Consider the following 1,153,433-nt stretch of genomic DNA (forward strand, 5'->3'; position numbering starts at 1 on the left):
GTAGAGAATTTCATCTTTTTCAAAACACTTGAGCTCTAAAGGACTTGTTTCAAAAAAACTGGACTAAAGCATCAAAAAGTGCCATAAAAAAACCCAAGAAATTCAATAAAGAGTAATTCCGTTATTTGCAAAAATAGCAAAAATGTGTATAAGGAAAAAGTTGTAGAGAATTTCATCTTTTACAAGATTGATATGACACTTTAGCTCTAAAGGAATTTATTTGAAAAAAACTGTACTAAAGCACAAAAAAGTGCTATAAAAAAACCCAAGAAATTCAATAAAGAGTAATTCCGTTATTTGCAAAAACACCAAAAAAGTGTAAAAGGAGAAAGTTGTGAGAATATCATCTTTTTCAAGACTGCTATAAGACACTTTAGCTCTAAAGGAATTTATTTCAAAAAAACTGTACTAAAGCATAAAAAAGTGCTATAAAAAAACCCAAGAAATTCAATAAAGAGTAAATCCGTTATATAGAAAAATATGAAAAAACTGTACAAGGAGGAAATTGTAGAGAATTTCATCTTTTTCCAAACACTTAAGCTCTAAAGGGACTTATTTCAAAAAAACTGTACTAAAGCAAAAAAGTTCTATAAAAAAACCCAAGAAATTCAATAAAGAGTAATTCCGTTATTTAGAAAAATATCAAAAAACTGTACAAGGGGAAAATTGTAGAGAATTTCATCTTTTTCAAGACACTTGAGCTCTAAAGGGATTTATTTCAAAAAAACTGTACTAAAGCACAAAAAAATGCTTTTTAAAAATCCAAGAAATTCAATCAAAAGTAACTCCGTTATTTGGCAAAAAATCAGAAAAGTGAGAATATAGAAAGTGGTAGAGAATTTCATTCTTTACAAGACTGCCATAAGGTACTTATGTCATTGTTAAGAAAATTACCTTCAAAACCATAACAGGAGTTTTATAATAGATTATTTTCTTAATCAATGTTGTCGATAGTCCAAACGATTTTACAACTTTTTGAGAACACTTTTGCAATAACCAGATTTAATTACAGGTTATTATTTGTTCTTTTGAACTCCAGTAAACTTGTTTGTAATGGAAAATAAACTTTTACACTGTGAAACTCTATCATCCCTAGTTCCAGTTCCAATTTTGAACCAAATATCTCAAAAACTGCCCTCAAACTTTTGCTTAAAATTAACGAAAGTTTCTACAAATTATTTAACTAAAAAAATTTCAGGAATTGTTGGAAACAAAATATACTTACCTAATGTTATTAAAATGCAAGAAGGTAACATGCGTTTAAAAACTAGAGTTCAAGGGTACCAAACGCAGAATAAAACAAAACGTAAGCTAAAAAATATATCGCATTTCAAGATTTAACTAAAATTGCGTAATCATCGGAATGTATTGCTTTGGTATGTGCGACGAAGCTTCCTATTCCTGATCTAAATCTAGCAAAAGTGTGTGAACCCAAGACCGCAATTGACAGTTTTCTAGAGAAATTCAAGTTTTCTGAAAAATCTCCTCTTGAAATGAATGTTCAGAATCGTTATGTGGTACGAGTTCCGCTTAATCATATGCAATAATAATGAAACCAAAAAAATGGCGCCTAGTAAACATTCTTCGTGGTACCAAAGTAAGGTCAGCTTCTTTTTAAGGACACGCTAGAATGTTGAAAGAAAAAATGCGTCTACACTACTATTCCTGATGATTAGAGTATTTGAAGTTGAACGATTTGGTTGAAATGGATTTTTTTATGAAGGAAATATTTTGCTGTACCAAACCCATTCATTGCTTAATGTGACAGTTTGGGTTCTGGTTTTGGAGCTTCAAAATCTTCAATTTTGTTCTTAGTACCAATAATCACAATATTTCAACAGTAATAATGATGATCAATGCCATTTTTACTAAAATCAACATCTGTGGTACTTAATAACAATTAATGGGTGTTAAACAATGTTATTGGACCATTTTGTTGTAGTCAAGCATTTTAATTGGAAGCTATTTGTAAAATGGCATCTTATAACAAACTAGTAGATTTTTCTCGAAAAATAGATTATTGGGTCACGGGCAATATTATTAAATGAAAACTATTCAATGTCAACAGCGTTGGTGTGTATGTGTGTGTGTGTCAGTGTCGATAATTTTTAATTCTAATTAAACACAAATGTTGATATAATCGAGCTTTGATAACGATTTTTTAACACTAATTCCTTGCGAATAAATGTTTATCTTGCAAGGTTAAACTTAAAAAAATGCAATGTAAACTAATATAAATGTATAAATGACATAAGATGCTATTTAACTTACTTCAACAAGTTTTTTTCATCATGCGTCCGATAACCTTTTAACCTAAACGCATAAATGCGTATGTAAAATTCATTTATAACGTGATAATAATTGATGTCATAATAATAATGCAATGCAGCAAAATAATAGCACATTGTCATGTAAAAAATGGAGATATAAGAAAATAATTACAAATAAATGTATGAATATGTCGTAACTTGTTGTTCAGACAGTATTTTTGGATTATTGCGAAATTCTAATGCGGTTACAATGATAAAAATAAACTGAATTTCAGATTTTATAATTGTTTAAGACAAAACTCATTAAGTTGTCCTCTTTTGATTATCTTCAACGAATTTAAAATAGAAAATTCATGCAAGTGTTGAAACTACTTCCTTCATAACCTTTAGACCTATTTTCGTGGATAACAAAAATTCCGATTACTATAAGCACAATATAAACTCCCTAAAAAGTTCAATTTAGCCAATCTGATTCCTAGCCTTGACATTTTTAAATCACTCGTTTTATTGTCGAATCGTCTGAGTTTTTTTTCATGAATATTACGAAATGCATATTAAAAATTCACATCTTCCATACCAAAAAAATGCAAGGTTAACGCAGGTATAAATCTGAAATTAATTCTGTGAATGGACTGATCTGATTGTTTTCTTGTCTATACTAAAAAACATACAAATCATGATACTAGCTATAGTAAACAACTAAAATCAAAGAGAATTCAATATGCCACCAGTTATCAAGGTTAGAATGAAGTCATATTATATCGTATAGGTCGTTAACTTATTCTAAAACGTTGGATGGAATAGTCATTATGATTCAATGGGCGCTAATTAGTTCCTTTTAAGAATTTGCATTGAATACTCATCAAATGCACAAATAAGAAAATAAAAGTAAATGTTAAGGTTACATGAGTAAAAAATCGTTTTTGAATCGTTATGGTAATGATTAACATTTAGATGGTGTACTGTACAGTTTGTCCAAAAATTGATTCTACATTTATGTATGGTCAGAGTTGCCAGGTCTGTCGACTCAATTTCCCTACTGAAAATAGAAAAATCCACAAACTGTCAATTTTTTTCTAAAATTTATTAAAGTTGACAGGTTTCCTTGTTTAACACGTGCTAACTTGGTTATTATAACAGCTAGGAGGTTTGTTCAAACATAACAAAATATAACCCGTAATTTCTGTTTTATTTCATCTCAATACAGTTTTCTTTAAAAAAAATTGTTGATATTTGACATAAAATACAACTGTACTAGAAATAATGAAGGTGGCACAATTTGACAGCTCCTAACTTGGGCCCTATGACAGTTAGGAGGTTCGTTCAAACGTCAAAATGTAGGTTGTAAATTTCACTTTATTTTATCCCAATACATTTTTTTTCAATACAATAGTGTTACTATACTAGAAATAATGAAGATATCACAATTTGACAGCTCCTAACTTAGTCTCTATGACAGTTAGGAGTTTAAACGTCAAAATGTTGCTCGTAAATTTGACTTTCTTTTATCACAACACGAATTTTTTTTCAAAAATCACAAATAACCGAGATATTTGACATGAAATACTACAGTGTAACTGTACTAGAAATAATGAAGGTGGCACAATTTGACAGCTCCTAACTTGGTCCCTTTGACAGTTCGGAGGTTCGTTCAAACGTCAAAATGTAGCTCGTAAATTTGACTTTCTTTTATCTCAATAAATTTTTTTTACAAAAATCACAAATAACCGAGATATTTGACATTAAATACAACAGTGCAACTGTAGCAGAAATAGTGATGTTATCACAATTTGACAGCTCCTAACTTGGTCCCTATGACAGTTAGGAAGTTCGTTCAAACGTCAAAATGTAGCTCGTAAATTTGACTTTCTTTTATCTCAATACAATTTTCTTTAAGAAATCACAAAATAACTGAAATATTTGAAATGAAATACAACAGTGTTTCTACACTAGAAACAATGAAGATATCACAATTTGACAGCTGTTAACTTAGTCCCTATAACAGTTCGTCAAAATGTTTAAACGTCAAACTGAATACAATTTTCTTGCAAAAATCACAAATAACCAAGATATTTGACATGAAATACGTGAATGTGTCACAATTTGACAGCTTCTAACTGGGTTCCTATATGACAGCTAGGAAGTTCGTTCAAACGTGAAAATGTAGCTCGTAAATTTGTTAGGTTAGGTTAGGTAACCGAGTTATTGATCGTTAAATTGAGTAGTGCAAGTGAATAATGAGTTTCTTTATAAATGTCACAATTTGACAGCTCATAACTTGGTTCCTGTGACAGATAGAAGGTTCGTTCCAACGTTAAAATGTAGCCCAAAACTTCGATTTTCTTTTGTTAAGAGAGCATTTTTTATTGAAACGCACTAAAAACTGAGAAAATCGGCCTGGAACATTGTGTGCACGCCACACTGAAATACAAAACTTTAGTATACGTTTTCCCACCGATTTTGAGTTAGTCTCCGGATTAAATATTTTTTCTGCAGAATACCACAAAAAAAATTTTTAGGGAAAAATTCCCTAATCTGACAACCCTGTGTACGGTGATCTCAGTTTTTAGGTATTTTATTTTAGTATAATTCGTTTAATTACAACTTTACTTGGCTCTTCTAAAACTTTTTCTCACCCTGTAAAATGGGGTATAATAACTTTATGAGATGGACACCGGTGGCGCCACTTGTAGTAAAAAGTGGGCAAGATTGAGCAGTGGCCAATGCAGCATTCAGCTTTGGTGATTGTTGTGGGAAAACCATGGAAAATACTCTATGAGAAATGGTAATAATATATTTTTAATAATATAGATGTAGTTAACACGCTTGTTACAAATTAGATAGTGTATGAGATGTATTATCTTAAAATTTCTCCAAAAGTAAGGTTACAATACAGCAAAAATTGATGAATTTTACAAGAATTTGGTTTGCACTGTGCAGGACTGCAGGCGCCATCTGCGGCGGTTTAATACAACTCTACCGCTTTGCATTTGCATAGCCAATTGAGCCAATCCACATAAGTTAACAAACTGCCAGTAGAACTGCAAAAGTAGAAACCTATCGACGTTGCGGTAAAGAATGTGGCGCCATCTAGGAGTATGTGAGAGGTTCCCGCACGCTGACTGAAGTTCGAGTGCGGGGGAGACACTTTCCGCACGTGATAGAAACATCATTTTTTCTACGAGCGTTTTCAAAAATTTGGAAAAAGCAATAATTGAAATTGAATAAGCAATATTTAATAATAGTGAATTTAACCATATTGTTCTTTTATACATATTTATATGTATGTAACTAAAATATAACAGCACATTGAAAATATTAAGTACAAATACAAATATACTTGATTGCAACCTACAAATTTTATTACCATAAATTAACATAATTTCATTTTCCCTTCCTAGTGTGGAAAAATGATTTCTTTACACACTAGTGTGGAAAAGTCTATATTTCGAGAACAAAAATAGTGCGGGAAAGTTATCATTCGCACACGCTCGTAGAAAAACAAATTTATTATTTTTTTTTGAAGATTATTGCAGTTTGCTGCAAACTCTCAATACAGCGACACACTTTTCAATTTTTTTAAATTTTCTGGACAGATACGAGAACCGTTCAAAAGTTTGACAGCTTTAAACTGCAATCCTACTTTGGACCAACCCTTATAGTACCTTTAAAAAAAAAAATTAAACCCCTATTTTTAAACAAGAACAATCATTTCAGTATGACAACATTGATTTCAATATTTGTAGAACAGAATTTATGTAATACTCTTATTTATTTCAGACTCTACCAAACATTTGCAGTCATGCAATCAAAATATTAAACTTAACAAACAAAGATGAAATTGCATATCCAATTGTACGAGTGGTGGGCGTGGCAGAAACCACCGAAAACCAAAAATGCCAAAAACCAGACCAATTTATCAAAATAGTCCATGAATCTCAGAACACATCCATATTAATACGTCCCACTTTGGCTACCTTCAAAACTTTACTGGAATTACACGAGGGTGAAAACAATTTCCGATTCGAATTTGGATGCAAAACTTTAGAATTGAGTCTAAACTACTGTCCTGCGCCTTTCAACTTTACTGTGATGCCACTTTATGTGATATGTGACGGACATGATGGTGTTTTCCAAGGTATGCTTTGGATTCACTTTATTAGAATTGTTTTAAGATGGTTTTCAGGTCCAAGTGATGCCAAGTGCGATAGTGAAAGTGCCTGCACTCGAATCCTGCTAGCTGCAAAATTACTGCAATGCTTCACTGCGGAAAAGTTGTTTGAAAACGGTTTTGATAGGAAAACCTTTCGTTTGGAAAACCAGTGCCAAATATTTCACAGCAAATTGAACTACTTAGAAGCACGGAAGATGAGTCAAGAAGATTTGTGGGAAAGTATTGGTAATAAGTAGAATTCTCCTTTAAACCCCCTGAAATGAAGTATAATCCATTGATGTTTAGGAAGAGAAATTATGAAGTCAGAGATTGCATCCCCAAACCGAAAATATCTAGCCTTTCTTTCATGCACCTACTACTGTGGTGATAAATTTTCTGAGAATATCACAACTCATTCTGAGCTTTTGAAAATTACTGAAGGTTATGTAGCTTTGGGAGGTGGAGGTTTGGCGCTTTTTGGTAGCGCTTCTCTCCACACTTGGCCTGAGCAATTTGATAAAATCACATCAACCTTTGACGACCAAACGCTAATCGATAAGACGAAATTCCTGGATGATAGTTGCTACAGGTGGCAGATCACCAAAGCAATCTCAATTATTTATTACTCAAAATTATTGTAGAGGAACTATAGGAGCGTCTTTTTCCACAACATTGGGTTCAGTCCTCCATGAGCTGTACCACACTTTTGATCTGGGACATACAGAAGAAGGAGTTATGGGAAGGGGGTTTGATAATATCGGTAAATTTTTCACCTTGTTTGAAAAACCCAAAGACGAGGAAGCGAGTAAAAGTTACGGCACTAGGATTGAGTTTAAAGAAGAGCTGGTTTCGAAAGTTTTGTCTGAAAGACTTGACAGTGAACACAAGAAGAAGGATTTGCATGTCATAAAGAAGTTTGAGGATAATGACCAAACTATTTTGACCAGAAGTTGTGCCGTTATTTTAGCGTATCACAAGTAAACAGCGATTCCTTGAAACTATAACAAGTATTGATTTGAGTTTTTTAGATGGTTCAATCATTATGACAGGCCTAACCATTCACTATCCGCGATCCTAGAATACGACGAAGCAAGCAAATTTATTAAATCTACGGCAGGCATAAGAGTTGTAGAAATTAGAAAACTACCAGACGAGGTTATCGCGTATTTCTGGACTTTTGAAGGGAAAGTCCTTAAGTACTCCTTTAGTGTCCCGTCTGAAACATTTTCAACTAAGTCTTCTTTAATGCTCTTTGTTGAGGACAACTGGGGCAATTTATTAAAAAAGTTATTATAAATTTAGATGCCAGATCTTTAAAAGCATTTACCAAAGTATTTATAGATAGGTATTTTACAGTCTTATATACACTAGCCAAAGAGAAGTTCTTTTAGAATAGCCAAAACAGGGTTGTTGTTTCCAGAGTCTTTTACTGCGACACTCAATGTTCTTGTGATGTTTCCAATGTATTTACAGTTAATATAGAGACATAGTACAAAGTGTGTTATGCTTTAATCCCTAAATAACATTTATTAATGTTCTATTGCAACATCTACAGTTTTTTTGGCAGACCTTTTGAATCTGTAATATTTAGCTTGCTCGGAGGCTGTATATCTTAATGCAAGGAAACCGAAAATAATTTGCAGGCAGAGCAAGATGAAAATTACACTTTGGCACACTACTTCCATAACCCTTAATTGGAAGTATGGATTGAACAGCAATAATCCTTGCAGAGGAAATTGGATAAATACTGATAACATCCAAAATCCTGCTAGTTCCGGAATCTAAAAAGAAGATTATACCTAGTTGTTAACTTAATACAGTATTTTGTGCAGGATGTATAATTGTAGAAAAAGGAGAATCAACATCTCCATTAATATTTATGTGTCTACTTTATCCTTCAGATTTCCTTCATACAACATGTAGAGTCTCATGGATTCGACTATGAATATTGTAACTACTATGGTAATAATGATAAGTTGCACAAGCTTGGTAAACTTTTCATACTACAAAGAGTTATTATTATAATAATTTATTACTGACACGTAGATTACTTACATTTTCAACTAAAAAAGTCAACAACACTACTATCCAAACAGGAATGAAGACAGCGTTGAAATACGCTGTCATCTGCAAAGGTAAATTGGATTTCACCTCATTTTCTAAAACTGTAAGGTTTGTGACGAACTGAATTCAACTCATAGTTATTTTCACTCACATTCTGTGTTATTATCTTTTCGTTTGTTACTCTTTTCCAGATTTGGAAATATAGTTTTGCTATACGAAACAACTCGTTCTTTCCAGGACATTTTGCGCTACGGAATCTAAAAGAAAATGCCGACCTTTGACAACACAAAACCAAGAAAGTTGTAGTACAAGTATATGGAATATAATTGTTTGTATTCTGAAGTTGTTTAGGCAGTCACTGTGGAAACCACTTATAAAACGCAGGTATAAAGTAAAGGAAATCATATGATACAAACAAAAGCTTGTACTGATCACAATTTAGTAATAAATGCATTTTTTTCAGTTAACGCATTTAAAAAAGGTTTACATTACACAAATTTCTAAATGAACAGCATTCAAAATTACAATAAAAGGTCCCTGAAGGAATTTTTAGACCCTAAAAAAAAAATATATAGGTATGTAAAAAAACTTTATTATTAACGATGACTTTTCTGTTCTAGAACATTACATAACATAAATCATAAAAGATACCTGACAATCTACATTTTAAAATTCACACCAATCAAATTAATTTGTTGATTACTATCTCTCTCAGATATTTGTAAACTGAAAACTACCACTAAAATTTGGGGGTTCATTCTCATCGTTTAAATATTTTGTTTCCTAATCTTTGATCTCCCTTTTATGAAACATTCTTCCGTTCGAATATTTTTTTTAAAACTTAAAAAAGCCAATATCTATCAAAGCATCAATCCATATTACGTGCATATGTCGTGTTCGTAGTAAATACTGAATTGATAATCTGCCTTATCTAACGTAATACAATTTTATTTCTTATCAGCAATTCTGATAATTGCAGATGTATTTTTTGCTATAGAATCACGTAAAAGTAGGTTATGTCTTGTCTTAAACAATACTAATATAACAATATTGTTCTTACTAGTTTTAAAATTTTAGAAACTTTAGCAACCAAAATGGCGGATTTGAAATGCTTTGATTCTATTGAAAAGTGAGTAACTTTTTTTTGTTCTATCTAAAAGACACACACAAAAAACTATGATTTTAGGATTCGAGAACAACTGCGACTGATTTCAAAACAAAAAGACATTATCGACCAGATACAACAAGTGCTGGAATCCTGGAACTACAAATCAATTCGATCTGTAGCTATTTTCATAGACGATATAGAACGAGCAGTTGAAGACTTGATCACACTCTTATTCGACAATAATGATTGTCATAACTGCAAGACATTACCAGACTTGATAAAAGCGTATGAAACTCCAAATAGTGCAGAAACACCAGAAAAAATTTTATTTTTAGTGTTGTTCATTTTGAGATCTACGACTCTGTATTTTCATGCCTGAAAAACGAACATACCAAAGAAGATCTACACGCCTACAAAGCAGCTAAAGAGTTTTGCAAAAGAAACGGTACACCAAAGCAATTAGGATCAACATTTTATAACTTCATCCCTAATGCTGCTGTAATTAATCTAAAACCTTTAATAAGCATTCTTTTTATAAAAAAAAATTAATATTTTTAGGTAGTGGAGCTGTCCATGATCAGCAATAAAAGAACCCCAATAGAAAAAGTAAAGTGTTTGCAAACAGTTTATGACTATGTTTTTGCTGAAGTGAAAGGAGCTTTAATATCAGTAATTTCCAAATATTCCGGTTAGTGTCCATTGCTTGTGTTCACAAGCGTAATTTTAAAAATTTTCAGATAAAGAACTGGAAATACCGTCCATAGAAAACCGTGAAGTTTTCCCTATTGTTAAGGCTGTAATTCTTAAGTCCAAACTGTTTTATCTAGTTAGTGAATTGGACTACATTAAAACGTTTGGAAATGACATTCTGGATTCTGACTATGATTTGAAGTAACTAGAAAATGTTGTGCAGGCAATATGAAGTAAAAAAAATGTTTTGTAGGCAGTTGTACCAAATATTTGAAAAAGCTACAGAAGAAACTTTGGCAAAAAATACTGAGGAAGCACAATCTTTAAATCCAGAACTGGAGAGCAATATGAGTGTTTGTGATACAATAAATTTCATCGAATCTCTAAACAAGGAAACAACTATTAACAACCAAAATGTGCTTGGCGAAGAAAAGATAAGGATTGCCGAACTGATAACATCAGCTACAACAGAAAATTTACTTGACTGAATACTTGGTTGTAGTTTTGTATTTCCATACAGATAATTTATTATTATTATCCGTTTTTTGTTTACTTTTGTGCTGTTACTTATACGCCAAGTGTGTTCTGTACTTTGAATTAATCTCACATTAACAATGTAAATAATAGGTTTTACTTGGTAACTGAATCTGTTGCTTATTTTGATTGGCAAGTAAAAAGCCAAAATGCTGATACAACTCCCTTTTCAAAGTATCAAAGTTTGCTTAATTTTGCTAAAAATACCTAAAAAATGTGAAAATATGGACCCCAAAGTATGTGCAAAACCAATTCTGATTTTTTTTTAACTCAACATTATTGTATATTGTCTAGTATTTTTGTTATTACATTAAATAGTTTTTTTTATTCAAATTTATGATACACGTAACCGTTAATCTAATGCGTACGTGAGTTATCGAACATACAACAATAAATTATCTGATATTATTTTGACAAAAAAGATAACAAGAAACTGCGGCAACTTGATTTTTGTACAGATACAACTTACGTTCATAATTATTGTTCTTTTATACACAAAAATTACAACCTCATGCATTATTTACCATTGTAGCAATTTCCATTTTATTACTCAATAAAATCAAACAATCCAACACAATTTAGTTAAGGTGTTCGGCTAAAACAGATTGTAAAATCGTGCGATTGTGTAAAGGTCAACAATTCAATAATTACTGATAACCAACTTTTGTGTGCTTTATGGATCTTTATGAGTACAAAAAGTATAGTATTGTAAATAACTTACTTTGTGTTTGATATTCAAAATGAGTGGAGTTTTGAACGATTTTCCTCCTGGTCCTTTGGACTATTACAGAAAAAAGTCGTCGTTTGATTGGAAGCAGTTAAAAGTGTTTTTGTTAGGAGAAGACGAAGTAAAATATACTGTAAGTGTTTTTTTTTCAATTTAAATATATATTATAGTACACGTAATTTGTAGCAATATCTCTACAATGAACTCAAAAATTACAAAGCATTTGAACCTCCTAATGGACCACAATCTTTTGACCAACTGCGATATACCTCGTTCAGACAGTTTGCAACTATTCGAGGAAATCAAGACAAATTGTATGAGTTTTTTGTTAAAACCCTTAGGTACACTAACTGACATAATTCATTATCCAGGTTTGATTCACAATTCAGTGTATTTAATTGCTATGCTCCGGAAGCTAGTGTTAAATTAGGACTTGGTATCAGATTATTCACTGGAATGCTTGAAAAACTGGGCAGCGACAGGCATAAACAACTACTCTCTGATATTAAAGAGGGCAAAGTAAGAAGCATTTTAATTTCATATATAAAATAGAATAATAATCAAATCAAAATTTAGATAAGTGGGTGTTTTTGTTTAACGGAAATTGCTCATGGAACTAACGTTAAAGGCATGAGAACCACAGCTACATACGATAAAGAGACTGAACAATTTGAATTGCATACACCTGACTTTGAAGCTGCAAAATGTTGGGCAGGAGGTAAGATTTTTAGTTTATAACTCTACTTCAGCTTCACCGTGTGAAAGTGAGAATTAAAATACTGATTTTAAACCCAAATATAACTTTTAGGTTTGGGAAACACAGCTACACACGCTATATTATACGCCCAGCTTTATGTGGAAGGTAAACACCATGGACTTCACTCGTTTGTAGTACCAATCCGAGATCCAGACACTTTACAACCATATCCTGGCGTAACTGTAGGTGACATGGGCGATAAAATTGGTCTTAATGGTATTGACAATGGGTGGGTATACAGTGCGTTTTTTTTAACACGCAACATAGGATTTTACGTGTTAAATTTTTAAGCCCATGTTAGACCATGTTATTTTCGAACTACAGGTCTAAAACTTGACGGGTGTATCTTTAGTACCCTGAAGCTTAAGTAAGTTTACCAATTCGGTCTAAAAAATGAATAAAAACTCTCAAAAAAACATCTTTTTTCGAAAAGATTTTATCTTTCCATACTGCCTGTATGTATGGTAGGTGCTTGTTGTTTTTGATACTTGCAGGGCAGGTACCAGGTAAAATTTGGTGTAGAAAGTAAAACAGGGTGGTCAAAATGCGAATATTAACTTTATATCAAGAATTAAGTACAGAAGTATTTTTTTAAATAAATTGTTCAAAGTGCCCTCCGTTTGAAACCAAACAGTATCCCAAACGATCGTTAAATGCCCTTTTGACGTTATAAATAAATATGTCACTCTACCTGCTCCTGCCCTGCCAGTATCAAAAACAACAAGTGCCACCTTGCATACAGGGAGCATGGAAAGATAAAATCTTTTCGAAAAAAGATGATTTTTCGTTAGTTTTTAAACACTTTTTAGACCGAATTGGTAAACTTACTTAACCTTCAGGGCACTAAACACACACCTGTCAAGTTTTACACTTGTAGTTCCAAAACAACATGGTCTAACATGGGCTTAAAAATTTAACACGTAAAATCCTATGTTGCGCGTTAAAAAAAACGCACTGTATAGTAAATGAAATTAACTTTTTAGTCTAATAAACGTTTCCAAGATTCCTGATGTTAAACCACTACCGAATTCCCCGCAAATTACTACTCAATCACACTGGTGATGTTAACGAACTTGGTGTCTACATCACTCCCTATGATAATGAATCGGAAAGGTTCGGAGCTTCCCTTCTAGCTCTATCTGCCACTAGAGTTGAGGTGATAGTTCAGTCGGAAATTTATGGAGGGTTTGCCCTTACTATTGCCATTCGTTATTCTGGAGTGAGAAAACAATTTGGTCCAGGTGAAGAAGAAATTCCTGTATTGGAATATCAAACTCAAGTAGGTACTATTTTTGTTACTTTAGTTAGGGAAGTTTAAAGGAGTGTTTTTTTAGCAATATCGCCTCCTCCCATATCTGGCAGCAACCTACATCCTCAAAACTTTTACCAGGTTCATATACAAAGCATTTGAACGTTATATGGAAGAGTTTAGGACCGACTCACTGTCCTTGTTAGGAATTGAACTACACATAATCACGTCAGCTGTTAAACCTCTATCAGGCTGGATAATGCGAGATGCTATCCAATCATCAAGAGAAGCATGTGCTGGCCATGGTTACTTAAAAGGTTTATACTGCCCATACAAAAAAAATGGTTTGTAATAACATTAATTCATTTATACAGCTGCTGGAATTGGAGAGCTACGTAACAATCAAGATGCTACTTTAACGTATGAAGGAGAGAACTGGGTGTTAATTCAACAAACTAGCAACTTTTTACTGAAATTATTGCCGAATATTACTGAGGGAGTGGAAGTGAACAGTCCACTTGGATCAATAGATTTTCTTAATAACATTTCTACCATAATAAATACCAGATTTTCTGCACAAACCTTTGAAGACATAATTAAGCCTGAATGTAAGTACTTGGAATTGGTCATGTGTACAGTGTAGCTGAATGGAATTAACTTTCAGCTATCTTAGTTACCTTCCAATGGTTAACCTGTTATCTCTTGAAGTTAACAGCTGAAAAGAGAGAAAGCAGGGAGAAACTTGGAGAACCAAAATTTTCTGTCAGGAATAACACGCAAGTTTTCTACGCCAGAAAGCTGGGTATAGCTTACATTGAGGTACTATTCATTAATGACCCCTGTTAGTAAATAATATCATCAACTTCTTCAGCACTTCTTGCTGCAAAAGTTCCTAGAAAAAATCAATCAAACCCAGAACGCAAGCATTCAAAATGTACTTCTCAAACTTTTCTCACTTTACGGACTGTATAACATGGAGAAATTCATGAACATACTGTACCAAGGTGAGTTTATAACAGGCGAAGCCCCAGCTTTGCTTATACAGGACAGTATTACCGAATTATGTGCCAGTTTAAAAGACGAAGCTGTGTCATTAGTGGATGCAATAGCACCTCCGGATTCCATTTTAAATTCGGTTTTGGGAGCATCAGATGGCCAGGTAATTTGATTGATGTTTTTGATAATTTACTTCACAGATTATGATAATTGGTTTCAGGTGTATCATCATTTGCAAAATTCGTTTTTGACTTCGCCATATGGGGTAGGTAAACCTACTTGGTGGACGGATATTGTGAACTGGAAGGATATTGCAAAACCAAAACGATCAAAACTTTAAACTTATAACTAAATCATAATATATTATTTTTTATAGTTTGATTATGTTTTAGTATTTTTTTATGTCTGTCACCAACAGAATATTGGGGCTTACCTTGTAAACAAGCTTAAAACATGCAGACGTTACCGCCATCATTACTGCAGGTTAGCTCGAAAAACTGTGCAATTCTTCTGATGATGCAACTCATTTTGTTAACCTATTATGTAAGGATCTTAAAATTATTTGCTGTAGCTGTATCAATGTTTTCCTGGAAGACCTTTACCCAGCATAAATCCCTCAACAACCAAATAGTTACAGTTGATCAGTGTGTCAATATTGCAAACACGTTTTCAAATCAAAATCTTTATTTGCCAGATTGGCAATATTGACATTTTGAACCAAATTGGTGTCATATCAATAGGCAACTGTTCCATTGTCTACTTCCACCAAATTGACACTAATTTTTAAAAATTAAATAATTATTTTAATTGTCTTTCAGGATAATCATTCGATTTTTATTTAAGGGGTACTTTTGCGGTGTTGTCCAGTTGAATACAGCTCTGTAAAACTTAGGAAAACTACCATCTTGATGAAAAATGCTATAAAATGAACTAGAATGAATTAAATTGCCAAGCAAACCTTTCAAAGTTTTCTCGCTATTATTTATTCATACACTAATCACAATTAGATGAAAATTAGCATGTGTATCTCCCTTAAAAATCATACAAAACTAATACAGAGTACCTCACCTTGAATTCCATTAAGCTAAAATAAATATTATGTTATACGTGTAAACAGTCTGCATGATATTAGGATCCGTATTCTTGAAACGAGGGAAGGGAGTTATCAAGAGAAAGGTCTGTAGAATGTGACAGGAACCAGCCAGTGTCAGTTCTTCTGTCACATTCTATCAACACTTCTCTTGAGATTTCCTTTCCCTGCTTTATTTCGTTGAAAGATATCTGAATTCCCTAAGTATATTAAAAGAGAAAATTCTAAAAGAATAGTAGAAATAATAAATTCATAATATATGTGATTTAAAGGGGAATAACCTTTGAAAAGCAAACAAGCAGCTTATCTCATAACAGTGATTGCGAATTATTTATTTAATAGCAGCTTTTATAAGCTTTAGATTTGCCCCCAATACTAAAACTGAAAACAAATTTACATAAATAAATAAGTGCTATATTTTTTGAAGAATAATTATTATAAGGTGGTTTTTACAAAGATCAACGCAGAGTTCATAAATTTTAACCAAAATTAGCTTTCACAGTCTAATCGTAATATTCGAAACTAAACGTATAGTAATTTTTCATAAGCACATTCTGATAAGAACCATAATCAACATTACACGAAATCTCTGAACAGCGTCAAAGTTCATTGTATATTATACCTACAGCTAAAAAAATTGTTTTTTGGAAACAGTATTAACACTGAAATTAGTGAAAGTGGAACAGTAAAGTCGTTCTGGTAAATAAAATGTCTGATACCATAAAAGACTTTCCTCCTGGTCCTTTAGATGTGTACAGGAATAAAGCTTCTTTTGACTGGAAAAAACTGAAGCAATTTGTCTACACTGAAGATGAGCTGCGCTACATGGTAAGCAACTTCAAAGTTTAATTTACTCATGTACTTTTAGTGCGTATTTTAGGATTTTTTACACAAGGAACTTCAAAAATATCCGGAATTTCAACGTACAACCAAACCACTGTCATTTGATGAGCAAAGACGACTGGGATACAAACAATTTGCTATATTGAAAGCAAATGAGGATAAAATGTCGATTTTTTAGTCTAAAATTGTTTTTAAACCCTAATGTAATAATTTTTAGACATAATCCTAAATATCCCAAGGTTTTATACTTTGGCACAGGAGCCACAATCAAGTATGGACTGTCCTATCCAGTTTTTACGGAAACGATTAAAAATTCTGGAAGTAGCAGACATAACAAGTTTTTACAAGATGCTAAGGAAGGAAAGGTACAATAAAGCTTTCTGTCAATTTCAGTAGCGTAAAATTGCTGTTTTATTGAAGATTAGGGGATGTTTTGCTCTTACTGAAGTTGGACACGGATCAAACGTGAAAGGAATGAGAACCGTTGCCACGTATGATAAAGTTTCCCAGGAGTTTGTCTTGCATTCCCCTGATTTTGAGGCTGCAAAATGTTGGATAGGAGGTAAGCCTGGTACTGTACCGGATGCAGTACAGTTTTTTAATAGAGTTGTATAGTTCTTTAGTACATTCTAAAAAGATAGTAGACCCAGGAACTTTGTGTGGTTCTTTGGTATAAATATGCACATTAAGTGCAAAGTGCAACGAAAATTCGTTCCAACGTCATTCGAAAAAGCATAAAAAATGCTACAAAATGAGTTAAAAATGGCCTCTCTAGCTCATCATGTTACCGAGATATTGAATTTCAAAAAGTACTTAAAAAACACCTTTAAGAGAGGGGGGGAGGTACTATTCTTTCAGTATTTTTGTGCTTATTTCACTTAATTTAAGATTCTTTGGTATAAATATGCCCTTTGCTGTGCATTGAAACCCTTATGGGCAAAATAAAAATGTTGCTAAAATTGCACTTTTGACAAAAATTGAATTTTCATACTTTTGAAAAAATCCTAGCTCTTTTATTTAAAATCGCAGGAAATTCGTTCCAATGCCATTCGTAAAAGCATAATACAGTCTAATTTTGAAATCTCCTAACATATCTATAATAAAGACACTTTCAGTGTGCATTTTGTAGACTTACTAGAAATCATAGTCTTCTTGTGTTGTTCCAGTTTCGAGACCAATTTGAGCCTGTTTTTTGAAAAAACTCAATAATAATCTTCGAACAGCCAAATTGGAAAGAATGTAAAGATTCTGTGTTAGTTTTTCATAGTCAATGCAATCTTCAACTGATTTTGAGGCTTTTAAAAAAATTTGTATCCGAAGAAAACACAGTCACGATATAGTAACTTTGAATTTCAGAAAACTTTATTTTAATGTGTCATGTAGCAATATTCTTTTTCTGTTCAGCATGAAACTATACTAGAACTTAAAATCTTTACAACAAAGTTCGGTTTTAGGTTTGGGAAATTCTGCAACACATGGGTTGGTTTATGCCCAATTAATAACAGAAAACAAAAACTATGGATTACATACTTTTGTTGTTCCTATACGTGACCCCGAAACCATGCTTTCTTATCCAGGAGTGACGGTAGGAGACATGGGTCAAAAAATGGGACTGAATTTTGTAGATAACGGGTAATCAGGTACATACAAAATTATAACATTCATAATACAATATACTTATAGGTTTCTTATGTTTAAAAACTACCGAATACCACGAGAAAATCTTCTAAACAAAAATGGAGACGTCACGGAAGATGGAAAGTATGTGACACCATTCAAAGATCTTAATAAACGTTTCGGAGCTTCCCTTTTGGCATTATCGAAAACCAGAATTTCTGTAATTTTAGGTAATGAATTTTACGGAATGCACTCTTTGGTGATTGCTATACGATACGCGGCAATTAGGAAACAGTTTGGGCCTAATAAGAACGAAATTCCAATTCTAGAGTATCAAACACACGTGAGTTTTAACTTAAGGTATCAATAACAGCTGATTTGACAATAATTTTTAGCAATATAGACTGTTGCCCTATCTTGCAGCTATCTTCGCTTTGAAGTTTTCCTATCAAAGTTTACATCAGATATTTGATGGATATGTGGAAAACATTAAATCCAATCAGAATTTGGAACTTTTAGGTACAGAACTGCATGCTTTAACTTCAGCAGCAAAGTCTGTTAGTGGTTGGTTAATGAGAGATGCTACTCAGTCTTGTAGGGAAGCTTGTGGTGGTCATGGTTATCTTCAAGGTAATATTTTAACTATACTCAAAGAAAGTTTTTGAACAAAGTTTTGGTAGACTCGCGTTTGGGTGAAATACGGAATGTCCAAGATGCAGCCCTAACTTATGAAGGTGAAAACTGGGTGTTGATACAACAAACTAGCAACGTTCTACTCAAAATCTGGGATTCTTACAAGAATGGTATGATTATTGATTTGCCTTTAAACTCCATAAATTTTTTGAACGATTGTGATAAAATTGAAACGTGGAAATTTGATTCCAAATCAGTTGATGAACTCATACGGCCCCAAGGTAATTAATAATGCTCCATCCCTTAGCAATTGGTACTCAGGACTATTTTTAGTTATTCTTGGTTTGTTCAAGTGGATTGTCGTTAGTCTGCTAAAGGATACTTACGGCAGACACCAAACGTTACTTATGACAGGAATGAGTTATTTGAAGATAAAAAATGAGACACAAGTCTTTTACGCCAAACGATTAGGTGAAGCCTACATTGAGGTAGTAAATGTTACTAAAAGCAATCAAAAACAGCTCAGAACCTGAAATTGCAGCACTTCTTCCTGCAAGAATTCTTAAACAAAGTTAATTCTTGCACTGATGCTTCCCTCAAAAAAACTCTGACCAATCTATTGTCACTTTATGGCCTGTTTACTTTACAAAAATACTTAACTTTAATGTACCAAAAAGGATTTGCAACTAGAGAAAGTCCAGCAGTGTTAGTGGAAGATGCCATACTAAAGCTGTGTGGAGAGCTGAAAGATGATGCTGTTGCCATAGTTGATGCAATTTCACCACCAGATTTCATACTCAATTCAGTTTTAGGTTATTCAGATGGACGGGTAGATTTAACAGTTAATTACATTATCAGAATGGACTAATAAAAGTCTTATTTCAGGTTTACGAACACTTGGAGAAGTCATTTATGTCATCTCAATATGGTACTTCACGTCCTTCCTGGTGGAAAGATATGGTAAACTGGAAGGAGTTTGCGACAAGACCATTGTCTAAGTTGTAGATATTTATTCTAACACAAATTGTAACAAATAACTAAAAGAAAATCTTCAAAATAAATTGAATAAGTGTTGAAAAACCTCTGATTGAAATTTATATTCATTTGGTTTCCTTAGGACACAGATATTATATTGACTCAAAAATGAATTTTAACCAGCTCGAAGGCTTTCTAGTCTAAAAATGTCTTCTAGAAGCTTGTAAATAGTTTTTAGGTTCAATTAACCAAACACTAACAAGCCGAAAGTTCGTTATAACTTTTGCAAATTACTTTGAAATCATCTTAAAGTAAAAAAAGAAGAAGATGTAGCAAAAAATCGGCAATTATTATTAGGTTAAAATAAAATTGTTAATTGTCCGTAAATATTGGAAAGAAACAACAACAATAATTTTCACTTCTTTGACCACCATCACATTATACATCGTTCCACCGTGTTATTGAACTATAGTAACCTTGATTAAACCAGCATAATTATCAATGCAGTTGATTGGAGAACAGCAAAGTTCAAGTAGTTTAGACTTTCAAATTATACCAAACTGGCGGTTAGTAACTAATCTGCAGTTAGTGAAAGTGATTTAACCTGCTTTGTGCTAAAAACATAGTAAATACAATACCGGCAAGATGGCTGATATTATAGAAGACTTTCCTTCTGGTCCTTTAGACTTTTACAGGAATAAAGCCTCTGTAGACTGGAAGAAGCTTAAGCTCACTTTATACACAGAAGATGAAATCAGGTATTTGGTAAGGTTCCACCTGGAGTTTAAACTATTCTAGTTTCTAGTATTCTATTTCTAGGACGAGTTGTACAAAGAAATCAGAAAACATCCCGAGTTTGATTATGCAAATCAAAAAAACCTTACATTCGACCAGTTCAGACGATTATCGTTCAAACAGTTTGCAATTTTAAAAGCAAATGATCACAAATTGTATGTCTTATCCTGCATTTCACTAATTATCCATTTCTGACATCTGATTAAACTTTTAGAATTTCTTCCCAATTTAACAGACTGGCCTATTTCTCACCAGCATGTGGCAAATATAGTGTATCTTATCCGATTTTTACTGGCACAATAAAAAGTTTGGGAAGTGACCGACATCTTCACTTTTTACAAGACGCTGATCAGGGAAAAGTGTGTTCGGTTGAAATTAGCATATTTTTTACTGATTTTTGGTTAAGATTAGAGGATGTTTTGCGCTGACTGAAGTTGGGCATGGTTCCAATGTAAAAGGGATGAGAACCACAGCTACGTACGACAAAGTGACGAAGGAATTTGTTTTGAACACTCCTGATTTTCAGGCTGCCAAATGTTGGGTCGGAGGTAATCATTTAAAATCTACTGCTTACTTGAAAACAGTTCAGTGTTTCGTGTCAATTTCTATCCAACCAAACCGTATCCTCAATGATATCTTCTCTTTTTTCTACTCCATCAGTTTACCTCATAATTCATCCAGTAGTACCTTATGCATGTTGTTTATTCTTCACATCTTCTTCTTCAATTGTCTTGTCCTCGAACATTGGCGATCAGTTGCATCATTTTCACTTTGTCCACAGCCGACCTACAGAGTGTCGTGGTGTTTACTCCATACGATTGGCGAATATTCTTGAGCCAAAGTGTTCTTCGGCGATCAGGACCACGTTTTCCTTCTATTTTTCATTAATTGGCAAACTCATTACATGGGCAAAGTACTCCAGCTTTCTTCTCTTCATGGTGTTAAGTACCTCTCTTTGTTTACTCATACGCTGTAGAAGTCCACATTTCGAAAGCCTTAATCCTCTTGCACATTGCTTCAGTAAGGGTCCATGCTACCATCCCATAGAACAATATGCTAAAGACATTGCAATAGACGTATTCTTAAGGGAATTCTTAGAGCTCTGTTGGTCAGTACTTATTGCATGTTCTTGAAGGATGGTTCGTGCCTGTTCTATTCTGTTTTTGATTTCTTGAGTTAAGTCCCATTTTTCATTCACCTACCACCTCAGATACTTGTATTTCTGTACTCTCTCCACTATTTCTCCCTTTATGCTGATATTTGTTAAGTTGTCGGCTATATTATTGTTTTTGCTGCCAAGAATGCCTGCAAATCATCTATCTGTTGCTAGCAAGACCGTGTCGTCCGCATATCTTAGATTGTTCGTGACTATTCCATTAACAATTATACCCTAAGTCTTCAATGGCTTCTCCATTGGGGGAGAGCACACAGCCTTGTCAAACTCCTCCCATAATAGGTACTTCTTCAAATATCTGACCGTTAATAATTCTAATGTCAGCTGTCTGATTCCAATCACGATTCACTATAATCTTTCCGATCTGCCTATCTTTCTACATTAGCCTGGTAGTCCATAGAGAAAACTGACATAATAAGTTGTATTTTTTAGGCTTGGGCAATTTAGCTACCCATGCAGTAGTTTTTGCCCAATTAATCACAGAAAACAAAAGTTATGGATTACATACGTTTGTGGTCCCTATTCGGGATCCAGAACAAATGCTACCTTATCCAGGGGTGATTGTAGGCGATATGGGCGAGAAAATGGGACTTAATTCTATTGATAACGGGTATTAAACTTTAACATCCGTAAAAAGTTAGAAAAAGATAATCCTAATATTTTTAAGAGACTTTATATTACTACTAGACTTAAACTGAATGTTTCTAGGTTTGTTTTATTCAAGAACTATCGAATTCCAAGAGAAAACCTATTAAACAAAACCGGTGATGTGACTGAAGATGGACAATATATCACAGCATTTAAAGATGATAATAAACGATTTGGTGCTTCCCTTATTGCGTTATCAAAGACACGAGTCAGCATAATTAGTACCAATGAACTGACCGGATCCTGGGCCGTAATTATAGCCATTCGTTATTCCGCAGTAAGAAAACAATTTGGACCTCCAAATAACGAGGAAATCCCAATACTAGAGTATCAGACACAAGTAAGTCTTTTATATATGATTGAACTGACCGAATACACTAAAATTCTACAGCAATACAGATTGTTGCCTCATCTTGCTGCGGTTTATGTTTTGAAAGTTTTCTCCGCAAAATTGGATAAGGTTTTCCAGGAATACATGGAAAACTTAGAAAGTCAAGAGAACTTGGATATGTTAGGGGCAGAATTGCATGCAATTACATCAGCTGCAAAGCCTGTTAGTGGTTGGTTAATGAGGGATGCTATTCAGTCATGCCGGGAAGCTTGCGGTGGGCATGGATACCTCAAAGGTAAATAAACTTACTAGTTCTAGCAAGTTGTAAAAATTAATTTCAGATGCTCGTTTGGGAGATATTCGTAACGACCAAGATGCAGCTTTAACATATGAGGGTGAAAATTGGGTTTTAATTCAACAGACTGCCAATATTTTGATGAAAATCTGGAATGTCATTAGGAGTGGAACGGTGGTTGAATTACCATTAAAATCTCTAAGTTTTCTCAACAGTTTTGAGGAAATTATCACTTGGAAATTTAAACCTCAGACAATCGAAGAACTCACACAACCTCAAGGTAACGTATACGTCTGTTCACTGACTTTTTGATTGTTGCGTCACAATCACCAACAAAAAATGAGATATGGATTGTCAAAATGATCAAGTTTTAGGTTCTAACTTAAAGCAGGAGAGGAGAATAAATTATATAGTATATGAACCAATCAAAGTTTATATGCCAGCAATTAAACCATTCTTAGAAGATTTAGGAAGGATAGTAGCATAGTTCTAGAGCATTTTAAAATAGTTCACAGCATTTACAGGTCTCTAGCACTTTCAAAAGGGTTCTATAGGCCTCTGACAATTAAAGTCCACTAAGACACTTATCGAGAAAGTTCTAGAGGCATATCTGGCAATCTAAAACAGTTATAGGAAGGTTTAAGACACTTTAGAAGGTTGTCAGTAGCATTTAGAAGTCTCTAGCACTTTCAAAAGTTTTAAAGGACTCTATAAAACTTTCAAAATGCTTCTAGAGGCCTCTGGTAATTTAAAACAGTTCTGAGAACGTTTAAGACAGTTGTAGAGGGCTCTGGAACTTTTCAGAAAGCTCAGTAGCATTTCGAGGTCTATGAAACCTTCAAAATGGTCCTAGAGACCCTGGCAATCTAAAGCATTTATAAAGGGTTTAAGACACTGGTCGAGGACTCTGGCACCTTTTAGTAGGTTGTCAGTAGCATTTAGAGGTCTGTGGCAATTTCAAAAATGGTTCCAGCGGCCTCTGGCAATTAAAACAGTTATGGGAAGGCTTAAGACACTTGTAGACTCTCTCGTACTTTTTAGAAGGTTCTCAGTAGCATTTAGAGGCCCCTGACAATTTAAAACAAATCTGGAAAAGTCACGTGCAGAAACCTCTGGCGTAACAGTCAGAACAGAAAGTATACAAATTAGTTAGAATACCTCTGTTTCTTTGCAGTTATTCTAGATATATATAAATGGATTGTCTACACATATCTCAACGACACTTACAGCAGACGTAAAGCTTTACTTAATATAGGAGTGAGCAATTTCATTACCAACAATGATTCACAAGTATATTACTCCAAACCGTTAGGGCAAGCCTACATTGAGGTATTTTATTTGCGTTCAAAATAACTAATTATGTTGTAGAACAAGCGTATATTCCAGCATTATTTTCTGCAAGAATTCTTTGAAAAAATTGAACACTGCGATGACTTAGTTGTACAGAAGCTCCTTACAAACGTATTCTCGTTGTATGGCTTGTTTAGTATGCAAAAATATTTAACGTTAATGTACCAAAAAGGGTTTGCTTCTGGTGAAAGTCCAGCAGTTTTGGTGCAAGACGCCATAATTGATTTATGTGGAAAACTGAAAAATGAAGCCGTAGCTATGGTTGATGCAATTTCACCACCTGATTTCCTACTAAATTCTGTTCTTGGTTGCTCGGATGGACGGGTAAAATATTAAGCTTGCAACTGTAGTATAGTGAATGAAACCCGGTATTTTTAGGTCTACGAGCATTTGGAGAAATCGTTTTTTTCATCACAATATGGAACGACAAGACCTCATTGGTGGCAAAATATGGTGAACTGGCGACAATTTGCATCGATGCCCATGTCTAAATTATAGTTTTATGGAGGTCAAAAGTTAAAAATGATGGAAGAAGAGAAATGTGATGGAATTTAGTTAGTTCAGTCTTAAGCTTGATAATAAATAATATTTGTTGATGTGGATTATTTGACTGTTTCTTCAACTGCCTAAAATCAGTAAAGAATAGCCAAAAACACTTACCAATGAATAAGAATCCTTTCATAAATTGAAATTAACACCATCGAACAATATATGGCATCAAAGTTTATTACAATGCTAGACAATTATAAAATTAATAACGATTTAATACAGCTAGAATAATAGAGCAATAAAAAATAATTTTATTAAGATATAATAAAAATATGTTTAGTAAATGTGGTGGTAAAAGTCAGAAAACGTATAATATTTTTGTCGAAAAAATGATAATTTAGTATTTTAAATGCTAGTCAACATGTAAATTTCTTTCAATTTACCTTTTAAAAAATTACTGCAGTTTAAAATTTTACTTCACTACAGTATAGTAATTTGGAAATTTGTATTTGGCCCGTTACTCTTTCTAACTAACAAGTAAAGCGTTCATTAGAGCCTTGAAAGTGAAAAAAAAATCACTTACAAAATGTCATAGTAACAATCCTTTGAACAGAACAAATATAATAATTTGTAGCCCTAACAAATTAATCACCTATCTGAAAGCACAATAATTATGTTGTCAAGATTGTAAACAAATCATCAGTCGTTTATCATGGTTCAAGTCATAACTACTCGTACACCTATACTACGTTATTGTTAGAGACTATTAGCAATCAATATTTTAGTTTGATAAGATTCTGATAAATGGTCGAAAATAAAATAGTATACAAACCACGGTGGAAAGTTTAATTTCTGTCTCGAGATAAAGTACCTAATGTCTCGACAGAAATCAAACACTTTCCACCTGAGTATGTAATTACTATTCCATAATCCTGGTGACTGAAAGTGTCATAACATATTTGAGAGTATACAGGGTCTCCAAAATATTGACTGGAAGCACTAGAAAAGTTACAGGGTTTTTTAAATAGGCAAATTTCATGGACCTTATCTTGTATTTAAGACTAAACTATTGAAATTTGTCTTCAAATTATGAAATCTTATTTCAAATGCAAATTTTAAGCTTCTGATGTCACTTTTCATTGGTTCAGAGTCACTTTTTGATGTCCAAGTCAATTTTTAAGGTTTAAATGTGTGAGTTTGTAGTAAAAAATCTTAGAAAAAATAGGTTTTCATGTTTACAAGCCAATTTTCAATACTAAAGTATTTCAATTGATCTGAAAACTACGACGACACACTACAAAGACAGTTTTTAAGACTCTTAAGTAAATTTTCTCAGTTTCCAAGTCAAATTTCAAGACTAAAGTCTTTCAATTTGTTTGAAAACTATAAAAACTGGTTACAAAAACAATTCTTAAGCTTTTCAAGTCAATTTTCACCGTTTCAAAGTTAATTCACTGGTTCCTAAGTCAATTTTCAAAACTAAACGGTTTACATGTGAGTTTGTAGTCAAAAATCTTAGAAAAAATAGTTTTTCATGTTAACTAGCCAATTTTCAATACTAAAGTATTTCAATTTGTCTGAAAACTAAGACGACACACTACAAAGACAGTTTTTAAGACTCTCAAGTAAAATTTCTCAGTTTCCAAGTCAATTTTCAAGACTAAAGTCTTTCAATTTGTCTGAAAACTATAAAAACTTGTTACAAGACAGTTCTTAAGCCTCTCAAGTCAATTTTCACAGTTTCAAAGTAAATTTACTGGTTTCTGTCAATTTTTAAGATGAAGTTTCAAATCAGAATTTTATTAGAAATATTTTGTTTTTCAATTTGAACAAGAAAATTAATACATTTTTTCAAGAAATATAAAAGTCTATTGTTATATGTGTATTTATGTTTTTAAAACTAAATCTACTAAAGCTACATGATTATATCTCACGTAATAAAAATTATTTTGTTATTCCTGTTTGTAATTTGAATATAATTAAAAAAAAATCAACAAATATTATAAGACCAAAACTTTTCAAGTTACCAGATTATGCTCAGAATTGTCAAAATATTAAAAATTTTAAATTCCAATTGATGCATTATTTAGCAGCAAAATGACTTTATTCCGTAAAATATTTTTTTGTAAGTGCGTGTAATTAAATTTAATTAGAGTACCTACTTGATTGATATGTGCTTATACTATTAGTAATAATATTAACTAAGGTATTGACCTGAACTTGCATGTAACAGGTTCTCGTATTAGTGTGTTGTGTGTTGTGTTTCTTGTGACGACGTTGATACTTGTAAAATTGCTTATAATGAGTCTATATACGTAATGAGTGTAGTGAGTATTAATTTCATAAGCACTTGTTCCAAATTTGATTAAAAACCAATTTTTAAAGGACTGTATTTTCCTTATGCAGCATTTTTTAGGAAAACGACACAATGCATGTCAACTTATTTTTTGATAGGCTATCGATTGGTGAATTATTGATGATATTTAAAACTGGACCACCAATGGTTTACACAAAATCACTTTGCTAATTTATTCTTCGTTTTTATTTGATTTAAAACTGGTCAATTTCACAATTGGTTACTTGTTAACGGTAACGCGCCAAATTCAAATTTAAGCTTCTTTTTAGGTGTGCAATTCTCAGAACTATACGCAATAGAGTTTCATTTTGATTTCCTTGAAAAAATTCAATTACACCCCTGAAAATGTTTACCAAAAAATATACCACCTCACTTACTTATTTTGTATATTGCACATTTTCTTGGTTAAAGATAAGAATAGAAAATTAAAGCTAAATTTGCTTTTATTAGAATTAACAACAAAAATATCTTACCTGTATATACATATTTAAAACACATTGACAATATGATTGAGTTTTACTCACTCAAAGCGCGATTACTTTTGAAGTGAAGCTATAGTATTATCGTGATGTTTGCAGGAATGTTATGCTTCTAAAATTTAAAATAACACGCAATAACACCATTGCGAGTTGTTTTAAATAAATGATATCCAACTAGGATGATCGTTTGACTGAAAAAAAATGTATCACATTGGAAACCGTTTGAGCTTTAGCCACAATAAGTATCAGATTTACTTAAGTTTTAACAGTTGCTGGCACTTCCGCTATGGAACTATACCTATTAATTTTTTTGGTTTTTAAAACTTTAATATTGTCACTTAAGGCGGATCTCCTGGAGAAAAAGTCAACTAAAGGCTGTGCGTTCAAAATCGAAGCCAAAAACTGTTCGACAGTGATGTACCATTGAATTTCTGTTTTTGGTGTGGACGGATTACCATTTTTATCAGGGGACTAAAAAATAGTTTACTAGATGAAGCAAAAATACCTAAAAAATAATCACCTCAATGCTTTCATCAACTGGCGATTGAACTGAAACTGCAGCTGCCGCAGCTGAAGCTAAGCTGTCTCTGCTTTCATCTCTACCGACAAAAAATTGCTTGCCCACGTCTCCTAATTCAAGCAGCAAAGTGCCCACATCGGCAATAGCGTGGTAAATATCCTGGATAATTTAATAAAACAAACGAAACCAATAAATCACAAAAATCATACCAAATCATCGGGCTCGGTTTGAAAAATATCGTAAACTGTTTTCCACAAAGTTATGAAATGCGGTTGAGACATTTTTGGTACGCATCTCAGGTTCGTTTTGCTGTCCTTTGACTGTACCAATTTTCGCAAGTTGCTCAAACTTTTGCTTTCCCAGTCTTGTACAGTCGGGGATTCTGTGATACTTGACTGACTGCTCATTGAGGACTCTACTGATGTTTGTGAGTTATAACCTTCCCTAGAATACATTGAAAATTAGTTTAAAATTAAAATTTAGTAGATTTCAATCCTAAAACTGATAACTAGAGTCTGGATTGCTAGGCATTTTGCTTTTTGTAAATAATAAAAGCAACCAACCTTTGACATCTAATATGAACGATTTACACAAAAATACGTCATTTGAAAGATTTTTTCATGCTTTTTTCTTCTTTTTATGCTTATTTTAGCTTTTTGTGCTTATTTGTTGCTATTTTTTGTATGTTTAACTAGATTTAAAACAAGCTTTTGAAATTTTTTAAATAAATTACATAAAATAGTTTATTAATATTAGAGTCAAGTGAGGTAATTGTAAACGCAGTTATATGTGTAAAATAATTTCTTTGACAAAAAAACGCACGTAATCTTATTGGTTCTGTAACGTCGCACAGTGGGTCATTACTAGGCCCTAAGTGGTAATAATGACTTTTGCTAAATTGAATGCTTCTGAGAGACAAAAACATACCAATTATCTGTTGCAAAATGAGTAAGTATCAATTTACAAGTTTAAACTGACCAAAAACTTTCTAAATGCTCAAATGCCTTAAAAGCAGTCCAGTATCTTCAATGTTCTTTAAACTGTCCAAATACTCCTGAAGTAGTCTAAAAAGGTTATAATACACTTCAGAAATGGTAGAAGCTTCCAAAAGCTTTTAGAACACTTTTAGAAATAATCTTCAACTAGTCTAGAAGTTCTTAAAAAATTTCAAAGCAAAAAGTTTCCGTATGCTCCAAAAGCAGTTTAAAAGCTTCCGTAAGTTTCTAGAACCATTCATAAGTTTTCAAATGCTTTTAAAGCAGTCCAGAACCTTCAATACTTTTTAAACTCTCCAGAAAACTTCCAAATGCTCCTGAAGTAATCGAAAGCCTTCCAAAAGCTTTTAGAACAGATTGTGAAACAAATAAAAATCGAAAAGGATAACTACTTTCATAGAATGATTGATCAAAATAAGGGAAACCCAAAAGAGCTATGGAAAAATTTAAAAGTCCTTCTTCCTGGAAAAAACAATGGAGTCCCTAATGAAATTTTATTTGGACAAGAAGTGTGTACAGACGAGGTGTTGATCTCTAAACGATTTAATGAATACTTTGTTAATAGTATTGCTGATATTGTGTCCGTCATTCCACAATTTAATGGTGTAGAAAATACTATGACAGCCATCTCCACTTTTACTGAGTTTTCTAAATTTGAAAGTGTGTCATTGTCAACTATAAAGAAACATGTTTATGGTATGAAGAACGTAGGCGGTGGGGAAACTGGAATCTCAACTAGTGTACTTAAGGACGTTTTCTGTGTGATAGGAAATCGCCTCCTAGACATTATAAATACTTCACTCTCTGCTGGCGTCTTTCCGCAAGAGTGGAAAACATCGACGGTGATTCCAGTTCCAAAGATTCCAGGCACAACTAACCATGTGGAGTTTAGACCGATTAATACTGTCGCTGTCTATGAGAAGGTCCTAGAGATGGTGGTCAAAGAACAACTTCAGTCATTCTGTGATAGTAATAACATTTTAGTATCTAACCAATCTGGTTTTCGACAACGTCATTCTTGTGAGTCTGTGATAATTAATGTATGTGATGATTTCCTCAAAGCTGCGGACGGTGATAATTTTGTTTTGGCTGTGTTTTTGGACTTCAGAAGAGCTTTCGAAACTATCGATAGGTTTACATTGGTGAAGAAAATGGAAAAGTTGGGAATACAGGGTCCAGTTCTAAATTGGTTCAAGTCATATTTATTCGAAAGAAGTCAGAAAGTCAGATTTAAGAACAGTGTGTCTAATTCAATAAATACAATGTATGGGGTGCCGCAAGGAACTGTATTGGGGCCTTTATTATTTTTACTGTACATTAATGACATTGTTAGCGTAATTAATGGTAGTAATATTGAATTGTTTGCAGATGATACAATGTTATATGTAGTTGGAAATGATGTAAGTGAAATGGCTAGGACAATTAACAATGATTTGGACCGCATTTTTGAATGGTTATGTGTAAATAAATTAAGCATTAATACCTCGAAATCTAAATTTTGCATATTTGGGAAAAAGTGTATGTTGCGTAGTCTTCATATGGAAAACATAAACATTAAAATCAACAACGACAGGTTAATACATGAAAGTAGAATTAAATATCTTGGAGTTATGTTGGACTCTGAGCTAACTTTTCGTCCGCATGCTGACTATATCATGAGAAAATTTTCACAAAGAGTTGGATTTATTTATAGAGTTAGCAGAAATCTTTCTATGTATACCAAATATCTTATGTATAACTGTCTGGCGGCACCGTATCTTAAATTTTGTTCTGCATTGTTATATAATTTGCCAAACTACAAAATGAATGAATTTCAAGTAATTCAAAATAGAGCATTAAGAACAATTTTAAAATGTAACAGATACACTCCTGTAAAGTTGATGTTGAGTGTTGCCAATGTCATGTCGGTTGAACAAGGAATTATCTATGATGCCTATGTTTTTCTCTATAAATTAAGAAATAAATTACTACCTGCCTATATCTGTGATAGAGTAACATATTTTAAGGACGTTCATAATTATCAAACAAGAAATTGTAACGATTTTATCTTAGGTGATAGGTATCGCTCAAACAAAAAGTCAAACTCCATCTTATGTAGAGGACTATCTGAGTACAATAAGCTACCAAATGATTTGAAAAACTGTGATAATTTTAAAAATTTTAGTACAATGTTGAAGAAATATGTGCTGTCCAACGTGTAAGGTAGTCGCCTCATGGATTTATCGGTTAAATTTTTTTTAAAATGTATTGTATTGTAAATTGTATTTTAATTCTATTGAATATTTTGTACTATATGTTTACACTGTTTACTTTTTAATCGTTTTTTGTATATAGCATTTGGCTAAATAAATAAACATTATTATTATTATAACAGTCTAGAAGCTCTCAAAACATTTCAAATAGTGTAAAAGTTTCCGCATGCTTTTAGAGCAGTTTAAAAGCTTCCAAATATTTCCAGAACCATCTACAAGGTTTCAAATGTCTTAAAAGCAGTCCAGAACCTTCAATGCTCCTAAAGTAGTCTAAGAATATTTCAAAACACTACAGAAACTCCAAAATGCTTCTAAAACAGTGAGAAAGAAGCTTTTAGAACAGTCTGAAAGATTCCAAATGCTCTTCAACTACTCAAGAAGCTCCCAAAAGATATCAAAACAGTCTAGAAGCTTTCAAAACATTCTAAAACCATCCAAGAATTTCCAAATGCCTCTAAAGCATTCCAGAACGTTCAATATGCTCTTTAAACTGTCCAAAAACCTTCCAAATACCCCTCAAGTAGTTTGAAAAGGTTTTAAAACACTGCAGGAACTCCAAAATGCTTCCAAAGTAGTCGAAAGCCTTTCAAAACGGTCTAAAAATTTCCAAAAGCTGCTTTTAGAACAGTCTAAAAGATTCCAAATGTTCTTTAACTAGTCTAGAAGTTCCCAAAAGATTTCAAAACAGTCCAATTTAATTCCAAAATTTATTCCAATTAGGAATATCTGTACAGTAATTTCAACTTACACCTTAGAATACAGTCTTGCAAATTTCATACTCTACAAGATTAAAAGATTAAGAGTAGGCCTTGTAGCTAAATTCATGCTCTGCAAGATTGTATTTAGGTGTTTTGTCCTTAAGATTATCCTCAAGGAGTTACAGGCCAAAAAGTGACCAAAGTACTCTTTTTCAACCAGTTTGATTTTTTAAATGTGTGTAGCTTCAATAAAGTGTTAATAAAGAAAGTTGTAGCAAATTTCATGCTCTACAAGATTACATTAAAATGATTTTATCCTTCAAAATCCCCTCAAAGAGTTACAGAGCAAAACGTGACAGAATGCACCAAAGTGCTATTTTTGATTTTTCAATTGAGCTCAGCTGTTTTTGACAAACTACGTGTGGTACATCATTCATTTAGGTAGGTCTGCAGCTACTAAAAAACAGTACAAAGTCCAGGTCCGTATTTGAAAAAGTTAAGTTAATAATATTTAAATAACGAAATTTTGGCGCTGAAAATTAAAATTAATTTCATAAATAGCGTAAAAAACTTAACTAAAAAAAATCCAATTGATTTTTCAAAATAATCAATAATAGAGTGATAAAAAGAGTTAGATTTTTTCGGATAATTTTGTTAACAAAATTATTTTGCAATAAAATGCGCAACTTTGCCTTCATTTAACTAAAGCTCTGTTAAAAATAGTTTCTCAGATAGGAATGTTAATGCATCGAATTTATAACACCCTGTATATAGCCCTTCAGTAAAAGTCAGCTTTATTGCCTGTCTAAAGTATTTAACTTCTCCTTAGAAGACGCTTCTCTTGCAATATTACCAAATCTTGACAAGTAGTAGGAAAGATCCTTGATGGAGAAGTAAAAAATGGTGTAAATCAAACAAGCAAAGCTCAGCAAAAAATGCAAAACAAGGAACATTTTGACCTAAAACTTAAATAGCAACTTAAACCTTTTTCTGGAAAAGTAAAAGTAAATTTACACCTTGTAACACAAAAAATTAAAGTTTCGTAATTAAACGTGAATTAAACCACCATGTTGCATCACAAAAGCAACCTGTCAAACTTTCACAATTCATCACAGGATGTCACAAGTCATCCAATCAAAATTTTAGCAATGAATTCCAAATTGCCTCATTACAAAATCTTAGTGCACGATAACACCATCAGCATCCTGACCAAGTACACTTTCGAAATCAAAAATGGTTTCCAAAATGCTGATGTCAAGCGCAGTTCGGTTGTACCAGCAGTGCTGGAAACGTGGAGCATCCAGCAAAAGGAGTTCGGGAAGAATTTCAAAAAACCCATCGAGGTAAGTCACATTTTGTAGTACAAACAAAACAAATGTTACATAAAAATTAGTAGGAACTCTAGCAGAAATAGCTGTCCTTCAAGCAAGTCTAAACGATGTACTATTCCAACTAAAGACGTTTGTGAACCACCACATAAACAACCATCCGGAGGTCGAGAAAAAGGACAACGAGAACTACTACCATGCGATCCTGACTGTAGAAAAGGGAAACCAGTTTTACCTCCTAGATGTTGTTTACCCTGGGAAAAAGGAGTGGAATTTTGTCCTACCAAAGGGCCATTAAAGTATGTCTTTATTTTCAGTTTCTTCTAAATTGCACTACTTTCCTTTGTAGGCAATTGCAGAGCCCAACTTGTGAACACCTATGCGAACCTTACGCAGGACAAGGATTTATAGATAAATTTAAAGTGTCAGCCTGTGAATATAGACGTTTTGAAAAGTGTCTTGAAGCCAAAAAAGATCCGCGGAAATGTGTTGGACTAGCGCCAAAATTGGGTTTTAGTGATAAGGTATTTCACGTTAAAGACCTATTTAATGGAGTGATTCAGTCTATTTTTGCAGGAATACCCAATGGAACACGCTACAAAGAAAAAGTATTTGCCAGGATGTCCTGTGAAGTTAAAGATGCCTGTGATTTCCCCAAAAGATCCAGAGTGTTAAATTTTGCTTAATTGTGAATAAATATACTATTACTGTCAAGTATGTTGCAGTAATTAATTTATAAAACATACAGAGAAACATTTTGAGGACTAAAAATGAAATTAACACACTAATTAACACCTATTAACCTTTTAACATTCACGGTTTTGACATTTTATATTACCTGCTTTCAAAATTGCATTTGTCATTCCATTTTCGCTACATAATCTAAATTCTGGTAATTAAAAATCCAAAAAAAAAACTCAATGTTCAGACCCATTACTCCATGTTCCCCCATTTTCATAAGGAGACTTTCCTTTAATTTTTTTAAGGGTAGAAGCAAGTGCTGCGACAAAGAAGATGTCCCCGCCGACCTACCACCAAAGTAAGTAAAAATTTCACTCATAAAACATTTCAATTAATGTAATTTTTATAGGTACGTAGTACAAAAAGCTTGCGGACCATCAATATTCGAAGCGTGGAAACCGAAAATTCCAGACTTGAAAACAATCAAACTGGCGGATCTAAAAACCGAGATGATGATGCCCTACAAACACAAAACGTGTAACGCAGGAATGAAACTCAGGGAACATAGCAGATGCGAGCTGAATGCTATGGCTCAAGAGTGTGAGAGAATTAATCATCCTAAATGGATACGCCACTGTCCTCCAATACCAAAGAAAAAGGTGTTTTTCAAGTAAATTAGTAAGTCCAAGTCTTAGGACAGAAAATTTCAGGTTAATGAGGCTAAATCCATTCTTAAAGCTGCCGAAGCGAAGTGCAAAGGCAGTGGAGGAGCACAAAAAAGTCAAATTCCTGCTAAAAAATCGTTAAGAAAAAAATGTGAACCGGAAGTTCCAGAAGCAGACTGGAATGTTGATGGACAATTATAGCTAATAACAAAAAAAAATATTCTGTAACTAAAAGTGAAGAAAATTTAAATCTACGACAAAAAAATGTATGAATTACAGTATCTAACAAAATTTATGTTGTTTTGTTTGAGTTGTTCCGGATCCAAAATAGTCGGAAATACCCTTTGGGAACTTTCGGAAAATTGCATTTTTTTGCTAAAATTTGGTCTATACAGGGTGTCCCACGACGAAAGACCTCGATTGATATTGGAAAAAGTATAAATAGGAGAGTTTTGAAAATTTGGTAGGATACTGATGTGGGCATGCCCAATCCAACTAAAATATTTTCAAGATGGTTGCACTTCCGCTTATACCGGAAGTCGATCACAACTTTCTTATTTTAAATAGAACACCCTATATATTATTACATATTTGGATTCCTCACAAAATTCTGACCAACTTTGGTGTATAATGCCCTATGCCTATCTCTAGCCGTTTTCGAAATATTTGATGTTTTTCCAAAAAAGTGACAGTTGCAACGCTCAACATATTTTTGTACTATGTTAAAACCGTATTTCATTTTGCAATGAAACTTTGGGTTATTGTAAATAAAGGATCGTTTTATTTAACTGAGGGTGCGTAAAGACTCATTTTTATACAGGGTCGTCAAAAAAAAATCATAAAGTTGCCACTAAAAAAAATGAAAAATCTCAAGTTTTTTAAATAGAAACCCACATTTTTTATGACGGAATCATTTTGAGCATCAAAAATTACGATAAGTTTCAATTTACTTGCCTATACCTAAATCCAACCCATTTCGTTTTATTTGAGAATAAACATTTTTTTATTAGGCTGCATGGTTGGAATTAGCTGGTACTCTAGTTGGCCATGCTTTTGACACACGGTGATATTGAAGACCTGCAGAGCATGTTAATAACACTAGTTTTGAGTGTTTTGATAACTGCAAATATGCCGTCGCGGTTACGTTATTCAAACCAAGATTGCTTAAATCTGTTTATTATTTACGGAAAATGTGATAAAGTTGTGAGTAGAACATGTGAGGTATTTGCCGCTCGTTATCCAGAAAAACCAAAGCCATCACGAAAAGCTGTCAAGCAAATAATTGAAAATTTTAAGAATACGGGATCTGTGAAGATAAAAGCTATTAAAACAAAACCAATCCTTAATAATACAAATGTAGAAATTGCAATTTCTAACCAACTTTTGTGTACAATGCCCTATTCCTATCTCTAGCCGTTTTCGAAATATTTGATGTTTTTCCAAAAAAGTGACAGTTGCAACGCTCAACATAACATGCTTTGCAGTTCTCCAATATCACCGTGTGTCAAAAGCATGGCTAACTAGAGTACCAGCTAATCCCAACCATGCAGCCTAATAAAAAAATGTTTATTCTCAAATAAAACGAAATGGGTTGGATTTAGGTATAGGCAAGTAAATTGAAACTTATAGTAATTTTTAATGCTCAAAATGATTCCGTCATAAAAAATGTGGGTTTCTATTTAAAAAACTTGAGATTTTTCATTTTTTTTAGTGGCAACTTTATGATTTTTTTTTGACGACCCTGTATAAAAATGAGTCATTACGCACCCTCAGTTTAATAAAACGATCCTTTATTTAAAATAACCCAAAGTTTCATTGCAAAATGAAATACGGTTTTAACATAGTACAAAAATATGTTGAGCGTTGCAACTGTCACTTTTTTGGAAAAACATCAAATATTTCGAAAACGGCTAGAGATAGGCATAGGGCATTCTATACAAAAGTTGGTCATAATTTTGTGAGGAATCCAAATATGTAATAATATATAGGGTGTTCTATTTAAAATAAGAAAGTTGTGATCGACTTCCGGTATAAGCGGAAGTGCAACCATCTTGAAAATATTTTAGTTGGATTGGGCATGCCCACATCAGTATCCTACCAAATTTTCAAAACTCTCCTATTTATACTTTTTCCAATATCAATCGAGGTCTTTCGTCGTGGGACACCCTGTATTTTAGCTGGGGAACAAATTTTCCATGGTTTTGTCAAGGTGAGGTTTAGGATGGTAACAAACTCAAGATTTTCATTGGGTTACCTAACCCATAACCTACTTAAATTAGGCCAATTTTTACTAACTTTAAGCGTTTTTCGAGGTTTTTGTAAACGAACCTGGAAAAACGTCGCATGTCCATATTAAACAGAAAAGAATTGTCCGACACCAATGGACTTGGTTAGAATATCAAAAACTCGTAAATTTAGATAAAACAGGCACTTTTGCGATTTTTGCTTTTTTGTACAAAACTTGATATTGCCTTTTCAATAACTATTAGTTTATAACAAAAAAATAATAAATAAAAAAAGGTAAGAAATTTGCCTTACAGAACCACTATTATCATATTTACAGGCATTAAGTTGCAGCAGTTAAAATTACTGCAATTTCTTACTTAAAATCGAAAATTTGCAGTTTCCTCGTAGATTTTATGTTTGGTGAGCGTTACTCATTAACCTGTAGTGTTTTCATTCTTGCAAAAAATGCGCAACAATGTTAATGTTAAAGATTTTAAATAACTGAGAAATGGTTTTATTTTTGATAAATTTCACAAATATTCTGAGAATATTTTTGACAGATAATTTCTAGCATACAAGCAAATTCCAATATTTTTTTTACATATTTACAAGTAGAAAAAAACAACATTTTTATTAGTGGTTCTGGTTATGTAATGCAATTTCTTTCTATTTTATTCATTCCTTATTTCTCCTTTTTTTTGGTTTAAAATAATAGTTACTGAAAATATACAACATCGAATTTTGTTAAAGCAAAAATCACAAAATTGGTAAAGTGCTTGTTTTAGGTAAATTTACGAAAGTTTACGGGCATTTTATCATAGGTTATATCCCGAGACGTTCAAGTTTTATCGGGTAAATTGTGCATAGGTGATTTTTTGCAAAATTTTGCTTGGAAAATGATTGAGACTAGTTTCTTTGAACTTTTCGTTCAGTCATGTATATTTTTGTTTACATTTCAGATTGACAATCAGACGTCATAATATTTTAATTTATGTAATTTTTTTTTTAGTGATTTATTAATTGTTAATATTGAAGAAAATAGCTTAAATTTTATATGTGTCTAAATCCCGTTTCGTTTAATATCAAATGTTCTTCAAAAAAACGTATTCGAAAAAGGTAGGAGGTGTTTATTCAGTGTAAAATTTTAGCAACTAGGGATTTATTCAGTATATAACGGCTCTCATTGGTCGAACTAGAAAGGTTCATTGAATTTTATTGGCTGCTAGTACAATGAGGGAAATAATCTTGCTTAATATTAGCCTTCCTGGTATCTTTTGTGCAGGCGCGGTCAAAAAGTAAAAAATTTAAGTTGCTAAAAGAAATCTGAAAAAAACGTTTTAAATTGGTAAAAATTGACCTAAACTGGCCTAAAGTACGCTATTAGGTAACCCAATCAAAATCTTGGTTGGGCTTCTTTTGAGGTCTCCTGACCATCCTAGAATCTTACCTCGACAAAACATGGAAAATTTCTTCCCTAAGGCCAAATTTTGGCAAAAAAGTGCAATTTTCCAATTCTTCTGCTCTCAAAAGTTCTGGCCAATGGGACCCAAATTTTGAATTTAAATTATTGTCTTGTGGCTATACTATTTGGGTGTTTTTAAAATAAATCAACTTACCGAAAAGGAAATCCACCGGGAGTTACAGGTGTACCAGGCGAAACATCATCCATAGAAAGCGTGTCAAAGCTTTTTTCTACGTTACTAAAGAAGTCTGTGGCTTCTGACGCTACTTCGGCCCCAGATTCGTGTTTAACAGGTGATTCCAAGTCGGCCATGTTTAGTAATGGTGGCAAATGAATTGTGTAGAGCAGTTTCAGTCTTTGAGCCGGATCTGCGGTGGATGTGAGCCCTAAAGCGGTCACTATTTCTCGAAAGTTTAGGTAACCATCACGGTTACAGTCTAAAAGCTGGAAAAACAAATGTCACACACTTTTTGAGGTGTAAATTAGGAAAACGTACATTGAATATTCTTGCCGCTAACGACTCAGCAGTGTTGCCTTTACCCCAAGGTGATAAAGCGGCAAAAAGAATTTTGAAATAATCAAAGTCAACTTTGTAAGCTTCATACGGTTGCAAACTAGGATCGTGTTTATCGGGAATGTGCTTTTTTTGACTAATAATCTCTTCTCTGACAAGACCGAGGAGTTCCTGAAAAGTTCCCGCTAGGAAAATTACACTACTTTACACCAAAAAGACCATACTTGAAGCTCTGATTTGGTAAAATAACCATCTCCCATAACGCATCTTAACACGTTTCTTTCGCAAGTGTCTTCCAAGTCCTGAACCACTCGCAGTCTGTGTTTAAGTCTCAACCTCTCTATTTGACCTGTGCTCAAATTACCGTATCTTCTGTATGCTTCGTATACCAATACTTGTATCGAAACTGTCTGCAATAAGTTTCACTATAATATTTGCAAATTAACTCGACTGATGGTTCTTTTACCCGTTTTTGTTCGTCGTAGCTTTTATTTCTTATGGCGCCTCGCCCTTCATCATTAAAAATGCCCATTAAATAGTTGGACAATAACTGCATAGCTTCACCTAACCGAATAACATTAATTAGTTAAGAAGAAAAATCAAAATGTGTTTAATGGAATTATATTATTGGTTGTTTGGTTACCAGTACTGAAAGTTTTGATCAAAAATAGATATAATTCAAATTTAAAAAATATAATTTTGAAACTTGAGTTAGTATTATTTATTATTTTTATTATTTAGTCAAAGTCAGTCTTGCCAACCCTGTAATGAAATAATTTGATTTTTTTGAAGTTTTGTTTAATTCTATTTTGTCATAATTTGCAATGGTGCCCACTTAAAGTCACCCCAAATAGACCTAATAATAGCGTTTCACTATTAACGAACTGAATTTCGCCAAGTAAGGTAAAATTAGTTTTTATTGAATTATTTTGTCATTTATGAAGCAAATCATAAGTTAATAAAACGTACTATTTGGTGCGCTAAAAATACAATATGGCGCCCATAAAAAAAAGAAAGTTGAAGATGACTGCCAAAAAACGAAACGTCGTGTGGCAAATTTGAATCTATCATCGAAGAGCTGGGGAAAAGTGGCACTGAAAAGATGCTTTTAGTTTTGGGATATCTCTTCAAATAAGGTTAGAGTTATTGACAATACACATAATTACAGGGTGATTCAATGTAACCTTGTAACTTGTTTAATTTTCATTTTATAAAAAAATACCAAATATGAATCTTGTAGATATTTGCATATACTTTATTCCTAGATAATCCAACAGTATACAGGGTGTCCCAAATTTGAGCAAATTCTAGACCTACTTGATGTCAAATGTTTGTATCGATATTCAATGGTTTTTGCTCTAGCAGCCTTACTTTGACCACCCTCCTCGAAAACAGAAATTCCCAATTTGAGCAAAATTTTGGTGCACTTTAATATCGTCCATAACTCGCTTATTTGAAACACCTTGTATAAACACACTGTATAACAAAAGAAAGCTAATAAACCGGGCTATCACGTGATGTCCCGTTTAGTCGCTAGAGGGCGTCAAAGTTGACTTTCGTTTTTTGCAGTTTTTACTCAATATCTCAGGATCGTTTCAGGTTAGAGGTCTGAAATTTTTACTACAAGTGCACCTCGATGGGATACAACTTTCCATACACTTTACTGGTACCACGCACCGTTTGATTTTAAAAAAATAAAAACTAGAATTGTCAAGAAATTTCAAGTAAACATTTTTTATTTTCAAAATTAACCTCAACTGCCTAAATAGTTAATAGTACAAACATGTAAAAAACTAATTATTTTTTAATTTTCAGATTTTCCGGAAAATTACCGAAAACCGAAATGTTTCTGGAAAAATTTCCATAAATATAATTTTTCAGAAATTTTACATCCCTATCCACCAGGTTTAAAAATTTTTTTTTATTTTTTTCCCACATATCCAGATATACTTCGAATTCCCCAGAGGTAGAGACTAGAGAATTTTCTCCAGACTTGTATGGTAATACTGTTTTAGTAATCACTACTCTATTAAGGGTTGTTCGATATGTATCGATTTTTTTGGGTATCGATACATTTAAGTTCGATATTTTGAGTCGATACAAGTTGTCATATCGAATCGTAATATCGATACAATTCACTTAAAATCGTATCGATCATCGGTTATTTTTTAATTTGAGTTTGTAAATCAGTGGGTAAATTCAATGGTCGGTAAGCATATTCCTGTGGTACATATAAGGCATTTACGAAAATTATACCTGCTAATTCTACCGTTTACCACAATCGGTGTAACTTTTAAGGATCTGGTTCATTACGGTTGAATGAATTTTAGAACGCGTTTGGTATTCCTATTCCTGATATGTCTTTGACATCTGGCATCCAGATGTTCATTGTTGAAATGTTTTATAATATCGGCATACTCTCCCTCCATCTCGCAAACAGAACATATTCCAATATCCATTTTAAATTAACAGGTCAATCTCATAAGCTAGCTAAACTGAGGAACAAACCGACAAACGGTCAAACATAAACTAATGTTTGAGGCTATGATTCTAAATTTTAACGGAAAACCTGTCATAAGTCACTTTTTTCTTAATTTACCGACGGAACTTCTCGATCCATAAATCATAAACCGGGTACATATATTCGGTATATGGGTAAAATTTCAGAACGGCAATAGTAGTTACCAAAAACAATTTTCGAACGCTCTAGGTTAAACAGGTATCTACCGGTAGAATATTCGTAAATGCCTATAGAAAAACAAATATGTAAAAATGTACAAATTCTTTTTTTTTTTGGACACCAGGTCTGTCACATTGTTTTGAGATGACGTTTAATTTAAAGTTGACATATTCAAAGTGGCACTTTTAATGCCTGCTTTATACCTCTCAATTAACAATTAAACTAAACTTTCATTTAAACTAAAATTAATTTATCAAAGCTGAAAGTGAACTTACAAGCGAGTCCATTTATACTTACAATTTACACTAAACTAAAATTAATTTTAAATTAAAGTTAAACCAACTTTATTAAAGTTCGGCTTAATTCGTTTAAATTCGTTGACTTTCGGAACTATCACTGTCATACTTGTCATCACTCATGATGTAAATTGCTGTCTTCTATTGCGATACGTAGTCTATTAGACTTGAATCGTCTATTTCCATAATTGGATTTTTTACCGAAAAAGTGGTTTAAGAACAAATTTTTTAAATTATTTAAAAAAAAAAGTTCTTTATCCACAAAACACGCGTAATGACGATGACAATAGAAACGTCAACGTCAAACATCAACGTCGAACGTCCAGTAAGTCAAAACAGTCATTTATTTTTCTAATTATTAATTTGTAGTATAAACCTAAACAAGATTTCTTAGTTTAAATATTAATTTTAGTGGAAATTTAAATTTAATTTAATTCTTAAATGGGAGGTATAAAGCAGGCATAACAGAAAAGAAAATTGCTCAATTTGCTGTGATTCTGATTCGATTCGATTTTTTGAGAATCCATACCTTTATAGCGATGTATTGAATGCATCGATACGGCTACGTCCATACGATTCGATGTATAAAAATCGAACACGTCTATTTTACATTAAATTGGTATAACGGGGCAGATCGCTTCACCGGTGTCGCAGCTAAAAGTAGGCAGGACTCACAGGACGACCTGAGCCCCTCAAAAAATTGAGAACTAGGTTTCAGCTAGCATGTAAGCCAAGCGTTACCAAGGCTCGAATATTTTCCTTACTCATTAGTTTAAGGCACGAATCGTAAACTATTACTGTACTATCTTTTTAACCGACTGGTGCAAAACAGAGTAACAACGCATAAGTAGTAGCGCCATCTATTTAAAAAGCACCAGCACTGAACCAGAATGGCGAACGACAAATTCTGATGATAAACAGTTACTCTTAATTCTTCGTCAAATAAAAGAAAAGGGGATATCCACTAGCAAACCATAATAAAAAAAACCCTCACCTAACTCAATTAAAAATCTCTTATCCTGAACTAAACAAAAATATTGAATTAAACATTATTAAGATACCTTCATCTTTGCACTCCAATAACTTGTCCTGGTTCCATTCTAATAACATCAAGGCGACTTGGAAAATAACTTTAGCACCATCGTAGAAAAAACAATCCATAACGTTCACGGCAGATTCGTAAGGCATCACACAGAGAAATATTGTTAGAAACCATGACAAAGATATCATATTCATCATTCCTTTGCAACAAAAAGGACAATTATACTTAAACTTTGATAAAGTAACATATTAATCTTACCTAACTGTAGTAATTTATCGTGTAAACTAGGTAGAAATTCTAGAGTTAACTCGTCCAGTATACCCTGGTCAACTACAGCTCCCACTACTCTTTGATTATAGTAATCGGGTAAGAGATTTTCACACAGAGTAACTAATAACCAAAAAGCTTCCTCTTCATTACAATAAATCAAAAGCACCGACGCTAAAAGTTTTGACTGAACAATAGTTTGACTAACATAATCGTAACATACCGACAATATTCATGGCTTGACAATACCCTATACTAGGATTATGAACCGCATAAGCGCATAAAACCCTTCTTAATGCATCGATTCCTATCTCGCTCTGAAAAGCTGGATGTTCAGGTAATGACCTGAATTACCAATTAAATTAAAAATAAAAATAAAAGTAGGGTTAGTCTTAAAATACCTATGAAGATCCCTTTCGATCTCCTCGTTTGCTGTGGACTGTTTTCTTAGTGCTTTATCGACAAGAGAACGATAGTAGCCTGGATGCGCTGCCTTTACATTTAAAGCACCTATTGTAATAATCAATCAAATCACACAATCAAAATGTAAAAAAAACCACTCTTACCAGAAAATGACATCCAAATATCCATCCTTAAATGATCGGGAATTCCCTCCAAGACAAGCTTGGCTACTTCAGTGGTTCTATACATTGACACACCGCGTCCGTAGTTGTTGAAATGCTCTTCCCAGTCTTTGGTTTTTTGATGTTGACGTTTACTCACCTCCGGTATTGGACTCAAAGGAAACATTCCCATTAATGCTTTCTGCGGTTTCCATGTAGGCTCAGTGTCTACAAGCCTGTCTGATGAATTACTCCTATCAAACCTAAAAAAGTTACCGAGGATTTTTGGTAAAGAAATACCAAAACAGTGATAATCTTCAGTTTTCAATATTCAAAATGTGAAGATTTTAAAATTATACCTTCAAACATACACTCAACTCAACTAAATGTTTCCAGTTTTTTCGGCTTGTTCCATTAAAACAAAATTATAAATTTACAAAAAACCCAATTAAAAAGGCAAATAACGATGAAAGTCCATTTTCCTCCGAAGGAAGTTAACCAAACATAATGTATAATCTGGAATTTATTCATTCATATTGTTTTTTGAACACCCTGTATATGTTCAATCGTGTTGCGGTTAGCATGAGGCGAAATAACAGTTCAAGAAGTACAATTGGAGCTATTTACAGTCGCTGAAACCCCTAAAATTAATGAGATATGGAATTTTCAAAATGTTGATGCAATTTCCAAAACAGAAATTTAAAAGTTGAAAATCTCGAAAAAGGTTAGAATCTCAGAATATTTGCAGGTACCATAAATGTTTAGAATGACTTTCTGCACCCAATGGACTAAGTTTACACTTACTTAGAACCGAGAAAAGCAGTCACAACTGGCTTAGCGTTAATTTGAAATTTAACTGGTTTTATTTTTGTTTTTTGAACACCCTATATAGGTTCAATCGTGTTGCGGTTAGCATGAGGCGAAAGAACAGTTCAAGAAGTACAATTGGAGCTATTTACACTCGCTGAAGCCCCTAAAATTAAGGAGATATGGAATTTTCAAAATGTTGATGCAATTTCCAAGACAGAAATTAAAAAGTTAAAAATCTCGAAAAAGGTTAGAATCTCAGAATATTTGCAGGTACCATAAATGTTTAGAATGACTTTCTGCACCCAATGAACTAAGTTTACAATTACTTAGAACCAGGAAAAGCAGTCACAACTGGCAGAGTGTTAGTTTTAAATTTAACTGGTTTTCTTTTTGTTTTTTGAACACCCTGTATATGTTCAATCGTGTTGCGGTTAGCATGAGGCGAAAGAACAGTTCAAGAAGTACAATTGGAGCTATTTACAGTCGCTGAAACCCCTAAAATTAAGGAGATATGGAATTTTCAAAATGTTGATGCAATTTCCAAGACAGAAATTACAAAGTTGAAAATCTCGAAAAAGGTTAGAATCTCAGAATATTTGCAGGTACCATAAATGTTTAGAATGACTTTCTGCACCCAATGAACTAAGTTTACAATTACTTAGAACCGAGAAAAGTGGGCACAACTAGCAGAGTGTTAGTTTTAAATTTAACTGTTTTTTGAACACCCTGTATATGTTCAATCGTGTTGCGGTTAGCATGAGGCGAAAGAACAGTTCAAGAAGTACAATTGGAGCTATTTACAGTCGCTGAAACCCCTAAAATTAATGAGATATGGAATTTTCAAAATGTTGATGCAATTTCCAAAACAGAAATTTAAAAGTTGAAAATCTCGAAAAAGGTTAGAATCTCAGAATATTTGCAGGTACCATAAATGTTTAGAATGACTTTCTGCACCCAATGGACTAAGTTTACACTTACTTAGAACCGGGAAAAGCAGTCACAACTGGCTTAGCGTTAATTTGAAATTTAACTGGTTTTATTTTTGTTTTTTGAACACCCTATATATGTTCAATCGTGTTGCGGTTAGCATGAGGCGAAAGAACAGTTCAAAAAGTACATTTGAAGCTATTTACGGTTGCTGAAACCCCTAAAATTATGGAGATATTAAGCTTTCATTATGTTGATGCAATTTCCAAGACAGAAATTAAAAAGTTGAAAATCTAGAAAAAGGTTAGAATATCAGAATATTTGCAGGTACCATAAATGTTTAAAATGACTTGCTGCACCCAATGAACTAAGTTTACACTTACTTAGAACCGGGAAAAGCAGTCACAACTAACAAAGTGTTAGTTTTAAATTTAACTGTTTTTCTTTTTGTTTTTTGAACACCCTGTATAAGATCAATCGTGTTGCGGTTAGCATAAGGTGAAAGAACAGTTCAAGACGTACATTTGAAGCTATTTACGGTTGCTGAAACCCCTAAAATTAAGGAGATATAAAGCTTTCATTATGTTGATGCAATTTCCAAAACAGAAATTCAAAAGTTAAAAATCTCGAAAAAGGTTAGGTTAGGTTAGGAATTTTTTGTAAGATATCATATAAATGTTAAGAATGACTTTCTGCACCCAATGGACTAAGTTTACACTTTCTTCGAACTGGGAAAAGCAGTCACAACTGGCAGAGTGTGAGTTTCAAATGTAACTGTTTTTCCTTTTGTTTTTTGAACACCCTGTATATGATCAATCGTGTTGCTGTTAGCGCGAGGTGAAAAAACAGTTCAAGACAAACATTTTCAGTTTTTTTGCAGTCGCTGAAATCTCTAAAATGGCGGAGATGAAAAATTTTCAAAATTTTGATTCAATATCCAAAAAAAGTACAAAAAACTGAATCTCTCAAAAACGGTTAGACTTATGGAAATTTTGCATAAGACCTAAATATTTAGAATGACTTTCTGCACCCAGTGGACAATGTTTACACCCACGTAAAATTGGAAAAAGCGGACCAAACCGGCAGAGCGCTAATCGTGTTACGGTTAGCACGAGGTGAAAGAGCAGTTCAAGACGAACATTTTGAGCTATTGACAGTTGCTGAAACCTTTAAAATGGCGGAGATATGAAATTTTCAAAACGTTTATGCAAACAAAAAAGTTAAAAAGTCAAATATCAAAAAACGGTTAGGGCGCTAAAGAAACTGTCTAAATTTTGTAGTCAGGACACTCAACTTTTACTTCAGTGTACCTTATAAATAATTGTTGCTTGTTTAATGCAGTATTTCAAACTATATAAACAAAGACAAAATATAACTTGTAATTAAAAAAAAGTTAAAGTTACTCTCAGGACAGTTATCATGTTGCTTTTGAATATTTAAGTTAAACAGTTAACAATAACAAAATTTACTTCCTCTTATTATCCTTGATTGAAAATTTTGTACCTTCAAAAAACTCTTATAACAATGAATAAACTTACACTTTCATTTCTTGGGTTCTGGACAGCAGCTCGGACAATTTTTCCACCACAAAATCACGATCTAGTATTTGAGCAAAGATGAAATTCGTCCGGTCTATAGGATTTCCCGTCGTCACTATCATGGCTTTATCCAAGGACTGATTGGAGGCGTTTGTTTCAATTTTTTCAGCCACTATTACATCTCGCAACGGAATAACCACACTTACTTGAGCCTTTACCTGTAATAGGTGCTGAATATGGTACATTATTATTTACAGTTTGTCTGGTTAGTTTTTACAGGCAACTTAGACAGAAGCTGAACCCACATAGAGACAATTTTGGACGTCAAACTGTTAATAATGAAAAGGTGTTGTATCTTACCCTGCTTTCGAAACAAATATAATTCTGTGATAAAAACAACCTGCCGGCAACATGTTTCCGGTTATAAGGAGTTAATAAAGTGCAGTCAATTGAACCATCTAACTTTTCAGTTGCCGGTAGTCTAAACATCATTCTGTACGCCTCAGATTGTGCTCTGGCATCAAGATCTCTTTTTAAAAATGACGGTTTTTTTGGTACATTTTTACTGCAACAGTACATTTGTTAAAATTATAAAAATGAATACAAAACACCACCACACCTTAATTTATTTAAAAGTTCCTTATCTTCTCTGTAACTTTTTTTGTCATCAATGAGCCTAGAAGTTCAAAACTTATTTAAATGGATGTTTCGTTGTAAAATGCAATCATACTTTTTAACCGCCAGATCCACCAACTGTTCCATCAGATTGTAAGTCTCATTTTTAGTTAAAAACATGCTAAAATAGTACTCTCTTTCACGAGTGGCTATCCGAATTGCGTCTGGTAGTAAAACGCTATTTTTCTTGCTAAGACTTGTGACCTCAGACCACCTATAATCCACTATAAATTAATATTACATAAAACAGGGTAGAATCAGTGATTACCTGATGCAAACTTTAGTATCAGTACCCAAAATAAATGCGTGAAAGCAGCAATAATTTATAGATAAATAAATCCAACCTTGTCTAGGAAATTTTCCTTTCCAATAACTAAAACATAAAAGTCTCTGTATTACAATACTAAACCCAAGTAAATTTGCACCTCCTGAATAACATACTGCATTAATCTGAATTACAAACTCACCTGCATGAATAATAATTTACCAATTTCTCATCACGACCTAAACCAAACAATCTTTGAAATTTGTCTGATATCAATTTGAATGACTTCGAGTCTTCGTCTGCATTGAATAGAAACAATAACGTACTTAATGACATATTTTACCACCATTCCTACCTTCTACTTCAAGTTCCTGGTTGGCAGCAATAACAGATTCAATTTTACACTTTACAAAGTCGGTAATATCGTCTTCACTTTCGAATGAATGCAACGTTTCACATACGTTCGCAAATAGCCATTCCCAGTCTTTACAGATTTCTTGTTTGGTCATTCCAAGTGCTACAGCTATGAAAATTTTATAAAAATTTAGACAAGACTGTTGAGCAAACAACAAAACTTCAATTAAATGAAGCTTACAGCTGCATAAATAATTTCAGAACATGTAAATTAATGTTATTTTAGTTTTTAGTATTTTAACAAGTTAGGCTCTAGCACAAGCTGTTTAGCCATAATTTTAGTTTTTCAGTCCTAAAACGCTTTCAAATCAGGGTGTAGTCATTATTGTAGCTATGCTTAATACACTTTTACTGCTAAAATCTCCTTCAGGATTAAAAAAGTCATATTGAACTTCAAGGAACTTAAATGATTCACTAGCAAATCAAAAACCAACCTTAAATTGATTAAAATAAGTAAATACAACCTCATTGTTATCTTATGTGTTGTGAATGAAATGATTATGAGTATCATACCTAAATCAGTTTTGATTCTTACATTGACATCTTTTTGGTTAAACTCTATTTCAGTCAATATTATTAGTAATATGTGTGAAGGCAAAACTTCTTAATACTCACAGTAGTAAACTTCAGAATTTGGAGTTTGATGTAAAATCCTATAAGGAGCTGGTTTAGTATCAAAAATGCTGTCCATAGTTCCAACCAGTATAGAAGACCAACCTTTATAGGAACCATGACCTTTTCTGTGTTGTAGGACAAAATAAAGTGATGTTTCTTCTGTTTCCCTACAGAAATATTACAAATGTCTGTTAAGATTTGCAATGTATATAAAAAAAAATTCCAAATCCATTTATTTATATTATATATTAAAAGCCTAATAAACCATAAAATAATACCTTTAAAATGAAAAATACAATAATGTATCTTCATATTATGCAAACAGATTTTGACTGACTGACCTAAAAGTGTTCTACTAGTTAGGCAATTCTGATTTATGTAAATTTGTTAATTAGGCTGTTTAATATAAATTACTAATGCCTAACTGTTTACACAGATTGCAGACTAATCTTTTTACTTGCTTGCAATGTGATTATCTTATTGTGTAGCAAATATTTGCATAGAAGACACTAGTTTTTTTTGAACAAGATTTCAATTTCAACAATTCCATTAATTAGACAAAACAAGAATGAAAATTACCAACAAAAAATCAATATTGCAATTGCATAAATCATGATTACTTAATTGTTAAACAATCCATGAAATGAATACCTACATGAGCAGTGAATTGTAATCTGCCTATGGAGTAATTGCATGAAATTACTGTACTACTATACAGTCATATATGACAATGATGTACACATTTTTAAGTGGTAGTATCTAAACTAGAGGCAATAACTAGTATAACTACCTTATGCTCATTATTGACTCATTCTTCATGTTGACAAGTTAAAACAAATCTTCCTAACCAGCATAAAAATAATAATAATAATGGAAACATTATTGTCAGTTAAAAATGGTATCTGCTACATAATAAATGAATTTGGTAAACAAGGCATAAAGATTAGGCCTGTAACCTATGTCAACATTCACATAACAGTATTGCTAAATGAGATTTTATAGAAAATTGATGTTAATTGAATTACTACAATTGAGCCACAATTGAATAGCTTGGCTTCTGTATATTATTACTGTTAGTTTACTAGATTAATTTGTTTATATTTATGATACAATCATAATCAAATGACACTCACTAACATTGAAAAAACAAAATTTAAACTATTAATACTTACCAGAAAGTATTTGCAATAAGAACTTCTTCTGGTTTCACAAACATGTTGTGAATGCTTTAAAACACTTTTACAATTTCAAATAAACAATTTGAGGTGTACATCAAGAACTTATTCCAAATGGGAACATATTATTTGATAAGATATTAAGAACAATTTCACACTGTTTACATACATTTTACATATGAAGATACCAAAGAGAAATCAAACAATGAATAACTGGATAATGCGGTTTATCGTCGAAATTAATCACGTTATACACCTATGTATTTAAATAGCAACCAACCAAATTCGCAATTGCAATTTTAATTAAATTGATAATATTCACAATTTCAACCACAAAATTTTTCTGACACAAAAAAAATTTAGCTCCAATTCTCAAACAGCTGATTTTGTGTACTCGATTAAAACAAGCAATCACATGACCCTCAGCCTTACGGCAACGTTTCGGTCACGTGAACTATTTTGACACCCTCTCAACGCTAAGACGTCAAAAAAATCAAAACAAACACTTTTGACAGTTGACTGTTTTGTTTATTAGAACTTTTTAGGAAAATTGTTTTATGATTGTATTTTTTTTGCTTAAGCATTGCAAAATTTTTGTTTAGGAGAGCACTATTTAAGAATTAAAATGTTAGACTGCTTAATAAGTGTGAATTGAAGGTTTGTATTGCACTACTTTGTATTATGTTGTTATATTTTGTTATAATAATGTTAAGGACTGTTTATTATTAAATTTGTAATAGGTCATAATGGAGCAACAAGAGACAACTACGTACAACTCAGAATTAAATAATATGAGCACTGAGTCAAGTCAATTTAATATACAGTTTGATACAAGGGAAGGTAAAGTTAAAATTGAACTGTTATAGTTTGTGTGTTATTAATTATGCCATGTTCACAGATGAACTTAAAGCTGAACCACTTGATTCTACTGATAGTAAGTTACATTTATCCCTAATCAACAGTTTTACATCCTACTTTTTAATTTTTAGAAGATGGACTAATAGAAATTACTCACATTTGTAGAGTGTGTTTAAGTATTACAGAACTTCAAGAAATGCATGACATTTATTTTGATAACATTTCTTGCCTTGACTTGTATCAAGATTTCTTAAACATGAAGGTACAGTTTATAATTGTCATCAAATATTTAGTTGTATTTTATACCCACACTTACTTGTAGATTGGTACTGAATATATTCCAGCTCTCATCTGTTCAAGTTGTGTAGCCAATCTGAGGAGCATTCATAATTTTGTTAAAATAATGAAAAATTCCTATGTGGTGCTTGAAGAAGCTGTCAAAAAAATTAAACATTTGACCACTGAAAGGAATGATTTTACATTAAGCAACTACAGACATGAAGTTTCTGATATATTGAAGCACATTTTAAAGGAAAATAGTTCAGACAACTTGTCCCTTATTCCTGGTTTTTTCAAATCAGATAGATGTGAGGATAATGTCAGGTTATTATCCTTTTAGCAATTTTAATTCTCAGTACAAAACAGTATGTTTCAAGCTAATTGCAGAATGTGTTTTGTTGGGAGAAACAAAAGTTTCAACACACTTTTTTACATGCTCTTTATAGATAATTTGACTGATTTTTTGTAGTTGTATTGTATATTTTGAGGTTTTTTGTAGTGATGAAAAGGAGAATGTATCATCAGATGATGATACCCCAATTTTAGAAAAATTAAGAATGCAAAATGAGAAACAAAGTAAAAGGGAGTTCAAGTTAAATAAACTACAAAGGTCAGAAAGAAAAGTAAGTATGTATGATAAAGTTTATGTATAAATTTCAGTTTAAGGGCCCAAGAATTGTCCTAAATTGTGTCAGAATTAAATATCATTTGAACAAGCAGAATAGAGGCAGTTTTAAGTTTTCAGGCTAGTGTTAAGTTTCACTAAAAATTCTTGAATTTATAGATGTTTGAAGGAGTTATTTTAACAGTTATTCTTAGAAAAAATTTGTTTTTTGAAAATCTTTTTATTAAAGGCAAATCAAGAATCTGCTAAACCCATTCTGAGATATAATAGGGGTATACATTTTATAAGAAAATGTGTACAATAGTAACTGCTTAAATTTTACTTTGACTTTGTTATTAATAAGTTTTGAATAATATTAAATTTAAAATTAACTTGTTCTGCATACTATTATAATTCTGAAATATTTTTTAATCAATTTTTCTCTAAGACTCTCAGTCCTTTGAAAATTGAAAATTTGATTACTTATTTATTTAGGGGACTTGCCCATGACCTAGCTAAATACAGTGACTACAAACTAAACTATAAAAAAGAATCAACAAAACAAAGGAGGACAAATCTCTCTTAAAAGAGAGGTGATCCTAGTGAAGGCAATATAACTAATGAACTACAGAAAAATTAGTCTAATAAACTGCGCGCCACCTCAACTAGACAGTGATTTTTTTGGGTCATTTTTAAATGAAACGACAGATTTTGATACAGTTTGGACTGTCATTGAGCTTAATTTATGGGATTTTGGTTGACGGAAAAACTCTGACTTAAATGCATCGCCACTGTACTATACAGGGTGGAAAATAAGCGCGTGCAAACAAGTGAAATTTTCAAGTAGTCCCCAATTGATCAATAATTTGTTTTGGGTTTGTTTTAACTTAAGAAAGTGTTGTTTATGTCAATATCTCGGGACATTTTTGGCCATTTCCCAACTAGCATCCTGTGACTCAAGAAGTAGCGATGCGACATGTGTAGGTACCATATTATGTGTTGCATAATTTTAGGTCAACTCTTTTAACCGATACAACCATACAGGGTGTTTAGAGACAGTTAAAGTGGAAGAACAATTTGTGCAAACAATTTCAAGTTTCCCACTGTTGCTGGACACCCTGTAAGGTCTAAATATGGGGCTTATCCTGAAAAGTAATCAGATTAGGTAACAAATAATGTTGAACATACAACGGCATTTGAATGATAGATACTGTAGAAATTGGGCTTAAAGGACTGATACTACACTTTAACTTTTACAACTTTTATATTCAAGAACAATCAAAGAAGACAGGATAAACAGAATAATAACAAAATAATCTCCTAACAACTAACATCTGACTGACAAACAGACAGACACAAGGTTAAGTTTAGAAGTAAACTTAACGGGAAACGATTGCTAATTTCAACAGATACAAACCTGTGAATATGGCTTAATTCAAGATTAACAGTGTTTTATCCATTTTACGTTTTTGAAAAAACGATATTTCTTCGGACATATGACGTTAATCACTGTCCCGGTTGATGTGGCGAGCAGTTTATTTGGACATTTATATGTAAATTGACTATTTTGACAACAGATTAGGTTGGATTACCTATACAAGCAGTATTAAAAAATATAGAGTATAATTACTTTTGCAAGAAGTAGTGTAGTAATTGGTCTTGCTGGAATTAGGGCAATTCAATTTTCCTCAAATTTTGAAACTTTCTTTTTTTAACAGCAATTTCAGAGATCAAAAATTGTTGTTTGAATATGTTAATTTCTAGCAACATCTTCAACTCTCATCAAACACTTTTTGAGACTTCAAAACTATTAGTAAAGACTTGAAATGTTTGTTATTCAATTCCACTGTAAATTTTTCTGACAAATTGTATTTTTTAGTCAGAATTACCTAAAAGAAGAGGAAGACCTAAAAAAAATACCGAGAAAGAAATTACACTGCCTGAATCACATCACAATATAGAATCTCAGATTGAGAATGAATATTTTGGAACTGACAGTTGCCAATTATGCCTTAAAAGTTTTCGGTACACAGTTTGTTAAAAACAGCTTGAATTCTGTACCAAACCTTGTTATATTTTCAGAAATATTGGGCAGCATATGCGAAATGTTCATTTCCTTGACTGGGAACATTCTCAATGTCTAAAATGTTTAACTTATGAAGAAAACAGGAACGAATTGATTGCACATTGCTTGTCCTGTTTCAAAGATGAGGTTGGACATGAGTTGAAATCAGAGTTTGATGTTAGTGATAATATTGATCCTGACTTTGAACTAGATGCATCTGAAAAGTAAGGACTTTTCACTTTTTAAAATTCTTTAAGGGGATAATTAAGGTTTATTTTAGAAATGCCTCAACTGATGATGAGTGTCACAACTATTACGATGAATTAAACAGTTCAGTGGAAAAAGAACATCGTAAAAGACGTCAAAGAAAGTACACTTGTAATAGTTGCGATGATGTCAGTTTTAGCAAATATGATCAAATAGAATCTCATTTAAAAGTAAGTATGTTTTATGTGATTTTTGTGCTTTTTTAATGTGTAATTTTTGTAGTATGTGCACAGCAAAGAATCCAAATGCATTTTATGCTCTCTACAATTCAATAATTCTTTTAGTCTATTATATCACATGATGGTGAAACATGGAAAATTGAAGTGTTGCAGGTTGTGTTTGATTAGTTTCAAGAGTTCAGAGGAGTTGAACTATCATTATAAATCGGACGAACATAATACTAAATGTACAGTTTGTGGAGAACAGTAAGTACTTCTGTAACAAATATAATGGACAGATCTGTCAATAGTTGGATGACTTTAACTGAAAAATGTAATTTGGTTTTCAATTTCAATAATGTTTCTAATTGGTAATGACAGTTTTTTCAGTAGTTGAACTACTTTAAAACTAATTTGTTTTAACTGAAAGGAATATATATATTTATGTTTTTATTTCTCCTGCTTTAAATTATTTATATTATATTTTGTGATTTGAATTATAGCGAACAAGACTTGTTGATGCCTGAAAAACAATTTCAATCATCTGTATTTTTTCCTTTGACTTAATTGAGAAAAGGTCTAAAGGAAAAAATGGTAGCTAGTTTAATTCTCTACCAAAACCTTATACAGGGTAATTCATATTTGACCCACACCATTGGGATCTCGGAAACTATAAGAGATACGAGAAAGTTTAAATTGGGGCGAAGTTGCGCAATTTAAAGATATCCGAAAAAAACTGAAAATTTAGATTTTTTGTTTTTATTATAACCATATTGGATTTTTAGCCCACCAAATAGTACGTTTTATTCTGATTTCACTGATGTATAATAACTTATGATTTGCTTCACAAATGACAAAATAATTCAATAAAAACTAATTTTATCATCGAATAGCTGGGAAAAAGTGACAATGAATAGATGCTTTTAGTTTTGAGATATTTCTTCAAATAAGGTTAGAAATAAATAAAAACAAAAATTAAAATTTTAGTTTTTTTGGATATCTTAAGAAGTACTCAAAAAATCAAAATTTTTAAAACATCATTTGGTTGAACTTTAATTTGCGCCACTATGCCCCAATTTAAACTTTCTCGTATCTCTTATAGTTTTCGAAATACCCTGTATAGAGACATTTTGTCCTTAAGGGCCTCCAAAGGGAGATATTTACGTAAGAATGTTTAGTGAGCGCAAAGTGACTAAATGTCTACTTACGGAACTTGTAACCCCTTGTAACTCTTCCACATAGCAAAATTGGGGGAAATGCTAAGAGATAAAAATTGTAGGGAATTTAATTTCCGACGAACACCTAATAGCTAAGAGTAATTGGTAATTGTAATTCCATTAGTTGTTTTGAGTAATTGCGACGCACAGCTCTGATAATAGACCCTAATAAAATCAAATTTATTATAAAAAAATTGAAAAAAACCCTACAAAGCCAGCTGCATTTATCAATAATGATGTGTTTTGAACAGGTTTAAAAATCGCAAAGCAGTGTACGAGCATCGACGAAAAAAGCACTTAAATCCACAGTCAGAAAATCAAAAATTCAAATGTCCCGAATGTCCTAGAGAGTTTGCAAACTCAAACAACATTCGTCGGCACATATTAGTAGCTCATAACGACTTAAGATTTCTGTGCGATACCTGTGGTCAAAGTATGTTTTTTTTTAAATTAAACTCTCGCAACAAGGTTTAAAATTTGCATTTTAGGCTACACTACTAAGCGAAATCTCACCATTCACATACAAAAGTTTCATCAAGGTATTCAAGTTGAAAACAAACCAGTTAAAAAGAATTTCTTTTGCGAATCCTGCGGCAAAGAGCTGCGAATATTTCATAAGTACGCTATAGCATTGCACAGGGCTAAACATAAAGGACATACTCATGTGTGTAAAAGGTATGACGTACGCGTTATACGGATGGTAGGGTTTGGTTTTAATAATACCGAGTTGTAGATGTTACGACTCTTTTGCCTCAGAGGAAGAATTTAAAACGCACGTCGAAGAATACGGTCATCAATTGTACGAGTGTGATAAATGTCAATCTCAATTTGTAAGGGAAGAGAATTTTAAAATCCATTTAAAAAATCATGACGCTCCAGGTTGGAATAAGAACATGTTTGCAACGTGGGGCAAGTCGGCTAAATTACGAAATGATAAAGGTATTTTTTAAAACTGGAACCAAATAATTTTTTTACGTATGATTTAATATATTTTTAGGGGAGTTTGTATGCAGTTACTGTCCGAAGGTATTTAAAGACAAACAACGTCTAGACAATCACGTTAGGGTGCATACAAATGAACGACCTTACAAGTGCCATATTTGTAGTAAAGGTTTCAAAACTTGGATTCACAGAAAAACTCATTTAAATATACATTTAGGTTAGTATGTTTTGATTGTTTAAAGTGATTGTCAAGGTGTTAGAACAAAGTATAAAAATGACTAGTCCGGATTTCTAGGAATTTTGCTTTTTGTAAATAATAAAAGCAACCAAACTTTGACATCTAATGTGAACGATTTACGCAAAAACACGTCATTTGACAGATCTTTTTCATGTTTTTTTCTTCTTTTTGTGCTTAATTTAGTTTTTTGTGCTTATTTGCTGCTATTTTTCGTATAGTTTTAAGTTGAATAGGCTAATTTACAATTGCAATAGCTATATTGAGATATTGAAGGCTTCTGAGGGACAAAAACATACCAATTATCTGTTTCAAAATGGGTAAGTGTCAATTTACAAATTTAAACTGACCAAATAATTTCCAAATGCTCCCAGTTGTCTAAAGACAAACATTCCAAAACCCTATACATAGAAGCTTCAAAATGCCTTGCAAAAGCTTACAAAATAGTCTAGAAGCTTCCAAAAGCTTTTAGAACAGTCGAAAAGCTTCCAAATCTTATCTATAGCTCTCAAAAGATTTCTAATACAGTCTAAAAGCTTTCGTATGATTCTAGGAGCAGTTTAACAGCTTCCTAAAGTTTCTAGACTGGTCTAGAACCTTCAGTGCTCTTTAAACTGTAAAAACATTCTAAATGATCCTAAAGAAGTCTAAAAAGGCAATTTTAACTAATTATGGCATGGAGGATTATGGCAAAAATTTCAAATTTAAATTTTCAAAAAGAAATTTATAGGGTAACCCCCTTTAAAATTGTCAAAAATCTAGTTAAAGGTCAACCGGTGCGTTGTATGGTAAAATGTTATATTTAATGAAAGATATTGTTATATAGGGGGCTTTGAGGAGCATACATGGTAAACATTTTTCAGAAAAATGTCCGAAGAAAAGTAATCAAGTCTGACGCCCTCTAGCGGCCAAACGGGGCAAGTTAGCGGTGCTCGCTCAGCGTCACGTGATAGCTCTAATCATTAGCCACTTACGATCATTTAATGTGTCTATACGGTACGTTTCAAATAATCAAGTTATTTGCGATTTATTGGAAAAATGCACCAAAATTTTGTCAAAATGAAGGTTTTTCCTGGCCTACTATACTGACCGCCGCCTGAATTAAAGTGGTTTTTAGGAAATATTTCGAAAACGGTTAGATTTACATAAAAACTACAAGAGTGCAAAATTGTTCCTAATGGACCACTAAACCAAATTACGTAACGTTTGAACTTCAATACAGTTGCCTGTTACAGGGTGTGCACAAAATTGTTAGTGGATCATTATTTTTTCTCCCCCTGTACACATTTTTCTAGATACAATTTTTTGCTCTACACCACTGAAAAGATCAGTTCAAAACGATTTGTTTGAGTGGTTGAACCACCCTGAACTCTCAAAAATAACCAAGCTACAGGGTGTTAAAGTATTGAACTAATTTTCAAAAGTCTTCCAAAACAGTCTAGAAGTTTCCAAAAGCTTTTAGAACGCTTTAAAGGCTTCCAAATGACCGTTAACTAGTCTAGAAGCTTTTAAAAAAATTCAAAGCAATCTAGAAGCTTCCAAAAGCTTTTAGAACAGTCTAAAAGATTCCAAATGCTCTTCAACTAGTCCAGATGCTCCCAAAAGATATCACAACAGTCTAAAAGCTTCAAAAAAATTCTAGAACCGTCTAAGAATTTCCAAATGCCTGTAAAGCATTCCAGAACATTCAATATGCTCTTTAAACTGTCCAAAAACCTTCCAAATGTCTCTATTTTTAAAAAAATTCTAGTACTCAAAAAAAGTAAAAATATTTGCATCTCTGAAAGAGTTTTGTGCTTTTTTAAAGCTTTTTTGAGGAAAATAATTTTGCTTATTAAGCGCTTTTTTTCACGATTTTAGTGCTTTTTAATCCGGACTCTAAAAATAACTGACTGTAATCTATTTGGATTATGAACTTTTGCAAAAGTTGACTAAAACTTTCTTTTATATTTTGTCCTAATCCCATGAACACCACTTTATTGGATGTTGTTTAATTTAAAAGTGTTTCTAGGAATTAAAAAGTGGACATGTAAATTTTGTTCGAAAGCTTTTACGAATTCGTGTACTTTAAAGGGACACGAAATGATTCATACTGGAGAAAGGCCTCATCGTTGTCCGGAATGCCGAAAAGGTTTTATTACCATGTCCGCTATGAAAAAACATCGAATGGTACATTTTAAAACTGGACCTGCATACGATGCGAAACAAGTAAGTTGTCACTTTTTTTTATTTGTTTGTTTTACTGCAATTTGAAATTATAATGGATCTGTTGCTTGAATATTTTAGGAAAAAAATAATGACGAAAAGCTGGAAATACCAGAAGTAAGAAACACTAATTACAATTATAAATACGACACTCTATATACTAGTAGTGACGCTAGCTTTGAGGGATTTAACGAACCGCCAAAAAACTCATCCATTTCCTTAGATAAAGAACTATCGTGCTGAAAGCTGTTTAGTAACTCTTTGTAAGTAATATTAAGCTTTGCTTTCTGTTTTGTTATTACCTTGTGATTTTACTAGCTTTCAGATTTATTTTAAGCATCTAGATTCAATCACAAATTCCATTATTTTCGGACCTTTTTAAGTTGCGAGTTAATTGAATTCAGTGATATCACAACCGTACCAAAAATCTTAACTTTGTCAGTCTAGTTCTATTTGTTCTACTCATTTTCAGCAATATAAAATGTTTACAGAGGGATCAGTAAAAAATAACTCGTCTGTAAGTAATTATTTTACGACACAAGCTGTTTCTAATTTGTATTGCTTTGACTTGAAAAAATCGTTTTGTCCGAGATTAAAACAAACCCAACAGCCTTCAAACTTGGTTTAACACAAAATAACGCAAAAAATGAGCATGTTTTGAGACTCCAAAATTAGTAAAACTGACTAAATTTGTATGATCTATCTTTAGATTAGTTACACTAAACACACACAAGATAAAAGGGTTTTATTTACTTGGTTTATTTCTATTTAACGTACGAGTAGTTATTAAAATAGTACGTCACAAGCTAATATTTGCCGAATCATCCTGACAACCACTCATTGATAAGGCATTAATCTAAAACACTTTGATGTGTTCATTCATTTACATCACTGAGATTATTTTGAATTGAAGAGCTTTTAGAACCAGTTTATTTTTTTTATTAACAGAGCTCCCTTTTTTATTTATTGAATCTCATTTTTTGAGTATTAATAATTAGTACTTTTTTAGCTGTAAATTATTAAGGATTAGAATAATACTATTATAGATTGATAATTATTTTTTTTATGGTTTTACAAATAAATTCTGTATACTCATGTGTGTGTTCTACTACCTTGAAACCTTCTATCCGTACCAAAGAACCCTTAAGTGTAGTGGAAATAAAGAGAAACATTGAAACGAAAAATATTTGTATATTCATAGAAAATTTTACAGAGTATATCAAATCTCAACATTTAAAAGCAATAACTGATATAAAAAACTATAACAAACCCAGATAAAAGACCGTAACCATAAAATTTCAAGCGGTGATTGTGAGAATTACTATAAAAATATTATAAAACATAACAAAATTTACGATTTGTCTTTCTGAATTTGGAGGTCCAAGACTTTTTCGCTTGGGAAGTCGGGTTCCGACAACTTTCGGTACCCTTCGTCTTCGACAAAGCAGATTTCGTGTCCGTCAGGATCGGCCAGGATTAGCACTCTTACCGTTTGTTTTCCCGGGGTGGGAAGTTTCAACAAAGGCGTTAAAATTGTTTGATTATGTTTAGTAATGTGGTCGGACAAAGGTTCTTGTTCTGCATAAGGGCAAGAGAACGCGATACGGCCGTAGGCTTGACGTCTATCAATTGGTCCACCTTTGAATTCAATCAATTGTAGCAATTTGTGTTTTGATAAATTTTATAAGCTTACCAGCTGCTTCAAGTTCGATTCTGGTTGCTTTTTCGTTGAAAGCAAACGAAGCTGATTTTTCAGTCCTTTCGTAAATAGTAAGACCGAGAATACCATTCCAATAGTTGATTGATTTTGAAAGATTTGAAGATCCCAATGTTACTTTTAAAACGGGATCTGCAACAGAAACAATAAATGCTGTATTATTACCGATATAGCTTCCGTTCGATTATACATATTTCTTAATACATCCAGACACTGTAAATGCATTTAAATTTTTTACGTCTCTGGATTGTCATTGTTGAGTGTTCCAGTGAGCTATAAACTTTTCCGAAAAGACTGGTTTAAATTCCTAATATTAATCCTATTAACATACACAACATTACATCAGTATTAACACTCCCAAAAAAACTTTCCTTAAACAAATTGAATCCTCTGTTTTCAAATCAGGACAAATCCACTTAGGTCAAATGTTGGAAAATTCACAAAAACTCTTTAAAGGTATTCTAATTGTTTAGTAGTCGTAAATGTTTTTACATGTCTAGATCATAATTTAATTTGAACAAAAAACTACTTGATTCCTCTTAAAGTACTGTAATATAGTAAAAATTTAATTAAATAAATTGGATTTGTCGCGTTTTGATATTGACTTTTTATTTTCATGGTAAATGCATTCATTGTAATTTGGAAAATGACCACAATTTCTCAAAATATTCACATAATAATTTCCTAATTTGGTTAAATTTATTTCCAAAGTTTGTATCATTATTTGAGACTAAAATTGGATTTTTACCAATCTCAAAAACTGAATAAAATTGTGAAATATACTATCAGTGATTTAATGTGTTGAAAACATAAGTGCACCTCAAAATATCTTACCATCAACTTCAATTTAAAGATAATGATCTGCAAGTCATTTTTAAAGTCCCAAAGTTCAGTACTTTGGTTACCAGACATGCTTGAAAAGACAAAATTAAAAAAATCACCTTTTTACTTCGAAATATTTGACCTGCTCCCTAAAGTATTCCAAATAATTTTAGCAGTGAATACTGGCTTTAAAATTAATATAATGTGCTAACAAAACAATGAAGTCAGCAAATCCTATGATTAAAATTGTTTCCATTTTCTTTAAGTATTAAATTGTTTCTACTTAAGGTGATAAATGAAGTGGTATTTCAATTACATATTATCGAAACTCGGAAAATGATTTATAGCGTACTGGGCTGTAATTACCTATCAATCCACATAATACTTAATCTAAGGCATTTAAAATTTAAGGTAAAGCAACATTATTTGTGAACTCAATCTCGTCCAACCATAAATTGTATTATGACACTTTACTTTACACATACCAGAAGAAAATGTTGCCTAAACTGCAGTTTTTGCTATTATTAACAAATATAAAAAAATAATAAAAACATGTTTGAAAGAGTTTATGAAATATCTTTGTTATTCACCGCACTAAACCTAAAACTCACCTCTATCTTTTGGTTCAGGAGCATCCACAATAAAATATTTGTAGCCACCAGGAGCTTCCAAAGTATTACCATCCAAAATAGGCCAATTGAGCTCACGAGCGCGTTTCAAAATCTCGCCATTCTGAATAGTAATCCCTACAAAGTCATTCCCTTTTTCATAAGAGTGCACGCCGTAATTATACGTGAGCTCAATCACAAAGTTTTCATCTTCATTCCCATAACCTATCATGGTTTTGCTCCAACGCCCAGCATAATCTCTAATTGATACACAAAATAAATCAAGGGTGATTTATTTATGAGTTATTAAAATTACCCATTGCATTGCGCCTCGCAACCTTCGTTAAATTCTTCATGCCTGAATACTTTCATTCCTAAAACTTTCCGGTAAAAGTCCATAGTTTTACTACGTTCAGGAATTTTGAAGACATAATGCAACACTCGGCCATGTATAGACACCATTGTAGAACTGCAACATAAAGCATTATCTGCTTTAGGTTTTTTTAAGAGGTTTAGATATTTTGATTGCAGTTCATAAACTGTGAATTTTACTTCCCACAAGAATTTTTCAACCTGATCACTTCAAAATGGGTATTTTCACATAAAACTGCACTTCAATTTTGCAAAACCCAAAACAAGTTTATTTCAGTTTATAGGGATGAACTAGAAGCAAAATGTAGTGCATGTAAAGACACCATTGTAGAACTGCAACATAAAGCATTTTTAGGTTTTTTAAGAGGTTTAGGTATTTTGATTCTAGTTCAAATACAAATTGAAATGTAGTTCATAAACTGTGAATTTTACTTCCCCCTTTTTAGCTTTTTACATAAAAATGCACTTTAATTTTGGAAAACCCAAAACAAGTTTATTTCAGTTTGTAAAAGCAAAATTAGTATCAGCTAATTAGGACAAAATCAATGGAATGTAACTGCTGTGTATGTGAAACTTTCTGCTGCAATGTTGCTTACCCATAAAAATATGAGTAAGTATACTTACAGTAATTTTAGTTAAGTAAGTTTTCACAAAAATATTGTGTATTTTAGAACATAAATGTTGCAGTTAGGATTTCCACTGTGGTTTTGTTCTTTGATTTTTTATTGTTGAATGATATAATATTGGATCCATAAAAACTGAAAGGTTGTGTGTTACAATGGAGAATTACATCAAATACTGGGGAAGTAATATTTAAGGCAGATGTTATAAAATAAATTATGAAGATTGAAAAGGTGCTAGTCAAGTAAACTGGACTACACTGAAAAAGTAAGTGAAAAAAACTTGCAAATGGTTGCCACAAAAAATTAGTCAGAAATCCTTGGAATCAATTAACATATTTATTAATTCAGCTGAAGTTAGTGGGGAGCCCACCCATTACAATCAATTCCAAATTCCACTATTAAAAGAAAAAAATTAAAAGGTCACTTTATATCACTTTTATACTAAAAATAATAAAGTTAACAATACAATTCTACTTACGATCTGCGTAAATTAAATTCTGAAACACGTAAAATGGATTTTAATTGCGTATCAACACGCGAACTGTTCAACCGGCACAGGTTTCTCAGTAAATAAACCGGATTTGAGTTGATCAGGAACATTTAAAAAAAAAGTGAAGGTGATTTGTTTATCTTTTGATCATATCAAACAAGAAATGTCAATATTGTTCAGGGTTGAGGTTATGTTCTTGAGTATTGATGGACATAACTAAAAAAATGTAGTCATAGTCACGTGATATGGGTAGGTAGACACAGCACTAGAACACGTGATGTGATTAAAATTTCAGTTTTGACAGTGTGATCAACAACATAACCCAATTGTTTGTTTGTTTGTCGGTGCGGTTTCCAACATTTTGTTAATTAAGGATAATTTTAATTAATATTTCAAGCTCTAAACTTTCCACGTCTTTAAAAAATAATGGCCGGACCAAAGAAGAAGCCCAGACAACCTGAAACACCTGAATCTGGTGACGATTCCATGAGTGAGGAGAGTGAATCCGGCACTTATCATGGGCAACAAGTAAGAATTTTAATTAATTGATGTTCTAAAGAGTTTGTTACCCCATATAAGTAGTATACATGATTAAAAGAAGTTAAATTCTTTTCTAGTATGTCTTAATATTTGTTTACATGTACACTTGTATCTACTTAACTTTCATGTACAATTTGCTCTTCAGGTTTCTCCTAGAGAGAAAAATTACATGAATAAGATATTGTTAGTCTTTCTAGTTATTAATAATAATAATCGTCTTTATTGTTCATTATTAACAAGTGGCAAAGTTTAACCAATGGCCATTATTCCACTTAACCACTTGTTCCTGAATTAAAACTACTACCTAATAAATACATAGAAAACTTGTTTGGTTTATACTATAAGCATTAGATAACTATAATACATGGAGAACAATTTTTTACTGCTTTGTAAGCAGTACATTTTCATACTTATTTCTAAACAGATTTCCAACAGTTCAACAATTAACAATTTTGTTAGGCAATATGAAAAATATTCACATTTATCATCCACCACTAATTCAATCATTAACTAGCAAACTATTTTAGTGTGGTATTTACACTGTACCAATGCACAAAATTTCATTACTAGTGTGATTTTGCATAAACTAGTGTCCTCTTGTACAAAGTGCATTAGGTATTTAATTTTACATTTTGAAGAACTGTAGAACATCAATGTCTTAAGTTTTTAATGCAGCATTTGAGGTAAACTTTGAACTAAAAGTTGTTCATTATTTTAATGAGAAATTAATTGAAATTTGTTGCATAAACTGTCAGATAATGCCATTAGGTACCTGCTGCAAATAGAGCTATTTATGTGAGTCAAGTGAGTACTTACAACAGCAAGGCATCTAGATTTACACTATTAAACCCTTTAAAATCCTATCAGTAGAGGGTGGTGTATACAGGGACATTTTTCTTTTTTCTTGAAAGAAATTGATGCTTAAATAAATTTATTGCTTTAACTTATACTAAAAATTGAACTAAAATCAGTAATTCTCCGAGTTAAGTAGAGAAAAAAAAATATTGGACATTATATTTGGCAAAATCAAAGTAAAATGTCATATGATTTAAAGCCCCTTCTGTTCCCCCAACTAATTTCGCATCAGGGAGTATACAAATAATATTGTCATCCGTCACTACATTTTCATCTTTGATATTAGGAAACATGAAATTGTAGGTCCAGGTCTTCCTCATAAAGTTAGCTTTGGATGGTCCCACTATACACCACCAAGTTATGTCCCACTAAATACCACCGTGCCCCGTCACAGTAATGATCATCAAGAGGGACAAAAATTACAAACTTTTACTCTTCTATTTATACACACCCACACAGGTTTTTTTTTCACCAGACCAAAACGTAATCAATAACTTTTGGCGCCCAAAATTAGAGTGGTAACCCTAGGCCACTACTTGGGTGGGTAAAAAGGTTACCTGATGTATGAAATTTCAGTTTCCTACTATACAGTACAATAAAGATTAAAAGGTTCATTACCTTTCAACATGATGGCCCTGGAGGTTGATGTCCCGATATATACCATGTTCCAGTATACACCACTCTACCCTATACTTGATTAGGGGTGTTGTATGATATGAAATACTTCAAGTCTAATTTCAGTAATAATGTTTGCCAAATCTTCTAATACTACCTAACCCCATTCAGTGTAATAAGTATTTACAAAATGATAAAAAATATTCTCTCCTACATGTCTCAATAAAAAAGCCCATGTAGTTTTTTATGTCTAATGGCTTATCTAATTACTTTGCAGAGAAAATAGTTTAGGTTTTTTAGAACAGGAAAATTGGTAATTAAAAAACAGCTATACTAGACATTTTTAACTAATTTACCAGTTATTGCCAATATGTTCATTAATAGTTTGCCTTTTTTATTGTCTCCTATTTAGGGACACAAGTGCAGTCAAAATGTAGTTGTCACTTAAAATATGGGGTCATAAGAAATGTAAAAAATCTGAAAAGATATTGAAAATAACCTAAACCAGTAATTATAAACAATTTCTGGATTATACTTTTCATGACCTGTTTTTCATACTTAAACAAATTTGTATTTTATTAATAATTGACCTCCCAATTAGATACATGGGACTTCCCATCTAGGACATGACAATTTAACACTATACAGTGTTTGAACATTTACATTCACAAGTTTCATAAATATGACAAACAATTTAAATGAATATATGGAACATTTTTGCAAAGAAAAAAATCCTTTTTTATTGTGTACTCTTTTTTAAATTTAGTTTTACTTTGAAGGAGATTCAAGCAACTTTTGAGGGTCGAAACCCTGAAGGTCAAGATTTTCATGGAATTAAACAGTTATTATCTCAACTGTTCTTAAAAGCACACATTAATCTTGGCCAAATGACTGACATGTTAATAGGGCAGAGTGGAGTTGGTTCTGTTTTAAAGCAGGTATTTAACTAAACTACTGTAATCAAAGCATAGAGTACAAGCACATTTTTGTAGAGTTACAATGACAGTGATGACGAAGATGATATGGAATTAACTGACGAGTCTGACGTTTTCGGTATTACTAGTGTTATAAACTTGACGTCACATAAAGAGACTCCATGTGTCAAGGAGTTTTTTGAATTGTTGGATGATTTAGCTACTGAACACGCTAAAGACTCGCAACAGGAACTTAAACAGATATTACAGCCAGGTCGTAAATTGGGTATGAATTTCACGAAATTAATTATTTTACCCTGAAATGTGTTTTTTTTTCAATGAGTAGGACTTCTAATTAATGAAAGGTTTTTAAATATCCCTGCAAAAATATCTTCCGTAATGCTAAGTTCTCTATACGACGAATTGCAGAAGATAAAAAAGAAGGATAAGTCATATGAATTTGACTATTTTATTCTTATTGCCAAAACGTCAAAGCCCAAAGGGAACAAGGGTAAGTGTCTAATGTACTTTTTAGAGTGATCATAATTTTTTAATGTAAATAGATGGGGAGGAACTATTTACCAATGATGAGGAGGACATTTTTAAAAAAGTGGCAGATTTGACATTTGATTTTAGTGTTGAAAATGAAAGTGATTCTGGTTTGGGAGGACGATGGCTTTTGGAAGACAAGGAACTCAGTCCTTTCAGAAGAGTCATCGTATTTAAAGCCAGTAAATTTAAGGCTATTGTTGATGAGATAACTATTTTAGTTCAATAGAAAACATTTGATTTCTATGTTAAGTGGTTTTATTTAGGTTTTTCCAACTGGTTTTAGTATATAAATGAAACAATATTCAACGTGATTTTATTTAAAAGTTTATAGGTTGTTTAATTAAAATAGGAAAGTCTGAAAACTGAATTAATCTTTATAAAGAAGAAAAAAGGTATAAAAATAATTTATTAACACATAACAACAATGCTTAACGTTTTAAATATATTAGTTGTAATTGCATATATTATATGTGTTTTATTTGACAATAAGAATACTGTCGAATTCGTTTACGGAAGAAATTGACGCCCCAAAATGTAATATTGTTGCGATTTAATCACATTTACCCTAAACTTATTGCTATTGATTTTCTTCATCCACTTCCGTCTCCTGCTCAGCTTGTTCCAGTTTAATACACTGCAGGGAGGCAAGTTGTTCTCTTAGAAACGCATTAATTATCAATGTTTCGATTACTTACGTCAGAGATTTTAATTCTAGGTCTCATTAAAGTCAACTCCGGACAAATCCAAGGTTTATTTCTTGGATCACTTTGTCGCTCTTTCCAACTCTCGTAGCCTTCTGCCGCCCGCTTTAATTGTTTCACTACTTTAGGTGCGAATTTTTGTGTGATTTTGTTGACTAGCCATGATGGTAACTTTCCTTTAGGATCGGTTTGGGAGATGTACCCCAAAAAACAGCCTGGATCTGCTTTTCTCACCACAAATCCTGTCAGATATGATGTTGCCCTACAAAAATAGTTATTAAGGGCTATAGTTAACTTTACTGAGTTTGCTTACCTAATAAACCCTTTTTTAGGTGCATAGTCTTTGTGATTCACCGAGTGATTGATAATTAGTTTTTCCGAGTCTAAATCCAGCCAAGATCGTTGCAGAACAAAGTCACGATTTTTTACTGGAGCTGGGCAAGACACTACAACATATCCGAAAAATCAGACTTAAACTAATTAACAAGTAGTTTTACTTACAGGCATAATATCCAACGTCGTTGTTTGGATTTAAGTAACCAATTTCAATCGAGGCTAGCATATGTTCGTCCCATTCTTTGCGATAGTCTGGATCGTGCAAAACATCGAACATTGTGTTGGCACTTACGTCGTTGAACACTGCGTGGACTTTCACCATTTTAAATAACGACGCTGGTGTTGATTTGGTCCAAACCTGGTAAACAAACGTTTAATAAGCGAATAATTAAATGGTCTACAGGTAAGAAAAAATTTGTAAAGTCAAAGTTAGATTTCTTAAAGGTTTCAAGAGAGAAATTGTGTAACAATTATTTCACCCCCTGCGGAATAAATGTACTATAACTATTCCCTTTTTAATACATCAATATTCCATGTAGTTCATGGTACATTTAACCAGTCATTTAACGTCCTTCAGTTGCGGTAAAACAAGCCATTCCAATATTTATTATACTGTTGTATGCAAATTCGAGACATTTTATTTACTGTAGCTTCTAAGATGTAAACCAAATTTCAAAGTCATTAGTAACTACAGGGTGAATTACGCAACGTTTAACACTAAACAGATGTGTCTAAAATACATGCCAGATTAGCGAAGTTTATATTTAACTCCAGTAAACTCTGTGGAATTACTTGGATTACTAATAAATAAAGTCCGGATTTCTAGAAATTTTTCTTTTTGTAAATAATAAAAGCAACCAACCTTTAACATCTAATGTGAACGATTTACGCAAAAAGACGACATTTGACAGATTTTTTTCATGCTTTTTTTTTTGTGCTTATTTGCTGCTATTTTTTGTATGATTTTATTTTGTATAGGTTAATTTACAATAGCTATATTGAGATATTGAAGGCTTCTGAGAGACACAAACATACCATCAATTATCTGTTGAAAAATGGGTACTAATATACAAATTTAAACTCATCAAATAATTTTAAGATGCCCCTCAAATAGTCTTAAAAAATGTAAAACATTCCAAAACACTATAGAAGCTCCAAAATGCCTTGCAAAAGCTTACAAAACAGTCTAAAAGCTTCCGTATGCTTGTAAAGCAGTATAAAAGATTCCTTATGCTTTTAGAGCAGTTTAAAAACTTTAAAAGTAGAACCGTCTACAAAGTTTCAAATCTTTTAAAAGCAGTCCAGAACTTTCAATGCTCCTAAAAGTAGTCTAAAAAAGTCCAAAATGCTTCCCAATCAGTCGAAAGCCTTCCGAAACAGTCTAAAAGTTTCCAAATGCTCTTCAACTAGTCTAGAAGCTCCCAAAAGATATCAAAACAGTCTAGAAGCTTCCAAAAAATTCTAGAACCGTTAAGAATTTCCAAGCCTTCCAAAACGGTTGAAAGCCTTCCAAAACGGTCTAAAAAATTCCAAATGCTCTTCAACCAGTCTAGAAGCTCCCAAAAGATATCAAAACAGTCTAGAAGCTTCTAAAAAATTCTAAAAGACTTTTCAAATGCCTCTAAAGAATTCCAGAACCTTCAATATGCTCCTTAAACGGTCTAAAAACCTTCCAAATGCTCGTCAACTAGTTCAAAACAATTTTGAAAGCTTTCAAAACAGTCTAAAATCTTCCCTATGTTTCTAAAGCAGTTTAAGAACTTCAAACAATTTCTAGAACTTGAACTCAAAAAAATCTCTGCATCTCTGAAAGCGTTTTGTGCTTTTTTACAGGTTTTTATGAGGAAAATAATTTTGCTTTTTAAGCGCCTTTTTTCACGATTTTAATGCTTTTTAATCCGGACTCTACTAATAAATTTCAATTATTTAAAGTACATTATGTATCTAAAAACGTATCTCTGTTTCCACCAAAAAGAGTGCTAACCAATTTACCACGACCTTGCTTATTAAAGCAAAACTACAAAGTCATCTGATTTGCTTTAAATGTATCGATGTAGCCCATGATTTTACAAGTGAAATAATCAATTTATATTGATTTTATAAGTGTTAACACATGATTTGATATGACAATATGATATTATATTATTCTCTTTGCTGAATATACACTTGTTGAAGAATATGCTATTATTGAATTTTGAATGCTTTGCTACAACCGCTTCTAAAAGCATAAAATAATCATTAGGTATTTAAAAGTTTAGCAAAATAAATAATTAATGGTTGAGTATCTACCTAATACTAATGGTAACTAATTAATGGTAAAATGTTGTTACCAAAATGTAAAAAAAGTTTAAATATAGACTATACAATCAAACAGGATAAATTAGACTACCAATATGATATTTTTGGCTGTTTACTACAAGTCAACTAAGACCAATTAGCTAGTGTTTTTTTTCCAAATTTAATTGTATACCCAAATCGAACTTACAATTGCACTTTACAGAAACACTGTAAGTATAACATGCTTTTATTTTTTTCCTCTTACAACAAGATGAAGAATATGACTGAAGTTATAGCACACTGTATAGTGTATAGATGGTTTTGACAAAATCTTGTATATTAAAACATAAGCAAAATAGTATAATACCTTAATATTTTCGGAATTACTATCATATTCCAGTTTCCATCCATCGTGTTCGTCTACCAACCATTTCAACATGCAAAAATCGCTGTCTTCTGCTATTTTCACGACTCCCACCTCCATTGTATTCTGCAACAAAAGAAAAAAATCAAAGATGAATGCAAACGATTGCATGTTTAAAAATTTAATTGCGGTAATGATGTTCACCTTGCCGAAAAACGAAGGAACTTACGAGGTAATGTGTAAAAAAATTGCAAAGAAGGTTGCGGGTAACCTGAGTAATAATTCTTTGGCAGTGATATAATTGAGGGATATTGTAATTTAAACTCAGTAAAAATTAGTGTCTGAGACTTAAATGCGTATGTTGCAGAGCAGAAGTTTGTGAATGAAAAAGTCTAGTAAACGAAGTAAAAAGTAGACATCAACCCCAATTATTTTCCAGTAATTGAGTTGATCAATATGTATATTGTTAGCTAATAACTACCCTTCATCGTCCTACGCATAATTTCGCTGACCATGCAGTATAATTAATGGACGTAAATTATTTTGACTTTCAATTTAGATCACTAATTGATATTTAGTTATTTTTAGAATGGAATTAGTAAAATATGTATTTTTTCGTACAACATTGACCTAAATAATGCAGTGTTATAGGAGATATTTTAGGTGTAGGGGTCAGAAAGCATTATAAGGGAATCATTACAAGATTCCTGAATATTGAAAATTCATCCTTTCTATAAAAGTACATTTTTTTAAATATTAGTTAGTTAAGATTATTATAGATAAGAAGTAATCAAGGTTACAAGGGGTCAGTTTGAGCAATTAAGTGTTCCTAAATAAATGCCAAAAATATAATTTTTATCTAAAATTAACTTCTCAATCTTACAGTGTCGCCTAATTATGATTTAGTTTGCTTTAAAAAGTGTCAGTTAAAACTTTTCTTGTAGGGTTGCTCTATGAATACGAAAAATCTTGTATAAAGTTTAGTTTGACACTACATGTTTTGAGTGACTTACCAAAATAGCTCATACCACTATAAAAACATCGCAAATACTGTAATTGTTTGATTATAACGACAACGATATAATAATTAAAAGTTTAAACACCGACTGTTTACCTGTGCTACTGAAATAGCTGATAAAAATAAAACTTACCTAAATTTGCAAAACTACAGTTTTGCTTCAAATTTTGAGCTTTGTATAAAACGGATTTAGATGCGGTCATTATCCTAAATCATGATACTGTACTTTCAAACTACCACCGGTATTTCTGGCAAAAGATACACACGTCGTGAGTCACTTTGGACTATCTGAAACGATAAACAACGCTTAACTGCACCAACACCACTTAAAAAAAGCCTGATGAAAGTAAGTAAAAAAAAATATACGAAACACTTCGCAAGTACGCTTTTACCGAATAACCGTTGCGCGATTAGTAAAAAGATCACATTTTCACTTGTTAGTCGAAAGCTAATTTCTGATAGACCGACACTGTAAACTGTTTAAGTTACTTTGAAGTCATGCAGCTATAAAATGTTACGCTATTGGTTCTGATGACGTCGCAAACTAGGACAACTACGTAGAATATGGCGCCGACGCTAACGCTTGGCGTCGCGGTGCGGATTGCGGGTGGATAAGGACCGAAATATAATCGCCCACGTCCTACGAAATCCTCTTATTGGCTTTGTCTGCTCTAATATTGGCAGATACGAGGGATGTTAGAGCTGTAAACGTAAAATCAACAGGATAGAGCACGTTTTAGATGAGCTGGGTGACAGAGAGTCTGCAAACTGCAGTAAAAATTATTGGGATATGTCTTTTGTACAAAAATACGTGTTAGACTATAGCAAACTAATAAACATTTATGCGTTAGCAAAAATAAATTACTCGATAGACAAAGTTATTATACGGTATAAATTTTCTTTACACTTTGGTTCCAATGTATTTTTTTTATAATAATTTTTAGGATAAAAATAAGCCAAAAACTCAGACACACTGCGTCATTTTAAACTTTGTATTGATCTCAAACCTTTCTCTTTACTTCTTAAAGTTGAGAGGTTTCTATTCAATGCAGCTCGTTGATATCTATTTGTACAGATTTATAATCTTTGCTTTGACCAACTTTGTTTTCATATTTGCTCTTTAGCTCTAAAATGGACAACAATATATATTTTTAATGCTACACACAATTTTTTCAATCTAATCCTGTCAGAGTTTCCTAATCAGTTTTAAGGCTGTAAGTGTGATAGTTCACTTAAAAATCGTGAAAAATGACTCAAAATACAAATTTTAGGTCAATTTTCATTGTTATAAGGTGAATCTAAAGTTTTCAAAGCGACATTTGAAGTGTCCAAGTCAAAATTTAGTTTCCAAAACAGTTTTCAATGTTTTGAAGTCAAAATTTGGTTTCTAAGGCAGTTTTCAAGGGTTTGAATTCAAAATCTGGTTTCCTAATCAATTTTCTGACTGTAAGTGTGATAGTTCACTTGAAAATCATGAAAACTGACTCAAAATACAAATTATAGGTCAATTTCCATTGATATGAGGTGAATCTAAAGTTTTTAAAGCAACATTTGAAGTGTCCAAGTCAAAAATTAGTTTCCAAAACAGTTTTCAATGTTTTGAAGTCCAAATTTGGTTTCTAAGGCAGTTTTCAAGGGTTTGAATTCAAAATTTGGTTTTCTAATCAATTCTCTGACTGTAAGTGTGATAATTCACTTCAAAATCATGAAAACTGACTCAAAATACAAATTATAGGTCAATTTCCATTGATATGAGGTGAATCTAAAGTTTTTAAAGCAACATTTGAAGTGTCCAAGTTAAAATTTGGTTTCCAAGGCAGTTTTCAAGGTTTTGAAGTCAAAATTAGGTTTCTAAAGCAGTTTTCAAGCTTCTGAAGTCAAAATTTGGTTTCCTAATCAATTTTCAGGCTGTAAGTGTGATAGTTCACTTGAAAATAATGAAAACTGACTCAAAATACAAATTTTAAGTCAATTTCCATTGATACAAAGTGAATTTAGAGTTTTCGAAGCAACATTTGAAGTGTCCAAGTCAAAGTTTGGTTTCAAAGACGGTTTTCAAGGTTTTAAAGTTAAAATTTAGTTTCCAAGGCAGTTTTCAAGGTTTTGAAGTCAAAATTAGGTTTCTAAAGCAGTTTTCAAACCTTCGATGTCAAAATTTGGTTTCCTAATCAATTTTCAGGCTGTAAGTGTGATAGTTCACTTGAAAATAATGAAAACTGACTCAAAATACAAATTTTTAAGTCAATTTCCAGTGATACAAAGTGAATTTAAAGTTTTCGAAGCCACATTTGAAGTGTCCAAGTCAAAATATGGTTTCTAAGGCAGTTTTCAAGGATTTTAAGTCAAAATTTGGTTTCCTAATCAATTCTCAGGCTGTAAGTGTGATAGTTCACTTGAAAATAATGAAAACTGACTCAAAATACAAATTTTAAGTCAATTTCCATTGATACAAAGTAAATTTAAAGTTTTCTAAGTAACATTTGAAGTGTCCAAGTCAAAATATGGTTTCTAAGGCAGTTTTCAAGGATTTTAAGTCAAAATTTGGTTTCCTAATCAATTTTCAGGCTGTAAATTAAGATTACTGATTGAATTTAATGCAGGAAATCTTAATCCTAGTTTATCGATATTTCTTAAGTACCTACAAAAGGAAAATATTCAAATGGGGACAAGAATCAAAAGCATTTAGCCGAGAAAGAAGCAGAATTTTGGTGTCAGATGGTGAAGAAAAGGTCAACTTAACTTAAATGGTACGACTAAACAATTGGCATTGAATTTGCAAACCCCAAAAGAGGACTTTTAGTAGAATGTCGCAGTTTCTTAATGACTATCATTTGTTGTAAAATACTTGGATACGAAAGTGAGCTTAGCACACATTAAGTTCTTGTTCCAATACGGACATTTATTGAAATTGGTACTTTAAAATTATTTTAAGTCTTCTAGAAATGCGTCCTATTAGTGATGATTTGATGATGCTATGTTGTAAATTGCCAAATCTAAAAAAGTGAAGGAATATAGGTTTTAGAAAAATTCAGGACCTAAACATCTCGCCTTAATTTAAGAGCACACATTTCTTAAAAAGTTTTTATTTTTCTGTTCATTATACTATCTTTTCTATTTAGATACACAAAATCAGACTTTTCTTAAGTGGCTATATAAATTAAGATTAAACTCAGCATTAGCACTCTCAACATTACTTACTCTGCTTGTATCTCGTTTTTGACGAAGATAACCAGTTTTAAAATGCAAATACCGCGGAGGTTGTGTACGCCTTTATGTAGAAACAACATTTCCGATAATAAATACGCATAAATACACGTATTTACCAGTACAGTTCTCATAATGTTTATTGGTAAGATGGATAATCAAACCATCTTGTAACAACTTGTAAGTGCAATTTATAATTACTTAGAGCAGAGTATTGTAAAAAACAACGCAATAACAATTATATCGTGCAAACAACTAACAGGGATTATACATTTCTTTGTAGCTAGTTGTGGCTGACGTTTCGGTCTACCACCTTCTTCAGAGAAGCTAAAAAATAAAACAACGGCAGAACACAGAAAACAACTTAATAAATATTAAACCTGATAGTGATAAGAGAAATGAACTAGCAATAAAGAAATGAGTAACTCGTCGCAACAAACATACAGGGTGGTTCAAATTCATTGTAGGATAATTCAAGAGTGTAGTTTACAAATAAACTCCAAAATGTCATATAAACTGTAGTCGAAAAGTGCCCCCTAGCGGAGTTAGAGCACCTTAAAGGTGAGCCACTAAAACCAATTTTTAATTTTTAACTCCTAGACCAAAAAAAAGTTAGTCAAATGAAATTTGGCAGGCATTTTCACCATTTTGAAGTGGTCATTTAGAAATTTTCAGTTTTTTAAAATTATCTGGACAAATACGGGGGCTGTTCAAAAAGTTTGACAGCTTTAAATTTCTTTAAACTGTAATTTTAGATCGTTCTGATAGGGCACATGTGATAGCCCATACTCTTTCTTCTTTTTTTTTTTAAGTTTGTTTGAACATTTCTTTTCATTTTGCATAGATTTTCAGAGATCGTCATTTTTATACGCTAATCCATAATAAGAAAAATTAGTACCTGTCCAGATTATGTTAAAAAAATTTAAAAAAAACGCCAAATAATTACTTCAAAATGATGAACAAATTTCATATGAGTTTTATTTTAGTTTATTAATTAAGACAATTTTTTTTCTTGAGGCATATACTTAGGGCCCGCTAGCTCCGAAAGGGGGCACTTTTCAACCATAGTTTATATGACACTTTGGCGTTTTTTTATGTACTTTCTACCTTTCAAGTATCCTACGATCAATTTGGATCACCCTGTATAGAAAGGGATTATAAAGTTTCAACATTGAGTCATTCCTGTTAACTGAACTGATTAAAGGATTATTATTGCTGTAACAAAAGCTTATAACGACCAACATTAAATGTTTTTAGTCTTTTAATCTATCGAAATTTTCAGTCAGGAGTGTATAACCCACTTACTTAATAGACTAATAATATCTAGATTTCCGTTTAGTACTATTCTCTGTTACTCTACTAACATGACATTTTTCTAGATACTCCAATCACAGGAACCTTCAGTTCTGATTAAGAATATATGATCAAGAAACATTTTATGATATTTTGGACATTAACGGCATTACAATCATCAAAAACTCACCTGAATTACTGATCCTTTAGGCATTTTTTCTTGATTTCTTCCTTATGACAACATCTTGACGCACATTTCGGTTTCAATTTCTCGTTTAATTACTTATTTTGTTTTTATACACTAGAAAATTTGCTTGGTTGTCAGGCGTTTAACCTCATTAGATGTAACATTGACGGTATTTGATACAGTCGCAACATTGTTTTGATAAAATGCCATGTGGAATATTAACTGCCACAGGTGGTATTTTATCGATGATAAGATAGGTAATAGAGTGATATTGGTCGCATCTACTACTATAATTATTACTACGAAAATTTAAAGGCAATTTATTTTTTTTGCACTGTTTGCTTTAAAATTTTCTATTCTATACAGCTAACTATCAGAGTAACTACTGAAAACTATCGAAAGCATTGTGATGGATTTTAAGCAGGAAATACGGTGTGATTGTGTGTAAACTCTTCCAATATCAGAAGCAGTAAAAGATAACCGAAATTAATGACGATCAGCAAACTGTACGGTTTAATAAAAGTGTTTGTGGTTAATAAGCAGAAAACTATAACAAAATTAAGTGTGCGGTGATTAAATATTGTTTGTTCGTGATTTTGCTTGCATTCTTCAATTAAAACCGGTAACAAAAACTGTATTAAAAACAATAATTTCCAATTTATTGATTACGTTAGAAACTTATACTTACCAAACATGAAAGTGTTACAATTTAACTAATATGATTTAATTCAGTGATCTTGTACCCATTGCTAAATAAATAAATTACTAATGGTCAATTTTTGTGACCTCTCACAAGAGTTTTGAACTTGTATAGGTGCGGTAGACGAGTTCAATCGGAAAAATTGATTTTAAATCTGTTTTTAGTGTGGTATGGCGAATAAAATTATAACACCAGCACTGGAAGAAAAATTAAGGGAATGGAGAAGCTGGGATAGAAATGAAGCTACAAAAACCTTGTTAAAGGACTTAGTAGAGAGGGAGGAGTTTGATATATTGGAAAAAATTATGCTAGAACGTATCAATTTTGGAACTGCTGGACTAAGGTGAGCATAAAGTTTATCTGTATTATTATTTTGACCAAATTCAAGTCAGTCAATTGATTCACCTTATTTAGGTATAGAAGTGTTTTATTAAAGCTGACCATATGTAAGGAACTTTGATTTATAAATATAGTTATTTTAATAGGTTAATTAATAATAATAACCACCTTATTTAACATAGGGGAAAAATGGACTTGGGTTATACCAATTTAAACGATCTGGTCATAATTCAAACTGCTCAAGGTTGGCTAAAATTTTTGGAGTTTGAACGGGCATCTTTACTCAAGGAATCCGGCATTGTCATCGGTTATGATGGGAGACATAACAGTAGGAGGTAAGGTTCAGTTGAACTGAAGTGGCAATTAACAGGCGATAATTCAATTGATTATATCTAAAAATTCAAGCACCCCTTCTCATTGATGACCTTATTATAGTATTCGATCATTAGTTAATACTTAAAAGCAGTTAGGACACTATAAACACTCAGAACATGTTCTTGATGTTAATACAGATGGGGAGAACTTACTGCAGTTATATTTGCTCAATCAGGCTACCCCGTTAAACTATTAGGCCAAGTATGTCCAACCCCTTTCATATCTTACGCTATTGCTAAACTGAAATGTGCTGGAGGCGTTATGGTAACCGCTTCACATAACCCTAAAGAAGACAATGGTTACAAAGTAACTGTCTTTTGTTACACTACTACAAGCTTTCTTATTGTGTTAACTTGTAGGTGTACGATTCCAACGCTTGCCAAATTATTCCACCAATAGACAAACAGATTCAGTCATTAATTTTGCAAAATCTGCAACCCTGGGAGTTTTCCTGGAATGTTTCTTCTATTGATAACAATCCGCTGATAAGTGATCCTTTACCACAACTGTGGAAAGACTACACGTTATTGGTGTCAAATATCATTTCCCCCCACTTGAAAGAATGCAATAAAAAGGTTGGGTTGAAATTTACTTATACTGCAATGCACGGAGTGGGATATCCATTCATAAAAACGGTTCTGGATGAAATTGGGGTTAAAATAGTTGCAGTGGAAGAACAGCGGGATCCAGACCCGGACTTTCCAACAGTAATGTAATAATAAATTCACTAAATGTCAGATTATGATAATAATGTATGTTTGAAACCAGATTTCCCAATCCAGAGGAAGGAGAAAGTTCCTTGGATTTAGCATTTAAAACCGCAGTGAAAAACGATAGCTTTCTGGTCATTGCTAACGATCCTGATGCAGATCGGTTTGCTTTTGCTGAAAAAAACGAAACGTAACGAAACACAGAACCTGATCCAATAAGCTACAAATTTTAAGAATAGTTTTTAGAACTGGACTTTGGAGAGTATTCAGTGGAAACGAATTGGGTGCCATATTTGGTTGGTGGATGTTACACTGTCACATTCTACAACATCCTGAAGTACCGATTGAAAATTTGTATATGCTTTCCAGTACTGTGAGTTCCATGATATTGAAAACAATGGCAAAAAGACATGGTTTTAATTTTATAGACACTTTAACAGGTTTTAAATGGATGGGTAAGTATCATAGTATAACCGCGGATCAATTATTGATGAATGCTTTTGACAGGAAACAAAACAATCGATCTTCGCAAACAAGGGAAGATGGTTCTTTTAGGATATGAGGCGGAAATTGGTTTTATGTGTAATCCAGAAATACTGGACAAAGATGGAGTATCCGCCGCTGCTCATTTTACTAGTTTATGTTCTTACGTTTATAGGTGGGTGTTTTACTCTGGTCTTGTGTGGAATATTGTCTTAAAAAATATATTTTACAGCAAAGGGCAACAAATTCACCAAAAACTAGAAGACATATACGAAACGTATGGATATCACATCTGTCGTAATTCCTACTTTTCCTGTCATAATCTTGAAGTAATCCAACGTGTTTTCTCTAGATTAAGAAATTTTAAGGAAAACCATTCTGTAAGAATTACATAGAGTTACTTTAATCTTTAGTGAAACGTCACAAACTTTTCTAGTACCCAACTGACATATTAAATGGTAGATACAAAGTTGTAGCTGTAAGAGACCTAACAACAGGATATGACAGTAGTGAATCGGATCACAAGGCAAAACTACCTCTTTCACCTGAAATGATTACTTTTACTTTGGACAATGGTTTCATTATTACACTGAGAACTAGTGGAACCGAGAAAAAGATTAAGTATTATTCGGAATTATGTGCTGATCTTAGTAATAGGTAAGTTTACTTCAACGTAAATTCCTGAGCATCATAAGTGGAGTTTTCAGGGATAAAAATCGTATTAATGATGTATTAAATGAAATGGTTGATGAGGTTGTAGAGGCTTTTCTGCAACCAAAACTGAATGGTCTACAACCCAAATTATGATGAAATTGTTGTATTATAAAAGTAACAATTAAAGAATTTAAAATCGATACTATTCAGATTGCTATATTATTATTACTCAAATAAAAGAAATTTAATTTTATTAATCAGTTTAAAAGACAAACTAAATTAAAAGAGAATTCGGAAGAAAATAAAGTAATATAGTTAGTGAATAAAAACTCAAAAATTAAAAAAACTGTTCCCCATTTTTCCAAAATACTTCAAATCCAAGGTAATCATCAACAAGGCGCAATAAAAGTTTAAAGATAGTTAGGAAGGTAATCAAAGTAATCAAGTAACCAAAGACCAGAAGACAGAAAGGCATTCCCAGACTTAGCTCAAATTATTTCACAATTTTCCTTGAACTTGAGAAAATACAGAGTGATTAGTAATTAGCAGTTTAAACCGCGGTTTAAGTGCAGTGGTATTTTCATACTGTTCTCAAACATCCAGTTTCTTCAATTCTTTCCTCGTTAAATACTAGCTTAAACATAGAGTGTACAGGGTGAGTCAACGATAGAGTACAGTTCATTATTCTATTAGGTTCGAAAAATACAAAAAAAAAATGTTAAATACAAAAGTTTTAGAGAATATTGAGATGCATAGTTTAAAATTACTTTTGGATATACAGGGGTGGTTCATAAAGGCGTGCAGATAAAATATTAGGTTTTTTAAAGGGAACCCTCTCTTTTGCAACCCATTTTTAGGTTTTCTATGAAATTTTAACACTTTTTTGTTAATAATGTCATATACCTAAACCTAAATAGTTTTTTTTAATATTTAATTTTTTTCAGCAAAATATTAGTTTTTACTATGATGGAAAATTGTCTGTATATTGTTTCTAAAGGTAAAATACTTATATTTGGTGCGAACGTTCTATAGAGGCGACAAAAAAAGTTCATCCAAATAAACTTGCCTTACATGCTGCAGGGCGTTCAATTTTTTAAAACATACTTTGACTATAATTTACAAACACTTACACACTCAACTTATGGAAACTTTTAGACTGGCTTGAAATAATTTGAGAGCTTCTAGACTAGTTGAAGATCATTTGGAAGCCTTTAGAGTGTTCTAAAAGCTTTTGGAAGTTTCTAGACTGTTTTGGAAGGCTTTCGACTGCTTTGGAAGCATTTTGGAGTTTTTTTAGACTTCTTTAGGAGCATTCGGAAAGTGTTCTGGACGGCTTTTAAAGCATTTTAAATCCTGTAGAGGGTTCTAGAAACTTCATAAGCTTTTAAACTGCCCTAAACGCATACGAAAACTTGTAGACTGTCTTGAAATCTTTTGAGAAGCTTTTAGGCTGTTTTGGAAGGCTTCCGACTGTTTTAGAAGTATTTTGGAGTTTCTGTTGTTTTTTGATATCTTTTACTTTAGGAGCATTGAAGATTCTGGATTGTTTTTAAGACATTTAAACCTTTGTACATGGTTCTAGAAACTTTTGGAAGCTTTTAAACTGCTCTAAAAGCATACGAAAACTTTTAGACTGTCTTGAAATGTTTTGAGAACTTCTAGACTGTTCTAAAAGCTTTTTTGAAGGCTTTCGACTGCTTTGGAAGCATTTTGGAGTTTTTGTAGTATTTTGAAATCTTTTTAGACTACTTTAGGAGCATTTGGAAGGTTTCTGGCGAGCTTGAAAAGTATTGAAGGCTATTGACTGCTTTTAAGGCATTTGAAACCTTGTAGACGGCTCTAGAAACTTATAGAAGCTGTTAAACTATTCTAGACTGTCTTGAAATCTTTTAAGAGCTTCTATATAAAAGTTTAAACGCTTGTACGCTTTCAGACTGTTAGCTTTTGGAAGCTTCTAGGCTGTTTTGTAGCTTTTAAAAGGCATTTTATGGCTTCTATAGTGTTTTAGAATGTTATTTTTTTAGACTACTTTGGAGCATTTGGAAATTATTGGGTCAGTTTAAATTTGTAAATTGATACTTACTCATTTTGCAACAGATAATTGGTATGTTTTTGTCTCTCAGAAGCCTTCAATATCTCAATAGTATAGCTATTTCCACTGTAAATTAACCTATACAAAATAAAACCATACAAAAAATAGCAGCAAATAAGCACAAAAAGAAGAAAAAAGCATGAAAAAATCTGTCAAATGACGTGTTTTTGCGTAAATCGTTCACATTAGATGTCAATAAAGGTTGGTTGCTTTAGTTATTTACAAAAAACAAAATTTATAGAAATCCGGACTGTAGTGATGACCAATGAATTCAAGACTTAAATAAAAACCAAATCTTTTCATGCTTAGGCAAATTTTGGTTAAATTTCTGTTAACTCACACAATAGCTTATTAATTCAGTGTTATTTTGAACAATAAGTAATACAGTTTTATCTATTTAAATTACTTATATACACTTTATACATTTCGATGACAAGCACAAATTATTAGATTAAATAACAAAGTCATGATTTTGAAACAGAACACTGTTATACCTAGTTCAGAGTGATTTAAACATTTTTGAGTTCCTCTTAAATAATGTCTCGTGACAAATCGCGTTACCGCAATTTTCCTAGAGTGGATTTTTCCAAAGCTAACGTGGACGATCACAGTCTAATAACTTTTAAATTATTTAATAAAGATAGTGGTGACACTCATATTGTGTTAACTGAAGACAATATAAAAGATGTGGATTTAACCAAAGGGATCAAGACGGTTTTCTTTATTCATGGGTGGGTTTCGAGTGAAGCATGTCCGTGGTATGTAAACTCTACTAAAGAAGGTTTTAAATTTGTTGTAAATTTATAATGTACGCAGGTATGGTTTGCTTAAAGACGCCTACTTGGAGCAAAACAACCATAACATCATATACGTTGATTGGTCAAAATATGCTTACAAACCATATGAAGAGTCTTCAGCTAATTTGAAACCAATAGGTGATTTCTTGGCTAGGTTTTTGAAAAAAAGTGGTTTACCTGCAAAAAGTATTCATTTAGTCGGTACTTAAGTTTTCTCTTAAAGTTAAGAAAATTTTGGCTGAAAGAGTGACATTTCAGGTCATTCATTAGGCTCACATTTGGCTGCCTATGTTGGCAAAGCTTACCAAAAAGAGTATGGTCTGAAACTTGGTAGAATAACTGGACTAGACCCTGCTGGACCATCATGGTCTCATCCGGAAATGTCTAATGAACGTTTATGCCTTCATGGTGTGTTTATTTACCCACATATTAGCTGTGAACACACCAATTTATTTTTCAGATGCAGATTTTGTTGATGTAATCCACACAGACATTCAAGTATATGGAATAACTCATCCATGTGGGCATGTTGATTTTTACCCAAACGGTGGTACCAATCAACCAGGAGAACAAGAAAAGAACCAAAAAGGTATTAATAACATTTATTTTTTTTGCCTGAACTTTTTGTTTGTCGTTCTAGAAAATCATAATCATCAACGGGCCACTGTACTCTTTGTGGAGTCGGTAAACAATAAAGTGGTTGCATCTGCAATAGATATTGAAGAAGATGAAGAGTTCAATGTTCATGTAATTCATAAAGGTACTGAAAGTGCTGTTTTTGGAGAACATGTGGATCAGTCTGTTAGAGGGGTTTTTCACATTAGTACCAGCGATGCCAAACCCTTTTTAAGAGAAACGTTACAACAATAGATTTTATTGAATTCATGTGAAAAATAAGGAGTTAAAAAAGTTTTTTAACCGCCTGTTCCACTCTTCCAACAATTCACTTGCTATTGACTTCTTTTGGGTGTATAACGTAAATCCAAGAGCATAGGGAGGTTGATCTGCTGTTTCAAGGTAGTAGGTTCCTCTTGTCCTTGATATTTTCCTCTATTACAATTATTGAATCGTATAAACAATCTAAGTACTTACAAATAATACACATTTTCTCCCATGATTGCCATATTGACGAAACTATTACATAAACCCAGGACGTACTGGGCAACATTATCGCATTTTCTAGCAATAAAAGATGTTCCACCAAATACGGAGCTTCTTATTGATTCTGCGAAGTATAACCCAGCCATAATGTGACTGCAAAGCGGTGGATCTGAAGATCAAATCAAATAATTTACTCCCTTAATTAGTTCATGTCTCTTATACATTTCTTAGATTGACAAGAAGGTTGTAGTGATCCTCCATTCACGTAAAAATCTACATGTCCGGTAGCTTCCAATTTACCGAAAGTCCCAGCACTAGTGTGGATCACATCTACAAAATCCGCGTCACTTTTATCAAGCTTCCAGTCGCTATTCAAGGTAGCAAAAAACGGAAGAGCTGGATCCAAACCTAACATGTACTAATTTTTCTTTTGGTCTGATTGTTTTAAGACTACTTACCGGTAATTCGGTAGAAAGAAACCCCCAAGGCTTTCTGTAAGTTATTCCCGGCTAATCCAGAAACGTGCGCCCCCAAACTGAACCCCACTACATGCATTTCTTGTGGATTTACCCCGAGGGGTACAAGTCCGATCATTAAAATCGATATGCATTGTGCAACATACCATGTGTTTAAGTATGCAGTGGTGTAACAAGGGATTGCAGCTAAAGACTCCCAGTCCACTAAAAAATTCAAAAAGTCTAGCACAAAAAAGTTACTAAAGTAGGAGATTTATTTTTTAATTTCCAACAGAAACTGCAGAGAGGGATTAAACAGAACTTTAATAATGAACACAGTTAACGTAGACGACTTTGCTGTTGAAATTGCTTTCAAAATGCTTTGAACACGTTATAGTTACAGATGATTATATAATTATTACTACAGGAGTTGTTATCGAGCAATGTTTTCCTTGATTCAGGTAGATTCCTACATGAATATTAACAGATTGTAAAGATCTTGACACTTAATCGTGACCGGCAGGTTTAATGAGAATCGGCTCTACTGCAATAGATAAAACAAGGAAAACTATTACAGGGTGTTCCTGAACTGTTGTCACAAACAGTAATGAGTACATCCAAATGAATTAGAAAAAGTTCCTGTAAATATATCCTCTTAAATTTTAGCTTAAGTTTTGCAAAAATAATCACCTAGGAAACATAATTTTTCTATAGTATAAATCGATTGATTTTAGATAGAACAGAGGCGGATAATTTAGGTTTACAATATTTTATTTTGCCGTTAACTTCAACGCCACAGGAAAAATGGGTGGACTTAGGAAAATGAGTTGAATATTCGAGCAATTTCGAGTATTTGAAATATTTTGCGGTATTTGAATTACTTTTGGATATTTGAGATATTGCCAGATAGTTGCAATACCTTCTTTTAGGAATGTACCACGTACTGTAGTAGTAGCGGGTTTTAGGACAATAAAAAAACACTCTACTTATTAAGGAAAGTGGCACTTTCCTCGAAAGAGAAGTTGTTTTTGGTTTCAAATACCATCAGAACTAAACCAGACCAAATTGCAATTCGAAATTCTACAAAAGAGTATTTCAAATATGAAATACCAAATACCGAAACTTAAAAGGAATTGAAATAAAGAGCTTGAAATACTAAAAGTATTTGAAATACTTTTTTAAATACTTTTATTTCAAATACCCCAGATCTGGTTACAGTGTAACTCAGTAATACCAATTTGTAGCCATTGAAATTAACTTTTGACCACCCTATATTATTGTCTACAAAGTGGACTAAATTCATCCATTAACAGTTAAAAAGTTCGATTTTTACGACAGTTACAGGGTGACACAATAAATTATTTTTTAGCCACTTAAACGACATTTTAACTACCCTATATAAGGTTTACTAAAAATGTCAAATAACTGAGTAATTTAATAATACAAGGTGGACTAAATTTCACCAACAACAACAGCCCAAAAACAAACCGTTACAGGATGGCTCAATATATCAATTTGTAGCTTCTTAAACCGTTATTTGACCATTCTACATACTGTCTACACTCATGTTTTTCAGAAGAATTGTTTCTAAAGCATCCAGTTTTCCAGTGACGTTAGAGTAAGTTAAAGGCAATAAAAAACTCAAAATTTTCGGCACTGGTAAGTATTTTAAAATAAATCGATTTACACTAGTAAACTGCGTTTTCTAGAGAACCATTCTGCAAAAGAATTGCTTACAGTACTACAAATGGTTCTGGAGATATTTACAATAACGATAATATTTTTTTGACATCCTATGTCTTGAAGAAGAAGCATTTTTAAGAGAGTATATATTTATAGGAACTTTTTCTCCTATTTTTGGATCTTTTTACAGTTTGTGACACCAATTCAGAGACACCATGTATATCAAATAGAAATCAACCCAATTTGCCTATTGAACACTATTACCGATAAAATGCTGTCCGTTACGTTCTTCACCAAGGAGAACACTTAACAATCTTTTCTTCATAATTTCAAATCTAATTTACTTACCAATTATTACATTATATCCAACATCCTGATATGCTTTCGTAACATTGGCAGTACTGGTATCAATATCCAAACCACCATACCCGTGTACAACTAATTTAGTAGGAACCTTTTAAATATGAAACGTTAAAACATTAAATTCACTTTTAAACTACAACTTACTGAAGGATTAAATATTCCCGGTAATTCGGGATTTAAAGGGTCTAATTCATACAAATGACTGACATTTTGGTATGGAACTGACAAGGTAAACTTTACCGCTTCTGAGTGTGTACACCTTTCGTAAAAGTAAACTGGACAGTTTCCGAACGAAAGTTGGAACGTAAAACTCTGAGTGAATCTCACTAAAAATGTCTTAATAACACTCTTCCAGAGAATTTGATTAGAATAAATAATACTTACATAAGAGGATTATTGATGTTAACTTGTAATAACCGCACATATTCTCCCATTTGATGTAAACTATTTATGTATGTTCTTCACCAGCAACTAACTTCTAACTGCGTTCTTACATGTTAACACTGCCAGTAACAAAATAAAGATATATCCTTTTTCTATGTGGTCATTATTCTCAAGATCAAGCTTTATACTTGGTAATCTTATGTATCGGTGTCACTACTTTTTGTATGAAATACAATTCTTAAAATTAATCCAATAAGTTTTGGCTTAACATCAAACTTTTCTAATAGTGAGTCTCCACTACTTTTTGCTAAGTAAAAAGAAAGCTTAAGGTGAGAATACAGAACCAACAATGGATTTGTTGAAAAAAGCACCTACCATATACGATCTCCTACAGCAAAAACCACTTAACATACAGAGTGATTTAAACCTAACTAATTTTGAAATTTTACTGTAATGAAATGTCAATTGAAGCAATTTATACCTTCCAACAACTCCTTCAAGAAATTTGAAATTTTGAAAACTATCAAGATACAGTGGTGACAAAAGATGATAATTACAATACTTAATTCAGCCACCTTGTATAAATGATATACATGATCGAATAAGTAGAAAAAACTCAATTAATATTCCACACATGTCATTGTTATAAATGCGTCGCCGAAACAAGGTGGCCCAAGAGAATTTGGTAATGAAATTAACCATGTTGCAACACACTGATTTAATACGATTTTTTATTATATCATTCAACTTTTTGTTATTATATTCAGTGCCCTCATAACATTATAATACATGTGGTTCCGCCTTAAAATGTCATTTATTTTAGCACTGGTGTGAGTGGCATATAAATTGATATTATTTTTTTTAATGGTGTTCTCTAAAGGATATCCGAATTGTTATGCGACATTACATCACTCTATTGATTTAATTATAACAGCCAAGATGCTGATGGGATAGTTATTGCTAATTTCAAATAGAAATATTTGCATTTTGGGTCTACGATGGATATTTGGTGTTTTTTCCTATCAAACTGAATTGTACATTGTTACTAGGGTCGTCTACCATAGTGGAAAGGTTCAAAATATAAAGTTAGTGCTTTACAATGTGCTATTAAGTCTTGCTTTTCAATATTAAAACCCCAGTATTTTTATAAAAGGCTGTTAAGTGAGCCTGGCACGATCCCCCATGACGTAATTAGAGACTCTTCAATTCCGTAACGTAGTTATGGAAGGCTAGAGTTTGTATAACCAGTGCATTGTTGTAAAAGTTATTAACACGTGCCTAATAATGTCTTGTATCAATCAATTTTTGTTAATTTGGGTATGTTCTGTTGGATTGCAGACCTAAAAACTAAAAAGCTGCAAAAATATAGTATTTTCCCTAGGGAGTGAAAGTGCCACCAGGGTGCGTGTCAACACTTCTCTTGAAAGTTTCGTTCCCTGCTTTCTCAAGAGTTGATAGAATGTAACAGAAGAAGCTGACAATGGCGGATTCCTGTCACATTCTACGGATCTTTCTCTTGATATTCCCTCGTTTCAAGAATACGCACCTAGAGAGACTGAAAGTATTTTCCTCTCTAGGGAGGAAAAGTGCCACCAATAAAAGTCACACTGCAGTCTAAAGACAGTTTGTCACTTTCTTGACAAATTGACAAACCTATGGTCGTAGAAAAAGAGTAAACTTCTTTTTGCACTTTGAATTCTGAACCTCAAATTGGGGAGCAAAAATTGCACTTTCCACCCTAGTTGCGCAAATAACTATATTAGTGTATGTGGGTTTAATTTAAAACGGTGAAATCTGAAACTAAACAACAAACATTCTATATTTTAAAGTAAATATGACAACCTGCCACCTGCAACGTCATTAAAATGTGATTCAGTGAAAGACAGTTGACACTTTGAAAGATAGTCCATAAATATTTTGTTTCGCTCAGTTCACTATAAGCAGAAGAGAGACGAAGCAACTGGACTTTTCTACATCACATGGAACTTTTTCGTATATGATGCACCAAGTGTGGTTTTTACTAACGTTTGATGCAGCAAGAAACTACTAACCCTCTTAAGTATTACTTTCAGTCTTTTCTCTTGGGAAAAACAAAAAGAATATAGTTTGGTCGTAAACCTAAACTATTGGAAAGCTGGAGTTCGTCCGCCAACAAGACAGGAAGAAGTTTGATTTGTTAAATCAGTATTTTAGAAGAAAGTTGGTTTTGATAAACAGGATGGACTTAACATTAATATAAGTCATGCAACAGAGTCTTATAGTTTTATGGTTTGGTCATATAATTAATCTGTACAAAATGTGCTACTGTGGTTATACTGGTTATCTGTATTATAGCGTATGGGGAAATTATACTTCATTTAATAAAGTGTATCAAAATTTCTTACATTTTTGTAATTATTAACATTTTGAGGCAATTGTAGGCAATATACTGGTAGGAAATTTCAAAAATATACATAGGAACTCAATGATAAAGAGAGAGGATTGAAAATCAATGCTTCCAATAAGGATGGAGAAAAGTTTAATTTAGTGACATGTGTCAGTTTGTCGAGACAGTGTGACGTTAATTAACTCAGAGTTAGAGAAGTGACGTCACAGGTTTTTTAGGCAGCACATTTCGTTTATAACGTTTTTCCTCCATTTTCGTCCGGAGCATTGATTTCCAATTGTTCTTCCTCGTTATCATTGAGTTTCTATGAATAATTTTTGGCACCGTCCTAAATATCCACGTAATTATATGCATATACAGAGTGTCTCGTTTATGTTGGCCAATAGGGTGAGTAGACGCCAAAGTATGTGTTAATAAAAGGTCTGTTCGCAGAGTGAATCTCCAACTAGTAATAAGAGAAATCGATACATCCATTGGCCACAGGTCAGAAAACGTCATAGTCACGTGAGCATTCAACCAATGAAACTGATGACATTTACTGTTTCTGTCATAAAATCACTTTTGTGCCTTAAATTGAATGACTGTGACATCTAACCTAACCTAAGCATATTCAGGAATTTTATTATCTGACTGTAAAAAAAACATATAATTCAATAAATCAAAATTTTAAGACAACAAAGCTGTTTTAATGGCAAAATGTATAAGAAACTGAAATATCCAGTTTATATGTACAGATGTGGTAACTGCGGGGCAATGTTGCCAGAAGCTTATATGAATTTATCCGCTGTATTAGTTACATGATTTTGTTATTGAGCTGTGGGCAATAAGTTTTTAAACAAATGTACACAGAAACCGAACTAAACATAGGGCACTTATCGCAAATAGATGATCAAAATAAATGGAAACGACTAGGAATGTTTTAGTCACAAATTTTGCAAGTAATGTAGTCGACGAATTCAGAGAAACGTTTGACAACATCGCAGCAAAATTTCTGCCTACTTAGAGTTTTTTAAGTTTTCTGTCTTTGTCTCGCGCATGCAATTATCAATGTTTCTCTATCAATTACATGGTTTTCCTAGCGCTAGTTTTAGTTTTACCACACCTGTATATAATTTTGTGTAAAATAACGTGCTAAAGTAGGTAATTTTCAACTAAATTTCAATATGGTGGAGAAATAAATGACGTGATTGCCAACTACAGTGGCTTGCTCTATATTTGCAACTTTTACTTTAATAATAATTAAGATACTGTTTTTAGAAATACAAATACATTTTTAATTAGACTTCAGGGTTAGAAAAGAAGATATTATGATGAAATTAAAGAACAATCTTAAGAAAGTATTAACTGAACGAATTTGTTTCTCTCTGTTTTATAATTGTTTGTTTATTTAGCAAATTGCTATCACAAATTAGTTTACCTAAGTTAACTACTAACCCATCTAAATTAATTAAATCTGTAAAACACTATAATTTGATGATTAGATATTGGGACTGTCTTCATTTAAATAATAATTTGTTAAAAATTTTGATAATATCCTTAAATTAGTCGTTGATTTTATTTCTGTAGGCAAAGCATTAAAAAAGGCCTAATCGATCTCCAAACAGTTGTTTTTGCATAGTGATCGTCTTCTCAAATGGAATATGCAATTCTGTTTTACTTCGAACATATTTGGCAAAAATCATGATAATGTTTGATATTTCAATGCCCTGCCTTAGAGAGACACATTTAGGGTGAAAAACTCACCCAAACAAACGATACTTCTCGTACTTGCGCAAACGGGAAAAACACTTCCACGTGGTTTGGAAAACTTGCGTTTTCACCGAATCCACCTGTCTGTGTCCGAGTGCCGTAGAGAACGCGGGTGTCTCGTTCCGTTGAAGAAAAGCCGGTTTTCTTCACGTGAACTTATACGCGTTTTATAAAATTACCCGTGCAACTCCGAATTGAACTAATTTGTATTCCGAGATTTTATATGCACGTAGTGAAGTGAATATAAAGTGAAACTAGGAATGTTGTGAAGTGAGTATAATAATTTTCTCGAGCTTAGGAAATGTCAGGAATTTTCTGTGCCTTTTCAGGTGCTTTGATGCGGAACATTTTTCTCGTTTCGGTATTCATTTTATAGACAAGGCGCTATAGGAAAGGTTTTCTGCTTTTTTCCAAATCACTGTGTTTCTTAATTTTTTTGTAAAGTGAAAAGGAAGATTTTGTTTTAAAAGTTTTCTAGTTCATGGATATCACCTAAAATTTCTTCTAATGGTTGTTAAAAATGTTTCAGAAAAAACTGAAACTTCTCAAACTATTTGCGATATTTAAATTATAATTATTTATACTGGAATTAAGTTTTAGTTATTTGAAACTTGCTATATATTTCCTGTTTAACCACCTGCATTTAGGACAAGTTAGGCAGGATAGCATTTCACTGGCTGCAGAAATCTGAGGAACTCAATCGACTGAATAGAATTTAATATTAATTAATAGATACAGATGGAAAAATTAAGGATAATAATTGAATTAATAGAAAAAATACACTTAGGACTTGTAAGTTATACTTGTCTGCAGTTAATTATAATTTTAGAAACTATATTAAACATTCTTAGTTTAACACATCTTTGAAGCAAAAATATAAAATTGCGACTGACCTTTTCCGTGTTAAAATCAACTAATTAGACTTTCCAGGTAAATTTAATTAGCAATTAAATCACTAACATCCAGAGTAATTATAAGGGACTAGTTGTTTAGGTATGGGAGAGATAATCACGCTAATTTTGTGTTTACTGTAGGCACGTTGTAGAAGTCTTTGATGCAAAGCAATTACCAGAGAATTTGATTTGTACCTGAACAATCTGTTTAAATTAAAAAAACTTCAGATACATACCAGTATTTTTAAATGTTGACGTTTGGGAAACTTTTAGTGCATCCAGAAATCACTTGGTGCTCATCAGTAGTGTTTCTTAAACAGATAACACTTTTTTTCGAATAAATATAAGCTAATAATTGTCAAAAATTGTTTACTATTGCAACTTTTAAGGAGGGAGGAATATAAATATAATAAAGTGGCAAAACGTCTCGTATGCTTTTCTTCCACTAAAATCTCTATATTAAAAAATTGTAAAGAGGATAAAGAGATGGCCAAGAAAGTTGTAAACGAAGAAAAAAATGCGTAAGCAGGGGTTGATTACAGTTGGCAGGGTAAATAGGGGTTGAAATAGTAATATTGCAATTTTCAGCACAAGTTGACGTCTTACAAAGAAGTCTTCAAAGACAAAGTTATAGTGTTATTGAAAAAATTATCAATTTTTTTCTGGTCATTTTTATGCATAACACCAAATTTTCCCGGAAAACCCAATTTTTTATTTCTCATTTACGCCAAAATAGTAAATTTTAAGAAAACTTGGTGTCAAAATGACGGTTTAAAGAACAGTCTGCGTCAAAGTGGCTTGTAAAACCCACTTATAGTGACCGGATCAAATTTTTAAACACATTTTTGGAATCCTCATTAAATTTTCTATACACTAACCTAAGAAAACACTAAAAACTCGGTACAGTCAGGGAAAAAACGCTCTCAACGTTTGAATTGCTATAAACACTGTTTAAAGGGCAGTCTGCGACAAAATTGTCTGTAAAACTCACTTGTAATAAGCGAATCACATTTTTAAGTACATTTTTGAAATCTTCATTAAATTTCGTATCCAATAACCTTCAAAAATTTTAAAAAATTTGAGTAGGGAAGCGCTGTCAAAATTTAAACCGTCAGAATGACGGTTTAATGAACACTCTGCGTCAAAGTGGCTTGTAAAACCTACTTATAGTGACCGGATCAAATTTTTAAACACATTTTTGGAATCCTCATTAAATTTTCTATCCACTAACCTAAGAAAACACTAAAAACTCGGTACAGTCAGGGAAAAAAACGCTCTCAACATTTAAATTGCTATAAACACTCTTTAAAGGACAGTCTGCGACTAAATCCTGTGTAAAACTCACTTGTAGTGAGCGAATAACTTTTTTAAGTACATTTTTGGAATCCTCATTAAATTTCCTATCCAATAACGTAAAAAAACACTAAAAAATCGGTACAGTCATGGAGAAAAGCGCTGTCAAAAATTGAACCATTAAAATGACGGTTTAAATGGCAGTCTGCGACAAAATCGCTTGTAAAACCCACTTATAGTAACCAAATTACCATTTGAAGCGTATTTTTGGAATCCCCATGAAATATCCTATGGAATAACTTTAAAAAAACACTAAAATATTTATACACTGTAGAAAAACACTAAAAAATTACATTGACATTGAGAAACACATGCAGAAAATTTGTAAGCTGTAGTTATAAGTCTGTGACCCAAAGCTTTCACTAGTTATTTCAGTTATTAACTTATTAAGCAGTCGCCAAGTAAGTAGGTACATTATATTCTAATTAATAGCTTAAATTTGGCTTTAACGTATAATGGATAGGCCGGAAGTTCCACAGAGAAAGCAAGCTTTAATTAAGGTTAAACAGTTAGCTTTGTGGGCTTATGAGTTGAATTACAAAGTTAAACTGCTTTCTTAATCGAATTCCAAAATCTGGTACTTGTATCAAAAAGTGATCAGTAGAACAGGACCACACTTTAATAAGTGACAATATTGCTTTATCTTTTAAAGAGAAAGTTCTTTAAAAAGTAAATTTTAAGAATTATTCACTAAAAATTTCAAGCCAAAATAACTAAAAAAGTTTGGTGCAGTAAATTGTACTAAAAAATTTTCGTTTAGAGTGTGAAATCTATGCTAATACTGATTATTATTAATATACTTAATTAATTGACTTAAAAAAAAAATATGCTTGAAGTTTAACCAAAGACTCAAATCTTCTTATATTCTTTCCTCTTTCAATATCTGGACAAATTGAAACGTAACGAAAGCGAAACTCTTGTCTACTTTAGTTCATTGTTCCGCTAAAACGGCAACAAAATATCGATAAAGTCCAAACTTGTTAACGTGTAATACCATTTCGTTTTTCAGCTAAACGAACTAGAAATGAGTAAAAATAGTTTTACTCACTTCAATTCTTAGCTCATACAACTTATTTTGTATGTAGTTTAATGAAATTTTATTAAAAGCCAGTGCACATAAAAGGAATATTGACTTGTCAGTCAAGTTGCGAGACCAAACGTAACATAATAACCAATAATCGATATTGGGGGATTAGCAAGATATACGTTGCCTCGAATCCCTACTATTTGTGGATATAATGTTAAATCAAGTACGTTAGTAGGAATCAGATTTACATTCCTGTACTTGGGAATTAACAAGATTAAGTATCAAATTGTAACATCTTTTAACAAAATAGTTATTTATCTTTATCGTTAAGTGCGGAAAGTGGTAGTTTCGGCACGAGACTCTAATTCAAGTAGTTAAAGCAAGCATTGTAAAAACTGGATAATTTATACTATACAGCTTTTGGAAAAATGTCAGTTTTTTAACATTGTAAAAACTGGATAATACATAAACAACTCCTCGAAAAATTTTAGTTTGGCAGGTTGCAGAAGTTTGATTATACATTTTCAAAAATTATCAATTTGACAACATTAAAAAATTTGGTTTGGTCAGTAGAATATATAAGATGCAAGGCAAAAGGTCCGTTTGACAACGTTGCATAGTCTGAATAATTTATAAACAGTAAGTGGATAAATAGTCAGTTTGGCAATATTGCAGAAATTTGTGTATAAAATTTAAAAATTTTAAATTTAGTAACATTGATAAATTTGGTCCTTAGTTTATCAGTTTTAGTAAGATGCAAGGTAAAATGTCACTTTGACAACGTTGCATAGACTGACTAATTTATAAATAGTATGTGGAAAAAATGTCAGTTTGGAAATATTGCAGAAATTTTAAATAATATTCAAAAATTTTAAATTTAGCAACATTGAGATATTTGGTCTTTGGTATATCAGTTTTAGTAAGATGTAAGTTAAAACAAATGTTAGTTTGACAACAGTGTAGAAACTGATTAATTTATAAGTAACTTTTGGAAAAATGATTTACAATTATTTACTATTTGTTACAATTATTTACTAGTTATACAATTATTATTACAATTTGATTACATTGAAAAATTTGATCACTACTGACTAATCAGTTTTAGTAAAATAGTAATTTTTGACTTAAATGTATATATTTGAAAAAATAAAATGTAACGTAAATAAAGCAGCTTTACTGTATCCGATGCGGAAAAATACTCTCTCTCACACTGAAATCAGTGCAGAAAAGTACATTTTACCGCACTCGAGTAGAACAAACATATTTTCAAAGTTTGAATTAGTTTTAGAAAATGATGTCCTGTCGAATATTTCAATTATTTCTGCATTAAACAGTTTTGTTTCGGTCGTTGTCAAAACTGTAATCCACTTTTAAATCCGGTTTGCGGTTTAAACTAATACGTGTTCGATTAATCACAATTTGATTATAGTTCGTTTATTTCAGCTGTTTGTACAAGAAAAAAAATTAAATTTTGGAATGGCAGGCTACAAAGTACAATTTACTAAGTAAGTTAAAGTTTATAAAAGTTTTTCCATGTTTAGTTTAGTTGGAACTTCATAAGTAATATATGTAAAGGACTGCCATTAGATTTAAATTCATAATTGATAGGAAGCTGGTAAAGAAATCTTTCAGAAGAAGTTTAGGAGGAGATTAATTGATTTATGATAGGAACGCTAACTCAAGAGTTTACGAAACTTTGTTTAATACTATTAAATACGACCTTTTGTGTTGTATTAAGGGTATTTAGTGTTTATTAAACTTGTATGCTATGGGTTTGTGTGTAAATTTGCATTACTCAGCATTTTCTGGGTTACAAATATGATGATGAATGCATGCCACCGTATGTTTTACCATCGAATCTTTATTTGAAATCTTTCTTTACTATCCAGTAATTTAACTGTTTTTACCTGATTAACCAGACTCTCAGTTAATTGACTACTAATCTGACAGTTTTAAACTGCAACTAATTCTATAAAAACTACAAAGATATTGGTTAATATTAAATAATAAAGCACTTACTTAAAAAAACCTTTCTTGTCACGTTTGCCTAACGCAAATATTTTCCTGTAGACATCAAAAATGATTTTTTTCTGCTCATGACGATCCTTTATGTTGGAAATTAAAGCCCTAGAGTACAAAATCGATAATTAGATATTGATTTTAGACTTAGGGCGATTCATAGTAGGGAAAGTGGTAGGTAATACCCTTCGTAATACCTTAAGCATGAATGGCTAGACATATTGGTTCGGTGTTGTGATTTAATTTGCTATTAGCTGGGGCTAAAGGATGGAAGTAACATTTTCATGAAACTTGTTGGTTTTTTAATTAATCAAATTAGCAAATTTTGTCTGGTGATGCCTAAAACAGTTTCAAATCAAGTAGAAATATCAAAATTATTTTGTTACAGTAAACTGAAAAACGTTTTAACCTACTTTCTCGGTACAGATACAATCTCCCTTAAAATACTGCTTGACGGAGTTTTTAAAATACCATACCTGAGTCAGGAAAGTTTCATTCTGCTTTCGCAATTGCACAGCTAACAAGTTTATCCTGCAAAATGTTAGGACTTGATTCCAACAAAGAAAACAAAATATATCATATGCGTGTTCAGTGAAACTGGAGACAAGATTCAATAGAGTTTTCTAAAATAAATTCACCTTCAAAGGTATTATAGCACTTTAGGACAGTATAGTAAATCGGTTTCTTTCCTTATTACCAGGAAACATTTTGGTCAATATAGAAACAAAAGTAAAATCATATCTTATCAGATAAGGGAAATTATCCAGTGGATGATCCATCCAGGATTTGAATGAAAGTAAAACACACAGTCATGTTTCATTGAGTTTTGATAACAAAATGTCAATGATAAAATAATAATTAAATTTATTCACTGTACAAATTGATTTTGCAATACATTTTTTTGTTAAAATTACGTACGTACACATTGTTTTTGTATTTAGTGATTATTTATTGCTGTGTTAATGTTTAATGAAGTAAAAATGTGAAACAAGGATTGTGTGCTTTTAATACAACTGTTCTGTGCAAACTTCTTTTATTGACAATATTTAGTTAAACACCTCAAGAAATTGACCAAGTCAATAATTCTTCTTTCAAATTACCATACTACCTAGCTTCCATCTGGTTTCTAAATTAAATATTAATTTAAATGATTATATTAAAAGGAATTGAAAGAGGCTACTAACAACTAAATAATAATGTTTATTTATTAGCAATGCTACAAACAAAGACAATCTAATACAAAGTTTAAAAAGATAAAAGCAATTAAACGGCACAATATCAAAATTAAAATTCAAGTTAAAGTTCACATCGTACAATTTTCTTGTTATCACAGTTTTTAATATCATTGGGTAGTTTATTAAACTCATACAATCGAATTTTTTATTTGTTCAGTTTTGCACCTATCAACAAGTATAAGGTCATTACAATTTATATGGATGTATATCGGCAAAATTTTTAAATTTATCACAGATATAATGAGGCAACAGAATATTTTTAATTTTATACCAAAAAACTCACATTAAAATCAATTTTTTGCTTAACAACAACATTACATTGCAAAATAGCGTGTAATGCTCTATTTTGGACTATCTGCAATCGACTAACTTTGTAATTTGGTGTTGTATAACAATTTTTTAGTGTACATTGACAAGTTTTTTCCGCATTAGCATGAAAATTCAGTTCTGAATATTGCAAGACTCCCGTGTAGTTAATTTGGTTAACTTTCAATAGCTTGATTATCAATTTTTATGCCCAGATCACTGTATTCAAATTAACCAATTTGTCCTTTTTTTCCAATTAAGCACCACTTTGATTTAGCGACATTAACACTTAAACTATTATTATTAAGCCATACAAAAAGTCTATTTAAATTCTTATTGACGATTTTCTGCATGTAAATCCCTCCCAATCATATAAATCATAGTGTCATTGTAAAAAGTTCTATATTACAATCATTAATCGCGTGAGCAATATGTAACAAGTACTGAGATTAATGTAAGAAGAAATATTTTACTTTAACAAAACTTCAAAAACGTTCCTGTACTTTATCACCCTGAAAGCTTTGTTCTTTTTTTATTAATTTTGTGTCAATCAATTAAAATTTTAGTTGTATTGGTTTTACTGGATTTTAAAACTCCTCTCCCTGATCGCTCTGGGTGTTTTAGTGATTTTTGGTTTAAGTTTTTAATTAGAATCCATGTTTCAGCTTGAAAGAAATAATACTCTAAGGAGAACGTCACAAACAATGTGAATTCATTTTTGGTAGAAAATAAAGGAATCTTCAATCAGGTAGCGATTCCCCTCAAGTCAAACCCCCCAACGTCAAACGGCTTTCTCTACTATCCTTTCGCCTAATATTAAATATAAATAGAACTAAGCCATCCCAAAACCTGGAGAATATAAAGGTAAATAAATTTGTGTAGGTAGGGTGAGCTCGGCACTTTAATCTGCCTCCAGTTTAATTAGAAATTAAATTAAAATATTGGAAGGATTTTGTTTGTATTTACTTGGTAGGCCTACGGTTTTATTTCGAGTAGAAAACACAGAATGCTTTTTGGATTCAAAGAATATTAGGTTAGGGGCTTGTGCCAGGACAATAAATATAATATCTAAATCCATTTTTCAGATTAAAAATCTAACGTATTTTGTTGTCAAACTTACCGACATGTAAAAATAACAAGTTAAATTTGATGTGAGCTTCAATCAATCGAAATTGTTTCTGTAAATATATGGAGCCACACGTTTCTCCTATCCATCTTTAAAGGTCAAAGAATATAACAGTACAATTAATCTTGATGTTTATCATGGAAAAGAACGCCATATGATTAATGTTGTTTTGGTTCATTATCAATAAACTCTTTTTGATATTGACAATAGTCAAAAAACAGAAATTTTTTACTAATTTTTACTGGTGTTGATTTTGAAGGCTAGAAATAACTTTACTAAGACTAAAGAAAGTCCAAAAGTCTATTTTCAAGACTTAAATTGGCGTTCAACTCAATTTTCTGGATGGAACAAGTCCAGAATTCAATTAAACACTGGTTTCAGTAGTTTAACTCGTTTTTTTCAGCCTGAAAGCACTAGAAACAGTCTGAATTTCTTAGAAATGCTACAATTTTTGAAACCGATGAGTGTAGAAGTGAATTTAATAGTGAAGAAGCTTGAAATTACATTTCAAGACTATGGGCAGTGTACAAAATGGGCTTTCAGGCCTGTTAAGATCCTTAAGAGCCTTAAAACTCGATTTTTCAAGCTGAAAACAACCATAAAGCACTAAAAACAATTTAGATTTTTTAGAAATGCTCTGCAATTTTAACGCTGAATTTAATAGTGACAAAGTTTGAAATGGCATTCTATGGGAAATGTAAAAATTGTTTTTGAAGTCTGCTATGACAAAACCTTGGTGAAGATAGCCTGAAAACTCAATTTTCCAAGCTGAAAGCAGTTTCAAAGCCCTAAAAATAGTCCAAAGTTTTAAGAAAAAAAAAAAACTTGAAAAGTTAGTCTTCAAGTCAATTTTCATGAATCTAATGTCAATATCCTGTATTTACGACTATTTTCAAGACTAAACTGTTTTTAAACTATGAAAACTTACTTCAAATGGAAATTTTAAGCTTCTGATATCACTTTTCATTGGTTTAAAGTCACTTTTTGGTGTCCAAGTATATTTTCAAGGTTTAAATGTGTGAATTTGTAGTCAAAAATTCTAGAGAAAGTAGTTTTTCATGTCTACAAGTCGATTTTCATTACTAAAGTTTTCGGCTTATCTGAAAACTATGACGACTGACTACAAAGACAGTTTTTAAGCCTCTCAAGTCAATTTTCACATTTTCCAAGTCAATTTTCAGGACTAAGTCTTTCAATTGGTCTGAAAAATATTAAAACTGGTTACAAAGACAATTTTTAAGCTTCTCAAGTCAATTTTCATCGTTTCAAAGTAAATTTACTGGTTTCTAAGTCAATTTTCAAAACTAAACTCTTTCAATTTGTCTAGAAACTATGAAAACTGGCTACAAAGACATTTTTTAACCGTCTAGTCAGTTTTCACCGTTTTCAAGACAATTTTTAAGTTGGTTTGGGTTGGTTTTGGATCTTTCAACGTAATCACTTTATTATCTTGTAAACGAGTTTCAAATCAGAATTTAATAAGAGATAGTTGAAATGTGAAGGACTGTATTTTCCTTAGAAAGCATTATTCAGGATGCATATCAACTAATTTTTTGATGGGCTACCGAATGGTAAATTATTGACATTTAAAACTGGACCATCCTGTAAGTAGAGGCTAGAAAAAACTCTTTTTTCATCTATACTTAATTAAATAAAATACATTGGAACTTAAGTCTCCCAGGTTGTTGTCACTTATATTAATTGTTAATAAACGTCTTTGACCTAAAATTTGACATTAATTATTTGTACACTGTTAATTGGGTAATGAAGTTTGTTTGGCTCTGTCAATAAATTTTCCATCAACTTTACATCTCATCAATATTTCATTAACTGTCAATATTTTACCTAATTTTGTTGGATTCTGAGTTTGCTCAATAATAAATTAACCTGAAAGTCACACAGTAAAATTGAATATTAAGGTTTTAAAGAGTTAACAAAACCGTTTTTCATATAAAGTAACTTTAATAAGACATAAGTAGAAAGAGTTCTGAATCAAACTTTTATTTAATTTTCTTGTGATATTTTAAAGGTTTTTTAATGGAGAAAGTTCTTACTTTTCTAAAAGCGTTCAAATTAAGCCTGACTGATTTTCAAGATTATATTAACTTCCTTTCATATTTGTTTGTTTAGAAATCCTTTCCACCTAAATCAGTTTTTCTTTCTGACAAATTGATAAACTCCTCTTTGCCCTTAACTTTGGCCTGTTTCGCAAAATTTACTGTTTGGGACTAGTTCAAGAGTTGGGTGAGTATTTTATGGCAGATGTTCACATTAATTGTAGTCCCTACAGGGTTGCCCTCTTTTTTCATGACCCGAAACAAAGCTATAAATTAATACAACTTTTTTGTAATATTTTTAGTTTGTTGATTATTAACATGCAAAGCTCAATCTTAAATAAGTAAATTAATAGAAAATTGTGATACTATTTATACTTAAAGAAATTCCAGGCTTTGCTAAAATGACGACCAAACTTCATTTAAGAAAACAACGTTAAAGAAACTGGGTTGTGTTTGAAACAAAGTGAAAATTGCTTTTCTTTACCTTTCTAGTTAAATAAGAAGAAGAGACTAAACGACTACTAATTTGCCTAGATTTGCCTCCTTTTAAATGAATTTCCTTTACTTTGGAAATACCGAATTCACTGAAGTTTTTGGCATCCACTATTAAAATAGTCTTGTGTGATATTTGGTTAGTTTGTGATCTAAAAAATAAACTTCAAAACTATACAGAAAATCATCATCAGTTAATTATTAAAACTGTTGTTTTTTGTTTGTTAATTTTCCATTAAAAACAACCTCAACAAAGATTAAGAAAGTTTTTTTTTATGGCGGATAAAGTTACTTTGCCCATCAAATTTTCCCCACATTTTAAGAAGAAGACTTTGCGGCCATTAAAAAGAAAAATCCAGGAATTTCGGAATATTTTAATGCGTCAAAACTTTTGTTAATTAAACGCTTACCTGCACCGGTTACCCATGTTAATGGATAATTTAATTAGCAAGCGGGGTACAAGAAAAGTTAAGTTTGTTTAAAGCAACGTAAAATGATCTATCAAGATCAATATTAAGCTGTAATAATCGATTTTTTTTACCATTTCCATACAAATGGAAAATGTCGATTAGTGTAATTAGAAATAATTGCCATAATTCAAAACATAACAAAAATTAAATACAAACCAATCAAGGAATTAGATTTTGGAAAACGAACAAACCCTTATTTTCATTAAATTTCTTTGCAGAAACACACATTTGTTCCGTTTAGTTCCTTAAGTTTATTTTTGAATACTTCGTTTTAAAACCTCTTACATTATACCTCACCCTCTCTCTATCTCTTACGTCTTATCTTACGTCTTACAACTTGGGGGAAATGCATATTGATTTAACAGCATTTTTCGTCTGCCGGTCTTTGGCCTTTTAAGGGCTGGTTGGCGGTGTTTCTACCTTTAAAGAAAACTCACGCCAAAAGGGCCCATTTGTAACCGGAAACGGAAATTAAATTTACATATTTCATTGCTAGTATAAACTGAAAGCAAACACGCCCTTGTACTTTTTAAGTACAAACTCAATTATCTGGTATATTAAAAAAATCAATGTTTTAAGACAATATTGTCCAATAACTGATTGAATAACACAAAAACTCAGATTCTTAGAGTTGATCATAGTTTTCTAATCAAGTTTGACGCCCTCTACCGGTCAAACTATTTAACCAATCAACCAGTATTGCATATCGGTGGAAAGCCCATTTTATTGGCTATCCATCGATATATAAAAGTCCATACCGTGTCAGTCCAATAAGGCAGTTTCTCAGGGTTAAACAAAACACTGCAGGTCAGTTTGAAGAGCCCTCTACCGGTCAAACTATTTTACATAATTTCGCATTTCGGGGGAAAACTTGTTTCACTGGCTATCCATCGACATATAAAAAAGTCTTTGCAATGTGCCATTAAGTCAAAATAGGCAGTTTTCCAGGTTTAAGCAAAACAGTGCAACAAAAATTGGACATTGGACGTTATGTATATTCTTGTACAGGGTGATTGTTTTCATCAACTGCGTTAATTTTGTTTTGACGGCATAGTTTAAATTATAAAATTTGCCTTATTTTTAGTGAATCGCCAGAATCTGATGTCAAACACACATGTTTTGGGTATTTTAAATGTACCTTGTATTTTATTTGAATGGGAAGATTTCTTTTTTCTGATTTGAAAAATATATATTTTAACGAAGGTTATATTACTTATGGATATCTCTCGGAAAATAAAGGTTTTTTTTCGTAAAAATCAAAAGCAAAGAATAATCTAAATGTTAGTGGTAATAGCTATAATTTAAAATTATATGAAAGTTTTTCGAAGTATTGGCAGTCGTGTTTCATTTGATTTTGATGGTTAAAAACTTGTCAAATAATATGAAAATTGACTTGACTTACTGTTTTCAGTCGTGGGAGTCAATTTTTAAGATGAAAACGTTTATAAACAGTAACATTTTATGAAAATTAATTTACCGGAGTATTTGCAGTCGTTTTAGTTGAATGTTATGGTAAAAACATTAAAAAAATAGTCAACCGGACCAGTTGCAGTCGTTTTAGTTGGTTTTTAAGATCAAAACGTTAAAAAATAGTCAAATATTCTGAAAATTTACTTGACTTACTGTTTTCAGTCGCGGGAGTCAAGTTTTAAGATCAAAAAGTTTATAAATATTCAAATTTTATGACAATTTATTTTATTTAAAGTAAGGACATTAAAAAATAGTCAAACATTATGAAAATTGACTTGACTTACTGTTTTCAGTCGTGGGAGAGTCAATTTTTAAGATTAAAACGTTTGAAAACAGTAAAATTTTATAAAAATTGCCTGACTGGAGTATTTGCAGTCATTTTGGTTGATTTTTCGTGGAAGTCAATTTTTAGGGTAAAAGATTTGAAAAACAGTACAATTTCGTAAAAATTGTCTAACCGAACTATTTGCAGTCGGTTTAGCCGATTTTAAAGGTGACAACAAAAAGAAATAAACAAATAAGAACGTCAAAACGTGTCAAGTTTAAAGTATAAAACTGAACTGGCAAATTTAACATTTAAACTGTCAAAGTTGTCACATTTTAAATATTTTCTTCATCAAAATTAACGCCAAATTACCGATCAATCCAAATGACTACTTTTTATCACTGGAACTGTCATTTTTTTTCCATAAAAAAAAAACATTAAAAATCAACGTTTGGTGGTGTACATTTTTTGAAAAGTGTTCGTGTCCAAAAAATGCAGGGTATTTCATTTAAGGTAATTAAAACGTAAAAAGTGATTGATATATGTCAGGTTTGACATCAAATTCTGTCGATTCAGGAAAAAGCTAACTTGTTTTGCTTAGTACTTAAATTATGCTGTCAGATCAAAATTAACAGAGTTAGCTATTGAGTAAAATATGTACAAATGGACTATTAACGATTTCGAGAATAATATTTTGGTGTTCAGTTCAAATATGTATTATAATGATATGAATTCACTGTTTGTCTTTAAACCCTACGGCCCTTCCAAAAGGCTTAATAAAGCGGAACATGTCGAGAGATTGCGACGAGGGGCAAATAATGGAATAACAATCTCTGACTTTCGGTTATGTTGACGTAGGTATTTTACTAACCATGCTGATTAAATAACAGTTAAATCAAAGTTTATAAAACCATTCTTAAAAACATTTAAAATTGCATTTTTTATTTGTAAATGAAATGAAATAAAAATGTGCAATTGAAATCAAATATTTACTGAACAATTTAGATCTGCTTTGACATTTCTATTGTTTATATTATAGATTTTTGGACATAGTTTTGATGTGTATTTCGAGTAATTCTACAAGTTTTTAATGGTACAATTCATCAATTGGCTAATGGCATTTAAAACCTTTTCTACTCCACATCGACTTTTGTCAGTCAGTCAAAAAAAAATGATTGAATAGACTACAACGTTGAAACAATAAATTGTTACTGTTTATGCTCAATTAATTCCATAAATATGATGAGAAAATGTAATCAACTTAATGGCATCGTTGGGTTCATCAATCTAGACGCACTAATTAACAACAATAGTCGTTTGGCGTAGTATCGTTGGCGCTAAAAAGGGTGGAAAATTATGATGATAAACTTGAAAAATGATCGTATTGATTTACGGGTCTAAGGTGATCAACGCTTTTATATCCAATAAACCGGAAATCTCAATCTGACGGAGCTTTTTATGGATCCATTTTAAAGTTATTGGCTTTCATTACAATGTGGAAATTACCGACTGCAAAAGCCTTTAATACACTAAACTTAATTAAAATTAGGGTCGGAACAATGGATTTCAGCTCGATTTAATATTGGAACCTTAAATTATAAAGCCCTTTTCGTGGAATATAAAAATTTTGTTTGAGCAAACTAATTAGCGAAATGTACTTTTAGTTGTTTTCTGTATTATCAGATAAACTAGTTTTTTGTTTTTAAAACTTTTCTTTTAATCGTATTTTATTTATCCACAAAATGAGAATTCACTTTATATTACATTTAGGTTAACGCAAAATGAGCTCCCCAACCACTTTAGCAGTGCATAGAGAGCTCGCAGCTCGATTAGAGCAAGATGATTTAGTGTCAAACATCTCTCCAGCTAGGACGTGCTCTCCAACGAGGAAAAGCTACATGTTAAGTGTTCGAGGAGATAGATCCAGATCAGAGCAAGGTAATTGTACTTCAGCTCAAAATTTCTATTATAAACATTGTATTATTTGTTATTAGGTCCACACCCAATAGCCGTTGCTCAACATATATGGGGTGGCGCAAAAAAGACTAAAAAACGGACTTCAGCCCCTCAAATGGGGTCAAATGGTGCAGGTGGATTAAGGACTGCTCTGATTTTGAGATCCAGAAGATCTTGGCCAGTGGCTCCGGTGACGCAACACAGGTAAATAATACGTTTTGTTCAACATTAAAGAAAAAATAATCAAAAATAATTAATTTTAAATAATTCAATCAGACATAGAAGGATTCAACCAAAGTCTATCTGACGCCATCATCAGGAAATCCTTATATCATTAAATTAACTAAAACGAAGATGTATCGAGAGTACACATTTCAAAAAGATCCAGAAGTCAAGAGAAGAATAAATGAAGTTTCTTCTTTTTCTTTTTCAAGTGAATAGGCAGTTCCGAATATTGACGATCATCCTAGATATGATGACTTTGTTCACGGCTGTTTTAAATAGTTTTAAAGAACCATGGTCTTAAGTTTCTTAAGCCATGATATTCTCCTTCTTCCTGGTGGTTTTCTGCAATAAACTTTTTCTAGGACAACGGACTTTAAAAAAGTAATATTTCCGTACCTCATAATATGTCCGAGGTGCTTTCTTCTTTTGATGGTGTTGATTACTTCCAAGTCCATCATTCTCTTCATCACTGCCCTGCTAGTTATTTTGTCCACCCATGATATTCTCAGAATCTTTTTGTAAAGCCCCATGTTCTTAAGTTTTTAAGCCATGATATTCTCCTTCTTCCTGGTGGTTTTCTGCAATAAACTTTAGCCTCTAGAACTTTCCTCTGTATGTTCTTTTGTATGTTCTTTTATTTTCTCCGTTCTTCTATGATGATTTCAGCAAGTATCATTATTGGTTCTTTTGTGTTATCATGCACTCTTCTCCGCAATCAGTCTCGATTTGTCTTTGATGTCCTTCTTTACTTGGTTCTTTTCTGTGTCGTTTTTAAGATTAAGATTACTTAAGAGGAGGTGATTAATTGCTCAAAAAGGTCTTCTCCAGAAAACATTTAGGAAAAAGAGACTTCTGTCCTAGAATATCCCTTGATAACCTTAAAATCAGGAGATATTCTAGGACAGATCACAAAAAAGGTAGTGAGAAATCTAAGCGAAACCGTCTACCTAAAACTTGTGGATGTTTTTATCTGCTGTTTGGAGCATAGAATGTTTTCTAAATTTGAAAAAAGGGACAGATTATAGCCATACCGAAATCAAACTCTAACCTCAATTCCACAAAACTATCGACCAACTTTGCTTCCAGTTCTGGAAAAGGTATTTGAAGTCATTATTAAAACCAGAACCCTAGACCAAGTTGAGAAATTGCCAACTTTCAATTTGGCTTTAAACAAGGAAACTTAACCACTCTCCTAGTGACAGCCTTACTTTCCAATATTCAGCAAGCCAAACTTTTAGGTTATACTAGTGCCGCAATTTTCCTAGATATTAAAAAAGCATTTGGTTCTGCTTTTCAAGCTGTGTTCATATCTGGTTGAAGGTAAGCAACTGCCTGCATGTATTTAGCAATATGCAGATGAGACACCATTAATATGCTATCAGAAGGGACTGAACAGAACTGGATCGAATCATCACCAACCGAATTTACTTTTACTTACAATCAAACCAACGTACACACTACAGGGTGTCTCATCATAAAAGTGAGAATTATACACTCACATTATCACACAACACACAATTTACTTGAATACGTTTGTCCTAATATGTTTTGTCCTAATGAACTGTATTGTTAGGACCTTCTCTTATTAAACATACTGTTTTTTTCGTAGGAAAATGTCTTAGTGTGAAATGGTAAAACACGAAGTAGCGTGCTACAGTATAATGGTTCTTTTTATCTGAAACTTAATAACTGACATAGATCGAGTACTTTCTTAAAGTGAATAGGAAGCCGGAATTTATTAAGTAATTCTTTCTTGCTTTTGAATTCGAAATAGCCTAGTTTGTCGTGCTGACAGGTTTTATGAAATTAATACTCATTATGTGATGTTTGTCAAAATTTTCTACTGGCGTAAATTAGGAAGATGGTCTTTTTTTCTATGTCACTGGATGTTTTTCTAAAATGACAGTTTATTTAAATTTCCTTGTTTATGGTGAAAATTGACTTAAGAAACTTAAAAACTCTTAAAGACTCTCTCGTCTTTGTAGTCAGTCGTCATAGTTTTCAGATAAATTGAAAAACTTTAGTATTGAAAATTTACTTGTAGATATGAAAAACTACGTTTTCTAAAAATTTTTACAACAAATCCACACATTTAAATGTTGAAAATTGACTTGGACACCAAAAAGTGACGTTTGAAACTTAAAATTTGCATATGAAGTAAGCTTCCATAATTAGAAGAAAAATGTCAATATTTTAGTCTTGAAAATAGTCTTAAATATAGGATATTGACATTAGGTTCCTGAAAATTGACTTGAGGCTATCTTTCTGAGTTTTTTTACTTTGATTTTCGTTTTCTTAGAACTCTGGACAGTTTTAGTGCTTTTTTTAGCCTAAAAAATTGAACGCCAGTAAAAATTAGTTCAAAATTCCTGTTTTTTTTTACTATTTTCAGTGCCAAAAATTATCTTGTAAATCTCCCAGATAACCAGATTTGAATCCTTTTGAACCATTTTAAAATAAAAGTTACAATAACCCAGGTAGACAGTGGTAATTGCCCCTGACTGGTAATTAACTCATTAAGTCGATATACAGGATGGATTTATTATTATGCAAGCTGAAATTTGCTGTTTCACTTTTTTGCGATTTTTTTTCAGAACACCTGGTACCTTAATTGAAATTGAGGCAATTCATTTGTTCTGCTAACCGTGTCAAGGACTGAAATACAGGGTGTTTAGTTTGAACTGTTAAAATGTTTGAAACATACTTAAAATACACAATTAAATACATTAAAAGTTTTTGCTGCAACGAAAAGTTCCAGTGGACCAAGCTTCCACGTGCTTGGGACACTCTGTATAATGTTAATGTTTATAAAGTGGAAACACGACACGTGTGAAATATCGCGAAATATACAGAGCGTTCTGGAAGGCCTGTTAAAAATACAGCTCTCCAAATTTCAGAATCAAAAATCGTTTTTTTTTGTCATAATTCTGCTTTTAGTCTTAAAATAACAGAATGTATGTCAACATATTTTTTGATGGGCTATCGAATGGTAAATTATTGAAACTTAAATCTGGACCACCCTGAATAACTTACCTAAAAAAAACCATTTCTAACACTTTCCATTATGGAAAAAATGTTTTATTACTTAACCTCTTTCACTTTAATTGCCTAATATCCGGTACCATTGAATTATTTTTACTTCTAGAAGTAGATTTAATACAAAGTAGTGGCTGGAGAAAACAAATTGCCAATCAGGTCATCATTTCCTAAGATCAATAAACTGTTCCAAGTATTCCCGAGGTGATTCACGCTACAGTGGATTATTAGATCACGAAAAATGAGGATATTACTTTCTTACGTGGTCAGCGCCCTTAAAACCACTTCAATGCTGATAAAATAGTAATTTTGGTACTTTTTAAAAGAAAGTGAATTCGTAGAAAGCTTTTAAGGACACTGTCACTTTTAAACCACTCAATTTACTGTGAAATTATTCAAAATAGTCTTCAAAACGTATAGACCGCATATCCCGATGTAAAAATATGAGGGAAGACCGCGATAAGTAAATGAATGGAGAAAACCTTTCTCTTCTTCAATGTCTCCTAAAAGCTTTTAAAAGGTATCCAATATTTTATCAGAAACGGTTTTTCAGTGAGCTGTAAAGCCTGCCAAAAAATATATATTTTACTTGGGATACAAACTCCAATTTTTTACTTTTATTTGTTTTTGTTTTAATTGGTATTTCTATATGGAAATTTGAATATCCATTAGCTCAGATATGGCTGTTCAAGTAATTTTGCTACTATTTGCTTTTATAAAAATTAAATAACATGATAAAATATTTGCTCTGACTATTAACTAAATAGAGAATAAGTGCAATTTTACACATCATTGTCATTCTCCTATCAATTGGTTTAATAATTAAATATGTCCATGTTCTCCATTTAAAATGTACTGAAAATGTGCAGTAATTGTTTTCAATGTCAATTATCGTTGAGTTTTATATGTTTTTTGCTTTCAGTTATTCATTATATTAGTTTTTGAACTAGTTACTGTTTTGACAGAATAAAGAAACTGTGTGTTAGCAGGAAGTTTCAATTGTAGAGATTTCTAAATGAGTAAAAAAATTAAATGTTATTGTCATTTTGATTATCTGGGCAGTTTTCATAATGCCCGGGCTGAAAGTCATATGGGCACCTAACTAACCTAACCTAACTTAACTTTTAAGCTGATGGTAATCATTTTTTCCACTACTAACATGATAAACATGCTATTATTGACCGATTAGTAACTTGAGAAATTAGTTTTCTCTACCTTAATGATCATTGTTAACCTAGGTCAAAAATAGAGTCTATTCTCTAGTTTTAGTCTGGCACAAACGCAACAAAAAAGGAAATATTATTGACCTAGGTAAATAATAATGTCAATGTCTATTGGGACATATGACATATAGAGACAGATAAATTATAGGTTGTCTCTTCATGTTGTTGTTTTGTTGTTATCCTAAAGTTTATAATTTTCAATGAAAGAACCATCAAAAATATGGTTAATAGTGGGAAAAAACGCTATATTATCCACGGATTGTCTGTCTATGTCTTAATTAATCTTGCCATACGGCCAATAAAAGCTTCTGTCTAAACCTTGGTTAATAATATACTAGACATAACATATAACATATTTTTACTTTTTTTTTCTTTATATACTAGTGCGAAATTCCATTTTCCCAACAAACCTTTTTTGTGTGAGACAGAAGACCCAATAAACAAAGAAAAAATAATAATATACTATTTATTTGTCTATAATAATTTATTACATTGTTAAGTCAGATTAATTTAGTTAGTTATAGTTAAATTGCTTATATGACTTTTAGCATTATTAATAATGCCTGGGTAATATGATATTTCCTATTTTTGTCTCAATCCTCCAAGAGATGATTTTGATTTTTCTTTGAATTTCAGTAAGTTTATCAAGATTTGTTGAGTTGGACCTGAAATTTCCTCCTCATATCTTTTATTATTACCTACATATTTTACTCGATTTACATTTTCTGACCACAAACAACTTGTTGCTTTTAGAGTTCTTTCTTATCTTTGTACTTTAGAAAACTTGGAAAATGCAGTAGTTTATATTACTCTATTTAATCTCTTGGAAAAACATATTTTTAAATTTTGTTTTAACAAAAAAGTGTAATTTAACAAAGCAATATTTTCTTTTATAATAATAAACAAATAGTCTTTTGTATTTGGGTATTTACGTTACCCCAACTGCTCAACCACATTGTGTTCACAAAAGTGATTAACCAATATGGCGACTTCAGTAGTCCGTCACTTAATAGACCAAAGAGGTTATTCATTACAAATTTAATATATAAATGAAAAATTTTAAAATAATTAATTCAGAAAGTTTACTAAATAGGAGCTGTTATCTTCTTATTCAACTTTCTTATACAACATTCAGGCAAATATTCTTGGAATATTGTATAGGTATTAATTTTTTCAATACAATGTATGGTTCTAATACAAAATTATTCAAAGAAATAAGCACACTTTTTGTCTTACAAAGTGTCTATTTTTAGTAGTAAAAACAGTTTGTGAATACATATAACCTAGCTGAGGTTGTTTTGCATTAACTCTTACAACTGTTTACATTAAAGTGAAGCAGCTGTATGTGTTCCAAACTTCACTTGACTATATTATTAAGAATACAATCACCTTTGGTTTTATCTATAGTTATGTGTTGTCTAAAGGATGGAAAGCTTTTACGATGCACTTCAGATATAAAGCTAGAACAACGTTTTGTTTACGCAAGTTTCTAGTCTTGTTCTTATAACAGTTAACCTTTAACGACGTGATGAAGAAACTCCAAAGCATGTAATAAAAATAAATAGCTGTCTCTTGAACACAAACGTCGGAAAAATGTCTTTTATAAAAATTGCCATTTTCCCAGGAAACACACTGGGGTGTATTTCTCAAATAGCCCGAAATTAAACTTGATTTTTATTTGTTTCTCTGTATTTCAAATTTGTCAAATACCCGGACATAAATCACTCGCAGGACAATATCTAGTAGAGAAACACCCAGAGGAATTATTCAGCTTGGCTAAATTTAAATTCAATTAGACGGTCAAGATATACTTGAAAGTTAAGAAGGTTCCACTTAGAGTAATTTAGTTTCGCAAGTTTCATGATCTTTGCAAACCAATAAGGTTATCTGGAAGATTATTACGATGATAGTCTGGTATCTAACTAGTAACTATCTTAGAGTATCTAACGCAATCGATGTAAGTTTGGTAGGAGAATAATACAAATAAGTAAAGGAAGTACTAGATAAGCTAGTGAATACGTTAGATATTTCTCTAATCCCACCAACATAACTTGGTTGAATTTGGATTTGGATGTAGTAACAAATCTTTAATATTAGACAGATATTTTATAGTTGTGGTGGGAACTTAATCTCTTATTTATTCTAAAGAACAATGTCTAGATAATCTGCTTCAACAACCTTTACTTCACTCAAACTCTGATAAACACACAAACACACAAACATAAATAAAGGATTGTCAGTTAAAACGCAATGAAATACAATTTCACTCAGTATTTTTGAATTCTGGGGGTTACGGCACTGAAATTTGTTGTGTGGGTAGTAAATTAACCTTAAAATCAGAGAATTTGTTTCACTTTTTCCATAAACAACCTTTACTTCACTCAAACTCTGATAAATACCAGCAAAAATAAAGGATTGTCAGTTAAAACGCAATGAAATACAATTTCACTCAGTATTTTTGAATTCTGGGGGTTACGGCACTGAAATTTGTTGTGTGGGTAGTAAATTAACCTTAAAATCAGAGAATTTGTTTCACTTTTTCCATAAACAACCTTTACTTCACTCAAACTCTGATAAATACCAACAAAAATAAAGGATTGTCAGATAAAACGCAATGAAATACAATTTCACTCAGTATTTTTGAATTCTGGGGTTTGCGGCCCTGAAATTTGTTGTGTAGCCAGTAAATTGACCATAAAATCCAGAGACGTGCTGTATTTTTTCAATAAACAATTCTTACTTTACGGAAACTCTGACCATTACCATAAAAAATGAAAGAATGTCAGTTTAAATGCAATGAAACACAATTTCAGTCAGTATTTTTGAAATCTGGGGGTTACGGCACTGAAATTTGCTGTGTAGCCAGTTTATTGACCACAAAATTCAGGGACGTGTTGCACTTTTCCCGTTGACAACCTTTACTTCACTCAAACTGTGATAAATACCATCATAAAGGATGGATTGTCAGTTAAAACGCAATTTCAGTCAGTGATTTCGAAATCTAAATCTAAAATCTAATAAAATTCAGGGACTTGTTACACTGGCCACCCTATACAAAGCAAAAGCTGAATAAGATTTTCGGTATCTTGTATATTTTTCAAAATATCCGCTCTAGAAAGTCGTGTTTACATACAGACATTCAAGAGCAAATATCTCAAAAACTATAAAAGATTTCGAAAAACTTGATTGGGTAAAACTTGTAGCAAATTTAATCAGATTTTATTTTATTTAGAGTAGTCATGTCGGTATAACGCACAGTTTCTGAGACATAAACAAAATACCGGAAAGTGACACTTTCAAAACCACCCCTCTCCTCTGGTTCAAAGGTTAGGGAGGGGGACTTTTGATATGTTCACCTCCTAACTAGTCCAAACAAGTTACGAAATGAAAAATCAAGCATTTCCTTCTATACTTTTTCGTTGCCTGGGTTATTAGGAATTCTAGACGTTTCCTTCATTTTAAACTAATCAACGTTTGCCATAGTACCCATATGAATATTTTACTTAAACTAGTTTTTTTAAATCTTCTTTACGATGCAATGGGTCATAGCAATTAAATTAAGTGGATCATTGTGCTGTTGATATAAAACGACTATTGTGTTTAATATCCCTGGTGCAATTTCCTCATATACTGTTGCATTATAACTTTTATGTGTTAATATTCCGGCTTATATGTCACCTGAATAAGTGTATCTAGCTAAAGTTTTGTCATCCTTAAATTCTACCAGAAGGTCACAAAAAAGTCCACGAATAAGCTATTTCTGACTTCAAAAGAAATTCTACATTTTCCCAAGTTATTGCTTATTCATAAAGCAATTAACCATAATCACAATCATCGTTGCATTTTGTTGGTTCGTTATGCTTTACTTGTTTGTCAATTCAGATTTTTCTTTACTTCCACATAAAACTGTGACCTATATTCTTGGAAAGTATCAATTTTATTAAATTAGTTTCACTGAAACAACATAACAGGAAATAAGTTTAGGAAAGAGTTCTTTCATAAAATAATGGAGGTATTGTTAAACAAGTTAATTTATTAATTGAAGTGATCGTTTTAATATTAAAGTAAAACGTTCAAAGTTTCTTAGTGAAATTATATTTCAGTATAAATCTAATTACTCTCTACTAGTAGAAAAACAGTAATATTACTTTAATCGTTCCAAGTACGTTTAAACTTTCTGATACACTGTAAATCCTTCTCAAACGATCCACCTACTACTAACGACATACAGATTTCCGCTCACTACAGAAAGTATTACCCAAGTAATGAAAAACAAATATTTGGACAAAAGGGCAAACTCCTCGTAAATTGATTTTTCATGGCATAGAATAAGCTTGAAAATTCGCCATCGCCACCACTCAAGCAATATGTCATGTCATCGAGCTTTCGTGCTTTAATGATAACAGATGGTAGATTCGATTATTTGTTATGATTAGGTGGTGCTTTAATCATGTTATAAATTTTAAGAAATTGCTGTACATGACAACAATAATAATTGTTCTTCACCTAGAAAAAGAAAGGCCATCATAGGTTAACAAATTATGAAAACCGTGCAACTTTACCAATAAATGTGAGCAGCTATTTGTCTCCATTATGTAAAACCAATGCAATAATAGACTTGTGTAAATAGCAATGAATGAAAATGATCACATATGTGGTGTTATTTCAACAGTTAACCAAAAGTGTAAAATTGATTTTATTGTAAAAATAGTGCAGGTATAAATAGAACTTGCAGTGGTTATTGGAAGAAATTGAAAAATACACTTTTTGAAGCAACAGTCCGGGTAAAATGTAAAAACGAATTTCAATGCTTTTGTAGCAAACAATGACTGTTTTTAACCCTAATTTTGCATTGCCTTACTGTCTTTTAACCGGAAAGTGACAATTTCCTACGGAAAATAAGAGAAGGACCTAAATCAACAAAATCCGAATAGAAATGAACGGGACTATCCAATCAAACATTGTCCCTGAAGTATCGAACCAAAAGTGCCATTAATCCCAGTTTTGTTTACGTTTACCTTAGTTAAGGGTGTATGAGGCAAAAACGAGAATAATTGAAACTCCCCTAAGCCCATGCCTCCTAATTACAATTTTTTAGTTAATGACTCTTTTTATTCCATTGTTATTTTTAAATTCAGAACAAACCGAACGTAAATAATACTTGATGAAATATAGTACAAAAGCTTTGGAAAACATGACAGGTGTCTTTCACAAAATTTCAAATGTTATACATGGAAAATACTCTATCCATTTTTTCGTTACAGTTTTCTGTTTGTTTTAGTGTAATAAATATATTTCTAAGTTCTTTTTAAACCTTATTTTTTAGGGGCTTTGACTTGGAATAACAGTCCCAGTAGGTTTTACACGTTTCCATTTTTTTTTAAGAAATTTTTTCTTAGTCCGTTCCAAACTAAATCATTTCTAAGAACAATTTTAGCTTATTTGTAAATACTTCAGGTATTCGTGACATATTTTATTGATTTCTATGTAGTCATGACAAAGTAATTTTTAGAAGATTTTATATATTTTAGGTAATTTAAATTTTCCATATTAGTTGAACCTAAATATCTCAGAAACTATCTATTTTTTAAGTCATTATCTAGGCCTTGACCAGCAAAATCAAATGACCTTAAACATACCTATAGGGTGTCCTATTTAAAATAGTGGATATTTAGTTAAAAGTAGCTTTAACTGTAAATATCTCAGAATCCGTACATATTTTGTAAGGTCATAAATAGCAGAGTGGAATAACCTGATATAATATACAGAGTGTGAGTGCTTGTTGTAGTTTTCTACATTTTTGTGTTGCTAGTTGGCATTTTACAAATCAAACAATGTTGGCAAGTGAAAGCTGCCACTTTTGACATTTTTTTTGCTACGGGTGCATTTATATGTCAATTGTCAAATGAAAACGATTTTAAATATCATTTGTAAGTCAATAGCTTGAGTCATTGTCTCAGGTACTACTCTTTTAACTATTTTTTAACATCACTGGTTTTACGTCACGTGACGGGTTTTATTTAATTTCAATTTTGACAGTTTAATTTTGCCGTTTTTAAGGTCAAAATTGCATTACTTGGAGTCACGTGACTGCTTTAAAAATTTTGAAACAAAATTTTTTTCAACTTAAACTTTGACTGCTTCAGTTTAAAATTGTATTTTTCAGGGTCACGTGACTGTTTTAAATCATTTTTAAACTCAATTTCATTTTCAATTTGAACTTTGACCTTTTTGAAGTCCCAGAAAATTTTCAAGTTCAAAAGTGTATTTAACAGGGTCACCTGACTGTTTTAATCAAAATGAACTGAATTTTTGACAGATCAAACGTCTGCGCCCAAAAATGACAGCACATATCCAATCTGGCAAAATCCAGCCCAAAATGACAATAAAACTATAAAAAAACCTGAAAGTTGATTAACCCTATAGAAAGTATATTAAAATTATTTTATAGGTTTATGGTTGTGATTTTGACATTTCTGAAAATTGATTGAGAGTATGTATTGTATTGTATGTATTGTATCTATAAAGCTATAAAATGCCATTCAGCTTGTTTACACTCATTTATACTGTTTTGTAGCTTTATTGGACGATGAAAAGGATTTTTCCTGAAAACCTTGAAAGTTGATTAACCCTTTAGAAAGTTTGTCGTACTCTTTTTATAGGTTTATGGTTGTGATTCTGACGAATGATTGTTAGTTTGATATTTGATCTCCTTACTGAAAAACTATCAAAATTGCATTCATGGAGCTATAAAGCACTTGGTGTTTTCACATCCCTAATACAGCCAGATTGTCAGCTGTCAAAAAATTATAAAAAGCAGAATCGAATGACTCAAGATAATATATAGAGTGTCCCATTTAAGTAAACCTTCTTTTTGTCCACATTTTTAGTTGCTTATTTGGCACTTTACATGTCGAGATTGCTAGCGAAAATTTAATATTGACAATGTTGGCAAGTGAAAGCTGTCACTTTTAACGTATTTGCAGTATGCAGTTACAGTCAAAAAAACATCGGTTTTAGTTTTTGAACTGACCACTAATATGGAATATTAGCCTGATTTTCTTGCCACCTTCTTTTGTGAATTTTAGAGGTTTTGCTTCAATTTTAAGTAGTTGGAAGATAATATTAAGGAAATTTTACATAATCCAGCTCTAGAATACCTTATTCAGAGTGTTCAGTTTTACACCTTGTTTACAGAATTTTCAGATATTTTAGTGTTTTCTTTTTCCCACAAAGACATCTTCTTAAGGTTTGAGGAAGTTTCCAAATTCTGGCGTATTTTCAACACATTTTACGTGTCAGGCTATTCTAAGTTGTGGTGAAAACATTTCCAATATCTTATTCCGAATGCTTTTTTAATATAAAATAATACAGCAACACACTTTTAGCCAAATCTGTGTCATGTGTTTGGGACGACAAGTTAAATTAGTTTGCTTTTTGTATTCCAAATTAGGAATAGCGGACATAAAGTTTTAGAACGTTTTGGTTAACTTGAAGAAGTTTCCAGCTCAAAACTAACGCATATGGCACCAAGAAATTTTCTATTGTATAGTTGGAGAATCTTTTTATATTTATAAAAGCCAAAACATAGTTTTGACGTAGTTGACAATGGAAACTTTTCTCGTAGTTTTGTGGTGTGCTTATATTTTGTCAGTGTTTCTGAAATGATTTACTAGTTCATTGTTGCCCATAGACAATAATTTGTTTTCTCAGATTACAAAACAAACTCGAAATGGATATAATGAATTCAGATCACGTTGTATGTTAATCGTGTTAATGGGTTTCTGCCACGTAAATCTGGCCAGGATACCTTTCCAACAAAAAGCGTTTTGCAATATTAATGATGACTGAAAATTTGGATTTTTTTTATCTACAGTTACAGTTTCAGATATTAATGAAAGGAAACGAGTAATTAATTTATAATTCTTCAAGCTTTTGTTGTAATTAGCATAAATAATAATATTAAGTGCATTCTGACATGCCTTTTGAAAAACTCTGTAAACTGCCTCACCCTTAATGATAACAAATTATAAAAATGTCACGTAATTCAACTATTAGCGCTAAAGAAATAATTAGCCACTAGGTAGGTCGTCAGTGGTGTATTTATATCCCAGTTATTCGTTTCCCTTGTAAAAATCGTTATTTTTCTGCATAAATTCCGAATATTCCTGGGGGAACCATCCGCAATAAATAAAATTTGAAGAGTTTACAGATTGGTTTTTATGCTAATTTTTAATTCCAATTTCGAGAAATCCAGTTGAACGTTTATGATTAATTGAGCTGGCTCTCTTAATGCATTTTCCTTGTTTCTTGAACACCAAGAGGAATAAGCAAACTAAATGGCTACTAAATTAATCTCTGTAGTAACAAGAAGTGATTAATATTTTAGTTACCATTAAAGAATAATTGATTTAACACAGACTTTTGTTGTTATAAACTACCTTTTCTGAAATAAAAACTCAGAAAAAGACTCTTCTCTATTAGAACTAGTAGTACTTTTCAAAAGCTTTTAAAGCTTTAAAAAAGTGAATCTCCTAGTAGCACCAATGGAAATTCTTAAAAATTTCAGTTATTCACAATGTTTTATTGTATTTCCTTATGAGAACAGCTTTCCTTTAATTAAAAACTATGAATTTATCATCCGTTAACCTTTAATTTCTTTCTTGTCAGTTGTAATCGGTTTGAATAACAAACTGAACAGGGATCAACCAAAAATCCTTAGGGATTTTTAATTAACTTTTTGGGCTTAACAAAACCTAAACAAAGTTGGGATTAACTTCAGTTTCACTTAATCGTTGAGGATAAAATCTGATCGGTTTATCAGGTCGCCAGCCCTCTTGGGACAGGTGGATTTACTCGTTTACTTTTCTCTGTCAACAATGGTCCAGATTTTATTATACTTTTTCAGTACTAACAGGAAACTAAAATATGAAATACAAGAATGACTTCGTAAGTTATTTATATTGTTTGTTTCACTTCTTTTTCAATACTTTCAAGCAGAAAGTAAAACCAATTGCTTTGACACTGGATTTGAAACGAAGATTATCGATTTTGTGAAATGTATTGTTTCATATGCATTTCCTATTTCGATTTGTACGATTCCCTGGAATGGTATTTTAGAATATTGACGCTTGAAGGCTTGAGCCAATCTCTGGTTGAATTGAACCGAGAATTATGTTTTTCTGATATGAATATTGAAACTAAATTATTTCTAAACTAAACTATCATAACAAATTAACAAATAAAATTAATAAGACATTCCAAATTGTGCTGCTCCGTCCCAGAAGAACCGATCTTGTTAAAATTTTGCACATTTTTTTTAAATAGACTGTAAAATTCAGCTTTTCCTTCCCTGATGAACCGACCTGAATGAACTTTTGTCCATTTATTGTTTTATGTTTGCATGACATTTGTTTTAAAAAATATATCGAAATATGAATTGATTTTAAGGTTTTTGTTTTGCTTAGCTAGTATTTTTTTGGTAAAACAAAAGAAAATAATTTTTCTGGCTACTGGTCAAAACATCAAATATTTCTATTTCCTGTCCATCAAGAAGGTTATTGCCATTAATAAATAAACAGTTGGGGCAAACTTACTAAAATATTAAAAAGCTCAACACTAAAGTTACTAAAAGATTGATAGTCTGAAACCGAGCTCCTAATGGAAAATATTTACTTTTAGCTTTGGTGGAAATAATATATAAATCTGTCATGTCCAGTAATTTTGACTAAGAATTTTACTTACCGAGGAAAATTATTCTATATACTGCAACGAATTTATTTCACAATAAAACACATTTTAAAGTTCTTAAACTCTGCAAAAGTTATATTTTATTTAAAGTAAGTAAACATACTGAAGTTCCTAAACTTAAGTGAAGCACATACCAAGTATGTTATCGAGAATTCAGTTAACCTTACAAAACTCATTAAAAGTTTAAATGAGTATGATGCTTATAATAAATACTGATTATTGTTAAGTAGTATTTTGTATTAAGTATTCTTTGAAATTATGTATTTGTAACATTTGCAACTTGTTTGGTTATAAAGTCACTTTGTAATTTTATCCCTGTGTAGTCATTACAAATTAATTGAACATTTTTGGTAATTTCTTAAAAAATAAGGAAATTAGAAGACTAAAGCAAATTTTTACAAAAAATTTTCTCTATTGTTCTAACTATTAAGCATTCCTTCAAGTAATATTGCTTTGTCAAGAATAATTTATGTACATAAATTAGTTTCATGTATTGAAAGCTCGTGTTCTCCCTGGAGATTAAGATTTTCACTGCATAATCGACAATTTTACAAAAATAAAAAAGGTGAGTAAATAAGAGAAAATGTTGAAAAGCATCTAGAAAGAAACCTTTAGAAATAATTTATTCATAAACCAATAACAAAAAACTGAGTGACATTTACATGCAGAAGTTATGCCTAAAACAAGCTTAAAAAATTTACCACTAAAAGTGGTTAAATTCATAGTAATAAAAACTGTAAAGTTGATGTAAATATCTTTAAAAACGTGTGGATCAAATGAGTTATCAATATGGAATTAATTCAAAAACATCCCGCAAGAAGACGTATTGTCTGTCATAAGTTTTATCGATTTATCTAGTATTGATTTTCTGAAAGTTGGTTAACAAGAGTCCTGCTAGGAGTGCCACAATCAGAGAGAATCATTGTTGTCAATTCACTACACGGTAAACTTCTTTTAACATTTTAAATTAAAATGAAATACTTAAAAGCAACACACTGATATCAAAGCGACGAGAAAAAGGAGTTTTAAAATTGTATAACATACGTATGCCGAGTAATGTAATTTCTCTCTTTCTCGTCTTGAAATAAGAAGGCAAGCACAAGAGTTATAAATAAAATATTTGTTTTGTCAGAACAACTAAAACAAACTTGGATGGAAATTCATAAATCAATCTGTCAGAAATTTGAATATTTCATTTGACCAGAGAAATCGTTTCTAACGTACTATTACTATTAGAAAACTTTCAGTATTTGTATCTTTCTGGACATTTTGGAGTTAAAGTAATTGTATCCGGATCAGAATTAAGTCAATAATTTCTTTAATGTTCTTCTCATATTTGTAAGATGTCTCTACAGTATGAATTGTATTGATTTTACGGTGCTGCCATCTAGCCAATCTCCACACAGTTCGAGTACACAGTCACTATTAATTGTATCTAGAAAATCAATTTTTTTCATTGATAATTTGTACAAAAGATGGCGCTCTGGTAGTTTCTCAAATCAGATTAGATACTCTATCATGTGATTTTTTACCAAAATTTCTAAAATAACTTAATTTAAATACTGTCCGATTTTTTACAAACAGTTTGAGTGTTGCTACATAATTTAACACAGTTAACTCAATGTAAAGAATAAGTAAACCGTGTTGAACTAACAGTGAAAACAAACAAACGTGCCACATTAAACGTTGCTTACATTAATAACGCTGATGACATAAGGTTCGGGGGTAGACTGGGTAATGGAAATTAATTTATTCAACACGTGGGGGGTGTGAGGGAGGCGTTCAATCTGACAAACTGCAGAAGGTCAAGGAGACGAGGTGGCAACGCCGCGGGGAGCCGCCCCCCTCGCTCCGCGACGCGGCGGCATCTGTGTTAGAGCAACAGGCTTGCTTTGAGGGGGGGATCGATATGGGATTGTCCCAGGGCGAAAATGAAGGGGTGCGAGGGTTGTTCTACTGAAAATAACATTTTTTTTCTTGTCCAGAAAGTATAAAAATGTGAAACAATTTTTTTTTTGTTAATAAGTAGAAACTTATTAATAGTGTATTAGAGTGATGTGGGATAGGAGTTTGCAAATTTTTAAACATGAATTTAAAATAAAAAATTTTATTAACATAAACTGCATATTTACTTACCAGATTTAATATGAGACAAGAATACACTTGCAAAGTTTGAATTAAATCCAACTATTATAGTACAAATTTTAACTAAACTTTTGATTTCTTTTTAGGTACGTTTTCACCACTTCGCATTAGGGTAAGTTGTATAAGCAATGTAACTTTTAAGTGTTTCTGCGAATTATCAACTTCATAAGCAAAATTTCATATATTTGCACTTATATTTTATTATAATTATACATTGGCAGTGCTATGCTAAACACTCATGCAATGCTACAATCAGATTGTGTAAATTTGAAGTAGTGCACTAATTGGAAACTGCGATTCCAAATGAAATTACTGCATTTTTTGCTTGCTATTTCATTGTTTCATATTTTTTTCAGGAATAAGTTAAATTCATTTGAGAAGAAAGTCTCATCTATTTTGCTAATTGGAAGAAGTTTAGATTTAGAACCAAAAATATGTATATTCAATATAAGCTTCATTTTATTGGACAGACTTTAACTAGAAATATGATTCTTAAATCCTTTAATACAAAATATTAAATTTATGGAAAGTAGGTATTATTTTTCTCACCCAAATTTAAGCACCAAATGCTACAGGTTCAGTTTGAATTAGGTTCATTAATATTTAGATATCCGGAGGAAGAAGAAAACAATTAATTTTCTCCCCAAGGTATAACTTTTCCAGAATATGAATTTCCCATTTATTAGCGTCCTTTTAAGTGAGTTCGTTGAAGGAGCTTTGACGTTTTGGTATAAGGTCGTTTACACTTTACGTCGCTTTTCCTTTAATGATTTCCAAATCTGTCTTTTGATTTCAAAAAGTTATAAATACCGTTTGCTTTAGATACCAGAGAATGGCTGGAAAGCGTAAAAATTTAATTTCAATTAGGGGAATAGTTTGTTTAAGTAATGAGAACTTTTGTTAGTACAGAATTTCTAATAAGCCCTGATGGTATTCAGTAAAAGTAGGAACAAAAATGAGGACATTTTATCAAGAAATAATTTATAAACCTTTCATAATTGTTAGGTTGAAGGACGAGAACAACTGCTGACGTCAATAGGGTTGAAAGACAAATTAGAATTTTTACTAATAATTATTACTTACTATTTTTTAATATTTTAGATTGTTGTTAATGTTGCACTTATTTACTAATTATTTTAGAAGATAATAATAAAGTAAAAGGGCACTATGATTCAATTAATTAACACATTATTTTTGTCAGGTAATGCGTTGTTAAACATGCAAATTATATCAAAGAGATGAGGGTGGGGAATTTTATATTATATAATGTATAAGTGTTGTAAAACATGATGATGACATTCATATATTAAATCATTTGGATTAGAATTAAGCAGTGTCAAGCTTAATTTAACTGAAACAACCTCGTTGAAATAGCTTCAAAATTGACCACTAAATTATAAAATTCCAGCAGTAGCTAAAGTTAAATAGCTCCTATAAAACTACTAGATTGAAAAACTTTTATACACTGTTGAAAGCTAGGATGTAGTCGTGCGGAAATGATGCAAAATTAAAAAGTAGACTAAGGAATTTTCCTACTTCTGTAGTAATAAATATCCAGACATTGAACATAGCTAAAAGCAAATTTAAAAAACATTTTACCAATAAATAACAAGAGTACATAGTCTTTACCTTTTGGTTCTACCTTCTGTAAGATTTTGTTTCGCCATGGTCAAGTCCTATATGGATCGTCCCTAAAAAATTAGATGAGAGAAAAAAATGAAATGGAGTTTGCTGATAAATAAATATCCACTACCAAACATTGCCGATATTTTAGATGAACTAGGCAAATGCCATTATTTTTCCACATTAGATTTCGTAAAGGCTTCCTTTAGATGAAATAACTGCTTTTTCAACAAAAAATAACATTATGAATTCAAACGAATCTTTGTTGGTTTACTATTGAACTTTGAAGAAAAACTAATGTAAATGTTTTTCATTTAAAATGAAAATGTTTTCATCATTACCCAACCATTTTTTCCACGTTAGGTCACGTAACATGTTTTGACAAATTTACGTTTTTTAAAACTTTCGATATTCTCTTTTTTCAGGTTAGACACCTGTCTAAGATGCTTTCCTGTCTATCTTGCTACATGAAAAAATAGATGATTTTTTCTGTCTAGTTCTACCCAATAAATAATTAAGTCATTATTTCTGTCTACGCCACAAATATTAGTCTGTTCTGTGTAGTTTGACAATTAAACATTTTCCTGTCTCTTGTGTGTCTAGACACCTGTCTAAGCCTTTTCCTGTCTAACCACAAATATTATAGTATTTTTAATACCCCAGCGGATTAGCCGCATCTCTTTCTCATATAAACGAAATGGTGGAGACGAAATATTACTAGACAATTGTATTTCTTAGTACATGCCAGGTGTTTTTTTTTTGACTGATCTGTTTGACTATTAAAGTCATAATAAACTGACAAAATGAAGATATTATCAGATTATTCCAGAAAACTAATACTAAATGTAGTTGAGCGTTATCAAAACGAATTGGATCCAAATAGAGTATCGAACCAGGAATACCTCCGAAATATGTCCGCTAAAGTAAACGAAGCAAAAACCAAAACCAAAGTTTTAGGTAAAGTTTGCAAAAATACTCATGCTAACTCTAACAAAAAAATAAACCATTTTTCTGTCTATCATGTATGCTTTACAAAATGTCTACGTTTTCTGAGATATTTACAGTCAAACTTGTTCTTTTACAGAATAATGCACTGTAAATGTAATTATTGCTTTTAAAGCAAGAATTGTCCGTTATTTTAAAAAAAACACCCTGTATATTTAGAAACATTTGATTTTACTTTTCAAGGTCTACATAATGATCTATTATAAGCTTTACAAAAGTGTACGGTTTGTGGGATATTTACAGTGAAAATTGTTCTTATCTTCCACAGGAAAATGTACTGTAAGAGTAATTATTGCTTTCAAAGTCATTATTTAAAATGGGACACCCTGTATAATTTAGGTTCGACTCTTTTTTTCAAGGCCTACATGATCGCCTGCTATATGATTTTCCAAAGGTGTACGGTTTCTGAGATACTTGCAGTAAACATTTTTCCTATCTTTCACAGGAAAATGCACTGTAAGTGTAGTTATTGATCTTAAAGCCAGAAGTCTCCATTATTTTAAATGAGACACCTCGTATATTAACAAATTCACACTAATTTCTTGTAGATATTCTTGGCATTAGTCCAAACATAACGTAAGTGTAATATTATTGTTTATTTTTCGTTACAAAAACATTCACAGTTGTTTGTTTTCCTACTCTTACGTTAACAGGATTACAGTGTTTAAAAAGTCTACCAACTTTAAAAAAATGCTACAATAAAACCTATTTTATTTTCGAACAAAACTAATAAAGCATTAGGACGACTTGTTCAATTTTTAATAAGGCTTCCACTAAATTATTCATAAGCTTTCGAAAGCACAAGTCCAATTTCACACCACCGTTTCGAGGTAGCGTCAAACCATTTCGTTATCCAGAAAGTTTGACATCAGAATGAAACTGAAATAATGCATGTCGATGTCCAATATTCCGTGCTATTTCTGACGAGGTTATCTGATCTAACAGTAAACTATGTTAGCCGAGAAATTATTCATGTCGTTTAATTGCTTGTTATTTCTTTCTTTTGTTCGAAAGAGCATTTAAAATGTTTCCAGGGAGTTTTTCTTAATAAGGCAAGGGATGATAATTGGGGCCTTCCGTGTAAAAAAGGCTTTTATTTTTAATAAGTTATTACTTTTACTGCTAAAACTGTTGTTATTAAGTCTTAAAATTAATATTCAGACGGTAGTAGTACTCAGTACTCCTCTGACCCCTAATCCTAACTTGTTGTAATATAAAAGATTATTTCAGCTACTTTTTGGTCATATACTTTCTGATCAAATATTAATAAAACCCACCGGTAAAGATCGGCACTTTTCCTTAAAAACAGTACTAGTTTTAGTGAAAACTGCGGATGTAAACAGCTCCATCTCTCCGTAATTCGAAATAGAATTTTAAATGAAACTGCAATATACATTTTTGATATCATCTCACCCCAATTTTACAGATGCCTTTGACTTACCGAAATTCCGTATATTTTCTTTTGATGATGACGTATCGAACCCGGTTGTTTGGAGTTAGGTTTTCGAGATCTTAGGATTTATTCGAAAGCGCGTTTCATCTTTATTCATTGGTCGAATTCAGGCTTAAATATTCGAAACAATGTTACGTTAATACGAAACACGCGCCTAACTTCAGTTTTATTGTTTGGGACACCCCAGCTTGTGTTTTGTGCATTGTATCTTTATGAATTACTCGTTAGTCGCTAGATAATATACTTATTCTTTTTTCAGGCACATTCACATTAGTTTTTATTCATAGTTTTAATTTTAAACATCACATTTATGTCTGGATATTTATCACTACAGAAGTAGGAAACATTTTTTTTTATAGTCGTTCAAAAGTTCAACTTTTCATCCAACAAGTCGATTTTATAAAAAAAATTGTAGGAAATCCATGCAAAAAGTCCTTATTTGCACTTGTTGCATAAATAACTATAGTTCCTTGATTTCTAAATTGTATTAAGGTGAACAAGTTTCATCCAACCAATTTTGTGAAGAAAAACGATAAAATATAATGAAGTAAAATAAAATAATAAAATAAAATATAATACAGGACGGTCAAAAAAAGATTTTTTTTTTACCATCATTTGAAAAGACTGTCTTTTTCTGTTCAAAATTAAGGTAAGTTTGTATTAGGTCACTTATTTAAAAATGTATTCTTTAAATTGATACATTAAACCACCCTGTAACTGTGAAAATAATCGAGGTTATTGAAGGTTAAAGTAGTAGCTGTCAAATTCAGCCAAACAACTCGCTTATTTGCAACACTTCGGTGAGGTACGGCCCTGATATTTAGCACAAACCTAGCACAGTGAGTGTCAAATTTGGAGCCGTAGCAAAACTGTAGAAATAAAATCATTAAAGTCGATTTTCGCTTGCACTAAGTGGCCAATATAACGCAAAAACCCATTGAAATAGTGGTGGTGTTTCAGGCAAATTTGACCCTTACGAAAATTGTCATTTGCCAAATGCGGTTTTTCATTAAATTCTATGCATTACATCGTAGTAGACCTAGTAGCTCATGTAACCGTGTTTTCTTAATTTTCCAGGGTCAAATTAGCCCTAACCACTCAAAAAGTGTTTCTGGGCACCCTGTCTGTAAACCGTAAATAAACGCGGATTTGTAACACTTTGTATATACTTTTATATGTCGATGGGACAGCCAATGAAATGAGCTTTATATTGACGTAGAAAAGTTGGTTGGTAGTGGTACCGTTCAGCCACTAGAGGGCGTCAACTTTGACCAATTTTTTTTGGAGTATCCTTTTGTTTAATATTCAAAAAGCCGCTTAATTGCACTATTTTTGCTAGAGTTTTTATACGTCAATGGAGAGCCAATGGAATGGCCTTTCTAAGAAGTTTCCAACATGGATTGATATGATAGACGGTTTGGCCGCTAGAGAGCGTCAAGTTGACTATTTTTTATGACTTTTTTCGTGCATCCTTTGGTTCAATCTTCAATAACTCGTTTATTTGCACCATTTTTAGTAGTGTTTTATACGTGAATGGATAGTCAATAAATGAGCTTTCTAACAGTCTCCCAATATGAATTGATAGGTTAGACCGTTTGGCCGCTAGAGGGTGTCAAAGTTGACTAATTTTTCATGACTTTGTTGGTGCATTCTTTCGTTCAATCGTCAATAACTAGCTTATTTGCCACACTTCGTATAAACTTTTCTAAGCCAATGGATAGCCAATAAAATAATAATTGAACATTATTCTGTTAAAGATAAGATCTCATTTTACTGTAAATATCTCAGAAAGCGTAGATTTTCTTTAAATCACACACAATAAACCGAAAAATGTTTAATTTTATGTCCTGGCAGCAGCTAAACATACAGGAAAAACATTTGTCTAGCTTTCAATTAGGTTAAGTATCTAAATCGTTTCTTTCTGTCTAGACACAGCTTTAAGCCAGAAAGAAGCTTAGACAGGTGTCTACTTTGAATTGTAGACATAATGCTTTAATTATTTGATGTCTAGACAGAAAATTCATTTAATTTTGAGTTAGGTTAAGTGACTAAATTTAGGCTAGAGACGATAGGAGCTTAGACAGGTGTCTAGACTGAACCGTAGTCTAGATCTAAAGCTAAACAAATATTAGTAAAATCACATATTAAAAAACTTTCCTTAAAAACTAGAATCGAATGAGCCTAAATTATACAGGGTGTCCCATTTAAAATAATAAAGGTTTGTGACATGGAAAGCAACAATTACAGTGCCTTTTTTTGTAGAAGATAAGAACAATTTTGACTGTATGTAGAGAACATTCAACACCTTCAAATTACTGTATTAAACATCTCAAATAACCGAAGTTAAGTGAAGATTTTGATATGCCAACCCTTACAAAATTAGCCCTATATTTAGGGCGGTATTTACGGTATTTTACGTCACAGTTTTAATATTGCTAATTTGTCAACGTAAATAGAACTTGGTTAAAAATTTGACACGAACAGTTTGCGGCTACAATTAATTTTCTTTCCTGGCCTTTATTTCAGTTTTGGTGAAAGGTCATAATTGTTTTGATGTTATCCTTGTTTTCTCCTTTTTCAGTTTGGTCTTTAAGTTCAATTTGTTTGATATGAACCACAATTGTCTGTTGGTTAGTTTTGCGTAGCAGAGGGAATTAAAGAAAATAATTATTGAAGAAGGTTGTAACAACTATTTAGTGCATTAAAAAACAAATCAAAATCAATTTTTTTTTATAATTTTATATTAAGTTAAAGCGACGTTTATAGCTGATTTCTATCTTTAACGTGGTGGTTAATCGATGTTGACCTTTCTAATGGGTGTGCTAGTATGGCAATGAAACATTTCCTAATCTTTGTAAGGCATTTAGGAATTAATTAACCCATCAGTATTGGTAATGAACACTATTAAGTCGGGAATTGCAGTGGGAGGTTGATTAATTAATTATTAACAATCAGTCTTTAACTAAAGTCATTAACGTGAGACAACCAGGACTGTCAACATGGTTGTCGGGCTATTTTAGAGGATAATAGAACCACCTTTCAGTATTCTCTGTTACTATAAAAGCCAAACAGTTTATTATCGAGTTGGAAACAAATTATTACCACATAATTTCTGTTCTCTTAACGTAGTTATATCGAATTTGTAATATTTCTGGTATAATTTTGTAATAATATCATCATGAAGGAGCAAGGGATAAACCGTAATTACCTCAATTATTGCGGGTTATATGTCGCTAGATAACCCTCCAAAGTAATCAAATTAATTAGCTGAAAGAGAGGAAACGAGTCACGAAATTGTCAAACATGCTATATTTTAGGTAAAAATAAACATTATATCACAATTTAAATAAAATTCCTCTTATTCCTTTCCTCTTTATTATTCAATTATTATTATTCCTTTTTCTCAATTTTTGTTTTAATCTGGTAGAAATACCATTTTTGAATTATATCTCCTAATTTTGATGAATTTTTATCTTCTATCCTTCTTTAAATTTATTTATTTTTTTCAATCTGGAAGAAAACTATTTTTTATTCTCTTATTTTGGCCCCTTCCTCTTGTTTTCTTTCACTTTCAATTTTTCTACTTGTTACTACAAGGACTATTTTGGTACAAAAATTATATTAAGTTTATATGACAATTAGAGAAAAAAAACAGATAATAATAATAACTGTAGATATTGTAGATAAGATGTGGAAACATAATACGTCCTCTGTTCCCCTATGAAAACATATATTTTTGTTTCTTTATTGCCAGCTTTCATTTGGGCAAAAATTTGTTATTTAAATTTAAGAACTCGATTATTTACAACATTTATTTTTCTGTATACTTTATGTACGAAATTGACTTAAACTGTCTAAATAGTTTTGACTACAAATTGTACGTATTTTACATTGTCTTCATTAAAAAACTACTCTTTATTTACTATTTTCATTGCCTATAAAGTACAGTAAAAGTAAAACTTCTATTTGTCTACCAAATAACCAAAACACCCTGCAAATCGGACAGAGTGGACCAAATTGAAACACGATATTAACTTGAAAAAATTACGATTAATGGATTAGCGTATTACTTTTTTTCAGCACCGTGTATGTTGTATAGTGTTGGTTCGATCTACCGAGAAACTACTTTTCCCTATTAGATCTAAGAAATTTTGGACGGAAAATTGGACGTTTTTGAGCCACTCATTAACATTACTCAGCATCAAAAATACCCTGTTTTAAATGATTTTTGACGAATTTCCAAACAAAATTTAAGAATTTTATTACCTTAAGAAAGTCCAGTTTCAAAAGTTCTAAACAAAATGCCTGAAACTGAATTCATTTACTTTTAAAAAGTTGAACTTAAACATGACTAGCAAAGTATTTCGAGTACATAAAATATAAAATCATACTTGTTCTGTGATGCATTAGAATTTCTTAATTAGGCCTTTTATTTTAAGGTTAAGTATATTTTGGTAGTGATCAGTATTTCAGTTTTAAAATCAGTGGTTTGAAATTGAGCACCCTCAGTTATTTTTGGGAGTTCAGGGAGGTTGCACCACTCAAATTAACGGTCTTGAGCTCCTTTTTCCAGTGGTATCAAGCAAAAAATTCTATCTGAAAAATTGCGTACAAGGCGACCAAAAACAGTCAATCATCATACTTTTCATGCACACCCTGTATACTGGAAGAAAAAACTGTCCAGCAAACTTACAATGCTGAGTTAAGAATATGATTAAAACATTTCCGGTCTTTTGCAAATTTTTTGTAACTTTCACCATTTTCAAGTTATGTAGCAAAAACTGGTTTGATGCAACAAATTTTCAAATCAGTTGAAATAATTGTGTTTTGAAATTTGCGCACCCTGTAACTCAGTTATTTTTGGGAGTTCAGGGTGGTTCAACCACCTAAAAGAACCGTTTTTGAATTATTCTTTCCAGTGGTGTAGAATAGAAAAGTTTATCTGAAAATTGCGTACAGGGTGACAAAAGAGTGAACCACCATATTTTTCTTGCACACTTTTTTTTTCTTGATAAGCTCCGTTATTGGAGGAGCTACAAAACGTGTGAATAAGGAAATTTGTAAGAAATTTCTTCCTCTATAAAATTGTATTAAAGTGTTTTGCCCTTAAGGGTCTACTGAACGAGTTACAAGGCAAATAGTGACAGGGTGCAACAAACTGATTTTTAAAACCCACTTTCACCTCCGGATACATTTAGGACAAATCTTAGGATAATTTGTATAGAAATAACCGAATTGACCAATAGCAGCGTCCGATTTCACGGTTTTCATAAGAGTTATCATTAGAATAAAGTTATTCTAACTGAAAATACTGGCCCTTAATGTAGTATACAGTTTAGATGTGACATTTCTTGTTTTTCTCCTGTGCTATTTCAGTGTTTCTACACCCTCATGAGGCCTAATAAGAATATTATTTATATTTATATTAATTTGAATTGTTCTTAAAACAAACAAGAGAAACAGGTTATTCTAAATTTGTGTCAATATTAATATAACAGATAAACTGTATCACCTTGCATAAGGAATTTCTACAACTTGAATGTTTCTCTTGGGAGTAAACTTAAGAAGTTACAGGAAAGTTTGTTTTTAACTTCATTCATGTTTCTTGGATGTTGGAAAGAATACGTTTATTATATAATTATATATTACAGTTTTATTTGAGTAATTTATAATTCCTTAGAAAAACTGAATTTAAAAGTAAGTAAGTGTTAGGTATTCCGGAGAAATTAAAGCAATGACGTTATTACCACCTCAATAAATCATAAAGTACATAAACCGAGTGATGAAATTGATGGTTTAGAAACGTCTTACAAGAAGATTGAATATGTATTTTCACACCTTTAGGATTGCTTTTTACAAGTACAAAAACAAACATAAGATTGTAATTACATACAAATCCTGAACTTTTCACAAAAACAACGGATTTACCTTGTAAGTGCAGGTTTCTAAAATAAGCACCATGTCAAGTCTAAAGGAAATAGTCAATTTACGACCAAAACACGGGTCAGCCAGCAACATGGTGTTACATTTTGCGAGTTACTATACGATCGTGCTAATCCACCATTTTGACATAATTATAGCGGCATGGATGCATATAACTTGAAAATTTATCGCATTGAAAGTTACCGATTTCCTTAAGAGTTACAATTTTCCGAGTTTGCTTTCCAGGTTTAGCGAGCGCCGTCGCATTCAGTATCGGCTCAGCTGTCTCGACCGACCGACGTGCTGCATCCAACGAATTCTCGTTCGAAAATAGTGCACGATCAACGGGAAAACAATGGAAAATTGCAAAATGCTTCCGATTTTCCGCCCGAATTTTCCCTGCGAATTCATTTAATCGGGTGCTCAATTGGTGGGTAACAATCGACGCGGATTTACTCGAAATCGTTTTTGGAAAACTTTGTTTGTGGGTGTCAGTGAATGTTTTTAGATGTTTTCTAGTGAATGTAATTTGAGCCTTAAATCAAGGATAACACTGAATTAATTTAGAAAAAAACATACAAATATAACACTGAGTTGATAATACACAAAATATCGGAAATTGGTTTATTGACTGACAATTTTTGATAAATTGAGGCAGGTGCACAAATTTCCATTTATGAAGACTTTAAAGCAAACGTGACAAAATTAATTTGAATTTTACTCAAATTGACCTAATCCAGATTCTTGTATTAAACGTTGATTAGGGTGTTTGTGCTTTCCTAAGCATTCTAGAATAAATAATTACTATAGGGACTGAATAATCAAATTCAATTTAAGGGTTGACCCTTTCAAACTCAAGCCAAATTTACCAGTTGATTCACCTGTTGATGAAATTGTTCCTTGTGCCAATATTGATTGCACTTTATCAATTTTTATGACCACAATTCCAGACCAAAGAATGAAATTAAGAATTGATCAAGTTCATCAGTTTTTGATCAATCTTTACATAAAAAGTTAGACTGCAATTCTGACTGATAAGCATATTACCAAAAGTATTAAATAAATAAAAATTAAATCAACTGAAAAAATAAAAGCGAGTTTTACACCAAAAGTTTTAAATCAAAGTAATTGTACATTTATTTTATGAAAGTTTATGCCTCAAATAAATTTATGAAGTTCTTAGAGTACAATGTGATTTATAAGTTGTATGCTGTTGTAAAGCTGTTTTATAACTGAAAACAGCTTTATAAAACCAGAGAATTTAGTGTTTAGGTCCTAATAACCGTTTTTTCTTGCATTTTTGATATTTTAAAATTTCATAATCATTTTGAGTACTGTACCCATATAATGACCGTATAGTAAAATTCACTGACTTTGAACATTTTACTACTAAATTAGTTAGGAAACGTGCTGTTTCTCAAAAAGATGTTATTCTACAATAAATTATTAAACTCACCAACTTACTTACTAATATTTACTTACTTTTTATTAACTTTTTTGAGATGGCTTTTACAATAAAACATTGTTTGTGTCAAAAACATAAAAATTCTCTTTAAATGAATACTTGATAGTTTCTAAATTGATTTGGGAACAAAGAAGATGTCATTTTGATCAATTTTTGCTTTACTAAGATAGGGGCTTTTTCCAGCAAATTTGAACCATAATATTTGGTGTTTTTGCTGTAATTGAAGCTTTTTGAGACCTGGAGAAACTTAAATATTTAAACTTTCTATAGATGACTTTTACAACAATCTACAAGTGTGTCAAATACGTATTTTTTTTTTAAAAAATGACAATTGACAGCAAATTTTAATCATAATGATATTTCTTGTTTTTGCTGTAATTAAAGCTTTTTGAGACCTGGAAAAACTGAAATATTTAAACTTTCTAAAGATGACTTTCACAACAACCTACAGATGTGTCAAAAACGTAAAAATTGTTTATGAAAAATGACAATTGACTGCAAATTTTAATCATAATGATATTTGTGGTTTTTGCTGTAATTAAAGCTTTTTGAGATCTGGAGAAACTTAAATATTTAAACTTTCTAAAGATGACTTTTACAACAACCTACAGATGTGTCAAAAACGTAAAAATTGCTTATAAAAAATGACAATTGACTGCAAATTTTAATCATAATGATATTTTTGTGGTTTTTGCTGTAATTAAAGCTTTTTTTGAAACCTGGAGAGACTTAAATATTTAAACTTTCTAAAGATGACTTTTACAACAACCTACAGATGTGTCAAAAACGTAAAAATTGTTTATGAAAAATGACAATTGACTGCAAATTTTAATCATAATGATATTTGTGATTTTTGGTGTAATTAAACTTTTTGAGACCTGGAGAAACTTAAATATTTAAATTTTCTATAGATGACTTTTACAACAATCTACAGATGTGTCAAAAACCACAGCAAATTTGAATCATAATAATATTTGTTGTTTTTGCTGTAATTAAAGCTTTTTTTGAAATCTAGAAAAACTTAAATATTTAAACTTTCTAAAGATGACTTGCACAACAATCTACAAATATTTCAAAGACGTAAAATTTTTTTTAAAAAAATTATAATTGACAGCAAATTTGAATCGTTTGTTTTTGCTGCATTTAAAGCTTTTTAGCAGCTGTACAAATTGAAATATGTTATTTAACCTTCTATCGATGACTTTAACCAACATTTTTAATCCTATCCTAACTTAGCCTAACCTAAAATTGCATAAAAGTGCAGTAAACAGCGTAAAAGTAGTCTAACCCAAACGAAAATAGCATAACATAGCAGAACATAACATAAAAATGGTGAGGAAGCCATTTTTGTACGTTCTAACTCATAGAGTAACCTAAAAAAGCATAAACCAGCCTAAGTTAACCTAAAATAGCATAAAACAGCTTAAAATAGCATAATAGAACATCCTAATCTATTAAACAACCTATAATATAAAAAACGTAGGTTAGGCTGTCTAAGTCTGTTTTATGTTGTTTTAGGCTATAAGGGCTATTAATTATTTTATGTAGTTTCTTGTGCTAATTTAGGTTAGATTAACATGTTTTACACTCTTTCAGGCTATTTTTTGGTTGGATTGTTCTATGAGATAGAACGTACAAAAATGGCGTCCCTCAATATTTTTATGTTATGTTCTGCTATGTAATGCTATTTTAGTTTAGGTTAGGCTGCTTTTAAGCTGTTTAATACACTTTTATGCAATTATAAATTATTTATACTATTTTAGGCTGTTCTATGATATTTTAGGTTAGGTTAGCCTGTTTTACGCTGTTATCTAATGTACGTAATTAACGTAATAAATTAAAAAATATACAATATGGTCCTGAAATAGTAGAATACAGTTCCTGAACCATATAGTATCCTCTTTTTATTAATCTGTTAAAAGAGGGTAAAACTAGAGGAGATACTATCCAATATGTGACCCTCACAAAATATCTACGCTGTTAAAAATTCGGAAGGGTAGTGTATTAAAAGGGTTCTTTTTATAGCATAGTTAGCTTGAAATATTTTATTTATGGATGTATACTAGATTTTGTCATATTATGAAACTAGCAACATAAGATATTCAAGCTCAAAGTAATACAAATTGCTTAACTTTTATTACAACAATCAAGGCAAATTTAATATTTTATTTCAACTGTAACATACAGAGAAAACGTGTTTTTAACCTAACACACTTGACTTCTTAAAAAAAAGCAAGAAGACATTAGCTAATGTTAAGCTGGTTATTACAAGAACGTTTTAGATCAAAGGGATTTATAAGAAAAATATCAGTTAATTAAATAACACCATACCATACCAACAATTTAACTAACTCTTTACAGACTTTTTTAGCAGCTTGTTTTTAAGATCATAAGGAATTCACCTGAATACAGCATTTCAAATGTGATTTTATGGTTTTCAAATTACGTGCAGAAAATTTTTCATACTCTTTAGGGTACAGCATATTGACATTAACTGAAATAAACTTATAACTGCATACTTTATAGCATTAGGCCACAAAAAGAGTTATGTTCCACTTAACACGTTTTGCATGTGATTTACTCTTTTAAGTGCACATTAGCATTCTTTAACATTATAATCAATATTATAACGTGATTGGTCTTAAGGGCAAGGACATTTTGGCTATTGATTGACATTTGTTATTTATATTTCTTTTTTCCTTTATTTTCCTTGTCATTTGGACTGTCCAATCCACTTGAGTACATAACGTACAATTTTAGAAATAACAGCAATGTAATAATACTAATAATTATCTCAATCTACTAAAAACCCTTAATTACAGTGAAACATTTGATAGTTTACTGTTTCAAATAATTATTATTTAATTACAAATTGCATCGTAATAAAATCAAATAAAACATCCAATAGGTATTTTAATTGAACAGTATCCTGAAAGAATTTTGTGATTTGCTGTGGTAATGTTGGTTTAATTAAACCTCCCTTTTTTAACAGAATGCTGAATAGAGAGATTACACAAATTAGAGAATTTATCCCAAGTAAACTTTGAATGTAATATTGGAATACAAAGTTGAAAAACACGAAATTAGGTAAGTCAAACCAAATCATACAAAATAGCTTAACTGTCTTGAAACGTAACTTGTGTGGCCTATTCGAATTTGGTTCTAGTTTTTGCTTAAATAAAGTTTTCTTCATATGTATTATTGCAGATTAAAACTGGAGTTTTCCAACTTTCTGCTCAAATTAACAATCGTCTGCTAAATCAGGATATTATCGATTGCCAGAGTAATCGCTATCTATATTTAGGTTCACGTTTTTCTTTGAATCAGTCCCAGAATCAGATATATTGCATGTTAAACTCAAATTGAAATCAAACGCTTACTGGTCACATAACATTAATTTAATATTGTAAACACGAGCTCTTAAATGATTTGTTTGCCGATGTTTCATGCGAGGTTTAATTATCATTTTCCGTTTGCTGTACGATTTTACGACAGATTTAAAATGATTCTGTTTGAAGTAGTTTAGGAGATTTACGCTTTTAAAAACGATAGAAGGAGAATTCAATTATTTGTTTATTTAGATTGGCAACCAAATAGGGGAATTTCTATTCAATTCCAAAGTCGGAAGTTTCTAAAATATAAGCAATAATACGTGAGGTCCTAAGGGAAAATTTGCATATTTTCCAAAGGAGACTCAATATCTTTTTGTCAAACAACTTTCTTCCTGAAATAGCCAGCAATTTATTTTTTACACACACCTTTGAGAAAAATTTGCAACTTTGCTAGTTTGGGAAACCTCCTCTGAACAACAACCTACCACCCCACAAACAACAACGGTTTTGGATTTAATTTCCACCCTTTTCTACAACTTTGAGAGATAAGTCAATCATCGGTTTTTAGGTTAATCTTTTGACTTGAACCATACTCTGAATTTAATGCAGAAAAATTGTTTTTTCTTTTATTTTACTTTTTGATTCTTCCTATCTAAATTATTAATAATTTTAAACCTGAACAACCTTAATTAAGAAGATTCTACGGCATTTAAACATTCCAATAATTTGTATTAGATCATTATTGATTGTTTTCGGTTATTTACATTTGAAATAAAACTTCGTAATTTCGACTAGGATTTATTGCCAGATTCCAAGGTCTGATCATTATATATTTTCTATAATTAGTTTCATTAATTTACTATATAGAGAGTCACCCACTTTTTTCTGGTAGTAGAAAAAACATGCAAAGAGCATCAACTCACATAAGTTATCATCAATCAGTAGAACAAAACAATACACAGTCCAACACGAGAAGAAATACAGTACCTACACATTTTTTGAATGTGCGATATGCCTCTAGAAGCATTTTTGTATTGCCAGAAGCCTCTGAAACCTTCTTAAGCATGTCACGACTATTTTTAATGTGCCAGATGCCTCTACAAGCAATTTTGTCTAACCAGAAGTCTTTGAAACCTTCTTGGCACATTAAGATAACCTTCTTAAGCTTGTCAAGCTTGTTTTAATGTACCAGATGGCTCTAGAAGCATTTTTGTATTGCCAGAAGCCTTTTAAACCTTCTTGACAGATTAAGATAACCTTCTTAAGCTTGTCAAGGACTGTTTTAATGTACCAGATGCCTCTAGAAACAATTTTGTCTAACCAGAAGTCTTTGAAACCTTCTTGGCAGATTAAGATAACCTTCTTAAGCTTGTCGACTGTTTTAATGTACCAGATGCCTCTAGAATCATTTTTGTCTAACCAGAAGTCTTTGAAACCTTTTTGGCAGATTAAGATAACCTTCTTAAGCTTGTCAAGACTGTTTTAATGTACCAGAGGCCTCTAGAAGCAATTTTGTCTAACCAGAAGTCTTTGAAACCTTCTTGGCACATTAAGATAACCTTCTTAAGCTTGTCAAGCTTGTTTTAATGTACCAGATGCCTCTAGAAGCAATTTTGTTTAACCAGAAGTCTTTGAAACCTTCTTGGCAGATTAAGATAACTTTCTTAAGCTTGGCAAGACTGTTTTAATGTACCAGATGCCTTTAAAAGCATTTTTGTCTAACCAGAAGTCTTTGAAACCTTCTTGGCAGATTAAGATAACCTTCTTAAGCTTAGCAAAACTGTTTTAATGTACCAGATGCCTTTAAAAGCATTTTTGTCTAACCAGAAGTCTTTGAAACCTTCTTGGCAGATTAAGATAACCTTCTTAAGCTTGTCAAGACTGTTTTAATGTACCAGATGCCTCTAGAAGCATTTTTGTCTAACCAGAAGTCTTTGAAACCTTCTTGGCAGATTAAGATAACCTTCTTAAGCTTGGCAAGACTGTTTAATGTACCAGATGCCTTTAAAAGCATTTTTGTCTAACTAGAAGTCTTTGAAACCTTCTTGGCAGATTAAGATAACCTTCTTAAGCTTGTCAAGACTGTTTTTAATGTACCAGATGCCTCTAGAAGCATTTTTGTCTAACCAGAAGTCTTTGAAACCTTCTTGGCAGATTAAGATAACCTTCTTAAGCTTGTCAAGACTGCTTTAATGAACCAAATGCCTCTAGAAGCAATTTTGTATTGCCAGAAGGTTCTGAAACCTTCTTGATACATTAAGAACACCTCATTAAGTGTTTAATAGTCCTAACAACCTTCTTAAGCTTGTCAAGACTGTTTTTAATGTGCCTGGTGACTCTAAAAGCATTTTTGTATTGCCAGAAGCCTCTGAAACCTTCTTGGCACATTAAGAAAGCTTTCTTAAGCTTGTCACGACTATTTTTAATGTGCCAGATGTCTCTACAAGCATCTTTGTCTAACCAGAAGTCTTTGAAACCTTCTTGGCACATTAAGATAACTTTCTTAAGCTTGTCAAGACTGTTTTAATGTGCCAGATGCCTCTTGAGGCAATTTTGTCTAACCAGAAGTTTCTGAAACCTTCTTGGCACATTAAGAAAACATTCTTAAGTTTGTTTAGACTGTTTTTAATATACCAGATGCCTCTAGAAGCATTTTTGTATTTGCCAGAAGCCTCTGAAACCTTCATGGCACATTAAGAAAACCTTCTTAAGCTTGTGAAGATTGTTTTTAATGTGCCAGATGCCTCTAAAAGCCATTTTGAATTGCCAGAGGCCTCTGAAACCCTCTTGGTACACAATTAGGAACATCATCACGAAAAGGTAAATTTTTGCAATTGAATTAATTGCCATGCAGCAGTCCAGCTGAAATGTTGGATGAATTTAGTTGGGACACAAATTGCAATTTGCACCTAATTTACATTGATAGAACTTTTATTCTGCTGTTAAGTTTGTGAATTTAATTACTTTTTCTAAAATTTATTTATGTACAGTGTAGAAGGTATGTTTCAAATCATCTGTCTATCACTTCAAAATCAATACTAAGCCATTGTTCTGACCAAGTGACTTTGAAATTATAGGAAATATTGATCAATAAGCTGAATAATTTAGTATATCAAGCATTAATTCTAATTGCAATACGAGAAAGTGGATTTTTCTAGTTTTCTCGTATATACAATATTAATATTAAGTTGACTGATGTAGGTAGTGTGTCTTTTAACACAAACTCAACAATTCCCTTGGTCTTGTAAATATAATAAATTTAACAACAAGAGGAATAACAGAGTGTTATGCTGAAACGTGTGACACGCTATTTTCCGGTCCTTGACGTGGAAACGTTTTAGGGAAATGGAAACTCTATTTGCAACTTTTTGCTTATATGGAAACTTCGCAATATTCTTTCAGTTAGCAGGATTAAATGTAAATTTCCGGGTTATTTAATTACTACTCAAAACATCGGATTTTAAAGTAATTAACGTTCTTTGTTGGCGTAATTGTTTCAGCGTATCAACCAACTATAGTTTCATTTGAGCCTCAGTAGAATTACTGGTATTAAGAGTAATAAAGTAATTAGTATAGTAGGTTTTGAAAGTTTCAACGTCTTCCGTAAGAAAACAACAGTAATTACAGTCCTGACATTGATAATTATTATTATTAAATAGTAAACATTTTATAAATCGGTTCTTCACTATGATCGCTCAAAGTCAAGTTATGCAGAAATAGTGTTCTATAGTAATTTTAAAGGTATTTCAATTGAAAACGTCAAGAAAATGGAAAAATTACATGTCACCCGTCTAGGAAAAACGTATATTTTTCCTGTTAAAATTTATAGCCACCTCACTACCGAAATGTTCGGAATTGCAGTTTCGTGTTGCGTACACTTTCATGTGGTGCACCTACGTCGACTGGAAACTTATTCAGTTTTTTGCCATCTGACTAGAATATCCCTGGATTTAACCTTATGAAAGAGATACAAGAAAGGAATCTTTCGAGATAAAAAGTTTCTGGAAAACTTGTTTCAGTGTCCTCGTATTGAGAAAAGTTTTACGAGACCTTTTATTTGAAGTCCTTAGCGAATGTAATATTTTTCATTTATGAAATTTTCTTTGAAAGAGATTTTTTGGCGAGAAGTTTGCTTTAAAGTTTTCATAACTTCCGAATATCTAGTTACAACTCTAAGTCTATTAAGAGTGGTAACAGTCAAATAAATTTTCCAGAATACTTGAAAGTTCAACATATCCATTAACAAACAATATAGAAACAGTGATAATGAATTGACAGTACCGTGTACCATTCCTTATGAAGTCGTTATCCACGACCACTGCACAAAGCAGTTTTGATTACGTGATTCTGATCATCACGAACCAATCACAATTCGACTGAGGGCAAGGAGGGTAGAGTCGGGAAGCAAGGGGTAACCATCCCCTGCTTTCGTCGGCACGCTGGTGGGCGCCTGGAAGTGTTGCCTGCCCTGGTGCGGCGCCCCTGAATCTAAGGCGCCGTCCAATCGAAAGTCGGCGTCCCCCAGCACCATCACAGAATCACCAGTCGACACCGAACCATATCAAATCAGCGCACAATCCAGGGATTTGGTCAGTTCTTCGGCCTTAGCTATCCCCAGATCGCCCCAACAAGCTCCACTCACTGATATCCTGGAGGAAGATTCGGAGGTGCCGTTGGAGGAAGAGGACGAGGAGCAGACCCCTTTACAGGTAAGAAATTGTTTATTAATATTAAATATGATGATAGTGTGAATGAAGTGGAGCTCTACTCTTTTAAAGGATCAAATAGTGTTATAACTTTATTTGATCTTCATCATTTTGAGAGTATCCTAATCAATAATCATCTTCTTTAAGCAAGGATTCTCATAATAGTTTTATTCGGGTTCATGATTCTGAATCGTTCTGGAACTGTTCTCAAACTGATTTTGGCAATCTGCATGAAAGGGATAAGTATTTCAGTATACTGATTTACAGGACTATCCGCAAATTATTGTGCAAATGGTCCAAACCCATATCCACAACAGTTCAGAATCAAGAAATCAAACAAAGCTAATAATGCTTTTTTACCTATAAAAAGATAATATTTGCTTTACCTTCCAAAACTTTTCAAACGCATTTTTCCTGCCAGATTTTATCACTACTAAAGTGCTAATAGTTTTGGAAATATTTTTCCTTCTTGCACCAGTTTTGTGTCATATTGCATACAAAATAATGACTGTTTGATCGTCAGTAGATTCCTAAATTTTGACGTGTTACCAGTAAAAATGCTTAAGAGATCTAGTACTAGAAGTACTAAGTATAGTATTTCTAATATCCCAGCAGCGGACTAGTCTCATCTCTTTTTAATTTAAACAAGTTGGTGGAGACAAAATATTCCCAGAAAAATGTATGTATTACAGTTAATCACTTTGACAACTTATAATTAACTCCAAAATGGAAAAAATCTGAAATTACTCCAAAATTTATGCTCATACTCAAATAGTCCTGTTTTGTATGCCGTAAGTTGGATTGCGGTTTAAAGAGAGTGAAAGAGCAGTTCAAACAAATATTAAGAGTTTTTGAGGTCCCAAAAATCCCAAAATACCCGTAAAAAAATTTTGAAAATGTTAGATACAATTTCCATAAAAAAGTCTCGTAAAATATCTCGTTTTTCTGTTTGTTTTTGAACGCCTTGTATATGTTCAAATGTGTTGCGGTTAGCACGAGATGGAAAAGCAGCTCAAGACGAACATTTTGAACGTTTCACAGTCACTGAAACCCAAAAAATAACTGAGATACAGAATTTTAAAAATTTTGGATGCAATGTCCAAAAATATATTTAAAAAAGTCGAATAATTCAAAAACGGTTAGAGTTTTGCAAAAGTGTTCAGAATGACTTTCTGCACCCAGTGGAGTAGGTTTATACTCGCTTAGAAACTGCGTAAACTCGGTTATAACAGGCAGAGTGTTAGTTTCAAATTGAATTGTTTTTTGAACACCCTGTATATGTTCAATCCTGTTGGGGATAACATAAAGAGAAAGATCATTTCAAGGAGAACATTTTAAGCTTTTTACGCTCTGTAAAACCCAAAAAGTAACCGAGGTACAGAATTTTAAAAATTTTGGATTTAATGTCCAAAAAAATATTTAAAAAAGTCGAAGAATTCGGAAACCGTTAGAGTTTTGGAAAATACTCAAAATGTTATGTATGTAAAACCCAAAAAATAACTGAGATACAGAATTTTGAAAACTTTGGATACAATTTTCAATAAAAAAGTAAAAAAATGGTATATTTCAGAAACGGTTAGAGTTACGGAAATTTAGCAAGAGATTGAAAAATTTCAGAGTGACTTTCTGCAGCCAGTGAACTAGGTTTACAATTTGAAATTTGGTATTTTCTGGGAAAGCATTTCTTTAGACATTATTCGTTATTCTTCTTAGCTCTTCCAGTGTATCTAAAAGTATTAATGGCAACTTCAGTTTTGTTTGTTTTTTTTGTATGTTTCAAGAAACAAAAATAACTGTGACTTCTCTTAAAACATGTTTAAAAGCAAAAAGTTGGTACAAAAAGTGGTTAATTTATTTTGGTAACTAGATTCCTAATTTTATTTGTATTAGTCTGCTGGGGTATTGAAAATACTTTAGTAATCGTTCTTCCAGAGTTTTCAATGGACCGAAGGTATAACTGAGACAAAACGACTAACGCAGTGCAAAAGCATCATTATTTTATTGTCTCTTCTCAATAATTGATGGTACACGTGTTCTAACTGAATATTGCAACTTCTGTAAAGGTTAAACTCATACTGATGGTCAATTGAGCTAATTGAAACTCGTATAAGTAATTCCGTAGATTTGGTTCTAAAATAGTTTAGAGAGACGACAATAGTTTATTAAGATCAAAGAAAATATATCTTAAATGAGTAAACTTCATCAATGATACAATTTAGCATGTCAGCTTTGATTGAAAGGATAGCTAAAGAGTCAAAAACAAACTTTGATTCTAGACTTTGTAAAGAAAATTCTTGGTAGTACAGTGGAAACTCTGCAGAAAAGCTCCATGGTTTCTACAAGTTTAATTTAAGTTTACAGAAATTTTGAGACCTTAAATTGGGTTTTAGAGCTATCAGTATCTTTCTTATATTGTTTAGAGAATTTCTCATTTTCTTCAAAAAAATTTGTTGGATTTTTGCTTCATTCAGAAGAAGAGGCTTAACAACATTATGCAAGGTTTCTTAGCAGTCTCTGAGCATAATAACGCAAATATTGCTAAATAACTTTAACAAATATTTTAAATAAGTCAGCTGGAAAATCAAAGCAATACATTTTACCCTGCAGAAAGAAAGGATTTATGCTGAGCCAGCAAATAATTGTATTTATTATTATTACGAGCTTAAAAATGTTTATTTGGGTACGTCAAAGGTGGTCATGATGAATAGCGTTGTTTTGTGTACGTCAGCTAATGCTATTTTTGAAAAATTTGTAAAGGGACTGACGCACTTTCATTGTCGATACGGAAATTTCCAACTAAAACAAACAAGCGATATTTTTGAAAATTTCAAAAATAATTTACCCTTAAAGGATTAGAGAAAACGCCACGCAAACGCTCCAACAACCTTATCCTAGTCTTTTTGAATTATAGTAAAATCGATAACGAACGGTGTTTGCTATATAAAAGCACCGGCACAAAACCTTCAATACCCGATTTCCTGCAATAATTGACAAAATTTCTGGAAATATGGGAAGCTGAAAGTTCCAGACCAAATGAAAAATTATCGTAGCTGGTAAAATATTAGTCTCAATGCTTTTGTCGTGCTTCCCTTTTGTTACTGTTCTGACCTACTTTCCTGCAATGTATCTGATATATTTCAAGTTAACAAGATTAACTTTAAAATAATCTACCAAACATCCATGTTTCGTGTATCCTTCCTACCATTTGGAATATCCTTCAGATATGAAAGACATTACTCATGTGGTTTAAGCTCGTAAACTCAATGTTTTGACGCAGATTGACGCAAACATTACACATAATGGATTTGCTATAAAAAGGCTAAATCCCTAAACAAGTTTTCCCCGATAAAAAAAAAACTGATAACCGATAAGCGATAAAAATGATTTGTTTACATGATTTTCATAAAAATAGTGTTTAACACATACTTTGATCCACGCAACGCTGTAAGAACATACAGAGTTGAAAACATAAAATCAATTACCAGGACACGTAAATGCTAGTTAATAGCTCATAAAAGTAATAAGAATTTTCTTAAGTGATTCTAAAAAAGTGTAGTTTAGAAGTTTTTAAGAAGTAATAACTATAGTTTTCATAATACAGAGTGTGTCTGATGTATGTAAGGACATTTTATTTATTTTTAAAAATACAGGATTGGACAAATGAAAATGGTTCTGGATAATGTTTGAAACTTACTCTAAGTTTGCAAATTGGTTTATCTGGCTTTTAAAGTAGTGGGAAACTGTGCAAACTCTTGTTTGTATTTTTTCAGAAAAATCTGTAATAAAACTTGACACTTTTGATTAAAAATAAAGAACACAACCGACAATTTGAAAACAAAGTTTAAGTTTGTCACAACATTGTTCCAATGAGTTTTTGCCATAAATGCATCAACAATTTGACTAACACTCACTATTATGGTATTTTTTAGCCTTTGGGATCGCACTTCGGCTTCCAAAAAAAGAAAAATGCTCCATCGCCAACACTGAGCGGAAAAACGGCGAGTGGTAAAAAGTACCAAACTGCACGATCTGCAGTTAACTCGAGCACCTCAATCGAGGGTTCTGGAGGAGTACCAACCACGCCCCACACTCACGGGAAAATGCAGGCTGAACAAGGTTCCATCGGAGATCTGCAAAAGTACCACAATCGTTATCTGCGGAATCGGCGACATACTCTCGCCAATGTTCGGTAAGTCATTTTAAAATAGCTTTTCCATGACTGTTTTATAATATGCTTTTTACTCACTAGTTTTGAATAGATAATCACACTCGTGCGTAATGAGTCATTACCCGCTAATTTAATCCAGCCGCGGACACCTCCAATATATAGCAAAAATCAAAGTAAAATGGTATGACGTAACAGTTAATAGAAACATAAATGTTTTGAGTGTAACGTTTGCTTCTTCATTTGACAAATTTGAAATATTTTCAATTGACCGTTATTCCTAAACCTTTATTTTCCTTTCTATCACATTATTACGTCATATTTTGACAGATGACATTTGGATGTCAGTTACAGCTCTGTCTTATAATCCGTTCTAAACCTGGAAACCGTCAAATTCAATCTCATAGAGGTACAAAACAACATTGGTTAAATGCATTTTATACCTTTATCAGTGCATTTTTTGCATTTATAACATTTGGTTGTCTATTTCTGTCTATTTTTAAATATGATTAGTGAAATTCCTCTCCATAAAGCTGTAAAACCACAAACCACTCCTAAAATCCAGTAAAATCAGTATTAGCAATACCAAAAGTATTTTATAGCTTTATGATTGACATTTTGATAGTCATTTGGCTGTCAGTTACAGATTACAGCTATGTCTTTTGTTCTGGTCTAAATCTGGAAACTGTTAAACTCAATACCATAGAGGTACAATAGAGGTACAAAACAAGATAACAGAATTGAAAAGTAACAAAATCAGAGTGACTTTGGTTGCATTTTTGGTGAAGGACTTTGACGTCCTCTAGCGGCCAAACGGTGTTATCAATCAAGTCATGTAGGGATATTTCTGGAAAGCTTGAAACCTTCTCTATCTTTTGTTTTCTATGGCATTTTGACGTAACTTGTCAAATAAGGCAGTAATTTAGGGTCAAAGCAACGAGTGTCACAAAATATGTGATTTTATGGTGAAGGAACTCTGACGTCCTCTAGCGGCCAAACGGTGTCATCAATCAAATCAAGTAGGGATATTTCTGGAAAGCTTGAAATCTTCTCTATCTTTTGTTTTCTATGACATTTTGACGTAGCTTGTCAAGTCTAAGGGAGTAATTTAAAGTCAAAGCAACGTGTGTCAAAAAATATGCTAGTTTTACAAAAAGTGCAATTTTGGCAATTTTTATTTTGCTCCAGGACGGTTCCGATGCACAGCAAAGGACATATTTATACCAAAGGACCTTAAATTAGGTGAAATATGTAGAAAAAAAGCACTTTACATTTTTTCATTTTTAAAAAAAATTCCATTTTTCAATCATCAAAGGTTTGTCAGGTATCTTCATCCAAATCAGATTATAACCAAGCAAGTATTTTCTGGTTTTAATGCGAATACTTTGTCATATGGAATGGCTCACCACTGACCAATCACAAACTACCTACTGTCCTCATGACATGAGTTTTCAAATTAACTGTACAATCAATAGTTTATTTTAAAAACTTTATGGACCCATCCTAATTTGTTCTGGGACATCCTGTATAGCTTCTTTTAAATAATACTGAAAACCTTACAAAAATTGACAAATTTTGTGGAATTGCCAAAAAATTGCCAGCGGCCTCTAGAATAATCTTGAAAATGCCTCAATTGCTAAAAGCTTCTACAAGTGTCCTAAAACTTCTAAGAATTTTCTAAAATTATCAGACGCCTTTAAAGTTATCTTGGAAAATGTCAAATTCCTCTAAAAACATTTAAAAATTTTCTAAAAATTCCCAGAGGTCCGCTAAAAACTATGGAAAACCTTGCAAAAATTGCCAAAAGCCAAGGAACCTAAAAATTCTGGAAGCTTTCTAAAATTGCCTCCTGGCGACCTGGAACGCCATTTTGTCTGTCATTTCTTGAAACTACGCAATATTTCCTTTAAAATAAGGTGCAAGTCAATATTTTGACAGAAAATTCAAAATGGCGGCCTGCGACGCCATCAAATTCAATCCCATGAAAGTACAAAATAACGAACCATATTTGAAAAGTAACAAAATCGTTTTTCCTTATAGCTGTAGTGCAAATTGTCTGGCAAACTTCATCTTCGTGAGTAATAGCTATCACTACATGCTCGTTGAGTAATATACTATTACCTACGACCGTCAGTGTAAATACTTGTAGTTTTCAGTTACGTAATGTCCCTCTTTAGGCACAGTTTTAAGATTGGCCATAAACCAACTCGAAAACAGGAAGACACTTGGTCGTAGGTAAAGTTAAGTACGTCACACGTGCTCTAAGGCATTTTACTCATTCAGCACTGGTTATATAATATATCATTTAAGCGTTTTCAAAGAAAGGTGGATAACTTGTTGAAAAAAACTACTCTGAATTAAGTGAGTTGCTAAACCAGGACTTTACACTTGGGTGGTAGGAAAAGTATAGTACACACGTGCTTTTAGATATTTTACTCATGGGATTACACATACTAAAATGCTCCTTACAGCACTAGTTTCTTAATATACTATTTTAAAGTTTTCAAGAAAGGGTGGAAAATTTCCGTCACCTATTTTCAAACTTTGCCAGGAGTTAACGTAACGTTTTTAGCTTCGGAAAATCCCGCCGTTGCTTGTCGATTTTACGGGCTAACGAGTTTCATTTTTGGTCTAAGTTTTTATGGGATACAGGAAACCTCCCCGCATTCTTTGAGTTTAACGACCGTTTACGAGCACACACACGTTTTTACGGTCATTTTTCAGTGCGCCATAAATTTTTGCCACCATACAACGTTTAACTTCCTATATTAAACTTTTGACGTTTCAATTAAATCAAACTTTCATTTATCTAGAACGATTTTGATAATATTTATTTAACTGTTGCATACATTTTCGTTATTTACGCATCGATATTTACGAACGATCTTAATGATCCTAAAGTAAACGAGACGCTTTATGGGGCCTCCATTTAAATCAGCGCTTCTATTTACGCCTTCAACTGACCTGTTTTAATTAGAACAGTCAAAGTGCAAATTCTTTTTAGCACTTTCTGTTTGTTGCGACGAATTACATTTTTAATTTAATTTGGTTCGTTAGTTCGTTTATTTGGGAAAAACCGGAGTTGAAAACACTTTTTACGATTTATTTTGTTAAATATTAAGTTAGGTGCTGTTTGAGCACTTTACCAAAGTCTTTGTTTTTAAAAAAAAATATTTTCTTAATAAAACTTCTCTTTTTTTTCATCTGCTTTACCTACTGTTTTGTGCCATTTGTTTAATTTTCTTTTTTTTACTGATCTGATCTTTTCATGCTTTGTACTCTTCATTTTCTTCATTGTTTCCTGTTTCTTTTTTCCCACTTTTCAACCCTTTTTTAGTTACTTTTTCTCTCTATTCTTTTTTACTTCATAGCTTTTAATTTTTAGTTTGTTTTTCTTTTTCTGAAACATTTCTCTTCACAAGAGGCAACAAGGAAAAAAAATTTTGAAGAAACAAAATGATACTTGTTTGAAAATCATATGACTCATCTTCATTCGTTATTTGACAAATGACGGATTTTTTGTATTTTTTTTTTTTCGTTTTTTGTTAACTTACCTTTACGCAAGTTTATTTGCATAAATCTTTTCTGTCGCCCCTGTAGAACATTCGTACCAAATATGTGTATTCTACCTTTGGAATCAATGAATCTGCAGTCAAGTTCCCATCAGAGCGAAAACAAATATTTTATTAACCACCCTGTATTATCAAAAATAATTTTATACTATGCATCTTAATATTCGTTAAAACTTGTGTATACTTGTGTCTTCTCTACTTTTCACATAGTGTTTTGTTGTTTTCGTATTTTCTTGTTTCTTTTTCTTAGATTTACACTCTTTTTTATTTTGCTCTTTCTCGTAGTTTTTACTTGTCCTGATTGTTTGTGTGCTTTTTTTGTTTATTTTATTTCTGGCTTTCTAAGCCTTCACCTTACTACTTATTACTACAAATTTCCTTTCTCAAATCATACTTTTTAAACATAATAAAAAAGGTTTAATTTTACTGTCTTCTTCTGAAATTGTCAAGAAATGTACAAAATACATTTTAACTTTTAATTCAACTCTAATCAAAAAGAAAGTTCTTGTGAAAAAATTATACTTTTTGTAGGATTTCCAGAGAGAATTCTCAGCTAAATTAGGCCTGGTTTGTGCAAAAACTGAAGCTTTTTTAAACTAATCTTCTCCCATTAAGTTTAGTTTATTCTGACAAAAAAGAAACAGCCAAGGATTAACTTGTTAGTTTAAAGTTTAACCATAAAGCTTAACGAAACATTTAACCGGAATTAACTTCGTTGACATTTGTGAAAGCTCTCCTTTTTAATCCGGATTATCTCTTAGTGAAAATATGAATTAAGTAATAGTTTTTACCTTTTAAATAGTGATGAGTAAATTACCAGTAAAGTAAATATTTTACTTGACCAGGAAAATTTTACTGCTAAATTACTGATAAATTACAAATACTGTGTGTGTGTGTGTTTCTGGCAGTTCAAATTTGAAAGATTTGAAAATTTGTTGCATGAAACCAGATTTTTCTAAATAACTCGAAAACGGTGAAAGTTACAAAAAAATTGAAGGCAACCAAAAATGTTCCCAATCAACTCCTTAACCCAACACGCTAAGTTTGCAGGACCGTTTTTGCTTCCAGTATACAGGGTGTGCAAGAAAATTATGGTTTACTATTTTTCTCATCCTGTACGCAATTTTTAAGACAGATTTTTTTTACTCTAAACCACTGGAAAGAGGAGCTCAAAACGGTTCTTTTAAGTGGTTGAACCACCCTGAACTCCCAAAAATAAACGAGTTACAGGGTGCTCAAATTTCAACTGATTTGAAAATTTGTTGCATTAAACCAGTTCTGGCTAAATAACTCAAAAATAGTGAGAGTTACGAAAAACCTGAAAGAGATCATAAATGTTTGTAAAGAACTGCTAAACTCATCCCTGAAAATTTCACAGTTCGTTAGTGCCGCTACTATACAGGGGGTGCATGAAAAGTGTAGTAATTTAGATTTTTTGACCACCCTGTAAGCAATTTTTAAGATAAAATTTATTGCTTTACACCACTGGAAATAGGAGCTCAAGACGGTTAAATTGAGTGCTTCAACCTCTCTGAACTCCCAAAAATAACCGAGTTACAGGGTGCTCAAATTTCAAACCACAATTTCAACTGATTTGAAAATGTATTATATCAAACCAGTTTTTGCTAAATAACTCAGAAAGAATAAAAGTTACAAAAAATTTGAAAGAAAACTAAAACGTTTGTAAAGAACTGCCAAACTCATTCCATAAAAATACATAGTCTGTCAGTGCCGCTACAATACAGAGGGTGCATGAAACGTGTAGTGATTAAAATTTTTTTGTCACCCTGTAAGCAATTTTTAAGATAAAATTTATTGCTTTACACCACTGGAAAGAGGAGCTCAAGACGGTTAAATTGAGTGCTTCAACCTCCCTGAACTCCCAAAAATAACCGAGTTACAGGGTGCTCAAATTTCATACCACAAATATTGCACAATTGCACAATTGTTGCATTAAATCAGTTTTTGGTAAATAACTCAAAATTGGTGAGAGTTGCGAAAATTTTGTAAGAAATCAAAAATGTTCGTAAAGATTTGCTACTCTAACTCTAACTCATCCCTGGAAGTTTTACAGTCCGTCAGTGCTATCTATTATACAGGGCGTGCACGAAAATTAAAGTGATTCAGATTTTTGACTTTAATAAAATTAATGACAGCCATAAAAGGAAAATAATATCTTTCAAGTGAATTTCAATTAGAACCATAAATTTACTGCTAAAATTAATACGCCCATCATTACTTTTAAATATAAGTTTTTATTATTTTACTGTACTGGGTTATTGTTTTGGTAAAGAAGGCAGTCAAAGTTATTTTATTGAGCACAATTGTAGAATTAATACATATTTGAACAGACAGGTATGAAATACTGCTCGTATCTGTTTAGTTAGGTTGTGTAAGTGTTTCAGGAAAAGTAATTAACTAATGAACAAATCTAATTTCCTTTCATAATTTTTCCACCAGTTCTAAATTACTTAGTTTCATCTTTATAGAGTTACTTACCTCCAATAATAGATTTAAAACAAAGCATCTAGCAACTACAGAATTAATTTCGTAAGATTACTGAAAAGTTCAATTATTCATTAAAAGTTTCACTCAAAAGCAGCTTGCTAGTATACGAATTTCAAAACTTCTTTGTATTTCAATGTGCCAGAGACAGCGAACAATATTAGGTGAATGGTCTTGGAGATGATATGGGAATATAATTATTTTCTTGACGGTTTGCCTTAAAGGCATATTTTAAATTTTATTTTAACCTTTCCCTTTTAACAGGCTATTTGGTTGAATTCACATTTGCTTTTGATAGGGTAAACGAATATAAAAGGTAAAAGTTTACAACTCTAAACAAATTGAAATATGTTTGAAAACTAGCGGCAATTCTTTGATGTCATAAACACCATATTTCAACATGTTTTACATATTTTTTTTTTTTTTGTAATAAAAATTTATTTTTGAACAATTTAGTGTCTGGATTGTCATTAAGGAAAGTGTCAGTGAAACAAATATAAACCAATTTGAAGCATTCTTTAATTATTCAAACTTCCACGATTTTTCCACTTTGCTGAAACAATCAGACAAAGAGTGTTTTAGAATTTAACTGTCAGCAAACAGTTCCACTTGTCATTTATAACTAGCTCGTTGTTTGCACCAGACCTTGTTTTATTCTTTTTCTCATTACTTTCGTTATGGTGCAACCTTTTCTTCACGACTTCAAATAAGGGAAAAATAATTGAATGAATGAACTGAGGAATTTGAATTGCTGTGTTCAGTGTAGTTGATTTTTAGATACAAAAATTGTTTTGTTGAAAGCTTTCTGTTATAAAGCTTCAAAACTGTAAAAGTGTGCTGGTGTAAAAACACATTTCAGAAGTTTTGAGTTCCAAAAATCTTTATTTTTCAGAAATTATTAAACATCTTGTTTATAAATAAACACCATGAAACCTTAAAATTATTGTTTGTGTAATGTGACAATAGGCACCAAAAAACCTGATTAAACTTTATCCTAATCCCTTTTTGCCTGTTATCACCAGACTGCTTCCCTAACTGTAAGATAATTTGTTGAAAGCCCCTATAGTATGCCAGGCTGGGTTATAAAATGGGATTTGCTGAAGTAAAGCAGATAAGTCCCAATACATTTATACTGAAAATTGAACATTTTTTTTCAGCTTTGGTTGCACTTTTCTTTCGGGATTAGTTTCTCCAATAGGCACTTTTGGGAATTAACCTTTTCCAAATATTTGTAGCCCAGCTGGATATTTATGGATTGGTAAACCAGTTCAATCATTAAATAGTATATTCTCTCCAGGCAAAATTTTATGTCCCATATAAATCATAAACATAGAAACTAATAACCCGTAAAATGAACTCAGCGTCATGCAACTTTGATTGAAAAATTACGAGCTTATTTATTTTCTCTGCGGTCATTTTGTGCAATTATACCTAATTGAATGTTTGGATTAACAGCGTAAATACTGCGAGGTTTTGTTACTATATACAGGGTGATTTACTTAACTTTGAACATCCCCGTAACTCCTCTATTTTTCATTTTATCAAAAAATTACTTAATATAAATCTTGTAGATTTTGTGTCTCAAATTTGAGCAACAAACACGTGGATAAACAACAAAGATATCACATGGTTTTAAAGGATAATTTAGCTAGGCAGTCACGTGACCGTTGTCAAAAGTTATAAAAAATACAAAAAAACACACTTTTTATATCGAATGCTGCAAGAAAACGTTTCTAAATCCTGATTTTTGCAATTTTTGAGCATGGTTTGACAGTTTTGACGTTAGTGACAGTTGTCACGTGATTGTAGAACACTATTTAGCTGGACGGTCACGTGACAATTGGCAAAATAACTGTCATAATTCTCAGAAACACGTTTTATATCTACTGCAAGAAAACGTTTCTTAGCCCTAATTTTTGCAACTTTTGAGCATGGTTTGACAGTTTTGACGTTAGTGATAGTTGTCACGTGATTGTAGAACACTATTTAGCTGGACGGTCACGTGACAATTGGTAAAATAACTGTCATAATTATCAGAAACACGTTTTATATCAAATACTGCAAGAAAACGTTTCTAAATCCTGATTTTTGCAACTTTAGAGTATGGTTTGTCAGTTTTGACGTTAGTGACAGTTGTCACGTGATTTCAGAAGACTGTTTAGCTAGACTATGAAGTGACAATTGTCAAAATAACTGTTAAATCTCAGAAAATCGTCTTGTTTCGAAAACTGTGATAAAATGTAATTCTTGCAAATTCTAGTAAAATTTTGACAATAGTGACAGACATCACGTGGTTTTAGAGAGAACTGTTAAAATTGATATAATTTCAAGGTCATCTTCGAAACAGTGCCAGTTACAGCAAAACGAACCTTAGATTCGAGTTCCTCAGGTTGAAATTAGTTAAAAGGGTTACTTGGATCCAGCAAAAGCCAACATGGTTGCAGTTAGTATAGCAGGCCAAAAAATGGATGTCACTATTCCAGAAAATCGTGAATAACTCGCTCATTTGAAACATTCTGTATATACATATTAGGTGATAAAAGAAAGCTAATAAATGGGCATATCACGTGACTGTGAGCGGACATGGCTAAGTTGGCCTGTTTGGCCGCTAGAGGGCGTCAAAATTGACTCTTAATTTTAGTAGTTTTTACTAAATATCTCACGAATCATGAATCACGAATTTTCAAACACTTTCAAGGGTCGGTTGGTTTTCTCGAAAAAAGAGAGGAAAACCGACATTAAGTTCGTGTTCCCAAGGTCAAACTTAGTAGAAAAAATCACTTTGATAGGCTGACCCCTAATAAGACCGCGGTCAGCATAGTAGGCCCAAAATCTCTAATTTTTTACGCAAAATCCAGTCTATTTTACTGATTTTTCTGTATACAGGGTGTCTCAGAATAGCGGATGAATACAAGATGTTCCAAAAAAGTGAAAAACAATTTTTAGTTTTCGGAAAATATCTCAAAAACTGTGTTAAAAGAAAAAATGGTCAAAATTGTCAAAAATCTTGACTTTGACGCCCTCTAGCGGTCAAACTAACCCACCAACCACCTTTTTCGACTACGCCGTTAGAAAGGCTGTGGTCTTTATTATATTTTACCTTCAGTGACCTTTCGTCGTAACTGTTAAAATAACTGAATTATTTTAGGTTAAAGCAAAAGAGGTTATATCACTTTGAAGGTTTGTGAAGCTTAAGTTTGACGCCTCCTAGCGGCCAAACGATGCAACCGATTAACTGAAGTTGGCATATTTTTGAAAAGCTTTCAATCTGAGCTATCTTTTCACTTCAATTGCCTTTGGTCGTCAACTGTCAAATTAGCGAGTTATTGACCATTTTTGCAAAAAGTTCACGAAAATTTTGCTCAAATTAGAGACTGCTTGATTAGAGGGGTTGTTAGAGCAAAAACAGTTGAATATCGATACAAACAAAATTGGTCATTCTAAGTTTGGTTTGTTGGTCAAATTTGGAGGAATAAAGTAGACACAGACATCTACAAGATTCATATGTGGAAATTTTTTGTTAACATGAAGAATAGAGGAGTTAAGGGGGTGTTCAAAATTCAATAAATCAACTTTGTTATTGTTAAAAATTGAAAGTTTTTTAAGTTTTTTAATGATCTTTCCACAGAAAACACAAATTTTAATCTTGATCTATATTTCAGCCCATCGTCGAAAAGAGACCTCGTCCTAGACATACCTAGGTGAGCAGACACCCCTTTGGTTGTATCAGTGTCAGTAAACGTAAAATCCCTTAATTGTTCATTCCCTTTGGTCGATGTTCTGTGTTGTGTTTGCAGCAATGCGTAATTTATGTTGAATAGCCTCTTTAAACACACAGAGAGAGCCGTACTTCAAGCTATGTAATTGCCAGAAATGCACAACTGTGCTCTAACAATGGAGTGTTTTCAATTAATTTACCATACCTTTTTCAGAAATTACACCCCATTCAATTTAACAGATTTAACTATTGCGGTAACCACCAACCAAACCAATTTGCCACAATCAAGCTCATTTTCAGTCCATTTCAAATACATTTTTCGTTCGAAGAATCCATGGACTTTCCATTCTATTTCTACGTTTCGACCCGTTAGGCCGTTAACAAGTTTCCTTCGTGCTTGTCGAAAGTTGTAATTAAAAATCTCGAATTCCAGGTTTTAATTCTGCAGCTGTCGGAAATTGCATCTTAATAAGTGAAAAGGGTTCGACATTGGAAATGTATAGTAGTGCTGAATGCCTTTAAATTGGATACAAATTTAAATTTCCGTTTCGCGTTACAAAAGTGAATAGGAAAATTGATACTGTGCAAAATGTTTATTTGAGATGAAAACTTTTTATTAAATGCATACGTTTTTATTGGAGAAAGCTTGTCATGTCAAGAAAACCAATTTCTTACATAAACATCAGATGTACGTGGTCAAGTGTGATGTCAAGATTGAGTTAGGTTAGGTTAATTTATAATGGAAAAGGGGTTTCCAAATCTAATTTCCGATCTGACCGCCTAAGAGGCTTTTGGTTGTTCAGAGAGACCTTTTTGACTAGTTTTGGAAGTTCTAATTGATTAATAAAAGACTGTTATTGTTGAAATAGATTTTATTGTTTGATGTCAATTCAGGAATATGCCAAACATTCATTATTGGTTATAAGTTCCTAATAGACACTAGTGCCGTAATTGAATTTTTCTACATCCAAAACTAACCTAAAGGCAAAGAAAATATATGAAAAACGATACCTCGTTGACGTGAATTCTATGAATTCTGACATTTAAGCAGAATTCTAAACCTGTCAACATTTGTCTGAAAGTTCCTATTCCAAAAACAGTCAGCTACAAATTTCAAGATGATTGCAATCTATTTAAACACCTGGTTTCTGTAATATAGTTCTTCAAGCAATCATCTTGGAATATTTGTTTGTAAATCACTATTTGCTGCCTGCTAAAACCAGATCAACCATTCAGCACATTATTCCTCTCTTCTTTTCTGAAAAAACTTAATTCTTCTTTAAAAAACATGTTTAGTATTTAAACTCAGTCAGTCAAAATTTCAACATTTTGGGTAACTAACCAGCTCAATAATTTTAAAACATACTTTTTCTCTTCTTTTCTGACCCTGAAAAAAACGTAATTTTTCTTTAAAACATGTTTGATTTTTGAATTCAATCAGTCAGTTTTCTTTCAGTAGGTATTTTGGACCAATTGGCCAGCTCAATCATTTCAACACATTCTTCCTCTCTTCCTTTCTGGCGCAGAGAGAACTTAATTCTTCTTTAAAATATGTTTGGCTTTTGAAATCAATAAACCAGTATTTTTTCAAAATTTCGGAGAAACTAGCCAGCTCTTTAAATTTTATGTTTAGTCTTGAAACAAGAAAGAACAAAATTGTGAATTTCGAATAAGTATTAAAATGTTTAGAATTTACTAACATAAAACACTTTAGGTAGAACCCAAGAATAGTATCTTAGTAGGATTTACTACATTCTATAAGGTCAAAAACCAGGTTCAAACCTTCTGAAATAACCTAAAAACAGGTGTAATGTAACATGATAATTGGGCTTTAAATTCAATTTTGTTGCTTGAAATACTTCAAAATCACTTCACTATATTTTGAATCAAAAACACAGTTTAAACTTAATAGAATTAAAAGGCTCATACTAGGATTGTGTGGTTGTCAGTACTTGAAAACCCCTGAAATATCAAAATTGACAAATTTTCAAGTTTCATCTTTTAGGATAAGATTACAGAGGCTCCAAAAAACAATTTTAATTTCTTAAATAAATTTAATGGCTGAGAACATTCAAAATAACAAATTTCTGAGACAGATCTTAGCAAACAGCGACTTTCCAGTAGAATTAACTGCATTTTTAGTTCAGGAGCAGAGTTTTTAACTTTTTAGAACAATATAACCGGTGCCAGAAGACAATTGTAAGCTTAATCTAAAATTTTGGTGTTAAAAACGCTTCAAAATCACTAAAGAATCCAACATGACAACTTTTTAGGTTAGAATCCTCTAACCAGTGTCTTTTGACTAGACATTACTGCATTTTAGGGTCAGTAATAGAGTGTTCTACTTATTAAAACAAGCTTACAACTCTCGCAAAGTTATTTTAAGCTTCTAACTAAATTCCCTTGTTGGAAACATACGATTCTAGTACTTTTTGTATCAGAATCATAGAACAGTGACTTTCCAGTAGAACTTACTGGTTTTCAAGTTCTAAAACAGAGTTCTAATCTTTGAGTCTACTATATTAGAGGTCCTACAAAACAATTTTGAACTTTAAACTGAATTTTATTGTAGAAAACGATTTAAAAAATCACTAAATAATCCAAAATTACACCTTTTTAAGGCAGAATCTTCTGTGTATTTTGATTGGACCTTACTGCATTTTAAGATCAGTAACAGAGTGTTTTACTTATTGGAACAAGCTTACAGAATTCTTGCAAAGTAATTATAAGTTTCTAACTAGTTGGAATTTTGGCACTTTTGTGTCGGAATCATAGAACAGTGACTCACAAAACAAATCTGGGGTTTGAACTAAATTTTGTGGTTGAAAACTCTTAAAAATTACTAATGCATCCAAACATCACAACTTTTTAAGTCTTTAAGAATTCGCAAACAGTGTTTTTCAACTAGAACTAGAAGGTCGGTAATAGAGTGTTTCTTTAAGATTTTAGAACAAGATTACAGATGTTCCACAAAGCAATTTTAAGTTTCTAAGTAAATTCGTGGCTGAAAACATTCAATATGGTTATTTCTGGCACAGAACTTTAGAATAGTGTCTTTCTAACTTAATTTTGCGGCTGAAAACGCTTCAAAATCACTAAATAATCGAACATAACAACGTTTTTGGTCAGAATCCTCGAACAGAGGTCTTTCAACTAGAACTTGCTGCATTTTAAGCTCAGTAACAATTGACTAAGAAAGTGTTTTACCCCATTTTTTGGATAAGAATTAGAGAACAGTGTTTTCCAAGAAAAAATTAGTAAATTTTAAGTTCTGGAACAAAGTTCTAACCTTTTAGAACAAAATTATAGTTTGGAAGTTGGAAACGCTTCTAGATCACCAATAACATACAATATGGCAACTTGTCAGGACTGAATTCGATAATATTGTCATTTAAGTAGAATTTTCTTGTCTTTTTCTTCTGCGCTTTATATTAAATTTTGTGGTTGTAAACAAATAAAAATGAAGGATTTGCGATATTTTTTGACTGAGATTACATTATTACACGATTTGAAGTTTGAAATAGCTTAATATTGAAATGTTGACCTGCTGATTGCTAGTGAAACTCATTCTCTACACAGTGAAAGAAAAAAGTGTTTTCAAACCAACTAATAAAACATCAAGTAACATATTTCTAGACATAAGACAAAATTTTAAGGTTGGGTTGGGTCAGAATCATGGGACAAAGCCTTTTTTACTATATCCTAAGGTTAGAAATATTCTTTCAGTATTTTGAAACATGATGGTAGTAAATGTTATAAAACAGGATTCTGACAATTGTTGTAAAGTCTTGGACTGAGCAGTTGATGACCAAAATTACAAACAATTAACATTAAAAAAAAATCATGTAAACCACCCTTTATAATTTTAATTAAACACTAATTACGTTTCATAACTAGAAGTTAATGAGAAGGAATTTCATTTCCTCCCTCTTGTGCTTTATGACCACCTTATTATTCTAGTTGACGACTCAGGAATGGTCGCGGGAATTTGCTTTAATTAAGTGTGGAAGCGTAATAGTTCCTGGAGGGTCTTGTCTGACTGTAAAGTGCTGCACCTTAAAGAATCTCATCGAGTTATTTACCATTACAAGCACTCCATATTTATCTTTTGCATTACTCTTCCGGCAAATAGAGTGGGGCGAATATATGGAGCTTTGCTGTCTCATTTGGAGTTTGCCGGGACAATAGAGTACGGCAACAATAAGCCAAAATGAAAATTTCGCTTTGTGTATTTGGTGGATGGAAGCTAGTTTATTGTATAGTGCAAAATTTAAAGCCACTACAATCAAGTTAGAATTATTATTGTTTGTCAGAAACAAAAAATTGTCATTTTAATAATGATCACTTTGTATTTCTTCTAAGAAAATAAGTGTTGCAAGAGTAGTTGTTGCAATGCAAAATTTCTATAAATAATAGAGCGAGAGCTTAAGCATTCATTGATCCACTAAAATCCGATATCTAAGTTTAGAGCTTGATTTCTCGAGCTCCGGCAAAATTTTACCACAGTTTCGAGGTTCGTAAAAGCTCCTAATATAAATGCTTTCCTCGGTAAAGTTGAGGGTGGATTATGCAAAACGGTAATTTTGTCGAGTTTTTTAACCGAAATATCGCCTCGGGTAGTTTGCCTTTATAAACTTCTCTAGCGTATCTTAGAGAGATTCTTCAGTGGTTTTCAATTGAAGTGATTGAAAGACGGGAACGTAATAAAATCAACCTCTTTGTCAATATGTCACTCAAATTGGTAGGGTCGATCAGAAGGAAATTATAAATAATGTCTTATTTCTGTCAGAAATATTCTTTGAGAACTTTATATTAAGGTTGAATGATTCTTTGGATTTGCAATCTGTTTCTGGCAAATAAATTCAAGTTAATTTAGTTCGTTCAGAAAACTGGACCTAAAAGGAGTATAAAGGCATCGACCAGAACATTACATGCAGACTAGACCTATAAAAACAGACATCTGGAGTTCTGGCTGTAAAGCAGTGTTATGGTCGACTAAACCCAAGTTTAGTGCAACTTTTCACGGTTTCTATCTATATAATAATTCAGATCACTTAACTGAGTTTAAAGACTTAGTAAAGAGGGCACGTACTTTCCTGGTTACCCTTACAATCCCTGGTGTCAAATAAATTTTGCAAACTAACCCTTAAAAAATATAATTTGAGCTTTGTTACGTAGAAATCCTACCAAAGGTAAATATAAAGCCCTTTAAAGGTCAATAATAACTAATCCGGTTAATTTACGGACAGAAACGACCTAGTTAACAATATACGTTTGAGTTTCCGATTCTGGGATAAGCTGATTACTGGTTTTGGAAAATGGGCAACAGATTTTTGTTTGTTTGTGATGGTCTTTTAAAGCATCAGTGATTATTTTTATACCTCAACGGTTTATGGAGAATACGTTGTTGATGATTTCCAAAACACAAAATTTTAAGTTTAAAATGATATTTTAGCTGAATTTATAATGTTTCTTAACTAGGCGTTTCCAGAAAGTGGTGCAACTTGACATATTAAAAACAATCTTAATTACTACGGGAAAAAGTAATTATTTACCTAATTGAAGAAATTAGAAATGTTTCCAGTGATTTAATATTTTCCCAAATACAGAAATCAAGTAATTTATCAATTTTTATAAGGTTAGGTAAGGTTACCTACCAGTTAACAAAAATTACGTTACAAGACATCCAAATGACGTGACAAAATGACATTTGACGTTATTAAACGTTAACTTAACGGTCAAATGTTACAGCAATAGTGACGTTGTTACCAATAATGACAACACACGGTAAATGTAACGTCCTGTAACGTTTTACAAGGCTATACAGGGTGGTCCCCAACGATCCATTATAAGAAAATCGTCATAATTTTAATTCTGCAAAATTTGGTAGTATATCATGTCACTGGATAGGAAATTTAATGAGAATTGCAAAAATGTGCTTAAAACTGTAATTTTCTCACTGCACAAAAGTTTTAAAAGCGATTTTGTTTGTGATTGTCCTTTCAAACTGTCTTTCTGACTAATCATATTTTGACACCGCTTTTGTCCCTGACTGTATCCGATTTTGTTGTGTTTTTTATGCCATTAGGTAGGAAATTTAATGAGAATTCCAAAAATGTACTTAAAACTGTAATTTTCTCACTCCAACTAGGTTTTAAAAGCGATTTTATTTGTGATTGTCCTTTCAAACTGTCTTTCTGACAATTCATATTTTGACACCGCTTTTGTCCCTGACTGTATCCGATTTTGTAGTGTTTTTAAGTCATTAGATAGGAAATTTAATGAGGATTCCAAAAATGTACTTAAAACTGTAATTTTCTCACTCCAACTAAGTTTTACAAGCAATTTTGTTGGTGATTGTCCTTTCAAACTCTCTTTCTGACAATTCATATTTTGACACCGCTTTTGACCCTGACTGTATCCGATTTTGTAGTGTTCTTTATGTCATTAAATAGGAAATTTAATGAGAATTCCAAAAATGTACTTAAAACTGTAATTTTCTCACTCCAACTAGGTTTTACAAGCGATTTTATTGGTGATTGTCCTTTCAAACTGTTTTTTTGACAATTCATATTTTGACACCGCTTTTGTCCCTGACTGTATCCGATTTTGTAGTGTTTTTTAAGTCATTGGATAGGAAATTTAATGAGGATTCCAAAAATGTACTTAAAACTGTAATTTTCTCACTCCAACTAGGTTTTAAAAGCGATTTTGTTTGTGATTGTCCTTTCAAACTGTCTTTCTGACAATTCATATTTTGACACCGCTTTTGTCCCTGACTGTATCCAATTTTATAGTGTTTTTTATGTCATTAGATAGGAAATTTGACATTCTGTATAATTCAGGTAAGTTGCGTTCAAATCTTTAGAAGAAATTCTACGAATTTTATATTAACATTATCATACCACATCAATTTGGATCAAATAACTCTTAAACGGTGAGAGTTACGAAAAATTTGCAAAAGACCAAAAATGTTTCCAATGAACTTCTTAAACCAACACCGTAAGTTTGCAGGACCGTTTTCACTGCCAATATATAGGGTGTACAGGGAAAGTATGGTGGTTCACTGTTTTTGGTCACCCTGTCCGCAATTTTTCAGATAGAATTTTTTGCTCTATACTACTGAAAAGAGGAGCTTGAGACGTTTTTTTTCAATGGTTCAACCTCTACAAACTTCGAGAAATAACGGAGATATAAGGTGTGTAAATTTCAGATAAATTTTAAGGTTCCTCAAACTAGTTTGCGTTTTCTAATAATTGTGTTTCTGGTAGTTCGAATTTTGACATAGCTTTTCTCCCTGACTGTACTCGATTTTGTAGTATTTTTATATGTTATTAGATAGGAAATTTAGTGAGGATTCCAAAAATGTGCTTAAGATTGTCATTTTCTCACTCCAACTAAGTTTTGCAAGCGATTTTGTCCCTGATTGTCCTTTAAAACTGTGTTTTATCAAAAAAGTCAAGTTTTTTAATAGAACATCTCTATTTATATTAAGCTATTTCCCGTCTAAAATTAGGGCAAATTTTTATTTACTTATGTGAAAAATTGATACTTTCTGAAATAATGACAAATAAATGATATTTTATAACACAATAGTCTAACATGCCGTTTCATTCGGTCAAATTAATAATAATGTGTCGTGTATACCATACTATACCTATATCCTGTATAACGTTATAACATGCATTAGAATGTTCCTTCTTAATGTAATTTGTACTGAAGTTCTTACAGTCATAACGTCTTCTAGTCGTATTTAGACGTACGTAAAACGTACCTCAACTTAATTGCTTTAATTTAGTAAATAATATTAGTTTCTTCTGTTGTTTTTAAAGATGTCTAATTTGTCTTGGACTTAGGAAATTTCTTTACACTAGTTTTTGAAATGAGTGTACTCTATCATTAAAAATTAGGAATAGCTGTTATTTTGTGACACCCTGTAGGAAGGCGTGGTTTAATATTAATTGTCCTAATAACATTAAAAATTATAGTATCGCCGGTTCTCCGGATGAGTGACATATTCTCAAAAATGGCCAATTTATATTAAGATCGAAATTCAACCAGAAAATTCATCTACGCCAGTAAGAACAACGACTTAAATATGTGTTAGAGGCTTTGCATATGAAGCAAAAATAAAAATAAATCAGCACTTTGACAAATCAGGAATAATTTTGAGTCTTTGACTTTGTGTCAATCCTGTTTGTGTTTACAACAAAAATATACTAAGCACTCAGCCATGGAATAAGTCAACTAAATCCAAAGATATTGACAAATAAACCGTAAATATTGACATTTTCAGCAATAAAATAACCAAGCTACGTGTCAATAATTGTAGAATATCAAAAAATATTATTGATTACAGTTAGAAAGCCTGCGTTTTTGAGCGTTATCAAACACTTACAAACTTAGAGCTCTGAGATTGTGTTTCTCTCAGTTGGGCAATTTTCTGAGCTCAGCACTATTATAATAATAACAGTAATCTCCTCTTTCTACTTTTTAGTAACATACTATTATTTTTATAATTTTTATTTATTTTTTTAACTCAAATGTTGTGTGTTTATTGGAATCCACAGGTTTTAACGTCCATTTTGTTAAGCTGACAGTCACGTAATGCCTAAATTATAATACCAGTTTATTTGCTACAAACTAGCCTGTAAATGCACTCAAAATTTCAGGCAATATACGGCGATAGAGTCTAATGGCTTTTCAGTTCGTAATTTAAAACGATCCTTTGGAAAATGCTATTAGCAACGGTTATTTCCAACTGTAAACAAATTAGTTTATCCCGACACGCTAATTTTAGTAGCAACGTTTTGCTAACCATAATTTCTTTCAATTATTCAATCTAGGACCGATTTTATTTTATCAATGTTCTTCTTAAAGAACTATTGTTTGAACTACTACTACTAGGTACTTAAAATTTGACAACACAAATTTATACCAAAATGGTTTTGTTTGCGATTTCCTCAAATCTCGTAGATCATATAACCTATAATATGGAAAGCTATTTTAAGCCCAAATGTGGTGCAACTGCAATTGAAGTGAATTGTCCCATTATCTCCAATCCACAAATACGGTTTAAATTGAAATTAGATATCGGGATATTGTATCACAGCAAGGTTTTGTATTTAATTAAACATATATGCACCGAAATGACTATACTGGTATTTGCGGTTTGTGATACTGTCCAGATAGTTGCGTATTCTATGATAGTTAACATAGACAACAAACCACTGGTAAACTATTGTAGCTGATAATGTAATTTGGTAAGAGTGAATGCAACTGGCTTCTAAAACACTTGTTAATATTGAGATACAAAGAAATTCCAGAGTGAATTTACAATCAGACATAAATTATTCGCTTTTAATGGTTTTCTTTGATCATTAATTTTAGAACATTGTCAACTCAAGGGAATAGTTTAATAATGACTAACCAGCACACAAATTAGGCTACTAATCAAGCGTCTAGATATTTTGTGACTTGGATAATCCGAAGCCAACTAATTTGTACTAAAGCCACCAGGATAGGCGGAATAGACTACTAAAATGGAAGGATTAATTAGGATTTAAAGCATTGCAAGATGATGAGAGTTTCTCGAAACAGGAAACTGTGTAAAGCAGTACAACTGCATGTGATAATTAAAAATTAGCACTGATTTTCTTTACTTAGTTATCTAAGTTGGTTAATTTGAAAGGAAAACTTGAACTAAGCAATAACGAACCACTATTGGGAGATTTTTAATTACAATTTTGATTGACTATATTGAAGAATAATATTAGTGTATTACTAAGTTCTAGTGAATGTTATACTGTAATATAAAACTTCCCTCAAATTACATCTTACAGACATCTCAATTAACGTTTGACAGTATATTGATGGTATAATCATTGACCCTGGACTATCAATAAACGTAATTCTATCTTAATTATCTTTCCAGCTAATAAAAACAATGCAGCCCATCCCATAGCCAGTTTTCATAGTTTCCGGACAAATTGAAACATTTTAGTGTTGAAAATTGACTAAGAAACCAGTAAATTGACTTTGAAACGGTAAAAATTCACTTCAGAGGTTTAAAAATTGTCTTTGTAACCAGTTTTCATAGTTTTCAGACAAATTGATTGAAAACTGACTTGTAGAGATGAAAAACTACTTTTTCTAAAAATTTTTGCTGCAAATTCACACGTTTATGCCTTAAATATTGACTTGGAGACCAAAAAGTGACGTTGAACTAATAAAAAGTTACATCAGAAGCTTAAAATTTGCATTTGAAGTAAGTTTTCATAATTTGTAGAGAAATTTCAATGTTTTAGTCTTGAAATTGACTTGAAAAGTAACTTTTTAAGTTCTTTTTATTTTAATTTTCATTTTCTTAGAACTCTGTACTATTTTTAGTGCTTTAAAACTGCTTTCAGCTTGGAAAATCGAGATTCAAGACTATCTTCACCAATTTTTTGACATAGCAGACTTAAATAGTTGTTTTCCTAACAAGTGCGGAAAGTGATACTTTCCCGTACGCTGACTGAATAAGTGATAAATTAAAATTCAAAAAGTAATTTCTAGTAAATTAAGACTTTTCAGTATAAAAGTAAAAAATGTTGGCACTAAATGCTACAATATTAGTCTTGAAAACTAATTTTTAGAAATGAATTAGTCTGAAAATTTAATTTAACTGTTTCCAGTGTTTAATTGAATTCTAGACTTGTTTTAATCCAGAAAATTGATTGAAAATAGACTTTTGGACCCTCTTTAGTCTTAGTAAAGTCATTTCTAGCCTTGAAAGTGAACTTTTAAACTATTTTTAGTAGTAAAAAGATTATCTTGCGTATAAAAATTTGCTTTGAATTATTTAATAGGAATGAAAGCTGAATTATTTGTTATTTACTGCCTGCTATTTTTCTAACAAATTTCTGAATCATTCCAGAAAAAGTTAATACTTTGGTTGCTCTAACTTACCTGGAAATTTATCTAGTTTTGGATTAGGTAAATAGTTTTACTCGGTAAATAAGTTACCACTTCGGCAAATTTACGCATTCAGGACATCTTAATGCAATTTCCGTTCTCTTTCGTAACTCGTTTTCTTCGTAATATAAAACACTTTGAACTTGCCATGAATCGATCAGAATTCGGAAAACGAGGTTAATTAGAATTTCATGAATAGCAAAGTGGTTCGGCTTCAATTTAGGCAGTCAACCACGTTGGATTTGTTAGATTATCCATCCTAGATCATTAATTTGCTTCGTGCAGGTACATTTCCAGATTGTATAATCCAGCTGGAAATTCAAACCTTCAATCATGAGATTGAGTATTCGAAATATGAGTGACATGTAAGAGCAGACTGTCATTACGTATAATTAAAAGCGTCAATTTTAATTTGTCTGATCACAAAATAGTCAAATAATTTTAAAACTGGACAAAGCATAGTAGGTTGTGCATATATATTGACGACAAAAACAATAAAACTACTCATTTTATAATTAACATGTCATTTAATTTAAAATGTCAAACCAATGATTGTTATTTAAACCAAATAAATCCATATGAAATAATTAAAATTTTACTAGAGCTGACGCAGATTTCTGTGGGGTACATAATATTTAAACCACTTGGTTATTTGTTTTATTGATCGAACGCAAATTCTGTATAATTTTCTCCACACAAATATCATTTTATAATGGAGCAAAAATGCGCTAATTTTTCAAAAAAAAAGTCCAAATGTGTGGTAAAAAGCATAAAATAAATTTAAGGTTTAGCATTAATTCTGTACAAAATCCTCTATTATTTTATTACAATTAATTTGTCATTTAAAATTACAATTCTTTACAAAATTATTGCATAATGTTCACGTGACCCTAACAGAGTTCAACTTACATAATAAAAACTTTTTTATGATTTTGACGTCATTACTGTAACAATACTAATCGAAAAGTCTATTGTTTTGAATTATTTTTTGACTAAATTATCCTGGTTTTTGTGTGTGTGAATTGACTGAAAGCAGACTGTTTTTACACTCAACTAAAATTAGATTATTTGCTAAATTATTAACAAACCACTCTTTAATTGTTTGTTTTTATAATTTTATTTTTATTTTGTGGAGCTTGAAACAACCGTTCTTTTGTTACAGTTTTTGTAATTAATAATTGATCTAATTCGTTCGATTCCTAACTGAATCTGGTAAACGCTCTCGTGGGTAAAATAAAAAAAAACCTCCTAAACGTAAATATTTGATGAACTGTATCTTTCTTTCTACCCAATGACTTACAATTGGAAGTTCTAAAGTATTTATAGGCTGTATCGACCTAAATGTGAAAATTAAGGGTATATTTGGAACGTAGAACAGCATGTAATATTTAGGGACTTTAAAGGGGTCTTGAATTACGTAGCACATCAAATGTCAGCAGTTGTCAGATGTAAATTATTATTTTATTAAGTAATCAGGTTAGTTGGTTAATTTTCTGTCTGGTGTACTGGAAAATATTATTAATAAATAACTGCTCAATTATTTTATACTATTTGTGCAGATGAATTAAACATACTATTTCCATTGCAGTTTTTTCAAGTCTTCGTGAGTTGCATCCCCAAACTCCAGGATATTGATTAAACCACAAAATTTGGGTTAATTACAGTTTCATGAATTACAAGTGGGTCATATGCAGGAAACCTGGTTGTTGTAAATGTTGTAAATTTAATTAATGTAAATGTGGAAACTAGTCAAATGACTTTATTATCCAATGATCATAAAGCTAGAAAATTTGAGTTTCTTTCTATGGCCCATATTTTGTGTTTGGTACTTCTTTTGGTAGTTCTTATTGGACAACTCATTAATACAGCTGCTTACCTAAAGCTAATTTCAACCACAATGACACTCGTCATGTGATTTAGTTTGACAGGTGGTGAGTTGGGCTGTCACGGTCACGTGACCCGTTCAACTTGAAATGTCATTAGAGAATGAGAAAGAAGAATTTTAATAATTTTCACATTTTTTACCTATAAAGATTTGAAAGTTTGAATTTTCCAATTTGACCGTTTTCACTTCATTTCGACAGTTTCTGATTCTCGTTCTCGGCCAAAAAACATCGCAGTATCCCAGTTTTTTTGTTAATTTGTGTTTCTGACTAGTTTTATATGTCCTTCTCTCTTTTTTTCTTATACTAGAGGCTAGTAGAAAACAGACAGCGAAAGAAAAAACGAAAAAGCAAACTGTAGGATAGACAAGTCAGAGAAAAACAGAGAAAGAGACAGAAAGAAAAAGCGAAAAACTGCAACTATCAAAGTGTCAACTGTTTAATTCAGACTTCAGTATTGGCTTTGCATTGGTATATTGTATCACCCTGTAACTGTCAAAATAACCCAGTTATGGACTGTTAAATTGAAAGCTGTCAAATTCCATCAAATCTATATTTATGAGCAAATTACTTAGTTATGTATTTGCTATTTCCACTATAACCACTATGTAGTTTGGTAAAAAGTGAATTTCAAAGGGTTTGTATTCGTATATTGTATCACCCCGTAACTGTCAAAATAACCCAGTTATGGACTATTAAATTGGAATCTGCCAAACTCAATCAAATCTATATTTATGAGTAAATTACTCAGTTATTTGGTATTTCCGCTATAACCACTATGTAGTTTGGTAAAAAGTGAATTTCAAAGGCTTTGCATTGGTATATTGTATCACCCTGTAACTATCAAAATAACCCAGTTATGGACTATTAAATTGGAATCTGCCAAACTCAATCAAATCTATATTTATGAGTAAATTACTCAGTTATTTGGTATTTCCGCTATAACCACTATGTAGTTTGGTAAAAAGTGAATTTCAAAGGCTTTGCATTGGTATATTGTATCACCCTTGTAACTGTCAAAATAAGCCAGTTATGGACTATTAAATTGGAATTTGCCAAACTCAATTAAATCTGTATTTATGAGAAAATTACTCAATTATTTGGTATATTGTATCGCCCTGTAACTGTCAAAATAACCCAGTTATGGACTGTTAAATTGGAATCTGTCAAATTCAATAAAATCTGCCTTTATTATGCCTGTTTCCTCAATATTGGCTAAGTTGAGTTTAAGGACAGTTTAGTTTAGACTGTGTGATTTTATACCTGATCTGTCACATTCAAATCTCAACTTTGCTTAAGATGTACTTAAAATCGACTTGGAATTTGTCGGATAAACGGGCATTAGCAAATTACTCAGTTATTTGGCATTTTCTCTATAGACACAACGTAGGGTGGTCCAAGTGGGTTTTAAGAGCATCAAGTTGAACATGATTTTAAAAAATAGTGCCAAAAAATATAACTTTCTGCACTCATATAAGTGTGAAAAGGTATTAAATAAAAAAAATTAAGAGTTTTACCTATTCAAATTTACGTTGACACATTTGTGGAGTTTTGGATTTTACTTTAGACTCGATATAGCAAAATATTAACAATTAACGTTTTTGGAACTTACAAATATCTGATTATACGGCTATTTTTTTAATTGGTTTGTGACAAATTAAACTTCTACGAAATGGACGCTTCCAATACCGGACGTAATAAACATGCCAAAGTAATTTTAGCTTTGAAGAAATTACGAAACGAAATTCATCAGCTTAATTCTTTTGATGTTCGAGCATTTCGGAGTAGAACCTAGCCAAGATTATATTTACAGTGTAGGTTTCAGCTTCAGGCAACATTTTGCAGGTTATTAAAATTCTGTCTAGTAAAAACATAGTATTTTTAGTTAATACAATGCAGGATTTTACTAAATTTGAGTAGATGTGAATATTGTTACAGCAAACGCCTAGTTTTATATATTTTATATTTTATATGCATGTTGTTTGGACTTTTTTTAAAATCTACAGCTTTATTAATTTTTTTTTAATCCACATGTTTTGCCCAGATTTTAGAAATTTACCTTGTATAAATATTAGTATAAAAAAGCAATTCATTATTCGGAAGAGGGCAAATATTTGTTCAAAAAACTCCTTTCTACAGCAAAGTTTTTAATCGCATTACTAAATTTCGGTTTTCAGTCTTGCTAAATTAAAGAGGCATTAAACTCCAACTTATTTGCTTTCAAACGGCGGAAGCAGTCTAGTTTCAAAGTCTTTTGATGTCGACTAGTCACCCCTATATCGTACATTTTGCCATAGAACTTTTTCCCAAAAGGAATCAACACACGAGTATTCTGTTTTCAGATAGTTTAACGCCAAAAAGTGATATCTCCTTTCTTCCTTACTAACAGTCGTCTGTAATAGACGATGCAAGAAGTATTGGCATACAAAGTTTTCCAATAGAAAGTGATATGGTTTGTATAAAACTCAATTCAAATTCATTCAGAAGTAATGAATAAATCAAAATTTGATACTAAATAAATAGCAATCATTTGGTTCAATTTGGTAATTGCAGAACACTAATTACAATCACACAACGACAAATCAAACAGCAGACAATTTCACTTACTGAATCTATTTAGTATGCCATAAATTTGTTAACGTGTAAATAATTGTAAACAATGAAACTATCAAGCACAGTACAATATCAACCTGGTTTGACATGACAGCTTTTGTTTTCATATAAGTGTTATTTCAAATAAAATTTTAGCAATGTTTCTGATTGAACTGTATATTAAAACAAATCTGCGGTTAAACGATTTATCTATCATCTTATCGACAACATAATTTGTCACGATTTAATAAAAACAGATTTATAAAGAACTAAGGAAAACTAACAGCAGAAAATCGAATTTTCCGGGAAATATGTCGCTAAACAGGTTCAGGACGAGATCCAATTAATGCACTTACATGATGATACTTTAATGAATTGAATAGAGGATGTCGAGTTTTACAAAAGGGTTTAAGTGGCATTAATAATGTGCTTAACGTTTACCAAAAAAATAGTTAAATTGCGGTCAACTAAGCCAACGGTATTTCCGTCAATGTCGATCTAAAATTAAATTAATTCAGCTATTTCAGGCCCAAAAGCAATAAATTCCAGACCTTACGACGATGTTTTTAATTAAATATACACCTTGACAAATTAGACAAGATAACACCCACTCCAAAACAAAAATATGATTGATGTTTACTTGAATATAATATTATAAAAGCGACAACAATAAATTACAATATTTAAGTTATAACTTTTATGATAATTTTACAATGTATTTCACTTAATTTTAAATGCACCCCAAACCACATTCATATTTCACGACCATGCCATAATCATATTTTTTTATAAAAGGCGGCTTTTTCGCCTCTTAATTTTTCCCATCAATCATTATAAAATAAAAGAGGAGCTTAAATTTTAATCAAGACTAAAGGTGGAAAAAATGCGACTACGAAGTAGGGACGTTATAATATAGACAAAAACGTTCAAGTAATTTGAATAAAGTTCTTGCATTAACGTTTTTTAAAATATGATTACATGATTACCGTATATCAATTTGATGGATATTGAAACGGAAATAAATTCTGGTAGACGAGTTATGTGCCAGAAGTTACGAAATATTATCTATGGGATCACCTTTCTAGATATTGGCAAATTTGCTGCTACGAACGAGATCCAGGTGACGCCAGCGAATTTGTGGAACTACATTCGGAATAGGAACAATTTTGCGGTTTTGATGGATTCTGTTTGAAATCGAAGTTATTGGATATTACGATCTGTCATCCTTGCTAAAGTGGAAATTTGATGATTTTAACGACTAATATTATTGCCACTAGAATTTTTTTTGTATAATAAAAATAATTGGTTAAACGTAATGACAATGAATACAAAAATGGCTGAAAAGGGGAATAGAAGAAACAAATTGATAAGTTTAATAAAAAATCAAAGTTTTCTTTTTAATGCAGTTTTTTGTTTGAACCTTAATAACTTTCTTATTTGACCGACATGGTATGGACATTTATACGTCAATAGATAGTGAGTAGAATGTACTTTCCAACGATATGGCAACATGGGTAGATCAGTTGACTTGTTTGGCCGTTAGGACTGTTCAAATTTGACTAATGTTTCCTGTCCAACTTTCATGCACTGTTTTGTTTGAACCTGAATAACATTCTTATTTAACCGACATCGTATAGACATTTATACGTCAATAAATAGCCAATTAAATGTTTCTTCTCACTCTTCACTTCTTCTCACTTTCCTTTTGTGTTGATAGTTTGAATCGTGCAAAATGGCGGCCAAAAATTTCAAATAGTGAATTGATACTCCTTGACTAAATTGTGGTTAGAGAAACAATGACAACTATCAGTTTGACGTTAACTGTCACATTTTTTGTTGTTAACGTCACAATATCCAAATATTAATTTTTTTTTAGATAAAATATCTGCAGAAAAGAGTAAAGGAAGAAAAAGCAGAATAAAAAACACAAAAAAGAAAATAAAAGCATGAAAACGATCATGGAAAAGATGCATTTAAGGAAGAGACAACAAAAAGTTTACAAAAATAAGAAGATAAAATATTAGTAAGCCAAATTCAGATATGCAAAAATTGAAAATCAGACATAAAGTGAATAACGAAAAACGTCGAATTAATTGACAAAATATACTAGAAAAAGAAGACAATGCTTATGAGTTTCTTATAGTGGGAATTAAAAGGTAAAGTGTGAATCATAAACCCAGAAATTATGAATATTAATTTTAAACTTGACTAGAAAAAGTCAACTGGTTTAAAAGCTAAATATAAAACATCACTCTTTTACTATGCTCTATAACTTTACGTTATACTCTATAACGTGAAATGTAAATTTGCGTGAAAAATGAATTTTAAACAATAAAATGGCTTTCAATATGTCAAAGAATTGACGAATAAATAATACTCAATGTCATGACTGGAATACTAATTAAAGACTATCGATTCTGTGTAATAAAAGTTTAAATCACACTTTTTGTCTTTTCAGGCGCTTTTTGTCGCCTTTAACCTCTGAAAACCAAATAGTACAGACTACAAAACAATTCAAGATGTGTTAATATTAGGTATTTGTAGTTTACAGTGTTGCAACAATGACAAAGTCCCAAGATAACAGTCGTTAAGTTTTGTTAAAAGCAGGAACATTCATAATAACAAAGAACAGGTGCTTTAGCATCGTATTCTAGTCGGATAAATCCCCCCAAAGATTGCTAAATCCTTCTTTCTGCTGAAACTCGGAAAACATTAAGGGATTAATGTATTTCTCGTATTTCTCTAGTTTTTCTAGAAAACTGACCTGAAATCTAGTTCCTTCAAGTTACCCTAATATCAAAATTTTTATTTTAATACAAAGAACATCAAAAGAATATTTATAGCCAGCACTTAGGGAATATTGCTACACGAACATGGAGCGGTTTCTCCAACAGCAGATTGAACAGCGACGCAAGGGGGTGGTTGGAGCCTGAAGGGTATAATCCTGACTCCCTTTTGACGCTGTTAGATGTGTCGTTTCGTGTGAAATAAATCCCATTAAACCAACCACTCAGAAAAGAACATTACGCCATTGATCCGTATACAAACTAACTAGACAGCTAACTGAATGAAACACAAACTTCTTGTCTAAGTTTACCAGTTAGAAGAGAATTGCTCTATGAGAATGTGCTAAAAACACAGTTTGAAAGGACAAAATGGCCTGTAAAGAGTGAGAAAATGACTTTTTTATGAATATTTTTTTAATCCTCGTTAAATTCCTATCCCGTGACAGAAAAAAAAGCTACAAAATAAGGTGAAGTTAGGCAGAAAAGTGGTGTCAAAATTTGAATTGTCAGAAACACAGTTTGAAAGGACAGTCAGCTACAAAATCCACTTGGAATGAGAAAATTACCGTATTAAGTACATTTTTAGAATCCTCAATAAATTTTCTATCTAATGACATAAAAAAATACTACAAAATTAGGCAAAATCAGGGAATATAGCGGTGTCAAGGCAAAGTTTGATGTGCTAGAAACACAGTTTGAAAGGACAGTGAGGGACAAAACCGCCTGTAAAACTCACTTGGAGTGAGAAAATGACTGTTTTAAGAACATTTTTGGAATCATCATTAAATTTCCTATTCGATGACAGAAAAAAACGAAGTTAGGCAAAAAAGCGGTGTCAAAATTTGAAATGGCAGAAACACAGTTTGGAAGGACAGTCAGGGACAACAACGCTTGTAAAACCCCCTTTGAGTGAGAAAATGACCGTTTTAAGCACATTTTTGGAATTCTTATTAAATTTCCTATCTAACGACATAAATCACTAAAAATTTTGGTGAAGTCAGGCAGAAAAGGGGTGTCAAAGTTTGAACTGCCAGAAAGACAGTTTGAAAGGACAGTCAGGGACAAAATCGCGTGTAAAACCCACTTGGGGTGAGAAAATGACTGTTTTAAGCACATTTTTGGAATCCCCATTAAATTCCTTATCTACCGACATAAAAATACACTACAAAATCAGATAAAGTCAGGCAGAAAAGTGGTGTCAAAATTTGATGTGCGAGAAACACAGTTTGAAAGGACAGTCAGCGACAAAGTCGCGTGTAAAACCCACTAGGAGTGAGAAAATTACTGTTTTAAGCACATTTTTGGAATCCCCATTAAATTCCTTATCTACCGACATAAAAATACACTACAAAATCAAATAAAGTCAGGCAGAAAAGTGGTGTCAAAATTTGATGTGCGAGAAACACAGTTTGAAAGGACAGTCAGCGACAAAATCGCGTGTAAAACCCACTTGGGGTGAGAAAATGACTGTTTTAAGCACATTTTTGGAATCCCCATTAAATTCCTTATCTACCGACATAAAAATACACTACAAAATCAAATAAAGTCAGGCAGAAAAGCGGCGTCAAAGTTTGAACTGCCAGAAACACAGTTTGAAAGGACAGTCAGGGACAAAATCGCGTGTAAAACCCACTTGGGGTGAGAAAATGACTGTTTTAAGCACATTTTTGGAATCCCCATTAAATTCCTTATCTACCGACATAAAAATACACTACAAAATCAAATAAAGTCAGGCAGAAAAGTGGTGTCAAAATTTGATGTGCGAGAAACACAGTTTGAAAGGACAGTCAGCGACAAAATCGCGTGTAAAACCCACTTGGGGTGAGAAAATGACTGTTTTAAGTACATTTTTGGAATCCCCATTAAATTTCTTATCTACCGACGTAAAAATACACTACAAAATCAGATAAAGTGAGGGCAGAAAAGCGGCGTCAAAGTTTGAACTGCCAGAAACACAGTTTGAAAGGACACTCAGGGACAAAATCGCGTGTAAAACCCACTTGTGGTGAGAAAATGACTGTTTTAAGCACATTTTTGGAATCCCCATTAAATTCCTTATCTACCGACATAAAAATACACTACAAAATCAAATAAAGTCAGGCAGAAAAATGGTGTCAAAATTTGATGTGCGAGAAACACAGTTTGAAAGGACAGTCAGCGACAAAGTCGCGTGTAACACCCACTTGGAGTGAGAAAATTACTGTTTTAAGCACATTTTTGGAATCCCCATTAAATTACTTATCTACCAACATAAAAATACACTACAAAATCAGATAAAGTCAGGCAGAAAAGTGGTGTCAAAATTTGATGTGCGAGAAACACAGTTTGAAAGGACAGTCAGCGACAAAGTCGCGTGTAACACCCACTTGGAGTGAAAAAATGACTGTTTTAATTAAATTTTTGGAATCCTTTCACAAATTTTGGAGCATTTTTAACGTCACAATGACGTAATTTGACAGTTGGTCAAATAATAACTTTGCCAAATTACGTCATCGTGACGTCAAAATCGCTCTGCTCTCTCCATGGGAGCTTGACACCGAATGCGGCTACAACTGATTGGACGTGGTTATAACCTATTAACACTATATTAATAAATACACTAACCAAGGAAAACAATAAATCACTAAGTGAGGCAGTAAACTAATTAATCATTAAGCCTGCAGGATGAGTGGTAGCTGTTGGCTGGTAAACGATGTATAGAAACGTGCTTTCAATAACAGTTTGTTAATTTAAAGATTAATTACCTTTTACATCGGGTTACTAAAATATACCTGCCAACACCAGAAAAAAATTTATCAGAAATTTTAAATCGGTAATCGTCCAGAATTTCAGTAAATATATCAAATAGGTTACGTGAGATAATTTTCTTAAAAACCGGAATTACAAAGATGTATATGACAGGATGATGTAGTGGTGGATATTTATCTTAATAAATGTCAAACTGGACTTGGAATAATTTTAGCAGAAATCACTAAACCACTGAAAGTATAAAAATCAATCAGTTATTTAATTCACTATAAGCCCATTAAAGACCATATTACATAAAATTGATATATGACAGGAATTGAACTCGCATAAACCTATTTATCCCTTTGTGCATTCAATAGAATACATTAGCGAATCAATCACAAATTATATTTTTGCTCTTGCTTTCACACCCTGTAGAAACTTGCGATATAAACCTGAGTAAGTAGGAGGCACCTTTATTGCCTTCAGAATTTTTTAAACCTTGTTTCGAATCCCTTTTCCTTGTCCAATTTACAGCAAAGTGGATTTAGTTCCCGACGGTAGTATTGTCTTCCATAAAAGGAGGTAATATAATTAAATTATAAAGTTTAATCCTGTTTTATTGACGGATAAGATGTATATTAAGGCTCCAGTCTGCCGCTTGTATTACAATAATAGCCAAATCTAGGTTATGCACAATAACTCAATAAATTTAAGCACAAAAGTTTTATAATAAAATTGTACTAGATAGAAGTGATGACCAAAACGATGTGAACAATATATACGGCAAGTTTGAGTGAACATTTAATGATAACAGAATTTGCTCATTCAGTTGCAGTAGTTAATTGTACAAGTTGGAAACATCCAGTATAAAGTTTGTCATGATACTAAGATTAGTTAAAGCATGCTTATATTGATTTGAAGTTTCGTAAAGTTGACTAGTAGTAATTCCACTTATTTGTGATCTAAAGTTTCAGCTGTAAAGTTTAATTTTAACCTGAGAGACCGAAGTAACAGAACATCAATAGGTGCAAATATGGAGAATATATTAACCTGACTAACTTCTACTTCTAGTACTTTTCTGAAAAAAATTCTTTGAAGTTAACAAGTCAAAGATACACCATGCAAATTAAAATTATTACTTTACAACCACACAATGTACCATTTAAAATGAAAGTTAAAAAATCTCTTAAATTAACATATTTTCTAAACACCACAAGGACAACTGGAGATGATCAATAAAGGTAAAGAAAAAGAGTTCTGCGACACTTATTTTGTTTTCGTTTAACATCTACTTTTTGTTGAAATAAGATTATATGGTATTTTCCATTTTAAAACATACTTAATGCAAAAATAATTGTTTTATTTTTGAAATCTCCCTAAAATTACTATTCAATAAAATACAAAAATAGTAAAATAATCGGAACAGTCAGGAGAAAAAGCGCTGTCGAACTGTCAACTGCCAGAAACCCAGTTTTAGGGATAGTCTGCGATAAAATGGCCTGTAAAACACACTTGTAGTGATCGGATTACGTTTTTAAGAACATTTTTGGATATCTTATTAAATTCCCTATCCGATAACCTAAAAACAGTAAAATAGTTGATCGAGTCAGGGAGAAAAGCGCTTCAAACTGTCAACTGTCAGAAACCCAATTTTAGGGACAGTCTGCGATAAAATGGCCTGCACAACGCACTTCTAGTTACCGGATCACATATTTAAATACATTTTTAGAATCTTTATTAAATTTCAAATTCGATAACCTAAAAAAATCTCAAAAAATCGTTATAGTCAGTAAAGAATGCGTTATCAAAATTTGAACTGTAAAAATGAACAGTCTGCGACAAAATCGTCTGTAAAACTCACTTATAGTGACCGGATCACATTTTTAAGCACATTTTTGGAATCCTCATTAAATTTACTATCTGATAACTTAAAAAATAGTAAAATAGTCAGTTGAGCCAAGGAGAAATTCGCTGTCAAACTGTCAACGCCAGAAACGCAACTTTAAGGACAGTCTGCGATGAAATCGCATGTAAAACCCACTTGTAGTGACCGGATCACATTTTCAAGTACATTTTTGGAATCCTCATTAAATTTTCTATCCGTTATCATAAAAAAATCATAAAAAAAATTGGTATAGGTAAACTGTGAAAATGACGGTTCAAAGACAGTATGGTAAAAAATGGCATATAACTTGTAGTGATCGGATCACCTTTTTAAGTACATTTTTGAATTCTTCATTGTTTCCTATCCGATAACTTGAAAAAATCGCTACAGTCAGGTAGGAAAGCACTGTCAAAATTTGAACTGTAAAAATGACGGTTTATAGGACAGTCTGCTATAAAATTGTCTTTAAACTTACTTGTAGTGACCAAATCACGTTTTTATGCACATTTTTGGAATTTGCTTTAAATTTTCTATCTAATAACCTGAAAAAACACAAAAAAATCGGTACAGTGAGGGAGGACAGCACTGTCCAAATTTGAACTGTAAAAATGACGGTTTAAAAGATAGTCTGCGACTAAATTGTCGGTAAAACTCACTTGTAGCGACCGAATCACATTTTTAAGGACATTTTTGGAATCTTTATTAAATTTCCTATCCAAAACCTTAAAAAAAATAATTAAAAAATTTGGTACAGTCAAAAAGAAAAGCGCTGTCAAAATTTGAACTGCAATAAACACCGTTTAAAAGACAGTTTGCGACAAAATGGTGTGTAAAACCCACTTGTAGTGACCGGATCACATTTTTAAGTACATTTTTGGAATCCTCATTAAATTTCCTATCCGTTAGCTTAAAAAACATCATAAAAAATCGCTACAGTCCGGGAAGAAAGCACTGTCAAAATTTAAACTGTAAAAATGACGATTTAAAAGACAGTCTGCTACAAAATCATTTGTAAAACCTACTTGTAGTGACCAAATCACGTTTTTATGCACATTTTTGGAATTTGCCTTAAATTTTCTATCTAATAACCTAAAAAAATACTAACAAAATCGGTGCAGTAAGAGAGGACGGCACTGTCCAATTTTGAATTGTAAAAATGACAGTTTAAAAGATAGTCTGTGACAAAATGAACTGTAAAACCTACTTGTAGTGACCGGATTTCATTTTTAAGTACATTTTTGGAATCCTTATAAAATTTCCTATTTGATAACCTAAAAAATAGTAAAATAGTCAGTTGGGCCAGGGAGAAATTTGCTGTCAAACTGTCAACGCCAGAAACACAGCTTCAAGGACAGTCTGCGATGAAATCGCCTGTAAAACTTACTTGGAGTGACCGGATCACCTTTTCAAACATATTTTTGGAATCCTCATTAAATTTTCTATCCAACAACCTGAAAAAACACTAAAAAATCGGTAAAAGTCAGGGAGGAAACCACTTTCAAAATTTGAACTATTAAAATGACTGTCTAAAGAATATTCTGCGACAAATTGGGCTGTAAAACCCACTCACCTTTTTAAGTACATTTTTGGAATCCTCTTTCAATAACCCACATACAAACGATTGTCCTTATCCATATTTTTTTGCACGTCTGGACTACTAAATAAAAATTGCAATCAAAATGAAAACAGTGTTTTCCTTCAATTTTAGGCAAAAAATGGAAACAAAATGTTTGCTCTTCACTATATGAATTTCAGGGTAAGCGAAATAGGAAGAAAAACACAATATCTATTGATTGGCTGACCCTTTACCTAGTGGGGTTATAAATAGAGCGAACTTTAGCCAGGGGCTGTCCAATGCAGGGATATTTGCAATCCTACATGCAAAATCCCGCAATTTGCTTAGTGATATTTAATTAAAAGGTTAATTTGGGTTTGAGATGAAAATTTAAACTTTTTAAAAATTCAATCACCATGTATGTAACAACAAACTACAAATTTACTTCCTCGTAGGAAATGGGTCTTCCATGAACATACAGTGACATTTTTTATTTCATTTCCCTTAGCTGAAATGGAAGTGTTTTAGTTTTTAAGGGTTGTTTTCTCGCTTCGAGTAATTTTTCAATCTGCGGGGTATCAAAGCCTGACTGTTCTCATTATTATAGCAAGAAACCATCAATAAATCTGTCGAAATTCCTCCGTTTCTACTACATACTTTTTGGATTTAGTGTGACTGCTATAAAACTGTATGAAAATTATTTCTGAAAGTTATTAATAAAGGGTTTTTCTTTTCAAACTAAGCGTTTTCTTGATAGACAGAACATGGATCAGCCTTACATTATCTATCTCCGACCTTGCTTAATTTACATGACAGGTTTAGGCTCTGGATTAGGATGGATTCTATTAAAATTCTTCCGTCCATGTAACCTGTAAGGCTATACAGTGTGATGATTTTTTTATATAAAAATAACTGAACAGATTCTATTCATATCTTGGTAATTTTTATTCATAAAATGTCATTGTTGGTAATCCTTGCATAAGAAATTCCTTTCAAAGGGCTCAATGCAAAATTATAAGGTTTTTCCTGATGATATTGAACTAGTTCAAGACGGTGGACATTTTACTGACCTGTTTCATTTTTCCAGGCAATTCAATGTCAAAAATTTAGCTTCAAAGTCGTTCAATTTGGCGACTTGCAATAATTAAATGCGCGTTTCGCTTCAGTTAATATTTTATTACTCTGTTTTGCCAACTATCACCGCAAAAATAGTATCACATCACTTAGAAATTTGATGGTACAGTAAATCAAACTTAAACTTAATTTAACGTTGGGGTTGAACATGCAATTGCAATTTGCCGAATGTTTTTGACATTTATCAATATTAAATAAGTTTGTTTTACGATATTTTTAGGATCTATGCTATCCATGAAATTTTGACATTTTGCCTATTTTTATTAATAATGATAATAAGAACTTTCTTTACATTGTGTATGAGTTCAAAGGCGAAAAAGTATACTGAGACACCTTGTATATTTGTCATTCGGCGTCCCAGACAATTTTCATATTCAAAACCGTATTTACTAGGGTCACGTTTTTTGAACATCAATTTTTTATAATGTTGAACATTTGAACTTTGACAGTACAAATACAATTTTGAACAGTAACAGACAAAATTGTAATTAATTTTAAATTTTTTCAGGTTCAGTAAAACTTGACTATTTTACTGAATTTCCACCATGTTCCACAACATTTTCACGTTTAAAATTATTATTTATTAGGATTACGTGACTGTTTTAAAGATTTTTCAACACAATTTTAACTTTGACAGTTTGACAGAGTTGAGCCCTGTCAGATGTCACATGTCAATAACCGGTTAATAACATGAACTTGCTTGATTCCAAAGCCAGTATGTTTTTAAAGATTGGTGTCATCTGCAACTTATTCTGACGTTATAAATGCATTAAGATTCTGTTTAAAAATGTAAAACAACAATAATAAAAATAAGGAAAAGTAAGGAATAATTTCAGTTTGAAAATGTATTTATTGTTAAAACAGTGCCAGTTGAGAGTTCTCATCATCATTAATGTCATCTGTCAAAAAGAATGTCGACGATGACGTAACAACACAATTTTCAATGGGAGATGCATATTTATGGTAATTCGGTGCAAACGAATGCACCCGGTGTTTGTCACTTGTAGTGACCGGATAAGTTTTTCAAGCACATTTTTGGAATCCTCATTAAATTTCCTATCCAATAACCTAAAGAAGCACTAAAAAAATTGGAATAAAGCAGGAGAAAAGCGCATCAATTCGTCCAAATTTTGAACTGTAAAAATTACGGTTAAGGAACAGTATGAAACAAAATGTTCTGTACAGCCTACTTGTAGTGATTGGATCACCTTTTTAAGCACATTTTTGGAATCCTCATTAAATTTCTTATTCAATAACCTTAAAAAACAATAAAAAAATCAGTGCAGTCAGGAAAGAGAGCGCTTTCAAAATTTGAACTGCATAAATGACGGTTGAAAGGACAGTCTGTGACAAAATGGTTTGTAAAACTCATTTGTAGTAACCGGATCATTTTTTTAAGCACGTTTTTGGAATTCCCATTAAATTTCCTAATAGATATTATGAAAAACACAAAAAAAAAATCGGTAAAATCAGGGTGGAAAGCGTTGTCGAAATTTGAACTAAAAAATGACGGTTTAAAGGATAGTCTGCGACAAAATGGTTTGTAAAGCCCATTTGTAGTAACCAGATCATTTTTTTAAGCCCAATTTTAAAATCCTCATTAAATTTCTTATTTCATAACCTAAAAAACACGGAACAAAATCGGTACAGTCAGGGAGGAAAGCGCCTTCAAAATTTGAACTGCATAAATGACGGTTGAAAAAACAGTCTGTGACAAAATGGTTTTCAAAACCCACTTGTGCCCACCAGATCACCTTTTCAAATACAATTTTGGATTCCTCATTAAATTTCTTATCCAACAAGCTAAAAAAAACAATGAACAAAAGGTGCACAATGGTCTGTAAAACTCATTTGTAGTAACCGGATCACGTTTTTAAGCGCATTTTTGGAATCCTCATTAAATTTGCTATTAGATATTATAAAAAACACCAAAAAAAATCGGTAAAGTCAAGTTGGAAAGCACTGTCAGAATTTGAACTGTAAAAATGACGGTTTAAAGGACAGTCTGCGACAAAATGGTCTGAAAAGCCCATTTTTAGTAACCGGATCATTTTTTGAAGTACATTTTTGGAATCCTCATTAAATTTCCTATTCAATAATCTAAAAAAACAATAAAAAAATCGGTGCAGTCAGGAAACGACTTTCAAAATTTGAACTGCATAAATGACGGTTGTAAAGACAGTCTGCGACAAAATGGTCTGTAAAACTCATTTGTAGTAACCGGATCACCTTCTCAAATACATTTTTGAAATCCTCCTTAAATTTCCTATCCAATAAACTAAAAAAAATTAAAAAATCGGTACAATCATGAAAAAAAAAGCGTTGTCAAAATTTCAACTTTAAAAATAAAGTACAACTTTTACCAAAAATCGTAAATACATATTTACATTAAAATATTTGGTTTATAACAATACGGTAAAACAGGGTGAAAGTTTCAATAGAAAATTGCAAAAAACAGTGTCTATGACACCCTGTATATTATATTTACGTCATTCAATTAAGCTTCGGTCCCTCTTTTCACCAATCATATTATAATCTGAAAGTTTTCACGTGACTGCGTTAATCGTACACAATAAAATGTCACGTGACAATTGTCAAATTTAAGTCTGTTTGGTCTGGAATAACCGAACACTACTATTATACAAGAAAAATTCCAAAGAAAAGTATTTTTTTACATTTAAATCACTAGAAGAACTGACATACCTCCAAGGTTTGTATAAATAGATAATTTTCTTTTATTACAATTTTCAAAACCATCCAAATCAATTCTACAAAATAATGTAATCGCACATTTCACAGCGATACCTACGTATTCGCTTCCAGTTAGCTTTTCTCTCCTCATAATTATAATAGACGAGAAACAATAACATCCTCTTCATATTAATAAATCACCTTTAGAAACGCGTATTTTGTCGTCTCATTTAACAGCAAACAGCATTGCTTCTATGGTTTTCTCGTAAAGCTTCAGTGCCACTGTATTATAGAATCATTCAATTGGACATAACTTAATAATGTCTCTTTAAGCAAACATTATGGGAGACAGTTTGCGTGAGAGGAAATTTGACTTGGAAAACACGAAGAACAGATTAGAATTTATATTTAGCATAATATATTGCTTGGAGACAGTGTAGGGTTTATCTTTCCCTTGCATAAGCATGAAACAGCGAGATAACTTAAAAATATCCTCTGAAATTTGGATTTTATGTTTGGGGATAAACCAAGAGTTTCATAAACAAGAAATTATTTTGGAAGGTAAGTAATTTAGACTGTCTTACACCCAAAGTGTGATATTTTTAATGAAGGTACTAAATTTCTACCCCAAGCAGAAATGGGTCATAATCTTGATAAATGAAACATGTGTCGCACCCTTTCTAAATAGCTTTTGCCTTTTTGGGACACTTAATTCAAAAGAAACCATTATTTCACATTCCAAAGTACTTAAATTTGCCTAAAAAAAATATTATTTCCATTTGAATTGAGTACAGTTTATTGCAATAAATATAATAATTAAATTGACAATTTTAGACCGTAACTTAAAGTAAATTCAAAGTCAAAAATTTGTCTTTATTGTTAAATAATTGGTTATTTGACGATTTCACAATAAACACTATTTAGAGGAAACAAAAAGGAGCAAAAGAGTATTGTGTCATCATGAAACTGCTAAAATAACCGAGTTCTGAACTGCTTAAATTGAAACTGATTAATTCAAAAAGCAACATAGTTTAATTTATCTTTATTGCTAAACAACTTGGTTAATTGACATTTTTACTTTCAATATTATTTAAAGGGAAGAAAAATGCTTGAAGAGCTAGAAATAAATATATTGTGTCATCATGAAACTGTCAAATTAACCGAGTTCTGGACTGTTCAAATGGAAACTGACAAAGTCAAACAGCAACACAGTCCAAGTGGTCCTTATTGGTAAATAACTTGGTTAGTTGACATTTCCACTTTCAATATTATTTAAAGGGAAGAAAAATGATTTAGGAGCTATAAAGAATTATATTGTGTCATCATGAAAATGTCAAAATAACCGAGTTCTGGACTGTTCAAATGGAAACTGGCAAGGTAAAACAGCACACAGTCCAAGTGGCCCTTATTAGTAAATAACTTGGTTAATTGACATTTCCACTTTCAATATTATTTAAAGGGAAGAAAAATGATTTAGGAGCTATAAAGAATTATATTGTGTCATCATGAAAATGTCAAAATAACCGAGTTCTGGACTGTTCAAATGGAAACTGGCAAGGTAAAACAGCAACACAGTCCAAGTGGCCCTTATTAGTAAATAACTTGGTTAATTGACATTTCCACTTTCAATATTATTTAAAGGGAAGAAAAATGATTTAGGAGCTATAAAGAATTATATTGTGTCATCATAAAAATGTCAAAATAACCGACTTCTGGACTGTTCACATGGAAACTGACAAAGTCAAACAGCAACACAGTCCAAGTTGTTCTTATTGGTAAATAACTTGGTTAACTGACATTTCCACTTTCAATATTATTTAAAGGGAAGAAAAATGATTTAGGAGCTATAAAGAATTATATTGTGTCATCATGAAAATGTCAAAATAACCGAGTTCTGGACTGTTCAAATGGAAACTGACAAAGTCAAACAGAAACACAGTCCAAGTTCAATATTATTTAAAGGGAAGAAAAATAAGCTTTAAGAGCTACAAAGTGGTATATTTTGTGTCATCAAGAAACTGTCAAAATTGTTATTCACGTTTTTGTAAACAAATTAATTATTATACATTTGATCTTCCTTCCTTCCTTTAGATTATTTAAATATGCAGTCAACCCTAACCATGTTGTAATAAAACGGGATTCCTTTCAAAAAATAATTTCCAAAGGTTTTAATCCTTTGTGCATATTTTATAGGAAATCCTAAGCCGGTAGCTGTTATGTTAATACACCTTTCATTAATTAATGACGTACTTTCTAGAAAAAGAAATTCTTATTACCGAGATACTAAATTATTCTAGAGTTTTTATTTTAAACAAATTTTAGTTTAGAATAATTAAGGAAATTTATGCAGTTTGGAAACAAATTGTGAAACTGCCACCAGTCTAAGCTATATACTGACAAAACTTTTTCCATGAATTTGGTGGATATTTGGTGAAAGTTGCGCAAACCAATCAAATTTTACCAGAATCAAAAAAAGGCTAAAAACAAAAACAGTTATGTCGCCAAAGGGAATTAAATTCCCCAACAGCAATGAAATGGAGCACAATCAAGTGAGAGTGGCATTTAAAATCAGGATTTGTCTGGAAAACGTATCTTTTATCAGTTTCGGCTATATTTAGCCGACGGTTAAAAGCAATTTGAAATGCAAAGAAATAAAAGTGAGTGTAAATTAATGGTCGCGATAGCGTTCAGTTAATTAGCGTTTCCATTCCCACTGTCCGAGTATTGGAAAATGGTAAATTTTGCTCCAGTTGCTTTACTTATAAACCTGAAAATTACGAATTAAAAGTTTTTCCATTGTTGCATTCGTGTGACTATTAACTAACAACAAACTTAATCAGGTCGCGGTTAATTTTTTATGGAAAACTGCGGAATAACTTTGCGTTAATTAATGGAAAGACTGGTTAGTGGAAAACTTGTGCAAGACCCTATCTCGCCTTGGGGGCAGCCTCCAGGAATATTAATGGTGTTTTAGGACCAGTTTTCTACTTGGTATGCGTGGCTTTTTCAGGAACAACATGACTCCCACAATTTATACGGTAACGGTAATTGACCGTGAAATTTTGGTATCTTTTGTAACCAGAAAAGGTCCGTAAAAGTAGGACTTTATTGAGTCTCTTCCATTTCAAACCCTTTTAAAGACAGATAGCATTTTATTACCCTTAAGGTCAGTTTGAGTTTGTTATACAGGGTGCCAACAAATTCATGTGTAAAGTTTGGCAAAATTGCGCAGTTTGGAGTTTGGTAATCGCATTCAGATTTTCAAAATTTCTATTACTTTCGGAGATATTCGAAAAAAACGACATTTTGAATTTTTATTTTTTTTTTGATGAGATAACTGATTGTCATCAACATGTCATAGTCATTTGTCAAAAACGTATTTAATATCCGACGTTTTGGTTTTTGGTTATCATCTTCAACTTTAATTTTTTTATAAACGCTATTTTAAAATTTTCAATTTTCTATGATTCTATTTTATTACTAGGAATATTACACAAGTTTTTGCTTGAAATTTGACCTTAAAAGGGTAATTTTTAAATTCTTCCAATTTTACAAATGGAAATTTTGTTGCTAAATTTACTGGAATAATCATCCAGGTAATTTTCTAAAAATTTTTATTGGCCAAAACCAAATTTTAGTAATTTGAATTCACTAGAATCTACCTGATAATATTCCAGAAGTTTTTTTATTGAAAATTTGATCTTGAACAACTAATTTCAGTATTCTATCAATTCTACAAATATCAATTTAGTTTTCAAAAAGCTACTGATTTTAGAAATGTTAACTGAAAATCTCAATTTTTGGTAGATTGAGAGATGAACTTTCTACGGATACTTTCAAATGTTTTAATGGCATTTTTGAAATCTTTAGTACCTGTCAAGGGTTTTCAGTTTGGGTTTCAGAAACTTGAGTTTTTTGTCGCCAAAACAGTTCGCCAAAACTAAGTTGGTCGTGTTTGAATTTTGACAACCGATAACACAGTTAATTTGACAGTTAAACAGTTTACATTTTGACAGGTTGTCAATCATTCTGCCTTCGTTTAGTACCTGTCAACGGTTTTCAGTTCGGTTGTCAGAAACTTAAATTTTTTGTCGTCAAAACAGTGGTTAGTCTAAGTTGGACGTGTTTGAACTTTGACAACCGATAATTCAGTTAATCAAACAGTTAGACGGTTGAATTTTTTTACAGGTTGTTTATCATTCTATCCTGGTTTAGTACCTGTCAAAGATTTTCAGTTCGGATGTCACAAACTTCAGTTTTTTTTTGTCAAAACTTTGGATACAGTCTAAGTTTTAAGGAAATCAACTTTGACAACTGACCACTCAGCTAATTTGACAGTTAGACTGTCCAATTTTTGGCAGGTTGTCAATAATTTTGTCCTTGTTTAGTACCTGTCAAGTGCTTTCGGTACGGTTTCGGTTTTTTCTCGTCAAACAGTGATTAGTCTAAGTTGGACGTGTTTGAACTTTGACAACCGATAACACAGTCAATCAAACAGTTAGACGGTTAAAAAATTTTACAGGTTATTAATCATTCTGTCCTGGTTTAGTACCTGTCAAGGATTTTCAGTTCAGTTTCAGTCACAAACTTCAGTTTTTTTTGTCAAAACTTTGGATACAGTCTAAGTTTTAAGGAATTGAATTTTGACAACTGATCACTCAGTTAATTTGACAGTTAGACGGTTCAAACATTGACGGGTTTAAAAGTCACTTGTGTCGCAAATTTCACATTCATGAGTAATACCTATCATTACATGCTAGCTGAATAATATATTATTACTAGTAAAATGTTGAACTTCCGTTTGATTTATTAACTAAAATTGATTTTTTTATTTCAGGTAAGCTTTCAACAAATCCACTCGAGGAAGTAAGTTTAGAAGGTATAATAAATTGAACAGAATATTGAGATCAAAATACCTTTTCTCAGGTCAAGTCTATCAAAGCTTTTAATAAAATTCCTTCCATTTATTATAGTAATCTGTAACCGGTTCAATAGATCTGCACTCTCCTAAATCAATCACTCTTCCAGCATTTTATAGATTATAGTTCTCAAAATAAGTCCAATAAATTGAGTCAAAATCAATCACATTCTGTCAATTAACAAATTTGGCAAAACTTTGATATTTACTGAAAACTCCAGCTTAATTGTGAACAAACTTCTAATCGTTTTAATCAATTTCCCACAAACCTAATTTATCCGCACAGATTATCCGCATCCCGAAGAGCCGGGGATTTTGCGGAAAAACTCTGAAATCGGTTTAATTTTAATTTATTCGCAACTCTTTTGAGGCGTTTTGTAAATTAGAGACAGAATAGGCGGACGTTTGTCAAATTTGTCCCGCTTTAGATCTTTTACAACTGCTGAAATTGGTGGGCAAAAGTAAATTAAATTAGATGTGCGGTATTGTTTTGCTTTTTAAAACTAATGAAGGTTTTAATTAGGTTATGGTGACAGTTATTTCTGGACAGTGAATTTATTGAATTTATAACATTTTTTGGACTTTGCCAAATGAAAATTCAGTTTGAACGTCACGTGATGAACTGACTACTGAACTACTTCTGAGATTATTTTCCAACATCGTGCTGATGCGAATTACATTTCTCTTTGCAGTTTTCCACTCATTCGTGTTGTTCCTATTTATCGTTTACAGCCAGTTAAAGCCGATTTAGGAAGTTTTCCTATTTGTTATAGCATGGTTTTCCGGACTGAAAATGCTAATAAATTCTGCTAGAAACAATAAATCTATAAAGCAACTAGTGTAAAATTTCAAGAAGAAATTTAAATCAAATAACAAAGTACATTCATAAATTCTCATATATTTGATAAAGCTGCTATATTATTAATTTAATTTTCATTAGCATTGAACTTTATATTTTATGATGGTGATATTTCGAATTGAGTATGGAAAGTAAATTTGCATTACGCTCTTTAATAAATTTGGAATGAATCATATAATTTCCGATATTAATTTTTGACTCTATTGTCGTATAACAGTGATTAACAAAATTATATCATCAAATATTATATAATGACAATTGATGAATTAATACAGAAACTGTAATGGATTTATAAGTTAGCCTTGTATTTGTTTTTAATACTTTTTGACTTAAAAATTATTCCTTTTTTTCTCCTTCAGTCGATCCAGTCATTTTAATTTAAAAAATTACAACTTTAACGAGTTTTGGTAAGTTTGTGTGAAATTAGTTCTTATAAAAGTACTTAATTACGTATTATTACGTTGTGTTTCTGGCTAAACTGAGACTATAACCGAAAAGTAATTGCCGTGCAAGTTAATTCACAAATTTCCTAAAATTGGTCAGAAAGCTACCAAAATTTTGCTCTGTTGCTAAATCGACCGTTTTTCTAATTTATGAACAAAATTTTGCATCGTGGCCAAATTCACTATTTTTATAATTTGTTATAAAATGTTCTGCAATATTATCAAATCGATCATTTTCTAATTTACAAAAATATTTTTTGTAGTGTTCCCAAATTGACCATTCTCCTAATTTACTAACACCATTATGTAACGTTGCCAAAGTTCTTAATTTGTGATCAAATTCTTGCAGTGCTCCAAAATAAATAGATTTTTTTAGTTTTCCATAAAATTTGTCCAATTGATAATTTTCCCAAGTTTCTTATCAATTTTTTGCAATATTGTCAAATTGTCCATTTTTCTTATAAAATTTTTTAAAATTCGGTCAAATTGAGAATTTTTCCTATTTCTCTTAATTTTATATCAAACTTTAGCAATGTTAGTAACTGGACCATTTTTTAGTTAATTATTGATTTTTTCAATGTTGCCAAATTGATCATTCTCATCGTCTCTCATTCATCACATTCTTGCAGTGCTCACAAATTGGCATTTTTTTAAATTTACGACCAAATTGTTTTAATATAGCCAAATGACAATTCTTATACTTTTAAAAAAAATTTTGCTCTTTCTGTCAGATTTCTTCAATTCTGTCAGATTGACCCTTTTCCTAATTGTCGAACAACATTTTACAACGTTGCCAAATTTACTATTTTTCTTATTGACGAACAAAATTTTGCCACGACCAAATTTTTGCAGTGGTGCAAAATAGACCATTCTCCTAACTTTTGTAACCTTGTCATATTGACCATATTCCTAATTTGAAGATTACTGGACAGAAGAGTTTATTTTTTGTTTCTATTATTAGAACCATAATAGCAATATATTTGATTTGAAAATGTAAAAACAAAATTTTTACCTATTATTTATTATTTGTTTAAGTGGACAGCAGGGCCCTCTATGTTCAAAAGTGATACTTTCTAATTCACTCTCCCTTATTGATTTCTTAGTTTCTTTCCCTAAATCAATTTTTTGCTGTAGGTAGACGGTAGTGTCCTCTGTGCTCAAAACAGTTAATTTAAGCTCGTTCGGTTTTAATGATTTTTGTGTTTTCTTTCCCAGCTTGAAATCAATATTATAGAAGCTCCCTCTTTGGAGAAAACTGCTAAACTGTGAAAAACATCGATATCTATTGGGTAAAATATAAAAATGAATGTTCGTTAGCTTGACAATTTCTTTGTTAGATGGCGCAGCACATTGCAAGTTTTATTATTATATTTTGTTATGTTGTGTATGTTACGTCATACACCAAGTTAAGACAAAGATAAAAGGAATATTAATTTGCATATTTGAGATTTATCAGAATGTAAAGTTTATACTTTAATTCTAATCTACTAACATCTTATTGAATTGCCAAAGTGACTGCAGAATTTTTGATTTTCAAGTTATAATTACATTTTAAAAAAACTGTAATAAATAGATCACGTATAAAATTTATAAAAATCTTATTAAATATGGACACAAAAAGAGTGACTAGAACTAGACATAAACTAGTAAAATATGGTATTTGTCTGACTGAATGCTTTAGTAACCAAAATTAGCATACAAACATTATAATATTTAGATGGGACACTTCTAATTACCATACTGATTTATCTGCTGCTGTCCTATCTACCAGCTCTGTGGTTTTATCTGTGTCATGTCTATGGATTCCTGAATTTCCACCTAAATTTCTCGATTTTCCTCGGACAGGAATCGTTGCGAGCCAATGGCAAGGAATGGAAAAGAGGATTTTAGGAAGAAAATGGCCGAATGCAAATGATATGGAAGGGTTCGGTGTTTTTGTAGTGTCCTCAGGCTTTAGAAAACAGACATCCTATTTGTTCCTTTTATAGTATGAGGATTTGAATTTCATTAGGTTGTATTTTTTTTAAAGAAATTTAAATTTAAATTGCTCTTATCCCAGACAGCAAAATATTTAATATGAAAAACGAATGTAAAGCAGGAGATTTTTTTTGAAATAAATTATTCACGATACAAATCCGAGTTTCTTTAAGGATGCGGTTTGCACGGAATTCAAAATCGGTCCTTTCATGTACATACAGATGAGCCACTTTTTGCGTCACATCCGCGTCAGACACAGTTCTGACTGGTCGATATCGGCCTGTTGCGGTCATGGACGTGCTGGGTTCGTCTTTATCTTAGTAGTTATATTTGGAAACTGAATCCCTTTGTTATTGGAAAGGCCTTTCTTTATAGTCCTCAGGGAAATATAGGATTTTATTAAAGGGTATTTTGCAAGAAAGTTTATGAAAGCAATACCCACTTAAAACCAGGGATGAAAATGGTATAATGTTTGCTTTTCATAACTTGCCAGCTTATGACACACATTTATTTATTTTTCTTGAATTTAGGTTTGTTTTATATAATTTTTGTTTGTTTCCATTAAACACTACTTTGTCCCTTAATGGGTATTATTAAAAGGTATTTTGGACGAAAGCAATGTGAGATATTGATTATGAAAACAATACCCACTTATAACCAGGGATGAAAATGGTAGGTAGAATGTGTGCTTTTCATTACTTGTCAGCTTATGACACACATTTATTTATTTTTCTTGTATTTAGGATTGTTTTATATAATTTTGTAGTAAACTATGTTTCCATTAAACACTACTTTGTCTCTTTCAATGGGTTTTATTGAAAGGTATTTTGGACGAAAGCAATGTGACCTATTGATTATGAAAACAATACCCACTTAAAACCAGGGATGAAAAGGTATAATATTTGCTTTTCATACCTTGCCAGCGTATGACACACATTTATTTATTTTTTTTGTAAATGCTCTTGTAACTAGGATTTTTTTATATAATTTTGTTGAAACTTGTCGTAAAAAACATGTTTCTATTAAACACTACTGTCCCTTAATGGGTTTGTCTAATTTTGTACTCTAATTAATTATACGCAATCGCACAAAGTTTGTTTCATTAATCTGCCTGTAAATCACAATACATTTCACTGGATTTGCAGCATTTCCTGTTTCAGTTCGGTCACACTTGCTGCGCAAATTTATAGCAATTTGTTCAGCTTACCAAACTTTCATATTTTATGTTTTATAATATTATGTACAAATAGTAGTATTTCAAAAAATAATACAAACTAAGTAGAGATAATTTTTTAAAACATTTTTGTAATGGTTTACTATGTAACTTTAATCGATAAATTATTATGGGATAAAAGCAATATTCAACCAAAACTTGACAGCATTTACTTTCAAGCTCATAACAATGGAACGATGTCGCATACCGTAAATGATTTATTATTTTTGTTGTGTTTTGGCCACCGTTTACATAAACATTCATGTCTCTTCTAGAATGTCAGATTATAAATTGAGATTTTAGGTCAAACCATCCGGCAAAGTTACATTCCAAATGTCTTGTTCAGACAAAATCTGAAATTTAAACATACTGTATTACACTGAAATAAAAAATGGTTGGTTATTACATACTTTAGTTGAAAAAAACTTGGCCTTTAAACTAATTCCCTAACCATTAACTTTAAAAGTCCCTTGGAGATATTAAGACTGACATTTACTGCCTTTTTATAGCAGCACTATCCTTGTAAGTTCTGCAAATAGTAATCTAGAAAATGAGGTCAGCGCTGACACAAAACGCAATTTTATCGGGGCATCTGCAAGGCAATTGTTGCCTAAAAGTTCCTCATTTGCGAAAAAAAAAGTCGAATTGTAGCTGACCCAGGTTTTTTAAATTTCTCTCGCCGAAATAAATGGCCCAACTTTTTGCTGCCTAAACAGGAAAGTCATTGTCTCCCTGCTAGTGAGTCTGGACGTGTAATTTGTCTTTTCCTCTTGTCAGCTGTATCTATCATTTTGAAAAATTTGACATAGAGTTAATTATTTATTTGTTGTCTCGTCTAATTACATTTTTGAGATGGATTGCCTTGTTTTCTGCTTGGAAAATGACAATTAGTTTAATGGAGAATGTGTTTAAGAGTTACCAAAGACAGAAGACACTTTAAGGATAAGTTAAGCTGTCTAATTACAGAATCATGTAGTTTTTTTAAATCTCATAAATTTATGGTAAAACAGTGTTTCTTAAACTGTGTTTAACGGAACCATTGACGGTTACTAGAAGGTTCTAGGTAGATGAATTTGTTTTTATCTTGTAAGAAACGCTTGATTTCTGGTATACATATATTGAAACTACAATGTTTTTTGGTTTTAGCAGCTTTTTGAATGTTTTTTTTTTTTGTTGCTAAGGGTTTTAAGGTAGTTGCAAAGGTATTCCACCAACATTAGAGAGAATCATGTTTAGTTAACTGTGTAAACCTGATTTTTAAACATTTTTACATTACATTATAAACCAGTTAATTAACTTTGAATGCAATTCATGTTAATAAGTCTTAATTTAGCTTATCACAACTGGTAAATCTCATTAACTTAGAAGTTTATTTTAAGCACATCTTATTTTTTAGATTAGATATTTAACTAAATTTTTAGGCATAGAAACATGTAAATTTAACCAAATTAAGGTCGGTTGTATAAGCTATATTTAAACATCAATTTAGAAAGGTTGGAGTTGACTTTTCTGAGGTTTTTGAAGTTTGTCAGCTTTGTGGACCTCAGTCAGTGTTAATTTTTGGCTAAACTGAGCCTTAACATAGCTCCAGGAGTTAACAAAAGTTGATTAAATTAAGCCTTAAACCGATGTAATTCTGATCATTGTTTGTTACAATGGTAAATCCTGTTAAAACATGTGATAAATTTTTCAAGGTAAATTGGACTTTATTGATCTAAATTTTCTAAAACATTTTCTCTGATTATTTTATGCACTCAATTTAAACATATAAAACTAAGTTGAAATTTGTTTGTTTTTCCAGTAAGTTACATTATAAGACATTCAGTTATTTATATCAGATTTCTTTGTTTTTCGTGTTAATAATTAATATACGAATTGCAATGCTTTAAACTAACTAAACCATTAAAACTTAGCAGGAGTATTCTTCAAATACATCAGTTATTTAAAAGATGAATATTTTTCTTGCATAAATATAAAGTTATTTTGGATTTAAAGCAGACTAATATAAGGAATATAATCGAAAGTTTGTTAAAGTAATAAAACCGTTTAAAAATGTCTAGACTTGAATTTTTTTTATGTGTATGAACTCTCTAATATATGAAAGAAAGGTCACAGAACTCTTACGTAATAATATCTCCTGGAAATCCTAGCTGGAAAACAAATTGCTTGGATTAAATTGACAAATGAAGAATCCGGTTCGTCCGATAAATTTCCGGAAGTTAATACATTTTCCGTTTTGCGAGCGGTAGGTGTGACTGTTTCCACAATGGAAAAGTCAAGCTTAACCTTGGCCTAAGTGTTAAAGGGAAAATGGGGATTGGTGGTTGTAGTGACCGCGAATCACGCGAACTTATCACACAATAATTGATTAAGCCACCCCAAAATCGATTTTGGATGCATGTGTACAGAAGTTTTAACCCAAGCAAATCACGATTTCCATCTTTAGATTAAATATTCCGTTACATTATAAAGTCCCTTTCGTATCTGGAATTAATATTCTCCTAGTCACCTTTCCCAGCTTTAATACCACGATTTTCTGATTTGGGTTTTAAGGCCTAGAAGTTAGCATCAAACCTGGATCAGCTCCTCTTAATCTGGGTGAAAGCAAATCGAAGTATTTTTCACATAGATATTATTTCCTTGAAATATTAAACCGAAACTTCAATTCAAATATTTTATACAAACAGAAAAGGGGATTTAACCCTGTCTGTATATCAACTCAAGTATTTTAATTAACTTTTGGGGCAATGTAAAAATACAGATTTTCAGCCTACGTAAATCCTTTCGGGCCTGCCCTTTACACCCTCCGTTTAATTTAACTGAACCATATCTGTATTTTGTTGATAATTTATTAAAGGTAACCGAAGATGATGTTTCCATTTAATTTCCTTTTATACGGCATTGTTGGTAAGGTTTTTAAAATGTTGGTTAAGCAACAGTTAATTAGCGTAGTTTAGGTGAGAAAATTGGTTGTGAATATTTTCTTAAATAATGTAAATATAAAGCAATGAATATGTTCAATTTTAAGAATTTTTTCGTTTATTTTGTTAATTATATTGAACAAAGACAAACTGAATTATACTCATTTGTACGAATTGTCATGCATGTCAAGCTTGTATGGCTTTATGTAGGTCGAGGAATGTAAAATTGGGTCAGTAACACAGATTTACACGACCAATCTGCTATAGATGCAGATACAATTTTCAGTCAGTAAAATGTACTTTAGATGTTAATGCAACGTAATGTCCGCGTTTACCTCGTTTTAAAGGGGGTGTAAACCTCCTCAAGTCGTTCTGAACATTTTTGGTATCCTGAAAAATGTCCGTAACTCTAGCAGTTTTCAAAATATATAACTTTTTTCTTTTTCTTTTGGAAATTGCATTAAAATTTTGAAAATTTTGTATTTCCGCCATTTTTTGGATTTCAACGACTGTAAAAATCTCAAAACGTTTGTCTTAATGTGCTCTATTACATCGTGATAACCGCAACACGATTGAACATATACAGGATGTTCAAAATATAAAAAGAAGAAGAGTTAAATTTGAAACTAACACTCAGTTGTGACTGCGTTTACCCCGTTTTAAAGAGGTGTGAAGTCGTTCTGAACATTTCTGGTATCCTGAAAAATGTCCGTAACTCTAGCCGTTTTTGAAATATATAACTTTTTTTTTTTTGAAATTGCACAAAAATTTCATATCTCCGCCATTTTTGAGATATGACGTTTTGAACGTTGGTCTTAATCTGCTCTATCGTGATAACTGCAACACGATTGAGCATATACAGGATGTTAAAAAATCAAAAAGAAAAATGATAAAATTTGAAACTAACGCTCAGCCAGTTGTAACTGCGTTTACCCCGTTTTGAGGTGGTGTAAACCTCCTCAAGTCGTTCTGAACATTTTTTGTAGTCGTTTTCAAAATATACAACTTTTTTTTTTTTGAAAATTGAGCCAAAATTTTTAAAATTCCCTATCTCCACTATTTTTGAAATTTCAACGATTGTAAAAATCTCGGAACGTTGATCTTTATCTGCTCTATCACATCGTGAAAACCGCAAGACTATTGAAAATATACAGGATGTTCACAATATAAAAAGAACAGTTAAATTTGAAACTAACACTCAACCAGTTGTGACCGCGTTTACCCCGTTTTAAGGAGGTGTAAACCTAATCCACTGGGTGCAAAAAGTCATTCTAAATATTTTAGATCTGTTGCAAAATTTCTGTAATTAACTGTTTCTGAGATATTAAAATTTTTTTTTTTTTTTTTTTGAAAATTGCATGAAATATTTGGAAATGTTGTATCTCCGCCACTTTTAAGGTTTCAGCGACTATAAAAAGCTCAAAATATTTGTCTTAAACTGCTCTTTCACTTTGTACTAACCGCAACACGATTGAAGATCTACAGGGTGTTTAAAAAGGCAATAAAAGCAGTTAAATTTGAAACTAGCACTTAGCCAGTGTGCGTTTAAGAGGCTGGAAAATAAATCCACTGGGTGCAGAAGTCATTCCAAACATTTTTGGCCGCGTGCAAAATATTCGTAACTCTAACCATTTCCGAGATATTTGCTTTTTTACTGTTCTGAAAAAATTATCAATAATTTTGAAAATGTTGTATTTTTGCTCTTATGTTTGCTCGAACTGCTCCTTTACCTCGTGTTAATCGCACAACACGATCAAACATATACAGGGTGTTCAAAAAACAAAAACAGTTAAATTTGAATATATCCGAGTTTACTCGGTTCTAAGGGGTATAATAGTCCACTGTTTTGGTCTCTTGCAGAATCTTCGTTACTATAATCATTTTTGAGATATTTGACTTTTTTAATTACTTTTTTTTAAATGTACCACATAAAAATATTAATATTTCTTAACTTTTTTCGAAGAAACATGCACTTTTATCGTTATCCCTTCTGGTTCTTCAATTAATATTGAAGGAATTTTAGAAGATAGTCGAGAAGTTAAGATAGAGTTTATTTAAATGTTATTATGTTTTAAAAGCAGAAAACTGAAGTAAAAAGGGTTAAAATTAAGAACTTAATCCAATTCAAATTCCAAATTCCTTCAATCGAAACACCAGTAGTAAAACTTGTTATAGGTCAAAATATGACAAACAAACTGTGTGACAAACGTGTATCAAAGCGGAATTCATATTTCTGTTGCAAAATAAATGAAGTCTGGGGTGCCTCGTAGAAGAAATATTGTTTCAAACTCTAGTGCAAAGTGTCTTGTCCGCACTTGTCTGGTGCATATGCAGCCAAGACTTGACTTTGCACACTTTGTATTTTTTTTACATTAAGTTCAGGTTAACCTCCGAAAATATTCTGCAAAATCCATTACGTAACCGATCCTACCAACACTTCCTGCAGTCCTTCTCGCGTATTCCCGTTTGTTTTCGGTTCCTGCTGATGCTCGTTTGCTCGCAACATGCCCGCTCGCTACAACCGATTTTGATTCGCAGTGTCCTGCAGTTGTTCGACGGTGGATTTGATGCAGGATTTCCGGACAACAACATTTGCACGTGCTTTTTTACCGAGGGGATTTCCTGCAGGAATGTCAGACATTCCCGATGGATACGGTCCACTCGAATTTGATGCGATGGTGCGCATTATGTAAAGACTTCGGTTTCGTTATAAATGCACTTTTGTGTTGTGTGGTGTTTTGCACTAATGTTATCACTAGTGCTGGATAAACTTTTTCACCAAGTTCCCAATGTTTAGTTGAAATTCGGTGATTTTTTTATTGTGGAAACTATAAGTTTGATTGAAATCGAGGACTTTCCGGAATTACTTCCAAGGTAATCAGTTACTTATTAGCAAAAATGTTTATTTAAAAGCATTGGAACATAGCAAATATTTTTTAAAAAGTATGCAAATGAGCCACCAAATTAATTAGGCTAAAATTACTACAAACCTTACCTCAAACAAAGATTTTCACCCTTTTTACTGTTTTGTAAATTAAACCCTTACATTTGACCAGAAAAGTCTCTCTAACTCTGAAAAACGTAACTATCAGGAATATCAAAAACCTTTTCAAAACCTTAATAAGTATCAAATTTTATACAGTTTTATAAACTCGTTTCGTAAAAATGTTGTAAAAAAGTACTTACTTCCCTACTGAAAATGATTGAAACTGTTAAATAACTGAAATATTTTTTTTATTAATATAAATATTCACTTTTTTCAAAATATTCCAAAAACCAAAAAAAAAAACTTTTTCAAAATGTGAGTTTATTTAGGATCTGATTATGAAACTTTTCTCCCATTTAACTTTCTAACCGTTCTCCCTTATTCTGGACATACTGTATAAACCCCGGTATAAACTATATTCCAAAATGCTTCGTTAAAGAAATACAGGGTGTGAAAGTTTTTAGTTTTGTCTTTAAAGTGTTTCCAGTTTTTGAGATACTTTTTTGTCAACTTTGTGAAAATGTTTGCAGATTATTGTTTTTTGGGGTTTGGGCCCTTTATCTCTATATTATTAATGTTTAATATTCTTTAATTCTGTAATAATTATTTCTGTACTAATGCCCAATTCAGCCGCCCAAAGTTGTTTGGCTACTTTTTCTGATGAAATTGTCATTTTGATATTGACAGGTAAAAATCAATAAAAGAACAGAGTTTCTAAATTGAACAAGAATTTTAATAAGAAAATCATTGACGCACCAAAAAAAAAATGGAAAATAGAAAACCTGCCTAAACTCTAAAAACTACCAGTAGAGTTTTTCAAAAAGTTGGCCTGTACAATGATGTAGGGCATGATAAGATACATATAGTCCAAATTGTAAATATCCTAAAAACTGTATGAACTGTAAAGGAAAAATTAAAAAAATAAAACTTTAACACCCTGCATACATTTGTCGCTTTTATTTCTTGCAAGTATGTCTGGAAAATGCAAATATCAATAGTGTTACAAAAAAAAACTAAAATTAGTTTTAAAACGTTATTAAATAGATTTTTCAAATTTAAATTTTTAAATACATTCAAAAATTGCAAATTTTGCTAACTTGGATACATATTTCAAAATCTTCTTATTTTTTAAAAAGTTTCTTAATAACAAACTTAATAATAATTAAAATTTGAAGTATTTTCATTTATCCAAATTTTGAATCGATATTTTTTCATATCGTTATCAGTATATACAATACAGTTATCATAATAATTGGTATACACCAATTATTATGTATAATTATAACGACTTTGTTATTATCCATGTACTGTGTATCATGTGATTTTAAAATAAAAACCATAATAAATGTAAATAAAAAATAACTGTAAAAATGTAAAGCTGTAAGAAAACTGTTTTAAACTGTATGTATTCTTGCAGATTCTAGGCTAATTTTGACATTAGTGACAGATATCACGTGTTTTTTGGAGGATAATTTAGCTAGGCAGTCACGTGACGACTATCAAAATAATATACATATATCATAAATCTCAGAAACACGTTTTATATCGAATACTGCAAGAAATTTTCTCTAAACCTTGAATTTGCAAACTTTTCACCACAGTTTGACAGTTTTGACGTTAGTGACAGTTATCGCGTAATTTTAGAATATTAACTAACTAGACGATCACATGACCACTGTAAGAATAACTGTAATAAATCTCAGAAAAATTTATTTTTTCGAAAACTGTAAGAAAACTGTTTTAAACTGTAATTCTTGCAGATTATAGTTAAATTTTGACATAAGTGACAGATATCTCGTTGTTTTACAAAATAATTTAGCTAGACAGTCACGTGACCACTTACAAAAATATGTCATAAATCTCAGAAACACGTCTTATATCGAGCACTGCAAGCAAACTTTTCTAAACCCTGATTTTTGCAACTTTTTATCATAGTTTGACAATTTTGACGCTAGTGACTGTTGTCACGTGATTTTAGAATACGATTTAGCTAGACGGCCACGTGACCACTATCAAAACATCTGCAAAAAATCTCAGAAACACGTCTCGTTTTGAAAACTGTAAGAAAACTGTTTTACATTGTAATTATTGCAGAGTCTAGACAAACTTTGACAGTTTTGACATAAGTGACAGATATCTCGTTGTTATACAAGATAATTTAGCTAGGCAGTCACGTGACCACTTTCAAAAATATGTCATAAATCTCAGCAACACGTCTTATATCGAGCACTGCAAGCAAACTTTTCTAAACCCTGATTTTTGCAACTTTTTATCACAGTTTGACAATTTTGACGCTAGTGACTGTTGTCACGTGATTTTAGAATACGATTTAGCTAGACGGCCACGTGACCACTGTCAAAACATCTGCAAAAAATCTCAGAAACACGTCTCGTTTTGAAAACTGTAAGAAAACTGTTTTAAATTGTAATTCTTGCAGAGTCTAGACAAACTTTGACAGTTTTGACATAAGTGACAGATATCTCGTTGTTATACAAGATAATTTAGCTAGGTAGTCACGTGACCATTTTCAAAAATTTGTCATAAATCTCAGAACCACGCCTTAAATCGAACACTGCAAGAAAACTTTGCTAAACTTTGATTTTTGCAACTTTTTTTTACAGTTTGACAGTTTTCACGCTGGTGACTGTTGTCACGTGATTTTAGAACACTATTGAGCTAAACGGTCACGTGACCACTGTCAAAACATCTGCAATAAATCTCAGAAACACGTCTCGTTTTGAAAACTGTGTTAAACTGTAATTCTTGCAGATTCTAGTCAAATTTTGACATTATTGCCATATCACATGGTTTTTGGAGGGCAGCAATATATCAGAATATCCTGAATACAATGTTAAAATTCTGATAAATAATATTTAAAGAGCAAGATGTTTTCTGCTGTTTTCGAATTTATTTTCATATACTTACTATTACTGAAAATCTATTTTGTAAGTTTGGTGGCTCATTTTCTATTAGGCTTAATTTCTACACATCCAGTTCCAAAATAATTGCTATTTTCCAGACTTCTCCTTACCGTACAGTAACAACAGTTTAAACATCTAATTCAGGACATTATTCAATGAAACGTTGTCAAAACATGTTTACCGTTACATTGTTTTGTTCAATTATTTGGGTATCAAAAGTAGGAGTTTTTAAGCCCAGAAAAACTCCACTTATTTTTAGTATACACCTTATTTTGGAAGACAATTAAATTAATGACTGATCAAAACAAAATTAAACCTGTAACAAAAAATGTTTTAATCAACAAAGTACAACTCTTTTCCATTAACAGCTTTTTATTCTACATGTAACTGAAATGTTGGATGTTTATACTGTTTTTTTTTTAGATGTAAACGAACATAACAAAGGAAATTTTCACCAAGTTTTCAACCCTGGTTTTTGTCATTTTATTTTACAATTTTCCTATCAAACTTTACTGTATCCACCTGCAATTTTTCACTGCTTCCGTAATCTTTCACACTTTGAATAGCGATAATATCTCCTGGGATTTATCCCTATATTAAAGTTTCTCACTGAAACGTTGCATTTAAAATTTACGAAGAAATTTAAGACTAAAATAACTTCGTCTTTGTGACATAAATCTTTTTAAAGTAGCAAGTGAGTGGTAATAAAAGAATCCTAATTAGAGTACAATATTATGAAATAAATGTAGCTATTTTGATATTTTCTACTTAACATTAAGCAATTTCTATTTAATTTATTCATAACAACTCGTTGATGGCAGTTATCAAGTTATGATATATCACTTGATAAATTGGTTTACTTCATATCCACTTGATTTCAATGAAAGTACCTAAGTGAAATTTGATTCGTATATTATAGAGAGTTTTCATGTAACCTCTATTGCCTTAGTTTAGCTCTATTTACAGCTCAGAGAAATCCATTTTTATACGAAATAAACTTAAAAAAGATTAAGAGTCATTTTTTTGGGGTCGGTTTAATTTTCTGCCAAGAAAACTTCGAATATATCACTTAGAATCCACTCTTTTGGGACCCATGACGACAAGTAATATGTCTTAACTTCACTTGCAGCAGTCCAATAACTAATAGTAATTTATATGGTACATAACCCGATAAAGCATTCTCAAAGGAACGGAATTTATGTAAAGCTTTCAGAGACTTTCAGGGGTAAAAGTTGATATTGTAGGAAGACGTAAAAGAGGAAGAATAGAAAAGCTTATAAACTAATAACATGGCTTCTTTACTACTTTTAAAAATATGGAGTTGAAGTGAATTTTTAATATGGAAATATCACAAGGTTTCTTAAAGTTCAAGGAGAAATCATCTTCATCCTATTTCTTATTATTCCAATGGTTTGAAAAATCGGGGAAGAAAAGACGAATAAATAACAAAGTGTATATGATTGGCTTATAAACATATGATCGAATCGTGTAGGTTTATGAATAGTTAAAGAACATATCTTCAGAAAAGTATTCATCTGCTCTTCTTTTCTTCTTTAAAATATGTTGACTTTTGACATCGATCGGTGTTCTTTTAATATTTCTGGTCTATTAGCCAGCCCATCTTTCCCTAGTGAATAATATTCAAGTAATTTTAAAAATGTCACAAACCTTTAAAATCATAAAATACAGTTAAATTCAAGGTTCTTTCCATAAAATTGCTTATTACCGTAAAGTCAGATAATAAACTGTAAGTTATGACCATAAGAGTAATTGTGTTTTTTTTTTGTTTTCAATTGTTATGTGCTATTAGGATTATTAAAACTTTTTGCTGCAAAGATCACGTTCGGTCACTTTTACATAATTATTAATTAACCAGTACGAATAATTATTTTAAAACAACAAAATGACTGGCAGTTATCATAATTAGATTACGTTTTAGTCTAGAGCCATTATTATTGGATTTAAAGCGGTTCTGAGGGTATTTCATATTTTTTTCATAAACAACTTTATTTATTTATTATAACTTCATACAAAAGCTCCCGAGAGAGCACAATTTGCGTCACGTTGTTCTATGCATAATTTAGTTTACTGATTCCAACAATCACAAACTTAAAAAGTTACTAGACTAGTGTGTTCAGCTTTTATTTTAATATACATTGTTTACTACTTTAAAAAAAAACACTTATATTATTATTTAGTACTCTTCCAGCTTCATTAACTGCACAATGTCCCTTATTGATTTATATTGCACTTTTTGGGTTTTAACTTTGTTCCTGTTATGCACAAGTTCTCCATGATGGAAATGACTGCTAACCAGTAATTATGTTGCAATAATTTAGATGTCTAAGTAACTCACTTAAACTGTCTGAATTATGGTATTAATTATCTTTTAAAAATAACTATAACCGTCAGCATTTTGTTTAAAATACCTATATTTGTGTTAAAAAATGGACGAGCGGAAAACACGGAAGTAAAGGTTAAAATTGTAGTTCAAAATAACATGCAAGCGTAAATAATAACTTAGGATATTGCTTTGAGTTACTCAAGGTTTGTTAATTTGAATTTTTTAAGGTATAGTTTAACTGACTTGTCAATATCTCGAAAACGTAAATTTTCAAGAACATGTTTTATGTAAAGGTTACATCACCCTAAATGCAGTTGTGAGAAAAAAAAACCATTTACACATATTTTCAATATGAGGTTATCCACTTACGGTATTGTTTAAATAACACTCAAACGCAGCTATTTACAACATGTAAATTTGCTTAGAGAGATAAAGCAGAGGAAGTTAACCAATGCCAGCTTATCAGCAGTTTTGCTTTTTTTTGTTTAAATAATAAGTAATTATCCGATTAGTTTGGCACTCTCAGAGCAGAAAAGAAAAACACTTAACAAATTGCCGTTTGGCAAAAATAAACACGTGCTCTATACAGAAACAACGGAAATATCAATTATACCTTCGCTGACATTACGAAAAGGTCACGGTTACCTTGAAATAGGGTGCTGGGAGTTTAAAACGACAGCTCGAAGAAAATATGGGCCATCTTGGCAAATTTAAAGCTTATTAGGCAAGGGTGTGTGGGTTTTCCCATAAAATTCGAAGGAGTTATCCTTGGAGATTACAGGGAACTGTGGAGTTATCCTTGGAATTGACTATCGATACTTATCCAAGTTAACGAAAGCGTATAATACTCAAATTCCAGGATTATAGTTGGAAATTTATAGTTTAGTTAAAGTGAGGAAACTGTGTCTTAGATATACAAGTGGATGAAGGATGTTAGAAGGAGACATATACAACTTTAAAAAGCTCTAATTTCTCTAGTAAATTTTCTCTCTATTCTTCAATAAACTCTGCCGATGGGGAATAGGACAATTTATGATACAACCTACTATTCTAACATATTTTTTTTAGAAAAAATTGTACGTGGTTTTGTGAACAAACATGTTTTGTTTTCTGCAATATGGAACAAGAATATAGCTCCAAGGTATAACCTTTATTAGAACATTCACTGAAATTTAATAAAAGCACGGATTTATGTTTGGTAACCGTTGATAAACCACCGAGTGCAAAATATGTGCAACTACTGAGTAGAATAAAAATGTGGAATATGTGGTGATTTATAATAGATTGTTTCCCTATTGTAGCCAGTTAAACTATAAATGTATTTGAAATACAACATGTTTTCGTAAAGTACATAAATTAAATTTAAACTTAAATTTAAAGTTTAGTTTTACTTAAGAGATTAAATTATAGTAAAATTACTGTCCAGTGGTATAGAGCAAGCCACAGTAGTTGTCGGTTACGTCATCATGCAAGGATTACTTGATCATGTTTTGTTTTTTTATCAGGTCGTTTCGAACTATAACAGATGATAAGTAATTTAAAATTTATGTTTATACTATAACTCCTGACAGCTTAGTAAATTAACCAAAGTTGTAGTATTTTCCTGATTTGCCAGAATATGACGTCAATCACTTGTCATACTTTTGACATATGTTTTGATTATTCTAAAGGGAGCAGCCTGTATTGTATTTGGTCAATCAAAAAATCTCTTTTTTCTGCTTTTAAATATATGATTTTTATTGAGGTTGTGTTGGTTACTTTTCGAAAAATATAGGGTTTTAAGTTTTTTTATTATTGTTTTTTTTTGTATATTATATTCCTAACGCTCCAAACGTAGAATTTTATTTCGAAATTGTCAGAATAACTGTTTTTTCTGCTTCAGAATATTCTATTTTAAGTGTTAAATATTCTAAACTTATCGCCTGTCAATTTGGTTTCTATGTTGTTCTTTCCATTATTTTTGTTTTCTCTCTATTCAACTCTTCTACTTTTCTGATTTTTTTTAAACTGGTACATTAAAAATTTTGGCGCAAAAATATCCATTAATTTTCGCGCCTTATTTTCACTTTTTCTTTTTCCCTGTCAATTATTCTACATTTTTCTATTTTTTGATAAAAATTGAGGAGAAATTCTTCTTTTTTTGCTTTTCTCTTAGTGATTCTTCTTTGTTTAATCTAGTGGAATATAATTTTTGCCAAAAAATATTATCCGCTAATTTTGGCGCTTTTTTTGTTTTACTTCATTTTTTCCCTTGTTAATTCTTCATTATTAACTTTGAGTTTTTTTTTATCATTTGGCTTATTTAATATTCTTCTTTTCTTCTCTCTTTGTCTAATAATTGTGTCCAGTAATTTTGGCGTTTTTTTTTTTTACTTTTTTTTTTTGTCTTACTCTTCTGTCAATTATTTTTCTTTTTTTCTCTTCTTTTAATTTTCCCTTTTCCTTTCTCTGTAAAATAGTATTTTGGGCACGAAAATAATATCCACAAATTTTGGTGTCTTTTCTTATGTTTTCTCCTGTCAGATCTACTTTTCTTTCTTTCTGATAATTATTCTTTTTTTCTTGTATTCTGTCAATTCTTCTTTTTCCTTCTCTCCCGTCATTTTAAATATGATCAATCGAAAAAATCTTTTTTTTCTGGTTTTAAATATATGTATTTTATTGAGGTTTAGTTGGTTTCATTTAGAAAAATATAACGTTTTGAATTTTTGTTTGTCTATATTCCTGACGCGTTAAACGTTTGTTTTAATTTATTTTTTATATGAAAACAGACAGAATATGAGTTTTTTCAGGCTCAGAATATACCATTTTAGGTCTTAAACACTCTAAATTTTGATTAAAAATAAATGCCAATATCAAACAAATAATTCATTAATTGTAATATCCATGACAATTTTAAATTTAGCTATTATCACTGATATTTAAATTGTTCAAAAATTTGACAAATGCATGTCAATTTTGATATCAAATTCTAAAAAAAAATATAAACAATCAGTTTTTGTGGGTACAATCAAATTGGGATTATAAGGAAATTAAAAAAAATGTGTTAAATTTGTGGGGAGATTTAACCTGAAAAGGTTTATTAAGGATGCTGCTCTAATAAGTAAAAAATACTTAAAAGTTGGTTTACTTGAATTAATTACCTAAGAATGAAATACACTGAGTAATTTAATTTTTGCTAATAGTTTACAGTATAAAAGAGCTTAACTTTTAACCATACTTTGCTACTCTTAACTCTGTCTGCCACTTACAGATTAGAACAAACTTTGGGATTAATTTTGCAAACTATTGTTTTATGTTAACTTGAATATGATTAGCGATGGGTAGTTAATTATTACATTTACATTTAATCCGTCTTTGAGCGCTTTTATCCAGTTGCAAACGTCTAAAACGTTATTTGCTTTACCCAACATCATCAACTGGCATATTTGCTAAACCGTTCGGGCAACAACGATTAATCCTACGCATACAAATTGGAGAAGCTAAACTGGAAATTAACGCTTGTTTCCTGAAATCGAGGTACGGTTCTCATGACAGATCAGTTTGCACAGCTGGACCCTCAAAAAACATTTACAGTTTGATTTCCATTAAGATTTCCACCGGAAACTTGAAAAATGTTTGAGTTGTCACCAGCATAGAAAAAAATTTATAAGTGTAAAATGTTATACAATAAAGACGTCTCATTAATATTTATAATTTAAATACCAGTTTTTGTTGAGAAGTAATTAATGACCAACGTGTTTCGTCACACCAATTAACTATCAACAGAAACTATTTCGTGACCTAAGCAGCTTGTTTTCTTGTATGTTAGACTTACAAATTGCATTAGTCCTAGTTAATAATGCATTTGTGGCGTGTTCTCAAGCTTATTTCGTTGCCTCGATAATGTGATATACGGAGCTGTCAATAAGGTTCAAGTCAAGGTAAATGGCGATTACGTCACAAAAGTCAATAGCTCTATTTTGACATTATGTAATAGCAAATGGTTTGATCATACGTTTAAAAGTGAAAATAAATTTTCTAAAGGAAATCTAATTCAAGATTCTGTTTGGTGTTTTTCAGCGATTAAGTGAGTACGTCATTACTTACATTACGAGTACCTACTAGATGAAACTAATGATGTTTGTTTGCTTTGATTTACGCAACAAAACATAGAGAATAACAATGTTTCTTAAAGTTTAATACACTTTTTTCTTTAACTGAAAAATTAACTGGTTACACCAAAAAAAAAGAAACTTTTACAGTACAATTGCTCCATTAGAACCATTTTAGACGCGATGTAAACATGGATAAACAAACGTCGATGTTTACTAAGTAGAAATAATCGAAGAAAAATAAGCACTCCATTTTGGAAGGAAAACAAATAAAGCCGATCATAAATTAATTCCGGCTTTTTAAGGAATAGGATCAAAAATATTATATCGCCACAAAAAACAGAATATTTGCATTTTGCTAGAAGTAACCTTAAAATGTCGTATTTGAATGATTATTACTGTGATACAATGTAGATAACGGAAATTGGTAGCAAAAAATGTTAACTAATGAAATGCCAATATTTGACGTAATTTAATTGATCAAAAATTTAATTCTAGTATAAACTTAACGTAAACTTACTGTCGTAGTAAACATTTAAAAAAATGGGTTCACGTAGGTTTTTAATGTAAATTGTGAAATAAAGTATCGTTCTAACATCCAATTGGATTTGTAATATACTTTAGTAGAGGATAAATAGCAGCATTACACTCATATAAAACAAGTAAATAAAGTAAAATAGCCTTGACTGAGTAGTATAAATGTAACGGTTCATTCGGAGATATAAATAGTTCCATTGGCTTAATAAATATTTACTTCTTATTAATTAGTGCCTGAGGCTTCGTTGAACTTTTAAATTAGCATTTTTTTTCCATCTTATTAATTTCATAGGTTAGGTTAATTACTTGATGAGATTTACCAACAAAGACATTTTTTGATTATCAGATTAATTTCAAGTCATATTATATGTAAACTAAATAGACGTTATCTTGATTGAATTAACGCGAAACTGCTAATTGGAAACCAAATTTAATGTGAAATCGATAGGTGAACAATGCTTTAGTAACCAGGATATTTTATACAATTAATGGTATCTGAACTAATCAAAATTGTGTAACTGGTGTAGCAACCGCATCCCGAATTCTATGTAACTGACCAATCTAATTTAACTGCCACCACCAGCTGATTATTTGCCTAATCGTTATTGGAATTTAGTGATAATATCAAAGTTAACAGTCAAATTAAATTTAAATTACAATCGAAAGCGATTGTTATGAGTAGTTAGAACTAAAAATTAGTTACGTGTTGTATTAAGCATTTTTTAGTTACTCTCATTTTAGGGTCTTTTAGATCACGTGACACTTGTTTAAATTAAACTGTCATTTTCGACTTTTTTCGGTCAGAAGACAATTATGTAAAATTTCAGTCATTTTGATCTTTCTTAGCTCGCGTGAAATTTTTTTAAATTGTAACTGTCATTTTAGGTATTTTAGATCACGTGATGCTTTTTGAACTTCTCAGAAATGGGTCACGTGATCATTCTTGAAATTTCAACTGCCATTTTGGTCTTAAGCTTATGTGACGTTACCAAAATGTTATAACAGTAATTTTTGGAATCTTTTAAAAATTTAACTGCCATTTTCAGACATTTAAGTCACGTGACAATTGTTTAAATTTTAACTGCCGTTTTGGTTAGATTCAGTTTAAGACATTTTTCGAATTGTAACTGATATTCCAGTCATTTTCAAATCACGTGACAGTTTTTCGAATTTAGTGGTCTCTGACGATTCCAAAATGTTTTACGAGGCTTCTGGAAATTTAAAATTTTTAATGATATGTTTAAGACATTTGTAAATGCTTCTAGAAATGTTTAGAAGATTTTCAGTAGTATTTAAAGGTTTCTGGCACCTACAAAATAATTTTAAAGTTTCTTGGCAATGTTAGAAAATTAGTGGATCATTTAAGACACTTGAAGAGGCTTTTAGCAAAATGTTGGGAGCTTTTAAGTAATATTTAGAGATATCTGGCGATTCCAAAATGTTTTACGAGGCTTCTGGAAATTTAAAATTTTTATTGATATGTTTAAGATATTTGTAAATGCTTCTAGAAATGTTTAGAAGATTTTCAGTAGTATTTAAAGGTTTCTGGCACCTACAAAATAATTTTAAAGTTTCTTGGCAATGTTAGAAAATTAGTGGATCATTTAAGACACTTGCAGAGGCTTTTAGCAATATTTTGGGAGCTTTTCAGTAGTATTTAGAGATATCTGGCGATTCCAAATTGTTTTACAAAGCTTCTGGAAATTTAAAAATTTTATTGATATGTTTAAGATATTTGTAAATGCCTCTGGAAATGTTTAGAAGATTTTCAGTAGTATTTGAAGGTTCCTGGCACCTACAAAATAATTTTAAAGTTTCTTGGCAATGTTAGAAAATTAGTGGACCCTTTAAGATACTTGTAAAGGCTTCTAACAATGTTTTGAAAGCTTTTCAGTGGCATTTAGAGGTATATAGCAATTCCATAATGATTCTAGAGGTTTCTGGAATTTCAAAACACTTTTTGGTATGTTTGAGACACATGTAAATGCCTCTAGAAATGTTTAGAAGATTTTCAGTATTATTTAAAGGTTTCTGGCACCTACAAAATAATTTTAAAGTTTCTTGGCAATGTTAGAAAATTAGTGGATCATTTAAGACACTTGCAGAGGCTTTTAGCAATATTTTGGGATCTTTTCAGTAGTATTTAGAGATATCTGGCGGTTCCAAAATGTTTTACGAGGCTTCTGGAAATTTAAAAATTTTATTGATATGTTTAAGCCATTTGTAAATGCCTCTAGAAATGTTTAGAAGATTTTCAGTAGTATTTAAAGGCTTCTGGCACCTACAAATTAATTTTAAAGTTTCTTGGCAATGCTAGGAAATTCGTGGATCATTTAAGACAGTTGCAGGGGCTTCTGACAATATTTTGGAAGTTTTTCAGTAGTATTTAGAGGTATCTGGCCATATAAAAATGTATTACGAGGTTTCTAGAAATTTAAAATTTTTATTGATATGTTTAGGACATTTGTAAATGCTTCTGGAAATTTTTAGATAATTTTAGACTTTCTTGGCAATATTAGAAAATTCGTGGATTGTTTAAGATACTTGTAAAGGCTTCTAACAATGTTTTGAAAGCTTTTCAGTAGCATTTAGAGGTGTCTCAAAATACTTTTTGGTATGTTTGAGACACATAGAAATGCCTCTGGCAAGTTTTTAGTAGTATTTTAAGGTTTCTGCCATCTACACAGCAATTTTAAAGCTTCTTGACAATGTTATTAAATTAGTGGATCATTTAAGACACTCGCAGGGGCTTCTGGCAATGTTTTGGAAGTTTTTCAGTACTATTTAGAGGTTAGTGGCAATTCCAAAACTATTCCAGATACTTATCTCAATTTAAAAGTTTTTTTTGAGATGGTTAAGACACTTGTACAGGTTTTTGGCAATGTTAAGGAAGTTTCCAGTTGTATTTAGAGGGTTCTGGCACCGCCAAAATGATTTTAGAGTTTCCTGTCATTTTTAGAAAATTAATATTTTTTACTTTTCTATGTTTTAATATTACATTACATACATTTTTTAAGGCTAATTTTCCTATAAAATTTATAACAGTAAACTTAATTTTAACACACCTTTTTACCTTTACTGAGTTGATATTTTGATTGACCTTTTTACCCGAATTCATTAAGATTTTGTAGTAGCAATTTAATTCGCTCATTTTAGTCACACCCGGTATATAATACAACACAATACGAAACAAAAGCTTAAGCATACATTTTAATATCACAAGGTATAATTAGCCAGCCATAGTAGTTTAGTAAGTAAGTAATGTTCTATCGACTTTTTTAGTGTCTAATTATTACACCACTCAACCACTAACAAATAAAAGGATAATAATAAATCATTTAAATGGATACTAATGGTGTGAACTAATGGGTTTGTTTAGTTGGTAGGCAAAAAACATCTTTTGTTCTACACTGCATATCAGTTTGAGGTTAATGCAATGCAAACTTACAGTTTCTGGTTAAAACAGGTTATTATTAGCTAATTTTGGGTAGGAAATTAAATCTAACACCATATATCTTCATAAAAATCCTTTAACGAATTGAAAGAAAATTAAATTCGATTGCAATCTAAGGTATATTTGCCCTTAAACTTACGATTTACGATCTGCAGGCCTGACCCGAAAGCTTTTGCGAAAAGCTTAATGGTTTTCTCCAAAGTTTAACGATTGTTTTGCAAAGTGTGTTGTTTTAAGATCGATACGTTCTCCTCCAGGATACAATGCTAGTTTGCTCAACTGATTGCATCGTATATAGCAAAGTATTATGCAGATGTCAGTTGACAAATTGTCGAACTTTCCAGTTTATCGTATAGAAACGTTAATGGTTTTTTTTATACCAAAAATGATTGAATTACTAAAAATGCCTGAAAATTTACTTGATAATTTGACCAAATAGAGAATTTTTAATTTTTTTTCCTTTTTTTACTTTATTGTTCATGCTTTGATATTTAAAATTTGAAAAATGAGTTGAAAACTAGATGATTAGATGTAATTCACATTTCAGAAAAAAAAATTGACACGATAAATTGACCAAATAGAGAGTTTATACAATTTTTTGTTTTAAGTTGGAAACTTTACTTAAAAACTTGAACAACAAGGTATTTTTGTAGTTTTGATAATTTAAACTTAAAGAATAACTTAAAAATGATTGAATTACTAAAAAATGATTTGTTATTTTATTAGTCATCAAAACAATTGCTGAAATATCAGTTTTCTGGTCATAAAATTCATAATAATATGGTTTTCTGTAATTTTAGCCCACAACTGATCGCGTCAATCACGGTCAACTATTTTTAATGTCGCTCTAAACAGTTTTATGGGTTTTAATGTATTAAATAAAATTTATGAGTAGAACGTACATGTTGGACATAAAGCTATTTGCTGAAAAAACTTTAGTTTTAAATAAACCTAGTTATTTTGGGTACATTTCTTTACAGTCAGTTTGGCTCTTACAGTTGCGGTATTAATAACATCTATAAATGAGTAACAAACACATCATTCAGTCAAAACACTTCATATTCCATATTATTAAATTGCCTTAATGTCCGACAGGGCTACTATTTCATCAATAATGACACCTATTAAGGTCAATTATCTGAGAAATAATGCCCTCAGGTGAGGTGGACGCCCTCGTGTTCTACCCTATCGACCTGGTGCATTATTGTCCTTATAATGCCCTTGATATCTTAATTACTATTTTTCTCGTGTTTGTGTCTGATATTTTTAAAACATAAATAGTTTCTATTAAATATTATAAACTGCTCGTCAAAAAGAATGGAACAGCAAAATTTTTGGGCGCGGCTCTATCTTCAAATTGAGTCACTCGATTTTAATAATTTTTTTGAGGAATAAAAGGTATTTTCCTCCTCTTTCTTATAACCTAAATGATCTTTTTGAAAGTTGCCACAAATCCGAGTATACAGGGTGGGACTGAGGTGTAGTAAAAAAATGAAAAATTCAGTCTATCTCAATTAAAAATTTTGCAATAAATTTTGTAAACGGTCCTTCGGCTAAACGTCTTTTTGCGAGATATGGCGTTAGACCGAATTTTTCATTTTTTGACTACACCTCAGTCACACCCTGTATACTCAAATTCGTGGCAACTTTCAAAAAAATCATTTAGGTCATCAGAAAGAGAAGGAAAATACCTTTTAATCCTAAAAAAAAATTATTAAAATCGAGTGAATCAGTTTAGAGAAACAGCGGCTCAAAAAAGACCAAAAATTTTGCTGTCCCATTGTTTTTGACGAGTAGTTTATTTACAAGAAATACAATTCACTTTCTGGTAGATATTATATAAATTATTAGGGTATTTTCTAGTTGTGTTTACTTGCTTTTAATTTTCAATATAATAATAATAACTTTTTTTATGATTATTAATTCAGACACTGCTCTAAAACAAATTTCCTTTATAATCACAGAAAAAGAAGCACCAGGCCAAGAATAAAAATAACCACGTAGCCAAATGAAAAACATTTCTTGTATATTTGATTTAGATGGCAATAAAAAAGCCACAAAACTGGCTTCCGAATGTGCGAAGTACGTGAAGGAAAAACCTAATAACTTTTTCATTCTTTGCCAAATACGGTGCTTCTGGTCGTTTTGGGGATTTTTGGATTATTTTCAATGTTTTGTGTTAATAATGACAAAGTTTAACGAAACTACTAATTTGAATTTCCAGTAGAATTTTTATAAATTGTTCTACATACGAAATTTACTAAACCTGACTTATAAACGTTGTATTGTTAATTAAACGGATCAAATGAATAACAACATTAATTTGAATACAACGTCACTGATATCAACTATAGCAGTGACTCATGTTTGTTAGGAATGTTTTAATTAACATTAATAAAATAGCAACTATAAGTAAAACGATTTTGCTTAAAATAAAACAATGCTTTTAAAATAGTTAACAGTGATTTTGCTTATTTTGTACGATGAAACGCTTACGTTTCTGTTAAAACTGATCAAGGTTAAAATTAATGAATCCTCATGGTTTAGTTTGTTGTTTTCGTGACAATTAATATTCACGTTTAATTGTCCGACGCGATCATGTCGATTAATGTATTAATTAGTTGCATAAATGTTATTTTGCGATATCATGCTTTTTTTGTGTGCGTTGCATACTTTTTTCCTAGTCAACTTAATGAAAAAATTGAATTAAAAGTGTAGCTGTATAACTTTGTGACTAAATTGAATCTTTGTATTTTTTATGGAAATTATTAGTTTAACAACGTGACACGTGGCCGGATAAATAATTAACTCAGAAGCCTTTAAAAATTGCCTGTGTCGCAGGAAATTTATATTCTCGGAAACTTGGGATAGAACCTTTAAATTAATAACCTCCAGTGTGAATAATTCGTGACGATATTAGGCAAGAAGGCAGTTTCATCAAGCTCCTTAATAAATTTTAGCTGTATATTAATTTTTTCTTTAAGGGTTTGTAGGGTTGTTTAGCTGATCGACAGCGCAAGTGTTTGGTAATATGACATTTTTGAGGTTTCTGTTGATTATTTAATTAATAAGTTTTGAATTTTAGATTGGTGAGTAATTTAAATGCAGAAATGTAACGGAATGGAGTGTAATATAGAAATCCTATGAAAAAAAGCGAGAACTATTGCAAATCAATGCTCTAGACAAAGACGAAGATAGACTTGCAGACCAACTGTCAAATGACGTCACATCCGTTTTGGTACAAATATCACAAAATTCATCTCTATCCTTGTCTAGAAAAAGATTTCTCTTCCTATCATGGGTATTCCTATACAGGGTGTTCCACGACGAAAGACAACGATCGATATAAGAAAAACTACCAAAGTCAACTTGCTTATTTTAAATGGGACACCCTCTATATTTTTGCATTTTCGGATTCTACGTCGAATTTTAGACATATTTCATGTATCCGTTTCTGAGATATTTACCATCCTATAGGAAATTTGACATTTTCAATTCATAAAACAATTTTAATTTACACATATCAAAAAACAGTTTTTTCTAGGTTTATGTGTTTTGTCGTGTTAAACAATGTTTGTTCTGAAATAAAAACATGGAAAATAGTCAAAAAGTCAGCTAAAAAGGGCAGAAAAGCGCATTCTTTAAATCAAACATCCCTCTTTTTATAATTTTATCTTATACACTTTTCAGAATTAGGGTAAATTTGTATTAGGTTACTTACTGATACTTTTTGACATAATTAAGAATGAATGATTTTCCATCCCAACTACCATAAATTGTATTACTTATTTGTTTCTAAACTTAATTCTTAAAATTAAATCAAAATATGATCCAATTTACATTCTATGCCTGAAAATTGACTTGATAATTTGACCAAATAGAGAATTTTTAATCTTTTTTACTTCAAGCTGAAAAATTGGCTTAAAACTATGAACAAGGTATGCTTAAATATTTAAAATTTGGAAAATGCGTTGAAAAGTAGATAATTTGATGGAAATCACATTTCAGAAAAAAAAATTTACTCGATAAATTGACCAAATAGAGAGTTTTTACTTTTTTTTGTTTTAAGTTGGAAACTTTACTTAAAAACTTGGACAACAAGGTATTTGTGATGTTTTGACATTTAAAACTTAAAGAATAACTTCAAAAGGGTAATTTGATAAAATTTACATTTAAGATATGAAAATTTACTTGATAATATGACCAAATAGTCAATTTCTTGCTTCAAGCTGGAGAATTGACTTGAAAACTTATCAATAAGCCATTTGAAACTTAAAAAATGACTTGAAAAGTAGATAATTTAATAAAATTTACATTTTAGATATGAAAATTGACTTGATACCTAATTTGACCAAATAGAGAATTTTGATATTTTCTTGTTTCAAGCTAGAGAATTGATTTGAAAATTTGATCAACAAGGCATTTTTCATGTTTTGACATTTAAAAAGAACAAAAACTTAAAAAGGAAAAAAAAACTTAAAAGTAGATAATTTGAGATATGTACATTTCAGATAAGAAAATTTAATTGGAAATTTCTACGAATAGAGATTTTTTAATTCATGCTGGAAAATTTACTTGACAACTTGAACAACAAAACATTTTTCAGGTTTTGAAATTGAAAACTTAAAAAATTACTTGAAAAATAAATAATTTGATGGAATTCTCATTTTAGATATGAAAATTGACTTGAAAATTTGATCAACAAGGCATTTTTTATGTTTTGACATTTGAAACTTAGATTAACTTGAAAAGTAGATAATTTGATAAACTTTGCATTTTAGATGCGAAAATTGACAATTTGCATTTCAGATACGAAAATTGACTTGAAAATTTGATCTACAAGGCATTTTTTTTGTTTTGACATTTGAAACTTAGAGTAACTTGAAAAGTAGATAATTTGATAAAATTTGCATTTTAGATGCAAAAATTGACAATTTGCATTTCAGATACGAAAATTGACTTGAAAATTTGATCTACAAGGCATTTTTTTTGTTTTGACATTTGAAACTTACAGTAACTTGAAAAGTAAATAATTTGATAAAATTTGCATTTTAGATATGAAAATTGACTTGAAAATTTGATCTACAAGTCATTTTTTATGTTTTGATATTCGAAACTTAAACTTAGTAACTCGAAAAGTAGATAATTTGATAAAATTTGCATTTTATATATGAAAATTTAGTTAAAAATTTGATAAACAAGATTTTTTTTTTATGTTTTGACATTTGAAACTTACAGTAACTTGAAAAGTAGACAATTTTTTATAAAATTTGCATTTTAGATACGAAAATTGACTTGAAAATTTGATCTACAAGGCATTTTTTATGTTTTGACATTTGAAACTTAGAGTAACTTGAAAAGTAGTTAATTTGACAAAATTTGCATTTTAGATACGAAATTTGACATTCATACAAAAATGACTTACTAAACTAGATTAAAATGTGTTTCTTGTTTGCTAACTAAAATTACAATCGTTTACTATATTTTGCTATTTATATTTTTCAATCATCAATTAATTTCAAGCATTCGTATGCATACTTAAAACTCCACCGTACTTCTTAATATTTAACGTAAAGTCACATAACAATAATTATTTATGAACTCATCATTAAGAATAATTTTGTTTTTGTAACGTTGGACGTCTATAAAATTTTTCATTGTATTGTTTTATGTATGAATATAAAATATGGGCAGATATGTTTTATAGGTAATAAATTTTACGATGCATTTTGTTTCACAACAACATATTTGATGAGGAACGTTTAATAACTCTGAACGGTCGTAATATTTCAAGATGCCCTATGGTTATTTCGCTAATTAATACCGTATTGACTAAATTTTTGGTGAAAATTTCCTAGTTAAGCCCAGCCAGTATGAAATAAATGATATTTTGCAGGAAACTGATAGTTTTTGAAAGTGCGGTTAAACCACTTCTCAATGCTCGTTCGAAAACACAATCCCCTAAAATGTCCGTATAAGTGGCCCCCTTTGCCAAAATGAGCAGTGGCGGAGGGGAATTGAGGATTCCCGAGGTCCGAATCGGACCTCCTGAAGGGGGTAATCACCTTTTGGTACCATCTTATGGTGCCCAACCACGGAGAAGACATAGCTGGATTTGTAGGTAAGTATCCATAAAAAATTACTGTTAAATCATCCAAAAAAGTGGTTTGGTTGTCAAATATGCACCTGCAAAATAACTAGTAAAATATTTTTAAAAGAATTTCATTGTGTGATGAGAAATTTCAAATATTATAGGAATTAAATGGTTGTTTTGGCGATAAATATTGCCAGTCACAAAACTATTATTTTTAAATTATAGAATAGGCAAAATTGTATTTTAGTACCTTATTCTTTACTAGTGAAAACGTTATTTTGAAAAACAAAGTTAAAATCATTGCTGAATAATTTATAATTTGTTTTTATATAAAACCACAACGAAAATAGTTATCGCAGTTATATCTGCGGAAAATCATTAGTATTCGTTTGCCAATTCTAATTTATAAATAATAACAATCCATTAATTAGCAATTTAGTGACAATAATTAAAATAAAATCACGTCTCATAATACGTTATACCTATACTCTTGGTTATTATCAGCTGTGTGCATTGGTTTAATAAAACAAATATTTGCTTAACCGTAAATTCGAACCAATCCCCTTATTTCAACATTAAAATTAATTACTTAAACATTGCTTGTATTGTATCGGCTGTAAACAACATTTTAATCTAATTGGAAAAAAAAAACATTTCCTCATCCTTTAGTTTTCCCACGGGAACGATAACCCTATGCAACAATAAAGTGTCTACAAAGTTAGCTTAATTCGCTTAGAGATTCGAAAGGAAATAGTTCTCTATTTCTTATAAAAATGTACTTGGAATACGAAATGTCCATTCAAACTGCATACAAATAGTACAGAAAGTGCATATTTTGAGTTCTATTTAAAGTCTGCTAGGTTTTCGCGTTTGCATTCACATTTGTCATTTCTCGAAGCTCCTTGAAAATATGCTTTTTGAATTTAATTTTCAAACCCAATAAAGTAAATAAAACTTTGTATAGTGTTGTAGATTACCAAGTTTTCAATTTATGGTTAATTGAATGGAAAATAATTGGCCCTCTATAACTGAAAATTGCTGCTAGCACTGAATTAGATAGCAATTTACTGGAAAGTTTACAAATTGGTCCAAACTGTTGAAAGTTTTGAAGATCTCAAACTTAAACTATGATGAATGTAGAGCAAAAGTTTATATAGGGTGTCCCTATTATCTGGAATTAGACTCTCAAGCATTTTGAGGTAATTTTAAGGCATTTGATAGTATTTTCAGGCATTGTCTGTATATTTCCAAATGTTTTGTAATATTTTCATTGGAATTTTGAGCGAAATAAAGCTTAAATAAAAGAAATTTTGCGATATTTTAAGGAGGAACAAAATTGACCGAAAATTGAACAGAACATATAATTATTATGGTAAAATCGTTGTTACATGATGTTGGGTTGAAACAATATTTTTTACAAATTATTATAATAATTGACCAATTTTTCAACGTTTAAACAACATTTTTAAGGTCACGTGACTGTTTTTGACAGGTGTCAACTGGCTTTTACAGTGTTGCAAGCCCAAAATTTTATTAATAAAGTCATCTAACGTTTATTTTACAATTTCAGCTTTTGCAACTGTCCAAATTTAATTTATCAAATAACCAACGCTTAAATAACATTTTAAAGTCACGTGACTGTTTTTGACAGGTGTCAGTTAACTTTGACAGTGTTTCAAGCTCAAAATTGCTTTATCATCGTCCCCTACGTGTATTTTACACTTTCAGCTTTTACAACTGTCTGAATTTAATTTACCAAATTTTCAACGTATAAATTACATTATAAAAGCCAAGTGACGGTTCCTGACAGATGTCAACTGGCGTTTACAGTGTTGCAAGCTCTAAGATTGCATAATCATAGTCACGTGATGTGTCTCCTACAATTTCAGCTTTTACAACTGTCTAAAATAGTCTAAATTTAATTTACCAAATTTTTTAATTTTAAACCACATTTTAAAGGTCACGTGACGTGTATTTTGCAATTTAAGTTTTTACAACTGTCTAAATTTATTTTTCAAAATAGAAAAGCAATAATAGAAAAGCTCTGTATTTTAAAGGCATTTCAAGGTATTTTGTATGCAAAAAGGCATTTTGGTGTACAAGAAATTATAGGCGGTCTACCTCTCCATTTACATGTAATAGAAAAGGAACGACAATTATTACGTCACTGCCACTAGCCCTGGGACGTACTTTAGGTAAATTTAGATTAGCTTTTATAACAGTCAAGCAATTTAAAATATTTGTTTAATCAGTGTGGATAAAATGTTTAAAACAGTATGGAAATTCATTACTAAAGGGTAATTGGAATATGTGCATCGAAACTATCTGTAATATTACACGCAATTTGCCTTCCTAGCTTCATTAGCTTCATGGCGTTATTTGCATATTTTCGCGAAACTCTCCCCGATTCCGAGGGCGAGGAGTTATTTCCCAGAATATGAAAATAAATGATTTCAGTTTATTAAGTCAGCTTGCTTGAATCTGAAATTTCTCGATCGTCTTGATGCATAGTAACTTGGGAAATAACTGCGAAAATATTACTTTCAATTAAACATAGGATTGTGAACGACACAAAACCATTTCTCAGTGGTTTTAATAATGTTTTAAAAAAAAATTAGAAGGAACTAAATCATTAGAAAAAATGATACTGAAGCACCAAAAATTCTTCCAGCTTCTAGAATAATTTCATGAAGAACAAGAATTATTATACAAGGTGGTCCAGTTTTAAATGTCAATAATTCACCATTATTGATGACATTCATTATGTCATTTTCCTGAAAAGTGCTTCTTAAGGAAAATACAGTCCTTCAAATTTCTGTTTAAAAAATCGTTTTTTTTGTCATAACTGTCAGTCCGTTGGAGCAATATTGATCAAATTTGGAACAAGCACTTTATTACACGTTATTACGGTCAAAGACCCAAAACTAACCCAACCCAACTTAAAAATTGTCTTGGAAACGGAAAATTCGCTTAAGAAGTTTAAAAAATATTATTGTAGCCAGTTTTCATAATTTCCAGACAAACTAAAAGAGTTTAGTTTTGAAAATTGAATTAGAAAAGATAAAAATTTCAGAAGCTTAAAAATTGTGTTTGTAACCAGTTTTCATGCAAATCGAGAGACTTTAATACTAAAAATTGACTTGTAGACATAAAAACTAATTTTTCAAGAATTTGTTACTACAAATTCATACATTTAAACCTTAAAAATTTACTTGAACCCCAAAATGTGACTGAACTAATGAAAAGTGACATCAGAAGCTTAAAATTTGCATTTGAAGTAAGTTTTCATAATTTGAAGACAAATTTCAATATTTTAGTCTTGAAAATAGTCTTAGATGCAGGACATTAACATTAGATTCATGAAAATTGTATTGAAAACGATCTTTTCGTGCTTTTTACTTTGCTTTTCATTTTCTTCGAATTCTGGACTATTTTTAGTGCTTCAAAACTGCTTTCAGCTTGGAAAATCGAGTTTTAAGACTATCTTCACCAAGTTATTGACATAGCAAACTTAAAAAACAATTTTTACATTCTTCATAGACTTAAAATAGCATTCCAAGCTTTGTCACTATTAAATCGACTTCTAGACACCTCAGTGCTAAAAATTCGGGTATTTCTTAATAAACTAGACTGTTTTTAGTGTTTTAAGGCTGTTTTCAGTGCCTCAAATCGAGTTTCAAGACTATCTTTACAAAGTTTTTGACTTATCAGGCCTAAAAGCCAGTGTGTCCACTGACCATAGTCTTGAAAATGTTATTTCAAGCTTCTTTACTATTAAATTGACTTCTACACTCATAGGTGCAGAAGTCAATTAATTGTAGCATCTCTAAGAAATTCAGACTGTTTTTTTAAGACTTTTTCAAAAAGTTAAGTTTCTTCAGCAATAAAAGTAAAAAATGTTGGTACCAAATGCTACAATAATAAAAGTCTGGAGAACTAATTTTTAGAAATAAAATAGTCCGAAAATTTAATTTACTTCTAGACTTGTTGTCCAGTCCAGAAAATTCAGTTGTACACCAATTAAAGTCTTGAAAATATACTTTTGGACTCTCTTTAGTCCTAGTAAAGTCAGTTCTAGCATTAAATCAACTTTTATATTATTTTTAGTAGTAAAAAATAAGTTACATGCACAATACAATCTTTGTCTTGATTTCCGGACTTTTTTTAGTTCTTGAATGCCAGTTTCAGACACTCAACCAGGATGGCAGTCTGAGAAAGCGAATCATAAGACCATTCTTAATAGTAAAAAGCAAGTTTTTAGACTATTCAGTACAAATTTGGACTTTCACAAGTCTTGGATGTTCAGTTTTAAACTATAAAACGATTTTTTAAATTGAAATTTGGAGGACTGTATCTTCCTTAGGAAACGTTTTTCAGAAAAATGACACAATGCAAGTCCACTTATTTTTTGATTGGCTATCAAATGGTGAATTATTGACACTTAAAACTGGACCACCCTGTATAGATTATTTTAATCATCCTTAGCTTTAACTACTACATCTTTTAGGGCATTCCTTGTCATTTCGACATGTTTGCAACTTAATAAGTGTTTTCTCAACCTTCAGACCTTCAAGGATTGCTCTTTTTCAAATATATGTAAAAATTGAATCATCTCACAATAGTCACCATCAATGCGAACACTACTAACACTTAAATTCAGTTTTTAAACTATAATTTAACTGACTTTAAATCCACTTAAAAAACAATTTCGCCTCATATACGACAAAGTTTTCCGGACACTGTGAAATCAGTGAACTAGGTGGAAACTCAAACAGGACCGGAATTTAATTATTTTCCAAGGACTGACCTTCATTAAGGAACCCACTGCAGTTTGCTCTATTCCTGTTGATTTACCTGGACACGTTTGTCCCTGTAGGGTCAGCTGAAGGACGTTTTGTTTGTTTTCAAGCTGTAATAAAGTCTGTTTTATTTACATTAATTTCAGGCTTTGTTCGGAAGAGCTTTAAATGTTGTAACCCAAGTATGATTAAACTTCCTACGTATGAAACTACTCCAGTAAGAATTTTGATTAGTTATGATTTCATTTTATAACTATTACTTTTGTTTTCATCTACAATACACTAAATAGGAAATAAATTAATGTGCTTTCTAAGTTATTCTGGGTAACTTTCCAACCACATAAGTATCCAGATTAAATCAATATTTGCTCTTTTAATTCCACTTGCTCTATTTGTTCAGTTACACAGTTCTGTACATACAGTTTCTTTTTATGGGATAGTTTTTATTTATTTTTTATTTGTTAATCATTTGGAATGCAGAATCCTTTAACAGGCTTGAATTTATTGTATGATATTCTTAAAGACATATTTTATGTTAAGTTTCCTAATCTTGGTAGCGTAAAACTCCTATTTTAAGACCTTCACTCTCCACTTTTGTTTCCTTTAAATGCCACTTTATGCAAATTGTGTGGAATTCTGGAACAGTTCCCTGAAAAACATCTAAAACCAAATTATGAAACGAAGGGGAAATATGCGACTTTGATTAAAATACGAAACTGTAGCTGAACAAAGAGTTCCAAACTACCAGCTAGATGCATTTAACTCTTGTGGCTTTTATCTAATATCGATTGACGTTATTGTTGCTTTTCGGCCATATCGAGATCATTTCCTCTCTCAAACTGCGTTAGGCCTGTGCAAAACTAGACAAGTAACCCAATTTTTTTTTGGTGATAAAATATGGACGTTAGGGCTGTTCGTCTCGATAGATTCATTGCTTGCTGATGTTTATCGATAACATAACAATTTATCAGAGTTACCATTAATCATTTAAGACGTTGAAAAAATGCCAGAACGAAGATCAGGGAATAGAAAGTCAACAATAGTAAAGAGTCACTTCAAACACGTAGTTTAATCCAGCTTTGTCTGTGCACGAACAAAAGTTTTATAAAAAACACGGTCTTTTCCTGTTTTGTTTGATATGACTAAACTATGAAAGTCCTGGCACATCATCGCATTTTTACGGTCAATTTTACCAGAGATATCACGAAATGGGCGTATGTGGTGTAAGATTACAGTGTGAAATCGATTTGATTAAGCTAGGCTGTTGCTTCTGGGCCTACGTAAGTCGTTCGTCCCTGTCTCCGTCAAATTCCTGTTAACCTGGAATAAGCCAGAATATTTGTCAGGTCCATGCAAATTTCCCATTTTTAGGGCGGCGATAGCGCTTCAGTTCACTGATTTAAATCGGTTTTTATTTGCGGATGTCGTGGTTATTTTGTTCGAGAGATATAGAGCTCGAATCAGATGAGAAAAGGCCACCGCATCATCAATGACGCAGTTTTTAAAACTATTTCTTTCTCCTTCTACAGTTGCCGTCGCATTAGATATAATCAGAGGCGTCCTATTAAAATATTCCCGAAAATAAATTGTTAAGCGGTCAAAAAGCCACTTGGCAACGTAGTACGGTTTTTACTTGGACACAATTAAAACAGATGCGGCAGCGGCCAGGGACATTTGGACCTTTTTATATGTTTTTACTAGCTGGCATTCTAAACGGTGTTGCCAAGTTTAAAAAAATGTAGTGGCGGACAGGGAGACTTAGGGGGTTAGGTTAGGTTCCGTTTTAGTCTGGTGTTTTGGTTGTATTGTTGATGGTCGCAGTTGAAGTTCACATAGTGTTATGAATAAAAAACGTTATTTTGTCAAAATGTCTTTCAAAAAGGTTGGAAAGAAAGGTGTTATCATATACAGCCAAGGCCGTGAAATCGTCAGTAACGTCTTACAATTTATGAAGAAAGAAGCAGAAGGAGTTTCCATTCCTTTAAAAAACTTGTTGTCTTTTATTTTCTTTATTAAAAACGACGAAAATGTTTCATTTTACTGATAAAATAATAGCACGCCACTGACTGGCTGCAACAACTTGGAAAGTAACGAGAGCAGCAATATTTAAAGCGAGACGTACAGAGATCGTGACATCATCGTTTGATGACGCCTGTGGCCTTTTCTTAGCTGATTCGAGCTCTACCTAATAATTTAAAGGTCAGGCGTGCGGATGTTTAACCACATATTTAGATAACAACAATTTAGCATGGAAAAAGATTTACTGTAATGATGAGTTTCAGAAAGTTAGTAGTTATTATTATGTTTTACATTTTTAGTCATTAAGTGCAATTTTTTTACTTGATGGGCAAAAAAAATACATTAACAATGTAGGTTGCATACCAGTCCAGTCTTCTATCTACTTTATGGTTACAGGGTGTCCCAAATCTCCAGATGCCAATAAATCATTACTGACCGGAATCATAATGTGGCCTGATTTTTGATGTTGCTCTGAGTAGTTCTGAGAGCTGAACCTATCAATTTACAAATAAATAATGTTGAATTATAAGACACCTCCAGATTTTAGAAAAACAAATCCTACCTTACAACCACCAAAAGGCACAAGAAGAACAAATGGATGACTGACGATATTCTGGATCTAATAAGAATTATACATACTAAAAAAGTCTTCAAAGAAGAATCCGAAATAAAATAAGAACAGCAAAAGGAAATTGTCTCACTAAGAGATGTCTGGAGTCAGAAAATCTGAGCAAACTAGGAAACGCCGGAATGTACAACAATAGGAATATAAGTTTCATTAAGAATGAAAACAATCAAATAATATTGGACAGCAAAAAACTACTACTAACATGGAGAGAATACACCACTTGTCTTTTCCAGGATGACAGACCAGGGAACCCCAAAATAGATACAACAACGCTATCAGAACAAAGTATATTAAAGAGTGAAATTAAACATGCCATAACTCTAATGAAAAAATGATATGTACTCAGAAACGTTTCATTTGGTTAAACGTTTCGTTTGGTTAAGAACACTTTTGAAACAAGAGATGCCATATTCAGCCTTGAAACATTGGTGCAGAAGGACGTCTTCTTGTGCTTTATCAACTACGAGAAAGCATTTGATAATATAAAGGACGATCTCCTCATATCGTATCTTGGGGTCCTGGGACTGGATGGAACAGATATTAAACTTATAGGAAATTTATACTGGAACCAAAGAGCGGAAATCCGAATTCAAAACGCAGGATGAGGATGCACAACTGAGGATGTCGAAATAAAAAAGAACGTCCGTGAGGGGTGCATCTTGGTTCCGATATTGTTTAACTTGTGGAAAGATCTTTCACCGAGTCAATCTCCGACAGTCCCCTAGGCATTAAACTAAACGGAATTCCCAAACTGGGTCTGAAAATTGACAACCGTAAAACTAAATGTATGACAATTAGTAGAAACGATACTCCAAATATCATAATATCCATAAATGGAGAGAGTATTGAACAAGTCACTCAATTGAAATACTTGGGATGCATGATCAACCAAAAATGGGACCCAGATCAATAAAATTTTTAACAGATACTGACGTGATAAAGAACCTTTACATACGAAGAAACCAACTGAAGAAAGAACCGATAAACCACGTCAATTTCAACAAATCATCTGACAGTGTCCATGTGGAGCGGATTTCAGGAAAATTTTATGATTACTTTTCTATGATAACGTTGATTCTAGCAATATTACTTAGTTGTTCACAATCTAGATAAAAACAGTTGCAGTCTAAAAAATGACAGAATCTCGTTTTCATCCAAATTCAAATTCTAGAATTGTTGGTAGTTTGTGATTGGTCAAAAAAAGCAGCTTTCGGCTTGCTGCTTTTTTTACCAATCACAAACTTTGCTGAGAGTTACGCACATGTAGACCTAGTATGAGGCAATAGGCTTGGTAAAGTTATAACATAGAGAGTTAACATATCAGAGAGTTACATGATAACAATTTTGGTAATGAACAAATTCACTAGAAATGTAATTTTAACTTACAAAGAGTCACGTGACCTTTAGGACTCTATTTGAAAATTAAAAACGTCATGTGACTTTAGGAATGTCATTTTATCTTTAAAAACAGTCACGTAACCATCAGCATTCCATTCTAACCTTCAAAATGGCCAACTGATCCTCAAAATTTGTTTTTCATCAATGGTCAAGTAATTCTTTAAATACCATTTTGGCATTAAAAAATTTCCTTGGAATTTTAACCTCTAAAAGTGTCACGTGACCTTTAGGATTCCATTTGAACCTTAAAAACAGTTATTTGATCTTAGAAATGTCATCAGTCACGTGACTTTAAAAATTAAATTTCAACTTAGCTAAAACTCAATTTGCAAGATATAAAAAAATATGCAAAAATAGTATGGCATTGTTTGATTCTTTCTATTTCACAAAATTTTTATTCTATTATAAACTTGTTTAGAGAAGAAAATTGAAAATTTTTATACACCCTGTATATGCGTCACCAAACAACTTTAAACCGTAGTTTATATTGTCACGTTTTGGGGTGGCGTAGGAAGAGAAACAACAATCGTAGCTCAAGTATGTGGTCTTTATTTATTACTTCGATTACACTAAATAGATCTTACCCCCAGACTAGGAGGGCCGCTAGCACCGCCGCTGGCGGGACGCGCATGGAACACTTTCTGAGAGGGGGTGTGTCGATGCGTGGGTGTGGGGGGAATGGGCGTAAGGCCTTCTGAAGTGCCGCCAAGCGGTACCCTCTCGATACGAGCTGGGTCCCCTATGTCCGGCACGCCCAAAGGACTTACTTAAGGCCCTGCAAGCCCTCTTGAAGTGTCGCCAAGCGAAACCCTCTCGATACGAGCTGGGAACCCCTTTGACCGACACGCCCAAAGGACTTACTTCAAGTACTGATAGGTTCAAGAGTTCGGACGGTCACCTCAGGGTTGCGTAAGAACTCTCGTCTTTTCAGCCTGGATTCCAAGAAGGTATCGAGCCGTCCGGGCACTAGAAAGTTCGGACTGATGCTCGATAGACCGACCCAGAGACCAGTGATCTTCGATGGCTTGAGACGCTGATTAAATACCCACATCGTGACCCCAATTTGCCGGTCTTGCTGATTCAGACAGTGCACTAGGGGAGACCGGGGCCCGACTAGGTAACGGAACATAGTGCAATCTATGCTATTCGTGACAATATAGTAAGCTTGAATTATTTTTTGATGCAATATAACCAGGAAATATATTTATCGTGAATACAATAAAAAGAACTTATCTTCGTCAGCTTTATTTTTATCTTTTACTTGGAATGATTTAGACAGGCGAGAGAAAAGTTTTATAAAAAAAGAGACAGAATTATTTATTATTTAGAATTACTTATTAAAAAAGTCAAGAGTGTGCATGGAAGACCATATGTATTAACTGGAATATTAGTATTAATAAGTTAGTTAGTATTTTTTTTCAAAAAATTTGATTACTATGTTAATTAAATTAGTATTTTGTATTACTTTTAAAATTAACTAGAAAGTAGTGTCTACTGAACATTTATTACAGAACTGCTTTCCTTTTGAGTATACTTTCCACATTTAGACGTAATAGTACGGAATATATGGATTTATGTTTGTTAAGTGTTACACTTTTATCGATACTTATTTACGACCAAACTAAAAGATTTCTCAGACCAACCTAATTCCGGGAAAGCCTAAAAAATTGCCAGTTTTGGCCTAAATGCCTCATTCTTAAATCTTGGCTTTGCGACCTATTTGATATCAAAATTCCACCAAATGTAGTGGATTATTTTAGAAAAATATACTTTATCTGTACTCTCATATATTTCCTACTTGTGTTAATCGTTATTTGTTTCTTGAAGTTGCAGTCATTTCTATTTTGGTCAATTCATAAAACTTTTCTGAAAACGCAAAATCTCAATTACTTGGGCTAACTTACTAACTTTTATTACGTTTGGCTATTAGTAACTTCGTCTAATTCCCATCTACATTAAAAGTGACCACATTGCTTTTGCACTTAATGCAACTGTAAAAGAAAAAGCCCCTAAAATCTATTTCGCAGTTAGAACAAACTAAGTTGCCACTGTCCTCAAAAAGCTCCGTTCTTTACAAGTTTTGTCGTATCTGTGGAAGTTCTTCTGGTATTGTTAAAATGCAGTGTGTTAGAATTTTGTTCTAAAGTTTTAAAATGGTTTCCAGTTTCGAATAGCTTAAACAGAATGAAATAGGGCTTCAGTTTAATGAGGAAGTTGCAGTAAATAGGCGAATGGACTGGAAGTTTCATTGTTCTTTTATAGACTAAAATAAATTTTGTTGGGTTTTAAGTTTTAACTGACTTCGTTTAATTATGGAAAATGTAGAAATGTTAATTAGGTTTGTGGTTTGTTTGGTTTATAAATCTGACAAAAAAATAAAGAACCAGTTAGTAAAAGAGGTGTAAAATACTAAAAAACGTCTTAACTTAACTTTTATGTAGTACTCAGCAGTGATTAAAATTAATTAAGTAAAATGAGAAATTTTAAAATTAATTTCATTGAACTTTTTTTTTCTGAAATATGGTTCTGGCTTGTGCGTAAAACTTCTAGTCATAATTTAGACATTGATTTATAAGCGGATACGTCAAAAGTGAGTAAATTGCACGCACAAATTATTCCAGAAATAGCCCTTCTGAAGATTTTTATTTAAGATTGGAAAAGTCGAACACATAAAAACTTTCTTTAACTCGATCTAACAATCAATTGCTTTTAGCCCAGAATGGCAAGTAAAAACGCGAACTGCTGGAAGGAAATTTGACTAATTTCGTTTACTCAACGTGGATACATTCCTTTAGTAGTATTAACACCCAGAATAAAAAATTGTACTGACTTTCTTTTGACTTTTCAAGTTGCTTTTCAAGCCTAAAATCTGAATTAATTATCTTTGCAATTGCTCATCTCGCCCCATAACGCAAAGCACTTCATTAAAACCACCCCGAAAGTGCCATTTTAACTTTTAATCGGCCTAGCAAAAGCAACTTGAAACAAATGCTCCTTTTGGGAACTTTGCGACGATATCTGAGAAACATGGAGATTTGAAAGGCGAATCGGTTGGTTTATTTGAAATTATTTTGATCGTAAAATAAATGGGAGACTCGGAATCCCCGTGGAATGAAATGGATAGAACGGTTTTGGAGTGGAGAAACGGCTTTTCTACAATTCTAACAGAAATATTATTTTATATTCTAGTAGATTGTGGATTTGTTATATTCGAGTGTCTTGTATTTTTGTTTAGAAAGTTGTTTCAGTTTTTGTTTCATAGTAAATTGGTTAATTCAGACAGTTAGGCAGATTTAAAACACAATTTATATTATGGGTTATAAGCAACTAAAAGCTTACTTATGTACAGGGTGAGTTATTGAATTTTGAACACCTCTTATGTCCTCGTTTTTCAATTTATCAAAAATTGAGTATCCTAAATTTGAGGTACAAACCAAACTTACAATTTTTTAAATGGGATGACACATTTTTTGTTCGATTTTTGAAATTTACGTCAAATTTAGGCCCTCTTGATGTAAAATGTTGCAGTCAACTGTTTTGTTCTATCAGTCTCAATTTGACCACACCCTCATATCGAGCAAAATTTTCGTGCACTTCTCTAGAAATCGGGAAAAACTCGCTTATTAGAGACATTCTGTATAATTACCACACAAGCACAGAAAAAGTGTACCTATATAAGGTAAAAGGTGTATTTGAGGCAAACATTTCAAACCTCTAACTTAACCGTTTTCAAGGTATTTATGCGAAAATATGCGAAAATGATTGTACAAATTTGACGTCTTTTATATAAGTTATGGACAATTTCTGGAAAAATGCTCCGAATTTGGACCAAACTATGGTTATTTCTGGCCTACTATACTGACAGCCGCTATTTTGGATTTCAACCTGTCACAGAACATGAATCTGATACCCATTTTGCTCTAACTGACACAGTTTTGGAGATGACTTTTGACGATTTCAAACATTTTACATAAGTAGGCCTAGAATTTGACGTAGAATCCAAAAATTAAATAAAAAATTGGTTATCTCATTTAAAAAATGAAAGGGGTGTTGAAAATTTAATAAATCACCCTGTACTTGGTTTTTTGTTTTTCTTTCCTGCTTATTTTACTTTCAAAGAGCTATCGTATTTATAAAATCTTTCTGATTCTTCTTTTAGATCTCCTTTCTATAATATATTCTAAACATAACTCCACACATTATAAATTAATGCAAATATACTAAAATTTTAAATTTAGAGAATTCGTGTCCCTCATCACTCTACATAATGCCCAAATCTTTTTAAAATAATGTTTTTTATTTAATGATTCAGTTTTTCGATCATTCTAGATGATAATAAAATATTGCAAGTTTATTTAGCACAACTAGAAGTTTAATACAAATAACCAGTAGTCAGGTAACCTAGGAAAGAAATTTCTGGCACAAATCTGACAAAATAACGGTCTGTTTTCCTAACCAAATTTCTCATTCTCCTGTTTTACTACAGAATTTAATTAAATTTCCAGTTTCATGTTCGATTATAAAGATGTTTTTCTTTTTATCTCAGTTCTCACGCTCCTTATTTCAATAAGCATGTCGCAATAAAATTAAATAAAACAAATCTTGATTAGTTTGGTTTCCAGTTAAAATCACCCGGTATTAGAGTGCTAATATTTGCAGGATCAACCCCTCAAATTAAGTTTCTTTAAACAGCTTTCGCCTAGAGGTGCTATTAATAAATTTAATCGAAATCAGTTTGACGTAAAACAAACATTTTCAAGGCAAAGAAAGTGGTTTATCTCCTTGAGGCTAAACAAGTTAGAATACAATTTTAGAAAATTTCCTGAAGGGTTATTACTAGACACAAAAGCTCAACAAACTCTAACTTGCTGCTCTTGTGAATAAGAACAATGTGCACAATTTAATTCGTTCAGTCCATGTTCCTAACAGTTATCAGGGAAGTGAGATTTCAAATTTACTAAAACGATAGAATTTTAAAGAATAAATTTTCAACAAAACCACTGATAGCATCAAACTATTTACGCCCTTAATTAGTTCTAAATACTAAAACAATCAGTGGTTTTACAAGTTTCAACTACCCCTAGTAAATTTAAATTTAAGGGATAACTAGTCACATTTATCACGAGGGTTTGGTCATTGTACAGTTTTTGCCTTGCTCGATATACAATGGGTATTAGTGTTAATTAAGTCGTTTTTTGATTCAACGCCTCATTCATCAACGATTTTGTGTAATCCTTTAATTTTCAAAGCGTGGAAGGATCAGCGTTTTCAGCATCCACATTTGTATTAACTCAATTGTCTTTATCCTTTTAGTTTAATTTTTCTTTTGTGTAGGTTAGTGCGCTTTCAAATTCAGTCTAAAATCACTAATTAACACTTTTAACACAGTTATAAAATTAGGTGGAAAGTGGAAGTTAAGGTTTTAAGCTTTAATTCAACTTCATTTCAATAGATAATTAACTTAACTTCACCAAACTTAAATTTAATATTACTTTAATATCGTTCCGGTAACAGTTGGCTATTTCTAGGAAAACTTTTTTTTGTGGCGTTTCAACTTATTTTACCGGTAAAGTTGGCCAATTTCTAACGGATCGTGGATTATGTGGAAAAAACTTCTTTCGGAAAATGTGCCCTCCGACATCCTGATGAAAGGGCCGGTAATATGTGTTTGGTGAGAGAAATCGGGAAAAGTTTGGGGTCTTTTAATATTTCTTTACTTTGTCAAAAACCTTTATTAGGGGTGTTATTGATGAAAGTTTGGTTATTGTTTTGTAACAGTTTACCCCTTAAAAATGTCGTGACAGTGAATTGACAAGGATTTCTTTAGTTTACAAAGAAAACTAAAAGAAAATTATAAGGCGGGAATTCGTGAAAATTGCATAGTTACAAAGAATTTCTTGCAGAAATTTTAAATTATTTTTCCGGAAAACAACTGCATATTTAAGATAGTTTTGCAAATGAAGCATATTTAATACAGTTTTTTAATACAGTTGAAAAATGTTATCGTCATATGTTTTGAGATATTCTGACAGGCGCTACCATTGAATTTTTCAATTTTTTGATCTGATTTCAGAATTAACATATGTCCAATTGCTTGTCAAAGTGTTGACACATGTTTTGATTATTCTAAATAAATCACCCTGTATTTTGTCTAATTTTAAATATGTATATTTTATTGCAGATCTTATTGGTTACTTTTGAAAAAAATTCTCATATAAACAATGAAAAAATTCTCATATAAGCAATTGTAAATGCTGTTGTTATGCAATGCAATTTTCAAGAAACTTGCAAACCTGTAAAGTTCAGTAGACACCTGTCAAAATTAGTCACGTGACGTTTTAAATTGTAAATTAATTGCTGAAAATTTGGTAAATTAAATTTGCAAAAGTTGAAATTGTAAGAGACATGTCACGTGATTTTGATAATGCAATATTGAACTCACAACACTGTAATGGCAAGTTGATGTCTGTTAAAACCAGTCACGTGACTTTAAAATGCAGTTCAAACTTCGAAAAATTGGTAAATTGAATTGAGACAGTTGTTAAAAATTTGAATTGTTAGAGACTCGTCACGTGACTTTGATTATACTATTTGACCATAAACACGGTAATGGCCAGTTGACATAGGTCAAAAACAGTCACGTGACCTTTAAAATGTGGCTCAAACTTTGAAAAATTGGTAAATTAAACTGAACAGTTGTAAAAATTTGAATTGTTAAAGACTCGTCACATGACTTTAATTATACTATTTTGACCATACAACACTGTAATGGCCAGTTGACATCTGTCAAAAACAGTCACGTGACAATCAAAATGTAGTTCAAACTTCTATTGCAAATAGTCAACTCCATTTGTGGAGGTATAAAGTACTGTCAGACTACTTTAAATCGATTTTACTGTGATTTAAGTGTGTTTTATAGTTTTACAGTTTGATAGAGAGGATTTTGACAGTTGACACTTGACAGTTGACATGACAGACCAAATTGCATATTGAATATACCGGTTTTGCTTTGCAAATAGTTTAAAACCTCATTCGTGGTGGTGTAAAGTACGGTTAGACTACTTTAAATCGATTTTACTGTGATTCAAGTGTGTTTTATAGTTTTACAGTTTGATAGAGCGGATTTTGACAGTTGACACTTTAATGACAGACCAAATTGCATATTAAATATACCAGTTTTGCTTTGCAAATAATTAAAACCTCATTCGTGGTGGTGTAAAGTACGGTTAGACTACTTTAAATCGATTTTACTGTGATTCAAGTATGTTTTATAGTTTTACAGTTTGATAGAGAGGATTTTGACAGCTGACACTTTAATGACAGACCAAATTGCATGTTAAATATACCAGTTTTGCTTTGCAAATAGTTAAAACCTCATTCGTGGTGGTGTAAAGTACGGTTAGACTACTTTAAATCGTTTTTACTGTGATTCAAGTGTGTTTATAGTTTTACAGTTTGGTTGAGAAGATTTTGACAGCTGACAGTTCAATGACAGACCAAATTGAATGTTAAATATACCAGTTTTGCTTTGCAAATAGTTGAAACCTCATTCGTGGAGGTGTAAAGTACGTTTTTACTACTTTAAATCGATTTTACTGTGATTCAAGTGTGTTTTATAGTTTTACAGTTTGGTAGAGAGGATTTTGACAGCTGACACTTTAGTGACAGACCAAATTGAATGTTAAATATACCAGTTTTGCTTTGCAAATAGTTAAAACCTCATTCGTGGAGGTGTAAAGTTCGTTTATACTACTTTAAATCGATTTTACTGTGATTCAAGTGTGTTTTATAGTTTTACAGTTTGGTAGAGAGGATTTTGACAGTTGACACTCTAATGACAGACCAAATTGCATGTTAAATATACCAGTTTTGCTTTGCAAATAGTTAAAACCTCATTTGGTGGAGAGGATTTTGGCAGCTGACACTTCAATGACCGACCAAATTACGTCAAACAAACCAGTTTTATATAGCAAATAGTAAATTCATAAAAAATACAAAGTAATGCAATTTTGGTAATTTATGCTGTCAAATTAAAATTTCAATTAGCGATTGAGTAAAATCGAAACAATTTGACAGTAAGTATGTAAGAAAATGTCAAATTTGAGATAAATCGATTATTTTTTAAATTGTTACTTACCGAAAGAAAAAAATTTTAAGGCCGACCAAGACCAAAAGTGCGAAAAAGTAATTCTTTTCCTAGTAATAGAAAAATAGTAGTAGTAGTAGGAAAATATTAACTCATCTTATCGTACTAGTGCGGGAAAATCTGTGGGAAAAGCTATTATTAGCGCACTCGTAGAAATATACTCGTAGTAGTAGTATATGTAGTTTACGTTAAAATGAACTCTAGTTTTTGGATTTCGTATGACTAACTATGTAATAAATAATGCTATTGTAGCTCAAAAATTTTGTACTGTATGGAATTATCGCAGAAAACACTTGAACTGATAGAAGCAATCAGTTTTCAGAAGACAAATTTGGACTTCCAGATACTCGATCCAATCAATACAGTCAACATAAGTTCTAAGCTTTTCTTGAACTTTTAACCAAAAACGAAAACTTTAAAAATTCCTTTAAAGAAATATTGTGCACAGCTGTCAGCATCTCCGTGTTATCCCTTTGCACTGTTGTTCTCACAATAATCCAATTTACCGAATCGGCTTTGGCTACTGTTTGAAACTGATACCGCTATTGGATTTCCTCCAAACCGTAAATGATGATAAATTGCATTTACATTTTTCTTCTGATTTAAAATCGAGCAAGTTAAGTAAATATTTTGCTAGGTTTCTCTAATATAGTAAAACTGATATGTTGATAGGACCCACAAACATGCTATTTTGGACGCGATACAACTCGGTGACAATCTCGAAATATGAAAATGCTATTTTCAACGCTTGTGGCTTAATATAAATTTTGGAGTACGTTCAAGAATAGTACGGTTTACTACCAGGGTTATGCAAAATTTACCATCACAAACTGCCAACCATAAAGAAATTACTTTTTAAAATGTACTGAGACTCTGAATAATAGTTTCCCTAGCATCATGCCATAGGGTGGAATGAGTTGAATTTTTGCAAACTATGGTTGAGGCTGTGTTTAAGAATTCGTATAGTTTTGAAATCCGACTGGTACATGACTGTTCAAAGTGAATAAACCACAATCATTGTGTTTGCGGTCTCTTTTATGACGGACGGTCCGAAAACTGGCTGTATCAGCTGTTGAGTCGTTTTATCTACGAAGTGATGATAGGTCACTGATTTTTTGAACATTTTTAATGAGTTTACAAAAAAAAATCCGGTACTTGCTGTTAAGTGACATTTTCGTAGGGTTTTGTAAACAAGTCCATTGCCAATTCGGATTAAGTGTCGTGTGTGTGTGTGTGTTGGTATCGTTCAAAAAGTGTTCATGTTTCCTAGTCCATATTAGTTTAGTGATTTTTGTTTGTTTATGTTCAACCCAAAAGTGTGAGTTTCACCAGCAACGTCATATTATGATAAACGATACACTAAAATTTTAAAATGATGTAAAACCAGGTTGCCAAATAATTGCGTCTTTTTGCATAACAAAATAACATCACCACACCATTTTATGTAGTTAGTATATTAAAATATTTTACACCCAAGAATTTTGTACAAAAAAAAAACTTTTTTCGAAAGACTGAAAACAGTGTCGCAATTTACACCGACAGATGTGAGTGATTTTACACAAAAGAAAATGCAAAGGAAAAGAATGATGATTTTGCCGCATTTGAAAAACGAGTTTGAGGAGGAGACGGGTTGGACCGTTGTTATCGGATCTGAATTCCTAAAGGGTGAGTGTGAATTGGAAAATGCATTTTTTGTTGTTTGGTTCCATCAATTTCCCTTAAACAACAAGCTGAAATCCATATCAACTACTACGACAACAACGTAATCCTAACATAAGCTATGGATTACATCTAGATTTAGTTCTGTTTATTCCAATTGTCCAGCTTATCTAATAAGACGTGATAATCTATACTAGCGCGACCCAACCAAAGCTTTAGATTAAGTTGTGTAATTTGTAATTTTGGGATTAAATCTGTTTTTCTTTTTGGAAGAGAGTAAATAAAACTTTGTTGCCAAAGGATTACATTTAAGACTAGTTACGGTTGTTTTAGAAAAAAGTTAGGTATACAGGGTGGTCCAGTTTTAAATGTCAATAATTCACCACTCGATAGCCCATTAAAAAATAAATTGACATGCATTATGTCAAAATACAGTCCTTCAAAGTTCAGTTTAAAAAATCAGTTTCTTGTCCATAACTGTCATCCCCATGGAGCAATTTCAATCAAATCTGAAACAAGCACATATGAAATTAATACTTATTATGTATGATAATCTGTCAAAATTGTCCAGATTGGTACAGGAAAATGGTTTTAATTTTTCTGCCTTATTTTCTACGTCACTGAATATTTTTAAAAATTACAATTTACCGTTAGTTAGTTATTTTTAATTACTTTCCTTGTTCAAGTTGAAAAGGAAAGTACATTTTATAAAATTATAATTTAAAGTTATTACGTTCAAAGACCCCAAAACCAACCCAAACCCAACATTAAAAACTGTCTTGAAAACGGTGAAAATTGACGTAAGAAGCATAAAAGAAGACAAAAGTGACAAATTGAAAATAACTTTAGTTTTGAAAGTAACTTAGAAACCAGTAAATTGACTTTGAACACTGAAAACTAATTTGAGAGGCTTACAAGTTGTCTTTGTAATAAAGTTTTGTTACTTTTCAGACAAATTAAAATTGCTTTTGAAATTGAGTTGGACACTGTGAAAATTGACTTAAGAGGCTTCAAAAATTACTTTGTAATCAAGTTTCATAGTTTCCAGACAAATTGAAAGACTTTAGTTTTGAAAATTAACTTAGAAACCAGTAAATTTACTTTGAAACACTGAAAACTAATTTGAGAGGCTTAAAATTGTCTTTGTAACAAGTTTTGTTACTTTTCATACAAATTAAAATTGACTTGGACACTGTGAAAATTGACTCTAAGAGGCTTCAAAAATTACTTTGTAATAAATTTTCATATGTTTCCAAACAAATTAAAAGACTTTAGTTTTGAACATTAACTTAGAAACCAGTAAATTGACTTTAAAAAACACTGAAAACTAATTGAGAGGCTTAAAATTGTCTTTGTAATAAAGTGTTGTTACTTTTCAGACAAATTAAAAATTGATTTTGAAAATTGACTTGGACACTGTGAAAATTGACTTAAGAGGCTTCAAAAAGTACTTTGTAATCAAGTTTCATAGTTTCCAGACAAATTGAAAGACTTTAGTTTTGAAAATTAACTTAAAAACCAGTAAATTTACTTTGAAACACTGAAAACTAATTTGAGAAGCTTAAAAATTGTCTTTGTAACAAGTTTTGTTACTTTTTCACACTGTGAAAATTGACTTCAGAAGCTTAAAGAGTTACTTTATGTCCAGTTTTCATAGTTTCCAGACAAATTGAAGAACTTGATTTTGAAAATTAACTTGGAAACCAGTAAATTGATTTTGAAACCCTGAAGACTGATTTGAGAGGCTTAAAAATTGTCTTTGTAACAAGTTTTGGTACTTTTCAGACAAATTGAAAGACTTTAGTTTTAAAAATTGACTTGAAAGGCTTAAAAACTGTCTTTGTAGTCAGTTCTTATAGTTTTCATATAAGTTACAAAACTTAGTATTGAAAATTAACTTGTAGACATGAAAACTGTTTTCTCTAGAATTTTGACTACAAATTCACACATTTAAACCTTGAAAATTGACTTGGCAGTGATGCTAAACTAAGAAAAGTGACAACAGAAGCTTAAAATTTGCATTTCAAGTAAGTTTTCATAATTTGAAGACAAATTCAATAGTTTTGTATTGAAAATAGTCTTAAATACCGAATATTGACATTAGATTCATGAAAATTGACTTAAAGACTAACTTTTCAAGTTTTTTTACTTAGCTTTTTATTCTCCTAGAACTCTGGACTATTTTTAGTGCTTTCAGCTTGGAAAATCGAGTTTCAAGACTATCTTCGCCAAGTTTTTAACATAGCAGACTTAAAAAACTATTTTTACATTTTCCATAGGTTGAAAAATGCCATTTCAAATTTCAGTCACTATAAAATTCACTTCTAGACATCTCAGTGTTAAAAATTCGGGAATTTCTTAAAAATGTAGTGCCTTAAGGCTGTTTTCAGCCTGAAAAATCGAGTTTCAAGACTGTCTCAAAGTTTTTAACTTAAAACTTCTGAAAGCCAGCTTGTACACTATCCATAGTCTTGAAAATGCCATTTCAAGCTTCTTCACTATTAAATTGACTTCTATACTCATCGGTGCAAAAAATTGGAGCACTTAAAAATAGAGTTTAAGACTATTTGTAATAGTAAAAGTCAAGTTTCAGACTCTTCAGTAATGAAAGTAAAATGTTGACACTAAATGCTACGATATTAGTCCAGTTTTAATCCAGAAAATGAGTTGTACATCAATTACAGTTATGAAAATGGACTTTTCGACTCTCTTTAGTCTTAGTAAAGTAATTTCTAGCCTTAAAAGTAAACTTCTAGACTATTTTTAGTAGTAAAAAAGATTAATAATAATCATGATAAAACTTGAAGACTTATTAAACCTAATGCAGTAGATTTCCAAATATTTTCTGACTTTCATGTACTGCACTGCAAATTAATTAAGATTCTAGTCAACCCATGTATACAGTTTCCTATAAGCAAATTAAAGGTTTCCACTTGTTTTGCTCTTAAGTTCATCAACCTTTAAGGGTTTCCTTTATTAACGTGGGTGGCACAAAAAGAGGACTCATGTAGGTTATACAACTTGATTTATTAGCAACAAACACATACAATGTAAAAAAGGGCAACTCCCTTAGATATTCTGCACTCATTTTGAATTAAAATGAAAGCTTTTTAATTGAAAAGGCAGAATAAATTACACTAGCACAAAGTCGTTTCAAATAGTTGAAACGACTGGGACAGAATAACTTTCGGTCGTAATAAATTCGTCTCTTGTTTCGTATAAAACTTTCAAACTGAATAATTCCCTCTCTTGTTTACTATACACGTCTACCATTACAGGGTGTAGCATTACGTGTGCGAAATTACTTGTAATTAAAAGTTTGATATTGTTTCATTTTGCTTGTATGGCGAGTAGAAAAAAGTTTTGACGCCATTATTAAACTTGTTAAAAAAGTTGAATTTTGTAACAGCTTGTAAAGGTAGAGGTAAGTTTTAATTTGGTTTCTTTAAGAGCAATATAACAAAAGTTTGCCAAGCGTGTTATGAAACATAAACGAAATTGAGTGTAAAAAAATATTTTGTCTGATTTTTGGGATTTTTCGAATTACTCTAGTTAGTAGAATTACTCGGAATTACCGTTGCAAAAGTTGAAATTATTGTAAGATACATGTCACGTGATAATCCATGTTTTGACACCTATTTTGACGCAAATTCTGTCACATGTCCACAAAAAGAGAGTTTGCAGTAAGAAAATTTGCAAAATCAAATTTAGACAGTTACATTGTTATTTTGAGCTTGCAACACTGTAAAAGCCAGTTGACAGCTGAAATTTTAAGAGCCACGTCACGTGACGTTAGTAATGCAATTTTCAGTTTGCAACACTGTAAAGACGAGTTAACGCCTAACAAAATCAGTCACGTGACCATAAAAACAGTTTGAACTAATAAAATTTGCTAAATCAAATTTAGACGGTTGTAAAAGTTGAAATTCTTATTTTAAGCTTGCAACACTGTAAAAGCCAGTTGACGGCTGTCAAAAACAGTCACGTGATCTTTAAAAAAATAGTGTAAACATTGAAAATTTGATAAATTAAATTTGGACAGTTGTAAAAGCTGAAATTTTAAGAGACACGTCACGTCACTTCGATAATGCATTTTTAAACGTGAAACACTGTAAAAGCCACCTGTCACATGTCAAAAACAGTCAAGTGACTTTTAAAATGCAGTTTAAACGTTGAAAATTTGATTTAAATATAGACAGATTAAATTAAAACAAATGGAAAAGCTGAAATTTTAAGAGCCAGGTCACGTGACGTTGATAATGCAATTTTCAGTTCGCAACACTGTAAAGACCAGTTAACGCCTAGTAAAACCAGTCACGTGACCGTAAAAAAAACAAATTGAACTAGTAAAATTTGCAAAATAAAATTTAGACAGTTGTAAAAGTTGAAACTGTTATTTTGAGCTTGCAACACTGTAAAAGCCAGTTGATAGCTGTCAAAAACAGTCACGTGATCCTTAAAAAATAGTGTAAAACATTGAAAATTTGCTATATTAAATTTAGACAGTTGTAAAAGCTGAAATTTTAAGAGACACATCACGTAACTTGGATAATGCACTTTTAAACGTGAAACACTGTAAAAGCCACCTGTCACATGTCAAAAACAGTCACGTGACTTTTAAAATGCAGTTTAAACGTTGGAAATTTGATATAAATATTGACAGATTAAATTAAAAGAGATGTAAAAGCTGTAATTTTAAGAGCCACGTCACGTGACGTTAGTAATGCAATTTTCAGCTCGCAACACTGTAAAGACCAATTAACGTCTAGCAAAATCAGTCACGTGACCATAAAAAAACAGTTTGAACTAATAAATTTGCAAATTCAAATTTAGACGGTTGTTAAAGTTGAAATTGTTATTTTAAGCTTGCAACACTGTAAAAGCCAGTTGATAGCTGTTAAAAATTGTCACGTGATCTTTAAAAATAGTGTGAACATTGAAGATTTGATAAATTAAATTTAGACAGTTGTAAAAGCTGAAATTTTAAGAGACTCATCATGTAACTTCGATAATGCACTTTTAAACGTGAAACACTGTAAAAGCCACCTGTTACATGTCAAAAACAGTAACGTGACTTTTAAAATGCAGTTTAAATGTTGGAAATTTGATTTAAATAGAGACAGATTAATTTAAAACAAAGAAAAAGCTGAAATTGTAAGAGTCACGTCACGTGACGTTGATAATGCAATTTTCAGTGTGCAACACTGTAAAGACCTGTTCAAGCCTAGCAAATCAGTCATGTGACCATAATAAAAACAGTCAAAAACAGTCACGTGGTTTTCAAAATGTAACTTAAACTTTAAAAATTAGTAATTTAGATAGTTGTAAACACTTAAATTGTAAGAGACACACCCGGTGATTTTGATAATGTAATTTTGCGTTTGCAACACTGTAAAGTTAGTTGACACTAAATGCCAATATTAGTCAAATAATTCAATTGTTTTAGTATATATTGCAACACTGTTACGTTTGACAACTACAATTTACTCGTATATTTTTAAAAAAGTAACCAATATAACTTCAATAAGTTAGAAATATTTGAAATCAGAAAAAAAAATTCTCCAATTGAACAAATAACATACAGCGTGATCTATTTAAAATAAGCAAGACATGTGTCAAAAATTTAACAAGCGACGGGCATGTAAATTTTTAGATGTCAAAAAAATTTCTTTTTAGCAAAACTTTAAAAATTTCTTTAAAAATCTAATTCAAAAGTTTCCTTCAAACCGTTTTTCTAGTGGAAAAAATAATAATCGTTACTATCTCAAATTTACCCTCCAAAAAAATTACTTTAATGTAAGAAAACTAAAACAATAACAATTTTCTAACATTCTACACTAATTGTAGAAAACTTTACTAAAATTTGGTGCACATTTAAATCAAGGTGATTATTCACAGAGATAAATGGGAACAATCTAAATTTACTTTATGGATTATATAAAGTTAAACTGAAATATGGTATGTTTTAGTTTGGATGTTTCAGACTTTAAAACTAAAACATAATTAATGGAAAATATTTCGCCTAATGCACAAAGTTTAATAGCAAATTTACCTGAAAAATGTTATATTTTAGACAAATTGTGCGTTCGTATAGTAATTATCAAAATCGTGATTATTAGTTTTTTTTGTTGTGGTTTTTTAACGTATTTTTATTCGTTAATCAAGGATGTAGTAAAATATAAATATCATTTTGTTATAGTGTAAAAAACTCACTGAAAGAAGTATACGCTATTATGTTATGCTAATGGATTCTTTCCTGTAACGAGCAAAAAATATCTTTTCCATAAAACTAGTTCACGTAAACATGTCATTAATTCTTTAAGTAGTCTTGCACGTAAAAATTGCAAGCTGCTGCCATCTGCACGTACATTCCTAAACTACATTTATAAATGGAATTTACTACGAAGAAAACTATTCATTCATTGACAAATCTACAACAGTTGGTTATAAAAGTTTTCCTGTGATCATCGAACGGTTTTCCCAAGTTTCCTGTGTTAACGCTAGATGGAGCTAGGACAGCAAAATAAAAGTCGATTTTTGCTTTCGTTTCTTTTATTTTTGGTAAATCTATTTGAACAAAACAAAATGTTAATTGTCCTTTTTCGTTTCCAAGTCTGAAAGTAAATCGCATCTGAAATTATCTGTGCAATAAGATGCTGCTTTATCCGGCCAAAATCTGAAACAATTTTGATTTGTAAAATCAGTGTTGCCAACCCATTAAATTAATTCCCCAAGTTTTGCTTTAATTCTACTTTCTTATAAAGCTTAAGTTTCTACTTAAAATGCTTTTGTTACGTCTACTCAACATTGATTTGCTGATTTCAAAACGAGCATAATTAGATATGCCCTTGGATTTGTAAAAGATTTGTTAAACAACCGGCAAAATTCTACTCATAAACCTATAAAATTTACTTAAAATGATTTAAAACTGTATTGCTTTTTAGCATGTTTTATTTTTAAATTTTGATAGCTTCATAGAGTTATATTTGACAGTTTTAGGCATTTTGACATATGAAATTATCTCCAAAACCGCCTTACAAATGAATGTCACAAATTCTGCTCATGGAGGTCTAAACAACATTTTATGTGAATTTTAACAGATTTTTTAATACATTTTTATCATCTTATAGCTTCCTCGAGAGGATTTTAATAATTTTTAAGTTTATGACACATTGAAACTGTCCTATTTCTACTCATGGAATTATAAACGTATTCATATGATTTACAACTATATTAGCATAACAGTGCTTTATTTCAGCAGGTTTTGTAGTTTTATAGCTTTATGAAGTGATTTTTATTTGAAAATTACCACCTTTGTGATGGATTTAAATATGTTCAGAATAGAACCTTTCAAAATTTAACTTATGAAGCTGTAAGGTACATTTAACGTAGTTTTAGTTTAATAGCTTTATGTAAAACATATTTCGGTATGTCAGAACTGCTAAAACTGTATTCATAGACCTATAAAGAAGCATTAAATATGATTTGTACAGCTTTATGAAGTTGTATTTGACAGTTACACTGTCAAACACTTTACTGTACACTTCACAACTGTCAAAAAACAACTCATACCATAAAAACACTATAAAATGCATAATATAATATCATTTACAATGATTGTATTGCTTTTAAACAAAGCTTGTAGTTTTATAGGCTCATGGAGTGGTATTTGCCAGATTCCAAGTTAGGATAGATTGAAATATGATTAAAATAAACAGATACACGTCACGACTGTCCAATTTTTTTTTCTAACCCTGTATACAGCACACTGTATGGTCCCAAATTGGTTCTACAGAGTCGGTTAAATGGGGAAAGATTTAGAAAATTTTATGTGAACCTTTTTTCCGATTTTCAAATTGCTTACAGCTCTTCAACAAAGTCAAAGAGAGTTTAGAAAGTAAGACATTATTAAGGCACTTTTTACGTAGATCAATCAATCAGTTTTTACATTTACATAACATCATAGCAATAACTGATTATTACACTGTCCAAGTATTAAATAATTCAATTAAAATAGATAATTGACAACTTACAGATTTCTCCAAGCTATCAGGAAACTTAAATCTTTGGGTAGAATTACTAACGGTTTGTTGTTCGTTTGTCCTTTAAAAATTTCATCAGCAACAAATTCTGGCTTTAAAACTGTTGTCAGTGTCGGATAAGTAACATCTATGTTACTTGCCAATCCTGTGTCGACTATGAATGGATGGACTGTAGTAAAACATATTTTATTGTTCGGAATTCTCCTGCAATTCAATAACTTGGTGTTGTTGTGGTTTAATGGGGGAATGAACGCTTACCGAAATTCTTCCCGTAATCCTGTCATCAATCCCCTAACCGCAAATTTGCTTGTGGTATATGGAACAACATTTATCAGTCCCACCAAGCCTGCCATTGAGGAAAGGGCAACTATGTGACCGTGATTATTTTTTGCCATGGCAGGCAAAAACGCCTGGATTGTCTACAAATTGAAGATTGTTGTGATTTTACAAAAAGGAAAAAACAACTAACCCAAAAGTTTCCCATGACGTTAATATCCATTACTCTACGAATTTCCGCTTCGGTATGTTGCAGGAACGAATGACAGGGCATAATACCGGCATTGTTTATTAAAATGGTGACATCCCCTACAGCGTTTTGAACTTGCTTTGCTGTTTCTAGTACATTTTCTCTATTTGCCACATCCACTCTTTTAATATAAGGTTCCGATCAATATTCTTATATTATGCTAGTTGTATAACTCACTTGTATCCATACACATTTTTGAAACCCAACTTTTTGATATGATCTACTGTTTCATTGTTTAATTTTTCATTGATGTCCCATGCTATTACTGTAGCACCTTCACTGGCATATTTAATGGCTAGTAACTTTCCTATTCCTTGTCCAGATCCTGTAATCTAAAATTGAAAATTCCATTTGATACTCTTTGAAAATATAATCGGTTTAGCATATAATATTACATTTATATGAAACAAAGTGATGTTTTATCAAGTTCGTTTACATTGTTTCATTGTAAACTTAACCTGTACACTGATTAGATAACTTTCGGTTAAACAATAATTGTTACTTTAAATGATACTCACTAAAACTGTTTCTCCTTTAACCGACTTAGGACTTTCCTTTCTCCCAAAAGTAGCTAAAACTATGGCTTCTAAGCTATAATAAGGCAGTACCACAAGAAAAAAATACAAAAAATGTAAAATTCCTTTGAGTGTTCCTAAAAATGTTTCTTGTGACCTAAAAAATACACAGTACTGATCATTTTGAAGCGTATTTCACATTAAAACTGCTGGTGGTACGTACATTTCGAGTCAAGTGTGTGCGACCGACTAATTTTGAACCGTTTTAAGTAGCCTGACTTGTTTAGATGGGGTTTTTAAACTCGGTAATGATGATCAAATTTATAGTGACTGAACTGAATGTTACAGTGCAGTAACTCAGTATTTGTAGAAAATCAAATAAAGATTACATAACAAGACAGTTTCAGTGTAGTTGTTACAATCGTGAAATATACAGAGTGGCTTACCATATATGATACAGTTTATTAAAGGAAAAAGAAGGACATTTTTTACACTCATGTACCAGGTGGTCAACTAAGACTTCAAGGTACTGTATTTGGGACTTTACAGCAAATAATAATGACTTTTTTTGGAAAGCGGCATCGCAATTTTAAAAATTTCATATCTCGGTTATTTTTGCGATATCAGTGACCAAAAAAATATTAAAATGTTCACCTGGAACCGCATTTTATTTTTGGTTTCTTGCAATATTGATCAAAATAATTTTAACATTTCTGGTGCACAGTTACATACAATCCTAAATAACTCGCTTATTTGCAAAACTTTGTATAGACTTTTATAGGTCGATGGATAGCAAATGAAATGGGCTTTTCATTGACATATAAAAGTTGATTGGTTTATGACACGGTTTGGCCGCTAGAGGACGCCAAATTTGACTAGTTTGGTGCAGTGTTACCAAGTAGGCGGTAGAATAATCGGTCAAAAAATGGTATATCAAAAAAATAAACAATTTATATAAGAAAAACAAAATTAAAAAAATTAAACAAAATTACCTTATTATACAGGAGGTTTTTTAATGTTTGCAAACATTTTAATTATCGATTTTACATCGAAAAATAATGTCAATTTGCTATGATAAACCATACTTCAAAAATACAGATTTTCATTTTTTCATTATTTGTTTCCTAAGTTTTCACATTCGTGACAGATTTCACGTGGTTGTAGAAGATAATTTAGCAAGACAGTCACGTGACAACTGTCAAAATAACTGTTTAAATCTCAGAAACACTCAGAACATTTTTCTAAACCATGACTTTTGCAACTTTTAAGCATAATTTGACCTTTTTGACGTTAATGACAGTTGTCACGTGATTTTAGAACACTATTTTGCTTTAACTGTGTTAAACTTTAATTCTCGCAGATTCTAGACAAATTTGATTTTAGAGGATAATTTAGCTAGGCAGTCACATGGCCTATTTAAAATAAGAAAATGACTGTTTTAAGCACATTTTTGAAACCATTAAATTTTATATTCAATAACAGAAAAAAACCTACAAAATTTAATACAGTCAAAGAGAAAAGCGGTGTCAAAGTTTGAACTGCCAGAAACACAGTTTGAAAGGACAGAGACAAAATCGCCTATAAAACCCACTTGGACTAAGAAAATGACTGTTTTGAGCACATTTTTGAAATTCTCATTAAATTTTCTATCCAATAACCTGAAAAACACTACAAAATTTGGTACATAACGAAAAATAACATCCAAATATGGTAGATATCTGAAAAACATAAAGAACAACAATCCTGTGCCATTTGGAACTTTGGATTTTGCTGGGGGTCGGAAAATTTTTTGTTGTTGGAAAATGATGAATCACAACTTTGCCGTTTTTTCCAACATTTGATATCTTTTGAAGATGGATAATAACGTTAGCACTTCTTGAAAATGAAGCAAATATCTGATATTCTCAAAAAAAATGGAAACAGTATTACTTATTAGTAATTTATTTATGTCTGATTTAAATTAAGCTTAACTTATGATTGCAAAGCTTTTCTTTTTTCGTGTCAGAATACTTAATTTAAAATGCATTGTTTATGAGAACCTAATTGATACCAATTTTGATCTTTGTTTTGAAAATAATAGTTGCTCTTAAACAAAATAAACCAGACGATTTGTTGAAAAGTTACTTACAATTCGTAATTACCTACTTGATATTTTGAGAGAATTAAACTATTTGCTCCCAAAAAAGTAATTACTTTTTATTCTGGTTACAATCATAGTTTAAATCAAATATACTGCCAACAACTATTTCCTCTTTCTTTTTCTAGAAAAACTGCAACTTATCAAAATTACTCGGATGCTCACGACGAAAAATATTATTGTTCTAAGTCAGCTTTAACCAGAATTTTGATCGATCTGTCTATTTTTGATTGATTACCGCTATTAATAGCCAATTTTTGAACACAGCACCGACTATTTCTCGGTTGCAAGAGCTAACAAAAGGGGAAGCAGTTTATTTCCGGCTCAGCTGAGCAGTAACTCATTATGTAGAGAGTTAATCAGGAATATTTCGTATTTTCCAATCAACAATGCAAATGCTAGCATACAAAACAATTTATCAAAGTGTGTGATAGAAAGTCTCGAATTACAATTTTGCTGAACAATCTGAAATTGGTTCCAACATGGTTTAGTACTTGAAAATATGTTCAAATAACCCTTGTAAAGACAGGAATCAAAGAGCGTTGAGTCTGGTAAACGTACCGGCCATTCCACACGTGGTTTATTAGTAAGAGTTTCTGTCTGGCTAATGTTCAATGTAAAATAGTGATTATAGAGTAATTAGAACATGAATTAATTGCTTGCACATGTATTTGCACATGTGTTTCATGTATAGACATAATGTAAAACTAAGGCTAAACTTAATTATTAACTAATTTACTATTAGATTTAGTACAATTTTAATCTAGGAGATTGATCCGTTGTTATACTACATAATTGCTGCAGGTCTGCATTTAAATGCGTCAGCAAGTTATAGGTTTTAGTTTAACATTAAACTATTCTGTGGGGCGTATTGACGTCAAAGCTGTCGCCATTTGTTTGCGTGTATGTTTTGCCTGCATTAGTATAGCGTTTCCACGGGGGTAAATAACGGTTTTTAGCATGTTGAAAGACACCATTTCTATTTTTACAGCTTTTTATAATCTGACAGGAGATTGAAATATACGATGTACTTGATTTAGAATTTTTTATTGCAATTTCAAAGTGTTTATTAAACGTTAATTACTTTTTATTTTTATAACATTTCTGGTCTAAAAAAAGCACTATTTATGCAAGTAAAATGTGTGCATTGTTCATATCTGTCTTGTCAATCAGCGTCCTTCTTTACTGTATTTCGTACAATTATCCATTTTTCCATAAAGCCAAAGAAAAAAGGTTATTAAGAAAATATAATGATTTGAGGATCTCCCATGTTTTTTTATTTCATATTTAAGAGGTTTTTCTTTAAATCCGAAAAAAATAGTAATGATAAACTACATTGTTCAAAAAGCCCGCCAGTATGACGTAGTGAGTTTGACAAATAAACAATGAGAAATTGCGTTGTACAGAAGAACAAAGAAATAGATTGTTCTGCTGTCACTTTGTGCATTGCTAGCTAATATAGGAAATTTGATAGAAAAATAAAATAGTTTAAGAAGTTAAGCTAATACAGTAATACAGTTAGTCGTGGCCTTTAAATTATATAATAATTTTGATAATTAACACCTATAAGTATTGTGTCGTTTTACAAGTAGTGTAAATGTGTCCTTATCTAGCAAAAGTAATTGAAACAGTACAGCAATGCTCTAGTTTTGAAACCTAACTTTACAAATATGAAAGTCAACCTAACCTCAATGGAACCTCGTAAACCCTGTCCAACTTAGGGATATCGATATATTGTACTATGCAATTTAAAACAACAATATATTAGTGAAAAAATATCGATATATTGGTTTGAGTAATATATTTTGAGTATTGATGCCTGAATATAATGATTTTCTGACAGATGACAAAGACAACATTGACATGAGTATTATGTCATTACAGTCAACTTTTAATAAATTAATGACAGATAACTGACAACAAATCATTTAAACACAAAATGAAGAGGAAGCTGGATTTTCAATAGATAAAGTGGCAGTAATTTACATCAAACTTTTTCCAAATCTGTTACGATATATTATTACATAATTTTGCAATATATACAGGGTGAGTCAGGGTTAAACGATCAATCCTATACCATGCCTAAATAATTGGATTTTAAGCACCATGTAACTGTCAAAATAACAGTTATGGTCTGTCACAGTAAAAACTGTCAACATCAAACAACTCAGTTTTAACAGTAAATAACTCAGTTTTTCGACGTTTTAGGTAAAAACGCTATACAGGGTGGTCAAAAGGGAATTTCAAGTGCTACAAATTCGTATATAGAACCACCCTATAATTGTCAAAATAACCGAGTTATTGACAATACAATGGAGTAGTTTACTGGGATTCAATGAATTTATAACATCCTTGTAACTTGTTTAATTATCATTTTATAAAAACAATACCAAATATGAATCTTGTAGATATTTGCATATACTTTATTCAAAAGACAATTTCAAGGGCTACAAATTGGTATATTGTACCACCCTGTAACTGTCAAAATTACAGAGTTATGGTCAGAGTAAGTAGAGTAGGTAGAGTCACAGTAAAAATTGTCAACATCAAATAACTCAGTTTTAACAGTAAATAACTCAGTTACTCGACGTTCTAGGTAAAAACGCTATGCAGGGTGGTCAAAAGAGAATTTAATTCCATAAATTTTATTTTCCGGAAATTTTCATAAAAACGTCAGCAAGTTTGATTTTGATTGAACTTTGTAAAATATTTTGCACATTCTATTGCAAATTTGAATTTCAATTTTTCATTCATTTTTCAGATTTCAAAAACTAACAATTTGCTTCGAGGTACACAATTCCTGTAAAGGGTTTGTATTTTAATTTTAATCAAATTATGGCAGAAAATCCTATTTCACAAACATCATAAGTGGAAAAGGGCTATCTGTATTGATTTTAGTTTTGTTATAAAAAAGTTCTATTCAATAATTTAAGAAATGTTTAGTAGTTATTCACAAGTTGATTACAGAACCAAATTCCAAAAATTTGGTATTTATTACTAATCCTAGAATAATTTTTTAATTATGACAACAGAGTTTTTGGAGAATTAGTTTTGCTAAAATTGAGACTCGTTTAAGCTTGACAAAATGCAGAAACAGACAGTGTCAGTTGTTAATTTCTACTTTTTGTTAACTTTACTACTTTCTTAGTAACAAATCAAAGACCCAATTATTAAAAAAATGTTAAACGAACTGTTGTTGAACTGATAAAGGACAAATCTAATTAAATTATACATTGATTTCATTTTATTTCAAAAAATGAAAAATTTGAAACTCAAAACGTTTTGAAAATATTATAAATTTGCATGGAAAATTAGTAATCTTAAATACAGGGTGTCACAAATATCGAATGGTAAAACTGTCAATTAAAAGCAGTATTGCATTTTATTTTTCTTATTAACAGCAGATTTTAATAAAACATCACTTCAACAATCTATTATTGCTTTTAGTGTTTTTGAGATATTTACACCAAATAGATAACTGTTAATGTGACATATTTTTGACATGCTTATCAACTTTTGGTGGTTATTAGTGACAAAAGCAAACCAAATCTGTAAATTGTACAAAATGCGAAATTATGGGTTACCAAATAAATTAGTTTAAGAAACAAGAGCCATAAAACAAGAAAAATATGCAAAAAAGGAGAGAAGCAGTATTGTGGGAAAAAATATTGCCTTTAATTAAAAAACTTACTACCAATTTGAAAACGAACTTTTTACAGGGTGGCCCAAGTTGTCTACAAAACAAAACTCTGAAACTATATATGACGACAACGAATCTCTTTTAACAAACTTGTGTATACACATTTTATTTTTTTGCTTTTTACCATTTTCTGTGGCGAGCATTTTACCGATTTAAACTTAGTACACGCTGTATATAATTTAGTGACAAAAGTATTATTTAAACTAATTTCACTTGTTTTGTTTCAGGTAAGTTTTTTCTGCCACAACGAACGTCACTTAGAAAGTAAGTTGATACAGCATTTTTGAGACTAGACAGCTTTTTGGACTTATGTATTGTGACTTTTTTTAACTAAGTTGTCTGTTTTACTCTATTTGATAGTCATTTGAAATTTGTACTATGTTTGGATATACATAACATAATAATAGAATATATTAATTTGATACTTAAAATAAGAGTGGTTAACTGTAAGGACTTAATTGAGTTTTAAATTTTTTTTTTTTATTTTATGATTATTTTAATTTACTGATGAACAGATATTTAATGAAAATCTTCAACTAATGACAAACTAGTGCTACAAAGCTGTATTTTTGAGGAGATTTTTAAATTTAATTTATATAACGTTTACCTGGAAATTTTAAAATAGATCTAAACTTTAATTTTAGATCTAGAACTTTAACTTAACCAGAAATTTTAACAAAAGTCCATTAATTAAAAATGTTAGAAGAAAACGATAATCTTCCAGTTAAGTTTAATAAAAAAAAACACACAAATATTAGTCAAAACATTCCAATGATAATGGTACTTGACAAAGCTTCAAAGGAATCATACAGTAGTCTGATGAGTTTCAAAACTTAAATCAAAATATAAACGGAATATTTAGAAGTAAAATGTTGCACCTAAAACATCTTCTGCAAGGTAAAATGATAAAATGTTTTACCTGAATTATTAATCGACCTCGAGTTACCCTCTGCAGAATTAATAATTAATCTGATTACTTACTGGAGAGATCTTCTCCGTAACCCCACGAGACTCGAAGAAAATGTTTATATTGCCTAAAAAAGTTAGGAGCAACTGAAACGTTAAAACCTTGCTAATGGATGGAAAAACCAATACTAGGTTTCCTCAAATGCCCTCGAAAGTGCAATTCTGACTGCTTTTGAAGCTTTAAAAGTAATCCACTAAAAAATTCCATTTAAGTTTGTCCATTATAAACAATACTTCACGTAATAAAAAAAATGCTTTCTAGTGTTTCCCATGGTCGGTTTCACGTAACATTGTGGAATGTTTCCATTAACGACTGGCGGTAATACTTTACTCGGATTGAATCCGTACTATTCAAGTAACAAGTACAAGTGATCGCCATTTATGGATGTGCTGAAATAGTTTGACATTGTATAAGAAAATTCATTAACTGTTGTGTTTATAGGGTTAAGAATAGACTGGTACAACAACGATAAAAAAGTTAGATTTTTATCATTTTTTTTTGTTTTTTCTACATGTAATATTAATTAACACTTTCTATAGTCTAAAAAGTAAACTCTAAACCCAAGAAGTTTCAGTTTCAGTTACCTACTGTATTTAACTAATAATCTGCTAGGGTACAATTTTCATCCCCATTTTAAGGGTCTTCCTCTATAATTTAACAACTCATTAAATTGTTTTCACACAAACTTTTCCGTTTTGCAACACGAATCTATACCGACAAACTTTTCTAAATTTAAGGTTCAAATATTTGGAAATCATGTTTCTATTTAGGAAAAGTCGTTTTAATTTAATGGTAAGCTTGTTTATTTTCATTTTTCCGTGACATTGAAATGTTCAATCAGTGTTATATTTTCATAGTAAAATTGGAAAACCTTGAAGGAACAGCTTATGTTTTGAATTTGTTTTACAGAAATTATTCATTTTTAACCTGGAATACAAGAGTTTTTCTACATATAACGTTCCAGGCATTCAAATTTAATTGAAATGTTATTTGTCGGTAAACAAACATGCTTCAGGCGATTCTTCTGTAAATGGCAACTGGTTTGAATGCTTGTACAGCAAAAAACTTCCGATTTGTCTTCGTTTTCCATTTAAATGTTAATCATTACCTTTCTGTTGTGTGCGTGAACTTTAAATTTATTGAAAGTCAAAGTTTATTGAAGCGTTTCAACAGGATTGTACATCTGACAAATTTAATTTCCCATTTCGGTTTCAGTTTCGACGATTCATCGATATGTCATTAAGCTTCTGTTGTTTATGTAGCGTAAAGCCATTAATATCCCCGTTGTTTTTCATTATCGCAGATGTGTTTTTATTGCTACAAATGATAAAAGTTGCCCCAGTTTTTTTCTAGATAAATTGCCAGAAGTTGTACCATTGGTTTTTAATTTGAAAGTTTACCACAAATATGAAATGCCAAGAATTGTTTGGCGTTGAGTGTATACATTTTATTGATCATATTACTGCTGTACAATGACTTTTAAAAGAAATCTTTGACTTAACTAATCGCAATTAAACGTTTTTTTTTGTAACTGATTTTGCGATTTCACATATCTTCTTAATTCACTTTCACTGAATTTGGGTTGTTCAAGCGAGCATTTCACCTGTAAAAATGAATACTAGTAATATAATTAAAAAAAAATCGGAAACCAACTTTTACTGTAATCAGAATGACTCGAGAAAAGAATTATCAAGATAATGATTCTTTGTATATAATGATTAATTATGTAACTTGAAGTGAAGATAAATAAAAAAAAAAATAAAAAAAAAATAAAAAAAAAAAAAAATATTCTTTATAAATTAAATCGTTTGTCAAGCCAATAAAAACCAGTTTTTGGAGTATTTGAGTACTTTTAAAGGACTCTAATGGTGCAATCGCAGAGTAAATATTGTTAAAATTGAATTGCAATTTTTTGCCATTTAAATTCTAGAAACTATCAAAATCAGGTTGAAAACAAGCTTTTCACTATATTGTGTTTGTATAACTTTAGGTTTATTAATTTCACTGCTAAAATTCTTATATTTCAAGGAAAAAATTAAAAATATTTGATTGAACCATTTGAACCAACCAAATTGTGTTCTTAAAGTGTCTTTTGGAGTATTTAAGTGATTATAAAGTAGTACTGATAGCTGTAAAGCTGAAATCATGATTTTAAGCAGCAAAAACAATTGAAATTGAGTTACACAGTGTCACTGACTGTACTATTGATAGATCTAATGATGAAATCGTGATTTCAAGCAGCAAAAATAATTGAAATTGATTTACACAGTGTCATTTCAGCCAGTTTGACCCTACAGACCTACGAAAATCCAGCTAAAAACGAGTTTCTCACAGTCTTTTAGTTGTAAAATGTGTCTTTGTGTACTCCTGATAGCTCTAATGATGAAATCGTGACCAAGCAACAAAAATAATTGAAATTGATTTACACAGTGTCATTTCAGTCAGTTTGACTCTTCAGACCTACGAAAATCCAGCTAAAAACGAGTTTCTCACAGTCTTTTAGTTGTAAAATGTGTCTTTGTGTACTACTGATAGCTCTAATGATGAAATCGTGACTTCAAGCAGCAAAAATAATTGAAATTGATTTACACAGTGTCATTTCAGTCAGTTTGACTCTTCAGACCTACGAAAATCCAGCTAAAAACGAGTTTCTCACAGTCTTTTAGTTGTAAAATGTGTCTTTGTGTACTACTGATAGCTCTAATGATGAAATCGTGACTTCAAGCAGCAAAAATAATTGAAATTGATTTACACAGTGTAATTTCAGTCAGTTTGACCCTTCAGGCCTACGAAAATCAAGTTAAAAACGAGTTTCCCACAGTCTTTTAGTTGTAAAATGTGTCTTTGTGTACTATTGATAGCTCTAATAATGAAATCTTCATTTCAAGCAACAGAAATAATTGAAATACACAGTGTCATTTCAGCCAGTTTGACCCTTCAGACCTACGAAAATCCAGCTAAAAACGAGTTTCTCACAGTCTTTTAGTTGTAAAATGTGTCTTTGTGTACTACTGATAGCTCTAATGATGAAATCGTGACTTCAAGCCGCAAAAATAATTGAAATTGATTTACACAGTGTCATTTCAGTCAGTTTGACTCTTCAGACCTACGAAAATCCAGCTAAAAACGAGTTTCTCACAGTTTTTTAGTTGTAAATTTTGTCTTTCTGTACTACTGATAGCTCTAATGATGAAATCGTGACTTCAAGCAGCAAAAATAATTGAAATTGATTTACACAGTGTCATTTCAGCCAGTTTGACCCTTCAGACCTACGAAAATTAAGCTGAAAACGAGTTTCTCACAGTCTTTTAGTTGTAAAATGTGTCTTTGTGTACTACTGACAGCTCTAATGATGAAATCGTGACTTCAAGCCGCAAAAATAATTGAAATTGATTTACACAGTGTCATTTCAGCCAGTTTGACCCTTCAGATCTACGAAAATCAAGCTAAAAACGAGTTTTCCAGAGTATTTTAGTTGTAAAATGTGTCTTAAAGTATTGAAATGATTACAAAGTAGTACTGATAGCTGTAAAGCTGAAATTATGATTTTAAGCAACAAAAATAATTGAAATTGTTTTACACAGTGTCATTTCAGCCAGTTTGACCCTTCAGACCCACGAAAATCCAGCTAAAAACGAGTTTCTCACAGTCTTTTAGTTGTAAAATGTGTCTTTGTGTACTACTGATAGCTCTAATGATGAAATCGTGACTTAAAGCAGCAAAAATAATTGAAATTGATTTACACAGTGTCATTTCAGCTACTTTATCCCATCAGACTATCAAAATCAAGTTGAAATCGAGCATTTCACAGTATTTTAGTGGGAAAATAATGGTTTAGTTTCACCGCTGAAATTGTTGGTTACATCACTGAAATTGTGACCTTAAGCAATAAAAGTGAGATTCGTTTGAACCAAAAAAAAAATTGTGTTTTTACAGTGTTATTTCAGCTACTCTAGAAATTATCCAAATCGTGTTAAAACGTGCTTTTTACTGTATTTTAGCTGTTTGTAACGATGGTTTACTGATAAAATTGTTGTTCACAGTGAAGAGATTGTATCTTCATGCAAATTTGCTAACAACTAAATGTGTGTTCTTACAATCTCTTTTGCAGTATTTGAGTGACTGTAAAGAACTACTGATACCTTCAATGGTGAAATTAATTTATCAAATGTTGACTCTGACTCTGACCCTAGCACAAAAATAAACAGTACAGTTACAGCATTTCAATTGTATAAAAATTCCAGTCCTGCTGGAGTTGTAAATTACTTACTTTAAACACTGGAATTGTCATCGAGCAGAAAATTGAAAATTTATTTTTTTGTCAAGTATAATTTATTTAAAATTCGTTCAAAGAGCTAGAACAAAATATTGAACCATGCCCAATACATATTTAATATGTATAACTACATGCATTTAATAAATTCAGTTTTTTTAAAATTTTAATAGTTAAACTGTGTGGTAAATATAAATGGTGAGATAATTTTTAAAATATTTTTATTTGAGTAATCTCCTCTTTTAATCATAACCGATGACATTATTCAAATATCATTATAACCGTTCATAATTTGAATTAATTTACTAATCCTTGTTATCTAAAATTTATCTTTTGCAGCGTAATACAGCTTAATCCTTGCTGTATTTAAAAAGACAGGTATAAAGTAATCAGACAATGTTGTTAGGACTTGTTTTTGTTGTTAATTATAGCTTGTTTCTATATAAACATTAATAAAAGTCCTAAAAAAATTTATTGCTGTGTAATAGTGTGTTGTTGGCATTTATGTTAGACGTTGTATGACCTACCAGTCATTATAATTTCATAATGAACGCATTAATATGCATGATGTGGACAAATGAAAACATCATGCATTTGAATACTTTATTAGGAAATTTTAGAAGCATTTTTTCTTTTTTTTTTTTCACAGCGTCTAATTTATTCAAAAGTTTCAAACTTTGAGACTTGAGTTTTTAAGCTCTCACGTTCTGCAGTTTTAATTGGATTTTCCCCCCATTTTCCATCGAAATGGCAACACCGCCGCCATACGTTCGCTATCAGATTCTCCTCCAACCGGGAACTCTCGACATGCTTTTGATCATTTTCCTTTGCACGCGCTCGTGGTGAACGCACCTCGTTTGTTGTCTTCGCGTTGATCGTCGTCGTGGTCATGGACCTAGGTTAAACCCATGTGGACTTTCAGATATTTAAATGGTTTGTTGATGACGTAAAAATTCGACCTACAGCTTCAAATAGTAATTGTACTACAACATAACAAAAACAATAACAAAATTGCTACTATAAGTTCAGAGATAAGCAAAACTACACTAAAGAGGAAAGTGAAGTTAGTGTAGTGTTAGTGTTTTTCGCATTTTTTGGATACCTGCACTTTTTTACTTATTGGAGCTTTTTGGATATTACTTCTGTCTCTCATTTCTCAGGTAACTGTCATTATTAGTGTTAATTAGTTGTGAGTGACGAAACAGCAAACCAGGAAAAATGTGTTTAAAAGTTATGCGGTTATGTTAATTAATTTGATTTTTGATAGAGGAAACTAATACTTCAGTTCATCCTACCTTTCCACTGATACTTCCATTTAGTACATATTCTCAAGAATGACAAGTTTTTCGTTTCTTATGTGTACTCTTCCTCTACTTACTTTCCGGTAACCTGATTCGCAATATTACGTGAACGTCGTTGACGTTTGATCGAAAGATGAAAGTTTTCATTATTTTATAAAAGGAATGGATATTTAAGGTACAAAGAGTCTTCAGATTACAACAGAATTTTAGTAAATTCTAGTAGAGAGAAGTCATAGTACAGTTACTATTTATTTAACGCTGTCACTCAAAAATACAGTAACACAATGAAATTAATTGTAATTTTTATGTTCGAACCTTAGTGGTTTTTGCAAAACAGTACAGAGTTAAATAAATCTGTAATAACTGTTAAAGTTAGACGTTTCTATGCTTAATAACTAAAAATTATTCATTTGCTTCAAATATCTCAGCAAAAAAACTGATGGAATATCTTTTCCTATATAATTAATGTGACAGAACCCCTTGTGCATCATCAAAACTTTTGACTTTTGCATAATAGACTGGTTAATTCAAGTTCACCTCAACTTATCTCTAATACTAGATTTTTAGTTTAATCTAAGCTTCCAAGTAACTTCTGACCTCATTTCTAATCGATCATTTTGCAGTACTGCAATTTATTTACTTTGTTCCGTTTTAGCATCCTAATTATCATGCATTAAGTATTTTATAGGTAATCGTATTACGAAATTTCAGTGATGAAAGTCTTTTAGACCCTGTAAAACTACGAAGGACTTTTACTAGAACTGTGGTTTTTTTATATATGTTATTCATGACAATTCACAACAAAAATCACTTCTGTAGCTTTTACAGTTCCGGAGATATTGAATATTGTTCTGTTAAAATACCTATTTCTTGCATTTTCCTAGTTACGGCCCTGTGAAAAAAAGGAAGGACTTTGAGTAGAACTGTGATTTTTTTAATATGTTATTCCTGGCAGTTTTTCTAACAATTCACAATATAAACTACCTCTGTAGCTTTTAGAGTTTCGGAGATATGAAATTTTTTGCATTTTCATAGTTTCAACCCTGTGCAAACCAAGAAGGACTTTTAGTAGATTTGTGATTTTAGGATATGTCATTCCTGATAGTTTTTCTAACAATTCACAATATAAACCACTCCTGTAGCTTTTACAGTTCCGGAGATATTGAATATTGTTCTGTTAAAATACCTATTTCTTGCATTTTCCTAGTTTCGGCCCTGTGAAAACAAGGAAGGAATTTAAGTAGAACTGTGACTTTTTTGATATGTTATTCCTGGCAGTTTTTCTAACAATTCACAATATAAACTACTTCTGTAGCTTTTAGAGTTTCGGAGATATGAAATTTTTTGCATTTTCATAGTGTCAACCCTGTGCAAACCAAGAAGGACTTTTAGTAGATTTGTGATTTTAGGATATGTCATTTCTGATAGTTTTTCTAACAATTCACAATATAAACCACTTCTGTAGCTTTTACAGTTCCGGAGATATTGAATATTGTTCTGTTAAAATACCTATTTCTTGCATTTTCCTAGTTACGGCCCTGTGAATACAAAGAAGGAATTTAAGTAGAACTGTGACATTTTTGATATGTTGTTCCTGGCAGTTTTTCTAACAATTCACAATATAAACTACTTCTGTAGCGTTTAGAGTTTCGGAGATATGAAATTTTTTGGGTTTTCATAGTTTCAACCCTGTGCAAATCAAGAAGGATTTTTAGTAGAATTGTGATTTTAGGATATGTCATTCCTGATAGTTTTTCTAACAATTCACAATATAAACCACTTCTGTAGCTTTTACAGTTTTGGAAATATTACTTTTTTTCTGGTAAAATGACAATTTTTTGCATTTTCTTAGTTCCAGCCCTGTAAGAACCAGGAAGAACTCCTAGAGGGACTGTGATTTTTGATATGTCATATCTGACAATTTCTCTAACAATTCACAATAAAAACAACTTCTGTAGCTTTTACAGTTTCGGAGATATTAAAATTTTTCTAATAAAATGCTTTTTTTTAATTTGTGAATTGTGATTTTTTGACAGTTTTCCTTACAATTCACTGTTGCTTTTATAGTTTTGGAGATATTTGTAAAAATACTCAAAAAAACAACTCGTTTTCAATAGTGTATTACACTACCAACGAAATGTATAATTAACACTAAATTATTTTAAATTCTGCGACATCACTGAAAATCAAAATGTTAATATAAAATTACCTTTTTAAAAGGATCAATTTCGTGGTATCCAGCTTTTTGGAACAAACCCAAAAAGACACTACAAAAACTGGAAAATTGTGTTTTCTTGAGTAATCTTCGTCACTCCACATTGCTTAATACCTCCACGGACCAGCTTTTCGTTTGGGATTTTTTTGATTACAATTTCCTTTGCTTGCCCGAGTTGTCGATTGTTCCACAGTGTTATGTGGAAACACAACCAATGTTCCTTGAATTTTGGATCGTAAATTCACTTTTAAACACTTTCAGACATTATTTAGTCCAGATTCTGTCAGACAAGGGTTGTGGATTTCTTTTAGTTTTTTCCCTAAAAAACCATTAAAAACAAAAAAAAAATTTAGAAAAATGGATGTTTTTCTGATATTTTTTCTAGTGACTTTTGCTTTAAATTATAGTCACTTTGTAGCCTGTATAATAGACGGATTTTTAGTAAAATAAATGTTTGCATTGAGGAAACTGGGAGTTAACAATAACAAGTAATCAGTTTTTGCACTTTTACTAAACTTATCAAGTAGAAATAGTATTAATTGCGGAAACGTGTATGAGTCTAACACCTTGTTTATAATAGCTTAAAGAGTATTTTTGGTCACAGGATGTTTTAATGTCTATTCTTCGTTTACAATGTAACCAATTTATGGATTAAAGCTTTTTTACTCACAAAACATCTGCAGTAAAAAACACGTTAAGTTACACACTATTTCGTTTTATTTTTTTAAATCTCCAGCTGAATAAAATTCGTACAGTTAAATGCAAAATGAAGGGTTTTACTATTTTGTTTCGTTGCAGTGAAAAAACTTGAAATTGCTTTCATTCTGTTCAATTTTGCTGTTAGATTTTAATATCGTCTCCAACTTTTCATTGTCAAAACTGAATTTCCTGGCTAGCTTTTGTACGTATAATTGCTTGGCACCTTATAAATGAGTCTTGTGCTCATTCTTGTCCAATCCAATTTTCCACGTGTGTTCAACCTGAAAAATCATGTTATTTTCGTAATTGCTAACGAGTCAATTTTTGTTTTTTTACAGTATTTAATTTGTTGTGAGTGTATGTTGATTATCTATTTCTTTTAGCTATAATAAATAATAAAATTAATGGTTTGTGTCATTGATCACTTATTTTCTTCCGTCACTCAAACGCTGTTTCGTCACTCAACAACATGTTTTACGTGAATATTACAAAATGTGTATTTGCATTTTTGGGTGGGTTCCAACTTTTTTAAAAACGTTTTTCCGTCAGAAAATCCTTTAGTGTAATCGCCTGCTGACTGTTTACGAAAGATTGCATTTCGGTTGCCCAAGGCAAAGAAGCTTTAATTACGATTTACTGCGTTAAACCATCATTGAATCAATCCAATATACGTCCAGATTTCGAAATTTATTGCTTTTCTTCTATGCTGAATAAATACGTTATTTCCCGTAGAGTTTCTGTCTAAAAACGTGTAGAAAATTAAACAAATCGCTTACAGGTTATGTAAAACAAGAGTTTAAAACTAATTATAAACGTAGCTTTTTCAGTCAATGTAAACGATTGCACGTTTCAACGTCACGACACACAATTTTTGCCAGATTATACGCTTGTTAGCTTAATTGCAAATTGAATTAAAATCCTTTGTACCTAGTTTTGTTCAGCTTTGTAAGCTGGATAGATATGCGCAGTTTGACGTCAGTCTACAGGCAAGAACTGAAAATTATTTCAGAGTTTTATTATCTAATTCTGAAATTAGTTGCTGCAGAAGCATTCAATTTTAATTTCATTTTGTTAATAATTATCCACTTTTTTGAAGTTTTAATAATAAAGGAAAACTACGAAGGCGTAGAAGGGCCACAGACGTTATTTTTCTTAAATTTTTACTTCAAACTCAGAAATTAACTAAATTCCGACTTCAAACTCGGAACTTAGTTGCAATGTTGTCAAACTGACAAATTCTACTAATTAAGATCAAAAAGTGTTTGCAATGTTGCCAAACTGACTAATTTTACTAATTTGGTTTGAAAAGTATATGCAATGTTATCAAACTGACAAATTCTACAATTTTGGTTTGAAGAGTGTTTCCAATCTGTCCAAACTGACAAGTTCAACTAATTTCTTTGAAGTGTGTTTGCTTGCAATGTTGCCAAATTAACAAACTCTCCTAATTAAGATCGAAGACTTTTTGCAATGTTGCCTAACTGACAAAATTTGGTAATTTTTTGGTTCAAAAGTGTCCTTGCAATGATATCAAACTAACAAATTCTACAATTTTGGTTCGAAGAGTGTTTGTAATGTAACCAAACTGACAAGTCCGACCAATTTCTTTGAAGTGTGTTTGCAATGTAGCCAAAGTTAACAAATTTTACTAATTTGCTTCGAAGAATGTTTGCAATGTTGCCAAACTGAAAAATTTTGTCTAATTTGGTTTGAAGAGCTTTTGCAATGTGACAATGTAAATTCTGAGTTCGAAGTCGGAATTTAACCAAATTCCGAGTTCAAAGTCAGAATTTAACTAAATTCAGAGTTCAAAGTCAGAATTTAACTAAATTCAGAGTTTGAAGTCGGAATTTAAGAAAAAAAATGTTTGTGACCTTTCTGCGCCTTCGTAGAAAACTATGATTTGGTTTGTAGGTTAATTGACTGTTGATATTTCTGCCTTATGCCAAAATGGTAAAAAACTAGAATCTTTCGCATTCTCAAATTTCAAACTTATACGCTTATCTGATAATCCATATCAGAAATTCCATTAACATCATAACGAGGGGAAGTTATCAGATGAAAAGCTGTCCTGAATTATACTTGTGTGAATTTTCGCCACAATTGAAAAGGGTTATCAGTTAATTTGTTTTGAATTCGACGCTTAATAGCTGTTGCTGCTCTTATTCTGTTGAGTGGTAGTAAAAAACTTCTTTTTTAAGGTTCATTAAGGTCAAAACAACCCTTTTTAGATCAGTTGTACAGGGTGGAACAACTAAAAATGCGAAGTACTACCAACATAGACGCTTGCGGAAAAAAAATATAACTTAAAGATTCAAGAAATATTATTGTGGATCCAATGTTGCCACATCTACATTTAATTTTGATTCGGAAAGTCTAGTAACTGATACCATTTTTCAATTCTGCTACTTGATCTCGAGAATTTTTTTTTTTTAATTCGGTTTTAATTTAAATATCTCTAGAAAAGTAAGCTGGAAACCTGAAAAATAAAAATTTCAATCTTTAATACTACCTAAATCATCATCTAATTTTACAACAATCTGTATTAAGTTTGGTGCTAAATTAACAATAATATAAACGTAAACTGGACTAACTTTGCATCGGTTTCTAAAGCAAACAGGATTGAATTTAAAATTATTCAGTAATTTTCATGTAAAAACCAAATTTCCATGAATATTTTCCTAGTTATGCAAACAGCCTATCAAACAGGGCATTTTTTCACTGTATAAACTTTTGGATGCGGTTGTTTGTAAATTTCTACACGGTTTTAACAAGTTTTGCAAAAATACCAATTTTAAACCGTATTCAGAGCATATTTGTCTTGCTTTAAAATACAAAAATCCTCAAAATTGATTCTCAAAGACCTAAATTTTTATGGATACGTGAAAAGGCAAAGCTGTATTAATTCAACCAATTGACTTATTTTGACCTTATTTTTGCTAAAAGGAACCTTTTTTTAAAGCTAGAATCACAAACTTTGATTGTCTGGCAATTTGGTTATTTGGATTTATTGGAAAAAGTTTTGATGGGGTTATTTGGGGCCGTTGAAATGGGGACAATCTTCAACATTATTTTGCATCTCAAATGGCTTTTTTGTGTCCAATAAAACTTAGAATACCAAACTAACCTACTTTATTTCCCAATAACTTTTCGGCTTAAAATCACTATTTTAATATAATGCTGATATGGGAATTAATACTAAGCTTATAATGACCAGGAAAATTTAACTATTTATTAGCAACTTTTTTCAATTTGTCGTTTCCGTGCTTTAAACCTTGAGGCATCTTACAAAATAGAGCTAGATTAATGCCAGCAATTTGCAAGAAAGCACGATTTTCATAATTCATTTTAGACCTGCCAGTTTTAGGTGTCTTTTCAAAACATACAATCAATATTTGCTGTTGAAAACTAACCTCATTGAATATGAAGGTCATGTAATTTTTGCAAACTAAACCGCATCAAAGCAAATAGGTTTCATTAAAATGCGGGTGAGTTCGATATCCTTTATTGCAAACATTCAGGCTAATAATTGACTTTTTGTGCATAAGACTGCAGTATTCAGCTATATAATTGATTTGTTAAGTGTCCTGGAGTTTAATTAAGCCTTCATTATGAAAAGAAAATTAAAATCGAGTTTTTCTCTTTTTTTTTTGTATCCAAGTCTTGCTTGGTGAAAAACTGCTTTAAGAAAATTTAATTAATTTTATTCAGCACCCTATTTTACTTGTTAAATATTGTACGCATCTTCCAAATGGTTAAATTTCTCTTTTTAATGTATGCAACGTTATTTTATAAGGTCAATTATTCAAAATCTAATTATGCCATTACAGGATTGCTGGTCGAGTTAATTCAGTTACCTGACATGTGTGCAGGAGAAATTTGGCACTAAATATGCTTAAATTATAAGCAAAATCAGCAAGACCGTAAAATTTTATTAACATAATTATTTTAAGTGAAACAAAGAGCAGAAGGAGATAGGATTTGTAGCAAAATGGTAGTTAAATTTGTAACTAATGCCCCTAAATTAAGTTTATTAATAATTATAATAATATAATAATTATCTTGTTAAAGTCGTACAGACCAAAAGAACAAATTTGTAAATGTATTACACGAAAGTATAAGTTTTGAATTTAGCTGTTGAAGTAACATTAACAGTTAATTAGTCATTGTCTCCTAATGATTGATGAATAGATCATTAAGGGACAATTTTACTCTTATCGTACATTAAGACGATTTATCCATTTCAAATGGTTCACTTTATTAGAATATTGCTTTTGTAAATCCTGTAATAATCCCAAATTGCACGCAATCTTGAAGGGTTGATCATAAAAATGATGGTTTGGGTCCAGATTTATCAAATCAGACAAAGGAAGCATTGTATGCCTGGAAGGAAAAGGTTATATAGATAGTCTTCAGCTATTTGCATTCATAAGGTAAAATAGTATAATTTGGTGTAATTATACTAGATTAATTGGTAAAATTCAGATTTGTACACAATGGTTATCAGAAAATTAATAATTAGCAAATTAGATAACTTTGGTTTCCTTTACTTCAAAATAAACTTTCTAATTCTGATCTTTCTTATTAACTTAATTGTAATTGGTTGAAGGATTTCATTTTGATCAAGTGTTTTTCTTCAAAGTGTCTGGCTTAAAACAGTATTAAATGCAAATCGTTTTCTGTAACTTAATGTTCATGTTCTAACCGTTCTGCCTTGAATTTACGTAGTATAATTAGTAACACCAAGTCAAACATGGGCTTCAAACCGAAAATTGCCGACTTATGTGCGAGTGCCAACTGTGCCACTATCGTGACATACCTTACGTTTAAACAATGAAAAATAAATATGATTTGAGACCAGTTTGTTGTCTGCTTGGAATTGTGCCAAAGTGAGTCTCGGCTAAATATTTATTTTCGTCCTTTGTTGACTCATAAGTTTCATTGTATGCAAGATTTTATACAATCTAACCTCGGTGGCTTATTTACGAGATATGAGGTAAAACCGAGGGGTAAACCGTTAATTCCTAATAATTAACCTAACCCAACCTAGCCTAACAATATCCACTAACTTCCTGAATTATCACAACTGGAAAATCTAAAAAAACCATCTTTAATTAAAAAAAAATAAAAATAAAATATGCATGCAACGATTTAATCGGAAGTAGATATCAACTGCTGCTTATTTTAAATGGGACACCCTGTATATTTTTTCATTTTTGTATTCTACGTCAAATTCTAGACATATTTCGCGTATTAATGTCATATGTTATAATCTGTATCCGTTTCTGAGATATTTACCATTTTATGTAAAATTTGATATTTTCGGTCTCCAAAACATTTTTAATTTTTACATATCAGGATAGGTTTTTTTCTTGGTTTTTGTGTTTTGTCATGTTAGACAAGGTTTGTTCTGGGAATGGGTGCAAAAAAACCTCAAAATATATAATACAGTGTAGTCAAAAAACCAGCTCTAAAAAAGAACAGTACTAGTTTTTCAAAAGGAACACATTCTTATAATTCTGTCTGATTCTCTGTTCAAAATTAAAGAAAGTTTGTATTACGCCACTTATTTGTGTGTTTGTATTACGACTCTGATATCCTCCGCTCTAATATCTTTAAAGGATTTTTGTTTAATCGGGCAGGTACGGCCCTGATATTTGTCACAAACCTAGCACAATTATTGCTAAATCTATAGTAGTAGCAAAACTGTAGAAATACAATCATTAACGTCGATTTTCGCTTGCACTAGCTGGCTAACATAACGCGCAAAACCCATTAGGATAGTGGGGGTGTATCAGGCAAATTTGACCCTTACGAAAATTGTCATTTGCAAAAACAGTTTTTCAAAATATTTCCAAGCATTACGTCGTGGTAGATCTAGTAAGTTACGTATTTTCCTAATTTTCTATAGTCAAATTAGCCTTTAACCAGTCAAAAATGTTTGTGGTGCATCCTGTCACTAAACCGTAAATAACACACGTGTATTTGTAGCACTTTGGGGTATCTTTTTGTTTAATTCTAAAAAACTCGCGTAAATGCACTATCTTTGGTAGATTTTTATACGTCAATGGACAGCCAATGAAATGAGCTTTCTAAAAATATCCCTATTTAGGTTGACAGGTTAGACGGTTTGGCCGCTAGAGGGCGTCAAATTTTACCAATTTTTTATTCACTTTTTATAAGCTTTTATATGTCAATGGATAGCTAACAAAATGAGGTTTTTATTGACGTATAAAAGTTGATTGATTAGTTATACGGTTTTGCCGATAGAGACAGTTAAAATTTTTGAAAGTAAAATTACAATATTCATAATTCTTCCTTGTTCTCCAACGGATTTCATTAAAATTACCAAACTTTATTTATGTTTGTATTTCAATGGTGTATAGAAAAAACATTGTATGATAATTTTTTTTATAATATAATTTAGACAAAATGGCAACATTACTTATTCTTAGTAATGTTGCCATTTCCCAAGTAATGCCCACTAATACCTACAGTTTGTACACTATAATGCCCCAGTGAAACCCCAAAACACCAACTTTACCAACTCCTAGTAATATTGGTTCGACGCATTTATCTTCTTTAATTTTCAGCAGTACAACAATATCTTCATAATCAAATACAATACCTTTCAACCTTAAATCCGTTTTTAATTGGATTGTAAAGAAGTCTAAACATGTTTCCTTTTATTAAATAAGCACGCAACTTCCAGTTGGGAAGGATTAAAGTACCTTTGAAACATTCCTTTCATAATATTTCCACATTCGAAAACTTTACAGGAGAAATTCGTGGACGTAAATAAATTACTTTTTCGCAATCATTTGGTTCTCGACAGCACAATATTAGAGGTGATGCTATAAATTGCAACTGGATTTCCAGACTTTTTCTTGAACAAGAAAACTAAATTAATTTGTCGCGTTGTCACCTTTTTCTTGGTGTTAATTTGGTGCCTGTTTTAATTAAAGTATTTATTATTTGGTGCAAAGTTGCAAATAATTTAATATAAAGATAAATATTTTTTCCTAACGGAATAACTTTGCAAAGTAGGCACTAAAACGTTCCGCAAAGTTTATATTTATTCTGAAAACTTTCTTGTATTCTGAATTTCTACACTAAATGAAGCTTGTACCAGAAAAGTTCATTTAGAATAGAATTGTAAAAGTGAGGTAATAAATTTTCGTTTTAAGGCCAGGTTTACCATATTTAATTCACTTTGCTAAAAATGTTTGATAAACATGTAATTTAACCGTTTTAAAATCTTTTTCGGATACATATATTGAGGCATACACGAAACAATTTGTTGGGCTGAGTGCTTCAAAAATACGTTTCAATATTCAGCATCCGGTTCAATCATTTCCAAATTGACTCGCATCGGATATTCAGTTTCATGTAAACCTGCTCCCTGTGATGTAATTCAATAAAATATAAATGAATAATCTTTATTTTTGCCTGTTAATTGAATTTTCACAATGTGTTTATAACTCTGAGATTGGTTCAAAGAAAGTTATTGCAACTTCCATACATCTCGACATTAATCACGCTCCATGTCGCTATTTTATAGAATATAATTCTATGTTGGAATGGTAAGGAAATATTTAATGCATTTCCATTGAACCTGCTAAGGGTGTATGAGGTGCAACTTATCATTTATTGATTAATAGCTATCCGGGCTTCCACAATGGATAATGTGATTTTGTATCCAATTGATGGCTTCGGTTTGTTGTTAAACATCCTGCAACTTTAATCTCCCTTTTAGCACTGTTTCTATCCAGTCAAAAGGGAAATGTAACACATGACACTTGTAGAAGAATATTTTAAGGTCTATGGAACTTTCAATATGTTCCTAAAGGCTTCTGCCAAATTAAAGTAGTTATGGGAAGATTTAAGACACTTGTAGAGAACTTTGGCACTTTTTAGAAGGTTATCAGTAATATTTAGAGGTGTATGAAAATTTCAAAATGGTTCTAGAGGCCTCTGGCAAATTAAAACAATTCTGGGGAAGGCTTAAGACACTGGTAAAGAATTTTGGCACTTTTTAGAAGGTCAGTAACATTTAAAGGCCTATGGAACTTTCAAAATGGCCCTAGAGGTCTTTGTTAATTTAAAACAGTTATGAAAAGATTTAAGACACTTACAGAGGATTCTGACACTTTTTAGAAGATTCTAAGTACGTTTAAAGGTCTATGGAACTTTTAAAATGGTCCTGGAGGGCTCTGGCACTTTTAGAAGGTTCAATAGCATTTAGAGGTATATGGAACTTTGAAATTGGTCCTAGACACCACTGGCAATTTAGAACAGTTCTAAGAAGGTTTAAGACACTTATAGAGGACTCTGCCACTTGTTAAAAGTTCTTAGTAACATTTAGAAGTCTATGGAACTCTCAAAATGGTCCTAGAGGGCTCTGGCACTTTTTAGAAGGCTCAATGGCATTTAGAGGTCTGTGGAACTTTGAAATTGGTCCTAGAAGCCTTTGTAAATTTAAAACAATTCTGGTTAGGTTTAAGACACTTGTAGACAACTTTGACTCTTTTTATAAGATTCTCAATAAAATTTAGAGCTCTGTGGAACTTTCAAAATGGTCCTAGAGGGTTCTGGCACTTTTAAGAAGGTTCAATAGCATTTAGAGGTATATGGAACTTTGAAATTGGTCCTAGAGACCACTGGCAATTTAGAACAGTACTAAGAAGGTTTAAGAAACTTGTAGAGGACTCTGGCTCTTGTTAAAAGTTCTTAGTAACATTTAGAAGTCTATGGAACTCTCAAAATGGTCCTAGAGGGCTCTGGCACTTTTTAGAAGGTTCAATAGCATTTAGAGGTCTGTGGAACTTTGAAATTGGTTCTAGAAGCCTCTGTAAATTTAATACAATTCTGGTTAGGTTTAAGACACTTGTAGACAACTCTGACTCTTTTTATAAGATTCTCAATAACATTTAGAGGTCTGTGGAACTTTCAAAATGGTCCTAGAGGGCTCTGGCACTTTTTAGAAGGTTCAATAGCATTTAGAGCACTATGGAACTTTCAAAATGGTCGTAGAGACCTCTGGCAATTTCAAATAGTTTTAGGACACTTATAGAGGATTCTGACACTTTTTAGAAAATTCCAAGTAACATTTAAAGGTTTATGGAACTTTCAAAATGGTCCTAGAGGGCTCTGGCACTTTTAAGAAGGTACAATAGCATTTAGAGGTATATGGAACGTTGAAATTGGTCCTAAAGACCACTGGCAATTTAGAACAGTTCTAAGAAGGTTTAAGACACTTGTAGAGGACTCTGCCACTTGTTAAAAGTTCTTAGTAACATTTAGAAGTCTGTGGAACTCTCAAAATGACCCTAGAGGGCTCTGGCACTTTTTAGAAGGTTCAATAGCATTTAGAGGTCTGTGGAACTTTGAAATTGGTCCTAGAAGCCTCTGTAAATTTAAAACAATTCTGGTTAGGTTTAAGACACTTGTAGACAACTCTGACTCTTTTTATAAGATTCTCAATAACATTTAGAGGTCTGTGGAACTTTTAAAATGGTCCTAGAGGGCTCTGGCACTTTTTAGAAGGTTCAATAGCATTTAGAGCACTATGGAACTTTCAAAATGGTCGTAGAGACCTCTGGCAATTTCAAATAGTTTTAGGACACTTGTAGAGGACTCTGGTACTTTTTAGAAGGTTGTGAGTAACATGTAAAGGTTTAGGTTCTTTCAAAATAAAACAGTTATGGAAAGATTTAAGTCAGTTGTAGAGGGCTCTGGCACTTTTTAAAAGGTTTTCAGTAACATTTAGATGTCTATGAAACTTTCAAAATGGTCCTGGAGGCCTCTGGCAAATTAAAACAATTCTGGGAATGTTTGAGACACTTGTAGAGGACTCTGGAACTTTTTAAAAGGTACTCAGTAACGTTTAGATGTCTATGGAACTTTCAAAATGGTTTTAGAGGCCTCTAGCACTCTCAAAATGGCCCTAGAGGATTCTAGCAATTTAAATCAAGCAAATTCGTCACGTCACTTTTTACTTTTGAAAATAGTGAATGAAAAGCCTTAATATATGGATTTGTTCCTTATTACTATACTTGAACCGCATTTTGGACACAAAACTGCTCTATACAAGATTTCTCAAATTAATCTGACGTTTATTGAACGTTCAAACTGACAATTACTGGTACTATCATGCTAAAACACACATATTTTTATTTAATGAAATGAGATAGGAGATGTCATGTGACAACTGTCACTGAACAGAGCTTATGTCGACATGACTAGGGAAAACTTGATTAAGAAATGTTTTGGATCTTGGGGAACTTCTCCATGTAAACTGAGTTTAGTATTTTAATCTTTCAAAGATATTTGAATAAAGCTACGTAAAGTATTTAGTCGAACATGAAAGCCAGCAAAACCTCCAACAATGTAACAGTTAAACGGAAACCTAAAAAGTGACAAATTTTGTCATGGAGGTATTTCTAAAGTGCTCTCAGACAAACGGGAACCGCCTAATTGAAATAAAGTAGAAAACGTTTCTCAAAAGATAAGAGGAGCGCGAAATTATTCAGGAGAATTCATCTACCACCAAAATAATGGAAAGATCCTCGTTATTCTGCCATGACCCGTCAACTTACGTTTTCTGGATAAAAATTTGTTGTTTGTCGTCTTGGGAATTGCCGCATAGAGAAAAATACGACAATGAACCATAATTTAATTATTGAAATTTTTTTTAACTTTTAGAATAGTTGTGTTAAACCAGAACTCCATGTTATATCAAATTTGGAAGTTAGGTAGCTCAGTTGATCATCAATTTTGATAAAATTTTATAAACAAAGTTTCGATACTTACATCGATTTAACCTACCAAACATTTAAAGTTGCAATAATACCTGTAATTATCCTACACCTAGCAGAACATTATAAACCATTTAGTTCACTGACAATTAACTTTTGGCAAGTATTCTGAAAAAATTAATTAAGCGATGTGTTTTGTATGTCCTTTAAATAGTTCCAAACAAAAATAAAATTCGTGTAATCAGACATATAGGATTTTTGGCTAGAGGCAAAGCAGGAAAGCACAGACAAAAAACAAGAAAAATAAATAATATTGACAAACAGGTATTTTCAATTAAATTCGCAGCAACTTTTTTAATTGCAGTGCCAGAAACTGTTTTGTAAAATAATTTTGTAGAAATACTTTAAAAATCGTGCTCGATATTGCCAATTAGCCTGGTTAAGAAAAAGTGCGATTTTGCTATTTCATTTAACCTCAAACTCTTCAACTTTTCTGTTCATAATAATGCGAAATAATGTATATTTAAAACCACTTTCTTCAAAGTTTTAGCTGCAGTACGTACAAAACTATATTAAGCTTTCAGAGATTTATGAATTAAATATGAAAAGGATTGTTTACTCTTTACATTAGAGACGGACATTTAATATTGTAATGGATTTGCGTTTCGTAGATTACACAAATCCTAGTTTCTTAGTATCAACAGATCGAAGCAGACTTTATTACTAAAGTTACTAATTTTAGTTACAAGCACTGTGCCTTGATTTCTAATTAGTTGACGTCCAACTCTAGAATACAGCCTGGACAGTAATTAGATAAGGTCAATTTAGTTTTGGATATGCCAGTTTAACTTTAATTAACTATACTTAATTAACTATCCAATTGAATAAAATAATGGGCAAAAGTTTTCCGTGATCGGTTTGGTAAAATAAATTCCAATTTGACCTGCAAATTTATCGGTCTAATTGAAATTTGCTTCAAAGATATCAATTTATTGTCATGGCTGTCATTAATTTGGAAAGTTCTTCTTTACCGTTTTTCAGTTATTTAGCAAAAACTAGTTCGATGCAACAAATTTTCAAATCAGTTAAAATTGTGGTTTAAAATTTGAGCATTTTTGGGAGTTCGGGGAGGTTGAGCCACTCGAATTAACCGTCTTGAGCTCCTCTTTCCAGTGGTGTTTAGCAACTTTTCGGTCTCTTGCAACTTTTTCGTAACTTTTTTGCGTTTTTGAGTTATTTAGCAAAAACTGCTTTGATGCAACACATTTTCAAATCAGTTGAAATTTGAACCCCCAGTAACTCAGTTATTTTTGGGAGTTTAGGGTGGTTGTACCACTCAAAAAAATCGTTTTGAGCTCCTTTTTCCAGTGATGAAGACTAAAAGTTCTATCTTCTAAAATTGCGCACAGGGTGATACGCACATAGTGAACAACCGTACTTTTTTTGCTCATCCTGTATAGTGTAAACAAAAATGGTCTGCAAACTTACAGGTTAAGGAGTTGATTAGAAACATTTTTGATTTCTTCCATTTTTTTTTGTAATATTTTGTAACTTTTTGAAATTGTGGTCTGAAATTTGAACATAGTTTGAAAGAACAGTCAGGGACAAAATTGCCTGTAAAACCCACTTGTAGTAAGAAAATGACTGTTTTAAGTACATTTTTGGAATCCTCATTAAATTTCCTATTCAATAACCTGAAAAAACACTACAAAATTTGGTACAATCAGGGAGAAAAACGGTGTCAAACTTTGGACTGCCAGAAACACAGTTTGAAAGAACAGTCAGGGACAAAATCGACTGTAAAACCCACTAGGAGTTGGAAAATGACTATTTTAAGCACATTTTTGGAATCCTCATTAAATTCTCTATTCAATAACCTGAAAAAACACTACAAAATTTGGTACTGTCAGGGAGAAAGGAGGTGTCAAAATTTGCCAGAAACACAGTTATTAGTATATCGGTAAAGTAAATATTTCACTTACCCGTCACTAGATAAAAGTATTAGCAAAGGCTAAAAAAGAGTTATTTTCTTATTTTGTTATATAAGTTTACTATAAAAGAAAGCATTAAAGCTGAGGTAAACTCTTTGTTGCTCCAGTTGTTTGCCTTGAAAGCGAAAGCCAGAATTTGTTTACTAAGTCTCTAGTGTGACTCTTATCTTGTTGGTTTAGTTCTCTTTTGTACCTGAGGGTGCTTTTGCTATTCATAAATGTTAATTTTGTTAAAAAAAATAAAGTCTGTAAGAAAAATATGAACTGGAAAGACTTAAAATTAGGTTTTAACCGTCAATTCTTGCTATCTCTCAATGTATAGATACAAAATGGTTTTTAATGCAATGCTGATATTTTGCTGTCCCGAATAGCTGAAACGAGAGAAAAGTTTCAGATTGTTCAGTTTAGCGAGCAATTTTGTGCCATTAGAGTTTTCACCTGTTTAATGTCCATTTAAACAAAATGTATGCAGTCATTAATCAATAATTCACCCATCCTGCATGGTTTTAACTACTTTCCTGCTTTTAATTGCAACTTCAACATCTGAGAGTAAGTTGGTAATAACATTCTTACTGCTCTAGAGAAAAATCCATTTTCTTTTTTCTTAAAATTGGTCCCTTGGCTAAACTTAAAGAAAAGCTCGGACACTTCAGCTTTGATTTGTAGCTAAAAGTTTTGACAAGTTTATTACTTCATTTGAAACTTAGTAACACAATGTCTTCATTGATTTCAGATTTAAAAAAATGTCCGCTAAACTTTAGCAGAGTTTAAAATTACTAATTGACCGTTACAGATTAATTTCTGTGTCATTTGCTATAAAATGGCTTTTAAATTAATACCACACGACAAACTATCTAACACATTTTCTGCTAATTGCCTTACTCTAAATGGAGCTTGTCACATTTTTATTTATGTTCCATTTTATTGTTATTTTAGGCCCACTTCTTCTATATTGTAACAAAACGGAATTCAGCATTCTCTTTTTTTACCTCGCCTTGTCATCCACTTCCAAATCTTAAAGAAATAATAAAAAATAACCGTAGGAAGGCTCTGAATAGGTCGGTGTTATTTATAAAAAGGGAGCAAAAGAAAAACGAGGTTAAACAACCCCTGTCTGTATTTAATCTCCTTGATAACCTGAGAAAAAAAATGTCTAAACCAATCTGAAACAATTTATTTAACATATACTTTATAATACAGGTAATCTTGTGCATACTTATACTACTAAAACATATTATTACCTGTGTATTTGCTTTATGCTTTTATGTTAGACACATAAAAGATACTTTAATGGAAATTTAATTGACAGACATAAAAGTCTAAGGGATCGTACTGTTTTGATATGCCAGACATAAAGGTCTAAAACCTTTCTGGAAATGACTGTATCTTTTGATTTATATGCAAATACGTTAAGACCTAGGGAACAGACTGTTTCGTTTGAAAGCACCAGGTGGATCAGCTTTGTATTTTTGCTTTTCAGGAATGATTTCACTAAAAACATTATCAAAGTAACAAAGTCCATGCATCATGCATCTATTCTCTTGATAATTTACTTAGACAAGTACTGACTAAAATTTCCTCTAGAAATTCTATTTTATAGAAAGCTTGTACCAGTTAAGACTTAATTTTGTTACACCATGTTTTGTAATTAAAACTCATCTTAGAAAATCAATTTGGTTTCAGATGGAGGACTTGCAGCGTTATTTGGAGTGTCACTCAAAACTTTTTTGCTTCGAGTTTTGTCTTGTTCTAATGCATTTCTTGGCGGACAAATTAAAACTTTATTAAATTGAGTCTATACTTGTTTGAGTTTAATTAAGATTTCCCAGTGCTTTCAAATTTTTCTTGAATATTTAGTTCTATTTGTACTAAAACATGACAAAGTAATCGTTTTTATAAAAAGTGAAGTACAACCAATTTTCTTATTTAAGGATGACAAAATTTTTTGAAATTTCTTTGTTACTATGCTTTTTATTAATATTTAATTATATTGTAGATCTACTCTGCGTGTTTAGTTTCACGTTTTGATTAAATTTCAACATTATGTTCTGTTTATATAGGTAATTTTTGGCGTAGAATCCAAGATTTATATGACATCCTGTATGTTTTAGCCACTAAGAGAAGCCTTTTTAAGTGTAGTGTTTCAAACAATCCCAGTCAACATTATTGATTATACTACGTCAGCAAAGCACTCCACTATTAATTTAACTAATTACCAAAGCAGAAAATTTTTGTCGATCAAACCACGTCAGCCTCACTTATCCACTTTGCAAAGCATTAATGTAGTAATACTTTCAATTGCTTTAATGTAAAACTGTTTCAAATTCGTTCTGTATTTTTTCGTAACCTACACTTTGGAGTTGCTGTAGCACTTGAGTATATCGCAGACAGTTTTCGGCCTGTAACTCTTTTAAACGGACTTTTAGGACAAAAATGCTTAAAAGTAATCTTGTATTTTACTGTAACTCCTCAAATAACGGAGCTATGCTCTGTTGAACTTACACTATGAGGTTACTGAAGCACTTGAGTGTATCGCACACAGTTTTCGGCCTGAAACGTCCAGAAATGGCTCTTTAGGGCTAAATTATTTCAAAACAGTCTTGTAGAGCGTGAAATTTCCTACAACTTGCTAGGTTATACTTCTGCTGTATCTCCTCAAATAACGGAGCTATCCTGTGTTGAACCTACACTATGAGGTTACTCAACGGCTCTATAGGGAAAAAATGATTAAAGTAATCTTGTATAACATAAAACCTCCGTTACAACTGTCTATTTTACACTTTTGCTGTAACTTCTCAAATAACGGAGCTACGCTGTGTTGAACTTACGCTCTGAGGTTACTGAAGCACTTAAGTGTAAGGCAGACTACTGTAAGGTAAATTACTTCAAAGAAAGCAGTCTTGTAAAGGGTGAAATTTTCTACAAATCTTTAAGTTACACTTTTGCTGTTACTACTCAAATAACAGAGCCTACGCTCTATTGAACCTACACTTTGAAGCTCGCTTTTGCATTGCAGGCATTGCAGGCAGTTTTCGGCATGTAACTCTCTTAAATGGCCCTTTAGGGCAAGATTACTTGAAATCAATTTTGTAGAACATAAAATTTCCTAAATCCTCTAATTTACACTTTTGCTGTGACTCCTCAATTAACGGAGCTCTGTTGAACCTACATTATGGAGTTACTGCAGCACATGAGTAGCCAAAGCAATTATTTTCCTGTCTGTGTAATTGTGCTCAGCTACTATTCCGGTAAACGGTCCTCATACGATTTTATTAGAAATTTTCATTTAAGATTCTGCTGGCACAGTTCTATTTCCGTCTCTAATTATACCAAACTCACAAGAGGACGTTTTAATATCTGTTTTGTGTATCTCTGTTTATAAATGAAACTATTGATGTTTCAGACACTGAAAGCTCAAACTTTAGAGTTTATACTGGCATGTTGATATTGCTAAAATAAACACTAGAAGGTGTTTCAAAGCCATATTTACTAAGCAAATTATTAGTTTGAAGGTAATATTAAGCTTGTTTCTGAACTTCCTAGATGGTTTACATGTTAAAGTTTTAATGTTTGACGTCTATTAGATTTCTCTATGTGCTTAAATGCACACGAGTACAATCTCTCCAATTTCTATTCAAAGGAGCGTGTTAGTGCTTGAATGACTCTATTCACGTATCTGAAGTAATTTCATTTATTTGCCAGGGTTTGCGATTTCAGTTTTCTGATTTGTTCCATTCATTACAGTCCTCCGATTCTAGCCGATTCTAGTCATTTTCAATCAAGTATTTTAGAAACCAATTACTTTTTTGCTTACTACTACTACAATTTTGTCAAAATAGGCTACACAAACTAACAGCAAACTTCCATTATATATCATTCTGTAAGCTGGCGGTTTGGAATACCAATAAGGTGATCGTTGGTTGCTTTGGTGGACTAATTAAGCAAAACACGTGTAGACACGTTTGGTTAATTAAATTAATACCTAGCTATAAACGTCTTGATTGACGATTTCCTTGTATTAATTTTTGGATCTCATACTACAGCCATATTTGGCTATAATATGGTAAAAACTTGTCTTATGCACAACTGAAGAAAATCATAAATTACTTGCTAATAGATGAGTTGTTGTTTAAAATAATTCACTACAAACCTTTAATGAAGGGTCATTAAGTTAATATTGTTATGCATATTATCGTTACTACTTAGTGTTTTTAGTAACTTTTGTTTTTTGACTTAAAAATAATGGTAATAAGCAAACAAACTCCAAGGTTAAATAGTGTGAGCTTTTACTTTTGCTTACAACCCAGAAATGTACTAGTACTATACTAAACGAATGTCGGAAAAATTAATAAAACAGTCAATTACTGGTAAAACGACCAATTCCGCTTCGATGATCAACAAAAGTAAGGAGTGTCAGTTCATTAAACTGTTGTATTTTAACTTCACTTTCATCACTAATAGTTGAAGCGGTAACGAAAACATCTATTTCAGACAGTTCAATGAACAAATCTGTTACTCCATCATCTGTTTTTCTTATTGAAGTAAATATTTGCATTAATGTAAGCACACATACTTGGTAAGTTTTAACATTGACTTGTAAAGAATCTGTTAATCACACAGTTTAACTGCACGACTATCATTAAAAGATCTTAATCATGTACTATTTACAGCATGCAACCAAACAGAGCGGCATTATCAAACGTACACTTTTCCTTATTCAGCATAATGGAAAATTCTTTTCTGCTTTTAATTTTCCACCCTTATCGCTCACACTCAACCTCCCTATATTAATGCTTTCCATGTTTCATGTTGGTAAAGGAGGGAGAGTTATGCCAACTGTGGTTTTGTTGTCAGAGACGGATATTCCGCACAATTTCTGTTTACCTTAGATAAACGAATTTAGCCCAGATGTGACTTCACGCTAATATGGTTTTTCTATCACAATTTTCATATTAACTTGAATTTTTTAAGAAAATAACAACAGTTCACATCGAAAACGATTTTGCTCTAAACTTACAAAGATGAAATTATTCGGCAAATCCGGTTGCCGGGCTCTAAATGGAAACGTCAGAAAAATTTTCTGGAAAGTTAAACGGGAAGAGTAATTTCCCACGACTTCCTCTTTACCGCTCTAAAGTGAATAGCATTATGCATACAGGGCAAATCTCTAGAAGTTTAAGTTATTTATACGACTTTTCTGACTGCCTGTTTATTATTCACATGATTTTATATACATACATTTGATGACACAGATGTTATGTATGATGAGTACTTTATAGAAATTCTTTTCTCACCAAACTTCAGAGTTTTAGGAAAATTGTGGTTTTTTAACTGAGACTCTGATGCCAAGAATGACGTAAATTGTCAAATTTTTAGCACAGTGGATGGTAAAAAAAAGCAGCTTTCAGTTTGCTACTTAAATCTGCATGTGCAACCTTGCGTAAATCTCTACACAGTGAATAGTTTGTGATTGGTCAAGAAAACTAGCTTTAAGCTTTTTTGACCAATCACAACCTGCCACTATAGTGCTGCATAACAGATATGCTACCAAAATTACAGCATTGCCACATCAGCAAGAAATCAATGACAACATCAGATTTTGGTGCACAATCGCTGTAACTAATGTTGTTTTTATATTATGTTTTACTTATTCTAAGTTTTAGATAACTTTTGTATAATTATAAATTATAAAATATAAATAAATTTTGTTATGTGAGAGCAAGTTTGTATCTATCAAAATTTTGTTCTAATTTAATTTTTTGGACACGTATACATATACATATATAATATTTTTCAGGTCACGTGACTTTATTTAAACTGTTTATGGTTTCAACTTTAGTTTGTAACTAATTTTTAAAATGATCAGGTGACTGTTTTAACTTAACTATCAACTTAAATTTTGACATTTATGTTTTTTCTTGATTTGATAGCCATTTTCAAAAAATAAATTTTGATTTTTTAGTCCACTAGTGACTTGATTTGAACTTCCAATATCTCAAAATTGATTTATAACCATCACATGGTTTTGTGAAAGTGGAATTTTTTTTATTTATTTGTAATTTTGCTTTGTTGATACGTATACGTATTTTTCAGGTCACGTGACTTTTTTAAAAATTTTATGATATCAAGATTAGTTACGTACAATTATTAAACTTTTTAGATCACGTGAGTGTTTTATAACTACTCAACCTAAATTTTCAAGAACTAGATTTGCATTTTTTAGGTTACGTGACTTCATTTGAACTTTTGTACTTTCTACTTTAGTTTGTAATTAATTTTCAAAATTTAAATTAAACTTTTTTTGACCACTACCAAATTCTCACTAATTTAATTGCTTCAACCTTATATTGTAAGTTGTAAGCAATTTTATAACTACTTTAATTTTCAGACATACTTGAATATCAAAAATAATATTTTGAAGAGTCACGTGATTGCTCCTATCACTTTCAGTAACTTGTTGCACAAAACTGAAAGTATCAGTTTTAAATTTCAGACAATTTTTAAAATTCAAATGTCCTCATTTAGGTCACGTGACTTTTTCAACTTTTAACTCAATTTTTGTTAAACTGTAACTTGGAATTAGAATTATTTTGACTTTCGTTTTAGTTTGTAAGCAATTTTAAAAATTAAAATTTCTACTGTAAGGACTTTACTACTTCTACTGTACCCCAATATCTCAACTGGCTTCTCAGGCCACGTGACCTTTCAATTAACAACTTTTGACATGTTTTGGTTGCTTTGAAAATATTTATTACAATTTTGAAAATTGTGAGTTTATTTGAAACTCAGATACAAAACAGTTTTACGCATATTGTATCTTGCACTTTCAGGTTCATCCTTCACAATATAATCAGTCAATTAATTTACCCAACTTCACCTTGGCTTACGTGGGGAAATTTGCATGGAAATTAATGCAACGCTACACACAAATTAACACATTTCCTGGCTTTATGATTACAAACTCTAAAACTCTCTAACTTTATAATTTGCTTAACTGAAATAGATAAATTTCACAATTTATCCCCGATCTACCACTTTGCTTTTCTCTTTATTGTAGAATAGATTTAATTTAGATTTCCAATGGTATATAAATTTTGATTTGTTGAATTAGACAATAGGCAACTGTATTGGCTCATTTTTTGGTACTTACTCGCTTATTTGGTACACCCTGTATAGACTTTTATATGTTGATGGATAGCCAATAATATGAGCTTTCCAACGGTATACGAACTTTGATTGGTTGGTCGCTAAAAGGGGGTGAAAATCAGATTAATCAAAACAATATTCTGGTAATTTATAAAACAGATTATATTTTGTGATATTTTAAATTTTTTACTACATTATACTAATGCAAGGCAAACAGAACTAAGTTAGTATTGATTATTAAAGGAAATTTTCTATAATTTAAATTCAGAATGACAAATTCTTATTCGGTTTATGACTGATCTTCTGGTTATAAATCACAAGCCCAAGTTCACTTTCTTTACTCTTGTAAAGTTTATTTATTGCTGATGTTTTAGCACATTTTTATTTAGTATGATTCACCTGGAAGAAATACTATTTCAGGTTTCCACTCCCTTTTTCCACAAAACGCTGAAACTTTTTTTCCTATATTATAAATTGAGTGAAATCTATTACGGGCTTATTTCTTCCGTTCTAGTCTGCTCCTGGCAGTTTATTTAATAAACTTCCGTTTCGATTTTCCCGATAATAAATTCCATAGGCCTGTTTACCTAAACATGATTTGAATTTCGGTTTAGTTGTGATGTAAAGTTATTCAGGTCACTGGTAGACATAGTTGCAGTTTTTGTGTAGTTGTTAAACAATAGATCGCTAATAACGTGTATAATTTGCATTGATAAACCAAAAAAAGTTTGATATTAACTGGGTTTCATTTGAATAATCTGATCAGCTGTTTCTTAATAAATGATTTGCACACACTTTACCGATTATTAATAACAGAATTAAATCGTTCGTATTAATGGTGAAATATTTGTAATATTATACCTATTTGCCTAATGGACATGTGGAGTCCTGATCCAGTTTTTTCCAAACCTTGGAGAGTTATCAAAATCAATAGCCACACAAAATTGTAGGATAAATCATTCATTGATCGCAGCAAAAGCTATAAATGTCCTCTTAATGGATTATTAAACGATGATCTTGAATTTAATGAGCTGTGAATTACAACTGAAATATCTTATTATTTCCTGCAATATAACACAATAAAAGGCTTATCAAAGGTAATTGAAATGAGATTTTTCGGGTTTCCGGTAATCCAATAATAAAGGAATTGATTAGTAGTAGTTATAAAGGGCAGAGCCTAAAGGAGATCGCTTCTATTCATGGTTAATCCCCATTATTCTTCCGCATCTCTATTATTACATTGGAGTATCGATTGTTCGAGGATATGGCACCCGAGGCAAGAGCTTGTAAAATTTGATATATCGGGTAATGCGAAATAGCCTGAACCCTAAACCACAAAAAAATACTAAATTCGACACGATTCAATTAACAGAAAATTACTTGAAACATGAATCTTGGAAAAATTTTATGTTGTGAAAAATGCAAAGAAGACAGTTTAAGGTTAATTAAAAAAATAGAAAATGACATAACTGGGGTCAATATATTGGATGTTTTCTTATTTAGTAAGTAGACAAAGTGGGTGTTAAATAGATATGGCAAAACTATCATTAAGAATATATTGCTGGAAAAAAATATGAGACATTCTGGTGACACATTTAAAAAATTAGTTATTATAAAGTGAACAAAACAGAAATTTTACATTCAATCTAGATAACTAGAGCAAAAAGTTTTGAAGCTCTTGAACTGTTAATCATGAGTTTGTACAGGGTGTCTCCAAAACTAGCAAAGGTAGAGCAATGAGGTTTTTGCAAATCTGTGCTTGACTTTTGTGAAAATATGACTTGAAGCACTTAATAGCATTTTGGTGCTTCTGAACTGCAAAAACTGTTTGAAATCACTTTTTTAAAGACAGTTTTGAAGCCCCTAATAGCATGTTCGTGTTTTTGGGCTGCAAAAACTGTTTTAAAGCTTCTAATCACTTTTTTCAAGACAGTTTTGAAGTCCCTAATAGCATTTTGGTGTTTCTGTGCTGCAAAAACTGTTTCAAAGCTTCTAATCACTTTTTTCAAAACATTTTTGAATCACTTAATAGCATTTTCGTGTTTTTGTGCTGCAAAAACTGTTTGAAAGCTTCTAATAACTTTTTTCAAGACAGTTTTGAAGCCCCTAATAGCATTTTGGTGTTTCTGAGCTGCAAAAACTGTTTGAAAGCTTCTTATCACTTTTTTCAAGACAGTTTTGAAGCCCCTAATAGCATTTTGGTGTTTCTGAGCTGCAAAAACTGTTTGAAAGCTTCTAATAACTTTTTTCAAGACAGTTTTGAAGCTTAATAGCATTTTGGTGTTTCTGAGCCGCAAAAACGGTTTGAAAGCTTCTAATCACTTTTTTAAAGACAATTTTGTAGCCTCTAACAGCATTTTGGTGTTTTTGATCTTCAAAATCTGTTTGAAAGCTTCTAATAACTTTTTTCAAGACAGTTTTGAAGCCCCTAATAGCATTTTGGTGTTTCTGAGCTGCAAAAACTGTTTGAAAGCTTCTTATCACTTTTTCCTTTCTCTGTGTTTCCTTAAAAAAAAGTATAATTGATTCATATGTTATTTTAAGGAAAAAATGGATTACATTTTTTGATTCTACTTTAAATTTGTAGTTCTTGACTTGTTCATAAACTGGGAAATGCTATCAAAATCGTGTACTTAATAGATCTGGCGATTTTACTAAACTTTTGAAAGAAATTTCAAACTATTTAATTGAACTTGTATAATATTGAGCAAAAAAAACTAATTAGTGTAAAAATACCTTGCTCAAAAAGTTGATATTGTACATTTAAGTTGCTTTTAGCCTTCGGAAGACAAAATCGATTAACTCCATTAGTATAATTTTTAGGATTTTCTCTTTGTTGACTAACAGAAAGCGTATAAAGTCTGAATTGCTATTTTTCGTCAATTTTGAGTATATTTTGTCGGCTATACAAATTTACTTAGGGATATTATTATCAGACAATGGAAGTGAAAGTGAACAATCATTTTGTGTAAATAAAGCACACTTAATATATTCTGAAATTATTTACTTTCATAACCTTGGAAATTGACTACTTTCTGAATAATCTTGTTGGATATATCATAAATTTTAAAGTTCCAGGAAATCTTTGCTTTTAGTTTCTATTAATGATGAAAATGAGAGTGTTGGAAAGTCCCGTTTTCACTTAATAAATGGCTTTAGATTCAGTCGCAAAACATCGCATTGATCGATTTGTTGTGTAGGTTAAACCCTATTTTATAGTACGTATGCAGTTCTAGAAAATCCAATTTCAAGCTCCGTTGTTCTGGAAAATATATTTTGCTCGTAATATTATAAAGCAGCGTTAAAAGGCTATTATTATTGTTGAAAAAACTGATCAATAAATCGGGGCACTCTTCCGCGAAATAAAGCGTTTAGCTATTTATTAAGTTAAAAAAATAAACACTAAACAATTATTAGGTAAGTGTTTTTAATGCCAAATAGTCAGAGGGTTTACTGTCTTTTAATTGACCCTACTTGTTAATTTCATTGATTGCGTACTACTTTAATTATATTAACCATATTCAAATATATTGCATTTAGGAGCAATTTTCCAAATTCCAAATAGTGCTGGAATTTATTTTGGTTACCGCTGTTTTTGTTTCTGGCAAAGGGATGTTTACTTTCAATTAAAATTGTTTTTCGGACACAAAAAGTCTGCACTTACCTCTCATTATTTTTAATAATACATTTTCTGCTTTACAAAATTTTATTAATTAGTTTTCTACAGATTTTTGGTTCTTTTTGTGGATAAATATAAAGGGTGTCCGGATTTAGAGAACTATTCTATTACTTTCATTCTGTATCAGTTCAAGTTTCAAAGTGAAATATGATGCTCCTTTTATGACTAATGTTCTCTATCATACTCCTCCGACGCATTTGTCCTATTCTCCAGAATGGTTCAATGTGGGTTCAGATTTCAGTGTTAACCTGCCTAGAAATACCGTATTTCTGGTGAATTTCAGTAATTTATTGATATGATAATTTTTTGTACACCAAAATGCCTTTAAAATACCTCACAATGCTTCTATTATTGCTCAAAATGCTTCATAGTGATAATCCTTAAAACTGCCTGAAATGCGTCAAATTGCCTTGAAATACATAGAAATGCCTTTAAATTATTTAAACTGCCTCAGGATACTTCAAATGTTTACCACCCAAATACACCCTTAAAATTATTTTTTTTATGGTCACGTGACAGTTGTTAGGTTGGATTAAGTAGCATGTCTGCTGTTACAATTTGTACATGACTTTCGCCTATTGTCAAAATGTCATAAGGATTTATGATTCAATAAAAATGACCTGAATTTTAAAGACCCAAAATTTGAAATTGATTTTTTAAAGGTCCCGGGACTGTTTTTAGGTTAGGTTAGGTGACAACGTCCGTCAAACAAAGAATATTTTTTGTGGGGTTACCTGAAATTACGGGTTATATTTTGACGTTTACACAAATCATCTAACTGTCATAGTAACCCAGTTAGCAGGTGTCAAATAAAGACACTTATCATTTAAAAGAAAACAGTAGAAAAAATCGTGATTTAAATTTAAACAGTGGTAAAATTTTAAAAACTACGTCACGTACACGACTTAATAATTTAATTTTTGAGCTTGCAACATTGTAAAGACCAGTTAACATTGTCAAAAATAGTCACGTGAACTACAAAACGCAGTTTAAACTTTGGAAAGTGGTAAATTTTAGACAGTAAAAATTTGCAAAATACTCTTTGCAACACTGTAAAGGCCAGTTGACATTTGTCAAAATTAATCACATGACCTTTAAAATGTAGTTTAAAATTTGGTAAATTAAATTTAGACAGTTGTAAAAGCTGAAATTGCAAGAGACACATCACGTGACTTTGATTATGCAATTTTAGAGCTTGCAACACTGTAAAAGCCTGTCAAAAACCGTGGCTTTTAAAGTGTAGTTTAAACGTTGAAAATTTGAAAAACTAAATTTAGACAGTTGTAAAATCTGAAATTGTAAATTACACGTTAAGTGACGTTGATAATGCAATTTTGAGCTTGCAACCCTGTCAAAGTCAACTGACATCTGTCAAAAACAGTCACGTGACTTTAAAATGTAATTTAAACGTTGATAATTTGGGAAATTAAATTTAGACAGTTGTAAAAGCTAAAATTGTAAAATACACGTTAAGTGACGTTGATAATGCAATTTTAAGCCTGCAACACTGTTAAAGCCACAAAGTTGGTCAGAAAACACGTTTTTAAACAGAACACTCTGTATATTATTTAGTATTTCAGTTATTTTATACTGACCAAATCAAAACATTTGTCAACAATGCAATAATACCGGAATTTAATTTCGGGTTCAGAGTTCACTAATTTTCAATTATCAGAACTACAAGATTCTTGAATGAAATTGACCAAAGTTGCCGCAATGGAAAACCGGATTTTGAACATTCGGTCGCATTTGGTGCTGCGCCCCCAGGGGGCACAATTAGATTGCCCCCAGGGTCTCGGTATTTACTGATGTCTGGTAATTGTCGATTAGAAATTGCAATTACCGCTATTTACAGCAGTGCAATCTTGGCTTCTTTTATGGAAATTTACATCTTTATTACTGCTGAAAGTAACTTTGTTTGTTTTTCCAGTAAAAAAACGTTTGAATGAATTATTGTTTTTTATTTTTTCATTTAGCAACGGAATTGAAATTGCAGTTGTTAATAAAGTACAATATGCATGTATTCCCATATTGAAAAAAACATGGGTGCATATTGCGATAAAATTATCTCAAATTTTAGTAGCAGTAGATACGTTAGTGGTATTATCAAGAGCAAATTGCATAAATATGTTGTTAGAAATTAAATAAATAATTTTTCCAACCTAATTTCTTTTTTGCACTGTGTGGGAGAATATGAAAAAAAACTTGTTAAATAAAGTACCATAATAATCAATAAATTAGATTTATATTCAACACTATTATTACATTACTACTAACCTCAATAAAATATATGTGAACATAGACAAAACGTCCTTTGTTTTTAAAAAGAAATAAATAAAAATCTACAGGTTATATTATAAAAGGCTTTAGCTGCAGTTTATAATCCGTCAATCTTTTAAAGTTTGTAAAACTTTGCATACTCTCAAGCAGGCATCAGTTTTCAAATTTAAAAACTGATCTTCTTTAGGCTAGGAGGGATATTTTGATATGCACATATTTTTCAATATTTTGTATATAATAAGTGCTGAATATTGAGTTTTAAACTTCACTGAGACAATTATTTAGACTAAATTCTTTTAAAAATTTTAATAGTGTTCCTACAAGAGTAAGTGGTATTGTCATAACAGAGTAGATGCTTGAATTAAACTAAATAATTAAACTTTACTGCTCGTTTATGTCTGAAAACCTATTTAAATCTTTCAGGAAGGTAATTATTCTACCTAATCAAACACTTCTTAAAACAAATTTGGATTATGACACAAATTAGCCAAGTAGTTTAATCAGGAAGTTTTCAAATTAGGAGTGATTTTGAAATATTGATTGCAAATTTCTAGTTCATTCACAACTCTAAACTCAATTTGTTTATGCAACTCAAATAACTAACTTTTTCTACACTACAAAGACATTAATAAAGCTAGATATACGTTACTTTTATGCAGTAACTTATTGTCTACAGGGTGTTCTTGCATGTATGTCGCAAACTGCAAGCAGAGATAGTAGTACGTTGTAGTATGTGGTATGCATAAAATTCAAAATTGTTTCTGGGAACATAGTTTTTGGTGTAAATCAATAGAATTTGCATAAAGCAGTGACGAAGATTTTTTTTATTATCTTATATTCCACGCCACTGAAAAAAATGGGTGTTTTGAAAACGTTTTCTAAAGGTTTGGAGTGTTCCACGTCAAAAATTAATTTTACTAATTTTTCGAAAAACCGAGCGTTTTTAAAGAAAAATTATCAAAATATGTTGTTTAATTATAAATCAATTTTTTTTTACTTTTAATTTCTACGCCACAGGAAAATGGGTTCAATATATAAAGTGATCAAAATACCATTGAGAAGGCTACAAATTGTTATATTGAGCCACTCTGTGGCTTTCTTAAAATCCGAGTTTCTGGGACTGTTAGAATGTGAAATTTAGCCCACTATGTATTATTAAATTACTCATTTTGACATTTTTTATTGAGACTATATAGGGTAGTCAAAAGATAGTTTCAGGTACTACAAATTGGTTTATATTGAGCCACGCTGTAACTATCTTAGAAGTCAAGTTTTTCAGCTGTTAAAATGTGAAATTTAGCTCACTTTGTATAGTATTATTGAGATACTCAGTTATTTGATGTTTTTAGTATACGATGGTTAAAATACCGTATACAAAGCTACAAATTTACCCTCTAATTTTCTTAAAAGTCGAGTTTTTGGGCTGCTAAAATGTTAAATCCACTATGTACTACTAAATTACCCAGTTATTTGACATTTTTCCTATACCGTACCTAACGGTGGTCAAAATACAGTTTAAAGAACTACAAATTGATATATTACCTTGTAACAATCTTAAAAACCAAAATTTTCGACTATTAAATTTTGAAAATTAGTCCACTCTGTATCATTAAATAACTCAGTTATTTGATAATTTTGGTATACACTATTTAGGGTAGTCAAAATACCGTTTACAGAGCTTTAAATTGATATATTGGGCCACCTTGTAACTGTCTTAAAAGTGGAGTTATTTGGCTGGCAAAATTATCAAATTCAGCTCACTCTGTATTATTAAATAACTCAGGTATTTGACATTTTTTGTAAACAATATATAGGGCGGTCAAAATTTAATTCCAAAGGCTGAAAATTCGTATTATTGAATAACCCTGTAACTGTTTTAAAACTCAAGTTTTTGAGCTGCTAAACTGCCAAATTCAGTCCACTCTGTAGTATTAAATAACTCAGGTATTTGACATTTTTTGTGAACAATATATAGGGTGGTTAAAAGTTAATTCCAAAGGCAGCAAATTGGTATTATTAAGTCACTCTGTAACTGTCTTAAATGTCAACTTTTTGAGCTGCTAAACTGTCAAATTCAGTCCACTCTGTATCATTAAATAACTCAGGTAATTAACATTTTTTTTTTACATTTCAAAAGGCTATAAATTGGTATGTATTATTGAATCACACTGTAACTGTCTTAAAAGTCAAGTTTTAAAAATGTTTTTTAAAATTTAAAAAGTAAATTAAACAAAAAGTGTTAATTATTTAGTAACTGTTAATAATCAATTAATTGTTACATCTAGTTTTGTTAAAATTTATTAAAATCTTACTTTTCTTTTAGTGTAAATTTTCCAATTCATTAAATTGTTTTCCCTTAAGTTCCATGCTTTCTAATAATAAGATGGCATTTTTAAGGTCGATCATTTGAAGATTTATCAAAAGTTTTTGATGTAGAAAACTCCAAAATTTCGTTGTTGTTGAAAATAGCGGCAAAATGTCAACTCAAAATCTCCGCCACTGCTTTATACGAAATCAATCGATTAACACTAAAAAAAATTACTCTCAATGCGACAAACAGTTCCGGAGATATTTGCAAAAACGATATTTTACAACTTTGACACCCTGTATCTCGAAGAAGGGACATTCAAAAAGATATGTTATTATTATTTGTTTTTCATATTTTTGAATGTACTATCCCTTTTTACAGTTTTTGACGATAATTCAGGGACACCCTGTAAAATAACTTTGGTGCAGATAAATACAGATAGAGTGGTAGCATGTTTCAAAAATCGTGTAATTTTTTTTAACACAGTAAAAGGGAAAATTTAGGCGGTATACAGAGTTTTTAATTATTGTTATGTTATAGAGATTCATAAAACTTTTAATAAAGTTTTCCTATAAAACTTACTGTTTTCAAGAACCGTTCTAAAAAAATCGGTGTTGAAGTTGGAAATAGACGAGGAAATACATGTAACACAAATTGTAAGCTTTCCGGTCGGTTTAAATCAAAAAGTTGTTACAGAACTATTCAGTAATATTTTCGATCTCTAAAACATCAATACATACAATACCATCTCCCGGGAAATAATTTTTAAGCCTGAAAACCTTGCTGAAAATAAAACATGAATTTCATACACCAACATTCAATATTCTCTAGGGAATTTCAGCTGTATAATCTGCGTTTAGTTAGTAATTCTATATGTTTTACGTCTTCCCTTTATTTAAATATTAACGGTTTAACGAGGTTTTTTTACTGTACAAATGTAGGTGTGAGTAATGAGTGATTTTAAAGGTTATGCTATTTATACCGCCTTGTGGTAATGTTGGATAATAACGATAAAAGTTTTCTTCATTTAATTAAAAAATTAATTAAAGAACAACCTGCTTGGTAAGTTCGAAATTGAAAGTAGACAAATATTTAAAAGAAAATTACCATTTGGCTACTGCGGGATAACGTCAGTGAAATTTAGTCAGTTGTGAAATATACGGTACAATGACTCCTAAAGCTCTGACCGAGGTTATTTAGTCAGCTGGAAAGTCCCAGTCCTTGTCTTCCGAAAACAAGCGTGTAATTATAACCACCTAGGGAGAATCCGGGTCAACAACATATTAAAGTTGGAACAGCCCTGAAAAAAAACCAGTTACTGTTAAAGTTAATTTTCAATTTTAGGTTTATTAAATCTCCAATGCAACGATTTTCCTGATATCCACTTAACTTCGGTACTATTCACCCACAAAAAATACCCAAAATGGAGGAAGAGGAAGAGGAAACTACAGTTGACTGTTTACCTGACCACAATCTGCGCAAAACCTCCTCCACGGTAACTTTAATTGAACAAGACGTGTCCAGAACCAATTCCGAATCGACTTTAGTCGCTGAATCAGAAGCTGATGAAGAAACCACCACCACTATAACCACAGGAGTTGTCACTAAAACCACATTTCAACAAGCTTCCGTAGCAACAGCTATAGTTTTAGCATCTGGTTCATTGCCACATTGCCAAATAGTCACTCAACAAGCTAGTGCTGACTCTCTGGAATCAGAATCCGAAAGCACCAGTCTTCGTATCAGTCCAAGGTATTCCCGTCTGACCACACCCCACTCCAGCTCAAGCCAAGAAGAAGATCTTCCAGCTAAGGGACAGTTTTTGACTGCTGGTCAACGTACTGAGACAGCAAGAAGTATGGAGAGTTTGAAAACCACTTCGTCCCGTAGTTTTCTGAGCACCAGCGAAAGGGATATGAGGAAAGTGTTTTCTGAGTCCACCGAGGCAAAAAGTCTAGAAAGCATTGATAGAGAGATGATGCTCAAGAGGCATGCGGTGAGCGGTGAGGGGGCTGTCTTGTCTCTAAGTGCTTCGTCAGAGATCAGCGCTGAGAAAAAGAGAGGATTGTGGTAAGTCTGATTATATTTCTGTTATAGTTTGGATTTATGTAATTTAGTAGAAGGTAACTGTAGATAATTGAAATTAAATTTGTTTTGATAACAATGATTCTCAAAGAAATGAATTGAATTTAACTACTTACTGTTTTGGCTAAATGAAAAAATTACAATTTTCAAGAATTGTACCTTTATAATGCAGAAATCAGGTTCATTGGTTGACTAACATTATTTAGAATGATATAAGTAGGTCAAGTGAGTAGTAGTCAAATATGAACGTCTTGGAACAACATTTTTTTAATGGATAATACCAAAACCATTATTCTTTTGTGAGCTGTTTTTTTCTAGAGTCAAAGTAAGTAAAACAAGTAATTCTTACTTATTATCCATATGGTTAACACCAGGGACTTCGAGCACCTTGCCATATATTTTTCTGACTCCTTCCGAGTTTTCTTCAAAATCTTATTGTTGTTCTTAGCGTATCTTATACGTGTTTTCAAGTTTACAGATTTCACATTTCAGCTTTTTCTTAACTCTTGAATATCCTGTTCACCATTTTTCTATTACGTTGCTTCTGGAAAACAAAATTGTAGGCAGTAGTAATCTCTTCTCTAGACAGAAATCATAGTTGAATTATTTGTCGTTGCCTACGTCTACTTTTATACAATTTCTTTTAAATCGCTGAGGGATTAAAAGTGTCCCTTTTATCCCTAAAATAAGGAATTAAACGTCAACTTTTAAACTTTAAAAACTTTTCTTTCTCAGTGATTTTGACTAGAATATTATGCAAATTTTTTCTTTTAGCCTCCTGAAAGTAATCGTTTGAGAATCATTGAAAACAGAAGAGCTATTGGTCAGCCACATTATTAACTTATAAAAACCAACCATCAAATTTTTCTTTTGACTTAAAAAAAATAAAAATTTGAATATCAAACAGGATAATATTTTCTGGCTTAAAATCATCCATCGAAAAGCTATTTTGGTTTGTCAGTTTCCCAAATATCTCTTTTAAGTTAACGTATAGAGAGTGATTTATAAAATGGTTACATTTTTAATAAATTTTATTTTTTCCAAGAATATAGGAAAAATTGTCTAACTAAATGATATATGAGTAATCAGAAATTTAGCTTGTGTTTCAGAATATCACTAAAATTGTGATCTGAAATTTGAACACGGTTTGAAAACGACCGTCAGGGACAAACTTGCCTGTAAAACTCACTTGGAGTGACCAAACCAAGTTTTTAAGCATATTTTTGGAATTCTCATTAAATTTCCTATGACATAAAATGCCACTACAAAACCAAGTAAAATCAGGGATAAAAGTGGTGTCAAAATATCAGCTGCTAGAAACACAGTTTGAATAAACAGTCAGGGACAAAATCACCTGTAAAACCTATTTGGAGTGAGAAAATGGGAATTTTAAGCACATTTTTGGAATCCATAATAAATTTCCTATCTAGTAACATAAAAAAAACACTACCAAGCGTAAAACCAGAGATAAAAGTGGTGTCAAAGTATAAGCTGCTAGAAACACAGTTTGAAAGAACAGTCAGGGACAAAATCGCCTGTATAACCCACGTGGAGGTAGAAAATGTTAGTTTTAAGCACATTTTTGGAATCCATAATAAATTTCCTATCTAGTAACATAAAAAAAACACTACCAAGCGTAAAACCAGAGATAAAAGTGGTGTCAAATTATAAGCTGCAAGAAACACAGTTTGAAAGAACAGTCAGGGACAAAATCGCTTGTAACACCCACTTGGAGTTAGAAAATGTCAGTTTTAAGCACATTTTTGGAATCCTTAATAAATTTCCTATCTAGTAACATAAAAAAACCACTACAAAACCAAGTAAAACCAGAGATAAAAGTGGTATCAAAGTATACGCTGCTAGAAACACAGTTTGAAAGAACAGTCAGGGACAAAATCGCCTGTAAAACCCACTTGGAGTTAGAAAATGTCAGTTTTAAGCACATTTTTGGAATCCCTAACAAATTTCCTATCTAATTACATGAAAAAAATACTACAAAACCAAGTAAAATCACGGATAAAAGTGGTGTCAAATTATAAGCTGCAAGAAACACAGTTTGAAAGAACAGTCAGGGACAAAGTAGCCTGTAAACCCCACTTGGAGTTAGAAAATGTCAGTTTTAAGCACATTTTTGGAATCCTTAATAAATTTCCTATCTCGTAACATAAAAAAAACACTACAAAACCAAGTAAAACCGGAGATAAAAGTGGTATCAAAGTATACGCTGCTAGAAACACAGTTTGAAAGAACAGTCAGGGACAAAATCGCCTTTAAAACCCACTTGGAGTTAGAAAATGTCAGTTTTAAGCCAAATTTTCATGGTAAAGTAAAATATTTACTTTACCGGTAGTTTACCCATCACTACCTTCTATGCAGTAGTTGAAGAGATAATTTGCAAACTGACAATTTAAAATCTTTTAGAAAAACGACTCTAATTGATATTTCAATGATTAACTTTAAAATTAAAATTAAAGTTAACTTGATTTGTTTTCTAAATATTTTAACTCAAAATTATCCGGTTTGTTTCAATTGACCAGCAATTTATTTAGTTTTCTAGCAAAACTTCCTGGTTCAGTTTTAGGACTATTGTTAATATCAAACTACAGTTTTTTTGACCTTCTACAATTACATAGATCGAAACTAATTCTCTAAAGCTTTTTATGCTGTTTCGTTGAAAATATTTGTTTTAAATGGGATAAAATTTAGTGATTAAACAAAAAGCTAATTCTGTAGAATACTAGGCAGATGATCATTAAAAATATATTTTCTGCACTTACTGGACAAGAAATATAACGCTTTTTCTTGTAATAATTAAATTGCCCTGTTAAATGAGTCTTTTTGGAAGCAATTTAATTTACCTTTTCCTCCACTTAATCAAAAATACGCTTCAACGAAACCTTAATCAAGTCACCGTTTTGCTCCTTCAAATTACATTATAATCAAAACTTTTAGGTCAGGACGAATGCGAGTACCTCAACATCTCAGTTTACCTCCTCCTGCCGGATATTTGAGTCTCAGTCCAGGAGAAAGACGACTTACCATACTTTCTCCGCATTCGCCGCATAGAACGCCAGAATTTTTGAGTTTGTCCCAACAAACTACGTTGAAAACCCGAAGAAAAAAGGCCACAATTTTGCCCAGATTGGTTTTGCCTAGAAGCGATTCGGATATCAGTGAGGCATTTTCCGAACATGGCCTAGAGTAAGTTAATTAACTACGTTAAGTGACAAGGGGTAGTTTGATTGAAAGTTAGGGATAAAAGCGCAGTCAAAATAGATTTTAATAAGTTATTTTTTGTTTATTAGGGATTTAGAGGAACATGAAGAACTGGAGTGCAAATTTGGACGCAGATTTTTAAGGTTAACTATTTGGTTTTTTGTTTTGCACGCTGTAGCTTACGCCAGGCACAATAATACGGATCGAGTTCTAGATTCACTCTGATTTCTGGAAATGTTGCTTTAACAAGCCTGCTTCGCATGAACTAATCTGAATCGACACTCACCATTTCATAGAATAAGCTTTTGACACGGAATAACCAAGTGTTTTCCTTTACCTCATTATTTAGGTAAACCTACCGAAAGGGAAACACAGTCGTAAAAATTTAATGTACCGTTACGGAATGATTGCGGTGTTTTTAAATTTATGCGGCTGTAAATAGGGTATGCTGTAAAAACCCTGTTTCCACCCGATGTATAAGATTAGCATTTGGCACCTTATTTACACTGAATTTAAAATGGAGAGAAATTACATGAGACATCATCATTACATCGTTTGATGTGGTATTTTAGACAGTGCTATCTAAATTTTGCTTTGAGCACTAAACCATACTTTCTCAGTCTAATTAAACTTTTTTGTGGTTATAAACTATAATTCTAATTACTGTTACATATACACAATGTGATTTTTTTTGTACAACGCGAATACTATTCACGGTCCAACTAACGCCAAATCGATAACCAATCTTATGCATGAACGAACGTGGACCGATCGGAAGCTTTATTTATATTTATGCCTGATTTGGACACTTGTGTGCCAAATAGAAGTCCGCAATTTATCGTGATACACCAAATAAGCCATTTTGTGTAATATATGACACATGAATGGGTACAGTGCAGGGATTGAAACTCCAGTGCTTTAAAAAGTCGCGATATTCCAACTTTTGCTTCAAAAACATCAAAATAGAGCTAAAAATGAAAAGTTTTGCCTTGAAGGCTTCAAGTCTTGTACTAAAATCTACACAACTATTTTATTTGTCTCCTTACGATAACACTAAAATTGTTTCCAAAACTCAAACTGTTTTTTGATTTCCTGTACTCAACCTATTTTAAAAATAGCTCTAAAAAGACGGTTTGTAATGGGAAAAATACATTTTGAAAATTTTTGGTATTGTGCCTTAAAGCATACAAAAAAACAAACTATTTAAATCGTCCAATAAAGTCTTAATTAAGTTGATATCCCCTTGCTATAAATTACCCAGAACCCACGAATTTTTCTTCTGTAATTAATAGATTTCCTTTTTATTAATTATACCAATGAAAAGCTATTAACTACTAACTAACTAACTAACTATGTAAATACATCAATTTGCTATTTTTTACGCCCTAATTTGATATTTAAACTCAATGTTTTGAGTTACAATAAAATAACAAAAATATAATGCAACATTCTGAGAGAGATCACAATATTGAAACTATGTAATTATTGTAATTGATGGACTGCAGATAAGCTTGTAATTTAATGGGGAATTATGCAAAATCCAATTATTCCACTTAATTTACGGCTGATTTTGATGCTATTTATGTCAATCAGTTACATGATAGTGCAATTGGATGACAAAACCTAAAAAAATACGGAAAACCAAAATATCAATCCTTCTTTCAGGTTTTTTTCATATTATCACAAAAATTTGTGGTAAAAATTTTAAATGTGTTCCCCGAGATATTTGGCAAAAAAACACGAAAAATTAGTGGCCACTTTGACGCTCTCTAGCGGCCAAATGGTGCAACTTAGGCATGTCAGCTCAACGTCACGTGATAGTTCCATTAATTTACTAAATTCAATCATATACGAAATTTTCAAATTTAAAAACATGCTGTAAATCAGACACGTCACATAACAAAAAAGCAGCAATTTTTACCAAAATAATGTATTGCTTTAATCAATCTCTCTTGACTTCCTTAATTAACTGACAGCCCTGTTCAAAATTTCCATCACTGGTTATTAAATGGTATTGAAGTGAATATGTAAAAAAATCATTAGTCAATTAATTTTCCATGATTAAAGAGATCAAAAATTGAAATTGTACCGTTAGAAAGCTGAAATGTAAATTTAAAAAGCGGCAAATTAAAGGCTTTGTGGATTAATGTCAATCAATATCAGAATGTGGCGTAATTTCCGGAGTTTGGCCCCGGCTTGAAAACCATTTACACGGTTTTCTCATACCCTCATAGGCTGTCGATCATCAACAGATATTGATAATTGTGTGATGCATTTACGGATATATAGAGCTGTTTATGATGTTATGGAGACTATAAACCGATAGAGAAATAGATTTACAGATCAATCAATTTTGTTTTATTATCAGACAGTCAATATTAAGACAGTCAATAATACACTTTTTTGCATTTATAAGAAGTTTTGAACTAAAGCAACTAGTTAGTAATAAAATTTTCCTGACTAAACCCCTAATTAGTAAAGTGTCTTATTTTAGAGCATATTGTGGCATGGTTATTAAACTTTCTAAACGTTAAGCTAAACGTAAATCAAATCGCACATATTTCTGAATTATTAAAACGGCTTCCATATTGTACAAACATAAACATGAATTAATACCTAAAGTCTACAACTACATTCTGTTAATAATAGCTTAGGCACCGTGTTCGGTCAGTATTGATTTAGGATTATTATCAAGTTTCATTGCAAACTAGATAAGTGTTTGCATGTAATTTTGATACTATCCAAAGGGTTCCAGGTGTGTTTTTTTGCTTGGCATAGGTGACATAGTATTTCCTAGTTACTAGATTAATCCTTAACGGAAAATGAAAAATAGCAAAGTTTGAAGTTTACGTTGCCTATTAGAGCGATGACGGTGGCGAGTTTTGATATTTTTGTTTTAAATTTCTGACTTTTAAGTCAATTTCTTCTTTACCCTGCAAAGTTTACTACTGATTTGTAACAATTGAATTAAAAATTCATTTCCCTCTGCCGTATAATCTATACGCATAGCAGGTATGTTGAAAAATATTGATCAAGCTAACTTTGTAAAATTACAAGCCAAAGTTATTACTTTTTACATTTTAAAAATAAGTTGATTTAATCCCTAAAGCTATCAAATCAATAAAATAATGTAAGACACAAGTTTTATTTTACTTTTAAAGTTTAAAGTTTCTTGTTTCTGACTTTCCTTCAGTGCGAAACTGAGTAATATTTAAATCAGAAACTTGTTTTAACAAAAGTGAAATTATTTTTTGTAATTTTTTTGAAAAAAAATCTTTAGTGTGTCCCTTTAGGGAAAAAGTGTCCTTCCTAAAGCATTCTTGTAAAGGATGAAGTTATCCATAACTTTATGTGTTTACAGCTTTTTTTATATTTTGCCCAATAACGGCGTTATGTTTGGTTGAAATTCTTGGGGATGTAAATGTACTCTTTTGCGAAATAAATCTGTTCAGGGCAAAAGTGCCATAACAATCTTGTAGATAATCAAATTTCCTACCAATAGACTATCCAGACGACAAATGGCAATTAGAGTAAGTGAAAACATCAAAAACGTCACATTAAGTGTTAAATCTTATTACTAGAGCTAAAGAAAGATCTTCTGGATAAGCCAATGTGATTATTTATTTAAACGTCCCTATAAATTTTAACTTGTCTCTAGCTTATCTGTACCTTGATCGTTTGTAGCGAGTATAACGTCATTTATAGTGTTTTAGGCGACACGTAAAAGTGGCATTTGTACGGCCCTTACCTGCTGATTTATTAAAGTTGTAGGCAGTTTTGTTAAAAGAAATCCGGATGTAAGTAAAATCCAGATTATTTTGAAGGTTATTATTGTGTTCAGTGAAATTCTAATCATTCAATGTAAAACCACATATCTGTGCTTCTGGATAACTAACTTTCATCATGCAATTTACTGCACCGACCCATTAAATTAGATTATTTTGAGGAAATTAGGTTAAAATCGATTTGCAATTTAGGGCAAGGTGGGCAAAATAAGTAACTCAACTCAACAGATTACTGGATTTTTATTCTCGAGGGAACTTGACGCCAAGTTTTAATTAACAGCTTTTGGGGTCTAAAATTGCAACTACTAACGAGATATAATATAATCTGTGAACTTAAAATAGAACTGCAGACAATGGAGTCTTTTTAGGAGCTTTAATTATTTCTAGGGCACCAAATTCAATACAAACACTTTTAGGTTTGATGATGCAGCTTTAGAGTTTAAAATATTGGATTCTAGAGTGTAACGTGTTTTTTTAAAAATATTCTTCAATGACATCATTAAAAAGCGCGGATGCTTTCGAGCTTACAGAATTTTTTGCCTTTTTAATGCACCAGTACATTTTCCAGTAGGAACTTGGTAAATCATGAATTATTTACGAAAATTGTATGTAGTTGTGGAGAATCATGTATTTTTATCAGATTTCCTCCGTAATAAAATTGTTTTACATTTGTTGAAAATTTGCTTTCAAATGCAGTTACGGTGACAACGTTGAATTAAATAGAATTATTGTTCTTTTTTGACTAATTTACGGTTTATAAAAATGAAGGAATTATTGATCACATAAGTTCTTGCTGGTGGTGAAATTGGATTTGGAACACGGAATTGGATCGAATCCAAGTCAATCTAGACAGGTTGGAAATGCTTTAGTCAAGTATAGTATACGTCTCAAACTATTAATGAGTTTCTAGTTTTCTCCGAAATTTCAATAATTATTTTTAGCTTTGCCTGACTGAATAATCAAATACAATACTGTTTTACCTGAGAAAACTTCATTACATCTTTTCTCAAGTTAGCAAATTTTATGCTAAAACCATGCTTGCATGACTGTTAATCCCACATTTTAGCAGAACTTTTCCTGCCCTTTAGAGAACAAAGCAACCCTTCAAACATACATTCGCTTTTAAGCTTACTTTAATACACGTTACCCCAGCAATTTATTTATAAAACATTCATTTCCTTTAATTTTAATTGAAACAAAAATCGTTTTAGTCAAAAGCAACTGCAGTATTCAGACAAATTAATTAAAGGAAAGCAGGCTTTCCTGCTAAAACATTTGCATTTATTACATCGATTTTCCATCGTAAAAGCGGAAATTGTCAATAAGGGAATTTCTGCAGAAAAAGAAATTCAAAAGTAAATAGATTTTCTTATGCCGACATAATTTTTTTTTTACTTTTGTGACTTTAACGTTACAGTGTCAAATTCCGCAAATCTACCACTACAAATAAATGATCCTTCTACTCTAGATTAGTCAGATAATAACTACATTTTTTCGGTATTTCATATAGGCAACTCATTTCTTGCCAAAAGCAAGTTTTTAGACAAAAAATCCGTCAAAACCTCAATAATATGTTTTTCTATGACTGTATAATAATACGCTTATTAGTCACTATAGTTTTGAATAGGTAATTACAGCTATTATCTACCCGTAAATCATTACTCACGGCTATTACTCACTGGTTCAGTCCACCCATGGACACCACCAATATAAAGCAAAAATCAAAGTAAAATGGAGTGACGTAACAGTCATATTTAGACAGATGACGTTTTGCTGTCAGTTACAGCTCTGTCTTTTGTTCTGTTCTAAATCTGGAAACTGTCAAATTCAATCGCATAGAAGTACAAAACAACGAAACAGACTTCAAAAGTAACAAAATCAATGTGACTCTAGGTTGAATGCATTTTGTACCTTCATCAGTACATTTTTTACGTTTATAGCAATTGGTTGTGCGTTCCTTACTTTTTAATCTATTTTTGAATATGATAACAGTCAAAATCCTCTCCATAAAGCTGTAAAACCACAAAATATTCTTAAAATCCAGTAAAATCATTATAAACAGTACCAAACGTATTTTATAGCTTTATGAGTGGAATTTTGACAGTTATGACATTTGGTCGTCAGTTACAGTTCTGTCTTAAACCTGGAAACTATCAAATTCGATCCCATGGAGGTACAAAACAACGAAACGTCGTTGAAAAGTGACGAAGTCAATTTGACTTTGATTGAATGCACATTATACCTTCATCAGTGCATTTTTGGAATTTGTAACATTTAGTTTTCGGATTGTGACTTAATTTTAATCTTTTTAAATATGATCACCTTCAAAATCTTCTTCATAAAGCTGTAAAACCACAAAATATTCTTAAAATCCTGTAAAATCAATATAAACAGTACCAAACGTATTTTATAGCTTTAAAAACTGACAAATTTGTTCCCATGAAGGTACAAAACAACGAAACATACTTGGTAATAAAATAGGTCTAACATTGATTTTTGCAATAGCTGTCAAATTTCGGCTGGTGTCGCAAACTTCATCTCCGTGAGTAATAGCTATCATTACATGCTCGTTGAATAATATGCTATTATTTTGTACAAACATGTAAGTTGATACATGAGGGAAAAAGTTATTGTGTTCATTGAAAACACTGGTAAAGTACTAGTTTATTACCAAGCTTAATGACAATTTTATTACTCTTTATAAATTTTCTGATAATACTAATTTATCATTTCACCTGACCTATTTAGCCAAACCAACTTATTGAATGCATCATTGAGTGTCTGATTACTCAATATCAACAGTAACATCAAAGCTATTATAATTAAGGTCTCACTCATCAGAATACGTATTAATGCTCTGGATTTAATTTAACCCTATTTACAGATAGTGGAGTAAACAGCTCAATCAGGTCCGTACTTCTCTATTGTTGCTCATTAAGTGAATAATTTTCGTAATGTTAATTATTGCTATATTCGTACAAGTGGAAGGTATTGCTAATACGGTTTAATTCCAGTATTTGGAAGGTTATGAGATTTAATTAGTGTAGAAAATGATTGCTCTATTTGGTTAAGGACCTATACTTAGAATAAATTTGTTCTTAGGATAATTTCTACAAAAGTGTGTATAGCAATTATCTTCGGAATAAAATTTTTCTGATCTAAAAGTACCGACCTTAAATTGGATTTCCATTAGTTTTTCTCGACCAAACATTCGAAGCACGTTATTGGCAAATCATAATCGTTACGTAAAAAGCATCAAACTACAAATTTCTTTCCGACTTATCGGACTAACTTTATCGATTATATTAACATTTAAGTATATGAGAAAGTTAGAAAGTTTATGAATAAGTATATTCCATCCAAAAACTTGATGTGGAATGAGCTGGGAATATTCGTAAATTATTTCAAAGGTGCCTCCGAGGAAATAGAAAACTTTCCTTTATGTATGGAGAAAATGTGTCTGCGAAGAAACGGCGGATTGCATGAATAAGACGGTTAATGTTATCGTATACATTGTACCTTTTCTATATTACATCCATATAGACAGAGAGTAGTATAGCATTTCAGAATTATTTTGTTTCTTTCAAATTTAATTTGAATTTTGACTAAAAAACGTCTTCTTTTATTTAAAGTTTTCTTTAGGTAACATTGAAAATGAACAAAACTAAGACAACAGATTAAGATTAAATTCAACTTTGCAGAAAAGAAAAAGTTTACAAACAACAAACCTTCTAAAAAGTGTCAGAGTCCTCTATAAGTTTTTTAAACCTTTCCATAACTGTTTTAAATTTCCAGAGGCCTCTATAACCATTTAGAATGTTCCATAGATGTTCCTCTAAATGCTATTAAAAACCTTTGAAAAAGTGCTAGAAGGCCTCCACAAGTGTTTTAAACCTTCTTAGAATTGTTGAATTGTTTCAAATTGCCAGATGCCTCTAGGACCATTTTGAATGTGCCAGACCCCTTTAAATGCTACCTAGAAGCTTTTAAAAAGGCCAGAGCTCTCTACAATTGTATTAAACGTTTCCATAACTGTTTTAAATTTCCAGAGGTCTCTATAACCACTTTGAATGTTCCAAAAACTTCCAAATGCAATTGAAAAGATTTTAAAAAGTGCCAGAGGCTTCTACAAGTGTCTTAAAAACCTTCTGTAACTGTTTTAAATTGCCAAAGGCCTCTATAATCATTTTGAAAGTTCCATAGACCTCTAAATGCTAATAAAAACTTTTTAATAAAGAGTGTCAGAGGATTCAACAAGTGTCTTAAACATTCCCATAACTGTTTTAAATTACCAGAGGCCTCTCTAACCACTGAATATTTCAGAGGCCTCTAAATTCTACTGAAAACCTTCTGAAAAGTGCCAGAGGCTTTTAGTACAATTTTGAAAGTTCCATAGACTTCTAAATGCTAATGAAAACTTTTTAAAAAGTGTCAGAGGATTCAACAAGTGTCTTAAACCTTCCCATAACTGTTTTAAATTGCCAGAGGCCTCTCTAACCACTGAATATTTCAGAGGCCTCTAAATTCTACTGAAAACCTTCTGAAAAGTGCCAGAGGCTTTTAGTACCATTTTGAAAGGTAATAGACCTGAAAACTTTTTAAAAAGTGTCAGAGGATTCAACAAGTGTCTTCCCATAACTATTTTAAATTGCCAGATACCTATACAAGTGTTCTAAACCTTCTAAGAATGGTTTAGTGGTTACATACGTTTTTTGCTGGTCATTGTGACGCAAAAGTCGCTGGACAGACTATAGTTATGAAAACCATTAGAACAGATTTTCTAAAACTTGGTTCCCACTTGCTGCATCTCGTCCAAATTTTTCGCAACCAAATAAATCATTGTGTCGTCAGCGAAGAATTCAATATTACTACCGAGTTTCCCATATTTTATTTTGACAAAATTATTTTGAATAGCAGGTGCAAAAGAGCGTTAATATTGCAAAGTAAATGACTGATTGTTATTTACACTTTTCAACAGGTACAGTAAAGGAATATTGAATAAATTATTTTTGAGGTGAATTTTCCATGACATGACATGTAGCGCCGCCTGCTGGCAAATCTGTATAACGAATTACCCCAATCTATTGATCCAGTTTCCCAGTTTTGTCGACAAAAAGTGTACTTTTGCTAAAATCGATAGAAGATAATGTGCAGCGAAATATCCAGATGGCGCTCTATGACTTAAATTATATTTTCTATAACAAAAATATCTTTCCTGACAAAGTATGACAGAATTTGTTCTTTTTAATTAAGTTCAGTTTTCTTTTTTGAGCAAAACTTCCATTTAAACCTTCTTTCTGAAATAATCTCCCAAAACCATTTTTCTTTGATCTATTCCATCATACCCCAGGTTAATACGGTGTGAGGGAGGGGTGTAGATTGAAGTGGGTGGGGGATGCTGCGATTTATCCAAAATGGCCGACCTTTTAAGGGTGCCGGTTGTTCCCTAAAGGGGGCGTATGTTACAACAATGCGACGTTGCCACAATACTCCCCCGGGCGTTTGATTATTCGTCCTGTCAATATTTGCAAGTCAGATCAGTTTATAGTTTGCATTTACTTGTTTCAAGCAGCTTAGACTGGTTGTATTGCACTTTAAGGACAGTGTCGTATCGACTCAATTTTTAAGTGGAAAAATAATACTTAAACTTGGCAACCATGCATTTCCATGCTCTCTTACTCTTACAACCGAAAATTTAACGTCGTCGCAGAAAAACGTGTTCGATGTTAACGCGATTTTGTAAACAAAACCAAACCCACTATACGTTTGTTATTAAATACTTGGTGTTTGGTTCAAAAGTGTATTTCCCGTCTAGTTCGCAGATTTCCGGGTTTTTTACTCACTTAAGGGGTACACAAAACGTGAAGTAGCCTGCTGCAAAAGGATAGCGATTTTTCTGTTTATTTTTGCCTTCTAGGGCTTTTAGATAAGGTTTTTGTATAGAATAGAGTTTTTCTTAGATGAAGCATGGAAGGCATGACCGGATGTTGAGAACTGAAGCTTTTTAATAAATAAACGCCTTAATTAGTAGTGTTTTGCCTTTTTTCAAAACCCTAGTTTGCGCAAATTTGAGAATGTTCATACTACTAGAGTTCATTAGTATAGCCTCAACAAGAACGCCATAATAATTCCAGAATTTTGAGTGTAATTTTAGTACTAAAATATAGTTAGTAAGTTATTGTTAAAAAACATCTAGATCAGCAATATTAGGTACAAATTTCACAAAGAAAACCTAAAAGAAAAAGGTGTCATATAAAGAGCATTTCAGCAAGTTGTTACAATAATAGTATTAAAAAGTGTTTTAGTATTAATATTTTTACTTTTGTTATATTTTCCAATGTTTGTTTTTTTTTTTTGCTATTTATAATTAACTGCGAAAATCAGTCTCTTTTACTAAATTGTTGCGCTAACTTAAGACTAGCTTAAGATGAGTTTTGAATGTGACAGATGCAATTCAAAATATTACAAACAAAACTTAGCCCAAGCTGTCTTTAAACATGTTAGTACAGACAATACTGACTTTTAATACGAAAAATGTTGCTAAAAATTTACTAGTAACTTTTCTTTCTTGTTTTAATAAAATATTATCTTGTAATAGATGGTTTAGGCCAATGATGCTTAAAAATATTTCCATTTGTCAACATTTTGACCTATAGCAAAATTCAAAGTAAAATGGCATGATGTAACTATAGAAAGCTAAAAAGTACTTTGAATGTAAAAAATATATAAACAGACGTCACTTTGAAGACATTTATATTGTTACGTCATCCCATTTAACTTTGAATTTTGCTATAGTATATGAAGCATATTTGCATTGGAAAGAATGTCTTTTCAGATTCGCTGCAGAAAGCTCACATTAGCAGTCCTAATAATAATGTACAGGGTGTCGCATTTTTGGCACATCAGCGCGACAGTGTTTAACTTTTTCGTAAAATGAACAGCAGAAATTTTTTGAAGTAGTGAATCTTTGACCAATTTTAAGCAAAAAAATTCGTATAAACTGAGTAATCAGTAACTGAACTGAACATCATTTGAGAGGTACAGGGTGTCAAAGTTTCATTTTATTCTATCAGGTCTTTATATCGATTCTTACAGTTTTTGAGATATTGAGCTCGAATGAAAGTAGGAATTTACAATATTTGAATTTTTTTTCGGTTTTAACATAAATTTAATGCGTAAAAATATCTCACTAGTAGACCCAGATTTATAAAACAAAATTCACATTTTTCATTTATTATAATTTTAAAATAATTAAACTTCAAGTAACTGAAACATGAACACAACAACTGTTTTTGAAATAATTGTAAAAAATTATACATTTTTAGAAATCCAAGCCTAGTAATGTTAAAGAATAATATACAGAGTGTCTCATTTTTAAAAATATATTTTTCTGTTATAACTAATAATGCACAATTTGCCTGTATCTTTGTAAATAAGCAAGAATTGTCCTACAAGACTGTTGTAAATAAAACCCCTTGTATATTTTTCAAATTAAACATAGTGGGTGTTCAGAAACTCGACTTCAAAAGTCTGCATTTTTTTTGTATGATAATTCATATTAATAAATGTTAAATTATACTTAACGACTATTTCTTCTATCATTAGTTGTTATTTGACAACCTTCAATGTTGCTTTACTGAAATCCTTCTTCAAACTCAGACCGTTGACTACAATTAATAAAAATAGTAAAAATAATTTTTAAAAATTTACAATTTTGACACAATGAAAAAAATATTAAAAAATAATTGTGCTTCAGTTAGTTTTACTACAAACAAACTCCTTTAAAAGGTTTTTCTATGATTTCAGTGGTTTGAGGCAGTGAAATGGTCACAAAATCACCAAATTACAATTTACGAATATTTGCGAACCGTCCACGTAGCTCCAGAGGTCTTAAAAATGTTTTTTCAATTTCAAAATATCGGTTTTTCAATAGAAGGCTTTTCAAAGACTGCTTTAAAAAATCTTTTTAGGTTTTCAGTGGTCTGAGACAATAAAATTAGCACAAAATCACCAAATTATAATTCACGACCATTTACAAACCTTTTATAGAGTTCCAGAGGTCTTAAAATGTGTTTTCAATTTCACAATATCGGTTTTACTTTAAACTAACTCCTTTAAAAGGTTTTTTTCATGATTTTAATGGTTTGAGACGATAAAATGGGCACAAAATGACCAAATTACAATTTACTATTATTTGCAAACCTTTCACGTAGCTCCAGACGTCTTAAAAATGTTTTTCAATTTCAAAATATCGGTTTTTCAATGGAAGACTTTTCAAAGACTGCTTTAGAAGATCATTTTAGGCTTTCAGTGGTCTGAGACAATAAAATTGGCACAAAATCACCAAATTGGAATTCACGACCATTTACAAACCTTTTATACAGTTCCAGAGGTCTTAAAAATGTGTTTTCAATTTCACAATAACGGTTTTACTATAAACTAACTCCTTTAAAAGGTTTTTTTCATGATTTCAATGGTTTGAGACAATAAAATAAGCACAAAATTACCAAATTACAATTTACTATCATTTGCAAATCTTCCACGTAGCTCCAGACGTTTTAAAAATGTTTTTAAAAAAAAAAACTCCTTTAAACGATTTTTTTATGATTTCAGTGATTTGAGACAATGAAATGGACACAAACTCATCAAATTACACTTTAGGATTATTTCATCAAAACATTCCAGGTAGCTCCAGAGGAATTAAAAATCTTTTTCTAGTTTCAAATTAACGTTTTTTTATGGAAGATCCTTTAAAGACTTTAGACTTCAGTGGCTTGGAATCATGAAATTGGTACAAAATAATCAAATTTCATTTTACGAACATTTACAAACTTTCCAGGTCGTTTTTTGAGTAATGTTTTTTGAAATAGTGGTTTGAGAAGATAAAATTTGGTAAATCACTTAGTTGACCTACGAAAGCAAGTTAATTTGATATTTTAACTAAAAGAAGAAATAAGAAAAATAAGAAAGGCTGATAGAAGAAGAATTATTTTTGATTTTTTAACCTGCATTATTACTTTTACAACTAAACTAATGTATGCTATGTTAAGTAAAAAAATTAGGTTGCTTCGGAAAATAAATTAAATTTGTTGACATTTGATTATTGCTTAGTACTAATCTGGCAATTTACTCAAACATGCAACTGAGTATTATGTCAAGTAAATTTACCTAAATAACTGAACCAAAATCGGATCTTAATTTTAAGTAATCTTAAAACATTGCCCCGAAAGTCAAAACTAAATAAGCGGTTTCTACAATCGACCTTAATGTAAAAAGCACGGAATTTATGATAGAAAGGATTCAGTCGTGACAGTGAACAAAAGAATTTTTAACCGCAACTGTATCAGTCTTTTAATATCTAAAACAGGAAAATAATGCTTGAAAAGTGTTTCTTGGATGTTCCGAGAATAAAGAAACGGAAAGAGCTATTTGTAATTCTCTCTAACCTTGCACGCTACGTTTTACTGCAATAAAAATAACTCTAGATATGAGTTGGTTCGTGTGTAATAGTCTTAAAAGAATGTATGTCGAAGTATGAATGAATGAATTATTATTAATTTGTCATAATTTTCTGTATTATGATACACACTTTTATTAAAATCTATTATTGTTTCATCCTGCATAATTTACTAGACTACGATATTCAGCTTAATATCGTATGTACACCGCCTGGTCTGGTGGAATATTCCTGTAAAACCTTTTTATACTTAATGGTTTTATTATTATAATTTTGCTAGCTACAGGTTAGAGCTAAAAGCGGATCAAAGTCGCATGACTTGTATTTTGAAACCACCTACTATAATAGAGGATCGGCTTCGTTTTAGTAGCAAACGCGGTAGAAATATTCCTTGGTTTGGCATACAATATTTTCGTGCCAAACTAACGCTTTAGTTTCGTAGTTTTTAAATAACTTGGTAGTGCAGTTTGGAAATGTATGTTAAATTGCATATTGGCGCGAATACTCGTTAAAGTCTCCTAAAATTTTCTTTAAGTGATTACGCACAGTTTCAGTTAATTTTGATAAACGTCTCCTGCTTCTCAGCTTTATCTCTTAATTAACTTCAGAAATACGTCATAAAATATTAAGCTATAAAAAGGAATTTATTAAATACTTTATTCGTGTCGGTGTTTTGAAAAGCTGATTAAATATTTGATGTAGACGTGAGTTATTAACTAGTGGAATGGTAGCAGCAATTATTTAGAGACTAGAAAGCAGTAGTTTAGTGAAAGCTGTTTAATAATTTTCAGCCGGAATTAGGTAGGAAAACTTACGTTAAAACAGTGTGAAAAGTGTGCAAATTCCGGACATAACGTGTTTTAATCCTGAAGAGTAATATGGGCCAACACTGCTGTATTAGGAAGAAAAGGAAGAAGAACTCTGCAGGACAATCTTCAATTTGTTGTCCTTGCGGACCGACTTTTAGAGTTCACCCTCAACGGTAATCATTTACTGAAAGCATTAGAAACGCGCATGTAAAACAAAGTGTGCCCTTGAATTTTATAACAGCCCTAGAAAGTGACGTCAGAAGTTTTTTTATTGACGTCACAGATTAAGCAATTGCTCACGCCTGGCTGACCTATCTCAATTTAAAATGGCACATTACGGGTTTTAGATTTATTTTCTTTTTTACTGCGACGGTCGTTAGAAGTCTGCATAGCAATTAGAAGGCAAATGCACTAAAATTTTACTACAGAATTTAATGAAGAGCTTTATTATATCTTGGTAGTAGATGAGGATTATAAAGGTAAATAAAACCATAATTATTCTTATAGTTTGTTTTTAATTTCTCAATTTTATGAATTATTTCAATTTACAGTAACATCTGTTTTAAGAATATATTGTTCTGGTAGAGTGTAGGTTTAGCAGCAACTATAGTTCGAAACAATGCAAATTTAAATATTCTTTAAAAACATTTAAGTTACTACCGAACATAAAAATATAATTAAATTAGCTATTATCCATATCCAATGTTGCTGATTATACTTCAATATATTATTATGATACAAATTTGGGAAGTAGGATTATTTTATAGCTTCATGTTTCTTGAATCAATTTTGACAATCTTTGAAATTGATATCCGAGGTATGCCTGAGAACTGTTGAATGTTCTTCATGGAGCTATAAAATCCATATATGGGAAATATTCAGGGTGCCACAAATTCGTGTCTATAAGTATGGGGATCTCGAAAACGGTAAGAGATACAGAGTTGGTTAAATGGAGGCAAAGTTGCCCAATTTGAGTTCAATCTTATGCCGTTTTAACATTTAAAACAATCTGACTATTTCCGGAAATATCTGAAAAAAATCGTTTCTTTTATTGTAAGCTTATTTGATGAGATAATTTGAATTTATTGACACTTTGTCATTGAAAATTTTTTTTCTTTAAAACCTGACATGTCAGGTTTTGGTTTCGGTATTTTTTAAATGCAACCATGTTTTTTTAAGGCAGATTTTGATTTAAATGACGATTTAAATTGATTAATGAATTTTAGGTTAGAATTTGCTGAATTATTAATTAGTGATGATAATTACTTACACAAAACAACATGTTGTTAAATTTAATACGCTAAATAGGTATGCTTCTGAATCTCAAAAGAAAAATAAATAAAATAGGTGATACCTCATTTTTAATTTTATGTCCAATAAAAGGGTTTCTTAAATCGAAAAGTGCCAAGAATATTGACAAAATGGACGTATTTGTACTAAGCTTTGGAAAAGTTTGATACCTTCCATGCTCGCCTCTTATTAGGTTGTAATAGATTTAACAGTTGACAGAAGACAGTGAAAAGAGAGAGAGAGTTAAGTACAATATGTTGCAAAGCGTAATTTTTTTTTCCATGGAACTATAAAATATAATTATGCATATTATATAATATTGATATTTCTTTCAGATTCTAAGATTTAAATTAATTAATTTGTAATTATTTAAATGATTATACATGTGAAAATTGTCTTAAAATGTTGTTTTTTAAGTTGAATAATTTAAATTGATACATTATTGCACATACTTTCCAAACAAAAATATCAAAAAACTCAAAGAATCTACAATTAACCAATTAGTCTGGTTTTTCGTGACACCCTGTATATTGATCCCAATTTATTTTATTTAAACCAAACCTCTTACGGACACAAGTACGACAATACTGTTCTGTTCGAAATCTGAATATCTTGGTTTTTCTCAGCATTGAAAACTGCTTTTCCCAGACAGGAAGTTCCGGTCCTCTTCCAGCTTTCCAGTTAGTTTTTCCGGTAGGATTTTTTTGAAAAAGCTGCCTTTGAAGGAAAATTGAAAAGGGTTAATGTTATAGCTTGATAGTACATGGGGATTATAAAGGAAAATATAAAATTATTAAAATGTGTTTTTAATTTAAAAAGAAGATAAAATTTCCTTTACTTTGTCAGTTATTTCAATACTCGTAATCATCTCAAATATTTTTTTGGTAAAGAAAAATTTAGCATTAACTACAATTTATACCAAGACTAATGACAGTTACGTCATCAACTGCGTATAGATTGAAACGTATGACTGTAATATTTAACCTAACCTAACTCTTATGCCAATTAACTTATGGTTATCATTCATAACTGTATGTGCTTAAAATGTTTGTCTTATTATTGCCATTTGACATGTTACAAATTAAATTATCACATTACAGTCTTAAAAAATATTCCTAGAATAATATTATTTTATAGCTTCATGTGAGTTCACTCAATTTTGACAGTTTTGGACTATATTATACATCATGGTGCTATAAAATGCATATGTAGTATATTACCTTACTAAAGAAAATGTGTTACAATATACTGAGCGACTTCTTACAGTTCAATATATTGACATTTAAGCTTTTTTAGGAAAAGAGTTGATACCTCCCTGTCATCCTAATTAAATTGTGACAGATATTACAGTTGACAGTTAAGTGAAGCTAAATTCACACAGCTGTAAAGATTTGTTCCATGAAAATATAAAATATAGTCATGAATTGAAATTTGGTTCATATTTTAAGAGATTCTTGAAATTCAGTAATTGTTATTATGATTATTTTTCAAACAAAAATATGATATGATGAAAAAATCAGAGTGTCCCAAAACTCATTTATGCTTTTGGAAGGGTTGTTGTTAAGCTTTCGGACGCTCGGTATATATTTTAAATATATTAGGATTGACAACAATCTGACAGTAGACAGTTATTATAAACTTTGTCTAGTTTGAAAAATTCTACTTCTTTATTTTATTGATTGCAATTTACGATTTTGTTTTCTATTTCAGGTAAGTTGCCATTCCCTTCTACATAACTAGTTTAATACCATAAACGTAAGTATTGCATATTTTTTTAAACTATTTTTTGAACATGAGCTGGTTGGTGGTACTTTTATAAGTGTATAGTTTAGATATTAAAGTAACTTTTGTAAAGGATTTGTATGCGAGAATTGTATAGAGTAGATAAAACCATACAATTTGCAAGGGGAGTATTTATAAACCCATTGTGGCCGTTATACTTGTACGAACTTGAATAGCAAAATGTGAATGTATATTTAGATAAGAACAGAAACTGTGACCGGCTTATTGGTCTAGGTCAAATTTGATGATAAACGTTCATATTTACCAAAGATATTTAACTTTGCAGTTGCTGCCCAACTTTGCAATTGAATTTCATATTCCTGGTAAAACCGTAATGTAATGCTTTTGCTTCTAAATGAATTTACTTCCCGTAATGAAATTGAGTCGGTGCTCCAAATTATCGAACAATAAATCACTTCAAAAGTTTTCACCAAGTGAAAATCAAATAGACGTCTTTATTACGTAATCAAATTCGATTTGTTATAGAGATCCATGAATTTTTGCGAACTAATCAAGTTTCGATAATTTTAGATTTCTTTCTTTTCTCTGTTTGCCGACCTTTTGTTCTTCTTACGTCTGGTTTAATATTGTAGCAATTAGAGATGGCCCAAGGTAATTTTCTCCACGAAAAATTTACGGAAAACGGTAAGTTATCGGGAATTTTCTTTTACAAATGTTTTCAGGATTTTGAATATTTCTTCTTCGTTAAATTCTCAGTAATTTACATGGCGTTGCAACAATTCAGGTAATGGAATTTTGGACGAATGAGAAAATTTCAGTTTTTCAGACTCTAAAACCTTTTCCATGTGGAAAACTTTAAAAATTACATACAAATCAACGTTGCTAAAGCCAAAACTCTTGATTCAGTTATATTGGCAACGTTGACAAGCTCAAGAAGTTTTAATTAACAGTTGCGACTACAGACACTTTGATTTGTTTTTACACGTCACCTGACAGCTGTCAAAAAACACGCACCTGTGACGCAAATTGCCAATCTAAAATAGTTCTATCATTTGGACAAATCACACTGCACATTGTATTTATAGTTCTATGGAGTAAAATTTGACAGTTGTGACAAGTATGTATCAAAGTGTTCCTTAACGTCAGTACAAACGAATTTGGACGATCAACCATGGAGCTGTAAACACAACTTACAGTGCAATTCCTCACAGAAACACATCTATTTTTTATTTAATACTTTCAGGTCACTGGTGAGTCAGTTTTGACAGTTATGACATCTGTCACGTGACGCAAGTAAAGTAATAAACTGTTCCTTAACGTTCCAACTGTAAAATATCGCTCCATAGAACTTTAAACACAATTTCCAGTATAATTCTTCAAATTAGCAACTACTTTCAGCTTTATAGCTATAGGTCACTGGTGATAGAGTTTCGACAGTTATGACAGTTGTCACGTGACGTAAGAAAAGAACAAAAGTGTTCCTAAACTTCAGAACTGTCAAATTTGTCTCTATGAAGCTGTACAGACTACTTGCAGTGTGATTCCTCCAAGATACACATCTATTTGACATTTTATACTTTCAGGTGATAAGTGAGTTTTGTCAGTTATGACAGCTGTCACGTGTCGCAAGCAAGGTATTAAAGTGTTTCTTAATTTTACAATTGTCAAATTTGCTTCCAAAGAGTTGATATAAACACAACTTACACTGCAATTACTCAAAGAGATCCAGCTGTTTGGCATTTTGCTTTCACGTCACTGGTGAGTCAGTTTTGACAGTTATGGCATCTGTCACGTGACGCAAGCAGAATATTAAAAAAACTTTAACGTTTCTTAACGTCAGACCTGACAAATTTGACACCATCGAGCTGTAAACTCAACTCACATTGCACTTCCTCAAAGAAACACTATTTTTCATTTTATGAAACATCTATTTAGCATTTTACACTTTCAGGTCACTGGTGAGTTTTGACATTTATGACAGCTGTCACGTGACGTGAGCTATAAAGTCTACTTGCAATGTGGTTACTCCAATAAACACACCTACTTGGCATTTTATAACTTTTTTATAGTCCATTGCCTGAATTGTGGCTTTTGATGTGGATTTATTAGCTTTTTCTTCATCATTCTCTTGAATTCACAAATTTATTAAATTCTCTTGACAAAATCTTCCATTTCTAGTAACAATAATAATTGGCTTAAATATTATAAAAACCCAACCGATACTGTTGTCTTTACGGAAATCACAGATTTAAATTTAATTCATCATTAAGATTGTGATTTTTGTCTAGAAATTTCAAAGTTTGCCTGTACTATAAAGTTTCGCACAAACTTAACCAAGAATTGAATTAATAACATCGCGATAAGATTTGCGTAAGCTGAGGTGGCAGATTTTAAGCAGACTGCTGATATTTGTGGCCTTTGTTGGAAATTCTGTTCCTTATCTTTGCACAGTTGCAAAGTCAGATTAGTTTCTAAAGAATAATTCTAACAATTAAAAATTGCATTTGAATAACAAGAATTTTCTATTTTGAACAAAGTTTCTTCGAAAAAAATTTGCTTATATCTACATTTTCATTTCTTGAACCGACTCTTCTTCATGAGAGAGGTATTGATCCACTTAAGTTTGCCTTTCGGGAATAGCACTAATTAAACAGCATTAAAAAAATGAAATATTTACGGAATAATTTAATTTAACGTCTTTGTTTCTAAGTTTTAGGTAAAAAGTCAGAAATATTCTTCAAAGATTGACATGTTTTGCCTTCGAATATGTTACTACCTGAGGCTAGAATTTTCATGCAGTTTCAGTAACAAAGAAGATTTTCCTAGACATTTTCTGTATACGGATAAGGGTTTTGAGGATTTAAGATTTTGTTGTCGTCCAGGATTTCTGCTTCATTCTGTAGGAAACTCATATTTCCAGAATATTTTACTTGCCTGGAAACTTGATGCCACAGGGAAATCATCTGCTTTTTTACTTAGTTCCGATATAATTAAAGGTTAAAACATCCCCGAGTGGCTTTAAGGAAAATGACAGTTTCCTAATCAGGGTTCTACAATGTAGAAAATCGGTGTAATATACGTATAAACAAAGTGTATATATCCAGAATCCCCTACGTTTAGGGGGTTGGCGCGTGCGCTTGTATATATTTCCAGTGATGGCTGCTTCAAATACAATCAGACCGTCCAAGGAAATACCGAATCCTCATGACGCTCTGACACAATTTTCGCGTAAATAATGCGGTTTTCCAGTAAGAAAAATCCGTCAGTGTTTGCGACGTTTTAGTTCAAGTTGTAGTGTTTTTCGGAAAAATAGTGTTGGTTAAAGTGTAACTAGGTTCATCCAAGCTGGATTCATTCAAAACTAAGCCAAAATAGTAGGTCATAGTACTCGTACCTGTTTTGTAGGTTAATTGGGTTTTCCTTATTTTTTCTGTAAGTGCTTCTGGTGGGCTTTTTTAAATATTTTACCAACACCCCTAACTGTACACCAAGTTATTGAATAAAATCCAAATATAAAAGCAATATCAGCAATATTGAATTAAAGGAATTTTCTAATTAAAAACTTGAAATGCCCAGGCCAGAGAGGTGAAAGTTATTGCTGCAGATGTGCCTGCTCATTCGAATGCGCCAATACCCACCTGAATTGCTAAATACCACTTTTAAAAGAACTTTCAGGAGCAAATAAAATTGTACTTACTAATTCCAAATTGTTCAGTACATAAGCTTAGTTTAGTGCTTACCTTCCACGTTTTATTAAAGTTTCTATTTTGAGTAATTTGTAGTGTAGAAATAAGGATTAACTTTGTTAAGTTTGATGTTTGAAAATTGCCACAAAATGTGGAATTTATTATATTAGTTCTAAAAAAAAAATCAAAAAGTTCCTTGAGGATATTATTTTGGGTTATTTTGCACAAGTGGACACCACATAAAAGTTTCGATTTGATTATTTCAAAAATTACTTAGATAGGCTTGTTTTCTGTTGACTTAATTGTTCTACAGGGTGTTCCACGACAATGACACAAAATGACGTTGCTGGTTTAGGTTACACGTAATGTCAATAATAGTTTTGTTTTTATTTGTTAAACAAAACCGACGGGGCAAGCATAGTCAAACACCTCTTCTGTAAATGCAAGTTTGTGTATGCAAATACTATGGCCACTTGCTGTCTGTCTGTTGATTTAGGCTACCCTGTAGGTATACTGTACAGGGTTGGTTCATAAGTTATATCACCAAAAAACTGTAAATTTGTAAAAACTGAAAATTTTAATTTTATGGTTTTTCAAAATCACTGTTGCCATGAATAATCAAAGAGACTGAACGTTACATTTGACGTAACTTGACAGATTTTGATTATTATTTGATTATTCATGACAACTGTGATTTTGAAAAACAATAAAATTACAATTTTTACATTCCATTATCTCGAAAACGGCTAAACTAAATATGCATCAACATATTATCATCAACTAAATATCATCAGTTAATCATAAAATATACAGGAAGTTCTATTAAAATTTTATCAATTTTGTATTTTCTTACCTTTACCATAGTTTTTTTAAATTTATTGTGGTGATTTTGATGATAGAAGTGCACTATAAGCTGTCTAAATATATGGATCAAGAACAATCATAAGAGAGAAAAGAGAACTATTGCAAATCAATGCTCTTGACAAAGCTGGAGATAAACTTTGTGATATGTGTCAGTGTGTCACATGATTTTAATCAGACTTCCTTTAAACTGGTCACATGACCAACTGTTGGATGACGCCACATCCGTTTTGGCTGATTGACACATGTCATTTACAAAGTTATGATTTATCTTTGTCTAAACCTAAAGGATTGTTGCAAAATATCTAAACTTTATTGACTTTTTGATTACCGATTAATTAATCTTAATTTAGTACAAATGGTTTTTTGTTTTACTTTACAAAAATTACAAGACTTTTTAATTGAAATACAAAAGTCAAAAATTTAAACTTAAACAAAAAGCTAGCTTAATTTAATTAATCAAGACGGTCAGTATTCTTAAAGTTTAAACTAATTAACAAAATAAGTCCTAACAATTTACATAGATACGTTTTAAATGAGAGGACCTAAGTGGGGGTCAATTTGTGCTTTAACAATTGTAACTTTATTATTGCACTAGATAATGAATTTTCAGAGAACATTGCCAAATTGACAGTTAGAATAAAAAAACAGGACCGTACTGCAACTAATTTCAAAAATCATTTTTGAAATTAGTGAACTTCCCAGTGTTTATTGTGTGATATTTCCATATATCCTGAAACCAACTTATTCATATAATCACCCTTTTGAAATGGAGTGAGATAGTAAACTGAAATTTTACTTTTTTTTTTTCGAAGGACCATAATGAAGTTCACGTATTTTTTAGTAGAAAAATCTCGATAATTCTGACTTTTTAGAATATTATCAATCCGAACAGTAATTTTCGGTTTTTTATTAAAATAGTTTTATTGGAGCAAAAATCTCAACTATTCGCATATCACAAAGTTGACACAACAACTTGCTAACGCAATTTAATATTCAGAATATTCTACATAGTGGCATAAAATCCATAAATTAGTGGTAAACTACATAACCAACATAAACTACGCTAAGGGGCAACTTTAATTTAACCCCCAGTGTTCAGCTTTATTTATTTTACACTGACAATGTAGATTTCTTGTTATTTATCACAAATTACATTTTTTCCGAAAATATTCGCCTTTTTCCATAAAAACATGGTGAATCCAGAATTTGGATTTTCATTGTATTATTTGATTTGATCTGTTACTAGCAATATAAAGCCAGTTAAGTTAAAAAAATTGTAGTATTAGTAAGTTTAATTAAAAAGAGTTGTTATATCGCTTTCATATTAAATTTAAATCTTTTTGTAGGCATAAACAAACAACATTGTGTACTTTTTTTTGTTCTTTCATTATTAAGGCTTTGCCGGATAAAGCTTCTTGGTGAATTGCTTTTATTTTCACAAGAAAAACATTCCTTATAATTTTAATCAGTGTTATAACATTGCCTAATATTGGGGTGTTAATTACTAAATCGTTCATCTCCAATACATAATCAAATCAACCTAATGTCTTTAATTATTCGGGCGACAAACCCCAGCCTAAAGCAATCACGGTTTTGGCATTAAAAATGTATTTGGACCTGGTGTAGTAGATAAGGGTACGGATCCCGATTACATCCAAGCACCCTTCCTTTATTGTTTTCCTATTTCAATTATATTCCACTTCTTTATGGAAAACATCAAAAAGACTACTTGAGACCCGTAAAATATGGCTTAGAGCTTGGAAAATCCGGATAAAGCCTTTTGAAAAATTGCTTTTTATTTTGCTTTTAAAGTCCTCCAGGTGGTCTTAAAGCTTGGTTTTTCATTACTGTAACTAGCTAAAATGTGCTTAATTTTGTTCTATCAGTTAGTCCCCCACTGGATTGTCAAAACTTTTTATCTTCAGTCTACTTCCCAATTCTGGAAGTTCGCGACAACATTTAGATACAAAGTTTCCTTTTTATTACTAATTCAGAAACATTCCACCCAAATTATTAGTGACGCACTTCCACCCACTAGAAAACTAATTAATGACGAAACTCATTCTATTGGAAGTTTGTTTAAATTCGACCAAACGCATTTCTACGATTAATACGTTTGCAAACAAGGGATATTTTTAGAGATACAAACTAGGTTGGAACATCTGTTCGATCGTGTCGATGAGTGATACACCTTTTGCATTTATGTGTTCGAGTGTTTTAGTTTAAAAAAGCCCACCTGAAAATCTTACTATTTTATTATTTTTGTTTATTTAAAATTGAGTTTGTTAGTGACCTTGTTTGAAAAGTGTGTATTTTAGTCCATGGAATCGATGTGGTGCTATCAAGTGGAAGACGTATGGATAGATTAACCAGGGTTATTGTGGAGGAAACTCAAATACAGGTACATTTAGTTGGTAATATGTTGAGAAAGTATTTTTTTATATTTGGTTCCAAAGTTATTTTAAAGTTTTGTTTAGTAGATTTTTGGTCTTGACTTTTACAGTTATCAGTTTTTACATCAATGTCAAACATTTAAATTAGAGATATTTTACTCTAAACCCGCTTTACATAAACAATTTTAAATCAAAGTAATTGGACACATTTTTATGCCTTTCCTTCTTGCAACTTTTAAGTTGTCAATGAAAACAGCTTCACCAACCAAGACAATTTAGTGTTTAGGTCCTATTTTGTACTTGATATTGTTGTATTTTTATTTTTAAATTTCATAATCATCATGAATACTGTACCATTGTGAGGAAATGAAATATTTGAACTTTCTAAAGTTGACTTTTACAACAATCTGAAGATGTGTCAAAAAAACAAAAATATTCTTTGAAAAAATGTTTTGTTACAAGATTTTGGTTCATTTTTTCTTGAAACTATATTATCAGTTCGTTTGACCCTAAATTACTCCCTTATTTGACAAGTAACGTCAAAATGTCATAGAGAACAAAAGATAGAGCAGATTTCAAGCTTTCCAAAAATATCCCCACATGAGTTGATTGATAACACCGTTTGGCAGCTAGAGGCCGTCAAATTTCCTTTACCATAATATTAGATATTATATTGCAAATATTTTTTAGTCAGATTTCATGTATCTCTTAGTCCGGCCGAGTTCCTGGCAAAGAAATGGTTAAAATGTTAAATTTTAGGTCTAACTCTGTTAGTTTGTGAGATATCAAAAAACTGACTGCACCAGCGTCTTTTCCGGGAAATTCTAACATAAAATGACACCGAGACGTCAACTGTAACTTGACAAATAAGAAAGTTGTATTTTTTTACGGTTCCAGGCCGCCATTTTGAATTATTATTAACTTGCACCTCATTGTAAAGGAAATTTTACGTAGTTTCAAGAAATGACAGACAAAATGGCGTTCCAGGCCGCCATTTTGAATTTTCTGTCAAAATATTTACTTGCACCTCAGTCTGAAGGAAATTTCACGTAGTTTCAAGAAATGACAGACAAAATGGCGTTCCAGGCCGCCATTACAAATAAGCAAGAATACGTATACGCAGAATAGGTTTGTTAATAGTTTGACAGACTTTTTCTATATCTATCTCTTTCTCATTTAGTTAAAACTGGAAAGTTTTTGGGACTTGGAAGAAATGAAATATTAACGCCTTCTAAAGTTGACTCATTCAAGTCGTTTTGGTTCATTTTTGCTTCAAACTATTCTTAGTTCTGGGTTTTCGCATCCCATTAAAATAGAGTTTTTTTTTCAAGCAAATTTGAATCATAATGACATAATCTGCTGATTGTCGTAAAATTGAAGAAATTCATTATTTATTCATTTAGGAAGAACAAAGAATATGTCATTTGGTTCCATTTTTACGTCAAACTACTTTCAGGTTTATTTCCAACAAATTTGAACCATTGTTTTTGCTGAAATTAAAGCTTTTTGGAACCTGGAGGAAATGAATTATTTAAATTTTCTAAAATAGATTTTAACAATAATCTACAGATGTTTCAAAAACCTGAAAATTCTTCTTAAAAAACGAGTAGTTTTTTAATTTGTTTAGTAACAAATAAAATGTCACTGATTTATTTCAAACAAACTTGAATCAAAATGCTATTTGTTCTTTTTGCTGTAATTAAAGTTTTTTAGGATCTGGAGGAAATAAAATATGTAAACCTCATAAAGTGGATTTTTACAACAATCTGCAAATGTGTATTTTACTGTAATTAAAGCATTTTGGGACCTGGAGGAACTGAATATAAAACTTCTTTAGATGTGCCAAAAACAAAAAAAATAACCTTTTTTTGTATTTAATTTAATTGTTTGAAGATAAATTTGACATAACATTTTATTTTACACTGATGGTATTCGTTTTTGAAGCTGCTTTATGAACAAATTCATCACTTACCTTGACATCAAACTGCGGTGTACAACCTGCTTAATGGAGACATCTGAAGTCAATTTTTCATATAATATAATTAATTAAAATCCATTCAACAACAGTTTTGCTATTTATTGGTTGCTTTTTAATAAATAACACACGGAAGCTGTCTGTAATTTGTATTATATCAAACGCTTCGAGACTGACAGACCTCTTCATGAGACGCTTATTACTTCCAATTCTGCGTTGTTCCATGCTAAAGTGTTTCGCAGAAGTGGTTTACGTTCTGTGTTCACTAATCAATAAACCAATAAGGTTTGACGCAAAATTGACAGATCAAAGAGCTCTAGAATTATTTTCTGTGATTTAAAGCAACAAATTATTAGTGTTATAATCAAAAATGGTTTTTTGGAAGTAATTTTTTAAATTGAAATATTATATTTTGTTGCTGGTTAAGTTAATAGAAAACTTTTAGCCAATTTGAAATTTTTCAGCTAAGAAAGCAGAATAAACATTGTCCCTACATCACTTTTGACGTTTTTAGAAGATCCACTTCAAATAAATAAATAATTTACGTACAGTCGAAATGGCTTGTTTAAACTTGTTTCGAATGCCAACTTCTTTCGATTAAATATTTCTCTGCAAAGTTTCAGCTTTGTAAACAGAATTCTTTGCCCACTTAGGCGAAAAATGTTTTCTTATCGAAAAACTTTTGTTTTACCGGTGTTTTTGAATTACTTTTAAACCTAAAAAATATAATCTTGACTTTCTAGTATCAAAAAAAGTTAATTTTTCTTTGTGAACATAATTAGAAATTTTTGATTTATTATAACAGCAACTGGTGAAATATTTCTATACATAATATAAAATATTGAATTGTAAAACTCCTGTCCTTGGTTAGTCTGAAAACATCGCATATGGAAGTTTTTAGACTTGAACAAATTATTTCCTGTCACTTGTTTTAAAACGACTTTTTCCGCACTTGAACCAGAATAGAGAGGAAATACGTTTGCGAAAGAAGTCATTAAAATGGCGGTTTTTATTTTTATTTCCTGTACTTTCTGTATCATCTATTCCAGAATTACAGCTTGGATTATTATAAAAATTAGTATTCTCCTAACTGAAAAATGTAACTAGGACAATATAGACTAACAATCAGTGTTTCACAATTTTTAGTAAATCCTGGAAAGAAATGGAAATTACAAAAATTAGTTTTACCTCGAAATATCCTGAGATTGCCATCTTTCAAGCTTGTCCGTGGCAATGGAGAGGTTAATTAGATTTACCTTTGCAGTTTTAAATTTAAATTGAAAAGGAAATGAAAACATCAAGTTATGTTTCATAATAATAAACATTTTTCCCAGTATTGTAATAGTGGTTCTTATCCAGTTACAATGTTTTACGTAATGTTGTGTTTTTCGATAAAATAAATTTTTAATATGTTCCCAAAGGCAAATATTTGATACAATTCCGCCGTTACGTCCCATTATTGCGCAATATTTCTTATTCCTCCGGGACATAATTGTACTCAAAAGGGAAATCGAACAAAAAGTTTTACCGCAACTTTACCAATGTTCGTTGTTTTTACCTCTGGCAAATACCGGCGCTGTTTATGGTTAAACAACTCTTACGACAGACAAACAATTATGGAAAATACATTTTGAAGCAGGTTGTTTTGTATATTGCTCTCTTCAAAAGTTGAAAGCGGTTGTTTTGAAACAAAAATGTGTTGTTACGTTTAGTAACTGGGTTTGTGAGCAAACAACTGTAAGGGACAAGATTAGAAACTCACAAAATTCTATATTTGTAGTACTAAAAGACAAATTTTAGGATATTTCCTTTGTAAGCAAAATGTGAACTGATCCACCGACATGATGTAGCGTGATTTCCCCCAAAAAAACCTTAAATGAGATGCTGACTCTACTGTTTCTGTTATGGTCCCTAATACGAAGCATAACCAAGTCAGTGACTGGTAGAGTGTCCCCTCCTCACAGTTTAAATCCTGAAGAAGCAGGTTTCAGCGGTCAAAACGTTGAAGAGCATTCGCTTTCTACTACGGCCAAAATGGGACAAGGTGACGCTGGGACTTACCATAATGGTAAGCAATTTACTATACTTTACAACTCAAGGAATTTATTTACACATTTTAGGTGTATATTCTATGATATGTGAAAAACGTAATTCGCAGCCTGATCAGGTACCTGATGGTACAGATCAGGGTAAAGAATTGGAAGAAGGTTCTTATTCAATTAGCCCATCTCCTGAACCAGCTTACTCGCCTGAGTTGAGTGAGTTTTTGAGTGAAATTTCTAATTATGCCAGAATGTCAACGGATAGCCATAGATCAAGGTAAAATCAGTTAAGTCACCTCAAAATGTCTTAGTTCTGACTTATTTTGTCAAGCTCAAACTTGCGATTATCAACGTCACGTGACGTGCATTTTACAAATAGAGCGTTTAGAACTGTCTAAATTTAGCAAATTGTCTTAGTTCAAACTGTTTTTATTGTCACGTGACTGATTTTGCCAGATATGAACTGGCTTTTACAGTGTTGCAAACTGAAAATTGCATTATCAGCGTCACATAACGTATAAATTTTCTCGGTTCTAAATAATAAGCAGATTTTTTACAGCTCTATAATTGAGTAGTACTTTTATTTCCAGTTTTGGCACAAAACTGGAAACTTCAGCTTGCACAAAGCTTAAAGCGTTAAAAATACTGGACTATGAGAAGTTTATCCAATTAGTGGATTTACTTACTTTCTCGAAACTAGATTAATTAAACTTTTTGGAGTTTGGTTGTTTAATCGATTACTAAAAATCCTGTTTTTTTTTAGTCGTTTTATAGAATCAAAAATTCCTAGATATCTTAGAAAAAACATAATTTTTTTAGATATTCCATATTTTCAAGAGAAAGTTCTGTAGACGTGGGTAATGAAAGCAGACCATCTGTTACCAGTATTTCCTCATATTCCACCTCATCCAGAAGGTACGAAATGATAGGCCAAAGGTCTATGGACTCAAGGGCTAGCGTATCGAGCTTATGGTCATCTGATTTGTCGTCCAGGTAATCTAATTTATCTGGATTACTAGAAATATCAACGGGATGGCAATCCAGAAAATTTAAATTTTATGGAGCAATTGATGAAATCCCGGATCGGGTAATATTCGCTGAAGCTGATTAAATTAAAACTTTTCTATTCCACGAGGCCACTTCCGGGATTTCAGTTTTGCCACTCCTTGTTGAAGTTTTCTGATTTGTAATATTTGTAGGAGAGACTCGGAGGCAATACCCGAACATGAAATTGAGTCAAGTGACTCAAACCGCACTTCAATTGCCTCAAACGACAGCAGACGATACTCAGAAAATTTATCGAAACGAAGAAGATCATCAGCGAGATCTGTTCAGTTAAGGAAGATTTTGAGACGATCGCCTCTAAGTTACGAACGAAGGAGAACAAGTGGAAGGTTAATACAGTTTAAATTATGTTAACCAGCCAGCTCATGCAAATTAAATTTGCAGTCACGTTACTACTTTTTACGCAATTAAAAAATATTGATTGCGCAATTAATAACCTTTTTAATGAATCGCTGTTTGGTATGAACGGCATGAACTTTTCAGTTAAATGTGAATGTCAGAGTGGTGCAGGACGGAATTCGAACTGATTCACCACATTTTTCACGTCAAGCTATTGAAAATGGGACACATCGAAACGGAAACCTATCTGGGATTTAATAATCGCGAACGCATATTACCATCGAGTAATTCACATTACATGCCCATTACATTTTTGCTTATTTTGCCCTTTTGTGATGTGAACTTTATCGGAACTAGGGCGTAGGAACATTTCGTGTCGATCCGCATTTTCATTTATTATTTGAACGTACAAATTGCCTTCTGGTTTATTGCTTATTGTGAATTGATTAGTGTGTATTATGGAAATGTTGAACAATAGGTATTATATAGGTTCATTGGGAGATGGTTGAGTAATGATCGTTATTACTCATAAAGTTCAAGTTTACCATTACAATTATAACTCTCTTTTTAATATACTTTGTTGTCGTATGTTCACTTCTTCTCTCAAACTATTGAAAACAGCTGGTAATTTTGCTAAAATTTGTTAAAAAAAAACAAGATATAGAGCAAATCACTGTTCTTAGTCATTATGACTTCTGTTTAGGATCAGTTTAGCAAGTTTTTTTTTCCATTATCGAATCTCTACATGAGTCATCAATTTGACATGTTCCCGCGATTTAAGAATAATTCTGTCCAATCAAAATTAACGGAACCAATAAGTAAATTATAAACAATCTTCCTGTACATTTATGTCCGTTTCCCCAACAATGGCTAAGTTAAGTTTAAGGACAGCTTAGATCAGTTTAGTTTAGACTGTGTTATGTTGCACTTGATCTGTCACATTCAAACCTCAATTTAGCTTAAGTTGTACTTAAAATCAACGGAAGTGTCGGGGAAACAATGTCAGTTTGATGACAAGTTCAGTTTCAAGACTGAAACTCTAAAATTAGCAACAGAAGTTTAACTGAGATAAAGGTCGCCATTTTAGGCAGGTTATTAAAGAGGTTTAGGTTAAGTCACCTCACTTGCCATTCTTAAATTACATCTAACAGACAAAACACACTGATAATGACGTCACTGCTACTTAACTTGATCAGGAAGTTACATTTATTCTGGAAGAATTTTTAACATTGTTTTGTGTTTTTTCCTCATTAGGTACGCTTGCTTATTGTTTAATAAAATGCCCTATATAATTAGATTATTCTTTTGGTTAATCAGTAAGCAGTAAGGCAGGAATTTGCATGCCATTTACCTTTTAAGAGTACTAAACTGTAATATCCTAAACCAAACTTTCTACAGCCTTCAATATACCATGCAAATTTGACTAAAAATGAGCGAAAAGTAAATAAATTTTTTTAAGGTACTTCTAGATCGTAACAATAATGTTCTAGTATATCTGAGGCATCTATAGAAAGTAAAAAACTCATCTCAGAGTAGTAGAACAACACGTCTTTAAAACCAAACTTTCTACATCTTTCAATATACCATGCAAATTTGACTAAAAATTAGCGAAAACCGAATTAATTTTTTTAAGGTACTTTTAGATCATAACAATTATGTTCTAGTGTTTCTGAGGCATCTATAGAAAATACGAATTTCATATAAGAATAGTAGAACAACGCTTCTTTAAAACCAAACTTTCTACAGCCTTCAATATACCATGCAAATTTGACTAAAAATGAGCGAAAACCGAATTAATTTTTTTAAGGTACTTTTAGATCGTAACAATGATGTTCTAGTGTTTCTGAGGCATCTATAGAAAATACGAATTTCATATAAGAATAGTAGAACAACGCTTCTTTAAAACCAAACTTTCTACATCTTTCAATATACCATGCAAATTTGACTAAAAATGAGCGAAAACCGAATTAATTTTTTTAAGGTACTTTTAGATCGTAACAATGATGTTCTAGTGTTTCTGAGGCATCTATAGAAAATACGAATTTCATATAAGAATAGTAGAACAACGCTTCTTTAAAACCAAACTTTCTACAGCCTTCAATATACCATGCAAATTTGACTAAAAATGAGCGAAAACCGAATTAATTTTTTTAAGGTACTTTTAGATCGTAACAATGATGTTCTAGTGTTTCTGAGGCATCTATAGAAAATACGAATTTCATATAAGAACAGTAGAACAACGCTTCTTTAAAACCAAACTTTCTACAGCCTTCAATATACCATGCAAATTTGACCAAAAATGAGAGAAAAGATAATTAATTTTTTTAAGGTACTTTTAGATCGTAACAATAATGTTCTAGTGTTTCTGAGGCATCTATAGAAAATACGAATTTCATCTAAGAATAGTAGAACAACGCTTCTTTAAATCCAAACTTTCTACAGCCTTCAATATACCATGCAAATTTGACCAAAAATTAGAGAAAAGATAATTATTTTTTTTAAGGTACTTTTAAATCGTAACAATGATGTTCTAGTGTTTCTGAGGAATGAAATGCAGTTATATATTCTAGTATAGTTTAGATTATTACAAAACTGTAATTTTGTCCTCCATTTTCTTAAAATCAGCCTTTAAACAAGTAAAAATATACAGGATATCCTGTGCAGAATAGACACGTTGGTACCTATTCCGGTGCAAGGTAAAATTAAAAAAATGTAGTTTGATCTAAGTTGAAAGTTGCAAAATTTTGAGTTTTGTCTCATTTATCCTCTTTCCAAAACTACATAAACTAGTAAATGGAGACAGATTCTAACAATCTAGTTCATTTGATCTTTTCTGTAGATGCTACACTTTCAGAGATTTCAATGTAGTTTCTGTTTTATAAGGTAAATATAAATATTTTCCTTCCATAATGTAACCTAAAAATTTAGTTTAACTGTATGGTGATCATTGTGGAATTAGAACAAACACTTAAAATTTTTTAATTATTTCTCTTTTAGCTGCCATACAGAAACTCAACATTAGTAGCCAAAAATGATATTTTTAATCAATCTGGGTATCTAGAAAGCAAAAAAGTCATTATTATTTAACGAAAAATAATAATATGTTTGGAAATTTGTTTACACTGTGGTCAAGTTTCTTGACTTTCCCATAATTCTTTCTTTAATTATAAATTACTTTGTTTTTATTGTTTTCAAGTAACCAGTAAAATTTCATTATGTTTACATCAAATGCTATTTCAGTTTACTTTCATAGAAATAGTTGCATTAAGCCCACACTTCTGTCACAATTTCTTAAGTTCCCGAAAAAATCGTACAAACTTTAACTTTGTTGTTTAATTTTGTTAATATAATTAATTAGATTTTTAGTTTGGAAGCTTCTTCTTTTTTTCACCCTTTTTTCTATTTGTTTTCAAAATCGCTACCAAACCCGTCAAATCAACCTTACAAACAATGAAATTTGTAGATAAAATACGTTAATTTACAATTAAACTTCACAACATACTAGCCGTCTAGTTTTACTCTAGTTGTAATATCAATTAAATTAATTCGAATATATCAGGTAGTATTCAGAATATTCTAATACGTGATTATTTAACTTTTAGTTATTTAAACAAAATTATTTCTCTTGCGATTAATGAATAAATTGAATTTTTCAATTGTCACTCGTTTCAACTGTCTTCAAGTTTTTAACAGATTTTATAATTGGTAAAATTGAGCTTGATTAAGCTTTTTTAAACGTCAGTTGATACCAGATTATAGTCAATTTAAAAAGAAAAATTGGACAGATAAACCTGCATCTCATTCTACAAGACTATTAGTGTGATTGGTTAAGAATTTGTTTCAATCCCAAACTACAAATAGTGCTGCATTTGTGGAATTCTTGGAATGTGACAAATAAAGATGCAAATATCACACTCACAACATTCTGCCATAATACGGTAAACACTGCGTTAGTTACCTAATTTATTGCGTATTTTTGAAAAATATAAATAGAAAAGTTATTGTATGTTTTGTAATAAAAATGTATTAGAGATAAAGTACAGAAAAAAAAGTAATACTTCCATACTCTAACTATTTATTTATTAATTTTTTAGTCTACTTTCCTCATTTAGCTTATGCATAACAACCAATCGTGTATTATTAAACCCTATCAATCTTATTGATTTTTTTAACTAGTGATATTATCATTACATGGTTAAGCCTCCACCCAACACTATGATAAATAATCCAAATTACTATCCAGGTCACGATAAAATTAAAAGGGCGAAATTCCATATAATTGGATGGAAACGTTACCAGGGATTTAACGATCGTAAGCCAATTTTGCATGTTTTGTGTTCCACACGTTACTGTTGTGCTTTATTTTGTCCAATTCCATTGTCCATTCCATCCAACAGAATGACAAAAAAAGTTTAAATAAAATTATAATTAACCTTGCACAGTCCTAAAAGTACCCAAATAAAACAGATTAGATTATCTCAAACATAACAGCACGTTTTGTTAGTGTTAATTCAAGGATTTAGTTCATAGATCCGATTTCAATACAAAATTAGTAAGAATTTTTGGGCTTACTACACAAATCCGTAAAAATGTCCTCAATTTCACAGTGTTGACAAATCAAATGATTAATCACTCCAATATGTTAGATTGATTGTTTTTAGGGAATTAACTGCGGATTAAGCTTTGGTTTGCTTTTTTGTACGATAATTCTGGTTTTTCAAGCTTAGGCTACATAGAAAAAGTAATTACCTTAATAACTTTTGGTCAATTACTTTACTAATTATTATTAATTACAATTATGAACTCATACTAAGTGATATAGAGGTAAAAAAAGTCACATAAATAACTCATTTTTGCGGTTATTTTTTTGAGTTTTCTATTGACAATCATTTACTAAATATGTTGTAGATAATGATGTAATTTTTCGTTTCGAAAGCGTAGCCTGTTAATTGGTCGTACAACCGACCGAGTGGAGAGCAAACATATCGATATTTTGTCATAGGCATATATTTGTTTTCGATATGCATAGCGTACGTACGAGATTTGATTAACGTTAATCGTGTAGTAACACCTTGATTATTATTTACCGGGATTCGAATTTAATCGTCGATAAAATCATTAGCGCTATCAGCAAATATAATGAGCTCAATAATATTTGATTAGCATGGGCACATACTAAATATGTTGTTTCACGTATAAGCCTTATGCCAAAATCAATGAAATAAACTGTACCGCCAGTTTGGATAATTCTGAAAATATGATACTAGTTGAATATCATAGTCATGAAGATATTTTTAATATATTATCACAATCATCAGCATTTTTTTAATAATTATCTACTAGATACTACAAAATCGACAAGTATGTAGATAATTACTATCAACATTGTTTATGGAGCTCTTACAGTTCACATGAACAGTTGGTTATGTAGGTAGTAGATATTAAATTAATAAAAAAATTGTTTAAATCTTTAACTGCTTTATTTATTGCATTATACTAAGGTCCAGTTGTACAATCACAGTTCAAAGACTAGTTCAGTTGTACTTAAACTTTTCCATATGAATTGCATTGCTGTCAAACTGTCGTTTCTGACTTGAACCAGGTTCTAAGGTTGTACAACTGGGCCTAAGATGTAAAACTTTTTAAACTTATTTTAAATCAATGCATAACAGATAGATGTAAATCAGCACTATAGCAAATATATTTAAAAAAAAAGTAGAAATGATTAGGAAAATTGAAATGTTTCTACTTCAAACACAAGTTAACACACACAACTCAATAAGTCAACTTTATATATAAACAAACAGAACATTCGACAAAAATAGAGAATACTATAATAATTTTCTGTTTTCATTTTTAGTTGGCTGTTTGTGAAAACCAGAGTGCCTTAACTCTGTCGTACAACTTTGTAATGTCAACTTTTTTTTCTTAAATTTTGTTCCTGGCTCGTTTATTGCATCTTTTTACTCGAATTTTCATTAAGAAGACTACTTCCAAAAAAAAATTTAAATATTAACCCAACATTGAACGGCAAATTTGAAAGAAAATTAATAAGTAGTTTTGTAAATCCAGAATAATGATAAAATTGTCATTTCCCAAAAACACTCACAGGTACTAAATATAATAATTACTGACAGAAATTACCAAAATTATCTTAATAACCTAACACTTATTTTTAAGTAGTGTTTATATTATTATCTACAGTGACGTTGCAAGGAAAGAAATGATTGAAACCAACCGATTTTAAAAATTTAGATTGAAAATAAAGCAAATATAATAGTGTTGATTAAAGTCCTGTATATTTTAGATGGTGGTGTATGTAAAAAGTAATGTAGACAATTTTTAGTCTTAGCTTAAAACTTACACACACAGACACAGGTCTAGCTAGGTTTATTTATAATTAATTACAGCTTACAACGGATAATTTAAAGTAAAGTGTCTGTTTATAAAGGAGCTACGACTCAATAATGTACATTTTCAAGTTAAGATAATCATTCTCGTTCCTTTTCTATAACATATGAACTGAGCGAGATGGAATTGAATCGGAATTGATCATTAACGAATTTTTAAATTCGTGGATTTTTGTACTGACGCAAAGCCTCGTTCAGAAATAACTCCACTTCCGTAAGTTGACAATCTGTCATCTGATCAGCATATTTATAAAACAAACCGGTGTCACGTGTCAATCTGACAAATGACTTTACGGAGTGTGCACCGGCGATATGTCTATTTTCGTTCTGTGTCATTTTGACAGCAGAATCATGTTTCCAAAGTCAAAATTTACCGTACTGTAAGTTTGAATTGAAAGTACAAAAATGGCGGCAGAAAAACTAATTTTCAGGTAAATTTTTGTGAAATTTTAACAAAACTCTCTATAACTCGCTTATTTGAAACATTTTGTATGACCACACCATATAACAAAGGAAAGCTAATGAATGAGGCTGTCACGTGACGTTGACCGGACCAGGTTAAGTTGTAACGTTTGGCCGTCAGAGGGCGCCAAATTTGATTTTTTTAAAGGTATTTTCATGAATATAACGGTTAGAGTTAGGAATGTGACATTTTTTCTGACAATAAAAAACTGAATTTCCGACATTTTTTACAGGGGGTATCTCATAAACTTTGTCGGAATTTTTTTTAATTAGATAGCTTTATGTTAATGGTGGAAATGTGACGTGGGGTGTCATTTGTCAAAATGTAATTTTTTAAGGGTACCACGCACTATAAAATGTCAAAATTGACATAATTTCAAGGTCATCTCCAAAATCGTGCCAGTTAGAGCAAAATGGACGTCAGATTCGTTTTCCCCAGTATACAACTAGTAAAAATATTACTTTGATTGAACAAAATCCGATACGGCCACTGTTAGCATAGTGGGTCTAAAAATCCCAAATTTGAGTCTAAATTTCGTGCACTTTTTCAAAAAATTGTCCATAACTCGCTTATTTGAAACATTCTGTATAGACACCTTCTGTAACAAAAGAAAGCTAATGAATGGGTCTGTCACGTGACGTCGACCGGGCAGGGCTAAGTTGCACCGTTTGACTGTTAGAGGTCGTCAAATTTGACTGTAGTTTTTCGTTGTTTTTCTTGAATATCTCAGGAACTGCTCAAGTTAGAGGTCTGAAATTTTTACCACAAACGCACTTTGTTGGGATGCAATTTTATCATATTTACACTTTTTTGTCTGTACCTTGCACCGTGTGACCTTTAAAAATTAAAAAATAGAATTTTTAAGTGAGAACTCTTTCAATTTTTTTGTTAAAAATTTTAAAATTTTGAAATTTTTTTTTACTGCGTAGATAACTTTAGGTTAATGGTAGAAATGTGACGTGGAGTGTCATTTGTCAAAATGTCATTTTTTAGGGTGCCACGCACTATAAACTGTCAAAATTTACATAATATCAAGGTCATCTCCAAAATCATGCCAGTTAGAGCAAAATGGAGGTCAGATTCGTTTTCCCCAGTATATAACTAGTGAAAATATTACTTTGATTGAGCAAAATCCGTTATGGCCGCTGTTAGCATAGTAAGTCCAAAAATTCCAAATTTGAGTCTAAATTTCGTGCACTTTTTCAAAAAATTGTCCATAACTCGCTTATTTGAAACATTCTGTATAGACACCTTCTGTAACAAAAGAAAGCTAATGAATGGGTCTGTCACGTGACGTCGAGCGGGCACGGCTAAGTTGTACCGTTTGGCCGTTAGAGGTCGTCAAATTTGACTCTAGTTTCGTTGTTGTAACTGCTCAAGTTAGAGGTCTGAGAAATTTTTAATCTTACTTAAATTTGGCAAAGAAGAATTATACTCAATACTCAATGTTCGCATTTTCAGGTAGTATTGTTCCAAAACGTTACTCTACCAAAAAGAACACATTCTGTCACATTGAAGCGAGAAAATAGTCTAGAAGACAAAGTATAATATACTCTTTTTGACTCTTTATCAAACCTACATGAATAAAGTAATTGATTACCAAATTATTCATTTCACAGTTTATTTAACTTTTTGGTGAAACTACTCTTACTGGACCCTTGGAAATAAATCTTGTTTCAATAATGAAACTTTACTCAAGTATTTGTAGTTATCTCAAACATTCCTTTCAATGAGTACGACAATCCCAATTGAGTTATCTGTAAATCAATTTAAATCCTTTAAAGAAAGCCGATCCTTGTAGAAATAGATATTTGTTAATCCGCATTAGGATCAAATATTAAGGTATTTTCTTACATTTAATTTTTGTAAAAATTTATTTAATTTAAAATATCAATACCAATGTAAAATATGTATATTCTAAAATAGTTGGAAGTAAACCAGGATTGAAACAAATTACTAAAACAATTCGTTCAGCTTACAAATACCTGCAGATAGATTAAACATAGTTAAATTTATTACCTAATATCCGGTCAAATGCAGGATTGGGAACGTCATCCCGGTATACATATACAATTCCTGTAATACTAGACACGATTTGGCATCGTCGCAAACAGATAATAGTGGTAATAATAGGAAAAGGTAAATGATTGAATCAGCCAACCATGTTTATGTATGTCGTGTATAGGATATAGGATACTAGTGCATGTAGGATCGTTGATGCTTATTGTACACAATGTGCGTGATTGAAACGTATTTTTTTCAAATTCGGTGACATCACATTAAAGTTAAGATAGCCGGATCGTTATCTTATCTAAATAGAATTTTGTGTTCTTAGTTACACGGTGTGATGGTCGATGTCGACACAGTGTTTACATTGGAGAAAATCCAATAGTTTCCCAGCGAAAGTCGAGGATTCTTTTGTTGTGATTAGTGTGTGAATTGTGTTGCTATTCTAGGAAAAATGTGTTTTAAAGTGTTTCATTAAATTAATCTATACATTCAGTTTGAGTCAGTATACTATCAGAAATACATCAGAGTTTCAAACTTAAGCAGTTACACTCTGCCTACTTAACTTAATCTGTTTTTTAATTTGCTAGACTTTCCCAGACAACATTGCGTAATGTCAATTACAAAATTTACACTACCTACATTCTTCCTAGACTACTAACAATACGTGCTAGCTCGCATACACATGCATTTAATGAGAACTAAAGTATATTTAGTGTGAGAACAATCATCAATCATCGCTATGCCGATTTACATGAACGGTAAAAGACCGTACAACCGGAAACTAAGGATACCACGAAGAAGGAATTCGGATTATGTGCTGGATCATTTTGTTAGGTTTGAAAAGTAATTTTCACCTTTTAGATTTTCTGTGCAGAAATTATTGTTGTATTTGCCTAAGAAATGGGAAAAGTTTTCAGCTCTGTAAACATGTTTTTCAAGATTAGAGCAATGTGGATACAAATCGACTGGTGTAGGCGTTTTTTCTAGAAATTACTGAATTTTATATCACATACATTTTACGCTAATAAGTTATGATAAATTATGATTGCAGTTGTAGTTACTTAGAACAACTTTTTCAACTGTATTAACGATGAAATTCCATGGAAATTTTTTGCTTGACGTGATAGGAAACACTCTCTCTCTTCCAGATCCTCAATTTTCTCCATTAAAACTATAAAAATCATAATTTCCATGACATGGAATCATATTTTTGCAACATTTAGCGTTTATGAGCACCTAACAGTAATCATAAATGCACTTACTACTGTAAAAAAATGATAATGGGTTTTACTATAATTTATGGCTGTCTGATAATATTTACGTAATACTAGGCTAAGTGTTATCGAAAGTAAGGTGTTCCTCCTGCCTTACTAATGATGTCACACATTGTTTAAAAGGAAACGTCATTATGATTAACAGATAAAAAATATACGAAATTTCTTATACTTTGTCATGTAGTTTTACAATTTTAGGGCTTAATTGATTGGAGTATCTAAAGTAAGTAATCGCAAAATTGAGGCAATATTTCAAAAGTGACATTATTTTAATTTTTTTTGGGTTGGGTGAGTTTTCTAATATAAAACTATCACTTTGATGTCTTGAAAAATCCAGTTTATTAAACTTCAAAAACACACAAGTCACAATATAAAGAATTTTTCTTTAAAAATCCTCTGAAATATATTTTTAGGATTTTGCGGATCCGCAACTACGAGTATCTGAATGTTTTTAATTGGAGAAGTACTGAAAGGGCATCGAAATTCTAAAAAACTCTTTGAATATTAAATATTCCTCTACTTCGGAACTTTTAAATATCTTAATTATTGCAGTATAGTTTGTCAGTTATTTAGCTTTTTTCCTTTATAAATAGCAGGAAGCACTTTTGCGTACATGAGAGAGTTTGAATTGCATTTTCTGTAAAACAGTGAAACTCAAACATCTGGCTTTCAATGAATGAATGAAGACAGTTGCTTTTAGTAAATTAAAAGCAATATTATATGTGAACGGTTTCAACAAAATGACAATAAAAAAATATATTAGAATTCATCTTCTGTTACTCTTTTAAAATTGCCAATTAACACTCTTAAGTAAGTCTCTTTGAGACACCAAATGATTCCAGTATTTGAAGTCTAAATTAAGTTATTTAAAATTTTAAAGATCTCAATAATTATTAATGCTTTTCAAAAGTATATGCAGGGTGTTTACAAACCTCGATTATTTGAAGAGATACAAGGTTTAAATTGGGGCAAAATTAAGCAATTAAAAATTTGCTTCAAAAATTAAAAAAAAATAAGTACTTCTAGAGATATCCGAAAAAATCGAAATTATTGGAAATTAGTTTTTACTTTTTTACTAATTTTTTTTGATATTGTGATAACTAAAAACTAAAGACACTTTACCATTGTCACTTTTCATCCTCTAAAACGAGGCATTATTATTTTTAATAATCGACGTTTCGTTTTTTAGTTCCCATCATCAACTTTCATTTTTCTTGTGGGCGCCATATGGAATTTTTGCATATTTGAATTGAGCCTATTTTTCTGATTAGGATGATGTACAATATGTTATGGTTCAGTCTTGGAATTTCGTATACCAATCACTTGAAAGTAACATCTCAAAAATCCGTTGATTGGTCAAATTACACTACTTCACCTGATATTACTGCCATTTGCATTAGAATGATCATCTGTCTGTCTAATATATACCCGAAACGCGTTGTAATCTAATCAATTGTTGACTGATATTATGTAAAATGCACTCTTTGTGAAGATGCAATTCGTGATATTTAAGTAAAATCTAATCTGGCGTTCCCCAAACAAAAACCTAAAACTGATGATGGTTATCAAAAACTGAGACTTTTTATGTTATTAATGATAATGCTACGTTGTAAAAACAGGAAAAGTGGAATAGTAAAATTTCATTGATTTTAATATTTTTTCAAACCTACTTCATCAAATAAATCAAGAAAGATCCGGAAGAGTGCGATAAAATAACATCAACCAACAATAATTGATTAGAAAGTCAGATGGGATTTCGTGACGTAATTTAACAGTGTCACATGCTCATCGGTTTGAAAATGTCAATGATGTCTCGTGACGAAGTGTCAAGTGACTTTCAAATGTTCTTTATTAGAAAATAATTTTCGTTATTTTGAATAAACTGCCAAATTAAAAAATAGCCCATTTCAAAAATGTAAAAATCCATTTAGTATCATGTGTGTAAATCTAGTTCTCTCTTCTACTTTTTTGAGGTGATTGGGTCAGTTGGAGTGCTGGTAAACACTTTGAGAATCTCGTATGGACCAAACTATACAAACTCAAAATCCTAAAAATGGCATTTGCATTTGAATAAGATATTATTGATATTTCTTATTCTTTGTTTGCATTAAAGATAGAATTTGGTTACTTCAACAATAGAACAGTTAACAAACAAATAATTAAGGAATAAATTAGGTCTGTAATAATAATTTATTTAGTAGTAAAAAATTAGCTGGAGTTGACTAATAGTTGAACGTTGCTACCACATGAGTTTATAATTATCAATGACAAATTTATTAAATCTGTGATGTAACAAAGTGTGTTAATTAGACAAATTAACTTTTATAGTTAATCTAGTCGGTTGTAAAATCGTAGAGATTCGTATTTAAGTAGGATTGTGAAATAAAATTCACAATAGTTTCTAGTAATCAACTTTAATCCTGATTTAGTTTGGATTTGCAGTTGGTAAAATTGAAAATGTTTGCTTTTCCTAAATAAACCAATAGTATTAGCTTTTAGGACATTAGGTAGCTTTATAAAATAATACTTCCAGATTTCCAAAATAGTAATTATTTAAAAATGAAATAATTCTAAATTTCTTACCCTGTACCCTATTTGAGGTTCCCATCTAATTCTTCAGGGAATTAATTTTTTAAAAGCAGGGAACGGAATTCACAAAAGTAGTGTTGATAGAATGTGACAGAAGAAGCTGACAATTGCGAGTTCCTGTCACATTTTACAAGTCTTTCTCTTGGTAATTCCCTTCCAGTTATTAAGATTTTAAGTCATGTACCTCTTTGTAAGATAATTAAATAATTTTGGTTCAGTATAGTAATTCCATGTAGATGGAATGTTTTATAATACTGGTGCTCTTTATTTTTGACTAAAGTACTACTTACTCTGAAACACAATTAGATTAGTAAAATTTTTACTGAATTTTTAATTGTTTTTTCAGTTTTGATGTCGAAAATGGTGCTAGTCCCGGCCGTAGCCCGCTCGACGGCAGTGCTTCTCCATCTGCTGGTTTGGTGCTCCAGAACCTGCCACAACGTCGGGAGAGCTTTCTCTATCGTTCCGATAGCGATTTCGAGATGTCGCCAAAATCGATGTCCAGAAATTCGTCCATCGCTAGTGAAAGGTAAGCCCTTAATTATTAGTAACATAAATCATCAAAGTTATTACAAATCAATACCTGGATTGAAAGAATATCCAAAGAAGACATTTTCCAAATGTGTCTACTTGCATAAAGATCAATTTTCCTTCATTGAATCTTGTCAATCTTACTTATCGAAATAAAGTTTCCAATTCCTATCTAGGGAATTTTCTCGTAGGAAATCTTGATAGGGAGCAGCAGGTGCAGAGTAAGTGCACTTCCACTGTCTGATTATTTCACGGATTTCTATTCAAGCACCAAAAGTAGTTTCTTCTAAATGTCCTTATTGTTTCGAAGTTTTTCTATTATTCCCGAGGGGTAAACCACTGGGGCATTATAGTGTACAAACTTTAGGAATTAATGGGTATTACTGGAGGTATTTTGAAAACTATTAATAGAGTTGGGAACGTCTAAATTATATTTAAAAAAAATCATAAAATATTTTTTTCTGTACATCTATCATTCAAATTTAAACATAAATAAAGTTTGGTAATTTGAATGAATTCCGTTGGAATACCCCTCGATTATTCCTGACAATGGAAAACAAATCTAGACTTGTTAATGTTAATTAAAGGTGTTTCAGAAAATATCAGCATACTTTAAGACATACAGAGTATCATAATGAATGAGTTTATTAAAAGTATATTACAACAGAACCATCCTATAAAAATACAAAAATACTTTTAATATCTCAAGAAGACCAGAAAGTTTCTAAAAGTAAACTTCTATAAATTTGACAAAAACTGTTGATCAAGTCAATATGCTGGAAAACTTTGAACATGTATCTGGAGAAGCACAAAAAAACTTTTAAATGGATTTTAACAGGAACTAATTAATTATCTTCAATTGATTTGAACCTCGAAAACCAATTTGATATCCTACATAATTGCTGGAAATTACATTTTAATCCAAATGTTAAGAACTTATTCAACAAGCATTCAGGGCCTCAGTATACAGTCTTCTGACTTTTTCTGTAATATGAAAAAGCTGTACTGCTATAGATGTTATGAAACCTCAAAAGGTTAAAGTTTTGAAACTAAAATTAGAAGTTTTAGGTTGTAGTAGAAATTTATTTGTAGGATTGTAGATGACATTTCCAAGCATCTCCTGATAATGATCTAGACTTGAAAAATAGCTCTAAAACAGTTTTAGAGATAGATACTATTTTATGGCACCTAATAGTATCAATAATAATAATTTAAAAATTATCAAAAACTTCAGGAACTCTGTACTTCTCAGTAATATACAAAGTGAAGTTTAGTAAAGTTATTTTAGTTAATCACTAAATCTAAAAACTATTACCTAATACAGTACTATACAGTATTAAACTGGCTGTGATGTGTGAATTCATCTTATTTGCAGGGGAGATAATAATACTGAAAATCAATATTTAACTTCTTCTATCAATAAGAGCGCCATCTGTAGTTGAACTTTAACAAAATGGAGTTTTCAGTTTTGTCGATACTGCAAAATGTGGTTTTTAAATCGATATTAAATTGCTACAATGCGCATGCACTACGATTTTACTTAACAAAGTATGCGGTCACTAATAACAATAGAGAAAAATTGATTAATGAGGAGGTTTTTCTACAAACGTTTCTATAATTAATTTATGTAACTTAATCTTGTATTTAATTATTTGATGATTATAATGGTAAAACTTAATAAGTAGGTTTATTCACAATGATAACTGATCTGAGTGTTGTCTTTTAATATTGCTGTTAAAAATTACCATTATATACCAAACAATACTGCAGTAAATCTTTTTAAGTGGATTTTTATAGAGGTAATTTTTAATTTGAGAGTAATTTTAATGTTTTTGCAGATTCAAGGAGAACGAAAACATATTGGACAGATCGTATGTATTATTGCTGTTTTTTGACTGGCTATTTTGTCACTAGCTTTGCAATTTTTTACACTCGGTAGATTTCAGGCAATTTTTGGTTTTTGGCATTTGCATGAAGCAAATTTTAGACTAGATGCACCGGCAATCACGCTTTTTTTACAATTTTTGCTCTTAGGACACTACAACACCCCCTGTATAGCTTGCAATTACTGTTTATTGGAATATTTATTGAAAATTCAACGTTGTACCTGACGAAAAAGCGCCTTCACCATCGGTCAACAAAAGTTAACGTGCATTCACCATATCGTCCAATTTTATGAATTCTGATTTCAGTTAAGGCACAGCTGTGGAGGTTTTCAAATTATTTTGAGGACAACTGGAAATAATAGGCTTTTGTTTTTGTTTTGCCCCTAAAAACTTGGTTTAGCAATTTTTGCCTATTCATTAATGATTATATTCTACATCTTCTACAGACCTGCATTTGACGGTAAGTTTATGAAGAAGTCCAGTTTATTGTCATAACTTAAAGCAATATCCGCCTTGACCTAGACAATCTGTAACGTAACTTATTATATGTATGAAGTTTTACGTTGACTTACTTTTGTATAGTTTGACAAAAATCAAACAAGAGAACTGAAAAAAGTTAACTTAATATAAAGTGCATAACTTTGTTTGATTTATGGAAATAAGGATTGACTATTGAGTATTATTATTAGTTTGGAATTTGGCTAGTTGCAATAAAAGTTCTATAATTGAACAAGGTTTTTAAAAGTTAGGTTAAAACGATTAAAACAGTAAAATAATTATATATTTAACAAACACATAACATAATAACGTAAATAATCGTGAATAAAATGAAGCAAATCCTTCGAATACAATTTAAAATAGTAATTACACTTTTTTAAACCTTTTCAAAGTATATGCAATATACACCAATTTCAATATTTTGCCGACTGGTTAAATCGCCTGTAAAACTCCACTTGAACTGAGAATATGACTCTTTTAAGCACATTTTTGGAATCCTTATTAAATTTCCTATTCAACACCATAAAAAGCACTATAAGATTTGGTATCGTCAGACAGAAAAGCTGTGTCAAAGTTTTAATAGACAGAAACACAGTTTGAAAGGACAGTCAAAGACAAAATTGCCTGTAAAACTCACTGGGACTGAGAAAATGACTGTTTTAAGCACATTTTTGGAGTCCTCATTGAATTTCCTATTTAACAACATGAAAAAACACTACAAAATTTGGTATAGTCAGACAGAAACCTGTGTCAAAGTTTGAATTGACAGAAACACAGTTTGAAAGGACAGTCAGACAAAATTGCCTGTAACACTGACTCACTTGTACTGAGAAAATGACTGTTTTAAGCACATTTTTGAAATCTTCAGTAATTTTCCTATCCAATTACATAAACAAATACTACAAAATTTGACACAGTCAGGGAGGAAAGCGGTGTCAAAGTTTGAACTGACAGAAAACAGTTTGAAATGACAGTCAAAGACAAAATCGCCTGTAAAACTCACTGGGCCTGAGAAAATGACTGTTTTTAGCACATTTTTGGAGTCCTCATTGAATTTCCTATTTAACAACATGAAAAAACACTACAAAAATTTGGTACAGTCAGGGAGAAAAGCGGTGTCAAAATTTAAACTGACAGAAACACAGTTTGAAAGAAAAGTCAGGGACGAAATCGCATGTAAAACCCACTGGAACTGAAAAAATGACTGTTTTAAGCGCATTTTTGGAATCTGCATTGAATTCCTATCCAATAGACTAAAAAAAACACTACAAGATTTGGTATAGTCAGACAGAAAAGCTGTGTCAAAATTTGAACTGACAGAAACACAGTTTGAAAGGACAGTCAGAGACAAAATCGCCTGTAAAACTCACTGGGCCTGAGAAAATGTCGGTTTTTAGCACATTTTTGGTGTCCTCATTGAATTTCCTATTTAACAACATGAAAAAACACTACAAAATTTGGTATAGTCAGACAGAAACCTGTGTAAAAGTTTGAATTGACAGAAACACAGTTTGAAAGGACAAAATTGCCTGTAAAACTGACTTGTACTGAGAAAATGACTGTTTTAAGCACATTTTTGGAATCTTAATAAAATTTCCTATCCAGTAAGATGAAAAAATACTTCAACATTTTTTGATACAGACAGGGAGGAAACCGGTGTCAAAGTTTGAACTGACAGAAGCACAGTATTTGTATTTTATCAGTAATTTACTTGTCAAATTTAGTTGGTAAAGTAAAATATTTACTCATCACTAACAAAACAGCTTCAAAGGAGCAACAAGTGGTGACCGCGTTTATCTCGTTCTCAATACGTAAATTTGGTGTAAGTCAGTAGGATGGAAAAAAGCATTCTGAATATTTTTGATCCCTGGCAAAGTTTCCGAAAATCTAATCATATTCGAGATATTTATTCTCAAAATTGGTTTTTGACTTTTTTTGAAAATTACATTCAAATTCTCAAAATTCTTCTTCTTCTTGGTTATTTTTCAGTTACCGTAAAAACGTTTTACGTTCTGATGATAGCAAAACTTTGCTACATTGCAACTAGTAATAAACTGCAAATTTAATAATATGTAATTAATAACGATTTTGCTCAATACATGCTTTAATATTTTTACCTTGATACCACTTTAATCGAGTAACTTCTACTAATTGCCTTCTCTCGTTACTTTTACTATTTTTGTTGTATAATGATGTAAAGACCTTTTAAAGTACGTTCCACTATTCTGACACCAGTTGGAGAGCATCACTTGACCCGTTTTGCTAGTCAGCAGAGCTCAAAGAATTATTTTCGAGATCGGCTTGCTTCTGAAGAGCTTTGCTCGAGAAATAGTGGTGCTTCGTCCTGATCCAAAGCGGATTTTTAAACGATTGTAATCCCTCGAAGTTCGGCTTTAGCATCCCTGAAACGATCAATACTTTCCGGCATGTTCCGGAAACTTGCACCTATAATGTTATACTGCTTCACAAATTTGTCTAAATTTGCTATCGAAGAGTTACAAAAGCTGAAAATGTTTGAAGCAGTTCGGAGATTTGCTTTCCAGCTACAGTCAGAGTTTACAAAGTTAGTAAAGTAGTTTTTAAAAGAATTCTAGCAGGAAAGTTGCTGTACCTAAAAAAAAGCGAAAATTTGACGTAAAAGGAACAGCAATCCAAAACATACTTTGTAACAGAAGACGTAGCATTTAGCAAAACATTAAATCCGTTCGTTGTACTTTAAAATGTCAAGTTTATTGTTAACGTAAGTGCGTTTTGATAAACATGTTCAAGTGCAATAAGGTCCTGTAAATCAGTTGTTAGAAGTTTCAAATGAGTGAAATTGAACCGACTTTTCAACGAGTTAGTAGCAAGACTATTTCTTTGAAATCTCTGTACCTTGAAGTGTACACGTGTAACGTTTTATTTCTGGAAAATGAACAAACATTTTAAGAAAAATGATTAGCGTATCTAGTTTTTTCTGCAAAATTATTAAACAATTTGAACATTATGTGTAGACGTAAAAAATTGCTGCTTATGTAAATACATGTGACAATGAGCTTCAACTGATAATATTGATTGACTGACATACAGAAGTGTAAAAAAAAGTAAATAATAAAATTAAAAAGTAATTTTTCAGAATGGTGATCAATTCAAGTACCATCGTGTGGACCAAATTATTAATAACCAATTCAGTAATAAAATATTTTTAGACTATTACTTCTATAAAGGCATCAAATTGCAGCTTTTCCATAACTAGATTTCAAACAGTCGCAATTAACTGAGGGAACATATGAACTTGGTTAGTCAGAGTGTTAGTTTGCGAACTTTGATGCAATTTATCGATTCTGCAACCTCCACAACAAGATTTTACTTATTTTGCTGTCCTCTATGACTGCCCACGTCAAGTTCTCGTATAGTAGTTAAAGGACGCTGTTATTGTTGATAATTCAAACTGTCTAAATTTAGACGTAAAGCTCCTTAATGATGAAAAGTTTAAGAGTTCTTCAAATTTGTTGTGCTTCTGCGTTTGTAATGATATTTACGTCTGAAAAGTTAAATTAAATTTTGTTTGCAACATGATACAGTTTATTTCTGTTGCTACAATATAAGAATTCTACTAGTTCCGAAGTATCATATGCAAATAAAACAACAAAGACCTTTTATAAATGATCTAAAATGTTTCAAGGAGTTTTGTTTAATTTAAGGCTATAATACTTAGTGGATACTTGATTTGCATAGAACAAACAAGACTTTTTTAGTACAAACACCCTGTATAACTTAACACTACAATAAATATTTGACGTTTCTAAAATGTCCCTTTCCCAATTATAGAACGGCATATCAATTTTGCGATTATGATTCTGCAACTAGACTTGAATTGCCTCCCCAGGGGTTTGGTAGATTAAGTGTAATTTAATTTCAAAAAGTGATTTTCCCATATTCGCTACCCAAATCTAGCGTCGTCTTAGGTTAGATGATTTTGTAGTATTCGTTTTATAAAATTTAAGTGATTAAATAGTGGTATTAGTGATGATATGACTAATTTCACGCCCTTTTACTTTATTTCTAGAATTAATAAAGCTGTTAGTTATAACGGCATTAGCATACCAGTTAATTTCTGACATTCAGATTGGATTCAGATTCAGATGGTTTCTAGCAATTTCAACCATATTTCTGTTATTAGGTGCTTATTATTTCTTACAAATGTTGAAAATTCCAACTGTTTACTAGTCAATAACTCGAAAATCACAATATTTTGCAAAAAGCTGATCAGGTAGAAAGATTATCTAGATTGAAAAAGCAAAAACAAATTTTGATAAATATCTAAACTAACTATGTTGATATTATCTAGCCTTGCCAGAAACTATTTGGCAATTCCAGAAGCGAACTGACAACTGTCATACTAATTGACAATGCCAGGAACCATCTGGAATTATTTAGAAAATATCTGGTTATGCCAGAAACTAAGTAGCAATGCCGGAAAATATTTGGCCTTTGATAGACTATCTGCCAATTGCCATAAACTAACTGGCAATGTCAAAAACTAACTCACAACTCCAGAAACTATTTGACAATTGCCAGAAATCAACTAGCAATGCCAGAAACGATCTGGCCTTGTTAGAAACTATCTGATAAAGCCAGAAATTAACTGGTAATTGCCAAAAAAGTACTAGTAATGCCAAAAACCGATCTGGCATTGTTATAAACTATCTGGCAATGCCAGAAACTATTTGGCATTTCCAAAAACTGTCTGATGATTGCCAGAAATTAACTAGCAATGCCAGAAACGATCTCACATCGTTAAAAACTATTTGACAATGCCAAAAACTATCTGGCAAGGCCAGAAACTAACTGGAATTGCCAGAAATTAGCTAGATTTACCAGAAACGATCTGACATTTTTAGAAACTATCTGGCAATGCTAGAAACTAACTGGCATTGTCAGAAACTATCCGCTATTTGCCATAAACTAACTGGCAGTGCCAAAGACGATGTGACTTTGTTAGAACCTATCTCATAATTTCCAGAAATGGTTTGGCATTTTTAGAAACTATCTGGCATTGTTAGAAATTATCTGGCATCTCCAGAAACTATTTGAAAATTGCTAGAAATCAACTAGTAATTCTATAAGCAATCTGGATTTGTTAGATACTATCTGATAATGCCAGAGATTAACTGACATTTTCAGAAATATCTGACAATTTCCTGAAACGATCTGGCTTTGTTAGAAACCAGTTGATATTGCCAGATATTAACTGGCATTTTCAGAAATATCTGACAATTGCCGGAAATTAACTAGCTATGCCAGAAACTAAGTGGCAATGCTGGAAACTATCCACCTATTAGCATAAACTAACTGGCAGTACCAAAAACGATGTGACATTGTTAGAACCTATCTCATAATTTCCAGAAACGGTTTGGTATTTTTAGAAACTATCTGGCATTGTTAGAAATTATTTGACATCTCCAGAAACTAGTAATTCCATAAGCGATCTGGATTTGTTAGATACTATCTGATAATGCCAGAGATTAACTGACATTTTCTGAAATATCTGACAATTGCCAGAAACGATCTGGCTTTGTTAGAAATTATCTGACAATATCAGAAACTAGCTGGAATTGCCATAAATTAACTAGATTTACCAGAAACGATCTGACATTTTTCGAACCTATCTGGCAATGCCGGAAACTAATTGGCATCTCCATAAACTATCTGATAATTTCCAGAAACAATTTGTCACTTCCAGAAACGATCTGACATTGTTAAAAACTATCTGACAATGCCATAAACTATCTGGCAAAGCCAGAAACTAATCGGAATTGCCAGAAATTAACTAGATTTACCAGGAACGATCTGAAATTTTTAGAAACTATGGGGCAATGCTAGAAAGTAACCTGCATTGTCAGAAACTATCCGCTATTTGCCATAAACTAACTGGCAGTGTCAAAAACGATGTGACATTGTTAGAACCTATCTGGCAATGCCTGAAACTAACTGGCTTCTCCATAAACTATCTGATAATTTCCAGAAACAATTTGTCATTTTTAGAAACTATCTGGCATTGTTAGAAATTATCCGGCATCTCCGAAAGTACTTGACAATTGCAAGAAATCAATTAGCAATGCCAGAAACTATCTGGCAATATCAGAAACTAACTGGCATAGCCACTGAATTCATTTTTGGTTTAGTTAAGAATAATTGAGTTTTTACAAGTTTTATTGAAATAACAACACTATAACAATACTCACAATAACAAAAACCAACAATATTCAATTTAAATAAACGTAGCTGATAAAGTATAGTATTGTCAGAGTTGTTCAAAATGGACACCGTGCATGACATTTTTTGAATAACCTCATCAGTCTTTTAATGAAATTAAGGTTTACAGGCCGGAAAGATAGTAGGTACTGAAGGTTTCATTTCGTTATAACAATTAAATATTCTTTCCTAAAGTTTTTCGAATACATTGACTTACTTGTTGAGTACACAAAACTTTTTAAATGACCTGGAAAGTAAAAATCAAGTCTATCTAGTCTGCCCAGAAGGCATAAATGTTTCAATGTTAATATATGAATATTTTTTATTATTGTAATTAATATGATTATTCAAATTTTATGTGTCAGCCTAAGACAACAAAGAAATCAACTAATAAACTTACTTATTAAAAATATACCTTAAGGAGATGTTACTCAATCCTGTTAACATACTAAAATAGGTAAAATGTCAAAGTGTATGATAGAGAGAGATCCTTCTAGGTCAAAAAAATGAGCCCTCTACGTTAAGTTAGGTCCTCTGCAAGCAGGACTTTGATATTCCCTCCAGTACGAACCAGGCATTCCCAGTTGCAGGATTTACGGTTTCGGTAATCGTCCGCGCAACTCGAGCACGAGATTCATGTTTTTAAGTGTACGGCGCCAAATGTGAACAAAGTTCAAGCAAAACATAACATTTCAAAATTGCAATAATTATTATACTTAATCCGGTTTGATGACGATGTAACAGTAAGAGACATTTAAGTGAAAAAAGTGTTTTTTACCGGGAAATACCTGTGCGAATTTAAAGGATTATTTTGTGTACAGTTTGTAGATCAAAGCATTTTAGTCATAATTTCCAGGCAACAGGATTTTCCTATTTACTTGAAAAGTTGTGAAATTACGTTCTACGACCTGCGCAATGGGTATAATTTAGGTTTTTTTTAATAATAAACTCCTTGGCACATTTCAGCTTAGTACATTTTACCAACAAACTTGCACATAAACAAAAAATCTTATATAACATCTCATTTAACCTTTAACCAGTTTACATTTAGCTAGACAGCAAATCTATAATATTCCAGTATACTATAAAATCGATTGCAATTAATAATTTGGTTTCAAAAGAATTTCGAACTGTAAACAACATTAAATTCTTTGATTCTGATCCGTTTTTAACCAAAATAGCATCCAATTACGTGTTTACCGTTGAAATTCAAAGCACGCTTATAACTTTAGTTTATTAAAAACGGGGGCGGTGATATTTTTTGAAAAGTTTCCTAATTAAAACTTGAATGTTATTTCCCTAGTCAATCTTAGTTTTGTGAATTGCGACTTTCTAATTTATTAGTACGCTTTCTGTACGAAAGCAAACAAATAATTTTATTTAGGTTTGAAATGAAAATAAAAGGTATTTCCCTTTCGATACGTTTTATCCGTTCAGTTTTTTTAAGAAAAAGCAATATTTTAGAGGTTTTTCCCAAACGAAGCGATATCCACTTTCCAAGCTTAATATCAGTTTCTTTTGTGATACAGAAATATAGGATTTATTTGCAGGTTTTTGTTTTCTCCTTTGATATTTTCTTTATCCAGGCCATAAATGCGTTTTCCAGTAATATAAAGTGTTTCTGTTTATAGTTCAGTCGATATAACGAAAATAAGTGTGGAAAAGAATTCCGAAATTTTATGTTAATCTATGATGTCTATTTTTTAGCTAAATTAAGCACATTAAGTAAAATAGTGCAGTACAAAGTTGTAGAGAATAAAATTTGCTAAAGTTTAGTTAACAGAACGATATTTTAAACCCAATATTAACCGAGATAATAAAATTACACAAAAATTCTCTGGTCTCCAAGCTCTCCAAGATTTTTGTGTCATATTATTCAGGGTGATTCATAAAAAAATGGAAAACTGGACTACACGTCAAATGATGGCTAATGAAACTAACCTAACCTAACCTAACCTAATCTGAATGTTGATAGTTTCGGATATACAGGGTGTTGAAAGTTTTAAATTTGTTTTTTTACCATTATTCGCAAAATATCTGAAGTAGAAAGTTAAAAATTTTATTGTCGTTATGTCGCTATGTCTGAATAAGATGCGTATTGCAATTTTTGTATTGCTCATAGTGGGAGCCACTTCACTCACAAAATTAATTAATTTTCTTGGCGTTTTTTCCATTTTAAATATTTTCATTAACGTAAACATGACATACCATATATCATACATACATAAACATACCTTAATGTATGTGGAATTTGTTGTAAGTGGCGTCCTCTATCAGCCATCGGAAAAAACATAACGTCCAACATTTTCAAGTTTTTATTCTCCGAGTGTTTTAGAAATAAAGTTTAACACCTTGTATATTCGAAACCATCAACATTCGGATCTGGGTGCATATTCTTGAATCGAGGGAAGGAAGTTATCAAGAGAAAGACCTGTAGAATGTGACAGGAACACGTTATTGTCTGCTTGTTCTGTCAACACTTCTCTTGACAATTCCTGCTTTCAAGAGTTAAGCTCCAGGAATGTTTGCGTCATTCGCCACCATTTCACGTGTAGTATTTCCAGTTCTTTATGAATCACCCTGTATATGTATAATTACGTTTTTCGGAAATGTTGTATTTCCGTTCTCACTCCAATTTTTCTATTACATGATTATTCTTGATTTAGGATATTTAGAGTGGTCAAAAGGAGCCTCTAACTGTCAAAATGTTATACGTTGGAGCTTTTTCATGTAATAGCTGTCAAAATTCACACTGCTAATTTGTCATATGGTGAGGGTTTTCCTTAGAATAGCTCACTAACAATGATATCTTTATGTAGGGATTCAAAGAGAAATTCAAGAGTGGTCTAAACCAGAACTGAACCAGAACAAAATAACTAAGTTATGGGCTGCCAAAATTAACACCGCTAATTTGTCATATGTTAAGGGTATTCCATGCAATGGCTCTCTAACAATAAATACTTGTTTAAGGGCACACAGTGGTCTAAACTGGAACTCTGGAACCGCCAAAATAACCAAGTTATGATTGTCAAAATTAACGTTGTAAATTTGTCATATAATGCGGGTTTTCTATGCAGCAATATCTGTCTATTAGTAAACACATTCTAGAGCACTTAAATAGGGTATTTAATGAGAACTTTAAGGGCTACACAGTGGTTTAAACTGGAACTCTGTAAGCGTCAAAATAACCAAGTTATAAGCTGTCAAATTTAACACTACTAATATCTCATCTTGGGGATTTTCCAGGCAATAATTACCTCACTTTCACGCACTTTCGTTAAAGTTAAATAAGGGACAATGAGATAACTTTAAGGAGTACACAGTGGTCCAAAACCCTTGTAAGTGTCAAAATAACTATAAGTGTTTGTAAAAAAATACACGATTAATTAACATTTCCAGAAACTCGAACTTTAAACGGCTGTATCTCGGTTAATATTTCACCTAGAAATATGTTTGATCAACCATATTGCAGCAATTTTTTTTCTCTAAAACTCTGCACAGAACTATTTTACACAAAAAATGCTTTGCGAAAAAGAGTTCGAAAATGTTCAGGTTTTTGGCTGTTTTGCAAACTTAGAACAGACTGTTTAGTAGTACCACCTAACTAGTTTAAATATATCTACTGGGCTGGTAAAAACTTAAAATAGTACAGCTCTACTGAATTAATAATGAGTATTATCAGACTGCTTGCGTGACTATCTTAATAATCACATGTATATTTTGTAGATTAACGAATGTATTATTTACATTTAATTAATTTACTTCTAGTACACAAGGTGTTCGATTTTCGATATCTGTTAAGTTATTTGCTTTCGTAGAAGCAAAATTTCTAAAAGTTTCTCATTTTGGCAAAAAGTATACAGTTTCCCCTAAATTTACACAACTTTTCATGTTCTAATCTGTCAATACCCTATTTTCACACAACTGAGTAAACTAATTAACTTTACATTTCAGTGATTCAAAGGTACAGCCACAATCAATTGCAGCTTCAAAGTTGAATTTTAAAATTCATACATCACTAAACGATAAACATATTGTTTTACCTTGCATATGCTATTAATTTAAACTTGAAATTATATTGCTGTTTTATTAGCTTTTGACTGAAAATTCGCAGTTGGTTAGCTCTTTTCTTTCTTAATTGATATATCGCAAATATATTGAACAGTTTCGGTAAAGTGCTTTTCTATTATCAAGGTAATTGGTAAATTGTCAAAGTTAGGAATATCATAAAAGTAGCAAACATATCAAAGTTTTCCAATTTGGTTATATCTTCAAAGGCAGAAATAATCTGTGCACACGTGCAGTATCCTATTTCAGGTTTTTTAACTTTCAGATTAAATTTGTGAAAGTAATAAGGATTGTTTTACCTCAATATTTACAAACATTTGTACTTAAAATAAAAAGAATTACAATTTTAAACAAAAAGAAGCATTTAAACAACAAAAAGCTAACAAATTATAAAGCTGCTTACAAAAACCTATATCCAGTCAGCCTTGTCTTCATACCTTTCATAATTTTTATCTTGTTTTATTTTTAAATTGAACAATCTGTACTCAGAATCCTACTATTAACGTACATAGAATAAAAAATTTATTCTCAAAGGGGGAGAACACGGAAACTTGTATACCTATATAACTTGGATATACGAGTAAACACACAAATAAGATCAATAAACGATATTCGTGTTTGAAAATTCACTACAAATTCAGTTTTTATGTTAGAAGCTTCATTTTTTGCACAATATAGCCCAAAGTGTCTAGAATAGTTTGTCAAATGTTCATAAATCTCCCTCGTTAATCTTAGAAGTTACAGAGCTTGAACCGAAGGGTAAACCGCTGGGGCATTATGGTATACAAACTTTAGGAATTAATGGGCATTACTGGAGGTACATTGGTATTTTGAAACCTATCAATAGAATTGAGAACGTCTAAATAATATTATAAAAAAAATCATAAAATAATTTTTTTGTATACATCTACCATTCAAATTTAAACATAAATAAAGTTTGGTGATTTCAATGAATTCCGTTGGAATACAATGAAAATCTATGAATTTTGTAATTTTATTTTAAAAATTTTCACGTTTTCTCTTGCTACAAAACCGTACCCCTAACCCATCAACTTTTATACGTCAATAGAAAGCTTATTTCATTGGCTATCCATTGGCATATAAAAGTTTATACAAAGTGTGGCAAATAAGCTAGTTATTGACGATTGAACGAAAGAATGCACCAACAAAGTCATAAAAAAAATAGTCAATTTTGACACCCTCTAGCGGCCAAACCGTCTAACCTATCCATTCAAATTGGAAGACAGTTAGAAAGCTCATTTAATTAGCTATCTATTGACGTATAAATCATTATTAAAAATGGTACCAATAAACGAGTTATTTAAGTTTGAACAAAAGGATGCACGAAAAAAGTCATAAAAAAATAGTCAACTTTGATGCTCTCTAGCGGCCAAACCGTGTAACCTATTAATCCATTTTTATTTAGATTTTTTTAGAAAGGCCATTCCATTGGCTTTCTATTGACGTATAAAACTATAGCGAAAAAAGTGCAATTAAGCGAGTTTTTGAAGATTGAACATAAGGATGCGCGAAAAAAAATTGGTCAAAGTTGACGCCCTCTAGTGGCTAAACGGTACCACTAACCAACCGACTTTTCTACGCCAATGTAAAGCTCATTTCATTGGCTGCCCATCGACATATAAAAGTATATACAAAGTGTTACAAATACGCGTGTTATTTACGGTTTACAGACAGGGTGACCCAGAAACACTTTTTGACTGGCAAGGGCTAATTTGACCCTGGAAAATTAAGAAAACACGGTTACATGAGCTACTAGGTCTACTACGATGTAATGCATGGAAATTTCTTGAAAAACCGATTTTGCAAATGACAATTTTCGTAAGGGTCAAATTTGCCTGAAACACCACCACTATTCCAATGGGTTTTGCGTTATGTTGGCCACTTGGTGCAAGCGAAAATCGACTTTAATGGTTTTATTTCTACAGTTTTGCTACGGCTCTAAATTTGACACTCACTGTGCTAGGTTTGTGCCAAATATCAGGGCCGTACCTGAGCTCTTTTTTTGACCTTCCCGTATAATATATTTTATCGTTTTTCTTCACCCACTTTAGAACAAACCTTGTATAACACGACAAAATACAAAAAACCAACAAAAAAATTGTTTTGGAGACTGAAAATATTAAATTTCACATAGAACAGTAAATATATCAGAATAGGTTACAGAAAAGTGTATAACATTAATAAATTTGACGTGTAGAATCCAAAAATGCAATGCAATATACAAGGTGTCCCATTCAAACCTAAGCAGCATTTGACATCTACTTCCGGTTAAATAGTTTTACTTGTTTTTATTTAAAAAATATTTTTTTAGATTCTCCAGTCCAGTCGGAACTGAAACTTTGAAAATTCACCACAAATTAGGTTTTTATGTTATAGGCTTCATTTGTTTACACAATATAGCCCAAAGTGTCTAGAATATTGTGAGTAAGAAAATTTACGCAATTGTAAAATCAATAAAACTGATTTTTCTTTATTTTCTTTTTATATTTACACGCGAAATTGCGAACATAAAAATAGTTTACTTTTATTTACATAAACGTTATTCTTATCAGACTTTTCAGAATTCAAAGTGAGTTTTTCCGACCAAAAAGTTTCTAAAACGATTTAGGCTAAAGCTTTAGCTGCCTCTTCAAGGTTTACTAAACTTTAAAATGCATTACTATATTTAACTCAAGTTTCTTAAACTATTTTCTAATCGAATATACGAAAAGTTCAGAAAAATCACGTTTTCTAAGCATTTTGCTGTGGTTGCAAGGGAGAAATGTGTTTTCACGTATATCCAGTCAGCTGAATATGGGTCAATCGTTTCAACAGATTTCGTCAATCGGAAGGATTTCTCTTTAGGAGCTAATATTGCTGCAAAACTTGTGATGCATACATGATGTTTCTATATTTTCTAGCAAAATCAAAAATTACGTCTTTAAATAATTTAGTTGATGTAAGCAATACAAGATGAATTAACTCTTGATTCTCTTTTTTGGATCTGGTTTGAATTTGAATTACTATATTATTACCTCAATGAACCCATTTATTAAATTATCTAGCAACGTCACAATTCCAAAACTGAATTACTAACACATATTAATCGGGAATAGGGGACCTCACTCCAAACATAAATTATCAAACCCTCCCTAAGTAAATTAATGTTGTTCGACATAACTTCGATTATGGATTTGCTACTGAATGATTGTGAACGATTCATAATCCATGATTGCGGGACGATTCTAGGAATTTTCAAATTATAAATCCAATCATGGAACCGTATTGACTAATATGCAATTTAGGCTTTGTTGAACAACCTTCGAATATGTCCTATACGTACAAATTGAGTTAAATTGATAATTTATTAAAAACGTTCCGAATTCGAGAACAATTTTGAATAATTAAGGTCAGGTCAAACCGTTCGAGGTAGGCTGGACAATTCAATTTTATGAAACTGCATTATTAAGCCTCCTACGTACCGAAATGTAATCCGGCAAACAACGGAGTAGGTGCACGTGTAATTTCCAATGTAGTATCTAATAATGGTTCATTAATGAATATCTAAATTGCAATGGCGCAAATATAGGTATCCCACGAGCTGGCTTATATTGCCAAAGAATTTTACCTTGATCTAGAGTGCAATTGTACATTGTTGGACACACATGCAGTTGGCACGCGTGTATTGATTTCAATATTTATAAAAATTTTAAACGTTTAAAAACTGTTTCAATAAAGCTTTAAGGATTGATGTGGTGTGCACAAGTTAGCAGTGTCTTACCAACGAATAAAAATTGAAATTCTGTTAATATTTTACTTATGATTGTTGTCCTCTATTCCTATTAATATACTAAAATAATTACGTTGTTACACACGTATTTACCTCAAAACAAGTGATATTTTAACGGCAAAGCAAGAGTCTTTCCAGAAAAATGAGATTCAAAAACAAGGTATTTATTTAGCAAAAACTGATTTGATGCAACAAATTTTTAAATCAGTTGAAATTGTGGTTTAAAATTTGAGCGCCCAGTAACTCGGTTATTTTTGGAAGTTCAGGGAGGTTGAGCCACTCTAATTAACCGTCTTGAGCTCCTTTTTAAAGCGGTGTTAAGCAAAAATGTCTATCTGAAAAATTGTGTAAAAACAGTCAATCACCATACTTTTCATGCACACCTTGTATATTTATTTTTAATAATAATAATAAACAATCTTTATTTCATTACGAAATGGGCTATCGACCGAAATGGTCTTTCTGCCTTATTTTTATTTAGCGACACTTCCATTGATGAATTTAGCAGTTCTTTACAAACATTTTTGCTCTCTTCTAAATTTTTCGCAACTTTCACATATTCTGAGTTATTTAGCAAATACTGGTTTGAAGCAACAAATTTTCAAATCAGTTTAAATTGTGGTTTGAAAATTGAGCACCCTGTAACTCGGTTATTTTTGGGAGTTCACAAAGGTTGAACCACTCAAATCAATCCCTTTGAGCTCCTCTTTCCAATGGTGTAAAGTAAAAATTTCTATCTGAAATATTGCTTACAGGGTGGCCAAAAAATCTGAATCACTATACTTTGCATGCACCCCCTGTATAGTAGCAGCACTAACGGACTGTGAAGCTTCTAGGGATGAGTTTAGCTCTTCTTTACCAACATTTTTGGTCTTTTCCAAATTTTTCGTAACTTTCACCGTTTTTGAATTATTTAGCAAAAACTGGTTTGATGCAACGAATTTTCAAATCAGTTGAAACTGTGGTTTGAAATTTGAGCACCCTGTAACTCGGTTATTTATGGGAGTTCAGGGTGGTTCAACCACTTGAAATAACCGTTTTGAGCTCCTCTTTTCAGCGGAGTAGAGTAAAAAATTCTATCTTAAAAATGGCGTACACGGTGACAAAAACAGTGAACTACCATACTTTTCGTGCAAATCCTGAAGCAAAAACGGTGCTGCAAACTTACGGTGTTAAGTTAAGAAGTTGATTAGGAACATTTTTGGTCTCTTGCAATTTTTTTGTAAGTTTTACCGTTTTCGAGTTATTTTAGGGCAACAACTATTTTAATCAGTTGAAATTGTAGTCTGAAATTTAAACACGATTTAAAGGATAGTCAGTATGAAAATCGCATTTAAAACCCATTTGGAGTAAGAAAATGATTTTGTTAGGTACATATTTGAAATCCTTATTAAATTTCCTATTTAATAACTTGAAAAAACATTACAAAATTTGGTACAGTCAGGAAGAAAAGCGCTGTCAAAGTTTGAATTGCCAGAAACATAGTTTCACACAGTCACAAAGAACCGTCAGGAACACAACCGCCTGTAAAACCCACTTGCAGTAAGAAAATTACTTTTCTAAGTACATTTTTGGAATCCTCATTAAATTTCCTATTTAATAACTTAAAAAAACACTACAAAATTTGGTACAGTCAGGGAGAAAAGCGGTGTCCAAGTTTGAATTGCCTGAAACACAGTTTCACACAGTCACAAAGAACCGTCAGGAACACAACCGCCTGTAAAACCCACTTGGAGTAAGAAAATGACTCTTTTAAGCACATTTTTGGAATCCTCATTAAATTTCCTATTTAATTACCCGAAAATAACTACAAAATTTGGTACAGTCAAGAAGATAAGCGGTGTCAAAGTTTGAATTGCCAGAAACACAGTTTTACACAGTCAGAAAGAACCGTCAGGAACACAACCGCCTGTAAAACCCACTTGGAGTAAGAAAATGACTCTTTTAAGCACATTTTTGGAATCCTCATTAAATTTCCTATATAATTATCTGAAAAGTACTACAAAATTTGGTACAGTCAGGAAGAAAAGCGGTGTCAAAGTTTGAATTGCCAGAAACACAGTTTCACACAGTCACAAAGAACCGTCAGGAACACAACCGCCTGTAAAACCCACTTGGAGTAAGAAAATTACTCTTCTGAGCACATTTTTGGAATCCTCATTAAATTTCCTATTTAATTACCTGAAAATAACTACAAAATTTGGTACAGTCAGGAAGAAAAGCGGTGTCAAAGTTTGAATTGCCAGAAACACAGTTTCACACAGTCACAAAGAACCGTCAGGAACGCAACCGCCTGTAAAATCCACTTGGAGTAAGAAAATGACTCTTTTAAGCACATTTTTGGAATCCTCATGAAATTTCCTATTTAATTACCTGAAAATAACTACAAAATTTGGTAGTCAGGAAGAAAAGCGCTGTCAAAGTTTGAGTTGCCAGAAACAGTTTCACACAGTCACAAAGAACCGTCAGGAACACAACCGCCTGTAAAACCCACTTGGAGTAAGAAAATTACTCTTCTAAGCACATTTTTGGAATCCTCATTAAATTTCCTATTTAATTACCTGACAAAATACTACAAAATTTGGTACATTCAGGAAGAAAAGCGGTGTCAAAATTTGAACTGCCAGAAACACATTATTTATATTTTACCAATCACTACTAATTTGTAAGCCAAAATGTCTTCTCCGCTCAACCAAATTTGTAGGTAGGTGATTAAATTGTAAGCAATTGATGTGTTAGCCCATAAATGAGAATTAACTTGGTGATCGATGACAGAAACTGAGATAATTAAAGTTAAACATACCGTGTATGTCACGAATGGCTATCCCCTTTGACCGTTTCAACTCCTGTTTGCTCAGCTCAGAGTAAACTTTACTAAATCAGCTTGCTTTCTAATATGCGCTAACTAACAGGACTTTGATATATTAAGAAGATTATAATTTTGAAATTAACCCAATTTTCCGCAAGTGCATCGTTCGATTCCTCGTTGCTTTCGCTGATATTCTAATCGTCTTTATGTAGGATAAACATTGTTTGCGGACCATAATGTCTATATTTCTGGTATTACCTGAGACGACTCGGCAAGCAATTTAGCAAATGCAAGAGGCTCCAATTTCCTCTGCGAGTTTCACAATAATACTGTATTTATAAAGAAAATTTTATTAACTTTCGCGAATCAGCTCAGGAATCGGCTCTATTTGATGGAAAGTTTTTCCTCTATATTTTCTAAATTTTGCAATAATATTACCGGCTCTATCTAGGCTAATGGTGGGGCATAAAATGTTATGTTTTAGTTTTACTTTCAGATCCGTAATGAATTTTGAGCAAAAGAGCAATTTGCCTTTGTTCTATGCAACTTTCATTTTGGTTTTATACTGCCAGTTATTACAACCTGACCTTGTTATTTTAGTTCTCAATATGGTACACAACTCAATGAATATTACAATTTTTTTATTACTGGTAAATCGTTGCACTGATTCCCATAAAAGTCATTATTAGATATTCAAACTTTCTTCTAGAGAAAATATATGGAAAGTTGTATACATATTGTCTTTAAAGTTTCAATTATTTGCAATATTTTTTTTCCAAAGATTTTGTAAATTATGTCTTATAGCAGATGTAGAAGTTTGGTTCCATTTCTAAGTTATGGTCCATCTTCAACGTCCTTTTTTCTAAATTCACCAGAAGGTTTTTTGTATGTCTATCCTTCTGACTTTCTTGACATTCTCTTTAGAGTATTTTGATGGTTAATTTCAACATTTTCAACAAGTTCCTATAAAACCCACTTAGTGTGAAAAAATGATTGTTTTAAAGACATTTTTGAAATCCTCCCATTAAATTTCCCATCCAATAACTTGAAAAACACTACAAAATTTGGCGGTGTCAAAATTTGAAGTGTCAGACACACTTTGAAAGAACACTCAGTGAGAGAATTGCCTGTAAAACCCACTTGGTGTGACAAAATGACTGTTTTAAGCACCTTTTCGAAATCTTCATTAAATTTCTCATCCAATAACATAAAAAACACTACAAAATTTGGTACAGTCAGGGAGAACAGTAGTGTCAAAGTTTGATTTGACAGAAATATAGTTTGAAAGAACAGTCAGAGACAAATCGCCTAAAACCCACTTGGAATGGGAAAATGACTGTTTTAAACACATTTTTGGAACCCTCATTAAATTTCCCATCCAATAACTTGAAAAACACTACAAAATTTGGTACAGTCAGGGAGAAAAGCGGTGTTAAAGTTTGAAGTGTCAGACACACTTTGAAAGAACACTCAGTGAGAGAATTGCCTGTAAAATTTACTTGGTGTGACAAAATGATTGTTTTAAGCACATTTTTGAAACCCTCATTAAATTTCCCATCCAATAACTTGAAAAACACTGCAAAATTTGGTACAGTCAGGTAGAAAAGCGGTGTCAAGTTTTAAACTGACAGAAACACTCACTTTGAAAGGACAATCAGGAACATAATCCCCTGAAAACCCACTTGAAGTGAGAAAATTACTGTTTTAAGCACATTTTTGAAATCTTGATTGAATTTCCCATCCAGCAACCTGAAAACACTTTTTAAACTAAAAACCAAGACAGTTTTTTTGAGCTAAATTGAATGGAAAATCCAAAATTGATTATATGAAAAATCAGTGGAGTACTAGTTTTTTCTTTAAAACATTAGTTCATATGCAAAGTAGCATTACTTTTTGATGTAAAATACGCTGTTAAAATTACACAGGTGCAATTCGAGACACCCTGTATATTTGTGATACTCCAGGCTTGCCTAAATCTTGCATTTAAAAAAAATTGTACACACAGTCATATTCAGAAAAGGTTGTTAAAAAAGTTTTAAGTATCACAAGATTTTGTCGTACTTGCTTAAATTGATTTCAGATTAAGTAGGTAATTCAATTAATTGCAAAAACATCTTCAATAAGTAGTATGTTTTTTCCAAAATCATTTCATGAGGCTGAAGGAGAAGAATATTCTTCACACGTAGAGCACAAAAATCAAGTTAAAGCACAATTCCATTGTTTTTCAGAGGTTGTTTTTTCATGGTATAATTGCCACAAATCTTCTAGTTTAACAAAATTCATTTCGTTCAAAGACCACTCTGTTTCTGGCATTCTTTTGAGAGCATTCTACTCAAACTTATTTGGTTACTGAAGAAATACGTTTTTTGGGCTACTGAATAATAATCCAACAATGTTTTGCTATATGTTTGGGCTTCTACAGAATGCTACTCCATCCAGCAAGGATAAAACAAATAATTTTTATTAAATTCTTAACAATCTCGTGCTATGTTCCATAAAATGAAACTCTATCCCACCTCTAGCTAAACCAAACAATAGCGTTTTGTGTTATTAAAGTTTTGTTCTATTCTTAACTCCCAAGCCAAGCCGAGAATTTTAGTAATTCATATCCAATTATCTAATTTTTGCTGGTTGAAGCAAGATATAAAAATACGTTTTTGATTCGGACGTAATAAAAAGCTTTAAACATCTGCTTTAGCTATTTATAGTAATAATTGTTAAAAGCGCTGGATTAAAATCTCCGGGGGTTTTAAGCAGAGAAAAAGTTCCACTAATCGTGCATTTTCTCGTTTTAGTCGCTTTTAAATAATTTAAATGGTCCAATTTGTTCTCAAAGAAACTATGTAGGCTGCTGTTTGCTGTTTACCAGAACGAGCTGCAACAGACAATCGCACTCTTCCTATTATTTATTTTATTCCGGGTCAACTGCACTGTAAAGCGACTATCAAGCTTTTAGTCGCAGTTGTAAATGGCGTTTTTGCTCTTATTACATAAACAATAATAATTACAACAGGAAGCTATAAAGCGTTAAATGTTTGTCTGTGGACAAGTGGACAACGTTAATTCGTTTTGTAGTTCGGTAGTAAAGTTTCCTTTATTTCTCCAATACACAATAGTGTATTGGACATATTAATTAAAACTGCCATCTGGAAATGAACCAACTTTTCGACCACTCATCTGGGATTGGGAATTGATTTAAGTTTAAACTTTAAACACATTCACAGTTGTGCATGGTTTTAGAATGAAAATATTTACACAACATTAAAACTATTTTATTGAGATTTGTTATATGGGTGCAGCTAAACTTTTTTACCTTCAACCCAAAGCTTATTTAGTTAAAAAACCTCAGCAGTATATAATACATCCTTTAAATCCCTTCCGGGAAAAAATGTAGCCTTTAAAGGCCTGTCGATATTTCAAAGAGTTTCCGTCGGTCTAAAGTTGAGCCTTGTTAAAGAAAAGCAGAAATGAAATCCGCAAAGCCGCAGAGTTAATATTTTTTCCGGAAGACAGCCAAAGGCTTTTTAGTTTACTTAAATTTAAAAGAACCAGTCAAAAAGTCGGTTTTACAAATTTCAAAGACTCAATATTGGAAATTGTCAAATTTGATGATAATTCACTTACTGGTTCATTTGCAATCATTATAGTCATATTTAAAATGAAAACGTTGAAAAAACAGTCAAACTTCCTGAAAATAGATTTACCGGAGAGTTTGCAGTTATTCTAGTCAATTTTCAATTTCAAAACTGTGAAAAACAGGCACAATTTATGAGAATTGACTTACTGGCCCATTTTGCAATTATTTTAAGCAATTTTTAAAATCAAAACGTTGAAAAAACAGTCAAACTTCCTGAAAATAGATTTTTCGGAGAGTTTGAAGTTATTCTAGTCAATTTTCAATGTCAAAGCTTTGAAAAAAACAGGTACAATTCATGAAAATTGACTTCTGGACCATTTGGAGTCATTCTAGTCAATTTTCAAAGTAAAAACGTTGAAAACAGTAAAATGTTATGAAAGTTGGCTTAGACAAGGCTTAATTGCGGTTACTCTAGTCAATTTTCAAAGTCAGAATGTTAAAAAATATTCAATTATTATCAAACACTGTTTTTACCTGCTATTTCAAGTAATTCTAGTCAAAAGTTTCAAAGACAAACTATTGGAAAATGGTTAAATTTAATGATAATTGAATTGACTGGTCCATTTGCAATCATTTTACTCAATTTTCTTGATCAAATCGTTGAAAAACAGTTAAATTTCCTGTAAATACATTTATCAGACTAAACTATTTATGAAAACACGTGTTATTCCTATAAATTTTGTTTGAGATTAGAAGGAAAAAATTCCTTTCTTTCTGTAACCTTCTGTAACTCGGTTATTAGTAAAAATTTGGCAAAAGTGAAAATTCGTAGAGAAACAAAATTCTTTACAATGCAACTAAAGTGCTGTTGTATCCTAGATTACTCCTGAAGACAGATATTTGCGATCAAAATTTGATTGAATGAATAATGCCCAAATAATAATCAAGAGAATTTAAACTATCTTATATCAATGGGAGTCACTGATCAAAATTCAGCCAAAAAACTAACAATTTTACAATTAACGTTAGTACAATTTTGTAATTAAAAGAAATTGTGTTAGCAAACTGTTTTGTGAATCTCAAAATATTATTATATCCAGCATTTAAACTGATAAAATTCATTAATAAGACAAGGCAATTTGAATTAATTCATTGCTTCATTAATATATCTCATACAAAATGCATTTAAAGGTTGCTAAAACTAGCATTTAAACGCTCACATTTTATTGTCAATTTTAAATTATTCCAATAGAATTATTAAATTTGGTTAATGTCAAAGTTGGCTTAATTATGCTCCTGCTCGATTTATTACCAAGCAAATTGTTAATAAAAAAAATAGAAAAAAAAAACATTTTAAAATCATGAAATATTTTATAATAACTTATTATATATTATTATAAGACCCAGTACTTTCAGTTCAGAATAACTTTATTCTAAGGATAATATCTAAGGAAACCGTGAAATCAGACGCTGCTATTGGTCAATTCCGTCATTTCTATAGAAATTATGCTAAGAATAAATTTATTCGGAGGTGAAAGTACCGGCCCTAAGTAGTTTAAATAAATCTTTAAACTAATTTTACTGCATGAATTATTATTAAAAATATGTTCTATTTAAAATGTCTTTAGTTATTGGTTTAATTGCGGCATTTAAGAATTTTTTGTTGACGAGAGGACACGTGGACATTTCAGTTTATGTGGATCAATTGATTGGAATTGGTTGGTTTTTCTGTGGGAAATAACCATATGGGTCAACAGAAATAGGTTCAGAACGTTTGCCCTTTTGTTTTTTTTATTCTAGTGAAATTTTTCCTCGTTTACCGGTCAATTTTTTATGCATTGTTATTTTTGAACTTGAATAACTGCGTTGTTTCACTTACAAGGTATGAACTTTATTGCGTTGATGGATAGCTAATGAAATGGGCTTTCCAAAAATGGTGCCCCATGGGTTGATAGCTTAAACGGTTTGGCCGCTAGGGGGCATCAAAGTTGACCAATGTTTTCTGGTTCAACTTTTATGGACTGTTTTATCTCAACCTGAATAACTGTCTTGTTTGACTGACAAATTATAGACTTTTATACGTTCATGGATAGCTAATTAAATGGGCTTTCCAAAAATGGGTCTCCATGGGTTGATAGCTTGAACGGCTTGGGCGCTAGGGGGCATCAAAGTTGACCAATATTTTCTGTGTCAACTTTCATGCACTGTTTTGTTTGAACCTGAATAACTACTCTAATTGACTGACAAGGTATGAATTTTAATACGTCCATGGATAGCTAATGAAATTGGCTTTCCAAAAATGGGTTTACATGGGTTGATAGCTCGAATGGTTTGGTCGCTAGGAGGCTTCAAAATTGACCAATGTTTTCTGTATCAACTTTCATGCACTGTTTTGTTTGAACCTGAATAACTACTCTAATTGACTGACAAGGTATGAATTTTAATACGTCCATGGATAGCTAATGAAATGGGCTTTCCAAAAGTGAGTCTTCATGGGTTGATAGCTTATATGGTTTGGCCGCTAGGGGGCTTCAAAATTGATCAATGTTTCAGTTATGTGTCAACTTTTATGCACTGTTTTGTTTGAGCCTGAATAACTCTCTGGTTTAATATTTAATAAACGCTTACTGATGTGTTAATTTAAATTTTCAATTATTAGAATCGTGAATATTTTATTGATGTTTACGCACCAACAAATATAAAACTTTTTAATTTGCATAACGTTAAAATAACTCTTTTAAATTCATTTATCAGCTCTGCCTGAAAGTGTTCATTCACTAATTTATGATGAAGATAACTGAAATTAAATCGTAATTGATATAAAAAGATATCATTTAAACAGAGATAATAATTTTGGTTTGGTGTAACGTTATGCTAGTAAATTAGTGTTGGCATGTTTTTAAAAATATGACGTCAGTATTTAATTGGAACAGTGCACCTTTGTGAACTATTTGAGTGACGGAACAAAATTAATGACAGTTGAAATGTGCCAACGGAGAATCCGCATAATTTCAATTATCCACGCTTTATAGCAGGATCACATTGTTTTACGGTCTGACAATGTTTTCACTATTTTCTAGGAAAAGTGCGTGGAAAAACGTAATCGAAGTCCCGTGAAACTGTCGCCAATGTGACTGAAACAAATCCAACAAAAATGTGTTGAATTGTGTAATATTGGACCAACTGAGCCTACGTGATTATATTTTTTTATTTATGTGTCAGCCTGTTCAAAAACTGATTCAGTTTCAAACTAAAAATGTGCCAGAAATATAGTGGGATCATTTCTAAAACTAGAGTGAATTGAGGATATATTCAGTTTAAGTGTGTAAATCAGTGTGAAACCTGTTTAAAACGGAATCTAACCGTCTAAAAAATGTTCTGACCACCCAGTATGAACCCTTACTAACCGTCATCCTGGCCTCGGACGCTAAAACCGCCGTAAAAGGGCTATCCTCTCGTTCCCCATCCAAATCGCCTCCACTATCACCCCCTCTAGCTCCGAGGGGTTCGTTGTCACGCAATTCTCTGGGCAACTGCTCCAGCCCTTCGTTGCTCATGGCGGCAGTTGCCACCCCTTCAGGAGCCACCCCAGAAACTCGTCCTCCTCCTCTACCAAGAACATTCTCCACGTCAATTTTGAGGATTAAGAATCGGAAGAGTTTCTGGGATAAATTTTGGAACGAGAGGAACTCGAGAAGATATGACGCGTAAGTTGTTTGTTCAACCTTTAATTTAAAAAAAAAATTGTTAAGTAAGTGTTAGTCCTAGAATATTGTTCTCAAAATCTCCTAAAGAGTTGGAAGAAGTAGAGTAGGTAAAGGCACTTTAAAAAAGTAATTTTAACCGTATAAACTGGCTTAAAATGATAATATCCTTCTGAAGCAAACTAATGACTGAGCAAACTAACTAAAGTTTGATTTAAATTATTTAAGTATAACTTTGAAGATAGCTCAGGTATTCTAAAAATTTTCTGATTTTATAGACTAGATAAAGCCTATTTTAAGTTATAACTTTGGAAACAAACTTTGTAATGCCAAAACCTTCTGAAGATAAAAATTTCAAGAATAAACTGTCTTTAGTTTGATTTAAATTATTTAAGTATAACTTTGAAGATAACTCAAGTGTTCTAAAAACATCTTTAAAAGTGGTATTAATAGCTAATAGCATTTTCTAAAGATATCGTCTATGTAAATTCGGCAAATAAACAGTTATTTAAGCCATTTTACAGACTACTTAGTAGAATTCACTTTCTATTAGAAGAACATTTTGCATATGTTTTTAATATACATATACAAAAGTTGTTCTTCACTCAACTGACACCAAACACAATTTAGCTCAGAATTTGGGTATTTGGGCAATTACGGACCTGATATTTTGCTCTGGAACCAGTAAGACCAACCAAAAAACCAGGATAGTAATGGAACATTTTTAAGAGAAATCCTGGTTTCAGTTACATTGAGGTAACCAAACAGAAATTGACTGAAAACACACTCAACTGACATGAAACACTATTTGGCTCGTAATTTGAGTATTTGAGCAGTTACGGTACTGCAATTGTCACTTAGGTTAATAAATTTAATATAAAAACCAGGACCGTACTAATATTTTTCGAAAAAATCGTGGTTTCAGTTAAACTGAGATAACAAAACAGAAATTGACTGAAAAGACATGAAGCATTATTTGGAACGTAATTTGGGTATTTGGGCAGTTACGGACCTGCAATTTTCACTGAGTTTAATAAATTTAATGTAAAAACCAGGACCGTACTATAACATTTTTCGAAAAAGTCCTGGTTTCAGTTAAACTGAGATAACCAAACCGAAATTGACTGAAAACACACTCAACTGACATGAAACACAATTTGAAACGTAATTTGGGTATTTGAGCAGTTACGGTACTGCAATTGTCACTGAGGTTAATAAATTTAATGTAAAAACTTGAACCGTACTATAATATTTTACGAAAAAATCCTGGTTTCAGTTAAACTGAGATGACCAAACAGAAATTGACTGAAAACATACTGAAAAGACATGAAGCACAATTTGGAACATAATTTGGGTATTTGGGTGGTAACGGTACTGCAATTTTCACTAAAGGTTAATAAATTTAATGTAAAAACCAGAACCGTACTATAATATTTTTCGAAAACATCCTGGTTTCAGTTAAACTGAGATAACCAAACTGAAATTGACTGAAAACACACACAAAAGACATGAAGCAAAATTTGGGTATTTGGGCAGTTACGGACCTGCAATTGTCACTGAGGTTAATAAATTTAATGTAAAAACCAGGACCGTACTACAACATATTTAGAAAAAATCCTGGTTTCAGTTAAACTGAGATAACCAAACAGAAATTGACTGAAAACACACTCAACTGACATGAAATACAATTTGGAACGTAATTTGGGTATTTGGGCAGTTACGGTACTGCAATTGTCACTGAGGTTAATAAATTTAATGTAAAAACCAGCACCGTACTATAATATTTTTCGAAAAAATCCTGGTTTCAGTTAAACTGAAATAACCAAACAGAAATTGACTGAAAAGACATGAAGCCCAATTTTGGCTCGTAATTTGGGTATTTGAGCAGACGATACTGCAATTTTCACTGAGGTTAATAAATTTAATGTAAAAACCAGGACCGTAGTATAATATTTTTCGAAAAAATCCTGGCTTTAGTTCAACTGAGATAACCAAACAGAAATTTACTGAAAACACACACAAAAGACATTAAGCTAAATTTGGGTATTTGGGTAATTACAGACCTGCAATTGTTACTGAGGTTAATAAATTTAATGTAAAAATCAGGACTGTACTCTATAAGATTTTTAGAAAAAATCCTGGCTTTAGTGAAACTGAGATAACCAAACAGAAATTGACTGAAAACACACTCGACTGACATGAGACGCAATTTGGAACGTAATTTGGGTATTTGGGCAGTTACGGACCTGAAATTTTCACTGAGGTTAATAAATTTAATGTAAAAACCAGAACCGTACTATAACATTTTTCGAAAAAATCCTGGTTTCAGTTAAACTGAGATAACCAAACCGAAATTGACTGAAAACACACTCAACTGATATGAAACACAATTTGAAACGTAATTTGGGTATTTGAGCTGTTACGGTACTGCAATTGTCACTGAGGTTAATAAATTTAATTTAAAAACCAGGACCGTACTACATTTTTAGAAAAAATCCTGGTTTCAGTTAAACTGAGATAACCAAACAGAAATTGACTGAAAATACACACAAACGACATGAAGCAAAATTTGGGTATTTAAGCAGTTACGGACCTGTAATTGTCACTGAGGTTAATAAATTTAATGTAAAAACCAGGACCGTACTACATTTTTAGAAAAAATCCTGGTTTCAGTTAAACTGAAATAACCAAACAGAAATTGACTGAAAATACACTCAAAAGCCATGAAGCACAATTTGGAACGTAATTTGGGTATTTAAGCAGTTACGGTCCTGCAATTTTCACTGTGGTGAATAAATTTAATACACAACAGAAGTTCCTTGATTATTTTGTATGTTTCAAATACATTTTTTAGGATTATTTACCATTACACACAAAATGTACAATTATTCGCACGCGTACACGTTACGCAAACACTCCACGTTTCTTTACTTTACGATATAGTTTATTTATACAGAAAATGCAGTTTACTATTATGGATTATTATATTTAGAAATTTAAAAAATCAATCACGTAGCGTTCTAAAAAATGTGTATGGAATTCTATTAATAAGTTTATGCTTAAAAGTCTGTGTCTAACATGTTTGAATCCTTAGTCACCGAATTCAGTGCTGGGAATAATTTAAATTATGTAATAGTTAATTTAATTAATAATTTGTTTTTTTAAGAGAAAAAAACTGGAAATCTTGACAACTGAAGAGTTTTCAACTCTTTGAAGTATTTTTTTCCTCGCATTTTCCATTAGGAAATGACTCTGGAAGTAAAAAGATTTTAAAATGTAAAATACACGTGGACTGATTTCATTTAACTAACTTTAAGAAGTCCTGGGTTATAATTAATACAGTTTTAAACTGTTGCAATAAAATTCGGAAAAGGTCAAACACTTGACAGCCACTGGCAATATAATAAATTAGTACTTTCAATTAAATGTTTGTTATTGTATTCATTAAAAATTTAAAACTTTTTTGTTTGAGGTCTAATAAATACCTACTTGTTACAACAAAATACAGTTTTCCTCTCTGTTGTAGTTTTTTTTTTTTTTTCAAACGTTATCCTACTAGTAGAAAATTTAATCCTGTTAACACATTATAAGACAATCTACGTTGTTCCAGGTCGGAAAAACAAAACAACCACTAAAACTGCCAAGCTTTGAGATAAAATAATTGCGTGTTTTTCCTCTACATGTTTTAAGCATTTGGCAGAGTTTTGTCCGACACAACTTGGCAAAATACGTGAAATATTTCGTTACTTAAAAATAAAATCCAACCCTTTTTTTCAGCTTTTAAATTTCTTATGTTTTTTCTACCTGAAAATCCACAGTAAAACAGAATCAAAGAAAGCAAACCACTTTTGATAAAACTTTAATTATGAAAGTTTAGTAATATTTCAGAGTCTCTAGCATAAATTTTAACCGCCATTTTCTCTCCTAGTGGATAAGTTTTGCATGGAGGCTCTGCTTGCCTCAATATTAACAAGCACCCGGCATTAATATAACGATCTGGGATAGAGCCGTGCACCATTATTTCTCGGCGGGAAGCAATTTCCTATTTACATGGAATTTGAAGCAGGGAGAAACGATTTCACAGCAGGACAAAACTGCCATTAGCATTTAAGAGTTTTTCAGTTGGCACTCAATACAGACATTTTGTTTTTAGTTGCTTTACGTTGCCAAATACAGCTTTCAATCCATAAATGAATTTTTGCAGTTAAACTTCTACTGGTAGAATTGATTATAAAGCATCTAATAAAGCTTTAATATGTGGAACAAACTGTTAATGAGCATGACAGTTAAAATCTATTGATTAGCTCGGTTACAAATAAAACTTCTATTTTAGCAAGTCGTGTACAAAACCATTTTTATGTTCAGATGTTCTGAATGACATTTATTTACTTTGAAAGTGTTTAAAACATCGCAGAGGTCAAACAAATAAATTGAATTATACAGCGAAAGGCAGGTTTATGGATGTTTTTGTTATTTTAGTAAATTTAATTGAAAAAAAAGTTTGGTTAGTTGGGAGTAGTTTTAGTTTTTACTTTTTAACGCCCGCAAAAGTCCAATATAAAGTGGCTCTTGGTTTTTTTGACTAAACGATTAATCGTAGAGCTTTGGGAGCAAAATTTTTATAAAAAAGGCTCAAAGAAAAGGGCTAGAAAATATTTTTAGTTTTGGGAAATGTCCACAAGAGGGCGTACTAACAACTAAATAGGAAAACACTTATAATTTCTTTAATTAATAATTTCTTTTCTACGTGAATTACAATTTAAATATTTATTCTTACTCAATTGATATGTCAAAGACAATGTTCAGATTTCAGTTTATTTAATATAACAAAAAACAAAGGTAAAAGTTAAAAAATGTAAATAAATCGCAGACTATTAAAATTAAGTATATGAGAAAATTGAGGTGTTTCGTAAAAGCTATCAGAAAAAAGAATAATACACAAGGTGTTCCATTAAAAAACGCGACATTTTTAAACTTGAATTAGTCAAAGTATATTTAAAAAAATTAAACGCCCTGTAGCATCTAATGCAAGTTTATCTGCATACATCTTTTTTGTTCTCCCTGTAGAACGATTGCACCAAATATGAGTATACTACCTATAGAAACAATGGCGATAAAGACATATTTCCATCATAGTAAAAACTAATATTTTTGTGAAAAAATTGAAATATTAGACAAGTTTTAAAAAAGTCTTAAAATTTTAAAGAGAATCTAAAAATGTGTTGTAATATAAGGGGTTCCATGTTTTTAACATTTTTTTTGTATTTCTCGATACAAATGAGATAATGAACTCTACCGTTGACACACCCTGTACAGCCTTTAAAAGAAAATTTAGATAGTCATAAGCATAATTTTGCTTTAACCTGTTTTGAGGAATTGCTAAAGAGAGAGAGTGGTTGATTATTATTTTTTGCATTTTAGAACTTTTTGTCTTGCACTAAATTGAAATATTAATTCAACTAATTTACTGACCAAATATATCAATTTGTAGCCCTTAAAAAACTAGATATTGACAATAAATCAATACTATAAAGAACAATTTTCAAAGCTTTTAATTAGCAAAAAGGTTTCTAACCTAATTGACTGTTGATGTCTCTTTTTTTAAATTCATTAAAGGTGATAATGTTGTAAAAGGGTTATTTTCGTTATGGTTGCTGTCCTGTTAATTAATTTTCAAGTCCCTGGTTTGTCATTATAACAGTATAGACGTATTATGTATATGAAGGTTAATGATAAGAATTATTTACGCTGTCTGTGCTTTTAAGCACCAAAAAGTGCAATATTTCAAATAAGACACTCTGTGTATTATTACGTCATTGGACTCAGCTCGTCATGGCCTATTTTGCGATTTACATACGTTTTTCATATTTGAATTGAGAAGAAAAAAATGTTGCTTATTGTTAAATACCAGCAAAAAATATGTTTTTAAAAATTTTTCTTAAATTTCTTATAGTATAAAAAAGGGTCAATAAAGCAGGATTTTCCATTTAATTGTCGTGTAATTTCACTCAAATTGTAATTTTGCATTTATAAAGCTGGATTGATATTACTCTAATACCAGATTTATTTCATTGTTTCACAAAAATGGTTCAGTTTTAATTAAAGTTGTACAAAAGAGTCGTGGAATTATTGGAATCCTCTAGCAACTGGTTATAGCCTGGATTTGTAGGATAAAATTGTTAGTAAACTCCGGTCTAATCCGCTTTTTCATATCAAAAGACTAGTAATTAAATTTTTGTTATTTGAGTCAAGATTAATTAACACATTTCATTGCTTTGGCATACATGATAGACCATTGTTCACCATCTGTGAGGTTTTTAGCTATTGTAAATACTTGCCAAGAGTTTGCAATGAAAAACGGAATTAATTAAATTGCAAATCTCGTTCGTGATGAAGTTATTAAGCGAGAGAACCGGCACGTGCCCTATCTGCAGATGATTTTCTAATGTCGAGTCAAAGTTTGCCTTTAAAACCAGGAAGGATCAAGTTCTCATGTTTTTGGGATCGAAGGGTTAGTAAGAAATTTAATAAGCTAAAATTTGCGGCTGCAAATTTTACGCTTTTACTTACAAAAAAAATAGTTTCACCTAAATATTTACTTAATTGTGTTTATCTACGTATATCAGAACCAGTACTTAAGTAGTACCGAAACCTACTTAACCAGAGCTGAGTGGTTTTTAAACATTGCGAATAGATGGCGATAGCAGTAACATCAGCACTAATTCGTGTTTTTTCACGGCAAAATCGTGGTTTTTGTTAGTGATAGTGAAGTACAGTTATTGATATTGAAAAGTTTTCGGTGTGGAACCTAATTTGGTCCATAAAATAAGTAAAAGTATCTTAAAATCTGGAATATACACGCTTTACCCTTCGCCATTGTCGCGAGAGCAAAATTTGTACTAGTATTCATCACAAGTGTTTTTTACTTGAAACTACAAGACTATGGTTTTGTGTGTAAAATATAACAAGTAATAGTAATTATTTTGAACATTTTTCACATTAAAAAATACACTTTTCATGAATATTATAGTTATTTATAAATACATTTTTTACTGGCAAATTACAAATACTGTGTTTCTGGTAGTTCAAATTTTGACACCACTTTTCACCCTGACTGTACCAAATTTTGTAGTGTTTTTTAAGGTTATTGGATACGAAATTTTATGAGAATTTCAAAAATGCGCTTAAAACAGTAATTTTATTACTCCAAGTGGGTTTTATAGGCAATTTTCTCCCTGACTGTCTTTTTAAATTGTGTTTGTCAGTTCAAACTTTATCACCGCTTTTCTCCCTGACTGTATTAAATTTTGTACTGTTTTTTGGGTTATTGAATAGGAAATTTAATGAGGATTTCAAAAATGTGCCTAAAACAGTAATTTTCTTACTCCAAGTGAGTTTTATAGGCGATTTTGTCTCTGACTGTCCTTTCAAACTGTGTTTCTGTCAGTTCAAATTTTGACACCGGTTTTCTCCCTGACTGTACAAAGTTTTGAAGTATTTTTTCAGGTTATTGAAAAGGAAATTTGATAATGATATCAAAACTGTGCTTTAAAAAGTAATTTTATTACACCAAGTGGTTTTACAGGCGATTTTGTCTCTGACTGCCCTTTTGAACTGTGTTTCTGTCAGTTCAAATTTTGACATCGCTTTTCTCCATGACCGTATCAAATTCTATAAATTTTTTTTTAATTACTGGATAGGAAATTTACCGACGATTCCAAAAATGGGCTTAAAACAGTCATTTTCCTACTCCAAGTGAGGTTTATAGGCCTTTTTTGTCTCTGACTGTCCTTTCGAACTGTGTTTCTGGCAGTTCCAACTTTGACACCGGTTTTCTTCCTGACTGTACAAAGTTTTGAAGTATTTTTTCAGGTTATTGGATAGGAAATTTAATGATGATATTAAAAATGTGCTTTAAAAAGTCATTTTATTACACCAAGTGGGTTTTACAGGCGATTTGTCTCTGTCCTTTTAAATTGTGTTTCTGGCAGTTCAAACTTTGATACTGCTTTTTCCCTGACTGTACCAAATCATGCAGTGTTTTTTCAAGTAATAGGATAGGAAATTTAATGAGGATTTCAAAAATGTGCTTAAAACAGTCACTTTTTCGCATTGCAGAAATTAATTAACATTAAGTATATAATAAAGCTTCAATTTCGAAGTTTATATGTGTAGAGCGAGAAAACTCATTTGCACCAACTTTTTTATGAGATGTTCAAGCGAAAAGAAAATAGGTGGGGAAAAGTAGCTTTACCGCACTAGTGTGGTAAAGTTACTTGTTGTGGTTGTTGTTGTTGGTAGGAAGAGTCCATGTATCTCTAATTTACTTCCTCTTTTCAATTGTTCCTTCTTGTTAAACTGGCTGTTCTTTGCCCAAGTATTTATTGGAAATTTTCTCTATTGTTGATTTTGATATAAAACTTAAAAAATCGATAAATAAAAAAAAGTTTTTAATATTCCGTAGAATACATTTTTGAAACTGCAGTTATTCACTGTTTTCCACACTTTCATCGCTAATTAATAAGTCTGTTCTCTAGTAATCAGAGAAATAGATACATCCATAGGGCTACCAGTCAGAAAAAGTCATAGTCACGTGAGCATTTAACAAATGATTGACATTGAGTTGGAAACCAGTCAACTAATTTTCCAAATATGTAAAAATTAACCTCTTTTGACAATAATCAGTATGTATAGTGATTCTTGTGGTCATCTGTTCGTAATAATATTTTAACAAAGCAAAAACTGATAAACATTTTAAAATTCCTCCTTGAATTGTAAAGAAAAAATCATGCACATGAATTTTCCAATCTCGTTTTGGTTCTCGTAGCAAATCGGAAGTAGTTGAAACTTGTCTTTCGACGCAAACCACATTTTTCGCTTATCCATTAACGTCAAGACTTGCATTTTTAATGCAACAGCGTCTGTCGAACTATTGTCAATAATAGAAAACAGATTACATCCGTTTTCCGCCAATTCGCTATCCGGTAATTATATTATGGCTCCTTCTGGTAATAATTACGTTTTCATAAATCAAAAGTTTATAGCACCTCCAGTGACAATAATTTAAAACGTATGTTAATTGTTTGTGCGATTGAAGTGAATTTGAATTTTATTTGTATTTGAAATAAAATTGTAATGGTTAAGTATTTCATTAGCCTTTAATAGTTTTTTCACCTTCTCGTTTCTACTGGTATGAAAGATCAGGGTTTTCCGCAACTGGAAATATGACAATAAAACTGGTACGTAGTGAAGAAGATTTTCCATAAATCCACTACTGAATTTCCTATTTTTAGTCTATTATTTTATTTTACAAAACTGCAGGAAGATATTTCATTTTAGTGAAACCGTTCTTCCTACACGTGTTTTATTAAATCCATTTAATGTTTGTAGGATGGAAATATAATAAATTACATATTGCCTCTGGACGTTTTTTCGCTTTTGCACTCGCATTACATAAAACGTTATTCACAGACACTTAATGAATTGAAAAAGTTGCTGCCTGCACCTACCATACAGATTTAATGAAAAGTGTTGGAAATAATGCATGACTGCTTCTAGTTTTGTTTGTAATTTTAGGGAAACTAACAGGCAACTTTATTTGTTTCAGCCATGGAGAAGATTTAATCGTTACACCTTTTGCACAAATTCTTGCCAGTTTGCGAAGTGTTCGGAATAATTTTCAATGTCTCACAAACGTACCATCAAGCAAGTAAGTATAATCAATTAATTAATTAGACTAAGTTTGATTTAAATTAGAGATAGGTTTTGAATTTTCACAAAAAGCCCTAAATTTGGACTTTTTTAGATCTTTTAAAATTTAAATTTATCACCTAAAATTGATCAATCCCAAACGTGTCAGTCAACTAGTCAGCTCAATCATAATAATAATAATCATCATTTTTTGGTAAATTTTAAGTTAAATTAAAACTAAAATTACACCAAGTTAATTTGGTATCGCTTTTATCTTCATATGTTGATCTTCCATCCAAGCTTTCTGTTAAGGACAGGAGTTGCAAATTTAGTTTTGACGTGAAAAAAGTCCCACGCAACCTCTCAAATTAAATTAGGAGCCTCCTTAAGGTGTTACAAGACAAAAAGTGACAGGATGTACCAAACGGCTTTTTAAAACTAACTTCATTTTGACTAAGCGTAGCTCCGTTATTTGAGGAGTTACAAAGAAATGTAAATAAAGACAGTTGCAGGAAATTTTATCCTCTACAAGACTGTATTAAGGTGTTTTTGCCCTCAGAACCTCTTTAAGGAGTTACAAGACAAAAAGTGACAGGGTGCACCAAACTGATTTTTTCAACTAACCCATTTCAACTGAAAAACAGGGTTATGTTATCATTTTTAATGTAATTTAGTTAATAATCCTCAAGAGGGAGTAATGAGAAATATAATTTATACTTTGTCTTATTACGAATATAGTTATTTTCCTAACAAGTGCGGAAAGTGGTAATTTCCCGCACGCTGACTAAAGTTTAGCATCAGTCGAGTGCGGGAAAGGCACTTTCCGCACGTTTTTTTTTTTTTATGCCTCATAAATTTCCTGTACAGGGTGTCCCAATAAGCCGTACACGCGGCTGTTCCTCGTAAACTATACATAGTTTGGCTACAAGAAAATTTTTCTGTTAGTAAATGTGACCTAGAAAAAATGCTGGAAATAATTTTCAGCTTTCTAAATCCACCTCTAGCGGGCATTTTGATACCACTAAAATGAAAAACGTCTGAAAACTCTGAAAATTTAAAAGGGAAGGTATAATAAAAATATTATAAAAGTAATCTCTAAAATTTTGCTATTTAACTTGTTTTTCTATTTCTTTCAATAAGAGGTAGTCCAAAGTTTTCTTTGAAAAAAATTAAATAGTTCGAAAACGACTAATCGTATAGGCGTCGTTTTTGCTGCATTTTAAAGAGCATTTTCTATCCTTTAAAGTGCCCCAAAACAATGTTGCATAAAGAAGCCATCTTCAGGAGCTTACATTAGATGGTAAATTGCAGGTAAATGTCTTTTTACAAAGGGGAGACTTAAGATATTAAAATATTATTACTAATTAGAGGGCTAAAACTCATTCTGGAGAAAAAAAATTGGGTTAACTTAGAAAGCAAATCTACTAACTACATACTTAAATTAAAAAGGGATCATTAAAAAAAATTACATTTTGTGGTTATCGTGCAAAAAAAAACAAAAAAAACTGTGGTACAACATATAGTATTCTAATTTGGTTAATAATGTTATGTTTCTAACTGTAAAAAGGCTATTCTTAACGATTTTTCAATAATATCTCGTGTTACAAAAGAGATAGAATACTGGAGTTTTCACACAACGATAGAAAGGTAATGATATAGTATTGCATTTGATTTTTTTGAGATATCTACGATGAGTGCAAATGTTGGAAAAACGACCTCTACCGGAAAGGCCGTAAACTAAATGCAACATTGTTGAGGACACAAAATGCTCTTTAAAATGCTGCAAAAACGAAGTCTCTACGATTAACCGTTTTCGTGATATTTCATTTCTTCCAAAGCAAACTTTGGACTACCCCAATCACTTTATTTGAAGAGATCAAAAAGTTAAATAGCAAAATTCCAAAATCATTTCTAGCGGTAGATTTAGAAAGCTGAAAGTTATTTCCAGCCAGGTTATTCCAGGTTAGTGCCTTAGTTAGTGGTAACCCTTTGTCGTATCTATCTCAATATGGTTATTTGGGACCAATCAAACCAAATTCTAGTCAAGATTTTCAAAGTTTTGTCGAATTAGATGTAACAGGGGATCTTGATGATAAGATTTTAGAAACAATGTCATTACCAAGGTGCGGGGTGAAAGATAAAGTGGGAAATGCAGAAAACAGGGCTAAAAGAGACGCCTTACAAGGCAGCAGGTGGAAGGTGAAGAACCTCAGCTATAAGATTTCAAATATCCTCCAAAACTCTAACACAAAGACGTGGACGTCGAGGTTCAACGTGCTTTCAATGTGTGGTCAGACTATACTGACTTGATTTTTACTCCTAAAACAATACAAGTTCATGGAAATTAGGTTTGAAACTGGTGAACATGGCGATGGCGATCCATTCGATGGGCCTGGTGGTACCCTCTGGCTCATGCGTATTTCCCGGTGTTTGGAGGCGATGCTCATTTTGACGCAAGACAAGCTTGGTCGGTCAACAGTTATAGAGGAACCAGCCTATTCCAAATAGCTGCCCACGACTTTGGCCATTCTTTGGGGCTTAGTCACTCTAATGTTCGATCCGCTTTGATGGCTCCTTTTTACAGAGGATATGATCCCACTTTCAATCTAGATCAGGATGATGTTGACAGAATTCAAGCACATCAGCAAGCGCTGATCAATCACTGTGCCAAGATCCACAATTCGACACCATATTCAGCTCGGCTGAAGGTTTCACTTATATTTTCAAAGGAGACGGTCGGAGACTCCGCCTCATAACACCATGATGTAGTCGTCTCGAATTCTGCAACCCGCACCGGGTTCGTAAATTAATTGAATAGTAAACCATTTCCTAAATTATAATAAATCGCGTGTGCTAAACCCTCCAGAAAGCTGCCCTCATCATTATTATTAAATAGATTATACTAACAAATATAAGTATAATCTATTTAATTATTGTAATATTTTGTGCACGTAATTTAAACGTGACATTTTCGGGCTATATTCTCTTGGCCACATTTAGGAACAGAAGGAGGAACAGTCCAGTGTGCACGGCTTATTGGGACACCCTGTACAGTTCTGTCCTTTAACTAGACATTAGCTTAGGTATTAATTTGGTGTGCAGTGAATCTGTAACCTTCTCACAAAAAGTTTACTCACAACTTGTCAATTAGCTTAGTTACTCATCATAGTAATCACATATCCTGCAACATTAATTATTCATCATTTGATCAACGAAAGTGTTTTTTTACACTTTCGACAAAGCTTAGTTACGTCAAACAAATTTAGATTTTACCATGAAACTCAAAATTTACGTATCATAACTAATTCAATTGTTTTGCAAACAACAGTAACCGCAAAACTTTGCAATTCAGACTTATGGAGTATAACAAGGTAGAATCCTCTGACGAGGAATTGAAACCCGTTATTGTCAAGGGAATAAGAACAAAGGATCCGTTGTTGTTGTTCGTATTCCTGTGTCGTGAATGGGATTTCAATGAGTATTGTGCCGGATATATTGCCAACTTCCAACTGTTTAATTATTCTTGGAAACAACTCTGTCAGGCGAAAGATGTTTGCTAGATTTAGATCATGTATGTGAGGTTTCTTATTCTAATTAGTTGTTGAGAGAGTTGGGAACAACTTTTTTTTAGTTTGCCTTTTGTAAATTTAATTGTTTTTGTTTGGATTATAGGTCTCGACGATCTTCCGGAGCAACTATGGTCACTACACCTCAACCACGGAATGTCAATCCTGGAGGTCAGTTATTCATAAATTAATCTTTAAAAAAAATCAGTTAAATTAAAATATTTACCTGAAAAAGTTAATTATCACGGCACGTTTCATGTGGAATTCATAAGAATTTATTTTTCCTTGTTGCCCTTAAAACCCTCCACGTGCTAATGGTTTTCTGCAAACAATGCTAATACTTGGCATTTTCCAGACGAGGCTTATATGAAATTAGCTTTGGAAACCATGGAGGAACTCGATTGGTGTTTGGACCAATTGGAAACAGTTCAGACGCATCGATCTGTATCAGATATGGCGTCACTTAAGGTAAGTGAGGTTTTTTCTAAATCAATTTTTTGCAGAATGCAAGACATTCTATGCAATTTATTGTACGCGCATTTCCAAAGCAGATTACATTAAACTGGATGTACAAAGTTTCTGGAATCTATTTAGCCAAACCCAAGTTCTTGAGCGAAAGTGTAGTAATTTAATTTAAGCTACAAATATTTGGGATGAATTTAGTACACGCTGTATCCTATTGAGTTACAAAAGTTTTGGATAATTTAGTAATGTCAGTGTTTCAAGTGTGTGTGTTATTTTGTACAGAACGTAATAGTCATCATTATTGTTTTATCCAAGATTACTTAAATCAGTTGTAAAAATTAGTTGACTCAATCAGCATTTAATCCGGTATGAGTATGTAGGAAAGGTGTTTTGGTTTTGAAAATTCTTTCTTAATCTTCTTTTCGTCCACGGGTTTATTGCCTGGATTTCGTTAAAACAAAGTGGAATTTATTCACTAAACCTTTAAATCTTTAAAAATGTAATGGTATTCCACATTTGTATCTGATCAAAACTAAACATATCCTCAAAAACATGTAGTAGTTTATGGTTATAATAGAAACACGTGGTATTTACTAGCAGATTGCACTACCTGCTTAACCCTATTACAACCTTTGTTCATAAATTCCTTGCGTGACATAAACAAGTGTAATATAACAACTAATCCTAAACGTAATATACTAGAAGCATATGCCAATAACAACATCATAAATTATATTACCGGCCTTATTAAGGAGTATCCTAATAAGACCAGCCCTGTTTGAATCACTAATTATCTTCTATTGTGTTAATGAGGCTTAGCATCGTTCTTGTTAATCTTCAATGAAGAGCGTTTATTAGTACAAACCAACCTAATTACTTATCGAAATTAGCATATTTTTAAGCACAAAAAAATTGTAAAAACAGGATAAGGACAATGAGAGATGGTCATAGAGGTTATAGTAAACGAAATAAATTGACTACAGTTGGAAAGAGGGTAGTAAATAAGTAGAGAGAAGGGTTCAATAAGAAAGTAGTAGATATTAAAAAATTCACAATTTTTGTTCTGGTTACTTTTATACTTGTTTGTATGGTTTTTGTATCTCATTTCCGCAAAAATAATCATATTTTAAGGAAACATGGTGAAAGTATTTTATGTCTCAACACAAAATGTTTTCAAATCAAGACGTTTTAGAGATATTTATGTTTCTAGTATTTTTCAAATAAATTTGTTTCTGTTATGGTTCTCTTTCTAAAACAAGCTCAAGCATTAAAAAAATTCATAATTGTCCAACAACCTAAAAAACCCAGTAAAAGTACAATCAGGAAAAAAAGCGTTAAAAAACTGCTATAATAACAGTTTTAAAGACAGTCTGCGACAAAATTGCCTATATAGCCCACTTGTAGTCACCGAATCACATTTTGAAGCACATTTTTGGAATCCTCATTAAATTTTCTATCCAATAACTTAAAAAGCTAGTAAACAGTCAGTACCATCAGGAAGAAAACCGCTGTCAAACTTTTAAATGTCATAAACACAGTTTTAAGGACAGTCAGCGACAAAATTGCCTATATAGCCCACTTGTAGTCACCGAATCACATTTTGAAGCACATTTTTGGTATCCACATTAAATTTTCTATCCGATAACTTAAAAAGCTAGTAGAATAGTCGATACCATCAGGGAGAAAACCGCTGTCAAACATTCAACTGCCGCAAACACAGTTTTAAGAACAGTCTGCGACAAAATTGCCTATATAGCCCACTTGTAGTCATCGAATCACATTGTGAAGTATATTTTTGGAATCCTCATTAAATTTTCTATCCAATAACCTAAAAAATTCGGTACAATTCGGAAGAAAAACACTGTCAAAATTTAAAGTGTAAAAATAACGGTTTAAAGGACAGTCTGCGACAAAATCGCCCGTAAAACCCACTTGTTGTGACTCAATCACCTTTTTAAGCACATTTTTGGATTCCTCATTATATTTACTTTTCGATAACCACAAAAAAAAATAGATTTTTTGATTGATTTGTGAGACATGAAAAATAAACGCGTTTTCCTCAGAAATTTTAAGGTTATGTTAAGAAATTGATTTCCATAACAATAAAAGAATAAAATAATAAGGTTTATTTTTTGCAAGATCTACAATTTTTGTTTAACATATTTTTTGTAGAACGTTAACTTGTACCGAATCTCGTAATAATAAATACATATTCGGCTCAAATATTTATACAAATTTTAACAATACTATACTAAAATGAAACAGTTTATTTTTTTATCAGTTTATCAGCTTTTAAAACATCTTTTATTTCAATGTTTTAACAAAAAGTAGATGTTAAAAATTATTAGAATAAAAATATTGTTATTTGACACACCTTCACCAAGTGTCGTTTAAAATACGGTTATTTTTGCAAAAATAAAAAACGCACAAACATGAAAAAATGTTCTTTCTCCATTTTTCTCCAAGTTTAAAATTTCTGAGAAAAATGTTTCCTGTTGAACACATTTCTTCATTTCTAGGACGTCAAGTTTTGCTGGAAATTACAATAATACGATTTCCACCCCTATTTACCACCCCCTGCCAACTAAATATATTATTTTTTGTTTACTGTAACTATTGTATAATTAATTAGTGTCAGGTTGGATATGTGTATGTACACCACCAGGAACCTTGTCATTTCCTTTGACTTTGATATTTTATTTAACTCTGATTAATATAGTTATTTTTTGAGACCAAATTTATATTATTAGAAAATACTAATAAGTATTTTAACACTTATTAATTATCTCCATTTGTTGTTTAGTATGTTTACAATTTTTTTGTCACAGTACAATATGTCACAATGAGTGTAAATTATAAAACTGCACTTTAAAATTACTAATTAATGATTTATAGCATTATCAATTGTTTTATCTTTCGATTATACAACCCAAAACATGTTTGACCCAGTTTTATAAAGTAAACAGTATTTTCGAGGGTATACTATAGAATAATTCAAAAAATACTCCGTATAATTGATTGCGTGATTTGTGTAAAACATGTGTGTACCAGTTTAATTGTTTTTTTTTTTTGAAATAATTGTTATTTAAACGTATTTCAATTTATTTATTTGAATTAAAATGCTTTATGTGTGTTTTTATTAACCGAGAAAATTGCAATTTATTGCTTGGGTCATGCAACTCTAACTTTTTCCCTCAAATTGCTTCTGAGAAGGTTAATAGTTTAACTAATGTATGAATGGAATTTCCTGACTTATCTGACACTATAATTTACAATAAAATGTTCCTAAAACCGTGACCTAACTTTTTAAACACACGTTTTGCAGTAAACTGTTACAGATAAGCCATTTAATTTATAATGCATTTGGATTGTTGATGACATAATTTGGAGTACCTTCTATTTAAATGACAAAGGAAAATTTAATCATAATATTAAAAATGTTTGCAATTGAGGAATTTTATTGTTTGGTTTGTTGGCAGACCTTGTGTTTCCATATTGTCCATCATCCAATTTGCTTTTGTGCCACAATTTATTAACAACCTAAGTTCAGTAAACATCTGCGTACGTGACGGTCCACATGAATATATAATAGAATCAGGAAACATGTTATTTTTACACATCCAACTATCGTTATTGATTGCTGGATAAACTATTCAAACTGCGCCGATGTCTGGAGTTTTTTTAAGGGATTCGCACTAACTTACCGGTTATTTTAAAGTTTTGTTTGTTTTCGCTCCAAATTAGTTTATCCCTTATTTTTGTTTCGAGTAAACGTTCCAGTGTCTAAATTTAAGCTTCGTACGTTTTGTTATGGCTTTTGAATGCAATCAAACGCTATCAATGACCTTTGATTTTTTGCCTGTTCGTGTTGATGGCTTTTCAGAAATGACGTAAAGATGCTTTTTCATTTTTTTGAGGTCAATTATTGTTGATAACATTAAAAAGTTTTAATTAAGATTAAGGCAGTTTTTGTTTTGGAAATTGTTGCAGTTTTTGATTGTGATTTGTATTAACCTAAATTTTTCCTTATCGCCATGATTTTTATAAAATTTAACTGTCAAATTTGATGAGCACGAACATGTTTTAGCTGACTATTAGTTTAACTGAACTGTGTTAAAACTGACTTCTAGTATTCTTAAGGGAGAATTTACATTATAAACTCGTTACAGACCACTTTTACAGGTTTCAATTACACTGAAGTTTTAGAATTAAACTATACAGAATTGAGCCTTAACACAATTTGAAGAATTAACTACAAATTAGGATTTGACTGTGTAAATTGATCCTAAAACAGGCAGAATACAGACTCTTTCAGTTTTAACAAATAGATGTCAATAAGTCACCATTATTGGTTACAATAGTAAACGTTATTAAAAATAACATCTTCCTAATTGTAAAATTTAAGAGAGAAGAAAGAAAGATTTAGAAAAAATCCATTGTCATTGGTTTCCGAGATATGGATGATAGATAACTTTGTAAATTCTTATAGCCGCCATGTTAAATTTTTGCATTTTTGGAAAACGCTTAAAAAATCTAGAGATGGGTAAATTACCGGTAAAGTAAATATTTTACTTCATCAGGAAAAATTGACTGGTAAATTTCAAATTGTTTAAATAATAATCTCTTTAGATTTGCGTCATTTTTCTCATCTCAAAAACATATTATTTATGACCATTTGAAGATGAAATAATAAAGAAAAGTGACAAAAGGCTGAAAATGCAGTTTTTTAGACAGGGCTACTTTTTTGGGTAAATTACCGGTAAAGTAAATATTTTGCTTTACCAGATCAAATTGACCGGTAAATTACTGGTAAATTACAGATTGTTTAAATAATTAAATCATATAATTTAGACTACTATTTTTTTAGATTACTAATTTAACTTTATGGCAAACATCTTGTTATTATAATGTAGAAAATAAGTTTACTTTGTTCAAAATTAACATTTTAAAACCACCCTTAGTTTTCGGTTAATTTCATACCTCTTCTCATTTTTGCCTAAAAAATCAAAATACAACCTGTTAGATTCTAGATCCAGTACATTCTGAGAACATAACCTTAAAATCACGTAAATAACGTAATTAATTAAATTTTTTTTATTAAATTCATTGTCTACGTAATGTAATTGCCTATACCTGATAATTTTTCTAAAACGTTTTCTTGGATTATTTTATACTTTCAATTTGTAAATGTAACACTAAACCAAAGTAGTTTTTTTCTGACATTCAGTTACATTATGACGCACTTTGTAGGATTTTTTCAAACGTTACAGTGTGAAGTTGTTTGAAGTTTCAGGTTTTCTTTACAACGAATTACTTCTCTAGTTTTTGCAAATAATAATTAGTTGTACCAAAAAAGATCACAAAATCAAGAAATGCTGACCTGGAGATTAATTTTCTCTTGTAATTTGTTGTTGTTCTGTATCATTATCATTATTCTTTGGATTTTATTTCATGGACAATTTTGACAACCATTCCTTTGTCCCTAATTTAAGCTTATTTCGATTCAGTACAGAAAATTGTAACTATTACTTTAATGACAAATTACACAGTTATTTACAGCTTCAGATAATTCTTAGAGAGGGTGGGAAGAAAGGGGGGACAGGTGGAGTAAATCAGTATAAAGCTAAATAGATCAGTGGCTGCTTAAATACGAAAAAATACGTCCCGAAGGGAAAAACGAGAAATTCAACTTTTCTGATCTTTCCATTTTTCCTGTATTTGATGAATTTAATATCGATTTTTTCCAGATTCAGCTTTAGAGTGTGAATTTGGATAATTTTAACTTTTGATTTTGGTACTTCTAACTGCAGAATAACAGTTACTGATAACTTTCGATTAACACAACTAGTTGAAATTCGTGTTAATAAACTGAAACAATGTTTGATTTTTTTCTAGTCACTAAGCTCGTTGTATATGTCATTTTTGTATGATTTGATTTTGTACAGTTGTATGATTTTGGTTTTGTAAGAGCAGTTACGTTAGCAAGTTAATACAAAAATCTCATAATTAGTTATTAAAAAAAGCTATAACATACTGAAAATATTACAATAATAATTAATAACAGATCTCCGCAAATTTGCTTCCAGTTAGTGGTAATTCTTTTCAACATACCTAACGAGATGTGTGAGAGGTATAATCTAAAGTAAAAAAATCAAAACCATTTATGAAGTTATTTCAATATGAAGCTAAAATGCTAAAATTCAGCGTTCCATACAATTAAATTTGTATTTCTAATCTGTCAATGTGGTGAAAATGTCACGTGACAATTATTCCGATTCCTGCATTTCCGCAAATCATGTAACCCTGATGAAAACTTTTGCGAACGTAACAGTTAACGAGTTCATGTCATATTAGTCGGAAATCATGAGTTTAATATGAAAGTTTCGAGTTGCCAAACGCATGTGCAATGGCTTCATGTCAATTTAGTATTTGCCTCAGGTCCAACAATAGAGAATTTCGTAATTAAGTTGCTTGAAAGTAAGGAATTTCTTGCTTTTCTGGTTATTAACATCAGACGGTGCAATTTGTGTCAACTTCAGTTAAACAAGTGGGTCAACTAAAAATAGCTACTAAATTGATTTAACATCACAAATTGCGGGAATTTTGAGAATCTGAAAGCAATCAAGCCTGGCGCTCATTATCAAACTAGAAAGGGCTTTGACGTAATCCAACCCTTGTCAACACTATACCCGTTAAGGCGCCAATCTTCTTCTTGACAACTTTTACCCAACGATCCGCTACCAAAGTTGTCATTTAATTTAAATTTCTTTCCTTCCTAAATTTATTTTCAATGAAACGAAACTCCGACCCAACTTTTCAATCCCGTTCAAATTAATTACTTTATTTAAATGACGCTTTTTGCGAAACTACAATCAATTCACAAAATCTGTTTTAGAGTGATTGGAAATTGGAACTGATGGAAGGATTGAAGTCAAGAAATCTTTCCAGGGAAACCCTCTATAAATAATTTACTTCGATACTTATTTACGTGTTATCGTGATGTTCAAGAACATTTTTTGTTTAACTTTATTTTTGGTAGGAGAAAACAGGTTTGCTAATCCAGAGTGTGAAGAACATGATTGCACAGCGACATGTATTTCTGCTTGTAGTGCTTCAGTCTTAACATTACTGAATTCAAGAAGTATCAACAATTCCATATGAAAACTTGTTGTAATCCTCAACATTTTATAATCCTCCACCAAAATCACGTTTTAAGGCACATTTCTGTGAACTTTCTAAAAATACCACATCTACGATAACCAGAAATTTTAGTAGGAAATTTTGGAATTCTCTTTAATTGATCTATTTAAAAATTTCAGGGTTTTCTAGACTTTACAATATAATGTATACAAACAATGGTTTGAGGACGAAGTCCTGGCAGCATAATATATTGCTTTTTCTATGAAAACTTTTAATAGACTGTTATAATTACGGATACTTATCTGAGCAATAAAGGTTGCGCAAACATCTGTTTTACATTTTTCTGGTGCTAACGAACGATCAATAGCTTTTCTTCTCTTAAGACGTTTAATTAAGAAAAATTACGTTTCGTACAAAGTTGACGCAGGAAATTGCCAAAAAATTTGAATAAAACAGAAACGTCGTCCCCATTATAAATACGGCTTATTAAGTTCTATAGCGTTTCACAAAAAAATCATGTTTTGCTGAGAAATTTTGATGGTTTGAAAGCTCTTTGACCCGAAATTCGAAGAGACGAAGCGGATTAAATGATGGCATTCATTTTTTTTTGTTAAAGACTTCTGATTTAATTTATTTTATCCTGTTGAAGTTGAAGGGTCTTAGAAAATTCTCCGAATTTCAATAGCTCTAATTAAGTACTTAAAATATGCTTTATTTGAGTTTTTTACCTGCTGAATGTTCTGCAGTTAAAAGTTTAGTTGTAAAACCTTGATTATTTTCAAGACACTTTCTTTGATGCTTCTTTCACACTTTTAAGATAAATATTGTGTAAATATTTTCTAGAAAATCGGAAAGGTCCTTTTTATTTAGAGAAAACTGTGAAGGTCTCAACCTTCTACACGTCTAACAATGCAAAACATCGAAATCGTTTAGAGTGTTAATGAGCTTAGAATAACACTAAGGTGATTTATTAAATCTGAACAGTTTCAATGTTAATTTTTCTCGAAATTGAGAGGGTTATGTACACAAAGCTTTTTACCAGAACAAAGATTGTAATATGAAAATAAATATGATTAAAATAAAACCAATAATTGTAGAATAAAGTACTGTTTGTAACGTTGCTATTATTCAATACGTGTTGGATTATTGATATGAAATATGGTAATGACTGGGCTTTCTATTGAGCTTTCAAAACGTCATTTATATTGCATATGCTATTTCGAGTTGTATTAAGTGCAACACAAGTTGATTGGAAAGCACTTTAGCGAATCACAAACAAAACTAGAAAAGACAAACCTGCCCAACCTGCTGATTTCTAGAGTCCGGATTTCTAGAAATTTTGCTTTTTGTAAATAATAAAATCAACCAACCTTTGACATATAATGTGAACGATTTATGCAAAAACACGTCATTTGACAGATTTTTTTGTATGTTTTTTTTGCAGTTTTATTGTGCTTATTTTGGTTTTTTTCTGCTTATTGGCTGCTACTTTTTGTATAGTTTAACTAGTTTTTGACAAAACAAGCATTGCACATTTTTTAAGTAAATAGTGTATTAATATAGAATAGTCTAAAAGCTTTCAAATGCTTTTCAACTTATCTAGAAGCTCTCAAAAGATTTCAAGACAGTCTAAACGCTTCCGTATGCTTCTAAAGCAGTTTAACAGCTTTCAAAAGTTTCTAGAATCGTCTACAAGGCGTCTACAATCGTGTCAATGCCTTAAAAGTAGCACAGAAATTTAAATGCTCTTTAAACTATCCAAACACCTTCCAAATGCTTCTCAAGCAGTCGAAAGACTTCCAAAACAGTCTGGAAGCTTCCAAAAGCTTTTAGAACACTATAAAGGTTTCTAAATGATCTTCAACTAGTCTAGAAGCTCTCAAAAAAATCCGAGCTTCCGTATGCTTCTAAAGCAGTTTAAAAGGTTCAATAAGTTTCTAGAACAGTCCATAAGTTTTTAAATAATTTAAAAACAGTCTAAAATCTTCAATGTTTTTTACTCTCCAGAAACCTTCCAAATGCTGCAAAATAAGTAGTCTAAAAAAAATTCAAAATACTACATAAACTCCAAAATGCTTCTAAATCAGTCGAAAGCTCTCCAAAAGCTTTTAGAACAGTCTACACAGTTTCAAATGGCTTAAAAGCAGTTCATAAACTTAAAAGAACCTAAAGTAGTCTAAAAACATTTCAAAACACTTCAGAAACTCCAAAATGCTTCTAAAGCAGTTGGAAGCCTTACAAAATCGTCTAGAAGCTTCCAAAAGCTTTTAGAACACTCTAAATGCTTCGAAATGCTCTTAAACTAGTCCAGAAGCTCCCAAAAGGAATCAAAACAGTCTAGAAGCTTCCAAAAAGTTATAGAACCGCCTCCTTCCAAAACGGTTTAAAGATTTCCAAAAGCTTTTAGAACAGTCTAATGCCTTCCAAATGATCTTCAGCTAGTCTAACAGCTCTCAAAAAAATTTCAAGGTAGTTTAAATGCTTCTAAAGTGATTTAAAAGTTTTCATAAATTTTCAAAAGCAGTCTAAAAAATTCAATGCTTTTTAAACTCTCCAGAAACCTTCCAAATGCTCCTAAAGTAGTCTAAAAAGATTTCAAAACACTACAGAAACTCCAAAATGCTTCTAAAGCAGTCGAAAGCCTTCCAAAAGTTTTAGAACAGTCTAGAAGCTCTCTAAACATTTCAAGACAGTCTAAAAGTTTCCGTATGTTTTTAGAGCAGTTTAAAAGCTTCCAAAAGTTTCTAGAAGCGTCTACTATAGTTTCAAATGTCTTAAAAGCAGTCCAGAACCTTCAATGCTCTTTAAACTGTCCAAATGCTCCTAAAGTACTCTAAAAAGGTTTTAAAACAGTACCTAAACTCGAAAATGCTTGTAAAGCAGTTGGCCTTACAAAACAGTCTAAAAGCTTCCAAAAGCTTTTAGAACACTCTAAATGCTTCAAAATGCTCTTAACTAGTCTAGAAGAAGCTTCCAATAAGTTATAGAACCATCTAAGAGTTTTCAAATGTGTCTAACTGCATTCCAGAACCTTTAATATGCTCTTTAAACTATCTAAAAACCTTCCAAATGCACAAGTAGTTCAAAATAGTTTTGAAAGTTTTCTAAAATCAATTAAAAAGCTTCAAAACATTTCTAGAAAAATGTTGCTCCTCTGAAAGAGTTTTGTGCTTTTTTGAGGAAAATGATTTTGCTTTTTAATCCGGACTCTACGTGATCTCTCTCCTTTGATCTACTCACAAACAGTATTTTTTTATTTTAGTGACCCACTTTAATTATTAATCTTGACAGCAAGTTTACTTCAAAGTAACATTTATTAATATTTTAAGCTGAAAACATTGTATTTACTTACATAATCTAATGATTCCGGAATTGACTAGTATACAAAACAGTTTCGGAGCGACCCAAAAGCGTTCAGCAAACTAAAAAGCATGTCAATCGATCCAGAAATTTATACATATTACCGATAACTACGCTTTCCGAAAACTGGGCTAATAAAAATCAACCATACTTTGACGTCAGTGGGTTGTTTTTGCTACTTTGATTGTCTATAAACAGCGTAATATTTCACGATGCTTTTTAATTCGACACACCCACTTTTCAATCGGAATTAAACTTTCAAAATGAATGGATTTTTGAGGTGGTTTACATTGAGATAACAGAGAAGTGGTTTTGTATTTATTTGTGTAAACGTTAGGAGGATTTTATGTTAAAAAAAAAATGAAAAAGTCGTAAAAACTAAGTTTTGAATGAAATTTTCTAACTAACTAAACAACTGCTTGAAAAATAATCACAATTGCACATTCTCTGACGCACAAAAGTCTGTGAAAAAAACATATTGTCGGGTAATCTAAAAAAAAAAACAAGAAAGGAAAAGCTATACGATTTAATTGCGTATCCACCTAATTTCGGCTAGATTTTCCGAAAATATTTTACATTTTCCAGGACTTTGGTATATTTTATTTACGGGGTAAATTTACAGGTATTTTAATTGCCAGATTTTCCACATTAGTGGAGGTGCTTTATATCTGTTTATATTATTGCCGGGAAAACTGCTCTAAACCAGATAAAGTAGCTAAAAACGTAATCAACAGATACGATGTTTTGTTGCTATAGGTCATGAAGCGGTCTGAACTTTTCTAAAAGGTCGCGTTTCATTGCTTTTTTGGATCATTAATCTAAATTTATTTCTGGTAAATTGAACAACAAGTAGATCATTTTCAACAGAAACTATGTTTAAATAAAACAATCTTAAGTAACTCACTGTTTTGTTTACATTTTATATTTTAAAACTATTTTTTGTGACTTGTTATGGATTAGAATTTTTGGGAGAGCAAGGATGTTTGGGAGTCGGAAATCTAGACAGTAAAATTTCGTTCAACCACGACTAATTCTATCCCACAAATTAAAAAATCAGTTTTTGAGATTGTAAAAATATAATATTTCTCAAATTCCAACCAAAAATCAAACGTTTTTTCGAAATTGTCCTGATAGGTAGATTTAAATTGAGTATTTCGCGGGCAGCATGACGTAGATAACTTTGAGCGTTTCTATTGGACGTAATAATGTTCAGCTTTTAGTTTTGACTTTTGACATGGTTTACGACGTTGACGTTCCAATTGCGGTTAGGTTGACTTTTGCAATTGTAAGGTTAAGTTTAAAAGTAGAAGAATATTACGATACTACTGTTTCACTGACGTTTGATAGAAAATGATACACATACACTAGTTGGAAAACGGTACAAAATTTAATATGCCAGCTGCTTTACAATGTTGTCAAGAGCATCAAAAAAGAGAGTTAGTTATCCAAACCATATTAAAGACAAACATCTTCCTACTAACGGTTGTTTCACTAAAACTAACCGTATTAGCTTATTTTATTAATAATTTTTTTTGGTTTTACCTGTTTAGCAATGCACAACGTGACAACAGGGCAAACTATTCCTTTGTTCTTCTGTACAAGGCAGTCTCTTAACGTTTATTGGTCAATGACTTACTACGTCATAATGGCGGACGTTTTGAACAATCTACTTTTTTAATACCATTTTTTTGGACTTGAAGTGAGCATTTTCAAAAATTTACATTTTTTTAATTGAAATTGTCCGAATTTAATGTCAAGATTGGTCAAGGGCACTCAGCAATTTTTAACTTACATAAATTCACTATTCCATGGCTGTAATAGTGGAAATTGTTCCTATGGCTGTCAATATTGTTATTTTTGAAGACAAAACTCAACAAATTGTCAAATCAAAACCTTAAATATTATTTCAAAATTGGCATTATGACCTAACATGAATTTAGTTGGCTAAGTAATACTTACAATAAAAAGACATTGAATAATTTAAATAGTGGTGTTGAAATCCAGAAATTTGTTAATTTATCACATGACCACTTGAGATAAATTACATATGAAAGACACGTGATTATTGGCAAAGTGTTGGTTTGATACTTTGCTAAGTTGATGCTTGTTACTCGTCAGATTATTGAAAAGTCGTAATCCACAGTTGCTTAAAAAAAAACTTAAAAACTTGACTTGTCTAGTATAGAGGAAATCACTGTAGTTGTCAGCTACGTCATCGTATATTTTAAGGTTGTTCTCTCTTTGTGTTTAAATAAAGTTCTACATGAACATATCTGAACAGCAAAATACATTTAGTATTTTTCTGGCAACAATTTTTAATTTTTCAAAATGTTTCATTTTTACTGCGGCTGTGTATGACATATCAATTTGCATCATTTCGTATATTCTTATATTGGGAAATATCAATGATTCGTTAACTAACAACGTGTAGTTACTGACCGGTAATTAGCGGTTTTTCGGTAAACAATGACACGGTTTTACCGTTCCAATAAGGAATTATTGCAAAAATTACTCAATGAAATACCACACTGTGTTGACATTAGAAATTAAAAATGATATGGGAAAATTCACAATTTTGAATTAATGAGGATGTACCATCACTGACTCATAAGCTTATACAATCAAGGATGTAAGGAGAACGTGTAATAGCAGTGTCACTGGCATACTTAGAAATATAGGTTAAGTTCACTCATTGTAAAACTTGTAGGTTGTTCAAATCAGAAGGTTTCACCAGTTAATTTAATTATTTTACAAGTAAATTACGTTGAATTAGGTCAATTACAGTAGGTGTACGTGACAGTTTGATGTACCAAACCATCATTATTATTAACAATTATTACATTAAATCTCTCACAAACAAAGTGATAAGGCTATAAACCGATTTACTGTCTGCCAACAATCACACCAGACATCAATTAGATATTTAGATATTTCTTGGAAGAGACTTTAAATTTAATTTATTACTGCCCATTACATGTTTCAGCAATCTCTATTAGACTAAATTTTGATTTTCCGAAAACGCCACTGACGTCGTTTTTCTCAAAATATCTAAATGTGTTAAGTCATCGACGAAAGTCGCAGGTTTTCTGCTGTAATACTCACTAAATAAAAATTACTTTTAAAAAGTATCAGCAAAATAATCAATTTTATTTTGACTTCTGATCTAGGCAATTGGAACAGTGCAAAACCCAAAAAAACACTAATATACCACACAAACTTACAGTGTAGTTTTTTCCTCTATCTGTGGAACCGGAGATCCGCCCAAAATTCTGCAAACGCCCAGTAATAGAGCATTTAATTTACTACAAAAAAGGATCTATAAACATGCTGAATGCCGTTAGCAACAGAAAATTTTTGGCCTGAACCTAGCGTTGCTATAATGGGCTGAGTGGGAATTTGGTGGCAAATACAGGGTGTTCCCTATATCCATCAAGGAATATCAAGAAAAGCAGTTTTTAGAAAGTATTTTACGTGATTTTTCAGGAATAATCTAAAATTAACTGTTTTAGAGGTCATATTTTTTAGAATTGGTTTCGTTTATTCACACTGTGGTAGTCCTGTCCTTTTAATCAAATATTAAATTTGTAAAGTACCCTAATTCCAATAAAAATATTATTATTTCACCTTTAATCTAGAATTTTCTTCAAGACTTAATTTAATGGATTTCCCTCCTCTAAAACGCTTTTATAAAAAACGTTTTTAAACCTGTAAAATGTTTGGTTAAGGATTTTGAAATCCATTTATTCTACTCTGCAAAATATCTGATTAGTTTCATTTTTCAATTCCACTTTCACATCATAACCACCAATTCTAACATAAACATTTATAAAATTTCAAACATCGTTTAACTAAATATCGTAAAATACAGACAGAAACTTAATATACCTATTTCGTTTGGCTTTATCCAAATATTAGTAGTTGGAGAGGGTTAAAGTTCTTGTTTTCGACCTGTAACTTCCTAGAATTGTTATGTGAAACTGTTTATACAGCATATTTTTTTTTCATAATTTACAATGTAAGCTGTAAGTGAACAAATGAGGTATTTTCATTTAAAAACCACGTATATAAAAGGCGATTAAATGAGCTCTAAAAGAAAAACATAAAACTGTTAACATTGTTATGGAGTATTAATATGTTTGTAGAGATTTTAAAAGTTAATAAATTGCAGCTTACAAAAATATTTTTAGACTTTGTTTTATAATCGAATTTTAAGTCCCATTTTGCGATATTTTTCTCTCTCAAGGCATTTAACAAGGTTGTACCGCCTTCGTGCTTTTTCTCTAAATAAATTGAACATCTCCTCAAGCTGCCTACGTACGAAATTGGATTAACTCCCCAAGTCAAAGAGCCCAAGTCTGCATAAAAGAAAACGCTAATCCGGGCTTTTAATTTTAATTTCTCGACACGTTTTTATTCCAAAAAAGAGTTTCCACAGTGAGGGTAATTTATGATAAGTTTATTTTATAATTTTGCTAATGTCAGGAAAAGTTGACGTCAGTAGGACAGGAAGTCTTTATATTAGTATAAACGAGAAATAAGTGAAACCACTTAATTACCTTTCAGCAAATCTAGTTTATACTAATTGTTATTAATTAGTGCGTAAGCATTGACAAATTGCAGTTTATAATAATAATTACATACTTACTCAAAGTGATAGAGACGTTAAGAGTTTCCAAATTGCGTCAATAGAATGTAAATGAGTTGGATGTTTTATAACATTTAAGAAAGTAGCACCTGAATAGAACATTGTCATCAAAATAAATACAACTTAAATTACACCTGAAATTACTATTAATTATTCCAAACATATTTATGCACGACTACTTTCCTTTTGCCATAAATTAATTCCGAATCGAAGATTTAATGTTTCCCATTAAGGAGGCTGTTTTAGTACTTACAACCAATTGGTAGATACCAAACCCAGGTAATTAACAACTTATTTATTAAGCAAAGTACCTGAGAAATTAAATAATGTAAAACTATGTAAAACGTTGAGTAAAGTGTTTTCTAAATTTAGTGATTTATACATTGGTAAACGGTTGTTAACAAAAAATGGAAAAAAAAAATGTTTTTTGTATTTTGTAATATTACAGTTGCTTTTGTATCATTTTTTTGTGATGTGAATAAATCTGAATGTCACAGAAATTGATTTGCCAAACCTCAATTAAACCCATATTTTTTGGGCCAAAAGTGACATTTCTGCCAGATTAAAAACCAAAGAAGGAAAGAAGAGTTTTTGAAGAAAAAGAAAGGGTCAACCGAATAAAAAAACGTGAGAAGAGATGAAGAAGAAAGACAATATAATTTTTTTAACATTGGATTTTCTTCCAGATCAAAAGCAGAAAAAAGGGACAAAATTTAAATTTACGATTTTTACTCCAAAAATAATATTTCTAACCAGAAGAGAAGCGCAGAAAAATTAGTTTTTTTTTCAGACAAAAAACAAGAAAAATTGGAAAGAACGCAGAAATGCACTAAAATTTGGATTCTTTAATTTTGGCGTCAAAAAAGGATTTGTTTGGAAAAGAGAATAATTGAAAAAAGAAAAAAAAAACATGAAAAAGAAACTACCAGTAACCAGATTAAAGAACGAAAAGTGAAAAGGGAGAAGAAGAATTGAAAGAAGCAAACTACCGCCAAAAGTTTAGGTTAGAATTTTTGATTTAAAAAGATTTTAGAGGATTAGAGGTTTTATTTTTTGTTCAGATAATGATATTTTAACCAGAAGAAGTAAAGAAAAGAAAAGGCGCCCAAATTAGAGACTCCAATTTTGAAGGAACCACCAGATTATAGGACGAGGATTGAAAAAAGCGAAAAGCGAACAAAATAGACGTTATAATTCTCGCGTTAAAAATGGTTTTTGTATCAGATTAAAATAAAAGAAAAATCAGACGAAAAGAAGAAAAAGCATCAAAACTAGGGGTTATAAGTTTTGCGCCAAAAATGTTTTTTTTATCAGACAAAAAAAAGTAAAATTTAAAGGAGAAAAAGCGCCAAAATTAAAAGTTGTAATTTTAGCCCAAAAAAAAAATTATAAAAAAAAAGAAGAACAGAAAGAAGATGAAAAAGCACCAATTTAGCGGTTATAATGTTCGCCCAGAAAATAGTTTTTCTATGAATCAAAAAGAAGAAGAATTTGAATGAATGAAGAAAAGAAGAAAAAGCACCGAAATTAGACAATACAATTTTCCAGCTGTCGAAATTTGCTGCAAAAAGCTAAAAATGTGTAAAGTTTCGGACAGATTCGGATTCAGCTTAAAGCAATTTACCTGCTTTTATAACCTCATGAGTTGACTCCGATTATTCCCAAGGAATATTTGAAATATAATGTGGCAATTTATAACTTTATGAGTTGAGTGTGACTATATTTTCTAGGAATATTTACAAAGAAATATTGTTAATTTCAAAATTTGTAGTTTTGTTTGTCAGCAAACTAAAAGCTGCTTTTTTGACCCACTGTGCTGAGTACTGCACATTTACGTCAACGTTAAGTGTCAACTGTCAAAATCTGTTCAAAAAGTAGAAAAATTATAAAACTCACTTGAAATTGATTTGAGATACCGCCTGGTAAAATATCATTTTGCTCAGAAGCATCTTCTGGGTAAAAATTAAGTTGAACCTGAAAATATGGTGGATATTTGATTAGGTTAGGTATCATCAGAAAAATAGGTCAAATTCTTGAGTTAAAAAAATTCTTAAATGCAAAACGAATTTTTTTATTTACATAACAACTCCTCTATCGAATCAAATAAACAAACCAATTAAAACCCAAGAAACAGGTAATATGTAAATTTACATGTACTAATATGTTGCCTTGAGATAAACAGAATCAAATTAAAGAAGCTAATGGATTACAAACCACGTTATGCAACATTTTGTACATGTAAATGACATAGTTATTAATGTCCTGTCAAGTTTCTACGCAGATGTGTGACGATAGTAACAATTAGGCGTAAAACCAGTCACGAGTTTGCTTATGGCCAACATGCCCAAAAGAAGAAAAGGAAAAATTTCAAACTTTTTAGGTGTTCATTAATTAATTTTATTATACAGTTTCCGAGTAGAGATTTTCGTGTAATTTGACGCATTGGTGCTGACATCATTTAACTATTTAGACAAATAAGGAGAGGATTAAGTTTACCTGCATGTCCATTCATAGTTCGTGTAAATTGGTTGAGATCTAAATCACTTTCTAGCCAAAAATGGTAATTTTCAACAAAAAAAATCTCAGTTTAAGCTTTGACCAAAAAAAAAAATGAGGGAATTAAATAAGGCAAACAAGAGGGTCTTTCAAGAGATCTTGTCATCCAGACATTTGGAAAGACATCATTTAAGTAATTACTCTCACACTTTTTTGCGAAAATATATTTTAAACTGGATATTTAAATTACCAAAAGTTTACCAATCCAATCCAACTCAAATTTTCCTTTAATCAGGTAGTTTTGTCGTCGTGAAATAACTTTCATTAACTGAAATGTTTAGGTTTTATTTCTTTCAGTTGGACTTAAAGTACTCGTGTAATCCGTAGTGCACGTGTTTACACTTAGACTTTATAATGGCTGGATTAAAGTAAATAAAAATTTCTTGAAATTTGTCCTTTTTTGATTATTTTATCGAACCGAGACTGTAAGCACACTGGCGCCAAATGCGATATATTTTTCAACTTGTATAAAGGCGCACCCACGCATCAACAGCTTAGACACACCTACTCCAGTATTTTTTTCTATAACAGCCTAACCTGTTTACCATTTAGCAAGTTGTGATCGAATCTAAATTTGCATTTATTATTCTCTCTTTACCCAAAAACGTAGAGGTTAAAGACACTTAGAACCGCAAAGCATTTCATATGAAATTTAGTAAAATTTCTACTAAAGTAGGTGTGTTCAGTGTTTATTTATCAAATTAAGTAACTAATCGTGTAAGATAATTGCTCGTCTAAGGTAAAATAATGGTTGTAATTATTGTTTCATCACAAACCGAAAAACAACAGGATTAAAGTTCAAATGGATCAGTTTTCAACCAATTAACTTAATTTGACGCCCGTCCCTGAAACTAGGAAAAAATATTGTTTTTGACCATTTTGCTAAAAATATCCAGTTTTAACTTTGTTAATTACAGCAATATAATAATTTTTTAAGTGGTTTTAGTAGTGAGAATTTAATAATAATAATAGTTATTTATGCAACAAGTGAGTTAAACCATTTTTTATAGTAGAGTGTCCTAAGTTCTTCGACTGAATTAACAGGTTTAAATCACGTGTTTTATATAATATTTTATAAAAGTTAGAATATTAAAAAAAAAAAAAATTACAGTACAAAATTTCAGTTCTACGCTAAGCGTTGAATAATTGGCTAATAACAGGACAAAATAATTATTCTGTAAATTATGGCAACTTTTTGTGAATTGTGATTGAAGAAGGCAATATAGGACTACAAATTTAAAGTTAATATCTCAAAATTATGGGTAACCTAACCTAAAATAATATGTTCATAAAGTGATCATTTTTTCGTTTATATTACAAACAGTACAGATTTTCTTTTCCATTATAAGCAACTTTAGATAGATAAATGACACGTTTAGTAATATCTTCCAGAGAACTGGAATTTCATAAATTACTCGATACAAAGTAAAATCTAGTAATTTATAACTAATAAATCATACTATAATATCAACTTAATAAAGTTAATGTCCAATCAAATGTTTTAAATATGGTAAGATATTGCTAAAATGTTGTATTGATGAATATTAGAACCATCAACATTCAGAATGTACCTACTAATTAAACTAAGCTCTAAAGTAGTTACTGTTTAATGGTAATTAGACAAGTTGTTAATGGCTCATTACAAGCCTATTAGAAAAGTCAACATATCATTGGTTGTGTTTGTTATTAACTTTTGTTCATTTAACTTCATTTTTTGTTTGTCTACGAGACTCTAAAGTTAGCAAACTTGTTTGTATCTGTCAGGAGAGTGATAAAAAATATCCGTATTTTTCAAACGATACAATATTAGGGAAAATAAGTTTTTGATTGTTATCTGAGAGCATTTCTTCGATATATCTTAGCAACACGCTGCTCGTTACATGAATTTGAGTAAGTGCACACTCTTGCCAACGTACACTTGAATAAATATTTTCAAATACATGGCAAGTTTCACTGAAATACACTACATTATTCTATTGTCTATTCCATGTAACTGTAACTGTTTTATACAGTGTTGCCAGATGTGGGAAAAGTTTTCCACCTCTGAGGAATTCGAATTACATTTAAAAATACTGGAGGAAAACTTATTCATAAAATCAACAAAAGTATTTGTCTGTATACAGGGTTGCAACAAGAAATTTGACAGTCGTGACGTGTATCTGTTTATTTTAATTATATTTCAATTTGTCATTAACTTGAAAACTGTCAAATACCACTCCATAAAACTATAAACCTACCAAACTTGTTTAAAAGCAATACAATCAATGCAAATAATATTTAATACTTGTTTGTAGGTCTATGAATACAATTTTGACAGTTCTGACACAAATATATGCTTTGCAACGAATTTAATCTGTTAGAAACATGTCAACTAGCAAAAACGAATCCATAGAGCTACTAAACTTAAACAATCACTTGAAATTAGTGTTGAACTACGTTAAATTGACTTTTTAGCTTCATAAGTTAAATTTTAATGGGAAACACGTCTATATTAAACACATTTAATTATTATTATTATAATATTTTTTTTAATCTGTCATAATGGGGGTAAATGTCAAATACAACTTTATGAATCTAAAACTATAAAACATTTCTTAAAGACAGTACGATCAATACAAATCAGATGTAATGCTTATTGTTTATAGGTCTATGAATACAATTTTGAGAGTTCTGACATACAAATGTATTTCACACTGAATTTAATTTGTTACAAACGCAAAATCGCATCCATAAAGCTATTAAACTAAAACAATCGTTTGAAAAGCGTTCAAATTAGTGTTAAACTACATTAAATGCGTTTTATAGCTTCATAAGTTAAATTTTAATGGTTACACGGTCATATTTAAATCTGTTACAATGGTGGTAACTGTCAAATAATTCCATAAAGCTATAAAACTACAACAAGCACTGTTATAGTAAATATAGTGGTAAATAGATTGTTTATAGGTCCATGAGTTGAAATAAGACAGTCGTGGCGTGTATGTTTATTACAATCTGTCATAAACTTGAAAACTGTCAAAACCTTCTACATGAAGCTAAAAAATGACAAAACTTTCTTAAAACTAGTACAATCTGCTAAAATTCGCATACAATGTTTTTAGAACTCCCTGAGCAGGATTTTTGACATTTGTGAAGCTGTTAGAGCTAGTTCCATATGTCAAAATGCTGTAAACTGTCAAATATCACTTTCTGAAGCTATGAAAGTTAAAAAACCTGCTTAAAAGCAACACAAGTTCTAAATAATGTTCGTTTTGAGATCAGTCATCAGTCATTTTAAGTGGTCACTTAAATATATAAGAAGCAGAATTAATACTTGGGAATTTTAGTGAAATTTGGCAACATTTTTAAAACAATTTTGGTGAAAATTATATCACTTGAGGGCAATACTCGTTTTGAATTTCTAACCAGTATTTAATGACAAGTTATGCATAATTTTGATATTTGTGCTAATTTTATGTTTAAAGTAGTAATTGGGTTATTACGGTAATTTTGCTAGGAAAAAACTCTTTACTATACAGAAAAATTGTTATACACGAGTTCATAATTAACTGTTTGTTGCCATTAACTCTCAGTTGTAACATTCTTTCAAAATGATATACAATGAACATTTCAATAAACATGTTTTGTAGATATGATCAGTATCATTAGTAAGTAGCCAAATGACATTATTTTACATAAAACTGAAATAATGATTAACCGATCGGTCAACAAAATTTTAATTAACTTGCACAAAAAGTCATCATTATTGTAACGCAAAATTAAGGTCGAATGACTTAACTGAAAGTCCCTGAACCTAACCTTAAATAAGCAGGTCTTAGGAATTCGCCTGATACCGGATTCTGCGAGACTGCACGCTTACCTGATCTAGAGCTCGAATCAGCTAAGAAAAGGCCACAGGCGTCATCAAACGATGATGTCACGATCTCTGTACGTCTCGCTTTAAATATTGCTGCTCTCGTTACTTTCCAAGTTGTTGCAGCCAGTCAGTGGCGTGCTATTATTTTATCAGTAAAATGAAACATTTTCGTCGTTTTTAATAAAGAAAATAAAAGACAACAAGTTTTTCAAAGAAATGGTAACTCCTTCTGCTTCTTTCTTCATAAATTGTAAGACGTTACTGACGATTTCACGGCCTTGGCTGTATATGATAACACCTTTCTTTCCAACCTTTTTGAAAGACATTTTGACAAAATAACGTTTTTTATTCGTAACACTATGTGAACTTCAACTGCGACCATCAACAATACAACCAAAACACCAGACTAAAAAGGAACCTAACCTAACCCCCTAAGTCTCCCTGTCCGCCACTACATTTTTTTAAACTTGGCAACACCGTTTAGAGTGCCGGCTAGTAAAAGCATATAAAAAGGTCCAAATGTCCCTGGCCGCTGCCGCATCTGTTTTAATTGTGTCCAAGTAAAAACCGTACTACGTTGCCAAGTGGCTTTTTGACCGCTTAACAATATATTTTCGGGAATATTTTAATAGGACGCCTCTGATTATATCTAATGCGACGGCAACTGTAGAAGGAGAAAGAAATAGTTTTAAAAACTGCGTCATTGATGATGCGGTGGCCTTTTCTCATCTGATTCGAGCTCTAGAGCTCGAATCAGCTAAGAAAAGGCCACGGCCGTCATCAAACGATGATGTCACGATCTCTGTACGTCTCGCTTTAAATATTGCTGCCTTCGTTACTTTCCAAGTTGATGCAGCGAGTCAATGGCGTGCTATTCTCTGCTCAGTGAAATGAAATTTAATTAACGTAAATAGGTGTAGTTTTTGCTTTTTCATTTCATAAATTGTATTAAAACAGGATAGGTAAGTAGGTTTTATAAAACAAACCAAATACATATACATACATAATATTGACGCTTTGAGAACAAAATTGGCCTAGGTCTCTGGTCCCATTTCTTTAAATATTAATTTAAAAAATAAACAAGAAAACAAGCAAAGGGTAAATTAAAAAAACATACAGTGTGTTTCGGTTAAAAAGATCTGTGCAAATTATTTTTCTGCTGTAGCTGCAGGGTGATGATTGATGAAGAATATTAAATACCAATTAGTTTAAATCCAAATTATATAACTTAACTTAGGGCAATGTTAACCACAAAAAAACATTGTCTTGGGGCAATTAATCAATTATTGGAAGATAAAAATAGGCAGCTGGTTTCTTTTTTCAATTATTCTTAATTTGAAGGTCCTACAGTGCAGCTAGACCTTGAAAATGAAGTCTCAAAGTAACTTTCAGCTTGCCTTTGCATCGTTTTTGATATACAGGGTTTCATGAAGAAGAGGTAATATTTAAAATTTGTTATCTTTGTTAAATTTAATAATCATATATTTTTATAAATTTGATAATTTTGTTTATTTATAAATACATATACATATACAAATTACGAATTCATAACATAAAACAAAAATCCAAAACTTAGTCTAGGAGTGAGCATCCTAATTCTTCTTCGGATAAACTGGCATCACATTCATCATCATCACCAGAATCTTCATCGCTATCATCAGATGAACCAGTGTTAACAGTAAAAATAAGCTGGTCCACTGTATCATCAAAAATATGCTCTTTTTTTATGAGCTCCTCTTCATACTTTTTTACATGCTGGCAAATGTCAAACCACTCTTTTTCAGACACCTCTTGAAATTTTTGTTTTGTTAAAGCTTCGGTATCAGACAATTTAAAAGTGGTATTATGAGCTGCTACCCAATTTTTAACCAAAGCCCAAATTTTTTCTATTGGGTTTAATTCTGGATGGTAGGGTGGTAAACGCAACACAAGATGCCCATGTTGTTCTAACAGCCTATCTAAGTTATATTGTGGAGGAAATCTAAATTTATTTTCTTGTATGATTTGATACAGCTCTGGCTTTGTTAAATGAGGATCTGCTGGGATTCCTTTTTCCACTAGCCAACTTAACATATCTCCTTTTTTAGTAGCCGTTGTAATATTTTTGTTAACAGTAACATTGTGGTAGGCTGCATTGTCTATAATAAGGACTGAGCGGTCAGGTAAATTAGGAAGCAATTGCTTTTTTACCCAAGTCATGAAATTTATTCGTTTTAAGCGAATGTCATATGATTCACACAAGAATTTTCTTTTGTCTGGTGTCTTCTGCCACCTACAAAAGATAAAGTTATTTTGATGTACATGATTGCCAAGATGTAAAACATACTTAAATCCAATGTTCTTAAGCAATCGCCCTAAGCTGCTTACACTAATGGATTCAGTCAAGATTTGCTGGTCAATAATTTTTTGCAAAATACCTGTAAAGATAAAAAATAATCCCATTTTAGTCTAAATTTTGTTGTTTTAAATTTTCAATTAACACATTATCAAGGTTTATACATATAGCAAACTAGGCTTACATTTAATTGTAAAAAACATGGTAAGTTCTGCTAGAAAAACTCTGAAGACTCTGTAGGTATACCTAATGTATTATAAACTTACCTTTTAATGTTGGAAGTTTTTTCTCAAGAATATAGAAATCATAAATAATTTCTCTGATTCTTTTGATTTCATCAGGTTTGATGTTATCCAATTTTAATTTTTTAATCTGTCCCTTCTTTGTAGGAGTGTGAAATGATGAGCTTGGCCCTCCCCATTCAACATGTAGTGCTTCTCTAGATATCTTCTGCACAGTAGATCTAGACACCCCTGTAGCTGCTATAGTTCTCTCTCTAAAATGATATTTATTATATTATTCAACGTTTTCGTCGTTTTTAATCAAAGACAATACCTGTAGTTATTCAAAGGAATGGAAACTCCTTCTGCCTCCTTCTTCATAAATTCTAAGACGTTACTTACAATTTCACGCCCTTGGCTGTGTATCACAACACCTTTCTTCCCAATCTTTTTTGGAGACATTATGACAAATTAACGATTTTTACTTATAACACGTGAACTCAAACTGCGACCATCAACAATACAACCAAAACACCAGACTAAAACGGAAACTAACCTAACCTAATTTTTAAACTCAACCTGTCCGCCACTACATTTTTTTAAACTTGGCAACATCGTTTAGAGTGCCGGCTAGTAAAAGCATGTAAAAGGGTCCATCTGTCCCTGGCCGCACCCGCATTTGTTTTAATTGTGCCCAAGTAAAAAACCGTACTACGTTGCCAAGTGGCTTTTTGACCGCTTAAGAATTTATTTTCGGGAATATTTTAATAGGACGCCTCTGATTATATCTAATGCGACGGCAACTGTAGAAGGAGAAAGAAATAGTTTTAAAAACTGCGTCATTGATGATGCGGTGGCCTTTTCTCATCTGAATCGAGCTTTACGTACCGGTGAAAAAGCGATTTAATTGAAAAAATTGGTATGACGTCAAAAGCTTTGTTACAACGCGACCAGCGCAAATACCGATTTTTTAATAGTTACGCAAGATTCTTTACAGCATGCCTTGTATATTAATTCATTGAGGTATTTGTGTTTTAACACTACTAAATTACAACATGATTTTTGATAGAGAATCGGTTATGTGATTCATTCAACTTTTATCAGCAGACTTAACAAAAAAACGTAATGAAATTTTCAAGTATCTTTAGTTATCACTTTGCAAACATTGTGAGTAATAAAATGACGCGTTATGATTTATTGAAGTTGATGAGAATTATCCTCAAGGTGGGTTCATAATAAGGTCAGACTCATAAAAATTATAAGGTTATAAAAAAACCAGAACTTTTTTTTTTTTGGCTGCAAGACGAAAATATTTAGAAACTTTCTAATTTTACCTCTAGTTAATGGTCCGAAAGTAAGTTTAATATGTTTGTAGCCGTGCAAAAATTTGTTTATACTAGCTTTAATTTCCAAATGCTTTATTGCGATTGAATTTGAACATTTTGCGCGAGATTGTAAATTACCCCATTACTGGGTTTGCGAACATTCTGGATAATCAAACGTTTCGGGTCTTCAAATCGACATTAAAAAGTAGCCGGTAAGGCAAGGTCGGTTTTTATTCCAGAGTTTAACGATCTACTTGATAAAATTCTCGGAAGGAAATCCTTATGTCGTTGATCGATTTTTGTACGTGATTTGTTTTTTTTTCTTTGTCAGTCTGGACAAAAGAACACGAAGCTAAACAAAGAGAAACGCATTTACTAATTGCTTTACAATTTCTATTATTACTCTCAACGCTCATCATTGTTTGCTCATCACACTCTAATAACAAATCGCTTTTTCTTAAACAATTTTTACATATACCTGTCGGTATTTTACAAAAATACTAGCTTCGTACATCAAAATTGACAAGATGAATGAGTTTTACGTCAGTAAATTATACTTAGATAATAATTTGTCAAAAACATCAATAAAAACAAATATTGTATTAGTTTGCCTTGACTTTTTTTAAAGTTTCTGTCAAGTTAACATCAATTGACAGTATTCGTCAAACGAGACCAAGTGACTTAACTATTTTTTAATACCTTCTCTGCTGATCTTGCCTTTTCATATACGTATTTAAAATAGACTTATCCTACTTTCGTAAGTCTTAATATGAAATTTGCAATAAAACCAGGTTTTTCTTTACTTGAAAATTTTATTTAAATTGAAAATATGTGTAAATAACAAAGTAAAAAATGAATTAAAAAACAGTTGAGGAACAGTAACACGCTTCTAAAAATTATTTTGACAACCCCAAGTTGTCAGAAAGGCTTTAGGCTGCGTTTTTGAAGAAGCAGCCATTTTTTGTCAATTTGACACTTTAGGAACACTAAAAAGACTTCCAGATTTTATTTTGACAGTTTTAAGTATTCAGACATCATTTTTGACTAACTAAAGACAGCAAAAAACATTTTGGCTTTGATTTGACATATTAAAAACAGTTAAAACACTTCCAGCCTTTATTTTGACAGTTTAAAACCAACAGGAAGGCTTCACTCAATATTCTTGACTGTACAAAAACAGAGAGAAGCCTTCTGACTTTCATTTGACAACTGAGGATCAGTAACATGCTTTTAAAAATTATTTTGATAACCCAAAGTTGTCAGAAAGGCTTTAGGCTGCGTTTTTGACAATTCAAAGATACCAAGAAGCAATTTCTTGTCAATTTGACACTTTAAGAACACTAAAAAGATTTCCAGATTTTATTTTGACAGTTTTAAGTATTCAGACATCATTTTTTACTAACTAAAGACAGCAAAAAGCATTCTGGCTTTGATTTGACATATTGAAAACAGTTAAAACACTTCCAGCCTTTATTTTGACAGTTTAAAACCAACAGGAAGGCTTCACTCAATATTCTTGACTGTACAAAAACAAAGAGAAGCCTTCTGACTTTCATTTGACAACTGAGGAACAGTAAAATGCTTTTAAAAATTATTTTGATAACCCAAAGTTGTCAGAAAGGCTTTAGGCTGCGTTTTTGACAATTCAAAGATACCAAGAAGCAATTTCTTGCCAATTTGACACTTTAGACACACAAAAAAGACTTCCAGATTTTATTTTGACAGTTTTAAGTATTCAGACATCATTTTTGACTAACTAAAGACAGCAAAAAGTATTCTGGCTTTGATTTGACATATTAAAAACAATTAAAACACTTCCAGCCTTTATTTTGACAGTCCAAAACCAACAGGAAGGCTTCACTCAATATTCTTGACTGTACAAAAACAAAGAGAAGCTTTCTGACTTTCATTTGACAACTGAGGAACAGTAAAATGCTTTTAAAAATAATTTTGATAACCCAAAGTTGTCAGAAAGGCTTTAGGCTGCGTTTTTGATAATTCAAAGAAACCAAGAAGCAATTTCTTGTCAATTTGACACTTTAGAAACACTAAAAAGACTTCCAGATTTTATTTTGACAGTTTTAAGTATTCAGACATCATTTTTGACTAACTAAAGACAGCAAAAAACATTTTGGCTTTGATTTGACATATTAAAAACAGTTAAAACACTTCCAGCCTTTATTTTGACAGTTTAAAACCAACAGGAAGGCTTCACTCAATATTCTTGACTGTACAAAAACAGAGAGAAGCCTTCTGACTTTCATTTGACAACTGAGGATCAGTAACATGCTTTTAAAAATTATTTTGATAACCCAAAGTTGTCAGAAAGGCTTTAGGCTGCGTTTTTGACAATTCAAAGATACCAAGAAGTAATTTCTTGTCAATTTGACACTTTAGGAACACTAAAAAGATTTCCAGATTTTATTTTGACAGTTTTAAGTATTCAGACATCATTTTTGACTAACTAAAGACAGCAAAAAGCATTCTGGCTTTGATTTGACATATTAAAAACAGTTAAAATGCTTCCAGCCTTTATTTTGACAGTCCAAAACCAACAGGAAGGCTTCACTCAATATTCTTGACTGTACAAAAACAGAGAGAAGCCTTCTGACTTTCATTTGACAACTGAGGAACAGTAAAATGCTTTTAAAAATTATTTTGATAACCCAAAGTTGTCAGAAAGGCTTTAGGCTGCGTTTTTGACAATTCAAAGATACCAAGAAGCAATTTTCTTGTCAATTTAACACTTTAGGAACACTAAAAAGATTTCCAGATTTTGTTTTGACAGTTTTAAGTATTCAGACATCATTTTTGACTAACTAAAGACAGCAAAAAGCATTCTGGCTTTGATTTGACATATTAAAAACAGTTAAAATGCTTCCAGCCTTTATTTTGACAGTCCAAAACCAACAGAAAGGCTTCACTCAATATTCTTGACTGTACAAAAACAGAGAGAAGCCTTCTGACTTTCATTTGACAACTGAGGAACAGTAACATGCTTTTAAAAATTATTTTGATAACCCAAAAAATGCAATTTTGAATAAATTCAACACAATATTAGTTTTCTAAAGCAAAATTTGAGTAAATAATAGAAAGTCATATATCACTGAAATCAGAGCAAATTGAATTATTTTTTCAGCTTTAAATTGCGGAACTTTGCTACAATTTAAACTTTTTTATAGTTTCCGAAATCCCAATTGTGGGGATCCAATTTGAATTACTCTGTATTCTATTGTCCTGTCTTGCAAAAATAGTAGTTATAAGTCGTTATGCATCAATTAGGGAGAAATTAGACACTGTATTGAAAAAAAAAACGAGCTTAATGCAGTACTATTGCAATCAGAAGTTAATTTGGCTCAAAAAAATCATTTATGCATGTCTAAACATCACTGGAGTTGCTTTGTGATGTTTTTGGCATCAATTGGCCCTGTACTGATATAAACTAGCCCATTCTTCATGGCAAATCCTTTTGGTTATGTTAGAAGAGCACTGGAATCGTTATTTTTCTGTTGTTCTTCACACAGCACTTTTTCCCCTTTAAAGTGGATCTTTATTATAAAATTTAGGATGACATAATGTTCAATCATTTCAATTTATGACCAGTAAACAAAATTTGCAACTCACACATTTTGCAACTTTATCTCAAAATATACGAGAAGTCAATAATATTATTGGTCTTTCGAAAGCACATTATCATTCTTGGTTATTTTGGATCCCACATTTAATATTTCTGAAAGTAATGGTCTTAAAATAGGTATCGTCTTATTGGTTTTCGCTTTAAATTGACCGTGAAATATACGGTGGGTCCGTCAACTGCAACGGAAAGTTTGTTGTTTTTCCTGCATGTTTGTATTCCCATTAGGGACTAATGTGCTTTGAAGTTAATGACTCGCACAACTACTTAGTTTTATGTTTTTAAATAAAGTAAATCAATTAAAATGAAAGGATTGTTAAAACTTTATTTGATGAGTGTAACCATTTTTAATGGATGCATCCTCTAACATAGGAAAGGCGTTAATGTTAGTGAAACGGTCAGTTACAAGTACTGTAAGAAAGTAAATTAATAACAAAAGCTTTCAAAACTAATTAACACAGTCCGTTAACCTTACAATAAAAATTGCGCATAATTTAGCATACCGATTAAATCCTACGTAATCGTCAGCTTTCTTTTGTGTTAATTAGATTATTGACTTCAGTTATAAATCCTGTTCAAATTTCAGTGTACTTATAAGATTTTAAAAAAGAAGTAGGATGCAAATCCTATTGCGGTAACAGGTACCAGACACAAAAAAAAATATTTGAATTAAAATTAGGAGTACAATCTTGAGAATTGCTTTTATTTTGCTTTTACAAGGAACTAATAGATTAACACTTCTTGACGTAGCTCGTTAATTATGTTGCTCGAGAATGCCGATGGCATAGGTTAATACAACATTAAGCCAATTTAAAATAAAGGTTATTTCTGGCCTGTAACTTATGAAATTCACATTTAGATAAATAATAAATAATTATTGACGAACCACTGCTAAAGTTCAAATGAAATGTCTAGAATAGACCTGCTTTACGTTAATTATTGGTAGATTGTACGTTTCATTCAAATAACTTATGACTACGTCTACTGTTCCGAAACAAATCTACCAGCCTGTGCTGTCTCGCATAATTACTAGCTTACGTAGATAAATCAAGTTTGTCTACGTCATCAAGTCCTGAAATGAATGTAAGAACAATTAATCATATTTCTCTTTTTTTTTTTCATTTTATTGCAACGGTTACTGCAACCAAACACTGATTAGGATACGTTAACCTTTTTGTTATGGATAAACGAGACTTTTCAGATTAACAGTGAATTGACAAAGTTGTAAAAGATAAGTTTCTGTGAAGCAATTCATGAATGAGCCATTATGTCTAACGAATGAATGATAAAGAAATAAATTGCCTAAATGATAAGAAAATCAAAAAAAAGGGAAAAGCAGATAAAATGGTCTTAATTCAATAACATAAGCATTTATAAATGTGTAAAGACTAATTATACAAAATTTGTAAACTCTGCTTAATAAACACTCACACGTTTATACTATAGAACTTTTTAAAAACTTCTGTCTGTATCTCTTTTAATTGTCTTCTTTCTTAATCTGATTAAATATAACTTTTGGGGCAAAAATTATAACCTCTAGTTTTTACGCCTTTTTTTCTTTACTTCTTTTGTTCTTCTTCTTTTTTAATCTGGTAAAATACTACTTTTAGGGCAAAAATTATAACCTCTAAGTTTGACGTCTTTTCTTCTTTTCTTCTTCTCTCAATTCATCTTTCTATGCATCACTTTCTGTGACGCCTCACACACTTACAGTACACTTACGTTGTAACATCAAATAAATTCAACATGTCGAATTTCTATGTGACTGCAAAGTTTTTTAATCAAAATTGATTAAACCGAAATTCAACGTTGATTTGTACGTTACTTTTAAACAGAGGAATGTAATAATAATGAAACATTTTCTTTTATTTGCACAACAACGTGGCTAATCCTCTTTTGCTAGTTTTATAAGATTTGCAAAATGACACAACTTTTTTAAGTTTTGTTCTTAAATCACGTGAATTTTGACAGATTTCAGGGTAAACCGTTTTCAAGATTACCCTCATTATAACATGGACACACTGTATTTCTAATTTTCAAAAATTTTAAGTACTGTTTATTGAAAATATTTAGTTATTCCAGCTGTAATTTAGATTTTGAAATGTACATATGAAATTATAACTATTTTTCAAACTCAAAATTTAATACTTAATTTAACATGTTTAATACTTAAATTAAACATTCTATTGGTTATTGCCTTGATAAATGTTTAGTGAATTAATTGATTTTACTAATCATTGTGCAGATTTTGTTTAAATTCTTTTACTCGCACTGGATGGTTTTTTATTATTAATTTTAGTCATTTAATTGGTTTAATCATGTTCACGGTGTTTTTGTCATCCTTACAATATTAGTCGTTTCTGCTATGTTAAAAAACACTAAAATAAAACAAGTTGAACATTTTTTAACAAAATTTGCACCCAAACAGTGATAATTTAATCTGCTTCTAATATTTTTAGTTTCCATAAATATTAACCTTGCCAAACTGATTAAACTGAGCTGCAAAGTGTTTTCGTAACTGCTGCATATCATCTTTCAACATTTCTAATCGATATTTTTGAATAATTGGCCAGTAAACCTTTCGCACACACTTTGTTCTTCACATTTTATTGTCTTGTTTAGAAGATAAATCAAGGTAATCGTTTGCATAACAACATACTTTCTGGTGCAGTGATTCCCCAGATTCTTCTTTTTCAACAAGATGCATTATTAATATAATTACACATTAAATTTAGTTTAAGGAGTAGCCAAAACCTACTTCTAATTCAAATAACACACGCACGATTGAAATGTAAAACAGAAGGTCAACCAGAAAGGTTTTTTAACCCAACCTAACTTTTAACTGACGTATGCACGTTTTAATGATTTTTTTTTAAATAATACCAGATGACAAAAGTAATTTATTTTTTCTGAAGATAAATTTAGAAACAAAATGTTTTTTTGGGATCAGAATTTTATTACACGACCAAATTATCTGGTCTGGCAAATAGTAAATTTAATTGCCTACATACTTATTTACTCTAATATCACATAAAACTACTATCAAAGAAAATTGTTCCTAAAGCAAATAGGAACCATGTCAGTGTCAAAATGTGTCATCAAATTATGTAGAAATAATAATAATACCATGTGTGTTTTGTATTTTGATTAATTGTGATTAACCGAGTATTTTTTTTAGCAAAAACTTTTATAAAACTTCATACTTTTTTTTAATGTAATAAAATTACGTTACTACTTAATATAATACAGATTGCTAATTGTTTTACTGTTAATTATTACGAATTACATGATATCTAGTAGTGCGTTACAGTTTAATCCTAAAATGAACAGTTTTATGGCGTTTTCAATTAACCACACACACGGATTACTATTTACGAAGTATCATTAGAAGTTTTTTTAATTACAAATAATAGAGCAATAGAATTAACAAACAGTTTTTTTTTTTCAGGTAAGCACTATTTTAATGGAGCAATAAAAATCACATGTAAGTACAATTATGTGTGTTTTTATCACAAATTAAAGTAGTAAAATGCGTTTACCCATAAATACCTACACAATAACAGCATACTAATTTTTTGAATTATGAATTTTTAACCTCTGAACACGTGGAAAACCAGTATTTTATATCGTACATAATGTGCAACAGTTTGTGTAAGCAAACACAATCATTATCAACCTTGAAGAAACTTAAATACAGTTTTTTTGTCCGACTAAAAATTTAAACATGGTTTAGTGTCTGCGTAGACATAACCTAATTTAAGTTCTTTTGTCTTTTGCTGAAGGTTTTATTTAGTTTGCTCTGCTAACAATGAGGCCTCTAACTTACTAAGTAAACTTTAAGGTCCAGTGTTCTGGTTAACATTCATACTTAAGATTTTTTTTACTTTAAACTCATTTTTCTTATATAAACGTAGAGAAAGAATACGACTTTAGTTTTCAAAGTGTTTATGGGAGATTCAAGATGATTCCAGAGGCCTCCAATATTTTTGGAAAGTCGTTTGAAAAATTTCAAACCATTTGTATGGGCATCTAGCTTTTTGCATAAATTTTGAGGTTTTAGAACTATTTAAAGAAAAATCTTAAAACATTGTTTTAAGAATCTTGGGTTGTGATTTGGAGATAATTCAATAATGATCAGGCATTTTCATGAATTATGGGTAGTAACAAGATGATTTTTTAAAGACATCTAGCATTTTTGCAAGATTTTTTGGAGTTTTAAGGTTTCTAGTGGCAGCTGACATTTTTAGGCATTTCTTTGGAAGTATCAGAAGTATTTAAATGCATTTTCAACAGATTTATGGAAGTTTCCAGTTACTAGGGGTCTCTGACATATTTGAAAGTTTTACAAGAGATTTTATGGGCATCTGGCAATTTTCGAATACTCTTGATAGGTTTCAGAAGTATTTAAAGGCAAATTTGAAACTACTCTTATCAGTTAAAAAAAAACATTTTAGAGATACATCTGACATCAGTTCAAGTTAATAACTACCAGGCACTTTAAAATTCTTCAATCTTAATACTACTCAGAAAACTGACAGATTGATGTCGCAAGTAAACTAATTTTGATGTCAGAAAAGAAAAGCAGAAAAATGTGTTAATAGGTCTTCTTTCGAAAATTGCTATGCAAAAGTCAATAATTTCAACAAATATTTCTAGTCTTCTTTTCCGACTTTGAAATAAATTGGCCTTTGACATCAATCAGCCAGTCTTCTATCAAAATTGCTGAGCAGTGAGTGATCATTTCCACAAATTATTCTACTCTTCTTTTCTGACCTTGAAATAAGTTTTTCAGTCGGTTTTCTTTCTTCAGTTCAACATTTCTGGGCAATTAGCCAGCTCAATAATTTCAACATATCTAGTCTTTTTTTCTGACAAGAAAATAGTCAACTTTTGACATCAATCAGTCTTTAAATTTTTGGGCTATTAAACAGCTCAATAATTTTAATATATTCTTCCTCTCTTCTTTTCTGATACTAGAGAAAAGTTGGCCTTTGACTTCAGTCAGTCACTTTTCGCTCAAAACTGCTAGGCAATTAGCCAGCTCAATAATTTTAACACATTTTTATACTCTTCTTTTCTGACGGTAAAAAATTTGGTCTTTAACATCAATCAGTTATTCTTCTTTCAAAAATTCTGCAAGTTCATTAATTTCGACACATTCTTCTAGTCTTCTTTTCTGACGTTGAAATAAGTAGGTCTTTGACATCAATAAGTCAGTCTTCTCGTAAAATTGCTGGTCAACTTGCTAAACCTATATTATCTTAATACTACTCAGGATTTTTTGGGAGTTGTCTGGCATTTTTGGAAGATTCACTAGAGGTTTAAGGTTATGATAGAGGTATCTAGCATTTTTAGATTCTGCCTAGGAAAAAAGCATCATTTAAGACAACAAAACAAAAGATTTGTGGAAGTCCTACGACATTTTGAAAGTTTTGAAGCATTTGTATGGGCTTCTGGTATTTTTAAAAGGTTCTTGGTAGATTTCAGAAGTATTTAAAGGCATTTTTAAACTATTCTTCCCAGTTGGTGATTTTAAAGATATGTCTTACATTGCTGGAAGAATTTTAAGAGTTTGAAGGTATTTTAGAGTCATCAGATACTTTCAAAGAATCCTGAGAAGTATCAAGATGATTTTAGAGGCATATGGCAATTTTCAAAGATCCTTGGGACGATTCAAAAGTGTTAAATAAAAACATTTTAAACCTATTTTTCTCAGTTTAAAGATGATTTTAGAGCCATTAGACACTTTCAGAGAATCCTGTGTAGTACCAAGATGATTCTAGAATTACTTGGCATTTTTGAAAGATTTTTTGGAGTTTTGAAGTGATTCTTGAGGCATTTAACAGGCAGTTAACATTTTTACTATGATTTGGATGATACTGTATTAAGTATTTAAATTTCACATTTTCAAAAGGTTTGTGGAAAAGTTTCCAAGGTAAAGTTTTTCTGAAACTTTGAGAGGTTGGCGCAAATATCAATAAGCTTTAAAAAATATTGAAATCATACCTTTGAATACCATCCTGTATATTATTTGCAAATTTGTTTTTTTGTTTCATTATTAAACACTTAACCTTAAGCGGTTTTGGTGACTTATATTATCGATTCTGATATTAATTTGACGTAAATGAGACTCATAAGGAAACTGTAGACAAAAATGGTTTCTTACGTAAAAAAATATCACGCACTTTACCCACGCCTAAATATGCAGTTGAAATGTTCCTAACCTTATTTACTTTATCATTCATTTGCATTCCTGCTTAGTACAATGGTTTCATTTTTTACCAGGATTGAAGGAAAATGCACTTGTATTTTGGTTGAGATGCTTATTCAAACCTTTTTCTCGGATTTTCGTAATTACGACTTTGAGACTTAGCAAACATTTTTATGTTAATGAACCATTCCTAAAATATCTGTGATTCTGTAGGATTAGCCTTTTTCAAATCTTCGATCGCCTTAAACGAATTTGACGACTTTCCTATTGTAATTCGCATCATCGATCCAAACGATATTCAACGTAGGTTTACTAATTTGTATGTGTGTAGGCCTGTATATGGAGTTTCTTTACGTTAAGATACGGTCTACGTGGAATCGAACACTCATACCGAAAACAGATTGCCAAATTAGTATGTAGTAGCTTGATGGTGTGTGACATTTGCATGTTATTGCATTTAAATTGCAAAAAGGTTGTTGATGTTTGCACCGTCGATTAACGTGGGGGGTGGAACTGACTCAGATCGTGGAAATGGCTGTCAACATCAGTCTGAACCGGATTTGTTTCCAAACTCATATTTGACTTGATATTTAGTGTGTAATTATCAATTATTGTTGTTAATTTCAGTAATCCTGGTTGACTTATTTTTATACAAATTGTTCAGAAGTTCTTAAATTTCAATGTTAATCGTAAAACTAACTAAAATGTTTTGCTTCTTTCAGTTCCAGGAAAATCTTTTTACTTAAATGAACAAGTTTGGTTTGTGTCCTGGGGCTTTGCTCGGATTTTAGAGAATGAATTTTTTACTGCTTCAGCGATGTTTTGCAGGATTAAAATTTAATTTGAGAACAATATAATCAGCGTTTACCCACCTAAATAAAGCAAGAAAATTACTTGTAATCAGCCCAGAAAATTGTTCTTGCATTACTAACGTGAAAAATTTCAATTGACTTAATAGGCTAATTTGCTTTAGTCAACATACATTTGCTCTTTATTGAACCTTTCCATAACTTTTGTAAGATTAACATAAAAATGCTTTTAAGTTTGGTTCTACAACCTGTAATTGAAACTTGACATTTTTTTGTTATTGGCCCTGCTTTAACACGCATTAAAAGTTAATCAATCAAATTATTCAAATAAAACGAAACAGTAAACAAGACAGTTTAATTCGCTTTTTTGTTCCCAGTAATTTTTGCCAATCGCACATAACAAACAATTTTCAAATATGTTGCGACGTAGTCAAAAGTTCTTAAAATTCATAACAACATTTACGTTGCCTGTACACTAAATGACAATAAATCTTAATTTAAATTTGCGATGTTTTTCATTATCAAGTAGGACAATACGCATCACCAGTGGTACTAAATCCTTAACTTATGGCGGTAATAAAGAAATTCTAAAAAGAAATATAGTCTGTTTTATGACTGTACGCATATAAACGGAATAAAATACTACAAAACAATATTTTATCTTGTCGATAGCGAGAAAAGGTGTGTTCATACGTATTTGTTTATTAGAAATTTAGGACAGTAGTTAATAAACACGATAACGTTGCATAATAAACATTTTGGTTGTTTTAGTTCATTGACTCTTGGCAAATTAGTTTGTTCTAAATTGTTTTAAGGTAATGCTCATTAAATTAAGATCTTGTCAAATATCCAGCTAAAAAACAACATTTTTCTAATATTATTTATTAACCATCATTATAGTACTAAAGACCAAACATTATTTGACCTGTTAACTCACGTAAATATTAGGTATGTTTAGGTAAAAAATTTTGTTCAGAGGATGTTGATCAATCAAAGCAAAACATAGTCCTGATATTGATATTTTTTTGCTTATGTAACAAGCCTGAGATATTTTTATGATAGGAGGTGTTACCTCACATAAACCTATAAAATTTGCAAGGAATAAAATAGTTATTTTTGGACGTCAAAATTTGCAGGCTTAACTGTAAATTTCATTTTTTAATTCATGATTTTAAAGCTTGAGTGAATGGAAATTTAGTTTCCGGTTAAATAAAGTTGGGTATTAAACCAATAAAATTGATGTCACGTAATAACTTTGACATTCATTGTTCCTTAGCCTACCTTACTGATAATGGTGCAATTTTTTTTTTGTTCAAAAACACATAATTCTTTTAGTAATTACCTGAATAACAGTGTAATTGGTAGCGATATCAGTTTGAAACTTAAAAAACTAACTTATGTAGAGTGTGAGTCATATAAGATTATATTCCTGAATCATCACAATAATTTTCCTACAATTTTTTATTAGTCAGTTTTACCACATTTAAGGTACATAGTTATCACTTTGTGTGACTAAGCTTTAAAGTAAATTGTTAATGAAGTACTTTTCTTAGTACAAACTTTTCGAAAATGCTATCAGTATAATATAATAGTATTTATTAAATGAATGTTAATTAGTTTATAGATCTTACATTAATAAAGTACGTCATATCACGTTACATCAACCTAAATAAATAATGCAGTTGGGGTAATAAAAATATTTTCCTTATCAATTCCTGTTCAAAAACCTTACTCAAAATCCATACAAATTAGAAATGCAATCAAAAAGAGCAATTTATAAACGTTTCCAGATATGCCAAAAATTTAAATTGTTTTGCAAATGTCAAATTTTGCAGTAAATGGTAAATATCTCAGAACTCCCTTTTTTGCAACCTCGAAAAGCCTTCTACAGAAGATCTTAAGTAGCACGTGCATTTCACATGACTTTATATACGTCAATTTGACATTAAAGTGCTTTTTGACTTTATTTGAGGCTTAGACAGTTGTTTGGTCCCTTTTACGAATTATTTGAGACACTGATTTCAGAGAGTTTCTCCAATATTTTAGAGGTCTACGATCAATTTTGATTTGTTTTTGACTCTTTTTTAGGTCGATGAATAATTTAAGACAGTCCATAGCAAAGTCAACAATTAATTTGTTGAAGGGAGATAGAGTTATCTCTTTTTTGGAGCTCGATGATTCAATAGAGACAATTACTAGCTTTGTCTTACCTAGTTTACTGATTTTAGAGAACTGCTCCGATGCTTTAGAGGTATACGATCAATTTTAAATTGTTGTTGACTTCTTTTACACCTCGATGAATGATTTGAGGCAGTGCATTAGCAACTAATTAGTTAAAAAAACGGAGTAGGAGACAATTATGCTCTTCTTTCAAGTCTATATGATCAATTTCAGATAATTGTTGACTACTTTTGCAGTTCGATGATTCAATGGTCAGTTGATAGCTTCATGAAATATATCTAAAATTTGTCGTAGAATCCAAAAAAGCAACCATATGCAAAAGTGTTACAAAAAAGAGTATGAAACGATGTATTTCTCAGTGATGGATTGTTTCCAAGTTAATCGAATAACGTAATAGTATAGAGCAAACCACTGTAGTTGGCATCTACGTCAGCGTGTTGGGCATGTATTCATGTCTGGGCTCAGGTGCATTTTAGTATGTTTTTTCCGTTTTTTTAAGTGACAGGTGATGTTCGTTTACCCTGTGACATAGGCAGCTTTTTACAGAAGTTTAGGTTAGGTCGAATGATGAAACAGTGATTTGATTAACACAGTTGGTGACGTAATGGCCATTTGGTCTGGTTCAAATCTTAATAGTGGTAATTCAGGTTTTAAGAGTTTAATTCATATTAAACTTAGAGAGTTATATAGAGATAGAGAGAGTTGTCTGTGTGTCCAGGATAAGGAGGTCCACTATGGTGATCTTGGAAACGGTTAGAGATACACATTTGGTTAAATGGGAGAAAGGCTGCGTAATCATGGCCTTAAGAATATTTAGAAAACGTCGAAATTTTCTTTGGTTTTTGCGATATTTTGAAAAAGGTGAATTTTTTTATTTTATTTTTTTGTGATGTTATTATTGGACTTTAGACCAAAACTAATAACACTTCTCCACAGCAACTTTTAAAACTCTTTAAAGTGGCGTTATCAGTTTTTCATTCTGACGCTTCGTCTTTGCGGAACCATCATTAACATAATTTTTTTTAAATGCAGTCATTGTTTTTAATATCATTAGTTTTCATCTAGGTCCAATATTGACGTCACAAAAAAATGACACGTCAAATCAAAAAATTTACTTTTTGTAAAATATCTCAAAAACCAAAAAAAAAGTTGATGTTTTCTAAATGTAATTTTATTATTTTTAAACTACTTAAGGAGCATTTGGAAGGTTTTTGGACAGTTTAAACAGCATATTGAAGGTTCTGGAATGCTTTAGACTGTTTTGATATTTTTTGGGAGCTTCTAGACTAGTTAAAGAGCATTTGGAATCTTTTAGATTGTTCTAAAAGCTTTTGGAGGGTTTACGACTGCTTGGGAAGCATTTTGGAGTTTCTGTAGTGTTTTGAAATCTTTTTAGACTACTTTAGGAGCATTGAAAGTTTTGGACTGCTGTTTAAACATTTGAAACCTTGTAGACGGTTCTAGAAACTTTTAAACTGCTCTAAAAGCATACGGAAACTTTTAGACTGTCTTGAAATGTTTTGAGAGCTTCTAGACTGTTCTAAAAGCATTTGGAAGGCTTTCGACTGATTTAGAAGCATTTTGGAGTTTCTGTAGTATTTTAAAATTAAAACCTTCTTAGACTACTTTAGGAGTATTTAGACGGTTTCTGGAGAGTTTAAAAAGCATTGAAGGTTTTGGACTGCTTTTAAAGCATTTGAAAACTTGCGGAGGGTTCTATACAAACTTATGGAAGCTTTTAAACTGCTTTAGAAGCATACGGAATCTTTTAGACTACCTTGAAACTTTTTGAGAGCTTCTATAGATAAGTTGAAAAGCATTTTTTCACAAGAACACTCTATAAGCTTTTGGAAGCTTCTAGGCTGTTTTGTAAGCTATTTCAAAGCATTTTTACACTTTTTTACACTACTTCTAAATCTAAACCTGTCAAATTACCTTTTGACACATGATGATTTTCAGTCCTATCTTTTAACCCAAATTACGACTAATAGCTAAAGGGAATGCTTATTTTTGTCAACAAAAATGATTTTCAGGTAGGAAAAATAATGACTTGTAAAATTATGGTAAAGTTTTTTCTTTCATATGCTGTTTAAGACACAGCAATATCTAGCCTAGTTTTTTTATTTTGGGGTTAAATTATTATCATAAAATATAAAATACATTGAATCTCCCATAAGACGTTTTGCTTTACCGATGCCCTTAAGTACTTCATATTAAGTACTCTCTAATCTGAAGAAAGTGTACACTGTTCAGTCTTTTGGCAAAGTTCAATGATCTTTTTGTATAGAATAGCATCTTCAAACTCAGACAACTAATTATTTAGTCCCTTAGCAACCGAATTTGATCAATACGTCACTAAAACACTTAAGTGCGTTGGGACACTTAAAAAATTTTTGACTTAATAATCACGCAGTAACAATTTGGAATAACATTTCTCATAAATTAATAACTGTTGATCATATTGTATTGACTTGCATTCCATTTAGACAAGTTTGGTTTTTAATTGACAAAATATGTCAAATGTATCAATTTTAGTTAGTTAGTCTTTTCAAAGTTTATAATAAAGTTTCGGTTTGACACAATTTATTTAATTTCTGGATCTAATTTCGTTTTCGTAAACACGTTTCTTAATACAGGTTGTCGCAACTATTTTTAAAATTGTATGCGTCATTTCGTTTATGTTGCACAATTAGTGACGTCCCTGTTCCAGCCTGACCAACATCAAAAAAAAAACTATGAAGCGCCTACATTTGATTTCATGTGCTCTGCTATATTTATGAAGCTGCCTTTGTAATGTGATTACGTTTTCCACGTGTAAAAGTTCGGAATTTACGAATTTGCAGAAACTTGATTAATGAAATTTTGAAGTTGGCTTTCAACGTTTAATAGGTTTTCACTAGAATTTGTTTTCCATGCCATTCCGTTCCTTTTGTTGAATGTCTATGATATTAATAACTAGATTAGTAAACTGAGTTTAGAATAAAAGTTCAACTACATTAAAAGTAGTATGTAAAGCAAAACTTCTCTGCATGGGCAACTAGATAGGATTTACCCACTAACGAGTAGATTTGCATTTTCACTAAACAAATTTGCATTTTGGGCGCCTTAATTGAAATTCACTTATCAAAAATGTTGAAGAGTTTGCTATTTCTGGTTGAATTATTTATTCATAGACACTATGTGCATATTAAAGCACTATTTTGCCAAAAATTAAAGGAAACCAACTGTACTTTATTGATCTGAATAAAATGTAACCTCCTTATAGTAATTAGATAGTGATGAAACTTATGAACCGTGAAGGAATTTAATTGAAAACATTTTGTCCGTTGTCCAAGTTTTGGTGTGAACGCACCCTAAAAAATTTCATGGTCGATAGTAAATTATTCCAAAATTTCGTCATTATACAGTCTAATTGTACCAACATGTAAATAATACTGTCGTTGTTTTTGTGATTCATCAACATTAAACTTTAAGAATAGCTTTTGGCTAATGCTCCAGGGAAATGGCACAACTGAAATTCATAGTAGTAAAACAGATGCTGGTAAACTTTCCGATGTTTACCATTCTTCTTTAATACCTCCTTGGCACATATGTTACGGTTTGAATCAATTAAAACAGCATGAGCATGGATTTCATACCCCTTGCATATCAGTTTTGTTAATTTGCATTTTATAAAAAAAAAACTAATATTTACTTTTTTAATATGCACTTTTTATGGTGTCAAATAGCTGGTAAATCTACAGAAAATAATGACGCCACTATTTAATGTAGTTTTCAAACGCGTTAATTGATACTGTTCACAGTGGAAAAGTTTCGATTATGTCGCAGACAATTTTCCTAAAATGTAGGTTAGTTCAACATAATTCAAAAGAATAAAATGTCATCATTACTAGATTTTTGGTGCGATTTACATGTTTACTAGAGAAAAATATGTTGTTTTCACCTACAATTTCTAACGGTCTAATTTATTATACTGGTTATCTTGCCGTATATCCATTTGTGATCGCCCAGTGTGGGTTTGTTGATCATTTTTCAAAATTATGCTGACACTTAATTTTAAGTCGCACTTTTGGTGTTGTTTTCCATAATAATGTCGTATTTTGTTTGTTTCATTGTGTACAAATTAGAAATATTTTTTTTACTTTTGTAATAAATAATTTGGAAGGCATATTTCTTGACCTTTTAAAAATGTAGCACAAGTAAGAATCTGCATAAGGTACCATTTACCAATGTTACGATTTTTTTCTCAAATTGCGACCAAAGGTGTTTATTTCGTTACGTTTACCTAAAAACTTAGCAACTCTATGTTTGTTCATTTTCTTAATCAAAAATTCAAATATCAGGTAAGGTAATTTGCAATGAGCGGAGTATTCTCATACTTATTTTGTTTTAGTCGACTTTTAAGGTCAAAACGTTAAAAATAGTCAAATGTCATCAAAATTTACTTGACTTACTGTTTTCTGCCATGCAGGTCAATTTTCAAAGTCAAAACGCTAAAAAATGTCAAATATAATAAAAACTGATTGACCCAGCTATTCGGGGTCATTCTAGTCAATTTTCAAGACCAAAACGATTAAAAACAATCAAATAACATAAAAATGACTTACAGGAATATTCGCAGTTATTCTAGTCAATTTTCAAGACCGAAACGATTAAAAACAGCCAAATATCATGTAAATTGACTTACCGGAATAATTGCAGTCATTCTAATGAATTTTCAAGACCAAAACGATGAAAAATAGTTAAATATCATGTAAATTGACTAACCGGAGTAATTGCAGTCATTTTAGTCAATTTTCGAGACTAAAACGATTAAAAACAGCCAAATATCATGTAAATTGACACCGGAGTAATTGCAGTCATTCTAGTGAATTTTCAAGTACCAAAACGATGAAAAATAGTTAAATATCATGTAAATTGACTAACCGGAATAATTGCACTCATTTTAGACAATTTTCGAGACCAAAACAATTAAAAACAGCCAAATATCATGTAAATTGACTTACCGGAGTAATTGCAGTCATTCTAGTCAATTTTCAAGACCAAAACGATTAAAAACAACCAAATAACATAAAAATTGGCTTACCGGAGTAATTGCAGTCATTCTAGTCAATTTTCAAAACCAAAACGATTAAAAACAATCAAATAACATAAAAATTGACTTGCTGGAATATTCGCAGTCATTCTAGTCAATTTTGAAGACCGAAACGATGAATAATAGTTAAAATATCATGTAAATTGACTTTCTCTTTTCGAGATATTTTCCAAAAACTACTTTGATGCATTTTTTACCGAAAATTAGCTAAAAACTTGAATACCCTGTATCTTGGTTATTTTTGGGAGTTCAGTGTGGCACAACCACTCAAAAGAAGCGTCTTAAACAGCTCTTTTCAGTAGTGTAGAGCAAAAAATTGTATCTAAAAAATTGTTTACAGGGTGAGCAAAAATAATGACCCAAAAACAATTTCGTGCACACCCTGTATACAGGCAACTGGATTGAAGTTCAAACGTTACGTAGTTTGGTTTAGTGGTCCATTAGGAACAATTTTGCATTCTTGTAGTTTTTATGTAAATTTAACGGTTTTCGAGATATTTTCCCAAAAACTACTTTGATGCATTTTTTACCGAAAATTAGCTCAAAACTTGAACATCCTGTATCTTGGTTGTTTTTGGAAGTTCAGTGTGGCTCAACCACTCAAAAGAAGCGACTTAAACTGCTTTTTTCAGTGGTGTAGAAGCAAAAAATTGTATCTAAAAAATTGTTTACAGGGTGAGCAAAAATAATGACCCACCAACAATTTTATGCTTTTAAGGCATTTGAAACGTTGTAGATGGTTCTAGAAACTTGGAAGCTGTTAAACTGCTCTAGAAGCATTCAAGCTTTCAGATTGTCTTGAAATCTTTTGAGAGCTTCTAGATAAGTTGAAAAGCATTTGGAAGCTTTTAGACTGTTCAAAAAGCTTTTGGACGCTTCTAGGCTGTTTTGCAAGCCTTTACAAGGCATTTTAGAGCTTCTATAGTGTTTTGGAATGTTTTTACATTTTTTTCTACTACTACTTCAGGAGCATTTGGAAATTTTTTGGTCAGTTTAAATTTGTAAATTGATACTTACCCATTTTGTAACATATTAATTGGTACGTTTTTGTCTCTCAGAAGTCATTATTACCAGTTAGGGCCCAATGACCCACTGTGCGACGTTACAGATCCAATAAGAATACGTAAAACTCCTGCGTTTTTTGTCAAAAACTAGTTAAACCATACAAAAAATAGCAGAAAATCAGCACAAAAAGAAGAAAAAAGCAAAAAAGGCATGAAAAAATGAATCGTTTACATTAGATGTCAAAGGTTGGTTGCTTTTATTATTTACAAAAAGCAAAACTCCTAGAAATCCGGTTTGTAGACTGATAATGATTTAACAATATGATTAACTTATTATCATACTGAATTAAAAAAATAATTACATCTTAATGTGATTATTATTCTTTGATAATTCGATTGGTTTGCTGCTACCCTTAGTTTTGATCCACTAGTTACAAAATGATTGTTTTTTTGCACATGTTGGGGAAACTGATTTCGTTGAAGACCTAAATGACCCATATCTAGACGATTTTAGATAGTTTTATGAGTCAAAATTCTGCATTGCTGCAATCGTAACTCACACAAATAACGTTGTTTGTAATCTTGCAGAGCAAATGCGGAAATTCGCTTTTATTTAAATTAGATTTGGTTTTGCAGAGAAGTTTGAAATAGAGAAAAACGTCATCGCATATATGAGGTATATGGCGAATTGCCCACGCTCTTTCCAAGCAAATGGAAACTAAAATTAATTCCATAATAAGCGTGCAAAACTTATGCACTAATTATTATATTATGGTGGTAATCATAATTAAGTTTTTAGAATAAATTAGCGTTTGCATAAACGGTCATTTGAATGAAATTAAATGCAACATGAAAATTACACATAAAACTAGAAACGTGCCCGTTTTATTAAATTCATATTTGCATATTATTTTTATGAAGGAGTGCTTCTATCGTTTGTAAAAGGATAGATAAATTTTGTATTAACTTGTACAAAACCGGTATAAACTGGCAGAGATATAAATCAGCACAGTAATTTTAATAATGCATTTAGTGCGTAGAAGAACGTTTAATCCAGATCCAGTCAATATGAGATTGATTATGAAATTTCGGGTTTATATACACTGGGGAGGCTTAAATACGTATTTACTTGACCTAGTTTATTCCAAGGTTAGTCGAACCAACTTTATTCAATCGCGGATTGAGCTTACCACATTGAGTTACCTCGATTTACGATAATGTTAAACATTAAAGGTATAAAGTTTGTAGAAAATTGGTTGCCGTTCAATGGTAACGGAAGCAGTAATTACTTCTAAAGTTTGCTACAAAAAATGTAAATAAAATCCAGATTACACGACGAGCCAAATGAATATTTCCTTCAAATACATTCAAAGTTTGTTCTATGAGCAAATCAAGCTTTTAGTTTGGCACAAATATGAGTGCAGAAAGTTAGAACTTTCCCTATTCATTTTTTAGTTCATGTTCAATGCAACATACTGCATTAATAGAGATGGCCCAAGGTGATTTTATCCACGAAGAATTTACGGACAACAGCAAATTTTCTTTTACTATTAATGTTTTCAGAATTTTGAATATTAAATTTAGTCAGTTGTGAATAAAATCTTGCTTTTTACCACAATCAAAACATGAAATTTGAAGCATTATTGTTTTCTACTTTTCTATCAATACTAATCTAATCTCATAGCTAATTAGTTGATATAAATATTATTGCTTAAAATTACATGTAGAATTTTTACAAACCGAAAAAATTTCAGTTTTACAGACTCCAAAATACCTTTTTCACGTCACAAATCAACGTTGCCAAAGCCAAAACTCTTGATTCAGTCATTTTGGCAACATTGAAAAGCTCAAGTAATATTTAATTTGTGTAGTTGGAAAAACGTGAGCCTTTTTGACGAACTGAACTAGCTATGACGTTTAATGACAGGTTCATAGTCACCTCACACCTGTCAAAAATCATTAAACAGTGTCGTGAAACTGTAAAATATCAAATAGTAGCGTCTCTCTGATGAATCACACCACAAATTGTTATTCGTAACTGTGTGGAGTTAAATATGAGTTTCTAGTCAGGTGATTATAACTGTTAAACCTCATTCAGAAATGATATGAAACTATCAAATGCAAAACAGTTGTACCTTGAATTTACACCTAAATAGCCTAAAGCCCTCCAAGTTTGACATTTGTAAGTGACACCTTGATATGTTTTTTACCTCACCTGACAGCTGTCAAATGTCAAAACTAATTCAGCGCTATCATACAAGTGGAATACGCGGATTAGTTGTTTTTCTTTGATAAATCGCATTGCAAGTTGTATTTACAGTTCTATGGAGTGAAATTTACAGTGCAAACACATCTGTTTGGCATTTTATATTTTCAGGTCACTGTTGAGTGAGTTTTGACACTTATGACAGCTGTCACGTGACGCAAGCAAAGTATTAAAGTGTTCCTTAACGTTCCAATTGTCAAATTTGACTCCAGGGAGCTTCAAACACAACTTCCAGTCTAATTCCTTAAATTAGCAACTATTGCTAGTTTTATAGTTTTAGGTCACTGGTGAACGGGTTTTGACAGTTATGACCGCTGTCACGTGATGTAAGAAAAGTATAAAAGTGTTTCTTAACGTCAGAACTGTCAAATTTGGCTACATGGAGGTGTAAACACAACTTACAGTGCAATTTCTCAAAGAAACACATCTGTTTGGCATTTTATACTTTCAGGTCACTGTTGAGTGAGTTTTGACACTTATGACAGCTGTCACGTGACGCAAGCAAAGTATTAAAGTGTTCCTTAACGTTCCAATTGTCAAATTTGGCTCGAGGGAGCTTCAAACCTCACTTCCAGTGTAATTCCTCAAATTAGCAACTATTGCTAATTTTATACTTCAGGTCACTGGTGAACGGGTTTTGACAGGTATGACAGCTGTCACGTGACGCAAGCAAAGTATTAAAGTGTTCCTTAACGTTAGAAATGACAAATTTGACTCCATGGAGCTGTAAACACATCTTGCAGTCTTATATATTCTCTAATTTCTCAAAGAAGCACAGTGAGTTTTGACAGTTATGACAGCTGTCATGTGACGTAGGAAAAGTTTAAAAATGTTCCCTAACGTCAGAACCGTCAAATTTGGCTTCATGGACTGTAAAGACTACTTACAGTATGATTCCTTCAAAAAACGCAACTACTAGGCATTTTATAATTTTATAATTTCCAATTAGTCCAAGTTCTATTGCCTGAATTGTTGCTTTTGACGTGCGTTTTTTTAGGTTTTCTTTATCATTCTCTTCAAATTTTCTGTGTATTTTCTCCAAAAATTAATTTCTGGGAATTTTCCATCTCTCTAAACGATAAACATAGAGGAGCAGAAGTCCATTACGAAAGGTAGTGAGAAGAGAATAACACATAGTTGTCTCCACAATACTAGAAAGAGTGAGAGAGACAGTAGTTATGGAGAGTGTATTATTCCTTAACTTACTGTTAATTAACTTTCCACAAAACTGATTCATACTGGCAAATATTAAAATAATTTTTTTACGAAACTTCTTCTTTCAAAGTATATCAGTATTTGTTACTAAATTATATTGCAAAATGCAGTTATTGGGCTCATCAAATGAAGAACTTTCTTAATTCGTCGTATCAACCGCCCAAAATTTTGATTTATTACCCTCAAAGTCAACAACATGCTACAAGAAGGAATATGTATTCTTTGAAAGCTTTTTGAAGATCTTGGACGAGAAGTGTTACGGACTTATTTTAGCAAGATTTGCAAAAACCTCTAATTTGGACTTAATAACTTTTGCAAGAACGCTCTTCAATTATCATATAAAATTTATCTTTTTTTTAATAAAGAGTTATTGATTTTTTTAGAACTGCTCGTAGAAAAAATCTTGTTTCTATCACTTGTGGAAAGCATCTTTTCAACACGCATTTCTGCAACAGCGTGTGGAAGAGTATTGTTTTCCGCACTTGTTAAGAAAATAACACTATATTGAGATTAAGATGCACCGGAAGTTGCGCTTATTTTTGTCAATCCTAAGCGACTAAAAATAAGTAATAATGACATTTGTAATCCTGTTAATCCATTTCATTATTTGAATATACGTAAAACCGTTAATCTGCTAATCCGTTCGCAAACAAGGTTTGATAGAAATGATGACGTAGAACGCATTTGTATCTTTAATGTGCAAATTTTCTCTTATAACAAAAAATTCAATGTTTAGCTGACTTTTACATATCTGAACGTGTGATTTGATACGTCAGATGCTTATGTATACTCAACATGAGTGTTTTATTATAAAAATCAATGAACACTTGCGTAAGTGCTGATCGTCAGACATTCCGTGTAAAACCCATGTGTCTGCGAGTCTAATTGCAAATTATCTTTGCAATATTGCGTTGTAATTAGGTCAGGACGGTTTAATTTGCTTTATCACATTTTCACAGTCCTTCATGTTTCCGAACTTGCCCAAAACAGTAATGAGATTTGCAAGGTCGTAATGCATATTATTGCCAGGAAAAACAATGGAACAATATTGCTTGCAATTTACAACCATTTATTCACTAGAAAATACCTTTGCATTGTTCTAGATTAAACCGATATGTCAATTATGGGGAGCATTAGAAACGTGTCACAATGACAACATTATAACATTCCTTAAAGCGAGAAAGGAACGTATATGGAGCTACATCATCACGTATAAAATGTATTTAGTCCATATAAGGATACATGCGTTAAACTAACAGTTTGCTGTACAATTTCAGAGAAGTTATAAAACAATAGAATCTAAATAAACGAACAAATATTTAGTTTGTCACAGTAGCTTAAGACTACATCAACAAAAAACGCGATTTATGATACGTGTTATTCCCGATTGCGTATTAAATTCAACAAGGACAAAATCAATTATTTGTACTGGGATAGCAGAGACAAAAGAAAGCATTTAAGAATCAAACAATTTCTACGAAACTCAACAATTAATATTTGAGGTCAAACAAAAACTATACTGGGTGCAGAATTCGAAACACATTTAAGTGAATAAATTACAATCAGGAATAGTCGAAATAATAAAAAGCCTTTGACGCAATAGCTGTCTATTTTTATGTTTATTTCTTATAGATTTTCTTGAAAACGTTTCTACTTGTTTAAAGTTTTTCCGAATGTCTTTTCATTAGTTTTTTTACGATGGAGCTACACAGTAAAGCCTAACGCAATAAAAGATTGTTTATGAGGTTACAAAGAAAATATTTAATTACTTAACAATATAACGGTTTAACATAAGCTTAAAATCACTTAATTTTTGTGTTTCTTGAATAACATTAGTTAAATGTAGGTTTAGGCTCTACAATAAAATTGTATATTGTTAGGGTTGCCAAGTCCAAAATATTTAATGGCGGTAGAATAATCGGTCAAAAAACGGTAGATAATGGTAGGTCAAAAAATAAACAAGAAGGAAAACAAATTTCATTTTACATTATTATACAGGATGCTTTTTAAGGATTACGAAAAATTTTGAACGAAACCATACTGTAAACATAGAGATTTTTATTTAATCATCAATTGTTTTCTAAGTTTTGACATTAGTGACAGATATCTCGCGGTTTTAGAGGATAATTTAGCTATAGACCGTCATAAATCTCAGAAACATTTTTTATATCAAATACTGCAAGAAAACTTTTTTAAACCTTTTTTGCTTGAAGTTTTGACGTTAGTAGCAATTGTCACGTGAATCTAGAACACTATTTAGCTAAGACGATCACGTGACAATTGTCAAAATAACTGTCATAATTCTCAGAAACACTTTTTATATCAAATACTGCAAGAAAACTGTTTTAAAACTTTTTGTGCAACTTTTGAGCACAGTTTGACAGTTTTGACGTTAGTAACAATTGTCACGTGAGTCTAGAACACTATTTAGCTAAGACGGTCACGTGACCATTGTCAAAATAACTGTCATAAATCTCAGAAACAGTTTTTATATCAAATACTGCAAGAAAACTTTTTTGCTACTCTTGAGCACAGTTTGACAGTTTTGACGTTAGTAACAATTGTCACGTGAGTCTAGAACACTATTTAGCTAAGACGGTCACGTGACAATTATCAAAATAACTGTCATAAATCTCAGAAACACGTCTTGTTTCGAAAACTGTGTTAAACTTTAATTCTTGCAGATTTTAGGCCAAATTTTGACAGTTTTGACTAGTGACAGATGTACCGTGGTTTTAGAGGATAATTTAGCTAGACAGTCACATGACCCACTTGGAGTAAGAAAATGACTGATTTAAGGACATTTTTGGAATCTTTATTAAATTAAACAGAAACATAGTTCAAAGGACAGTCCGGAACAAAATTGCCTGTAAACCCACTTGGAGAAAGAAAAGTACTGTTTTAAGGACATTTTTGGAATTCTTGCTAAATTTACTTTGTAATGATTTGAAAAACAGTACAAAATTTTGTACAGTCACGAAGAAACGCGGTGAGAAAGTTTGAACTGTCCGAAACACAGCCAGGGACAAAATCGCCTGTAAAACCCACTTGGAATGAGAAAATGTCTGTTTTAAGCTCATTTTTGGAATCCTTATTAAATTTCCTATTCAATAACCTGAAAAAATACTACAAAATTTGGTACAATCAGTGAGAAAAGCGGTTGCAAAGTTTTAAATGCTAGAAACAGAGTTTGAAAGGACAGTCAGGGACAAAATCGACTGTGAAACTCACTTGGAGTAAGAAAATGACTGTTTTAAGCATATTTTTGGAATCCTTGCTAAATTTACTTTGTAATAATTTAAAAAAACAGTACAACATTTTGTACAGTCAGGAAGAAACGCGGTGTGAAAGTTTGAAGTATCAGAAACACAGTCTGAAGGACAGCCAGGGACAAAATCGACTGTAAAACCCACTTGGAATGAGAAAATGTCTGTTTTAAGCTCATTTTTGGAATCCTTATTAAATTTCCTATTCACTAACCTGAAGAAATACTACAAAATTTGGTAGAATCATGAAAAAAGCGGTTACAAAGTTTGAAATTCCAGAAACACAGTTTGAAAGGACAGTCAGGGATAAAATCGCTTCTAAACCCACTTGGAGTAGGAACATGACTGTTTGAAATACATTTTTAGAACCTTCATTAAACTTCCTATTTAATAACTTGAAAAAACAGTACAAAATTTGGTACAGTCAGCGAGGAAAGCGGTGTCAAAATTTGAACTGCCAGAAACACAGTTGGAAACGACAGGCAAGGACAAAATCGCCTGTAAAACCCACTTGGAATAAGGAAAGTAACTGTTTTAAGCCCATTTTTAGAATCCTTATAGGATTTCCTATTTAATAACCTAAAAAAACTTTTAAATTTTACTTATACTACAACTGCTCTGCTGTTACCTAAATCAGATTCCGAAAATAACAAAAAATCAAACTAATCGTATTAAATCCAAATTTCCTGTTAACTGTATTATTTTCCATATGTATTGGCTTAATAATTTACCAGATTTGTTTAATTATCACTTATCAGGAATTTTCTAATACTCCATATCCGGGCCTGTTAAACCGAATTTGTGTTTGCCTTATGCTGGGTTCCACTTAAACTTGTAAATATTGATTTATTCTGTATGTTAATACATCATTTTCTGTACAGCACCAAAGCAAGCGTTTAAGACGTTTGATTTATATCCAATAAAAACCAAATATAAATAAATTAATTGAAATAATTTATCTACCAGTTGGCCTAAGTGTTGATGCGATTAAACGTAATTCATTTAGCAGGTATTTCCGAAATTTAATGGATCGCCACAAATCAAGCTATACGGCCAAAGGATAAGAACAAATAGCTTGCGAAATGTGCCTTTTAATTTTGTTAAAAAACAGGTAAAACTCAGTTTTTTCCGAATTACTTGACGAATTTCTAGACTTTTTCTAGATTGATTGAGGCAGTACAAAAATTAGTTAATGGCCATTTTCCTTGAACGAAAGTTTCAAATGAGATATAAGTTTATTGAAAGGTCTTCAGAAAAGTTTAATTTTATTCGTTGCATTCAAATCCACAATTTTCTGAAGCGGGACACCTTGTATATTATAATTACGTCATTTCATTGTGCTTTTCCGAAGCCCCAATGTGACTTAAAATGTGCTGTACAAAAGCTTTACAGTTTCTGAGATATTTACAAACTGATCGTTGCAATTGATTGGCTAGCAACACACTAACAGGTCAAATTCTTGATTAAATTAAATAGAACACCCTGTATATTAGTACATCATTTAAATGTGCTGTACACAGTTTTTTAGATATTTTGGGTCAAACTGACAAAAAGAAGTGCTGACACAGTAGAATACAGGAAATTGAATAGAAAATAACCGATCATTTCTGACATTAGTTAAACGAACCACACAATTAGGTAATTTTGGTTGCCTTTTAATGAAAATAGGTCTGGAAACGTCCCATTGGTCAGTCTTATACCTTATACTTACAAATACCACACTTTCAACAAAAAAATGTTTAAAATTGAAAAAAATAAATTGAATGATATCTATAACTTACAACTGGTTGAATTGATTTAATTAGAGCTGATAATTTATTTTTTTTTCAGGTAAGACCACAGGCTGTATACCACTTCAATCTGAGACGTAGTAAGTATGGTATAGTTGTCAATTTTTGTTTTATAAAATAAACTGCTCACAAAAATAGTTGATTCATTCATCCACAGAGGTATGCATTTAACATTTTTAAGCAAGTCAGGTAATTTACTTAAAATTGTGAGTGACACCCTGTACAGAAATAATTTTCACTAATTTTCTATCAGGTTTTGCTACGTATCGTTGGTGCAATTTTTTATATATTCTTACACGTGTTATTGCTTTAATCAGAATTATTATGGTTATATCTAAATAATGAATGATAATCTAACACGAGTCGTTGCAACTTATCGATATACATCTTTAATGATTACAATATAGGTATATTTACATTTCTTGATATATTATTACATTCAATTAATGTACTCACAATCCTGTAAAATTTACTGCAACTTTACGGAAATGTAAGTAGGTAATTACTGATAAATTTTGTTATATAATTTGCGGATACTCAATTAATACCCGGAGATTGTTAATTAAATGCAGTTATGCCCATCAAGCGCCAGCTTTGAACTGTTAGATCGTTATGGTAGCTGCGTTTCAGGTATTTTAAAAGCAACTCTATATTTAGAACAAAAATAAGTAATTTGTTTTGTACTGCACTTATCTGCTGCACAATTACAGAGAATTATGTTTTACTATCACCGTATAGACTTTAAATTTGTTGTTACTAAAGGTCAAGTAATGACTGCTATCATCATAGTTCTACCCCGTGAAGGCCAACCTAACAATTTTCTTCCTTGGATTGAATTTCACATTATGTAATTCACAACTATCATTGTATTTAGTCAGCAACACGATCAATCATTACGGTGACAAATATAAGTGAATTAGCTCTAAACCGTGTACAAGGTTTATTGAGGAATAGCTGAGAGCGTTATCTGGATAAAGGAGATCAACTACTCGTACATCCGTTCCATTGAATCAAAAAAAACACATTCGATTTTGTTTTTGACCTCGTAATTTTATCTGTTTTTGTTCTAGGTCGATACGATAATTAATCATATTAACAGTAACATGCAATTGAAAATCCCATCATTACATTATCCTGGGAGACAGTCTGTAATGTCTCGTGGTGCCTATTTTAAATCTATTGGCAACATTGTATCGAAAGATTTCAATTATTCATGTGCAATAATGCATTGTTTGCAGATTAACTCGCTTAAATTATGTAATATTAGTATACTGATGAAATAATAGTAAATGTATTCATTGTTTTATATACGGAGGTTATCACAAGCAGATTATTACAGACTGTATCTAAAGGAATACTGCAAATCGACTGTTACAAATGACTTAACTTTGTTGTTACTTAATTTAAGGGTTTTAGGTTAGAAAAACGTACTGCTTCTATGTTAGAGGTTATTCTTAGTCAGGTTAAATACATTAAAAGATAAATAAATGCTTATTTCAGGCATATTTGAGCCATAATAATAATTTGTTGTTATTAAGGTTTTTTGGCACCTGGAAGAAATGATGACTTTTACAACAATTTGAAAATGTGTTGAAAACGTGAAACTTTAAAAATTGCCTAAATTTGTTTAGTAACAAAAAAGATGTCATTTTGATTCATTTTTTCTTCAAACTATTTTCAGTAGGTACTTATGGTAAAACATTTTGAAACATTATAATGTAGTTTTTGCTGTAATTAAAGGTTTGTGAGACCTGGACAAAATGAAGTATTTAAACCTCCTGAAGATGACTTTTATAACAATTTGTAGATGTGTTAAAAACGTAAAAATTCTATTTTTTCTCGTTTTTAAATGTGTTTAGTAACAAGTAAGATAGCATTTGGTTATAACTATTTTTAATTCCTATGGTAAAACCCATTAAGATAGTGACTTTGCAAAACAGCAATATATGACTAAGTATTATAGAATAGTGAGAATTTAAAAAAAATTCCCATTTAATCTACTTCACTAACGCTATAAATGTGCCAAAAATTCATGTTGTAACCCTAAAAGTAAATTTTGGTTGTCTTTCAAAAGTTGCGTGGCAGTAACAGTTTTGAAAATACTCATTAAGCAGAACAGTAACATTTTAAAAAAAAATCCTACTTAATCTACTATAGTAAGGCTATATTACTGCCAAAAATCAAGGTTTCAGTGATAGTGAAAATACTCACTAAGTAAGGGAGTGGAAATTTTGAAAAAAAATCAAAAGGCTTTGACCTAAAAAATGAATTTTTGGTGGCCTTTCAAAAGTTGCGTTGCAGTGACAGTAATTCAGAACTTTTGCACTACAGCCATTTTGAAAATACTCATTAAGTAGAAGAGTGAGAATTTCGAAAAAAATTCTAATTAATCTACTGCACTAAGGCTGCCAAAAATCAAGGTTCTGACCCAAAAACTGAACTTTTGGTGGCCTTTCAAATGTTGTGTTGTAGTGATAGTGAAAATACTCACGCTAGAGCAGTGAGAATTTTGAAAAAAAAATCCGATTAATCTACCATGCTAAAAAAAATCAAGGCTCTAATCTTAAAACTCAATTTTTGGTGGCCTTTCAAAAATTGTGTTGCAGTGACAGTAATTCAGAACTTATGCACAACATGCAGTTTGGAAATACTCACTAAGTAGAAGAGTGAGAATTTTTAAAAAATTCTTACTTATCCTACTGCACTAAGGCTATATTCCTCCCAAAAGTCAAAATTCTAACCCAGAAACTGAATTTTTGATAGTCTTTCAAAAGTTGCGTTGCACTGACAGTGATTTTGAACTTTCACTAATTTTAATAAAGTTGACTTTTACAAGAATCTACAGATATGTCAAAAACATGATGATCAACATAAATGTGTTTACAAAATTTATTTTAAATCACCCTGTGTAGAGTTTACAAGGGTGTCAATTGACTGGGTTACTTTAGCATAAAGCAATTTACCTCCAAACAGCCCAATAGCCTTATTGGGCTTTGACTAATTTGACAGGAGATATTTGATTATTTTCACCTGTTATAAGGTACGCTTTTGTACCAAATTTGTTAAAAAAAACTTTTAAATTACTTAGTATAAGAACTTTAGCAATATTTAAGACTTCAACATTTGACTAAGATTTTTGATTTTCTTTTCATGTAATAACGCTCCAAAGTTCATATTACTTGAAAAAAGAAAGTAATTAACGTATATCTTATTGTGACAGTGTATAAACATGACGTACAAGTCATAAATTACTGTTTATATAATAATTATTAACATTTTGTTTAGTATTTGCGGTTGCACTGACCTAAACCCCACGTGCTACACTATATAATAACAATAAGAGTAAACTATTCAATTTCCTTTAAAACTTCAAACTAATCTAGATAGAGTAATTAAAAAAGAGGTTTTAATAAATTATAGTATAATAATGAAGTTTGTTTTTATTTAAAAGTTGTACTTTGGTAAAATTTGAATTAAAATTTATTAGATTGTTTATTTGTACTTTTGTCTAATCTAATGAAAACCGTAATAGAAACATACTTGATGACTATTTACAAAGTCAAATTAATTGTCACATTTTTAGTGTACATTAATTAGAAAAAATAAGACGTCCAACTGAATAATTAATATGTCTGTCTAAATATAATATTGATAATTCTGAATTTCACTTGGTAAAAATAAGTAGAATTGTGGTATTTCCTCAAATAAACATCACAGTTTACAACCTTCTTAACTACTCTCGTTAGGAAGTACAGATTTTTGAACTGTGTACCAAGATTGGGTTTTTCGCATACAGAAAGAATCATTATAACCGTTAAATTTCCATATACCCACGTATGCTTCATTACATTAAAATTACCATCAATTAATATCAATTTAAGCTAATTAATGGTCGTTATTTTTTATGCCGATTATGTACGTACCCATAATGCCATAAACACACTCATTTACCTACTATAGAAATTCCAAATGCGGTATTGAAATGTTTCATTATTACCTAATTGATATTTCATTTTCCACACCAATTGTACCACCGTTGGTTACTGCGCCAAATTAATATTCAATAAAGTTAAACCGATTTTTAATTAAAATCAAATTAGGTCACTTAATCCCGGTTAAATGAAATTTGTAAAGGTGTGAGAAGTTTGCATAATGATTTGAATTTTCAATTTGTGGTAATAACATTAGAAAATTTGATTACTTTACATTATATCTGTAAATTACTTCTGGAAACAAGCAGTAAAGTTGGGAAACGACAAGCAAAAATTTCCACTTTTCCAACTACTTATAATTGTTGATTTGGTCGCCCACTTTTTGTTATTATTCGGTGAAAATTATACCCTGGAAATCCTCAAAACTAAACTAAAAAGGAAATTAGTCGAATTTACAGGAATTGCTGTCGTCAGAAATAAAAGTACGATCCGATATGGTATCAATCATCAATCAAGCCTCGTCGGCAATTTTCAAACGCGCAATTACAACAAACAATCTAAAAAAAAATTGTTTGAACAACGATCCAGACTATATAAACACACACAACGTTCGCCTACAACAATAATTTTGGACGAATCATTTCGGTTTTTCCAACCTTACTTAAATGTGGTTAATTAGACTTAATTACACTTTGATAGCGTTTTATCAAAAATAGTGATTAAAGAATTATTACACTTTTTAAAACCTATATTATTTGTGAAAGTTATATAATGTGACTCATTCAGTTTACTCCTCCACAATGACAATCAACGATTGGATAACATTTGAAGTAGTAATAAGTAAATTTTCCAGTGTAACATGACATAATTGAACCATTAAACAGAATCAAGGTTCTTTCACAAATTGCCTCTGTAACTAACATGACTTAAATTTTTTTATCCATTGATCCATATTATTTTATGATTCATTGGAATTCTTGCAATGAAATAAACGTAATAATCGAGTAAACTTTAAACTGAGCAATGAAAATTATATCACCTGATGTATGTTGGTTTATATTGTTTTGTAGCAGTCGAATTGTTTTTTAACTATTATTTGATTTGAGGTTCCAATAACATCCTTGATTAGATTTTGGTGTTGATTAGTCTAGACATAATAATATTGTTATTATAACGTTATTGTCTCTTACTTTTTTGCAAGTCATATACGTTTAATATTACTACGCATAATTTGCAATCTGCAAATTATCCAATATTCTAAGTCAATAGACACCTGATCAGGTGGGTTGAGATTTTGTTTACATCACATATTGGTGATAAAATGATAAGATTATCTATACTACCACACCTCCGAGGTGAAATGTTCAATCCAGTTTGAGACAATTTGTCCCTTTTTGGCCATACCAAATGGAGTAATGAAAACCATAGTTTTTTCACCAGGTTATGCCATTTTGTTCTAGACTAAAGACAGTGAAAGTAACTGTGAATGACTGATTTATGAAGGTAAAAACCGTGAAAATTAACTTCGATAGTCCACTTTTCAAAGTTACTAGGTTGGAAAGTCAAATTGTAGGCTTTAATGTGTAACAATAATTGACTTCTGAGTGTAATTTCTAGCATTTGAATTGAATTCTATTTGCAAGTCAATTTTAAATCTGAAAGTGGTTTAAAAGAGGAAATTTGTTCACTAAATTACTCGGTTTGTACCAATATGAGGATGAGTGTAATATGCAGTAAGCAGAATGCAGAATTATTGCAAAGACTCTCTTATCTACCTGGGACATAAAGTATCCTTGTAGGTTTTTTTTTCCAAAAATACAAGTTTTATAATAACTAGAGTCCGGAATAAAAAGCACTAAAACGCTGGAAAATTGCGCCTGAAAAGCAAAATTATTATCCTCAAAATAGCGTAAAAATCTGTAAAAAACCACAAAACTCTTTCAGAGATGCAACATTTTTTACTTTTTTGAGTTCAAGTTCTAGAAATTTTTGAAAGCTTTTAAACTGCTTTAGAAGCTTACGGAGTGTTTTGAAAATTTTCAACATTTCTTTGAATTACTGGAAGGTTTTTGGACAGTTTAAAGAGCATATTGAGAATTCTGGAATGCTTTAAGGCATTTGGAAGTTCTTAGACGGTTTTAGTATTTTTTTGAAGCTTCTAGACTGTTTTGATATCTTTTGGGAGCTTCTAGAGTAGTTTAAGAGCATTTGGAAACTTTTAGACCGTTTTGGACACTGCTTGGGAAGCATTTTGGAGTTCCCATAGTGTTTCAAAACCTTTTTAAACTACTTGAAGAGTATTTGTAAGGTTTTTAGACAGTTTAAAGAGCATATTGAAGGTTCTGGAATGCTTTAGAGGTATTTGGAAATTCTTAGACGGTTCTAATATTTTTTGGAAGCTTCTAAACTGTTTTGATATATTTTGGGAGCTTCTAGACTAGTTGAAGAGCATTTGGAATTTTTTAGACTGTCTTGAAATGTTTTGAGAGCTTCTAGACTGTTCTAAAACCTTTTGGAAGCATACGGAAGCTTCTAAAACTGTTTTGAAATTTTTTGAGAGTTTCTATGCTGTTTTGTAAGTCTTTGCAAGGCATTTTGGAGCTTCTATAGTGTTATGGAATGTTTTTACATTTTTTAGGCTACCTCCGGGGCATTTGGAAATTATTTGGTCAGTTTAAATTTGTAAATTGATACCCATTTTGCAATAGATAATTGGTATGTTTTTGTCTCTCAGAGACCTTCAATATCGCAATTTAGCTATTGCAATAGTAAATTAATCTATACAAAATAAAAACCATACAAAAAAGAGCAGCAAATAATCACAAAAAACTAAATTAGGCACAAAAAGAAGAAAAAAGCATGAAAAAATCTGTCAAATGACGTGTTTTTGCGTAAATCGTTCACATTATAATGGACTATTACTTGATAAATTAATTAAAGTGTGAAATCAACATATTATGAAATATCACAAAAAGTGTTCAAGACGTTTTTGAACTCATCACAATCACAATTAACAAACTACTTCACTAAATGACCTGGTAAAGTAGTTTGATGAAACACACAGGACAGTACAGAGGGTGAGTAAACGATAGTTGAGTTTGTTTCGAAAAATACAACAAATTTTAAATACAAAGAATAAAATACAAAGATATATAGGGTGCTCCATTTAAAATAATCAATACTTGCGACTAAAAATTGACATATTCATCAGTCATTTTTCAAATCAGGCTTTACCACTGCAATCATGCTGTCAGAAAAAAAATTAATGCAGTATTCTATTGAGTAAAATATTGTTTGCAAATTTGAAAGAATAAAACATTCAACATACAGTTGCATAACTGGTTTCAAAAACATACTTGCAAACAATAAGAAAGCGAAACTAGATTATTCAACTAGTGTTTTAACAATTTATACTGTCTGATTAACTTGGACGTGGTATTCTTTAACAAATAATTGCTATGCATCCTGCGTTTGCAAGTACTTTTACCTTGCCTTTCACCAATTTACAAGTTCAGGTTCATGTTCTTTTCGCTTTTATTTAGTAGTTTTAAGTGGATGCCTTATTTGGTTACACCTTCCCACTTTAATATTTATTTATAAACTTTCAGATGTATTTTGCTATTTAAATTGAAAAAAGAAACAAAATTTAAACTCTGGATGAAAATGGTCATCAACCTAAATTATGACGAATGAAGCTTGTAAAAGAACTCTTGCAATTCTTTACAAATTTCAGTCTCAATCATCTTTTGCTACATTTTGGTAAGGTAAATATTTTGTTTATACAAAAATTCCCATGTTTTGGTAGCAAAATGGTACGTGTTAATCTGCAAGTGCTAATTCAGCTTCTAATGTATTTCTTGTTGACAAAATGATAATATTTATCAAATCTGCCGGCGGTTTACATGTTTTTGGTTATTATTGTGCCTATAACAGCTTTATCTACATTATTTTGATAAATCACATCACACTACTGACAGAACAATGGGTACAGACTCGAAAAAATGTAAAATGTATACTATTAAATGGGAATTTTTGTGTTATTTGGTTTTCTGCCGAAAAACGTGGGATTTATTTGTGAAATTAATAATACAATGATTAATTATTACAAATATACAGTTAAGACTTTAATTTGCATTCTTCTCATTGTTGTCACTAAAAACCCAGCGTTTTTCGGTGAAAATTATTGAATCAGTTTGTAAATTTTAAATGATCAACTTGGTTTATTACAAGTTGATTTTTATACAAAAATCTAGTTAATTAGGCATAATTTTATAATCGGTACTTAAATCACATATTTTGTCACTATCCACTTTTGTAGCACAATAAACCTGCAAGTCTACTTACAAGCAAATATTTCACCAATAGCATGCAATCAAAATTTAAAACGGTGTCGTTAATTAGTAAACGTTTTTTTACATATTTTTCATGTCAACGTTCAAATTTAAAAGCCATAAGAGATGCGAAATTAAATATAAGAACCTACTTTCGTGACAACTATCAACACGTTTTATCAATTACTCTTATAAATAAGCAAAATGTGTAACAGTACGTAAAATTATAATTTCTGCGCAATTTTAGCGGAAAATCATAATCATTACTAAACATTGGTTTTTCCAATTTTTTTTAGCAGGAATATTGCATTTATTTGGTCTAGTACTTCCTGCTTGTGCAAATAATAACAAATTTGAAGTGTTTTTTTGACAAATTCCAGGGAAGATTTTCTTTATCTCTAATTCTGGACAATAATATTGACTAAAAGGACTATTTACCACTTAAACATGTTTTTTCTGGATTAGATTGGCAATTCCGGATTTAATGAAGTAGTATTATTGTCTACTGCGCTTTTGATTTATTGTTTTGACTGCTATTTGAAGTTCACTAATTAGGACCGAAGTGGCTGATGATACAATTTGCAGTTCTTTAAATGTTTGTTTTTGTGGAAATTATTTGTTTATTGAAAACTCAAGTGGGTAATTAAATTTAAAGTTAAACAACAGTTTTGAAAATAATTGGTGGCAAAATATTATTTATAGGATTTTCATAATATGTAACTAAATCGTGATGTAGGCAGTCACAAGCTTAGTTCCAAAAATATTCAAATTTAATATTTGTAATCACCTGAACATTGTCACGTATCTTTTTTTTTTTTTGGATCAACTGTATAGAATTACATGAAAACGTTATTGTGTTTTTTTAGTTAGTCTAAAACATAATTGATGACTAGAATTTAGACTGGGATTGCAACATTATCTTAAATCCGTGTTTCATTCAGGGACACCAGAAAAATAAAACTAATTTTTAGTTTACATAAAATATGTCACTAAAAGACTTGCAATTGAGTAAACGTACTTATTACATCAATAATAAATGATACACCATAATCGAAAGGTTGGCATTTATTAATTAACCAGGTGTGACCTATACATACCAAACTTTCTTTGCGTAATCGGTTTGCTAAACAAGACTTCCTCATAACATTGATATTTGTCACTATAAAACTGAACATCTTGCTGATCTTACTGTGAGTTTAACATTTCAATCATCCGATCGTAAAAACGTTGGAATTCTAAAATCCGTTCGATTCGTAGAAAATCAAATAACATTTAGTAAACAACAAATAAACTGAAAATCAATTTTCTCGCTGCCAGATTTATCACGATTTCCAACTTGTAAACTAAAAATAATACGGAATACAATTATTTCGAACAATATTTCCCATTAGCTGACGAGTTTGGCGGCGGAAAATCCTTCGAGCCCATTTTTCGGATTTGTACGGTTTAATAAATAGAATTTTCAGAAACGGTTTCGATTCACTTTAAGAAAACAGTGACCTGATTTTCTTTTAAGTGTTTGAGCTGAATTATTGCACCATACTCTAATAAAAGAGTTTACGTTATGAAGATTCTATCCAGGCTGCCACTGGCACGTTTTTCCAAAAATTGTTTAATTAGATTGGACAGCAAATTTGTTACTATAAAGATATAACCATCTTCCAATAAAAAATTGTGATATTTTTACTAAAAAAAGCATGATGACGTTGGTAATAGGCTAAACTACTAAAAGCTACCTAATTCGGTTCCATTCAACATTTTGAGATAGTAACTGTTTTAATCTCTAGTAATTAGTAAAGATTAGCAGATCAATGCATTATTTGAATGGCGGAATGTGCCATTTTATATCGTTAATAACAGACAAACCGGATAATTGGAATTTACCAGATCAACCAAACTGGTACATTGAAAAAAGTGGGATTTATTCTAAAGCAGTTCATTTAAAAGCGATTAAACAAATTGATGAAGTGTTAATTAACCAGCTAAATTTATTTTTAATTGCCCTGAATGTGATGTGTAGAACTACAAAGAGGAATTCGTATTTTTTTATTGTTTTGGTAGGAAACCTATACAGAGTGTCCCACGCCGAAAAACATCGATTGAGATGAACATTTGGAAACATAGTAAAGTCACTCCTCTCCGTCAAGAAATAACATTAAGGTAGATTCACCTCAGAATAATTTCTATAAAAACAGTGAAATCAGACGTTCTTCTTCTTCTCAGTCCGTATTTATCCATTCCTGGATGTCGGCCTCTTCCAAAAGGCCTTTCCAATGGCCAAATCCCTCCACGCCTTTCTATTTCTAGCAGTCCGGGTCCAATTCCTTCCTGCAGGAAGGGATATCGTCTCGCAGGACTAATCTTCTCCTGGGAAATTATCCTAAGAATAAATTTATCCAGAGGTGAAAGTACCGGTCTAAGACAATATTCTCGGGGTACACTCAGGAAGACTAGATAATCGACAAAAGCCATTGTCCGATATTACATATCTCTGAATCTTGTACTAAATTTTACCTTGATTTTTTGAAGCACTTTAACTTATTGAATCAATTGTAAATCGCGTAAGGCAATTCTGGCATTTCTACAGAAATTATCTTAAGAATAAATTTATCGGGAGGTGAAAGATCCGTTTTCTTGAACATTTGTGCAAATTAAATTTGAAAACGGTGTTTCAAATTTCATGTTTTGATTGCCGTAAAAAGCAAGCATTTATTCATTCCTGATGACAAATAATATAAAGCGTAGGAGAATATTTTCGGTAAATAACTGAGAATTTAACGAAAAAGAAATATTCAAAATTCTGGAACATAATAAAAAACTCGATAATTTATACCGTTTTCCGTAAATTCTTTGTGGAAAAATTACCTTCTGCCACCTCTAATAATTACCCACTTATTCAATGAGTGCTTTAAGTGATACTTTTCAATTACAACCTGTCTCATCAGATAGTATCTCTCTATCCCCCTCTTCTTCTCTGCTTTACAAAAGTTTGTTAACTAATCTAACCATAAAGGAAATAATTAAGTGAGATATTCCCTCTACATAAGTGACCAAACCTTGTATATTACAGTCCATTCCATTCTAGATGAAAACTGCTATAATTTGTATATTCAAAAATATTTCTTGACAAAGTTTTGCTTACATAGAACATCCAACACCACTCTCTTATCAGTAATAATACACCTTGTCTTAATTAAAGCTGAAAATACAGAAAGTTTGAAAATCTAAACATGTGCATGCAACCATGCCACTGATAATTATCAAAGAATTATTAACTTTCAAGGTAAATGGTACCTTATAGCCAATAATTTTCGCGATTTTTCTCTATAATGACTGACATAGCACAATCAATGTTATATGCGTTGGTTGCCAATAACTCTTCCAGGTTCTTGTGTTTACTTTGAATTTTTTTGTAAAAACTAGTATGTTCCTTTATTTGTCCCTTGATCCAGTCATTGTTTTTCCAGTTAGAAAACCCCCAGATTAACTAATACTTTTTACGACTATCTAAAGTACATATTTTGCCAAATATTTTTGACACCCCCATAAATTTGCTCCGGAAAAACTGGGTGTATAGGGCGATTATCTGCAGCTACCAGTAAACACTATAAGCAGAATTACTGTGAAAAACAAAAGGTTTTTTTTATCGCTGTTCAAATCCAAGTGAACATTTGGATAACAACCAAATACGCTTAATCCAGATTTTCCCATTCGGTGTACGTTCGGAAAAACTCGAAAAATCCTCTACAAATGTTTTTCCAAGAAGACCATCTCGTTTTACACACGAGTGGCGCGCGTTCTAAAAATATATTCGCGGTAGTTTATAACTCAGCTAAGCCAAAGCGCTAAAATAATTGAGCGATTCTGATAACGCTACTCAGCGTCACAAGTCTAGTTTTGTATTTAAGTAAGCTCCCGCTACCATTCAGATCAGTTGTATTGTCGCATTCAGAGCGAGCTTTTCATTAGCCAAGCACTGAATCGAGACAGACACACGCGATCGCAAATATCAGTTTGATCTGATCAATTTTATCGGCCACCTTTACGTAAAAAAAAGTAATCGGTAGTGAAGCAAATTGTTCATTCAAGCCAAATAGTGCGTAGCCATCAGTGATCAAGAAACACTTTGCTATATAGTGCTTTTTTTGGATTTTATTGGTGCTTTCGACAATGTTGTCGTCACCTGACGACTTACCTGTGAACAGCCGCCACAGGGTGTTACGAAAATCTGTATCTCAGGAAGCTTTCGACATTGTCCCAAGAGTTCCCCCTAATTCTGAAAAACTGTTTGAGAATCTTCCCTGGTTGAATATTATGGCAGATATTGCCATTACAGCAGCTATTGCAGAAATGAAGGTGTGTAATAATCGATATCACCTATTAATTTATGGTGATAGAATCTTTTAACCTACACAGTTACAGAGAGTCATTTGGGCAAAATATAGAGGTATAAAATTAAAAATATCATTCTACAATTTAACCGACTTTCTGACCAATTGTAGAATTAGCATACACTTTATTCATGGCCATTACAGTTACTGAAACCAAGTAGAATGCGTACGTCACGACCTACCTACTTACAACCAGAATTTTTGCACTAAATTTAAATTAATAATAATAATAATAATAATATATTGCCTGACAAACAGTTTATCACTATATGTGACGTAGTAAGTTATCAATACCACACTGATTTATAATACTTCTGTAACTTTGATTCTTGCCGGTAGGCCATGTATAGACATGGTGATGTTGATTAATACAATTATCTGGAGCAATTTGACGTCAATGATTATGTTTTATGATTAAATCATCTTTTCAGTTACTACTTAATATAAAGCGCATTAGCCTCTGAGAGATTTTTGTGCAACGGTATAGGAAGTTCAAATGGACTGAGATAAGACTTGAAACAACTCACGTGAATGCCCTATCATAATGTGATTACGTTATCAGCTTTTTGGGACTTAAAATTCGAACAAATCAAAACGTGAAATAATATTTGCAAAAAGCCATGATAAAGTGAAGGTTGAGATTTGGGGATCTTCAGTTAGGCTTTAGACGCGTAGTTATCACACTCAGGATTTAAAATGCCTCCATGCTTTGGGCTAAACTTAGAAAACACAGTATACTTAAACGTGGAACAAGAGTGGGTAATACCACTGCATTCAAATTTGGTGGCAAAAAGACTAAAAAATGTTTTGTTCCAGTTCAAACGTATGCTAAACAAAGAGCTCTCGCACTTCTCCGAGTCGAGCCGTTCCGGAAATCAAATCTCCGAATACATTTGTTCGACGTTCTTGGACAAACAACAGGAATTAGACATCCCTACGGTAATCCGGATAGATGAGGCTGCAGAACCGCCAAAGGGGGCGCAGCGCAAGGAGCGCCCCAGGGCCCCCACTACAATGTCACAGATATCCGGGGTGAACCGAAAATTGTGCCACACCAACTCGTTTACCGGCGAAAGACTGCCAACATATGGAGTGGAAACTCCATTCGAAGAAGATTTAGGTATGTAAAAAAGTCAAACTTGGTAAACAAGTTAATTCTGTTCTTGTATTAGCCAGGCACTGTCAGGGGTTACATTGACGTCAATGGGGGGCATCAGTCTTTATTAACCTGATTAGAATCATTGAGCCGGCCCTAAATAGAGCAAAAAAATGTCAAAGTAGATCCAAATCGATAGAACCCTTATTAATATTATTAATGGCAAATTAATCTATTATCTGGTTGATTTATACTTTGAAACATCGATTCTTTCTCACAAACATCCCTTAATAAAGTTATTTAATCATTTACAGGTAAATGTCTTATGGAAATCGACCGATGGGGAGTTGATATGTTCAGAATTGGTGAAATGAGTAACGAAAGACCACTCACTTGCGTCGCTTACACCGTCTTCAGTAGCCGCGAACTGTTGAAAGCGATGATGATCCCCCCTAAAGTGTTCATCACTTACATGATGACTGTGGAAGATCACTACGTGAAAGAAAATCCTTTCCACAACTCTTTGCATGCAGCAGATGTTACCCAAAGCACCCACGTTTTACTCAATACCCCAGCTTTAGAGTCTGTATTCACTCCCTTGGAAATTACTGCGGCTCTTTTTGCTGCGTGTGTCCATGACGTTGATCATCCTGGTAAGAAGCTTTCACACAAATTTACCGTAAAACTGAAACTATAACGTTGTAATTTGTTTCAGGTCTAACAAATCAATTCTTAATCAACTCAAGCTCCGAATTGGCTATTATGTATAACGACGAGAGTGTGTTGGAAAATCACCACTTGGCGGTTGCCTTCAAGTTGTTGTGTAACGAAGGTTGTGACATTTTCTTCAACATGTCAAAGAAGCAAAGACAAACCCTTAGAAAAATGGTTATTGACATGGTGCTGAGCACTGACATGTCAAAGCACATGACCCTACTCGCTGACCTGAAAACTATGGTAGAGACTAAGAAAGTAGCCGGAAGTGGAGTGCTTTTGTTGGACAACTATACTGACAGGATCCAAGTGTTGCAAAATCTGGTGCATTGCGCCGATTTAAGCAATCCTACTAAACCCTTGCGTTTATACAGGTAAGACGTGTTAACAAAAGTGTAAAAAAACGTGGTGCTAACGTGTGGAATTTGCAGATTGTGGGTCGAACGTTTAATGGAAGAGTTCTTCCGTCAAGGGGACAAGGAACGCGAGGCTAATATGGACATATCTCCCATGTGCGACCGTCACAATTCTACCATCGAGAAATCGCAGGTCGGCTTTATCGATTACATTGTGCACCCTTTGTGGGAAACCTGGGCGGACTTAGTACATCCCGATGCCCAAGATATCTTAGATACTTTAGAAGAAAACCGCGACTGGTATCAAAACGCCATACCGGCAAGCCCACCGGCAGAGGAAGAGGAACCGGGAGACTCACAACGTTCCGGAAATATCCGCTTTCAAGTGAGTTTCTTTCTTATTGTTTGACTGTGCATCAGTTTCTAGAATTTCACTGTTTGTGATTGTTATTAACGGACAACTATTTGTTGCAGGTAACATTAGAAGAAGGCGACGCCGAATCCGAAACAGAATCGGCCGGCCCGATGTGACGGAGGCTGGCCGGCCTCTGCAGGAAGCTCACTGAAAAAGTGACGCAATGGTGGCGCACTCGTCCGTGAAGCGCAGGCGCTGGTGCAAGTGCGTTCGGTTTTGGTGCGCAGGCGCATCAACCGACATGTAGCTGATAGATAAGCATCAAACAAGGGCGCAGACAGTCGTCGTCGGTGTCATTTCGTTTTTAGTTTTTGGCCTCCTTCGACCCTCGACGTTATGCCTTAACCGCGTAGAAGAGACTCGTTTCTTGATCCCCTCTACTGACTGTGCATCTGTAAATAAGTCGTTTGGAATTAATTGAAAAAAAAAATGTCTGTCAGTGTAATACTCAATCCCCTCCCCCTTGTGTATGTATAGGTATTATGTGTCTTGTCAGCTATATTATAAACACAAAAAGTAAAGCTCTCTCCATTTTAAAATATCTGATGTTTTATTCTCACCCAACAACCTATATTTGAACGGATTGGAAACAAAAGGGATATCCTAAAACAACAGGTAAGTTAAAAAAGTAAGTATGTGAAAAGAAACGTAAAGTTACATTTTTACAGAAAATCGAAAATTGTATCAGGAGAACAGAAATGTTTCGTTACACCTAATGCTGCTAAGAATGTTAAATTTAGCTCCTGTCACTTCTGTGCTCCTGATAATACAATTTTTCAACAACAGAAAACTGAACATATATAATTAGGAGAGCAGAAACGCAATAAGGTAAATTTTAGTGGGTAATGAACTAGGCGCATTCGCCAATTGTCAAGAAAATTGAATTAACCTCGTGTTACTTCTGTCACGTAGGACCAAAATAGGAAGAATATATCTAAAATAAATCTGATAGTCATTCAAAACGTATTTTTATTTCTTTAAACCTATTAAATAAAACAACAATAAACAGTTATTCTAGCTGGAAGTAAGTAGCGTCTCTAAGCAACTTTTCACTTTAACTTTGTCCTCAGAATTTAAAAAGCCGCTAGCAAACTCCCGCATTTCCGACGAATTACTATCAATTTCGCAAAAACTGTCATCACTTTCGGCACTTTCCGAATCGCTACTTTCATATTTAACCGTTTCCGTTTGTTTTTTCGACGTTCGTTTTTTCCTCTCGAATGGTTTATCGGAGTGATGCCGCTCAATGTGTCGACGAAGTTTAGTAGAAGAACAATACGACTTACCACAACTGCTACATAACGGTCTAACAAACTCTTTAGAGTGTTTCACCAAATTGTGACGTTTGAGCGACCATTTATCTTTGAAGGCGCTCTCACCTAAACAAATTGAAACATTTAAATGTACATACAGTACTAGCCAAAAAAGTTAATGGCTTGATAAAGGCAGAAGAATTAAAAGTTTGTTTTTGAATTTGAGTTAAAAAAACTACTTACAAGTGTCGCAAAAGAATGAAGGAGGCCTATTCTTGTTGTGCCTCATTATATGTTTATCCAGAGTAGCTTTCATTGGATAAGCCAGCCCACAAATAGGACAAATAAAATTTCTACTTCCGATATGTTTTAAATGGATGTGAGTCTTTAAAGTTCCATTATCGTTAAATCTTTGCCCACAAATATCGCAACAATACATTCGTGGATTTAAATGTAATTTAAGGTGCTGTTAAATAAAATTATTTTAAACAAAATATGTTCCGGTTTGTAGGTAGTAAGTGCACATACCCGTTGCAACATCTGTTTAGTTTTAAATGCTTTGTCACATTCTGAACAAGTAAAGTTTCTCACAGAATTATGAACACACATTCTGTGAATGTCTAAATCAGATTTTTTAATGCATTTGTAAGTGCAGTCATCACAGTTATAAACCTGGAATAAATAATAAACTAGATTTGTAGTCAGATTTTGATCTCTCTCTTACTTTATGGGTTTCCCAATGCAGTTTGAACTCATCCTCTGAAGCAAAAACTTGTCTACAAAGTCGACACACTTTGCCAGGCGTGTTCATCAACTGTTTGAAATTTGAAATAGTTTTCAAACATCTTTTTCTCTTTCTAGCCTCCGCCTTATCCCTCTCATGTTGTAGAATTAATTTCCTAAATTTGGAAAATTTGACAAACGGATTTTTGCCATGTTCTTTGGCCGCGTGAGTTTCGTACTCCGTCCCATCTTGGTAATAATGGTTACATGACTCACATTGTTTTGGTGATATATCTAAAAGAAGATTCTCGTTGAGGGGGAGAAGACGACGTTTTGTAGTGTTTATTTGTTAGTGGAAAACTCCGCTTATTTATATTTTTTTAACAACCAAATAGAACGTTAATTATGCTACTGCACTGCTTTTAATTAATTGTCTACATTTTGCAGGCATATTCACAAATAAGGGCTGAATGTATATGTAATTAGTGCAATAATAAATTACTGTATAAGTATAGTCTCTATTCAATGACTTCTGACTATTGCGTCCATCCTTCAACTCATTTCATCAGACAAATATGAAATAAAAATGTGTGTTTTATATGAAGGGTGCACGGGAAAAACAAGCTAAGTCAATTTTTAGCCAAATTGAGAAAACAGCTTCACCGGATAGACAATAGCAATGCTATACAGGGTCCAAACTTAGTCAGAAGAAAAACGAGCTACGTCGTCTAATAGAACATATTTTAGGATAGGCGTACACGGGAATGACCTACTTACCTTTCAATCTTTTTAGTAACTAATTAGTTAAAATAAGAAGTAATAATTTTTTATCAATAAAAAACAAACAAGTTTTCAACTAATTATTTTTTGACATACATTTTAATTTATGAATTACCTTGTTTGCTACTTAAGTTTGACGAATTTAATATTTATAATATAAATCTGGTGAAAAACAGGCTAAGTCAAGACTTATTTTTGTGTCTTTTTCAACAACAACCTTGTAATTATTATATTAAATAAAAAAGCATGCTGCTTTATATATAAAAAAATATTTATGTTTCTAATGCGTATAGGTGACCAGTTAACAACGATTTTAGAGATAAAACTGCTGTACTCAAAAACTTCAAAATTTGACTTAGCTTGTTTTTCCCGTGCACCCTTCATATAATGTTTTATATCGGTGAGTTTGACAGTTCAATTAACGTCAAGTTATTATGCTTTTGAGAACTTTTCAAAAAGGGTCAGAGGCTTCTACATGTGTCTTAAACCTTCCCAAAGTGGTTTTAAATTGTTGACGCCTCCAGGACCATTTTGAAAGTTCCATAAACGTCTAAATGCTATTGAGAACCTTCCAAAAAGCACCAGATGCTTCTACAAGTGTCTTAAACCTTCCAAGAATTGTTCTAAGTTGTTAGATGTCTCTAAAACCATTTTAGAAGTGCAAGAGCTTTCTAAATAATACTGTAAACTTTCTAAAGATTGCCAGAAGCTTCTACAAGCGTCTTAAACCTTCCAAGAATTGTTTTAAGTAGTTAGATGTCTCTAGAACCATTTTAGAAGTGCAAGAGCTTCCTAAATAATACTGTAAGCCTTCTAAAAATTGTCAGAAGCTTCTACAATTGTCTTAAGCCTTCCCAAAGTGGTTTTAAATGGTCAGACGCCTCCAGGACCGTTTTGAAAGTTCCATAAACATCTAAACGCTATTGAGCTTTCTAAAAACTGCCAGAGCCCTCTACAACTGTTTTAAACATTCCCCGAACTATTTTTAATTGCCTGTGGCTTCTAGGATCATCTTGAAAGTTCCATAGATGTCTAAATGCTATTGAGAACCTTCCAAAAAGGGTCAAAGGCTTCTATAAGTGTCTTAAACTTTCCAAGGATTGTTCAAAGGGGTCAGATGTCTCTAGAACCATTTTAGAAGTGCAAAAGCTCTCTAAATGATACTGTACACATTCTAAAAATTGTCAGAAGCTTCTACAAGTGTCTTAAACCTTCCAATAATTGTTTTAAGTAGATAGATGTCTCTAGAACCATTTTAGAAGTGCTAGAGCTCTATAAATAATATTGTAAACCTTTTAAAAACTGTCAGAAGCTTCTACAAGTGTCTTAAACCTTCCAATAATTGTTTTAAGTTCTGTCACAGTCAAAGCATAGTTTAGCTTAGGTAAGTAGGACCTGGAGCCTCAATTAGGGTGCCTTTAAATTAAATAATAATAGATGCTTCATAGAACTAGTAGAAAGAATGTAACCTCACAATGAATGTAATTTGACAGTTGGTCAAATTATGGTTTTGCCAAACTACAATGTCACATTTGTGCTGCCAGCTCTATGGAGTGAGAAAACAAATGTGGTCCTAGTTTACATGTTATTTAATGTTTTCCCAAATCACATAAAGTTCAAAAAATGTATAGCATTGAAGTAACTATACCACAGCCTTTGATTTACAACACTGAAAACAAAAAAGGGCAAACATGAAATGGTAAAATAGGTTCATTCTGTAACATTCTTACTTATAGATTAACACATTTCATATTATTTGTACTTCATGGAAATTCACACATTTAGTAATAGGATATTTTGACCAGTAAATAACTCCTACCAAAAGAAAAACATTAACATAGTTTGGAATCAGTAGCTCTTTTTATTATGATTATGACCACAAATGATGGATAGGGAACACCCAAATTTAACTTATATTTCAATTAATTTGCCTCTTATGTAATTTCACCACAACCAAATAGTGAGAAAATGATAGACTGCATTAAATTGTAGAAATAATATAAAATATCCTGTTAAGTACCAAATCATAGATTACATTCTAGTGTTGTGTAACCAATTAGTTAGAAACAATTGGTACTCTCTTAAAACTACCCTAAGAACACCACCCCTACTTTAGTATAGAAATAACATTTAATTACCTGTTATACCAGCAACTGTGGGAATAAACAATAAAGGCTGCTTATCACTAGAATGGTTTGAAATATCCTCATCTTCATAATTTGCAACATCTCCTTCTGTGTCACTACACTCTTGACTATAAGCATTATCTTGTAAATCATTTTTATCAAGAGCAGCAGCCGAACATTCATCATTCCCAAGCAAAGTCTTCACATACAAATCCGTCTTTTGGAACTGAACTTTAAAGTTGAAAAAGTCAATAAGGCAAGTTGTACATCTTGTACATAAATAAGGTGGATATCCATCATCTTCTTTACACTATAAGTTGATTATTTAGTAATAGGTCAATGAAAAAAATGTTATTAAACTCTTACCACAATTGAGGTAGTTTGAGCCAAAATATCAGCCAAACTTAATTGCTGATCGAAAATCGTAAATAAGTAGTGCATTTCTGGGTCTTCGGCAAAGCATCCTCGACATTTTATAGACAAATCAATTTCCAATTTATCAACCAATTCGGTTTTAATTAGGGTGCTTTCCGGATTTTCTGACTGGGTTAATAGAATTACGGGACCACTATCCATATTCGTTAAGAAGTCGTCAGATGATATGTTAGACGCCGCCATTTTTCTGGGTCGGACTTGCAGACATTTCCATTTTTAGGTTTTGATTGACAGCATGACAACTGCAGTACACTGTTGCCAATCCTTAAACTCACTAAGAGTTTTTTGGTTAGGAAAATTGATATTTTCTTTATTTCAGTCTTTGCCATGCCAACTGATTAGAATAAGACAAAAACATAATCTGAGACCTTCCCGTCTGAATTACCAACGAGTACAATCTACAATGCTGCCACCATCACCACCTGAATATTACAACTGACATTTGACAAAATAATTTTTGAAATAACTCAAAATAAAAAAATCTTTAAAAAAAATCCTAAATTAAATAAATGGAAACAAATTTCAGTTTAATTCAGAGCAAAAGATGACCGAAACAGTTGAAAGTTATTCCAAAACGCAACTGCAAGACGAAAATTCACTTTCCGCACCTTCTGATAAGATCTACCATGAAAAGCAGGTTCGAGAATTGTGTGCCTTGCATGCATTAAACAATTTATTCCAAGAAAAAAATGCCTTTTTAAAAAGCGAATTGGACTCTATTTGCTACGGCTTAAGTCCGGAAAACTGGATCAATCCCCACAAGTCAATTCTAGGTCTAGGAAATTATGATGTCAATGTGATAATGAGTGCCCTGCAGGCCCGGGGCTATGATATGGTATGGTTTGATAAGAGAAAGTATGCAGTTTTGTCAACAATGAGTCCAGGCCCTTAAACAGTGTTATTTTAGGGATCCCCAGTGTTTAAATTTTGACAATATTGTTGGTTTAATATTGAACATTCCATCAGACTACAAAATTAGTTTTATAACAATACCGTTAAAACGGAGACATTGGATTGCGATACGGAAGTTAAATGGTTTGTTTTACAATCTAGACTCAAAGCTTTCAACCCCAACACCTATTGGTTCAGTAAGATTTCTTCAGAAGAAGTAACAAAACTCTGATAATCAGTATATTTGATAATTTTAGGAAAAGGATCTTCTCAGTTTTTTAAGAGTTGAACTAGACACTCAAGACAGAGAACTTTTTGTAGTAGTCACTGATGGAGTAGGAAAATCAGAACAATGGTTAAAAGAGCCTTCCAGCTATAACAATAAAGTGATTGATTCCAGTAGTAGAGATGCAGAGGAAGTATGTATTGGTGACATTAATGGGACAACAAACTGACGACCAGTAAACAGCCTATTTTTCACTACAAAATAACTGTTGTAATTTATTAAAAATTTTCTTTTTGTTACTCTGTTTTTTATTTGCTGAAAATAAATAATAGGTATAGTGATTAAAATGTAATTTAACAAACTACTTGTAGAAAAAAATGTAATATAAATTGTTAAAAAATGAATTTGCATTTGCTGTCCTAGTAACATAACCTCAATTTTCTGTTTTCTGGGCTTTTAGAGGTTATGTATTTATGCCGTATTTATTCCAAACTTGATTGAAATTAAGATGTCCCTTACAAGATATTTATTAAATTTTGCGTACATTGGTACTGGATTTAGGTAATTATTTTGAAGCAATAAAGTCAATTGGTATACGAACAACGAACGTGTTTTGTACAGGGGATCGCAGAGGCAAGTTCGAGGCGGAAGTCCCAGGCCGAACGACCCTTCTACAGTACAAGGGGTTTTAGAAATGGGACTGAAAAGACTTAATCCTAAAAACGATGTCGCCGTCACTATGGCTAGCAGGTAATTTATCTAAAAAACATAAAAGAAATAGTAATTAATAAAAAAATTAGATTTGAAAATTGTTAGGTTATGTTGTCATTTAGTTGAACAGTTAAAATGCAGTGTTGTCAGATTGTGAAGTAACGATCAAAGGGCGGCTCAGCTACAGTTTACAGTAGCCAAATTAATTTCAGCGACTTTTGTTTTGAAATTGGCATATGCAGCAATATAATAGTCTAAATAAATAAAATACACTTATTATATGCCTGTACTTAGCTTCAATATAGGTATTTAATTTTAGGACAGACGCAGGCGTTCATGCTCTTAGCACAACTTGCCATTTCGATTTGCATCGATCTTCCGAAGCTAAACCAACTGAGGTCATCAATAATCTCAATAAGTTTTTTGTGAGAGAAAATATTTCCGTTCGTATTCTCAACGCAAAAATTGTCCCGGACGATTTTCATTGTCGAAGATTAGCAATTTCCCGAACGTATTTATACAGGTTAATAGGAGCTAAACGTACCGAAGAAACACCAAGTCCGTTGCTGCTCTTTTTCCCTATTGAAGAACTGGAGAGAGCTTTTACATTTTCGTAGGTTTTTCAGTTAAATCACAAAACTATCCTAATTTTTTAAATATTTAAGTTACGGCGATAATTTTGACATTGATCGCATGCGAGCGGCTGCTAAGATGTTTGAAGGATTACACGATTTTCGAACATTTATGGGTCGATCCGACCATCCACTTAATAAAATGCAAACTCGAAGAGAAATTTTTAAGATTGATGTAATTGAGCGAAGGAAAGAAGAAATTGGGGTAGCTTATCCGTACAGTTGGCCTGAAGCGTTTCCACTTAATACCGCTTCAGACTCGCATATAATTATTGATATATACTTTAAAGGAAAAGGGTTTTTGTATAAACAGGTAAGTGTAGTAATTAAGTCTATTAGTTGAGTTACCACAAATCGGTTTTGAATTCAATCCTAAAAAAAAAAAATCAAATAAAACGTTGGGACGCTAGTTTGCTACAGTTTATGAAGTACTTGGCAACCTCGCAAGACAGTCAAGGTTGAGTGCGCGTGCGTTCTGTCAAATAAACGTCAATACAGGCGAGCGGCAGAGGTCGCTGGCGTAGGCGTTGTCAAACACATTTTGTCATTTTATCGAGCGGTTCTTTCCGTGTTCGTGCCGTGCCGTATACACGTTGTCAATTATTTTGATCTGTTTCTACGTAGTGAAAGCTGAAAATATCGCAGAGCTTGCCGATTATTTTTGCCGTAAGTAACCCTCACAAGTATGGTTTGATATAAGTAGCATTTTCAAGATGTGGAATCGAAAATATGCAATGATAAACGTGACCGATTCTCTAGCTGGCGCCCAAGCCGCACTGTTTCAATATGGCTACCAACAAGGACCAGCCAGAGGCCACTAAGCAATACGGCTTCATATCTATAAAGGGGCTCGAGACCACTTCTCTACCGCATAAAAGGGGCCTCGACCTGGCTTTTTGCCGCATTAAGGGCTCAACCCCCGACTTTGGCCTGGGCTGACTTGGCTGGACCGAATTCGAAGCCTTTCTTGACAAAATATTGGTATATACGACATTGATCTTTTTTGAGTTTTGTTTTCCGTTTAGTTCTATTCCTCAATCTTTAACAAAATTTACGTTATCTGTGCCCGGAAGTCGTCTATATTTTTTTGACAAGGTCTGGTTAATAACCTACAAGGTGGTTCAAGTAAAAGTTGGTTACAATTAGCAGCTGCAAGTACTTTGATAAACTCTTATTTTTCTTTCCTTGAACTGATTTACATTATTACTTTTAAGTGATATGATATCTGATGAGGGAAAGTGCTTATTAAAGTTTATTTAAACTGTTTACAAAAGGTTATCATAATACAATAACATGCTACATTGTTAAACTTTGCACCTCATTGTTCTCAAGATATGAGTGTGACTGTTCTTTATGTAATTAATTTTTTGGTTGTTTTTTTAATTGAGGATTTTTGACATTTTTTTTTCTGGATTGTTCTTACTTTATAATGCATTTTTAAAATACAGCTTGGCCACTTTGGTTCTCTACACCTCACATTATAAGAAACTGTTAAATGTACCTACAATTTTGGAGTTTTGTTAATTAGCATTTTTATAAGCAAGAAACAAATACACTGAATTTAAGAACAACCTAAAAACAAATTATGTTTTTTCTATGCTTTGTAACCAGTTTTTACTGTTAACCTACTTGGTATCTTCTGAGGTTTTGTTATATCTGAGCACAATGCTGTAAGGGGAATGACTACATCCAGAAAAAACGATAGAATAGACCAATAGACATGGCAAATGACTAGACAGATTTTGGATATAAGCTGCTACCATGAGGTACCAAAGTTGACTGTTCCAAGAGAATTTACTGGAAGAATATTTCAAAGAATGCTAAGAATAACATTTTTGGAAATCAAGTGTTAATCTACAGACAGCAACACTGCCATTGAGTATCAGACAGACAGAAAAAACTCAAATATTTTCCCAAATGAGTTTACACATTCAGATTGAATCCAGAGAAAGCAATCTAATGATTTCCAGAAGATGCAGCTGGCAAACTGGGCCACAAACATGACAGAAGTTTTGATGGACTAATTTCATTATGTCTACCACCAAATATAAGAGATCCTCCTTACTTCAGCATTGACAGCAGACTCAGTTGAAAAGTTTTTAAATCTCTAATTGTAATAAAATGATATATCTTTTATTAGCATTTTTCTTTTTGGTTATTTAACATTTGGCATTTATTATTACCAAACAAGTTTTTTGCATTTTGTCATAAAATAGTGTTTAGCATAAATGTTAAAACTTAATGGTTTAGACAATTTATTCAGGTGCTCTCACCATAATTCTTCAAAATTTGATGTCTTAGGACATTGACAAAATGTAGAAATAGAAATTTTACAGCATTTGAATCCTTTTAAAACCATGAAGCCATTACCTTGATGAACTATAAGCCAATCCAGCCAGCCACCTAGGTCTCGATTTGCTCCCACTAGCCATTCTGTTGTGTCAACCCAGGTCATGATCTTTATGTGATTTAAAACAGGTATGGTTCTGGATCAGTGTATTGCACACAAGTGTAAAAACGGAATTATGACTGTAACATTTGTTTTGTGTAATTTACCTAATTGCTATGAATATCAGAACTTATTACTAACCCACTGAACTGGTTTGATGTCGCCGAAATAGTGCCAGGAGAGTTCTTATACCAAATATAGAATAAAAGAGAGTTTAGACAAATATTAGAAGCTTTAATGAAGCCAAAAAATCACGCACAAGACGTAGATGCAATGAAAAGAAGAATGAGACACACACATAACCTTTGATGATCAAGTCTGACTGGAAGTCAACTGTCCAAAAACAGGATCTTCTGCATTGAGCCATAGAAACCAACAACAGCAAAGTTGGCACTACCCACACACAATGGATTGCAGAAACAAATAATAATCAATTGTTAGATGGTAGTAAGTTCTCTCATTGGGTAAATTACACAAAAGCATAATTATACAAGGTTTTCACATGCAGTGTATTATTATATTTTTAGTTTTAATTGTACATTTCTCTAAAGACTTTCTTCAGAATATGTAATAGTCCAAGAGTATATTTTTAACTTCAAAATTTTGAAATAGAGTAGAGGAGAGTAAATTGTCTGTCATTATGTACTTACAAAACAGTTTTGATTCAGATTCAGCAAAATTGACATCTGGTAAATTGTTCATTTTGAAACTAAAAATGTACTGTTTACATATGTGCTATTACATATCATGTATGTTTTGTTATTTTTTATATCCTACTATATACAAAATAATTGAAGTTACAATACAAAGCATTTTCTGCCTGAGGAAGAAAATATGTATCGTGAAAAATAGTTGTTTTCTTTAAGCATTGTTTTTCATTGCAATAACATTTCAACAGATCAAGAAACTAATACATTAATTAACATTTAACAATAATTAAAATTTTATTAACTTGAGCAATGTCTTATTTTTGGCTTTTTTGCATAAATGAAAAAAATTTAAGATATCCACCTAGGTCAGTTTATTATGAAAAATTGACAGAGTACATGCACTTTGCAGTAGCCTTGTTTATAGATTGTATTTCTGATCTCATCAAATGTTACAACTACATTCTGTGTCATAATTAAACATTTCCTGGGGAATTTCAAGTGGTTTTTTGAATACTTTTATTAAATCATTTTTGCGCAACTTATTGACTATTACTAACTAGACGAAACGGAAACTTTTTATTGTCTAACATCAGATTTATGATTGTTATATTCTCAGTGGATCTCTAAAATGGTAACTTAAGGTCTTACCGACCGAAATTTTGGATTGAATTTAAATTGAAATATTTTGAAAACCACACAAGATAAAAGGTTCTGGTGGGTAATATTTATTACTGTCATTTATTGGTAAGATTTTCTAGTTGTGTCATTTGACAAAATATTTCTAGAGCTGGTGTATACAGGGTGATTTACATAAGGGTATAAGTCTTAGAAGTTTTCATTTTTTCACAGGTGTTATTATTTATTGTCAGAAATTTTGCTTGCATGTTGTAAAATTAGTATTACTTCAATATTTATGGATGTATAGCTTCTGACCGTATGTACTACTCTTATTTAGAGTGTTACATATTCAGAACACTTGGGGTTGTGTTGTGATTGTTCACAACACCCTTTATGAGAATTTAAAATAACTCTTCCACAATTATTGAAGTTATACTCATTTTCCGACAATTTCCAAGCTAAAGTTCTGAAAAAGACTTAGATTGTCTTCTTCTCTTAGTTGTCTTAGATTCTTGGAAGAAATATAGTTTTTTATAAAAAGTAGGTAACCAATACTGACCCTTGATTGATATCTTTACTCAAATGTACTTTAAAATTCGAGCAGTTTGTTTCATTTCATCAGCAGTTTAGTTTAATTATTTCACAAATAGTAAAAGTTGAGTTAACCTTCTTACATGCACTTATTACCTCAACAAAAACATACTTCTATAGTATATTTTCAAACTTATAACCTTTTGATGTAGCCGATGACAAATAAAATCAATTTATGAGATCTGCTCAATTCTGAGTTTTTCCATAGAAGGCCCAAGGTGATAAGCTGGAATGTAGGGCGGATATAACAGACACTAGTCTTATTTTCTTTTTTTGTTTTGGTTTAAAAAAAAGTGTGACAAGGAGTATTGTCTCCTTAAATCAATTTAACACTTTCTCGAGTTATTATATTATACTTTTTTACTATGGAATTAAGTTTGAAATTGACACTGGTCTACAGGTCTTATTATCTAAAGCCTATGTCTGTTGTACAACAACTGAAATCAAGATTTTTTCCTAAATACACTTCAGTATACTTTACAGTGCATTTACTAAATTATGAAAGTAACATACATGTATCAGCGCACACTGGACATTTTTTTCGTTTTCTGTAAATTCTTGTCAAAATGACTTGGAGTTTTATATAGTAAGTCGACAAAATTTGTCGCATTACAGTACTATTTAGGGCGTAAATACTGTCCATGTAGACTTGCCATAAGAAAAGTGACACTTGGTTGTCATTGTATAAAATTGTCCAGTTATACAGGGTGGAGATGGTAACTTTGCTCAAACTTGTATGGAGTTCCAGAACAAATAATTTGATCAAATGAAATTCTTGCTCTAAGAAGCTTCTGTGATTCTATTGGTGTGGCCCTTTGTTTTAGTTAGATGATTAGAGAACTCATTGTGTATAACAGAGATTTTCTTTACTTTTTAAAATTGAAGCAATAATTTAGTATTAATTATAACCTACTGATGTGCTTTAAGACTATTTTAATTTGATTTTTCTTGTCAATCAAAGTGATGTGGTTTTGCCAATCTGACTGACAACATGTTGTAAAGTCTCCACCCTGTAAATCAAACAACTTATTGGATATCCACAACTCAGTTGTAACCACATCTAACTAAATTCAATCAAACTGCTTAGATATTAATATCACTAACATATTTTTATTGATTTTCAGGTGAGACGTACAGTGGGTACTCTACTAGCTGCCGCCAGAGGAACCATATCTTTAAGAGATATCCAGTTTATGCTACAAGTGCCATCAAAAAATAGTTGGGTATCAGCAGTAAAAAGCGTGCCTGGTCACGGATTATATTTATGCAATATTGAATATCCACCTGAAAATTAGAACTAATACAAACCAAATACAATAGAAAGATGGTAGGATCAAGAGTGTATATTGGAGGATTGCCCTATGGCACCAACGAAAGGGATTTGGAGCGATTTTTCCGCGGCTACGGTCGTATGCGAGAAATCACCATCAAGTCCGGTTACGGATTTGTGGAGTTTGAAGATTATCGCGATGCTGATGATGCAGTCTATGAGCTAAATGGTAAAAGGATATTGGGAGAACGAGTCACGGTGGAGAGAGCACGTGGTACACCACGTGGTAGAGATAGATGGGGTGATTCCAGCAGCAGTGGAAGTCGTGGACGGGACAGAGACCGAGGCAGCGGCCGTGATCGTTACGGACCACCAACTCGCACGGCACACCGGGTTATTGTAGAGAATCTGTCCAGCAGAGTATCTTGGCAAGATTTGAAAGACTACATGCGTCAAGCTGGTGAAGTTACGTACGCTGATGCGCATCGTGAACACAAAAACGAAGGAGTGGTTGAATTTGCCAGCCGTAGCGACATGAAGAACGCTGTTGAGAAGCTAGACGATACAGAATTGAATGGCAGACGTATCCGAGTAGTTGAGGACAAAGCAGGCCGTAAACGACGTGATTCCAGTTCCAGAAGTCGTTCTAGATCTAGATCGGCTCGTAGATCACGAAGCGGAAGCAAATCCAAAAGCAGGAGCAAATCCAGGTCTAAGAGCAAAGACAACAAGGCTTCCAGATCTCGTAGTCGTTCTGTGAAAAGATCCAGATCTCGTTCTACTTCTAGAGATGCTAAAAGAGCACGCGAGGATCGTTCTAGATCGAGGTCTAAAGCTAATGGCCGTGAGGATAGATCCAAGTCGAAAGAAGACGATCGTGACGCTCGCTCAAAATCCAGGGCTAGCGATCGGTCCCGGTCAAAGTCTAAAGAAAATGGACGTCGCTCTAGATCAGTTTCACGTGATCGGTCCAAGTCCAGGGAGGCTTCGAAAGAGGGTTCCAGAAGTAAGAGCAGGTCGAGGTCCAAAAGCAACTAAACTGTTGAGAAGGCAAATTACTACAAAACCACTAGATTTAAAAATCTTTTTAATTCAGTTGACAAACGAGCTTTTTTCTTCTTTAGTCTTTTAGTTTCACAATTTTAGTTTAAGTTGGGTTTACTAGTTCAAAATTAGATGGGTTGAAGTGATAACTTCCTGTGTGTATTTTTTATATCCAATTATACGACCGTATTCTTATCTGTCGTATTCAGATCAAACACACTGGACAAACTTATTGCTTATTTTACGAACTGTCTTTGTTAATCCACAATAAATATATTTGAAAATTTTGAATACTTGCTTAATGTATCTTTGATATTAGGCAACACATAAACCTAGAAGAGGATCATGAGTTTTCTATCTGAACTTCAAAAAAAGAGAACGTCACTTAAGCCAACGGAAACCATCGTAACCACTCAAGACGGTCAGAAATTCATCGAGCGAAATTCCAAAGTTCACAAACTAAACGAAGTTTGTGAAGGTTTTGTAGTTGATACTAAACCAGACGACACTCCTGCAAAAATCCTCAACCATCTGTATTTAGGTTCTCAAGATTGTTGTGAATTGCATGTCTTAAATGCTTATAACGTTAAAAACGTCCTAAGTCTAGGAATTAAACCTTGCGTACAATCCCCTCACATTACCTATAAATATGTGAAAATGTTGGACTTGGAATTCACAAACTTGCAAACATTTCTCCCTGAATGTTTGAATTTTATTTCTCACTCTTTAGATGATCAAGTAAATGTATTAGTGCATTGTAATGCTGGTGTTAGTCGTTCCGCATCAGTAGTAATAGCATACTTAATTTTATATCAAAAGTTAAGTTTTGAAGATGCATTTCAAGCTGTTAAAAAGGCAAGACCCTGTATTAGGCCAAATGATGGTTTTATGGCTCAGTTGCGACGATTAAAAGATGTGTAACATATTTTGTGTATAATTGCAGAAAAATCCAAAGAATTTACATTCTTACCATAATTTGTTTTTTTCTAAGTAGGTTTGCTGTACCAATTCTTATATTATGTATTATGAAATCACTATTCTACGTACTTGATAAGTTGGCAAAATAAATTTTTATGAAAAAGTGTGTTTTTTATTGATTATTTTCTCATAAAAGTAAGTATAAGTAATGTAATGAGTTGTTTTTAATTTTAGAGTAAAAATACTTGGGATTCATTTTTTTAGACGTTGCTTATAATCCACATTATATTGAAATAAGTCTTAAAAGATTTTTCGTATGATCTACTAATGTAGAGCTCGAATCAGATGAGAAAAGGCCACCGCATCATCAATGACGCAGTTTTTAAAACTATTTCTTTCTCCTTCTACAGTTGCCGTCGCATTAGATATAATCAGAGGCGTCCTATTAAAATATTCCCGAAAATATATTGTTAAGCGGTCAAAAAGCCACTTGGCAACGTAGTACGGTTTTTACTTGGACACAATTAAAACAGATGCGGCAGCGGCCAGGGACATTTGGACCTTTTTATATGCTTTTACTAGCCGGCACTCTAAACGGTGTTGCCAAGTTTAAAAAAATGTAGTGGCGGACAGGGAGACTTAGGGGGTTAGGTTAGGTTCCGTTTTAGTCTGGTGTTTTGGTTGTATTGTTGATGGTCGCAGTTGAAGTTCACATAGTGTTATGAATAAAAAACGTTATTTTGTCAAAATGTCTTTCAAAAAGGTTGGAAAGAAAGGTGTTATCATATACAGCCAAGGCCGTGAAATCGTCAGTAACGTCTTACAATTTATGAAGAAAGAAGCAGAAGGAGTTTCCATTCCTTTGAAAAACTTGTTGTCTTTTATTTTCTTTATTAAAAACGACGAAAATGTTTCATTTTACTGATAAAATAATAGCACGCCACTGACTGGCTGCAACAACTTGGAAAGTAACGAGAGCAGCAATATTTAAAGCGAGACGTACAGAGATCGTGACATCATCGTTTGATGACGCCTGTGGCCTTTTCTTAGCTGATTCGAGCTCTAGATGTGCTTTGAAACTAATGTACGATAAATAAAACACACAGTGAGTAATATCTTTTATTTATTTTATAACAATAAAGATAAAATATACATTGTATAAAAAAAATCTGGAATGTCTAAAATAAGTAACAAACATCTAAGAAAAATATAAAATATCTATACAACCGCAAATATACACATACATTCTCTGAGCGTTCATTTGCAAATACTAATAAAAATATGGATAATAAAATACAATTTTGGCGTTAATAATAAATAAGATAATCGCTCTTTAGGACTTGCATTTAAAAAAAATACACTGGGACTATACTATACAGGAATGGAAATTTCAAAATTATCCACAGGAAACCAGTCAGGGGAAAAGGTGTCAATGTATTGTCCACTTCATCAGTGTGTGTCTGATGTAGTGGTCAATAATTTTATCTTCTTACCATTGTTGATCTACCTTAGTCTTACCATAGACTAAATGATAAGTACAGACAACCAGCGCAATGTAATTAAAGTGGCACCCAAAAAGGAAGCCGTTTACTCTTCAAGCGCTTCCTAATGTATTTCGGCCGCTTCAGTTGTAGGTAAAGTCTAAGAGATGGCGCTAATACAGCTCGTCATTGCAGACATAGTTGCCAACTTTTCCTATAATCCGCTTTCTTTTGCTATCCCATCTGAACTGCGTAAGAAAGTTTGATTTTTTTAATAAATTTGAGTTAAATTACTCGTCTTTTGAAAACTAAACAAGATAAGAATTTCTGGTTTGAAGTATCGATAATAAAGATGATTCTATTTATTTTAAGTCACAGGACTCTTTTTTAACGTCAAAATAGAATCCTGAAGGTCATGTGACTCTTTTAAGATTAAAAATGGAATTTATAATGTCACATGACAATTTTAAGTTTTTCAGTTTAAGCTGATATTTTTGAAGACACGTGACCCTCTTTACAGTGCAAATGGCCACGTGACAATTTTCAATTATTTTAACGTCAAAACGAAATCCTAAAGGTCACGCGATTGTTTTGGATGTCAAAGTATTATTTGAAGAGTTACTTGACACCTTATAATGTGCAAATGGTCACGTGACTGTATATAACTAGCGAAATAATGTTTAAAGGGTCACGTGACCGTTTTTCAGTTTGAACTGAGATTCAAACGAAAAAAAAGGTCACGTGACTCTTTTAAGATTATTAATATTAAATTAAATATAATGTCACATGACTATTTTCAATAATTAAATTTAATTTTAAAGATTACGTGACCGTTTTTTAGTTTTAAACTCTAAATCTCGTGACCCATTTTAAGGTACAAATAAATAAGTAAAAAATAAACTAATAACAAATAACATAACTAAAAATACAACGAAGTGAAACACAATAATTTAAGAAAACACACACAAAATCTGTTATATTCTTATGTGATTTGTCAACTAGACAACGCCGCATTAAAACTGATATTTTCCAACAGTCAAAAGATTATGCGTTTAGGGGTGCCATCTCACGCTGCTTACTAAAATTAATTTTTAGTTCGTTTGTCTATACTTATCATTTAGTCTATGGTCTTACTATGGATAATTTTGATATTTCCATACCTGCATTTTGTGTAAAATGTATACAGGGAGCGTTACCTTAAAAATAATACATGTTTTTTTTTTATAAAAGCTGTTAAAGTTCAAGTATAAGTCACAACAATTATATAAAATAAATGGAATGTCTTGTCGTTTCGTATATCTAGCAGATCTCAAATGGTAATACATACTTTAAGTACAAAGTCCATCAGTTATTAAAAAGAAAAAGAGATCTAATTAATTCGAGATGATGAGACTTTTTTAGGATGGTTTAGCATTTTTTTTTAAAGTTAAAAACGTGTAATTTTCTTTAAATATGGCTTCGACTGCCTCCAAAACCTCTCGCTGGCAAACTGTTACTCTTACCTCGGGTCTCTTTTCCGTTTTGGCCGGATTCGCGGGAATGCGCCACCACAATGCTAAGACACTGGACCCATTCCTCGGCGTTTTTCCCATCGCTCGGTTTCAAAATTAACGTTTGATTTTCCGTAAATATCTCGAATGCTTTCGGTATATTGCGTGCCCCACGTGACACTCTTACTGATCGAATTTGATTTACGTCAATCGATTCTCCACCACTCTAAAAATGATTTAATTGCATTGATATCATCTGCTTAAGAAATCTCTTAATTCAGATTATATACAGGGTGATTCACGCTGATGGTATATTAGAAGTATCTACAGAACTGCTTAATATTTTTTGTTGAAATTTAGAGTGTAGGTTGGATCCAAACTCTCTTTCAAAATTATTTTGGACTTTGCGGTGTTTCCAGATCAGTCGGAATGAACCCGAATTTTTGATTTTCAAATGGACCACCCTGTTTCTAATCTCATTTTTGAATTCCTCGCAAGAAGGCTAGTAAGTAGTATTCTTCATGCTTCCCTATACCTATCTTGCACCGTTTCTTAGATATTTCATAAAAATAGTGAATTTGTCAGCAAAACGGTAGTCTAAACAATAATTAAATTCTCAAGTTCTGAAAGGTTTGCTATTGTGACCTTTTGTCCTCAGTTAGACAATACTACATGGTTGAAAAGCCCAGAGCCAGAAAATGAAAAAAAACTACAGGTTGGTCAATATTTACCCTTTAGTCGTTTTCTTTTTAATGAATCGATGGGTGTTTTAGGGTTTGTATTAATAGAACATTAAATTTAGAACAAATCCATGTATACTTTTCCTATACCTAACTTCAATCGTTTCTGACTTAACAGTTTTTCCTTCTTCTTCTTAAGGTGCCTATTCGTTTCGAATGTTGGCTACTAGCATGGCTATTCTGATCTTGTTGACTGCTGCTTTGAAAAGTCCTGTGGTGGTAAGAGAGAACCATTTTCTCAGGTTTTGAAGCCATGAGATTCTCCTCCGTTTTTCCTTAAAGTGAGCATAAAATCGTAATCCATAGTTATCTGGATACGAAAACCTACTTGTGCTTAATGATTAGTTTTTGTTTCTGCAACTACAACATGCTATGACAGGTATCTGTCAAACTTAACACTGTTTCAAACGTTTTTTTCTTAAATTGTGTGATTCTTGTCAGTACAAATGGATAGAAATAATTACCCCAGTGCCGCTATTATGAGTTTATTCATAATGTATGGAGAAGGTGACCGAATTATCAGCCGAATGTGCAGAAAATTCAATGAAACTTATCTAGACCGAACGCCAATTGGCGGAAGAATTTTAAAATAAATTAAACATCTAAAAGTTTATAATTACAATAAATGTTCAAATTGATGTCCATTGGCTTCTAAGTAATTTTGTGAAGTCAAACTTTCGTCATAAATAAAATACCAGATTTGATTGTCCATAACCAAACAAAAACCGTTGAAAATAAATTTATCTTGATGTGCTTAATCCCTGGTACAATGAGGATTTTCTCGAGACCAAAAATGACTATTTTTTCTGTTAAAAATGCCTTCTCGGGTAAATTTAGATACATTCGTCCAAATAATGTTTGAAAGGAATCGAGGATTCTCTTGATTGCGGATAATTAGAGCTTTCCAAAACTGGGTCCTTTGTTGGTGGTCTTAAGCGCTTAATTCTTGTAAATTTGTAATTATGTTTTTCTAATATTCTTTGGATCGATGCATATGATAAACCCAAATCTTGTTCTGCACACCTTATCGAAGAACGTTAATATGCCTCGAAATAGGCCAGAACACTCACTTCCTTAGAGGTTACCGTTTTTTTTTAAATTTTTGTTAACTCTACTAAATCCGAAATTAATGACGTTTTCTGGAATTCTTTTAAAATTTCTTGTATCAATCGGCGTTAGGTTTGAATAAGTTTTATTGAATTTTCTGCACGTTCGGCTGATAATTCGGTCACATTCTCCATACATTATGAATAAATTCATAATAGCAGCACTGGGGTAATTATTATTATTTCTTTCCATTTGTACTGAAAAGAATCACACAATTTAAGAAAAAACGTTTGAAACAGTGTTAAGTTTGATAGATACTGTCTTGAAAATAAGGATTTTTTTTTCAAGAAAATAAAGAAAATGTATTTATTTTATTTATAGAAAAGGTACATTTTTGTAGGGATGTCAAGTGTTTACCATTATAGTTAGTTTTAGTAGGATTGTATGTAGTTATTAAGAAAGTTAACAGTATTACTTGATGAACTTTAAAGGAGGTGAAAAAGGTGGTACGTGGAGGTAGAAGGTGGGAAAAAAGGTTTTTTTTGTTTTTGGTTGTTGATTGTCAAGAGAGACTTTTAATGACAGCTGGAAAGTCAGTTTTCTAAAAAATTCGAGCAAAAATCAGACTATTGAAGATCAGGGGATCTTAGAAAGCTTTTTCCTTCCGGAACGGAAGTTACTGGGTGTAATACCGAGTGCTACTAGCAATTGTACCGTCTAGTCCACGTTATGACATGGAGCAGATTGTGATAGAGGACCTATTCCAGAAGTGGTTAAATCGATAACCGAGGAGGCCTTCCGGCTGTTACCGAGATACAGCCTTTGCAGTTAAAAATCCACCTCAACGGAAAAGAAGAAGATTGGTCAACTGACGGTTTATTTTGGACTATTTGGACTCTTTGACGAAGAGTATTAGTTGTAAGTAGTTTGTAATTTTTTGTATTAAAGACATTTGTAGTTTCAATGATATATTTCGAAGCAGGATTTTTAGGTAGAAAGTAAGTTAGATAGGTTTAGTTATTTACCTTAAAAGTAACTTGGCATCCCTATAATAGAATTTTTATTCAAACTTATTTATTTAAATTTTCTTTATTTACTAGAATATTAGAATGAATGGTCAAGGTGAATCTGATGCCAGTTATGACGATATTTTCATGCAACTAGGAGGTGAGGGAGATTTGAGTAAATCTTATCTTCAGGATGATAATAATCATGACAATACCTTTCATAGCATTTTGTAGTTACAGAAACAATCATTATTCATCATTATATCATTACAAACTAATCATTAAGCATAAGTAGGTTTTCGTATCCAGATAACTATGGATTACGATTTTATGCTCACTTTAAGGAAAAACTGTTAATAAGTCAGAAACGGTTGAAGTTAGGTATAGGAAAAGTATACATGGATTTGTTTTAAATTTAATGTTCTTTTAATACAAACCATAAAACACCAATGGATTCATTTAAAAAAACGAACTTTTGGCAGTTTTTCTATCTGTCCGACTAAAAGGTAAACATTGACCAACCTGTAGATTTTTTTTATTTTCTGTCTCTGGGCTTTTTAACCATGTAGTATTGTCTAACTGAGGACAAAAGGACACATCAGCAAACCTTTCAGAACTTGAGAATTTAATTATTGTTTAGACTACCGTTTTGCTGACAAATTCACTATTTTTATGAATATAGTAGGGGAGTATTAAGAATAATTACTAGCCGTCTTGCGAGGAATTCAAAATGAGGTTTCATTTGAAAATCAAAAGTTGGGGTTTATTCCGACTGATCTGGCAACACCGCAAAGTCGAAAATATTTTAGAAAACGAGTTTGAAAGCAACCTTGCCTACACTCTAAATTTCAACAAAAAAATATTAATCACCGTTATACCAAAATTAAAACTGGTGGGTTTTTCAACAATGAAGAATTAGAACACACTGTGTTCTGTGTAAAGATTCTGTCAAAAGCATAAATCCACGTCAAGAAAATTCAAAAAAGCATTTCCAAAAATTGTCCTATCAGTAAATTCGACATAAAGTACGTTCTAGACTTACCGAGCCTTTGCACGATAAATGTGCACCAGATAAAGTAAAATATCGAGTTCGCCACCTTCTGAATAACCTCCATTTCCCCTTTTTCTCTTTCAGTTGCCCTTCAATAACGGGTTGAGTATCACCTGAAAAACAAATAATGTGCACCAACAGGAAGAACACACATTCTTCTCTATAATAGCAAATAATTTTCGGGATTTTATTATTTAGCCTTTGTCAAAAAAGCAGTCACAGCAATAATCACAAACGATCCAAATTTAACTTCTATTCTTTCCGAACTTTGGAGAAAAATACATTTTTTAATAGAAAATCATAAATAATTTGTTGCAATTTACCTCGCAAAAATCCCATAGCTTTTTCAGGGTGCGCACAAAGAAAACAGCCCCATTTAATACCACCAATGCTACTTAAAGGACCGCTTCCTTCCAACGTATCCACCGATCCCCCAACATTTGAAGGGCAAACTTGAAATACGTCAAAGTAGCCTGCATGTCGTAATTCACTTAAAAGTGCTTCTTGATCCTATGAAAAAAAAGTGTTATTACAACTAAAATAGTACAATAAAAGTAGTTGAACCTTTGAACATGGGAAAGCACTAGTGACCAGAGTTAAAAAAGTCTTGTTTTCAGCCTTCAAAATGTCCCAACAATGCTTCAAGCTGGCTACCTGCGCATCTCTGGAACTTAAAGCGTGCGAATGTCTTGCCTAAAATGTACATTCCATAACATCTCAATATCAAAATGACCGCTCAACAGACTTGTAAAGAAATAAACATTAAATGGATCCAAATCCGTGGATTTCTAGTTCTCATGGTAAAATACGTTTTCGAGTACAAACAATGTTGACCTCGGGCTTGGCAAGCAAAATGCAATTTGGCCGACTTCTTTTGCCGTTTCTCTTCAATTGTACATTTGGCTGGTGAAGGTATTCTTAAGGACACGTTTTCCATGTAAAGTTTAATTTTATCCAAATGCTTTTCACAAAAATGCTACAAATGTTCATACAAGTTAACTAATCCGGTTAAACGCTGCCTTTTTTAATAAACTTTTACCTGGATTGTGTCCCGCATCGGGTAAGGCTCGAACACACTCATTCTTTGATTGGTTATAGAATTTTGATTAATTAATGTAACGCTAGTATTATTGTTGTTACTTCTTCTGGAAATTACGGTTGTGGGACCACTCACGTTTACATTACCTGTAAATGGGGAAAATACTGTATAATTTACTTTATAAATGTTTTTAAAAAGGCGGTTTTGGGAGGAGAAGAAAAATATTGTAACATATTGTTCAATAGCGTCAACTGTGTTTTTAACTTTTAGGTTTAACCGGTTTTCTCTCACTAAAATATCCCTGCTTCCTCTTAATAACAACATTTCCCTGTCGCTTTTTCATAAAAATGTACATCAGAAAGAATTTTCCTCCTTTTAAAGGTCGCCCTGACCTTAATACTAACTAATAGTAACTCATTTATTAGTTTAAGTGAAATTTAGTGTGTAGTGTCCCTTAAGAGTTTTTTTTTTCCAAAGTAAGGTAACAAAATGGTTATAGTACGACATAATGGTTCTAATTCCTAAAGTTTAAGATTTGTTTAACCTTTATTAATGATATTTTCGATGGTTTTCTCTTTTGGATCACAAATAGAACACGGGACTAACTGTCTTCGCTGTTAAAACGTACAACGTTTCACCACCTAACCAAACGTAAGGTTAGGTTGTATTTTGAAAAAAAAAAGTTTTTACATTTTTGGAAAGCTTATTTCATTATACATGGTGAAAATGAAAGTAAAATGGTGTGATGTAACAATGTAATACCCAGGTTAACCATTTGCATGTTTGTTTATATCATGCCAAATAAGCAAGTTATTTAGGATTGAATGCAAAATTGTACCAAATTGTTCAAAATCTTTATTGCCAATATTTGAAGCCCTCTAGCGGCCAAACCGTTAAACCTACCAACCGAAGTGATATTATATTAAATTTTTTGGAAAGCTCATTTTATTAGCTGTCCATTGACGTAAAAGTATCAGCAAAGTATGTCAAATAGGGAAGTTATTGAGAATTGAATTCAAGAGTGCACCTAAATGTTTAAGATCTTCAATTCTAATCAAGACAATCCAATTTTATAACCGTTAAGTACATTTTCATGAGTTTTGACTTTCCTTTGCATTTGTAAACTTTATTCAGTTTTTAGGAATTTGCATTTTTAGGTAAATTTGTCATAAAAATTGACTAGATAATCAAATTGCATGTCCGTATAGACCAAATTCAAAAATAAACATTGGCTCCCATGAATATAATTTCACTATGAGGGCAGATTTTAAAAATTTGCAAAACATGAATATTGACTAAGACAATCAAATTTGGTATACGGCAAGTCAACTTTCATAATTTTTGACTTTTTAGTTGTAGAAAGTTTCAGGGTTGACAATTGACTTACAAAACTAATATTCCACCTTTCAAGTCAATTTTTACGTTTTTTACTCAAATTTCGTATTTTTCTGTCCTTTCTCTCTAATTCAGGTTAAGTGCAATTTATAAATTAGGCTTCTAGCTCCTGATGATGGATTCTAATAGGCCCGAAACATGATGAGCGTGCCTTTAATTGTTAAAAAAGGCAGTGAATGTTTTTTTTTTGTCGAAGACATTCATTTATTTAATCTTTCTAAAAGTTAACGAGGGACAAGAATAAACCATACACTATGTCAAAATACGTTACTAGATGTGCACGCAGAATAGTGCTGCGAATTACGCAACTACTACACAAGTGGACTTGACCATTTAGGAAGTTAAAAAGTTTTCACGGCCAGGTTTTTCACTTAAAAAAAAACAGGACACTATCATGAGGAAATGAGTCAAAAAGTAGTTTTTTCTACTCCTACATGGATATTGGTTCAGTCCTTAACAGTTTAGAGAACGGATAAGTAGGCAATTGCCAATGGTTGAACGAATACAGAATCCTACACTTTCCGGAACTGTGCGATATAAAATAGTCCAATCACAGGCACTTTTCACCGTGCGATATGAAATAGAACAATTACAGCTAAATCTAACAAAATTATTCTTCTGATTGTCATCCTCACTGACAGTTGGCATCAAAAAAATACATCATTTTAATGCAAAAAACGTGCTCTTTTTAACTAGATAAAAAAACAAAATGACGTCCTTAAGAAAAAAAGAAGTTGATGATGGTATCTTGAGACCGAAACGTCGGAACTGAAAACAAAATACACAGAAAGATAGTCCTTAAAAAGTTGCTCTAACAATGTTTAAGCCAAATTTTAAATCTTTGAAGCACTTTTTTGAAAATGGTCGTTTTATAATTAAATATTTTTAAAACGGTGTTGGATTGCCTATTAAATTCTCTAAAACTTTCCCCATTTAACCTTTGCAGTAGCTCTTACGGGAAGCAAGATTCCTGAATAGAAAATCAAATCTTGGACATACTGTATGTTATGTGTTATGTTATTTGTTTATACCAGGTGTCCAAGAGCACCTTGGACATAGGAGATTAACATGGGAAAACGGTTTTGATTTTTTTGCGCCTGTACGGTTAATTTGATTGAAAAATCGTATTAATAAAAGTTGTAGTACCTATCACGGACTAATTTTCTGTATTTTTTTCAGATCTCTAACTTGAGCCCTTTCGTCGTAAAACACGAACAAAAATGAGAAAATTTAAACTTTTGGCCTGCAATGGGTAAACATTTCATTGTTGCTGGTACGGTTGCTCGACAACCGCTTATACAGTGCAGGTAAAAAGTTAAAATTTTCGCATTTTTGTTCGTGTTTTACGACAAAAGGGCTCAAGTTAGAGATCTGAAAAAAATACAGAAAATTAGTCCGTGATAGGTACTACAACTTTTATTAATACGATTTTTCAATCAAATTAACCGTACAGGCGCAAAAAAATCAAAACCGTTTTCCCATGTTAATCTCCTATGTCCAGGGTGCTCTTGGACACCTGGTATGTTATGTTATTTGGACTGTGGTTATTAAGTTTTGTATTGGGTAGTGTCATGTTAGACCCACCCGCTTTCTGTGACGTTGCTTGGTCCTTATTAGGTTGGCAATAAAGGATATTATTATTATTATAAAACAATGAAAAGCAACTGTGAATTAGTTTGATAAAATTCGTTTTTCAGTCAAAAGTGTATTCTCTAATTAAAGTTCTGACTAAATTATAGCTGAATTGATGAAATACCTGATTTATAAAAAAAAAACTATTATACCTACCACTCTAAAAACAAACTTGTATCCCTGAATAACGCAGCAATATTAAAAAATAATAAAAATTAATTACCGCTAAGAAATTATGTAAAATTTATTTTTTTTATCATTCAAACAAACCTACATATTTTAATAGTAATAAAAGTAAACAATATAAATGACTTACCACTTCCAGTCAAAGGTGCATTGTTTACCGTACTTTGAGAAATATTCAACATTTCCGGCGGAGGACTACTAGGAATAACAGAAATGTTTTGCGTCGTTGAGCTGGTCCCGGTCGTCAAGATATTCACCTGGTTACTGCTCGATATTGTGCCCGAATATCCGGAGTTTATTGTTACAGTATTACCATTTATTGGAATAATTGGTGGAGGCGGTGACGACAATATTGATGAGATCAGTGTCTGTAATGTACCAAAGCTATTCAACCAATTTTCAAAAATTAACACAAACTTACTTGTCCTAGGCTATTGTTTAATAGACTTAGCGGACCTTGACTTAACGGGCGTTGGATCTTTGGTGGAGAAATTGTAGTAACTGTAACTCCACCGCTTGCTACTTTTACATTTGTACCGGACCATTTACTTCCACTCACTACAACAGGAGATGACACTGGAGTGAATGAATTGGGTTGATTGCTTATTTCCCTGTAGAAAAATTTACCAAATAGCACCTCAACCGGGAAAATCGTCAAATTTGATGAATAGTTACCGTGAAGTACTCAATTTAGTCATGCTTTTGTGTAAACCACCTACTGAGCCTCCAGCTACGTTCAACCTGGTCATACTTCTATGGCTGTTAGTGTTTTGAGCAGTATGTAACCTATAAAAGTCAGATTTTTCAAATTTCCTCGCAAATAAGGACAAATCTTCATCAGTATAAATTAATTCAAAAGTAAATACTGATTAACTGGCTTCTAATACAAGCTTACCTTCCTGTACTCCTAGAATCACCCAATTTTGCCCTTCTTGTATAGCCTCCAGTGCTAACTTGCGGTGTTGGTTTATCAGGAAGCGGCTGTCCTCCAACTTTCACTATTGTCACTCCACCAGATGTTACTTGACTATTTTGAGTCAATTGATTTGTACTAAAATAGTATAAACAATCATAATACAACCAAACTAGTCCTAAATTGTAAGTATTGAATGACTTTCAATAGGGGTTTTGCACCAAATTTATTTTTGGTTGAAACTTTTCTTTTAACCGTTAGGTCGTCTAGTAATATGCCGACACTAAAATTATAAAATAAAATATTTGGTAATAAAAAAAGTCGTCAATGACGTGAGACAAAAACGATTCCTACGTCACGAGGCACGTCGCGTCGCGTAGAATTCCTACTCTGCAAATTTGTGACCGGTCAAATTTTAATACCTTTAATTTTCTTTGTTGTCTTGAATGCATCGTAAACTTTGTTGTATACTTGAATCATGTTTTAAATATATTCTCTTAATAAGAACGTTTCCAAATGGGTAAAGAAGGATTTGTAAAAAGCTTCATCTAATTTAATTTATTAAGGGTAAAATCGTTCAAAATTGATGATGTTGACCTTTACTAATTCAAGTCGGTGCGTAGGAAAGATATCAGTATTTGACACTAATAACACTAATAAGGCAGAAAAGTAGCAGTACCATGTATAGGGGTGTTCGAGTATTTTTAAATAAGACTTTAACCCCAATTTTTATATTAATAAATAAGTCAATCTGCAAAACAAACGATTTGCAAAAATACATAGGAATTATCATTTTCTAAAAATTGTCAAAGGACTACTGGTGTTCTCAACTTTAAAAAAATCATTTAAAATGCCCAGAAACATATTGTCAGACGTCTCTATAAGTGTCCGGAACGTTGGAAAAATCGTTTAAAATTCTCAGAAGCCTCTAAGTACTATCGAAAACCTTCTAAAAATTGTGAGAGGGTTCTACAAGTGTTCTAAACCTAAGAAAATCGTTTAAGCTGCCGAGAAACATCTAAATACTGTCGAGAACCTCCTAAAAATTGGCAGAGGACTGTACAAATGTCATAAACCTTAGAAAAATCGTTTAAAATTCCCAGATGCCTCTAAATAATATCGAAAACCTTCTAAGACTTGTGAGTTGTGAGAGGGTTATACAAGTGTCCTACACTTTAGAAAAATTGTTTCAAATGACCAGAACCTTCTGCAAGTCTTCTAAACCTTAAAAGTTCGTTTATAAAAAGTTCGTATGCCTTTAAATACTATAAGAAACCCCCTTACACCTACAAAGATCCTAAAAAAGGTAGGTCCTCCCTACGAAATATACTATTATATTTGAATAGCTTTCCTTTGTTTAATGGCACTATAATTAATCTTTTCTAGTGTGGATTTGGTGAAACTTGTGCATTCTGACATCATTTAGTATTGACAAGCCATTTTCCCTTTGATATTAATTGACAAACAAGCCAAATGAGAATTACTAATAACACTAGAATAGACAACATCGCAAGCGCTGAATGTGGCCGAAATGAAACGTGCCTCGTGACGCACTCGTCGGTTTGACGCGCTTGGTTTGCGTTTAAACTTGCTGAAAAAAATTGTTATGTCTTCCTAGAAATAGAAAAAACTTTTCTGAACCGTTTTTATGTCAATCAATTTAAAGAATTTAAAAAAACAGCCTTAATCGTTGACTCTGAAAACCAAAAATCTTAAAGAATTAATAACACCCTTTTATTTATTAGGCATCAATTAAAAAATAAACTTGAACTCATACAAATTATAACTTACCTACTGTGATGCCTTTGACTAACTCCAGCAAGAACTTTGTCGGTAAATAAAATGGGGTAGGAAGTACATAACAGCGTAACCTCCCTTAAAAGTGTACTCTGAGAGCCTCTATCCGCTTTAGGTAAATATTCCAAGACAAAATTAAGAGCGTCTTGGGCTCTATCCTATTTAAAACATCACCAATATAGATCTACACTTTTAATCCATCACTGTGATTGGCCAACCTTACTCAGCTTTCCCACAGCTCCAATTACTTGGGCGGCAAGACAAACCGTTTGTGGATGTCTTTGTGCGGCTTGTTTCATAGCAATCACGTGATCAGCCAGTAAAAGTGGTTGCTTTTCGGCCATATGTAGGAATATTTGTAATGTGGCTGCCGCTGTTACAGAACTAGATAAATATTCGCATAATTGCGGAACGCTGGCTTCAAGAAGCTACAAATACAATGATTTACAATAGAATTTTTGATATGACAAATGAGACATCTTACTAAAGGATTGTCTTTCGCCATTAGAGAAAATAAGTTTAACAAAGCCAGTTTTTCCTGGTTGTCACAATGCGGTAACAAAGAAACTAGCGCCATGGCGTGTCCTTGAAAAGGTTCAGGCGAAACGTCATAAATATTTGGTAATACTCTACATAAAGGGTAATTGCCTTAAAAAAAAACAAGCAGTTAAAGCAAGAAAGTAAACGTTAAACAGTATTACCAGAAATAATAGAATCCATGATAGGTTGTACATGTGGCGTGAGTAAATTAGCGTGTTCCATAGCTGCTAAAGATAAATAAGAAGCCATATTACGCGACAACTCTTTGTTGCCCTTATGCAAAAACTTAACGGCAACCGGCAAAGCACGCTGCATTACAGTTTCTTTGCTATAATTCTAAAGGACACAAAGTAACACCTAAAGCACACAACACTTAGGCACCTTACCAGGAATATACATGATATAATATCACTTGAGATTTTTGCGTGAGGAGGATCTTCATCTCGGCTGGAAACCTGCAAATTGTGATGTAAACAGGACTCCAAAAGGTTCACCAAGGCTTCACAGTGCTGCTCAATACTACCAGTTTCGCGAATACAAGAAGTAACTCTAACAAACCGAAATAATCATGTAATATGTAGTAAGTTTTAAAAATTGAAAAGCGGATTTACCTTGTAATGCATATTTCCACCACACTTTGATCATTATCATTGTCTACATAATCAGGAAGAGAAGAGACGGTAGTGATTTCTTTTATCTAAAAAAAATGGACACAACCACAGAAAGAGTGAAAATGCTTCTAAAAAATTACCTTTTTATTATTATTTTAGTTTCACTAAACTAAGTAATGATTTTATGGATAAGTATTTTTCAATCTGCCTGCTCCATCATTCTGTGCTGTTCATATTTTATTGCTCTATATTGACATAAGTTGCGTCTTTTTTGTTAGATTTAATTTTATGCTATTATAATATTTTTATTTTTGCACATTATTCATACTTAAGAGTTAGATAATTATTTTTTTTTCATTAATCCTGTAAATTCAATGACGGCGTATTTGTATGTTCTGATTCATCAACTCATGGGAAAACCCTTCCTGAACCTAGCAAAGCTGTCATTATTAAAATCACTGTCTTGTAGTAAGTTACTGGATACATTAACATCCTCTAGCATTAAACCAAGTATTTAAGTTTCACTTTTCAATTCTCTCAGTTTCTTCAGTTCTTGTGTCTTGTGTATAGGTATATCTTTATACAAGGCTATTGAAAATTTTAAATCATCCATAAAAAATCAATATAGTAAGAAGAGAAAGAGATAGATAACCATTGCAAACCAATTGTTTTGACAGAGCCTTACAAGTGACTTGTGTCAGTTGTGTTACTATGCCAAGGCCAATGTGACTACCATATTTTAACTTATTCTGACAAAATAAGATAATCAATGTTGCCACAATCAGTCAGTGAAGGTGACAACATTTGACAGTTGGTTATTGACTGTGGTGGACTGTTTCTACATACCTGTTTAAGAGCAGTAGTTTGCAGTGATTTCATCTTCTTACTCTTGATATTCTAGGGATAATTTCAAATTTCTTATACATATTTGCATATTCATATTGTGTCGAAATAGGTATATGACTTTATTTTTGTAGGTAGGAAAAAACTGTTAATACAAAAGTTATAGGACTTTTCCTAGGTCACGTGAAAATGTTACTCAATAAAATAAAAGACCCTAGCAAAGATGAAAAAAAAAAGGAGTTAACTAATTAGTAATTATAGTAACTAATTTTATTTATTTTCAAAATCAGTCGCCATGAATAATTATAATCAAAAGGACTGAACGTTATTATTATTTGACGTCACGATGACGTAATTGAACCAAACCAAACTATATATTCACCAACTGAGGAATTAAAAAACCAAAGAATAGTGAATGAGAGAGAAATGGAAGAACTAGAAATTAGGCAAAACATAACTGTAAAATTACGTCATTGGGACGTCAAATTTGTTAGGCATGCTGGACACATAAAATTACAATTTTTAAACTGGACGACTTATCAAAAGAAAAAGTTCTATAAATTCAGATCAATCAATCAGAAAATATACAAGGTGGTCTATTAAAAAATTTTTTTTACTAGTCAATAATATATTCTGGTCATTTAGGAGGTCATATTTTACTTGTAAAAATAAAATCGCCACAAGCTGGTTAATATATTGGGACCAACCCTCTAGGTAGGTATCAAAACTTCAAAAAACTATGCATAGGAAACCTCTGATAAGACAGAACCATTAAAAATTAACGGGCTTGACAAAAATCACTGTGTAAGTGACATGTGTCAATCTGTCAAAAACCCACTTTTTTGTAACATTTTGTAACTAGATTTCTTTTGTTTGAGGTTTTGGCAATGTGTTTTTAAGTATGAGGAGGACAAAACCATATTCAGAGCCCTACACAATTAATTTACCTAATTAGGTACAGCTGTTTCAGTTACCTCACATTAGCTTCAACTCTCTGACTTAACTAATATAATAATAATATCATATTATAATATGTCCCTTACAAAGTTTCTTTTATATTATTTGAAACTTTTTCATTTTTTTTATATGATTAAGCAAGGTCTAAAAAAAGTGAATCCCAAGTGTTTTTACTCTAAAGTGACGTCAGGACCACTAGGGGGGCCATTTTTAATTCCTTAATTATTGCAGTAGTTTGGTCCAAAAAAAAAATTTTTTTTTTATGGTATAGGTTTTAATAGAGTATGTACTGAAGATTTACAGTAGTATTTTTAAAGCAAATTTGGCAATTTTTCTATTTTCAAACTTCCACACCTGCCTATCATATAATCAAATTAATTGAACAATAACCCCATTTGTTTTGAATCAAACTGATAGTTTGATAGAGCAAAATATCAATATACACTAGTATTGCACCTGATTAGTGAGTTTTAAAATCACTTCACAGTTTGCTCACTGTGAGTCACACTGTTCACTCTACTGAGCTTCAAAACAAATGCAGTCTCCTGCCAACAAGTTAGTGCTTATATGTCACTTTTTGGAGTTAATACTGCATTACTTTTTAATAGGTTTTTAACCATTCCTTTCTATAAAATAAACCAGCATAATAAAGTTTCCAATTAAACACTTAGTAATGTATGAGCATAGACATATTTTAATATAATAAGACATATTCTATACTTCTACAGATAAAAACAAATCACTTACCACATTAGTAAGATCATTCACTATGACAACATCTGGTACAGAAAAAAGGTCTCCAGCCCTTGACAAGTCTCTGTTCTTTAAAACTTGCATAAATAACTCATGCATTTTGTATGACTATTCTATCAGCAACAGGTTACTAACATAAACATCATTGCTCTTTCAGTGATTAAGACTGCAAAAAAATTGAAGAAATTACACATTGTTAATAAAAACTTGTAATGAAAAAATTACCTTGAACTTAGGAAATAAAACTGCAAAACTTCATTTTCACTTTTCACTGCTGAACACAGATGGTCTTGTAAACACTAATAATGTGATTACTGGTGCACCAGTCAAATAGGATGCAAATTATGAAAATAAAAAGGTAAACAGAGACAGACAGTTGTCAAGTTCCCCCAACCTAGGTCACAATCTGCAAATTCAACTCATTTCAAAGCCTTTATTAAAAATCTATTTCAGTTGTTTGCAACTGGTTGGATTCCTGAAATTCCTTCTGCTTCTTCAGCTAACGGTTTCTCTCCAGTTTTTACCCAATCACATGATTTTTAGCTAATTTTAGCTGTAAAAATACTGGGGTCAATAACATTCTTTCACCTTATTTAATAAGTGTAAACACTTGCTGGCATCTAGTGGTTGATAGTGGTACTAGTCTAGAAGTACTCCAAGTACTCGAATTCTTTTGGTACCACTTCCACTGAGGGTGGTTGCAGAAAAATCAAGCCCTATGTCATTATCACTAAATGGGTTGTACCATAGTACCAAACACCATTACTGCTGCTTCACTTTACTGTTCATGTGCAGCTCAGGAGCAGAACCAAGGTGTTTTCTATGGTAATGGCATTGTTCAAAATCTAAAGATGGCGCTGATTGTTGGTACTAGTTCTTTGATTTGGTACTCTTGTTCTTGAATCTTGTCCTGAGAAGTGAGAAATGCTTTCTAACTTTCTACTGTTTATGGTTATCGTGTTTCTTCAGATACTATTAAAACTAAACCATTACCATTGTACGAAACTAAATAACCAACATAGACAAATAAGTAATAACTATTTTGTTTTAATAAAAAGCTGGGAAATGAACAAACAAACGAGCATTCTAACCTAATTTTGTCCTACGTCCACTTAGTCCACTATAAATACTAAATGCAAACAGCTGATGATGACAGTTTTCCAAAAGACAACCTAACCTAACATTTAACAAACGGTTTTTACCTAACCTAGCAAACAGAACTAGTAAACATAAATTACTTTCTTTAAAAATAAATAATAATTGCTGTTTTTTTAAAACTTGGAATTCAACATGCCAAACTGGAACCAAATCCAAAGTCAACTGAGACATCCTGCCAATCCGGTAGTTTTCTTTGATGTTGCAGTAGGGACTACAGTAAGTACTTTGTTAATAGGAATTTGATTCAAATTAACTTGATTTGCATGAATTAGGAAATTGGCCGAATGATTTTTGAGCTGTTTGCGGATGTAGTACCAAAAACTAGTGAAAATTTCAGACAGTTTTGTACTGGGGAGTTTCGAAAAGACGGAGTTCCACTTGGGTATAAAGGAGCCGGTTTTCATAGAGTAATCAAAGATTTTATGATACAAGGAGGTGATTTTGTTAATGTAAGCATAGTAACTCACATTAACTGTTATTAGTCATGTAGTTGATAATAATTCATAATAGGGTGATGGCACAGGAGTAATGAGCATATATGGAGGTGGCACATTTCAAGATGAGAATTTTGTGTTAAAACATGACAGCCCAGGTCTACTTTCCATGGCTAATAGTGGAAAAGATACGAACGGTTGTCAGTTCTTTATTACGTGCGCAAAGTGTAACTTTTTAGACAGTAAGCATGTTGTGTTTGGAAGGGTGATAGATGGACTTTTAGTGATGCGTAAAATTGAAAATGTTCCTACAGGACCTAATAATAAACCAAAAATACCTGTCACTATAGTTCAATGTGGACAAATGTAAATATATTTTTAAGACTGACTTGAATAAAGAAAAACACAAAAGTAAAACAAAACAAATTTATTTTGTTGCTTGTAAATCATCCTCAGGCCAAACTAAATCAATATCAATACAGTCCAAGGCAACCATATCACTGGGATAACCAATCAGTGAACTAATACTTGGGCGTGTCCTCTCAAAATCACCATGTACAAACTCTTTTACATATGTGCCTGCTTGTGTTACTAGGTCTAGTTCAAATAGATTGCTATGCCCTAATAAAATAATTATTAAAAAAAAACACATTTCTATCCTCCTACTATTTACCTGGAATCTCAGTAGCTTTCATGTGGTAAATAGTTTTGTCCCTAGACATCAACGTTCTTCGGTGCAAAACTCTTAATACAGTTCGTTGTGAGATATCTAAAACTTTTTGCTGATTTATTATGTCTACAACGGCTTTGATATCTGGTGCTGTGGTTTTACATAAAGCCCTGTAAGTTTTCTTTTTTTGTTCTTCCCCAAATTTGATTCTGTTTAAATCGGAGGCGTATATTGTTTGTAGTTTTATTACTGCGACTAATTCGGAGTGGATTATCTTAAACAGCAAATGTGGCCTTACAATTTGTTTGAAGCACTTTTAGTCAAAATGTGTGTTTTTGACAGTTTCGAGATTTTTTAAAACAAAAAACATGGTTGGACACATTCTTGCTCATTAATCAAACATTTTTAAAGTTCTGCCAAAACACAATTTTATATTAAACTTACCTGTTTTTCTACTTGCATAAATTGATCAGCAGAAAACTGTCGTTGCTTTGGATTCTCAATTTTAATATAAAACGGCCTTCCTGAACCCAACATTCGAACATCTACATCCTCTCTTCCACTTGCAGTAAATGTCATATCACTTTTAGTACAACTGCAATAAAATTAGTTAAGCGAATATTTTTGAATTCATTATTAGTTTTTTTGAGGTCTTACAGGTTTAATTAGAAAATTAGATTAGATATATTTCTAGGAAAAACGCAAATAAACGGCTCACGGAAAACAATCGAGGCAGCCAAACTTTAAAGATTATACAGATACCTTCAAATCCGCGGCAAAAATGCTACCACACGCTTTTCGTAAATATTTTTTTAATAATAAGCCTATTGCTTCAAATTTCCACTATAGGAGAGATCTTGTAGAGTAAAAAATCGAATTCCAATTTAATTTTTATCCTGTGGAACCTTGAAAAAGTTTCTAAAAGATGTAAGAAGCCTCTACAAGTCCCTTAAACGTTCCAAGAATTTTTAAAAATTACCAGAGCCCTATAGAATCTTTTTAGAAATACTAAATGCTTAAAAGTACTATCTAATATATCCCAAAATATGTCAAAAGCTTCCACAAGTCCTTTAAACCTTCAGACAATTTTTAAAAATAACCAGAGGCCTATAGAATCATTTTAGAAATACCAAATGCTTAAGTACCTACTATTGAAAATATCTCAAAAATTGTCAGAAGCCTCTAAGTCTTTTAAACTTTCTGACAATTTTTGAAAATGACCAGAGGCTTATAGAATCATTTTAGAAATACCAAATGCTTAAGTACTATATACCAACTGCCTAAAAATACTAATTATTAAGGTTAAAATATCATAACTAAAATTAAACATATTACCCTCAGTTCTATTCATCAAACATTTTTTTGTTTTTAGTCATAAGGTGCAGTTTTTTAGGCATTTATATAGTTTACATCCCACATAACAAATAAAGTATATTCATGTGAAAAATACAGGCCAGGCATAGCCACTAGCCACATATGAATTTGAGAATATGCCTGGCATATACCTGGCTGCTGTACAAATTTAACTTTTTAAATATTTCAATAAGTATATGCCAGGGGTATGTCTGAGAAGTGAAAACTGATTTCTGTATAGTGTGTTATAAATTGAAAAGTTTCGTAAAATTGTTACAAGATTAACACACTATTTCAAAGTGAATGAGAATAATGAAAATATAGTATAAACTATAAATGGATATAAGAAAAGCAAAATATGAAAACTTCTTATTTTAAAACCTTACATTTTCATTCAGCTGTTCAGCTAATTCAAGCACAAGAAGATTACAACGCGTAAACCAAACAAAAATTACTGAAATTACAAAAAAAAATACAATTTTGAAATTTCCGCCTTCATCAATGTTATTTTTAGATTCCTGAGAAACATGGCTGGCACATAAACTAAAGGGACAAAGTAATACCTATGCCAGGCACATATTGGGAATACCTATACTTTCATATACTGGGCACATATCTGGCATATATTTGAGAATATACCCCTGTCTGAAACTACCTGCCTGGCACATAATTTTGCTATGTGGGATATAATTACTTTCAGGAGGGTTTGTAAAGTCATCAATAAAAAAATAAATAAAATAAAATACTAATTTCCTTCTATTACTATTTGTTGTTTTTAATAGTGCAGGCTTTGTTTATTATGATTATAGGTAATTTGTTATTTTTCACCCCTGAAAGATTGTGTGTGAATGAACCTCAAACTCTTATTTTATTTGCCATATAAACCATCAGGTAGTAAATTTTAAAAATTTGAGTCATGTTATAAATTTTGAGGTAAAAGCGTTCAATTAAAATAACTGCCACTAAAAACTAAATTAGCAACTTTTTCCTCTAGTTTAAATAATAGTAAATATGACATATTAGCAACAAAAATCAAATTAAATAATTAAAAAAATGCATTTTACACAAATAAAGGTAATTTTTAAAATTTGTTAAATGGATTTTTTATGCATTAAAGTTTTATTGCCAAAATGTCATACTTATTATTGTTTTGTACTAAAAAAAAAGTTACTAATTTAGTTTTTGGTGGGAGTTATTGGATGCCTTCCCCTCTCAATTTATTACTAAGATTTAATTTAAACCTGAACAGAATACATCAGACAATTTTTTTTAAATCCACAAGTTTAGTTTAGACTGTGTTATTTTGCACCTGATGTGCAACTGTCACATTCAAATGTCATCAAAAATTGAGATTTAAGAATTATTATTTATGATTTTGAAACCCAGGAAAATTGGTAAGTTTATTTTAGAGAAAGATCAACTCTCAAATAAAAGAACAAAACCAATTTTAACAACAACCAACTCAGAAAGTTTCTACAAATGTTATTTACTTTCTTAAAGTCTTTGATAAAAAACCTAAAAGTTTTCTTGTTTTTTTTTCTGCTCAATATCAACCATTTAGTAAATTGTATTAATGAAGCAACACTTTTTTATTTTAAGCTTATAAACTATTAAATAAATATCATTAATCTTTATTAATACAACAAGGCAAAATACTAACCCAAGAACATCAGAAACAGCATCAAAAATTATGTCTTGCACATTATGTTCTGACACACTTACTCCATCAATAATCCATGGGGTTTGACCGACATTCCTTTTAAATTTGTAGTATCTGCCCCCCAAATATATTGGATCAACCACAATATTAATCTTGTCAAGTATTACTTTATGGTCAGGTACTTCAGGAGGAACTAAGAAATATTTTTTAAACACCTCATCTTTTGTATCTTTCAAAAAGTCTGGTATGTTGTTCCTACTAATTATAATTCTGCCCTTATTTGACTGTTTTCTTGAAATTATTTCTTTCATATTTTCAATCTCCTGAAATGCAACTAGAATGTTTTATTTTTTTAAGGTGTTGAAACCTAAAATTACTTACAAGTGTATCATTATCATATCCTATACTAATAAGGAAACTAAGATGAGATTTTGGATGGTAATCTTTGTTTAAGGTTTTAGAGAAGATTTGTGAAGCAGCTGCACGAAATATTTTATGTGGCTGCTCTAAAATCATTTCATCTTTCAATCCTACAAGCAAATAAGATTATTTTATCAATTCGTCTTATACAGTCAATTTACTCACCATTTTGTTCGTACAAATTTCCAAATTTAAATTCAGGAAATTTGGACTTTAAGTGTAACAGCATACTGTGTGCTCTTATCACCAAACACTTTGGAAAACTAACATTGAAGAAAAAGTTGTTATAGTCATAATCTTCAACTGGGATAGGCTTAAACCCATCTGCAAGCCTCTCTATAGTGTCGTTGTCAAAACAATTAACACACACAGGGCAAATGTTGGGTTTAAGTCTTTTGGCACAAGATTCCAAAGAGTTATTGTGCAGGTCAATGTTTTGTTGTATTGATAACTAGAAAAATAGCATGTGCACAATACTTGTTCGATTTTGCAAAACTAATTTGGTAGGAATTTAAGAGTAAAACTTACCAGTTCATGCAAATACTCTTGAGGATTTGTATAAGCATTCTCATTTTCTGAAACATGCACTCCTAAATATCTAATAATGCATCTATAACAGCAATTCAATTCTCTCAAAAAATTTATTATTAGATTAAACGATTCTTTATTCTCACTCATATCTGTTAACAAATGTTTTTTTTTAAATAAAAATTAGTTATTCACAAAACAGAAACTAAAATCTAATTTAAAGTCAGAAAATTAGGTTAGGTTTGTTTGAGCTAGCACTTTTCTTCTTTTTTTCTTCTTCATTTACATTTGAGTTGACATTGACATGTTTATATTTTAACATTTAACATAACCTCAAAGTTTGTTTATTTTATAGTATTTTATCTTTAATCCACTTTATCAGGTTTTAATTATATTCTCAGCTAATAAAGTGGAATGATGTGATGAGTCAAAGCCCTCAGCCGTCGTTTTACTACTAACATGAAGTTTTAACCTAATTTATTACAGTTTTAAGAAACCTATACAAATTTTAACCATGTACCCCACAGAGTCTTCAAGAGTGGATCTCCTGTACTCTGGGACTCGCACTAAGTTTGATTTTTACATTGGATTAAGCCTAGCCATAAGTTCCTCCCTGTTTATTGGTTCCAGTTTTATTATAAAAAAAATTTCACTCAGAAGGTTGACAAAGGTGGGATTAAGAGCTTCAGCTGGTGGTTTTGGCTATTTAAAAGATTGGACATGGTGGATTGGTCTACTAACTAGTAAGTTAGCACAACTGGTTGTATAGCTAAATACTAAAACAATGTAATTTAAGTGGGTGTTGGTGAGTTGGCTAATTTTGGTGCATATGCATTTGCTCCAGCTTCCCTAGTGACTCCACTAGGTGCATTAAGTGTGCTAGTTTCTGCAATACTAGCATCAAAGTTTTTGAATGAAACTTTGAATTCTAATGGAAAAGTATTGTTTTACATACTACCACCTTAACTCACACCCTACTTATTAATTTTACTTTCAGATGGGTTGTGTACTTTGTATATTGGGCTCAATTCTTATAGTAATACACGCGCCTCACGAGGAAGAATTTGAGTCGATTGACGAGCTTTTATCAAAAATTTCAGATGCAGATTTTCTTTATTATCTGTTTCTGGTTGCTGTTACTGTAATATCAATTATATTCTTTTTGGGGCCACATTATGGTAACAGGTATGTTGCTGTTTATGTGGCTCTGTGTTCTGCTACTGGAAGTCTAACAGTCATGTCTTGTAAAGCACTTGGATTGGCTATCAGAAGTGCAATTACAGGTATGTTATTATAGACTCATATTATAGGTCTTAAATCTCTAGGTTAAGATTATTTGAATTAATTGTATAACTTATTAAAAAACAATAGAAAATGTAAGTTGTTTAAGGGGAAATACACTGCCATAACCTCTACTATTCCATAATAAGTGTGAACATTTTAGCTTTGTTTATTTTTACCAACAGGTGGCATCATGCCATTAGATAGATTTTAATTTTCTTACATATTAATACTGAGAGGTAGACCGCCGATAATTTTTTGTACACCAAAATACATTGAAATGCCTTTAAAATACCTCACAAATCACTTTTAGTTTGGCTCAAAATGTCTCATAGTGATAATGCCTTAAAACTGCCTAAAATGCCTCAAACTGCCTTGAAATACATCAAAATGCCTTTAAATTATTTAAACTGCCTCAGGATACCTTCAAACGTTTACCTACACATTTGTGGCATTCTTAAATTTAGTTATAAGTCCCCCTGATATTGAGAGAATGATAAATCTTGATGAAATACACTATTAAAATTTTCAATAACACTTAATGATTCAATAAAAATTACTTCCTCAGGTTACATGACTGTTTTTCCAAATTTTAAAGACCCAAAAGTTTAAAATTGATTTTTTTAAAGGTGACTGTTTTTCCAAAACCTGACAAATAAAAAATATTTTTTGTAGGGTTGCCTGAAATTACCAGTTATATTTTGACGTTTGCACGAATCTTCAAACTGTCATAGTAACCAAGTTAGCATGTGTCAAATCATTTAAAAGAAACAGTTGAAAAATTGGTAATTTAAATTTAGACAGTAGTAAAATTGTAAGAACTAGGTCACATGACTTGATAATTAAATTTTTGAACTTGCATCATTGTAAAGGCCAGTTGATATTTTCAAAAATAGTCACGTGACATTTAAAATGTGGTTTAAAATTTCAAAATTTGGTAAATTAAATTTAGACTATTTTAGACAGTTGTAAAAGCTAAAATTGCAAGAGACACATCACGTGTGTGATTTATGCCATTGATTATGCCATTTCAGAGCTTGCAACACTGTCCAAGCCAACTGACACCTGTCAAAAACAGTCACGTGACTTTAAAATGGAATTTAAATGTTGATCATTTGTTAAATTAAATTTAGACCGTTGTAAAAGCTGAAATTGAAAAATACACGTTACGTGACGTTAATAATACAATTTTGAGCTTGCAACACTGTCCAAGTCAACTGATACCTGTAAAAAACAGTCACGTGAATTTAAAATGTAATTTAAATGTTGATTATTTGGTAAATCAAATTTAGACAGTTGTAAAAGCTCAAATTGTAAAATACCCGTTATGTGACGTTAATAATTCAATTTTGAGCTTGCATTACTGTAATAGCCAGTTGACGTCTGTCAAAAACAGTCACGTGACTTTAAAAATATAGTTTAAGTGTTGAGAAATTGGTAAATTATTATAATAACTTGTAATGAATATTGTTTCAACTCAATATTATGTAACAAAGATTTTACTATAATAATTACATGTACCTATGCTGTTCTGTTCAATTTTCAGTCAATTCTGTTATATTAATACACTACATTTTGAAATACACAGACAATGCCTCAAAATACTCTCAAATACCTCACAATGCTTCATAATAATGGGAAAGTGCCTCATAATATCTCAAATTACCTCGAGTGTGCACACCAAATTACCTCGACGATCTATCCCTCGATTAATACTTAATAATCACAAATTTAGTGATAATTTTTGAGTCTCCAGTCGTTAAAGACCTTTCTTTGTTAATGCCATATTTTTTTTATTTTAGGTGATCTTCCTAGATCAGACTTATGGTTAGTGTTGTTCCTATTTTTTGCTGTAGTGTTGTTCATCTGTCTACAAATGAACTATTTAAACAAAGCTCTAGATATATTTGATACCAGTATAGTGACACCAGTGTACTATGTCATGTTCACTACTATGGTTATTATAGTGTCAGGCATTTTATTTAAAGAGTGGGCCAATATGAAAGTGACTAGTATTTTAGGTGCAATGTGCGGTTTTGGTATCATAATCGTAGCCATATTTTTACTGAGTGGTAGCCACAAGGAAAAACTTCCTATTTCTCGCAGTGCTAGAGACTTTAGGGAGTATGGCAGCAGCAGCCTTTATACTGGAAATGCTTAAGTTTTAGAAAATGTATTTTAATAAACAAGACCGAAAAAAACTTTTAAATGGTCACTAATGTCTGATGAGTAACTGATGAAATATATAAGTATTAAAAACAGTAAACATGTTCTCCCAAAATTATAAAGCTTTATATTTTTAAATTATACCAAAACTAAATACAATATACAACTGTTATTTTTAATAAAACTTTTTAATTTCTTTTATATTGTATCATTTATATGCTATTTTTGTAGTTAGTAACGTTTTTGCATGCAATTTCTGTATGTACAAAAGAACATTATTTATCTGTTTTGGTTCCTTTGATGGACAATGGTTATAGTCGTTTAATAGAGATCATTAGTTCAAGCACTCATTATACAAATAAGATTTACGTTATATTGAAAAATTGTGCAGAAAAGTCGTTCGGAAAGATAATATAAAAATATTTTCAATCTGATTATCTTCCAAAGAGCTTCTTCAGATGTGTTCTGTTCTGGATTAAAGTTGAACTGAAATCAATAATCTTTAAGTTGTTAGAATTCCTTAAATAAACATAAACTTAAGATCGAAGCTTGACTAATCTAGCTATCGCAAATTAAGTATGAGGACCAAATTTAAGCTTCTCAATATTTACACATTATACATTGTTCCAAGAGGATTAACATCTGAATTATTAACCAGTTTCCAGTCTAATGCCTATGGATTGATACGTCACCCATTTAGTTGGAGGACTACTTAATGTGCGTAAATAATGTATATAAAAAACGTATCATTTTTGAATTACTCAACATTTTAAAGATTAAACAGTTTTAATACAATTTTTGCAGAGACTAATTTTTCTGTTATAAGAACATAAATGCCCATAGAATAGTAATTTCCATACTCTACACTTGACTCTACATACTGAACAACTCAAAGAACCAACCAAGAATCGACCAGGCTTACACTAATTCAAACTAGTTAATACTTAACGATGATTTATTTAAAAAAGTAAATAATTTCTCATTAACTAACTTAAAACGTTTGCGTTGTAGCATAAAGTTAACGAGTATTTTTATAGGCTGAATTGTTAAAAAATAAACAAATACCTCTAGTAAAAACTTATAGAATACAATATTATTTTATCAGTAAAATTAAAACAATTTCATGATTTAGTTTCATGCATTCACAGCTTTTAGTTTATATTTCTCGGTGGATTAATCTCCACTCATTTGGATTGATTATGATAACAGTTGCGCAAATTCTGAAAATTTGAATTGTTTTTTATTTGATCTAATATTTAAATATGAAAGTGCCAACCTTTATAATTAATTTTTCCATCTTTGTCTGTATCAGCTGTTTCCATAACGTGCGTTAGCTGTTGTTCACTAATTTCTTCACCAATCATTTCCATCGCTATCCTTAACTCGTCTTTTGTTATAAACCCATCATTATCCATGTCGAATACTTGAAAAGCGGCCAGAAGATCCGATTCTTCGTCTTCGTTTGGCGTTCTTAATGGACATAAGTCTTGAATTTGTTTCACGAATTTTAGGAAGTCATTTTCGTCGATTAGTTCTTTACCTACAATATAATTTTTGGATGTTAATAAATTTAAAATGCACACTCATCTGCCAAAGTTTTATTTGAACAGTTTCACACGACGTTAATCGTGTGTGTATTTAATCTTGCATTGTTATGTGGTGCCGAAGTCAAATATTGATATTTTTGTAGCATACTGCGTTCGAGTGTTCCAATACTTCATAACACAGCTTCTTTTGACTGTTTAAGTGTAGTAGTAGTGAGTAATTGTCTTAGATTAAAATGTTTAGTCAACAAACCTTACCAGCATGACTAGCAAATCGTATCAGTTCCTCAACTTTGTCCTCTTTGAGATCGATTCCCAAATTGTTTAACATGATTTTGAACTCCCTCGTTGTGACCTGTCCATCCCTATTTCGATCCAATAAATCAAACGCTATCCTCAAGTCTGAAATGATTGACAAAATTATCAATAAACTATGTATAAGGGGGGTTCTATAATTAGTAGATACATTCCAAACCAATAAAACGACTATATATTTATAGAAACTTTGTACTAGAGCCAAAACGGAGGCTTGCTCCTAGTTTATTATGCAATTTAACTTATACATATAAATTTGATATAATTGCGTTAGTGAAACTAGCGTAGGATGAGATATGTAAATTGACTGGGGTCTAAAATTATCACATCTGGACTATTTTTGTACCAACAGGCGAGTGTATAGACTGTTTGCCAGCTATATTTGTATCCAGAAAGATTTGGTTTGGTGTAATCACTACACATGTCAATGGAAACTCACCTTTAAGTTCGTTTTCCGAAAATTCCTTTTTGATGGAAGAACTCTGGAAAAAAATGTGCTAGTTAGTAACGTTGTCTAAAGATTCAGATGGTACTATCTGCTTCTTTGCTCTTGTAAATACAATTTGAACTTTTGCAACCTATTAATTACTCCAATATCTTTCTTTGCCAAATTAGTTAATTTGTTTAATTTGACGAGGTTTTAGTATTGTAATTGGAATTTAACAATGTTGGCCTATGTTTATTATAATTTTGCTTGACCATCATATCTCTGAATTTGGGATATACAACCTGTAGGTATAAACTGGTTTGGCATATTGTAAATAATTACTTTTTGCACTTTTCTGTGATCATTGTAGAAACTGTTGTTTTGTAAACGCCGAAATGTTTTAAAGTCTTCTAAAGGGGATGTACACAAAGAAATTACGGAATTTTCAGAAGATTTACTTAATGAATAGAAAATCTTTTGAAGAGGATATATTTTTTAAGGAATTTACCAAAAAAAATCTACCAAAACATCCGAAGTTCACTGAAGAAAACGTTTAAATAGAGAGGACACTTTATAACCTGCAATTCTTCTCGAGAACTTGTCTAAGGACAATCTGGACCAAAACTGGAATTTGTAGATTTTGAACTGGATTAAAATTTGTTATGTCCAAGGTTAGCAATGCAACCAATTTTCCAAAATACCAAAATAGTCACTGAATGTCGCATATATCATTTATTCAACATTAAAAAGCTTTATATTCATATAAAAAACATGCTTTCATATTTTGCGATTGATTTAATTAGTTATCCAACATTTTCAGAAAGCAGTTCCAATAAATTTAAAAGCCTTTTTGGCAGTTTAGACATAAATTTATGTGCATTCCATTCAAACTTAGTCACTCGTTCTTATTTATATAACTCGAAAAACATATGTGAAAACTTGATTTTTTCGAATATATAGACATGGTGAAGTGAAGTGAAAGTGACAAACTTGGCTAAAATTAGTAGAACTGATTGATACAGATACGTCTAAACTGCCAGACTATTATGTAATTTAAATTGCTCTATTAACAACTGATTTGCACAGCTGTATATGCAAATTTGAAAGGATACAGTTGCCTGATAATTGGAATACAAACCTAGTCACAATAATGGAAAGCTATAGGCAATTATAATAGCAGAAACAGTGGTTTAAAGATGATATTTTTTATTTGCATTTCTGGAGATTATAAATATAAGATTTAGAAAGACACCATTAGAAAAATTAGAGCGTAGACGCAAAAAAAATCTTCTCAGCCCGTATTTATCCATTCCTGGATGTAGGCCTCTTCCAAATCCCTCCACGCCTTTCTATTTCTAGCAGTCCGGGTCCAATTCCTTCCTGCAACATTCTGGATATCGTCTCTGGCGCCTACCAATGCTCCGTTTGGTCTCTCTTGGGCACCAAACTAGTATCCTATGTGCCCATCTGTGGTGATCCTGCCTTGCCACATGACCAGCCCATGTCCATTTCAGTTGTGCCACAAGCCTTAGAACATCTGTCACGTTTCTTCTACGAATTTCCTCGTTGTGGATTCTATCCCTTAGATTGATTCCTATCATAGCCCTCTCCATTGGTCGTTGGGTGATTTGCAGTTTATTGGCAAATTTGCGGGTAATTGCCATTGTCCCTAGTCCATATGTGAGAACCGGCATAACGCAGGCATCAAACACTCTCCTTTTCAAACTTATAGGAAATTTACTAGATTTAAGGAAAAATCCTAGTCTGCCAAAGGCTGCCCAGGAGAGGCCTATTCTTCTGGTGATTTCAGAAGATTGATTTTCTTTGCCAAGTTGAATTTTGTGGCCTAAGTAAACATATCCGGGACAACCTTCAGGGATTGGTCATTAACGGTCACCTGGATGTCTTCTGTACTCATGATCTTTGTTTTGTTCAAGTTCATTTCAAGTCATAATTATCTATGTTGTTTCTGTCTCTTTTCTTGTATAATAGGATGGCTTCTGCATTTTGCCACTTAGTTGGGATATTACTTTCTGTCAAACATTCATTCAGCAACAATCTTACATGCGATATCAGCGTCTCACCTCCTATTTTAATCATTTCGCTCGTGATTTGATCTTCACCTGGACTCTTTCTGTTTTTCATTTGATGTAGTGCTATCTCCAGTTCTTCGATATTTATTTCAGGGACTTCTTCGGATCCCACATTTTGTATTTTCCTTTGGACTTTACAACTGTACAGGTTTCCGTAGAAATCATGAACTGCAGTCACTATTTCACTACGATTGCTAACCACAATACCCTCCTTGTTTTTTATTTTAGTCATTCTTGACCTTCCATTTGATAATTTGGATCTTAGAACTTTCATGCTTCTATTGTCTTCGATTGTGTTCTTAATTAGCTCATTATTATGGTTTCTTAAATATTTTTGGATGTTCTTATTTTAAGATTCTTATATCCTTGGTCCTCTCGATCCATTTCTTTTCTTGTTTTCATTAGATTTTTTGTGTGTGGGCTGATTTTGCTCAAATTTCCCTTTTGTTTAGAGAATATATTTCTTGTCGCAACTGGAATACTATTTGAGATATTACTGGAGAGTTCGTCTATTCCTGGTGTGGGTGTTGGAGGTGCACCTTTTTTACTATTACAACTTAATTAGATTTTTTAGTTTTAAAATGAAAAAGTATCAAATTATACGGTGATCGACAATTTGGCCAAACATGCAATGTTAACAAATGTGCAAATCTGGTCATTACTGCATTTCATCACTTGTTTTCTTTATAACATACATTAACTTGGAAAGCAGCCAAAAAATCTGATCAGCATTCTTAGACAACGAAAACAAATTTGTTAGTAAATAGTCTGTATAATAATTTTTACGATTTTCTGGAAGAAATCGGATAATCCACTATGATTTAACCAGACATGTGACTGTACACACTGTTTTTCCTGTAACTGTCATTTCTTGCTAGTAATTGTTTACTTAGGTAATGATTGCAGCAAGTGATAATAGAGCACCAATTTTGTTTGTGTGAGTCTTACCGAGATAATCAGATTTGTTAAGTATTACGAATTTGATGATTTGGATTCACTTTTTAACTGCTAGAATAATGTTGTGATGGTAACATGATAATATCTATTAAAAAGTTTTAATAGTCCAACAAATCTATTAGTATGTTTTTTCAAAGAACTTTAGTTTAACTTTTTAGCTTATCAATCAAGTTAATAAGTCTGATGGAAAAAGATTAGAGACTTTTTTAGTACATGGTAGTATAGAACAATTTTTTATCAAGAAGAAGTGTATTTTCTAAAACCTCCGTGCAGCATTGATTTGGACAGAAAACAACATAGAAGCAACTAGCCAATAATTAATATTGTTGATCTATTTTATACCAAGTTTTCCATATATTTTTGCATTGGTTACAAGTTTTCCAGAACAACAACTCACATTGTTTTTTATTTTTTTTTTCCATTTGCAAGCCAGTAAATATTTGTAAGCGGCTTGATATATTTGGAATGAACTATGACTGTCCGATTTAAATCAAATATCACTGGCGAGGTCAGTAAAACTTGGCAATCGATCATCTTTGCGACATAATTAAAAAACAACGCATTATGTAAAAATGTCTCTGTGAAGGTAATTGATTCAAAAATGACTAATATTTTTAGGAAACTTAAAAATGAGAGAAAAACTTACCCGTCGTCTTCCCAAAAATGGAACTGACATGGCCCACCTGGGATATTTTTTTTAGTTTTAACTGATGTTTCACTCAGGCTCAAACTGTCGTACAGCTTATTCACCAGGTATTTGATAAATCGTAACAATAATGCGGTTTAGAACAGTCGAAAACCTGAATCAATGTTTACACACACAGCATACGCTCAAAGATAACTTCGCGTATCAGTCACTATAACTATTTGGTGCCAATTACGATTCGCCTTGGACTGGGATAGATCTGTTGGGGTCAATCCGGAATACCTGAAAATATGTTTATTTTTTTTTATTTGGATTTGTCAACGCTGTTTGAGTGGGATTAGTTTTAACGGTTTTGATGGTATATTTTTAGAAAACATGCAAAAACTGTATAATATTTTTATAGGTGTGTGACTTAGGAATTTTTCAGTAGTTTCAGTTGATTTAATTTATCATCTAAAAATTCACAGACGCTTATTGAATGTATGTTAGTCACAAATTCCGAATCATTTTAATTACCTATTGGGTATACGCGTTTGCTTGATAAATCGGTATTTGTGCAACAAGTGCAAAAAGTACAATGCAATGTGGAGAATTTGAGTAGACACAGATCCAAATAGCCTTCAATGAAGTAGAAAAGTATTTCAGGCGATTATTATACATTATTTCATATTTGAATGGGACGCAAAAGGTATGAAATACGTATTTTATTATTTTTCAAAATACTAAGTCAAATAACAAGAATTAAAGAATGAATGGCAGGGGAACCAAACACCTATTCCTAATAATAGGAGACTTTTTCCTAAAGAATGTCACAGTACCTTTTGATCTTGTGCTTACTGAACACCCTGTATATCCTTCTATTCTTACATAATAAACTCATTCTTCAATGGGAATTTAAACTATTACGTAGTTGGCCATAGTTGCTTATTCCGATTTTGATGCAGAAAATTACAGTTTAAATTTCAAATTTGGAATAATTGAACTTCTTTTTACCACGTTTAAATAAGTTTAGTTTGAATTTTCAGCTATGACTTTGAAGTCAAATAATCCTTCTGGTAAACATCTACAATGAGATGCTTATTCCTAAGTGTATAATCTCAGATAATCTTGATAAACCCATCTCTATCCTAACTAAACTTGAATTGTTTGCACATTTCTTAACCAGCATAGTCACGGTTATTCTGGATTCATAAAAATTAATTTTAAAGATTGGAATATATTAACTTTGCACTGAAATAATTTAAAATTAATAGAAATATTGAAGTTGGGTTGAGTTTGTGACAAGTAAACCGAAAACAAATTAAAGCAAATTTGCGAGCTTAGTAATGACTAGAGTCAGGTTTAAAAAGTACTAAAATCGTGAAAAAAGCGCCTAATAAGCAAAATTATTTTCCTCAAAAAATCATAAAAATCTGTAAAAAAGCACAAAACTCTTTCAGAGATGAAAATATTTTTACTTTTTTTGAGTTCTAGACATTTTTTAAACTGCTTTAGTAGCTTACAAAAGATTTTAGACTTCTTTCAACTAGTTAAAGAGCATATTGAAAGTTCTGGACTGCTTTTAAGGCATTTGAAACCTTGTAGAGGGTCTTATAAACTTTTAAACTATTTTAAAAGCATACGGAAGCTTTTAGACTGCCTTGAAATTTTTTATAAGCTTCTAGACTAGTCGAAGATCATTTGGAAGCATTTAAAGCGTTCTAAAAGCTTTTGGAAACTTCTAGACCGTTTTGGAAGACTTTCGACTGCTTGAGAAGCATTTTAGAGTTTCTGTGGTGTTTTTTTTTGTAATTCTAATGGTTTTCGAGATATTTTCCAAAAACTACTTTGATGCACTTTTTACTGAAAATTAGTTTAAAACTTTAATACCCTGTAGCTTTGTTATTTTTGGGAGTCCAGGGTGGTTCGACTACTCAAAAAAGTATCGTCTTAAACTGCTCTTTTCAGTGGTGTAGAACAATAAATTGAATCTAAAAAATTGTGTATAGGGTGAGCAAAAATAATGATCCACTAACAATGTTGTGCACACCCTTTATACAGGCAATTGTATTGAAGTTCAAACGTTACCTAGTTTGGTTTAGTGGTCCATTAGGAACAATTTTGCACTCTTTCAATTTCATATCAAAATATTTACTAATAACTACTTTAATTCAGGCGGCGGTCAGTATAGTAGGCCAGGAAAAACTCTGCATTTTGACAAAATTTCGGTGCATTTTCCCAAAAAATCGCGAATAACTTGATTATTTGAAACGTTCTGTATAGACACATTAAATGATCGTAAGTGGCTCATGATTAGAGCTATCACGTGACGTTGAGCGGGCACCGCTAACTTGCCCCGTTTGCCCGCTAGAGGGCGTCAAACTTGATTACTTTTCTTTGGACATTTTTCTAAATATCTCGAAAACGGTTTGAGTTAGCAATGTGAAATTTTTACCACGTATGCTCCTCAAAGCCCCCTATAAAACAATATCTTTCATTAAATAAAACATTTTACCATACAACGCACCTGTCGATCTTGAAAAGTTAAAAACTAGATTTTTGACATTTTTAAAAGGGGTTGGTTACCCTAAATATTTTTTGAAAAATTTTTTAATTTTGAAACTTGTCTTTAATTTCCTTAGTTGGTTTAGGTTAATGGTAGAAATGTGACGTAAAGTGTCATTTATCAAAATATAATTTTTAAGGGTGCCATGTCTTGAAAACTGTCAAAAATGTAGTAACTGTGTAGTAATTTCAAAGCCAATAACTAAATGGCGACAGTTACAGCAAAACGGACACCAGATTCGTGTTCTCCATGCCATAATTAGTTAAAATGGCCTTTTTAGAGTACTTTAGGAGCATTTAGAAAGCGTTTACAGTTTAAAGAGCACTGAAGGTTCTGGACTGTTCTTAAGGCATTTAAAACCTTGTAGACCAGTCTAGAAACTTTAGGAAGCTGTTCTAGAAGCATACGAAAGCTTTTAGACTGTCTTGAAATCTTTTGAAAGCTTCTATAGATAAGTTGAAAAGCTTTTGGAAGCTTCTAGACTATTTTGTAAGCTTTTGCAAGACATTTTGGAATGTGTTTACATTTTTTAGACTACTTCGGAGCATTTGGAAATTATTTGGTCAGTTTAAATTTGTAAATTGACACCCATTTTGAAACAGATAATTGGTATGTTCAATATCTAAATATAGCTATTGCAATTGTAAATTACCCTATTCAACTTAAAACTATACAAAAAAATAGCAGCAAATAAGCACAAAAAACTAAATTAAGCACGAAAAGAAGAAGCAACAAATGCATTAAAAAAATATGTCAAATGACGTGTTTTTGCGTAAATTGTTCACATTAGATGTCAAAGCAGGTTGGCTGATTTTATTATTTACAAAAAGCAAAATTCCTATAAATCCGGACTCTAGTAATGACTAATGAATGAATACAAATTATCTGCCAAAAATTGTGCTTCAAAACGTCTATCGTTTTATAAAACCAACCAAATGCACAACAAGTAACATATTAATGAAAATATTCTAAAAATTGTTTTACTACTTTAAGCGGTACTTGATGTCTTTTAGGGACTAGATACAATCTGAGAAAACACGCACAAGCCAAAGGCAACAAACATGCTACTTGACATACAGATCTGTAAGTAAAACAAATTAAGTAATAGATATGAATTTTCAATGAATTTATATTGATAACATTGACATTCCAATACTAGTTTAATAGAACAATTGCAATATCTGGGAAAACAAAAGTTAAACGTGACCCTAAGTAAAACTTTGCTTACCTTGCCTAAACAAACTAAAAGCAAAACCAAAAAAACACTGGTTTGTCAACAAGATTTCTCAGGAGGGCAGGTAAATCGAAACGGGTTAACAGCTAAAATACAAGGAACGTAACGAGTGACAAACTTATCTTTTGATAAGGTGACTGATTATAAATTGTAGGAGTAAACAGTGGGATTTTATGGTTAAAGTTGTTTTTTTAAGGTTTTGCTAATAATATATTTAGTACGCTTTATAACAGTCGAAACGTCCCAATTTTACGACCTATCTGTTTTATTTCGACGAATACAGAACTGATGGAAACTGTTTCTAATCCGTCACGTCGCCAATTATGATTTCATGAAGCAATAATAACAATTTTTATTATTCTCCAGCACATGGTAATTATCTTGATAAATTGATAATGAATATTTGTGCCTAAAAATCTGGTTTAGTCTACCAAATTTTAAATCTATGAACCATGCAGTCAATATTTCAAGTAACTAAACTATTATAGGGAGAAATAAATCATCTGCATATCACAAGTTTGCAGATGGTTGTGTAAAGATTATAATTGTATGTTGACTTATGATATTTTCGTGGCATTTTTGTAGATCCTGTTAATAAAAATAATAATAATGTTAATTAAGAAAACTACATCATCTTTCATAATTGATATTTTAATTTCACATTTTCAGTCTTTCAGATAATCTTTTCGTTTATGTCTGTAGGGTATGATGCCTGTTCTTAGTATTCTCAATAGAGTATTGGTATTAGTATTCTAAATTTTTGCTGCTGATTCACAATTTTTAGGTAAACGACAATATGTACTTCACACAGCAAGTACTTCTTTAGTAGTTGTGAAAAATATAGTAGATTGATCCTCAAGAAAAGCCAATTTCCATTACAACAAGTGTGGCGTTATTGCTTGTTTGCCTTTAAGTAAATCAAAACTATTTTTTTATAACCGAATATCGCAAGAAATCGTTATAATATACTAATCTTCCTAACTTAAAATATTATCTATATTGTGACACAAACTCTATTAAATCCAATGATTATATTTTTTGAAGCTCCGAATTAGTTTTTCATAAAACCTAAGGTTCGTCCTCTAATTAGAACGGCTTTATGAGAACCCATTCAGATAGTACATCCACCATCTTCAACAACCAATTTTAGTTTGAAAAGCAACGATTGGTAGAATTAGATATTAGATCAGAGTTTTCTGAAAGCCAGATCATAAGCATTTTCTATAGATAGATTCAACATAACCACCTTATCAGTCTGTGGCCATAATCTCGCAGATATACAAACCACAGGTACCTGATAAGGATACATTTTGTCAGTGCATTGTTAAAGCTCAGCTTGTTAAGCCGTAAACAAGTTACAATTTGCCAATAGTGCCAAAATGGCATCTACTAGTACTAGTAAAGAACTCGATGTGGGGATGAAGTGTATAAAGTATATGCTATGTGTGTCCAACTTGATGTTTGTGGTAAGAACTAACTTTTTGATTAGAAATAAAGTGAAACTAAAACTACTACGTTTAGTTACCATCAAGTGCTTCTACATTCTAAATGACTAAAACTAAGACCATAATGACGAAACCATATGTAAAATGTTATGTTATAAAGTATTTTTTTAGTACGCAATAATGCGGAATTTCTTTAGTACTTGAAAAGATAACAGCTTTCTCAAAACAGAAACAATGAGAGTTTTGAGAATCTAGAATTAGTAGATTGACCTTCAAGTAAAATATATTGACAGATAAGAAAATGACCATCTATGATTAGCTTGACTATTATCATGATAAAAATATCATCGTTGTACAAAATGCTAACATTTTGCCTGAATGGAAAAATAATCTTTCTCTAATAAAAGTATTTTTTTTATATTTTGATATCTTATCGCCACAACACAGTCTGCTCCCTAATCAAATTTATGATTCTCATTTCTACTCCATTTTTTCGTGTTTATTTGAACTGTCATTGCAGATAGTCATTTTAATTTTCTCCTTGAAACTTTTCAAAGTTATAATGGATACTAAAAATAATATTTATTTTGTTCACGATACTTAATTTGATACAAGGGAAATATTTAGTTAATAGATTGAAGTACATTGAGTTTATACGCGTCTAAAACTAAAAATAAAATTAAGTATACTCTTAGTGAGTTAAAATGAAAAAACTTGAAAAAGCGAAAGACCGAAAGTTGTTGGACAGTTATTTCAATATCCAAGATTAACTCTAAAAAGCATTGTCTGCTTTGACAGAACATAAGTCTGGTTCTAGGACACTCACAGAGTGGAATTTTTTACCAAAATGTAGCCAAAACAATGCTTAATTAGTCCACCCGGTACAGCTTTTGCAAAACATTTTTTAGTAACAGCGCTAAACGAAAAAACATCCAAGTGTGAATCAAGCTAAAGTCTACAAAGCACTGGCTGCTTTGACAGGACATAAGTCTGGTTCTAGGACACTTACAGAGTGGAATTTTTTACCAAAATGTAGCCAAAACAATGCTTAATTAGTCCACCCGGTACAGCTTTTGCAAAACATTTTTTAGTAACAGCGCTAAACGAAAAAACATCCAAGTGTGAATCAAGCTAAAGTCTACAAAGCACTGGCTGCTTTGACAGGACATAAGTCTGGTTCTAGGACACTTACAGAGTGGAATTTTTTACCAAAATGTAGCCAAAACAATGCTTAATTAGTCCACCCGGTACAGCTTTTGCAAAACATTTTTTAGTAACAGCGCTAAACGAAAAAACATCCAAGTGTGAATCAAGCTAAAGTCTACAAAGCACTGGCTGCTTTGACAGGACATAAGTCTGGTTCTAGGACACTTACAGAGTGGAATTTTTTACCAAAATGTAGCCAAAACAATGCTTAATTAGTACACCCGATCCAGTATGTGCAAAACAATTTGACAGTGTATAAGCCTGGTTCTAAGATAGATACAGTGGAATTTTTTACCAAATTGTAGCTACAATTACACGGAGTAGTACAAGAAGTGCAAACCAAAAAACTGATAGATGAATCACAAAATCATTGACTCTCAATACTGATCCATATTCAATGGTGTATTACATTTACTAACATATTTCAGCAAATCTTTTACTTTCAGATTGTTGGAATACTTCTCATCTCAATTGGATACACTGTAAAAACGATTTACAGCAGTTTTGACGCTTTTATGGAATCTTACTATTACCATCCATCATCGATCGTAATAGTGATCGGCTTTTTCATTTTTGGTATTGCATGTTTAGGATGCGTTGGTGCTCTAAAAGAAAGCACATTCCTAGTAAACTTGGTATTACAAACTTTTGTTAGTAAAATTTAAGTCACTAATTATTAACTCAAATTATAGTACGCTTTCTTCCTTACTTTGGTGTTGATCTTGCAAATTTCGGCTAGTATAGCTGCTTACGCCATGAGGGCAAACATTGAAGAAGCAATTCATGATAACATGTTAGAAGCAATGGAAAACTACAATGAAGAGTACAACGCATTCGCCTGGAACTCAACTCAATACAATGTAAGGATTAAACCACTGAAATGAAGTTGCATAAAAACCAAATTTTTTAGCTTCAATGTTGTGGAATCTATGAATATACAGAGTGGAACCAATATAATGAAACTAAAGGTTTCAACTTAGCACAAATTGAAATGGCAGACAACACTACGCTTTATGTTCCATCATCTTGCTGCAGAGGAGAATTATGTTCATTAAGTTCCGGACTTTACTCCACAGGATGTTTGACACGTTTGACGTTTGTTGTTTCTCAATGTGCTCTTCTTTTGGGAGTTGGAGCTCTTTGTGTGGCATTCATTCAGGTAATCACATGAAATTTATGTTGTGGTAACTATTGTGGTACTAACAGTGGTACTTTTATAGGCACTTGGTGTAGTATTTGCTTCTATGCTGGCTAAATCTATCAGGAAAGTGAAAACGCAAAGGCTTGTGGCTAGGGAACAGAGAAGACGCGACTTCTACAATGTGATGCTCAAAAATGAAGAGCTGAACAAAGGTACTGCCTTGTACACACCAAAAGAAACCGACGCATAAGTGTCTTTAAATATTCTTGTGGTTTTAGTGTAAGAAAATTATCTCTAACAAAACTTCCAAGTTTTAGCAGTGTTGTAAAAATTCAATTGAAAATGTAACTAATAACTGAGTTTAAAACCAAATAAAATTGATTTACTTGTAAAGTCCTTTTATTCTCATCGGATTAATATAATTTGAATGTTTGAACGAAGTCAAAACCTAATTAATATACAGAGTGTTCGTTCAGATATATTGTTTTTCATTTAGTTATGGACAAGTGTGAGTAAGTTTTGGGATGGACACCCTGAGTTGAAAAAGAGGAAGAACTTAGTGAATTATTGAAAAAACTCATCATAATATAAACGGGAAGATGAGGTTCTTGACAAAACTACAGGGTGTATGCAGGTTCTACAAACAAAAGGGAGTGACAATCAAATTTATTTTAAGACTAGTAAGTTTTTTTGTTTTACAGCTCTATGGGATTGAATTTGACTGTTTTCAGGTTTCGTATAAACAAAAAAACTGCTGAATCTGAAAGCCAAATGTCGCAACTGTCAAAATTGCACTTATAAAGCTATAAAATGCATTTAACTAGATTCAGACTGATTTTTATTATTTTTCAAGTGAGATTCCTTATTTTACAGCTCTAGGAGATTGTACTTAACAGTTTCCAAGTTTCGAATGAGCAAATGACAGCTGCATCAGACAGCCAAATGTCAAACTGTCAAAAATTGCACTTATAAAGCATTAAAATGCATTTAACTAAATTCAAACTGATTTATATTACTTTTCAATTGAAATTCCTTGTTTTACACCTCTAGAAGATTGAATTTGACAGTTTCCATGTTTAGTATGAACAAAAAAAACTGAATCTGAAAGCAAAATGTCTCAACTGTCAAAATTGCACGCATAGAGGTCTAAAAGGCATTTAACCTGATTCAAACTGATTTTTAATATTATTCAAGTGAGATTCCTTGTTTTACATCTCTAAGAGATTGTACTTGACAGTTTCCAAGTTTCGAATGAGCAAATGACAGCTGCATCGGACAGCCAAATGTCACACCTGTCAAAAATTGCACTTATAAAGCTATAAAATGCATTTAACTAGATTCAAACTGATTTATATTACTTTTCAAGTGAAATTCCTTGTTTTACACTTCTAGGAGATTGAATTAAACAGTTTCCAGGTTTCGTATGAACAAAAAGACTACTGAATCTGACAGCAAAATGTCACAACTGTAGAAATTGCACGCATGGAGGTCTAAAAGGCATTTAACCTGATTCAAACTGATTTTTAATATTATTCAAGTGAGATTCCTTGTTTTTCATCTCTAGGAGATTGTACTTGACAGTTTCCAAGTTTCAAATGAGCAAATGACAGCTGAATCGGACAGCCAAATGTCACAACTGTCAAAATTGCACTTATAAAGCTATAATATGTATTTAACTAGATTCAAACTGATTTATATTACTTTTCAAGTAAAATTCTTTGTTTTACACCTCTAGGGGATTGTATTTGACAGTTTGCAAGTTCGAATGAACCAATGACAGCTGAATCGGATAGCCAAATGTCACAACTGTCAAAATTGCACTGATAAAGCTATAAAAAGCATTTAACTAGATTCAAACTGATTTATATTACTTTTCAAGTGAAATTCCTTGTTTTTCACTTCTAGGAGATTGAATTTGACAGTTTCCAGGTTTCGTATAAACAAAAAGACTGATGAATCTGAAAGAAAAATGTCAAAATTGCACTTATAAAGCTATAAAATGCATTTAACCTGTTTCAAACTAATTTTTATTAATTTTCAGATTTTGATTGATAGTTTTCAGGTTACGAGCAGAACAAAAGATATATCTGATAAACTGACCGTCAAACGTCACAACACTGACAACTGTCAAGCTTTACTCATGAAACTATAAAATGAACTTAATACTAAATTCGAGAATGGATAGAATTCAATTGAAGAATTGGAGTTAAATTTCTAGAATGGGAGAAACAACTCTTTGATCTGTTGGCTCCTCAAATTTACAAAAATCCTCGACCCAAAACAGGATAATGAACAGTAACGACCCAATTAAAACTCAATTACTTTATTTAAAATTAATAGTTCTCTAGTGTGATAAATTCCGTGAATTACACATCGATCGGAGATCTTTATTCACACCGTTTTGCATCTTTCTTAATTTACATTTTCTAACCACTGAACTTAAATTCTTCTGAGTTTTAACGTCGGTTAATACTATATACGCTTAAAATTATTACTCTATATTTTATCAATATTTACAGGTCACATTGAGATTTGGTTTTTGTTACTAAAGTGAGAGTAACTTTATTACACAGATATGAAAAATGTATAAACCGATGACTGTGGAATGGTTTGAATGTGTTAGCAATTAATATAAAATAAGTCGTGGATTTAAAGCAAACAAACTGGTTATAAACGCAGCATTTTTACAGCTAATTTCTTTTTCAAATGTCGTGTTAATCTATAAATAACAATCCGATATTAAATTATTTAATGTTGTTATGTAGTTACTGGACGTTTTCAAGTTAAGCATCTAAAATTAAACTTTCCACGACATATTTACATTATAATTCTAAGTACTAATTCTGCATATAACTAACAAAATAGAATTTAATAATTAAAAAATACTGCGTGATACTAAAATATTATCTGGCACAGGATTTGAAATTGCAAGTATTTAAATTTTTTCACAATATATTAGTATCACAATTTCTTTAAAAAAATTATTATTACTACAACACAATAAAAAGTGTAGGTTTACTTTCTATGTGCGTGTAGATTGTTATATTTCCATTAGAAGTGGGAATAGTCTGGTTTGGAAGAAATGTAGAAGAAAACCGGTATTTTCTTAAGTCTATGACATACAATCTCCATAATTCGTGCCTTAATACTTTAATCGATTAGTAGCTACTATTTACAATATTAATATGAGCATTGAGTTATCCATTTACATTTCCAACAGTACAAATTATGATAATACAATAAAAATTTTATTGGTAAACAAACTAAGATTCTATGGGGCCTATCTTACACAGCATTATATCAAATTTAAAAATTAAAACAGTAGTAAAATGTTTTTTATTTGCACCTAGTGCCTTTTAGGTCATCCTGTATAAAAAAATAATAGAAAACTTATTATATCAAAATTTTTTAACTAAATTAAATGACCTGAAAGTAGTTTCGATCGAATGTTTCCTTTCTTTGAATTCAGATTTAAATATACATTTTGTGGAATACTCCAAGAGAGCTGAAATTTGTGAATTTAGGTGAGAGTAGTACAGATCAGGCAGCCTAGTGATGCTCTTTAATTTATTTCAGTACAGTTTTTACTCTGTTAAAGTGAAGAAAGAACTTTTGACAGAACCCTGTTAATTACTAAAAGTTGATTCAGCTTCTCCTTCTAAATACTCAACGATAATAATTAATAGTCTCTCGACAGTCAATTAAGATAAAGCATCCAACTATTTCATACCAAATTCAATTGAATGCATTAATTATGACAGTCTTGACAAACTTTAAATGAAATAACCCAGTTAGAGATATGGGACAAGTTAAACATTAATGCATCTCAGGTGGTCTCAACAAACAATAGATGCCACAACTATTTCAGAATCCATTACAAAGTTTAATCTAAAATCAACAGTTTATTGAAGCGAAAATGGGATGTGAATTATTCGGAAACTTGTAAATTTTGGTCGAAAACTTGACGTTGACTATTTAGATCAACAACTTCCTCAAAATCTAATTTACTCAAGAGGATTACGTGGATTTGGTAACTCCCACATATGGTTAGCGTCACACTGGCTGCCTTTACATATTATTTTGATAGAATATGTTATACAAGTAATATGTTTGGGTTCAGTTGTTTTGCCGTTTAACTATACGCCAACAGAATGTAGGCAATAAACGCCAGCACTCCTAATGAGGGACCCATCCTTTGGTTGCCACCGTGTTGCATTGCTTCAGGATGTTCACCTGGAAAATATTTTTTGCATGAGTTTGTGAAAAATACAATAAAGTAACAGAAAAAGGAAGGAATATGAGTGTAGTGTATATTTGCAAATTGCAAAGTAAGTGAAGAACTGCACTTGACCCACTATATGCTAACTAAGCCCACTAAGAGGTTATAAAAAAGTTCAAAAGTCATGAAAAATGTCTGATTTCACGTCTTTCATAGAAATTATCCTTAGAATAAAGTTATTCTGAACTGAATATACTGGCCCTAAATATACACATGGTATTATACAGTGTGACCATAAAGTATGGAATAAATTAGATTAAAATTCAGGAATATATTTTTCATACATCATATACAGATTGTTCCAAAATTGAGATTTTTTTGTTGCAATTATGGTTTCTACGTAAGTTCTGGGTATTTTTCATGTAACATATCCTATGTGGATATTCAGCTGTTTTCAACGAGGTTTTCGACAAAATAACGGTTGAAAAATATAACATGGTGTATTGAAAATAGCGTTCAATAATAATAAAAAACAATAATTAAAAAATTAAATTAAATAAAATTAAAAAAAATAAAAAATTTTTTTTCTTTCCTAATTTGAACAAAATTTTCGTGCACTTTTTCCAAAAATTTTCCATAATTTACTTATTTGATAATTGACGACCAAAAGTGATTGAAGTGAAAAGATAGCTCAGATCGTAAGCTTTCCAGGAATATGCTCACTTAAGTTTTGCCGTTAGAGGGCGTCAAAGTCAAGCTTCACAAACCTTCAAAGTGATTTAACCACTTTTGCTTCAACCTAAAATAATTCAGTTATGTGAACAGTTACGACAAAAGGTAAAATATAGTCCAGACAAAAGGTTATTGATTGTTTGACCGCTAGAGGGAGCGAAAGTCAAGCTTTTTGACAATTTTGATCATTTTTGCTTGTTACCCAATTTTTGAGATATTTCCCGCAAACTAACTTTCTTGGGACACCCTGTATCACCCTGACATCAATTTTGCCTCAACTGTCACGGTTTTGGAGACGACAATTTTGACAGGTTTCAGTGCGTGGCACCCTTAAAAAATTACATTTTTACAAATTACACTTTACGTCACTTTTGTATCATTATTAAGCTGAAGGAATTTAGGTTTAGGCAGTGGAAGTTTATTTTAAAAATTCAAAATTTGTCTCTATATAAATTCAAACCTTTAAATTTTTTGACAATTTTTGTTTTTAATTTTTTAATAACAAGCGGTGCCTGGTACCAAAAAAGAGCATTAAAGGTAAAAGTTGCATTCCCTCTAGGCACGTTTGTGGTAAAAACTTCAGACCTTTAACTTGAAGCGTTCCTGAGATATTTAGCAAAAACTACAAAAAAGCAAAGTTAACTTTGACGCCCTCTAGCGGCCGAACCGGGAAACTTAGCCGTGTTTGCTCAACGTCACGTGAGAGCACCATTCATTAGATTTCATTTGTTATATGGCTCGTATATATAGGATGGTTCAAATAAGCGAATTATTCACGATTTTCTGCATAAGTGCACGAAAATGTTGCTCAAATTAGGAATATCTGCTCGATTTGAGAGGCGGCCAATCAAGACTGCTAGAACAAAAACAGTTGATGATCGTTATAGACATTTTACATCAAAAGTTTGGTTTCTTGCTCAAATCTGGGACACCCTGTATACTAATGAATTATCTAGAAAAACAACTACCTTACGGTTTTTTTTTCAACATTATTTATATATTTTTTGAGCTGAAAACAGCTGAATATCGACATAGGATACGTTACATGAAAAAATAGCCAGAAATTTACGTAGAATCCATAAATGCAACAAAAAATAAAGATTCTCATTGAAAATGTCAACTGGAAGGTCGCGTCTCAATTTTGGGACACCCTGTATATCTAATTTTTTTCTCAAAAAATAATAACATACGTGTCCGAGCATTTTTCTGAAATATAATTCCTTTTAATTATTATTATTAAATTAATAATATAAATAACTTATTAAATTCCTAAGAATTTTAATTGAATTTATTCCAAATTTTATGGACACACTGTATGTATATGATTACTGTGAAAACTAATAATACAACTTTTCTAGTTATCTAATGATTTCAACTTTAAAAACAAATCAAAAAATGCTGAGAACTCAATGAAATTTTTCGGAAACCTACAATACGTAATTTACCTTTTTAATGCTATTTTGTCAAAACTTTTAATAAGTAAAAATAAAACCTACATAGGTAGTTTGAAAAAAAAATAGTGTATAATTAACTTGCTAAAGATAATATTTTAAAATATCTGCATTTAAATCTTCTAAAGATATTTACAAAACTACTCACAGAAAATCCCACATTTTAAACCTACTAAAAATGCTAATAAATATGAAATTTGATATTTTCTATAAAAAAATATGATACAGTTACACCTGGTTTACTATTTGAATTATCTTCTTAATATGTTTCCAGCAACTTTAGCGTTCTGCAAAGATTTGGAGAAATATTAGAAACATAATACAATTACACATTTTTATACAAAAATTTACAAAACTGAAATAAGTTGGAATTGGATTAAGAAGAGTATATCAAATTGCAGCGAAAATATTCATAAGTACCCAAAATCCTTTTTTTATGTTAACATACTAACGTGTGTTTTTAACTTTTCACTTGATCTACTTGAAAATTTTATTTTTAAGTGTACGCAAAATTTGTGTTTCAGTATTAAAAAAATTCCCCAGGTACTTTAAAATAATGAGAAATTGAATTTTTATTCAATTATTTTGGCTAAAAAAATCATCGCATAAATTCTGTCCCTTTAATACCTTAATAACCTAAATACCTGCTTGTCAGATTAAAAAAATTAAAAACTCATAAAGCCCCAAAAGTGGTTTATGCTTGAGCGGGTGTAGAATAATTATTGCTACCAAATAAACTTCCAAACCAAAATTAAACACGTTCAATTTGCCTCACAAATGTTGTAAAACCATATTTTGTCCACGAATAAATTCAGTGGGCTCTGGTATTTATTAAAACTTTTTGATGCTCATGATCGGGCGTATACTTTATATGCAAAAAAATAGGAAAATATTTACCACCGAGAGTGTTAATCCCCTTTTTGGCGTTCAGTTCAGGTGGGCTTTTAGCATTTTGATAAACTTTACAAAAGCACTTGCATGATTTACGCGGTCACTTTGTGAGTAGTGTTTTAATACGCAGTAATCTGATATTTCTCATAAGAGAAGACATTTTGTTATTGTTTGAAAATACTATAAATTACTTTGTAAAATTACATTTTCAAGCATTGATACAAATCAATGTTGCTAAAGCCAAAATCCAAAATTCAAACTTCGAGAAGCTCAAAAAGCTTTTAATTCTCGTGGTTTGCAAAAACGTGAACCACTTTGAGTAACTGAACTATGACGTTTAATGACAGGCTTATAGTCACCTGAAAGCTGTCAAAATTCATTAAACAGTACCGTGAAACTGTAAAATGTCAAATAATCACGCCACAATTTGTTATTCGTAACATTATAACATAAACGGAATATTATAGCTCCGTAGAGTCCCTTAACAGTTGTGACATTAAAAAGACACTTTGATATGTTTTTTCGTCACCTGACGGCTGTCAAAAATCCCGCAGCTGTGGCTGTTCAATGTGACCAGCTGTGACTAATCCAAAACAGTACAGTACAGGGTGATTTATTGAATTTTTTACACCCCTTTAAATCCTCTATTTTTCATTTTATCAAAAAATTGTCAAATATGAATCTTGTAGATATTTGTGTTATTAATAGATAATCCGTTTACAGTGTCCCAAATTTGAGCAACAAAATAAACTTACTTGATGTAAAATGTTTCGATACTGAACGGTTTTTGCTCTAGCAGCCTTATCTGGACCACACCCATAGAGCGGAAATTCTTAATTTGAGCGAAATTTTGACGCAATTTTCCAGAAAATCGTAAATAACTCGCTTATTTGACTTAATCTATATAGATCCGTCACATGACAAAAGAAAGCTAATTAATGAGGCTATCAGGCCACGTTGACCGAATACGGATAAATTGGCCCGTTTGGCCGCTAGAGGGCGTCAAACTTGGCTATAGTTTTTCGTTATTTTTGTTGAATATCTCAGAAACCTTTCAAGTTAGAGATGTGAAAATTTTACCGCAATGTTACGCAACTTTTATCATCTTAACATTTTTTTGAACTTTTTTAATTATGACAGGTGTCATGTGACCTAAGAAAAGTATAAAATTGTCCCGACTGTCAAACTTGACTCCATAGAGCTTTAGTGTAATTATAATATTAATTCCCCTAAAACTCGTTAAATTCTCTTGGAATTTTTTCCTAAATTACTGATTTTCTTAGTAACTTACAATGTTCTCAGAAGGGTTTTTAGCGGTATAATTCTTTGAGTTTACAAATTAATCAATATTTCCTTCAACATCTTAACTATTATGTGAATCAAGCAAAGGCCTTAATTCTTATTTCTTTAGACGTTGGCGGTTAGAAACTGTCAAGGGGCACTTTAAACTTTCTTAATACCTTCTTTCACTTCTGACTTGTAGGCACCATTTGCCACTCACTTCAATTTAATTCTCCTCACTTTTCCGCTTTGAAACCAAACGAGGTAAAACGTCGCATCTTGTTTTCAATTCCCGAGACGTGATACCAAATAAATTAAAACCGCAAGTGACAACTCTAGAGCTATTTAATCATTAACGATAGCGACGTAGATGCTTTAGGGTGAATAATTTAACAGTTTGACATACAAACTGCTTAATATTATTTAAACCTCAGAATGTAATTTACTAAAATATTGATTATGCTCACATAATTAATTCAACTACCGGATTGCTTGTACCTCATTTTAAGTTTATAAAGTTAGTTCCACGATTAAATTGGTGGATTGTCTGAATTTAATTCCTTCTATCCAGTTCTTAAAACTTTTCTATTAAATCCGCATTCCTTAAAGCCATTGACAGTTTAAAACTAAAGCAATGTTCGTAGCTGCAACCAATACTCTTCCTTGACAATTTTCACGGTTAGACAATTTCATTAGATAATTGCTCGAAATTGTTCAATAGTTTCCCGGTAGAACGTTCCCGTTATTACGAATTTTCAAGTTTTACCTTCTTGACAATTATTAAATTCCCTGGAAGCGATTTTCCCAGTAAGCTTCCAACGCCGTAAGTTTCTCAATCTTTCCAGGCGCTTTCATTTGAAAAATTGCCATTGACAAGTTTAACATTTATTCGATTTTCTTGTTGTGTTTCGTGTTACGTCAAGATGATTATAAAGCTAAATTCGTGTCCATGTGTTAATTAATATACTGCAACTTAATATAGACTCTAATTAAGCCACTTTTCCAACTGTTTGAGCTTCCTCTCCGAACCCTGTAACAGTTTGTACGACACGACGACTTTAATAACCGCATTCCAGTTTGTACACGATGGCAGTTCAAGGGGTTGTGTGTTGATGTAGTTTCCAAAATTAAAGGGTCGGGCCCTTCAGCCGCTGATTATCTATATCGCCCTAACAGCTTTTACACTGTATTTTCCGTTATCTCTTACAAATCTCTAATTGAAGCCAGTTGGAACATAATTTGTAACAGTTTTAGAGTAAAATTGTGCTAATGAAACCTTGATTTAACACCTACAATTTATTACGGTGGCCAAGCACCACTTGTAATAAAAAAACTCGATTAAAGTTTTAAACCCTTTATTAATACTGAAAATATGGTTTGACTGTATGGCAGAATTGTACGAAGATTAGAAGAAAATAGAAGAGGAAGAGCAGTTAGTACGGTTTCAGAGCAGGAAGATCATGTACAGAAAACGTCATAGAAAAGAGGGGTGCTGGAAACTTGGAAACACATCTTAGGTAGGTAGGTACGTGCGGATGGTGGCAGAAGTACTCCAACCTGATTAGATCTATTGTACCCCATCTTCTTCTGCTAGCTCAAGATTTTCTTGTTCATAGCAGTCCTTCAAGATTTAGTTCCTTTAGGAATTTCAGGATCTTGAGGGGGGGTATGATCCCAGTGTGTTCAATCTTTTGTGGTGTATAGCATAACTTCAGCAGGATGTAGTGAGGTGTCTCTGGATCTTTTCTGCAGAATATGTAGGTCCTGTCCTCTTCTAAGCTTAGCTTTCTTTGATGCTCTCTGAGTCGACAATGCCCCGTTAGAAATCCCGTTATTGCTTTGAGACTAATTTTGCTGAGGTTAATCAGTGTTTTCGAAGAGATCTTTTGCCTGCCTCAATCCTAGAAATCTTTGCCACTGCGTTGCTCTTATTTCTTCTTCAGGTATATGAAGTTCTTTCTGGACGTATGCGTTTCAAAGGACTCCAAATGATTCTGACCCGATCAGTGGCTTTGATGTCCTTTTTCGTGCCTCATCATTGAGTTAGGCATGATGGCTTGTTGGCCTTTGATGGCTGGTTGGCCATTGGATGACAATTTCCTTGTTCCGGTATTTCCTGTCAAGGTTAAACTAAATACATGTATAGCGTGAAACTGGCCCATGGGTTTGGAGTATTTGGTGCTAGGCCCAAAGACTCCTGCTCCAGTTCCCTCGGGAGTTTTAAATCCATCTGGATACCATATTATGGTATTTTTTCCCAATGTTTGACTGGATTCTCTGCTCGAATCTCTCTTGGTGCTCAGGCTCGTTCGAAATTGCTTTTCAAAACTGAACTTCTTGATGATTTTTTCAGTTGAGAGATCGGAGTGCCTTGCACTAAATTCGGCTCTATCCAACCTGAGATGTGCGCCACAAGCACTCATCCACAGCATCTCATTGCTCATATTATGCACAAGTCTCTGAACCTCTAATATTTTTCTAGTTGTGGCAAGTTCGATTCTGTCCTGCCACACTGCTGCACCGTAGGTGGTGTACATCCATCGCAGTACTAATGGGTTACAATTCCACGTTTTTCCCGCAATATTCCTGCACACCATCAGTGATGATTTTGCCTCCGTTGATTATATTTTCTCATAAGTCATAAACATTAACCGAGGAAAGAAAACTTGAAGTTTTCCAAATGTGACATGCTGAGAATATCATGGGTGGACAGAGTGACCAACAGGGCAGTGATAGAGAAAATGAAGAATGAAGAAAAGAAAAAAAATAGTACTTGAAAGTAAATAGTACTGAACACCATCAAGAGAAGAAAGTTTGAGTTCCTCGGATATATTATGGAGAACTAATGCAAATATCTTATTTTTCGTTCTTCAACAAAAAGTTTATGACAGAAACCATGAAAATGGAGGATATATAAAACTTAAGAACATGGTTTTCAAAAACTACAAACAGCCGTAAACAAAGTCATCATATCCAAGATGATCGTCAAAATTCGGAACAAATAGGCACTTGTACAAAAAGAAAAGAACATCCCTGGATGAAGAGCAAAATGGTGGTTTTACTGCAATCCCGTTTAAGATATCTGAAATCATTGTGACTTATGCATTTTCTAATACTTATTTGTTATAAATAAACACGTGAAGTAAAGGTCAGCATATGAGAATAACCATCAAACATAATATTAACGTTTTTCAATGAACAAGTTACTCTTTCTTTCAGTATGAAAAGAATTAGTAAGTTATTATCACTTTTTGTAGGGAATTATTGCCTGCAGCTGCCAAATCTGATAGAGATTACAGTCTGACACAACCTAAATAACTGCTTTCGAATCTAACTAAATTAATGACACCAAATAAAATAGCCTAAATAAATAGCTAGCGACCAATCTTTTGCGCCCGAATATTGAGGTAATTAATCAAACCCGTCAGGGTGATATTAACTTTAGAAAATCCGTATTACGAATCGAATTTGGCGATTATTGTACACTGTTTATACAAAAACTTTGCTTTAGCAATGTTCATCTCTTTAAGCTTCACATATCTGATTAATAGTGGTAGAAAAAATAAAACAGCGTCTTACCGTTCAGAACGTGGACAGTAACATTGGCAGGTCTGGCATTTGATGGATTGCACTGGTAGTTTCCCGAATCGGTTTGGCGTGCTTTTTGAATTAGCAAAACGCTTCGGCTGGTTTGACTTCGTTCCGTTGAAACGCTCACTCCGCCTCTCAAACTAGAGTAACTGATTATCTAAAACAAACATTTTACATTAATTTCGAATTGCAATTAAGTTGAAGACACGACACGTTTGAAGCGTAAAGTCACGGAAACTGAATGCCAAACTTCGACGGACACGTTCTCCACAAATCATGCGGATAAAGTTGGTCATATCCCGAGGATCGCAAGTTCTTACCGAAAATGGGAGCGGCTTAAGTTGAAAATAGTTTTCGACAAGTGTATCAATTTCTCTTACCCAACCGGGGTCACAGTTGGTTTGTCGTAAACCAATACTTAGGATAAGGGTACGTCCGCTGATTACTTTAAATTCCCCCTATATATTTAGCTTAATTTCTTACAATGAAGGGACACATCCCAACTGAATATTTGGGATTTTAACCCATTTAGAAATAGCACTAAAGTATATCAGTATTCCTAAAATATTTACGTTTGGGAATAAGTTTAATAACCCTAAAACAGGCAAAGCTTCAATGTACTTACATACAAATAATTAATCTTTTTGAAAAAGAGTGAAAGATTTGTTAAATCACGTTTATTTCAGTTAATAGTTTGATGGGAAATAATTGCAGTTTTAAAAGACCAAGATATTTAGCAAAAAACAAATTTTGTCTAAAAGTTGTATTTATTTCTAAGTTGAACAAGATGAGCTAATCAGATTATTTCTCGCACTTTTCTTTTTTGAGATATGACATAAACTTACTTTTTTTTAAATAGAATATATAGTCGAAAATAACATTTCAAAAAAGTAGGTATATATCTATTTTTTAAAATGGCGGAATTAGATCCTTTTTTTGCTATTTTTGACTTCTAATATGACTATTCTGCAATGTTGCCAAACTGTTATGTATTCTAATTTTCACCAAATTTGCCAAATTGATATTCTTTTTAATTTTCACCAACTTGTTGCAATGTTACCCAAACGTAATTTTCTTGAATTTTTACCAAATTTCTGCAACGTTGCCAAACTAAAATTTTTCCTAATTTTACCAAAGTTGTTAACATTGCTAAACTGACAGTTTTACTAATTTATTACCATATTTTGCAAAGTGATTTGCCATTATTCCTGATTTTGTACTCAATTTTTTGCAATGTTGTCAAATCGATATTTTCTTTAATATTTACCAAACTTCTCCAACGTTGACAAATTGTAATTTATATTAAAAATTCTTAGAAATTATCAATTATTACATTTTCTGCAATGTTGTCTAACTGATCATTTTTTTTGTGCGTTGTTGCCAAATTGTCAATTTCCCTAAAAACCACATAGAACAATACAAATTGGCAACCAACGGTTCGCCATTTGATTGACATAAAAAAAACATTAATTGTTGATATTAAAAAGTCGTTGATGGGTATCAAACAAAGTCTAATGTGGATATGACTCCATGAAGCTATCAAACTATAAATCATTCTATGTCTATGAATATAATTAGTAAGAAATAATAATAATATAATTTGACAGTTCTGACATGCTAATATATGTTTTGCATCCTGTTACAAACGTGTCATCTGGCAAAATTGGATCCATAGAGTTATTAAACTAAAATAATCACTTATGATATGTTTTGCTACGTTAAAAGTTCAATATAGTTTCATAACATAAGCTTTGATAGGTGACACGGGTGACACGTTATTTTGGACATATTTCAACCTGTCTCAATAAAGGTAACTGTCAAATACTACTCCATAAAGTTATAAAACCGGCTTAAAAGTACTCTGTTATAGTTAATACAGTTGTAAATCATATTAGATGTTTGTTTATAGGTCCATGAGTATAAAGTAACATAAACTTTTTCTTTGCAGTTATATATGTCAAAATGTTGCAAACTGTCAAATAAAGCTCTATGAAGCTCTAAAAGTAATAGAAACACGCTCAAAAGCAATACAGTTCTAAAGCAGTTTAAGTAAATTATACAGTGCGTTTTTTTTAACGCGCAACATAGGATTTTACGTGTTAAATGTTTAAGCCCATGTTAGACCATTTTATTTTGGAACTGCAAGTCTATAACTTGACGGGTGTGTCTTTAGTACCCTGAAGCTTAAGTAAGTCTACCAATTTGGTCTAAAAAGTGATTAAAAACTGGAAAAAAATCATTTTTTTTCGAAAAGATTTTATCGTTCCATACTTCCTGTATGCATTGTTGTTCCTTGTTGTTTTTATACTGGCAGGGCAGGTAACAGGTAAAGTGTCATATTTTGACTGCATCACAACCCGACATCTTTTGAACGTCAAAAGGGCATTTTATGATTGTTTGGAATACTGTTTGGCTTCAAACGGAGGTCACTTTGAACAATTCACTTATAAAAATACTTCTTTTGTTCTTAACTTTCTTGATATAAAGTTAATGATCACCCTGTTTTACTTTCTACGCCAAATTTTACCTGTTACCTGCCGTGCCAGTATCAAAAACAACAAAGAACAACAATGCATACAGGGAGTATGAAACGATAAAACCTTTTCGAAAAAAGATGATTTTTTGCAAGCTTTTTAACACTTTTTAGGCCGAATTGGTAAACTTACTTAAGCTTCAGGGTACGAAACAGCCACCCGTTAAGTTTTATACTTGTAGTTCCAAAATAACATGGTCTAACATGGGCTTAAAAATTTAACACGTAAAATCCTATGTTGCGCGTTAAAAAAAACGCACTGTATAGGTTTATTAGTTGAATTTGGTCGGTTGTGACTTATTCTAAAATGTTGTAAAAATTCTGTTTGTTTTGAGAACAGCAAATCCATATTGAGTTGATGTAATAATAGCATTTTAAGTCGACATATTAAAGCAAAAATCTGGCAACTTTTGCCATCTTGGTTTGTTAATTGCTTGCCATTGCTTTTTAAGGAAAATTAAACTAATGCAAAAAAATGTGCGCAATTATTGTAAAGTGGACATTTTTTTGAAATAATTGATATTCAACTTGCCACTGATTTATTTCACTTGTGAAAGCTGTGATTGTTGCTCTGGTCTTAAAAACATAAACATATAAGCACTGGACTTTTGTTTATCAGTTGGGTTCCGATTTTACGTGATAGCCTGGTTGCCTAGCTAAAAATTTCCATTAATCAGGATTTAAAACGAAACCAGTAGTATACAGGGTGTTAGGTTAGGATAGACAAAAATTCGAGGAATTATTCTGTGCAACTTTAATGGTTTTTGTGTTAAACCTACAGTGACTAAACTACTGCTTGATACACCAGAAAACAAAAACCAACAAGTTGAAAAGAATAAAAAAATAGTAAAACGTACGTTTTGAATGGGAAACGTTTCAAAAAGTGATGAGACCGACCAGAAAATCCCAGTCTGGTGGACACGAAAAATCTTGAAAAATGCAAAACGTGCAAATTAGGTCACTGCAGTGCAGCCGGAAGGAAATGAACTAGTCTGGCGAATCAACTGGGCGTGAAAAAATAGAACGGGTTATGACTTGACAGTCGTACGCTATGCGGACGCGTATATCATCAACTTTGCCCAAACAGGGAAGAACAAAACGACCGAAATGGGAATTTTAAAAATCGGTTTTGAATAGTCATTTGCATACTGCGGTCGCAAAACAACAAGTTTCGGATATAAAATGTTTACGAAATACTTTCGGGAACAAGGGACGTGCGACCTACATTTTAGTGACTTTTTTTCGGAAATAACCTTAAACCACCTTCCTAAAATATTAATGACGAAAGAAGATTACATTAATGGTTTCACAAAACATCTTGTAGTAGCGTTAACACCTCCATTGTAATGATCTAGCAGGCAATATAAAATTTTCACACCTCGCTTCCAGACCGAGTTTCGAGTCCCCCTTCAATTCCTTTTACGGTATGAAATTGCAAAAACAAGACAACAGGATAGGTAATAAAGGAGGGGTGAATTTCAATGAGTAAGCTAAAAAAAATATTTAACATACATATATCAAGAAAAAGCACTGTGAAGGGATCCTCAAATGTGAAAAACATACGTAGTGTTGCTGAAAAATATGTTTTCTTCCAAAAAAACTTACCGCATCATTGTGGTTCCAAAAAATATATGATGGAGGTTCTGGGCTGTGCCGGACCACGCAGGTCAAGTTGATGGTACTGCCTCGGTCGATAAACAACTCGGGACCACCTACGATTTCGGTATCAGGCTCTGAAAAAACAAATTTTTACTAATTATTACTCTTCTATTACATAAAAAATTTTTGTTGGTTTGTCAATCAAAATTCATGGAAGTTTAGTTCAACATAAACATTCATCTTAAAACTTCTATTAGAGTTCTTAAAAAAGTCACTTCATCCAAATTAGTTGCAAAGTTAGATTACGGAAATCCGTCTTCGATTTGGACTGAATTGAAATTAACTGCTTTTAGGTCAAAAATTCTGTTGGAATTGGCTCAACTCGCTTTGCACTTTTACTATTTGCTTTTGCGTAATTAGGGAACGAAAAGAGCAACTTTAAGTTTTGTGAATATCATTTAAATTTTGAAAGTTTTTAAATTAGTTGTTAAGTCTTCAAATTAAGTAAAAAACACAAACTTTACATGACTTGTTGTTTTAAACGCTGTCAGAATTGCCGGAAAGCCACTTGAAGGTTTAATGCTAAACTTTTGCTAAAAAGGATATAAGAAATGTTCATTTTAATGAATTTTACCCTTCTGAAAGGTCTATAAAGAATCTGAAAAGTTGTAAATTCCAAATAATTAATTAACTTTTCAGTTTTCTGACGGTAAACTTTTCAAAGAAAGTCAAGTAAAGGTAGATGCCTCTTAATTTTGTTAATGGGATTCTTTTAGAAAACCTTTTTCTAAAAAAACGCTTTTATTTTTCTCTAGCATGCATTTTAAGCAACTTTGCCGTGTAATTAAGAAAATGATTTTCGTTCTCCACGCTTACAAATTTGCAGTAAAAATGGTTTATTAAGCGCATTAACAGAGCGGTTTCGTATGCATCCCCAAGCAAATGGTCTCCACTTCTTAAAGGTCAAAACAAAAATAACAAAACCGAACGCTGGGGCACAGTCTCCGCTCTATTTCCATAATTTTTTAAACGTTACGTTAAATTTACTTTAGATAATTGGGTAATTAATTTTTGTGCAAGCTCCGCAAATTAGTTTGCCAAAGGCGAAAATAAAATTTTAATGTCGCAGACTGTCGGTCTATTTCTGAGATTGTATAATTTGTTTAATGCAGTATTGCTACGGTTGCTAATTTGCAACAGGTCGTATTACAACAAAAAAACGTTTATTAAACTATAATAAAACAAACAAAATTTATTATTACGGTTTACACACGTCAAAATAGTAGTCCATTACTTTTAAAGTTGTTAGTTATTTGAGTAATCAAAATTTCAATTCAATTTCCAAGTGTCAAACATTTACACTAACTCATTATTGTAAAGTAGAAAAACCTTTTAGGAAAGTCAAAACATTACTCTATACTTCTTGTTAATAAAAAAAAAACAGTTCAATATGATTTCTATATAGGGTGTCTCACGACAAAACTCTTCGAACGATATAAGAAAAACTGGACTTTTCAAAATTCGCTAACATAGTTTTTTAAAGTCATTCAACTAAAATATTTTCAATTTTTGTTGACATATGTTATGACATAATAATCTATATCTATCTGGAATGGTTTTTGAGATTTTGACGTTTGAAAAATGATATTTTTAGGTTTTGGAGTGTCATAACTCCTAACCAGAATGAGATAGAGTGAAACGGCTAGCAGGTTCTTAACTTTTTGAGATGACAGGTGTCAAAAACAGTGAAAAATTGACTATTATGACCACACAATAGATCTCAAAAAGTTAAGATAAAAACATGAAAACCGTTTTGCTTTATCACATTTTCTTTAGGAGTTATCCACTCGAAAATCTGAAAATGTAATTTTTCAAACGATAATATCTCAAAAACCGTTGCAGAATATCAAATATACTGAGCGTTGCGTTTAAAATAATCAAGTTAATACCCAGTTTCGGTAAAACCGGAAGTCATCATCGGTATCGGTATTTTTCTTAGACACCTTGTATAGTGGTGAACTAAGTATTTATCAATGAAAGAATTTCAATAATTTCGACATTATTGCTAAATTAGCTTTTACTTAAATTAAGACAGGATTTTAATACAATATTATGCCACTGATAATTAAATCTAAACCAGAATTTGATAAAGTTTTTTATTGGAAAAAAATAGGTTTACTATTTTTGAAAGTAGAGAAGAGCCAAAACAAATTTTTCCTAATTTTGTGTGGTTTTATTGTATTAAAAATTTCTCTTTACAATTATTCTATTACGATTTATTCTCATTATCTATTAAATAATACATCTCTAGAGAAAATGATTGTTAGGAGTAATTTTCCTATTGGTTTTAATAAAACGTTATCGAAAACACACATACATTGTAGTTCTACTAGAAGTTCGCATTTAATAACACAAATGTATTGATATTTTCTTACTTATCAAAGAAACATGCAAATAATAATATTTTTTGAACATCCTAAGCATTAAACTATTGATTAGAAAACATTCATTTTTCTGACAGAAGTGTCGTGTTTCTTTCAACATTTTTATTTAAATATTATAAATAATTTTCAAATCATGTAATTCGTGTAGGCGTGTTCGATACCCTATAGGAATATACCTGGAACATGAGTTAAATGGCAAATCAGTAAATTGGTTTCATATTCTAGGCACATATCTCTATAGTAGTATACAGGATGTTACAATAACACAAATTCGATGCATTAGCATCTCAGAAACTATAGTTGATAGTGTTTTATTAATTTTTTTACCACTTTAATACTGATTATTTAAGAAAGTCGATGGCGCTTTCTAGACACACTTTTTTACGCTCTTCATGAAAATAATTCTAGTCGTCAGTTCCGACGTTTGGTTTTTTAATCAACTTTATTTTCAAATAAGAACCTGGGTTTTTTATTTTGTTTTTCAGTAAAAACAAACCTTCGGACACTAATAATGGATCACATATTTGTCAACAAAATATACGTAGTGTATTACTTAGATACTTGAAGTTTAAAAAAATTAAGCTTGTAGGATTGATAAGTTATCTTAATTAATAGATAATTTAGATATTATTTTTTTAGGTTAGGTTGAGTAACCTTCTCTAAGATAATTTTCATGCATGTGAAAAATGTTTTTTTATAATTACTTGTTTTTCAGAACTTTAATTAATTTCAGTCTCTAATTATTATCTAAATGTTCAGAAAGATTATAGTTGAACTAGATTGTGATATTTAATTCCACATATCATTTAATTTTCATTATCACCTAGCACATTTACACTAAATCGGACTTGTTTGTTTTGTCCTCTATTGACTTTCGGATTTTCATGCTCCAAATATGTTCATTTTTCCGATTGATAAAGCCGTAATTGGTGAATTTACATGAAACAAACCACAAAACAACATACAACGGCATTTGAATGAGAGATACAAACCTGCTAATATGGCTTAATTCAAGATGGAACAGTGTTATATCCATTTTTGGGAAAAATCGATATTTCTTCGGACACATGACGTTAATTAAGAAACGTCCCGAAGTAATACCCTAGACAACAAGTTACTATGTAAGAAAAAAGTTAAAAATATTTATCAGTAAAGTGACTGTAATTTAATACTTTTCTTTTTTGCACACGTTTTTGTCTCACTTTGATTCTCTTTAGCCACCCTGTATAGTCTTATTGGTCAAGGGGTTGCTTTCAAAATTATGTAAGATAATATTGGATCTACACCCAACTAAAATGACACATAAGAAGCTGCTGTCATAGCTTAATTCGAGCTTGAGCACTGTAATGTTGTCTTTTTCGGATAAATCAATATTTCTTGAGACATGGGACGTTAATTGGGAAACGCCCAAAAATGTCCCGAGATATTTACCTAAATAAATATGTTAAATCAAAACCCAAAAAATGATCGGTCAACTGGAGACTAATTGAAAATTACACTTTTTTGCACGCACTTCTTTCGCATTCTGTTTAAGATAGTTATAATTCGTTTCAAAATGGCGGTTTCAAGGTTTTAAAAATGACCCAAAAAATCACTGTTCCGATTTACCTGGCGAACAGTTTATTTAGAGGATTAGCTAGTAAGTGTGATATTTGCATATTCTTAAAGTGCAATCTTCCATATCCAATTTAAAAAGTCAATACTTAATTTGGAAAAAAAGAACAAAAAATACGAGTTGCACAAATCACTTTCCAGAAAAACTCGATTCAATTTGAAACAGAAACAGGGTTCTGCAACGAGCATGACGCAGTATTGGGAATCTTAATAAACGCTATCGGGAAATCAAGCACACACTCAATTTCGCATATATAGGTTAATTGTTTCGGTTCCGTGTAACTGGGGAGAAAATCTAAAAGTCGATATATGCCCGCCTGGCTAATTTACCCTTTTGGAAGGTAAAATTATAGTTCGAGTACACGGAATTAGTTATTCCGCGATTACCAAAGGGTAGATTAGTCGTGAAAAAGACCGGATTATTTTTAGGATTGGGAGCTAAACGTTAAAAATGATTTTAAAAAAAAACTGATTTTGAGTTAAATATTTACGACAATTTGTAGAAGTTGTTGTGGAGCGAAAAAGCAAACAGTAAGCCATCGATCGACTCAAAAAAACTTTCAGACACACATCAAACATTTGATATGCAAGCAAATACTTTCTACATATGTACCAAAACTGAAAAGTTTTGCGATTCTTTCGTCTGTCACATGCTGGTGTATGAAATATGTAACTTTGTGCTGAAAAGCATAAGTGGTTTCTGAAGTTAGCTAGCGAATTGTGACCGAAATGTGCATCGTTTTTCTTACCTGAAAACGACTTTAAAGTCATATTTCTTGTTTAATGACCGAATTAAAGCAAGTAAATTTTTTAGATTTTAAAATATGTCCCATAAAGTCTTAACAAGATAAACTTTTTGTTCGTCAACGCCTTTTTAGTGTTTCCCAGATATAGTAGACAACAAGATTTTTCAAATACTATTACCATTGTTATTATACAGGGTGTCAGGATTTAGAGTGTTTTGACAAGAAAACGCCATTTCCCGTATAGATAGAAAAAAAACTAGTATACATGTCTAGGGTTTTGAGAGAAGAGGAATTGCAAAAACCGTATTTCGAAATCTTGGCAGTTTGCGGTGTTAGATGGCGTTTTTCAAATTTTGTCCATTTTGAAAACTCCTCACAACTTTTTTGTTTATTAAAATATCGAAGTGAAACAAAAACATTTTTAAGGCACTTTTTTGATGTGATTTCATTCTTTAGTCGTTAGTTACTTTAATGTGTGTGAAAATCGAGGTAAAAACATTTAAAAAGTAATTTGTTATTGGGTTTATATCTGTTACTTATTAACTTCATATTTCAGTTATTTGTAGGAATAACTATAGACATACTTACATCGTAGTAATATATTCTGAGTTCCATTTAAAATAAGAAAGTTATGTTAATTATTGAGAAAACGAAAGGTAGCAGCAAAAAACTAAGCAGGCCACTGGAATCACGAAAAAAGTGTCTTAAAATGTTTGTGTTTCACTTCGATATTTTCATAAACAAAAAAGTTGTGAAGAGTTTTCAAAATGGATGAAATTCGAATAACGCCCTCTAGCGCCGTGAACTGACAAGATATCGAAATACGGTTTTTGCCAGCACAGTTTTCTTAGTTTACAAGTGAATGAGTGAGTTTCTAAGTTAATTTTAAGTTTTTCAGGGTTAAGAAACGTGTACAAAGCATTGAAATTGGCTTGATAGTCAAATTTATGTACTTTCAAGGCAGTTTTCATAGTTTCCAAGTAAATCAGTGAGTTTCTAGGACAATTTTAAGTCTTTCAGAGTTAGGAAACGTGTACAAAGCATTGAAATTGGCTTGATAGTCAAATTTATGTACTTTTCAGACAGTTTTTGTAGGTTACAAGTGAATGAGTGAGTTTCTAAGTCAATTTTAAGTTTTTCAGGGTTAAGAATCGTGTACAAAGCATTGAAATTGACTTGATAGTCAAATTTATGGACTTTCAAGGCAGTTTTCAAAGTTTCCAAGTAAATCAATGAGTTTCTAGGACAATTTTGGGACTTTCAGGGTTTAGGGTTAGTTCATAGCATTGAAATTGGCTTGATACTCAAATTTATGAACTTTTAAGACAGTTTTTATAGTTTGCAAGTGAATGAGTGAGTTTCTAAACCGATTTTAAGTCTTTCAGAGTAAGGAAACGTGTACAAAGCATTGAAATTGGCTTGATAGTCAAATTTATGTACTTTTCAGACAGTTTTTGTAGGTTACAAGTGAATGAGTGAGTTTCTAAGTCAATTTTAAGTTTTTCAGGGTTAAGAATCGTGTACAAAGCATTGAAATTGACTTGATAGTCAAATTTATGGACTTTCAAGGCAGTTTTCAAAGTTTCCAAGTAAATCAGTGAGTTTCTAGGACAATTTTGACACTTTCAGGGTTTGGAAACGTGTATAAAGCATTGAAATTGGCTTGATAGTCAAATTTACGCACTTACAAGACAGTTTTTAAAAGTTTCCAAGTAAATCAGTGAGTTTCTAAGACAATTTTGGGACTTTCAGGGTTTGGAAACGTGTTCATATCATTGAAATTAAACTTCTTTCAAAAATTGAGCTCTAGATATGTACGCTAGTTTTGTCCTATTTAGCCGGGAAATGGGGTTTTCCTGTCAAATCACACTAAATCCGGACATCCTGTACATAATTAATTAGAGATGGACAATTCTCAGAAATTTATTTATGGAGAAAATGTCAAGGAAGGAGAATTCAAGGGAATGCTGAAGAAAAGGCTAATAAATGCACATCAAAAGCAACAATTCAGTCAATGGACTATAGGAAAGTTATAAAATGCCAAGTAGATGTGTTTCTTGGAGGAACTACACGGTAAAGAGGCTTTACAGCTCCATGGAGCCAACTTTGACAGTTTTGACGACGAGGAACACTTAGGCACTTCTTACTTACATCACTTAACGTCACAGGTGTCAAATTTCGCTCCATAGAACTATAAATACAATATACAATGTGATTTATCCAAGCGGTAGAACTATTTAAGGGAGAAGAAATATTCAAAATTCTGAGAACAATTTAGTAAAAGAAAATGCTTGATAATTTACTGTTTTTCGTAAATTCTTCGTAGATAAAATTATTTTGGGCAATCTCTATCAACCAAATAAAGCTCTCTTTTGCAGTAAAATTATTATTTTTTCCTATATTTTTCTGATGTTTAAGTTAATAGCTATTTATGATATGAGTGTTAAAAGTGCGTTTTTAAGGCAAGCATAAATTCGCATAAATGCATTGTTTCTACAAACCCATTCAAAATTTCAATAATTATTTATATTTGAGAAATTCTTTTTCTGCAAACAGTCAAACCAGTTCCACTTGTCAATCATTCCAAAACGATCATAGTTGCCGTCAAAAATAAATTTGTTTAAAGGCTGTCATACATTTTAAAAACATTTTGTAAATATACTTTTTAATACTGGTTAATACAACTTCGTCGCATAAATGAAAGAAGAAAGTGTCAAGGAACAGATTGATGAGGCAGCAAGAAAGGTCACGTTGGGCTTACTGCCAAAGAAGTCCAGACAATAGTATGAAATAGCATATAATTATTTGTTTACTTTTAAGAGTGCTTTAAAACGCTTTTTTAAACCACTAGTGCCATAAAATGCTATTTTTGATAGTTCAGTAGCGTGTTAAAAGTTGAATTCTTAATCCGTTTGTAGAAAAAAATTTTTAACTATTCAAAACCAATTTGTAATGTCATTCACGTGGTCGTCAAACCAAATTTTTTAAACTAGCAATCGACCCTAATTGTTGTTTAAAATGCGCGGTTCTATAAACAGTTTTAGGTGCAATTGGTAATTTCGTTAATTGTACATCAAACCGGTGCGCTCATATAAATCCAGGAATTTACTCACTTTAATAGTTAGCCTGTTTTATCATCGGTCCTACCAATTTTGTGGATTCACGTCACAAATACGAAATACGTTGACAGACAATTTGATCACTATATGGTTGTGCTATTGAGGAAATTGCATACAGTCTGTTGGGTTTGCAATGGCTCAAAAATTACATTAGTTTGTCATAAAAACTGCTGGTATTAGGAAAAAGAAATTCATTAAACCTCTGGTAAATTTACGACAACGATCGTAATGTTCCAATTAAGTACATCGATTATGTAGATTTCGTATAATTAATCAGCGCGTTTCCTTCAAAATTGCTAATTAGAAGAACCGCAAAGCCTAATCCCAATAAGCTGCGATAAGAGAAAATTGGCTGCTTGAGTACTTGGGGGGCTTTTTCCGGACGTCTAGTTAAAATCCTTGTATTTTACCAATCAGAAAAAGAATTGTTAATATGGTGTATAAAGACCTTAAACACCAAATATCTAATATCTTTGCAACAGTTTTTTCCAGGTGATTACAATAAAAACTCAAACTTTCTCCATTCATAAAAATATATAAATTTGAGATCTAATACCAAAAGTGAGCATAAAGGCACTAAAGCTGATCCATTCCATTTACCTTCTCTTAATCCACGGAAAAAAAAAAGTAAAGCATGGCGGAGTGATAAAGTGGGCGCCATTTTCCTGGTACAGCTTAAACCTCGAACAAAATGACCGAATTTGTTCTACTCATTTGCGAATGGCTAAATCGCTCACCGACGTGGCTCCAGATCAATTTGAATCAAATCCTCTTCGCGATTCTTAAACGTATCATTCGCTGAATGTTAAGCTTCACAAATTTATTTCGTCGTTTTTTAATGATTACGAACGACGATGAAAAAGGACTGATTTAAGGAAATCCGATATAAATGCGAGGCAGTCAAAGGCAATAAAATGAGAATAAACTTACATTTTACATTTCAAAAATATATTGCTGAGGTTAGGTTAGGAGGTTTTATAAAGAATTTGTGCAAATTTTACTTTTGTCAATTCGCGTAGAGGAATCGTTATTTTTACATTTTATACAATTGGTCAGCTTTTTTTATTGTAAAAAGCAAAAAATGACTTGTTGTACAAAGTGTCCAATTTTGTTACAGTCCTGAGAACTCGATTTCCACAAAAATCTGCTTGCATATTTTTGTTTAGAAAAATAGTTAAATCTATTTAGAACAATTATTATTAGACACTTTAAAGTTTATATGTAGTATTATTCTTCTTCTTCTGCTGTGTGTCCATTAATGGATGTTTGCAATCACATTTGTCAACTCTTCCTTATTACGTATGGTATGCATTAGTTCTTGCATTGTCCTCAGTCCTGTCCACTGCCTAACTTTGCGGAGCCATGACATTTTTTCCTGCCCATTTCTCTCTTTCCCTCAATCTTCCCCTCAATTATCAATTGCAGGAATTGGTACCACTCGTTGCGTATTACTTGGTCCAGGTATACTGTTTTTCGACGTTTAATGGTGTCTAACAGTTCGCGGTCTTTATTGATTATTCTCAAGACCTCCTCGTTGGTTCTTCTTGCAGTCCATAGAATCCTCAGTACACGCCTATAGACCCACATCTCTGGAATGCTTCCTTCCAGCTTGTTCATAGTGCTCACCTTCAGTGTCCATCCCTCCATGCCATAAAGCAACACTGTCCAGACATAGCATCTAATTTTCAAGCCAAGATCGAAATCAGTATTGGTGAGCACTTTTTTGAATTTCCTGAACGCACTGCGGGCATTTTCAATCCGGCATCTAATTCCCAGTTTCCACACGTTCCTAGATATTTCAATTTATTTACTATGCTCTATTGGTTGATTCTCATATGTTAGGCTTGAGTTTTGAAATTCTTGTAGCTTTCGAGTAATTATCATGAATTTAGTCTTCTTGGTGTTGACATTGAGGCCCATGTTCTTATGCAGTCCCAAGCATATCCCGCAAATCCTTATCTGCAATTAGAACTGTGTCGTCCGCATAACGAATATTGCTGACCTATACACCAGTCACCTTAACTCCCACGTTGCGTTCTTCCTGGATTCAGAATATAAATTAAGTGGGGAGAGATCACACCACAAATTGGTCTTGCTTCTGTGAGATCGTTACCAACTCTGACTTCAGCCATTTGGTTCCAGTATAAGCTTTGAATGCAGAGGATGTCTGTTTGGTCTATGTCCAATATATTTAGGATTTGGGTCAGTTTATGATGTTGGACTCTGTGGAACGCCTTTTCATAATTGAGGAAACACAGCATTATGTCCTTTCTCTGATAGTTCCAGTTCGGAATCGGCACTTGAGTCGCAACTAGTGCTTCTCTCGTGCCTAAACCTCGTCTTAATCCAAATTGTGTGGATCCGCTGTTTCTTTCGCACTTTATTGGTATTCTGTAGTGGATAATCTTAAGAAATATCTTCAGTGTGTGACTCATGAGGCTGATTAGTCTGTGGTCCTCACATTTTGTTGCATTTTCAACTGCAGATCTTTCATCGGAAAAAATGTTTTCCCATATGATTTTACGCTGTTGATCATCCTGCGCTAATTCTCCCTGATCGTTTTCTACATTAGAGAATGGACTCTTTCTATATACTCCTGCTGTCTCTTTTGTTACAGTGTACCTTTAGAATAAACGCTGAATTCTGTTATTTACGGTCTCGAGTATCATTGTTTAATTTTTAGTATTTTTTTTTGAATAAATAGTAAAATAAAACATTTGTTTTACAGCTAATTATCAAAGTTTCTCCAAACTTGGATTTTGCTTGCAATAACTTTGTAACAGTCTGTGCTTATTGCGTCTCTGAATATTAATTAGTCGTTGCTAGTAGCTGAACAATAGTTTGAATGTTGTATAAATACATATGCAATTCTAACTGCAGCTACCTTCTTGGAAACCGTGCAGACAATATTAATTGGGATGCACGTTTTGTGTGTTTTGACTAGCGTGACTGGAAAAATTTACAGTAGGGTGGTTGTGAATTTACAGCAACGTCCCACACTCAACTATAAAGGGAAACTTTGACATTTAGATAAAGGTCATCATCAAACAAAATCAATTAATAAATCTAAAAAGGTTGGCATTAGTTTCTGCTCACGTGGCATAAAACGCCAATGCATCCCCATTTATTTACCCTGTACGTGTAAGAATGGGAAAAGCAAAAAATATGGAGGATCTCGAGCACGTTTGGCCCTAAAATGGCAGGAATCCACCCGCAAAAAGTACAAAACGGATATCGAGGAAAAGGGCCCTGACATAAATCTCTATGGAAATCGTTGTATCGGCTATCAGCTTTCGCGGACCATATATCTAGTACCCTTATGCTGTGTCTGCATTTTGGGTCCCTTGGATATAGTTTAATTAATATAAAGATTTGTTGCTTAATCCTGGTTTATGTTGGGACTGAATAATGGCCACGAGCTCTGGCGAGGAGCAATTTAATCAGTTTTTGCCATAGAAAATTCAATTCTCAACCGTTTCTGAAAGTTTATGGATCGAGCATAAAAATAATGTAAAACCAATTTGGCTCTTGATTTGATTAGAGTGAGAGGGAATTCCTTTTGTAAGGATAATAAATCGTGTTCCCGTACTAAAGATTTATTGTCACACCAATGTGGGACAAATAAAGTAGAATTAGGTGAGCTACTGAACCCCATCAGCTCCGATTGCACCCTGAAAAAAACCACCGAGTTTAAGCTGGATATATGACCCCGGAAAGCAGTTATCGGATGCGATTTCCCTAGGGTTTTCGTTGTGAACAGCGTTCGAATTGCGAATGTTGTTGCTGAATAACCAAAAATTTAACTTAACCATCATTGTTGAATTAAATTACACAAAAACTCTATTTTTAAAAGACTTGATGCAAAATAATGGGAGTAATAGCGGTAATGGAAACAAAGTAAATGATAAATGAAGAGGACAAATTGCTGATAAATAGTACAGCTGCTGCCAAACTGGATCCATTAATGTTCCACAAAGCTGCGCTGCAATCTTTATGATAAATTTAGTGAAATTTGTTACATTTGAGACTAAACGTGTTGTGCAAGAGAACATCTGCTTAAATGTGTATGAAGGTCAGAGAAAATGCACTATGATTAATGTTTGAAATGTTTCTTAACTGCTTTTAGTTGTACTCAACAAAGGTTGTTTTTTTTAGTTATTCTTCTTTTCCTGATATAGTTTCACTTAATTTAGTTAAAAAATTTAATACGTAATACACTAGGTATATATTTGTGACAAGAGTGACACATCATTAGTTTTGAAAGGTCTGTAGCTTCTAAAAAACGAAATAAAAAGCTCAGGTACGTATTTGAAAAATTGAAGTTGATGATGGTATATAAATACTACTAAATTTCATACTAAATTTTGTACACTAATTCCTAATATGCCATTAATGTCCACTAATTCCTTGTAATGCCCAGTAATTCCTAATAACTCCCAATAACTAACCTAACCTATACCCACTAATTTCCTGAATTACCACGACTGGAGAATCTAAAAACACCTTTTTTAAATAAAAAAAAGTAAAAATAAGAAAATATGGGTGCAACGATTTAACCGGAAGTAGATATTAACTGCTGCTTAGTTTAAATGGGACACCTTGTATATTATTGAATTTTTGGATTCTACGTCAAATTCATTAATGTCATACACTTTTCTGTATTCGTTTCTAAGATATTTACTGTTCTAAGTGAAATTTAATATTTTCAGTCTCCAGAACAATAATCTTAATTTATGTATATCAGGAAACGTTTTTTTCTTGGTTTTTGTGTTTTGTCGTGTTATACAAGGTTTGTTCTAAGAGTGGGTGAAGAAAAACAATAAAATATATTATACAGGATGGTCAAAACAGGAGCTCAAGACGTCAGTTCTAAAAAAGACGTTTTCCAAATTTAACACTCTTTATTCTTATAACTTTGTCTGATTCTCTGTTCAAAATTAAGGTAAGTTTGTATTAGGTCACTTATTTAAAAAAATATTCTTTGAACCACCCTATAACTGTCAAAATAATCGAGTTATTGAAGGTTAAAGTAGTAGCTGTCAAATTCAGTCAAAATTGTGAAACAACTCGTTCATTTGCAACACTTTGTATAGACTTTTATACGTCAATGGATAGAAAATATAATGGGCTTTCCAAAAATATGGCCGTTTGTGTTGATGGAGTGCTTCGTTTGGCCGCCAGAAGGCTGCAAAGCTAACTAAACGTTTTTCTTGACTGTAACCACTGTAACTTCTTTGAGGGATTTTTTTTTAAATCGGTCAGGTACGGCCCTGATATTTGGCTTAAACCTAGCACAGTGAGTGTCCAATTTAGCAAAACTGTAGAAATAAAATCATTAAAGTCGATTTTCGCTTGCACTTGGCCAACATAAAGCAAAACCCATTGGAATAGTGGAGGTGTTTCAGGCAAATTTGACCCTTACGAAAATTCTCATTTGTAAAATCAGTTTTTCAACAAATTTCTATGCATTACATCGTAGTAGACCTAGTAGCTCATGTAACCGTGTTTTCTTAATTTTCCATGGTCAAATTAGCCCTTAACCAGTCAAAAAGTGTTTCTGGGGCACCCTGTCTGTAAACCGTAAATAACACGCGTATTTGTAACACTTTGTATATACTTTTATATGTCGATGGACAGCCAATGAAATGAGCTTTATATTGATGTAGAAAAGTCGTTGGTTAGTGGTACCATTTAGCCACTAGAGGGCGTCAACTTTGACCAATTCTTTTGGTGTATCCTTTTGTTTAATATTCAAAAACCCGCCTAATTGCACTATTTTTGCTAGAGTTTTATACGTCAATAGAGAGCCAATGGAATGACCTTTCTAAAAAGTTTCCAAAGCGGATTGATAGGTCGGACCGTTTGGCCGCTAGAGAGCGTCAAAGTTGACTTTTTTCGTGCATTCTTTTGTTCATCGATTTTCATCTTCAATAACTCGTTTATTTGCACCATTTTTATAGTGTTTTATACGTCAGTGGATAGCCAATGAAATGAGCTTTCTAACAGTCTCCCAATTTGAATGGATAGGTGAGACGGTTTGGCCGCTAGAGGGTCTCAAAGTTGATGGGTTAGGGGTACGGTTTTGTCGCTAGAGAACGTGAAAATTTTTAAAATTTCATTCATGTTATTCCAACGGAATTCAGTGAAATTACCAAACTTTATTTACGTTTAAATTTGAATGGTAGAAATTATTTTCAAAATTTTTTTTTTATAATATAGTTTAGACGTTCCCTATTCTATTAATAGTTTTCAAATTACCAATGTACTTCCAGTACTGCCCGTTAATACCTAAAGTTTGTACACCATAATGCCCCAGCTGTTTACCCCTCGACATCATTTTCAACACAGTACAATTTTGATAAAATTATTTAAAAAAAAATTAAACTAAACTAAATTTACAAATTTAAACTGTTTAATTTAAGATTATATCTACTTCAGTTAGCTTAGCATTAATTTAAGCATGTTATATTTGGTATAAGATTTTTTTTTGCGTGCATATACTGTAATTTCTCATTATGCAAATCTGAATTAGTTTTCACATTATCTCCAGAAAACCATAATTTTCCAGTTATATTTGACTGCAGGTAGTTTAGGACCGTAAAAAATCAAATTTATGTGACAAAGGACGTATTCCATAAAACCAGATCGCCGAAATATAGACAAAGCAGTAAAAAAAAGTAATGGCCAGATTTATCTTATTCACCGGAGGGCAGTTAAATCGGGCCAGAGATCAATTTGAATAAAATCGGAGCATTTTTAGCCGACCTGGAATCCAATGGAATACATTGACTGTCGCTATAAACTTTCAATGAAAACAAATTATTCGAGCTAAATCACGAATTACAAACTTTTGTTGCTGCTGAAAAGTTTCGTTAACGTTTCAGGAAAATGTGTCTGGTTGATTAACGGATATTTTCCAGATTCGAAAATGGCTGACGGATTTTCAAATGCCTGAAGTTGTAACCGGAATTTATTCAGGAAAACTTTTTTACGGTTATGTCGCAAATCTAGTTTTCTTTCGTTCGACTGGCGGTAAGTTTTGATAAAAATCTTGTTATGAACCAAACAATGCAATTAATCGATTTTGGTAATTTGAGGTAAGAAAGCATTAAATAAAACTTGGAAATAAAAATAATATCTAATAAAAGGGAAAACATTCTGAACATTTCCTTTTTGATTCATCTTCCCAAGATTAAATTAAACCTTAAATCTGACGTTATCTTGCTAGCTTATTTTCAAATAATTTCCGCATGAGCAATGTCAAAAAATTAAATTAGATTCCGAGATTAGGATTATTAAAAAGCTGTTCCGTTATCTCGAGTTCAATTCACTAACCGGAAACGCGGAAATAAATTGATTTAATATTTTATAACGAATACGAAAACCGGAAAAGAAATGGGAACGCTTTTAACTATTAATAACTGCAGATTAAAGTTGAAAACCTGAAAAATTAAATTTTTTCTTGAACAATGGTTAAGAAAAATGAAAATAAATTTGAATTCATATTGGAAGTAATTTCTTTTAGATTATCTTCTAGCGCTTTGGCTCTTTCGCACGTTTTAATATTAATATGCATCTAGTTTTGGCGTAAGAGATTTTCGCTCTTTTATGCAGTATTACAAGTTTAATCAACCATAACCTTGTTTTAAAGCAGAACTGGATGTCGGCGAAACAGACATTCGACTAGAAGTTTAATTTACTTCCGAAATCCGTCGACAGTCCGCTCTCAATTGACCCAATTTTAAAATGGGAATCTAATACGTAAACAAGCTCTTTGCAGAAAAATTTATGGTTTGGATTGTTTTAATTGATCTGATAATTTCGGACAGCGTATGTGAATTTAAATTCACCAAGAGAAATAACAATAATCTATTGTAGAACCCGTATGGTCCAAATAACACAATATTTCAGTTGGTTAGTAAAGTTTCAACGTAAAAATACATAATCAGACATAATTGTGATGGACAACACAATAAAAAATCATACATAAGTTAACAACCATTCAAAAATACAGATTTTTGTTGTTTCGACACGTCTCGTTTCGAAAACTGTAATTTTTTCAGATTCTAGGCCACTAGACCAATTTTGACATTAGTGACAGATATCACGTGGTTTCAGAGGATAATTCAGACAAGGGTGACCCACTTGGAGTAAGAAAATGTTTTAAACACATTTTTAGAATTTTGAAATCTAAAAAAACAGTACAAAATTTAGTACAGTCAGGGAGAAAAGTGGGGTCAAAGTTTGAACTGCCATAAACACGTTTGTAGAAACAGTCAGGTACAAAATCGCGTGTTGTAAAACCCAGTTGGAGTGAGAAAATTACTATCTTAAGCACATTTTTGGAATCCTCATTAAATTTCCTATTCAACAGCATAAAAAAACACTACAAAATTTAGTACAGTCAGGGAGAAAAGCGGTATCAAAATTTGAACTGCCAAGAACACAGTTTGAAAGAACCATCAGGGACAAAACTGTTGGTAAAACCCTCTCGGAGTAAGAAATTGACTGTTTTAGGTACATTTTTGAAATCCTCAATAAATTTCCTATTGAATAACCTAAAAAACACTACAAAATTTGGTACAGTCAGGGAGAAAAGTGGTGTCAAACCTTGAACTGCCAAAACACAGTCAGAAAGAAAATCGCTGGTGAAACTCTTTTGGAGTAAGAAAATAATTGTTTTAAGCATATTTTTGGAATCCTCATTAATTTTCCTATTCTGTTGCTTGAAAAAAACAGTACAAAATTTAGTACAGTCAGATAGAAAAGCGGGGTCAATCTTGAAATAACACTGCAAAATAAAACATGTGGATTTGGCAATTCGCAGTATATAAAATGTTGCGCAACCCACAATATGGCAATATTGTGGGTTGCGCTATATTGTGTTGGCAATATTGTGGCTAATAGTGTTAAAAACTGTAAATTATATAAAAAAACAGGAGAACGGTAGAAAAACCACAAAAGAGACCTGGCAACATTGCCGGAAATCAGAATCCCCTTAACCTCGCAAAATACGAAATCGTCCGTAGACAGATGTCAATTGTCAAAACGTTTAAAACCAGCGCGAGATTTAAAATGAATATTTTGTCGATTACACTTTTGTGTTTTTAATTTTTTATAAAATTATTTTGATAGTGAAGCCATTTTTGTTCAAAATTCGTTTTATCTGAGTATTAGCAATTTGGCTTGTTTGCATGTCAATTTTCTCTCTTTTCAAAAATTGTAAAGCGAGAAAAATCTTAGTTTACTAAAGATTATGAAGATTTTAATGTTCTCTCAGTTTATAATAAGAAAGCTTTAATAGTTTAAGGTCTGAGATTTTAGTACTTCTGGCATAACTGCATATTTTGCGATCCATGTCAAAGCTTGATAGTTATATTTATTATAAAATGTCAAAAAGAACGGATTTTCTGAACAGTAAGTTTGACAGGCCCGCTCATTGCTGCCAACGTAACAACCATCACATCAACTTGTTTCCTTTTTGTTTTGTTTATGTTGGCATTCAAATTCTTGACGTCATACTAACATGGCTTGATTTACAGTACCTATTCATATGTTTATAAAACTGTATTTAGGATTTTTAAATAGAACAAAGCATTAACTTTTATTTATCACAGAATCTCGTAAATTAGAGTCAACTATTGTGTTTTACATAAACATGCATTATACCTGGAAAACAATATCCAACATGTTTTTAATATAAAAATCATCTGTCACAAGTTAATAGCACTAGTAATACTATTTGCAAATAAAAATACTCTGTGTTTTTTTTATTTTAGCTTAACTTTCCATAGTCATTGTCGCATAATTTGTAACATGCACTATCCAAAGTATCACATTTTTCAAACACTAGAATACTGAGGGGAACACTCGCTTTAAGGACCCATTGAAATTTTATTAACATTCTTCAGTCAGAAGTATTACGCTCCTGAAAGGAAGTTGATGCCAGTAACGTATTTTTCAGGCATTTTCTTTAATTTAGAATTTTACGACTTTTCAACTAAAATGTCGCTTTTACAGTGCGAAACAATGACAATTTTAAATAGAATCTCTTTTGATAGATGGAAGAAGCGTTTTTTCATCCCATTATAACGTAAATTTCCGGTTAGGCACTGATCCTTAGCGTATTGCTGTTTGGAATTGGATTTATTTACTCCAGATTTCAATATAACCGCGAAGAAATATAATATTGTCGCAAATCGAGAATTCAATTGTCGATATTCATATTACCAAAACGGATTTTCTCACGGGAACCAAGCGAAATATATTTAAAAATAATAACGAGAAGGTAGGTCAAAGAATTCGTTCTAAATGGATCTTTTCGAGCAAACTTTTAAAATTCTGAAGTTTGATTTTGCATTTATTATTATGAGTAATGACGTGCTGAGGCTTGCTCATTAATGCGAACGTTACGGTTGGTAATTTTTGCGACATTTTTCTCGGTAAATCCTTTTCAGAATATACGTTAAGAAATATTACAACTTGTTGCTGATATATTGTCAGTTTTTTTATGTCAACTAATTTATAAGTGATTATGAAATTTTTCAAGACAATTACTACTAGTAGAAGTCTTAAAGATTGAAGTAGGATTTTGTCTTTATTTTATTTCAGTTAAAAGGTTAAGATATTATTTCTCTTTCTTTAGAAGTTAAAAAGTTTTACGGATTTATCTGTTGCTCTTCTCCCTTAGCTAAATCTCTTAGCACGTTTCACATCTTTAGTTTTAACAACTTTTAAGAAGCAGTTTAGTTCCCATCTTTTGGGATTCTAAAATTGATTCTTGTTGGGGATTGGCCAGGCTTATTTACAATTCTAAAAAAATAACATCAAATCTACTTACCAATAACGGTGAGGTGAATAAAATGGCTCATATGTGGTGTAGAAGATACTTGGCATTCGTAAACGCCAGAGTCCCGATGTTGGGGATACTTGATCTGTAAAGTCCAGTCTTCAGAATGTGGCTGGTGAATAGCTCTGAATCTCTGATCACTAGTGTAGGTATATCGACCAACTGTGAGTAAATGTACGTCACGATGTCGCACCCAGGACACCTGAGGAGACATCTGTAATCAGTTAAAAGAGCCTTCGCTGCTGTTTAAGGTTTTTCAACATCAGAAATTAGAAGGGGACAAAAACAGTGAAAGATAAAAAAAAATAAGAAGTTTTCACATTCAAAAATTGTGTGTTCTGATATTCTAGTTCAGAAACTTATAACATAGGTAGATTGTTGTTTATCTGAGCCAACAATCTGCTTTGCTATATCAGCAGATCAAACCTTGTGGAGTCATTTAAATGTTACGAGTCTTATTTAGATTGTTTCAACTACTTTGCATTTAATCTTATAATTTATTTTGCCTGGAAACGTAAATGGCACAACAAATTGTAAGAGACCAAAATATGTTGAAATTGTCCTAAAAAAAGTCAACAAACCAAAGCAAATTCGAGCTAAATATTTCGAAAACAAAAAATAAAACTTAATAAATTCCATTAGAAGCTTTGGTCTCTCTGTATTAACGTAACATCATACAGGGTGTCTCACGACAAAGAGTCTATCGATAAAACAAAAACTTTGAAAATTTGGCAACATAGTAAAGTCAGTATGCCCAATCCAACTAAAATATTTTCAAATTCAAATTCAAATAGAACACTCTGTAAATTGTGGTATTTTTTAATAATCATAGCTGTTGTGTCTGTATAAAATAACAATCTTAAAATATTATGAATGAGTGTAACTTCAATGAATTGCTCTTTATCGCTCCATGAGTAGGATTTTGACAGATGTGACATTTTCGGATTTTTGTTTATGACGTACTTAGGTCTGTCATGTACTTGATAACTGTCAAAATCCTTTCCGTAGAGCTGGAAAATAGCAAAACATTCTTAAAATATTATGAATGAGTGTAACTTCAGTGAATTGCTCTTTATCGCTCCATGAGTAGGATTTTGACAGATATGATATTTTCGGCTGTTTGTTTAGGACGTACTTAGGTCTGTCATGTACTTGATAAATGTCAAAATCCTTTCCGTAGAGCTGTAAAACTGCAAACATTCTTAAAGTATTATTAATGAGTGTAACTTCAGTGAATTGCTCTTTACCGCTCCATGAGTAGGATTTTGACAGGTGATATTTTCGGCTGTTTGTTTAGGACGTACTTAGGTCTGTCATGTACTTGATAACTGTCAAAATCCTTACCGTAGAGCTGTAAAACCGCAAAACATTCTTAAAATATTATGAATGAGTGTAACTTCAATGAATTGCTCTTTATCGCTCCATAAGTAGGATTTTGATAGTTGTGACGTTTTGACTATGACGTACTTAAGTCTATAATAAACGTGACAACTGTCAAAATTTGTTTCATAAAGCTTAAAGAAGAAACACTTAGGAATTATTGTGTGAGTACAAATTAAATGAATTTCACTTTATCGCTCTATGAGTAAGATTCTGACTATTCTGCAACGGTTTTTGAGATAAGGACGTTGGAAAATATATATATATATATTTTATTTTGGATCATTTGGATCAGAGAAATTTTATATTAACTTTTTGAGATCTATTATTTGAATGCATTTTTAATTTTGACAGGTGGTAAACATTTTTTAAAGTAAAAAAATTAACACACCTCTAAAATTTTCCTTATTTCTTTCAGTGTTTAATAAAATTAATAAGAAGCAACACTAGAGACGTAAATGTATGTTATGGTCATATAAAACAGAGATAATTTGGTATTTTTAAATACTTTTAAAGATAATTAGAATTTAGGCTGTCTGTTCAGCATAAAAGACACAAATTTACTTTTTTTACATCAAGTTAATGCAAATCTTCGTTGACCTGAATAAAACCATAATTACATAATGAGCATGTTAGAAGTTGCTTTTCTTAGACTTGTAAATAAAATATAATAATTATATACCCAAACATTATCTGTACAAGAAAATTATGCTTCCATTACAAAACACGCAATACCTTTATTAAATTACAACATTTGTGGACAGTATAAGTATGACTAATTATAAGTTCCTGTTTAGGTACTAATTTGCTTTCAAGCTCCAAATTTTCTGATTTTTATCTCGTAATAAAACTTACCCCTTTAAAATAAATGTCGCAATTTGGATATTATGTCAAAATTGCAAAACAGCCATTATAACAGCCTAAAGCTCTTAATATGCAAAGCAGCAACAAACTGAATCTGATTTGTGTTATATGGGGAAAATATTTAACTAGAAATTTGCAAGTCTGGGGACAATGAAAATAACGATGCTGATTTAGAATTTTATGCTAATGGTTGATTAATACGGGGTTTTGTTATCGATAAATCAATTGTGGGGGTAACCCTGCACGTGATCGATTTTCTTTTCGTTAGGTTCAAATTACATGTTTTGCCTAAATTTTTGTTTATTACCAGTTTTACAAGTTAAATATAGAAAAAAATCTTTTGTGTCGTAAAATTAATCGGCTATCGACTCAAAAAACTTGGCCTTTTCCACAATGCCCGGGTAATAATAAAATTCTCCACCCTTTCGACGAAAAAGTTACGAATCCCGTTTTGAATTATCACACCTTTCAGCCCCGGGCTCGTCTCTTAACAGAGAGCAAATACATTAAGTTCCGAAACGCTATTGTTAGGCTGATATTGAAGCGGGAAAAGAGTTTTAACAAAAACAATAGGGACAAAGGAAACGTTCTCAGTGAAAATGAAGTTTGCGAATAAGCCGTCGGCCATATTCCAGGCCGAATTACCTGGCTGAGTGGCAAACTTGCTAAAAACATTCGGTTTGCTTTTGACAACAACGTTTTCGTGCTACAAGATTCGGGCACAATACTGGAAAGGTTTCACACTCAGTTGAACCGTTTTACTGCTTTATGTTCATCTTTGAAATGTACATAAAGCGAACAGCTAGAGCATTTAATAGTTATTGTTTTGACGTTTAAAGTCCTTTTGAATGTTTTTAAGTAATTAAGTATAACAATGTAACCTTTGAACTGATTAATAATGAATACTCATTTGATGGTTTCCTATGATTAAATCCATAGTTGCTAAGAAGCGAATTTGAAATTGTGAATTTGATATTAAACCAAACGGAATTAATTTCTTCAACATTAACAATAAATAAATCAATATAACGTAGTTTTTATTAAGAAAAATGAATTAATAGTATATTATTCAATGAGCACGTAACGTGCACGTAAATTGAGTCACACTGATTTGGTTAATTTTCAAGTATGTTTCGTTGCTTTGTACCTCCATGGGATTGAATTTGACAGTTTCGAGGTTTAGTACAGAATTGCAACTGAGTGCCAAATGTCATAACTGTCAAAATTCCACTCATAAATCTATAAAATACGTTTGGTAATGGAATGGAAGTATAACATGCATTCAACCAAATTCAAACTCATTTTGTTACTTTTCAGGTATGTTTTGTTGTTTTGTACCTCTGTCGGATTGAATTTGATAGTTTTCAGATTGAGAACAGAACAAAAGACTGTAAACTGTCAAAATTGTCAAACTGTCAAAATTACATTCAAAAAGCTATAAATTTCGTTTGGCATAACTTAAACTGAGTTTACAAAACTTTAAGATTGTTTTGTGGTTTTACAGCATTATGGAGAGCATTTTGACGTTTGTCATATTTAAGAATGGACTAAAATTAAGTCAGAAACACACAACCAAATGTTATAAATACCAAAAATTCAATAATAAAAGCATAAAATGCATTCAACCAAAGTTAAACTGATTTTGTTACTTTTCAAGTAAGTTTTGTTGTTTTGTACCTCTATGGAATTGAATTTGACAATTTTGGGATTTATAACAGAACAAAAGGCAGGGCTGTAGCCTGTAACTGACGGCCAAATGCCATAATTGTCAAAATTACACTCATAAAGCTATAAAATACTTTTGGCACTACATAAACTGATTTTTCTGAGTTTAAGACTGTTCTGTGGTTTTTACAGTTTTATGGAGAAGATTTTGACGTTTCAAATCTAGAAATAAACTAAAACTAAGTTAGAAATAGACAACCAAAGGTCACAAATGTCAAAAATGCAGTGATGGAGGTATAACACGCATTCAACCAAATTAAAACTAATTTTGTTACTTTTCAAGTAGGTTCGTTTCGTTTTTTTGTACTTCTATGAGATTGATTTTTGAGAGTTTTCGGGTTTAGAAAAAAACAAAGGATAGAGCTGTAACCTGTAATTGACGGCCAAATGACATAACTGTCAAAATTACACTCATAAAGCTATAAAATACTTTTGGCACTACATAAACTGATTTTACTGAGTTTAAGACTGTTCTGTGGTTTTTACAGTTTTATGGAGAAGATTTTGACGTTTCAAATCTAGAAATAAACTAAAATTAAGTTAGAAATAGACAACCAAATGTTATAAATGTCAAAAATGCCTTGATGGAAGTATAATCCGCAATCAACCAAATTCAAACTGATTTTGTTACTTTTCAAGTATGTTTTGTTGTTTTCTACTTCTATGGGATTGATTTTGACAGTTTTCGGTGTTTAGAACAAAACAAAAGAGCTGTAGCCTGTAACTGACGGACAAATGACATAACTGTCAAAATTACACATAAAGCTATAAAATACGTTTAGCACTGCTTATACTAATTTTACTAAGTTTAACCCTGTTTTGTGGTTTTACAGTTTTATGGAGAGGATTTTGACATATCTCGAAATAAACTTAAATTAAGTCAGAAATAGACAACCAAATGTCAAAAATGCACTGATGGAGGTATAAGACGCAAGCAACCAAATTCAAACTGATTTTGTTACTTTTCATGTAGGTTTTGTTGTTTTCTACCTCTATAGTTTAAAACAAAACAAAAGACAGAGCTGTAGCCTGTAACTAACGACCAAATGTCATAACTGTCAAAATTACACTCATAAAGCTATAAAATACGTTTGGCAATACTTACACTGATTTTCCTGGATTTTAAGACTGTTTTGTGGTTTTATTATAGTTCTAGGGAGAGTATTTTGACGGTTGTCATATTTAAATAAACTGAAAGTGTCAGAAACAAACAGGCAAATGTCACAAATGTCAAAAATGCACTAATGAAGGTATGTATGTATTCAACCATTTGATTTTGTTGCTTTTCAAGAAAGTTATGTTTTTACTGTAACTTTCTTCGAGTCCCCAAAATTCAGTTAACATTTTTTTTAATAGCGTCATTTCAATAAAACTCGAACGATTTTCTTTCACTGATGACCGACACTTTATACTAAATTTAATACAAAATACAGTTTTTATTCTTTCTCTAAAGTGAAGACTTAATCACAAAACAAGCTTAGTATGGAATGTTTGAGTAACCCTGTTTATAATTGCTGTTTAAAACTATCTAAACATTCAGGGTTTTGAAATACCCAAATGGGACAAACAAAATCCGCTTACATAACCTGTCCAATGCCCTTCCCATAAATTAAACAACTTTCAATAGCCGCATATAAAACTAGTTTGCCAGCAGCAATTCTAACTAAAACACTGAGAAAACAAATCCTCAACTTTCAGGGGGAATATTAATTTGGATAAACACACAACGTACCTGAAAATTTTGAACTGTTGTTAAATGTACAACATCGGAACGTTGCGTCAAAATCAACTGAAAGTTTCGAGAAGCTTCCAGCTTTTGTAACTCACACCAACGTAATTTTACGAGGATTGCCTCTAATGAAATTGCGTTTTTGTTTTAACAGAAAACGTATAGTCTGCATCAAACTAGACTGCTTTAGGTGATTACTTGAAATACGGTAATTGTTTAACGTTAATTAACAGGATTTACAAAGTTCTTCTGCAAATAACATCCTACACTTGAAACAGATTTATTTACATTTCAATGATACAGGGAGTACGTTTGACAACTTATGTTAAAGCTAAATTAAAAAATAATTAATTTTCGACATTGAATTAGATTTTTTCTACTTGAGTTTTCAACAGCGCTTTAGAAATGTACAACACAATAATTAGTGATCTAAATGTCTACATTCCTTAACAAACCATTATGATACGGGAGATTTTAATGAGGGTAATTTTTTTTTACATTTTCTTGTTAAACACTATTTCCAAAAGCCAAAAAGCCATGCACATACAATATAGCTGGATGTGCTTTTCCACGTACGTCGCTTAAATAGAACCGAAAGCCAGATGGTGCTCACCATAACAAATATTGTGTTTAAAGCGTGCAAACGGTCCAATTTGTTCCACATGCTGCTTAAGACCTAATTGGTGTATTTGTTATTCTTTAAACAACAAAAATGTTTTATATTTTTTTTTGGGGAACGTGCCCTTTAAAGCACGCGGATGATTAAATTTATCCATAAAAGAAACTTTTTTTAGGATTTAGAGGGGATTTACTTTAATTGGGTGGTTTTGGTAACGTAGTGATTACTTTTATACTTTATTTTACTTGTATATCGTTTATATCGATTTCTTTTTGTGCCTCCCTAAAGTATTCTCTAAGTAGGTTACATAATCAGTTACAAATACTAAAGGTTTCTTGCAAGTACAAATATTATTGAAAATGGTGAGGTTTTGTTTTTTTACAAATATTATATTTATTTTCTTTGAAAATAAAAATTTGAGATTTAAACGATTTTATTTAAAAAAAGAGGGCATTATTAAAAAAATAATGTCCTAAGGCATTAGTTCTTAGATAATTGACCTTAATAGATGTCATTATTGATGAAATAATAGCCCTGTCATTAGACATTGAGTGACATTAAACATTGAAGACACCACAGGCATTATACGAAATAATTCCCTCGGTCGAAGTGGGCCGAGTTATAATACCATGCCATATTACATTACAATACAAAATACAACAAGAAAATAGAATTTATTGAAAATAGAGCTGTCAATAGAGAAGACTTTTCATTATATAACCGTTTCGACATTTTGGTCTTCAGTAGAGTAAAACTGCCAGTAAATCCCTAAAATAAGAATACTTAGAAGTAGAAACTAATGGAACATAAACCAACTTAAAATTAAGCTGCTAGCGACATTTAGTCAAATCAATATTAATCCTAATTGCAGAAAACTAACTTATTAGGGCAAATAAATTTGATTAACTAACATTTTATGTAGAATGTAAGGATGTGACTGAGTGTGAGTTAAGTATCGATATTTTATAACATCACAAAACGACGATAAAGATGAAATGACAAACAAATATAACAAATATGTGAAAGAATAGTAAATCGATACTAATTTGATTAATACAATTGGAATTTTTTGTGTCTATATGATAATGTGATCTCATACTAGTGTGTAGTTTAACTAGGTTTGTGTCTATTAATCGACTCTCACTGCCATATTTTTCTAATTCAGCAAAATACGTAAAGAATTTTGCTACTAGTAAATATAACTAGTTTTTGGATACAGATTCGTAATATTAATCGACAGACAAGTATTACATTCTCTATGGAATACGTTCAAGGTTTATATTTTACTCAATAGCTAACTCCGTTGTTTGTCTGATTAAACAATTTAAACTTCGGCAATTATCTAAATTTAATTTACCGAGTTGATTTGTTGATGCTTTTTTTGCTTTTTTCTTCGTTTTGTGCTTATTTTAGTTTTTTGTGCTTATTTACTGATATTTTTGTATGGTTTAACTAGTTTTTACAAAACAAGCTTTTCTACTAAACTAATAACTTTGACAAAAAATTGCTATATTGAAGGCTTCTGAAGGGCAAAAACATGTTGCAAAATGTATAAGTATCAATTTACAAATTTAAACTGACCAAAAAATTTCCAAATACTCCTGAAGAGGTCTAAATAAAAGAGGCTAAAATGCCTTGCAAAGCTTACAAAGCAGCCTAGAAACATCTAAAAGCTTTTAGAACAGTCTAAAAGCTTCCAAATTCTTTTCAATTTATCTAGAAACTCTCAGAAGCTTCCGTATGCTTTTAAAGCAGTTTAAAAGCTTCCAAAAGTTCAAATTCACATTTTTTAAAAGCAGTTCAGAATCTTCAATCCTCCTAAAGTAGTCTAAAAATATTTCAAAACATTACAGAAACTCCAAAATACTTCTAAAGCAGTCAGAAGACTTTCAAAACAATCTTGAAGCTTTCAAAATCATTTAGAACAGTCTAAAAGCTTCCAAATGCTTTTCAATTTATGTAGAAACTCTCAGAAGCTTAAGTATGCTTCTAAAGCAGTTTAAAAGCTTCCAAAAGTTCAAATTCACATGTCTTAAAAGCAGTTCAGAATCTTCAATGCTCCTAAAGTAGTTTAAAAAGATTTCAAAAAACACTACCGAAACTCCAAAATGCTTCTAAAGCAGTCGAAAGTCTCTCAAAACAATCTTGAAGCTTTCAAAATAATTTAGAACAGTCTAAAAGATTCCAAACGCTTTTCAACTATTCTAGAAGCTCCCAGAAGATATTAAAACAGTTTAGAATCTTCCAAAAAATTTTGTGAACCGTGTAAGAGATGCAGATGCCTCTAAAGCATTCCAGAACCATCAATATGCTGTTTAAACAGTCCAAATGCTCTCAAGTAATTCAAAAAACTTTTGAAACTTTTCAAAACAGTTTAAAATCATCCGTATGCTTCTAAAGAAATTTGAAATCTTCAAAAAATTTCTAGAAGTTCATCTCAAAAAAATTTTGCATCTCTGAAAAAGTTTTGTGCTTTTTTACAGATTTTTATGCTTTTTTGAAGAAAATCATTTTGCCTTTTAAGCGCTTTTTTTCACGACTTTAGTACCTTTTAATTCGGACTCTAGTCATTTTAAGATCTTTTCAAAAATGAAATAATATAAAGGGTGTTCCATTTAAACAAACAATTTTTATGTGCGTATCACAAGAACCGCGTCTGAATGTATTTTCAGAAATAAAAAACAATGCACCTGGAAGACGCTAGACAGTTTTGAAGAAAAGTACGAATTCTGTCAAACGGTGACAGATATTAACCAACGGTTTTCACCATTAAGTTTTCTATCAAATTTGATCTTCTTCTTCACCTACATCAGTTTTTGCCTATCTCTATTAATCTCTATTAATAAGAGCACTTTCCATTTAAATACATCCAATTTGGCCCACCCTGTACATATTCTTATAACAGAAATTTGTCGATAGTTTACCTCTCTACTGGAATGTGAAATTATTAATAAAATAAATGGTAGTGTACTAGAGATTCTACTAGTCTAAGGTAAGGATATGTTATCTTATTGCCATGAGAAAACTGGAACTAGAGATGTTGTGCTACAATCCGAATTATCATGCAAAAACAAGAAATGTCTTATATTTTTTAATTAAAACTGCTTATTCAATTTATAACGAGTGGAAACTAGGCAAACAATGGTTCCCTGACCTCTCATAGTTTCAAGTCGTCACTCTATTGAGTTTCACAGCAAACAATAGAAGTCGAAGTAAATCCCATTACAAAACCTTAAGTGATCCTTGATAAGGAACTTATTTACCAAGCTTCGGTGTGTTGGGAAAAATAATTAAGTAATTTCCTGGCGGTCTATCCGAAAATATGACGTGGCCGGATGAGAGTGGAAGATTGATGAAGGAACTATGGTTTTGTGTCTTAAAATTGATGAGTTTTTCGATCATCCAGACGGATTGACCACATTTTTCCTGCTTCAAAAGTCACATTTGATGTGGACCAAAATAAAAAAAGAACAGAGTTTTTTTACAGTGTAAACTTTGACAACATACATTGTCAAAGAACGGAATACTGTAAAAGTGGCATCGTTGCTTTCGAATTTTCATCAGTTGTACTTTGGCCATTAAAGCATGAATTTCAAATACAATTTCGTTCTTAACAATATCAAATTCGCTCCTCAAATCTGAAAAGTAACATGATTCCAATTCGATAGTCAATTTAACTAAAAGCGGAAAACCGAGTTTGTTCCTTTTTGTTAACTTACATTTACACTGTTTGCAATTCAATTCAATTTGTTCACATTTGGATTTTATCCCACAGCCAGCAGATTTCAGCTTATTGTCATGTCTTTTGAATTTAGAAATCCTGTTCCACTTAAGTTGAATTTAAAATGTTTGACGTAAAAACAATTCCGCAACAAACATTTTGTAGGAGAATAAAACTTTAATTCAAATTGTCCTACAATCGGGTTCTATAATCACACTGAGCGTAACCAGAAAAATCAATTTAAATCATTAAATTATCATTTATAATGAGAAGTGAATAAAATTAAAATTAAACTTTCAGCCGCAAAAGCAAAACGAGATTGGAACGGCCAATCAAATTGCGTTGTAATAATTTTGAGGATTAAACGTCACGCTTGGTTGCATTATTTATGAAATTACATATTACGTTAATAATCAAATTGTTCGGTTATTCAGTTACAGATTAAATAAATTTGAGTTAATGGAAATTTATTTATTCGTATATGTTCGTTTTATGTTTTTTCTAATATTGAATACAACTAGTTTGGACGTGATTTAGGTAAAATTGATTAACTAGACGAAATCATAAAAATAATGTAGATATTGTCTTTAATTTTATTACATGGTCAAATAATTGTGTGCGACAATATTAGAAAGGAAAAATAAAAAAGAAATTAAATAAATTTAGTTCCTAACCTAATATAAATATGCTTTTCAATGTATTATAACTATATTTCACTGGTTTTTAAATTATATTTACTTTCAACCTTATCAAATATTTTTTTGAATATTCTGCCCTCTTTCTTAACGTTGATAATATTTTTTCTTATATTACACCATACCTATTTTCATATTAACGTCATCACTTTGATTAAATTTAATATTCTATTAAAAAGCTTTGCTTTAACTTTATGTTCTGTTTCTTAAATTTGAAAATGTTTGAATGCTTCAAGGTTTATTGATGTCATCAATCAATTTCTAGATAACAACCTAAATTTTGCTATTGTGTTAAAAGCAAAAATTGGGACTTTACTGGATTTTTTTAGTACAAAAACATTAATCAGTGTTTTAAAAAACCAGGTAATGAGGATGTAATTAAAGTTTTCTTCATTATTTCTGGGGTTTTAATGGCAACTCCATATTTGCAGTATTCACGTAAATCGTAGTACTATTTATAGTATGTGATTGGTCAAGAAAAAACAGCAAGCTGAAAGCTTCATTTTTGACCAATCACAAACAATCCACTGTGTTAAGATTTACTCAAATGCTGTAATTTGCGTTATTTGTTAAAACTTTCTACTTTGAGTAATTATTAAAAACAATTTTTATATGACAAATTCCTTGTACAAAGAATGAAGAGAGAAACAAAAAGCAATGGATTTAAAGCTGTCGCTGTAGGTGCTTTCGTAAATTGCATCGCTGCTGAAAACATAAGAAATTTAGCAAATTCCTAACCTAAATCACTGTGAAAAAGATTTGAAGTCCAAGCAAAAACATTGCGTATAGACCGTCATATTTCTCCAGTGTCTGCGTTGAAATTGAAGTGGTCCTTTGCTATCCGGTAGTGAGTCGATCTCATATTTGTAAATGCCAACATAAATAATTTTTCGCGCTTATTCGCTCTCTGCCAACACGACCTTTTCGATCGTTGTCCCCCCATATTTATTGTTCGTGTCCCCTTTTGTTTCCGCGGACTTTGACAAATGCGAATAACTGTTTTCAAAAGCGTTCCACCAAGGGCTGTTATGTATGGAAGTGTCCCATTAGTTTGAAACGGACAGTTGTTGTATTTTTTGGTATTACTATTTTGCTGGAATGTAACGACAATTTCTCTTGCTTTATGCCACAACAAAATTCACTTACCGTTCTATTTGCTAAGTTTTTCACTCTGCAGTTTAAGTAAGCAGTCTTTCCTAACAGTGCTGTGACATTTTTCGAAGCTGCTGCATCGAAGTATACTCCTCTCGTTGTCGTTTCCACCAATAAGTTTCCACTCCCTCCACCAGTTCCTTGGACTGCCGATTGTGCTGAAACAACACGGTTATGAGTATCTCTCCTAAAAGCCGTAACATACACTAACCAACTTCTGCACTTTGTTTAAATACCCCATAGACTGAGTACATTATAGGTTAATAAGTGTAACACCCACGTAATGCCAGACCCTTACTTTAGCTAAACCCACCAAAACTATGAAATTTAAATGTGTTTCCCCGCATTGTTTACAGAACCCCAAATTTGGAAACTTAAGGGATGCGGTCGAACACTTATGGCGCAATTCTATAAACGGGTTAAAGTACAATCGTTTCCCGATAAGACTCCCTTTGTTCATTACAAGCTTAATTGAATTCTTGATTAGGGTTGAAGTATCACGTAAACAATTAAATGGTAATTCACAAAAGTAACAATACACACAGAAAATCAAAGTAAACCAAAAATGCTTCAAGCATTCTGGTAGACCATAAAATTCACTACATTCAGCTTTTTAAAGAATTTTTTCTAGCTTTTCAAACAACGGCAATACAGGCAGTTAGAGCGATGAGGGTTAATAATTGAAGCTTTGCTGTTTTTGGCAAATATCACTCTTAAACGTTCCTGTAGACAAAAAAATGCTTATTAGCATTCTTGTAGAGTATGAAATTCCCTACATTCAGCTTTTTTTAGATTTTTTGTGGCTTTACAACCAACGAAGATATAGGCAGTTAAATTTGAATAAGAATTACGTTAATTGAGGCGATGAGGGTTGAGAATTTTCAAACTTTATAATGGCAGCTGCGCGGTTTTTTGCGAATATCTCCCTTAAACATCCCTGTAGACCAAAAATGAGTATATACGTTATTGTAGAGTATCAAATTTCCTACATTTCTGTAGAAATTTTTTTGGATTGTTTCTAGCTACAGAAATAACGGATATACAAGCAGGTAAATTTGAACTATTAATCACTATTGTTTTAGGTTTTTAAATAAATTTACATGGTATTTAAGTAGCTAGGTACTAAAATTTCTAAAAGTCAACTAGAAACCCTAAATCAAATACAGTCGACCCCTGTTTCGAGCAAAATGGCCCACTTCAATGATCACTTGATGTAAATCGCCCCTGTTGCAAAATTACACCAACTCCTGGTATTCGTGATCGTGATTAAACGGTGTTTTGGGAGTTTTTTAACTTACGTTTTAATTATTTTACATTATTCAATTGTAAGCTAGACATGAAGGATTCTAGACACCTAGACTGTGAACTACTTTTATAAACAAAATTTTTGATTTTGATATTGATCATCAATTATTAAATTTACATAAACAAGCTCGGTTAACTTATATCTGAATAAGACTATACAAAAACAATTTAATGTTGCGCATTGCTATTAAGAGTATTAATTACACAGTAATTTATTTTCCATTTTGCCCTGCTATGTTATATAATATTAATTAAAAACCCCTATAACAATGTATTGGCACTCTTGTTAATTATAATTTTAAAACATGACCTTTTAACGTCAACATGTTAGGTTTCTATATAGTTCTTGAATACTGTTTGCAGTATGTGTTTTGCTAAAAGCTAGAGACATTTCATAATGAAGAAAGCAGCAGTAATTAAATTTTGCAATTATTAAAATGTATTTGATTAAAGTTTTACGTTAACTGCGTAGGAAAGTTTTGCTGTTTGCCAGACAGATTGTTGAGGTTTAGTACAGTTTTAGTGCAAATAGGCAGATTGCGCTTTTCTGGATTATTTACTCGACGTTAAACACAAGTTTGCCGATAGCTGACGATGTTTTACTAATACCCTAAAAGGCAACCTCAGCAAAGGGATAGTAATACGCATCTAGAACATTTACTTTTCGATTTAATCCACGCTGCTCACGATACAGTAGGTAAACGATTTCGCAGAAACTAAATTATATTTTAATTAAAAAGCTTAACATCGTGCCAGCGATTTTGATCGAGAGCAACGGTACGAAAATTAACATATTTTCTCGGAGATGGGATCGAGATTCTGTCCCATTAAACTTCCGAGGGATTTATCTTTGATGGAAGTATATAAATAGATTCGAATTTACGCTTTGATGTAGTTGCCAGTCGTTTACTTGAAATGGCATTTCATTAGCTGTTTATTTTAGATTCGGTGAACTTAAATTAGTTTTGTACTACCTTTTAGTGCTAATTTATTAATTAAATTAAGCAAGGTGTCAGTTTTGAACGTTTCTCTTTGATAGGTTATTTCCAAACATCATGCTGTGAAAGAACTGCTTTGTTATTTTATTAGAAGGAATTTTAGGCATAATAATATGTCAACCAATTATAATAATAGTATATTATTAACCAAAGTTTAGACAGAAGCTTTTATTGACCGTATGTCAAGTTTAAAGATCAATAAAACTGCTCTAAACTGTGGATAATGAAGCGTTTTTTCCACTATTAACCATATATTTCATATGTCATAGGTCTTAATAGACATTTACATTATTATTTACCTAGTTTAACAATGAATATTAAGGTAGAGAAAACTAATTTCTAAGTTACTAACGGGTCAAAAAAACAAAAAATGTTAGAGGCAAAAGTTGATAAAATTATATAATTTTTGATGTCTGTAAAGTATTTCTGACATTTCTAAATTATTCTAAAAATGGAAATTGTTATTTTTCCAATAAACAAATAAAAAACGCTGAACTTTTAGAACTAAATAGAAGGTTTGAGATTATTCTGAAACTATTTGGCGTTTCTAAGAGCTTTTGGGAGTTTTAGAAGCATTTGGAGACACATGACATTACCATTACTTTACAGGTAATGTGAATTATATTTTTGTCAACATGCTTGAATGATGGAGGATTTATCTTTTTGGAGATTGTCAATGATTCTATAAGTATCTGGAATTTAAAAAAAAGCCTACGAAATACTCGGGAATATTTAAGAAAATATAGAATTTCCATATAACTAGCTCTACAAAACTTAAAAATTTTAGGTCTTCAGTACACAGACGATTCAATGTTACATTTTGAATGTAAAAAATGAAATTTAAAATCTTATTTAAGAATGTGCGCTTATTTTTTATTCTATATTATAACTTTGTCCCTTTTTAAAATAAGAACCTGTGATTCATAAGCAGAAGGAACACGAAAAAAAAATTGGTTTAATTATTATCTTATTAATAATTTCAATTAGGTAAGAGACTTGTAAGTAAGTATTTATTTTTAGCATCAATTCTACAAAAGATACATGTTATAAAAAGGTCACTTAACTATAAGAATAAACTAAAAGTTTTGAGTCTTATCTAAATGGGAACACTAATGTCTAAAACTAAACAAGCAATGTAAAAATAAAATAAAACACACACTCACAAATTAAAACTAAATAAAGTGAACAAATCATACAACCTATCTATAATAAATTTTTTTAAAAGCCTCCTGAACTGTGTCGAATTATCGCAGGTTTTAATAATCACAGGTAGTTTATTAAATTCTATTAAGCCTTTATACAGCACAGAGTTGAGCAACTGATTCGTGTTACATCTGTTTGTCAGTATAAAATCTGTACGATTTCTTGTACGATAATTGTGTACATCTTCAAAAACTGTTAACTTATCGCAGATATAGTCAGGTAAAAAACGTTTCTTTAATTTAAAAATAAACAAATAAACACTAAACCTAATTCTTTGGTTGACAGACAGCATATTTAGGACACTCAACATAGACTTCACAGGAGTATAATGATTACACTTTAAAATCAGTCTCATTGCTCTGTTTTGGATTATTTCCAATTGATTTATTTTGTATTGGGGAGTACTTGTCTAGTAGTAAACTTGTTTTAATAACACCATGGTAATTTTATGAGAAGTATATTATTTGTGATGGTAAAGAAGTAAGCAAATTTGGGTTTAAGATAGACTCTTTTTAGTAAATATTTTTTCATATATTAACTAAATAAAAAATTGATAAGGGGGTCACATTAAAACAGACTGACAATAAGTGAACTATTAAGACGCTTACTTTGCCAATCAAACTGGCTCAGCCGTGCTTAATTTTGATAAAGTTCTAAAGACTTTGTCAGACTTTTGAATATTTATCAGTTTCTACGGTGCAGAAAATTTTTCAGGAAAAACTGTTCGAAAGTGTGCACTAGCATCGTAAAGTGACTTTGTATTGAAAATGACTAGTTTGCATTTTAACCAGCTTTTAAAACTTGCGGTAATGCTTCGCTTCAAGAGCGACGCTCGTCTTTAAATCATTTAGAAGAGTTTTGTAATTTAAAAGTTAGTTTTTTTTTGCAATTAAACGCTTTGTTCAATTTGTTTTGCCTACATGAAGTCATTTATTATTTAGTCAAGAAAGGGTAATTTACATAAAGGGTAGTCACAAGAAAATAATTTTGGATTGCTTGTTAGCATTTTAATTTATGTTAATACAATGCATAATAACATGTTAATTTTCTAGTAAATTGAGTTGCGAGTTGATTTACTGAAACTGAGTTTACAGCGTCACAGTGGGAGTTCGTGTATGTACTTAATGAAACATGAAATAATAAGAACATGACACACTGATCCGTATTTCAGTTCGATAGTTTTAATCTAATTAGTTGTACACTTCTTGACTATTATTCAGCCTCAGACGAATTAATTTACTGTGAGCCGAGATTGAAGTTAACCCAATTCACCAAAATTGCAGATCCTGAAATAATCCTGGCTGGTTAAGAACGGCTTCCCGGTTGAAACAATACGCTTAGGGCACGTTTAATATTTCCAATTCAAAACTGCGAAACTAATCCTTTTAATGTCACTGGGAGCAATGCAATTTTACGCTTCTTGGTTTCGAGAAAAGCTGAAATAAAATCCTTCTAAAAGATATAATTTGTTGTTACTTTTTAAGACAGATGAAGTAAAGCAACTTTCCGATTGGACAGACTTAATAAGTCAGTTAATATATGAATATTTGGTTGAAATAAGCAGACAAGAATAATTCTGGTAAATTTCAACCGCACAAAGAAAACCAATTTAGATACAAAGGGGAAAATTACCTCAAAGAAATAAGTTACTGCGGAAGCCAAAGACACGGTAGTAATTTAATTAGGTTGCCTTAATTATCGCTTCAGTTAGAGCAACATAAATTTACTGTTCAAGTAGAGAACACGGTAGAAAGAAGACAAATCTAGCTCCAAGTTTAATTACATCAAAATAATTCGGAACTAAAAGTAAAACGAATTACTGGAATGTGATTAAAGGCCGGAGGTAAAAATGATCGAAATTGCATGTCAACCACAAAATGATTTTCATTACTCGTCCCATCACAATAATAATGTCAATTACTACGAATTGACGTGCAAGTAATTGCTACCAGTTTTATTAAGTTTGTATTAAACAACAATAATTATTATTTAAAGAATAAACATTGTAACCACTATCATTAGTTAAATTGTTATTACAATAAACAGAAGTATTGTCAAAAACATTATTCGTTTAGAATCCACTAATTAAATGATGGGACCAGATCATTAAATTAATTGTCGAAATGATACTCTTTGTTTCTAATTAAGAGGTATTTGACATTGTCAAACAGGTAAATGATAATAATAACACATCATTTTGTTCGGGTAATTCGAGATATAATAATGTATGTTTTATTTATATAGGGGGTCCAAAAAGTCTGGAATATTGCACATATTTCAAAAACTATTAAAATTGCATATGACATGAAGGTGAAACGAGGTTTGCACTGTTAACTTTCTTATATTCACCCCGTATATTACTTCAGATTTTAAGAGTTCTCATAAAGATCAATTCAACGATACACGGTTTTATAACTTTATTTGAGGGAATGATATAAAAAAAATCCAATAAGTTCCTATGTACCTAAAAGGTTTACCCATCTATAACAATGATAGGAGTAACAATAATAGCTAGAACGTCAATATGATGTTAAATTGTGTGTCCTAAAGTTATTAAAGTTTTCGTACTACATAAAATAGTGTAATAATAAAATAAAAATTAAATATTTTCGTGTCTCCTGAATGTAACTGGAAATAATTAAAACTTCTGTCTTAACATGTCTTTACTAATAATTATTAGAATAATATTTTGGAACTTGTAAGCCTTTAGGTTTTGGTACTTTATGCAATTCTTTCCAAATATGAGTTAATTTTGTTTTTTTCAACGAAACATTTTATGACAATGACATTACATACTACGATTTGGAAATGATGTAGTAGATCTGGTGCACTTGAAATGTGTTAAATATTTTGAAGATTTTTGAAAATTTGAGGGTTTAGTATTTGCGTTGGGGCCTCCACATCTAAAATGTTTTCACGTTTGAGGTACCACCGTATATACCCGAAGTTGGTACCAGCTCGACTATTTTAATGGAACACACTGTATATTATTATATTTTTACATTCTGCTAATTTCAAGTATGCTTTATGTATAATAACCTATATCTATCAGCAACGGTTTTCGAGATATTGACGTATGAAAAATGACTTTGGAATGTCATAGCTCTTAAGCAGAAGGAGTTAGAGCAAATTGGCTTGCATGTTCCTATCTTAACTTTTTATGGTGTATGTCAAGGTCATATTGCAAAGTTTGACAGGTGTACATTTTTCTGTCAAAATTTAAAAATGCTGCAGGGTGATACATCTCAAAAAGTTAACATAGGAACATGCAAACCTTTTTGGTCTATCTATATCTGATTAAGAGCTATGACGGTTCAAAATGTAAATATATCATTTTTCAAACGTTAATATATCGAAAACCGTTGCAGATAGATGTAAGTTATCTTACATAGAACATACTTGAAATCGTTAGCAGAATCTAAATATATAATAATATACAGGGTGTTCCATTTAAAAAAGCATTTTGAAAATATTTTAGATGAACTGCCCCCTTCGATTTTGGTATACCACTAAATTTTTAGAATTACGTTCCTTACGGTTTTCCCATAATGGATTGCGGAAGTTCCTGGTGGATCACCCTGTATAGTGCCTTAATTTCACCAACTTTCTCTTTCTCTCAACCTGAAGATTTTCAACTTTTAATATTCAAAATAGTGAAAAGTGTATTACAACAAATATTAGAAACCACTTTTGCTAAAGGGTTTAAACATACGTACGTAAATTTTAAATAAATTTGTGGTATAATTTTGTCTTTACTGTATGCATTAGGCATACCTAGAGATGGAAAATTCGGAGAAATTTATTTTTGGAGAAAATGTTAAGAAATTTTAAGGAATTTTCAAAAAACTCATGTGAATGATGAAGAAAAAGCTAGTAAATGCACATTAAAAGCAATAATTCAGGCAGTTTAATTTGGAAATTATAAAATGCCAAGTAACCACACTGTAAGTAGTCGTTAGAGCTCCATGGAGCTAAATTTAACAGTTCTGACCTTAAAAAACACTTTTATACTTTTCTTACGTCACCTGACAGTTTTCATAACTGTCGAAATCCGTTTACCAGTGACCTCAAAGAGGTGACCTCTTCTTGAGCTTTTCGGCGTTGCCAAAATGACTGAAATAAGAGTTTTGGCCTTGGAAACGCTTATTTGAATGGAATATTCATGCTTTTCCACGTGGAAAAGATGTTTTAGAGTCTAAAAAACTGACATTTTTTCGATTTGTGAAGGTTTGGGGTGAGTTTAAAACGCCAAAATTACTCGCCCAACTTTTCATGTTATTTTTGGAAACTACATAAAATTTAGATAAGCTGTTAGATTAGATGTGTTGATAGACAAGTAGTTCGACAAGTTTCTTTCGTTCGTCAGCAAAATCTTATTTTTCCTTTTTCTCGAATAATCGAAATAAACTCGAATTAAACAGTTTTTGTTTATTAGTTTAACTTTGAGCAAAAATACTTTATGTAATAATTTTTTTTAAGGAAATTTAAATCTAGCAAAACAACAAACATAAAATTTACAACTTATCTAATTCTTTAATCTAAGAAGCTTCTATCTGGGGTAAAAATGTTCAATTTTTTTTTCAATTTTGGGTATTTTCAACAAATAATTAAACACTTTTAATCAATACTTAAACCTTTAAAACTAATTTTGTATATTGCTTTGAGAAAGCCCTATTTGATTTAATACTCAAGAAGCAAGTCCTTAGGACAGCAGTCGTTTAATTCAATATAAGAAACTATTAGTGACAAGTTTCAACTTCGTGCAAGTTATGCAGCTTTTAGCTAATTGCTTAGTTTAAGGCAATTGAATGCGGAGTAAAATGTCACCCTAAGGAGATTTCAGCTTATTACGACTCGAATCGTTTTATAAACACTTTAGAAGATAGAAGGAAAGTTACATTCCGTGCATGATTAATATGTGTTACGTTTAAGCGAAACAAAGGCGCCTGTAACGTTTCCACTTGCGTTATTGTAATTATACAAATTAACCCTTCCGTTCGATAGATAATTAAGGAAATCCCTTTCAGATTTACTGGTAAAGTTTCAGGGTGAATCTCAATACGTTAATTTTGAACTCAAACGGGACGAGGTTATAAATTCCGACACAATTTTGTTTTAATTAATTTCGCCAAAGTACGGGGTGATAAATATCAGCAGCAGAAATGTGTTTTATAATTGCGCTCTAAAGTTAAGATCCTGTTTCTAATATTAATGTCCGGAAGTGGTTTGTTTTAAAAGAAATTGCTTCAAGATTAAAGCGAATCGAATTAGATGGTTAACTTTCTATTTGCAGACCCAATTGGGGGTTTGAAGTTTTACCCTGGATAACACGGAAAAGTTTCTATTTAGTAATTTTGTTACGTTCGACAACACAATGTAAATAACACTGTATTTAATCACAGACTTAGTAAAGCAAAATTTATGACAGAACATTTATTGCGCCGTTATAAAACCCCCCAGTAAATCACAATATTAAGAGTTTCTTGCAGAAATAAATGGCTTAATGATTCATATTACGTTATTACAGGGTTGAGTTAAGCCATATTACTACGCCCTGAAAATCTGTAGTTAAGTAATTTTATAGCCTGAAACGAACTGCTTATAAGAATTATAATTACAAAATACGGGATTTTACAAAGCCGCGAAAAATCTCTATACAGAAACAGAAATAAAAATGATAAAGCGGACAACAGAGATTGGCGATGCACTAGTAAGTGTAGTTACAAAGTTAAATAAAGACCTTTTAGTCTCTAGGGCCACTTATTTATCATTAGACCGAGTTTAGAGTTATTCTCTTGGGTTTTATTCTAACCAACGTGCTCACATTTAGAGTTGAAATTTTGAAATTAACTTTGTAATCTATGATGAGCTTAGCTGTACCTCCTACCGCATAGCACCTCTACATAATTATGTTGAATATAATCGAAAGTTGGGTTATCATTATGTAATTATATAACTAGTTTAGAAAAGTTCGATTTCGGGTAAAGATTGTTTTATACATGAGTGGCAAAATAAGAAGGTTTATCACTAGTTTTATTTAACGACTAGCAGAACAATTCAATCATAAAAACTTAGTTAATTGTTGAGATAATATTAAAGCTAAACTTGAATGATATTTGTATTTGAAATTGTGAGAGTAACAAATAATATTTTATGCCATAATGAATTAACATTTGTATGAGAATAGTTGGGTTTTTGAAATTTAAATATCTTAAACCAAATTTTGTTAAACATTATCTAACTGACTTATTAAATTTTAACACCCTTTTATTTTTTAAGAATGGTATATACATTTTTATTACGTCTATAGTTACTTTTATGTCACCATTTTCTCAATGCAGGATCGGATCTAGCACCTACTTAACCACGCTAAAGATAGTTTTCGACATTGAAACCTCATCGTCAAATTAAATATTATTTAGACAAAAAAAAATCCCAGAAAAATTGAAACTAAAATTTTAGAAAATAAAAACGTATAAAATGTCAAATAGATGTGTTTCTTTGAGGAATTGCTGTGTGTAAGTTGTGTTTAAAGCTCTATGCAGCCAAGTTTGACAGTTGGGACGTTAAAGAACTCTTTAATACTTTCCTTTCGTCACGTGCCAGCTGTCAAAACAGTCAAAACTCACTCACCAGTGACCTGAAAGTATAAAATGCCAAATAGATGTGTCTCTTTGAGAAATTGCGGTGTAAGTTGTGTTTAAAGCTCTATGGAGCCAAGTTTGACAGTTGGGACATTAAGGAACACTTTAATACTTTGCTTGCGTCACGTGACAGCTGTCAAAACAGTCAAAACTCACTCCCCAGTGACCTGAAAGTATAAAATGTCAAAAAAAATGTGTTTCTTTGAGGAATTGCTGTGTAAGTTGTGTTTAAAGCTGTATGGAGCCAAGTTTGACAGTTGGGACGTTAAGGAACACTTTAATACTGTGCTTGCGTCACGTGCCAGCTGTCAAAACAGTCAAAACTCACTCCCCAGTGACCTGAAAGTATAAAATGCCAAATAGATGTGTTTCTTTGAGAAATTGCTGTGCAAGTTGTGTTTAAAGTTCTATGGGGCCAAATTTGACAGTTCTGACGTTAGGGAACACTTTAATACTTTGCTTGCGTCACGTGACACCTGTCATAATAGTCAAAACTGACTCACCAGTGACCCGAAAATATAAAATGCCAAATAGATGTGTTACTTTGAGGAATTGCTGTGTAAGTTGTGTTTAAAGCTCTATGGAGCCAAATTTGATAGTTGGGACGTTAAGGAACACTTTTGCTTGCGTCCCGTGTCAGCTGTCAAAATAGTGACAGCTGTGACAGCTATCATAAGAGGCAAAACCCGGTCAACAGTAACCTGAAACTATAATATTAGAAATAATTGCTAATTTGAAGAGATAAACTAAAATTAGAAAATAGAACAAACTTGGCAACGCTGTAAAAAGGATATGAAATGAATGCCAGTTATACGTGGGAACTGTCAAATAACAGATCGTCACCTAATTTGGTGTTCAGTTTAATGAAGTTTAATCCAAGTTCCGTTAAATCTAGATATTTATCGTCAATTTTGTTTCTCTTCTATGGAATACAGAAATGAAGTAAAGTTATTGCCTTAAAAGTCACAAATCGTCATTACTTTATTAAATTTTTAAAAACCCTGTATATTTGTGAGTCATCCCATTGGACGACCCCATTATGAGCGGTATTTTTAGTTTTTGAGAATAATTTTAACTACGAAAGTTTTAGAGGCGTGTGTCTACTATCTATAGGCGTATTTTAATTATACAGAGTATCCCCAATTTACGTGCAAAATAATATCATCTACATAAAATGTATTATTGGTGTACTAACTAACATGTCAGATATATAATTTGGAATTATTTCAAAAATTCCTGCATATTTCTTGAATATTCAAGTTCCAATTCAATGACGTCAAACTTTGTTTTTTTTTACATCTTGTTACATCAACACATTAAAAACTTTTAAGACAAGATAAAGTACACTTAAACTTCCCATTAATTATTTACTCTTAACCGTAAAGAACCCACCTGAGTTTACCGGATGCTTCTAAAAGTGTACCAAACAAGCTTAAGACTCTTTAACCAAATCTGGTTACGTGAAAACCTTTAAAATACTAAAAAGGCGCCCATCCTTGACAAAGATCTTTTTGCATCCAAGGAACAAACATAAGCGCACAAATGGAGCTACATAAACCTCCATTTAGAGTTCTCGAGATAAATAAGTTTTCCGGCAAACAAAGAAGCCATTGCCGGCTTAAATGCAAGTTAAAGTTCTGAATTGCATCGCCTCTTTAATCATCCTGCTCTATAAACGTGGATATTTCACCCGCAAAACATTAAGTAAATATGTGACTTGTTTTGATAATACTAGGTTAAGTTTGCAGCTTTCAATCCAGGATTTAAGTACTCAACAATTTGCAGAATTTTTCAAGCGTTATTCTTTGCGTCATTGTACCGGAAATTATGCACGACAGTTTTGTTTGCGTTTAATAATACCATAAAAACTAAAGAAAACTGTTTATTGCTACGTTAACTCGTTATTACCGTCGCAGCCATCGTAAATAAAAATCATTTTCATTCCCGTTAACCTGGTTTCTTTAGTCTATTGCTGACTTTGCTTTATGTCTTGTAATGTCATCATATTAAACGACGCTTTACGATGGAACATAAGCACGAAAATTGCGTGATTATACGATTATACTCTAAATAGTTTATAGAAATTGAATGTAAATATTGAGTTGCTTATAAAAGTTCTTGGATGGTTTAGGAAACCATTGGAAAGGTTTTCAAAAGTACTTTGAGACATTTGGTGTTTCCAAATTAATAATATTTAGTAAGGTTTGTAATATTTGTATGAACCTAGATCAATTCGAAAAGGTGTGTAAGTAAGCAATGTGCGCCTAAATTTATCAAAATAAAATTTGAAAAATCTGTAAAAACCGTTCAAAAATATTAATAAATATAATAAACTTTCCTTTTAAATTCGTTATAGTTCAGGATAATTATTTTGGTTAAAACAATCCAGAAACAAATTAAACTTGGTTACAAAAGCTTCACAAGTGACAAAAACCGTCTATAACATAAACTGAAGAAAGCCATATGTCGTTTCATAAGCTGCTCCCGCGCTTACTTAATATGAAAGAGTTAGATTTAGGTTCCCGAATTAATAAAGAAAGGGATATGAAGGAAACTTGGCAGGAATTTCCTTTCCAGGCAGGTTTGGCCTTACCTGACTTTGCAGATAACTCAAGACGAGACAATGCGGCAAATGAACGTTGCGACGCGCTGGTTTTATATATTAGCAAAGCAGGTCTCGTGTAGAATAGCATGATTAAATCGCCTAAGGGAGAGTAATTTAACGTGCTGTCAATTTTAACATTGTTCTTGTCAGGATATTAGAGTAAGTTTTGATAATATTTAAGTGGAAAGGTGATTCCTGGGGGCAAATCCTTTTTTTTTACACAAATATTTTATTAACTAGAAGATAAGAAAACCATTTTACATTTTACGTTGGAGAGTACAAAAGATTTTGTTTTAATATGGCTTTTGGTTTAAATTTATTTTCGGTAAAAACGTGCCGATAACAAATTCACATTCAAAAAATATTTAGTACTAAAAAAGAAAGATTGAAAGTTATCGCCTTCTGGGTGAAATGTCAAGCAAAAACGGCTTCTACGTCACAAGGCACGTTGCCTAAAGCTGCTACTCAGCGAATTCGCAACTGGTCCGATTTTAATACTATCAATTATTTGTTGAATTATTTTTTTAAAGTTTTGAATATATTCTTTTTTATTAAAAATATATGTTGCAACTGCATAAAGTGTTCCCAAAATGGGTGAAGAACGATTTGAAAATTTAATAATTCAAGACAAGACAAAGATCTTTGTATTTAAAAATTGTACAGATTTTGAAGTAAATAAATCATTAAGTCGCTTTTTTATGTATGACTATAACCCTGATTTTTATATCCAACAAATAATAGGCACAAAATCCGTAGAAAAACTCCTTAGATTCTTACATATTTATTAATATTTTTTCACTGTCATGTAGCACTTTTTTTGTAAAATGGCCAGAAGCCTCTAAATATTTTCAGAAATTGTCAGCGGATACTATAAGTATCTTCACCCTTAGAAAAACCGTTTATAATGACTAGAAGCTTCTACAAGTGTCCAAAACCGTGAAAACATCATTTATTATAGCCAAAGGCCTCTCAATACTATCGAAATCCTTCCAAAAAATATGAGAGTTCTACAAATGTCGACAACCTGAGAAAAATTCTCTAAATACTATCAAAAATTTCCTAAAACTTGTCAGACCCCTCTTCAATTGTTATAAACCTTTAGAAAAATTGTTTAAAATGACTACAGCAGCCTCTAAATACTATCGAAAACCTAAAAATATATTAGAACACTCTACAAGTACCGTAGAACCACCGTTTATTATAGTCAAAGGCCTCTCAATACTATCAAAAACCTTCCAAAAATTATGAGAGCTCTACAAATGTCCAAAACCTTAGAAAAATATCTCCTAAAACTTGTAAGAGACCTCTTCAGATATCCTAAAAAAATAGACAAATCGTTTGAAATGACTGGAAGCCTCTAAATACTATCAAAACCTCCTGAAAATTGTCAGAGGAGTTACAAGTAATCTAGACCTTCAAAATAATCGTTTAAAATGGCCAGAAACCTCTACAAATCTCCTAACCCCCAAAAAAATTGTTTAAAATCATTAGAGGCCTCTACAAGTGTCCTTATTCTAAGAAAAATTGTATAAAAAGGGCAGAAGTTTATAGATACTATTGAAAAAGTCCTAAAATTTACCAGAGGACTCTACACGTGTCCTAAACCTTAGAAAAATTGTTTGTAATAGACAGAAATGACTTGAAATACTGTCGAAAACTACGTTACACCCGCGAATATCCTAAAAAGGTCCTCCAGAGGCACCAACACTATCGAAAACATCCTAAAATTTGTCAGAGGTCCTTACAAGAGTCCTAAACCTAAGAAAAATTGCATAAAAAGAGCAGCAAGTTGATAAATACTATTGAATTGTTTGTAATAGACAGAAATGACTTTAAATACTACGAATATCCTAAAAAGGTCTCTTCCTACGTTACATATTTGAGCTTTCTGGTGTGAACTTAGTGGAACTTGTGCACTCTGAATGAAAGAGAATTAATTAGTAACATTAAAATGACCAGCAGGAATAAATATTAAAATACATCACAAGTGAAACGTGCCTCGTGACGTCGTTTTGGCGCAGTTAAACTTCAATTGTTGATAAATTTGTTTGCCTTGTTAGAAATAGAAAAAGCTTTGCAGAACCTTTTTCCAACTGTAATTAATCAATTTATCGAAATAAAAAATAAAGAGTTCAACAATGTTAGGTAGGAGTTATTATATTATAAATTTCAAAACTCGCGTGCTTTATCGCTCTGATATTTAACAAAATTTGTATTTGTAAAATTTTTACAAATTTCAATGATTATTTGAAATAAAACTAAAAAACTCTTAAGTAATTAATTAAAATTGTGTAACTTGTTTTGCATTCCTGAAACATCCGGCTCATTGTAAGCGGAGTAAAAAAAAAGTTTAATTTAGCAAGTGTTTTCTCAGTTTCACGATAAAATCAACGTTAATGGTATTTCGTAATTTAAAACGTTCCGTAAAGATAAATCAAATCTAGTACATTAAGCTGAGGCAAACGTGATTCTAGTATGAAAGGCTCTGCGTGTTTAATGAAATTAAGTTCTTGGCCGGAACCTGCATTGCGCTAACATTATTTAATTCAAAGTCGCGAGTTGTTTAAGAAAATTTCAGCAGGTCAAGCCGGCAAACTATGTTTACAAAGTTAGCAAATCACTGATGAGTATCTTGCAGTGCGCACCGGAAAATCGAGTTTAGCAACGCTTTTGTTTCAAAAGTTAGCATAACACAGTTATGTAAACTGGTGTTTTATAACCGAGAGCGTTCTTGCCGTGCCGTAATCAAATCAGTCATATATCAACCCAATTTTGTGGTTTTGGTTTGTTTATTATACGTACAGCAAACATCGCTTTAATCAGAAAAATTACAACGGAAATTCGATTTTACCGAGAAAAGTTTAATTAATGCGCAGTAGTTTATGGAAAATTTCAATTTATTAGTTAAAATAATCATTGGTCCGTCAATAAACAACGCAAAACGAATGGAATTTGTGTCTAAATGAGAGAAAAGTGTTGAAATGGGTGATTCTGTAGTTCATGTTGATTAAACATTTTAACGCTCTTTAAATAACAGTACAATTTATTAAATGTATGCCCATTGTTAACTAAATGATAATCAACTATTTTATTTAAGTAATTTTTGATAATAACTTTGTCAGTGCATAAACATAATACAAAAACTGCATGCTATTTTTCTTATTGCAATCAAGACCCAAACAAAGGCTTTCCTACTAAAATTTGCATTCATCTATTTTATAACTAAGCATTAACGTAATGAACCTTCCGACTAAATGGCCACCACTAACCCTGACGGGGGTTATTTAGATTTTTGCAGTCATTGAATACCCAACCATCCTTGTGTCATCTCGGCAACGTAATTTATGGCCCAGCTTTTCAGGTTGCTAATGTTTAGATAGCTGGAAACGCTTTGCTAAACATGGGGTTTCCTTAGGCCCCCAAACGTCTAATTAACATATTAATGACTTTATGTGCATTCGAAATTTGAATAGCGCTAGAACAACATAGGATTCTAGACTCTAGAGTAAACAATTAATTAACTTAATTTTGGTCGAGCAGTATTTTATTTAGAGAAAAGTTCGTGTCTTTTAGGATTTATATGTTTGGTTCAGTTAACTCAAACTCGGGCTAAAGAAGAAAACTGAACTTTCTAGAATTATTTAATAAATTCAATAGAATACACTATATTAGTAAAAAGCAGTTTTGTTTAAACGTGGGCAGTAGAACAATGTTTCCAAGAATCAAACTTTTAAATATTAGAATTAGGAAACACCCTGTGTTTTAAAAGATTTATCAGGAGAAATGGTTTGAGTATATATTTGCTTTTTAAATCAAAAAGAAGCTAGGAAACATATGTTTCTGCTGATTAACTTTATCAGGCATGCAACCACAATTGAATTATACAGAGTGTTCCATAAGCGAATGACCAGTGGGTAATGCTTATCGTGTACCTACAGAAAAGGCTAAATTAAACCTGACTTAGACAATTTCCAAATTTCTGACTTCTTTATTTATATTTCTTAAGGTTTTAAATACATTCAGCTTGAAAACTGTTTTGTAAAGTTAAAATAATTGGAAATTAGTTTAAAATACGAACATTAATTTGAAAATCTGAGTCTAAAACTGTCTTAATTTTACATAAAAACTGACAAAAATGTGTTTTTCAAGTTAAATTTTTCTAAAATTTCAATAACTTAAAATTGAAAATTGGCTTGTTTAAAACACTATCTTATAAACAAAATGTGTTTTGCTTTTGCTATTGTAAAAGTCATGATATCAGAAGAGTCTATGTGGTCACGTGACTAACCCTGTAGGGGTACTATGTAACTTGATGATGACTTGATGATAAAAACAGAGATTTATACTAGGACATGCAAGTCAAAGTGAGATGAAGAAAGAAATTTTCTTTTCTATTCCCTTACATAGTTCCACTGCTGGTAATCGAACAAAACATAGAATCTCCAATTTTTTTAAGTCAGATTGGCAGATTTTGTAGTCTGATGTCACGTGCTAGCATGACTATGTGATCACGTGACTATAGCAGGTTGAAAGCAGCTACTCTTTAAAGAAATGAATATTGTTGGCAACTTACTCAGACTTAAAATCACTGGGTCACGTGACCTACAACAACTGTTATGTCACACTCAAATTATGACAAAATAACTAAGTCAAGGGCAAATAAATTGTTGAAGCATCAATGTGTCTAGACGTAAATTGGTAACTTATTAAAAACTGAATAAAATGTAAAAAAACACTTAAATAAAATGAAGCAGTCTTATAGCAACAGACTACAATCTTAGCAAATTTTTGTAAAGACAAGTAAAAAATTAAAGCCTACAAACAGTCAATACTTTTAAACTAAAATTAAACAATTTTTAAAAGTATTTTGATACTCTTAATGCTACCAACGTTTCAACTAGTTTATTTACCCAGATTAGATCTTTAAAGTGGCGTAATTACAAATACCTATATAAAAGCCATAGTGATTCAAATTTGCTTGAAAAAAAATTGCTTGCTTAGTAACATTTTCAGTAAACATTCAAAGTTCAAGCAAAAATGAACGATTACAACATCAATTAAATTCGTAGAGAATTAGAATAAAGCATTTTATTAAGAGAGCTTTTAAAGTTTCTATCCAACTCCAAAAAGCTGTTTGATAATTTTTTAAAAATATTAAAATTTCTATAACAAAGTGAAAATGAAAACTTTGTATATAATACAGCTTTGAAATGGTTAAAGCCTTGAACTTTAAATGGTTCACAGACCTTTTATCAAATCGAATTTTTGTTGTTTAAATTTGCTTCAAAGAAAACATTTGTTTGATAGGATTTTCCATACATATTAAAGGTAACAATAAAAATGGTCCTTAATTACATTAGTTATTTTAAAGTGCAAATACACACCAGAGCTAAATTAGTATAGTAGAGCTAGCAAAAAAGAACAAAAGGCAAAAAGGCTATTTTAGTCTTGATGTTAGTCTAAGGCTAAAGGTAAATATATTTGTCAAATTACGCAAAAAAAATACAATAATAACAGTGTAATATCAACATGTAGTGGTTGTATCTTTACTGTATAAATAATAAAACAAAATTTCATTCTCTATAAATCTGAAAAAATAATATGATAATATATAATTTATGATAATATAATACTGCTTTACCTTAATGTCTAAGATATCTCGATATTTGTCAAAAAGTGCAAAAAAAACAACGGTAGATACTTTTTTTGTTCAATTTTGTACCAGATTGAAAAAATGCCCTTTTGCACTAAATGTTTTCTCACGGAAATATTTCATTTATTTGTAGAAAGGTGCAAAGTGACAAACAAGAGCTAAAATAACATAACAAACTCAACTGAGATTGTTGTGGCAAACAAAAATGGACCATAACTGAAGAGTAGGTTCAAAACGAAGATTTAGGTTTTAAGAGTATTTTCAATCCTTGTAAAGGAAATAATCTACTAAATTGAGCTCTAAGCAGTTGAGACAAAATTAAATCTTATTTCAAATTTAAAAACATGGATATAAATAAAACTTTACTAAATATAGAGTTTTCTTTCAGTCTTAAAAAGGAATATGATACTATTTTTGGCCAGCTTAATTCTACAACCCACTAAACCTCGCTGTTACCATACAGTCACGTATTTCATACTTTTCTGAAAAAAAAAATCGATTGGCCACGTGCAAAGAACAATCTCGTATATTTTTTAATTAAATTAGAATTAATCGCCCCGCTAAAATGTGCATGATTTCCCTTAAACAAAAGTCCGATCCCCCGTAGGCAGCGTATGGTGTTATACGTGTTAATTGCGTTTTTATTCGTTAATCCTATGAAATTTATTAGCAAATGTAATTACTTTTTTTCGTGATCGCGTAGCCGCTTTCGTAATTAGAAGGGAGTTTTTTTATTCAGGCAACAAATCCCTTGTTACGTGAAACCGCCAACAAGTGTCGTCCGACTTATTTGATTAATTAAAAACGATATCACAAACAAAAAAATTGGTTGTTATGCAACATTGTTTACACTAGCGTTTATATAAATCATTTTATTCAATTATAAAAAAATAAATATAATTTACCGTTGAAAACAAAAAGGAAATAAACCAGCAATTTTCTGCTCTTGTTAGCTCGCTATAATTGTCTATCAGCAAGTTTTAACAATGTCTGGATCGGGTTTGTTAAATGAACTGCGCAAAAATACTAATCGGTCAGGACATTTTTCAATTTATTTTAAAATACCTCAGCTGCAATTAAAAATTATTTTACCGGGTTTTTTTAAATTATACTGACACAAAACGAAACGTATCGGAATGATTCTCATTTATCTGCATAAAACAAAACAAGCAAAAACACATTTTGTGCATTATCGCGTTCAATATTTTTTAATGGAAATATATTATGGTGTGGGTTTATCATATTTATTAAATAATATCCTCAAATTGAAAAAAATTATGTTTGTTTTAACTGTAAGATTAGTTTTTTTATATGCTTTTACATATTTTAATAGTTATTTATTGTACCAAGTTATTTTTGGCACATGTTTCCTTTCAAGTATATCAACTACGTCGCTTAAGTCTTACTTACTCTATTGAACGCTTTGGTAAGGTCCATAAAGCACATATATGCGGGTTTTCCGCATTCTATAGCTTTTTCTACTACTTGCCAGACTATGAAAATAACATCTATGGCAGACCGGTTTTTCTGGAACCCTTGTAGTCTCCTTTCTTGAATATAGGAATGGTTATACTTTTTTTCCAAACATTAGGGACTTTTTTGAATGTTTGTTGAAGAGCTTTGTAAGTTCTACCATTAATTTGTAACCTCCGTATTTCCATAGCTCATTTGAAATATTATCCAGCCCATCTTCCTGCTTTTAATCTTTTTTGCCAGTTCTATAGTCATTCCTTCGGGTATTATAGGACGTTCTTCGTTCTCTTCATTGTCTTTTTCGCCTTTATCATCGGGGACATCTGCGCACAGTTTTCAAAATAAGCTTTCCAGTGTGAAAACTCCTTCCTTTCAACATTTCTGATTTTTGTGTTGACACTGTTTCTTGTTAGGATATAACAATTCCTTTCATCTGGTATTTGATTGTTCCTATATCTTAAATATGCTTCTCGTTTTTAAATATAATTTTAAATTCAAAATGAAAAAAATAGTTATTTGCGCAACTAGGGAGAAAAGTGCAACTTTTGCTCCCGCGAACAGTTTGATACAAAGCAATTTACTTCAGAGTTGGGCATCTAATTTTTTCCTACTACCAATGTTATGTTTTATGATAAAAAGCAGCAGTTAAAAACTATGTTATTACCTGGCTGAAAAAAAGGTGTTGTTACTAATGATATGGTTGTCAAAAAGGTGACAAACTGGCTTTAGACAGTGTGACGTTTAGTGGTGGCGCTTTTCCTCCCTAGGGAGAAAAATACTTATAGTTTTTCTGGTGGCACTTTAACTCCCTAGGTAGTGAAAGTGATATTTCATCAAATAAAGGAGGAACATTTTATTTTAAAATTAATTTATTAAAAAATATTATTTTAAATTATCATGCATTTTGACTTTACTTAACTTTTTGAAGTCTATTCCGTGGTCATATTAGACAATTTGACAATTTTATTATAGTTTTAAAATTTTTGATCCCTGTCAAAATTAAAAATAATACCAAATCTCAAAAAATTGATAAGAACTATTTCATTCTGGTTAGTAGTTTTGTGAAAGTTTTTAATGTTGTGAATATTTCATTTAAATGTGAACGTTTTATAAGTGCACACTAGAGAAAATCTGAAATAAGCTTTATTTGAAACTCATTTGCATACCCCGTTTGCTCAATCTACATTCAAGAAATTATGATAATATAATCTAAATAAACTTAGCGCTTCTTGTCTCCGCCTTTCCATATTACCGTCTTCGGTCTTTGTCTTCTATTGCAGGCTAAACTATGGATATAAAAGCCGCCTGTCACTATCATATTTACATAACTATTAGCCGGGCCATTTTCACGAAAATGTCAATTTAATCCCTGAGGGTCCGTTTCCATTCACTTTTGACTGGTGCTAGCTGATTGATAACAGGGTCAAAACAAATTACCTCTAATCTTGAATAGCTGAACCGAACCAAATAAGATGATTTTGGGTTATGTACTGTAAGACATTATGTTTCTATGCTAAGTAAATAAACTGGTGCGAATACATTTCAGTGGAAATAATAGTCATGCAGTCAGTGTCGCAATGAAAATGCAGCGGAATAAATAACGAGAATTGCTGTTGACGCGTCTCAAGCCTTCTTATAAGAACTTCGTCGTTGAAGTTATAAATCACCCGGGATGGATCCAGGAGGTTTTAAGAAAAAGAATTAGAAAATTTAAGTGCTGTCGTCTAGGCTGCAAAGATTAACCTGTTTTTAAGGGCGTTATGTTTGGAAGCGCAAAATGTGAACTTAATGATGCTTAGTCATCTTTTTGCATTTATTTTTCCTTGGCTGAATTAATGGGAATAAAGCACTTAACGTTTATGCAAGCCAAATCTGTTTTCTGATTTAAAATTCAGTTATAAATATCCTGTAAAGCTTTTATGTATGCTTCATCTATCTATAGTCTATTTAAAAACTAAGAACAGCGAATGAAGAAGCTAGACATACACAAGCAAAGGTTAACAAAAAAGTTTCCCAGATTTTATTTACGAGTTTGGGTGACATTAGTAGTCAATTTTTCGATTTTCTTCATTTTTCAAATTGTTTCAAATATTTTATTTAAATTGTAAAACATGCCTTATATTCTACCTTCATTTATTTATGACTATGATTAGAGAGTTATAATTAATGAACGGTTTTTTCTATAATTTTTTTATCAATATACTAAGTTTGTCAAAAAACAAATTTCAGAAAATAATTTTTTTTTGTAAAAATATTTGCAGATATTAGAGCACATTCCGAAAATAGTTAAATATACCGGATGATCCATTAGAAAAAAACACTATTATTGGCTGTAGCTCTTCTTATCGACCTACAATGGTCTTTCTGCCAATGTTACAGAAATAAATGTATTTACATAAATATTTACATGTTAAAAAATGTACAAAAAGAAGGATAAATTTTATATAATATTTTATGTTTGTAAGTGTTCTAACAAGGATTGAGAAAGAAATATACAGAGTGGGTTGTAGCTCTTCTATTTGAAGGTTAAGAATGTTTTGGTATTAATTTTTGTATTCAACTTTTTAAACTATATCAAATGGCTATTTCAGTTTTTTTAATTACATAGGTACAGGAAACCCGAAATAGGGGGTTGGTCAGCCCCCACTGATATATAAATAATATAATAAGACCCTGTACATATTCACTATAAATTGCTTTTCTTCAGGATACAAATCGTATAATTCCAATTACCTTCGCATTTTGGTGGCGAATTACTCACATCGGGGGCACTGGTTGGCTCTTGGTTGAACACGTTATGCAGAATGGATACTCAAGTGGTGTAGTATCGAAAATTACTTTTTTGTCATATCAATACACTGCCAAACGAGTTTTTACAAAAACAACTTTAAACGACATCGACAATCGAATCTCCTAATCAAATGTAAAATTTGAATTACCACCACTAATATGTTTCATAAATAATTAAATGGAATAATTGAAACACACCCATAAACTCATTAATTGATTTCTTTTTGTTAAACAAAACATTAAAATGTTTCACATTGGTAAATCCCTCCATTAAGTTTCGAATGAATGTGTCTATAAGGCATTAAAATTTACTATCTATTGGGCGTATATCAAAACGGTTTCACGTATTTATTGCACATTATTTGACAGGCGTGGCTAGCAAAATATTAATAACTGAACGATGAAATAGGGCACATTCGGTCTATAACAGCTACGGGTATGAGAATATTATATGGTTTCCAAACGTTACGAGAAAACTTTCGATATATTGCCTAAGTTCTGGAAACTTTAGATACTGCCGAAGCATCTAAATACCCATCGTAAATTCAAAGCTTATCGATAGGGATAGGTGCTTTATGATTTTATTTTTTCAAAATTGAATGAAGAAATTTACCAACCCTTTTTGTCATTGATACACCACGTACCCCCAAGTTCAGCATTTTCATTGCAAATTAAGTCATATTATAACAGAAATTTCATTATATAAACCAGCTTCACTCAATAAGAAAAGGAAATGTTATGTTGGCGCGTAACACGTCTCTCAACTTCAAAGAGTCTGCATGTTTCGTCTTAACTCTTCTTATTAGAAATTACCGAGAAAGCCCGAATAAATTCATTACAGCATGTTCTTTATGTTTGCCTTACGCCACTCTAATATAAATCACAATATGAAATCATCTTAGAACGGTTTTGGTTTAGTTATTAATTTTATGTTTCATTATAATTGAATACAGGGTTACCAATATCCCTATAATTCTTTGTTATTGTAGTTGGAAATATCTCAAAATGCTGGTCTTCCTGACCGTGCTTTGCAAAAGATATCTATAAAAAACAAAACGCCCATAAAATAAAATAACAAAATTTCCCTAAAATTGTCTGGCTTAGCCCGCATTTGAGAAAACCATCGTAAAATCATGGCAGCAAGGAAAAATATGCTAATTTTATTCTTTCCTGGTAAACTCTCTCAAAGATCTGTGCAACGTAAATAGAAAAGTGTCTGCAATCTGATTTAGTTTTTTTTTTAATGTATTGAAATACATAAAGAAGTACGTGTAATGGCACATTAAAGCTAACATAAAGGGAACGATACAGAAGCTTTTAAGTTTGACCAGTTTCCAATTAAATAGATTGTTCCATTTTTCATTGCAAAAACTGCCACTTCAAAGGACCCTTTTATATCCAACACTTCTGCGATTTACGATAGATGTGAAATTTTAATGACGTACTGCAGATAAAACCTTTCAAACCAGAAAGCTCAAGCGTATTCCTATCTGAAACTTTTCGAATCATTAAAAAAAAATTGTGCTTAGACCTTGAACGAGAAATTGCATCAAACTTATCGCTAACGATTTAGTAATAAACTTTTAAATCCTAAGTGAGAACGTCATTTTGCAAAAGAAGTGTTTCTTCTCAGCCCATTAAATTTTGAATAGCAAAAGCTACAACATAACAAGCTCTTGTTAATAGAACTATTAAACTAAAATCAGCACATTTTCTGCTAGAACGCCGTTAATAGTATCAAATAGTCGTTGACGTGAATGCTGCAGTAACTTTTCTTAAACGCTTTAGGACAAAACATCGTTCCTTTCTTGGTCCGAGCTCAACAAAGTGATTAAAGTAACGACTCAATTCAAAAGTTCAATCCTCCGACTTATTATGTAATGAGCAATAACTTGAGGAACTTTAGGTAATTGGTTTTTGCTGTTCTCTCATTCTACAATAAAAGAATTTAACGTTCTATATTTTCAAGATAGTTACTCTTTAAATGTTTCCAGTTATTTGAATACAGAAGTTATATGGAAATTATTAACCAATATGACGAGTTGTAGAAGCTTGCTGCTTGCTAACATACGAGTAGGTACTCCAAGTGCCTCTAATAGAAACAGAGTTTTTTTTAAGTAAAAAAACTGATATAATTTATACCTCTAAGAAATTAAATTTCATTCTTGTGATCTGATTTTATATTATTTTTGAAAAATGTGATAAATAATAGCCGAAATGAGTAACACAGTAGAATTTTCTAACACAATTCTTCACTCTTTCTTTTATTTTTTAATTCTCAACTTTCTTGTCTTCTTTATTGTAATTTTTATGACTTCTTGCTCTTGGTGAAAAGTTGTTAAAAAGACTTTTATTTCTGTCTTTTGTGAGCTTTCTTCAATTAGGTCAGATTTTTGCTGCATGTTTCTTGAAACTCTACAATTTTACTGGAATTTATGCACTGTACTAGTCTTAACATTGAATAGTTTTAGATGTATTATAGCAACCAATAATAACCTCAAATAAACACAGAATAGCTTTTAATGGACCGAATAAATATTAGGATCTATTACTTTCAACTGTAAACAGTTTTATAGCACTATTCGATGCCACCACGTCTACTTTATAAGTCGTGCTGTGATTGAGGATTTTCGCGTCGTAAAAATCCTTCAAAAAGATAGAACCTATAAAAATCACGTAAAATGAAATGCATGAATTTGAATGGAGCTGTGTGGTTTCTAAACGTATTTTGATAAAACCATCGTAAAGCCACATTCCTAATGGAGAAGATGCAAATTTTTATTGCAACCGAGAGTGGGGTTTAATGATGGCATTTTAAATAGTTTTATAAAAGGTTTTCTGGGTTGAAAATGGAAGAAAATCACTGTTGAAATTTAATATCAGTTTAGACCAAAAATTTGAGATATTTTAGTTCTGTTTACTTGGAAATCTACAAACCTAATATAAACCTTTATTACATTTTGCGTTTTACTGTCGTAATTCTATCATGAAACGTCCAATTTGTTTTACTTTGCAAGCATCAGAAATGGAATATCCATGAGCTCCACTACAAGCGTAGGATACAGGGTGTTACAAATACGATGCATTAGCAGAAACTATAATTAATAGCGCTTTAGTAAAATGTAGGCAAAGTTTCGATTTTTATTGCTAAACAATTTGTTGAAAAAAAACTAAAATTTTTTGTATTACATCCGGAGATATCCGACTAAAACCAAAAAAGTTAAATTTCTATTTTATTTTTTTACGACTTTGTTATTGATTATTTTGGAAAATCAATGGCACCTTCTGGAGGCATTTTTTATGATATTCAAGAAAATAATGTTAGTTTTAAAACTAAAATCACTAAAATCAAAGTATTTGTTTGCAAAGATGATTAAAAGTGTATTCTTAATTGAGAAATTATATACCTCCCAACTAGCAAACTTGTTTTAAAATTGGAAGTTTTGGTGACAAAAATATTTTATTACCATTATGTAAAAGTTTTCCTGTGATTTATATATTTTATAAAAGGTTCACCTGGAACTAAATTGTGTTGGCTTAAAATCTACATTATAAAATTATTACCACCACATTTCCATGACAAATATTATGGTTATCTAATAAAACTATTATTATAAAATCGCAAAAGAACTTATAGCTACTTTACTTGCACCACTATAAAACATTTCAGCTAACTTTCTCGAAATTGTTGCAATAATATTTTATAAAGGACATTGTGTGATTGTCTAACTTTGCTATACAATTATTTTATAATTTATCTCGACGTTTTTATAGAATTATTTTATTTGGCAGTCGTTTAGTATAGTTTCATAACTGTTTCATTGTTGTTTTATAAGCGTGTTGTGTTGTTAACCTGACATTGCTTTAAAATTATTTTATACGTATTTTATTTGCCGCTTTAATTAAAATATTCTATTAAGATGTTCACTATAACAATTTTTCTGAAGGTTATTGTACACTAAAATGTGGTTATGTTAAATAAATTATTTTGTATTTGTGTAAATAATTTATAGCTGAACACAATTTATCTTAGTAAGTACGTGGTAAAAAATATAATATATAAAATTAAAATGATATACTTTATTATGAATTATAGCTGAAAATGAAACATCAAAAATCAAACTGGAAAAAAATTAAAAAAAGTGGAGCGTTTCGCAGAAAAGTAAAACTGCGTTATGAAAGTATTATGCATAATAAAAGCTTTTATTTTGCAAGGAAGAATAGCACTCAAGGGATTGCAGTAGCTGATAATAGTGATAATGAAGCACTTCCATCTTGCAGTGCCCAAATATTTGAAAAAAATAATAATTATATAGTATGTTTACACATTTATTCAGACAAATTTAGAGTAGGTTTATCGTTTGGCGGGTTTTTTTAGTTGCCTATGCCTAACATTTTAAAACCAAATTACGACACTTTTGTCGTGTAGAGCTACCTGAACTCCGTTATAAAATAAATCTCCCTCCATTTATTTTTATTAAGATTGCTTTAACACATTCTCAAGACTTCGTACTCCTAGGTTATGTTGTATTATTATTACTGTTTTTTCTATAAAACAGAGTAATAGGCCGAACAGGGCCGTATCCAGTGTTCTCGTATCGCCATCTCAAAACTTTCAAATATGAAAAAAAGCAAACAAAAATAAGATGACGATATGAAATTGATGGCAGGCAAATATTTTGAATATGCCGTTTGCTTTTTATTTTTACTATTACAATTACAGCTGCTTTATGTAATGGGAAAATGCTTTTTATTATACTTCTTTGAAAACCCTCTATATTTTCATCTCTATTAGGACAACGCGTTTTTCTGTGCGCCCGCACGGATTTTTTTTGCGCTGAATTAAAATGCTGAGTAAAATGGCTTTAAAATAGAAACGTACAGCACAATATATTAAATTTAAGACAATTTATAAGCCGACAAATATTTAGCACAAACCTGCATTATCATTTAATATGTAAATGCTGGAATATTTTGATATATTTCCGAAGTATTTTTTGAATTTTTATAGACATTGCCTGACAGTGATAACTTACCACAATTAAATCACCTTTGAACTACTTTAAAACAGTCATAGAAATGATCAATTAGATGTCAGTCATTCCCAACAATTATATTAAAATATACTCAGAAGATAATTCCGATATTCCAGAATACATCTTAAAACAAGTGGCACTGTCAAACGCAAATTTACTGCCAGAGAAATCTAGGGCGAAATATGAACAAGAATATCATTTTTAAGTCTTTTTTTCTTAAGTCTGGTTTTTATGCCTTCGTTTTTAAAGAAGTATAATGAAAATTATCCTTTATAATTAATCCAAAAATAGGTTTTCCGTGCTTTGCGTGACTTCCGGTGTTCGGCTTCGCCTCACATCTGAATTGGTCATACGTGAACGGAAAAACCCTTATTTTTGTACTCCTAATGAAAAATACTATTTTGTAATTTAAAATATACTTTACCGAACGATTGTTCATGGCGGATTTTCTTTTTTATTTGCAAAGTCAATTCGTTAAGATTCGCAATTTCCATCGCCAATGACATTGAAAAAGCAAGATATTGCAATTGAAAAAAAGCGAGTGCCAGACCTGCGTTATGGGTTCCGCTTCTCTGTTCTGTGACATCTTTGTTTTATTATCATTTTATAAATGTTGCTTGTTTACTAATTTGTCACAGAAAAGCTACGTTGAGTGCATAACTGTTTTATAAAATGGAGCCATTTTGTTTTAATAGTTTAAGGGGTTATAAATAAAAAATATTAAATAAAACTAATAAACACACATGGTTTCTACTGTTTTTGAAGATGAAACGATAACTTAATAAGAAAGTGTTGATAAAATTATTATTACTTATTTTTTGTTGAAAAATAAATTTAAAAACCTAACCTCTAATTTTACAATATTGCTAAGAAAATTATTAAACTAACATTGTCGTGAGGCCCGATAAAAATCTGTCACAAACATAATATATGATTCACAGAAAAATTTCGTTCGCACTGTAAAAGAGGGTAAGCACTACGCAAAAGCACTCACATCATGAGTTGAGAGTTTATCAGTATGGCGTCTGTTTGTAAAACGGACCTGGTCCCCATCTTGGCTTCCATGTTCGTGATTCCTTTTAGTAGATAAACAGAAAGCGTTTATAATGCAAAAATTATTTTGCAGCTATCTTAATACATTTTAAAAACAAAACCGTTTCATTAAAGTAAATTCACTACACACATCGGTTTTATAACGACTGTCAAATAAACTTGTATAAAACTGTTAAAAAGCAATTACATTATTGTTTTAGAGTTCCTGCTGTATAGCAGTGGCTGTGGAAACTACAAAAACTGTTCTATAGAAGTCGCAGTTAAGATTTTATAGTGGTATTAATAATGTTTATATATGTATTTTATAAGCTATTTGGAGTTAATTTTGCAGCTTTTATTCAATCACAATGTTTTATAAGGTGGTGCCAATTTTGCGTTTATAAGTATCGAGTAGTTGTTTTTAAAATGTTCATAAGCTTATGCTGTTTTATAAGAAAACGTTGCCGCAATTCTAATAAAACAAAAAATTGCTAGTTGGGCTATACATACGGTCATTGTTTTTTGATTTAAATCTATATTTTTGAAAAATTCAATAGAAGTAGGAAACACAAAATATCGATTATTTGAATTGAAAAATATCCGATAAAAAAATTGATGCATTTTTAACGTTTTATCGTTGTGTGACATTCAGGAATATACAGGGTGAGTTACAAGATGGAAATAATTTATCCATAAGCATTTTTGCATGGATATGACTGCTTTTCTGGCTTTCTGGTTCTGAGTGCTGGTGAATACCATGCACTACAATCCTAATATGGTCTGCTTATCCTAGACAGTACAAACCATTAGTCGAAAGTTTTTTAACAGATTCATTAGTACAACCTATAGAAATCAAGGCAGAACTCCTCCTTGAGGGCATTTTCTTCTAACTGCTATCCTCATTGCAGTTTCTCTCATCGTTCTGCCCTTTAGACTACTTTCTACCAATTTACATATTGTGCTCGAGCTCTTCTCCTATCTAGTGCTCCTGTAATAGAATCTACTTTCAAAGTTGCCATAGATTATAGCAAGTTCTCTTCTTCTCTATGAACCTTTATCATAGTTTATATCATCCAGAGCTAAGTCTGTTGATAGGCATATAGACGTTCCATATTGACAGCCTCTGAAAATGAGTACACTCGAAACATATTGGGCATCGTCTAGCTACTAATAAATATTTTGTACTATAGGATTAAAGAAATTTTGTTAGAATATTTTGATTTTATGTAATAATTAGAATGATTTTTATGAAGTCGTAGAATAAAGCTTACTTACTGTTCTTGATACTTAATATACTATTGTGCGCAAATTCTCTTACTGACTTAACACTGAAAACAACTGAACCATAAATGGCACACCCTTAATGATGTTTTGACGTAATCGTTAAAGACAGGAAGTCGCCACCAAAGTGTATAAAGCAATGTTGTCCGGCGACAGCAAATTTAATTCGGCAGATGGCTGGCTAGAAATACGCCATAACGAAAAATAAAATCTCATTTTTACAACCCGCTTTCGCTAATACCGAACCGAGGAAGTATAATACTCATCCGATACGTAATCGGTAAAACTGTAGAAGATTTTTATCGGGAAATTCTTTAGACCGTATAAAAGCGACCGTTAGAATGCCTTGAAGGAAAGCAATTCGAGGTGTGCTTAATTCTTTTCGATAAAATATTTCACATTTAATTAAACTCGAATGTAATACTATATTTTTCCCACGTTTCGTGAGTAAATTTTATGTTTAACTATGGGCAAAGTGTAATACCACATAGATTGATAATTTCCTCAACCTACGGGGTATTATAATGTAAATAAGTAAGTAAAAAAGCAAATTTTTCTCGCTAGTTTGTGGCCATTTTTGCAGCTTGAAATTGAAGCTGAGTATTTATTATCAATGTACTTGAATTCGTAAATAAACACCAACTCAGGGATAGTTTAATTATTAAACTTTTCAGATTGCTGGATTAATGTTATGTTAATATACAGGGTGTTGAAGTTTGGATTAAAAAATTTTAAATTAATTATTTCTTCATAACAACTGCAGATATTTTCATAAAACTTTGTAGGTTTCAACGATAAACCATGTTTTTCAATTAAAAAAGATTTTTTAATTTTGCCAGTGGCGTCCAATCAAACAAGTTACTGAATATTTTTGCATACAAAATATGTACGCCAGTTTTTTCATAAAATATAAATCAGTTCTGAATTCCTCATTCAATTTACAACAGAAAAGCTATCTACTAACTATTTTGTACGCCTTTCCGTTTTCGAATAAGAAATTAAAAATTATGACATTGTACCCAAAAAATTAATGAAAATATTCCTTATAATTAATACCCTTAACAATTAATTTCAAGATTTTTCACAGAAATAAGCAGTATCTTGCCATTTTTTCAATAAAAAACTGAAAAAAAACCAAATTTGAAAAATTTCGACCAAATTCGAAAATTTGTTATTAATTGTATTGGTACTTTTTGTATGATTTTTAATATTTTACTCAAAACCGAAAAAATTTCAAAATAGCTTTTTTGTTCTAAATTGAATAAGGAATTGAGAAATGATTTGCATTTTTTTGGAAAAACAGTGGCGTACAAATCTAAATATAAAAATATTTAGATTTTTTTTATCCAAACTTTAACACCCTGTATCTCTATAATGAAATATCTTTGAATCATGGTTTATATAGCAAATTAGGGTTATTTTTGACGTTTAATCAAACTCTAAAATATGATGCATTTATCGGGAAACAAACCCTGTATAAACGAATATTTTTACCAAGTAAATCACAGAAAGCGGTTACTGAAGAGAGTTCAATAGTCAATTAGACGAGTAACACACTAATTACATATTTGTGGTTTTGGTCTGTATTCCGTGTTGTCAGGTTTGGGAAAAATTTCCCACATTTGGGTATTTAGGAAAAAATTGTATTTTTTTTTGTTTAGTTAAATATTTGTCTATATATAAGGTTAGAAAAAGCAATTGCATAGCCGTGACGTGTTTTGATTATTTTAATCATATTTTTCTCTGAATCATAAACTTGAAAACCGTAATGGAGCTGTAAAACTTGAAGACTTGTTTATAAGCAATACAATCAGTGTAAATCATATTAAGTTATTAATGTAGAGTTATTTCTTTGACCGTTATTACGTATAACTATCTATTGTGAATATATTTCCATCTTTCACAATGGTGGTAACTGTCATATACAACTCCATGAAGCCATCAAATTATAAAACATTGCTTAAAAGCAATACAAACCATATTATATTCTTGTTTAAAAGGGGTATGAATACAATTTTGCTAGTTCTGACATGCAAATGTATGTTATGAACCGAATCTGTTACAAATGTGTCAACTGACGAAATCAATCACTTGAAGAACCTTTAAATTAGTGTTACTACGTTAAACGTACTTTTTAGCTTTACAGGTCAAATTTTGACAGGTAACACGTCTATTTTGAACATATTCAATTGGCCGCATCGATTACTGATCGAAAAAGCGTTACTTAAACGTCATTTTGCCTGATTTTTCGATTGCTAATCGATTTGTTCTTATGAATGTAGCCAATCTCTCACAATGGTAGTAACTGTCCCATAAGGCTATAAAACTACAAAACTTGGACTGTTTTAGTTAATGCAGTCGTAAATAATAATATTAAATGCTTGTTAATAGGTCCCTGAGTAGAAATTTTAACGTGTATTTGTTCATTTTTAGCACATATTAATGTCTCATGAGCAAGATTGCTATGACGTAAAGCTGATTTCTTTGCATCTAGTTTGATATGACAAATACCGCTCTCCTCCATTTGCACCGTCCTACTTTAAGCCTAGCTTAAGTTAAGTGTAGTCCAGACTGTGACTTTTTCCATTTGTATTGTCACATTCTGAACCAAATTTAAGTTAGGCTTAAAGTACGACGGTGCAAATGGGGGTCTATGAATCTATAAAAATAAAAAAACAAACATGCTCAAAAGGAATACAGTTCTAAATCATTTTAAATAAATTTTATAGGTTTATGAATTGAATTTTGCCACGTTGTGACTTATTATAAAAATATTTTATTAATTCAACGACACATTTCTGTTCGTTTTAAGCTCAGCAAATCTATGTTGAGTAAACGTAATGATAGCATTTTAAGTGAACAAACAAAGAAGTTAGAATTAAAGCAACTTTTTTAAAACGCTTTTGTTGAATTTATATCAGTGAAGCATTGGCCACACTGTCAAAACCTTATATGTGAATTTAAATGCACTGAATGAAAATTAATGATTTTGAATGTGAATTTAAATGAAAAATTGTCATTTTATCGATGGGTTTCACCCATCAACTCTCTAACAGGATTTCAAAAGCCAGAGCTCAGAAAATATAAGAAAGATAATAAAATACGATATCACTCTCTTTATATCCTTCATATCCAGATAAAAGATATTGCCTCTAAAATTCCGATTTCAATGTCATGAAAGATATTGCTATACAATTGCCATTATTGCGCAGCAAATATTCTGTCGGGATATACGCTTTTTCTACGTCTATGGATATACTGTATGTATCAACCGTTTTGTAGAGTAAAATCTGATTAATGCTGCAATAACGCCAGATTTCACTCAAGTATTCACATTATTCGGCACATTTCGATATTAGCATACCAATAAATTCACGATCTCTTCAAATCTAACTTAACCCGTTCGAGTGCTTAGCTTTCGATGCTGCTGAGTGGTTGAATTTCATTACCGATATCGTCATTGTAAGTGGATAGGTCCCAAGCATGCCTCTAACACGTGCAGTTTAATATTTCAGGACGAGTGGCTTCAATATTGGCATCTCAATATATCTTGACGATAGAACTGCAAATTTGGCATATGCAGCATATTAGATGAAATTTAATCTATATCATACTTTAGAGTTCTCTTCTTCGAGTAAAGTTAGTGTCAATTTGTATCAAATTCCTTTTTTCAAAATGTAATTTGTTACCCCAAACATTTAAACAGACCTTTTCACTTAAGATTAAGGTTCAATTGGGACAAATTCAAAGTTTATCCTTGCCGGAAATGTATTTATCAAAGTTGGTCCAAACTTTCTTATAGTTTGAGTAAATAGTATTTCCCACATGAATTATTCATCTTGCGATGTAATTTATGAGACCCTTGATGTTTTCCGTGGTTACATTGTAAACTCTTCGATAAAAATTTGTAATTTATATTAAGTGGTAAAAAGTCACCTATATTTTAGTCTAGTTGTGCTCACTAGGAAAAACACTTTTTTCCTATCAAAAATTTTACCAAATAACATCCCGTGTTTACCTTGCATGTCTGCATATTCACTTCTTTTCCTGCGGCATAATCTACGACTAAAAATCACGCAAGTGCATTTAAAAACCCTTTTCAGTTCATATTCCAAAGTTGCGGTTGTTTAAGTTAGACAATGAAAATATTAAATTAAAATGACCGGTTCGTTCGCAAATGGCTGCAGCTTTATACATTTCTGATTCAAATGGGGGGACACATTAGAGAAACTTAAACAATTCTAAAGCATTGTGTAACGAACCTCAATATTCTGTTCAAATTGAATTAAGAAGCTTAACCTATTCAAATATTTGACGTCGCTGGCGAAATTCTATTGTACGCCGAAATGCTTTTAATAGGGGATAGTCCTTTGAAATCTACTTACTTCACAATTAGAACTTCTAGTAGGGAAAATTATGACAAAATAATTTAATTAATTATACCGTATTTTTTAGTAGTTTGATTTAACAGTGTTAATAATATTATAAAAACTAAGGCACTTACAAATCTGATTATGGCAGGAATAATTCATAAAGCAAAATCTAGTTATCCTAGAGGAACTTTACGAACAAGTTGCATAAACAAGTTTGTACTAAATCCTAGCTTTTACGTTTGGCATGAAGAATTTTGAATTTCTCTAATGAAATCTCAACTAAAGTTATAAGGTGAAGGCTCAAATGTTATACTGATATTTTTAGTTAGTAAAGTAGTTTTTTTTTAAATTCTAAATCCCCATTAAATAAATTTTACCAAACCAAGCATGAATATTCTGCATTTTGGAGGTAAAATATCATCTGTGTTTGTTATAAATTATCGATTTTACGTTAAATCATGTGTGATTGACATTATTATTAGAGAGGTGCTACATGACTTCTATTCATATTAGGTCCTAGCCTCGATTAAAATTAAATGATAATGTGTGCCGCTATTGCTGTCGTTGCATCATTAAACTGGATAATCAACTTCAATAGGTCTGTTCGTAGAGGCAATTTCAAACTGGTTTCCAACTGAAAATCTGAAATTGTTGGCTTTTATTGGTTGAATGCTCACGTGACATTGACATTTTAGAGGTCAATAGCTGGACATATTCCTCTGATTATTATTTGGAGATTCGTTCTGCGAACAGACCTAATATTCTAGAACGAACGCTGATGTTATATAGGGTGTCCCTGAAAGGTGCGGAAAAACTGCTACCATAAATTCTCGAAGCTTAAATTTGACGATACAATCCAACTTACCTCAGTCTAAAAGTCGGTGATTGCGCAAATACAGGGTGTCAAAAGTTTAACTTCGTTTTAGTTTTTCCGAAATATTTTTCTTGTAATAATTGGTGTATTGTCAAAAAATTTGGCTAAGAAGGGTTTTGTGGTGGGAAAGATTCAAATTTGCTCTCATTTCACTTGTAAAATGTAGCTACGTCATCTTGTACACATTTAAAATAAAATAACTTTTTTTAATCACCCCGTATTTTATTTTTCAGTGTAGATGTTTATACTTCAACGTCTTGATTTGGTCAGTCGTTTTTGAGATATCTGGAATTAATATCTAGAAGATGAATTAAGAAGACATATTCAAACTGGAATTGACGTTTGCTACAGAGTTTAATTTAATTTTTTAATACGTATAAATCTTTGAAGACACAAAAATAAAAGTCATTTTGAATATTTTTTTGAAAGCTTTTTTTTCAATTAGAATGTTTGAATTTTTGTTATTGATAAAGTTTTTATTAGGTATCATTTTTACTAGATAATAAAATTAACAACACATTTAATGTTTTTTTTAGAGACAAATTTTACTGTTTAATTAGTTATTTTAATTAAACATCGACGCTGTATACCTCCAAATTAACAATTTTACTAAATTTGCATTAATTTTAATTAATTTTCTTAAAGTTAAAGATACACGTTTGTATATGACATGCTATACTTAAAATTTACACTAAACAAAAATTAATTTTAACTTAAAAGTTGACCAACTTTCAACTTTGGGCTAATTTGTGAACCCTTCGACACTTTTCGTTGTGATAAAATGTGAAACTTTATTCGGTTTTTCCTTCATTCCCAGTTTATCCATCTTACTTCATATCTCCAATTTCTTTTCCATTGTTTTGTCAAGGATACAGTCATTGTTTATTATTTTATAGCTGAACTTTTTTATAAATGAAATTATGAATCTTTCACCCTATTTAGGTTAGAATATGTTTAGAATACGTCAAAGTTAAAAACACTTTTAATTTAGCACATCTTGGAAAGTATAAACAAAACATTAACTTTCAGTTAATTTTACATGTAATTTAATTTTATAATTTGAAGGTATAAACCGGGCATTAAATTGGATTAAATTTTTTTCAATAATAATTTAGACCTGGTCACAAAGTACATTTTTTAAATTCAGATATCTCAAAAACGGCTGCTTAAATCAAGTCTTATCACGTATACCTTTTCTAGGTTTAGAAGAGAAAAAATCTTTATAAAAAAATGAAATGCAGGGTTACTCAAAAGAGTTATTAAGTTCTAAATATGTACAAGGTGTTCTAGGTGGCATATTCTTTCCACAAAAATTCATTCATACCACAAAACTTTTGTTAGCCGAATTTTGTGACAATACACACTCTGTATCTCCGAAATTATTGACTTTTGGACTGAGGTAAGTTGGATAATATCATCATATTTAAGCCTCAAGAATTCACCCTGTATAATTTATGAAAATATACACTGTTTTCCTAAGAGAAATAATGATAATTAAATAAATTATGAAGTATTTCAATTATTGGTTTAATGTAAGTAGCATAATAATTTGTAAAATCCAAGCAAAAAATTATCAACAAGGATTTTTTTTAAATTATATTGTGTTAGCCAAAAAGTTATACATAATATATAACTTTCCATGTAATTGATATATTCTTCTGCGTAAGAAAATAACTGTGAGTGAGCGGGACTATTCCAAAATTCTAGATATCTTAAATATACAGGATGAGCTAATAAGCGGTGCTAAAGTCTGTTTCTTAGAAACTCTACATGATAGAACTTCGGGAAAAAGGATTTGTTAATAAATGTGTCCACCAAAAATTGCTGGAAATTATTTTTAGCTTTCTAAATCGTTACCAGTACAATAAAAAAGTATCAATTACTCTAAAATTTTAATTGAAAAAACGTTTATTACCTACTCTACAATTATTATGTGAACCATTTGTGGAAGAACATGGATTTAAAGTTGTTAGAAGCTTCCACCATAGCATTACCAATAAAAGTTAATTAAAATAGCATTGATTGAGCACAAACACTACCACAGACTAGATTTTAAAGTTTTGCAAAAATAAGCTCCACTTATAAAGGAAGAAAAAAGGTTTACAAAGGAAAATTGCCATAGAATGTCAAAATTTTTTGGATATTCAAGAAGATCATAAAAAACTAAGAATAGGTAGTTTCTTCTTCAGATTACATCTTGATTCATCAATATTTTCCCAAAAAAAAAAAACTTTCATAAACCACTTGAAGAGGAAAGAATATACGTGAGTAAGCATCTCATAAAGTAAGCCTGGCGGTCAACATCTTTTCTTCTACGTGACAGTTAATGTAAAAGTTTTATCCCTTTAAATGGACACTTTCGGGCAACCGCTTCCATCTCTCATCCACCCAATTCGAACCTATCTATTTTCCATTACAGGAAGCATTTAGATAAGCCCAGTATGAAAGAGTAGCCTAACGGTCATTTTTTGTACGGCTTTATTTCCCGAAAGACCATAGCAGGAATTGAAAGAAAATTGAAACGGCACGGCTTTGCTCTCTCCAACTTTATGCGAATCGATAGAAAATATCACCACAACCGACAAGAAATAAAACTGGCACTGAAATGAAATTTAATAAGTTGTTTGCTTGCCGGTGTCTGCAACGATGCAGTTTCTATTCTCATATATTTCAAGTGACGCAAAACTTATTTTTGCACACAATGCAAGACTTTGCTCGATTGTTTGTTTGATTTCATAAGGGACAAATGCAAAGACGCTTTCAAAGCAACTTTGACGCTGTTTAATGAAGTTTAATACCGAACTGCTCCAGAAAGAACCGTTATAAATGGTGCAGTTTTGACGGAACAATAGCTATTTGTGACGAAACTGGAGTTCGAAGCGCTGTTTATCTGCCACTTTACTTTATATGTAAAATATTTTCGGAATAGTTGTGCAAACCCCCAAGGAAACGACGAATTTCAGAAGTTGTGGAAAGTTTTGGCGAGTTTGACCTAAGGAAGTTAGCTTTTATGAATTATTTGTCCTACCGAATAATTTATTAATCCCTGGTCGTTCCGAATTTTGTTATCTCCTGGGCTTATCTTTGCTATAGTTTCCAGTTTTATTAATAGTTTAGCCTGCATTAAGTGTGTTTTTTTGAAATGCGCACATAAAGAAGTTGTTTCTTTCTGGTATTTGAATTAGTTTCAGCATCTTCGCAGGAAAAGCAATCGATTTAGGTATTAATAGTTTGGACCATATTGAGAATATGACCATTAATCTTCAAACATTTCTACTTTAAATCATGTTTAATGCCAGTCGAGTAGCGGGTAATAAAAGCACGAACTTATATCAATAACGACGCCTTTACTTTCACATTACCAAACTGGTCAGGCGTAAGGTGGATTTGAAATCCCGGAAACTACTATTTGCTATTCTATAGCTGAATACCAACGAGACTATAAATTCATTTGGCAGTGTATAAAGTAGAAAACTGGAAGCTATTACATCCAGAGTACAAAGCGATATTTATTTAGGCAAACAAGCCACGTCAAACTTTTCCAACTCAGTGAGAATTGGGGGCGTTATAATATATAATGCTTTTTTCCAAATAAATTCTGGAGAAAATATATTGCCGTCGGCTATTAATAAACTTTATTTGGAAATCCGATGGGAAGAAGAATTCGGAAATAGCCCTCGATAAAGTAAGTTTAGCCCCATTTATTTACTGAAGAATAACTTGACCCCACACTCATTAAGAAGCAATAAAAATTAGTTTGTTTTCCTCAAAGTTTTTTGCAATTATTGGGGGTAATACCATACTTTTAAAATTACCGATAATTTTCGTGATAACATGTTTTCCATAATTTCACGAGTCCTTTATGACGAGGAAAATTTGTAAGGAAAACATGCTAGAATGGTTAATTTACAAATTACCGTTTATTAATAATTTTGTTTCTATAAAATGGTTAAGTAAAATAATCATATTTAAAAATATTATATTTGGCAATGTTTATGTCAAAAAGGAAAAATGTTTAATATTAGATTACAACTTTTAGATATTTTCTGTAATTTTCTTATAGTTTTTAAATGGAAAACTGACACAAACTCTAGATTTACCAGGTCTTAAGAGAGTGTCTCCTTTCAGGAAGAAAATTTAAGTTGCCATTATTAAAAATATTAGAAAGACGAACTTTAGGTACTTTATATCCAGGTAAGATTTCAAAACTAACTTTATCCCCTAACGTAATAGGATATTCAGGGTGTTACAAATTTGCGTCTAAATATGAGGAACTCGAAAACGGTAAGAGATACAGTGTGGAGTTTAATTTGAAAAACAATTTTGATTACTTTCAGAGATATAAAAAAAACAAAATTTTAGAAAACATATTTGAGATCCGACGTTTCAGGTTTTGGTTACAATCATTAACTTTCATTTTTCTATTATGACTATTGCATTTTTTTTTTCGAAAATTTCAAGAATTATGTTTTTAGTGTTGATGAAATAACTCACATTATTTGTCCTGATTTAAATTATTTTTAATACCTACTTGTTTCTTTCTTTGAATTTTAGATTAGAATTAGAAAAATCTTACAATTTCTCAAATTATTGTAACAAAAATAACATTATCAATATATTAAAGTAATTGCAACCACGCACTTCAAAAGTAGTCCATTAGACTGTGACAATTAGTGTTTAAAGTAGTTTATAGTGCGTTAAATTTTTTTTGTTACAGTCTAAACTTCCAAAAGTTGTTCAATTTTGAGGACTTTAAGTGCAAATTACAACAGTCAATTAGGCCAGAAACCCGGTTATAATTATTGCTTAAAAATAGTGGTTTTTCATATAATATTAAGGTCGTGTTTAGCTTGAAATAACCCCTAACTATGTTTCTGGTATATCCTGTTAGACCAGCAAGTGAATTGAAGCCAAAGACTTAACCCAAACCTAACCTAAACTAACCTAAATATGGTTTTCCTAAAAAAAGTTGAAAATGCTTTTTTGTACAGAGTATCCGATTGAAAATTTGTCCAGCCCGTGTAAAATGCCATTTATCACTATACTTCAATATACGATTACCTATGATTAATACCTTATGAAGAAAAATAGGAATTTTTTAGACAAATGTATGGAAATATTTAGTTAATTAGAACAGATTTTGAAAGAGAATTTGAATTATCTATGACTGAAAAATAGATAATTTACTAAATTAAAAAAATTTAAAAATAGACTTAACTTAACCTTGACGGTCACGTGACTTTAGATACTAGTCATGTGACAAAAAAGCATGACATTCAGGATTTGTTTGTCCTCCATACGTCATTGTCATCCGATCAAAATAAACGTCAAAAATTGTCAACTGATACACTTTGGTTTTTTACAGTCACGTGACTGCTTCCTCATTTTCAAATTTCAACTTTAACCTTAAACCAGACACGTGAACAATTTTATGTTTGTTTTATTAAATTTTTTTTTATTTGCACCGAAGAAAAAAAAGTACTTATATTTTTAGTTTTTATATTACTTTTATCTGTTAAAATATCTTTTTAATTTTTGTATTCTCTACATTTATTCTCTATTTTGTTCAGAATTTTTTTTTTGCTCATTTTGTAGTATTTTTTATCCTTTTTCTAATGGCGTTTCAGTAAAAGTAGTTACTTAAAACTGAGAAAATGTCATTTTTACAAAAAGTGCAATTTTGGAAATTTTTTATTTTGCTCCATGAGGATTCCAATGCATATCAAAGAGCATATTTATACCAAAGGACCTTAAATTAAGTGAAATAAGTACAAAAAAAGCACATTTTGGATCATTTCACATTTACATTTTGACACTATTTGACAATTTTTTTTTCATGTAAAACACTCTATTTTTAGAAAAACCGAGATAGAACTATTTTGATGTAACTTGCCTTCTTTGCAAAAAACATATTTTTATTCCTAGTTACATCATTAGTTATTATGTAATCTACTTCCTGAGATGACAATAATAAATAACTAGAGCAAAACCTCCAAACAGTTGTTGATACATAAGGAAGTATATAAAGAAAGGAAACAAAAAAGCTACATTAATCTCTAAATACAGGAAACTTAAGCTTTGCTTCTAATATCCGTGAAACACAAAGATGCCAGCTGGGGAAAGTAAAATATATTTATCAGAACCCAGACGTTTGTATTGTCTCCACACCTCTTTATATATCCTTCGGTTAAATCTCCAAAAAGAAAAGTGATTTATATTGTTTCAAGACCTTGTATACGCGTTTAACGTTGTCACTCTCTTTAGTTTTATACGAGAGCCCATTTTGAGAGATGGCAACATTGCAAAAATAACGACCTTGTCAGTCACACAAGTTTGTCTTTATTGCGACTAAGGAATTGAATATAAAAAAAGTTAATCAAAATTTTGAGTTAAAAAACAGCCTTATTAGATTTTATGTGAATATTACAAATACTGCGGAAAGTCACGTTGCGAAAAGCGGAAAAGCATCTAAAACATTTCGGCAATAAATCTCCTCAACACATTGTCTACCTTTAATAATAAACTTCATTTTGGGAGTTCATCGCGAAGAGGAATGCCGAAAAATTACCTTCCTAAAAGCGTTAATATCACCCAGGCCTCTATATGCGGATCGCGAACCAGACCAGTAATAATCTCCCCATGATAAAGGAACAACGGGAAAACCGGGAGGAGACACGCTTATTCGGGAAGCTTTTGTCAAAAGAATGAAATTTAGTGAGCACTTCCGAAATTCTGATAAAACTCGGAATTTGGCTATGCCTGAGATGTAATATGATCGAATTTTATTGGAGAACTTAGTAACATATCAAAGGAATTATTTCTTGAAGAAGATTAGCGGACTGAGAGGAAGAAGATGAAGACTTGTAAGAATATAGAAAACCAACAGCTGTTTTGCTAATTTTAGTCTGTTTCTGAAATTTTTACAAAAATTTGACGCTCTCTAGCACTAGCAATTTTTCTATTTTCATAAACTTTTGAAATGAAACCAGTTCTACCTGGAAGGTAATTATTTACAGGAACTCCAGATTATTACATTTTAAAACTTTCAGGGCTGTCCCTGACCTAAACCTAGTTACAGTTAATTCAAAATTGAAATGCAGCTATTTGCTTTCAAAGTTTAATTAATTTTCTCTGAACTTTAATCTCACAACTATTAATGTACTAACTTTTTATTAGTAATGCTGGCGAACTTGATTTACGTGTATGTAAGTTTCAGATATCAAGTTTTCTTTCTCTATTAATGTTGTGAAGATTTTGGAAGGAAAAAAAGTAGTTTTGAAATACGAGATTTTTAGTTTTTCTTTTTTTATAAACATACGAGTATAAATAAGTTATGTATGTTTCCTTTTCATAACAATATAAAAAGAAAAAATTACAAACATAAACAAATAATCTAAAAAGAATTTTTTGATTAACACTAACCTTTCTAAGAAAATACTAAATATTTAACTGATTTGAAAACTCCTAGCCTTAATCGTTCTAATAGTCTTAATTGATGCTATTATTAATGTGTGTTATAATTTCTTTGAATATTGTGCGATCTTACAGTATTTAGGTAGTTTTTAAATGATTTAGGAAAACTCTTAAGTTAAATATATACTTGGGTATTCCAAAAAACTTGTCACATAAAATACCTAGTAGTAAAGTGAATGTACTTTTTATAGGAAAAATTCCACTCTACACCACATGTTATTAGAGATATTTTCGGCAAATTTGATGGTGTATTCCACTAAAAATTGACAGGTTTAGAGTACATAATTATAGTTAAACAAAGGAGCAACCATCTGGTTAATTCAACTTAAACTTTTTATTTGTTTCTTGACAAACATTTCCAAAACTGCACTAAAAAATAAGTAGTATTATCCAAACACCCAATCAAAGGCTCCCGCAGCAAACAATTTAACTTTTAGCTACATTGTTAGGTTTCTCTACTACCCATATTTGCACGTACAAAGTGGAAAAACTTTTCCCATTTTATTTCAGCAAATTTGACAAAGTAAAGTTTGTAATTGACGCATTGTTGTTACAGTAGAAAATGTATCTTTACAGTTAATTGTGCACGATTAAAATTATATTGACCCAAACCAATTCCTACGTAGGAAGGGAATTTCCTATATTGCCATTACCGTCAACACCGTAAAATTGGGGCACAAATCAATAACTGTTCTGTCTTCGACATGCTAAGCGGGCTTTATCTTTCTGGTTCACTGTCCAATTATTGATAGCATAACAATCAGATACAGGTTTAGCGAAGTGAACTATTTCAAGTGAACAACACTGGGAGCCCTTTGTTTAATCGAGAATTCTAGCCTAGACAAAATAATGAGCAAACAGAGGCGTAACACCATCTGGATAGGCATCCATTATAATAACTATTTCAGTTCACAAACATGTTTTTCATTTTGTTTTCGGCAACTTTGAAGACAATTCAGAAAAAAATCTCTAATTTGTCTCTAATATACTTTATTTTAACCGAAAATAAATAATATTCAGACTACAAAGTGGTTTAGTGTAGCGTGCCTTTGCCTTATTTAACCAGCAAAAGAACGATAATGCCTCGTTGGTTTTTTAAGTATTTCGTGACTTTTAAAATATTGAAGTTAATAAAAAATTGTTTCACTTTGATTAACTCACATAAATAACAGTAATATTGATTTTAAATTTTCAGATTTGTGGTGTAAAGGCCTGTTGGGTAACCTGGTTAAACTGAATATTAAAAAATATCTCAAAAACATAAATGTCAATCAACAAACAATTTTATTTGAGGATAATATGTACCGACTGTAGTTAAATTTGCATTGAAATCATAGAAAGATTGATGATATTGAAGCTGTGTTCCAGCTAAAGACAACGTGTAGAAAAGAAAAATTGCATTTAAATTAGATTGTGAAAATGCGACAAAATATTTGATGTGTCTGTTGGCAAAACAAATAGTCGAGCCTTGCATTTAGTTAGATAACAATGAAGATAGATGATTGTATGAAGCACAAATCTGTGTTTTATGTACTTGTCAGTTACCACACCTTTGCATTAAGTTCAATTTATAATAATTATTATGCTAAAATGTATTTTGCTTGAAATGACATGGCTGTAAAAATGTTTGAAAAAGAAGAGTCTAAATAGCAGTGTTTTGGATAATTGTATTATTAAATAAGAAATATAATTTTGCGGTAACTTATTTTCTCTTTTAGCTCAAATAAGTATTTTGCCTTTTACATTCAATTAAATGCTTTGTAAATAACGTAATGGCTAACCAATTGATCTTTATATGTCAATGGGAAGCTTATTTTATTGGCTGTCCATCGACATATAAAAGTAAACCTATACAAAGTGCTACAAATACCACCACAATCATTTTTTGACTGATTAAAGGCTAATTTGACTAAAAAAAAATAGGAAAACGCGGTTACGTGACTTACTAGAATTACCACTACGTAATGTGTGGAAATTTTTTGAAAAACTGTTTTTGCAAATGTCAATTTTTGTAAGGGTCAAATTTGCCTGAAACACCGCCACTATTCTAATGGGTTTTGCGTTATGTTGGCCAGTTAGTGCAAGCGAAAATCGACCTCAATGATTGTATTTCTACAGTTTTGCTACTACTCTAGAGTTAACAATCATTGTGCTAGGTTTGTGCCAAATATCAGGGTCGTATTTGCCCGATTTCAAAAAAATCCTTTAAAGATATTAGAGCGGTAACAGTTAAGGAAAACAGAGCTTTGGAGCCCTCTGGCGGCCAAACAAAACAACCTATCAACACAGGCGGCCATTTTTTTTTGAAAGCCCATTTTATTTTCTATCCATTGACATATAAAATTCTATACAAAGTGTTGTGTGTGACAATAAAGACAGTTTTGACTAAATGTGAAAAGTACTACTTTAACCTTCATTAATTCGGTTATTTTGACAGTTACAGGGTGGTTCAATGTATCAATTTAAAAAGTGATTTTTTTTAAATAAGTAGCTTAATACAAACTTTCTTTAATTTTGAACAGAGAATCAGACAGAATTATAAGAATGTGTTCCGTTTGAAAAACTAGACTTTCTGTCCTTTTTTAGAACTGATTTTTTTGACCACACTGTATTATATATTTGGACGTTTTTCTACACCCATTCCTAGAACACACCTTATCTAACATGACAAAACACAAAAACCAAGAAAAAAACCTTTCTTGATATGTATAAATTAAAAATGCTTCGGAGACCGAAAATATCAAATTTTACATAAAATGGTAAATATCTCAGAAACGGATACAGATAGGTATATGACATTGATACACGAAATATGTCTAGAATTTGATGTAGAATACAAAAATAAAAAAATATTCAGGGTATCCCATTCCGGTTAATTCGTTGCACGCATATTTTCTTATTTTTACTTTTTTTTATTAAAAAAGGTTTTTTTAGACTCTCCAGTTGTGGTAATTCAGGAAGTTAGTGGGTATTGTTAGGCTAGGTTAGGTTAGGTTATTTATTAGGAATTAGTGGGCATTATAAGAAATTAGTGGGCATTACTGGCATATTAGGAATTAGTGTACAAAATTTTACTCAGCTGTTAAATTATCAAGATCACTAGTTTTTTCAAAGATTTTAGCGTTTTTGAAGTCCATTCGACCTGTTTTCAAGTTTTTACATATTTTTTGGATCTTGTTTTTCCAAGTTTTTGAAAAAAAAACCACTTGGAAAAATTTGGCAAAAGCAAATAAGTATAATATAGCACTTATTTATGAAAACTAAATTAATTTGTGACAGAGTTGGCAGTGTTGTGCTGCTGATTTCTGTGAATTTTATCATTTGGTATTGCAGTTAAAAACTTGACACACTGTGTATATTAATAACCATGACAAATTTAAGTTATATTGCTGCTAAAATCCATAACTTAGTTTAATCTAAAGAAACTTAAAATTATTCGAGTTTACTTAGAGAGTTCTAATTTTCAAACACTTCAAACATAACTTAAAACCTTTTATGTAGAAAAAAAACTCAACAATAAACAAAACCCACGGCAAGTACTCTTCTATTCAATTCCGTTTCTCACAAATCACACGCCGCAAAGCGGAATATTTCCGATTTGAACGTACGGATCTCAATATTTTTGTCAACATCGTAAAATTGGGATGAAAATCGATATCTGCTCTGCCGTGGACATGTTAAGCAGACTTTATCTTTCTGGTTCACAGTCCAATTAGCGATAGCTTAACGATCGGATATGTCCTAGCAAAAAATTCGGATTGAACTATTTGTTGTGCAGGTTTACGGATGACCGCATGCAGATTGGATAATGGAGCTTTTGTGCTGAACAATTTGCTGTATCAAAATTTTGATATTACTTGCAATCAGCAAAAAACTACAATTATTTAAGTTGGTTTTGTTATAATTTGTAATTAAATATTTACTCAATAATTTCAACTTTTCTATAGCAAAACACCTTTAATCGTTATCTGCTTAATGATCGACTACCTAAAATTACCAGAACTGATACAATTGTTGTAACAGGAAATATTTATGTTGTAATAGAATAATTGAACAAATAAAGTAAGGTTTCAATACACCTTAAAAGCAAACATTTATCAAACGTCAAGCATATTGGTCAACAGGAAGTTTTATTAAACTTTTCCTAAAATTTCCGGTTATAACTTCATGAAATGTATCGCAAACAGCGAAGCTAACCCTCAATAAATACACAACTCAACGACCACGCTTCCCTGCCTAAAGCCAATAAAGGAAAACTTATGATGACTGTTATAAGTATGATTTCATCGCAAATATTCGCCTCTGTTATGCATATTTTCTTAAGAATATTCTTGTAGCGGTCACAGTAGCAAATTATTGTGTTTCCACGAACAATTTAATTAACCAATGTTTATTAATCGGGTAGGGTGATTTTTGCTTTTGACTAAGCACCAGCGGCTAATAAAAAAAAGGCCCTGATAACGCATTTTTATTAACGAGGTACGATTACATGGCAAAAATTTAATTAAGAGGTATATTCAAGTGAAAACAGTGCCAAGATTGATGGCACAACTAATCCATGTAAAGAGCTTTAAATGGTTTTAATTGCGTGCGTGTTTTGAGCTCATTATGGGAACGACGTAAACCGGTGAATGTCGGTTACAAATCAGGATTCCATGACCGGGAGTGCAAGCTTGCAACCGATTAAAATATGCACATACATTATGGCTTTCTATATTTAGTCGTTTTAGCTAGGGAATACACGAGTGCGTAAATCTGGTGATGGTATACCGACTCATTATCATCTGTTCTAGATGAACAGTTTTGTCTTTAATATCCATGTAAGAAAAGTTAATTATTTTAAAACTCCTAACCCTCATCAGTTTGATACTATGGTGTGTATGTTGAAATAGAGTTTGGGGGGGGAATAACAATTAAAAAAGTGCTTTGCACAAAAATACCAAAATGAGTTGTCATTAAATAAAACTGTCAAATTTAAAATTAAAGCTCTGCCGTGTTATGACCGCGTTTACCCGGCTCTAAGTAAGTAAAAACCTACTCCTGTGGGTCCAGAAAGTTATTATAATTATTTACGATCTCTTGCAAAATTTCTGTAACTCTAACCGTGTTAGAGATATTCGACTTTCTTTACTCTTATTTTGCAAATTGTATAAAACATTTTAAAACTTCGTATCTTAATCATTTTTGGGGTTTCAGCCACTATAAAAATCTCAAATTGTTTGTTTGCAACTGCTCTTTCACATCGTGCTAACCTTAACACGGTTGAACATAGGTATATAGTATACAGGGTCTACAAAAAACAAAATGAAAACAGTTCAATTTGAAACCAACGTTCTGCTAATTGTTTCCGCGTTTACCTTGTTTTTTTCCAGAAATTTAATTACAAAAATTAGTCAAAAGTGATGGCAGCGTCACTATAACCGCACCTGACATTCCTAATTTTTTAAAAATAAAAATAATTTGATAATTAATTAGTTAATTATAACGAATTTAAATTGTAAAGGTTGCAAATTAAGGTCATTCTAGGGTTATCTTAATTCTCTTTTGATGCATTTAAGTTGAATATTCGAAAAAGCATTTGACTTTGCCTTTGAAATAAATTTTTAAAAAATCTAAATAAGTTTAAAAAAATGAAAATAAAATAATATTTTTTTTTAAGTTTTGTGTACTTTAAATGATAAACTTTCTTTAAGCAGGTGAATTATGAAAACGGAAACTTTATGAACTTTAAAAACGTAAATTTTATAAATTTAACAGTGTTACATTTGCTATTAAGCTGAAGCTGCAGTGTTTACTGACTTAAGGATTTTTTCAACTTGACTTGATTTTTTGAAAATCACTTTCAAAATTTTCAAAATTCTGTATCTTGTTATTTTAGGGGGTTCAAAAACCAAGAAGAAAAACAATTAAATTCGACTTTTTTTTACTTTTGAGAGTTTTGAGGCTTTTCAAAAAAACGTAATAGATATCAAATTAATTTTAACATTTAATGAATTATACTCACTATTATTTCACTTCCTACACGTACGAATTTGTCTAGGTCGTATACTTTTTCATATGATTTGTAGTTGCTAGACTTTCTACATACAAAAACAAAGAGAGCAAAACACAAAGTCGTTGCCAATATAATTTAATAGGTAACCAGTTTTGGCCTAAGCTATCATCAGACCAATGTCACAGACAAACACACAGTCACTGAGTTTTTGAACAATTCTTACTTTCTACATACACTCTATTTTTTTGTCTTATTTTTCTACTTTTCAGTTTTGCTAAAATAAAAGTTTTAGTTACAATCACATTTAGTTCATAAATAAACTACTAAGGTCGGTACAAAATGAATATGTAATGGTTAGCTCGACTTTGTCTTTTATGCCACACAAGCCTGAGAAAATGGCTTGCATAAGGTCCCAAACCATCTCAACTTTCACTCCGAGGAACAATTAAACAGGACACGTACAACCGGTACCGACATTTTATCATCAGGCCCGTTTATGACATGGCAAAACGTGAAAAGTTTGTTGATTTTGCCAGAGCATAAAAGTTAATTGAGTCTCTATTGTTACTGCATCGTTACGAACCGGGAAAACTAAATAGGTTGAGTTCTACTTTTGTGTTGAAAAAGTGTTTTTATTTTACTGAAAAGTTCACACGTGGCAGGAATAGTGGGAAAAGTTATTGAAAAACGGTAATTAATAAATTATCAAACCGCTATTGGGGGGGTGATTTTTCTGTTTCTATGTAATTATTTTCTAGTCTAAATGGAACTATTTATTTTACCACCGGCGAACATAGCGATGCAATAAAACCTGAAACTCAATTAACTTTTATGCTTTTTAGACGATTTACTAAAGTTTTCACGTCTTTCTAGTATCGTAAAATAGTCATGTGGCCAAAACTTCATAAACAAATCATAGAATTTTTCGCTGAAAAGTTTGTTTTAATGGCAGCTAAGGCAATAAACTACGTCCTAAATTGTTCTGTCCTAAGTGTCCTTTCTAAATTACTTTTTTACAGACAAAGAACGCAAAACTGGTCGTATTTGGTCACATTCCTAGAATTTGACCATTAATATATCGCACAAAGCACAAAAGCGATCCGAACAATAATGATTATTAAAAACGCAACAATCATTAATAAAACGTTAACAATTATTTCTGGACGTTTTACAATATAGGGCGCGGTATCATATAATTTATTTATGAGCATTGACGATAAATTTAATATCAAACGCCCACAACGTAATGACATTTTAATTGCCACGGGCCGAAGCATTCAGTAATAGTTCCCGTCAGCGGTTATTCCTACCGCAGGATGGATATTTGCGGACGTGGTGATGTAAATGCCAGAGATACTTTTAAATGTCCTGGTTCCTGTCCACATAAAAGATGAATGGAATCTATTCCAGAACTAATTTTCAACATAACCATTAACACTAAATTTTAGTCACCACATCACTGTTATCTAGGTTTGTTCGGTTTGATCTCATCAGTTCTTCTATCAAAAGTTATTACAGCAGTTTTTATGCAATTTATTTAATGAAATTATAATTAATTCCACACAGCAAATAAAATACTGGTACTAAAGAATGTAACCAATTGTAGAAATTACTAGAAATACTGAAACTTGTAAGAAAACCCAACCCATTAAAATAATTTGGTTTGTTATTTGTTTTGCGTGTTAAACTTACAAAGAAATGTCTATTGTGTTAAAAATTTGATTGATCTGGTAAAAGTATCTGGGTTTGAGAATTACTACCGTATTTCCAATGTCAGAGAAGCATTTAAATTGGCAGCTTGACGGTTATTATATGTAATCTAAAAGCAATTTGTATCTTCCATATAAAATTTTGTAAATGATTGGAAACCTCGTAGCCCTAATCGCTCTAATACTATGAATATAAAAGTAAGTCACAGTTGATGTTATTGTGTGTTTGAATTTCAGTAGAATTAGAAACCTTTTACTGATTACTATTTATTAAAGAAACCTTCTCAACACATTACTACTTGAGTCCATTTGAATGCTTTGTCTAAGCTATTTAAAAAAGGTGGATTTTTAAAATCACGTAGCTATCAGACAACTATTTTGCAAAGAGTTATTACTTTTGTACCAAAATCTTGGGTTTGAAAGCTTATTATTGATTTTCAGAAATTTTTCAGACTTAGTCTCCTTCAGAAATCAGGCAAACAGTCATATAGTCAAGTCACGTGACCATAAGATTTGAATTTGAGTTTTAGGATCTTGGCAAATTTTAAATAAATTAGTTGAAATAAAGTTTTGTAAAATTGAAATTAACTTAAAAAGTCTCGTAAGCATTTGAACAACTTTGTAAGTTTGAATAATTTTGTGATCAAATAATTAAAATTTTTTAATTGTTTAAACTTGATTTTCGAGACGGTCAATCCAGTTCGAATTCTCAAGATCACGTGACCATTTAACAGTATAAAAGTTTTCAATTTCCTAGAAAAAAGAGAAGTTTTGGATTATTCAATTTTAATTTAATAATTAATTTTAAATATAGGATAGTTACATAATAACATAACTTTGAGACTTTGTAGACTTTAATAAATGTCTAAGAATAAACTTAGTTTGCTTCATAAAGTAAATACATTATTTTTGTAGCTTGCAAAGTTTTTGAGATTTAGATCAAATTTTGAGTAAAATCACTTTTTAGATTCTTTATAATTTCATCTACTAAATCCTATTAATAATCACCCCTAAGTAGTACTGCTAAAAACCTCTACAAGCCTTCTAAAAGTTATCAGAGACTTTTAGAATCATTTTTGAAACATCACAGACCTGCTACTGAAATACCTCCCAAAACCTGTTAGAGGCCTCTACAAACCTTATGGTTGCCAGACACTCTCCACCAAAAATTACCAGGCACCTTTACAAAGAAAGAAGAATGTTTTAAAGTTGCCAAAGGCTTCTAGAATCATTTCCATAAAACTTATCAAACATTGCCAGAGACCTCTAAATATTACTGAAAAGTTCCCTAAACTCGCTAAAGACCTCTACAAGCTTAATGATTTTCTAACGTTACTGAAGGCTTATAGATAGGTTTAAAGTAGACTTGCAATAAATCAGAAAAATAAATTTTTCAATCAAAAACAAAGATTTTGTTTAAGTTTGAACTCCCACAAACACAGTTAGACAAAATTGCTTCCCAAACACAGTTGAAGTGAGAAAATAATTGTTTTAAGCACATTTTTGAAATCCTTATTAAATTTCCTATCCAATAAACTGAAGAAATGTTAGAAAATTTAGTACAGTCATTGCAAAAACCAGCGTTAAAACACCTTTTTGATTTTCCTGTTTTGTGGGTTTTGAGATTTCGTCAAAATTACTTTCAGGAATCAGCCACAAAGTTACATAATCCTGTTACCAAAAGCTTTAAATCTGTGTTATAAAATCTTGGAGAATTTAAATAAAATTAATAAAACATCTGACTTTTTTACCAATTTGCAGTTTTATTACAAAAAAATAAGTTTAAAATATAAAGTTTTTTAAAAAAAATTGTATGTTTTTAAATTCAGGAAGCAGGCAAGATTCTCCTGATAAAAATAAATGAATATGCAATTTAAATTTGATTTTCAGGTTGTTGGGCAACTCCAATTTCAATTTTCAAGATCACGTGACCGTTTGATAGTAGCGTTCCCCGAAACTGAAGTTTTGGATTTTTAAATTTAAAATTTTTTTTATCTTCTGTATCAGCAGCCTCTCTTATTGATGTCAATCTATCAATTAAAGGAAATAATTAGCTTATTGGGACTTTATGGAATTTAAGCGTATTCCTAAAATGATTAGAGCAGAATGAAGTGTGTTAAGTTTTAAATCTTCAGTTTAGTTATTTAAAAATTCCTGTTTTAATTGCTAAAATGTTAATTTTAGACCGAAACAAAGCAACTTCAGCCAAATTATTCTAAGTAGTTTTGCGGAAGTTATGCATAATGAGGTTCTGATTGCGTTTCTACAAGCTTAAAATAACCAAAAAAGTTTGTGAAAAGTATAGAAATGTTGTCACTAATGCAGACAAATAATATTGAGGTTAATTTATTGAGGTTTTCAAGTAAAAGCCTTTTATCTAAACTGTAATTTGGACAAGTGACAAATCTTTTTTAATATTCACTTGTTCACATGTTTTAGTAAATGAAACACTTTGAGAATTTTTTTCTGCATTATACTACTAAAAGCAACATTTCTAGTATTTTAGAAAACAGTAGAAAGGTTTCCAAAATTTTACAGTTAACAATAATGCTGACGAGAAGCTAAATATGTAATTTGATCATTCAATATCCCACTAATGGTCAATCCAGCCACCTGGTTCTATTGTGTGTAATCCGTTTATGTTTTACATAAAGATGGTAGCCCGCAATGCACACACAGACTAAGTACAAATATGGGAGAACTCGCGTTTCCGATTTATCTAATATCGCGTTTAATAGAGATGATATTGGTTGCCAATTGTACTCTCAACACGCTAAATGATCCATGAATTTAACAAACAATCTGCAAATGGCCTGGGCGGTGTTGTTACATGCTGCTTTACGTGCAATGCATAAAGTCGATAAAGTTGCTGCGTGTACGCCTATATGAGATTGAATAGCCCCAACGGCCCTAATAGATTGATTTTTTAGTCCAGTATTGTCAAAAACGACTAAACTTAAATTATAAATTCCTCTGAGGCACCTAAATATTAACCGCACCCGTCACTTACAGATCGCAATGTCCTTGTAATTCTCAGTTGTACAAATTGACCTCAACATTTGCCGGATACGTGTCTGGAATCAACTTGAAACCGCCTTGCTTTGCCTTCGCTTTCAAAGTATTCCCTTGCTTTCAAATATCCGTCAAAATGCGGAGCAACGTTTATGCTTATTGGTTTATAATGAGAAAGCAATCGATGAGACTGCAATTTATTACTTGGAAATGCTCGGGAATATAATTTAGGCCAAGCTTTGGGGTTTGCATTTTAACCAGTAGTTTTTATCGTGTTTTCTGATATTGCCTGTCTTGACTGGAAAATCATTTAATTAATTAATCAGTCTGAGAACGGAAACTAAAGACAAATTTTCACGTAGTTTTCGAGAAATTTCAGAGCAGTTGGTAACCTGCTTTAGAAGTTTTAGAGCGTGTCGTATCTGTTTAGAGAAACTTATTTATATGAAATCAAGTTTGGAAAACTTTCAGATTTTGTGTAGCTGGAATGCAAGATATTGATTTGAAAGCAATGGATTTCACTAATGCAAGAAACTTACATATAAAACTTTTAAAATAGGTGTAAAGTGAATACAATACGTAATACATAAATGTCCGAGGTTTTTGTAACAGAACGTCCAAAAATATTGCTTTATAAACTTACAGTGTGTCCCAAATTGATTTTGTATGTATTGTAGAGAAAGTTTTCAAGAATTTTATGTGAAACTTATTCCCGGCGTTTTCGTTCAATTTGAAATACAATTCTATCACGTTTTATTTACTTTAGTTAGATAATTTTCAACCCTTTTAATAGACCAACTTTCGACAACAACAATCTTACAGTTTTTTTTATAATGCCCACCATATTTTATATTATTCTTTACGCAAAAATCATGTAATAGAATCAATAAATAGAGCATTATTTTTTGTTTGCAATTTTGATTATAAAAATTATAAAAATATAGAGATATAACCAATGCTGTAACTCACTGATAGTCATTTGTTTTCTATGACAAAAATTTAAAAAGACGATTTTTTGCCCTTTAAAAACTAAATGTCATCATCCAGTACATCATTGAAATAGTTATTTACCTAACAAGTGTAGAAAGTGGTACTTTCCTGCACGAGACTGCAGTTAAAGGGCGGGAAAGACGCTTTCCGCATGTTGTTAGGTACATAATTTTTCCTACGAGTATCAATTTTTATTTAATTGAACCAAAATGTATAGTAAAATTACTAAAATTAAAGCCTCTGTTTGCAAAGATGATTGAAAGTGTATTCTTAATTGAGAAATCAAATAAACATGGTTTTTTTGATTTAAATGTTTTTTTTTTTAATAAAATGAGTGCGAAGAAGTAACTTTTCCACACTAGTGCTGTAAAGTTACTTTTCTGCACTCATATTTTCTTCGCTTCAACATCTTATAAAAAGGTTGGCGCAAATGGGTATATTTGCTCTACACATATAAACTTCAAAATTGCAGGTTTATTATACATTTAATGTAAATTAATCGCGCAATGCGAAAAAGTAACTTTACCATACCCGAGTATGGTAATGAATGAATTTATTATTAATATTAGTAACAATTTATTAGATGTACTTTATCACATTAATAACCCATTTATGGTAATCAAGTTTGTAGATTATAATTAAGTATTATTTTTGTACTTAATAATTTTAATGCGCTATTATTTTTTAGTTATATAAATATGAATATGTATAAAAGAACAATATTGTTAAATTCACTATTATTAAAAATGTATTTTCCAATTTCAATTTATCATTTATTTTTATTCATTGTTTTTTCCAATTACTGGAAACGCTCGTAGAAAATAATGATTCCTAGCATGTGCGGAAAGTGCCTTCCCCGCATTCGACTGATAAACTTCAGTCAGCGTGCAGGAAAGTCGTACTTTCTGCTCTTGTTAGGAAAATAACTATTTTAAGTGCTTACTAAAAATGCAAAATTTGAATATGACGGCCAGAAGAATTTACAAAATTATCATCCAAATCTCGGAAACCAATAACGACAGATTTTTTCTAATTACGTCATCGTGTTCTACGTAAAAATGTGCTCTAATAATGACTTAGTTTCAAAATTCTCTTTGGTTTTATTAAAGAACTATAAGCAATTGTTTAAAATGCAGCATTGGATGTTTTTCCAATTTTTTCCAGAAAACGGTGGAAGATAAATCAATTTGGAAACGGGAAATAAGTTTCTTATAAAATTCTCTAAAACTCTGTAGCTCTTACCGAGATCCTTATACATGTGGAATCAATTTGGGACACACTGTATAAAATTCAGAAAAATAAGGCATTATACAGGATATCCCAAATTTGAGATATGATATCATTGACTTTTTTGATTGCTATTCTTAAAGAGCGTTTGTTGTTTTTGAAAAGATATTTAACAAAAAATAAGTAGTATGTGATTAGGTCATCTAACCATTTTCTGTTCTAAACCGTCTCCTAAAAATCCACTCAAGAAAATGTATTTTACATTTTCCGTACGTCCTATATGAGCAGCCTATCAGATAAAGTAAACTCTTCAAAATTCCATAATAACACTTTCACTTTCAATTTAGCTGCATTAAAAGGGTGATGCCATTTTCCCCGGCAAAACTTCGGATGCTTTTATATTGAAACTTCCTAAATACCCAACTCCTTGAACGCTTTCGAGATACTTTACAAACTTCGTTGTAATATTTATTCGAGGACTTGAACAGCGCAAACTTTTTGTATCACAGAATGAAGATTGAACGTGGAGGATGCTCAGCTCATTTCTGAAACCAACGATCTCGTCGAAACTTATTTTCTGGACCGTATCAGTTTCAATTTCTTGCCTGGACGCAAGCTGGATTATCCATTCAAATCTGATTTGAGATTGGTGAAGATAATAAATCTCATCAAACTTCCGAACACCCAAAACTATTTATCACTTGACAGTTCCGAAACACAATTTCGCATTATGTAAATTGTCTTCGGTAAAGTCTGGAAACTTGTGACGAGAAATGAAGCTTTGCACACTACCGAATAGTTTCAGTTTGTCTTTGCAGTCATTTCAATTCCGTCTAAGTTTCATTTGGTGCATTTCAAAAAGAAAATCCACCCCTGTTGACAATCAATCAAAGAGCATCTCCACAACCAGCAAAGGGTAGATATTAGAGATAGTTTATCTTTCTCAGGGCTCATTTCGAGTTATGTTTGCGAAATGAAAATGTCGCCATATATTTCGCCGTTTGTCTGGAGCGTCGACAAACTTGGTAGAAACAGCCTCGACTAGCAGATAACAAAAACGATTTCGGAATATCCGAGTCGGTTTCCTTTCTACAAGAATCGACGCTAAATGTGGTGGATTTTGCGGTGCTGGATGTCGCCGACAACTTTGCCGCTGATACAATTACGTTTTGTGTTGCGATTTATTTGCTTTTGGCGACAATTTTGCGTGGTCACTCGTTGTCTAATTAAGGAACGGAACAGCGCTACTTGTTCTGCTTTGTTGCTTACTTGTCTTGTTTTGTTACAAAATTACTCACGTGTGTTTCAATTACATTCTGCTATTCGCATTTGTGAGAAGGCATTGTTTTTAATTCAGTTACAGTTAGAAATATCAGGTAAAGTTTACGAAAAAAAACATGCAATGAAAGGCGTTTTTAAAACGATATCAAAACTGAAATTTGTTAAGTTGTTGAAATTTGTCAATTGAGTTTCCATCCTAATTTTCAAATTGTTGTTATTTTTAAGATTTGTTTTATTTAGAGGAATGCGGGTTAGGTTAGGTTACTGTTTAACAGGTTTATTACATTTTTAAGTGGAATTGACAACTTTAATGACTTTTGCTATTTTCAAGGGAACGCATATAAGTTTTTGAATAATTAGCACATTTGTCAGATTTTCAAAGCATCTCAATATCTCTTTCAGTACTTATGAGACATTTTGTTATAGTCCAATAAGTAGAAAATGTTTATTCAAAAGGATTTCCATAATCAAACTCTTTATTGAGCGAAATCTCTTCTGGAAAGTTTTTTTCTGGTACATACTTATATTTATTTGCTGTTCAGGTCGTCTTTACAGCTAAAATCAAATTTCAAATCCGTAAAAAAAAATTGGTGAGAAAACCTTTTCACAATACTGGATCATTGAAAAAATCAAATTTTTCTCTGAAACAAAATTATTGGCAATTATTGGATAAGCTGATTAGCAAAAAATAATTCATCAAGCTTCTTACCAACATCTCAAATTTTTCCTAGTAAACGTCATTTATTTAATATGCAATGCAAATTTTCATTTTCTTATCTAAATAATTCTGCCAGTATTTAAATAAAATACATATTTATTATATTTTGCACCTCTACCTTTATTGGTTTACGGATTAATAACGTATATATTTTTTGTTTTAAAAAATGTATGCTAATTTGTATAATAATTAATATGGTCCATTTAGACGAGTGTGTGCACCATCAGTTAACGACAGCAGATGTAAATAATTTGCCATCGTTTAACAGCATTAATAAATTGGTCATATTTTTTTTGCCTGTATGCCTAAATGTGTTTCAAAATTAATTTTGAGTTTATTGGGTGAAAATCCAGTGATTTGGGTGGCCAAAACTATGATCTAAATAGCTTCTTAGAAGTTCCAGTAATCGAATACGTATAAGAGCCTTTACAATAAAAGCCTGTTTTATTTTCATCGATTTCTAGAAAATCCATTTGTAAAGTAACACCTTCCATTTCCCTCTTAAGGTTCGACGTATTACTAGCTTCTCTAAAGAAAGTGGGAAGCACATATCTTTATTAGATTTGCATAATCAAACTGGATTCTTAGCATATACTGAGACAAAGTATCCTGTGGAGAAAATTTTCGCTCTTAAAAAGGATTAACGTCTAGTTGTAAATTACTAATATCATCTTCATTTCAGCTCTTTCAACATAGTTTTCCACTTCTTTACTACTAAAAGTACAGTTCCTCGTTTCTTCATCTCTTGGCAAAATTGTCCTTGACTTTATTTTAAAAATGCGCGTTTGTCATCATTTTTTCAACATTTTGACAATTACTCCATACAGTACATAAATTTAGCTGGTTCTGTAACTTGAATTGTTATAATACTGTATCATCTGCAAAGCGTTGACTGTTTACGTTCTGTGAAAAATATTGTTTTCGTGAAGCTAGATACAATCGAATTATGCAAAATATTGTGTTTTCAAGAAAAGCTCCTATTTTTATTACATCTACTACTATGCTGCTATCTGTTCTACAAATATAAGAGAATTCTTGAATTATCTCTCTTTAAATATTACGTGTTCAAGTTATTATATTTTGTTCAGAGTAATTTTGAAATATCAGAAATAGGAATGTTAAATTCAAAGTAACAGTTTTATTAGCAAATTACATAGTTGATTTAAATCAATTTGTTTCTTTTGAATTGTTCCTGCTATCTTTACAGAGAATCTAACTAACTATAATGACTATACTGTCTTTTTAGTTGTTTTAAATCTCAATGTAAACTTATACAATAATTTTAAAATAAGGAAAATACTAGATGTTTGTAAAGGAAAAATTGATTGATTTACTTCCAGATAATTTATCGCTAACAGGAGCAAATCTAATGGATATTAAAAGCTTAAGTTTTACATAAAATTAATAAATCAGACCAAGTACTAAAAATCTAAACTACAGCTTGAAAGACATCATTAATATATTCCTAACTTTATGCACGTTATTTAACACAACTATTTTCAAACATCATATAGATGAAAACAAATTTCTCAAGTAGTATTTTGAATAAAAAATTAGTTTATTTTTTGGTAACAAAGGATTTCAAAGCGTGAGAGGGGTTCCTAAGGGATGGCCAATATTCGGTAAAAATCTTATGCACGCTTATCAAGAAAATACCGGAAAATGGGGCCCTCGAGATGCTTTAAGAAGAAAGCACCCTTGTTATGGCTGAACCCTGGCAAACTGGCTATAAACGGAAAAGGGGCCTTCGAATCAGGTCCATCTGTCATTGGATTTCTCGTTTATATAAAATGTGATTGTCGAACCCGACGATATATTATGCATTGTTTGATATTTGTTGTTCCTTACATGAACACAGAGAGCTTCAAGATTATCGAAGAAATATAGTTCTTTTTTTAGTGAAAAATCTAATTTTTTTCTAATAAAAGCTGGTTGATTTTAGTTTTTGACACCTGCATCAGGTGATATTTGCATGTGACACTTCGTGTTTGACATCAGTTTTGACTTTTTTGTTGTAGTTTTGTGAAAAATCTACTCTTTACTTTATATTATTTTACAAGCGTGTGTCTGACTACTGGCCTAATATGCCAGACGATAAAGTGCAAGCAAAAAAGCTTCCGCAATTTTTTGCCGCTATTTCCATATGTATGGGTGCGATGGGCACTGGAACCATTATAGCGTGGACTTCGAATATAGCCCAAAGTAAGTTTCTTAGAATGTATAAAGAAACTTCCTTTATTAAATCTTTCTGAACCTGGGGAGTTACAATAAAACTATGTCGACGACTACGAAAAAGAGCAGTCTTAACGAGACCGACCATAAATTTGGAATTCCAGATCCTCAGAGTCCAGTTGTTTGCTCCGTTTCCAGCTATTGGGACTGATTAATGTCCGTTGCCTAGGATTGTCATCCCGATAGCACCCGAAGAATAGAAACAATACATTCTTGACTCCGCTTTACTTGAAATCTCATTTAAATATTTATCAATGACGTAGATATAATTTTTCAGAGCTGGAGAGTGGCGATTTAAATGATGTAAAACTCGACCTTTCTTGGGCTGGATCGATAATGTGTTTGGGAGCAGTTGCGGGTTGCATTCCAATAGGAATTATGGCGGACAAACTTGGCAGAAAATTGGCGGTGTTGTTCACATTGATCCCATTTCTACTGGGATGGACCATGATTATTTTTACAAAACATATGTATATGTTGTTGGCTGGACGATTTTTTACTGGAATGGCCGGTGGGGGATTTTGCATTGTTGGTCCCTTGTACACAAGCGAAACTGCTCAAATTGAAATTAGAGGAACTTTAGGTAAAAATTATTCTACTTGTTACTATACAGTTTTTCCGAGTTAAAAAAAGTGCATAAGTAAGAGTTCCACAAATGCTCTAAAAACAATTTAAAATATCCGTAAAAGTTTAATCTCAATCTACCAAAAAGTGAGCTTTTCAATTGGCGTTTGTAAAATCGGTAAAATACTGAATTTTCCGTGGAAAACTTTTGAATGAGGTTTAGTTTGGCAGTTATGACGTAATTGATATTAAAAAGACACCTTTTCATTCTGACGTTTACTTCAAAACTGTCAAAAAACCCTACTTACCTAATTTTTATTTTGATAGCTTTACGTCTTGAATGAGGCCTAGTTTGACAGTTTGCGACGTAATTGACATGTGTCACGTGACATCAAGATAATTCCTAATCTAACAGCTACATCACAAATGTCAAAATCCATTTGTCTCGTAACAATTTAAAGGAAATTGAAACTTTCACTTTCACAGCTCTACGCCCTGAATGAGACTCAGTTTGATAGTTGTGGCATATCTGACAGTTATCACGTGACCTTAAGGCATTTATCCAATCTGATGGTTACGTAAAAACTTTCAAAAAAGGCCTTCCGTAGAGCTGTAAATAAATTTTAATCTCAACAAATCAACAGATATTGAAATTTTTTATTTTGATAGCTCTACGTACTGAATGAGGCCTAGTTTGACAGTTCTGACGTAATGGACATATGTCACGTGACATCAAGAAAGTTTCTAAGCTAACAGTTATATCACAAATGTCAAAAAATGTTTCCATGAAAATATAAAATCCATTTAACGCTTAACAATTCAAAGGCACCTGAAACTTTCACTTTCACAGCTCTACGCCCTGAATGAGACTCAGTTTGATAGTTGTGACATATCTGACAGTTATCACGTGACCTTAAGACAGTTTTCCAATTTTTGGTGACAAAAATACAGTTTTCCAAATTTTTGGTGACAAAAATACCAAAAAAGTTTTGCAGGTAGGAAAAATAGTGACTTGAAAATTATGGTAATTTTAGCATTTTGTTAAAATGCTTCTAAATATTTTAATTAACGTAATATTAAAATTATATTGACTTTCGCACATTCTAGCAAGTGTCTTCTTTCATATGACGTATAAAAAAAAAAGAACTAGCCTAGTTTTTTTTTAATTTGGGTTAAAAGATTGTCATAAAATGCATTGAATCTCCCATAAGACGTTTTGCTTTACCGATGCCCTTAAGTGCATTTTACCCGTAATATTTGAAAAGAAATTGTAAAATTTCTGATAATAGGAAGGGTATTCTAGTATGTTTGTTCACTAATTTGTAAAATCGGTAAATTACTAAAATTAACTCTTTTAGGTCAAATTTCGAGCGGAAAACTTCTAGAAAATTCTCAGTACGGTTATTCAAGTAAATTTAAAAGCAACAAAATTGACATTTTTAAAATCAGTAGAATTCTGAAATTAGCAGTTTAAGGTCAAATTTCAAGCTAAAAACTTTTGAAATGTTTCTTGTAAAAAATAGAATATCATTTAAAAGAAAAATAACGTTGATGATGGTTATTAAAAACAGAAACTCAAAAGTGACGTTGTCATGTTTTAGGGGGAAAAGGATGAATGACAAAGTGTCAATTAAATATCTGAATTTTTGTTATTTCCACAAAAAATTGCAGGACTAAAATGTAAAATGTTAATATGGTGGCCATAAGAAAAATGAAAGTTGACGATAATAGAGGAGAAGTGACAATACTGCATACATACCTAACGTTTATTTGCAGTAATTTCATCAAATAAATTTAAAAAATATAAATTTTTTTAATTTTTTTTTTGGAATTTTCCGAAACAATTAAATTTTTTGAAATTTTAAAGCGGAATATTAACCTCCAAACTAGTCAATTTTGCCATAATTTCAACAATTCTGTATTTCTCACCTTGTATAGTGATTGTTGATTGAAGTCGATTATTTTCAATAAACCTTTGAAAACGCCCAAGTTATAGCAGAATATCAAATTTTATTTTCAGTCGTTTTCTAAAGATTTAAGAACTAAAAAATTAAATTTCTAATAAATTTCCTATTTTTAGGTACTTTCACGCAGCTGTTCATCACAATAGGAATCCTCTACTCCAACGTATTCGGCTGGGTGGTACCCATAACGCTATTCTGTATCATGTGTCTGGCAGTACCGGTGGCTTTTGGAATTTTATTCATGTTCCAACCAGAAACCCCCATATACCTAGTCAAAAAGAACAAAAAGGAAAAAGCATTAAAAGCTTTTAGTAAACTGAGAGGCAAAGCGTACGATCCGTCTGCAGAAATTGCGGAAGTTGAAAAGCAAGCAGCTAATGAGGAAGCTCTAAAAGGACAGTTTACCACTCAACTTAAATCGAAACCAGGCTGGAAATCCTCCTTGATTTGCTTTATGTTGATGTTCTATCAACAGTTTTCTGGGATCAACGCTGTCATGTTTTATTCTGGTGCTATTTTCCTGGACGCTGGTTCAACTATTAAGCCTGAACTTTGCGTCTGTATTATTGGTGTAGTCCAAGTAATAGCAACAATCATTTCTAGTTTCTGTGTAGAAGCTTTGGGTAGAAAGTTGCTGCTTATGTTTTCTGCTGCGTTGATGGCGTTATCAACTTTAATGATGGGAACTTATTTTCTAATGAAAGATCGAAAAATGGTTTCTGAGAGTACCGTTCAGTCAATGGGTTGGCTACCACTAATGGCGTTGGTATTGTTTATTATTGCCTTTTCCTTTGGTATGGGACCAATTCCATGGATGTCTTCTTCTGAAATATTTCCTCCAGCTATTAAAGCTAGAATGAGCTCATACGCAGGACTGTTCAACTGGTTTTTGGCATTTGTGGTCACTGTTGGCTATGAACCTTTGAGTAAAGCTATGGGAGCTTATGTAACTTTTTTCATATTTACTATTGTATCTACCACAGCTGTGTTTTTTGTGCTTTTTGTGATGCCGGAAACTAAAGGAAAAACATTTCAAGAAATTCAAGACGAGTTAGCAAACTAAATTCTCACTGTACACAATAAAACAAGCAATTTGTTTGGAAAGAGTTTTATTACACCACTAATAAGACGTAAATTTAAGTTTTGTTAACCAAATAGAAAAGCAATTATTCTAAGAACGAGTAACCAAAAGCTGTAATGTGCTTTCTGCAGTTCCGATAAATTGCCACGCTAATGGACCTTTTGTCAGTTTTATAAATGTGTTTTAATTAAATTTCCGTACCTATACAGTTTCAAAACCCAAAGAACAAAAGCAAACTTTGTTCGCAGAACTTTCCGAACCAGAAAAATTCAACTTTGCGCAACATATTTCGGCATTTTTCAGACGCGGAAATTAATTATTGGCCACTGTTCGGCAGGATTTGTTTTCCTTTTTGAGGCTTTTTCTCACCATCGACCTTTTCGATATGCACCGTTACGCTGCCGAACGTAAAATTCACACTGATTTGTAAAATGGCCCCCAACGACATTTTTTATTTTCTTCTGGCTTTGGTCCAGAAAATTTTGCTTGTTTTGGTTCGCTTCCACAATACTTGTCGGTAACGTTAGAAGGAATAAAAATCGTTGTTTTTCTTGATGCAGTAATGTCGCAAATTAAGTTTGTTTTCATAAAAAAGTTGGCAAAAGATTCTTCTTCTTGCCAATTTTTTTAGTAAAGAAGATATTATTGCACACTTATAATTATCATTATGAATACGAGACAATGGTTGGTAAAATTTCATTTCCCTCTCTAACGATTTTTATATACAGATTTACAATTATACAGGGTGGTCCAGTTTTAAATGTCAATAATTCACCAATCGATAGCCCATCAAGAAATAAGTTGACATGCATTATGTCATTTTCCTGAAGAACGCTTCCTAAGGAAGACACAAACCTCCAATGTTATATATTAGCTTGTCTGTGATGTTATTCAAAATTGACAAAAATGTCTACTTGGGTTATTGTGTTTTTTACTTTAAAATGGTTCAAAAGTATTCAAATATGGTCATCTGTGAGGTTTACGAGTTAATTTTTGACACTAAATATTCAATAGTCAAAAAACAGGATTTTTGGACTAATGTTTCCTGGGGTTCAATTTTTTTGACTGTAGGTGGTGACTAAGAAAACTGAGAATTCAATTCAAACTTTTTTTTTATTCAATTAAACACTGGCAACAGTCCGAATTTCCGGACTAATTTAATTCTAAAAAGTTCAAGACTAATATCGTAGCATTTAATGCCAAAATTGTTTACTTTCATCAATGAAGAGTCTGAAACATAACTTTTACTATAAAAAATAGTTTAAAATTCGGTTTTTCAGTCTTAAATCACAGTGAAGCGTCTAGAAGTCAATTTAATACTGACAAAGCATGAAATGGCACGTTTAAGCCTATGGAAAATGTTAAAATAGTTTTTTAAGTCTGCTATGTCAAAAACTTGGTGAAGATAACCCTAATAGGTACTTGATTTTCCAAGCTGAAAGCAGTTTTAAAGCCCTAAAAATAGTCCAGAATTCTAAGAAAATAAAAAGCAAAGTAAGAAAACTTGAAAAGTTAGTCTTCAAGTTAATTTTCATGAATCTAATGTCAATATCCTGTATTTAAGACTATTTTCAAGACTAAAATATTGAAATGTATTTTCAAATTATGAAAACTTGCTTTAAGTGCTAATTTTAAGCTTTTTATGTCACTTTTCATTGGTACAGAGTCACTTTTTGTAGTCAAAAATTCTAGATAAAGTAGTTTTTCATGGCCTCAAGTCAATTTTCACTACTAAAGTTTTTCAACTTATCTGAAAACTATAACGACTGACTACAAAGACAGTTTTTAAGCCTCTAAAGTCAATTTTCACAGTTTCCAAGTCAATTGTCAAGGCTAAAGTCTTTCAATTTGTCTGAAAACTGTGAAAACTGCTTACAAAGACGATTTTTAAGCCTCTCAAGTCAATTTTCACCGTTTCAAAGTAAATTTACTGGTTTCTAAGTCAATTTTCAAAACTAAAGTCTTTCAATTTGTCTGAAAACTATCTACAAAGACGTTTTTTAAGCTTCTTAAGTAAATTTTCACTGTTTTCAAGAAAACTTTTAAGTTGGGTTGGGTTTGTTTTGAACGTTGTTTGAATCTCAATTATCTCGTAAACAAAGTTTCAAATCAGAATTTTATAAGAGATACTTATTTTGTCAAATTGAACAAGTAAAGTAAAAAAATATTTTTGAAAAATATACAGGGACGTAGAGAATTAAGCAGAAAAATGGAAACCATCTTTCTGTATTTACATCACTGGACAGTTTCGACAAACGTCATTAATGAGTATTAATTGCACATATATTTGTTCTAAATTTGATTAAAATATTGCTCCAGCGGTCTGACAGTTATGACAAGAAACCGATTTTTTAAACTAAACTTTTATGGAGTGTATTTTTTCCTTGGGAAGCATTTTTTAGGAAAATGACATAATGTATGTTAACTTATTTTTTGGTGAGCTATATATTTTGATGGGGTGAATTATTGACACTTAAAACTGGACCACCCTGTATAAAGTATATTATATTTATTCATATACAGTTCTGCATTGGTTCTTATTAATTTTGACAGTTGACAACTGCTTTTTTATTCGACAACAAAACGACAGTTTAAAATTGTTTTTCATAAATTTTTACATTAAATATTAAGTTTTGACATTTTAAATTTACAAAATGACAATTTTACATTGGTTTTTTTGAATCTTGACATTTGTCATTTGACAAATTTTAATCGCTGCTTACCGCCATTTGTACCATCGAACTCGACTGTCCATCCACACTGTGACTTTCAACTACACAGTTTGAACCTTAATCAACTTAAGTTTAGCTTAAAGTACAAACAAAAGAGCAAAATGTGACATTTTGAATTTACAAAATGAGAGTTGTAAACTGGCTTTTAGGAATTTTGACAAGTGAGAATTACATATTTTATTTGACTTAAATATCAAATTTTGACATTTAAAATTCACAAAACGGCATTTATAAACTGGTTTTTAAGAATTTTTACTTGAATTTCATTTGACTGTGCCAGGTCATGTGTAAAATGTCACAGTCAAATAAAAATTTAGGTTAGGGTGCCTTTTTAAATATGTCTGTGACAATTACATATTTTGATTGACTTGACGGACTTAAATATACAAATTTTTCGTTTGAAATTCGCAAAATGATAGTTGTACATTGGTTTTTAGGAATATTAAGTACGACCAACAGTACGGAAAATAACAAGAAGAAATAATACAGGAAGTTATGAACAATGTATTTTCATATTACGTTGTGTCATATAGGTATTTAGAACCTAAAATATATCATTCTTATCTTTTAATGCACTACACTAAATCACTTCTGAAAAATATGTAATTTTATATAACGTGTACTTACGGTAAAACGTGAGGTTTCTAAGGAATATCATTTCGCAGAACATAAATACTCTATTATGACATTATGCTAAAATCTTCTTAGATCTTTAAGTTTCTTAACTTTATTTTGATACATAAATAACTAGTATAGTAACAATAATTATTTAATTGGCACTATTCAGCCACTCGTTCAAGTGTCTTAATACAAAAAGAACTATAAAATGTTAGAAATGCATAACGAAATTACCTAAATATTTTGGTGTATTCAACTTCTGGTTTGTTCATTCAAAGCATTGTTCAGGCAATATTTAATAAAATTTAATTTAGTAAAAAATCCACATTTTTTTACCTGTAAAAGAATAATTGTTTCTGCTATGTTTAAAAAGTTAAGTTAGTTAAGTAATACCGATTGAAAATTCCAAGTTCTGTAGTAATTGAGATAGTTTTGAAGCTTATTTAATTGGCAATGTTCAAATACAATGAATACCTAAAATTAGTAAACCCCCTTGCAACATTTGGAGTGTAGAAAGTTTTAGCAGTTAATTAGTAGTTCATGTCGTTGAAACTTTGTATTAATCAGAAACTGCGAAAATTCCAGTACATTAACAAAATTTTGTTATTTTACCAAATTATAAAATTAGATTATATGGGGATATTTTGTTGTGTTTTACGGATGTTTTGGTGTTATCAATTAATTACTGTCAATCAACCAAACTGTGTTTTATCCAATCTTGAACGACTTAAATTTACTTTCAAATATTTATTAAAAGAGTTAATAGTTTGAATTACTACTCTTACTTAATTTGTGGATTGGATGCAAACAGAAATTAAGCACTGTCACTTTGGCAAAGTGATGGTATCAAGATAAAACGTCCCCCTATTTGCTGTAGCAAAATGCATTCAGCTATCTAAATCCAGCTTGATCCAGCCTATTTGGGCAATGTATACATTTGCCCTTTGTGCAACATAAATCAGCTAAATTTGCCTTGGTCGCCCTACATATTAAATAACAAAACATCCGCGCACAGTACCGAATGTGTGTACGGACTTGGTTGGGAAAACTTTCCTTAAATTTCATTACCAAGAAGTGGTGCAGCTTCAAGGAGGAGCACCTGCTTTGTATACTAATTAGTTCATCAGCACTGTTTACTGTTGCTTTAATTAATACAAATAGCCGACAAGGCCTCGGTTTTTGATAATGAAAAGGCATGTTTGCGCAGCACCTAGGTAAAATTACCAGCTATTTTATTAGGTAATTGCCACCCGGGTTAACTAGGAGGTGATTGATGTAATTACATGCTTAAGCACACAAGAACTGAAAATTTAGGTTTTCATAGGAGAACTGAAAATAATTAAATCGCTTACATTATAGTATTTTGTACTGCTTTTTCTTCTGCGACATTTCAGGTATTCAGCTGAAAACCATTTAGAACTTTCCGCACGTTGGTCACCAATGGTTTTGATTTCCTTTAAACATCCGCACTCGTACGGATTTTGAATAAAATTACACAGGCTGTTATTTTTAATAGTCTTATGCAAATCACCCTGTATGCATTTAATGTGGTTGAAACTAATTTTCAGCTCATTTACATTCATGGATAATGCTTCGCTCCACGTTTCCAACAAGTTATGATCCAAGTACAGCTTTTGAACCATTGTATTATTTGTCAAGCCTGGAAAACAGTTTTAACCTCAAATATTTTAATTTACATTCACATGCAAAACGGTGAGGTTAATGTTCAACCAAGATAATTAATCACTTAAATACAATACTAAAAAAGATTCAAATTTAAGCTTTTAATTCATCCGATTCTTTTGCCTTTATTGGGGTTTCCTTGTTCAACCTCAACTCGTCTGCCTTCTATAACATTTCTTTGATAAAACTCGTTCTTTAAGCTTTTTAAAAACTTTCAGCTGGATTTTATTTAAATTACGGACCGCACCAAAGCTATCCTTTTTTTATCCTTGTGATTAACAAAAAGTCATTTCTTTTGAAGGATTTCAATTACCGGAAAATCAATCGTTTTTAGTTCAGAAATCTTTTCCATTTATTTAAACTGATTTGAAGTAGGGTAAAATAGTGTTGCGGATGTATTTGTTTAATGTACGTAATTACACCGCTGTTTCATGTCAAAGAAATTGCTTAATTTATTCATAAGACAGCTTCAAGAAGCATATTATTAGTGCAAAATCAAAATGTTATGTCAAATTTAGCTTCAAATAATTTTACCTACATGTTTATAGCACAGGTACCTACTATTTTTATTTGACTTGTCTGATCAAATTTGCTGTTGCTAACACTTAAAAACAAAAAAAGGTTTAAATGTTTCATTTCCTCCATAAATTTTTAATTACAGCAAAAACAACGAATATTATTACAGTTTAAATTTGTTTCAAATAAACCACTATTTTAATGGGTTTTGCCATAAAAACTGAGAATAGTTTGATGCAAAAATGTACTAAAATGATATCTTATTTTTTACTTAACAAATTAAGAAAATATGTACTTTTTCACCTTTTTGAGACATCTGCAGATTGTTGACAAAAAGAAAATGTAAACTTTCTAAAATTTTAAATAATGCTCCTAGGGCATATACAGGGTGAGTCTGGGAAGCCACACCCCTTTGTTATTTCATAAGCAAGAAAAAAATTTGAAAAAAATCAAATAATAATTCTAGGTGTGCATATGTTCTACAGGGTGGTCAAGTTTTAAATGTCAATAATTCACCAATCCATAGCCAATTAAAAAATAAGTTGACATTCATTATGTCATTTTCCTGAAAAGTGCTTCCTAAGGAAAATACAGACCTTCAAATTTCTGTTTAAAAAATCGTTTTTTTTTGTCATAACTGTCAGACCGTTGGAGCAATATTGATCAAATTTGCACTTTATTACACGTTATTACGGTCAAAGACCCAAAACTAACCCAACCCAACTTAAAAATTGTCTTAGAAACGGAAAATTCACTTAAGAAGTTTAAAAAATATTATTGTAGCCAGTTAACATAATTTCCAGACAAACTAAAAGACTTTAGTTTTGAAAATTGAATTAGAAAAGATAAACATTTCAGAAGCTTAAAAATTGTGTTTGTAACCAGTTTTCATGCAAATCGAGAGACTTTAATACTAAAAATTGACTTGTAGACATAAAAACTACTTTTTCAAGAATTTGTTACTACAAATTCATACATTTAAACCTTAAAAATTGACTTGAACCCCAAAATGTGATTGAACTAATGAAAAGTGACATCAGAAGCTTAAAATTTGCATTTGAATTAAGTTTTCATAATTTGAAGACAAATTTCAATATTTTAGTCTTGAAAATAGTCTTAGATGCAGGACATTGACATTAGATTAATGAAAATTGTCTTGAAAACGAACTTTTCGTGCTTTTTACTTTGCTTTTCATTTTCTTCGGATACTGGAATATTTTTAGTGCTTCAAAACTGCTTTCGGATTGGAAGTTAGTGTTAGTTAGTGTTTTAAGGCTGTTTTCAGTGCCTCAAATCGAGTTTCAAGACTATCTTTACAAAGTTTTTGACTTATCAGGCCTAAAAGCTAGTTTGTCCACTGACCATAATCTTGAAAATGTTATTTCAAGCTTCTTCACTATTAAATTGACTTCTACACTCATAGGTGCAATAAATTGTAGCATCTCTAAGAAATTCAGACTGTTTTTAGTGCTTTTTAAGACTAAAAAATCGAGTTTAAGACTATTTCCAAAAGTCAAGTTTCTTCAGTAATAAAAGTAAAAAATGTTGGTACCAAATGCTACAATAATACGTCTTGAGAACTAATTTTTAGAAATAAAATAGTCCGAAAATTTAATTTACTTCTAGACTTGTTGTCCAGAACAGAAAATTGAGTTGTACACCAATTAAAGTCTTGAAAATATACTTTTGGACTCTCTTTAGTCCTAGTAAGGTCCGTTCTAGCATTAAAAGTCAACTTTTATACTATTTTTAGTAGTAAAAAATGAGTTTCATGCACAATACAATCTTTGTCTTGATTTCCGGACTTTTTTTAGTTCTTGAATGCCAGTTTCAGACACTCAACCAGGATGGCAGTCTGAGAAAGCGAATCATAAGACCATTCCTAGTAGTAAAAAAGTTTTTAGACTATTCAGTACAAATTTGGACTTTCACAAGTCTTGGATGTTCAGTTTTAAACTATGCAACGATTTTTTAAATTGAAATTTGGAGGACTGTATCTTCCTTAGGAAACGTTTTTCAGAAAAATGACATAATGCAAGTCAACTTATTTTTTGATTAGCTATCAAATGGTGAATTATTGACACTTAAAACTGGACCACCCTGTATATCTTGCAACACCAAACTGTTATACAGGGTGACTCATAATTGAGGTACCAGGTAAAATAACGTTTTTTTAACTGTATATTTTAATGCATATTTAAAAAGACCATTAAATTTGCAATATTTTAATATAATTTTTCGAAATATTCAACATTTACCAAAACTTGATATTTAAATAATAGGAAGTTTCTATTACCTGGTACTAGGTATCTGATATGTCCAATGATAGTCCTAGTTTCGACTAGTCAGTCATAATTAGAAATTTGAATTAGGCAAACATCATAGCTGATAATCAAATCAAATGATATGACGCACCTTGATTGGGTGTAATTCAATTTCCAAACAAACTTTAGACTACTATTAGTTAGTAACTATTAGATATTATGGAAAACTATAAAAGACGATTACAATGATTGTAAATTGACCGTCATTTGAACACAATGGAATTTAATTTATTTTTAACTAATTTGAAATTATGACACTACCATTAAACCCAGATACCTCCAGATCATTTAAATGTCAAATTTTATAAAATGTTGAATATTTTGAAAAATAATTAATATTTGACAATAACATGTAATATAAAAAATATTCTAAATTTAATGTACTTGTTAAATATGCAAATAAAATATACAGAATGTTATTTAAGAAAACATTGTTTTAACTGTTATTTCACTTATGAGTTACCCTGAATAATAGTTTGGTTAGGTTGTTAACAAAATTTAGTACATATGAACACCTACAATTTTCATTTTCAACTTTTTTTCAAAAATTCATTTTTTTTAACAAATAAAAACGGGGGTGTCGTTTTCCAGACTCATCCTGTATTTTGGTATAAATGGTTCAAATTGTGTGTTTTTATATTTGAATTAAAATTGATTTAACTTCTCCAGTCTTAAAATTATTCAATCGAAATAATCTGGCTACAGCTATATCCCCCAAGCAAAAAGAAGCAGTAACTCAATAAAACTAGCCTTGCCTCGTCCTATTTATTTATACCGGGATTACAAACGTACCGAAGGGAATTTAAAATCCCCGTCCTACTCTTCGAAAATGAAGAGTAAATCCCTAGAAGCACCTTAACTGATTAAAAAAAAAGAAACTTACTTTGGAATGTCATCGGATGAACAAGCCTAATTTGATTGAAACTGAAAAATAAATTTAGTCCGAAAGGCTTGTCTATCAAGTTTTTGAAAGCCGTGTCAGGGATTTCCTTAATGGTGTTGTTTTGGAAGTATAATGACCTCAGTAATGGAGTTTTATTGAACCATTCTGCGTCATAAGCTGATATCAGGTTATTCAATAGGATAACTTCCTCGAGGTTTTGCATGTAGCTCAACGCTTCCGGTTCTATTGTTCTGATTTTGTTGTGTGCTAAGTTTAAATGGGTTATTAATAGTCCATTGAAAACACCTAAAATTAAAGCAGATAGAGTGACAATAGCAATGAGTTATCGGTATGTACGTACCGGTTCGAACAATTTCCAACTTGTTTTTCTGCACGTCAAATTTCAGGAGTGAGAGTGAATTATTGAAAGCGCCAGCCTCGATTTCAACAACTCCGCAGTTCCAAATGACAAGCTCCTTTGTGTACATTACCGGAGAAAACGAATATTTATGAACCTTTGTTAGAACTTGATCATGAATTTCAACTTTCACGTATGGTGTCGACATAAATTCGTTCAATGCCGTCAAGTTCTCGAAAGTTGTGCAACTTCTCGAGCCTCCCCTTTTGACCCAAAAGCATACTTCAATAGGGCTGACTGCTGCATTCCTCGTCGCTGTATACACATATTTTTCCACGATCATACAAGACGTAATAACTGAGAACCACAAAACTGGAACTAGCCTGAAATGTAACATTTTTGGATGGTTTTCGTACCCTTATCGCACCGGCATTCATAATAAATCCATGTTATTTATGGACAGTTAGGTGATACTCTTTTGAACTTTTATAGATAACGTTTTCTTTGTTCCGTAAATTCCATAATTATCTTACTAGTATATTATTTAACGACCTTTGTATATGAGATCCAATACTCTTATTATTTTCTAAGTAGTTAGGTAATGCAACAAAATCTAAGACAGTGTGGCTGACCACTAGGTTTTTTGAGGTCAAAGTGCATGTAAACGAAATAAAGGAGTTACCAAAAAGAAGGTATTTAGGATATGACAGAAACCTGCCATTTTCAGCTGCTTTTGTATCTATTTACTCTTTTCTTGTGGTTGTGTTCCTTCCTCCTAAAGTAGTCAAAAGAGATTTCAAAATACTACAGAAACTCCAAAATGCTTCTAAAGCTGTCAAAAGTTTTTAAAACAATCTAGAAGCTCTCAAAACATTTCAAGACAGTCTAAAAGTTTCAGTATGCTTTTAGAACAGTTTAAAAGCTTCTAGAATCGTCTACAAGGTTTCAAATGCCTTAAAAGCAGTCCAGAACCTTCAATGCTCCTAAAGTGGTTTAAAAACCATTTCAAAACACTACAGAAACTCCAAAATGTTTCTAAAACAGTCGGAAAACTTTCAAAACATTCTAGAAGCTTCCAAAAGCTTATAGAACAGTCTAAAAGGTACCAAATGATCTTTAACTAGACTAGAAGCTTCCAAAAAATTTTAGAACTGTCTTAAAATTTCCCAGAATGTATTCCAGAACCTTTATGCTCTTTAAACTGTCCAAAAATTTTCCAAATGCTCCTTAAGTTTTCAAAACAATTTAAAATCTTCCTTGACTCAAAAAAAGTAAAAAATTTGCATCTGTGAAAGAGTTTTGATCATTTCTACAGATTTGTTTGCTTTTTTTGAGGAAAATAATTTTTCTTTTTAAACTCTTTTTTTCACGATTTATGTGATTTTTAATCCGGACTCTTCATATCATTTTTGATGTGAGAGTTTCTCTGTATAATATGTTGTCCATTTTGGAAAGAGGAAGTAACATGGCGAAAAAATTAGGTTGAGTTTTTTATTCAGTGCTAGTTTCAGTCTTGTTTTTCTCATGTTCAAACTTGCCTTTGTACTCTCTCACCAATCTAGTTATGTTTATTGTCAGTTTACCCCCATCCCAACATACTTTTCGACAAAATCAGACAAAAATGGAATCAGTTTCATCAGTTTTCTTGTTAATTTGCTAAAAATACGCAGTAAAAAATAAAAGTAATAAATCCAAGAGAACATGAAACAAACAGATCCCTTTTTAAGGGACATTCACATCTACTATAATATATTTATTTTTATAACAAGTGCGGAAAGTGATACTTTCCCGCACGCTGATTAAAGTTGGTTGGGCATCAGTGGAAATTAATTTTCCCACTCTAGTGCGGAAATGATATCATTCCGGCACGCTTGTAAAGGAAAATCTTTCTAGAGAGCGATAGGTCTACTAAGTGCACTTTTCGGCACTCATTCTGTTTTTAAAAAATATACATTTAAATAAAATATTTACGCAACAAGTGCAAAAAAGGATTTTTTGTATGGGTTGCATACAACATGCATTAGTGCACTTGCTGGATTAGTACAAAAAAGTAAAATTTTTAAAATTCATTAAAAAATGAAAAACTAGTGCAAGTGAAAAAAAATTGAAACTTTTTGCACTAAAAAACTTTGAAAAAGAAAAGTGTACTTTTTGAACGATTTTATAAAAAATAATAACTGTATATTCTTAGATTTCTTAATTAAAAAGACACTTTTAATTATCTTTGCAAATAGATACAAGTTTTTTGAAAAATAAAAGTTTGCACTTTAAGATGTCGATTAAAAAATGGGCTTTTTATTTATGGGGCTTTTTTTTTAAAATAACCTTTTGCAACGTTGTGAAACTGACATTTTATCTTGCATTTTACTGAAACTCATTAACCAATGTCCATATTTCTTTATGTTTCCAAATTGTCATTTTCCCAAATTGTAAACAAATTGTGGCACAGTTGTCAATTTGACATTTTCTCAAAAGTTATTTATAAATTATCCAGTTTCTACACTTAAACTGACCAAACCTTGCATTTTACTAGAATCAGCTCAAAGGACCACATTTCTCACTGTTTCTCTGAAATTTTTCATTATATTAACAAATTACTGCAATGTTGCCAAACTGACATTTAATCTTGCATCTTATAATTATTCTTCTGATTAACAAATTACTATATTTTTTAATGTTTCCAAAATGATTTTTATTAATATTTTTAAAAATTATTAACAAATTTCTGTAACTAAACTTTTACCTTTTCTTGTGTGTCAAACCTTTTACCATTGATTTTAGCGTACATAATACTTACTTTTTTTAATACTACTTTTGCCAAAACCAAGGCAAATTTTGTATTCCTACCAAATTTACATTTTTCCAGTTTATAAACCAATTTTTCAACGTTGCCAGACATTTTACCGACCATATTACTAAAACTGCTTAACCAAAGACCAAACTTGTCAATTTGGTTTGTTTTGCCCCTTAGTTTTCCAAACACAGTACGTTGCATTCATAATTGGCCACACGATATAAGAAGAATTTAACAATGCAGAAAAAATTAGATTTAGAGAGATTTTATAAACAATTTACAAGTAAAAGAACAATTTTTTAATTTTGCCATCATCTAGAATCAAGATGGAAAATCCATATTGGATTCACAGGTCGTAATTGTCTCCTTGAGAAAAAAATAATATGGAAAATTAAATTATGCTTTGCTTCTTAAACTATTTAAAACAAATAATTAAAAATTACCTTATAAGGCAAATTCAGTAAAGGCTCCATTTGTGATAAACTGTTGAAAGAAGAATTTTAAGTTAGGGAACAAGATGCTCCAGGATCTTAGTAAGATGTGAAAGACAGTAAAAACATTTCTCCTCCCTTAAAATAATTTTTTATTTAATAAGTTTCCCCCTAAACTTGACTAAATGAAGCAATTATTGTCTTTTACAATCCATTAAATCTGCTCACTCTCCTTACAGAACAGAGTTTAACAGTTATTGTACAGGTTAACCCCAATCGTAAACCTAAAACGTAAATGCATCTTACATTTTCTTTTACGCTGCAACTAATTCTATTTTGCTCATCTGGAAATCCGATCACGTATTCGGACCGTCATGAAGTCGACATTTGCAAGGGTAAATAAGGGTGTCGAGCAAAGTTCATCCGCCTTGTATCTGATGATGTATTCTTTCACGCTCTTGCAAAATTCACGATTCAGATATTTGACTCCGTTTTTGGGGACATTCGACAATTTTATATTACATCCTGGATCTGGGTTGAAAACGAGCGTCTTTCAGAATGAATGAGGACACATTCTTGCTTGGGAATGCGTCAAACTCAACTTGGATGTGAACTATGTCGCAAATTGATTGCTTGGGGACTAGAGTTTCTGTTATAAACCTTGTACTTTGTCTGTTTGGAAATCTAAAAAATAGTCGTATTGGTGTTAATTAATAATTGTAGAACAAAGATTTATTAGAGCAGCCTCTCACTGGACATCTAAAAAAGTCATTCGCTGACCGAAACAATTGTTATTCAGCTAAAAGTCGAGCGTCTTGACAGCCCTTTGATTCACTTCCTAGGGCAGCTTGACAAATCGGGCGGTGTTTTGCTTTTCGCTCCGGCTTTCGGAAATTTCTCTCAAGGAATACGTTAGAACGAAATCTAAGAAATCCTTTTTGTTATTGCCGAGATCAAAGCCTGGCTTATTTTAAAGGGGATGTCCGCTCTATTTCGGGTGGCGTTTCTTAAATGGCTCCCAGTCCTAACCTAGATTTACACACAAAAGGCATTATCTCCGTTAAAAAGAAAAATCGAACATGTCTAAGCTTTGTGAAATGTTTATTTGTGACTAGTCATTGAGTTTCGAAAACAGTTTTGTTAAATAAATAAATTGTTTTTTATTATTCCCGAGGGAGTTGTTAAAATACTTGTGAATTATATGGGAGCTTAAAAGAATACATCATCGGATACAATGTCGTAGGAAGTTTTTCCCGACACCCCTATTTGCTTTGCAAATTTCGGCCCGGTGCCAGACACTGATACGTGAGAGTTTTCCGGAAAGGATAATGGAGAAGTCAAGCACTCGGGCATTTCTGTAAAAGGGTATCTGTTAGTTTAGGGAAAATGCGTTTTTTGACACCCACGAAAAATTGTATTACTCTCGTCTGGTGATGAACTTCTATCCCTTGTTCAAACAACGGAATACGTTTATTATCTCGTAACTTTTCCTGTCTAATGAGTAACTTTTAGTGGTGTCTGTGTTTATTCATAGTATTTATATGAAATTGTAAGCTCCCCATAATTGCTACTCTTATAGACTACATTGTAACTAACGACGAAGTGTCTTCCAATCCACCCAAAATTAGGGATCATTCCATCCTCTCTGTAAATTTTAATTTTAAACTAGAAAAAAACCGTGACATATTTGTTTTTAAAAGAAAAGTACAGGGTGTCTCATTATAAACAGCCTCCCTTTTAACTATTTAAAAAATGTGTTATCAAACCACCCTGACATAATTCAAAATGTCATTACAAATGAAGTGAATTGAATGAAGACAGGATATAGTCTCTGTATTGAATAGAGTGGTGGTTATTTCCAGAATTTACGGTCTTACCAATATTAGTTTTCAACATGTTATGTTTTTTTAAATATACAGGGTGGAAACCTTCAAGATGATCCATCATTGGGAACTTGGAAATGGCAATAGTTACAGGTTTCCTTAAATGGAGAAATAAAATCCAAGATATCTACAGAGGTTATCGAATTATTACAAAATTGCTAAAATTTTTCATTTACTTTTCTTAAATGAAGTCAGGAAGGAGAGACTAAGTCTACGAAGCAAAGTAAGGGTTGGTACTTGGAATGTGTGTAGCTTATATGAGTCCGGAAAACTGGCCAACCTACTAGAGGAAATGAAGGGACTGAAGATGGACATTCTGGGTGTCGCGGAAACGTGGTGGCCTCAGGCTGGAGTGTTTCACGTTTCTGGAGGGGTCATGTACTATTCAGGAAATAATGACAGAAATCAGAGAAAGGGAGCAGGAATAGTCCTGACTGAAAAGTTATCCAGATCTGTAATAAATGTTCTCCCTTACTCAGACTGAATCATATTACTTAAACTATACGCCAAACCAGTCAACATCACTGTCATCCAGGTGTATGCACCCACAACAGATTCAACAAAAGATGAGATCGAGACGTTTTACGAGGAATTAAAGCAAGTACTCAAACAAGTTAAAAATCATGAGATAAACATGATTATGGGTGATTTCAACGCCAAGGAAGATTTCAACGAGAAGGAAGATTTGAAGGACCTTATGGACTAGAATTACGCAATGATCGTGGCGAGCGTCTTTGCCAATTCTGCCAGGAGAAAAACATGAAAATAAGAAGCTGCCACCTAGACGCTTCAATGCGGAAGGTTCCAGGAGACCAGCAAACGTTATGGGACATCGGTAAAGATAGTATGCACCTATCCGGTCGCCAATGTGCCCTCAGACCATGGCGGTAATCAAAATCAAAATGATGATAATAAAAACCCATGTACCACAGCGAAAGATGGATAACGAAAGACTTAAAGATGTAGAAGCAAAAAAACAAGTTACCAAAAATCTTAATGAGAAAATACTGACAACCACAGATCCACAGACGGTAGAGGAAGCTAGCATGGGTGACGCATGGGAAGAAATGGAGGCTGCCATGACCAATGTTGCGGAGGCAGAATTGGGACATAAACGAAAAGCACAAAAACACGATTGAATGACAGATAAGATACTGGCGCTGTTTGAGGAACGAAGAGGGTACAAGAACAATGGGAATGGTGATAACTACAAAAAAATAAGATAGATAAGATAAGAACCGCGAAGAATGAGTGGTTGAAACAACAGTGTGAAGAACTAGAACAACTATAAGAAATACACGATGACTTCAACCTAGACAGAAAGATAAAAGAGACGGCAAGAGTATATAGAAAGAGTCCTGTCTCTAATGAAGAATATGATCAGGGAGAATTAGCGCAGGGTGATCAACAGCGTAAAATCATATGGAAAAACTATATTAGCAACCTTTTTGCCGATGAAAGACCTGTTGTTGAAAATGTAGACGACAAAGACCTCTCGGGACCTACCATCACAAAAGAGGAAATTATAAGAGCGATCAATAACATCCAAAGATAGAAAGGCGATTGGCCCAGACCAAAATGCAAAAATTCAAGATGGCGGCCATAAGAATTTACAAAGTTAACTAATGACGATAGATTTTTTCTAATTACGTCATCGTGTTCTACGTAAAAAAGTCCCTTATTAATGTGTGAGTTTCAAAACTCTCTTTGGCTTTGTTAAAGAGCTGTAAGCAATTGTTTAAAATGCAGCCTCTGACTTTTTCCAATTTTCCGAGAAAGAAAGATAATTTAATTTGGAAACTGCAAATAAGTTTCACATTTTCTCTAAAACTTCTCCATTTAACCGACTCTGTAGCTCTTACGGTTAACGAGATCCCAATACATGTAGAACCAATTTGGGACACTTTTTTGGGTATATCTGAGATAGAATAAAAATTGTCAGCAAAATACACGATTTTACACTCGTAACCGTAATAATTAATTTGTGCAATGTGTGATTTGGTTATTCGTTATATTTAATTTACTATCCAATAGTACCATTATAACCTGTATTTTTTATGTAGTCTTTGCTAAATAAACCACTATTTATTTATATTTATTTATTACTCATGTAAGATAGCTATTACTTACGGCGAGTGAGTAATAGCCATTACATGGGAGTAGAAAACTATACTTTTTCTACAACTCTCTATGAAAAGTATACACAACGAAAGAAAACAACACGCCGTTGTCACTCGCACCAATTAAAATATTATCTGCTGTCAAAGTGACACGGGCATGTCATTCAAAAATCTATTAAAAACTAGTGAATAATAAGCAAATTATTAAACAATCGTAGAAAAAATATCTTATTTACTAAGCGGCGGTAAATATCCGGGTCACATCAAAAATAATCAGACACATGAAAAATGAAATCGACAATTACGTGGCCACTTTTACTTTGAAATATTCCAGGTAGTATAACAAGGCTTTATTATGAGCGATAATCGATATTTAATATATATTTCACCTGGCGAAATGAACAGTTTTCTCACACTTAATAGCGCTTTTTAATCGTCAAACGCGATGATTGTATCGGAAAACAGGTAATAATAATGACTTACGTAGGTGTTCAGGTTTGTAGTAAAATTTGCGCTTCGAAGTGGTTATTTTTGGGTTCTCTATTCTCTTTACCTGAAATAAAAATACACAGTAAGTATTATATATTTATTATACAGGGTGTCCGTTTTTTTACCCCACCATAGGAGATCTTGTTGAATTGGGGCAATTTGGAGATAAATAAAGTGCCACTCTCCCTCCTCTACAGCTTTTAATTACTATAGCCAACTTAGAAGTTTGTTATAGGCACCATATTGGATTTTTACCTTCCTGAATTAGGTTACTTTTTCTGCTTATGACGATGTATCATATGTTATGTTTGAAAATGCCAAATTAGTAAAAATATCACTTGACACATATTCACGTGACATTATTCTGTCTTCTGAATCGTTTCTAAATTATTTAATAATTGGCATTTTCTTTTCCTAAAACGTAAAATTAACAAAAATGAGAGAAAAAGTTTCAGTTTTTTGAAACCATCATCAGTTTTGAAGTTTTTGTATTGGGGACGTCATATTAGATTTCTACTGAGTACGATAAAGTTCAGAGTTACAGTTTAGCTAAAATAACACAATCAACAATTTATTCATAGCAGTAATATCACGTGAACTAGTGTCATTTGACCTATTGACGGATTGTTGAGATTCGGTTTATTAGATTATCGAGTTATTGACAGTGCTACAAATGACAGTTTTGACAACATTTATAGCAAACAATCAATTTAACTTCAATAACCATCACTTTCACTGTAGGTTAGGTTAGTAATATGGCAATTTAGCGCAACGTCAGTTATGATAGTTTAAGTAAGGTTTGGTGACTGCACACAAGTTTACTGCTAAATTAGGGTTAGTCTGGCTTATCTAATATTATCACATATTATGTGATAATGACGATTTACGAGTAATTTTTCCTAAAAAACGTTTGACAATTTGGCAATACTGCTTAAAAATTTTTACTAAATTAAGATATATATTCAAATACGCAAATAATAAGGTTATAAGACAAATGAAAGTTGGTGATGGCAATTAAAAAAAGAAACGTTGGATATTAAATATGATTTTGATACGTTGTAGAGAATGAAAAGTGGTAATGGTAAAATGTCATTAATTTTCAGTTGTCTCATTAGACAATTTAGCACATTTGGGTATTTTGGAAAAATGTTGGTTTTGTTTGGATATCCCCAGCGAATTTAAAAAATTTAAAAAAACAAACAGACTGTCAAAAGTTTAGACACATTTCCTGGCAAACTTCCATACTCTAACCAACAATAAAACCATTTTCGAGTAAATATCCATTTATAAATAACTACTTCAATATCCCGATATTATATTTGAATATTTCCTTGAATAATACCTTCCCTAACACTATAGACTATTATTTATTGAATTTTTCTTCTGGCAATATAATAATGCGAAGAATATATTAGATTTTGATCCTCCATCTGTGACGTAAAACCAGCCAGTTACGCTTTAAGGGTGGATTTCTGCTGAAGTAAATTTCAAGTTTCGGTGTCCTACTGCTAACGTCAGCCCTATGGAAAATGCGGATGCATAATTTTATCGTGGATCAGACGGTGGATTTGCATTTTAAAAATCTTCGTTCGATTTGACAGAAATGTTGTATGAAAATACTTTTATGTGGAAGATACAATTTTAGGAACAAGGCTTTGCGGTGGAGAATGCTGCAAAATGTATAACTGATGATTCTGAGTGTATTTTGTCTTTTTTTTTTTCCAAGGAAGAAAAGAAGATCCAATGACAAGACTTTATGATGTCAAAATGTTAATAATGTCAAAAATGTAACTTAATTTTCATGCTTATTATTAATCAAAATATAATACAAAATGTTGTAAAATATTAAAAATTTCCGTCCATTGAAACAAATCAAAATTCGTTATTTTGCTAGTGCAAAATTGGTATTTTGATTGGTAGGGACAAATTTGGTTTGATAAACGCATTATTGTATATTTTTCAAATCAATAAACCATACCTACTCTTTTCAGAAATGTTATAATAGATAGGATGTTACATACATAACTTCTCACTGAATAGCAAAAAAAAAATGAAACAATCAGAGTGCAGTTACTTAAATAACACAGAAGAAAAGACTAATCTAACCTAACACAAAAGCTAAAAATACAGTTACTAAAATGCTTTACTAATAGTGTAATTTAGCAAAATTATATGCTAAACAGTTATTTTATTCTATAAGTAATCTTCTGAATAATGTTAAACTTTAAAATTAGTTCATATTTACCAACATAAGTACCAAATTTGTCGTTATTCAATACTATTTTTTTTTCGTAAATTGAGAATATTCAAAAATCAAAAATAGGGGTTTTATTTTATTTTTTTTGGCTGTTTTTCTTAAATTTGAAATAAAAAATCTTGGTTATTCCCATTGATTTTATCAACTTCTCACTGAATAGCAAAAAAATGAAACAGAATCAGAGTGCAGTTACTTAAATAACACAGAAGGAAAGACTAACCTAACCTAACACACAAGCTAAAAATATAGTTCGTAAAATGCATTACTAATAGTGTAATTTACCAAAATTATATGCTAAACAGTTATTTTCTTCTATAAGTAATCTTCGGAATAATGTTAAAATTCAAAATTGGTTAATATTTACCAAAACAAGTACCAAATTTGTCGTTATTCAATACTATTTTTTTCATAAATTAAGAACATTCAAGAATTAGAAATAGGTGTTTTATTTTCTCCTTTTGGGTGTTTTTCTTAAATTTGAAATAAAATATCAATTTCTCACTGAATAGCAAAAAAAAATTAATCAGTGCAGTTACTTAAATAACACAAAAGAAAAGACTAACCTAACCTAACACAAAAGCTAAAAATACAGTTACTAAAATGCATTACTAATAGTGTAATTTAGCAAAATTATATGCTAAACAGTTATTTTCTTCTATAAGTAATCTTCTGAATATTGTTAAACTTCAAAATTGGTTACTATTTTTCACCAACAAAAGTACCAAATTTGTCGTTATTTAATACAATTTTTTTTCTAAAATTGAGAATATTTGAAAATAAAAAATAAGTGTTTTATTTTATTTTTTTGGGTATTTTTCTTAAATTTGAAATACAAAATCTTGGGTTATTCCCATTCTGACCCTACAAAGAAATTCATTAATATCGTGAAAACCTCTTCTAATTAATAAAACTATAACTAAAAACTAGAAATTATTATAGTGCATCAAAACACAGTTTTGCAATGATATAAAAAAACTGTTTCTCAAATTTATTCCTACAGATGTGGAACTGATGGAGCAGTCTGGCATCGATTCAAGAATGTATTGGCCAATACACTTTTTATTGTCGAAAGAATTTTCCACATAACTCCCTGGCTCTGTTACACTCTGACTTTATGACTTTTTAGCTCGTGTACATGTTTGTTTCCGAGTAGGAAAAAGAGAGTCAAACTTTAATAAAAAAACACTGTAGACTCTATAGAATTTTATGTTTTTAGTTTAAATTCCAAACTTGAATTTTAGGCAACTGAGAATAAACTTAAGTTCATTTGACTGAAAACTTCAAAATACTATGTTTGTAAAATCAATACTTATAGTTTGAGAATATCTAAAAATTATCAGTATTTTCTTTAGCAAATAAACGAGAACAGTTGTCACTAAACAGAATATAGCAGAATATGAAATTAGGTTTTGTATTTTCTCCCCGGCTCGGTTTGATAACTTTTAAGACAGAGGTAAGCCACAAATAAGACCTTAGCGAAAACTTTGCCTTTCAGATAAACTACGTAAAACTTTTATAAAGCCTGAGAGGCTTTGTATGGAAATAGAGTAAATTCCCATTCGTTTGTTATAACCAAGTTTACTTTAAAGTTGCCACTCTAAACTAGAAATTGACAAACCACTCAACAAATAAAGTTGAATTTATCATTTTATGATTACAAGTAATTTGGAACAATTTTGTAATACAGGAAAACTTAATAAGACTGAATAATTTATTTTTCATCAATTTAGAAAAACAACCGGCTGACAATTTTAGCCAGCTTGCAAAAGCTCAATGAAAAATAGAATATTCATGAGATTTGAAATATTGATGCGAAGCCCGTTAAAAGTTTAAAACACCTTTCCGTTCAGTTGTTACTAAACTTATAAATTTTTAACTTTGAACTGGATAATAGACGTATATTTTAAGGTTTCGTGAGGGGTTCAGACAATTAACTGCTAAAGAAACTTTCCTAATTATTTTAAGACTTTAAGACCACATTGAAGTAGTTAATTTAAAGTGATATACTTTTATAATACCTCTTGCATGCAGTAGAGCCGTTGTGTATAAACCCAAAGATAAATGTAAGTAAAATAAATCTGACCTAGTTATAAACTCTCCGTAATTTTCTCTTAACAACTTCCTCGGCAACTATTTGCAGGTAAGCCCTCTAAACAGACTATGCTCGGCGTTGTTGAATTTCAATTGAGAACTCAATTTCTTTGTCGAATTTAATTAAAACACAGCATTTCTACACATGTGCTGGGCGAAATTTATATGTAAATGTAATTAGTATCCGCCGGAATAACAGAGTAATTCCTTTGTCGTTTACGTCGGGTTTTAATCTGTTTTAGAAGAGGTTTAGTTTCTCTTCTGCTTTTTTGGGAGAAAATGCAAAAGTTATGCACTGGAAAAAATTTAGTTTGTATTTAAAAACAGTTTATAATGACAAATTAGTGGATAGTTTATAATTCTATTAGCAAATAACATAGAACATAATTTAAATACAAAGCTCTGTTTATTTAGCACGTAAATTAGTTAAAACTAATATAAATATTGCAACATTATTATCTCACATAAATTACGTTCTTGATTTATAAAATCAACCAATGTTAACATAATAATAATAATGTTACGTTGTATTTGCATAAGTATTTAATGCTCATCAAAAACTAATATTAAAATTGATTGATTCCAAAAACTCTCGAACCGAACTCCATTATCTAGGCAGATGATAAATGGCACCTTTACTGGAATTCCATGAATTACTAACTAACAAATTGAAGGTGATTAACTCCGACCACTTCAATGCTAAAATCTACCAGTCGGACCCAATTCGCCTGCATAAATCTGAAACTATTCGGGAACAAAAAAGACGTACGTTGCAGTTGGAGTCCCATAAAACGCTTGATGTTCATTTTACGGGGATTGAACATTTTCACTCGCAATTATTAGGAGAGCGAAGCCATTTTAGTTAAAGGGTAATCGTTTCTGCGTTCCTGAAAGTAATTTTACATTTTTTCTATTGAACATAATTGAATAAGGTATGACACACATTTAGTGAAATTACTGTAGACGTAAAAAGAGAATCAAAGATAACAGTTGTTTTATCCAATTTGCCATTATACAAATGACTACTGGAGGCAATTAGCAATAAAGGGAAACCAACATATTTTTGGGGGTCGAATCGCCTAAAGAAAAAATCGTTTTCCACTGATACAATTAACTCTTCGTAAGCCGACGCTATTCTTTCACTTTTTCCAATTCCCATCAAGGCTACAAATTAAGTAGATAAAACAGTTACGTACAATAGCATGACTTTGATTGATAGCTCCACTTAAAATGATCACGTTGGATTAATCTTATGTTTTCGTTAAGTAGGGCAAATTTCATGTAGTTAGGTAATAATTCAAAATATCAACTTTTTTCTAGCATTCAATTTATCAAAAATGGTTCTTTTTACATCAATACAATTTTTGATAGACAGAACGACCCAGATATGCTACAAGTAGTTATATTTATCATGGAAAAAGTCCGGTATAGAAGTTTTTACCAAAGTTTGATACTTATTTCACTTTTTCCTGTATTGTACTTTTCCACGTGATTCTTAATGTACTTTCCAACTGAAAATTGTTTCTAATGATTATATTCAACAAAAAATGGTTTGGAAACAATATTTTCCACTTTTTTAGGGCTGAAAAATTATCATTTTGCCATGGAAACTTTGTTGACACTTCAATAACATTATTCATTGCAACAACGACATGCAATGTTGGTTTATGGGTGATGAATGACCCAAACTGAGTCTGTTTTCTATCAAAGCGTATGGGTTTTAGTGTGATTTGGTACCGTTTTTTGGTAAATTGGTAGGGATTAAAAGAGATTCCTGTCTGTTGACACAATATTTATTAATATTGTCACAGTATTATTCATAAAAATATTACAGAGAATGTCTTGTAGCCTATGCTTAATTACGATCCTGTCAGTTAGTCTTCTTTTGCAATTTCTAAGCAATTAGCCATCTCAGTCATATTACCACAGTCTTCCGCTCTTCTTTTACCAACTTGTCATCTTTTGAAATTTTTAGTAATAAACCTATAAAATTTACTTTAAATGATTTATGGCCGATTACACCAACATATTTAAGAGCACCCTAGACTAGGTTTTAATTTGACTATGACATTTTGCACATGATCTATCCCAGTCAAATTACAACTTAGCCACACTTTGACATATGCTTCATGTCACATCTGTCAAAAATCCTGCTCATGGAGCTCTAAAAAACATTTAATATGAATTGTAACTGAACATGCAAAGTTTTAAGTTTTGTCATATGAACCTATAAACAAGCATAATTATAACAGTGAGCAGATTTTTTAAATATATCCAAAATGAACGTGTTACCCATCTACTTTTCACTTATGAAGCCATAAAATAGGCTTAACGTAATTTAAACAATTTTCAAGTGATTGTATTATTTTAATAGGTTTATGAATCAGATTTTGACAGTTAACACGTTTGTAACAAATTAAATTTGTATGCCAAAACTGTCAAAATTGTATTCGTAAACAAGCATTAAAAATTATTTGTACTGATTGTACTGCCTTTGAGCAATGTTTTATAGTTTGATAACTTGATGGAGTTGTATTTGACAGTTCCCAACATTGGGACAGATCGAAATATATTCACAATAGTCACTAACACGAAATTTTTTTACAATGGTCCGTTCTTCTTTAGTCTTCTTTTGAAATTTTTCGGGAACACAATCATTATATCACATTATTCTACTCTTCTCTTGAAAATTTTATCCAAATACTCAGCACAATCATTTCATATTCTTATACTTTTCTCTTGAAAATTTTACGCAATTTGCCAGCACATCATTTCAACACTTTCTTCTCTTTTTCTTCTTCGTCTGACTTGGATTGCTCTTGTTTGTCTGCCTCCCATTCAATTTCTGTTGTTGTTTATGTCAGTAGGTTGTCCTTCCATCTTTTCTTTGGTATGGCAGCTGAACTAATTTGTTACTCCCAGTCGGTTTGACAGACGATTTTGTCCCAGACTGTTCTTTCAAGCTGTGTTTCTGGCAGTTCAAACTTTGATACCGCTTTTCTTCCTGACTGTCCTAAATTTTGAAATGTTTTTTGAGGTTATTGGATAGAAAATTAAATGAGGATTTCAAAAATGTGCTTAAAACAGTAATTTTGTTATTCCCAGCCGGTTTGACTTGCGATTTTGTCCCTGACTGTTTTTTCAAGCTGTGTTTCTGGCAGTTAAAACTTTGAAACCGCTTTTCTTCCTGACTGTCCTAAATTTTGAAATGTTTTTTGAGGTTATTGGATAGAAAATTAAATGAGGATTTCAAAAATGTGCTTAAAACAGTAATTTTGTTATTCCCAGCCGGTTTGACTTGCGATTTTGTCCCTGACTGTTTTTTCAAGCTGTGTTTCTGGCAGTTAAAACTTTGAAACCGCTTTTCTCCCTGACTGTCCTAAATTTTGAAGTGTTTTTTGAGGTTGTTGGATAGAAAATTAAATAAGGATTTCAAAAATGTGCTTAAAACAGTAATTTTGTTATTCCCAGCCGGTTTGACTTGCGATTTTGTCCCTGACTGTTTTTTCAAGCTGTGTTTCTGGCAGTTAAAACTTTGAAACCGCTTTTCTCCCTGACTGTCCTAAATTTTGAAGTGTTTTTTGAGGTTGTTGGATAGAAAATTAAATAAGGATTTCAAAAATGTGCTTAAAACAGTCATTTTGTTACTCCCAGTCGGTTTGACATGCGATTTTGTCTCTGACTGTTCTTTCAAGCTGTGATTCTGGCAGTTCACACTTTGATACCGCTTTTCTTCCTGACGGTCCTAAATTTTGAAGTGTTTTTTGAGGTTGTTGGATAGAAAATTAAATAAGGATTTCAAAAATGTGCTTAAAACAGTCATTTTCTTACTACCAGTCGGTTTGACAGACGATTTTGTCCCAGACTGTTTTTTCAAGCTGGGTTTCTGGCAGTTCAATCTTTGATACCACTTTTCTTCCTGACTGTCCTAAATTTTGAAGTGTTTTTTGAGGTTGTTGGATAGAAAATTAAATGAGGATTCCAAAAATGTGCTTAAAACAGTCATTTTGTTACTCCCAGCTGGTTTGACATGCGATTTTGTCCCTGACTGTTTTTTCAAGCTGTGTTTCAGGCAGTTCAAACTTTGATACCGCTTTTCTTCCTGACTGTCCTAAATTTTGAAGTGTTTTTTGAGGTTGTTGGATAGAAAATTAAATGAGGATTCCAAAAATGTGCTTAAAACAGTCATTTTGTTACTCCCAGTCGGTTTGACATGCGATTTTGTCTCTGACTGTTCTTTCAAGCTGTGATTCTGGCAGTTCACACTTTGATACCGCTTTTCTTCCTGACGGTCCTAAATTTTGAAGTGTTTTTTGAGGTTGTTGGATAGAAAATTAAATGAGGATTCCAAAAATGTGCTTAAAACAGTCATTTTGTTACTCCCAGTCGGTTTGACATGCGATTTTGTCTCTGACTGTTCTTTCAAGCTGTGATTCTGGCAGTTCACACTTTGATACCGCTTTTCTTCCTGACGGTCCTAAATTTTGAAGTGTTTTTTGAGGTTGTTGGATAGAAAATTAAATAAGGATTTCAAAAATGTGCTTAAAACAGTCATTTTCTTACTACCAGTCGGTTTGACAGACGATTTTGTCCCAGACTGTTTTTTCAAGCTGGGTTTCTGGCAGTTCAATCTTTGATACCACTTTTCTTCCTGACTGTCCTAAATTTTGAAGTGTTTTTTGAGGTTGTTGGATAGAAAATTAAATGAGGATTCCAAAAATGTGCTTAAAACAGTCATTTTGTTACTCCCAGCTGGTTTGACATGCGATTTTGTCCCTGACTGTTTTTTCAAGCTGTGTTTCAGGCAGTTCAAACTTTGATACCGCTTTTCTTCCTGACTGTCCTAAATTTTGAAGTGTTTTTTGAGGTTGTTGGATAGAAAATTAAATGAGGATTCCAAAAATGTGCTTAAAACAGTCATTTTCTTACTACCAGTCGGTTTGACAGACGATTTTGTCCCAGACTGTTTTTTCAAGCTGGGTTTCTGGCAGTTCAATTTTTAATACCACTTTCCTTCCTGACTGTCCTAAATTTTGAAGTGTTTTTTGAGGTTGTTGGATAGAAAATTAAATGAGGATTCCAAAAATGTGCTTAAAACAGTCATTTTGTTACTCCCAGCTGGTTTGACATGCGATTTTGTCCCTGACTGTTTTTTCAAGCTGTGTTTCAGGCAGTTCAAACTTTGATACCGCTTTTCTTCCTGACTGTCCTAAATTTTGAAGTGTTTTTTGAGGTTGTTGGATAGAAAATTAAATGGGGATTCCAAAAATTTGCTTAAAACAGTCATTTTCTTACTACCAGTCGGTTTGACAGGCGATTTTGTCCTTGATTGTTCTTTTAAGTTGTGTTTCTGGCAGTTCAAACTTTGATACCGCTTTTCTTCCTGACTGTACTAAATTTTAAAGTGTTTTTGAGGTTATTGGATAGAAAATTAAATGAGGATTTGAAAAATGTGCTTAAAACAGTAAGTTTGTTACTCCCAGTCGGTTTGACATGCGATTTTGTCCCTGACTGTTTTTTCAAGCTGTGTTTCTGGCAGTTCAAACTTTGATATCGCTTTTCTTCCTGACTGTTGACACATGATTGAGAGAGTTGACATTATAATTAAACAGTTGCAAAGCGAACTGCAAATGTCTGAAAATGCAAATCACCTATTCTGCTGTTAATATGATAGAAATACCATTTTTGACTCGAAAATTATATTGTTAAAATTCTTCTTGTTTTCTCTTCTCTCTTTTCATATCTTCTTCTTTCAAAATATTGATTTTCTTCTTGGTTTTCAATTCTTTTTTGTTTAATCCGGTGGCCTTTTTTGCTCTCCTTCCAATTGTTCTTATTTTAATCTGGCAAAAATACTATTTTGAAACAAGCTTTCAGGAAAATTACTGTTACTATACTGGGTCTTAAAATTCTTCAGTAATATGCTACAATCTTTAGATTGTTTTTGTAAACTAATTGTTATCGTAACTTTTAAACCAGTTTCAGTTTTGTTATTCTAAAAAATCTCAACTGGCGGTGCCAGCTTAGATTACATACATATAGACAATTATTGACTACACAATTAAAACTTATGATATTTAAATATTAGGAAAATTTAAAATTGTAACACACGACAAATGCAATTTAAAGTTTAAACACTATTTTAGAATTCCTGTCGTAATTTCCAAAAACACCCTCCAACTAAATTAACACATTACACTTATAGACGCAAATATCAACATGTTGAGCTCCAATGTTAATTAATTACATGTCAAACATCCTCTACGCCTCACTGACGTTCCCATAACAGAGTTCTGTTTTCCCGACGACCAATTTGTCGATACATGAATGAAATTGTAGAGCAATTAATTTTCAAAGTGCTGTGCGTCGTTAAGACAAAAACTTAATTTCGGGCTCATCCAATTAACTTTTAGCGAAGCGACTTATTATTTCGTCTCCTTTTTTCTTCAAACTAGGAAGATAAAAACAATTACATGACTTGGCAGGGCCTGAATGAACCCGGCGACGGTGTCGTTTAAAAAGCTATCACGTTTGCTGGAAGAGTTTCTTATCTGGAGCCACCAGTGTAGATAATAAGAATAAATTGTTCTTGATATTTGGGCTTTTGTGTGGCAAAAATGATTTTTTTTTTGTTGCGAAGTTATGATGGACAGCTAAAATTAAAAGTGAAAAATTGTTTAGTAAACAGAAAAATCAAACTATAGTTGCCTAATTCTGCTGTACTAGCAATTTTTCAAAAGTTTACAGAACCTTCTAATATTCAATACAATTTTGAAAGAATTTTATTCTGTCACCACTTCAGAAAACAGACATTTACCGTTTCTGAGTGGGAAATCAGACAGGGATTGCTTCTGCGGACAGACCTATTATGTATCATGCTAAAAATGATATTTCTGCCAGATTAAAAAGAATATAATTAGTTTCTGCTTTGATAAATAACTAACACAGTGAGTGCAAAGTGCTGCAGTACAGTTAACAAGCTTTCAAAAAATGAATAAAACAGATAAAAGTGCAATTAGTTCACTGAAACTAGTTCTGGAAAAAATTCTATCATACGTCTTTCTCCACCCTTTTAGTTCTAATTGTGTTTTTTGTTCTGTTCCTATTAGGACAAATTGTTCAACAGACAGATGGGCTGTTATCTGATAATACAGATTTGGTTTTGTTCCAAATAGAGTTTTTGTGACAAATTGTGGAGTGTTAAGGGTGGAAATTTGGCCTCATTGTGACGACTTTTTTTTTAGATTAGAGGCTTTTTGTATGTAGGATCAATTACTGGAAACGTTTCGTTTAATATCATTTGTTTACTCTGTTTACCGTTTAAATAACAATAGGATCAATAAACAATAAATAGAAATTGGGTTATTCTTTCGGACATGGAAAGTATACTGAAAGTACTGAATATTCGTCGTTAAATAATGAATGTAAATTTTAAAACTTTGTAATTTTCAACAAATATAGATTTGCTTATTTAAAAAATATATATATTATTTAATAGTATATTACATAGTCAGGTGGAAAGTGTTTGATTTCTGTCGAGAAATTAGGTAGTTGAACTTTACCTCGAGACAGAAATTAAACTTTCCACCGTGGTTTGTATACTATTTTATTTTCAACCATTTATCAAAATCTCATCTCAAGCTCGATTTTAATAAATTTTTTGACGATTAAAACGTTTTCTTTTCTCTTTCTGAAGGTTGTGGGTGAGCGTGAGTCAAAAAATCAAAACTGTTGTATTTTCAAAAAAAAAAACTTTAAAATCGAGTGTTGTGATCACCTCTAAACGATTCAAGATCGTTTACAAAAATGTAATAAATTGAGTTAATTTTTCTGATCTTGTTTCACATTTAAGAATTTATTTGGATTTTGGTAGCGGAAGCAAAGAGGAATTAGCAAAATTCAACACTTCAATTTACCTATTTTAAGACACTGAAATAAAGAACAAAGCAAGTAATTCCTTACAAATCATTTGTAACTTTCTCCTCACTGGGAGCAGAAGATTTACTGACACTCTGAAGCAGTTTAAAAAGTGTTGAAAAGTAATGAAATCATCGTGTGTTTTTGGTGTTTTGAACTAATAATTGTGCCTTCTGAAGAACAATAATTTTCAAATTGATCAATACCAACCACAATCCCAGCAAATAATGACTACCGGAAACAGCATAAACAAAGATTTGACTTCCATTAAATCATGACACATTGACGAGCGTTGCTAAAAAGGTGCTGATGCGTTAAATGCGTTCTATCAATCTATTGCGTTTACTTTTGCAGAAACCTCGATTTACTAGGGCACAGGGCAAATTCGAATTTGCAACCTAATTTGGACGATGACCGAAAACCAAAGCGCCCGCATTTCCGTGTGCAATGTGATGATTTCAACAGAATTCGCGATGATTGATGTTCTAAAAAGAAATGTTTTCGAAAGTTAATTGAATTCGCGGAAAAATTTGTTTTTTTCGAAAACCTCAAAGATTTGTGCTGGAAACCATTTTGAGGCGAGCATATAATATGAAGCCGGTTCCAGTTCTTTAAAGCTCTTTTAGCCATTTTCATAGAAAGTCGAAAAGTATAAATTTTACTTACGGTTATTATTCTGTTTGCCGACTCGAAATGGCTATAGTGGGTTTGCCATTATTCATACTACTTACTTTAAGTGTATTTCTCTCAAAGCGGAAAATTAAATTGCATATTTTGATGTTCAAGTCCGGCTGCAGTTCTACTTCAAATCTTTCTGACGTTCGTTGAGTTTTCATGGTGGATGGGGGCGCAATTAGGGTAAACAGTACAGTTGTTGGCACCCCGCGAGTTATTGGCACTTGTACGAATTTTTCACCAATTATAAGCGTTCAGCTCAATTTATTCGATTGCTGGAATTTTTCCGCAATCCGGCAACATGCTTACTACTTCATCTGTCATTTACTTTCGCGCGCTTTTGATCAGTTGTAACATGGTGGTATCGACTTGTGTTGCATAGGACGTGCTGCGAATTAAAGGTGAGTTTCTAATCATTTTCTTTAGATCACAGCCACCCAAAACAATGACAAAATCATGTATGTAATGTATTTTATAGTGTTCTTTATTTTTTTATCTTTTAGTTGTTATATTATGTCTTAAATAAACACAGAATACCCATTTTTTTCCTGAAAAAATACAATATTTTGGGGGTGTCAACAACTGTATGCGCAAAATGTCTCATTTCAGTTATTGGCCCTAGGGGGCCAATGACTGTAATTTATTAATTTTGAACATTTCACCATTTTCTTTGGTTACTGACATGTTTGCGGTCAACGTTAATGAATAAGATACCTACAATAAAGCACTGAATTAAGTATACAGTTGTTCGCACCATGCCAATGACTCAAAAATTGATATGCCAATTACTGTATCACACTCTGCAAATAATCTGTTTATTGCATTAAATAGATGCAAAACTAATAATTTTAAACAGTTTATTGGATAAACTGATAAACATGATACATGTAGGTATCTACGCAGCTTTTCACCGATTTAAAAAGGGTCTGAAAAATATCTAGGTAGCATAAAATGCACTTAGCGATTCCATTTAAGGGAGGCACCAGGAAGGAGTCTTGACCGAGTCCACCAATAACGTTTTACTGAGAAATTTTGTATCCAGTTCATCGATAATTTATTGCAGTTACTGAATTAAGCGAAGTAAACAATTATTACGTTAAACATAAATTATAATGTGAATCAATTAAATTGTATATTACCAATCTAAAAGTTAGACTCATGTGCGTTAATATATCAGTCTGTAAAAGTTTTTTTTTGTTTTTAGATGCCTAAAGTGTCATTCAATGAGAAATATAATAAGAAATATACTGAAGAATCCCTCCGACAGGCTCTAGAAGAAATTGAGCATGAAGCATCGAAAAAAGCGATTTCAAGAAAATACAATATACCTCGATCTACTCTCCAGTTCAGATTAAGTAATAAACCTAGTAAACTTACTCACGGGCCCCCACCAGTTCTTTCTGAAAAAGAGGAAGGCATATTAGTGGATTGGATAAAAGATAGTGTCCGCAAGGGGTTTCCACAACGAAAAGGAGATGTACAATCCAGCGTTCAGAAATTTCTTGAAGAAAATCCGCGTCCGAATCCCTTCAAAAACAACTATCCGGGAGACGGCTGGTATAAAAGTTTTCTCCGGCGACATCCAACCCTAGTTGAAAGGCAACCAGAAGGTGTGACTTCGGCCAGTGCCAACGTCAGCGGAAAAGACATCGAAATGTGGTTTAAACAGATTGAAAATTATTTACAAGAACACGAATATTTTGATATTCTCCAAGATCCTACCCGCGTATATAATTCGGATCAGACGAATTTCCAATTGTGTCCCAAAACAAAAAACGTAATAGCACCAAGAGGAACCCGTAACGTCTACGAAGTTGACAGAGGACAAGCTAAAAGTACTCTAACTGTGTTATTTACATTCTCTGCTTCCGGCGAAACAACTCCACCAATGGTGGACCACCAACCATATAAAAGACTCCCACAGAATATTTGTGATTCAATCCCAAAACATTGGGGTATCGGTGCCACTCCTAACGGTTGGATGAAAGTGGAATTGTTCTATGAATATATCTCAAAAGTGTTTTACAAACACCTTGAGGCAACAAATGTTACATTTCCCGTAATTTTGTTTGTCGATGGACACTCTACTCATTTGAATTACAAAGTAAGCGAGTTGTGTAAAAAACTGGGTATCATTTTAATTTGCTTATATCCGAATTCTACCAGAGTTCTACAACCGGCAGACGTCTCCGCATTCAAGCCATTAAAATGTTTATGGAAAAAGGCTGTTTTAAATTGGAGACGGGAGAATTCAGCTGCAGCATTGACAAAAGACAAATTCGGGTATATTCTAGAATCGGCTCTAACACATCTAAAGCCACAAGTTGTGCGAAACGGATTTCGCGCCTGCGGACTATATCCCTGGGATAAAAATGCTGTCGATTATTCAAAGTGCTTGGGAAAAAAAAAATGTTTAACTGATAGCCAGATACAATCAACAATCGCAGTAGAACCTAGTGCATTTGAAAAAGTGTTAAACTACGAGGATTTTAAGCGAATAGTGGGTGAAGAAAGAATAAGTATATTTAAACAATTAAGTGAACTGATAACAAATACCGAAGATAGCGACTTTACCGTTTTATATAGACTGTACGAGGAATTTCAGGACAATACAAATGAGAAAGAAAACGCGCACGGTCTAGGAGCTGATATTGAAATATACGAGAACGCAAATACTGAAGAAGTTGTCATGGAATCCTCTAATATTTTTAATATTGTAGACATACCAATTGTATTCGCAACCAGGGGATCGGCAACAGATCTTAATAAGGAAATAATTATAGAAGAGGTGGTTGTAAGTAAAAATAATAATGAGGCACTCTGTAGCCACCAGGTACTCGAAATAGAAGAGAAGGAAAAAACCTTTGAGGAAGTGATTTCACATGACAAAAAGGGATTCAACATAGGAGACGTGAAAAATGATAGGAAAATTGGGTGGACATTAAACAACAGTGAAACAGCAATAAATGGACAAGCATTGGAAGACTACTTAAATTACCCAGAAACACCACAAAGACAAAACAAAAGACAGACCGAGCGGATGTCATTTGTCTTGACTGCTGAAGAATGGCAGAATGCTCAAAAAGCTAAAAGGCTTAAAAAACAAGATCTCGAAAGGCAAAAGGAGGAGAGAAAACAAAAAAGACTGGAAATACTTGCCGCTAAATCAGGACAACCAAAGAAAGTTTTAAAGACTACAAAAAAACCTAAAATCGAAACTAAAACTAAAGTGAAAGACGATAATGTACCAATTATAACATCAAATTCGAGCTGTGTTGTAGATCTAAAGACCCCAGAAAACAAAATAAAAGTTCTTTCAGATATTACCGTTAAATCACGAGACTATGCCAGAAAGTCGAGTCGTCATTCGATTTTGAACCAATCAGAGTAAAAAAATATGTTTTACCTGAAGATTTTCGAGACAATGAAAGATCAACAAATGGGATATGTTTCATTTGCACCTTTAATTTGACTAATTCCAATGCTGGTATCAAATGTTTAACTTGTTTAAGGGCATTTCACCCAAAATGTATTCGCAAACACAATCCTATGCCTCCAATCGTCCATTCTTACATCTGCAATGCATGTAATCGGGCAGCTAAAAATCAAAATTAATTATGTTGGTTTTTGCAGTTTCAAATTTTTTTGCTTAATCTAGTTTTCGTTTTTTTTTGTAAAATATGTTATTTACTTTTATATAGGTAAACACAGGTACTAGGTATTTATCTAGTTACTTTATCTATCTCCTAGTTAGGTATAAGTAACGCTCTCAGAGTGTTTGTGCCAATAACAGTGTTCCTTAGTGCCAATGATATGTGATAGGGTGCCAATCACTAGATTTTCTGAAAGGTTTACAGAAATGTGATATGTTAATAAAAGTTTAACTTAAAAACGTAATATATATTATGTATTTTAATAAACATACTCTCATTATTCAGCTACTTTAAAAATAACACAAAAAAAAATTAATTTAGAATTTTCTGTTTATGTTTCACACGAATGTACTCTAAAAGTGCCAATAACTGTGCCTTTTACCCTACATTAAAATGCTTTTACGTGACAACTTTTCTTATGAAACGTGCACTAGACTGCACACGAAATAGGTATAATTTCTCTTCATGATTTATTACATAAACGTATTATGTTGCGAATTTTTTACTTAACTTTAACAATGATTTACGTAAATGATAACGATTTTGTCGTATTTAGGTTTTTTTTTAGTTACAATAATCATATGAAAGTACTTAATATTTTCTATTGCATTGCATAGGTGCATTCTCTTAATATTTCAGTAAAAAGCTAAAAAAAATCAGCTTCTACAGGGTAGTCCAGTTTTAAGTGTCAATAATTCACCATTTGATAGCTAATCAAAAAATAAGTTGACTTTTTTCTTGATTTCTTGATTTCAATTTAAAAAATCGTTTTATAGTTTAAAACTGAACATCCAAGACTTGTGAAAGTCCAAATTTGTACTGAATAGTCTAAAAACTTTTTTACTACTAGGAATGGTCTTATGATTCGCTTTTTCAGACTGCCATCCTGGTTGAGTGTCTGAAACTGGCATTCAAGAACTAAAAAAAGTCCGGAAATCAAGACAAAGATTGTATTGTGCATGAAACTCAATTTTTACTACTAAAAATAGTATAAAAGTTGACTTTTAATGCTAGAACGGACCTTGTTAGGACAAAAGAGAGTCTAAAAGTATATTTTCAAGACTTTAATTAGTGTACAACTCAATTTTCTGGACTGGACAACAAGTCTAGAAGTAAATTAAATTTTCGGACATTTTATTTCTAAAAATTAGTTCTCAAGACTATTATTGTAGCATTTGGTACCAACATTTTTTACTTTTATTACTGAAGAAACTTGACTTTTGGTCTTATAAAGCACTAAAAACAGTCTGAATTTCTTAGAGGTGCTACAATTTATTGCACCTATGAGTGTAGAAGTCAATTCAATAGTGAAGAAGCTTGAAATAACATTTTCAAGATTATGGTCAGTGGACAAACTGGCTTTAAGGCCTGATAAGTCAAAAACTTTGTAAAGATAGTCTTGAAACTCGATTTGAGGCACGGAAAACAGCCATAAAACACTAAAAACTGTCTAGTTTATTAAGAAATACCCGAATTTTTAGCACTGAGGTGTCTAGAAGTCGATATAATAGTGACAAAAGCTTGGAATGCCATTTTAAGTCTATGAATAATGTAAAAATTGTTTGTTAAGTTTGCTATGTCAATAACTTGGTGAAGATAGTCTTGAAACTCGATTTTCCAAGCTGAAAGCAGTTTTGAAGCACTAAAAATAGTCCAGAAAATGAAAAGCAAAGTAAAAAGCACGAAAAGTTCGTTTTTAAGACAATTTTCATGAATCTAATGTTAATGTCTTGCATCTAAGACTATTTTCAAGACTAAAATATTGAAATTTGTCTTCAAATTATGAAAACTTACTTCAAATGCAAATTTTAAGCTTCTGATGTCACTTTTCATTAGTTCAGTTACATTTTGGGATTCAAGTAAATTTTTAAGGTTTATATGTATGAATTTGTAGTAACAAATTCTTGAAAAAGTAGTTTTTACGTCTACAAGTCAATTTTTAGTATTAAAGTCTCTCGATTTGCATGAAAACTGGTTACAAACACAATTTTTAAGCTTCTGAAATGTTTATCTTTTCTAATTCAATTTTCAAAACTAAAGTCTTTTAGTTTGTCTGGAAATTATGAAAACTGGCTACAATAATATTTTTTAAACATCTTAAGTGAATTTTCCGTTTCCAATTTTTAAGTTGGGTTGGGTTAGTTTTGGGTCTTTGACCGTAATAACGTGCAATAAAGTGCTTGTTCCAAATTTGATCAATATTGCTCGTTATGACAAAAACCGATTTTTTAAACAGAAATTTGAAAGATTGTATTTTCCTTAGGAAGCACTTTTCAGGAAAATGACATAATGAATGTCAACTTATTTTTTAATTGGCTATGGATTGGTAAATTATTGACATTTCAAACTGGACCACCCTGTATAATATGTATCAGGATAACAATTTTCAAACAAACTACTAAAAGTACGAGGTCTAGTAAATGTTTTTAATATTATGTGGGTCAGGGTGACTTTCAGGCAAAGTTTGTGAACCTTGAAACAGTTTGGTTAACTTTAAAATTCTGGTTTACCTCTATTTGTCTATGCAAATTTTTAGTAACGATTTTATTTATAAATTCTCCAAAAACTTTATTTATATTTAAGAAAGCAATTAATAAAGTTTATATAAACATTTTACGGAAACTCATTTTACAGTAATTTTTTTGATCTTCAACACATTTTCCTTGTATTGTTTTTTATTCACTTATTATAGAAATAACCAAACGCAAAAACTATTTGCTGTCTCAGTCTGGAAGTTGAATTAATTATGCAATTAATATTCAAAGCAACCGGCTCGATTGAATTCGAGATAAACATATTCCAAGCATATTTACCTTTTATAGCATTAAGAGAATAAATTAAATTTTTGCTTACCTTTAATTTTTTTATTGCGAGCTTTGCTACGTTTCATGTTATTTACAAAACAAGATTCTGGATTCTGTGGCTTTTTTCCTTGTTATAGAACTGTACTGTGGAATTTAATGGGTTTAAGCTACTTGAATCAGTGCAAGAAAATGTAGGAATTAATGGGAAACAAATTGCTTGAAACTTGTAATTGGCAATTCATCAAGTTGTATTTGAGGCTATTGAGTTAATAGGCAATCACATGTAATGTTCAATTAAAAAGTGATCTTAGAATGTTGCAAGCAGATGTTTATTATCCGATTGTGTGTGGCTACGAATATTCTATTTGAAAATCGTGGCACAAAAAAAACTACGTGCATTACATAAACGGGAATTAATTACACATTTCGTATCAGATAAATAGTGAACGGCGTATAATTTCACGACGGAAATTGACCTCCAAATTATACACTTTTGTAAAAAAATGGAGGCTTATCTGCAATCACCCACATTTTCATGTAAGCTGGGGATATAATGGATATATTGACCGCTCCACATTTCCACTTTTTCCTCCGCATACAAGTTATTCGCCCTTCCACACCTTTTACCAGGCTTTTCATGTTATCTGATGGTGAATAAAAAACCGGTCCAATTTGGTTTTTAAAGTAATTATTAGTAAATGACACTTTTATTAACGAAAATATTCTGTACATTTGTGAAAAAACTTTTAATAAATTAGACATTGAAGTAGAAAAATCGTGTGCTAAACACAAAGACAAATCCATTCCATAAATATGGATATTGGATGTTCCTGTTGGCAAAAGTGCAGTTTAGCTCGCTCATAAAATAAAGTGCTCTTCTTCGATTTTTGCAGCACGGGCGATATTCTTTTTATTACACAGTTTCGATTTTGAGTTATGACGTCCGGAATTTCGAGTCGTAGAACGAACTGGTAAAGATCCATCTTAACCGGGTGCCAATAAGTCAATGTTCCGGAAACTTTTGCCTTGGGGTGACCAACTTTCCATATGAGCTAAAGGTTCTAGTCTAATTATTACTAGAAAATGTAATAAATTACTAAATTTGGAGTAGATGGAAATAAGTATGTATGAGATTCATTAACCGGGACAGCTTAGGGCGGGAATTAAAGGATTAAGACTTTTCGTCACTTTTCTGAAATAAACTGCTCGTCAAAAAGAATGGGACAGCAAAATTTTTAGGTCCTTTTTGAGCAGCTGTGTCTTCAAATTGATTCACTCAATTTTAATAATTTTTTTGAGCATTAATAGGTATTTTCTTCTTCTTTCTGATGATTTAAATAATCTAGTATACAAGGTGAGACTGAGTCAAAAAATGAAAAATTTCATCTAACGCCATTTCTCACAAAAATAAAATTTATGTTTCAAAATAACCTTAATTGAGTTTGGTGGTCAATACCTCTAGACGTTTTTGCCAATTTGGTGATTAAGAGCTGTTTACAAATTTTATTGCAAAATTTAAAAAATGGGGTTATTTTTACTTTTTTTGATTTTAATTTAACCATTTCTTTAAATCTTTTGTGGAAAAAGAAATGGATTAGAAAAGTTACACTTATAACTACCCAATTTAAATAAAAAGCTTCACTATTTGTATATTGTATTGTATTGTACACTATTTGTTTTTAAACGTTTTCACCACTTTGGCCGTTGTTACCGTTTCTCAATTTTTTGGTAAATTTCAAAAATGGGTTTATTTTTGCATCTCTATTTATTCAAATTCAACATTTCTTTAGATTTTTTGCTGAATAAATACGGGATAAGCAAAATTACACTTAAAACTACCCAATTTAATTGACAATAATTAGTCCATATTCCTACAATGGACTAGTGAGTGTAAGTGACAGTAAAAAACAGTCGAAAAAAAAAGTCGATCTACACAAAATTTATTAAATCGTGTTTTTGTAAAATTTTTTTTGAGCCACCCTATATAACTCAGATTAAGCTTTTTACTTAAATTGGGTGGTTTTAAGTGAATCTTGCTAATTCCTTCTTTTTTCCACAAAAAATTTTAAAAAATGGTAAAATTAAAAAAAAGAGATAAACATGACGGCACTTTTTAAATTTTGCAGTAAAATTTGTAAACTGGCGAAAACGTCTGGAGATATTGACCACAAGACTCGATTAAGGTTGTTTTGAAACACAAACAAATTTTTTGCGAGAAATGCCGTTACACCGAAATTTTCATTATTTGACTACATCTCAGTCAAAGTGACAACTTTCCAAAAGATTATTTAGTCGTCAGAAAGAGAAAGAAAATACCTTCTACCTACGACCTCAGTGTAAATAGCTAATTACGCATAGTTTTCCGTTACGTAATGAACCTCTTTACGCACAGTTGTAAAAAAAACACACAGCTGTAAAAAAAGCGCACAGTTTTAAGATCGGCCACAAACTATGGCTCTAATGCTGGGAAAAATTGATTTTGTTTACATTACTTCCTTTATCAGAGTATATTAGAAGGAGATAATCGCATAATGCATTGTTCATACAGTTTTAAGTAACTACCACTTCGTCTAGATTATTTCCTGCAATAACAAACACATCAAGTAATATTACTGAAAGTTTTCCGTTTCTTCTTAATAACTGTAATGTCACCATAAATAATTATTTTAAGAAAAACATTAATAATCATTTAAGTATGTGATTTGTGAATTTTTTTATTACGTTATTATTTTTTCCTTTAGTGGCATAATACCTATGATTAGTACAAATGTGATGTCAATACGTTGAAAATATACTTTTTTAAGGAAAAGTTACTCTGAATTATATGAATTGCGAAAACAGGGCTTTCCATTTGGTCGTAGGTAAAGTATAGTACGTCATACGTGCTCTAAGAAAATGCTTCTTATAGTACTAGTTACGTAATATACTATTATTTGTCAAAAGAATTATTAAAATCAAGTCAATCAATTTGAAGAAACAGCCGTTGAGAAAAGAGCTAAAATTTTGCTGTCCCATTCTTTTTGACGAGCAGTTTATTAATCCAAGTAGGTTCTGGATTAGAAATAAACTGAACGCGTGAAAATTATTATGGAAAAGTTATGATAGAGTTTTCCAACTATATTACGTAATTAGTGGCATGTAATTAACAAACTTTAACTTGTGGTGTGTGAAAATAACCTACAAAAGCGTTCTTTATATGTTTACGATAAGTCAGTAAACATCAAATTGGATTTTAGGTAATAAGGGCAGGAAGGAATACGTAGTTAAATTCTGATGGCAAAATCAAATTTCACCTAAAACAGATTAAATTACCTAAAGTCCTTTTAACGATCCACTAAAACGGACTTTCTAAGAAATTAGTTAGATGATAGGCAGCAAGTTGGTCTACAAAATTACTGTACTGTAAATAAATTATTAACAGGTTTAAGCAAGTCGAAGGAAATAATGAAAGTTATAATTGTCCTTTCATCGTTTTCCTACACAAAATTTTAACATTTTTCTTTTATATACCCTTGTACCTACATCGGCAATCTGCCCAAAAGGCAATAAGCGTTTGGTTGGACAATGGAGATTGACTTGTGGAGTTTCGCTCCATTGAGCGATCTCCTGACATTTAAAAATTATTTAGGTCCAGCCACAATGTATACACCATCTTAAAACCTTAGGTCTTAAGTCTAAAACTTATCTGAGTCCCTTAGTAAGTCCAATGGCAGTAGTCGTTTTAGCCTTCGCGTTTTGTTGACTTGGACTTTCGTGAACTGAAAGTCTCTCACTATATCTAACCCTAAAGCGATGTACAGCATCCAATACTGATTCCATTGGGATGTCATGTTAAGATCAGGTCGTTGGTAGAAAAGCGCATCGACGATGATGCGCATAACCTTGTTTTGGAATAGCGATATTAGAAGCACTGGCAGTATCCCATAGATGAATTCCCTAAGTCCAGATAGGCTAGACTCAGAGAATAGATTTGTACAACAAAATTTTGTTGTCCAGATTGAGCTTTAATCTGCTGCCGATCAACCAATACAAATCTCTCAATTTATGTCCAAGTTATCCAAATAAATACCAAGATACTTAGCATCTTCTGCTTGTGGATTCTGATAGTTGTTGATTGTTAGAGGAGGGCATACTTCTTTCCGTACAGTAAATGTCATATGAACAGACTTCGTTTTCCTTTCTTCGTTCCTTAATCTTTAACCATTGCTGAATTTTGTTTAAGTTGATTTGCAGGTTTCTCGAAGGAGATGCTGGGGTAATATGGAAAGCCAGTACAACAGTGTCGTCAGCATATGTTGCTACTGATTAGGTAAAGTATCGAACCAATTACACTACATCTAATATAAAGCAGTAATTATTGTTTTAGTAGCTATAATCGCAGGAAAATGTAGATCTTTCTTCATCAAAACCTATTGACAAGCAATATGTATATAAATCTGTGAGCAATTAATCATTTGCTAGCACTAATACTAACTATCAAACCATTATTTCATCTTAATTTTACCAAAGTTGTCCAATTGACAATGTATAATCAATTGTTAGTAATTTATTTTCATTAGTATTCCCTTCTCGAGTTTCAAAAGATTACTAAACTGAAAATTAACAAGCTGTAAAGTGTAACCAAACTGTCTCAAGTTCATCAAGGAACTCTGATGAACCTTAAATTCATCAACTTCATGGCTAATGCTTGTTAGATGTCTTAATCAAGTTGTAAAAGTCTTAACTTGACCATAAAACTCTAAAGTCATTATATCAAAATGTTTCACGAAAATGTGTTATTTGAAATTTGTTATTTAATAGTCACCTAACACCACCTGGTTTCTATTTATGACGAAAAAGTACGTAAATCGTTGGTACATTTCTAGTAAAAATTACGTACTTTTTTGATCCCGAGTTCCAACATTCTAAGCGTACATTATAAACGTACATTTCAGTACGTTTTAGGTACGTACATTTAAGAACATCCTTAATACATAAACTTCAGTTCCTGCTGTAGATGTGGTGATCCAAACATGGACCATATGCAGAGAGAGGTGTAAATATTTTAGTTATATTTGGCAAATTGTTGCGCTCAAAAAGTTAAGTTACACACTTTGATGGACAATTTGTTTGACACTTTAGATAGACATGATAGCGTAGGAATGGCCTCAGAATTAGATAAGATAAGATGATGCAAGGACTAAAAGCTGAGCCTCTTTTGCACTTGTCGAAGTTTTTAGGTTTACTCTTTTTACTTACTAGGTTTAGAATCTCAAAAAGATATTTTACGCAACTGTACAATTATAACAATTATTATACTTATTTTTAATTTTTAAACGCTCAGAAAAAATGGAAATTCTACTGGTCTAGATGTCCTTTACAATTTTAATATCTAATTTGGTACACAACACAGAAAATTTGAAGTTCGTGCCAAAATCCAACCGTCCGTCTGGCGCATAACACAATATAACAATATGCATTATTGTTGTACAAGCAGGTAGTTGTTACGTACATTTTAAGTACATTAATGTCTACGTACATTTTATGTTCATCGAAGTACGAATTATAAACGTACGTACTAAGTACGACAAGTGCTATTTGGAATACAATTCGAGTTTTTACAAATGTCTAAATTTATCAAATTTTCAAAGTTTAAACTTTATTTTGAACGTCACGTGACTATTTTTTACGTTTTGTTTTAAATGTAAACTTGCTAATCACCCTTTTATTTTATGTAATATTTAAAACAAAAGAAGTAAAAATAACCCAATTTTTAAACTTGCTTGTTAGTCATAGTCATAATCATAAACTTAATTTTTGTCTATAACAAAACATATAGGTAAACAAAGTAGTCCAGGTTACTTGTTTTCTATGTGTTGTTATGGAAAAAATTAATTATATGATTACGACAAGAAGTTGGGTAAACCCGACCTTAAATAACGAATTAATCCTTAATTGCGAAACTGGTAAAAACGTCTAGAGAGAAAAAGAGCAAAAATTTTGTAATTTCATTCTTTTTGACGAGCAGTTTAGTTGCTGCCTGCAATATAGTAAAAACTGATTGGTTTAATCAAAAAACTGTCAAATAATGCACTTACACTGGCTAGACTCATTTTTGTTAATTTTAGGACGTCCAGCAGTTGTATGTAACAAAAAATGTCCTGTTTCTCTAAATTTCATTTTTATCTTACTACCTGGATATTTAATTTCAATTCATGGTGTTTTACTTATATTAGTCATAATAATAATGTACTTCACAATTTAGCTACATAGTTTAAAACAAGTGCATTCTGCACTATTCAACAAATTAATAAAACATCTAATAAATCAACCTAAGCTATGCAAGTACGCGATAAAATAATTACTATTCAGCGGACAAAAATGGTTGTCAAAAGCAATGATTAATAATATTTAAATTAATATATTGCATGCAAAAAATTTGTATTGTTACAAAATTTAATCCTAAACGGAATGAGAGAATACAAGTTTTCGGGAGGCCTTATTCTAATTCCCTTCATAATTAACGTAGGTCGAACAGAAAAACGCGAGCTACAAGCGATTTTACACGCTATCTAATAATTTAGGTACCGGTTAGTGTCAAAATAACCGGTCATTAGATAGCTGAAAGTGTTGCCAACATAATGAATTGTATCTGAGATATTGGGAGACAGACGTTTTGATGATGATGGTTGTTGTTGGTAGCCTAGATTTTTCTGGATATATGTATTTCAATTTACGCAAATAAATTTGCGTTTAAAACTAACGTCGACATTTACACGCAAAATTATTTTAATGAAGATAAATATCCCCAGCGCAAAATTAAACCATTCAAAGCAAATCTTGTCAACCACTAGCTGCAACGCGACGTTACAGAGTTTACTTTGATAAATGCACCAACCATAAATTATGCTAAACCCTAAATATTAGGAAGCTAGAGTTACGTGTTTTAGAGGAATTAGTTTTCTGATTCCGGAATACCTAATAAAGCTCAGAATATGCGTGATTCGTGTATAATTTAATTCTGTTACACAGAGCGACGCTACACCAAATGTCAGTTCAATAATTATTTATTATGCAAAATGTGCAACAACAACTCATCGTACCATTTAACATTACAAAATAATCACATAAAATGTCCACTGCGAGCACTTTAATAAGTGAATAGGTATGTGAAATAATACAATTATTTGTACTGTTAACCATAGCGAATAATTGAACAGGGAAATTCCAGTCAAAACAAATGAAACATAATGTGTTTTTCACTTTTCTACTTGAATTTTAATCTACTTTAACTGAAAAACTTCTTTCCTTTCTAACATTACCTTAGTGGATATTAGCACGCTTTTATTCAGCACCTTTGCTTTTTATCCGTCGTTTTCTTGAAAAAGTTATAATGAAAAGAAACCTTAATCAAGTATTTCCGCTAGACTGGGGAATAAAAAGCTAATGAGCAAGTTATCGGAACTTTTCGATGAGTTATAGGCAAAGTTTCAGTCACGGCCCAAGTAATATAGTCAGCTACCTGAGAAATGTGCACTCCATTCAAAACTGAACTAGAAAGCAGTTACTTCATTTACATAAGACACTATTAAATCTCTAAATTTAAGTTTTTTGATACTATGAAGCTAATACTTAGGTTTTAGGAGGTTTTATAGGTTCGTATAGTTTGATTTTGCCCAAGATATTCATCATACAGTGTGTCCCAAATTGGTTATACATGTATTGGGATCTCTGTAACCGTAAGAGCTACAGAGTCGGTTAAATGGGGAAAGTTTTAGAGAATTTTATGTGAAACTTATTTCCGGTTTGCAAATTAAATTATCTTTGTATATTATTTGGAAAATTAATTTTGTGATTAATATTTTCCTAGTTATTTCCATTTATTTTAATATTCTGTTTGCGCCCTGTTTTTAGTTTGGTGTCCGCATACATTGTTTAATAAAACTATTTGTTCTTTCTTTAGTAGTCAAGTTGCAGTTAGGTTGATAATTTTGATCTGTCAAAAAAAACATAACCTCAAAATGAAGCTAAACAAAAAACAATAATGTGCAATAATGCAATTATAAAGATAACTTATTTAATATTAATTTGGCAACGTTGCCTAGATTGTGTTGGTCATAAATTTCACTACGTTCCTAGTTTAATTTGTTATTAACGTTTCCGAAAATGTTATAAAAATTACAATAAGAACAAAAATTATGGGTTACTTAACCTAACCTAAGATAATTAATATTTTGACAGGTAATTGCAGTTTAAGAAGTTTAAACCAATAGTTTTTGAGTTAAATCAGAGCAGTTGAAGAAGAAAGTTAAATCACACTGTCAAATGACAAAAAAACGTCAAAACTACAATTATAGACGTATAAAGTAAAAGTTGAATTTTGCCTTAACTGGTAGCAAAATATTCATACATACAAACTACATTTTATAGCTCTATGAGCTGGATTTTGAATTACGACAGCTGTCAAACCACTGTCTTATTTCACAACTGTCAAAACATCAACTATAGACGTATAAAATAGTTTGAGTTCTGACATGTTCGAGTGGGTACACTTTACAATTTCCTTAAAGTAACTTGAGACCAAAATTCTGTGATAAACGTGTCAAATCATAAAAGTATCTGGTTTTTTATTTATTATTTATAAAATTTAGAAGTGGTAACAAAAATATTATAATGCCCTTTATATCTCCATTGGAGTAAATTTTTACATTAACAGCAAGAAAATTGCATTTTGCATTGGAAAATTGCGTCACAATTAACCATAAAACTATGAAGTAAATCTTGTCAATGTAAGTTAGCTGTCAATAGAAGTGATTTTTGCATGCACAGAATTTAACAATCCATAACTTGGTTAATTTGACAGTTATAGAGTGATTCTATATATAGCAATTTGACTACCTTATACAGTGTTTGTAGTAAAAATGTCAAATAACCGAATTATTTACATCAATCATTGATTAAAATGGACCACTAATCTGAATATTATTTGGTAATTTAAATAAAAGGAACGAAAGGCTTAAATCTTTTTATTGTCTCATTGAGACATTAAGTTGGGTAAGCCACTTCTTAGAATCACTCTTATTAGTCTTATTATTGTATAATTAGCGCACAATTTTGCTATTTCAAAAAAATGTTACAATGCAATAAACATGCAAAGTCGGTGTTTACCATTTCTTGTTTGATTTTATAGAATAAATGCAGAAACCAAACCAAACAGTACAAAGATAAATGAATGAATTCAGATAGGTGTCTGACAACGTGACAACACTGCCACGTAGTTTTTGCCTACTAGACTTTTTATTGGGGCTTTTTTTTTACAAAAAAGTTGAATATCTGGAAAACGGTTAGTTTTTTGTTAGTGTTTTTGTCATCTAGAAATTTTGTTAGATGACAAAAACATTCAGAATGACCCTCTGCATCCAGCCGACTAGGCTTCCATTACATTTTATTATGTTTTGCGTTTTTAGACACCCTGTATATGTTTAATAGTGTTGCGGTTTCCGAGAGGTGAAAGAGTAGTTTAAGACAAACACATTCATGGATAAAATGGATTTCATGGTCTCTAAAGGGCCAAAAATAATTCAGATACAAAGTTTTGATAATATTTCCAAAAAAGTCGAATATCTCTGAAACAGTTAGTTGTGGATATTTTTTACTGTCAGTTACACGGTTTTCTTTTGGTAGATTTTTCAACTATCGTAGTTTATATTAATCATCCCAAAATAACTACCAAATTTTACGAATACAAAATATTCGATTCGAAATCAAATATTACACTTTTTGTTAAAATAAGTCATACAATTTTACAGACTATAAATATGTTTTCACTGACAAAAAAATTTAATATCAATCAAACATCTGCCAATGAGGCGTAAAAAAATTGAGAAAAGAAAACCCTGTAACCTTTAAATTTTAAAGGGAGGTAAATGGAGGGTAATCTATTCTAAACCCTCGAGGAGAAGGAATATTGTTTTCCTTCGTTAGTTTGACGATCCTGTTCCATTATTCCAACTTCACACTGACTAAGCAGTCGTAATGAGCGCTGATTACTACAACAAAAGTGCGAGAGGATTTCACAGAACAATTTTGCAATTAGCAGGACCGTCCGTGATTTTAATTAGTGTCGCGTTCGTCAAAAACAAATTTTTCAGAAAGTGTCTGCATGATAATTTCCAGTTGATGCTCGCAACAACACTGACGTGAGATACGTTTTACGTTCAATATTTTAATAATTATCTGTGCTGTGAAACGTGTCGGGAAAATATGGGTAGCCGTTGGAATAGATAAGTAAATTTTGCGCTTGGCAATTTCCTGTTATATTTAGGTTGCAGTTTCCCTACAGCGATGCAAATATATTTTAAAGTAGAAAGTGAAATCCATTAATGCTTAAATTGTTTTTTCCTTAAAAATCATATAAAAAATGAGGGTGAATAATCAAACCAAAATTCAGGTGGCTAAACTGTGTACTAATTAAAAATTTTAAATGAATTTGTGTCAAAACTGTGAATTCTAATTGTTATCAGATGTTTACATCAGAAAATACCAGAAATCTATTGATTGATTGGCCAGTGCGTACTCCTGACATTTCTGCTACAAACTTTCTTAAATTAGAACATAAATCCGGTTTGTTTGCAATTAACTTTTTTCGTATTTTACTCAAACGGATGTGAAAAGAACCATTTGTTACTATTGGCACTCACATTTAAAAATTCAAGGTTATTGGTGTATTAATGTCATTTTCAAATATTGTTATATTAAATTGCATAATTTTAGTGTTTGCTAAACATTAAGAAATGCTTAAAATTTTAAAGTATTTAGTTCCATTGATATATCTCACCACACCAGATTTTACTAGATATCTTAAAATTACACAATAAAAAAATTAATAAATGTCTTGGACAGTGAAAGCAGAATATTTCAAGTTCACAATTTTGTAATTTCTGTAATCAATATTGAAATGATTTCTTTAATTATGTTTCTTGGACTATAGTGTATTTTCTGACACCGCTTTATGTAAAATAATCAATTGGCAATGTCAAGTGTAAAACTGTGGAAAACAATGCAAAAAGCCCCATCCAATCAAACGCAGCTTCAAAAAAACAGCAGTTTTATCAAAAGTGCTTTAGTAAATCCAAACTGCATTAAACATGAGTATGCCTGCAGCAAAGTTCATTATCCCATCAATCAACTTGATGCTTCGAAATACGATTATCCTTCCGTTTTGACAGTTTAAAATATGCACACCTAGCAACTATTTCCGATTTAAAAATGAGCAGCTTTGGTATATTGATGCCGATGCAAATTCAATAAGTTTCTGTGAATGATACATCAAAATGTCTTTGTCAGAAGTTTGAAACCAACTTTGAGCCAGACAACCAAACTGCAAACAATACTGCGGCGTCTAAATCTGGTTAAACAATAGAAGTGAAAGAAAGTTTCTTTAGTCAAAGGAATACCCGGAAACACTACAAACAAAAATATCATACTTCTGAAACAATTACTAAGGCAAAACAATGACCATTTAGCCTCAATCTGTTATCTTCCCAAGACATACGCTACATGTTTGAAGCTCAAAATTGCCAGAACAATGTTCGTTCTCGGGAAGACACTTGAAGGATCTTTTAGTCCGCGACATCAATCTTAACTTCTAAAATGGCTTTAGAAGTAGTGTAATTATCAACACTAACATAAGGCATTATACGGGTTAGAAACTTTAGGAAAGGTTATAAATGTATGTTTATCTTCTAAGTGGCTTTGCGTTTTATGCAACTATGTGCAAAGTTTAAGCTGACTGAGAAATTCCAAGCGTAATAAGTTTGACAAAGAGTATCCATTGTCATAATATTCCGTTTCTTATAGTATTTTTGGAGCAAGGATGGATTACAGTTGGCAAGAGTGTGGTAAAATCGTATTATTGCAATTTTTAACAAAACTTGACGTTCTACAGAAAAAATGTACATGTTGAAACAATGTACCACTTTTGATCGGGTTACTTTTATACATAACCTCAAAATTTCTGGGAACCCTGCGAAAAACCCAACTTGGTGAGAGTATGAAAGTATCAGTTGTCGTACAGAGTTGTGCTTTTTTCGTTTCACATCCTCTTTTTGTTAAAATAATAAAAAGATATAGTTCATATTTGAAAACATGCTCAAACAGTAAAAAAAATGACTTAAAAAAATATATTTTTGAAATCCTCATTAAATGTCCTATTCAATAACCTTAAAAAAACAGTAAAATAGTCGGTACGGACAGGGAAATAATCGCTGTCAAACTTTCAACTGGCAGAAATTCAGTTTTAAGGATAGTCTGCCAAAATCGCCTGTAAAACCCACTTGTAGTGACCGAATCACATTTTTAAGCACGTTTTTGAAATCCTCGTTATATTTCCTATCCAATAGCTTATAAATTACTTTAAAAAGTTCAATACAATCCTGGAGGAAAACGCTGTCAAAATTTGAACTGTAAAAATTATAGTAAACCACAGTCAGCGACAAAATCATCTGAAAATTGCACTTCTAGTGACCGAATTGCATATCTTCATTACATTTCCTATCCGGTAACCTAAAAACAATACTAAAAAGTTGGGTACAATCTCAGAGGAAAGCGCTGTCAAAAACTGAACTGTAAAAATGACGGTTGATGAATAAAAATGGACAGTCTGCGACAAAATCGTCTGAGAAACCTACTTGTAGTAACCAAATCACAATTTTATGCACATTTTTGAAATCATCATTAAGTTTTCTATCCACTAAGCTAAAAAAAACACACAAAAAATCGGTACAGTTAGAAATGAAAAAGCTGTCAAAATTTGAACTGTAAAAATGATAGTAAATCACAGTCAGCGACAAAATCATCTGAAAATTGCACTTCTAGTGACCGAATTGCACTTTTAAGCACATTTTTGGAATCTTCATTACATTTTCTATCCTGTAACCTAAAAACAATACTAAAAAGTTTGGTACAATCTGGGAGAAAAACGCTGTCAAAAACTGAACTGTAAAAATAACGGTTAAATGGACAGTCCCCGACAAAATCGTCTGAGAAACCTACTTGTAGTAGCCAAATCACATTTTTATGCACATTTTTAAAATCATCATTAAATTTTCTATTCACTAAGCTAAAAAAATACAAAAAAATCGGTACGGTTAGAAATGAAAGAGCTGTCAAAGTTTGAACTGTTCTAAACACGGTTTAAAGGACAATATGCGACAGAATCGTTTGTAAAATCCATATGTAGTGACCTTATCAGATTTTTAAATACATTTTAGGAATTCTCATTAAATTTTGTATTCAGTGACTTAAAAAAACTCTGAGAAATTGAGTACAGTCAAAGAGGACAACGCTGTCAAAGTTTGAACTGTAAAAATGACGGCTAAACCACAGTCTGCGACAAAATCACCTGTACCTATCCAAACCCACTTAGTGTAATTGCATCATATTTATGAGCACATAAACATAAAAAAACCACTGAAAAATTCAGTACAGTAAAAGAAGAGAGCGCTGTCAAAATTTCATTTGTGGAAGTGACGGATAAACCGCAGTCAGCGACAAAATCATCTGAAAATTGCACTTCTAGTGAACGAATCGCACTTTTAAGCACATTTTTGGAATCTTCATTACATTTCCTATCCGGTAACTTAAAAATAATATTTAAGTTTGGTACAATCTGGGAGGAAAACACTGTCAAAAACTGAACTGTAAAAATGACGGTTAAATGGACAGTCTGCGACAAAATCGTCTGAGAAACGTACTTGTAGTAACCAAATCCCATTTTTATCTACATTTTTGAAATCATCATTAAATTTCCTATCTACTAACCCACAAAAACACTAAAGAATTCAGTACAGTCAGGAATGAAAGCTCTGTCGCCTAGTAATAGGCAATAATCAGTTTTTTAATCATTTTCTGCCAAATTCCAACAAAATAAATTCGAAATTTAGACAGGTTTTTAAATATAAGTAATCAGCTGTGGGATTAATAAAAAGGGACTGTTCGAGATTAAAACAATGGCGTTATTAAAAAAGTTAATATTTCTTTCCGTCGAGCTGCCTGGGTTAAGACAATGGTGTAATTTATGAAATGCACCAAAAGACGGTCAAATTAGTTACGGCCCCGGAAAGAAAAATTGAATTTCAGCTGTTTAGGCAAATTAAATTAGAAAATTTAGAGAACTCTTTAGCCAAGTTGGGCGGGCACTAAAATAATGAAATGCAAATTGCCTCTCCCGAGTGTCGATATTTTCTGGTAAAATAATTAAAAGTTTCCGGCCAACATAAGCTATTTAAGACTTAATAATCACATTATTTATGCTTATTTCAATCTCAATTCAATAAAATTTAAAATTACGGTAAAATTTAGTAAAATCGGGCCTGAAAAGGGGTAAATAATATTGCGTATAAAACCAAAATAATTGTGTGTAATTCCCTGGAATAAGCGGTAATTTGGCTGAGCGATTTAACTCCTGAAATGGAAACTAAATTTGCTCTCCCTATTTAAGGCAAAAGTTGTGATTTAATTATAAATTGTTTCCATTGCTTGCTCCTGAAATTTGTTAATAATTTTCTCAGGAGTTGATTTAAACAATAAATTCATTCTCAAAAGTACGGTGAAAGCCAAATATTTATTGTCTTTTGATTGTCTAACCCGGAAGCACCCAAATCACTTTAGCTGTGTTAAGTAGGCCATCAGGCCATTCATGTTCCGGAGATAAATCTTTGGTTCCCGCAGGAAATTCGAAAACGGCGATGCCGTATTGATTTTAATCTTTTGTGTAGGGGATGCTACAATTGTGATATTGAAAAAATGATTGAGGACAGGACATTGTACTCTATGTGTTTCATGATGATCTCTCTGGTAATTGTTACTTAGTAGCAGGAATTATAACTTTTTACTAGGAAAGCTATTTGGATATCCAGTGCAAATAACCTCATCAATTGGAATAAAAAAAATTCTGTTCTTCTCGGTGACCTTAATACTTTATACGATCAAATTATTTATGATGAAATGCATAAGATGATGTTATGGAATCCTGAAGAATTGCTTGCTGCTTCTACAGTTGTCATTTTACGTGTCTAATTAAATAGTGCACTAGTATCACGTAATTACTGTTACAGACGTCAAAGTTTACTCAACCAAAACATGACGCTGTAAAATCATCATTTTAGTACATTTTTTATACTGTTCGAAATAAGACGTGTTTGCCTTGTATTTTACTTATTTCTTGAAATATATTTATTTCTGAAAATACATTTCTACAGCAACTTTTTGCGTAGAATTCAGTACCAAATAGTTTTTTTTCTATTGGACACGGTTATTGAGATATGAACATAAAATAAAATACCCTGTCTATTATTTAATTTTTGAAAAGATCTTAAAATTACCATTCTAATGAAAAATTGTTATTTTTAACAATTTTTTTGTGCGTATCTCAAAAACTGTGTCCAATAGAAAATACAATTTACCCGACATCAATTTTTACCTATCTCTATTAACGAGAGCACTTCCCATTTAAATACATCCAATTTGACTCACCCTGTACAGGTAAATAGTATTCAAAAATCACGTGACCACTGCCAAAAACGTCAAAACCAATAAACTCTGGCCGGTTTGGACAGGAAGCTTTAAAAAAATCACAGTATGAAACAGTTTTTTAGACATTATGAACAAAAAAGTTTTTAAATTTTATGGAAAATCTAAAAATTGTGTTTCTGGAGATTATCAGCAATTTTCTTTTTCTTGCAAATTTGGCCCACAGATCTGACGTTTGTTGAAAAACGTTTTTTCCTTTTTTTCTTTTCTTCAGGATCTGTATGGTCGCATGAACTCCGGCGATATTTCGGCCGCGGTATTTTGCGACTTGTCGAAGGCGTTCGACTGCGTAGACCACCAGATCTTGCTTTGGAAGCTTGAAGCTTATGGCTTCCGAGCCGCTTCTTTGTTGTGGTTTCGCTCTTTCTAGTCCGGCCGGACCAGGAGGTCTTCATCGGGGGCCATGGTTCTGGAAAGTTAATGTTAACTTCGGGTGTCCCTCAGGGCTCTGTTCTTGGACCTTTGCTGTTCTTGATATACATCAATGATATTGTTTCGCTTCCTATTAACGGACAATTCACTGTTTTCGCTGATGACGCGACCATTCTTTGGAGCGGCAAGAGCGCCGATTCATTGACTGCCACTATTGATGGGGACCTCTCCATAATCAAACATTGGTGCAATTCCATCTTACTGTCATTAAATATCAGTAAGACCAAGATCCTACATTTTGGATGCTCATTGCAGGAGATTTTTGTTGAGGGTGAAACATTGTGTGCCCCTGGAATGAACAAGTTTTTTGGTCTTATTATTGACGACTCGCTTCGATTCGCTGAGTAGCTTAGTCGGGTTGCCATGCATTGAGGGTGATCTCTGGCAATCTGGATTACCAGGCATGGCTTTCTGGGGAGTTTGTTCTCGAAGCCGCTTCAATTCTGTGTTTCTTCTGCAGAAGCGATCAATGAGGTGCTTGTGTCGTGTTGGATACAGGGCCTCATGTAGACCGCTCTTCATTGAACATGGTATCCTCACCTTGTGCTGCATTTTCATCTTAGAGACAATTTGTCTTGTCCGTGGCAAGTTTGGGGGTCAGTTGTCCGAGGGCTCCGGCTCGGTGACTCGCAGTAGATTCGTTTTGAGGCTTCCCATTCCTCACACGGAGAAGATTAAGTCGTCGCTTATTTACGGTGGCAAGAGACTTTTCAATCACCTTCCTCTCCACGTGAGAGGCCATCCATCTGCGCATGGATTTAGGCATGAGGCTGAAAGGTTTTTGCTTGAAGGGGCGTACTATTCTCTGGACGAATTCTACTCCAGTTCTTAAGGCGCCTTGTTCTGCCATAAATTGACCAAGCAGCACTGTTTGTGTTTTTGATCCTCTATCTCCTCTGTTATACAGGGTAACTGCCTTTTTGTTTTGTTTTTATTTTAATAATTGTAAGGTGTAATTATGTGTGATTCATATTGTATGTGTAGTGTAATAATTATGTATGTTCTTTTTTTTCTGTTTTTGTACGTGTTTCAGGGCTTTGTCAATGACTTTAAGTTTCCCACAATAAAGCTACTTTTTTGATTGATTTGATTGATTGATTGTTGCCCACTGTCAAAATACGTCATATCCACTCCGGCAAACTGACTGACAGTTTTCTGGTCTTACCATTGAATTCCGATGAATAATTTTGAAATTTTCATACTTGTATAACCCGCTCAAGTTATTTTGTCACGCACTATTAAGTCCTAGAAACACCCTGTACAGCTAGAATTGTTCAAATAGTGGAAGTTGTGATAGTTACCTAAGTTACGTTATGTTTGATTTAAATTTTATTTTAAAATACCAATTATTTTGAAAAAGCTAAGTTTACGATTGACAGAGTTGAGTTATCTGACACTTTAACTTTCAAGAACCTTATTAGTACTTAAAATAACTGAATTATATAACTATTTTTAAATAACTTCTAAAATAAAAACTATTTTTTTATGTATATTCTAAAGTTGTACACTATTAAACTACAAACTAAAAAATACGACTTTACAAGCGTTGTTTTTCGTTAAAAGCTCAACATTAGCTCAAGAGCTGTACCTGTGGCCATTTTTTTTGTTAGGGTGTAAATCCCCAGTTGGCCATTTATACACCTTTAGGTCAAGCAATTTAGGGGCAAATATTAAACCCGCAAAAAAAATTACCAAGCATAATTACGAAACAGCTGCAGGTGGTCCAAGCTCTAAAAAAAGGGGTTCTAAATTTTTATAGGCTTTTAAACTTTTTACGATGCTAGGACTAAGTATGAGTGATGAATATTAGCACGTAAATTTTGTTTAAAAGTTTTTTTTAAATGCTTTTTAAGAGAAGTTTATTAAAACGTCGATGCCTGCAAAATGAGTTTTATCTAATGAGTATCAGTATTCAAAAGAGAATAATATACAGGGTAATTCAAATTCGACCCTCACCATTGGGATCTCAGAAACCATAAGAGATACGAGAAAGTTTAAATTGGGGCAAAGTTGCGCAATTTAAAGCTCAACCAAATGCTGTTTTAAAATTTTTGATTTTCCGAGTACTTCCGAAGATATCCGAAAAAAACTGAAAATTTGATTTTTTGTTTTTATTTATTTCTAACCTTATTTGAAGAGATATCCCAAAACTAAAAAGCATATTTTCATTGCCACTTTTTCCTAGCTATTCGATGATGGATACAAATTTGCCACACGACGTTTCGTTTTCTGTCAGTCATCATCAACTTTCTTTTTTCTTATGGGCGCCATATTGGATTTTTAGCCCACCAAATAGTACGTTTTATTCTGATTTTGGTGATGTATAATAACTTATGATTTGCTTCATAAATAACAAAAATAATTCAATAAAAACTATTTTTACTTTAGTTATTGGCTTTGAGTTAATGGGCCGTTTTAAAAAATGTCATTATTTGACAGTACTTGTCAAACACGATAATTCGGACGATCATTAGAGCAAGTCAATCATAGTTAAAAATGTATCTAGAAAAGAAACCCCCGGAGAAAATGTTATTATTATACAAGCATTGCTGAACTATTTAGGTTAATCAGAAAAAGAGATTTGTTAGCATTATCTCTAACTTAAAAGGCTTATTTATGTTTCCAAGAGAAAGATCATCATTTTAAGAACTTCATTTTTTGCCAAATTTTAATTTTGTATAATGTTAAGTGCAAGTTTATAGTTATTTATACAGTAAGTGACAAACCATTTTTTATTCATTCATATTTATTCGAGTGAATAAACCGGTTTAAGTCACGTGTCTTATTCAGTATTTATTAAATTTCGACTTCTTATATTAAAAAAAAACTAAAATTACAGTTCTATTAAATTTGCACCGCGCCCCGTAGATGTAACATTGATGTTTGTTTGTTTACATCTGTAAATAGGCGAATGTCATTCAGAGTGATTTAATAGTTATTTATACAGCAAGTGACTTAAACCATTTTTTATTCACGAAAAGAACAACTAGGTCCACAAGCGTAGCGAGTGGCCTAAGCTCTTCGAGTGAATAAACCGGTTTAAGTCAGTCACGTGTACACCTTTGTGACTAAGTATGTTCAGGCCAATTGCGTGTGACAAGTACTACCAAGTAATCTTCATAAAAACGTCTCATTAACAAAGCTAACTAAGGTAAAATCTCTAAAAGCTCTAATGATCGTCCGAATTATCGTGTTTGACAAGTACTGTCAAATAATGACATTTTATAAAACGGCCCATTAACTCAAAGCCAATAACTAAAGTAAAAATAGTTTTATTGAATTATTTTGTTATTTATGAAGCAAATCATAAATTATTATACATCACTAAAATCAGAATAAAACGTACTATTTGGTGGGCTAAAAATCCAATATGGCGCCCATAAGAAAAAAGAAAGTTGGAAATTTGAATCCATCATCGAATAGCTGAGAAAAAGTGGCAATGAAAAGGTGCTTTTAGTTTTGGAATATCTCTTCAAATAAGATTAGAAATAAATAAAATCAAAAAATCAAATTTTCAGTTTTTTTCGGATATCTTCGGAAGTACTCGGAAAATCGAAATTTTTAAAACTGCATTTGGTTGAGCTTTACATTGCGCAACTTTGCCCCAATTTAAACTTTCTCGTATCTCTTATAGTTTCCGAGATCCCAATGGTGAGGGTCGAATTTGAATTACCCTGTATATATTTCCACCCTTAGAAAATTTACTAAAGAGATTCAAGCCTAAGGTCTGACAAAGAAAAATTTTCCGGCTTTTTAGGCAGCTCTGAAACTGGCGCATTTATCATCCGAGAACTTTTTCGCGGAGAATAATTTTTTTTCCTTTTTTTCGGGTAATAGCTGCTTTGTTTGTTGTGCGACAAAGTTTCCCGTTCCCCTTTTTGTAAGGAGTTTTGAAGGTATTTTATTTAGTATTTTGTTGTCCTAATTTCCTTGAATCTGAAAAAATCCAACGTTTACAGGCTTACGATTTGGCTTTACTTTGGTGTGTTATTTTTTGTCTTTTGAAGCTTATAATTACCTAAGTAAATGGACATATTCGAATACAGATTATTTCTTTCAGGCTTAACGAGACTCAATTCCCCGGGTTTTTAACGTAATATTAATCTTCGTCAACGAGATTTTAAACAAATTTTCATCGGTGCGGATTTTCATGTACGAATATGGGGTAATGCACTATCCGCTTTGATATATCCCTTCCATTAACGGCAAAAAGGCAACTGACTAGCAATTCGCCCGAACAATATGCCGCAGGTGCTCTACATAATGAGGGATCGGATGTAATGGTCCTTCTTTAAGTTGCCGTAAAGTTAACGATCTATTTCAATTTTTCATTCAAATATCTTTTTTCCATAAATTATCTTTTTATATTCCGGAACATACTTGCCAAAAGCTGCTCTTGCAAGTCGTGAACAGCTTACTTAATACAAAAAAAACTAACTAATCACATAAAGACTTAAAGAACTGCTTCTAAATTCTGCACATATACAGGATGTTCCAGAACATAAAGTTAATCGTGTATTTTTAAACATTGCTTTCAAAGTTGTGTTTATTTATATGCACGTAAAACAAACGTATTCCTTAGCTTCCTAGCTTATGAATACAGAGTATTCTAAAATCCGATCTGGTACAAACGAAGCGTTAAATGGCTGTCATAATATACAGGGTGGTGTTTTTTTTTTTTTCAAAAAATGTTAAAGCCTTTATAAGTTTGTTCCAAAATCTCTGATCTGTTCCTGAATTCTATTAAAAACCGTTCAAAAATTGTCCTCAAATTTGTTTAACCTTACAAGGATTTTTCAAAAATGCCAGATGCTTCTAAATACTACTAAAAACCTTCAAAATTTTTCCAAAAGCCTCTACAAGTCTGTTTATCCTTATAACAATTTTCCAAAAACTCAGATGCTTCTAAATACCAGTAAACACCTTCCAAAAATTGCCAGGAGCGTCTACAAGTCTGTTTATCCTTACAACAATTTTTCAAAAACTCAGCTACTTCTAAATACCAGTAAAAGCCTTCCAAAAAATGCCAGAAGCGTCTACAAGTCTGTTTATCTTTACAAGAATTTTTTAAAAACTCAGATGCTGCTAAATACCACTAAAAACCTTCCAAAAAATGCCAAAAGCGTCTACAAGTCTGTTTATCCTTACAAGATTTTTCCAAAAATTCAAATGCTTCTAAATACCAGTAAAATCCTTCAAAAATTTCCAGAAGCGTTACAAGTCTGTTCATCCTTACAAGATTTTTTTTTAAACTCAGATGCTTCTAAATACCACTAAAAACCTTCCAAAAATTGCCAGAAGCATCTAAAAGTCTGTTTATCCTTATAAAAATTTTCCACAAACTCAGACTCTTCAAAATACCAGTAAAAACTTTCCAAAAATTGCTAGAAAAGTCTGTTTATCCTTACAAACAATTTTCCAAAAACTCAGATGTTTCTAGATACCAGTAAAAACCTTCCAGAAGCGTCTACAAGTCTGTTTATCCTTACACGAATAAACTAAAGTGTCAGATGCTTCTTAATACTACTAAAAACATTCCAAAACAAAGTTTCACTTTAGACAAAAATCACATTATTTTCAGTCTTTTCAGAACTTTAATCAAATATTGATTCAATATCTAAATCTAAAAAAAGAATATCAAAGAACATCCAGTATGTCGAAGCATCATAATGAACCATAGCAAACAGAAATAGAAAAAACTGAAAAATGCGACAAATGCGAAAAGAACAGACACACAATAAATAAATAGTGGAGGAGAAACGTAACAAAATAGGCAGTAACAACAGTTAAACATAATTTCAAGACTTATTATTTTGAAAACATAACCAAAATGATTGGCCAAAATTTGCGTTGTTGCCAAAGAAGCTGGGTTTTCTTTTTTAACAAAGTGATAATCAGTTATGTTGTCTACAATTTTGTCGACAAAAGTCAAATAACTATTACAGAATAAAAAAATCAAGAGAATTTTACTAGGATGGATGGTTTAGGTTGTTCGCATTCTGACTCTAAATCACCCTGAAATCGTGTCGACAATTCTCTAGTGCAAGCAGCCTTAATCATGTCCAATGTGATTGTACGGCGAGCTTCCCTTATTTTATTTTCATGTCTTCTAAATTCAGTAAACGTGTAGAATATACGATAACAGTAAGGCACTCCCTAAAGGGAAAAGCCCGGATCAAATCAACAAACATGTTGGCTAATAAAAGTTTTTTTTTGTTCACAGCCGATAAGGGAACAATTTGCTTTGAATGTAAATATCAATTTTAGATCTATTAGTAAACTAATGTTATTTGCTTAACATTACTTATTTATTAGTCAGTCATTAGGGAAAAGTTGTATTTGCAAATAATTAGAGTATTGACAAATTATCTCACCTATATTCAGTTCATATAACCTAATAATTATGTTTATTAAACCAACTGTATGTCTAGTTTAATTCATTACATGTTGGCGATAATTTATATTATTTGCCTTCGAAAACAAATAATATAATGACCAATTTAAACTACACTTCTTGTTGGTACGATTAAATGAACATTGTCGGTTTATCCGAGTATTGTAGTTGCCAGTACATTTAAACGTAAACTAAAACTTTCAATTAAAATCTAAATATCACTTAGCAGTAGTGCAGTTATTTCCTAGATTTTGATTAATTATATTTTCAAGAAAAGATAATTAAAAGGATAGTCAGTCGTTTACCTCGCTGCTAAAACATCAGGTTCTGGCGTAATTTATGAGATTCCTATCCTTTTCTTATCTAAAACAAACTTTACTCATAAGTTTTACCTTTTCGTACTAACCGGTACGGTGATAAATGACCGTAGAATATAGCTGGCAATTAAGACTACGTTCCCAGCAACACGAATCCATTTTTCAGTTTCTGAAAAGCATCCCAAGGATTACATAAACTAAGATATTACTTTTTGATACTTAGTTTAGAAATTTACTTCAAAGGAGCTTATCAAAAATATCATTCTTGGTTTATTAAAGTGAAGCCGCTTTCACGATCGGGGCTTTCGAAAATTTTATTTCCAGCTCCGAAACTAGCCCGTGTAGTATCGTTCGAAGAATATTGCCGAATATAATGCCTCTTCCACTTTTCTGAAGTTTAAACTTTTAACTTTTCAGTTTCGAAGCGTTTGATCGTCCTGGCTAAAGTTCGAATCCGATATTCTGTAGTAAGTTTTCAATTCGATTTGCGGCGACAGAAACTGGGACACTGATGATATATTTAGGATAGTGATGACACTACCCTTATCCAGAAATGACGTGTTCCTATTAGTGGTAGATCAATTATTTTGATATGGAGGAACAGTGTAGCTATTTCTCGGGAAATATCGCCACATCTGGGGAATTTGAACTATATTTGGATATTTGGGAACGACTATTATATTTTGTTGAAACCTGGGTATATACAACGTTTAAAAAAAAAAAGAAATATTAATAAAATATTTAAATAAAATTAAGTATTTAAGCAAGTAAATCAAAGAAAGCGGTTACTGAAGAGAGTTCAACAGTCAATTAGATGAGTAACACACAAATTACATATTTGTGGCTCTAGTTTGTATTCAATTTGGGTATTTGGAAAAAACTTTTTTTGGAACCTGGGTAAATACTTATACAACGCTTCAATCAACTTATTCATTAAAACAACAAAAATATTTCCTCTAAACCTGTATGGGTTAAAAAATATTGGATTATCTGTTTATTCTAATTATATTTTAATCTGTCATAAGCTTGAAATAATAAAAATAAACAGTGAAATATCACTCCATTAAACTGTAAAACTACAAAACTTGTTAAAAGCAGTTCAAATAGCATCAATCATATTAATATTTGTAATTATAATTGTATAGTTTCATGAGTTGCTTTTTGTCGGTTGTGACGTGTAAATTTTTATTTTAATCATATTTCAATCTGTGATAAACTAAAAGCAATACAATAAGTCGTATTATGCGTTGTTTTTTGGCAGTTGTGACGTAAGACACATAGAGAGACAATAGATATTTATCTATTGTGTATATATTTCAATCCGTAACAATAGTGGTACCTGTCAAATACAACTCCATGAAGCTCTCAAACTATAAAACATTGCTTAAAGGTAGTACAACCAGTACAAATCATATTTAATGCTTTTTTTATAGGGTTATGAAGGCAATTTTGACATTTCTGACAAACAAATACCGAATTTAATCTGTTACAAAGCAGTGGGATTAAAATCCATAGAGCTATTAAACTAAAACAATAAAACGTTGAATTAGTGTTAAACTGCGTTATAAGCACTTTATAGCTTCAGATGTTAAATTCTGACAGGTAACGCGTCCATTTTGGTTATCGTTAAATCTGTCACAATGGTGGTAACTATCAAATACCACTTATGGAGTGGTTTATAAATCTACAAACCCTGACTAAAAGCACTGTAAAACATTTGTAAATCATATTAAATGCTTGTTTATAGGTCCATGAGTAGAAATTTTAAAAAAATATTATTTTGATCATATTTCAATCTGTCATAAACTTGAAAATTGTCAAAATCTTCTCCCTGAAGCTATAAAATGACAAAACTTTCTTAAAACTAGTACAATCGGTTAAAATTCACATTAATAGTTTTTTAAAAATTCACATTAAATTTTTTTGTCAGATGTGAGTGTTACTGGATTCTTTGGAGCTAGTTCTATATGTCAAAATGCTGAAAACTGTCAAATACTACACTATGAAGCTATAAAAGTAATAAGAAACAATACTAAATCATTTTAAGTACATTTTATAGCCTTATGAGTTAAATTTTGCCACATGTGACTTATTCTAAAAATGATTTTAAAATCCAGAGACAAAATTCTGTTCGTTTTGAGATCAGCAAATCCATGCATGTTGAGTAAGTAAAGTATAAAGCACAAGTATAAAAAAGTAAAATTAATCCAAAAATTCAAAAAAAACCTAAAAAATCTGTTTAGTTTTAGTAAAATCTGGCACTTTTTTTAAAACCTTTTTGGGAGAAATTATGTCGTTTAAGGGTTGGCAACATAAATGCAAATTTTTGAATAAATTATTAGCAGACAATATTTAATTTATAAGCAATCAATTTAGTTTGGTATTTCTTTGATCAGAAAGGGCGTTATCTCAAATCGACCGTCAGTCTAAAACACACTCCTTTTGACCTTTCTATGCCTTTTAAATCTTACATTGATGGTTATTTTGACCTTCTTCAACTTTCGTACGAATTCAGTTTTATGTTTGACAGATATAAAGGAAATTGACGGAAGGGAAAAGGAACCGACTAGACGAAGGAATGCTTCATAAAGCTTTATGGATGGAAAGAGGAAATTTTGTTGACACTTTTTATGAATAATGGTTATTGACGTAACCGACAAAATCGGCAAGACTATTCCTGTTCATTCTACCATAAGTTTACTTAAAATTGCTTGACTTATCTGAAGCCTGACATAAGCTTTTTACTGTCGAAAGTTCACAAGGATAATATATCGTGTTCCGTTAACAGAACTGAAACACTGTGGCTTCGAATTGGAGGGCAAAATTGCCAACAATTTAACACCAAACATTCCGGCGGCATTAAGGGAAAGTAATAGACCGGCAAGGCCGTCGGTCTGATAAAATGGTTCATTGTCTAGCAAGGATTTACTAGGAATCTCGGCAATGAATTTTCCTAAGAAAGTCTAGTTACGTAATCGTAAGTAAGATTTACTAAGTGTAAGAACTTGCCCGATTATAAATCAATCAAAAATGTTTAATAAAAGCTAAAATACTAAATCAAAGCAGCATAATTATCTTGTTTACTAATGTTGGAAGAAAAAGTGGTTATACCTTACAATAATAAACAGGAGGACCAAAATAACACAGCACTTTGTTTGTTCATACATTTTTAATCAAAAAGGAAAAAAAAACTTTTTCCAAGTCTGTAGGTTATTTTTAATCAATATAAACATACATATAATGTAAAAAGTTTTGTTTATTTTCAGTTACGTTGTAATTTGGAAACTGTTTAGGACTATAAGGAGTATTAAACGTTATTCATGTAAAAAAGTGGATTTATTATACAGGGTGTAAAGGTAGTAACATTTATTTGTCCCAGTTTCGCCTCATTGACAGTATAAGATATTAATTAATTAGTATATCAATTTTAATAATTTTTTATTAAATTTGTATTATATACCAAGTAAACTGAAGTAAACCATAAAGGTTGTTATTGGTAATTAAGTTAATTAACCATTTTCTTCCTAATTGACTATTAATTCAACATTATTACCAATATGTACCATTTTACTACTTCGGAGAAAACTTACAGAACTAAAATACTGTATTTCATGAAACTCAAAAATAAGTTAACTGACTTTCATTCTAGAAGGAATGAAATAATCTAACTCTACAATCTTTAGATCAAAACAATCTGCCCTTGTATTAATTTGCATTATACTTTCTGGATTTTCATGTAATAAAACGATAACTCTGGTCAATTACTAACTTAGTTCTACAAAAGTGATAACCGAAAACTTCAGTCTCAGATTGAAGACTTTGTCAATTTCTTTTTCTCGCTTGGATAAATGGAAGTACAAGGGCCAAAAATAAACAACGACCCTCTCACCGAATGCTGAAGGATATAGCGTTTTAGAGTAATGGCCTAAGTTTTGTGAATTTTGCGGATGATCCCTTCTTTGAGTTACTTAACCTTAAAGTGTATTTTATATTTACCCAAACAAAGTTGAAACACCAATATTTGTTGATACTTTTATCCAAATTAGTACAGTGACTCAATAAATAAAGCAGTAAGTTTCCAATTACACCGGAATTTCTAAAATTACGGTGATTTAGGCTAAGTGCTTCAGGCAATATATTTAACGAGGAGGAGCCTGGGGAGTAATTGTGATTACTTATTGAAAAAGCATTACTCTTGTTAACACAGGCACATTTCTTTGTGGAAATGTCTGAGAGCTTTGTATCTCCACAGGGAGACAAATTTATGGGAGCTATAGATTCTGGTGGAAATCGTGGAAAGACCGCCTTTACTTTCCAAGCGAATAAAATTACTAAACAAAGTTGCAGGTTTGAACATAAAAAGTGCATTTGAATCGCTAAAGAACAGAAATTTTAATTTTAAGTGGTTTTCTTTTAAAAAACTAAACCAAAACCCCATCTAGATTCATGTATTCAAGCGGTTTATCTGCCATTCTTGAAAATTATGTAAACACATGCAACGACCTTCTCAAGAGCAGACTTTTTCTCCCCTAAACAGAAATATTTCGACCCTGAGCTGCCCAAATCTGCAGTTTATCCTTTAGCGTTTTTCCAATTTCTTTAAGGTCTTTGTTTTAGCTGGCGAGATAAAAAGGAATCGGAAAAAAACGGGAGGATGGAATTTTATGATGAAATTACACCAGCAAAAATTCTTTTCAGCAAATATTTTGTTGTTAAAAATTTAATTAAAAATTTTTTTTCCTAAAAGCAAAATGCCTACTAAAGTTGAGTTGAATGTTCCTTTTTGTATTGGTAGTTTGAACCAACGAATTGTTTTGTACAAACAAAACTATGTATTGGCACGTACATTTTCGACCTACTTTAAAGCTGGCGTGAACCACGAACCGGAAATCACCTTTCTCAATTTAACGATACATTACACTCCACTTGACAACAAATCAATACGTGCCAGCACATAAAAGCACTTTATTGGCTTTAGGCTCCCATGAGACCAATATTATTTTTGCATTAGGAACTAATCGAAAAAGCTCTTCCTTCCTTGTTTCGTTTTTCGGCCATCTGTTAACTCGCTGTTAATCCGAGAACGATGGCTGCTATTGCCCAAATTGTTATTCAGAAGAGAATTTTTTTGATCTGACTTGCAAAAAATGGAGATTAAATTGTACCCTTAGCCTGCCGATTTACGAAGGATGTCCGGAAATTAGTTTGCCGGACGATGATTTTGTTCATATAAATATTTGCCCATAAATGAACAAAATCATTATTTCCTTGAAAGTCTTGTTTTAAGTAAAAAAAACATTTTGAGGACTAAAATATACTGTATACAGGGTTAGCCACCCAGAATTCAACGTACAATCCCAGAATGCTCAAATATACAGGATGTCCAGTCTATTTGAACAGTTGGCCACAAAACATTAATTAAGCTTGTTGATGAAGTGGTCACGTGATCAACTGTCGAATGGCAGTTCAGTGTTCACATTCGTTCTAACAGACTGACACAAATTTGAAATTTTTGAAGAAGTTTACACATGTACAAGACTGGATGGACATGAGGTATGTTTGCAGATAGAATTTCCAACTAATAATCGACAGCAATACCACGAGAGCTCTAAAATTACGGATAATTTTCGGTTTCCTTACAAATTTCTCTCGTCCTAAAGGACTCGTGAAATTATGGAAAACGTGCTAGAATGAAAATTTTCTGGTTAATTGAAAAGCTCACTTGTCTCTTTGTTTCTCTCTTTGTCTCAACTCTCAGGTTGAAGTATATTGGCCACTAACCACATTAAATAAACCAATCATACAGTGGTGTTATTATCATTCCATGACGTGAAATTATCAATATACATATAATAATATGTTAAGTGCATGTAAAATTGTCGAAAATCATCAACAAGTCTGGATGCAAGATTTTCTAAAATTTTACAAGCACGAAAACGTACCATGGTTGAGTGGAATAATCAGATATGTCCAGCTATTGGCCATTAGCCAGAATTGAAATTGCTTCTGCGAACAGACCTATATAGAGTGGTCCAGTTTTAAATGTCAATAATTCACCAATCCATAGCCAATTAAAAAATAAGTTGACATTCATTATGTCATTTTCCTGAAAAGTGCTTCCTAAGGAAAAAAACAGCCCTTCAAATTTCTGTTTAAAAAATCGTTTTTTTTGTCATAACTGTCAAACCGTTGCGTTGGAGCAATATTGATCAAATTTGGAACAAGCACTTTATTACACGTTATTACGGTCAAAGACCCAAAACTAACCCAACTCAACTTAAAAATTGTCTTGGAAACGGAAAATTCACTTAAGAAGTTTAAAAAATATTATTGTCGCCAGTTTCCAGTAAAAGACTTTAGTTTTGAAAATTGAATTAAAAAAGATAAACATTTCAGAAGCTTAAAAATTGTGTTAGTAACCTGTTTTCATGCAAATCGAGAGACTTTAATACTAAAAATTGACTTGTAGACATAAAAACTACTTTTTCAAGAATTTGTTACTACAAATTCATACATTTAAACCTTAAAAATTGACTTGAACCCCAAAATGTAACTGAACTAATGAAAAGTGACATCAGAAGCTTAAAATTTGCATTTGAAGTAAGTTTTCATAATTTGAAGACCAATTTCAATATTTTAGTCTTGAAAATAGTCTTAGATGCAGGACATTAACATAAGATTCATGAAAATTGTCTTAAAAACAAACTTTTCGTGCTTTTTACTTTTCTTTTCATTTTCTTCGAATTCTGGACTATTTTTAGTGCTTCAAAACTGCTTTCAGCTTGGAAAATCGAGTTTCAAGATTATCTTCACCAAGTTACTGACATAGCAAACTTAAAAAACAATTTTTACATTCTTCATAGACTTAAAATGGCATTCCAAGCTTTGTCACTATTAAATCGACTTCTAGACACCTCAGTGCTAAAAATTCGGATATTTCTTAATAAACTAGACTGTTTTTAATGTTTTAAGGCTGTTTTCAGTGCCTCAAATCGAGTTTCAAGACTATCTTTACAAAGTTTTTGACTTATCAGGCCTAAACGCCAGTTTGTCCACTGACCATAATCTTGAAAATGTTATTTCAAGCTTCTTCTCTATTAAATTGACTTCTACACTCATAGGTGCAATAAATTGTAGCATCTCTAAGAAATTCAGGCTGTTTTTAATGCTTTTTAAGACTGAAAAATCGAGTTTAAGACTATTTCCAAAAGTCAAGTTTCTTCAGTAATAAAAGTAATAAATTTTGGTACCAAATGCTACAATAATAGTCTTGAGAACTAATTTTTAGAAATAAAATAGTCCGAAAATTTAATTTACTTCTTGACTTATTGAAAGTTGAAGAAAATTGAGTTGTACACCAATTAAAGTCTTGAAAATATACTTTTGGACTCTCTTTAGTCCTAGTAAGGTCCATTCTAGCATTAAAAGTCAACTTTTATACTATTTTTAGTAGTAAAAAATGAGTTTCATGCACAATACAATCTTTGTCTTGATTTCCGGACTTTTTTTTAGTTCTTGAATGCCAGTTTCAGACACTCAACCAGGATGGCAGTCTGAGAAAGCGAATCATAAGATCATTCCTAGTAGTAAAAAGCAAGTTTTTAGACTATTCAGTACAAATTTGGACTTTCACAAGTCTTGAATGTTCAGTTTTAAACTATAAAACGATTTTTTAAATTGAAATTTGGAGGACTGTATCTTCCTTAGGACACGTTTTTCAGAAAAATGACACAATGCAAGTCAACTTATTTTTTGATTGGCTATCATATGGTGAATTATTGACACTTAAAACTGGACCACCCTGTATACTACATTATGTAATTTGTATGTACAGTAAAAGCAGTAGGTACTTACCTTCTTTCATTCTCTCATATTTAGGTTAGGTTAGCTTAGATTGCACCTACTGTAGTCAGAACAAAAATGCATTTTTTTTAGCACTGGTTTCTCTTCTCTTCTATATTCGTCTCCTCCACAGCAAGTATCTCCAGGTATACTTTGTTTTCTACTAGAGTAGATAAGCTACTGCCATTCATTCAAGTATTTTTGAAGAATATTTCACTTTTTGACTGGTTTGTGCTATATCTTCAACTAATTTCCCTGATTCAAACTTAGCATCTTCAACCACATATTTTGCATCATCCTTCTGGGGCATATTTAGCTTTATATTAGTTTATGCTGAAAAGTTATTAGAACTCTTCGTCTTTTGCAAACGTTCCTCAATAAGAATTTCTTTTGGTTCAAAACAATCCAAGTCATCTTTTTTGTATTTCTGATCAATAACCGTCTTAAGCACTTTTTCGGGTTTGTGACCTGCGTCTTCAGTTTCTAAACTAGTCTAATGTATGGATCTTCAGGAAATTCCTCAAGAAAGAGATTTGATAAATCAATCTGTACAGAACATTGTGGAACAATAAAAAACAGGATTTATAGATGGTCAAGGAATGATAAAATAGTGCCAGAAAGAGGGAATAATAATAGAATTTCAGTACTTTGTCACATACAGCGTTTTGGTTATTTTCGTGACTTTTTTAGAGGTAGATGCTGCATTAAGCTTTTCCCTGTTTTTCTTGTATTCTTGTCAACTTTTCAGATTACTTCACCTTTACTTCTTTCTTTATGATCGAAAGAACAATTTTTAATAAGAACGTAAATCATTATTTTGTAAACGCTTGAGAACACAATGTAATACCACGACAAGTTAATAGTTTGTACAAAGCCACAATTTTTGCAGAAAAAGTATGAGCACCAGGAAAATTAAATACATCAAAACCTTTTCATATAATACAAGGGGAAATTTAAATGCAGCGGATGATTGCTTCCCCCCTAAACTAATTCCAGGCAATCTATTTTTATTAAATCGCTTCTTCTAGATCGACGTCAAATATGCCGTCGCTAAAATAGAATCATAAAAGATCGTCCCTCTTGCCATGTTCGACGTTATATTAACGTTTCCTCCTCCATCAACTGACACGAAACTGAATGACTCTTTACCCTACTTTAAGTCCAAAACCCCTTAAATTGCGGGTGCACCCCCTTAAGGTTTGTATCAAACTCTTGACGTGCGCAAATACTCGAAATAATTTCTTTTTTCGCGTAAAAGTTTCTGCAATTGCATAAAGTTGTTATAATTTAAGTCAGCGAGGCTTTCATCCCCTTCAAAATGAATGCCAAATTAGGGAATACAAATTACGCGAAGGTTTCTGACTTGAATATTAAATCCGTTTGCAAACCGAGACAATAAAATCCTTTAAGAGTTGTAAAAGTGTAGCCCGGTTTTATTTGCGTTATAAAATTGTTTACATTTCAACTCTTCGGCAAATTTTGTTATCAAGTTTAGTCGAAGGCGACCACTAATTATATTGTGACAGTTTTTATTGCGTTCACTGTTTCAAAACAACTCGTTTCACTAAGAAAATACAGAAACTAAAATTTTGTTCCAAGAAATCAAAAACAACTTTAATTCTTAATACAAAGTTACATTATTACTAAATTATTTTTAAAATTGTCTCAGAGAGTAGATCAGGTAAGAGACATTTAATCCAGGAATGTAAAATTTCCGGAAAATGAAATTTATGGAAATTTTTCAGAAAAATTAGCAAATCTAAAAATTAAAAAATAATAATGTTTTTACATTTTTGTACTATTAACTTGAAGGTTAATTTTGAAAAAAAAATTTACTTGATATTTCTTGATAATTTTATATTTTAAAGTTAAACGGTGCGTGGTACCAAAAAAGTGTATAGAAGGTAAAAGTTGTATCCCATCGAGGTTCATTTGTGGTAAAAAGAGCAACAAACAACAAACGAGACTCAACTTTGACGCCCTCTAGCGGCTAAACGGGACAACATAGTCGTGCCCGCTCAACGTCACGTGATAGCCCCGTTCATTAACTATCTTTACTGTTATACGGTGTGTTTATACAGGATGTTTCAAATAAGCGAGTTATGGATGATTTTCTGGAAAAGTGCACCAAAATTTTGCTTTCAAATTGGGAATTTCTGCTTTCGAGGAGGGTAGTCAAAGTAAGGCTGCTAGAGCAAAAACAATTGAATATCGATACAAACATTTTACATCAAGTAGGCCTAGAATTTGACGTAGATTCCAAAAATCGAATAAAAAATTATAAGTTTGGTTTGTTGCTCAAATTTGGGACACCCTGTATACTGATGGATTATCTAGGAATAAAGTATATGCAAATATCTACAAGATTCTTACTTGGTATTTTTTTTATAAAATGGCAATTAAACAAATTACAAGGACGTTAAAAATTCATTGAATCACCCTGTAAACTACTCCATTGTATTGTCAATAACTCGGTTATTTTGAGAATTATAAAGTGGGGCAACATACCAGTTTGTAGCCCTTGAAATTCTCTTTTGACCACCCTGTATAGCGTTTTACCTAAAACGTCGAATAAGTGAGTTATTTGATTTTGACAGTTTTTACTGTGACAGCCCATAACTCTGTTATTTTGACAGTTACAGGGTGGTTCAATATACCAATTTGTAGCCCTTGAAATTGTCTTTTGATCACCCTGTATACCATATATAGTAGAAATGTCACGCTACCGAAAGATTAAAGCTTTTATACCGGGAATGTCTTGTCCAGAAGGGATAAATTTATAAATAATATTTTTTCAAAATTCATATTATTTTGAAAAGTGTTGAGGTTAGGTAAACAACATTTTTCAGAAAGTTTCCGGTAATTTTCCGGAAAAAATTGGAAAATCCGAAAATTCAAAAATAATTTGTTTTTTAATTATAATAATTGTACAACAATCCATTATTAATTCAAATAAAGTTTAATGTACTTTTAACCATTTACCCCCGTTTGCACCGTCGTTTTGGACACCGAACTTAATTTAAGTGTGGGTCAGACTGTGACAGTAAAGGTGGAAAAAGTCACACTCTAAACGGCGGTTAGGGGTTATAAATTATCTCATTAGAATGCATGATAAGTTTGATAATAACAATGACAAGTTTGACCGTTGTTTTCCCTAGCAAGAAAAGCTTTCATTTAAGCATGAAGTAATTTTCCGGTAAATTTCCAAAAATAAAAATTTTACGACTCAAAAATTACCACTTTTATTTACATCTCTGATTTAATCCAAAAAACATTCTTCCACTTTTCTTTCTTAACACTAAAAAAGTTGGCCTTAAACACCAATCAGTCAGTTGTGTCTTAAAATTTTAAGGCAATTAGCCACCTCAATAATTTCAGTAGATTTTTTCCTCTTTTTTTCTGGCGCTAAGAAATGTGAATTGACATTCACATCAATCAGACAGGTTTGGCTGGACAATAAGCCAACTCAATAATTCCAACACATTCGTTCGCGCTTCTTTCCTGTCGTTGCAAAAGTTGGTCTTTGACATCAATCAGTTAGTCTTCCCTCAAAATTGCTGAATTTCATCATATTCTTTCAAACATCATCTTCATTTCAAGCATATTCTTTCGGTCTTCTTTTCTGACGTTGAAGTAAGTTAGCCTTTGACATCAATCAGTCAGTTTTCTTTAAGAATTTCTGAAGAATTGGCCAGCTTAGTAATTTCAGCATATTCTTCTAGTCTTCTTCCTTTCTGCCGCACAAAAACTTCTAATGACATCAATCAGTCAGGTTTCTCTCTCTCATAACGTATAGGCAACTATCCAGCTCAATAATTTCAAGATATTCTCTTTGTCTTCTATTCTGACGCTAAAAAAGTTGGATTTTGACATCAATCAATCAGTTTGGTTGGTTAGATACGTTTTTGGTTTTTTTTTTGGTATCTTTTTCCCAAAATAAATTTTACTTAACTACTCTTTAAAATCTAAAAAATATACACATGATCATCGTGGAGACCATATACCCTACTAACTTTATTTTAGTACTAAACAAGTTGTGGTAATTTTCAACATACAAAATAATACATTTATAAAATAAATAATATAAAAATGCTAGTACAGCAATATGTAAAAACATGTAAAACTGATTCCATTTCTAGTCCGCGCTATTTGAATAACAACAATGTTTACCATCGTCATCAACATATTCCACGTTTTGTACATATAAATTTGCTTTCAAATTAAAATAGCAAATAAAATGTGTCCCGATTTTGAGTCTAGAAAATAGGAACAAGACAGCAAATAATCTGGATCTGTTCCAAATAAGCTCGAAAGCGACTTCATTAAACTTTTCCTGCGCCAAAGATAAAAACTTAAACGAAATAAGGAAGCTTCCAAAACTTAAGGAGTACATGCAATTTTAAACTGAAGTTATTACTCAGAACAATTCGGAATGGAAAGTTTTTCAACTGTAATTACTTAGTTTTTAATCCCACCTGGATTATTTCACTCCGATTCTCCAAAGAGAGAAAATTTCAATATTAATTACGATTTTTTTGCTCAAATACTAGACACTCAGAGTTTGACCTCATTTAAGTTTCGTAGAATTTCAGGATTTGAACTTGTTGCGGTTTTTGCCGTACCAATGCGCAATACTTTTGTGATTTACCAAAATGAATGGATTTCGGCAAATACAAAACGTATGAAACTGGCGCCGTATGAAAAGCTAATTAATGGACTGCTAGAGTTGAAGTTTGTTCATTTTAGTCGTAATTAATTTTACGATATCTAGCACGAACTTGCAAGACTAATGGTTGCCTAGAAAAACGAAAGTTTGCCAATGAAAAGACACGAAATTGAGTTTCAAAGTTTAAGACTGATCAAGGCAGATGAAGGATTACGGTGACGATTAAAATAAAATAGGTAATTTCTCGTTATCTAGGAATTTTAAACTGTATATTGCTTCGAAATGGGATAAAATCTTATTTTTTTCAACAGTCAAAAATCCTTATCCAGTAATAAAAAGCAAATTACCAACAAACTATTTTAAATTACCAGCTTATCATTACACCTGCACTTGTAGTAATTTATAATCTAAAATCTTTAATTTTACTTTAATTAACCTTAAAATTGCAATCTATATCAGAAACTCAGATTAACTTGGGGTTAATGCTTATTCTGTCACATTAAAAAACCAACAACTTAAACTCGGTTTAAAATACAACGGTGCAAATGGGGATTAAACAATATTGCTCAAACACCGTCAAATAGATTTTATAGCGTTTATTTCTAATTAATTAAAGTTGCTTATTAAGGTAATTTAGCTTAAACTGCGCTATTATGGCTTTAGTAAATAAACATGAGAGATCATTTTAGCACAAGTGGTAAATGTTTAGCTTAAACTGTAAAGGGGTTCTTTGAAATTGGTATTTTTGATTGAAAATGAGAGTTTTTTCTCAAAACCACTGCAAAAATAGCAATCTACAGGATGTTCCGTAAAGAATGCGCCAAAGAGCAATGTTGGCAAATATTAGGATTCCACCAAACATGCTTTAATAAAATGTTGCTCCTCTTTGATATACAGGGTGTCAAAGTTTTTCTTTATTTCTAAATGTATTTAATAATTATTGTAAATATCATTGCTGAGGGTTTTGGGTGACGGGAAATTCAAATTTGATGTCGTTTTTACGTCAGCTGCTAGAGGGCACTAATTACGCGTTATTCGGATGTTATTTTCAGCTAAAACTCTTTTATGGGACCTCCTAGCAGAATTTAGAATAACGCATTTGATAGATCGATTATTTTTACGAAGAAAAGGTATACTTATTTGAAATCGATAGAACGAGCCAATTCGGGGATACTCGATATTTCACAATTTGTAAAAAAAGAAATTAGTAAAGTAAGTAATAAGTATAAGTAAGTTATATTTAATTTTTACCAAAATTTCATGTATCTAGGATGATATTTACAATAATTTTAAATAAATTTTAAAAATTAAGAAACATTTTGACTTCTAGAATCTAACCATGCTTTTTGGCGCATTCTTTACGGAACACCCTGTATATGTCCAGGATAACCTATTCTTGTTGCCTTTTTCTAATTAAACTGCACCAATTACATCAAAAAACTTAAATTAAAGTTTAGCTCGAATCTGTTTTGATATGCTACTAGTCATGTAAGAAGGTATTTGCTTAAACTATATTTAATCCAATCGTTTACATCAATCTTACTTATAGCTATTTTAATAACTGTTTTACCCACAAAAATGCGTGCTAATCCAAGTTTAAAAGCTGTAGCTTATTAAAAACAACTAATTAGTGCCAGTTTGGACTTGAATTTGACTTGTCTAGCAAAGAATACTGAATTCAAACAACAAAATCTCTTCGAGAGTGTAATAAAACTTTTTGTTGTTTTTGATTAAAAAAATTGATTTAAACTGTACTAATCCAAAGCTTGCTTGCATTTAATCAAAGCTTCTTCTTCAATTTGTTTTAGATTGAATTACACTTCTAGTACCATAAAGACATTATTTAACCATATCAGCACTAATTCAGACCTTAATTAATTCCAAAGAGAAGAATTAATTCCTTGTATTAAGGAGATTTTACCATAGTCTGCATGTTTGTAAATCAAGTTTCAATAAGATCTTCTATATCTAGTGGAAACTGGCCAATATAGTGTGCATTAGGTGCTTTGAGATTTACATAAAACCATTAAATCCAACAGTTTCAAAAAATGCTGTTAAGTTAAAAATTATTATGTGGTTCAAAAAACACGTCTTCCTAAAATTAATTGAAAAAACATTTCACAGAAATTGCGTTTCAGAAATTCAAAGTAGCAATTACCCAAATGGCACACTATTTCTTAACAAAGCCTCGAAAGGAAAAAAAATTAATTAAAAAGATCTTAATTCAATTTACAGCTTATTCTAGCACTACTTTTTTAATAAGCCGAACACGAAGATCGATTTATTTCAAAGGGGGCATTAAATTATCAGCGACAAGATACTTCGTTATTATAAATTGTTTCGTCAAAGTCGTATTCTCGGGGGCACGAACTTTATTTCTTTACTGAACCGTTAAAACTCACTTAAGGGTGACATTACTTGGATGATACTATTCTAGTCTTGATCGATATCGGATATGAAAGGAAAGAAGTTGTTCGAAAATATTAACGATACCCCATCGAAGACTGTATTTTACGTAGGTGCTATAATAAGGTATCGAAGTTCTTTAATTGAGTTAATAAGCTCAGAATAGTATGAAATACAACAAAACTTTTTCCATTGTATTTATTATTTACCAGCAGAATCCACCATTAGAATTGTGGAGGTTCAATAAGGGTGGTTCACGTTTTGCCTTTTAATTAATGTTCCTTAGATCGTTGCTTTAACAGAGGGTTGAAATTTTCTTGTTTGGAAATTTGATCATTACCTCCTGAACTTTTTAAATTCCCAATTAATTAATTTAAAGCTTCGTTGAACTTAGAAACTTTCAGTGGAATCAAATTAATAATACGACAATATCGAACTCAATGCTATGCCTATACCCTCAATTATTTGAGCTTCGAGTACCAGAAAAGTTTTTATTAGCAATATTATTTTCAGGCTTTAATTATCAAACTTTACGAATATAACTTTTTCTGGTGATGTGAGTGATTTTCTGTCTTCTGAAGAAGTTTGGACAAACTCTACGTTATTTGGAATTATATTGTTATTTGTTAAACAACACATTAATATTTTTTATCTGGTTTGTTTAGTTAGTTTCTTTACTTTGCCAGCATTTTATTATTATTGTTTAAAGTTTTTTGCCTATATTCCAAACACACACGCAGTTGTAATAACTGAAGTTGTAAAATACAAGTATTAATTTTATTAGGAATATACTTAAAACTTAAGTATATTTTTATACTTAAGTCCTGTAATGTGTAGTCAGCAACTATTTTTATATAAAATTACTAGAAACGTAGTGTCCGAGTTCAGTTCCATATTATTAAGCTCACTTTGTAACTCTTCCGAAATAAATTTGTGTTTTTAAAAACCATTATTTTTTGTTTGTAAATTTAACCGGCGCAGTCGGTAGGATTCTGATTGAAAGGTAAAGACAAAAATCGCGAAATCCGGTCGGTTTTAACGATTTGTCAATCGGAACCTAAAACCTAAAACACGTTTTGGACAGTAAGCGAGTTAGTGGAGAAAAGTCCACATCGACTCAACTCCGGGAACTGTAAGATTAAGCACCTGGGATTCCTCCAATAAGGTTCCTATAGGATAGCAGTAAACAACTACATATAGAAGATTAAGTATCCATTCGAGAATGATAAAGCTTATCATCGCCGAAATCTTATTGTAAGTGACCTTCTATTTTCCCCATGATACAGCTCGAATTTAATTCATCTTTATAGTTATGTCTGACATTGAGGATATGCATGACGTTGATCATGCAATTCTGGCAAGTTGCAATATAATTTAAAGGTTAGTTGATGTTGATGAATGACTAAAGGTATCAAGGAGGTAAAACGGTGGCTAGTTGTCAAGTGAGTCGTCAAATTAAAAGTCAGTTGTATTTTAGTTCTATGTGTTTTCTTCTGTTCTGTTGTTAAACAAAGTGGTTACTGAGTTCCTGTATTGTTCATGTATTATCGATCATCAAACCCATCAGTTGACACTTGTCAAAATCAGATACTTGTTTACAACATAAAACCTATTTTAAATTAGTATTTTACTATTTTTGAAATATAATGGATGCGTTGGACGTTTATTTAAAAATATTTCTTTGAAAACGGTTTTCCAAATAAAGTGCATAAAAGGAACTATTTTGACTAACGAGACAATTTGACGATTTTTTTCGTTTTGGACTCACTAATCCTTCTTCAAATATTAGAATATTAGATAATTGAAGAACTATTAGAATACCCAGATGATCTGTAAGTTGTAGTACATACAAGGTCCGGCAGGAAAACTTGCTGATTTAAAAGGTCAATAAAAGAAAAAGTATTCATCATCATCAGTGTATCACTAGCTCTCACTAGTGATACACTGATCCGTCCGCTTTTTCGAAGTTTCCCTCCACTCTTTCAAGCATATCGACGGGAATGTTTTCGATGGCAGAACAAATTTTATGTTAGGGTAACCTAAAAATTAGGGAAACCCTAGTAAAGTATTACCTAATGATGTTTCTGTGCAAACGGGCATTAATCGTTGAAAATTTGTTAAATAAAATTTAGACAGTCGCAAAAGCTGGAATTGTAAGGGACACGTCACGTGACTTTGATAATCCAATTTTTCAACTTGCAACACTGTAACGGCCAGTTGACTTGTCAAAACAGTCACGTGACTTGTGAAAATTTGCTAAAACAAATTTAGACTTGTTGTGAAAGATGAAATTGCAATATGCACATCACGTGACGTTGATAATGCAATTATGAGCTTACAACACTGTAAAAGCTAGTTGACACTTGACAAAATCAGTCACGAGACATATATAAAAATGTAGTTTTATGCGTTGAAAAATTGACAAATTAAATTTAATGTGTGAAAGTTGTGAAAGCTGAAATTTTAAAAGTTAGGTCACGTGACGTTAATAGTTCAATTTTGAGCTTGCAACACTGTAAAGGCCAGTTGTTGCCCTAATTTATTAAAAACTGTCACTTGACCTTTAAAATATAGTTCAATCTTTGTGAAATTGCTAAATAATTGCCAAATTAGATGACAAAAACAGTAAGGAGACCTTAATCAGGAAAAGTAAAGTTTCATAAAAACGTGAAATTTGAAAAATTACATTCATATTTCTATTCTAAATGAAAAACCTGTTTTTTTTATTTGTGGGATTGTTCTATTGTTTTCTCTCAGGAAAGTTACTTTTCCAAAACTGTTATGCAATTCTCAACATTCTGATTCCTTTTATTAATCAAATCAATCCTTTATACCTACACGTTTTACTCAATTTCTCCCAATCTAATTTAATAAAGAGTCACTTTAACTTAACAGCCTAAACGTTAAAGTCACGCAACATTTGTAAAGCCTGTCACTAATACGCTAAAAAGCTTGTTATGTAACCGAATTTCAGAAAGATGCTGAACTCCATTTTCGAATTAAAAGTTTTATAACGATTATAAGTTTATAGCTACAAGAGTTACAACAAATAAAACGCTGCCACAATATAATTTCCACGCTTCGAAGACACGAATATCATTAAAAATGCATCAATATTTCCTGAAACTTCGCATATCTCACTCCATTCTGCTCGTTCATATTTTGTTCGTTGAACCACGTGACTATGGCTGCTAAATCTCATTTATCCACGCCGTGTCAGGTTTCAGTCAAAACATGAAATATTCCTGTAAAATCCGCATTATTCATAGTATGTGCGTTGATGTATTTTCACAAGTGTTGCCATGATTTATTTCATTTGATATTTTTTTTCACGTATTATCAGATTTTGAGAATATCGTTTCTTAAAGCAAAAAAGTTTTCTATAACTGCATTCTGCAACCAACGAAACAGTGCTCCACAGCTATTCAAATAGAGTGAGGCTGCCAAGTTGAAAAATTATTCAATTTCTTATTGCTTTTGTTCCGTAAGTAGTGCAGAGACATTGCTGAAAGCGGAAAGCAAACAATACTCGTATATGACTGGGGAGGAAACTGGGTCAGGACTTTTCTTCTCGATGCTTGGCTTGTCGCAAAAGGTGTGGCGTAGGTCAATAAATACAGAAAGGGAGACTTGAATGAGTTGTTACCAAACTTCAACGATTTGTATTCATTTCCATTTTAGTATCACTCCTAAACGTTGAGAATAGATTGCTGAGGGAAGTGTTGATAGAATGTAACAGTAAATGTGCAAGTTTTGACAGTTCTGACATTAGTGACAGATGTCACATGGTTTCAGAAGATAATGTAGCTAGACAGTCACGTGACAACTGTCATACGACTCAGAAACACGTTTTATATCAAATACTGCAAAAAACATTTGTTTAACCCTGATTTTGCAAATTTTGAGAACAGTTTGACAGTTTTGACGTTAGTGAGAATTGTCACGTGGTTCTAAAACACTACTTACCTAGACGATCACGTGACAATTGTTAAAATATCGTGTCGAAAACTGTAAGAAAACTGTGTTCGTAATTCCTGCTAACTCTAGGCAAGTTTTGACAGTTTTGACATTAGTGACAGATATCACATGGTTTGAGGAGATAATGTAGCTAGACAGTCACGTGACAACTGTCATGAAACTCAGAAACCCGTTTTATATCGAATACTGCAAGAAATCTTTTTTGACCCTGATTTTTGCAACTTTTGAGTACAGTTTGAACGTTAGTGACAGTTGTCACGTGGTTCTAAACCCCAGAGGGTCACGTGATAATTGTCAAAATAACTGTAAATTATAACCACGAATATTGTGTATACTTTTTGGAAACCTGTAGGTAATGTAAGCGGGTGATTGAAAAGAGTTAGACTGCAACTTCTTGAAAACTTTGTTCGTAATTCCTGCTAACTCTAGGCAAGTTTTGACAGTTTTGACATTAGTGACAGATATCACATGGTTTTAGAAGATCATGTAGCTAGACAGTCACGTGACAACTGTCAAAATAACTGTAATAAATCTTAGAAACACTTTTTATATCGAATATTGCAAGACATTTTGTTAACACTGATTTTTGCTACTTTTGAGTACAGTTTGAAAGTTTTCACATAAGTTACAATTGTCACGTGGTTTGAAACACTATTTAGCTAAACGATCACGTGCGAATGGTCAAAATGACTGTCATAAACCTTAGAAACACGTACCGTTTCGAAAACTGTAAGAAAAGTGAGTTAAACGAAAATTTCTGCAAACTCTAGGCAATATTTGACATTAGTGACATTTGTACGTGGTTTTGGACAATAATGTACTTAGACAGTCACGTGACAACTGTCATAAATCTCAGAGACACTTTTAATATTAAATACTTCAAGAAATCTTTTTTAACCCTGATTTTTGCAACTTTTAAGTTCAGTTTGGCAGTTTGGACGTTAGTGACAGTTGTCACGTGGTTCTAAACCCCAGAGGGTCACGTGATAACTGTCAAAATAACTGTAAATTATAACCACGAATATTGTGTATACTTTTTGGAAACCTGTAGGTAATGTAAGAGGGTGATTGAAAAGAGCAAACTGCAACTTCTTTGTGTTTACGAGTATATACGTTTTTTCTGATTTTTGCGTAGCTTTAGTTTTCTGATTTAGGTCAACACACTATTTTTAGCCAAGAAAATAGTCAATTTAAAGAAACAAGTAATTTTGTAATAAGGAGTAGTCATTTCGACTACAAATCTAGGTTAGGTAGGATAGAAATAACTTTGTAATACTGTTTAAAAGCACATTGATTTCCAATTTTCCTTATTATACAATAATTGCAAAATTACCCAATAACTTATGCTACCAACTGAAAAATGTTTCCTTATAAATTAATCCTATACTTGCACGCTATTTTCGCCGTAATTCAGCAAGCAAGCCAATATTTGGTAAGATCTGATAACAGGTCAGTACAACACGCAACACAATTTCTATCAATAAAATCCTTATTAAAAGCATTGATTCAAAATGGTTTCAAATAGTATTAAGAAAAAGTTTAAACTGCCACTATCATTGAAAAACATGATTTAGCTGAAATTAACATTTTATTAAACCTAATCATTAAAATTGTTGCCAACCTTCATTGACAAACACCCTGCAAAGAAAAATAACCATTAAAGTAACTTGATTGAGTACAGATAAGGGGTTGAAGGTAAATGAACTTGTCTTTGGTGTATTTCGGCAGATTAGTGTAAAATGTTTTAAAAATAATGAAGAAAATCCATCTTCAGGGTTTTCATCTAATTCCTAGGATCACTTCCTGAAATATATTTTTCACTATGCACACTTTGGTGGGAATTTTATGTCTTCTTGTAAAACAAGAATATTTTCCTCAGTCATTCATAAAAGGTTCGTGATTTATGGAATTATCATTTTGGAACTGATTGGGTCAGTTTATGAGAATATTTAAAATGTGTAAATATTCTAGAGATTAACACAAGAAAGGACATTCTCCATTTAAAAAATTGTGAAATAACCTGTTTAAAGCATACTATGCTTTTTCTACAAAATAGAGTCCAAACTATCAATAGACGTGCAAATAAACTCACGGTACATGAAATAGCTAGAAGCTGTTTCCGAAACAACTTCGTGAACTTTTCACGACTATGACAACAAAAAGACAAAAAAAAGGTCGAAAGTGAAATGATTCGTACCAAAATAGACTTCCCTCACGATTTACTCCCAATTTCTCTATAATGCCTACCGCAGATAATGAGACGATTTGTTGGTTGGGAGGACGTTCTTGATTTAGCTCGTGAACGACGCCAGTCGGTCTGTCACTCTCGATTTTTATCAAGATAACAACGGGAAGCCTTTACCCTTGACTTTGATATTCTTCGAAATGAGCTAAACATAAATTTTCCGGGATAACTTTGCTTTTAACCTGATTGGTTGAACTTTTAACACATCACCCGGATGGAATTTGATCAGTCTTTGGTGTCTGTTTTCCGCTGGTTGCTTCCCATACATTTCCACTTTTTTCTGGGATTAAGTTAGAAACACTTTTTACTGAAACTTTACACAAAAACCCTCCAATATATTTTTTGCTAAATTTTAAATTGTAAGGAATCTAGTGGGGTCCTGTTGTATTATTATAAGGACCTTTTAGGAGCCACAGCCGTAAAAACAGGAGCCAGAGCTTTGCTCACGTTTTTGCTAATTACTCTCGACCACGCTCCGTAGGCAGTTAACCCAGCAAAGAGGTTAAATAGAAAGGGTACAAATTAAGGAATAAAAAAGTACATTTTTCCACACAGCCCATTAAGCAAAAAATTACGAACGAAAAACGTAATAAGGAAAAGATTGGAAAACTGGATTGTTCTCAATCCTTAAAATAGTCTGGAATCCAAGAATTACTTAAAGGAATTATTATCATATTTAATCCTTTGCATTAGTTAAAAATATTATACGGTGATTCAAAAGTAGTCTGACAAATTATAAAAGGCTGATTTTTAAGACAAACAGAATCATTAAACTGTTACGGAAATACAGGATGTTACAGTTTATTAAGGCGTATCAGAATCTGAACTTGGATAAGAGTTCTTCGCAAAATCTCTCTTGATTGGAGTGGAGAAGTAGTTAATTCAACTTTCCTACAGTTTTCTCAGAATTCCTTTAAAACAATGTAAGCTTACGTTTTGGTCTAGAAATACCGCTTTGTAATCATATAATACACATAAATTTTTCTGAAAATCTACACTTCAAACATCATTAATGAGTAATTCAGACACTTAAGATTTTTTGGTACTTATTTAACCTTTGTTGACATATTTGTACTACTTACTCACACGATAAATGCAAAAGTCTTTTAGGTTTGTTCTTTTGATAACTGATCGATGGACAAGATTTACACGACAAATAGACTAATAGTCAATATTAACTAAGTTTGCCCACTAAGTTGAACAGTTATTAGCTTGTTGCTCTTTCTAGTAATGATGTTTGCCTTTTTGTTAATGACATGAATGATCAAGTTAATCAAATTTATTGGTAACACTTTATTGAAAATATTTAAACTAATAGGAAAGATAACATTCTATGATGTATGAGGTAATTCTTTGAAGAACGGAAATCATATCAGGTAAATCGCAAACTTTTTAAGTGGTATATCGAATTTACCATATATTATCCTATTGATTTTGAAATAACTTATCAGTGTTTAGGCAAGCGGTGACAAGAGATCAGCAAAACCACTTGTTCGAACTGTTCAGTGTGAATCTGATTGTAGTGCAGTAGATTGAATTTGTTCTCATTTAACTCTCCCAGTTAAATTATTTGGGAAGAAAACGTTTTTAAGTAAAGTCATGGGGTTTTGGGCGGAAAATTTCAATTCATCAAACCTTTCGCCAATTTATGAAGACCCTAACACATTTGTAACCTCACAGGTAAGAAAATTTCAATATAACTATTAACAGACCTAATTCACACTAAGTAAAATCAACAAATAACATTTCATGTGATTAAATTAAGTAAATATGAGAAAAATTATTTATCGTAAACAAACAATTTCACTTGAGATTAGATATATTATTTACAAAGAAAATCGGTATGTAACTATAAATTTAAATATTGCTGTTGTTTTACGTAAACTAGCTTTTTACTAGAGTTGCCTCCATATTTGTTAGTTGTGAATAAATGCTTGATTTTCCCCACAATCAAGACATGAAATCTGAAACATTGTCTTCAAATTTAATTTGCATATTATTTTGTATAATAAAAATATGACTTTGCAACAATTCAGGCAATGGAATTTTGGAGGAAGGATCTTGATACTTTAAACTCACGTCAAACCATCACAAACCGAGAAACTGTCAGTTTTACACCTTTTCCTCTTGAAAAAGCTTAAAACTTGGATTCAAATCAACGTTGCCAAAGCCAAAACTTATAATTCAGTCATTTTGGCAACGTCGAAGCTTAAAAAGAAAAATGTGAGCCACGAACTGAACTAGCTGTGACGTTGAATGACAAGACAAGAGAACTGTAAAATGTCAAATAGTCGCGTCTATTTGATTAATCAGTGCGGATGATTTGGCAGTTGTGACGTTAAATAACAGTGTAAGACGTTAAATTTGACAGTAGTGACACTTCACAGCGTGGCGCTTATAATCAGGTGACACTTGCTATATTAAAACTTATTCAGCAGTGAGATGAAACTATCAAATGCTAGTCAGTTGTACCTTGTAATTACACCTCAATAAAGCCCCAAATTTGAAATTTGTGAGGCTAAGAGACATGTCGATATGTTTCTTACATCCTGACAGCTGTCAACTGTCAATTTTACTGTTGTGACATTAACAGACACTTTGATACGTTTTTTACATCACTTGACAGCTGTGAAAAATCACAAAATAGTTCTACCACTTGGATAAACAAACTTGGATATCATTGTATTCGTATTAACGTCTGAATTGACAAATTTGGCTTCATATAGCTGTAAACACCACTTACCAGTGCAATTCATCAAAAAAACACATCTATTTGACATTTTATACTTTCACATCACCGGTGAGTGAGTTTTGACAGTTATTACAGCTGTCACGTGACTGAAGCAGAGTATTAAAGTGTTTCTTAAGGTCCCAACTGTCAAATTTGTCTTCATGGAGCTTTAAACACAACATCCAGTGTAATTCCTCAATTTAGCAACTATTTATATCTTTATAGTTTTAGAGGTCACTGGTAAATCGATTTTGACAATTATCACAGCCGTCACGTCATGTAACAAAAGTAGAAAAGTGTAATTATGAAACGTATAAACGTCAGAACTGTCATATTTGACTGTAAGGAGCTTTAAATACAACATCAACTGTAATTCCTCAAATTTGCAACTATTTCTAATATAACAATATAATACGTGAAAGTAAAGAGAAATATAACCACTATTTCTCTTTACTTTCACGTCACTGGTGGACACTTTTTGACAGTTATGACAGCTGTCACATGATGTAAAAAGAGTATAAAAGTGTTACTTATCGTTATAACTGTCAAATTTGGCTCTATAGAGCTGTAAACACAACTTAGCAGTGCAATTTCTCCAAGAAATGTATCTATTTTTCACTTTTCTGGTGAATGACTTTTGACAGTTATGCCAGCTATCACGTGACGCAAGCAAAATATTAATGTGTTTCTTAGCGTTCTAACTGTCAAATTTGTCTCCATGGAGCTTTAGACACACCTTCCAATGTAATTCTTCAAATTAGCAACTAATGCTAATTTTATACGAAAGGAAGGTTTCTTAACGTCAAAACTGTCAAATTTGGCTGTGAAGACTACTTACAGTGTGGTTCTTCCAAGAAAATATTTACTTGGAATTTTACAATTTCAAAATAGTACAAATTCCATTGTGGCTTTTGATGTGCAATTATTAGTCTTTTCTTCATCATTCTTTTGAATTCTCCTAAAATTTCTTAAATTCTCTTAGCACTTTCTCCACAAATATATTTCTGAAAATTTTCCACCTCTCTTTTACAATTATGTTTTATTTGCAACAAGTCAATTTTAAATTATCATGAATTACCTTTCCATATTGTTTAACGTTTACCCAATTATATCAAAAACTGTAGTATAAAGTTCAAAATAGTAGCGTTAATACTTCATATCCTTTACTCTAAGGCTCTAAGGCCCGTTACTTTCACTTTAGACTAATTTTATTCCAAAGATAGTTTCTATAGAAACCGTGAAATCGGCCTCTTCTATTGGTGAATTCTGTCATTTCTATAGAAATTATCCCAAGAACAAATTTTTTGGGAGGTGAAAGTACCAGACCTAAATATTCACATCATCACATGGTTTAAATTTTTCAGTGGCAATGGAACAAAGACTCCCCAAACATAATTTACCTGATTCTCCGCATCATTATATTCGTAGCATTTTTCACTATCCTGATACTCAGCTACACTATGGAAACGGACGAAGGAAAAAACAAATGGGCTGTATACTTAACTAACTGGGGTTTAACTGTATGCACAATCCAATCGTTTCTCTCCAGTTTAATGTTATTTTGTGTTGTACTTGGCACGAGTGCTTTTGAAGCGCCCCAACTTGTCTCATCCATATTAAAAGCTTATAAAGCTTACTGGATCGCAAACGTGATAGCAACTACTGTGGCATTTACTATATCTTTCGTGTACTGGACCTTAATACACAAAGGTAAAGAGCTGAAAAGGATATATTGATGTAGTGGTAAAATTGATTCCGTTTTCAGCTGAATACTGGTCCATCATGAATTTTATGGTGCACGGAATGAACTCTATCTTGATGTTTATCGATTTTTGTGTTGTGGGTCATCCAGTTCGTTTGTTGCATTTCGTTTATCCGATTTGTTTTATTTTGGTGTACCTTACGATGACGGCGATATACTATGCTTGTGGAGGAACTGCTAAGTAAGTAAATACTGAAATTCAATTTATTTCTTACTTTGATTTGATTACAGGAATGCCAGCACGTACATCTATCCAATTCTCAAATGGGATCAACCTGGTATAACGATAGGTTATTGTTGTGGTGTAGTGGTCGTTATTGCTGTAATCCACTGTGTCACATATTTACTATACATGGGAAAGTCTCACTTGGCCGAATTGTGTTTCTCTGGTAGTAGTAGTAGTAGTGAAGTCGGAGATGCTTCCACACAGATGTTGCATTTGAATCAAGTTAATATTGTTCAATTTACTGCATCAGATGCAAAATAGACTTAGATCAAATTTCAATCTTAATTGGGTACATTTTAGACCAACATGTGGGTATCTTGATCTCGAATGGTGTATTAGTTTTATGATAATTTATAGAACAATAGAAATTATTTCAGTTAACTACCTTATAGTAGAATTAGCAAAAAATAAGGTATGATAATAGCTATGCTGTGCTTGGACTAATTACTGTACTAGAATAATATTTTTTTTAAGGAAAATAAGTTATAACAAACAAGCACAAATAAACGATACTTCAATGATAATAAGTCATAAATTTAACAGTTTTAAATTGAAAACATTACTTGTGAGATAAAAAGGATTATTTATACGAGTTTAAATTTATCAACAAATATTCTGATCACTCCTGTAAATGTAATATTTTTAATAGTTTCAAATCTTATTAGAGGTCATTTTAAAGTTGCATTGATATTTTATTGATTGTTAACGTTTTATGTTGATAACAGTATTGAGATTTAAATAGTCCTAGTTTACTGGCAAAATATTATAAACATTGTGACAACAAGGGTAAATTTAAATGGTATGGACCATAAACTAATAAACCGGATATCAAAATGATAATTTCGCTGTAAAACGCTTATTTTTTACATGACTAACCTAACATAACCAAACAAAGGCATCGTCAAAGTTCACTCTGTATGTTAACTAAAAAAAATCTGTAAAACTTTGAGTTTAGTAGGTAACAAGTGATTTTTAACATCTTTCCAACAATTTACTGTTAGTTGCTCATTGGGAATTAAAATACCGGAGCAAATTGTAATAACTTTGATAACTTGTTATTTTGGTTGCATTAGATTACACATGGCAGATTTCAGTTATTAGTAAACTCTTTTTGAATCATTTTTTGTTTTAATAGAATGACAAGGGATAATACAATAACTGGTTTGACTCTGCCACAACCGAAGCAAAACAGAAAGTAATAGTACGTATATTCTTCAACCAGCATATAATGATGGTTATTATTCGCAAAGAAGACTAATTTTTCTCTAGGATGCAGTAAAACCACTTTATTTATATCAGTATAGCTGGTACTAATGGCTCTTACGAGTGCATAATAAATTTAATTTAAGGGCATAAACCCTTTAATAGAATCTTGTAGAGAATACAATTTTCTGCAACTTTCTTTTTTTACATTTTTTTGTAGCTACTCAAATAACGAAGTTACGCTCAGTCGAAAAGAAGCTAGATTAAAAAAAGCAGTTTTGGTACATTCTGTCACTTTTTGCCTTGTAACTCCTTAAGGTAGCCCTTAAAGGCAAAACTATCTTAATACAATCTTGTAGAGGATGAAATTTCCTACAACTCTCATTTTTTACACTTTTTTTGTAACTTCTCGAATAAAGGAGATAGGCTTAGTAGAAATAAAGTTAATAGTATCAATTCCATAGCAATACTTCCCACTCGTGACCGTAAAAATGGTCATTCTACACTAGTTTTGTAAATAACCAATACGACACTAGAGCGGTAATAGTTATTTACATTACTAGAGTGGTATGACCATTTTTATAGTCACGAATGGAAAGCATTGCGACGACGAGATCGTAGATCGAGTTGTGGTGATCACACGAGTTCATTAATTTGCTATACCACACGAGTATTGTACAATATTTTATTCTATACGATTATATTTATATCTACGATTAACACAAAAAATATTAATTTTTAACTCTAACTTTGAGTTACGTTATAAGGAATTTTACAGCCCCTAGTGCACTAATGATTGTTTTATTGTATTCTTAAGGTGCTTTACCGCACTAGTGCAATCAATTATTATCGCACTAGTGACTGTAAAATTCCTCATTACATAATTCAAGGGAAGCTATGTAATGGATCATTACCGTGTCAGACGTAGAAAAAATATTTTATTACGTAACTCAAAGTTGAAGTTATAAAACATTTCCCTTGTGTTATGGCAAATATGTGACTATCAAAATGCTCATACCACACTACTAACGTAATAGTACATTTTCTACTACTGTTTAATAATATGCTTAATTATTAGTTTTGAATAGTAATTACGCCCATTATCCACCCGTGAGTTTTGCCGATTATTACTCAACAGACGGAACTAACTGCTTTTCTCATTTGTGTAACAAAATGTTATATTATAGAACACCTTATCTAAAAAGAGAGTTGGGCCACTACTCATTTGATAAATTATGTGCAAACACCACACCTTCATGAGTTACTTACTTGTTGAATAATATACTATTTTTTTCCACTAATCTTCATTAAATTTCCCCAGTTCAAATTATTTTTAAATGATTCAACGAATAATATTTAATCCGCCGGAAACATTCCATCTCGCCAATCATGACTACCACATTCCTTTTACTAATATTAAACGTAACTGATAATTGACGGAGTGCTTCCAGGTTTTGCATATATTTCAGGATCAATTTGATCACTTTATCAGTATCTAAACGAACCGCGATAAAGAAGCATCAAAAATTTATATGTGAGTGATAACCTGAAATCAATAACTTATTCCTAGTGAGACAAAATAATGAAATTTCAAAATTATAACGTAAGTATGACCTAGATTTTTTACATCAGAATGAAACATATTGTGTCCTCTCTCAGATTAATTATGAAAAGGAACAAATGGTTAACTGGAAGGATCACTGCAATATTAAACCTACTCATTATGATCCACGATTATTTATTACCTCCCAAGTGAGTATTCTCAAGTTAAAATTTAAAATAAAAGCTTAAAAACAAAGTTTATTTTAGTGGCAACTGGACAGGGATAGCCCTAGCATAATATACTTGCTTCTAAGGGTATCAATATTCCTAGCTTTCTTAGTTATAGCAATATTAACTTACATTCTGGAGACAGAAGATGGACAAAAAACTTGGGGAATATACCTTACTAATTGGGGTTTATCTATTTGTACTATTCAGGCATTTTTTTCTTTTTCAATGTTATTTTACGCCGTTATTGCACATTATCGGTTTGAGAAAGGAAAATTGGTAAAGTTTGTTAGCAATCTGTACTGGTTATACTGGATGGTTAGCACGATTGCAACACCATTAGCTTTTACTATATCTTTAATATATTGGACGTTTCTTTACCAAGGTAGGTACAAAAATAGTTTTTCCGGACAAATTGAGAAAAAAAATTTTGTTTACAGCGGAATATTGGTCAACAATGAACTTTATGGCCCACGGAATGAATTCGATCCTAATGTTTACAGATTTGTGCTTGGTGGCGCATCCTGTACGTTTAATACACTTTGTATACCCTGTGGGATTTTCTCTAATCTACCTCATCTTTACCTATATTTACTATATTTGTGGAGGTACAGCAAGGTTGGTATAGGGAACGTAATAAATTCTTTCATAAAACCGAAGTAAACATACTCTAGGGACGGTACACCGTATATTTACTCTATACTTAAATGGGATGATGTGGGAATGACGGCCAAATATGGAGCTATAGTTCTTGTCGTTATTATTTCGTTCCATGTTATAGCGTGGATCGTTCAGGTCATTAGAAAAACGATAGCTAAACGGTGTTTTAGTCGATCTGAACGAAAAGGATATCTGTATTACTAGAACATAAATGGAAGTTAAACTCGAATAGACTTTTTTGTAAGTGTAGTAAATAGTTAATTTTTTTAGTTGGTAAGTGAAAAAAAAAACTTGTTTTGATTATATTTTCTATAAAATTCACAATAAAACAACTTATTTTATTTCAAAGATGTGGTTATTACTTACGGGTTTTATTGCCAAAATTTAGTGATACTTTGTTTACGAGAACTGTGAATTTAGTAAAATATTTGCAGCAATCGATGAAGAAAAAAGGAATCTCGTAGATTTTTTAGTTCTACCTGCATGCGTTGTAGAATTAAATCATTTATAAATCTACAGTGTGTTTCATTTAAACCACACCAACCTGAGTTGACAAGCTAATTTTTGGTTGCAGCTACTAACAAATTGATATTCGTTAATTAATTTTCTATTTCGTAAATGTCAAAATAACATTTTTAGTAAACTGGCAAGTTCCTGTAAAATTATTACGAATTACAGACGGCTTAGATACTTTTTAACAAATCATCACAGTCAGTTACAGTATACTTCACATCCTGGGGCCTAATTCTTGAAAGCAGGAAACGGAATACTCAACAGAACTGTTGATAGAATGTGACAGAAGAAGCTGACAATGGCGGGTTCCTGTCACATTCTACAGGTCTTTCTGTTAATAATTCCCTTCCCTCGTTTTAAGAATACGCACCTTGAAGTGTTGTGATCCTATGCTTGTGGCTCATGTTGCCGTGTTGGCTATCTCTCTTCACTTATCTCTATCAGAAACGCATGTTTTATTTTTTTCCAGTAAGTTTAAGACTTTCCAGTAAACTTCATCATTTGGTCTATCCATCGGCTTGGCGAACGCCATCTGGGTCTCGTTCCTTCAACTTTTCCTTGAATCATGAGTATATTGTCCTCTTTCCTACTCTCATTTTCTTCGAATACTGGTACTTGACCTAAACAATTTTTGTTCTGAAGTTTATCTTTAAGTAGTTTAATTTTGTCGTTCCGAGATATTTACCATTAAACAATGAAATTTTCAAGATTTGAAAGTTAGGACAAAATGGTTTGCATATTCTTATCTTACTTTTCTGTGATTTATATGTATTATGAGCGCATTTTAAAAACTTTACAATTTTTTCTAAATTTTGAAAAATCGGTCGTAATACAGACATTTACAATTATTGAAAAAAAAATAGAATAAGAACATGCAAACCGTTTTGTCCTAACATCGACCGTTTGCCTGCTACAGCCTTCAAGATATTGAAAATTTCAATTATTAATGGTAAATATCTCAAAATCAACAAAATTACCTCGAATCGTAGTTGACCACCGAGTATAATTGGAATTATCTATACAACTATATTTTTCATTTAAAAAAAATGTATATGAAATAAATCCATTACCTTGTAAACATAAATGAACTTTTAATATGGGCTAATCTCTCGTAGTTATCTGTTGAAGAGCAGGTTTTAGCAAATTTTAGTTTGATTGATTGACTTATCGTTTGATTAAACTACTTGTTAAGCACTTGTATTCTAAATAATCTAACATAATAAGGCCTTTAAAAACATATTAGCAAACTTATGAGCTTCTTATCTATTAAGTAAGATTAAGAAGTCATAAAACTGCTCAATAAATTTTTTTTCATATTCTTATGATTTTTTGACTCTCTAATTTTTTATAATTATTTTTGTCCTTGTTTTATCTTTTCTGATTACTCACAACATAAAGCTGTAATAAATGTAATAACCAATCGATGATTAATTAGGATTTTTTTCTTGGTAGGGAAGTTCTAAAGCATAGAGCTTAAGTGGTTTAATTTACGAATTACTTTTTAAATATGTTGTAATTATATGCCAGGATATCCAAGTATCACATTGAAATTACTTAATTACGTTTGTTGCAAAATATTTTTCAGTTTTCTGCACAACACTAGGAAAACACATCTGGCTTAAGGAAATTTCTGAAATAGTTTTTCTTTATATTTAAGTCACAAATTGAAAAGTTGGTCCAGCATATTCCCACAATTAAAAATCTAAGGCTGTTGCTGACATTAAAATTCGTTTTAGGCAAATGTCCCCTAACCGTGCCTCCCTAACGCTGACAACCCCTACAGGACCAGTATTAAGCATAATAACATCATATATATACATACAGGGAGGGCAAAGCTGACATGCAAATCAACGCATTAACGCATGCAATTGGCATTCCCAGTCTGAAGCGATTAATTTGAAGCTGAGGTTCCATAATTGTTCGATTAAACACAATTATTACGCTTAATGTAACTTAATTAATATGTTTGATAAAGCGTTTTTTTATCAAGCTTAATTTTTATCGTTACAGTTTTGTAAATTTTAGGAACATTTTAATGTACACCAAAAAATATTTCAACACTGACTGCTTCTATACAATTTTAGGTTAAACTTATACCGGACAACCCCGAATATTTCCAACAAATTGACGCAATTATTGCACTGGTAATCCGATATTTACCCTAAATATAATGAGCAAACAAACCTAGAAGAGAAAAGAAAATGATAGTTCATCATTATCTATTACATATTACGTGCAGGTTTATGTAACTCAAAACTAGACAGAGTATGTTAAAATGGGGAAAAAATGTCAAGTCTTATTTTATGCCTAACAATTTTTTAATACTAATTCAGCACTTTTTATTACCTTCTGTAGCTTAAATTAGGATGATATTTTATTATGATATTTAGTTGTAAATGAAAACTTTGCTAAATTGAAATACAATAATAAATGTATTATCACTAATAGTCCATTTACTTGCTTCTATAGAGCTTTTCGAATGTTTGATTGTGGCAAACATCGATTTCGACTATTTATACTTCGAAAGTTTATATTTAATTCACGTGCTAGTACTTAAAAAAGTTTACTAAATAAAATTGTTAAAGTACTTTGAACATCAAGTAATAATAAATTAGTAAGAAGGAGAATTGTTATAAAAATATTATTGTTGATTAAAAGTTATTTAGTAGAAGAAACTGTAATCAGTAAAATCGGTTTTGAATGGAATAGAGAACAATCTATCGATGTACCAACCGTTGTAAAAATTAGTTAGGAAGCTGTATACTTTGTTGGAATTAACTAAAAAAAAGTTTTAACCACCTTATACAGGATGTCTCTAAAATGTGTGTAAAATGTTCTAGCACAAATTCTTGAACCTTAAATTTGACGATCTAACCCAACTTACCTTGTTACAAAATACTTTGCAAATTACTAAACATGAATTTGCGGATCTCAAAACGAACAGGATTTTTAAAAACATTTCTAGAAATCACAACTAGCAAAACTCAAGTCATAAATCTATAAAATTTACTTAAAATGATTTACAACTGTATTGCTTATGAACATATTTTTTTACTTTAAAAGCTTTATAGTGGTATTTGACAGTTTTTATTTGTATTTTAACTTCTAAAACTACAAAACATGTTACGTAGTTTAACACTAACTTGAACGCTTTTCTAGTTATTGTTTTTGTTTAATAGTTCAATGAATTTGATTTTGCCAATTCACACGTTTGCAGTGGATTGAATTCGGTTCGAAACATATATTTCTATGTAAAAAATGTCAAAATTGTATTCATAGACATATAAACAAACTTTAAGTATGATTTGTACTGCCTTAAAGCAATGTTTTATAGTTTGATAACTTCATGGAGTTGTCTTTGATAATTACCACCATTGTGACAGGAACACGTGGTAACTGCCAAAAAATCACTCATTAAACAATAAAAGCATAATAATAAGATTTACACTTATTGTTCGGGTTTTAAATAAGGTTTGTAATTTTAGCGCTTCATGCAGTGGTATTTGATAGTTTTCCAGTTTATGACAGATTGAATTATATGATTGAAATAAACTGAAACACGACAAAATTTTCAATTTCTTTTTCTGTATAAGTATAGACAATATTTTTGATTGCTTTAATCACCTAGAGATGTGGAAATTTTTCTCAGACCTGGCAACACCGAATACAAACCAATGCTACAAATGTGCTATTTGTGTGTAAGGGTTACTCGTCTAATTGACTGTTGAACTTTCTTCAGTAATTGCTTGCCAACACTGCCGTTTACATAACAAAAAAAAACCGACCACACAAGATAACACTTTCTTTATAAATATTGAATTATCTTGTCTGATATCAGAGGAAATAGAGTTTGTCCTAATTCCCTTAAAAAAATACAGAGCAGGCTCAATATTTTTCAAATAAAATGTATCGCAATATTTCATTTAAAAATCGTGGCATGTATAAAACACAAAATATAAACTCTAAATAAAAATGTTACATATAATTTAGAAGTTAACTCTTTTAGTATGGTAAGAGCACATTGATATGCCTCTTTGGAGCCTCTTTAAATCTGGCCAGTCAGGACCTGCATTATACAAAATAGCAGTAACTGAAAAAAATCAAAAATGATTTCCGCACCTGTAATGCTGCAAATGCAGAAACTAAAGCACATATAACCCTCATGAAATGCGTAATTCTTTCGGTTGGCAAGATATCAACTGGGAAAGAAACACGACTAAAGGCATGCAATAAAACTTTGAGCGTGTTGGCTTTTATTTGCCCATTACAAGGAAAGCCACGATAATGCGTCCGTTGCATGACTTTAATTCGGCTTTGGATTTCTGTAACGTTTTGGGGGGTCGACAATCTACGGCTTCTTAAGGGCTATTTTCGTCTGCGGTCTCGCATTTTTGTGGCTTGAGTTAGTCTGAAATAGAATATTTTTGATATTTAAGTCTGTTGCTCGTTGGATCTGCTTTGTAACTGTGGTCACGTTTACACTATAAGTTTTAATCTTCTCCTTCTTATTCGATATTTAAATAAAGTCACGCGAATATATACTGACCTACATTTCAAGTGAAATTTTAATAGAAAATAAACTCACAGTCCTGCAGAATATTAATGCAGCCTGCGCTAGAATAAAAGCTTTCCTTAATAGGACCGGTTTATTTTCTTAACAAACATTTCTTCCGAACAACTCCTTCAAAAATTAATTGACGAATCACTAAAAAAAAAAGCTTTTGCGTAAATATTTTTTGGTAAATTATTCGGAAGTGTGTTTTTTTAACCAATGAATGAATTTACATTTTATCCTGAATTCGAAATTTTAATAGAAGGGAGGCGACAAAACAAATTTGAAGCCCAACGTTGACGACAATTTCTTCACGCTCTGCTAAATGGGTCGTATTACCATAAACTCCCCTTGGAAAATTAACGAGAAACGGATAATTAAATGTTATTTTTACTTTCACGTTCCTAGCTTCCACTCGGCGCATTGTCAATGTTTCCAATAGATTGGTTACATGGCGAAAATTTTTTACTCGACCGAGAAACTAAAGGTAATTAATAACTATCGATTAAATGTTTAATTAAGTCAATTCTTTTGTAAATCGTTTCTTTGACCTTCTCCTCGTTCCTTTTTTTTTGTATCCACAAATTTATTGGCCGGAAAACAAGCGGAAAGAGGGCTGTTTTAATATTGGTACCTTCAATCGGATGATAACGACTTTTTTATTAAACGACAAATTTTTATGGCTCAAGGGCGTAATAATTTTTTTATTGAAGAGTAATGTTAAAATGCAAGGAATTATTCTACAAGCAAGTGTAAGATTATTGTACCTATTAATTTAACTTCACAAATAAAGTGGGTTACCTGTGGAAACCTGAGTTTTCTTTCCTCTGGGCTACCCCTTAACGTGACAATATAACAGTGAAAAGAAGATGTTTTCAAGGAATCTCCCTACTGATATAAACTATCTACTAAAGAAGCTGTTAGCGTGTAGCTGTATTGTTAAGGATACGCAGACGATCTAACAACAATTTGAGGATGAAGTAAACTTTTCAGTACCCAGAGAGACCTTCAAGTAGTAACAAAAATAAAAAGCAAAAATCAAATAACCCAAAGAAGACACTGATGGATTGATTGGACTGCAAGACGGTTTATTAACTAAATAAAATGTCCACCCAAAATTAAAAACACTAGTAAATAGAAAAGATACTCCCTTTGCCAAAAAAGACCGAGTTTTTTACCACAAAATTACTTGAAATGGCCAAACTCAGGTCCAAAAATTACACTAGGTAGATGTAGAAGGGGAATGGAAAACACATTAACAATATTCGATATGCAGACGACACCATACCTATTGCGAAAATAATATAAACATGAAATGGCAAAAGTCAAACCCAAAATTGCACTAGGTAAGTGTAGAAGGGCCCATTAACAATATTCGGTATGCAGACGACACCATACTTACTGCCGAAACGATAGACAGACACTTAGGTACAGAGGTTGGTTGGCTTACCTTAAAAATATCAAAAAGACCAAATTTATGACCATTGCAAAATTATTTTAACAGCAACAAGAAAACCTATGGATGAGAACTAGTAAAGAAAAGTCAGTAAGCACAAATACTTAGGAACAACTGTCCAATGTTTTACCATATCGGTGTTGTTATATGGGATGGAGTCCTGGACGTTATAGGAAAATATGTATAAGTAATCGACTGGAAGAATTTGAGATGTAATCATAGTTGGGCAAAATAAAGAAGGTGTGCTGGGAAGAATGAGAAACTAAAATAAAAAATTGAACACAATTGAAATTTAAAAAATGCATTACTTGGGCGTGATAAGAGGATAAGTATTGTTGCAAAATGTTATGCAGGGAAAAAGAAGCAGATGAAAAATACGCATTTCCTGGATCAATAACCTAAAAAAATGGAATAACTGTAGTTCCTTTCACTTGTTCAGAGCTGCAGCATCAAAATTGAGAATAGCCATGATGATAGCTTCTGAGAGGAGAGAAAAATTGCTAGAAGAGGCAGTTCTTACAGCTTCTTGGACATTCTTCAAGCCTCTAATAATCATCTAAAAGTGCCAGATGCCTCAAACAGCTTTTAAACGTTCTAGAAATCTTAGAAAATTCAGAAGTCTCTAAGAATCTTTTGGGATTGCCAGAGACCTCTACGAGCGTTGTAAACATTCTAGGAATCTTGTAAACCATACCAGAAGCCTCTAAGACTCGTGTAGAACTGCCAGAAGCCTTTGAAAATCGTTTAGGACTGTCAGAGGCTTCAACGAGTTTGGTAAAAACTTCTAGAAATCTTAGAAAAAGTTCCAGAGAGCTCTAACAGTTTTTCAACCCGTCTAGGAATAGAAAAATTGCCAGAAACCTCTAAGAATCGTTTAGGACTGTCAAAGGTCTCAACGAGCTTGGTAAAAACTTCTAGAATTCTTAGAAAAATTGCCAGAGGCCTCTAACAGCTTTTTAAACATTCTAGGAATCTTAGAAAAAATAGCCAGAAGCCTATATTATGGTTTAGGACTGCCAGGGGCCTCTACGAGTTTTCTAAATATTTTAGGAATTTTGTTAAACTTGCCAGAAGATTCTAAGAATTCTTTGGAACTGCCAGAAGTCTTTTTAAATTATTTAGAACTGTTAAAGGCCTCAACGAGCTTGGTAAAAACTTCTAGAAATCTGAGAAAAAGTGCTAGAATCTTCTAACAGTTTTTTAAACCTTCTAAGACTCTTACAAAATTGCTAGAAGCCTCTAAGAATCGTTTTGAACTGTCAGAAATGTCTACGAGCTTTGTAAACCTTCTAGAAACCTTAGAAAAAGTGCCAGTGGCCTCTAACAGCTGAGAAAAATTTCAAGAAACTTGTAAGAGAATCGTTTAGAACTGCCAGAGAATTGTAACAACTTTGTAAACATTCTAGAAATCTTGTAAAATTTTCCAGAAGCCTCTAAGAGTCTTTTAGAACTGCCAGAAGCCTTTGAGAATGGTTTAGAACTCTCAGAGGCCTCTACGAGCTTGGTAAACCTTCTAGAAATCTGTCAGAAGCCTCTAAAAGTAGAAGAAGAAGAACAGAAGAAGAATGTATGTGAAAAAACTGCGTCATATTAGCCAAACACAAGGATAGATGAAGCCTGTAAATTACATTTAAAGAGTAGGAAAAGCTAAAATTGTTAAAGCATTGATCGTGATAATTTAAATTCGCAGCTGGCAACACTGTAGAGTTAAATTGACACCTGTCAACAACAGTCATGTGACTAGGAAAATGTCAGCTTTTACCTTGAAAAGTTTGTGTCTCTATTTATACTACATCGCACAAGAAGAGATTATCTCAGAACAACAATGTAAAGTTAATTGTTACTCCCTCTGTACAACTTTGCCAATTAATCATCTGTAACATATCGCAAAAATACTTCATCAAAATTTTATTACAACCTTGTTTGTCAATTTATTTTTGTATTTGTCTTCCTATTACAGCTTGTTGACTGTTGGCATTTTATATTAAAAGCGTATGTTTACAACATTTTATTAACCCCCTTAAAATAGTAGTAAAACGTATTTTCCATAAAATTCTGATGATGTAATTAAGTTTACACAGCCACGAGATGAATATTAAAAGATCAATAGCCAGGACCAAAGTTTTGGCCTGTTTAACACGTAAAGCATTTATTCCCGTTATAGGTATAACACAATTTATTTCTCATGGTTGATCCCGAAAACCGGTTAATTGGACTTTGTAGTTATTGTATATGGGAACAAGGTCTAAATAGTAAATGCGGATTCAGGTATAGTATAGAATGTAATATGAACACGTTAATAAACAATATACAAATATGTATTTATTATAGTGTCAGAGTCTGTAATTTAACAATTTTTGGCCCTAACCAAGCCAACAATAACAATTTCAATCGAATTGAACTCTGAAAACATTAAAATATTCCAATAAGCTAATCAAACTCTAGAACAGTATAAAAGGACAATTATGAAAATTGAAACTAGTTTAACGGACTGCAATAAACATTTGGCGTGGTAGCTTTTATTTCCCTGTTTGAGGCCGAAATCAAGCTTAATGTGACTATCGCATGACTATAATTTTATTTTGCTTTTCTGTTTATCCAAGGGTTATATTTACAGAATTGTGTTTCACAAAACAAAAAAGGACCTATTGTTTGGCAGGAACGGTTTTGGAAACGATCCTTTTACTTTTCAAGCAGGCCCAAGTTTAATAGCAGAGTGATAAAAAGCAGGGAAAATCGCTAACTGATCTGACTATTGATTGTCAATAAAATAAGTGGGTTCATTACACCCTTAGGACTAAATGGATTTTACTCAAGACTAGCCAAACATATTGAATTTCCTAGCTTACTGGCACGTCCGTGTCTTTGCATTATTAATGAATTCGATACTCTCTTTGTTTCCATTTAATTCTAAGTATAACTATCCGATTACGAAGATTAAAAGGTATTTTAAATATAAAATTCTACGTATTTTTTTCTATTAAGAAAATTTCATTTTTAACTTATTAGTTTACTTAAATAACATTGTGAACAGAATTATAGACTATAATTGAGTTTTAGTAAGCTAAAGTCACATAGTGCTTAGTTTTTTTAACTTAACAAAAATTAGATTTTTTGAGAATACTTCTGTCAATTATGATATCAAAAATATTACAGTGAAAGAATTCTCTTACACCTATTTTCTTCAAAAAAACACTGAAATGTTCACTATTATCTAACTCACAATATTCCAAATGAAACTTAAAAACTTTTGAACATTTCTGTCTATTACTTCACCATAAATTAGCCTACACTGTAGTCTTATTGCTTCTCAAACTCTCGCAATGTTCGTCGACTTTGATTGGTAAATCTAGAGGATTTGTTTGCCTGGAACTACATCGACCAGATGCAAACATGCCCAATTAGAAGGCATCTTGTTGAATCCAATAAACCTTCTAATTTGGACTCTATTTTTCTCATCTAGCGAGCACCAGTTTTATCAGAAATTAGTACGATTTTTTTAATTTCACAATATTTCTTGATCGATAAATTGTTGCCTAAACCACATTTGAGTAGTGGAAATTTAAGATTTTTTGACTAGACTTATGGCACTTTGCCAAATTGCAGTAAATCAGAATACTTCTTCTGTCTCTTTTTTTAAACTCAGTCAAATTCCATCAGTCCTTAAAATCTTAATTTTGTAAATCTCTGTTAAATTTTAGTATATTTTTTAATAAACAGTATTACTCACAAAACGACAAATTGGTAATTGTATAGCTTAATACAATACAATTTTTGAATTTTTGCCACCTTAACTCAATTTTATTTTTTTCTGTAACTCCAGGTTTAATAAATTTAACTTTAAATTCAGTCTTTTAAAAATCTGATTTTTTCGAACTTTCCATTTTTTTTATTTAAGTTAGTTAAATATGTATTAAAAGACAAAAAGGGTTTATATCTCAAATGTAAGACCAACTGTATACACTTTTTCATGACAAATCTGTATCATTTCCTATAACCACCAGTAAAATTGTTACTGTATGTTGATCTTTGGATTGATTGGACTACAGCTAAATCAATTATTTTTATGTAATAAACCATCCCGTGAGCAAAACTGTATTTCTTCGTATTACTCGTTTTGGGCACCTAACTTTAAATAGCGATTTTTCCTTGAATTAGACTTTTCTTAAAAATTCCATTAAGCCACCAACTCTCTAAGCAATTCCCTGTTAAAAGTGTTTTCCAACTGGAATTCATCATAAACGATACGCAAAGCATGTATATTTAAAATACAATTTAAACGCTCCAACCAACCTCAAACAAGTGGGTAGTCGTTTATTGTTCTCCCATGAACGAGTTGCATTTATGCATAAGCTTTTACTAGATATGGGGTTTTGCTATTTTAATTGCCCTTAAAGCAAACCTATGTTATTATTAATATTTGGTCTGTTTGACAATTATATGTGTGTAGCTGATGTTTTGAATTATTACATTAAATATCCAAGTTTAGATTATTTGTAATTAATGACATAATAAAGTAGTTATAATAATTTGTTAGAGGAATAATTGTGTTTTTTAAATGGAAAACATATCGTGTGCCTTACAAAAAAAAAATTAAGAATTAATGTCATCAAAGGTAATGGACTTAAACTAAAATAAGCTAAACAAAATTATAGCTTATGTCTGTTTTGAAAAATAATCAATGGGATTCACGTCTGGCTTTATAGGAGGCTATACAAAATAAATATGCTGATATAGTATCATTTCAAGTCTAGTTCAATTCCAATAATTTTCCAGTTTTCTCAACATGTTTCATGCATTAAAATGGTTAAACAATTATGAAAATTGATTGAGGCAAGCAAAATATTAAAGTGTTCCTAAACGTCCCAACTGTCAAATTTGGCTCCATGAAGCTGTAAAACCAACTTACAGTGTAATTCCTCAAAGAAACACATCTATATTGGGCATTTTATACTTTCATGTCACTGGTGAGTGCGTTTTGACAGTTATGACAACTGTCACGTGACGTAATAAGTATAAAAGCGTTTCTAAACGTCTTAACTAGCCAAATTTGGCTCCATGGAGCTGTAAAGACTATTTACAGTTTGGTTACTTCTTACTGAAAAAATTCAAATTATCAAATCAGTTTTTAATAAATTTGAGGTCAATTCAAAGTTGTCAATTTCCAGTTTTCAGATCAATTGATCAACTTTCAAACACTGAAAATGGTTTACAAAGTTTGGGAATTTGGTTTTTTGGGAAAGTTACAATTATAAAATCAGTCAACTTTTAAAGTCAAATGTTATAAACATTATAGGTTGACATGCTTGAAAACCTTGTTGACAATCGTTTCCAATGATACTTTCAAACTAGTATTGGTTTTGCACTAATCTTCTGTTAACAGTGACTGACATAGAGGACAATTAGTGAGAGCAGTATGATTTGAATTGAAAAACAGTGCAATTTTATACTACCTTGACACTGATTGCAAATGATTTTGATCCATTTGATGATATTCTTCGAACATTTCTTTTAATCCTTAAATAAAATTTGATTTTAGAAACGCAAATAGCAAAATCAAAAGTTTGACGACGTGGTATCTTCTTTATGGATGACCCTGTATAATAGTATTTTAGTGGACAGGATATATAAATATATGTTGACGTGTTAAAGCGTTTTTTTGTATGTATGCCCTATATGTATTGCTCCTACTTTGTGAGATATTGAGCTAAAATTTAGAACTGTTTAGAGGCTACATTTTTAGTCATACAGTTTTTTTATTATTTACAGGGTGTTATTTTTAGCACTATTGAACTTGTAATTTGCCACTGATGTTGTTTTTGGAAAAGGAAATTAACCACACAAAAGTTGTTATAGTTTTGCTTTAAATTTGAGTTAAATGTCTCACACAAATGTAGCCGAATGTTTCCTGCATTATCTGTCAATAGAATGAAATGACTTGATGGCTAAATAGATATTCTATAAACTAAAATATTCAAATCTGTTAATTAGTGAAGTAAAAGACTTTCCATTTTACTAAGAAATCACTACTAATTAATTGAATATATAACGATTTTCTAACCATTTTAAAGGTAACCAAGTGACGCACAATTTTGCCGGTTGGAGAGAAACGTAAATACAAATTAATCACACAAATTAATCACACAAAACCAGTATTTCAAAGATTTAGTGTGTGAGAGAGAGAGAGAGCGTTAAATTACCGGGATCTTACTAAATTCCCCAGAAACATCACATCAAAAATTTAGAAACGGCAAATTGTTGGAGCCACCTACCTGTATTTATAGCAGACACCGCAAAGCAGAGCAGCAGGCAAATCCGAAAAGCCATGGTCGATAACACACCAGAATCAGTATTATAAATACCGAAAATTGTTTGACAATCACTCAACAAATTTCATATCACAACAATTTTTAGGGGTCACATTTTTCACTAAACATTGCAAAACACTAAAATGCTGTTAAAACAGTTTTCAAACAAAATTTTTTCAGTAAATCATGTCACGTTTTGGAAAAAAATTTTTTATTTAAAATCTCGGAAACGCAGCGAGGATCGGCGAAATTGAAACGCGATCAGATGACAAGTAGCGGGGACATCCTTCAACTCCCGAGGCGTTTTAATCCTGAGCTGAAAGCCTGCAAACTGAGTGGAACGCCACCATGGAACAGCGTCTGCAGGACGAAACAGAGGTCCAGACAGGCGCACACCTTGGAATCCATATACACATATAGAGGCTCCTGCTGGAAAACACGGAGACGGGAAACCGCAAATTTATTTTGAGTTTTTTTTAATTTTACCTAATGCCCTAGAAGATACACCACGTGAATTCACAAAAATAATGATGACATAGAAACAGCTTTAAGTTAACTTTAACCTTTACAATATTGCTGGAGCATCTTTTTAATAGATAGAAGAATCTTGTATAGTTACAGTGCTAAGTGTGTGGGTTTCGAAACAGTAATAAGAAAGAAAGAAAATTTCAGAGTTTAAAGGGCAAGTAATACCTAGAATAAATGAGCAGCAATTTCAGGGAGACATTTACATTTTTTGTTCCATAAATAATAGATATGTTATTCGTCAGTGTGGGCTTGGGTGGATTGCGGGATATATTTTCATTCTTGGGGAGCTACAAATTAAGATATACATTATTTTGCGTTTTAGTTATAACTACTAATCTGCATAAAAAAGGAAATATGTACTTTTATTTGAAATAGAGAGAGTAGAAGCACTACTCACCCAAAAAAAAACCTCAGACAGTACTTTCGTACAGTAGTGTACAGATGAGAAATGTAATGATGTTCAGGACATTTAGATGATTCCAACGATGTAAATATGTGTTAATTTAACATCCTGAATACATACAGCCAATACGTGATGGAATTTCCAGAAGCTAGAAACCTATCGCTTTGAATCAGAAGAGGTTTGTTTGCAGAAAAGTTTGCAGAAAATGGCATAACCACGTGAGCTTTTAACTAATAAAAGTTGACATTTTTGTTATAACCTGCTTTCGGTGTAACGACGATTTGATTAAACCTTGTTAAAAGCTGGTCTAAATTAGGGACGCCAAAAGGTTGTTCTTATAGCAACAATACTGTATTGTACTAAAATTAAAAGAAGAATAATTCTTCTTCTTTCTAGTATGGATGTCCATATACGCTAATGCCTGTTTTGTCATATTATGCCTCTTCGGACGTTGATGTCCAACACTTTTTCTGGCGTTTTGGAGGTCTGCATTGGATTCGTTTTCAGACAGGACTGTTTACGTGTTTTCTGCGTTCTTATTCCAGTATTTTCTTCTCTGTCTTACCCACCTTCCTATGTCCTGTGTGTCTGTTGTCTAAGGTCTTCGCTTCTGATTCAGACCCGAAACAAATAGAAAAATAATTAATATGAGATAATAAAAGAAGAAGCAAAAGCGACAAAAATAGCGGCCAGAATTTTCGTGCCAAAAATGATATCTTACCATATTAAAAGTTGGATTGAAAAAAGCAAAGAAGAAAATCGTATTCTACCAAATTGAAAGACAAAAAAATGAACAAAAGCTGCAAAATTAAAGATTCTTCTTTTCGCGACAAAATTGTTATCATCCAGATTTAAAGAAGCAGAACTGATATGAGATAATAAATGACGAAACAGAAAAAACTGTATTAGAGGTTATACTTTTGCGATAAAAGAGAAGAAAAGAAGCAGAAATGGCTCCAAAAGTTGTGGACAAAATTGTTCCATCTAGATTAAAAGAAGAAGACTTGAATGGAGAGAATAAAAGGCGCCAATGGTAATGGTAGGTGTGGATGGTGACAAATGTACTGCGACCTGATTAGATCTATTGCCCCATCTTCTTCTGTTATCTCAAGGTTTCCTGGTTTATAGCAGCCCTTCAAGATTTAGTTCCTTTAAGAATTTCAGGATCTTGAGTGGGTCTGTTCGAGGTATTTCTTCCACAGCCAGCTGGTATCATCCCAGTGTGTTTAGTCTTCTGTGGCGTACAGCATAACACTCCAGCAAGATGTGGTGGAGTGTTTCTGGTTCTTCCTTAGGTGTTCTCTGAGTTGACAATGACCCGTTAAATACCCCTTTAATGCCTTGAGAATAATTTTGCTGTGGTTAATCAGTGTCTTCGATCTTGCTCGGTTCAAATTGCCGAGGAGATCTTTGGCCTACCTCAGTCCTGGAAGTCTTTGCCAGTGCTTTGCGCTCAGTTCTTCTTCAGCTTTATTCAGTTCTTCCTGAACATATGCTTTTCCAAGGCCGCAGAATGGTTCTGGCCCGATCAGTGGCGCTGATGCTCCTTTTCGTGCCAGAGTTTCTGCTTGTTCGTTACACTCTAATCCGACGTGCCCCGGAACCCAGAGAAGGGTTACCTTTGTTGTTCCTTTCTAGAGAATGAGCTTTCCTAGGCACTCTAGAACCATCATCGAGGGGATGTTAGATGAGCTTTCCCGCAATGTTCCTGCACACCATCAGTGATGACCTTGCCTTGCTGGCAATCTTTTCTACGTGGCGGTTCCAGATAAGTTTTGAGTCTAGGGTAACTCCTAGATATTTAACCTCTTGCCGCCATTCTAAGCTTTCGTCATTGAGGCGGATATTTCTCAAGTGCTGAAGTCTTGTTCTCCTGGTGAAAGGTACCACTGTGGTTTTTGATGAGTTGATTTTCAATCCCACTGATAAACACCATCTTCTGGTGGTCTCTAGCTCCCTTTCTACGAGATCACAGAGGGTTCCTTCGAATTTGCATTTGGCCATAATGACTATGTCGTCAGCATAGCCAAGAAAGTTACTCCGTTCCCGGTAATTAGAAGTTATAATTTTGCGTCAAAAAAATGTATTCTAGCAGATTAAAAGAAAGATAAAAAAATTCAAAAGTAGAGGTTATAACTTTCGTGTAAAAATGTATTCAACCAGATTAAAAAAAGAAGAATTGCAAGAAAAGAAAAGGCGCCAAAACTAGTTAATAATTTGCTGCAAAAGTTGTAATCTACCAAATTTAAAAGAAAAAGACTTAAAAGAAAAAAAATAAACACGCTCAAATTAAAGTAACATACGAGATTAAAAGAAGAAGAATTGAAAGCAAAAAAGAAAAGATAGAAAAACAGGCGCTAAAATTGAGGCACCAAACGTTGTATTCTACCAGATTAAAGAAATAAGAATAGAAAGGAGAAAAGAGAAGAAAAGAGAGAAGATAGAGAGTATATTGTATGCCATATTAAAAGAAAAAATCAATTTGTTCAAATCTTTGTACAGATATGTTGGAGCGTGCAATTGACCTTTAAAAGTTTGGTTGGCCACGTAATTTTGAGACACCCTGTTTACGTAAATATTGTTTAGACGACTATTAGCAATTATTTGTAACTCTAATATTTGTGCCTACGTTTTCTTTTAAACAAAAAATGGAGCTTGTAATGGGTTGGTCTAAATTCATTCAATAAACAAAAACAATGAATTGTCCCAATTAACTTGATAGCCAGTATATGCATTACTAATAGAACAGGAATTTTCTGGCCGTTTAATTAAGGAAATTAAACGTCCAGAAATGTGCCTAATTTTATTCCTAATAGAAACAAAATGTTAGCAAAATAGTTCAGTCACGAATAACAGAGTTGTATTAACAACGAAAATCAGTTTTTTTATAATTTTTTATTTTTGTTAAAGTACAAACAATATACAGGGTAATTCAAATTCGACCCTCACCATTGGGATCTCGGAAACTATAGGAGATACGAGAAAGTTTAAATTGGGGCAAAGTTGCGCATGTAAAGCTCAACCAAATGCAGTTTTAAAAATTTCGATTTTCCGAGTACTTCCGAAGATATCCGAAAAAAACTGAAAATTTGATTTTTTGTTTTTATTTATTTCTAATCTTATTTGAAGAGATATTCCAAAACTAAAAGCACCTTTTCATTGCCACTTTTTCTCAGCTATTCGATGATGGATTCAAATTTGCCACACGACGTTTCGTTTTTTGGCAGCCATCATCAACTTTCTTTTTTCTTATGGGCGCCATATTGGATTTTTAGCCCACCAAATAGTACGTTTTATTCTGATTTTAGTGATGTATAATATCGATCGTCCGAATTATCGTGTTTGACAAGTACTGTCAAATAATGACATTTTTTAAAACGGCCCATTAACTCAAAGCCAATAACTAAAGTAAAAATAGTTTTTATTGAATTATTTTGTTATTTATGAAGCAAATCATAAGTTATTATACATCACTAAAATCAGAATAAAACGTACTATTTGGTGGGCTAAAAATCCAATATGGCGCCCATAAGAAAAAAGAAAGTTGATGATGACTGACAGAAAACGAAACGTCGTGTGGCAAATTTGAATCCATCATCGAATAGCTAGGAAAAAGTGGCAATGAAAAGATGCTTTTAGTTTTAGGATATCTCTTCAAATAAGGTTAGAAATAAATAAAAACAAAAAATCAAATTTTCAGTTTTTTTCGGATATCTTCGGAAGTACTCGGAAAATCAAAAATTTTAAAACAGCATTTGGTTGAGCTTTAAATTGCGCAACTTTGCCCCAATTTAAACTTTCTCGTATCTCTTATGGTTTCCGAGATCCCAATGGTGAGGGTCGAATTTGAATTACCCTGTAGATAATAACTCATCTTGATACATTCATGAAATTATAAACAAAGTCATAATTTGTCGATTTGTTGAAGAAATTTTTGCAACAGAAGAGAGAGACAACGAAAATATTTACAATGATGAATGAGTTGGTATGTCTAAACTGTCTAGAGTTAACTATATTTCAAGTTTGTAGTGAATCTCTCTAAAACTGTGAGAGCAATTAAAGAAATCTCACTTTAACTTTAGAACCGAATAATTGAAAACGGTTATTTGGTTTTCTCATTTTGATTTTCAGTCATTTGACTGTTGTTTTGTGTTTGTTTCATTTCTTCTCACTGTCACCTGTAAAATTTTATTAGAAACTATTATGAGCTAGTTTTATTGATACATTATTTTGTCATGTAACGTCAGGGGGTAGCTTTATTAATAATAAGACAAAAACAATAGCTGATTTTCCACTATAATGGCTTTTTGTTAACTCTCGTTTGCATGTTTGGCAAATATAACAGCGAATTTCCTTATATTCCCAAATTATAAAGTATTTATTTATTAGTCAATTGCAAGTCAGAGACCCTGTTCCATTAATTGTGCCCGTGCGTGTTAACGATGTTGTCGGACTAATTTTGCCACAGTGCGTGCCAGAAACAGCCAAACTCGCATTTGTTGCCCAAATACGTTATTTTTTATCAATTTTTTTTCTGATTTAATTCATCGTTTCTCCAAGGTTAGTTTCCTTTTAATTGGGTTATGTTGTTGATTTGGGCCACGGTCAGTAGAATTAATTAGTCCAGGATTAAATTTGATTGACCACTAACCAACACACTTAATTTTTTTATTATTATTAGACACAAATTGTCTAGTTAGAAACTTAAGAAGTGTATTACTTTTCTTACTATTTTAACGGTCAGAACAAAAATGCAGATGCAATTTTCTCAAATTTAGTCTCTTATCACCGTAAAGTAAAACTTATCACACCTCAGTACATAGTTGGATTCAAATATATTCTACTGGAATGTTATTTTGTAACAAATTTCTGTCTTAACGTATTGGACTTTAACCTAATTTACACACCACAGTTCTGTGTAATACGGTGACACCTATTAGGCATTAAGGATCGATTGTACCTACAGGTTCTGTTAACTACAATCTGGAGTTTAAATTAAACTGTAATCTACACAATTGACCCAAAGCAGACAACACAAGAGAGGTATGAGCTTACTACAGAATTCTTGGTTAACTCAGTTTGATCTTGAGCCAAATTTATATTTTTAGAGCCAAAAAGATATAAAGAAAGCACAGTATAAACTTAATATTAAGATCTCATTTTGAATCTTTTAACTGACTGAATGTGTTAAGTCTGGCAGCCTATCTTCTTAGGATGTAAATCCTGTATATTGGAAATTTTCCTCCCCTTGTTAAATAAGAATAAATCACCAAATATGACAGTTCCAATTTATAATATAGGTGTTTGTTTACTCGAAATCTGAGCGAACGCTAAAGGGGACTGTGCGATAAAATTCAGAAAATGCGTGACACAGCCTTGATTATAAAAGTTTACTTTGATAGCAGAGAAAGGAGCGAATGGGAGGGTATATAAGGGAAAAACTTATTACAGTTTAGGTGTTATCTATTTAGGACCTAAAATTTCATTTCCATTTTGGGAAGTGTTCGTATTCTTCAAAATACCATTCAAAACTAACTTACACAAGCAATTTTTTTGTATAACGCTTAACGATTTACTCTTTTAAGAATATTTTGTGAAACTTCTAGATATTTTTTTTTTCTTCAAAATTATATGTAGAGTATTTTATTAATGGAGGTGTTTATCAACAAACTTAGAATCTTTTAGGTAAAGTCATCTATTAATACTTTTTTCTAATAAGCAATTTTCTTAGTAAATAGAAAAGTTATAAGCAAAATTCTAAGGACAGCCCAAACAACGCCTACTTCATGTTAATAAATTATGTAGTGGAAAAAGGGTTAGTAATTATTTTCTTGAAAATGCTATTTTTGATCTACATCTTACATTTTTTATCGTTTCAAATTTTGATGCGTCACGCACCAAGATTCAGTGAACTAAACCTGAAAAATAATTTACCAAGTAACTTGCTTAACAAAAAATAAAGGAAAAAAGGTATTTAGAAAGTGGTTCCAGTTAAAAGAATACCATATTTTTGATTGTCAAAATTATTATAGTTTTAGGTTATAACTTAAGGGAGGGATTACACTAAATTATATATATTATATAAGCAACCAATCAATTTTTATATAACGAAAATTAAACAATTCTTAGAAGAGTGTAGAACACAATTTTTCATCATATTTAGGAGCATCTAGCACTTTTTTGAATTTTCCAAAATGGTCCTAGAGGCCTCTGACAATTTAAAACAGCTCTGGGAAGGTTTAGGACACTTGTAGAGGCCTCTGGCACTTTTTAGAAGATTCTTATTAGTATTTAATGGTCTATGCAACTTTCAAAACGGTCCTAGAGGCTTCTGACAATTTAAAACAAGTTTGAGAAGGTTTAAGGCACTTGTAGAGAAAGTTCTCTATAGCATTTCGAATATGCAACTTAAAAATGGTTCTAAAGACCTCTGACAATATAAAACTACTCTGGGAAGGGTTAAAACACTTGTAGAGGCCTCTGGCACTTTTTAGAAGATTTACAATACCATTTAAAGGTCTTTGAATTTTCCAAAATGGTCCTGGAGGCCTCTGACAATTTAAAACAGCTCTGGGAAGGTTTAGGACACTTGTAGAGGCCTCTGGCACTTTTTAGAAGATTCTTATTAGTATTTAATGGTCTATGCAACTTTCAAAACGGTCCTAGAGGCTTCTGACAATTTAAAACAAGTTTGAGAAGGTTTAAGGCACTTGTAGAGAAAGTTCTCTATAGCATTTCGAATATGCAACTTAAAAATGGTTCTAAAGACCTCTGACAATATAAAACTACTCTGGGAAGGGTTAAAACACTTGTAGAGGCCTCTGGCACTTTTTAGAAGATTTACAATACCATTTAAAGGTCTTTGAATTTTCCAAAATGGTCCTGGAGGCCTCTGACAATTTAAACAGCTCTGGGAAGGTTTAGGACACTTGTAGAGGCCTCTGGCACTTTTTAGAAGATTCTTATTAGTATTTAATGGTCTATGCAACTTTCAAAACGGTCCTAGAGGCTTCTGACAATTTAAAACAAGTTTGAGAAGGTTTAAGGCACTTGTAGAGAAAGTTCTCTATAGCATTTCGAATACGCAACTTAAAAATGGTTCTAAAGACCTCTGACAATATAAAACTACTCTCGGAAGGGTTAAAACACTTGTAGAGGCCTCTGGCACTTTTTAGAAGATTTACAATACCATTTAAAGGTCTTTGAATTTTCCAAAATGGTCCTGGAGGCCTCTGACAATTTAAAACAGCTCTGGGAAGGTTTAGGACACTTGTAGAGGCCTCTGGCACTTTTTAGAAGATTTACAATACCATTTAAAGGTCTTTGAATTTTCCAAAATGGTCCTAAAGGGCTTTGACAATTTAAAACTGCTCTGAGGAGGTTTAAGACACTTGTAGAGGCCTCTGGCACTTTTTAGAAGATTCTTATTAGTATTTAGAAGTATATGCAACTTTGGAAATGGTCCTAAAGGCCTCTGACAATATAAAACTACTCTGGGAAGGTTTAAGACACTTGTAGACCCCTCTGGCAATTTTTAGAGAATTCTCAATAGTATTTAGAGGTCTATGCAACTTTTAAAATGGTCCTAGAGGCTTCTGACAATTTAAAACAAGTTTGAGAAGGTTTAAGGCACTTGTAGAGAAAGTTCTCTATAGCAGTTAGAACTCGATGCAACTTTAGAAATGGTCCTAAAGGCCTCTGACAATATAAAACTACTCTGGGAAGATTTAAGACACTTGTAGAGGCCTCTGGCACTTTTTAGAAGATTATGTGACGCAACAGTCACTGAACAGAGTATAGGTATGTAAACTGATATAGCACATGACAAGTGCAAGTATTCAACACATCACAACTGTCAGAAAGTGTTCAATAAATCTATCAAACGCAGTTTAAAGTTATGAAAACGTGTTCCTTATTAAAATAATTGATAATTATTGCAACCCTTTGAATTATTTTCAGTAAACTTCAACGTAATTGCTACCAATTTAAACAACTTGTAAATTACACCAATTTAAACATTACTTCAAAAAACGTGTCTGCCAGGCACGAACGTATTAATTATCACTGATAATTTATATGTTTACGGAAAGCTTGAAAATGATAATGTAATTATTTCTTAAAACTGTAAATAGCTGTAAGGTGACAAAAAAATAATGTCCAATGTTTAATGAGCGCCACAAGCCTCGAACTCATTAATAAAAATTATACAAGTTTGAAACAAATTACATTTAGCTATTATTAAACTAATGACAAATTCATTTTCTATAAATATTTAAGGTAAAAAAACTCGTTCCTAACCTAACCTAACCTACTAATCGAAAAGTTCAATAACCTAGTTTTCCTGTTTGTTTCAGATTATTTGATTAGCGCACATGCACATAATCAAAAATATGTTTTATACAGGATGTTCCATTTTGACAAAACATATTTTCCAACTTTACTAAAAAAGAAAATCAATGCATAAAATTACCTAAGCTCGTTGATTAATTATTATCTAATGCAATCATAAATAATGTAAAAATTATTAATTTTAATACATTGTGCACTTTTGAAAATAATTAAATTAGGATGACTTTGAAACTATTAAATTTTATTTATTTATTTATTTAAGTGATTTGATTTAACTGGAAGGAAGTATTATTTATTAGCTATAACAAATTGTCTATTTGGTCTATTTAGGAATATTAAATTTGGTCTTGATTTTATTTTTTATAAGAAAACCTAAAGAAAGGGTGATGTTTGAGATTTTTCTTTCATTTCTACGTTAGTCATATCGTTATGGAAAATCAGTTTTTTGTTTCTGGCTCATATAGTTTTTTAAAACCTTTACTTACACTAAAAACAACAAATATATCAAATCAAATCAATCTCAATATTTTACTCACAACGAATAAAAAAACCTATTTTTAGTTTCTTTTACTAAATCAGTAGTCATAAAACTTGCTAGTTTATACTAATTTGGTTGAGCTTCTTCTATCTTTTTAACTCCATTCTAGATAATAAAACCTGAACATTTTATTACGATATCCATACCGGGGTAAGATAATTGGGTCACGGAAATGAAACTCATTTCAGATAACGCTTTTAAGGAAATTGGCGATTATTCAGTACATTAAGTAGTGTCAGAAGAGCAAACAAAGTTCCGGGGCGATATAAAAACGTGTTTAGTGAAAATCACGGTAATTTTACTGGATACGTACTAAAAAAGGAAATCAATGGCAAAAACGTCGGAAATTACTGACGTAATAATAGCTGAGGACGCCGTAAACTTTACGATGCAAATGAAATAATCGAATAATGAATGCCTTTTAGTTAAAGGACACAAATTAATTGTTTCCAATTTAGCTTTGCTTTGCTTTAATTAATTGCGGCTACATACAATTTACTTTCCGCATTGTTGTTTTTTAACACTTGATAAATTTTGTACTGAAATTTGTTTTAGAATCACATCAACATACTAAATGATGCTGTCCGAAAAAAGGTCCAATTATGGTTCGATACGGTCTTGTATCTTGAATAATGCAGTCCCTTTCCAAATGGAAACCAATTCACTAAGTGGTTTTGGGAGGAATTTTACAGGTTATATGAAGGTGTTTTGACAAAAAAAGTAACACGTTTGGACCGTCACAAAGCTGGATATGACAATGCAAAAAAGTAACCTTTTAAAACCTGCTTTTTACAACAATCAAATCAAAATTGGTTGTTTTAGTAAAACATGTAAAAATGACTGTCATTTTAAAGTATGTTGCTATAATTTGCTAAAGGTGACACAATTTTTTTGATTTACTTTCATAACTACATTTAAACATTCATTCATTAATAACAAGCTTGCTTACGTAGACGATCTTAAAATTTATAATATCATAAAAACCGTTGAAGATTGTTCTTCTCTGCAGGAAAACATTTCAAACTCTCCATGAATGATCGCTATGTAACAGACCTCCAATTGTCCCTTCCTCTCTGCCTATTGTATTTCATCCTATTGTCTTTCAGTACTCCATTGACAGTATGGAACTCACTCGACTGGGGGAAGTTTCCGACCTAGGAGTCATATTTGACACAAAACTTACATTTGTACCGCACATCAATCAGATGGTTGCCCGCTCCATGAAGACCCTTGGTTTTATTATCAGAAATTGTAGAACATTTTCCTGCAATTCAAAGTTACTCTACTTTGCTCTGCTGCAAACTAGAATATAACAGTATCATCTGGAATCCTATCTATAAGTCACGAATATTCAATTGAAACTGTGCAAAAGAGATTTCTGAAATATTTAATTTTCAAAGAAGACGAAGTCTATCCCGACCGTGGAATTGATTATAATGAAGTCCTAACAAGATTTTCGCTGCAAACGAAGAACTGTTCACTCTGTGAAATTTCTGTTCAAACTTATGCACGACTTGATTAACTGTCCCTTATTGCTTTCATCTGTATATTTTCATGTGCCACGTTTAAACTCCATACATCAAGTAAAATTTCATGTTGATATTCCCTCATCTAACATCCTATATCAAAACCCCATCTATGTAATGTGTAAGAATTTTAACAGAATGAGTAATCTTTGTGACATTAATTTTAGTGAAATGCACTTATTTGTAAACTTTTTATTGTAGGTGACATTCTGTTGCATTATTGTTTTCGTTTCTCCGTCTTTTATTTGTTTGTTTCTTCACTATTGATTTGCCATTAGTTTAGTTTAGTTCAGTATAGTTTGTTATCCTGTAAGTGGATGTGTACATCTGTTGGAATAAACGGCTTTATTATTATTATTACAAAAATCATCAGTAAAAAAATGCTTTCTTTATAGAGTCAAGTTACCAAGTAAGTTTTTAGCCTAAAATTTGGATAAGTTTTGATTGAAAAGATCTAAATTTTATAAGCATCAATTTCAAGTTTATTCATTTCACAATTGGTAAAAAAAATTGGTAAAAGTTTATACAAACAAAATCGCTGAGCAGCTAAAAATTGTCATTTTAACTTTGACTTTAGGAAAATATTGTTTTGAAGTAAAAGCTACTCGAAATAAAGGTCAATCAAACAAAATCTCAAATTAAAAAATGAAATATATCAAAATCTTATAGTATTTAAACAAATAAAAGTAAATATTTTTAACCAAGTAGAGACTGAAGAGAGTTCAACAGTCAATTAGACGAATAACGTTTACACACAAATAACATATTTCTGATTTGTGGCTCTGGTTTTTCATTCAGTGTTGCCAAGTCTGAGTATTCTAAAATAGATTTGTTTGTTTTGAAATCAGCAAATCCATGTCAAGTAAACGTAATAATAGCATTTTAAGCGGTCTCTTAAAGCATTTGTAAAGTACATATAAGAAAGTAGAATTAAAGCAAAACTTAAAAAAATCGGGAAAATTGTAGTGAAATCTGGCAACTTTTTTAAAACGATTTTTGGAAAATTATTTCATTTAAAGGTTGGCAACCCTGTTTGTATGATTATCTTCTTTAAATTTTCAGATTATTTTTGATGGTGATTACCAGCAGTTATATTTTGAAATGTATTTTCATTATTTTTGAGACTTAACGTCGTAAAACCTTATTTAAAAAATATGAAAAAACTGTTGGATTGAAGACAAAGGTCTTTTGGAATGTTTCTGCTATTTTCAAGTGTATAGTTTGACAGATGACATTATGGCGTACATGTTAAGTAAATTATATATACTTCACAAATTGTAAAAATTACACTCATGGAATTGTTAAACTACTTTAAACTGACTCTGCTAATGTTTCTATAGTTTTACAGTTTTATAGCTTCGCGGAATCGTCTTTGACAGTTCACAGTTTAATGACAAACTAGATTACGTGTCATAGAAAACAAATTGCGTTGCAAACATCCCGTAAATCACTCATAAAGATATAAAATACAGTTGAAAATTACTTTGAACACAATACTTTCCCTTTATATACTAAAAAAAAATATGCACCGAAAGAAAAATAAAACTTGTAAATGCATCATTAAAATGTAAATGCACTTTGAATAAGAAGGTCAAACTATAAACTAATCGGCTTAATTTGAGATTTCTCCTTCAATGACAAATATCACTTAACGTTTACCTGACCAAAAAGCTATTTGGTAGATACAACCGGTTGAACTGTATAAACAAATAGTTATAAAGTCTTGTCGTATTTGCAAGTGCGGTCACTGACGCCAATTTAGAATATAAGGAACTATTAACTGATATTTTTGGTTTATTTATGTTTTTTTTAACGAATCTTTAATTATAAATTGACACTAGTGCACCGAAGCAAGTCAGTTTAGAGTGAGTGTATGTTGATTGCAGGACGTTTGCAATATTAGGCAGAAAAAATCATTTTTTTTGTGGTTTAAGTAACCATTTCTACTAGCAATGGATACGTACAAGTTTGGTGAAAATGAGGATAAATTTTACGAAAAGATTTACGAGGAATTTGGTAAAACCAAAACGGATATAGACTTCTATGTGAACACTTTGATAAATTGGGCAAAAGATCAACTACACTTTCCTGAAATTCCAAGTAAGTTATAATAATTGTTAATAAAATGTGTTAACACTTGTATTGTAGGTGTAGATGCTTGCATTTTCTTCATTTCTTCTTGCAAGTTCAGCATTGAGAAGGCTAAAAGTAAAATCGACATGTATTACTCTATAAGAAGTTTGATTCCAGAAATGTTTACAGTACATCCACTCTCGCCTGAAATGGTTACCCACAGTAAAATTGCGTGAGAGGGTAATCTTTCTACATTTGAATGATATTCTATGTTAAATTATTTGCAGTTATTGTATTCCATTGCCAAAAGTGACAAACAAAAACGAAAGAGTATTGTACATGCGTCTTAATGGGGATTATGAACCAGAGGACTTTGTGCATGAACGCTGGTTAACTCAAGTATTACATGTTTTAGAAGTGCTAACTCAGGAGGATAAGTCTAATAATATCCATATAATTTTCGACTGTGCTGGTCAAAAACTTGCTCACGTATCTAGGTTTAGTCCAATACTTTTGAGAAAGTTTCTTGTTATTTTAGAGGTAATTTTATTCTGCTTTAAAAGGTGTTTGTACAAAGATATTTTTAGAAAGTTTACTCAGCCAGGATGGCTTCCATTCACCTACTCAATGTACCTCATTATGCTGAAGTAGCGTTTAATAAATTGTTTTTCCCTTTATTGCCAGAAAAGCTACGACACAGGGTATGTGATTCAATTCAACGTAATCAATAATCATCTTACTTAAACTGTATGTAGCTTCTAGTTGACAAAGGCACTAGAACAGCTTTTGAAAAATTTAGTAAGGATATTCTACCAAAAGACATTGAAGGTGAGGAAAAAAGTTTAGAGGAACTACGTGGTGAGTTACATATAATTTCTAAAACTAGATTGCTACTATAAATAATTGTTTTATATTACATAGGAATGCTGTACAGGAAATTTGAAGAATTGAAACCTAGATTCGATAAGATTCAATACATGACCACAAACGAATCGTTACGTCCAACTAAGCTGGAAAATGATGATATTCTAGGATATTATGGTTCATTTAGGAAAATTGATGTAGATTAAAATTATTTTCTCTATAAATTTTATCTAAATAGATAAATTAGAATGTACTAGTGACACTAATATTTTGGAAGCTGATTGTAATACAAATTGTTTTATAATAACTAACTATTTTGCAATTTCCCAATCCATTAATGGTTATACAATAACTACTAACTATTCACGAACATTATTACACATAAAGGCATTTAATTGATCAAAATCTGGTCTAACCTACACTGAAAACCGCATAAACGATCAAATTTCCAACAGTCTCATTTGTTTAGGAGACTAATCGTCAGCTGACCTACGACCTACAGGGTGTGTACTAACAATTCCCAGATTAAAATCAAATTTACGTTTCAATTCAATAATGTTCATTATCTGCATTGGACACGAAGCCAAATATGTCCTGGACTGTAAAACAGCATAAATAGCGAGTCACATATCAATAAGTATTCAGATTGTTTCGATTATTTAGCTGCTTTTTTGTTAATGAACTATTTTTAAATATGTTTAGTAGGAAGATGAAATGAAAATTTAGTATTCAGTAAGTTTCTAAGTATTGATCATATTGTACTGCATTCTTTCATGTTCTAGGTTTAAAGATGTATTAGAAATAGTTGCTTTTAATTTAAAATTAACCACGAGAATTGAACCATGATCTTGACTACACTATATTTGGTCTAAAAAAAAAAAGAATACAAATTTTGAGTTTATTCATAAACTCAATTGTTACTAAAGTCTGAGAATTATGGACCACTCTTCTAAGTTTAGAATTAATACATGTTTTCTTTTTTTAATGTAAAAAAGCCACAGAAAACCCCTACATTTGTAAAAAATATGTTTCCAAAAAATGCCAAGATACCATCGGATCGGAAAAGCTTATCTGAACAGAACCAAAGCAATCTTAAGTACGAAATATGATCGAAAGGAAAAACAAAACATCCATACTACTGACAAAAAAGATCATCTTAACCACAACGATGTCTTAAAATCTATTCGAAAAGAGATGATTATTATTGCAAATTTTTTAAAAATTCTCTTATAAATCACATATTCCATACATGCAATAGGTTTTAAAGCTTTTCAATCCGATAATAATTTCGAAGAAAATTGTTAAATGTTTTGAGTATTGTTCAGATTTAAATAAACATATAAAGGTCATTAAAATGATATAGGTATTACGTTTCTATGACTAGAACGGATTTGAAAATAAATATCAATTTGTGAAAAATTATTGTAGTTGAAGTTGAAACAATAATATAACAACTTAAAATCAAAATTTGTATTGCAATTAACCGTCAATTTCAATTAAATTTTACTGCATAAATTCTATACTTACACGTGAAAGTGTTATATTGAACCAAATTAATTGATTTTAAATGAAATTACCTAATGACGGTGAATTTAATGTGATTTTAATATACCATGCAGAATATTTTAAAAGTTAAATTAGTTAGTTTAATTATATTGAGTAGGAGTGAAATGACAGAAGGAAAGCTTCCATAGAATCTCTTGTCTTAGATATACTAAGGCAGGTGCTAAAATTTCCTTGAGACCTTTCTGTGATGATTAGAATTAATTCGGTTTGTGTTTACAATAAGGTCTTTAATAAGGCTAATAAACAATTTTAGCACCAATTTACTGGTATGATCAAACTGAGATATGAAAAACTCGTACATGCATTTAAAACGAACTGTTTTGTCAAATTTTAAACTGTTTTTTTCCAAATCAATGCAATTTACATACATTTTGTTTTTTGAAGCTGAAACTGTGCTGAACCTGTTATTTGACGTCAGTGTATATTAATTTTGTGGTTAGATAAACAAAGCTGGTTTTAGTAAAATTTGTCAGTCAATCGGAAGCTAGAGTCGTTCAAGGTTTTGTCATGAACAACAAGTGCTGTATCGTCTGCGTACTGTAGTAGTTTTTGTCTGGAAAACCATAAATTGTAAATGTCGTTGCAGTATACAGGGTGTTTCAGAGTTGTGGTAACAAAAGTCTAGAAGAGATTTCTTCAAAAAGTTCAAGAGAACATGTTTTGTTTTCGAGACACTCTGTATCTCAAACTTATATGAGTCTAATATAAAAATACAACCGTTTGGATGATAAATTGATTTTTTTTTTCAGTAATCTTAAAAATCAGAATTCCAAAAATAGTTTTTTTATTTCAACGTTTTTAGTAAAATATGTATTACTCATAAGTATCACCATCAAAAGCTCGTTAAAATATCGTGCACACCTTGTGTTATTTTAATAAATTTGTACTTTTTTGCTGAAACTTTAACTGTCTCTTCAGAACAAAGCACTTGCAGAAACATAGAAACATGTTTTTGTTGAAATTTTTTGTCACTACAACTCATAAACACCCTGCATATTATATATATTATAAAGAAAAAAGAAAAAGTGAAGGGTTTTAGAAAGCCTCAGGAAAAATGCACATCAATTCACATCTTTTTTTATAATTATTTCTCAACTTAATTATATTATACAAAGAAAAAACCAAAAGGTAAAAGTAAATAAAAAGTACATTTTAACAACAATAGAAGAATAACCTATTAAATTAATTGTTAACTGTTACAGAATATTAAAATAACAATTATATAGAGTGTGATAACTAAAGCAAATTTCGGATGACTTAAGGTTTGAAAAACACAACCGAACTACCTACTAAAATTAATATTTTTTTTGTAACCACGCCAATTTAAAAAAATATATTTGATTAATTGTTATTTTATTCTTGTTAATTATTTTTTTATGATCCAGTTATTTGTATATATTAACAGCAATTAATCAGCACAAGTCATTCTGATGTAGTGGAGTGAAATCAGACGTTTTACATTATTGTGATTTTAGTCATCAAAAAAACATTTATTAAGTGCGGTCATTGACGTCAATTTAGAATATAAGGAACTATTAACTAACATTTTTGGCACAACAACTTAACACTAGTGAACCGAAGTAAGTCAGTTTAGAGTTGATTACAGGACGTTTGAGATTTTAGGCAGAAAAAGGTCAATCTTTTTGTGATTAAAGTAAACTATTTTTACTAGCAATGGACACGTACAAGTTTGGTAAAAATGAGGATAAATTTTACGAAAAGATTTACGAGGAGTTTGGTAAAACTAAATCAGATGTAAACTTTTACGTCAACACTTTAATGAATTGGGCAAAAGATCAACCACATTTTCCTGAAATTCCAAGTAAGTAATCTATATTTAAGAAGTATCAGGGTAACTGTCAGTGTATTGTAGGTGTAAATGCTTGCATTTTCTTCATTTCTTCTTGCAAGTGCAGCATTGAGAAAGCTAAAGGTAAAATGGACATGTATTACACTATAAGAAGATTGATTCCAGAGATCTTTACAGTACATCCACTCTCACCTGAAATGGTAACTCACAGCAAAATTGCGTGAGACTAACACATCAAAAATTTAATTCATGCTTGTTTGTTAATTAAATTATTTGCAGTTATTGTATTCCATTGCCAAAAATGACTAACAAAAATGAAAGAGTGTTATACTTGCGTCTTAATGAAAATTATGAACCTGAAGACTTTCTGCACGAACGCTGGATAATTCAAGTAATACATGTTTTGGAATTACTTACTCAAGAAGACAAATGCAACAATTTGCATATAATTTTTGACAGTGCTGGTCAAAAGCTTGCTCACATATCTAGGTTTAGTGCAGTCCTTCTGAAGAAATTTCTTGTAATTTTTGAGGTAATTTTTCAATTTGTTTGAAAGACTGTTTCTTAGCAAATTTTTTTAGAAAGTGTATTCAGCCAGGATGGCCTCCATTCTCATGCTCAATGTACCCCATTATGCAGAAATAGCTTTTAACAATGTGTTTATTCCTCTACTGCCAGAAAAGCTACGACACAGGGTATGTGATTTAACAAAACAAATAATCGAACAGTTAATCAATAATTAAATTGTATGCAGCTGACAGTTGACAAAGGCACTAGTGCAGCTTTTGAAAAATTTAGTAAGGATATTTTACCAAAAGACATTGAAGGTGACGAAAAAAGTTTAGAAGAACTACGTGGTAAGTTTTAAGAATTTATTAAAACTTGATTGACTTTGTTAGTGTATTTTAGATATGTTGTATAGAAAGTTTGAAGAAATGAAACCAAGGTTCGATAAAATCCAATACATGACCACGAACGAATCGTTACGTCCAACCAAGCTAGAAAATGATGATACTCTGGGTTATTATGGTTCATTTAGAAAAATTGATGTTGATTAGCTTTTATTCTGGTAGCTTTATTTACGAATGCTTTTGTCTATGTATATTTAAGTAATTTAAATGGTGCTTTATTTGAAAATTTGATAAGTGATTATAATATAGTTATAATAACAAAACAGGATCTATTTATTCATGACACTAAACCTAAATTAATTTTGGGATTATTCAGTTGAAAACTAATTTAGTCTAAAACGAACATTATAACACCAAACCATCAAGTATCCCATAGAATCATTTGTACAGAAGAATAATCGTTAATAATAAGTAAACTAACGATTAGAATATTATAATTAATATAATTGCGTTTTAAATGTATTTATTAACCGTATTGAACCCATAGCAAAAAATTACCGTGCTTTCCTGGATTTGTAGTAATGACATAGAATATCGAATAATCCCAGTAATTATGCAGATTGTTTCGATTATTTAGCTGTTTGTGGAGTAATATTTCTTAATAACTTAAAATATGGTTTACTTATTAATATGAACAAAAACGCCCTTTCATACAAATATATTTATACGAGGTTATTGCACTTTTCTGCATCAATTTGCAATTTATAGCTGGTTGTTGGTTATTGTATGCGTGTTGTGTGGATACAGCAAACAAAGGGTCATTTTTCGCCTAAATATTTTTAGAGTCAATAATCTATCAAAGCCAGGAAGTCCAATTTCAGTTAGTAAAGTTAACAAAAACTAGAGTAGTGATAAAGAAGTAAAAATGTAAAAAAAAACAATTATTCATAGTTTGAACTTAATAGCAATTTTACTCAGAACTTTTCCATTATGTACTGATGTGTTTAAACCAGTTTTTCTATGCCATATAAATATTCAATTTATCATAAAGGCATGCTTCAGTTTTTAGTAATTATTTTAATGTTCAACACGTGCCAGTATAGAACCGTTATTTATAAATTATTGATAAACCTTATTTTATAATTTCGACTGAAATTATTTATTTACGTACTAGGAAGTATTTTCTGATGGTGATTCTATTCAAAAAAATCGAACGTATAATTTGCAGGTAAGCCAAATTTCCAAGTTGTTAACTCACGTGTACTTTTCACTCATTCAAATAAAAACAATAATATTTATTTTACTTATTTTCTACGAAAATAGAGTATTAAATTTCGTTTGTTTTAAAGACATGGTCGAGTCGGGTATTACCGTTTTGCTCCATTTAAATGCAAAGATATGTGACGGCGGTTTTTGGGAAACCACAAGGTAAATTGGCTCACTTCGCAGTGCTAATACAGCACAGCTTAATGTTTATATTAACCACAATTCAATTAACGTACAATTTCGGTTTTCCTAAAACTTTTGACACCATTCCAAAGCAATCACATTCATTTGCTCAAATTAAGACGAGTCGGTTTTTCATTGAATGCAAAACAAATCGCAGATACTCTGTAATTTTCCAAACTTTAATGAGGATCCGTTTCCCCGAAATCTAACTGGAAGTAAAACTAATATTGGGCAGTTCAGATTAAATTTTAAATTCTGTCAAGTAACTTTGTTAGAGAAGTTCCGGAGATCTTGGAAAGTTGCGAACGGAATCGTAGAACTCCATAACGAATTTATGAGTGGGTGGATCGAGATTGTTAAGTTTTGTTGGATTTCTATCGATGCTGTTCCAATATGTAAATTGAATTGGATACCATTTTCTTTAAGTTCGTTTTTGTTCAGCTTTTTTAAACATATTCCTATTTGCTGCATTAGCTTCATTTAATTGAGAAACCTAGTTGTAGAGCACTATAAATGTATATTCTTTTTAGACGCAAAACGTCTAAAATAAGACTATTACATCTGCAAACAAGCCTCAGTGTTGCTAACTTAATAAAATCATAACAAAAAAAAAATTTGCAACTAAACTGCTCAGCAAAATGTGCACAGCAAAAGCAAAATTTCGAACGATACTTTACGCTTCGACTCATTAAAGAGTAAAACGGCGTTCCATAAAAAAATGTTAATACAAAAGTTATAAAAGAGATGAAGACGAAGAAAAATACAAATTTCTTGTATAATTGTTGATAAGTTGATATTCCTTTTTCTTCAGATTCCAAAAATATATAATAAGTTGACATATTTGGTTTAGCCGGTTTTCGAGTTTTTCTAAATCACAAGTTGGTGTCATGAATAATCAAAAAGACTAAACGTCATCAGTATTCGAGTTGATGCTCCATCAAGTGTGTCAAGCAAATTTGACATAACAATGACGTAGTTTAACATTTACCAAAATACAGCAAAATTTTTGGTAATTTTTGAGCGACTATTTCTTCAAATTGATTGACTCGGTTTTAATTTTTTTATTTTTTTTTGAGAATTAGAAGGTATTTTCTTCCTCTTTCTGATGACCTAATAGCTATTTATGTAACCAGTTACGAAAAGATCGATTTTGTGTAACGAATGAATGTTTGTAGGGCGAGCGCAGCGAGGTCCTACAATTTGAATGAGTTACACAATAAGACATTTTCGAAACGTGTTGCATACATAATTTTTTCTAATTTTGACCAAAAAGCGGTATAAACCATCTTTTAAAGTGATTTAACACAAATATTCACTTTCATAGCACCTTGTATAAACAGTGACAACGACATGTTATGATGGATGTCGCCCATATGTTTGTACGGAAATGCATAAAAACAGGGAGTGATGAAATGAACTTTTCATAACTAGTTACATAAAGTAGTACTTTATGTAACTAGTTATGAAAAGTAAAATAAAACGTTTTGTCACTCTAATCAGTTTTGAAAAGTGTCACTTTATATGCCAAAATTAGAAAAATATGATTTTGTTTTTAAAGTTTAATTTGGGTCACCCTGTAAAACGCAGATTAAGTTTTTTCTTTAAATTGGGTAGTTTTAAATGTAACCTTGCTAATCCCTTTCTTTTTCCACAAAAGATTTAAAGAAAAGGTTAAATTAAATGCAAGAAACGTAAAAATAACCCCATTTTTGAAATTTTGCAATAAAATTTGTAAATGGTCCCTAATCACTAAACTGGCAAAAACGTCTATAGATAATTGACCACAATTGACATTTACTATCAAAGACAGTTTAATAGAAATTTGACAGTTTCTACTTTAAATTTCAATAACTTTGTTATTTTGACAGTCCTCAAATTCGCTTTAGACACCCTATATTGTTTCTATACCAGAAATATCAAATAACAGAGTTATTTGCAGTTTAAGGGTGTTTAGTCCAAATTTGAGAGTACCCATTTTAACGGCCAATAACACGGTTATTTTAAAGTTAAACGGTTCAATACATCAATTTGTAGCTTTAAAATCCTCTTTTGACCACCCTGTATACTGTATACCAAAAACGTCGAGTAACACAGTTATTTACTGTTAAAGTCAGTTTAGTCTCAAATTGGCAGTTCCCACTTTGACAGGCAATACCTCTCTCTTATTATTTAGCCCCTTACATGGTGGTTCAACAATTATTACAGTTTCTATTTAGAGTTAGTTGGTGTTAGCCTAACCAGAAGGCTGCTTTGAAAACACCCTGTATATTTTAGTATCGTGGGATTGCGCACACTCAGAGCTACACCAATATTGTCTATAACAAAAGTTCTTACAGTTTCTGAGATATTTAGGGTTAAAATTGGTGTTAGCCTAACCAGAAGACTTTTTGAAAGTAACAAGATTGCGGTCCAAAGGCTAAAAGTTGAAAGTTTAATATAGGACACCCTGTCACAACCAACAAACCACTAACAAATTGACAGGCGCAAATGTCATTCTAAACATATTATTGTCAAAACGATGTCAATTTATATGTTTGACGCTTCTGAAGACTGTAGAGTCAAAGTTTGGCAAAACGCAAAAAACATGTGATTCTGACAGTGTTGGCTTTGACCTTGAATAACACGGTTGTTTGACAACTGACGTCAAAATGATACTGAAGAGAAAATATATTCCAGGCCAAGGCCTTTCCAAAAAGTACTTAGATTAGATCTAGTCAGTAATTTTACTGACACTTGTGTCTTCGATCTTGAATAACTCGGTAATTTGACAACTGAAGTCAAAAGGACAGTGAAGAGAAAAGATAGTCCGGACTGTGACGTTTCCAAAAATATAGTCATTTAAATCGATCGGTTCCACCGTTTTACAACTAGAGGACGCCAACGACACTACATCAAAAACAACGATTGCATTGACACTCATTGCTTTTGACCTTGAGTATCTCAGAAATTAATTTGCTAGGCTGTTTTTCGGTCACCCTGTAGCCCTGCTTTCGCGCAAACTACTGACCTAAAAATATACAGGGTTTTCCATTTAGTAAGTCACAAATTCTGTAAGTTGTGTTCAGTACAAACTTTGCACAATTTTTCAAATATCAACACTTTACTATTAATTTAATTCAAAAAGAAGTGGTCAACTAGATAAACTCAATATTTGCGTTCTTTTTAAAACTCCAGATATAAGCATTACGCATTGAATTACAATTCGTTCTACTGATGAATGCCAATTAGGTACTATTTGTAATCCAGACGCGTTTCGACCGCCTTAATGTGCCACCTGGGGCCCTCTTTGGAGCTGCTGCGGTGGCTTGTCGCCTTTAACCCCACCGATGGCTGCTTATTTATTCACAGAAAGCACTGCCGACAGGGTGTAATGTATGCGTGCTTTCCACCGACCTAAGTGGTAGTTGAGAATATACATAACTGTTTTATTAAAAACGACTTTTCTGAGTCTTTCCGTACTTTTACTCTTTAGGCCCTGTTTGGGTTTTCCGCCTTGAATCTAAACTACGTTAGAGAAAAGACTCAATTTGGGTCAGAGCCTAAGAGGTAACCCTCGTTCTTTTACGGCTTATTTTTATCCATTAAATAAGAAAATTGTATTTAAAAACACTACCGACAGATTGTTTATATTTTACTAACGCTGCTGAAGTTCAGACTGTGATGATTTTCTTTCTACGCTATTGAGAGTTCACAGTCTAAACTCAAATTAAACCTAAATGACTGACGGATACAGCTTTAAATAGTCAACTCCGTTAATTTTGATCTGACACAATAGCTTAATAAAAATTGACATATATTAATCACTTATTAAATTTTTGATCCATGTTCTGTATAATCTAAATGTAACACCCTGTATTTTAGCTGCTCAATTAGAAGACTTTTTTTCCGATTTCAAAATTATATGTATTTTTATGCTTGTTTTTTTATAAAAAAAAATTGTATTTACAAAATTGTGTTATTCTGATGATAAAACTGTCAAAAGTTGTCAGAATTACAGTAAAAGAAAATAGTTAAAACGTGTTAAATTTAAAAAAATAAAAATTGTTTTAACATTGAAACTGTCCAAACTGTGGTTATTAACATTTCATTACAAATGTAACACAAAATTGGCAAATTCACGGAAAACCCCAAAACAATTATTTATTATATATCTGGAACTGTCAGTTTTAACCGTAGTAAGTTTAAAACCGTATATTCTTTGAAAAGTATATATTTAAAATCAGAAAAAAGAGGATTTCTAATTGAGCAAGTAAAATACAGGGTGTTCTATTTATAATAATCAAAACATCTGTCAAGAATTTGACAAGTGATTGATACATGTCAATTCTGACAATAGACTTAACATTCAAAATGTAGTTTAAACTTCGAAAAATTGGTAAATTAAATTTAGACAGTTGTAAAAACTTAAATTGTAAGAGACACACAATACGTGACTTTGATAATCCAATATTTGAGTTTGCAACACTGTAAAGGCCTGCTGACACCTGTCAAAAACAGTCACGTGATCTTCAAAATGCAGTTCATACATTGAAAAATTGGTAAATTAAATTTAAACAGTTGTACAAACTTAAATTGTAAGAGACACACAACGTGACTTTGATAATCGAATATTTGAGTTTGCAACACTGTAAAAGCCGGCTGACACCTGTCAAAAACAGTCACGTGATCTTCAAAATGTAGTTTATACTTCGAAAAATTTGTAAATTAAATTTAAACAGTTGTAAAAACTTAAATTGTAAGATTCACACAACGTGACATTGATAATCCAATATTTGAGTTTGCAACACTGTAAAGGCCTGCTGACACCTGTCAAAAACAGTCACGTGATTTTCAAAATGTAGTTTATACTTTGAAAAATTGGTAAATTCAATTTAGACAGTTGTAAAAACTTAAATTGTAAGAGACACACAACGTGACTTTGATAATCCAATATTTGAGTTTGCAACACTGTAAAGGCCTGCTGACACCTGTCAAAAACAGTCACGTGATCTTCAAAATGTAGTTCATACATTGAAAAATTGGTAAATTAAATTTAAACAGTTGTAAAAACTTAAATTGTAAGAGACACACAACGTGACTTGGATAATCCAATATTTGAGTTTGCAACACTGTAAAGGCCTGCTGACACCTGTCAAAAACAGTCACGTGATCTTCAAAATGTAGTTTATACTTCGAAAAATTTGTAAATTAAATTTAAACAGTTGTAAAAACTTAAATCGTAAGATTCACACAACGTGACATTGATAATCCAATATTTGAGTTTGCAACACTGTAAAGGCCTGCTGACACCTGTCAAAAACAGTCACGTGATCTTCAAAATGTAGTTTATACTTTGAAAAATTGGTAAATTCAATTTAGACAGTTGTAAAAACTTAAATTGTAAGAGACACACAACGTGACTTGGATAATCCAATATTTGAGTTTGCAACACTGTAAAGGCCTGCTGACACCTGTCAAAAACAGTCGCGTGATCTTCAAAATGTAGTTTATACTTTGAAAAATTGGTAAATTAAATTTAAACAGTTGTAAAAACTTAAATTGTAAGTGACCCACAACGTGACTTAGATAATTCCATATTTGAGTTTTAAACACTGTAAAGACCTGCTGACACCTGTCAAAAACAGTCACGTGATCTTCAAAATGTAGTTCATACATTTAAAAATTTGTAAATTAAATTTAAACAGTTGTATATATATAGGCCGGTTTAGAACGTCTTTCGACGTTGTCCGACACCTAATTTCCAGCCTCTTCGGTCTTCACAATCTTCAGGTGTTAGATTTCTCTCACTCATGCATTTATGCACGGTTTTCTGCCACTCCTGTTTTGGCCTTCCTCGTTTTCTTCTGCCTGTTGGTTGCCAATGAAGTACTCTTTTAGGCCATCGGGTATTTGACATTCTTTCCACGTGTCCGTACCACGTAAGTTGCTTGTTTTCGATATCCTGTGTTATTGCGTCTTCTATTCCCATCCGTTGTTTTATGATGTCGTTTCTTATTCTTTCTCTTCGTGAAATGCGCATCGATCTCCTAATTGCATCCATTTCAACTGCCTCAACTCTTTTCTTGTGTCTATCTGAAATTCTCCAGGTTTCTGATCCATATAGGAGGGTGCTTTTTACCATTGCCTCATAGATATTAAATTTCCGCTTCTTGGTTATTTCTTTGCTCCATAGGATTCCATTCAGAGCTCCGATTACTTTTTTGGCTTTGACTATTCGCTTTCCGATTTCTTTTACATCTGTTCCTGTGTTGTCGAATGTAATGCCCAGATATTCATATTCCTGACACTGAAGAATTTCTTGGCCATTGTCCAGTTCCAAATTTCCGTCCTGAGTTCCCACACATAGATACTTTGTCTTGGCTATGTTGACTGTTAAGCCCCATTCTCTGTATTCCTCTATTAGCTTTCGCATCATGTACTGCACATCCTCTTTATCATTGGCTACTATGACTTGGTCGTCTGCGAACTGTAGGGTAAACAAGCAACTATCATCAATTTCTATTCCCATTCCCTGGACCTTTCTTTTCCAGTTTTTTAGTGCCATCGCTATGTATATTTTAAAAAGAGTGGGAGAGACACAGCATCCTTGACGCAATCCTTTATTCACCATAAGCTCTTCAGTGACACATTTGCCTACCCTAATTCTTGATTTTGATTCCCTATATAGTTCTTTAAAGGCTGTTACGTAGGTGTGATTAATGTTGGATTGCTCTAAGACCCTCCATAGTTTTGATACTGGGACTGTATCGTAGGCTTTTTGTAGGTCAACAAATGCTAGGTGCGTTTCCAAGTTTCTAGCACTTCTCTTCTCTATAACTTGTTTTAGAGTAAACACGTTGTCTGTACATGATCTTCCTGCTCTGAAACCGCATTGTTCTTCCTCTTCTTTTCCTTTATAATCCTCTTCAATGAGATCACGTAAAATTCTACCATACAGTCTGCTCAATGTGCTTGTAACCGAGAAGCCCCGATAGTTATTGCAGTCCAGTTTATTTCCTTTTTTGTGAATGGAGGAGATGAGAGCCATTTTCCATTCCTTAGGGACGGAATGTCTTAAACAGTTGTAAAAACTTAAATTGTAAGTGACACACAACGTGACTTAGATAATCCCATATTTGAGTTTGCAACACTGTAAAGGCATGCTGACACCTGTCAAAAACAGTCACGTGACCTTCAAAATGTTTTTTACACTTTGAAAAATTTATAAATTAAATTAAGAATGTTGTAAAAACTTCAATTATAAGAAGCACGTTTGCAACGCTTGCAACACTGTAAAAGCCAGTTGACAATTTAAAATCAGTCACGTGACCAAAAGAAAAACAGATTAAATTGAGACAATTTGCTAAATAAAATTTATACAGATAAAATATCAATTTTGACACCAGATTATAGCGATTAAGAAAAAATACTGCAACTTTGCTAATTTAAAGCTAATGAGTAAAATATAAACAACCACCCTACGGTTGACTTACTTATAAAAATGTATTTTCTACATTTACTATGTAAACATTAAATGCAACCACCCATCAACGTTTGTATTTATACACACTGCAGCAAAATATTTTTCTTAACGAAACGTTATAGCAACATAACACGCTGTAACATCATCATCAAGGGAATTAAGTTTTATTTTATCTTGTCGAACACAAATACTCTAGGGTCCGTACAGTTGACTTCCCTGACTGCTCGTCGATATTTTATACGAAATTGGATATTTTCTTTTGCTCAAGTTCTAGCTATTTATATCTATTCTGTATGAAAAAAATTACCAAGCATCATATGCAAGAAACTGCATTTGTGTCAATGACGATAACGTTTAAAATCCAAAAGGTGTTTTCCGGATGAGAAGACAGTTTTCCAATAAGTTTCACATAAATGACTTGGTTAGGTGCTGTATCGCGTTACCAATAAACGTTCAGTTTCAAACGGTTTTCGAGAGCTTTTCCAACACGAAATTCCGATACTTTTTAAAAGGTAACATTCACTTGACGTAAACCCCTGTAATGGTATTCTATTTTTACGTATGGATTTAACCCAATCGGTCACGACGATGTCGGTTTAGCCCAGACTGCAATAATGAATTTTAGCTGGGAAAGGCGACCTTTAAATCCATAAACCAGCACTTGCCACTTCGTCTTTATAAATGAGAATGAGGCAGTAATAATCCAGTGGAGACAATTTAACCAAACGTTGCAAGCAAACATAATTTATTCACCAAGATACTTATTCATATAAGTTACACACTGCAGACGGCACTACGAAATATTCCACATCGTGAGCTTGAATGCAATAACATAAAGGAATTTCAGGAGAAATAATATTTGAAATCCAGGTGTATTGTTTTATTCTATTCAGAGCAGAACGAAATAACGCTATTGTGATGATCCTCTTAAATGCATGTTGGAAGCAGAATTCTCCATTTTTAACAGAAAAAAAGTATGACTTTTGAGATAGATATCTCAAAAAAATCTAATACAATCGAAGAAACAGAGGGAATAAGGTCCAAAAAAGTGCTTTCCAAGAGAAGACCAAATTGATTTGTAAAAACCCCTTCTGGAAAGAAGTATTATATTATTATTGTATTATTTGTATTATTATATTATGACAAACGTTCCAGTTTACAAAACTTTCAATTGTAGCTTAAGAATAAACACTACATAAGAACTTTTAACAACTTGTGTAAAAACAGCATACTTCCAATATATAGATGAATATTATCAACAAAATTCTGGAATGGCAATGGGATAACCATTGTCTTCAGTATTAAGTAATATTTTTATGGAACATTTTCAAAGACAACAACAGACAATAACATTAATAATTATAATTATAAACCAACAATTTGGTGGATTGATGATGTTTCCTCAATACAATCCATCAATTTCTAACACACATAAACTCAGTAGAACCCACAATCAAATTTACAATAAAAATTGAATACAATAATAGACTTCCATTCTTAGACATTCCAATCAAAAAAGACATAAACAAAAATATACAGAAAACCAACCCACGCAAATAGATATTTATACTACAAATCACCCAATAATGGTAATAAAGTTTATTTGATAGAGCCAAAATGATTTGCAATAATCAACAATTTGATAACGAAAAATTATTCATTAAAAATTTTCAAAAAGAGAATATCCTAAAACATTTATTAATAAATGATTTAGAGATTTAGAACATCCAAAACCATCTGAAAATCAAAATCAAATTTTACCTTTTACAAACCATTTTATACCTTGCATTCCAGGTTTATCTGACAAAATCAAACAAACAAAAAATATAACATTAGAACAATATGTAGAACTCAAAACACATTTAATTAAAACAAAATCTTACAAATGAAAATGAAATTCCTGAGAAATGCAATCAAATAATGATGATCATAAAGTCAAATGGAATGAATGTAAGAGAATATATTGGATTAAACCATGACTCCTGTGTTGAGACATCCTCTATTAATATTGACCAAACTTGGTTAAATATTCTAGAGGAGGAAATAACACTTGGTCATATTAACCAAAAACCCTTCTCGGAGTTTCAAATTGTACATTATCAGGTTTTATTAAGTTGTTGTATTCTGTTTTCTGCCGTTGTGTTCTTTTTTAGATTCCCTGAAGACGGTGGTAGGAAATGTCAGGTTTTTTAGATATCAAGAGACAACTAGGTTAATGTTATTTTCAACTTTTGCCAACAAACCTTATTTCTGTGGTGTGACAGAAGACCTAACAAAGAAATAAGTATTTTTTATTTAAACTCAACCAAAGCCTTGTTTATTAAGACACAAAGACACAAATACTTTTAATAAAACAAATATAAGCCACTTTAACACTTCAAACTACTTAATCAAATCAATTTCCAAATTCTGAAACTACATATCAGCCATCATCAAACATGGTTTTAAAGGAGGTGGAGTTGCCTAATTCTCAGGAAAAGGGGTTGCTAAACCAAACCGCAGTGTTAATACAAGGGTTTCCTACGTTTGGGTTAACAATTCAGTCAACACCCTATTTATGGTTTTAGCATATATGGTATTTAGCTTATCGTGTCCTAAGACTACAGCTTCTCTAAAGAATTGTTATAATTTGTTGATGTATGATACACATATTGTATACAGTTGAATAAAAGCTGAAATAAACAAAATTTTTCATTGAAAAATCCACCGCCCCATCTGTTTTAACGACTTTTTTCTTTATTAACATAATTTGCGAAATTAATGTTGTCCAAAAGAAAAGTAATTATCCCACTTGGGGCATACAGCCTGCTCAGCTGGGCTGCGGACTAATCCATCTTTTTTGTGCAGAGCCGAGAGTTCGACCGCACCAGAAAAGTAATTAAATAAACGCCTTCAGCGGAAACTGATTTATTTATTTGTTTCAGCATGCATGCTCAGGGTTTTAGGACCCTTTTTGCTTGTATCTTTGTTAGCTTAATCTATTTTACGGCTGAATGCCGCTTTTAGTCAGATATTTTCGAACCAAACCAACTCTATTACCGGACTTTCTTGACAACTTCCCTGTTAATTCTTGGACCAACACTTATTAATAAAGTTTATTTATAAACTTATAAAAGTTTTAATTTAATACACAGAAAACGTGGATAACCCTAATCTCTAAACCCAAAAAGACTTTAAGCTCCAGATTTGTTACAGGATTGTTTTAATTCCAGTAAAGGTGGCCATCCAGTTTAAGCTGATATAGAATTTTAAGCGGCTAATGTTAGCAAAAAGCTTTAAATTGATGTGTTTCAGGTTGTTTAAGATGTAAGAAAGGTCTTTATAACCGAATTAAGATCAGAATATACAAATTGATGAGGAAAACGAATTTTCTAATTGAAATAACGTATTTTTTCCAAGAGAAAATATTTCTAATATACGTAGACAATATTAAGTATAATAAAAGTATTCTGGTTTATATTATCTGAAGGTTCTCTAGTTCTTCTCGTGTTTCACACCTGAAACAATGCAAATTGGACTTACTTTTGACTAAAAGTTAATGTGTCCCTGCTTTTTATTACAATTATTGTTAAATCCTTTGATCAAAATATTCAATTTAGTTGAATCTCTATAAAACTACATTGATAAAAAGTAATAAATAAATTCATGGTTATTATATCGCAATTACTTCAATATATAATAATAGAATAAAATTTATTATTTATGTGATCATTGGTCGTAAATAAAAACATATAGCTTTAGCGAGCAGGTAGAAAGGCAAACGGATAATAGATTTGCTTTTAGTAGAAATACCCGAGTTTTAGTTCAATGGAAGATCTATAACAAACATAAATTATTAAAGTAAAAACACATTATTGGATTTTGTGTTCGATATTTATCTAGAAAATCACCAGTTTCTATATAATAAGGTAGTGACAAAAGGTTATTTATTGTTCTGAGTGATCTACGGTAATGCTGATTTATGAAGAAGAAGATTTCTATTTCGTTCGATTCCATTAGTGCTAGAAACCAATCTGTTGTGAGATTGTGGGAGTTATATTGCTTATGTATGTTTTACGATACGAAACCAAATTTTTATTTATATTTATTTTAATTAGACATTAAAGAAACGTTTTTTTCGTCATTCCAAACTACGCAACTTTGTCTTAATTTAATTATATTAATTTAATTTATTGTTGGTTGGTTGAGCTTCAGAATAACATCCTGTAGATTTATTTTTAAGATTTGCTGCTATTATTTTGATCATGTTATTACAATAACAATAATTGTAAACTTTCTAAAATGAACTGGAGACCTTATGTCTTGTATGCATAGAATCATGAATATTATTTCCACAGTGGTCACAGGGAAATGTACATAAATATTGTTCTAGTATCACATGACAGTCAAAATGTTGTCATTCAGAACATAAAATTACAAGAAAGTCTACAATAGTTTACGTGCATTTTTGGAGACATTTTGACCTACCATATGTACATTAGTTTGTCAATCACGTGACACCTGTCACAATTGTCAAAATATGGTCATATGAAACTAGAGGAATCAACTGTTCTATTATAAGGTCCAAACTTACAATACTGCAATGGACTGCAAAAACTAAAACAGTTTTTCTTTTTTATATAAGAATGTATAACCATATACAGGGTGGTCCAGTTTTAAATGTCAATAATTCACCAATCGATAGCCCATCAAAAAATAAGTTGACATGCATTATGGCATTTTCCTGAAGAACGCTTCCTAAGGAAGACACAGACCTCCAAAATTCAAATTGAAATGGCATGTTTAAGGCTATGGACTATGTTAACATAGTTTTTTAATTCTGCTATGTCAAAAACTTGGTGAAAATAACCCTAAAACTCGATTTTCTAAGCTGAAAGCAGTTTTAAGCCCTAAAAATAGTCCAGAGTTCTAAGAAAATGAAAAGCAAAGTAAAAAAACTGAAAAGTTAGTCTTCAAGTTAATTTTCATGAATCTAATGTCAATATCCTGTATTTAAGACTATTTTCAATACTAAAATTTTGAAATGTATTTTCAAATTATGAAAACTTACTTCAAATACAAAATTTAGGCTTCTGATGTCACTTTTCAGAGTCACTTTTTGGTTTCCAAGTCAATTTTCAAGGTTGAAATGTGTGAATTTGTAGTAAAAAATTCTAGATAAAGTATTTTTTCATGCTACAAGTCAATTTTCCCTACTAAAGTTTTTCAACTTATCTGAAAACTATAACGACAGTTTATAAGCCTCTCAAGTCAATTTTCACCGTTTCAAAGTAAATTCACTGGTTTCTAAGTCAATTTTCAAAACTACAGTCTTTCAATTTGTCTGGAAACTATAAAAACTGGCTACAAAGACATTTTTTAAGCTTCTTAAGTCAATTTTCACCGTTTTCAAGACAATTTTTAAGTTGGGTTGGGTTGGTTTTGGGTCTTTGAACGTAATAACTCAATTATTTCGTAAACGTTTCAAATCAGAATTTTATAAGAGATACTTTGTCATTGTCATTTTGTCAAATTGAACAAGTAAACTAAAAAAAATGAAATTTTTGAAAAATATCCATTGACGTAGAGAATAAGGCAGAAAAATGAAAACCATCTTTCCACCACCACTCGACAGATTCGACAAACGTCATTAACATCACATAATGAGAATTTTTTATGTATTTGTTCTAAATTTGATTAAAATTGCTCCAGCGGTCTGACAGTTATGACAAGAAACCGATTTTTTAAACTGAACATTTATGAACTGTATTTTCCTTGGAAAGCATTTTTCAGGAAAATGACATAATGTATGTTAACTTATTTTTTGATGGGCTATCGATTGGTGAATTATTGACATTTAAAACTGGACCACCCTGTATATACCAAGAATAAATAAGACAGGCACCAAGAATAAAGACAGACAAGTAAAAACAAATACTGAAAAAAGAGTATTTCATACAATTACTACTTAACAAGTAAAACAGACTATTCAAAAAGAGGTGATTTGTCAAATTTTCTCCACTCTTTCTTATAAGAAATATGTATTTTATTATGAAGACTTTTTGTAATATTTAGTTGAGTTAATGACTATATTTTAATCAGGTGTAATACACAGTAATAACGTTTAATAACATTTTCAGTCAAAATAAAAAAATATATTAAACTACACAAGAAAAACTGTATTAGTTACAATCTTCACATACTGAAAGCTTTCATGTTAGACGACAAGAGTGAAATGAAGTTTGAAATCGAAGAAATTCCATTTCTAAATTTAGTTTCCAGAACAAACCCATAATTCATGTTGAGTTGTTTGTTTTGCTTTCCAAACTTTACACTTTACTGCACGTTTCGGTTTTTGCAATGAACCAGTCTGAATTGGACTGGTTTAATGTTATTCTGGTGTGAATAAATGAAGTTATAAATGTCAGCTATCTTGCTAATTATGTCCGAAATCAAGGGTTATTTCACTATGACCGTCGCGTAAAGTGGTAATTAACTTACATAGCTGTTAGCTCAAACCCTTTTGTTCATTACCACACCAAGTCATAATTTAAACAAAATCAACATTAGCAGAACGAGAACAAAAAGGGAATTACGGACAGCGGTGAAAAAAAGGGCGAAAAATAATTTCCTGAAATTACTTCAACCCTCGGAGTAATCATATAGGCGACCGAGTAGGTATAGTTGATATGTCAGTCATTTAGGGTTCGATGACATAATGGGGTATAGTTTATTTTGTCATGTGAGTGTGTACAAATTGTGGCCGTGTTGATTTTGCTTTCTAACAATATATCATTGAATGATTGATGAGCAACCTGAAGCCATTACTACGTAATACGTGTAACGGCTTGCTCTAATACGTGAACGAGTCCCGTTTGCTTTCCTCTTTTTAATGGGACAGAATGAAATATGGATAAAACCCACGGTGTTATTAACTTACCCGTGTTTTAGTATCAGACACACGTGTCTGTCAAATATTCACAATTATACAAAATTTATATATCGACATTTTTGTTGAGTTGCAAACATTCAAAAGGTTTTTGTAAACTTTTCTCATTGCGTCCGAAGCTATTTCCGCAATAATCCGAAACAGCAGTTTAATATGAGCTGAAATATCTCTGGTATACACTCTCAAACGATTTTGGCCTTATATAATATAAAAAGCAGATGGGATATTTCCTTAAAAGTAATATAGACATTCATACGTGGATTCGTTCGCAGACAATAGAGAATTCAACGTTATTGTCGGAATACTGCTTGAAAGAATGTGGAAGACGCCGCTGGTCGGATCGTTTTCAGCTTTAGGTTTACTAGTCCTGTTATGTCCTGGAATTTTCAGGTTGTGCAATACTCCTACCCTTAATAATATCAGTTATTTCCGTTTTCTACCTTTTTATTTTATAATGATTTAGTAAAAAATAATAGTTTAAAAAAATATAAATAGACTGGAATGAGTTTAAGTGAGTGTACACTCTCTATTAACAAATACCATCCATCACTTTTTTTTGCCATTAATGCTGCACTATTGGCAAATTTATAAACACGATTCAAATCCATGGTAAATGACTGGGTGCGGTGTAATTGTATTTTCCAGATAGACATTCCAAATACGATCCAAATTTAATTTAGCAAAACCAAATTACATTTGCAATTTTTCGGGTTATAAAAGGTTCGGATATAATTGAATGAATATTTTGTTCGATATTTGACCTCAACTTCACATCAATAGTTTTAACGCTGTTAAAAATAGCAACATTCCGACTTTAAAAGTATAAATTAAACTACTTTCGTAAAAGTTAAACATGTCAGGTAGATCCAGTATATTATACAGTTCAGACTGACAAATAAACAACCTGAGCAGAGGAAAATACGGTCATTGTTTGGCCCATATATTTTACCCCAAAGCATTTTTCATTTCATGCTACACTTCTCTTTAGAGGTACACTGCAAAAAATTTAAATAATCGTTTATGTATGCCCGGATGTTTAATCTAACGTAATAACAGCAACAACATTAGGTTAAATAAGTTTGGAAAAGCGTATGTTTACCGCATTTTTTACGAATTTTATTAGCGTGTAACTGAGAGATAGTTTGATAATTGAGACAAAAACAGTAAACCTCTACAAAGTCTACACCATTTTCACATGTAGTTTAGAAAATATCACTTGGATTTTAAAAATATAAGTTGGATTTCATAATCTATCACTTGTATTTCATTATCGTAAATTTGGTTTTAGAAAACGTAAGTTGTATTTCAGATTCGTCACTTGTATTTCAGAAAAAGTCACTTGTATTTTAGAACGCGATTTCAATTTCAGATTTTTTTGTGTTTCTATGTGGTTATTAGTTCATTGTTTTTTTTTAATATCACTTTAAGCAAAAAACCCGCCCATCGGGAGTATTAATTTAAATAAAATATACAGGGTGTCCCGTGAACAATATGACAATCTCTCGGGGGCATACAGGTCAAAATAATACGATTTGTTCATATAATTTTTTTTTAAGTCATTCCCAAGGAAAATATTGAGTCCCAAAGAACTGCCTTCCAATTAACGTTTTTGGCCGTAACTTTTGAAACACTTTGTATATTGTAAGGATTATTGGGTTTAATGTTTTATTGAAAGATAGTTTCTATTTGACATGAAAACCAGGTATCTCGTCTTCGAAAGGCAGGAACTAACTGGACCTAAGACACAATTTGCTTAAACTTTGACAGCTGCCATTATTTTCAGCTGCAAACGCCATTAATGTATATACTCTTGACATTTTTATCGAAAAATTGTACTCTTTCTTTATTTCGATAAAATAAACGGTTTTCGAGATAAATCGATTTTTCATTGAACGGCTTAAACCACAATGTTATTAAAAATATTCGTTAAACTATTAACTTTTTTTGCTTAACTTTAATTTTCCAAATTACAAATGACCATGTCTAAAATCCAGCTGCTCTTTTCTATAATACAAGTGACTAATGTGAAATACAAATTGCAATTTCGAAAATCAAAGTTATTATTCTAAAATTAAAAGTACCTTTTCTGAAATACAAGTGATATTTTTTAAATCCATCTTATGGTTTCTAAAATTCAACTGACGCTTTCTAAACTACTAAAATGGTGTAGTAAACGAAAATGTCGTTGCAGTGTTGCCACGTTGTCAAATACATATCTGAATTCATCTACTTTGTTAATTATATAATTTTGATATTGGACTGTTGGACAATTCCTATTTCTTTTGATGATTGTTTCATGTTTTCTGCAGACCTTTTACACAAAAAGAAAACTAATACTCTCAAGTACTCTAAGAAGTGCCTAAGAGAAGCAAAAAAAGAAGAAGTTAGAACCTAACCTAACCCAACTTAATGTAGAGAACTGCCCTCCATACAGAGTCCTTCAGAACAAGCAATCGTATCAATGGGAAGATAAAGGCATTTAAAGACTTTCAATCAATTTAATAGGAATATAATGGTTTTTTGATTACGTACGACCCTATATTGACAGTTGTGACGTATTTTACAGCTGTCACATGATACTATAATAATATTTATGTACATTATCATGTGACCTTATAGTCAAATAATGTCTCCAGAACTGCAAGTAATCTGTTTTTGACTTTCTAGTAGATCTACGTTTTCTCGTTTCGTATGACCATATTTTGACAGTTTTAACGTATTTAACAGCTTTCATGTTATACTGAAACCTTATTTAAGTGCATTGTCAAGTAACGACTGTCAAACTAATATATATATATACAGGGTAATTCAAATTCGACCCTCACCATTGGGATCTCAGAAACCATAAGAGATACGAGAAAGTTTAAATTGGGGCAAAGTTGCGCAATATAAAGCCCAACCAAATGCTGTTTTAAAAATTTTGATTTTCCGAGTACTTCCGAAGATATCCGAAAAAAACTGAAAATTTGATTTTTTGTTTTTATTTATTTCTAACCTTATTTGAAGAGATATCCCAAAACTAAAAGCATCTTTTCATTGCCACTTTTTCTTAGCTATTCGATGATGGATTCAAATTTGCCACACGACGTTTCGTTTTCTGTCAGTCATCATCAACTTTCTTTTTTCTTATGGGCGCCATATTGGATTTTTAGCCCACCAAATAGTACGTTTTATTCTGATTTTAGTGATGTATAATAACTTATGATTTGCTTCATAAATAACAAAATAATTCAATAAAAACTATTTTTACTTTAGTTATTGGCTTTGAGTTAATGGGCCGTTTTAAAAAATGTCATTATTTGACAGTACTTGTCAAACACGATAATTCGGACGATCATTAGAGCGTCAATCATAGTTAAAAATGTATCTAGAAAAGAAACCCCCGCAGAAAATGTTATTATTATACAAGCATTGCTGAACTATTTAGGTTAATCAGAAAAAGAGATTTGTTAGCATTATCTCTAACTTAAAAGGCTTATTTATGTTTCCAAGAGAAAGATCATCATTTTAGGAACTTAATTTTTTGCCAAATTTCAATTTTTTATAATGTTAAGTGCAAGTTTATAGTTATTTATTTTGGAAGTGACAAACCATTTTTTATTCATTCATATTTATTCGAGTGAATAAACCGGTTTAAGTCACGTGTCTTATACAGTATTTTATTAAATTTCGACTTCTTATATTAAAAAAAAAAACTAAAATTACAGTTCTATTAAATTTGCACCGCGCCCCGTAGATGTAACATTGATGTTTGTTTGTTTACATCTGTAAATAGGCGAATGTCATTCAGAGTGATTTAATAGTTATTTATACAGCAAGTGACTTAAACCATTTTTTATTCACGAAAAGAACAACTAGGTCCACAAGCGTAGCGAGTGGCCTAAGCTCTTCGAGTGAATAAACCGGTTTAAGTCACGTGTATACCTTTGTGACTAAGTATGTTCAGGCCAATTGCGTGTGACAAGTACTACTACCAAGTAATCTTCATAAAACGTTTCATTAACTCAAAGCTAACTAAGGTAAAATCTCTAAAAGCTCTAATGATCGTCCGAATTATCGTGTTTGACAAGTACTGTCAAATAATGACATTTTATGAAACGGCCCATTAACTCAAAGCCAATAACTAAAGTAAAAATAGTTTTTATTGAATTATTTTGTTATTTATGAAGCAAATCATAAGTTATTATACATCACTAAAATCAGAATAAAACGTACTACTTGGTGGGCTAAAAATCCAATATGGCGCCCATAAGAAAAAAGAAAGTTGATGATGGCTGCCAAAAAACGAAACGTCGTGTGGCAAATTTGAATCCATCATCGAATAGCTGAGAAAAAGTGGCAATGAAAAGGTGCTTTTAGTTTTGGAATATCTCTTCAAATAAGATTAGAAATAAATAAAAACAAAAAATCAAATTTTCAGTTTTTTTCGGATATCTTCGGAAGTACTCGGAAAATCGAAATTTTTAAAACTGCATTTGGTTGAGCTTTACATTGCGCAACTTTGCCCCAATTTAAACTTTCTCGTATCTCCTATAGTTTCCGAGATCCCAATGGTGAGGGTCGAATTTGAATTACCCTGTATATATAATATACCATCGTTCGAAATAACCGTATTTTGACAATTTTGACGTATTTGACTATATGGAAATAATTTTTTGATTACTTGGTATTTGACATTTTTAGTATAAGCACACATAGGGTTGTGAAAAAAGAGGTCCAAGGGCTAAAAATTGGTATATTAAATCACTTTGTAAGTGTCAAAATAACCAAGTTATAAACTATTAAATTCTGTACAACCATTTCCAGTTAACCTGCATTGATAAGATCTACCTCACAGTTTAAAGGTCGATTGTGAAGCAAGTTTCTAATACAAAATGTCATTTTCTTTGCTGTTAATGTGAATATTTGCACCAATGGAAATATAAAGTGCATTATACTACTTCAATTATTAATATAATAAATACAATATCAGTAACTTTTATAAGTTTGTCACTGAATTTGTGACAGTTTTGACGTTTGTTATTATAGTATGACCGTTGACGTTTTGACAGTTAGTGACTCTGAATTTGGGCATCTTTCAAAACCGGGCTTATACAGCAATAAATTGTGATATTTAACAATCACTTGGATATACATCTTAAGCTACTTTATACGTCTATAATGGAATTTTCTACAGTCATATTTAAGATAGTGACAATACAGCGCATCAGTCAAAATCCAGCTCATCCAGATCTATAAAATATCATTTTTATGAAGGACCAGCACCAGTGAAGCAAGATCTCTTACTTTATACGTCTATAATTGTACTTTTGACAGTGTAACTTAACTTTGACGTTTATTTGTTATTTTTACAAAATTTCTGTCATTAAAATAGCACTGTGACGAATGTGAAAAAAATATTCTGAAAATAGACCTGTCGAACTTTTTGAACCATCAAAGAAGTCATACCCCAATTACACCTGTCAAAACACTTAAGTTAACTTAGGTTAGGTATTGACACTAGAATACCAATAATTTTTGTTGTTTTTGTAATTTTCGACCGTATCCACTTGTCAACATTTTGGAAACGTTAATGGCATATTAAGTTAACGTAGTCATTTTTGATTCGTCCAATTTTATGACCATATAAAGTGTACAAACGTCACAATCAAGGCAACGTTGCCAAATTAATATTAAGTAAGTTATATTTTATATTACAAGCATTGTTTGAATTGATTTTTAAGTTTGTATTGTGTATCACATTTTAAGATCCTACCCATACTTAATATTCAGATTCATTAACATTACAGATCAGAATTACTAAATTAGAGAGTTTACAACATAACTGCAATTTGACTACTAGACTCCTACTAAGGAACAACAAATACTTTTATTCAAATAATTAAATTGAATGATTGGAAATGATTTGGTATACTATAATAACTGTTTTCTAGATATTAAGCATTAGTTTTCATAACGACTTATGCTTATGGCAATGCTCTACTTTTCACAACTTTATTACTGTTAATGAAGCAAACATTACATTCAAAAGTTTGACCAATTTCTACTACAAACATTGTAAATCCTCTAATTTGAAACTCTACAACATAAATTTAAAATGACTACACCATTTTGTTGGATGTGACAAATTAAAGTATTGTGTGACCTTTCCACACATAAAAATAATTACAAATCCTCCGGTTGCTTTCAGTTGTACGATGCAGTTCCATTAAGGTGAAAGCATGGCAACAAACGAGTGTATGTTGCAAAGCAAGCCTCAAACTTAATACGTTTTCATCCCCTCAAAGCGTGTCGCAGTAATCAGGTAGTATTAGAGAGTCGTTGTATAACTTTATACCTGAGTGCTTCCAAAGCCTTATCAATGAGACATTCAGCTTAAGCACTTGGTAGAATTCCTTTTTGATTGATTTGAACAAGTTCAAAATTAGGCTGTTTTAAAACCAATTAACTTCAGGTCAAATTGAATAACCTGATGCTTGAAACGTCCTGGAAACACCTGAGAACTCTGCCAGTAATAACAATAAAATTTAATTATTTCCCGCTCTCCTCTAAATTTTATATGGTGCAATTCAGTTTAATCAACCTAAAGATTTTCATTTCCAAGTTTAATTTTGAGAAATGTAAAATTTAAGTAGCTCTCAGGAGCGTTACAATAATTCTAAAATTGTTTCATTTGTTTCTTGAAGTTTGGCCTCGGATTGCTCCACGCAAACCAGAAATTTGCATGGGATAGAATACAAGTTTATAAGTTTTCATTTTCCGGGACTGCTGCAAAAATGCAAATATGCTTTTGGCTGTGTTAGTCTTGTCTAAGTCGCGTTGTAAATATTTTAACTTTTAAATTAGATTTAGGATGGTGGGATGTAACAGAGAATGTCGGATTTTTACAGATTATGAGTTTAAAAAAACTAGTTTTTTTCTGATTCCAATATTTTCGGTCTAAAATACTCAATTATTAAATCAAGGAACAGCTTTTTTGCTTTTTAGTTTTTTGGGTAATAATTCTGCAATACAAGTGTAGTAAAAGAAAAACAGTGAAATGCACAGAGAGACCTTGAATAACCGAAATAATTTTGGAAAGTATGAGAAAGTAGAATTAAATCAAAACTTTTTAGTGTCTTCTAGAGGAGAATTTTTAGTGAAATCTAGCAACTTTTTTAAAACGTTTTTGGGGAAATTATATCATTTAAGGGTTGGCAACACTGCCATCTATATAATTAAATAAATACATTGTGGATCACTGTTAAAGTTTTATTATAATGATAGACTTTTTAAGTTTAAAGGTCACAGACTATTTACCATTTAATTATTCACGAAATGTTTTCTTTGGAAATTAAATGGTGACTGATAAAAAAAGCCTCAAACAGCTCTTATAAGAAAATTACTTTTAATTGAGATTAAATCAGGCAAATACTTATTTTCGAGACAGATATTGCAACAAACATTATTTAATTCCTCTCAGAATAAATCGGAAAATTATTCGAAAATCAAATCTAACTGACAGATGACATGGACATGTGTCCCTTGTATATTTTTTATAGAATTACTGTAATGGAACCCGCCAAAACCAAATTCAACTCGCAATACTGAAAACATTAAAAAATACTCTAATATTTCAAATTTAATTAGAAAACTCCTAGCCTTCATCGCTGGATAGAATACGACAACTTTATAATAAATTTTTAAACCAGCTGATCAAAAAACATGATTTCAAAACAGCTAGTGCAGCAATGTAAAACAACTTGAAAGTCAGGGTTGTGTCATAAATTAAAGTACGTTTTGGGGCCATAATAGTCTCCCAAAGGAACTATTGACTACGTGTTTCTAAGCTTCAAGCCAACGACGTGATAAACTCTACTTGGCATTAAAGTCTTGAAGAGTAAATAAGGAATATAACTCTATTTGCGTTATCAATCACTCTGCAGTTCAATAATTGAACTGAGGAGCATCAAAAGCAAAAATTATTTAATATTTCATATTAGCTTAAAGTTGGTTGACAAATTACAACTTTATTGCATTTGGATTCATAGAAAATTGATTAACCTGCTACATATGAGTAAGAGAAATGTTTAGTTTAGGATTCCACGCACAGATATATTTGTATTTTCAATTTTTTATTTCCAGGTTGGAATTCAACGGTACAGTCAACGATGGAGAACTGGACAGGTAATATATTTAAGCCAACCCACACTAAATAACTTAACGTCTACTGTTTGTGATTCAGCACTGAAACAGAATTAATCGATATCTGCCAAGTTGGTTTCCCAAAGAATTATCAAGTTTTGAGCTTATTTTATGATAGTGGTTTTAAAGGCTAACCATAACAAAAACGAACTGTCTTTACTATCGGATTAGAAAAAGGTCTGTTCCCACGAAAACTTAATAATATAAATTTAAGGTAAATGTTCATTTAAACTTTAGTTGTCCCACAAAAGGCCCTTTGAAGTTCTAAAATATTACCTTTCAAAACGGTCCAAACGAAACAAGATATTTAATGTGGTTTCGTTTGAAATCCAAACCGCAGTTTGTTCAGTCTTTCCAAAGGACCTGAATTATAATCAAGGGTCGGGACTCTTTTTGGGATTAATGGGATCCCGTCTACATTCTTTTTAAACGGTTCGGGTCGCCTATAAATTATATTTCAGGGTTTTTCTAACCTGAAATCTGCTCAAACTACAACGCTTAGAAATAATAACATGCGCGTGTCGCTTTTTATGTCGAGTGATGAATTATGCATGTAACTTTCCTGGATCGTGTAATTTCACCAGCCTTATTACATGGCACCACATAATTTTAAATGTTAAAAAACTGTCTTCCATAGGACAAAAATGACAATAAAACTTATTAATAGGTTTGAAAAGAGTAATTAGGAAGGGAAAAACATGTTAGGCCATAAGTTTATGATGTTATTTGTGCAAAAGTTATGAATAGGTGTCATAATAGGCACTACCATAAAATTGTATAATAACTGTAATTCATGCCGGAAGCTATAGCAACTTTTCATAATTGCTACGTTTCCATACAAAATATACTTTAATAAAATTTTATATAATATGTTCCCCATACAAGCACAAAACAGGGCCGTATTTCCGCTTAAATATTACAGATCTTCTTTTGCAATTTTCAAGCACTTCAACACAGTCTTCCTCTCTTCTTTTATCAGTTCGTCTTTTTTGAAGTTTATGGGCAATTAGTATAGGTACTTTCACTCTCCTTTTAAAAATTTTAGGCACTTAGCCAGCCTAATAATTACAACCCATTTTCCGCTCTTCTTCTGATAACACTAGGCAAATAAGCAGCATAATATTTTTTTTATATTCTTCTGCTATTCATTTGAAAATTCTGGACAATATTGAAAATTTTAGGCACTTAGCTCAATCATTTCAATTCATTCATGTTCTTGTTTTTCATTTCATGTTTTTGGCCAATATTTGGGCGTGGTCTCACAATTTTGTTTATGTATATATATGTTCTGAAAATCCACGATTAGGCCATCATTTATGGAAATAAAAGCTGAAGAATCTTCTATAGAAAAATGTATCTTAGGGATTGCATATCTTTTAGAAAATGTAATAGATCTATTGTTACTGAATTGTTCTTTCTCTTCTTCTAGTGCCTATTCGTTTCGAATATTGGCGACCATCCTGGCTATGATGATTTGTTGACTGCTGCTTGAAACAGTTCAGGTTGTTTTTGAATACCACGTCCTTAGGTTCTTGAGCCATGATATCCTTCTTCTTCCGGGCCCTCTCTTTCCAAACACTTTTCCTTGGAGGATGGATTTTAAGTATTTGTTGTCATTTCTCATTATATGTCCGAGATATTCCAGTTTCCTTCTCTTAATCATTTTCATCACTTCTTTTTCCTTCCCCATTCTTTCCAGTATTGTTTCGTTGGTCACTCTATCTACCCATGATATTCTAAGGATCCTTCTGTATAGCCACATCTCGAAGGCTTCGAGCTTTTTTTGTGTAGCTTCGGTCAATGTCCAGGATTCCAAGCCATAGTACACAATATGGAGAACACATAGCAGCGCAGGAGTTTTACTTTGATATCTAATTTGAGGTTATGGCTTTTGAAGAGCTTAGACATTTTGATGAAGGCATCTCTTGCTTTTTCTATTCTACATCTGATCTCTTGTGAGTGGTCCCACTGTTCGTTTATTAAGGTTCTTCATTTACATTTACTTTTTCGTTAAGGTACTTCATTTACCTTCTATAATATCTGCAAATTTGACGGTATCATCTGCATATCGGATATTATTCAGCAGTTCACCGTTTACAAGAATTCCATTATCATCGTTTTCCAGAGAATCTCTAAATATCTCTCCTGAATACAGATTGAATATCAGAGGGGAGATGATACACTTGTTGTTTCATCTCCAACGTTGATTTTTATGGAGGCTGTCTGGTTCCAGTACAGGTTTTGTATAATTCTGAGGTCTTTATCACCCATTCCGGTGCCTTTCAGCACTTGTATCATCTTCTGGTGTTGAACTTTGTCAAACGCCTTTTGGTGGTCCACAAAGCAGGTATAAATGTCGCAATTCATGTCCCTACACTGTTGGAATAATACTTGTATACTGAACAGTGCTTCTCTTGTTCCAACTCCGTTCATGAAGCCAAATTGTGTGTCTGCTACTCTCTCTTCGCAAATCTTGATCTTGTATATTCTGCGATGGATAACCTTAAGGAAAAGCTTTAGTAAACGGCTCATTAAGCTTATGATTAGATTACTGAATTGTTAAAAAATCATTATTATACGTTTTCTTTGTAAATTTAATATTGAAAATAGACTGTGATGGAAACTGATTGCAAGGTAGAAAACAAACAACACAACTAGTAAAATTATACTAACACCAACCACATTTAACTACTTATTAAAATTACTGTTTTTTTCTCCTTCATACTAGAATATGTTCTGTTTGTCGATAATCATTTGTTTGTAAAAATATCAAACGGAAAAAGTGTACATGTAGAAGATTTACATTTCCTACAGAGTGTAGTAAACTTTTACATTAAGATTTATATGAAACAGGCAATAGTTAAATGGTATTTGTCAGAAAAATTAATTAAAAAGTGAATTGAATACGTGTTAAAGGTATTTAAATTGCAGGAATTTTTATTTTATATTAAAGCAACCTAATAAATTTAAAATCGCCAAACCCTTCTATACCAAACACCTTACTATAAACACAACTAATTTGTATGGGTAATATCTGTAAACCTAATACACACTAGAGCACGGTTTTGCAACAATAGGGTGCTCCGTAAACTGGATTTAGGAGATATTACGCTCTGCTTATTGTAATGCTTAACACAGGTCAGATGATATTTCGTCCCATCTGTACAACTATTATTGTTTAGTTTAATCGCACCCAATTGAAATCATTCCCTTAGAAATGCGCGGTCTTTTTATGTTACAAACTAGGTACAGTATTAGCAATATTCTATTAGCGACAGACGTTTTCGCCAGGCATTGAAATTAAATGGTTCCTCCTTTTCCGTGGTCGATAAGCCTTTATCTGTCGCTACTAAACGTCTCTTAACGACAACAAGAATGCCCTTATACAATCATTTTGCCGATTTCATCGGATTTCCCCAGTCGGTTATGTTCTTAACTTTGCCAGATTCCCGAGCTCGTTGCAAGACCGGGTGGAACTTGATAAAGGACTTGGTGAATTCTTCCTTGTTTATTGTTTAATTAGCCTAATGGTGTCGGCAAACTAGTAAGTACGTTCAATTATTGGATTTACTGAAATTGGTCAGTTGTAAACTAACAAACATAAATGCAATCCAACTTATTAAATTTCCATTTGAATCCTAAAAGGTTTATTATCACATTACATGGCGCTTTGAGTTTAGAATTTGTTTCTATTTACTGGTTTTATAGGGGGATTACTCAAATTATCTAATAATAGGGTTACTATAGAAACATCATTCATATTCCTTCATCATACTCCTTTGTTTGCTCCAAAAATTGTGATACAAAAAATCAACTGTTTCCGAGATATTTGAGGTAAAAGTTCTTTTGGTGTTCAAATGGTAAAAAGTTTTTTTTTAAATGGGACACCTTGTATCCAGACATACAGGGTGGCACAAAAAGTGTCTAGTTTTCGAGATATTTGAAGTCAAAGTAGGCCTTAGCGACGTGAAGGAAGTCAAGTTGAGAAAAGTCAGGAAAATCAAATTTAAAATTCTTACTCACTTATTTACTCTTAAAATAGGACACTTTGTATTACGTCATTCGATTCCTCTCATGCAGACCTATACAGGGTGGCCCAAAAAGTGTAATACAGTAGGTTTTAGCGCCGTGAAACAATTGAAAAGTGACATCACTGCTATTGAGTCAAAAGTCAGGAAATTCAATTGGGATACCCTGTATATTTTTAAGTCATTCGATAAAAAAAACCTTCTTTTAATAAATACAGGGTGTCCGTTTTACGAGCCTCACCATGGGGATGTCGGTTATTTGAAGAGATACAAGGAAGTTTAAATCAACGAGGCATTATCATTTTTGTTATTCGACGTTTCGTTTTTTAGTTACCATCATCAATTTTCATTTTTCTTACGGGCGCCATATTGAATTTTTGCATATTTGAATAGAGAATATTATTCTGATTACGATGATGTACCACATGTTATAGTTCAGTCTTGGAATTTCGTAAAAATCGCGGAAACTATGTTTTTTGTAAAAAGTGCCTTGAAAAAGCATCTAAAAAAAAACACTACCCACGTGACATTACTGCCATTTGCAAAATAATGATCATGTGACAAAATCTATGTCATGATCTAATAAATTGTTGACTGAACTAACATAATTTTCGTTATTTTCAATAAACTGCCAATTTGAACCATATCATATGACACATCACCGTAATAAGGAAAAATAGCCCATTCAAAAGTGTAAAAATCTATTATGACGTCCATAAAAAAAGTTGATGGTAACTAAAAACCAAAACGTCGGAACTAAAATTTGATATTATCACGTTGTAGAAAAGGAAAAGTGACAATGGTAAAGTGTCTTTTGTTTTCAGTTATCCGGAAGTATAAAGAATTTTTAAATTTTTAAAGCGGCATTTTAATCGATTCTTAATTGCTCAAATTTGCCCCAATTTGAACTTCCTTGTATCTCTTCAAATAACCGAGTTCCTCATGGTGAGGCTCGTAAAACGGGCACCCTGTATCAATGTACTTGTTTATTTGCATTATTCTACAATAATAATCTTCAATGATTACCCTACAACTACATTATTTACATCATTCGGAACAATTTTTGCCATGTAATTGATACGGTATTTGCTGATCCAGTCTCTGAGCGAACACTCTATAAGTGGCAGGTCGTGACACGAATTTTGAAAGACTAAACTTTCCTTAGTCGATAATATAACTTGTTTATAAAGGTAGTTTAGATTCTATCCGAGGATGTTCAACGTAATAACGTTTCATAAAGCACACGAAGTCACGTGCCACATTGGATACTGTATATAAACAGTACAGGGTGATTGGTTGAATTTTGACCACCCCCTTAACTTCCTTTAATTTGACTTTAGCAAAAACCGTTAAATACAAAACTATATATTTAGGTCTACTTTACTCTTAGATAAACATGTTGTTATACAGGGTGTCCCAAATTTGAGTAACAAACCAAACTTATGTTTTTTTTAAATACATTGACCAACTTTTTATTCGATATTTGAATTCTACCACCTGGGTGTCCCAATACCTAAGTAAGGTAGACCTAAATATTTACCTACTAGTTTTGTATTTAATGTTTTTTTCTAAAATCAAAATAAAGGTAGTTAAGAGGGTGGTCAAGATTCAACCAATCACCCTGTACATAGGTCCATCAGGTCTCTATAAAAAATAGCGTTTTAGCATTATTAAACTGTTTTTATACTTGGTATTGTAATTACTTAATTATTGGAATGCCATAAATTATTTTGCTTGTGTATAATGCAAAACGTTGCTTTGGTCCTACAAACCGAGCCCTTTTCGCTTTCCCTTATTCAAAATGTATATCCAAAACAGCCACGTGTGACCTGTAACCTAGCTCGCACTGTTGGAGCAACTGCATGGTTCACGTATTGGAATATAATATAGCACGACAGAATACAATTTTAACCGAAAGTTGAAAACTCCAAAGAGACTAGTTTGTAATTAATTCTGCTGAAAGAAAGTAAACCAATCGATTAAAACTGAAAGTGTTTTACATTACATTTTAGTATTCTGCTAAACGCCATTTTTAGTGTCGTTTCACTTGAACGTCGACGAGATAAGTTTGCTGTTCTCCTAGTCCCATAAAGTGGCAATTTTGTTGATTAAATCATGAACAAGGGCTTACAGACTTCCTTTATCTCGTTTATCCGATCCAACATTCAGCTCATAACTGGTTTGGGATGGTCCACTAAACCGGAAATGAGTATTACGTACCGACGTTGGATTGTCATTAGGTGATGTTAGTCAGAGTCATTGCAGATAGGAGTGTATCGATTTTCTTTCAGTTCTCTTTACCAATCGCTAAAGTTAATATTGTTTTATTCATCAATGGTAAATTTAAATTGTTTTGCAAGAATCTGCCATTAAAAAATTCTCCTGTAAACATTTTTAATGCTATTATAGTTATTATACCACAACATAACGCGGTTTCTTCATATGTTGAAGATGGTGAAACTGGAGAGATTATATAACCAAAAGTTCTTCACACCTAATGTGAATAATCAATGAATATGAAAGTCACAAGAAGAAAAACAAACTTCTTACTCTCATATCCTCTTAAATTTTGATCTGAAAAACATTCTTGGAGAGATTATAGTCATGTTTATAGGTTTCATAGATTTATCCCTCTTTTCACATAAATGTGATACTTCATCAGATACTTATATAATTCTGATGCCTCTCTTACATCAGTTTGGTTCTGAGATTTTATGTTCAGGAGTTTCCATTCTTTGCCAAGAAGGCAAAAAATTTTCCATATCTTTCTTGTACGTATATTTTATAGAATAGCATAATTCTTCAAGATATGGACATGTCTATGACAAAAAGTAGTAAGTTTCTTGTACTCTCTTAAAATTAATGAATTATTATACACAGGGGTAAAAAAGATGGTAAAAACAACAGATGGTACTTTTAAACGTTTATGGATATATGGACCTACAATCATTTTGAAAATTTGAGTGTTTAGGTAGAAAATCGTTTCATCATGCATGCGATCTAAAATAGTTCCATCATGCATTGCCACACGTTGCTGCTTGTACTAAAAAGTATCAGCAACTTTGTTATTTTAAATGAAACACCCTGTAGATATAGATTTTTTTATTGAAGACACTGCATTAATAAAATTGTTCTGCCAACGTATAAGTGCTGACGAACTATTATTACGGAAAAAAAATATTCTAAATTATACAGGCTGGCTGAAAATTTATATTTTTGACGTCAGTCATATAAACATTGAAAATTGTGTTTTTTTTAAATGGATTGTTTAGAGTTTCCTCAAAGATTTTCCATCTAATTGAATTTATTGATTTATTTTTAATTTTGTGTAGTTGTAATAGCAATTTTGTTATTTTTGGTATTTAATGTTTTTTTCTAAAATCAAAATAAAGGTAGTTAAGAGGGTGGTCAAGATTCAACCAATCACCCTGTACATAGGTCCATCAGGTCTCTATAAAAAATAGCGTTTTAGCATTATTAAACTGTTTTTATACTTGGTATTGTAATTACTTAATTATTGGAATGCCATAAATTATTTTGCTTGTGTATAATGCAAAACGTTGCTTTGGTCCTACAAACCGAGCCCTTTTCGCTTTCCCTTATTCAAAATGTATATCCAAAACAGCCACGTGTGACCTGTAACCTAGCTCGCACTGTTGGAGCAACTGCATGGTTCACGTATTGGAATATAATATAGCACGACAGAATACAATTTTAACCGAAAGTTGAAAACTCCAAAGAGACTAGTTTGTAATTAATTCTGCTGAAAGAAAGTAAACCAATCGATTAAAACTGAAAGTGTTTTACATTACATTTTAGTATTCTGCTAAACGCCATTTTTAGTGTCGTTTCACTTGAACGTCGACGAGATAAGTTTGCTGTTCTCCTAGTCCCATAAAGTGGCAATTTTGTTGATTAAATCATGAACAAGGGCTTACAGACTTCCTTTATCTCGTTTATCCGATCCAACATTCAGCTCATAACTGGTTTGGGATGGTCCACTAAACCGGAAATGAGTATTACGTACCGACGTTGGATTGTCATTAGGTGATGTTAGTCAGAGTCATTGCAGATAGGAGTGTATCGATTTTCTTTCAGTTCTCTTTACCAATCGCTAAAGTTAATATTGTTTTATTCATCAATGGTAAATTTAAATTGTTTTGCAAGAATCTGCCATTAAAAAATTCTCCTGTAAACATTTTTAATGCTATTATAGTTATTATACCACAACATAACGCGGTTTCTTCATATGTTGAAGATGGTGAAACTGGAGAGATTATATAACCAAAAGTTCTTCACACCTAATGTGAATAATCAATGAATATGAAAGTCACAAGAAGAAAAACAAACTTCTTACTCTCATATCCTCTTAAATTTTGATCTGAAAAACATTCTTGGAGAGATTATAGTCATGTTTATAGGTTTCATAGATTTATCCCTCTTTTCACATAAATGTGATACTTCATCAGATACTTATATAATTCTGATGCCTCTCTTACATCAGTTTGGTTCTGAGATTTTATGTTCAGGAGTTTCCATTCTTTGCCAAGAAGGCAAAAAATTTTCCATATCTTTCTTGTACGTATATTTTATAGAATAGCATAATTCTTCAAGATATGGACATGTCTATGACAAAAAGTAGTAAGTTTCTTGTACTCTCTTAAAATTAATGAATTATTATACACAGGGGTAAAAAAGATGGTAAAAACAACAGATGGTACTTTTAAACGTTTATGGATATATGGACCTACAATCATTTTGAAAATTTGAGTGTTTAGGTAGAAAATCGTTTCATCATGCATGCGATCTAAAATAGTTCCATCATGCATTGCCACACGTTGCTGCTTGTACTAAAAAGTATCAGCAACTTTGTTATTTTAAATGAAACACCCTGTAGATATAGATTTTTTTATTGAAGACACTGCATTAATAAAATTGTTCTGCCAACGTATAAGTGCTGACGAACTATTATTACGGAAAAAAAATATTCTAAATTATACAGGCTGGCTGAAAATTTATATTTTTGACGTCAGTCATATAAACATTGAAAATTGTGTTTTTTTTAAATGGATTGTTTAGAGTTTCCTCAAAGATTTTCCATCTAATTGAATTTATTGATTTATTTTTAATTTTGTGTAGTTGTAATAGCAATTTTGTTATTTTTGGTTCAGCAGCATTTTTGGGTTAATGGAATATTTTCAGGTGAATAAACCTCTGATTTACTACTTGATCCATTTCTGACGTAAGTCATTATATAATTTTCATTGCATTGTATTTTGCAACGCATTATATGCATTTTAGTATGTTTTATGTGATACATTGGAGGGATACTCTCATAAGAAAATAGTGATAATTAACTAATAGAGAAAACCAACATTTTTGCACTGACACGAGTCATATACGGGATACCAGGAACTTGTTTTCCTTAATCTTTCGGTACCAAAAAAAGTAGTTTTTGAAAAATGCTCTACAACCGCGCGACACTTTAAAAATATGTCTGGTCCAACAAAAACAAAGGTTTTTAAATCATCGGAAAAACGCTCAAGCTGGCAACCACAAATTGTCAAAGAAATTATTGAGAACTAATCTAAGACATAAGTCAATTTCAATATGATGTCAGATGTTAATGTCGTCACTGCTACTTCTACTGGGACAGAGAGTACCTAAATTCCTCTTATGAGGAAAACAAAGAACACATAAACTAATCACTCATTATTTGTATTGTTTTATTACGTCAAATACAAAATCACAGTTGAAACTTACATCTATTCCATTAAATTCAAAATTCACACTTCTAGCAAGATATGAAAAACGAAAATTTTGTTTTCTTAAATACTAATGGCAAATGCAGATTTTAAAACAAATCTTTATATACGTTAGTGCGTCGCATACACGACACTAAAACTTTTACCAAAAAACAACAGCACTGAGAAAAACTTAAGTTTAAGAATGGGGTCGTAAACCAGAAAACTTGTTTAGCGTTAATTAGTACTCAGAAAAATATTTACACATACTTTTTAAAAGTATGTGTAAACGAAACGATAATTAATTTTTCCACCGTATCTGTGACGTAGAAAGAGACATGTGCCCCATCTCTTCTGTTTATAGTGAGTTGAGTGAGACGGGACGGAATGCATGGACGTATGTCTAATATTAATTTTAACCAAACGTTGAAGAAGACGGAGCTGAAATTGTAGGTTATGTTTTATGATTATTTTATAGTGATTTATGTTTAGGAAGTTATATTTTGTTGGAAAAAATATCGTTTAAGTTGTTCAATCGCGTTCAAACAAAAGTCAGAGCTGTCCCAATAATAGCTATTTATATAACCAGTTACGAAAAGTGCGATTTTGTGTGTTACACAATTAAACATTTTCGGAACGTGTTTTATACATGATTTTTTTCTAATTTTGGATGGTTAATAGTTAAAAGTGGTACAAACTAAGTAAATTTCACAGTTTCACATCCAACTCCGAAATATCCATGGTGACTGTGCGTGTATTGTTAATATATCAAAAATTTTGTCACGTCAAATATTCTTTATGCTATAAACATTGCGAGAAATTTTGCGACAGATATTTAATGGTGCGATAATTCACCTGAAAAATGAACAACTTAGATTCAGAATTACCGAGTGATATCGAAGAGGCTGCAAGAAAAGCTGTGCTGACTCTCATTCCCGAAAGATCTAAGTCGCTGTACGATACAACTTACGAAAAATTTGAAGTATGGCTTAAAGCAAAAAAGGTAAAACCTGCTTACGAGAGGAAATAGTAGGTATCTTAAATCTTCAACATTATGGTCACTTTATTAAATGTTGAGAGAGAAGCTGTCTCTGAAGAAAGGCATAGACATTAAAGGTTATTGCAGTTTAATTGCGTATTTAAAAAGATGCAGCGATGGGTATAAGGCGAAGAAATCTAATGTGTTTACTAGAGAAAACATGTCAGAGTATTTAAAAGTAGCAGATGATTCCAAGTGGCTGTTAGCTAAGGTAGGCCTAAACTATTACACAAAATTTCGATATAATCACTTAGATTATTATTTTCATATTTCAGGTGGTCCTTGTTGTAGGTGTAGCAGGCGCCTCTCAAAAGATGGAACGTTTCTTCGGAATGAAGATGTAATAGATGAACACTCGCATTTTCGAGTTAACATTCCAATCAGAAAAACAAAAACAATTTGTCATAACGGAAAGAGGTATTGAGGGAATCAGTTTTGTAGATATACTAAGAAAATACCTACATGGTAAATGCAGTATACAACCAGTAGATATTAATAGTATTGGCTAGTTACCAAAGAAAATTGCTGAATTACTTGGCTTACAAGATCCAACATTGTTCACTTGACATCTGGCTACCTTTCTTGCAGACTCTGGAGCCAATGTGTTGAAAATAAAACAACATGGAGGATGGAAATCGAACTCTGTTGCCGGGGGGTATGTTGAAAACTCGATTGAAAACAAAAAAAGCATTCTTGGTGAAACAAGCAGTGCCAAATCACTTGCTGAAGCAAGAGCAACAGCAAGACAAATTCGGGCATCAACTTGTCGAACTGTACAAATTGTGTAATTTTGATATAAATTGTACTTATTTTTGATTTTCACAGTTTAACTGAGTAAAAAAGAAGTTAGAAAAGCTAATAAATTGTCGTATTCATTTATTAACTGGTTAAGAAGAATAACAAAAAGTGTTACTTTTCGTAACTTGTCACTGTTGTCAGTTTTGAAAAGTGCCACTTTATATGTCAAAATCGGAAAGAGGTATTGAGGGAATCAGTTTTGTAGACATACTAAGAAAATACCTACATGGTAAATGCAGTATACAACCAGTAGATATTAATAGTATTGGCCAGGTACCAAAGAAAAATGCTGAATTATTTGGCTTAAAAAATCCAAGATTGTTCACTGGACATCTGGCTACCTTTCTTGCAGACTCTGGAGCCAATGTGTTGAAAATAAAACAACATGGAGGATGGAAATCGAACTCTGTTGCCGAGGGATATGTTGAAAACTCGATTGAAAACAAAAAAAGCATTCTTGGTGAAACAAGCAGTGCCAAATCACTTGCTGAAGCAAGAGCAACAGCAAGACAAATTCGGGCATCAACTTGTCGAACTGTACAAATTGTGTAATTTTGATATAAATTGTACTTATTTTTGATTTTCACAGTTTAACTGAGTAAAAAAGAAGTTAGAAAAGCTAATAAATTGTCGTATTCATTTATTAACTGGTTAAGAAGAATAACAAAAAGGGTTACTTTTCGTAACTTGTCACTGTTGTCAGTTTTGAAAAGTGCCACTTTATATGTCAAAATTAGAAAAAATATGTTTATGAAAAAACTGAGGAATGAGTAATTCGCGTTGTGACATACGTTATAAAAACTAAAATGTCTCTTACCACGTCACAGGGAACCCGGCTCATGTTAATTTTCTTTGCAAAAATATAATATAGAAATGTAAGACGTAGTATCTCGTTTTAATGCTTAAATTTATGTAATAGTATGATTTACGACCCTGTCTAATCAGTGGCAAAAATTAAACTAAAATGGGCTCTGTGATTGTTAAATGTGACAAATCAAGACCCATCTTACTTTGATTTTTTGTCATTTTACGTCAAAACTACTTGACTTTGATTGAAAAAATTACATTAATTGTTTATATTGTTTCGTTGTGGTGTGCCATTACAATTATCAACTAGCAGAATAAATAAAACCTGTAACAAGACTTATTTCTGCTGTTCAGTCGAGGAATTAACCCGTGTGGCTAGTTTGTACCTTCTCTAATTACACAGTGCAAGTTATGTTCTTATATTGCTAATATCAAATCAGGTAGATGAGAGTTTGTTCACTTGAGGATGAAGAACGTTTAGTTACCGTGTTAAATATCACTATATTCAAAAAGAAAACACACATTACTTATATTATAGATGAGTCAAATTTGACTCAAAAATTTTGGTTACTATACCAAGAAACTGTTGATGTCTTCAACTTAATAAACGTACTAACTTTAGTCAAGACAACTAGTCGGACATATCACTGTGTAACCATATTCCAGGCCAACTATCGTTTCCACCTCTCAAACAAATTTCGATATTATTTCTATAATCCCTAAGATATTCCAGTGATGGCTGAGACATGTCACACGACAACACCCAAACATCTTGGCAGTGAAAAGAAGGAATACTACTTAATTCAGATTTGGAGGCGGAAGATTTATCCGAAAAGAGTTGTATAGTTTTTAAATCGACTACGTCAAAAGCGTCCGTGGCTATATTCCAGGTAAATGGAAAATTTGCCCAATACGGAACCACTTTGATGAACGACTGCTTCTTTGGTGAAGCACCTATTTTAATCTCAGCTCGGCACAGTATTTCACCACTAATAGGACAAACCTACAGCAATAGTAAAATTTATCAATTTACCTGACTTTGATCATTCTTATAATAATATAAAAACCATCCAAATTGAAATACTTACACACAAAACTCGTATGTCATAATCCTCGCAATGCAGAAATAATAAGTCGTTCTCAAAGCACAGCATTTGAGCCCAGGTTTGAACGAATTGTTCGCAGTCCATTGATCTCTGACTAACTATAATTTGTCTTTCAGTCGTGTGATCGGCCTTATAATCGGGCACGATTTCAAAAGGTTCGGTGAAACTTTGAACAAACGACGGTATTTCTATTGGGTTGCTAAAGTCATCTGAAAGATAAAATATTTCAATGTTTTTTGTTCCAATCAATAATGAAATACAGTAAATGAATGAATCTTGAAATATGCAATAAATCTATACAGGGTGGTCCAGTTTTAAATGTCAATAATTCACCAATCGATAGCCCATCAAAAAATAAGTTGACATGCATTATGCCATTTTCCTGAAGAACGCTTCCTAAGGAAGACACAGACCTCCAAAGTTGCTACAACTGTCAGACCGTTTGACCAATTTTGATCAAATTTGGAACAAGTAATTATGAAATGAGTACTCGTTATGTGATGTGAATGACATTGTTCAAAATTGTTTAGACGCGTTGATATAGGGGGATAGTCTTTATTTTCTACGCTCACTGGATATTATTCAAAATTGACAAAAATGTCTACTTGGGTTATTGTATTTTTTACTTTAAACTGGTTCAAAAGGATTCAAATCTGGTCATCTGTGAGGTTTTCGAGTTAATTTGTGACACTGAAAATAGTCAAAAAACCAGATTGTTGGACTAATGTTTACTGGCGTTCAATTTTTAGACTATAGGTAGTGTTTATTCAAACTTTTTTTTATTCAATTAAACACTGGTTACAGTCCAAATTTTTGAACTAATTTAATTCTAATAATTAGTGTTCAAGACTAATATTGTAGCATTTAATTCGAAAATTGTTTAATTTTATCAATGAAGAGTATCTGAAACTTAATTTTTACTATAAAAAATACTTAAAATTCGATTTTTCAGTCTTAAAGCACAGTGAAGCGCCTAGAAGTCAATTTAACACTAACAAAGCGTAAAATGGCATGTTAAATAGTTTTTTACTGCTATGTCAAAAACTTGGTGTAGATAACCCTAAAACTCGATTTTCCAAGCTGAAATCAGTTTTAAAGCCCTAAAAATAGTCCAGAGTTCTAAGAAAATGAAAAGCAAAGTAAAAAAACTTAAAAGTTAGTCTTCAAGTCAATTTTCATGAATCTAATGTCAATATCCTGTATTTAAGACTAAAATATTGAAATGTAATTTCAAATTATGAAAACTTACTTCAAACGCAAATTTTAAGCTTTTGATGTCACTTTTCATTGGTTCAGAGTCACTTTTTGGTGTCCAAGTCAATTTTCAAGGTTGAAATGTGTGAATTTGTAGTCAAAAATTGTAGATAAATTAGTTTTTCATGGCTACAATTCCATTTTCACTACTAAAGTTTTTCAACTTATCTGAATACTATAACGACTGACTACAAAGACAGTTTTAAGCCTTTCAAGTCAATTTTCACAGTTTCCAAGTCAATTCTCAAGGCTAAAGTCTTTCAATTTGTCTGAAAACTGTGAAAACTGGTTACAAAGACAATTTTTAAGCCTCTCAAGTCAATTTTCACCGTTTCAAAGTAAATTTACTGGTTAATAAGTCAATTTTCAAAATTAAAGTCTTTCAATTTGTCTGGAAACTATGAAAACTAGCTACAAAGACATTTTTTAAGCTTCTTAGGTCAATTTTCACCGTTTTCAAGACAATTCTTAAGTTGGGTTGGGTTGGTTAGGGTTTTTGAACGTAATAACTCAATTATCTCGTAAACAAAGTTTCAAATCAGAATTTTATAAAAGATACTTATTTTGTTAAATTGAACAAGTAAAGTAAAAAAAATTGAAATTTTTGAAAAATATCCAGTGACATAGAGAATAAGGTAGAAAAATTAACAGACAGAGACAGTTTCGACAAATGTCATTAAATCACCTAATGAGTATTAATTTCATATGTATTTGTTCCAAATTTGATTAAAATTGCTCCAGTGGTCTGACAGTTATGAGAAGAAACCGATTTTTTAAACTGAACTTTTATGGATTGTATTTTCCTTGAGAAGCATTTTTCATGAAAATGACATAATGTATGTTAACTTATTTTTTGATGGGCTATCGAATGGTGAATTATTGACATTTAAAACTGGACCACCCTGTAGAAGGTATATTTAACCTAAAAAAAATATCAAATACTGCTTATTTCAGTACAATATACATGAAATTCTAGACATATTTCATCTGTACTGTCATATATCTGTATCTTATGTAAAATTTGGTGTTTTCAGTGTACACATATCAGAAAACAGATTTTTCTTGCTTTTTGTCGTATTTAAAAACGACTAAAATGATAATACAAAGTGGTCAAAAATTGGTCTCAAAAAATCAGTTCTTAAAAGGACAGAAAGTCTGGTTTTTTAAATGGAATATACTTTTATCTTATTCCCTATTCAAAAATCGAGGTCAATTTATCTTATGTTACTTATTAGAAAAAATCATACTTTAAATTGATACATTAAACTACCTTGTCAAACCGAATTATTAAAAGTGCATCAGAACTGTCTTTACTGTCAAATAAATCGGTTATTTGACATTTTCCTTACTAATGCCCGGTTTCTGACAACAGTTATCAGTACCATATAATTATTTATTCTTATAACTTTCATTGGCTTTCCGACTTATGAAATTGTGGAACTGATAAGAATCAAACAGATATTTTTGTGGTTAATATGCCGAAAACGATTTGGCCGTTCAATAGCATGGACAATTTCCATGACTTCCTCATCAGAAGAAGAGAAAACACTAAAACATCCATTTGATAACGAGTTAACAAACTACTAGAACTTGTGAAGGTCCGAGACCGTCTGTCATATCTGTTTAGGTAAGCCGTCAATACACGTGCGTCACTATTTGTGGATCAGATATCTGGTCGTTTTAGCTGAAATATCTTCTCCATAACTTATGAAAGCGAAAAGTTTGTTCAGAAAATCAATTTGGACAAATAAGACAATTTATCGATATTCTTATGTGAAAGATTCGTTTAGAAACCGGGCATAAATCTTTCAGAATTTTCTTCCTTCAGGTAACCAAGTTACAGCTCAAAATCATTTTCGTGACTTATGATCTTTGAAAACACAATTCTGAGAATTTCAAACATTCAGTTTTGGAGTGACAATTTTGCAATTAAGCAATTAAGCAAATTGTCAGTAGCCTTAAAAGCTTTTTACTTAAATTTTTCAGAATTTTCTTCCTTCAGGTAACCAAGTTACAGCTCAAAATCATTTTCTTGACTTATAATGTTTGAAAAAACAAATTTTGAAAATTTCAAACATTTTTAAAAAATTTTGTTTGGTAATGACAATTTTGCAATTAAGGGCAATTAGTCAGAGGCTTTAGTAGCTTCTAACCTAAATTTTTCATCTTTAGGTAACGAAGTTACAGCGCAAAAAACATTTCCACTTATGATTTTTGAAATCACAATTTTAAAAAATTCAAACATTTTTCTAAAAATTCAGATTTTTAAAGTTTTGAAATTAAGGTCAATTGAGCAGTAGCTCTAGTAGCTTAGGTTAGGTTAGGTTAGGTAGGACCTAAGTTTTTCTGAATTTTCCTCCTTCAGGTAACGGACTTACAGCGCAAAATCAAGATGACAACTTATAATTTTTGAAATCACAATTTTGAAAAATTCAAACATTTTTCTAAAATTCAGTTTGTAATTGAGAATTTTCACAATTAAAAGCAATTAGTAAGTTGGCCTTAGTTAGCTTCTAACCTAAAATTTTCAGAATAGGCAACGGAGTTACAAAAACAAGACGGTGACTTATGTGAGTTGGAAACAATTCTGATAAATTCAAATTTGTTTTCAAAATTTTGATTTTTGGCTCAGTACTAGCCTTGGGGGGCTTTTGAAAAACATGGCTATGTGTTGATAGGTTCCTCTGTTTGGCCGCAAGAGGGGCTCCAAAGTTGACTGAATGTTTTCCTTGGCTGTTACCACTCTAATTTCTTTGAGAGGTTTTTTTTAAGTTTGGCCAGGTACGGCCCTGATAATTGGCACAAACGTAGCACAGTAACTGTCAAATTTAAAGCCGTAGCAAAATTGTATAAAAAGAAATCATTAAGGTTAATTTTCTTGCACTAAATGGCCAAGCTAACGCAAAATCCATTAGAATAGTCTCAAGTTTCAGGCAAATATAACCCTTAAATTATCATTTGCAGAAATAGTTTTCCTCGTGGTTAGACTTGTAGATCACGTAACCGTATTTTTTCTAATTTTCCATGGTTAAATTAGCCCTCAACAAGTCAAAAAGGGTTTCTAGTGCACCCTGTCACTAAACCGTGTATTAAACGCTTATTTTCAACACTTTAAACTTTTATGTGCCAATAGATAGGCAATGAAATAGTTTCAAAATACTAATTTAATGCCCAGTGATGAGATAAATAACAAAATTTACATTATTGTAATAAAGAAATCTTACCTCGACTTTGGCCGGATACTAGGGAACTGGTTTCAAAGTCTCCATTAGAATATCTACGTACTATTTTCTTAATCCATTTGTACTGTTCTTTTTTCGGATCAAACATTCGAACATCTGAAACAGAGCCCACAGTGTTCAATATCAGTCTGCTTTCTGAGTCAGAACAATCGCCGTCCAAGCTAGGAGAGTAAACGCTAACCTTCCTAGCCAAATCTCGAGGACTAATAGGAGACTTGGAATGGTAGGGCGAGTTTCGGACAGTGGTACAGTAAATGTGTCGCGCGCCTCCAGGTGAAAGTTGCCCGTGTCGAGAACTTGGACTTTGTAAAGGAGAACGCCAGCCCGGTGATCGGGGACTTATAAAAAGTGAGTGATTTAAGTCAGACGAACGGATACTACGGCTTTGCGACCGATAGAAAAATCTACGTTCCCGACGCAGTATGTGTAATGGCACGATATTTTCGGTGTTGTCCTCTGAAAACTCGTATTTCTTGTCGGCCAACCGTTTTTTCCGAAACAGACTTATTTTCTCATATTTTTCGTTTTCTTCTGTAAACTCATACTCTTTTTCTGCGACCTTTTTATCGATAACTTTACTTTTTTCTGGGGCTTTTTGATTCGAAGTGTGAGGAACCGAAAACACGTAATCCCTAACGTTAGTCTGTAAACGCTTTATTCTTGGATCAAAAATGTTCTGAACTAGAGTATTATGATAACTTTTACCAGTAACGTTTAAGGGTTCGCAACTAATATTAAGCTCGTGGAACGGTTTAGAAGTTTCAGTACAATCTAATTCATACTCACTAAAATCATCTAATATGGCATCGACAATACTATTGCTACAAAAATTATCACTAGCTGATTCGGAAATATCACTAAATGTGTCGTTACAAATGGAGTTTTTAGACAAATTTTGAGGTATTTTCATGTTACTCAAAGTGTCTTTATACCAAGTATCAACTGGATCTGACGTAGTAATGTTTAAAATATGTATGTGATGACCGGTATTGATTACTAAATGATTAGGAAAACTAAGAGAGAATTTAGGATCAAATATTTGTGCTGGTTGGTTAGTTGGGAGCATGTAATGGACCTCAAAACCGTGTTTTTTACACCAACCCCGCTGCAGAGTGTCTGAAACCCCAAAAAAATATTATGGGCATCAATAATAGAGTTATTTACCTGTCCTACCTCCAGCTGATGATAGTGTTGTACCAAGACAGTGAAAACAGTTAGTACTTGAAGGTAGGGTTATTATGCTTATGTGGAATACTTCATCAATCCTAAAAAAGCATAAAAATTGTACTGTAAGTTAGTCAGTAATATTTGGCATAAATAAAGGACATTATTAGAAATGGTCTAAGGTAATTTTCTCCTGGAAGAACAATCAATACATTTAATCTAACAGCATATTCTTTATTGTTGCCATGTTAAACAAGGAATGTAACAAATTTCTGTGCAATTAAGTGATTTTGAGCACAGTAAGAGACCTAACACAAAGTTGCATAAATTGTGGTTCCCCAAAAATTAAAAAAAAAATGCAAAATTAAAATAAATGTTGTTCCAGACAAACAGAATGTCAGATTTCATATTTGACTACCATATTTTGAACAAAAAAAGTGGAAAAGATGACCTAACATTTTTACAAATATCCCCGCAAGTAATTAAGATGTTGGAAGCATAATAAATTGACAAACTTTACATTAATTAAGTTGTTCAGAACCAGGGTGGGACACCCTGAAAAGCCACCTTAAATATGACCTGCCACTAGACTAATAATAGATATTATATGTATAGGGTAGAGTGGTGTATACTGGGACATGGTATACCAGGTGTCCAAGAGCACCCTGGACATAGGAGATTAACATGGGAAAACGGTTTTGATTTTTTTGCGCCTGTACGGTTGATTTGATTGAAAAATCGTAATAATAAAAGTTGTAGTACCTATCACGGACTAGTTTTCTGTATTTTTTTCAGATCTCTAACTTTGAGCCGTTTTGTCGTAAAACACGACCAAAAATGCGAACATTTTAACTTTTTACCTGCACTGTATAAGCGGTTGTCGAGCAACCGTACCAGCAACAATGAAATGTTTACCCGTTGCCCGACAACGGCCTATACAGTGCAGGCCAAAAGTTTAAATTTTCTCATTTTTGTTCGTGTTTTACGACGAAAGGGCTCAAGTTAGAGATCCGAAAAAAATACCGAAAACTAGTCCGTGATAGGTACTACAACTTTCATTATTACGATTTTTCAATCAAATCAACCGTACAGGCGCAAAAAAATCAAAACCGTTTTCCCATGTTAATCTCCTATGTCCAGGATCCTCTTGGACACCTGGTATATCGGGACATCAGCCTCCAGGGCGATCATATAATAATCCTTTTAAACTTTATTGTACTCTATAGTAGGAAACAGAAATTTCATACCTCAGGTAACCTTTTTACTACTCTAATTCTGTCTGCCAAAAGTTATTGTTTACATTTTGGTCTCGTGAAGAAAAAATGTTTTTTTTTGTAAAAATATATTTCACAAAGGGTAGCTGACGGTTCTCTGGACGTTATTAAGGGTGTGTATAAATAGAAGAGTAAAAGTTTGTAATTTTTGTCCCTCTTGATGATCATTATTGTGACGGGGCGCGGTGGTATTTAGTGGTACATAACTTGGTGGTGTAAGTATAGTGGGACCATCCAAAGTTAACTTTATGAGGAAGACCTCGACCTACAATTTCATGTTTCCTGATATCAAAGATGAAGACGTCCTGACCAAAGACAATATTTTTTGTAAACTCCCTGAGGCAAAATTAGTTGGAGGAACAAAATCATATAACATTTTACTTTGATTGTGCCAAATATAATGTGCAATATTTTTTTTTCCCTACTTCACTTGGAGAATTACTGATTTCAGTTCAATGTTTAGTATGTTAAAGCAAAAAATTTATTTGAGTATCAATTTCTTTAATTTTATCCAACTGTCCCTTTATATACCATAGAGTGGTTCATACAGGGACATACAGTGTGTTCCAAATTGCTTCTACATGTATTGGGATCTCAAAAACGGTAAGAGCTACAGAGTCGGTTAAATGGGGAAAGTTTTAAAGAATTTTATGTGAAACTTATTTCCAGTTTCCAAATTAAATTATCTTTCTCTGTTTTCCGGAAGAGCCAAAGAGAGTTTTGAAACTAAGACATTATTAAGGCACGTTTTTACGTAGAACACGATGACGTAATTAAAAAAAAATAAATCGTCATTGGTTTCCAAGATATTATACAATAATACTTACAAGATAATATACAATTTGGGACACACTGTATGGTATATAAAAGGACTTGATTTTTTTTCTGTCAAATGTAAAAAAAACTGTTTAACTTATGATGTACATCGGTAGAGAGTAGTAACATTTATTTAAATTCTGAAAGTTGTACCTAAAAAAACGAAAATGTTATCAAAGAAAAAGAAAACTGTCCCTGTATATACCACCCTCCCCTACATAAAAAAACTGAAAAAAGATTGTAAACTAAAGGTAGTACAAAAAGTTAATTCCCACATATGTGGAAACTTTTAAAACACATCAAATAAACAGAGTGGAAAAAAGTATTTCTAATTCCATTAATTTCTTTGATGTATCCACTAAATTACAGTTGTGTGTTCACTAAACAAAGATCTAATTTAAGCTGGATTCATAGTTCTAATTCGGTAAGAAGTAAGAAGTAATCAGTAGTAAGCTGCAGTAAAAATAAACAATATACTTGTAACACTCTAATTCATAGTTTGACAAATAAGCACAAAGCAGGTAAGCAGCAAGAAATGAATCATTTTTATTTCTTACCTTGCTCCTTACTGCTTCTGGCATAGACCACTGGTCTTTACCCTCATTCATGGGTTTTTGGAATGTCATTTAACAAATTAATATGTCTTTTCTTTTTCCCATAAAAATGGTATCTGACAAGAGAAAATAACATTTTTATGTTTTATAAGGCTTTAAGCTTATTGGGGTTATGTTTTTTCCTTCTTACTTAAGTCAAACTATGAGTTGACAGCTATGTTTTACTCCTACTGCTTGCTGCATATCACTTACTTTTTGCAGAATTATAACAAACTATGAATCCAGCTTTAATTGCAACAAAACTGTTTAAAAACAACAGTTAAAGCACACTAATAAACTAAGTAAAATTGAAAACATATACTTGGTACTTACTGATTTCCATAACAAACAATTTTATGAACATCATTTGGAAATTGCATAAACAAAATTCGATCCAATTGGTATGGTCCCCTTAAATAATTGAATAACCTGTGTTTTGAGACAAACTGAAACGTTTTATAAGGATGGAACCTCCAGATATACAGGTCATACTCGAATGTTACTAAAGGAAGTGATGTGCTTACATCAGATGTTGTAACATTTTCCTTTTGAGTGTAGCTCAAAACATACTGGCCACACATAGTGAATCCCATGTAAATGTGATACCTAAGGCAATAAAAAAATAAAATATTAGGTGTTTATGAAGTTGAAAATGAAGTTTTAAGTGACAAAAAATATAGGCTTACTGGGACTCTAGATCCTTTAGACCCTTGATTAATTCACTTAAAGGAAATGAGTGTATCAAAGAAATTTCAGAATAATCTGGTTCAATTTTTGGTTTTGCCGTTCTACCCTTTGTAAAGCGGCCGTACAGCTAAAACATAAAGTTTATTTGTGAAAACTAATAAAATAGGGTTATGATACCCAACTTACTTCACGGTTTTGAAGGTTTATTACGATGTTCCTGGACGAACGAAAGGAGTAATCTGATTCAGCAGGGGAACCTCTATCAAATATCATACTCTGTTCATCCGTTAAAGGAGAATGTGTTGTATTTAAGTCAGATATTGTAGAATTTTCCGTCCAAATTTCATCGTCCGACGTTATAGACGCCATGTTTATATTTACTGTTTTGACATTTTGACATAACCAAAGAATGAAGTGTCAAATAAATTTCTGACACAAAAACCAAATACATTAGAGTAATATACACCGCCCTCTATATTAGAAAGCCTAAAATGCACGCTGAAGATTGTCTAGGATTCTGTATTCGTTCAACCGTTGGTAATTGCCTACTTATCCGTTCTCTAAACTGTTAAGGAATGAACCAATATCCCTGTAGGAGTAGAAAAAATAATTTACACGCAACTACCTGGACAGCCCCTATTTATCCAGGTATACTGTCCTTGTCTATGTCCCTGCCCTCCAACAGCAAATAACAACACTAACAAAAATGGAAATTGTTCGAACGGCAAAAAATGATTACCTACTGCACAAAAACCAGAGTACAGAACCTAAAATTGTGTAAATGCTGTGATATGGTATTTGGTAATACAATTATGTTCTGTCTGTGTATTTTGTATCATTCATTATTATACAAAAGTAAAAAAATGTTGATGCTGCAAATCTATACATACCATAATACCTCCAACAAAGAAGGTACTAGAAACAAATTAAACCTGCAACACAAAACTATAGCAACAAAATTTGTTATTTCAAAACCTGTCAATAATTCTGGCCCAAATTTTCAAAATTTTTAGTTTAACAATCTTTTAAAAAATGGGAAACGATAACAAAAATAACCAAGACTGCGGTTGTATCTGCCAACCGTGCTATCCGACAAGCTGCTGTGTCCCCGTTAGCGTGTGTCCTTGTCCTCCGCCTCCGCCGTGTCCCTGTGAACCCGTCCCTGTACCTTGTGTCCCCCAAGCCTGTGTCTATGTGCCCGTAGTTACACCTTGCTGTCCGTGTCCACCTGATAATGGAAATGCGCGTGGTAATGGACAACAACAAAATCAGAAAAACTCATGTCCCACTTGTTAGTGACTTGTTGTAGTATGTGGAGTTTGTGTTAAGTAAAATGTTTTGTCTATTGCTAATTAAATAACGTTAAGAAAATGTGTTGGTAAAGCGCAAAAATGAAAATTGACAAAAAATACAATACTGATAGCAAAGAATAGCTATTTAACAAGAAGGGACATGCCTTGTCGGTAGCTTCCTGATCCTTTGAAGGACTTAAAAGCTTGTCTTATACCGTGTTCTTACTCAAAAAAGAAGTTGAAAAGTCCTTTTTGCAAAACATTATTGTATTTGGGATTCCTCCTCTCGATTTCAAATATTTTTCATGAATAATAACCTATACTATATGCTGACAAATGAAGAGGATATAGACATTGGGGAGACGAACAAACAAATAATAACAGCAATGAAAGAAGCGGAAAACAAGTGCAAGCAATCGCTTGGAGTTGGAAAGGAGGAGAAGAGTGATAGTACTAAGAAGTTGATGAAAGAAAGAAGAAATCTAACAGACAAACATCAAAACAATTCCACTCAGCTAAGAGGAATCAACAAAGAAATATCAAAGGCTATCCGAAGAGATGTAAGGAGATGGATGTAAGATGTAAGGTAAGGTGTGGAGGTGTGGTCTGCTAATCGTGAGAAGCTTCTATGCGGAGCTCTATAAGAAACCTACAACAAAAGAAATTGGCGTGGGCATTCCCGCGATACAAAACCAGGGATCAGAAGACATCCCAATAATCACTCAAGACGAAATAAACAACTGCTTAAAAGACATAAAGAACAATAAATCACCAGGAGATGACGAAATTAAAAACTAGAAGGATCAGCAAAATACTGACTGACTACTGAAAATACTGTGTAAGCTATACAACGCTTGTTTAAGAAACTCTATAACGCCTGATCAATGGAATAAGTCCATCATAATAATTTTACACAAGAAAGGAGATATAGCCCAAATAGAAAACTACAGACCAATTAGCCTGCTATGACATGAATCGATAACCTATTGAGGAGGCAGGATTTCGTAAGGGATATAGCACAAATGATCATCTTCAGACAATTAAAATCCTCATTGAAAAATGCATAATGATGAGTATAATAAACCGTTAGTTCTCATTTTTGTAGACTATAAAAAAGCTTTTGACACAATAGACCACCATAATATGCTTAGTGCCCTCGCTGATTGCAGAATCGACCATCGCTACATCGACATCATTAATTATACAAGAACGCAAATCCTGTCATTAGACTAGATGAAAATACTCTTAGCTTCCAAATAGAGAGAGGTGTGCGGCAAGGGGATGTCATCAACATTAATGATGAAAAACTTAGTCACCTTCGCTTCGCCGATGATCTGATATTAATTACAGATGATCTGAAAGAAGCGCAAGAAATGATGAGCGAGCTGAGCCTAGCATCCAGAGAGAGGCTGGGCTGAAAATCAATATAGAGGCAAAGCAAAGTTCATGACATATCTAGTTGAAACCCACCCAGTGAAAACAGTGAACAACTTAAACATTAAGCAAGTATAGGCCACGAGATTCGATTGGGAAAGGATAATCAAACCTGCAAAATTGGCAGAAAAATAACTCTTACATGGGCAGCCTTTGGAAGATTGAGCTACATCATAAGATCTGATATTCCCATGTGTCTGAAGTGGAAAGTCTTCGACCAATGTATTTTACCAGTACTAACTTAAGGAGCCGAAACACTGGCTCTAACAAAGAACACCACGAACAAAATAAGAGTAGCGCAAAGAAGCATGGAAAGAATAATGTTAGGCTTATCCCTGAGAGATAGAGTTCCAAACACAGAGGTGAGAAGGAGAAGTGGAGTAACAGATGCCATCACAAGAATATCGACTCTAAAATGGAACTGATCGGATCACCTAGCCAGAATAACGATGAATTAGAAAAATAACTGAATGGAGCTGTGTGATGATGATGACGATGATGAACCTATATCTATCTGCATCGGTTTTTCAAACGGTCTTCGAGATAATATAAAAAATAAAATAAATAATAATAATATTGTCAGTTGAAAAACTACATTTTTAGATTTTGGAGTGTCATAACTCCTAACCTGAATGAGCTAGAGCAAAACGAGTTTGCATATTCTCAAATTCGAGTAGAAAAAAAAAACAATTATTGAGCTCATTCAACTTTATTTACAATCTACGTACCTTGTCCATTTAATCAAGTATAAATAGTCGAAGATATAAAAATCTTACCCTACTTTGTCATTTGTAATAATGAAAATAAAACCTTCACACTTTTTTGTATTTACTACTAGGGTATAATGTAAAAGTTTACTAATACGTTTGAATATGGTGACAGTTTCAAACATTGTCCTTATCAGAGGGTTTTCCAGCCACTTAACGAAAATTACTTACAGTGATGTTTCAACAAACATAACAATTGCACAATCACTATGCTCCTCGAAAATAATTAAATAAAAAAGTCTTTGGGTATGGCTTAGATAGTTAACACTATTCAGTACTATTTGCTCTTGTTTTACTTCCGATCTATAAAGGCTCGATTCCTCAGATTTGCATTGTCCGACGTGGTGTAGCCGTTTGTCATTGCTTGGGTGTTTGTATTTTCGTATAATTCAGTTTGAGTGGTGAAACATATTCCTACTCGACTTTGTTTAGTGCCGTTTGTTTGAGTTGACGTTCCGTTATTCTGCAACAAAATAAATATTTTTCAAACTTGTAAGTATTTAAGTTTCCAGTACATACCATCACTTTATTTTTCGGTTCTTTATAGGTTTTCTTGTAGAATTTTGAGAACAAAAAGTAAAACATAACGGCATGCATTCCAATCCACCAGACGAATGCTTTAGGATAGTCGCAATCAATGAAGAGCAGTTGGAAGGCATGGATCATAACCAAAATGAACTGGATCTGAAATTTAGAAGACGTAGGATTACACTGTGTAATTGTTTAGCCCATCAACGTACCATCTGAATTGTAGTAAGATACTTTTTCCACCAAAGAAACTTTTGGTACTGCGGCCCCAAAGCTGCGATAAGGTAGTAACTGTACATTATGATGTGTACAAAAGTGTTAAGGAATCCGAAGAAGGTGGAATGTCCTCCTGGGCAAAATTTTACCCCAAACCATACTGACATTGGCATAATTCCATGATGGATTACGTGTAGAGTAGAAACGTGGTCGAATTTTTTACGCATGACGAAGAAAAACTGTAATATTACATCCCTTTATTAGTCCAAAATTCTTGCAGCTATTTTGTGGGATATTAAAAATTCAAACTGCTTTCAGATGATTTGAATAGTAATTTGCAAATTTGCCACTATATTCACCACAATGACCGTATAAATAAGACAAACATGTTTTGGTTTTAAAAGAGTCCATTATTGCGCCGCGGCAATTAATTGAAAATATCCGTGTTTTCGATACGGTGTTTGAAGGTTCTTCAAAGCCATTAAAAATCTTTAATATTGGACGTGGGATATTGGGATAGTGCAAAATTGACTTTGAGGATAGTCGTTATAAAGCACTTCCTGACGTTAATCATTTAACTTACCGTGTCAAAAAACTCCGTAAACTTTGAAAAGTAGTACCACCAGCAACCGTACACCATCTAAAATTTAATTAACCAATTAATTAATTATAAGAACTTCAGACCTGTAACATGTATAGTAAAGGCAAACATTAGCTGTTATTCTTTTTAGTGTACAGGGTGTCTCCAATTTGATGGTTTTCCAAAAGTAGCAAAGGTAGAACAATGCGGTTTTCGCAAACCTCTGCTCGATGTTTTAAACCCTTCTCATATCTTTTTATAATTAGCGACACCAAAAAACTACAAATAGGGGGCTTCTCATAGAAAATTTAATGTAGAATCTAAGATACGAACCAAACATACCTATTTTTAAAGGGGACTATATATTTTTGCAGATTTTAAATAAGCAAAATATTTCCGGAGATATTCAAAAAAAAAACGAAATTTAGGAAATTAGTTTTTATTTTTTTACTAATTCATTCTCGAATTCATTTGATAAGATAACTGAAAACAAGACATTTTACCATTTCCGCTTTTTCTCCTTTACAACTTGGCAACTTCACATCCGACGTTTCTAATTTTAGTTACCATCATTAATTTTTCTTTTGGGTGCCATAATGGATTTTTACATTTTTGAAGTGGGCTATTTTTTCGATGATGTGTCATATGATATTATTCAAATTGGCAGTTTATTGAAAATAACGAAAATCACGTTTTAATAAAGGGTCTCTTGAAAATAACAGGACAACCATACTCTATTAAGTCACTTGACACTTCTTCACGTGACATCATTAATATTTTAAAACTTTTAACTCGCTTATTTCCACCTTCATAATCCAAGTAATTGAACACAGTTTTTTAAACTTCTGACAACAATTTTGGTGTTTTTGACCTGCAAAACCGTTTAAGAACCTGTTGTAATACTTTCAAGGCTCAGAAGACAGTTTAAAAGACACTGGTGACATTTTGGTGTTTCTGAGCTGCAAAAAACTGTTTGAAAGCTTCTATAGTCACTTTTTAAGGATCAGAAGACAGTTTTGGAGCCATTAACAGCGTTTTGGTGTTTCTGAGCTGCAAAAAATCTTGAAAACAAATGCAGCCTTTATATCATTCAAATAATACAAAAACCTTGACACAGATGTTCCATAAAACGTCATTCATTGACTTACTCAATTGCAGAAAAAAGTTAGCGATTTTTACGTTAATCTTTAACTTGTCTCTATAGTCTTATAGATTTTTGAAAAGGTAATTTTTTCTTATTCCAAATCTGCCAAAATATATAATAGGGTGTCCCATTAAAAAAAAGTATATTTGGTTCATATTTTAATGCTTAAGAAAATTTGGATTCTACGTTAAAATTTCTATGGGTATTTGTAGTTCTTCTAGAGGGTTCCAAAATGTCATACTTTCAAAAAAAGGTACGACTACTTCATCGTTTCACAAAAATCGAGCACAGGTTTGCGAAAACGCATTGCTCTCTATCTCTGCTGGTTTTGGAGATATCTCGTCAAACCATCGAATTTGAAACACCCTGTACAGTACTTGCATTAGCCAATTATAATTTAAGTTACCTAGTTTAAGCAATAATTGAATGTTTTTTATTGAATCCAAAAACAATCACGTTAATGTAAAATAAATGTTTGAACAATGGTATTTCTTCATCACATACTTTACTATAATGCAGTTTTAACATGTTTGTTTTCTAGTAAACAAGCATTAAGATTGAGAAACTGTTTGTGATTTACAAATAATATTGGTGGCAAAAATTATTATTTGCAATTCTAAAATATGTACAGGGTGTAACTATAATTAACCGTATGATGTGGGTGTGTAATATAAAGGGTTGCCAGAAAGTCTGGAATATTGTAAAAAATATCTCGAAAACTACTGATTTAATTTTTTTCAAAGTTTGCATATTGTTATAGCAAATAAAAGCGCATGCCGTGATGGTGAAATGAGGTTTGCAAGTATACAGGCTCAGTCACAAAGTATACCAACTTTCTTAATTCAAACCTAACACCCTGTATATTACTTCAGATTTTAAGAGTACCTACTCATAAAGACCAATTCAACGATTTACAGAATTACTACTTTTACAAGTACACAGTCAAAAACATCATTTTATGTAGTACGAAAATATTCCTAACCTTCAAAAAGAAGAGATATTTTTTCTAATGGATCACCCAGTATATTTAACTATTTTAGGAATGTGCTCGAAATTCTGCATATATTTTTACAAAAAAATTAAATAAAATTTTTATAATTTTCCAAAATTGTTTTTTTGACTAACCTTGTATACTGATAAAAAACAATAATAGAGAGGACCATTCATTAATTATAACTCTGGAATCACAGCCATAAAGAAATGAGGGTAGAATATAAGACATGTTTTACAATTTTACAACAAAGTAAAAAAAATATAAAAAAAATAAAAATTTAATTTAAAATTTCGTGGTTATTTTTGGATTCAACTTTTTAAACTACATTAAATGGCTATTTCAGTTTTTTTAATCACATACAGGGAAGCCCAAAAAAGAGGGTTGGTCAGTCCCCAGTGAAAGACCCTGTACATACATAGAAACTTATTCTTGGAATTTTTTTATCCCTTCAAATTAAGTTATAAAATCGTAAATCGTTGAATTGGTCTTTATGAGTACTCTACAAGGTTTTAGGTTTGAATTAAGAAAGTTGGTATACTTTGTGACTGACCCTGTATACTTGCAAACCTCGTTTCACCTTCACGTCACGCGCTCTTATTTACTCGAAACAATATGCAAACTATGAGAAAAAATAAAATTAGTAGTTTTCGACATATTTGTAATATTACAGACTTTTTGGACACCCAGTATAGTGTAATTCTTACCCTCATCGCTAGAGGCGATCTAGAAAAGTCCACTGGTTGACATCTATAGCTATAATGTGTTAACCATCCAGATACCCCAGCCTGTGATAAAAAAACATTAATTTTTATTTTGTTATCCACGTTTTTACCTCAACTTACCTCATAAAATAACCACGTACTAAATATGACTTGAAACAAGTTGTAATAAATTAATATTCTCTTAAGTTCAAATGGCTTTCTATTTTCCATCAATTTAGGTCCTAAAACTTTGACTATATACACGTAGGTAAGGCATATACACAGGGTGGGCAATGGGGAACTCATCAAAAACCAGTCTTTTACTCTCTGATCTAAAAATCAAACCTGCTGTATATTTGTTTTAAGTTGAATATTAAAGGATAACTTACCACTTTTGTTGTCCATCAGATCTCGATAACCATCGTAGATATAACGCAGTATTTGTGTCATTTTTCACCTGAAATTGAAAGAAACTTTCCTAATTAGCGCAATACATTATAATAACAAATGCACAGGTATTTTTTGGTAATTAGCATTGACCAAATGGCTTTATTTACGCTGCATAGAAATGGTTGCAAATGATTTGCGATTGGAACTACCAGCAAGAGGTTTCTTGACATTAATAAATGCGTCGTAATGAAAATTCCTGCTGTGCATTAATTTGATTACTTCTTACTAAATATCTGTTTTGTAAATAATTGGTCGAACGTTACCAAACCTATATTACCTACTCGCGTTAAAATATCAGCCACATATTTTTGGTTCAATCTACTTTTTGATTGCAAAACTAATTTGAAAGGTTTTTGCAATCAGTGTATAAGAAAATAAGCCAAAAAAATATATTTAGCACCAATAAATTAAGTGAAACTATTTAACTGATTTGAATATTGTGTGGGCAAAAAATGTTTATTGATTAATTAACTTTTGAACTTGGACCCACTTAATATAATTATGAAAAAAAAAAGTATTATTTTACTTATTGACTGTATATCAAATTGGTTCAAAACAACGTCACTTCTGTGTGTAATCATTAATCATAAGTAATTAATTACGCATTTAATTACTCTTAGATTTTTTCATAAAATATGTATAATAGTGTTGGACTTGGAATTTTTTAATGGGTTTTAAATTAGGTTTATTTAATGGTACAAATTCGCCACCTAATTATCAATTTTGTTAAATTACTAAGTACATACAATTTGTATTACTGAGATGAGGTTTTTTGGCATTTCTAATAGTTTTTTAATCGTAGTTTTTCCAGTAGAATATAATTTGTACTGAAATGGGATGGTCTACTATAGTGGAATTTTAGGTTCAAAATATAAACTGAATACAGTTTATGCCTTATAATGTGCTATTAAGTCTTGATTTCCAATATTAAATCGACACTTTTTTTACAAAAGGCTTAAATAAAATGTAAAAATGAGCCTGGCACGATCTCCCGTGACGTAATTAGAGACTCTTCAAGAGCAGCAGCTAGACTACATAAGGTCATGTCCAAAACAGGAATATGCCTTGTAATGGCACTTAAGAAACGAGATGGCAGTTACACTTCCCGGGTAACAAGGCGATAGAAGTTTATGTATCTGGCACCCCTTAAAGCCCGTAAGGATAGACTGGGAAATAGCAAAGACCATATGCACATCACAGCGATTGAAATGGGCCATTAAACACCTTTCAACCGTACAAATCGCCTGGAATAGATGGAATTTTTCCCGCCCTTCTTAAAGAAGGAAAAGACGAAATTATTCCTTATCTACTCAGCATTGCCAGAAATAGCTTAGCGTTGAACTCTGGAGAAAGGCAAAGGTCACTTTTATACCAAAAATAGGGAAGAAAGATGGGTCTCATATCATCAGCTCTTTTCTGATGAAAGCAATAGAAAAAGTAGTGGAAAACTACATCCGAACGGATATTTTAGAGAAGACGCCTTTACATACGTGTCAACACGGAAGCAATTATGATTTTGGTTAGTTAGCTGCTCGCGCCAAGGTCTGCTGAAACTACAGTGGGTAAGTAGCACAATTGAAGTTGGCACGAGACTCATGGCACTCTTCAAGGAGGGGTATGTTCTTCTCTGATGTGAAGCTTAGTAGTAGGTGAACTACTTAACAATTTAAAAAGCACTGACCTAGCCTAAGGCACATATTAACAACTGATACAAGCAGGAATCAATACTGGCTGGGCTGACTATAAATCCAGCCAAAATCACTGTTATACCATTCACAAGAAGACGGAAGCTGTGAAATCTGGAGAATTCATGGAATTCAAGCAAGAAGTGCAATTTATAGGAATAATACTAGATTACAAACTTCTTTGGAAGAGGCACATTCAGGAAACTGTCAGTACAGCCACAAGGGCTTTAATAGTGTGTAGAAGCCGGGCAGGAAAGACCTGGGGTTGTAACCCAAGCATTCTGGGATGGTTGTATACCACCATGCATGATTAGACCCATTACGTATGGGGCTGCTGCTTGGTATAATAAAACCAGACAAGGTACTGCTAGGCATATCCTTATCAAAGTACAAAGACTGGCATGTCTTTGTCATACTTGATGGAGGTCATATTTGACCTCACACCCTTGCACCTCACGGTGTAGGCAGCTTTATTTAGAATGGCTAAGAATGGAATTGAAGGAATGCTGGTAAGAAGGAGAACTTGGACATCTCTATCAAAAAACATTCCACACTTGACGTATTCGAAAAATGAAACTCAGGAAATGTAACTTTGGAAGTAGGTTTTTCACGAAGTTAGGCGACAAGAGAGAGCGGACCAATGAATCTGTTACTTACCGTCTGGGCGATCACACTATTAAATGGTATGCAGATGGGTCCAAAACACACAAGGGAACAGAAGCGTCAGTGTTTTTCAGATGGAAACTCACGCAATTGAAAGATGCGATCAGTTCATCTATCGCAAGCAGGATATTGCAGTTCTGACTGATAATCAAGTAGCCATAACAGCGCTGAGCTCAACCATATCCAGTTCTAAAATTGTATTGAAATATCCCACTGAACTAGGCATAAATAAATAAAGTCGCCTTGCTCTGAGTTCCAAGACACAGAGGAATTGAGGGAAATGAGAAAGTCAACATTCTGGCTAAAAAAGGACCAGAACTCACTGAATTGGCGCATTTTAAGAAACTTCTTGGAGGGAAATACTAAAGAATTTGTAAAAGTGAGCAAAAGAAACCTCTTACGATTCCTTTCAGGACACTGTCGCTTGAGAGGCCACCTGAAGCGGATAGACTTTACACGGAGACTGCAGATTCTGTGGGGATGAGGAAGAGACTCCTCAACACGTGCTTTGTGTATGTGATGCAGTCTCTAACATAAGGACCAACTGGTTTGGTAGCAGCATCATCAATGATGGACCGACCTCAGCTGCTGGCCTTGAAGCTGGAGGAGGAAATGTGATGAGACTAGCTTCAGCTCAGATCCTAGTAACGGGGGACACAATAGGCCTCAAGGTAGCAGTGCCTGAGAGCTATAACCACAATCTCAGGACAAACTTACTTTCAAAGAGATTCGTTTGTAAATAAGTTTCTATTACTGTCAAAACCTTGAATAAGGTTGTTGCTTTTTGTCCTACTAACAGGGTGATCCAGCTTGGACTGCCCCAACAAATTTTTATGGCAATTTTAGTTGGACATAAAATTACACTTACACTTTCTAATTGTCAACAATTTGGCATGCAAATTATCAATTTATTTATGCTAGAGGAAAAATACCATTTTACCCAGAAGCACTTTTCACAGAAAACAGTAATTATTATATTAATACGATGGGCAAATATTTGATTCCTAGACCAGACATTGGACATTTATAATGCAATTTACTTACTTCAAGGTTGTAAAAGATGTACACACTTTCTAAAAATAATCGATTGGGTTAAAACTTTTATAATCGATATAATACAAATTGATCAATAATGATCATAATAAATCACTAGGGCTTTAACCGTACAATTTTACACTTTAGATTGAAAACCAACTAGGTCAAGGAAACCATTGAATTTATCAGGGTATAGTTACGAGATGTGCCATTAATAGAAGAATGAAAAACGCCAGCAGCGCTCACGACACAGATTTTTAGTATTTGGTGAAGTAATTTAGTCTTGAACTTTTACGAAAGTTTCCAATATGTTAATTGGCTTCGTATAACAGGTAACGTTTAAAGCAGCTTGAGATTTTTCTCTGCGTATTGATAGTAACTGGTAAATTAATTACCTTTAAATGTAACAGAAAGTATTACAACACTGAATTAGGAAAGACAACAAAACAATTTTTTTTACTACGGTTGCACCAATTTTTACGGTGTTTTACAGGTTTGTTTTCATCTTATATCATTGCTTCTTTACTAGATTTTACTTCGAAACATTTTGCGGTGAGTACTACTTTTACGTTAAAGCACAATTTGAAATACAAGAAATAACAAAAATCATGTCTACTTACCACTTATTACCCAAGATGTGCACAATTCCTGCACTAACGACCATTCATTAAAGAAATATAGAAATTTTCAAGAAAGCGGAAGAATATTTTCGGTTGGCTACTAATGATAGTAATCAAGTTTGCAAAACTTGTTGAAATGTCAATAATAATGTGCTTTAAGAATGTTGTTTGGTATTAGGCTTGCAATATGCAATATGCACCTTATAAATTGAATGTTTTATATGAATTAGTGGAAATTTTGTGTTTTGTGTGCTTTTGTGTTGGTTGATAGTTGAAAACAATTGCAAAAACAAAGCGTCAGATATGCATTAAAACAACAATAATCCTCGGGGCAAACCAGTTGTTGAACCTCCCCGAATGGATGTCGACCTTAATAAGCCAAAACGAGCGTAATGGAATATTTTTCTTTACAAGTATTTCGTATTCAACTACGAATTGTAAAGCTAAACGACTGACAACGTTTATGGGTTTATACAAATATAAAACTTTAATTGGAAGAAGTTATATGTATTTAAGAAAGAGTCTACATGTTCTACATAAGTAGGAGGAATTCAAAATTAGCCACACGATAAAAAGAGAGAATCATTGAAAACTAGTGCTCTGAACAAATATACAGAATGATTTGTCACCAACTGTCAAATCTGGCACGATACAAAATTTTCCCCCCATAATTAATAATAACCACCTAGAAATTAGCAAATCATTAAAAATCATTTACGGATTTAACATTATATTTAATGAATAATTTGTACCACTCGTATAATTGACTGATTATTATAATAGATATGTTTGCAAACTGAAATGTTTTCAACTGAAAATCAAATAAATATCTGATTAAGTGTAAGGAAAAAAACAGTAAAAACACACAATTTTACTATGCAGCTCTCAAATGTTTCGAGTGTATAAACTAGTGTATGTATGATCTTCAGGCTTCTTTAAAAAAGAGGGACATATAACCCTGGGGAAACCTTGTTATTGGGAAATAAAAATTATGTGTAACATGGTTGGTTATTCTAGACAGGGTCAAAAACCCAGTGTAGTAAATAAAGTAATGACAAAGAACACAGAACATAAAATTTAAAGAACTTGGTCACTATGCACATAATGGCGGTACAAGTGGTCAAACAGATGATTTTTACAATGTCATGTTAAGTTATAACATTTTCTGACTTTGGGCCAATGACTTTACATGTTTATTTAATTAGTAGTAATGGGCGTAAATTTACTGGATATTTTTTAAAAAAATTTTGAAAATTTACCAGCAAATATACGGCTCTAATTTGAAATTCAAAGATATCATTTTCCTCTTATGGCTGTCATTAATTTCATATTTCATTACTGTTTTTCGGTTAATATTGTCAAAATAAAATCCTGAAAAATAAAGACTGAATAAAAAGCTGTTTTGATTTGTTATTTTTGTTTTAGAGATTTTGGTTTATCAATAATAAAATAAGTGAAGTAAGAGCTTTTATATAGTGATTCTGGTACCAAATGAGTAACAATATTTTCTAAAAAATAGCATTTTCAGCTTTTTGTCACTTTTCTATATTATCTCTCTTTTCTATGTTTTTGACATGAGAAAAATGACGCGAATCTGAAGATATTATTATTTAAACAATTTGTAATTAACCATCAGTAATTTAATGACAATTGTCAACTGTAATAAATCTCAGAAACAAGTCTTGTTTCGAAAACTATAAGAAAACAATGTAATTCTTGCAAATTCTAGGTAAATTTTGACATTAAGGACAGACCTCACGTGTTTTTTGGAGGATAATTTAGCTAAGTAGGAACTTGACCACTGTCAAATAACTGTCATAAATCTCGAAAACGCGTTTTATATCGAATATTGCAAGAAAACTTTTCAAAACCCTAATTTTTGCAACTTTTGAGCACAGTTTGACAAATTGATAGACAGAGACAAAATTTCTTGTCAAATCCAATTGAAGTGACAAAATGACTGTTTTAAGCACATTTTTGGAATACTCATGCAATATCCTATCTAATAACCTGAAAAAAACTACAAGATTTGGTACAGTCAGAGAGAAAAGCGGTGTCAAAGTTTGAACTGCCAGAAACAGTTGAGGAAAGAACAATCAGGGACAAAATCGTCTATAAAACCCACTTGTAGTAAGAAAATTACTATTTTAAGTACATTTCTAGAATCCTCATTACATTTCTTATCCAATAACCTGAAAAACACTACAAAATTTGGTACAGTCACGGAGAAAGCGGTGTCAAAGTTTGAATTGACAGAAAGTGTGAAAGCACAGTCAGAAACAAAATCGATTGCAAAACTCACTTGGAGTGAGAAAATGACTGTTTTAAGCATATTTTTGAAATCCTCATTAAATTTATTACCTAATAACCTGAATAAACACTACAAGATTTGGTTCAATCAGGGAGAAAAGCGATGACAATGTTTAAATTTACAGAAACAGTGAGAAAACACAGTCGGGGACAAAATCAATTGTAAAACTGACTTGAAGTTTGAAGTGAGCAAATGACTGTTTTAAATACATTTTTGGAATCGTCATTAAATTTCCTATCCAATAACCTGAAAACACTATAAAATTTAGTACAGTCACGGAGAAAAGCAGTATTAAAGTTTGAACTAACCGAAACACAGTTTGAAAGGACAGTCAGGGACAAAATCGCTGTTGAAACCCACTTGGAGTGAAAAAATTACTATTTTAAGCACATTTTTGAAATCCTCATTAAATTTGCTATCCAATAACCTAAAAAAACACTTACAATTTGGTACATTCAGGGAGAAAAGCGGTGTCGAAGATTGAACTGACAGAAGCACAGTTTAAAATGACAGTCAGGGACAAAATTGCTCTGTAAACCGACTTGGAGTGAAAAAAATTACTATTTTAAGCACATTTTTGAAATCCTCATTAAATTTGCTATCCAATAACCTAAAAAAACACTTACAATTTGGTTCATTCAGGGAGAAAAGCGGTATTAAAGTTTGAACTACCAGAAACACAGTTTGAAAAGACAGTCAGGGACAAAATCGCTGTTGAAACCCACTTGGAGTGAGAAAATTACTGTTTTAAGCACATTTTTGGAATCCTCATTAAATTTCCTATCCAATAACCTGAAAAAACACTACAGATTTGGTACAATCAGGGAAAAAAGCGGTGTCAAATTTTGAACTGACACAGGCCGCATTCGTTTTCAAGCTCCATGGAGCGAGTAGAGCGTTTTTGACGTCACGATGACGTAATTTAGCAAAACTATAATTTAGGCAACTGTCAAATTAGAACAGAAACAGAACAGAAATACATAATATTTGTAATTTACCAGTAACATTTTTCTAGTAAAGTAAAATATTTACATTACCGGTAATTTACTATCACTATTAATTATTGATGATTAATAAGTCTCTCTATGAACAGATTTAGAGGTCTAATAAAGTTGAAAAATAATTTTTATTATTTTACAGGGTGGCTCCAAAAGTCGAGGCAAAAGTTTTTCAGTTATTCTCAGACTTAAAATTGTTTCTTTTTAAATCAAACCTGTATAAAATTAAATTAAGGTATGCTAACGTTTTCCGTAAATGTTGTGAATGATCTATTAGCAATCAAAATGTTGACTTAGTAAAGTACATGTACAGAGTGTTTCAATATCGTTATCTACTTTTCAATATAGACGTAATAAACATGTAACTATCATAAGGAATTAATCAGGGTGTGGCATATTTTTAAAAGAAACACACTGTATAATATAACTGCGTGCAAACCTGCACTAAATATATGCTATTTCTGATATTTATCGCTTTCGGGTTTAATGCCCGATTGCATTATTTCAAATACCGTATGTGTGATTAAAATCTAAACCGACAAAATATAAATATGCATATTTTCTGTGTTCGACCACAATTTCTTAGTCAAATCATATATCGGACACGTTTGTCTCGTGGTGGTTAATACAAGTTGTTGACACACATTTGAGAATTACCACACACACACTCGTATATCTACCTGATTTAATTGTAAATAGTTAGGTGCTAGTTAAAGGTCAGTTTTGCGTTATTTATATCATAAAGTGTGATATTGTAAAAGTTTATTTAATTTTTCTGTTGTTGCTTTTTGGCGGCGGCCTTTAAAACTAAAAGGTAATTGGCCTAGAGTATTAGTGAAAACAATTCAATGAAAGTAAAAAGAACAAAAGTTTACGTAAGAAGTAGTAATTACATATTGTTCTTTGTTAAATTTAACAGTTATTTGAAATTTACTGTTTGGTAAATATTACGTCAAAAATGTTTGCCTCTTAATGGCTGATCATTTCCAATTAACTCTAGTTTGTCGGAAAGTTTTTTTATGAGTTTGAGTTCCACAAAATAAACAACTTTTTTCTACAATTTAATTGGTTTGACATGTGTTGCTGCTAATTTATTGCTATGAATTAAATTCCAAATTCCATATTTATGCAGAATTTTCTTTCACATGCGTATATGAGATGCATTTGTAGGGAAAACAAAGTACGTAAGTCAAACCAATGAACCCAATTCAACCATATTCAAAGTTAACTCTAGTTTACCTTGAGAAACCTTGGTTTAATAAATTTCAAGTATTATCCGGTTTAGCATCAAAAGTTGCACTAATTACGTACCTATACAGGATTTATAAGGTTGTTTATAAATTGCAAATGTCATCTTTTAAGGCGTTTCTTAAGACAATCAACAGAATTCAAATATTCTAACTAACTATTTCAGTTTGATTTTTCCCATACATACAATACACAAGAAGTCTATATCTGCATTTCTATAGGATAGTTTACAGTAGAGATCTGGACAATATACAATATGTTTGGCATTAAATTAAGTGGATTTAGTTAGATTTACCTTGGTCAACAGGGTTGATAAGATTATTTTAAATTTCAACGGGAAACGTCAGATTCTCTAAAATAAAATCTAAAAAGTGACACTCTCTATGAAGTACATACAGGGTTGGTCGTTATAGTTTTTTACAAATACAAATTTTATACATTTTAATAGGACACTCTGTATACAGTCGGTCCCAAATTCGATGCTCACCATTGGAATCTCAGTTATTATCGAAGGTATAAAAAGTTGAATTACATGGCTAATTCAAATTTCTTTTGAAAAATAACCCAGCATTTTTTGTTTTCTTTGAGATATTTGAATAAAACTGAAAAATGATTTTTTCTTTGGCCATTATTGTGCAAATCGTTTAGTGGACAGCTGTCAAACTAAAATAAATATTTTTATAACATGCGACACATCAATAAAATGGTGATTTTTTGGCCTATTAGATGATAATAAAATTAGATACGGCTTCCATAAGTAAAAAGTTAGTGTCCTAACCTCAAAAATAAATAACGATAGAGCATTTTTGAGACAATCCAGTTATTCTTCAGAACAAAGTGTCCTAACAATGTCAAAATTGGCTGTCCAATAAACAGTTTGCAAAATAATGGCCATGTAAGAAATCATCACTGTTCAGTTTTTTCGAAATATCTTGAAAACAAAAAATAATAGAATATTTTTCAAAAAAGATTTCAATTAGCCATATAATTCTTAAAAACTTTTCTAATTTATACATTTTTGTTACTTCAATAATAACCGAGATCCCAATGGTGAGCATCGAATTTGGGACAGACTGTATTTTCTGATGAGAATAATCAAAGAGACTACGGCCACATTCGATTTCAAGCTCTATAGAGCGAAGAGAGCGTTTTTGCCGTCACGATGACGTAATTTGGCAAAACTATAATTTGACCAACTGTCAAATTACGTCATTGTGTCGTCACAAAAGCTCTGCTTGATGCTCTATCCAGTGTGCAGAGAAAATTTGACGTCACGATGACTTAGTTTAATAAAACATTATATTAACCAACTGTCAAATTACGTTGTGGTGACGTTTAGTCTCTTAATGAGGAGAAATGTCAAATTTAACCTTGAGAAGTCTTTAAATTATATTTAAACAGTTGGAAAAGCTGAAGTTACGTGATCGTGACAATTTAAATTCGCAATTGGCAACACTGTTAAGCTAAATTGACATTTCACAACAATAGTGATGTGACTCGGAAATACCCTTGAAAAATGTATAAATAACATTTAAAGAGTTGGAAAAGCTAAAATATTGTAACAGAACGTCACGTGATTGTGACAATTTAAATTTGCAGCTGGAAACACTGTAAAGTTAAATTGACACCTGTCAACAACAGTCATGTGAAATGGAAAACATCGTTTTTAACCTTGAAAAGTCTATAAATTACATTTAAACAGTTGGAAATGCAGATATTGAAAAATCACGTTACATGATCTTGACAATTTAAATTTTCAGTTGGCAACACTGTAAAGCGATTCGGAAAATGTCGTCTTTAACCTTAAAATAATTCAAATCCATGGTAACTGTAATATTGAAAAACAATTTTTAAACTTTAACAATTCGAAAACGGCTAAAGCAAATGTCAACTTATTATAAATTTTTAGAATCAGAAAAAAAAAAGATCTATCAACTTATCAGAAAATATACAGAGTGTTCCAAACATTTATCAACTTTGTATTTTTTTACCTTTGCAATATTCTATTATTTTATTCAATAATTTTTTTTTTGCTGATTTAAGAGAAGCCTCACTCCAGTTGTTTTCAAAATATTTTAAGTTTTCAGAACAAAATACTAAAAAATAGAGCAATAATTCTTTGTTCTTTAGGGTAATGGGAATAAGTTTCATTAATGATGGGCGATAAAGTAAAATTGGAAAAGTAAAACTCACTGTGACAGGATTTACCAATTTTACCAGTAAATTTATATGGGTCTAATTAAATTTGCTTAAAAGATCTGTTTTGATTTGATATTTATTGTTTTAGAGATTGTCTTGTCTTGAGCTCCTCTTTCCAGTGGTGTTGAGCAAAAAATTCTATCTTAAAAATTGTGTACAGGGTGACCAAAACAGTCAATTATCATACTTTTCATGAACACTTTGTATACTGGAATCAAACACAATATTGAAAATTTAAGGTGCTGAGTTAAGGAGTTGATTAAGAAAATTTTTGGTCTCTTTCAAATTTTTCGTAACTTTTACCGCTTTCGAGTTATTTAGGAAAAACTGGTTTTATGCAACAAATTTGTTGAAGTTGTGGTTCGAAATTTGGACACCCTGTAACTCGGGTATTTTTGAGAGTTGAGGGTGATTCAATCACCTAAAAGAACTGTATTGAGCTTCTCTTTCCGGTGGGTAAAAAAATAAAGTTGATGATGGCTGGCAAAAACCGAAACGTCGGAAAAAAGTTACAATGACAAGTGTCAATAAATTTAAATTATCTCATCAAATAAGCTTCCATTTAACCAACTCAGTATCTCTTACCGTTTTCTAGATCCCTATATATAATAATATAATTATAAGATACTATACTGTTTAGTCACAAACTGCCGTGTCAACGTGAATAACCCTGTATACAGGGTGATTCCAAAGTTGGTGCTTTCCTTTCACCTGCGAATAGGGCTTCAAAAAATAAAGTTTTTTTCCTTTGACGCTTTTTCGAAATATGAACAATAACGAAGATACAGGGTGTCAAAGTTTTACTGAAAAAATAAAAATTTTATGATTTTGGTCAAACCACTTGAAGTAATTAAACAAAATTTTGTAGGTGTCAGTAGCTACGTGGAAAGGAAATTTTCCAAGAAACAACAATTTTTTGCGTTTACCAGTGGCGCGCGTATAATTTTTTAAAAACATTTTCGAAAAAAAATATTACCCTACTAGTTTTTTTTTACATAAAATTTATTATTAAATTCCTTGTTCAATTCTAAAAATAAAACCCCTTTTATTATTTTTTGCTACGACGCACCGCTTTCGAGTAAAAAAATAAAAACCATCTTAATGCGTGCCTAAAATTAAATGTTGTTTTAATTTAAAATGTCAAATTATTAAAAGTTAGTTCAAAGGCGGCTGAAATCTTTTGTTTATGTTTATGTCTGATGATAAAGAATAACCTGTAGTTAGTTAAAATTAAATTTAAGTTATTTTTTATTTTGTTTTTTTTCAGTAAAATTTTGACACCCTGTATCTTCGTTATTGTTCATATTTCGAAAAAGCGTCAAAGGAAAAAAAAAATATTTTTTGAAGCCCTATTCGTAGGTGAAAGGAAAGCACCAACTTTGGAATCACCCTGTATAATTTCTACTGACACTCATCGTGTATATGAGCATACTTTAAGGCACAATCACAATTAGTATAATTAGCTGTCTTTAAAACCCTATTTTAGCTAATTATTTCTTATAATAGTATTATAATATGCTTTCCAATTAGCATAAAGACTCTGCTATATGGTCAATGTATCAATGCAAAAATATGTACTAAAATTTCTTTATAAAGGCCGGAACTGTGTTAATGACTAATTGGAAATTAATCGTTTTTCAAAGGCAGATTAAAATATACGATTACTATTTTGAATAATGTTAAAGTTTGCAGGACGAGCTTTTAACAAGAAAATATAAAAATTCCAATAATTTTTTATATTTGAGATATTCTTTTTCGGTGAATAGTTAAATCAATTCCATTTGTCAATAATTATTCCATAACGAACATTGTTGTTCGTTACAAACGCTGTCATAGAATTTCAAAGCATTTTGTAAATATGTATAATTCTAATACGTGTTAATATCAACTTCGTCGCATAAATGAATTGAAGAAAGTTTCATCAGATTGATGACTGCAAAAAAGACCACGACAATGGTACAAAATAGTATTTAATTATTTGTTTATTTTTAACACTAGTGTCTTATTAAAACGTTATTTTTAATAGTTCAGTAGCGTGTTAAAAGTTGAATTTTGAATACATGTGTAGAAAAAAATAATTATTTTATAGATTCAATTAATTCGTTATTATGTAGAACAAATGAAACTTACCAAAAAAATTGTCAAAATTAAACCAAAAAAATCCCAGCAGCACTTTTATAATGGATAGTAAGCACCAAAAATTCAGTTATTTATTAAATAAAGAATTTTTCCTGTCGGGTTAAATAACACTGAACAGTAGTAGCAAATTATAATAGTTGGCGATAAATAAAAATATTCCCGCACAAGCATAAATCTTGCTGAGGCAGACCAGAAATGACCGAAGTAAAGCTTGCGTTACTGCAGAAATACTTTTTATAACTTACCGGGGAATTGGCCCCCCCTTTACACTTGCGTACCGGTTGTTGTGGTTGACTTGTTACATTTTTGGGAAAAATAAGTATTCTTATTGCTATACATAAACCTTATTTGTGAAATAATTGACTTCAAATTTTGCTTAAATAAAATAGTGTTTGAATTATTATTGTAATGGAAAAATTTCACTTTTTATTTTTGCGTGCAAGGTCGTTTACTGAAAAAAAGTCGTTGATAAAGAAGATCATATATTAAACATTCAAAAATATTCCATTTCAAAACAACCGAAACTCAATAATAGTATTGTTTCCTAATAAATTAGCTGGCTGGTATAATTAAATAACTTTTTTCGCAATTAATTACTGCTCGAACCCCAATATTTGGAAATGTAGAGTCGAAAATAGAGTGCATCTAATAGGAACTGACAATATAAAAGTACAACATTAACATTTCTGGTTTGCTAAATCAACGACAATGGAATTCAATGTCATTCATTCAATAATCTGTTTCTAAAGATTGCGCGGAATATAAAATACTAATTATACAATAATGGGCAAAACAAACATTTCTATTGAAATAAGTTTATTTGCATATTTCATGTATGGTGAGTAAATATAGGGTGAAAATGTCAGGAATTTTAGACTTTGACAATCAGTGCAGATTGTATTTCTGTTCTAAGACTAGTCTCATCACAGTTCCTCCTTCAGCATTTTTTTCATTTTTTTTTCATTCTTCTTCTCATCGGTCCTGTCTTCCCGAGGAATTCAAGAATCATCCTGATGGACCTTTCTGCTACATTTTTTTGTTCAGCTATATGTATCCCGTAGGCATGATATCTGTACAATCCCGCTATGTTAAGTCATCATTCCTGTCTTCCCGAGGAATTCAAGAATCATCCTAATGGACATTTCTACTACTTCTCTTTGTTCCGCTATATGTGTCCCAAAGGCGTGATATCTGAGCCTCACATTCACGTATTAAGTGGAGAGGCATTTCATCCTCTCTACCGCACAGCCTGCATTCAGGATTTGGTTCTTCTCAGTTGATGCAGGTGTTTCCTGAGTTGACAGTGTCCCGTGATTAGGCCCACCGCTCTCTTCTGTTGCTCTTTATACCAGGAAGTCCGTTCCAGTGTGAGTCATGTTGCTTCCTTCTTAGCTAGAACCCGATAAGGTTTATTGAATATTAGTGTCTTTTTTAATCTGTCAGACGGTATTATCATAAAGATGTGGTTGTCTTCCAGTTTAAAAAATATCTCACTATGTTGTCCCACTTGCACTTGTGGTGTCCCATAGTCGTTTGTTCGCAACCGATATGCCGCTTTCACGACCAAATGTAGCGCTGGTAAATCCATGAGCATATCCTGTAATTGCAAGACAGGCCATTCTTTGTAGCCTGGCCAGTTTTACTTTGACCTGTCCTTTGCAGGCTTTATGCCACCAAAGAAGGGAACCGTAGGTAACAATGAGAACTAACACCCTGGTGTAAACCAGTGAACCATTGAAGTTTCAGTCAAAGTCAAATTTTATAGGTAAAGTATAGTGGTATAGGTATATCTAAAACTCCAGTAAATGTCAGAACGTTTATTACAATGTATTACATTAAAGAAAATGTGCTTATTTACTATTTTTACAAAATTACTTACATGACTAAAAAATAAATAATACAACACTATTAAATTAGATAAAAATTACAGTGTAATGAAGCACCCATCAACAAATTTCCCCACTCTTTTCGTGTACGGTCGCATGTTTTCTTAAAGCTCGGCCAGTGTAGAAGCCTTTATTGCAAACTTTGCACAAATGATTTTTTTCGCCCGTGTGAATTTTCGTGTGCGCTGTCATGTTCACTTTTTGCGAAAACAATTTTCCGCAATACGGGCAAGCGAATGGTTTTTCCCCGGTATGGGTACGCATGTGAGTCTCCATATTGCGTTTATTAATGCTGATGTGAAGGCATTGTTTACACTGATACTTGGTATCGCCTAGAAATGAATCAAAGGGAAAATGTTTATTACTGTTTTTGGTTTTTAATTATCTAAAAAAACCAAATCATACAAAGTTAATAATGCTCGTTTGCACAAGTAGGTTTTAGGGATACCTACGTCTTAGGTTAAGAATAAAGTTAGGCAGGGCTCTGTTTCTGTTGCACCAGCAGAGTGACAGAAATTTTTGTTTTTGGGAAATTATTTCTCAAACTAACAGTAAAATTAGGATTTTACTATTTTTGAAATATAATGGGTGGGTTTGACGATGATGTAGAAATATTCGATTTTTTTGAAAACGTTTTTCCAAAGAAAGTGCCTGAAAGGTCTACTAATTTGAACAAACTGGACAATTCGACAATTTTCCGTCGTTTTAGGCTCACTAAACCGACAGTTCTTCTAATATTAGATACAATTGAAGAACAGTTAGAATATCCAGATGATCGGTAAGTTGTAGTAGGTACATACAGGGTTTTTCAATGAAAAGTAGCCACCCTGAATATCTTCCAAAATAATTTCTCTGTTAAAAAATTCTAAGACACGTCAACAAAAATTGCAAGGGGGACATCTTTTTACGTAGGATTTGAATTTCTGCCATCAGCCACCCCCACTAAGTTTTCAAATGGCACCATACCCTGTGTGGCACATCGTTGGAAAGGGTATTTCATAAGGAATTAGTTGCACTATTTTATTTGTACATTTGCTTTGAATTGAGACCAAAAAAAATAAAAACATTTTTTTGTTATTTTGGTCAAACTACTGATAACACTACCGAATACCTGTTTTCCATTCCATGTTTTTGCCTCAGTCGGTCAACTTGTAAGTTCGTTTTGAAGGAACATTGTCAATATGGTTTACACGACTGCCGAAAGAATAGAAATTGTACGTTTTTATTTCAAACATAACGACTGTAATCCATCCAGATAAATTAATTGGTCATCAGTATTTCTTAAAGTTGATGCAAAAATTCAAACAAAAACAAACAAAAAACATCAACCTGAAAGACAAATTATTAATGAACCAATTGAAGTTGCTGTTTTGGGACACGTTGCAATGGATAATAATCAGTCTTTAAATCAAATTTCCCATGCATGGGGTGTTTCGACAAGCAGTGTATGGAGAATTTAAAAAAACACAATTTTCATCCATACAAGGTAAAATTGGTTCAGGAATTAAACGAAAATGACTATGATAGAAGACTACAATTTTGTGAAATTATGTCTACTAATCTGACAAACAACGTGAACTTGTTGTACAATATTTGCTTCAGTGATGAGCGTATGTTTTTTTTTAATGGATCCACATTGGTTTAGGGAAACCCATACCCAATATCCAGAAAAACTTAATGTTTGGGCAGGTATTTTAGGAGACCACATCGTTGGTCCGTTTTTTATTGACCTATATTGTATATATATTGTAATTTGAATGGCGCTACTTATCTTTAGCTTCTTGACACCACTGTTGATCCGACCATAACAGAGCTACTAGAAAATGATGAAAATTTATTTGAAAATCAACTAATTTTCCAACAAGACGGTGCACCTCCACACTATAACAACATCAATCGATTTCCTGGAAGATGGATTGGTAGACGTGGTCCCATGGAATGGCCTGCGAGATCACCTGACCTCACTCCGTTGGACTTTTTTCTATGGGGGCATTTAAAATCTAAAGTCTATGCAACACAACCGGCCAATATTGCAGACCTTAGGCAGAGAATAATACATGAATGCCGACAACTGACACAGCAAGTCCTCACAAATGTTCCCGAACTCTTCCAAAGTTGCTTGTATTATTGTATGGAAGTTAAGGGGATCGGTAAAGACTTTACGTTTTTCGATCGCGATGATTGGCCTACGTGTAGAAAAATATATAAAAAACAGTGTTCGTTCTTTGTTTCTGTCGATAAAACTACGGCAGTATTAACGCAGACATTACTGTTTAAGCGACGATACTCCTAGAGAGATATGGAACAAAGATGCAAGATTTCCGCTCCGAAATTCGAGCAACTTTTTAGTCCTATCTTTTAACCCAAATTACGACTTTAATTTTTAACTTATTTGCGTGATTTATTTTTTATTAAATAGCTAAAGGTTTAGGGAATGTGCGAAAGTTATTTTTGTCACCAAAAAAGTTTTGCAGGTAGGAAAAATAGTGACTTGAAAATTATGGTAATTTTAGCATTTTGTTAAAATGCTTCTAAATATTTTAATTGACGTACTATTAAAATTATATTGACTTTCGCACATTCTAGCAAGTGTCTTCTTTCATATGCCGTTTAAAAAACAGCAATAATTAGCCTAGTTTTTTTTTAATTTGGGTTAAAAGATTGTCATAAAATGCATTGAATCTCCCATAAGACGTTTTGCTTTACCGATGCCCTTAACGGAGGTTATTTTGAGCCATTAATTAAATGATAACCGCTATTTGCTATTATTTCTGCAGTTAACAAAAAATAAACACAAAACGTATTTTTTTTTTTTTTTTGGTCTCAATTCAAAGCAAATGTACAAATAAAATAGTGCAATTAATTCCTTATGAAATACCCTTTCCAACGATGTGCCACACAGGGTATGGTGCCATTTGAAAACTTAGTGGAGGTGGCTATGGCGGCAAAGGGGCTGATGGCAGAAATTCAAATCCTACGTAAAAAGATGTCCCCCTTGCAATCTTTGTTGACGTGTCTTAGCATTTTTTAACAGAGAAATTATTTTGGAAGATATTCAGGGTGGCTTACTTTTCTGTTAGTAAACACTCTTTCTACTTCCCTTACATAACATATGAAATGGTATCCCAAGCCATTACAAAGTTAAAAAATCGTTCGTGTTTAGATATTTTTAATTTTAATAGCGCGATAGTCAAAAATACTGAATGGTTCTTGATACCTCTCTTATCACATCTATACAACACCTAGACACCTCTGTTTTTCCTACGATGTTTAAGCGTGCCAAAGTACTCGTAATTCCTATATTTAAAAAAGTCTGACTTAAATAATTACCGTCCAATTTCAATTATTCCTATATTTAGCAAATTATTTGAAATTATCTTAAAGGACTTAATTCTTAATTATTTGCTTGAGGTGTCATTCATTTGCGCAGAGCAGTTCGGGTTTCTGCCTGGCAGGTCAATTGTGCAACCGTTATATCTGGCGTTGTTGAAGGGCTTGAACGGGGTGATCAAGTGCAGTTATCCCTTTATGGCGTTTCAAAAGCATTTGATTGCGTTGACCACACCCTGCTGTTGGACAAACTGGCAAAGATCGGTTTTGGCTCTACTTGTCTGAGGTTTTTCGAGTCAATATCTGTTTGCTGACGACACAACCGTTATGTCTACACTTTCGGAGCAGTTGTTTTGTTCTGGGGAGGTGCAAACGAGAGTCGAGTCTTGGTTTTCTAATAATAAATTAGTCTTAAATCACATTAAAACTCAAGAGTTGATTTTTTCTACTTCGGACAACGTGTCTAAGGGTAATACCGTCACATTATTGGGAGTGACTATTGAGTTGGAATGAGCATATTGACTGCCTTTCCAATAAACTTGCCACCGTCATATTTATGTTGCGACATCTGAGAGATTACACACATTAGAACTAAAAGTCCTAAGAACTGCATATTTTGCATTGTTAAGTGCCGTGTTCCGGTTAATAAAAAAACTAAAGTTATAATGATCAGGGTATCAATGATCAATGATATTCAAGTTTAGGTATTTCTGACCACGTCATTTTTTCAAAGCATTTGCAGGTTAAAATTTGTGATCTAATTCAAGACATGCCTGCCTGTATTATCACCTGCTTGACGTCATTTTAGATGGGTAAAATTTTGACTATAACTGTAAATACACTTGACCCTCTGTATTGCAGTATAATGGATTTACCTGTATGCAATCGTTTATGTTGATACAATGAACTTTTACAAGCAAACTGCTTTCCACATTCTTCACACGGATAATTATTCTCTCCAGAATGCATTCTCATATGTACATCCAGTCCAGTTTTATGCTTATACTCTTTGTCACAAATATGACATTTAAACTTTAAGCCTGTGAAAAAAGCAACAAAAAAATCACCCTGTATGACCGTAATTTTGCAATATTTCCCACCTTGATGTGTCAACTTGATATGATCCTGTAACCGATTGTTGTTAATATAAGTTTTTCCGCATATTTCACAACTAAAGTTCTTAGGGCCGTGTAACATAATGTGCTCTTTGAGAGTGTGCTCCGTTAGTAAGGTTTTATCGCACAAGTGACATTTAAACAGCTTATCCTTGATCACATCTTTAACAGTTCCGTCCGGACCTTTATGGACTTTTTCATGGTAAATTAGAGTGGAGTATGAGTGAAAACCTCGACCACAAAAGGGACATAACAGTGTTTCTCCCGTATGCTTTCTTTCATGGTCCACCAAGTATTGTTTTCTAGTGAATCCTGAAAAATGTCAAAAAATATACTGATGGGTGTTTCATGGTAATTGCGTCGTTTATCAGAGCTTTATTAAACAGCAAAATATCCAAATTTTGTTAGTTTAAAGTTTAAATTGGGGCAAAGTTGAGCTAGTTAAAGCTCAACCAAATTCCGGTTTAAAAATTTCGATTTTTTGAGTACTTGAGTACTAGATACCAGAAGACTGGCTGAAGTCCGTGTTTATAACATTACCTAAAAAACAACGTGCAAAGAAATGCAGTGATAACAGGTTGATAAGTCTTATGAGCCACACACTAAAAGTATTCCTTAGCATTATTATTAGAAGAATACGCAACAAATGTGAAGAGAAGTGGAGTTGATGACAGAGACATCGGCTCCAGAGGAAGAAGAAGATTGGATTTTTAGACGACCAAATAGTGCACCTTATTCTCATTGCATTGATGTATGACAACTTATAATTTGTTTCATAAATGACGAAATAATTGAATAAAAAGTATTTTTACATTAGTTGGTCAAAAATGCACTAATTTTAAAGACAGTGACCAAATGGCGACAGATTCAGCAAAACGGACACCAGATTCGTGTTCTCCATGGCAAAATTAATTCAAATGGCCGCCTTGAACCTTCATTTGGAGAATATTTCGGTGTATCTAACAAAAAATGGCGAAAAAAAATCCAAAAAACTCAAAACCAACAGAGTTTAAAACTAGTTTTTATTAAATTGTTTGGCCATTAATGAGGCAAATCATAAGTTGTCATACATCACTGAAATCAGAATTAAACACACTATTTTATAGTCTAAATCCAATATGGCGCCTATAAGAAAAACGAAAGTTGATGATTGTCAAAAGACGAAATATCAGGCGGCAAATATGAAACAGTCATCGTATAGCTGATATATAAAAAGTGGCCATGAAAATGTCATTCCGGTTTTCTGATATCTCTTCAAATATGGTTAGAAATTACTAAAGCAGGTTTTACACCGCGCTTTGATGTCAAAGAAATGAAAAAGAAGAGAAAGAAGCTGCTTCAAGGACAAATTTTATCAGTGTAAAACAAAATTTTATGTCAAAAGTTTCATGTCACCTTCAAATAATTGTATGTCAAATTTTTTACCCAATAGGACAGGTTCTATTTTCATGCAACTAATTTGATCAAACTTGCCGTTTTGCGTAATGCCAACTGCCAACAGACAAAAACCAAAAAGTGAAAGTGACAGCTGCAGAATTCAATACATAAACATAGTATTCAGGATAATTATGAAATTTCAAAATAAAAATATCAAAAATACCAAAAAAACAAGTAGGAATAATCTGTAATTATTACCACCTAAACACTAAATTCACTTGGTTTGGTTGGTCAAACTATTTTCATTGACTGCTTTGTCATAAAAGTTTGGTAAGTGTAAAATCAAATCACTTTATGCCCTTAAGTTCATGAATTTATTTGAGGCATAAAATTTGATAAAATAGATGTTTCCAATTTCTTTAAATTAAAACTGTTGGTGTAAAACCTGCTTAAAAATTCATCAAATTAAAAATGTTAAAACGGCATTCAAGTTCAGCTTTAAACTGCGCAACTTTGCCCCAATTTAAACCTTCTCATATCTCTTAAAGATTCGGATATCCCAATGGTGAAGGTCAAATTTGAATTACCCTGTATAAAATACAGTTGAAATGGTTATTTTTTTTTAAACCTAATAAATCTTGAGATATGAACACTCAGTAAAAAGGCGAATAAACTAAATTTGATGTTTTTACCTTTGCTGCAATATCTGCAAATATACGGTTTTACTTCCATATGTACAATCATGTGTCTCTTTAAATCTGTTTTAAAATTAAAGCATTTTCCACACTCAACACATTCATTAGGTTTTTCTCCGGTATGAGTTCTCACATGTTCTTCAAGTCTACAATAGGTATCCAATTTTTTATCACAGTATTCACACTTATACTTATAGGCCTTTGTATGTTTAGTTATTTGCTTGTGCTCTTTCAATTCCTCATAGGAGTGAAATGAAGAGTCACAAGTAATGCACTGGTATGATGTTTCTAAAAATTTTTAAACTTGTTTTACTGTATTTACAACCAAAAAGGCATTTATACCTTTGTTAACATTCTGGTCTGGCTTTGAATCGGTTTTTCTAAGAAAATAAATTCTCTTTTTCTTTCCTTGCAGCATTGCTGCTACTTGTTCCTGTAATTTAGCCTTTGTCAACTTTCTCATTCTTAGCCTACTTTTCAGTTTAACTTGTTTTCTTTTACTGTTTTGTAAAGTCTCATTATCCTTTGAGTCCTCTTCATCTGAGTAACAATCTTTGTTTTCACATTCAGTCAATTTAATTTGTAGATCAATGGGTTCATACAGGTCATCCTCAAGCTGTGACAATGATTTTAATTCACTTGCACTTTCAGTACTTTCATTCTTCACCTCTGGCAATTCTTCAAACTGAATTTTGGGAATTTGAACCTGTTTTGGATGTTCAGTGTTGTTTAAAATTTTTTTTAAAATCTGTTCAGTGTTTCTACATTTGTTAAGGAAGTGATATAGTTTGTACATAATTTCAATACAGTTTATACACATTTTGTCCGGGTAGTTGTCATTTGCTTCCAACTGCAACAAAAATAAAAAAAAATAACAGAAACTCTTTTTAATTAAAAGTTGACTATTTTTTTATGATTTTGCATCCTTTTGTTCAATCTTGAATAACTCGTTTATTTGCACCATTTTTAGTAGTGTTTTCTATGTCAATGGATAGCCAATGCAATGGCTCAATTTGAATTGATAGGTTAGACGGTTCGGCCGCTAGAGGGTGTCAAAATTGACTAATTTTTTCATGACTTTTTTGGTGCATTGTTTTGTTTAATGGTCAATAACTAGCTCAGTTGCAACACTTTGTATAAACTTTTATATGCGAATGGATAGCCAATGAAATAAGCTTTCTATTGACATATAAAATTGATGGGTTAGTGGTACAATTTTGCTGCTAGAGAGCTTCAAAATTTTTAAAAGTAAAATTACAAAATTTTTCATTGTTTTCCAAGGGAATTCATATATATTTTATGATTTTTTTTATAATATAATTTAGATGTTTACAATTTTATTAGTAGTTTTCAAAATAGTAATGTCCTCCAGTAATGCCCATTAATTCCTAAAGTTTGTACACCATATTACCCCAGCGGTTTACCCCTCAATCTGAACTACATGGAAAATAGGTAGTATGGAGCAACTTAAATATGAATTACAGGTGTACATGGACCTGAGAGGTGAAGAAGGACATATCTTATATGACTTGTCCGTTTCCCCAACATTAGTTATAAATTGAGTAAGGACAACTTAGATAAGTTTAGTTTAAACATATGAGTTAATATTATTGTTCTTACTTGCAGTAATGGTAATTTCATAATATCATGTAAATGTACACCATCCAATTTTGTATCCTCTATGTTGGAGAGTTTTCCAGAAGACAGACATGTGCGGCAAATGCTTTTTAAAGCATCTATCGCCAAGACATGGTCCAAAGGCCCCAAAACCTCCATTGAATCTACCATTTTAGCTATTTACATTAAACTTCACTGCAGTTTATGTAGTAATTTCTAACATTTAAAACAAAAAAGTTACAAGTGTAATTTATTTATCTTAATTTAGCTTAAAAAGCATTTATTTAGTTATTAATTTAGAGTTACAATTTAAAAAGTGTAAACAAAAAACAAATGTCTTCTGTCAATTCCATGACATGTGACGGTCTGCTGAAAAACTAAGGCCGCATTCATTTTCATGCTCTGTGGAGCGAGGAGAGCGAAGGTGACGTCACAATGATAGTTTGTCGAATTATAGTTTGTAATTTGATAGTTTGTCGAATTATAGTTTTGCCAAATTTCGTCATCGTGAGGTCACACTCGCTCCAAGGAGCGTAAAAACGAATGCGGCATAAGAAATCAGCCAACGTTGCAGAGAATTATTATTAATAAACTTTAGAGAAAATGGTTGGCAGTCGGCACATTCCTATCTTATGGCAAGTAGTGCAGTTCTAGTCTATTTGTATCTTGCTCTATCAAATGTCATTAAAGCAGTACAGCCATACACTAGTTTTACGCATTCCTTTAAGCTTTTACCGTTTGTTATATTTTTAATGGCATAGTTCGTGTATTATTGATTTCCTATTGATGAATTTGTATTTGTATAATGCGTACTATAATTTATAAAATAAATATAATTCTGAATATAAGTTTTATTTATAAAACATAGATAAAATAAATTATTTATTACAAAAAATCAAGTTTTTAATAAAATAATCTTTTCACATACTAAAACTAAAATTACACTTACATCCAACTTTAATAATTACATTTTGCAATTAAAATCTAATACTAAAATTGGTAAAATCAGGTTTGGCTAACATTTGCCAATTGTTGAATTCGCACTTTTCCACGTGGCTTCCTGGAGAACCCGTGTTGGATAGCCAATAGACGCTAAAAATAAATTGAACAAACATTTAGAAACATTCTTTTCTATGTCTAATGCAGTTCAAAAGTCAGATCGCCGAGCAAATAAGTGCAGTTTAATGGCGCATAAGATAAATTTATTCTTTTTGATAATTTATTTTTGGCTTACATTTGTTCCACTCGCGATTTTGGACCTTGTAGCTTCCCCGTAATTGTCCCTTTTTTAGTGTTTTTTATCCAACCCACCACACTTAACTCCTCGCATTTGTCCTTACAATATTTAGTGAAGGAACAACCTTTAAATTAGGCAGAAAAAATAAAAACGTTATGTAAAATAACATGTAGGTACTCACCCTGTACTTTTCCAAATACTTCAAACTCGACTGATACGTTAGGATCAGCTATGATCATATTTCCGTTCATTCTTGTTATTAATATTTAAAATTTTGAGTTGAAAGACATGAAATAGCTAATTAGTTGAGATCGCGCGAATCTCTTGATTGGTTTCAACGAGCTCAGGCTTTTCTAAAGATAAAAAAAGGTCTAATGATCGCGGTTATAATTAATCCAAATCAACGCGTCGTCCAAAGATTCGATTGAAATGTCGTCATAAAATTCTTTAGAGGGAGCCGATTGTTTTAAATTAATTCTAGAATGTTTTGTTATTCTACTGCATTCTAGAATATGTGAGTAACTGTATTTTAGTTGTTTTATTAGATCCACAAGTTTCCTAAACAGAAGCTTTGCTTATTTTTTTAATTCTATGGGTAATAAAACCAGCATTTTAAGTTTAAGTTATCGATACTCCAGAACATCTCTACGGCGATTCGGACGTTCTGTCATTTGGTGAATGTCGTAATACACTGTCAAAAATGAAGTAGAACATAACCTTCGTTCCATGTGTGGTGTTGAGTTCAGTCGTTTCGTTTCGTAAGATCCAGACCAGAACAACACTTTGCATTTTACCAGATTTTAAACTGAAACGTTTTTGAACATAGTTTCTTCAATGCATGAATTCTAATAAAAAGTCGAATCATGGCGACAGCAACTGTATTTGATATCGAACTGCACGACGTCGAGACTGTAGAAGTATCTTCAGATTCGGACAATGAGATTGAGATCACAGAGGTAAACATTAGATTCCCTAATTTTTTCTCAATAATCTGGTTTATGTGAGACGTTTTATCAGCTACTTACTGTTGCAATATGTTATCAGCCAAGACTTTGGCATAATTGTTAATGTCCTTCATGTTGCAATTCCATACTTTTGTTCTATTGTTGAACCATTCATTATTGGTCTTACTTTTTTATTTATCCTTGATTCCTATCACTCAATAATATTGCTAACTAATAAAGCTCTTTCTAAGAAATTCAGACTGAGTTGCTTTGGTTTATTTGCATGCAGTCACTAAAAGCATTTAATGTCTTTAATAATTACATTAGGCATTCCATGCCCTAGTGCTCCTAGTTCCATTGCCCATGTGTTCAAACCTATCAAATGTCAACTATGGTAATCACGTGTGTTTGAAACGTTCTCTAATTGGTTACATCTTACATGTGTTTCTTTACTTCTTAAATGTGTATAAAGGCACTTAAAAATCATAAATGATAAATCTTAGTTGATAAATCTTAAATGAATATAAATCCACCATGAATGAAATCTTTAATTTTATGTTTTTACATGTGATCCTTAATGAGATGTTTGGGTCACATACATACTAGTATAACATGGCAATAACATAACTTTTTTATTTCCAGGGCTACATTAATGAGAATATAAACCCCCATGAGGTTATAGAGTAAGTATCTTATTCAATTATTATGTGGCTTCTAAGATGAAAATTAGAACAGTTTCTATTTTGTGAAGAACTTCTTTCAAACTATATCAAATTTTTATTTTTTTGGTCTGTGAAGTTATTTATGAATAAATTCATCAACTTATTGTCATTAATTTGAAAGTTAGTAGGTAGAAATGGGCTATAACAACTAAACTCCCAGAATTGTATAAAATAGGTACCTAAACACTAGTTGAATATGGAAAATATGGCACCCATATGGCAAGCTAAATGTTTATGAAAAGGATTTTTTTGGGAAGCTTGTTAAGGATATAGGATTAAAGACCAATTAAGCAACACACACTTGTAATTAATCAGAAGCTTTTTAATTACTCCACTGACTATTAAAAAACTAAACATCTACAATGACATATTATGAACAACTGCATTGACAATCAACATTACAATAACCAGGGAAACCTAACTGACACCTTCCATATACTTTTACAATTATACAAAGTATTTACTTCAACACCTTCCCCTAATTGTGAAACATTTCAAACAAACAATTCACTAACTAAAATATCTCTAAGCTTAACACATCATATCAAATGACCAAATTTAAAAAAAACTGTAATTAAAACAAAGTCATTATCAAATTTCTAAACAATTCAAATTTTAATCTACCTAAAGGCTTAGTTAGAACGGCAACCTATCACATTTAAGAAACCCTCTCTAACTTTTTCCACAATAATATGATAAGGCACATCAATGTGTTTGCTTCTTTTGCCAAATTGTCCAAATTTTATCAGCTGAATTGCACTTTGATTATTTACTCAAAGTTCTGCATTCACACTACGGTCAGTAAGTTCTTCAATAACTGCTTTTAAGTCTAACAACTCTTTAGTATACTCAGCTGCTGCAATAAACTCAGCATCTGTGCTTGTGAGCGATACTATAGATGGTTTATGAGATGACCATGCTACTGGACCTCCACAGTAAAATATAATGTAACCTGTGGTACTTTTCCTGGTCTCCTTGTCCCCTGCAAAGTCACTGTCACAGTACTCTGCTCAGCTGATTCTATATGTCTTTGTTCCATTTAGATATCTACTTTTACATCTACTACAGAAATTTACTGCATAGGATATGATATATCTGATCTTGTCTTGTTTGATAAATACAACAGACTACCTACCAATTGTCTGTAAGGAAAACTTTCTTCACATTCAGTAATATTTTCATACTCTGGATAATTATTTTCCATCATAGGTGTTGACATTGTTTTTGAATTTTCCATGCCAAATATGTTGAATGTGGTTTCTACATAAGTCAACTTTCAGATTTCAATGGTTGTAATCCTTTGGTTTTTAAGAAATCAGTAAAATGCTTACCTATTCCATGTGTAAGGTGCTTGCTTCAGGCTGTAAAGTGATTTCTTCAATACACAAACTTTTCCTTGTTGTGTGTAACCTTCAGGCCCCTCCATATGAATTTATTCATTTAGATTTCCATAAAGAAAAGCTGTTTTAATATAAGGTTAAATAATAAATGATTAAGAAAAGTTCTTAAACAGCTACTATTTACCACAGGACTAAATGTTTCCTGATAATCAATGCCATACTCCTGCTCAAAACCTCTGATAACCAGTCTTGCTTTATACTTACCATTTTGTTATTCTTCTAGATCTTTCTTCTTCAAAAACTTGCCGCATTCTCAGTCCTTGATGTATCTGTTGACACTGCATTCTCCTCCTCCTGATCAGAAATTTCTTCTATTTGATTTTGATCCAATTCACTAAAACCAGTTATAACATCATCTGATACCCACACTCTTACTTTCTGATCAACATGAGCACAATTTTTTAGTTGCTCTACTTAGTTGCTACAATTTTAGTGCTAACTAACAAACTCACTTATGGGCAAATGCACTTACATCTTTTAGGTCTACTTAGACTAAATTACAATGTAACAAATTGAAGCAAAATGTCACAATCTACATATGCAGCAATATCAGCACAGTGGGTAGTTTGTTGTTGGTCAAAAAAAGCACCTTTCAGCTTACTGCTTTTTCTTGACCAACTACAAAAAGTGCTGTGATATACACAAATACTGCCCATATGGACTCCAGGGTGGCAAGAACATATATCTGTAAATTTTTGTAATAATTCTAAAAGCAATGTGTAAGACATTTAATAGATTTTAGCTTACAATACATCACTTTCTGTTTTCCCCCCATCGAAGTGATTTATTTTAAGTGTGTATATTCAAACAAAGGTGGATTTATGTGATAGTTCATGAGACACTTCCTTTGTCCACTAATACTGATTAAATTATCTATTATGTACTTTAGATATTTTTGTTGGACTCTAATATTGTTAATGTCATTTATAATAGTAATTAAGTTGCCAAATCATCTTTGATAAAATACAGTAACCACCACTTCTAATAGTTCTAATACAACATTAATAAAATAATTCTTTTTTAATAGTTTCTGTAAAAAATTAGAAAATCTTCTAAGTTAATATTTAAGTCTTTTAGGTTACATCTAGAAATAGTTCTATTAGGAATGACAGTTTTGGTGTTTTTGCTACATGCATGACAGTACAGATAATTCCAGTAACAAGCTAAATTCTGATGTAATCAGATCAGATTAGCCATTTTTAACAGCCTGTCTCTCCAAAATGTCTCAGACGAATTTAATGAATAAAAAAGGTTTTAGACGACCATTTTTTTGTAGTATTAGAGCCAGGGATTCATTTTGACTTACAGTGATTTCTTCACCAATATACAGCGTAACAGGGTGCTGCAAATTTCTTGATTTTTTACCGAGTGCATTTGATAGTTGAGATCATTTTTGAACATTTTTTTTTGTCATATAATAGGTTTGGTTGTTATTTCAGTACATGTTTAAGGGTCTTTCAAATTTTGGTTCTACAAAAGGAATTGCAGGGTGTTTTCAAAAAAAAACATATATTATGTTTATAAATTACTCTGTATCTCAGGAATACCATGACTAATTTTAAGGAAATAGATCAACACTTAGTGTTTAAACCCTACAACTTTCTCTAAATTACATTTTTTACATCCTCACTTTTACTGCCACTTTCTCAGAATACTATGCTGAGAGGATTTAAACAGATCCAATGCATTGCCCCTGACACCATAGCGACAACTTTTTTACCCAGTTATTAGCTTTTGACAAATCTAAGCAGAAACCCAACCTAAGTTGTTATGTTCCAATTAAGTACAAGCAAACAACTTATTATGTTCCAATTAAGTACAACAAACACACCTCCACAAAATTTTTGTGTGATTTTGTGGAGATTGTGTTTTTTGCTTGTACTTACACTACAACTCCACTGTGTGAAGACTACTACTACTTCTTTTTATTTTCCAATTGTTTTAAAATACATTTTGTGAACTGAAAAATTGCTGTCTGTGCTGATTTGTTATACCACTACTATTCTTTAATTGTTTTGATAACTCAAACATGTTCAAGTCAGTTACTGGTGCCAGAAACATTGAATGTACATTTCGATCGATATTCGGATGTATTTCACAGTTGGGTAAATTGGTATCTATCATCCTTAGTAGATTACAGCAAAGTGACAAGACAATAGTGATTTAAATTAAATTTGTCTACAATACAGGGTTATTAAAATTCGAAGTATCAAACAAAAGAGAGACTTTGAGTTTGAGTTTCAATAACCTTGTATTGTCTACTGCAAGTTTCTTAGAGCAAAAATTTACTGTTTCTACGATATTAAATTTGTTTTGTTTTTCCTACTTGTCTTTTGTATACATGTGGTTAAACTTTTGTACAATGTCGAAAATGATCTTACTGACTACTTGACAACCAAACTCTCTATACAATAGAAATAAAGTGAACTGTGAAATAAATGAATAACATCACACAAATTTCTCTTTTTTAGTTACTAACTTTTCTTTTACCTTTTCCTAGCTTAACAGATGGAGAATTTGATACCTTAGAAATAAACGAGGCCAGCGTCAACCCCACGCAGGAACGAATGTCTCCCAAGGATTTCGATCTGCTCAAAGTACTAGGCAAAGGTGGTTATGGCAAAGTGTTTCAATGTCGTAAAAGGACTGGAGCCGACTGCGGAAAAATTTTCGCAATGAAAGTCCTTAGAAAGGCATCAATAGTTAGGAATCAAAAGGATGTGTCACATACGAAAGCTGAAAGAAACATTTTGGAAAGTGTTATGCATCCTTTTATAGTGGAATTGAATTATGCCTTTCAAACTGGTGGAAAGTTATATCTAGTACTAGAGTACCTGAATGGTGGTGAGTTATTCACGCATTTAGAAAATGAAGGCATTTTTATGGAAGACTGTTCTGCGTAAGTAAAACTGATTTGAAAATGCCATCAAAACTAATTTTCCTCAAATATACAGCTTTTATTTGGCTGAGATCATCTTGGCATTGGAACACTTACATAGCTTAGGAATTATATATCGAGATTTAAAGCCTGAAAATATATTGCTTGACCACGAAGGTCATGTAAAACTGACTGATTTTGGGCTTTCCAAAGAGCATATTCAAGATAATACTAGAACTCTAACATTTTGTGGCACTATTGAATACATGTAAGATTGTGTCGTTAAGAGTTAGACAGAAAGTTAAAGGTGTATTTATATTCAGGGCTCCGGAAATTATATTGCGGCAAGGTCATGGGAAAGCAGCTGATTGGTGGTCTCTAGGAGCCCTTCTTTATGATATGACTACGGGAGCGGTAAGTTTGTTCAGTGTAAAATACTTATGTTCTATTGTTGTTGCTTATTGTTGTATTTGTGTCGGAAGTCGCCATATTAGTACACGACTTTCGGGGGCGCATTTGTCTACCGCGCAGTTGAATGAATGTGATTGAGCTGTCAAGGTAACCCTAAAAACTCGAAAGCAAAGTGGAAATGTATAGAGGGCTGGTAATTTATGTCTTATACAAAATCAATTTACATAATTATTATTATAAAAGAAAATATTGGTTTGATAACAAGGGAACCGGAAATTTACCGCCGCCATATGCAAACACAACTTTTGTCTAGAGTAACCCTATGGTTTTAATGCCTTCGTTTTCAAAGAAGTATAATGAAAAATATCGTTCATAATTCGTCCAAAAATAAAGGTTTTTCCGTGCTTGCATAAGTTCATACATACAATTGGTCATACGCGCACGAAAAAACCTTTATTTTTGTACTCCTATTGAAATATACTATTGAATCACTGGGAATCTGGAACGCTCAAGCTGACAACCGCGAAATATCAATAAAATGATAAGACATGAGTGAACTTCAATCTGACGTCACCAATTATTGCGTCACTGCCACTTCGGCTAGGATGGAGAGTACCTAAGATCGTTTGTAACCTTTTTTTAGGATTTATTCATTGTTTATGTAAATGAAACTTGTTATGTATTTTCAGCCTCCATTCCATGGCGGTAGCCGCAAAGCGACTATCGAATTAATACTACGCGGTAAACTGTCCTTTCCTCAATATATGACGAGTGACATGAAAGACATTCTACGCCGATTGCTTAAGAAGAAACCCCAAGACAGACTTGGTGCTCCCCCAGACGACGCCAAGGCAATCAAAAAACATCCGTTCTTCAAGCATATCAACTGGGACGATGTGATGAAAAAACGGATAGAACCTCCTTACAAGCCTTGTGTGGTAATCTTAAATCTATGTTATCTTTTTGAAGGATTTTAACCTGAAATTCAGTCTAGCGCAGACGACGTCTCTCAGTTCGACCCCAAGTTCACCAAGCAAACCCCCGTAGACTCTCCCGTAGATTCGTTTTTAAGCGAAAGCGTTAACATGATATTTGAGGTATGTTTTTAGGTTTATTATTTGATCTGCTCTAGTAATGAATAATTGATTTTTCCAGGGTTTTACTTACGTAGCACCGTCGATACTAGAAGAAATGTACAAACCAGCCGTTTCGAAATCGCGTTCTCCTCGTAAATTAGGTTCTTCCTATCGCCACCCTTTAGGTTTTAATATGCCCTGTACATCACACAACTTCCATGGCATGTCAGGTTATCTAGATACAACATTTGAAGGACCTGCTGGTAAGTTTTATGTTGATTATTTCCTTCCTATCAATTTTGACCAATCGCTATCAAGAATTAGTATAACAAATGTAAATTTTAAGTGGAAAAATCACTTAACAACTGTCAACTTAGCTGTCAGCAGTTTTTCCGGAAAAAAACCGAAAAAATTGCACACTCCTCACAGCAACATAAAGAATAGTGTTACCCTTTCTAGCTTGAAAGTTATTGTTCTTATTGTTTTAATTAAAATAAAATGTTTATTTAACTCAGGAAATAATCTTACCAAATATCCCTCCTGCATCTAATTTTTCCTGTGGAAAAATTGGAATACTGGTTTTTAAGTAATTTGTTTTAAATCTCTCGCTCATGCTATTTGTTAAAACAAATTACTTAGAAACTCGTTTTTCCGAATTTTTCCGGAAAAATTAAATGCACTAGGGATATTACCCCCGACAAAATATAAATAACAAATAATTGTGTAAGTATTTGATACATTTCAATTATTTTACATACAGTGGGGTAAACTGCAGAAAGAAACGTGTACACTAATTCCCAAAATGTTTAAATTCTTCACTAATTACCCTTATATCATATAATTCCCTTTTAAGTTTAAACATGATATACAGGGTGGTCCAGTTTTAAGTGTCAATAATTCATCATTCGAGAGTCCATCAAAAATAAGTTGACATTCATTATGTTATTGTCCTGATGAACGCTTTCTAAGGAAGACACAGACCTTCAAATTTCAGTTTAAAAAATGGTTCTTTTGCTATAACTGTCAGACCGTTGGACTAATTTTGATCAAATTTGGATTGTCGTTATGTGATGTGGATGAAATTTTTTGTGAAAATTATTACTGTATTTTTTACTTTAAAATGGTTCAGTCATCTGTGAGGTTTACGAGTTAATTTTTGACACTGAAGATACTAAAAAAAACAGGATTTTTGGACTACTTTTTACTGGCGTTCAATTTTTTAGACTAGGAACTGTGTAAAACTGATCATTCAAGACTTGTGAGAGTCCAAATTAGTCTAAAACTTGTTATTTACTACTTGAAATAGTTTTAAAATTCGTTTTTTTAATAGTGCAATCCATTGTTGAGTGTCTGAAACTGGATTTGAAGCACTAAAAACAGTCTGGAAATCAAGACAAAGGTTGTTGCCCATAAAACTCATTTTTTACTAGTAAGTTCACTTTTACGACTAGAAATGACTAATTTACTAAGACTAAAGAGTCCAAAAGTCTATTTCAGGTCTTTAATTAGTGTACAGGGTGCTGCATTTTCGATGGTTTTACGGGGTACAGAGAAAACGGTAATAGATAGAAAAAAAGTACCATACGTGTTCTGATCTCTTTTTCTGAGCTGAGATGACTGGCGAAAAGTGGGCGGCGCAAACTTCTTTTGTTTCAAAGATACGGGGGGCTTTTGAAAATTGGTCATTTTGGAACCTCCTCTGTATTTCATTTGCTATTAAAGTGATCAAAAAAGGAAAAACGGTTTCCGGTAGAAGTTTTGACGCAGAATCCAATGGTGTAGTCAGTTTTTTTCTATTACGTTCAGTTTCTGACATATGACAGTAAGTTACATTTTTTTAAATGGAACATCCTATATATTTTTACGTCATTTAATTCTGTTGATTTTTGCCTTTTCAACGGTGTATTACAACATATAAGTTTGTAGAGGTTAATCCTGTTATTTTAAAAAAAGACCTTTGCTAAGCTAAAAAAAGGCCAATATCTAAAATACCAAACAAAATCGGAAATCATATAAACTAACACATCAGAAAATTAAATATTTTTAATACATCTTATTAAAAATCTAAGTTACAAACAGTTCTACCGTCACTTTAATAAGAAAAGTGGTCATTTCTATTTTCGATTATTTTTAAGGTGGAAGTTGAAAAAACTGTTTATAAACGACATGTTAATATGAACATAGCCAAATTTTGTTTTAACTGTGGGTATTTTTATACATATTATTTAGCACTTTTTTGTTAAGGAAACGCTTTTTTTCTAATTACCAAGATTAACGTTTACAAACTTATATGTTTTAATACACCGGTGAAAAAGTAAAAACCAGCAGAATTAAATGACGTAAAAATATATAGGGTGTTCCATTTAAAAAAATATAACTTACATATGTCATATGTCAGAAACTAAACGTAATAGAAAAAAACTGCCTACGCCATTGGATTCTACGTCAAAACTTCTACCGGAAACCGTTTTTCCTTTTTTGATCACTTTAATAGCAAATGAAATACAGAGGAGGTTCCAAAATGACCAATTTTCAAAAGCCCCCCGTATCTTTGAAACAAAAGAAGTTTGCGCCGCCCACTTTTCGCCAGTCATCTCAGCTCAGAAAAAGAGATCAGAACACGTATGGTACTTTTTTTCTATCTATTACCGTTTTCTCTGTACCCCGTAAAACCATCGAAAATGCAGCACCCTGTACAATTCAATTTTCTGGATTAAAACAAGTCTAGAATGCAATTAAACACCGGAAACAGTTCAAATTAGTGTTCAAAAGTAATATCGTAGCATTTAGTGCCAAAATTTATTACTTTCATCACTGAGGTGTCTGAAATTTAACTTTAACTATTATAATTATTTTTAAACTGCTTTTTCAGTCTTAAAGCACTAAAATTAGTCTTTTTTTAGAAATGCCCTAATTTTTTGCACCGACTAGTGTAGAAGTTAATTTAATAGTGAATAAGCTTGAAATGACATTTTTAAAACTATTCAGTGTACCAACTGGGCTTTCAGGCCTGATAAGTCAAACATTTTCTGAAGATCCTGAAGAGCATAAAAACTCAGCAGGTAAAACAATCTAGATTTTTAAGAACTGCTCGAATTATTAAAACTGAAGTGTCTTAAAGCCTATAAAAAATGTCAAAATTGGCTTTTTCTACAAACATTCAATAATGATGCATTTTTCGCTTCCAAATCTCAACGAAAAGTTACCCTTTACTAAGGAGTATACTTTATCCCACTTTGTGTCGCGCCGCAAACTTTATTCTCAGAGCATAAAAGTCATGGTTTGCGCGCTTAATACATAAATAACTAATTAAGTTAAAAAACAGCGGAGATATTTTCATTTCAAAAACGCCCTTTCATTCTGCCCCACCCTGTATAATTTGTTGTAGCCCCTGCCTTGCCAAGTTATAACCTAAAACTATGATCATTTTGACAATCAATAGCAATTAGGCACTGGAATGTCAGAAACAGCTGATTTAAACTTTTGGAAGGGCAAACACGGCCATTAAAACACATTTTCTGGTGAATACATAGAGTTTTAGCTTAAATTTTGCAATTTTCTAAAGACTTTCAGTTGATATTTTATAAAATGCCTGCCAAATTCATAAGAAAGTGTGTTTTAATGGCCGTGTTTGCCCTTCCAAAAGTTTAAATCAGCTGTTTCTGACATTTCATTGGATTGCCTAATTAGCAATCGTTAAACAATTTTTGACTTTGGCAATGACTGCCAAAAAAACGAAACGTTGTGTGGCAAATTTGTATCCATCATCGACTAGCTGGGAATTAGTGGCAATGAAAAGATGCTTTTAGTTTTGGAATATCTCTTCAAATAAGGTTAGAAATTTCTCGTATCTCTTATAGTTTCCGAGATCCCAATAGTTGAACTTGAATTACCCTGTATATCGGTCCTAAAGGTAATTTTCTGAAAGAAAGATATGTTGGCAGTTTGAATTTCATAATTTTAAACCCCAAGAAAGTAAGATGTAATTTGCGTATATTATACATATTCAACCCATATATATTCTCAGGTGAAACCTCGACAGAGCCGACAGGCCCTCTACTAGGTGGGCCAAGCAATCTTAGAACTCAGTATGGAATTCCGATCGTGAGGCGATCGAATTATCCCAATCCTAATCAAAATTGTGCCGAAATGATGGAGGTGAGTAGTGGGGGCGGCGGCGGCGGCATATCGCACGTATAGTACTCGATCAAATTTAGTTCAATTGCTTTATATTATCATTATTGTTTATGAGCTGTGCTGAATTGGATATGGTGTGGTTAACCGCGGTTTGTGTTTTGTTTTAGCTCAGTTGGAACTCAGAAATGCTTTAGTATATACATATAAACTGCGCTCCACCTCAACCGGAATAGCGATTTTTTTGGGTCAATTTTTAAACCTTGCCATTTTTAAACGAAACGACAGATTTTGATGCGGGTTGGACTATCATTAGGCTTAATTTATTGGCTCTTGGTTGATGGAAAAACTCTGACTTAAATACACTGCCACTGTACTATACAGGGTGGAAAAGAAGCGCGTGCAAAAAAGTTAAATTTTCTAGTAGTCTCCAATTAATCAATTTTTTTTTTTTTGGGTTTATTTTAAGATAAGGAAGTGTTGCTTAGGTCAATATCTTGGGACGTATTTGGCCGTTCCCCAATTCCTGTGACTCAAGAAATATCGATTTATCCAAAAAATGCGACAAAAATGCAACTCCCTTGACGGATAGGACCATACTGGGTGTTTAGAGACAATTAAAGTGGAATAACAACTTGTGCAAACAAGTTTAACCTACTGTCGCTGGACACCCTGTAAGGTCTTACCAGTCATGGGGCTTGTCCTGAAAACTACTGTAATTATGTAACAGGTAATGTTGAACATACAACGCATTTAAATGATAGATAAAAACCTGCTAATATGGCTTAATTCAAGATTGAACACTGTTATTATAAATCTATTCAACTACATTTATTTGGGACGCTGTTAAGTTCACTTCGTCCAATTGCTCTGTGATAATGCACTCCAAAATCCATATCTTTTAATTTAAAAACGCCAATTCATTTTCAATGTGATGTTGTAGCTCTTTAAAGTCTTCTAGAAATTGAGGCTTAAATATTTTTTTTGCTAAAAAAAATTACGAATTTCATCAAAAGCTGTTCCAATATCTACATCATTCGCTTGAAAGTTCAGATTTAAACTATTAACTTCATACAAAACCGGTCTTATTATAAGAAAATATAAAGATTACTCTCATCCTCCAACATTTCGTTAATCAGTCTACTTGTATAACATTTTTCTTTCTGCACAACATATTTAAAATGAGTTTTTAGCTCCTGATAACGCTTTAAAATAGTATTTACAGCGTTGTATGGTGCCAACCACCTTGTAGGGCACATCTGAACAAACTTATGAAAGGGCATTCAATATACTAAATAATCTTTTTGTCGCAGGGAGCTATGAAAAAAAAAATGAATATATTTCTTTACAAAAGCCGCATTTGTTTTCAAGCTCTATATGGAGCGAGCAGAGCGGTTTTGACGTCACAATGACGTAATTTGGCAAAATCATTATATTACGTCATTGTGACGTCAAAAACGCTCTGTTCCCTCCATGGAGCGTGAAAACGAATGCGGCCAAAGAAAATCCAAATTACTTGGTAATACTTTTGATGCATGGGAAGCTGCATTGTCATTGGAGAAGTCTTTAATTACATCATCCCTAATATAAGGTGCCACAACTTTTCTTAATAACAATGAACAATTTAGACGATGCAGTTGTAGGTTTACTTTTTGGTCAGATATTTTTGTAATAATGTTGCTCAAAATGATCTATTGTTTTAACAGAACTATGAATTCCTACATGGACTGCCAGAAGTAGTTCATTATTCTTTTGTTTATTGGAAATTATTACAATTCTATTAGTATTGTCAGTTAATTTGGATTGGCCCTTTGGAATGGAAACCGTGGATATATTTTTCTTGTGGGCGGTTGTAGAAGAGTGCCTTATTAGGTCACTTTTATGCGCTCCAAGGAACAATTTGCATATGTTGCAATATGCATCTTGAAACGAACTCTTCATTTCTGTGGCATCAACAAGCCAAGTAAATAAAATAATATTTTACTTAATACTTAATTAATTTATTTTAAAATAATACTTAATGCACCCGTGCTCGATATTTAGGTGGCTGTAAAATTTAGTTTTGACTATAACTACTATATTTCTACTATAATCTGTCACAGTCAAAACAAAAATTTAGCTAGTAATGGTTAAAGATAACAAGAAAACAAGTAAAGCTCTACATAGCTTTGGCCCACGGTTCCATGCACCAACTTTTACTAAATTTTCGGACTACATTTGATTTTGACAGCCATTTCAAGGTGTACTTTAGATCAGTTCTCTCTCTATTTAGTTGATTCTACTAATTAAAGAAAGAAGGACTAAAACAGTGAACAAATGTGCAGTTGTTTGTGAACTATTTCGTAAGCCTCGTAGGAAATCGCCAGTTTGTAGCCCACTTAAATAAGGTGGCGCCACGCGTCAATCTCTAAAATAGTATCGCCCAGCAACAGAACAAAGCGCCACAGCTGACAACACCCAACTAAAATGACACATAAAAAGCTGCTGTCATAACTTAATTTGTGCTTGAGCTTGAGCATTGTAATGTCGTCTTTTTCGGATAAATCATCATTTCTTGAGACACGGAACGTTAAAAAATATTTAACACGTAATGTTTTCGGTTTTAGAAGCATTTAAACCTAAGAAAAATGACAATAAAAATTGTATTTGGTTGTTTCACCCTATATATATTGTATATGTATGGGAACTAGTTTTTGACGTAAAACGGTGTTTGCTATTTCTTTTCAACTTAGCGATCCTCGAGCGAAATAGAGTATATGAACGTACGTCGGATATTAGCCAGTCGACAATGAAAGCACTGAAAACTGACAGTTGACAAGTCGGCAGAAGAGACTGACAGTGGCGACAGTTCTCTCTTTCTCTCTCGGACTTCCTTCATATGAAATGCATGTGCTTATGAATGTAGAATTCCGCCTATGTTAGCATATTGAATTGTCCCATACATACGTCACACACAGGGGTGTGTCAAGCTCAATTTAGTATTTAATCAGCTTTTTATAAAAAGAAACTAGCGGCGTAAAGTTTAAAATTATCACTTAATAAAAATTTTTACAAAACTTTACAATATTAATGATTTGAACTCAAAATTGGACTATAGTTGATGACCCAATAGGGGACTACTTGAAAATTTCACTATTATGCACGCGACTTTCACACCCTGTATTAGGCAGTTCTAGTGCATTAAAGCAAAAGTGTTTTACATCAGCAAAAAGCCCGATAAATCAAGCCCAATGACAGTTCAAACCGCATTCAAATATGTTGATTCGTTTCGAAATGGCAAGGCTTTAAAAATGACCCAAAAAAATCACTGTCCCGTTTGACGTGGCACGCAGTTTAGTTATGGGAATTTTTCTCAGATGGCAATAAAAAATGTAAGAATAATACCAATTAATTATCATTATGAAAGAAACTTGAAGTTGCCAGCTTTGCTTATGATATGAACATATTATAAAACAATAAAAAGGCCGGTTTTCACCACGGTCGTTTATAAATTTTTAACTGCCGTTAAGCTTGTTTCCTAAACTCAGTTAATGCTTGAAATGGATTTCACCAAAACCTTAATTTGTACGTTAACTGGAGTTAAAATATTAACGTTAAACGCCGTTTACAAATTGGTCTCGTGAGGCTACGACAATTTGATTTTGTCGTTGTTTAGTAAGTATTCCTTTGTGGGAAAACAAGACGATTTTCTGAGATTTAACAGTTATTTTGACAATTGTCACTTCATAGTCTAGCTAAATAGTCTTCTGAAATCACGTGATTACTGTCAATAACGTCAAAACTGTCAAACCATGCTCTAAAGTTGCAAAAATCAGGGTTTAGAAACGTTTTCTTGTAGTATTTGATATAAAACGTGTTTTTGAGATTTATGACAATTGTCACGTGACCGTCTAGCTAAATATTGTTCTACAATCACGTGACAACTGTTACTAACGTCAAAACCGTCAAACCATGCTCTAAAGTTGCAAAAATCAGGGTTTAGAAACGTTTTCTTGCAGTATTTCATATAAAACGTGTTTTTGAGATTTATGACAGTTATTTTGACAATTGTCACGTGACCGTCTAGCTAAATAGTGTTCTATGATCACGTGACAACTGTCACTAACGTCAAAACTGTCAAACTATGCCCTAAAGTTGCACAAATCAGGGTTTAGAAACGTTTTCTTTTAGTATTCAATATAAAGAGTGTTTTTGAGATTTGATGATTTTGACAATGATCACGTGACTGTTTAGCTAAATTATCCTTTAAAACCACGTGAAAAAATGAAAAATCTGTATTTTTGAACTACGGTTTTTATATTATTTATAGCAAGAATCAATGATTAGAATTTTTGACAACTATTAAAAGACACCCTGTATATTAATGTAAAATGAATGAATTTGTTTTCATCTACCGTTTTTTGACTGATTATTCTACATTAAATATTTTGGCTCGGCAACATTGCCAATAATAACAAACCGAAACGGTGTGAACTCAGCAGGAGTAGGAGTTCATCCTGGTCTGGTTAGAAGCCTGATCGTCATTGTTGAATGTGACGTGAATCAAACATGAATGTCTGAGCTGCCCCTAAGTATTCAATACATCTACCCCGAAAAAAAAATACGTTTGGCAACACTGATGAGAAGTCACCTTTACAACGATGCCAGTGTTCGCAATCTGACGACAAAGTTCCGTTTAAGAAAGCGCTCGTGGAAAAAAACGCGTGGCTAACCGAGTTTAAGAACTGCGTTTAACGTAAACGTAATTTTGTTAATCTGAGTTTCGTTTGTTTCTGGTGCAAACCAGCCTTAATTTTAAAATAGTAAACGACTGATATTTAATACCATAATAACAAATAACACTAATAAGCATTTATTAGATATCATCAAATTGTTAGTCAACCTAATAAATCATCTCCAATTCAGCTAGCATTATTTATTGTTACCGTGTAATTTATATAATCTATATACGATTTTTAATTTAGTATTTACATAGTTATTTTCTGCAGGGGTATTGTTGGAAGATTGAGTGAAATAGCAAAGAAATTCCTGCATCCAAGTTTTATTTTGCTTTAAAATTGAATGCATTTAAGTTACCTGTCCAGTTCAGCAAAATACGGATTCTTAGTTTGGCAAAATGGCATCTTGAAGTGAAACCCAGTACATTCTCAGGAAATTTAATAAATAATTTATTAATGGGCACTTCATATTGCAAGATGTTTTGCGCTTTCTTTTTTTTTAGGTGAAAAGTTGTGCAAGTCTTGCAGTTACGTGTTTTACGATTATTCTGAATGCAGGATAGTTTTCAATATAGATAGTTCAAGTGTTACAGATCTGCTATGTTGGGATGGAAAATGATTATGATTTTGATATAGGTACAGTCAAAAATCCATTCATTGAACCACAATGAATAGATTCAGATAGTCAACAGTTGTATCAAGTTTTAGAATGAATTAAACCCACAACATGTTTTGTCAGGCGTTTTTCTTTGAATTACTTCATTCGAGTGTATCGCACATACCGTTACTTAAATTTTTTAGCTTAATATATTACTATTTATTTCATTTGGGTTAGCTAGGTATTTAGACTAGAGTATATGTTAAATATCATCTGATCATATTGTTTTTGTAACTTTTATTAACCGTAAGTGCGACATATAATTCATCATTACAAATTGATTATTTTTTATCTAGCTAACGTGTATTTTTTTTGGCATCATATATGTTATAATAATTTAAATGCTGGTTACAGCAGAATGTATTTTATTTGTACTTTATTAGGATAGTGCAATGGGTTTGCAACCTACCTAAATATACATATATTAAATGGTGATTCAATCCCGCCTTGCAAATTTTGATATGCATCCCGGATAAGCGAATCAAATTTTACTGATATTTTTAAACTAAGGCAACAAGTTTGTAACAAAAAATAATAAAATTCTTCAACAAAAACGTACTTTTATAAAACCCTTCTGATTGTTTTGTGTAAGTGTTTAAATCAGATGATTTTTACAATATTTTATTAAATTCCGTCCTATTACTAGTAAATTATTCAACGATTTAATCAATTTTTTATTCAACAGATTTTTTTTTAAAATTGAATCACTGTAAATGATATTTGCTTATTTACAAATGTAATAGTTATTTATGGTATTAGTGTGTTATGTTGAAAATAAATTACGCGAGAAAGATTTATAGGTAAGATGAAATTCTCAAGTGACTTAGGAAACATAACACACGAGTAGCATACAATGTTTTATCCAACCAGTGGAAGAAATCGTTTTTTTCTACTCGGGTGCAGTAAAGTGCGCTTTTCTCACTCACATAAAATGTGTCATCGACACATTTAAGCCATACAAATCTCCATGGCCGGATAGCATATTCCCGACGCTGTTCCAGCAGGGCCTAGAGGAGCTATTCCCGACCCTGCTTTCAATTCTCAGAACCAGCTTGTCCTGGAAACATACACCGACAAGCTGGTGCCGGGCAAAGGTAGTGTACATCCCAAAAGTCGGGAAAACAGACCAGAGCCCGATCACTTATGCCGATCAGCCTAACGTCCTTTCTGTTGAAAACCCTTGAAAAGCTAGTCGACAGGCACTTGAGGGGCAAAGCTCTACTATCAAATCCCCTCAATGCCGAGCAATATGCATACCAAGCGGGCAAATCAACAGAACTAGCCTTGAACAACCTTGTTGGGAAAATAGAAAAGACCCTCGAGAGTAAAGGAATAGCAGTTGGCATCTTTCTAGATATAGAAGGTGCCTTTAACAATGCACTCCCCTCATCACTCACGGCGGCGGTCAAGGCGAGAGGAGCAGAACCCAACGTTTGTGGATGGATTGAGGCTCTGCTAACGCAAAGGACTGTGACGTCCGAGCTGCACGGAGAGTCGGCTTCCGTCCTATGAGGGGTTGCCCGCAAGGAGGGGTTTTATCTCCTTTGCTGTGGTGTCTCTTGGTGGACGATCTGCTGGCCACCCTTGCTCTTTGGAACGTCGAGGTCCAGGCTTATGCCGACAATCTAGCCATACTCATTAGAGGATTCCGGGACGACGACTATTCGCCCACCGTACAGGAGGTCCTCAATGTGACACAAAGCTGGTGCGAGAAGGAGTGCCTTAGGGTAAATCCGCTCAAAACAGTAATTATACCCTTTACCAGAAGGAGGAAGATGGAATTGATTGGAACACCTGGAACCCGCATGTGGACAGACTAGTCAGTAGAGCTAAATCCTGGGGTCTAGGGCCCCTGCAGCTATACTGATGGCTTTACACCAGCACAATTATACCTGTGCTGACCTACGGGGCCATAGTCTGGTACGGCAAAAGCCGTCAGAGCACTGTAGTGAAAAAACTGTCTTCCATCCAAAGACAGGCATGTAACAACGGGGACGTTCAAGACAACGCCCACGTCCGCGTTAGAGTGCCTCCTTAACTTACCCCCCTTCAGCTCCTGCTGAAGAGAGAGGCACGGATGACCTCCTACCGGCTCTTTTATATTACCCGTGTTCTGGCCACATATACATGGAGCCTCAAGGGCCACTTGCCGAAATTCTAAATCGCGAGTCCCTTGCTATGCCCTCCGATGTTCTGCCGGGCACGGCTACCACCCATTTATGCTACAGGACCCTCGTACCAACGAGAGTGGACTGGGCAGATATCTGCTGGTTTACGGACGGCTCAAAGTCCTCAAAAGGGACTGGAGCCGGGGCTTTCTGTGCCAAGGCGGGGGTCTGTCTGACTGAGAGACTGGGAGAAACACCGACGGTCCTGCAGGCTGAACTCTACGCCGTCGAGATCTGCTTTAGGGAGATGATGAATAAAAACCCCCCTAGGCGGAAGTCGATAAAAATCTTCACAGACAGTGATGCCGCTGTTCGTGTCCTCTTCTCAGGTCGCTTTGTGTCAAACGCGGTCTTGGGCTGTCATAAAGTCCTTAACACTCTTGGAAAATCCAACAGCGTTACCCTGATGTGGATTCCGGGTCACTCCGACTTCACAGGGAATGCCAAAACCGACGAACTGGCTAAGCTGGATTCGGAGGCGGCCTACATCGGCCCAGAACCGGCACTCAGTATGGCGCACGGTGAAGCAAAGAAAATCATCACGGAGTGGTGTTATCAGGAATACTCCGACCTATGGCTGAGAATTACAGGGTTGGCTCCCTTCAAGGAGTTTATTAGGGGGCCCTCTACAGGACCAACAATCTCCTGCAACTCAGCAGACCACACCTGAGGGCAGTGACGGCGCTGTACACTGGTCACTGTCAGCTAAGTGCTCACGTGCACCGGATAGGCCTGGCGGAAGACGCCGAACTTATGTATATTATATATAACTTATGTGTGCCACAATAGACCTGCGGTCACTGTGGAGGGCAGAATATGCCCACTCACGGTACATAAGTCAGAAAATTTCAAAATCGGTTAACTCGATTTTCTTAAATGGAACACCCTGTTTTTAAGGGTTGTATCCAACGAATAAAAAAATATAGCAGGAAGGAGCAATACAATCAAAGACGGAAAATGGACGGAAACAAAAATTGGGGACAGTATGGCGCCGTAAACTGTCAGAAAATCAGTGACGTTAATCAATCTGCTGTTGTCCACTATTCACAAATCCACTCGTCAATAATAATTCAACTAAGTTTGCAAAAATTAATCTTTAACGGACCGAAAAGCAAAACAACAAATCTTTGCGGTTTTTAGCTAACTTCACATACCACCAAATATAAATAAAACTGTTTTACGCCTAACTTCAGAAGTCTCATTCAATTGCGCAGTAGGTGAATGTGGGGGACACAGATGGCGACTTCCGTCCCGGGTCTCTTAATGCACAAATGGGGGATTTGCTACCTCCTGATACTTGTTCTTTTTGCTCGAAGTTTGTATCTTATTCTCCTCACAATTCTCTTTAACTTTCATCAAGATGTCTATATAGAGGTCTACGCCTATCTTCGCTAGTTTGGGGGCTATTTTATTGAGACTAGACGTCAAAAAGAACGTTGTTTTATAATGGAGAAGTAAAGAAGAAGACTGACACTTGACATTTGGCACTTGACACTAATATTAAAAATTTCATAAACAAAACCTTCAAAAAGTTTATATTTATAGTAATTTCTACTGTAAAATACATTAGGTATGTTATAACTAGTTAATAACCATTTTCACTGTTTTATAAAAGCCGAGATATTTTTCAGATACATTTATTATGAATATAATCAAGAGAAGCCACTCATTAATCACTCCTGGACTAAATCTAATCCGTAATGCGGCAACCAAGTCGGCGGACGAAATTAAAAAACTAGTGGACAACAAAAAAGTGGTAGTGTTTATGAAAGGCGTGCCTGAACAACCCCAGTGCGGTTTCAGTAATGCAGTGGTGCAAATTCTTAGAATGCATGGTGTCCCTTACGATTCCCATAACGTTCTGGCCGATGAAGCTCTGCGGCAAGGCATTAAAGAGTATTCAAATTGGCCGACAATCCCGCAGATTTTTATCAATGGAGAGTTTGTTGGCGGATGCGATATCATGCTGCAGTTGCATCAATCAGGCGAGTTGATTGAAGAATTGGAGAAAGTTGGTATCAGAAGTGCACTTTTGGACCAAAAAGATGACAAGCAGGATAGCGCAAAGTAGTTTTTAGTTCTAAGTGTTGTTTGTGTTCTAGTTGTTGTATTTAAATTTATAAATAATACTTGTTATACAGTTTTTTATTTTGGGGTCCTAGTTTTTCTATTTTTTAATTCTTGTTAGTGACCTGACAGGATTGGGAATGGTTGTTTAACCTTAGCTGCTTTTTGACCAATAATAACCAGATTTTACTGTACATTTTTAACTAAAACTGTAATTGCAAATGTGTACAATCATGTAAAATACTAACTATACCTACCTACCTACAATAAAATGTATGGGGTAATACTTTTCCATTCCAGTCTCATTATTCTGTCCTCTTAAGGCAATACAAGACCAACCATTTTTTAGTGCTGAGATTCAATTTTTTCCCGTATCACACTGTGATAATACATCAAGCTCTATTCAATCTACTTTCAGTGGAAACGAAAAGAAAACAGTAGCGCAAACATGTGAAACCTCTAATTTATGGTTCAAACTGAAAGTTTCCTGTCAATAAATAAATGCTGCTACAATATCTACGTGTACTTATGCACCGTTAACGTTAAAAGTGGTTGTGTCATTATTTTTGTTCCTTAAAAAGAGATTCAAGACAATTTTTCGTTTTCTCGCATAAAACATTGTAGACAAACACTAAATTTTACCACACTACACATTTTCGAGTATTAGACAGATATTTTTCTAGGGATGGTTATCCCGCACAAAAAATTACCGGCGTTTTGTGTTATTCGAGGTAGTTCAGCTTTTAGACGAACTGGGACCTGGTTGAGCATCGCTGCTCGTAGACGGCGTTTGATCTTTGGTAGTTAATCCTTGCATTCGAGTTGGGAGATCCGAAGATGTTACTATTGCATGTTCTCCTAGAAAAAAATATTTGCCATACTTTTCACCAATCACAAACAGTGCGGCATAAGATATAAAGATGGCAACAAATTTCGTAAGCGACATATCTTGTGACTGACTAACTGTCTAATATTGACAGTTTGAATAGTACCTAAAATATCTGGTAAGGCATTTCTTCGTCCGGTTCGTCCAGAGCTGAGGAACTCTTGAATCGGTGGATCACTAGGCGATGAAGAACCTGCCACACTGGACGGGCCTGCGCCCTGTGTTCCCCGCTCCATAACGGCTAACATCTTCAATACTACAATAAACAATAATGTTTACAATGAAGTTCAGTAATGACAGGAGTACTGAAACGAAATATACTTTTAATTTAGATCAAAATTCAGAAATCTTTGCGCTTCCGTATTTCACACTAACTTTACACCAAAAGGCAAAAAATAGTAATTTTGAAAACTAAAGTTAGTAATAAAGCACTGCTTACTTTGAAACGTTACACAAACTTGCAAGCAACGTTATTCCTTCATAAAATAAATTAAAACTTTATAATTTATTTGTAAAATCAATAATAAGCAACTGCAACAAAAAACCGGTTAAGACAACTCAATTGATTGTTGAACTTCTTAAATACTTACTAGTTCTTCGTTTTCTAACTGAAATTTCCTTTTTCATCAAAACCTTTTTTTGTACCTCACCATGTTTACAGCGAGACAATATTAACAGGGACATTACAATGATCCGACCTTAGACAACCCTTATCACTTCACTATAATATGTAATTAGCGAAATACTTGAGTTAGCTTAACTAAACCATCAGTACTAGAGGTGAACAGATTCGGATTGTAGATCATGGTAAACGCGTTCGCTGCGTGGGACTGGTCCCTGTTTTTTTTTAATTTACCAGACTCCGACCCTGTAACTACAGGGAAATAGTCATTATTTACGTCGGGGTGACGTAGACTTTACGGTTTCCGACACTTAAAATACTTGGTTGGAATGACGTAGTTTGATCGAATATCGAGAGAGAGAGAGATCTGGGACATCGTTTGTCTGCACTCATAATAAATTTAGCGCACCTAAACTACGTATAAAGAACGTTTTGAACTGACCTGTTTTAAAAGGTAATTTCTGTATTTCTGACACAAGGCTATAACAAACACACCATGAAAATTGAAACTAGGTGGAAAACTATACAAGTCTGGTAAAACATCAAAAATATTGTCACTAATTGGGTGTTTTATCTGAAAAACTTTAGATCTTTTGTGCATTCAAGTAGGTCACATCCACATGACCTTAAATTAAAACTCAACATGTGATGTTTTCTGTTAAACATTCCCTGTTTTTACAAGATTAAAATTAATTGCATTTAATATGGTAAACAATCACCAACTATAATCTTTTTAGTCTAGGTAGTAAAACCATAAAATATACTCTTTTTACTACACTACTACCTTAAAAAGTTAGGCCTCTCCAGCAGCAGGTTAGATAGGTGGCATTTTTACTCCATGCATTTAATAAACACAAAACACTCTCCCCCTACCTGCTCTTCTGGTGAGCCCTTTACGGGGTAACCTAGTAGCACGCCCCTCGCGCACTTTTTCACCTACCATTGACATGTAGAGACCTAAAGGCTCCACGGCCTTTTTTAAAAATGAGACCGGCAACAATCAAGTCTTTTGTATCAGGAACTGATTTCTTCACCACAACTCACTGTGACTCCTTATATTTACTATTATAAAAAGTTGCTTACAAAAACCGAGTTTTAAAATTATACTCTCCATCAAATATAACAGCGAATTTATTAGATTTATTTATATTATTGAGTTAATTGATGGTATTAAATTGAAATTTGTTTATTAAAGTTTATTGTTGTTGTTATTGATGTGACAGCATTGATAGATGACTTTGGATTTGACAGTTAAATGAAATGTGACTGTTATGACTGACAGCTTCCCTCACCGCCTACTATACTAGAAAGCCTAGAAGGTCCTTGTACTGCTTGTCAAAAATTCCAATATGGCGGGAATAGTGGTGACAGTTTGTATTGTGGAAATTGAGTTTTTTGAGGATTAGATGAATTTTTACTGTTTAAAATCAAGACCTGAGATTATTTGCGTAAGTTATTTTTGTTTGCTGCCGTTCATAAGTTTTTCAAGCCATATTGTAACAGCAATTCAGGAAAAAGCCCAACCGTGTCAGTTTTTTACTTTACAAAACACCAGATCTAACTCAACAGTGGTTGAACACTTTGAAGTGGGATGATTTTACTCCAACACTATACTCAATGGTAGATACAAGTGCTTTCTAGAACAGTAAACTTATTAGGTACTTGTTACATGCACAGGTATGTGGGTTTCATTTTAAAAGCATACTTCATTGTGAGAGCAACAAAAATAATTTTGAATGAATGTTGTTGGTAATAACATAGCAACTAAACGAAATAATAAAAAAAAACATATTTCTTACTACATCTGCATACGTTTGTGTATAAAACAAAAACCGCTAACGCCGCCATTAAAAGTGAAAAGTGACATTTTAGGCTTTCTAGTATAGAGAGCGGTGCTTCTCTGGGACTAGAATCATGTGATACTAAAAAGTGACCCGCAAGACTTAAACCATCTTTTAAACGACGCCTTTTAAGTCCAAAAATAACGGGTGTTCAATAATTGTTATGGTCGTAGTTGGATGTGGTTCTCTCGTTCTAGCATGAACGTAGGGCCGTTGATAAGTTCGTATATGATTTGAAATCAAACCGGCGGATTGACAGCTGTCATATAATAATTGTTTGCAACGTTATCTAAGACATACGTTTTTTGTGACAATTATAGGCGACCATAACAATTATTGAACACCCGTTAGTACCTATTGGTTTGTTATACAGGGTGATCCAATTGCTATAGACAAGTATAGTAAAATTTTATTACAAATTACAAAGGCGTTCTGATCCAAACGTCACGTGACTCAACTACTCGTCTGCAGTGTTGCCGGTTTATACACATAGACAATTAAATGCCCAACAAATTATATTTTCGAATCTAAATTAAATTTAGCACTAAATGATTAAAAGTTCTAAACTATCAAATTTACAACCCAAATTGCTAAAAACCCATTAAGTAGTTACGGTTGAATTTACTTTAGCATTAACATGGTCATCCTCATCTCGTTCAGTGGAAAAGGAACAATGCGTTTGAAAAATTTGTTCCAACTGATTCACCGTTTCGCTGGATAAAAACATGGAACACGCGCTAAAATCTTTACAACCGTCCGAAAAATGTCGCTTTTTGTACACTTTTAACGAACTAAAGTCCGTTAAAGGTTCGCCTACAGGCACCAATGATACTTGTTCTTGATCCATCAGTCCTTTGCTCAGTATTGGATTAACAAAACTATGAATTTCGCCACCTATTTTAAAGTCAGTCCTTTGGTCTAAATCACTTGTACATCCCTCTCCTACATTTTGTTTTACTGAACTTTGATTCAAATTTTCTGTCGAACTAAACACTTCCGCAGGTTCATCTACGAACGTAACACGTAACTCGTTTTTGGTTTTCGAGCAGTCTTCTTCTACTTCATCACAATTATTAGTGGACTTAGGCAATACAGACTTGTTCTTTGCTTCATAGAGCGGTTTTTTCCTTTGGTAGTACTTGCTTCGCTCGAACCAATAGCTTGTTTGTTCATAAGACTTTAAAATTGTTCGGTAAATTTGCTGGTAACGTCCAACCAAGTCGTCCTCTTCTTCGTCGAAAATTTCTTCAATGCTGGATAACTTTGGCGCTGATTTTGAACACTCAAGAGGTGGCCTAAAATAAAATTTTACAGAACCATTCAATTTGTAATTATTAAATTAGTAGATTTTTAATAACATTCTTATACAACTTGACTTGAATTAAACACTTGCCTATAATTATGATGCCCAACAGCCAGCAGTATTTTCCGTCTGGGCAGGCTTGCATTTTCATTGATACAATTTACTAGACTCAATCTAGCATTTTGTCGGGACAGTTTTTCCTTTTTGAAGTCGGTCAACGCTCTTCTCAGAAAGTCCTTCAATTCCCTCTCGATTTGCGCAGCCACTTCGGAAGACATGCACAGCACCGCGTGACATCTCAGCTCGTGCTTCAGTCGTCGAGCTTCGTGCCTGTAAATCCAACAGAATATCCTGGGAAATTCGGCTGGGGCAGCACACGTGGTCAGTCTATGGGCCCAATATTCCGTTAGTCCGTGACTTTTGGTTACCGCCTTCAGTCCACCCGACACGGTTAGCTGCATACTGACGTCAGAACGAGACGATTGAATGTAGTTGCGCCACAATGTTGTCAACGGTTTTTCTATACAGCCCTCACCTAAAAGTACAGTAGGCCAGTTGACTGACTGTATGTATAGTCGTCGGCAGTAAATTCGGCCGTTGCACGTCATTGACGTTTGACACACTGAATTGCTAGAAGCTTCTGGCGGTTTAAAACTATTCTTGAAAGGTTTAGTGCACTTGTAGAAGCCTCTAGCAATTATTACAAGGTTTACAGTGGTATTTAGAGAGCTCTGACATTTTTAGACTAGTTCTAGAGGCTTCTGGCAGTTTAAAACCATTCTTGAAAGGTTTAGTGCACTTGTAGAGGCCTCTGGCAATTATTACAAAGTTTACAGTGGTATTTAGAGAGCTCTGACATTTTTAGACTAGTTCTAGAGGCTTCTGGCAGTTTAAAACCATTCTTGAAAGGTTTAGTGCACTTGTAGAGGCCTCTGACAGTTTAAAACCATTCTTAAAAGGTTTAGTGCACTTGTAGAGGCCTCTGGCAATTATTACAAAGGTTACAGTGGTATTTAGATGGCTCTGACATTTTTAGACTAGTTCTAGAGGCTTCTGGCAGTTTAAAACCATTCTTGAAAGGTTTAGTGCACTTGTAGAAACCTCTAGCAATTATTACAAAGTTTACAGTGGTATTTAGAGAGCTCTGACATTTTTAGACTAGTTCTAGAGGCTTCTGGCAGTTTAAAACCATTCTTGAAAGGTTTAGTGCACTTGTAGAAGCCTCTAGCAATTATTACAAAGTTTACAGTGGTATTTAGAGAGCTCTGACATTTTTAGACTAGTTCTAGAGGCTTCTGGCAGTTTAAAACCATTCTTGAAAGGTTTAGTGCACTTGTAGAGGCCTCTGGCAATTATTACAAAGTTTACAGTGGTATTTAGAGAGCTCTGACATTTTTAGACTAGTTCTAGAGGCTTCTGGCAGTTTAAAACCATTCTTGAAAGGTTTAGTGCACTTGTAGAGGCCTCTGACAGTTTAAAACCATTCTTAAAAGGTTTAGTGCACTTGTAGAGGCCTCTGGCAATTATTACAAAGTTTACAGTGGTATTTAGAGAGCTCTGACATTTTTAGACTAGTTCTAGAGGCTTCTGGCAGTTTAAAACCATTCTTGAAAGGTTTAGTGCACTTGTAGAGGCCTCTGACAGTTTAAAACCATTCTTAAAAGGTTTAGTGCACTTGTAGAGGCCTCTGGCAATTATTACAAAGTTTACAGTGGTATTTAGAGAGCTCTGACATTTGTAGACTAGTTCTAGAGGCTTCTGGCAGTTTAAAACCATTCTTGAAAGGTTTAGTGCACTTGTAGAAGCCTCTAGCAATTATTACAAGGTTTACAGTGGTATTTAGAGAGCTCTGACATTTTCACAGTAATTCTACAGGCTTCTGGCAGTTTAAAACCATTCTTGAAAGGTTTAGTGCACTTGTAGAAGCCTCTAGCAATTATTACAAAGTTTACAGTGGTATTTAGAGAGCTCTGACATTTTCACAGTAATTCTACAGGCTTCTGGCAGTTTAAAACCATTCTTGAAAGGTTTAGTGCACTTGTAGAAGCCTCTAGCAATTATTACAAAGTTTACAGTGGTATTTAGAGAGCTCTGACATTTTTAGACTAGTTCTAGAGGCTTCTGGCAGTTTAAAACCATTCTTGAAAGGTTTAGTGCACTTGTAGAGGCCTCTGGCAATTATTACAAAGTTTACAGTGGTATTTAGAGAGCTCTGACATTTTTAGACTAGTTCTAGAGGCTTCTGGCAGTTTAAAACCATTCTTGAAAGGTTTAGTGCACTTGTAGAGGCCTCTGACAGTTTAAAACCATTCTTAAAAGGTTTAGTGCACTTGTAGAGGCCTCTGGCAATTATTACAAAGTTTACAGTGGTATTTAGAGAGCTCTGACATTTTTAGACTAGTTCTAGAGGCTTCTGGCAGTTTAAAACCATTCTTGAAAGGTTTAGTGCACTTGTAGAGGCCTCTGACAGTTTAAAACCATTCTTAAAAGGTTTAGTGCACTTGTAGAGGCCTCTGGCAATTATTACAAAGTTTACAGTGGTATTTAGAGAGCTCTGACATTTGTAGACTAGTTCTAGAGGCTTCTGGCAGTTTAAAACCATTCTTGAAAGGTTTAGTGCACTTGTAGAAGCCTCTAGCAATTATTACAAGGTTTACAGTGGTATTTAGAGAGCTCTGACATTTTCACAGTAATTCTACAGGCTTCTGGCAGTTTAAAACCATTCTTAAAAGGTTTAGTGCACTTGTCGAGGCACTAAGGTTTACAGTAGTATTTAGAGAGCCTTGACTCTCTTGCAAACTGCTAACTGTTAATCTGGCAACAATGCACACAGCTCGTTAAAAATCAAGATTAAGTAGGTCACGTTTGTATCTAATCTGCGTACGGTAATCAACTGCGGATGAGAAAGAGAGCGCAATAGCCCGTAACTAATCGCTTAACAAAAGGAATACATTTGGAAAACTTCAAACTGTGTGTGTGTGTGTGTTACTGATGACGTGCAATGGCCGAATTAATACCGACTTTAAGTATATTTTACTTGGTTATTTAGTTTTTATATATTAAACAGAACAGTCAAGATGGACTGTGTCAAGCCAAGCTTAAGTTAAGTGTGGTTCAGAGTGTGTAGAATACAGTTAAAAAAAAGTCACAGTCTGGACCATGCTTAAGCTGAGCTTGAAGTTTGACGGTTGTTTGACATATGTCACTTATGAAGTTTGCCGCCATCTTGGCTTAACATACGTTTTACTTCCTTCTTCTTTTCACTAATTTCATTTAAGCCCAAATAACAGTATACAGAGGGATCAAAATTAACCATGTAGAATATAGATCATAAAAAAAGTAAAAGTACCTTTAGCCCATCCAGTAACGACGTTTCCCAGATAAGCCACTTGGTATGTGGGAAACGGCTTTGAAATTACCGCGCTCGCACATTTTCTCAGTCTAATTTTATTGAAAACGTATTTAAACGTTTTCTTCTGCTTGTCATTTTGGATTGCTTTGCGTGACACATCGTTGAACATGGGGAAAATTTTCCGTTTGATGTGATGTTTGTCCTCAGGTTTGATCTTTTTATGTAGTTTCGTTTCCATGCTGTTTTGTTTTACCTGAAATGAAATAACATCAAATTAATTACCCGTTTTTCTTGACGGATGCTTTAAATGTAAACCTAGCTGAAATAGTATGAGTTTCGAAAACGTTTCTGACGTAAACTTAGCCAAAGTAGCTTTTTTAAGATATAGACAATTTGTAACTGTCACTGGTATAAACATAGTCAAGTGACGTCAAGTTAACTATTCCCTGTAACTCGAATGTTTGAAGTTTCTTATACTCTCCACTTAACAATTTGGCCAATAGAGAGCGTGAGTCAATAACTAACTAGAAGTAACTGGCGAATAAGTAAAAATTGATAGTTTGTTAGTCAGTCACTAACAATTACGTTAACATTATTAAAATCATGAGTGTAGGTAGTATTTTTACGATCGTTTACGCTCTCATTAAACCAATTTACACAAGGAACCAACCTAATTATAGCCATCAATAACTTATCCTACATGTATGTAATGTTACAACTAAATAATTTTTTATAATTAATATTACTTTAATTAAAGTTCAATGATCAGTTTAGGTTCTGTAATACAGAATTTTTAATTATAATTTAATTGCTAATGACAGAATCAATTATCCCTTTGTAATTGCAGTACATAATTGATCATTGTAAATGTTCTTTCTGTTTTTGGTATTTTTAATGTAGACTTTTTATATTTTTTATGGAATTATTGAAAATTGATCGTCAAAAAACCATAATGGTTTATGGGTTTTTTTTCGGTTTATATTAGCGTTGTATTGAAAAGGTAAATCGAAAAGTCCGATTCCTAATATTCACCAGACTACATTGTTTAAAGTTAAAGTGACAGTTCCTCTAATCCGTGGTTTAGGGGTCCAGACAATTCTTATTTCAGGCAACCCGTTATACAACAAATTTCTTCAACTTCCTTAAAAAGTCCACAAATTAAGTTTACATGTTGCATTTACCAATCACAAACTAGGAACAGTGTTATTATGTATACAAATACTGCACATGTGGACTTTCTGTAACACTTTTAGCCTTCTTTAAATGAATTATATTTAAGCTAAAATCACTGCTTGTCAAAAGGTTGACGTCAGCACAACACTGTAAGATGTCTGTAGAAAAGAAGAAGTATACCGGGTGATCAACTAAAGTCACAGACTTAACTCTCTAACTTAGGACACCATGTAAAACGCTCCTAAGTATCAAATTAAATGTAATATAAAAGTTTCCTGCGTATAAATCTAAAGCTATTTAATTTTAAAGAAAACTCACCTCACATTAAGATTTTATATAACAAACTGCATTCCATCTGTATGCTACCAGTTGGAAAAAGGAGAGAGAGTCGCCAGTAGGAAGTATTATTGCAAACTAAACCACACAATATTTTGTCGGTTGCGGTCCAAAAAAACCCATATGTTTAACAATAGTAGACAAATACTTTCCATTACCAAATAGTTGCAAAAAGTGGTGGTATTTCGACTTAATCGATGACAATTTAACCGCTCGTAATTAATTAACAAAACACACGAACAATGCAAAGTAGATCCAAAAGCGACGCAGTGGTTATATTATTGTAATGTCGTCGGTTCGGTACCACCGAACCCACAACCTGTTAAGTTGAAACTACTTGCTTGGGGAAAGGTATTTGTAGGACATTGCCGGCGCGCAGTGGACGATTTACTTTTCTAAATGGACAAAACTATTTTGCAGAGCATTGTGCAAACCAATCTTGATGGAATAGATGAGCAAATTAATTTTGCTTTAGATGATCAAGGAGATAAAGTGTCAAAAAAACCCAAAAACGACATTGTTCATAACGTCTTATGTCTTTTAAATGAAAAGTTCATTCGTTTGTCCACCTAGAAAACAATAATTAACCACTGTGCTTTCGTGCCTCGACTTCCTACCTATCCTCGTTTGAAAACCGCTACACTAAGAACCACTAGAACCAGACTATTGTTAGACCGCGTTCTTCGTGATATTATTTTAATTCTTTCTTCTTAAATTAATAATACTGTTAAGTTCTTCCATAACAAGTCTAGTATATTTGCCTCCACCTCTGACGGTATAAAAAGTCAGACTTTAAGTGTATAAAATAATGGTTCAGGTGCATCTCTATTCACTGCACAAACTACCGGACCTCAACCGATTTAATGCTTCCAACTAATTGTTTTTACCTGAAAAGAGGAAGTTACTATCAGGGCCGTCCTAAACAGAATTTTTTTTTTATCAGATAATTAATTTAAATCGAAATCGTTTTGGCTCAAAACAACTGGTTAAAGTTGCGTGTTTTGTATGAACTTGAGTTTTCTATATCATTTTAATTGATCGGTGATCAAAAGAAAGTATGTCCAATCCAACTAAAATATTTTCAATGTTATGCCACTTCCGGTTATTCCTAAAGAACTGAACTTTCTTATTATAAATGCGAATCAAGAATATAACATTTCATGCTGCATGTGGCAACGAGTAGTGCATGTTTACGACGTTGGGGAGCGCGCGCCTATGGTTGGGACTTGAGGCAGCCTGTCATCATCAGCAGTTTTATGTATTTACAGCACTTTTTGATTAAAATATTACGTGTAATTTAAATGAGACCTTTATAGCCAAATGCTTTCTTCTGTGTCGCAGGTCATTGTTTTACTCACTCCCCCATTGTTATATTTTCAATTCTGTAAATACAACTGACAAAATACTTGAAAGCAATGTTGCCAACCAAACTTTGCATTGTTTCTGTACTGGTTTAGTAAATATAAAGATTATCTCCCATTTTGGCTAAATAACTAATTTGTTAAGGTTACTTACCCACTTTTTACTTGTTATTCCTGTTTTAGGTTTATCCAAATAAAACAACGGTAATTCTATGAACGCTTTAATAATAAATATACTTAAATTGGTATTTTTCTAAACAAGCGCCAAAAAAAAGAAAGAAAAGGAAATTCAAGCTATATCTAATAGTCTAGTATAAAAAATGACATAATATTAACCATGTTAAGTCTAAAAATAACTAATTAGTAGACACTGTATCAAGTCATGTATCTATACCAGACGCCAATCAAAAGTTACTTCCATACATTGTGTCAATACAGAAAATTAACAATATTTTTTTCTTTTAGGCTTGTACAGTTTACTATAATAATAATGTAAGTAAGAACTTCTTTCTACACACTACTGTAATGAACTACATTACTAACATCCTCTGAACTATGTTTTGTTGAATTTATAAAATTTTTTGTTTGGCGTTTGGTACACATAAGTATTTGTTTCCTTAGTCTATAAATAAATGTCCGAGAAATAGTGCGTAGGTGAGTAACAATTTTTTTAACGCGTCGTTAAAATATCTAAAATGTAATTGTGGTTTGTGGTCTTTTCAGTAATCACCAATGCAAGTCAGTAGTTCGTTTTGTCTCGTAACGTTTCTATAAGAAAACAAATTATAGTAAGTATTTATCAGTAAATGGTGGTTTATCGACTTTATACATAGGGTGTTCCAAAACTAGTCTGTTATAATCTAACAGCTTAAATAGATAGGTTTATTCAATTGCTGTAGAAAGAGACATTTTAGAAAAATGATTAGTTCTGTATTTAATACCAGTTATATATTCTGAAATCCAACGAATATTTTTAAAATCCAAGTTATATTTTCTAAACTACATGTGTAAATGGTGTAAATTTACGAAAGAATGTTCTAAATGAAAGATTTTTTATGCAACTTAGATTTGGCAAAATAACAAATCAACCTTTCGGCCACAATAGCAATTAGTTGGAGTAAAATTGAATGATAAATCTAGAAAATGTGTATTTGTATAATTCAATCTATTTGCGACTAAAACAATCAACTACGACACGGATTGTCAGCAAAGGTCTCATATAAATTACACTTTTTAATTGTTCCACCAAGTGCTTTCTCTGTCTTTGACTTTTAGTGAACAGTTAACCTGACTAAAGCTCTGATAATGGATCTGTTAAGCTATTTCACTGCCCTATCCAGTTTATGAAGTTCATTAATAACTCGCAGGGAATGTTGAATTTACATTGTATCATTTGTCATGGGACCTTTAAAAAAAATTTTTTAAGCCCTTGGGTCTTTAATATTTGGAAAAACAGTCACATAACCTGAGCAAGTCATTTTTATTGAATCATTAATCAACATTTTGACAATAGTCATGTACAAATTGTAAAAGCAGACATGCTACTTAATTCAACCTAAAAACTGTCACGTGACCATAAAAAAATAATTTCAAGGGTGTATTTCATCAAGATTTATCATTATCTCAATACCAGGGGACTTATAACTAAGTTTAAGAATGCCACAAATGTGTAGGTAAAAATTTGAAGGTATCCTGAGGCAGTTTAAATAATTTAAAGGCATTTTAATGTATTTCAAGACAGTTTAAGGCATTTGAGCAATAATAGAAGCATTGTGAGGTATTTTAAAGGCATTTCAAGGTATTTTGTATGCAAAAAGGCATTTTGGCGTACAAAAAATTATCGGCGGTCTACCCTTCGTGCGATGTTCATCCAACTCAAACATGTACCAACCAAACCAAATATTCTCTTCTTTGGTGAAGAAAAGCAAACATTCTCACTTTAACACATCCTTATCAAATAACCATCCCTAGTCTATTTAACTTTGAAATGTTTAGGTTAGGTTAATTAGGTAATCTCTGTTAATAAATCGATATAGTCCTCTCAGCTTTACTTTGACAAAACGATCCAGAGACGCTAGCAAATCAGTAGTATCTCCACTGATGCTAATAAATCAACAAAACTGCGTCCAGTTTCAACTTAATAAAATTAAAAATAAGGAGTTTGTACAGGGTGTCCCAATAAGCCGTGCACGCGGCTGTTTCTTAAAAACTATACATAGTATGGCTTCGAATTTTTTTTTATTAGTAAATGTGGCCAAGATAAAATAATTTTCAGCTTTCTAAATCCCCGATTCCACTAAAATGAAAAATGTCCAAAAACTCTGAAAATTTAAATGGAAAGGTATAGTAAAAATCTCATAAAAGTAATCCCCTATTCTCTACGAAGAATTTTCCTATTTAACTTTTTTTTCTATCTCTTCAAATAAAGGGGTTGGAGTAGTCCAAAGTTTGCTTTGAAAGAAATGAAAAAGGAAGCCTGCTGAAGCTTCCTATTACCTATTCCATAAGCAATCAGTTATCTGTCCTGTGAAAAAAAAAAATGGAATTTTTTTCTTGTTCCCTGAATCAAAACTTTGTGTTTACTAATGACTGCCATTATAACCAAACCCTATGCAACATATAGTAGTATTCTAATTTGATTAATAATGTAATGTTTATAACTGTAAAAAGGCTATTTTTAACGATTTTTCCATAATATCTCGTGTTACAAAAGATATAGAGTACTGAAGTTTTCACACAACGATAGATAATCTGATTGTTTATGGAATAGGTGAATGATTTTTTCGAGATATCTAAGATGAAAGTGCAATTTTTGTAAAAACACCGTCTATCGAAAAGACCGAAAACTAAATGGAACATTTTGGGACACTCTACAGGACAGAAAATGCTCTTTAAAATGGCGCAAAAACAAAGTCTCTACGATTAGCCGTTTTCGAAATATTTCATTTCTTTCAAAGCAAACTTTGGACTACTCCCACCACTTTATTTGAAGAGATAGAAAAAAAAGTTAAATATTAAAATTCTTCGTAGAGAATAGGGAATTACTTTTATGAGATTTTTACTATACCTTTCCATTTAAATTTTCAGAGTTTTTGGACATTTTTCATTTTAGTGGATTTAGAAAGCTGAAAATGATTTCCAGCATTTTTCCTTGGCCACATTTACTAATAAAAAAATTGTTTTCACAGCTTATTGGGACACTCTGTACGTTGGTTTTTTAAATTATTTATGGTAGTTCTTTTTAACTGGTAGATTCACTAATGATATGATAATTCAATAAAAGAAGAATTCACGTCTTACCTCTACTCCTCTATGAGAAACTCAAATCGTCAGTTCTCGGCCTTTTTCTTTGTTCTTCAGCAACCATAACCTTCAGACGAACTCCGTTCACATCGGCTCCATGAAGGGTCTATTATTAACAACAAACTAAAATTCGGGTAATTAATTTTAAGCATAAAACTGACCTTAATGGCTTGTTCACAAGAATGACGATCCGTATATCTAGCGTATCCACAATTTTTGTTACTTAACAAGTAAGCTTCTATTAAGTTTCCAAAACGGCAAAACACATCTCGAAGAACAGCGCTCGGCAACGGCGTCGAACAAACAATGAAACACCTGGAACATAGAAAATAAAACTGAAAAAAACGATTTTATATGAAATCTTTATTAATAATTATTAACATTATAAATGTACTAATTCCTTCATAAAACCTTAGTTACTAATAATACGTTAGTTACGGAGGACAACAGGTTCGATAACAGAATAATATTACAACGACTTTTCATGAATATCCAAAACAATGTTTTGACAGTTTTTAAACTTAACGGATACTCCACTGACTTTGGAGTCCACGATCATATTTATGTCTTCTGAAGGCTGATTAATGGCCGAGTATGCATTCCTCTCCATTTCATCCGGTTCCCTAGGGCTTAATCCACTGCCGGAGACATTGCCGACTTGAATTTTGCGAGTAATGGAAACTTTCTTGGACACACTTTCTCCTAGATACCCTCTAGCAACCTTCATTGATTCCCATCCTCCAAGTTTTTGTAAATCCAATATATCCCCTCCAGCATTAACAATAAAATTGGCTGAAGATCTTCTAACGCAGTGACCAGTATAAGAAGATACTCAGCTATTTTTTGAGGTAGTTTACTGTACATTTTCCTTTTCTATATGATAGAAACAATCTTCGGTGAGTAACATGGGCTGGCCTTAACATTGCATACTTTTTAAATAGAAGCACAGGATTGACTTTGCCCTCAGATACTATCGCGAACGTTCGTTTCTTGTGGGTTTTGGAGTCGGGATTAGTAACAATCAGCTTGTCCTCTAAAACGTCAACATCTTCCGTGGTCATCTTGGTCAGTTCATTGGTTCATTCATTTCATTGGCAGGCTCCTCCAATTCCAATTAGAAAGGCCACTTTTAACATCAAAAACTCCTTTTCTGGAGCAGAACGTACAAATTCGTTGATTTGTTCTCTTGTAAATACCTTTGTTTTTTTTTGCTCTATATCCGACGTTTTTCTTCTTGATAAAACGTATTTGTCGATTTCCACTATTTCCTTCAATTTTAAGGTCGCTTGTAACATGGAATATTTTGGCCATAAGGACGAAGCAGAATATTCTGCAGCGAGTTTTGCAAAATATTGTTACGGTTTGGGCCTACTACGCTCGATACTCGATGAAACCGATGCGCCGCAATATCTGGCCGGGCGCGTGTTAAAGTAGGCCACACTTAGGAAGCGTGGTTTGCGAATATAAAAGACGCGGTGTCGACCGCGGGAGTAGTGTAGAGTAGTAGTGAATTTGGGAACGCGGTAAACTTTAAATAGTGGAATAGTTGTGGAATTGTAGTAGTGTTTTTAATAGCTGAGTTAATTATTGTACGGAGTGTTTTGGAAGTGTAAATAAATTTATTAATTGTTGAGTTAAACTGACTTTGTGTGAACCCACGGGAAAATCGTAACAATATGTTAGCAACACCGTTTCTTCTGGACCTCGAACTTGTACTTCGTTTCGCCACACACAAAACTGTTCATATTCTTTCTTATACTGGATTTTTCCAGAAGCAAGCTCAACCTTTATAGTGTTGGCTGCAGCCAATATCAGGAGGCAAACTCCGTAACGATGTAGAAAATAGAAAACGCATAGAAATAGACAAGAAAGAAAATTTCTTTCTATTAACTGTTGGTACTCTCTAAGCTATTTTCTATCACATTCGGCTGACACCGTCAACAGAAAACGGGAACCTATAGGTCCTAAAAACATTGACTAATTTCTAGTAATAAATCTAGGGCTTTTACTTGTTTCGTCGTATTCAGGGTTAATGACAAGTATCAAAGACAATAATTTGAATAATTCTACGTTTTTACTAATTTTTTTCAGTAATTAATCATATTTTTAAGTTTACATTCTAAAATAATTCGTTTTGTTGCCATTTTTGTTCTTGGTTTTATTTATTGTAGTTCTGTCTCTTCAGTTTCTTATTTTCTTGTTGGACCATTAATATTTTTCAGTTGCTTGTAAACAATTTTTATGCATTTTGTGAAGAAAGTAGGATGGGACTTTAGGATGAGTTGATGGAACCCATATAGCCATAACACAACCATTCCATCATGAACAGCTTACAACTCAAAAACAATAACTAATAGATGCAAGAGGAGTGCAAACACAATCAAATGGTCCCCAACCCAACCTTATTGACACAATGTTGACACTGACGGGCATAAAGGTTAAAAAACAAAACATTTGAATTTTAGAAGACGACGGAAAAGAAAGATTGGTAAATACAAAATTTCATAGCGGCAAGAGAGATAAAATCATAGCAAGACCCAATGAATAAAAAAAATGTAAACATAGCAGGAAGGAGCAATAGCAATCAAAGAGGGGGACAGAAACAAGGGGGAGGCGGGGGGAGTAATATGGCGGCCGTCAACTTCCGGTTGGCACTATAAAACACTATTATTATTGTCCACTGTACAACTTAATTTAAATTTGCAAAACTCAACTGTTAAAGAACCACAAACAAACAAAACAAACTAACACTATACTACAACAAATACAAACAACAAATTTTTGCGGGTTTGAAACTCCAAACTTTCAATGACTGCGTCAATTCAACTGCGCAGTAGGCGAATGCGCAATCAACTTCCGTCCCCCTCGCTTAATGCACAAACGGGTTATAATTTGTATTATTGTTACCTCCTGATACTTGTTCTTTTTACTCATTGGCAAGACCTCATTTGGTCATGATTTGGTCTTTCTATTTTACACAACCCGAAGTGAGCCGAGCCGTGAGTGCCGATCTTCACCAAATGAAACGTAGAGAGTACCATATATTACGATAGAGAAGGGTTTTCTATGATAGCAAAGAAATTTCCTTGCTATTCGTTAGAGAGTTCGCCTTCAGGAGTATCTAAATTTTGCTTGATTTTAATGCGGACAACAAAAATTAAATGACGTTTTTTTTTTTTGTGAATTTTGTTTTCGCATCGCCGTTGTCAATGATACGATAAAGCTTTGAATGTAACGATTAGCGATTTAACACCGTCTCCGACATTATAACACTACTATTATAAATCGCATAATAATCCTGTTACATTAATAGTTATAATTAGATTAATTTTACTAAAAGCAGTTATGACTTATTTATCAATTGGTTTTATTTAAACTATTAAACAGTTTTTTTAGTTTTAGATGGGTTTTGCGTAAAATCCTTTTACTTACCGCGCTACACATTCATCATCAATTCCTGCCAAAGGTTTAGGATCAGGTAATGGAGCACTACATTGTACTTGAGAGTTAGGGTCAACTAGTCCTCCCAAGTTAAGAATGGCAGCTAAAAATAAATATTTCATATTGAAACACTTTAAAACACTTGCAAAAGAGGTTTTTGAATTGATCACATTTAAAGTAGAAAAATATCACTTACAAGGATTTAATCCGGCGGCTTGAATAAGGCTGGACGCTTGCGCTATAGTTTCAGCAATGTGCATTATATCTTTTCGTTTATCGGCACCGTCCCCAGCCGATGAGGAGCTGTTATTGTCCAAAATTGGTTTTACGATTAATCGAAAACCTGGAGGATACTCAAAACCGTGCAGTTTTTCCTTTGCGTGTGCCGCCCACTGTGGCGAAGTGTAAACCACTTCGCCAACAGCGCGACTCGGTCTCATATGTCCACCTTGATATCTCAACTGGCAATAATCTAGTCCTGAAATCAAATTTTAGGTCCGCTAGAGGGCGCACCAAACAAGTAACACTTACCTGGAACAATATCAAATAACTTCCATAACTGGTCTTCATTGATTTCCGGACTGGCAATGACAGTTAACCCGGTGTATCCATCGTTAGTGCCTGACGGTCCTGCCGTAAAAGATGGTGCGTTTGTCGAACTGAAATTATTAAAAGTAGAATTTCTAGCGCCACCGGAATGTAACTGAATATTGGGACTGCCAAAAAACTCTTTGGAATCCCCTCTGCGAGGTAGCGGCTCTGAATTTTTTGGTTCAGCAAATACAGCCCTATACTTGCGATCACACTCTTCAAATGCTTTAGCTGCATGTGAAAACCTATTAAAGCACATATTATACAGGTTTTTGCAGAAATATTTTGATGTAACTTACTTGTAATATTTGACAAAGGCCACTCCTTTGCTCTCCCGCGTTTGTTTATCTTTTATAACACTAGCATATTCAAGGTCGCCAAACTGCCCGAAATAATCGTGAAGGTCATCATCTGTCATATTTTTAGGGCATACAATGAATAGCCTTTGCATTTTCTCCTCCTCATTGGTTTCTCTTTTACTGCCTTGTTCGCGACTGAAAATCAAAGTTTAAATTAGAGTTTAAAGCTAGTAATAATAACTAGACAAACCTTGCAGCAATCATCACTTTGATTTTTCTGCCACTGTTACCAATAGTTGCTCCATTCATGGCTTCTAGAGCATGTGCAGCTTCTGATGTTTTGGAATATTTGATATATGTTATACCTGAAATTCCCCCTTTAATGTTTTATGTGTTCCTTGAATGTAAAAAAGTAGTTTTTATTTTAATCATCAAACTTACTTATAGGCAAAGGATAAAATTGTGTTTTAAAAAATGCTGTTTGTTTTATTTTTCACATTATTGTTGCTATTTGATTGTGATATTGTACCACTGGCAAATTGTATTATCCTACCTTTATATTCTCCTGTATTTTTATCTTTAACCATCCATATTTCATCAATGTGACCGAATGTATCAAAATTGTTCCTGTAATCTTCTTCAGTGAGAGTTTTGGGTCCTATTATGAATAATCTTGATAGAGGAGGATCATCTGAACTTGAACCAATGGAATTCCTTTTAAAATCCATCTCTCAAACTATGTAAGGACTGCAAACTAAAAACCCAGATATAATTTATTCAAAATTTACATATTCTGGGATTTGCACCTTTTGCTATTCCAAGATCTAGTTACCCTAAAGTTAATTTTTGTAGACAAACTCCAACAGGATAAACAAACCAAAAATATTTTTGGTTTTTTACAAACCCTATGCTATTCCTAATTTGATTCAAATGGTTATTGTTCTAGTTCCTTCAACTCCCTATATTTGACCATAAAATATAGTCAAATTTACAACACTACAAGCAAAGTTCAGCTTGCTTGCTACCAAAAAATTAACCACCAATTAATCAAAAAGAAACCATCAATCATCCTACCATCACACCAACCACCAAAACCCAAAAACAACACACAAGCAAGTGAACTGTCAAATGTCTTTTTTGACTGTGCACCGTTTTTATTTGTAAAGTTTTACGGTTTTTATCGTCCTCTTTGTGTTGTCCTACTTTGATAAAAAAGTTACTTCCGTGCATCAAGCATAAGAAGATACAATAAACAATGCCAATACCACACAAGACAAATTAATCAAAGAAAAAAAGTGTACATAATTGACAATTGACATAATTTTCTGAAAAATTTGATTTGGCAACTCTGTACTAGCATCCTGGCAACCCGGCAACTCTTCTTATCTTAACCTCAAATTCAGAGCATAGAGTTATTGCAATTATAAAATAATTAACTTCTTGGATAAAAAAGTCTAGTTTTTAAGAATGAAACTTCTTGGCCGCGGTGCACTAATAGTTATAGAAGGAGTAGACCGTTCCGGCAAATCTACCCAATGCCGCAAACTTGTTGAGTCCCTAGTATCAAAAAACATTAAAGCCGAATTAATCAACTTTCCCGATCGAACAACCCTAACTGGCAAACTTATCAGCGACTACCTAAAGAACCAAGACGTAAAACTGAACGACCAAGCCATCCATTTACTTTTCTCAGCAAACCGGTGGGAAAATGTGGAAAAAATGAAAACTTTGCTCTACTCTGGAACTACCTTGATAGTAGATCGCTACTGTTACTCAGGCATAGCCTTTTCAGCAGCCAAAGGCAATATGAATTTGGCCTGGTGTAAGCATCCTGAAAATGGCTTACCCAAACCGGACTTGGTGTTTTTGCTAACTCTTGACCTAGAAGAGGCAGCTAGACGCAGTGGATTTGGAGAGGAACGCTATGAAAACTCAACCATGCAAACAAATGTGTCTAAACTGTTTAGGCAGCTAGCACAAGAAGATGATAACTGGATGGTTGTAGATGCGGGAACAACAGTGGATAGTTTACATACAACTTTATTAAATACTGTGCTTGAAAAAGTTTTGCAGGTAACACAGCAAGAGTTGAAGACATTACAGTTTGTCTAATTGAAACATTGTTATAGTTTATACTAAGTCTAGACTTATAGTTTATAAGGTTGGTAAATTTATTTTTATAAATTAATTATGTTTATACTAATAAATATTTAGTTTTGGATAAAATCTGTTGGACAGTGAGAACACCTAACCTAAAAAAGCAGGGTGCTTTTTTTGACCAATCACAAACAACGAAATGATGTGACAATTGACGCTTTATTGACAGATGTCCGACGCCTTTCATGAATGCAGTGAAGAAAAGTATAAAATAAATATTAGCAACAAAACTAAAAGTTTTGTGTTATAATTATAATAATACCTTTGTAGTCTAAATTTACTGAATTGATTTCCTCAAAAAGACGAATTTCAGACGCACCTAATATCGTTCGAGTCACGCGATTTTCGTAAACAAAACGCTACAACCCCTTGTGCCAGCCACAACCAGGAACTGAAATTCCAATAAAATATTTCTTTAAAAGGAGGTTTCAGGCAAGAAATCATCTTTTAATATGGTAGATGTTAAAGAAGATATGACCAACAACATTGAGGCTGAAAGTTATTCAGCAGATAACTCTGCTGATCCCAAAAATGTACAGGAACTAACCCAATATGTAAGTAAACAGACCAATTTTTAGTGTGTTTAATTAGGTATTTTTGGGCTTTTTAGGTCCAGAGTCTGCTGCAAACCATACAAGACAAATTCCAAAATATGTCTGATCAGATTTTAACAAGAATTGATGAGATGGGCACACGTATAGATGACTTGGAAAAGAATATTGGGGATTTAATGACCCAAGCTGGTGTAGAAGGCCCTGAAAAGTAAGTTTACTTGCTGAGGCTGATACATGAAAGTCAAATAACCAGTATAAATTAAGGTCCAAAGTTTTTTTTTAAATAGTAGTAAGTTTATTATTAATTATGGTACAGTTGTGTTAATAAATGTTTACTCAAGTATAAACACTCCTATAGTTTTTTTTATGGAGAATTCAGCCAGAAAAATCAAAAATATGTTATTATATTTAGGAAAGTTACCCTGCCAGTCCATAATTAATTAATTTAAAAAAAATAGGGTAGTGCAGTGTTGACAAGTATTGTATTGTTTTAATGTAGGGATCAACACTAAGAATAAAAACACGAATAATAAATAAAACCAATTTAAACACTACTATTTTAGAAGAAAGTCATTATGGTATTTGGTTGCTTTATTAAATTTTGTAGCATTTTTCATATCATTTTCCCCTATTCTTGTAATAACAAATCTCCTTAAATTTGATTAGTCTTGGCAACCACGACTCATAATTGTTAATGTCATCCTCATTTATCTGTCAAAATCCTTGACTAGTGGCAGACAACCCAACATACGTTTTACAGACAAAAACAATGTCAAAATCAGCTGTTGGTCGCCTGTCAGTCAGTCAGTGTACAGTGGTAAGTGGTAGACGCAGTGCAGTGTTGAAATATGGAAATAATACATTTTATTAATGAATTCACTCAAAATGCGATTTCTTTTTAGTTTCTAAGTGAAATTTACCGTTAAAATGCAAGGTCGAGTAAATTCTGCACCCAGTTAACATATCGCTCTTGTTAAAAAACATCTCCAGTTGCTCAATGATAATTTAAAACTAAATAAGCCTCCATTTGACTGATAAAATATTCAAAAACCATGTCCGGGATGTTCGGTTTTAGCCGGGAAGCTGTTAGAGTGAAAGTTAAGGTAATACATTTCCTGTAATATATTTACAGTGAGTGTAATAATTAAAGGCAATGTTTAAACAGAAGTGTGAAGGAAATCAACCTGCAGAAATCAGAAAGTTTAGTGTAGATCCACAAATAACCTCATTCGAAGTGCTCCAAAGTATTTTAGCTAAAGCATTTGATCTTAAAGGTGATTTTGCTATTTGCTATAGAGCTTATGATATCACAGGACAGGAAGTTTACATGAGACTACTCTCAGACTGGGATCTGGATGCAGCTTTTTTAAAGTATAAGAAAAGAAACAACTGCAATTTAAATCACTAATTTAATTTCTTGTGTTTAATGTAGAGCCCACAATACATCAGTGGCAACTAATCAAGAGCCTTGCCTTTGCCTTAGAGTGGACTTGAAACCTTTTGAGGAGCAAATTGAAGACTGGGAGCAAAAACAAAATGTGTCAATCCTTGCTCAGATTCGCACACCCACCAGTCAAGAGGCCAAACCCTCATCCAGGTTTCATGGAATGATCAATCAAGTAGATTAAAGTCTTTTAATGTTTTACAGTTAAGTGATTTATGGTTTTAATTAGATGGGAAAAACTCTGAATTTAGTGCAGAAGGCTTTGAATTTTGGGGAAGATTTGAGTGCCTCAATACAACCTTTTAGGCCTGCACTCTGTGATGCTGAATTTAGGAGATTTTGTGATGCTGTAGGCCAAATTGTTTATGCCAAAGATTTAAGATCTGCTATTTATTATGGTGGCATTGAGCCTAGTTTAAGGTTTGTTTCAATTTTGAAGACTGTAAAATATTTAAAAAACAATTCTATTTGGATTTACCTTATCCATGAAATTTTCCCTGAAATACAGGGGGCAAAAAACTTTTTTTCCAAATTTGACCACCAGAGAGTGTATCTCTTATCTTGAAACCTTGTGTGAAATATAACTAAACTAGCTACTAAATTATCTCTAACAATAGAAAAGTAGTGTGGAAACACCTTCTTAACGTATACCCTGATGGAATGAGCGGTAGAGGACGTATGGATTACATAAAACGTAAAGCTGCCGAATATGAAAAACTGAAAGAAACTTGGAAACAAGCAATAGCTCAAGGTCAGGTGGTAGGTGAACTGGCCTACACGACTGGTATGGTGCGTAAAGATGTGCTGCGCACCGATCGACACCATCCATTTTATGCTGGTAGCGACGATAATCAAAACATAGCTTCCTTATTTAATATCTTAACAACGTAAGTGTGAGTTGTTTAAAAAAGCTGCACTTAGAATGGTTTTTGACTGTAGGTACGCGTTGAACCACCCTAAAGTATCGTACTGTCAAGGCATGAGCGATTTGGCATCTCCTCTATTGGTGACCATGAACGATGAGGCTCACGCGTACATTTGTTTCTGCGCTCTAATGCAACGTTTAGCCACTAATTTTATGATAGATGGCATTGCTATGACTCAAAAATTTACTCATTTAGCGGAAGGTCTTATGTATTACGATCCTGAGTTTTATAATTACTTGAAAGCCCACCAGGCGGACGATTTGTTGTTTTGTTATCGGTGGTTATTGCTAGAAATGAAAAGGGAGTTTGCTTTTGATGATTCGCTGAGAATGCTGGAAGTGTTGTGGGCTTCTTTACCAGCTGATCCGCCTGTAATAGAGTTGAAGTTGTATGATGTACAGTTTCATCCTATTCCAGCTAGCGCAACACCACCTATCAGTCCCTTGGTGTGTTTTAACGGTAAATGTCGTAAAAAGCAATTTACAGATTGAAATTTCAGGTAAAAACTCCGCGTGAAAATGCTTATACTAAAGTATGCGCATTGCGCAGACAAAGTTCTTCCATATCTTTAAGCAACTATTTATGTAGTAAAAAAGCGGTTCCTGTCAAACGGCAAAATCACAGCCTGGACGAGACAATCAGCCACTATAAAGTGTTGGAAATTCGACTGAATAAAAACCAAAGTCTCGACGACACTGCCCTGAATAGTTCCAAACCGGGTGAGTTTACTTTTAACTTTTAACTCCAATAATCACCAATAATATTTAACTTAGACGGTGAATTACGCGCCCGTTCAGTGTCTCCATTGGAATCAAAGTCAGACTCTGCTGTTGTAACGAATCACAACCGAGTTAATGCTCACCAAACGGCGTTCAGAACTAAAAGTACCAGTTTGTCTTCCAGCATGTCGAATTTGATACGGCACAGCAAAAATAAGGGTGGGCATTTTAAAGAGTTAAAGGACAAAATAGCCGCTCACAAACTGTTTTCGTCGCTGGACCGACTCGATGGCAATAACATGATAAAAGAAGAGGACGAAAGACCGAAGAGGGTCGTCAAAAACTTGAACGAATTTCTTAGTTTCGCTAGCGTTAATAAGAACAAAATTTCGGATCAGAGCAATCGATTTCTACAAGACAAACATCAGGTATGTGGTTTTTCTCCAGGTTATTGTTATACATTGGGATAAACTTTAATGTAGAGTCAGTTATTTCCTCGATGTAACCACAACATAACGCGTAACAGTGTAGTTACGTCTGGAATTACCAAAATGGGGGAAATTGCTATAAAAATCGGCTTTTAGGTATAATTTTATCCACTGTTTGTGAAATTCGGGCATTCGGATGTGCTGGTCGTCGAATAGGGACACAAGAAAGTCCAAGCACTGCGGAGGTGTTGTAGTTTAAGCAATTTTAAAAAAACCTACAGGACTAGCAATTTCGTTCATTACAGGGCCCAATAAACATTGGTCTATATTACTTTTTTTGTTAGTTATTTTTTAATGTACAAAACTGGATAGATGTTATTCAAAAACAACACAAAAATAGTAATTTCCGTTACAAGTCCGGGAAATGGGTTATTAAAGTACAAGTCTAGTCCGGAATTTCTAGACGAGTACTTTAATTGCATTTCAGGGAAGAGTATTAATTCATACTGTAAGTGGTAATATGTAGTTATTTAATTCTTAGTTTTTTTGGTGATTTCACACACACCAACTGTTAAATAGGTTGCCATAATAAAATTATATTACTTTGCCGGACTAGTAACGTAATGAATCATTTCCCGGACTGAAACTGACTACGTAATAGAGCATATTACGATACAATATGAAATAAAATAAGAAACAAAACATGAGGCTTTTCTGCTTTTGTAAAAAGTTGTAACATTGTAAGTAGTTACCCTGGATTCCCTGGATCTAACCGTTACGTCATAAACCTTTACTTACTACAAAATGTCCCAGTCAAATGAAAACTTAGCCTAGGATGCCTTTAAATATAATATGTCGATTCAAATTGCCTTTAGAAGGTTTTCAGTCTTATTTAGGGGCTTTTGGCAATTTTAAACAATTCTTTACCAGGTTTAGAGGCCCCTGGCACTTTCTTATTGAAGCTAGAAGCTTTTGATACATTAAAACAATTCTTGGACACTTGTAAAGGTCCCTGACACTTTTTAAAAGGTTTCCAGTAGCATTTAGAAGACTTTGGCACATTCAAAACGGTCTTAGAGCTGTCTGACAAACAACTGTGGGAAAGTTTAAAGAAATTTGTAGAAGCTGTTTTTTTTGCGCCATTGTTGTAGTAGATGATTTGTCTGTTATATACAGGGTGTCCCGCGAGGTAAGGGATAAAATTACATTACATGTTCTTTAGGTGAATTCGAGTCGAAAACGTCCTATAAACTTGGGTCCGCAAATGCTTGCTTGCCAAGATATGTATTTTTTAAATTTAATAGTATTCTTGTGCCGGAAACTACAATAATTCTGTAATAATAATTTTATTTAACAAACAAATTACTACTTTGTAAAAAACATGTTTACAATAATTGTTTAAAGTGTCCATCTTCATATTGTAAGCATAGTTTAGCCTTTTTAATGATGTGGCTGATACGTTCCCCATTTTTTTCCCAAGACGGTGGTTATTTTAGATCGCCAGCGATATTATTAATTTCACAAAGCAGTTCAGCCCTGGTATGTGATTTCTCTACATACTATAATAAAAAAAATCATATCCTGGTAAAGAAGCATTTGCGGGCATTATAGGACAGTTTATAGGACATTTTTGACTCAAATTTACCTAAAGAACACATAGTAAAATGTTGTCCTTTACCTCGCGGGACACCCTCTGTATATCATTTCTTCAACATTTTTGTCCATAGACTTCTAACGAAAAACCCAAAATTCTCCTCACCAAATCGAGTTTCGACGACTCTGAAAGTTCTCTGAGCGAAAAACCACGTCATTCCTCAACCACTACCACCCTGACCACCGATGACACCGACACTTTCGACGAGTGTAGTCCGGACGACAGTCAGGAGTACTTTCCGTTGACTACGTCAGTGACCAGGGAGCTCCGACTGGAGCTGGAGAATTTGGACCGTAAAGTTTTTGGCGATAAGTATGTCGATCGACTTTCCGAGTCGCCATCGAGCGACGGTGAACACAAAACCAAGTACGAAGAAATTAAACAGGTAAGTGAACACCATCAGTGTCGTCATTTTAACCATATTGTCCTACTTTTGTCTTCAATCTGAAGTTTAAACTCTGAAATTAGCATAGTGACATTTAATTATAGTTGTGCAACATCTGGTGACATCTGTACTTGACTCTATGAGTTAGAAAGTACAAATGGCGTTCCCAAATCTAGGAACAACCCCAATGTTGCACAACAACTATCATTTCTGGTATCCAGTTGACTATACTGGAATAAAGGTTTTGTTCTTTGGTTATCAAGCCCTATAGCCTTTCTGATGAGCCGTAATACGGCGAAACCGGTCAGAGGATTGGGATTGATAAACAAAAAACCTCACCATTTTTGACATTTAATTACTTGTCAAAGTGACCGTTAATCTAATAAAAAAGTATATGCATGGATTTGATCACCGCCCTCTGTACCAGAAAGCCTAGAATGTCATTTTTAATGGCGGCGTTAGCGGTTTTTGTTTTGTACACAAACCTATGCAGATGCAGTAGAAAATATGTTTTTCTTTATTTTTTCGTGTAGTTGATTAGAAGTTGTGAGTGAAAAATCAAAGAACGCTTCATTCCTGATCCAGATATGTATAGATATGGCTTTTTATACCCAATAAAGTCCAACCAAAGCAAGTTTGGTTAGAACCCTTTGTCCTGGAAAGTACAACAAACTAATGTGAAAACTGCTCAATCAAAGAAAATTTGGAAATCCTTGAAGCTAGGTAAGCAAAACTGGTAAATGGGTTTTATATTATTACCAAGACCTTTCTTTTAAAATGTAAATGTGCCAATGGAACTTCTAAAAGCTGTCCTGTTTCTTCAGAGTAAACCTTTGTTGCTCTCAAAATGCAGGCGGCCTCAAAATGTAACTCACATACATTGTAAGAGGCAATAAGTTTACTGAATGAGAAAGCATATTGTACTTACCACTGAGTATTGTGTTGGAGTAAAATCATTCCAGTTCAAAGCTTTCAACCACTGTTGGGTTCGAGCAGGGTCTTTTGGAAAGTAAAAGACTGACACTTTTGGGCCTTTCACCAAATTGCTTTTACAATTTGACAAACAACAAGTGGACGGCATATTGTAGAGGCAATAGAATTTAAGTTAAAAAACCAACAACAAATTATAGAACAATGAAGGAACAATAACAATAGTGATAACACAATAAAATGAACACAAACTACACTTTCACTAGAACAATAAACATATAAACAACAATATATAATAGCAAACAAAAATTACTTTGGCAAGTAATCCCAAGTCTTGACTTTAAACCTTAAAAATTAATTTAATCATCGAAAAACTCAATTTCCACAATACAAACAAATGCAAACTGTCAACCACTATTTCGGCCATATTGGAATTTTTGGCATGCACCTTCTTGGCTTTCTTGTACAGAGGGCGGTGATGTGATTAGTAGACTATAGGAAACGACACCAATAAGAGCGTTGGACGTCATTGACGTGTTGCCAAATGTTTCTCATTATCGTTAACTAACTCACTAGTTATGTGCAACCGTCCCATTAGTGCCGTTTTCTATGCTCGATCACTACAGTCAAAACCAGTTTACTGTCCTGATTGCTCTACTAATCTAGTTTAAATTACATTTGGCACACAATTGAGTAAAATAAACAGCAGGGTAAACCAAACGGTGGTGGTGACGTGTTCGTTTGGGAAAATCCTCTACATCAGGGCAGTCCGAAACACGTCACGTGCACTGAAACTCCAGATGAACAAGTGGATATCGACTATGACGCCCCCTCAATGGTCAACGAAACTTCAGCATCAAAAACGGTCACCCCAATTCGAATTATCAATAACTCAGTCGACTCTAAACCGGCTGATACAGCTGATCAGCAGAAGATCGTTATCAATCTTGCTTGCGAAAATGGTGTGTATCGACTTTTAGACGCTTTGTCGAGCGTGCAGGTCAAATTTGACGTCACTTAACAAATTTTGGCCGTCTGACACGCTTGATGGAGCGTCAAAACGAATGCAGCCTTAGAAAATCGATTATGGACTGTCTGTAATTACAGGCACTAACGCTTGTGAGGAGGTACAGGAAATCAAAGCTTCCACGTTTCTGCCGCCTCCAAACGAATTTGGGGGCGGCAATCCGTTTTTAATGTTTCTCTGTCTGACGGTGCTGCTACAGCATCGCGACAACATTATGGGCAAAGGTATGGACTACAACGAAATGGCGATGCATTTCGATAAAATGGTACGCAAACACGACGTTACTAGAGTTTTGAATCAGGCAAGGCAAATGTACGCGCGCTATATGAAGCAGCAAACTATCGCTCATCATCATTTAGACCGATCAGGTCGAAATGAAAAATGTTGATCGTTGGTCAAAACAATAAGCGTGACGGGATTCAGTTTCACTGTGATATCATTAATTGTTTATATGAGATTAGTACGTTTAGCTGTCTGGCTAGCAAACCATATTAAGAACATTCCAAAGATATCTGCTTTTAAGTCAATTTATTATAGGAAAATCTACAAATGATTTTTTTTGTAGCATCGATATCTGAATCTTGCACAACTAGATCAAAAACCAAAAATCGTATATTATAACAGCAATTTTCTTAATTATTATATTTTAAGCAAACTTTATAGTATATTTAGATTGGCACCCTAATAAAAGACATCACAATTTTTTATATTTAGTTGGAGTAGGCTGTATGAATTTTCAATTAATGAAGTGAAATATTGTAAATAAACAAAAATATTGTAATAAAAAAATTATTGTTTGTTTCTTTCCTATTTTCACGTTTGTTTTCTTCATCTTCTTGGCATTTAAGATTATTTTCTATTAGGGTCTATCATGAGCGATAAGAAGGGCGAAACTATAGTTTATCAAAGCTCCACTCTTATTAAGTTCTTTGAGAAATACTAATAAGTGGAAAATTTTTAATTAAACACACTGTAATGCCAATCAAACTATTTGTAAATAATACTAATAATCAGACTTGCCAACTCGTTTCTTTCCACTTACTCTAGCAGCAACAGGCGATGCCTCCTTAACATCGGACTCTTCATCAGTATCATCATCTTCAGTCACATTATCCTCGCTCTCCTCGTCAGTTTGAGAAGAGTCATCATCATCGGTAACAATGTCTCGTTTCAGCGAGTCCAGGGTGTCTTCACTTTTGTTTATCTTGTCTCTAGAACGTCCAGGAGCAGAAAGTTTGTTGTTCGTCGTTGAAAAAATGCCTCCCAACGAGCCCAAAGACTGGGTGGAACGGAATATTGAATTTTTGTGACCCGGTGAGCGACGTATTGATCCTGAAGGCAGGCGAAGGGATTTTTTAAACTCCTTTTTGAAAATGAATAAAGTAGGTCAGAGAAGGAAATGTACAACAAGTGATATAACATTAAATACGTTACCCAATCCATTTTTCCTTGGACGTCACGAAAACGCTTTTATTGATTAACAAATATATTTTCAATAACCGCAAGCATTTTATGTAACTCACCTCTAAATCAGAATCTTCATCGATGACATGAACTAACTGGAAAGCGCTGGACAGGGTTTCCAGAGCTTTAGCATGATATCCCATTTCCACACTAATGAAATCCAGTAAAATCCCCTTAACATCGTGTAATTTTTGTCTTTCAAATGTCGACGCTTTATCCTCAATGTTATGCACTGTTTTGGACAATTCAGCGGTCGCTTTAACAAGTTCAGTTTCAGCTTGTTGGATTTGTTGCCTGTTCCTCGGATTGCGGTCTCGTATCCGGTCGAGTTGCTTTTTTCTTTGAAGTTCGCGTTCCCTAGCTCCGAACACGTCTTTTACCTCCTCTTTGGCTTTTCTGCATACGTCTTCATAACGGGACAGTTCTCTAACAACTAAAATCATCAATTACTTTTTAAGTTTTAATGGTGGTTAATGGGCAACCTTTATGTTCCAGTGCTTGAGTACGAGCATCACCATAGTCACTCAGGGTGGACATAGATTCTGCAAAATTTTCAAGCCCGGTGGCTAAAGATTTGTTCAGAGTTTCATTGTTTGAGTAGTTTAGAACTGTTTTAGCCAGTTCGTCGCCTTTGTCTCGTAATCTGGCCGTTTTTCGGGCGTACTGACCGAAAACATCGCACAACGAAGCTAAATTTCGTTCCGTTAAGTTGATGCGTTCTTGCAGAAATTTTGCTTCTTCTTCGCTACATTGTGTGAACAATTAATTCAACTTATTTTATAGTAATTTTGTAGTTATTACCTTACCAATTGCTTTTAGGTCGAAATGTATTCAGCATATTGTTCAACTTGTCTCTATCAAATTGTGTGTAACACCACAATACAAACAAATCCATGGTAACCCAGCAGGTGTGGGGTCAATGAAATGAGTCAGAGTTTGATGAAAACCACAAATCAACTATTATACACACCATGTGCTTATTTATTATAAAAAATAATGCATTGACACAATAATAGTAATAATTACACATCATCATCATCTTATATTATTAGAAAAATACTTAATTAATTATTATGAACAATGAATTAAAAAAAAAGGGGAGAGAACATACTCTAGAAATCAAAATGAGTGGCGCTAATCAACAATGGCAAATGAACTTCCTGTGCAGGCATATGCAGACCTGACCTTTCTACCCTTGAAGATTTGAGTGGGTATTCTGACATCCTGTTTGTCCCGGGTGCCACAGCTGCCATGTTCATTCCAGCCCCAAGTAAAAAGCTTCTTATCAGAAGTGACAGCCAAGTTGTGCTCTGAGCCAACACTCAACTGTTTCACATTATTCAGATTCTGAATTTTCTCAGGCTTGAATGGCACTCCTTTCTCCCTTCCAAGCTGCCCATAAGTGTCTCTACCCCATGAAAATACTTCCCCAGTGGTGGTTAAAACTGCACTGTGAGTCCAACCTGCATATATGCTATCAAGCCCCTCTTCATGGAATACTTCCAATGGAATAAAGCTGTTTGCCACATTTGGATTGACACCCAATTGCCCATACTTATTTTCCCCCCAACTAAGTACAGTACCATTTTCTCTTAAAACTAAAGTGTGGTGTTGTCCACTAGCCACACTTCGTACATCTTCAATTTCAGGGACTCTGGATATACTCAAGTAATTGTTATCATCAAAGTCATCACCCAAACCTAATTGGCCTTTGGCCCCAGTCCCTGCAACTAACAATCCACCCTCCTTGGTAATCATGGCCATATGTCTCAAACCACAGCTGACTTTCTTAAATCCTGTAGCAAGTTTTTGAGATACTTGCAGTCTAGATGGTATACCAGTACAAGTGATACTCTTGGACAATCCCAATTGGGTGAATTGATTGTTTCCCCAAACAAATTGTTTGCCGCATTCAGACACGGCAGCACTGAAGTCCCATCCGCACGAAATTTCGACAATTTTAAATTCTTTCAATATCTCAATCTGTGTCAGTTTTAATGTGTCATCAGATAATCCAAGCTGGCCCTTTGAGTTCCAACCACAACAGTAGATTCGACCATTTGAGTCCAAAATAAGCGTGTGGCCGGCGCCTCCGGCAATCGACACGATTTCATCCGTATTCAAATCGGTATTCTCCAAAGGGATTTCTTTGGGCGATTCTTCATCTTCAGACTTGAAACCCAATCCCAGCTGGCCGTAGCTATTGGCACCCTAAACGATCAACCCATGTTTAATTGAACTACAAATTTAAGTTAAACATACCCAAGCGTATAAAGTCATAGCTGAGGCCTAGAATCTCACAGAAAACTCGTTTTGTTGCAGATACAATGCACGCGTCCTCACGTCTGGTTGCCAAGTGAGGTTAGAAAAATTTACTTGCTGCAGCTAGCCAACGATTCGTAAACAAACTTTTATCGGATTAGTTTTATCTCGGGCATCGATTATAGTTCACAGGAAATAGACCTGAAGTTCTAGGAAAGCCAGTTTTACGGAAAAGTTAGTAGAAAAATGGAAAAATGCGGACAAAAACGTTCAAAAAGTGACAGGTGACTTAAGATCGGCTTGGCTTGGTCCAATATTTGACGTAGAAATGACATTTGACACAGCGCAGTGTTGCCAATCCAATGTTCTTCGTTTAATTAAATTTAGTATGAAAAAGAAAACTCGAATATATTGTATACAAATTTATTGAAACGTAACCTAAAAGAAATCAATCCTACTTTTCGAATAATTATGTTTTAATCATATTTATTAATCAAACAAGTGGAGTCTCGATCGTTTATATTCCAGACCCGACTTGACATATTTGGCAAACGCGCTCGAGTCTTATGGTGAAGTCCTACCACTCCTATTTCGAATCTATGCCTATAAGTTTATAACGAGCAGTGTCCATTGCACGAATCGAATTAACGTTAATGCAACTTTAGGAAGACCCGAAATTTGCAGTGGAACCAAATAGTGAAAAAAAACAACAGTCACATTGAAGACAAAACAGTGCAGCAGAGTTTTGGCAAAAATGGCGTTCCTGCCTTCACGCGATTTAAACACGTTAAAAATGTCTTGCGCGTACACAAAATGGGCGACCTGCAATATCGGTAATAACGACATTTTTAATAGCATTACTCAATACGAATAAATAAATTTAAAATAAAGTAAAACAACAAAGACCGCCATGTAAATCAAACGCAACTAGTTTATCCCTGGCTCATTTCTTTTAAGATAAATAAAACGAATGTTGCCCTTCGGACGCAGCGATGCCAAGTTTCTCGCGCATCACCTCCACGGTGGAATAATCCGGCAACTTGAGGTAGTTCACGCAGGTCATCACAGATGGCAGAAAGTCGTCCGGGTTCATGTTCGGCTCCAGTGTTTTACGTACCACAGTCAATGGCGGCGATAACGATTTGAAACCTTTAAACAGTTTTTGTGTCAAAAAATCAACCATCTAAAATACACTGAATTCGTAAAGTCACGCATAAATTCTATTAAAAATCAGGGAGTTATTTTCTAGGAAAACGCTCGGACACGTCAATATTTATTTTTGATTACGATTGTTTTAATTTTTTTTTGACCCAAAAATAAGTTAAAATAACTCAATTAATATTTAGATTAAGTTAGGTTAGGTTATACTTGGGATTCGATGCAGAATCCAAAAATTAAATAAAAAATAGAGGTTCCATTGAAAAAATATAGTTGACAGTCGTAACGGGTTTTTGGGTCACCCTGTATACATGAATTCATTATCAAAAAAATCGCAATAGAAAATAAATATTGACGTGTCCGAGCGTTTTCTCAAAAAACAAAACCCTGATTTTTAATAAAATTTTCAGCGCGACTTTACGGACACACTGTCATTACCTCCAACGGGCAGGCGCGGACTGCCAGTCAAGAATTGCACAAACATGCGCTGTTCTTCGAGATTGTAGGAGCTTAGTACCTCGAACAGGAACTTGATGGCGCGCGAATCGGCCGTGTAACCGTGATCAGGACGACAACAGTCCATTAATGTTTTTACATCCCAGCCGGCCACGTGGTCCTAATTAAAATTGTTAGTAGATACAAGAATAGAACGTTTATTTTAGCGGTAAGAAAACTCCCATTCACAAACTGACAGATCTGCCAAATCTTTTTTTCCCTGTTTACAGTAGTTTCTAAACACGATATTTTTAATTGTCACTTGTCACTTGTTTTTTTTAACTTAACTGTTACAGTTTTAAATAGGTATTCTGCTATTCAACTAATTCTGCAAGTTTTGCTGAAATGTATTTTTCATCACTCTCATTGTCGCCTTGGAAACAAGGATGAATGGAAATATCTTTCATTCTCAAAGTAGCATGGCAATTGCCACATAAAAACTAATTTGAGATATTAACCTATATTTTATATGAATATAAGCATAGGCATAGACTAAATGATAAGTACAGACAACCAGCGCAATGTAATTAAAGTGGCACCCAAAAAGGAAGCTGTTTACGCTTCAAGGGCTTCCTGATGTATTTCGGCCGCTTCAGTTGTAGGTAAACTCTAAAAGATGGCGCTAATACAGCTCGTCAGTGCAGACAAGGTTGCCAACTTTTTCAGTATTTTCTATAATCCGCTTTCTTTTGCTGCTGCTCTGAACTGCCTAAGAAAGCTTGATTTTTTCAAATAAATTTGAGTTACATTACTCGAATTTTGAAAACTTAACAAAATAAGAATTTCTGGTTTGAGGTATCGATAATAAAGATTCTATTTATTTTAAAAGTCACAGGACTCTTTTTTAACGTCTAAACAGAATCCTGAAAGTCACGTGACCGTTTTTTAGTTTTAAACTGATACCCTAAATCACGTATCTATTTGTAAGATAAAAATGTAATTTTTAACGTCACGTGACAGTGTTTATGTTAAGACTATTTTTTTTTAAATCGCGTGACTTTTAACGTCAAAACAGATCCTGAAGGTCACGTTACTCTTAATATTAAAAATGGAATTTATAATGTCACATGACAGTTTTAAATGTCATTTGAAGGATCACGTAATCGTTTTTCAGTTTAAACTGATATTTTTAAAGACACGTGACCCTCTTTACAGTGCAAATGGCCACGTGACGATTTTCAATTATTTTAACGTCAAAACGAAATCCTAAAGGTCACGTGACTGTTTTAGATGTCAAAGTATTATTTGAAGAGTCACTTGACTTCTTATAATGTGCAAATGGTCACGTGACGATTTTCAAAAATAAAATATGCTTTTAAAGGTCCCGTGACTCTTTTTACAGTTCATAAAGTCGCATAACGATTTTCAATAATCACACATTTTTTAAAATGTCACGTGACTATTTTTTTAATGGTCACGTGACTGTAAATAGCGAAATAATGTTTAAAGGGTCACGTGACCGTTTTTCAGTTTGAATTGAGATTTTTTAAATTACGTGACTCCTTTTAATGTGCAAATGGTCACGTGACGATTTTCAATACTGAAATTTAATTTTTCGTCCACATGACTCTTTTTTAACTTCAAAACGGATCATAAAGGTTACGTGACTCTTTTGAAGATTAAAAATGGATTTTATAATGTCACATGACAGTTTTGAATGTCAAAATATTATTTGAAGGATCACATGCTCGTTTTTCAGTTTAAACTGATATTTTTAAAGACACACGTTATTCTCTTTATAATGCATTTTCAATTAAAAACGTGTTCACGTCAAACCGGAAACGTAAAGGTAACGTGACACTTTTAGATGTTAAAAATATTATTTACACAGTCACGTGACTCTTATTTAATGCCAAAACGGAACCCTGAAGATCACGTGACTGTAAATGACAAATTATTATTTGACAGATCACCTGACTATTTTCAATAATTAAATTTAATTTTAAAGATTACGTGTAATTTCTAAATCTCGTCACTCATTTTAAAATACAAATGGTCACGTGACTGTTTTAAGATTAAACATATTCATAATGTATTCAGTATAAAATAACCCTTGATGAATATTAAAAATAAACTAATAACAAATAACTAAACTAAAAATACAACGAAGTGAAACACAATCATTAAAGAAAACACCCACAAAATCTGTTATTTTTTACCTAATAGAAACAAAACCAAAAATGTAATTTGTCAACTAGACAACGCCGCATTAAAGCTGATGTTTTGCTGCGTCTGGCTTTAAAATTACGCGAAAATGCGTTTAGTGATGCAATCTCACGCTGCTTACTTAAATTAATTTTCAGTTCAATTGCCACTGTCTATACTTATCATTTAGTCTATGGCATGTGACTGCCGTGTTCATTAATTTTTTTTTTCAGTTTGCCAGATATAACTCTTGTCGTATGCGTCGTCAAAACACTAGAAACAAAAGCAGGAAGTTGAAAATTGTCAGAGTCTTGCCGGCTGTCATTGTCAAATTTTGCTTCTACCAATAGGAAATAAGTGACGTCAAACGCAAGAGACAAAACGGCGGTTATGAGAACTATTGAATTAAAAAGCACAAAACGACCTCAATACTTACTTTGGGACTGCCGCAGAACACTTGTTCCAACTCGTCCGGCTGGAAGACCCTAAGATTTCTCGATGGGAACACCGAATCGAAACCTTCACGTAACGCTTCCATTTGCTTGGCCACGCCTTCGTAGAGCAACCAATGCGTTAACACTCGCACGTACACGTGAAGATTGTGTATCGTCAGTTGAGTGTACTTCCCGTTTTTAATCAGTTCGACGTTGTAGCCGGGTACCACAAAGTCTAGGCCGAGATCCTCGATAGTGCAACCATCGTACTCCAACTTTTTAACCTGCGGGTACCAAAAAAAATAAGTAATAAAGTGGAAGTGTGTGTGAACTTGATGTTTACTTGTTCCGCTTGTTCTTCTTCAGTCAGATCGGAGTTAGAAAGGATTTCATCGCGCTTCTTTACGATCTGCTGCATTTTCTTAATGGTAACATAAATGTCAGGACTGATGTGCCTCAAGTCTGCCATTGTTAAAGAGTGTTCATGTCCCAACAGCCAGCGATAGAATGTTAATGAAAATGGAAGATCCAGCTAAAAGAAATTAATTACACTTTGTTCATGAATTCCAGTATACTGTTCTCGCGGACTGAGTTTACCCGTGCGTCATCTCCCTGTGATTTAGAAGGAGACATGCATTATTAGCTTCATCCTTGTCTATTGGTCACTTTCAGAAAGGGTAAATATCTAAGTGAATATCTTCCAAAAAAAACCATTTACTGATTAGCGCTTCTATTTCAGTAATTGTCAGTTTGAAAACCACCAAAATTTATTTGATTTATTTACTATTAATTCTTTTCCGTTTCTTTGTGTTGTTAATCATTTATAAAGTTTTCTATTTACCACACCACCACAGTTCTTTTAAGAGCTATTGTTTCTACGCTTTTAACATTCTGTAAGTACTTTTATAATATTATTATTAATATTTTTATTTTTTTTATGTCGGCTGTCACGATCTAACCAAAATTAGCACAATTACTAACCTGTTTTGAAAAAAAGTGGGAGTGTCTATTATGGTTTTTATTTAGCCATTTGGTTTTTCCTAAATTCGGAATTACTTACTATTACAGTATTTTTTTATAAAATGAATGAAAAAATTCTCCACAGACAAGTCCAGCAGTTTATTCTTAACCTTTGTGAATATTTTGAATTGGAAAAAACCAATGGAGGACCTTTAGAAGATTTATCATCTGTTCAGGAAGAAAATAAGAAATTTTAAGACCTTACTGATGTATTTTTTTGATACTAGAATATACAACACTCGCCAAATTGAAAAACTGATCGAAAATAACATGAACATGAAGGTGCTTAAGTCGAAAGGAAACAGAGGAAAACTTCTAATCACGAAATTAAGAAATGGCCAAGGAAACCTTATATATGGGAGAAACGAGATCGCTAAAGTAATACAGGAGTTCTACCTAGACCTATATAAGCAGACTGTACAACCACCAACAGCCGACCCAAGAAGACACACACACCCTGTCATAAATGTGGGATCCGAAGAGATGCCAGAAATAAGTATAAGTGAGTTACAAACCGCAATAGGGCAGCTAAAGAAAGGAAAAGCCCCTGGAGAGGATGGAATTACCAACGAGATGCTTAAGATTGGAGGTAAGACATTGGACGAAGCCATCCTTATACTATTAAATAAATGTCTCGAAGAAGGAAAAACCCCGGAAGCCTGGCAAAACGCTGAAGTTATTATTCTATTCAAAAAGGGAGATGCCACTAACCTGGAGAATTACCGCCCTATTAGCTTGCTGTCTGTCTTATATAAAGTGCTGACGAAAGTACTTACAAACAGATTAAATGCCAAGTTTGATTTTTACCAACCAGTTGAGCAAGCAGGTTTTCGAAAAGGCTTCAGCACGATTGACCACATACAGAGTGTACGGACATTGATCGAGAAGTGCACAGAATACAACATTCCTTTACATCTGGCATTTGTCGATTACCACAAGGCGTTTGACTCTATTGAGACATGGGCTGTTTTGGACGCTATGCATGATGCGAGGATCGACTCTAGATACACTGAAATAATAGGTCATGTGTATGGAAATGCTGCAATGCGGGTAAAGATTGACGATGAATTGACCACTGATAAAATTCCAATAAATAGGGGAGTCAGACAGGGGGACACGATCTCTCCTAAGCTGTTTACATTGGCCCTAGAGAACTTATTCAGAAAGCTACCATGGCTGGATAGGGGCATCTCAATCGATGGAAAACACTGGCACCATCTGAGATTTGCCGACGACATCGTGCTCATCAGTAAAGATTCTGAAGAATTATCCACAATGATAAAAGAACTACAACAAACATCCAAAACAGTAGGACTGACAATGAATATCCGAAAGACCAAAATAATGAGCACAGACAATATCGACGTAATTATTGAAAATCAGCCTATCGAAGTGGTGAACGAATATAACTATCTCGGCCATATCATTAAGCTCGGCAAGGAAAATCAAACTGCTGAAATAAATCGTCGAACAGGTCTTGCCTGGGCAGCTTTCTCTAGGATGGCCTATATTCTTAAAAATCACGATGTCCCGATTAGTCTAAAACGTAAGATCTACAACACATGTATTCTGCCAGTAGCGACCTACGGGTTAGAGACAGTCACTATGACACACGCAAATGCTAACAAGTTAAGGGTCTGTCAACGCGCCATGGAAAGAACAATGCTTGGTATTAGCCTCAGAGATCGGGTGCGAAATAAAGACATTCGGCAGAGAACAAAAGTCGATGATGTTGTAGTACGGGCGACAAGGTTAAAATGGCGCTGGGCAGGTCATGTGGCTAGAGACAACAATAAATGGACCAAAATACTCATGGAATGGAGGCCGCGAGAGTCAAAGAGAAACATCGGAAGACCGCAAGCAAGGTGGCGTGACGACATCCAGAAGATTGCTGGAAGAAACTGGATCCTGGCGGCCCAAGACAGGAACCGATGGAAAATGATGGAAGAGGCCTATATCCAGCAGTGAACAGAGACAGGCTAGAAAGAAGAAGAAGGTTGCAGCTGCTTTGAAAATTTCCCGCAAAACTGTTTATTCGATTCGGAAAAAGCAAGCAAGTAATCTTGTGATTTCCTCACCTAGAAAACGTAAATCGAGATGTTATCGACGGGCCAAGACCACTGATTTATCTGAAAGCATTAAAATGGATGTTCGAAATACATTATATGATATGTACAACGATAGTATCTTAATAATAGTAAAATATATCTACTTTTGTAAGAAACATCTATTAACATTTCATTGTTTCCAGAGACTGAGATTTTTGGGTTGCATTATAGATTTTTCATAAAAATGTCTTGAAACATATTAATAATAAAGTCATAGAAAAAATAAAATAAGCGTGTAAAATGTTTTCCAGCGGGTTTAAAATAAAATAAGTGGATTGCAACCTGAAAATGAGATATGAGATACTACAGCATCACTCAGAATGTCTTATAGAATTTTTAATTTGTTGTATTTATTTTAGAGAAACATGTAACCATCCAGAACCTAAATCAAGAGCTTAAAGTTAAAGAAATACTACATATTGCTGATACATCTCTGCGAATTTTGGTAAATAAATTAGGTTTCAAAGTTAGATGGAATTCTATGATCCAAACGGAGACTTCTCATAAATAAAAAATGTTATTTCGGTCGAGATATTTTTGATTTGCTTTGGTATAAGGTTGTTTTAGTGCAAATTTGCAGCCAAAGATCTCTCTCTACTTTCTGACTGACTACACGCCCTTTTCTATAATATTGTTACGGTTTGGGCCTACTATACTCGAGTCAGGATGAAACCGATGCGCCGCAATATCTGGCCGGGCGCGTATTAAAGTAGGCCACAGTTAGGAAACGCTACCTGGAAGATTCTTGAATGGTCAAGGCAACCCGCGAAGCGTTTCGCGGTCATTCTAGAACGTGGTTTGTGAATATAAAAGAAGCGGCGTCGACGAGAGAGAGGGAGTTAGTTAGTAGAGTAGTAGTGAATTTGGGAACGCGGTAAAGTTTAAATAGCGGAGTAATTGTGGAATTGTAGTAGTGTTTTTAGTAGCTGTGTTAATTATTGTACGGAGTGTTTTGAAGTGTAATAAATTTATTAATTGTTGAGTTAAACTGACTTTGTGTGAACCCACGGGAAAATCGTAACAATATGAACACAACAGGTTTGTTGATGAAAACTTGATTTGATTCATATGATTATAAATGACGTAGCCTTCATGACGCACGGGTAAACTCACTCCGCGAGAACAGTAGAATGTTATATTTAAATAATCGTGGAACCGAAAAATACTGTATGAAGTTTGTACTGTCAGCTAAAAGTTTGATGATACTTTTCTCTGAGGCGTAAACTTCCAATTAATTTCTGCGTCACTACTGAACGTCAATTCAAGTATAAAAATTGACATAAAAAAAGTCGACGCAAAAAATTCAGACAAAAGAGTTACGAAAGTCGGTGCTTACCATTCTGGAATCCATTACAGCTTTGGCCATTAATTTTCCCAAAAATTTGAATTTGCTCTTGACCTTATTAATTGGAACTAACTTGGCGCCGCGAGCCACTGGAGCCGGGAATAATCCCATTTGATTATGTACATATTCACTCTCAGATTGGCTGGCGTTTGGTGCGTACCACAATTCCAAATTGTGCTGTTAAATTTGATTAGTTTAGCAGTGGTAAAAAAGGGTAATAGAGAAGCATATTACTTTCTGCAGCTCCTTTGAGACCAAAGCATAAAATTCCAGGGTGGGTCCCAAGCCAGTGCCCACCTCGTTCTCATATTGCACTTCGAGTAAAGCTTTAGATCCGGCCAAGTCTTGCATCACTTGTTCGGCCTGTTTCAAAATGTCTTCGCGGGAAATCGTCCGTTTTCGACGGTCTAGACGCGGCGTGACTCGTTCCTGAAATATCTTGGACAAAAGCTAGAATACTTGTAACTGTATTCATTTCATAAAAACAAACAATTTTAGGGGCAAATTCCAACTAGGTATTATCAAAAAACTGACTAAAACATACCTCAGAATCGGGTGAACTAAGTTCTGGTGCCATATCTAATAATCGTTGTAACGCTCTATCACGATCAAACGAAGTGGCGTAGAACAGTAACTGCCTCGTTTCAAATGGAAATAAAAACGGACAGGCCGTGGCAATTTGATGCAACCACTTAGGAAGATTGGCTGTCATTATCACCAGAGGATCTTGCAACTGCCTATTAGCCTTAGCAGCAATCTAAAAATAACAAAAATATAGGTTTAGTTGACAAAACTTATTGTGAACACTGTAAGATAAAACAAACTCTAGTTTTGCTTACCTTTGTGTTAATAAACTCTGAGGAAGGCAAAATAAGCCGGTGCTCAGCAAATGGGTACAATGAGCCCCAGTACATGTTGAGCGCGTGAAGAATCCTAAGCAAGCACAACACTTCCAGGGAATAATCTTGAATCGATACGACCTCTGGGAGTTGTGTGGTCAAAAAGGGCGTTAACGGCGATTGAGTTACTGGGATGATGCCTAATTAATAATAAAAATAATAAATATCTAGCCTAACTAGTAAATTCTTGTTCAGTGACCTTTTACTGAAAGTATTTAAAAAAAACTTTACTCACCCTCGTTCCACAACTCGTCCACTTTTCGTCTGGACGCATTACTTCCCTTCGCCCATTTTCCTTTACGACTAGAATGGTTTCCTACGGACATTGCGGCGCCGCCCGTCTTGTACGCCTGCGACGTCTGATCCTCCTTCAGCGCCCTGTAGTATATCACGTGGGTCTGCACCCAGATGCCGGCGTTCCCCAACGGCGTCTCGTTGTCCGTATCAGTTTCGCTCTGGTCGTCGCCCTGATTCGAAAACTGTTTCACAGCCTGGTACACGGTCATATTGTAGGGGAGGACAGTGTTGCCGATCAAAAATTGGAGCTTATGTCTGGATCCCGTTTGCGATATTGCCACTCCGGCCAATGTTTCGTCTATGTCGGTATCTGAATCTCCGTCGTCGCTATCTGCGGCGTCTTTATCTCTCAGTCTTCCGTAACCTAATACAAAACGTAGATACAAAATTATCGGGGGTAATTGCACAAGTGCATAAAAATTACCGATAATTTTGCATGAAAACTGGTTATCTCTTAACTGCATGAGTTTATTTTCATATTTTTTTGGCGAAAGAGCCCGACACCGAAGGTGGAGGGCTTTTTTAGAAAAAAATATGAAAATGACCGAATGCAGTTTGCAAAGATAACAAGTTTGAACGCAGAATTATCAGGTCATTTTTAAGGCACGAATGTAATGTTGGGGAATATTTCCCGAATAAAGAAAATGTTTTGGATTTGCTGCCACTATAGATTGCTCAATGGAGCTCATTGAGCAAGTTCCAAACCGTTCATTAATTTATTGTTGACATCGCGTTTGACATTGTTTGGTTATAAAAAGTCAAAAAACTGCGCAAAGACAACAATTAGTATACTAGCAATAGGCTCTACAACAATGCAGTCGTTATAGATACGTACAGTGCAATTATCGAAATGCAATTATCACTTTAGAATGCAATTATCGGGGGTAATTGCACAAGTGCATAAAAATTACCGATAATTTTGCCTGAAAACTTGTTATCTCTTAACTGCATGAGTTTATTTTCATATTTTTTTGGCGAAAGAGCCCGACACCGAAGGTGGAGGGCTTTTTTAGAAAAAAATATGAAAATGACCGAATGCAGTTTGCAAAGATAACAAGTTTGAACGCAGAATTATCAGGTCATTTTTAAGGCACGAATGTAATTTTGGGGAATATTTCCCGAATAAAGAAAATGTTTTGGTTTTGCTGCAACTATAGATTGCTCAATGGAGCTCAATGAACAAGTTCCAAACCGTTCATTAATTTATTGTTGACATCGCGTTTGACATTGTTTGGTTATAAAAAGTCAAAAAACTGCGCAAAGACAACAATTAGTATACTAGCAATAGGCTCTACAACAATGCAGTCGTTATAGATACGTACAGTGCAATTATCGAAATGCAATTATCACTTTAGAATGCAATTATCGCTGTCATTCTGGTGAAAATGCACTGCTCATATGGGACATTTAACACATGAGGGAAATATTCGGGGGCAATACCACAAGAGCTCAGATTTAGCCGGATAATTTTTGTGCTTGTCTTAGAACACTTTCTTTTTGGTGTAACTGCACGAGACCTGTTGAAACTAAATCACGAGAGCGCAGCTCGAGTGATTTTGCCAAACAGGTCGAGTTTTGTACCATAAAGAAAGTATGAGAAGACAACCGGAAAAATTATCCTGTTAAAAATCTGAGCTCGAATGGTATTTGATAAGACAATTCCATGAATATAATCAATAACTACTGCCATGTACTGGCAGAAATACATTTTTCTGGTTCTTTTGATTTTCTGCAGTAAAACTCTATCCGAAGCGAGCCATAACCAAAACAATACGAACAAAAATCAAAATTGACAGTGCCAGCAAAAATCTCAAGGTGAGACATTGCAACAATAGAAGTGTAGTGAAAATCCGTGGAAACGATGAAATCAACAGCAAAATTTATCCGATTTTTTTATCCGCTAGCAAACTCTCTTCCTTCCTTATTAGCCGATAGCAAACCGTGTTTTGATGACGTATATATGGCATTTTTTGTACATGAGTGGAATTGTCGCTGTCATTCTGGTGAAAATGCACTGCTCATATGGGACATTTAACACATGAGGGAAATATTCATAGGTTATATCCCGAGACGTTCAAGTTTTATCGGGTAAACTGTGCATAGGTGATTTTTTGCAAAATTGTGCTTGGAAAATGATTGAGACTAAATAATTAGACGATAAAATCCTGAGACCGCAGGTCGAAGGATTTTTTCCAAAGAATTATTTAGTCGAAACCATTTGCCTAAAAGAAGAATTTTGCAAAAAACCTACCAATGCACATTGTCAAGATTATTTCCTGAAAACTCACATTTTAGTTTATTAACAAGAAAACACCTTAGTTAGAACACAAATACTAAACAAAACGTGATGAAATTAATGATAATATTGAACTCACCCCAGCAGACGACAGATTTTCGTTCAGCCATGTATATTTTTGTTTACATTTCAGATTGACAATCAGACGTCATAATATTTTAATTTATGTAATTTTTTAATGGAAACTACGTTATAGTGATTTATTAATTGTTAATATTGAAGAAAATAGCTTAAATTTTATATGTGTCTAAATCCCGTTTCGTTTAATATCAAATGTTCTTCAAAAAAACGTATTCGAAAAAGGTAGGAGGTGTTTATTCAGTGTAAAATTTTAGCAACTAGGGATTTATTCAGTATATAACGGCTCTCATTGGTCGAACTAGAAAGGTTCATTGAATTTTATTGGCTGCTAGTACAATGAGGGAAATAATCATGTTTATAAAATTGACATCGTTTTCATGCTTGAAAAGTGTGACCCATAAAACGCAGGGTCGTTAAAACTATTCGAACTTATTTAGGTAAAGAATAGTGATTCATTAAATAAAAACCAAAATCAACATAAATAAACAGAGAAAGGACAACTGGAATGCCTGAAACTGATCAACAGAAAGAGTATCTCTATCTTGAAAGGTCAATTATAGCAAAACAGATTTCTTATAAAGAAAAGTATTTACTGTTTTGAAGTCTGTTGGAAGCTTGTAGACTAGTTGAATGCTTTTAGATTGTTCTAAAAGCTTTAAGAAACGTTTAGACTGTTTTGGAAAGCTCTCAACTGCTGTAAAAGCATTTTGGAGTTTCTATAGTGTTTTATTAAAAGCTTTTGAAACCGTATTAAAGGTTCTGGATTACTTTAGAAGCATTTGGGAACGTTTAGACAATTCTCGAAATTTTTGAATGCTTTTAAACTGCTCTAGAAGCATAAGGAAACCTTTTATACTGTTTTCCAATCTTTTGAAAGCTTTTAGATTGCTTTGGAAAGCCTTCTACTGCTTTAGAAGCATTTTATAGTGTTTTAAAAGCTTCTGAAATCTTTTTAGACTACCTCAGAAGCATTTGGAAGGTTTTCGGACCAATTTAAGTGCCTATTGAAAGTTCTGTACTGCTTTAGGGGCATTTGGAAATCTTAGACGGTTCTAGAAACTGTTGCAAGTCTGCAAAGAAATGCTCTAGAACACACGGATGTTTTTAGACTGATTTAAAAGCTTCTAGATTAGTTGAAAAGCATTTGGAATCTTTTAGACTGTTCCAAAAACTTTTGGAAGCTTCCAAGCTGTTTCAGGTGCATTTGAAAGATTCTAGATACTGTTTTGCAAGCTTTTGAAATATTTTTAGACTATTTCAAGAGCATTTAGAAGGTTTTTGGAGTTTCAAAAGCATATTGAAAGTTCTGGACTGCTTTAGAGGCTTTTGAAAGTATTAAAGTTCTAGAAATTGTTGGAAAGTTTTAAACTTATGTAATACAACTAGTTTGATCATGAGAACACAAATAAATAGCTTCAAAGACACAAATTTCCATTTTATAGTTTGATAAGAAGAATTCCTTCTTAGAAAGTTACTAGTTGACAACAGGAAATAAAAAATCATTGTCAAAAATATACAAGGAACAAAAAATCCAAAAATATCTTAAACACATTTTAGTTTCTGTCAAGAAAGCTAAAAAATGTAATTGCAAAAGTAAAAAAAGGTGTTAAACGTTATTGCCTATTCACAAAACAACATAATGAAGAGCTTATTCTCAATGCAATTTTCAACATACTATAAATAAAAAACTAAAATTACTATTTAAATCAATATAACACTTACCTCTAACTATGAGATAGCGTTCAATGGCTTGAACAAGAGCGAGCGGATCAATTTTGACCGTGCCCCCTTTCCACTGCTTTAAATTGGTGCATTCCGGATGGCGTTGCAGATTGCACTTTAATTGGTGTGTGTTAAAGAATTTAATCGCGCTAGTACCACCTCTCCCGGCTCCGGAGGTGGCCGGCAAATCGTGCACTTTTACTGGGAATTGTTCTAGTTGCGACACGCATCCTAAACCAACATTGTTTTAACTATAAAACATAAATGAATAGTTCAACAGCTTACCGTTTAATTTAGCCACCAAAGCGCTCATCCAAGTAGCATTGATCTCGCCTACATCCGACACGCGACTGTCCAAAGGTAAATCAGCAAAAACATTCAACAGAATCCTCAATCGTTGGTCCCTATCAAACGGTCCCTCGTTGTCTGCTATATAAGATAAGAGCGCTTTGATCAATCCTGAGTAGTTTACTTCGAACGGCGAAATATCAGACTCAATCAGGATTTCACGCAGTTCTAGTATCGCCTCGGCACACTTTTCAGTCGGTAGTTTTTCTATGGCCAGTTTAAGCCTTCTTAAAACTGTAGTAGCTGGATGTTGATTCTCTTCCCGGTCTACAATTCAACTCAATCAATTACACTGGCGCTTAGTAAAATAAACTGCAACTTACTGGAATAAGAATCGATAAACTTGTTCGCTTGTTCCCTAATCCAAGCCCTTGTTTTCTCCCGATTTCCAGCTGTTATATGAGAATTGGATGACGATTTAGACAAATTATTCAATGAGTCTTTGTTGTAAGTGCGATCGTGGGACGAGTTCATGCTTCTACCCCATCTGGCAGGATTTAAACTTTGCAAGAAACTACTTTTCGATGAATTCGACGATCCACCGGGATATCTGTTAAAATGTTTTAACTAATATTCAAGCAACAAGACTAAGCTTACCTAGAACGGCTTTGATTATTCGCGGAAGCCGAGCCACTGGAAGAATTGGCCAATGACGCGGCCTTACTGAAGAAATCTTGTACTAAAGATGGTGACAAGGGTAAGTCTTGGTCCTGCCGGGTTTTCGGGTGACCGGTTGTTGTTCCTGATCGTTTCGGATTTCTTTTACGCTTCAAAACGTCACCTAGTCTAACGCTAGTCGGACTCGGTGATCTAACGTCGCCTTCTTGAAGGCGTTGCGCGTTTGGCGTCGAAGTAAAAAGGTCCGAATTTGCCGTAAGTGGCGTCTACATAAAACGATAAGATGTTATAAGCACAAAATAATAGTAGTTATACATTTGGGGCATTAATGACAAATTTAATTTATAATATTTTGATGGAAAAAACATTATATTAGTTTAAAATAATGTATACATTCCGTTTAACCGAACGAAAATTGTTTTGTCCAACACTCTTTCTCATAGACAGTTGAAGTTAAAAAAATAGGTTTAAGGATGGTCAGTAATAGAATAATGTTATGTCAACAACGTCTGTCAGATCAGTGTTGGCTTGACAGTCTCACTCTAACCAGTACAAGTATTAAACAATTTCTTTGTCAATAAAAAGATGTAGGGAGAGGAACAAAGCCTTAGTCACAACTTCAAACTATAGACCCAGAGATCTCCCTTATTTACACTTTAGGAGAATAAACAAAACAATATCTATGATAGAAGAAATCATTAAACTGTCATTCTCCTTAAGAAAAAAGTAAATAAATAAACTTACCGAGGAAGCTGAACCGTTAGCGTTAACTTGAATAATACCAGAAGTGCTCGGTTGAGCATCTGAAGCGGATGAGAACGATGTCATGGAGTTAGAACCTGACTTCGGGGGACTATCACCTAAAGGCACCTCGGGATCGGCCAATCGATTTACTTGGTGCAAAACACCTTCACGTCGGAAATGCACCCCAAACTCTTCAGGAAGTTTGGTCATCAAAATTTCCGCCATTTGCAGGGCGCCCACCACGATTCTTAAGTCGCTAGACGCCATCATGCCGGCAATATGACTGCTGACCACTTGGTTCTTCAGCACGTCTTTTAACAGCTCCGAACTGGCGTAATAAACCATTCGGAGCAGGGCCTTGAGGCATTTATAACGAACTGCCGGACCAGCACTCGAAGAGTAAACTTCGTATAGCACGGAAAATAACGATCTGCAAAGCAAAGTTGAAGGCAATAAGAAACAAAAAACTTTCAACCAAAAACTTGCCTAATAAATGCGACTGCCAAACCGCGTTCTTCTCTCAAGCAAGCTACACGAGCATCACGATTAGCCGAGCTGGGACGAGAGCCTGGTTGAGAAGATTCCGCTACAGTCGATTTCGAAGCAGACGACGGTGTGCATAAGCGTTGAACTGGTCTGGAAGTGCCGGTATCCTCATTGATTTGTTGCATCGAAAGAAAATCTATCGTGTATATTCGACCTGTTGAAAGAGGTTTTTCCAATTAAAATAACAAACTGTTTGATTTTATAAATTTGGTCATCATCATATTTACAGATAGCAAAAGGGCCTCTGCGAGAGCAAATTTCAAAGTATTACTTAAAAAACGAGCTTCAATTGGTTTTAACACAAACGTTGGAAAAAAATAAGAACATATTTCACTACAAGAGATTCTCCACTTGATATTATGCTTAATCATAGGTTATATCCCGAGACGTTCAAGTTTTATCGGGTAAACTGTGCATAGGTGATTTTTTGCAAAATTTAGCTTGGAAAATGATTGAGACTAAATTAATTATTAGTCGAAAATTGAATTAAATTATTTAGTCGAAACCATTTGCCTAAAAGAAAAATTTTGCAAAAAACCTACCAATGCAGATTTTACGTGATAAAACGTGAACGCCGAGGGGTATATGTCAAGATTATTTCCTGAAAACTCACATTTTAGTTTATTAACAAGAAAACACCTTAGTTAGAACACAAATACTAAACTAAACGTGATGAAATTAATGATAATATTGAACTCACCCCAGCAGACGACAGATTTTCGTTCAGCCATGTATATTTTTGTTTACATTTCAGATTGACAATCAGACGTCATAATATTTTAATTTATGTAATTTTTTAATGGAAACTACCTTATAGTGATTTATTAATTGTTAATATTGAAGAAAATAGCTTAAATTTTATATGTGTCTAAATCCCGTTTCGTTTAATATCAAATGTTCTTCAAAAAAACGTATTCGAAAAAGGTAGGAGGTGTTTATTCAGTGTAAAATTTTAGCAACTAGGGATTTATTCAGTATATAACGGCTCTCATTGGTCGAACTAGAAAGGTTCGTTGAATTTTATTGGCTGCTAGTACAATGAGGGAAATAATCAGTGTTAATTATTTTTGTTGTAATTTTTAACAGCATATAAGCATTTTCTCTACTTTTTATTCAGTCCTTTAACATCCTAGTCTTACTCTATGTAGTTTAGAGCTCGAATCAGATGAGAAAAGGCCACCGCATCATCAATGACGCAGTTTTTAAAACTATTTCTTTCTCCTTCTACAGTTGCCGTCGCATTAGATATAATCAGAGGCGTCCTATTAAAATATTCCCGAAAATATATTGTTAAGCGGTCAAAAAGCCACTTGGCAACGTAGTACGGTTTTTACTTGGACACAATTAAAACAGATGCGGCAGCGGCCAGGGACATTTGGACCTTTTTATATGCTTTTACTAGCCGGCACTCTAAACGGTGTTGCCAAGTTTAAAAAAATGTAGTGGCGGACAGGGAGACTTAGGGGGTTAGGTTAGGTTCCGTTTTAGTCTGGTGTTTTGGTTGTATTGTTGATGGTCGCAGTTGAAGTTCACATAGTGTTATGAATAAAAAACGTTATTTTGTCAAAATGTCTTTCAAAAAGGTTGGAAAGAAAGGTGTTATCATATACAGCCAAGGCCGTGAAATCGTCAGTAACGTCTTACAATTTATGAAGAAAGAAGCAGAAGGAGTTTCCATTCCTTTGAAAAACTTGTTGTCTTTTATTTTCTTTATTAAAAACGACGAAAATGTTTCATTTTACTGATAAAATAATAGCACGCCACTGACTGGCTGCAACAACTTGGAAAGTAACGAGAGCAGCAATATTTAAAGCGAGACGTACAGAGATCGTGACATCATCGTTTGATGACGCCTGTGGCCTTTTCTTAGCTGATTCGAGCTCTACCTAACTGTTAAGTGTCTTTCTATCTCAAGCATCTCAAATAAAACAAGGTCTTTAAACTTTGGATATTATATCACTTACCCAACGTATTCAAACTGACTTCAACATCTCCATTTTGGTGGGCACTTTCAATAATGCGACTGTCTACCGCTCCGTAAGGATGCCACCAACCCCTATCATCGCGCCACTGCCAAACGGGTTGATCTTTAGCCAAACCCGCCGGACGTTCTAACAAAGTGTCCACTGCGAAAATTCCATCGGAAGGCAATTTAGGCATTAGTTCCCCGATCAGACAGGTAATTTCAAAAAGCTCTTGGGGCTGACGCTGAACCAGTTCCACGTTTTCCTGATTGGCTTCAGCAGAACCGGTCAGCAGGTACAGCAAAGTTTCCGCTATGCTCTGCTTTAATAGTGTTAAAGCTAGATCCGGACAGTTGGCGCACATCACCGAAAGCATACGTAATACTGTAATTAAATAGTAAAGTTAAATAGAGTTGATGTGTGGTTATTAAGGGAATTAACCTGTTATAAACGTCCCGGTGCTAATAATAGGAGGAGTCACCACCAAAAGTTGCTGTAAATTGGTAAGCAACTCAGGACTGGCAATTTCTTGAAGCCGGGCCGGTTCTAGCTGAAAACTGTCTACCAGCCTAGAGAATGCTAAGCAGATGCTTTCGACGCATTTCTTATCAGGCTGTGTAAGCCTAGATGCGAGCAAGGGCAGAGAGTCCTGAACATATTGGAATTCCTCTGAAGTAAGATTGAGACAACAATTTGATGTCACGGAGAAAGCATTTCGTTGCGCGTTGATGGGGAAAAAGTCCAGGTACGTTAAGCAAGCGGAGACTCCACGCTATTAATCAAATTCAGATTAAACTTATTAATAAAAAATGGTGTAACCAACTTACAGCTTGCAAAATTGATTTAGAATGTCTCCGCGACAGCATATCTAGCGCGGTCAGCGACTGTTCTGCCACATCCATGCACTGGATGAATTGCAGTTTTTCTAGAAACACCGGTACAGCGTCCACTACTACCGCCGATGATCGTGGAAGAGCCTCCATCATGTACGTTAAAGCACGGCATGCGTGATTCATCTAAAATGACACGTCAGTCGTTTTGCAGAATAAAAATGTATGTATACATTGTATGCAAACGCATACGCAACTCTTTGAATTACTCCACAAAGAATCACACCTTTATTTGCAATTTCCACTTAATTTAGGCAAGTAAATTATCAAAAAATCGATACAAAAAAACGATTTTTAACAAAACTGCCACTTAGAAACAATCCCACAAAAACCTTAAGATACTCACAATATCAAAATTGTGCTCCATTTGCAGCAGCTGTATAAGCGCAGGAACGACCTGCTTCACTGGAAATCCAGTCAAAACTTCCTCATTTCCCATCACAAGCACTTGGCACATCTCAATTACTGCTTGCAATTGCTGACCTTCGTCACCAGTGGCCTGTAGGCCAGGCAGTAAGGCTTGCGCTTTTGCGACTGCTGTTAAGTCACTGTTAGTATTAACACAAACGAATCAAAATCACTGAAAAACCTACAACTATGTGAGCCCATGCTGCGATGCAACAAATGTTGCATTCTTGGCCCCAAAGCTCCGAACAAGTGAGGTGGAAGCCCTCGGGCCTCCAACAGCGCTTGTAATCGTCCCACTTCGCTGTCATCGCTCTCAGAATCAACGCCTGGTCCAGAAGGGCCTCCAGAAGTTGGGCCAGCTTGTGCGGCTTCTTGTGGCGACGGTGGTTCATCTGATGCTAAACCAAAAAACGTGATGTACAACAGCAACGTAATCACAGCAACTTACTTAAAAAGTAGCTAAAGTTTAGAGCTATTGTCAGATCGTTTAAATATGTGTATAAAGTGGTACAGTCTGAAATGTCGCCGCTCATTGTTTCTACTAGAAATGTCACTTGTCAATTTTGAAATGTTGGATTGATTAACAATGCATGGTGGGATTGACTCATTTACATTCAGGTAAAAGTAAAGTAATAACTACAAACAATGTTGAAGCAGGCAATAAAACTAACCATTGTTTGTTAAGGTTTTAGTCCAATAAACCAAACAATTTGCAGTACTTTCAGGTACCCTAGACGATCCTTTTAAGATTTGGAACCATACCAAAAAGGCAAAATTAGAATAAGATACTAAGCAAGAGAAAAAAGTGTAAACTGTCTATTGCATGTAAATCCTTTTGGAAACAATCAGAAATACATTGAGTTGAACTCTCTAAGATGTTAATTTGTTACGTGTTGACCAATTTGTCACATGTATGCAAAAGTATACACTATTCTTTTAAATACTTTACAAAGAACTGCACCTGTATTTGCAATTTTTTTCATTATCTAGGCAATAACACACCAAAAGAAACGATTCAATAAAATGGTTTAGAATCGTCTTTTGATAGAGTTGCCACTAGTTTGTGTTGATTAGCTACGTTTGTAGTTTACGTTATTGATCGTTTTATAAGTAACAATACAAAAGTTAACCTGTCACAATATTCAAAATAATGCATAACACGTGTTGAAACGCAGATCAATAACTGATAATTTATTTTTAATGAGATAAATAAAAACTTACTTAAAGATAGTCCATTATTAGGAACGTCTGCCATGGCGCGCGCCCCACTTAATGGCGGTGGTGGTAAAAGCGCGGAGGGCGGCGGTTGTGAATGGGCAGGCGGTGGGCCGCCGCCCTTTTGATTTCTACCGCTACCGGACGCCGCCGTTCGTCGGCCACTTGACGCCGCACCCCCGCCGCTGCTAGAGCTGGCGCACGAACCCGTTGTTAATGACGTGCCGCCTAAAAAAAACATATTTACCGTTAAAACTACATGTTTTTGCTTACAAACAATGAAATTAAAAAAAATATAGACTCTAAAATAAGACTTACACTCCAAATTACCCATTGATACTTACTAAGTCAAGAAAAGTTTGGAGGCTAGTACTAAACGCAATAATTTTGAAACATCTGCATTATAAGAGAGACACTAACAAACTAAAGGACTTTTAGTTTTACCCGTCGAAAGTAAACTTTACTTTGTGGTGGGGAGAACCTTTTTCTTTTATAGGCTGAACTATCAAAAGAAAGGCACTTTTTGGCCTAGGTACGACCGACAGTAATAAACAACCTCACTACACCAAAACACTAAAGCTCTGTCGCAACTAATCATCCAGACTGAAAAGTAACGAAAAAATGTGCTACTATTAAATGCGAATTGTTCGATAATGACGACAAAACAATATCAAAGTATTGACTCGACAGAGATATGTACATGAATAATTTGGATTATGCTACGACTGAACACTGTAGCGCGATCTTCACTAATTAATAACAATGAATTGGTGATAAGATTAATCGCTATCAACGGTCTTGGACGCGTTAAATAAATCGCACGGTAACAGAAATCTAGAAAACAATAACAGAAAGATAATGATATAACAGGAATTAATGACTCAAAAACTAAACGGTTGCAATTTTTATATTTTCTACCACTTAGGACTAGTAATCACACTTAAATTATAATGGAACATGTTGACAAGAGTGATACGATTGTATATTATATTCGACAATGTGCATATAATCTTTTATTAAACCTGATCTGTTAAAATCAATTTTGTGGAATGAGAGTGGTGAAGTTACTATTGGGTAATAGAATATAATCTGAAAGTTCTGTGAAATTAAACAAATTCTGGCAAACCCTATGGAACCACGTGGATGAGGGAAGGTTAACTATTGTCTTCATCCGGCACGTCTTTAATAGATAATTGTCTAGACTAAACGGAGCGGCTCAAATATTTTTTTATTGATTCTTACGCCTAGTAAAAAGTTGCAATTTTGCCGCTTCTACTAAAAACCACAAGGATTTTTACATCTTAGAACAGGCGGTGGAAAAATAGAGAGGTTGTTTGCTATATCAAGAGGCCGGTAATTGTTAAGGGACGGTCTTAGAAGTTTAAAGCACGTTTCGCCAATATTATTTATGATGCCCGCAGTAAAGTTTTTACAAAGCGACACCGACACATCCTGACCCTGTCACAGTTTGACCATCCTAAGAAAATTCTAAGCAAAAATATAATAAAAGTGAATACCAGGTATTCACGCTCTTGATATTTGCAAAGTTTGTTCAAAAAGTGTTTCACTAACCCTCTAACCCTCATTAAGCGTTATATAACTTAACCTTTTCCTTTGAAATGACCAGATTAAAATTGAACTTAAACAAGCTAATTTTCTGATTTATTATAAAAAATAAATACACAACACAAAGGGCCTTCCCAAAAGCATTTTTAAAAACATCAATAACAATAAAATCAGTAAATGGATACATTGAGATGCTCCAATTACAAGCGCAAAACGTAATAATCTGTTAGTAAGCAGATATCCTTGCATACTAAATTGTTTTACGATATATAAAGCAAAACATTCAGGTGCATATGCTGGACATAAATATGACCTTGCATAAAGCTTACGTTATTTTATATGGAATGAATGTCTGTAAACGCATTCAGATTAACTATAAAACTAAACATTCGCATGCTATTTTCTTTTAAGAAAGTTTTATAATTAGTTTGTGATTGGTAAAAAAGCTTTCAGTTTGTTGCTTTTTCCTGACCAATCACACACGTCATTCAGTCTGTTCGTACAGAGAATGCTCAAGTAGTAGTTCCAGAAATATGTCATTGGGTAGAAATGAAGAAATGTCACTGTCACGTGATCATTCAACGACTTACAACCGACATTCCGACATGTTTCTCAATCATTATTAAGATACAAATGACATCTTTTGGAACCCTTTCGAATTGTGTTAGTTATATGAATAATTGAAATGAAATTTCAGCAACGCAAAAAAGAGAATAGTAAACTACGTAAGCAAGTACCTTAATAAAATGAAAGTTACAACAAACTTCCATAATAATAAAGAAGTTACAAGGACTTGTTCAAAATGTGCCAGTTACAAGGAATCAAAAGATGAAGGCGAATTTCTGTTCAAACTCACCTTGAAATAATCTCCCCTCAATACCTTTACGCTCTTTAAATTTCTTACTGAGTTTGGGGAAGTTTCCATATAAAAACAAGCAAATAAGGCCACCTTGTACAAGCATACTCTTTTTAATTAAGTTTCATTCTTACTTTCAGAAGTATTCAGCACCAAATGTACATAACCTACACATTGTCAAGCACTCTACCCAAACAAAAATAATAGTAAATCGGCCTGTTTTTTCTTATAAGAGAAGATTAAAATGGGGTAATACTTCGAAGGTGACAGGTGTCAGTTTGCTTAGATGTGACGTAAGCTGACAGTTGATTAAGATGGCAGTACTGAGAGACTATTAACTGCTCACTGTATAGGTAATGAAAAGTAACAAACCTTTTCCGCTTCTAGTGCTCCGTCTCAACACTGCACCGCTCCTACAAAGGCCGGAAGGCCCCGGTTCCTCTCCGGCGGGGGTCGCCGTAGGCCTACTACCGCTACTACTACTACTGGCCACACCCAGCGCTGCTAATTCTCGTTTGCCTAATGGCGACCTACTGTAACAATTAACAACACTCTTGTTGGAACGTGACATTTTCCAGAAATGCAAGTCAAACCTTTTCGCCTGGGTTAAATTCAAACGGGTCAGGCTGGATTTTAATGTGGTGGACGGTTCAGACCTTTTGGATTGGCTACGCAACGGATAAGTATGATTTCCCGATGAGTTCAAACTGGCAGTCTCTGGGTTTGGTTCAGCAAAACTGTTTGTAGGGTTAGATGGTGTTTTTGATTTTCTGTTAGTGGTTTCTCGAGACGAAGTTTTCTCTTCTTTTTTAGCTTTGAAGTCTTTTGATTTTGTTTTGTCTCGGTATGAGTGACCCGAAGTAGAAGGTGTAGTATCAGAATTTCCGGATTTCTGTTTTTTTCTTGTATTATTCTCCGGTCCCTCAACACGTAAAGTTACCACATCGATTGGGTTTGATCTGGAAGAACGTCTTGACGAGCTATTTTCTCCGGATCGCGAACGAGATCTGTCGCGCTTACTCGTAAGGGAGGTATGAGACTTTCTGGAGTTAGGTTTCTAGTGAAAGAGACATAAGCTCAGTTAAAACACGTCATGTGTTTGTTGGAAAACATGTTTTTTACCTTATTATTACTTGTAGAAGCTGAAGAACTATCAATTAAAGAAAATGAAGAGGATGGGGGTACAGTTTTCTCCTGTTTAGCCTTGGGACGCTTGGCTTCGGAACGCAGCTGCGGTTGCAGCGTACGCTTGCGGCTAGTGCTTGCAGCGGCGGCGTTACCTGGATCTGCCATAGACGAAGCGTTCTAAGCTCCCCGACTTACCGATCACACTCATTCCCTTGAGGTTCTGCTTGCTTGGCTTTAGTCACACTCAGCTGGAAAAACATATCCTATCGTAGATTTCAACTTGACAATTTAGTTTTATTGTTGACTTTGTTATGACAGATTATAAGCGTAAATTAAGCTGCTAAAACGCTGTATACAGAACATGGAAAACTGTTGGTGAGTTTGTGTTGACAATTGACAAGTTTAATGCAAAACTAATGTATCTATATCCCTCTCTATCAAATGTTATTAAAACAGTATCACAATACTATGGTCTTACACTTAACATGCCAATTGAAAACGTCATGACACATGTGGACTTATAAAGAAACAGATGGCATTTTTGATCAGTGACATACCTTTAGACAATAGGAAACTAATCTGTTCGACAATTTTTATAATTTAGTATTCAACAATATTGAATTATCCATCATAAGCCCCATATTACATAACAATGTCTTCAGTTTAACAAAGTGAATATCTGAGTCAATTTTAGACTGTGATACTCGGTGCGATGCATGCTAATTAAATAATCACAATATAAACTTTTTCTACGAATGACCGAAAGAAGCTACTTTGCTCACACTTGTATGCATTTGCCGGCACACTATGCGGGAAAAAATGCAAATAGCATTTGTCTTAAAATTGTCAATAAAAATTTAAAATTAAAAACAAATTGTAGAGTTATTTCATTCGTGGAAAAAATATTGTTCCTAACACGTGTGCAAAGTAGTTTTCTCACACTTAAAGCTTATCCAAACTTTAACTGCTTTCACGTGCGGGAAAACATAACTTTGCGCACTGATTAGGAAAACCATTATATTATCATTAATTGGGAAATACTGAAATGAGCTGAGAGAGAATCTTTCTTCAAATAGAGAATCAGGAAAAGTACCTACAGATTTATTAATTTTTTATGCAGTTTCAGACAGTTTTTCAGCTTTTGAAAAAAATATCCAAGATACTCTGGCACATCAGATATTCAATAACACTGTATACTAAACTGTTACAGGTAATAATTTAAAGTAATAATCATAATCATTGACAAAACACACAAAAGTATTTCACAATCACTATCTTAAAAAATATTGAAAAATCCCTCACTCCAAGGAGCCAGCAGAGCTAATGTGACGTTCGAATGACGTATTGTAACAGCTGATTAAATTATGGTTCTGCATACATTATTTGACTGTCCTGCATGTAATGAATGAAAACAGCAGGGCGAATGTGACGTCACGATGACGTATTTTGACAGTTGATTAAATTATGGTACTGTCAAATTATGCCATCGTGACGTCACATTCGCTCTGCTGTCTTCAGTGTTTTCACTCATAACAATGCAAATAGAAAAAAGCAAATAACAAATAGTATGACATGGTAATCAAACAATAACCTACAGTACCGATACTTACATAAAATCTAATTACTGGCATTTTTCTAGAAACTCAAAAAATTGCAGATGTGAGCCTTAAATTATTAGACTTTTATAAGTAACTAGAAATAAGTAAATATTGAATAAAATTCCTAAGAAAAATCTGAATAATTAGGGCTTGATTACCACCACCAACCTGTATTTGTTTTGCCTTGAATGCTGCAGGAAATGTTCAAAACTACAGAATTTCTAATCTAATTTGAACCAGATTATCTATGTAATTCTAAAGCTTGAAAATCAGTGTTGAACTATCAGTGATACAGTGGTACATTGAAGGTACACAAAGCCAAACCAAAAATAAACAAACAGGTTTTTATAGTGGTGTTGCTCATGCTCACAATTTTTGGCTGCACTTTATTGAAAACCATTGGACAACTCCTTGGATTATGTAAATTATATTGTAAACAAAAGATACAGGGTTGTCGTTCCTGCGACACTAAAACCAAATAACGAATTAATTATCATTGCTAGCAGTTCAATACAGATGTTTCATGACAAAGGATTCAGAAATGGATGGAATTAATTCGATATATTTTTAGACGGAGGCCGTCGGGGGGCCCTTGGTTGTCCGTGGCTCGTTTTTCGAGGAGTGGTCGCGACCTTCAAACGATTTCTCACATAAAAATCCGAAGGTTTTGTTAAAATTTTAACGATAAACGTCAAACCGTGCAACAGCGAGTTGAGCCTGTAGCCATGATGATACAGTGCAAAAAATCCATATCACACTGTAGAAATTTAATTTTCAAATTATTAAATCTTACCGTTTTACAAGTGTTTTGACTATCTAGACGCACCGTCATTTAATAAACTTCCTATAATTTAACAAAAAATACTTACTTTTGGTATGTATTTTGTAAAATAGCACTGGCGAAAACATATGATTCCATATAAACCATCATGGAAGCCTCACAGGAAATGTCCAAACTAACTATTTGACATTGTTGACAGCTGGGAGCAGTGTTGCCCGGTCGACATTTTTACATTATTCTTCCAGTTTTTCCTCATTCTTTTATTTCACCAGTTTCTTATTCAGTTATTGCTAAACTGCTTGATTTAAATGCAAAACAGCTTTCACTCACAGCGTTTCTAATTAAAAAATGGGGGAAAAAATTGTCAACCTTAAAAATAAAAAAAAAGGAATTTTAAAAATCTGGCAACAGAGCACCAAAAAAACCAGTTTTGCGGTTTTCCAAACTGGTTGCTATCCTTGTCGAGCCCGTAAGTTTTTCAGACTTTCTCTCTCTTTTGCATTAAAATGTTCATGTTTTTAGGACCATTTTATTTTTATATACAGGGTGCTCAAATTATTCAGAAAGTATTTTTTAAAGAACAAAGGTTTTGTTATACTATTATTTTAAATTAAACACCCTGTAAATTACTGAATTTACTTTCCCTTTGTTTATAATAATTTACAAAGGGAAAGTAAATTCAAGTTTTAATAAGAATAAAGTACCTGCGGAAAAGGTGTAAAACTATAATTGGTACATGTTTATTAAAAATACAAGAGTGGCTCTAAACAAAAGTTCCACACAAAAATATTATATAATTGTACTACATTAATAATAATTATTACACTTCCAGCAATAAACTGACGCTCATCCATATTACAGAAAAATAAATAAAATCTCATCAGTCAAAAAAAGTTATTGTAAAAATACTTTAAAATATGATCAAAGTCACTTAAACTGCACACATATTGCACACAATTTCAATCAATCATTTCGTCTAAATATTGCTTTCCAATGCGTGCCAATGTCCGCTGTCCAGTTCCTTTTTACGTCCGGTCGTTAGTTGATCTTTAAGAATATTCTGGATGACAATCCTAGCTTCCCGTTCTTCCTTCAATTCTACCGCGAGGGCCGCCACTTTGTACTCTAGCACATCGTATTTTGATTGGAGTAAAGAAACCGCCTCCGGGAGAGTTTTAGTTATATCTGACGACGGTTTGGAAGTATCGAAAACAGTCACTGAAATCGAAATAAATGCGTTTAGTAGTCCGTTGACAAGTCGATCAGTAAGAACTCGCATGCTTTGAATAAGCTGTGTGTGTGGTTCAATGTTTTAATTCTTAAGGGTTATCAATGTTAAAACAGTTTGGCGCTGGCAAAATGTGTGCTGAAATGGTTGAAACACGAATGTTAAATATCACGGCACCTGAAACTTTCATTCATATAATGATTATTACTTTCTTATTTCATTGAAAATTATTTTAATAAAATGATATAGAAGCAATAAAACTTGCTGATAGTCTATAACTGATATCACAATAAAGTTGCCTATGAAAATTAATAAAAAAATTGTTTAGTTTGAAACTAGAAAAAAAATTAGTTGGGTTAATAAATTAGCCACAAAACACCGAGTGAAAAATGAGACACACATTAAAACTAGCGGCGTCCTACTCTACTCCAAATGTTGGGTTTTCTTGAGTTGACGAGCTACAAAAGAAGCACAACACCAGGTGGAGGCTCTCGGAGGACCGTGAGGGCGATACCTCCGGGGTTGTAGCGGTTGTGTCACCTGCAGCTCTAAACTCGAACGATGCGTCGAAGTGAGCTTGTTTGGTAGTTGCACGTTGCCCCCAGTTAGAATTTCAGCTAGAGAACGAGTTTCGTGTCAAATCAGTTACTATCAACGTTACGGATAGAAAACCGCCTCAGATAGGTTAGTGAAGACATTTTTGCATGTTACACAAGGTGCCGCTTGCTGAAACGAGAGCTACATCACAATTAAACTGTAAACCTACCTGAGTTGACGGTACTTCGGGGCTTGCCTAACGAACAGTAAGCTTCGATAACGTCCAGTATTTGACCGTCTTCCTTGTAAGTAGTAGGTCTACGGCTGTTGTATCGCTGATACGGTCCTGAAGGAGTGGCACCCAGTGCCAGGCACGGTCTAAGCGGAGGCGTAGGGCGTAAGCAAGTGGCTGACCAACTAGGACCTTTAGACGGGCCCTGACTGGAACTCAAAGGCGATGAACAGCGAGTATTCAATCCTCTGGAGCCTCCGAATTGTGGAATGAGTGGAGATGCATTAGGGTTTTGGGCGGAAATTAATGGGGACGCCTGAAAATAACACAACCAGTCAATTTCGTCTAGTGGCTTTTGAATCGTTCATTTTAAAACATGTACTGTGCATAACCTATCTTAGCTCACCAAAAGAAAATAATAGTAATAAGAAACTAAATTCACTTATGTCATCTCTTCACATTAAAGGTACCCTATACAGGATACATGTATGTCCAGGTGGTCCAGTTTTAAATGTCAATAATTCACCATTCGATAGCCCATCAAAAAATAAGTTAACATACATTATGTCATTTTCCTGAAAAATGCTTCCCAAGGAAAAAATACAGTCCATAAAAGTTTAGTTTAAAAAATCGGTTTCTTGTCATAACTGTCAGACCGCTGGAGCAATATTTTAATCAAATTTAGAACAAATATATGTGCAATTAATACTCATTATGTGATGTTAATGACGTTTGTCGAAACTGTCCAGTGATGTAAATACAGAAAGATGGTTTCCATTTTTCTGCTTTATTCTCTACGTCACTGTATATTTTTCAAAAATATTTTTTTACTTTACTTGTTCAATTTGACAAAATAAGTATCTCTTATAAAATTCTGATTTGAAACTTTGTTTACGAGATAATTGAGTTATTACGTTCAAAACAAACCCAACCCAACTTAAAAGTTTTCTTGAAAACAGTGAAAATTCACTTAAGAAGCTTAAAAAACGTCTTTGTAGATAGTTTTCAGACAAATTGAAAGACTTTAGTTTTGAAAATTGACTTAGAAACCAGTAAATTTACTTTGAAACGGTGAAAATTGACTTGAGAGGCCTAAAAATTGTCTTTGTAACCAGTTTTCACAGTTTTCAGACAAATTGAAAGACCTTAGCCTTGACAATTGACTTGGAAACTGTAAAAATTGACTTTAGAGGCTTAAAAACTGTCTTTGTAGTCAGTCGTTATAGTTTTCAGATAAGTTGAAAAACTTTAGTAGTGAAAATTGACTTGTAGCCATGAAAAACTACTTTATCTAGAATTTTTAACTACAAATTCACACATTTCAACATTGAAAATTGACTTGGACACCAAAAAGTGACTCTGTACCAATGAAAAGTGACATAAAAAGCTTAAAATTTGCACTTAAAGCAAGTTTTCATAATTTGAAAATACATTTCAATATTTTAGTCTTGAAAATAGTCTTAAATACAGGATATTGACATTAGATTCATGAAAATTGACTTGAAGACTAACTTTTCAAGTTTTCTTACTTTGCTTTTTATTTTCTTAGAATTCTGGACTATTTTTAGGGCTTTAAAACTGCTTTCAGCTTGGAAAATCAAGTACCTATTAGGGTTATCTTCACCAAGTTTTTGACATAGCAGACTTAAAAAACTATTTTAACATTTTCCATAGGCTTGAACATGCCATTTCACGCTTTGTCAGTATTAAATTGACTTCTAGACGCTTCACTGTGATTTAAAACTGAAAAACCGAATTTTAAACTATTTTTTATAGTAAAAGTTATGTTTCAGACTCTTCATTGATGAAAGTAAACAATTTTGGCTTTAAATGCTACGATATTAGTCTTGAACGCTAATTTTTAGAATTAAATTAGTCCGGAAATTCGGACTGTTGCCAGTGTTTAATTGAATAAAAAAAAAAGTTTGAATTGAATAATCAGTTTTACACTACCTATAGTCAAAAAAATTGAACGCCAGGAAACATTTGTCCAAAAATCCTGTTTTTTGACTATTGAATATTTAGTGTCAAAAATTAACTCGTAAACCTCACAGATGACCATATTTGAATACTTTTGAACCATTTTAAAGTAAAAAACACAATAACCCAAGTAGACATTTTTGTCAATTTTGAATCACAGACAAGCTAATATATAACATTGGAGGTTTGTGTCTTCCTTAGGAAGCGTTCTTCAGGAAAATGACATAATGCATGTCAACTTATTTTTTGATGGGCTATCGATTGGTGAATTATTGACATTTAAAACTGGACCACCCTGTATAAAATTCAAAAGCATTTAATGCCATATACAGGAAAAACTAAATCATAGTCATAGAAAAATCGTGTAACTAACAGAAAACCTTAAATAACTGCACAAAAAAAAACTGTCAGTTTCAGTCACTTTGGCCCCATTTGTTTTGACGCTCCATCGACCGTCAACACAAACAACCAAAATCTTATAAATGTCTTGACCAATTGCTAAGTAATATCACATCCAGTGCAGTAAAGTTCCACACCTCTTTTTACAAAGTTTTCTCCCATCTTTGTCAAGAACATTGATTTCCATTGGTTCACTCTTCTTACCATACATTTCTTATGAATAATTTTCAATTTTTCATACCTGTCTAAGCTGTAAATCCAGATATTTATGCGTCGCATAACTAAAAAGGTTGGGTCTTTGACAAATTTTTGTAATTTATGAAAGCCTGTACATGTGCACTGGGATAAAGTTATTTCAATATTTCAGGTCATAACCAATCAGTAACCTCATTTTCCTAGATTGAATAAAAACAAAAATCGGTTGATGGTGTAAATTTAAAGATCCTGTCCCGAACTACTACATAAATGATTGAGTGCATTTCTTAGATTGGGCATTTAGTAATAAGCAATAAACAATATTGATTATTTATTAGTCAAAATGAATTTCACTGGCAAAACGAACAGGACTTCACTACAGGCAAGGGCTGAAATCGCACACCCCAATAAACAAACTCGGCAATTAAAACGATTAGTTGCATTTGGCAGCTGCTGTTAGATTAAACCACATCACGCGTTAAATAAATAAAAGCGGCACGCGCATGCGCCCTTGCCTGCATTTCGTTTGTTGGCGCGTCTCCTCGTAGATTCCTCTGACAACTTCCTTGGGTAGTTTGGCTTTGAGCCACCAGTGCGCGTACAGTCCAGACTTGAACATGGGAGAGTCTTCGTCCTCTTCGTTTTCGGCATCGTCCGCGCGATCTAACACCGAACTGGCCGATTTCGATTTGTTTAACTGTCCCGAGGATATTGAAATTCTAGTGGAATGGATTTGAGTGTTGGAAATGTCCATGCTGGTCACCGAAGTAGTACGGAGGGAATCTCTAGTGTGACTTGCTTCACTGGACGTTCTGGGGGTGGAGCCGAAGGGAGAGGAACAAGGACACTGACTTTCAAAGTTACGAGCCTCAATTTCACTCAAAGTGATTCCAGCTCCCAAGTTTTCACAGCCTCTATACTGAATATGGATCGGTTCGTTGCTGTCCCGGTCCGTAGTGTTGGCTAAGTCGGGACTATTCAAAGTACAACTCCCTGCCATGCCAGAGTCTGATGATCTAGGACTGTGGCAATATTCGGAACCACATCGACACAAATGGGAACGTTTATCGTTTGAGCCACCAGGTTGATCACAACTCGCAGTTGCAGGGCGAATGTTCATAAATTTGGAGCTAACACAACGCCTTAAAGCTTTATCTTTGAGATCGGCAGGGTTAATTTGAATACTGCTTCTTCGGCTTTTCCGTGGCTTGTCCGAATTAATACTGTGTTTGCGGAAAGGAATATTTTTTAAGTTGAGACTTACTGCAGAAGCGGATGGTTTTATCACAGTTTTTTGAGATTGTTCGGTCAGATCAGACTCTACGCTTTCACTCTTGGCGAATTCGCCGTACAAAAGCTCCGCCACCATCCCATCTGGCAGTGGAAAAGTATTAACGGGTAATTCCAAGCTACTACACTCGCTACTTTCGGGAGTTAATTGAGCAGCTGCTGTCCGGTAAGAAATGTTATTTTCACTGCTTGACCAAGGGGGAATGTAAATTGTCGTTAAACTACTTTGATTGAACTTGTTTCCTACCAGCTTAGTGGGACAACTCTGCCGAGTTGATGGTAAATAATTTTTTGATTTATCATCTACGCAATCCAGTTCAAAGCTTTCACCCAACATCAAAAGGTTCTCACACGCATACCCAGGTCGTCTAGCAACCACACTTGAACTAGCCTCTGAGTCTTCAGAACACTGTTTATGCAGTAAATCCAATCTTGCTGTAGAAGTTAGTAAAATACTAGGTTTTTTGGGTGGTTCCTCTACAACTTTAAGAGGTTGTCCATAATCCACAAAACTTTCAAATTTTCCTTCGTTTTTTGGGTTGTAATAACGAATATATCCGAATGGGTTAACGCTAGAGTTGGAACTCGAATCGCTACCTGCTTCTAAAGCATTCTGCCTGCGAAAACTTCCCCGTTCTTCTGACCAATCCGAACCGGAATCACTATTGCTATCGCAATTGATCACACTGTCCCTAACGTGTAGGTTTTTAGTCATTATCACCACTTCAGTTTTGTGATGACGGATTTTCACTAAGTTCAAATTCCGTTTATTTAATTGTTCCGAGTAAAGTAAATTGCGCAATAATTTTCGGGTCAGAACACGTTCTTTGATTTTACGGGAAAAAAATTTAGAAAGAGACGCGTAGGGAGCAGCCGGAGGATACGTAGACGGCGGATAAGTTACACGGTAGTCCACGGACGGGATGTATGACAACACTGAACTGCGCGTAGAATACCCTCGATGGTTTAAGTCGGACGGCTGTTTCAAGTTTCTTAATAATTTTGCGTATTAGCTGGAAAAATTAATACTTACATGAGGTGGTGGTTGGGGCACGTATTGTGCTTGACTAGGTAACACTTTTTGACTGGAGGTGGAACTGCGCGAAGATCCTTGTGTTTTGGAAAGCAACTCCACCCAATGATCTGCCTCTTGTTTACTCTGACAGATAACGATCCTTTTCTCGATCATAGGAGCACCAATTTCAAACGCGTTCTTTACAGTATCGGTGTCTTCTATCCGAGTTGCTGTAAGCCCGGCGAGAAACAGTTTTCCCTAACGATCCAAAAAAATTAAACACTAACCTCGAAAAATTACAACATAAGGTAAATATTACCTCATAAATGAAGGCGCTAAGTCTATGACTGACAGATAACATGACCAAAGTGTTAGGAAACAACACGAAGTAACGATCATGGTGTTGTTGACCTACTGCCACGCTACCCATGTAAATTATGTCTCCTGGTTAATTAATGTTTTTATTAAGTGAGGACCTCTAATATTGGGTCACTACTTTTACCTAAGCTGGTTAAGTTGGGTCCTTCCCATCCTCGAACAGGGCCGGTTAATACTTGTAGTTCAAGCTCTTTTTGTCTTCTAGTTGCCAAGCATGTCGTCTTTAAAGATAATATAATAAAACTTTCCGTAAAACACAGTGTGTAGTTGAAGTAAAAATATAAAACCAAAATACATAAAATTGATATTAACTAGCTAATAAATTGAATCACTGATAAAAATTTGTTAAGCCAACTGATATACTGTTATTTGACAAATAACCTTTTTAAGCAGAATGTCTTTTATCTCACAAATGTTGAGAGATTAGGCTGCATTGCTCATCTATGACGTCATGATCAACAACCACACTAATCAACCTACTTTAATTAAAAATCCTGAAAAGGCCAGTGTTTAAACTTAAAACAATGTAAGCAAAACTACATAAAACCTTTTATTGACTTAATCAGTTTAATACAGCTTATGTTATAATTGAATTTTTCATATCACACTATAAGTAAATGACAATACTTACTGCAATATCTTTGTAGACACTAACAGATCTTTGAGTATCACCTCTGTCAGGGTGACACTCCTCTACGTGCCGTTCCAACTCCTGCAACAAACCCGAATATTTCTCTAACCTTCTAAAAGGCTTGCTTAACAAAGTGGTTAGAGCTAAAACGCCCGGATTAATCGCCCCCTTTGCTTCCATAAACTTGGATAATTCATCTCTGAAATATAAATATTTTCAGGGGATTTTCGAAGTGAAAAATTCTGCGCGCATACTTGTATTTATCTAAAATAACTACGGCTCTTGGATGTAATGAGCAATACAATTGATGTACACTTTTTATCTTTGGGGCCCAGTTAAGAAAAAGTTTTCCTACTCTTTGCTCTGTGCCAGGTTTGGCATTCTCTTGCTCAACTAGAGAAAGTAGCTGCCTGTGAGTATCAACAACTTCATTAATATTGCTTGTGAGCTGCTTGAATTCATCTCCTGACAATCTGAAAAAATCTTCAGTGAGGACAAACAGTTAAAATTAAATTTCAAACTACTTACAAATTGCTTTTTTCCAGAGGTAATAAATAATTTGTTATTAAACCCTCTAGTTCCTGTATATAAGCCTTTTCAGACTCAATCAGATCTGCTAATACTACTGTTTTATATTCATTATCCTGTTGCAGGGCTGGTTTTGAAATATCTAATAAAAATGTTCAAAATGTGCTAATGTTAAACTAATATAGATTAATACTAAAATTACCTTTACATTCTTTAACATAGTTGCTAGGAAACCAGCCAGTTTTACCATCAAGTGTACCCTCCCACCAACCATCATCCTTTTGGGTGACTGTGATCAAGTCACCCTTCTTAAAACACAACTGAAAAAGTTGCTTACAGTTAACTTTGCAAGATTTATCATTATTCATTAAACTAGTTGTTATATCTATTGAATGATTAAGACTGCTACACAAAAAGTTGCTTTTAGATGCTGGTTTCTGGTTATCTATTGATGTTTATACAACACATTTAAAAAAAATTACATCCAAACATGACATTGTTATATTATTAATCTATTTAGCGCCTTCAGTTGGGATGAGAATAGCATTTTTCTCATTATTGGAGTGGTGATGTAATGCAGTAATAAATTATCTGATAATTCTGTTGGTGTGGCAATCAATAATAATCAGCACAAATTTCATCAAGTATAAATAAAAAACTTTTCATTCCCCATCAAAAATATAAAAACAAAGTATTGGCTAATTCTTAATGAAAAATTCCAAACAACCAGCTGAAAGTTTTATTGGTAATTTTATTACAAACACTTGGATCAGCCTAAACTTGTTAATGTGAAATGGTGGTGAATCACTTAAAGGAAAACCATTAAATTGATTGATTGGAACTATGTAGAGAAAATTGATTTATATTGCCAATGTGTTGTGGAATGTAATTTTAACAAACTCTATAAAGCTGTGTTGTCAAATAATTTCAAAATAGAAAACTAAATTAATATTACTTGTACTAAATGACTGAAACTCACTAATTAGCCTGTGCAATATGCAAAACATCACATTAATAATATACAGAAGGGGGATTTAAAAATAGCAGTTGATTTTTTAACCAAAAATATCATTAAACTTCTATTATTTTTAAAACAAGGTTCTTTCTGTATAGGTCGATGACAGAAAATATGTGCAAACAAAAATGTGTCAGCAGTTTACCTGCTAAAAATTCCACCTTTTAGCTGATTTTTTGGCTGGCGAATTGATTATTTAAAGCTGTCAATCAATTGATTTCAAATAATTGCATATACAGCCAGATTAAAATAGTATAGCACATTAGTCATTTTAATGGATGGACTAGTAATAATAACCATAATGGGAGTAAAATAAAACCTTGATGCAAAAACTTACCTCATCATTATTACTCCCCTTAAAAGTGTACAAAGCTTGCACTACAACTGGTTCCCCCATAACCATGTTCTGCCATCAACACCTGACAAATTAAATCTTTGTGAATGAACTTCAACAAACTTAAACAAAATTACTACCAGCTAAACTACACAGGAGCAAGGAGCAAAAACAGGCCGATCTTGAACAGCACAAAGTAATTTCTGAATGTCGACACATTCTTGGCATATAGCATAAGCTTTGCTATGAAACTGGCACAGAGCCAAGAAAATTCAGAGAGTTTTGATCGTTTGTAGTGGAAAGAAATTATTAATATCGAGCCGCAACTTATTATTAATTACTTGTTGGAGATTGGTCATTTATGTTTTGGGGCTTTTGCTGATAACTAGTATAATTCAGTTTCAATGCTAGACTTTGAAAACAATTATTATCCAGCTAAATACTGAACCCAACTAAAGTATCAAGTTTTGTAGTAGTAACAAGTTCTTGACTGATTATTTTTTTATATCCTACATAATTGTAAGATACTAGAAAAATGTAATCCAGAATGTTTTATGATGTTCTCCATTTTGGGAGTTACATCTTAAAAAGTATGTTTACAACACTTGACTAGTTACGAAATACAAGATCAAAAGATTACTTACGGTTGAAAAATGCTCACACCTTTTCACTTTTAAAGTAATATACTGTGACTGTGAAAAGCTAATTAAATTAAAAAAAATAAAAGTAAATTGAATAAAAACACAAAAATAAACTTTCACTCTCCTTTGACAAATGCCTGATTGACAGTCGCCATTGGCAATTTATTTTGACAGTTGATCTTTGATCTTGGGAGAAAAACTTTTTTGTTTTTTAGTTAATAATGAAATTAAGTTAAAAATTATACTGACGAAACTCTATTGCTCTTATAGTTTTTCAGTACAGTTTTACTACATATTTTAACTGAGTATGAGACGTGGGAGGGACGCATGGTATTGTTTTGATTGTGCAGCGCCCCCTATAAAGAAAACTCTCCTTTTTTTTCAAACTTTCAATAATTTAATCTGATTTGAAAACTAGCATATTTGTTGATATCAAAAAGAGACTGTACTGTAGTTATTTTAGTTTTTAATTAAAAAATGTTGCATTGTTGTATATCAGAGATTGTACTGCTGATGAAAAAGTTAAAGTTGGTCATGTATAAATACACCAGTAATTCAACCTTCATTATTTGACACTAATTTAGTAATAATGTCTAAAAATCTAGATCGACTTATTGAAAAAACTACATTTCATCCTAAATGCGATATAGTTTTACTGAGTTTCAATCCAGCAGTGCACCAGCTCTCTAAGGAGGAACAGAAGTACTTTTGTAAGTTAACAGAATCAATATTTGGATACAACAACGGACAAATAAGAAATGACTGCTTGAAACAGCTTGAAACCGATTATCACGTTACTCTAGTTTTACCGTACTTATGCAGCTTTATTCGAGATACAATTCATTGCAATTTAGTTTTAACTGACCTAACACTACTAATTTATGCAGTGCGTATGATCAAAAGTTTGTTATCAAACACCCATGTCGATCTGAAGCCTTATCTTCATGAACTATTACCGGCCGTGCTTTCCTGCGCTTTAGCCAGGAAAATCAGCAAGTACTATAGTGATAATCACTGGACATTGCGGGATTTTAGTGCTTACATTGTTAACTCCATATGCCAGAAATATTCAAATAATCTGAACAACATGCGTCAGAGAGTCATCAAGTTGTACGTTCAAGGCATTACAGATATGAGCAAAGGTCTTGCCACTACTTATGGAGCTATCAAAGGTTTGAGCAGTCTCGGTGAAGACGAAGTCAAAAACCACTTACTACCGAACGTCATGATAATCAGCAATAAAATTCAGAAAATTCTGGAAATGGCTCAATACGGGTTTTTCCTAGACGCTCAGAAACAACTCATAAACGAAGCGAAGCATGTAAGAAATATCATGGTGAATATCTGCTCGCCGATTTTGTATAAAACGAAACGGTCCAATGATGGCGGTTTGTCCTATGTGAAGGAGTTTGGGTATTTGGGCAAGTCACTTTACATTCACGTGAAGAATATTGAGAATATGGAGCAGGCGAAAATGCAACAAGCTCAGTATATGCAGCAGATTAACAGCTATTTGTATGGAAACAGTAGTGATAGTTCTGAATCTTGGTTAAAATTAGGGTAGTTTTTTAAATGAATTTCTCTACTTAATAAATCATTTGTTTTGGTGTTATTTACATTTTCTAACTTACTTTAAAGCTTGCTATTGTTAAGTAGTAATGCACAAAGTGGCAACTTACTACGTCATAGGTACTGGTGGTTTTTCCAAACAATATAGTTTTTCAATACAATTTTTTTCAAATTTAAAGTGATTATTTTCAAAAACACGTGTATTATATTTTTCTTAAAAATAAACTCCAATCCAATTACTGAATTGGGCTGGTTTGTGTGGATCTGATCCGAATTAATGATTGACCCGAAGCCATTTACTAGCAGAGGTCTGTAAATAAAAAGAATCAATAATATCATACCGAAGGGGAAAGTTTGGAGCTTAAGAAACACGTGCAAGAAAGGGCAAAATGAGCGTTTAGCTAAGAAAAGAAAAAAGTAATCTTGACTTGAATTAATCCTTGGATAAAGATAGTAATTATTAAATTCTGCACTAACAGTGTTATTCTTTTAACAAAGGTTTACAAAATGAATTTTTTCTGAATGTCCAAATGGAATAATACAAATTATGTATTATATTCGATGGTTAAATTTTTAATGAATGATCATCACTTTTATTGGGTTATTGACAAGACGATTGTAAAGCAGAAAAATCAAAAAAATGTCGGTATCAGCCTTCTTTTGGGGGATCGATTCAACGGCAGCTGGTCCAGGGCGCCGCTCCGTTTTCCAGGCTGTGGATGTGGATATTTGCGATCCAGCATCACGTCCAGTCGGTAGACCGTCGTTTTCCGTAATAACTCGCGCGTATCCGGAAAACATCAGTTTTCATCTGAATGTAAAGTGCTCAATGGGTCTAGTTTCTTCATATTAATCACAAAATTGAAGGGTAAGAACTAATTTAAGTTTTTAATTTTGATGTTAATGTTTCTTCTTTTTGAAGACAGAGTTTCCGAAAGTTAGCCCCATTAGTCCTATATAGAGTTACACAAACTTAAGGGGATTGTACACGTTTGCGTTGTTAATTCAAAAGACACGTTAATCCGTGTATTTAAATAAAATCAATTGGAATATTCGATTATAGTCAAAGTTTTTGGTTTAGACCTCGAGAACAAGAGCTTATGAGGGGGGAAATAAAGGAATATTTTAACCCTGAGCTTATCAAATTAATACTGTTTATAGTAGAGGTTCACTCTTAGTCTTGATTGGTTTGTATAGAGTAAAAAAAAGACGATAATTTTGTTCCTGGGGCTGACACAGCCTTCTTACCACCCACATTGACCTTGTGGCCACTAATGACGAATAAGCCTGGAATTGGTGTCTGACCTACTGTCATTAAATAATTGTCAAGTAGAAAACAGGTTCACTTTTTTCGCAAAAGTCACGAATCATGGACACATGGAAGAGTTTTAAATAATTGACATGTTACTGCCTACATGTTGACTTTTCCAAGTTTTTCCTCGACCAAATCAACTTATTTTTCTGGTAGAAAACATACTTTTGACGTGATATCGGAAACTTTATCGAGATCACGTATTAACACACCTACATGTTGCTACGTGCACAATATTGACTGACACTTTGGTTTGTGGCTGAACACGTGACAATTTTATTGACCGTTATTTCCTCTACAAGTTTCTAGCTTAAGGTTATGCCAATAATGTGATTAAATTTATCTGCTCCAATCTCAACGAAAGGTTTTGAATATTTGCTGATTAGGAGGTCTTTGGAACGACCTTCATCTTGTAATGAGAAAAGTTCTTCATACAAATAGTCGAATGTTACAGTTTTTTTAATAGAAATCATATTCTTTGGTATTTTAATAATTTAGATAGAGCTGAATTGATAATTCAATTTTTATTATTATTATCAGCATCTTTTAACTAGATGAGAATCGTAAATGCTCTAACAAAAACTAGGAAAATTTGGAAACTATCAAAATTTGAAATTACCTCCCGTTTACAAGGAAATTGACAAGCCACACCTGTGCAAAGCTTTATTAAATTACCTTTACAGTACAATTAGGGCGCTTGTCGGTGGCCCAACTACAACAAAAGTGACGTGCTTCGAAGCCTGAAGGGAGTTCAATTACCAGGGAATTTCCCATCGACATTCCCCGGTCAATTTCGTTACAATAACGTGTCACTTATTTGATTGCTACAGCCTGTAAGCGCCTTAAATGAGTAAAATAGGTTCAAGAACTGTAAAAACTGGAAAGAATTTACAGTAACAGAAACGTCATAAATATCTTATGAGGCCACGTCAGGGCTGTAAAAGAAGGATATACAGCTGGATCCCCGTGGAAAGCCGTTCATTACCGTGCCCATTCACTGTCTTTTCAATAAGAATCCACGGGCAGCCTCTCAAAAGTAAATCCCATCTTCATCTCGGCCGTATTGAAAACACATATCGAGCTTTCCTATTTCCGGAAATCCAGAGCGATTTCTCCAAATGGAAAATCAGTCTGTCGAGGAGAAACGACGTTATCGGAAAGTAGTTTCTGCTGCATTTTTATTGCACTCTATTTGAGTTTATCTTATATCAGTAAATACTTAAAAGCGACAATTTAGGACTAAAATTGAACTGCGTCTTCATTAATTAAACACGCCTCGTAAATCAGATAAGCAATTAATTTTATGCCCTAATGACTCGGTAATGTTTGCTTATAACTAAGATTACATGGCGGAAACCATACTAAGTTTTGTATATACAGATTTCGATTGTTCGTTGCGTATAGCAAATAATTTTTCAAAAAATTTAAAGAATGGAAGGTACTAAGGGTCTTTTTTGACTACTTTTTGAAATTCAATATCTCGGTAACATGAAGAGCTAGAGAGGCCAGTTTTTGCTGATTTTGTAGTATTTTTTATCTTTTTTCTAATGGCGTTTCAGTGAAATTTTTGCAAAAAGTGCAATTTTGGCTCCACGAGGGTTCCAATGCACAGCAAAGGGCATATTTATACCAAAAGTACCTTAAATTAGGTGAAATGAGAACATTATTATTTTCTCTAAGAACATTTTTGAATAATTACACAATACAATTTAGGTCATCACGTTTGTATTTAATTTAACTGAAAAATTAAAATTTTCTCGGCTTTCAGAAGAGTTATAAACCTAAAAATTTTTGATATCTCAGTCTTTAATTCCTTCATATACGCCTTTTAAAAGCCAATAAATCACTGTTGAAGATTATTTGATGGAATATGGTAAATTAAGTGCTTACGCTTATAACTCTACAGGGTGGTCCAGTTTTAAATGTCAATAATTCACCAATCCATAGCCAATTAAACAATAAGTTGACATTCATTATGTCATTTTCTTGAAAAGTGATTCTTAAGGAAAATAGAGTCCTTCAAATTTCTGTTTAAAAAATCGTTTCTTTTGTCATAACTGTCAGACCGTTGGAGCAATATTGATCAAATTTGGAACAAGCACTTTATTACACGTTATTACAGTCAAAGACCCAAAACTAACCTAACCCAACTTAAAAATTGTCTTGGAAACGGAAAATTCACTTAAGAAGTTTAAAAAATATTATTGTAGCCAGTTTTCATAGTTTCCAGACAAACTGAAAGACTTTAGTTTTGAAAATTGACTTAGAAAAGATAAAAATTTCAGAAGCTTAAAAATTGTGTTTGTAACCAGTTTTCATGCAAATCGAGAGACTTTAATACTGAAAATTGACTTGTAGACATAAAAACTACTTTTTCAAGAATTTGTTACAATAAATTCATACATTTAAACCTTAAAAATTTACTTGAACCCCAAAATGTGACTGAACTAATGAAAAGTGACATCAGAAGCTTAAAATTTGCATTTGAAGTAAGTTTTCATAATTTGAAGACAAATTTCAATATTTTAGTCTTGAAAATAGTCTTAGATGCAGGACATTGACACATTCATTTTCTTCGAATTCTGGACTATTTTTAGTGCTTCAAAACTGCTTTCAGCTTGGAAAATCTAGTTTCAAGACTATCTTCACCAAGTTATTGACATAGCAAACTTAAAAAACAATTTTTACATTCTTCATAGACTTAAAATAGCATTTTAAGCTTTGTCACTATTAAATCGACTTCTAGACACCTCAGTGTTAAAAATTCGGGTATTTCTTAATAAACTAGACTGTTTTTAGTGTTTTAAGGCTGTTTTCAGTGCCTCAAATCGAGTTTCAAGACTATCTTTACAAAGTTTTTGACTTATCAGGCCTAAAAGCCAGTGTGTCCACTGGCCATAGTCTTGAAAATGTTATTTCAAGCTTCTTCACTATTAAATTGACTTCTACAATCATAGGTGCAATAAATTGTAGCATCTCTAAGAAATTCAGAGTTTTTAATGCTTTTTAAGACTGAAAAATTGAGTTTAAGACTCTTTCCAAAAGTCAAGTTTCTTCAGTAATAAAAGTAAAAAATGTTGGTACCAAATGCTACAATAATAGTCTTGAGAACTAATTTTTAGAAATAAAATAATCCGAAAATTTAATTTAGTTCTAGAATTGTTGTCCAGTCCAGAAAATTGAGTTGTACACCAATTAAAGTCTTGAAAATATACTTTTGGACTCTCTTTAGTCCTAGTAAAGTCAGTTCTAGCATTAAAAGTCAACTTTTATATTATTTTTAGTAGTAAAAAATGAGTTTCATGCACAATACAATCTTTGTCTTGATTTCCGGACTTTTTTAAGTTCTTGAATGCCAGTTTCAGACACAACCAGGATGGCAGTCTGAGAAAGTGAATCATAAGACCATTCCTAATAGTAAAAAGCAAGTTTTTAGACTATTGACTACAAATTTGGATTTTCCCAAGTCTTGAATGTTCAGTTTTAAACTATAAAATGATTTTTTAAATGGAAATTTGGAGGACTGTATATTCCTTAGGGAACGTTTTTCAGAAAAATTACATAATGCAAGTCAACTTATTTTTTTATTAGCTATCAAATGGTGAATTATTGACACTTAAAACTGGACCACTCTGTATATTAAACTATACCAGTTTCGGTTTTCTAGTTAAATTCACAGATGATATATTTTAGAATAGATGACGTCAAAACAGCAACGCGACATCACCACGACATGCTAAAAACTTGATTGGTCGTAGACATCAAAATGGCGGGCTGACGGGGCCAATATGGCAGGCCTGTACTTGTTGGGGTTGCTGGCCTGCGTTGTCCCTTTGGCGTCCCTCCAGCCTTTTCGACCCCTTCTTATTGTGACCGAACACTGTTACGAGCCCCTTAACATGACTTACGTCACTGAAGAATTGAACGTCGCTAACATTAGCGTGGATGTACTTGAACGAAATGGTAAGTTTAGTGTGGACGTTTTTCGTATAAATGTTCAATTAAAACTCACCAAATGCGCCTCCAGTTCTAGATTTATACCTCAAATTTCTCGACCGAAAACAAGACAGGCAAATTGCATTTTCTGCGATTCGAAGACATTATGCTTAAAAGTCTCAAAACCTCGCTTGTTATTTTTTTTTTTTGGAATATTTTTTCACTGAAGTAGCTACAATAATCATAAGTAAATTTAAAGAAAATTGCCCAAAATGTCTCTTAAACTTTTTTCTCTGAAAAGTTCGTAAACTTTCCTGGAGGGTTTTTGTTCCATTATCAAGTATTTCAATTCAAAAGTACGTAAAGCGAGCAAAACCAATTTTACCGGAATTCCGTTTACTTTTCAGTTAATATTTGGGTTATGGTTTTTCTTGTCTTTTATTTGGAATCCCCTAAAAGGTAATCGATACAATTTTTCAGACACTTGCGACTCGAAAAGGCTGCTACACGCCTTGAAACCTGGATCCGAGCTAATATTGGGCTCGTTTCATCCGGAAATTTGCGGACCTCTCAAACATTTTGCCCAGTTTTTTAACGCCACTCTACGAACATGGAATTGTCCAACGGTAAGAAATTAGATCTATCATCTCTTTGAATTGTATTCATGTTAAATTTAAACGTCTACAACAACCTGGATTGTTTATTGATCATGCCATCCTTAAGTAGGCCCTTAAGGCAAACTGAATTAAAGGGCGCTTTTGTTTATGACCGGACTATTTCTTTTCATCAAGTCGAAACATGACAAGGGACAGGAAGCTGTAATGTAGGACACTGAATAAATAACGGAAGTTTTGTTTAAATTTTAGTTTAATCATTAACTTCAATTGTTCCCAAGAATAGCACCTTCTATTTCCATTTTTACATACTAGAAATGTATATCATAAAAATATACTTTTATAGTGTTTATTTATTTTTAATTAGCATTTAAAAAAGCTTGTAGGTTGCTGACGTTGAGTAATTAAGTTACTCCAGAAGATTAAAACAAATTGCCAATGTCTTATCCAGCTAAAATAAGCTACTTGTTGCGGACATCTGTGTGATTAACAGTTTCAATTCGAAGCGGTCTCGACCAAATTAATTACTTTTCAACCTAATAGAGCAGTGACATTTTATTTTTGGTCTAGATTTCACCAGACGGTACTGGACCCTCTACAATTGACACAGCAAGGGCTTTTGCTAGACTAGTGGATGATATGAAATGGAGATCCGTCGCCATTCTTACAATTGGTAAGAGAAAAAACTGCTTTCTGAACGCAGTTTTTCGAAATTATTGAATTTCTGGCGGCTTGGAAACAAACAAGATCATAAATTTAGGCCGAAATTGCCTCGTAAACGAGTCCCACTGACAAAACGACGGAGGCTTAACGAAAATATTTCTGTTCAATTCTCCTTTTTTTTTGGGAGACGAAAGATGAATGGTTATTTTTCAAAAATCTTTTTTTCTGTTCTGGTTTCATAATAACCGATATTACCTTACTAGTGCGGTATTAAATTTATATATGCACAGAGTCCGGTTGGTGGCCGACCCTTTCACAAAACTTGGATCTGGAGCTTAGGGACCTGGGAATCGTCCCCAAACACTCATTCCTTTTCGAAGCGAACGCCTCTTTGGAGTATATCGAAATGAAGCTAAATATTTTAAAACAGGCTCCTTGTAGAGGTATTTTTCCTTTAAAAGCCTTGGTTAATAGTTTATTAAACTGGATGTTTCAGCTTTGATATTCTGCATGCCTTCCTCGGAGCTTGGCATGGTGGTGTTCAATGCTGCTCGTAACTTGAACCTGTCCGGTCGAAACACCCTGTTCATTCTCATGGACGTGTTTGCTCTGCCTTCCTGGAGATTTCGTCTGGGAAACGGTGACAATAAAACGACCAACTTAACGCAGGACGTGCTTTTGTTTGTCGATAACGAGACGTCGACAAGAGCGGTAACGACGGAACGGCAAATCGTTAAAAATGTACGGGAAAGTGTGTCCGGTGTCGTTTCGACAAAGTGCTTCGCCTTAGCGGAACAGTTTATGAACGGTTCGTTACGTTCACTTGTGATCGTCATGGACTTTAATCAAACCGAAATGATTCCGATCAATTTTGAAAGATGGTGGAATACGCATCAGCAACTCGACGAATGTGACGCACTCTGTTCAGCTTTAAGTGTTGGGTAAGTAATTAAAGATATCCTCCAAGATATGATTTTAAGTACAACTTAAGCTAAGTTGAGGTTTGAATGTGACAGATCAGATGCAAAATAATACAGTCTAAACTGTCTTTAAATTCAACGAATGTTAGGGAAACGAACATAAATAACTGTTTTCAGTTTACTTAAGTTTGATTAGGTTAGGTTAGTTTGAATGGTCAAAAAAAGCAGAAAACTAAAAGCTGCTTTTTAAAAATCCTACACATGTGAACTACTACAGTACAAATTCGAGTTTATTTCTGTAAGACATAACTTATCGATATATGATCCACATTTTATTAAACTAATGCATTTTGCCTGCTACAGCTTTCCAAATATTGAAAATTTTATATTTTAGTAGTAAACATCTCAAAAATGACAAAATTTAGAAAAGATTCCAAGTGATTACGATAACATTCACAAAAAAAACCAAAACTGGCCCACGTGATATCATTGTCATTTGGCAAAATAATAACCATGTGACAAATTGCAAGACTCGAGCTGATTATTATATTTATAGAAAATTCTCTAAATGGCAAATTACATAATTTAAATCAGACCTAAATTGCATCTAGTGGGAATTATTGCAGAACATAAATCGATATCCACTGAGTTAATTAAGCGAGTATTTCAATAACAAGGGTCATCCTGCTGAAGTGCTATTAAGTTTAACCTAAAGTTGCTATCTGAACCACGGAGCTTTTGATATTGTTTTGACAGAAGCAACGTTGCTGATGATGACGTATTTTGTTTAGAAGAAAGGTAAAACCATTTTACTTAAAACCACTATTACTCACTTATTTTAAAAACTTTGAATCATTAAAGAAAGTTTTTCTTTGTTTAGACAGTTTATCACAATTTTTCTCCTCAACATTTATAAAGTTACTTTTGAATAAATACTCAAATTGAATTAAAAGGAAAAATTAAGAGGAATAGAGGAATAAACACTCTCCAGCAAAAAATGGCTGCCATAAGAAAGTTTGCATGAACGCATGCTGTTCTGAAATCTGGTTTTAGCTTAATTTTGAATTCGTTTCTTACCACTTTTTTGTCTGAACACGTTTAAAATTAATCGGATGAACTATGTGCCTGACTTATTTAACAATAATACTAAGTAAAAGCAATTTTAAATAACTTTCTTAATTACAGATCTTGGATCTACTGGGCGATTTCAAGCGGCGTTCTCCTAGTTATGTGTATTTTGGGGGCGGCCATTGTTATTAGGTATCGTCTCCTGCAAAAACGAACTTCTAAAGCTCCATACAGGGTGTTGCTGGCAGCATCCGATTTCAAGTTTCCCCAACTAGCCGACAATCTTAGGGTAAGTCACAAAAATTAAATTAGAAAATTCCTAGCCTTCATCGGTGTGATACTAGTGTGATCCGCTTTCCAATCAGTTTAAGTAGATTACACACTACGCACATTTTTTTTAAATTAAACTGGCTGTAATACATTTAAAAAGTTATATTTAAGGTCATATAACATGATAGATTAAATGGGTCGTGTGAGGGCAAATAAAAGCGCGTTAAAAGAACGCAATTCGCTTAAAATGTGTTTGCATTTCACGGGAAAACATCGGGTTTGTTTATTTAAGGGTTTGCAATGATTGATTGATTTCTTTCGTTCGACGGCTACATTGTATATTTGGGTAGCAAATTTGCTAAACCGAGAGTTAATGGATATTTTGAACTGAAACGCACAGTTAAGTGAAGTTGTCAGGACAACTGGTGCAGGTTTATTATAGTAGTAACTTTTCAATCACAAATCAATGAAAAACCGGTTATCAAACTCTCAAATGCCAACAAACTTATGTTTGTTGTTAAAAAAATGTCGTTTTAGAGTTTATAGTCACTCTTAAAGCGAGAGCAAACAACGCTCGCGATCCGCAACTGTAAAGGACAAAAACTACTAAGTTTCTGTAATGCTAGCAAAAAGCTGGAAACAGTTTCCTCAATGTTGATGTTTCCGGATAAACTCGCTGCAAATCATGCCAGAACGGCTATTTGTGTTCGGCTTGGTTTTGGAGTATGCTACTTGTTCGATGGCCTGGAAATGGAATATTTCCATTAGTATTGTGATAATCGTTAACTAGAGAAGTCATTAAAAATAATGAGATGACTCTCTATCGATAGTCTTAACTTTAGATTACTGGTTTATTCTGTCATTTATTAATAGTTGCATAGACTTAAAGGACTCTCGACACACACACTGTTGTCATAAATTGTGTCTTTTTTTGGGAAAAAATGTGATTTTTCTTAAAAAACCACGTGACGTATAATAAACTGACAGCCAGATGATTTTACTTGTCAATTACCGCACGAACAGCTCCGAGGGATTTGCTTAAACCCTCGCAAGCGACACGTCTTGAATATAAATTTCTCTACGAATGGGTTGGACTTCAGTAAATTGAATATATACTTCCCTTTTCCCGTCTACGTGCTTTAAAATTAGGATGAAACATAGCATTTTTGGTGAAAATCAAATCAATAAATAATTCATAAATAAGTAAAAAATACTTTAAATAAAGTAATGTGACACATTTTGTAGCGTAATAATTACAAAATGTTAGCAAGTGAAATTTGGCTAGAAATGTGTAATTCAACTTCCTGACATCCCATATTGTCTTGGCCGTATAATAATTAAACTTCAATAATTCATTCATGAGGGTGTGATGATGAAAAACGTTCTTTTTCTGGAAACTGACAGTTTTACGATCCATAAAACCCCTCGACGCTCTCGACAACAGTAAATTAAACTTTTAGTGTCGATTTAAGAGTGGCAAATGTATTTTAATCTGAGGGCAGTGTTCTTCCTCAAAATCTGTACAGATAAAGTTAGTGGATCCTTCCTGTGGTCGATCATTGATCTAGAAAATAACGATGTAATTCAATCACGTCAGGTTGACGAGGGTATTGAAGCAATGCTGTGCTGCTGGTTACAGCAACTGCAGGAATTCGGGGGCCCGGAAGTGGACAAGCCCGACCTGTTACAGAATTCGGGGGGAGCCTCAGCCAGGACTCCTTTACATACTGGATCTACTCCAAATTTGGCCAAACAGGTGATCGTTGATCCTCGAGTACGATATAAAGTAAGTAGTAGGTTTGTCTTTAACTATTTTAATGTGAAACTTATTACTATATTATAAGACATCATCTGTTATTATATTTGCAGGGTGATTTGGTTCAAATGAAGCCAGTGCCTTCCAACAACAATACGGAGCTGAAAGCAAAAGCCATAGAAATATTGGTGCTTCTTCACGGATTGAGACACGAAAACTTAAATCCTTTGATCGGTAAGTTTTCTGTTGGGAGATTTATTTTATTTTGAAACACTCACTTATCTTCATCCCGTTTTGCCCTAAACAACAAACAACTACAAGGTCTGCAACGAGTTTCGATAGAAAACACGTGTGCGAACCATTAAACTTTTGATACAGGAATATGACGATAAAGTTAACACTTTAATCATTATTATGCCATGGTTGACCTCGTCTACAGTACGAAACAACGTAGTTGGCTCTTACGTCATCAAAATATCTCTGGACGTCTTCCAAATATAATGATCTAGAGATCTCTCTTAAAAGGCTCTTTCTGGTAAGATTTTCGAACCTTGATTAGCAGGATACTCATCAATTTGATCATTTGTTTTCTAATCATGTTTACCACTCACTGACTAAACTTTGCCTTTCTCTCTTTTAGGAATATTAGCAGAACCTCCAAGAGCAGCTCTAGTATCGGAATATTGCTCCAGAGGCTCACTGCAGGACGTGCTTGAGCGGGACGATATCAAGCTGGACTGGTCGTTTCGACTCAGCTTACTTACTGACCTCGTTAGGGTAAGTTTTTTCTCTTCCTCTTATCTGTTCTTATCCAGTAATTTTTCTAGGGTATGAAATATCTGCATTCAACACAAATTCGCGTTCACGGTAATCTGTCGTCACGCAATTGCGTCATAGACGCTCGTTGGGTGCTGAAAGTAGCTGACTATGGACTACCGGCTTTTTATGAAGCTCAAGGGATCCAGTTACCTCCTAAAACCGCTAGAGGTCAGTAATTGAATTTAGTCCTAACAATGATAAAAATCCACGAATAATTAATTCCCCGTCAAAACATTTATCTTTGTCGTGTTGCGCTGAGAAGATGCTCTATTAAGGGTAATTCGGTTAAGAACGGCCGTTAAACGCTTTCCTGGAAATGGAAAATATGGCTTTTTGGCCGAAGAAATTGAATTTTACTCGTTTCTCCCATCAAATGCCTTCTTTGACTGCAGCTTAATTACTGCTTATTAAGTTCCTTTAAAAGTGTTTCGTCTTTAGTTTAAAAAGGAACTTCCTTTTACTACGCGTGCAGCTGCATAATTAGCAAATAATTAACCTCTTAAAGTCGCAAAGAAGCTTCAGTTTCACAGCTAGCGGAGATTTTTTCGTAAATAAAACATTTAAACTGCTATCAAAGTTTGCAACTTTAAAAGCAAAATTTTGCTATATAACTTAACTAGTCTTCGCTATAATCAATACCGTAACACATTCTGAAACATCATACAGGGTGATCATAATCGGAAACCTATGAAAGTCTGATTTTAATTGTTACTATAAAATATGTATGTTAGACTTTGCGTTCTATTCAAATATGAAATGTAAACAATTTTTTTAGATCTATTGTGGACAGCACCCGAACTGTTACGTAATCCCAATCTTCAAATAAAAGGAACCCAACCTGGCGACGTGTATGCTTTTGGCATCATTATGCAAGAAACCGTGATACGAGGCGAGCCATTTTGTACGTTATCCTTGAGTCCGGAACAAATAATCGAAAAAGTTAAAAAACCGCCCCCACTAATTCGTCCTTCGGTGAGCAAAGGGGCTGCGCCCCCCGAAGGTATCAACATTATGCGCCAATGTTGGGCGGAACAGCCGGAACTCCGGCCGGACTTTAACGTTATTCACGATCAATTCAAAAAACTGAATCACGGCCGGAAAGTGAACATAGTGGACACGATGTTTCAAATGTTGGAGAAGTATTCCAATAATTTGGAGGAGCTGATTCGGGAACGGACGGAACAGTTGGACATGGAGAAAAAGAAGACTGAACAGTTGCTGAATCGTATGTTGCCCAGGTGAGTTACAGCAAGTTTTTAAAACTGGTATACAGGTTGATTGATTTTAGTTACGTGGCTGAGAAGTTGAAACTTGGTATGCCGGTAGATCCCGAAGAATACGAAGAAGTAACAATTTATTTTTCGGATATCGTGGGCTTTACTACGATATCTGCCCATTCTACACCTTTTCAGGTACTTATTATGGCATTTATCAACTAAAAACTACACAAAATTGTCGTGATAGGTGGTTGATTTGCTCAATGACTTGTATACGTGCTTCGACGCCACTATCAATGCGTACAATGTGTATAAAGTGGAGACAATTGGGGATGCTTATATGGTGGTTGGAGGTCTACCTGTTCGCATACCAGACCACGCTGAACAGGTTTCCACTTAACTATCATTTGAACACCCTGTAACCTGTTCCTTTCAGATTGCAACCATGGCACTCGATTTACTGCACGAAAGTGGTAAATTTCAAATACGCCACTTGCCAGGTACTCCACTACGACTGCGAATAGGGCTCCATACTGGACCGTGCTGCGCTGGCGTAGTGGGTCTCACCATGCCCCGTTACTGTTTGTTTGGCGACACTGTAAATACTGCTTCTAGAATGGAATCGACAGGTAGTTTATCACTTTTTGAATTTTTTGAACGATGCAGTGAAACTTTCTAGAAATATTGTTTTGTGTAGGTAGTTATAGTCTCTCTGGAAGTAGGTATTCAATTGAAGAATCCATGGTCGAAATTCTTTGTGAGAGGCACTTATAATGTTGTTTTCGATTTTTAATTTGCTTATATGCAGTAATATTTGTTTAGAGTTCACAAACAAGCTAGTCTAAAATGGATTGAAAAACTGGAAACTGTTATTACTGGTCGACACTGTAATCTCACATGCATAACAATTTTTATCCACAACCGGTATATTATGAAGGTTTAATACGTCTGTTTGGCGTGGACTAAAACCTTCTAATACACTGTCGTGTATTAAACTCATAACACTACGCTCACCTGCAAAGTCAGTAACATTTTTTTCACTCAAATCAAGCTTATTTTGGTCAGCAGTTTTGTAGCAGCCCCTTGATTTAGAGTTTCTGAAGAACTGGAGAGACCAACAACTTTAGGTGATACTTGTATTGTTTCAGCATTTTGCTGCACAATAAATCTTCAGTATAACTTTCCGCTCCCATACTCGACTTCCTTAATGTTGCTTGAAGAGCGCCTTATTCCATGTCCGGTTAAACTTTCTGGATACGGGAGTCCAAGAAACGATTTTTGAACGAAACATATTTCTACAGCATTGACTGAAAAAGCTTCTTCAATAATCGTGAAGTTTCTTGAAATGTTTGTTTTCGTATTCGGATTGGGCACATGGACTTGGCTGCTATCCAAAAAGGTTAACTCGTTGCATTGATAAGCACCTGCGACTCCCATGATCGTTGCAACAACCTGTAAAAGGTTCAAAATAAAACATTTCATATGTAAATTGAAATATTAACATCTTTTTTGCTTACATCTTTGTTCTTCAATTTGCTCTCTCCCCAGTATCTTTGCTCTCTTTTGGTTTGTAATTTCTTGATGAGGATTTTAAATACCTATAAAGTAAGTTTACCATACTTTGAAATATCAATACTTCTATGCACTTTTAACATCGAATATTTTGTCCACATTGAAGAAGCAACAAACCGTTTCTTCACATTAAAGAAATAGGATAATAGAATCTCTTCTGTAATTCCTGCTTCTGCTATACCACTTTTTCTTCTTCAGTTGTTGATTTACACCAATTCCTTCACGTATACGCTTTTACTTTTCACTGGTAGCAGACATAAAGTTGCTTCTTGTTGGATTTCAGCAGGAATAAAGAGATTCTCACTCATGATATTCAGGAATTTTGTCTGCTTTTCCACTCCTAATTAAGCCCTGGTAGTGGATAAAACGGTGAATTAAATTCGTGGAAAGAAAGACTTGTTAATCTCTTTATATAATTAATAACTATACTTGCCGCACTTGTTCATTAAGTCGACTTTTCGCAACGATCTGCATATTTTCTGTAATTCCACTTTAAAATTTTCCAGGGGCGGCTTGGCGAATCCACTTGTCTGAAGCAACCAGATTACGATTGGAACGGACCGGTGGGTTCCATATCACGTACCGCGGTCGCACCGAAATTAAGGGTAAGGGCACCATGGAAACCTACTGGTTATTAGGGCGGGAAGGGTTTAATAAAGAACTTCCAATACCTCCATCTATTGAGTGAGTTGGTGTTTTGGTGACCTAACATTAATTTAATAATTTGAATGGTTTTTTTTTTGTTGCTTTGTCATTTTAAGGGAAAGCCATGGGTAAGTTACGAGAACGTTACAGTTGAATCTTGAATATTTTTCTTGATTTAGATGAAAAGCTACACTAATTTTGAACTATTGCAGATTAGATGAAAGTCTAATAATCAACACTATACCGACCATATCCACTGTACAAGAGGAATATGCGTTAGTCGATTTGGGTTCTATGGATTACTACCCGAGACACATGAGTGTCAGCGAGGGCCCTAGTAAAACTCCAAGCCCTAATCCAACCTTTATCAAATCAATGGAACAATCTAAGTTTTCATCTTTGGCTAGTCAACAAAATGATGAGCAGTGAGTATCTTTGTCACAAGTGTTATAACAAACATGATTTGGTTGACGGTTGACGGAAAATTGTATTATCCTCAGGGCAACTATAGTAAGAAGCTCCTCAAGTGACGCCCCATTAGTCTATGCGAGGCCAGTGTCAGCTTCTGAAGTAGCAGCCGCATTACTTCAGGCTTCTACTAGTTCTTTATGTCCGTACAGGAGAGGTTCAAGAGCTAGATCTAAGATAAAGGTACCAAACATATATTTTTTGTCACACGTTTTTAAAGTACGTAAAGACATAAATATCACTTTTGTCTTATGCATGGAATAAACCTTGCAGTCAATAAAAAACCAAATAGGACAAACTACTTAATTATATGCTTCTACGACAATAAAATAACTTAGATTGTAGGTTGCTTTTGCAGGAAGAAGACGAAGATATAAGTACGCCATACAGTCACTACAAATGTCTGAGTCCGAAACTGAGAGCGGGGAAACTTCTTCGTAGACAATTCAGTCTGGATAGAACAGAAGAACTAAATACACAAACCGATGATGTTGAGGTATGGTTTATTAACCTGAAGTAGGAAAAATGACCTGCAAGTGCTTTCTTAGGTGACCAGTCCACGATTGTGCAAACAAAACTCGGCGGGGGCGGTTGACTTGGAGAAGATCGAGGAAGTCCTTTTGAAGATTCCAACCACGACTGCTTCGATATCTTCCCAGCTACAGAGCTTCCTAACGGCCTCCGTTGATTCGTTAGATTCAGATTAATTAAACAACTCCGGTCATATCAGAGAGCACTCCACGTTGAACTAAAAGCAATTTTACCACTTATGTGTCCTTCTGACAAGACTAGACTTTCTACGGATTTTTTAATAGAGATTTTCGTCTCGTTAGTTGTTTTATTTTCACTTAAGTAATTAGTCTGTTTGTGTTTAGATCGTGTTGTACTAATTATTGTTATGTAGGTATATTGAGTTATCAGATGATCTAAGGCATAACACTGCAGTCAAACTGTTGATTTTAACTATACTACTAGATGGTTTTGTATCACTTTAAGGTACAAGGATTCCACTGGATACTTTTGTATGGCAACAATTTGATTGTTGCTTTGCTGTGTTCACTACACGGCCCACTGAAATAGCTCAACTGCCCAAGCATTTTCTCTTCAAATTTCAGCCACTTTTCTACTTTGGAATTTGTAGCGCAACAAAACCTGAGAAACAAATCACGTTTTCACAAAAATCATTCAATACAAGAGTATCCAGTAGACTCGTACCTTTACGCACTATAAATGTTTCCAGAATTATTTTAATAAAGGGTTGTGTAGTTCAACTGTTTTGACTAATTAGACAATCCCATTTAAATACGTGAGTCTTAGCACTAGGACTATTTAAAATAACCTGATGTTGGTACATGTAGGATTGTTGTTATTACTAATAATTATTTATTGTAAATAAAACCCTTTTGAATGTGGAATGAATTTTAATAACACCCATACACGTAATCAATCTAAAGTGGAACAAAAAATTAAAACTTATCAACTAAGTGAAGAATGTGTTGTTGTTCTTGGTCCCTCCAATCCTTGTCGCCTTCCTCTCCAAGATTGCCAGCATATTCCCTCATAATGTGTCTGATAGTTTTTAGTGAAGCTCCTCTCAAGTTGAGCATCTGAAAAAATCACTATTTGCAAACCTTTCGCAAAAAAAACGAAATTTGACTTTACCTGCATTACACGTTGTTTCACACTGACCGGACCAGCAGCGCAGACTTCCACTATAATATAGTCAACGAGTTGCAAGGTAAACAAACCACCTTCCAGCCTCTTCAAATAATTTTCGTCTTCATTCTCTTCACGTTCATCCAAACCTTCATCAATGGCCTCAACCTTTTCCAAATATTTAAAATGCAACTCTAACAATCGATCCACTTTTTCGTGATCGTTTTCCGTAAATTTGCTGACTAATCTTTGCCTCTGTGACCCCCTTTAAGGTTTTCATAACAATTTTATTGCTGCCTTTAAAGGAAATTAAGATATTTACCTGCAATTTCTTAACATTGAAGCTATAATCGAGCACACATGTTCTTCATGCTCTTCAGTTGAGAGGACTTTCCGTCGGTTTTTCTTTGGCGTTTTCATGAACAATGGAAATATAGTTCTCAAGCCCAGAATATCAACAAACTTATTACCTAAATCAATAAATCACTTTGCAGACTACCAAAAATCTAAATGACACAAAACAGAAATACATACAGTTATCTTTTCCATGTATTCCAGACATGGCATAATCCAATACTTTTAATGAGCCATTTCTTGAAGTTTTTTTCTCTCTAAGCATCAAATTCATCAGTTGCAATCCTTCACCTTTAAGAAATTTATCCCTGTTTGGTACAACCATTAAGGCACTGCACAAACTGCAACAATTTCAGTTAAACTACTTAGTCTTATAGTTATTTTAAATTTGTTGTAATACCAGTTAAACAAATTTTCCATCAGCTCATGTTCTTCAGGACTGGAAGGGTCATGTCTTTTATAGAAAGCTAGTTGTTGCAACAAAGTATCAATACCATCAAGTTCACCCAGCAATAACCGGTTTTTTTCATTGTCTTGCAATACTATTGACATCACTTCACTGACATACAGTTTGTTCTGGTCAAATGGCGCTTTTACTTTCAGTCTTTTCAGTAACCAAGCCAGTAAACCTTGTTTACCACACTCTGTAGTAATTTCACTTCTTAATTCTGTTAAATTTTCAATTATAGACAGTGTATTGTGGACACCATCAGCTTCCTCTTTAACAGACTCATCTAAACGGTCCAAGTTTTGTACTAATAAAGCTATGACCTGGTGCTCCATAAGTGAATCAAGCAAAGCCTCAGCACCTTCCTCAGACTCATTCAAAATGTCTACATCAGTTAACTCTTGCAATAGCTCAATAGTTACTACAGCAATGTCACTGTTGTCATGCGCAAGTAGTTCTAATAGACTTGGAATAACTTGAAGTTTTACTAGCAGTGGGTAATAATCAGGTGCTGTGGACAACACCCTCATTTCCTGTAAAGTTTCATGCAATTCCAGCTCACTTTCCATGAACTTGTCAGGTGAGTCAGGAAACTTGATTCTCATTTCGCGGTTTCTTAGCGAGCGTTTCTCAAAGTTTAACACAATTTTTTTTATTGTGGCCTGGTCTACCACTTCACCCTAATATATTAATCATTTTTGCTTAATAAAAACAGAAAAAGCGGTTGTGACCTACCTCAGCCTGTTCAGTTTCGACGTACTTCACTATTTCAGCCCGCTCTTCCTCACTTATTAAATCCAAACCCTGCAGGGATGGTGTCGGTGATGGGGCTCTGACCATTTGTTGGGCCTTGGCTCGCGCGATTTTACGCATTTTCTTGGCTCGTTCTACTTCATCTTCTTTCTCTGCAGAGTCTGTGGGACGCTTTACAGCTTGGGGAGGCTATAAATAACAAAGAAATATACTGATTTCCTATCACTGACAATTTAAGAAATGTGAGACACAACTTACTTTATAATCCAGAAGTTCTCCAACATCCATTTTCAATGATAAAAGCTTTTTTCCAAAGTTTGTTAATTTTTGTAATACAATTTTTGTCACACTGTTAAATATACAGTATTTTTGTTTATTTTTTAACTTCTTTTTTCAGTTTTATAACTACTTTGAGGTTATGTTCTAATATTTTTAGAATTTTCTGACTGGTCTTGTGTGTGTTGTGGTTACGATGGCCACTCGTCAGTGAGACGTTCAGCCAGATTAAATAACGCGATTACGCGATTCACGATTACGAAAGATCCGCGGAAGAGGCACTTGCGTGCGTCTGAGAAACTCTCATCTCTCCCGCTTGCATAAATAGGACTAAAAATCGCCTTAAAGGCACGATCCGAGTGAAAAATATAGTCATTCCTCGTGGAAACTATAACCGTCACTGTCACATCCACGTGGTCTTGACCTAGGTTTTCACCCTTTCCGCCTCCTGGAAGTGCACCGCACAAGACAATTCCCCGTAGACCTTTAGGAATCCACGTTTCCACTTAGAGGCCCCACATTTCCACTCGACCGGCTGCGGAATTCGGTCGTCAACTCCAAATTTCTCTGAACACCGTTTCAAGAAACGTGGTTTCTTAGCGACAAAAATGGCGCCCACGAAACAGACGTGCGATACGTTTCAAGTTGAAAATCGAAGTCCTGACTGGTCTTCTATTTGGCAACAATAAACAACTTGGCAACATTGCAATACTGACGCTGTCAGTGTCAGTTGTCTATTGTCTATTGTAAGCAGTAAGCATAGCGATTAGCGGCCATATTGTTTTGTGCTGTGTGTGTGATAGAAGTGCACTAGTAAATATTGTAATTTTGTCAGTTTTTGTGTAGTCAGTTCAATTGAAACTACCTTTAATATCACATTCTCACCAAAATGGAATTATCCACTATTTTGCCAAACCCAGTTCAACCGATTTGGGACCGAGACGATGAACGCAAGAAACGAGCAGCCCTAAAACCAAGCACGGCCTTGGTTTCAGCCCAAGCGATTGCCCCTCCGTATGGGCAGAGACGCGGCTGGGTGCCCCGGAACGTGACTGATTATGGAGACGGTGGAGCTTTTCCTGAAATTCATGTTGCCCAGTATCCATTGGAAATGGGGCGCACAAAGCAATCGGCCTCGAACGCTTTGGCAGTCCAGTTAGATGCTGATGGCAAAGTGAAATACGATGTCATAGCCAGACAAGGCCATGGAAAAGACAAAGTTGTGTATTCAAAGTTGTCTGATTTGTTGCCCTCTGAAGTGGTTTCTGAAAATGACCCTTCACTGGAAAAACCATCACAGGAGGAAGTGGAGGAGAACACGGATCGTACTAGGATGGAATTAATGAAAATTACAAATTCAAAAATTGCTGCTGCCATGCCAGTTAGAGCTGCAGAGAAATTAGGCCCAGCCCAGTTTATTAGGTACACCCCATCACAACAAGGTGCAGCTTTTAATTCTGGAGCAAAACAGCGCGTCATAAGACTGGTTGAGGCTCAAGTGGACCCCATGGAACCACCAAAGTTCAAAATAAACAAAAAAATTCCCAGAGGACCACCTTCACCACCAGCACCAGTGTTGCACAGTCCTACAAGAAGAGTAACAGTCAAGGAACAGAAAGAATGGAAAATTCCACCATGCATTTCCAACTGGAAAAATGCTAAAGGTTATACAGTGCCTTTGGACAAGAGATTAGCAGCTGATGGGAGAGGGTTACAGCAGCTTCATATAAATGAAAATTTTGCTAAGTTAGCTGAAGCCTTGTACATAGCAGACAGAAAAGCTAGAGAAGCAGTGGAAACTCGCGCACAGTTGGAGAAAAAGTTAGCTCAAAAGGAAAAAGAAGCTAAAGAAGAACATTTAAGACAGTTGGCCCAGAAAGCTAGAGATGAAAGGGCTGGCATTAAAACATCATCTGGCACTCAAAGAAACTTTGATGATGAAGAGCAAGAACGTGAAGCTCTTAGACAAGACAGGCATAAGGAGAGAGCCAGAGAAAGAAATCTGGCCAGAGCAGCACCTGAGAAGAGAAGCAAACTGCAGAGAGAACGCGAAAGAGACATTTCAGAGCAAATTGCTCTTGGAATGCCAGCTAGGGGACAATCATCCAATGAAACTCAGTTTGACCAAAGACTATTTGGTCAAGCTAAAGGTTTAGGCCAAGGCTATGGAGATGATGAAGCTTATAATGTCTATGATAAACCATGGAGAGAGGGAGGTTCCATGGCTAACCACATTTATAGGCCTAATAAAAACATTGACAAGGACATATATGGTGGGGAGGAATTGGAGAAAGCAATCAGGACGAATAGATTTGTGCCTGACAAAGAGTTTGGAGGTACTGATAGGTCAGGAGCTAGCCGCAGTGGACCAGTTCAATTTGAAAAGGAAGAGGATCCTTTCGGTCTAGATTCCTTCTTATCTCAAGCCAAGAAGGCTAGCAAAAGGAAGGAACCTGAGAAGAGAGATGACAGGGACAAGAAGAAGAGAAGGGACTAATAACTTTAAGTTTCTTACAACTGAATGAACATGTACATTATGTTAAGTAAATTGAAATAGAATTTCTGTTTTAATTTTCTGAAATACATTAGTTATTTTTTCAAAGCCATTGATTTTTATTTGTTTGTGTCAATTTTTGGGTAAATATAAAGTAATTGCAAGGCAAACCACATGTCTTATTAACATACATATTAAAATGACTGCACTTTGCCCTTAATGTAAAATATGTATATTGTGCTGTATTAACAGCAATTCTAACATAAAATGTTAATAGGGGTAATTAAACTAATATTTTATTTAGTTAAGTAGAGTATAATAGAAAACTAGTTAATGGATAGGTAATCTAATAGTTTTCAAAGAAAATACCATAAAAACATAATGTTACCTACTCTTATATGTAGGTAATATGCAAGTTGTACAAGAAGTCTGCATAGCTTCTACTTGAAACAATTAATAATGATTGTAAATAGGTATAAACTGATATAATAAAATCATAAAAATACTACACTATATTGTTATTTTTCTTTTTATAACTATAATAATACCCAGCCAATTTGGCTAACTTTCCTAAATTGCCTTCATAGCTCTTTTAACTTAATTTCAGTTAAAACACATGTTTGGCAAGGGTTATTGGAGACATGTGAGAATTTGGTAACACCTACTGCATATCATTACCATTATTATGGCACATGGCACTCCCACAGATTTATAAAATGTGACAATAAAACCCATATAATACTTTAATTGCAACTCCTTTCTTTATTAACAAATATAAAAACACCACTATAACAAATATAAACATAACAATTACTAGAAAAAAATACTTGAAATTGGAAAAAACCAGTCTTAAGTAGAATACATTAAAGCTAGATCATTTTAGTGTTAATAATGCAGGTTATGCTACTTAAACCAGTACAGATTACAAAAGCTATCTAATCTTTACCTATTAAAAGAAATGTAAAACAATAATCAGGAAAACTATTTGTTAAGAAATCTTATCTAAAATAACAGCCTCCATTTAAAACATACCATAAGTGGTTTCTGAAATTTATTTGCTTTCTAGAGGATCTACTGGCTTTTCATCACTGGCCACAGGAATTTTTTCAATCCTGACTGAATCTTCTCCATTCTCAAAGATTTCTATGTCACCAAAACTGACTCTTTTTGAGTGTGTTTTACCTGTATTATTAACCTCTTTCATGTTACTCATTCTGGGTACTAAAACCTTTTGAGCTTCATCAACTGAAGGCCTTCCTTTGCTAATAATTATATAGTTCAGTGGCACCACACCAGATTTTCCATTGAGAACTGCATAGGCCCATCCAGTATTCTTCAAATGCAACTCTTCTTGGATATAAGTGGGAGCCAATGTAATGTTATCATTAGTGTGAACAGTTAGTTCATTTGGTGATGTGGCTATAAAATCAAAACACACTTTAGCTTTAATTCCAGGTGATTTCCAGTTTGCTGAATCAAGTTTATCCTCATATTTTGGTAAAAATTTACTGATTATATAAGGAGCAGATACAATAACTCCCAAAAAAGCTAAAGTAGGCCAACTAGAACCACTTGGAGGGGCTGGTGATGGTCCATTTGCTGCAGCTTCAGTCCAAGCCAAAGATGTGGAACTACGTGACACTTTTAAACCTAACATTTGACGGACTTTGCGATAAAACCAGCTTAAAAATCTAAATACATTAACTGAATACCAAATATGACCAAACATTGTCCTTAATCTACCAAAATTTTCAGCTACACCAAGAATAGCACGAAATGAACTGGTCATTGCAAAAAACGTATTGTCCAACATCATTGCAAGACTGTTAAATGCGCGCACAACACTTTCTACACTAGCAAATGTCTGTCTGGAGTTTTCTTCTGCATATTGGATAAACCTTCGTTCATGATCATCTCTTGTATAGGGTGATGAATAGTCAGCCATACTGTTAAAGTTATTGTAACCACCATACATATTGCTTCTATACCCTCCAAACCCACCATAAGATCCATAAGGTGAGTTGTAAGAAGAAAACCCATAAGGCATTGCACTGTATGAGTTAACTGCACTTGACCCAAATGAGGAGGATGGTCTGGGTGGTAAAACTGGTGAAGGCCTACCTGGTATGATTGGGGATCCAACATTCTGGCTTCTTATAAAGTGAGCAGAATTCTGTAGAGAACCTGAAGGATCCCAGGGTGGAGTTTGACTGGACATATTACGCACCAAATTAGGTCATACAAAGGTAAGTATCTAATCAACCAAGTAACACCATTTATTGGCAAACTATAATCGATCACTTTTATTATTCAGTTAAAAGTTAAACACATTTTCATAAGTAATTAAGGATTGTTGAACTTTGACTTCAGAAGCCTGTCATAAACAAACTAATCACTTACGTTTTTTCAAAATTCACTTTCACGAAACCAAACGTATTTCGAGGCCAAGAAATGATGAGCCCGAGCCCAACAACCTCCAGATTTCACTAAACGAGTTAGTAGGAGAATCCCTGGGAAATCAAAAAATGAAAAACATATTATGATTTTGATTAATGAGTGATATCATCTGATAATGGAATTGATAGATCAAACTATCAAAAAGTGACAAACTGTACACCATCTTGTGTGCTATCACGTGACTGTTTATAAAAAATGTATACTAGCAACACGTGAATCACAACGTGCAAATAAATTGTAAAGAAAAGAGTAGAGAAAACATTTATGTCAAAATAACCTAAAAATTGAAAAGTCAATTAATGACAGAACTTGATTTTATTAATTTGGTATTATTATAATTTTTTCTGGATTGAAATGTAAATTTCAGTTCAATTTTACTCTGAATCGATGTAATTAATTGTGTAGAAGTTTTTATATATGAAATAATGCCCGGTACAATTTAAAAGAACGTTTAAAAACCATAATTGGCCAATAAGATGCGCGGTCATTTACCCTATTCACTATAAACATTGATCTATGGGTAAACCCTTTAAGAAATCCATAAATATGAGAAAGTATACCGGTAATTAATTATTTTGGAAGCGAAAATGCAGAAGAAGGAAGATGGAATCGATCAGAAAAAGTTGGATCTTGAGGTATAGTTTCATCTTGATTTGTAGTTTCAATTGGATAGACCCAAAATTTTTCAACCCTTATTTAGATCTATCTCCAAAGAATGGAGTCAAGAATTGCTAGTATGGCCCCAGTGGGCCATACGGCTGACGTCCTGGAACATCAGTTAAGAGAACAAAAGTCACTTCATGCTGAATTGCACCAGTTCAAGACACAAATTGAATCTTTCCAGCAATTAACCCAAAGGCTGATTACAGCACATCAACATGAGGATACTAGCAGATTTAAAAAGGTCAATCATTCAACTATCCTCCACTAATATTGTCATAAATGTAACATAAATATTTTAGTCAGCAGAATACATCAACCAGCACTACCTCAGACTGGATGCATGCATTATAAACCGTGGAAAATTGCTGCACACTGCCTTAAACAACTTACAGAACTTTGATAGATCTCTAGACAAATTTTTGGCATGGCTTAGTGAAGTTGAGTCAGTGGTGGAAAATCTTGAGAGTGACCCAGAGTCCAGGAGAGCTGCACAACAGTTAAAAGAGATTCAGGCTGACTTGGAAAGACAAGCACCCACTCATGCTGCCTTAAGACAATCAAATTTAGCTATTTTGGGCACTCTGTCATCTGAAGATGCTTTAATGTTACAATTGAGGGGTGATGAAATGGAGAGGAGATGGCAGGTAAGAAGTTCCTCTTTTATACTGTGCTAACTGTTATTTTTGAAATGTGGTGCCAAATTTTCAAAAAGTTTTATTGGTAAATAACAGTGATATTTCACCTGATTAGGTTTTAATAATTAGTTAAGGTTGTTTAATTTTTCTAATTTAAATTAAGTTATGAATTTGTCTAGCTAGGCTGTTTTTGGTTAAAAAAAGAGCAAATTGTGTTTGCACAATATGTTTTTCCAGTTACTTATAAATAATAAGACAGTGCTTTTGTTGAATTTTTATTAACAATATTAAACTGTCAGTATAGCCAGAGAGTGACAAACTGGAACTGTTTCAGAGTTTGAACTTCTATAATGGGCCTCAAATACCCAAAAATAAAATTTAGGCACTCATTTTTTTGCTGATTAATGTACAGGGCACTGGTTGTCATAGTATGAACTAGAATTTACAAATTTGGAAATTTTCAAATTATACATAAGAATCTCAACAAGAAAAGAGAACTATTGCAAATCAATGCTCTCTCTAGACAAATATGGATAGAAACATTGTTAGTGACATGTGGTGGTGTGTCAAAAGAGATTTGTTATTATTTGATGTTGGTCACTATATTTGAATCAGATTTCCTGATGAAGTAGTCATGTGACCAAGTGTTGTGTTGTATTTGTTTGCTGAGAACCTCTCAAAAATTGCCAGAAGCCTATTGGGAAATTTGAGAACCTTTAATTACTACTGAACAGCTTCCATAAATTACCAGATGCTTCTTACAAGTGCCTTAAACTTTATAAGAATTTTTTTTAGTTGCCAAAAGCTTCTACATCCATTTTGTAGCTGCTGGAGGCTGATAGGAGTGTTAAAACCTTTCAAAAATTATTTCAAATTTGTCAGAGGCCTCTACAATTATTATTTTATTTGCCAGAAGCATCTAAATTTTACTGAAAACCCCCCAAAAATTACTGGAGACTCCTATAAGTGTCCTAAACCGAAGAGTTGTTGAAAATTTGCCAAAGGCCTCCAAAATCATTTTAGAATTTGCCAGAAATCTCTAAAGATCAGTGAAAACCTTCCAAAAAATGCCAAAGGCTCCTACAAGTATTTTAAATCTTGCAAGAGTTGTTGAAAATTGCCAGAAGCCTCTAAAGATCAGTGAAAACCTTTCAAAAATTGCAAAAGGTTCCTACAAGTATTTTAAATCTTCCAAGAGTTGTTGAAAATTACCAGAACCCTCTAAAGATCAGTGAAAACCTTCCAAAAATTGCCAAAGGCTCCTACAAGTATTTTAAATCTTCCAAGAGTTGTTGAAAATTGCCAGAAGCCTCTAAAGATCAGTGAAAACCTTCCAAAAAATGCCAAAGGCTCCTACAAGTATTTTAAATCTTCCAAGAGTTGTTGAAAATTGTCAGAAGCCTCTAAAGATCAGTGAAAACCTTTCAAAAATTGCAGAAGGTTCCTACAAGTATTTTAAATCTTCCAAGAGTTGTTGAAAATTACCAGAACCCTCTAAAGATCAGTGAAAACCTTCCAAAAATTGCCAAAGGCTCTTACAAGTATTTTAAATCTTCCTAGAGTTGTTGAAAATTGCCAGAAGTCTCTAAAGATCAGTGAAAACCTTTCAAAAATTGCCAAAAGCTCTTACAAGTGTTTTAAATCTTCCAAGAGTTGTTGAAAATTGCCAGAAGTCTCTAAAGATCAGTGAAAACCTTTCAAAAATTGCCAAAGGCTCTTACAAGTGTTTTAAATCTTCCAAGTGTTGTTAAAACTAGCCAGAGGTCACTAAAATCATTTTAGAATTTGCCAGAAGCCTCTAATCAGTGCAAGTTTAGGGCAACCTAGCTGTCTTTTCTCCATTTGTTTACGTTGATTTTAATTAGAAATTTTACTCTGGTTAATTTTACTCTAATGAGCACAGTTTCGTTAATAAAACAGTCAGTGTATTATGGTTCAATTTCTGACTACTATTTTATTATATTTTTTTTTATTATCAGTAAATCAAACTGGCATCAATCACTTAAATTAACTTTGGTTATGCTTTTACTTAAGGCAGTATTTGTGCAAGTGTTGCTGATTATTCTGTGGGTTGTCTAGGCGCTTAAAACACGTACTGCGGATTTAAGAAACCGCCTAGAACATAATGCTGACTATTGGAATTCGGTACTTTTATCATTGAGAGAGCTAACGGAATGGGTGATTCGTAAAGACACTGAATTGGGTTTGGCTGCCAGACAAGATGATCACCGAGCTTTTAGGTAGTTTGTTCCATATTTCTATAATGTGGAAGGTCAGCTAAAGTATTAACTTATTCAGGCAACAACTTGAAGATAAGCGGCCCTTAGTAGAAGCCAGTTTAAGGAGCGCTAGGCAGTTTGTAGCTGGAGATCCTTCTGGCGAACTGGCTCGTAACTTAAGAAGAGAATTGGTTAAGTTGTCTGATAAGTGGAATGCTTTAATTGAAAAGTCTGACAAGTTGGCAGCTAAATTTGAACAAAACGCTATAGTAAGATGCTTTAAGGCAGTTGGTTCACTTTATTTAACTACTTCTTGTGTAGAAACTGAAGCAATTGACTGTGAGCCTAGACGAAGCTTGCACCGCAGTGTCTCGTCTAGAAAGAGCCACTTTAACTTGGAGTGGCCCACGTAGTGCTGCAGAAGCTAGGGAACTGTTGAGTAACTTACGAATTCTCGAGCAACAGTTGCCTCCTTTACAAAGGTCTTTGGAAGAGGCACGGATACAAGCAAATGCGTTAGGGAACGCTTTACCCAACAATTTAGCTGGACAGCTCGAGGATTGTGGAGCACGTTGCCGGGCTCTACACGCTGCAATAAGAGAACGTCGGGATGTTTTGACAAGCAGCTCACAAGGTAAATTTACATTCTAGTACAAAAAGAGCTTCAAAAACAGTAAATATCTTATGGAAAACATTGAGTGTTGTTTTACTACACTTTTAGGTGAAATTTCGCCTGGACCTTCAAGTGTTCAGCCACCATGGGAACGAGCTACCACTCCCAATAAAGTACCGTACTATATAAATCACAGTACGGAAACTACTCATTGGGATCATCCTCAAATGTTGGAGTTGGCTGCATGTTTGTTGCAGTTGAACGAAGTGAGATTTTCCGCGTACAGAACGGCGTTAAAACTGAGGTCGATCCAGAAGAAATTGTGTTTAGACTTAGTCGGTCTAAGTGCCGTTTCTGAAGCGTTTGATTTGCACGGATTGAGGGCGCAAAATGATAAAACCTTGGGTAAGAATTTGTTTTTGATTTTTATTACATTATTTAATAATAATAATAATAATAACAGTCTTTATTTCGAATTGTGATTAGGATAGAGTACATTATCAACTAATACAAAGGAAATAGCGTCATGGTAAACTATGAACTATGTAGTACTTAAAGATACTTATATACATTTTCAGCGATTTTTCCCTAAATACAGATTTCAGAGAATAAGCAATCTTTATTTAACAAAATAATCCTCTATAGTGTAGGGTTCTAATTCAATTAGTAAATTTTTTACTTTTTTTTGGAAACTTTTGTCCGTCAATGTTTTCAGCCTGTCTGGTAGGTTGTTAAATAGGCGAATACACATATATTTTGCATTCTTCTCAGTGAGTGTTAATCTATGTTTTGGACAGTTTACATCGTTTTGTCTTGTGTTGTATGTATGATTGACTTTGATGTTAAATAGGTTTTGGTTCTTTTTAGGAAAGATGAGACACTCATATATCTAAATTGCATAAACTGTCGTTATTTTATTATTTTTTAAGATGGATCTACATGAATCTTTGTATTTCATTTTGAACATTAATCTAATTGCCCTTTTTTGAATTACAAATACACTCTGTATTGAAGTATTTCTACCCCAAAACATAATTGCATACTTCATAATCGATTCAAAGTTGGCAAAGTACAATATTTTAAGGGCCGCCAGGTTCAGATACCTGGAGACAATTCGAATTCCATAGCAAATTGAGTTTAACCTGCCTAGCCGAACATTTATGTGATCAGACCAATCTAGAAATTCATCAATCTGCACTCCCAAAAATTTTGTGTTCTTGGCTAGTAATTGGCTCCTGTCAGTGAGAAGGTGTATTTCATTAGGTTTCTCAAATGTACCTTGTTTTGTTGAAAAAATAATCACACTTGTTTTTTCCATATTTAAAGCTAATTTATTTTTTTTAAACCACTCAGAGGTCCTAATAAACAGATCTTTTCCAGACTGAATTAAAGTGCTGATTTCCTCTTGACCTACAAGTAAATTTGTGTCATCTGCAAAGTTGACGATTTTTTCATTTTCTTTTGCTATAGAACTCAGATCTATCATGTAAATTACAAAGAGTAGTGACCCCAGAATACTGCCCTGGGCTATTCCATGTTGATTTTCTTTTATATTTGATGTGTATGGCTTGCTGTCCCTAAATAGTTTAACCTGTTGTTTCCTATGAGATAAGTAAGAATCAAACAATCTTACTTCTAACTCCATAGAGTTCTAATTTTTTTAACAATAGTTCTTTATCTACACAATCATAAGCATTTTAGATAAGTCTAAAAATATACCTATTCCTAGTTTATGGTTTTCTATGTGTTCAAGGATATGACTTGTAAACTGAAAAATTGCTGTTTGTACTGATCAATGGCAATGTAGCCATGTTGATAACCACTGAAGAGGTCGCATTATAAACAAATCTGTTAGCTGTGTGTATAAAACCAATTCAAAAATCTTTGAAAAGGCTGGAAGGATGCTTATTGGTCTGTAATTTCCTATTTCATTTTTATCACCTTTCTTATAAATCGGTTTAACTTGAGCAATTTTCAACTGATCTGGAAAGCATCCCTGCTTGAGACTTTTATTTATTAAGTATGTTAGTGGCTTACCAATTTAACTATACTTGCAGGAATCTCATCTATACCACTTGTTATTTTGTTTTTTAATTTTGCTGAAAAATCACACATCATATTTAATTATTGTATTGCAGATGTCGCTGATATGATACTAGTTTTACGAGCAATTTTTAGTAATGTAGCATCCCAGGACCCTAATTTAGTGGACGTGCCTTTGTGCGTTGATATGGCTTTAAATTGGCTGTTGAACGTGTATGACAGTCAACGTACCGGTCAACTTAGGGTGCTAAGTTTTAAGGTTTGGACGTTTTACTCACTATAATAGTGCGAGTTCTAAAACTATTTTTAAGGTGGGTCTAACGATTTTATCAAGAGGTCACTTGGAAGAAAAGTACCGGTATTTATTCCGATTAATTGCGGATCCTCAACAAAAAGCTAACCAACGTAAGCTGGGCTTATTACTGCACGATGTCCTGCAAATTCCGCGTCAACTTGGCGAGGTTGCAGCATTTGGCGGCTCAAACATTGAACCTAGCGTTCGTAGTTGTTTAGGTACTGAATTTAGCGTTGTATAACATCATAACTTTTCTGAATCAGCGATTACAGGCGATCGGGAAGAGTTAGAGGTCGCTCACTTCTTAGCTTGGCTACAGCAGGAGCCCCAATCTCTCGTTTGGTTGCCGGTATTACATAGAATCGCAGCCGCTGAAAAAGCAAAGCACCAAGCCAAGTGCAATTCCTGCAAGCAATATCCGATTGTCGGACTTCGTTACCGTTGCCTTAAGTGTTTCAACTTTGACATGTGTCAAACGTGTTTCTTCTCCGGAAAATTGACGAAAGGACATAAGTTGACCCATCCCATGCACGAGTATTGCGCCGCCACTACTTCGATTGAGGACGTCAGAGACTTTACCAGAGCTTTAAAAAATAAATTTAAAAGCAAAAGATACTTTATGAAACATCCACGATTGGGATATTTACCGGTTAGGTCGGTACTAGAAGGAGATGAGTTGGAAAGTCCGGTAGCATCACCACAGCACAACGACATGCATTCGAGGTAAATGTACTAGGAAATTTAATAACTTTTTCTAACTTAGGACACAAAAGACCTCTTTTTGACTGTCTGAAGAGATGGAAGTAATGATAACATGATCGTTTCAGATTGGAAATATACGCCTCCCGATTGGCCGAAGTCGAACTGAGGGCCGCCTCTCCAGACGAGGAACACAGGCTTATAGCTGATTACTGTCACTCGCTAGAGGGTGCTCCGGCCAGTCCGGGCCAATTGATGATGGTAATCGACGAAGAACAGCGCGCTGAACTCCAAGAAATGATTCGCGAACTAGAGACTGAAAACCAGGCGTTGAGATCCGAATATGAACAATTACAGGTCAGTAACCACTTTAACCCTGATTATTTCCCTCATTGTACTAGCAGCCAATAAAATTCAATGAACCTTTCTAGTTCGACCAATGAGAGCCGTTATATACTGAATAAATCCCTAGTTGCTAAAATCTTACACTGAATAAACACCTCCTACCTTTTTCGAATACGTTTTTTTGAAGAACATTTGATATTAAACGAAACGGGATTTAGACACATATAAAATTTAAGCTATTTTCTTCAATATTAACAATTAATAAATCACTATAACGTAGTTTCCATTAAAAAATTACATAAATTAAAATATTATGACGTCGTAAACAAAAATATACATGGCTGAACGAAAATCTGTCGTCTGCTGGGGTGAATTCAATATTATCATTAATTTCATCACGTTTAGTTTAGTATTTGTGTTCTAACTAAGGTGTTTTCTTGTTAATAAACTAAAATGTGAGTTTTCAGGAAATAATCTTGACATATACCCCTCGGCGTTCACGTTTTATCACGTAAAATGTGCATTGCTAGGTTTTTTGCAAAAATTTTCTTTTAGGCAAATGGCAATCTCAATCATTTTCCAAGCAAAATTTTGCAAAAAATCACCTATGCACAGTTTACCCGATAAAACTTGAACGTCTCGGAATATAACCTATGAATAACATTCGAGCATTTGTTACTGTTCTCGCAGAATGAGTTTACCCGTGCGTCATCCCCCTGTGATATAGAAGTAGACATGCATTATTGACTTCATCCTTGTTTATTGTTAACTTTCAGAAAGGGTAAATACCTAAGGGAATGTCTTCCAAAAAAAAACATTCACTGATTAGCGCTTCTATGTCATTGTCAGTTTGAAAACCATCGAAATTTATTTGATTTGTTTACTACTAATTCTTTTCTGTTTCTTTGTGTTGTTAATCATGTATAAAGTTTTCTATTTACCAAACCACCACAGTTCTTTTAAGAGCTATTGTTTCTACGCTTTTAACATTCTGTAAGTACTTTCATAATATTATTAATATTAATATTTTTATTTTTTTTATGTCGGCTGTCACGCTCTAACCAAAATTGGCACAATTACTAACCTGTTTTGAAAAAAAAGTGGGAGTGTCTATTATGGTTTTTATTTAGCCATTTGGTTTTTCCTGAATTCAGAATTACTTACTATTACAGTATTTTTTTAGAAAATGCCTGGAAAAATTCTCCACAGACAAGCCCGGCAGTTAATTCTTAACATTTGTAAATATTTTGAATTGGAAAAAACCAATGGAGGACCTTTAGAAGCTTTATCATCTATTCAGGAAGAAAATAAGAAATTTTAAGACCTTACATATTCTTACTGATGTATTTTTTTTGATACTAGAAGGTTGCAGCTGCTTTGAAAATTTCCCGCAAAACTGTTTATTCGATTCGGAAAAAGCAAGCAAGCAATCTTATGATTTCCTCACCTAGAAAACGTAAATCGAGACGTTATCGACAGGCCAAGACCACTGATTTATCTGAAAGCATTAAAATGGATGTTCGAAATACATTGTACAAGGATAGTATGTTAATAATAGTAAAATATGTCTCATAAGAAACATCTATTAACATTTCAACATTTTTGGGTTGCATTATAGATTTTTCGGGGGTAATATCCCTAGTGCATTTAATTTTTCAGGAAAAATTCGGAAAAACAAGTTTCTATTTGTTAAAACAAATTACTTAGAAACGAGTATTCCAATTTTTCCACAGGAAAAATTAGATGCACGAGGGATATTTGGTAAGATTATATCTTGAGTTAAATAAACATTTTATTTTAATTAAAACAATAAGAACAATAATTAATAAGAACAATAACTTTCAAGCTAGAAAGGGTAACACTATTCTTTATGTTGTTGTGAGAAGTGTGCAATTTTTTCGAATTTTTTTCTGTAAAAACTGCTGACAGCTAAGTTGACAGTTGTTGACAAGTGATTTTTCCACTTAAAATTTACAATAGCGATTGATTGAAAATTCTTGATAGCGATTGGTCAAAACTGATAGGAAGGAAATAATCATAAAAATTTCTTCAAACATATTAATAATAAAGTCATAGAAAAAATAAAATAAGCGTCTAAAATGTTTTCCAGCGGGTTTAAAATAAAATAAGTGGATTGCAACCTGGAAAGAGATACTACAGCATCACCCAGAATGTCTTATTGAATTTTTAATTTGTTGTATTTATTTTAGAGAAACATGTAATCATCCAGAACCTAAATCAAGAGCTTAAAGTTAAAGAAATACTACATATTGGTGATACATCTCTACGAATTTTGGTAAATAAATTAGGTTTCAAAGTTAGATGGAATTCTATGATCCAAACGGAGACTTCTCATAAATAAAAAATGTTATTTCGGTCAAGATATTTTTGATTTGCTTTGGTATAAGGTTGTTTTAGTGCAAATTTGCAGCCAGATCTCTACTTTCTGACTGACAATACACGCAAAATTTTAAACGTGACGAAGCTTTAGACACGCCCTTTTCTATAATATGAACACAATGTTAAAATAATCAATTATTATTAGTAATTATTATTCGAGTGTGCTTATGTCTTTCCATTGTTTTATGTCAGTAAAATAAAGTTGTATAAAATCTAATAAAAGTATCTTCAATCTCTTTGACCAGTTCATAAAGGGATAAAGGAAGCTGTAGAAATTAACACACATCAGGTTTGTTGACGAAAATTTGATTTGATTCATATGATTATAAATGACGTAGCCTTCGTGACGCACGGGTAAACTCACTCCGCGAGAACAGTATTGACATTTTGTTCTAATATGAACAATTGAACTTTCAAGGGGGAAGTTATACTCAACTTCAACACTTTCGTTTACTAGTCATTTTTGTGTGACTTAATTTGAATTTTGGATTAACATAAATTATAGCGAGGATCTGCCCTACATCCGATGCAACAGCCACATCACGACGTCTTAGCCGAGGCGCGATTACTAAGACAACACAAGGGACGTCTCGAGGCCCGGATGCAGATCTTAGAAGACCATAACCGGCAACTGGAAACTCAACTGAAGCGTTTGAAACAACTCTTGTCCGAAACTCCTTCGTCTACTTTGCAAACCAGAAGCGTGACCGCATCCCAGTTGAACCAGGACACACCGGCACGAGTTAATCAACCACCGCCACCAGCGGAACTACGTTGAACTGAGCAATATGAAGTTGAGGGTAAGTTTGTAACAATAATAATTATTATTAATGATTTACTGGACCGACTTTATTTTGATAAGAAGTGTGGTTTGATCGCACAACAGTACGTTGTTGAGTTGAAGTCTAGGGTAAACGAGTTTTAAAACTGCCACATTAGTTTAAGAGTGAAATTATAACTTTGATATTATTTAATTTGACCTGGGACTCCCATTTGTTTTATGACCTGATTGATAAACACACACGAAGTTTTTGTCTTTGTATTTACTAATTATCAATATTTTTGGGGGGTTGAGTGGGAGTCCCCGACTGTTTCAACTAACCACAGTATTATAGGCAGTATACACTGCCCCAGTCAGGGAAATTGAATACTTTTAAATAAATTGGTAAGCCGCTTATCGATGTATAGATACATATCATCGAGTCCAAATCGTACGAGTCCTTACCCTGTCCATGCTTTCGCTGCCCTTTTAGCGCTTTAGTACGTTTTAATCGACTCATGTTACATAATCGCTCGTCCTTTTGGAAAATTTGTAACTCAACCATATCAGACGAAACATTTCATATTATAATTACGATTATTATTATTACTACATTTTAGTGTGCGACAAGTGTATTTAGTGCATTGCCATATTAGAATGAATGCTCTTATAATAAATACACGGTTGATTTATCGATAATGAAGTTTTTTAATTAAAGAGTAGTTAGAGAGTACCTACCTGCAATATGCGTTGTCCCAAGGTATTTGTCTTGGTCATTTACAAGCTAATTTAACATGTAATGTGTCTCTATACATATAAATTACTATATAGTTATGTTTTATAACAATAATTAAGAATAGCAATTTTAATAATAGAACTACAGACCACACAACAAATACAAATTGTCAAGTTTACAAAGGTTTGGTTTTTGAATTAATGTGAAATATCATTTTAGAGAGCTCTAGCTTTTTCTATGGTGTAGGTATAAGATCTATTAGAGTTTGTCCAGCAAAACAAAATTTGCGACTTTTTAAGTGATTTTCACTTATATTTTTATTGGTTTTATACTTAAATTTTTATAGGGTTTTCAATAATTTTTATGACCGACGCATAGCTTGGGACACAGTGTATGTTTCCTAAAGAAGTAGCAACTCCTAAAGTTAACCAATCAAGTAGTAGAAATATTATAATAAAGTAACATTCACATAACATGCAGTGCATTTGTACTGTTAATGGCACTGCAAGAAGTAGACAAATGACATCATTCACAATAAACTCAAAATTAAAATTAGAATATAGGAATCAGGTTAGGATTTCAGAAACACAAGACATAAACGTCATACTGTTAATAGTAATCATCTAGACTTCGACTATTTGTTTCAAAAAAGATAATTAGGTACAAACTGAACAGACATTCAATAAACAAATACAGAAAGCATTTTTTCATATTTTCGAAATTTGAACAGTTAGTTGACAACAAAAATACGCATGTGTCAAACGTCTGAAATGCCTCTCCTTATTGGTTGCTTGTATTAAGGTGGCAAAACTTAAGAGTAAAAGCTAAAAGCTAGATAGGTTTTGCACTACTATTAAGTTATTAATTCCGCAGTATACAAGTGTGAACAGTACATTACTTTATAATGTACCTAACCTTTAGCAGTACACATACCTTACCGTTGCAATAGCCATAAAGTTTATGTGAATGATGCTTAAAGGTTGGTTCTTTCCCTTCAAAATTATTCCAAAGGTAATTGGTCAATTCTGTCATTTCTTTTTTTTTTCTGTTGTCAGGGATTTAAATAAAACACTAATATGAAAACTTAATAAACAACGTGTTTACTGTACAAATAATCGTACTTCATTATGACTAGCTTATGTACTCGCAAATTCCTTTATTTCATTTTTTACATAGTTGACTAACTGACTTTATTAAGGCATTTAAACAAATTATAGCTAAAAAAAATAAACCAAATTATCACAGAAATCAATATTGAGGTTTTTACACCACAACCTGAACTGATTCTTTAGGTTACTCGCATTAACCGTTAGATTAACATTACTGGTGAAAGTATACCTACATATGCGGCAAAAGCAAAAGGTTTCGCCTGATTACAATTTTTTTTTCGTATTAACTATTTCTTAAAATATGCGATCAATATATGTACATCTGTCTATTATATCATCTATACAATGGAGCCAGGTAAGGCGACGACATATTTTTTTACTTAAGGCTTACTTATTTAAGTGAAAATTTTATCAGGTTGAATAGTTTTTTTTTTGGAATTATGACAGTTAAAAAGTGCCGTAAACTTGATCTAAACGAAATTCTTCACATATTTAAAAATTGACCTTTTATTTACAATTAAAATTGGCGAGATGTTTTTTTGGTCGTGAGCATTCAACCAGCATTTAAAATAAATTTGCAACTCTAATAAGACATTTTTATTTAAGTACGTAAATGTAAGATTAGAGTAAATGCCAAGAATATCGAGATAACCATTTATGTAATTTAATTACCTAGTAATTAATCGAGCTTCTAGTAAAATGTAAACTTTACGTTTCGTTGAAACTAAATGCTCAATAATATTAAAATAATATTAGGAAGACAGTTGACACAAAGAAAATTTTCTTTAAATTAAAAACTTGAAGCATTTTTGTTTTCTTGCATCAACAAAAATCTAATATTAGGAAATAAACAAATGTTTATTGTATTCAGAATTCTGCAACTTTGATAGTTAACATTACAGTTTAATTAGTTATGCTGCTGGTTAGTACCTTACAAGCTGGTACAATAAACAGAAGTAATCACTAAATATTATCCTTTGCATTATTGAAACTGTAAGTTTCAATGTTTGTTATCAAATTTCTAAAACCCGTTCATTTATAATAGTATAATCTTAATTTAGTTCAGACATTGAAATGGTTTTCCATGCCTCTACCTGCATATTATGTACAATTGTTTAAAAAACCCTGAATTGCCAAGCAATTATTTCAGACCCTTTCATATTTATTAAATCAATAACGTCTCCCTATTGAAAAGCACAGCACCAACTCATCACTCTAGCAACTAATTAGTATTTCCTCTTCTAAGTAGTTTTCAACGAATGAGTTTTTTTAAATATACCGACCAAAGCTCTAATTATCCTATACAAATTCCGTGTTGCGCCAAGATTTGCTGGTGCACACCCCAGGTCCCCGCCACCAATCGTTGACGTCTTCATAGTGACGGTGCACCAAAGGGGCGTGCAACATGGCGCACAATCTGCACCAAAAATATGTGTTGATAAACTCTCCAGTGCCTTTCCATTTGAAATAAGAGTTGTATAAGGTGTTGTCGTTGTCCAGACGATGTAAATAGGCCGCTAACTCCTCCGGACTCTCAAATTCATCCACGTGAATGTAAGATCCTGGAATTAAGTTATTATGATCCTCAGTAAGTTTGAGTAGTTTTTGGAGTCGATTTGGACGACTTACCTTCTGGTGCGCTTTTTTGGTAATCATCCGGTCGTCCACCCATGACAATGGGTAAAACGTCATGCCCTAACCCATTCACAAACAGTTTTTCCGTAATGTAGTCTCGACAATTTGAATTCTCGAAAGCCAGATAGAATTTATAGTCGCTTTCCAAGATGTTAAAACACTTTTTGTCATCAGAACGCGGGCATTTTAAGGAGCCGCAACCTCCGTAAATATCCACTTCAATGTACTTTCCCAGTTCTCTGGCGTACTGCAACCGATTGTTCCGCGCCCCACAGTTCGATACGAACCATGCGACTTTTTTCGTTTTATTCGCCGCATAGTCACGACTTTGTGGCAATTGTCTAACCTGGAATTTTCCCACTCATTTACATTGTCCTATTCATTGAACTTATATAAAGTCACCTCAGGATCGTAGTAAGTCCACCTTTCGTAGGGGGCCACAATGTCGCTGTCACGACGATAACTGGCTGTCCAGTTGATCGAGTCCGGTATTTTGACGCTCTGAGTGTGGTAAGGACACTCCAGATGGTACAATATCCACACTTGGTTCGAAGGACGTTCGTAGCCTGGATAGGCCACGTGGTCTTTGAATAAAATTGCGTCCGCGTCCGCTGCCCTTGCCCTGTCCGCGGTCAGCGAACATCTGGTGACTGGACATTGGACGAACGATGCGGAACCGCCTTTTTGGCCCCACGCGCCCAAACCGTTAAAAAGTAAAATAGTTTTTTCTGGACTGTTATAGCCTGAAAATAATGATGTTAGTCAGAAGATAATACCAATCACTCTTTCTGATGATTTGGTCGTGACGTGATCAATTTTCACATGTTTGTCTAACTCATTGATTTCTGATAGTAATTTCTTCTTAAAAATGGTTTAAGTCACTTGCTGTATAAATAACTATTAAATCACTCTGAATGACATTCGCCTGTTTACAGATGTAAACAAACAAACATCAATGTCACATCTACGGGGCGTGGTGCAAATTTAATAGAACTGTAATTTTAGTTTTTTTTTTAATATAAGAAGTCAAAATTTAATAAAATACTGTATAAAACACGTGACTTAAACGGGTTTATTCACTCGAATAAATATGAATGAATAAAAAATGTTTTAAGTCACTTGCTGTATAAATAACTATAAACTTGCACATAACATTATAAAAAATTAAAATTTGGCAAAAAATGAAGTTCCTAAAATGATGATCTTTCTCTTGGAAACATAAGTGACCTGTTTAAGTTAGGTTAGGTTAGGTTAGTTGACTTGCTCTAATGATCTTCCGAATATCCGTATTTGGCAAGTACTGTCAAAAATAATGACATTTTATAAAACGGACCATTAACTCAAAGCCATAACTAAAGTAAAAATAGTTTTTATTGATGAATTATTTTGTCATTTATCAAACAAATCATAAGTTATTTATTATACATCACCAAAAACAGAATAAAACGTACTATTTGGTGGGCTGAAAATCCAATATGGCGCCCATAAGAAAAAAGAAAGTTGATGATGACTGACAAAAAACGAAACGTCGTGTGGCAAATTTAAATCCATCATCGAATAGCTAGGAAAAAGTGGCAATGAAAAGATGCTTTTAGTTTTGGAATATCTCTTCAAATAAGATTAGAAATAAATAAAAACAAAAAATCAAATTTTCAGTTTTTTTCGGATATCTTCGGAAAATCGAAATTTTTAAAACAGCATTTGGTTGAGCTTTACATTGCGCAACTTTGCCCCAATTTAAACTTTCTCGTGTTTCTTATGGTTTCTGAGATCCCAATGGTGAGGGTCGAATTTGAATTACCCTGTATTTGTCTGTCAAAAGCATCTTATTCCCATAAGATCTCAATTTTTCCAGTTTACGTGAGTAAACCTCATCATTCTTTGATATTATGTCAGTAATAATCATCGAATACAACATTCTAAACATATTACTGGATCTTCTACTAAAAGGGATAATAAAGATATTAAACAATTTAGTTGTCTTTTATATTAAGCAAATTTTGATAATCCAGGTTAATAATTATATGGAAACTATAAAGAATTATTGCAGTTTTGGTTGCCACATAGTCACGAAATTTGCTTATTTACTTTAAATTATTAAGTAGTAAATACTGTAGTATACAGAGTGTCAGGGTTTTTTTGAATCATATACTCGAAAATTTCTTTGTTAAGGAAATACAGGGAGTTAAAAACTACTTGCTACAAAAAACCCTGACACCCTGTATATGGTTACCTAAAGGGTAAATAATTGAATTTAAGCGTTAATAACGAAGAATTACGGTTTGGAGTGTTAAATGTTACCATGAAATAATCATCAGTATCGATTTTTGGCTATGTTCACAAACATAGATATATGGGCCATGTTTGTTTGGACACGATTACGAGAATTTAGATTAGATAAAGTTTGTAATTTTGAATGTGATTTTGCTGTTATATAGAAAACTTACATCGACATAACGAGAATATCAATCAAATTTATATGTATACCTTATACAGGGTTCTCCATTTAAAACAGAGTATCTGATTGATCTGATTTTTGACTAATCACAATTCAGTTCAGCATTATTCATATCAGTTTGCAACTCTCACTTAAATGCAAATTTAACTTACCTTGATAGTCTTCTGGAACGTACATAAGTTGATCGACTATGCGATCACCATCAGCCTGTTCAGGGAACAACCTGGCAGGTCCTTTGGATTTAGTAGGGTATAAGGTACCACCGATCAAGTAGTAGGGTCGTTCCGCTAAACTTGGAGGTTCTTTTTCCTCTTCCTCGTCTTCGACACGCTGTAGTGCCATTTCTTCTTTGGGCATCTAAAATTTCACTTTTTACCTAACACGACGTGGTGCTAGTAAGTTAGTTGATTACCTCGTCCACATTGGGTTTTTGAGTGGGTGCGTTATTAACGCGGACATCGGTCAGTCTGGATCGTTCCCCGGAAAAGTACGAAAATCGGTACTGACTGCCTACTAGTAGCGTTACTCCAATTACCACTAGAAACGTGAGGAAAAACTTACGCGGCGTCAACCGTGGAGGCATTTTAGGGATGTTTCGTCATTACCTACGTAAGGAGAAGATTAATATCTAAAAAAAAAGGATTAAAAGTTAATCAGAAAAAATTTGTAAAACTTACACGTAGGTACAATTAGCAAACGTGGACTGATAAAACAGTCTAATTGGATGTCGTTGAAGGTAACACCGTATTGGGTAGATAACAGTATTGTGACAATTTTATCAGAGATTACAGAATGAAGTGTTTTTGCCACATGATATTTGGTAAATTGAAGTTATAGAGGAGGTTTCAGTCTGTGGCATAAAAACTGGTAAAAAACTCATGACTGGTTAGTAAATCTAATCGAAATGCCAGTTAAAAAGCAAAAATATGTGATAAACGATATAAATTAGGTGCAAATAATATTGTAAATAAATTTACTTCCGTTGCGGTCACATAATTGCAGTACATTACCCATACGTTTTGTATTAAAACTGAAATTTCGACACCTGTACGCATAGTATTATTTACCACGATCATAAAACTGGATTTAACAATATAACCAGGTGATAATATTTTTATGGCGAGTTATAGAGCCCACTTTATTTTAATTACACAATAACAAAAATTGACGCGTTTAATGCCAAAAAAAAATTTATCAAACTTACCGACAAAACAAATAATAAGGGTTGAATAGCAAAGGCATGACCGCCACTACTGATGAGCATAAGGGGGTTGCTTCCTAAAGCCCTGCCTGGAAAATCCATATCGGGAAATTGAGTCTGCGCCCTCGCTGAAAATTTTGCTTTTCCGTACAGAATTCTATTTGTCCAGAATCGATTGGGAATTATCTACAGGACTCTTTTCAGCCAAAGCTGAATGCCTTCTGACGTGACATTTTTGTTGCTTTTTGCGATGGCAAACCGTAACGGGTAAACAGGTGTAATTTGAATAAAGGTGAGAAGTGATTAACTGTCCATTATGAATGGTAAGATGCTGTATAACGGCTTTGCTGGGATTGTGTAAGCGGCCTATTTGTTTTAGATCGCTTAAATAAACAAATTGTACGGTAAACGGAGTCCAGTGACGTATCAAATAATATCATAATGCTGTATATATTTATATTGTTAAGCTAAAAAAGTATGTTGCATTTGCTGGATAAGTGAAAATCAAGGGCTGTTACTTTTTGAAATGAGAGTTTTTTAGTAACATTCCAAACATTTGCCTTTTCCTACTTTTTGTATTCTTTCAAAAAGTGTTTTGTAGAATGTAGAATTTGGAGGCTCTATTTTCCACAATTTAGAACACTTTTTTACCGTCACTTCATACCACTCGTATTGTTATTATAACACATATCACATAATGCAGCATAACACTGAATAAAGTTACGCACTTTGAATAATGCAACATGTTCAATAATATAGTCAGGCAATTAATTAGTGGGCGTCCAAGATCCAATATCTATTTCTTTATAAAATGGATACTGGACTAAAATCTTCGATTTCAAATTACAACTAAAGGTCATTTACACTAGTTCCTAAGTAAATGACTAAATTTCGCTAACAATGTTAGCTTGATCACTCTAATATTGTCAACAAACAATCACATTGTTCTAGACTGGGGTACAATGCAATAAAATAGGAATCGGGTCATTTGCAATTTGTCTTAATTTTTGTGCTTAGAGTAAGCACCTGTATATTATGATGAATGTTTGATTTTTGAAAATATTGTCAGAACCGTGTTTGTTTACATATTTTAAGGAAATGATAAGTGTGAGGGGAGCTCAGTTTAAGCTGGTATAAGACACCTTGAATTGATTGCTATTTTCAGATTAGAGGAGTTTTACTTACTTAATTTCAGCTGAGAACATAAACAATAATTCATTGATTTTCAATTGATTGGGTATTACTTACAAGTACTGGTAATACTTAGCTTCAGTGATGCACACACATTATTAGTGTAAATTACTAAGCTAATTAAAAAGTCCAAATTGCAGTTTTGACAAAAATAAGCCAATAAGTTTGACTTTCTAACTTCACGTTTTTAAAATTAATTTTATTGATTTTTATTACAGGGGGTACACAAAACTATCCAAAGTCACTGTTTTGACCCACCCTATAGTCAGAGCTGTCGCAATTACTCAAAAAAAGTAATTAAATTACAATTACCAACTACTCTCAAATTCGTGAAAGTAGTTGAATTACAATTAGTCAATGTTTTTAAAATGTAGTTGAACTACCAATTACTTCAGTAAAGTAGTTGAATTTATAGACAATTACAGTAGTTCAACTACTGGCATTAATTCAATTACTGATAAAATGTAGTTGAACTACTCAAATGTAATTGAACTACTAAAAGGTAATTTATTTATTGGCAGTAGTAAATGTACAGGGTGTCCAAATAAGAGTGGCACTCGGCTTTTTTGACTTAACGGTTAATCGTAGAGCTTAGAAAAAAAAAATTTGTTATAAAAAGGGGCCAAAAGAATCGCTAGAAAATATTTTCAGTTTCAGGAAATGTCCTCAAGAGGGCGTACTAACAACTTTAACTTAAAAAAAGTGCATATCTCCAAAATTTCAAATACAATGGCAGTTTGAAAGTACTTGCAAACGGACGTTTGCAAGTATTTTCAAAGCTACGTTTACTAGCAACAACTTTGATTAAAACCTTTTTTCTCCATTTCTTGACTTAAAGTGGTGGGGGGTAAGTCAATAGTTGCTTTAAAAAAACTGCGATAACTTCGAAACCCTTTGTCGTAGAACATTAAGTTTGGCACCATTGAAAAGAGCAGGTTTTTTTCTATTAGATGCTCCATAAATAATTATTTAAAGTTATTTTCTTTCGTCCACAGGTGGCGCTTTTTACAAAGAAATATTATTTTACCGCCTAACTCAAAAAAATTAAATGCCAACCTATAGCGTTGGTTAATGTTAAAATGAAGAGAACAAAATACTACACCAGGTAGCAAAAATCGCAACTTTCTAACTTTTTACTGTACTGTACTGTACTGTAATTCAATTACTCTGAAAGTAATTCAACTACTTTCAAAGTGGTTAAATTACAGAACAAATCGTAAAATCAATTACCAATTACAACTACTTTTGCTGAGTAATTGAAAAATCAATTACAATTATTGTTTTTGAAAAGTAATCTAATTACAGTAGTTCAATTACTTAAAATTAATTGAACTACATTTTCCAATTAAAGTAATTCAACTACCGACAGCTCTGCCTATAGTGTTGATGAACCATAACCGAAAACATATTACACTTTATAACTAACTTTGATTTTCTGTGTATTTTCTTTTTAGAAGTACAAATTTAGAAATCCTATTAAATCTACTGTATCTTTCTCAAAATTATGTTTCGAACGTGTGGGAAAAGATGACAATTTGACCCGAATATCTTAGAGAAAAGTGTCGGGTCCCACTGCTATTAACGGTCAAAATTTATGAAAATTTGTTTTTAGTTTTTGTTCTTTTCCTTTCTGACTGGCTACTAATAAAAGCTTTATTTGTAATAAAACATCATATTTTAAACGCTTTTATTATCACGATTTGTTGATGAAACATTCAATATAATTTCTTGTAAATATTCACCATATTAATATATAAACATTTTCCGTCTATATAATAATAAATAAAAATAACAATCGATAAAAGTAAATAAACGAAATTTCTTCATTTATTAAAAACTCTTTCTCACTTATCTCACTTTCTCTCTCTCTCTGTCAAATAGATTATAACAAAAATAAACACGCGATAGATTTGATCTTAGTGTATAATAATTTAAAAACGACGGGCCGTCACTTTTGAGCGGTGGCGACTGCGCCGCAGGGAATGTTCCGTTCCTGTTCCGCGTTTCATTCGAATTTCTTCTTGTCCTTCGGCTGAGCACGCTTTTGCAATTCAAGCTGGAGGACGCCCGACTGCCGCCTGCGGACTGCCGGGTAGAAACGCGGGAGGCGAATGAGTGCTGCTGATCGGTGAGGTCACCATTCGGGTGTGCTGCATCGATAAGCTGGCCATGGCGGTTATCGTTTCTTTGTCCTCTTTTTCTGTACGCACCGCGTCCGTGTAGGAACAAAGAGCAGTTTTGGATGCCTCCCTCAAACATGGCCAATGAACTGCTTGAACTGCAAATACCTGAAAAATTAACAATTCACTGTTTAATTAGTTCAAACTGATATTTTAGATCAGTAGCCCTAATTTTTAGAACGTCAATCAAGAATTAGGGTCGATCCACTGGTTATGGCCACTTATACTTTTTTTAAGACTACAGTAAATTAATTCCTTATCTTTATAATTTATGAATACTGTAGCATACATTTGGTCGACCTTAACTGTATACTTTTAACTTCTATGAACTGAAAAGTACCGGGTGACCCAATAAGACTGTTCCTCGACCATATCTCATAATCTCATTTTCTCAATATTTCAGGTTAGGAACGAGAATGTGAAAAATGGTTTTCACTGGCCTATTTGGATGTTATTTGGCTACATTTTCATAAAGAAAGTCATATCATTCCATTTTTTTTTGGAATTTGAGTCGTGGTGTCAAAAGTAGCCCCCTGGCGCAAAGATTCAACTAAATTAACTATATTTTGGTTGATTCTTATTGCCCAAGAAATACTCATTTCAACAATACTGAATTTGTTAAAATTGGTCAAACCGTTAAGAAGTTAAAGCAGGTTATTGCAAAAGCAATTAAACACCTCACGCCATCTTTGTTTTTGAAATAACAGAAGTTTATTTTTTACGAAAATGATAACTTGGTTCAAAATGCAATTTAAAAATTTAAGATGGCAGTTACGGCCTCTGGTGGTCATTTTTAGAACTTGAAAATATTTTCCAGCGATTCTTCATGACCGATTTACCTAAAAAATTTTTTACCCCAAAATCATACGACGAACGGTCTTATTAAGTCACCCGGTACTACTAAATTTGATCGGAGTTTAATTTATAAAAAGAAAACACTAAATCAACTAACCAACCTTTTGCAGTGTCACAGCTGCGTTTGCGCAAGGTGACCTAGCTAGTTCAAGCGGGGAAATGGACGAAGGAGCGTCACCCAGCAGCACTCGTACGCATTCCTCCGCTGAATCACATATCGACGTTAAATCGTAGCCTCCTTCCAAGGCTAACACAATCCGACCGTGAGCCAGCTGCATTAACTGGCGCGTCATGTAACCAAAACAGGCGGGTGACACTCGGTAGCCGCCCAAAGGCGGCAAGTGGCCGTCCGTGGCATCGAAACCGGCTGATACTAATATCACGTCCGGATCAAACTCCTTTGCGATTGGAAACACCACACTTCGGAAAGCGGCCAAGTATTCCGCATCTCCCAAGGGTGGATTCAATCCGCCCGACCATGCGATGTTTACGTTGTATCCTAGACCAGCCCCTGTGCCGCATTCCGTTACTCCACCAGTACCCGGAAAGAAATTACCTTCGTCGTGTCGATGCATCGATATAACTAAGACGCGTGGATCGTCGTAGAAAATCTCTTGTGTACCGTTTCCGTGGTGTACGTCCCAATCAAAAATCAGAATTTTATGGACGCGATGGTCTTTTTGTAAAACTCGAGCAGCTATGGCAACGGAATTAAAGAAGCAAAACCCCATGGCTTGTTGTGGTTCGGCGTGGTGTCCGGGCGGTCGTACGATCGCAAAACCGTTTCGAATGTCGCCCGTCCATGTGCGGACAGCCAATTCAACTGTACCGCCCACGGCCATACGAGCAGCCGGGGCGGTATAATGCTCGTTCCAGGTGGTGTCCGTGTCCACGCCGATGCCACCGCAATTTAAACGGACGAAAGCGTTTACTGGGAGGGCGCTCAACTTGGACATGTCCACTTTGTGCCTGCAAAAAAAAAATCAATTTGTTTTGTGAATTGGATTACGTTTTGTTGGGTTGGTAACGATGAGTGTTGATGTCACGATTATATAGCTGAATATGTTAATGTGTCATTGATAAGTTACAATATTTACTATTTAGAGGCCTCGGTTGGCTATAACAAATATAATAACAGTGTGATTTTGTCACTATCTTACTTTTTTGGAGAATCCTGACATTTCAAAAATGATTTTAGAGGCATATGGCAAATTTAAAATAATTCTACAGATTGTATATAAAATGCTTGTATTTTTAGTTTTTGTATAGAATATGCGCTTTGGAAAGTAAAAACGAAGAAATGCTGGAAAAACTCTGAAAATTTGAATGGAATGTACAGCAAAAGTACAATGAACGTGAGCCAGTTCTCGACCAACAATTTTGCTATTTAACTATTATCTCTCTATACAGGGTGGTCCAGTTTTAAATGTCAATAACTCACCAATCCATAGCCAATTAAAAAATAAGTTGACTTGCATTATGTCATTTTCCTGAAAAATGCTTCCTAAGGAAAATACAGTCCTTCAAATTTCTGTTTAATTTGCATGTGCTGTGTAGAGAATAATCATTAATAAAAATGGTTGTTACTTAAGTACCCTCTGTTTTTAAAGTGCTTTTACTAAAAAATCGGTTTTTTGTCATAACTGTCAGACCGTTGGAGCAATTTTGATCAAATTTGGACCAAGCACTTATGAAGTTATTACTCATTATGAATGACGTTTGCCAAAATTCTCCAGTAGCGTAAATAGAAGAAGATGGTTTTCATGTTTTTGCCTAATTTTCTACGTCTCTAGAGATTTTTCAAAAATTACAGTTTCTTGTTGCCGATGGAAAAGAAATTATCTCTTATAAAATTCTGATTTGAAACTTCGTTTACGAGACAATTCAGTTATTACGTTCAAAGAACCAAAACTAACCCAACTCAACCTAAAAATTGTCTTGGAATTGGGAAATTTACTAAAGAAGCTTAAAAAATTTCATTGTAGCCAGTTTTTATAGTTTCCAGGCAAACTGAAAGACTAGTTTTAAAAATTGACTTAGAAAAGATAAAAATTCATTTCTGAAGCTGAAAAATTGTGTTTGTAACCAGTTTTCATGCAAATCGAGAGACTTTAATATAGAAAATTGACTTGAAAACATAAAATACTACCTTTTCTATAATTTTTGACTACAAATTCATACATTTAAACCTTCAAAATTGACTAGAACACCAAAAAGTGACTCTGAAGCAATGAAAAGCGACATCAGAAGCTTAAGCATTTGAAGAAAGTTTTCATAATTTGAAGACAAATTTCAATGTTATGACAGTCTTGAAAACAAACTTTTCGTGCTCTTTACTTTGCTTTTCATTTTCTTAGAATTCTGGACTATTTTTGGTGCTTCAAAACTGCTTTCAGCTTGAAAAATCGAGTTTCAAGACTATCTTCACCAAGTTATTGACATAGCAAACTTAAAAAACAATTATTACATTATTCATAGACTTAAAATGGCATTCCAAGCTTTGTCACAGTTAAATTGACTTCTAGACACCTCAGTGCTAAAAATTCGAGTATTTCTTAAAAATCTAGACTGTTTTTAGTGCTTTAAGGCTGTTTTCAGTGCCTCAAATCGAGTTTCAAGACTATCTTTACAAAGTTTTTGATTCATCAGGCCTAAAAGCCAGTTTGTACACAGTCCATAGTCTTAAAAATGTTATTTGAAGCTTCTTCTCTATTAAATTGACTTCTACACTCATAGGTGCAATAAATTGTAGCATCTCTAAAAAATTCAGGCTGTTTTTAGTGATTTTTAAGACTGAAAAATCGAGTTTGACTATTTCCAAAAGTCAAGTTTCTCCAGTAATAAAAATAAAAAATTTTGGTACCAAATGCTACAATTTTGATTTTGGTACCAAATAGTCCTAAAATTTACTTGTTTCAGTCCAGAAAATTGAGTTGTACACCAATTAAAGTGGACTCTCTTTAGTCCTTGTAAAGTCAGTTCTAGCCTTAAAAGTAAACTTTTAGATTATTTTTAGTAGTAAAAAATGAGTTTTATTTGTCTTGATTTCCGGACTGTTTTTAGTTCTAGAAATCCAGTTTCAGACACTCGACCAGGATGGCAGTCTGAGAAAACGAATCATAAGACTATTCCTAGTAGTAAATAGCAAGTCTTTAGACTATTCAGTACAAATTTGGACTTTCACAAGTCTTGGATGTTCAGTTTTAAATTATAAAACGATTTTTTAAATTGAAATTTGGAGGACTGTATCTTCCTTAGGAAACGTTTTTCAGAAAAATGACATAATGCAAGTCAACTTATTTTTTGATTAGCTGTCAAATGGTGAATTATTGACACTTAAAACTGGACCACCCTGTATAAAGTGGTAAAGATGTTCCAAAGTTTAATGAAAAAATTAAATATCTCGAAAACTGCTGATCGTAGAGATTTCGTTGTTCCACCATTTTAAGAGCATTTTCTTTTAAATTCCAACCAAACACATATTCAATTTTTGAGTGTTTAATTTTCTTCAGTAATAAAAATTCACACAGATTTGTACGACAAACGGCAACTAATCAAAATATATTTATGTTATGAAACGTTCAGCTTTCCGGAAATTTCCCGTATTACTATATGGAAAAACCCCAATAATGATTCTGTCAAGTGGATTAAAGATAAAAAGAATCGTTTATGCTGCAAAGAAATTCCTCGCATATTTTTCCCCAGATTCTAAATGAGCTTTTCAATAACCAAATCACTTATTTAAATTAATCAAAATATTGATATAACCTCCTCCTTAGGCTAAGGAGAGTATAGATTTCCGGTAAAGAAAAACCAACAGATTATATTTGTATTATGATAAAAGTGACAATGATTGGCGGAATACTGCCGAAAGGTTTGATAGTCTAACTAACTTTACAATAATCAAATACAACAAACATTAACTAATGAGTACTAATAATAATAGTTCATTCTCTACGACTGTCACATAATATACGCATTTCTAATTGGTTATCAATTACACACCTCAGTGAATAGCAGTGTTGTCATTCAAATTATTCCTATTTTATTATTCACTCCACACAGCCAATTTAGCCAAAACTAGTGTCATGTAAGGTTTAATGTAGTTTGCATCCAGGTTTTCTCATAGAAGTGTAGAAAGTACCTTCTTGTCGTGTATAATATTATTCTCTGATTCGATTAACGTTTTGAGTGTAAAAACCAAATATCTTACCTGTTAAGCGTACTGGTACCATAAAGTAGCGCGTGCGTTTCGGAATGGCACAACTGCAATTCTTGCGTGGTGGCTTTCCGTAAACGGTGCCGGTCACATCGGGCGACCAATCCGGTTTCGAGCAACCTCGACCAAATGCTTTGCAGCCTACCAGCGTGCTCTGGATGAACAATGTTGTTACCACACACGCAGGCGTGTTTCAACATTTGACTGTCGTACGCCAAACCGGTAGTGGGCGCTGATGAGGCCCGACGCCGTGTCGAAATTGACAATCCGTCCGGGGCGCCCAAGTGCACAATTGGGGAACTCAATGCTCTTGATAGTGGCCGGATGCTAAATTATTGCAAAACAATCAATTAATAATTATTCGTACAGGACAGTTGGTTTTTTAATTTAAAAAGTTTTGAGTGTTAAGATTCGTTGGGATTGCAGGATATATCAGTTAATTCTGTGCTCAATGACGTCTTGATCTTGGTTTTGCGCATTCAAAAAGGTGCATTTTGCTGTTTTTCTGTTTTATGTTATTTAATGTACCCTTTCTAATAATAGAGTATTCTTAAAACAAAAGCACAAATTCTATGTCATTAAATGGACAATAGTAACAATAAAATCAATATTAAAATAATCGTTTTCTCCCTAATTTCCATCTACATAAAGGGTGTTTCGAGTTTTTGTAATGTCAGTGATTATTGAACCATTATTAAATATTAATGAATATAGTCTATTCACGATCTTTTTCGCACACTCACACTGTATTTTTAGGGATAGAAAACGTGGTCCTGCTACAGAAACCATGGACGCCCCACTAATCTTACTAAACAACGTGTTCTATAAGGCATTAAGGACATTACATGGGAAAACTGCATGTTTTTAACTGAGATATCCTGGAATCCCAACGAAAAAAACAGACTGCAAAACGAAGGGAAAATTGTAATAACAGCATTTCAACGAAATTTTCTACGTCAATAAAACAATTAGGGTGGAATTGAATAACCGAATCACGTAATGACAAACAGTTATTTTGTGCGACCGACGTGGTTATTGCGTATGTCCTCCCCCAATACCGATTATTCAAGAAAGTCCTCATAAAGAGGCGGCCTTGAAGGCGCCCTCTAAAAATAGCCGAATCGATAAAGCGTATGGCTGCCGCCCACCAGGCCGAAAATAGAACCAGCGGCGGCGCGTCCCGACCGCCACTTTAGCCGTAAATCCGCCGCTTACCTTCTAGATTCGTTGGCTCTCAACTCCAAATCACGCTGCTCCTGCTCCTCGGGGGGCGGCTGAGGCGGTTCAGGTTCTGGGGGAGGCGGACCCCTCAAAAGCGGGTGGCCCAAGGGCAGCGGGGACGATTGCGCTCTACCTAAAGGCCGGATTACTCCCCGGACTTGAGGTTCCTATAGAGGATTTGAGTTAGCTTCTAACGATCTTATAACGTTCGATTTGATTTGAAATCTGTTGTAAAATCAAAGTTTTTTTTATATAACATTCAACATGGTGAAACGACGTTGATATGCTCTGAACTTTGATAATTTCCAGACATATCTAACACACTAACCTGTAATTCACTAATAGTATCCAATGGGGTTTCCTCATGCTCACTATCTATAGCCGGCAGCGATGGATAGAAAGGCAAAGTACCGGGCAGCATTTGTCCAGTCAAGGGCATACCCAAACGGGCAGTACAGGCTGCCCGTACTGCCGCCTCCGACAAGTCGGGTGTGAACACGTGATGGGCGGCTAATGAAATATTCGGCATCGATGGGCTGCTAAAGAGCGGCAGTCGTTGGTACTCGTCCGCTTCGCACGGAGGACTTAATTCCTTTAAAACGACAAATTTTAATAGAAAAATAGATTACAAAAATGATTAATAACGAACCTTTGGTGGTTCCTGAGGTGGAGATTCGCTCGGTGGCAGGCATGAGCTTAAGAGCTTCTTTTTGAGCGATGGAGGAAGTCTTTTACTCATTGGGCTACTTCTACGTTCCATAACCCGTTGTTTTAAGCGTACTTTGAGCAAGTTAGGCTCGGAAGCTGAAAATTAACCAAATGATTAGTTAATCATATTTTTGTCAAATACTTGGAAGAATAAACATATATAATTAAACATCATAATAATTATTTTTTTTCAATAATTATCATTATTGATCGATTAGTAACTTGAGAAATTAGTTTTGTCTACCTTAATGGTCATTGTTGACCTCAAAAAATAGTGTCTAATCTCTAGTTCTAGTCTGGCACAAACACAACAAAAAAGGAAATATTATTGACCTAGGTAAATAATAATGTCAATGTCTATTGAGACATATGACATATAGAGACAGATAAATTAGGTTGTCTTTTCACGTTGTTGTTTTGTTGTTATCCTAAATTTTAAATTTTCAATATAAGGACCATCAAAAGTATGGTTAATAGTGGAAAAAACACTATTAACCATGATTTAGATAGCTTTTATTGACCTTGTGTCTTAAATCTGAAAAAACTGTTAAAACTCGACATACGGTCAATAAAAGCTTCTGTCTAAACCTTGGTTAATAATATACTATTTTTACATTGTTAGGTGAGCAGGATACCAACTTTGAAAAATATTTACAAGAAGAGTATATAGATTATGGAAGCACAAGTAGATATGTTACGACCCAGTTAGTCATAAGACTGATGGGTAAAAGTTAGTTCATCAACCTCATTATTGTTGTAATTCCCAAGAAAAGTGATATTTTAATTATAAATTAGGTATTGCTACGTGAGTATTTGTAATAGGCTGTCTGAACATGACAAATCAAAAAACCCTCTCAGTAGTCCCAGTCTATTGTATGTAGACGAAAACCTTCAGTGGCATTTAAATAAATAATTAACAAATTTTCTCTCCTAACTGAAAGAGTTTTTAAAACATTTTTTTTACCTATTTCCTGTTTTATAAAGACAATAAAAAAATGAATTTTACTTCACTATCTGACGTACTTCAGTATTATCTACTAATAGTTACCGTACACCTTCAGCCAAATCGATACTGATGTAACCTCGAAAATCACAAAAACGTGTACTTCAAATTATTGAGGCAACAACTATTTCGACCTTCAAAGCAATAAATTACCCCAAATAACAGTAATAGGCCGATTCATTGATTAATCGATATAAGTTTTCTATAATTAATTTGGTCAATTGAAAAAAAGCGGCACGTGCAGCTATAGAAAATACATTTTAATGATTAAAAAGGGTTTCCTTGCTTTGGCATCCGAGAAAGAGCTAATCTTATCCTCTGCTGATCACAGTTCTTGAAAACGCGTTGCGTGAAAGGTCACCACCATCATCAGGCAATTTCCCCATTCAGGGACTTTTTATCGCATTTCCAGGCGACACTTTCCCGATACAATATAAACCGTTTCTTGTTTAGCAAAACCCACACACACACACGGTTCTTTTATACCTTCCATGTTTTTACAATGGCCTACTAGTGACCTTTCACCTACACATTCCAGCTTATAGGCAACACAGAAAAATTTCCTGTAAATGTTAAACGAATCATAAAAAAAACCTTTACCTGTTTTCCGTAATGGAAAATCGTTATTCGTTGTTGAAGAGTCAGACGCTGTGTCCATTCCCTCTGACCTAAAACAAAAAATATTAGGATTATTGCATTACCAACAGAATTTTAGTACTTGATACAAATATCTTATTTAAAGTAATGTTTTGCTAGTTTAAGTACTTTTAAAAATGTAATGTTTGTTACTTTTAATTTATATTGAAAACTTTTGATTCTATTTAAGAAGAAATTTTGACATGACAAAAAAATGTTGATTGGACATTAAATAAGATTGCTAACATTTTGTCCCTTTTCTCCTCCATTTAATACTAGAACTACCTTCTATTTAGGTAAAATATCATCAGTTTATTTAAAAGAACAAAATATGGATATAGGATACGTCAATAAGTCTAGGAGCACACAAAATTGGCTGACATCATCGCACCCAAGCTATAATATTAGACCATGCCAAACCCAGGTGTTAATAGTTGGAGTATGTTCAAGTAAACAGTAAAAATTGCGGTCATTAATCATATTATTATTTTCATACATAATCTGATATAATATTTACAGCAGGTGACAAGTGTTCAACTTTGAGAGACGCGGATTTGTTTTCATTTACAAACTAGATAATTAAATACCTGAATTGAATTTACAATAAAGTGTATTAGTTATGGTTAGTAAGGTTACAATGTTAATTTTCGTAAATATGTATTTTTTCTACGAGAGTGCGCGAAAGATAACATTTCCGCACTATTTTTATTCTCGAAATATAGACTTTCCCGCACTAGGGTGGGAAAATTAAATACCAATAAATATAATACGATATTACAATAAATACGAGGTGGTCCAGTTTTAAATGTCAATAATTCACCAATCCATAGCCAAGTAAAAAATAAGTTGACATTCATTATGTCATTTTCCTGAAAAGTGCTTCCTAAGGAAAATACAGTCCTTTAAATTTCTGTTTAAAAAATCGTTTTTTTTTGTCATAACTGTTAGACCGTTGGAGCAATATTGATTAAATTTGGAACAAGCACTTTATTACACGTTATTACGGTCAAAGACCCAAAACTAACCCAACCCAACTTCAAAATTGTCTTGGAAACGGAAAATTCACTTAAGAAGTTTAAAAAATATTATTGTAGCCAGTTTTCATAGTTTCCAGACAAACTAATAGACTTTAGTTTTGAAAATTGAATTAGAAAAGATAAACATTTCAGAAGCTTAAAAATTGTGTTTGTAACCAGCTTTCATGCAAATCGAGAGACTTTAATACTAAAAATTGACTTGTAGACATAAAAACTACTTTTTCAAGAATTTGTTACTACAAATTCATACATTTAAACCTTAAAAATTGACTTGAACCCCAAAATGTGACTGAACTAATGAAAAGTGACATCAGAAGCTTAAAATTTGCATTTGAAGTAAGTTTTCATAATTTGAAGACAAATTTCAATATTTTAGTCTTGAAAATAGTCTTAGATGCAGGACATTGACATTAGATTCATGAAAATTGTCTTGAAAACTAACTTTTCGTGCTTTTTACTTTGCTTTTCATTTTCTTCGAATTCTGGACTAATTTTAGTGCTTCAAAACTGCTTTCAGCTTGGAAAATCGAGTTTCAAGACTATCTTCACCAAGTTATTGACATAGCAAACTTAAAAAACAATTTTTACATTCTTCATAGACTTAAAATGGCATTCCAAGATTTTTTTTTTGTCACTATTAAATCGACTTCTAGACACCTCAGTGCTAAAAATTCGGGTATTTCTTAATAAATTAGACTGTTTTTAGTGTTTTCAGTGCCTCAAATCGAGTTTCAAGACTATCTTTACAAAGTTTTTGACTTCTCAGGCCTAAAAGCCAGTTTGTCCACTGACCATAATCTTGAAAATGTTATTTCACGCTTCTTCACTATTAAATTGACTTCTACACTCATAGGTGCAATAAATTGTAGCACCTCAGAAACCACCAGAAATTCAGACTGTTTTTAGTCCTTTTTAAGACTGAAAAATCGAGTTTAAGACTATTTCCAAAAGTCAAGTTTCTTCAGTAATAAAAGTAAAAAATGTTGGTACCAAATGCTACAATAATAGTCTTGAGAACTAATTTTTAGAAATAAAATAGTCCGAAAATTTAATTTACTTCTAGACTTGTTGTCCAGTCCAGAAAATTGAGTTGTACACCAATTAAAGTCTTGAAAATATACTTTTGGACTCTCTTTAGTCCTAGTAAAGTCAGTTCTGGCATTAAAAGTCAACTTTTATACTATTTTTAGTAGTAAAAAGTGAGTTTCATGCACAATACAATCTTTGTCTTGATTTCCGGACTTTTTTTAGTTCTTGAATGCCAGTTTCAGACACTCAACCAGGCGGCAGTCTGAGAAAGCGAATCATAAGACCATTCCTAGTAGTAAAAAAGTTTCTAGACTATTCAGTACAAATTTGGACTTTCACAAGTCTTGAATGTTCAGTTTTAAACTATAAAACGATTTTTTAAATGGAAATTTGGAGGACTGTATCTTCCTTAGGAAATGTTTTTCAGAAAAATGACACAATGCAAGTCAACTTATTTTTTGATTGGCTATCAAATGGTGAATTATTGACACTTAAAACTGGACCACCCTGTATAATAGTATGGTATACAATCTTAGTTTATGTTTCTGATTCTAAATTATTATTCCATATAATAATTGTTTATTTATTATTAATATTAGTAACAAGTAGATTAGAGGCAATTCATCACATCAATAACCCATTTATGGTAATCAAGTTTTATTTTTGTACTTAATATTTTTAATGTTCTATTATACCTATATTTTAGTTACATATATATGAATATGTATACAGGAACAATATTGTTAAATTCACTATTATTAAAATTTTTATTTTCAATTTCAATTTATTTTCAATTATTGGAAACGCTCCTAGAAAAAAGGAAAGAGATTCACTTCAGTCAGCGTGCGGGAAAGTCTCACTTTCCGCACTTGTTAGGAAAACAGCTATTGTTTATTTTGTGTTGCACAAAAGTGTTTGTTTTTTTCTGACGCATTGCTTGTGAGTCACATTTTTCATTATGCATGCAATCAATGTTACATTTATTCCACTTTTTATTACGCTAATCCAATATTATGTTGTGTGTGCTTAAGAGTCTTTGAATGTCCATTAAAGCTCCTTGAAACTTGAACAATTAACACTAAATTCCCGTGCACAGGGTAATAATTAAAACTCATTTACTTTTATGTTTTGCATACAACTTTCAATCTTACGCCTTTTAAGCCACCCAGAAGGGTACTAAACTCGTTAATTTGCATACGAGCGTTTAATAATTTAAGTAAAACATAAAACTGTTGTCTAATGATTATTGAATTTGTACAATAGATTCCAGATTTAAGAGTGACAATGCACTTTACTGCCAGTTTCCTGACTGTTCCCAAGAATTTATTGTTATTTCCAGATATCTTTGTTGTAAAAAATATAGCGACTAATAGAATCTAGTTTGAAACCATAAACCACCGATAATAGATTTTTAAACAATTTCTACATGCAATGCACGTGGCTTGTAACATTTATTATTATAACGTTAATAACACGCAAACAATAGCTTTCTGAATGCATTTTTTTGCAGATTTTTAAAGGGCAAGGGTGCTTGCTAATAATGTTTTAGCACCATATTGTTATTCAATTATTTCATAGCATCACAGCTCTAAATAGCAGCCGTTTCCTTATTGTAGATTAATGAAAACTAATCATTTATCAAAAATCATTGAATGGATAACGACGAGTTCATCTGAAAATAGCAATTTCAATTAATTTCGAAAATTTCAAGGTGATCATCCGACTGTCGGGTTTATTTTTAATTGGAATCAGATATGATTACGCTCTATTGTGCTAGATTCAAGTCTCTCCTAGATGAATCAAGTTATAAAATTGCGTTACACAACAAAAATGTAATATCTGGTCGACAATGACAACGTAATCAACCGCCATTAACTAGTGATAAAAATAGACTGCTGCCTTTGTCCTATTCGTACGACAATAATGAGTAGGTATACCTAGTCAAGGTTAATACAAATTTTCAATAAATAATCGACATTTCCATGGAAAAAAACTACGAAACATGCATCATGTATCGCTTATTGAAAGGCAAATACGAAATTAGACAATTTTAATTTAATGGGGCTTGTGTATTTATTCACCTTCAATAATTATTGTCAAAGGTGTAACCTTTAGTACTAAACAGTGTACTTGGATGTTTAGTGGACCTGAAGTAGTAGTATTAGCATGTTTATAATTAACAATCTCACTATATTTACGGTGTTCTTAATTTAACTTAATCTATAAATGTCGTAATTGGGCTTGATTTGACCCAGACTTCATTCTAAAAATTATACTACTAACTCCCGTACATTATAATAAATTGTTTTGATTTCTGTTGCCAAATATAATTTAAGGCAAACATCTACAAGTAAAGGTCAGATAAAGTGTCAAACAATTAAGATAACATCAAAATTCCATTCTATAGTTCAAACTACATTTATTCTGAAAGGAAAAGATTTCTTGCAAGTTCAGTATACTATTTTACCTACGACCCCAGTGTAAAGAGCTAATTACGCATAGTTTTCCGTTATGTAATGACCCTCTTTGGATATACAGTAATAAAGATACAGATTTGATTAAATGGGAAGAAAGTTGCGTTATCATAGCCTTAATAAAATGGCCTTTATAGAACGTCAATTTTTTTTTAGTTTTTGAGATATTTAAAAATAAAAATAATTTTTTGATTTTACGTTTTTTTTTCTTAGACTAAAACTAAAGACAAATGCCGAAAAACAGTGTAAAAAGTGTCATACATCATTGAATTCAGAATAAAAAGAGTTTTCAGAATCTAAAATAAAAACATCAGGACCGTATTTAAAAAAACGAAGGATGATGGTTCCGCAAAAACGGAATAAAAAACTGACAATGCCACAATAAAGAGCATTAAAAGTTGATATGGAGAAGTGTCTTTAGTTTTGGTCTAAAAATTCACTTTTTTCAAAATATCTCAAAAACTAAAAAACAAAATCGACGTTCTCTAACTGCCATTTTATTAAAGCCATGATGACCTTTCTTCCCATTAAGCCAGGACTTTACACTTGGTCGTAGGTAAAGTATAGTACCACGTGCTCTAAGGCATTTGGAAACGCACTCATGGAATTACATATACAATGTATAATACATTTTACCATAACGTGCGTAAAATGCTTCTTACAGCACTAACGTATACTTTACATTAGACAATACGTATTTTTAAGGAAAACAAAGGTATTTTGAGTCACAGCATATTTGGCAAAAATGTGTATCCCCTCTCATTATAAATTTGTAATCAGAGCTAGAATAAGTAGATAACGAGGGGTAAACCGCTGGGGCATTATGGTGTACAAACTGTAGGAATTAATGGGCATTAGTGAGATAAAAAAAAAATGACCATAAAATACATTGTTTCTATACATTTACCCTCGCATTTACCATTGAAACTTAAATAAAATAAACAAAGTTTGGTCATTTCAATAAAATCCGTTAGAAAACAACGAAAAATGATGAATTTTGTATTTTTTTCCATACCACTAATTAATCAACTTTTATACGTCAATGGAAAGCTCATTTCATTGGCCATCCATCGACATATAAAAGTATATACAAAGTGTTACAAATGCGCGTGTTATTTAGGGTTAAGTGACAGGGTGCACCAGAAATACCTTTTGATTGGTTCAGGCCTAGTTTGACTCCGGAAAATTAGGAAAACACAGTTATGTGACCTACTAGGTCTACTACGAGGTAAATTTCTTGAAAAACTGTTTTTGTAAATGACAATTTTCGTAAGGGTTAAATTTGCCCGAAACACCTACACTATCCTAATGAGTTTCGCGTTATGTTGGCCACTTAGCGCAAGCAAAAACCGACCTTAATGTATTTCTACAGTTTTTCTACGGTCCTAGGTTTGACAATCACTGTGCTAGGTTTGTGCCAAATATCAGTGCTGGATCTGCACGATTTAAAAAAAAATCCAGTGGTGACAGTCAAGGAAAACATTTAGTTAGTTTTGGAGCCCTCTGGCGGCCAAATTTTTGGAAAGCCTATTTCATTTTCTACCCATTGACATATAAAAGTCTATATAAAGTGCTGCAAATAAACGAATTATTTTAATAAAGACTTTTTTTAACTAACCTAATACAAACTTACCTCAATTTTGAACAGAGGATCAGACAAAATTATAAGAATATGGAGGGTTTCATTTAAAAAACTAGACTTTCTGTCCTTTTTTAGAAATGATTTTTTGAGCCTATTTTTGATCACCCTGTATCATATATTTTGACGTTTTTTTGCACCCAGTTTTAGAACAAACCTTGTTTTACACGACAAAACACCAAAACCAAGAAGACGTTTCTTGATATGTGTAAATTAAAATTGTATTGGAGACTGAAAATATCAATTATTGTTAGGTTAGGTTAGGTAACATACAAGGACAATAAATACCTATAAAACATTTTTCTGGTTAATTAAATTAATAATAACTTGGACAATACATGAAACTACGACAATTTCTATAGAATTCTTAATAGAAAAATATGTCCTAAAATCCTAATTAAATTTTGAACGGGGAAATGCAAAATTTGACATTTTAAAGGGAGTTAGCTAGAATAGGACTAAATAAGAAATTTTTTAGCTTGATAGAGCCAATAAATCTTCTGCACAGATGTCCAAGAGTTAATTTGCACACATTTTTACCAAGAAATCAACCAAAACATGTTATTAAAAACGATCGTCAGTGAATAAAAAAGCACAATTTTCTGTGATTGTATATGGTTATAGTCTAGTAAGCAATAACCTAATGACCCACTTTTCGTTAGTGCACTAGGCTAGAGCTAAATAAATAATAAACTTATAGAGTTTGGCTCCCACTAGCCCATCCCGCTTACGTTATAATTAGAGAAAAATAAATATTGCAACTGTTTTGATTGCGTCTTAAAATAGAGACCAATAAAATTGAAACGACACGCTTCAAAACCATCTATATTAGGTGTAGTAATAGATTGGGCTCTGGTGGGTAAATTTAGAAAACATACTTTTGCTCGCAGGATTGATAGATGTTTGCTTCCTCAAAAATATTGGGGCAACTGCTACAAATCCAAAATAAAAACATGGGCTTACTTTGTTTCTTTGTTGGCGCTCATAATACATGGAAGTCACATCACAAATATTACGCTGGTGGTGGACAGATAGCGTTTAAAAATACGCCGGACCCAAACTAAAAATAGGAAATTTCATTAATAGAAATGTCCGCTTTTAACTGAGCGTTCGTGACTCAATGTGAATTTTTATACCACATGTTAAGTGGGTATTTTTAACTTGCTTTGTATATACGGACGCTCAACACAGTTTTATGTTGACTATTATGTTCCTCTTCGGGAAATTGTAATTAATTAAAAGACTTTGCCCAACACACTCAAATTCCTCACTGACTTTATTTAAATTATTATCAACGACTTCAGAATTACCTACTCGAGATACCAAACTTTTCCCACTATCTTCTGCTTAATGGCAAGTATATTAAGTATCAGTAAACAAACTTTGGAGCGATTTTGTAAATTTTCTGCGTATTGGTAAGTTTCTGACGGTAGACTCTAGTAGATAAGGTTTTATCTATCCTAAACCGGTAAAATGTACATAAAAATAGATCCAAATTATGTCGTTTTAACTACCTGAGTTATCAAAGGGCATTCTGTGACTTTCAAGACATCATTAATTGATAAGAAAATTAGTTACAAAGTTTCAAATTGCTTTAATTACTAAGCAACTAGGCTAATTTAACACAAAAGGTGAAAATTCGATGCGGAATTAAATGTGTCAGTATTAACTATAGAGTTGCAAAACTATGATGAAATCCTTTGATGTGAGTGTTGGAATTACTCATACAGCTAAAAATATGTACATTTTTTTATGATGTTCATTAAATGTACAGAGTGTGCGAGTATCTCGCTTATTTTTAAAGATACAGGTTAGATATGGCCTTAGAAGAATTTTTATAGCCTTTTCGTTTTTAAGGGGAAGGGAGAATTGTGTGACCATTTTAAATACCTTGAAATGCCTATAAAATACCTCACAATGCTTCTATTATTGCTCATAGTGATAAAACTGCCTCATATTGCCTTGAAATACCTCTAAATTATTTAAACTGTCTCAGAATGCCTTTTCTGTTTACCTACACATTTGTGGCATTCTTAAATTTAGTCATAAGGCCTCTGGTATTGAAACAATGATAAACCTTGATGAAATACACCCTTGACATTTTTTTGATCATTTGACAGGTTTTAGGTCAGATTAATTAAGTAGCATGTCTGCTTTTACAATTTACGACATTTTGACTCTTGTCAAAATGTCATAAGGATTAATAATTCAATAAAAATTGCTTCCTCAGGTTACCTGATTGCTTTTCCAAATTTTGAAAACCCAAACGCTTGAAATTGTTATTTTTTTTAAGTCACGTGACTGTTTTAGGTTAGGTTAGGTTACAACGCAAAGGTTTTTCCAAATTTGTGCCAAAAGCTTAAAAATTGATATCAAGTAACTGTTTTTCTATATTCTAACAAACAAAAAATGTTTTTTGTAGGGTTGTCTGAAATTACGGGTTATATTTTGACGTTTGAACGAATCTTCTAACTGTCATAGTAACCAAGTTGGCACGTGTCAAATAAAGACACCTGTCATTTAAAAGAAACAGTTGAAAAATTAAATATATAGGTAGTATTTCAAATTTAGACAGTGGTAAATTGCAAGAACTACGTCACGTGACTTGGATAATTCAATTTTTTGAACTTGCAACAATGTAAAGACCAGTTGACATTATCAAAAACAATCACGTGACCTTCAAAACGCAGTTTTAAATTTGGAAAATTAATAAATAAAATTTGGACAGTTGTAAAAACTTAAATTGCATTATACACGTCACGTGACTTGGATAATTCAATTTTTTGAGCTTACAGCACTGTAAAGACCAGTTGACATTGTCAAAAACAGTCACGTGACCATCAAAACGCAGTTTAAACTTTGGAAAATTTATAAATAAAATTTGGACAGTTGTAAAAACTTACATTGCAAAATACACGTCACGTGACTTGGATAATTCAATTTGTTGAACTTGCAACACTGTAAAGACCAGTTGACAATGTTGACATTGTCAAAAAGAGACACGTGACCTTCAAACTGCAGTTTAAAATTTGGAAAATTGATAAATAAAATTTGGACAGTTACAAAAACTTAAATTGCAAAATACACGTCACGTGACTTGGATAATTCAATTTTTTGAACTGGCATCCCTGTAAAGGACAGTTGACATTGTCAAAAACAGTCACGTAACCATCAAAACGCAGTTTAAACTTTGGAAAATTTATAAATAAAATTAGGAAAGTTGTAAAAACTTAAATGGCAAAATACACGTCACGTGACTTGGATAATTCAATTTTTTGAACTTGTAACACTGTAAAGGCCAGTTGACAGCTGTCTAAATTAATCACGTGACCTTTAAAATGTAGTATAAACTTTAAAAATTTGTTAAATTAAATTTAGACTATTTTAGACAGTTATATAAGCTGAAATTGTAAGAGACACATCACGTGACTTTGATTATGCAATTTTAGAGCTTGAAACACTGAAACTCCACGTGACTTCGTTTAAATTACGCGCATAAAATTGAGGGCCTCAGTTATTACCACATCAAACATTGATTGGTTTGAAATCTTGATCTGGCCGAATGGAGATTTTCTTGGGACTATTGTATCAATTTCCCAACCGGTTAAAACGGGATTTGTTGGTCGACAGGATTTCGTTGATTAGGTATCACCCGTCCGTTGCCCTCAAATCTTGAACAAAATGGCACTTCTTACATGAATGAAATATGAATCTTCTGTATGTGATGAATTGTATACTATTCAATTCAAAGCCACTATCCAGCAAGAAACGAGGCAAGAACTTTCACAAAAATGTGAGAATTTACCTCGGAATTTACAGAATATTAACAAAAAGTCAAGTTTAACATCATAATTTCCTGATCACCCTGTATATGCTTGTAAGAACAATAGCTTTAACACTAAATTTGAAACATTGAAACACCCTGTATACCAGAACGTATGCCATTTCAGATAGGTAGCAAAAATAGCCTCTTTTTGATAGTGTAATTTTTCCTTTTTTTTTGTATTCAGGCGTATAAACAGGGTAACAAAATGATTTTCTCAAATCAAGTCTTGTCCTATATTCTTCTCAAGGGCCTTCTTCATTTTTTTTTAAGTAAATTTAATATCTCCTTTTAATACTGAATACTGAAGTTTAGGTACTATGTTGAATTTAATTTGGAAGAGTCTTGACATTTTTTTTAACCTGGAAAGTCAGTTTCACTTCTGAAAGACTTTTTTTTACTTGCTGCGACAATGAAAGCTTTCCTACAAAAGCTTTTATCAAATTTCTCAACCGTAACAAGCTGGATTCTTCCCGGATCCCCCAATTTCACCTGTCCATTATCGACTATCTTGGGAATTGGGTATTAAAGGTCAAGGACAATTTTCGACACGTGCGTGGGACACGCACGTGTCGCCACGTTGACTTATGAAGAAAGCCGACGTAATGTCTGGTCCGCTATTTTCTTGCTTTTATTGGTTTTTTACCTTAATTTTCCTACAACAGGTGAAATATAATTATACCCTTATCATCGAACAAACAGGATACTACAGAAACGTGTTTGGTTGGCGTTAAAACTATTACCGTATTGTCAAATTATACAGTCGTCACTACTAGAGCTAGTTTTAATTCACACACTTATCTATCTACAAACTAAAAATAGACCTGGGAGCAATTAAATAAGCTATAAAAATAAAAATACCCACTGTTATAAAGTGTGTAACCTTCGCCTTCCTAATGTGACTGCAAGTTTGAATGTGCCTTTACTCTGCGCAACAAAAACACGTTTTATTTTGACGAAATTAAGTGATGTCGCATAAACAGTAAATGCCTAATATATTCCATGATGTCAAGAAAAACTCTAAAGTGGGTAGCTTTGAAATGGCGTTGCCTTGGAAACAGGTAATTCCCTTTTGACCTTATTTCATAAAGCGTTCCCTTCCAAGAAAACGTGGAAAGCAAAACCTTTTATTAATGTATCAGATCTGAAGGAAAGTTCAAGGCCTCGACCGCCCCAATACCCCGGCACCTTTTTCATATTGCGGATTGCGTCTTGGCTAAAACTCAAGAACCACTAAGTCTGGTCATCGAGCGTGCCCACAGCCGCCTCGATCGACTGAAAAGTGGAAATAGTTATGCTATGCAACTCGCAACACCCCCGGGGCAAATAACAATGGGAAACATTGACGTTTCAAGAGCTAAAAATAGACCGGCAACCTGTTTGCAGGGGCGGCAGCTCCTGAAACCACTGTGACACACATAAAAACGATCCGGGTCACGTTGTTGATTTACCGACGCTACTGATTCGCCCCCGGATGGCTAAAAATAGCTTGTACCCCCCATTTGGGGGAATGGGTGGTTAAGCAAAATGGCAACATTGGCGTTGTGGAAAAGTGGTTTTTCCTGAAGATTGAAACATAAAATTGATTGTTTATTCAAGACCAAACCACCAACTCGTATTAGGTTGAAAACAGAGATACAACTGCACTAAATTGGTCATATGTCAAGGTTTGGGCTAAGGATTCACCTTTCTCAAGGTTTAATGACAATGTAGTGAGTTATCCTCTTAGTAATTGTGCACTATTTTGTATTTAATAGTGATTTCAAAGAAAACTTAACGCAAGAGGAATTCTGCGATTGGATAGAAACTATTGTAAGAATAAAAATACATTTATTTAGGAAAAGCATTTTTTTGGAATGCTAACTAATAATTAGAACTGAATTTGAAAAGTTCAAACTTTTGAAGGGGGGTGGACAAGGGGGTGGAGATCTCCAAATCTCTTAGACCTACATGAAATACCTATATGATCTTTACTTGGGTCTTTAATATTCTTCTCTAGTATTCTATCGCAGACAATGACAAGATGAATCTTCCTCAGAACCTTCCAAAAGCTTACCAAAGAACTAAATTAATTGGGTTGTTGCTAAGTTGTCTGAGAGTTGAATAATAACTTTTAGGAAGGATATAAAAGAAGACACCCCATTATACAGTAAATTAACTACCAACCAAGTTTTAACATTTATAAGTTATACTAACTGAAAGTATAATGATAATTTACCTATTAAATAATAAATTGGTCTGATGTCCTTTAATTTTTACTTTTGTTATCTAGAAGAAGTTGTTAGAATAAATTATTCAAAACAGCTATAAAAAATATTACTAGAAACAATTCAAATTGGTATTTTACTATTTTCGAATAATGCCACTTGTAGCTTCAATAACATTGAGTATGACGAAAAGTGCAAAGAAAAAAGACAACAGTAATATGGGTTACTTGCACCAATGCATTTACCTAGCTTATCCTAAAATGAAATTTGAAAATATGAATAGAATCACAATCTCAGTAAAATGTATCAAAAATGTCACATTCCAAACAGAACATGTTAATCCAATTGGTCACTAGAAACACTTTAAGTTGCTATGCTATTTGAATGGTGCAAAACTCACAAACATTTGACTGCTTGTTTCTTTGAAGCTCTATGAGAAAACCACAGAGGACAACAACTTTGACAGTTGGTCACATGGGTACTACTGTCAAATTGACTCCATGGAGCTCTAAGTTCACATACTCAGCATTTGGTGGGTAGTTTCCAAGGTAGTTTCGGTGGTTTACCTTTTGAAAATGTAATTCCTTTAGGGGGCTTAGGCCACTTTGATCTCAAATATATATAGAATTTTTTTGGGTCACTGTGCAACCCTAAGTGTTCACAATCCACATCTAAAAGTATACAGAATTTCTCATTAGTATTTTGTGCCTATTGGCCCTTTAGACCCACTGATGTCACTTTTTTGGAATTTCCTCCACAGAGAGACTTTGCCTTCAAGTCTCAGAACAGGACATTTTTTCTATAGCACTTTTTGAGACAGTATGGACTCTGACTGCACAATCCACTGACCTAAAAATATATAGGTTGTCCCATTTGAAATTATTCACTTTTGGCCCTTTAAGCCCAGTTATATCACTTTTCTGGAAATACCTTTACAGAGTGGAATTTTCATTTCCATTTTTTTCTAAGTATAACACTTTTTGGGTCATTGTGTAGCTCTGAGTGTGTGCAAGCCACTCAGGGTGGCTTATTTGAATATCTTGACTTTTGACACTTTAAATGCAGTGAGGCAAGCAATTCCTTCAGCAAGTTGAGGCCAATTTTGACAGGTGACAACACTTATCTAGAAATTCCTTCACAGAGAGAAGGCCAAATTTGACCTCAAGTCTCTCAGAATAGGGCATTTTTCTCTAGCACTTTTTGGTTCACTGTGTAGCTCTGAGTGTTTGCAATCTGTTGACCTAGAAATTTTACAGGGCGGCTTATTTAAAATTCTTGACTTTTGGCATTTTGAACATAGTAACTTTACTTTTCAAGCAATTCATCTTTGGAGGGTTAAGATCAATTTTTCTTGGGTTTGATAGCTACTTTGATGATGAGTTAAGATAATTCTACTTTTTTTATGTTTCCATTCTTGTTTTATACAATGTTGTCAGTAACTTTTCTAGTTTTAGAAGAAATGTTTGTAATTTGTTATGCATTTTTGGTAGCTTTTTAAGGCAATTTTAAGGATAGTCAGTTAGAATTTAAGCAATCACAAATTACACACTTAGTCCAGTTGAAATCAACAGTGACTATTAAGAACTAAACTGAACTATTAAGGAAAGTTATCTCATTTGTCTTACATTCCAAGTGTAATGATGTCCACACAACAGGTGCCTAGTGTAATGTTTGGGTTGGCTAAACAAAGTAATGAGTCTAATGATATTCTTGGAATTGGAATTTACTAACAAATAACCGCCAATGAAATGCATGTTTTCTTGTGCAAATTACATCAATCCCGAAAATAACCATAACAGAATTGTTGTTGCATGTACGGCGGATTTGATAATTACCACAGTAATAATAGTGAAACGCTTCCCGCGACTTTCAAACTATCACAATATTACAAAAATACGGCTTGTTTACAAACAACGACCGCCGTTCTAAACCGCGCAATAAATTCCCCACAATAACAGCTGAGAGACCTTTGCACTTACCAGCATGAGTTATCCGGACGGGCAATCTTCGAATTCCCCGATCTTCTTTGCCTCAAAAAATCCTGCAACTTCTGCTTGACCTCGGTGGAGGCCACGGCGCTCTCCTCGTGCTTCTCCTTCTTCCTGAGCGCCTCCAGCTGCTCCCGTTGCCTGATTTCCTGCAGTTGCTTCTGCCGTTCCCAGAACTCCTTCAGGTGCTGTCGCAATTGTTGCTCGTGCTGTTCGGCGAGGTGCTGTTGCTGCTGCTGGAAGTGTTGCAGCAGGATTTGATGCTGCAGCTGATGCTGCTTTTTAATCTGCATAATTTGCTGTTCGAGTTCGCGTTCGGCCGCCTCGCCGTCCGCCATCCCCTTGTTGTTATTATTGGTTATTGTCCAAGACATCAGTCTGAAACACTAGTAAACCGCACTGTAACGCGCACTATCCCGTACACTAATTATTCAAAAACGACCTGTTAATAATTAATGCCTGCTGTTGACGGATTTTATTATATCGTGAGGTCATTTCGGTCGCTGTTATCCGCTTGAATATGGATGGGTACGTACACGCTGCAGGACTGCGAATAAAGCGGCAGCGTTGCCGCGTACTGCGTGTCAGTGATAAGGCGTCAGCAGCGCCACTTAGCAGGAATTACTTTGTTGCTTTATCTCTGTTTTGCAGGTGTTCAGTCGTCGTTTACTATCTTTGTCGCTAGTTGTCGCGTTCGCGTCGGTCTGTTTACCAGTGCCGTCCTTAACCAACAGAAACTATTTAACAATTGCAAACTGAATAATAATATTTTTTGCATTTCCCTCTAAAACATTCCATGAAAACCACTCTGTTTGCCTTAAAAATATTGTATTGAACCAGTATTTTAATTAAAACACCTGTTCAATAAGCACGCATCTGAGTTAAAGTTTTAACCTTAAATTATCATTGAATTAGCTATATTAATGTTAATATCAAAACAAACTATTTACATGACAAACCATACTTTATTGACTCAAAGCTAAAAAAAAGGTAAGTTTTTTTTTTAATTACATTCTAATTAGGCTTGGGGGTTTTACTGCAATCTAGAGGAATAGTGGCACGACTTGGCAACGGAGCGCGGAATGTTAAAACGCCAAGGTTGCGGATAAAAATAGAAAATCTTTATTATAAATAAAACCATTTTTTTCGTAACGATTTACAAATAGAGAGAGCGGCCCATCCGGCTCCGAGAAACTGTGGCGTAGTCTTTTTTCGTTTATTTGGCCCTTGCGCTCCTAAATAAGATCTACGGATTTAAAATTAACTCGCACGAAGCGCGATTTTCACTAAAAATAACCGGATCGTACCGCGCTTTATTTCATCTGAATGTGGCGCACTTTAAAATGAGAGGTCGTTTTATACAAACGACCAGCTCTAATTTAACTAAATAGTGGACTAATTTATGGTTCATGAATGAATAAATAACATTTTTGTTATCAGGGAATTAATAATAAAGCATCATTTTTCAAAAATGGCAACAACGTTTACTCGCCCCGCTCATTTCAAAGATTGATAAAGCTAATTTGTCCTCAACTGGCAATTGATCACATGACCACCATATCAAAATTCCTTTCTTGTGATCAGCTGTCAGACTACCCAACTACAACCAAACCCACTTCCACCCTGCAAGTTAAGACTTATATTTCCTTCATTCTTCAACTTTTAAAATATTTAAAATGTTTTTTTTTCCTCTAATAAATGGTTATTGTGGTATTTCTTGGTGGAGGGGGAGACTTGGTTATGGTCACGTGGCACTGCGTTTCACATGATAAACACGGTCACGTGATAGTGATCACATCGTCTTCTCCTGAAGTTAGTGGAATTGGTACAAACGTGAAAAATAGGAAGATTCTTCACTTACCGCCATCGTAACCTAACTTTTTACCCTACTTTTTTTGTTTTATGTTTTGGTTTGATTGTCTTTTTCTGTGAATTGTAGATTAAACTAGTGGAGTTTAAACACTCTTATTCCAAAAGTATAATTAACCTATACAATGAAAATTCGGAGATACAAAAAGGTTAACAAAAATCTCTCATTTTACGCTAACAATTTCGGATTCAGACAACCCTACCAGATTCTAGCTGATGGCACATTTTGCTTTACAGCCCTCAATGTAAGTATTATAAAGTATGTATTAGCTAAGATTAATTAAGACAACCTTAATGCTTAAGACTATCATAAAGAAATTATCTGGCAAATCATCAGAGCCCAAATGTGCTTGTATAGTGTACTTTAGTAGAGATTTGTTGGTAAAACAGATGCATGATTAGGTCTCCTCTGTATAACTAGTTCAGTTTTTGTTATCTTAATTTAAGTGATAGAGATTGAAATTGTTTAATTACTTTGATTCATAAATTAGATATTTTTTCCATAAGGAAAATAAATCATAATTATTAATTAACATTAAAATAATAATTAATCTTTTTTCTTTGTAGAATAAAGTCAATTTGTCCAATGACCTACCCAAATATCTTCATAGTGAAATAAAACTCATCACTACACAATGTGCTATTATTGAAATGGAAAATTTAGGTCCAAAACTGCATGGTGCTCTACTAATTCTAAAAAACTATGTGGTACACAAATGTGGTCATGAGGGCAAACCAGTATCAGGTGCCAAGTGTTTGTTTAGCATGGTTAAAAATGGAAATCCTAGTCATTACATTGTGTGCACCCAAGATAGGGAGTTCCAGGACAAATTGAGGACTTTGGAAGGTGTTCCCCTGTTGTATTTGCACTCAAAAACACCAGTTTTGGAACAACCCTCTGAGGCGTCAGTGAAAAAGGCCCAGCAAAAAATTAGTGGGGTTGGACAGCTAGAGTTAGAAAAAATTTCAAAACTTAAGGAAAAAGAAGGTTTAACTGAGACAGAACAACCAAAAATGAAGAGAAAAAAGAAAGGTCCCAACCCATTATCATGTAAGAAGAAACAAAAGAAACCACAAAGTGGTGGAATACAAAAGAAGGAATCTAAACCAGAAGTAGATAAGAAAAAGCGAAAACGGATTAGAATACCTCAACACATTAAGGAAGAAGTTTTAAAAAGGACTTATTTAAAAATTAATAATGAATTGAATTAAGTTTTGTAATTTATTGAGAATAAATAATGGTTGACAGTTTAATTTGGCAAAGTTTATTGATTATAATAACACTTTTTGTTTTAATACAGAATCTTCTTGGACTACTACTATACATTTGTTATTGTTACAATTGCTTCTACTTGTAGCTGCTTTCTGAAGCTAATCCTTTAGACCCGTTAAATAGATTAATATTAAACTACTTTTGTATTAATATAATATACATGGCATATATTTGTTTCTAAATATATATTTAATACAGGCTCAGTATAATACATTAACATCACATACAAAAATTTATAGTCATGTATATTATTTAAAAAAAATCACAATTCGGTTATTACTTAGCTTGCCGAGCTGTTACAGTATTAACAAAATGGTGCGGTTGCGATTTGTTAAGGCCCGTTTAACTACTAGTTTAACAAAATATAAAAAGCTATGGAACAACAACAGTCTTTTTAGCTTATATTGTCAGTAGTTTGAGATAAAGGAATCATTAAGTGATAGTGCCTGTAACTGAGTGTTAAAATAAGGATAAGAATCGTCTTTACTACATAATTTAAAGCTTAATTTGCGCTTCAATGAGGAAGTGAAGCTCTAAATATTTCCTTGATATGTCCAACTCGAATCACTAAGTCTTCACTACTTCATAGATTATGACTAGAATATTTTAATTATAATTATTAATTTTTGTTTCAAACTTGCTTGCACTAATTTTGATTTGCGCAGGAACCAATTTTTATTGCCACGTCTTTGGAAGTTTCAATAAAATTAGGTAAAAGGACTTATTTTTTGTATATATAGGCTCGACAGACTGACATATGGTTACTTAAGCTCATTTAGCTTACATATTTACATAGTATGGTTTTTGTCATGTAAAACTTTGAATAATCGTTTTAGTGGCAGTGGCGTAATTTTAAAACGCACTTGTGTGAAGCTGCTTGCATTAGGCAGTGATACTTTGCCTTGTTTCCTTTGTGATTATATTAAGTTTAATGTAATGTATGATGGTTTTCCTGTTTTGTCATTATTGTGCCAGAGAATGAAGGAATTTACTGTGATACTTAATTATACAATAATTGTCATGTCCAGTCACTCCAGCCAGTAATGGGTCCCTTTTACATTCAGAAATTATGTTACTTTTTATATTAGCAATGTTCAGTTAAAAACATTAGTCCTCTTAACTTATACAACACTGTACTGTAAATAAGGAAAAATATAGTAGAAGGTGGATCAAAATAGGGTTCCTTTAATGGATTTAAATGAACAAAAAAAGGTTTGGAAGAGGTTTTCGGATTTGTTTTTTTAATTAAATCTAATCTAAAATTGTGATTTAAGTAACATGAAAGCTAGTAGAGTTAAAAACAGCTACTGCCTACATTCATTAGGAAGTTAAGAGGGCATATGTAGTTTAACCGAGTTGCTTATGAAAATCTTGATATTATACAGCCTAGTAACTTTCTAAATCGTTGCAAAACAGAATCACATTTTAAAAACAGCTCTATAAAGTTAATCCTCACTCGTTTATACGATCTTACAATCAAACTATATCTACATTTCCTTGTTTGTGACCTGTAGAACTACACCTCGCTGTCGCATTTAACGTTACAATACTTTTCCGCCATCACCCACATAACTTTTTCAAACTTGGCATGTCTTTCTGCTGGGTCTGCGCTAGCTCCACGACTACCCCATAGAAACTTTAGCTGAAACTCCGTTTTGAACATGTCCAAAGTGAGTTCGTCCACTCTGGCTTCGGCCAACACAATCTCGGCGTTTCTTTGGTACATTTGCTGCCATCCCGTGTACTTTCTAGCCGCTTGCAAATGATTGAGAAGCGTGGTCAGTCCGAAATCTTGGGAATTCGATTCCCATTGGTTCAGACAGCTGTTTGCTAGCTGGGTCTGGTTACTGGAGTCTAGGAAATCGTCCAGGTCTCGTTCGAGGAGGAATATTAACGGTAACAAATGGGGGAGTGTGGTATTGGGAGCTTGAGGGTTTGAGCAACTATTCATATTTTTTAGAGTTGGACGTAATTTTGCTTCAAAATTGAACGCCGAATCCGTGTATTTTTGTCGTAGCATATGCCACGTCGTATCCAACTTTTCTACCTAAAAAAGATTATGTTTACCAACTGATATAGCCTAGTCAATCTAGACAGGTGAAGCAGAAAATTTAAAAAACAATTTCAGGGGTTAATAAGGACACTCTTCCGGAGAGATTACTTTGTTACTAATTTTTTCTACTACAATCAGTGGAATAGTCACTATGATGAGAATTATTATACCTGAGGTAAGCACAACCCTAACATAATTCCGCAGAATCCGTACAGGTTGCCTAAAGCTGTTTTCGTATCGTTTGCAACTTCTATCCATTTGTTCAACGTTTCGGTTCGTTCCGACTCATCAGGGCAAGTTAGAATGCTAACTCCCACTAACAACTTCAAACATTCAGTCCTGCAACATCTCAAATAGACAATGCCCAATAGTTTTATAAATTAAACAGACCTCTCAATTAAATCCTGCCGAAATTGCTTTCCATGCGGTAAAGTGCAAAGTTCCATACCCCCGCAGAGTCTTGTCTGGTAACTGTCACCTTCATATTTCCCGTACAATAAATCTAAGTCGGTTCTCGTAAGGTGATTGGCCAAAATTCGTGATCCCGACTCGGCCAAAGTCATTTTAATTCTACGTAAAGCTTGAGCGTCCAGTGGTTTGTTTTCGTTTACGGGCAACAACAAAGTCTGGAAGTTTTCCAAATCGAATCTACTCCCAAAGTTGATAGGAACCACGTCCGGGAGTTGCATCAATTTTGCTTCAATTTCCATATAGTCCATTACGAAATTTTTTAAAGTCGTCGACGATTCCGATGATGATAAGTTGTAGCGGGGATTTTTTATCACCACTCCCTTTGGAGGTAAATCTAAAGGGTCACCCGCAGCCGAACTTAAAGCCGAATCACCAGAACCGTTCCCGGAATCGGAACCACTGGCGTGGTACGATGTCACCCTTTGTAAATTTCCGTGTGAGGGGAATCCCAGGGTGGGGGAATCTACCGATTCAGTTCTTGCCAGTCCGGGAATTCGGGATGGTTTGGGTGGTGGAGATTCAATTCCTGAGTCTGTCGCTCCGTCTGTTGTGCACCTTCGTTCCGCACAAGGTGATAGAGTCGGATCGCTAGTTATTCTGTAAAATTTATAATGTTTTTTTTATTAAATTTAACGTGATAGTTCAAAAATACTTACCGACAATGTCTACCCAAAGTATTGGAACTATTGGATAGAGACAGTCTAGTGTTGTGTGTGGTGCGCGGTAACGAGTGCGTAGAAAACTTAACATTGCCAGTTTCAGATCCTACTGATCTTGTCATTAACGGTGATTGAATCACTCCATCTGCACTGTTGCATTTTTCTTGTGACATACGGTGTGCCTCTGACGGTGTAAGTGATTGGGAACGCTGTTTCTTTGATGGCAATCTGTAAATAAAAAAATTCTTACAATAACCCAACACAGTGATAATCATTAATGTAGAATTTAAATTTTCAAAATTCTATTAAAAATTGTAGTTTATATTACTCTGTAATCTTAATAAAACACTTTGTTACCTTGGCACACCATCCCGTCTCGTAGGTGAACAACTAGGTCTGTATGATTGTAGAGGACTGTGTCGATATTGTAGACTACTAACAGGCGTGGTAACCGGAGAAGAAAGTCGACTTACGGCCAAAGGGGCTGGATATTTGCTAGCATAGAACGATAACGGGTACATCCGATTTACTGGGGTTTGAATCCTAGCCTCGGATGCCACGGTAATGGGTTTCCCAGACCCTAAATATCAGAAAATTTTTACTGGTATTCTTATAATCACCACAATTTGATACTTACCGACGTAGAAAGTTATCAGATCCTGTATAGTGTCGAAGGCCTCGTCCTCGAATTGGTACTGCACCCTCTCGTAAACGGTGTCTGGTTGTAGGAACGCTTTATTTATCACAAAGTGTAGAGGATGACCTTTAGTTCGACAGGTTAAGACGTAGTTGCCCGGTTGCGATGTGCAGTCTCTGATCAGAAAACAACCATCGTCTTGGACAATTTCCTCAGCCCTAGCTCTGGGGATGGCTCCGTGGTACCAGGCGTGCGACCGTAAGTCTCTGCCATCCAGAGAAAGTTCCCATTCTAAGACTTTTCGGAGGTCGGCGGCGTTTACGTTGGGATCTGCCGCCGGCTCCTGGAATAGATCAAAATACACATTCTTTAAAAATTGTAAACATCCTTTATTGGATTCTGGATGCTTTGAGACGTTAAATCAAGAAATTCTTGGGATATTATAGTCTGTCTGGACTTGATATGGTGTGTGTGTTTCAATAATCCAACTTCATTTTTTATTAAGAAATTTCAATAAAAGCTAATTTACTATCAGTAATAATACAGATGGATCATTAGGAGATACAGATAAATCATGTTAGATTGATTGAATTATTTTTTTTTAAATATCAGTCTGTTCAGGATTGATTAAAACCTAAAATTACTTCAAAATGGTTATCAAAGCTTTGATTAATCCGGAAATTCTACTGAAGTCTCTAAATGTTTTTCTAAAATAAATAGTCCAAAAAAGGAAAATCAGTTTGAAAATCGTCGATAGAAAACCGGTGTTGCCCGGCAGGGCTTTGAAATCAAATATCCAGTTCCATAGAGCGATCCTTTAAGCTCCGTTAAAACCTTTGCAATTGGAAAACTCGATGAATTCAAATACGCCATATTTCGGATTCTCATCACTATCCCTCAGTCAGTGGCGTTTCTGGTTTTATCACCTACATCAGTTTCAAAAACATTTAATTCACGCACGCCCATGATTTTCTAATATTTGTTCAGTCCTGATTAGCGGTGAAGATGGGATTAACCAAAAATACTGCAAGTGTTTCAAATTGTCCGCACTTTAATATTAAAGTTTGCGCATATTGTACAACACGCCAATATAAAAACAAAGTCTTTTTGTGACAAATTAGTGAAAACTGGATTTTTCAAAACTTTTGGAAAGTCATAACGCCATTATGTTCCAGGAAGGGAAAGGTCAGTAGTTTCCTGATTGAAAATCAATCTAAATTGTACATTCAGTTTTTAATTAACAAAATAAAAATTGACATAAAATTTTTTTTACTTCAATTATTTTTTTGACTACTAAAAATTTGTTTTTGACTTAAGTTGTATTATAAATATAGAATATGAAGGCTGTGACACTAAGAAAACTAAATTTTTGAATTTATTAGGATCTTCTTTCTTCTCTCTTCCGAGACTTTTCAGAATAATCTTCTATGTTACGTAATTTTCTACGCACTTTTTATGCATTTTAAGGTGTTAATAAATATACATTTCGAGGACATTGCTACTAGACATCCTGCAAATAATTATCACTCACGTTCATCTGAAAAAAATTAAAGGACATTATCATTAACACTACCAACAAAAAAATTACTCAAACGTGCGCATAATAACCAAAAGTAAATATATTTAGTGTCAAGATTAAAATGTTAGTTACTTTTACGTAAGTTCATTTATCTTGGTACAAATTATATTTAAACACTAGTAAGATGAACTAACTTAAAAGCATAACAATCAAGAAATTAGTACTTTATTTCAAAGATCTTTTTGTTTAATAAAGAATTTTCAGCTATTTATTATGTCATTTATCTATTATTTTCTTATCTATCTTCCCATCAAATATGCAACCGGATATTGAAATTTAATTTAACTTTTAGTTTCTCGGTTCCAACAGCTTTTTTTGAATCTGCTAAAGGTGTCATTTAATAAATAAATAAAATTAGTGCGGAATAATGTAAAATTGACTTAAAATATTAAAACTCGTTTATTAACTTTTAATGCAATTACTGTTAATAAGGCTTAATTTATCTTTTATCACTACTGTTGGTTATTGTGTTAAATCTCATTAGCTTAAAGGTTTGTTTCAAGCACGTTTAAGCCTTATCAACATGATTTTTTAATTTAGACCCAGAAACAACATGTCAATTTAACCGAGTTAGGGTTTTTTTCATAGTTTCATAGCTCGATGGAAACTTTAGTTTTGACTAGCAAAAAAAAACGTCATGTGGCAGTGTCACAAAAACCAACAACATGATCGTAGCCAGAGGTAATCGATCTGAAATTGAACACTATTTGGCTGATAATAATGAAGATGAAGATTCCTCAGTCCTTGAAGATCCTGATAAAACCAAAAACTTGATCTTAAAAGTCTTGATAGCTCTTCAGTTATTCTTCTTATTAATTTTGTTAGTAGCTGGTCTCGTTTTCTGTGTTTATAATAAAGTTCGTTGTGATTAATGTAGCTTTATTTTTCTCTCTTTTTCTGTGTGTTTTAAGTACTAATTTACGAATTTTCAGATGATTTGTCTCCAATAACAACCAAGAAACCACCAAACTATCTGAACCACTTAAGAATTATTTTGGCAGAGTTACTCGGTACTTCTTTTTTGGTATTTCTGTCTTGTTTGGGTTCCTGTGTTAGTATGCAAGGAACCGACATTTCTTCAATGCATACAAGTTTTACTGCTGGCCTTGCTGTAGCTACTGTTATCCAGGTATAAGTCGATTCACTTTTCATAATGGATTAATCTGTTTTAAGTCGTTAATAGAAACAAGTTTTGTAATTCTATTTGATTAGCTAATAACTGATTTAGATTAAGATTATTGTGTGCTTAATTTTATAGACTTTTGGCCACATATCTGGAGCTCATGTTAATCCAGCTGTTTCTATTAATGCCTTGATTGTCAATCAAATCACATGGTCTCAACTTCCTAGTTACTTGGTGGCTGAAGTTGTAGGATCTTTAGCTGGTGCTGGGCTTTTTGCCGTAAGTTTTCTTGACACGAATCACAATGACTATGTTAAAACATTGAATCGTTAAGGCGGTAACCAAAAGCGAATATTTAGTTCAGTCTGGTGGCAATGGGGTTTGCGTAAACTCAATTAGTAATGATATAACACCCCTGCAGGTAAATGAAGCTGGAGACGGTCACTAAAGTAGAAATTATCATTTTTGTTTGCATATCAAGGGTCTGTGCGTGGAAATTTTGCTGAGTACAATAATGAACTTGGCCATTTGTGCCTCTTGGGACGTACGAAATTCAGACAAGTTAGATTCGGTCTCGTTGAGGATTGGTCTTTTAGTTGTGGTGCTCAATTTAGCTGCGGTAAGTAGTAATTTACATTGACTCAAATCAATGATAAAATTATATGGAAATGCAAACTGTAGGGGGTTTACACTGGAGCTAGCATGAACCCTTCTAGAAGTTTTGGCCCTGCCATAATCAGTGGTGATTACAAGAATCACTGGGTGAAAAAACTTTATTAAAACCATATTTTTGTGGTTAATTTAACATTTTTTAGATATATTGGGTTGGGCCTATATCAGGAGCTATGATGGGATCCCTTATTTATAAAATATTTTTCACTCAAGATAAGAAAAAACAATAATAATCTTACCATTGTTGTTATAAGGTTGTTGAGGCTTTTACTCTGGACAGCCTCAGTGACGACGTTCAAGTCTGTCCTGGAAATAAAAATGTTGTATAGAATTAGCACACTGTATATTTTTATATTAAATACTATTTTGTATTATTTGCGTAAATTAGTAGGTAGTTTTTTGATTTTGACCAATTACAAGTTACAGTTACACAGTGTTTTACTAAAAATTTTTATTATTTATTAAGTACTTGCGAACATTAGTGTTTAAGTACAGTTTTTAAACTACTTGATTTTTCAAGTACTGCTTGACTTAATATTCGTTACCTCAAACTTGTAAATAATAAAGAATGTTATAATAATTGGTAGATTTTAAGAAGCCATTATTTTATAAAGTTTTTTATACAAAAAACAATATAAACCCTACATTATTATTATAATTAAAGGGCTACATTTGCCCTGGGTCAGGGTGACCCCCAAAGGAAAAAACTACAGCCCTTCCCACTAGAAATTCCAAAAAACCGTTAAAAACACCTTGATAAGCTGTAAAAGCGAGAAGGGAACCGTTGAGATTCGAATTCAAAGGCTATAGGTGGCGCTGATAAACCGTTAACAAAGTGAACGCAAGTGACTTACAAAATTGAAAACTGACAGATGAACAAATGTTGTCATCTGCCAACAATGTCACTTGATAAGAGAGGGAACCAAAACAAAAGTAAATAAATTACTTTAATTAATTGATGAAGCAGAATTAGAATAAATTAAAAAACTATCCATTATAGAATTGAAAAGCTTGCTTTATACATGCGGGACAAAGGGAAGCATGGATGGAGGAAGATCGCAAGGCGGAGGCTAAGAGGTAAGAAAATGGAAAAGGGAAAAAAAGGAGCAAATGTGGTGGCAGAGTTAGAAATTCAGAGATCTAAAGAAGGCAGTGGCCCGGTGAGGAAGTTGGTCATTCAAGCAGATATTTTGACTGGCATTATTAATTTCTAGGACTTGTAGAAGATTAAGAAGATTGCTCTTATAGCCGCATTCGTTTTCAAACTCCATGGAGGGAGCAGAGCGTTTTCGACGTCACGATGACGAAATTTGGCAAAATCATAATTTGACTAACTGTCAAGTTACGTCATTGTGACGTCAAAAACGCTCTGCTCACTCCCTGGAGCGTGAAAACGAATGCGCCCATAGATGTAATGCTTTGAATCCTTGTTCCATGGTAAAAGAGTGATTATTGAGGTAGATCTAGCAAAATTGGATTTAATGGAAGTGTTATCTAAGTACCGATTCTGTTGGAATTTATTTGCCTCTCTAGTGTGTTCCTGGACTTTTTTTAAGGTAAGTTTCTGAATTTATTTATTACCATGGGAGAAGCCCTTTTTGGTTGGTCAATTTTGTAAAAACTATAAAATTTCTAAATTCACAAATCAAAGTTAAAAGTGAATTTGGAAATTGATAATGACTCTATTATTATAGGTAAAACTGAGGCTTTAGTTCAAAGGTTGAAGGTATGTAATTGTTATTGATCCAGATTCCATAAATTAACAATGTTCAAAACAGTCCTGTATGTAACAAAGCAATTCTTTAAATTTTAATTAAGGCAGGTCTTAAGACTATTATGTATGTACTCTTTCACTACTTTTGGCATTTCAAGAGTTATTGAGACAGATTTTATGGAACTAATCTGGGACTCACCATACTAATCCTGTAAACTTCCTAAATTAATTCAAGTTTACATTTTGTAGTGATCACATGGCAAATTTAACTGCGAGATAGGCAGCTGCCGAAACACACAACAGTTCTTTGCCCCGACCATTTATTTCAATAATCGAATCGGTCGCATTCCCTATTTTTTCGTTCAACTCACTCACTATTGACTATTCGCGTTTGGCTGGGTCCAACCTGGATAAACTTAAGCGTCGACGTTGTTCTTCCTCACAGAACTGGCGACGGACCGAGGCACGTCGTCTTCGTCGAAACTAACTCTAAAACAACCACAACAACAAAGCATTCCTAATTTGTTGTGATTATTATTTTTAGCGCGAGCCAGTCCGAGATCGGCGGTATAGACGAGGGTCGTGCATGCGAGTGCGTGGGGGCTGACACACCCCCACCTTTTGCACGACCCTGTTGTATTGATTGAATCGGGGGCGCAGCCGTTTCCCTCTAAGCTACACTAAGAAAAGTGGTTTAACCACGGTACTCAAAAGTTTTCAAAGATGAGAACAACTACTTTTCAACTGAAACTTCAAACCAGCCAAGTTGTATTGAAACGTGACAGAAAAACTTATTTCAAGCACATTTTTTTTTCTGTGGATTATTCAGTTTTGAGCGTCATTCCTCCCCTGCAGCTTCCCTACAGAGTACAATAGTGGTAGCCGCAGGGGGTGATTTGTAATGCACAGGAGGGTAAATTGTACCCTAATCAGACTTTTCCACTTCATAAGACGCGTTTACTCACTGATCTCTGCTCTTATCTTTTCGCCACAATGGCTTTCCCTTTTTTTGCTGATGCATATTTCAATTTAAAGCTATTTGTTTCTAGTGCCCCTAAATGCTTATGGTGGCGGTTATTTCTCTGGAACATCTGGCTTTGACTTCCTTTATCATTTGCCATTTTAGACAAGTTTTGAATTTCAGTAGTAGAGTTAATGCATGCAATTCATTTTTAGAAATTGTTAGGTTGTCATTGGAAATTTTAATACCAGATTACAAAAAAAGTGTTGTACTCCATGGAAGCGTTAGAATAATTTACAACAAGTACATAATATAGTCGGTTCAGTGACTTTCTGTTGCGTCACAAACACCAGCAAAAACCGTATGTCGATGATTAAATGTGATATGGATTGTTTTTCAAAAATCTATAGTTTTAGGGTATAACTTAAGGCAGGGGCTACAATAAATATTAATATAGTATATGACCAATAAATCAATATTTATAGACCAACAATTAAACAATTCAATGCAAAGTTTAGAGCACTTATAGAGGCTTTGGCAATTTCTAGAAGGTTTGCCGTAGTATGTAGTATCTAAAGAGCTCTGGCACTTTCAAAATAATCCTAGAGACCTCTTAGAACAGTTATGGGAAGGTTTAAGAGACTTGTAAAGGCCTCTGACAGTTTTAAAATGGTCCTCAGTAGCATTTAGAAGTCTCTGGCACTTTTAAAATGGTCCTAAAGGCCTCTTAGGCAATTTAGAACAGTTATGGGAATGTTTAAGAGACTTGTAGAGGCCTCTGACAGTTTTAAAATGGTTCTCAGTAGCATTTAGAAATCTCTGTAACTTTTAAAATGACCCTAAAGTTCTCTTAGGCAATTTAGAATAGTTATGGGAAAATTTAAGAGACTTTAGAGGCCTCTGACAGTTTTAAAATGGTTCTAAGTAGCATTTAGAAGTCTTTGGCACTTATAAAATGGTCCTAAAGGCCTCTTAGATAATTTAAAACAGTTATGAGAAGATTTAAGAGACTTGTAGAGGCCTCTGGCAGTTTTAAAATGGTTTTCAGTAGCATTTAGAAATCTCTGTCACTTTTAAAATGACCCTAAAGTTCTCTTAGGCAATTTAGAATAGTTATGGGAAGATTTAAGAGACTTGTAGAGGCCTCTGACAGTTTTAAAATGGTTCTAAGTAGCATTTAGAAGTCTTTGGCACTTATAAAATGGTCCTAAAGGCCTCTTAGATAATTTAAAACAGTTATGAGAAGATTTAAGAGACTTGTAGAGGCCTCTGGCAGTTTTAAAATGGTTCTCAGTAGCATTTAGAAATCTCTGTCACTTTTAAAATGACCCTAAAGTTCTCTTAGGCAATTTAGAATAGTTATGGGAAGATTTAAGAGACTTTAGAGGCCTCTGTCAGTTTTAAAATGGTTCTAAGTAGCATTTAGAAGTCTTTGGCACTTTTAAAATGGTCCTAAAGGCCTCTTAGGCAATTTAGAACAGTTATGGGAAGGTTTAAGAGACTTGTAGAGGCCTCTGACAGTTTTAAAATGGTTCTCAGTAGCATTTAGAAATCTCTGTCACTTTTAAAATGACCCTAAAGTTCTCTTAGGCAATTTAGAATAGTTATGGGAAGATTTAAGAGACTTTAGAGGCCTCTGTCAGTTTTAAAATGGTTCTAAGTAGCATTTAGAAGTCTTTGGCACTTTTAAAATGGTCCTAAAGGCCTCTTAGGCAATTTAAAACAGTTATGAGAAGATTTAAGAGACTTATAGAGGCCTCTCGTCTTTAATTTCAGTATTTTTCAAAAATGAACACAAAACAAATGTTAGTTAGTAAACAAAGTGGTCGTTTTTGATCATTTTAAAGTATTTTTCGGAACTTTTAGAAATGTCCTGTTTTTACGGCATAGGAAGCTTGTCTGGGTTCTATAGAGTACGTGTGCCTGCAATCATATTATACAATAATTTTAACTTGTTTTAGAGATTTACAATTTTTGAAAAATTGTAAAATGTAGGTTTTGGTCGCCTGAATTTATTTTTGTCTAAAATCTGGTATAATCCAATGACCTGCATTTTACCCCTGGTAGTCAAAAGGTTAACTTTAACTTTGATTTATGTAATGAGCGATTTTACCATACTAGTGCGGTTATTTATCTAAGAATAGCACGGTAATGGTGGTATAAGTAAATGCATTTGGCTCTTTCACCATTTTAAACAGTGTGTCATTAAATAAGTCCTAGTCAGGGCAAATGTAATGTAATGTAATCGTTAACTACTGTGGTTTGCTCTATATGAGTTGTTTGTTTACCATGTAGATGGATACAGGGTGTGTCATATCCCACTCTAAAAAATATGCCACTCAAATAGAGATTTTATATGTTGATGGTTAATACAGCCAGTTAGAGCTCTCTAATTTTCTTGGAGAGTAGTTGTTAAAGCATTTTAGAACTCAAATTAACAGAGTTAATTTAAATAGGCTAGAATTTTCGACCAAACAATAAATACTTACAGGGTGTCTTCTCGTTCAATCTTCCTGGTCGTATCCACTGCCACGCTATGTCGAAGGGTGGCTTTTTTGTTGAAATTTTCTAGACAATTATTCATTATTAATTGTTTTAATACAAACAAAATACATACCATAGTATTTAGCTTGCAGTTGCGTTAAGCTGCTTATAATAGCTGCCCTGTGTGAGGATTTCTTCACACCTAGATCTTTCAGATCGGCCTCGGATAGGTGTAAAATGTCTTCCACACCTTGGTACGTGTGGAAAAGAGAGGCGTACTGCTCCAGATCGAGGTCCTTGAGCCATTGGCGTATATCTTTGTGTTTTGCTGTCCCCTTGGTTATGCTTTCTTTGTTTTTTGATTTAGACCTTGTCAGGGAACCCACTCTGGTCCAGGTTATCGCTGAAATAATGGGTTTTTTTAATTGAGAATAGTGGGGATTTAAGCTGATTTACCACGGTTTTTTAGTATCGAGAGTTTGTTATGACCACTAGGAGGCTTGCCAGCCATTTATAAAAATTTTACATTTACAAGAAGACTGGTAACTGCATATTGTAGGTTATACATTGCTGGAACGAGTCTTATTTTTATCTGGTTGATAGTGATTATCATAAATTGCACTTGCGATAAGGGTCATATCGGAAGTACCAATCGGTTTACAAAGCAAATATTCTACGTTTTTATTAAGAGTGTTTAGGTATTTTTTTGTTGTTATAAACCACTAGATGTCTAGTTATGGACACTGTCCTACTAATTCCACTTTATTTACAAAGCGATCACGTTTATTTGCTTTATTGATTTAGAATTGTTACACCAAACATATAAATTTTGATTGGTTTATGGTCTGTCTGATTTAATGGTGTTCATCAGCATACAAATTAATTTCAAATATGTTCAAATAATTTCTGCAATTTTAAGTTTTAGTGCTTCTTATATCACATAAAATAGCTATTTATGTAACCAGTTACGAAAAGATCGATTTTGTGTAACGAATGAATGTTTGTAGGGCGAGCGCAGCGAGGTCCTACAATTTGAATGAGTTACACAATAAGACATTTTCGAAACGTGTTGCATACATAATTTTTTCTAATTTTGACCAAAAAGCGGTAAAAACCATCTTTTAAAGTGATTTAACACAAATATTCACTTTCATAACACCTTGTATAAACAGTGACAACGACATGTTATGATGGATGTCGCCCTATATGTTTCTACGGAAATGCATAAAAACAGGGAGTGATGAAATGAACTTTTCATAACTAGTTACATAAAGTAAAACGTTTTGTCACTCTAATCAGTTTTGAAAAGTGTCACTTTATATGCCAAAATTAGAAAAAAAACTTTATCATAATAAAGATAGGAATAAATAGGTTAACAATGTTTAATTAAATAAATAAACTGTTGAATCCTATAGGTTTAGAGATTATGCGATTACTTTTTATAGAACCCAACCTAATTAGGTGAAGTACCTTGTTTAAGTATTGGCTGTGACGACTTTGATGATCAATTAATTTTGTAACGTTTTCATTGTTTGTTAATGAAGAAAATTATGTAGGATAGAGGCAAAATTATATTCCTATAAAAACTAGATATTTTTGGAGTATGTTGTGTTTAGTTTTAATAGTTTTCGTATTGTTAGAAGCATTTACAAACATCTTCATTGTAAATAGCTGTAAAGAATAATTATTGCATAAATTCAGATGAATTTTATAATTTGTGCAATGTGACCGTTAAAAGATGATAATTTGAAATTGTAAAACTATTTGCTTAGAAAAAATTGGGGCAAAAGCTCTTGTAAACATTTTTGAAAATAAATGACATGCTTGTTGTACAGGGTGCTGCATTTTCGATGGTTTTACGGGGTACAGAGAAAACGGTAATAGATAGAAAAAAAGTAGCATACGTGTTCTGATCTCTTTTTCTGAGCTGAGATGACTGGCGAAAAGTGGGCAAAGATACGGGGGGTTTTCGAAATTTGGTCATTTTTGAACCTCTTCTGTATTTCAGTTGCTCTTAAAGTTATCAAAAAAGGAAAAACGGTTTCCGGTAGAAGTTTTGACGTAGAATCCAATGGCGTAGTCAGTTTTTTTCTATTCCGTTCAGTTTCTGACATATGACACTAAGTTACATTTTTTTAAATGGAACATCCTATATATTTTTACGTCATTTAATTCTGTTTTTTTACTTTTTTTTTCTGATTTTTATTTTTTCAACGGCGTATTACAACATATAAGTTTGTAGAGGTTAATCCTGTTATTTTAAAAAAATACCTTTGCTAAGCTAAAAAAGACCAATATCTAAAATACCAAACAAAATCGGAAATCATATAAACTAACACATCAGAAAATTAAATATTTTTAATAAATCTTATGAAAATTCTAAGTTACAAACAGTTCTACCGACACTTTAATAAGAAAAGTGGCCATTTCTATTTTCTACTATTTTTAAGGTAGAAGTTGAAAAAAATGTTTATAAACGACATGTAACATATTAATATAAACATAGCCAAATTTTGTTTCGACTGTGGGTATTTTTATACATATTATTTAGCACTTTTTTGTTAAGGAAACGCTTTTTTTCTAATTACCAAGATTAACGTTTACAAACTTATATGTTTTAATACACCGTTGAAAAAGTAAAAATCGACAGAATTAAATGAACTAAAAATATATAGGGTGTTCCATTTAAAAAAATATAACTTACTGTCATATGTCAGAAACTAAACGTAATAGAAAAAAACTGACGCCATTGGATTCTACGTCAAAACTTCTACCGGAAACCGTTTTTCCTTTTTTGATAACTTTAATAGCAAATGAAATACAAGGGAGGTTTCAAAATGACCAATTTTCAAAAGCCCCCCGTATCTTTGAAACAAAAGAAGAGATCAGAACACGTATGCTTTTTTTCTATCTAGTACCGTTTTCTCTGTACCCCGTAAAATCATCGAAAATGCAGCACCCTGTACATGTTATGAAATGCTGGATACACTAAAACAAAAAACAAATTGTCAAACATGCCAAACATTTTCTATGGTAAAGTAAGACGCCAAAATAGAGTAAAAGATACATGAATTTACATTATGTGATTATATTTTCTGAGCCACGCTGTAGGCATACATGTTTCTAAACTAGGTTTTTCTGTATATCCTGGTTTCTGTGAAAGGAACTCTTTTAGAAGTTTTTCAGATATTTTGCTGGGTTATGTTAAGAATATCCATTTTACATTTTAAGTCACTTTACTAGAAACCCTACTATGCAAATTTTTTTTTAACAATGATTTTTTTTATTCTATTTTCTAATAGAGAAGAGACAAGTTGGTCGGTTTGTATAAATTTTTGATTTTATGTTAATTGTTCACTGTATTAAAAAATTAGGTTTTTACATTTTTGACTGTTAACTAAAAATATTTAAAATAGTGATAATACATATGGCAACGTTGGATAAATTCCCAATCTTAGAACAAAAATTAATTCTCAAAATTTGGAAGTTTTCAATTTTTTTTTGCGTAAATGCCTTGTGCGGTCTAGTAACACTTTCTGCACTTATTAGGAACTGCAGTTTGATTTTTTATTTTTTCTGATTTTAGTACCACATAAGTATTTTGCAATATTTAAAAAATATGGACGTAAAACTAGAGCATCTCTGACTCGTTTATTAACTTTAGTCAAAGAAAGTCAATAAACATTTCCAATTTGTGTTTATTGATTCCACTTTAAGTAGGCAGACTAAACTATTAAGCTTGGCCAGTCAGTGAAGAATATTGGATTTTTTCTTATTTGTTAATTAAGTATAACGCAAAAAACGTCCAAATGACTTTGTTAATTCTAGCGACCCAGTATGTCGAGCTTCTGTTTTTGTAATACGATCTGAAGGTTTCTGTTGTTACCCACTTGTGACGCACGTAGTAATATGGTTTTCGAAAGAAGTTTATGCTTAGCTGTGCAACGTTTTATTTTTATTTTGTTTATATAAAATGTAAAAACTTACTGTAAATGCTTGCTCTTCGTTTCAGTTTACTGGAACTTTTCCCCATTTTGCGATTTAATATCGAATCTATTGTCCGTTTATAAACTTTCTCACATTCTTGTTAAATCCGATTAAAATTCAAACGGGATTGGCTTTATCTGTAACACCGATTGCATTCCTATCAGACATATCGGTTGCACGATATCTCGATGTTGATGGATGAAGCGGATGTGATGCCCTTTTTTTAACACAAAATCCACTTTCTTCACTTAACTTGAGTCCTTCGTCAAATTAAACTTACAGACACCAATTTATTAGTGAGATTACACTTAATGGTTATAAAAGCCGACGCACGTAACTCTTTATAAATAAACCATCATCGAAGCTAAATGAGCTGCTATTTGTTTAACGGAGTGAATTGGCAATGTCAGCAAAAGGTTAACAATTGAATTGTGTACAGTGTAAAATATTGCAAAACGTTTGCATAAATCAATTGTTTGGTTTTCACACACAAAAATTCAGGGATTTAACATCAGAAAAATCACCGGCACTTAGGTCAGGTACGCGCGGAGGCCACCCCGGAAATAACCGCACTTTAAGCGTAGTCGCACCAAGTGTATCTTAACTTCTGGGTGTTATTTGCTATTGTGTTACAGTTGCCGCTTCTAACTCTTGGAAATGTGGTGAGGTGAGGTCTGATGACGTCAGTAATGGACACAGCTTTCGACAAGGACGTTTACGTAACGTGACATTCTGGTGACATACCGTTGTTTTTTTTCTTCTATTTAGCGCTTTTTTTCTCGGTACTCATTTTAGTTTATCGTTTTTAAACTTGTACAGAATTATCTAATCTTTTTAGGTTTATTCTTATCGCGTTCACAAGACAAACATTGTTGGGTAATCAAAGGGGGAGGAGAAATTGATATTTTTGCTTACTCGATTCTACCGAAACTATCTTCCTGATAAACAAAATAAATGCTTTCCTGCGCTTGTAAGCAGGATTTAATTATAATATTAATTAAACTAATGACAAGTCCTTTAAGTGAAAACCCGTTCTAGAGCTGATTTATTATCTTGTAAATCCGCGCCAGTTTTAATTTGCGAAAGGGATTTGCATGAATTATAACAAATGACCAGGGGGCAGTAGAATAGGGACCGGCCACTATGACAGGGATGTAACCGAAAAAAATTGATATTTCATTTAAACTTGAGTGATTTATTATTAGCAATAGGGTTGTCTAACATACATTTTTTTTTGGTAATTAGTAGTAATCGGAAAAATATGGGACACATGTTTTTTTCTTTTTTGCTCTAGATATATTTAAATGCAAAAAAAACGTTAGTAAAAATCTGCTCAAAGCGAACTGAGCGAAACAGAATATGTATGGACGTATTTTGTTTCGCTTAGTAATTCTTACCAGGGATGTAAAATTTCCGGAAAATTAAATTTATGGAAATTTTTCCGTCATTTTCCGCAAAAATTGGAAAACCTGAAAATTCAAATATAACTCGTTTTTTACATTTTTGTACTATTAACTAATTTTGAAAATATACAAAATTTTCACTTGAAATTTCTTGACAATTCTAGTTTTTAATTTTTGAAAGTCAAACGGTGCGTGCAAACATTTGTGGTAAAAACTTCCTCTAACCTGAAACGTTTCTGAGATATTGAGCAAAAACTGCAAAATTGAAGAGTCAACTTTCACGCCCTCTAGCGGCTAAATGGGACAACTTAGCCGCGCCCGCTCATCGTCACGTAATAGCCCCGTTCATTAGCTTTCTTTTGTTATACGGTGGTTTTATACAGGGTGTTTCAAATAAGCTGGAAAAATGCACGAAAATTTAATCTAAATTAGGGATTTTTTTGGGCCTACTATACTAACGGCGAATACTTTGGATTTTCCTTAATCAAAGTGATTTTTTTAACTAATTTGAACCTGGGGAACACAAATCTGACGTTCATTTTGCTCTAACCGTCTCGGAGATGACCTTGAAGTTATGTCAATTTTGACACTTTAGGGCGTGGCACCCTTGCAAAATGACATTTTGACAAATGACATTTTACGTCATTTTTGTATTATTAACCTGAAGGTATTTAAGCAGTTGAGGTTAATTTTGAAAATATTTTCTGAAAAAAAATCTGAAGGTATCACCCTTGAAAATTCTTGACAATTCCAGTTTTTAATTTTTCAAGGTCAAACGGTGCATGGTACCAAAAAAGTGTATAGAAGGTAAAAGTTGCATCCCATCAAGGTGCATTTGTGGTAAAACTTCAGACCTATAACCTGAAACGTTCCTGAGATATTGAGCAAAAACTGCAAAAATCGAGAGTCAATTTTGACGCCCTTTAGCGGCTAAACGGGGCAATTTAGCCGAGCCCACTCAACGTCACGTGCATTAGCTTTCCTTTGTTATACGGTGGTTTTATACAGGGGGTTTCAAATAAGCGAGTTATGGACGATTTTCTGGAAAAGTGCACCAAAATTTCGCTCAAATTGGGAATTTCTGCTATCGAGGATGGTGGTCAAAGTAAGGCTGTAGGAGCAAAAACATTTGAATATCGATACAAACATTTTACATCAAGTAGACCTAGAATTTGACGTAGATTCCAAAAATCGAATAAAAAATTATAAGTTTGGGTTGTTGCTCAAATTTGGGACACCCTGTATAATGATGGATTTATCTAGGAATAAAGTAGACGCAAATATCTATAACATTCATATTTGGTATTTTTTTTTTATAAAATGAAACTACTCTATTGTATTGTCAATGTCAATAACTCGGTTATTTTGACAATTATCGGGTGGTTTAATTTACCAATTTGTAGCCCTTGAAATTTTCTTTTGACCACCCTGTATAGCGTTTTTACCTAAAACGTCGAATAACTGAGTTATTTACTGTTAATACTGAGTGGTTTGTTGGTAAAGTTTGATTTTGACAGTTTTTACTGTGACAGCCCAGAAGAGAGAACATATAGAACACCGTTCAATTAAATCAGATTACTATACCCTTGCATACATTTATAAATAATATTTTTTAAAAAATTTATATTATTTTGAAAAGTGTTGAGGTTAGGTATACATGTAACATTTTTCAGAAAGTTTCCGGTAATTTTCCAGAAAAAATTTAAAAATCTGAAATTTCTAAAATAATTTTTTAATTAATTGTACAACAATCCAATATCAATTCAAATAAAGTTTAATGTACTTTTAATCATTTACCCCCGTTTGCACCGTCGTTTTGTAAGTCGAGCTTGATTTAAGTGTGGGTCAGACTGTGACAGTACAGGTGAAAAAAGTCACACTCTAAACCACACTTAACTTAAGCGATGCTTAAAGTACGACAGTAGAAATGGCGGTTAGATGTCTTAAATTATCTCATTAGAAAGCATGATAAGTTTGACAATAACAATGACAAGTTTGACAGTTGTTTTTTAAATTTACCGCTTCTACATCTCTGCTCCTCACTCTCTGATAGAGAGTCTCTAATTACGTCACGGGGGATCGTGCCAGGCTCATTTTAACATTTTATTTAAGCTTTTTATAAAAATAGCACATTGTAAGGTATAAACTGTATTAAGTTTAGATTTTAAACCTTAAATTCCACTATGGTAGACGACCCCATTAAAAAATTTATAAAATTATTTACTTTTGTCTTTTTCTGTGCTTCTGGTAAACCATCTGACATTCACCAAAGCGAGTTTAAACACTTCACATACAGTCTGCTGTCCTGCGATGATTTGAGAGATTTATTTGCCAATTTCGTAGTGGAAGAAGCTTCCGCAAATCTTTAAATCGCTAAAAGTATTTATTTTAAATGACCAACAAGAAAAAAATGTTTGAAAGAACTCTCAGATTCGTTATACAGTTGAGTACATTTAAGTATTTGCACAATACTTAGGGGATATGGTGGTCTCAGGGTTGTATTTAAGCTGTATACTGAATGTCTGAATAAAAACTGATGAAAGAACCAAAAAACACCCTGTTTCCTACGTTTTCTAATTATTATTAAACAAACTATTTATTGTTTGTAATAAGTTGTATATCTTGTACAAGAGAGCTAGATTATTTCACCGTTTTTTCTTTTTATTTCTATTCATTTGGCATTGGGAAATGTTAAGTATCGTCAAGGCTGCATAAGCTGATAAATTTTATACCAATCATGAATCAGAATTAATTAATTTCCTGATTACTTAGATAACACTTTAAAAAGTTTGATTTCATAACGAATTTATTAGCTTAGTAAATTTCGTAATACAAATAGGTAAAAATTTACTTAGAATAGGAAATATTTCAAGGATAATCGTGTTTATAGATTATTAACGTGAGATGGAAACTTGATGTTATTAACTAATTTTTAAATTCGTGAATGTTCTACGTTCAAAAATGTAAATTACCCAAAAATGTGCTTAAAAGTAATTTTTTTACTCTAAGGGGGTTTTACAGGCGATTTTGTCACTAACCCTTCGTTTAAACTGTGTTTCTGGCAGTTCAAACTTTGACACCGCTTTCTCACTGACTATACCGAGTTTTGTAGTGTTTTTTCAGGTTTTTGATGAGGAAATTTAATGAGAATTCCAAAAATGTGCTTAAAACAATCATTTTCTTAGTCAAAGTGGGTTTTACAGGTGATTATGTTCCTGATTGTCCTTTAAACCGTGTTCAAATTTCAGACTACAATTTCAACTGATTTAAATATTTGTTGCACCAAACCAGTTTTTCTTAAGTAACTCGAAAACGGTGAAAGTTACAAAAAAAATGCAAAGGATCAAAAGTGTTTCTAATCAACTCCTTAACACCGTAAGTTTGTAAGACCTTTTTGCTTCCAGTATACAGGGTGTGCAAGAAAAGTATGGTGGTTCACCATTTTTGTCACCCTGGACGCAATTTTTAAGCTAGAATCTTTGACTCTACATCACTGGAAAGAGGATCTCAAAACGGTTCTCTTAAGTGGTTGAACCACCCTAAACTCCCAAAAATAACTGAGTTACACGGTGTTCAAGTTTTAAACCGCAAATTCAACTGATTTGTTGCATCAAACCAGTTTTTGCTAAATAACTCAGAAACGGTGAAAATTACGAAAAATTTGCAAAAGTAGTATTATCGTTCAAAAATCAATTTAACTCGTCGCTGCAATATTGTTAATTGTCGTTTTCATTACTAACTATTTAAAGTATCTTTTTCAACCCTTAAATTTAGAATTTACCACATTTTTCAGATCATATATCCCACACATATTATAGACTCACATTTTCTAATTGTCACAATGTCACGTCCAACCAAATTCATTTTTTTTTTGCAGTACCGGACTGGAATTGTCTCCGACGTTACGCACCGACACGCAATGCCATTATCCGTAAAACTGAGATGCGGCTTTTACCTAAAGAAGTACTTATCGGCATCGTGGTTGGCTTTATAAGTAAACTGGTTTGCATCTGGTGGTTGGGCCGTTTAGATTGTGACCAATTTGTCTTCAGCCAGTTCCAAGTCGGTAAGTGTAGATAAACCGGCAAATGAGTCGATCTTATTTTTATTTGCCTCGCTGAAAACGATCGTCTTTTAAGATCACATCGATTAACCGTGTGAAAACCGGTTTTTTTATGTTTTGATTGAGTCCTTTTAGTTTTTTTTTTTTAATAAATATTTTGGGTTTTGTGTGCTTATTATAAACAAGCCACAATAAACAATATGAATATACAAAGGGTTGTGAATACTAAGTAATGATGAGCATATTGGAAAAGTAAAATTCAGTGTGACAGGAAAATTTACCAATATTTTTAATTGAATTTTGCTTGAAGGATATAATTTTCCTGTTATGGCTGTCATTAATTTGAAAAGTCATAAATCCCCCCCTCCTGTATAGTAGCGGCACTGACGGACTGTAAGGCCCCATTCGTTTTCAAGCTCCATGGAGCAGAGCGTTTTTGACGTCAAGATGACGTAATTTAGCGAAACCATAATTTGACCAACTGTCAAATTACGTCATTGTGACGTTACATTCGCTCTGCTCGCTCCATGGAGTGTGAAAACGAATGCGGCCTAAGATTCCCAGGGATTTCATCGTTTCTGAGTTATTTAGCAAAAACTGGTTTGATGCCACAAATTTTCAAATCAGTTGAAAATGTGGTTTAAAATTTCAACACCCTGTAATTCAGTTATTTTTTGGATTTCAGGGCGGTTCAACCACTTAAACGAATCGTTTTGAGCTCCTATTTGCAGTGGAGTAAAACAGTCTATCTTAAAAATTATATACAGGGTGACAAAAATAGTGAACCACCATACTTTTCTTGTACACCCTGTATACTGGCAGCAAAAACGGTCCTGCAAACTTACGGTGTTGGGTTAAGGAGTTGATTAAGAACATTTTTGGTCTCTTGACATTTTTTTGTAACTTTTACCGTTTTTGAGTTTGTTTAGTCAGTTGAAATTGTGATGAAATTTGAACACAGTTTAGTCAGGAACAAAATCGCCTGTAAAACCCCCACTTGGAGTAAGAAAATGATTGTTTTAAGCCCATTTTTGAAATCCTCATTAAATTTCCTAACCGATAACCTGAAAAAACACTACAAAATTTTGGATAGTCAGTAGAAATTGTCGGAATCAATCGTTTATCGTATTGGAACGCATTTTGATGGTTAAAGTTGAAACTTCCCAGGGGTAGAAATAGTGGTAAAACTGAAATATTTGTAAGCTCATAGTGCACAATAATGGAATGCGGTCTCAATAACATGGACCGTAGATGGAACACCATCTCATTACCAAGTAAACGTCCGGCAGTATCTTGAAATAGCATTCTCAAATAGGTGGCTAGGAAGGCGAGAATACCACTGGTTTTACGCGGTCAAATAGGGCAATGCGCGAAAAAAAATATGTTATGCTTATTAACTGAATTCTGACTTGAAATATTTTGAATGTTGCCAGCTCCATGGAGTGTGAAAACGAATGCGGTCTAAGACTCCCAAGGATTTCACCGTTTTTGAGTTATTTAGCAAAAACTGGTTTGATGCCACAAATTTTCAAATTAGTTGAAAATGTGGTTTAAAATTTCAACACCCTGTAATTCAGTTATTTTTTGGATTTCAGGGCGGTTCAACCACTTTAAAGAACCGTTTTGAGCTCCTCTTTCCAGTTGTGTAGAGTAAAACATTATATCTTAAAAATTGTGTACAGGGTGACAAAAATAGTGAACCACCATACTTTTCTTGTACACCCTGTATACTGGCAGCAAAAACGGTCCTACAAACTTACGGTGTTGGGTTAACGAGTTGATTAAGAACATTTTTGGTCTCTTGAAATTTTTTTATAACTTTTACCGTTTTTGAGTTTGTTCAGTCAATCAGTTGAAATTGTGATGAAATTTGAACACAGTTTAGTCAGGAACAAAATCGCCTGTAAAACCCCCACTTGGAGTAAAAAAATGATTGTTTTAAGCCCATTTTTGAAATCCTCATTACATTTTCTAACCGATAACCTGAAAAAACACTACAAAAGTTTGTACAGTCAGTAGAAATCTCGGAATCAATAGTATATCGTATTGGAACGCATTTTGATGGTTAAAGTTCAAACTTCCCAGGGGTAGAAATAGTGGTAAACCTGAAATATTTAAGTAAGCTCATAGTGCACAATAAGGGAATGCGGTCTCAATAACATGGACCGTAGATGGAACACCATCTCATTACCAAGTAAACGTCCGGCAGTATCTTGAAATAGCATTCCCAAATAGGTGGCCAGGAAGGCGAGAATACCACTGGTTTTACGCGGTCAAATATGGCAATGCGCGAAAAAAAATATGTTATGCTTATTAACTGAATTCTGACTTGAAATATTTTGAATGTTGCCATCAAGCAAAGCATTTCATTAGTTTATAATTCTTATTTTGGCATTGTGTATTTGACTTTTTTTGGGTGTAAAGCAACATACACTAATTAAGACATTCATGATCTGGTCTTGTTTATTTATGTCAGGACAAAAACTGCAACTACTACAATACTCGCATGAAAATTAGGACGATATACACCAGGTACGCATACAAATGAGATGGATAAACACGTTTAATCGATATAAACGCAAATCACTTGATGTTTACTTTAATTATTATTTTGACGTGATTTTGATAGGATACACGATTTAAAGCGGCTCCTTATCAGTGCTCTACGATAATATTTTGACAAAGTGGAATAAAACACAAACATGTTGTATATTTTAATTCGTTTTATTTAATATATATTTCAAAACTCCAATAATGTACAAAAAATATCTGTGTGTAATTAAATAATGCTTTTTTTTCCTTTCGTCTGTCAATTTGTTCATTCATAAACTTTTTAAAACGGTTTTGCGGTTGAGGAGGGGGGAGTAATTAATTGACAAATACAATCGAAGTACGAACTCTATCGACTAAAAAATAATCTCTAGGATCGACCTAGCAACAGTAACATGGCGCATGCCTATCACAATGTCCAACAAAAACGACTCATTCAAATAACATACTTTAAATTATGTATAAAATATTAACAGTTACTATTTTCAAAACGGTTGTGGGGGGAGGGTCGAGGACGTCCGCCTGAATTGTCCTAAATAATTCACTTTTCCGCTTTAAATTAGAACAAATCAGACGAATATCCCCCGCAGGACGCACACTTTTCACTTCTTCACAGAACAAGTCCAGTAATAAAATAGAATAATATACACAGGCATTAACATGTCTAAAATTATGTACAATTGCACCCGTGGCCTGCACACACCACCCGCGCGCAACCAAAACATATTATACAACAAGCAAATAGTAGTAATGCACTTTCGATACAGCTAACCTGTCTAGATTACAGCCTGCGGTACTTATGAGGGCGCTGTTGCTCTTTGCTTTGTCAAGCGGCAACTGCGCCTTACAGATTTGAGGTACCTAGAGTAGAATTATATTTTCCTTTTCTCTTTATCTCTGACCAAGAATGTTATAATTATTTACATTGTTGCATGCATTCAAAGTAGTCGAACAGTTAAAAGATGCAGTTTATCTCAAAAACACTCATTTTGGTGACTAGTTTGTTCACGATTTTTTTTAAATCCTTTTTGGATCCAATAAGATTGTGAACAACCTATAAATGACCAGTGAACTTTGTATAAAGGAAGTGCGAGATAAAATCAGTTACTTCTAGTTTAATAATTATTGGGAGATTTTTGTACATTAACTCTGAACACTCATATGCAACAACGTATTTTAGTTTATTTACATTTTTTTTTTCTCTTAGGAAGAAAGCTGAAAGTTCTTCCTGTGTAATTAACAAGAAATTTCGGTAAACAATTTACCAAATTAAGCAGTTAATAAGGTTAACTATGTTGAGTTGTTGAGGTGATTAACCAAGTGACCGCCCTAATTATTGAAATTTCAAACTAGTAACAAGTGTCTTAGCCGATTCTGTCACCATCAATAATAATAATAGTCATACAGTATATGTACACAGTGAGCAAAATACGATCGGTCCACGACATAATCGGTTCTATACGACGACAAATCTTTGGTTCACATTTATATACTACAGAGACAGACAGACAAACAGACAGATAGTAGTAACTAGAAAGGATAAGATGGGCTCTTAAGAATAACAGTTATTACAATTAAGACAGATTCTTTCTAAAACACGTGTTTGGTTTAAATGTTAAGCCGAGCGTGATGTTTGCTTTATTTACTCTGGTCCGAAAGGAGCTGTTGGAGCAGCGACGTTTTGGTGTGATCACCTGCCCGGCCTTCCTCCATAGAATTCTGTAGAACAAGAATATTAAAAAAAACATGTTTTCAATTTGTTAGGAGTAGCAGGTAAAGGATTGGGAAGGTCTGAAAAGCAGACATTTTTATCCAAAAAAATATATTGCCGGTGCATGCATTATTTACAGTTAATGACTGAAGGATGTCACAGGGAAGAATGTATGTACAATGTATGAAGTAGTATAAAAGTAACGAAAGTTGAATTATTGACAAATAGGCTGTTTTGGAAACATATTGTTGGTGAAAAGTAATTAGATATAGGTATGTTTGGTGAAACACTAAAATTTGTACTGTAGCGTCAACTATTTTGCAGTAATGTATGTGTAGGAAGACAATTTGAATCATTGACATTTTAAAGATATACCTTTTGCTTATTGAATTGGCACAGTGCTACAAAGACAATCATTAAGAGATTGTCTTTGTAAGATTAAGAGAGCAAGTACAGGCAAAACACAAACGTAAATGTGTACTTTTATACATCATACAGCGTAATTCATCAAAAACGTTTGGTTTATTATTTATTAAGCTTTGAACACACTTAAGTTGGTTAAATTTACTGAGTTTTACCGACTTCATCATTTTGCCTGTTTTATGACCCTTTTAGACACTAATTCTAGATTAAATTGCATTAACTAAAAAGTAAGACTTGATTTATATGAAAAATGTACTAATTAGCTTATTATTAATTTAACAGAGAGATACAAAAAAAACGTTTGTAACTTTCTGTATTCCACCAAATGTTAGTCGGAATGACGAACAAGCAAACCAAGCTGTATTAACTTTGAACAGTACTTTTCTCGTCTTTTCTTTGATAATTTTACTGACGTAAAATTACTGATCAAAGTAAGGATTGAGAGGAAAATTGAGGGGGAAGGAGCGTGTGTGGCTTACCCTGGAAGTGGCCGGCTGCGGAGGAGACATTGAGCCCATATCTGACCCCATCGCGCCCCAAAGTTTTGGGCTATCGCTTGCACCTGCACGCAACAATGACGTCATTGTACGTTATTCCTTCGGAGAGCATTTTTTTCCACCACCACCTTTTATTTGTGAGAGAGGTGTTGTTGTTCAAGTAAAAAATGCTCTCCGAAAAATCATTTTAGTCACTCCAACAAGATTTCAACTTTTCTAGTTGTAGTCAGTGTCTACTTATAATTTTAAAGTAATTTTTGACATAAATACTGACTGTATCCACATTTAATCGTTAAAAACTCCCGAAGCCTACTTGATGTTAATTAAAGTGTATACAAGTAGTCCCCATTGAGAGAAATGCAGTGGTGCACCGTATGTTAGTAATAATAAGTTATTCATAAAAAAAATAATGAAAAGTTATATACACCCTATAGTGTCCCAGAATGGAGAAAAACGACAGTACTTACCGGAAGGCATTTCAAAGGTGATACCCAAAGACTCTAGGTCAGCTTGGCCGAGCTGTTGCTGTAGCTGTTGAGCTGCTGTCGAAAGCGATCGTTGTGACGTGGCAGGTTGGGCTTGCGCAGTTCTAGCGCCCACTACGGCGCGAAGTTCCTGTCTCACGAATTCCGAGGTAGGATTGTTGCCAGCGACACCTGTTGACGCCAAAAACTCACCATCAGTTGATTCCAAAAGATTTCTTTTTAGGAAATGGCTTTGAAATTGTATTTTAAGTGAACGGATGGTGTTGACAAATTGATTATACAAAATGGAGAGATTTCAAACCAAATAATCAGAACAATAAAGAAACAGAATTAGGTTTAGTTAGCCAGAAGTTTAACTGAACTCTTTACCATTAAAACAAAACATAACAGGAATTCTGTCATTAAAGTAAAGATCCCACTTATCAAATAAGATCAAGAAACGCCGATCTAGAAGATTGATTTTTTTCTCTCTTAGTGATGAATATATGGATAATTTAAAATTTACAATACCTGTAAATGTTTTCTTTTACCGTTTTGTGTAGGACTATTACAATAATGAACAATGTAAAACAAGGCAAATGTTTTGAATGTGACGTTTGCTTTTTTTTATTTGCCACATTCAAAATTATTTCAATAATGGCAGTCAAGCAACCAAATTTCTCAACTATCATCATTTGGCATAATCACTTTGTCAGTCATGACAAGAGTCACCAACAACTTTGTCGGTGTCAACAATTGAACTATGTACAACATGCAGTAAAAACTAATATGTAAGCATAAACTACGTATCAAAGTAACCAAAAACGTGCTAGCACTACTAAACATGTATTATCCGTGTAACAGCAAACCCGACATAGAGAGCCCGCCAATTTTATATAAGTCCACATATATGAAACAGAGACAACAACAATATAACAACAACGCTTTGGTGAGTTGACAAGACCGACCTGAACACGTCAAGGCAACGATTAAAGGCGTACAAACAGCGTGATTAGGTACACAAAATAACGGCACCACGGTGCGGGTGATGAACGGTGATATGAGGTGAATGAAACAACATAATGAAACGGAACAATTATCTCCCCTCCTCAGCAACTTTACCACCACAGAGTACCTATTATTATAGAAAACTGTTCATTTTTTTGTTCACATGTTAGATACCTACCAAAGAGCAGTTCCATAATAATAATAGGTTATGTATGTGTAATTGCCATTGACATATTATTGAAATGGACGCGGTTATAGACAGACTTTCAGTTTCACAGGTATGGGATTATGCAAAGTTGAAATAGTCCACAAAATTGCTAATTTTTCAAATGATTTATAAAATCCATCATCATCCCATACCTGCAAGGTGCTAGAGAAAGAAGTAGGCTGCCCGTACTTGTTTCTCTCTCGCTCCACCCTAAGTTCGCACGCTTGCTATGGAACTGATGGGAGTTCGTCCATATTTAATACGTCAATGGTAGTTGCGCGAGAAGTGAGCCGGCCACAGACAGATGACAATGCGTACCACGCCCCCATTGGCGTTCCGATTGGTCACTTACCGGGCTGCAGGTGTTGTTGCGCAGAGGGCGCACTTGCCCTGCGTTCGTAACCGGTCAGCGTTGGCTGTTGCGGCTGCGGCTCGTAACAGTTATAGGGCGACGCGTCTTGTTGATTGGGGTACATCATGGACGAGGGGGGAATGGACTGTAGAGGATTGGTGGGGTAATGTGGAGGGGCTTGGTTAGGATACGATCTGGGCGAACCCAGCCCACCTGTAACAGGAGTGGGCGCTTTAAAAAAAAATGGACGCAACCCAACTCGTCCTAGTGGTTTTTTTTTTGTTTCTCTCACGCCGGAAAATGTTGAAAAGTTGTAGTTTCCTCAATGAGTTGGCGACCGACGGGGGTTTGTGTTTACTTATGGTTAGTATTTGGAGCGACTGTAGACTTTTTGAGTGTTTTTTTGGTTTCATAAAATAAATATTATTGTTATAGTAGCTGCAAAAGATGCATTAATGCGACTAATCTACCAATCCAGAACCTCAACCGAGCCGATCTACTATAAACTGTTAAATATGTAAACTGATTGGAATAATTTTCATTACCACATGCCACGCGCTAAATTAGGCTAATGGATTATTATTTATTCTTCAACCATCCAATAACGTCCTGTACGTAGAGTTTCAAGTGATACACTGAAAACATAGTTACAAGAAAATCACGTAGCAGGACTTATAAGTGCAACTTACTGATTTGTTGACACTTGAACGTTTCTATACAAGATGATAGATTAAAAGAAAAAACAGACACAATAATATCATTGAGGAAAATACAAGAAAAAGAAAACTAACATGCATTCGACAGTATTATTTCGTAAACCACCGGAGGCTTCTCTAATCGAACATTATCTACAAGAATCGATTAATTTTCAGCGTAATATGTTTAAAATCATGCTTTCTAAATCGTGAAACAGCAGTATTAATGAGTCTTGCGTATACAATGTGGTTGATTGGCAGACAAAATTGGTATTTGTCTTTAAGTGGATAACGATAAAAAAGTAGTAGTTAAGTTTTTTTAAGAATCATTATTTTTCATAAGTATACTAACCATTATTTAAGTTTATTTATGATCATATTGTCAAAAAACTAACTTTACTAGGACTAGGACTTACTAAGCTCAGCAATCTTCCATGTATCCAGAAGTACAGAATATGCTAAATTAAATTTCATTCATAAAATTAAAAGTGATTATTCATAAATGACGGTTACATCATCCTCGGGTTTATCAATGTTATGCTACAATCTTTTATCTCTCAGGAAGCAACTGGCAAGTTCTGAATATGAATAATTGAATATTGCTATTTCACAAAGTTTTCAAATATGTTCAGATAAGGATAAGATTTACTGAATTATTCAATGTGGAAGGGGATGACTGTAACTGACAAGAAACTAAGATAATGACATAACCGCTATTTGTCCTGGTTTGGACTTAGTAACACCAACTTTTCAGCCACATTGTACACACAAAACGCCAAAAAGTTAACTAATATTTGTATTACGTTTAACTATACCAGCTAAGAATTACTTTTTTACGGTTAACAACTTTGAATGTAATTCTTAAAAGGTGTCACTCAATTAACTGGTCACCAAATAAATTCGAATAAGAAAAACTTATGATACAAAATGCGAACAGTGGATCGTACTATACCGTGATCGACAATTTCGGTCAAAGGTCGATAACGGTAAAGTGCTCTCTACAAAGTCACATCTAATCTAAATTCAAAACCAAATAAAACGAACAATTTACCTGGCATTTGAGTGGCGGAATTCGGTACGCTGTTGGCCCTTTGCAATCTCAGATATTGCGACTGATGATTGAAGGCGGTTGGAGACGCGGGGGCAGTGAATTGATCTGCTCCGCCCCCAAACGGCGAGTGTCTCTGTTGGGCCTGCGCGGCCGCCTGTTGCTGTTGGCCGGTTGGTCTCTGAAAATTGCCCCGTCCAGTTAGAGCCCCCTAGAGAAAGAGATAGAAATTCTGCTGGTAGAGGACGGAACTACGGTTTTTTCGATAGGAATGAATCACAATGATGGAATGAATCATATATTTTTAGTGAATGAATAGTTTTTCTATCTAAAACTATTCCTAGAAGACTTAAAGTAGTACCGATATCAAAATGTGTTTTGACAAATTTCGAGTATTGACCATATCTGAAAATCATTCAGTTATGCCCGGTAATTTTCGTTTCTTCATGATGCGTTGATGTCAATCTTAGTATATAAACCCATCAGACGTTTTCAAAATGATTTTACAAGTATCTGTTAATATTAAAACGATTCTCGAAGGTGTTTAAGATTGAAAGGTTCTCAAGGTATCCCTGGCAATACTATATTTCTTTGACAGTTTTTGTAGTTTTTAGAGGCATCTGGTTCATTTCTAAAGTGATACTAATTTACTAAATACAACTCGTAATTTTAAAATGATTCTACAGTTTTAAATGTCAATAATTCACCAATCCATAGCCAATTAAAAAATAGGTTGACATTCATTATGTCATTTTCCTGAAAAGTGCTTCCTAAGGAAAATACAGTCCTTCAAATTTCTGTTTAAAAAATCGTTTTTTTTTGTCATAACTGTCAGACCGTTGGAATATTAATCAAATTTGGAACAAGCATTTTATTACACGTTATTACGGTCAAAGACCCAAAACTAACCCAACCCAACTTAAAAATTGGAAACGGAAAATTCACTTAAGTTTAAAAAATATTATTGTAGCCAGTTTTCATAGTTTCCAGACAAACTAAAAGACTTTAGTTTTGAAAATTGACTTTTCATGCAAATCGCGAGACTTTAATACTGAAAATTTACTTGTAGACATAAAAACTAAGTGCTTTTTCAAGAATTTGTTACTACAAATTCATACATTTAAGCCTTAAAAATTGACTTGAACCCCAAAATGTGACTGAACTAATGAAAAGTGACAGAAGCTTAAAATTTGCATTTGAAATAAGTTTTCATGATTTGACAAATTTCAATACTTTAGTCTTGAAAATAGTCTTAGATGCAAGACATTGACATTAGATTCATAAAAATTGTCTTGAAAACGAACTTTTCGTGCTTTTTACTTTGCTTTTCATTTTCTTCGAATTCTGGACTATTTTTAGTGCTTCAAAACTGTTTTCAGCTTGGAAAATCGAGTTTCAAAACTATCTTTACCAAGTTATTGACATACTTAAAAAACAATTTTTACATTCTTCAAAGACTTAAAATGGCATTCCAAGCTTTGTCTCTATTAAATCGACTTCTAGACACCTCAGTGCTAAAAATTCGGGTATTTCTTAATAAACTAGACTGTTTTTAGGGTTTTAAGGCGGTTTTCAGTGCCTCAAATCGAGTTTCAAGACTATCTTTACAAAGTTTTTGACTTATCAGGCCTAAAAGCCAGTTTGTCCACTGACCATAATCTTGAAAATGTTATTTCAAGCTTCTTCACTATTAAATTGACTTCTACACTCATAGGGGCAATAAATTGTAGCATCTCTAAGAAATTTAGACTGTTTTTAGTGCTTTTTAAGACTGAAAAATCGAGTTAAGACTATTTCCAAGTCAAATTTCTTCAGTAAGTAAAAAATGTTGGTACCAAATGCTACAATAATAGTCTTGAGAACTAATTTTTAGAAATAAAAATTTACTTCTAGACTTGTTGTCCAGTCCAGAAAATTAAGTTGTACACCAATTAAAGTCTTGAAAATATACTTTTGGACTCTCTTTAGTCCAAGTAAAGTCAGTTCTAGCATTAAAAGTCAACTTTTATTAGTAAAAAATGAGTTTCATGCACAATACAATCTTTGTCTTGATTTCCGGACTTTTTTTAGTTCTTGAATGCCAGTTTCAGACACTCAGCCAGGATGGCAGTCTGAGAAAACGAATTATAAGACCATTCCTAGTAGTAAAAAAGTTTCTAGACTACTCAGTACAAATTTGGACTTTCACAAGTCTTGAATGTTCAGTTTTAAACTATAAAACGATTTTTTAAATGGAAATTTGGAGGACTGTATCTTCCTTACGAAACGTTTTTCAGAAAAATGACACAATGCAAGTAAACTTATTTTTTGATTGGCTATCAAATGGTGAATTATTGACACTTAAAACTGGACCACCCTGTATAGACGCATTTAGTATTTATAATGAGTTATTGAGAAGTTTTCATGGTATTTAAAAGCCCCTGGCAATACTATAGAATGCGGTATTAACAAAGTTATAAGATTGGCTGGTTCTGCAAAAAGAACCCTTGTGAAATATGATTTTGGGCAAAACGACCCATGTATTACCTTTCACATAAACCTTCAAAAATCCAAAAGTGTTCTTTCCTTCTGCCCTACTTAAGTAAAATAAATGCTTTGTACAAATTACACTAACTTGGTCACTAAGGCTGTCCTTTATAATGAAAAGAAAAATCTTAAAGGAACACAAAATGGATGGGTGAATGAATGATCCAATAGCATACTCACCCCGTTTGCACTGTAACATTTATTGAACGCTAATAATAATAAACGTTTTTAACTTTGACTTAAAAACATTACGGTGCAATTTGGGATTTTTGATCAACACAAATACTTACGGTCAATTGAGCATTTAGCATAGGATTTTGCACAGTCAATCGTTGCTGTTGCTGTTGTTGCGCCCATGATGCACCGCCTCCTCCTCCCCCACTACTCACTTGAGTGATGTAGGTTTGTCTGGGCGACAGTTGTGAGTTAAATTGGGCCTGCGGTGACAATCTCTGCTGATTGTACGGCCCCGAAGGTGCATTTGGAGTCTGGAAACTTTGCTGTCCGAGAGGGGATTGCATTTGAGAATGAGGCGAGTACGGTTGAGTTTGGTTGGGCTGTTGGTGAGCTCCTCTTTGGTTGGTTTGGTTCATCTACATCAATACCTCAAGTTACCTCTCGACCCGAAAAAAGTACCTACATTCATTATGTTTTTTTTCCCATTTAACAGCAAAAAAACATGATGAATCTTAATATTTTAGGTAAGAGATGGACCCTTACAGAATTCGAGCCCTGTAACTGGCCAGTGGCGAAGTTGGGCGACAGTTGCGACTCCGGAACGCTGTTGGAGCGTTGCAAGGTTACGTTGGGCGCTACTGTGTTGTTCAGTAAATTGTCGATGTTTTGAATGGAGCTGATCTCGGCCGCGGTAACGTTGGACGGAATCAAAAGCTGTTGCTGCTTCTGAAACGTCCAATAATTGTTAATCAAATTTTAAATATACGCCATATTTGTTACAAGTTACAACAGAAAACGACAACAAACTGACCAGGCACGAGATCATTTTCCAGTTGATATATTTGGATTTCAGAGTGACTCAAAATTTAGCGCTTTATTTTTAGCAAATAAATTAAAACCATACCTGTTGCTGCAAAAGACGTCGTTTCTGCTCTTCCACTTTCTGTAATTTTCGCTGTTGCTCAATTAGCAATTGTTGAGCGTTAACATTGCCAACGTATTGAGGAGGCACGTTACCGCTACGATTGCCACCGATTGATCGTGGATACTTCATCGGAGGATAGTTTGGGGGAGGCGGGTAGCCCAAATTGTTTTGGGACGACAACTGTACCAAATATATTTAAATTATTGATATAGTTGGATTTTTACCTTTTGAGAATGACGTCATCTTTTTACATCTCTGTTTCTCGCATATCAAACATATGAAATAAACAATGTCACTTTGATATAAATGCTGCACTACAATGAGCAAGCCCAAATACTAATTCTAAATGTGCTGCTTTTTTTGGAATACGAAAAGGAACATTTTTTAGATGTTATCCCAGTTGATGATTTCTAAGAAAATGTCGGTCAGTAAAACCAAAATAACCGCTTTTATGAAAAACAAAAAAATTGATAATGTTGGTATGTCAAATTACTATTTTCGCCTTATTGTGCAAAGCACAATAACATAGCACAAAATCAATAAACATTAATAATATATTATGTTATTAGGAGTAGAAGATGATCATGTGATTTTCAAGGCACTTGATCATCAGTCACTTCCGAACGCACTAATTTTTCAAAGCATTTGTAGGTTAAAATTTGTGATCTAATACCAGACATGCGTGTTTTTTCACCTGCTTGACGTTATTCTCAAAGGGTAAAATTTTAACTATACAGTGCGTTTTTTTTTACGTGTTAAATTTTTAAGCCCATGTTAGACCATTTTATTTTGGAACTGCAAGTCTATAACTTGACGGGTGTGTCTTTAGTACCCTGAAGCTTAAGTAAGTCTACCAATTTGGTCTAAACAGTGATTAAAAACTGGAAAAAAATCATTTTTTTTCGAAAAGATTTTATCGTTCCATACTCCCTGTATGCATTGTTGTTCCTTGTTGTTTTTATACTGGCAGGGCAGGTAACAGGTAAAGTGACATGTTTTGACTGCATCACAACCCGACATCTTTTGAATGTCAAAAGCGCATTTTATGATTTTTTGGAATACTGTTTGGCTTCAAACGGAGGTCACTTTGAACAATTCACTTATAAAAATACTTCTTTTGTTCTTAACTTTCTTGATATAAAGTTAATGATCACCCTGTTTTACTTTCTACGCCAAATTTTACCTGCTACCTGCCGTGCCAGTATCAAAAACAACAAAGAACAACAATGCATACAGGGAGTATGAAACGATAAAACCTTTTCGGAAAAAGATGATTTATTGCAAGCTTTTTAACACTTTTTAGACCGAATTGGTAAACTTACTTAAGCTTCAGGGTACGAAACAGCCACCCGTCAAGTTTTATACTTGTAGTTCCAAAATAACATGGTCTAACATGGGCTTAAAAATTTAACACGTAAAATCCTATGTTGCGCGTTAAAAAAAACGCACTGTATAAGACAAAAAAAAACTCATCACACTTACATTTGCATTGTATGCTGGTGGTCTTGCCGGTAACGAAACATTGGGAGAGGGCACAGCCTTTTCGCACAACATCAACGAATCCTGGATTGTTTTGATGGCAGCCATTTCGCTCAACTGAGAACAGTTGGACGAGTGTTGGCCTTCGTTTGAATCCAGTTGAAGGAGAGCGTTTCCATCAGGCACAAAGTCCAACACCGTATCCAGAATGTCGGACAAGTCAGGATCAGCAGTCATTCCTTTGTTGTTGTTATTCTCCCACACGGAACAAGTGTTGTCAGTTGTAGAGGTCGATTGGTTGTTGTACATATTGTTTGGTATTCCACGTTGCTAGAATTAGAATCCAATCAGCGAGAATGCTTATACCTTAACAATTATACAAACATTGTGGAAGTTGTTGTTATCATTATGGTAACTATGAATGGATTGTTGTCGACCCATTCGACTAGTGTTGTGACGCCCATTTTGACCCATCGAACCGCTGATCATTTTCGCCGGATCGGTGATAACTCGCGGCAGTTTTTCCTGCGGCGTTGCAGAAATCACGCTGGCCGGAATGGGTGGTATAGATGGGGGCGTTGGCGTAGGATTTTCCAGTAATGACGCCAACATTTTGTTTTTCTGGTAAATTTCACTCTTTTCAGACGATCCAGACGACGAAACCTGTACATTAACATATTTATAGTATAAGGAGATAAATCAACAATCTTGAAATTGCTACAAAAAAATGACAAACTGTACGGCAAGCAGTCTCAAAATGTTTATTAAACAAACGTGAATAAGATAAAACGATTACTGAGCAATTCATGCAATATATTACAGAAGATAACAACCTCTATCGGATGCGTTTATAAAAATGTTATCATTTTAACACAATACAATTACTAAGAACTTTCAAACTAACCTGAGAGCCGTTGTTACTTCGTTTACTATCCCGCTCGTCCTTTTCATCGATGGAACGCTTCGAACCGCGACGATCATCTCCGGGCGAAGCGGATGGAAATCCGAGATTTCTAAAAAGAGCGTCCTCGTGGGGATTATTCTCGTTTTTCTTCTCGTCATCAACTTCACTGCCTTTCTTCAATAATTCCTGCAGCAATTCACGGCTCTTTTTCATGCCAGCTTTCGCTTCAATGTCGTCATCGTTCTTCTCGTTCAGGAGCTGCAAGATACACAACATTATATGTTTTTTTCAAAATCACTTGTTATCTTTAATTAGTACAACATACCGGAAACAATGTGCAACGTAATAAATAAGAAACCAGCTGTAATGTTTACTTTACTGATGGGTAATCTAAATAAAAGGTTGATTAACCGATTTAAGTCTTGGCAAAATAGCAAAAACATTGCAGGTAACGTGTTATTTTAAGAGACGTTAAGCATAAATGTTTAATGTTCCATTAAAAGTCAATCTAATAGTTATTTAGGAAACGAGGGTTGAAAGAAGAAGTTTGATGACTGATATGTTTCTTAACTTCAGTACAGTTTTGGAGGGTATTAAGAAAGAAATAGGCACAAATAATGATTTTAGGTCTTTTAGTAAATAAACATACAAAGTGAAGTGAGTAAAACAAGCCAAAATTTAAGTAAAAATACTCAATTAGTGAGTTTCTAGGATGTTTAAAAATTAGCATAGTTATTTTCCATTTTTATTATTATAAACAAACAAGTTAGATATTGCTCTAAGTTCAATACATTAAGTTTTACGATTTTATATTTTTTCAATTTAGTTTTTGCCAATTAAATTTATTGTATCTCTAAAATGCATTGTTAGTCACACTTTGTAAACTAATGTAATAAGCCGTAAGTCTCGTGATTATCTCACATTGTTGGCAATTTTTATGACATTCTTATGTAATCAAGAACTGCATATGATGTGTAATATTAGTGTTGAAGGTGCTTTTAATAACTTTGATGTACCGAATGTCACGTTCAAGCTTTAAACAGAACGTATTTTAAAATATTATTATTATAAAGTTCTAATTAAAATTATAAACTATTGTGTTAAATGTTTTTTTTTTTTACCTATGACCTGTAACCTGATGTGACTGATCGTAAATCAACAGTTTGCAGATGTTGTAAAACGTATTTTCTAATTTTACTCACTAGTGCAGTAAAACTACATTTTTTGTATGTTACCTACTGGCTGGATGGTGTGTTGAATAAAAATTTTACTTTAAATTGTTATCTGATGCAAAATGTTGGCTCGTATATTATAACTCTATTACTGTATAAACTGAATGAGGACGGATTCTGAGAATTTATTACTGAACGAGCTATTAATAATGCTAATTTCACAATTAATGTGTGTTATGAGTAAGTATTTTTTTAATGATGTACTTATTGGGTTAACTGTCATTTTATTGACCCATTTACGAACAGCAGCATTTTGAAAATATCCAAATTTTTTGGCTTTCTGGAAATAACTGTCAATTACTATTCGTTAAGTGTTATCTTATAACGCTACTATGAAACTTAATCTACACGGAATTTAGTAATAAATTATTTAGGACTGCTTAAATGGATAAGACTAATTACCGATTATTAAGCAATTGAGGATCATGAACCAAAGGTGTCATTTACTCACAGGGCAACAATCGGAAAGCACTTGACGACGATACATTTTCATGCTTATTATAAAATTTGTTGAAATTCAGATTACCCCCAAAATCAAAATCAATCGCGTACTAATAACAATACATTATAAAACTAAACCTTTTAATATAGCAATAAACCAATTATATTATTGAAGGTTAAGGGCATGACTTTAGTTAATCAGTCTTTAGTAGAGTCTAGTTTGTGATTGTGTTTGACTAATTACAAACTATGAACAATGCTGTGTTTTACGTAAATACTGCACTCACTAAAGGGTTGAAACAGGTTTTAAGGGTTAGATTTTTCGCTGTGACCCTCTTACTCGTCTATACACCTGGTAGACTTGCCAGGAACTTGCATGGTAAAGAGTTCAACGACATTAACATTTTTTTTATCAAACTTCACCTTTGTGCGAAAAACAATACTTTTCAAATCTATAGGTTTTACCTTATCTTATCGATGTTTTTGCACTCCGCAATGTTTGTTTTCGGACACATACCAGTTCTATTTTCTTCTCTGTGTGTGAAAGTTGCGGTCAGTTAGATAAAAATAATCCACCAAAACTACTTTACATATTGCGGTTATAACGTGCAAGATTAGAAAGATAAATACCAAATGCAATCCGGATAGACAATTTAGTCAAAATGTCATTGCACCCTATTAGTGTGATCATCGCAAAATTCGGCTGATAAGAATTCACTTTTTTTGATATAATACAACGTAAGGTATAAACCATCACGGTCTGTTTATTGACCTTTTGATTATCCCGAAAATAACATGTTACGTCAGGATTGTCGAGGTAAATGCACGTTTGCAATATATTTCTAGGAAAGTTATTGACTGATTTTAATTAAATACTGGTTTGGATGGCTGTCTGAAAGTATATACTGCTTTTTAATAACGATTTTTAAATTGGTAGGATGAGTCACGTTAATTGTTTATATTTATTATAGTGCAGCATAGACGATAATTTTGATTAAAGGGTTTTTGGAATTGCTGATTATACAAGACAAAATTGGACAGACAAGTGGTTTTTTTTAGAAATAACTAAAATGGTATTTAAAAAACGGAGGTTATAAATACTTTTTTAGAATCGTTTCAGATCAAAAAACTGATCATTTAATATTAAAAAACTATAGAAGATAGGAAATGTTTTCTTTCCGGGCATTCCCGAAAAAAACTAACTTGTATATCTGAATTAGTGGTTGATTGATATAGTGTAGATTATTATACGGATAACCAATGAAATGGGCTTATATATAATTTTGGAAGGTCTGCAAAAATGCAGATAAACCGTTGACCTTTCGATTTACGTTTTCGACCGTTTACTGTGAACCAGGTCGAAATATTTTGTCAAAACTTGAAAATCGGATTTAAGTGCATATTGTCGGCTATACAAAAAAAAAATCATTTATCATTTCTGTGACCGATAAGCTTTTAACTGATGAAAGTAAGAATTTGCTATACATAATTGATATAAGTAGGTAGAGCAAAAAAATGTCTAAATTCGAGTGTTGATATTATTTGAATAAAAAGTATTTCACCAACCCCTGGTAGCAAGTTCTGGGGGTACTTACAATAATATCTCCGTTCCTGTATATGGGGCGAATATTATACACTGACATGACGATAAAGTTTCGCACAAAACACTGTCACAGCTAGGGATTTTTGATTTAAGAGAAAATTCCGACCCTGAAATAGCGTCATAGTATTAGAGTAATATCCCGGACGATCGGAAATCCTTAAAACCCGCCAAGATTTCGCGTTTTTCACATCGAACTGCATGAAACACGGGCGTGACAAAACGCCAAACAGCTTATCATCTGCCGAGCCAAGTAAATTTTCTTATCGCGTTCGTCGTTGGCGTTTCGACTAAACAATACCACAAAACTGAAATTATTATCTTTTTTAAAATATGGTAGTACTGTCCGACTGTGGTACGCAAGCGGCCTGCGCGCAGATAAGACTTATTAGTTCCACTTAAACGTCACTCAATCCACTTCTCCATTAACAATATGCTAACAAAACAGAAAAAAACTCACCATTTTAGAGACAAAATGGGCACAAAAACTGAAGTAAATCGCACAAAAACGGCTAAACTGATAACTACCCTCGGTCAACAAGCTACGACATGACGGACCCCACGTTTTCACGTACACTTTGCCAAAGCTCTAGAAGAAAAACCTTCAGACGTGACTGCACCGGGTATCGAGGGTTGCTTAGGGGCGAGGGCGGTGCGAGAGGGGCGCAGGTAGCGAGAACAGCATCCCTCCTAAATTTGGCCGTTCGAATGCAACAAGTTTTTACACAGAACAAGTCAGTTCGGGAAAGAATTTGCTACGGGGTGGAATTGAAAAGGGCAGATGTTCTAAATCTTTCGGACCACCCTTTTGTGCATCTGATTGAACAATGCCAATGCGTTTGACGTAATACGACTTAAAATTAAGGAATGTAATAATAACCGACGCACACCGGCTAGATAAATTATCTATTTACTGCACTTTTCGTATAAACATATTTGTTCATGACCTGACCGAACTGCGATTATGTAGAGGTAAGTATAATATAGATTGTGCAGTATTTTTGGCTGGTATTTGTTTAGCACAGTTTAAAACTGAATTCGCTTTTGTTTCTTTAACTAAAAGTAGCGTATTAATTCACCAAGAAGACTTTGTTTCGTCTAATCCATTTAAAGTTACTGTTGCATCTTTCATTCCATGAGCAAATTACAGGAAAACTCCAACTTGCACGATATCAGGTGATCAACCATAAGAATCCAAAACTTTGTTTTCAAAAGAATGAGTTTTAGGATTAATTTTTTCTGGACAGCTCAACTGCGATATCCACTTTTCTACTTGCTACATGCAGAATAAAAAATGAAATAGATATTCATTTTGGAAGAACCCAAAGCAGTGACAGACACTTCCTCTTACTTCCATTCTGTTCTTCAATATGGTTGTAAAGTTCATTTTGTTGTTATTCTTTGAAAAGGATTTTGTCTGCATCATTTTGATTGAAGTTGTCGTAGAAAAGAGGCAAACTGTGTTAACAAATGTAGTAAATCAGGTTGAAAACCATCAGCTGTCTTGGTGCTTAAGTAGTTTATTCCAACAGAGGCTAACCATCAAAATGCAATATGGGATTGCTATCAAAATGTTTCTGTACGTCAATACGTCATTTTTGAACAGTAAGTTTGACAGAAAGATTTGTGACGTCAACCAAGTTTAGTTTGATTTTTGTATAATTCTGGCTTCCTCATGATACTGAAAGATCTATAGTTTATTCTAGTTTTCTTATTTCGGATCCAAACGCGTTATGTTTCAAAAGTCACGTGACCACCATGTGATTTTAAAATTATGGTGTCATTTGATTTTTAGATTATAACGCGTTTGGATCCGAAATCATCAACAAACTTATGCCATTCAAACTCATAAATCAAATCTAGGGATTTTGTTTGGTAACTTTTGTCTTCTTCATTCCCTCCTCCTAGTTTTTAAATAGACTATAGTTGTACATGTCAACAACACTTAGCCACAGTTTTCAATAATGTGGGTTTAGTGCTAGATTTTATCGTGAGTAGCTTTGTAAACTTCTGTTTGTCTAGTTTCTTAGAATTTATAATAAAAGTTAGTTCCCTCTCGTAAAATTAGTGCAGAAAATACGTTGATTTGGTGGGACTACTTATATCTCTTCTTTTCCAGGAGTTCCAGACTTAAAATCCAGGACTTTCCTGAAATGAGTGTTTACACTCCTTCAATTTCAGATACTTCAACATCTTGCTGAATTGCGTAGAACATGTGCACAATATATCAAAGGTTTTGGTCTCTATAATACAGAATCTACGTTTTCTACCATAGTTATTCTCATCCTTCACAAGTGGTATCCGATGGGGCAATGTCTTGTCGGTAGGGTGGTGATTGCCCTTTTATGTCTTCTCTGGTTAAATAAAAAAATCTTTGAGCCTTTTTGTTTGATGCTGGAAATTATCCATTGCAGGCAAGACGAAAGACAAATAGCCTTTGGGAGGCTACTTGCCAGAGGAGAGAGGAGACTTTCCTGAGACGGAACCCAAAAGCAAGTAACTTGAAAAACTTGATTTACAAACTAAAAATATAGCTGACAGGAGCAGGAGTTTTAAAAACTACAAAACTTGACTTGATCAAGTTATTCTTCAATTATTTCCTTATTGTTCAATACTTCTGGCTTGTATTTCATCATTTAAGTCAATCTCTCTTGTGTATTTTGACATAGTTTTCAAATGTATTGAAAATAAGGATTTTTTCAAGAAAATAAAGAAAATTTATTTATTTAATTTATAGAAAAGGTACATTTTTGTAGGGATGTCAAGTGTTTACCATTATAATTAGTTTTAGTAGGATTGTATGTAGTTATTAAGAAAATTAACAGTATTACTTGATGAACTTCAAAGGATGTGAAAAAGGTGGTACGTGGAGGTAGAAGGTGGGAAAAAAGGTTTTTTTTGTTTTTGGTTGTTGATTGTCAAGAGAGACTTTTAATGAGAGCTGGAAAGTCAGTTTTCTAAAAAATTCGAGCAAAAATCAGATTATTGAAGATCAGGGGATCTTAGAAAGCTTTTTCCTTCCGAAACGGAAGTTACTGGGTGTAATACCGAGTGCTACCAGCAATTGTACCGTCTAGTCCACGTTATGACATGGAGCAGATTGTGATAGAGGACCTATTCCAGAAGTGGTTAAATCGATAACCGAAGAGGCCTCCCGGCTGTTACCGAGATACAGCCTTTGCAGTTAAAAATCCACCTCAACGGAAAAGAAGAAGATTGGTCAACTGACGGTTTATTTTGGACAATTTGGACTCTTTGACGAAGAGTATTAGTTGTAAGTAGTTTGTAATTTTTTGTATTAAAGACATTTGTAGTTTCAATGATATATTTAGAAGCAGGATTTTTAAGTAGAAAGTAAGTTAGATAGGTTTAGTTATTTACCTTAAAAATAACTTGGCATCCCTATTATAGAATTTTTATTCAAGCTTATTTATTTAAATTTTCTTTGTTTACTAGATATTAGAATAAATGGTCAGGGTGAATCTGATGCCAGTTATGATAATATTATCATGCAACTAGGAGGTGAGGGAGATTTGAGTAAATCTCATCTTCAGGATGATAATAATCATGTCACAAACTTTTTACTGCCCCATTATAAATCAGTGGCCATTCCTAATCATGCAACATGTCATCAAATCACTCCACGTTGGTAAAACAGTTTTTCCACAAATATGACATCATTAGTTAAAGACAACATTAGACAATATTTCACAATCAACTGCAATGGTTCAACAAGTTTTGACCAGTGAAAAATTGTTTGCTTACTGGATTGAACATGAAACTAAGTTTAGTTTCTAAGGAAGGAGTGACATATAAACTAGGAGTTGTGTTGGCTTCTGTGCTACAAATAGTTTTTAACTGCTAGAACTGGGTTAAACAGTACTACTACAGTAAGAATTTAGCATACTTAAACCCTTCTCCTTCTTCTAACCTTTCTTATAGTAGATGATATGCAAACCAGTTTCATTCTCAAAAACTACAAAGAAACACAACAAATAATTAGGGTACGGCTATCGTTGGACAAATCTTTTAAAGTGTTCTCTCGTAAGATATTAGTGGCTTAATACAAAGCAAGTTTTACTTATAATCAGAGTGTAAAATAATATTGTAAATCATCTTGGGTCTGATAATACAGTCCAAAACACAAACACTGTCCAATCTAAGTGTAGATAAATCGACGTAGGTTTGCGTTGGAACCGATTTGGACCGCAAATATTTAAAGTGACTATCGACAGACATCGTTACGTTCACATTCTCCTAATAGTTCCCAAGCGAGATTACTTTAATGGTCTGTTTAGAAATCATTAAATCTGGGTACAAACAGGCTGCCGTTTATTACAAATGAATCATCACAACAATGTTACTTACTAACATCAAGATTTTTTTTGGCTGACACTGCTTAATAAAACACTACAGTACCTAGTGTCAGTACTGTCACAATAAAAAAAAATAAGGAAAAGCGCAAAAACAATCCGCGATCGCCGTTGCAGTCGGCGATGTGTTATCCGAAGAGGAACTGACATTTACCATGAAAATTAATCGCGCTTACGTCACCACGACGGCATTGGCAGCAGCAGTCTTTTGTTTTCTGAGTTCCGAGAATCGTCGTACCGTATTTTTTTTCCGTTCCTCTAACCTACCCGAGAACTACGGCGACGATGCAATGTTGATAACAGAGGGCGACGTCGTCGCCTTGGCCTAGAATCTTTACGATGATAACAAACAAGGTGGTACCGCACATTATGTGGGTATCGTAACAACTGGAAGCAGTCACGACAAACTTAAATCACTAGTCTTGTGTCTGATTGAATGTAAAACGCAAAATGAATTTTGTACAGCCTTGAACGAACTAAATGTATTGGCCTCAGTTCCGGTAAACTGCTTTTCGAATAAATCGAGTAGCGAAACAATCATATGCATCACATTTGTTGCAAATTACATAACTGAAAATGAAATTTTTCAAACCAATTAGGAAAAAATTCTAGTCAAAAATTGACCACGACCATTCGACGACAACTGTTGGATTTACGAAAAATCCATGAAAACGCCAGTCTTGCGTGTCTATCGGTCGATTTGCCAGGAAATCGATGACTGATGATGACTTTTACATGATGTTGTCACTATCATGTAAAAGTCAAAAAAAGTGAATGTCATCCAGAAAAAAAAATTCCATGATTTTTCATATTTAAAAAAAACAATTAAAAAAATTATAAACGTATTTTTTAATTTTTGAAAATAATTACTGTAAGTATGACAAAAAGTACCAAGTTTTGTACGGTTTTCTATTGAATATATTATCTTTGCAAACTGCAAAGATAAATCGGTCGTTTTCATATTTTTTTCTAAAAGCCAAATAGATATGAAAATAAACTCATGCAGTTAAGAGATAACAAGTTTTCATGCAAAAGTATCGGTAATTTTTATGCACTCGTGCAATTAAAACCGACAATTTCACTGCTAATTAACCAGTACAGAAATAGGGCATTCTAGAATACGCGACTTTGACGGATATCCAGAATATTTACTGCGGTACCGACCCTGTCAAATATTTCTGGAACTGTCTAAGAGGTATTTTGGTCAAAGTATTAATTTTTTTTAAATGATTTTTAAACTGCGATAACATAAGCCGTCAGTGCTTGTCAGAATCTCAGTTAAAATGAGATAAACACTACAAACACACAAAAAGTTTCGAAAGCCCACATGTGCAGCCTCAAGGGTGTACGTGATTGGTCAAAAAAGCAGCTTCCAGCTTGATGCTTTTTCTTGACCAATCACAGCTACGTCATACTGAGAGATTGTTAGTAATTAATTTAATAAAATAGGCCCACAACAGATTCTATTTACTGTGTTTTGATCAAGTAAAATAAAACCATATAAAAGACTTGTAAATTAAATTATACATTCCTCAAGCAAATAAAAGTTTTAATAAAACTGCAAATATTCAAGGTATATATCATTTCATATTTGACCTACAGTGTCATTGCACTAACGCCGTCACTCGCGAATTTCTGATAACAATTTTTATCGATGTTGATAGTAAAGTATATAATAACGCAGTCTGTCTATTGACCTATTGATTACATTGAGAAAAAAAAAAACACTTTGTCAGTTATCTTATGTAGTAACTCTGTAAAGAAGGAAATAAAATTTTGTTTTGTTGGATGTCTTATTTAATTTTCAGAATTAACATTTTTCCAGTCACATCTTCTGTTGTCAAATCTAGACAGAATTTTATTCTAAACTGACAAGAAAAATATTAAGAAATTTAAGTGAAATGTTAATCTAAATCAAGATTCTGAAAGCGTCTAAATTCCAAATATTAGCTCTTAACTACACTGTTTTTGCGTGTTTGCTTGTTGCATGAATTAATCACATATTCAAACACGATTGCAGTAAATTCAATTATACTGCCAGTCATTCTTCAATACGTTAGCATTAGTCATAGTGCATAATAATTATCACAATGCACATAATTAATGATTACATTTGTATAAAAAGCATAAAAAAAATTGGCAATTTTAAGTGAAGTTGGACTAATGAAGAATTATCCACTTGGAGGTGGAGATTAGTAGTAGTTGAACTACTTTGGAAAAGGCACATTTTGAGAAGTCAGATGGATGTAAACAACAGAAGCCAAGATTACACAGATGATAGTTTGAGATCATCAATGATGGAAAGAATGAAGAACAATTGAAGATTCCTTCTGTCTCGAACCTATCACCAATTAATTTGTCATGTGAAATTACCCTTTCAAATTTTCTGAGAAGAAACTCTGTATAACTAAACAAGTTGACTTCACCACAGCATCGAGAACTTACATTTCACAAGTCGTTCATTCAATGGAAGTAAACATACAGATTTGAGATTTCAATAATACTAAGTCCCATATTGTTATACCACCACCTTGAATATTTTTAGGTAATTGAATTTCTCGTTACATTTTTAATATGGACCCTTTTTTAGTATTGAAATAAAAGGCAACATTGTCAATTTAATTAACAAAATGTTAATTGAGAAAAACGAATATAGCGCCAAACCATGCAAAAGTATGGTGAAGGCAGTTAAAGAATATTGACAGAAGAATACACTAATTCAGAGTGTTCTATTCAAAAAAAATACAATTCCCTAAATTTACCATTTTTGGCTCCTATTTAAACTCTTATTTACAGGTTTGTCTTCCTTTCAACCGATTTGATTACTTTCCATAAAACAAGAATTACAAGTACAGGCTCATAAAATTGCAATATAAAATCAGCATCAAATTAATGTTAAGCTTTACTTGCCAAATTTGTATTATTTATTTTTATTCTGAATCAAGGCCAAATAAAACGTGCAGACAACTGAGAATCTAAAAAGTGCACGTCGCGTTTTTCCTGCAGCAGAGTAGAGTTTCCTGAAATCGAACACTCGTCACCTAAACACCATGAACCAGGCAGTCATCGGCCTCACCTTGACGGCATTAAAATGTATGCAAATAATTTTAAGACCAAGTTAACAACAAACCATATTATACAACGGTCTGGTCGAAATGTGTAAAAGGATTTTGCTAGAGGAGCCGAAAGAAAAGCGAATTTTTGTCTAGAAAATCACGGTACCGTGACCAAAACGGCCTCACTTGAAACAATTGTTCAAATCGATCCGCTTAATTGTTTTGTTCAGCAATAAGCGTAACAATTAGCGGGAATCAAACGGGCGGTTGTTGTTGCGAAGCGCGATTTGCTATTGAAACCAAAAGTGCAAGGTGGCTAGAATAATTAAACAAAGGATAAAAATGCAAAATAGTCACGCCAAAATGAAACAGAGATAATGTCACTGGGTTTAAAAATTTCATTTGCCAGTGATATTCTAAACCGTTTAGATCAAATTTGGTATATAAAGTGACAGACAAAACTATTTGCAATAACGAAAAGTTGGGTTTTGCAGAACAAAATAAGCCAGAATTCGTAATCCAAGGGAATGTACAGAATATTAGAAAAATGATAGTAATAAGGTCGAATTTACCTTGAAACATATCATTGTCTTAAAATGATTTACCATTGTAACAAACAATAATAAAAAGCTAAATTGAACGTTATTGAATTCAATGTAAGACTGTTCTTGTGTAAATAGGGTTTTTTGCTATTTTTAACTTTAGGTCTGATGATGTCATAAATCAAAACACGTGTTAACATAAAAGAAGTGTCTTTTGAAGGTACAATGGACGGCATCTACAAGTTATTGCCTTATACCACTGTTCCTAATTTGTGAATTAAATATTAAATTGATATGTTTTTAGGTCTAAAAGTGAAATTTGCCTGAAACAAACCAGTAAATGAATGAGCTTTACCATTGTGATACTAAACTGAGTTTTATTAACCTTAAATTATATTCAAGTTATGAATGTTCACCTCAAAACTGATATAAAAATTATCAGTAAGGACCAATTTATTTTGAAGCAAAACTCTTAATGAAATTATTCTCTATTGTAACAAACAGTACAACTTAACTAACTTCCTAACTCTTTAAGGGTCAATTACACAGTCAAACTCTAACTTGTAGTTAAAACTCAAACTGTGGCTCAATTGTGTATAATGTGTCAATATTTACACAGTCAAACTCCTAGTTAACTCTTAGAGCTATATCAAAGCTCAATTCAAAATGGAGTTTCAACATTGACCTATACAACCGAACCTAATTCGATTAATTGATTTTAAAATTATGTCAGTAAGATCGAAATTAGCTTGAAACAAACCAGTGAGCAAACGAGATTTACCCAGAAACAACAGTGGTGATAAGGTCAGTAATTTGGGTAGCTACAGAGTATCTCTTAAAACCGTGACAGACCAAACAGGAACATCCTATATATTATTGAATTTTTAGATAGTCCTAATGATTATACGAAAAATTTGTTAAATGAATGAATGACACATGTAGTGTGCATCGTTTTCGAAAAAATGGCGACCAAAAATCGAAAATTTTTAGGGAGTATATTAAGTATTAAAGTTAGGAGGAAATAGGGAATATAAGTTGCTTTATGAGGTTCCGTAGCACACACTTTAGGAAATAAACAAATATAGAAAACAACCTGGATTTTGAAGGTTTAAGTTTAGACTGTGATTTTATTTGTAGTGCATGCCATCAAACATTCACAGTCTAAACTTCAATTAATGTTTTCTTATTTCTTAAACTGTATTCTGCGGAACCCTGAAGCATCTCATTTGCTATATCTTTTCTTAAGTTTATACTTACTGGAAATTTTCAATTTTTCATCATCATTGTTTGGACACAAGGATTTTCTGGTAAAGTAATTGAATTGCTTTCAGGACAATGAGTTTTTTTGGAACGTTTACTTCAAGTAAAACTATCCCTAATTCCTATAAATATTGATTGGACCTAGTAGCTTTTAAAGGTTAAAATCAAATATTATAGCTTCATACACGGTTTATTTCCTCGACACATTTTAGGTGAGATTCATTCAATTACGGTGACCTTTTAGCTCTCGTCTAGACGGTGCGTTTCTACATTTGCGCGATTTGATGCTGCATTTTAATACACCTTTATTGGCCTACGTTATTTAGAAAATGAACCGCTGAAAAGCAATTTGTTAAAGCGATAAAAGACAGGTGGTCCACAGGAACAACAGGCTAGTTGTAAAGAAAAAAATAAACAAAAAGAAACAGGTGTTCCTTCTAGCTAGTACCTCGGTCGCTATTTGGAGATTACACTTATTATAAGCACAATACAAAAAAGAAATTTGTTAGTTATGTAACCGCCTGGAGGCTACAAGACGCTGAATGTTGCAGAGTCATCTCTCTACGATGGGAAGATTGAACGTTGCTTTGCAATTTACCATACCCAACAAGATTCTCGCCGTTCTATCTTGGAAGTTTTTGATTTAGCAACTCTACATAATTTCAGGCACGTAAATTATTGATTTTCAAAAGGAAATCTGCAATATATGCCGGCATCTCGAACTGATACGCTGTCGCTAAGGCTTACACAAACATTTTTCAAAGCAGATGTAAAAATTGATAAGATAAGTTTGAAGATTGTCACGGGATTGAAGTGAAATGGAATATTTTTCAAGTGTTTTGCCCAGACTTACAACACTATATTTGCTAGCTCAGATTCGCTGGTGCTTAGTTACAGAAAAGGATTATTATAATATAAGTTTTACACGCAAAATTTCAGTTATCTGAAATGTCATAAATGTAGTGGAACTTAAAGGAAAACAGTACACAACCACTAACTTGCAGTGAAGCATTTTATTGAACGTCGTAATTTAAATGGGATTTGGCACGCGAATTGTTTTGGAGTGCTTTGCTTGACTTCAACTCACAACTTTTAATCTCCCCAGACGTAATAATGGCGTACAATTGTAGCACAACGTTTTAAGCGAAGTTTTGACGAAAATTAAACGGGAAAGTGCCATACACAATATTAAAACGAGTTTAAGCAACTTTATACAGAAAAACGAATGCTGATTCTGTTATTATTATGTTTGTTGTTTAAAAATTGTTTTGTCTGCTGTTTAAGCCGACTGTCTGCGTTAGCAATGTTGTATATCCTTTGGTCTTTACCGATAAATGGTATTTCCAACGTTAAAACTAAAAAAACTGGTTTTCTGTTAAATATTGATTATACATGAGTTGGGATAGTCTGCAAAATGCAGTACCTAATCTTCTCTATAAAATTTTTGCCTAAATTTCAGTCTTTCACCATATCTATATTCAACTCTTTTCAAGGTAGATGATTGACGTTTGCAAAATGACATTTTCAATTAACGACAACTATTAATATTTTTTTCTAATTCTGTCATCACACTTATACCTTATCTGCGGCTATTATTGAGTTATCTAAGAAAAGTATTATAATAAAAACACTCCAAATTTACTTGCGATTTAAAGTATTTAAAATACTTGTATCAATTCAAATTTAGCTTAAAATTAGGTGTTGTGACTGGTATTTTTATAACCAACTGAAAAACATTCTAGAAAAATATCGTTTCAATTTGAAGAAGGAAAAAAATGTTCCGATTGGATAAGTAAAAGAGAAGACACAAAATCGATAATGAAGGATAAAAAATTAAATATACTTGTCATATTTTCGGGGGTAATATCCCTAGTGCATTTAATTTTTCCGGAAAAATTCGGAAAAACGAGTTTCTAAGTAATTTGTTTTATCAAATAGCATAAGCGAGAGTGGTTTTAAAAATCATCCGAGTCGAAGACGAGGATCTAAAAATTTTTAACTACTTAGAAACGAGTATTCCAATTTTTCCACAGGAAAAATTAGATGCACGAGGGATATTTGGTAAGATTATTTCCTGAGTTAAATAAACATTTTATTTTAATTAAAACAATAAGAACAATAACTTTCAAGCTAGAAAGGGTAACACTATTCTTTATGTTGCTGTGAGGAGTGTGAAATTTTTTCGATTTTTTTTCTGGGAAAAACTGCTGACAGCTAAGTTGACAGTTGTCAAGTGATTTTTCCACTTAAAATTTACATTTGTTATTCTAATTCTTGATAGCGATTGGTCAAAATTGATAGGAAGGAAATAATCATTGAAAGTAGTTTTTACCGGCGAAAATAAAGACTTTTTTCATAAAAAGTAACAACTTTTGATCATTTATACGTAGTAAATCGTAGCACTAAAAAGGTATGAACAAAACATCTTAAAAACACCAAAGTGACCTCTGTAAAACTGGATAATAGGACATTAAAATTCCAAACTGCTGCGGCATAAAATAATTCTTGACACAATAAACAGATCTATCGAGAATATAATTTAAATAAGATTGGAACAAAACAAAACTTGTCCCACATAATCGGAAGCTAGCCAAACAGTGTTGTCGTAATGTGATTAAATGAAGCGGACGAGAAAATTTTATTCACTATTAAAGAATTTTACATTATTTTCGACTTCTGGTTAAGAAAAACATTTTCCTGGTATGCTAACAAACATTTTTGGTTGAAAGACGATGACCTGTTTACGTGGTTCGTAGTGTTGAGCAATATTTACAACATAAGAGTAAAGTAAAACATGCAGATTGCTTGAGATTTAAATAACCTACAAAACAGTGTTTTTGAATGTTTTATCTGTTTGGCACTAATTATTTAGCGGTGTTTAAGTCAATGTATCAATCATGTTTTTTCGTACACGAGTTTGAATAGAAACCTAAAAGTAAAACTGGATACTCCCCAAAAAAAACTGTCTAAACCGCTCGTCAAACTGATATTGACAATAAATCCGTTCCCAAAGTGATTTCGTAACAGCCCGTTAAAGCATGACGCTTCTTGGTCGAACGACCGATAAAAAAGTGAAACAAATCAGAAAAACCGGCGATTGAACTTGAAGGCTACTTTACCATTATTATTTTTATCGAATTTGCTGGCGCTTGTTTCTATGTAAAATATCGGACCGTGAACGAAAACCAATGGTAGAGCTAGGGAACCAATAATATTCAAAAGAAATGATTGTAATGTTACATTTTAGCCGTTAGACCCACGCAGCTAACGTTCGAAAATTCTCGTTTGGTCCACCTTTATGTTAGAGGCGTGCGTATGTGTGTATGCAAATAACTGTAATATTCGGACGGCCTAGATAGTAAAAAATAATGTGACAGTGACAAATTAGCACCTAACACGACTTGGGTTGTTGTTGCAAAAAAAAAACCAGTTTAGCTGGAACACCGACCAACTGACTCACGATTGCGCGACTTTACACACATGAATATCGGCTCTTTTGGAATTCAATCTTTGTACAAGCTAAATTTAAATTTACAACCGCGACAGTCCGTGTGTTTCTCAAATTTCATCGAAATCACTGATTAACTGGGAATTTTTAAATCAGAATAAATGAATTCACAGAGTAAAAGAATTTGCTTACCACAGAGCAGTACCTCTATGACAAAGAAGTAGGGAATTGAAATAGACTAGAAAAGTTTACTTAGTTTAAACAGCATGTTTGAAGAAATGTGACAAAAACTATGACTTTTGGTGAATTAAGTCTTGGTGAATCAATATTTAAGACTTGTCAAGTGTTATTATGTTAGCAATGCCTTGTATCAATAGCCGTTAGGAAGTGCCAGTTATTGTCACTTATTCATTCATATTTCATTATGACTGATACAATATGCAGGTAAAATTCAAAAAGAAGGAAAAAAGTATGCATATAACCCAGATATATTACCCATTTAACAACATTTTCCAAATTACCTACAATTTTATCTTTCATTTGAAGGCAGTTTTTATTGTTTCTATTAAATTTATGGTACGGTGATGCCAAAACAAATATCTAAAAAAGCACTATTCGAACTAAAATGCTGAAATATGATACTGATACTGATTTTAAGTGAAATCAAAACTCAGAGTCGATCTCCACAAATATTTATTAAAAGGTAAAAAAAGTGAAACAAATTAAAAAGTTAACTTTTTAATTGCCTAACATGTTTCGGGTGTATTCAGACACCCATCTTCAGAGGCTTAACTAGATCACTAGTCTGCTGACTGTCATTCTAAAAGGGGGGACAGCTGAACCCAAATGTACCAAGGTGGTTTTTTATTCTGCACGGGGGAAAAAACCTTGATCAAAAACCCAGTTCTGGTACAGAGGTGACAGGTTGCTCCGTTTTTTATTCTCGAAGGGGAAAAAAACTTAATCAAAACCCAGTGTTGATGTCAAAAAGTGAAGTTACTAGCTCGGTTTTTATTCTTTAAGGGGGAAAAAACTTAATCAAAACCCGAAGTTGAATGATGTAAAAACTGCATGTCTATCTGAAGGAGACCAAATGGACACGAAAGGGACGTCACACAACAAAAAACCGCGGTGGACACTCACAAGTTCAACATTTAACAGATTAAAATGGGGGTGACTTTCCCTTTGTCACTGTGGAGGTGTGACCGTGCAGGGCAACATGGCTTGGGTGCAGCAGGACATGGAGTGCTGAGATGGAGGACCTGGAGTGACTACTTTTGATACTGATTTGTTAATTGAACTGGATTAGTTATTAAACAGACGCTTTTACAAACTTTACTTTGATAGTTTTGCAAGAAAAACACGTTGAATGAATGTGGTTGTTTCATTAAAACTTAGGAACAAGTTTACAACAATTTGATAGAAAACGTTCTCCAAGTACTTTTCTAAAGTTTAATTTAAATTGCTATTCGGGGAGTGGGGTTAGAAATTGGTAGACAACTTCAAAGACAAGATCATTGTCAATAACAGAGAGGGCAAAACGTCAAAATTTCATGGATAGAATAGTGTCACTTGTGCATGTTTCATGTTTGTGATTGGTTAAAAAAAGCAGTTTTCAGCTTGCTGCTTTTTCTTGACCAATCACAACTATAATAGTGCTATGATTTACTCAAATGCTCTAAATGTGCACATCAGACTCATGACAGGTACTTTTTTAACTTTAACTGGAATACCGAAATAATTAGGAGAGTCGAGTACCACAAAAATTGCCTGACTTGAGTATGGCTGAAATTAATAACATTGAACATGACTTTTAGTTTCGAGTATCTGTCGTGTCATTCCATAATTGCATAAGTTAGTAAGATAAGTCGATTTGTAAAAATTGCAATCTGACACGTCAACTTAAGTTTACTCATATTATGTGTCAAACAAATAACAGCTCACCGAAAGAAAGTTGGTTCGGCCAGGGGAAAAAACCCACAACACTTTTCGCAAAAGTATGCAGCCACCGTCATTTCGCTAACCCAGATCCGTTCAAAACTCTGTTTGCGCAAACAATCAAAAGTGCAAAACCGGTACCGTTAAGACAACATTCACGATGAGCGAAATTGGCGTTTGTTTGTGTTAAAAAAATCACTTTAGCACCGAATTGATTTGTTAATCAACAACATTTTCCGGATTTTATCCAATCAAATAAGCTCCTGTGTTTTTAAAACTGGCTAAATTAATCACCGACCTAAATAATAAACGTTTACTAATTCTTATCCATGGAATTTCATTGATTGATTTAGTTTATATGCCCAGAACGACATACTAGCAGGCAGTAAAAGGTTATGGGTGTTTGAGTTTCCAGATGTTACTTTGAAAATATTTTCTTACTTAGTGATGGCGTTTGTGAAGCAATAATTTGGTACATCTTTTACAGAAGATGTTACAAGTATTAAGCCACTTTTGAAACAAAACTTTGAAAAAAACAAACAAACACTCACCATTCTGAGCATATCGTTCCCTGTCGACGAAGAAGCAGTGGTTTTCGGTGGTTCAGTCAATGAAACCCGATTAATCAAAATTCTGGAGTTTCTACTCTCCAAACGTCCACCCTGATCGTCATCCTGCTGGTTCAGCAGCTCCTTTAAGATCCTATCTCGGGTATCGTCTTGCGGTTTTTGTGCGGACGTGCTACTTCCGCTACTGGACCCACTACTTCCGCTAGCGGTAGATGTCGGTGGATTAGTCAACAGCGACCTCAATCGTTCCAACCTAAATTTACTAGATTGAACCATGCATATTTACTTAAATTGAACTTGAAATCCTTACCGTTGAGGCTCTGGATGCGAGGGCATTTCCTCCATAGGCTTGTTATCTTTCTGGTCATCAACCGAGTAAACGGACTGTTCTTGGAAATCGTCCATGATACCATAAGACATGTAAGGGGTACTGGGTTGGTTTTGCTGTTGCCCTTGACTTGTTGCTGGACTTGGTTGAGTCGAGTAATGAGCCATGGGACTTTGCACTACTGTTGGGGCATTACTGTATGAAGGATTGCTTGGAGGCCTACAAAATAAAATTTTTATTACAAAAAATGTTTTGAAATAATTTGACAAAGATGATTAAGAGTGATGAGTAATTTATTAAACACTTGTTTGAGCAATGCATTTTATATAACTGCTATTAAGATAATACACTCGGTTTTCTAGAGACAGTTCTTGCATTGCTACTTAATTATAGTAAAACATGTTGAGAGCAATGTTATGTAACGTTTTCAAGTCTACTGTTATGCTTGCTGCGGCATCTTAGTCGATAAAGTACCAATCATTCCATTTACTTTCATTAAAACGTTAATTAACTAAATAAAATCGAAAGGTGTAGTCGTTGAAGCTAAAGTTACATTCCTTGTTGCTTTGTTTATGTAATAAGTACACCCTTGTGCTATCGCGGTTTTTTTGTAGCATTAAATTATCCTCCAAAGCATAAAACACTTTTTATTTTTACCAATATATCAAATCATTCAGACATTTCTGGTTTAACTTGTATTTCTAGTTTGTTACAATCAACAGCACCACTAACATGAATCATTCGTTTTACTGGCAACTTTGTATTGTAATGTGCATTTTTTTCTTGAGTAAACGCGTAATACCTATTCACAAGTTTGTATTTATTCAATTAAATTAAAACACCTCCTTTACAGAGAGTACAGGCAATAATTAAATTTTTTACATATGAAACGAGTTGATACAGCGAATTTTGCATATATGGAAATTGATTTTGTAGAGAAATATGGAGACCCTACATAACTTTAGCTCAACTGATGTTGTACAGAAAATATCCTTTACATTATAAGAATTAGTTGTAATGTTACCACTACTATTAAATTATCGTTAAGAATTAAAAACATCTCAGTAATTAAAATAATGCGGTGTTCTATTGCTGAACGGAAAAGTTTATAATTATTTAATAGGGAATAAAATCGACAAACGAACCATGGTTGAACACGAAACTTCAACTAAAAACAATCAAAAAAAGCGACAAAGAAACCATTAAATTCAGTTCATTATCAGGCGGGCATTTTTATTTATCAAACAAGAACAGCGTTTCTGGGTCATCGGGCAATGCTGGTACACTTCGTTGCCGATTTGCGTAAACGCGTTTAGGAAACAACAACGTGTAATAAATTAATAACAAATTATATTCCGTAATTGTATTTCTGGCTAAAAAAGCGACGTTTCTTAATAAAACAGATTTCTCAACCGTATAGCCCTAATTTGTTAAATACTTGATGCAATTGTGTTATGGTCAACTTAAAACACAGTTGTACAGGGAAGGTTTTAATAATAAATCAACCAAATTATTAATAACTTTTCTACAACTGCATTATTCAGTATTGATTGTCCTTTCTCAATTAGACCACGTCACTTACAGTCGTTTACTAACGTGTTAATATTGACATGACCAAGAATAGAGATCATCAATTTTTAATAAAGAGTAAAAAATAAATAGTTTCTAATTACAGCACCGTTCAAGGGACAGAGAAGGTTGTTTTTGCCATCGATTTTAATCTTAACAAATTTAGTGTAAAAAAAAATTATACCTGGGTGTGGGCGTCGAAACAGGAGTCAAACTCTGCCTAGAATTGGGTCTGGCAGTATCATGCCAAGCGGGTTCCAAATCCCATGTAGTACTAGGGAAATCGAGTGAAGGAAAATCGTTGTCCAGAAACTCCGGGGTGAAGGGACCACCAGAAGAACTCGACTGCATCATAGTACCCGTAGATGCCGATGAAGAAGGGGGTGCTTCCGAGATGGCGAGAGGGCCATTGCGTGATGGGGTTCCAGCCCCATTAACAATACTCGTCATTAATGGATCACCGATACCTCCACCTGGATCTAAAGTCTCTTTGTCCCTAAAGAAATACACCACCTGCATTAGACTAAAATATGCTTCATTGCGGTCAACGCTTATAATGAATTAACCAACTTTATATTTTATCCAGATGAAATATGTAGTGAAGACACGCAAGTTTTGTACTAGTTAAATATTGCATCAGTCATCAATGTATAATTTATTTGCTCGTTTTATGTACAAAAAGTAAGTATATAACGTAATTAAAATGTGAATAACACCATACACAGCAAATTAATGGATAGTGTGAAAATATTTGGTCAATTAACTAAATTACAGCTGTTGCTAGACAATCGAAATCCACAATTCGAATTTATCCTTATAAAGGTAAAACCATGGATTAATCATCAAACGTGATCCCACATATTTGACATGCTACTAGTCTCTTAGTCATTAAATTACGCAATATGTCTTTCTTTTGTAAATAATTATTGGTTTTAGAGTATTTTACAGAACAATTTCCAAATAAACATTAAATTTATGTTGTCCATCTTGGTGAATGATTGTCTCAAAAAGTCAACTGTTTGCTAATAACTAGACTAGCTTCAATTCGTCACACACTAGTGGTTTAAGTAATCGTTTTCACGCCCTAGTGCGTCATATAATAAAATTAGTATAATGTATGCACAACGCGTATATTTCTTTGGGGCTTACGCGTTTACTTAACGCACTGGTGCGTATAAACAAAGTAGCTACTGTTCGAAGAGTTTTTTAGTTTAAAGACTGAAGTTGAATATAGATTTCTAATATTCTATTACGTTAGATTATAGGTTAGTTTTAGCTATGCAATTACTTTTTGTAATAAAATCAACAAAAGTTATTTCTGAATAGTATTACATTGGCTCTTTGCTCTCTATAAATTGCTCGTCACGTCATCCAGAACAGTAGATTTTCTAGCTAGTGTTTAGAATTTTGTGTTCAAGAACTGTACTTTAAAGAGTGGGAAAGGAAAAATGTTCAATATCACATCACAATGTTTTACATCAAAATTAGTAAGAAAACCCATTCACCATCCTGGTTGAGGTGATGAGCATTTTTCCAAGTAGGTATTAGGTCAACTTCTAAACTGCCACAACAAGAAGTATTACCAGAAGGTATGGTAATAAAAAAAATACTTACTCAATGATCGAGTGTGTGGCCATGATAAAGTCACTATCACTAGGCGCTTGATAATTTTTGAAAAGTTTTGATTTAGTCTGTACAGTCACTAACGTGTCGGGTCCCACTTGTATACGATACACCGGGCTCACCGAAGTGCCCGTGCTGAGTACTTCTTTAAGATGAGCACTCAGTTTTGGAAGGTCCTGCGCGGGCACCAAATCGCGCAAAGCTCGCGCTTTAAACTCTTTGCGCAACGTTTGTGACACGGGCTCGGACACGCCCGACGCGTCGACGCAGATAATTTTTCCCGAAGTGTCTAACTTTGTGGTGAATTGTTGGAAAAAACACGTGGCTTTTTCGCGATGCGAAATCCGACTCGCCACGCACAACACACACGGACCGCTATCGCTGCCGTCTTCCTCCGACACTGAAAGATGATCTCGCAATTGAGTGGAAGAGATGTGCATAAGTTCGTAACAAGGTACTCGTTGGTTCTTTTCCTCAACGGTTTCGTTATCGAAATCCTCCGGTTTGACCAGCAATCGAACGTCGATCGATTTAGATCGAGAAGGCGGAGGTTGATCGTTTTCCCCCCACTCAAAGGTCATCGGCAGGAGGTTGGAATGAAAGTTCTTGTGGTCCCCCAAGTGCAAAAAATTGTAGATGCTCTTACCAATTATCTCTTCTTTGGTGAACCTTATGTAGTTGGAGACGTTTTCGGTCACATGTTCTACCTAGTTTCACAAAGATCAACGTTAAATTCAGTAAGCTATAGAGTTACAAAATGTGGTAATTTAAACCACCATTGCCTCACCTTTCCTTCGCTGTCGATAACGAACAAAAACCCTTCCAACGCCTCCAACAGTAACGGTCCGTAAACCTCGTTGGAGAGGATAGTGGGTCTTGAAGATGATACTTCTCCCTGTTGAACCGGATCTATGGCCAACTGCGGGTTGTTGTCCTGCTGCTTGATCCTACGTATTTGGTTAACAGTTTCCTGAAGAATGGCGCACTTGTCCGGCTTGACGGAGAGCGAGCTCATGTCCGCGAAATTAGCGGATATCAGCTCGGCCAGCTCCTCTATGTAGATGTTTTCCTGCTCTCGTCTACGCTTTTCATTGTTGCACTTGTTTCTGCAAAAAAAGAGAACATCTTAAAAATCATAAATATTCAAGACAACCAAGAAGTAAAGGCGACTTGTTTGGGTCAGATAATAGGAATTATTTCCTAGAGAAAACGTTCAGATGGATGGTGCTCAAACAAATTTTCTTGTGTTTCAAATAATAAGATCATTCTAAAGGATCGATTTCCGCTTGTAAGCAAATAGCAAAGTTTGGAATAAACTTTTGTAGACTGAAACTATTCATCAATTGTATTTGTATTGTCAGATTCTCATTTATCGTAATTTTATTAATAAATGTAATGGCTACATTATAGGTATATGGAACAGCATCTAACCAAGCTGGTTGGACAGCAAATTAGCCAGAATAACCTAAACTTATTTGAAATGAAACTTAAAATAACAGAAATCCACCACATAATAATGAAATAAACAAGCTGAAACGTAAATGATTGTGTTGGCAAGAATGTTGAACCAGTTTTGAATTTGAAACAAAGTGCATATTAATTGTTTAAAAAGCTTGCATTTAACACATTCTTACCAATACCACCTCCCGATAACAAATGTTAATATCACTCTGGTAATTAGAATTTTAAATTGCGTAAAAACAAATAAATCTAGTATTACGCCTCAAAAAATCAATAAATCGAAACAAAACAATTAAAATGTAGTTACAATTTATGAGCGATATGTTTTTTCGTTTGGTTGGTGGTGGTGGTGGTACCACAATAACAATTTTCATAAAAATTGCGTGACAAACTAACAATTTATTACCCTAATGAGTACTGCCCTGTGATATGCAACAGCAGGTAGCAAAGCATGAAATCTATTAGTGACATTCCGTCAAAGCAACTTGTGAAAATCACGGCCATAAAGTTGTTACAATGTGGCGCTTTTACACCATTCACTTTCAATTATAGTTCGATTAATTAAGCTTCGCTTGTCTTGAAATATGGTAAACTGGATGAACAGAACCGGCTTTAACATGATTTTTTTCTAATTTTTGAGCTATGTATTTTGATCTACTGACAACAATGACGTATTCTTGCTGTATCAGTCAAAAACCGGTCCTGTTTTGATAATTACCTAGTCAACCTAGTGCCCAATTAACATAATAAACGCGATAATTACTGAAAGCAACATGAAAACTAATAATAAATTAGACAACTAATAAGCAATTGCGCGATAATTAATTGCAAAAAGTTAACGATAAAATTCAGATTCTACGACCGAGACTTTCCTCGTCATGCATGCAGAATTAAAACCGACTTGATTGGTCAAAGTCATTATGATGTCACAACACAACTACGTCACTGATAATTAAGTCAATGCAAATTATTGATATTCATGTCAATGGTTGAAGATTAATACTGTGAGAAAAGCCAATACATTAGACGATTCTGTTTGCCAAGTAAATGTTGTATTAAAGTTTGTAGGTCGCGCAGTTAAAGTTTGATGAAAAATGAACTAGCAAACTACCGGCAAACGAGGATACAATAATTTAATAACACTAGGAAACTCACGTTGTAGACGCCACACTATTTTCCGCCATGTCGTCCGGTTCACCCATGAGAAACACTGATGAAGTTGAAGAGGGCAGCAGAAACGCTGATTTGCCAAGTATGACGATAACACACCGACTGCATGCGACTTAATAAAATTTATCCAAAAGCGATGACAAAAGCTCACGTCCACGCTAATAAAGCAGCCTCAGCGTTTTTGTCTAGGCCGACATTTTAAAACAATTCAAAGAGGAGGGGAAAAACGCGCATAAAAAGGGATACTCCATATCTTGCCTTTACAGTTTGCACGTTACCTACTTATAACAAAGTTCAGAGACGCATATACATTTTTTTTTTCCAAAAATGATCTTGACAATTCATTCATCCACACGCACAAAAAGGAAAGACGTTTTGGATGCAATCAACATTTAAATATTTCATAAACCAATGGCGGTCGTGCTGGGAATTTATTATAGTTGTGTAGAACGGCGACCAACAACACTCGTTGTTGTGTTCCAATTTTAATATTTTCACTTTCGGCACACACACACCTTAACGAGGTGACGTCACCGTTAATTTTAATTCGAAATAACATTTATAAAGATTTGGCGGTGGTTACATCAACCGAATCACCGTAAAAAAATGTTGCAACTAGTTTGATTTAATAGCAGCAGAAAATCTACTTAGTATGTCTCACTAATTACTGAGTAGTTGAGTTAAAAACTAGTTGGTTATTACCAGTTACTGTATGTAGTTTCTAAAATATTTAAAAAAACACACTCATCAAACTGCAATTGTACAAGCATTTAATTAATACTGACTAGTTTTTTTTTCAATTGCCTGAGGTTGATGTCAAAATGTGTATTTTTATGTATAACAGGACAGCTTTCACAGAGCAAATTAGTTAGACCCTCGAGCTTCCCAAGTATCCTTTCAAAATTTGTAGTTTAACAGTATACAGAGTGATTTAAAGACAATCGTAATTGACACAAACCAACGTAATTAAGTGTTTTCTTATAGCAGTGGGTTAAATGTATTGAAAACAGCTGAGTTTCCAATAATTAGTATCACATTCACCATCTTGTATTTATATAAATCTCCCAAAGTTGGAGAAACCTGACATTGAGCTTCATCAAATTGAATATTTAGTTTTGATTGTCTTGGCCTTCTGCCCAAAAACGATAGAAAAATGCACATGCATAAACGTCAGCCATTTCCGAAGAAAATCACTTTAAAATGATTAATTCTGGAAATCTCTATTGTTTTCCCAAAGTAGTAGTTGTACCCAGCAAAATTATTAAGAATCAAATCAAATTAGAATGACGTCACCAAGATGTCAGAGTTTAAAATAAAAAAAAATGTTTTGAAATAAAATTCTTAATCAAAAACCACTCAAAATGTCCTAAACCTTTCAAAAATGTTGTAAAATTGTCAAACGCCTTCAGAAATTGGAAAATTACAGAAACCTCTAAACACCAATTTAAAAAATTTGCCAGAAGCCTTTACAAGTGTCTCAATTCGGCCAAGAATTTCTTGAAAGTTGACAGAGGCTTTTATAAGCATTTTGAAATTCAAAATTGCTAAATTTTATCATAGCCCGACTCTTCTATAGTTTCATTGGAAATGCCAGAGGCCTCTAAAAACGGTTTGAGTGTTTAAACTTATACATTAAAAACCAGTGTGGAAAGAAGAGAAAACCATTAGAATTCAGTGAGTGAAACAAAAATGGCAAAACACTTCGTAACATGAGTCAGTCAGTCAAAATAAAGGCGACGTCATGCGAGAGTTGGTCACATGACCACTTCATCAAAAAGACTTACGTTTAATTACGTCACATCTACTTCGAAAGACTGACAGACTTGACGAAGTATGTCGCCATCATTCTCTATCTTATTGGTTTTTACCATTGGTTTCCTATTATGTCAAATTTTGAAATTTCAACACCTGTATAAACCAGATAATTAGATTTTCCTGCAAATAATATTGTGTCAGTGTTACAAATGATTGGAATTAGTGACGTCATTACAATTTTTGTTTGAATTTTGGTATATACAGTGTGGAACAGCCAAATGAAATAAATTCGATAACGAGTAAATGAGAGCGTGTTGGGAAAAACGTTTGGACACGTCGATTTGTATTTTTAGATGCGCATTTAAAAAAAAAATAAAATTATATAGGGTGTGTCATGTGACAGTGGCCGATACCAACTTTCTTATTTTAAATACAACCCCCTGTATATTATTAGTTTTTTGGATTCTTCAGAAAACTCTAGACATAATTCATGTACAATGTCCCATACCTATCTTCAACTGTTTCGGAAATATTAAATGTTTTCAGATGTATTACAAAAATTAACATTAAAAATAGAAAATTATTTTATTTCACAAATAATGTAATAAAAACAAAAAAACATTAATTTCAATGTAAGAGATGTTCAAAATGTTTGCGAAAATAAGTATTGAGTGTAATGTAGCGAATTTGTGCAATAAAATAATTTTCTTTTTTTAATGTTAATTTTTGTAATACATCTGAAAACATTTAATATTTCCGAAACAGTTGAAGATAGGTATGGGACATTGTACATGAATTATGTCTAAAATTTTCTGAAGAATCCAAAAAACTAATAATATACAGGGGGTTGTATTTAAAATAAAAAAGTTGGTATCGGCCACTGTCACATGACACACCCTATATAATTTTATTTTTTTTTTAAATGCGCATCTAAAAATACAAATCGACGTGTCCAAGCGTTTTTCCCAACACGCTCTCATTTATTCGTTATCGAATTTATTCCATTTGGCTGTTCCACACTGTATAAGAAATTCCAACAGAAATTTAAATGACCATAATACATTTTATAACTGACAAATTTTTTAAAGGCAAACATGCTTTTATGTGTAACTTTTGTGAGTGTTCTCCATAAATGGCTTTCTGTAGGGAGAAAATCTGTAAGCAAATGCCGAAAATGTCGAGTCTGACGTTTGCCCACTTTTTCAAAAAAACCGACGTAATTCAAATTGGTTCCACGAATAACTTTTACGTAAAGTTCTGTAAAACTTTCCAAACTGTTTCAGTAGCAAGTTGTGATTTGACTGTGACAGGTCTTGTGTAAAATGTCCTAGTCAAATTAAAACTTAACGCAGGGTGCCCTTAAATACTTTTGGTACCCATCAAGAGTTTACTAGTCTATATGAAATGATGCTGTTCAAAGAAAATTCTAATAAAACTAATACTAAAATCAACATAAATAGAAACATGAAACAAATTCCCAAATTTGTATTTAAAGATGGTAAGAATCCCCTTTGTTTTCGTTCAAAAAGTAAGAATCTCGCTGGTTTTTCGATCCCCTGAAGTTAAGTAGCGAAAATACCTTCTTTGATGTCGTTGTTTGTAACCCAAGCCACAAAGGGCAACCATCTTTAATCAGCTTTTTGTAGAGGCAAAAATAATCTCTCGCATTTCAGCCGCTCAAAAACAGTGATTACCTACCCCCCTCTCAAAAACAAAATTAACCTGTACTTACATCTGCGTCTGGGGCTTGTTCTCCAACTTTTTTCTTTTCTGCTTTATTCCGGTGAGAGCATTCATTTTTGCCCACACCGGGTCCTGGAGCTCGCAAGGTCCAACCCTGAAACAACAGTTGTACGTTAGATACTAAAATTCGAAGATTTTGATTAAAGTTGTACAGTTAAGATTTTCTTCAATTAAATAGTTTCAACAGAAAAAAAAATAAGATTCATTCATATTCCGGAGCTGCGTCATGGGCTAAGACGCAGGCTCTGCTGACGTCAGACCCGTCTCGCGGACAACGTTACCCTTGAGTATTGATTGCTCGTTTTCATTTTTCATTGGAAAGCTTTCCCTACCGGTATGGAAAATGGAATAAAACAACAATGCAGTGTTGCCGGGAATATTTTCCACAAATGCCAAAGTTACAGTTTTGTTACATAAAGTTGTCAGGAATTCATATCCAAATTAGCTGAAGGTGAAAGTATTTTATTTCCAGATATTAAAGATCTCATATTTTATAGAGAAAGTACTAATTGGTTGCTAATGAATTTAATTATGGGTTTTAACGCAGAGGATAAAAGTAAACCATATGGAAAGTACAATTTTACCCACATATTTTAAGTCAATATTAATGCATAAGAGATCTGCAACCAAATGACATCAGTGTTCTTCCACTTTCAGCTTAAATGTTCAAGGGAGAGGCAGGCAGTGATAACGATGGAATTCAGATTAGATTAAATGCAAGCGCAGCTGTCTTGACACCATAAAATGGATTTATTGTAGAGAATACTTTAGGCTCCTTCACACAACTTAATAATTCACTTATATAGTTTCCATTGCCCCCTTAAAATTATGCAATAAGGCCACTTAAAAAGCATTCTACAATCCATTAACCTCCAGTGTAATTTTGCCAAAGCGATGCTTAATTATTTACGCCTTAACCAGTAACTCTTTCTTAATTATCTATATTTTACAAAAAGGGTAAGTTTGCAAGGATAATAGAATCCGGACCTGCAGAGGGCGTTGCGAAGGATCTATTGGGGTAGGTCAGCTATCGACGGGAGCGCTGCCCAGCTGAGGAGCGACAAGCAACGTTGCCAAATCCTTTATAATTCCTATATGCAGGATATCCACGGTTATATAAGCTAATAACAAACATATACCGGCACACACTTTAGTTTGTCCAGCTCGGTACACGGATTTTAACAGTGTATTGTTGTGCGTGAGTTTGTTAGGCAAACCTTCCAAGTCAAATATTGTTCTTTTATTTTTATGATGGGCTCCGAGTCAGCTAAACCTGTAGGTAAATATTGACCGCTTTTACGGGCATTTTCGTTGGTGCATTAAAGATGTAGAAGGAAGGTAAAAAGTTCGGGTGAATATAAGAGTTTATGTGGAAGTAAACTTGCAAAGAACACAGAATGATAAACCGTAAACTCAAGGGCGCATTTATGACCAAAAATAGTAAACTTTTAGGACGAAAGTAAGTTTTTAGAGTCCCATGTTACACATAAATTGGATGATGATTGATGACTTATAAACTAATTTGAACTTCAAAAAAATTGATATTATGTGGTACAGATTCCAAACATACTAAATCAGTTTTGTCAGTCAAGATTAATTCTATTTAAGCTAGCAAACATTTTCCGCACATTTTTCTCACTTCCCCTGTACATATCTCATTAAATCATCAACGAGCTTATTGATAGCTTTGAAGTCCCCATGCAGTGTGTGTCATTAACAAGAGATTTGGGATTACAGCTAAGTAGAACTAAACTTCACCGAGATTAATTAAAATAATAAAAGCCAAAAACTGTTTTGGATCGGAACGATAAAAAGATTAACGAAAATAATCTTTTGAATGTTGTAAATTATTTACAGTGATATCAAATTGTTTTTTTTTTTTTTAGATAAAATCAGGTTAAAAGTATAGTAAACTGTAGAAGCACAATTCAAGTCAGGACATACATCAGAGCGAATATACATGCAAATGGCAGGCAAACTCGTAATACAAGAATACATTTTTCCATGCTGAGCTGAAAGGAAACTGGTCTTAACTGTATATTTTATAGTCGATTTTATAACATATAAGAGATAAATAAATTTATAGCCGACTTGGGAATAACTTTTATGACTCTTTACAACACAAATTTGGTAAGTATACAATAAAATGTCTTTGTTTTAATGAAAGAGCACAAATTACATTTTAACAAATTCTTCAACTTCCAATTTGGCTTATTTGATTGAAAGTTATTCGGTTTTGTTATGCAAATTAAACGAAAATGAAACCTTTACCACAAAGGTGGTGTCGAATTCGGGATGCGAAGAAAAAGAACAGTTTTTTTACCTTCCAACAAACAAATATTAAATTTAAACAACATTCATTATATAGGAGCCAGATTGCAAAGGCGTGGTTTTATCGTATACATCTCAAAATCATATTTCGACTCGGTGAAGCGTGATGGATATGAAACGATATTGGAAAGATTATGTTACACATGTTAGACGTTCCCCGAAATAGGAAATTGACCATGGAATTTTGATATAACATACTGTAACCGTCTGGTTATTAAACGTTATTGACTTCCAAAGACCTTAATGCACATTATAATCAGTTTTCAATCTGAACTGTTCCGTGTTAACCCAACTAGTACAATCAAAGAACAATAACAATAAAGCACTTTAGAAACTATTGAAACGCCCATTCGCCTTAATAAAACTCACATCCATAACACGCTCGTTTTAAAATTGGAAGATCAAATGGATCCGTTATGGTCTAATGGCTCTGGCACAACATAAAATTTATTGACGACTTTACAATCCCCTTTTATTGCCCTCGTAATTCGGATTTCGGACTGGAGCGTCTTGGGATGGCTTATTCAATCCATTAGGTCGGAAATCTCTTGATGCGAACGTCAATAAAGTATTAGAGGAAAAAAACACACAAAACTGTAACATTATAATATTTACAGGAAGGAAAAACGACCCACATTGACTGGCAATAGTCAAACTTTTATATTAGGGGATTAATTAAATTGATTTTGAGGTATTATCCAGCTTCGAATACTCTCAGTCTGCTGTCTCTCATTCCCGTATATCCTAGTTAATACCCAACCTAGAACGTTGGGAGACGGTAAATCAGTTTTGAAACCCAAGCAAATCTATAATAAATCAATCCAAACTAATTTACGAAGATCCAAAACAAACAGTTTAACGAATCGACCAGATGCCGCCACCATTTCCTATAGCAAAGTTTATTGAAATATGCATCCAGCTACATGGAACTCTCTCTAAACTTTGGTGCTTTTTTTTTGGAAATAACTTATGGCAAATACAACCAAAAGGAATACGTTCAATAATATGGGTATTAGGGAAGTAGTCATTATTTCTACTAATAGCAAATATTGATTTTATTTCAAAAATAGTTTATTTTCCCTGATATTTATTAAAAATGTTTTTCCATTACCACGTTGCCAAAACTGTAATGCTTGTTTACAACTCAAATGAAGCTTGAAAAATGAAGCACACTTTACAGATCTTTCTTCATTACAATATAATAATTTCTGGTGAACTGTGGGTGATCATCTAAAAAATAAAAAGAAATGATGTTCTAAGATCGAGACTGTACTGTGAATGATGATCTGGCCAAATTATTCAAATGGCTTTGCAATAATAAATTGTGTGTAAATATTGAAAAATCAAAGTTTTGCATTTTTCAAAATTTTGAGGATCTAAATATAGTTATTGACAACAGAAAAATTGATCATACCAACCAGATTAAATACTTAGGAATAACATTTGATTATGTTACTCGAAAATTCGCAAAAAAGTAAGTTTTATTGCAAGAATAGGACATCAGTTATCACTCGCTAGGAAATTGTTATTGTATAACACGATAGCTGCTCCTCATCTCGAATTCTGTTCCTCCATACTGTATAACTTACCAGCTTTTAAGATTGACCAGATCCAGAAAATCCAAAACCGAGCAATCAGAACTATTCTAAAATGTAACCGTTATACTCCGATCGCAACTATGCTCAATGTTTTAAACTTTTTGTCTGTTAAGGAAAAAATGGATTTTAGTGTGTATGTGTTTGTATTTCAAATAAAAAATAATTTGTTGCCCTCATATGTTTGTGATAGGATTAAGGTTTTTAAAGATGTACATAGTTATGGCACAAGAAATTGTTCAAATTTTGTATTGATGGAAAAATGTCATTCTAGTCAAATGTTGAATTCTGTGTTGTATAAGGGATTGTATAAATTCAACATGTTGCCACGAAAAATTAGGGACTGTGATCAACTGTGTAGTTTGAAGATAATGATCAGAAGACATATTTTAGAGCAGTCTAGTGTTTAGTGACAGTTTTACTTATAAATGTATTTTTTCTATCTGTTTTGTATAAGTAATTTTTTTTTTGCATTGTATACTTTTTAAGTTGTTTATTGGATAGCTGTTATGCTAAATAAATACATATTATTATTATTATCAACAGAAAATTAGAGATGTGAGTGTGAGAATCTTTATTAATTTTCATTATTTAACAATTTCTGAGAATTTAGTTTTATTCTTTGTTGTAATCCTTCTGAATATTTATGTATACAGGGTGGTCCAGTTTTAAATGTCAATAATTCATCAATCGATAGCCCATCAAAAAACAAGTTGACACTATAAAAAATAGTTTAAAATTCGATTTTTCAGTCTTAAAGTACAGTGAAGCGTCTAGCAGTCAATTTAATACTGACAAAGCGTGAAATGGTATGTTTAAGCCGATGGAAAATAGTTTTTTAAGTTTGCTGTGTCAAAAACTTGGTGTAGATAACCCTACAAATTGATTTTCTAAGCTGAAAGCAGTTTTTAAGCCCTAAAAATAGTCCAGAGTTCTAAAAAATTGAAAAGCAAAGTAAAAAACTTGAAAAGTCTTCAACTCAATTTTCATAAATCTCATGTCAATATCCTGAATTTAAGACTATTTTCAAAACTAAAATATTGAAATGTATTTTCAAATTATGAAAACTTACTTTAAATGCAGATTTTAAGCCTTTGATGTCACTTTTCATTGGTTCAGAGTCACTTTTTGGTGTCCAAGAATTTTCAAGGTTGAAATGCGTGAATTTGTTGTAAAAAATTCTCGATAAAGTAGTTTTTCATGGCTACAAGTCAATTTTCACTACTAAAGTTTTTAACTTATCTGAAAACTATAACGACTCACTGAAAGAGAGTTTTTAAGCCTCTCAAGTCAATTTTCATAGTTTCCAAGTCAATTGTCAAGACTAAAGTCTTTCAATTTGTCTGAAAACTGGTTACAAATACAATTTTTAAGCCTCTCAAGTCAATTTTCACCGTTTCAAAGTAAATTTACTGGTTTCTAAGTCAATTTTCAAAACTAAAGTCTTTCAATTTGTCTGGAAACTGGTTACAAATACAATTTTTAAGCCTCTCAAGTCAATTTTCACCGTTTCAAAGTAAATTTACTGGTTTCTAAGTCAATATTCAAAACTAAAGTCTTTCAATTTGTCTGGAAACTATGAAAACTGGCTACAAAGATATTTTTTAAGCTTCTTAAGTCAATTTTCACCATTTTCAAGACAATTTTTAAGTTGGGTTGAGTTGGTTTTGGGCCTTTGAACGTAATAACTCAATTATCTCGTAAACGAAGTTTCAAATCAGAATTTTATAAGAGATACTTTATTTGTCAAATTGAACAAATAAAGTAAAAAAAAACTGAAATTTTTGTAAAATATCCAGTGACGTAGAGAATAAGGCAGAAAAATGAAAACCATTATTGCTCCAGCGGTCTGACAGTTATGACAAGAAACCGATTTTCCATGGGAAGCATTTTTCAGGAAAATGACATAGTGTATGTTAACTTATTTTTTTGATGGGCTATCGAATGGTAAATTATTGACATTTAAAACTGGACCACCCTGTATTATGTAAGGGAAAAACACATTTCTTTCACAGAAACTTATCTGGTAGACTGTAAATGACATAAATTAATTAAAAGTTGCAATCCTTTAGCATATTAAACAAAAAAATTGACCTAATACGGAGGACTTAATTAGACGATGGATGTTTGGTGGCATTAGTTACGCTAGTAAAATTAATAAAGATGTCAGAAGATAAGAAGTGAAAAGAACCGCTGCGGAACTGTGGTTATATCAAACATTATGCACGAGAAGATGTCACAAATGCTTTAACATAACAAGTAGAACGAGATGATATTGACATTAATAGCAAGACCACCTCAAGCAAAACAGATCAGAAGTTTTATATTTCCTTTCATCTTAATTAGTATTTGTTTAAAGTTTTGTTCTTTCTTTGGCAGCTATATAAACAACAAAAAAGAGCGTCTGTATAAACTTTCGTGTCCAAATTGGCTTTAACTTAACCTAATCCACTTTTCCAAGACACGGAATCAAGCAGATTCAAGATCAATAGCAGTGGAACTTAAGCAGTCAAACGAAAAATTAAGCAACCGCGCATGGAACGCTTTCACTTTTAGTAGTTTCGGGCACAAGGTCAAACCACCACGGTTTTTGCCGGTGTTTCAAGTTAATTATTTCCTTTTGAAATAATTGAAACATTGCCACGGTTGCGTGTCTCGGCGTACATTGAAACAATACTAATTTTTTTCCAAAACCGCTTGCTTACCTACGCTTAATCCCTGGTTAGGTTCGAAAAAAAACTGGGAGATGCACCTTATCTCGCACTAGCTTTTACCAAACTAAAAATACAAATTAATCCGTTTTGTATTTGGACGATGCCAATTTTTTTAATGCGTCACAAAATGACAAATTACTTTGCAACATTGTCCCAGTATAAAACTCTAGTCGTTTGATTTAATAAAACATGTTCGAATCTGTACACAAACTACAACGCTTCATGCATTATTGAACATTAGCATCATTTTTCTTAAGTAACAAATATATTGATAACGCTACAAATAGCAGTTATATCAGCTTGCTTGTCAACAACACTTAAATTGCGATAATAGTGGGTAATTTCGAAAAGATTTTCATTACTATTGGCAATTCTGATTGTTGGTGATATATACCAGGGCATATTTGATGTTTAAAAACCAAAGAAATGTCTGATGCTAATGTAATTGAAAGTTTTCCACACGCACAACAATTGAATAATGACAGAAATATGTCAACAATACTTCATTCTTGCAGATTTTTACTCTGTTCACACTGAGTCATTTTTCAATTTTTTTTTGGTATCCTCTTTTGAATTTATCTGGAATGCGCAGAATCAGTCGCAGATACTTCCCAGAGGTACGAAGGTGATAATTGTTTCACGCACACGTGCGATAAACGCTTCTTTCCGCACTCAAGGGAAATAGCAAAGCATTGTTTTCTATGAAGATTGTTAGAGATACTAAAAGCGATTATCAAGATATGGCAGATTTTATGACACAAGTAAAATTTAAGATTCTGGATTTTTCGCTCATGTTATAAACCATGATGATGGTAAAGGCCCAGCTTTATATAAAAGGTCGTTCATACCGGGCAGATGAATTGCGGAGCGAAAATATGTTTAATGGCCGCCGTTCCAAGGTCGAGAGAACGCGAATTAAAAATACGAAAGGCGCGCGCCCATTTGTTATTTTGCTAAAGTAAACTTAAGTGCACCGCCCCGGTTGCCTGGTTGTGTACCTCGGTGACGTCACCGATTTGGCAGTTGTTAACCTTATTTTTTTTCTGATGTAACTTTACAGAGGGAGGAATTAACTCTACAGGCTCTGAACGGTAATCTGGAGGGAATGAACTCGGTTAAATCATCATAACGACACAATTCACACTTCGCACCAGTTTTGAACTGTTGTTCAGCAACACATGATGACGCAATCATTTGTTGTTTTGATCTGTTGGAAGTGTAAGCCCAATTAATATTTTAATGACTAAGATGTCTCCACTTGTAAACTATCTAAAGTTCGAAGTATATCATTGAAATCCAAGCAACTGTAATAGATAAACAGTTGGTTAAATTAAAGCACAGTTTAGAAATTAAGTGCAATTTTGGCAATTTTTAATTTTGCTCCAGGAGGGTTCCAATGCACAGCAAAGGGCATATTTATACCAAAGGACCTTAAATTAGAAAAAATAAGTACAAAAAAAGCACTTTAAAATTTTTCAAAAAAATTGAAAGAATAGGGGTCTTTTTTTACTACTTTTTTTTTAATTTTGTAGTATTTTTTAACCTCTTTCTAATGGCGTTTTAGTGAAATCTATAAGAGTTCATATAAAAAAGTTACAATCATTCAAAAATTTGTCATTTTTGCGAAAAGTGCAATTTTTTATTTTGCTCCACGAGGGTTCCATTGCACAGCAAAGAGCATATTTATACCAAAGGACCTTAAATTAGGTTTCACCCTGTATATATAAATAAACTTTATTTTCATCAAGAAAAAAGGCTATCGACCAATAATTGTATACAGTGTGGTCCAAATTGGTGATGCATGTATTGGGATCTCGAAAACGGTAAGAGCTACAGAGTCGGTTAAAGGGGGAAAGTTTTAGAGAATTTTATGTGAAACTTATTTCCGGTTTCCAAATTAAATTATCTTTCTCCGTTTTCCGGAAAATTGGGAAAACGTCAGAGGCTGCATTTTAAACACTCTTAACAAAGCCAAAGAGAGTTTTGAAACTAAGACATTATTAAGGCACTTTTTTACGTAGAAGGACGTAATTAAAAAAAATCTATCGTCATTGATTTCCGAGATATGGATGATAACTTTGTAAGCCATCTTGAAGGCGGCCATAAGAATTTACAAAGTTATCATCCATATCTCGCAAATCAATGACAATAGATTTTTTCTAATTACGTCATCGTGTTCTACGTAAAAAAGTGCCTTAATAATGCCTTAGTTTTTACTCTCTTTAGCTTTGTTAAAGAGTGTTTAAAATGCAACCTCTGACGTTTTCCCAATTTTCCGGAAAACGGAGAAAGATAATTTAATTTGGAAACCGGAAATAAGTTTCACATAAAATTCTCTAAAACTTTCCGCATTTAACCGACTCTGTAGCTCTTACCGTTTTCGAGATCCCAATACATGCATCACCAATTTGGACCACACTGTATACCAAAAATTAAACCAAATTAGGTTGACGTCAGAGCCGAAAAATATGGCAAGGATGCCAAATTGCCGAAAAAAGAAAAGTGAGTGAGAATTTTTCAGAATTGTCAGAAGAAGAGAACCTCTCTCTGAAAGAGACTCTCTCATTATTTGGCCAATTAAAATGCTATATTACCGCAAAAAAACATAATTGGCTTGTGCAAACAGAAATAAGTATAAATAAAACACATTACATTTTAAGCACGATTTAATTTTATCGTCATCACGCAATTTCAACTAAATCTTTATAGAGATCCGTTAAATACAGAAGAATAGCGCTTAAAGCAACAAAGTAGATACGGTATTTAAAAAAAATAATACAGAATCAATATAATGGATTTACCGCATGTCCAACGATTTGAAACACTATTAAATCAACGTTAATGTGCTGCACTAATTAGAGTTTAATGTTCACCTAATTGAAGGAGATTTTTCTGTCTAGTTTAGATTAAATGTCAAGATAAACTATAACTATTGTGCTGTTAGGCGATTTACTCTCTATAAAAAGGAATACGGAAGAGTACGAATAGTTATTTACCTAACAAGTACGGAAAGTGATACTTTTATGCAAGCAAAAAGATGCAAAAAGTTGTTTTGCGAATTATTTTTTGAGTTTCTATAATACTTTCCATTGTTGTGTTATTATTGTCGTGTCATTCCTTTGAGTCTTTGAGTCATCAGTGACTAGAAACTAGTAGCCAGAGAAATACGTACAGCATTCAACAAATGAAAACTGATATTTCTCTGATTTTCTGTTTTTGTAACAGATCAACTTGTCATAATGACAAAAAAGTTATAGATCCGTTCGATTGCCAAAGACTTCTAATTTAAATCAGTTGCCCTCGATAACTTTCCGCACTTGTTCAAAAATTAACTATTCCGCAAGTGATAAAGTAAATATACAGGTAAATAAAAAAGGGTTTTCATAGACAACATTGACACAACTGCACAATATTTATGTATTTTGTTGTTATGGAAAATAAACTTATTGATTAGTGCGGAAAAGTAAACTCTCGTGGCGAATTGAAAAAATAAAACTTACTCATCACTTTGCCACAAACCTGCCTCCAGGGCTTATTGGTAGAACTCACCTGAAAAAAAAGAAGAAGAAAAGTTAGATAATTGGCTAACAGATATTATCAAAACGGTAATCGTAATAATTTTGCAGTAGCCGATTGTAATTAGCATACAAATGCTCATTAATAAATGGAATGGTGCAAAGTATCACACGCGCAACGTCGACTGTAATGGAGAAATAGTAATAATTATTATTTCAGTAGGCAACGTTGAGTACTTTCTTTTGTTCGACAATGTTATGAATGATTCTCCTTTTTAATAATCTATTTAGATTGTTTTGCTTTCAGTTAGCCGAGTTGGGTTATGGTTACGTCGTATACACCAGAAAAACAGATGCATATTATTAAACCATGGTAATTATTTTATAATTACATCCGGTGCTATGGCCGCTCTTCGAGGCAAAAAGTCGCATAAAAATGAGCTATTTAATTCCACCCAAGCACGTAGGTTTATTCTAAACGTGGTCTGTTTGAGCCTATTTTTATTTTAAGAGAACTAAGACATAAGGTTTAAACAACAAAGCAAAACTTCACTACGTGCCTCTAAATGCGAAAAACATCCCACCTGAAAATGGAAACTCCACACTTCCATACTAATATTAATCCATCTCGCTAAATCGCTTCGGATTCGTTGAAATTTCTGCAATCCACGTGCACGACCTGCAAACTTTATTAATTTTGGTGTTGTTATTATATCTCGCGTTGAAAAAGGGATTTTACGTTTTTACCACGGAAAATAACTCCCTAAGGTAAACACGGATTGATCTAACCTCGCAGTCGAGTGAATTAACTTTCGTAATCGACTCGTAGCTAAACAATCCGAAGTAAAAGTTAATTACTGGGTAATCTGGAAAGAGCTCTTTTTTACTAGTATCGGAATTAGAAAATGTCGGCTGGTGATTATTTTTGTCACCCAGTCATCTGCCCACCCAATTTGCTTTCAATTAGTCGATTTTTTTTTCATAAATTATAGCCAATCTTGTTAATATCAATATTGCTTACTATTTCTAATTAATAATGTAAAAGTTTACGTAATGATGTCATTTTCGTTTCGTTACTCAATTAATCTTCCAAGTAGAGAAACTTAAACCAGATAATCCAATTTGCAGATAATTTGTAAGATATGGCTTGCATGACATATGAAGTGCAATTGCAATTTAATAACGGTGATATTGCATCAACAGGTATTCAGAAGTATGAAAACATGATATTAGCAATTAGTATCCAACTATTAGATTCACCACACAATTTAGCTGGCAAAAAAGTTGACTGAAGTATGCCAATTACTAAAACAGGCTAGTCAAACTCTTGGTTAAATATTTTACAGGAAGAATATGGATCAAAAATAACCCAGAGGACCAACATGAAATATACACCAGAAATAGGCTAAACCAACAAAGAAAAGCATTGAAAAACAATGTTGCTTTCAGTCAAACAGATCAAACCATTGTAAGCAGAATTGCCAAACAATTTCAGAAAAAATGGCAACCTTTTATAAAATACGTTCTTTAGTTTCATTATATTGGCTACATACTACTCAACTTAATGAAAGACCTTTGAAGAAGAGGTTAAACCTATTATACGTAAGGGATGAACTTTTTCATGGAAGAATACCCAACTGATTTATTATCACGGCTTGTTTAACATTCAGAGACTTGATAAAGTTGCATTGAAGAACACAGCTGCCAATATCATGAACTTTCAGTTTCTAGAACACTTTCAGCAAATATGTTCTTTGCCATCAAATCATCAGCTGTTCTTATAACGACTTTAATAATTAATAGCTCAATTCAACTCATTAGAAGCGTTTTTCTTACATTTTTTGCTGCGTGTGTACTTTAAGCATCTCCACAAATTGACGTCTCCGAAGCACACGAATAGATTTACACCTTTGTATGTAAATGTACAAGCCAAAGTGATGTTTATAGAAGGCACGTAAAAAAATACTAGCCGTGGGGCCCAGTTCCCCCATAACACAGAAACCTGTTTGAAAGCTTCAAGCATTTATTTTACGACCTTCCTTCAATAATCCGCAAATGCGCTTTCTTCCCGCCTGGAAAAACGATTGTTGCTTTGATTCCATCAACAAATCCAAAACAAAATGTACTCTGCTTTCTTTCGCAGCACGCTAATGGTCCATAAAACATTCAAAGCGAACACGTCAATTGTTTTCTTGCTCTTGTACCTATTTTCGTACTGGAACATTTACAAAAACATTACGGCGTTCATTAAGGCAACTAAAACATTTACCAAGACTTATTTCAAGAAGTGACAACGTTCCCAGATCCGGACTCGGCCAATTACACAATAAACACTGAAAACGAATTTGCAAGTAACCATAAATTTTTAATTGTAGTGTTGGTACAACAATCTCGAATCGAATACTTCATCCATAAACCTACTACATTAACCTGATTCGGAACCACTCGAGTTGGTACGAGCAAGCCGAACGATAAGTCGCTTTTGTTGTTAGGAAGAAGATTAACGTAAGCTCGAAGGTCGTTGGTTGCAAGCAAACGAAGAAATTCTTCTTGATGATAAAATAATCGCCCAATAATGATGCTCGTGATTGTCTGATGAAGGTTGATATGTTGACAAACATCAAAAAATATAATACTATTTGAAAGAAAATATAGTACACACTAAAACACTCTTAAATAAAACCGGATTACGAGATCAAATTTGACAAAAGCGAAAATTACCATTGGAGTAACAATAGCCTAAAGGGTCTATTTGACAATCACGATTTAACCATAGTAACGCTATTGAAGCAGATTTAATGGCAATAATTGCATTATTCACAAATTATAAAACATAGCTTTCAACGAATCCTTAAAAGCTCAGCTGCTAATTAACGCTTATAATAAGAACTCCATAACATAACTCTGGGATATGTGATTGTTTCCTATGTCGCAATTCGAGAAAGTATATTACGTTAATAAATTGACTATAATACCGTTATGTTAGAAGCCATTCTGTATGTTGTTTGTAGAGAGTGCTTGAAAACTGTACCGGAAAATAAATATGGGAGCACACAAACGTTTTAGAGTTACAGAATGTACAATTGTTACACTCTGTATCTCCTAATTTTAATAAAACTATGTTTTGAAAGGGCTTTTCTTCTAGAATCAGGACCAAAGATTGAGTTTAAATAAAAATTTATGGTTATACAGGGTATAGTAAAATTCAACTCACTAGCGTTTGGTAGTTGGAATTTGTGAACACTCAGTCTTCTCTAAAATAGCAACCAATTTTCCTGTGTAGCAAACACACACACACATATTCAGACGACAATAGCATTTTTCTAAAGACGTTTCAAAACTACTTTGGGTTTGCTTGAGCAGTTATACGTTTTCCTCATTGTCCTGAACAACAGCAAAGGAAAATTCAATTTTGCAACTGGGAGTAAGTTTCACATAAAATTTTCTAAAACTCTTTCCATTTAACCGATCCTATACCTTTTATGGTTACCCAGATAACAATACATGTACGACAATTTCGAACACATTGTATCTCTGTCTATCTACAACTTATTTCACTAGTTGTTATGGTGGATTTTAATATCCATTTTGTGGTTGTTTTGAATCTACACATCAAAGAGTGCAATCTTCTGCACTTAGTTTCTCATGAGTCGCCATTCATTGTTAATAATGTTAAGGATTTCATAGGAAGAAAGAGCTTGTTGTATTCATAGTGCCAGTAGAAAAACCTATTTTTCTGTGAATAGTTTGAAATTTACCTGGATTTGCTATTTAAGGATAATTGAAAAGTAATGGTGGTTCACACTATACTTAAACCCAGTTTGTTAGTGGCAAGCAAACGAAAAAGAAATTCAATTACAGCTAAAACCTCACACACGTAAATTGAAATTACTGGTTTCTACAAAAATGCACTCGAAACTATCCAATTCGAAAAGCAATATCCCTACCATGAGCGATTAATAATAATCTGCGAGGCATTTTGATATTGCTTGCCCGTTCTAATAAATCTCGGACTAACGCAGGGAAGAATTTCAACTAGAGCCGCGGGCAGAGAAAAAGCATTAAACGAGAAACGCGTATGCAAATGCCAGTCATTATCGTTAACAGTTGCTTCCATATTGGGAAATGCAGGAATGTTATTAAAATCGAAAACCTGTTTTGCCGAAATTATTTACAACTCCAATTCTTTATGGAGAAAACAGAAACGCGTGAAATAACCAACCAATTAAAATCTATATTCACAGTCGTAATTGGATGGCGTTTTATCTCGTCAGACTGTAAATGCATGAGCATCTTATAAGGGAAAACGCAGTAAGCTGTTGAAATATAACTTAATGAACTCTAAGGTATATTGTTACAGTTATTGATAGGGCTGATGACAGGCTGAAAACGACAACTTAAGGAGGACTTAAGTTACCCGATGGCACCGTTTCTCGCAACCAAACCGGTCGGAAAAGGGAAGGATAAACAATACATCCATCTCGCTTTTTAAAAGTCAGCGATGCGTGGTTCGTCCATACCACACCGTGACAAAATTCCTTTATTGTTGTTCGTGATCTTTTCGATTGTCAATTATTACTGTCCGCGTAAAAAAACTCTATTATTATTGTTATTGTTCGAGTACAGTAGATCCGACCTTATTTCTCGGGCAAACCTTGAATTTAATGATTTTTACGCGAACAAATCGATTTTGTTTGTTGTATCCGTAATAGATTGTTGCTGTTCGTAAATTTTGTGAAAGAAACCACCCAAATAAACATGGAAAAGTTCATGCCTGACGACACTTAAATCCATAACAATCAAAGAAAAGCCACAATAGCATGTTACTGCCAGCAAGCATATTTGTTTAACGACCTACCAAACAACGTTATCCTAAAGGAAACTGGATAAACAAGGTTCGAATCGAATTTCCTCGACATGTATCGGCCGGAACGTGCAACTTTCAAGTTGCCAAAGAAAGTTAGCGCTACATTTGCATGATGTCAATTTCCTTTTGTCTGTGAACACGTGTTTACTATTTCCAAAGGGAATTTCTTTCTGCATCGTTCCGATGCAGCTAAATAATCTCATTTCAGTTTCGCATCATGCAAAATAGGGTCAGCGACTCGATGTAAGTACGAAATGAACCGTAAGGCAAGCGATTTTCGATTCAAAAAAAAAAATAAAAAAGGAATACGAACTAAACCTACTAGAAGGTAAATGTTTAAAAATTGCCCTACCCTTTTAGCTACCTACTATAGCAAAACCCCGCAAGTAATAAAATTTGGATTAGAGCATTACGTGATCTGCACGCGAGATAATATAATATACATAACTTGCATAACCAAGATTTAACTTAACAAATCGTGCATAATAGGTAGTATTATTGCAAGTATGAAATGGCCGCATGATTATTAATACCTCCAAGTGAACAAGCAAATATATTACAAATTATAAAACCGTGATCAATTTTGCTGATTAACCTGCAAGTTTAATCAATCTAAACTGTTTTAAACATTCCTGTATTAGTAAATCCAGAAGCCAAACTTAATAAAAATCTTAGTTAGTTAGGTTAGGTTAGGTTGGTTGATGTACTTTCCTATTTAGTAGCTCTTGTGAAGAACATTAATTATGAACGGATATTTTATTAAGTCAAAGTAAGACTTTTACAAACAAAAATATCTTCAAATTACAATAGTTCCTCTTTCACACAATCCTGAAAATCCTCATAAGAACCAATATGTTTTGCAAGCCTTAAATTAACTCATACTGCAGCATTGAGATTTGAACTGAGGCTCATCTCATCACAGGTCCTGCTCCAGTTACAAGATCTTAATAGAAGCAATCAGCTAAGTGGGTATTAGAGAAAGGAATCTCTCCATTATTGATGATGTTATTACCAAACAGACACTTCCTCATTGGGTCACATTCACAAAGCAGGTTTTCAGGATATTCCTCCTTATCTGTTCAGAATCTGCTTGTCTTTCTAAGTCTATCAGCTTAACGTACTTCTCAAGCAATAGTGTTCTGAGAAGAAACCTGTAAGCAATGCTACAAATTGTTTTTTCTGTTCCCGGTGGTAACCTCCATAACCGAGGGGTGTGACACTCTCTTAAATTTGGGCCCATATTATATAATACGAGGATTATCATAGATTATTCAATATTATGCGATATTATTGATAATATTGGTATTATACCCGTATTATTGTATTATTCCAAATAATATTGATATTATATGGTAATATAAGGATTATTATGGATTATTCAATATTATTGATATTATGTCAGTATTATTGTATTATTCGAAATAATACTAATATTATACGTATTATTGCTTGATTAGCGTATTATTAAGGATTATTCTTTACTACTTGGATTATTACATATTATATTAATGATGCAATATTATTGCAAAAGCGCAAAAGTTTAAGCGCAAACGAGTAAGTTAAAAATTGTTTAGATTATAATTTAGAATACAAAAATGGTATCAGTAAATAAAGCTGTCATAACAAAATCCGAGTTTACTACTGGAATCACTTCAATATTTTGAATGTGTTTTGATCGAGGTTTTTATGGTCATATTTTTTTATTTCATTTTTGTTTCGAACATGTATCAGTTTCAATTTCCTCAATACTGCCCATGTTGTTTCTTATTTAATCACCCGCTAGTAATTTAATATGTAATTGCATAAATTATTAATTTAAAGACGATAAATACATTTTGGCAAAATACTTAGGGAATAAATAAATAAAATAAAAAAATTTGTCAGTTTATTATTGTCACAAGCTGAGCAAAAAGCTCCTTATAATAATCAAGCAAAAAAAACATACCTGCATAATTATTTCTACACTTTTCAATCTTCAGTTGGTTTAGTTGGTTTAAAATGTTTATATTTATTCTTAATAACCAACAATTCCCGCCGCTTTATGATTTTTCATATTATGCCGTATTATTCGTATTATTCAGATTATTTACTATATTATTGGATTATGTGGTATTATTGCATTATGTACTATATTATTGGATTATGTCGTATTATCAAGATTAGTAAGATTATTGCATATTATTAATATTATTTGGTGAGTGACCCAAATATTATTGAAGTGTCACACCCCTCGTCCATAACATTTATTTGACAGTGCCAAACGAGTGAGTTCCTCGTAGAGCTTCATTGGAAAGCAAGTACAATGGTTTCCAATAAAGTTGTTGTGTTGTAAAAGGTATTTTGTGAAAAATCTTTGGCTTCATCGTACCAAGAAGCCGCCACATATATGATTTTGGGTCTAATTATGGCAGTATACTTCAGAATGATTGGGTTACAGCCATAGGTCTTCTAGCCTCCTACACACCATTAAGGCTTTTATAGTTAGCATAGTCGTCGGTTGTTTTAACCCTGAATCGATTTTAGTTTTCTAAATACTGCAGAAGTCCTTTCTTAATGCCTAACCCGGTACATATAATCTCTTTGATTAAAAAAATTCAAGTTTACTGATAAATTAATATATTCTCAAACTGTTTCTAAATAGAATCAGTAGCATAAAACTGCGTCCAATTTGCCAACAATCTATTTAAATTGGTATAGGTTTCGACCATATTATAGCCGAGGCAAAAAGAAAAATCCTAAAATTGATTGAATTCGGGGAACCGGCTTGAAGTTGACTGCTAATTAAGGAGAGGAATTAGAATTTATGCCCGGAATGGGTCCGATAGGACCAAAGCAAAACAAAAAGTGGTTAAAAACGATGGACCCGGAGCCATGTCGAATGGCTGAAGATTGTTTTGGAGCGTTCTTCGAAACATCCTTGCGTGGCAGAAGAATAGCGTGTTCCGAGAGAACATTTTTATGGAGAATGACTCTCAAATCAGCGGCTACAAAAATAAAGGAAACGAGTTTTTGGTCTAGCTGTGTCGGCTCGAAAGGACCGGATTTTTGGCATCCCTCCAAACTGCTTCTAGTCTAACGACAGCAACAGCGGCGTTGCCGTTCTGCAAGTTTATAAAGCGACATGGAACTTTTTTGAATCTAGAATATATTGCTCATTCGGTATCATCACGATCACGAGGACAAAAATTAAAAGAAAGACAGACAGACTCCATGTCGAGCGCGAAATTGGCTCGGTTTCATTAAGTTCTGTTTATTTCATGTAAATTGACTGAATTTCTTCGTAATTTTGCCATTCCGCCTTTTTGAACAAACGAAGAAGCCGCAAGGCAATCAACAAGTCAATTATGAAGTTCGTATCTGTCGAATAATTAAGGGCCCCGGTGGTAAACACGAGGGATGATTTTTCACTATAGATGACCTGGAAAATTAGACCTTTTCATCCCCTTGATCTTTACCAGGTTCGTTTTGACGATTTCGATTATGCTATTGACTCTAATTATCCAATTTGTTGTTGTTCTGTTTTACGGTTACATTTGAGGGTTAAGCAGAAGGTTAAGTGAAGTAACTACCGCTCAATTTTTAATTATAGTAGTCGTAAAACTGGTCTAGTGCAAAAAGTTGAATTATTTATTATAAAGCAATTATCCTGTAGCAGGGGAATAAAGAATCATTTATTACAATCGTACTAATTAGAGGCCACAGGAAGCCTCCAGTTTTTGATGTTTTTTTTATAAACATGTTACAGCTGGGTGAATGTGATTACTTAAATAACTACTTTGAGATAACACAGATTATTGTGTTTAATCTTTTTTTCTGGATAGTCAAAAAAGTCACTTCAAGTGATCTCAAGACAGGAAAAAAATGTTAAATAAATAAAACTATAAAATATCCTGCCAAATTTTCCAAACCCTTGATAAAAATGATAAAGTAAATAAAAACTTCCTGGCTTCTAATCTAAACTTGTACAATATCATCAATCATATGTTTACAAAAATATACTTGTTCGTTCGTAATGGAACTGTGATGTGAACCAAGAAAATTAGCGTCTTTAACACGATAAGCTATCAAAGTAGTGTTATAAACAATAATTACATCCCATTTTGTATCATAATGATATGGTAAAGCCAAAGTTCAAATGTGTGCGTACCTCAATGTATAACAAATTGAAATATGAACAAGCATTGCAAAGAAAATAATGATTTACTAGATTTTAGTGTTCACAATGATAAGAAATTTACTATCGTACAGAGATGACGCAATATCATAAAACTTTTCAAAAATTTCTCATTTCAACAGTTTTGTAAAGTTATAGTTAAAGTTACATTTAACAAAACCTTTTAACATGTTACACTTCTGATAATAGTCATTAGTCATATGATTACAGCGGATAATTTGCAAAAGCATAACATGAAAATTAGCATACAAGTTTAGCAAAGATAAAACAATAATTATGTTCACTTTGAACAAGTTTGTGTCATAATTCTATTAATATTACATAAGGCACTCTTCCTATCGCAATGTCATTTATAAGCGATATATCTTATAGGATGTCCTTGTGTTAGGACATCCAATCAATTTGTGAAGTGTTGTGTAATTTTCTTTGGTGTATAGAAAATATCGAGTAAAATATAGTACAAAATAATGAAACAAGAAAAAGAAGAGAGAAAAGCTGAAGAAGACCTACTTTCTGCATTTTTGGAACGACTGACCAACAGCACTTATAAACCTTTATTCACTCAAAAATCATACTTTAACAAACTTTGTATAAAAGTACAACCAAAACGATTTTGACAGTGCCAACCAAAATTTACACATGCAACAACCACGTTTGTGCCTCTCTTGCTCTTTGTTATGTTTACCTTCTTTTTAATCATTGGAAGAGACCAAACTGATGATATAACCTTCATTTAACTACACTCACAAATCTGACGTAGAATAATTGAGGAAAACTTTCAGGTTTTAAGTTTTGGAATATATCACCCAGCTACAGAGTGCAGACGGTTAAGTAAATATTACTGAAATCCATTAGTATAACACTTCTCCAATTTACTGAAAATTTAGTTGAGTTTTGCGTCTTTGAAAAGTACATTTCCGTATATTTTGAGTAATCGAAATTCCTAGAGAAACTGAATAATCTTTGTCGGGGGAGTTAGAGGCAATTTCTAATAAAATCATAGCTGGTTATTTAAATGTTTGAATGGCTTTTTTAAAACAGTTCAACTCTAAATGTATGCTTTTCCCCTTTCGCATTAACATCACGTTCTTCCAAAAATCCTCCTAAGTTCTAAGACATTTCTCTCTGAAAAAAATATTTGCCATCAGTACCAAATTTTTTTCATCTCAAAAGAAGGAAAAGTATTTCCTAAATTTTGTAACATGAACAAGATCTAATGGACGATTGTGAAAGAAACTTGATTTAGATTTGTTTAAGAAAGGGAAACCTGTCTGTGACTAGTGTTATACATGAAACAACAGAATATGGACAGAAGAACGATACGTAAAGATTACGATAGAGATTATTTTTTGACAGGGGCAAATTTAGCATTTTAAAGAACTTGTCAAACCAAGTCATAAATCAGAAAGTCTTTTGGAATATCTTGTCTTGGCAACAGGAAAAAAAGCGGGTAGAAGCTTAAAAAAATGTCTCTCTCTTCTCCACGATTCTATTTTCTTCCCGATACACAACTATTTCTTCAAACATTTTTTGGAATGTACAAATAAAACTTCAAAGCACTGGATGTTGACCAGTTAACCTGTCAGATATTAGAGCTATTAACTAAAGTTGACACTTTTGTTCAAAATTCTACTATTAATTTGACAAAGACTTTTGATTAAAGCCATTTCCATCGGATAACAAAGTGTCAAGTTTCAAAGTCATAACTTCTAATAATTAATGAAATCTTCTTCAACTAAAGAATTTTTGGACCGATTAAAAACTTCTACCAAATGAGTTTAAGTACCTCAATTTGTCAAATGAAAATACAAATTTATAGTTTGGTTTAGTCCAGTTTGAAGTACTTGTATCTTAAGTAAACACACAGATATTAAAGTGCAGTAATTGAATGTTCACTGTTTTTTTTTTTTTGAATTCCAATTTACCAAGATAAACCAAATATGTGCCTGAAGGACCAGACCAGATGAGGAACCCCATTACAATATACCAGTTTCTTTTTTCCTATTATATCCAACGGCTCCACACAAATCAACTTCGAATTCAAAGAAACTTGTTATAAACCAAAGTTGCAGCTGAAAGGAGAAAAAAAATCCCGAGACCAAATACCGAACCGGCAGCTTTGTTTTTGGCAACGGAAATTAGAACCAGTTTGGATCCCTGTTTATCGGCGTGACTATTACGCGTTTGGCTGCTCTAAAAGTCAAAGTCCGCACCGAAGGACCCAAACGCTATTTAGAATTCCATTATTGATTCGTCCAAAACTTCGTACTTGACTGAATTAAGGTTTGGATTTACATTACAAGAAAAATTCGTATATTGTACAAACAAAGTTCTCCTAATACTTGCTTAGTTAAAGTTTAAATTTGTGATATCACAAATAAGAAAAAAAAAAACCTAAATCATAGCTCACCCACCGTGTATTGTAAAACTCCGGAAAAAACGAGGTGTCCTCTTCATACGGGGGTGTAACGTTAAGATACATTGTACTGTGTTCCAACATAATCCACTATACATCCAAATAAAGCGACAACTCTTATCACAGCACAGTTACCCACTGACTAGAAGAACAACACTCTTTCATGGCTAAAAAGCACTCACGTCGACAATAAAATAAGTTTTGCCGGGTCGACGGCGACAACGGCGTCGCGACGCCACTGAATTGCGATTGGCGTTCCGTTCCTCACTTCGCGGCCGTCGACTACTCAATGGTTTCGTTCGCTTTCGAGAAGCCGCGGCCCTCGCAACAGCGCCGTGAGGTCCGCTAATGAGGTTAGTAGGTCGCGGTGACGCAGGCGAAGAAGAGCGAAAACGCTCGAGTACTGAGTCTGCGTTGCCATACCTGACTCAGTAACATTCATTTTCCACACAAAACCAACGAACATTTTGCTACAACAATTTCAATGCAATCGCAAATCTAAATTGGCAACGTCGCGCGATAGGATTGCATCTGAAACTTTTTTGCGATACCGCGGTTTCGACCTTCTTAGTCGTCGAAGGTGGATTTTTCGCTTTTCAATTTTGCTTTTATTTCTTCTAAATATGCAGATCGATATCACAAGGTATTATGAGTAGAACTTACCATTTATCATTTTTCTGTTGCAGATTCATGTAGCTGTCGCGCTAGAGACACAACGAAAACATTGTTGACCCACGACATTCCCATTTTCTGCTATACCTACTACTAGGTTATCGAGCGAAATGATAATTGATAACGCTGTTCAGGATTGTGTTATCTTTTTTGCTAAATGACACTATTATTACTCAAAGTTTATATAGTAATGCATTTTATCCATCAGCGAAAACAAATTGCAGCACGTTGGATGCTAGTGATGGGACTTGCTAGAGAATACCATATGGTTTCTAAAACAGTTACATACTACTAAAGAAAGCAAAAACAAAGCTTAGTACAAAAGCAATGGTTAACCGACTTCCTGGCAGAACCAACAGAAATAAATGGAATCGTGTAAAAAGAAACGCACCCATAAGGTGATGAAGGGAAGTCAGTCACTCTCCGGAAGCGAAAGGTACTCATCCGAACTTCTGGGTGCGTATTCTTGAAACGAGGGAAGGGAATAATCAAGAGAAAGACCTGTAGAATGTGACAGGAACCCGCCATTGTCAGCTTCTTCGGTCACATTCTATCAACAATTCTCTTGAGAACTCCGGTCCCTGCTTTCAAGAATTAGGCCCCTGTAGGCAAAGACCACATGATTTAGAAGAGGAGGATTTTCTCTTGCAAAAGGTTTTATCAACCCACTTTCATTAACGTATTGAAAAAATATAAATTTATCCGAAATCTTATAATTTTGTAGATATCTTCTGTCCATTTGACAAACTGGCGTTCCAGCATTTGGTTCCAAGATAGGAAGAATTGTCTCTAATTCTTCTACAGCTATTATGCTGTTTGGTTCTGAGAACTGGGCCCTGGAGTTTAATGGAGTAACAGAGAACGTATGACTGACGTCGTTTTTCCCAATTTAGTTCATCACATATTACCGATTTACTATCTTTTTTGGGTTGACTCACTCACTTAGTAGTGCCTCTGAAACTTATAAGTTGCAAACTTTAGGTATAATGTATCTTATGATCTTATTTCATAATGACAAAATAGGTGAGAAAAACACATAGGAAGAAAAAAATATCCTGATAACGAAGAGTTTGGAGAAATGAATAGCACTTGAAGAAGAACTCTTGGAATATTTAAAACAGAAGAAAAAAACGAAACGGTTTCTGAATTTGGTTCGGATGAGCTTTATTCCACGCAATTTCCTTTTATTAAGCAGATTTTACGACATAAGATTATTTTATAAATTTTGGTACAATATGGGATTAACCAACCAGTATTCTGAATGTCAGCTATATTTATTGTCATTTAGCAGGAAAATGGTGTCTGAACCATTCCCTATACCAGAATTGGTTGTAATACAGTCACAATAGAAAAATAACCATCTTTGAAGCTCTGGCAGCTCAAAAACAGTTAAAAAGATAGTGAATTACCAAGACCGAAAAATACTAAAAGTGTATATCGTAATACACCAAACAAAGAGGATTAAAACTTGCTTGACCTAAAAATCCATACATTTTATCATTGATATGAACAATACTGCCAACAAACCCTATTTACTTTAATTTGAATGTGTCTATGATATCGTCAACGACCGAAATGACATCCAGAGTGTGCCCAAAATTTAAATCAGAGCTTATAGTTACTTTAAGGACCTGAACCAAATCGAACATAAGAAATAATATTATTGTGTTCCAGAAGAGTAAGAATAGACGCTATTTTATAATTCCTATCACTTTACTGTATTTAATCAGTAATACCACTTCTTCCAAAAAACTAAAAAGCAGACTTTGCCACACATTTTACGTGTAGGACGAAGATTGTTAATTCCTTCTCCAGTACATAAACTCTAGAAAACCTTGTTGACATAGATAATGTATGCTTTGAAACCACCATCTACACACATTGACTCAGAGAATGGCAATCGTGTTTCTGCAAGAAACTGTTGAAAGCTCAAACCTTTGTTTTATTGAATCGTTTGTTGTTAGAGCATATTTTACTTTGGTGCTAGTTAATACAAACTTTGAGCAGAATTTAACACCGTATACAGTTAGTTACATCCAAAGCCATTAACAAAAATAATCCAAGGGTAATGTATGTAGAGTACGTTAAATCTGGATCATCAAAATATCAGTGGTCGACTACATTTGCTCGCATCATGCCAAAAACGTATCACGGATCAAACAAAACTTTTTTCATTCAATATACAGAGGGGTTTGGAAAACGTCGCAAAGCATAAATAACGCAGCAACATCAAAAGACCACGGTGGCCGTAAAACTCTGGAACACGACACCCGGCTTTGATATACGTACGTATCTTCCTAAACGAATAATTAATTAGTCCTTTTTGCTTTCAGAATAACGTTTTGTGTAAGCTATAGAATTTTCTCTGTTCCAAACGCACACAATAAAAATTAGGTAGAAAAAATTATCGAGGTATGTATAACGACTTCCTAGCAACAGTATGATGTCATTCAAGTCGGTCTAACTGTGCTCAAAATTTGCGGTACAAAACAAACGTTTTGCCAAAAAAAAAAAATTATATTTTACGACTTGACCTATATTTTTTTGAGATCAAACGTTGAGTTACGTGTATGGAACAACTGTAATTATACACTCCACATCCTGTGGATGAGGGCTATACTGAATTTCTAAAATAAAGTGAGTGGTAAACCATAGTCTGTTCACCCATTTCTGACTGTTACATCACTGTCATCCGCATTATTAACAGAGTTTTTAACAAAATGACAGCCAACTGCTGAGTTACATTTTCTGCTTAAATTAGGTTAGTATTTTTGTTTGTTTAGGTTGTGTTTTTGACGCAATTTTTCCAGTGCTTGAAAAGTAAGAAGACTACAAAACCTAACCTAAGAAGGAAAAATGGCACCATAAGACTGGATAGATCAGTATTCTTGGTTTAATTAGGAGTGTTGTTTCTTATGTTAACAATCATTGTGGAAAAGGCATAATGTCATATAGTATGCAAGGAACAAAATACAATTACTAAATTCTTTTTAGGTACACAGGGAACGGTAAAATAAGCTTATAGAAACTTGTATTCTAGTTTTAGATTTTAATAATGATTTTTTAATCAATTTTAATCAAAACAATTCGTGAATAGTTACAATATGATAGTTTGACTGGTATATTAATTTAGGAGTAAACAACCTCTGCGCTTTTCAACTTGTGATTTAATGGGACAAAAAAATATTATTTGCCTAAAGAAGGCAACTTTTGCATCTGCCGGTGACGGTCATGTTAATTTTCTCTCTTTGACAGTTTTCCAATTACGTTCGCCGAGCAGATTTCAATTAATTTCGAAATCGGGTGAAAGTTTACATAAAACGGCGGTTGAGAGTGTTGAGACCCCCTGCAGGTAGATTTAAGGAATAAAAAAATATCCCAAAAAAAAACACACCTACGTTCAATAATAATTTTAATTTCTGAGAGTGGCAGACGAGTGGTTCTTCTATGATTTACCACCTGAAATGACTAAAATGTTGTTTTCCAATTACGAAAAAGGTGTCGTACACGTAATATTTTAAAATTAAGCACGTTTAACACGTGCCTTAACTTAAAAAGAAATATTTCAAAGAAAAACACTTTTTTTTTAACTCGCTTAGGGCGAAAAAACGTCCCATAATAGTTATTTGCGCACAAGGGAGTGAACGAAGTTGGATGGTGCAAAAAGCAGTTTACTCCAGAGTAGCATATCTAATTTTGTCTACGACCAATGTTATGTTTTATGAAAAAAAGCAGCAGTTAACTACTATGTTAATAATGTTGGATAATAATAGGAGTCAAAGGAATTTGTCAAGAAAGTGTGAAAATGATTTCATTTTTATTGGTGGCCCTTTACTCTTTGGTGATAGTTTCATCTCTCAATTGAGGGTGACAAAACTCTTCACCCTTTTCTATAGGAGTCGTAGAAAAATATATTAAAATATCTGCGTAAATGAAACGCAAACCAAGGGTATGAAATAAGGAATTCCGAAAAACAAAAGCCATGCCAGTTAAAACTAGTTACGCATTATCAAATAATACACTGTTTGAATAACTGCAACGAACCTAATTTATATTCAGCATTCACTTATATCACCCGTAACTTTAGCAGTGTTTGTTATCAATTATGCTGTACCTTTGCTAACTTTTAATTATTACTGTTAGCCTATTGGACTACAAAAATGTAGTAAAGTAAGAAAAGTTTGAAAAAGTGGTAATTTTGCGTTTCAATTATTCGATAAGTTAGTCACTCTTATAGGTTTTTCAGGCTTGTAAACTCTAATTTTGGGTTATTTAGATTTGTTGTTACATATTTACAATAAAACAGTATTAAAATTGAATAATTAGTAGTACAGATTTTTTGTAAGTTACAGAATGTAATGTGATATTACCTATAAATTGCGTGAAACTATTATTGAGGTTATTGGCGAATTTAATTGAGAACACCTTGAAGAAAACAATAGCAATACCGGCCACGCAAGTGTCGCCCCAAAGAAGCCATTTTCAGATTATCAAATCTAGACTGAAGAGTGAAATTTATTACGAAACTGTTACCGATTTGTATGTGGTGGGCGCTGGCTGTTCACTTTACGGTAAGAACTTTCGTTTTTGTCTCGTACGGTTGTACAGACTAAAGCGTATTTTATTTCATACTTTATGTTCGTCATTCATCAATTGATCGCACTAGAATTCTCAGGGGAAGACACCTTATAGGAAAATCCAAGCCCGTATGTTGTGTTATAGTGTCAGTGTGTCAATGCCGCACTACAAGGCGACATGAATGACTAAATTCGAACCTGGTCCGGACCTGATTAATGTGAAAACCCGATACATCATGTTAAAAGTGACTTGCAGTTATCTTTATTTAAAACCCAGCAAAGAAGCATTGAAGATAAGTTAGGGATTACGATGGAAAAACCTTTATGCAACACAAGAGTCAATGTTCGATTGTAACTGAAGATCAAATAATGCAGATACACGTCGCTATTTTTGGGGTTGCCTTCACAATAGCTTCTTTCTTCTTATTTTCTCTTATGGAATATGGCCATTTTATAATGTAACGGTAGACGTTCAGCAATCATGAGACAACTTATTGTTACTTTCGTTGTAGATGAGGCTGAACAGTGCGAACGTTGGCTAACGTATTAAGCTCGTCGCACGCCATAAATTTTGAAAGGTCTCCCCGTTCGTAAGTTGCCAACAATTTTGTTTTCGAATGCTTTATTCGAGGACCGGACAATAATAATTAAATCAATGTGCGTTTTCTCAAATTTAAAGCTATTGACGTAAAACTACCTCGGCTAGATTGCTCAAACATTGTCTTGACACTTAAATTGATTATGGAACTAACTTAGGTAATACATTCAAGCCCTGTTCTTACATATTTACAAGTGAAAGTGTAATCTTAAATCTTCCAGTTCTTCTACATTCACACACATTAAATGCCAGATGATGTTGTAGAACAAGGGAAGTAAATCCTCAAGTGTCCTATACACCTATTCAGTAAAGGACATAACAAATACATACAAAAAACAAAAAGGATTCTTAATTGCATCCAACATCTGTTTAATAAGGTGTGTTGCAACCTTATAGTGAAATAGTGAATCCGAAGATCCATCAATGCACGTCACACGTTCCGCTAAACTTACGAGGGCAAAAGCTTTTTACAGTCCAAAATTGGTCTTTCACTTTCAGTTTTCTGATTTAAACTCGCCATTATTTTTTAATAAAATCGTATAGAATGTTTGTATAAAGCAGTACAAAAGATTAAGAAAAAATATGAAAGCCAGAGGGAATAATAACAATGAAGTCAATTTTTTTCAGAAAAAAGTTAAACAGACAAAAACATTTACTTTTTATGTAATAACTGGAATGATACTACTAAAAGCAAATAACGCTTTTCACAGTGGCTAAAACCCTCAAAAATGTCGTAGATACGAAATATTCTAAATTTTGAAACAGTTTCCAACAAAAATTAATAAAAATTTTCGTAAACCGGGTCACAACTTTTTTGAACACCCTGTATACGTTCACGACGTGAAGACAAACATTTTGAGCTTCTTAGAGGCAACCCCAACAATATAGCAGAAACGTAATTTTCAAAAATTTGATGCAATTTCCAAAAAAAATAAAAATCGAATATCTTGGAAAAGGTGAGAGTTACCGAAATTGTGCAACAAACCAAAAATGTAGAATGCTGCTGCTAAATTCGAGGATTTAAAGAAACTGTATTAATTTTGCAGTCAGTAACATGTTTTGTCGTTCAAAAATATTCTTAACAAAATTTTAATTTTCTCTTATTTTTTATTTAAGTGAAGTTTTTCAAAACAGGGTGATGTGACTTCAGTTTGGTCTTGAAAAGCAGTATATTGGACGTTAACACTTTGATGTACCAACCAAATGATCGTAAAAGTGTATAGGATGACGTTAGGTGTCATGTGCTATTTACACATTGGAAACTGGTTTGTATTTTGCTTCAGATTTCACAAAAAAGAAGTAAAACCAAAACTCAGATGAGTCAGTTATCAAATTCCTTTCAAATAATTTCTATGTAAAATTTTTTTTACTTAAGTTAATTTATGCTTTTTCCGGCAGAATTAATAACATTTGTCTGATAAGAAATAATACAATCATAACTCATTAAACAAATCAAATTTAAAAACTGTTTTATGAAAGTAGCAAAATCTCAAAAATATCAGCTCTACAGCATATTTTCCATAAACTACTTTATCATTTTACGCGAAACAATAGACAAACAAATCCATTCTAGGATTGCCCACATATGTCGTTAATGGCCTTTTCCGCATCGAATGCCATTGCCGATTGATACGATTCCGAAAACAGATTCAAACCAACAGCTGTCGTTCTTTTTATGGAAATGTCTCGTATGCATACGGTGTGCATGTGAACGGTGCGATATTTTGCTTGTCGAGTGGCGTAATAATAATTAATAATATTGTAATAATTATTCTAGTTAGTAGTATATGGAGACGAACAAGAATTGTGATAACGCTCTATGATAAGTTGCATATGTATACAAGAAAAGGTCATCTACAGTGAGGTTCCAGTGATTTGGTCCGAAAAACATCAGTACAATGTTGGCTATAAATTCGTTTACCCTAAAAGTTTGAAAACACTGTGGCCGTCCTGACCGCCAGATCTAATTCCGATTATTTCTACTTTTTTTGTCGTCCATAGTGTATAGTAACCGTGCGACTACGTCACCAGATTATACATTTGTGTGTAATTTGTATGCGTGGCTCGGCCGAGTCCTCCGAGGATAAAGCGGTATATTACATGCGTTGTGCGGATGTCCTACTTTTGCCGTAGTGTGCGATAACAGGTTATTATAAAACCAAACCGACAATTCCGTTCGGTTTTCATGAAGACAACAGGTGACGATTGTATTGGCTGATCGGAAAAAAATTGTATGTTTGCGTGCTGATCATGTGACCATCAGGCGTGACGTAGCTGAAGCTGAGTTGTTGATGTTTCTAGGTGATTAAGCCGAGCCTCATTAAATTCATTTTCGTGCGGTCTTACCACAGAAAAATGGGGCAGTCATGCAAAGAAATAAATTTTGTTTTTTATTTTGGCTTTCGTGGTCAAAGATTTACAGATTTACTGCAGGCGAATTTCTTTTTTTTACATTCATTCCTACGGTGTATTAAAAGATTACGAAACGCGGGCACTATATTAACTTAATATAAATAATATGCATTTTACATATTAGTTCTGTAAAAGCAAACAAATTTTGTTTGGTTAAGTATGTTTCTCCTCAACGCTACATCCTTCTTCTATCACTTTTCTTGGTAATAGTTCATGATTCACTTGAGAATCTTTCATGGCGATGGAAAAGAAGTGAAGCAAAATCAAAATCAAAGAATGATGACAACCATTTCTCAGAATGTAATAACTTATTTTCTTAATTTCTACCAAAAGTTCTAGGCTATGATTTCTCATATCAAAAACATAATATATTTTTGGTTAATACATTAACATACCATGGAAAAAACGGTCATCTAATAATATCGGTATTATCCATATGTAAGTTACTTTTTGCAACATAGCAAAAAAGACTTTACTGATAAGAAGGTACTTTCCAGGACAAAGACACAAAAACATCATTATTAATATACAGGTAGTTACAGTTTGATAAGTTCATATACACGTAACAGCGATAACAAAAATTCCTTACCAAATTGTTTAAATGCAGAAAATCTGGAATCTCTTACCTGAAAAAAAAAAAAAATCGTAAATAATTATTCAATATTTCAGTGTTAGTATTACAAACATATCCAAAGTTTAACTTGACTCTCAATGACAGTTGAAAACAAGTATCAAAAACATTGTTGTAATATTCAAAATATACATTATATGTCACACAGGTTTCAAATAACCCATTTTCATAATTTATATTTAATACGTTAAAAACAATACCTACGAGGTATGCAATTACTATTGCATATCAGAAAAAAATGCCCGTGTATTGTACCTTTGACTCTGTAGATAAGTGATAAACAGCCTACTTGAAACAAAAAAAAAACTATAGGACAACCGGTTACGTAAAAGTCCTGGTCTTATCACACTAACCCATAAACGAGCATCAGTTCTCGTAACCAAACGGCATCCAATTTCTAACGGTCCGGACGGACTTCACACCCAGTATGTTAATGTTATACGGCGCGAATAAGGAACGCGTTTTGTGTGTGCGTTTCTTTCCTCTTCTTTTACTTTCGAAGTAATATTTGCGGTAGTACAAGCGACTGCGAGTGCAATAAAGACGGAATGTTATCTTAACGGTACCCTTCGGCCGATTGGTACTTCTTTATTGTAATGGCGACTTGGACTATCCCGCGGGTATTTGTCACTGCTTTTATGACGAGTTTACTCGGAAAACAAAAACCTGTCCGCCAACTAAATTGTTAAGGACATTGTTATCGGCGTAGCTGTTTAGATAGTGAATGAGAATTAGGCAATACATCAAAAAGATTGTAATTTCACTTTTAAATTAAAACTGTGTTTAATTTGAAACGCTTGGAAAATTTAATATCCTTAAAATACACATATATATTTTAAAAAACAAATTGGATTGGTTTATTCTTTCTCTCATTGATAGACTATTCCTTCTTTGTTTTTAATAAATTATCTCATCCCATTTCACTCTTACCGCATCTTTGTTTGTATTGCATATTTTCTTGTTACACTATCTAGTTGGATTAGATTGGTGATCAAAAAAGGAGAGGACTCAAGCTCTATAGTGAAGCTTTTCTCTTTCTTCTTGAAAAAGTTCTTGTAGTTTATCTAAGGTTCCATTGAAAAAACAAAAGATGTCATAAACATAATATTCGGAAAAGTATTTTGCAGAAGTTTTCCTTGAAAATTTCGGCAAGTGGGATTCCACAGCTAGGCCAGAAAAATCCTATTCAAGAACTTAGAGGGTCTCCAAATCCAGATGTATACAACCAGCCAACAAGTTCTAAGTGAATGCAGTCTAAAGGGGGAATGCTGTGAATTAAATTGGATACGTCAAAGGATACCATAAGGAATAAGAAAGTAGGTGGCAGACCGATCTAAAGAAGGATGCCGCATGGCTAAGAGGTTTGGTTTGTGTATCTTTAGTAAACAGTATAGTTAGGAACATAGGTCTTAGTAGAGGTAGTGTTGGCTGGGTTCTGTCACTTCCGCCAAGAATTGACTTGAGCTTAGATAAAAACCGATACAAAGAGGTATTTAAGCTCCAGAAAGACCCCTAAAAAGATGGTTTGAAAGCTGGACATCGCAGTCACAGCAAACGGCTTTGAAAAAAATACATTGTCTTAAAATAAGAATTTAATGGGTGTTGTATTAGTAAACGAAAATTAGGTATTCTACCTTACAGAGACAATTTCTACACTAGATGGACTATGTAAAATTAAATTTCCAAAAACAATTAGTTACGATCAAAATAGGAAGAGATGCCAAAACTTAGGGCCAAAGGTTTGATAAGTATTCAAGGACAGTTATGAAAATGTAGGTAAATAGTTTAAATTATTTTTTTTCAGTGTCCACAACACAACAAGTGTTTTGCTTCATTGATTTACTACACCAAGCAATAATCCAATCCATATGAACCTTTTTTAGCACCACAAGTGTTCTAGGTACAAACTTTAAATTAGATACCCTATTACGGAATAAAACTAAGCATGTTGGCACATCTTATAATTAAACTTTAGAAAACTAAATGGCATTTCCTTGAAACGTCGCAATAACATAAACTGCAGCAGTTTGCACGGCTAAACTGCCCGAACTTTGACAATCATCATTGTGTGAGCGTAGCCTAATTGCTTTTGTCCCAATACGTCCAACCCTGATTAAGGCGTCATAAAAGTGGCTAACAATAATCGTCTCAATTAAAGTTCTAACGTGTACATATTTAGGTGTGTCCTCGCCATTTAGCGTATCAACACTATGTAAAAGCTTTCCGTATAGTGCATTCCTCTCGTCACTAAATTGAGTTTATTCTTGATCAACGAAAAACCGTCAAAAATCCATTAACTTTCCTCATCTGAGTAACGGTAAATTAAATACATACGGTACGTCTGTTTTAAATCTTAAATTAATTCACCTAAAGACTAGTTTGTCAAGTGCATTAGCAATTCAGAACCGGACTGTAAAACTGTAAGATTAACGAGGAAAAAACTTCAAATTAATTAATCAACTAGAACAATCAGTGACAAATTCGAAATGTTAACCAGTTCAGGGTGCACTTTTATTAGCATTAAAGTGAAATCCGTTCAAATTGCGTGAAGCCGCTCGTCAGTATGACGATGATAAATGATCCCTTCTGGACAAAACGAGCTTCGACATCTCCAACAAAAGCCACGGCAGGCAGCAAGTCAATTTGAAATGATTAATCTGGATCGGTCTGTAAGGCAAACTGCAATTAATTGCTAGTCAACTTCATCACTATTAAACGCCCTTATCGTCAGTGAAAAGTAAAACGCGCGCCACTGCGTCAACCGTCTCCCTTTTCCTTACTCGAATTACACCCCCAACCCAAGTCATTGCCCTCAAAAACGTACCCCAAACTCTGCCAAGCCAGAAGGTCATTGCCATCCAAACACCTTTAAGATCTACGGTCATAAACACAGTCCACCGCTTCCAGTTGGAAAACTCGGCGACGATTTTCCTGATCGAAGGCAAAAGAGCGCTGGCTTTTGTCGGCGAAGGCCTCCAGGTAAACGGCCTTATTAGTTGACTTCCCGCAGGTTAGCGTTGCCTGAATTCGGTTTATCGCCCACGAAGGCCTGTCGGTGCCACGCTGATTAACGACGAAAAAATAGCCGAATTATGGTTTTCGATATTTGCACCTGTCCGGTTGATGAGGTACTACTGCAAATCCTGTTTTTCCTTTTTATATTTGTCATTCCCATATAAAGTTTTTATTTCATATTATATTACGTAGTGGAATTCCATTCAAAATACATATAAATAGTGTACCAGTGAATAACAATTTTTTTGGAAAAAAATCAAGGTCCATAAAAAGTAAACGATTTCAGACTGTGATTTGCCTTAACAGGACAAGATAGCGTATGCATTAATTACCTTGACGTATTATCGTGAAACCGTTAAGGCAGATCACAGTCCTGACTCATATCGTGACTGGTTTGATATTAACCACCCAGTACCAACCCATATTTTTCACGTTTTAATACGCATACATTAAACAGGAGATTTTTTTGACGTTTACCTGAGATACTGCTGATTCTGAATGATAGTGAAGAATTTAGTTTTTTTAATTTAGTTTTAGAAAAGAGAAGAGTTTACAACGACTTAATATGGACAAGAAGGTAAATAAAAAAAATAATATGTAGAGAAGAAGTGAAAAGAAAGAAAAAACGCCAAATTTAAGTAGATATTATATTTGCCCCAACAATTGTATTCTACCAGACCAAAATTAACAACTAAACAAAAGGAAAGATTAAGAGTTGCAAGAAGAGAAGAAATAAAGTATTTATAGGAGGGAGAGAAGTTTGGAGTGTTTAACACTTAAAATAGCATATTCTAGAAAATTAAAAGGCTTTCTAGAAAGGCTTTCTAGAGATCCCACAAATAAAACAAGGTTGCTTCTACATTTCTAAACATTTTGTATGGTTTAAAATAATATTAATACAACTAATAAGAGTTTGCTAATTAAACAACAACCCGTTCACCCGTAAATTCATTAACAGACTTAGTTATTAATCAGAAGGTTAAAATTAAAATATGCTTCTATTGCTACGTCAGATTCAGTTAATCGGAATTATTAGAAGTTAATTAGATTCGCTGTCTGCTGGTCGTTAGTAGTTGAAATTAGTCATAAAACTAGATGTTTTAATAATTTGTGAAATGTTGGAACTGACTTAATGAACAGTGTCACAGCAATAATCACAATTAAAAAATCTACTGTTTTTAGTTAAGAATCAATTTAAAACTTTAAAAACGTGCCACCTATCTCTCCATCAATACCCCATAAAATAAACATTAAACTACACACTATAAACTCTAATCAAGATAAATGTTTGTTTCAACCCTACTTCACTGAACAGCCTAACAATTATGTTTAAATATTTCATCATAACATTCAGTAAAAAAACATGCACTAAAACGAAAGAGTTATCGTAATTAATGTTATTTCAATGTAATTGAATTGTAATGGTTATGATGTTAATAAATATAACGGCAAAATTACCTGCGGCCATTAAATAACGTTTACTTAAAAAGAGTGTATAAACTCGTTATTATATACATATAGATCGATTTTGTTTTAATGTAGTATAGCTACAAAGTTTTAATTTTTGAAGTGTTTGAGAACATGAGAACATTTCAAAAATGCGTTATTAAAATATTATTTCGTGTAAAATGAGTCTATTTTTTTACCAGGAAATTAATTAAATCGCAGCAAAGTCCGAAATTCTGATATTTGGCAAAATTCTGTCAGCCACGTGGCAAATTCCATAACCGAAAGGAAAAACAAGATAGCATCGATCCAGGTAGGGCACGCAGCAGCTGCCTGGTGCAGTTCGACAGGGAAAGCTCGACGCCGATTTCCACACGATCACCTGGGCGGCCCTCCGCCCTCCATGCCGCCGTTTCCAGGGCGGCACGACAAATTCAATTCGGCACGGCCGGTCGACGTGCGAAACTGAATCGATGGAAGAATTTGTCGCTGTTGGGGAGACGAAGGCGCGCCCCAAAACGATGATCCACTTGTAAACAACGCGGTCTCGTCGCCCTGCCAAAATCCATTAGGCCCGTCTGGCTGGCCTGGAAACGCTCCCTCGCTCCTGATAAATCACTTAATCCAGGAGCGGTCTTGACAATCCTTTTTCCTCTTAATTGTGTTTAGTAACTGCCCACCACTAAATAATGAAACAATTGCCATACAGAATTTGAGTACTAAATTTGCCAAGATTTGATTAGCTCATAGAATCATTTCAATCCTTCCATCCTAACCCAACTTGTAATATGACTACTTCTATTCTTCTAAACAAACATTACACATCGTATCAGACTCCAGAAATCTTGTCATATTAAGGTGAACAATACTATTTACATCTATCCAAATATTGCAAGAGTAAGACATGCGCTATTATTTGAGAGATGAGCTAGTGGCAGCAATCCATATACTATTCGTCTTCAATCATATACAAGCCATTCATATGCATTTTGTTATCTATTCACCTTTCCTTCATTTAATCTAATTTGAACTATATCATCATTATCTAAATTTATCATCAATATCAGCCTTCGAATCATACGTTATGCCAAATGCATGAATTAATTTTGCAACTAGCTTATTGACAATTTATTGTATTAATTTAAAAGGTTTAGATTAGAGTCTGCTGAACCATGTGTATGGAAGTATGCTGGTAATTTCCAGGGGACAATATGTATAATGTTGCTAACATTCTGTGTAACTTGAAAATGACTCGTCTATCTTAGAAGAAGTTGGAAAGAAGTAACAATTCAGGAAATTGTCGTGATTTCCTGGATGATCTTCACAAGACTTTCCGTGACATACTTGCCTTCACCTTTCTTCAGAGTTTCCATATTTTGATAATATATCTGAACCTACCCTTTTAGAATTGTACAGAAATGGTTTGTCACCCACATCCCTTTCTTCTTTTACCAAATCAATAAAATGTTTTTTTGACTTCATGAAAACTACCACCACGATGACGTAACGGGCGGTTGAAAAGGCCACACAGGAAACGGATCGTTACAAAAGCGAGATGAAGATGCATAATGAGCAGTGGTGCCGTCATTAATTTAATTAGCGTATAAAACCCAACATTACAGAAAAGAATCACGAAGCAGGAAACAGAAAAAAAAATGTGCCGCCCGACGTTCAAGGTTCCCGACGAAGGAAGAAACGATCGTTTAGTGATGAATATGGTACTTTTTAGGAGTTAATTTCAATTTGAAAACAAGTTCAAAAAGCAGGATATTACTCTTCGCCAAATTCACCTCTCCATTACTTACCAAAAGTAGCGCAATTTTTCACGACCGAAGGCGTTTTTTAGTAAACAACTTTATTGAAATTAATATTTCCCGGGTCGTTTTCCCAAAATTTCCTTTGAAACGTTTTAATAAACGACCTCCCAAAAAAAAACCGGGCTATCGACCGTCCTCGCTTAATTGAAATTAATCGCCTTAATTTAATGTATAATATATTCAACGCTAATAATTTTACTGCTGCAAATTTCAACGTGCTTATCAATTCCAGTGTTCTTCCCACAGAAAATATTTATCATAACAAAAAATCAAAATGCTAATAAACTCTTTTATTCAACATTGAAAGAACACAATTTGCTCCCATGACGGGTTCAACAACATCCCTCGTCTTTAGGGTACATTCTAAATAATAACCAATGTTATGATTTAATTTCATAGTATTGACTTTCTTTTATTGTCATTCTTTGAGATAAAAGTTTATAATTGAAAATGATCTAGTGATATTTACAGTCCTTTGTATTGCGTTCTAAGAATGTTACTGCTTTCCACTTGTCAGCATTTTAATTGAAATGTATTGCTTAGAATTTTGTGGTATGGTTGAAGATAAACTAGCTATTCCGAAAAAAATATTGTACAATTATATGATATAGAATTTCCGTGGTTCCGTGGCAACCACCAACCAAAACTCTGGATCCGGAATCCGGTCATTCATTTCACGATCCAGACACATTCATCACCGCCCTCTACCCGGACCAGCTCTTCCTGTACCTTATCGAGGAGGGAAACCTCGAGGCACGCACCAGACAAAAACGCTTCTGGATATCTGGATAGGCTTGCACGCATCGTTTTGCGTGCGCTATATGCAGCAACGTTGCCGAAGCTTTGCGTTAACCCGTTAATCGTTCCACCTACGCCTTCTAATTTTAGTTACTTTGCCTCCGCAATCTACGACCGCCCATCATTGGACGAGCGTAGCCTGGATAAGTGTATGTGAATGTGCTTGTGAACTGCGATATTTCAGTCGATAGAGAAAAACTTGGCAGCGCCGTAAAAATTTTGCAGATCGATAACCAAACCGGCCTCGCTCCTCTTATCGACCGCGTTTGTCGTTACGGCCGTGGGGCAGGTTATTCCAGGGTCAAGGTCGGCCGATGAAGGCAACGCCCCTAAGCCGAAAATTTGCCGACCTTTTACCGACAAACTGAGATGCTCTCCAGGTTTCCAATGGAATTGCCAAAACCACGCGGCAAATCGACCGGCAACGAGCTGAAAAGTTGTGTAAATAGTAAACATGGAGTGCGTTGTCCAGGAGTCGCTGAACGTTCCGTTTATTTTATGCGGAGTAAAAACTGTTTGGCAATAAAGTTGGCTAACCTTGGTTAGTGAATGCATTTTTTATTTTATTTTTAGACCTCGAATAGAGCTATCTTGGCATGAGTTTTTAATTCATATTATGCAGATTCAGCGTATGTGATGTAGTTACACTTAGTGTCCTCACTGCCATCTGTTTCTCAAAGGATGATGCATAGCAGGCCAATATCTTTTTTTAAACTCCTTTGATATTTGAATTATTAACCAGTGGGTGTTCCATCATTGTCACTGCAATCAATCAGCATTATTTATAAGTGTTTTTCGTTATGATGTTGGTGGGAGTAAGGATGGATCACTGATCCTATACAGTTCCAAGTCATTCGATCCTCCACATCAAAATAATTATTGCAGATGATGCATCCTTCCTGAAATCCAGTTGTCATATTATGCTTCAGTTAAGTCTGCATTTAGTTATCATACTGCAGGAACAGTACGTGTGGGGATGGCAACCATCTTATGTATTAACAGACAATAATTATTAAGTCAAACTGTGAGTAGGACATTGAACTTCTATTCTGACTGTTAATAAAGAAACTGTCATTGCAATTCTCTAGCAACCAGAATGTGTACTATAAAGTGCACAGTCAAATAGTAGATATTTTAATATGAATGTCAGGATTAAGCGAATCCTTACAAACTCCATTTATTTATATTCAGCTAGCTGGCTTCTGAACGGAAAAACCTAAGCGAGCTAGTGCATTCAGAACCACCACCACCCCCGGCTCTTTTATCCGCTCCCAATTCCAGAGCAAATCCGGACGTTTATTACGGAAGCCCACTATTTATTGCAGCCCGAGTTTTAGACGCTCCCGTTGTATTGCCGTTGTAAATCAGCCTTATAAAAATTCGCTATTTTTAACTTTGTGTCAACCTCTTGTTCGTTTTTGCCCCGGCTATTTTGCAATCATCGATAGATTTATCGGTCAATGATTTATTTGACGTTTACAAATAACTCGCGCCGCACAAACAGCTTGTTTGCGTTGAATCATTGACTATCAATCAAGCCGAATAGGTATTGCCTTTCCTCTCCGTCGAGCAATCGAGTTATCGAATTAATTTGTCTTTGTTATTGGATGTTACATGTCATAACAGCTTACACAATTTTTCTAGACACTAAAACATAATAAGTGACAATAAAATGTAAGTTACAGAAAATGTCAATGTTAGAAGATTGACGGAAGTTGAAGAAGAAACAGACGGCGGAAGTTGTCATCCAAAGTGTTTCTCATGGAGAATCACGAGGTAAATAATATAAAGCTGTAGAACCATCCTATGTATAAAAAAATCTTACAAAATTCAACGGAAATGTCGAACAAGAAAAAAAGATTTGTAGGATGTTAAAAGCGAATGTGCTGTATACAAATTGGTGCAAATAAAGTCAAAAAGGATATACTTACGAAGCAATTTATCGGAAGTTTCTAGCAGTTAAGGGAAATGGATCAAAAAGATTAATGGAACTATCCGTTGAAACTATTTATCATTCTAATCAAAGAAATGAAAACCAGTATTTTAAGGACTGAATATTACATGACAAGTTGGCAATATTTTTAAATGCAATCAAATTTTTGGCATTCAGCTGGACTCGAACCAACGAATTCTACCTTTCCGGGGTTCCGTTGGTTCCCGGAAAAGAGAGTAATAAATAATTCCCGAAAACAAAATATAAAAATATGTTACTAATACTCAAATTTCAGTTAACCCTAACTCTACAAAATTGTCAAAAATGGAACGACACACTTAATTGAAAATTATAACAAATTAAAATAAAATTGGACTTCAAATTATAGAAGGAGGGTAAACTAGTTGGTTGTAAGGGGCGAGGTAATCTCCTATTTTGTAAAGCAAAAAGTTTTTTTGTGTGTGTGTGAATGGCCACAACTTCAATACTAAACAAGGTTTTAAAAAAAAAATCCAGACATACGTATATTGTTGTTTGAAGCCTTAAACAGCAAAATTTGTATGAAGATTGTTGCACTTTCTGGACTAACAGACACTTGCAGAAAACAAAAGAACTAACAAATACCAAAGATCACACCTGCATTTATCACAAAAGACAACAAAACGGAATTTTTGAATAAAGGTGCAGAACTATTTTCCTTCTGTTTAACTTCCTTCTCTGCGCATAATAGTAATTTGTTGATTTATGGTCTACAACCCAATTAATTGAGTAGCAACATTAACAATAATTTTTGCAGTAACTAATTTGTATCCTTTTAGTTGTTACAATGATCACCAAAGCTTTAGCTACAACATCAAATGCAATTCGTTTGTTGTGCTAATTGAATACAGTGTGTCCCAAATTGCTTCTACATGTATTGGGATCTCGAAAACGGTAAGAGCTACAGAGTCGGTTAAATGGGGAAAGTTTTAGAGAATTTTATGTGAAACTTATTTCCGGTTTCCAAATTAAATTATCTTTCTCCGTTTTCCGGAAAATTGGGAAAACGTCAGAGGCTGCATTTTAAACATTCCTTAACACTAAGAACATTATTAAGGCACTTTCTACTTTCTTATGGCCGCCTTCAAGATGGCTTACAAAGTTATCATCCATATCTCGGAAACCAATGACGATAGATTTTTTCTAATTACGTCATCGTGTTCTACGTAAAAAAGTGCCTTAATAATGTCTAGGTTTCAACACTGTTTTTGGCTTTGTTAAAGAATGTTTAAAATGCAGCCTCTGACGTTTTCCCAATTTTCCGGAAAACGGAGAAAGATAATTTAATTTGGAAACCGGAAATAAATTTCACATAAAATTCTCTAAAACTTTCCCCATTTAACCGATCCGGTATATCTATACGGTAACGGATATCCCCATACATGCATCACCAATTTGGACCACACTATATATTATATCTGATATACTATTTAAATCTTCTTATTGCACATTATTCACTCATGTTTTCGCTGTAGACGATGGTATGCGCTTAAGAATATATTACTCAGAAGTATGTTAATCAAAATGATTTAAGTTATCTAAGTAGCTTGCATTACTATAATTCTGTGTTTAGATTAGACAGTAAAGGTCATGTTAATATATAAATGACATTATAATATAATCTATTACATAATATCTATACCGTAAATGGCGTCTGAGCATTTAAGCATCCAGTCTGAAGCTAAAGCATCCTGAAACGCCAGCAATTTTATTAAACCACATAAATAAACTGGAATGCCGTAAATAAGAGCGGCAGACAAGCAAAATTGCCTCACACTGACGAAAACTCGCATGCAGAAAAACAATGACCGCCATCCGTCATGGATGCGAAGTTATTGGCTCTTCTGATAAGAAAAACAACTTTAAAAAATTGGGCGCAATTATTTTGTTTTTCTTCTCAAACTCTTTTAGGAAAGAATTTTATAGATGATTTAATCAGTCTGATGCTTGAGCCGCCAACTCCGTTTATTCTCCCTCCTGTCCAAATCAATTGAAGCTCTTTAATTAATCCCAAAGCAAACTTTTCAGACCCTTAAAAATTTTCTTTCCAAAATTTAAATTGAATTCTAAGCTAACAAAGACTAAACGTCTCGCCCTCTCTTTTGGTGTGTACACAACGTTAATGTTGTAGTCATCAAAACTCCAACGAAATGATAGCTTTCTGAAAATTGGATCGTGTTGGTAGCTGCCTACACTTGGTTACCTCCTTCATTTTCCTTCCAAATCGAGACATACTTATAACAATTATATTACTTTGTACTTTATAGCATTACAAAGGCAGATACATCTCAGGATCTCGAAGAACATAAATCAACATGTGTGTGCATTCGGCATACAGTGTCGGGGTGTGGGCGGGGAACGACTCCATTTGGTCAGCGGCGTAGAAGGTCGAGGCGAGAACCGAATATGCACTGGAGGCGAACAGATAGTCCTGATCGAGTGGGTGATTTGGTATTATTCGAATATCATTTTAAAAACAATACGTTTGGTGTTTTCGCACTTTCATAATCAAGCCACTATGTTGGCAAACGAATAAAGATAGCTAATTACCTCCATCATGTTGAACCACATTAATGTGGTAAATCAGCTTTAATTAAATTACCTACCACAAATATCAATGTTCGAACCTTCTATGAGAAGTTGCAACAAAACATCAACCGTCACTTTCTGGTATAAGTAAAAAAATCCTGCGTTTTTAATGCAAAAGTAAATATCAAATTTTATCACAACTCACTTGATAAAATAAACTTGAAAATCACGAGTTGCAATGTATAAACTAAACAATGCAGTTTGTTGATTCTGTTCAGAATAATAATATGATAAAAGTTTCATCTGCGGCTGTTCAATCGTAAAATATACACATATAATAATTTACATAACAGCGAAAAAGTAATGCTGAAAATATCTTTGTTTGGTGTTGAAATGAATATCTTTGTTTCCCCAACATAGGCTAAGTTGAGTTTAAGGACAACTTAGATAAGTGTAGCTTAGACTGTTTTATTTTGCACCTGATCTGCCCCATTCAAACCTCAACTTGTACTTAAAATCGCCTTGGAAGTGTCGGGGAAACAAGCATATTCAGGTTAAGGAGTTTTCATCATCAAAACATATTGTTACCGTTTGGGCCTACTATGCTCGATACTTCTGAACGAGCACTCGATTCGGGATCGAATTGACGCGCTGCAATATCTGGCCGGGCGCGTGTTAAAGTAGGCCACAGTTAGGAAGCGACACCTGGAAGCATCTTTGATATTCGACGCAAATCGCGAAGCGTTTTGCGGTCATTCTAGAACTTTTAGTTTTTAGAACTCATTCTAGAGATTTTCAGAACAGTGGTGTGTTAAATTTATTTTATGCCAATAACAAGACGTCAAAGTGCAAACATGGAGGCCCAACTTGCAGCTATTATGGAAATGCTTAAACAAAACAAAGAAGAACAGCAAGCAGACAGAGAGCGGCAAGAAAAGCGTAACGTAGAAATATTGGACGTTCTAGCGGGAACCAAGACAGACATCCAAGAGTATGTAACCCATAGTCTCAAAAAGATGGAGTATGACGTTCAGGTAAAATTAAATGATGCTCGGGAGGACATTTAACAAAATTCAGAATGATGTTCGGGAGGACATTAGTAAAATTCAGAATGATGTTGAGATAAAGCTACGCGACTTAGAGCGGAAAATTGACAGAAGAGGAGCCAGCTCTACAGTGATCACCGGAAACTGGCTCAACAAGATCAAGCCTCCCACATACGACGGTCAAACTTCATGGGCAACGTACCAACTCCAATTTGAGGCCGCTGCAAATGCAAATGGATGGAGTAACGAGGAAATGGCTGTAGCACTGGTGGTGGCATTACGAGGACCTGCATTGGAGCTGTTACAGACTCTGCCTATCGCCCAACGAAGCAACTATGAAGCATTAGTAGCTTCATTAGAACGTCGTTATGGGGATCAACATAGGAAAGGAGTGTATCAAACGCAATTAAACGCAAGACAGCAGAAAACTGGTGAAAATCTACAAGAGTTTGAGGCCGAAATTCGTCGCCTTGTGCATCTGGCTTACCCAGCCGTCCCGGATGAAATCCAAGAAGAACTTGTGGCACAGTATTTTGTAGGAGGGATTCGAGATCCGGAGGTAAAGAAAATGCTGAAGATATTCAAAGGGAGCAACAGCAGCGAATTACTGGTTCGAGCGCTGGAAGTTGAAGCTGCGTGCAATGACTTAAAGCCAGAGACTATTCAAGAGGAGAGCGTACCGCCAGGCCGATCATGTTGCTACATTAATAGATGAAATTAAATCAATGGTTGGCCAATTAGTGCAACAAATGGCAGCATCAGGAAATGGTCAGTCCACACAGCTAGAACGATCACGCCCGATAACTAGAGTGAATGGTATCGATGTGGACGCAAAGGACACTATAGCACGAATTGCAGACAGCGGTCTTGTTCTCCAAACCCACAGTGCCGACGAAATCAGGATATCAGAACAAATCACCAGAACTCCTCTGCTAAAAGAAACATTACGTGTTATAATTGTGGACGTAAAGGACATTACCGCTGGAATTGCAGACAGCAGTCTCGTTTACCGACCCCGCAGAACTGGCGTAACCAGAAACAGGAAATGAAGAACCCGGCAGGACATTTACCGCGATATGTAGAGGATTGTCAAGCTTTTGAAAGTGACTTAAGGTACCGGAAAGGACAAATTCATAATGGTTGGAGGATTGGTCAAATAGCGAAGGTGACAGATAAAGAGGCTACAAAAAGAATGAAAGGCAGCGTTTCTAAGTACACAGTAACAATATTCTACACTCGGAATCTTCAGCAATATCCATCAAAGACTGATGTTGTCAGTGATAATGACCGGTCAATAAGCCTGTTATCGTTTTTTTAAGTTTACTTCTATCGAGTCTCAATAGTTGTGTAGTTTTCAGAGTATTTCGGCCACTCATGACTTTCATTCGCTTATCTCAAGAAGAAGAAAAACTTAATAAGAACGATCCAAATAGGACTTCACCAACCAACAGCATTTTTACAGAATTAAATATGTAAACTGGTTTTGCTAACCAAACAGACAGAGAACTTTCTGGGCTTCGTCCCTAACCATTTAACAGCTCAAGCTAAAAAGAGCCTTAATATTAAATTTGATTGGTCAAAACTAAGATTAACTCGTGAATATTGACCATTAACGACGAGATATTTGTGAAGTAATTTTATTTACTTGTATACAGTTCTGAATTTAAAAATGAATAACACTGTAATGCATAACCGCATAGAAACATAAGAATAGAAAATAAACCAAGCAATTTTCACACTGTTCACTAAACATGTTTGTGGCAACAGCGTGTGAATACAACATTAAAACTTTTCAAAATGGATGGTGTTACCCTAGAACAAGAGACCCATTATCTCTCTAATCCGCCATTTGTCTCAAGCGCGCTGACATGCTTCTTGAACGGTCTCTCCTAGAATAACCGGAATAAACAACGTCTATGAACAGTTTTATAGTCGAAAATAGCTTTCATAAGGGCCGGTTTATGGAGTCGAACTCCCGAAAGCAATATCGGTAACTCAAAAACGCAATAAAAGCGAAAAACGAGCCGTCGAGCACAGAGAAGGACTGACGTTAAAGACGAACTCTGGCAGCTTTTTTTTAATTTTAGCTCCAGTGGTCCCGTAAATCGTTGACAACGACTTTATTAAAGTTACGAAAGCTAACGGTGACCGTGAGTAATTGGCAGTTCTTGACACTTTCAAATTGGGCTAAGGCCACAAGGAAAAGTGTATTTGTCGATTGAGCTTCTTCAGCAAAAACGTTTAATTAAACCAGAAACAAAAAGGTAGCGTATAAAAGGACACCTATCATCAAACGAAGTCGGGAGTAATAACGTTTCAATTATTCAACATCCTCTTCTTCGACAAAGAATTATTATTTCCCCTTTGATATTTGATAAATACACAGTTTTTCCATTTCAGTTAATTTTGTGCAAAACAAATTTCCTTTTTGTTCGTGCGCCTTGCGGGTTGAGACACGCAATTTTCCCGTTTAAATATTGAGTTTGCCCTTTTTCAACCTACAAAAACGACTGGTTTCCAGAGAGACTATCAGGATGGGTACCGTTTGGTAGACCATAATAATTGAAATTTATGGCTTGCAATTTTTGCTCGTTATTATTAAGAGTCCTTCTGTCCTGCAATGAATGAGATAATTTTCTCCGCAACGCTCATTAAGCGTATTAACGGCTGTGACGTCATTGCCTACCATACAGCAGTTAAAATCGTTAAAAACCGGAGCTGGCTATTAAACAAAAAACTACGCTATTAAACTGTCAAAAAAGATGAACGTGAAATAGATAATACATAACCAAAGATCAATTAAACTATTTATATGGGGTTCGTATTATCACTGTAACCGCACTCCCAGCACCGGAAGTTTCGTAACGATGTTGCAATTCGGTTAAACGTGTTATGGAATATGTTAAAAGCTTAAATAATTTAATTGACCGTTACCATGAACCTGACCCAAAACCTCCGCCCTGCTTAAATAAACCTTCATTTTCATGTTCAACCAGTCACTATTAAAAGAGGAAATTCAATAAAAAGCCCGCTCGCTCCAATTCATCATACAACAAAACTTTTAATTCGATTCAAAAGCAGGAAATATCGTCAATTTAGTAAGCTCTCGACGAGCGTAACAGCAAATTTAATATGAGTTAGTAGTTTGATTAGCCTTATTACGATTAATGTTTTTCCTCTGCATGCAATGATCAATATTCAAGCAACGAATAGTTTTCCTTTCCTAAGGCTACCAGCTTAACGACTACAATACTACAATCGGCAATTCGAAGACATTAACTTGATAGAGTTTTATAACATTCGAGTCATACAAAGTGTTTCGCAACACCAGAGAGACCTTGACAGTCACGGTCCGGGCCCCAGCTTTCACTTTTTCATCCGCGATTCCTGCCCGCCAATGGTGTATTCGTCACGACTGTAGAGGAAGTTCGGCTTGGAGACAACCAACCGAATGTAACTACATGGTAATAAAATACATGCCGATTTACAGAAAAGACGTAGACCTAATTGACTTAGGCAACTCCACTAGTGCAAACCCTAAATGGATTAGAAGGCTTTTGCTGTTCAACTAATTTATTAAATTTTTACTTACTAACTACTGAGATACTTTGCTTGCAGTTCAAAATTAAGTTAGGCAAAAGACGTTAAACTTGTTTGATGAAATTCCTTTCCATGAAACTTGAAATCGCAGCACTAAAGTATGTATATCACCGACAATCACGTATATGAAGAATACTTGTCTAGAGTTTGAGATGCATTTACCCTCGACAAATAACATAAATGCATTGTCGACCTTAACCTAGTTTCTGTTATTGTTGTTGTGTATTTCTGCGTCACACTATTGAATTATTAAGCATTTCTATATTGTGCGGTTTATAAGCGAAAAGACACGAGGTTTGGCAAATTGGGCGGTCCACGTGTCACGATTTCCAGTACATTTCGATGAGACGTGACCGCCTCGATAACAATGATTCTGAAATAATCATGACTGTTTCGTCACTGTTTACGAGACGCGACCAGAGTTAGAAGACACTCTGTTGTAATAAAAAAAGGGTATAGTTCAGTCAGAATGTATCCACATTTTACCTGGAAAAAAGTTAATGGACCTATAGAGAGAGCAATAATAGGAGAGATCTGAAGCAAAAAGGATTGATCTAGCAGAATGAGAGACTGGAAAAAGTTAAAAACACTTTTTTCTACTCCTACAGGGATATTGGTTCATTCCTTAACAGTTTAGAGAACGGATAAGTAGGCAATTGCCAACGGTTGAACGAATACAGAATCTTAAACAATCTTCAGCGTGCGTAAAGAAATAGACCAATTACCGCTAATCTTGAACGAAAACAAAATAATTCTTCTGATTGTCATCCTCAATGACAGTTGGCATCAAAACATTGCATTTTGGCTTATGTTTTTAGGCAATAAAAAAGCCGTTCAAGTTTCAGTTAGTGTTCAATTAAAGAATAAAAACGTCTACTTTATTATATGATAAAGCAAATGATACAAACTTACAATTTACAATGAATCAAATCCATTCAACACCTCAATCACCGCCCTCTGTACAAGAAAGCCAAGAAGGTGCATGCCAAAAATTCCAATATGGCCGAAATAGTGGTTGACAGTTTGCATTTGTTTGTATTGTGGAAATTGAGTTTTTCGATGATTAAATTAATTTTTAAGGTTTAAAGTCAAGACTTGGGATTACTTGCCAAAGTAATTTTTGTTTGCTATTATATATTGTTGTTTATATGTTTATTGTTCTAGTGAAAGTGTAGTTTGTGTTCATTTTATTGTGTTATCACTATTGTTATTGTTCCTTCATTGTTCTATAATTTGTTTTTGGTTTTTTAACTTAAATTTTATTGCCTCTACAATATGCCGTCCACTTGTTGTTTGCCAAATTGTAAAAGCAATTTGGTGAAAGGCCCAAAAGTGTCAGTCTTTTACTTTCCAAAAGATCCTGCTGGAACCCAACAGTGGTTGAAAGCTTTGAACTGGAATGATTTTACTCCAACACAATATTCAGTGGTAAGTACAATATGCTTTCTCATTCAGTAAACTTATTGCCTATTACATACATAGGTATGTGGGTTACATTTTGAGGCCGCCTGCATTTTGAGAGCAACAAAGGTTTACTCTGAAGAAACAGGACAGCTTTTAGAAGTTCCATTGGCACATTTACATTTTAAAAGAAAGGTCTTGGTAATAATATAAAACCCATTTACCAGTTTTGCTTACCTTAGTCTGGTCTTGCGTGTGGTTTTAGAGCAGCTAGGTTTAGATCATTATAAACACTTCACACAAAATCAAAGTTTTGCAATTAATTAGTAATTAGCTTATTTAGGTAAAAATAGAACACCATCTGACAAACAAAACATATATTTCCAGGTTGAACCGAAAAGACAGTAATTTATGTTTTATTATCTTCGAATGAAAGGCTTATAAAATATGTCACCTATTTTTAGACATAAATTGGTCTGCGTCACCCAAATGTATCATTCTTTATACAATTCTTGACGGGTAAACTAGACTAAAATATATACAAAATTCCACTCAAACGAATAAGCGGTTGAGAAAGATTAAAAAAAACTCTAAACTTGGTAAACATAAAAGTCATATTCACTAGCAACCAGTTATACAAATCCTTTTTAATTTTTCTGAATGAATTTTTCCTACTTTATAGACGCAATTAGAACATGAAAGACTTCTCTTCGTTTCGTCTTGTTTGCAGGCATTTTTCCAAGAATTCTCTTTCAATAAGCGACCTGATTTTTAACAGTTTTCAGTGACAAAAATTTCAGTAGCTGGTAATACAACTTGTAAAAACTATCAATTTTGTGAGTAAACGATAATATGCAAATATAGCGTCGACCACTCTAATGTAATAATAATCTAAACCTCATTAAGTCAACCGAATATTCTGTACAGTTAGTTAACTCGTTAACACCATACGTTGTGAGGCGTTCCAGCATAATTATGCAAAACCGTGTCATTTAGTGCAAACGCCCAGCTTTTTACAATAACAATAACTAAAGTGTACGACGGACTCTAATTAGTCTTTCTATAGGACAACAATTACCGTAACATGGGAAACGAAAGCAAGCTCAACCGATAGAATGTTTACATTACAAGTGAGGAAAACGGGACTAATTTGTTATAAATGGGAAAAACATTGACCAATTACCAAGCCATTCGTTCGGGCAGCAATGCGTGCCTCGTGCCGCGCTACTAAAGAAGATTGCGATCTACATAGTACCTGCTGTCACATTTGGTTCCACCCACGACCAGTACCCATACGATTTATTACATGGGTTCACGACAGTCAACACTACTTTAAAAAATGTTCTTATTTTTTAATAATCACCTGGACAATAAAACGGTTGTTTAAACTATCCAGATTTCACAGGTGGCATATTAGAAAGATGAAGCAGATAAAATGTCCAATTGGATAAAAATGGAGCTTGACCCTTTTAATATTCAGGTCCACTACCACTATGGGCTGCTAGATGCGGAGTTAAGTTAGCTTTTATTTGAAGATAAAAACTACTCAGGTGTTTCCTTTCTATGAATCGTAAACGCTTATCCCCTACTTTTTTTGAAAATTATAACCACTGACTGACATCTAATCCATATTTATTAATGGAGAATGGTGAGAACAGCTTCAAGAAAGGCACTTTGATTATTATTAATTTGAAAATCCTAATCAGCAAAATTGTCCCCTACAGTTATTCTACCATACAATTGCTAGGTTGTATAATGGTAATGAGTGCTCAAAAGTAACGTCATTTTAGTGACGAATATCTAAATAAAACGAAATTTGTTGACAAAATGTTATATTAAGCTGAAAATCATACCTAACGCACAGTTTGGATTCAGTAGATTCTGCGGAAAGATTGGAATTCAACTAAAAAAAGCAACTAGAGCAGTCCTGCATGACGTGTCGAGAGTCTTTGATAGAGTAAAATTTCCGGCTTGCAAAGCTTACTCCATGTACAGAAATATAGAAGCAATAGCACCGCAAGGCGCATAGTACTCACTTTCTTCCTTGATAACATACAGGGTGTCCCATAAGTGACACGTCACAGTGACACCGCAGGTAGGTCAGCCAAAGAGGCACCGAACCAGCCTAACATGACCCTAGTAAAAGTTGCATGGTTTTCGAGTTATTAGCAAATTACGATTTTTCATGAATTTTCACATTTTTTAACATTGTCAGTGCCAGAATTCTGTTGGAAAGCTCTCGAAGCTATTGTATGGAATCCTCAATAGTTACTTAAGATGCCATGAGCATGTTTTTGTCAAAAAGTAATGTAAAGTTCCAAAAAATACTGGATAAATCTTGATTTAAATTATCAGCAAAATAAGAATTTCCACTTTGGGCACCTGCCGTTAAAAAAAATGTTGAAACGAAACGAGCAAATAACGTCAAAAGATTAAGCATGTTAAGCAAATTTTCGGAACTTTACATTACTTTATGACAAAAACATGCTCATGGCATCTTAAGTAACTATTTAGGATTCCATACAATAAAAAAAAAACCTTCGAGAGCTTTCCAACAGAATTCTGGCACTGACAATGTTAAAAAATGTGAAAATTCATGAAAAATCGTAATTTGCTAATAACTCGAAAACCATGCAACTTTTACTAGGGTCATGTTAGGCTGGTCACTTATGGGACACCCTGTATACACCAGAAACAGTAACAGGAACTTCGTTGGACTTCAGAAATATCCAAAAGGATTAGGATATTCACAGGCAATCTGCAGAGCGAAAGACCAACTTACGAGTTCAAAAGAAATCCCATAGAGAACATACCCCGAGATGAATAAAACGCTAACATGAAAGTATCACATCCAAATAGCTAGAACGTAGACAAAGTTCACCAGGACTCAACTCAACTAAAAAAGTATTAAGCCGAATTAACGGTAAACTAAGCATAACACATCATGAGGAAACCAATATAAAAACCACATTAACTGATTTAGGGTAATCCGAAGATAAGCTTTAATTTTCCTCAACATCAAAGAATTGTTGAAAATCCTTTTCATTTGCAAAACATTTGTTTAGCCGATGAAATCACTTCTTACCTGAATGGGACTGCAAATACTCAGAATTTTAGGTATTGGAATGAAGAGAATTCTCATGTGTTCCGTGACGGGCATAGTTAATTCAAACGAAGAATTCTTATGAGACCACATTCTAGATTCTGCATTTCTTGAAATTTACTGTCAAAATCTGTGGTTGTAGTCCTTAAAGATGGTGGCAATTCTAAGAATTTTTTTTGATGAAATCGTGAGTTACCGATAAATTAATGATACAATGTGATTGTGAGATTGGAATATCTCGTGTATTTCAGATATTTAACACATTAAGACAAATGAAAAGGATAAATCACCAAAACTCATGTAATTCAAGAATAATAATGATGTAAACATCAGTTCAGAACTCTGAGTAAACCTATAAACAACAATACGCTATAAAAGTCGTAAGCTTGCCTGCTTGTTGAAACTCGTAAATTTTTGACATTACTTTGAAGACAATACAACACATTTGTCAGTAATGTGATATCTCGCAACTGGGTTACTGACTTAATATATTTGGTTTAGACAATTCCGCGCTTGACGTCAAGGAGATCATCCATCCAATCATTTCTATTGGAGCTGCTAGAAAGAGATTGATGCAATAACATCGGCAATAATAGTAAGTAAACTAGCACTCGACTGTGGCATTTTTACGGTTATCGTTATTACCGCAAATTGTCGAATATTATGACACAAACACATTTGCTTTATGGACACCGATGACAGTTTCACGATACTGAAAATTTAAAATGCGTATTATCCTTTCTTGACGTACGCCTTTATGAACTATTTATTAGATTGTATTACGGGCCAGCTTCTGTTTAATAATTCACATTCCTCATTGCCGTTTTTAAAATAAATAACACAGCTAGCGGTGGACACGGTGACTTTTAATGACAAGGGATTTGAGCCCGTGCCAAATAGCGGCTCATTAACGCAAATCCAGTGGCGTGCTTTGGCCGACGTTTATGAAGATTGATACAGTTTTAAATATGGGCGACTAGCAGCCAGGAGGTGTGGATAATTAAACGGATATCTATTTGGCACTACTCGACTGTCATTTATCTTGAACGCGTATTCTATTAACCACGGTAATTGTTTACGACTTTCCGAATTAACGGTCTGGAAGTCTTAAATAATTTCCTGTACGGCAAGCGCAATTAGTCAGTGCGCCTTGAACCTCCGCCTCCCATTTGTTTCTGTGGTATTTATGTATCAGAAATAGACGAGACTTTTTCGGTACCAGACAAAAAGGAAAAACATTAAGCTATTGTTCCTTCAAGGAAAACAATATGGTAGAAGATGGCCGCAGTCTTTTGGGAAAACAATCAATCAGAGTTTTTGTTACTCAACTATATTGACATCAGTGTTTAGTAATTCACTTAAGCTTCCCGGCAGCTTTTATTACATAGCGCCGAAGACAGTATCGAATTTAATAAAGGTTCCATTACTGGCCGAAAAGATGTTATTTCGGAGAATAGAGGGAAAAATTAAACATTCTAATACCTCACGGTGCAATAACAATCCATTAGGGTGCTTTGTCGCCCTAAATTGACAGAATGTTATTTGCTTAACGCGGTTTACATGCATAATTTTGATCCGGTTAAATTCCGGAGATAAATTGCAGCTCTGGAGTCGTCCGTCCGGAAGGCGCCTCTGCTGAAAACGCGACCGGAAAACTTGATTAAATTGTTTTTTAAAATGCCTTTATCCATAGCAGAGGAAAGCGTTCTACTGGTGAAGTTCTGAGAACTTTTAATAACTTAGTTACAACGTGCAATGTTGGTTTTAAATAAGTGATTTACAAGTGAGGAGTTTTATAGAACGGAACGAGGTGGGTCTGGCCGAGTTTCCACTTAAACCTTAATAGAAAAAGTAAAGTTTCTACTTAAACTTATCTCAACTTTTGTATGCCTGTTTAATCAGCACTTTTATCAGGTAATACAGTTTGCTTTTATGAAATGGTTACCATGCAAAAACCACAAACATTGTTCAATTAGTTGTGAATCGAAAAACAATCATTTAAGGGTAGAATGATGAAACACAGTCATTCTAAGTGTCTGCTGCTTAATTCTTAGCATTTAATAGATGTGTTATTGGCAGTAAATGAAGTAGGTGCTCAACCAATTATACCTGTTATCTATGTCCCCATTAGACAATTGCCTGCTTAAATTTAGCAGTATGAATAAAAATAAGCCTGCGCCATGGAGATAAAGATACTTAAATTCGTAAACATCAACCAGCATAACTATTAAGACAGTTGAGTTATCAGCAAACAGAAAGTGACTGAAGGTTTATGATAAAAACAATAGAAAAACGTTTCACTAAAGGTCATGTTTTCAATTAGTTCTGTAGGAGACTTATTGTGGATATTACCAAATTACTCCTTAAATTTTATTCAGTGACTTCATACAGAAAATTTTCCACTTATTTCACTGCTAGGCAATTTTTGAATTGTCTGCCTTCGTTCGATTCAACTGGCAATACTCAATATCTAATTTCCTTCTATAATCTCGATTTGTTGGTGTCAAGTTGCATCCTCGACCAGGATATTCGTTTTACAAAGTCAATTCTAACTGTGTCAAGATTGGGATACAGAAGCACTTGTAAACATATAACATTTCTAGGATCTAAGACAACTGCACTTAACGTGAAATATGAAATAACAGTTTACTGGACAAATAGAATTTCTTGTCCACATCAACAAAGCAATCTCTTTTTCAGACTTATAATATATGCCGTCTCATATCACACCCCCTTCATTCAAACTTCCTTTATTTCCAGGCTTCTTCTTTTATAAAGTTTGCTTTTATGGATCAAACAAAAAAAATCTTCCTGTTTTCTATCAATATTTTTTGTGCCAATTTTTCTCCGTTTTTCAAGCATAACTTTTCAAAAACTTTACCGTGATATGAGGTTTCACATCGTTAGACATTAGCAGATCTCAATCCATGAAATGCAAATCCGGCAGTTAATATTTGCTTTGGATTTCTCTAATATCCTCATCCTATTGTTGGTTCAAAGACAGGAATTACAACGTCTAACAATTCTATTCATAAAACTATTATTGTTAAAGATTAATTCATGCTGTGTTAATTGAGGGTATGTGGTTTTCTTGATATATAAAAAGAGAATTATTTAGGCATTCATCTCAGACAATTTCAGGAAGTTTGAACACTTAATAGACATTTTTCCTTGCTAAATTCTTATTTTGGGTAAACTTTGAAGAAAACTTTAAAAGTGTTAATATACAGGGTGGTCCAGTTTTAAGTGTCAATAATTCACCATTTGATAGCCAATCAAAAAATAAGTTGACTTGCATTGTGTCATTTTTCTGAAAAACGTTTCCTAAGGGAGATACAGTCCTCCAAATTTCAATTTAAAAAATCGTTTTATAGTTTAAAACTGAAAAGACTTGTGAAAGTCCAAATTTGTACTGAATAGTCTAAAAACTTGCTTTTTACTATTAGGAATGGTCTTATGATTCGCTTTCTCAGACTGCCATCCTGGTGGAGTGTCTGAAACTGGCATTCAAGAACTAAAAAAAGTCCGGAAATCAAGACAAAGATTGTATTGTGCATGAAACTCATTTTTTACTACTAAACATAATATAAAAGTTGACTTTTAATGCTAGAACTGACTTTACTAGGACTAAAGAGAGTCCAAAAGTATATTTTCAAGACTTTAATTATTATTACTGAAGAAACTTGACTTTTGGAAATAGTCTTAAACTCGATTTTTCAGTCTTAAAAAGCACTAAAAACAGTCTGAATTTCTTAGAGATGCTACAATTTATTGCACCTATGAGTGTAAAAGTCAATTTAATAGTGAAGAAGCTTGAAATCACATTTTCAAGATTATGGTCAGTGGACAAACTGGCTTTTAGGCCTGATAAGTCAAAAACTTTGTAAAGATAGTCTTGAAACTCGATTTGAGGCACTGAAAACAGCCTTAAAATACTAAAAACAGTCTAGTTTATTAAGAAATACCCGAATTTTTAGCACTGAGGTGTCTAGAAGTCGATTTAATAGTGACAAAGCTTCGAATGCCATTTTAAGTCTATGAAGAATATAAAAATTGTTTTTTAAGTTTGCTATGTCAATAACTTAGTAAAGATAGTCTTGAAACTCGATTTTCCAAGCGGGAAGCAGTTTTAAAGCACTAAAAACAGTCCAGAAATCGAAGAAAATGAAAAGCAAAGTAAAAAGCACGAAAAGTTCGTTTTCAAGACAATTTTCATGAGTCTAATGTAAATGTCCTGCATCTAAGACTATTTTCAAGACTAAAATATTGAAATGTATTTTCAAATTATGAAAACTTACTTTAAATGCAAATTTTAAGCTTCTGATGCCACTTTTCATTAGTTCAGTTACATTTTGGGGTTCAAGTCAATTTTTAAGGTTTAAATGTATGAATTTTAGTTTTTTTTTTTAGTTTGTCTGGAAACTATGAAAACTGCCTACAATAATATTTTTTAAACTTCTTAAGTGAATTTTCCGTTTCCAAGACAAGTTTTAAGTTGGGTTGGGTTAGTTTTGGGTCTTTGACCGTAATAACGTGTAATAAAGTGCTTGTTCCAAATTTGATCAATATTGCTCCAACGGTCTGACAGTTAGATTTTTTAAACAGAAATTTGAAGGACTGTATTTTCCTTAGGAAGCACTTTTCAAGAAAATGACATAATGAATGTCAACTTATTTTTTAATTGGCTATGGATTGGTGAATTATTGACATTTAAAACTGGACCACCCTGTAGATAACTAACCTAAACAACGAAATTTTCTTGCTTAAAATATAATCTGTTCTACAGGACTTAGAAGTAAAAGTTTCTAATTTACAATTTGTTTTCGGTTTGACTCAGCCCACAGATATTACAAAATTTTGTTTTTTCACCCAAATGGGAGCAATGGGGGGGTTACATTTTGAAAGCCAAAAACCTTCCTCCAGATGTCCCTAGAGTAAACCATCACTCATTAGATAACAAAGATGAAAAATTAATAACAGGAAAGTGTATTAAACTAAGAACGCATGATCTGTAGGATTATCATTCTTGGGATGTGCTCAAACTAAAAAAACAAAGTTCAAAACTTTAAAATTATGTAAGTAGACCTTTTCTAACTGACTGGAGTTCTCATCAGTAAAGCAATAAAAAAAACCAGGAACGTATCCCTCAAGAAATACTGAGATCACTAAAATATGTGTCTGATAATAGGAAATAGATACAGTTCTTCGACGTTCAGTTTACTTTCTAGTAGACGTGTCTACTAAGCTAGATGAAATTGTCTGATTGACTATCTGAGTGTTTTATGTTAGTTGTTATAGTCAGCATAGAATTTCGTACAACAATGTGGAAATATAAACAACATGATGATAGCTATCAAACTTTCTACAACTCATTGACAGTAAGATATTCAACAAGTATTTGCAATTTCAATTGATGATGCTGCAATAAAACGTCTAACAAGAAAAATGCTTAAAACTACGGTACTATAGGACTTGTACAAAGGTATGACTTGCATCTGTAGAAACATTAATAGCAAACCATTTTAAACTAACCAGAAATTGCTGTATCAGACGTAAAATCTTCGAAAATATATTATTTTAGAAATCATACCTCATCTTTCTTGTAAATGAGCTGGGTATCTAAATTACCACCTGCTAAACCGCTTCTTAAGATTTACTGACCCATAATTTTACTGTGCCTCTTCCGACCAGACCGAAAACGTCTTCAAGTAATTGCGCGTGCCAGAAAAATAACATACGGTCTTCGCTATTAAGACTTACACGTTACTGACCACTTTGTTCCTGAATACATTAGACAAAACAAGTGTATTGCAATATATTGCACCATTCTATTATGTTACACACAACAAAAAACACACCATAGATCAGGTTGTTAAGCGACCGGTGGTCGAGTGTTTATATTGTTTGAAACTGGCCTTGGCCTTGAATGGACAATGCTCCCCCAGTCCCCCGAATCGCATATAAAAAAACCGCGGCTTGTCTATTTTATTTCACCAAATTTTAATTTAGGAATCCGCATCGGTTTTGCCAATAAAGCCGGCTCTACACGTCACTGGTGTATATGAAATGCCCGACTAGACCGGCTAAAAATATAGTCAGGTGTTGCGCTGGTCACGGTTTATATCTAGATTTCTTGACAACAAATCCTAGTCGCGTAAATATTATTGTTGGTTTTTGTTCCGAGCGACTGACTCATACCCGAAAATAGATTTGAGGCCTAGTTCCTATATCAGACTTACCTAAAATTGTCAGTGGCGCCGCCCATCATTCCAATATCGTTCAGCATGGGTATAAACTCGGTCTTGTCCAAACTCAAGTCAGAAGCAGCTCCAAAGAGCTGCTCCACCATAGACAAAGCGTCCGCCCCCCCATCGTTCGCCGCCCCTGTTGCGGCGTTGCCGCTTACGCAGCCGCCGCTATTGGTGAAATACAGCTTGGAGGGCTGTATATTATGTCCTGTTTACTTAAAAACGTTCATCTTTCTGTTCTGTCCAGTCACTAGATTTAATTAATAACACCACTGACTATTTATATGGTTTCTGGAATAAATGTTCACAGCAGAAATAAGAATTGTTACCTCCGAATGTGTCGTTTTAGACATCAAAGGATACCGGCACTACTAAATCGCCCACGTAGGTAATTTTTTACACGTATAATTTGACATTAATTAAAAATGAAATAGTTCCTGGGATTCAGGATTGGGTCTGGTCGACATTTATGACGGCAAAAAGGAAACTTGAAGGTGTCAATAAATCGTTATTCAACTATTTACGACTGGACTCGCATGTGTAATGACGCGCATCCTGCACGCGACCGACAGACGCAACGCCATAAATGTCAGACTACAACAATCAACATGTTTCGCTTTATTAACTTGCATTTGGGTAGGTCAGTTGTGGGAAAACACTCATTGTCGCCCTTCCTTCTTCACACCTTCTTTCTCCAACTAATCCATTTATTTTGTCTCTCTTTTATTACCGACCACATTTCCTATTAAGTTAATCATCCAATTTTTTTATTTAGTACTAGAAAAATGTATTTAAAACACTGTTTAGGACGGTGCCGGCACTGAAGTCGCTTTAACTAATAATGTGTTTATGAGAAAACAGGACTTTCTCAAACTGGTAATAATGAACAATAGCAGGATTACGAAAACAAATGAGACTGGACGTGTGACGTCCGCGGTCGTCGCGATTTTACAGCGTCCAACGTCGCGTGGCCCTACTCGGCAAAAGTCGACGGCTTACTGAACAACCTTCGGTTGGTTTCGTAGTCCCTGTCTGATACACAGGACCGGATCCTAGTGTTCCTATCAAGTTCCTGCTAGCTAATTTACAAACATTACAACTAAAACACACTTACAAAATATTCGTAATATACCGAAGAGCAAATAAGATAACGTAGCCGCTACAAACCTTTTTGTATATTGTTGTCAGACTAGAAGAAACAAAAGTGAGTTTCATACATAAATATAATAATTATTTAGGATAGCTACAATATCCACATCATTGATGTTTCACTGATCAAACCATCACTTGATTGTGTCTCAATGCTCGAGACACAATATCACACTAACAGTGGAAATGCCTAATTTGAAAGCTGTATAGCAATTCTTATTCCAAATAACACACAAGGTCCAATGGATGTCCATTTCAGGTCCAACGACGGCTATTGAGGTCCAATTCCCGATACAGGACATTAAAATGGACGTCATAAGCGGACATCCATTGGATCTCGTCTGGACCTAATATGGACGTGAAATGGGTCTATGATGTCCATAGAGATTCTTCATATGGATGTCCATTAGTGTGTTGTTTGGGATGTTTGTTATTCTTATGGCTTCTGTTCTGTCCAGAACAATTTGGATGGAGGTTTCAGTATGACGGGCCTGTGCCGCTGAAAGACTAGAATTGTTCATAAAGTACTGAAAGTAGTAGTCCCCTTCAAGTACACACAAAGAAGTCTAAAAAACTGCTTAACGGCACGATCCGAGTAAAGTCACTCCTAGTGGAAAATATAACCGTCACTGTCACATCCACGTGGACTTCCTATACGTTTTCACCCTTCCCGCCCCTTGGAAGTGCACGGGACAAGAAAAGTCTCCGTAGACTTTTAGGACTTTTCCACTTAGAGGTCCCACCATCCTAATTATTCATCTTGTATGTAAATAAACTACCTTCCCATCTCTCAAATCTGACATCGGTTCAATATGCAGATGACACAACCCTTCTTGACCATCATTGTAACACTGCTCAGCTCCACGTAGTAGCTGCCGCCACTTTTAGGAAACTAAACACCTATTTTGCTGACATCAATCTATGCTATTCTCGTTGAAAGAAAAAGATGAAGGTAAATTGTTCAAATTTTTAGGAGTAATCCTTGACAGCAGGTTGACCTGGAAACACCACATAACCCAATTGACAAAAAGCCTCTCTTCGACCCTATTTCTCCTCCGCAGAATCTCACACACCACTCCAATAGAAGTCTCTCGCACAGCATACATGGGTCTTTTCCAGTCCAAACTATCATATGGCCTATTATTCTGGGAAAATTCGACAGACTGGCAAAAGGTCATTCTGTTACAAAAAAAAGCCATAAGAATTAGGGCAAACTAGAGTCTTTGGACAGCTGCAGAGCCTCTTTTCAAGATCTCCGAATCCTAACTTTACCAGGCCTGGGGGCCATCGGGTGTTTCGACAAGCAGTGTATGGAGAATTTTAAAAAAACACAATTTTCATCTATACAAGGTAAAATTGGTTCAGGAATTAAACGAAGATGACTATGATAGAAGACTACAATTTTGTGAAATTATGTCTACTAATCTGACAAACAACGTGAACTTGTTGTACAATATTTGCTTCAGAGATGAGTGTATGTTTTTTTTGAATGGAGAAGTGAACAGGCATAACTGTAGGTATTAGTCAAACACGATTACACATTGGTTTAGGGAAACCCATACCCAATATCTAGAAAAACTTAATATTTGGGCAGGTATTTTAGGAGACCACATCGTTGGTCCGTTTTTTATTGACGGTAATTTGAATGGCGCTACTTATCTTGAGCTTCTTGACATCACTGTTGATCCGACCATAACAGAGCTACTAGAAAATGATGAAAATTTATTTGAAAATCAACTAATTTTCCAACAAGACGGTGCACCTCCACACTTCCCGTTCGAGAATATCTCAACAATCGATTTCCTGGAAGATGGATTGGTAGACGTGGTCCCATGGAATGGCCTGCGAGATCACCCGACCTCACTCCGTTGGACTTTTTTCTATGGGGGCATTTAAAATCTAAAGTCTATGCATCACAGCCGGCCAATATTGCAGACCTTAGGCAGAGAATAATACATGAATGCCGACAACTGACACCGCAAGTCCTCACAAATGTTCGCGAACTCTTCCAAAGTCGCTTGTATTATTGTATGGAAGTTAACGGAGGTTATTCTGAGCCATTAATTAAATGATAACCGCTATTTGCTATTATTTCTGCAGTTAACAAAAAAATAAACACAAAACGTATTTTTTATTTTTTTTGGTCTCAATTCAAAGCAAATGTACAAATAAAATAGTGCAATTAATTCCTTATGAAATACCCTTTCCAACGATGTGCCACACAGGGTATGGTGCCATTTGAAAACTTAGTGGAGGTGGCTATGGCGGCAAAGGGGCTGATGGCAGAAATTCAAATCCTACGTAAAAAGATGTCCCCCTTGCAATCTTTGTTGACGTGTCTTAGCATTTTTTAACAGAGAAATTATTTTGGAAGATATTCAGGGTGGCTACTTTTCATTGAAAAACCCTGTAGGTAACGTTATAGTTATGCTGTATATTGTGTAATTTGTAAAGTATATGTACCTTTAACAATGCTAAACACTGCGACGCTGTGTACTTGAGCAAATAAAGCATTTATTATTATTATTATTATCCTCAAACTTCAAACTTCCCTGAACACCGTTTCAAGAAGCATGACTCCTTAGTGGCAAAAAATCGCACCCACGAAACTGACATGCGGTTCCTTCCAAGTTAAAAACGTTTTTCATACCTTTTAACAACCGGGTGTCTTGTCAAGAAACTTTTACTTCCTTGTCGGGAACCAGAACGTATTTGTCTGGTATTCTTTGGATAATCTTATTGGACCAGAGAGACGATAGTTGCAACGCAAGTTTTGATCCAAAATTGCTATGATTAACGTAAAGATGTATGCTTGTGCTTTATAGACTATGATAAAGTTCAACATCATGAACAAATAGCACAGCTTAGAAAACTGGATAAAAAAAGATATCAGATGCATAAAAACAATAATGGTTTATATGAAATCAATTCACTTAACTGGCAACGTTGCCTAGAAAAAAATCCTAACTTATCCAACCTTTTAAAACTAAACAAATAAATTGCTACAAAGCTACATAACTATGTTTGGTCACAATAAACTCTTTTGATGTAACATCTAAAGCTATAATTAGCAATACAAGATAAAATCGACCAACAAAGATGTTGGATTCGGATGATCGACACCATAAATAAAACGAAGGTTTTTCCTTGTCTATCAGAATCGATATAATAATAGTACCGAATTTGGCAAAACCACCTGTCGAAGGTGTTTTGTGCGTTATTCCTAGTCCACTATACAAAAGTCTCTTTCGATCCTGCCCGTATTTGGCAACGACGAAAAAACCATGGTTGCAACCTTCACCTGATTTTGACTCGTGTATTAGAACAGATAAATTGTCTCGAACTAGGCCCACATGTCTCAACACGGTGTTAACTCATTTGTTAGTTATTTGTTGGACGACCGATAAATTTTAGTGCTAATCTGCGAATATTGTGCTAAAATATGCTCGATTATGTTGATCTGACAACGAATCAATCAGATATCAAACAACCTATGCATCTACTTTGTTTATTTGGTCATGCAAGGTTAATCTCAAAACTAACAAAAGTGTAATTATGACAGCTTACCAGACTGCTATAAGGTCTCAAAGTGGCCTTACCTGTAACAAAACAAAATTGTTATCATTTAGAAGTCCACGACAATAGATTGGGTTAAATAGAACAGAAGTTTCCTTTATTGTATTTCAATTATTATATGTAATCTGCTATGATTACTTAAAGTCATCATGGTAGTGATAATCGATTAATTTTCACACAAAACAACCATACAAAATCAGACTTGAAATGGATCTAATAATAGCTTTTTGTATTCGTTTACAATGCTGTTGCTGACCTACGTTACTAGAGACTATTTCAACTGAAAGCAATAACGAATTCCGCTTCTGACGTCTCTCCACATAATTAACAATATCGTCTATGTAAAAATTTATAAGCTATCGACTTTTCGGAAAATTGGAAATTTCAGGGTTAAAACGGTAAAATCGATAAATAATTTCTGTACCATGGTGCACCAGCGATACGGGGGCGATCGTAGATCGATTTGGCCATCCTGGATAGGCCGGCAATATGTCACAATCATTCCCGGAACCCGAGACAAATTCCGATTTCCCCAGGCCTAATCAATTCCGCCACTCGGCTGCCGGCGATAAAACGAAAAACGATTTATTTAACCGTCAAATCCTGATAGTACGTCATGAATACAAACATGAGTATTCGACTTGGAAAATTAGCCAATTTATTTGTTGGATCCTTACAACAACATCATTAAAAAACAAGGAGATAACATGTTCATTTACGCTTAACCTCAACCGTAATGAAATAGAAACGAATATTTTGAATACAAATTAAGTCATTAAATGCAGTATTGACTTGTAATATTAAAGCTCAAAAATTATTAAACACTCGATTAGCACATATGTGTGCACTAAATTGTTATATTAAGGCAAACCTACAGCACCTAGCATAACTGTGTTGGAAACAAATAGAGGGATTGCTTCAGGTACATTTATGTAAACTCTGCATTACCTTATACAGCAATGTCTATACTAAGAATCTGGCTCACAAACTCATGACAGATCAAACAATATTAACAGGACAATGATAAATGTAACTGTAAATAAAGCAACAATAACCTTAAACTACTGAGCTAAATTTCAAATAGTTGTTTAATAATCTTCATTTGCACTAATTTTATAGGTACTGCAATCATAAAGTTAAGTCCACGTAATCAAGAAACTGTCTTCTTATTCCTCAAACAATCTTCATTTGCTTCCAAATATTATTCAAATTATGATCTCTAAAGGAACCCTATGGTTTGCAAATATTATCAAGCTTCTTGACTTGAAAAGCATGACTACCATCAGATTGTTGCCGAACTTAATTACTCTTTCCCATGACAGTCCAATCGATTCTCTAAAGATGCTATTATCCATCTTCTATGTCAGATTTTGAATAATAAAATATTTTTCAAAACACGGCCATCTCGACAAACTTAAATCAAAATCGTAAGCCTCCTTCAGTGGAAGAACATTGGAAATTTCGTTTGTTACTCTCAACAGATGGTGAATTTCATCTAACTTGTTGGATTGGTCTTACTTGAGACTGATCTTCCGGAAAATTGTAAGAAGAAACTTTTTACTGTCATAAACATTGCCAATATAAAATTGTTTACTTAAATAATAAATATTGCACACAAAACTAAATAAAAAGCACTTCCATCAGTCAACTCTAAACAAAACTTTCATTTGTACGAACATTTTGAAGTGTATAAACAGAAAATTTGGCAAGGGATTAGAGTAGTATACAAAATGCATACGTGGGACTAGAATCAGTGCCGGTTTTAGTAACATATACAAGTAGTAAAGTGTTTGTTAAACAGCTAATCAAAAGAGCAAGAATAATTTAAACAAAATCAAAGAAAGGAATAATATTTCACGTACAGAACAGAATTTTTTCTTTCAGTGGCTAGTAAAATATCACCTTAGGGACTAAAAATGACTGAAGCCCACATATGAGCATAAAGGATAAAAAATGTAAAGTGGTAGGAAAGATATTGCTGCATGTTATGTTTGTTACTCAAACAGATGAGACTAATGAATGTATTATGAAGACAGAGGATGATTCCGAAACGTTTGGTACAGCACAGAAAACGACAGTGACGCAATAATTATTGTCATTTGTTTTATAACAACTCGTAATAATAATAATATAACTCACGAGAATCTGCGGCTGCGCAAGAAACGGAAAACCGTTATCCCTTAAAAATGAGGTACATTTTACACAAGGTCTACAGCGCCAATTGTAATGTCGCAGCACGTCAAAATTTAAATTATGTACTAGATTCTCTAAATTAATGTAAATTTCAATCAAATACTTTTGAGTGCACAAAATTTGACTCTAAATTCCTGACACACCTTATTTACTTTCTAAAATCCGCCTGAAAAGTAGAACATTACATTTTTAAGCTCATTCAACATTTGGCTGAACTTAGACGCTAAGTGATGTGTACACCCATTATCTAAATCATGCGAATTATTACACTGTCGGTAACTAATTTTAGACTTTCTTTGAAATTCGTTTATGGCGTATGTAGAGAACTACAAAAATACCAACAAAGCAAGTTGGTAACTGCGTTTTTGCGGCACAGTTTTTGAGGGCTATTTTCGTTCAACAAAAGCACACCCACGGCTTAGTAAGCCCTAAAGCATGTACCGTAATTTCGAGATACATATTCTGAAACTATACGTACAATTCCGCCTAATGGATTAGCAAGGTTAGAACAAAACCCAACATTCTCACTCCTAAATCTCCCTGATCGGCTGCCCGCTGACTGACACACAAAATTCTGGAAGGCCACCTGCAAAGCCACATCCAGGCCTGTACAGAATCCTTGGAAAAGCTTTTAATACAGCCAGTTCTGTTAAAAGGATTCTTCATTGTTTCAATTTGAACGCCCAGTGAAGACTTAACAATAATCATGCGGCAAATTTTTGAAAGAAACTAAAAGAAAAACTATTGATGTTGAACTTTCACGATGTAGTGGAAGAGGGTTTGTTATGTGGCTTTTGTTTCTATTCTATCATAAACTTCAATCATCTGTAAAGTAGTCGTATCGTTAAAATGCAAGTTTTAAATGTCTGTTCTTTATTGGCTCGGTGCCTTACCGAAAGAACAATGCAACATAAAACAAGGAAACAAAGAAGCGTTTTTAATAAAATATGAACTGAACTTTCAAGGTTTATAGTTGGTTATAATAAACAAACGCCAAATAATTAGTTTGAAATTCCTTTCGTAATAAAGCAGTTTTTTTATTGGATCCACAAGGAAAATGATTGTTCCCGCTAAAATCGAATCAAAACTTCAATACAACCATAATGATGGAGCAATCGAGTTTTATCCCCATCGGGGCAGAACGGCGATGGTGATTTGAAGCAGCGGACACAGTAAATTTACTACAGCACATGTTCAATGGAAGCTGGCGCGATCTGACCCACTTTAGTAATTGTTCCGATGAAAATGAAATCTCTCCATGTACTTCGGCATCCTTTGGGATCCAAATTACATTGCACTTTTTATATAGTTTACTTGCTGCAGAGTGTTAAAAGGATCTTCTGTACAACACACGATCTTTCTTTGCTTAATTTTTATAAATAAATACTTAAAACGGATAGTTGGCTGAGAAAAACTGAAAAAAACTACTTTAAAGCAAAGCGAATTAAAGTTGCTATTTAAACTGTTTCTGGAATAACTAGAATTACAGTAATAAGAATGAATCGTTTTTTCAAACTATCTGAATTACAAAAGTAACATCTCAACTATTGTAGGAGATGTTATAAGCAAAATCGTGCTCACTTTCTACATAGAACTAAGACCGCTTAAGTACCAGCCTTTAGGCGGTTGCAGTAAGTCTCACAAGTAGGAAATTGGTATTTTTGCATCTTGGCAACTTACTACACTCATAAATCATACGCTTACATTATACATACATTATTCATAAAACAATTTTTCATTCCATAAAATTAGAAACTAATAAAACACAGCATAATTCGATTATTACTATGTATGCCCTGTCTAGGATTGGCGCCTGTGTTGAATAACTAACCATAGTAAGAACTAAAATATTGTCAGAATGTCACTTCGATATAATCACTCAAAGGGTGGATAGTTGAGGAAATTAGGTTACAAACTCGAATACATTACATCTTTGACGTTAGTGACACTTTTCGTCATTTTCTGGTCAATGGACTTATTGATTGGTCAGCACGTTTTCCTGATTTGTCCCCGCTAGCTTTCTTGCTCTGAATACAGAAAAATTATGTTACACCTAACCTACCTAATTAGAAAACTTAGCGTCACAGGAATGTAATCAAGTTACACCCCAGATTCTACAAAATGTTAAACATCTCTTTGAATCAATGTTGTACTGCTTAATGGTGAACATTTTCCGCATTTGACAGACAACCTTTTAAAAAAATTGGAAAAATTTGTTTTTCCTTAACTTTAAATCAAGTTCAATGGATTTGCGACATTGAGATAATTCACTTAAGTAATCCAAGCCAAATCTAAATAATTCAAAAAAAAGGCAAGTACAAAGCATTATTAAGCTTTTAAAAGCAAATGCCACTTTTCTCAGACAATATTATGAAATATCTTAATACCTAAGTTGACGCAAAACAAAGTTTAAATATTTATTTAAATAATTTCGAGAATAATTGGTTTATATGTGTTACTGCCTGACTGGTATTACTAGCTATTTACTCTGAGCTTTCCTAAATCTATTTCCATCTGCTACCATTTCTTCTTCCGTTTTGATGAAGATATTTCTTCACTTCCTCAAGCTTAACAACTTTAAAAATAAAGAACTAACCAAACTGCAAAAAATATATTGATGATTAACTAGAATTACCTGATAATTCCGTGAATGTAATTAAATTATTATGGCTTCAAATCCACTACGTACATCCGATTGAACAACAGGTTTCAGGTTTCTTTAAAATAACTTGTAGGTAACAAAGATCTGGCGTTTTACTGAACTCTCTATAGAACTGTGAAGATGTAATTGAAAAATATGACCAGAAAATTCTCTGCCTATCTACTATCTAGTGGGTGTGTGGACCATAAAAAGAAAAACCAAACATTCAACTACAAAATCCAACGTTCGTGTCTCTTCATCATAATCATTTTACTTTATTTATATACAGAACGCCGAACAGTATTCTAGTGATAACATGGCCAGATAACGTGCATATCGGCCAGGCACAGTAGCACAATTATAAGAGATATTTATAGCCAGTTTACATGAAACTTAAGTAGATATTCGATTCGCTAAATTCGTGGCAAATTAAGCCCCTTTTGCCTCCACTCAAAATAAACGCACATTTCAGGGAGGACAGACGGTTTGTGCGTGACAGAGTAGGGGCTCCAATATTACAGTTTTGTCACGTATTTTTCGATCCTTTAATGCCGCTTTATGATCTACGAAGCGTTTTTAAGAGTGTGTTGGGAGTATTTAATGTAGGAAGCTTTTAACATGGTGAAAGTTCAACGTTTTTAAAAACTGTCCTTATGGGAACTATGATTAAGAAACATGTAATTAACGAGGTCCACACCCAATTACTACATATTATCTGTCTGTGCTGGACAAGATTGGAAATCTAACTACGGTTTCGATCACGAATAATTTTAATATCCCTCGCTCCGGGCTTGCTTGATTAATTAATGCCTTAATTTCAATAATAATGCAAATTCATTACTGTAACATAATTACGTTATTTGTTTCATATTTGGGCTGTGTTTTCTCTGAACAATAATCAAGTTAATGAGCGCTAGGGGACTGTTTTGACATGCCTCTGATAGTTTTCCTAGTCGGATCAGATTTTGATTAATATTTGTTTGCTTTCTGTGTATTAGTTTGGGTTTATCATCGCCGTATTAATAGACTTCAAATTAACAAAGGCAGCGCAAATCCAATGTAAGGAGTCTCTAATGCGTTTCAGTGTCTCACACTTTGCTTAAGCAATAATCTATAAAAATGTAATAATATTCTGACGACAGAAACGGATAACGTAATATAGTAACGTTGAAAAAAAACTGGACAGGTAGTTCTGCTAGAGGGTCCGATATGCTGTCGTGTTTCGGCAAGTCACTGCGCTAAATTAAATTCTACGCCATGTTTAATAATTGAAGAAAAATATTTTATCGATAAATTGGATTGGCTTACACGCGTATAGTAAGCCCGGTGTTTTTCCCATTTAAAACACCCTGTTTCTGTTGGACTTTTTGATGGAATAACATTTTGTCAATCAAAATACCTACTCTGGGAGCACAAAATGGAAAAAATATCAGCCACCCAAAAGTAATGATGTAAACATATTTAATGGACAAAAAAGGTCGAATTACATTCAGTTTATTCTCAGATTTAATTAAAGGGTTTGCTGTGACAAGCTTAGTTACTGATCCAATGGGGATATCCTCTAATTATTTTTTTAATTTCCACCAACGCGTTCACCCAATGTTTTTGTGATTCATTATTTATTTCTACACTTATTTGAATTTAATTGATTGAAATTAAAAAATAAACCCACATATAATGAGATGAAATCAGTTACTGTTGATTAGAAGAAATACAAGAATAAATCAATGAAAACTACTGAGGAGCAAGTCAAGAAAAATTCAACTTTTTTCATAATATTTGCCTGGCAATTAATTTAGATCACCCAAATTTTGTTGAAAAGAATGGATTATAAGGAAGCTGGAAAAACTGAGGGAAAAACCCATTAAATAACTACTATACTATAGGTGAAGAGGCAACTAAGTCTGAATTTAAGACTTCATATGCATCAACCCTTAACCAAAAGAATTAAGTGTTATTCAGGCAAACAGAGGATTGACTAGTTGCTAGCAATACCCTGACTTTTAAGACATTTTCAGTTTTGATGGGTAATGCTAGTGTACATACACTGTGTAGAATCCAGGATGATTCCTGGAATCATTCTGATTTTCTCTTCTGTTCAAAATTTGATAATTGAAAGTTTGAATTTTGAAAAACATCCAAATTCTTAATTGTGAATAAATATGAAAAATGTTGCATTCCAACACATTTGCCTTATAAGTAGTCTGGGATAAAACCCAAAAACCGAGCCAAAAACCTACCAGAACCTTCAAGTTATACCAATGAAATTGTATCAAAAAGCAACAAAAAATTGTTTGACATTTTGTCAGTTAATTACCATAAGAAAATATTTGATTGTTGATATTTTAGTTAGTTAATTGCCCAACAAGAGAAAAAAGCCCAACTCTTTTTCAGTTTTTCAGTGGTACTATTATCTAGGATTCTGTCCCTTCTATAGAAACTATCTAAAGTAGTATACTAAGCATAAATAAAACTGTAATATTTGTTAATAATATTACAGTACCTACTATACTGACATAATTGCTATACTACACTTTTTAGAATAATTTACCAAGCTGTCTGAATAGAATGGTGAATAGAGTAGGTACACTTGGGTTGAAAGTTAAGCATTTATTACTGATTTTCAAAATGTACATTAAGGTTAATGAATAAAACCTGTGCAATACTTGCCCGACCCTTGAAACAATATACAAGTTTATTGGGTACTTAACCAGTAACCACTGATTTTGGTTAGCATCTAAACTACACACACAATAAACCTAACCTAAAAGTGCGGTTGTGAAATCAATAATCCTGCTCTTTTCTGCCGATAAAGCCTTAAATTTTCCATGACAACACTCATTCCAGGTGGATTCTTACCTGTTTCAGCAATATCCATCATATAAATCGTCTTTGGAATCTTTTTAGAGTGGTAGAACAACCAAACAAAATTCAAGGTCTTGTGACGATCAAAACAAGGCGAATTTACGTCAAGAAAAGTCCGCTAACACTAAAAGCACACCGAAAAATCACAAGATAAACGAACGATACACTCTCAAACGTGCCAGTCGCGATTTATTTTCCATTTTCCTGCGGAAATACGGAAAAATAACACACGTCGAAGAAAATGGTATTTCCAACATGGCCGCCGTAAAATTTCGTTCTTTCGGAAGGATTTGTTGACCCTGATGTGTCGAGCGATTTGATTGGTTGACGTGAGCAGTTCCGGCTCGCTATTGGCTGTCGCCAAGGTTAGGGGCAAAACATTACATGGGCACCTGTCACAAATTCACCAGTGTTTTTTTTCGGAATCAAACGCTGATTTTACTTAAATTTACTGGAAAAATTCTATTAGGATGATAATAGGGGACAAAAAACTGTAGATTCCCATTACGCAGTAAGAGTCAAGTATCTCATCTTGCTGAAGGAAGGAAAGTTTTTAAGAAACTATATAAAGAAACCGGTAGTGTGGCGACCTCTGTTATCCAGTAAGTTTATTTGTTAGTTCAGTGAGTGCGCACATTCAGAAAATTACAAAACAAAATAATTCCAAAAAATTTTTAATTAGGGCTTTTCGAGTGCAAGCAAAAAGTAACTGAACCTGCTGAGAGTCAGTTATCCATATAAGTGGGTATTTTTTTTTGCGAAACAGAAGTTAAAAGTATTTTATTATCTTTTGTAAAAGAACTCTTTTTTAGTTTCAAGGGAAATTCAAATTTTTGTAATTCTTATACTAAATATGAGAAAATAAAATTATTATATTATACAAACCACCCCTGTTGGGTTTGTATAATTGGTCACGTGACACTAAATACAATTTCTACGTACGATCACGCGTGTCAATATTACTAAATAACGCCGAAAGAGGGCGCGGCGCTACTTAAGCGCAGTGGTAGTGTGGTGGCGGTTGGCAACAATTGTGATTTTTTTTGTTTTTAAAGTGTCAGCCCGGCAAAAAATTGTCTTTATTTAGTTAATTTAGTGTTTTAGTTACTATTTAAACGGCCCAAATATTACGGGTAGGTACTACTCAAGTCTTAAATTTCATTATTACTCTCTGTTATGTTTTCAATAATTCAATAGTCTACTCACTAATTTGATTCTAGTGTTGCTTTCAAATCTATGGAGTGGAAAAGACCCACTACCTCTTCTGAGCCGAAGGCACACATATTGTACTGTAACTGTAAGTAGCATTTTGACTTAAAATTTCCATAGAAAATAGATAATTCCATTCTGAGAGTAAATTAAAATTCGACGTCATTTGACAGTTAATCAGAATATAAGTTTTGTTAAATCACGTCATCGTGACGGCAAATTTGATCTGCAAGGCTCGATTAAGCCTTAATTCGAATAAGACCTTTAAAAACACATTGGTAAAGTTTGAGACAAAACTTTTCTGGAAAGAACAAAATCCATTCAGTTAATAGATCCTGTTAATCGCTTCGAACTTTTTTGTGATGCGCCACTGATTGACCACTTAACTACAGGGATCCAAAGGGGGGCCAAAAAAAAAATGTTCCTACATCTTCATTTTTTTTTTAATGAAAATAACAATCACTTTATTATAATATGCATATTGTATAGTGATGCTAAATATGGTTGGTACTGCTAAAAAATAAAATAAATATTCTATAAAAATTAAAATTGCACAACAAATCATAAGTTCAGTCAAAAAGGTTCAGATTCTCAAAATTATTTTGCCTAGCTAATTTATTACCTATACTTTTCAAAACAAAACCACACTCATAGTTTTAGGCATTGTTTTTTTAAAGTATGCAGATCTAGATAGGCACTACATGATAATATTAATAAGTTCGCCGTTTTAATTTTCTAAGAAAATTAAAGTAGATTATATTGTAAAGTTGGGAATGTAACATCAGATACTGGTTTCTCTTGGGTACTACAAAAACAACGGACTGTAAAAGTAAAGACCTTGCAGGACTGAAATCTGTAAATACAATACCTACAGTTTGCTGACACTTATACAATAGAAATTTCGTATGTAAATAACATAATAATAAATAGATAAATAGAAAAATGTTCTTCTGGCCCACTGAGATAATAAACGTCAAATTGTACTACAAAGGAAATATTTAAAGCTGTATTTGGAACTACGAACCAGAAACGACATTAATTAATATCACAACATTCTAAAAAATTTACATATTGACCTACTATAGTTACTTATAGAAAATGTTCCAAACTTGTTTTGCTATAGGCATTTGTGCATTTTTAACTTGTAAATATCACACGAAACAATCATGGAGGTATTTACTATTACTAGCCATGATAGTTTTTATAACAGGTGACAAACAAAACAAATTTGAAACAATCAGTACATATTATTTTTAATAATAATTACAAATCTATTATTATATAAAAACTACTTTAGAGAGCTACGTTTCACCTCATTCTGCAAGCAAATCCCAGTTTTGACACACCAATTTATACCTAAATGGTTAAATTAAACTAAAACCAAGTTCAAGTTGGAGGACCAAAAGTCACATTTAAAGTCTTTAATGACATCGACTCTAAATATAAATCCCCCAGGTCCTTTAACTTCTTTATACTATCCAAACCAGTCAGGGATTTTAACTCTATGCTTTGCACTTTAAGCGTTTCGAAGTAATTGTCCGGTTCAAACTTCACAACGTTACAGGTATAGTTAGTGTTTATCGCACAATCGTATCCTTGCCGGTGAAGTATCATCAAGGCGTTTGCTGAGGGAAACTGAGAGTACTCAAAATCAGCCTGGGTGCGCAGATTCATTAGATGAACGTCGCAAGGCAAAGGCCGTTTCAGGAATCTGAGTTTGTCGGGGATACTGGCTTGTTGATCTTGATCTACTATAAAAGTCTGAGCTGGGTAGTTTAAAGCATTGGAAAGGTGAGCCGCGTAGAGCGAAGGTCTAGGGAAAGATTCCACTTTGGGACCTTCCACCGGAGCAGTGGGTACGTTGAATGAACGTACTACTTCACCTGAAATGTATTTTACATTCAGTTTTTTAATTGTCATTTATGTATCACGAGCATTAAGTGAATGTTTACAACGAGGAGTTCTAAGTCGTTAAAAGACCGTGGTTTATACAAAATTTGATTGGAGACACCAATGAATAAAAAAAATGTAAACATAGCAGGAAGGAGCAATAGCAATCAAAGAGGGGGACAGAAACAAGGGGGAGGCGGGGGGAGTAATATGGCGGCCGTCAACTTCCGGTTGGCACTATCAGATCTAAATTTAATCTTGTCCACTGTACAACTTAATTTAAATTTGCAAAACTCAATTGTTAAAGAACCACAAACAAACAAAACAAACTAACACTATACTACAACAAATACAAACAACAAATTTTTGCGGGTTTGAAACTCCAAACTTTCAATGACTGCGTCAATTCAACTGCGCAGTAAGCGAATGCGCAATCAACTTCCGTCCCCCTCGCTTAATGCACAAACGGGTTCTAATTTGTATTATTGTTACCTCCTGATACTTGTTCTTTTTACTCATTGGGAGACACCTTTGTACAATGTGGTACCAATTATTGTTAAAACTACTGCGTTAATTGTTCGAATAATAACAAATCTTGCAAAGTCATTCAAAATGCAGAACAGCCCTGAATTCTCAGATCAAATTGTTAAAAAAATAGTAATGTGTAGGAGAAGACTATTCAAAAACTATTACCTACGAAATCAAGAAGCTTACAAAGAATATGACAACCTTCAAAAATAAATAGCAGAAATCTGTGTAGAAGACATTAAAGAAACTGTGCTGCTGGAGATCTGGACGGATTTCGCAGAAACATATTTCTCGAATTCTTTATGATCTAAATATTCAAGTGAATATTGTTGGAAGCCAGTCTCAAAATGAATTATCCTTAAAATCTAATGTCATATTAATTACTCACGTAGAAGATCACCGTTAGTGGTGAATAAACCGGAGAGAAAAACTGATCATAAGCGTGCTTTTACTATTGTCAATAATAACAAAATGAAAAGTTTGAGACCACATGATTGATCAGAAAAAATAATTTTGAACAACAGACAAGGCTGATGAGGTGTGGTGCCAGAGTAGGAAGGTGAATGGAAAATGACTTCAGTTCCTGAGGAGTATTTAAAAGACAGTATTTCGTTAAAAAAAAAGTTTCAAGAACGCGTTCAAATCTCGATTTTGCTCACATAAAACTGATACTCTTTTATCAAAATAATTATTACATTTAATGTGAAAAACAACTTACCTTTCTCGAAAGTATCTTCTTCAGCGAACCTTTTAGGCGAAACTAGACTCTCCTGAGCAATTTTAGACACGTCTTCAATCAACAACCAGTACTTGCTTACTGTTCTCTTATTATCCACCACGCCCTCGCCCATTCCTCTAGAATCATCGTACAAAGTCCTGCGATCCAGCATGACCTCCAAGAATCCGGGCTGCCAAGCGGATGCTCCTTGAGCGTGGTCTGTAAGCAGACTGAGCCTCACGTTGTCATCTTGAATGTAGGCCATCGTAGTTACTGGGAAGTAGTTGCCCTCAATTCCGATTCGTTCGACTTTTATCCTTTTCTGCATGCTGAAACCGTTCTGATCAGAGTAGAATTCGGGAACATCGCCGTTCTGCACGTCGGATATTATTCTCATGAATAATTCGGTTTCGCGGTTTTTAGGTGGGTTTTCGAAGTCGACGGTGTTTTCTATGCTGATGGCGTTGGATAAAGCTGTCGTTTCGTCTAAGAAGATGGTGACTTTATGCATTAAAAATGCATCATAAATAGTGGTTAATTCAGTGGTGACCGTTCCCGTCGTAATTATAATGGACATTTGTTCTTTATATTGCAGTAACACATCTTTTTCGTAGTCACGCTCGTTTGGGTCTGGCATGAATAGATAAGCTCCAGAATGGAATTGAGCACTTCTGTAAGCTGCAAATTGAATTTTGCACTGCATTACTTTGGGTTTGTGTTTTCGCACCACCGACTTCATGAAACCAGTAGTTCCGCTGAATAAAACTTTCATCTTATGATTTTCCAATTGAATATCACTAGACGGAATATCTTTAATCTCAAAAGGAGCTTCTAATTTGCTTCCATTCGATAAAATTTCGCTTTTTTTCAGACAATTTTTACAATAAAGTGTTGCCAGGTTAGGTTTCCTGTCTTTTGCATACGCTAGGACGTAGCTAGTTACGCTGAACTCATCCAGTTTTACCACAAAAGTCAGCTCAAATAAATTAGGTTCTATCCAAAATTTTCCTAGACTGAATTCCAAAACTGGGTTTATTTGGAACTCCACTTCACCACCAGTGGCGTCTGTTACTATAACATTGGTTGTGTTAATGACTAAAGAGATCTGATATTCTTGAGGCTGCGCCAATGAGTTGAATAATACCACTTTCTTTTTCTGATTAGGTCCAATCTGGATTGTACTTTTATAAGGAAGTTTTTCGTATGATTCTCTTTCGACATCGCTTAAAACCAAGTTTTGTCCTTTAGTTACGTGCACTTTAGGGAATAACAAAGACTGTAGTGCTAACTGCTGAACTTTTACAGTGTCACGCAGTGACTCAAACAGTTTGATGCCATAATCCTTCATTACGAACGACTTACTAGTACCAGTGATAGCGTCATGGTGTTGAAATAAACCTAGGTTTCTTCTGGCCCTAATGATTTTCTCAAAATTCTTCTCCAAAATTTTCCAGTGAGCAGTTAATTTTTGCTGTTTAGCGCTGTTCATGGCAACTGTAAATAACAGTTCAGAAGATCTCAGACTGTGTTCCAACTGTCTGCTTAAAATCTTAAAAAATGGTCTTGTGGTGTAATAGCCAGACCAATAAGCAGGCCGTCCTTCCGAAAATATGTCCGAATACACAAAAAAGTCACCTTTCAAAGAAGGGAATTGATCGTATCGGCTAACAATTGCATCAAAATAGTCTTTAGGAGTTCCAAATGTCACCTCAGCCTTATACAACTGTTTGTTCGCGTTAATATAGTTCATAAGTTTGATGTAATTCAAATACTGCTGATCAAATTCTTCACGTAGATTGTAACGAAAATCGTCGCCCAGAGGCATTAATACAACATTATGAGGAAACAACGATCCAGTTTTAGTATATTGCTCTAACAGAAGTTCAGCTTTCTCTTTAACATTCTTGTCTGTTATCGTTTGGGCTTTCAATGACGACTCCGTATACTCGCCTTGGACTTTACGAAAATCAAAATTAAGACAAATGTACGGGTGGGGCCCACAACTGTGCTTGATTGAATAAATATCAAAAGGTTGATTGTGAGTTAGGATAGAGCCGGTAGGGTCGTTAGGGCTCCAGCTGGGAACCCACCGGAAATCACCATACTGCTTGAACGCCAACCATTGTTTCCACGCGTAATGAATACGTTGAATGACAGTTCCTCGTAGACCAGCTGCTCCAAGGAGATAGGGAACAGTACTGCCATGTCCGAAAGGATCAACAGACCAGCCTGTTTTCGGTTTTATTCCTAGGTTGGCCCACAACCATTGATGACCTAAATAAAATACATAATTTTGCACTCTAAGTAAGCTTTTTTAAACAAATTAAAGTCTCACCTTCAATAAGTTGATCCACCATAGCGAACAAATGAACATTAGCTTCGTCCGTCATCACCCAACCACCTGTGGTGATTTCTAATCGGCCCGAGTTCACCAATTCCTTCAAAGCCTTCTGTTTATTAGGGTGGGCCTCCTCCCACCAACTATTGAGGTAGGAAATCTCCGACCAGATGAACGTTAAGTTACCATATTCTTGCAGTTTGTTTACCATATTGGACATGATCTGTTTTGAGGCTACGTGAAAGTAGGTTTCGAAGGTTTTCAGCCAGCCTGGATCGTTATGCGAGTGTGGAATGATGATTACCTTTGAAAATCGTATAATATTAGTTGAAAAATCAATATAATATTCAGTTTCGATGTGAAGGAATACAATGCTAATAAAATACATTTGTGTTGTGCAACTAACATAACATAACATAACATAATATAATGGCAACCACTGTAGGTTAAATTTAGTTTTATTAATTAGCCGTGTTAAATGCTGAACGATTTTATATTATAAATTACAATATCAAAGCTACATACTATTCTCTCTCTCTGATTAGCATCCAAAACGTATTAATTATCATTTAGTGTCCAACATCACGACTTTACATGAATTCATTTTAAATCTTGTTTTTAAATATACTGGCCCAATTATAGCCCAAGGTATATTCAAGTATAGTTTGAAATTACGGCTGCTAAACCTTTAATTTTTATGCTATACCAAGTTTATATCATCCAAAGGAAATCCCGATAGCCACAACTATGATTATTAATCTAGTCGTTAACCATGAAGGTCGGTTTTGTCAGAATAGATAACAATATGAAAAATTTATATTTTTGCTTCACAATATCATAGAATATTCGAATGGACGATTATGCAATAATAAATAAAAAGCTATAATTTAGTTTTGTTGTAAATTAAATTATACAGTCCATCAACTTCAAAAACGTTTTCCATATAGTTGCGAAAGGTTTTTAAAAGGTTAAAATTTGAGAAATTAAAAACAAAATCATTTTTTTATTAGCTTGTTTGAAAGTTTACTTTTTTGCCACACATTGCAAGAAAATGCAAGAGTGTTGCAGGCTGGATAAGATGTTGAATGCAAGAAAAGTGCAACCAAGAGTTTAGTTTAAGCAGTCTACAAAAATACCAATATCAGAAGAAATTAGCGCTGATCTTAACCATCTGGTGCAAGTAAATTTAGATAAAAACATAATTTTATAAAAAACATATTGTGTAACACTTTTCTTGTTAGGTAAATAACTATTTCAGTTTTATTTTGTTTATTGTCAGTGAATGCAGATGATACGTGCTAATATTCAAGTACATACTACAAACAACTCATTTTTGAAAACAATAGCATATTATTAACACGGCTCTAATCATTTGTTGCACTATACTAATCATTAATGACATAGCAGTTTAAAATGAAATTAAAATGAAATCCGCCAGCAGGAACTACACGAAACTGTAATATTTCTAAACAATACCAGTTACGTGTTTTCCAACTGAAATTGAAACAATGGCGTGTAAAATTAGTGAAATTAATTTCAGATATTATATCCGAATGTTTCTGGTCCATTATCATAAAAAGAAAATAATAGTTATTAGGCTGTCGAAGCATGTATTGAAGGCACACCCAACTTTTCAGTATTGGATAATAATTATTTACTAAATTTCTTACTCATTCTCTAATGATTTAGTACCACTTATAGCAGTTGTAGTAGCGCAAACGACGTAAACACGCTTTCCTCTGTTTAATTAACATAAAAGTGAGAATTCATTGCATTCAAAAAGAAATCGAAGCCTGAGAAACCATCAAGAATTGTAATTCTTTTGCAACAACCGACTTTTCCTCGGTAACTAATAAGCAAAATTAAGTTACTTCCTGATTTCGTTCAAAGGAGAGTCAAAGTATTCGAATACTTATAATAATTAAGCCGGATTTACACTTGAATGACAATATTAAAAAAAATCAAGTAGAAGCATTTTATGTCTCGTTAACTGCTAATTTAACATTCTCACTATCCAGTAAAATTTGATAGAATTAAATCTTCTTAGAAGCATTACTTACTTTAAGGGGAGGTCGTTCAGGATCCATTTTCTGACGTTCATATCTGTCTTCGAAAGTCTTGTCCCAATATTCTTTGCTTCTCATCCACGACGGCTATAGAAATAAGAAAAAGTCGTTATTTTTATTTGTATTATCGGCTAAAGGCTATCTATCTAGTTCAAAAAAATGGATAGGATGTGATTATTGCAGTAAAACAACAATATCAAATGGATACTTTTAACATAGAAACGTTCATAAATATACGTGGAGACAAGAACAAACAAAAAACGCGAGTGACCTCACACAAAATAAGGATCATTCACCTAAAATATTCCCTAAATAGTTGGCACTTCCTATTCCTACGGGAAGTAGATACCAACTTGCTTATTTTAAAAGTGACAGCCTTGTATATTGTCGCATTTTTTAAATTTGTAAATATATTTCTAAAAATATTCACATTTTGAATAAAGAATGTATGTATGAAGCTAGGTGCACGGTGAAGAACATGATGATGATGCAAAAATGTTACTCTAAGCAAACTTTATCTTTTAGCTTGATACCACCATATTTTGAATAGATATTTTATACAAACTTACTCTTATGTTTGATAGGTAAAAAAGGAAGAGGTCAAATATTACACACACAATATTATCTTTAAAAAGAGACTAATTCGTCACTATTACGTTGACTAAAAGATTATTTTCACTTAATAACCGTTAATTTAAACTCGCAATTAAGTAACGGAAATAAATTTAGATCCTTTTTAATGGCTCATTCATTTAGTCGGGCTTTTTATTTTAATAAGATTTTCAGTTGGGGTTCAGCCGATCCCTTAAAGCATTAATTCCAGAGGACCAACTTTGAATAATTAGGGTAAACGTTCACTTTTCCAAATTAAAGGCGGTTTATACCAATTTTTCTGAGGGTTTGTCGACGGTGTTAATTAGATAAATGTTAATCAATAAAAGAAAGTGGTTTTGTTCTTTGAAAGAAACTTAAACCAATTTAGTTGTGATGAATTTCTAAATTGACTAAAATTGAGAAAGACCTATTTGTACTAATGAAGAAAAGAGAAGTCCTAATAACAACCTAACCAACATGTTATTTATTTCTAAATATGTACTAACACAATCAAAAATCTTCTTTTGTTAAAGTCCTTACTGAACATGTAATTGTTGACGTGAAGAAAAAGGAACAAAAGTAACATTTAAAGCCTATACACTTGTCGTACAGGCCGCCATATTTCCTTCCATGAAAGACATCTTTTCTGTTTCCTTCCGGGGGCTTTTTATAGATTTCAATTCCCATTAGTTCGCACTTTCTTTACGACGACCCAGAAAGGCTATTGTCAGCGTATAAATTTCGATTTATTTGACAGCAAGACCTAACACCTTCCACGTTCTTTTTATTTCGTTAACGACGAAGAAATTGTCGATATTCAACGAAAAAAAGTGGTAATTAACGGCTCTGAAACGAGTTCCGGATCCAAACGATCCAGGTTGTTGGCCCTATTGGATTTGCCTGGATGATCGATAATATTTGAGTTCGGTCCCGTTTCCATTATAATTTTCCCACCAAGTTTGACAGTTTATAAACAGGATCAGAATAACATCCAGGTTTCGGCTACATATTAATATGATCTTTGCGTAAGACAACTCGTTTTTACACTACATTTTGCGACTAATACAATCAACTTCGACACAGAAGAAGGACTTTGTCAATATACGTCTCACTTAAATTGCACATAATAACTAATTTTTTAACCATAAAATGAGCAATTCTTGTTGGGGGGTTTATACCCCATATTTCTTTTAATGTGTCCCTTAGGAACTATATAACAATATGACGACAGGACTCCTTGGAGACCAAAAACCAACCCCATTTTGTCCTATCTAGCTGTCTAGCTAGGTATTTTGAATATGTGGCCATAATTAAATCATCAAAAAAGAGATAATAAGTTTTTCGTTTCCAATGGCCTTTCCGACCACCAGAGTAACTCCAATAAATTATATTGAATCGAATAATAATTACTGGGGGGTCAAAGTGACACATTGTAATAGAACTGTTTCCCATTTGAATTTACCACTTTGATTGACAATCGGCTGGACTTTGAAAGGAAAATCTAAATATTTATACAACGCAGTGGTTTACCTAGCGGCGCGTTAGTCAAAGGTGGTATTTGAGTTGTAATGTTTTGCGCAACTTCGGTATACAAAGTAAACGCCGGCTATTAACAACTTGAGATGAGAACGACAGACCGGTCTGCTTGTTTTATACCGAGATACCATTCTGTAACATTGTATGTGTAATGTATACGAAATTACATCGCTTCTTTCTCAATCCAACATTTTATATGGGTATGAACCATTTAGAGTATTTGATTTAACGGGTGTTTCGATTTCTTAAGTGATTACCTTCTAAAGAAGGTCAACGAATGAATGAAACTGTACGTTTTGTTCTTAATAAAATTATTTTAAAACGTTAAAAAACCACTAAAAGAGCTATTGTGACGTGAACTCATTAATGGGAATTTCCCAGAGCCATTAAAAAAAAAACAAGTTTGATGCCTGCTAACAACGTTATGCAACCAAACTTTAACTTGTTACTTGCAGTAGATTTCCTAGCACAGTAAATATAGGAACAAACTGTGAAGTTGTTCACTAGTAGCTAAAGCATTTTAGAACTAAAATATTAATAAAAGCTTTGATCTTCTTGAAATTTTTGGGTGTGTTTATAATACTAAGTGCTTTAGGATTGTTTTTTTTTTAAATGCCAAAAACTGTAGCTGTTAAATTATTGCATATCGAAAATATTCTCTCGGCATTTTTTCACTTTTATTCGACGAAATAAAAAATTGTTATCAGTATTTTAATGCTATTTTTTCCTGATGATTTAAAGTTTTCTTGAAATCCACAGATTTTTATTACACACATTTCCTGTTTTAACTAAAGTTTTAGTTTCAGTGCATTCAATTTAATTAAATATTCGTATCATTTAAATTATGAGACTTTAAGAATTTTCATCATTGATATTTTTTGGTTTGTATAAAGATGTTAAAATACCTAAGTCTTATAAGTGGATTTAAATAAAGTAAAAGCAACAAAACGTGTGAATGTATTAAACCGGCTATTACAGAATTCTGGGTCGGTACTTCAAAACCACATTTGATTTATACAAACATGGCAATTCGAGGTCAAACCCATAAAACACAGTTTAAAAGCGTATAAACCTGCACGCCATTGATTATTGAAAAAAAACTTGTTATGGGAGATTATGCAGGATCCACTTCTTTTGCTGTCTGATAAACCTTTGACCTTTGACGTTTTACGATAAAATATAAATTGGATCGAAAGCATATCAGTTTGATGTGTTTCTGAAAAGATGGACTTGAAATACGAAGCTTTTGAGATCTTAATGGATTATCTAAGTACTTATTCCCGAAGAAAAAAAAACTGTTTATAACCGCAGTTGAGCGCATCATTGATCAAGCGAACGGTTTCAAAACTTTCGATTTTAAAATTCTTAAGAAGAATCATTTGTTAATGGTTTAATGAAAGAATTGTAAGAAATTTTGGTTGGATAATTGATTTACTTTTGCATCTTTACTACTAGCACTTTTTAATACCACTCTAGCAATTTATAGAACTGTTTTATTAACTATTAGCCGATGTGCCTAACTTTGCTTAATAACATTTTTGAGCCCATTTATTTTTATCAAAAATGGTCAGGTAAGAATGAGCACACTTTTGGTAAATTCTCATTAATTAGATTGTACAACATCACATAAAACAGTTTCATTGTCCTAAACGTTAATTCTCTTAAACGTTGTCTCCTGTGACCCTGTGAAAATTTTGATACTTAGTTTGAAAATTCAGTCTTTCTTTGCTATATACTGTTTGTTAATCTAATTCTAGCAAACATCCAATTTATAAAACACACAAACATTTGGGCTCACCTGAAAATCAAACTCCTTAAACACGTCCATGGTGGAAACATCCGTTTCAGCGTAAACTAGCCGTGGACACATGTCAAAGTCCTTTTTCTCGTACATTGGTTTCTCGACATCAGTGCCGGAGATAAGGGAACTTGGTCCATTGCGACGCTGTTCCGGTACAATCAAAGATTCGGCAGAACGACTAGTACGTTGTACGTCCGACGTGTAGCTGGAACGTCTTCAAGTAAGCTACAATCTCAGCCAACTCGGGGCAAAAACAGTTCATACCTGGTGTAGTAAATGCAGAGTAAAATCGTGGCCAAAATGGCGGTGACGGCAAAGCCCCTGGGGCTCAGTCGGCGACATATCCGATTCCGGTTGAGAACCGTCATGGTGAGGTCAGCTATTGGTCATTTTTCATCTGTTTACCGAGATAAGTGTTGCTAGGTCCATGACCTGAAAACATTTAAAATGACAAATTGTTTCTACTCTGCAAACATATATTAGAAAAGTGCGCGTATGACTGGAACGTGCACATTCTATTTCAATTTAGAAGGCCCTGAAACTATTTTAACTTCCGCGTCCTACGATTCATATATGCGAGTTAAAAATAGATAAGGACAAAATGTATCGATTCTCTTCTGGATTTACTATAATCCTGTACGTTCTATCACATTTGGGAATTATAAACTTCACGAAAGAAAATTTCAACAAAATCTGACTGTTTTTCTATCTGAGTATATTTGCTGAAGCTGATGGTTGACTTGGAAAAAATACGTTTTTAACGCTCTGTATATCAATAACAAGGTGCGGAAATAAATTCAAATATGACAATGGATTTAATCCAATAACTAGATAAGGGCATTGTCCCTAAAATTTGTGTCAAGCGGTCAAGCCTACATCCCGTTTCAAAAAATAGCTTCATTCGGAAAATTTACGGATATACAATGAATTATAGGCAATACCGCGTAACCGTATAGAATGATATTAAAAAAATCGTCACGGTTCTCGTCAACAAAAGTCTCGGTAAATTGCGGGCATAAACCACATTGTGCACGAATCGTTCTTATTTGACGGGCGGCCAAGTCCCCAAAACACGATCGAGACATCCGGGGCATCCTCATTACCGGCGCATCGCGGCCCCCTCAAAAGACGGACGACTAATCGACTACGGAGAAACGGTCCAATTAAGGGGCGCCGCCCGGTAGCAAAAAAGGCCGCCAACGGTCGGAAAATATGCGCCCCCGTTTGCCACACGTATCGCACGATCATACCAAAAAAAAAATACCCCAGTTATGTGTGGCATAACCCAATACTTTAATATTAATTACTTGTAATGGTCGTTTTTGACCACGCCCTTTAAGTTCCCTGGTCCATTCTCATACCAATTAACCCAACATGATGGAACCGATTATGGGAATAGCTATTCCATTTAAATAATTTCAAATTGTTGGTTCGGTGCTGGGCTGCTTTCCAGTTGGCTTTTTTTACCCCCAATTTAAATTGCTACAATTTTTATACAAAGATTTCATTTGAAAGTAGCAACCCAATTTTGATAAAGTCTCTAACAGAAGAATGACAAATGACAGGAATGTCGTATAGCTAGAATAGTGTGTTGAATATTTAGTTCAATCGGTATGGTTACTGAACGTAATGACGGATCGACAACTGCAAAGAGGGAAATGCAAAAAAAAAATTATTATATAGACAAGGTAAGGAAACTGAGAAATAAATTTAAAAAAAAACGAAATGTTCTCAAAACCGTTGATGATCCTGACTTGTCCAGAGATTTACGTATTTGGGACCAATGAGAACATCTCCAGCAGCCATATTAGATCTTCCAATATATCCTAACATGTGTGTGCCAGGAGTTAATCATAAACATGACAGTGAAATTCTTTCTGGTGGCTAGTTCCCTCACAGGCTGATTCAAAGATTTTTGGTCCGTATAACTCGCAGACCTTCAGTTCGATTAACGCTTAAAGAAGAACGGAAAAGCCTCATTTAGGTTTTATTGAGCTTCATTGCCCCGCGGGTTCGATGCCTCGTACAATATATTAACCGAGAGTAAAAGAATTGTCTGGAACAAAGTATCGTCTTAAGTCCAGAAACGTTTTTCTTTTCGGGCTGGTGAAAACTCATTAGCAGAAAGCTATTGTTATTAATTGATGCCCGGCCTTAACCTTTTAATATTAAACGTCAGGTCATCGTTAATTTGATCGTTGTTTACCGCATTAAAGTGCTATAGTCAAGAGATGTGAAACTTGTAGCAAATTAATTCCACGTAATGAATTTAGGTTCCGCACTCAAAACGCTTTTAACCCACAAATTAAATTTCAAGCGGAAACTAAAGCAGAATGGAGCACTCTTACAGCAAAATTGCATAGTAATTTAAATGTTTGTACCACAAACTGGACGCCAAAATATGTTTGTAAGAACTGCTTCTGGGACAGGAAAAATCGTTTGACCTAGATCAGCGGTGCTTCAAAAATATACAGCTACGATTGTTATCTTGAGATTTAAATCGTTTCAAGAGAAAGTACGTATAACTACTGTTTTGTATGCATTCAAGTAGTGTAGCTCCCAAGAGAAGTGCACATATAAAAGATCTGACAGTTTTAGATGATAGTTATAACAGGAGTTTCAGTTATGACGATTTAATGCACCTTCAATCACTACTGGAATTAGTCTAGTTTTATTGCAATATTCTTTGGTGAAAGGATTATTTGCTGTATTAAATGTGCAAACGAAATAGTAAGGAGATGGTTTATCTCGAAAGAAAGGCCAGTTTTATCAATTTCAAAATTTTTATCAAGACCCTTATAGAATATTTGATAGTTATGGTCCATATTGCCTTACTTATATCAACACAATGTAAAAATAGGTAAGACTACTACTTATCATCAGTATGAATCAGTGTCAGGTACACATAATTGTGGGGTCACTAAATATAGAAAAATCATTCTAAACAACACCAGCTGTGGTATAACCGCTAGCAACTGTGTCAGTTTTCCGACTAGATTCCCATTTTATAGTGTAATTAACGGTGGCAATTTGTCAGTAATCCAATTACAACTCGATTACATTAACAACGTTATTTTTAGACACGTTTGAGCTCTTTTAACATGACGAAACTCAAAGTAACTGAACCGCCAGCACATATAGAAGGTACTTGAGTCTTACAATTTTGAGGCTTTTTCTCCACCAATGAAATTTTGAATCTCGTTTTGAATACTGATGAGTATTTAATGTTTTCCACTAAACAAATCGATCTCACATCTCCTCTACATGTAACTCATGTTCGCACTTTGTACATTTTCTAATTATAGTAATTAACCAGCAAATTGTGCCAATAATCTAATTAAAACTTTATTAGACCTATTAATTATATTTTTAGCTTCCCACTTCCTACATGGTCAAATAAACAGGACGTTTGAAGTCACTTCGTGTGAAATTAAATTTTAGACAGGTTGGCTCCCATTCAGATTGCAATTAACTGATGCGAATCTGCCATTCGGCGTAATTATTTCGCAATAAATCTGAAATAATATTTATAGAAATAGTTGATTTGATATTTGAGTTAGGCAGCAAAAAAAAAAAATCGCAGCATTGTTCATCGTTTGTGATTGCTCAAGAAAGCAAGGGAAGAAGAGTTCATCATATTTCGTTAATGGTAAAGAAGTTACATTTTTATTGCTAGCTGGCTGTGTGGCAGAGAAATTGAAAGAAAAATATACGGAGATTAGAACTATTTAGAACAGTATGACTTTCTACCATGCCATTCTGTACTTTTTTTCCTTTCGTCAAAAGTAGCTATTCAATGTAAAGAATTCTGAAGATTTGACCACCTGCCAACTTGCCCATCAAAGTTATACCTTTGAAACCGTTTTTGTTCTTTAAATTGAAAGGTAGTTCACAGGTATCTAGAGCTGATTTTGTTAATGCTTTAAATTCAAAAGCACATTCATAGCCAGGTGGGTTCCTTTAACAACTGTGATTCTCAGAGTTGCTCTTTTCAAATGTTCAAACAAGTCTGAATTGCATTTTGTCTCATTTAATAACAGTGACAGTTCATCATTTGGACGATGACACCCAGGAGTATCAAGCAGTCTAATAAACATCAAATGCTAAGAGAGTTACCAAATTTTCTTCCTCTGTTTCCTTGATTTCTCAAAATCTGTTTCATGTAACTTCTCTTCATTCACCGATGACATAGTTTTCTGTTATCAGTTTACTTGAACACCATTAATTGCCATGAATGAATCTCTTCACAAGAAAATAATTTTTTTTCTGTTACTTGATTTTTGTGATACAATAAAATTTGAGCCTCTATCCCTTTGAATTTCCATAGTTTATAATTCACTTAAGTTTTTGCAGGCAAGTTTACTTAATATTTTTAGTATACACACAAACACGCACAGAGCATATCGATTCACGTTTTACTAATTACAAGCAAATTCTCTGATCGGTAATTAATCCAATTTTAAATTATCTAAAAGAGGTGACACTTCAAAACAAAACACTTCAAATAGACAGAAAGCAATTGTTTACTGTTAAATTACACACACAAAAATAAAAATTTGGTAATATCACACAACACAGAAACCACAATAATAGCTCTGATGTGTATGAGCTGTTTTGGTGTTATTTGATAATTTTATGTAAGAACAATAATATTATTAAATTTGGTGCGATCTATTATAAACTTTCACCCCTAATGCATCTTAAATCTACCCTCATCCACATTTTCCACTGTGTTGAGGAACTCACCCCTAGCAGTTGTTTTAACCCTGTAATAGAAACGTTGAACAGATGACACCTTTATTACTTGCAAACGAGTAAATATTGAAATAACCAATAAGCGGGATAAGTTCAAACTGTTTTATGTATATTTACAATTAAATCACAGAAAACTGAACGTCACGACACTAAACAACCACCACAACGAGCTATTCCCACGCCATCTCAGCTTGAACTGCTCAAATTCGGGATAATTTTCTTTTGTTCTGCGGCGTTGTCGTTCTTTGGACGCCGTTGCCGTTCGACCCGATGATGGTGGAGAATTGCAACGTTGTCACAAGTTGAATTTTCAGATTTGTAGCGGGTGTAGCGGTTGTTTTTGGGTGAAAGTAGTTTATTTCTTGGTCGAGTTTATATTTCATGGCTAAATAATTAATAAAATGATCACTGACTGAACTCCAATACAGTAATCGAAACAAGTGCTGCAAGATTTGCTCAATACCTTTTAATGTCACATATGTGTCATAGTAAAACGAGCAAAGCGTTTTTGACATCACGATGACGTGATTTGGGAAAACCATAATTTGACCAACTGTCAAACTACGTCATTGTGACGTCAAAAACGCTCTGCTCGCTCCATAGAGCGTGAAGACGAATGCGGTCATTAACTAAAAAATCTACAGGAAATGCGCCAAAACCAGAACCGTATATTCCAAAAATGTACAAGGTGTTTGTTAAGTACTTCTATACAGATTTTAAGAGGTGCGAATTTTTTATCAAAATTAAACACGCTGTATATAAGCAAATCATTTTGGAGATATACAGGGTGTTAAAGTTTAATTTCTTTATAGAATTAACTCAAGAATGGTAAAAGACACGAAAAAATGCGGAAGGCAAAAAAGTTTCTCAAACTAGGAATTTGGATTTTGTGGCGTACCACAAAAAAGTTCGGAGGGGTAAAAAGAAGCAGGAGCACAGAAAAAAAAGATACTGTAATAATGTGTTACAAATTTGAACTAAATATCCCAAAAACTGTAAGAGCTATATGTATAGAAAAAAATGGAAAAGAAAATGAAAGTTTAAGGAATTATAAGTATTTATACCAACTTTTTTGCTCAAAATTGGTTAATAATTCACCTTTTTTTAAAAAGATAGTATTTAAGGTAGTTTTTAATAAAACATTTTCTTTTTCCATTTTTTTTTTAGAATCTTATATGTCCAACGGTTTCCAATATCATCTAAAGTGGTCACCCTGTATATGTAGTTTAAGTTAGTAAGGTCGATTAAATACACAACTAAAATAATGCTCCTTTTACATAATTTATTGTTATGATTCGTAGTAATATAAAAGCAGTCTATACAGAGGAAATAAATAAACTTATAACTAATTTGAATACATTTTGCATTGAAAAGCTGAAAGAATTACCATCGAAGTACGGATGTTTCCGAGTACTTACTAGGGCTGTAAATACAAGCAATATTAAAATATATAAAATTTAAAACGTGTAACATTTACCTAGAGTTTACTATAGTAATAGAAGCCGGATTAACTAGTGGCTGCAACTTTTCTGTAAACTTTTTGTAATTCCTATCCAACTCTCTTTGGTAGTCTCTTTGGTCTGGACCAATCAGATTCTTGTTTTTCTTCAAAGCGTCGGCACACCTAAAATCGACAATAACCTCAAAATCACATTCTCCAATTAATTATTATACTCACTTCTTCGAAAAATCTTTAAAACAAAGCCTCAGTTTGTTTTGGTGTTTTGTTAACGCTTTTCCATCGCCAGGAAGGAAAGTTAACGCCATTTCTAATGGTCCTTGATTCACAGTAGTACCAATACAACCTTGTAATACCATCTGAAGTATTTTCGGATCGGGCGGTTCTTGTTGGGTGGCTGCCGCCAATTCGGTGGTTTTCTTTTGAATATCTTCAATAGCCACCTGTTTACCCAATAAAATAACATCAATAAACAGAGAGAATAAACATTAATCTTACTTCAATCGGTGTCAAAGTAATTTGCATCCTATCAACAACCTGCACTCGGGTTTTAACGTAAGGGAAATGAACAGCTGTTGTTAAAATCGTGCGACGTTTGTACTGATCCTTTAACTCTCCATGAGGTTTACCCGTCATGGTAAACGGCGTGGCGTAAACAAACCTCTCTAAAAACCTTGCTACAAACAAAGTTTAAACTCAATTTGAATGGACTTACTGATGTTAAAATTCCTATCAAAATGCGTCTGACGATATCTCAACTCAAACTGTTCAAAATAGGGTTCCACATAAGTTATTTGGATGTAAGCCTTGTCCGGATCTAGAGAGTTTGTGTCTACGATGTTAGAGTCTTTGATTATAATGACGTTTTCACTACCAAAGCGCTCCGCATAGAAATTCTACAATAGTTTAGGTGTACATTTTGTGGCTGATTATAACAATTAGTAAACCTCTAGTCTGCTGAAAATCTCAGGAAGCTTAGTCAGTGTTGGTTCTTTGTATACGAACTCTTGTTCGTTCAAATCCCCAAACTTAGATCCATAAAAACCTACTCGAAAATAGGTTCCAAACATACGTTTTCCTTGCAATTGGTCAATACGTGTATACGCGTCATGTAGTTTTCTACAAAAATTTCAATGTCATATAATTCAATTGTTAAGAGATAAAGTTTACCCATGAATATTTGCTAGTTTTTTGAAGTCTCTGTTATTCTCAGCGATAGGAATTAAAACTCGGTAAATATCGTTCATTGGTTCATACATAGCGGCTGCGTGAAAACTACTAGCAGCATGTTCGAGTAAGCCCAACAACCCAGCTTCAGTAAAGTGAGATCCTAAACATCCTCCTTCTCGCTCAGGACTTAGAACGTCGTCTGATACTGCACTTTCTTCCAAAACATTAGGACTAACCTATTTTAGAAGTATTAGTATACAGTTCAACTACAATTCAAACAATATACTTTTTCAAGAGCTGCAGCCCCAGCTGGCAGATAAGGAAGTGATTCCAGCATTGCTAAATATTCAGCTACTAGCGCAGCAGAATGTACTAAGCACATTCCAGCTTCAGTGTGATTTCCTAGGATACAAACACAAAATGCAACAATTGCATAATTTGTAACAAAAGTTAAACAAACCTCTCTCCATATGTTTCTGCGCCATATTAGCCAACCACGTTAGCCTCAAATCGGGCGAATTTTGATACCCTTTAGCAATCCTGTACATTAAATCCAACAACATTTCTGGATCTTCTTGAAACTCCTTCATCTTTACTGTGTCTGACAGGATCATGTGCAGGTTGAACACCAAATCTCGCACCTGTTCTGGGAAAGTAGTCTCTTGCAATTCGGCATCTCGTTCTCCATATTCGAGAATCGTTTTCAGAGATCTACGCAGGGAATCATCGCTAAACGATGATGACGTTCCAACCAAACTGCTTAGAGACATTGTCACTTGCATTTTAACTCGTGCGAAATTCTGTGTTAAGAATTGAAATGAGTTTTCCGATTTGAAAGTTGGTTCTTATACTAACATTTCCAATTTGAAATGTCTGTCTCATAAGTAGATACAGAGAAGCAGCAGCCTGGGACCTAACAGACGCTATCTGGGATCCGCAATGTTTTAGTAGAAGAAGACATAAATCCGCGCAATAAGTACTTTCTTCGTCAAATAAGGCGCTGTGAAACTAAACCAAGAAAGCCATTTAAATAAAAACTCCAGACAAGAAAAAACCCTTACTTTAAATACTAAACTGCGTTGAGAAGCAAACATATGTGGCAACACTGTAGTACTCTGGTTTTTACCCAAGGCGTGCAGCAGCACTGACAAAGCCAATCCAACTAGATGTTGTTGAGAATCCAAAAGAGCAATAGTAGAAACGCATCTCTCTAGAGTATCTAACACTACAAAGGAAGCCTCAGTAGCAAAGTGACCTTCCAGATGAGAATCGTGTAACGTGTCATCACCACGAGGCCGTTCTTGTACATCAGTACTTGCTCTATAAGTCATCTGCTCCTTGCGCCACCTAAGCTTCTCTGCCGAAGCTTGAGGAGTTCCTGTCACGAATGTTCCTTATAACCGCACTTTCAATTTTTCCGTTCATTTACCTTTACGACGTTGCATCATTTCTCTAGCCGAACCTTGCCCCAAAATAACGTCTTCTAGTCGGGATTTGATATCCAAATTCACCTGCGCATGAGCGTAACCTGAAGAAGCTGGAGCTTTACGACGGGGGCGATACTCAAAGCAACTTGCGCAAGCGTCCAGTAGATGGAGTAGTGTGCCTAAACGGGATGACGTCAATTCGCCCATCCATTGTGAAAGAGATTCACGTTCTACGTTTTTCAGTGTCCATAAGACACAAGTGAGAAGGTTACGTGTGGTCTCGGAGCCAATACCCAGTTTACGGCTCTAAAAAATCAAATAATCTGCTGTCTTAATAAGTAGAGTCTACGCGGGAAACAAGCACGAGAGAATTAATAATTACAGAAAACCGGATATCACAAGCGCTAAACGCGGCCGAACTGAAACGTGCCTTGTAACGTCACACGACACTTAAACTTCAATTGCTGATAAATTCATTCATGTCAGAAATAGAAAAAACTTTGCAGAATCGTTTTTCATATGTACTTAATCAATTTAACGAAATAAAAAAAGTGTGTAACATATGCACTGTTTTTTGGGATAGGAACAGCCCTGTATAACCAGTTGAAAACTACTTAATCTTGGTAATTAGACAAGGCACGTCATACTTTCTACTCACATACAAATACGCAATAAAGCAAAAAAACATCCTACCGACTGAAAAGAATCACAAGTGGAGGCAGGAAGTTTTCCAGCAATAACCATAGCAACGCTCGGATTAATGTTTCCGGGTCCGTGGTGCTCCTCATGGATAATTCGGTCGTTTTTGTCTTGAGAAAATGGATGTAGCAACGGCAATACGTCCATCGCTATCGACAATAACGGGAAATAGAGTGCGGCCACTCGATGTTTTGCCTCGGGCGATACGTAACGTGGGTCGTTGTCGTGGCAGGATAATAAAGCTTTAATGGTTTCCACTGCTTTATTGTGCAAATGTTGCTGGCTGCGACGAAAATAATTAATTCTGGATTTAGTTGACTTAAAGGAAACTTACTGAGTTTCCAGTAAAACTGTGGCTAAATCACTCAACACCATGCCAGCCAAATAATGATGTTGCCTGTATTCTGATGATAGTTCAGCGAAAGTGTTTACTCGTTCTTGACTCGGTGGAGCTCCAGATAGAAACGAGTTTTGACTTGTCGAACTGGTTACACTAGGACTGGGACTAACGCTAGCTCCTGACGTCATAAATGGCGATGAGAATGGAAGATTTAATGCCACAAAATGTTCATGGCTACATATAATTCTTGTAAACTCCAGCTTTAACTCGATCAATACTGTTGCTTCAGAGCTGATCAAATTAATTTTGCTTTGCACATCTTTGCAGTAATTGCGTATCAACTGCAACACCCAACCACGATCAGCGATTGAAAGGAGATCAAAGAAGAAAAAGGCTAAGGCCGCGTTCAGTTTATGGGCTTTTCTAGTTTCTCCTGAAGAGTGTTGAATAATTTCTGAAGTGACATACTGAACGAGGGAACAAATATCGTCCAAAAACTGGTCACTAAATCTGATTTTTCTAGGTGCGTCCAACGTCCTGGTGTAAGCCAAATGTTCCACCATACTCTTAATCATTAACTCAAATAAAAACCATGCGTTTTGCATAGCCAAGTCTTTGTTGCGTCCACTAGTGACAGCCCATTGATACGCCAACTCCTGGTGTACGATTCTCGGACAAGTTACGGTGGGGCTTACTTGTTCGTTTTGAGGCACTCTCATACTACTAGCTCGATCCAAACCTCTACTCGGTTGATAATGAGAAGTTACTTCCAAATCAGGATTAGAGTTGCTCCGCATTAAAGTGCTTCCTTCCCACGTTACTGCGGTGGACGTAGGATGGGGTAAGTTGCATTGAAATTGCACGTAGGTCGCTAGCAAAGCGTTTCTACCGTGTTGATCGCAAGGCAACTCTTGAATATTGGATATACTGTCCAGAAGGAGACAGAGCGTTTCGAAACAAGTGGCACCCACATTGATTAAATGACCAGAGATACGAGGCGGTTGTACCAATAGTTCGATGATGTTGTCGAAAAGTTGCGATAGGTGTTTTACGGTAATTTCGGGACGAGCACCTGCCAATCCTAGCATTGCGGTAGTCAGTTCTTTTTCGGAGCCAACTTCACCTAGCCTAGTTTTAGAAATTGGGTTAAGTATATTGTAAAGTTAAACCAAATAAAGTTCCAAAGCAAAACGCAGTGACCGCCATACTGAAGTTTTTTTTTGTCAATTTATTTCTCTACAATACAGGGTGTCCCACAATGAAAGACATCGATTGATATTGGAAAAAGTATAAATAGAAGAGTTTTGAAAATTTGGCAGGATATTGAAGTGGGCATGCCCAATCTAACTAAAACATTTTCAAGATGGTTGCACTTCCGTTTATACCGGAAGTCGATCACAACTTTCTTATTTTAAATAGAACACCCTATATATTATTACATATTTGGATTCCTCACAAAATTCTGACCAACTTTTGTGTACAATGCCCTATGCCTATCTCTAGCCGTTTTCGAAATATTTGATGTTTTTCCAAAAAAGTGACAGTTGCAACGCTCAACATATTTTTGTACTCTGTCAAAACCATAATTTATTTTGCAATGAAACTTTGGGTTATTGTAAATAAAGGATCGTATTATTAAACTGAGGGTGCGTAATGACTCATTTGTATAGAAGGTCGTCAAAAAAAAAAATCATAGACCTGCCACTAAAAAAAATGAAAAATTTCAAGTTTTTTAAATAGAAACCCACATTTTTTATGACGGAATCATTTTGAGCATTAAAAATTACTATACGTTTCAATTTACTTGCCTATACCTAAATCCAACCCATTTTGTTTTATTTGAGAATAAACATTTTTATTATTAAAACTTCAGATTTCTTGAAAATTTCTCTCTCTAATTACGTGTGGATTTATCAGTAGTATGAATTATGTCCATTGAACATTCCATTTTTAGTAAATTTGGCCTCGTCGCTCTAAATAATATTATTCAAAAACAATTCTTCTCCATAGTGACTAGTCAGCAAAAACTCACTAAAAACCACTCTCTTCGGAAATTCAACCTCTTTTAAGTGTTGCACTAATTTAAGTGAAAAAGGGTGAAAATTATGTTTCTTCAGGATCCTTTGAATTGAGCTTTTGGATATGCCTGATTCTACGGAAACTTGTCTTATTGACGAAGTTGGATTTGCAACAAAATAGCCCAAAACTGCAATTTCTACATTTGTATTATTAAGAATTGGTTTTGTTTTAATAGCTTTTCTCTTCACAGATCCCGTATTCTTAAAATTTTCAATTAATTGCTTGACAGCTTTTGGTGATGGCTTTGGTTTTTCTGGATAACGAGCGGCAAATACCTCACATGTTCTACTCACAACTTCATCACATTCTCCGTAAATAATAAACAGATTTAAGTAATCTTGGTTTGAATAACGTAACCGCTAAAAGTATATTTGCAGTTGTCAAAACACTCAAAACTAGTGTTATTAACATGCCCTGCAGGTCTCCAATATCACCGTGTGTCAAAAGCATGACCAACTAGAACACCAACCACATAATCCCAACCGTGCAGCATAATAAATAAATGTTTATTCTCAAATAAAACGAAATGGGTTGGATTTAGGTATAGGCAAGTAAATTGAAACGTATAGTAATTTTTAATGCTCAAAATGATTCCGTCATAAAAAATGTGGGTTTCTATTTAAAAAACTTGAAATTTTTCATTTTTTTTAGTGGCAAGTTTATGATTTTTTTTTTGACAACCCTGTATACAAATGAGTCATTACGCACCCTCAGTTTAATAAAACGATCCTTTATTTACAATAACCCAAAGTTTCATTGCAAAATGAATTACGGTTTTGACAGAGTACAAAAATATGTTGAGCATTGCAACTGTCACTTTTTTGGAAAAACATCAAATATTTCGAAAACGGCTAGAGATAGGCATAGGGCATTGTACACAAAAGTTGGTCAGAATTTTGTGAGGAATCCAAATATGTAATAATATATAGGGTGTTCTATTTAAAATAAGAAAGTTATGATCGACTTCCGGTATAAACGGAAGTGCAACCATCTTGAAAATAGTTAAAAGTTAATAGTTAAAAAAGTTAGATTGGGCATGCCCACATCAGTATCCTGCCAAATTTTCAAAACTCTCCTATTTATACTTTTTCCAATATCAATCGATGTCTTTCATCGTGGGACACCCTGTATATTTGTATTAAGACACTAAAGACGCGCAATCAAAATTTAGTAATAGTGGGCTTATCTAAAATTTCAAATGCTGATTGTAGCTGGGTTACAATAACGTTTTGAGTATATGTTCATTAGACATTTTTGACTTGGGGTGGTTTACCCCAGCAGTCACGAACACCCAGCATATAAAAAAATATTTGATCAAACGCCACCATTGTTCATTCTAACTAGAATGTATAAAGATTTATAGATATTTTTTTTATGATAGTAAATTACACTAAATTAAAATGACAGTTAGGAAAAACTTACAGAACACTTAACAAGACTTCACTTGACAAAACTAACAGAGATAAGTGTTGCGTCACTGCTTTTTGCTGTGGAACGTAGAGTACTTACCTAGTCGGAATAACGCCGGTATGAATATAATCATAAGCGGCAAAAAATCGCTCAATTGGAGGATCGTGAGTGTGTACTGAAGATGCTGTGTCTACTATAACTGTAAACAAGCCTTTATGATTATCCAACCACTTCATGCCAGGCAAAAAAACGTCGGGTGGAATGTAACTGTAATTTTTTGGAGGCGGTTCCAGCATCACCGGCAGTGAAAACTCTCCGCAAACCAATCTGCCATCTCTCAACAACGGCAACCAAGTATAACCAACCGGAGTTTCGACCACGTTTTGTTCGGCTTTCTTCTGGCACGAAATGTGGTAGAAAGTGAACAAAATATGATGACTGTCGGCCAGAGAGGCGGGGAGTTTGATTTTGATTTCGTCATAGTACACCGGTGTTTTACAGTGATAAGTGACGGCGGAGAATGCCTCGTTTGTTGTTTCCGGACAGCTGGATTTGCCGAAGATATTGGGAAGACAATGGCTTTCGCTTTCACCACCCATTAATTGGATTTTTACCGCCAAGTTTCGGGCTGAACCTGTACGATTGGAGAAGTTTAACTCTCGAGGGCTGACGAATAGCAAGTTCCTGTTGAACGACAGTTTTATAAATAGTGTTAGATATTCCTATTTGGTGGAAAGTAAAGTAACACTAACCTGTAAGTATAATGAGGTATCAATATATCCTTCACAGGAAACTCCAACAATTCCTTGGTTGGTCTACATTTTTCGTCAGGGTACGGTTTCAACTTTGCCAACTCAGTGGTTAAACAGTTTTTAAACTCCGGCGGACAAGGTGAAATTTCTAATTTAAGAACAGCGGGAATGCATTTTAATTTTTTAAGAACCAACGTTGACCTCTTCAGTTCTTGCAAACACTTGTACAAATCTTCATCGCGCAACTTATCGCTCTCTTGTTTAAAAAATGACTGCATCGTCAATGTGATCGGCCGGAAATTGTCTAAGTTGTTAGCCAGATGGTCAGGGGACCACGATCTGCATTTGTCTTTTCGTTCTAGCGAACCTCTGCGTGTAAGGGAACCCATATCGGTTGCTTTGCGACGCAATTGCTCCAAACCGCTGCCAAGAGATTTCCTGTCTGGAATTGAAGACCATACCGCATTTTAACGAGTTTATTAGGGTAAGAGATAGTTGGCTACCTAAACTGTTAGTGTTCGAGCCAGAACCGGTTGAGTCTCGGTCAAATTCACGTTCCAAAGAATTTCCTCCGTTTGTGACATTGATTAAGTTTATAGCAGTCCAAGCAAAAGCTTGCCGATATTTTCCTAGTCTTTCACATACGGATACTGCTACTGACTTCAATTTGTCGCGATTCTACCAACAATTAATTGCACATTAGTAAAATTATTAACAAAAAATGTTACTTCTGTTGATTAATAAGAAATACCAAACAGTGACTTACCTTTTCATCTTTTAAATACGGTTCCACACATTCGTTTATGTCACCCTGTAAAACTTTCTCCAATCTTACCACAATAAACAAATCAGGTGAAGGATGAGTGATATTAAAAATACAACTCCTGGCCAAAGTACTAGTGTCCGCATAAGCTATATGTCCTCCAAGCATTCGTTTCAATCCCTCCGGATTCATATCAAAGTAGAAAGTTTCCGACACTTTTTTCCTTTCTTTTGAGTCATACAGAGCCATCGATAGGAAAAGTGGTTCCACCTCGATATCCATAGTCATGTGGAGGCATTTCACTAGAACTCTGTGCCCCATATGTTCAAACGGGGCCGTTGCTTGAATGCGTTTCTCGACCGATTCATCGTTGTGATTATCTTGGTTTATTAATGCAAACAGAGCTTCAGGTCGTTCGATTTGCCTCTGGCTTTCATTTACTTGATCTTGAGACTCCAAAACTGACTGCTCTAAGATTTCAGAAATCAAAGCGTCTCCAGCTGAGTGTCTAAGGTCTAGAGAAGCCCAAGAGTTTCTTGGTGTAAGAGTATCGCCACATGAAGATAATGACCCTATGGAAATTATGCTTTGACGGCTGCTTCCTTGGGAAGTAACGTCTAAGAATTCACATAAAGATAAATTTCAATTAATTTTTGACTAGAGTTGCGTCTAACCTAGTTCGCTATTGGCATCAGAAGAAGGCTGAAAGTCTACCTCAAACTCCTGCTTAGGACTTGGCTGAAGAGCTTTTGGAATATTTAACCGACTAGTGCTACTGCTACTCAAATGCCTATGCATGTAACGTACAACTTTCCAGCTTGAAGTGTAGCTTTGGATGCATGACTGTACGTGCGGCAATAAAGTGTCACTGTGGGGTGATGATTGTTACAAATTTAAATAAAACAGATTAGTAGAAAGTTACAGTTTTTCTTCAGGTAAAATGGGTCGTAAAGTTCTTAAAGGACGTTCAATAAGATCGACTTGAACATCTCCTTGAGGAACGTCCAAAATGCATCTTAATGGATCCCTGTCTATTGCTAGTTGATTGGCGCTAAGAAATTCCTCAAAATCTAATGGCTCTACTATGTCATTAGTCCAGCTCTAAAAGATAAATATACTGATGTATTTTTAAAAATAGGTAGAAATAGTGTTAATGTTGGTTGACTAATATGAAGCCAGTGATTTTGCCTTTGAAAACACGTAAATGTTTATAAATATCTGGCTCTTTTTTGAGATTGCATTAAAGAAAAAAAAACCTGTATTATTTGAAGCATGGGGTTGCTTTCAATCAGATTATTGCTCCAATTCAGGCAAATTGCTATTAATGTTATGGTTTAAATGTTTTGATTGGCAAGCAACTTTGACGTTGCTCCAAGAAATTATATTAATTCAGTCCTTTTATACAAAGAAAATGATTTTTCTAAAGGAGAAATGTTTTTTATGTCTGTTAGTGCTATCCAATTTTTGCCAAATTTCGAGATATACCTTGAAACACAATTTATATTCTTTTTAAAGACCAATTCTTTTTAAATATGTTTTTATTTGATTTAAATTACAACTAATGCAACTTGTCTTCCTGTTTTTTTTATAGTGAAAATAACTAAAAAAAATTGTTGGCAACTAATGTTGCTATATTGTATGTACTGTATTGTCAATACGAATTTGATTTTACTTGAATAACTAACATTGAAATTTATTAGACTTGTGCACCATTGCGAATTGATTTACATTGAAAGCTTATGATATTTATTAAATGTTGACATTAAACTGCTCATCGGGATCCTTTACATCAGAATATCAAAGACACAAAGCATTTTTTATTTAACCCATTTGTCTCAGTCTCATTATTTTTTTATATGCATTTAAGAAGCTATGATAGTTTTGCTAATGCACTCACAGAATAGAGTTGCAAAATGTATACCTATATTGACTTCAGTACTGTCATTTTCCAAAAATAAATTCAAAAATAACAAAACAAAACCTAAAAACAAAAATTATATTTTAAGGATTACAAGGTGTCTTTTTCAATTACATATTTTCTTTTATGGAAAATGGGCAAAGGCATCAAATGGGTTACTAATAAATTTATTTGGGATCGGATTCTGTACACTGCCTAAATATAAATTTATTGAATAAAATTAATTCACACACAGCTTTCTATCAATTCCAGAGTTAAACCAAATGTCTTACCGAGGTAGATGAAGGGGTAAGAAGACCACTTTTACTTGATGATACCGTTCTACGTACATCAGCTGCATGTTGTCTGCAAGTAAGTATAAATAAACAATAACAAATACTAGTAAAATATCAATTATTTTGCCTACTTATTGAGTTTTTGGGTAAATGCTCTTTGGGTAGTGGCCATAGTTTAGGCAGGGGAGCAGTTTAGTGTGCAGTTTATGCTAAGCAAATTACACTTAATTATTAAAATTAGCTCTCATAATTATAACCGTTAGGGTTACTATTAACTGGAAAAGTTATAAGTAATAATAAATCACAAACTCCAAAGAAAATAAATAAACATTAAACAATAAAAACACAGCTGTCACTGTCAGGAACTCTAATCAAACTCCTCAACTTTTGACATTTCAGTTCCGATTAACACAATCGGCAATTCAGAACCGTAACGTCATGTGATAACATAGCACGTGACTATTTTATACGGTGACCAGATCTAAGTCACGTGGCTATACAACTTTTTGACATTGTCTTAATTCAAATCATTGATCTACCATAAAGTTCCTAGAATGGCCACGTAATTACAAAGGCGCCAAAAATCGAAAAAATTACAAATTTCTAATTTGTTTGACTATTTTAGGCATGAATTTGCAGATTACGTGTCATTTTTTAAAATGCAAGTCCTTTAAAATTTTGAGATTTGAGAAAGCCTAGAAGCAGAAATACCATCTGCAATTATGTTAAAAGAATACCAGGGCAAATTAAGTAAAATTTAGGCATTTTATTTCTGATTTTCTTTTTTTTATACAGTAGGTATAACAAATTTATTGAATATACAGCCAAAAATAATTACTTATTATTTTAGGCAAGTTATTTCGATTTTATATCATTATTCATCCATATAAAAGAGCCTCTCTCTCATATTGATTGCACAATAATATTATCACAACTCACCTGTAAAATAATGCTACAAGTCATTAAGTAAATATAACAAAAAATTAACAATAAAAATAAATGATTATACTGAAATAACTCAAAATTCACTTAATTAACAACTATACAGTCATCAACTGACCGGAGCACCAAGGACAATGATGAAAATTATCATCAGGTTCCACTAAATTGCTACTCTTAATTTCCGTTAACAAACTGATAATTTCTTCGGCAGTTTCGTTAGTAGTTTCTCCTCCAGCTTCTGGTTCTGCATTTCCGTTCCAGGCTGCTTCGTTGATTTGCTTATGTTGCTCCAATTCTTCTTTAGGTGCATTTACTACTCTTCTAATCAGTTGATTCAGTTTGTCAAGCTTGATTTTAACTTGTTCCCGATCTGTAGCTAATTGTTTTAATTGCTGGTCTTTTTCCACAGCTCTTTGTTTCAAAACCATTCTTTGATGCTGATAGAGAGCAACGTATTCACCGATTGTTTCCGTTTCACCTTGAAGCTGCATTACTATATGCTCCAGACGTTGTTTTTCATCAGTGAGATCAGCAATTTCTTGCATCGTTCTTTTAACTTTTTCTTCTAGACACTTCATGATGTTTTCAGTGTTTAGCAATTGTTCCTCCTCGTTAGGTTTTATACTTTCTTCAACACTGTTTGATTGGTTAGCGTCACTAGTTCCGGCTTCTTTTTGGCTTTGAAGTCTGGCTATGGTTTTTTTAGCTTCCAATAATTCTTGCTGTAGCACATGAGCTGAATGATCGTGTGCTTCGTAATGACGCAATCGATCTTCTAGTTGTTCATGCGCTATTGCCTGACGAACTGCCGTTTCAGATGTTTCGCGTAGTTTGGTGAGTTCCTGATCTTTGATTTCAATGGCGTCGGCCATTGATTGGAGGATTCCTTCGGTTTTCTGCAGTTTTTCTATTAACTCCTTGTTGGTTTGTTGCTGAGCTTTTAAGTTCTCTGTTAGTTCTACTTTATCGTTGTTCTGAAACAAAAATAATTAACTGAGTGGAAAACTACTCTCACCAATATCAACACTTACCAATTTCATTACCACTTCTTGCATTCCCTCCAATTGCTGTTTCAGTTCCTTATTCTGTTGAATAGCAACCGAAGCAGCCACCTTGTCACTTTCCATTGTGGCCAACAGTTTAACGGCATCCGGTTGATTGCCTCGCAATTGTTCCACCAAACTTTCCAACTGTGAAATGGAATCCGTTTTAGCATCCAACTCCTTCAAAAGCAATTCCTTTTCGTTGGAAACTCTGGTAAAATTCTCTTCTGCTGTAGTTTTTTCAATGTGCAATTGCACGTTTAACTCTCTGGCCTTTTCAAGCTCAGTTTTCAACTCAATCGAATTTGACCCGCGTGTAGCGTAAGCTACTTGCTCATTCTGTAAGTTTTGTAACTGTTTTTCTAGTGTTCCTATGTGTTTGATGCGTTCCTGCTCTTGTAGGACCAGTTTTTCATTCTCGTGCTGTAGCTGTTCCAATTTTGACGATAAATTCACTATTTGAGCTGCAAAAAAATCCCTATAAATTCTCTTTAATTGTATTCTTGCAAAACAAACCAACCATTTAGCTGCTGCGCATATTGTTGATACTGCACAGTAGATTCGTCTCGTTCGTTTAGGATGGATTTCAGTCTTTGATTTAAACTGGCAATTTCACTTTGCAAAGAAAACTTTTCTTGGGTTAGTTGTTCAACTTCACTGCTAAATCCTGGAGAACCGGCCGAAGAAAATTGCTGGATTCTTACCTCTGCTAGAGACAGTTTACTCTTCAGGTCCTGTTAAAAAGAAATGGGTGTTTAAGAGCACATACTTTTTAGAAATTGATAAATTTCTTTGGAAACGGTGAAATAAGACGTTGCTATGGGGCAAGTTGTTTTCATAGAAATTATGCTATGATGAACATGTTTAGGGATATCAAACAAAGTTTGGAATTTAGATTGAACCTACAGGACGATTTACAACCGACACAGAACAGGGGAGTGTAGAAAATCTCAAAACAAGTAGGTTTGGCATTTGTGTGCAAAAAAAAAACTTATAAATCAAGTTGCTGCTTGTTAGAGCAATAAAAGGTGTTTGGTGATAGTTGTACCTTAAAAATTGAATAACTTTTAATGATTAAATTTAGAAACTTTTAAATATCAAATAATCATGTTTTGGTATCAACAATTACTAAACATACTTTGGCTATTTCCTTTTTATTTCATTAATAATGTGTTATTGATAATAACGAAATCTTTAAAGAAATTAACAAGGTGAAAAAATGTTTTTTGTGTCATTGCAGCATGTGTTTTGACTATTTCAATAACATGTGTCTTAAACATCCATTTTTTTTTAATTTAATGAAATATACATGTTTTTACAAGACTCCAAAATTGAATTAAAGGAAAATACTAATAAGTATTTTAACAGTTATTTTCCCATTCCCTACACACTCCCTAAATTATGCCATATGATTACCAAGGTATAATTAACACTCAGTTGTCTGAATATAAAAAAAATCAAACCAACCACCATACAATATAAAAAATAGCAATTTATTGGAAATAACCAAGACATTACCTTATTTTCCTGTTGCCACCTAACATTTTCTTCCATTACAGTTTTAAGTTTTTCCCTTACTTCCAATACATCTTGGAACAACTCATCTTTTTGCTCCTTTAAACTCTTATACTCCTGCCTCAAATTCTCTAACCCTTTACTGTACTGCTCTTCTAAACTTTCGGATTTAGCCTTTTCTGACTTCAAATTAGCCAACTCCCTTTCCATATCAGCTACCCGGCCTCTAGAAGCTTTTAATCTGGCTTGCAGTTCTTCACAATCTGTGGTTTTCTGTTTGCATGTGAGTTCATACTGACTCAAATTGGAGGACAGTTCAGTTTTTTCGGCTACTAGAAGACCAATGGTTTGTAAGTGATTTTGAAGTTCAGTTTTCAATCTTAAAATTTCTTGAGCATTGTGCAGGTCATTTGAGGGAGAGGTGGTGTGTTCAGCTTCCAGTTGAGCTATCCGGGATTGTAGTTGTGTGTTTATGGCTTGAAGCTGTCTGGACTGAAGTCTTTCTGTTTCCAAGTTGGCTGCAAGTTCAATATTGCGTTTCTCCAAATCAGTAATAGAACCCAAAGATTCATATTCATAACTAGGCTCCATCATTTGGGCTAGTTGGTCTGACAGTTGTTTTAAGCTTTCCACATTTCTTGAGTCTTGTATCTCCCTTTTAGTCAAATCTGATGAATTGTCTATTTGATCATTGGTATTGTTTATATCAACTCTTTCTGAAGGAGATGGACCAGAACCTAGGTAATCAAATAATTTTTGATTATCTGTGGGAGAAAAATAATTATTACTATTATCTTGTTGAAAATGTACAACAGGAAAAGATGACTTTCTTAAGTACTCCCTTTGTTCAAGGTCACTTTGTTTTATTTCTGGATAATCCTGAGCCACAGCATCTTCATCACTGCTAGATTGCTCTTCATTATTCTGTGTTGTTTCTGGCTCTGTCACAGGTCGTGGACTGGTTTCAGAAGGAAAAAGTGTATACTCATCATTGCTAAGGGCATGGCCTGCTTGTGCAGCTTCAGTAGTATTGTCAAAATATTTAGGCATGCCAATGTTATCTTCACTGTCCTTTAACATGCCACTTTCAAAAGTATTAAAATATGTTAGAAGTTGAGATTCTTCTTTGTTTCTGTCCTCATTTCTTTGTTTTTCATTTTCCTCCTTAAGTCCAGTTGAAATGTCATCAAAGAATGAGGAAGCAGGACTTGGGACACCAAAGTAACTTGTTAAGGAAGATTCCTCATTCCCTTGGGTGCTTTCCTGAAATTTGTTAGCTAGAGAAGTTATAGTGATGTCAGTAATAGGATCAGGTGATTGTAATGTTTCCAAATTGTTTGATTCTATAGGGGTTGTACGACTACTTGAGGGCACACTTGACTGCTCAGCAGGATCGTCTGGAGGGACTTTTGAAGCAGTCTCCCCAGTCCTTTTCTTCTTGAGTTCCTGCAGTTCCTTGAACTAAAAAAATACAGGCAAGTGACAATAGAGTGATGATGTGGCTAACCTAACTTTTACATGAATTTCAAAATATTATTATATGATCTAAAGTGTGTAAATAAAGCACAAAATCTTTGGTAAATATAGAAAGTCATTGGACTTACCCTTTTTTTGGTGCTGGCTAATTTGAGTTTCTTGTCTGTAGTAACATCTGCCATGTTTGCAATATATGATTTGTTTGGTTTATTACTGTTGAGAGCAGATTGTAAAATAGCCTAACGAATACCAGAAAAGGCCCAATTGCATGCACAATTTTCCGGTCATCCTTTTATGTTTACTTATTCATAGAAGAAGGAAAATAACAAAAATTATAGGGTCTCTTTAAATAAATAGAAACAATTTAGAGGGGGTGCTGTCATCTGTCATTATCAGCTGTGTTTTTATTGTCAGCCAATCAAACACGTTTCAAAAGATCAGTGAAATGGTTCTAGATTCTAGATGGGGAATGACATCGACTTGAATTTGACATTCATGCCAGTTTTTATTGGCGCAAGTAAATCTATGCATGTGTAACCTCTCCTTTAAGAGAGATTACACTTTACCAAAAGTAATAATGTAGATTTAAAAACTCATTTAAACATAAAAAAAAATGTTTGATATACTTATTGTCATATTGTTAATCCTACAGAATCTAGCGTGGGAAGGACCACTGTGATAACTAAAATTTTACCTTCTTGCGTTGACATGCGTTAACATGAGGTAAATCAAATTATCTTGACAAGTGGCGAACGTCTCATGTATTGGGAGCAACTAAAAATTTACCTCCTTGCGTTTTTGCTCTCCTAATAATTTAGTCGGTTTACTCCTAAAATTGTTTGAGAACTAACTAAATTCTCAAGTTTTTTCCGCTTTCCTGATAAATCGTTTTCTGTACAAATTGAAGAAGAGATTCTAGAAATAACTAAGATATACATACCTTCTTGCTGTTCTGCTCCTAATACTATTGATTTTGGTATATTTAGTTTTTTCTGTAACAACCGTGCAACAAGTGCTTGTTTCATGGACTCGATAATAGGAATAATAAAAATCAAGTTACAGTTTCACATAATGGTTTATTTACTCTACTATATTCAGAAAATGAGGGCCTAAAAGCCCCTTGTTGTATGATCTACAGATCATCATCACATCATTAGTTTATCCTTATTACATATTAATAATTAATAAACAATAGTATATCAATAATCATGTCTATGAGACATAACGGTGAACGTGTAAACTTGACAAAATGTTTGACTACAGAAATGTTTGAAGAATAGGAAAATAAAAAAAATTGATTTTGTTATTATTATTTTTTTATATGGCACAAAATGAATTCCTGATTTACACAAAAAAATTGTAATAACATCAGGCAAGGAAGGTCGGCAAAAAATATAATCACACACTTTATCAAATAATTAGTTCACTGTAGCTTCACAACCGAGACATGCGTGCAGGAATATAATAGATTCTAATGTTTACAACCTCATTAAAGGAAGATTTATTACGTAATTAGGTATATTGTTATGCGGTAGAAAGAGATAGAGAGACAGAGGTTACAGGAATTCCTACACGGGTGCCGTTTTAGCTCGGCGACAATGAGGAAACCAGGCCGATTACATTATTCTGAACTCCTATTTTAATATATTATATAAGGTATATACCGTCATACATACATATTCATTATTTAATTAATCATTATTACTTTACACGTTCAGTGACAATAATAATAATTTTATATTATAATATATTTATTATTTTATACAATCATAAAATTTATATTTCTCCAAAAATAATCTTGTTAAATTTTCAAAATAGTTCCTCGTTGTCAGCGAGCCGCCTCGCCTTTTATTCCAGGATTATTGTACCTAAAATTAACTTTTCCCCACAAACCGGTTTGTTACTTTAACATAGATGATTGGTTAACTGTGGAGTTAACGAAACATTACATGTTATTCCGTATTTCAAATCGGATTGAGGATCAAATGTATATAACGTCTACTTATTAACGGTGCCGTTAAAAAAACGCCGTCAAATCGGCAGTTCTTTAACGGTCCCTATCGTGATGTGACTTAAATAACAATCATTACTAAAAATATCACAAAATTGTTGTTGATCAAATTAAAAAAGGATGAGCCACGCTATATTTACATGTTTCTCGGATTCAAGGGTAAAAAGTCCTTTTTATGTGGCTCACGCTAAGGATCACTCTGTTTTTAATTATTATTCTGGAAATTTCGGATGTTTTACTAAAAAATATATCAATTAACAACAACTATAGGTTAATGACCTAAACACTATTTAGGTCGACGCTTATTTTATTTAAGAAATTCACTCGGTATCTTCCTCATCACCAACTCATCGCCTTAGTCAGTTACCGTTAAAAAAACACACAATAAATATAATAACAGAAAACAAAAAAAAAAATATCATTTATAAAACATCTTCAAAAACAAAAACACGTAAACATATAAAAATATAATAAATTTCTTTTTTTCATTTGTAATATTTAGATATCATTATTAGATTATTTCAAACCTACTTAATAATAATTATATCAGCTATCCAAGGTAATATTCTTTATATTATTACATTTCGAGAAATTTTCCAGGCAACTGACGGGCCTTCGTGTTAATAATATTTTACTACGTTAAAAACTTTAAATAACCAAAGTTTTTCAAGCGTTACGACTCCAACAGAGTGTTGTGTGTTGTCGGCTGTCGATTTTTGACAGCCAATTAGCCAAAGCTCTCATAATCAGGGAAAAAAGCGCAGCCCAACAAAATAAAGCGAAGCAAACTTGGCGTTAATTTTACGCTCAACTAATTATTTGATTACAAATTCGTCAAAGGAACAACGCCACAAAAATTGTCTGTCATCGGTATAGCATCTATTACGTAACAAGTGTTGTAAGAAGCGTTTTACGCACGGGTAGGACCGAGAGGAAATTCCATGAATGCGTAATGGTTTATAAGGTGAATAAAAATTTGCAAAGTGAAATTTTAGATTCTTAGATAAAATTTTTAGTGTTAAAAAAATTAGAAAGTGATTTAAATAGTTATTTACTAAGTATTTTAGATTGGAAATTGAATTCTCACACTAGCGAGAAAATTGGAATTTTCTGTAATAAAAAGCAAAAAATAATACGCTGAAAGTAGTGCCAACTATACGAGTACAAACACGTTTTTAGTCAGATTTGTGGTAGAACAAATTGTTTATATTTTTAAAGAATAAAAACGATGAAAAACGTTACAAATTAAGTCAATTTCTCATTTGTTAAATGTGTCTTTTTCTTCAACTATTAAAAATAGTCAACTTAATAGTTATAGCTATAGTTGACTAAATAATACATCGCCATACAAGCTACACTATGTATTTAAAGTCTTTAGGAGTTTTAGAGAAAACTTACGAATTGACTGCCTTTGCCTTTTACATCTTTCTTCAATTTAAGTTGGCACTTCTATAATTCTGAAACGTAAAAATAGCTAAATCAACACTTTGATGTTAGTGCTGTTTGTTACCAACACAACAACCATCAAATTAACCTGATTTATATGGAGATTTTGAATGTTGTGAGGATTTTATTAAAAAATTGTACAGTTTCATAAAAATGTAAATAAAATGGTGTTTCTCACAACTTTCTTAGTATTAATGTAGTAAATTGATCAAAGGTCAAGAATAATGCTTTATTGATGTAAATAAGTTATAGACAGAATTCTGACTTTGTTCCTTTGAACGTATACAAATCAGTAGCGGGGCGATATAAAGCGACGACGTTACAAAAAAGGACTTTTAGTTTCGTTTCACGTCACGATTGGGTCTACTTTTCTATTTAGCATCAACAACAACTGTACAAGTAAAAAGGGCGTGAAAATAACAATAAAATATTATGTATTTATCATTGTAAAAAATCACAATTTTCTTCTTTTTTTCCTTTAATATATACCTAAGGATATATTTGGTAAAAAATGGAAGCCGAACATTCAATTTTTCTCTCCGTCAAACGTAAAAACAGTAATAATTGTCATGATTTGCCGAGGATAAGGAAACAAAATAAGCGTAAGCGAGTTTTGTTAGAAGGAAAGCGCTTATAAGCGTCGTTAACATGCAGCAAGCAAATTAGCTGAGGAGTGAGGGGTTAAAGCTATAAATCTAACGGCTACATTGTAAAACATTCTACTTTCTACTGATTGCTACAATACTCTTGTTTTAGTAATTAACAATATACAAGTAATAATAGTAATAAGCGATTAAGGATAGGTTCAAACTACGACTATCTTACTCGTTACTGACAAGGGCGATTTACCCCAAAATGTCCACGTACTAAACAACAAAAAATAAAACCACAGATATTGGGTTAATTAAAACCTACTCAATAAAAATACAGTTATCACAGTGGAGTCACCGCTTAAACAATTAGGTATTAATAAACTTAAAACCTCTTATAAAACTGACGGCCCGGAAAATTCCAAAACCTCCAGCAAATTATTAATAATATTGTATCACAATAAGCGAGTTCCACACATTCTGACAATATGATTGTCATTTTGTCGGGTTGGGCCGGGTAGATATTTTACGGGCCGTCCTGTACACCTAAGTTATCAATTATTATAAATTATTATTATTTTGTGTTACATAAGAAGCGACAGTTTGGGTTAAATCACCCCGAAGCTATATTCTACACGGAAATGGTTATGATGAACTTGTGAGTGTGACATATTTCTTACTATTTGTATTAACAGTATACGGAAATGGTAAGGTCTGTTCAATATGGAAAACGTTGCTTTTGTTTGACAAAGTTGTCAAATCTCTTCTAGCTCAGTAGATTTACTTCCAAAGACTGACGAAAAAATATTGAACTTGTAATTAACTGTGCAGTATTTGATTGGTCAAGAAAAAGCTGAAAATGTTAAAAGCATTTTTTCTGCTATTTCTTGAAATAATTAGTATTTTTCAAATGTAACGCATGTATGTAACTTTAAATTGCACAACTTTCTCTCGATTCAACCGAAATTTAAAAACTTTTTATAGGCAATTAATCGTAAGCAAACACAATAGCAAATCAATGCTTTTGACACAAATAGAGTAAAGCTTCATAAGTAACATTATACCGGATTTGACAGTTAGTTACATGACCATTTTATTAGAAAGACCAACATTTTCTTGTGCAACCAAGCCATTTCCTCGAAAATAACAAAATTTAGAAGGTAAGTGATTTGGGTTTGGGGGAAAATTTACCTACATTAAATCAAATTCAGTACACCTCTGTATGCGTGGTTGCATAACCAGACTGTAGCGTTAATATTGTATCTTATTTGTGTCATATGTTTAGTTTATTAATTTAAAAAACTAGAGGAGATTTGGCAACACTGTAAACAGAATAGAAAAAACTGCAAAAATTTCAATCTTTTTCCCCATTTAGCGGACCTTGTATCATTGGACCTCATTGACATTGCATATAAAATAATGTAATTTGTTACTTTTGCGCTATTTTGACAATATGAGAGCCTTTAAAAGGTTTAGTATAGCAAATTTGTTACAATAACTCAGTTACATCTAATTGTGGCTTTATGACTATGATGTTCGCTCAAGAGATGTTTTCGTGCAAATACAAATCTCTTTTAATGAGTATCAAACTCATTTCAACACTTTAGACGGTTTCATACATAATTTTCTTTCTCCTTTACAACAAAATATGCAATGCAACAAGGACGGAATTGCTAATCATAGTTTTTAAAAAATTTGTATTTTTGTTAATAACAGTAAAGTTACATCATACCACTTCCAAAAGTTGGGGTATATTGATGCGGGGAGGCAGGAGAGCGCAACCCAACATTGACACTAAAAAACGATGCGCACGCGCTAGAAGCAAAGCAGAGACCCGTGCTCAACCGTGGAGCTTTCAATTATCACTATCCCAGATCAAAGGAAAAAACAGTTAACTTTACGGACATTGACATTTTATTTGGTGAATTTTACTGGCGGTTGTAAACCTCATTTTATTGCACGTGTTTTGCAGCAGTACAAATTCACTTTTTTAGTTTTTTTCCTTTAATCGTGGATAAAGTGGATATTCTTGATAGTTTTTAAATGCTTATCAATCGTCACAAAATGTAATCGTGCAGGAACTCGTTGGTTTACTGCGACGTACCGTGGAAGAAAAGTCAGTCGCTCTAAAATTATTATTCTGACTAGAATTTTTTTACAGCGTTGCGTTTTTCTCGAGACAAAGAGAGAAAAACGTGGTTGGGGATTTTTGAATCAAAAATTTAAAGCTTCATTCGTTGTGGAACCGGAACGAACAACTCGAAAAAGGCCGGAGTTTTTCGCTTATCTACCTTATATAGGAACATTAACAGTTTTTCGTTCATTTGATTCGGATTGTGTGTCCCCAAAATGATTTTTTTTTATAACTTAACGGTATAGCTATTTGTTTTTTTAATTTTAGAATATTATTCAAAAACTTCGACGTCGAACAAGCAGGATTCTCGCTCACTCGCTCGCACATCCTATTACGCTACGAATATACCGCACACCGCTTCGTGACGTTTCTAACAATCACTGACGCCGTCATCAAGACGACGAGTGTTAAAAACGTCACGGAACGGCCCGCAAAAATTTGTCCGGTCATCACATGACGCGGCAATAATCTTGTATAATAAAAGTCTATGCAAATATATAAACGTTGCGATAAATAATAATAGTAATAATGATAATAAGAATAATAATAGTAAGAAGATAAAGAAGTTTGTTTCGGTGTTAGTCGTTGTGGCTACTGGTGGTGTTGCGTCAGGTAGGAAGTTAGGGCGGCCATAACCGGGGCTGGAGGCAGCATTATGGGGATGTGGTAGTACTTGCAGGCAGAACGACAGCACTGGCCTTTGGCGGCATCGCGACATACCGCCACCCGGTTGTCGATCACTTCCACCCCCTCGCCTAGAAACAAAACACATTTAATTTGAATATTATTATATGAAGTTTTTATTATCGTTTTCTGAGAGTACCACTAATAGTACCGGTACAATAGATAGAAAAAACGAGGATGACAGTATACTTTGTCCACGACCACTCTTTCATAACACTAACTACAAGTATAGGCTTGTATGAATTTGACATTAAAACATGTGTTTTAATGTCAAATTCAAGAAAAGATCGATTGCAAATTTTCTATATCTATTGAGTCACTATTAAACTAAGTAGTTTTACCATCCCCCACTCAAAACCTTTGTGTCCTAAAGCATTACGATAATTGAACGTTATGCGGATTAGAGGTGTAACTAATCAAATTAAGACTTAAGTAAACAAGAGCGGAATATACTGGTAAAGTTAATCGCGGAAATTCAATAAGTCAGTAGAACTGAAAGAAAAGCTCTAAATTTATTATCAGTTTCTTTACTTTCAGGATGCGAATGTTTTAAGTGAATTAAAGTTCGCAATGTGCATATATTTGCGGACTGATTAAAATAAGTAAATCTAAGGGAATTAGGATTAAAGTCAGTTGACATTTATTTCCACAGTTTTAAATAAGTTGCAATCTAAGCAAACTTACTTTATTGTTTATTAGAAAAATATGTCTTTATGATTTATTTTGGCTTGCTACAGTTTTAGTTCTTATGACAAAACTCATTAAATATCTGACTTGTTTCTTTTAATTCATAGGTAGACACTTTAAGTCAGGATAACCACTTGGACGTTTTATAGTTAAACGTTCATCTGAAGTTAATCTGTAAGATTTTCATGTTAAATTTAGCATAAACTGATTTGAAACTATACAGGGTGAATTTTTAATAGTTTGACATTTTAAATTAAAACAGCATTTAATTTTAGGCACGCATTAAGACGGTTTTTATTTTTTTACTGGGAAATGGTGCGTCGTAGCAAAAAATAATAAAAGGGGTTTTATTTTTAGAATTGAACAAGGAATTCAATAATAAATTTTATTTTGAAAAAAACCAGTAGGGTAATATTTTTTTTTTGAAAATGTTTTAAAAAAATTATACGCACGCCACTGGTAAACGCAAGAAAATTGTTGTTTCTTGGAAAATTTCCTTTCCACGTAGCTATTGACACCTACAAAATTTTGTTTAATTACTTCAAGTGGTTTGGCCAAAATCACTAAATTATTATTTTTTTCAGTAAAACTTTGACACCCTGTATCTTCGTTATTGTTCATATTTCGAAAAAGTGTCAAAGAAAAAAAACCTTGTTTTTTGAATCCCTATTCGCAGGTGAAAGGAAAGCACCAACTTTGGAATCACCCTGTATAAGTGACCTTAAAAACATTGTGTGTTCCGAAAAAGTGTATATTAAATTAATTGGATGTCATTACTGGTGCAAATAAAAATTTTAAAGGACAACCTGTATATTTTAAGATACAATTCTGCTTGTCAAGAACTACGTAATGACCTACTATGTGTTGTATTAAAAGTTTACTGTTTCTGAGATGTTTACAGTCAAAGTTGTCATGATTAACTTCACAGGAAAATGCATTGTAAGTGTAGTTTTTGAATGAATATCTGTGGCGTGGACAGGCCACAGATATTCATTATTTCAAATGAAACACGTAGTATACTTTAGAACACTGATTAGGAGTTCAATTGAAATACACTATACATACTGAGCACTTTCCGATAAGTTTCTACACTCCTTTTGTTTAATTATCATTATTGACATGGATAAATAAATAATCATCAATACGTACCCTAAATAACGAGGATATTTAGGACCCATAATATCCATTTCGATTAGATTAATAGGAATTCTCGGAAAATCGAAAACATGACATATTTATTAAAAGTATACTAACTAAATTGTTTTTTTACCAAATCGTACTCACCTTCCTGTAGATGTACAAACTTGCATGTAGGCCGGGTGCAAAGGCCACGATTAAAATCTTGGCACACCGGGAGGGTGTCCAGTAACTGCAAAAACATTGGTAAATTAGTGTTGCCTTGTTATACACAAACGTCGTTCAATCAACAGTAAAATACAAGAGAACGTTCTTAAAAATATCGGCTGCTTCTGCGGTGAGTTGCTCTGAATAGTACAATAAAAAACATCCGCAAAAGCAGCAATATAATCGAAATCATCGGACGCCGAGGGATCGAATTAACAGAAAAAGTACGCGTTGTCTATCATTCTTCATCATCAATGGGAGCTTAACTTCAACAGATAGTCAATCATTCTGCATTCAGCAGGACATCGAATTGGAAGCGTCACGATTCTAAGAAAACACTAACAACTACTTAAAAACGACAAGCGTATAATAAATGTTGCAGCGAAAGTCGAAACCAAAGCCAAAAAGTGTTATACAACGGGAGTATGACGATAAGTTGGAACTTAGTGTGTTACATGCAGAATGTTTGAGAATCTATTTCAATTTACGGGCTAGTATAGAAACGATTGAAAGCTGTGAAAATGTTTTGCTAGGTTGGACGGGTAATCGGTTTTTGATTGTGTAGCAGAAATAGCGTTTTAAGCACATTTATTACCAAATGTACAATATCAAAAAAGTTTGTTACTAAATTCTACGCCAATATAAGCTAAAAGCAAAAATTATATAGCTATCACTCTAAACTTGCCAATGTGCAGCCATTGTGCTGTGATTTACACAAATGCTGTAAATTTACTTATTATTTTAAAAAAATGTCAAAGATAAATTTTTATTGCTATTAGTCTGTTCGCAGAGGCAATCCCTAACTGGTTTCCAACTCAGAAACAGTAAATGTCAAGTTTCATTGGTTGAATGTTCACGTGGCGTTTTCTGATTTGTGGC

At 32.7% G+C, this 1,153,433-nt stretch overlaps 66 protein-coding genes, 3 long non-coding RNA genes and 1 other non-coding gene across 150 annotated transcripts in view; 36 read left to right on the forward strand and 34 right to left on the reverse strand.

The window, feature by feature from the left end:
- The first annotated feature begins 4,909 nt into the window (after nucleotides 1-4,909).
- Nucleotides 4,910-7,919, forward strand: LOC145732695 (uncharacterized). Its single transcript, XM_081985150.1, has 6 exons — nucleotides 4,910-5,055; nucleotides 6,051-6,408; nucleotides 6,457-6,669; nucleotides 6,730-7,012; nucleotides 7,065-7,400; nucleotides 7,452-7,919. Exons 1-6 carry the CDS (start codon nucleotides 5,053-5,055, stop codon nucleotides 7,717-7,719), a joined length of 1,461 nt encoding a protein of 486 aa, XP_081841276.1. The 5' UTR covers nucleotides 4,910-5,052; the 3' UTR covers nucleotides 7,720-7,919.
- A 5-nt stretch (nucleotides 7,920-7,924) lies between these two features.
- Nucleotides 7,925-8,890, reverse strand: LOC145732721 (transmembrane protein 17-like). The gene is made up of 4 exons (XM_081985190.1): nucleotides 8,639-8,890; nucleotides 8,479-8,588; nucleotides 8,313-8,426; nucleotides 7,925-8,204 (listed from the first exon to the last, which is right to left on the reverse strand). The coding sequence occupies exons 1-4, from the start codon at nucleotides 8,727-8,729 to the stop codon at nucleotides 7,953-7,955; spliced, it is 567 nt and encodes a 188-aa protein (XP_081841316.1). The 5' UTR covers nucleotides 8,730-8,890; the 3' UTR covers nucleotides 7,925-7,952.
- On the forward strand, nucleotides 8,853-10,926 carry LOC145732706 (uncharacterized). 3 transcript variants are annotated; one of them, XM_081985168.1, is made up of 7 exons: nucleotides 8,853-8,871; nucleotides 9,565-9,616; nucleotides 9,674-9,880; nucleotides 9,931-10,093; nucleotides 10,154-10,283; nucleotides 10,333-10,486; nucleotides 10,539-10,926. In XM_081985168.1, the coding sequence occupies exons 2-7, from the start codon at nucleotides 9,582-9,584 to the stop codon at nucleotides 10,771-10,773; spliced, it is 924 nt and encodes a 307-aa protein (XP_081841294.1). In that variant the 5' UTR covers nucleotides 8,853-8,871; nucleotides 9,565-9,581; the 3' UTR covers nucleotides 10,774-10,926. The 3 variants fall into 3 exon arrangements, with proteins under 3 accessions (XP_081841294.1, XP_081841293.1, XP_081841296.1); XM_081985167.1 differs by lacking the exon at nucleotides 8,853-8,871 and adding an exon at nucleotides 8,961-9,062; XM_081985170.1 differs by lacking the exon at nucleotides 8,853-8,871 and adding an exon at nucleotides 9,478-9,496.
- Nucleotides 10,927-11,070: 144 nt separating this feature from the next.
- On the forward strand, nucleotides 11,071-19,811 carry LOC145732809 (uncharacterized). Its single transcript, XM_081985309.1, has 22 exons — nucleotides 11,071-11,679; nucleotides 11,733-11,860; nucleotides 11,918-12,065; nucleotides 12,123-12,264; nucleotides 12,355-12,532; nucleotides 13,306-13,582; nucleotides 13,638-13,869; nucleotides 13,927-14,160; nucleotides 14,217-14,371; nucleotides 14,424-14,711; nucleotides 14,769-14,882; nucleotides 16,317-16,466; nucleotides 16,519-16,646; nucleotides 16,699-16,846; nucleotides 16,902-17,043; nucleotides 17,936-18,113; nucleotides 18,165-18,441; nucleotides 18,494-18,728; nucleotides 18,779-19,012; nucleotides 19,065-19,219; nucleotides 19,273-19,560; nucleotides 19,617-19,811. Exons 1-22 carry the CDS (start codon nucleotides 11,560-11,562, stop codon nucleotides 19,734-19,736), a joined length of 4,071 nt encoding a protein of 1,356 aa, XP_081841435.1. The 5' UTR covers nucleotides 11,071-11,559; the 3' UTR covers nucleotides 19,737-19,811.
- A 402-nt stretch (nucleotides 19,812-20,213) lies between these two features.
- Nucleotides 20,214-24,901, forward strand: LOC145732687 (peroxisomal acyl-coenzyme A oxidase 3-like). Its single transcript, XM_081985133.1, has 11 exons — nucleotides 20,214-20,471; nucleotides 20,526-20,656; nucleotides 20,716-20,860; nucleotides 20,908-21,049; nucleotides 22,108-22,285; nucleotides 22,384-22,663; nucleotides 22,715-22,949; nucleotides 22,996-23,229; nucleotides 24,124-24,278; nucleotides 24,336-24,623; nucleotides 24,678-24,901. The coding sequence occupies exons 1-11, from the start codon at nucleotides 20,352-20,354 to the stop codon at nucleotides 24,795-24,797; spliced, it is 2,028 nt and encodes a 675-aa protein (XP_081841259.1). The 5' UTR covers nucleotides 20,214-20,351; the 3' UTR covers nucleotides 24,798-24,901.
- A 108-nt stretch (nucleotides 24,902-25,009) lies between these two features.
- On the reverse strand, nucleotides 25,010-50,615 carry Tbc1d8-9 (TBC1 domain family member 8/9). 3 transcript variants are annotated; one of them, XM_081985099.1, is made up of 21 exons: nucleotides 50,229-50,609; nucleotides 49,057-49,223; nucleotides 48,383-48,550; nucleotides 48,230-48,326; nucleotides 48,031-48,135; nucleotides 47,818-47,976; nucleotides 47,707-47,763; nucleotides 47,448-47,652; nucleotides 47,088-47,317; nucleotides 43,816-44,075; nucleotides 43,651-43,759; nucleotides 43,473-43,594; nucleotides 43,241-43,423; nucleotides 43,002-43,181; nucleotides 39,431-39,528; nucleotides 39,189-39,374; nucleotides 38,947-39,135; nucleotides 38,605-38,894; nucleotides 28,353-28,587; nucleotides 28,144-28,302; nucleotides 25,010-28,094 (listed from the first exon to the last, which is right to left on the reverse strand). In XM_081985099.1, exons 1-21 carry the CDS (start codon nucleotides 50,270-50,272, stop codon nucleotides 27,879-27,881), a joined length of 3,459 nt encoding a protein of 1,152 aa, XP_081841225.1. In that variant the 5' UTR covers nucleotides 50,273-50,609; the 3' UTR covers nucleotides 25,010-27,878. The 3 variants fall into 3 exon arrangements, with proteins under 3 accessions (XP_081841225.1, XP_081841226.1, XP_081841227.1); XM_081985100.1 differs by having other exon boundaries at nucleotides 47,088-47,305; nucleotides 50,229-50,608; XM_081985101.1 differs by lacking the exons at nucleotides 25,010-28,094; nucleotides 28,144-28,302; nucleotides 28,353-28,587 and adding an exon at nucleotides 38,278-38,311 and having other exon boundaries at nucleotides 50,229-50,615.
- Nucleotides 33,172-34,130, forward strand: LOC145732718 (uncharacterized). Of its 2 annotated transcripts, none has more exons than XM_081985187.1 (4): nucleotides 33,172-33,431; nucleotides 33,485-33,715; nucleotides 33,766-33,940; nucleotides 33,993-34,130. In XM_081985187.1, the coding sequence occupies exons 1-4, from the start codon at nucleotides 33,322-33,324 to the stop codon at nucleotides 34,089-34,091; spliced, it is 615 nt and encodes a 204-aa protein (XP_081841313.1). In that variant the 5' UTR covers nucleotides 33,172-33,321; the 3' UTR covers nucleotides 34,092-34,130. The 2 variants fall into 2 exon arrangements, with proteins under 2 accessions (XP_081841313.1, XP_081841312.1); XM_081985186.1 differs by having other exon boundaries at nucleotides 33,173-33,431; nucleotides 33,482-33,715.
- LOC145732724 (uncharacterized) lies at nucleotides 34,244-35,053 on the forward strand. Its single transcript, XM_081985192.1, has 3 exons — nucleotides 34,244-34,455; nucleotides 34,507-34,756; nucleotides 34,808-35,053. Exons 1-3 carry the CDS (start codon nucleotides 34,337-34,339, stop codon nucleotides 34,961-34,963), a joined length of 525 nt encoding a protein of 174 aa, XP_081841318.1. The 5' UTR covers nucleotides 34,244-34,336; the 3' UTR covers nucleotides 34,964-35,053.
- Nucleotides 42,567-42,721, reverse strand: LOC145733303 (U12 minor spliceosomal RNA). The gene has a single exon (XR_014179182.1). It is a non-coding gene; the product is annotated as a U12 minor spliceosomal RNA (small nuclear RNA).
- Nucleotides 50,616-50,727: 112 nt separating the features above from the next.
- On the forward strand, nucleotides 50,728-60,156 carry LOC145732684 (uncharacterized). Of its 2 annotated transcripts, XM_081985130.1 has the most exons (17): nucleotides 50,728-50,888; nucleotides 50,972-51,071; nucleotides 51,130-51,165; nucleotides 51,221-51,351; nucleotides 51,412-51,692; nucleotides 51,868-51,991; nucleotides 53,852-53,997; nucleotides 54,055-54,261; nucleotides 54,318-54,474; nucleotides 54,527-54,729; nucleotides 55,931-56,112; nucleotides 56,168-56,354; nucleotides 56,413-56,618; nucleotides 56,677-56,838; nucleotides 58,868-59,064; nucleotides 59,143-59,324; nucleotides 59,380-60,156. In XM_081985130.1, exons 2-16 carry the CDS (start codon nucleotides 50,978-50,980, stop codon nucleotides 59,302-59,304), a joined length of 2,475 nt encoding a protein of 824 aa, XP_081841256.1. In that variant the 5' UTR covers nucleotides 50,728-50,888; nucleotides 50,972-50,977; the 3' UTR covers nucleotides 59,305-59,324; nucleotides 59,380-60,156. The 2 variants fall into 2 exon arrangements, with proteins under 2 accessions (XP_081841256.1, XP_081841255.1); XM_081985129.1 differs by having other exon boundaries at nucleotides 59,143-60,156.
- Nucleotides 60,157-60,232: 76 nt separating this feature from the next.
- LOC145732702 (glyoxalase domain-containing protein 4) lies at nucleotides 60,233-63,840 on the reverse strand. Its single transcript, XM_081985163.1, has 5 exons — nucleotides 63,682-63,840; nucleotides 62,525-62,677; nucleotides 62,212-62,468; nucleotides 60,755-60,910; nucleotides 60,233-60,699 (listed from the first exon to the last, which is right to left on the reverse strand). The coding sequence occupies exons 1-5, from the start codon at nucleotides 63,801-63,803 to the stop codon at nucleotides 60,413-60,415; spliced, it is 975 nt and encodes a 324-aa protein (XP_081841289.1). The 5' UTR covers nucleotides 63,804-63,840; the 3' UTR covers nucleotides 60,233-60,412.
- A 173-nt stretch (nucleotides 63,841-64,013) lies between these two features.
- Nucleotides 64,014-67,412, forward strand: LOC145732709 (protein BCCIP homolog). Its single transcript, XM_081985175.1, has 5 exons — nucleotides 64,014-64,221; nucleotides 66,483-66,641; nucleotides 66,696-66,903; nucleotides 66,964-67,128; nucleotides 67,181-67,412. The coding sequence occupies exons 1-5, from the start codon at nucleotides 64,120-64,122 to the stop codon at nucleotides 67,393-67,395; spliced, it is 849 nt and encodes a 282-aa protein (XP_081841301.1). The 5' UTR covers nucleotides 64,014-64,119; the 3' UTR covers nucleotides 67,396-67,412.
- Nucleotides 67,413-67,557: 145 nt separating this feature from the next.
- On the reverse strand, nucleotides 67,558-76,717 carry LOC145732711 (START domain-containing protein 10-like). 3 transcript variants are annotated; one of them, XM_081985177.1, is made up of 6 exons: nucleotides 76,553-76,717; nucleotides 70,851-70,973; nucleotides 68,372-68,564; nucleotides 68,184-68,316; nucleotides 67,865-68,132; nucleotides 67,558-67,803 (listed from the first exon to the last, which is right to left on the reverse strand). In XM_081985177.1, the coding sequence occupies exons 1-6, from the start codon at nucleotides 76,574-76,576 to the stop codon at nucleotides 67,747-67,749; spliced, it is 798 nt and encodes a 265-aa protein (XP_081841303.1). In that variant the 5' UTR covers nucleotides 76,577-76,717; the 3' UTR covers nucleotides 67,558-67,746. The 3 variants fall into 3 exon arrangements, with proteins under 3 accessions (XP_081841303.1, XP_081841304.1, XP_081841305.1); XM_081985178.1 differs by lacking the exon at nucleotides 76,553-76,717 and adding an exon at nucleotides 71,999-72,384; XM_081985179.1 differs by lacking the exon at nucleotides 76,553-76,717 and adding an exon at nucleotides 71,861-71,964.
- LOC145732688 (phosphopentomutase-like) lies at nucleotides 68,468-80,015 on the forward strand. 4 transcript variants are annotated; one of them, XM_081985137.1, is made up of 11 exons: nucleotides 68,468-68,609; nucleotides 77,414-77,592; nucleotides 77,771-77,923; nucleotides 78,101-78,269; nucleotides 78,323-78,675; nucleotides 78,732-78,863; nucleotides 78,920-79,128; nucleotides 79,181-79,331; nucleotides 79,389-79,536; nucleotides 79,593-79,813; nucleotides 79,864-80,015. In XM_081985137.1, exons 2-11 carry the CDS (start codon nucleotides 77,420-77,422, stop codon nucleotides 79,961-79,963), a joined length of 1,809 nt encoding a protein of 602 aa, XP_081841263.1. In that variant the 5' UTR covers nucleotides 68,468-68,609; nucleotides 77,414-77,419; the 3' UTR covers nucleotides 79,964-80,015. The 4 variants fall into 4 exon arrangements, with proteins under 4 accessions (XP_081841263.1, XP_081841264.1, XP_081841262.1 ...); XM_081985138.1 differs by lacking the exon at nucleotides 68,468-68,609 and adding an exon at nucleotides 75,100-75,249; XM_081985136.1 differs by lacking the exon at nucleotides 68,468-68,609 and adding an exon at nucleotides 76,855-77,363.
- Nucleotides 80,016-81,892: 1,877 nt separating this feature from the next.
- LOC145732707 (lipase member H-B-like) lies at nucleotides 81,893-83,904 on the forward strand. Of its 2 annotated transcripts, none has more exons than XM_081985172.1 (5): nucleotides 81,893-82,660; nucleotides 82,719-82,900; nucleotides 82,958-83,107; nucleotides 83,166-83,288; nucleotides 83,340-83,904. In XM_081985172.1, exons 1-5 carry the CDS (start codon nucleotides 82,440-82,442, stop codon nucleotides 83,567-83,569), a joined length of 906 nt encoding a protein of 301 aa, XP_081841298.1. In that variant the 5' UTR covers nucleotides 81,893-82,439; the 3' UTR covers nucleotides 83,570-83,904. The 2 variants fall into 2 exon arrangements, with proteins under 2 accessions (XP_081841298.1, XP_081841297.1); XM_081985171.1 differs by having other exon boundaries at nucleotides 81,918-82,660; nucleotides 83,160-83,288.
- Nucleotides 83,286-87,023, reverse strand: LOC145732698 (phospholipase A1 member A-like). Of its 2 annotated transcripts, none has more exons than XM_081985154.1 (7): nucleotides 86,686-87,023; nucleotides 86,446-86,627; nucleotides 86,287-86,392; nucleotides 84,259-84,480; nucleotides 84,023-84,196; nucleotides 83,792-83,969; nucleotides 83,286-83,735 (listed from the first exon to the last, which is right to left on the reverse strand). In XM_081985154.1, exons 1-7 carry the CDS (start codon nucleotides 86,723-86,725, stop codon nucleotides 83,582-83,584), a joined length of 1,056 nt encoding a protein of 351 aa, XP_081841280.1. In that variant the 5' UTR covers nucleotides 86,726-87,023; the 3' UTR covers nucleotides 83,286-83,581. The 2 variants fall into 2 exon arrangements, with proteins under 2 accessions (XP_081841280.1, XP_081841279.1); XM_081985153.1 differs by having other exon boundaries at nucleotides 84,023-84,208.
- Nucleotides 87,024-105,303: 18,280 nt separating this feature from the next.
- On the forward strand, nucleotides 105,304-446,493 carry dnc (phosphodiesterase dunce). 15 transcript variants are annotated; one of them, XM_081985112.1, is made up of 14 exons: nucleotides 132,198-132,525; nucleotides 140,883-141,377; nucleotides 145,304-145,563; nucleotides 155,279-155,317; nucleotides 337,334-337,516; nucleotides 339,357-339,389; nucleotides 373,695-373,796; nucleotides 377,450-377,514; nucleotides 377,699-377,811; nucleotides 444,188-444,491; nucleotides 444,782-445,120; nucleotides 445,183-445,555; nucleotides 445,613-445,922; nucleotides 446,012-446,493. In XM_081985112.1, the coding sequence occupies exons 3-14, from the start codon at nucleotides 145,475-145,477 to the stop codon at nucleotides 446,066-446,068; spliced, it is 2,007 nt and encodes a 668-aa protein (XP_081841238.1). In that variant the 5' UTR covers nucleotides 132,198-132,525; nucleotides 140,883-141,377; nucleotides 145,304-145,474; the 3' UTR covers nucleotides 446,069-446,493. The 15 variants fall into 15 exon arrangements, with proteins under 15 accessions (XP_081841237.1, XP_081841238.1, XP_081841244.1 ...); XM_081985107.1 differs by lacking the exons at nucleotides 132,198-132,525; nucleotides 140,883-141,377; nucleotides 145,304-145,563; nucleotides 155,279-155,317 and adding exons at nucleotides 257,959-258,276; nucleotides 290,837-291,562; nucleotides 294,530-294,778; nucleotides 294,883-294,936; XM_081985110.1 differs by lacking the exons at nucleotides 132,198-132,525; nucleotides 140,883-141,377; nucleotides 145,304-145,563; nucleotides 155,279-155,317 and adding exons at nucleotides 322,662-322,863; nucleotides 322,916-323,114; nucleotides 323,657-323,830; nucleotides 324,037-324,231.
- Nucleotides 243,491-246,385, reverse strand: LOC145732703 (short-chain dehydrogenase/reductase family 16C member 6-like). The gene is made up of 7 exons (XM_081985164.1): nucleotides 246,263-246,385; nucleotides 246,043-246,196; nucleotides 245,702-245,856; nucleotides 245,468-245,645; nucleotides 245,257-245,417; nucleotides 244,990-245,202; nucleotides 243,491-243,632 (listed from the first exon to the last, which is right to left on the reverse strand). Coding segments are annotated over exons 1-7 (951 nt in total). The 5' UTR covers nucleotides 246,265-246,385; the 3' UTR covers nucleotides 243,491-243,544.
- On the forward strand, nucleotides 373,808-377,496 carry LOC145732716 (matrix metalloproteinase-18-like). Its single transcript, XM_081985184.1, is given in 5 exon segments — nucleotides 373,808-375,998; nucleotides 376,001-376,115; nucleotides 376,117-376,180; nucleotides 376,183-376,414; nucleotides 376,417-377,496. Coding segments are annotated over 5 exon segments (648 nt in total). The 5' UTR covers nucleotides 373,808-375,886; the 3' UTR covers nucleotides 376,542-377,496.
- On the reverse strand, nucleotides 400,356-402,786 carry LOC145732463 (uncharacterized). 2 transcript variants are annotated; one of them, XM_081984747.1, is made up of 4 exons: nucleotides 402,256-402,785; nucleotides 401,967-402,196; nucleotides 401,692-401,782; nucleotides 400,356-401,637 (listed from the first exon to the last, which is right to left on the reverse strand). In XM_081984747.1, exons 1-4 carry the CDS (start codon nucleotides 402,381-402,383, stop codon nucleotides 400,938-400,940), a joined length of 1,149 nt encoding a protein of 382 aa, XP_081840873.1. In that variant the 5' UTR covers nucleotides 402,384-402,785; the 3' UTR covers nucleotides 400,356-400,937. The 2 variants fall into 2 exon arrangements, with proteins under 2 accessions (XP_081840873.1, XP_081840872.1); XM_081984746.1 differs by having other exon boundaries at nucleotides 400,356-401,782; nucleotides 402,256-402,786.
- Nucleotides 446,494-446,903: 410 nt separating the features above from the next.
- Nucleotides 446,904-451,510, reverse strand: LOC145732691 (uncharacterized). Its single transcript, XM_081985143.1, has 6 exons — nucleotides 451,201-451,510; nucleotides 450,847-451,144; nucleotides 447,930-448,222; nucleotides 447,734-447,877; nucleotides 447,449-447,671; nucleotides 446,904-447,331 (listed from the first exon to the last, which is right to left on the reverse strand). The coding sequence occupies exons 1-6, from the start codon at nucleotides 451,450-451,452 to the stop codon at nucleotides 446,967-446,969; spliced, it is 1,575 nt and encodes a 524-aa protein (XP_081841269.1). The 5' UTR covers nucleotides 451,453-451,510; the 3' UTR covers nucleotides 446,904-446,966.
- Nucleotides 451,511-451,700: 190 nt separating this feature from the next.
- Nucleotides 451,701-452,685, forward strand: LOC145732715 (josephin-2-like). The gene is made up of 3 exons (XM_081985183.1): nucleotides 451,701-452,124; nucleotides 452,177-452,357; nucleotides 452,418-452,685. Exons 1-3 carry the CDS (start codon nucleotides 451,814-451,816, stop codon nucleotides 452,613-452,615), a joined length of 690 nt encoding a protein of 229 aa, XP_081841309.1. The 5' UTR covers nucleotides 451,701-451,813; the 3' UTR covers nucleotides 452,616-452,685.
- A 138-nt stretch (nucleotides 452,686-452,823) lies between these two features.
- On the forward strand, nucleotides 452,824-453,374 carry LOC145732727 (uncharacterized). The gene is made up of 3 exons (XR_014179048.1): nucleotides 452,824-452,947; nucleotides 453,008-453,136; nucleotides 453,228-453,374. It is a non-coding gene; the product is annotated as an uncharacterized LOC145732727 (long non-coding RNA).
- Nucleotides 453,233-454,191, forward strand: LOC145732811 (tRNA pseudouridine synthase-like 1). Its single transcript, XM_081985310.1, has 4 exons — nucleotides 453,233-453,255; nucleotides 453,417-453,710; nucleotides 453,763-454,042; nucleotides 454,150-454,191. The coding sequence occupies exons 1-4, from the start codon at nucleotides 453,233-453,235 to the stop codon at nucleotides 454,189-454,191; spliced, it is 639 nt and encodes a 212-aa protein (XP_081841436.1).
- A 44-nt stretch (nucleotides 454,192-454,235) lies between these two features.
- On the forward strand, nucleotides 454,236-460,500 carry B52 (serine and arginine rich splicing factor B52). 4 transcript variants are annotated; one of them, XM_081985160.1, is made up of 4 exons: nucleotides 454,241-454,395; nucleotides 454,489-454,710; nucleotides 456,066-456,207; nucleotides 459,162-460,500. In XM_081985160.1, exon 4 carries the CDS (start codon nucleotides 459,362-459,364, stop codon nucleotides 460,343-460,345), a length of 984 nt encoding a protein of 327 aa, XP_081841286.1. In that variant the 5' UTR covers nucleotides 454,241-454,395; nucleotides 454,489-454,710; nucleotides 456,066-456,207; nucleotides 459,162-459,361; the 3' UTR covers nucleotides 460,346-460,500. The 4 variants fall into 4 exon arrangements, with proteins under 4 accessions (XP_081841285.1, XP_081841286.1, XP_081841287.1 ...); XM_081985161.1 differs by lacking the exon at nucleotides 456,066-456,207; XM_081985162.1 differs by lacking the exon at nucleotides 454,489-454,710 and having other exon boundaries at nucleotides 454,286-454,395.
- Nucleotides 460,501-460,695: 195 nt separating this feature from the next.
- LOC145732720 (dual specificity protein phosphatase 19-like) lies at nucleotides 460,696-461,432 on the forward strand. The gene has a single exon (XM_081985189.1). It carries the CDS (start codon nucleotides 460,697-460,699, stop codon nucleotides 461,270-461,272), a length of 576 nt encoding a protein of 191 aa, XP_081841315.1. The 5' UTR covers nucleotide 460,696; the 3' UTR covers nucleotides 461,273-461,432.
- A 943-nt stretch (nucleotides 461,433-462,375) lies between these two features.
- On the reverse strand, nucleotides 462,376-479,628 carry melt (ventricular zone expressed PH domain-containing protein melted). 4 transcript variants are annotated; one of them, XM_081985103.1, is made up of 19 exons: nucleotides 479,362-479,628; nucleotides 478,977-479,304; nucleotides 478,746-478,917; nucleotides 476,199-476,284; nucleotides 475,974-476,136; nucleotides 475,749-475,923; nucleotides 475,532-475,695; nucleotides 475,266-475,475; nucleotides 475,042-475,205; nucleotides 473,233-473,388; nucleotides 473,013-473,123; nucleotides 472,759-472,948; nucleotides 472,468-472,705; nucleotides 469,125-469,270; nucleotides 468,831-469,061; nucleotides 468,650-468,778; nucleotides 468,409-468,595; nucleotides 468,077-468,198; nucleotides 462,376-464,466 (listed from the first exon to the last, which is right to left on the reverse strand). In XM_081985103.1, exons 3-19 carry the CDS (start codon nucleotides 478,848-478,850, stop codon nucleotides 464,197-464,199), a joined length of 2,847 nt encoding a protein of 948 aa, XP_081841229.1. In that variant the 5' UTR covers nucleotides 478,851-478,917; nucleotides 478,977-479,304; nucleotides 479,362-479,628; the 3' UTR covers nucleotides 462,376-464,196. The 4 variants fall into 4 exon arrangements, with proteins under 4 accessions (XP_081841229.1, XP_081841231.1, XP_081841228.1 ...); XM_081985105.1 differs by having other exon boundaries at nucleotides 462,376-462,998; nucleotides 464,253-464,466; nucleotides 478,977-479,628; XM_081985102.1 differs by having other exon boundaries at nucleotides 478,977-479,628.
- A 259-nt stretch (nucleotides 479,629-479,887) lies between these two features.
- LOC145732723 (peptidyl-prolyl cis-trans isomerase H) lies at nucleotides 479,888-480,769 on the forward strand. Its single transcript, XM_081985191.1, has 3 exons — nucleotides 479,888-480,125; nucleotides 480,182-480,358; nucleotides 480,420-480,769. Exons 1-3 carry the CDS (start codon nucleotides 480,042-480,044, stop codon nucleotides 480,711-480,713), a joined length of 555 nt encoding a protein of 184 aa, XP_081841317.1. The 5' UTR covers nucleotides 479,888-480,041; the 3' UTR covers nucleotides 480,714-480,769.
- On the reverse strand, nucleotides 480,756-485,218 carry Pus10 (Pseudouridine synthase 10). Its single transcript, XM_081985149.1, has 7 exons — nucleotides 484,975-485,218; nucleotides 484,612-484,897; nucleotides 484,408-484,556; nucleotides 484,027-484,349; nucleotides 481,458-481,608; nucleotides 481,017-481,287; nucleotides 480,756-480,964 (listed from the first exon to the last, which is right to left on the reverse strand). The coding sequence occupies exons 1-7, from the start codon at nucleotides 485,122-485,124 to the stop codon at nucleotides 480,771-480,773; spliced, it is 1,524 nt and encodes a 507-aa protein (XP_081841275.1). The 5' UTR covers nucleotides 485,125-485,218; the 3' UTR covers nucleotides 480,756-480,770.
- Nucleotides 485,219-485,333: 115 nt separating this feature from the next.
- On the forward strand, nucleotides 485,334-488,605 carry spict (magnesium transporter spict). The gene is made up of 4 exons (XM_081985158.1): nucleotides 485,334-485,717; nucleotides 485,771-485,913; nucleotides 485,972-486,257; nucleotides 488,058-488,605. The coding sequence occupies exons 1-4, from the start codon at nucleotides 485,489-485,491 to the stop codon at nucleotides 488,414-488,416; spliced, it is 1,017 nt and encodes a 338-aa protein (XP_081841284.1). The 5' UTR covers nucleotides 485,334-485,488; the 3' UTR covers nucleotides 488,417-488,605.
- A 757-nt stretch (nucleotides 488,606-489,362) lies between these two features.
- On the reverse strand, nucleotides 489,363-498,326 carry Eip63F-1 (Ecdysone-induced protein 63F 1). The gene is made up of 6 exons (XM_081985193.1): nucleotides 498,177-498,326; nucleotides 494,404-494,685; nucleotides 490,720-490,762; nucleotides 490,224-490,367; nucleotides 489,698-489,961; nucleotides 489,363-489,641 (listed from the first exon to the last, which is right to left on the reverse strand). Exons 2-6 carry the CDS (start codon nucleotides 494,431-494,433, stop codon nucleotides 489,619-489,621), a joined length of 504 nt encoding a protein of 167 aa, XP_081841319.1. The 5' UTR covers nucleotides 494,434-494,685; nucleotides 498,177-498,326; the 3' UTR covers nucleotides 489,363-489,618.
- A 1,160-nt stretch (nucleotides 498,327-499,486) lies between these two features.
- On the forward strand, nucleotides 499,487-502,367 carry Tsp29Fb (Tetraspanin 29Fb). Its single transcript, XM_081985173.1, has 5 exons — nucleotides 499,487-499,648; nucleotides 501,280-501,468; nucleotides 501,526-501,693; nucleotides 501,744-501,992; nucleotides 502,054-502,367. Exons 1-5 carry the CDS (start codon nucleotides 499,562-499,564, stop codon nucleotides 502,222-502,224), a joined length of 864 nt encoding a protein of 287 aa, XP_081841299.1. The 5' UTR covers nucleotides 499,487-499,561; the 3' UTR covers nucleotides 502,225-502,367.
- Nucleotides 502,368-504,281: 1,914 nt separating this feature from the next.
- LOC145732582 (neurotrimin-like) lies at nucleotides 504,282-714,035 on the reverse strand. 2 transcript variants are annotated; one of them, XM_081984935.1, is made up of 6 exons: nucleotides 713,665-714,035; nucleotides 548,923-549,086; nucleotides 537,035-537,245; nucleotides 518,278-518,405; nucleotides 514,128-514,296; nucleotides 504,282-506,207 (listed from the first exon to the last, which is right to left on the reverse strand). In XM_081984935.1, exons 1-6 carry the CDS (start codon nucleotides 713,717-713,719, stop codon nucleotides 506,107-506,109), a joined length of 828 nt encoding a protein of 275 aa, XP_081841061.1. In that variant the 5' UTR covers nucleotides 713,720-714,035; the 3' UTR covers nucleotides 504,282-506,106. The 2 variants fall into 2 exon arrangements, with proteins under 2 accessions (XP_081841061.1, XP_081841060.1); XM_081984934.1 differs by having other exon boundaries at nucleotides 537,035-537,257.
- Nucleotides 608,572-612,464, forward strand: LOC145732506 (facilitated trehalose transporter Tret1-like). 2 transcript variants are annotated; one of them, XM_081984809.1, is made up of 3 exons: nucleotides 608,572-608,802; nucleotides 609,110-609,415; nucleotides 611,477-612,464. In XM_081984809.1, exons 1-3 carry the CDS (start codon nucleotides 608,685-608,687, stop codon nucleotides 612,421-612,423), a joined length of 1,371 nt encoding a protein of 456 aa, XP_081840935.1. In that variant the 5' UTR covers nucleotides 608,572-608,684; the 3' UTR covers nucleotides 612,424-612,464. The 2 variants fall into 2 exon arrangements, with proteins under 2 accessions (XP_081840935.1, XP_081840936.1); XM_081984810.1 differs by having other exon boundaries at nucleotides 608,585-608,802; nucleotides 609,096-609,415.
- Nucleotides 615,658-621,999, reverse strand: LOC145732507 (podocan-like). 2 transcript variants are annotated; one of them, XM_081984812.1, is made up of 4 exons: nucleotides 621,559-621,999; nucleotides 621,198-621,503; nucleotides 617,144-617,451; nucleotides 615,658-616,127 (listed from the first exon to the last, which is right to left on the reverse strand). In XM_081984812.1, the coding sequence occupies exons 1-4, from the start codon at nucleotides 621,950-621,952 to the stop codon at nucleotides 616,044-616,046; spliced, it is 1,092 nt and encodes a 363-aa protein (XP_081840938.1). In that variant the 5' UTR covers nucleotides 621,953-621,999; the 3' UTR covers nucleotides 615,658-616,043. The 2 variants fall into 2 exon arrangements, with proteins under 2 accessions (XP_081840938.1, XP_081840939.1); XM_081984813.1 differs by having other exon boundaries at nucleotides 615,658-617,093.
- LOC145732471 (protein rolling stone-like) lies at nucleotides 693,958-698,091 on the forward strand. The gene is made up of 4 exons (XM_081984758.1): nucleotides 693,958-694,199; nucleotides 696,615-696,960; nucleotides 697,016-697,193; nucleotides 697,244-698,091. Exons 1-4 carry the CDS (start codon nucleotides 694,119-694,121, stop codon nucleotides 697,497-697,499), a joined length of 861 nt encoding a protein of 286 aa, XP_081840884.1. The 5' UTR covers nucleotides 693,958-694,118; the 3' UTR covers nucleotides 697,500-698,091.
- Nucleotides 699,439-701,219, forward strand: LOC145732473 (protein rolling stone-like). The gene is made up of 5 exons (XM_081984759.1): nucleotides 699,439-700,044; nucleotides 700,101-700,193; nucleotides 700,251-700,596; nucleotides 700,652-700,829; nucleotides 700,886-701,219. The coding sequence occupies exons 1-5, from the start codon at nucleotides 700,024-700,026 to the stop codon at nucleotides 701,073-701,075; spliced, it is 828 nt and encodes a 275-aa protein (XP_081840885.1). The 5' UTR covers nucleotides 699,439-700,023; the 3' UTR covers nucleotides 701,076-701,219.
- Nucleotides 714,036-726,643: 12,608 nt separating the features above from the next.
- LOC145732812 (uncharacterized) lies at nucleotides 726,644-732,531 on the forward strand. The gene is made up of 12 exons (XM_081985311.1): nucleotides 726,644-727,144; nucleotides 727,193-727,349; nucleotides 727,405-727,657; nucleotides 727,705-727,818; nucleotides 727,873-727,975; nucleotides 728,039-728,186; nucleotides 731,203-731,369; nucleotides 731,421-731,577; nucleotides 731,637-731,889; nucleotides 731,939-732,052; nucleotides 732,112-732,214; nucleotides 732,267-732,531. Exons 1-12 carry the CDS (start codon nucleotides 726,997-726,999, stop codon nucleotides 732,413-732,415), a joined length of 1,866 nt encoding a protein of 621 aa, XP_081841437.1. The 5' UTR covers nucleotides 726,644-726,996; the 3' UTR covers nucleotides 732,416-732,531.
- Nucleotides 732,532-765,964: 33,433 nt separating this feature from the next.
- Nucleotides 765,965-779,181, reverse strand: LOC145733194 (uncharacterized). The gene is made up of 7 exons (XM_081985877.1): nucleotides 778,970-779,181; nucleotides 778,783-778,910; nucleotides 778,430-778,702; nucleotides 775,423-775,514; nucleotides 774,232-775,365; nucleotides 769,736-769,962; nucleotides 765,965-769,650 (listed from the first exon to the last, which is right to left on the reverse strand). The coding sequence occupies exons 1-7, from the start codon at nucleotides 779,150-779,152 to the stop codon at nucleotides 769,279-769,281; spliced, it is 2,409 nt and encodes an 802-aa protein (XP_081842003.1). The 5' UTR covers nucleotides 779,153-779,181; the 3' UTR covers nucleotides 765,965-769,278.
- A 3,018-nt stretch (nucleotides 779,182-782,199) lies between these two features.
- Nucleotides 782,200-799,999, reverse strand: LOC145733195 (very long chain fatty acid elongase AAEL008004-like). 3 transcript variants are annotated; one of them, XM_081985881.1, is made up of 8 exons: nucleotides 799,779-799,999; nucleotides 786,829-786,896; nucleotides 786,581-786,771; nucleotides 786,443-786,523; nucleotides 783,604-783,660; nucleotides 783,017-783,259; nucleotides 782,802-782,960; nucleotides 782,200-782,739 (listed from the first exon to the last, which is right to left on the reverse strand). In XM_081985881.1, the coding sequence occupies exons 2-8, from the start codon at nucleotides 786,887-786,889 to the stop codon at nucleotides 782,569-782,571; spliced, it is 963 nt and encodes a 320-aa protein (XP_081842007.1). In that variant the 5' UTR covers nucleotides 786,890-786,896; nucleotides 799,779-799,999; the 3' UTR covers nucleotides 782,200-782,568. The 3 variants fall into 3 exon arrangements, with proteins under 3 accessions (XP_081842007.1, XP_081842005.1, XP_081842006.1); XM_081985879.1 differs by having other exon boundaries at nucleotides 782,796-782,960; nucleotides 799,779-799,998; XM_081985880.1 differs by lacking the exon at nucleotides 799,779-799,999 and adding an exon at nucleotides 790,893-791,090 and having other exon boundaries at nucleotides 782,796-782,960.
- Nucleotides 800,000-801,589: 1,590 nt separating this feature from the next.
- Nucleotides 801,590-810,142, reverse strand: LOC145732586 (uncharacterized). The gene is made up of 6 exons (XM_081984940.1): nucleotides 809,811-810,142; nucleotides 808,533-809,040; nucleotides 808,188-808,478; nucleotides 806,104-806,430; nucleotides 805,879-806,043; nucleotides 801,590-802,005 (listed from the first exon to the last, which is right to left on the reverse strand). The coding sequence occupies exons 1-6, from the start codon at nucleotides 809,976-809,978 to the stop codon at nucleotides 801,734-801,736; spliced, it is 1,731 nt and encodes a 576-aa protein (XP_081841066.1). The 5' UTR covers nucleotides 809,979-810,142; the 3' UTR covers nucleotides 801,590-801,733.
- Nucleotides 810,143-810,640: 498 nt separating this feature from the next.
- Nucleotides 810,641-811,456, reverse strand: LOC145733069 (acylphosphatase-2-like). Its single transcript, XM_081985705.1, has 3 exons — nucleotides 811,226-811,456; nucleotides 811,042-811,168; nucleotides 810,641-810,899 (listed from the first exon to the last, which is right to left on the reverse strand). Exons 1-3 carry the CDS (start codon nucleotides 811,293-811,295, stop codon nucleotides 810,785-810,787), a joined length of 312 nt encoding a protein of 103 aa, XP_081841831.1. The 5' UTR covers nucleotides 811,296-811,456; the 3' UTR covers nucleotides 810,641-810,784.
- A 290-nt stretch (nucleotides 811,457-811,746) lies between these two features.
- LOC145733056 (ribosomal protein S6 kinase beta-2-like) lies at nucleotides 811,747-828,539 on the forward strand. Its single transcript, XM_081985682.1, has 9 exons — nucleotides 811,747-812,000; nucleotides 812,631-812,671; nucleotides 816,611-817,009; nucleotides 817,065-817,256; nucleotides 817,312-817,402; nucleotides 818,089-818,337; nucleotides 818,389-818,496; nucleotides 818,555-818,738; nucleotides 822,503-828,539. The coding sequence occupies exons 1-9, from the start codon at nucleotides 811,908-811,910 to the stop codon at nucleotides 822,673-822,675; spliced, it is 1,530 nt and encodes a 509-aa protein (XP_081841808.1). The 5' UTR covers nucleotides 811,747-811,907; the 3' UTR covers nucleotides 822,676-828,539.
- Nucleotides 828,540-829,128: 589 nt separating this feature from the next.
- Nucleotides 829,129-829,497, forward strand: LOC145732813 (uncharacterized). Its single transcript, XM_081985313.1, has one exon. It carries the CDS (start codon nucleotides 829,129-829,131, stop codon nucleotides 829,495-829,497), a length of 369 nt encoding a protein of 122 aa, XP_081841439.1.
- A 2,068-nt stretch (nucleotides 829,498-831,565) lies between these two features.
- Nucleotides 831,566-832,289, forward strand: Grx5 (Glutaredoxin 5). Of its 2 annotated transcripts, none has more exons than XM_081985700.1 (2): nucleotides 831,566-831,723; nucleotides 831,785-832,289. In XM_081985700.1, the coding sequence occupies exon 2, from the start codon at nucleotides 831,796-831,798 to the stop codon at nucleotides 832,222-832,224; it is 429 nt and encodes a 142-aa protein (XP_081841826.1). In that variant the 5' UTR covers nucleotides 831,566-831,723; nucleotides 831,785-831,795; the 3' UTR covers nucleotides 832,225-832,289. The 2 variants fall into 2 exon arrangements, with proteins under 2 accessions (XP_081841826.1, XP_081841827.1); XM_081985701.1 differs by having other exon boundaries at nucleotides 831,619-831,723; nucleotides 831,769-832,289.
- Nucleotides 832,290-832,414: 125 nt separating this feature from the next.
- Nucleotides 832,415-835,813, reverse strand: LOC145733068 (uncharacterized). Of its 2 annotated transcripts, none has more exons than XM_081985704.1 (3): nucleotides 834,602-835,813; nucleotides 833,213-833,362; nucleotides 832,415-833,078 (listed from the first exon to the last, which is right to left on the reverse strand). In XM_081985704.1, the coding sequence occupies exons 1-3, from the start codon at nucleotides 834,675-834,677 to the stop codon at nucleotides 832,957-832,959; spliced, it is 348 nt and encodes a 115-aa protein (XP_081841830.1). In that variant the 5' UTR covers nucleotides 834,678-835,813; the 3' UTR covers nucleotides 832,415-832,956. The 2 variants fall into 2 exon arrangements, with proteins under 2 accessions (XP_081841830.1, XP_081841829.1); XM_081985703.1 differs by lacking the exon at nucleotides 834,602-835,813 and adding an exon at nucleotides 833,697-834,094.
- A 147-nt stretch (nucleotides 835,814-835,960) lies between these two features.
- LOC145733057 (RNA-binding protein 45-like) lies at nucleotides 835,961-851,818 on the reverse strand. Of its 4 annotated transcripts, XM_081985683.1 has the most exons (11): nucleotides 851,633-851,817; nucleotides 851,535-851,561; nucleotides 851,282-851,482; nucleotides 850,979-851,093; nucleotides 850,729-850,923; nucleotides 850,370-850,674; nucleotides 850,035-850,316; nucleotides 849,830-849,941; nucleotides 846,559-846,712; nucleotides 846,395-846,503; nucleotides 843,303-843,862 (listed from the first exon to the last, which is right to left on the reverse strand). In XM_081985683.1, the coding sequence occupies exons 3-10, from the start codon at nucleotides 851,454-851,456 to the stop codon at nucleotides 846,405-846,407; spliced, it is 1,437 nt and encodes a 478-aa protein (XP_081841809.1). In that variant the 5' UTR covers nucleotides 851,457-851,482; nucleotides 851,535-851,561; nucleotides 851,633-851,817; the 3' UTR covers nucleotides 843,303-843,862; nucleotides 846,395-846,404. The 4 variants fall into 4 exon arrangements, with proteins under 4 accessions (XP_081841812.1, XP_081841811.1, XP_081841810.1 ...); XM_081985684.1 differs by lacking the exon at nucleotides 843,303-843,862 and adding an exon at nucleotides 840,318-840,477 and having other exon boundaries at nucleotides 851,535-851,818; XM_081985686.1 differs by lacking the exons at nucleotides 843,303-843,862; nucleotides 846,559-846,712; nucleotides 849,830-849,941; ... (5 more) ...; nucleotides 851,535-851,561; nucleotides 851,633-851,817 and adding exons at nucleotides 835,961-836,864; nucleotides 836,963-837,407; nucleotides 840,222-840,477.
- Nucleotides 851,819-852,044: 226 nt separating this feature from the next.
- On the forward strand, nucleotides 852,045-852,846 carry LOC145733066 (thymidylate kinase). Its single transcript, XM_081985699.1, has one exon. It carries the CDS (start codon nucleotides 852,196-852,198, stop codon nucleotides 852,838-852,840), a length of 645 nt encoding a protein of 214 aa, XP_081841825.1. The 5' UTR covers nucleotides 852,045-852,195; the 3' UTR covers nucleotides 852,841-852,846.
- Nucleotides 852,847-853,088: 242 nt separating this feature from the next.
- On the forward strand, nucleotides 853,089-853,786 carry LOC145733070 (uncharacterized). Its single transcript, XM_081985706.1, has 2 exons — nucleotides 853,089-853,439; nucleotides 853,496-853,786. Exons 1-2 carry the CDS (start codon nucleotides 853,338-853,340, stop codon nucleotides 853,649-853,651), a joined length of 258 nt encoding a protein of 85 aa, XP_081841832.1. The 5' UTR covers nucleotides 853,089-853,337; the 3' UTR covers nucleotides 853,652-853,786.
- Nucleotides 853,787-854,228: 442 nt separating this feature from the next.
- Nucleotides 854,229-861,741, forward strand: LOC145733050 (uncharacterized). The gene is given in 10 exon segments (XM_081985673.1): nucleotides 854,229-854,542; nucleotides 854,605-854,810; nucleotides 854,872-855,058; nucleotides 855,113-855,303; nucleotides 855,501-855,770; nucleotides 855,823-856,255; nucleotides 856,309-856,956; nucleotides 858,684-858,995; nucleotides 860,632-860,887; nucleotides 861,033-861,741. Coding segments are annotated over 10 exon segments (2,862 nt in total). The 5' UTR covers nucleotides 854,229-854,491; the 3' UTR covers nucleotides 861,341-861,741.
- A 156-nt stretch (nucleotides 861,742-861,897) lies between these two features.
- Fam92 (CBY1 interacting BAR domain containing protein Fam92) lies at nucleotides 861,898-863,358 on the reverse strand. Of its 2 annotated transcripts, XM_081985692.1 has the most exons (5): nucleotides 863,223-863,358; nucleotides 862,899-863,161; nucleotides 862,476-862,849; nucleotides 862,387-862,419; nucleotides 861,898-862,315 (listed from the first exon to the last, which is right to left on the reverse strand). In XM_081985692.1, exons 1-5 carry the CDS (start codon nucleotides 863,309-863,311, stop codon nucleotides 861,956-861,958), a joined length of 1,119 nt encoding a protein of 372 aa, XP_081841818.1. In that variant the 5' UTR covers nucleotides 863,312-863,358; the 3' UTR covers nucleotides 861,898-861,955. The 2 variants fall into 2 exon arrangements, with proteins under 2 accessions (XP_081841818.1, XP_081841819.1); XM_081985693.1 differs by lacking the exon at nucleotides 862,387-862,419.
- Nucleotides 863,359-863,369: 11 nt separating this feature from the next.
- On the reverse strand, nucleotides 863,370-864,965 carry LOC145733062 (secretion-regulating guanine nucleotide exchange factor-like). Its single transcript, XM_081985694.1, has 2 exons — nucleotides 864,679-864,965; nucleotides 863,370-864,627 (listed from the first exon to the last, which is right to left on the reverse strand). Exons 1-2 carry the CDS (start codon nucleotides 864,694-864,696, stop codon nucleotides 863,551-863,553), a joined length of 1,095 nt encoding a protein of 364 aa, XP_081841820.1. The 5' UTR covers nucleotides 864,697-864,965; the 3' UTR covers nucleotides 863,370-863,550.
- A 122-nt stretch (nucleotides 864,966-865,087) lies between these two features.
- Nucleotides 865,088-891,588, reverse strand: ctrip (E3 ubiquitin-protein ligase ctrip). Of its 5 annotated transcripts, none has more exons than XM_081985651.1 (25): nucleotides 891,429-891,588; nucleotides 888,956-889,209; nucleotides 888,427-888,890; nucleotides 888,206-888,366; nucleotides 885,418-885,639; nucleotides 884,382-884,594; nucleotides 884,135-884,325; nucleotides 883,726-883,914; nucleotides 883,340-883,670; nucleotides 882,899-883,282; nucleotides 880,875-881,088; nucleotides 880,389-880,818; nucleotides 879,624-879,910; nucleotides 879,350-879,576; nucleotides 878,964-879,293; nucleotides 878,679-878,909; nucleotides 874,518-874,943; nucleotides 874,223-874,422; nucleotides 873,928-874,140; nucleotides 873,618-873,812; nucleotides 873,375-873,560; nucleotides 869,254-869,442; nucleotides 868,913-869,194; nucleotides 866,275-866,452; nucleotides 865,088-865,827 (listed from the first exon to the last, which is right to left on the reverse strand). In XM_081985651.1, the coding sequence occupies exons 2-25, from the start codon at nucleotides 889,124-889,126 to the stop codon at nucleotides 865,631-865,633; spliced, it is 6,111 nt and encodes a 2,036-aa protein (XP_081841777.1). In that variant the 5' UTR covers nucleotides 889,127-889,209; nucleotides 891,429-891,588; the 3' UTR covers nucleotides 865,088-865,630. The 5 variants fall into 5 exon arrangements, with proteins under 5 accessions (XP_081841777.1, XP_081841775.1, XP_081841776.1 ...); XM_081985649.1 differs by having other exon boundaries at nucleotides 873,618-873,821; XM_081985650.1 differs by lacking the exon at nucleotides 891,429-891,588 and adding an exon at nucleotides 891,353-891,370 and having other exon boundaries at nucleotides 873,618-873,821.
- A 1,900-nt stretch (nucleotides 891,589-893,488) lies between these two features.
- Nucleotides 893,489-901,906, reverse strand: RtGEF (Rho-type guanine nucleotide exchange factor). Its single transcript, XM_081985707.1, has 11 exons — nucleotides 901,747-901,906; nucleotides 901,106-901,187; nucleotides 899,956-900,073; nucleotides 899,754-899,895; nucleotides 899,480-899,698; nucleotides 899,226-899,424; nucleotides 898,719-898,815; nucleotides 898,536-898,660; nucleotides 898,235-898,474; nucleotides 896,427-898,180; nucleotides 893,489-893,653 (listed from the first exon to the last, which is right to left on the reverse strand). The coding sequence occupies exons 2-11, from the start codon at nucleotides 901,169-901,171 to the stop codon at nucleotides 893,641-893,643; spliced, it is 2,973 nt and encodes a 990-aa protein (XP_081841833.1). The 5' UTR covers nucleotides 901,172-901,187; nucleotides 901,747-901,906; the 3' UTR covers nucleotides 893,489-893,640.
- A 2,138-nt stretch (nucleotides 901,907-904,044) lies between these two features.
- LOC145733049 (retinal guanylyl cyclase 1) lies at nucleotides 904,045-919,987 on the forward strand. 4 transcript variants are annotated; one of them, XM_081985669.1, is made up of 21 exons: nucleotides 904,045-904,180; nucleotides 908,318-908,587; nucleotides 909,041-909,186; nucleotides 909,745-909,847; nucleotides 910,128-910,280; nucleotides 910,334-910,778; nucleotides 911,943-912,114; nucleotides 913,693-913,881; nucleotides 913,965-914,085; nucleotides 914,492-914,628; nucleotides 914,679-914,838; nucleotides 915,446-915,908; nucleotides 915,959-916,082; nucleotides 916,135-916,275; nucleotides 916,324-916,516; nucleotides 917,966-918,143; nucleotides 918,221-918,232; nucleotides 918,317-918,529; nucleotides 918,605-918,755; nucleotides 918,931-919,068; nucleotides 919,121-919,987. In XM_081985669.1, exons 2-21 carry the CDS (start codon nucleotides 908,413-908,415, stop codon nucleotides 919,277-919,279), a joined length of 3,573 nt encoding a protein of 1,190 aa, XP_081841795.1. In that variant the 5' UTR covers nucleotides 904,045-904,180; nucleotides 908,318-908,412; the 3' UTR covers nucleotides 919,280-919,987. The 4 variants fall into 4 exon arrangements, with proteins under 4 accessions (XP_081841795.1, XP_081841798.1, XP_081841797.1 ...); XM_081985671.1 differs by having other exon boundaries at nucleotides 904,053-904,180; nucleotides 908,383-908,587; XM_081985670.1 differs by having other exon boundaries at nucleotides 904,056-904,180; nucleotides 908,323-908,587.
- Nucleotides 919,974-922,729, reverse strand: LOC145733054 (beta-catenin-like protein 1). Its single transcript, XM_081985681.1, has 7 exons — nucleotides 922,042-922,729; nucleotides 921,766-921,972; nucleotides 920,983-921,710; nucleotides 920,763-920,923; nucleotides 920,551-920,698; nucleotides 920,235-920,493; nucleotides 919,974-920,179 (listed from the first exon to the last, which is right to left on the reverse strand). The coding sequence occupies exons 1-7, from the start codon at nucleotides 922,069-922,071 to the stop codon at nucleotides 920,039-920,041; spliced, it is 1,674 nt and encodes a 557-aa protein (XP_081841807.1). The 5' UTR covers nucleotides 922,072-922,729; the 3' UTR covers nucleotides 919,974-920,038.
- Nucleotides 922,730-922,805: 76 nt separating this feature from the next.
- LOC145732784 (dystrophin-like) lies at nucleotides 922,806-998,779 on the forward strand. The gene is made up of 15 exons (XM_081985278.1): nucleotides 922,806-924,554; nucleotides 927,593-927,645; nucleotides 927,711-927,914; nucleotides 927,973-928,317; nucleotides 930,388-930,548; nucleotides 930,607-930,796; nucleotides 930,849-931,161; nucleotides 931,249-931,545; nucleotides 933,279-933,442; nucleotides 933,495-933,696; nucleotides 933,742-934,201; nucleotides 934,306-934,534; nucleotides 937,428-937,722; nucleotides 995,794-995,982; nucleotides 997,575-998,779. Exons 1-13 carry the CDS (start codon nucleotides 922,949-922,951, stop codon nucleotides 937,698-937,700), a joined length of 4,497 nt encoding a protein of 1,498 aa, XP_081841404.1. The 5' UTR covers nucleotides 922,806-922,948; the 3' UTR covers nucleotides 937,701-937,722; nucleotides 995,794-995,982; nucleotides 997,575-998,779.
- On the reverse strand, nucleotides 925,296-927,116 carry Pex13 (peroxisomal biogenesis factor 13). The gene has a single exon (XM_081985691.1). The coding sequence runs from the start codon at nucleotides 926,769-926,771 to the stop codon at nucleotides 925,605-925,607; it is 1,167 nt and encodes a 388-aa protein (XP_081841817.1). The 5' UTR covers nucleotides 926,772-927,116; the 3' UTR covers nucleotides 925,296-925,604.
- Nucleotides 939,496-944,974, reverse strand: LOC145733058 (glycoprotein 3-alpha-L-fucosyltransferase A-like). Of its 4 annotated transcripts, none has more exons than XM_081985690.1 (6): nucleotides 944,825-944,974; nucleotides 944,033-944,225; nucleotides 943,773-943,977; nucleotides 941,565-941,905; nucleotides 941,157-941,508; nucleotides 939,496-941,089 (listed from the first exon to the last, which is right to left on the reverse strand). In XM_081985690.1, the coding sequence occupies exons 2-6, from the start codon at nucleotides 944,201-944,203 to the stop codon at nucleotides 940,827-940,829; spliced, it is 1,332 nt and encodes a 443-aa protein (XP_081841816.1). In that variant the 5' UTR covers nucleotides 944,204-944,225; nucleotides 944,825-944,974; the 3' UTR covers nucleotides 939,496-940,826. The 4 variants fall into 4 exon arrangements, with proteins under 4 accessions (XP_081841816.1, XP_081841814.1, XP_081841815.1 ...); XM_081985688.1 differs by having other exon boundaries at nucleotides 944,033-944,248; nucleotides 944,825-944,965; XM_081985689.1 differs by lacking the exon at nucleotides 944,825-944,974 and adding an exon at nucleotides 944,298-944,634.
- HDAC4 (histone deacetylase 4) lies at nucleotides 947,686-971,596 on the reverse strand. Of its 2 annotated transcripts, none has more exons than XM_081985674.1 (8): nucleotides 971,023-971,596; nucleotides 956,799-956,866; nucleotides 955,137-955,291; nucleotides 954,816-955,079; nucleotides 954,482-954,654; nucleotides 953,261-953,593; nucleotides 949,145-950,016; nucleotides 947,686-948,300 (listed from the first exon to the last, which is right to left on the reverse strand). In XM_081985674.1, exons 1-8 carry the CDS (start codon nucleotides 971,403-971,405, stop codon nucleotides 947,861-947,863), a joined length of 2,688 nt encoding a protein of 895 aa, XP_081841800.1. In that variant the 5' UTR covers nucleotides 971,406-971,596; the 3' UTR covers nucleotides 947,686-947,860. The 2 variants fall into 2 exon arrangements, with proteins under 2 accessions (XP_081841800.1, XP_081841801.1); XM_081985675.1 differs by having other exon boundaries at nucleotides 947,812-948,300; nucleotides 949,149-950,016; nucleotides 971,023-971,595.
- On the forward strand, nucleotides 971,772-974,154 carry LOC145733063 (rRNA-processing protein UTP23 homolog). Of its 2 annotated transcripts, XM_081985696.1 has the most exons (3): nucleotides 971,772-972,021; nucleotides 972,971-973,145; nucleotides 973,468-974,154. In XM_081985696.1, the coding sequence occupies exons 2-3, from the start codon at nucleotides 973,026-973,028 to the stop codon at nucleotides 974,110-974,112; spliced, it is 765 nt and encodes a 254-aa protein (XP_081841822.1). In that variant the 5' UTR covers nucleotides 971,772-972,021; nucleotides 972,971-973,025; the 3' UTR covers nucleotides 974,113-974,154. The 2 variants fall into 2 exon arrangements, with proteins under 2 accessions (XP_081841822.1, XP_081841821.1); XM_081985695.1 differs by lacking the exon at nucleotides 971,772-972,021 and having other exon boundaries at nucleotides 972,889-973,145.
- Nucleotides 974,143-995,850, reverse strand: LOC145733053 (SH2 domain-containing protein 3C). Of its 5 annotated transcripts, none has more exons than XM_081985679.1 (10): nucleotides 995,741-995,850; nucleotides 986,660-986,929; nucleotides 986,532-986,610; nucleotides 981,607-981,673; nucleotides 977,994-978,336; nucleotides 977,714-977,936; nucleotides 977,354-977,584; nucleotides 976,617-977,294; nucleotides 976,397-976,565; nucleotides 974,143-976,220 (listed from the first exon to the last, which is right to left on the reverse strand). In XM_081985679.1, the coding sequence occupies exons 1-10, from the start codon at nucleotides 995,778-995,780 to the stop codon at nucleotides 975,690-975,692; spliced, it is 2,631 nt and encodes an 876-aa protein (XP_081841805.1). In that variant the 5' UTR covers nucleotides 995,781-995,850; the 3' UTR covers nucleotides 974,143-975,689. The 5 variants fall into 5 exon arrangements, with proteins under 5 accessions (XP_081841805.1, XP_081841804.1, XP_081841802.1 ...); XM_081985678.1 differs by lacking the exon at nucleotides 995,741-995,850 and adding an exon at nucleotides 990,514-991,281; XM_081985676.1 differs by lacking the exon at nucleotides 995,741-995,850 and adding an exon at nucleotides 986,983-987,124.
- On the forward strand, nucleotides 979,019-981,955 carry LOC145733064 (aquaporin AQPAe.a-like). 2 transcript variants are annotated; one of them, XM_081985697.1, is made up of 7 exons: nucleotides 979,019-979,178; nucleotides 980,505-980,701; nucleotides 980,831-980,974; nucleotides 981,030-981,116; nucleotides 981,177-981,314; nucleotides 981,377-981,457; nucleotides 981,511-981,955. In XM_081985697.1, exons 1-7 carry the CDS (start codon nucleotides 979,160-979,162, stop codon nucleotides 981,595-981,597), a joined length of 753 nt encoding a protein of 250 aa, XP_081841823.1. In that variant the 5' UTR covers nucleotides 979,019-979,159; the 3' UTR covers nucleotides 981,598-981,955. The 2 variants fall into 2 exon arrangements, with proteins under 2 accessions (XP_081841823.1, XP_081841824.1); XM_081985698.1 differs by lacking the exon at nucleotides 981,030-981,116.
- On the reverse strand, nucleotides 998,683-1,109,252 carry tai (basic helix-loop-helix family member taiman). Of its 14 annotated transcripts, XM_081985664.1 has the most exons (19): nucleotides 1,060,665-1,060,964; nucleotides 1,049,195-1,049,243; nucleotides 1,039,044-1,039,148; nucleotides 1,033,713-1,034,031; nucleotides 1,032,917-1,033,632; nucleotides 1,031,487-1,031,798; nucleotides 1,029,716-1,029,952; nucleotides 1,029,388-1,029,667; nucleotides 1,010,947-1,011,204; nucleotides 1,010,427-1,010,705; nucleotides 1,010,046-1,010,372; nucleotides 1,008,543-1,008,743; nucleotides 1,008,182-1,008,364; nucleotides 1,007,752-1,008,054; nucleotides 1,004,939-1,005,146; nucleotides 1,003,193-1,003,405; nucleotides 1,001,628-1,001,816; nucleotides 1,001,143-1,001,225; nucleotides 998,683-1,000,248 (listed from the first exon to the last, which is right to left on the reverse strand). In XM_081985664.1, exons 3-19 carry the CDS (start codon nucleotides 1,039,106-1,039,108, stop codon nucleotides 1,000,168-1,000,170), a joined length of 4,254 nt encoding a protein of 1,417 aa, XP_081841790.1. In that variant the 5' UTR covers nucleotides 1,039,109-1,039,148; nucleotides 1,049,195-1,049,243; nucleotides 1,060,665-1,060,964; the 3' UTR covers nucleotides 998,683-1,000,167. The 14 variants fall into 14 exon arrangements, with proteins under 14 accessions (XP_081841790.1, XP_081841788.1, XP_081841783.1 ...); XM_081985662.1 differs by lacking the exons at nucleotides 1,049,195-1,049,243; nucleotides 1,060,665-1,060,964 and adding an exon at nucleotides 1,108,950-1,109,252; XM_081985657.1 differs by lacking the exons at nucleotides 1,049,195-1,049,243; nucleotides 1,060,665-1,060,964 and adding an exon at nucleotides 1,096,523-1,097,525 and having other exon boundaries at nucleotides 1,004,939-1,005,116.
- On the forward strand, nucleotides 1,056,173-1,099,975 carry LOC145733072 (uncharacterized). The gene is made up of 2 exons (XR_014179115.1): nucleotides 1,056,173-1,056,308; nucleotides 1,099,931-1,099,975. It is a non-coding gene; the product is annotated as an uncharacterized LOC145733072 (long non-coding RNA).
- Nucleotides 1,109,253-1,109,947: 695 nt separating the features above from the next.
- The window catches only part of LOC145732950 (uncharacterized), a 54,538-nt gene continuing 11,052 nt past the window's right edge, over nucleotides 1,109,948-1,153,433 (forward strand). For both annotated transcript variants that reach the window (XR_014179092.1, XR_014179091.1), the window contains exons 1-3: nucleotides 1,109,948-1,110,088; nucleotides 1,110,176-1,110,252; nucleotides 1,138,660-1,138,758. This is a non-coding gene — a long non-coding RNA (uncharacterized LOC145732950). The remainder of the gene's footprint in view (nucleotides 1,110,089-1,110,175; nucleotides 1,110,253-1,138,659; nucleotides 1,138,759-1,153,433) is intronic.
- Nucleotides 1,110,590-1,126,768, reverse strand: alpha-Man-IIb (alpha-Mannosidase class II b). 3 transcript variants are annotated; one of them, XM_081985492.1, is made up of 7 exons: nucleotides 1,126,382-1,126,768; nucleotides 1,121,900-1,122,067; nucleotides 1,121,633-1,121,849; nucleotides 1,117,699-1,117,791; nucleotides 1,115,636-1,115,942; nucleotides 1,113,301-1,115,574; nucleotides 1,110,590-1,112,047 (listed from the first exon to the last, which is right to left on the reverse strand). In XM_081985492.1, the coding sequence occupies exons 2-7, from the start codon at nucleotides 1,122,001-1,122,003 to the stop codon at nucleotides 1,111,551-1,111,553; spliced, it is 3,492 nt and encodes a 1,163-aa protein (XP_081841618.1). In that variant the 5' UTR covers nucleotides 1,122,004-1,122,067; nucleotides 1,126,382-1,126,768; the 3' UTR covers nucleotides 1,110,590-1,111,550. The 3 variants fall into 3 exon arrangements, with proteins under 3 accessions (XP_081841618.1, XP_081841620.1, XP_081841619.1); XM_081985494.1 differs by having other exon boundaries at nucleotides 1,121,633-1,121,840; nucleotides 1,126,382-1,126,767; XM_081985493.1 differs by having other exon boundaries at nucleotides 1,126,508-1,126,585.
- Zir (dedicator of cytokinesis) lies at nucleotides 1,127,658-1,139,051 on the reverse strand. The gene is made up of 22 exons (XM_081985491.1): nucleotides 1,138,814-1,139,051; nucleotides 1,138,680-1,138,752; nucleotides 1,137,412-1,137,590; nucleotides 1,137,164-1,137,357; nucleotides 1,136,493-1,137,106; nucleotides 1,136,230-1,136,404; nucleotides 1,135,727-1,136,168; nucleotides 1,135,074-1,135,658; nucleotides 1,131,480-1,132,613; nucleotides 1,131,140-1,131,428; nucleotides 1,130,449-1,130,752; nucleotides 1,130,081-1,130,397; nucleotides 1,129,875-1,130,027; nucleotides 1,129,480-1,129,819; nucleotides 1,129,306-1,129,421; nucleotides 1,129,020-1,129,255; nucleotides 1,128,797-1,128,968; nucleotides 1,128,565-1,128,745; nucleotides 1,128,348-1,128,514; nucleotides 1,128,069-1,128,292; nucleotides 1,127,868-1,128,014; nucleotides 1,127,658-1,127,813 (listed from the first exon to the last, which is right to left on the reverse strand). The coding sequence occupies exons 1-22, from the start codon at nucleotides 1,138,852-1,138,854 to the stop codon at nucleotides 1,127,774-1,127,776; spliced, it is 6,123 nt and encodes a 2,040-aa protein (XP_081841617.1). The 5' UTR covers nucleotides 1,138,855-1,139,051; the 3' UTR covers nucleotides 1,127,658-1,127,773.
- On the reverse strand, nucleotides 1,139,429-1,144,045 carry LOC145732947 (golgin subfamily A member 2-like). Its single transcript, XM_081985496.1, has 5 exons — nucleotides 1,143,787-1,144,045; nucleotides 1,142,186-1,143,643; nucleotides 1,141,188-1,141,401; nucleotides 1,140,656-1,141,131; nucleotides 1,139,429-1,140,598 (listed from the first exon to the last, which is right to left on the reverse strand). Exons 1-5 carry the CDS (start codon nucleotides 1,143,838-1,143,840, stop codon nucleotides 1,139,723-1,139,725), a joined length of 3,078 nt encoding a protein of 1,025 aa, XP_081841622.1. The 5' UTR covers nucleotides 1,143,841-1,144,045; the 3' UTR covers nucleotides 1,139,429-1,139,722.
- The window catches only part of LOC145732948 (muscleblind-like protein 1), a 118,415-nt gene continuing 115,434 nt past the window's right edge, over nucleotides 1,150,453-1,153,433 (reverse strand). For all 3 annotated transcript variants that reach the window (XR_014179088.1, XR_014179089.1, XR_014179090.1), the window contains 2 exons: nucleotides 1,152,495-1,152,579; nucleotides 1,150,453-1,150,594 (listed from right to left, as the gene is read on the reverse strand). The gene's annotated coding sequence lies outside the window, so the exon portion shown is untranslated. The remainder of the gene's footprint in view (nucleotides 1,150,595-1,152,494; nucleotides 1,152,580-1,153,433) is intronic.

This window comes from Ips typographus, linkage group LG8, assembly GCF_016097725.1.
Source record: "Ips typographus isolate SLU linkage group LG8, UJ_Ityp_2.0, whole genome shotgun sequence".
Taxonomy (NCBI): domain Eukaryota; kingdom Metazoa; phylum Arthropoda; class Insecta; order Coleoptera; family Curculionidae; genus Ips; species Ips typographus.

Excerpts from the sequence above, each read along its gene's own strand:
- LOC145732695 (XM_081985150.1), top strand. Across the intron at positions 7,013-7,064 it reads CTGGATGATAGTTGCTACAG|AGGAACTATAGGAGCGTCTT; the intron begins GTGGCAGATCAC and ends AAATTATTGTAG. Across the intron at positions 7,401-7,451 it reads GTTATTTTAGCGTATCACAA|ATGGTTCAATCATTATGACA; the intron begins GTAAACAGCGAT and ends TGAGTTTTTTAG.
- LOC145732721 (XM_081985190.1), bottom strand. The coding sequence starts at position 8,729 with ATGTCCTGGAAAGAACGAGTTGTTTCGTATAGCAAAACTATATTTCCA. Across the intron at positions 8,589-8,638 it reads AAAAGATAATAACACAGAAT|TTTTAGAAAATGAGGTGAAA; the intron begins GTGAGTGAAAAT and ends CAAACCTTACAG. Across the intron at positions 8,205-8,312 it reads AAGGAAATCTGAAGGATAAA|ATTCCGGAACTAGCAGGATT; the intron begins GTAGACACATAA and ends TCTTCTTTTTAG.
- LOC145732706 (XM_081985168.1), top strand. The coding sequence starts at position 9,582 with ATGGCGGATTTGAAATGCTTTGATTCTATTGAAAA. Across the intron at positions 9,881-9,930 it reads TTACCAGACTTGATAAAAGC|TGTTGTTCATTTTGAGATCT; the intron begins GTATGAAACTCC and ends TTTTATTTTTAG. Across the intron at positions 10,284-10,332 it reads AGTAATTTCCAAATATTCCG|ATAAAGAACTGGAAATACCG; the intron begins GTTAGTGTCCAT and ends AAAAATTTTCAG.
- LOC145732809 (XM_081985309.1), top strand. The coding sequence starts at position 11,560 with ATGAGTGGAGTTTTGAACGATTTTCCTCCTGGTCCTTTGGACTATTAC. Across the intron at positions 16,467-16,518 it reads AAGATGAGCTGCGCTACATG|GATTTTTTACACAAGGAACT; the intron begins GTAAGCAACTTC and ends TGCGTATTTTAG. Across the intron at positions 16,847-16,901 it reads AAGATGCTAAGGAAGGAAAG|ATTAGGGGATGTTTTGCTCT; the intron begins GTACAATAAAGC and ends GTTTTATTGAAG.
- LOC145732687 (XM_081985133.1), top strand. The coding sequence starts at position 20,352 with ATGGCTGATATTATAGAAGACTTTCCTTCTGGTCCTTTAGACTTTTAC. Across the intron at positions 20,472-20,525 it reads AAGATGAAATCAGGTATTTG|GACGAGTTGTACAAAGAAAT; the intron begins GTAAGGTTCCAC and ends TTCTATTTCTAG. Across the intron at positions 24,624-24,677 it reads TTGGTTGCTCGGATGGACGG|GTCTACGAGCATTTGGAGAA; the intron begins GTAAAATATTAA and ends CGGTATTTTTAG.
- LOC145732718 (XM_081985186.1), top strand. The coding sequence starts at position 33,322 with ATGGTTTCCAAAATGCTGATGTCAAGCGCAGTTCGGTTGTACCAGCAG. Across the intron at positions 33,432-33,481 it reads ATTTCAAAAAACCCATCGAG|TAGGAACTCTAGCAGAAATA; the intron begins GTAAGTCACATT and ends CATAAAAATTAG. Across the intron at positions 33,716-33,765 it reads CCTACCAAAGGGCCATTAAA|GCAATTGCAGAGCCCAACTT; the intron begins GTATGTCTTTAT and ends TTTCCTTTGTAG.
- LOC145732724 (XM_081985192.1), top strand. The coding sequence starts at position 34,337 with ATGTTCAGACCCATTACTCCATGTTCCCCCATTTTCATAAGGAGACTT. Across the intron at positions 34,456-34,506 it reads CCCGCCGACCTACCACCAAA|GTACGTAGTACAAAAAGCTT; the intron begins GTAAGTAAAAAT and ends TAATTTTTATAG. Across the intron at positions 34,757-34,807 it reads CTCCAATACCAAAGAAAAAG|GTTAATGAGGCTAAATCCAT; the intron begins GTGTTTTTCAAG and ends AGAAAATTTCAG.
- Tbc1d8-9 (XM_081985099.1), bottom strand. The coding sequence starts at position 50,272 with ATGTTTGTGAAACCAGAAGAAGTTCTTATTGCAAATACTTTCTG. Across the intron at positions 44,076-47,087 it reads AGAACCCAAGAAATGAAAGT|GTTTGATAGGAGTAATTCAT; the intron begins GTAAGTTTATTC and ends TAACTTTTTTAG. Across the intron at positions 39,529-43,001 it reads ATTGGAGTGCAAAGATGAAG|GTGAAGCTATGCAGTTATTG; the intron begins GTATCTTAATAA and ends TTATTCGGTTAG.
- LOC145732684 (XM_081985129.1), top strand. The coding sequence starts at position 50,978 with ATGGAGCAACAAGAGACAACTACGTACAACTCAGAATTAAATAATATG. Across the intron at positions 51,992-53,851 it reads TACAAAGGTCAGAAAGAAAA|TCAGAATTACCTAAAAGAAG; the intron begins GTAAGTATGTAT and ends TGTATTTTTTAG. Across the intron at positions 54,262-54,317 it reads GAACTAGATGCATCTGAAAA|AAATGCCTCAACTGATGATG; the intron begins GTAAGGACTTTT and ends GGTTTATTTTAG.
- LOC145732702 (XM_081985163.1), bottom strand. The coding sequence starts at position 63,803 with ATGTTCCTGATCAACTCAAATCCGGTTTATTTACTGAGAAACCTGTGC. Across the intron at positions 62,469-62,524 it reads TGCGAGGCGCAATGCAATGG|AGATTATGCTGGGCGTTGGA; the intron begins GTAATTTTAATA and ends TGTATCAATTAG. Across the intron at positions 60,700-60,754 it reads AATCGAACTTGAAGCAGCTG|GTGGACCAATTGATAGACGT; the intron begins GTAAGCTTATAA and ends TTGAATTCAAAG.
- LOC145732709 (XM_081985175.1), top strand. The coding sequence starts at position 64,120 with ATGGCCGGACCAAAGAAGAAGCCCAGACAACCTGAAACACCTGAATCT. Across the intron at positions 64,222-66,482 it reads GCACTTATCATGGGCAACAA|GAGATTCAAGCAACTTTTGA; the intron begins GTAAGAATTTTA and ends TTTACTTTGAAG. Across the intron at positions 67,129-67,180 it reads AAAGCCCAAAGGGAACAAGG|ATGGGGAGGAACTATTTACC; the intron begins GTAAGTGTCTAA and ends TAATGTAAATAG.
- LOC145732711 (XM_081985177.1), bottom strand. The coding sequence starts at position 76,576 with ATGCCTAAAGGATCAGTAATTCAG. Across the intron at positions 68,565-70,850 it reads GTAATTCCGAAAATATTAAG|GTTTGGACCAAATCAACACC; the intron begins GTATTATACTAT and ends TTTGTTTACCAG. Across the intron at positions 68,133-68,183 it reads CCTAAAAAAGGGTTTATTAG|GGCAACATCATATCTGACAG; the intron begins GTAAGCAAACTC and ends CTATTTTTGTAG.
- LOC145732688 (XM_081985137.1), top strand. The coding sequence starts at position 77,420 with ATGGCGAATAAAATTATAACACCAGCACTGGAAGAAAAATTAAGGGAA. Across the intron at positions 78,864-78,919 it reads TTTGCTGAAAAAAACGAAAC|AACTGGACTTTGGAGAGTAT; the intron begins GTAACGAAACAC and ends AATAGTTTTTAG. Across the intron at positions 79,129-79,180 it reads AACAGGTTTTAAATGGATGG|GAAACAAAACAATCGATCTT; the intron begins GTAAGTATCATA and ends TGCTTTTGACAG.
- LOC145732707 (XM_081985171.1), top strand. The coding sequence starts at position 82,440 with ATGTCTCGTGACAAATCGCGTTACCGCAATTTTCCTAGAGTGGATTTT. Across the intron at positions 83,108-83,159 it reads TGAACGTTTATGCCTTCATG|ATGCAGATTTTGTTGATGTA; the intron begins GTGTGTTTATTT and ends TTTATTTTTCAG. Across the intron at positions 83,289-83,339 it reads ACAAGAAAAGAACCAAAAAG|AAAATCATAATCATCAACGG; the intron begins GTATTAATAACA and ends TTGTCGTTCTAG.
- LOC145732698 (XM_081985153.1), bottom strand. The coding sequence starts at position 86,725 with ATGTGCGGTTATTACAAGTTAACATCAATAATCCTCTTAT. Across the intron at positions 84,481-86,286 it reads TGGATATAATGTAATAATTG|TGGACTGGGAGTCTTTAGCT; the intron begins GTAAGTAAATTA and ends TGAATTTTTTAG. Across the intron at positions 83,970-84,022 it reads TTCTTGTCAATCTAAGAAAT|ATCCACCGCTTTGCAGTCAC; the intron begins GTATAAGAGACA and ends TTTGATCTTCAG.
- LOC145732703 (XM_081985164.1), bottom strand. Across the intron at positions 245,418-245,467 it reads ACGTCATGGGAAACTTTTGG|ACAATCCAGGCGTTTTTGCC; the intron begins GTTAGTTGTTTT and ends TTCAATTTGTAG. Across the intron at positions 243,633-244,989 it reads CTGATAGCTTGGAGAAATCT|ATTTTGGCCGGATAAAGCAG; the intron begins GTAAGTTGTCAA and ends AAATTGTTTCAG.
- dnc (XM_081985107.1), top strand. The coding sequence starts at position 290,916 with ATGGAGGAAGAGGAAGAGGAAACTACAGTTGACTGTTTACCTGACCAC. Across the intron at positions 294,937-337,333 it reads TTTGGACGCAGATTTTTAAG|TTTTGATGTCGAAAATGGTG; the intron begins GTTAACTATTTG and ends TTGTTTTTTCAG. Across the intron at positions 373,797-377,449 it reads ACAAACGTACCATCAAGCAA|GTCTCGACGATCTTCCGGAG; the intron begins GTAAGTATAATC and ends TTTGGATTATAG.
- LOC145732463 (XM_081984746.1), bottom strand. The coding sequence starts at position 402,383 with ATGTCTCCAAAAAAGATTGGGAAGAAAGGTGTTGTGATACACAGCCAA. Across the intron at positions 402,197-402,255 it reads ATTCCTTTGAATAACTACAG|AGAGAGAACTATAGCAGCTA; the intron begins GTATTGTCTTTG and ends ATATCATTTTAG. Across the intron at positions 401,783-401,966 it reads AAAACTTCCAACATTAAAAG|GTATTTTGCAAAAAATTATT; the intron begins GTAAGTTTATAA and ends TTATCTTTACAG.
- LOC145732691 (XM_081985143.1), bottom strand. The coding sequence starts at position 451,452 with ATGGCGGCGTCTAACATATCATCTGACGACTTCTTAACGAATATGGAT. Across the intron at positions 447,878-447,929 it reads TGCATTGGGAAACCCATAAA|GTTTATAACTGTGATGACTG; the intron begins GTAAGAGAGAGA and ends TATTTATTCCAG. Across the intron at positions 447,672-447,733 it reads CTAAACAGATGTTGCAACGG|CACCTTAAATTACATTTAAA; the intron begins GTATGTGCACTT and ends TTTATTTAACAG.
- LOC145732715 (XM_081985183.1), top strand. The coding sequence starts at position 451,814 with ATGACCGAAACAGTTGAAAGTTATTCCAAAACGCAACTGCAAGACGAA. Across the intron at positions 452,125-452,176 it reads GTATGGTTTGATAAGAGAAA|GGATCCCCAGTGTTTAAATT; the intron begins GTATGCAGTTTT and ends GTGTTATTTTAG. Across the intron at positions 452,358-452,417 it reads CCCCAACACCTATTGGTTCA|GAAAAGGATCTTCTCAGTTT; the intron begins GTAAGATTTCTT and ends TGATAATTTTAG.
- LOC145732811 (XM_081985310.1), top strand. The coding sequence starts at position 453,233 with ATGCAGTGTTGTCAGATTGTGAA. Across the intron at positions 453,711-453,762 it reads GAGAGAGCTTTTACATTTTC|TTACGGCGATAATTTTGACA; the intron begins GTAGGTTTTTCA and ends TAAATATTTAAG. Across the intron at positions 454,043-454,149 it reads AAGGGTTTTTGTATAAACAG|TTTATGAAGTACTTGGCAAC; the intron begins GTAAGTGTAGTA and ends AGTTTGCTACAG.
- B52 (XM_081985159.1), top strand. The coding sequence starts at position 459,362 with ATGGTAGGATCAAGAGTGTATATTGGAGGATTGCCCTATGGCACCAAC.
- LOC145732720 (XM_081985189.1), top strand. The coding sequence starts at position 460,697 with ATGAGTTTTCTATCTGAACTTCAAAAAAAGAGAACGTCACTTAAGCCA.
- melt (XM_081985103.1), bottom strand. The coding sequence starts at position 478,850 with ATGCATGAGTTATTTATGCAAGTTTTAAAGAACAGAGACTTGTCAAGG. Across the intron at positions 473,389-475,041 it reads AGTCAAAGGCATCACAGTAG|TACAAATCAATTGACTCAAA; the intron begins GTAAGTTATAAT and ends ATACTATTTTAG. Across the intron at positions 469,271-472,467 it reads TGCACCTTTGACTGGAAGTG|GTAATGTAAACGTGAGTGGT; the intron begins GTAAGTCATTTA and ends CCCCATTTACAG.
- LOC145732723 (XM_081985191.1), top strand. The coding sequence starts at position 480,042 with ATGCCAAACTGGAACCAAATCCAAAGTCAACTGAGACATCCTGCCAAT. Across the intron at positions 480,126-480,181 it reads ATGTTGCAGTAGGGACTACA|GAAATTGGCCGAATGATTTT; the intron begins GTAAGTACTTTG and ends TGCATGAATTAG. Across the intron at positions 480,359-480,419 it reads AAGGAGGTGATTTTGTTAAT|GGTGATGGCACAGGAGTAAT; the intron begins GTAAGCATAGTA and ends AATTCATAATAG.
- Pus10 (XM_081985149.1), bottom strand. The coding sequence starts at position 485,124 with ATGAGTGAGAATAAAGAATCGTTTAATCTAATAATAAATTTTTTGAGA. Across the intron at positions 481,609-484,026 it reads GCTGTTTCTGATGTTCTTGG|TTGTACTAAAAGTGATATGA; the intron begins GTTAGTATTTTG and ends ATTTTATTGCAG. Across the intron at positions 480,965-481,016 it reads GAAAGCTACTGAGATTCCAG|GGCATAGCAATCTATTTGAA; the intron begins GTAAATAGTAGG and ends TTATTTTATTAG.
- spict (XM_081985158.1), top strand. The coding sequence starts at position 485,489 with ATGTACCCCACAGAGTCTTCAAGAGTGGATCTCCTGTACTCTGGGACT. Across the intron at positions 485,914-485,971 it reads CTTTGAATTCTAATGGAAAA|ATGGGTTGTGTACTTTGTAT; the intron begins GTATTGTTTTAC and ends TTTTACTTTCAG. Across the intron at positions 486,258-488,057 it reads TATCAGAAGTGCAATTACAG|GTGATCTTCCTAGATCAGAC; the intron begins GTATGTTATTAT and ends TTTTTATTTTAG.
- Eip63F-1 (XM_081985193.1), bottom strand. The coding sequence starts at position 494,433 with ATGTCAGTTCCATTTTTGGGAAGACGACGG. Across the intron at positions 490,763-494,403 it reads CATTTTTGGGAAGACGACGG|AGTTCTTCCATCAAAAAGGA; the intron begins GTAAGTTTTTCT and ends ATTTTTTTCCAG. Across the intron at positions 490,368-490,719 it reads TTCGGAAAACGAACTTAAAG|ACTTGAGGATAGCGTTTGAT; the intron begins GTGAGTTTCCAT and ends CAATCATTTCAG.
- Tsp29Fb (XM_081985173.1), top strand. The coding sequence starts at position 499,562 with ATGGCATCTACTAGTACTAGTAAAGAACTCGATGTGGGGATGAAGTGT. Across the intron at positions 501,469-501,525 it reads GCACATTCCTAGTAAACTTG|TACGCTTTCTTCCTTACTTT; the intron begins GTATTACAAACT and ends CTCAAATTATAG. Across the intron at positions 501,993-502,053 it reads TTTGTGTGGCATTCATTCAG|GCACTTGGTGTAGTATTTGC; the intron begins GTAATCACATGA and ends GTACTTTTATAG.
- LOC145732506 (XM_081984809.1), top strand. The coding sequence starts at position 608,685 with ATGCCAGACGATAAAGTGCAAGCAAAAAAGCTTCCGCAATTTTTTGCC. Across the intron at positions 608,803-609,109 it reads GACTTCGAATATAGCCCAAA|AGCTGGAGAGTGGCGATTTA; the intron begins GTAAGTTTCTTA and ends ATAATTTTTCAG. Across the intron at positions 609,416-611,476 it reads TGAAATTAGAGGAACTTTAG|GTACTTTCACGCAGCTGTTC; the intron begins GTAAAAATTATT and ends TCCTATTTTTAG.
- LOC145732507 (XM_081984812.1), bottom strand. The coding sequence starts at position 621,952 with ATGTTACATTTCAGGCTAGTTCCAGTTTTGTGGTTCTCAGTTATTACG. Across the intron at positions 621,504-621,558 it reads GTTGGAAATTGTTCGAACCG|GTGTTTTCAATGGACTATTA; the intron begins GTACGTACATAC and ends CTTTAATTTTAG. Across the intron at positions 617,452-621,197 it reads TCATCCGATGACATTCCAAA|GCTTGACAAATAATACAATG; the intron begins GTAAGTTTCTTT and ends ACTGTTTTCCAG.
- LOC145732471 (XM_081984758.1), top strand. The coding sequence starts at position 694,119 with ATGGGGTTTTGGGCGGAAAATTTCAATTCATCAAACCTTTCGCCAATT. Across the intron at positions 696,961-697,015 it reads CTGGACCTTAATACACAAAG|CTGAATACTGGTCCATCATG; the intron begins GTAAAGAGCTGA and ends TTCCGTTTTCAG. Across the intron at positions 697,194-697,243 it reads GCTTGTGGAGGAACTGCTAA|GAATGCCAGCACGTACATCT; the intron begins GTAAGTAAATAC and ends ATTTGATTACAG.
- LOC145732473 (XM_081984759.1), top strand. The coding sequence starts at position 700,024 with ATGAAATTTCAAAATTATAAC. Across the intron at positions 700,194-700,250 it reads GATTATTTATTACCTCCCAA|TGGCAACTGGACAGGGATAG; the intron begins GTGAGTATTCTC and ends AGTTTATTTTAG. Across the intron at positions 700,597-700,651 it reads TTGGACGTTTCTTTACCAAG|CGGAATATTGGTCAACAATG; the intron begins GTAGGTACAAAA and ends TTTTGTTTACAG.
- LOC145732582 (XM_081984934.1), bottom strand. The coding sequence starts at position 713,719 with ATGGCTTTTCGGATTTGCCTGCTGCTCTGCTTTGCGGTGTCTGCTATA. Across the intron at positions 518,406-537,034 it reads TATTCACCTCACCGTTATTG|AGCCTGATACCGAAATCGTA; the intron begins GTAAGTAGATTT and ends TTGTTTTTTCAG. Across the intron at positions 514,297-518,277 it reads TTTGGAACCACAATGATGCG|ATAATCAGTTACTCTAGTTT; the intron begins GTAAGTTTTTTT and ends TGTTTGTTTTAG.
- LOC145732812 (XM_081985311.1), top strand. The coding sequence starts at position 726,997 with ATGGATACGTACAAGTTTGGTGAAAATGAGGATAAATTTTACGAAAAG. Across the intron at positions 731,370-731,420 it reads ACATTTTCCTGAAATTCCAA|GTGTAAATGCTTGCATTTTC; the intron begins GTAAGTAATCTA and ends AGTGTATTGTAG. Across the intron at positions 732,215-732,266 it reads AAGTTTAGAAGAACTACGTG|ATATGTTGTATAGAAAGTTT; the intron begins GTAAGTTTTAAG and ends AGTGTATTTTAG.
- LOC145733194 (XM_081985877.1), bottom strand. The coding sequence starts at position 779,152 with ATGGCGTCTATAACGTCGGACGATGAAATTTGGACGGAAAATTCTACA. Across the intron at positions 778,703-778,782 it reads CTAAAGGATCTAGAGTCCCA|GTATCACATTTACATGGGAT; the intron begins GTAAGCCTATAT and ends TTATTGCCTTAG. Across the intron at positions 775,515-778,429 it reads ATTGTTTGTTATGGAAATCA|GATTGATGAAGTATTCCACA; the intron begins GTAAGTACCAAG and ends ATGCTTTTTTAG.
- LOC145733195 (XM_081985879.1), bottom strand. The coding sequence starts at position 786,889 with ATGACACAAATACTGCGTTATATCTACGATGGTTATCGAGATCTGATG. Across the intron at positions 786,524-786,580 it reads GTACGTGGTTATTTTATGAG|GCTGGGGTATCTGGATGGTT; the intron begins GTAAGTTGAGGT and ends TTTTTATCACAG. Across the intron at positions 782,961-783,016 it reads ATCTTACTACAATTCAGATG|ATCCAGTTCATTTTGGTTAT; the intron begins GTACGTTGATGG and ends TCTAAATTTCAG.
- LOC145732586 (XM_081984940.1), bottom strand. The coding sequence starts at position 809,978 with ATGGTAGATTCAATGGAGGTTTTGGGGCCTTTGGACCATGTCTTGGCG. Across the intron at positions 806,431-808,187 it reads TTGCAGATATTGCAGCAAAG|GATTCACTAGAAAACAATAC; the intron begins GTAAAAACATCA and ends GACATTTTTCAG. Across the intron at positions 806,044-806,103 it reads TATCAAGTTGACACATCAAG|GCTTAAAGTTTAAATGTCAT; the intron begins GTGGGAAATATT and ends CTTTTTTCACAG.
- LOC145733069 (XM_081985705.1), bottom strand. The coding sequence starts at position 811,295 with ATGAACGGAAATATGATCATAGCTGATCCTAACGTATCAGTCGAGTTT. Across the intron at positions 811,169-811,225 it reads AGTATTTGGAAAAGTACAGG|GTTGTTCCTTCACTAAATAT; the intron begins GTGAGTACCTAC and ends CCTAATTTAAAG. Across the intron at positions 810,900-811,041 it reads AAATCGCGAGTGGAACAAAT|CGTCTATTGGCTATCCAACA; the intron begins GTAAGCCAAAAA and ends ATTTATTTTTAG.
- LOC145733056 (XM_081985682.1), top strand. The coding sequence starts at position 811,908 with ATGGCGACAGCAACTGTATTTGATATCGAACTGCACGACGTCGAGACT. Across the intron at positions 818,338-818,388 it reads CTCCTTACAAGCCTTGTGTG|TCTAGCGCAGACGACGTCTC; the intron begins GTAATCTTAAAT and ends CCTGAAATTCAG. Across the intron at positions 818,497-818,554 it reads GCGTTAACATGATATTTGAG|GGTTTTACTTACGTAGCACC; the intron begins GTATGTTTTTAG and ends TGATTTTTCCAG.
- LOC145732813 (XM_081985313.1), top strand. The coding sequence starts at position 829,129 with ATGCCGATCAGCCTAACGTCCTTTCTGTTGAAAACCCTTGAAAAGCTA.
- Grx5 (XM_081985700.1), top strand. The coding sequence starts at position 831,796 with ATGAATATAATCAAGAGAAGCCACTCATTAATCACTCCTGGACTAAAT.
- LOC145733068 (XM_081985703.1), bottom strand. The coding sequence starts at position 833,790 with ATGTCCCTGTTAATATTGTCTCGCTGTAAACATGGTGAGGTACAAAAA. Across the intron at positions 833,363-833,696 it reads AGTTAGAAAACGAAGAACTA|TATTGAAGATGTTAGCCGTT; the intron begins GTAAGTATTTAA and ends TGTTTATTGTAG. Across the intron at positions 833,079-833,212 it reads TGCCTTACCAGATATTTTAG|GAGAACATGCAATAGTAACA; the intron begins GTACTATTCAAA and ends ATTTTTTTCTAG.
- LOC145733057 (XM_081985684.1), bottom strand. The coding sequence starts at position 851,456 with ATGGATTTTAAAAGGAATTCCATTGGTTCAAGTTCAGATGATCCTCCT. Across the intron at positions 850,675-850,728 it reads GCCTTTGTCAAATATTACAA|GTTTTCACATGCAGCTAAAG; the intron begins GTAAGTTACATC and ends GTGCTTTAATAG. Across the intron at positions 850,317-850,369 it reads GTTATTTGATATTGTTCCAG|GACTAGATTATTGCCAGTTG; the intron begins GTAAGTGTTACT and ends ATTTGATTTCAG.
- LOC145733066 (XM_081985699.1), top strand. The coding sequence starts at position 852,196 with ATGAAACTTCTTGGCCGCGGTGCACTAATAGTTATAGAAGGAGTAGAC.
- LOC145733070 (XM_081985706.1), top strand. The coding sequence starts at position 853,338 with ATGGTAGATGTTAAAGAAGATATGACCAACAACATTGAGGCTGAAAGT. Across the intron at positions 853,440-853,495 it reads TACAGGAACTAACCCAATAT|GTCCAGAGTCTGCTGCAAAC; the intron begins GTAAGTAAACAG and ends TGGGCTTTTTAG.
- Fam92 (XM_081985692.1), bottom strand. The coding sequence starts at position 863,311 with ATGGATTTGTTTGTATTGTGGTGTTACACACAATTTGATAGAGACAAG. Across the intron at positions 863,162-863,222 it reads TTTCGACCTAAAAGCAATTG|CGAAGAAGAAGCAAAATTTC; the intron begins GTAAGGTAATAA and ends CACACAATGTAG. Across the intron at positions 862,420-862,475 it reads ATGAAGATTCTGATTTAGAG|CGTTTTCGTGACGTCCAAGG; the intron begins GTGAGTTACATA and ends AATCAATAAAAG.
- ctrip (XM_081985649.1), bottom strand. The coding sequence starts at position 889,126 with ATGGCAGATCCAGGTAACGCCGCCGCTGCAAGCACTAGCCGCAAGCGT. Across the intron at positions 888,891-888,955 it reads CTTCTACAAGTAATAATAAG|AAACCTAACTCCAGAAAGTC; the intron begins GTAAAAAACATG and ends CTCTTTCACTAG. Across the intron at positions 883,671-883,725 it reads CTAAATCAATTTTGCAAGCT|CGTGGAGTCTCCGCTTGCTT; the intron begins GTAAGTTGGTTA and ends TTTGATTAATAG.
- RtGEF (XM_081985707.1), bottom strand. The coding sequence starts at position 901,171 with ATGGTTATGGGGGAACCAGTTGTAGTGCAAGCTTTGTACACTTTTAAG. Across the intron at positions 900,074-901,105 it reads AGGGGAGTAATAATGATGAG|TTGTGTTTTAAGAAGGGTGA; the intron begins GTAAGTTTTTGC and ends CAACTTTTTCAG. Across the intron at positions 898,661-898,718 it reads ACCCAACTTAACCAGCTTAG|GAGACATAATTTACATGGGT; the intron begins GTAAAAGTAGTG and ends TTAATTAACCAG.
- LOC145733049 (XM_081985669.1), top strand. The coding sequence starts at position 908,413 with ATGGCAGGCCTGTACTTGTTGGGGTTGCTGGCCTGCGTTGTCCCTTTG. Across the intron at positions 916,083-916,134 it reads CCCATTCTACACCTTTTCAG|GTGGTTGATTTGCTCAATGA; the intron begins GTACTTATTATG and ends TTGTCGTGATAG. Across the intron at positions 916,517-917,965 it reads TTCTAGAATGGAATCGACAG|GGGCGGCTTGGCGAATCCAC; the intron begins GTAGTTTATCAC and ends AAAATTTTCCAG.
- LOC145733054 (XM_081985681.1), bottom strand. The coding sequence starts at position 922,071 with ATGGATGTTGGAGAACTTCTGGATTATAAA. Across the intron at positions 921,973-922,041 it reads GAGAACTTCTGGATTATAAA|CCTCCCCAAGCTGTAAAGCG; the intron begins GTAAGTTGTGTC and ends TGTTATTTATAG. Across the intron at positions 920,924-920,982 it reads ATGGAAAATTTGTTTAACTG|TTTGTGCAGTGCCTTAATGG; the intron begins GTATTACAACAA and ends AAATTGTTGCAG.
- LOC145732784 (XM_081985278.1), top strand. The coding sequence starts at position 922,949 with ATGGAATTATCCACTATTTTGCCAAACCCAGTTCAACCGATTTGGGAC. Across the intron at positions 930,549-930,606 it reads GATGATCACCGAGCTTTTAG|GCAACAACTTGAAGATAAGC; the intron begins GTAGTTTGTTCC and ends TAACTTATTCAG. Across the intron at positions 931,546-933,278 it reads GCAAAATGATAAAACCTTGG|ATGTCGCTGATATGATACTA; the intron begins GTAAGAATTTGT and ends ATTGTATTGCAG.
- Pex13 (XM_081985691.1), bottom strand. The coding sequence starts at position 926,771 with ATGTCCAGTCAAACTCCACCCTGGGATCCTTCAGGTTCTCTACAGAAT.
- LOC145733058 (XM_081985690.1), bottom strand. The coding sequence starts at position 944,203 with ATGCCTCCACGGTTGACGCCGCGTAAGTTTTTCCTCACGTTTCTAGTG. Across the intron at positions 941,906-943,772 it reads CGTTCCAGAAGACTATCAAG|GCTATAACAGTCCAGAAAAA; the intron begins GTAAGTTAAATT and ends CATTATTTTCAG. Across the intron at positions 941,509-941,564 it reads GGACTTACTACGATCCTGAG|GTTAGACAATTGCCACAAAG; the intron begins GTGACTTTATAT and ends GGAAAATTCCAG.
- HDAC4 (XM_081985674.1), bottom strand. The coding sequence starts at position 971,405 with ATGTCTTGGACAATAACCAATAATAACAACAAGGGGATGGCGGACGGC. Across the intron at positions 954,655-954,815 it reads ATACTATTAGTGAATTACAG|GAACCTCAAGTCCGGGGAGT; the intron begins GTTAGTGTGTTA and ends AATCCTCTATAG. Across the intron at positions 948,301-949,144 it reads TGTGACACTGCAAAAGGTTG|GTATTTGCAGTTCAAGCAGT; the intron begins GTTAGTTGATTT and ends TTAATTTTTCAG.
- LOC145733063 (XM_081985696.1), top strand. The coding sequence starts at position 973,026 with ATGAAAATTCGGAGATACAAAAAGGTTAACAAAAATCTCTCATTTTAC. Across the intron at positions 973,146-973,467 it reads TTTGCTTTACAGCCCTCAAT|AATAAAGTCAATTTGTCCAA; the intron begins GTAAGTATTATA and ends TTTTCTTTGTAG.
- LOC145733064 (XM_081985697.1), top strand. Across the intron at positions 981,315-981,376 it reads TGGTGCTCAATTTAGCTGCG|GGGGTTTACACTGGAGCTAG; the intron begins GTAAGTAGTAAT and ends TGCAAACTGTAG. Across the intron at positions 981,458-981,510 it reads GTGATTACAAGAATCACTGG|ATATATTGGGTTGGGCCTAT; the intron begins GTGAAAAAACTT and ends AACATTTTTTAG.
- LOC145733053 (XM_081985676.1), bottom strand. The coding sequence starts at position 987,037 with ATGGCTGGCAAGCCTCCTAGTGGTCATAACAAACTCTCGATACTAAAA. Across the intron at positions 986,611-986,659 it reads ACTGCAAGCTAAATACTATG|AAAATTTCAACAAAAAAGCC; the intron begins GTATGTATTTTG and ends ATAATTGTCTAG. Across the intron at positions 977,585-977,713 it reads AGACGGGATGGTGTGCCAAG|ATTGCCATCAAAGAAACAGC; the intron begins GTAACAAAGTGT and ends TTTTATTTACAG.
- tai (XM_081985654.1), bottom strand. The coding sequence starts at position 1,096,632 with ATGGTGGAGCAGCTCTTTGGAGCTGCTTCTGACTTGAGTTTGGACAAG. Across the intron at positions 1,001,817-1,003,192 it reads GCAACAACACCTGCAGCCCG|GTGTCGCTGGCAACAATCCT; the intron begins GTAAGTGACCAA and ends TGGCGTCAACAG. Across the intron at positions 1,001,226-1,001,627 it reads CACCTTTGAAATGCCTTCCG|GTGCAAGCGATAGCCCAAAA; the intron begins GTAAGTACTGTC and ends TGTTGCGTGCAG.
- alpha-Man-IIb (XM_081985492.1), bottom strand. The coding sequence starts at position 1,122,003 with ATGACGGTTCTCAACCGGAATCGGATATGTCGCCGACTGAGCCCCAGG. Across the intron at positions 1,117,792-1,121,632 it reads TTAAGGAGTTTGATTTTCAG|CCGTCGTGGATGAGAAGCAA; the intron begins GTGAGCCCAAAT and ends TTATTTCTATAG. Across the intron at positions 1,115,943-1,117,698 it reads CTGAACGACCTCCCCTTAAA|GTAATCATCATTCCACACTC; the intron begins GTAAGTAATGCT and ends CGATTTTCAAAG.
- Zir (XM_081985491.1), bottom strand. The coding sequence starts at position 1,138,854 with ATGGCCACTACCCAAAGAGCATTTACCCAAAAACTCAATAA. Across the intron at positions 1,138,753-1,138,813 it reads TTTACCCAAAAACTCAATAA|ACAACATGCAGCTGATGTAC; the intron begins GTAGGCAAAATA and ends ACTTACTTGCAG. Across the intron at positions 1,129,820-1,129,874 it reads AGACATTTCAAATTGGAAAT|AATTTCGCACGAGTTAAAAT; the intron begins GTTAGTATAAGA and ends TTCTTAACACAG.
- LOC145732947 (XM_081985496.1), bottom strand. The coding sequence starts at position 1,143,840 with ATGGCAGATGTTACTACAGACAAGAAACTCAAATTAGCCAGCACCAAA. Across the intron at positions 1,143,644-1,143,786 it reads TAGCCAGCACCAAAAAAAGG|TTCAAGGAACTGCAGGAACT; the intron begins GTAAGTCCAATG and ends GTATTTTTTTAG. Across the intron at positions 1,141,402-1,142,185 it reads GGTGGCAACAGGAAAATAAG|GACCTGAAGAGTAAACTGTC; the intron begins GTAATGTCTTGG and ends TCTTTTTAACAG.